The sequence below is a fragment of the Schistocerca cancellata genome, chromosome 1 (genome assembly GCF_023864275.1).
Source record: "Schistocerca cancellata isolate TAMUIC-IGC-003103 chromosome 1, iqSchCanc2.1, whole genome shotgun sequence".
Taxonomy (NCBI): domain Eukaryota; kingdom Metazoa; phylum Arthropoda; class Insecta; order Orthoptera; family Acrididae; genus Schistocerca; species Schistocerca cancellata.
In genome coordinates, this window is record NC_064626.1 from 1,241,294,801 (window position 1) to 1,242,448,233 (window position 1,153,433).

Here is a 1,153,433-nt window from a genome sequence, read left to right on the forward strand (position 1 = left end):
GAACCACTCAACATTCAAGAGGGAAATCAAGACTTACATATTAGGGACGGTATAGCCACCATTGTTGTGCCCCTCTCATCTTTTTCTTTCTCCTCTCCATCATAGCTTCGAATTTTACCATTCTATTTCTCTTCCTCTAACCTACCTACCTCTTCTATATCTCTTTCACCCCATTCTATCGTCTTATGTCTCTGCTCGATGAGAATAACTCACAAGCTGCAAGAATATAACGAGAAAATTCCCAACTAGCAATAGGACTGACAATCATAAAAGAAAAGTATGTTTACTTTCATATACATAGTCATTATTATTATTATTATTATTATTCTTGATTGTTATAATTATTTTTTGATTGTTATAATTATCATTGTACTACTTTTATAATCTCTACTTTTTTCTTTAACATTAATACTGTATAACATGTTATATGTCCTTAATGTTCTGTAGAAACTGAAATTTGTTGAATCTGAGTATGCCAGGTAAAAAATAAATGCATAAATAAAATAAATGCATAAATAAATAAATAAAAGAGCACGGTGAAGGTGGGCCGAGGGAAGCGCATTTTTTGTGCAGAACCCGGGTGGAAACATTTCCGGACGGCCGAATTCCACGGTCTCATTGTGGACACACACTGGTTGGCGCCGGTCGGTAGGCAGCCACGTGCAGGTAGATTGACTAGCGCCGAGAAGTTGCCATTGCAATGGCCAGCGCATTGTAGACCGGCAATAAAGCAGAGGATGGGCCCTTGTTAGGCAGGAAGCCGACAAGACAACTGTGAGCGTTCTGCTTATTTGCGTGGGACAGGTCACTGGCGCCCACGAGTCCAGACTCTGTTACAAAACATGTTTGTGAAAGCATGAGGCTCTCAGCGAGTCTATGGCCGTTCTTAGGAAACTTCGAAATGGAGGCAACAGGGGAGGTAACAAGCTTTTTATCGAGGGCTGTGGTTCCATCCTGGTCATGTTGTTAACAAAAGACACAGCATAAATGCGAGAAAGATGCCGCAAAGCTGAACCTTTTTTTTCTTTTTCCCATTTAACTTTCAAGTCTCTGATTGGTCAAATCAGTATATGCAGTGCAAGGGGTGCTCTCTGAGTTCCGAATGCTGCGCTCCAGCTCATTATTGGCTTGTGCTAAAGTGGGGGAAGTCTAAGATGTAAATGTACTTTGTTACCGAGCTGACAAGAAAGCGGACAGAGAGAGAAGAGATCACCCTTGTACTGGCACTTCACTGGTAAAGAACTTCAGGTCTCTACCTAAACAGTGAGACTTGTGTCCTTTGCTATTGTGCCACTTAGAGCTTGTGCCAGTCACCTTCTGAACCGTCAGAGGTACTGTAACTAACCGGTTACTACGGGTATTATTGGGAATGTAAATGCTTATTGCTTGTGAAGTTAACTTGAGAAGATTAGGGTCGCCACCGACTCTAACCATACAACTAATCGAAGGTTTGGTCGAGTCGGAAAATAAATTAATTTGATCACAGACCAAAAACTCACAAAAATGCACACGTGGTGAGGTCGCTCATAGCGGATACGATGTAATTAATAGTATTCCCCGTGCACTGTTCACGACAATCAAACATTTAAAATAAAATAGAAAATGCATGAACACTGCATAAGATCAGCTCCCAGCAACACGCCTGAAAATAAGGCTTAATCTAACGAATTTGTTATGAAATACAAGGGGAGACTAATCACTGGACCTGTGCATAAGGAAACGCATTGGATGTGCTAACGGGAAAGCTACGAGGTGAGTGGCTTAGGTGCAAAAACGTAATCTCGGAACACAAGCGAAAATTGTAGACAAAATCATTTATTCCTAAGATAAGGATGTGAGGCATGTACACGATTCCTGATAACACATGGTTTGTGCAGACACAATTTCTAGGTATAGTGCCAAATTCCAACAATATCACATCACACAATCATGTTAACATTATCTAAAACAAACATGCGATCGGACGGTTAGTGATGCCGGTAGCCCAACAACCATAATGTTCTACCACGTGGTTGGCTCCCCACGGACGAAAGACACATAAACCAAGGAAAATTTACGAGAAGGCAAAGCTCTAAATATTTAGAAAGGTGAAAGCTTATGCAGGCACAGCTGAAGGCAAACAGACATTCATACAGAAGCGAGTGCTCACTTCTTAATGACACCTTTGTGTGGCGTTCTTCCGGCGGATCCAAGTCTGCTACAGAAATTTGCTAAAGGAAAAATCTGCCAAAGTTTAGCATTCCTTCCTGCGACAAGGCAACGCAATCTTTCAGATTTGAAAAGCGAGACCAAAAGCTAACAGCTCTCCCCTCGCCAAGTAACAACGCGCCACGCGGTCAGTCTAACTCACCCTTTTTCGACTGGAGCACAGCTGTGGACGCTTCCCGTACCGGCGGCAGACTGCCCCCTTTTTCCTCTCCAGCCTCCTCCACGCTCCGCGTGGACCGGAAAGCCCAAAGATGCCATTTCCGCCACCAACCTAACGCAGGTGGATTTCTCACAAGTAGTGCAAACCTCTTTGCCTACTTGACCACTACGAGAGTTGACTGTTCTGTACCAGTGCTGCTGAATCTGTACGACTATCGCAGACTTTCTGCAGCAGACTACGCCACCGTCTAGCAACGTGACACACAACCACATTCATTCAATCACGCCACTATGAGAGTAAAGAGAAAAGAGAAACAAGGAAAAGAAAGAGAAATACTTGTGAAATTGGGCTACCGGACTAATGAAAGGTGGCTACAGGACCCTTTCAGTACTGATTCCAGATTCACGCATACAACGAGTGATGCGTGGGTGTACTTATTTATCTTGAGTCCTGCCGTCAAAAAATGTTCAAATGTGTGTGAAATCTTATGGGACTTAACTTCTAAGGTCATCAGTCCCTAAACTTACACACTACTTAACCTAAATTATCCCAAGGACAAACACACACACCCATGTCCGAAGGAGGACTCGAACCTCTGCCGAGACCAGCCGTACAGTCCATGACTGCAACGCCTGAGACCGCTCGGCTAATCCCGCGTCGGCCGTCAAAACATTTGACATATTCCACCACGCATAGTCGTGGCACGGAGTCAAATTGGTTTGGCAGACCAGCAAATGGGGCCACCTGCACACTGGAATCCACCGGGGTTTCAGCGGCTCATAGGAAAGTATCTGCATTCTGCATTAACCGAACGTGACACCGCGAACTTGCATTTTTCTGGCACGCGCCATTAATAACAGATTGTGGCCATCCATGACTTTAATCACCAAACGCATCGTGGTGTGCCGCCCTGACCAGCAGGAGGGTAAAGTATTCGCTGCTACGGCGTAGGGCTCCAATATTTTCCTGCACCCTGTTCTTTCGAACCATATTTTTCTTTTTAAAATGGTAGAGTATAGATGGTTGATTGTGCGGCAGTTGTTGTGCCATACACCGGATGCATGTGTATGAAGTCAGACAGAGCGATTAGTGTTCAGGTTAGACCAGAACCAGCATTTGAGGCTGACTGCAGTACAATTTTACTGCCGCCAACTTACATTTCGCGGAAAGACCACAAAGATAAGATAAGAGAGATTTGGGCTCGTACAGAGGCATATAGGCAGTCATTTTTCCCTCGTTCTGTTTGGGAGTGGAACAGGGAGAGAAGATGCTAGTTGTGGTACGAGGTACCCTCCGCCACGCACCGTATGGTGGATTGCGGAGTATGTATGTAGATGTAGATGTAGATGTGTGTAGATCCCGAGCTGATCACTTTGTCTACCATAGACTCCATGTTAGTGAAAGCGTTTGTCAAATAAAGATGTTTGTGTGAAGTTTCTTTACTCATTTTTTTTCTCTTGCTGTGTTAAGATTGAATAAATTTGTTGTCATTTAGATCACAACTTCTCCTGTGTTCTGAGTAACATTACTAGCCATTTTCATTAAAGTCCAGATTCTAAAGGAGAGTAGCAAGATTGGAATGTTTCCTCTAACCTGGAGTTAGTGGCTAAATCGTCTAATTTTTTATTAATTTTGTCAACATTAATCTAGTTGCTTCATTTTAGTAGACAACTAGGGTAGTTTATTTGCTTGTTCATCTATTTTTTCTAATATTTTAAGTTTACCTAGCATTTCCTCTCAGCCCATACTGTTCATACTTCTGGTCGTGATAGGCATGTAATCTAAATTACCATACAACTTGAACTATATCACACCAAAAACCTTCGTTGTTTGTCAACATAATTACACCATCTCCCACTGTTATTCGACGTCGTTTATAGACAGTTAGTTTAGATTAAATAACTACAAACAGTAGCGTAGCTATGTAGCGAAGAGTCCCAGGGCAAAAATGAAACTGGGGCCTTATTTAAACTAAGTTGAGTACTTTACAGATGCAAAACTACATCATCATCAGCTTCTTACCACCAACTGCATGGCATAATAAGGAAAACCTATTTACTACTAAGTAAATTATTATGTGTTACGCAGCAGATAATATTTAATCGTTCTTCCTAATAATATGATAAATATATATAGCCACAAAAACACGGCCCCTTGTCGCGAAGTACGCTGGGAACAGTGAGTCGGCGGTGGCACAGGTGTGTGCCAGCAACTCTCTCTCGCGAAACCAGAGCGCTTTGAGCTCAGTGCGTCTTGACGATCTGCCTGATTTCGTTTGGAGCTATGATTTCCTATCGGTACTTGTTGGTAAGCGTCAGAGGCAGCGGCCATGTTTTCGTGGCTGTAGTAGATTACAGTTAATACCATAGGTAGACAAAAAAAGAAGAAGACAAATTTATTTTAACAATTTATTTTACAATTTTTTTCTGTCTTCAGTTTTTGCAAAATCATCAATAAGTACGGTAAAATCTATAATTCAGGTGGCCTTGTTTTCGACTGCTAAATATCGGAGTCGAGCTTGACCCCCACTATTCCTTACATAAGTTCTGATAATTTTTAATTTGCTAAATAATCTTTTTGTTGTTGTAGAAGTGAGAGCTATTGTATAAAATAATGAAACTAACACCTCCGAAACGTCACATTCTAGCATTGCATATTTAGTTATAATTCCCTTACACCATAGGTGAACAGTCCATGCTGAAGTCAATTTAGGTAGGAGAAGGTGATAAGTGTTAATAAATTGAAGTGAAAAATTAGGTCCTTTTATATCAAAATATTTACTATGGAAGTGAACATATTTTCTGTTATAAAGTTGTTTTATCTACAGTGAACAAAAATTATGGTGTTAGGAAATTGAATATTTGATGGAATGCACTCACGTGTATTTAACTGAGCTGTTACTGTGTCCAGTATATTTTTGATAATAGTAACTTTTAATATTTATTCTCTGTTTAGTAATTGATGGTCAGAAGCTAGTTCATTAAAATCTTTTTTTACTTTATTTTGTCATTTTTCGTGAAAATTGGGATCTGTGTCATATCTTTTTGCAGTTTCATTGGCTTTGCACTTGAATAATTCAAAATCATTTCTATAAAATAGAAATTTTGTTTTAACAGCTGCTGAAGCTCTACTTGCCTTGTCCAAATCGATATGGCGTTTTTGTAAAATGTTGGATGCATAAATGATATCATTCAATATTTAGTGCACGAATCCACAAAGCAATTCGAACTCGAAATTTAGCAATTTTGTTTTAATATTTTCTCCTTCGCTACACTCATCTTTACTGGAACCCTTTAGTACTAATTCTGATAATGCACTGATTATATCTAAAAAAAAAAAATAAGTTTTACTGCAGGTAATGTTTTAACTCTATAATACCACCCAATCGGATTTAATTTTTTTTAGAGTGGTTTCTGATTCTCCAGTGAATTTCGACAGTAGATCCTAACGCTTAATTCTGTTCCGGAAAAAATTATATAAGTCTTTGCGAAGAAAGTCTGTACTTTCACACAACTGCTGACTGCCTCATTTATCACTAAATGCAAATTATGACTGGTGTAATGTACCCACTTCACGTTTGGCTGAATAGTCTTAATCTGTTTTTGCACACCTTTATAAACACCACATCATGACCTTGACCCAAACACTTTTTTAAATGAATATTTTTGTCAATAAAAAATAATTTAGTCACTGCTTGACGAAATCTGCTTACCATGTTTGATTACTGCATAAAAGCCTAGATATAGTTCTTTTACTTCTATATCGACTGGTTGTCCATTTTCTGATCTGGTTACTAATGCGTATGTCAGAACAATGATTAGCTGGTCTACTTTCGATATATTCTGTATGATCTCCATTATGATGACAAAAAACGGTGATGCTCTAATTTGCTCTAGCAGCTCCTTTCCAAGGTTTTTTCCCTAAACACTCAATCATTTCATTTTGAATTGTTGGTCTCAGATACCTAGTAGAACCTAAACAGAAAATGGCGTGATTTTAAAAATGTTGTCGAATGTCAGCAATTGAAAAAATAAACAATAACATAAAATTTCCCAGAAGTGAAAATGATTACCTTCGGGCATGTGTAAAACTTGCCGCAAAATGTGATCATACTGGGCGACAAGCTCTACAATGGACAGAAAATTGCCATGGTTTCCTTTTTCCTGGCTTAAGTTCTTTCGATGTCCTCTGAAAGGAACTTTTTGTTAGAGTAAGTATAAAATCGAATAACCCTGTAAGAACCATTTTGAAAAATGACGCTTCTTTACGTATTTCATTTTCAACTACCTTGTCAATAGTATCATTCTTTTTCCACGTTTGTACACAGCACATACATCCGTAAGGCCACTCCAGAAACTGTGTTCTTTAACTCTTTCTGATATGTGCTTCCAGTACCGATTACCCGTACACCACACATTATTCCTTTGCGAAGGAAACAACTAGCGAGGTTGACAATAGGCAACATCTAGAATTTTGGAATAACACAGTGAAAAACGATTAACTGGTCCATACTTAGAATCTGAAACATAGTACTATGTCGAAAAACGCGTGTTTTTCCTGTGGGGATCTTTAGGAAATGGCCCAGAAGCCTGTAACGGCCCCACATCAAGAATTAGACGTTTTTATCACTAAACGTGTTCGTGAAGTTTCTCATGTCACAGGTGTGAAGTTTCTCATGTCACAGGGAGTTCTGTTTACCTTTTCAAGTGTATAGGTCAACGGTTCTTTCCCCGTTTTGTATTCCATGCAGATGTCGTCGACATGATCGGATGGCGTCATCGTGTTCGGCGGCATTTTTAAACACAATTATTTGTCGGATCGTCTTCAGTAGGCTTCTCAACAGATACCACGTTATCTGAGTCACAATCAGTACAAGTATTTGGGCCGGAAGTACTTGTAGAAGGCTGAGTAAAGATTTGTCAGTTTTGGTCTATTTATAATAATAATAATCGATAATAATTAATTAAAAGGAAATCTACTACATGAAAAGTAAAATGAACCTAAATATTTCACACGCACACACACACACACACACACATACACACACACACCACCTTTTTCTTGTCTGAAAATCCGCACGATATTATCGACTACGTAAAAAAAATCACTTCAATCCTTAGCTAATTCTGCTCTTTTTTTGCCTGTTTATTGTTTGAAGTGAAGGTCGGTAGATTGTGGCTTGCTGAAAAACGTTTAATTTGGGTTTCTATAATCACAGGGAAATTAGTGTCTTCTCGTCTCGTGAGAAAATTCAGAATAGTTTAATTTAATTTCGTGGGTATCGCGTTGGAAACTTAAGAAAAAATTTAGTAAAGCAAAAACCTGGAACATTTATAAATCGGGGATTGATGATCATTACTATGAAATAAAAGCAGAAATGCCAAATGAAACAATTATTATTTAACGAAAGAAGCTTTTTATACAGACATCTGACATCTCGTGCATACCTCTCAAAGTTTTGGACATAACAGAGATCTTTTTCCGTATTCCGCCGAAAGACTTAAAAATTGCAATAATCTTATCCCGACTCTGAAGCGAAAGAAAAAACTATTCATAGTAAAGTCTTATGAGTAATCGCAATTAGCGATAATAATGGCACAATTAAACAAATTCCTAACAGGAATACAATTTCAGTTCATTTGAACAAAAAGGAAGAAAATAAGAGTCTGATAGCGTAAGATGCTGTCGGAAAGGCGAGGGACTAAAGAAGAGAAAGAAAAGACGACTGCGCATTCTTATATAGAACAAAATACAGATGATAATGCTACGCCGCTCTCATTATCCTAGGCGTTTATATTCTCTGACTTGCGGCGCGGTTCATTGACCCAGTGGTTAAATTTTATCTTTAACTCTTGATATTTCGATAGGAAAGGAAAATAGTATGTTATTACGTTGATGGATAGGGCACAATGTTACAAATTTTTGTTTTCTCTCTTCTTTTTTCTAACGTCGTTTTCGCTAAACGCGCTACTGGGTTTCTTTTTTTTTATCCATGCTTTTAGTTCATTTCAACAGAAATTTGCAAACCAAACAAACACTCCTAATGCTTGATTACCCGTATGTGTTCGAGTCAAATACTCATTGCGCTGCGCTGACTTTATACCTTGTTAAGAAAAGACCTCATGTAAACATTGCGCTATGTATGCTTCCGCGTTTACTGTTACCTTATTGGTCTGTTGTTTACATGGAGCTTAAAGCACTCTCTCGAGTGCACTCAAGTAACGTAACAATAAAACAAGTTGTGCTGTAATTTCGCCGATAAGACCGAAAACATGCAACAACCGCACAAAAGTTACCGGCACATTTGCGCTGACTGGCCAGCCGTGTCGGCTAACTCATTGTTTTGTGAACACCTGAAAATAATTTGTAGAAATGACTATCGACAGAGCAACGCAAATGCTAACTGATTTTAAAACAGTGAATTAAAATACGGTAAAACTTCCGAAATACGCATTTTAAGTCTGTTGGAAACCATGTGTCAATTCAGAAAAAGATCAGGTAAATAAAGTGAAGCCACTAGAGGCAGTATTTACCATCATTAACTCACCCGGTAATCTTTTAACTCCCTCAGTATCTGAATACAGCAGTACAGATCACCACTGGAGTTGTTATTTGCTACACAGATGACGAGCCGATCACTAACACAATCCACAAAACCTTCCAAGACCAAGGTCCACATTTTCTCTTCTTCTTACATGAAATTCGGAGTGCAATTGGTTATAACCCTTTATCGGGATCTATGATTAAGGATCATTCACTTAGGGGAATTCCTTACACAATGCTTAATGCCATATTATAGATTGACCGCTACGACGTGGCCCCTCGCTGCCGTGGAGAATTCTAGATCCGTGCAGAGTAGACTTGGCTACTGTTTCTATGTTTCGATACAGTGTATCGATACGTGGAACTGTATCAGTGTTTCGGAACAGCTACGGTTCACTGTTTCAAAACAGTGGTGTTTCATTCCACCCCTGTATCGGATAACTGGGCCAGATTCGGTCTCGAGCCAGACACAGAAACTGTATCATTGTTTCAAAATAAGGCTGTTTCAGTCCACCAGTGCTTGGAACGGACTAATTGTATCGAAACAGTGATGTTTCATTCCCCTCTGTGTCGGACGAGATTCGGGCTCGGCACAGGTACTGAAACACATTTAACATACCACTTCATGAAACACTTTCAAAAGTGTCGAAATCTTTTTGACAAGCAATAGCATGAAGCTTAAGATATCCGAAAATAAAGCTTCGTTTCTAGCTGACTGTCATATTCCGAAATGGCGTAACATCTGCTTTATAAACACTAACCAAGCAATAAAACAACGCATACTATTCACATTCAAAATAATAAATATGTGAAAATCATTCAGTTAAATTACACTTTTTGATAACATACGCTTCTCTGTTCATGTACAGTAATTATATTAAGAACCTTTAGTAAGCCTACAACATTTTGAATAAAAAAAAGGCGTAGAGTGACAGTTATTAGACATATACATAAATTTGATGTAGGTATAATTGCAAGCAATCTGTTTGACAAATCACTGATAGTGTAATGGTGTACGGGAAGGGCTGGGAAGCATGGTGAATTTATAGTAACGGTTCGAAACACCTTGAAAGACAAATTTTTTTCTGTTATATTTTGTTATTTATTCGAATTATTTGGCGTTATTTGTGAGTCTATAGTCACTGTGCCTATTATCCTCAATGATTCCCTTTGTGTGCATGGAAATTAGCAGGATGGGTATATTACCCATACTAACGGAATGTGGGAATTCCAGTAGCATATCCGTTGTTTCTGCAGTTTGCTCCCACCTCCAGTTCCGTTCGTGGTGGCCTTTCTGTCTTCAGCTATGGCTGTCCTCAGCCAATTGAAAAGTATGAAAGTCACACGACACGAAAGCAGCGCATTTGCTGCAGAAATACGAAACTGCCAAGACTCCTAAGTGATAATTTCATACTTTCTGCGATATGATTAGCGCTCTCGCAACTCATTTGTGTTTATGTGGACATACTTATACAGTAGACAGTCAAGATGATAAAATGTGTAGGTTTATTGGATTACAAAACACAAACTGTTTCACTGTTTCGAAACAACGTATCGAAACATTACATTGTACTGTTTCATTTGTTTCGAAACAGTTACGTGTTTCAGTTTGCCCATCTCTAGTGCAGAGCAAGGCCTTAGCAGGCGCGGCAAGAAATGGTAGGTGCTTTGCAGGGCCTGGAATTTCGTGCGATATACCTATCGTTTTCGACGTTAGAAATGATGCGCACCAGCAAAAATGTTTCGTAATAATACAGTGTAGAGGCTTCGTATTCAAATGTCGTCACACACTGTATTGTCAAACACACTGCTAGTAATTCAGCGCCACCCACTGTAAGTTCGCAAAGATTGGCAGCCATGGAAACTCCGACTTCAACCGACAACACCCGAGTGGCGGCAGAGTCAATGTTTAAGCGGACGACCAATACACCCTTTTATGTTTATATTCTGGTTGTGGGAGAAAGTTTTGTGATTTCAGTTCGTGCCGTTCGAGGTTTATTGATCAAGAGCCAAAAATTTAAAAGTCGAAAATTCTTGGTTCAGCTAAGATGTTATATAACGTTTTCGAATGTCGTTCAGGGAGGCCACAGTCGCTGTTAGCCGCTGCCGCATTCAGCTGCGCTACCAACAGCAAACCGATGCAGTGCTGTCGCCGAAAGCCGCCACCGCATTCGTCGTCGAAACCGTTCGCCGAAAATCCTTCTCTGTAATCGGCTTATCTTTTCGTGATTTACGTGCCGAGAGCATATTCCAACACTTGAACATTCGTTGTTGACCTGGTTTCTGTAGCCAACTGGTATCCATTCGTTAAAGACCGTGACAATCTAAATTGCTTTGGTTCAGTTACAAAAACAATCACTTTAGTTTGAATAATGCTGCTGTCGTTTGTCCGTTACAGCTTATATCCTTACGATACGGTTCTTGACGGTTTGTTTACTACTTCCGTCGCCCTAGGCAATGACGTACATCTTCCCCTTTTTCGTAATAGTTTAGTTTTAATTTCTTGTTATACCTCTCTTATTTTATTTCCTCTCGTCCGTAGGACGCCACACGAGGTGTGTTTCTTGTTGTAGACTTGTTTTAAGTGATCGATGTATTGCGAGATTTCAAGTCTTTACTCGTTCCCTATAATAACACGAACCTTATTTTCCGAATATCTCGGTCGCCGTCTTCTCTCAATGTTGTTGTTCTTGTACGTGGTGCCACGTATTTGACCGATGACCTCTTTTTCCGACTGCGAAGAGGCGAAGACTATAAGATAGTTTTTACATCTAAACAACTCATTACGAAATCACAAAACGCGGTTTCCGTAATTCTTCTGCATTCAGATAAGTTCTCAACTAATAACAAATGATAATTAACAAGCTTTTCAGACAATATGTTCATACACGATGCTTCAATGCTTGACGAAAACCATAAGTTCGTACTTAACTTGAGCTAGCATAGCATAGAATCTATCAGTATACAACAACATTATTTTTCTTCAGTGTTCGACCATTTGCGGTGACGCGTTGCATTGCAAAGTTCCACTCACCTGGTGGTGAATCTCTTATTACACGTACACCTCCTTCAAATTACTGACATGCAGTTCTCAGCCGAAAAATGCTATAGAAAAAGAAAAACAACTGTACACATCGTAATCACAAGTCGTACTAACATTGTTTTGGCAGTAGACGGAACAGTTAACTGAAAGAATTTATGTGCGTAAAATTTCACTCTATTACGGTAAGCTTGCATACACCAGTCACTACCAAGCCTCACTCTAAACTGTACAAAGTGTGAAAAGTCCACAGGCACATATAAACAATATTTCCCAAAAAAATTTACAAACGGATTGTTTCTTTTACAATAGCATTTATCAGTCTCACGTAAAAAAAAATGTTTGCGTTCGCCAGTAAGCAACAAATCACACGGAATTCAGTTATTTGAATGACACCAAATGTTCCGAATTTCACACTGTGCATTAAATCGAACTCTCTTCCACACTTTACGGCATTTCTCAAACATTTTAGTACCGAAATATCACAATATCAATAATTCTCAGCGGAGCACATATCAGTAGGTCTGATCCCTATGAGGTGCAAGCCCCGACTATACTCACCCCTTTACACAAAAGAAATTCCTAGTTCCCAAAACACGTGCGAAGTTTTTCTTGAAAATAAAGATATTGAGTAATTAAACTCCAACAACAGTCCAATTTCAAAACTAAAATATAGTAAATTACATTTCTCTTATTTCAGACTTGGTAGTTCTAAAACTAAAGTAGCCTATGATTTGATAAAATAATAATCCTTTTTCACTATGGACGGCGTCTCTTTAGCTTACATCAATTAAATTTTCTCCTGCCTTAATCTTGGCACTTCATTAGCGTCAAATTTTTTTACACTCGTTTCTCACATATGTAGGGCACCCACGTATGTTGTGTCCATAACATTTGATTTTCAACTATAGTCCAAGCTTCAGTTAGAAGTCCATAATAGTTCCTGAAAACATAGTTTCGTCTAAACCTACAAATAACATTTACTAATTCCTAAAATGAATATTTGGTACATATGTTTCATAAATTCCATTTGCCATTTAACTGAATTAATGAAAACTTTAAATAGTTCGTTAAAGTGGCACCCAATTAAATTTACTTGAGACCATGAGTAACTAAATCGAAATAATTTCAAAACTTCAGTCAACTGCTGTAGCTAATGTTTGTTTATTTACTTAGCTAAGTGCAATATTCACATTAAATAGATTCAAGTTCTTTCAAAATCGTCTTACATCTAGTACAAATCGTTTTTGGACAATATTTACAACATAACATAGTATAGTTACCATTGCTTACACCAATTCCTCTTCACAGTTTACATACAGTCACATGCATTCTAGGTAGCCCTGAATGCCCCTCCAAATCCTCAGAATAAAATTATTTGATCTAATACAGAAAGAAATTACATCGAAAATCAAGGAATTATTTACAAAATTTTCCATATCACTTTCTTTCAGTCTTTCTCTCTCACATTTGGTTTTAGTCATATTAGGACAACTGTTCAGTATTCCCAGTAAAACTCTACTTTATCATAATACTCCGTTTATCTCAATTAGTCTCATCTGGTAAGATTTTCGTGAATATTCCGAAACATATTAATCACTTTTCATCATAATAACACACTCTTCTACAATCAGTACTTTATTTCATAATTTGTTTGTTTACATACACTAGTTAGTTTCCTGATAAACCACATCAGGTATCATTTACTTTTATCAATCTTTACACTACTCATTCAATAACCATTGCCTACTGTCCAACACAACAACACATCCACTCTACATCAAGTTACCTTATTCTTTCATTAATTGCTTCCCTCATTAACTACTTCATTTAATCACTTCAAATTATATTAATTCTTCCATCCACAGTTAAAAATTTCTCTCTATTTATAGCCTTCGACTAGAAAAGACCCCCTCCTACTTTAAATTTACTACATAAGTGAAAAAAATTAAAGATATTAGACCAAACTTCAGAATGACAGAAGAGGAAGACTGGAAAAACGAAAAGAAATTGAAGAAATATTGTCAATAACACCAGTACCTAGTAATCGTCAATTACCTAGCATTGCAAAGAGTGCTGTGTCCTCTGAGGTATTTACCCTAATTTCTTTTATCTGCCTGGTACCTTCAGCATTACAAAACACACAACTTTCAATGGTCCATTTCTAAATCTAATTTTCCCTGCCTATTCAATTACTAGAATCCAATTCTCTCTCTATCTTACTTTCACATGGTTTAACAAAACAAATGAGCCTGCTCAACACTTAAATTCATACCACCACTTTGTGTGTGTGTGTGTTTGTTTGTGTGTGTGCGTGCGTGTGTGTGTGTGTGTGTGTGTGTGTGTGTGTGTGTGTGTGTTGGGGCTTATGGGCGCTCAACGTCGAGATCATCAGCGCCCTGAAACACACATTAAAAAGAAATGAATGTGGGTAGACTTACCAAAACCTAAGCAAACATGCAAAGAAAGCAGGAAAAGAAGAAAAATGCTCAAGATCATCAGCGGCCTGACACACATTAAAAGAAATGAATGTGGACAGACTTAGCAAAACCTAAGCTAACACGCAAAGAAAGCAGGAAAAGAAGGAAAATGCTGTACAAGAAAGTAAAATGTAAGGAAGACGAAAACGGAGCATCAAGCATGCCACAGGAAATTGTCATTGGCTGACACTTTCCCACCACTGAAACGTTCACTTTCTTTTAACAGCTCTGACTACTCTGTTGTGATAAGATACTCTTCCCTGTTGTAGTAAGCATACACATACCTGCGAACTACATGAGTGTGGAAGAAATCTAAGTCGGTCACAGGATGAGACTGCTTTTTCTTCTTTCCGAGAGTCACTAAAAATACATTCTCTGATCCAGAAGCCCCGAAATGATTACGGATCACGTCTTCATCTCCCAACTTTTGCAGTAACACTCCCTTACTTATTACTGTGAGAGATTGCAGGGCACTCTAACTTCTGATTCGGTGTTATGCCACTTTGTGTTCATAGGGAATACGATCTACTGCGATTTGACTTCACGCACTATGATGAAATGGTGGGCAGTAGTTTATGGTCTTGTTTGCATGCTCTAGGGAAGGAAATACGGTAAGCTTTACCTGCGTTCAAAGGAACAGGTTGCCGACTTCATGACTGCAGTAATAGCACAGCGTTGGTGGGCTGACAAAGCGTGTTTTTCTGGGGAAAGATGAGGAGACATTTCCAGATGGCCACGTGCCACAGTCGCATTGTGCCTAAACCACATAAGCTTGGCGCTGGACAGGAGGCAGACGTCCAGGTATATGGCATAGCGCCGAAAAGTCGCCGACAGCACATTGTAGGCCGGGAATAAAGCAGAGGATGGACCCTTGTTAGGGAGCAAGCTGCCAAAAGAAATGTAAACGTTCTGCAAATGCATGTGGGGCAAGGAAACTGGGTCCAGACATCCAGACTCTGTTTCAAAAGATGTTTGTGAGAGGAGGAAGCTTTTTACGAGTTTATGGCCATTCTTTGGAAACTTAGAAATGGACGTAACAGGGGAGATGAAAAGCTGTATATGAAGGGCTGTGCTTCCACCCCATATTGTGTTAGTAAAAGAACGGCTATTTTCCGTTTTCTGCCAATTAACTTTAAAGTCTCTGACTGGTCAAATCAGTTTGCAGTACAAAGACCATTCTCCATACTGGGCTCGAGCTCGTGATTGGCTTATGTGAAAGTGGGTGAAGTCAAAAAAGAGAAAAGTGCTTTTGGAACCGAAATGAGGAGGAAATGGGGAGAAACGAAGGAGGATCACTCTTGCACAAGTCTCTTGCACTGGCACTTCGCTAGTAAAGAACTGCAGGTCCCATGTTATTAATTAATTAATAATTTTGTTGTCCTGTCATGTTTAAGATCAATAAATTGATTGTCAATTAGACTACAACTTCTCCCTGAGTTCTAATTAACAGTTCCTTACCATTTTATTATGGCAGTCTACATATCAAACATAAGGAGTAGCTTTTCACTTGGTGTCCACTGCGTGGGTCCTTTACTTCATTAACAATAATCTTCCTTCAGCTGTTTTCACAGTAATTCAAAGAGTTTTTTGTGTGTGTCCCACAACTTTATCGGTAGGAACTGATGGCTGTCCATGAATACGTAAGTACTCTTTATACTACTCGTAAGACTCCTGAGTTCTCCATAGTAACTCCACTGCCTGGTTGTTTAGTGGGACACCTCAACACAAAGAGTTGTCAGTAGACGAACGATATCTCTTCTGTGACATTTTCCACGTAACAGAATTTTCTAAAGCATAGTACAACGCAAGCACACTGTAGAAGCCGGCCAGGGTGGCCGAGCGGTTCTAGGCGCTACAGTCTGGAACCGCGCGACCGCTACGGTCGCAGGTTCGAATCCTGCCTCGGGCATGGATGTGTGTGATGTCCTTAGGTTAGTTAGGTTTAAGTAGTTCTAAGTTCTAGGGGACTGATGACCACAGCAGTTAAGTCCCATAGTGCTCAGAGCCATTTGAACCATTTGAACCATTTGAACCATTTGAACACTGTAGAAACCAACCACAGTGCACGCTGTTCATATACACAAAACGAAGTCAGCAATATGGGAGCTTTGACGTCGCGACTGGAAGCAATTACTATTCTGGGATTGGTTTGCGCCCCACATCTAGCGCCTCACGCTTCTCGTTCTTCGCTTGTTAAATTGATATGCTGCCAACTTGAAACACATGCGTCAAGCGCAGAGTTTCATCGGAATGTGTGTAGGTTGGGCCGCTGTGGCTGTGTGGTGGGGGGGAGTGATTGGAGCGTCACCAATACCTGTCGTGGTGACGTAAGCGTTATCATTGTACATTAAAATAATTGAATGTGATTTTAAAAGAGATCGCTACATATTGCTCAAAATATTCTTCGTGTGCATTTAATATTCTTCGTGTGCTTTTAATATTCTTCGTGTGCATTTTTGTAAATAATTGGTTGTTTGCAATTCATTCGATACTTAATTTCATTCTTAGTGGTATTGAGGTAATTTGGACTACTAGTTTCCTATTTCAGCACAATTTTTAGTATCTCATTTTCATTTGTAGGTACGGATTTATCTGTTCCGATGAACCTGGATGATTTGAGAGAGGGTATAGGAGTAGACATGTTGGCGACGATTTGTTTTTTACGACTGTGTGGCCTCGTTGCCGAGTGTGTTTGATGTCGTGAGTGCGGCGAACACATGCGCCTCACAAGTGTATCTCGTCGCCGTGCTCTCGACTTATTCGTATGGCGCTGCAGCAAAGATCGGTTGTGGCGGTCCATTAGACGAGGGACGTGGTTATAAAAATCTAAGCTCGCCTTGAGAGACATTATGAAAATCACGTACTGTTGGTGTTTTGAGATATCCTTTGTGGTTGTGTGTCCACGAATGTTGTGTGAGTGAGTGTACAGTTGTGGATTGGTACTCGTTTTGTAGGGAATTTGTGAGGAATACATGAAATAATATAGGGGGCCGTTGGGGGGGCCGGGTGTTATGGTCGAAATTGACGAGTCACATTTTGGCAAAAGGAAGTACAACAGGGAGGAACCTCCTGTGGGATTATGGGTTTGGGGGGGCTGTAGTTTCAGGTGACGAAGGAAGGAAGTTTTGGTCAGCTTAATTGAAGATCACGTTGCAGAGGGTTCCATTGTAATTTCAAATGATTTTTCTTCATATAGGGATTTAGGAGAAAGGGGTTATCAGCACCTCCTAGTTAATCACAATATTGAGTTCAGATCATTATCTACAGGGGCTTGCACGGATAGCATAGAGGGTGATTGGTCAGCTGTGAAATCTCTTGTAGGAAAGGGGAAACGCCGGATTTCCACACTTAGACAAATATTTGTGGAGGCGTAGTATTCCCCAAACACATTGCTGTTTGAATGTTTTCTTAAACGTGTTGGGCAAATGTACTGTCCGAAATATGTTAACTAATTAGGATGGTGGGTGGAGGAGGGGATGGGGGGGGGGGTTAATCTGTGTGTCTGGGATTGTATGTGTGTCTGTGTGTGGGGGGGGGGGGGTATGTATGTGTGCGTGTTTTCGTAATGCTTTGTTTGTTGCGTATGTGGGTATGTGATTTTTGTTGATGTCTTTCTGGGCGAGCTTCGGTTCTTTTAAGAGGTTCCCGTGTGGTAAGTTCAGTTCTCCATTTTTTTCTTTTACTGCATTTGACTATTTTGACGTATTTCATTGTTGTATTTCACCATTACGTATGTTTTCCTGTACTCCAGTACGTAATAGAAATATCGCAGCTGTCGTTCTTTCGTTTTCCAGCACTAATATCAGTACGATTTTTTCGAATCTGTATTAGCAATATTAAAGGCGGAACGCTCGACACAACTAAAATTTGTACCCCGTCCTTCAGCTGACCTTTACACTGACACTATCTATTCGAAAAGAGCGACATACGTAACATTGATGAGATTTACCTATATGTGTCAACTGACAGCAGGATACAAATGTTGTGTATAACTATATAGCTCAACTAAAGAACGGGATACTATTGTCACTGCTGTGATCAAAACTATAACTTTCAGTCGATACTATTAGCATCGAAGGCGGAAAAAAAACTGTACCCCATAGAGAAGTACGGGACACAAATCGTATATGTGTCGTCATATTGCCTCTTCGCGTAGTTCAAATGAGGCACAGGTTGCAAATGTAACGTACGTCCATTTCCATGATTTTGTTAGCAGTGTACGTATATATGGGTCAACGAAATTATGGGATACAAATATTATGTACGTAGCTCCTTCTCTCATCACTAGTACTGCTATCTACGTAAGAACAGACTCCTACAGTGGTAGCGGAGGCGAAAGAAACAACACCTGTAAAATTTGTATCCTGTGCTTCAGTTGACCTATATAGCTCAACTGAACAACAGGATATTAATGCTAACGAAAACGAAGAAATCGACGTACGCTAAACTTGTATCCCGTACTGCAGTTAACCAATACAGATCGAATGAGGTTCGAGATACAACCCATATATGTGTGACGTGAAATATTCTATGCTACCAATATTTCCAACCATTTCTTCCCCTTCATTTTCCACAGAAATAATACGATACAAACACGCGATATCCTTAACGTGAAAACACTACCTGCCTTGATATATGTCAACTATATTTTTCGTCTCTCGTATTCCGATGTTTCTGAACAGTCTTGTCAGCTCTTTCATCTGTGTAATAAGTGCTCTCTGGCCAATGCTGACGTCATTGGTCAAAGCCGACGGGTTGTATCCCCTGCTTCACTAGACCCACGGTGTTTTACACACGGGAGTCCGATTCTTTACGGAATCGGGAGTTAACTGGCTAGTACCTAACAGAATACTTGAGCTTAACACCACTTACAGGGTGTTTAAAAAATGACCGGTATGTTTGAAACGGCAATAAAAACTAAACGAGCAGCGATAGAAATACACCGTTTGTTGCAATATGCTTGGGACAACAGTACATTTTCAGGCGGACAAACTTTCGAAATTACAATTTTCAACAACAGATGGCGCTGCAAGTGATGTGAAAGATATAGAAGACAACGCAGTCTGTGGGTGCGCCATTCTGTACGTCGTCTTTCTGCTGTAAGTGTGTGCTGTTCACAACGTGCAAGTGTGCTGTAGACAACATGGTTTATTCCTTAGAACAGAGGATTTTTCTGGTGTTGGAATTCCACCGCCTAGAACACAGTGTTGTTGCAACAAGACGAAGTTTTCAACGGAGGTTTAATGTAACCAAAGGACCGAAAAGCGATACAATAAAGGATCTGTTTGAAAAATTTCAACGGACTGGGAACGTGACGGATGAACGTGCTGGAAAGGTAGGGCGACTGCGTACGGAAACCACAGAGGGCAACGCGCAGCTAGTGCAGCAGGTGATCCAACAGCGGCCTCGGGTTTCCGTTCGCCGTGTTGCAGCTGCGGTCCAAATGACGCCAACGTCCACGTATCGTCTCATGCGCCAGAGTTTACACCTCTATCCATACAAAATTCAAACGCGGCAACCCCTCAGCGCCACTACCATTGCTGCACGAGAGACATTCGCTAACGATATAGTGCACAGGATTGATGACGGCGATACGCACGTGGGCAGCATTTGGTTTACTGACGAAGCTTATTTTTACCTGGACGGCTTCGTCAATAAACAGAACTGGCGCATATGGGGAACCGAAAAGCCCCATGTTGCAGTCCCATCGTCCCTGCATCCTCAAAAAGTACTGGTCTGGGCCGCCATTTCTTCCAAAGGAATCATTGGCCCATTTTTCAGATCCGAAACGATTACTGCATCACGCTATCTGGACATTCTTCGTGAATTTGTGGCGGTACAAACTGCCTTAGACGACACTGCGAACACCTTGTGGTTTATGCAAGATGGTGCCCAGCCACATCGCACGGCCGACGTCTTTAATTTCCTGAATGAATATTTCGATGATCGTGTGATTGCTTTGGGCTTTCCGAAACATACAGGAGGCGGCGTGGATTGGCCTCCCTATTCGCCAGACATGAACCCCTGTGACTTCTTTCTGTGGGGACACTTGAAAGACCAGGTGTACCGCCAGAATCCAGAAACAATTGAACAGCTGAAGCAGTACATCTCATCTGAATGTGAAGCCATTCCGCCAGACACGTTGTCAAAGGTTTCGGGTAATTTGATTCAGAGACTACGCCATATTATTGCTACGCATGGTGGATATGTGGAAAATATCGTACTATAGAGTTTCCCAGACCGCAGCGCCATCTGTTGTTGAAAATTGTAACTACTGTAATTTCGAAAGTTTGTCCGCCTGAAAATGTACTGTTGTACCAAGCATATTGCAACAAACGGTGTATTTCTATCGCTGCTCGTTTAGTTTTTATTGCCGTTTCAAATATACCGGTCATTTTTGAAACACCCTGTACCACGTACATATTAAAATCTTGCTCGTAAGAAACGCGCCATTTTTAAACTGATCAGATTTTAAAGTGGTTAATACTACATGTGTGTACTGGCCGAAGAATTCCATGGAAACGACAGACGTTCCCCGTCGCTACTCGTTTCCACGGTAACAGTGTCGGTGCAGCCCAGGCGCAGACAGTCTTCGCCGGTATCTCGGATCACAACTGAAGCTAAGCGGCAGGCATGCTTTTGAACGGCGAAGGTAACGACGCAGTGTCTACCAGCTGCGCAGACGATGACGTCATCTTCGTAGGCGGCTGGCGGGTGGACGTCAAGCCCGAGCTGGTGGAGGACGCGGTCGCTGAAGACCACGGGCTACCAGGTACAGTGACGTTAAGAACCTTACCACTAGCAGCAGTCTGCTACAGTTGAGTATTAGTCCAAACAGAATGGAGGTTGGGGTCTACGCATATTAGAGATACTAGCCGACTGCTTTGATCATTGTTGTAACGGTAATGGATGTCACATTTGGTGCGTATTTTGAATTTAATTCCCTTGGACAGTTATTGGCAATTTCCAAGAATGATTGCCTATCGAAGTTGGAGCGCTCCAAACGATAGATATCGAAGTTGCGATAGTAAATCGATTATGAGGGTCTCGTGGCGCGCGTTACGAGTATGTTTCAAGTTGTCACTAGAGAACGACAAAAGAAAAGCGCTAGAGAAGCACTGGTAAATTGAAAGGAGACGACTTACCTTAGTCGCCGTCGGTGTTATCATCTTGTGAGAGTCCGCTCGATGTATAAGCTGCAGGGGACAAGTCCTTTTGTAAGTAGGCTGTTTAGGTTCTTATATTGGTAACGCCGCCGCCAAGTAGCGCTCTGTATGAAAATCACTGGCTGTGCTGTGTGCAGTCTGTGGCTAGTTTGCATTGTTGTCTGCCATTGTAGTGTTGGGCAGCTGGACGTGAACAGTGCGTAGCGTTGCGCAGTTGGAGGTGACCCGCCAGCAGTGGTGGATGTGGGGAGAGAAATGGCGGAGATTTGAAATTTGTAAGACTGGATGGCATGAACTGCTATATATATTATGATTATTAAGGTAAATACATTGTTTGTTCTCTGTTAAAATCTTTCATTTGCTAACTATGCGTATCAGTAGTTAGTGCCTTCCGTAGTTTGAATCTTTTATTTAGCTGGCAGTAGTGGCGCTCGCTGTATTGCAGTAGTTCGAGTAACCAAGATTTTTGTGCGGTAAGTGATTTGTGAAACGTATAGGTTAATGTTAGTCAGGGCCATTCTTTTGTAGAGATTTTTGAAAGTCAGATTGCGTTGCGTTTAAAATATTGTGTGTCAGTTTAGGCATAGTCTTGTATAATTTTTCTAAGGGGACGTTTCACTTTTTTGCCACACCCGGGGTATACGCTCCAATATCGCGTAGGAATATCGGCAGAGTGTCGCGTGCATCGACTTTCCCCTGGAGACGCAAGTTGTGAAAGTATAGGTACTGGAATAAATAGAGTTAGTCCCTCTGTCCTGTCTTTTTATGGTTGACTTGACAGACTTCCACAGGCGTTCTATGTTCTGGGTATGGACACTGGCGTCATCTGAAGAGACAAACTCGACAGATTGGTTCACAAATTCGTGCTCGAACCCTTCAGCTTTGAGACTCTGGTATGACTGAAACCCGTCGATGATGACTTTAGTTCCTGGCAGTGTGAAATGCTTTATAAGACCCACTAGAGTCCCCTTGTCTCGCGACAATACCCTGACAACGAAACACTTGCGTGACTCCCTTTCTATGCCATCAAAAACCCAAATATGATCTACTTCAGTTTTAGTAGGCCGCCCTCTCTGATTCTTTCGCCTAGCAATGTGAGACTCGTCTACTTCCACTATTTTATGCGATCCACCAATCGGCACACTGTCCTTTGTCACTATGACGTAGCACACTTCTCGGCAAAATCCGAAGTAATCGCAGATGGTATTCGCCGATAGCCCAGTTTCTGATGCTGTTGCCTGCAGAGTGTACTCACGAGTCCAGCACGACACAAGAATTATGCTCGTCTCAATCGATAATTTAGAGGACTCGAACCACGTATTTTTCCTGATGCTGGTTCGCTTTCCACAAAGCCCGCAATGAAATTGCAATGGAATCTCTGTGTCCGCACTCCTCTTACGCAGTTTCACAGACTTGGCCGCACTATAGTCAATACAGTCTCTCGTGTCTTGGTCGGGCAGAAGTCCATATTTCCCGGGAAAAAGTGAAACATTTGTCTACACTAGCCCTGCGCCTGCTATAAGGACGTCTGAGTCACAGCTCTCGTACAAGATAAGTAATTTAAGTAGTAATAAACTCTTTTTAACACTTTAAACCGATTTATTACGTTAATTATAGTGCTCTTCAAGCCTACCATTACAGGTTTTTGTCTTACTCGCGTATTTTCACAGTAATCACGTAAAGTTCGTTTTGTTTACATATCGCGGCCAGGCCGAACTTTTGAGCTTCCAGATTAAACTTCATACCGCAATTTTAAGTGCATTTATTGATAGTGTAGTGTGCTAAATACGTTTGCTGCCCCTTTATATCTGTAGAGTATCGTCATCTCTTAAGTAATTTCCAGTAAAAAACTTCTGAACCACTTTTTACATAGTCGCGAGTAGGCCTAATTTTTCGTACACGTATTTTCATTGTTTTCCGGTAACTTAATTGTCTTTCTGTCACTAAAATCGATTTGTACCATGAGTATGAAGTGCCTGACGTGCCGTAGAATCGTTAGCTCCGGGGTCTGATGTGATGGATGTAGTAACTTTTTTCATTGGGGCGATTGTAGTGGCGTGGGAATTGGGAAAATGAGCGAGACTCATCAGTGGTTCTGTAGGCTATGCAGTAGAGATAGAAAGATTGTGGAACAGGAGGGGAAAATTGCTGCCCTTCAGGCTGTGTTAGATGAGGCTAGGCGAGAACTGGGCAGGTTAAGAGGGGAGAAGGGTAAACAGGGGTGGGAAGTTGCAACAGGCATAAGGAACAGGCCAAGAAATTCTTCTGACAGCTTTGTTATTAATGTACAAAATAGGTTTGACCTGTTGCCTGAGTCAGAAACTGACGAGCCTCTCACAGAAGTAGATGTAGACAGGGCTCAACAAGCTTTCAGCAACAAATTGAATAAGAATGTAGGGAAGTCTGCAAAGAGAAAGAAAGTCTTGTTGCTAGGTAGTTTGCATGCTAGGGGTGTGGGCCAACTTCTGTAGGATGAATTAGGGTCAGAATACCAGGTCACAAGTTTTTTCAAACCTAGTGCTGGACTGGGGCACCTTACAGAGGATTTAGGTTCACTATGTAGAGGCTTTACTAAGGAAGATACCGTGGTTATTGTGGGTGGGCCGGGCAATAGTATTGACAGACATCCGGGGTACAGCATAGAGTGTGATCTGGCAAAGGTTGCACCAACATCGAGTCATACCAGTGTTGGGTTTGTGTCGGTTCTTGAGCGCCACGACCGACCTCATTTGAGCTCTTCTGTCAGGAGAGTTAATTTGGAGTTGGAACGGCTACTTGGATCTGGTGCAGGGTCACAAATTGGTGTGGTTCCTGTTGATTCACTCTGTAGGTGGGACTATACTAGACATGGCCTACACCTCAACAAGAAAGGGAAGGGTAAACTGGCTGGGCTGATAACAGGAAATTTAAAGGGGGGAGGAACTACATCTCATGGTGGAAACTCTTTTTAGTGTAAGATCAGTGTCCAGTGGGAAACTCAGCTAGGCAAGTACTAAAGATGTTAAAAAAGTTCAAGATACTCACAAAAGTAAAGTGAAAAATAATGTTAGTATATTTCATCAAAATATTGGGGGATTGAAGAATAAAATTGATGAGCTTCTGCTTTGTTTAGAAGATATACAAACTGAGAATGTAATAGATGTACTATGCCTGTCTGAGCATCACATTGTCACTGATATGGAAAAGGTTAGCATCAATGGGTACAAATTAGCTGCACATGTAAGTAGAGATAATATGATGAGAGGAGGAGTTGCCATATATGTCAAAAGCTTCCACAATGTAAACAATTTAGAAACTAAAAAAATTTTTTGTAGAGCAACATATGGAAGCATGTGCCACTGAACTTAAACTAAATGATGGCACTTTCATAATTGTAACAGTGTATAGGTCCCCCTCAAGGAATTTACAGCTATTTCTAGAAAACTTGGATGCTTTGTTGCGCTATCTGTCAGACAGGGGGAAGCAAATTATGATTTATGGGAATTTCAATGTTGATTCCCTGAAAGAGTGTAATAGGAAGAATGACCTTGTAGTATTACTCAGTTGTTCTGGCGCTGCAGTCCGGAACCGCGGGACTGCTACGGTCGCAGGTTCGAATCCTGCCTCGGGCATGGGTGTGTGTGATGTCCTTAGGTTAGTTAGGTTTAAGTAGTTCTAAGTTCTAGGGGACTTATGACCTAAGATGTTGAGTCCCATAGTGCTCAGAGCCATTACTCAGTTCTTTCAATTTGAGCTCCGTCATTGATTTTCCTACTCGGATAACAAAGAACAGCAGTACATTGATAGATAACTTGTTTAAAGACCAAGATAAGTTTAAGAACATAAATGCTTATCCTGTTGAGAATGGTCTTTCAGATCATGGTGCACACCTAGTTACAGTATATGACATAGTTCCATGCAGTATATCAAATCAGACTTTCAAAGCAGTGCGTTCAATTAACAATATAAATATTGCAAACTTTAGGTAGAGCCTACAGCAGCTAGACTGAGATGAAGTGTATAAGGAACCCGATGCAAACTTGAAATATAACTTATTTCACGATACATTTTTAAGGATATTTGAAAATTGTTTCCCCAAGAAAATAGTTAAACATAATTCCAAGAAAACATATAAAAAACCATGGCTAACTAAAGGAATAAGAATATCTTGCAACCGTAAAAGAAAACTGTATCTAACAGTACTGACCCCGAAATTGTTCAATATTATAAAAACTATTGTGCAGTACTAAGAAAAGTTATTAAAAAGTCCAGAAGCATGTGTATCGTGTCTGAGATAAGTAACTCTGATAATAAAATTAAAGCAATTTGGAATATTATTGAAAGGGAAACAGGGCAACCAAGAGCACAGGAAGAATTTAGTGCCATAAAACTGAATGACAAGTGTACTAACAAACAGTCAGAATTGAAAATATTTTCAATAATCATTTTTTTAATGTTGTGGAGAAAATAGGATCTAGATGTTCACTAGAAGAGGCAAGGCTACTAATAGAAGAGGCCATACCTGTGCAGTTTGAAACAACTGTAATTCCACCAACCTCTCCCTCTGAAATCAGTAAAATAATAAACTCACTGAAAAGTAAAAGCTCTTACGGAATTGATGGCATTTCCAGCAAGGTACTTAAAGCTTGTTCCCCACAGATAAGTACGATTCTCAGCCACATATGTAATTGCTCTTTGGAGCTGGATGTTTTCCCCGATAGACTGAAATATGTTATTGTAAAACCATTGCATAAAAAGGGGGATACGTCGGATGTCAACAACTACCGCCCAATCTCTCTCCTGACAGCTCTATCAAAAGTTTTTGAGAAAGTAATGTATTGAAGAGTAGCCTCCCATACTTGTAAATATAAAGTACTAACAAAATGTCTGTTTGGTTTTCAGAAAGGATTTTCAACAGAAAATGCTATATACCCTTTCACTGATGAAATATTAAATGCTCTGAATAACCGGACATCACCCATTGGTATTTTTTGTGATCTCTCAAAGGCCTTTGATTGTGTAAATCATTGAATTCTTTTGGTTAAGCTGGATCATTATGGTTTCAGGGAGGCAGTGCACAAATGGTTTAATTCATACTTTACTGGAAGAAAGCAGAAAGTTGAAGTAAGTGGTTCATGTAATGTTAAAACAACAGCTGATTCCTCAAACTGGGGGGCTATCAAGTACGGGGTCCCACAGGGTTCGGTCTTAGATCCTTTACTGTTCTTGATATACATTAATGACTTACCATTCCACATTGATGAAGATGCAAAGTTAGTTCTTTTTGCTAATGATACAAGTATAATAATAACATCCAAAAACCAAGAACTAAATGATGTAATTGTAAATGATGTTTTTCACAAAATTATTAATTGGTTCTCAGCAAACGGACTCTCTTTAAATTTTGATAAGACACAGTAAATACAGTTCTGTACAGTAAATGGCACAACTCCAGTAATAAATATAGACTTTGAACAGAAGTCTGTAGCTAAGGTAAAATTTTCAAAATTTTTAGGTGTGTCCATTGATGAGAGGTTAAACTGGAAGCAACACATTGATGGTCTGCTGAAACGTCTGAGTTCAGCTATGTATGCTATTAGGGTTATTGCAAATTTTGGTGATAAGAATCTCAGTAAATTAGCTTACTATGCGTACTTTCATTCACTGCTTTCGTACGGCATCATATTCTGGGGTAATTCATCGTTGAGTAGAAAAGGATTCATTGCTCAAAAACGTGTAATCAGAATGATTGCTGGAGCCCACCCACGGTCATCCTGCAGACATCTATTTAAGGAGCTAGGAATCCTTACAGTAACCTCACAGTATATATATTCACTTATGAAATTTGTTGTTAATAATCCAACCCAGTTCAAAACTAATAGCAGTGTGCATAGCTATAACACCAGGAGAAAGGATGATCTTCACTATGCAGGGTTAAATCTGACTTTGGCACAGGAAGGGGTAAATTATGCTGACACAAAAGTATTTGGTCACCTACCAAACAGCATCAAAAGCCTGACAGATAGCCAACTAACATTTAAAAATAAATTAAAAGAATTTCTAGATGACAACTCCTTCTACTCATTGGCTGAATTTTTAGATGTAAATTAAGGGGGAAAAAATAAAATTAAAAAAAAAAACTTAAAGATTAGTGTCATGCAATATTTTGTGTAATGTAATATCTTGTACAGACATCTTTTATTAACCTGACACGCTCCACATCATTACGAAGTGTCGTATTCATGATCGATGGAACAAGTATTAATCTAATCTAATCTAATCTAATCTACTGCTTATGCATGGGCTGAGAGTTCTCCATGTGAGGCAATCCGGAGACAAAGCTTGAGAAGCACCACTCATTACACTCGCTACGAAAGGAAAATGTCACAAACATTTATGGCCGGAACGTAATTTACTGTAACTGAAGAAACAACGCAAGACTGATACAAATGACGATCACAAGTAATTTATCATAACGCGCGCCAGTAGACCTCCATAATCGATTTACTATCCCAACTTCGATATCTATCGTTTGGAGTGCTCCAACTTCGATAGGGAATCATTCTTGGAAATTACCCAGTTATTCGTAGGTTTCGAGGGAAACTATAATTTTTTAAAAAAATCTTTGTTTTGAATGAGAAAAAGGTAATTTGCAAGAATAATTGCCTATCGAAATCGCGCGGTCTAAACGATACATATCGAAAATGCGATCGTAAATCGATCATGCGACTCTGGTGGCGGGCGTTATGAGTATGTTTACGGTGGTCACTACAGCAACGACAAAATAAGAGCGTTACAAAAATACTTGTAATTAAAAAGGAGACGACCTACCATACTAGTCGTTGGTTTTGTCGTCATGTGAAAGGTCATTACGCTGGTCTGGATGGATAATTTGGAAGAGTCGAACCATGTATTCTTCTTTACACTCGTTCGTTTTCCGCACTGTCCGCAATGAAGTTGTAACGGTATTTCAGCATCAAAACTGTTCTTACGACGTTTTACACACCTCGCACCACCACAGTCTACACAGACAGTCTACACAGTCCCTCCTTTCGTCGTCCGGTAGTACTCCATATTTGCGACAAAAAGTCGAACAATTTTCTATGGGGGATAAGCATGGAATTAGATTTTTCCACGTGAGAGAATCCGCCGCAGAAACGTCAAGAACACCAGATATCCCACTCATTACCGATATAAATTATCTGGGTTTCACTAGCAACTCACAAATAATTCGCGGAGGTATGTAATTTAGAGCATCTAAGGGAGCGACGGAAAACAGATAAAAATGACGATCACAAATAATTGATCATAACGCCTGCCACTAGAGTCGTATGCTCGATTTACGATCGCATGTTCGATATGTATCATTTGTACACCGCGACTTCGATAGGCAAAAGGTACTGTCTCCCCTACCCCGACATTTTGGATAAATTCTAGCGTTCGATTCCACCCATTGGCTTTGACCAATGACGTCATACCTAAGACAAAGACGCGAGATACAGATGACATTTCAAAGCAACGAGGCTTATTCGTAAACAAATGAAAGTATCACAAAAAAAGATAATACATACCCATACGATCAATTACATCGACAGTTCACGCAATTAATTCCGTAGCCACGAAATATATCACATATAAATTGGAGAAACGAAAAAGAAAATAGTAACGGAAAAAAGGAAACAAACATGGGCCGGCCAGTGTGGCCGTGTGGTTCTAGGCGCTTCAGTCGGGAACCGCGTGACCGCTACGGTCGCAGGTTCGAATCTTGCCTCGGGCATGGATGTGTGTGATGTCCTTAGGTTAGATAGGTTTAAGTAGTTCCAAGTTCTCGGGGACTGATAACCTCAGATGTTAAGTCCCATGTTGCTCAGAGCCAAACATACATGCCTGAAATCAATAATTATCATGTTGCACGTGAGTAAATGAAAGAACCACATACTGCCTTTAATATCATTGCAAGGTGACACAGCGTATACTAGTAATGTTATAGAAAATACATTTTTTTGACAACGTATGATCTACTAGGCGAAAGTGAGGATATTACGCAGCGGGAAATTAAAATGTAACGCAAAAACCAGAAAATGAAGTAAACGGTAGTCTAATTTACAGGACACGTAAAAAGGACATTGACGGGAAATCAGGAGCAAGCAACACAAAAATCCTAAAAGTAAAGACACTACACAGGTAACGAAAATTCAGGAAAAAATCGGTTACTAGAACTGACCTATATCACTCATCAGTTCTAGATGTCGAATCCAAAGATTTATTAACCACATTTTTGCAATAGTACAGGAGAAATGTAGGATCACGCGAGACAACACTGATCAACAGTGGTAAATTGGTTCCCAGTCTTTTCGAGGCCATTATCCCCGAGTACAATCACAGAATGATTTATCTTGCACCGAGCGAGGTGGCGCAGTGGTTAGCACACTGGACTCGCATTCGGGAGGACGACGGTTCATTCCCGTGTCCGGCCATCCTGATTCAGGTTATCTACATCTACATACATTCTCCGCAATCCACCATACGGTGCGTGGCGGAGGGTACCTCGTACCACAACTAGCATCTTCTCTCCCTGTTCCACTCCCAAACAGAACGAGGGAAAAATGACTGCCTATATTCCTCTGTACGAGCCCTAATCTCCCTTATCTTATCTTTGTGGTCTTGCCGCGAAATGTAAGTTGGCGGCAGTAAAATTGTACTGCAATCAGCCTCAAATGTTGGTTCTATAAATTTTCTCAGTAGTGATTCACGAAAAGAACGCCCTCTTTCCTCTAGAGTTCCTGAAGCATTTCCGTAACACTCGTGTGATGATCAAACCTACCAGTAACAAATCTAGCAGCCCGCCTCTGAATTGCTTCTATGTCCTCTCTCAATCCGACCTGATAGGGATCCAAAACGCTCGAGCAGTACTCAAGAATAGGTCGTATTAGTGTTTTATAAGTGGTCTCCTTCACAGATGAACCACATTTTCCCAAAATTCTACCAACGAATCGAAGACGACTATCCGCCTTCCCCGCTACTGCTATTACATGCTTGTCCCACTTCATATCGCTCTGCAATGTTACGCCAAAATATTTAATCGACGTGACTGTGTCAAGCGCTACACTACTAATGGAGTATTCAAACGTTACAGGATTATTTTTCCTATTTATCTGCATAAATTTACATTTATCTATATTTAGAGTTAGCTGTTATTCTTTACACCAATCACAAATCTTGTCCAAGTCATTTTGTATCCTCCTACAGTCACTCAACGACGACACCTTCCCGTACACCACAGCATCATCAGCAAACAGCCGCACATTGCTATCCACCCTATCCAAAAGATCATTTATGTAGATAGAAAACAACAGCGGACCTACCACACTTCCCTGGGGCACTCCAGATGATACCCTCACATCCGATGAACAGTCACCATCGAACACAACGTGATTTGCCGGCCGAAGTGGCCGAGCGGTTCTAGGCGCTACAGTCTGGAACCGCGCGACCGCTGCGGTCGCAGATTCGAATCCTGCCTCGGCCATGGATGTGTATGATGTCCTTAGGTTAGTTAGGTTTAAGTAGTTCTAAGTTCTAGGGGACTGATGACTTCAGAAGTTAAGTCCCATGGTGCTCAGAGCCATTCTTGAACAACGTGATTTCCCTAAATCGCTCCAGGCAAATGCCGGGATAGTTCCTTTGAAAGGGCACGGCTGACTTCCTTCTCCGTCCTTCCCTAATTGGATGAGACCGATGACCTCGCTGTCTGGTCTCCTCCACCAAACAACCCGAACTTATCTTAGAAGATAGTTTAAAAAGACACACCTACGTTTATAGCATTTGTAGGCTTAGAGTAAGCGTTTGACAATGTTAACTGGAGTACACTCTTTGAAATTCTGAAGGAAGGGAGCGATATACTATTTAAAACTTGTACAGAAACCAGACGACATTTACAAGAGTCGAGGGGCGTGGAAGGGAAGCAGTGGTTGAGAAGGGAATGAGACAGGGTTGTAGTCTACCCCCCCCCCCCCCCCCACCAATGTTATTCAATCTATACGTGCGAGCAAGCAGTAAAGGAAACCATAGAAAAATAGTGTAGTCATACATTTTTCAGGGTAAAAAAATTAAAACTTTGAGGTTTGCTGATGACATGTCAGAAGTAGCAAAGGACTTGGAAGAGCAGTTGAACGGAATGGTCAGTGTCTTAAAAGGAGAATATAAGATGAACATTATATATATATATATATATATATATATATATATATATATATATATATATATATGCACTCCTGGAAATTGAAATAAGAACACCGTGAATTCATTGTCCCAGGAAGGGGAAACTTTATTGACACATTCCTGGGGTCAGATACATCACATGATCACACTGACAGAACCACAGGCACATAGACACAGGCAACAGAGCATGCACAATGTCGGCACTAGTACAGTGTATATCCACCTTTCGCAGCAATGCAGGCTGCTATTCTCCCATGGAGACGATCGTAGAGATGCTGGATGTAGTCCTGTGGAACGGCTTGCCATGCCATTTCCACCTGGCGCCTCAGTTGGACCAGCGTTCGTGCTGGACGTGCAGACCGCGTGAGACGACGCTTCATCCAGTCCCAAACATGCTCAATGGGGGACAGATCCGGAGATCTTGCTGGCCAGGGTAGTTGACTTACACCTTCTAGAGAACGTTGGGTGGCACGGGATACATGCGGACGTGCATTGTCCTGTTGGAACAGCAAGTTCCCTTGCCGGTCTAGGAATGGTAGAACGATGGGTTCGATGATGGTTTGGATGTACCGTGCACTATTCAGTGTCCCCTCGACGATCACCAGTGGTGTACGGCCAGTGTAGGAGATCGCTCCCCACACCATGATGCCGGGTGTTGGCCCTGTGTGCCTCGGCCGTATGCAGTCCTGATTGTGGCGCTCACCTGCACGGCGCCAAACACGCATACGACCATCACTGGCACCAAGGCTGAAGCGACTCTCATCGCTGAAGACAACACGTCTCCATTCGTCCCTCCATTCACGCCTGTCGCGACACCACTGGAGGCGGGCTGCACGATGTTGGGGCGTGAGCGGAAGACGGCCTAACGGTGTGCGGGACCGTAGCCCAGCTTCATGGAGACGGTTGCGAATGGTCCTCGCCGATACCCCAGGAGCAACAGTGTCCCTAATATATATAAGAGGATAGTGGACTGTAGTCAAATTAAATCAGGTGGTGCTGAGGGAATTAGATTAGGAAACGAGTCACTTAAAGTACGCTGGTGTCCAAAAGTAAAGCAACAAACCGATATTTTCCCGTCCAGTGTCTTTTTCACGAGATAATGATACCAACTGTCAACAGATATCGTTACGCTTGTGTTCTTCACGGAAGATGGCTTTCCGATCAATGAATAACCACGCCAGGAATGACGTCAGGGCACCTAACGAGCGGTGTAGTGTTTGCAGGGTAGTCCCACAGCCACAGTCTCTATGTCCACAGTCACAGACGGTGCAGTATGGCACAGAGAACACGCCTACAGACTCTCTGCTGTGGTGGGCCATAGGAAGAATGGAAGCAGAAGAGTCGCAAACTAATGTGGTCCGACGGCTTAATGTGGATAGTTCTGTTGTTTCTCGGTTGAGCGACGGTTTATAGAGACCGAAACTGTACCCCAGAGACCAGGATAGGGCCGACCATGTGTGAGATCGGAGAGAGTGGAGTGTTACTTGGCTGTAAGGGCACGACGGTAACGCCGTAGTACTGCACTGCAACTGGCATCTGACCTCGCAGCATCCCCTGTACGTGTAGTATCGAGGCAAACGGTGTCTATAAGGCTTCAGCAGAGTGACCTTTACGTCAGAGATCTGCCCTATGTTTACGTCTGATGCGTCTTCACACAAGGGAATGTCTAAAGTGGAGTCGTCAATATGCCACCTGGACGATCGAACAGTGGGGCAATGTTCTTTTCACAGTTGAGTCCCGATTAGGTCTGGAGCATGATTCACTATGGATTCTCATCAGGAGGGCGCGTGGAACACGATTTCGGAACCGAAGCATCACGGAAAGAGACTGATATCGAGGACGTGGGCAGGGATTATGCTGACCACTCTAACGCCTCACCATGAAATTGTAAGGGGGAATCAGCAAGATTTAACTGCTGCCAGGTACCGTGACGTGATCTTGAGACAACATACAGGGTGTTTGAAAAATGACCGGTATATTTGAAACGGCAATAAAAACTAAACGAGCAGCGGTAGAAATACACCGTTTGTTGCAATATGCTTGGGACAACAGTACATTTTCAGGCGGACAAACTTTCGAAATTACAGTAGTTACAATTTTCAACAACAGATGGCGCTGCAAGTGATGTGAAAGATATAGAAGACAACGCAGTCTGTGGGTGCGCCATTCTGTACGTCGTCTTTCTGCTGTAAGCGTGTGCTGCTCACAACGTGCAAGTGTGCTGTAGACAACATGGTTTATTCCTTAGAACAGAGGATTTTTCTGGTGTTGGAATTCCACCGCCTAGAACACAGTGTTGTTGCAAGAAGACGAAGTTTTCAACGGAGGTTTAATGTAACCAAAGGAGCGAAAAAGCGATACAATATAGGATCTGTTTGAAAAATTTCAACGGACTGGGGACGTGACGGATGAACGTGCTGGAAAGGTAGGGCGACCACGTACGGCAACCACAGAGGGCAACGCGCAGCTAGTGCAGCAGGTGATCCAACAGCGGCTTCGGGTTTCCGTTCGCCGTGTTGCAGCTGCGGTCCAAACGACGCCAACGTCCACGTATCGTCTCATGCACTAGAGTTTACACCTCTATCCGTACAAAATTCAAACGCGGCAACCCCTCAGCGCCGCTACCATTGTTGCACGAGAGACATTCGCTAACGATATAGTGCACAGGATTGATGACGGCGATATGCATGTGGGCAGCATTTGGTTTACTGACGAAGCTTATTTTTACCTGGACAGCTTCGTCAATAAACAGAAGTGGCGCATATGGGGAACCGAAAAGCCCCATGTTGCAGTCCCATCGTCCCTGCATCCTCAAAAAGTACTGGTCTGGGCCGCCATTTCTTCCAAAGGAATCATTGGCCCATTTTTCAGATACGAAACGATTACTGCATCACGCTATCTGGACATTCTTCGTGAATTTGTGGCGGTACAAACTGCCTTAGACGACACTGCGAACACCTCGTGGTTTATGCAAGATGGTGCCCGGCCACATCGCACGGCCGACGTCTTTAATTTCCTGAATGAATATTTCGATGATCGTGTGATTGCTTTGGGCTATCCGAAACATACAGGAGGCGGCGTGGATTGGCCTCCCTATTCGCCAGACATGAACCCCTGTGACTTCTCTCTGTGGGGACACTTGAAAGACCAGGTGTACCGCCAGAATCCAGAAACTATTGAACAGCTGAAGCAGTACATCTCATCTGCATGTGAAGCCATTCCGCCAGACACGTTGTCGAAGGTTTCGGGTAATTTCATTCAGAGACTACGCCATATTATTGCTACGCATGGTGGATATGTGGAAAATATCGTACTATAGAGTTTCCCAGACCGCAGCGCCATCTGTTGTTGACAATTGTAACTACTGTAATTTCGAAAGTTTGTCCGCCTGAAAATGTACTGTTGTCCCAAGCATATTGCAACAAACGGTGTATTTCTATCGCTGCTCGTTTAGTTTGTAATGCCGTTTCAAATATACCGGTCAGTTTTGAAACACCCTGTATGTGGTCTCTGCGAGCTGGTGTGGGCCCAGACTTCGTATTGACGGACGATAATGCTCGACCTCATAGATCATGGGTGGTTGATGTTTTTTTGGAAACAGAAGATACTGCACGCATGACGTGGCCTTCTCTCTCTCCCGATTTGAATTCCATAGAGCATGTCTGGGAGGCACTAGTGAGACGGGCTGCAGGGCGTCAGGATCCACCGACCCTTTCCCAAGACTCGTCAGCAGCTCTGCAGGAAGAACGGGCGTTATTGCCTCAGCAAGAGATCGACTACATCACTCACAGCATGTCCCGTCGTTGTCAGGCCTGCATTGCTGCCAGGGGTGATCACAGCCCACTACTGTGACATTAATCAGTCGTCAGAATGTGTATGTAATTTGTTGGAAAAACACGAAGAATTTTTTTATCTACCGTTAGGCATGTTGCTATTGATTACGTTCTGTATTCCATCTTTCTACTTTCCTGTCACCTATTTATACTGTTTTGTGGCAAAACAAACGCGTGTGTGAGTGTCTGTGTGGTTTGAGGTTTTCGGGCGCTAAACAGCGTGGTCATCAGCGCCCAAACGCATAGAAACAGGAACACATGCAGTGTAGGGACGAAGACGGACACCGAACAAGGAGAACGGCTAAAAGACACAGACCTGACGCAGTTCCAAATCCTCACATACAGAGGCAAAACAAGAGGAGAAGAGACGCACTAAAAGAGGAAAGGAAACACAAGGAAAAGAGAACAGAAATCGAAGTCAAACAAGTAGGTAATCGTGACTGGCGGACCTCTTACCTAAAGCCTGGGTGAGCCAGTCACCCAGCAGCACATTAAAATCCTCTCCCTAAAATCCGAGGCAACAAACTGGACAGGACACAAAACTCTAAGACCTTAACCACAGTCCTTGCGTCGTCTTGCAAAATAGAGGGCAAATCCGGTGGCAAGGAAACCACCGCCCTCTGGTCAGAGAATAAAGGACAGTCAAGTAAAATGTGGCGGACCGTAATCTGGACGCCACAAGCACTGCAGACTGGGGGGTCCTCCCGCCGGAGTAAAAAACCGTGCGTTAAGGGACTGTGCCCGATGCGGAGGCGAGTGAGGAGAACCTCATCCCGCCTGCATGACTGGTAGGACGTACGCCATGGCCGCGTGGTGGCCTTGACCATACGCAGCTTATTTTCACCGACTGCCAGCCACTCCTCTTCCCATTGACGCATAACACGAAAACGCAAAAGGGAGGTAACAGCATGGAGGGGGACGGCACATTCAACAACGTGAGGGAGGGAACATGCATCTTTGGCAGCCACATCTGCCAGTTCGTTTCCCCTAATACCCACGTGCCCCGGCACCCAGCAGAAAGAAACCTTGCAAAATTTCCGTTTGTTGCTTTAACTTTGCAGACCAGTGTAGTAGCCGGCCGGTGTGGCCGTGCGGTTCAAAGCGCGTCAGTTTGGAACCGCGTGACCGCTACGGTCGCAGGTTCGAATCCTGCCTCGGGCATAGATGTGTGTGATGTCCTTAGGTTAGTTAGGTTTAAGTAGTTCTAAATTCTAGGGGACTGATGACCTCAGATGTTAAGTCGCATAGTGCTCAGAACCATTTGAACCATTTTGAACCAGTGTAGTAGATGAGCTTTGCTATTTTGGCAGAAAAGTAACTGATAAGGGCTGAAGTAGAGAGGATATAAAATGTATAAAATGTAGACTAGCAATGGCAAGAAAAGCATTTCTGAGGAAGAGACATTTGTTAACATCCAATACAGATATAAGTTTTAGGAAGACTTTTCCGAAAGTATTTCTACGGAGTGTAATCATACATTGAATCGAAACATGAACGATCAATCATTTACACAAAAAGACAATAAAAGCTTTTGAAATGTGGTGCTACAGAAGCACTCTGAGGATTAAACAGGCAGATCAAATAACTAATGAGGAAGTACCGAATAGAGCAGGGACGAAAAGAAATTTGTGGCACAACCTGATTTGAAGAACGGATTGATTGATAGGACGCATTCTGGGACTTCACGAGATCACTGATTTAGTATTCGAGGGAAGTACGGGGAAGGGGGATAGAAACTGCAAACGGAGAGCAAGGATGAATATTTCAGTGAACTGAGAATTGTTTGTGATACCACATAGCATGCAGATAACCAACGAGATCGCCCCATAGTAGCAGCCAAAATCTAGTGAAATGAGACTTCTTTTCTGCTCTGGCATGAAATGATATGTAGATGACTAATGAGACTGCCCCACGTTGGGACCCAACAATTAAGTGACGTCAGTAACTAAATAAAATCAAACACAAAAATGTATGATATTAAAGGATTGATAAGCGAATGGAATAGACTGTTTAGATAAATAAAACATGAAATGACTGCATTTTATTGAATAATTTTTCATCTGGATCTACATCTGCATCGTACTCAGCAAGCCACCTAATGGAGTGTGGCGGAGGGTACTTTCGGTACCACTATCTGGTCCCTCCAACCTTGTTCCACATCCGGATAGTGCGTGGGGAGAATGATAGTCGATAAGCCTCTGTATTGGCTCTAATATCTCGAAACTTCTCCTCGTGGTCAATACGCGAGATGTATGTGGGGGGGAAGTAATAGGTTGTCTGACTCCTGCTGAAAAGCGCTGTCCCGACATTTCAATAGTAAATCTCTCTGTGACGCATGACGGCTCTCTTGCGACGTCTGACACTGGAGTTTGTTTAGCATCTCCGTAACGCTCTCTCCCCAGCTAAACGATCCCGTGACGAAAAACGCCACTCTTTGTCGGATCTTCTCTATCTCCTCTATCAGTCCTACCTGACAGAGATCCCAGATACATGAACAATAGTCAAGAATCGGGTCAACAAGCGCCGTATAAGCCACTCCCTTCGTGGATGAGTTACAGTTCCTTAAGATTCTTCTGGTGAATCTCAGTCTGGTATCTGCTTTTTCCACTATCTGTTTCATATGGTCATTCCACGTAAGGTCGCTCTGGACAGTTACGCACAGATATTTTAAGGCAGACGCTGTCTCCAGCTGTTTGCCATCAAAAATGTAGCTGTACAGTAGTGGATTTCTTTTCCCATGTATGCGCGACATGTTACATTTACTTACGTTCAGGGTCAACTGCCAGAGCCTGCAGTATTCATCAATTCTCTGCAGATCGCTCTGCAAATTCTTAGTATCTTCTGACGTTGCTACTTTGGTATAGACAACTGCTTCATCGGCGGATAGCCTTAAAGAGCATTCGACGCTTTCCACTAGAAACACTACTCACCAATAAAATTGCTACACCACGAAGATGACGTGCCACAGACGCGAAATTTAACCGACAGGAAGAAGATGCCGTGATATGTAAATGATTAGCTTTCCAGAGCATTCCACAAGGTTGGCGCCGCTGGCGACACCTACAACGTGCTGACATGAGGCAAGTTTCCAACCGATTTCTCATACACAAACAGCAGTTGACCGGCGTTGCCTGGTGAAACGTTGTTCTGATGCCTCGTGTAAGGAGAAGAAATGCGTACCATCACGTTTCCGACTTTGATGAAGGTCGGATTGTAGCCTATCGCGATTGCGGTTTATCTTATCACGACATTGCTGCTCGCATTGGTCGAGATCCAATGACTGTTAGCAGAATATGGAATCGGTGGGTTCAGGGGGGTAATACGGAACGCCGTGCTGGATCCCAACGACCTCGTATCACTAGCAGTCGAGATGACAGGCATCTTATTCGCATGGCTGTAACGGATGGTGCAGCCACGTCTCGATCCCTGAGTCAACAGATGGGGACGTTTGCAAGACAAGAATCATCTGCACGAACAGTTCTACGACGTTTGCAGCAGCATGGACTATCAGCTCGGAGACCATGGCTGCGGTTACCCTTGACGCTGCATCACAGACAGGCGCGCCTGCGATGGTGTACTCAACGACGAACCTGGGTTCACGAATGGCAAAACGTCATTTTTTCGGTTGAATCCGGGTTCTGTTTACAGCATCATGATGGTCGCATCCGTGTTTGGCGACATCGCGGTGAACGCACATCGGAAGCGTGTATTCGTCATCCTCATACTGGCGTATCACCCGGCGTGATGGTATGGGGTGCCATTAGTTACACGTCTCGGTCACCTCTTGTTCGCATTGAGGCACTTTAAACAGTGGACGTTACATTTCAGATGTGTTACGACCCGTGGCTCTACCCTTCATTCGATCCCTGCGAAACCCTACATATCAGCAGGATAATGCAAGATCACATGTTGCAGGTCCTGTACGGACCTTTCTGGATACAGAAAATGTTCGACTGCTGCCCTGGCCAGCACATTCTCCAGACCTCTCACTAACTGAAAACGCCTGGTCAATGGTGGCGGAGCAACTGGCTCGTCACAACACGCCAGTTACTACTCTTGATGAACTGTGGTATCGTGTTGAAGCTGCATGGGCAGCTGTACCTGTACACGCCATCCAAGCTCTGTTTGACTCAATGCCCAGGCGTATCAAGGCCGTTACTACGGCCAGAGGTGGTGGTTCTGGGTACTGATTTCTCAGGATCTATGCACCCAAATTGCGTGAAAATGTAATCACATGTCAGTTCTAGTATAATATATTCGTCCAATGAATACCCGTTCATCATCTGCATTTCTTTTTGGTGTAGCAATTTTGATGGCCAGTAGTGTAAAAGCGCTATACGTTTCGTATGGAAATCGATCAGTCCTTTTCCGCTCTTGTCTGGGGGAAGCGTAAACGTTTGCAGGGCGACTGAAGATTTCTCCTATCCAATACAATGCGTGACGTGTGGATAGCCCTTTCGAGTTCCTCAGGCACAGGCAAAACCTATACGAGTACTACGTCTATGCTAGAATTTCGGTATTGCCCACCGTTGCACTCTCTCTTAACGCCAAATTTCTTTTTGCATTAGCTTCAGTTAACTCGTCAATAGAATGTAGCAGAGTGCGGCAATTTCAGGTTGCAACAGTACAGATCAGCCGCAGTGGGACATCGATTGCGGTGGAACCCAATAGGACTATTGATCCAATTAACAGATTCCCACGCGGAAATGGATGACAGTGAGGGTCGGAGCTACATCATCTGGTGACAGCCGCTTCCGGCGCAGGGGAGGGTGTCCTTCATGTGTCTTGATTCAGCTAGCACACACAAGATGCAAAGAGGGTCTTTACTGAAACATCCAGTGTCGACGGAAAGCGCCGGTTTCTTTCCCGTTGCGAATATAGTGATTTTACAGCGGAATTTTACTTGGTCATTAGATAGAGCGTTTCCAAATTAGTCTAGTTTGATTTTCGTTTAATCAGTATGTATTAACTGGAATATTAGAAAACACGAAGGATAGCCACTTGCGAGGTGCTGGGGCTAGCAGTGTATTTAACACTCAATTCTTCTAGAATCTACATATGTAAATGATGCTCTAAGCCTCCCTATTCTAACTCCAACTTTTTCTGTTCCACAAGGATTAAAAAAAATACGCGAACTGACTCTAATCAACCCTGCCAGTGGAGTAGAAGAGAGTTTGGCACCTGCAATAATTTAATTTGATAAATAAGTAAAATAAACGAAGGTTTCATTAACATAGTGAGGAATGATAGGGTTGCTCTACGGATTAACAGAATGAATGTTCTGTCCAAAATAACAATATGATTTATTAAAACTAAACACAAAATAATAAACAAAAACACATGAAACATTTATAATACATCAAATTGGGTCAAACTGGATACTCAAACAAACGCTATGAAGGTGAAGTTGTCCCTAAACTAGATTGTGAGGTTTAAGACGAAGTGGTATGTGGAGCCAATTCCTTGCCACTCAAATCTTAAGAGAGACACACAGCTAACCCAACATTAATTGCTGCTACTGAAGACAGAACAAAGTTAGAAAAAGACGAACAGGCGCGCTCTGCTGAGCTCTGATTATCGCCTAGGAAAATCCCTACCTGCCGGTGCTGCGGACATACATTACCAAACTGTCTTCTTAACTGCCAGAACACGATCTGGCGTACCGGAGGCGATGGCTGGTTGCTTCGACGTCCTCGACCGAAAGGCGAGAGCCGACTACCTAGAGCGCCCGTACAGGCCGAACACACAACATTCCCGCCCCCACAACAGTGGCCGTGGTTAAACGTTCCAATCAGCAACTCGAAAACCGGCGGAAAATTCCACTCTATTGCCGGACCACTACCATTCCACCAATGGAGATTCTTGGCGCCAAGTTCTGCGCTGATTTTGCTACGTCACGGAGCTATGCCCTGAGAAAGCCAATCACAGTAACTATTTTGCAGAAAGCGCGGGAATTTTCCCGCCACAACTGCCTGGGTACACAAGTCATTCCCACGCCTCGCTGGTAGCCCGCCAGAAAGTGTTTTCGCTAAGTTTCTGCGAAGTAACGGAACCTCTAGCCCAGCCGCTACTTCAGACCCCTCCAGGCGTGTCTTTTGACAACGTTGGCGTCTGCAAAGTATTCACTTGACATCCTCACACCCGTCGGCTTAACGCTTTTCAGATCAGCAGAGCCCGCCTGTCACCGGACCACCCGGGTGACGAGAGACGCTGCATGGGAAGTCCGCATGTGAAGGAATAGCGACTTTTCACTGCATGCAATTAGAGAGGAAAATCGTAAGATAGAAATATGAGAGGGGGTTCATGCCACCTCTCACACTAACCCAGCATAGCAAAGTGCAACAAACCGCTAATCTATCCATGTCAACACCCCAGTTCGATCCTTCCTACACATCGCCCCCGCCCCCTTACAAATATTTCTTACTCATGACCTTCACATTTCTTAGTACAACGTCTCACCGTGCTCAGCGTTTTTTATCTTGTAGTTACTCAGATGCTACGGCTGTCCCCGCAAAATCCATAACATATTACAATTTTGTTGTATGATGACATGATGGAGACCGTGTTTGAAGACAAATGTTGATGGTGTTAGGACAGCAACCAGCCACAAATCGAATCGTTGTCATTCATCATCAGACGGTTTACACGCTTTCTTTATGACATTTGGTGTGTCTTTATAGATTAATTGTCGTGAAACGTCGGTTTCGAGTGTTTGTTTTCATAACATTCGTCCAACCGATGTAAATGCATTCCCACTGCATCCTCGTTGTTGCACACGTAATTAGTTCTCACTGTACACTTTAAATTTTTGGCTGGTTGCTGTCCTAACACCATCAACATAACATATTAGTCATCTGTACGAAGGTGTTTCAGTATTCCAGGCAGCTCTTCCTTTAGCACAGCCAACTTAAAATTCCACTTCTTATGGTATAGACAGGTGATTTTTATATTTCTTTGAAACTGTTTCAAGTGGTTTTTTTTCCAGTAGTCCTCTTGCTGTCACATTGCGATTCACTTGTGGGAGAAATGATAGCTTCGCCTGGACGCCCTGTTTATCTCTATCTCTAACATTACAGTTCGCCCATTTTCCGTTTGTCCTTACCGATGTCACAAAGTGGTTTTGTAACAGAATATCGAATCGAATATCCAGCGGTCACAGGACTTCCAGACAACGCGCCGCTTCCACAAACTGCCTCCATTCCTTTCTGTTTTGTGTTCGCTTCCTCCAGGTGTCTCCAGTCGCCAGGGCTTTCAAGTCCTTCGCCAGGTCATCCATCCAGCGATGCCTCGGTCGTCCTATTCTTTCTTCGTCTATCTTTCTTCTGGCAGACGGGCTACATGGCCTGCCCACTGGATTCTTTTCTCTACAGCCTCTGTAGCATTGCTGGATGTTGCATCATGAGATACATTTCCTCATTCCTCCACCTTCTCCATTCACCTTTATCTACGATCCGACCCCATATCTTCCTGATTACCTCTCTTTCAGATATTAATAGTTTCTCATTTTCGAGTTTAATCATGCTCCAGTTTTCAGAACCGTAAACGACTGCTGTGCATATCGCTGTGCTATAGATTCTCACCTTTTTATTCGCTGATATTGCTTTTGAGCTGAGCTTCTTCCTGAGGGAATATATGCTTTTCGTTCCCCCTGCTATCCTTTCCTTAATGTCAATTTATATGCTGTTGTTGCTGTTAAACAAAGAACCGAAGTATTTAAACGCGTGAACTCTCTTGAACCTCACGTAGTCTCCCTCAAGAATTCTTGCTGCTCTTGTCTGCTTCCGAATTGAATGAATACCAGTTTGTTTTGACTCATCTTTAGCCCAAACGTCTGTGCAGAGCTGTCCATTTACTGGTACATTTATTTCAATTCATGGTCATGGAGCAGTACTGTATCATCTACATATAAAAGACAACTGAAATTACTATCTGCCTATACTACAATGAAATGGTTTTGTAGTAGATGCAACCATATTTAAGTTGTTCTTACTATAGAACGCTTTTACCTAAATAACAGAATCCCTGTCTCTATGTCGCCACGCACGTACAATCCTCTTACTAAAATTTAGTTCAGTTTTCAAATAGGCCGGCTGCGGTGGTCTAGCGGTTCTGGCGCTGCAGTCCGGAACCGCGGGACTGCTACGGTCGCAGGTTCGAATCCTGCCTCGGGCATGGGTGTGTGTGATGTCCTTAGGTTAGTTAGGTTGAAGTAGTTCTAAGTTCTAGGGGACTTATGACCTAAGATGTTGAGTCCCATAGTGCTCAGAGCCATTTTTTTTTCAAATAAAATACACATGGGAGAATAGTTCTGTTAATAGGAAACGCTGATCAATAGAGTTACCCTTTTCATAGGATTTGACTGAGTGTTGTGTCTAATGGATAAGTAAATCAGACTATTCAATTCTTTTCCTAAGATATTGAAAGGTCTCTGTTGGATTCCTTTCATGTTAATTTCTTAAATCTGTTGTCATTTACGGCATAAATTCCTCATCCAAATTTACTGTGACGTTTCTGACTATCTGGGAGGAGACTGAGTAGTGGAATGTGTTACTTTTACACACAAACAAGAACGATCTGTCACGCTACTACACTTTAAAACACAGTTTATATGTAATTCATGTCACACAGTCTCATACGGAACCTACATCCGCTTTCTTTTATATACTGTATATGATAAGGTACTGTCATCCCCCTTCCCTTCTGTGTGAGAGGATGAATGAGCAAATGTATTTCTAGTTGCATGCTTGAGGGTAGCAGACAAGCCTGTCTGCTAGAGAACAGTAGGACCAACGTCGGAACAGGTAGCTACGCTTTCTAAAAGCAAAGAGGTTACTATCCTTAGTATGGTCCTGTCCGTCCCTTGTCATGTTGGTATAGGAAGCTGCCCCTCTGGCCACTTCCGTTTGTATTTGTGAGCCACCCTCAGGAAGGGACCATGGCAGTCCGTCCGCGGCGAGCATCTGAAGTGGTAAGATCTCCAGCTAAGCGCGTGTCTGCTAAGTCCGTAGGACAATGGATTTCTTAAGTTCAGCCTAACTGAAAATTTAATCACCTTTATTTCAGGTTTAGCTCTAAAATATCTAATGTTATCTTAAATTGCAGCGCAGTATAATTCGAGTGTGAAGTTCAGAATATATTCCGGTAGTTGCTTTGTCACTACTTTGTGAGTAAAGTGGAACCATGTGTTGATCAGTAACTCTAACTAAGTTCATCACTCTTAAATGCAAATGTGCGTGTGATTATAACGTCTCGTCTTGGCAATATTTTTCAATATAGCAACTTTTCTTTATGTTCAACCCACGTGGGGTGTACTTTGTGAGACCAGTACCACGTGGTTATACAATTGTTTGACCGATCAGGTTAATAGTAAGACGATAGTAACCAGTTCAAGGTTTTTCTTTTGTAAATTGCTTTTCGATCTAATTTATTTTAATTATCAAAATTATTGTGGAGTTACACTCTTTGTGTAAACCAAGTTGACCACGTGAAGCATGTGGTGTAATCATCAAAGTAGCCCTCAGCTATTCTTTTCGGGAAGATTTCACAGAAAGTTAGTATGAATTTAGTATACTAGTGTGTGGTAATTACATGATGGACAGGATTGCGCTACGAACGTAACTTCTTGGGGGGAAAATTGAATCGGTTGGTAGTGGTTAATTTCCTCTTGCATATGTTTCAACGTTCTTTGTGTGTTATTTTATGAATGCAGTGTTGTATGCAGTCTCCCAATCTTGGCTCCATATTTGATGTGTTCTGTAAGATTACAAACTCATATTTTCACAATTCTAAATAAGGCACCAGTTTAGTATGAATCAAGTTTAATATGCGGAAATTTCAATGATCAATGTTAAAATAAATTTCCAAATATAAACTGATTTATTTCTTTTTATTTAAATTGTCTTTATATATATATATATATATCTCACCGGTTATCGTAAGATGAGTACTAAAAGATTATAATTAATGTTAGTCTGGTTGGGAATTTGGTAAGCTAGACTGGATACCTGGTGAAACAGTTGTGCAGTAATGCAAGGTTAACTTCCCCAAACAGCACACAGGGTTTAACCCGCTTTTATTGTCTATCAGCACCGCTTTCATAGCAAATTAAAGCAACAACGTTACACATGGCGACCCTGTTCTGTGATTCCGCTAGACTCTGGAATCTCTGAAACGTTAGATTGCGAGCGTGTTATAATCTTAATTTTTTTTTCTCTGCAGCGCTCAAACAACTTCTGCGTTGTTTCTGAGCAGACTTTCAAATGATTCACGGCGTTGTGTTGTTTGTCTTGTTGTTTTGTTTTCTATATTTGTGTGTTTTATATGTGTGTGTGTTTTTTTTCTCGCTTGTAAATTGCACTGTTTCGATCAAAGATAAAAATTTGTTTTGCGCGTGAAAAAGTGCGTACTAGGTTGGGTACCTTTTGTGTGACTGTCGTTATTTTTGGGGGATACATTTCTTTTGATTAGTGTGTTGCGTACCGGGTATAAATTGAACTAATGCAGACACGTACCCAAGCTAAAAGTAAGCGGTCCAACAACAACAACATGGACCAAGGGAATAATTTGATTTCGAATATTAATGCGTCGGACGGTTCCGAAAATGCATTGGGGAATACTTCAGAGGAAATGCAAAACAGGACGAACGGCCTCACATCAGAGCCAGAAATTAGTTTCCCTCCAACTAACCAAATTTATTTGGCAGAACTCATGAAAGCCTTATTGCAACAAAATAAAGAAAACGCAGAGAAATCTGAAAAATCGATCCGAGAGGTAGGCGAACAATTGCCGCAGAAATCTGAAAAATCGATCCACGAGCTAGGTGAACAAATGACGCAGAAATCTGAAAAATCGATCCGCGAGCTAGGCGAACAAATGATGCAGAAATCTGAAAAATCGATCCGCAATCTAGGCGAACAAATAGACGAAAAATTAATCCAGCAGATAAATAAAGTCGACAAGTCGATGCAGAGTGTGTCCGATGATATCTCACAAAGAATAAACAATCTGGCAAGTGAAATAAAAAGCGATATTATGAAAGAATTAGGCCATACATTTGAACAAATCGATGATCGTCTGCAAGCCTTAGAACAGGGCAAGCGGAGTCGCGATGCGGAATCGAAAAAGAGCGAAGAACAGCTACTTAGGAATTTCCGAGCGCTGAGGGAAGAATGCCAAAGAGAACACGAGCAGGTACTTACCAGGGTCCAGGAGGCGGAAACGCATTGTCCCGCGTTCGTTAGCAATACAGTAGCCGACAATAGTCAAGCGATTCACGCACTCGAACAGCAAGTAGAACAATTGAAGTAGACTGGGGCGGAGGACAACAGACAAATACATGATAAGATTGCGGCATTAGCAGACATCGTAGGCACGATGAAGGTCACGGAAAGCGAGAACAATACTACACTGGTAGCGGTCGCAGAGACCGAAGAACTGCGTTGGCTTCTTAGATTTCAGAAGGGACAGTTCGAAGTGAACAGGCGGCACGAAGCTGTAACAGGCGAATTACAAGAACGCGTGGCGCATCTGGAAAACCGCATGGCGTGTGATTCCGAACTCGCCAATAGCACTAAAAATAGCCGTATGAACAGTGCAGAGAGGGACTCCGGCCACAAGGGAGATTTTGACGACAGGGAAGAATGTATTTTGAGGGGCAGACATGAGAAAAATAGAAACATTCAAGGGCCTCGCCGGGATGAAATGCGGGGATTTGATTTCAAACATTTCCTTATGGTGAGAAAGTTTGAGATATTTCGAAATTCGCAAAAAGGAATACATCCACGAGCATGGCTCGAGCAATTTGAGTTTTGTCTTCCCCCCGACTGGGCAGGTTCACATAAGATAGAATATATGTGTGGATATTTGTAAGGCGAACCAGCGATTAGCATGAGGTTGGCAGCGCGTCACTGCAACTCCACTAGGGAGTTTCGACAAGCCTTTCTGTCCGCCTATTGGTCGAAAGCGGCACAAGATAGGGTCAAGCATGGCATAATTATGCTGCCAAATTTGAACCAGTCTGGTTTCGGCAGCCCAGCACGCCTATACGACCACATGATGCAGGCAAATCAATTTTTATATGACCCATACGGGCCTGCGGAACTAATTAGGATATGCATCACCAAATTGCCGATGCACTTGCGCCACGTCATTCTTGCGGGACGATGCAAAGAGGACGTGGAAACGTTTAAGACACTACTCCAAGAGTTGGAATACAATACAGGAGAATGCCCGCCTAATCAGGCACAAAGTTATTACGGGACACAGCAGTGCGATCGCAGTCATGGCCTTAGTACTAATCAACACGCCGCGACACGTCGCGACGCGAACGGAACAATAATCGGGACTGGCCGTATAGAAACTGGGGTAACAGTAGCGAACACAGGTGGAACAACGGAAATGATCGAGGACGTGGACAAGATCGTGAACGCTACAGGTACGGCAACCAGAATCGATACTACGATGAATACGGTGGGAATAGGACCGTAGGCGGAGCACCTCATGATGTTGAAATTCGGCCGGCTAACCCTAGACATAATCCAGCAAATGGAAATGAACAAAACCGGCAATGACAAACGATATGCGCAGAAGGCGCTCAGTCGGAACAAATGAGCGACATGGCAAATGAGTAGAAAGGACAGTGAGAAGTGGAGAGGACGGTGAGGAGAAAGAATTGATTAGTTTAAATTTGTGACGTATGCATTTTGAATAATATATGTTGGTAAAAATAATGATAAAGATGTTTCTATGTGATTAATTGAAGTGATGTTTTTAAATTTTTTCTTTCCTTGTGCAATTAGGATTTAGGTTGGTTCAAAAGTGAAGATAAAAGGTTTCTTTGTGAACGAGTGAAATGCTGTTTATGGTTTTTTTGTGTAAATTGAAAAGAGTCTCTCCTGAGAGAAGCAAGATCTGTGTTGAATTAATGCAAAACTCAGGGGAATATCCGATCTGTGGGTATTATGGGACTGGCAAACACAGGTCCCCAGCTGTTAGTGTCCTTGTTTCCGATTTTCCGCTTTCAGTGCTACTATCTATCTATTACTATTCTATATCTGTCAGTATAAATGAGGATCTCTTACTATAGTATGTGTGCTGTATGAATATTTTAAGATAGGAGAACTCTGAGAAAGGAATGAGGAAGTTTACAATCTTGAAAACAGGATGTGATAATACGATTGTTTAACCATTGGCTTCCCAATATTCGATGATATGTTAATATTGATGATATATGTCTTTTTTGTTCTTTATAGCTGAGTACGTAAAGTGCTGTCTGTGGATTTCGTAAGTATATTGATTCCCTTCAAGGTGAAAGAAGAATTGTGGTTTGTGTAATTTACGTGGCCCTGAAATATTATTGTGGTAGTCAAATACGAGCAGTTTTTCAGCAAATGGAGAATGGAACAGAAATATGGATCCTTTCTGTAGTCTTGATTGATGTTGAACCAAAGCCTGAAAAATTATTCTGCGTTAATACTTGTCCTAGAAAAGTGACATTGATGTCTTTTGCTGATGCTGTGAGCATTACAGCTTACTGTTTTCGCTGGTGCGGGATGCACTGCAGCCTATATGATTTGTACTGAGGAAATTTCCCTCTTGAAGGTAGAGGAAGATTAAATAATTTTGATTATGGGACCGAAGGAAAGCTTGGTTTAAGGTAATAAGGATGAAGCAAAACATTTGTCATTTAAACTACAGGAGGATTCGGATCTTTTGTGCCTGTTGTAAGTTCAATATGTTAAGATGAAACTGTTTTAGAGAATAGAGGAGACCACAATTTTGCCATTCATGAGAAATGAATCCAGAATAACCACCACAGGCGAAATAACTGATTTGGAAGCGAAAGGTAACTTAAAGAAGGAACGAAATGGATAAGAAAATGTAGTATAACCTGTATAAGGAAAATATTTTTACCCTGCTCACAGTCATCTATATGATTAATTCTTGTGACAACGTAATTTTAGATGAAATTTTCTTACTGTTTTATGTGTGAATATGTGAGTATGATAAATGTATAATTGCGAGTCTCTTACAGGTGTGTCAACTGGTATAAATGTTTTGGCGTGTAAATAACCATTGTTCTTTTTACTGTGTATGTTTAAGGAAAGTTCTCCATATTTATCATGTGACAAGACATATGCGGCGAGCGTCAGGAAGAGGACGAATTAGAACAATGTTGTAGTGGTGTAAACGCTTTGTTGAAGTAGCATTGAAGTAGCTTTTTGGATTAACTGTTAGTGGATAGAAGTAGAATTTTGAGTAATACATGTTTATGGGTAGTTAGTTTGTAGTATAGACAACAGGTGTGCATGTATGTGTGTGTGTGTAAATAACATGTGAACCCTATGCTGCCTTGACCTATACTTGCACAAGGCATAATCCTATTCATTTTAGTGAATTAATAAGTAGCATTTGATTTATTAAAATGGAAGTGAACCTCATTAGTGATGTGGATTTAGATATTATTTTGTCAGTTCATTTAATTTTTATTTTTATACTGTCAAGTCATTTCACTTTAATTTTTTATATTGTCAAGTCATTTAACATTTATTTTTATATTGTCGATTCATCTAATTTTTTTAATAAAAAGAAATTAAGTCTCACTTTTGTTGTTAAAAATTGTGAAAGACAATACTAAGTGGTATTTGTATGACATTTTGTAATCACATAACTATGATGAACAATTTCTGTGAATGCAGTTGAGAACGTGAAAACGAAGTGGCTAAACTCTTACGAGGCAGCTCGAGCAGCGAGGAGGAGGACTAGCTGTAAACTGGCGGGTTTCCCAGCAGGACACACTGTCAACCGGGCCACTTCGGGAGCGCGGTCACAACAAAAGAAGGGTACGGGACAAACACTTTCCCTTGCGCCCGGAGCTATTGGGCAGCCACCCCAGTGCGACCCTTCGTGGAAGCGATGACCTGTGATGGGCGAGCGGTCCACCGCGCAGAAATCCATCTGCTGGCAGCGCACTACACGCATGCGACCGTGGCGAGACGGGTGCAGTGAACTGACAGAAGATGGGATAAAAGGGCATGGAGCCTTTTGACAGGTACTGTCCAGAGAAAATGGCAGACTTCAACGACGCCTATCAACATTTCCTGACGGATGCCTACTGTCAAGCGACAGTAAATCATGGCTCGATGTTCTCTGGTCGCTAAGGGTGGCACAAAGAAGAGCCATTAAGTGTCATCCTTGCCCAGGAATATCAAACCGGCGAGCCAATTGAGGATAACTCAAGAACGTAACAACACAAGGGGCGTGGAGCCTTTTGACACATACTGTCCAGAGAAACTGGCAGACTTAAACGACGCCTATCAACATTTCCTGGCGGATGCCCACTGTCAAGCGACAGTAAATCATAGTTCGATGTTCTCTGGTAGCTAAGGGTGGCACAAAGAAGAGCCATTAAATGTCATCCTTGCCCAGGAATATCAACCTGGCGTGTCAAACGAGGATACCGCACGAATTTGACAACACAAACATGGAACCAAATCGAGATGCACGTGACACGGGCCACCAAGAGAAACTTCATAAGAGGGCAGAGACGGCGGGATTGCACCCAACAGATGGACAAAAATCCCTACTGACAGCTGCGGCGACGAGCCCCCCCCCCCCTCCCCTTATATTGTGCCTCAGAACAGTGGAACTACAGAGTGTGTCAGTGAACAGTGATTATATGGTTCTTAGTTCAATGCATATGCGTGTGTTTCTGTCAGAGAAACTTTGACTCATGTGTTTTGCAGGGGTTCGATTTATTGGTGTTTATTAGACTGACTCTTGTATTTTGCAGGTGTGCTATTTATTGCTTTTTTTTAGACTTTGACTCTTGTATTTTGCAGGTGTTTTATTTATTATTTTTTTTTAGATGTTGACTATTGTACTTTCAGATCTGTTTTATTGATCAATGTTCTTGTGTGATGTATTAGATTTGTGATATTTTGTTTCGTAAATTCATTCAAGTGGCATAGCTTCGTTTATCAGTCAGATAGCTATTCATTCTCATTGGACTGTGATCGATTAGCCTTTGCATGGGACATATTTATTGTGAGGAACCCTTTAAGGGTAACAATCACATAATTAAATGTAGTTTCAGTATAATGACACAGTGGTCATTGTTTGCTAACTAACTGAAATATAGTATAGTGATTAAATTAGAGCCACAAAGTTATTTTAACTCTACAAATTATTAGTTTTATAAGATATAGAATTTTTTTGTGATAACCACATTGTAAAAAATGTTTTTTTTCTTCTATCACTTTGTTTTGCTTTTGCAGATTGTGCATTATAATGTTCTGCTTTATAATACTGATCTTGTTTTCATGTTCTTTCTTAATTGCTGTGCCACCTTTGCTATTTTCATAAATTTTACTTGTTAAAAAACAGTCATAAATTTTCCTGTGATCAGCTGCCTCTTGCAATGAGCAAATACTGGTGAACTCCATAAGGATAACAACCAGAAGTTGTTTTCATATTAATGACACAGGAACCATTGTTTTTACTTGCTGACTGAAATAGGTCTACACTATCTTTTAAATAGGTGTCACAGATTGTTTTTTTTTCTTTCTTTCTTTGAAATTGGTAGATTCTAAAGATGTGTTGAAATTATTGTGTTTTAGCAAGTAGCTGGTGACCTTTTGCCTTTTCTTTACATTTTTGGTTTAAGTTGGGTGTGAAAAGCCTGCTTGGGAATGTCCTAGCATGGCCAGTAAATTCCCTGCACATTCTTTTCCCTGAGCGTTGTGGTTATGAAAGATCTCTGTTGGATTCCTTTCATGTTAATTTCTTAAATCTGTTGTCATTTACGGCATAAATTCCTCTTCTAAATTTACTGTGGCGTTTCTGACTATCTGGGAGGAGACTGAGTAGTGGAACGTGTTACTTTTACACATAAACAAGAACGATCTGTCACGCTACTACACTTTAAAACACAGTTTATATGTAATTCATGTCACACAGTCTCATACGGAACCTACATCCGCTTTCTTTTATATACTGTATATGATAAGATACTGTCATCCCCCTTCCCTTCTGTGTGAGAGGATGAATGAGCAAATGTATTTCTAGTTGCATGCTTGAGGGTAGCAGACAAACCTGTCTGCTAGAGAACAGTAGGACCAACGTCGGAACAGGTAGCTATGCTTTCTAAAAGCAAAGAGGTTACTATCCTTAGTATGATCCTGTCCGTCCCTTGCCATGTTGGTATAGGAAGCTGACCCTCTGGCCACTTCCGTTTGTATTTGTGAGCCACCCTCAGGAAGGGACCACGGCAGTCCGTCCGCGGCGAGCGTCTGAAGTGGTAAGATCTCCAGCTAAGCACGTGTCTGCTATGTCTGTAGGACAATGGATTTCTTAAGTTCAGCCTAACTGAAAATTTAATCATCTTTATTTCAGGTTTAGCTCTAAAATATCTAATGTTATCTTAAATTGCAGCGCAGTATAATTCGAGTGTGAAGTTCAGAATATATTCCGGTAGTTGCTTTGTCACTACTTTGTGAGTAAAGTGGAACCACGTGTTGATCAGTAACTCTAACTAAGTTTATCACTCTTAAATGCGAATGTGCGTGTGATTATAACGTCTCGTCTTGACACTCTACTGTAGTATTTTAGGCTCTGTATCTCTAAGGCAATGTAAACTATGCAGAATATCTGAAATGTCTATTTATTTTCGATGTCTCCCATGTCCAAAGTATAATCTTGACTAGTCTGTATTGCTATACATCACTGTAGTACCGTATTTTACCATCAGAACACTTAGATGCTGCAGGAACTCTACGAAATCTGTTCGACACCTTAGTTATTTTCTTAAGGCCTGTGGAATAACAATGTTTGTAGGACCAACCCTAATCTGGTAATATCTCTACATTTGACGATAGAAAATGGTACGGGTGGAATCGATGTAGATGTAGCATTCTCAACAATGACGTTTTTGAGATTCCCAATTCTCGCGCAATTTGTCTGCTACTGATGTGCGGATTAGCCGCGACAAAGCAGCTAAATCACCTACTTGGGCATCATCATTTGTTGCAGGTCGTGGTTGACGTTTCACATGTGGCTCAACACTTCCTTTTCCTTAAATAACGTAACTATCCGGCGAACGGTCCGGACACTTGGATGATGTCGTCCAGGATAACGAGCAGCATACGTAGCACACGCCCGCTGGGCATTTTGATCACAATAGCCATACATCAACACGATATCGACTTTTTCCGCAATTGGTAAACGGTTCATTCTAACACGGGTAATGTATCACGAAGCAAATACCGTCCGCACTGATGCCACGAACTTAAACGTTTGTGACTATTACAGCGCCATCTATCACAAATCGAAAAAAGTGGTCCAACTAAAACATTCATATTTCTTTACGTACTACACGAATATGTAATAAAAATGGGGGTTCCTATTTAAAAAAAGAAAACGCAGTTTATATCCGTTTGACCTATGGCAGCGCCATCTAGCGGGCCAACCATAGCGCCATCTGGTTTCCTCCTTCAAGCTAGACAAGTTCAGTTCTTTGTAGTTTTTTCGTTTGACGCTTATTTCGTGTATATGAGGACTGCTGAGATTGTCTCCTAAATTATTGATGTCGATTAGAAGTTGGAGAGGGGTTGCGTACTGCCTTGGCGAATGCCACATATCACTTCTGCTTGACTCGTTGGCTTTCTGTCAATCACTACAAACTGTGACCTTTCTAAGATAACATCACTAATCCAGTCACACGGTTGGGACGATACTCTACACACAAGTAATTTGTTTGGAAGTCGCTTGTGAGGAGCAGCATCAAAAGCCCCTCGGATATCTATAAATTTGGACTCAATTTGAGATCCCCTTTCGAAAGCACTCATTATTTCGTGTGAATAAAGAGCTTGTTGTGTTTCACAAGAACAGTATTTTCTGAACCAGTGCTGACTAGGTGTGAACAGATTGTTTTCTTGGAGGTGATTCATGTTGTTGTTGTGGTTTTCAGTCTAGAGACTGGTTTCGTGCAGTCTATCCTGTGCAAGCTTCTTCATCTCCCAGTACCTACTGCAACATACATCTTTCTGAATCTGCTTAGTGTATTCATCTCTTGGTCTCCCTCTACGATTTTTATCCTCCACGCAGCCCTCCAATACTAAATTGGTGATCCCTTGATGCCTCAGAATGTTGTTGTTGTTGTTGTTATGGTCTTCAGTCCTGAAACTGGTTTGATGCAGTTCTCCATGCTACTCTATCCTGTGCAAGCTGCTTCATCTCCCAGTAGCTACTGCAGCCTACATCCTTCTGAACCTGCTTAGTGTATTCATCTCTTGGTCTCCCTCTACGATATTTACTCTCCACGCTCCCCTCCGATACTAAATTGGTGATCCCTTGATACCTCAGAATATGTTCTACCAACAAAAATGGTTCAAATGGCTCTGAGCACTATGGGACTCAACTGCTGTGGTCATAAGTCCCCTAGAACTTAGATCTACTTAAACCTAACTAACCTAAGGACATCACACACATCCATGCCCGCGGCAGGATTCGAACCTGCGACCGTAGCGGTCGTGCGGTTCCAGACTGTAGCGCCTTTAACCGCTCGGCCACTCCGGCCGGCGTTCTACCAACAGATCCCTTCTTCTAGTCAAGTTGTGCCAGAAACTCCTCTTCTCCCCAGTTGAATTCAGTACCTCCTCATTAGTTATGTGATCTACCCATCTAATCTTCAGCATTCTTCTGTAACACCACATTTCGAAAGCTTCTATTCTCTTCTTGTTCAAACTATTTATCGTCCATGTTTCACTTCCATACGTGGCTACACTCCATACAAATACTTTCAGAAACTACTTCCTGACTATTAAATCTATACTCGATGTTATCAAATATCTCTTGTCAGAAACGCTTTCCTTGGCATTGCCAGCATACATTTTATATCCTCTCTACTTCGACCATCATCAGTTATTTTGCTCCCCAAATAGCAAAACTCATTTACTACTTTAAGCGTCTCATTTCCTAATCTAATTCCCGCAGCATCGCCTGATTTAATAATTCATAGCGGTCGAATACTTGGAGACTTGCTGGTGTTGCAGTAGCTGACCAGTCCGTGGATGAGGCGCTGAGCGAGACGTTCCGCTACCGCTGCAGTCGCACCCGTAGCGAAGACAGCGCCCCTCGCGGCGGTGACGGGAACCAGCGCTTCAAGCGCAGTGTGCGACGTCTCCGCCGGCGCATCGACTACCTCCTCGGCGACATCCGCCGTCTCCGCCGGCGCCTCAGGAACATGCACCGCCTCTGCCACCGGCTTCAGATCATCCGCAGCGAACAACGCTACTGGCGCCAACACCACTGGCACCAGCGCCAGCGCTGGCGGGAGAATCAGATGCGAGGTTGGCGCTGGGAAGAGTAGTGACTGGTGCTTGAGTTGCAGGAGATGAGGGTATCTCACTTTAGGGTACCAATTTCATTATTTTTCATAAATATTATCTGTCTCATCTGTGCACAATATAAGAAATTCGAGTGCATACATATTCACTCCTTACTAACCAAATTATAGCAGAAGACTGTTTTGTATCTACATGTTCAATTAAAGTGACACACCGCAAAACAAGAATTGATGCATTTGAGATGTTCTGGTATGATTAAGGTGTTTTAGGCAGCCAACAGTAAGTGGGAGGACTGGTAAATCCTTTTAAAACGTCCCCTTTGAACAATTATACAAGACTGTGCTTAAACTGACACACAATATTTTTAGCGCAACGCAATCTGACTTTCAAAAAAATCCCTACGAAAGAATGGCCCTGACTAACATTAACCTGTACCTTTCACAAATCACTTACCTCACCAAAAATCTTCGTTACTCGAACTACTGCAATACAGCGAGCGCCACTACTGCCAGCTAAATAAAAGATTCAAACTACGGAGGGCACTAACTACTGATAGGCATAGTTAGCAAATGAAAGATTTTAATAGAGAACAAACAACGTATTTACCTTAATAGTCATAATATATATAGCAGTTCATGACAAATTACAAAACTCCGCCATCTCTCTCCCCACATCCACCACTGCTGGCGGTTCACCTCCAACTGCGCAACGCTACGCGCTGTTCACATCCAGCTACCGCTGCCCAACACTGCAATGGCAGACAACAATGCAAACTAGCCACAGACTGCACACAGCACAGCCAGTGATTTTCATACCGAGCGCTACGTAACGTTGCCGATAAGAAAACATAAACAGCCTACTTACATAGCCCCCATGCTCCCCACAAAAATTTTACAAATTGTTTTGGGCAGTGGCCAATAATGATTTGATAAAATTTTTCATAATTACAATAACAAAGAAATCAAATGCACACACTTATTGATACAATGTTGGTCAAAAGCTAAAATTTTCTCACAGTCCATAAAGACAGTCCTGATCATTCATCATAATAGTAATTACAGTTTTTTTCACAAAGTCTCATTAGTAAAAGAAATTGCACACAGAAGTAGTGGATTTCCATGCAGTCTTGAAGAAGTAGTGTTGTCCTTCCAACGGAAAGACAGTGCTGACTCTTGACATGCTGACAGGTAAGTGATTTTCATACCGAGCGCTACGTAACGTTGCCGATAAGAAAACATAAACAGCCTACTTACACTTTATACACTATCTGAACAAAAGTATCTCAACACCAATATGTAATGCAGAATCTACCCTACACATCAGGAGATGTGAACAGCGCGTAGCGTTGCGCAGTTGGAGGTGAACCGCCAGCAGTGGTGGATGTGGGGAGAGAGATGGCGGAGTTTTGTAATTTGTCATGAACTGCTATATATATTATGACTATTACAACGGCAAGTGCGCATCTCCTGATCATATCAGTCCTTCATACTCCCAGCTAGGTTGGATACGCCCACATAAGGCACGCGATCTCCACACGATGTGCTTACTTCAACGATTTCTTAGCCACTGGTGCCCCCAATACTTATCTTCTCACATTAAACACCTATCATCATTCCACAACCGCAATACCAGATCGGATACATCTAGCATCTTGGCTGTACCTTTACATAACACAAAATCTTTCTCTGTGTCATTCTCCATCTCAGCCATACGACTATGGAACGCGCTCCCCTGTGATCTGCGTCTTATCCAGAACCACTTAACATTCAAGAGGGAACTCAAGACTTACATATTAGGGACGGTATAGCCACCATTGTCGTGCCCCTCTCATCTTTTTCTTTCTCCTCTCCATCATAGCCTCGAATTTTACCATTCTATTTCTCCTCCTCTAACTTATCTACCTTTTCTATATCTCTTTCACCCCATTCTATCGTCTTATGTCTCTGCTTGATGAGAATAACTCACAAGCTGCAAGAATATAACGAGAAAATTCCCAACTAGCAATAGGACTGACATTCATAAAAGAAAAAATATGTTCACTTTCCTATACATAGTCATTACTATTATTATTATTCTTGATTATTATAATTACTTTTTGATTGTTATAATTATCATTGTAGTACTTTTATAATCTCTAATTTTTTCTGTAACATTAATACTGTATAACATGTTATATGTCCTTAATGTTCTGTAGAAACTGAAATTTGTTGAATCTGAGTATGCCTGGTTAGGTGTAAGAGAGGGCCTGAAGGCCCTAATCTTGCCAGGTAAAATAAATGCATAAATAAATAAATAAAAGGATGCAGGGAGGGAGTATTGTATTGGAAATACAAAAACATTGGCAGCAGAGTGGATCAATCTGGGGAGCTTAGAGGGTTTGTACATGGGCTGGTCATTGGACGAATAACAAATCCATCAGGGACATCTCAACCATTTTAAAGCCATGTGTGTCGAGCTGAGAATATAAATGTGAAGTGCATACACAGAGGAACAACCAAAACTAAACTAATACCAGGCAGGCAGGGACCACCGAGCATCGCAGAAGATGGTTGTAAAAGATCGCATGACGTCAGAGGATGAAATCACTTGACAGTTCCATAGAGTGCTGCAGCCGTTCAGGTAGCGCAATGACTGTATGTAGGGGGTTAAAAGAATTGTGTACAATGGTCGAATAGCACTTCATGAGTCATATACACTCCTGGAAATGGAAAAAAGAACACATTGACACCGGTGTATCAGACCCACCATACTTGCTCCGGACACTGCGAGAGGGCTGTACAAGCAATGATCACACGCACGGCACAGCGGACACACCAGGAACCGCGGTGTTGGCCGTCGAATGGCGCTAGCTGCGCAGCATTTGTGCACCGCCGCCGTCAGTGTCAGCCAGTTTGCCGTGGCATACGGAGCTCCATCGCAGTCTTTAACACTGGTAGCATGCCGCGACAGCGTGGACGTGAACCGTATGTGCAGTTGACGGACTTTGAGCGAGGGCGTATAGTGGGCATGCGGGAGGCCGGGTGGACGTACCGCCGAATTGCTCAACACGTGGGGCGTGAGGTCTCCACAGTATATCGATGTTGTCGCCAGTGGTCGGCGTATGGTGCACGTGCCCGTCGACCTGGGACCGGACCGCAGCGACGCACGGATGCACGCCAAGACCGTAGGATCCTACGCAGTGCCGTAGGGGACCGCACCGCCACTTCCCAGCAAATTAGGGACACTGTTGCTCCTGGGGTATCGGCGAGGACCATTCGCAACCGTCTCCATGAAGCTGGGCTACGGTCCCGCACACCGTTAGGCCGTCTTCCGCTCACGCCCCAACATCGTGCAGCCCGCCTCCAGTGGTGTCGCGACAGGCGTGAATGGAGGGACGAATGGAGACGTGTCGTCTTCAGCGATGAGAGTCGCTTCTGCCTTGGTGCCAATGATGGTCGTATGCGTGTTTGGCGCCGTGCAGGTGAGCGCCACAATCAGGACTGCATACGACCGAGGCACACAGGGCCAACACCCGGCATCATGGTGTGGGGAGCGATCTCTTACACTGGCCGTACACCACTGGTGATCGTCGAGGGGACACTGAATAGTGCACGGTACATCCAAACCGTCATCGAACCCATCGTTCTACCATTCCTAGACCGGCAAGGGAACTTGCTGTTCCACCAGGACAATGCACGTCCGCATGTATCCCGTGCCACCCAACGTGCTCTAGAAGGTGTAAGTCAACTACCCTGGCCAGCAAGATCTCCGGATCTGTCCCCCATTGAGCATGTTTGGGACTGGATGAAGCGTCGTCTCACGCGGTCAGCACGTCCAGCACGAACGCTGGTCCAACTGAGGCGCCAGGTGGAAATGGCATGGCAAGCCGTTCCAAGGACTACATCCAGCATCTCTACGATCGTCTCCATGGGAGAATAGCAGCCTGCATTGCTGCGAAAGGTGGATATACACTGTACTAGTGCCGACATTGTGCATGCTCTGTTGCCTGTGTCTATGTGCCTGTGGTTCTGTCAGTGTGATCATGTGATGTATCTGACCCCAGGAATGTGTCAATAAAGTTTCCCCTTCCTGGGACAATGAATTCACGGTGTTCTTATTTCAATTTCCAGGAGTGTATTTCTGTAGTAAATGCTAAATGATACTAGAGGTGGCGTAAAAAGCACCGCCACTGGACAGTGGATGACTGGAAATGTGTGAATTGAAGCCTTGTGAAAATCCAATGGAAGCATTTTCGACTTGACCAATGCACAGAGAATGTTACCTCCCATTGTATGTAGAATCAGTAGTGAAGTACGTTGGAACTGCCGGTATGGCAAGTTTCGTGGTTACGCAGTGGTGCCCTCATTTCGTTTGGGAGAATGTTTAAATGCAGAAGAATATGGACACATTTTACATCACTGCATTTGTATAGTAGAAAAACAGTACAGAAACGATAGTAGAGGGACTAGGAGTGCATCACCCCCTGACGTCATCCAAGATGGCTGCCGTGACATCAGCTGATGACGCGAATGTGCCGGCCGGTGTGGCCGAGCGGTTCTAGGCGCTTCAGTCTGGAACCGCGCGACCGCTACTGACGCAAGTTCGAATCCTGCGTCGGGTATGGATGTGTGTCATGTCCTTAGGTTAGTTAGGTCGAAGTAGTTCTAAGTTCTAGGGGACTGATGACCTCAGATGTTAAGTTCCCATAGTGCTCAGAGCCATTTGAACCATTTTTGATGACGCGATTGAAGTCATCCAAGATGGCTGCTGTGGCGTCAGCTGATGACGTGAGTACCGATATCCAAGATGGCAGGAAAGTGCCAAGCGCCCCCCCCCCCACCCCCTCCCCACCCCTATGCAGGAAGTTTGAATTTTGGTGGGAAACTGAATTTTGGAGGGAAGATAGGTCAATTGGATTACCTCTACTAACCTAAGAAAATGGCAGGAAAAAAAGGACAGTCGGGCTACCTCCACTAACCTAAGTCGCCCGACCGCTACCTCTTCCTAGGAACTGGGGGGAAAAAGGACTCGGCCTGTGCTGGACATAAGTCTTTATTTACAATCTTTATTTAAACAATTAGAGGCACTACCACCTTCAAGAGTGTTCGCCATAGGGTCCTGGCGTATCATCCTCTTGGAAAATAGGTGGGAATTTCGAAATTTGGAGGGTATTTTGCTCTAAAAGTTTACTCCTACATCTGACGGGAGTTAGTATGGTCTTGCTCCCACTACAGACTGCTCATGAAGCCATTGAGTTAGAATACAATTTGTTTAAATTTGTTTGCATTTGTATAAATTTGTTTAAATTTATTATCTACCTATAGCGGTAGTGGCTTAGTTTGGTGTTGCCACCACAAGAGGCTGGGATATAAGTGCTTGTTGAGCTGTTGGTGCCAGACGGGAGGAGCTTTAATAGCTGTATTCCATGCACTCAAACAGCCAAGGAGTGCATCCACAGCTCACCGCACGAGGAATGGAAGCGATCATTAAAGCTTGAACATATGAAGAGGAGGAATACAGTCCTGCAAACAAATGCTTTGCATTAAAGATGCATTACACAATGCATAGAAACATCTGTCTCAGCTCCCATCACGTAAGAGACAATGCCTCCGATCACCCAGACCAAAGAACTAACCTAGTTCTCGACTTCACCGCTAGAGGGCATCGTGATCGTGCAGTTCAGTCCATAGAAGCACAGGATCATGATGACGTCATGTGTTTTTTGTCAGCAGCACGTGTGCCCCAGCATCCTCATCCACCCCTCTCCACCCTAGTGGTCTGGAAAATGAAATTGGCGTAAAAAGGAATCAGCCTGTTCTGGACTGTTGGAGAGAGGGAGGAGTGTACTTTATTTATTTTCTGAACAATTTATTTAGGGACAGATTTCATGTAGTTTATCTATTACGCTGATACAAAACACTCACCCTGACTTGCTTGGGGATTTTCTCTGCCTCGTGATAACTGGGTGTTGTGTGATGTCCTTAGGTTGGTTAGGTTTAAGTAGTTCTAAGTTCTAGGGGACTGATGACCATAGCTGTTAAGTCCCATAGTGCTCAGAGCCATTTGAACCTTTTTTTTTTTTTTTACTTGCTTGGGATCATAATACACAGTTTACAGACCTGGAAACTACTCGCAAGCAATTCATTACACTGATGTGCAGAGACGCAAACAACTCGTAAATTTTGTGATCGGAAGCTTTCCCGGCGTATGTGTTGTTTCCAGGGCTCTCGGGTGTCCAGCCGGATGCGATCGTTGAAGTTCCACGATATTTCGGCGAATAACCTTTCCGCCATCGTCAGGTGGTTCTGATGGAATGGTCTGTCTGCTCGTTGTCAGTGTCATTTATGTCCGTGAGTCGGGCTTCGATTCCCTGCGTCGCGCCGGGTGGTGGGAGATGCAGAAACCCGTGGAGTGTCCTCTGCGGCCGTCGTAGAAGGGCCTTGTGTCCGCTTGTGGCGTGACTCCTTGACGGAGTTAAGCAATGGTTGCCATGCCTTGCTTAGTTGAAAACCTGTGTCTCAGTTTATGAGATTGTCCATTTCCCGAATTTCAATGGCCTCCTTGAAGATGCTGCCCCAGTAGAAACTGGTAGGGGCCAGAATCTTGGTCTCTTCGTATTTCGCGTTGTGTCCCAGTTTCCAAGCAGTGTTCTGCCAGTGCCGATTTGGTGGGCTGGCCTAGGCGCGTGTGGCGTTGGTGTTCTTTGCAGCGGTCTTCGACTGTTCGGATTGTTTGACCGATGTAGGATTTGCCGCAATCACATGGAATATTACACTCCTGGAAATTGAAATAAGAACACCGTGAATTCCTTGTCCCAGGAAGGGGAAACTTTATTGACACATTCCTGGGGTCAGATACATCACATGATCACACTGACAGAACCACAGGCACATAGACACAGGCAACAGAACATGCACAATGTCGGCACTAGTACAGTGTATATCCACCTTTCGCAGCAATGCAGGCTGCTATTCTCCCATGGAGACGATCGTAGAGATGCTGGATGTAGTCCTGTGGAACGGCTTGCCTTGCCATTTCCACCTGGCGCCTCAGTTGGACCAGCGTTCGTGCTGGACGTGCAGACCGCGTGAGACGACGCTTCATCCAGTCCCAAACATGCTCAATGGGGGACAGATCCGGAGATCTTGCTGGCCAGGGTAGTTGACTTACACCTTCTAGAGCACGTTGGGTGGCACGGGATACATGCGAACGTGCATTGTCCTGTTGGAACAGCAAGTTCCCTTGCCGGTCTAGGAATGGTAGAACGATGGATTCGATGACGGCTTGGATGTACCGTGCACTATTCAGTGTCCCCTCGACGATCACCAGTGGTGTACGGCCAGTGTAGGAGATCGCTCCCCACACCATGATGCCGGGTGTTGGCCCTGTGTGCCTCGGTCGTATGCAGTCCTGATTGTGGCGCTCACCTGCACGGCGCCAAACACGCATACGACCATCATTGGCACCAAGGCAGAAGCGACTCTCATCGCTGAAGACGACACGTCTCCATTCGTCCCTCCATTCACGCCTGTCGCGACACCACTGGAGGCGGGCTGCACGATGTTGGGGCGTGAGCGGAAGACGGCCTAACGGTGTGCGGGACCGTAGCCCAGCTTCATGGAGACGGTTGCGAATGGTCCTCGCCGATACCCCAGGAGCAACAGTGTCCCTAATTTGCTGGGAAGTGGCGGTGCGGTTCCCTACGGCACTGCGTAGGATCCTACGGTCTTGGCGTGCATCCGTGCGTCGCTGCGGTCCGGTCCCAGGTCGACGGGCACGTGCACCTTCCGCCGACCACTGGCGACAACATCGATGTACTGTGGAGACCTCACGCCCCACGTGTTGAGCAATTCGGCGGTACGTCCACCCGGCCTCCCGCATGCCCACTATACGCCCTCGCTCAAAGTCCGTCAACTGCACATACGGTTCACGTCCACGCTGTCGCGGCATGCTACCAGTGTTAAAGACTGCGATGGAGCTCCGTATGCCACGGCAAACTGGCTGACACTGACGGCGGCGGTGCACAAATGCTGCGCAGCTAGCGCCATTCGACGGCCAACACCGCGGTTCCTGGTGTGTCCGCTGTGCCGTGCGTGTAATCATTGCTTGTACAGCCCTCTCGCAGTGTCCGGAGCAAGTATGGTGGGTCTGACACACCGGTGTCAATGTGTTCTTTTTCCCATTTTGAGGAGTGTATATACGCCCGCTTTCTTGAGGCCAAATCCGTCTTTCACTGTCCCCAGTACGGCGCGTATCTCGGATAGTGGTCGGAAGACCGTGTCAATTTTGTGTTGTTTCACCAGGCTCCTAATTTTTGATGTCGAGTTGCCAGCGTACGGTAGAAAGGCAAGGCTTGTTTCCTCATCTTTAGGCTGTTCTTCATCTGGGTTTCAGCAGTGTTTCCGTCGTCTGAGGGCTGTCTGAAACTGTCGTTTGCTGTATCCGTTCTTGTGAAACACATTTTCTAGGTGTCTTGAGTTCTTTGTGCAGACTTTGTTCGTCCGATATCAAGTATGCCCTATGAACCAGTGTGTTGAGCATCCCGTTGAGTTGTGCAGGATAGTGGCAACTCGAGGCATGTAGATATAGGTCCGTCTGTGTAGGCTTGCGGTACACGCTATGATCCAGTGTGCCATTTGATATCCGCACTACGAGTACATCAAGAAAGGATAATTTTCCTTCCTTCTCGATCTCCATGGTGAACCGTATGTTGTCGTGGACTGAATTTAGATGTTCTAAAAACGTCTGTAGATGACCAGGTCATCATCAGGGTCAGATGACAAACGTGTCGTCCACGTATCGGCAAAAACACACGGGTTTCCGTTCGGGCGCTTGAAGTACCTCCTCTTCGAAACTCTCCATAAATAAGTTGGTTACCACTGGTGAGAGAGGGCTCCCCATAGCCACACCGTCGGTTTGCTCATAGTACTGGCCGTTGAAGACGAAGCAGGTGGATGTAAGTACGTGCCTGAACAGTTGTGTCAACTCGGGACCGAATTTCTCGCTGATAAGGTGAATCGAATCTTCTAGCGGGACCTTGTGTCGTGTCACTGTTCACGGGCCCTACTGGGGACATTGGAAGACGGATTTGGCCTCAAGAAAGCGGGCGTATATAATATTCCATGTGGTTGTGGCAAATTCTACATCGGTCAAACAATCCGAACAGTCGAAGACTGCTGCAAAGAACACCAACGTCACACCCGCCTAGGCCAGCCCACCAAATCGGCACTGGCAGAACACTGCTTGGAAACTGGACACAACGCGAAATACGAAGAGACCAAGATTCTAGCCCCTACCAGTTTCTACTGGGGCAGCATCTTCAAGGAGGCCATTGAAATTCGCGTAACGGACAATCTCATAAACCGAGACACAGGTTTTCAACTAAGCAAGACATGGCAACCATTGCTTAACTCCATCAAGGAGTCACGCCACAAGCGGACACCAGACCCTTCTACGACGGCCGCATCTTCCACCACCCGGCGCGACGCCGGGTTGGGTGCGAACCTGGGTCAGCGCCCGCAAATGGATTGTCGGCGGCCGCAATCGAAGCGTCGGCGCAGGGAATCGAAGCCCGACTCACGGACATAAATGACACTGACAACGAGCAGACAGACCATTCCATCAGAACCACCTGATGATGGCGGAAAGGTTATTCGCCGAAATATCGTGGGACTTCAGCTATCGCATCCGGCTGGACACCCGAGAGCCCTGGAAACAACTCGTAAATTACTGAAAATAATCCGGTACACAGCATACAGACATGCAAACTACCTGTAAATCACCGAAATAATGCTTGCAAACATGCTCACAACGCTTAAACACCCGAAAATACACTCCTGGAAATGGAAAAAAGAACACATTGACACCGGTGTGTCAGACCCACCATACTTGCTCCGGACACTGCGAGAGGGCTGTACAAGCAATGATCACACGCACGGCACAGCGGACACACCAGGAACCGCGGTGTTGGCCGTCGAATGGCGCTAGCTGCGCAGCATTTGTGCACCGCCGCCGTCAGTGTCAGCCAGTTTGCCGTGGCATACGGAGCTCCATCGCAGTCTTTAACACTGGTAGCATGCCGCGACAGCGTGGACGTGAACCGTATGTGCAGTTGACGGACTTTGAGCGAGGGCGTATAGTGGGCATGCGGGAGGCCGGGTGGACGTACCGCCGAATTGCTCAACACGTGGGGCGTGAGGTCTCCACAGTACATCGATGTTGTCGCCAGTGGTCGGCTGAAGGTGCACGTGCCCGTCGACCTGGGACCGGACCGCAGCGACGCACGGATGCACGCCAAGACCGTAGGATCCTACGCAGTGCCGTAGGGGACCGCACCGCCACTTCCCAGCAAATTAGGGACACTGTTGCTCCTGGGGTATCGGCGAGGACCATTCGCAACCGTCTCCATGAAGCTGGGCTACGGTCCCGCACACCGTTAGGCCGTCTTCCGCTCACGCCCCAACATCGTGCAGCCCGCCTCCAGTGGTGTCGCGACAGGCGTGAATGGAGGGACGAATGGAGACGTGCCGTCTTCAGCGATGAGAGTCGCTTCTGCCTTGGTGCCAATGATGGTCGTATGCGTGTTTGGCGCCGTGCAGGTGAGCGCCACAATCAGGACTGCATACGACCGAGGCACACAGGGCCAACACCCGGCATCATGGTGTGGGGAGCGATCTCCTACACTGGCCGTACACCACTGGTGATCGTCGAGGGGACACTGAATAGTGCACGGTACATCCAAACCGTCATCGAACCCATCGTTCTACCATTCCTAGACCGGCAAGGGAACTTGCTGTTCCAACAGGACAATGCACGTCCGCATGTATCCCGTGCCACCCAACGTGCTCTAGAAGGTGTAAGTCAACTACCCTGGCCAGCAACATCTCCGGATCTGTCCCCCATTGAGCATGTTTGGGACTGGATGAAGCGTCGTCTCACGCGGTCTGCACGTCCAGCACGAACGCTGGTCCAACTGAGGCGCCAGGTGGAAATGGCATGGCAAGCCGTTCCACAGGACTACATCCAGCATCTCTACGATCGTCTCCATGGGAGAATAGCAGCCTGCATTGCTGCGAAAGGTGGATATACACTGTACTAGTGCCGACATTGTGCATGCTCTGTTGCCTGTGTCTATGTGCCTGTGGTTCTGTCAGTGTGATCATGTGATGTATCTGACCCCAGGAATGTGTCAATAAAGTTTCCCCTTCCTGGGACAAGGAATTCACGGTGTTCTTATTTCAATTTCCAGGAGTGTAATTCAGTCCACAAGCACCCAGTGCGCTTAAAAAACGCAGCTTATCAGCGACTCGAACCCAGGTTCTACTGAATGGTAAGTCTAAGTGCACCCCCCTAACACATGGAAACTGTCCAAATGCGGGAGAGGAAGGTTAGGTTAGTGAACATTATTTATTTTGCTCGGGAAATTGACCCAAATATCTATCCTAATTACGTAATTAATTACAAATATCGGTCTTAATTACTCAACTATATGCATAACGTTGCACAAGAACGGCTTAAAATCTCAAAAATTAACGATACCGTACAGCTGATGTTATCCTGCTGGGAAAAAATTCTCGCAATACCACTCGAAACTTACCCAAATATCTATCCTAATTACATAATTAATCACAAATTTCTGTACTAATTACACAACTATATGTATAGAGCTACACAAGAATGGCAATACTTCGCAAAAACTGATGATACCATACAACTGGTGTTTTCCTGCTGGGAAGAAATTTCGCAATACTACTTGAATGCAGCGACAGAAACACTCAAATTCTACTCTACACCTACAACTATGGGGAAAAAAGGCTGGTGTGTAAGGTACAATCTTCACTCTTTTTGGTGGGAAACACATTCAACTGACTAGATACTGGTGTTGGACAGAGTGGTGTTTAAAAAAAAAAGTGTATTACCTGCAAGCATATAGCATCTATCACTGTTTGATGTTAGAGTTCATTACACAAGCCTACTAAAAATCACCCTACAGCCCAGCTAACCGAAGCCAAAACACACTATCACGCTTGATGGACAAAAATTCGTCACAGTTCTAATTACACCACGAAATTGTCATGAAAAGAAAAACCAGCACTTGTAACGAATAGGTCATAATGCAGCACATGTACTGGAGAAAATCGTCGTCCTAAAAGACTGCAGTTGAACTTTAGTTCTCCTCCATATACAATCACAAACTGCCGAAAATCCATCTCAGCAGCCTCGCGACACGTGCTGGCCACTGACTGCCTTGATACGATTGTGCTTTGCCAACAGAAAAGCAGGTTGGAGATAAAATATGGCATTCCCAAACGCATCTTGGTCGTCTAAACTATTGTGGTGCAGCCACCACTAGTGGCTAGGAGGCGCTGCTGTCACAGACTAGACAGGTCCACAACACCTCTCCTTCTTGTATGGAAAACACCTTTCTTTAACGATCCGGCCGGGGCAGCACTCTCGTAGGGAACTCGCCCACAGTTCTACGCTGAACATCAACTGAACTCCTACAGTAAAACAAGTATTAAACAACATTCCCAATGATGATAAATCTCCTCTTTCCATGAAAATAGACAAAGTCCATTTTTGTTTAGTTTTATGAGAACATTTGGTATAGTTGTTTTCGTTCTACTGCACTCGCATCTCATTATTTTATGACGTCCAGCGAACTGTACCGCCACCAATCACATATGTTCAGCAGAGAGAAACTCATCCCGTCTGCCAAGAGCTTTAGATGGAAACACGAAAAAAGAAAATAGAACAAACTGATATTTCCACTCACGAATACCAATGTCAGTGATATAACAGATTCCAAATCACCCCTATAATTTACAAAGTCAAACAAGGTGTTTCTCATGTCTAGAGATCCAGCAAACGTGTCTTCCACCTGCTAGATGCACACACCACAATCGATGTTCTCTCAACTAAATAAAGACAGGGAATGTGAAGAAGCAGTCGGCCAAACAATTTCCAAAGGAGGGAATAATGAACCAGTGCAAACACACGTCCATATTGAGTCTTCTCAAATTTCCACTTGATCACGAAATCTGTCCGACACATACTATGTATTAGTTCGCTATTCGGCCGTCTAGAGGACTACATGGTTAAGTCAACTACATTCCTGCATTGCAACAGACATCTCCACTCGGACAGCTCAGTATTCCACGTAAAATCCATACCTTCCATACGACTGGATATAGTCATTTCCTTTGCACATGTTCGAACACAAACACATACTTTATAAGCCTGATGCTCAAGGCGAACTTATCATACATCCCCTACTACTAAGTATAATACTTCGTCAGTAACTGATTGCAGGCAATGCGAAATAATACTGACCGAAAACCAACGGTGGGTGGACTTGTCTCAAATGTTTTCTTGCAAGTGGTAGCACTGTGTCCCAGAAAGAGAGGCGTAATCGTCTTACAAACAGCGAGATGTTAAAAAACACAACAGTATTACCATCACAAGCGGCCTTGGTTCTACTGGTGCATAAAAGTATCCACTTTATAAATGGAGGTATGGCATTACTCACTGAATGAAGTGGTTTATTCCAGGCAAATACCATGACCCTAAATATAAGCGTTGATCGCCAGAGTTTAAGAAGAGATGGGGCCCCTCCACGCCCGCACCAACGTGGTGACCAAACCAAAAGTTCTACTGTCATTTCCGTAAACATGTTAGTTATCTAGTAAGTGGACCACAGGAAGCTGGGCTGTGATGTTATCCGTGCGCCGGTCCATCAGGTGATAGATAGTGGACGAAACGCGAGTGAGGGTGTTGTGTCTAGACAAGACAGCCTAGACACAATGAGAGGAAGCCGAAAGGCACGCGCTTAAACTCACGCAGGCTGGCGTGAGGTCTGAAACAGGATACGTAATGAATGCTATGAAGAAAAGTGCGTAGCTTCTGGAATACTTAACTTTAATCCACATTTGTAGAACATCGCTCTTGATGATACATTAATAGAATCTCAATATCTATACTGGTAATGGCGCCTTGCTAGGTCGTAGCAAATGTAGCTGAAGGCTATGCTAACGTCTCGGCAAATGAGAGCGTAGTTGTCAGTGAACCATGACTAGCAACGTCGGCTGTACAACTGGGGCGAGTGCTAGTACGTCTCTCTAGACCTGCCGTGTGGTGGCGCTCGGTCTGCAATTACTGACAGTGGCGACACGCGGGTCCGTCGTATACTAGCGGACCGCGGCCGATTTAAAAGCTACCACCTAGCAAGTGTGGTGTCTGGCGGTGACACCACAGAGGGTAGCGATTTGAAGAGCAGAGGGAAAAAAGTGCCATGGCTCGTGCCGTGGGAAAAAAACCTCTGCGACAATGGGATGGGTAGTAAGAGCAGTAGTGTCTTACTAGCTGCGACAGTTCATGCAAGGTTGGATTTGTTAGTATGGGTATCATGCATCATTACCGTGGCAAGCGATGGCGACGTATCCCAGTTGCTGCAGCCGCTGCACTCCTGGAACAATCAAGATCGTTATACAGTAGTGGGAGATCGGCCATAGATCATCTCACTGCGTGGGGGATGTGTGGAGCTTGTCTGCATGCAGTGTACGGTACGGCTTCCCTGCGTGGTGCCAGTTATTCGGCAGTGTATTCCAGCTGGATATCCAGTAATGGCGTCTGATTAACAGGGGCTCGCCTGTACCGTTACGTTTGCGTATGCTTGGCCATAGATTTTAGGTCCTTACAAGTATGTCTTTTGGTCTTTTATGTTTCCATCTATGGTTGTGGTCGTAGTTCCCCAGATTCAGAATGAACGGGTTCTGCGAGTGTCTGGAGTTTCTGTATAGTCTTGTGGTGAGTTTGTAGATTACCTCCGTGAGAGTCTCAAGTCGGTATTCTCGGTTAAGGTCCGCGATGCGTGTGTATCGTGGAGCATTGCTTATGATTTTGAGTACTTTGTTTTGTATGAGCTGCAGACGGCGCAGGCGTGTAGGCGCAGCGTTTCCCCAGACACGAGCTGCGTACGTCATCAGGGGTCGGATAAGTGTCATGTACATGGACCTCGACACCCTTCTGTTCAGTGTGCTACGCCTGTTGAGCATAGGGTAGAGCTGTTTGCATTTGATGACTGGGTGTTGTGTGATGTCCTTAGGTTAGTTAGGTTTAAGTAGTTCTAAGTTCTAGGGGACTGATGACCATAGATGTTAAGTCCCATAGTGCTCAGAGCCAGAGCTGTTTGAGTCTCGCGCTAGCTCGGTTGGTCATGTGTTGTATGTGGTCCCCCCAGAGTAATTTCCGGTTCAGCCAAACACCGAGGTATTTGACTTTCTCGCGGAAACGTATTGGGCGTGCATGTAGAGTTATTGGTCTGCAGTATCGGTGTTTGCGCAGTTGCTTCGGTATTCTAGTGAACGGAACGGCTTCGCACTTGTCGACGTTTACTCTAACGCGCCATTTCTCCAACCAAGGCTCAGCCACTCTGAGTGCAGTCTGTAGGCGTGACGTAATGTTTGATGATTTCCAGTCTTGCGCGAGGATGGCTGTGTCATCCGCGTAGATTGCCATCGTTGTGTTGTGTGTGGTTGGGAGATCGTTTATGTAGAGGTTAAACAGTAGGGGCCCTAGGATGCTTCCCTGGGGTACTCCCGCGTGCATACCGTGTCGTGTTGATTGTTTTCCCTGCACGTCAGTGTTGAAACTCCTGTCTGTGAGGTATGAGTGTATGAGACGCACCAGCCCGTCGGGGAATCCCGCGTCGCTGAGTTTGCGAATGAGGCCGTTGTGCCATAGACGGTCGAAAGCCTTTCCGATGTCCAGGAACACCGCCCCTGTAGCTTTGTTTATGTTGAAGCCACATGTTATATGTTCCACGACCCGTAAGAGTTGTTGTGTTGTGGAGTGCTGATTCCTGAAGCCGAATTGCTCTGGTCTCAGGATGTCATTTGTTATGCAGTGCCTAGTGATGCGTTTGAGAATCACCTTCTCAACAATCTTACTGAGCGAGCTCAGAAGGCAAATGGGTCGGTAATTTTGTGGGAGGCTGTGGTCTTTCCCCGGCTTCCTGAACATCAGGACCTTGGCCGTCTTCCAAAAGGCGGGGAAGTGTTAGTGTTTTTGTATGGCATTCGTTATGTGTGTTAGGTACTCAGTTGCTTTATCCGTGAACTCCTGGAGGACACGGTTTTGAATGCCATCATGACCAGGGGCTTTCCTAGCAGCGGAATGCATTATAGCCCAGGAGACTTCGGCTGTGCTAGCATGTCGAATGTCGTCGCGCGTTGGTTGGGCTAGAATGCGTGTAACCTCTTGGTCAGTAGCAAGTGTGAACACTGGATCTGATGGTACCAGGTTCGGTGTGAATGACGCTGCGAGTGTGCGGGCCATTAGTTCTGCTTTCTCTTCCACTGAGTGTGCAGGTCCGTCAGGCCCTTGAAGCGTTGGGGTGTATATTTTCTCCTTGGTGAAGTGTCTGGCTAGTTGCCACACGCCAGGTCTTGCGGTGTCCAGCCCTTTGAGTTTTTGGTTCCACTGTTGTGTTCTATGTGTTTGTATTTTATCGTGTATGATGCCCTATAGCCTGTTAATGTGCCGTTTGAATTACTGACGCCTGGTGCGCTGCCATTGTCTCCTGAGGCGATTTCTCATTGAGATTAGGCCCACGATTTCCTGGAACAGGGCCTCACTGTGTTGTTGTGAGGTGCGATCAGGTATGGTGCCTGCCATTGCGTCCTGGACGGCGTTAGTGAGGGTTTCTACTGCCTCGTCAATTTCTGCTGTTTCATTAATTTCGTGTATGGGTGGGATGTGGTTGTCGAGCGTTTCCTTGAACAATGTCCAATTCGCACGCCCGTAGTCCAACATCTTGCGTTGTTCCGTGTGCTGCAGTGTTTCCTCAATGTATAGTATTACAGGTTGGTGATTTGAGGGCAGATCGTTTTCAACGGCGACGTTGAGTGTCGTTGTAATGCCCTTGACGAGGCCCATGTCTGTCACGTTTGGCCTGTGTCCCCTCTGATAGGGAATGTGCGTCTGTTCAGTCGGCGCTAGTAGTTTCTGCCTAGTGAGTGTTCGTACAGTTTTTTGCCGTTGACATTTCGTATGCGTGAATTCCTTTCTGGGTGTTTTGCGTTCAGATCTCCTGCGACTATTACTCGCGGGAAATGTTGAGTAGTGTGCTGATATCGCGTGTTGAAATGTCTACAGGGCTGTTGTATACAGATATCAGTGTGGTGTAGGCTCCGTTGAACTTGACTCTGACGGCCGTAGCCTCGATTTTTTCTAGTTCAGGGAGCTCTATGTTTGCGTGATCAATACCTTTGTGTATGACAATTGCAGTTCCACCTGCCACGGCGTCGCCCGGTCGGTCGGTAAGATAGACGCAGTAGCCAGGAAAGTTTAATTGTTTGTGCGGTTTAAGCTTAGTCTCGCTCAGTAGCGGGACAAGGATTCCCTTGCGCTCCATGAACTCGGCAAATTCTGCCCTTTTGTTGTGGATCGAGTCTGCGTTCCAGAACAGGATCTGTGATAGTGTGTGTGCGGGTTTGCGTTATGGGCCGGGTGTGGTATATTATTCATGTAAGAGTGTGAAAGAGTGTTGTGATGGCAGTGTGTATGACAGCCCAATATTGCCCGGGTTCGGCGCTCATGAGCTGGGTGATGAGTGTAGTGACGGCCGTCAGCACCTTGGTAAGGATTTGAACGGTCATGTGTCGAGGGAATAGTGTTTCCAGTATTCCCCCAGGTGGTGTGTGGTGTTGGGTGTGGCAGCCTGAGGTGCTGTTGTGGAGTTAGCGGCCGCTTGTGCGGGTATTGGTGTGTTGTTAGGAGTGACATTTGTGTTTATGTTTTGTGACAGAGGTTGTGGCGCCTGTGTTACTTTTGTGGTGAGGGGGATGGTAGTGTGAGTTACAGTCTCTGTGTCTTGTTGACTGTTTTCCTGTGTGTTGTTGATCTGTTGCTACTGGGTGGCCTGTTGTGGTGATTTCGTGTTCCCCAACCTGTGTTTACGTGTACGTCTATTCCTCCTCTGGGCTTGGGGTTCTGGGGGTTCTTGTGTGGATGTGTTTTCCTGTCGCTAGATATTTTTTCAGTATTTGTAACGCATTCTGTCTCGATGCCATGTCAGAGGTTTGGTGATGTATGGACTGGATTAAAGGTGATGGTTGATTGAGAAGGATAACAAACAGTTGTAGATGATGTGCTGACTGATGTCGTAAAAAATTTACACTAGCGTTTCAGATCTCTAGTGCTACACTTTCGGTAGAAATGCTGTCTGGGTTTTGGAATTAAGTCTTTCCATTCAAGCACATATCTGCATTGGATTCTATGCAGAAGTCCTTTAATGATTACAGCCACTAACGAATCATATTTCTGGCACTCTCATATTTCTAAATGAGGCCCGTTTCTCTAACCTATCTGCTACAGTAAAATTCCAACCTCATTTTAGGTAGTCCCTATGTATCCTGCAACTGCCCCCTCAGCCTCTGCGCTACCATCCCTGCAGCTTGGCGCATGTGATCGTTCCAATGTAAGTTGGAACTTAGTAGAAGTTGGAGAAAACTATATCTACCACCTCCTGCATCCCGTGTAGAAACAGGCAAAGCTGCGGTACTGCAACAGGACTGTGTTTTGACCATTCGATGGAAACAGGAACTGGGAGAAGGATGAGAATTTTTGCTACTGCACTGTGGTGCCTCCCCAAACTACATATAAGTACTACAGACCTGCATCCATCAGGGACCATTCACATCTATCATCCAGACATGCTATCTTCGTTATTCTGTACCATCCAACAGAGAAAAATTACAAACTATAAAAGCTCCACTAACATCATCAGATAGAGAACTCGATAATACACTCCTGGAAATGGAAAAAAGAACACATTGACACCGGTGTGTCAGACCCACCATACTTGCTCCGGACACTGCGAGAGGGCTGTACAAGCAATGATCACACGCACGGCACAGCGGACACACCAGGAACCGCGGTGTTGGCCGTCGAATGGCGCTAGCTGCGCAGCATTTGTGCACCGCCGCCGTCAGTGTCAGCCAGTTTGCCGTGGCATACGGAGCTCCATCGCAGTCTTTAACACTGGTAGCATGCCGCGACAGCGTGGACGTGAACCGTATGTGCAGTTGACGGACTTTGAGCGAGGGCGTATAGTGGGCATGCGGGAGGCCGGGTGGACGTACCGCCGAATTGCTCAACACGTGGGGCGTGAGGTCTCCACAGTACATCGATGTTGTCGCCAGTGGTCGGCGGAAGGTGCACGTGCCCGTCGACCTGGGACCGGACCGCAGCGACGCACGGATGCACGCCAAGACCGTAGGATCCTACGCAGTGCCGTAGGGGACCGCACCGCCACTTCCCAGCAAATTAGGGACACTGTTGCTCCTGGGGTATCGGCGAGGACCATTCGCAACCGTCTCCATGAAGCTGGGCTACGGTCCCGCACACCGTTAGGCCGTCTTCCGCTCACGCCCCAACATCGTGCAGCCCGCCTCCAGTGGTGTCGCGACAGGCGTGAATGGAGGGACGAATGGAGACGTGCCGTCTTCAGCGATGAGAGTCGCTTCTGCCTTGGTGCCAATGATGGTCGTATGCGTGTTTGGCGCCGTGCAGGTGAGCGCCACAATCAGGACTGCATACGACCGAGGCACACAGGGCCAACACCCGGCATCATGGTGTGGGGAGCGATCTCCTACACTGGCCGTACACCACTGGTGATCGTCGAGGGGACACTGAATAGTGCACGGGACATCCAAACCGTCATCGAACCCATCGTTCTACCATTCCTAGACCGGCAAGGGAACTTGCTGTTCCAACAGGACAATGCACGTCCGCATGTATCCCGTGCCACCCAACGTGCTCTAGAAGGTGTAAGTCAACTACCCTGGCCAGCAACATCTCCGGATCTGTCCCCCATTGAGCATGTTTGGGACTGGATGAAGCGTCGTCTCACGCGGTCTGCACGTCCAGCACGAACGCTGGTCCAACTGAGGCGCCAGGTGGAAATGGCATGGCACGCCGTTCCACAGGACTACATCCAGCATCTCTACGTTCGTCTCCATGGGAGAATAGCAGCCTGCATTGCTGCGAGAGGTGGATATACACTGTACTAGTGCCGACATTGTGCATGCTCTGTTGCCTGTGTCTATGTGCCTGTGGTTCTGTCAGTGTGATCATGTGATGTATCTGACCCCAGGAATGTGTCAATAAAGTTTCCCCTTCCTGGGGCAAGGAATTCACGGTGTTCTTATTTCAATTTCCAGGAGTGTATTTTTACCGCATCTCCCTCCTCCCATATATCGAAAACAAACATCACATGCGTGCCAGAATTGAGCAGATGTGACGATCCTATTAAATATGCAGGTATTGATCAAGTGCATAGACCAGTTTAAAGTTTCATCACCTGTATTGTTGGAGGATATCGTATTCTGCGGGCTATACTGTAAGTCACAAGAGACGCTCCCTCTGACCCTGTCTCATTGTTTGAAACATTGTTTGTTTCTGCTCTAACATGCTTTGTACACTGCCATACATTTGATATTTCTGCGATGACTTAGAGGTCTGTGTCAGATTCTAAACTGACATTAACACGTCAGAAAACTAGATGTTGCACGGTGTAAATCATGTTGTATTGCTGCTACCATAACACACCACACACACTGGATGATTTTAAATGGAAGTCAGTTACAACATAAGGAAACCTGAACAGATTTGCGCCGTCGTGGAGAGTTTCCAAACTACAGTCCAAAGGTGATTGACAACCTATACATTTAAACTCGTCTATCACAATGATGGAATAGCTGATGGCTCTGCGTTCCATTTCCACTGAGTCCTCATCTTGCAGTCATGTACGTGATTACTATTTCAGTGCTACGCACTCCTAGAAGGTATTGCCCCTCCACACAACTTTGTCAAACTCATACAAGCGTTGTCAGTCAATCATTATGTGGTAACCAATAGCGTGGCAGTGGATGGATGGGATGGAAAAGCCACCATCAGTGTACTGAAATAATAAGCATCGCAGTTGATAGTGCGAACAATTTTAGCAATTTTACAATAATTTCGACACCGACCAATGATGCAACAGCATGTTTCCCAATTTCAGTATCACAGCTAAACCACCCCTTTTCCACTTTGCGAGTGTCATAGCGAATGTAGATAGATGACTGTGCAGTACATCCATGCATTGTTAATCCTCGAACACATACATCATCAAAATATACCAGACAGCACTCTACAAATTTTCAACACCTCAAGCATACTGCATAATTTGTTATCTATCTCTATGCAGATGGGAGTCACAGACCATCCTCGCAGTCTTAGGATAATTATTAGAGACTGAAAGACCCCTCACACTATCATTGACCAACCTGCCCAACAGCACTGTTACCGATTTAACCTGCAACCGACCAGAAGTAGACTGCTACAGTCCGCGTCTTCTGAATGAATGGAACTTGCCGAGTGCTCGCCCATCCGAGTGCACAAGATTTCTCGAGATGTGCCCATGTCGAGGAGACTAGCACTCCTTATCGATGTATAGTAACAGATTTGAAAGTGTTGTGATGTAATAGTAGACGGTAAGAAGTACAAGAAAAGGGTGATTTTTATGCATGATGGAGCTCCAGACATCTACATCTACATCTACATCCATACTCCGCTAGCCACCTGACGGTGTGTGGCGGAGGGTACCTTGAGTACCTCTATCGGTTCTCCCTTCTATTCCAGTCTCGTATTGTTCGTGGAAAGAAGGATTGTCGGTATGCCTCTGTGTGGGCTCTAATCTCTCTGATTTTATCCTCATGGTCTCTTCGCGAGATATACGTAGGAGGCAGCAATATACTGCTTGACTCTTCGGTGAAGGTATGTTCTCGAAACTTTGACAAAATCCCGTACCGAGCTACTGAGCGTCTCTCCTGCAGAGTCTTTCACTGGAGTTTATCTATCATCTCCGTAACGCTTTCGCGATAACTAAATGATCCTGTAACGAAGCGCGCTGCTCTCCGTTGGATCTTCTCTATACCTTCTGTCAACCCTATCTGGTATGGATCCCACACTGCTGAGCAGTATTCAAGCAGTGGGCGAACAAGCGCACTGTAACCTACTTCCTTTGTTTTCGGATTGCATTTCCTTAGGATTCTTCCAATGAATCTCAGTCTGGCATCTGCTTTACCGATGATCAACATTATATGATCATTCCATTTTAAATCACTCTTAATGCGTACTCCCATATAATTTATGGTACTAACTGCTTGCAGTTGCTGACCTGCTATTTTGTAGCTAAATGATAAAGCATCTATCTTTCTGTGTATTCGCAGCACATTACACTTGTCTACATTGAGATTCAATTGCCATTCCCTGCACCATGCGCCAATTCGCTGCAGATCCTCCTGCATTTCAGTACAATTTTCCATTGTTATAACCTCTCGATACACCACAGCATCATCTGCAAAAAGCCTCAGTGAACTTCCAATGTCATCCAGATGGAGTTTGAAGAATATTTAAGTAAATCAAACACACCATTAATATTACAGTATTGTTCTAGAGTCTAGGATCAGTACCTGGAAAGTATTGGTAAGAGAGAACATAAACACACGCACTCCTAAGGCTACAACGTTCCGCACTTGGAAAACAGGCTATATTGTTAGTTCGCCTGCGTTTCCGACCTACCAGTCGTATGGAATGTAGCGTTGTTAATATTCCAATGTAAGAAATATATTTCAAACGCATGACATACTTCCTTCTTCCCGGTTTCTCTACGGTAAACTAGGGTATCGAAACGTAAAACAGAAAAACTACTTCCTTAAAACATTGGCTCTGTGTGATATGAGCACAATTTAGCTTTCCAGAGATGTATAGCATCCACTGTTCACATCCGATCACGGTTCAGAAATTATACTATGCCCGCATCAGTCCTATATAAAACAATCGTTAGTAATGGGGAATATCTCTTACAAGGAAACAGATAAACACATAGCAATAGTGTCTGACATGTGAAATAACAGGTCATTCCGCCACTAACTCTGTAAACAGCACATCTGTCAAGCTAATGTATACACGGGGATTGCAGTGCCTCACAAACACCTATCGCTCATTTAGAATCATCTTAGTTCTGTTGCTAAAGTCTCGATTTTACACCCAAGATGCGGCATTTGGATGGAGTACATGGCATAAATCATAGTTCGTTTAGACGAAAGTACCACGTTTCATCCCACATGAGATAGAAGTCCTCTGATGACCGACAGGTTTGCCGTTAGCGATCGCAAGAAGACAGAGCTCTAAACCACATACAGAACATGTTGTTGTATACGAGTCGAACGCAGGCTATGTCACGCGACTGATGCATCCAGACAGAACAGCGGAAAAACTGACCTGCAGTAACTTCTCTCTCTCTAGAATGTATCATCTGTCTACCATTAAATCGTACCTCCTTACAGCTCCATCTCAATCGATCATCCCGTCCACTCTACATCTACATCTACATCGACACTCCGCAAGCCACCTGACGGTGTGTGGCGGAGGGTACCTTGAGTACCTCTATCGTTTCTTCCTTCTATTCCAGTCTCGTATTGTTCGTGGAAAGAAAGATTGTCGTTATGCCTCTGTGTGGGCTCTAATCTCTCTGATTTTATCCTCATGGTCTCTTCGCGAGATATACGTAGGAGGAAGCAATATACTGCTTGACTCTTCGGTGAAGGTATGTTCTCGAAACTTTGACAAAAGCCCATACCGAGCTACTGAGCGTCTCTCCTGCAGAGTCTTCCACTGGAGTTTATCTATCATCTCCGTAACGCTTTCGCGATTACTAACTGATCCTGCAACGAAGCGCGCTGCTCTCTGTTGGATCTTCTCTATATCTTCTATCAACCCTATCTGGTACGGATCCCACACTGCTGAGCAGTATTCAAGCAGTGGGCGAACAAGCGTACTGTAACCTACTTCCTTTGTTTTCGGATTGCATTTCCTTAGGATTCTTGCAATGAATCTCAGTCTGGCAACTGCTTTACCGACGATTAATTTTAAATGTTCACTCCATTTCAAATCACTCCTAATGCCTCCTCCCAGATAATTTATGGAATTAACTGCTTCCAGTTGCTGACCTGCTATATTGTAGCTAAATGATTAAGGGTCTTTCTTTCTATGTATTCGTAGCTCATTACACTTGTCTACATTGCGATTCAATTGCCATTCCTTGCACCATGCATCAATTCGTTGCAGATCCTCCTGCAGTTCAGTACAATTTTCCATTGTTGCAACCTCTCGATGTATTACAGCATCATCCGCAATATACACTCCTGGAAATGGAAAAAAGAACACATTGACACCGGTGTGTCAGACCCACCATACTTGCTCCGGACACTGCGAGAGGGCTGTACAAGCAATGATCACACGCACGGCACAGCGGACACACCAGGAACCGCGGTGTTGGCCGTAGAATGGCGCTAGCTGCGCAGCATTTGTGCACCGCCGCCGTCAGTGTCAGCCAGTTTGCCGTGGCATACGGAGCTCCATCGCAGTCTTTAACACTGGTAGCATGCCGCGACAGCGTGGACGTGAACCGTATGTGCAGTTGACGGACTTTGAGCGAGGGCGTATAGTGGGCATGCGGGAGGCCGGGTGGACGTACCGCCGAATTGCTCAACACGTGGGGCGTGAGGTCTCCACAGTACATCGATGTTGTCGCCAGTGGTCGGCGGAAGGTGCACGTGCCCGTCGACCTGGGACCGGACCGCAGCGACGCACGGATGCACGCCAAGACCGTAGGATCCTACGCAGTGCCGTAGGGGACCGCACCGCCACTTCCCAGCAAATTAGGGACACTGTTGCTCCTGGGGTATCGGCGAGGACCATTCGCAACCGTCTCCATGAAGCTGGGCTACGGTCCCGCACACCGTTAGGCCGTCTTCCGCTCACGCCCCAACATCGTGCAGCCCGCCTCCAGTGGTGTCGCGACAGGCGTGAATGGAGGGACGAATGGAGACGTGTCTTCTTCAGCGATGAGAGTCGCTTCTGCCTTGGTGCCAATGATGGTCGTATGCGTGTTTGGCGCCGTGCAGGTGAGCGCCACAATCAGGACTGCATACGACCGAGGCACACAGGGCCAACACCCGGCATCATGGTGTGGGGAGCGATCTCCTACACTGGCCGTACACCACTGGTGATCGTCGAGAGGACACTGAATAGTGCACGGTACATCCAAACCGTCATCGAACCCATCGTTCTACCATTCCTAGACCGGCAAGGGAACTTGCTGTTCTAACAGGACAATGCACGTCCGCATGTATCCCGTGCCACCCAACGTGCTCTAGAGGGTGTAAGTCAACTACCCTGGCCAGCAAGATCTCCGGATCTGCCCCCCATTGAGCATGTTTGGGACTGGATGAAGCGTCGTCTCACGCGGTCTGGACGTCCAGCACGAACGCTGGTCCAACTGAGACGCCAGGTGGAAATGGCATGGCAAGCCGTTTCACAGGACTACATCCAGCACATCTACGATCGTCTCCATGGGAGAATAGCAGCCTGCATTGCTGCGAAAGGTGGATATACACTGTACTAGTGCCGACATTGTGCATGCTCTGTTGCCTGTGTCTATGTGCCTGTGGTTCTGTCAGTGTGATCATGTGATGTATCTGACCCCAGGAATGTGTCAATAAAGTTTCCCCTTCCTGGGACAATGAATTCACGGTGTTCTTATTTCAATTTCCAGGAGTGTATATATTGTGAATAGCAACGGTCCTAGACACCCCCCTGCGGCACACGTGAAATCACTCTTACTTCGGAAGGCTTCTGTCTATTGAGAATGACATGCTGCGTTCTGTCGTCTAGGAACTCTTCAATCCAATCACACAATTAGTCCCATAGTCCACATGCTCTTACTTTGTTCATTAAAGGACTGTGGGGAACTGTACTAAACGCCTCCGGAAGTCAAGAAACACGGCATCTACCTGGGAAGCCGTGTCTATGGCTCTCTGAGTCTCGTGGACGAATAGCGCCAGCTGGGTTTCACACGACCGTCTTTTTCGAAACCCATGCTGATTCCTACAGAGTAGATTTCTAGTATCCAGAAAAATCATTATACTCGAACATAATACGTGTTCCAAAATTCTACAAGTGCTCGACGTTAGAGATATAGGTATATAGTTTTCGGCACATCTGTTCGACGTCCCTTCTTGAAAACGGGGATCACCTGTGCCCTTTTCCAATCTTTTGGATCGCTACGCTCTTCTAGAGACCTACGGCACACCGCTGCAAAAAGGGGAGCAAGTTCCTTCGCGTACTCTGTGTAAAATCGAACTTGTATTCCATCAGGTCCAGCGGCCTTTCCTCTTTTGAGCGATTTTAATTGTTTTTCTATCCCTCTGTCATCTATTTCGATAGTTACCATTTTGTCATCTGTGCGACAATCTAGAGAAGGAACTTCAGTGTAGTCTTCCTCTGTGAAACAGCTTTGGAAAAAGACATTTAGTATTTCGGCCTTTAGTCTGTCATCCTGTGTTTCAGTACCATTTTGGTCACAGACTGACTGGACATTTTGTTTTGATCCACCTACCGCTTTGACATGAGACCAACATTTCTTACGATTTTCTGCCAAGTCAGTACATAGAACTTTACTTTCGAATTCGTTGAGCGCCTCTCGCGTAGCCCTCCTCACACTACATTTCGCTTCTTGTAATTTTTGTTTGTCTGCAAGGCTTTGGCTATGTTTATGTTTGCCGTGAAGTTCCCTTTGCTTCCGTAGCAGTTTTCTAACTCGGTTGTTGTACCACGGTGGCTCTTTTGCATCTCTGTTATCCTTTAATGCAGCTGCATATAAATTTAGAGGCGGATGGTTTTCTGTCTTCCTGAAAAGCGTCAAAAGCAGTAGTAAACTCGCGTGTAGCACTGTTACCTCAATAGACATATAGAATAATGCCACCTCGATGGAAAAATGTGACTGCTTCCCCGGTTCCCTTTGCTTCTATGTTGACGTTTTCTTGGATTCCTCTTGCTGTCGCATACTTGTTCCCTACAAATTTTTCTACGCCAAACAGAAGATACGCAAGTACTTCCTCAATTTCCCCAAATTTCGGTGTATATTCGATCAATTTATATATATTCTCCCATCATTTTTCGCAAGTCTTTAGATTTTATATCAGTTCCATCCAAGCGATCATGACATAACTCCTCGTTCTGTGTTCTAAAATTGCATGTAAATGTAGTACAGCTGCCAACACATAGCCCAAATGCACTCTTCGGGAGGAGTGGTATAGCACTGTATTCGGTTGTATCCAGTCGCCTCCACACCACCTAACACTGATGTCGGTGATGTAACAAATTCCAAATCATTCTTATAATTTTCAAAGTCAACTAAGGTGTTTCTCACGTCTAGAGAACCAGCAAACGTGTGTTCCACGCTTCTTTTACCTTCTAGATGTAGACATCACAGTCGATGCCGTCTCAACTAAATAAAGCCGCGGCATGTGTAGAAGGAGTCAACCGGACAATTTACATGGGAGGGAATAATGGTCCAGCGTAAACACACGTCCATATTGAATCTTCTCAAATTTTTACGTGATTATGAAAGCTATCCAACACATACTAAGCATTAATCCACTATTCGGCCGTCTAGAGGACGCCATGCTTAAGTCAGCTACGTTCCTGCATCCCAACAGGCCCCTCCATTCCGACACCTCCTACAGTTAACCGGAAACGTGAATCATTCCCGTCACAGGCTACCGGCGCAGACAGAATCATCCTAGGAAACCAGCCACATATACCGGGTGATCAAAAAGTCGGTATAAATTTGGAAACTTAATAAACCACGGAATAATGTAGATAGAGAGGTAAAAATTGATACACATGCTTGGAATGACATGGGGTTTTATTAGAACAAAAAAAGTTCACAAAATGTCCAACAGATGGCGCTGGACAGCAAAACGTCAGTGACTGCTACCGTGACGGGTGAGAGGTACGCCGATATGTTACAGAATCGCATCATCCCTAGCCTGGCTGGAACGTACGATGTTTATGCAGGATGGCGCTCCACCCCATAGTGCTAGACGTGTGAAAGATCTCTTGCGCGCGTCGTTTGGTGATGATCGTGTGCTCAGCCGTCACTTTCGTCATGCTTGGCCTCCCAGGTTACCTGAAGTCGCAAGTGTATCGTGATCGACCGACATCTCTAGGGATGCTGAAAGACAACATCCGACGCCAATGCCTCACCATAACTCCGCGACATGCTTTACAGTGCTGTTCACAACATTATTCCTCGACTACAGTTATTGTTGAGGAATGATGGTGGACATATTGAGCATTTCCGGTACAGAATATCATCTTTGCTTTGTCTTACTTTGTTATGCTAATTATTGCTATTCTGATCAGATGAAGCGCCATCTGTCGGACATTTTTTGAACTTTTGTATTTTTTTGGTTCTAATAAAACCCCATGTCATTCCAAGCATGTGTGTCAATTTATACCTCTCTATCTACATGATACCGTGATTTATTCGGTTTTCAAATTTATACTGACTTTTTGATCACCCGGTATATTTTATCGCTGTACTTACAATTAAATATTACGATCGCGGACTCAATTGGATGGCATTCGGCAATGAGCGAAGTATACTGGACGTAGTCAGTCCCTTTGCACATGTCCGAACACACACACACATACTTTATAAGCCCAATGCTCAAGGTGAACCTATCTAGCATCCCCTACTACTAAATGTAATACTCCCCCAATAACTGATTGCTGGTGATACGAAATATACTGACAGAGAATCAGCGATGGATAGACATGTCAAACAATACTGAGAGAAAATCAGAGATGGGTGAACATGTCTCATAATTATTTCCTGCGAATGCTACCACTGTGTCTTAGAAAGAAGGGGCCTAATCGTGTTACAAACAACTATATGTTAAAAAACACGATCGCAGTACCTGTAATACTGTCACAAACAGTCTTGGTTCTACAGGTGCAGACAAGTACCCATGTTAAAAGATATACTGGCATTATAAATGGAGGTATGGCATTACCTCCAAATAGTTTTTCCAGACAAATTCCACAATACTGAATATCGATGGTGATCGCCGGAATGGATATTATCAGACCAACAGTACGGTTCCACGTCACGGACGGTGCAACCTCGTAATAAAATTACCGAATTTAGAAAGTGATTCGGCTAAGGAGCGTGGTATGAAACCGGTATTTGCTACTTCCTCATGCCAACGCTAGATATTTCTCCACTATTTGTAACGCATTCTGTCTCAATGCCCTGTCAGAGGTTCTGTGATATATCCACAGGGTATAGGCGAAGATTGATTGAGAAGGATCACAGACAGTAGATGGTGTGCTGATTGATGTCGTATGAAATGTACACAGGCTTTTCAGATCGCTAGTGTTATGCTATCTGCTAGAAATGCTGTCTGGGATTTGGAATCAAGTCTCTTCATTTAACCACATACCTGCGTTGGACCCTATGGAGGAGTCCTTTAATGACAACAGCCACTAGTGAATCACATTTCTGGCACTCTCATATCTCGAAACGAGTCACCTTTATTGAACCTATCTGCTAATTCCAACGTGGTATTAGGTAGGCCCTGTGCATCTTGCAACTGCTCCTCAGACTCTGCGCTACCATCCCTGCATCTTTGCGCATGTGATCATTCCAATTTAAGACGGAACTGAGTAGTAGTCAGAGAAAGCTATATCTACCACCTTCTGCAATCCGTGTAGAAACAAGCTGAGCAGAGTTAGTGGGACAGTACTGTGTTTTGACCATTCGATGGAAACGGGAACATGATGTCGTAGCTCTGCCATCTGTGCACGATGTGTAAAGTCAGCACCAAATGAAACCCGCTCCGGCAACACGAGGTAGTATAAAAGGCAGTATGGGAACTGGGCGAAGGACAAGGATTTTGCTACTGCATTGTGATGCTTCTCCGAACTACACACAGATACTGCAGTCCGAACCAAACTCGCATCTCTCTGGGCCCATTCACCTCTATCACACCAACATGCTATCATCGTTATTCTGCACCACCCAACAGAGAAAAATTACGAACTATGGAAGCACCGCTAACTTCATCCGATAGAGAACACAATACGATTTTCACCACATCTCTCTCCTCCCATATACACTCCTGGAAATTGAAATAAGAACACCGTGAATTCATTGTCCCAGGAAGGGGAAACTTTATTGACACATTCCTGGGGTCAGATACATCACATGATCACACTGACAGAACCACAGGCACATAGACACAGGCAACACAGCATGCACAATGTCGGCACTAGTACAGTGTATATCCACCTTTCGCAGCAATGCAGGCTGCTATTCTCCCATGGAGACGATCGTAGAGATGCTGGATGTAGTCCTGTGGAACGGCTTGCCATGCCATTTCCACCTGGCGCCTCAGTTGGACCAGCGTTCGTGCTGGACGTGCAGACCGTGTGAGACGACGCTTCATCCAGTCCCAAACATGCTCAATGGGGGACAGATCCGGAGATCTTGCTGGCCAGGGTAGATGACTTACACCTTCTAGAGCACGTTGGGTGGCACGGGATACATGCGGACGTGCATTGTCCTGTTGGAACAGCAAGTTCCCTTGCCGGTCTAGGAATGTGTAGAACGATGGGTTCGATGACGGTTTGGATGTACCGTGCACTATTCAGTGTCCCCTCGACGATCACCAGTGGTGTACGGCCAGTGTAGGAGATCGCTCCCCACACCATGATGCCGGGTGTTGGCCCTGTGTGCCTCGGTCGTATGCAGTCCTGATTGTGGCGCTCACCTGCACGGCGCCAAACACGCATACGACCATCATTGGCACCAAGGCAGAAGCGACTCTCATCGCTGAAGACGACACGTCTCCATTCGTCCCTCCATTCACGCCTGTCGCGACACCACTGGAGGCGGGCTGCACGATGTTGGGGCGTGAGCGGAAGACGGCCTAACGGTGTGCGGGACCGTAGCCCAGCTTCATGGAGACGGTTGCGAATGGTCCTCGCCGATACCCCAGGAGCAACAGTGTCCCTAATTTGCTGGGAAGTGGCGGTGCGGTCCCCTACGGCACTGCGTAGGATCCTACGGTCTTGGCGTGCATCCGTGCGTCGCTGCGGTCCGGTCCCAGGTCGACGGGCACGTGCACCTTCCGCCGACCACTGGCGACAACATCGATGTACTGTGGAGACCTCACGCCCCACGTGTTGAGCAATTCGGCGGTACGTCCACCCGGCCACCCGCACGCCCACTGTACGCCCTCGCTCAAAGTCCGTCAACTGCACATACGGTTCACGTCCACGCTGTCGCGGCATGCTACCAGTGTTAAAGACTGCGATGGAGCTCCGTATGCCACGGCAAACTGGCTGACACTGACGGCGGCGGTGCACAAATGCAGCGCAGCTAGCGCCAATCGACGGCCAACACCGCGGTTCCTGGTGTGTCCGCTGTGCCGCGCGTGCGATCATTGCTTGTACAGCCCTCTCGCAGTGTCCGGAGCAAGTATGGTGGGTCTGACACACCGGTGTCAATGTGTTCTTTTTTCCATTTCCAGGAGTGTATTAAAAAAAAAATACCGCATGCGTCGTTGCACTGAACACATGTAACAATACTATTAAATATACAGGCATTGATCCACTGCACAGACCAGTTTAAAGTTTCATCACATGTACTGTAGGGGGATTACCATATCCCACAGACTATACTGTAACTCGCAAGAGATGCTCCCTGTGACCTGTCTCGTTGTTTGAAACATTGCTTTTTTTCCACTGTAACACGCTTTGTACACTGCCATACACTTCGGTTTTCCACTACGATTCTAAACTGACATTAACACGTTCTGATCCATTGCCTCTCAACGGAAAGTAGACGTAGCATGGTGTAAATCATTTTGTTACTGCTGCTACCATAACACACCACACACACTGGATGATTGTAAATAAAAGACAGCTACAACATGAGGAAATTGGAATAGTTTTGCGGCGTTGTGGAGCGTTTCCAAAGTGCTGTCCGAAGGTGATTGATGACCTCTACATTTAAACTCACCTGTCACAGTGATGGAATAGCTAATGGCTCTGTGTTCCATTTCGACTGATTCCTCACACTGCAATCATGTATGTGATCACTGTTTCGCTGCTAGCCATCCCCATAAGGTGCTGCCCCTCCACCAAAACATCCGCCCCGGTAGCTGAGTGGTCAACAACGAACCAAAACGGGTGTCTTACGACGTCCGCCCCGAGCAGATACAACGAACAAACGAGAACAAAATGAGATTAAAAAAAAAAAAAAGTGGTCAGCGTGACAGACTGTCAATCCTAAGGGCCCGAGTTCGATTCCCGGCTGGGTCGGAAATTTTCTCCGCTCAGGAACTGGGTGTTGTGTTGTCCTAATCATCATCATTTCATCCCCATCGACGCGCAGGTCGCCGAAGTGGCGTCAAATCGAAAGACCTGCACCAGGCGAACGGTCTACCCGACGGGAGGCCCTAGCCACACGACATTTCCATTTTTTCCACCAAAACTCTTTCTCCATCTCAAACAAACGGTGTCAGTCAAGAATTATGTGGTGACCAACAACATACCAGTGGACAGATGGGATGGGAAAGACACCATCGATGTACTGTAACAATAAGCATCACCGTTGATAGTGCTAACAATTTTATCAATTTTACAGTAATTTCAACACCGAGCAATGAAGCGACAGCAAGTTTCCCAATTTCAGTATCATCACTAAATTACCCATTCTCTACTTTGCAAATGCAGATAGATGACTGTGCAGTATGTCCATTCACTGTTAATTCTCAAACATATACATCATCAAAGTATACCAGACAGCGCTCTACATATTTCTAGCACCTCGATTACAGTGCATAATCTACGATCTATTTGTATGTGGATGGGTGTCACAGACCATTCTGGCAGTTTTAGGGTAAAATTAGAGACTGAACTCCCACCTCGCACTGTCTTCGACCTACCCACCCTGCAGCACCGTTACCAATTTAATTTGCAGCTGACCATAAGTAGACCGCTACATTCTACATATTGTGAATGAAAGGACATTGCTGAGTCCTCGCCCATCCAAGTGCACAAGATTTCTCCAAATGCGCCCATGTAGAGGAGGTTAGCACACCTTGTCGGTGTATAGTAACAGATTTGAACGTGTTGTAATAGCAGACGATTAAGAAGAACAAGAAACGGATGGTTTTTATGCATGATGGAGCTCCAGACGGATGGAGTTCGAAGCATTGAACGTAAATCAACTATGCTATCAATTTTAAAGTGCTGTTCTAGCGTCTGGGATCAGCACTTCTAGGGGTACACGGTTCTGCACTTAAAACGGGCTATAATGTTAGATCGCTTCAGTTTCTGACCTATCAGATGTGTGGAATGCAGCGATGTTAATATCCCACTGTAAGAATTAAATTTCCAGCGCATGACATGCATCCTTCTTGCAGGTTTCTCTACGATAAACTATGGTAACAAATTGTAAAATGAAAAATAGCGGCTTCATGTGATACATGCGCAATATAGCTTTCCAGAGATGTATAGCACCCACTGCTCACATCCAATCATGCTTCAGAAATTATACTATGCCCAAATCAGTCCTATACAAAATGATCGTTAGTAACGGAGAGTACCGCATACAAGGAAACAGATAAACACATAGCAGCAGCACCCGACATGTTAAATTACACGTCATGCCACCACTACCTCCATAAACAGCACATTTGTCAAGCAGATGTGTACACAGGGATTGTAGTGTCTCACAAACACGTATTGCTAGCTTAGAACCATCCTAGGTATTTGTCTAGATTTTATATCATAGATGTGACAGGGAAATGGCGTATGTTCCATAATTCTTCGTTCGTTTATTGGAATGTGTCGAAACAGGAGGGTCACGTTTCATCACACATGAGATGGAAGTCCTCTCTCTGATGATTGAGAGGTTTGCTGTGATCGATCGCAAGTAGGCAGTGCTCTAAGACACATACAGTACACTTGGTTGTATACAAGTCGAACGCAGGCTATGTCACGCGACCACTGCATCCTGACAGAGCATCGAAAAAAATGTCAAATGACCTGCATCGACATCTCCCTCTTTATATGCATCATCAGTGTGTCATTAAATGGTACCTCATTACAGTCCCATCTCAATCGATCACCCCGTCCACTCTCTGTTATCCTATAACACAGATGCATGTAAGTTCGAAGGCAGATGGTTCTCTGCTTTCCTGCAAAGCGTCCAACACAGTAGTCAACTCGCTTGTATCACTCTTACCTCAATAAACATACAATAGAAACCTGCCTCGATGGAAAAAAAGTGTTTCCCCTGGTTACCTTCGCTAGCATTCGACGTTTTCTCAGATGCCTCTTGCAGTCGCATGCTTGTCCCCATGTACAAGAATTATTCCGCGCCAACCAGAAGACACGCAAGTGCTTCCTCAATTTCCCCGCATCTCAATGTATTTTCCCTCAATTTATATATATTTTCCTTCATTTTTCGCAATTATATCGATTTTTTTATGTCACTTCTACCCATGTGATCATGACATAGCCTCTCGTTCCGTGTTATAAAATTACTTGTAAATGTAGTACAGCTGCCAACATCTAGCGCAAATGCACTATTTTTCTGGTCAGGATGCGTAGTATAACACTGTACTCGACTGCATCCAGTCGTCTCCACCGACATTTGCAATGCGTTTGCTCTGTTTTCTTTATGGCTTTGTATGTGCATGTGTCGATTGTGCTGTGTGCATCTAGCAGGTGAAAGATGAGTGGAAGACACATTTGCTGGTTCTCTAGACATGAGAAACACCTTAGTTGACTCTGTAAATTATAAGAATGATTTGGAATGTGTTATATCACCGACTTCGGTATTCGCGAGTGAAAATATCAGTTTCCTCCATTTTTTTTTTCGAGTTCTCATGTAAAGGTCTTCACTGACGAGATAAGTTTCTAGTGACTCAGTGGTTTACTGCTAAAGTTGTGGGTTTCTAGAGAAATAATTTCCAGTCTATATCTTCAGAATTATACTGTGCGAGTGATACTACTGCTATGCAAGTGATATTGCTGTGTGCTTGATGTTGAGACGTATCGCGTAAATGATATAATATTCTGGCAAACCCTGTGAAAATAGATGTATTCTTTTAATCCCAGAGTCTGGAAAGGGGTGTAGTGAGCAAGTAAGCAGGGCAGTTCCAGAAACAGTAACGCCTTTGTGCCGAGGGGAAACAAGCCCGACTTTGTACAGCAGTTCAGAGAGTGACTTCTGTCTGCTGAGGGTGCTCGGATCATACTTCAGGGTTGGATGACTTGTGACCATCGGCTGTGATGGATGACCGCCCGACCTTGCGGAAAATATCTAGTGCTGTGAGGAGTATACCTACAGTGCATGTGCTCATGCTGCCTGTCATTGCAGTATATGTACAAGTGTCTAGCCGTAGATAGCTATATGAATGATGCAAAAGGGGCGATTTTGTATGGTGAAAGACACGAATTGTATGTTTACTACATCGACATAGTACGTGGTGATATATTTCCGGGTTGGAGATCGGTTTCATGCTCCAATATTCAAGCTTCTGTCCTCAGTGGCAGAGCAGTGTAATTGAGTATGGGTCTTTCCGTATTTGACGATCTGTAGGTCACTGTCAGTGCAATATGGCGATCTGTACAAAATAGTTTTGCCAATGAAAATCTCGTCTCCAGAAGGAAAAAGGCGGTCAGTGCTTCCACAATGGCAGCATCAGTAATTTCGCAGGTAAATTCAGTAAGAGCCGATTATATTGCTCCATTCATTCACAAGACATCCTTTGAGCTGGGACATAGGAGCCTCTCCATAGCGCTGAGACCATTTGCGTTTCAGAGATGCATGTTGAAAGCAGGACTTAACAATTTTTCCAGGGAGGGTAACACATGATAGACAGGATGCCATGCTAGGACCATCAATGGAATGCATTCGGCGTTATTCTGGGCTATTTTCGTAAACAGGTTTTGTTAGGACAAGAATTTCCATGTGGACAAGCTGAGGCATCACAAAAGTTCCTACAAAAGCAACTATTCCCAGAGGTTCATTTTGTCACCTTTCTTGTGCATAGGGCATACGACACCTGACTTCCAATCTTCTGGGATCTCCTCCAAAATCCAGATCCCCTTGATTAATTGGTGAATTTTCTTGTGGAGTCCCTCCCCTCCAGCTCGAATGATTTCTGCCTGGATTCCATCTTTTCCTGGGCTTTTGTTCTTCTTCAGCATCATTATATGATTCTTTGTTTCCTCTGGTGTGGGAGGAGGATAGTCTAAATTTGCAATGTCAGGAAATTGAAATTCAAACAGGTCTTCAGGTTCATCACTATTGTGGAGTTCCCTGAAGTATTGTTTCCACCTTTCAGCAATTGTCTTTGATGAATTTTTGGCGGCTTTGATATCCCTTCTTGAAGAATTTTACTTTCTGGTGCATTTTTCGCGCCTCTTTCCCCAGGAAATCTTGTTGAACCTCATCTGTCAGTCCTTTAACGTACATTTTCTTTGCTCTTCTCAGATTTGCTTGAGTAGTTCTCCGAACATCTTCGAACTGTGCTTTGCCGTGTGCAAAATCAGCCCCTTGTAACCATCTCTCCTTGGTTTCTCTTCTCTTGGTTAATGCCTTAGTACATTCATCGCCAAACCAGTTCTTTTTGCCTCTGATCTGCTTCTTCATGACTACATTCGCCAACTCATTTACATCATTCTTAACTTCTTTCTACATTTCATCTGGATTCTCTTGTGACACCTCTTCCTGCAGATTTTCAAAGCGGTTGCTGAGCTGGAGCTTAAATTCTTCTTTGTTTGTTTTGCCTTTCAGCGCATCGATTTGGTAGTGGACAACTTTTGTAAGGTTGTTTCTAACTTTGGCTTTGGGATGTAATTTTAGCCAGCTGTTTACGAGGAAATGATCACTCCCACACTCTGCACCCGTTGCTGTCGTTACATCCCTCACCCAGTTCTTTGCTTTGATATTTATTGCAATGTGGTCTATCTGATCAACTGTTTTACCATCTGGCGTTACCCAAGTTCCTTTATGTATATCCTTCCACTGGAAATTTGTGCTGCTTCTCAATATCCCTTTGGATGTTGCAAAGTTTATGAATCTGATGCCACTGTTATTGCTGAGTTCATGAGGCCTGTGTCTTCCGGTTTTTGACTGGAATACGTTCTCTCTTCCAACTTTAGCATTCATGTCTCTCAGTAGGACTTTACAATTATTATTTGGGATGGTACCTATAAATACCTTCAGTTCTGCGTAGAATTCATCCTTCACTTGGGATGTACTTTCTTCTTTGGGTGCATGGCAATTCACAAACTTTTTTTTTTTTTTTTACATCTCTCTACGTCTGTTGTTATAACTCCTATTCTAGGACTCACAGCCTCAAACCCAGATACATTAGCAGCCATAGCCTTACTCACACAAAATGCCATACCCAGTTTGAGTCCTGTCTCACAGCCTCCATAAAAGATTGTGTATTTCTCGATATCTAGGGTACCAGTATCCTCCCAACGGACTTCCTGCAAAGCGACAAGATCCATCTTATATCTTTCGATCTCCTTGACTAGACTGATTGCGGCGTCTGTTTTGTATAAACTACGAATATTCCATGTTCCGAACCGTAAACCTTGTTGTCGCACTTTTCGTCTATTTTGTATTACCAAATTCTGAGGCTTCCTTGTAGTCTTTTACCATTAACAAATTTTCCGTGAGGGGTGGTAACCCATCGCCGACCCCCAACCTGGAGGATCAGGGTATCTGATTTTGGTGTATCCTTCTCCTAGATGAGTTGCTTTCTCTTCAGCTGTCGAGCCCCTTTACTTATAAATGTGAAAGGACGAAGGACAGGGAGTGGAAAGATAGGTCGTTGTGAGACACACTTCGTCTGGTTCATCGATTAAGACCTGTCCGGCTTGGGAGGCCCTGCCAGTGGCTACGCTACCGCCGGCATAGCTCGTAGGGTCATCTGAACACGCAAACCTCTCCGCCCACACGGACAGTGCTTCTTTAAGGCGGTGTCTCCTGCGAATTTTATTAATATCTTAAATACAGATAACTGTCAAACGTACACAGCCAACAATATTCTACAAGTAAAGATAAAATTAACAGCAAGGATCAAATCACTAATGCACAGAAACTCGTAGATTAATAAAGTAAACAAAACCATATGACTTTTCTCATGTTCTGTCGAGTACAGCTGCCAAAAGTACCAAAACTAGTGAACAGAACAAAAAGGCCATAGTCAACAAAAAACCTCGTCCACAACAACATTGATAATCGAGATATAACGGTATACATGCCGCAATCATGTAATTAGACGGTGTCAGCGCCAATCGATGTTTTATGGAAGTAAGTACTACTGAATAGTCACCAAATATTGCCAATAGCTACCTGTAAGAATAGAATCAACAGTTTACGAAATCAAGTGTTGTTATTCGTAGGCAGCTAGAAAATGGCACTGGATTCGAAATAAGCCTATAACAAGCCAATAAAGCACTAAACACTTTAAAGATGGGAGCGATTTGGATTTCTTTATTTATAATTGATTAAAAAGTTACACAAAAGATAAACATATAGAATGGAATATCTACTATGTAATAAAATACTCAATGACCTACTTCCATGTGGCCATAGTAATACAAATAATAAAGAGCAAAACAGTTGTGAGTAAGCAGAGTGCTGTAGCAGTTACATGAATAAGTTTACTTGCGTAAGCGTAAAATCAAATACAGCTAAATACTGTACACCTGTGTATATAGTATGAAAATGAACATTACAGAACTGATTTGCTATGGATATCACGAGGCACTGCACTGTTCATAAACTTTTCGCTGTGGATACAGCCAACCGATGTATTCTTCGCAAAGCCCACGTTCATTCTACAGTAGTCTTGAATGGTGGCAGAAGTCCGAACGACAGGGTATTGATGTATTAGGGCATGTGTTAAAACTTTGAAATACTGGTTAGTAATCTAATGTAAAAGCGACTTAGGTTATGCCAAGAGTTGTAATTTTTTATACTATCGCCTGACTATGTACTTCTTGCATTTTTAAGCGCCGATAATGGCTGGTTACTAGCGTAAATCTAGATTTGCTTTAATAAAGCCTGAAAGGAAAGGGCGACTGATTGATGTTCTCCATCGTTCTGAAAGTCATAAGACAGTTATTGAGTGCATTCCACATTCCTAATGCAAGGTAGTTTGATGAACTAAATTTCCGTCGTTTCCGCCAGCACCAGCTGCACTTGGTCCAGATAATGTTCCTCTAACGGCCCCCACAGGTGATGAGCCTGCTGTGACTCGAAAACTAGTGAATGGTACAGAAAATTAATCTTATCAAAAACTGAAAAAAGGAAGCGACTAGCTTTACTGTATATCTGTACCCAAATAAATCGCCAACAGTATAGACTTCTCATGATTTGTGATATGATACGATAACGTTTCAAATAATTCGTAATTCACTACTGACGACGAACGCAGTGTAGTATCAAAATGCAGGGACGGCCTGTGTTATACCTACTTTATCAGGTATGAGTGCGTAGTGAACTGTAACACGCAACGTGCTGACGCTGTATCGAGTTTCCTGTCAGGGTCAAGAGCCAAATTTTAGCACGAGTGAACTGGAAAATAATCTAAAAGTTTACATCTTAAATCAATTTTTATTGTCTACGGTCGCCCATAAGCATACATCTGCTGTTATGTCGCAACCGGCTCGTCTGCGGAGCCATGTTTTCTGGATCGTTTTTGCTTTTATTGACGTATACTTTCCCTTGTGTCCGCATTTGCTATGACTTACGCCCACTGTTTACATTTCTAGCAACAATAACCAGAAAAAAAAATCAAATGTGAGACCCATAAGCCGGCCGTTGTGGCAGAGCGGTTCTAGGCGCTTGAGTCCGGAACCGCGCTGCTGCTACGGTCATAGGTTCGAATCCTGCCTCAGGCATGGATGTATGGATGTGTGTGATGGCCGGCCGAAGTGGCCGTGCGGTTAAAGGCGCTGCAGTCTGGAACCGCAAGATCGCTACGGTCGCAGGTTCGAATCCTGCCTCGGGCATGGATGTTTGTGATGTCCTTAGGTTAGTTAGGTTTAACTAGTTCTAAGTTCTAGGGGACTAATGACCTCAGCAGTTGAGTCCCATAGTGTTCAGAGCCATTTGAACCATTTTTGTGTGTGATGTCCTTAGGTTAGTTAGGTTTTAGTAGTACTAAGTCTAGGGGACTGATGACCTCAGCTGTTAACTCCCATAATGCTTAGAGCCGTTTGAACCATTTGGGACCCATATTGCCAACAAAGAACTGCGCGTCGCCTCTGATTGAAAGTTTGAAAGAAAACGGTACGAGAATCACGCGTACCAACAGAGTTGCCACATTACAACATTCTGCAATGATTTGCATAAATTTTCCAGCTATGTCAATCCAGTCTCATTTATTCTGGATCGCGAAGCTGAAATAGAACGTTGTATTATCTTTGCGGCTGATAGGTAACGTGCATTTTAATGAACATGGATCTACGCTCGGCCGTGACGCATTGAGGAAGGCGTCTCTTAGTGCAAACAACACATCCGGGCGACAGACCATAGGTCGCGCTGGCCAAAGGACGAACAGTCTCCTCTGTGCTTACGAGAGCGATAGGACCGCGGCCCGCCTGTCATGGTTGAGGGAAAAATGAAGAACGCGACGCAGGGTATGTACCGCATTTACAGCGCAGCAATTCGTGATGCTCTTCATTAACAATGCACTGGTATCCAGTTTGTAAGATATCTTTTGTATTGGGAGGGTATGTACCCCATTTACCGCACAGCAATTCGTGATGCTCTTCATTAACAATGCATTGCTATCCAGTTTGTAAGATATCTTTTGTATTGGGAAACTTGCCTGTTGCTGTTGTTGGCCTGTTCACTCGCTGAACATTTAGTATCAGTGTTTGTTTTAGAGTAGCATTTATTTTAATTCTGCCGCGTATAATGCTTTCCGGTAAAACAACCATATCGTATTGTCTTAATTATGCATTACGAGACACTGTTCTTTTGTTGTAGTGACTCCATGTCATGTTGTACATCTTTTGCAGTTTGAATATTCTTATACAGGTTATGTCAGAAGTGACGGTCAATTTTCTGGGATTTGACAGTAATGATCATTTGAAACAAACAAGTCGAGTAAACATGGGCTCTGAATCGCATACCTCAAGAGCTATGAGCAGTTCTTCATCTCCGATACTGTGAAACAAACCTCTTGTATTACAAGCTCTTTGCTTTCCATATTTTCGGAAGTGGTAATATGGACCGAAACAAGAAATAAATCTACAGTAAACATGTGCTCTAAAATGCATACCTTAAAAGTTATGAGCACTTGTTTATTAGAAGATTTGTGTTTCAATGTAGCGAAGATGAACAAGTGCTCATACCATTTTAGAGAATGTATTTATTGGACGTTTTTGCTTGCTTTTGTCCATACCATAGCTCCCAAAATATGGGTAGCAAAGAGCTTGCAATAGAAAGAATTTGTTTCGCAATATCGAAAATGAAGAATTGCTCATAGCTCTTAAGATAAGCGGTTTAGAGCCCATGTTTACTTAACTTTTTTGTTTGGAATGATCATTCCTCTCATATCCTTGAATATCGACCATCACGTCTGAAACACCCTGTATACAGTTTCACATTCTGTTCCTCTTTTCTTTTCTTCCCAAAACTTTTTCGTTAATTCACTGTGTTTTTCCTTCCTCCCTTCCATATTTCCCCGTGTTGTTTCTTTTCCTGGGATTTTTTCAGTTTTCTTATTATCTGATCTTAGTTCTGATTTGTTTTCTGTCCTTAACTTCGTCTTGTGTGATTTCCCGTCGTTCCAGATTCTTTTGTTTGTTTCACTCAACTTTTCTTTGATTTACTTCCATTAATGATGTTAAACATTTTAGTTAGCGAGTCTGTTTTCATCCATCCTCCATGGGTGTCCGTAGAAGTGTAGCTGTTTTTCCTAATTTTTATCTGTGATACTGTCTGTGTTTTCGTTGAGTTCCTTTGTAGATCGTCTGACCCAAGTTCCGTCTCGGAGAATAGCGCTATGGATTTTTCTAAGAATTTTCCGTTCTTTTTCCTCGATGTCATGCTTTTTTGCCATTCCTCCAATTAGTGCGGTTTCTGTTGCGTATCACACCTCTGGTAAAACAACCGTGTTGTTGTGACGTAATTTTGCATTAAAACATATTGCTCTTTTGTTGTAGCGATTCCACGTCAAATTGTACACCTTTTGTAGTTCAAATATTCTTTCTGTGTTGGCGGTTGTATCCAGTCCTGTGGTTTGGATAGTTTCTCATATACTCTTGACGTGAGTGACCTGCGAGAGTTTCCCAGATTGTTTTTTCAGTGGGATTTTTCCTCTTGATTTGGTGTCGATATGTTGAGATTTTTCATACGAAATTTGGAGTCTAGTTTTGCAGATCTAATGCAGTTTGTGTAGTACTAGTTTGCCTTCATCTTTGTTGTTGGTTAATGTAGTCACGTCATCTGCAAAGGCCAAGCATTTCGCAGTCTCTCTTTTTCCTTTCTCCTTTCCATTTTGTACTTGTTCCCCACATTCTCTGGTTACTTGTTTCCAATAAGACGTTGAACAAGAATGGCCGATGAATCAACTCTTTGTTGGACTCCTGTGTGAATTTCGAATAAATCTGAGATTTTTTTCCCATGAATTTCACTTTTGAGGTGGTTCCTAACAATGTTTCCTGGATTATGGCCCTGGTCTTTCTATTAGTTCCTACTTGTTCTAGGCTATTAAACACGGTTTGTCTGTCAACAGAATTGTGAAATACACTAATGTGACTGTAGTGTTCGGGCATAATATGAATCCCGCCTGATTCTCGGTAATCTCTGGGTCCGCTTGCTGCAACGCTTTAGAGTTAATTTTATAATTTACTGGAAGGTGTGAGGTTTCCCTATAATTGTAAGGGTCTGCATTGTCTTATTTCTTATGAAATTGGTGTATCAATGTTCTTTTCCATTGTTTTGGGATTTTCTCTATTTTGAAGACATCTCATATTCTATGAATTTTTTATATGGTGTAAACAATAACTGTTCACAACGTACTGAAACAGTTTACAGGAAGTCGAAACCAACAATTTGATATAGGACACTTGTGGTCTGTCAAGTAGGGAACATAACCCAAATTGGCCTACAAAAGCCAACTATCCTACAGTGGATCCAGCCGACACACGAACCGCTCCCCCCTCCTGATTAGCATTTTTATTAACTTATTCACGACAGTACCCCCTACGACAGTACAAAAATTTGTGGATACGCGAATTATTTCCCACATTCGACCATTTTTGTCGTCATTGACTGAGCTATTATGCCACGGCTATTTCTTCAACGTTATTAATGTAAACTTTACCACGAGTAGGCAACGGCTATTTCTTTAACGTTAGTAATTTAAACTTTACCGTGAGTAATGAAAGAAAACAGACTTTTGTCAACGTTATGCAAAATCTGAATACGTTTACAATTCGACCCGAACTTAACACTTCCAAGCGCACTAATTTCGTAGAGAAAATGAAATGATTATTATTTTTTTTTCGCATGCCATTATTGGTTGAGAGACCCAGTCTTGGGTTGAACGAGCGCGTGGTGCAAGTCTTCTATTCGTATTAAGATGGATTCTGGGCCGGTCTGACTGCATTGCTTCAATTAAGCTGGAAAAAATATCTTTTGAAAATATTTAGTACTAGATTCCTCTTTTCGGTAACTTTCCATTGGCTAAAAAGTATCGCAGCTTCGCTCGTACGCACATGAATCCGTTTGGATTCTTACTACTGTGAAATTTTAGACTCTACACAATAGCGGCAAAATATTTTCTTGGAGTCACTGGTTGATCGTGTGTAGTGTTGTCCTCTCACGGCATACTGATATTCTTTTAGTTAATTTTATTGCCTTCAGAAGTTGTAAATTCGTTATTTAAATCTTCTGAGTCCCATATTTCCTATTAATGCTTAAGTTCAAGACAGCTCGCTTGTGAAGAATAGGAACCTGTCGTCTCTAAGATCGGTAATTTACAGATACCATTTGACTATTAGTCTCTTAATTTTTTCCGTAAAAATTATTTCTTGTAGATGTGATTTGATAAATCTATTATGATCACACTGTATAAAATAATTCCAATCACCCTTTATCATTTCTATTTTCCTAACCACCTTTAGAGACATTTACAACACTAAGTAAACTTTGAGACACGTTCCAGCTGTTCTTCACATTTCACGTAACTATTTTGACAATGACTTCTCCAAATCAAACAGCTTTATACTCGTCTCACGATTCAGACCAGCACGTTTTCTATGGTGACTGTCTTTTAAATAAACTGCTTGCAAGCCTGTCCACTTTAATAAAATTTACGTAAACTGAATAATGTTGTTGCTGTGGTCTTCAGTCCAGAGACTGGTTTGATGCACCTCTCCATGCTACTCTATCACGTGCAAGCTTCTTCATCTCCCACTACCTACTGCAACCTACATCCCTCTGAGTCTGCTTAGTGTATTCATCTCTTGGTCTCCCCCTACGATTTTTACCCTCCACGCTGGCCTCCAATACTAAATTGGTGATCCCCTGATGCCTCAGAACATGTCCTACCAACCGATCCCTTCTTCTAGTCAAGTTGTGCCACAAATTTCTCTTCTTTCCAATTCTGTTCAGTACCTCCTCATTAGTTATGTGATCTACCCATCTAATCTTCAGCATTCTTATGTAGCACCACATTGTGGAAGCTTCTATTCTTTTCTTGTCTAAACCATTTATCATCCACGTTTCACTTCCATACGTGGCTACGCTTCATACAAATACTTTCAGAAACTACTTCCCGACACTTAAATCTATACTCGATATTAACAAATTTTTCTTCTTCAGAAACGCTTTCCTTGCCATTGCCAGTCTACATTTTATATCATCTCTACTTCGACCATCATCAGTTATTTTGCTCCCCAAATAGCAAAACTCATTTACTACTTTTAGCGTCTCATTTCCTAATCTAATTTCCGCAGCATCACCCGATTTAATTCGACTACATCTCATTATCCTCGTTTTGCTTTTGTTGATGTTCATCTTATATCCTCCTTTCAAGACACTGTCCAGTCCGTTCAGCTGCTCTTCCAAGTCCTTTGCTGTCTCTGACAGAATTACAATTTCATCGGCGAACCTCGAAGTTTTTATTTCTTCTCCATGGATTATAATTCCAACTCCCAATTTTTCTTTTGTTTCCCTTACTGCTTGTCAATATACAGATTGAATAACATCGGGGAGAGGCTACAACCATGTCTCACTCCCTTCCCAACCACTGCTTCCCTTTCACGCCTCTCGATTCTTATAACTGCCATCTGGTTTATGCACAGATTGTAAATAGACTTTCGCTCCCTGTATTTTACCTCTGCCACATTCAGAATTTGACAGAGGGTATTCCAGCCAACATTGTCAAAAGCTTTCTCTAAGTCTACAAATGCTATTAACTGAGGTTTGCCTTTCCTTAATCTATGTTCCAAGATAAGTCGTAGGGTCAGTATTGCCTCACGTGTTCCAACATTTCTACGGAATCCAAACTGATCTTCCCCGAGGTCGGCTTCTACCAGTTTTTCCATTCGTCTGTAAAGAATTCGTGTTAGTATTTTGCAGCCGTGACTTATTAAACTGATAGTTCGGTAATTTTCACATCTGTCAACACCTGCTTTCTTTGGGATTGGAATTATTATATTCTTCTTGAAGTCTGAGGGTATTTCGCCTGTCTCGTACATCTTGCTCACTAGATGGTAGAGTTTTGTTAGGCCTGGCTCTCCCGAGGCAGTCAGTAGTAGTAATTCAATGTTGTCTACTCCCGGGGCCTTGTTTCGACTCTGGTCTTTCAGTGCTCTGTCAATCTCTTCACGCAGTATCATATCTCCTATTTCATCTTCATCTACATTCTCTTCCATTTCTATAATATTGTCCTCAAGAACATCGCCCTTGTATAGACCCTCTATATACTCTTTCCACCTTTCTGCTTTCCCTTCTTTGCTTAGAACTGGCTTTCCATCTGAGCTCTTGATATTCATGCAAGTGGTTCTCTTTTCTCCAAAGGTTTCTTTAATTTTCCTGTAGGCAGTATCTATCTTACCACTAGTGATATACGCCTCTACATACTTACTTTTGTGCTCTAGCCATCCCTGCTTAGCAATTTTGCACTTCCTGTCGATCTCATTCTTGAGACGTTTGTATTCCTTTTTGCCTGCTTCATTTACTGCATTTTTTAATATTTTCTTTAATAAAGAACTAAGTCGCTGTTCAAGAGACGTACCAACGCCAAAATACTGTCCTCCGTTTCATTGTGCTGATAGATGTTGCAGCTAATAAGACATCACAACAACTGATACAATGTTCTGTATTTTTTATTCAGGTTTTGTCAGCAACAAAATACGGAGCCTCTCTTGACAATGCAATCCAGAAACTCTTGCTGGCGGTGACGTCAGGCTTTACTCCTTCAGCGACCCGCACTGCTGCGCGTCGCGTTAGTTGGTCATGAACTTGCTCGTTCATCAAACAAAGAAAGGAAAAACAAAACATATTTCTGCATTTTTAATACAGTTATTCAGGACACGCCCTGCTATCTAACAGTTAATATCTCTTGCTTATATGACGTCGCTTAAGCGGGAAAATGAAACGGTGCTACGTATCACAATCTGAAGCACTACAGCTGACAAACAAAACGATTTAGCTGTTACTTTCATGCTGTTAAAATTCAACAAACTGTGAGGTGAAATTTACACAAACATCAGTAGCGTAAATAACCCAGTCAATGAAGCCAGCAAAGGGCTGAATGTGGTGTCACCGCCAGACACCACACTTGCTGGGTGGTAGCTTTTAGATCGGCCGCGGCCCGCTAGTATACGACGGACCCGCGTGTCGCCACTGTCAGTGATGGCAGACCGAGCGCCGCCACACGGCAGGTCTAGAGACAGATCCTAGCACTCGTCCCAGTTGTACAGCCGACTTTGCTAGAGAAGGTTCACTGACAACTACGCTCTCATTTGCCGAGACGATAGTTAGCATAGCCTTCAGCTACATTTGCTACGACCTAGCAAGGCGCCGTATTCAGTTGATATTGAGATTCTATTAATGTATCATCAAGAGCGATGTTCCACAAATGTGGATTAAAGTTAAGTATTCCAGAAGCTACGTACTTTTCTTTATAGCATTCATTACGTATCCTGTTTCAGACCTCACGCCAGCCTGCGTGAGTTTGAGCGCGTGCCTTTCGGCTTCCTCTCATTGTGTCTAGGCTGTCTTGTCTAGACACAACACTGAACATCATGTCAAATCATTCGTAAAGTCGCAAAGTTTTGTGCTGTAGTAGGAGGGAGTGTCGTAAACAACATTCTGAAAATCCTGACTGGTGGTGGAGGGGGGGGGGGGGGGTTGAGTGTCGGCGTAGGTGTGCATTTGAAGATTACTTTTCGACATTTTTCTTGAATAAATCGAAAGCCGCGCGCTCTAACGAAAACACATCCCGTTACAAGACTAAACTATATTAAATTTTCTATTAAAAACGTCCTATTCTTTTTTTTCCCTATGAATAATAGTTAGCGCGAAGAGAGCGAGAGAATATTGGAAACGCCGCTCGAATCACATGCTTTGTAGTTTGGTTGATTTTTTGTAGGCCAGTTTGGGGCAGTTTCCCGATTTGGTAGACCAAAATTGTCCTACATCAAATTATTCGTCTCCGCAATCTTTACACGACTGTGGTATGTTGTAAATACACTCCTGGAAATGGAAAAAAGAACACATTGACACCGGTGTGTCAGACCCACTATACTTGCTCCGGACACTGCGAGAGGGCTGTAGAAGCAATGATCACACGCACGGCACAGCGGACACACCAGGAACCGCGGTGTTGGCCGTCGAATGGCGCTAGCTGCGCAGCATTTGTGCACCGCCGCCGTCAGTGTCAGCCAGTTTGCCGTGGCATACGGAGCTCCATCGCAGTCTTTAACACTGGTAGCATGCCGCGACAGCGTGGACGTGAACCGTATCTGCAGTTGACGGACTTTGAGCGAGGGCGTATAGTGGGCATGCGGGAGGCTGGGTGGACATACCGCCGAATTGCTCAACACGTGGGGCGTGAGGTCTCCACAGTACATCGATGTTGTCGCCAGTGGTCGTCGGAAGGTGCACGTGCCCGTCGACCTGGGACCGGACCGCAGCGACGCACGGATGCACGCCAAGACCGTAGGGTCCTACGCAGTGCCGTAGGGGACCGCACCGCCACTTCCCAGCAAATTAGGGACACTGTTGCTCCTGGGGTATCGGCGAGGACCATTCGCAACCGTCTCCATGAAGCTGGGCTACGGTCCCGCACACCGTTAGGCCGTCTTCCGCTCACGCTCCAACATCGTGCAGCCCGCCTCCAGTGGTGTCGCGACAGGCGTGAATGGAGGGACGAATGGAGACGTGTCGTCTTCAGCGATGAGAGTCGCTTCTGCCTTGGTGCCAATGATGGTCGTATGCGTGTTTGGCGCCGTGCAGGTGAGCGCAACAATCAGGACTGCATACGACCGAGGCACACAGGGCCAACACCCGGCATCATGGTGTGGGGAGCGATCTCCTACACTGGCCGTACACCACTGGTGATCGTCGAGGGGACACTGAATAGTACACGGTACATCCAAACCGTCATCTAACCCATCGTTCTACCATTCCTAGACCGGCAAGGGAACTTGCTGTTCCAACAGGACAATGCACGTCCGCATGTATCCCGTGCCACCCAACGTGCTCTAGAAGGTGTAAGTCAACTACCCTGGCCAGCAAGATCTCCGATTCTGTCCCCCATTGAGCATGTTTGGGACTGGATGAAGCGTCGTCTCACGCGGTCTGCACGTCCAGCACGAACGCTGGTCCAACTGAGGCGCCAGGTGGAAATGGCATGGCAAGCCGTTCCACAGGACTACATCCAGCATCTCTACGATCGTCTCCATGGGAGAATAGCAGCCTGCATTGCTGCGAAAGGTGGATATACACTGTACTAGTGCCGACATTGTGCATGCTCTGTTGCCTGTGTCTATGTGCCTGTGGTTCTGTCAGTGTGATCATGTGATGTATCTGACCCCAGGAATGTGTCAATAAAGTTTCCCCTTCCTGGGACAATGAATTCACGGTGTTCTTATTTCAATTTCCAGGAGTGTAGTTATCGTTTGATCCTAAGGGTCGCAGGCGCGTTTTCTGTAGTGTTTCGGCAGATGTTTACAATTTCTTTTTTGGTACGTGTAGCCGGGGTTGCCAAAGGCCTTGCCGCAATGGTAACACCGGTTCCCGTCAGAACACCGAAGTTAAGCACTGTCGGGCTGGACTAGCACTTGGATGGGTGACCATCCGGTCTGCCGAGCGCTGTTGGCAAGCGGAGTGCCCTCAGGCCTTGTGGGGCAAACTGAGGAGCTACTCGGTCGAGAAGTAGCGGCTCCGGTCTCGTAAAACCGACGCACGGCCGGGAGAGCGGTGTGCTGACCACTTGACCCTCCAGATCCGCATCCAGTGATGCCCGTGGGCTGCGGATGACACGGCGGCCGGTCGGTATTGTTGGGCCTTTCAAGGCCAGCTCGGAGGAAGAGTAGCTGGAGTGAGCCCCGACAGATGGTGCTCATGCGACACCCAGTGTCAACGAAAAGGGCCGGTTTGTCTCCCGTTATCTGAAAAATATTCCCGTATCTATAAATTTTTGTAGTATAAGAAATTCTTCAACTTGACGTAGAATTTATGGGTCGAACAGAACAAGCAAATACAGGGTTATTACAAATGATTGAAGCGATTTCACAGTTCTACAATAACTTTATTATTTAAGATATTTTCACAATGCTTTGCACACACATACAAAAACTCCAAAAGTTTTTTTAGGTATTCACAAATGTTCGATATGTGCCCCTTTAGTGATTCAGCAGACATCAAGCCGATAATCAAGTTCCTCCCACACTTCGGCGCAGCATGTCCCCATCAATGAGTTCGAAAGCATCGTTGATGCGAGCTCGCAGTTCTGGCACGTTTCTTGGTAGATGAGGTTTAAACACTGAATTTTTCACATAACCCCACAGAAAGAAATCGCACGGGGTTAAGTCGGGAGAGCGTGCAGGCCATGACATGAATTGCTGATCATGATCTCCACCACGACCGATCCATCGGTTTTCCAACGTCCTGTTTAAGAAATGCCGAACATCATGATGGAAGTGCGGTGGAGCACCATCCTGTTGACCGTCGGCTGTGGTACGTTTAGCTCCCTGATTGCTTTATTCATCGCCTTCCGCAGGCTACGCGTGAAACTTGCCCGCACGCGTTCAACCGTTTCTTCGCTCCCTGCAGGCCGACCCGTTGATTTCCCCTTACAGAGGCATCCAGAAGCTTTAAACTGCGCCTACCATCGCCGAATGGAGTTAGCAGTTGGTGGATCTTTGTTGAACTTCGTCCTGAAGTGTCGTTGCACTGTTATGACTGACTGATGTGAGTGCATTTCAAGCACGACATACGCTTTCTCGGCTCCTGTCGCCATTTTGTCTCACTGCGCTCTCGAGCGCTCTGGCGGCAGAAACCTGAAGTGCGGCTTCAGCCGAGCAAAACTTTATGAGTTTTTCTACGTATCTGTAGTGTGTCGTGACCATATGTCAATGAATGGAGCTACAGTGAATTTATGAAATCGATTCAATCATTTGTAATAGCCTTGTATACATGATGCAGTCTATTCATGAGAAAGTGGACACAACGTTGAAAATGTTCGTCAATAGCGCTTGCTATATGACAGAGCGAAAAGTGTAATTGCAGGATCCTAGCTTAAGTGGCCTTTTCCGCAAGCTTTTTGGCTACTTTTACTGGTCATTAGCCTCTTTTGTCGAAGTGGTTGAAATTTTAAAGACGCCTTTGTTGATGAGGATTCGAATATCTGTAATAACAGAATGATGACAGCTATTTCTTCAGCTCAAGGTAAGTAAGACACACAGTTCAGATATTCAGATCTTATTCTGTAGATAAACCATCCTCCTCACCTCAACGATTCAAGTAATTTGTGAAAGTCTGACATGGAGAAACTCACGCACAGAGTCAGGTTAAAAAAATGGCTCTGAGCACTATGGGACTTAACTTCTGAGGTCATCAGTCCCCTAGAACTTAGAACTACTTAAACCTAACTAACCTAAGGACATCACACACAGCCACGCCCGAGGCAGGATTCGAACCTGCGACCGCAGCGGTCACGCGGTTCCAGACTGACGCGCCTAGAACCGCACGGTCACAACGGCCACAGAGCGAGGTCTGAGTGATATGGTCAAATTTTACGTACTGTCAACCATATTTTTACTGCCCCGTACAGTTGGCACAATGATAATTTCTTTCTCTTCTTGTGTGTTTATTTTACCTAGCTAGATTATGACTTTTCAGGCCCTCTCTCTTATTTCTTTTAAGAGTCTCATTATAATTAACATTTCAGTATGCATAATACCGGCTTTTCGTTATATGGTACTACCCTCCTTCCACTCCACCCATGGCCATAACCGGTTTAATAGTGAAGCTCCAAAGAACAGCAGTGCAACTGGTTACGGGTTCGTTTAAGAAGTCCGACATCGTCATGGAGTTTATCATCGACATGCACAGACATTACAAGAGAGATGTTTTCGCAGCAGAGTTATTTACTCGTAAAATTCCGAAAGCATATGTTCCAAGAAGTCAGACAACACCCTACTGCACAGCAGGAACGAATGGAAAAGGAAAGTGGGAAAGCATTCACACGACACACCGTAAAGTGAATTATCTTGTGTACAGACAGACGTGGCTGTACAGAGTTCTGGAAATTGCATTCATAATACCAGAATGCAGCCACATTGTTAAATGGCTCCTCTTTCATACGCACTACTCTCTACCCACACTCATACACCCCAACCCAACCCCAAACCTACCGCTCTCAGCGTCTGGTTATCGAAGCACAAGACGCTTCGCCTTATCCTCTTGGCAAACATGATTCATCTGTTAAGTGTGTACTGAGACGAGATAACAAGACATACGACGCTGCGACCGCTCTTCTTAAGCTCCAAGTAGGGAGACTGGAGCGTGGCTTAGCTCACTGTGAACGGAATGCAGCTCAATCCTCTGGACGTCTTAACTTCCGGAATGCTAGGTTTAGACACGCGATATCTGTATCACCAAATAATGGCCATTCAAATTCGGGAACAACAAGTTTGTTACTAGGCTGTTTAGGTTTTTATATTGGTATTTGTATTGGTATTTATATTTTTATATTGGTAACGCCACGTGGCGCTCTGTACGAAAATCACTGACTGTGCTGTGTGCAGTCTGTGGTTGGTTTGCATTGTTGGAATATTTACTATTGTATTGTTGGGCAGCTGGATGCGAACGGCGCGTAGCGTTGGGTAGTTGGAGGTGAGCCCCCAGCAGTGGTGGTTGTGGGAAGAGAGATGGCAGAATTTTAAGAGCGGAGGATCTGGACGTGTGTCCGCCAGAAAGAGTAAATTTGTAATACTGGATATCATGAACTGATATATATATATATATATATATATATATATATATATAATGACTTTTGAACACTATTAAGGTAAATACATTGTTTGTTCTCTATCAAAATCTTTCATTTGCTAACTATGCCTATCAGTAGTTAGTGCCTTCCGTAGTTAGAATCTTTTATTTAGCTGGCAGTAGTGGCGCTCGCTGTATTGCAGTAGTTCGAGTAACGAAGATTTTTGTGAGGTAAGTGATTCATGAAAGGTATAAGTTAATGTTAGTCAGGGCCATTCTTTTGTAGGGATTATTGAAAGTCAGATTACGTTGCGCTAAAAATATTGTGTGTCAGTTTAGTGTTGATCAGAATAAGTAAAGAGAGAAATGTCTGAGTACGTTCAGTTCTGCTCACCTTTTTGAAAATCAATAACGTAAGAGGTTTATCAGCACAGTAATTCACTAATTTTTCTAAGGGGACGTTTCAAGTTTAAATAAACTGATATACCAACATTCATAGGAGAGCTTCCGTTACTTGCCATACTGATTGACACAATACGTTCACAGTTCCGCATCTGCCTACAGGTCCCGACCTGTCTTTGGCCAATCCCACAAGGGAAACCCCATCGCAGCGCCCTCAGATTTAGTGGTAAGATGGCCCACTCGATAGCGCGTCAAAAACTGAACAGAGATGAAGCATGAAAACAGGAAGAAAGTGTACTGAACTGTGAAAAAAAATCAAAATAGAAACAATGATCGGTCCGTTGGACTGTAACATAAATGAGCAGTGTTTTTTTTTTTTTTTACACAACATTATGAACTGTCCGTCCCGTCATTGAAACGTTTGCTATCTTTCTGTAGTCTTGGCAGTTTGCATACTACGAGGGCAGTTCAATAAGTAATGCAACACATTTTTTTTCTGAAACAAGGGTTGTTTTATTCAGCATTGAAATACATCAGGTTATTCCCCAATCTTTTAGCTACACAAACTATTTTTCAACGTAATCTCCATTCAATGCTACGGCCTTACGCCACCTTGAAATGAGGGCGTGTATGCCTGCACGGTACCATTCCAGTGGTCGATGTCGGAGCCAACGTCGTACTGCATCAATAACTTCTTCATCATCCGCGTAGTGCCTCCCACGGATTGCGTCCTTCATTGGGCCAAACATATGGAAATCCGACGGTGCGAGATCGGGGCTGTAGGGTGCATGAGGAATAACAGTCCACTGAAGTTTTGTGAGCTCCTCTCGGGTGCGAAGACTTGTGTGAGGTCTTGCGTTGTCATGAAGAAGGAGAAGTTCGTTCAGATTTTTGTGCCTATGAACACGCTGAAGTCGTTTCTTCAATTTCGGAAGAGTAGCACAATACACTTCAGAGTTGATCGTTTGACCATGGGGAAGGACATCGAACAGAATAACCCCTTCAGCGTCCCAGAAGACTGTAACCGTGACTTTACCGGCTGAGGGTATGGCTTTAAACTTTTTCTTGGTAGGGGAGTGGGTGTGGCGCCACTCCATTGATTGCCGTTTTGTTTCAGGTTCGAAGTGATGAACCCATGTTTCGTCGCCTGTAACAATCTTTGACAAGAAATTGTCACCCTCAGCCACATGACGAGCAAGCAATTCCGCACAGATGGTTCTCCTTTGCTCTTTATGGTGTTCGGTTAGACAACGAGGGACCCAGCGGGAACAAACCTTTGAATATCCCAACTGGTGAACAATTGTGACAGCACTACCAACAGAGATGTCAAGTTGTGCACTGAGTTGTTTGATGGTGATCCGTCGATCATCTCGAACGAGTGTGTTCGCACGCTCCGCCATTGCAGGAGTCACAGCTGTGCACGGCCGGCCCGCACGCAGGAGATCAGACAGTCTTGCTTGACCTTGCGGCGATGATGACACACGCTTTGCCCAACGACTCACCGTGCTTTTGTCCACTGCCAGATCACCGTAGACATTCTGCAAGCGCGTATGAATATCTGAGATGCCCTGGTTTTCCGCCAAAAGAAACTCGATCACTGCCCGTTGTTTGCAACGCACATCCGTTACAGACGCCATTTTAACAGCTCCGTACAGCGCTGCCACCTGTCGGAAGTCAATGAAACTATACGAGACGAAGCGGGAATGTTTGAAAATATTCCACAAGAAAATTCTGTTTTTTTTCAACCAAAATTGGCCGAGAAAAAAAATGTGTTGCATTACTTATTGAACTGCCCTCGTATATATTGGTTGTAGATTGTGAGTCATGTGCCAAGAACACTTTGCCATCGCAAGTAAACGTGATGAATAGTGAGAGCAGTCGAGATACCACATAGACGTCTCACAGAAATGGAAACAACAAATAAACGGCTGTGAACTACGTTGCAACGAAGGAATTCAAGAATCAAAACTACCAAAACGCAACGCAACTTCAAAAACGTTGAAAATATACGTTTTGACAGAGTACAGAGAAACTGTGTGATTGTGAAACCGTTGGTTTCATTTGTTGCAGCTTATGAGGCAAACTATTATGTTTTCATCATTTCCTTGGGAGAGATCAAATTAACGCCCATACGAACGCCTACATCAGCCAAGGAGGCATAGCTCAGTCACTTACCAGGCGTACAAATTAGGTGCGACGGTAAGAGATTCCTGTCGTACGACACACGCGCTGCCACTAACGCCGTGTACGGCACACCAGGCGTGTTTTTCGGTGGAGGATTCGGTTAACTTGTCGCCTTGTCATCAAATCTTTGCGCTTTCCATTCGGAAGCCACTTCCTCTCGCCTGCTAACAGAGTAGCTGTGCAGAATAAACTGTATTTATAGGTCACTTCATTACACCTCGCCGTTGCATAAGGACGTTACCAAATTTGAATACAGCGAACAGCACAAAAAAAAAAAAAAAAAAAAAACACGGCTCACCAGCTTGGCAGTCCAGCCCTGACCATTGTACCACGACAACGTCATTGTTGCATGCTGTTATATATTGCACTTCCTTTCCTTTGACAGTTCATTGTTTCTATTTTTTCCGTAGTTCATTACACCTTCTTCCAATTTTCACGCTTGTTTGTGTTCAGTTTTTGAAGGGATGCCCACTGGGTCCTCTTAACTAAATGGGGTACAATGGAGAGTTCCTTTTATCAGAGGTAATGAAAAGAAGAGAAAACGCTTATTAAAGGAAATCTCCTCAGTTTACCAATACCAAACACATTAGAATTAGGTAAGCAATGTCACAAATAGCAGTGTTTCGAGCATCGTATAGTACTTTATACACATGAGATCCAAAGAGGCTGTAAATTTCTTGAGACAAGTCATCTTCCTGTGTAGGCTATTTTTATTTTGAAATGATCTTGTTACTTCATGATTTAGCTGTCAGCTAATTTCGCTCCATTGGGCATTTTCAAGCTATCTGGTACCGAAAACAGTATCTAAAGTTACAGTACCATCAAGAACAGACATAAAACAAAATGGAAAATACACTTATATGAAAATTTACACTCTTCTGTTACTTGTATCACAGTAAAAGGTTGTAATCATATAGAATCATACATTCCACGCTTCCGCATGGAAGTAGCAACATCCATTGGCGTGCTTAATAACAGTTTCTTATGACCACGATAGTTACGGGCAAAACATGTACATACCCGCTATTTAGCAGAATTCAAACCAAAAAAGTATTAAATATGGATTTAATACTATATTACCGTCAATCTACACTTCAACGTACTGTCTCAGATGTGAAGTCCGCATGTAAAAAGAGAAAATTGTGACCCTCACCTGCGTTTGTTCACGGTGCTGGTGTCGAACACTTCAATACTTCAAAATACGTTCGTGTAACAATTAAAATAAAACTGGACGTGGTGTGGTTAACGCCTTAGAATCAAATGGAGTACATGTCAATGAATTTAACAGCACGACTGTGTCGTCAAAGACAAAAAAAAGACCTTATACGAAAAGTACACACCTGGTCGATGATGTTACTACATATGCTTGATCTAAAACACTTACACAAAATATCGTAAGCGAAACATAAGCATATCGGAGTCATGTCTCTGCATGCCAACTCGCGCGCGACTTACTCCGAAGTCTCTCAAGTGCTGCCTTTTGTTTTATCAAGTCTTCTAGACAGCATTGTTGGCGTCAGCGATTATACTGCATTCATTACATGCAAGACTAATGCATCCAGACGAGGTCTGTGTGTTCCAAGTGTTCTGTTGGATCGACGAGCCACTGCGTGTAATACTCCTACGGCCAGTGAAACCATTTCATACAGACGCTGCACTTTTACCTTGAAAATTTCGATATCAAGAAACTTTAGTTGAATTAACAAGCTTAATATTGAAACAGAAAATACAGATATGAAAACACTATAAAGGAATTAAAATGGTCTCCATATATCTAAGAATTTATATTACAAAAATGTCCATTACAAAAGTAGAAAAGTCGATTTCCAGGACAACGAAAAAAAGCAGCATAAAATTACAAATGCTCCACTGTTGTTTAAAAGTTGCCTAAAAACCGTCTATTTTTTAACTCCATTCGTGCAAAATAATTTCTGGTTTTTTATTAAAATGGTGATAAATCTACATCGCTTCCAAAATATTGGTGAGACTCCTCTTAACCACTTTTTGTAAAATTTGTAGAGCCTCGCCAGTATCTTTAGCGCCTTGGATGTTAATATGCGTGTTACTATCGCTAGGAACATTGTGTTCTTTGAATCTCGTGTTAAATGATCACCGGGAGAGATGCCGCATGGGTTGCACACTGGACTCGCATTCGGGAGAACGGAGGTTCAACCCCGCGTCCGGCCATCCTGATTTAGCTTTTCCGTGGTTTCCCTAAATCGCTTCCGGCAAATACCGGGATCGTTCCTCCCCATCCTTCCATAATCCGAACTCGTGCTCCTTCTCTAATGACCTCGTAGTCGACGGGACGTTAAACACTAATCTCATCCTCTTCTTCGTGTGAAATAATCTACCCATCTGTCCGATGTATAGACTGTCATATGTACCACAATTGATTTTGTAAATCCTCGACTGCGTGAATGGTTACTTTTGTGAGTGTCGTCTCAGATTATCTTGCCTAAAAAGGTCTTGACGAAAACTATATGTGCGCTGCCATATTGCTAATCTATGAGCTATTCTATGAGATATTTTTCCATGGTATGTGAGTACAGCGTATCTTGGTTTTTCTTTGCTCTCTGATTTTCTTTCGGACCAACTGAACGATTACATAGCGCTCGTATCCTTTCACAACAGCTACGTCTTTCAGTGTCACCAACTCCTTATTACTCTCTTCTTGTCTTAAGTTGGCCAAATACGTAACTGCATGCTTGACAATCACTTACCTACAGTACAACCTTTGTTCATAATGTAATTGAACAGGACCAAGAAAAAATTAAATCAAGTCACAACCCGCCCTATTCTTGTTAGACTCACACTTGAGTGCTTGCTCAGGCAGGCATAATCAAAGTCCGATCAAGCATCAAGCTGTTTCCACAGTCGTGATGATTGTGCACATTGATCCTACACACGCTTGCAGATGCATGCTTACCAGTCATGCAGTTTCGTGTGAAGCCGCCGTTAACGTTATTTACAGCCCTAGCAATCATCGATTAAAAGTAAGCATTTTTCGGTGGTTGTGGGTAGCAGAAGAATTGTGGAGAATTTTGTAGGTTGTTAGGTTTCTATAAATGTCAAAGTAGTGGCTATCGTTAGCCAGGAAATTAATTCTGGACTGGCGGGATAATTCACGGGTAAATGTCGGTATCCAACGGGCACAATGTTTCGGCACCTGATCTTGGACTTGTTCTACTTCCACTGTGAATTTAATCCTGGGATGCAAACAACTCATCTTTTCTGTTGTGTATCGTATTTGTTAAAAAATTATTCGCAATGTGATTTACGATAATATTCCATAACGTGCGAGCGGTAAGGTTTCCCACGGCTATACCTTATATTTGGAAACACAACGTCATCGAATAAAAAGTAGTAAAATGGCACGATAAATTGTAGTAGTTCCACAGTTTGTCCACTTTTGCTATGCTAACCTTTCTGTATCAAAGTAGATTATCTTTTATAGTAGAGATTGTTTCTGTCAGTGGCGCCTTAGAATATAATTTGGAATATCAAATGAGAAGAATTTTGGCCCAACGGGGATACACTTTTTTTAATTTCGTTCATTGTGTCCACTCCATTTATGACTGAGTAATGTGTTTTAAAAGTACGAGTATATAGAGTTTTTAACATAGGGTTCGATATTTTGTTAGGTAGATGACGCGGCTGCTACGGTCGCAGGTTCGAATCCTGCCTCGGGCATGGATGTGCGTGATGTCCTTAGGTTAGATGGGTTTAAGTAGTTCTAAGTCTAGGCGACTGATAACCTCAGATGTTAAGTCCCATAGTGCTTAGAGCCATCTTGAGCTAGTGAGATACACTGATCAGCTAGAGCATTATGACATACGTAATAGTCGGTATGTCCACCTGTTGTTGTTGTTGTTGTGGTCTTCAGTCCTGAGACTGGTTTGAGGCAGCTCTCCATGCTACTCTATCCTGTGCAAGCTTCTTCATCTCCCAGTACCTACTGCAACCTACACCCTTCTGAATCTGCTTAGTGTATTCATCTCTTGGTCTCCCCCTACGATTTTTACCCTCCACGCTGCCCTCCAATACTAAATTGGTGATCCCTTGATGCCTCAGAATATGTCCTACCAACTGATCCCTTCTTCTGGTCAAGTTGTGCCACAAACTTCTCTTCTCCCCAATCCTATTCAATACTTCCTCATTAGTTATGTGATCTACCCATCTAATCTTCAGCATTCTTCTGTAGCACCACATTTCGAAAGCTTCTATTCTCTTCTTGTCCAAACTATTTACCGTCCATGTTTCACTTCCATACATGGCTACACTCCATACAAATACTTTCAGAAATGACTTGCTGACACTTAAATCTATACTCGATGTTAACAAATTTCTCTTCTTCAGAAATGCTTTCCTTGCCAGTGCCAGTCTACATTTTATATCCTCTCTACTTCGACCATCATCAGTTATTTTGCTCCCCAAATAGCAAAACTCCTTTACTACTTTAAGTGTCTCATTTCCTAATCTAATTCCCTCAGCATCACCCGACTTAATTCGACTACATTCCATTATCCTCGTTTTGCTTTTGTTGATGTTCATCTTATATCCTCCTTTCAAGACGCTATCCATTCCATTCAACTGCTCTTCCAAGTCCTTTGCTGTCTCTGACAGAATTACAATGTCATCGGCAAACCTCAAGGTTTTTATTTCTTCTCCATGGATTTTAATACCTACTCCGAATTTTTCTTTTGTTTCCTTTACTGCTTGCTCAATATACAGATTGAATAACATCCGGGATAGGCTACAACCCTGTCTTACTCCCTTCCCAACCACTGCTTCCCTCGACTCTTATAACTGCCATCTGGTTTCTGTACAAATTGTAAATAGCCTTTCGCTCCCTGTATTTTACCCCTGCCACCTTTAGAATTTGAAAGAGAGTATTCCAGTCAACATTGTCAAAAGCTTTCTCTAAGTCTACAAATGCTAGAAACGTAGGTTTGCCTTTCCTTAATCTTTCTTCTAAGATAAGTCGTAAGGTCAGTATTGCCTCACGTATTCCAGTATTTCTAGGGAATCCAAACTGATCTTCCCCGAGGTCGGCTTCTACTAGTTTTTCCATTCGTCTGTAAAGAATTCGTGTTAGTATTTTGCAGCTGTGGCTTATGTCCACCTATGGCATGGAATCTATGAGGCCTTGGTAGGTCGCTGGAGGGAGTTGGCACCAAATCTGCAACAGAAGTCACCTAATTCCCGAAAATTATGTGGAGGGGGGCGATGAATTCTGACATCACATTCAACCACATCTCATTTGCATTCTATCGGATTCAGATCTGGCGATTTGGGGGCCAGTGCATCAACTGGAAGTAGCCTCTGTGTTCCTCGATCAACTCCATCACACTCCTGACCTTGCGACATGGCGCATTATCTTGTTGAAAAATGGCACTGCCATCGAGAAACGTGTTCGTCATGGCGCTGTACGTTGTCTGCAACCAGTGTACGGTATTCCTTGGCCGTCATGGTGCCTTGCACGAGCTCCACTGAACTCATGGATACCCATGTGAATGTTCCCTAGAGCATATTGGAGCTTCTCTCCGTCCTGTTCATCCGGTAGACGACGGATTCGTGCCCTCCCATCGAAATGATACGTGTGCGTGCGTGCGTACGTCTGTGTGTGCGCGCGTGTGTGTGTGTGTGTTGTGTGCTTTGCAGCTTTAATTATTATAGATATATGGGCCCAATAGGACCACGCCAGGTACAGCTAATCAATGTCGCTTTTGATGGTTGACCTTCCTTTGTGTCCAAATTTGTTTCATCCTTTCAGAATCAAGTCTCTTTCTTTCATCAGACCACGGTGTTCCAGTCCGTTTTCTAGTTTCCCTTTGAACAACTTTCAGATCAAATATCTTTTGTCTGAATGTTTTTTATCTGTAACGTCTTCCTGAGTTATACCGGCTACTTTAAGATGCTTCTTAATCGCAGCGATCCATTTAACTGATTCAGTTTTGACCTTACTTCCGTTTTCGTAGAATCTACTACTTGTCTTGTTAACCTAGTGGGCGCCATTTCTTTTAATGCGCCCATAAAATTTAAGTCCTCGTTTCCTGCTGTCACCGTGTATACCTGCGTATTCTTCTGTTTCCTCATTCCTTCGCGACCTGTACGTTTTCCCCATCAGTAATTTTGGGGCATAATATATTCCTAATAATCCTTCTTTGTTTTGAATTTCTTCAGTATCCCTCTTTGTATTTAAAATTAAATTTTCTGCTCCATAAAAGTTTGGCTACAGTGCTCTGATGCATAATTTTATTGAATTTAGAGAATGATTTTTTATTTTAAATATTTTGTGTTCATCTGAGTGCAGCTGCCATTTTTTGACAGCGAACTTTGTTTGGAGCTTTTTCGTGACGGTTTTCTTACGTGATTTCCCCCAAGTATTTAAACTGAGAAATCCTTTTTATGTTTCCACATTTAGTGTTCAAAAACTTTGGTGCTTGTTTCTTGTATATCATTCATTCCGTTTTTTCGAATGATATTTGTTGTCCTACTTTTCCCGCAACTTCTTTAAGAATTTCAATTTGTCTCTGAGCTGTGGTACTATCCCTAGCTAAAATTGCCACATCATCTGCAAAGGCGAGGCAATCTGCTCTAATATTACTCCTACCTAACTTGATTGATTGATCTATATTTTAACTCGATTTTTGCTTTCGCCATTTTGTAATTACCTCTTCCTAAACACAGTTAAACAATAGTGTAGAGAGTCTATATACCTGTCTAACACTAGTCTTTATATCAAAAGGTTCAGAAATTTCTCCCATGAATTTAACTTTAGAGCCAGTGTCGGTTAACGTTTCCTTAATCAATGTTAGAGTTTTATTATCTAGACGTTGTTCCTTTAGAATTTGGAAAAGAGATTCACGATCAACTGAGTCGTAGACCTTTTTAAAAACAACAAATGAACATACTATGTTGTTACTAGAAATCCTTTGGTACCTAAGGATTAGTTTTAAATTAAGAATTTATTCCGGACAGGATGTGTTTGGTCTAAAGCCTGTTTGGTATTCACAAATTTTAGATTCTAAATGTTCTTGGGCTCGATCAAGTAAACATTGAGAGAAAATTTTGTATGTGACAGGGAGAAGAGAGATTCCTCTGTAATTATCAACATCGTTTCTGTCCCCTTTTTTATGCAGTGGATGAATTAGGACACTTTTCCAGTCTTCAGATATTTTCTCAGTTTGCTAGATATGTCCTATTAGTTGAGTGAGCTCTTTTGTAGTGTTAGACCAGTTGATTTTAGTAGTTCTGGAATTATAGTCTTCTCCGGATGCTTTATTGTTTTTGAGTCTCTTCATTTGTCTAGTTATTTCGATTTCGTCAGGTTCTTTAGAGTTAGGGTTGGTGTTATTAGTTTGCTGTGGCTGGAACTCATTCGCTGATTTAATAGTTTTTCAAAATAATTAGCAAGTACGTTACAGTTTTCCTGGTTGTTAAGAGCTTTGAGGTTGGTAACTGGTTATTTTTGTTTTGACTATTTTATAAAAGTTTCTTGCAGTGTTGTTTTGGAAGTCTTTTTCTATTTCTAAAATTTGGACATTTTCGTAGTTTCTTTTAGTCTGTCAGGTACATTTAGATGTTTCTTTCTTGCAGTTAGAAAGGTGTTAGTCATATTTTCAGTTCTGTTACTATTACAATTTTTCAGTGCCTCATGCCTAGCCTTAATTGCTGCTTCACAATCCGCATTCCACCAAGGCTGTTTTTGTTTCTTTCGAAGCGGAATTAAATTTTGTGCTCTTTTGATGAACTTTTCTTTTAGGCTGTGCCAACTGTTGGATTGTTTTTTCTCAAGTTCGCTTTTAATAGTTGGGGTTATTTCAACAAATTTTAGGATAACATATTTTTGTTTTGAGGAGCTTTTGAGGTTGAAGTTTTACTTTTATTCGTCTTAAATAACGGTCACAAACAATATTAGCCCCTTTACTAACTTGGACATTTAAAATTTATTTGTACTTATGGAACGACATTGCTACATGATCTATTTCAAGTTCCCCTATAAATGTATCTGTTTAGAAGGGTTCTTTCGAAAATGTGTTAACATGATTTTAAGGTTAAAATTTTTGCACGTTTCAACAAGTCTTTGGCGATTTCGATTCGTCTGTTTATGCTCAGGAAATCCACCCACCGTTTTCTTGCATTTTTTCTCTTTACCTAATTGAACGTTAAAATCACCCATTTAAATTTTAACATGGTTTCAAGGAATTTTCTAGATTATGTTTTCAAACTTTTCCCAAGCTTCATTAACTTCTTCAGGTTTTTTATTGTATTCCTCATTGAAATTGTATGCTTTATTTACGAATTTAAGAGAAATTATCATTAATCTATTTTTGATGGGTTTTGCTTCCGCCATTAAATTTAAAATATTTATGAAAACTGCAAAAGAATCTCCCAGATGTGGTGTATTATTAAGTATTCCGTTATCAGTTTTACTTTTAAGAAGACGATAATTGGCGAAATCGATGGTGTTATTGTCCGTCATTGTGTTTCTTGAAATTCCAAAATTTGAATCTTCCGTTCTTTTAGTGTGTCTCCCAGTTTATAAAGTTTACTTGGTTGCGAAAGTGTTTGTATTTGTTCTAGTTTTAAGTTGGCCAGAGGACTGCGACCTCCTCTGCTGAATCACACTGCATTTTAACCTGGCTGCCCCAGAATCCGGAAGACCAGTTGCTCCAATAATACTGGCGGTGGATTGACCACCTGGGGTAATGTTGTGATTATCAAAACGCTCCCTGATGATTGTACCTGGAATTAGGTGGGGTTGAGTAGACTCATTAAGTGACCTTACAATCTTAAGACTGGAAGGGTTAGTTCCAGGACATAAATTTCAGCCTTACCACTGGTGAACAGAAGCTGATCACTTTGCCGCTTGCTACAAGACTGCTGCAAAGTGGGTTTGGTTTTGTTTTGCCTTGTCTGGGGTTGCTTATTGTGTATTCGCAGCTGTCCACCATATCTGATGAAACTTTTACTATCCACCACCTGTCGCCAGTCACGTACCATAGGCAAGGTTGGCTTCTTAGACTTTTAGTTACAAATTGATGAAGAATGAAGAAAATTTAATAATTTAGGTTCCTGTTAAAAACAATAAACTTGCTGTTTCATTCGATATCAGTCACAGTCACAGTAAAGCCTAACATGAAATGTTCTCATTTAGAGTTATTATCAAATATTGAATCATATTTTGAATTTTTATTACTAGTCACATGAAAGCAAGAGTATTCACAATAAATTAAAATTTTGTACCAAAATGCGAAACATCAGATGGAAAATAAAATACTTCTTCATTATTACAGACTGATCAGTATTACTTCTATTTATTGTTTCCTTATATGTAGCAATAAAGCATTCCGCAACTTCATATCAAATTTTAATAAATTTAAAATACATCTTAATAAGTATAATAAATAGTAAAAAATGAATAAAAAACGTTATTTTGTTAAACAGATGCTATTCGATTTTTGTTAATTATCATCTTCATTTGCAAATAACTATGAAATTGTAAAAAGGGTATTCGGAATTCAAAGAAGCACGCAGTTAAAACACATGTTTTCTTCTGAAATAGTCATTCTACTGTGCTGCAGGAATGTTGGGAACTGAATATTATGAAAATGGCATGATGTTGACAGTGGCTCATCAGTGCCCTGAAGGAATATTTTCATCTTAACGACGCGGACTTTAGATAGGAAGTCCACTGTTTACTGCTGAGGCATTGACACACACACTGGATCGCCACTTACTCGCTGGATTGATTTAGGCAGCCAAAATATTCCGGAAACAACTAAGCCGCTACGGCAGTATCGAAAACGCTGGTATTCTCACAGCTCGAGGTCTAATAAGTGATTGGTATAGAGAGACATATATAGGGAGAACCAGATAATAAGTGCAGTCACAGGTTAGTACTGACAATCGATACCTCATGGTAATGTTACACCATTGTAAAGCAAAGGTCGTGGGTTCGAACCTGTTTGAAACATGAGTGACACTGAATGGGCCACTGCAGTTATAGACCCACTGCAGAACCAAATGCAACAAATCCGCGCCAATTTCTGTGGGATAAGAACAAGCGAAAGGAGAGTAATCCACTGTAGTAATAATCTAACGTCAATGTGGATAATTACCGAGTACAAATATAGCTGATATTGTAAACATTTACGTTGGGATGGCTGTAATGGAATGTATGTATACTACAGTGATCAGGTGCAATTGTATTGATTAAACTTTGTTTAATTCGCACTATAACTGATTTTTAGGGCCGGTTTTATAGCCCGTTCCTATTCGGTTCAAGTTTAATTGTGCTACAGACAAACAGTATGTAGTCAGCGGAAAAACTGTTAAGGAAACGTCCTAACAACACATATTACTTCTTTCTCTGTAATAGCTGTAATGACCCTTAAGGCAGTTTCGCAACAGTTAACTGTGGTGCTTTGTGAACCACAGGAAACGTAGCGAAAAATAAACCATAATACAAAACTGAAGTGATGCCTGTAGAGACTTTGTGTCACCACGTGTGCACTGTTTTCAAACCAACTGTTCCACTGGAAAAACCCGTCACTGTGTAGCCCACGCCGACGTTGATACTAAAGGGCATATTCCATTCTGGGGCTAACAGGGGGGGGGGGGGGGGCGAATGCACGTCTCTCCTGCCCCACATCCACGATATTTTACATCGATGACTGAAGCTTAAAATCGAGTCGATATGTAGATAAATAAAGAACACGGTATTATATCCACAGGATCGCAAGGTATTCATGGCTTATGTACTGTTACCCTTTCCTTTAAGACAGAATGACTATTTAGAAAACAAGACAACTCTTTGAATCAGGCTGTGGTTTCGCGGATCAATTTTAGTTTAAAATCAAATAAATTTGTGAGGACTAAAGGACAAATATTACAACTGCAAACAAAATAGAAGTCACTTTGAGAAACTGAAACCGTGTTACAGCTGTGTGGCATCGAAACCAGCATTTACTAACCCCATTCCCCCCACGAGCATGCCTCAAGTATCAAATTCCTGCTGTGTAATTCTTGTTGTTGTCCTCAGTCTCAACACTGGTTTGATGTAGCTCTCCATGCTACCCTATCCTCTGCAAGTCTCTTCATCTCACTGCAACCTACATCCTTCTGAATCTGCTTACTGTATTCACCTCTTAATGTTCCGCAACAATTTTTACCCATCCCCCCTTGACGTCTCAAAATGCGTCCTACCAACCGATCAACCGATCCCTTCCTCTAGTCAGGTTGCGCCACGAATTTCTTTTCTTCCCAGTTCAGTTCAACGGTTACTTATTAGTTACGTGATCTACCCATTCAATTTTCACCATTCTCCTGTAGCACCACATTTCAAAAGCTTCTATTCTCTTCTTGTCCAAACTGTTTAGTGTCCATGTTTCACTTCCACACATGGCTACACTCCAGACAAGCATCTTCGGAAAAGACTTCCTAACCCTTCAATCTATATCAGATGTTAACAAAATGTTCTTCTTCAGGAACACTTTTCTTGCATTATCAATCTACCTTTTTTATCCTTTCTACGTCGGCGATCATCTGTGATCTTGCTGCCCAAATAACAAAAGTCATTAACTATTTTAAGTGTCCCGTTTCCTAATCTAATTTCTTCAGCATCACTTGATTTAGGTTTACTCTTGCAAAGAAGATAACAGCAACCAGCTACTTTTTACAGTGCTATTTACTTATTTAAATAGCGCCGTTACCACTTTCGAAACAACAGATTCATCTTCAGATGGCTAGTTCACGTTAAGATATATTACACATTAGCTTTCAATTTTTGTTTTCCCAAATGATGAAATTTCCTTGGGTTGGTGGTGCTCTACAACTCTACAACAAAAACAAGATGTGAAACAATGTCTTTTTAACAGTAATTGTGCCTCACAATGATTTTAAATAAAAGATTTTAAATAAATACACTACTGGCCATTAAAATTGATACACCACCATGATGACGTGCTACAGACGCGAAATTTAACCAACAGGAAGATGCTGTAATATGCAGATGATTAGCTTATCAGAGCATTCACACAAGGCTGCCCCCGGTGGTGACACCTGCAACGTGCTGACATGAGGAAAGTTGCCAACCGATTTCTCATACACAAACAGCAGTTGACCGGCGTTGCCTGGTGAAACGTTGTTGTGATGAATCGTGTAAGGAGGAGAAATGCGTACCATCACGTTTCCGACTTTGATAAAGGTCGGATTGTAGCCAATCGCGATGCGATTTACCGTATCGTGACATTGCTGCTCACATTGGTCGAGATCCAATGACTGTGAGCAGAATATGAAATCGGTGGGCTCAGGTTGTTAGTACGGAACGCCGTGCTGGATCCCAACGGTCACGTATCACTAGCAGTCGAGATGACAGGCATCTTATCCGCATGGCTGTAACGGATCGTGCAGCCACGTCTCGATCCCTGAGTCAACAGATTGGGACGTTTGAAAGACAACAACCATCTGCACGAACAGTTCGACGACATTTGCAGCAGCATGGGGGTATCAGCTCGGAGACCATGGCTGCGGTTACCCTTGACGCTGCATCACAGACAGGAGCGCCTGCGGTGGTGTACTCAACGACGAACCTGGGTGAACGAATGGCAACACGTCATTTTTTCGGATGAATCCAGGTTCTGTTTACAGCATCATGATGGTCGCATCCGTGTTTGGCGACATCGTGGTGAACACACATTGGAAGCGTGTATTCGTCATCTCCGTACTGGCGAATCACCCGTCATGATGGTATGGGATGCCAATGGTTACACGTCTCGTCACCTCTTTCGCATTGACGGCACTTTGAACAGTGGATGTTACATTTCAGATGTGTTACAACCCGTGGCTCTACCCTTCATTCGATTCCTGCGAAACCCTACATTTCAGCAGGATAATGCACGACCGCATGTTGCAGGTCCTGTACGGGCCTTTCTGGATACAGAAAATGCTCGACTGCTGCCCTGGCCAGCATATTCTCCAGATCTTTCACCAATTGAAAACATCTGGTCAATGGTGGCCGAGCAATTGGCTCGTCACAATACGCCTGTCACTATCCTTGATGAACTGTGGTATCGTGTTGAAGTTGCATGGGCAGCTGTACCTGTACACGCCATCCAAGCTCTGTTTGACTCAATGCCCAGGCGAATCAAGGCCGTTATTACGGCCAGAGGTGATTGTTCTGGGTGCTGATTTCTCAGGATCTATGCACCCAAACTTCGTGAAAATGTAATCACTTGTCAGTTCTAGTATAATATATTTGTTCAATGAATACCCGTTTATGATCTGCATTTCTTCTTGGTATAGCAATTTTAATGGCCAGTAGTGTAAATAGCACTTGAAAAGTGGCTGGTTGCTGTTATTTTCTTTGTATGGGTCAATCTGTATTTCGTAAACAGAAACGGGCTCAGAATGCCAGTTTTCGACAAAATAGCATCACCTGACTTAATTCGACTAAATCCACTTATCCTTGCTTTGCTTTGTTGGTGTTCGTTTCATATCCTCCTTTCAAGACAATGTCCATCCCGTTCAATTGCTCTTCCAAGACCTTTGCTGTCTCTGACAGAATCATAACATCGGGGGTAGGCTGTCTCACTCCCTTCTCAACCACTGCTCCCTCTTCGCGCTCCTCGACTTTTACAGCTGTGATGTGGTTTCTGTACAAATTTTTCCTCTGCTACCTGCAAATTTCCAGTTCCAGTCAACATTGTCAAAAGCTTTCTCTAAGTCTACAAGTGCTATAAACATAGGGCGACTCCTTGACCTATCTTCTGAGATAAGTCGTAGGGCCAGTATTGCATCGCATGTTCCTACGTTTCTCCGGAATCCAAAGTGATCTTCTCTGAGGACACATTCTACTGGTTTTTCCATTCGTCTGTGAAGAATTCGTGTTAGTATTTTGCAAACATCACTTATTAAACAGCTCGCATCTCGTGGTCGTGCGGTAGCGTTCTCGCTTCCCACGCCCGGGTTCCCGGGTTCGATTCCCGGCAGGGTCAGGGATTTTCTCTGCCTCGTGATGGCTGGGTGTTGTGTGCTGTCCTTAGGTTAGTTAGGTTTAAGTAGTTCTACGTTCTAGGGGACTGATGACCATAGATGTTAAGTCCCATAATGCTCAGAGCCATTTGAACCATTTTGAACTTATTAAACTGTTAGATCGGTAATATTCACAGCTGTCAGCAGCTGCTTCCTTTGAAATTGGAATTATTATATTATTCTTAAAGTGTGAGGCTATTTCACCTATCTCATAGATCCTGCGCACCAGATGGAAGAGTTTTGTCTTGGCTGGCTCTCCCGAGGTTATCAACAGTTCTGACGGAATGTCTTCTATTCCAGGAGCCTTGTTTCGACATAAGTCTTACAGTGCTCTGTCAAATTCTTCACGCAGTATGATATCTCCCATCTCATTTTCATCTACGTCCTCTTCTATTTATTATAAAAATTTCCTTCAAGTTCACCTCCCTTTTGTAGACCTCCTATATACTACTTCCGCCTTTCAGCTTTCCCTTCTTTGCTTAGGACTGGTTTTCCATCTGAACTCTCCATTTTCTGGTACAGGTGTGATTCGACCTTGCCTTCGCAATCGCAGTGGTTTAGATCAGGCCCGAAAGCCAGATTAAGGACGGAAGGGGGTAGCACTATTCTACTTAGATAAGAGTCGGCTACAGACAACAAAGTATGTGTATTTTGATAGAGACCCACAAATAGAGGATGTATGATAATTACCTCCCCCCCATGAACCATGGACCTTGCCGTTGGTGGGGAGGCTTGCGTGCCTCAGCGATACAGATGGCCGTACCGTAGGTGCAACCACAACGGAGGGGTATCTGTTGAGAGGCCAGACAAACATGTGGTTCCTGAAGAGGGGCAGCAGCCTTTTCAGTAGTTGCAGGGGCAACAGTCTGGATGATTGACTGATCTGGCCTTGTAACATTAACCAAAACGGCCTTGCTGTGCTGGTACTGCGAACGGCTGAAAGCAAGGGGAAACTACAGCCGTAATTTTTCCCGAGGACATGCAGCTCTACTGTATGATTAAATGATGATGGCGTCCTCTTGGGTAAAATATTCCGGAGGTAAAATAGTCCCCCATTCGGATCTCCGGGCGGGGACTACTCAAGAGGACGTCGTTATCAGGAGAAAGAAAACTGGCGTTCTACGGATCGGAGCGTGGAATGTCAGATCACTTAATCGGGCAGGTAGGTTAGAAAATTTAAAAAGGGAGATGGATAGGTTAAAGTTAGATATAGTGGGAATTAGTGAAGTTCGGTGGCAGGAGGAACAAGACGTTTGGTCAGGTGATTACAGGGTTATAAATACAAAATCAAATAGGGGTAATGCAGGAGTAGGTTTAATAATGAATAAAAAAATAGGAGTGCGAGTTAGCTACTACAAACAGCATAGTGAACGCATTATTGTGGCCAAGATAGACACAAAGCCCATGCCTACTACAGTAGTACAAGTTTATATGCCAACTAGCTCTGCAGATGATGAAGAAATAGATGAAATGTATGACGAGATAAAAGAAATTATTCAGGTAGTGAAGGGAGACGAAAATTCAATAGTCATGGGTGACTGGAATTCGAGTGTAGGAAAAGGGAGAGAAGGAAACATAGTAGGTGAATATGGATTGGGGGGAAGGAATGAAAGAGGAAGCCGCCTTGTAGAATTTTGCACAGAGCATAACTTAATCATAGCTAACACTTGGTTCAAGAATCATGAAAGGAGGCTGTATACATGGAAGAAGCCTGGAGATACTGACAGGTTTCAGATAGATTATATAATGGTAAGACAGAGATTTAGGAACCAGGTTTTAAATTGTAAGACATTACCTGGGGCAGATGTAGATTCTGACCACAATCTATTGGTTATGAACTGCAGATTGAAACTGAAGAAACTGCAAAAAGGTGGGAATTTAAGGAGATGGGACCTGGATAAACTGAAAGAACCAGAGGTTGTAGAGAGTTTCAGGGAGAGCATTAGGGAACAATTGACAGGAATGGGGGAAAGACATACAGTAGAAGAAGAATGGGTAGCTCTGAGGGATGAAGTGGTGAAGGCAGCAGACGATCAAGTAGGTAAAAAGACGCGGGCTAATAGAAATCCTTGGGTAACAGAAGAAATATTGAATTTAACTGATGAAAGGAGAAAATATAAAAATGCAGTAAATGAAGCAGGAAAAAAGGAATACAAACGTCTCAAAAATGAAATCGACAGGAAGTGCAAAATGGCTAAGCAGGGATGGCTAGAGGACAAATGTAAGGATGTAGAGGCTTGTCTCACTAGGGGTAAGATAGATACTGCCTACAGGAAAATTAAAGAGACCTTTGGAGAGAAGAGAACCACTTGTATGAATATCAAGAGCTCAGATGGCAACCCAGTTCTAAGCAAAGAAGGGAAAGCAGAAAGGTGGAAGGAGTATATAGAGGGTTTATACAAGGGTGATGTACTTGAGGACAATATTATGGAAATGGAAGAGGATGTAGATGAAGATGAAATGGGAGATAAGATACTGCGTGAAGAGTTTGACAGAGCACTGAAAGACCTGAGTCAAAACAAGGCCCCGGGAGTAGACAACATTCCATTAGAACTACTGATGGCCTCGGGAGAGCCAGTCATGACAAAACTCTACCATCTGGTGAGCACGATGTATGAGACAGGCGAAATACCCTCAGACTTCAAGAAGAATATAATAATTCCAATCCCAAAGAAAGCAGTTGTTGACAGATGTGAGAGTTACCGAACTATCAGTTTAATAAGTCACAGCTGCAAAATACTAACGCGAATTCTTTACAGACGAATGGAAAAACTGGTAGAAGCCGACCTCGGGGAAGATCAGTTTGGATTCCGTAGAAATGTTGGAACACGTGAGGCAATACTGACCTTACGACTTATCTTGGAAGAAAGATTAAGAAAAGGCAAACCTACGTTTCTAGCATTTGTAGACTTAGAGAAAGCTTTTGACAATGTTCACTGGAATACTCTCTTTCAAATTCTGAAGGTGGCAGGGGTAAAATACAGGGAGCGAAAGGCTATTTACAATTTGTACAGAAACCAGACGGCAGTTATAAGAGTCGAGGGGCATGAAAGGGAAGCAGTCATTGGGAAAGGAGTGAGACAGGGTTGTAGCCTCTCCCCGATGTTATTCAATCTGTATATTGAGCAAGCAGTAAAGGAAACAAAAGAAAAATTCGGAGTAGGTATTAAATTCATGGAGAAGTAGTAAAAACTTTGAGGTTCGCCGATGACATTGTAATTCTGTCAGAGACAGCAAAGGACTTGGAAGAGCAGTTGAACGGAATGGACAGTGTCTTGAAAAGAGGATATAAGATGAACATCAACAAAAGCAAAACGAGGATAATGGAATGTAGTCAAATTAAGTCGGGTGATGCTGAGGGAATTAGATTAGGAAATGAGACACTTAAAGTAGTAAAGGAGTTTTGCTATTTAGGGAGTAAAATAACCGATGATGGTCGAAGTAGAGAGGATATAAAATGTAGACTGGCAATGGGAAGGAAAGCGTTTCTCAAGAAGAGAAATTTGTTAACATCGAATATAGATTTAGGTGTCAGGAAGTCGTTTCTGAAAGTATTTGTATGGAATGTAGCCATGTATGGAAGTGAGACATGGACGATAACTAGTTTGGACAAGAAGAGAATAGAAGCTTTTGAAATGTGGTGCTACAGAAGAATGTTGAAGATAAGGTGGGTAGATCACGTAACTAATGAGGAGGTATTGAATAGGACTGGGGAGAAGAGAAGTTTGTGGCACAACTTGACTAGAAGAAGAGATCGGTTGGTAGGACATGTTCTGAGGCATCGAGGGATCACAAATTTAGCATTGGAAGGCAGCGTGGAGGGTAAAAATCGTAGAGGGAGACCAAGAGATGAATACACTAAGCAGATTCAGAAGGATGTAGGTTGCAGTAGGTACTGGGAGATGAAGAAGCTTGCACAGGATAGAGTAGCATGGAGAGCTGCATCAAACCAGTCTCAGGACTGAAGACCACAACAACATGATAATTAATGCCATAAACGCATACACCTGAAAGTATATGATACTGGAAGCAGAAAAGTCAGCTGCTAGAAGCAAAAACGTCTCAGCAACCACAGGTCCGCGAACGAACCGTTTACGAGATAAATGCGACTTTGTGGTTACCAGCCACTATATCTACATCTACATACACTCCTGGAAATTGAAATAAGAACACCGTGAATTCATTGTCCCAGGAAGAGGAAATTTTATTGACACATTCCTGGGGTCAGATACATCACATGATCACACTGACAGAACCACAGGCACATAGACACAGGCAACAGAGCATGCACAATGTCGGCACTAGTACAGTGTATATCTACCTTTCGCAGCAATGCAGGCTGCTATTCTCCCATGGAGACGATCGTAGAGATGCTGGATGTAGTCCTGTGGAACGGCTTGCCATGCCATTTCCACCTGGCGCCTCAGTTGGACCAGCGTTCGTGCTGGACGTACAGACCGCGTGAGACGACGCTTCATCCAGTCCCAAACATGCTCAATGGGGGACAGATCCGGAGATCTTGCTGGCCAGGGTAGTTGACTTACACCTTCTAGAGCACGTTGGGTGGCACGGGATACATGCGGACGTGCATTGTCCTGTTGGAACAGCAAGTTCCCTTGCCGGTCTAGGAATGGTAGAACGATGGGTTCGATGACGGTTTGGATGTACCGTGCACTATTCAGAGTCCCCTCGACGATCACTAGTGGTGTACGGCCAGTGTAGGAGATCGCTCCCCACACCATGATGCCGGGTGTTGGCCCTGTGTGCCTCGGTAGTATGCAGTCCTGATTGTGGCGCTCACCTGCACGGCGCCAAACACGCATCCGACCATCATTGGCACCAAGGCAGAAGCGACTCTCATCGCTGAAGACGACACGTCTCCATTCGTCCCTCCATTTACGCCTGTCGCGACACCACTGGAGGCGGGCTGCTCGATGTTGGGGCGTGAGGGGAAGACGGTCTAACGGTGTGCTGGACCGTAACCCAGCTTCATGGAGACGGTTGCGAATGGTCCTCGCCGATACCCCAGGAGCAACAGTGTCCCTAATTTGCTGGGAAGTGGCGGTGCGGTCCCCTACGGCACTGCGTAGGATCCTACGTTCTTGGCGTGCATCCGTGCGTCGCTGCGGTCCGGTCCCAGGTCGACGGGCACGTGCACATTCCGCCGACCACTGGCGACAACATCGATGTACTGTGGAGACCTCACGCCCCACGTGTTGAGCAATTCGGCGGTACGTCCACCCGGCCTCCCGCATGCCCACTATACGCTCTCGCTCAAAGTCCGTCAACTGCACATACGGTTCACGTCCACACTGTCGCGGTATGCTACCAGTGTTAAAGACTGCGATGGAGCTCCGTATGCCACGGCAAACTGGCTGACACTGACGGCGGCGGTGCACAAATGCTGCGCAGCTAGCGCCATTCGACGGCCAACACCGCGGTTCCTGGTGTGTCCGCTGTGCCGTGCGTGTGATCATTGCTTGTACAGCCCTCTCGCAGTGTCCGGAGCAAGTATGGTGGGTCTGACACACCGGTGTCAATGTGTTCTTTTTTCCATTTCCAGGAGTGTATGTACTCTGCAAACCAACGTGAAGTACATGGCATAGGGTACGTTCCATTGTGTAAGTTATTAGGATTTCTTCCTGTTCCAGTCAAAGCGCGGGAAGAATGCTTGTTTGAATGTCTCTGTGCGTGTAGCAATTGTTCTAATTTTATTTTCGCAATCCCTGCGCGAGCGATCGGTAGAGGGTTGTTGTATATTCCTAGAGTAATTTACTAGTCACGTGATTCTGTGTAAACATCGTCTGACTGTGTTTGCATTTTCAAGACGTGGAGTTGTAAACAGAATGGGTACAACAGTACAGTACACAGTCAAAGTGTCGCTCATGTCTCTTGTTTGTGGAGTGTCAGATTTGACGTACGACCGTTGGTGGCAGCGTTGAACACTGCAGGGACGAAGAGCACTTCATGTGTGATAGGGCTAACGGCAATTCTCGGGAGGCTGCACACTACTACAAAGACGCATACCCTGCCCTAAGGCGTTCTGAGATACGAATGTTAATAAGAGTGCATCTGCGGCTTCTAGAAATTTGGAGCTTAGAATGCGCTGCGGGAGCGCGTACTCTTGCACGAATTACACCAGTGCTTGAAGATGTGATGCTGTAAATAGTCGAACTCTCTCCGCGAATCTTGACAAGGAGACTTGCCACACAAATTTCTGAAATGAGCCACTTAAGAGTTTGGAGAATAATGCAAAAAATGGTTCAAATGGCTCTGAGCACTATGGGACTTAACAGCTGAGGTCATCAGTCCCCTAGAACTTAGAACTACTTAAACCTAACTAACCTAACGACATCACACACATCCATGCCCAAGGCAGGATTCGAACCTGCGAACGTAGCTGTCGCGTGGTTCCAGACTGAAGCGCCTAGAACCGCTCGGCCACATCGGCCGGCTAGAATAATGCATCGGAAAGTTATGTATGGGTACCACTTCCATTGAGTTCAGTGTCTTAGTAAGGCGGACTTAGCTTCAGGACTAACTTTCTGTCAGTGGACGTAACATCTACACTCCTGCAAATGGAAAAAATAACACATTGACACCGGTGTGTCAGACCCACCATACTTGCTCCGGACACTGCGAGAGGGCTGTACAAGCAATGATCACACGCACGGCACAGCGGACACACCAGGAACCGCGGTGTTGGCCGTCGAATGGCGCTAGCTGCGCAGCATTTGTGCACCGCCGCCGTCAGTGTCAGCCAGTTTGCCGTGGCATACGGAGCTCCATCGCAGTCTTTAACACTGGTAGCATGCCGCGACAGCGTGGACGTGAACCGTATGTGCAGTTGACGGACTTTGAGCGAGGGCGTATAGTGGGCATGCGGGAGGCCGGGTGGACGTACCGCCGAATTGCTCAACACGTGGGGCGTGAGGTCTCCACAGTACATCGATGTTGTCGCCAGTGGTCGGCGGAAGGTGCACGTGCCCGTCGACCTGGGACCGGACCGCAGCGACGCACGGATGCACGCCAAGACCGTAGGATCCTACGCAGTGCCGTAGGGGACCGCACCGCCACTTTCCAGCAAATTAGGGACACTGTTGCTCCTGGGGTATCGGCGAGGACCATTCGCAACCGTCTCCATGAAGCTGGGCTACGGTCCCTCACACCGTTAGGCCGTCTTCCGCTCACGCCCCAACATCGTGCAGCCCGCCTCCAGTGGTGTCGCGACAGGCGTGAATGGAGGGACGAATGGAGACGTGTCGTCTTCAGCGATGGGAGTCGCTTCTGCCTTGGTGCCAATGATGGTCGTATGCGTGTTTGGCGCCGTGCAGGTGAGCGCCACAATCAGGACTGCATACGACCGAGGCACACAGGGCCAACACCCGGCATCATGGTGTGGGGAGCGATCTCCTACACTGGCCGTACACCACTGGTGATCGTCGAGGGGACTCTGAATAGTGCACGGTACATCCAAACCGTCATCGAACCCATCGTTCTACCATTCCTAGACCGGTTAGGGAACTTGCTGTTCCAACAGGACAATGCACGTCCGCATGTATCCCTTGCCACCCAACGTGCTCTAGAAGGTGTAAGTCAACTACCCTGGCCAGCAAGATCTCCGGATCTGTCCCCCATTGAGCATGTTTGGGACTGGATGAAGCGTCGTCTCACGCGGTCTGCACGTCCAGCACGAACGCTGGTCCAACTGAGGCGCCAGGTGGAAATGGCATGGCAAGCCGTTCCACAGGACTACATCCAGCATCTCTACGATCGTCTCCATGGGAGAATAGCAGCCTGCATTGCTGCGAAAGGTGGATATACACTGTACTAGTGCCGACATTGTGCATGCTCTGTTGCCTGTGTCTATGTGCCTGTGGTTCTGTCAGTGTGATCATGTGATGTATCTGACCCCAGGAATGTGTCAATAAAGTTTCCCCTTCCTGGGACAATGAATTCACGGTGTTCTTATTTCAATTTCCAGGAGTGTAGTTGTGGGCTCCCCTATGTTTGACAGTAACATTTTATTTACAGATGAAGTAGGTTCACTTCTGATGGGGTGATAATTGTCACAATATTTACGTTGGATCATCTAGACTCAAACCCACATGCTGTGCGTGAGTCTCCACATCACCGACATTTATCATTGAATATGTGGTTAGTGGTACTAATTGTCTTATTGAGCCGTCCATGTTACCAAACAAACTGAGGGGAGGGAATTACGTTCGGTTTTTGCAGCATCTTCTTGAAGGATTCCTTGAGGACGTTCCTTTAGAGCAACGCCAGATGATGTGGTACTGGGCTATTACAAATGATTGAAGCGATTTCATAAATTCACTGTAGCTCCATTCATTGACTTATGGTCACGACGCACTACAGATATGTAGAAAAACTCATAAAGTTTTATTCAGCTGAAGCCGCACTTCAGGTTTCTGCCGCCAGAGCGCTCGAGAGCGCAGTGAGACAAAATGGCGACAGGAGCCGAGAAAGCGTATGTCGTGCTCGAAATGCACTCACATCAGTCAGTCATAACAGTGCAACGACACTTCAGGACGAAGTTCAACAAAGATCCTCCAACTGCTAACTCCATTCGGCGATGGTATGCGCAGTTTAAAGCTTCTGGATGCCTCTGTAAGGGGAAATCAACGGGTCGGCCTGCAGTGAGCGAAGAAACGGTTGAACGCGTGCGGGCAAGTTTCACGCGTAGCCCGCGGAAGTCGACGAATAAAGCAAACAGGGAGCTAAACGTACCACAGCCGACGGTTTGGAAAATCTTACGGAAAAGGCTAAAGCAGAAGCCTTACCGTTTGCAATTGCTACAAGCCCTGACACTCGATGACGAAGTCAAACGCTTTGAATTTTCGGCGCGGTTGCAACAGCTCATGGAAGAGGATGCGTTCAGTGCGAAACTTGTTTTGAGTGATGAAGCAACATTTTTTCTTAATGGTGAAGTGAACAGACACAATGTGCGAATCTGGGCGGCAGAGAGTCCTCACGCATTCGTGCATCAAATTCACAATTCACCAAAAGTTAACGTGTTTTGTGCAATCTCACGGTTTAAAGTTTACGGCCCCTGTTTCTTCTGCGAAAAAAACGTTACAGGACACGTGTATCTGGACGTGATGGAAAATTGGCTCATGCCACAACTGGAGACCGACAGCGCCGACTTCATCTTTCAACAGGATGGTGCTCCACCGCACTTCCATCATGATGTTCGTCATTTCTTAAACAGGAGATTGGAAAACCGATGGATCGGTCGTGGTGGAGATCATGATCAGCAATTCATGTCATGGCCTGCACGCTCTCCCGACTTAACCCCATGCGATTTCTTTCTGTGGGGTTATGTGAAAGATTCAGTGTTCAAACCTCCTCTACCAAGAAGCGTGCCAGAACTGTGAGCTCGCATCAACGATGCTTTCGAACTCATTGATGGGGACATGCTGCGCCGAGTGTGTGTGAGGAACTTGATTATCGGCTTGATGTCTGCCGAATCACTAAAGGGGCACATATCGAATGGTGAGACGATATCTCAAAGATGGGGTCGGCTTAAACGTGTAGTGTACACTACTCCGGTGAACAAGGATGAAGAATTGCTGCGAAGTCTTGCCAGTGCTTGGCAAGAATTGCGAAATGATCTAGGCGGGTTTGAAATTTTCGGAACTCATTACGGCGACGGTAAAAGGCTGCATTTGGGCACAAGGACGACACTTTAAACACCTCCTTTAGTTACTAGTAGAGTCGTATAACTATCATCGTGTTCGCTCAGAACACCTGCAATTCTACCAGTGTGCTTCTAATAGCTTTTGTTAATGTTGTACAGTATTGTTATCCCTTCCTAACTGGGATGACGTTTACATAGAATAAAGTCAGTGATGGCTGGTAAACAGAAAGTCGTAATTAACTCCCAAACGAACAATTTATGGACCTTTGCTTAGTCATATTTTATCCTTCTGGTGTCGTGTACATCCAACCATATGCCAGCCGGTGGCCGAGCAGTTCTAGGCGCTTCAGTTCGGAAACGCGCTGCTGCTACGGTCGCAGGTTCGAGTCCTGCCTCGTGCATGGATGTCTGTGATGTCCTTAGGTTGGTTAGGTTTAAGTAGTGCTAAGTCTCGGGGACTGATGACCTCAAATGTTAAGTCCCATAGTGCTTAGAGCCATTTGAACCATATGCTTCTACGCCATGAAGGGTGTCTCATAAGTAGCTACACCCTTCATATAGTAAAAAACTACCCGAATGGGACAGAAATCGGCAGTGTGATCTACATGTATGTACAGACAAATGATTAGAATTTGAGAAAAATTAGATGGTTCATTCAAGAGAAACAACTTCAAAAATTGAGCAATAGAATAAATCTACGGTCCATCTCTGGTCCTTATGCAAGCAGTTATTCGACTTGGCAATGATTGATGGAGTTGTTGGAAATCGTCCTGCGGGATAGCTGACCATATTCTGTCCAACTGTCGTGTAAGATCATCAAAATATCGAGCTGGTTGTATGGTCCTGCCCATAATGCTCCCAACGTTCTCAACTGGGGAAGATCCGGCGACCGTAATGGCGAGGGTTTGGAAAGCTCGAAGGCAAGCAGTAGAAACTATCTCCACGTGCGGGCATTATGTTGCTGAAAGATAAGCCAAGGATGGCTTGCCGTGAAGGGTAACGAAACGGGCCACTGACTATCGTCGACGTACCGTCGTGCTGTAAGAGTGCAGCGAATGATATGCAAAGGGTACTGGGATGGAAAGAAATGGAGCCCGAGACCCTCACTCCTGGCTATCAGGTTGGTATCCCACCGGATGTCGTGGACGTCTTTGATGGTTATCGGGAGTCAGTTATAAGCGAGAATCATCAGTGAGAACAGTTCTACTCCAATGAGATTTCAGGCCCAAGACGAGCCTGGAGCTACCCCAGACTGCAGTGATACACAGGGCTATTACAAATGATTGAAGCGATTTCATAAATTCACTGTAGCTCCATTCATTGACATATGGTCACGACGCATTACAGATACGTAGGAAAACTCATAAAAATTTGTTCGGCTGAAGCCGCACTTCAGGTTTCTGCCGCCAGAGCGCTCGAGAGCGCAGTGAGACAAAATGGCGACAGGAGTCGAGAAAGCGTATATCGTGCTTGAAATGCACTCACATCAGTCAGTCATAACAGTGCAACGACACTTCAGGACCAAGTTCAACAAAGATCCACCAACTGCTAACTCCATTCGGCGATGGTATGCGCAGTTTAAAGCTTCTGGATGCCTCTGTAAGGGGAAATCAACGGGTCGGCCTGCAGTGAGCGAAGAAACGGTTGAACGCGTGCGGGCAAGTTTCACGCGTAGCCCGCGGAAGTCGACGAATAAAGCAAGCAGGGAGCGAAACGTACCACAGCCGACGGTTTGGAAAATCTTACGGAAAAGGCTAAAGCAGAAGCCTTACCGTTTACAATTGCTACAAGCCCTGACACTCGATGACGAAGTCAAACGCTTTGAATTTTCGGCGCGGTTGCAACAGCTCATGGAAGAGGATGCGTTCAGTGCGAAACTTGTTTTCAGTGATGAAGCAACATTTTTTTCTTAATGGTGAAGTGAACAGACACAATGTGCGAATCTGGGCGTTAGAGAGTCCTCACGCATTCGTGCAGCAAATTCGCAGTTCACCAAAAGTTAACGTGTTTTGTGCAATCTCACGGTTTAAAGTTTACGGCCCCTTTTTCTTCTGCGAAAAAAACGTTACAGGACACGTGTATCTGGACATGCTGGAAAATTGGCTCATGCCACAACTGGAGACCGACAGCGCTGACTTAATCTTTCAACAGGATGGTGCTCTACTGCACTTCCATCATGATGTTCGGAATTTCTTAAACAGGAGATTGGAAAACAGATGGATCGGTCGTGGTGGGCCGGCCGAAGTGGCCGTGCGGTTCTAGGCGCTACAGTCTGGAACCGCGAGATCGCTACTGTCGCAGGTTCGATGCCTGCCTCGGGCATGGATGTTTGTGATGTCCTTAGGTTATTTAGGTTTAAGTAGTTCTAAGTTCTAGGGGACTAATGACCTCAGCAGTTGAGTCCCATAGTGCTCAGAGCCATTTGAACCATTTTTTTCTTGTCAGTGCTTGGCAAGAATTGCGAAATGATCTAGGCGGGTTTGAAATTTTCGGAACTCATTACGGCGACGGTAAAAGCCTGCATTTGGGCACAAGGACGACACTTTAAACACCTCCTTTAGTTACTAGTAGAGTCGTATAACTATCATTGTGTTCGCTCAGAACACCTGCAATTCTACCGGTGTGCTTCTAATAGCTTTTCTTAATGTTGTACAGTATTGTTATCCTTTCCTAACTGGGATGACGTTTACACAGAATAAAGTCAGTGGTGGCTGGTAAACAGAAAGTCGTAATTAACTCCTAAACGAACAATTTATGGACCTTTGCTTAGTCATATTTTATCCTTCTGGTGTCGTGTACATCCAACCATATGCCAGCCGGTGGCCGAGCAGTTCTAGGCGCTTCAGTTCGGAACCGCGCTGCAGCTACGGTCGTAGGTTCAAGTCCTGCCTCGGGCATGGATATCTGTGATGTCCTTAGGTTGGTTAGGTTTAAGTAGTTCTAAGTCTCGGGGACTGATGACCTCAAATGTTAAATCCCATAGTGCTTAGAGCCATTTGAACCATTTTTTCTGAATCAATTGCAATTACAACCACAAAAAATTATGTACAATTCGTCAATTCCGAGACTTCATTACTGTCTGTTTCATATCTCGCGTTCGCTCTGGTAGCACAAATAAAGTCACGAAGCAGACTGAAGTAAAAATTTATGGAGGAATCCATTGCTTGCCTCAAACACTTCTTTATCTCTAATTTAACTAATTCTGATGTGACGACAGTAGTTTGCCATCGCTGAAGAATGTCGCGTCACATCTTGACATAATTTTATTTCACGTACAGGGCGTCTCTCTTAAGAGTCTTCAGACGCATTTCCTCTGGTGGTTTGGCAAACATTTGAAATTTGGTTTTTGCATGTGTAGCTGGAGTCAGCCCAAACAAATAGTGCTTATAACGTCTTTCATGCGACGCCTGGTGTCTGTGGTAAGCGTCCATTTGCTTCACGCTATAAACAAAATTATAATTATTTTTAAAGCGGAATTTTACGTGTGCACTCAACGGAGTGCTCCCAAATTAGTCTATCCGATAATCGTTTTATCGGTATGTGTTAACAGGGACAGTAAAACAAGAAGAATAAACAGCAACCAAGCGGCGACAACATCGCCTCGTCCCGCCCGCTGTTACCGCCAAACATCCAGCGCTAGGAGTCGCTGCCGAACTGCTGTTTATTCTTCGTGTTTTATATTCCCTGTTAACAAATACCGATGAAACGCTTATCGGACTAGACTAATTTGGATGCGCTCCGTAGAATGCACACGTAAAATTGCGCTTTAAAAATCGTTTTGTGTGTAGTGGTAAACAACGCGATGGTTTCTGTTGACACTGCGTGTGGCATGAGAGATGTGACGAGCAGTAAGTGTTTGGGTTGGTCCCAGATACTCAATGCAAAAACGATATTGGAAATATATACCGAAATGCCAGAGAAAATGAGCCTGAAGACTCTTAAGAGAGACACCCGATATACAGGGCTATTACAAATGATTGAAGCGATTTCATAAATTCACTGTAGCTCCATTCATTGACATATGGTCACGACACACTACAGATACGTAGAAAAACTCATGAAGTTTTGTTCGGCTGAAGCCGCACTTCAGGTTTCTGCGTCAGAGCGCTCGAGAGCGCAGTGAGACAAAATGGCGACAGGAGCCGAGAAAGCGTATGTCGTGCTTGAAATGCACTCACATCAGTCAGTCATAACAGTGCAACGACACTTCAGGACCAAGTTCAATAAAGATCCACCAACTGCTAACTCCATTCGGCGATGGTATGCGCAGTTTAAATCTTCTGGATGCCTCTGTAAGGGGAAATCAACGGGTCGGCCTGCAGTGAGCGAAGAAACGGTTGAACGCGTGCGGGCAAGTTTCACGCGTAGCCCACGGAAAATTGGCTCATGCCACAACTGGAGACCGACAGCGCCGACTTCATCTTTCAACAGGATGGTGCTCCACCGCACTTCCATCATTATGTTCGGCATTTCTTAAACAGGAGATTGGAAAACCGATGGATCGGTCGTGGTGGAGATCATGATCAGCAATTCATGTCATGGCCTCCACGCTCTCCCGACTTAACCCCATACGATTTCTTTCTGTGGGGTTATGTGAAAGATTCAGTGTTTAAACCTCCTCTACCAAGAAACGTGCCAGAAATGCGAGCTCGCATCAACGATGCTTTCGAACGCATTGATGGGGACATGCTGCGCCGAGTGTGGGAGGAACTTGATTATCGGCTTGATGTCTGCCGAATCACTAAAGGGGCACATATCGAACATTTGTGAATGCCTAAAAAAACTTTTTGAGTTTTTGTATGTGTGTGAAAAGCATTTTGAAAATATCTCAAATAATAAAGTTATTGTAGAGCTGTGAAATCACTTCAATCATTTGTAATAACCATGCACATGTCACTGTTAACACGCATCGTTCTAAGGACTTCCATTAAGGCAATGACACTGATTTAGAACAATCTTTTGTTTAAGGCACAATTACTCATCTCAAGTGCAAGATAAGTTGTGGTAATTATGCTATATTTGTATGAACCAAAGTCAGGAAACGCGCTGCTGCCACGGTCGCAGGTTCGAATCCTATCTCGGGCATGGATGTGTGTGATGTCCTTAGGTTAGTTAGGTTTAAGTAGTTTTAAGTCTAGGGACTGACGACCTCAGATGTTACTTCCCATAGTGCTTAGAGCCATTTGAAACATCTGTATGAACCAAGTATAAAATTAACAATCTAACCACTTCCACACTTAACATTGCAAATATATGTACGAGATGGGAACCACAGAGCTTCTCATGCCAAGAACAGCTTCCCATTAGACGCCCAGAAATATTGCACAATAAGTGGTTAGCACACTGGACTGGCATTCGAGAGGACGACGATTCAAACACGCTTCCGGCCATCCATATTTAAGTTTCCCGCGATTTCCCTAAAGCACTCCAGGCAAATGCTGCGATTGTTCCTTTGAAAGGGGCACGGCCGCTTTCCGTCCCCTTTCTTGAGACAATCCGAGCATGTGCTTCGTCGCTAATGACCTCGATGTCGAGGGGACATTAAACCCAATCTTCCTCCTTTGATATCGCACAATAATGCCGGGAGATATTATTGAAGTTCTTCCTAGACTGTTTAGTAGAACGTGCAATAATATGATGAAATATTTATTCTAGCTCAGAATGTTGTACAGTCAAATTGCTGCTGCTATGATAATTTTTCTACTTTGTGCTACTTGTAATTCTTTCGAGTGTATGAGAAATAGATATTGGAAACGTGTCACGTAGTAATACGTTCAGTAAACGATTATATTCGTCTAAGTAATGCATATGTTACAGTCAAAACCCGTTTTTAAAAAATGGTTCAAATGGCTCTGAGCACTATGGGACTCAACTGCTGTGGTCATCAGTCGCCTAGAACTTAGAACTACTTAAACCTAACTAACCTAAGGACATCACACACATCCATTCCCGAGGCAGGATTCGAACCTGCGACCGTAGCAGCAGCGCGGCTCCGGACTGGAGCGCCTAGAACCGCTCGGCCACCGCTGCCGGCTCAAACCCGTTTTTAGTTCTAACGCTTTCTTACTCGTTAAAACTACAGGGCTATTACAAATGATTGAAGCGATTTCATAAATTCACTGTAGCTCCATTCATTGACATATGGTCACGACACACTACAGATACGTAGAAAAACTCATAAAGTTTTGTTCGGCTGAAGCCGCACTTCAGGTTTCTGCCGCCAGAGCGCTCGAGAGCGCAGTGAGACAAAATGGCGACAGGAGCCGAGAAAGCGTATGTCGTGCTTGAAATGCACTCACATCAGTCAGTCATAACAGTGCAACGACACTTCAGGACCAAGTTCAACAAAGATCCACCAACTGCTAACTCCATTCGGCGATGGTATGCGCAGTTTAAAGCTTCTGGATGCCTCTGTAAGGGGAAATCAACGGGTCGGCCTGCAGTGAGCGAAGAAACGGTTGAACGCGTGCGGGCAAGTTTCACGCGTAGCCCGCGGAAGTCGACGAATAAAGCAAGCAGGGAGCTAAACGTACCACAGCCGATGGTTTGGAAAATCGTACGGAAAAGGCTAAAGCAGAAGCCTTACCGTTTACAATTGCTACAAGCCCTGACACCCGATGATGAAGTCAAACGCTTTGAATTTTCGGCGCGGTTGCAACAGCTCATGGAAGAGGATGCGTTCAGTGCGAAACTTGTTTTCAGTGATGAAGCAACATTTTTTCTTAATGGTGAAGTGAACAGACACAATGTGCGAATCTGGGTGGTAGAGAGTCCTCACGCATTCGTGCAGCAAATTCGCAGTTCACCAAAAGTTAACGTGTTTTGTGCAATCTCACGGTTTAAAGTTTACGGCCCCTTTTTCTTCTGCGAAAAAAACGTTACAGGACACGTGTATCTGGACATGCTGGAAAATTGGCTCATGCCACAACTGGAGACCGACAGCGCCGACTTCATCTTTCAACAGGATGGTGCTCCACCGCTTTTCCATCATGATGTTCGGCATTTCTTAAACAGGAGATTGGAAAACCGAAGGATCGGTCGTGGTGGAGATCATGATCAGCAATTCATGTCATGGCCTCCACGCTCTCCCGACTTAACCCCATGCGATTTCTTTCTGTAGGGTTATGAGAAAGATTCAGTGTTTAAACCTCCTCTACCAAGAAACGTGCCAGAACTGCGAGCTCGCATCAACGATGCTTTCGAACTCATTGATGGGGACTTGCTGCGCCGAGTGTCAGAGGAACTTGATTATCGACTTGATGTCTGCCGAATCACTAAAGGGGCACATATCGAACATTTGTGAATGCCTAAAAAAAACTTTTTGAGTTTTTGTATGTGTGTCAAAGCATTGTGAAAATATCTCAAATAATAAAGTTATTGTAGAGCTGTGAAATCGCTTCAATCATTTGTAATAACGCTGTAGTTTATACTGAGCCACTTCGTCAACATGCAATTTGCCCAGTTAAACCAATTTTAACTGACATTCGCTTTTGACCAGCAGTAAATTCTAGTTGTAACTAAGGCTGTCAGCTGTCAGTATCAACTAGTTTCAACTAGTAAGAACGCATTCTAACTAAACTAGACAGAACTAGTTTTCACTAAATTTATTTAGTGGGAAATATTAAAATTAAGAGCAACTACGTGTTGATTGAAATAAAAAAAACTGCATTTTTGTATTGTGCAATGCAATATTTATTGAGAATATTGATTGTACATCTAAGTCATTAATATCAACTACATCAATACAAAAAATAACCATACACTGAAGAAACATTTTTAGGAATATTGTAGAGCCATATTAATAGTATTAGTTACGAAAGTGGAAACAAAATAATCATACAAAAAAGTATATTAATTACTTATACATTTCACAAAAGTTGCTACAGTCTTAATAAAAGAGAAACGTGAAAAAATTTAACAATTGAATTTTCATTATTTGTTATTGCAAGGCAAACTGTCATGACATTTTGAGTTACAAAGGTTTCCTTTTCTCCTACAAAAGCACCTTCTTGAAATATTTGCCTTCTTACACACACAGCGAACAAATCATTGTCCTGATCCTCATGCTGCCATCTTCGCAGCAGTTCTTAATGATACCTTTGTCTCTGGCGCGTCTTCCAGCAGCAAGAATTTCTCTTTGGACACGTCGAACTGGGGTCTGGAGGATAACTTTTAATTAGCTTATTTGAAAGGCGGTTAGGTACTTAATACATATTGTAAAATATATTACAATGTAACTTTTAAAACTTAAAATATTAATTGATTACTTGAATAGTTAGCAACATTTTCAGGGCATTAAATCAATGAAGTAATAAATCTGTCTGAAATTTGTCCTTAATTATTGAAATCAATTCAGAAATATATACCTGCAATACAATTTGTCGAGTATCCCATATTTCGCTCCAGTCTTGTGCAATCCCTGTTCATCTTTCTGAAGAACAACTCCAATAATATTGGGGAGATCTGCTTTTGCTCTGTCGATAACAGGAATCGGTATAATTATATTGTCACTGATTTCTACAGTGGCGTGTATTGAATCTGAAGCCATCTTCATTCTTTTTCTAGTTGAAACTAGATGATACTGCCAGCCTTAGTTACATCTAGAATTTACTGCTGGTCAAATGCGAAAGTCAGTCAAAACTAGTTTTAACCAGGCAGAACGCGTTCTGATGAAGTGGCTCAGTAAAAACTAGTTTTAACTAGTAAGAGCGAGTTTCAACTAAAAACTGGTTTTGACTGTAACATACATATTACACAGAAATATGTGTACAAATTTTTGTTCACAACCTAGCTTTAATTATTATTATTATTGGTGGCAGATTTTCCCTAAAAGGAAATCGTTAAGCTTATGACTTTGAAGGCTTGTTCTTCTTGTCCTTCCAGTACTCCTTCATTCTCTTGGAGAGGGCCTCTTTTCTCTCCTCAGACCATTCTTGTTTGGTCCGCTGTTTTAGCGCTTCTGACTTTACTTCCCAATTGTCTATGTGTTTTCGGAAGGTGCTTCTGTCTGTGGTGTTTGTGGTGCCAATTGCTTGTAGGTCTTTTCGGACTCCTTCCATCCATGGTGTCGAGACTTTAAGTGTCTTGATGTGTTCTAGAATTTTCTTGGTGAGTCTTGTTTCAGGGAGTCTATCTAAATGTCCGTAGAATTTAAGGCGCCTTTTTCTCATATCGTTCTCGATGTTCGAATATGCTTCTACTGTTGAGTTCTTCTGTAGTCTGTAGCCATCTGGTGTGGGTCTTCCTCCTAAAATTTTCCTCATGATTTTGCGTTCTTCTTTTTTGATTTCTTCAATTTTGATTTTGCTGTTGAGTGCTAGTGTTTCGCTGGTATACAGTACGGCGGGTTTGATCACTGTGTTATAGTGTCTGATCTTGGTGTTTCTGGAAATGCATTGTTTGTTGTAGACGTTTCGTACCATGCCTAGTGATTTCCGTGTCTTCTGTTGTCTGTCTTCGTAAGCCAGTTTCTCTGTTCTGGTCAGTTCGATGATTTCGCCTAGGTATCTGAAGTGTGTGACCCCTTTAATTTTGCCGTACTTGGTTGTGATGTTGTCGCCTTCTCTTGTTAGGACTTGCGTTTTTTCAAAAGAGATTTGTAGGCCGACTTTCTCGGCGCATTCTTTCAGGATTTCGATCTGTGTTTTTGCTGATGTTGGGTCATAGGTCAGTATCGCTAGGTCGTCTGCGAATGCTAGGTAAGGGATTTCCATTCTTTTCCTTCCTAATGTGACTGGTCTCCAGGTGTTTTGTCTCCTGACTTCAGCTTCCCATTCGCTCATTACTTTGTCCAGGACGATGTTGAACAATAGCGGGGATAGTCCATCTCCTTGTCTTAGGCCAGTGTGGATTTCAAAGGGGTCCGAGATTTCGCCCATGAATTTGACTTTGGATTTTGTATTGGTTAGTGTCTGTTCGATTAGTCTTCGGGTCTTCTGGTCTAGGCCTTTTTCTCTGAGGATTTGGATGAGGGACTTTCTGTCGATCGAGTCGTAAGCCTTTTTGAAGTCGACGAAAGTGCAGATGATTTTTTTGGGGGCTTGTCATGTGGGATTTTATGATTGATTTCAGGTTGAAGATTTGTTCGGGGCAGGCTCTGTTGGCGCTTGGTATTCCGAGATGGCGGGTTCCAGTTGTCCTTGCGTTCTGGTGAGAAGGCAGGTTGATAGAATTTTGTAGATGACCGGTAGCAGGGAAATTCCTCTATAATTGTTTGTGTCTGTCCTGTCCTCTTTCTTGTGTAGCGGGTGAATGAGTGCGATCTTCCAGTCGTCAGGTATGATTTCGGTGGTCCAGGTGTTCTGTATGATTTGTGTGATTTCGTTTAGCGAGTTTGGTCCTAGGTTCTTCAGCAGTTCTGCCGTTATTCCGTCTTCACCGGCTGCCTTGTTGTCTTTCAGTTTATTTATGCAGTGGAGGATTTCTTCTTTTGTTGGTGATGGTGAGTCCTCCGGTGCGTTGGCCGGTTCTCGGGGTTCGAAGGTTGAGTTAGGTTCCGGGCAATTTAGTAATTTTGAAAAGTACTTCGCGAGCTCTTCACAGTTTTCTTTGTTGGTAAGTGCCAGTTTTCCGTCTTCTTTTCTGAAGCAGAGGTTCTGTGGTGAATATCCTTTGACTTGGTTGGCGAACGTCCTGTAGAAATCCCGTGTGTTGAAATTTCTGAAGTCTTCTTCGATGGAGTTTAGCTGATCGTTTATGTATTTGCGTTTCTCTTGTCTTATTGTTTTCGATGTTTGTCTTCGAATTTCATAGAAGTTGTCCTGTGTTTCTTGTGTTTTGTTGCTGTTGTAGTTTGTGAAAGCTGTTCTTCGATTTTGTAGGGCGATTTCGCAGGTAGTGTTCCACCAAGGGTGCCTGGGTTTTCTAGTCAGCGGGATCAGTTCTTTGCTGTGTTCACAATTTTTTGTTTAAAGCTGGTCCAATCTTTCGCCTCTTGTTTTTCCCAGTGTTCTGTGATGTTCGATTCTCTGATCTTTCTTGTATCAAATTTCGGTGGGTCGATTTCTTTTTGTGTTGTCTTCTTGGTGTGAGTTTGATTTTGGTTCTTGTTAGGTAGTGGTCCGAATCTATGTTGGCGCCTTTTCTCACTTGGACGTCGTGGATTTCTTTCTGGTATTCATAGGAGATTGCCACGTGATCTATCTGGAATCCGCCTAGTGAGTGGACTGGTGATCGCCACGTCTTTTGTTTCTTGGGCTTTTTCATCAGGGAGGTTGACATGATTTTGAGGTTGTTTTGCTGGCAGAGTTCGATCAGTCTGGTGCCGTTTTTGTTGGTGAATTTGTGTGCAGGGAAATTTCCTACTGTTTTTCTGTAGCGTTTTTCTCTGCCGATTTGTGCGTTGATATCGCCTAGTAGAATTTTCGCGTTGTCTTGGGGTATTTTTGCCAGGGTGGTTTCGAGTTTGTCCCAGAATTTGTCTGTTTCTTCTGGTTTGTCCTTGTTGTCTGCGTTCGTGGGGGCATGTCCGTTGATGAGGGTGTAGTTCTTGTTGGCGTGTTTGATTCGCATGGTCATGAGCCTGTTGTTGATCGCGTTGACTTCTTTTAACTCAGTAAAAGAAGTCAGCTAGGATGTTTTTGTTTACTGCGAAGGCCATGCCGAGGAGTGCTCCTCCTTTGCCGATTTTCCTGTTGGTTCCACTCTTGAAGAATCTGTAGTTTCCGTAGTCTATTGTGTCTGAATCCGTGTATCTTGTTTCTTGTAGCGCTAGGATCGAGATCTTTTGACTGGTGAGTTCCGTTGTTAGATTGTGTAATTTCCCCGTTTGTATTAGTGTCTGTATGTTGAAGGTGCCAAAGTATGTGTGTGTTTTCTTGGGTAGTTTGCCAGAGCGCTCCGACTCGCCCTTTAGTACATCTCCAGGTCCCCCAGAATCCGAGTGCCTGGTTGCCGTCTTGCGACGGGTGGATCGTCCACCTGGGGTAATGTTGTAATTCGTCTGGCTTGCGCCAGTTTGGTAGAACCAGGGATTTTCAGTTCCTGGAGCTCGTATCAGCCGCACCATTGGTGACAGACGCTGGCCAGAGTACCGGTGGTTACCACGCAGACGTGTCTGGGCTTTTGTGTTAGTTTTCTTCGTTTCGCCGGTTTTTACTCCGGGTACTTATCCTCGAGGATGTGATAGTTTTGGTCCGCCCCGAGTATTTGATTTCCTCGGTGCCACCCATATCTGGGAGGCTTTCCCCTATCCGCCACCTGGGGAGGCGCCCGATGGAGAATCTATCAACCTCACCCTTTAATTATTATTTTGCAAGCACGTTGATGGTTTACTTATTTAATGCATTGAAAGATTGGGTATTACTAACAACTGTCCCTATCTCGCCCCGTTCCCCAGCGCTATACTTCAGTGTTAATGCAGTTCTTACAGTTCTGTCTCGTGTGAACCGTTAGTCAAAAAGGGGCCTAACACAAAAGCCCTGATAATGCGCAACAGATAATTATTCACTGGTTCCTTGGGGCCCTAAATATGCATCTGGCTGCCTACAGACACGTGATTCCTATTATGGTAAAAGTTCCCCCGCTCGAGGTGGATATTAGTGTCAAAGAGCACTTTCAAGAAGTAATGCCTTTCTGGATAACATATTTGTGGTATGCATACTATAAGACCTTCGGTACACACACCATCAGATTATTTGATTTGTCGCTCTAACGAAGTAGGCGAGTGTCAGCAATATGTCTCGTGGTCTTATCGTGGCGTGTTTATCTTCTGCCGTTCGGTCAGACGATAGAAGTGCCACTTGCACGCTTAGAGTATCAGATTGATGGTGACCAACTTTAAACAGAACTTGAATAATTTTCACACACATTTATTAAAATAATAAAAATCATAGAGATTACGTAACTTGATTCTGGATGCTATTTACAATTGACACTCTGAAGTTCCTTTGGTCTTGGTACGTTAATCTTATTCTCACATATCTCTGATACTTGACAAAGTGTCTATTCATTTATCTTCATGGCTATGTACAGGAATATGATAATCTTATTAGGCGCAGACTGAAACTTGACTACAGACTGGTACAGACTAATGCAGGCTAATGCAGACTGGTACAGACTGGTGCAGAATAATGCAGACTGACTAATCGGAGGTCTGTACACTCGTTATAATACCTCGCGCGTTCAGGTATCACTGCGCGAGTGTGATCCACGAGGAGAAAAGGTTCTACGTAAGCAGCAATCTCAATGGCTGCGTTACATATTAATATGCGGATCGCCGGAAGCAGAATTTGGTTCGTCTCTAAGACAGCGCCATCTCGTAGTGCGGAGACGGACGAGCGCTGCGCCTGCGCTGTTGTGCTTAGCGGGGCGCGCTCTAGTGGGAAAGTTGTGTACGCGCTGACTACGCGGAACTCTGTACACAACAATGTTTTAACACAGTGCGGTAGCAGCGCACCAACCAGTCAGCAAGTTATACTGTTGAATTGTGCCTGATCTTGTGAAAGCGAATCTTAATTGTTTGTATTGGTCTTTAGGATGGTTTTTACAAACGGGAGCGTCTGTAGCGCAATAAATTGCAACAACAACAAGAACAAGACACCACATTTGCCTTTTTTTTAGGTTTCCTGAGTACTCTGAGACATACACAACATCATATTACTGCACTATATCGTCAGGCTGCGTTTCTTCTTTCGAGTAGAAAATGGCTAGTGAATAGCAGAAGAGAGGACCACATGAAGGAAGATTCCCTTTACCGGTATAATAACGTGCAGTTTTTTTCGCTGGACTTCGATGTAAACCAGTTCATGAATGCAGAAATTAAGAAACTCGTATGAAATGCAGTACTCACATTATCTGACATACCAAATAAGCCAACCCGACTCTCACAAGGGAACCTCCCCATCGCACCCCCCTCAGATTTAGTTATAAGTTGGCACAGTGGATAGGCCTTGAAAAACTGAACACAGATCAATCGAGAAAACAGGAAGAAGTTGTGTGGAACTATGAAAAGTAAGCAAAATATACAAACTGAGTAGTCCATGCGAAGATAAGCAACATAAAGGATGATCTGAAGTGAGGAGCGCCGTGGTCCCGTGGTCAGCGTGAGCAGCTGCGGAACAAGAGGTCCTTGGTTCAAGTCTCTCCTCAAGTGAAAATTTTTTCTTTATTCTCGCAAAGTTATGATCTGTTCATTCGTTCATTGACGTCTCTGTTAACTGTAGTAAGTTTAGTGACTGTGTTTTGCGACCGCACCGCAAAACCGTGCGATTAGTAGACGAAAGGACGTGCCTCTCCAATGGGAACCGAAAACATTTGATCGCAAGGTCATAGGTCAACCGATTCCTCCACAGGAAAACACGTCTGATATATTCTATACGACACTGGTGAGGGCATGTGCGTCACATGACAGGACTATGTTGTCGACCCACCTAACTTGTACACTTGGCGAATGGGTAAAAAGATTCTTCTACATTGCCCGATTTAGGTTTTCTTGTGGATGTGAGAATTACTCCCAAAAAAGTGATGAAAACATAAGAGTTTGTCACATAAACTGTAACAAATGAATCCAACAGTTTCACAGTCGCACACTTTTCCCTGTGCTCTGTCAAAACATATGTTTTTAACGTTTTCAAATTTTTCCGTGTGTAGACCGTCAAATTCTGCATATGTCCAAGCAAATCTGAACATGTCCTGGAATTTTGGAGAGCGAACTTGATTATATAAGAGTGCCTGAACTTTGATAATTGTCTGAAAATAAAAAATAAAATTTTACGCTCGAAGGAAGACTTGAACCAAGGACCTTCCGTTTCGCAGTTGCTCACTCTAACCACGGGACCACGGCGCTCCTGAGCTTCAATCATCCCTGATGTTGCCTATCTTCGCATGGACTACTCATTTTTGTATAGTTTGCTTATTTTTTCATAGTTCCACACAACTTCTTCCTGTTTTCTCGGTTGATCTGTGTTCAGTTTTTCAAGGCCTATCCACTGTGCCAACTTTTAACTAAATCTGAGGGGGGTGCGATGGAGATGTTCCCTTGTCAGTGAAGAGGTAGGCTGCAGTTTTATCTAACATCACACGTAATTCCTCACTAATACGTTGTTACTTGTCGCTGTATTCGTGTGTTCAGCGCTATTTCCACTTGTTTTATCAGCATCCATTTCTTCTGATACTACACAAACGCTTGGAGGCAAGGAAATGAAATAAATGTTTCGTAAATCACGTAGAAAATGGATGGAAGTCAAACATTATCCGTACAACGGATGTGACTGTCTGCTTTCATCTACATCTACATCTACATCTACATAGATACTTCACAAGCCACCATATGGTGCGTGGCGGAGGGTACGCGGTACCACCACTAGTCATTTTCTTTCCTATCTCACACTAATTTCTCGAGTCTTATCTTCGTGGTCCTCACGCGCAGTATAAATTGGCGGCAGTAGAATCATTCGGCACCCAGCTTCAAATGCCGGTTCTCTAAATTTTCTGAATTGTGTTTCTCGAAAAGAACGCCGCCTTCCTTCCAGGTTATTCCCATTTGAGTTCCCGATGCAGCTCCGTAACATTTATGTGTTATTCGAACCTACCGTTAACAAATATAGCAGCCTGCCTCTGAATTGCTTCGACTTGACACGGATCCCAAACACTCAAGCAATACCCAAGAATAGGTCGCGCTAGCGTCTTATATGCGGTCTCCTTTACAGGTGATCCACTCTTTCCTTCAATAAACTGAAGTCGTCCCTTCTCCTTCCCAATCCACAGTCCTCACATGCTCTTTCCATTTCGTATCACTTCGCAGCTTTACTCCGAAATTGTTTAAACGACTTCACTGTGTCAAACAGGACGCTAGTAATACTGGGTAACCGAACATTACAGGTTTGATCTTCCTACTCACCCGTATTAACTTACATTTTTCCACATTTAGAGCTAGCTGCCATTCACCACACCAACTAGAAATTTTGTCTAAATCGTCTTGTATCTTCCTACAGTCCCTTAACTTCGAGACCTTACCGTACAGCACAGCACCATCAGCAAACGGATTGCTGCCCAGCCTGTCCACCGAACCGTTTTATGCATGTAGAGAACACACAGTGGTTCTATCATACTTACCTGGGGAATTACTGATGAAACCATTGTCTCTGATGACCATTCGCCGTCGAGGATAACATACTGGGTTCTACTATCTAACAAGGGAACCTCCCCATCGCACCCCCCTCAGATTTAGTTATAAGTTGGCACAGTGGATAGGCCTTGAAAAACTGAACAGAGATCAATCGAGAAAACAGGAAGAAGTTGTGTGGAACTATGAAAAAATAAGCAAAATATGCAAACTGAGTAGTCCATGCGCAAGATAAGCAACATCGAGGGTACTCTGGGTACAGGAGCGCCGTGGTCCCGTGGTCCCGTGGTTAGCGTGAGCAGCTGCGGAGCTAGAGGTCCATGGTTCAAGTCTTCCTTCCGGTAAGAAATTTAAATTTTTATTTTCAGACAATTATCAGAGTTCAGGCACTCACACACAATCAATTTCGCTCTCCAAAATTCCAGGACATGTTCAGATTTGCTTGGACATATGCAGGATTTGACGGTCTACACACGGAAAAATTTGAAAACGTTAAAAAACATACGTTTTGACAGAGCACAGAGAAAACTGTGCGACTGTGAAACTGTTACATTCATTTGTTGCAGTTTATGTGACACATACTTATGTTTTCATCACTTTTTTGGGAGTGATTATCACATCCACAAGAAAACCGAAATCGGGCAAGGTAGAAGAATCTTTTTACCCATTCGCCAAGTGTGCAAGTTAGGTGGGTCGGCAACATATTCCTGTCATGTGACGCACATGCCGTCATCAGTGTCGTATAGAATATATCAGACGTGTTTTCCTGGATCAAATGTTTTCGGTTGCCATTGGAGAGGCACGTCCTTTCGTCTACTAATCGCACGGTTTTGCGATGCAGTCGCAAAACACAGAAAGAAACTTAACTTATTACAATGAACAGAGACGTCAATGAACGAACGAACAAATCATAACTTGCAGAAATAAAGTCAGTAAACTTGTCGCTTGAGGGTAGACTTGAACCAAGGACCTCTCGCTCCACAGCTGCTCACGCTAACCACGGGACCACGGCCCTCCTGTGCCCGCAGTATCCGTAATGTTGCCTATGTTGCTTATTTTTTTCATAGTTCCACACAACTTCTTCCTGTTTTCTCGATTGATCTGTGTTCAGTTTTTCAAGGCCTATCCACTGTGCCAAATTATAACTAAATCTGAGGGGGGTGCGATGGGGAGGTTCCCTTGTAAGAAGTCTTGGAGCCACTCACATATCTGTGAACTTATTCCACATGCTCGTATATTCGTTAACGGCCTGCAATGGGGCACCGTGACAAATGCTTTCCGGAAATCTAGAAACATGGAATATGGCTGTTGCCCTTCATCCGTAGTTTGCAGTATATCATTGAGAAAAGCGCAAGCTGACTTTTGCGCGAGCGGTGCTTTCTAAAACCGTGCTGATTCGTAGACATAAGCTTCTGAGCCTCAAGAAAGTTTATTATAAGTGAACTGACAGTATGCTGAAGGATTCTGCAGCAAAGCGAGGTTAGGGATATTGGTCTGCAGTTTTGCGGCTCCATTCTTTCCTCTTCTTGTATAGTGGAGTCACCTGCACTTTTTTCTAGTCGCTTGGGACTTAGTGCTGGCCGAGTGATTCACAATAAATGCAAGCTAGGTGTATGGAGCCAATGCTGTAGAGTAATCTTTGTAAAACAGAAATGTAGTTCCACCCTGACTTGGTGATTTATTTTCTTTCAAATCTTTCAGTTGTTTCCCTATGCCAGGGACGCTTATTACAATATCGTCCGTACGGGAGTCTGTCCATGGTCAAATGACGGTACATTGGTACGATTCTCCTGTGTGTACGATTTCTTGAACGTTAATAAAACTTCGGCGTTCATTTTTCTATCTTCAAGTGCCACGCCAGATAGGTAGAAAAGGGAATGAAAGAAAGCCTTAGACCCGCTTAGCGATTTTAGATCTGCTTTCTTACAACTTGGGACACTAATGTTATTCCAGCTGTCAAACGGCAACAAAATTCGTAGCAGGGACTGTGGACTGTGCTGTGACACTTTTCACACTCAGATGAAAATTAAAGTGGAATTTAATTAATAAATTCAAAATTAAATCACCATCCAGTCGCTCAGATACCCTAAACACGTAAAAGAAACCAATGAATTGGTGAACAAGTGCCGGTCGTTGTGGCCGAGCGGTTCTAACCGCTTCAGTCCTGAACCGCGCTGCTGCTACGGCCGCAGGTTCGAATCCTGCCTCGAGCATGGATGTGTGTGATGTCCTTACGTTAGTTAAGTTTAAGTAGTTCTAAGTCTAGCGGATTGATGACCTCAGATGTTTAGTCCCATAGTGCTCAGAGCCATTTGAACTACACTCCTGGAAATTGAAATAAGAACACCGTGAATTCATTGTCCCAGGAAGGGGAAACTTTATTCACACATTCCTGTGGTCAGATACATCACATGATCACACTGACAGAACCACAGGCACATAGACACAGGCAACAGAGCATGCACCATGTCGGCACTAGTACAGTGTATATCCACCTTTCGCAGCAATGCAGGCTGCTATTCTCCCATGGAGACGATCGTAGAGATGCTGGATGTAGTCCTGTGGAACGGCTTGCCATGCCATTTCCACCTGGCGCCTCAGTTGGACCAGCGTTCGTGCTGGACGTGCAGACCGCGTGAGACGACGCTTCATCCAGTCCCAAACATGCTCAATGGGGGACAGATCCGGAGATCTTGCTGGCCAGGGTAGTTGACTCACACCTTCTAGAGCACGTTGGGTGGCACGGGATACATGCGGACGTGCATTGTCCTGTTGGAACAGCAAGTTCCGTTGCCGGTCTAGGAATGGTAGAACGATGGGTTCGATGACGGTTTGGATGTACCGTGCACTATTCAGTGTCCCCTCGACGATCACCAGTGGTGTACGGCCAGTGTAGGAGATCGCTCCCCACACCATGATGCCGGGTGTTGGCCCTGTGTGCCTCGGTCGTATGCAGTCCTGATTGTGGCGCTCACCTGCACGGCGCCAAACACGCATACGACCATCATTGGCACCAAGGCAGAAGCGACTCTCATCGCTGAAGACGACACGTCTCCATTCGTCCCTCCATTCACGCCTGTCGCGACACCACTGGAGGCGGGCTGCACGATGTTGGGGCGTGAGCGGAAGACGGCCTAACGGTGTGCGGGACCGTAGCCCAGCTTCATGGAGACGGTTGCGAATGGTCCTCGCCGATACCCCAGGAGCAACAGTGTCCCTAATTTGCTGGGAAGTGGCGGTGCGGTCCCCTACGGCACTGCGTAGGATGCTACGGTCTTGGCGTGCATCCGTGCGTCGCTGCGGTCCGGTCCCAGGTCGACGGGCACGTGCACCTTCCGCCGACTACTGGCGACAACATCGATGTACTGTGGAGACCTCACGCCCCACGTGTTGAGCAATTCGGCGGTACGTCCACCCGGCCTCCCGCATGCCCACTATACGCCCTCGCTCAAAGTCCGTCAACTGCACATACGGTTCACGTCCACGCTGTCGCGGCATGCTACCAGTGTTACAGACTGCGATGGAGCTCCGTATGCCACGGCAAACTGGCTGACACTGACGGCGGCGGTGCACAAATGCTGCGCAGCTAGCGCCATTCGACGGCCAACACCGCGGTTCCTGGTGTGTCTGCTGTGCCATGCGTGTGATCATTGCTTGTACTGCCCTCTCGCAGTGTCCGGGGCAAGTATGGTGGGTCTGACACACCGGTGTCAATGTGTTCTTTTTTCCATTTCCAGGAGTGTATTTTGGTGGACAAGTAAGTCTTGATTATAGTCTGAAAAATACAATTACACTCAATGCGCCTTGTAAAGACTAATTAATTTTCGTGGGAATCAAACAGTATTAAGTTCCATACCCGAACTTTAGGTACGTGATCTACCCATCCAATATTCAGTACGCTTCTATAACACCACATTAGAAAGCCTCCATGCTCTTCTTGTCTAAACCGTTTATCGTCCGTGTTTTTCTTCCATATATGGCTACACTCCAGACAAGTCTCCAGAAAATGCTTCATCTCTGTTTCTGTGTATTACGACGTCGAAATGATCGCCTCTCGTCAAACATGTAGTGTCATCAGGTCACACATTCACTGCAGTAATTACAACTGTGCTCTGACTTCATTTTTTCGTAATGTCAAAGTATGGGGTGTTCATAAAGTCTCTCCGTAGTGCCGTATGATTTTTAACCGCGCGTCCCGTATGCCGCAGTGAATATACCGAAATAAAACTTAGTGAAATACAAGTTATTAACTTATTGAATATTCATTTTTACTTACATGTTTCCAATCACAAGCTGTAACATTGCTTCTCTAACGGAAGCAGTGAAAGTGAATATTGTAGTTTTCAATTCATCGATGGATTTCGGACGGTTTTTATACACAATTGCTTTCGCTGCACCCCAGGAGAAAAAGTCAGATGGTGTTAGGTCAGGCGATCGTGGAGGCCAAAGTCCCTGAGAAATCATGCGATCACGAAAAACATCAGCAAGCAGTCACTTTGAAACGCGATTTGTATGCGGGCTTGCACCATCTTGTTGAAAATAACCGTTCAGAATTTCACGTAACACAGGTTCTCCTATGAATGGGCACATAATGTCACTGCAGTATCCTTGTGCGTTTACTGTTTCGTTGAAATACATGGGATCCACAATCTGACGTCTAGAAATTGCGACCCAAACTCTTATTTTCACAGAATGAAGTGGTTCCTCATGAATACACAAAGGATTTGCAGTACTCCACATACGAGAATTTTGCGAGTTCATCATCATCATCATCATCATCATCATCATCATTTAAGACTGATTATGCCTTTCAGCGTTCAGTCTTGAGCATAGCCCCCCCCCTTACACAGTTCCTCCATGATCCCCTATTCAGTGCTAACATTGGTGCCTCTTCTGATGTTAAACCTATTACTTCAAAATCATTCTTAACCGAATCCAGGTACCTTCTCCTCGGTCTGCCCCGACTCCTCCTACCCTCTACTGCTGAATCCATGAGTCTCTTGGGTAACCTTGCTTCTACCATGCGTGTAACATGAGCCCACCATCTAAGCCTGTTCGCCCTGACTGCTACATCTATAGAGTTCATTCCCAGTTTTTCTTTGATTTCCTCATTGTGGACACCCTCCTGCCATTGTTCCCATCTACTAGTACCTGCAATCATCCTAGCTACTTTCATATCCGTAACCTCAACCTTGTTGATAAGGTAACCTGAATCCACCCAGCTTTCGCTCCCATACAACAAAGTTGGTCGAAAGATTGAACGGTGCACAGATAACTTAGTCTTGGTACTGACTTCCTTCTTGCAGAAGAGAGTAGATCGTAGCTGAGCGCTCACTGCATTAGCTTTGCTACACCTCGCTTCCAGTTCTTTCACTATGTTGCCATCCTGTGAGAATATGCATCCTAAGTACTTGAAACCGTCCACCTGTTCTAACTTTGTTCCTCCTATTTGGCACTCAATCCGTTTATATTTCTTTCCCACTGACATTACTTTCGTTTTGGAGATGCTAAGCTTCATACCATAGTCCTTACATTTCTGATCTAGCTCTGAAATATTACTTTTCAAACTTTCAATCGAATCTGCCATCACAACTAAGTCATCCGCATATGCGAGACTGCTTATTTTGTGTTCACATATCTTAATCTCACCCAGCCAGTCTATTGTTTTAAACATATGATCCATAAATAATATGAACAACAGTGGAGACAGGTTGCAGCCTTGTCTTACCCCTGAAACATGAAACCACACCATATCAGTGAAAAATGTTTCATTAAGAATATCCCTTCCATTTTGTTGAACGAAATTTTTGAACCATTGACAATAATGCAGTCTCTTGCCATGATCAGTATTTTTCAGTTCTTGCGCGACTTAGGAAGGGAAAAGTTCTAATTTTCTCCTTACAGCTGTGTGGGACGTTCCGACGCTAAAATCGATTTCCTGGGCGAGTTTTCTTACTGACTTGTTCGGGCTCGTGGACATTTTACCGGAAATATCGAGTAGTTTATCCTCAGACAAAACGCTAGGACGAGCACTTCTCGGTGCATCTGTCACTTAACCCGTACTTCGAAATCTGTTAATCAAATCTCGCACAGTATCGCGATGTGGGAGTGTTGTCTCCGGGAAAACTGAATTAAATGTTTGACGAACTGAAACTGTGTATTTACAGCCAGCACTGAACACTTAATCTACTGAAGACACACGTTCTTCAATAGTTAGCAATTTAACAGTGACGAAAACGAAACAAGCGAACAAAGGAACTAAACCATAGAGTAAATATCTCTGGAGTGAGAATTCACATGCGCAGAACAGATTTTGTGTTGTCAACATACATTGCCGGCCTGGTCACGTGTTCTCGGGGCGTCGTGTGTTTGTCCGTAAAGCGCCCTGTATATTTAGAATGTCACTACATCGCCGGTACAGACGGATTCTTTTCGTACGTGTCGTGGATTATTTATATATGTTGCGCAGACATTTTAACAGTATCCATTTGATACCGGGGATAAACAAGCTACGTAACTTTTAAGGGCAAGTGATATTACATCCTGCTTCTTTGCGATAGGTGTCACAGTTCAGATGCACTCGATTTTTGGTAGTTTTCGGTATGATGCGGCACTTGATAATATTACAGACCCTGACGTACATTTTTGCAGTGATAGTCTTGCAAAACGAATTGACAGTACGCTAGTACTTTTGCAAGTGTCCGAAAAACATCGAATTTGCCACACATTAGCGATTATATTCCTGCTAATTCGTCCTTTTTTTCTGCTACTTCTGCGCATTTATTTTCTCGTTTTTGCGACCTGAAGCACTATTTTTCTTACTGGTGACACTTTGAAGTATTTATTTAACGCATTTTACGTACTTGCTCCCAGTTTATTAAATAAATAGTAGAGTGAGTAATCTATATACATAATCGACAAGTCACTGATAAATGCATGGAGGATAGTATTTGCTGAAACAACTAACCATTCCCTTTCCTGTTCCACTAGCAAATTTACGAGAGGAATCGATTGTTTGTAAGCTTTTGAACGAGCCGTAATATCTATTACATAGTCATAAAATCGTAGAAAAATAGGTCTACAGTATCAAGCCATAATTATACAGGGTGTTACAAAAACGTACGGCCAAACTTTCAGGAAACATTCCTCACACACAAATAAAGAAAAGATGTTATGTGGACATGTGTCCGGAAACGCTTAATTTCCATGTTAGAGGACATTTTAGTTTCGTCAGTATGTACTGTACTTCCTCGATTCACCGCCATGATTTCATACGGGATACTCTACCTGTGCTGCTACAACATGTGCCTTTACAAGTACGACACAACATGTGGTTCATGCACGATGGAGCTCCTACACATTTCTGTCGAAGTGTTCGTACGCTTCTCAACAACAGATTCGGTGACCGATGGATTGGTAGAGGCGGACCAATTCCATGGCCTCCACGCTCTCCTGACCTCAACCCTCTTGACTTTCATTTATGGGGGCATTTGAAAGCTCTTGTCTACGCAACCCCGGCGCCAAATGTAGAGACTCTTCGTGCTCGTATTGTGGACAGCTGTGATACAATACGCCATTCTCCAGGGCTGCATCAGCGCATCAGGGATTCCATGCGACGGAGGGTGGATGCATGTATCCTCGCTAACGGAGGACATTTTGAACATTTCCTGTAACAAAGCGTTTGAAGTCACGCTGGTACGTTCTGTTGCTGTGTGTTTCCATTCCATGATTAATGAGATTTGAAGAGAAGTAATAAAATGAGCTCTAACATGGAAAGTAAGCGTTTCCGGACACATGTCCACATAACATATTTTCTTTCTTTGTGTGTGAGGAATGTGTCCTGAAAGTTTGGCCGTACGTTTTTGTAACACCCTGTAATGCGTCTCGAAATTTTTAAACATATACCGTGTCTCTTACTAATATGATAACTATAATTAGAGCTACATGGTATGTACCCATGAAAAGTTACTATCCCTCCTTTCACATATTTTTCTTTGCATCCGTAGAAACGACAGTAATTCACCATCGCTATAAGTCTATAACACTATCAACAAACAGCGAAACGCCACAAAAACTCTTGATATTATAAAGTTCAAACGCTGCAGAAAGCACACACGCACAGCGAAGTCCCGAAAACACGTGACAATCCTGGTTTAATATTGACAACATGCGCAGAACGCAATGCTCACTACATAGATGTTTACTCCGTGATCTAACTTAAAATTTCACGTCAACACGTAGCGACACACACCAACGATACTACTGACGCTGGCTGAGATAAACGAAACAGTGGAATGTTGGGAGAGTCCACTTGAAGGGAAGTAACCCAGGCAGGCGAATAATCATACGGCACATCGGAGAGACTTTTCGAACACCCCGTACCTTACTCTGCTATTCGCTACACAGAAGAGACCTCGAACGGCTGATAAATACTGCGGGTACTTTTGAGCACAATATTGCTTATGGAGATTACGCTAGTGAGTGACGTCCGATCTATTGGGACAACAATAACTTGTTACGACAAATACCAGAGTACTGAACAGTTATGGACGTTATGCTGATGTGTGTGCGACGCCTGCATTACACAGATGTGATGCATGTGTGACGTCGTCAGATCGTTCGAGTACTTATGGGCAATAATAAATTAATTAGCTGTTATAACAAATACACGAGCACTGAACATATTGCTCGAAAGCAGTTGGGAGCTTCGTAAGTAGCACACCATTGGTGATGGCGCGACGAGCGCTGGGGAGCAATGCGAGTTGCGCTGTAGAGATGGGTCGAACTCGTTCGTTCCCGTGAACTACTTCATTCATTTCACTATTTGCCGTGAAGCGTTCAAATGAAGTAGTTCATTCATGAAGTACGGAAGCCTGGCGAAGTTGCCCAGTTCGCCGCTCAGCCGCGGCTACGCTCGCTTCACCTCGCTCATACAATTAAGCTTCGTAATACTTCATAATTTTACCAACAGATGGCCGAACTATGCAGTAACGTGCACGCAACGTTTTACGCTCTTACAGCGTCTGAGTTAACTTAAATAGAGCATGGTCGAAGGGGACAAAGGAAAGATAAACAGAGAAGCCTGTCACATATAAAGAAGGTATTACATTTAATCTTGCTCGACATTTTCTCATGAAGCGCCCAAAATAGTTTTTATCTGCCAAATGAAACATTATTTGTTGTATTCATGGACTGAAAACTAGGGCTACCAACGAAATGCAGTCCAATTTTATGTTCCTTTTAAAATTTAATCCAAAATAGAAAGTATGTTTACCACTGTCACAAAGTCTGTATACCTAAGATAAGTAATTATTCAGAAGTTTTCCTGTGGATTTTATTTTTGCTGAGAATAATAATCCTCCAGATTCAAAACGAAAACTGTCACCTGTAGTCGTTGGTACGATTTCAGGTAAAATCCCTCTTTTAGTGTTATTAACAAACCTTTTATTTTCATATTGGCTGTGCATGCTCACACAGCCACCCTCTTCGTTTGTATCTTTAATATTCATTTGTCTGCAAGCGCAGCCAACTGTAGGCTACCCGTAGACGCGAAGTTTAATTGCACAAATAATCACGGGTAATGATGTCTGCTCTGCAGGAAGCAGCTGACGCTGCTTTCCCCTCGCCTCTCACCTCCCCAACCCCTCGTAAACCTATCGTTCCCCACAAACACCGCGCGATTCGTCGACAGGCAGTAGAGGGAGGACTTAAGGTTGACTGAAGTGAAGGGAGGGTGAGTGACGTAGAGCGGATGTAGTGGGGGGTGGGAGAGGGGAAGAGAGTGAGTGAACTAGAAGAAAGTGTGGAGTGTGCTATCTGTGAAGAGTTTGAAGTACCAGTTCATTGAAATTGAGTGGTTAGTTCACACTTCACTGGAGTGAAGCGTTCATTTGAACGACTCATTCACGAGCTCCCCATCACTACTGCGCTGGAACGGGCGAGCCCATGCATGATGCGACAGCGCGGGTGCCGGTGTCCGCGGAATACAACACGTGCACGCACTGTCTGTGTTCCCGGTATGACCTTGGAGACAGGAAAGCGTTGATACTGCTGTCAGCGAAATACAGCACCTGCGCAGTTTGGGAGCTTTAATGCTGGGCAGCACGTGACAGTGCACGTGCAAACTTAAAGAGTCACACGTCATTAGTAGAGGCGTGTGGAAAAGCAGGGGTGCACGTAGCCGGATGAGAAGTCATGATCCGTGGAATATTACGACTCACGTGTGAACGATAGTTGACTACGGGTAATTTTGAGCGCTATATTGCTTATGGAGATTACGCTGGTGAGTGACGTCCAATCTATTGGGACAACAATAACGAATACAGCAACTACGCTGGCTGTACGTCGGAGCCTGCGAGCTCGGGATGGCGGGTCCGTGGGAGAGGGGGGTGGGGAGGGGGGGGAGGGGAGGACTCCATGCGAAGTGGAGGAGTAGGGGGAGGAGAGAGGATTCCTCCACTCCTCTCCACTACTTGGCCTTGCCACGTGGTTCTCGGAATAATAAGTGTAAGACGTGTATATTTCTATTGTCTATTGTCAAACCCCTATTTATGAAAGATGTTTATATTTTATTAATAGGATTAAGTAGGAATAATTAATATTTGTCATGTTGGAAATAATTGTGGTAGCAGGGAATGTCTGCACCAAAGTATTGTTGGCAGGAAAGACCGCCCATTGATATAATTTTAAAAAGGGCGGGTGAGACCGCGTATGGATACATTTTAAGAAAAGAGCGGGAAAGACCGCGCATTATTGCATTTTGTAATGGTAGCAGGGATTGTCTGCACCAGAAAGCATTGTTGGCAGGAGAGACTGTCTAATGAATGCCCTTACTACTTAAATCGATTTTGCTGAAAGTCTTAAGTTACATGAAATCAGCCTATTAAAAGCTCTGGTGGAGCCCTTCTTCTTAATATTCAGCGGCTGGCTTGCTAGAAAAGATCTTCACATACGTTATTATTATTAAGCGCTGCATTCAGTTGGGAAAAAATCGATCGTTTTGAACACTTCGTTCAGTTTACGACAGATCTAAAATTTCAGATGTGGACGAAGCCTTTTTGGACGATTTCAATAAAACTCAGAGATTGCAGGCTCTCTTCGTCACAGCTGAAACTTCCCAATTAATTACAGGCCCCAGACAATCATCAACAATTCAGACAGAGAACGCATTCGTCATTCACTCTAAAATGAAATGGTCACAAACCTTATTTCTGAGGAAAATTGTATATTGAATCCATTTCCGTACATGTTCCGTTTCCGTGGATTTTTAGTCTCATGAAATTTACTTTTACAAGTCCTTTTTTCTCTTTGTCTACCCCGCTAGCGGCACAAACTTTCCTGCCTCGCTTTATCGCGAAGAAGAGTAAATAAATCTCCTTTTGCAATACGAAAATCTTCCAACCGATACTTTCCGAAACTGTTCCTTTCTCTCTCTTTCTAACTCTCTTTCTATAACTATAATGACCATGGAGCATACACCTGTGTACCTCTGTTGTTCCAAAGAATAAACGTACTCGAAAAATACCTTGGCGTCGACGAGCTGTCGGCGCATATATTACTAGAAAATCTGCTCAGATACTTTTCTTACGTAAATAAATGTGGATGATTTGATTGACCATTATTAATTATTGCGTGGTAGAGGGTAATTTTCCGTGGGGAGATTACAATGCCCCTCGCAGCGAGCGAAGTTTGTGAGGTCAATTTTTATTCACCGAACACACTTCGCGAGCTATCTATTAGCGTGGATAACCCGGAAGTGATGATTGTCAGTCCTCCGACTGAAAAAGAATATTGTGTTTGAACTAGACGAAGAAAAGAAATGTTGAAGACAGAAGAAATGAAGAGACCGGTACTGCGGCTGTATTACTTTTACGTGCATCTAGGTGTTATGTTTGCTGTGCACAACCAAGGAAGATGATCTTTCATGAACGTATGTCAGGGTCTACCCATTCGGGAACTTTCTTAAGCAGGGAAACCTTGGAAAACCTCTTAAGCTTAGACCCCCAGCCTACGGTACATAGAAGATAGGAAAGCCTATAGAAGAACAAAAATAATTTTGAAATTTATCTCTAAATGAAAGATAGGGCTTAATTTGTATCACGATTTGGAGAAGAGTAGTTTGTGCCTCTAGCAAAAAAAAAAACGTTTTACAATAAATAACGTGAATTTGCGTTTTACAATCTTGCTCCTAGGACAATATCTTGCGGTGCTAAACTCCCCCGGGTCTTGCATGTCCCCGACGTCCACATTTGTAGTCGGTCTTCTATGCGGCCCCCTCTGTCGTTGATCCTACGCGGCCCACAATGGGAAGAGTAGAAGGGACAGGGATACTCGAATTCACATGCAACATTCATTCCAAAAGAATTAGCAATGACCAAAAGGGAAACTCTTCCTGTAAGAGAACTGATTAGATTGCACTGTCCAAGATTCTCCTTTTTGAAAGCAAAATCCTTGTGGCTTCATGGATCCTTTTTGTTACGACGTACTTCAAGGAATTCAACTCTTAATTAATGATGTTGCCAAAAGCATCATCCGATTTACTCTCGTTTGAATACTCCTTTTGGCTTTGCCTCCCCACTTGTGCTTATAAGTCCAAAAGTTTTAATAGATTTTCTATGACTGATTTGTTCTTCGTAATTTAAAGGATTCATGTAACTGACTATAGATTTTGGATTCAAATTATCGAATAATGGAAAGTGTAGTTCATTTTATTTCAAGACATCATCCATATTTCTTTGATAAGTCATATAATTTAGCTATACTCAAAAAAAAAACTTTTTATTCTAAATACATATATTTCTACACTTGAGTGCTGAAATGTAGACGTTATTAGCATTGAAGAATGCGGATTCACTTCTTTCATTTACTCTCTGATTCATACGGCGTTCATCCATGCTCATATATGGAAATGGATTTTTCACACAAAATTCCCAAATGAACACGAACCATTAAATTACTAGTGAATCTATGAATACTACTTTCTTTAATCATTCAATAAAAAATTAAAACTCTTAGCTTCTAATTATACCACCTATTCCTTTTAAAGTTCAACATGAATCAATTTATCCTCGCGTTTGGTGCGAGTCTCTTACAAAGAATATCTGTATCGTCTATATCGATTTTAATTCTCGCGCCGACGTCAACTGTTTTGCGCGGGAAATAATCGTTGCGGCGTTAACCGTCACTCACGATTCACTACCACAATTCACATATTTACACATTTAAGCGTTCACATGAGATTATATACGAATCTTCACTCGAACCTCTTTAGATTATTCAGCGTCATTTGCAGGGAAACATTTTATTCTTCTTGAAGGTCAGTCAGATCTTTTATACATCTTGATAACATTAGCAATGCTGAAGTTCTATGTTCACCCAAACCACAGGTGAAGCCTATCTCCACTATCCTTTTTTACAACCCTCAATAGTACTAATTAGTCATTATTTCTATACTCTATGTCACTAACTAACTATTTCAATTTAAAGGCTTTTAACATTACACACACACAGTTTATTGTTATATTTTTTTACGAGCGTTCATCTCTGTCACTCGGAACACCATTCCTCCCTATCTTCTAATCTTCATTATATCTTTTTAAGTCGTTATGAGGAAATAACCCTTTTATTTTGTTCGATCCCGGGTATGCTAACAGATAAGCTCCAGGATTCGGAATTTGTAGGATAATGTATGGTCCAGTATATAGTAGCTCCCACTTCTTTATACTTTTCTTTATTACGGATGATCTGGTATGTCGTTTGACTAGTACCTTCTCGCCGACATGGTATGTCTGTACCCTCTTGATCAATTTGTCATATCGTTGTTTTCTTTGATCAGCCTTTTTCGTCATATTTATGATAGCTTGTCTTATTTTTTCTTCCCAAGGCATCTCGGTTTCCTGAGTTTTGGGGATATGGTGAGTCCAGAAGTTTTCCTCCTTCTCTTCGAACATCAATTCACGAGTTGTATATCCAGTTGAGGAGTGTGGCATGTTATTGTATATTTGCTCAAACTCTTCCACATAATTTGCCCACGCAGTTTGCTTATTATGGCAATATGTCCTCATAAATCGATTGAATTCTCTAAAAATCCTCTCCACCAAATTACCTTGTGGGTGGTAAAATGATGTTAGTACGTATTTCACACCTACTTGAGACAAAGTCTGCTTCCACCGGAGTCCCGTAAATATTTTAGCATTGTCAGTTATGATCGCCTTTGGTATACCCACATGTGGAAGATAATCTCTTATTAATCTTAATACAATTACTTTTGCTGTAGCCGTCTTTATCGGGTGTAGCTTTACGTATTTCGTGCACACATCCAGAAATGCTAACACATATTTAACACCACCTCTTGAAGTAGGTAACGGTCCACACAGATCGCACGAAATTAATCCTTTTGGTTCTTGTACTACTATAGAGCATAATGGGTGCTTAGTCCCTTTTGAATCCGGCTTTGTTTTTTGGCAGATTATGCACCTCTTTAAGACCTCGTGCACTCTGCGCTTTATGTTGGGGAAATAACAGTACCCACTTATCTTGTCTGCACATTTTGTCGCACCGAAATGTCCCCAGGTCAAATGAGTGAACCAGACAAGTTTCTCTATTTGTGCCTCAGGTATACAAACACACCAACGGACTTTGTTTGGCCTTCCACAGCGGAAAAATAATACGCCATTTACTAGCTTGTAATAATTTGCAATCTGATCCGAAGGTTGCTGTTGTAACCTTTGAATGACACTTCCCCATTGAGCATCCTTCTTCTGTAACTGGGCCATATGCACACACAAATTGATGTAGTACGTCTTATATGGATTTTCCTGCAGCAGCAATATCGGGAATTCTGAGGAATTATTTACTTCAATCTCTTTGGTTAAACCCTGCGGTGACCTTGATAGAGCGTCCGCAATAATGTTTTGCTGCCCTGAGACATGTACGATCTGAAACTGGTATTGTTGCAGAGCGAGAGTCCATCTAGCCAGTCTGGGGTGTAACAGTTTACACGTTTGTAAAAACGTTAATGATTGGTGATCGCAATATACGATAGTCTTCGACCCATATAAGTAATAGTGAAATTTTTTAAATCCCCAGACGACCGCAAGAGCCTCCAATTCTGTCGTCGTGTACGTTCGTTCACAGTTGGACAAAACACGACTAGCAAACGCAATCGGACAAAAGTTAAGCTGTCCATTTATCTTGCGTACTTGGAAAAGGCACGCTCCAAGACCCACATTTGACGAATCTGTTGACAAATAGAATTCCTCTTGCATGTCCGGATGGTACAAAAGCGGTGCATTTACTAATTGCTTCTTTATCTCTTCGAATGCTTCTTGACACTCTAATGTCCAGAGTCAGGGCACATCCTTCTTCAGCAAACTATTCAGTGCTGCTGCATTCATGGCCTGATTCGTGATAAATCTTCTAAAAAATGATGCAAGACCCAAAAACCCTTTTAATTGCCTCCTATTTCTTGGTGTTGGAAACTTACTAATCGCCATTAGCTTCTCCTTGGTCGGTAAAATTCCCTTTGCGTCAATTATATGCCCCAGGAACTTGATTCTATTTAGTGCAAAATGTGATTTCTGTAGGTTAGCAGTTATTCCCATGGTTTTGAAAACGTCCAACACCCGCCTCAGTAAAGTAATATGCTCTTCCCAGGTCTTCGATGCAATAAGCATATCATCAACAAATACTGTTATCCTGCTTCTTAGTTCTGGGCCTAATGCGTAATCTAGCGCTGCTATAAAAATTCCAGCACTAATGTTGAGTCCGAAAGGAACTACAGTAAATTGGTAACTTCTTCCTGCATAAATGAAAGCTGTATATTTCCTCGATACCTCATCCAGCTTGACTTGCCAATAAGAACTCCGCAAATCGATGCTCGTCAAATATTGGACATCCTGGAACCGTTGTATCAGTTCGTCTATGTTTTCCGGGTGTGTCCTCACTGGAATTATAATTTTATTTATTTCCCTGGCGTCGAGTACCAGTCTCACAGTTCCATTTGCTTTTGGCACAACCAACAATGGGGAGCAGTATGGGCTTGTAGAGGGTTCGATCAAACCCCATTTCAACATGTGATCTATTTCCTTTTGAACTTGAGCCTTTAACCTCCAGGGAACAGGATAGAAAGTTCTACAATACGTTTCGTGCGGCTTAACGTAGAGATGGCATATGTATCCTTTAATCACTCCTGGCCTTTCATCAAACACGTTTTCATACGCTGATAATAACCCTTTGAGCTGCTTCTTCTGATCTTCCGTGATGCAGTCGGATTCATTTAACTTCTCATCCACTAATTGACCGAAATCTCCTTTGACTTTGAACTCATTATTCACGTGCTGTTTAGAATTTCGTGCAGTCCTGATTACTTGCACACTGATCCCACTATTATATTTTCTGGTAAGGCTTTCTTTTTTCAACAAGTCCAATTCAATTTCTTGTTTATTTACATCTAACCAAATTTTTCCTGTTTTAAAATCTATTCTGCATCCGTACTGACGCAGGCTGTCGACTCCGATAATGCAGTCTACCACCAAATTTTTCACCACAAGGAATGTGCTTAATATTGCTACATTTCCTACTTCTACACTAAGTAGTGACTGCACTTTTACATTCGCCGATCGAGCCCCAACGGCGCCTATTATTTTGCAATTTTGAACTGGAAAAATTGGTACTCGTCTTATATTTCTGATCTTGTTGAATAGAGCCTCCGAAATGACATTTGAGGTTGCAGCTGTGTCTAAAACTGCCACTATAGGTACAGTTTCCAAAATGACTTGCACTTCGGCTACTGCCAGCTATTCCCTATTCTCACCTTGGGGTTCTAAGTCCTCGGTCAATTCATCTGCCAGTAATCGTCCATCATTATACGTTAGCATGGGTATACATATCCTGTTGCCCCTCAACCTATTGTTGACCGCTCCTCCGGGGCACGAGTGGGTCCTTACAAGTTTGTTGGATTTTGATTCACCTGTTGGTTGACCTCATCCGTCACTTCGGTAATTACCGGTTGATTCGCGGATGTCCGTCCCCACTGATGTTGGTTATTTGAGTTTGTTCCCCCCGGTTGGTTCCACTTTCTATTACTGTTATTGTTCCAAGCTTGTGGTCTGAAATTCCTTTCGTTCCCCCATACGGGATTATATCGTTTCCCATTCCTGTTGTTCCTTGGATAGCCCCTCGCAAGACTATTGCCGGTATTATTATTGAGATTTTGAGGGGTTTCTCCACTATTTATCGATCTCTGTGCGTTCCCTTGCCTACCATTTGGCGGAGGTTCTATCTCCCGATATTGGAATCTGTTGTTACGGGCTTTCTGGTTGTTCTCTTCTATAATATCTATATGATCTAACGTCGTGAGGAACGACTCCAGGTCTTTATCGTTGCCGTAAATTAATTGATTCCGGATGCTCGTTGGTAATCTTGCTTTAAGTATGTTTATTATGTCTGGCAAAGGCATAGGTCTGTCCCAATATCTAGTTTTATTTATATATTTTTCAAAATACTTCCTAAGGCTTCCTTTCGAAAAGGAGAAAGGCTCTGGGTAGAGCACCTCCTGCCTTAGGCGTTCCTGTACTCCTTCTGACCAGAACTTTGCTAAAAACGCTTTCTCAAAATCGTCGTAGGTTGAGCAAACAGAAGTCATATCCGAGGCCCATATCGCCCCCGAACCTTGTATATACCCAGTAACGAAACTGATCTTCTGCCACTCCGACCAATTTCTGGGTAGAACTCCTCTAAAACTTCGAATAAAAACAATCGGATGGACCCCCCTTTTGTCAGTATTAAAAATCTGAAATTGCCGATGCTTTATCATTTTTTATTCGGCATGGCAAAGGCTTTCGTAATCTCCGTCAGATAAAACTTCACGCGAACAACTAGCTCGTGGCAATTTAATATTTGAGTTACTCACACAAGTCGGTATTGTGTGCGAATGTGCAGTAACTGGCTCTATAGTCGCTGGCAACTTCTGCTGCTGGCCGGTATTCATTTGTTCTGAGCCTTGTTGTGAAACGCGTATCGACTCTGCTATCGTTTGTTTCCAATGCTCGAGATCAGCACCTAACTGCTGTCGCACTTCCTCTAGTCCTTTCGCAAACAAATTCTCTTCCTGTTTGCCGCACAGACTCTGGAATGCTTCTTTAACATTATGCTCAACGTTTTCACACATTAGCCTTTTGTTTTCTAATGTGATTTCGGATAATTTACCCGTTAATACATTAATCTGGTGGTCTATAACGTCTTGACGTTCTGTCAGATGTTCCACACTTTCCTTTATGTTCGTCTGCGTACGTGCCAATTCAGGAAGTTGCGGAATTGCACACGACATGGCATCTTGCTTTTGTACTAATTGCGGAACCATTTCCACCTGTTCGCGTACGGTATCTATCTTAATAGCCACGTACTCCTTCATTTCTACACGTACGCGGTGAGTAGATTCCTCACATTGAGCTTTAACCAATTCGATTTGTGCAGTTAATTTTCGTTCCGTCTCTTCGGCCTGATCTTTAAGTTCCTTTGTCTTCGCCTCTATCCGTTGTTCTAATTCGGAAAAACTGTCGTGTAATTGCTGCTTAATCTCAGCTTTCAGCTTTTCCTGCCCTTCCGTAACTGATGCTAACTTCGTATTCAAATCATTTTGCCCCTCAGTAACTGAGGCTAACTTCGCATTCAGATCATTTTGCCCTTCATTCACTGCGGCGAACTTCGCGTTAATGTCGGTTTTCAAATTTTCTTGCCCTTCAGTAACTGAGGCTAATTTTGTATTCAAATGGTTTTGCCCTTCAGTAACTGAGGCTAATTTCGCGTTAATGTCAGTTTTCATATTTTCCTGCCCTTCAGTAACTGAGGCTAATTTTGTATTCATATTATTCACGGTCTCCGTTAACATCTGGATCTGCCTCATGATAATGACCAATGGGTCTAATCCATGTTGCGTACTGGCTGATACATCTCCCGCCGTGTCTACCGGGCGTTCTATTGCGCTATCTGTAGCGATCGGTTCTACAACACTCCTTACTACATCATTATCATCAGTGCTCACAGCTGAAGGCTGTTGCGTATTGCTCTGCTCTGCTTGACTCATCTTAAACATTGCCCTCGTTAAAACCATATAAATGTTCTACCGTCAAGATATATATATATCTCCCTTCACACGAATACTTCTGTGGCCACTTTGTTATGGTACTTATACAGGTAAATGCAACTAGGGCAAATGAATCAAACTACTTCTGTTATGAACACAATTAGAAAATGTTCAAATCTACGACTACTTCCTCAATACTATCAAGTTTACAAAAAAATTATAGATCTGGCCTTCTTACTGCTTCGTCCAGCGTGCTGCTTTTATTTGTCCATGAAATAATGCGCCTGCGAGTATTTCTTCTCTTTTCCACGTTAAGTTGTCTCGTCGTAGTTCACATGAAACAAAGAACAAAATTATTTTAACAACGTCCAAAAACGTGTCCTGTCACGGATTGGCCATTCTAATGAATGCCCTTCTTCTTAATATTCAGCGGCTGGCTTGCTAGAAAAGATCTTCACATACGTTATTATTATTAAGCGCTGCATTCAGTTGGGAAAAAATCGATCGTTTTGAACACTTCGTTCAGTTTACGACAGATCTAAAATTTCAGATGTGGACGAAGCCTTTTTGGACGATTTCAATAAAACTCAGAGATTGCAGGCTCTCTTCGTCACAGCTGAAACTTCCCAATTAATTACAGGCCCCAGACAATCATCAACAATTCAGACAGAGAACGCATTCGTCATTCACTCTAAAATGAAATGGTCACAAACCTTATTTCTGAGGAAAATTGTATATTGAATCCATTTCCGTACATGTTCCGTTTCCGTGGATTTTTAGTCTCATGAAATTTACTTTTACAAGTCCTTTTTTCTCTTTGTCTACCCCGCTAGCGGCACAAACTTTCCTGCCTCGCTTTATCGCGAAGAAGAGTAAATAAATCTCCTTTTGCAATACGAAAATCTTCCAACCGATACTTTCCGAAACTGTTCCTTTCTCTCTCTTTCTAACTCTCTTTCTATAACTATAATGACCATGGAGCATACACCTGTGTACCTCTGTTGTTCCAAAGAATAAACGTACTCGAAAAATACCTTGGCGTCGACGAGCTGTCGGCGCATATATTACTAGAAAATCTGCTCAGATACTTTTCATACGTAAATAAATGTGGATGATTTGATTGACCATTATTAATTATTGCGTGGTAGAGGGTAATTTTCCGTGGGGAGATTACAACTGCACTTTAGCATTCGTAGGAAGTCAGTAGTAAGCGAGAAGTGAAGCAAGTTGGCAGCAGGTCTGAAGCGAGAGGTTGAGAGGAGCGGTGTGCCTGCCAGCCACCAGCTATGATTTACAAGAGATTATAAACGGATGTACAGAGACATCAGCTAACTATTATCATAAGAGGAACTAATATTATTGAATTATTTTTTTGAGAAACTCAAGACTACTGAAGGTATGTTTGGGCAATGCTAGTAGTAAGATTATTGTAAAAAGTAAGTCCCATTTGAGCGTTTGTAAAATCATTTCATTCAGAATATAATTAATTTTTGCCTGCAATATTGCATTACTGATTATAATCCATCTCAAAAACCATAAACGTAAAACTTCGCAAAATTTTATTGTTGTCAATAAAAAGTTTAACTATGAATTACGTAACTTCAGTCAAATTAATTAAAGAATAACGTCAGCTTTGCTATTAAAGAATAACGGCAGCTTTGGTAATAAATACAGCCACTTATTATGACAACCCACCAGCAGCTAATAGAGTATAGTAAAACAGAGTAAGTATATTCATGTCGCAGTTCGATGTAGCAGTCAGATGGCGACACAGCAACAGTAAAAAAAGGTAAGGAACAGTTCTGGGTTATTGCAGGTAACGACTGAGGGCCACGACGACGACACATTCTAGTTTCGTCGAAATAATCAGCAAATCACTTTTAATAAGCAGCATTTAAATTTGTATGCGAAGATTGAGAAAGAGAATTAATTTCGAAGGGAAGATTTCATTTGTTATTGTTAAGCAAGAGAGAGAAATCCTAAGGGAAGGTTTCATAGGTTATTGTAGAAAGGAACAAAAGAGATATAGAGGAGACGGGAAGGTTTCATAAGGAAGTGCCGATGCCTGCAGTCAGCAAAATACACTGCCGGGAAAAAAATAGTACACCCTTTTAAAGTTTCCAATTTAGTTAAGATTTATTGTTGCAACAGTGCATGTGGAGTACATGAAATGATTACATTCACTGATCAGCAGCACTAGCGGTTCTGAGGTACCCATGCTGAGTCACCCACATTAGTACGTGGTGTAGCCTCCACGGGTGGCAATGCAGGTAGTGACTTCGGCATCCAGACGATCATAAAGATGGGGAACACTGTCCTGGGATTCGCTATGCCACGTCTGCTCGACCTGTTCACGTAGTTCTGCAAGAGTTGTTGGTTGACGTGTGGCACAAATCAGATCTCGACCCATCATACACTGCTGGCCATTAAAATTGCTAAATCAAGAACAAATGCAGATGATAAACGGGTATTCATTGGACAAATATATTAAACTAGAACTGACATGTGATTACATTTTCACGCAGTTTGGGTGCATAGATCTTCAGAAATCAGTACCCAGAACAACCACCTCTGGCCGTAATAACGGCCTTGATACGCTTGGGCATTGAGTCAAACAGAGCTTGGATGGCGTGTACAGGTACAGCTGCCCATGCAGCTTCAACACGATACCACAGCTCAAGAGTTGTGACTGGCGTATTGTGACGAGCCAGTTGCTCGGCCACCATTGACCACACGTTTTCAGTTGGTGAGAGATCTGGAGAATGTGCTGGCCAGGGCAGCAGTCGAATATTTTCTGTATCCAGAAAGGCCCGTACAGGACCTGCAACATGCGGTCGTGCATTATCCTGCTGAAATGTAGGGTTTCGCAGGAATCGAATGAAGGGTAGAGCCACGGGTTGTAACACATCTGAAATGTAACGTCCGCTGTTCAAACTGCCGTCAATGCGAACAAGAGGTGACCGGGTGATACGCCAGTGTAGCGATGACGAATACACGCTTCCAATGTGCGTTCACCACGATGTCGCCAAACACGGATGCGACCATCATGATGCTGTAAACAGAACCTGGATTCATCCGAAAAAATGACGTTCTGCCATTTGTGCACCCAGGTTCGTCGTTGAGTACACCATCACAGGCGCTCCTGTCTGTGATGCAGCGTCAACGGTAACCGCAGCCATGGCCTCCGAGATGATAGTCCATGCTGCTGCAAACGTCATCGAACTGTTCGTGCAGATGGTTGTTGTCTTGCAAACGTCCCCATCAGGGATCGAGACGTGGCTGCACGATCCGTTACAGCCATGCAGATAAGATGCCAGTCATCTCGACTGCTAGTGGTACGAGGCCGTTGGGGTCCAGCACGGCATTTCGTATTACCCTCCTGAACCCACCGATTCCATATTCTGCTAACAGTCGGATCTCGACCAACGGGAGTAGCAATGTCGCGATACGATAAACCGCAATCGCGATAGGCTACAATCCGACCTTTATCAAAGTCGGAAACGTGATGGTACGCATTTCTCCTCCTTACACGAGGCATCACAACAACGTTTCTCCAGGCAACGCCGGTCAACTGCTGTTTGTGTATGAGAAATGGGTTGGAAACTTTCCTCATGCCAGCACGTTATAGGTGTCGCTACCGGTGCCAACATTGTGTGAATGCTCTGAAAAGCTAATCATTTGCATATCACAGCATCTTCTTCCTGTCGGTTAAATTTCGCGCCTGTAGCTCGTCATCTTCGTGGTGTGGCCATTTAAATGGCCAGTAGTGTATTCCACGCATCCTCAAATGGAGACAAGTCCGGTTATCTCGCTGGCCAGGGAAGTTGTTGTTCGTCTTGCAGAGTACAATAAGTTTCACGGGCAGAATGTGGGCGAGTATTATCCTGTTGGAACTACACATCACCTTCCAAAGGCGAGCAAGAGTTGTGGCTTATCGCACCTCCAGACCATAAGGGTTGGGATCGGGCCAATGTGTCCTAAGCGAAAGCATTTTATGAAATATATGATCAAATAAAAGAAATTATTGAGACAGTTAAGGGATACAAAAATTGAATTGTGATGGGGGCTGGAATCCGATAATGCGAAAAGGGAGAGAAGGAAAAATAGTAGGCGAATATGGACACGGGGAAAGGAATAAAAGAGGAAGCCGCCTGGTAGAATTTTTCACAGACCATAATTTAATCATCGCTAACAGTTGGTTTAAGAATCATAAAAGAAGGTTGTGTACGTGGAATAGATCTGGAGATACCGGAAGATTTCAGACTGATTACATAATGTTAAGACAGACATTTAGGAACCATCTTTCAAACTATAAAACATTTCCAGGGACAGATGTCGACTCTGACAACAATTTTTTGGCTATGAACTGTAGATTAAAACTGAACACATTGGAAAAAGGTAGGAAATTAAGGAGATGGGAAGAGCTGGAAGAACCAGATGTTACTGGGAGTCTCTGAGGGAGTTTTAAGCAACGGCTGACTAGAACTGGGGAAAGGAGTACAGTGAAAGATGAATGGGTAGTTTTAAGTGATGAAATACTGAAGGCGGCAGAGGATCAAATAGGTAAAAAGACAAGGGCTATTAGAAATCCTTGGTAACACAAGAACTATGAATTTAATTGATGAAAGGAGAGACTATAAAAATGCAGCAAATGAACAGGCGAAAAGGAATACAAACGTTTAAAAAGTCAGGGTGACAGTAAGTGCAAAATAGCTAAGCACGAATGGCTAGAGGACAAATGTAACGATTTAGAAGAATAATTCTCTAGGGGAAAGGTAGATACCACCTACAGAAAAGTTAAAGAGGCATATGGGAAAAGAGAAGCAGCTGTATGGATATGAAGAGCTCAGACGGAAAACCAGTCCTATGCAAAGAAGGGAGAGCTGAAAGGTGAAAGTAGTACTTGGTGGGTATATATGAGAGAGATGAACTTGAAGGAAATATTATAGAAACTGAAGGGGACGTAGAATTTGACAGAGCTTTGAAAGATCTAAGTCGAAACAACGCATTGTGGGTAGACAATATTTCGTCAGAACTAACGATAGCCTTGGGAAAGCCAGCCATGACAAAACTCTTTTATCTGGTGTACAAGATGTATGGGACAGGCGAAATACTCTGACTCCAGGAAGAATGTAATAATTCCGGGTTCAGAGAAAGCTGTTCCTGAAAGGTGTGAAAATTGCTGAACTATCAGTTTAACAAGTCATGGTTGCAAAATACTAACACAAATTCTTTACAAAGAATGGAAAAACTGGTAGAAGCCGACCTCAGGGAAGATCAGGTTGGATTCCAGAGAAATGTAGGACCACGCAAGGCAATACTGAACCTACGGCGTATCTTCGTAGATACGTTAAGGAAAGGCAACTTACAGAAAGCTTTTGACTAGAATACTCTTTTTGAAATTCTGAAGGTATCAAGAGCAAAATACAGGGAATGAAAGGCTATTTACAACCTGTACAGAAATCAGACGGCAGTTATAACTGTCGAGGGCAAGAAAGGGGAACAGTGGTTGAGAAGGTGTGAGACAGGGTTGTGGCCTGTTCCCAATGTTATTCAGTCTGTGCACTGAACAAGCAGGAAAGGAAAACAAAGGAAAAATGTCGAGTAGGAATTAAAACTCAGCGAGGAGAAATAAAAACTTTGAGACTTCCTGGCAGATTAAAACTGTGTGCCCGACCGAGACTCGAACTCGGGACCTTTGCCTTTCGCGCGCAAGTGCTCTACCATCTGAGCTACCGAAGCACGACTCACGCCCGGTACTCACAGCTTTACTTCTGTCAGTATCTCGTCTCCTACCTTCCAAACTTTGAGGTTTGCCGATAACATTGTAATTCTGTCAGAGACAGCAAAGGAGTTTGTAAGGTGCCTCTTACGTGAGGAGGACATTTTTACCAGTTTTAATAAATTATTGTCTCTTATTAATGTATTCACGATAGTTAGGAAGTGCTGTAGTCCGTAGCCGGCCATGAGTCGGAGAGCATTTCTCACGCTGGCTGGGTGGCTAGGTGACGAAGCGACCAAATGTAGCGTGTAGTGGGGTGGGGCTTGGCGCTGGACCGTTGCAACAAGTGTCAGCCTGGGAAATATACATGACGGGAAGTACCGCCATCTTGGCGCCAAAGTCACCGATTTTGTTTATTTATATTTAATAATTACAGTCAGTTATGACAACGTGAATACTAGGAGGAGCCTCTGGATGTTTAAAACTATTTATCATAATTTTGCCTCGTTAAAATTCACACCCGTTCATTAACAAATGCATATCTAGGTAAGTACGAACTTGATCGGAAATCCACGAACTGTGACGAAACTAGTAAGAGATACGGACTGCGCGCCAAAGTCGGCAGTCGGCGTTAAGAGCTCTTCCTGCCTTGTTCGGTGGTAGCCATGCTCTCGGTTACGAGCAGTTTGTGACATGAGTGTTTCATTATTGATCTAACAGGAATAAAAGAAGGGAAGGCAGAAAGGTGGAAGGAGTATATAGAGGGTCTATTCAAGGGCGATGTACTTGAGGACAATATTATGGAAATGGAAGAGGATGTAGATGAAGATGAAATGGGAGATACGATACTGCGTGAAGAGTTTGACAGAGCACTGAAAGACCTGAGTCGAAACAAGGCCCCCGGAGTAGACAACATTCCATTGGAACTATTGACGGCCTTGGGAGAGCCAGTCCTGACAAAACTCTACTAACTGGTGAGCAAGATGTATGAGACAGGCGAAATACCCTCAGACTTCAAGAAGAATATAATAATTCCAATCCCAAAGAAAGCAGGTGTTGACAGATGTGAAAATTACCGAACAACCAGTTTAATAAGCCACAGCTGCAAAATACTAACACGAATTCTTTACAGACGAATGGAAAAACTAGTAGAACCCGACCTCGGGGAAGATCAGTTTGGATTCCGAGAAATAATGGAACACGTGAGGCAATACTGACCTTACGACTTATCTTAGAAGAAAGATTAAGGAAAGGCAAACCTACGTTTCTAGCATTTGTAGACTTAGAGAAAGCTTTTGACAATGTTGACTGGAATACTCTCTTTCAAATTCTAAAGGTGGCAGGGGTAAAATACAGGGAGCGAAAGGCTATTTACAATTTCTACAGAAACCAGATGGCAGTTATAAGAGTCGAGGGACACGAAAGGGAAGCAGTGGTTGGGAAGGGAGTGAGACAGGGTTGTAACCTCTCCCCGATGTTATTCAATCTGTATATTGAGCAAGCAGTAAAGGAAACAAAAGAAAAATTTGGAGTAGGTATTTAAATCCAGGGAGAAGAAATAAAAACTTTGAGGTTCGCCGATGACATTGTAATTCTGTCAGAGACAGCAAAGGACTTGGAAGAGCAGTTGAACGGAATGGATGGTGTCTTGAAGGGAGGATATAAGATGAACATCAACAAAAGCAAAACGAGGATAATGGAATGTAGTCGAATTAAGTCGGGTGATATTGAGGGTATTAGATTAGGAAATGAGACACTTAAAGTAGTAAAGAAGTTTTGCTATTTGGGGAGCAAAATAACTGATGATGGTCGAAGTAGAGAGGATATAAAATGTAGACTGGCAATGGCAAGGAAAGCGTTTCTGAAGAAGAGAAATTGTTAACATCGAGTATAGATTTAAGCGTCAGGAAGTCATTTCTGAAAGTATTTGTATGGAGTGTAGCCATGTATGGAAGTGAAACATGGACGGAAAATAGTTTGGACAAGAAGAGAATAGAAGCTTTCGAAATGTGGTGCTGCAGAAGAATGCTGAAGATTAGATGGGTAGATCACATAACTAATGAGGAAGTATTGAATAGGATTGGGGAGAAGAGAAGTTTGTGGCACAACTTGACCAGAAGAAGGGATCGGTTGGTAGGACATGTTCTGAGGCATCAAGGGATCACCAATCTAGTATTGGAGGGCAGCGTGGAGGGTAAAAATCGTAGGGGGAGACCAAGAAATGAATACACTAAGCAGATTCAGAGGGTTGTAGGTTGCAGTAGGACTGGGAGATGAAGAAGCTAGCACAGGATAGAGTAGCATGGAGAGCTGCATCAAACCAGTCTCAGGACTGAAGACCACAACAACAACAGGAATAAAAGTGATATTAGGGCATTCTGAATGTTAATTTCGAGTAAATAAGTACCCCAAAGTTGATCGACAGCTATTTCAGATAATTAGCTTTCACCGACAGAGACATCCAATGCGCCAATGAAGAATCTGCACGGGACGAAATGTACGAGAGCTGCACCGCGCACAGTTAGGAGGAAATCCGACGATACGACCCACCAAGGCGGATCAAGGAAGGTCCGACGTACACTCGCAAATTCCGGGTGGAAATTCTGACCAGTTATACTGTACGTCACAATATTTCGTCGCAACTAACGATAGCGTTGGGAAAGCCAGCCATGACAAAACTCTTTCATCTGGTGTACAAGATGTATGGGACAGGCGAAATACTCTCAGACTCCAGGAAGAATGTAATAATTTCGGGTTCAGAGAAAGCTGTTCTTGAAAGGCTCTACGGACTCGCGGCTAAGCTGAGTAATAACAGTATCAGTTTAGAAGCGAGGGGATCTTGGAAGTTGGAGGAGCAGCTGAACGAAATGGACAGTATCTTGAAAGAAGGATGTAAAATGACCATCAACAAAAGCAAAACAAGGATAATGGAATGTAGTCGAAATAAATCAGATGATGTTAAGGGAATTAGATTAGGAGACGAGACACTTAAAGCAGTAGATAAGTTTTGTTAAACAAAATAACTGATGCTGGACGAAGTAGAGAGGATATAAAACGTAGACTTCAATAGCAAGAAAAGCGCTTCTGAAGAAGAGAAATTTGTTCACATCGAACAGAGATTTAAGTATTAGGAAGCCTTTTGTGGAGGTATTTGTTTGGATGCAGCCATGTACTGAAGTGAAACATGGACGATAAACAGTTTAGAGAAAACGAGGAAGAAGCTTTTGAGATATGGTGTCACACAACACTGTTGAGGATTAGACGGGTAAATCATTAAATAATGAGGAGGTAATGAACAGAACTGGGAAGACAAGAAATCTGAGGCACAATGTGACCGAAAGAAAGGGTCAGTTAGTAGGTCACATTCTGAGGCGCCACGGGATGAGCTATTTAGTAACGGAGGCGGGTGTGTGTGTGTGAGGGGAAGGGGGGTGGGAGGTAAACATAGTAGAGGGACACCAGAAGATGAATACTGTAAGCATATGTACAGTAGTTATTCGGGGGTGAAGGGGTTCGGACGGGATAGAGTAGCATGGAGAGCGGCATCAAACCAATCTTCGGATTGAAGACCAAAATAAGAACAAAATTTTTTACACACTATAGACAGGATTATACACCGTTTTCGCATACTGACAATCTGTCAGCAGTACAAACATGTTTTGAGCAGTTTTCACACAATATTTTGGGTTTCTTGTCTGCATTTCTTGCACACTTGTAGCGTCTTGTTTTCTACGTGGTTTCTGGCTTAGAAAATGTTGAGTCAAGAGGAGTACCACCAAATTTAATTACAACATCTCTCAGTTCACGAGAAAGCGGTTGGACCTCTCGACGTCGTATATGGGGTTCTGTTCAATCTACTCCGAGCCTCTGTAGCAGTTCTCTTCTTTTTAAATCATTAATTTGATCAGTTGTTTTGGAGCACTGGTGTAAAACAGCAGCGATGACTCCAACTGTGTTCAAAATTGCATATAATACAAATATTGGCCATCTGCGTGGTCACCGTGATACTGAATAGTTGGTGCACTGTTGGTCCAGACGCAGGGGTCTCCAAACTACGGCCCGCGTTAGATGGCCGGACATCCCCGGCATCCGGCCCGCCAAATATTGGAGGTGGTACCTATACTGCCAACAATTGAGTTTCGAGGCCTATCGCGGCCAATACACCGCGACATTGGCTCTGCAACTCGCTACAAGACTACGTAACTAAACTTATTGTTGCACCGCTTGAAATAACAATGCGTTGACATGACATACTCTACCTCTGTTACGTCTTGAAGTAATAGTGTTGCTAACAATGATTTTGAGATTTCGTTAACTTTGCAGGGCGTTTTCGTGAAGAATATGCAGTGACATACTTTTTTGTCGGTGAAATTCGCCAGAATAAAATACGCCAGAATTTCGGTCAGGTACGTCCACCAGTCAAAATTATGCAATTGAATAAAAATCGTAGTTCGTTTCAGTGCTAGCTATTTCCACAACCTTAGATTTTTGCGATTTCATCATTTCTTTAGCCTTACATTACGGTGATCATGGAGTGCTAAGGTGCTTCAATCCCACTAGGTAGAACTTGCACTTATGACTTCGTGGAAGAGTCAATGTGGCCCACGGACTAAAAAGTTTGGAGACCCCTAGTCCAGAGCAACCACTTCTACTTTTGTGACATTATAGCCAATGATCACTTCAGGTTTGTTCTTTGCAGTATTAAGTGTCTGGTCGTAGTGCACAGATAAAAGCAACAAAACAGCTTCACCTTTCCGAGAAACGTAAGAAAAAATTGTCTTTTCTTCGTTATGCCCAAGTATTGCAGATTCTACCGGGCGTTTTCTGTTTGGTTTCAATTCTTCTGAGGTCTGCTATTTAGCTTCAAGGTACATAAAGGAGTCAAGTTTTTGGCTTTCATTTGATCACAGAATACGAACCAATTTCCTACTGCCAAATTTATACAAATTCCAACACGTCCTGCAATGGAATTGATAATGTGCTTTCATTTGTCTCTTGGCCTGTTTAGACAAATACACTGCATAAACAGCATGTTTGCGCATCACAAACGCACATAATTTTGAGGTCGTATTTGGCTGTCACCATAGGCATATACATGGGAAATTTGCACATAGCACGAAAGTATAGTAGCATTTCATCAATAGTCAAGCTCGCTCCTGGAGTATAATACTTTAAACAATTGCGTGTAAGGAATTCCCGTGCATCTCTAATTGCTGAAAGTCTGGCATTAGCCGCACTAGCATCCCTTGAAGTAGTACAATCGAAATACAAACAATACGATATGAATAAAAATCTATGAGTGCAAACACTAAGACCAGACCCGTCATTAAGAAAAAGTCCAACAACATTTTTGTGATTAAAATTCCTTATTCCAGACAAAAAAAATTGCTGCTGGTTGAGGTGCTCCGTATTTACTTGACAAGTCACATATTGTGGTTAACTGAGAATTCTTCTCTGCTGTCGGCCATGAAATGACGAGCAGATGACTACTGGGGTTACCCCACGTTGTAATGAATTCGAGAAACTGTTAGCGATGCCACATAACATGAAAATTACCAATGAGATCGCCCCACACTGGGAGCTAACAAGTAATAGATATCAATCATTAAATGAAATCTAACACAAATGGCACGAAATTAACTGCTTGATGTACTGTATGAATGTAAAAGAGTGCTTAGATTATTGAATCATGAAAGAAAAGTATTTATTTCAGTGTCGTTTACGCAAACAAAAACTAAATTACAAATCTCAGAGCCGATTTGACTGGGCCTGGACACGACTCATTTATTGAAGGGAAGGGGGTGGGGGTGAATCGCCTCACCGTTATTTCATCTTCATTCGTCGTGTACTGCTGTCGGTTGCAGGCGCGCTGCGTCGGTGCGACCTCTGCGTTGACTGCCAGTTGTTGGTTGCGTGACAGGAGCTGTAATATCAGGGTGTCAGAAGTAATCGGATTTGGCGATGGACGGTGGGCCGTCACGTCCTCTCGCTCCCGGGCCGTCTCTCCGACACCTGCTCTTCACTTTCCATCCGTTTCCCAGCTCAACTCTTCCTCGAAATTTTCTCCTCTCACGGCGTTGTCATTGGCGAACTCAAAAAATGGCTCTGAGCACTATGGGACTCAACTGCTGAGGTCATTAGTCCCCTAGAACTTAGAACTAGTTAAACCTAACTAACCTAAGGACATCACAAACATCCATGCCCGAGGCAGGATTCGAACCTGCGACCGTAGCGGTCTTGCGGTTCCAGACTGCAGCGCCTTTAACCGCACGGCCACTTCGGCCGGCCTGGCGAACTCAGTTTACAATGCAACCCAATGGCAGATCGCCGTTTCACGACCACACCTCTCCGTGTAGGACGAAAATTTCCTTTCTGGCGTGAGCTGGTGTGTGCCTCGCGAATTGGTATCTTTCTCAAGATTTCACATTCTTATGGCGTTTTCCTGCATTCCAAAGCTGTTGTGAGAGCAGCTATACAACACTTATTTGTAGCTGCTATATCTGCATGCGGCCTTGACAGACTGATGTCTGGGTTTCATCTCAGAATCTACACTACTGGCCATTAAAATTGCTACACCAAGAACAAATGCAGATGGTAAACGGGTATTCATTAGACAAATATATTATGCTAGAACTGACATGTGATTACATTTTCACGCAATTTGGGAGCATAGATCCTGAGAAATCAGTACCCAGAACAACCACCTCTGGCCGTAATAACGGCCACGATACGCCTGGGTATTGGGTCAAACAGAGCTTTGATGGCGTGTACAGGTACAGCCGCCCATGCAATTCCAAAGGAAGCAGTTGCTGACAACTGTGAATATTAGCGATCTATCAGTTTAATAAGTGATGTTTGCAAAATACTAACACGAATTCTTCACAGACGAATGGAAAAACCAGTAGAATGTGACCTCAGACAAGATCACTTTGGATTCCGGAGAAACGTAGGAACATGCGATGCAATACAGGCCCTACGACTTACCCCAGAACATAGGTCAAGGAAAGTCGCCCTACGTTTATAGCACTTGTAGACTTAGAGAACGCTTTTGACAATGTTGACTGGAACTTGAAATTTGCAGGTAGCAGAGGAAAAACTTGTACAGAAACCACATCACAGCTGTAAAAGTCGAGGAGCATGAAGAGGGAGCAGTGGTTGAGAAGGGAGTGAGACAGTCTACCCCCGATGTTATGATTCTGTCAGAGACAGCAAAGGTCTTGGAAGAGCAATTGAACGGGATGGACATTGTCTTGAAAGGAGGATGTGAAACGAACACCAACAAAGCAAAGCATGGATAAGTGGATTTAGTCGAATTAAGTCAGGTGATGCTATTTTGTCGAAAACTGGCATTCTGAGCCCGTTTCTGTTTACGAAATACAGATTGACCCATACAAAGAAAATAACAGCAACCAGACACTTTTCAAGTGCTATTTACACTACTGGCCATTAAAATTGCTATACCAAGAAGAAATGCAGATCATAAACCGGTATTCATTGAATAAATATATTATACTAGAACTGACAAGTGATTACATTTTCACGCAGTTTGGGTACATAGATCCTGAGAAATCAGCACCCAGAACAATCACCTCTGGCAGTAATAACGGCCTTCTTACACCTGGGCATTGAGTCAAACAGAGCTTGGATGGCGTGTACAGGTACAGCTGCCCATGCAATTTCAACACGATACCACAGTTCATCAAGAGTAGTGACTGGCGTATTGTGAGGAGCCAGTTGCTCGGCCACCATTGACCACACGTTTTCAATTGGTGAGAGATCAGGAGAATGTTCTGGTAAGGGCAGCAGTCGAACATTTTCTGTATACAGAAAGGCCCGCACAGGACCTGCAACATGCCGTCGTGCATTATCCTGCTGAAATGTAGGGTTTCGCAGGGATCGAATGAAGGGTAGAGCCACGGTTCGTAACACATCTGAAATGTAACGTCCACTGTTCAAAGTGCCGTCAACACTAACAAGAGGTGACCGAGACGTGTAACCAATGGCACATACCATCACGACGGGTGATACGCCAGTATGGTGATGACGAATATACGCTTCCAATGTGCGTTCACCGCGATGTCACCAAACACGGATGCGACCATCATCGCATCTGGATTCCCCGCGCTTTGTGTTCGTATGTCGCCACCCGCCCTCCCCCCTTCAGCATGTGGGGTGCTGGAATTGGGGACACATTCCTGCTTTGTAAGGCAGGCAAAACGACTGCTGCCAGGCCAGGAGAACTCATATACTTTTGCGCACACATTCTTGACTTTCTGTCCTAATGGCTGACCGTCACCATCAGTTCTCGGCACTCTTCTTACTGTCATCCAGGACCCTCTCAGCGGCTCGCTTCTTGAGCGAGTCGAGGGCGTCCGACCGGCTTCCCACTGTATGCTTGCAGACTATCTGCAGTGTCATCTTCTCGGGCGCCATGAAAATTGCGCCCATTGAAATCTGCGCCCGATCAGAAACCTTTGAAATCTGCGCCCATTACCTGCTCCCTTTATATCATGGCTTACTTGCCCCGGACCGTCGTAATTAGTCTGAACTACACTACTGGCCATTAAAATTGCTACACCACGAAGATGACGTGCTTTTCATACCATTCAAACAAGGTTGGCGCCGGTGGCGACACCTACAACGTGCTGACATGAGGAAAGTTTCCAACCGATTTCTCATACACAGACAGCAGTTGACCGGCGTTGCCTGGTGAAACGTTGTTGTGATGCCTCGTGTAAGGAGGAGAAATGCGTACCATCACGTTTCCGACTTTGATAAAGATCGGATTGTAGCCTATCGCGATTGCGGTTTATCGTACCGCGACATTGCTGCTCGCTTTGGTCGAGATCCAATGACTGTTAGCAGAATATGGAATCGGTGGGTTGAGGAGGGTAATACGGAACGCCGTGCTGGATCCCAACGGCCTCGTATTACTAGCAGTCGAGATGACAGGCATCTTATCCGCATGGCTGTAACGGATCGTGCAGCCACGTCTCGGTCCCTGAGTCAACAGATGGGGACGTTTGCAAGACAACAACCATCTGCACGAACAGTTCGTTGGCGTTTGTAGCAGCATGGACTATCATTTCGGAGACCATGGCTGCGGTTACCCTTGACGCTGCATCACAGACAGGAGCGCCTGTGATGGTGTACTCAACGGCGAACCTGGGTGCACGAATGACAAAACGTCAATTTTTTCGTTCTGTTTACAGCATCATGATGGTCGCATGCGTATTTGGCGACATCGCGCTGAACGCGCATTGGAAGCGTGTATTCGTCATCGCCATACTGGCGTATCACCCGGCGTGATGGTATGAGGTGCCATTGGTTACACGTCTCGGTCACCTCTTTTTCGCATTGATGGCACTTTGAAGAGTGGACGTTACATTTCAGATGTGTTACGACCCGTGGCCCTACCCTTCATTCGATCCCTGCGAAACCCTACATTTCAGCAGGATAATGCACGACCGCATGTTGCAGTTCCCGTACGGGTTTTTCTGGATACAGAAAATGTTCGACTGCTGCCCTGTCCAGCACATTCTCCACATCTCTCACCAATTGAAAACGTGTGGTCATTGGTGGCCGAGCAACTGGCTCCTTACAATACGCCAGTCACTACTCTTGATGAACTGTGGTATCGTGTTGAAGTTGCGTGGGCAGCTGTACCTGTACACGTAATCCAAGCTCTGTTTGACTCAATGCCCAGGCGTAAGAAGGCCGTTATTACGGCCAGAGGTGGCTGTTCTGGGTACTGATTTCTCAGGATTTATTCTCCCAAATTGCGTGAAAATGTAATCACATGTCGGTTCTAGCATAATATATTTGTCTAATGAATACCCGTTAACCATCTGTATTTCTTCTTGGTGTAGCAATTTTAATGGCCAGCAGTGTACCTGCTCTCAAGGCGCTGTCGAACTACTCCCCGTAGACCTCCTCTACCACAACAGCCGACTGTCTGAACAAATAGTCTCAGTACTGCTCTCGCTGTCCTAGAGTTGACATCGTGGGATTTGTGTATTTCCATCACAAATGTTCCGATATGGAAGTTTCAACGACCTTTCACGCTGATAGTGTTTCCACTATGATGCTTATTCTCACATGGTGAAGAGAATGAAAGAAGATGGCACTGTGGCGTGGCGCTGTTAAAGACAGACAGCAAACCAAAGCTGAGGAATGCTTAAAACCAAATATTCGACGCTGCTTTTTTTTACTCGAGCGTCAGTGTAGAGCTTTGCATGACGCTCGGTTGGAAGTAGGAAAGGCTTTGAACAAGGCAAATAAAAGGGCGCGAGAGGAGGAGACTCCTATTTCCAAAATACACTCCTGGAAATGGAAAAAAGAACACATTGACACCGGTGTGTCAGACCCACCATACATGCTCCGGACACTGCGAGAGGGCTGTACAAGCAATGATCACACGCACGGCACAGCGGACACACCAGGAACCGCGGTGTCGGCCGTCGAATGGCGCTAGCTGCGCAGCATTTGTGCACCGCCGCCGTCAGTGTCAGCCAGTTTGCCGTGGCATACGGAGCTCCATCGCAGTCTTTAACACTGGTAGCATGCCGCGACAGCGTGGACGTGAACCGTATGTGCAGTTGACGGACTTTGAGCGAGGGCGTATAGTGGGCATGCGGGAGGCCGGGTGGTCGTACCGCCGAATTGCTCAACACGTGGGGCGTGAGGTCTCCACAGTACATCGATGTTGTCGCCAGTGGTCGGCGGAAGGTGCACGTGCCCGTCGACCTGGGACCGGACCGCAGAGACGCACGGATGCACGCCAAGACCGTAGGATCCTACGCAGTGCCGTAGGGGACCGCACCGCCACTTCCCAGCAAATTAGGGACACTGTTGCTCCTGGGGTATCGGCGAGGACCGTTCGCAACCGTCTCCATGAAGCTGGGCTACGGTCCCGCACACCGTTAGGCCGTCTGCCGCTCACGCCCCAACATCGTACAGCCCGCCTCCAGTGGTGTCGCGACAGGCGTGAATGGAGGGACGAATGGAGACGTGTCGTCTTCAGCGATGAGAGTCGCATCTGCCTTGGTACCAATGATGGTCGTATGCGTGTTTGGCGCCGTGCAGGTGAGCGCCACAATCAGGACTGCATACGATCGAGGCACACAGGGCCAACACCCGGCATCATGGTGTGGGGAGCGATCTCCTACACTGGCCGTACACCACTGGTGATCGTCGAGGGGACACTGAATAGTGCACAGTACATCCAAACCGTCATCGAACCCATCGTTCTACCATTCCTAGACCGGCAAGGGAACTTGCTGTTCCAACAGGACAATGCACGTCCGCATGTATCCCGTGCCACCCAACGTGCTCTAGAAGGTGTAAGTCAACTACCCTGGCCAGCAAGATCTCCGGATCTGTCCCCCATTAAGCATGTTTGGGACTGGATGAGGCGTCGTCTCACGCGGTCTGCACGTCCAGCACGAACGCTGGTCCAACTGAGGCGCCAGGTGGAAATGGCATGGCAAGCCGTTCCACAGGACTACATCCAGCATCTCTACGATCGTCTCCATGGGAGAATAGCAGCCTGCATTGCTGCGAAAGGTGGATATACACTGTACTAGTGCCGACATTGTGCATGCTCTGTTGCCTGTGTCTATGTGCCTGTGGTTCTGTCAGTGTGATCATGTGATGTATCTGACCCCAGGAATGTGTCAATAAAGTTTCCCCTTCCTGGGACAATGAATTCACGGTGTTCTTATTTCAATTTCCAGGAGTGTATATTCAGAGGAGCTGGGTTGTCTGCATAATCGGGGGTATGAGTTTGTTACTGTAATACCATAGCACCAAGCAACGTAGAGAACTCACAGGGAAATGAGAGAGATCCGTAGACAAGAGGAGAAATTGACCTTAAAGCAGATTTAATCCTTAATGATGGCAGCAGTTTACTGCTAAGCGATAAAAAATTACGAGAAAGGACAATAGTTTTTAACGGAAGAGTAGGGAGAGAGGTCTAGAAAGTAAACAAGACTTTTTGTGAATGGTACGTTTAAGTGCTGTAGGAAACGGTTTTCGCCCGCATCTCGTGGTCGTGCGGTAGCGTTCTCGCTTCCCACGCCCGGGTTCCCGGGTTCGATTCCCGGCGGGGTCAGGGATTTTCTCTGCCTCGTGATGGCTGGGTGTTGTGTGCTGTCCTTAGGTTAGTTAGGTTTAAGTAGTTCTAAGTTCTAGGGGACTTATGACCACAGCAGTTGAGTCTCATAGTGCTCAGAGCCATTTGAACCATTTTTTTGAAACGGTTTTCGCAAGTATACACCATTCACACTGACTTTGGGAGTACATGTAATGAGACAAACATCTGTACAGTTGCCTTTGCGCTGTTGTCAAACAAAAGAAAAATATAATGTAAACGTAGGCTTCCGCGACAGTTGTCACAGTCAATAAAATTCTTCTGGGTTTGAGGCCGCATTGTCATCTGTAAAACTCCGACGTTTCGACGACTGTTGCAAGGCGCCTTCCTCAGGGTGTACTTCTAACTGCTGAATGAGCACTAGTTTGAATACTTACATACTATGGAGGAGTGTTGTCATTGGATGTGAGGGTGAGGAGGAAGGGTATTAGGAGTTAGTTTTATAGGTCTTTGCATTGCGTGTTGTCATTGGCGGAAATGGGCGTATTCCATTGGAGTGTCCTTTAATGCTTGGCACAATGTTTCCAGACAGCGCAGCATATTTAAGAAGAATTTTGATGCGCTCAGTATTATTGCGCAACCTCTCAAGCTAACCATCACACGATCAATATTATTGCACAATCTGAAATTTTGCGCAACTCAATCTAACCACCACACGTTCAATATTACTGCACATTCGGAAATATTGCGCAATAATGTTGACTGTTACGGCCCGCTGAGCTCGTGATGCATGCCCCCACTCCAGCCGTCGACGCTGGGAGGGGAGAAAAGTGGCGCATGATCTTCACGCGCCATTACTTACACAGGGTGTCCCAGAAGGCATCATCAATATTCGGGGTTATGAAAGGAACGATCATTCGAAGCAAAACAGTCTAGTCAACATGAGCTCTAAAATGCTTACCCTGGTAGCTGTGAGCACTTCTTCATCTTCGATACTGTGAAAGAAATCTCATCTACTGCAAGCTCTTTGCTTTCCGTATTTTGGGAGGAGTTAGTGTGGACAAAAACACGCAGAATTTGTCAAGTAAACGTAAGCTCTGAAGGGCATACCCTAACAGCTAAGAGCACTTGTTCAGTAAAAGAGATGTGTTCCACAGTAGCGAAGATGAACAATTGCACACACCATGGCTCTTAAGAAATGCGTTTTAAACCCCATGTTCGTTGGACTTTTTTCATTTCTTGGTTTGATCCCTATGCTATCCCAAAGTTTGGGAAACAAAGAGCATAAAGTAGAAGAGGTGTATTTCATGGTATCAAAGACGAACAAATGCTCATAGCTCCTAACGTATGCAATTTAGAACCCTTTTTTATTAGGCATATTTTTCTTGTTTTAATATAAGGAACAAGAAAAAAATGTCTAGTTTACATGAGCCCTAAGACATACCTTAAGAGCTATGAGCCCTCGTTCAGTAGAAGAGACGTGTTTCACACTAGTGAAGATGAACAAGTGCTCACAACTCTAAAGGCACGCATTTTAGAACCCTTGTTTATTGGAAACTTTTTCTTGATTGGTCCATACTTCCTTCTCCCAAAATATGGAAAGCAAAGCCCTTGCAGTAGAAGAGATCCCTTTCACAGTATCGAAGATATACAAATGCTCATAGCTCTTAAGATGTGCATTTTAGATCTCATGTTTACTAGACATTTTTTTCTTGTTTTCGTGTAAGGAACCTGTCCCTAAAGCTTGTTGTTTTTTTTATCTTTTTTTTGTGACGCCCTATGCAGGGTGGTCCATTGATAGTGACCGGGCCAAATATCTCACGAAATAAGCGTCGAACGAAAAAACTACAAAGAACGAAACTCGTCTAGCTTGAAGGGAGAAACCAGATGGCGCTATGGTTGGCCCGCTAGATGGCGCTGCCATAGGTCAAACGGATATCAACTGCGTTTTTTAAAATAGGAACCCCTATTTTTATTACTTATTCGTGAAAAACGTAAAGAAATATGAATGTTTTAGTTGGACCACTTTTCTCGCTTTGTGATAGATGGCGCTGTAATGGTCACAAACGTATAAGTACGAGGTATCACGTAACATTCCGCCAGTGCGGATGGTATTTGCTTCGTGATACATTACCCATGTTAAAATGGACCGTTTACAAATTGCGGAAAAGGTCGATATCGTGTTGATGTATGGCTATTGTGATCAAAATGCCCAACGGGCGTGTGCTATGTATGCTGCTCGGTATCCTGGACGACATCATCTAAGTGTCCGGACCGTTCGTCGGATAGTTACGTTATTTAAGGAAACAGGAAGCCTTCAGCCACAAGTGAAACATCAGCCACGGCCTGCAACAAATGATGATGCCCAAGTAGGTGTTTTAACTGCTGTCGCAGCTAATCCGCACGTCAGTAGCAGAGAAATTGCCCGAGAATCGGGAATCTCAAAAACGTCGGTGTTGAGAATGCTACATTAACATGGATTGCACCCGAACCACAGTTCTATGCACCAGGAATTGCATGGTGACGACTTTGAACGTCGTGTACAGTTCTGCCACAGGGCACAAGAGAAATTACGGAAAGATGACAGATTTTTTGCACGCGTTCTGTTTAGCGACGAAGCGTCGTTCACCAGCAGCGGTAACGTAAACCGGCATAATATGCGCTATTGGGCATCGGAAAATCCACGATGGCTGCGACAAGTGGAACATCAGCACTTTGGCGGGTTAATGTATGGTGCGGCATTATGGGAGGAAGGATAATTGGCCCCCATTTTATCGATGGCAATCTAAATGGTGCAATGTATGCTGATTTCCTACGTAATGTGCTACCGATGCTACTACAAGATGTTTCACTGCATGACAGAATGGCGATGTACTTCCAACATGATGGATGTGCGTTACATAGCTCGCGTGCGGTTGAAGCGGTATTGAACAGCATATTTCATGACAGGTGGATTGGTCATCGAAGCACAATACCGTGGCCCGTACGTTCACAGGATCTGACGTCCCCGGATTTCTTTCTGTGGGGAAATTTGAAGGATATTTGCTATCGTGACCCACCGGCAACGCCTGACAACGTGCATCAGCGCATTGTCACTGCATGTGCGATCATTACGGAAGGTGAACTACTCGCTGTTGAGAGGAATGTCGTTACACGTACTGCCAAATGCATTGAGGCTAACGGTCATCATTTTGAGCATTTATTGCATTAATGTGGTATTTACAGGCAATCACGCTGTAACGGCATGCGTACTGAGAAATGATAACTTCACAAAGGTACATGTATCACATTGGAACAACCGAAATAAAAGGTTCAAACGTACCTACGTTCTGTATTTTAATTTAAAATCTTACCTGTTACCAACAGTTCGTCTAAAATTGTGAGCCATGTTGTAATGGTCGCCTAGTCGTAGATATAGCTAATTGCTATAATCGCACTATTTCACTCCCATTTACGGAGCTTGTTAGCACTTGATGTTAGGTTGGCGCCATTAAAATGCATCGTGTTGTGGTAATCGCTGCTACTTGCTGGATCGCTGCTGTGTCTCGATGCTGATGCTGGCTCTAAATCTGGTTGTCTAGGCTTAAAAACATGAGGTCCCGTGTTTTTTATGTGCTTTTGATGATAAAGAACGAGCGAAACCAACAAATATGTAAACTTCATTATTTATTACTCTGGTGGCCATCTTAATTCCACTGTCCACCAAAGACCATGACTCAACACAAAGTAGTACTTCCGTTACATGTTCTTTGCATTGTTTATCCACCTCAAACAATAACACACAAACACACTTTACCAAAGTGACATTCCGACTGCCTCCCGACCGTTCTTGCTGCTCGTATTTATAACATTGTCAAAGAACTACTAAAAAGAGATATAGTTTACAAGTCACATGTACATCTGTTATCGTAATTTGTGCAGAAAAGTTATTAATTTGCATCGAGTGACATAATTTAACAGGTTATTAAAATGACAGACAGATTTGTTGACTTGACAGAATAATTCTTTGTTACAAAAAGGCCGTTTTTTAGAAGTTTGTCAATTGACTTCTCTAATTTGCATAAATAAATAAATAACATGAATTATTAAGAATTACATTGGTTTTCGTCTAAAATAGGATTGCTTACGTGAATACTGAGTGAAAACGCTCATAGTGAACAAATAGGTTTCACTGGGTGATTTTTATTTAAGGAGATCCAAAATACCTAAGTTGGCCACTATTTTTCGTACTTCATATTAATTATTTAAGATGAACTTAGTGTTTTCACATGATGACATTTGCTGTATCAGTGATCAAGTGATATAAACTTTTGTGTGGGTCAGTTACTCAGTATAATTTAATGGTTTGACTGTTTATGCAGACATGTTATGCAATCATTGTTAACATACACAATAACTTTTCTATAAATACACCTTAAACTGGTTGAATTTGGAGGGTATCGCATACTTCGGTACAGTAAAGCCTTTAATATGTTCCGTTACAATGTGTTTGTGACTATTACAGCGCCATCTATCACAAAGCGAAAAAAGTGGTCCAACTAAAACATTCAAATTTCTTTACGTACTACACGAATACGTAATAAAAATGGGGGTTCCCATTTTAAAAAACGCAGTTGATATCCGTTTGATCTATGGCAGCAGCGCCAACTAGCGGACCAACCGTAGCGCCATCTGGTTTCCCCCTTCAAGCTAGAGAAGTTTCGTTCTTTGTAGTTTTTTCGTTTGAAGCTTATTTCGTGAGATATTTGGCCCGGTCACGATCAGTGAACCACCCTGTATGTGAATAATGACCCCGTACCGTCTATACAAATCTTCATCTACATCATACTCCACAAGGCACTTTATTGGTGTGTGGAGGAGGCTATTTGTGATACCACTTACTGCTCCCCCTACTCTCTTCCACTCGCGAATGGCGCGTGGGAGGAATGATTGTCGGTGAGCGTCTGTATTGGCTGTAATAAGGGCACGTCCGCCGGTTAGAGGCCGGACGCCCAGCAGACAGCACGCCTGTGACGTCAGCTGTTGACAACAGCGGTCGCAGCAGCTGCGCGCCAGCACAGAAGGCGGCAGAAGATTCCGCAGCCGCGCCGCTAGCGGGCCCCCTCCCACTAGGGACTATGGCAGGGGGCGGGGAGGGGCTGTTTGAGGCCACAACAGCTCCAGAGCGCCGAAGAGGGAGCACGTGGGGCCAGCACTGGAGCGCCCGCAGACAAGCCGGCAACAGCGGCGCGAAAGACGACGTGCTGGAAGAGGCCGAGACGAACTTCCGGATCGCACTCCACGCCTGCCATTCATTGCGGGAAACGCATCGGGGACAACAGATAGAGTCACACACTTTGCGCCCGTGAATGTGACGTTGGCTTCCTCCCTAACTGAGGGCAGTCCAAACACAGGTAATACAAATAACCCACGTGGATAAGCGCGAGAGGTGCTCGGAGCAGAATGGACCCTGATGAAATATTTTTTTAATCCGTGTAGGACTACAGCCTCTCGCATGAAACACGGACCTTCCAGAGGTGGGGTGGCTCGCCTGCCTCAACGACGCACCATACCATAGGTGCAACCACCCATCTAATATGGGTAGATCACATACCTAATGAGGAAGTATTGAATAGGATTGGGGAGAACAGAAGTTTGTGGCACAACTTGACTAGAAGAAGGGATCGGCTGGTTGGACATGTGTTGAGGCATCAAGGGATCACCAATTTAGTATTGGAGGGCAGCGTAGACGGTAAAAATCGTAGAGGGAGACCAAGAGATGAATACACAAAGCAGATTCAGAAGGATGTAGGTTGCGGTAGGTACTGGGACAGGAAGAAGCTTGCACAGGATAGAGTAGCATGGAGAGCTGCATCAAACCAGTCTCAGGACTGAAGACCACAACAACAACAACAACAGGTGCAACCACAATGAAGGGGCATCTCTGAAGCCAGACAAACATGTGGTTCCTGATTAAGGGCAGCAGCCTTGTCAATAGTTGCAGGGGCAACAGTCTGGATGATTGACTGATCAGGCCTTGTGACATCAACCAAAACGGCCTTGCTGTGATGGTACTGCAAGAGGCTGAGAGCAAGCGGAAACTACAGCCGTTACTTTTCCCAAGGGCATGCAGCTCCGCTGTATGGTTGAGTGATGGTGACCTATTAATGATGGCATCCTCTTCGGTAAAATATTCTGGAGGTGAAATAGTCCCTCATTCGGATCTCCAGACAGGGACTATTCAGCAGGTGTCGTGATCAGGAAAGACAAGACTGGAATTCTGCAGGTGGAATCGTGGAATGTTAGATCCGTTAATTGGGTAGCTAGGTTAGAGAATTTCTAAAGGGAAATAGATTGATGTTAGATTTAGTGGGAATTAGTGGAGTCCAGTTGCAAGATGAACAGGACTTCTGGTCAGGTGACTACAGGTTTATAAGTACGAAATCAGATAGGGGTACTGAAGGAGTAGGTCTAATAATGGATAAGAAAATAGGAATGTGAGTAAGTTATTGTGAAGTCCATATGAAGCCAACACCCATCACAGTAGTACAAATTTATATGCAGACTAGCTCCACAGATGATGAACAGATGGAAAACACGTATGATGAAATAAAAGAAATTATTCAGATAGTTTAAGAAGAAGAAAATGGAATAATGATGGGTAACTGGAATTCAGTGGTAGAAAAAGAAAGAGAAGGAAAAATAGTAGACGAATATGGACTGGGGGAAACTAATGAAAGAGGCAATCACATGATAGAGTTTTGCATAGAGCGTAATTCAATCACTGCTAACACTAGTGGAGGGAGAGCAAGAGGTGAATACAGTAAGCAGGTTCAAATGGAAGTAAGTTGTAGTAGTTCTTCGGAGACGATGAGGCTTGCACGGGAGGGAGTAGCGTGGAGAGATGCATCAGAGTAGTCTTCGTACTGAAGACCACGAAAACTGCAGACCATAAAAACATTTATAAATCTGGGTATTAATTTCAGTCGGTGACTGCCAGTTTCAGATCAGAGTAGACACAGCATAACTACTGATGGTTCAAATGGCTCTGAGCACTATGGGACTTAATTGCTAAGGTCATCAGTCCCCTAGAACTTAGAACTACTTAAACCTAACTAACCTAAGGACAGCACACACATCCATGCCCGAGGTAGGATTCGAACCTGCGACAGTAGCGGTCGCGCGGTTCCAGACTGAAGCGCCTAGAACCGCTCGGCCACTCCGGCCAGCAACTACTGATGCCTGGGCTGTTTTTGACTGACTGAATTTAACAACTTGATATATAAATATTTTTGTGGTCTGTAAAGGGATAAAAAATAAATAAATATCTTCCTGGATGACTGAAAACTTTCGCTGCAACTATGGCGCAACTATTGAAAGCTGACGGCCTTCAATGAGAGAACAAAATTGTTGGTGTGAACGTGCGAGAAGACAACGATACTAAGATGGTAACACCAGCAGTTCTCGCCAGGATTTTCGGGGGTTTTACCTGCCTATAGGGGGAATTTTGGAACTGTCCTCCACAATCCCCTCAAAATAGACTGCCAATGTGGACACATAAGTACCCCCCTGCACTTACCCAGTCGTCGACTGATGCAAATAATAAAGACCCATGGCTGGAAGCTGGAACGTCAGCCACGCACTGGAACAGCCCGCCTTTCTCCATAAGAGAAAGGAATGAAAAGAACAACAATAAATAAATCAATAAATAATTTCATCAAACTGGTAGTGACAGGGTATTCCTTTTTTCAACTCCATTCAGAACTTTTCATGTCATCACTCTGATATTTCTTATGATACCACATAATTATCGGTTACTTGGTTGGTATCAATACCGATAAGATAGGTATCGAATCAAAAGGATCGATACTTACACTATATGATTAAAAGTATCCAATACCTATTAATGGACATTAACACAGGGTGCATGTACCCTTCCCTTTATAATGGCTTACACTCTGCTGGAGACACTTTCAGTGAGTTGCCTGACTGTCTGTGGAGGAATGGCAGCCCGATCTTTCTCAAGAGATAGATGGAGGCTGGGGTCTGGAGAGAAGTAGCCATTCTAAGTCATCCCAAAGGTGTTCCATTGCGTTCAGGTCGGTACTCTGGGCAAACCAAAACATTTCAAGAATGTTGTTGGGTTAGATAGTTGGTTACATGTTTCACTGATCAACTGAACGATTCTTTTACCAAAATGACGTGGAACAACAGAGTTTACGGAATATGTACACATAATTAGTGTTAACATTAATGAAAAAAAATTCCGTCTTACTCATGCAACCACTATTTTTCCCTGGCTACCTGATTTTAAATAGAAATTCGTCAATGGAGTTGTTCAGGAGAAATGATTTTAAGTTAAATTTAGTTTAAAAGTTGCTTCATCAGGGAGTTGTTCAGGAGACAGGATTTTAAATTAAATTTAATATTTTCTTCTTTAAGGGAGGTAAGAAGGAAATGACAAGTATTTTGGACAGGTCAGGAAAACTGCTGGTGAATCCTGTGGATGCCTTGGGCAGATGGAGGGAGTATTTAGAAGAGTTGCTCAATGTAGGTGAAAATGCGATCAGTAATGTTTAAGATTTCGAGGTAGAATGGGATAGGAATGATGATGGAAATAGGATCACATTTGAGGAAGTGGAAAAAATGGTCAGTAGATTGCAGTGCAATAAAGCGGCTGGGGTGGATGAAATTAAGTCGGAACTCATCAAATACAGTGGAATGTCAGGTCTTAAATGGCTACACAGGATAATTGAAATGGCCTGGGAGTCGAGACAGGTTCCATCAGACTGGACAAAAGCAGTAATCACACCAATCTTTAAACATGGAAACAGAAAAGATTGTAACAACTACAGAGGTATCTCTTTAATCAGCGTTGTGGGTAAACTCTTCTCAGGTATTGTTGAAAGGAAAGTGCGAGTATTGGTTGAGGACCAACTGGATGAAAATCAGGGTGGGTTTAGGCCTCTTAGAGGTTGTCAGGACCAGATATTTAGCTTACGGCAAATAATGGAGAAGTGTTATGAGTGGAACAGGGAATTGTATCTATGCTTTATAGATCTAGAAAAGGCATATGACCGGGTTCCTAGGAGGAAGTTATTGTCTGTTCTACAAGATTATGGAATAGGAGGCAAACTTTTGCAAGCAATTAAAGGTCTCTACATGGATAGTCAGGCAGCAGTTAGAGTTGACGGTAAATTGAGTTCATGGTTCAGAGTAGTTTCAGGGGTAAGACAAGGCTGCAACCTGTCTCCACTGTTGTTCATATTATTTATGGATCATATGTTGAAAACAATAGACTGGCTGGGTGAGATTAAGATATGTGAACACAAAATAAGCAGTCTTGCATATGCGGATGACTTAGTTGTGATGGCAGATTCGATTGAAAGTTTGCAAAGTAATATATCAGAGCTAGATCAGAAATGTAAGGACTAAGGTATGAAGATTATCATCTCGAAAACGAAAGTAATGTCAGTGGGAAAGAAATATAAACGGATTGAGTGCCAAATAGGAGGAACAAAGTTAGAACAGGTGGACGGTTTCAAGTACTTAGGATGCATATTCTCACAGGATGGCAACATAGTGAAAGAACTGGAAGCGAGGTGTAGCAAAGCTAATGCAGTGAGCGCTCAGCTACGATCTACTCTCTTCTGCAAGAAGGAAGTTAGTACCAAGACTAAGTTATCTGTACACCGTTCAATCTTTCGACCAACTTTGTTGTATGGGAGCGAAAGCTGGGTGGATTCAGGTTACCTTATCAACAAGGTTGAGGTTACGGATATGAAAGTAGCTAGGATGATTGCAGGTACTAGTAGATGGGAACAATGGCAGGAGGGTGTCCACAATGAGGAAATCAAAGAATAACTGGGAATGAACTCTATAGATGTAGCAGTCAGGGCGAACAGGCTTAGATGGTGGGGTCATGTTACACGCATGGGAGAAGCAAGGTTACCCAAGAGACTCATGGATTCAGGAGTAGAGGGTAGGAGGAGTCGGGGCAGACCGAGGAGAAGGTACCTGGATTCGGTTAAGAATGATTTTGAAGTAATAGGTTTAACATCAGGAGAGGCACCAATGTCAGCACTGAATAGGGGATCATGGAGGAACTGTATAAGGGGGGCTATGCTCCAGACTGAACGCTGAAAGGCATAATCAGTCTTAAATGATGATGATGATGATGATGATGATTTTCTTCGCTAACTGTCAGACCTTTTATGTTACCAGGCAAATGATCAAACATTTTTGTTGTTCCGTATTGAACTCCTTCCTGAGCAACTGACAGCCTTAACAACGGGTAATAGAGGACATTTTTCCCTCTAGCCGGGAGGGGTAGCCGCGCAGTCTTGGGCGGCTTACCATGGTTCACGCGGCTCACCCCGTCTGAGGTTCGAGTCCTCCCTCGGGCATGGGTGCGTGTGTTGTATAGCGTGTTGCGTATAGCGTAAGTTAGTTTAAGTTAGATTAAGTAGTGAGTAAGCTTAGGGACCGATGAGCTCAGCAGTTTGGTCGCATAGGAACCTATCACAAATTTCCAAATTTTTTCCCTCTAGTGTTGTAGGTGTGGACATCACTGTTCTGATCATTTAGAATTTTCTTAAACGCAATAAGGGGACCACATCCCAACCGCGAAAAATAGCCCCAAATGATAACACTGCTTCTTCTGTACTTCGTTGGTGGCAGTACACATGATGGCAGGTAATGTTCTTCAGGCATTCGCCATTCGCAGATCCCTCCCTCGTACTGTCACAGCGCATAGCGCGAGATATCTCTCCAAATCACTCGTTTCCAGTCGTACACTTGAAACGTCCCCTTAGAACAATTATACAGGACTGAGCTTAAACTGACATACAATATTTTTAGCGCAACGCAATCTGACTTTCAAAAATCCCTACAAAAGAATGGCCCTGACTAACATTAACCTATACCTTTCACAAATCACTTACCTCACCAAAAATCTTCGTTACTCAAGCTACAGCAATACAGCGAGCGCCACTACTGCCAGCTAAATAACAGATTCAAACTACGGAAGGCACAAACTACTGATAGGCATAGTTAGCAAATGAAAGATTTTAATAGAGAACAAACAATGTATTTACCTTAATAATCATAATATATATAGCAGTTCATGACATCCAGTCTAACAAATTTCAAAACTCCGCCATTTCTCTCCCCACATCCACCACTGCTGGCGGGTCACCTCCAACTGCGCAACGCTACGCGCTGTTCACATCCAGCTGCCGCTGCCCAACACTACAATGGCAGACAACAATGCAAACTAGCCACAGACTGCACACAGCACAGCCAGTGATTTTCATACAGAGCGCTACTTAACGTTGCCAATAAGAAAACATAAACAGCCTACTTACATAGGAAGAAAACATAAACAGCCTACTTACACACTATGTGATCAAAAGTATCTGGACACCCCCAAAAACAAACGTTTTTCATATTACGTGCATCGTGTTGCCGCCTACTGCCAGGTACTCCATATCAGCGACGTCAGTAGTCATTAGACATCGTGAGAGAGCAGAATGGGGCGCTCCGGGGAACTCACGGACTTCGAACATGGTCAGGTGATTGGCTGTCACTTGTGTCATACGTCTGTACACGTGTTTCCCACACTCCTAAATATCCCTAGGTCCACTGTTTCCAATGTGATAGTCAAGTGGAATCATGAAGGGACACGTACAGCACAAAAGGGTACAAGCCGACCTTGTCTGTTGACTGACAGAAACCGCCGACAGTTGAAGAGGGTCGTAATGTGTAATGGACAGACATCTATCCAGACAATTACACACGAATTCCAAACTGCATCAGGATCCACTGCAAGTACTATAACAGTTAGAGTGGGAGGTGAGAAAACGGATTTCATGGTCGAGAAGCTGCTCATAAGCCACACATCACGCTGTTAAGTGCCATACGACGACTCGCTTGGTGAAAGGAGCGTAAGGACTGGATGACTGAACAGGAGGAAAACGTTGTGTGGAGTGAAGAATCACGGTACACAATGTGGCGATCCGACGGCAAGCTGTGGGTATGGCGAATGCCCAGTGAAATCACCTGCGAGCATGTATAGTGACAATAGTAGCCTAGCGAGCAACCAAGAGAGGCACGGCCACCAAACAAAAAGTGATTAGTGTTTTATACTGTTTTAAAAAAAAATCTCACGGGATAGATAAGGATGGTTCTCGGGTAGGACAACTTTATTGTCTGTAATATAACATACAGTCACCATTAATCTTTATTTTACAATTTCCATTACCAACTTTAGCCCATATAAACAGCTACTCATCAGCATTTAATTTCTTCTTCTTTGTGGTACTCAACACAAATGGCATACTGGGAATAAGTGTACCGTATGGAACTTTAGCTAAGAGTCCTGTTGTCTCAGCTATACTCCAAGTCTTCCAGGCCAAAATGTTAGCATCTGGAAATGCTTCAAGGCCACCATAATCACAATGATTACCCCACACTACAGCTATCGTCAACCATGTACCACCTCCAAACAGAGCTTGTACATCACATGTGAAGTTCAGGCGGAGTCCTCGAAATACATTTGGACCTCCAATCAGTTGTTGCTTATTAAACTGTCCAGCCAAATCAATACCAATAGCCTTCAACGCACGATACACAGGAACGCTGCGCCGCCAGCGACGACGCCACGTTAACACAACTATTAACGTACCACAGCAATGCCTCTGCGACGTGCATGGCGTCGTCGCTGGCGGCGCAGCGTTCCTGTGTATCGTGCTTTGAAGGCTATTGATATTGATTTGGCTGGACAGTTTATTAAGCAACAACTGATTGGAAGTCCAAATGTATTTCGAGGACTCCGCCTGGAAGTTGTCAATAGTAAAATTCGGAAGCGGCGGTGTTACGAAGTGGTCGTGCTTTTCACGGAGCGGGCTCGCACTCCTTGTTGTTTTGCGTGGCACTATCACAGTACAGGTCTACACTGAAGTTTTAAGGACCTTCTTGCTTCCCACTACTATTGAAGAGCAATTCGGGGATGGCGACTGCATCTTTCAACACGATCGAGCACCTGTTCATAATGCACGGACTGTGGTGGAAATGTTACACTACAATCACATCCCAGTAATGGACTAGTCTACACAGAGTTATGACCTGAATCCTATAGAACACCTTTCGGGTGTTTTGGAATGCCGACTTCGTGCCAGGCCTCACCGACCGACATCGATGCCTCTCCTCAGTGCAACACTCCGTGAAGAGTGGGCTGCCATTCCCCAAGAAACCTTCCAGTACCTGATAGAACATATGCTTGCGAGAGTGTAAGTTGTCATCAAGGCTAAGTGTGGGCCATTACCATACTGAATTCCAACATTACCGATGGAGGGCGCTATGAACTTGAAAGTCGTTTTCAGCCAGGTGTCCGGATACTTTTGATCACATAGTGTATGTTGCCCATCGGTGTCGCGTTTTAAAGCACCTCAAGCGTTGAGTAACGTTAATTACAGAAATGTGTAGCGTGTGAGGAGATGTTCCACCATTATACTCCATTTTTTTATCTCCCTACACACAGCCATTGCACTAGCTAGGATGCTGATAGCAGTTTGGAACTCACTCCTTCCTCTGATTTCACGCGATTTTTTTACAACCACCCTCCACAATGCAAAGCGGTCCCTGCGTTTCAGTACGCCAGTTCTTCTGATATTAATTTACACTACTCGCCAGCACGAAGATGACGTGCTACAGACGCGAAATTAGCTTTTCAGAGCATTCACACAAGGTTGGCGCCGGTGGCGACACCAACAACGTGCTGACATGAACAAAGTTTCCAACCGATTTCTCATCCACCAACAGCAGCTGATCGGCGTTGCCTGGAGAAACGTTGTTGTGATGCCTCATGTAAAGAGGAGAAATGCGTACCATCACGTTTCCGACTTTGATAAGGGTCATATTGTAGCCTATCGCGCTTGCGGTTTATCGTATCGCGACATTGCTGCTCGCGTTGCTCGAGATGGTTCACAAATGGTTCAAATGGCTCTGAGCACTATGCGACTTAGCTTCTGAGGTCATCAGTCGCCTAGAACTTAAAACTAATTAAACCTAATTAGCCTAAGGAGATCACACACATCTATGCCCGAGGCAGGATTCGAACCTGCGACCGTAGCGGGCGTTCGGTTCCAGACTGTAGCGCCCAGAACCGCACGGCCACTTCGGCCGGCATGGTCGAGATCCAATGACTGTTAGCAGAATATGTAATTGGTGGATTCAGGAGGGTAATACGGAACGCCGTGCTGGATCCCATCGGCCTCGTATCACTAGCAGTCGAGATGACAGGCATCTTATCCGCATGGCTGTAAAGGATCGTGCAGCCATGTATCGATCCCTGAGTCAACAGATGAGGACGTTTGCAAGACAACAACCATCTGCACGAACACTTCGACGACGTTTGCAGCAGCATGGACTATCAGCTCGGAGACCATGGCTGCGGTTACCCTTGACGCTGCATCACAGACAGGAGCACCTGTGATGGTGTACTCAACGGCGAACCTGGGTGCACGAATGGCAAACGTCATTTTTTCGGATGAATCTAGGTTCTGTTTACAGCATCATGATGGTCGCAACCCTGTTTGGCGACATCGCGGTGAACGTACATTGGAAGCGTGTATTCGTCATCGCCATACTGGCGTATCACCCGGCGTGATGGTATGGGGTGCCATTGGTTACACGTCTCGGTCACATCGAGTTCGCATTGACGGCACTTTGAACAGTGGTCGTTACATTTCAGGTGTGTTACGACCCGTGGCTCTACCCTTCATTCGATCCCTGCGAAACCCTACATTTCAGCAGGATAATGCACGACCGCATGTTGCAGGTCCTGTACGGGCCTTTCTGGATACAGAAAATGTTCGACTGTTCCCCTGGCCAGCATATTCTCCAGATCTCTCACCAACTGAAAACATCTGGTCAATGGTGGCCGAGCAACTTGTTCGTCACAATACGCCAGTCACTACTCTTGATGAACTGTGGTATCATGTTGAAGCTGCATGTGCTGCTGTATCTGTACACGCCATCCAAGCTCTGTTTGACTCAATGCCCAGGCGTATCAAGGCCGTTATTAGGGCCAGCGGTGGTTGTTCTGGGTACTGATTTCTCAGGATCTATGCACCCAAATTGCGTCAAAATGTAATCATATGTCAGTTCTAGTATAATGTATTTGTCCAATGAATACCCGTTTATGATCTTCATTTCTACTTGGTGTAGCAATTTTAATGGCCAGTAGTGTAGTCGTTGTTCCTTCATGTTTCCACTTCACAACCACGTCACAGACGGTCGACTTTGGCAGCTTTAGAGGGGATGAAATGATTATGATGCACAGTCCACGTTCGAAGTCACTGAGCTCTGTTGACTGCCCCATTCTGTTGGCACTGTTTATCTGCTGGCAACACAATAGTCCCTGCCTGTTTTCAAAGTGCCAGTTCCTCCTCTCGTGGTATCTAGTGGTTCAAAAAAAATGGTTCAAATGGCTCTGAACACTATGGGTCTTAACATGTGAGGTCATCAGTACCCTAGACATAGAACTACTTTAACCTAACTAACCTAAGGATATCACACACATCCATGCCCGAGGCAGGATTCGAACCTACGACTGTAGCGGTCGTGCGGTTCTAGACTGAAGCGCCTAGAACCGCTCGGCTACACCGGCCGGCCATCTAGTGGTAAATTCCTCATTACATAGGAGTATCGTGATACATTTGATTAGATAGTGTAGATCGCTAAGAATCGGTATGTCCGTATGCATATGCAGCAAGGTTTAAACGCGATAGTCCACGAGCAGCGACTATTGTGACTCGTGCATCTTCAGGATTGCCAAAACAGAACAGTACCTTGTGCCACAGACAAGATACCAGCACCCCACACTTCTTCTACGCGCAGCATGGCGTCGTTGCCGTGTCTCCGAAACAGAGTCGCCCCGGCTCTCAGAACACCCGACACACAGGCGCCTGCCGCATTAGCCGAACCCGCCTGAAAGCATCCAGACGCGATAGGCAGCGATACGTGTGGCGCCGTGGACAGGCCTTCCGTATCTCAGCCACGGTATCTGGATGCGCCGCCATGTTGCCCGGGTGCACCGCCCAGTGCGTCAGCCCAGTCGATTAGTTCCTCGCTCGAGGGCTGCTCTTGCCTCCAACGCCGTTCCTAAATCCGTCGGCACACGGACCGTGCATCCGAACGTTGAGCGTGGAGCGTGGCGAGTTTCTGACGTCGTAGCGTGGAATAGCGCCTTCGGGAGTCTTTCCGAACGTGCAGAGCAATATCTGGCATGTCAGATATTCTGAGCGTGCGTCTGAGTGTTGACCAATGAGATGGCACAACGCCACCTACGTCACACGCACGCTGTCTCCCTTGGAGGATGCTAAGTTCACCGGACTTGGATACGATGTGACGTCATTATGACGTATCACGCTACATCGAAAACGATAGAAACCGTATATCGACTATTCGACTTTTGTGAACTTTCGAGAGGTTGTGACAGGGTAGCGCTGTGCTCTGCGCCATTCGTTTAAATGTGTTTTGCGTTCCTTGCGTTTAAATCGTGTATTGTACTCTGCGTGTGTCCTGTGCGTTGTTTTTCGTTGCTCGTCTCTAATTATGTGTTCAGCATTCGAGAGACTAGTGAGAGAAAAGCTGAAAAGAGTTCAGCATCGATGACGACGGGCAATTGCGTGGTTATTGTGAATCTCAAGCAGAAATTGATGTACTTCTGACCCAGCTGAAGTGCGTCGGTTATTCGTACTCGGTGAGAAGAAGCACTCAGCAGCCAAAATCTTTAGATGCGTCAAGACACTAACCTTTCGTTAAGATTACATTGAGAAATCCACTTCCCCTCGTATTTTATCTCCGGTCGACGATTTTTCTTCAACAATGCCTCATATTTTTCTTTTTAAGTTCGAAATTCAATCATTCTACACACCAGTCATTACTGGACACTAAGGTACCTGTCTCTGTGGTCCGAGTGTAAAATTACTTGGAATTATGGTTGATAAAAGACTATCTTGGGATGGACATATAAATTACTTAACTAACAAACTTGCACGAGTTCTCTTTCAGCTATATAAATTAAGAAAAAAAGTCAGCAAGAGTATGCTGCTACAATCTAATATGTACTGACAGACCAATTCGATGAAACCATACTAAAATATTGATAATAAATAAATATTATTTTCGGCGTAAGCATTCAATACAACAATCACACAATCTAATCTGGTCTGGACATAAGAAGACTTCACCTTTTTACGAAACGTGTTGTCCGTGGTGTTTTCAAGGGCACGGTCAGGAATATTTCTATTAATTTCCAGCTCTTTTATTTTGGCGAAATACATATACGCTGCCACACTGAGCTGTTATCAGAATCGAACGTGTCAAAACAAACCACTAGCTGACGACAGTTTAGAATCTCGAACGTTCGTAAAAGTCGATAGGTGTGTTAATCGACCAAAGCGTATATACGTCATAATGACGTGACATCATATCCAGGTTGGGTGAACTTAGCATCCTCCGTCTCCCTTCAGTACAGAGTTGTGAGGCGCCATATTGGCGTTCATTTGAAGCCTGTATGTATATATGCCGTATTCTGAGCACCGGCAAATTGAGAATCACTGGAAAACCCGTTGTTAGTTGTGTGATTCGTTCCAATAAAATAATGAGAAACATGATATTCGTGGCAAGAGAATTATTGTAACTTGCGTATTATGAGAGTAGGCTATTTGAAGGCAGCGACACACTGAAGATTCACAAAAAACGCATTGTTCTTAGTACAATTTTTTATAATTAAATTTCAGTTAGTAACATAATTATTTACGATTAACGTTTTTAGCAAGGGGTAACACAATATGGTTAAGTACACGCAGGGAGTTGTTCGTTTAGCGTAATGAGGAGCGTCTCTGTCCGCAAATCACATTTTGTTGGGGCGCTGGTTAACGTCTTAACACTTTTAAATTCTTTTTTCCTAACATTCGCGTTTTTATTTGGTTCTGATACTTTATTATTAGTTTAATATAAGTATATGCTATAATATTTGAGGTTATGTAAATATAAGTTCACCTTTTTTTTGAGGGGTGACTTTGTTCGACTGGCTTAATCTACAGGACAGCTTGCGCTACTTTTGTAAAGATATTTTGCTCCTTCTTTTACGCTTCGTAATTCACATGTTGCAAAGATTCTGCTACTGGCTAGGAACAGTGATCAAGTAAGACTGACCTTGGGGTTTTACTAAAATATGAAATAATGTTTCACTTATGCAGAGAAGTATTCCAAATTTGTACCGCGCTGTTTGTAATGGAACTTTTATAAGCCTGTGTCCTTATTGATTGGACATGGTACTTTCCTTTTCGTGGACTATGGAGGAAATGTGCGTTTTAATAGAGCTAACGTGGGAATTTTATGCGCGCCCGTTGAGCAACATCCCTCAACTGCTGCTGGAGTGCGTTGCGATCGCGTAACCCCACGTTGGGGCCCACGTACCGTATGCACAAGTCGCATCGTTCCTGAGCGTTCAGCAGCACGTTGAACTCGGCACGCTCAACGTTAACGTTCGACAGCACGGTCCGTGTGCCGACGGCTTAAGCGTCGAACTGTCTGCACGTGACGCAACGCTTCGACATATCCTGCAATAGTTACGGTCGCGCTGCCACAGCCTGGCAGAAGTTCGATTGCAATGGACACTTAATTTGATAGTATATTTCGGAGAATTACAGCCGAGTTAACGATTCAATATTGAGTTCAGTTATTCGCCTAACGAGATAATCGACTTCTTCAGAGGCTCCTACGTACGGATTTATACAGACAGACTGAAGTCCTTAGGGTCAATAATATAAAACACTCGCTGTTAAAATTTCAAGATAAAAAAGGAATAGCGACAATGTAGGAAAAGACAGATTAGTACTTCCGTAAAGATTACACGTCAAGGCGTAATTAAAAGACACTCACATATGGTTTCGGCCACAGCCTTCGTCAGTAAAAGACAAACACACACACACACACACACACCATTCATAAACACTCAATCAATACCTCAAGCACGCAGGACAATCTGTCTTTTCCTACACTGCTGATATTCCTACCTGGAGTTTGTAATGGTCGCCTAGTCGCAGATATAGCTAATTGCTATAATCGCACTATTTCACTCCCATTTACGGAGCTTGTTAGCACTTGATGTTAGGTTGGCGCCATTAAAATGCATCGTGTTGTGGTAATCGCTGATACTTGCTGGATCGCTGCTGTGTCTCGATGCTGATGCTGGCTCTAAATCTGGTTGTCTAGGGTTAAAAACATGAGGTCCCGTGTTTTTTATGTGCTTTTGATGATAAAGAACGAGCGAAACCAACAAATATGTAAACTTCAAATATTTATTACTCTGGTGGCCATCTTAATTCCACTGTCCACCAAAGACCATGACACAACACAAAGTAGTACTTCCTTTACATGTTCTTTGCATTGTTTATCTACCTCAAACAATAACACACAAACACACTTTACCAAAGTGACATTCCGACTGCCTCCCGACCCTTCTTGCTGCTTGTATTTATAACATTGTCAAAGAACTACTAAAAAGAGATATAGTTTATAAGTCACATGTACATCTGTTATCATAATTTGTGCAGAAAAGTTATTAATTTGCATCGAGTGACATAATTTAACATGTTATTAAAATGACAGACAGATTTGTTGACTTGACAGAATAATTCTTTGTTACAAAAAGGCCTTTTTTTAGAAGTTTGTCAATTGACTTCTCTAATTTGCATAAATAAGTAAATAACATGAATTATTAAGAATTACATTGGTTTTCGTCTAAAATAGGATTGATTACGTGAATACTGAGTGAAAACGCTCCTATTGAACAAATAGGTTTCACTGGGTGATTTTTATTTAAGGAGATCCAAAATACCTAAGTTGGCCACTATTTTTCGTACTTCATATTAATTATTTAAGATGAACTTAGTGTTTTTACATGATGACATTTGCTGTATCAGTGATCAAGTGATATAAACTTTTGTGTGGGTCAGTTACTCAGTATAGGTTGACTGTTTATGCAGGCATGTTATGCAATCATTGTTAAGATACACAATAACTTTTCTATAATCATAAATACTCGTTAAACTGGTTGAATTTGGAGGGTATCGCATACTTCGATAAAGTAAAGCCTTTAATATGTTCCGTTACAAGATCCTATTGTTTGACCACAGTAAACAAGGATAACAAATACGGAAATTTTACTTATTGTGTGTATGAGATACAGCAGGACGAACACGTGGTTAAATTTTTAGGTGATTAGGGAGAGTACAGGATGCGTAGTTTAGTATACGGACCTGCTACCACTTGCAGCGCCGAACTAAACTGACAAAGTTGACAGGGCCATAGGGGTATAGGGTGACCAGCACACCCGTACTTCCCGGGATCTCCCGTATTATAGCAATTTCTTTAATTCTCCCGTCTTCCTTATCGACCACCTGATTCTCCCGTATATTTCGTCAGTGATCACTGTTATAAATGTTAAACCCGTGAAGTACTATCCCTAGCTCAAATTCCCTGAACGAACGATCGCGAAAAGTTTTTGTATAGTAATCGATATTATTGGCGACATATAATCTTTTATCTTCTCGTGCTTCTACGGAACGAATACGGCTTAGATCAAGGTAATGCGAGGAGCGGAGAAAGAATGACAGCGAAATCAAGGGTGGCTGACTCGTCTAGTAGCATGCTGCTTTCATGTTACGGTCCATGTCCACTAACTTTAGCATTCCGTTTTTGCCTATCTGGTAAGTCGTACTACGAAAATTATTTTTTAGTAGAGGTATGTGGATGGGACTCCTAGCCTTCAACCGTCCTTACTTGTCAGGAGATATTCATCCAGATATTGGCTCCAAACGTGACTATGGCGAATGTCTCATTCCCACCCTCTTAGCACACAGAGACGCAAACAACGTACAACACAAAGACTGGAATACCACAAGATGTGCACTGACGTCAGCACAGTCACGTGTTCACAAAACAGACTGCACATTGAACCATTCTTCCTGAAGATTTATTGTGCTAGAGAGATTTCGGTTGAGGACAGACAAGGATCCTCCCCAACGAGAAACAAAATACACACAAACAAGCTAGCTCTGGAAGCGGTGAATCACCGACTAGTAGTGCCATTCCAGAAGCACCAGTCAAAGTATTCCGTGAGAGAGTTCGACATTATAAATGGCACTCGTACTTCTTTTTATTAGATTTTCACATAAACTACTGGTATGTGATTTAAGCAACAGTCATCTTTTTGTTGTGCCTTAGTCCTGCATCTGCGCAGGGTCGGTATGGTTACTGACGGATCTGGCGTCGTTAGTTTCAACGGGTCACCGTATGTCCTACCTTTCGCCAACCCGTTAGCCCCAGGGATTGAATACGTGAACATCAACTGTCTGCGTGTAGTGTTATTCATGTGAAAGTGAGCGAAGGTTTCAAAATGTTTGCGAATCGTGCAACAGATGTAACATGCCCAGTATTTAACTTGTGGGATGTGGGAAACCGCCTAAAAACCAAATCCAGGCTGGCTGGCAGACCCTCCCTTGTCGTTAATGCGGGGGCCAGAGCATCTCCCCATCACGGAAGCAGCGCTTCAACACACTCGACACTCCAGTTGGGTCATTTGAACAGCTATACCTCCCTAAAAACGTAGCTCTATGTAAGTTTACTGCTGTAAATTTTAAGAAAAATGTTTTTTATCTTTTAGTAGCAAGGATGGGGGGGGTATCGTTTTCGAGACAGACAAAGGATTTTACCCTCCCCCACCCACTCAGCTACCTCCCAGTTAAGATTAATTGGTCCCTGTGGCTCCTCCATTTCTGAGGAACCGCTCTAATTGCCTCTCTCACCACTCCCTCACGCCCAGTTAAATTTAATAGTCCCCTTGGCCTGCTACACTCTCAATCCAACGTGTCTTCTCGGAGCACGCCTCGGATCACGTGGTCTGCCACGTGATTCATCTTGCTCCTGGTCGGTACCATTCTGTCTGATACATCCCCTTAGAAAAATTATACAAGACTACGCTTAAACTGACACACAATATTTTTTAGCGCAACGCAATCTGACTTTGAGAAATCCCTACAAAGGAATGGCCCTGACTAACATTAAACTATACCTTTCAGACACCACTTACCTCGCAAAAATCTTCGTTACTCGAACTACTGCAATACAGAGAGCGCCACTACTGCCAGTTAAATAAAAGATTCAAACTACGGAAGGCACTAACTACTGATAGGGATAGTTAGCAAATGAAAGATATTAATAGAGAACAAACAATGTATTTACCTTAATATCATCACAATTCATAATATATGTAATTTCAAAACTCCGCCATCTCTCTCCTCACATCCACCACTGCTGGCGGCTCACTTCCAACTGCACAACGCTACGCGCTGTTCACATCCAGCTGCCGCTGCCCGACACTACAATGGCAGACAACAATGCAAACTAGCCACAGACTGCACACAGCACACAGCACAGCCAGTGATTTTCATACGTTGCCAATAAGAAAACATAAACAGCCTACTTACATAGCCCCCATGCGCCCCACAAAAAATTTTACAAATTGTTTTGGACAGTGGCCAATAATGATTTGAAAAATTTTTTCCTAATTACAATAACGAAGATATCAAATGCACACACTTATTTATACAATGTTGGTCAAAAGCTAAAATTTTCTCACAGCCCATAAAGACAGTCCAGATTGTTTATCACAGTAAAATTTCAGTGGTTTTTTTTTCAAAGTCTGAGCAGTAAAAGACAATGCACACGGAAGTAGTGGATTTCCATGCAGTCTTGAAGAAGTAGTGTTGTCCTTCCAACTGAAAGACAGTGCTGACTCTTGACATGCTGACAGGTAATGGGCCACAACAGAGCAAGCCCACAGCAGAGTCATTCGACGTTTTGAAGAAGATTGGTAGGTAGGTCATCACAGAGCAGACTCAATGGAGTCCTGGTAGAGAGTATGGTATTGGTGGGCCACCAGAGGTGCAGACCCACTGTAGTCCTGGTAGAAATTGTGGACAGGCCCACTGTAGTCCTGGTAGAGATTGTGGTATTGGTGGGCCATCAGAGGTGCAGACCCACTGTAGTCCTTGTAGAAATGATGGTATTGGTGGGTCATCAGAGATGCAGACCCACTGTAGCCCTTGTAGAGATGGCCAGCAGCCATCTGCTGTGACTGTGCGGGTGCACAATCACCATTGAAGCCACAGACTGCACACAGCACAGAGCACGGCCAGTGATTTTCATACAGAGCGCTACGTAACGTTGCCAATAAGAAAACATAAACAGCCTACTTACATGTCAAGCACGGGTAGCTGCAGAATGGAAAACGCATTACTATTTCTGAGTGTTCCTGCTTTTGTCCTGGTACCCTCAATTTTACTCCCTATCTCCTAAATGAGTGTCTGGACACCAACTTTACTACCGCTATCAGTCTTGATATACGATCACAATTTCTTTGGATATTCTGAGAAATGTTCGGAATAATAAACACTGCGGTGACTAAACTGAAGGGATACCGTAATGCATATTCACAGATGGCAGTTGTATCGCGTACACAAGGTAAAAAAAGGGCAGTGCATAGACGAAGCTCTCATTTGTGCGCAGGTGTCTCATGTAAAGAGGTTTCCGTGTGATTTTGGCAGCGCGACGGGGATTAACAGAGTTTGAGCACGGTGCATGGGACATTCCATTTCGGAAATCGTTAGGGAATTCACTAGTCCGAGATCCACAGTGTCAAGGCTGTACCGAGAACACCACATTTTCAGGCATTACCTCTCACCACGGCAACGTAGTGGGACAGTGTGACGAAATTTGGATTTAATGGGCTATGGAAGCAGACGACCAACGCGAGTGGTTTCGCTGACAGCGTGACGTCACCGCCGGCCGTTGTGGCCAAGCGGTTCTAGGCGCTTCAGTCCGGAACCACGCTGCTGTTACGGTCGCAGATTCGAATCCCGCCTCGGACATGGATGTGTGTGATGTCCTTAGGTTAGTTAGGTTTAAGTAGTTCTAAATCTAGGGGACTTATGACCACAGCAGTTGAGTCCCATAGTGCTCAGAGCCATTTTTGACTGGGTCCTCTAGTCCAACTGAAGCGTTCATAGAATGAAATGGTTATGTTCGGCTACTTGGAGACCATTTGCAGCCAATCGTAAACTTCGTGTGGACAAACAACGATGGAATTTTTGTGGATGGCAATGCGTCATGTTATTTGGCCACAAATGTTCGCGATTGGTTTGAAGAACATTTTGGGTAGATCGACCCAATGATTTATCCACTGAGATCGCCCAACATGGGACATAATCGCGAGGTCAATTCGTGTACAAAATCCAGCACCGGCAACATTTCGAAACTGGGTGGTTATAGAGGCATCATGGGTCAATATTTCTGCAGCAGACTTTCTACGAGTTGACCGCGGGACTGCTACGGTCGCAGGTTCGACTCCTGCCTCGGGCATGGGTGTGTGTGATGTCCTTAGGTTAGTTAGGTTTAAGTAGTTCTAAGTTCTAGGGGACTTATGACCTAAGATGTTGAGTCCCATAGTGCTCAGAGCCATTTGAACCATCTACGAGTTGAGGAGTCTACCTCGCGCCGAGTTGCTGCATTACTCCGGGTGAAAGGTCCAAGATGCTACTTCAAGTGGTTGTAAAATGAATGTGCGTGACGGAAAACAATAAAGGCTAAAATGATGATTTGATCCTGTCCGACTAACCCCTGAAGCAGATCTTAGGATCTCTTAAGGGGCTCCGGAAAGGCTCAAAATCATGAAAAGTTCAATTTTTATTTCTTTGCGTTTTCTGAATCTGCAGACTATTACCTTTTAATAGATATATAATTTATTCAATTCCGAAGACTACAACTATTTTTAAATTTTTTTTGAAATGTGTTCTACATGGGCGTGACCCACTGTGGCGCTGTTAAACTGCTGTCAAATGTTGTTATTATTAACGTCCGTGTTCATCAGGTACATTTTAGTGATGTGAGATAAAGTATGTGTTGTGGCTAACCTATTTTCAGAGACTTAGCAGCACCTGAACTGTTGAAAAAGTGTATTCACGGAAAAACTCAAAACCCCAATGAAAGTGTAAATAGTGTTATATAGTCGAGAATCCCCAAGACTGTATTTGTTGGAATAGAAACACTTCACTTTGGTGTGTATGATGCCTTTCCGACTTTCAATGATGGCAACATTGTAAGGTGCGAGGTATTTAGAAATTTGGGAATGAAGATAGGTTCTAACATGGTACGAGCGATGCTTGCTTTAGACAAGGAACGCCTTCAGGCTTCAGACAGGGCTGTAAAGAGTCTAGAAATACAAGCAAGAGTAACAAGAGGAACAAGAGGAAGCTGGAGGAGGAGTTTGCAGAGGATGAAGATAATCCATCCTATGGACCTGGAATGCACTAAAAAGTTAATCCAATCTTTGTCGCTCGATTCCCAAAATTTTTATTTTCTCACACTAATTACATGTTTTCTAAGGATCTTCCAAACATATTTGTTTCAAACTTTCAGTAAATGTTACACGGTACCTCCTGCATAATTTAACACAGCCTTTTTCCAAAAAAACTGTATATTTTTGAATATATAAATAAAAAATTGCAAAAAAATGTTGTGAATTTTCATTACAATTGAAAAAAAATCATCTTTAATAACTGAACTAAAATTTTGTAAAATCCCTGTGTTAATTTGTAGCCCACATTCCAATATATAATCTGTAAAAAGTTCAACTTCCTACCTCAAATACTTTGTGAGGAAAGATGTAATTTATAAGCGTTATATTAACATTGCAAGTATAGGGCGTTCCGGAGCCCCTTAATGGAGTTTAACATATAAATTACAATCTAAACATAAATGAATGATGAAGGCAACTAATCCTACTAAATGATAAACGTTGTTCCTGCTTATATATTTACCGTAGAAAAAAACCTTTATATTAGAAAGTTTACAAAAAAAAAAAAATGGTTCAAGTGGCTCTGAGCACTATGGGACTTAACATCTATGGTCATCAGCCCCCTAGAACTTAGAACTACTTTAACCTAAATAACCTAAGGACATCGCACAACACCCAGTCATCACGAGGCAGAGAAAATCACTGACCCTGCCGGGAATCGAACCCGGGAACCCGAGCGCAGGAAGCGAGAACGCTACCGCACGACCACGAGCTGCGCACACAGAGTTTACATTTCCAAAGTAAAAGTACTGATCAATTGCCAAACTCTGCCCCAAATTAAGATTGTGCGGTCTAATATCAATAACGCGGAATGACTGACATCATCTACGTACCAAACACTAGAAGACACTACTTTCAAAGATGATCTACGGCGGTGTGGAATGTCAGTGGAAATAAACTAACGTAATCACAGCTGTTTGGCTTTTATACCTCTAATATGCCGAAGCAATTTACGATATCACTATATGTATTGCGTCCGGTGCGTCGAAGTGATGGTTCTCGTACTCGTCTGCGTTGATGGAAGAACTCCAGCCACAGATAAACTCTTGCAAACACGACAGAAGGCGGTCCGCTGACTGATATACTCTACTACTGTCTTCTCCTCTCTGTGTTCTACAGACGAGAAACGTGAACTCCCAACAACAAAGGACGGAGTTCAGATAACGTCTCAACGTAAGTATAGGCAGAGGAAGTGCTCTCAGTTACTGAACGCTGCGTATTCAACGACTTCCAAGCCGCAGGTGAAGTCCAGAATCGTATAGGTTCGCAACAGTACAGTTCCTAACTGTTCTAATTATAAACTCTCCTGAGAGCAAGGACAGCAAATCCGTCTGTACCAACAAAAGCTGATATCGAGCGACCGTCACGCACAATGGGCGCTCACAACGGAAGACCTCGTCTCTCCAGCGCCGGCTTCCCAGCAAGGCTCGGCTCCCCACCATCGTAATTCCGAAAACGAATCATATTCCCAAAACCACGGAATATTCTCCCTCTTTACAGATTCTTCCCAACGCCGACTAACCATATTTTAGTCTTTTGTCGTCCAGCGCGGAAAGTTTGTGAGGAAAAACCTATATTGGTACAATGATACGCTTCTGAGTAAAGTCCTTGGAAATAACCCAGTATGTGTGATTTCTGAGGTGCCACTTCTTCGTTCCTCTCACCTACGAGGTGCGGCTAGAAAAAAACCGGACTGATGCTGGAAAAAACATTTATTTACAATTATTTACAATTTCATGTTATCTCCTTCAATGTACTCTCCTCCTCGGTCTCTACACCGCTCCATACGAATTTTCCAGTGTTCATAGCAATGCTGCAGATCATTTTCGGTAAGTCCATACATTACTTCCGTCGCTTTTTCTTTTACTGCTTCAACAGTCTCAAATCTAGTTCCTTTCAAAGCTGACTTGACTTTAGGGAAAAGAAAAAAGTCACAGGGGGCCAAATCAGGTGAGTAGGGTGGATGATACAAGATGGGAATGTTGTGTTTTGCCAAAAACGTCTTCACTGACAACGCACTGTGAGCTGGGGAATTGTCTTGGTGAAGGATCCATGACTTTTTTCTCCACAAATCGTTCCGTTTTCTCCGTACTCGCTCACGTAGGGTAGCCAGGACGTTAATGTAGTAATGCTGATTCACTGTTTGTCCCTCTGGTACCGAATCAATGTGCACAATCCCTTTGATGTCAAAAAAACAATCATCATTGCCTTGAATTTCGATTTTGACATTCGTGCTTTTTTTTGTCGTGGAGAACCAGGAGTTTTCCAATGCATCGATTGGCGTTTAGTTTCGGGATCGTAAGTAAAAAACCACGATTCATTACAAACGTTTCACTTGCAGATTTTCCTAGTTTGAAACAAAATTTGATGTTAACACGCTGTTCTTTCTGTACACTCAACATTTTCCGACGCACAGACAAAGCGTCAACTACTTAAAACAGACGCCACGGGCAGACTGAGTGCAGGAGGCAGATGAAACTCGAGCAGTAGGCGGAGCGAGAGTCACGTGACAGGCCATGCGACTTTCAGCCTTATTGCATTCGTTTTATTGTTTCACCAGTACTAGTCCGGTTTTTTTCTAGCCACACCTCGTACGTCCAAGATTTTCAGCGTTTCCGAAGTATAATACTTCTGGTTCGGCTACAAGACTGGCCGGTCGCGACTCTATTGTGCTCCAGTGCTTAGGTGTTATACGACGTACATCTTGCTATTTCCTGTGTTTAACACCTGTGTGGGCTTTCCACCCAGGGCCTCAGTTCCGCCAGCCGTTTCATTTCCACCGGCGCTCCAACCGCTACCAGTATAGGCAATCATTCATTACGCCGTTTTTATAATAAGACACTCCGTCACATTTCACGCAATAAGCGTTAATAATTATTTACAAGACGTACGTGACAATGTCAGTCTCCTTTATCTATTAGTATATACGCTGTACAACCTATCACATGATACCTAATTGTGTTTGTAGATCACGGCACAGTATGTGGAAGAGTGCTTGTAAGGTGCGAAATTATAGCCACCTTACAAAGGACATCCGACTCGATGTTAGGGGGTATCCTATGACTTTTGTCGCCTCAGTGCACTGCTACAACAGTCATCGAGGGCCTCTATACAGCTAAACGTGTTTCATGCAGTATCTCTATATCTAAAAAATGGTTCACATGGCTCTGAGCACTATGGGACTTAACTGCTGTGGTTATCAGTCCCCTAGAACTTAGAACTACTTAAACCTAACTAACCTAAGGACATCACACACATCCATGCCCGAGGCAGGATTCGAATCTGCGACCGTAGCGGTCACGCGGCTCCAGACTGTAGCGCCGCGAAACGCACGGCCACTATCTCTATATCTACAGCCCTGTTTCCTTACAACTTTCTTCACAGTGTCTTTGTACCTTGGAGGGTTCCTTCCATCATGAACTGTTCTACTGGGTGCATATCTATCAAGTCCACAGTCAATTATTCTTTTAAATCTGAATCATACACTCCTGGAAATGGAAAAAAGAACACATTGACACCGGTGTGTCAGACCCACCATACTTGCTCCGGACACTGCGAGAGGGCTGTACAAGCAATGATCACACGCACGGCACAGCGGACACACCAGGAACCGCGGTGTTGGCCGTCGAATGGCGCTAGCTGCGCAGCATTTGTGCACCGCCGCCGTCAGTGTCAGCCAGTTTGCCGTGGCATACGGAGCTCCATCGCAGTCTTTAACACTGGTAGCATGCCGCGACAGCGTGGACGTGAACCGTATGTGCAGTTGACGGACTTTGAGCGAGGGCGTATAGTGGGCATGCGGGAGGCCGGGTGGACGTACCGCCGAATTGCTCAACACGTGGGGCGTGAGGTCTCCACAGTACATCGATGTTGTCGCCAGTGGTCGGCGGAAGGTGCACGTGCCCGTCGACCTTTGACCGGACCGCAGCGACGCACGGATGCACGCCAAGACCGTAGGATCCTACGCAGTGCCGTAGGGGACCGCACCGCCACTTCCCAGCAAATTAGGGACACTGTTGCTCCTGGGGTATCGGCGAGGACCATTCGCAACCGTCTCCATGAAGCTGGGCTACGGTCCCGCACACCGTTAGGCCGTCTTCCGCTCACGCCCCAACATCGTGCAGCCCGCCTCCAGTGGTGTCGCGACAGGCGTGAATGGAGGGACGAATGGAGACGTGTCGTCTTCAGCGATGAGAGTCGCTTCTGCCTTGGTGCCAATGATGGTCGTATGCGTGTTTGGCGCCGTGCAGGTGAGCGCCACAATCGGGACTGCATACGACCGAGGCACACAGGGCCAACACCCGGCATCATGGTGTGGGGAGCGATCTCCTACACTGGCCGTACACCACTGGTGATCGTCGAGGGGACACTGAATAGTGCACGGTACATCCAAACCGTCATCGAACCCATCGTTCTACCATTCCTAGACCGGCAAGGGAACTTGCTGTTCCAACAGGACAATGCACGTCCGCATGTATCCCGTGCCACCCAACGTGCTCTAGAAGGTGTAAGTCAACTACCCTGGCCAGCAAGATCTCCGGATCTGTCCCCCATTGAGCATGTTTGGGACTGGATGAAGCGTCGTCTCACGCGGTCTGCACGTCCAGCACGAACGCTGGTCCAACTGAGGCGCCAGGTGGAAATGGCATGGCAAGACGTTCCACAGGACTACATCCAGCATCTCTACGATCGTCTCCATGGGAGAATAGCAGCCTGCATTGCTGCGAAAGGTGGATATACACTGTACTAGTGCCGACATTGTGCATGCTCTGTTGCCTGTGTCTATGTGCCTGTGGTTCTGTCAGTGTGATCATGTGATGTATCTGACCCCAGGAATGTGTCAATAAAGTTTCCCCTTCCTGGGACAATGAATTCACGGTGTTGTTACTTCAATTTCCAGGAGTGTAGTTCTTCCACGTGCACCTCTTCAGAACTAAGTGTTTCGAGTTCGTTTTTCACACACGTCACTACTGCCGCATTATCTAATTTGCTGAAAGGGCAGAAGTTGAACAAAAACACGAAAACACAACGAGAAATCATGGTTGAACATAAATATAGATACCAGCCAGTGTCGCTGTCGTATTTCACCACGAGCGGCACCTGCCCAATGCCCTCAATGCGTTGCAAGGGTCAGACATCTTCAGAATAGTATTTTTGTGTAGTAGTGCATTATGTCGGAGTTAACTGAATTCGAACGTGGGCAAATTGTTGAAACTCTTGTGGTAAATGCTCTCATATCCAAGGCAGCCTAAGTGTTTGATGTTTAGACAGGCACTGCATCGAAGATTTATACATCTACATCCATACTTCGCAAGCCACCTGACAGTGTGTAGCGGAGGGTACCTTGAGTGCCTCTATCGGTTCTCTCTTCTATTCCAGTCTCGTATTGTTCGTGGAAAGAAAGATTGTCGGTATGGCTCTGTGTGGGCGCTAATCTCTCTGATTTTATCCTCATGGTCTCTTTGTGAGATATACGTACGAGGGAGCAATATACTGCTTGACTCTTCGGTGAAGGTATGTTCTCGAAACTTCAACCAAAGCCCGTACCGAGCTACTGAGGGTCTTTCTTGCAGAGTATTCCAACGGGGTTTATCTATCATCTCCGTAACGCTTTCACGATTACCAAATGATCGTGTAACGAAGCGCGCTGCTCTCCATTGGCTCTTCTCTATCTCTTCTAGCAACCCTGTCTGGTACGGATCGAACACACCGGTGAGCAGTATTCAAGCAGTGGGCGAACAAGCGTACTGTAACCTACTTCCTTTGTTTTCGGGCTGCATATCCGTAGGATTCTTCCAATGAATCTCAGTCTGGCATTTGCTTTATCGGCGATTAATTTTATATGGCCATTCCATTTTAAATCACTCCTAATGCCTACTCCCAGATAATTTATGGAATTAACTGCTTCCAGTTGCTGACCTGCTATATTGTAGCTAAATGATAAAGGATCTTTCTTTCTGTGTATTCGCAGCACATTACACTTGTCTTCATTGAGATTCAGTTGCCATTCCCTGCACCATGCGTCAATTCGTTGCAGATCTTCATACAGGGAAGCGATAAGTCATAACGTGGACGAACGTTTATGTTGAGTGATCGTGACAGATTGTCAGTGAAGAGAATTGTGAGGAATAATAAGAGGGCAACAGCTGCAAAAGTCAGAGCAATACTGAAAGTCACACTCGCGACGCTGACAGCACCGAAACAACGCCAAGGACGAGCTCTCCCTAAGCTGGGAGCTGCTGAACGAGCTCGAATTCCAACACGACACGTCATTGATGCAAACGATGTGAACAGGAAAACGTGACGCCGAAGCCATAAGACATGGACTTTGGAGGGATGAAGGAAGTCATTTGGTCGGACAAGTCTTGTTTCACACTGTTTACGGCCGGTCGGTGTGGCCGTGCGGTTCTAGGCGCTTCAGTCTGGAACCGCGTGACCGCTACGGTCGCAGGTTCGAATACTGCCTCGGGCATGGATGTGTGTGATGTCCTTAGGTTAGTTAGGTTAAAGTTGTTCTAAGTTCTAGGGAAATGATGACGTCAGATTTTGAGTCCCATAGTGCTCCGAACCATTTTTTAACACTGTTTCCAACCCCTGGCCGAGTTTACGCCTGGCGTGTGCTGTACCAAGCCTACGATGCAGACTGCCTCCTGCCAAGAATAAAATATGGAGGGGTTCGGTTATGATTTGGGCAGCCTGATCGTTGTGTTCCATGAGCCCCATCATTTCTGCGCAAGTTCGCATTGCTGACAAGGGTTATGTGACCACTTTCACTGTTCAGGCACAATATTTGTTCCCCAATGACGATTCTGCCTTTCAAGACGACATGTTTTGTGAGCTTGAAGATAAATTTTCCGGTCTCCCCTGGTCAGCGGATCTCAGTGTTATTCATCCTTTGTGTTCTGGTTTGGAGGGAAGGATTCATGCTCGCTATCCACATTGTTTTGCAAGAAAAATGGCACAAGATCATTAGAAAACCTTACAGGACATTTATTTCTCCAGTCTTATATGATTGGTGTCGGTGTTTCCATACTTTTCCTTCCCCTCGTAATTTGGTTGTAAATATTCAAGACCCTCCCCCCCCCCTCGCCCCGCCTCCCAAACCATGGACCTTGTCGTTGGTGGGGAGGCTGTATGGCTCGGTGATACAGACAGCCGTACCGTAGGTGCAACCACAACGGAGGGGTATCTGTTGAGAGGCCAGACAAACGTGTGGTTCCTGAAGAGGGGCAGCAGCCTTTTCAGTAGTTGATGGAGCAACAGTCTGGATGATTGACTGACCTGGCCTTGTAACACTAATCAAATCGGCCTTGCTGTGCTGGTACTGCGAACGGCTGAAAGCGAGGGGAAACTACAGCCGTAATTTTTCCCGAGGGCATGCAGCTTTACTGTATGGTTAAATGATGATGGCGTCGTCTTGGGTAAAATATTCCGGAGGTAAAATGGTCCCCCATTCGGATCTCCGGGCGGGGACTACTCAGGAGGACGTCGTTATCAGGAGAAAGAAACTAGCGTTCTACGGATCGAAGTGTTGAATGTCGGATCCCTTAATCTGGCAGGTAGGTTAAAAAATTTAAAAAGGGAAATTGATAGGTTAAAGTTAGTTAGGGAATTAGTGAAGTTCGGTAGCAGGAGGAACAAGACTTCTGATCAGATGAATAAAGGGTTATAAATACAAAATCAAATAGGGGTAATGCAGGAGTAGGTTTAATTATGAATAGAAAAATAGGAGTGCAAGTAAGCTACTACCAACAGTAATAGTGAACGCATTATTGTGGCCAAGATAGACACGATTCCCATGCCTACCACAGTAGTACAAGTTTGCCGGCCGAAGTGGCCGTGCAGTTAAAGGTGCTGCAGTCTGGAACCGCAAGACCGCTACGGTCGCAGGTTCGAATGCTGCCTCGGGCATAGATGTTTGTGATGTCCTTAGGTTAGTTAGGTTTAACTAGTTCTAAGTTCTAGGGGACTAATGACCTCAGAAGTTGAGTCCCATAGTGCTCAGAGCCATTTGAGCCATTTAGTACAAGTTTATATGCCAACTAGCTCCTCAGATGACGATGAAATTGATGAAATGTATGATGAGACGAAATAAATTATTCAGATAGTGAAGGGAGACGAAAAATTACTAGTCATGAGTGACTGGAATTTGATGGTGGGAAAAGGAAGCGAATGAAAAAGTAGTAGGTGAATATGGAATGGGGGTAAGAAATGAAAGAGGAAGCCGCCTGATAGAATTTTGCACAGAGCACAATTTAATCACAGCTAACACTTGGTTCAAGAATCATAAAAGAAGGTTGTATACATGGAAGAGGCCTGAAGATACTGGAAGGTTTCAGATAGATTATATAATGATAAGACAGAGATTTTGGAACCAGATTTTAAATTGTAAGACATTTCCAAGGGCAGATGTGGACTCTGACCATAATCTATTGGTTACGAACTGTAGATTAAAACTGGAGAAACTACAAAAAGGTGAGAATTTAAGGAGATGGGACCTGGTTAAACTGGCAGAACCAGAGGCTGTAGAGGGTTTCAGGGAGAGCATTGCGGAACGATTGACAAGAATTGGAGAAAGAAATATAGTAGAAGAAGAATGGGTCACTTTGAGGGATGAAATAGTGAAGGCAGCAGAGGATCAAGTAGGTAAAAAGACGAGGTCTAGTAGAAATGCTTGGATAACAGAAGATATATTGAATTTAATTGATGAAAGGAGAAAATATAAAAATGCTGTAAATGAAGCAGGCAAAAGGGAATACGAACGTCTCAACAGTTAGATCGACAGGAAGTGCAAAATGGCTAAACAGGGACGGCTAAAGGACAAATGTAAAGACGTAGAGGCATATATCACTAGGGGTAAGATAGATACTACCTACAGGAAAATTAAATACACCTTTCCCAGAAAAGAGAACCAGCTGTATGAATATCAAGAGCTCAGATGGAGAACTCGTCCCGAGAAAAGAAGGGAAAGCAGAAAGGTGGAAAGAATACATAGAGGGTCTATACAAGGGCGATGTACATGATGACAATATTATGGACAATGAAGAGGATGTAGATGAAGATGAAATGGCAGATACAATACCGCGTGAAGAGTTTGACAGAGCACTGACAGCTCTAAGTCGAAACAAGACCCCGGACGTAGACAACATTCCATGACAAAACTCTACCATCTGGTGAGCAAGATGTACGAGACAGGCGAAATACCCTCAGACTTCAAGAAGAAGATAATAATTCCAATCCCAAAGAAAGCAGGTGTTGACAGATTACCGAACTGTCAGTTTAATAAGTCACGGCTGCAAAATACTAACGCGAGCCGCGCGGGATTAGCCGAGCGGTCTGAGACGCTGCAGTCATGGACTGTGCGGCTGGTCCTGGCGGAGGTACGAGTCTTCCTTCGGGCATGGGTGTGTGCGTTTGTCCATTTTTTTATACTAACGCGAATTCTTTATAGACGAATGGAAAAACTTTTAGAAGCCGATCTTGGGGAAGATCAGTTTGGATTCCGTAGAAATGTTGGAACACGTGAGGCAATACTGACCTTACGACTTATCTCAGAAGGTAGGTTAAGGAAAGGCAAACCTACGTTTCTACCATTTGTAGTCTTAGCGAAAGCTTTTGATGATGTTGACTGGAATACTCTCTTTCAAATTCTGAAGGTGGCAGGGGTAAAATACAGGGAGCGAAAGGCTATTTACAATTTGTACAGAAACCAGGTGGCGGTTATAAGAGTCGAGGGACATGAAAGGGTAGCAGTGGTTGCGAAGGGAGAGAGACAGGGTTGTAGCCTCTCCTCGATGTTATTCAATCTGTATATCGAGCAAGCAGTAAAGGAAACAAAATAAAAATTCGGAGTAGGAATTAAAATCCATGGGGAAGAAATAAAAACTTTGAGGTTCGCCGATGACACTGTACTTCTATTAGAGACAGCAAAGGATCTGGAAGAGCAGCTGAACGGCATGGACAGTGTCTTGAAAGGATGATATAAGATGAACATCAACAAAAGCAAAACGAGTATACCGGAATGTGGTCGAATTAAATCGGATGATGCTAAGGGAATTAGATTAGGAAATGAGACACCTAAAGTGGTAAATGAGTTTTGCTATTTGGGGAGCAAAATAACTGATGATGGTCGAAGTCGAGAGGATATAAAAATGTAGACAGGGAATGGCAAGAAAAGCGTTTCTGAAGAAGAGAAATTTGTTAACTTCGAATGTACATTTAAGTGTCAGAAAGTCGTTTCTGAAAGTATTTTTACGGAATGTAGCCATGTATGGAAGTGAAACATGGACGATAAATAGTTTGGTCAAGAAGAGAATAGAAGCTTTCGAAATGTGGTGCTAGAGAAGAATGCTGAAGATTAGATGGGTAGATCACATAACTAATGAGGAGCTATTGAATAGAATTGGGAAGAAGAGAAATTTGTGGCACAACTTGACTAAAAGAAGGGATCGGTTGGTAGGACATGTTATGAGGCGTCGAGGGACCACCAATTTAGTATTGGAGGGCAACATGGATGTTAAAAATCGTAGAGGGAGACCAAGAGATGAATACACTAAGCACATTCAGAAGGATGTTGGTTGCAGTAGGTACTGGGAGATGAAGAAGCTTGCACAGGCTAGAGTAGCATGGGGAGCTGCATCAAACCAGTCTCGGGACTGAAGACCACAACAACAACAACATAGCAGAGCCTCACAATTATAGCAGAAGTGGAGAACGTCCAACGGGGTACAAAGGTGCAGTTCATTAAGATTGAGTGGGATCAACTCTACTGCAAGCTGAATTACAGCAAGGGTTTGATGTCTGCCGACTACAACCTATTCCTTCAAGTCAGCGATCTCTTCACCATCACGGTATCCATCGTTGATGCGTATGGGTATGCTTTGCTGAAGTTAACATCTCTAGACACTGCACAGAGCGTTTATGTTAAGTATCCGAGTGGTGTGAACATACGCTGTTTGTAGAATGCAACACGCATCGTGCGGTCAGCCTCATGGCATCTCTGTGTTCTCCACAGTGGTCACTATACATCTGGCGCAGTTTACGGCCCTGATATGCACTATGACGCCTGGTAACAACACTAAACATGAAGAAGACTAATGCACTCTCGTAGCCGCTCTACGTCTTACAGACAATTGCCACTCTCAATCATTAACAATTACGCTGATGGAATGTGAGTGTGTACGAAGTTACACTGACATGTGCCTTTGTCTTCTAGGTTCTTCACTTTCTTCGTCAGTCAACGAATGTTTTAAGGAAGGCGGAAAGGTAAAGTTAAACGTCCTGTCGACATCGAGGTCATTAGAGATGGAGCACAAACTCTGATTGTTTCAAGGTTGGGGAAGGAATCAGTGTATATTTTAAGAGTTGACGTAATCCTTGCATTTTATATGCGATCAGATTTAACACCACTCAGTTCGTATCCTGTTTCTTCGCATCCTATTTCCTGAAACAGGACTGTGAATGAATAACCTGTAAGATGTGATATTGCTGCAGTACTTCGATATTTTTTTCAGAAACTTTCCACCCAACGTTATGAAACTGTTACATGGAATTTTTAAAGCATTCCGGTGTTGAATAAGGATCCTAATGTCATCATTGTTATTGAACGTTGGTGAAGCAAAATTCTTGTGTGAGAAATATTCGTGACATCATATATGACCGGGGCACATGCATAGCGCGATGTGCCCGCGCAATTTCAAGCCTATTGATTTACGGAATTTATATTTCCCTCACTTTATCACAATGAGTTTCCGTTGTAGAGTGATACACTTAAGGCTGTAGGTATCGGTTTTTATATGTCCATCGTGTTTTAAATGTAAAACTCGGCTAGTTGTCCATCAATATTCAACTCGAGATGCGCTGGTGTTTGGCCCTTCACTGGAAGGTATATGGTATTGGAGGGTGACTCAGCCATTTTACATCCTCGATTAAATGTAGGATGAATCCATAGATTGTGTTAACCATTTTTTCATTGAGACAAGTGTTCATTGCAATATCGCATTTCATGAGAACTTTGTTAATAGACAGTATATCTACGGTTCAGCAGACAGATAAAAGTTACCAGAATCTGGATGAAAAGTATGAGTCCTTGAGCAACCAAACAGTGGTCCTATTGGACGTTTCTGTTGAAAGTCTGTTGGTTCTCTTTATGTCCTTATTTCAGGTTTCAGTGTACTGACCTTTGCATGTAACTCAAACATTTTTACAGACTATTTTACACATGCATCTAAAAGCTGCAATATTTTATGTGACACAGAGTATTTTAACAACTCTGTAACTTACTAGATACAGTTTACAGTTTTGTTTTGTGATGTTAGGAATGCTTATGCACTCTCCAAGCAGATCACTGCAGATTTCAACATCCTATGCTTAGATGAATTGGTTGAAAGTAGTTCTTGCTTAGAACTGACGAAACTCCTTTTAAAGTCAGGGTGTACGACATAACACATGAAGCTCCTACCATCATGAGGAACGTGAGGCATAAATGGTTGCACAAGTATATATTGACGTTTCGGCAGTGTTGTAATTGTAGAACACATGTATGTCGTTGGTAAAATAGGAATGAAACTCTTCAGGTGTGCATAAGTCTCAGAATGAATCAAAGCAGTACGTACTAAACTACTTTCTTTAGCGTATGCCATCCGGCGAGTTTCATGTCCTCCCACAACATTTGAATCTTTTATATACAAATAAAATTATCACTTTCTTATTAGAAGCGAGACAACATGCTCTGTCATTATAGTACAATAGTCTTCGAGACTATTGTAGGACCAGAGTGGCTCAGTGGCAAGAGGACAACCGTAAGGTTGTAAAAAGGATTCCGAAAGGATGTCCACAATACTGTATCTACTGACTCATCTTCTGGGATATCGTAACTGAATCGCTGCTGAATTTAATCGAGGGAGGTGAGCGATCGGACGGGATCGTTGCATGTGCCGACGACCTGTTATCAGCCAACACAAGACCAATGCTGGAAAACAAGACCAGTGGTATGCTACATACAATGCAACAATGGTGCAACCAAAACAAATTATCCATAGCACCACAAAAAACAGCGTACATAACGCTTGAAGGATCACTACAAAGACATCTGGCAATTACACTCCTGGAAATGGAAAAAAGAACACATTGACACCGGTGTGTCAGACCCACCATACTTGCTCCGGACACTGCGAGAGGGCTGTACAAGCAATGATCACACGCACGGCACAGCGGATACACCAGGAACCGCGGTGTTGGCCGTCGAATGGCGCTAGCTGCGCAGCATTTGTGCACCGCCGCCGTCAGTGTCAGCCAGTTTGCCGTGGCATACGGAGCTCCATCGCAGTCTTTAACACTGGTAGCATGCCGCGACAGCGTGGACGTGAACCGTATGTGCAGTTGACGGACTTTGAGCGAGGGCGTATAGTGGGCATGCGGGAGGCCGGGTGGACGTACCGCCGAATTGCTCAACACGTGGGGCGTGAGGTCTCCACAGTACATCGATGTTGTCGCCAGTGGTTGGCGGAAGGTGCACGTGCCCGTCGACCTGGGACCGGACCGCAGCGACGCACGGCTGCACGCCAAGACCGTAGGATCGTACGCAGTGCCGTAGGGGACCGCACCGCCACTTCCCAGCAAATTAGGGACACTGTTGCTCCTGGGGTATCGGCGAGGACCAACGGTCCCGCACACCGTTAGGCCGTCTTCCGCTCACGCCCCAACGTCGTGCAGCCCGCCTCCAGTGGTGTCGCGACAGGCGTGAATGGAGGGACGAATGGAGACGTGTCGTCTTCAGCGATGAGAGTCGCTTCTGCCTTGGTGCCAATGATGGTCGTATGCGTGTTTGGCGCCGTGCAGGTGAGCGCCACAATCAGGACTGCATACGACCGAGGCACACAGGGCCAACAGCCGGCATCATGGTGTGGGGAGCGATCTCCTACACTGGCCGTACACCACTGGTGATCGTCGAGGGGACACTGAATAGTGCACGGTACATCCAAACCATCATCGAACCCATCGTTCTACCATTCCTAGACCGGCAAGGGAACTTGCTGTTCCAACAGGACAATGCACGTCCGCATGTATCCCGTGCCACCCAACGTGCTCTAGAAGGTGTAAGTCAGCTACCCTGGCCAGCAAGATCTCCGGATCTGTCCCCCATTGAGCATGTTTGGGACTGGATGAAGCGTCGTCTCACGCGGTCTGCACGTCCAGCACGAACGCTGCTCCAACTGAGGCGCCAGGTGGAAATGGCATGGCAAGCCGTTCCACAGGACTACATCCAGCATCTCTACGATCGTCTCCATGGGAGAATAGCAGCCTGCATTGCTGCGAAAGGTGGATATACACTGTACTAGTGCCGACATTGTGCATGCTCTGTTGCCTGTGTCTATGTGCCTGTGGTTCTGTCAGTGTGATCATGTGATGTATCTGACCCCAGGAATGTGTCAATAAAGTTTCCCCTTCCTGGTACAATGAATTCACGGTGTTCTTATTTCAATTTCCAGGAGTGTAAAATAAACAACACCAACATAAAATGCGATGTAGTAACTGGATATCTTGGAGTACACATTGACGAACGGCATAGCTTCAACGAACACGTACGACTAACCACATTGGGGGGGGGGGGGGGGGCAGATGAGTGTACTGCTTAGACTACCTGGAGCGTTTGGCACCAAATCAGTCGATTCATTGCATGTGGTGCTTGGAATATACCTGATCGATATGACCATCAAATATAAGGCTGCAACATACTGGCTGAAGATGGGTAGACCTGAGTGTGAGTGTGATTGATCTCACTGGGCAGCACATAGAAGATAGGCGCCAACTGAACAATAGTCATGTGGACACTTGGCAAAAAGAGTGGGACAAGAGAGGTAAGGGCCGTCGAGTCTATTCATTTTTCCCCAATATCAGGGAGCTCCATCTCAACACCAGCGAGGCTTGGTTCATTTTGTGACCGGACATGGCCCTTATCCCACGCACTTGCAGTGCATTTCGCTTTCAGACAGCAACAGTTGTGCATGCTGGGATATTGGTTCCCCGGAGCACTTCCTTTTAAAATGCATTGGATATAGGCACTTACGTAATAACATAGAACACTTAACGGAAACAACGCTATACAATGCACTGAGGAACCCAGATACATGGACACAGTTGAACGCAATCGTCAACAACATCTCGAAATCAGACTCATCAATACAGAAGGCACAGAAGATGAAGACAGGCCAACGAAGACAGCTCGAGCAGCTGCATTACTGACGATGACACGAGTGACAGTAACAACGCCGACATTGCATTGTTACACATAATACACATAACATCAAACTCGTACCTGTAAAAAATCCACAACTACTCACTTGGACATTAATCTAAGACTGCAATTTATATCTTATTATGAATGAATCTAATTAAAAGTAGGAATAATCAGAATAGTCCGTGGATAGACACTGTTCTAGAATCCATGTTAAACCTGTACTCAACATTGTTGTTACATAAACGAATACATCATTGTAAATGTAATAATATGAATGTAATATAAATGTATATAACGTAAGCAAGCAAAATCAAACAGTGTAAATACACAACAGAAATAGATCATGCATATTACACAAGTATACAAAATTATGGTCCACTAACACAAAAAAAAAATTTAATTTACAAAAAATTTTTACAAGATTAATAATAGGTTAGTGGTGGTTTTTTATTTCTCCTGCAGCTACATAGGAACAATTTATAACTTAATTAACCTACATTGAGACAAGATATTGTTCCAAAGCCATGCTGCATTTGTTTACTAACTAACATAGTAGTAGTAGTAGTAGTAGTTATGTAACCTAACAAACATCAACTCACACAACGCTCTAACAAACGACCCCAACATAGATTAGATCTTCATGGACTGAATAAATCGAGTTTTCCCGTAGAGGGATGTTCATGCGGATAGTTAGGTACATCTGCATCTACGTGGTTACTCTGCAATTCACACTTAAGTGGGGTTCATCGATCCATTTTCATACTACTTCTCTACCATTCCACTGTTGAATGGCGCGTGGGAAAAAGGAACACCGACATCTTTCCGTTCGAGCTCTGATTGCTCTTATTTTATTATGATCATCATTTCTCTCTACGTAGGTGGGAGTCTACAGAATATTTTCGCATTCGGAAGAGAAAGTTGGCAGTTGAAATTTCGTAAATAGATCTCTCCGCAAAGAAAGCCGCCTTTGTTTCAGTGACTGCCACCCCAACCTGCGAATGATATCAGTGACACTCTCAACCCTATTGCGCGATAACACAAACGAGTTGCCCTGTTTTGCACTTTTTCAATTTCCTCCGTCAATCCTACCTGATAAGGATCACATACCGTGTAGCGATATTCCAGTGGAGGACGGACAAGTGTAATGTAGGCTGACTCTTTAGTGGCTTTGTCGCATCTTCTAAGTGTTCTGCCAACAAAGCGCAGTCTTTGTTTCGTCTTCCTCATAATATTATCTATGTGGTCTTTCCAATTTAAGTTGCTCGTAATTGTAATTCCTAAGTATCTAGTCGAATTGACAGCCCTTAGATTTGTGCGATTTATCGTATACCCAAATTTTATCGGATTTCTTTTAGTACGCATGTGGATGACCTCACACTTTTCTTTGTTTAGTGCCAATTGCCACTTTTCGCACCATACAGAAATTCTCACTGTATCATTTTGTAAATGGAATTGATCGTCTGATGATTTTACTAGACGGTAAATTACAGCATCATCTGCAAACAATCTAAGGGAACGTCTCAGATTATCACCTAGATCATTTACGTAAATCAGGAACAGAAGAGCGCCTGTGACACTACCTTGCGGAACGCCAGATATCACTTCTGTTCTACTCGATGATTTACCGTCTATCGCGACGAATTGTGACCTCTCTGAGAGGAAATCACGAATCCAGTCACACAACTGAGACGATATTCCATATGCACGCAATTTGATTAATAGTCGCTTGTGAGGAACGGTATCAAAAGCGTTCTGGAAATATAGGAATATGGAATAGATCTGAGATCCCTTGTCGACAGCACTCATTACTTCATGAGAATAAACAGCTAGCTGTGTTGCACAATCAATAAGTCATTTTCTTCAAGGTTATGTATCAATAAGTCATTTTCTTCAAGGTGATTCATAATGTTCGAGTACAGTATATGCTCCAAAATCCTACTGCAAATTGAGGTCAGTGATATGGGTCTGTAAGTCAATGAGTTGCTCCTATTTTCTTTCTTTAATACTGGTGTGACCTGTGCTACTTTCCAGTCTTCAGGAACAGACCTTTCGTCAAGTGAGCGGTTGTATATGATTGCTAAGAAATGCGCTATTGTGTCTGCATACTCTGAGAGGAACCTGGTTGTGGTCTAGCTGTTCTGGCGCTGCAGTCCGGAACCGCGTGACTGCTACGGTCGCAGGTTCGAATCCTGCCTCGGGCATGGGTGTGTGTGTTGTCCTTAGGTTAGTTAGGTTTAAGTAGTTCTAAGTTCTAGGGGACTTATGGCCTAAGATGTTGAGTCCCATAGTGCTCAGAGCCATTTGAACCATTTGAATCTGATTGGTATACCATCTGGACCGGAAGACTTGCCTTTCTTAAGTGATTTGAGTTGTTTCGCAACACCTAACATATCTACTTTTATGTCACTCATGCTAACAGCTGTTCCGGTTTCGAATTCTGGGATATTTACTTCGTCTTCTTTCGTGAAGGATTTACGGAAAACTGTATTTAGTAACTCCGCTTTAGTGACACCATCATCGGTAACATTTCCATCGTTATCGCGCAGTGACGGTATTGACTGTATTTTCGCCAACAAATCGAGGATAGATCGAAGTCTCCACCAATTATAACTGTATGACTGGGGTACTTATTTGTAATGAGATTCAAGTTTTCTTTGAAGCGTTCAGCTATTATATCATCTGAGACAGGGGGTCGGTAGAAGGAGCCAATTATTATTCTGGTACGGCTGTTGAGTATAAGCTCTACCCACAGTAATTCGCAGGAACTATCTATTTCAACTTCACTACAAGATAAACTACTACCAACAGACACAAACACACCACCACCTATTTTATTGAATCTATCCTCTCTGAACATGCTTTGCGCCTCTGTAAAAACTTCGGCACAATTTATCTCCGGCTTAGGTAACACCACACACGAACGCTGGACTTGAAGTTCAATGCGAAGTTCCCTTTCCCAGGTTCATTCTTTTCTTCAATTATATTATAAATTTATAATTTCCTACTTCCAAATTTCTGTATTTTTCTTTGAAAAATAAGTTTATTTGCTGTAAGTAAATGAAAGATAACGCCAAAGTGCAGACAAAAGAACTCCAACCAGCTCCACCTCCACGGGGTTCAAATGGCTCTGAGCACTATGGGACTCAACTGCTGTGGTCATAAGTCCCCTAGAACTTAGAACTACTTAAACCTAACTAACCTAAGGACAGCACACAACACCCAGCCATCACGAGGCAGAGAAAATCCCTGACCCCGCCGGGAATCGAACCCGGGAACCCGGGCGTGGGAAGCGAGAACGCTACCGCACGACCACGAGATGCGGGCCCCCTCCACGGGGTGCTGTATGGGCAGTAGTGTCCATTGCCTCTACTGCCTAGCGCAGTTTTGCTGCGCCGTGGTGGCCATGGGTACTGGCTAAGAGATCTGTGGGGAGCACTACGGCCTGCATTAAGTAATAAAATGGCAGGCCCTAGTAGTCATAATGCAGCTTGAAAAACAATGCAGCCATTATAGCTTAGTCAGTTGTAGCATACCACAACACAAAAACAGGCATTTGGAGTAATGCCTTCATTGAGGACCATGGACGACTGATGAATGGCATCAACTCGATGTTGTAATTATTAAAGAAACATCACATTCCCTCTAAATGTAGAGTAATGAAATTTTGGGAATACATTTGTCTAGGTAACATATTTTAAGTGACCAGCATTGCAAAATTACAGGTTAATGTAAGTCCAAGACAAGCCATTGCAAACGTGAAAAGCTGGTACATTAATAACCAGTTAAAATGCCAAAATGCTTTATGCGAGCATGCAAATGTGCATGTATTGTGTTGTACAGATGCCAGAATCACTTTGTGGAATGTAGTTCCGTGCCTGTTGCACTTTGTCGGTCAATGCAGGGACGGTTAATTCTGTTTGTGGGTGATGCTGGAATTTTCGTCTGATGACATGCCATTTGAGCTCCATTGGACACAGATCTGGTGGTCGAGCAGGCCAAGACACCATGTAGACCCTCTGTAGAGCATATTGGGTTACAACAGCGGTGTGTGGGCGAGCGTTATCTTGCTGGAATCTTCATGAATGGCAGCACAGTAAGTCAAATGAGTGGGATAACCACCAGAGTATTCCTGCTGTCATACAAAATCACACTCCAGACCATAACTCCACGTTGCAGGTCCAGTGTGTTCAGCATGCAGGCAGGTTAGTTGCTCTCAAATGGCCTCCTCCTAACCAACACATGCCCATCACTGTCACTAAGGCAGAACCAGCTTTCATCAGAAAAAAAACAACAGACATTCACCCTGACCTTCACCCTGAACTCTAATAAGCTCTGAGGCTTGACAACACTGAAGTACCGAATGGTCATGGTTTTGGCTGACACTCGGATTTTGTAAATACTCACAGTGGTCAGAGAAATTTGTTTTTGCAGCTGTCGTACATCACATCTATTGTTGCTGTGTACTTCATGATATTGAGGTATGGTGCAAATGGCCCATAATCTGTATCATTAGCTTCTTAGTAAAATCAGTTTGCTTGGAAGGTGCAACTACTCTACTTCCTTAGCATCACCTTTTTATTCTTCTAAACATTCTCCATTTCAACAACTGTTTCACGCTCCCTACACCCTTTCCCCTGCAAGAGTTGAAACTTCCCCTTAGAACGATTATATAAGACTGTGCTTAAACTGACACACAATATTTTTTTTAGCGCAACGCAATCTGACTTTCAGAAATCCCTACAAACGAATGCCCCTGACTAACATTAACCTGTACCTTTCACAAATCACTTACCTCACCAAAAATCTTCGTTACTCGAACTACTGCAATACAGCGAGCGCCACTACTGCCAGCTAAATAAAAGATTCAAACTACTGAAGGCACTAACTACTGATAGGCATAGTTAGCAAATGAAAGATTTTAATAGAGAACAAACAATGTATTTACCTTAATAATCATGATATATATGCCATCCAGTCTTACAAATTTCAAGTCTCCGCCATTTCTCTCCCCACATCCACCACTGCTGGCGGCTCACCTCCAACTCCGCAACGCTACGCGCTGTTAACATCCAGCTGCCCAACACTACAATGGCAGACAACAATGCAAACTAGCCACAGACTGCACACAGCACAGCCAGTGATTTTCATACAGAGAGCGCTACGTGGCGGCGGCGTTACCAATATAAGAACTTAACAGCCTACATGTAAGAACCTAAACAGCCTACTTACAGAGTTAGTTTGCATGTGCTAGGGACTTACAGAAAGGAGGCCATTCTGAAACGAAAGGACTACGTGGACCAACTGTTGAATCTTATATATAAAAGCGCAGTCTTCTGTCTGAGTTTCCTACTCCTGCTGTAAATAATAAAAAGGTACTGAGGCAATCAACCTGGATAGGACAGAGAGAAAGTTGGGTGCAGATGGATGAGGGATAGAATGAGCCCCAAGTATACACGTGTGCTTGAGAGAGTGGAACACCCAAGGGGGAGATTCGTTGTTTAGAGTGGTTCCTCAGACACGGGGCAGCTCCAGGGACGAATTAATTTCTAAGAGTAAGAAGTGAGCCCAGCTTCATGCTTATAGAATGGGCCGTGCAAAAAGGACTTGGAGTGAGCACTATGTGACGTACTATAGGCGGCGCAGAGCTTTTTATCACTGTGTTCCTACAGTACTCCCTCAAGGTAATGTATGGCAATATCAGTGATCACGCCTGATGTTAAACGTCTTTTCCCAGGCGGGAGAGAGAAAGAGGAGGAGAGGATCGCTCTTCTGGATGCAGAACCGGGACCCAGCTTCACATACGCACAAGGCCCCTCCAACGTTCCGGCGCTAGGCGAGAGCTCCAAAGCAGGTTACGGGACTATCGTGAGAGGTGAATCGGAAGAAGAGAAGAAGTCAGGTGCAAGCGCGTGAGTATCTTAACTAGTTGTTGTTGTTGCTGTTGTTGCGTTAGTGGTGGTGGTAAGTACCTATCGGACCAATCTGCTGAAGTCGTTAGTCCCTAGGCTTACACAATACTTAATCTAACTCAAACTAACTTACGCTAAGGACAACACACACACACCTGCCCGAGGGAGGACTCGCACCTCCGACAGGGGGCACCGCGCGAACCGTGGCAAGGCGCCCAAGACCGAACGGCTACCCCGCGCGCCCGTTGTTGCAGTGGTCTTAAGATTGTTTTAATACAGCTGTCCAGACTACTCTAGTCTGTTCTGTGCGTAACTGTACCTACTCCAGCCTACATCCATTTCAACTTGTTTGCTATATTTCAGCTTTGGTTCCTCTCTAGAAAACAAAAAAAAAAAAAGTTCAAATGTTTGTGAAATCTTATGGGACTTAACTCCTAAGGTCATCAGTCCCTAAGCTTACACACTACTTAACCAGCAGCGCCTCAAACCGCTCGGCTAATCCCGCGCGGCTAGAACTCTCACCCTCCACAATTCGCTCTATTAGTATCATACAAGTGTTTACTCTTCCTGTTACAAGAATTGCGGAATCAGAAAAGCGATTGCGCTGCTAATATTTCACGTAATCAAGTTAGTGCAGTGAGATTACAAAACACACATGAATCCCCTATATGACCTGGGGTCCGCAGCTCGTGGTCGTGTGGTAGCGTTCTCGCTTCCCGCGCCCGGGTTCCCGGGTTCGATTCCCGGCGGGGTCAGGGATTTTCTCAACCTCGTGATGACTGGGTGTTGTGTGATGTCCTTAGGTTAGTTAGGTTTAAGTAGTTCTAAGTTCTAGGGGACTGATGACCATAGCTGTTAAGTCCTATAGTGCTGAGAGCCATGACCTGGGAACATCTGATATCGCTCCACGTACAGCTAACCTCGAGTGGAATTTTTGTCAATATGCTAATGATACTGTCATACAATCTCACACACACACACACACACACACACACACACACACATATATATATATATATATATATATATATATATATATATATATAGACAGAAAGAAATTAATTTGTAATTTTTTAGTCATGTTGTTGTTGTGTTGTTGTGGTCTTCAGTCCTGAGACTGGTTTGATGCAGCTCTCCATGCTACTCTATCCTGTGCAAGCTTCTTCATCTCCCAGTACCTACTGCAACCTACATCCTTCTGAATCTGCTTAGCGTATTCATCTCTTGGTCTCCCTCTACGATTTTTACCCTCCACGCTGCCCTCCATTTGGTGATCCCTTAATGCCTCAGAATATGCCCCACAAACCGATCCCTTCTCCTAGTCAAGTTGTGCCACAAATTTCTCTTCTCTCCAATTCTTTTCAATACCGTCTCATTAGTTATGTAATGTACCCTTCTAAACTTCAGCATTCTTCTGTAGCACCATATTTCTAAAACTTCTATTTTCTTCTTGTCCAAACTATTTATCGTCCATGTTTCACTTCCATACATGGCTACACTCCATACAAATACTTTCAGAAATGTCTTCCTGACACTTAAATCTATACTCGATGTTAACAAATTTCTCTTCTTCAGAAACGCTTTCCTTGCCATTGCCAGTCTACATTTTTATTCCTCTCTACTTCGACCATTATCAGTTAATTTTCTCCCCAAATAGCAAAACTCCTTTACTACTTTAAATGTCTCATTTCCTAATCTAATTCCCTCAGCATCACCCGACTTAATTCGACTACATTCTATTATCCTCGTTTTGCTTTTGTTGATGTTCATCTTATATCCTCCTTTCAAGACACCATCCATTCCGTTCAACTGCTCTTCCAAGTCCTTTGCTGTCTCTGACAGAATTACAATGTCATCGGCGAACCTCAAAGTTTTTATTTCTTCTCCATGGATTTTAATACCTACTCCAAATTTTTCTTTTGTTTCCTTTACTGCTTGCTCAATATACAGATTGAATAACATTGGGGAGAGGTTGCAACCCTGTCTCACTCCCTTCCCAACCGCTGCTTCCCTCTCATGCCCCTCGACTCTTATAACTGCCATCTGGTTTCTGTACAAATTGTAAATAGCCTTTCGCTCCCTGTATTTTACCCCTGCCACCTTTAGAATTTGAAAGAGAGTATTCCAGTCAACATTGTCAAAAGCTTTCTCTAAGTCTACAAATGCTAGAAACGTAGGTTTGCCTTTCCTTAATCTTTCTTCTAAGATAAGTCGTAAGGTCAGTATTGCCTCACGTGTTCTAGTATTTCTACGGAATCCAAACTGATCATCCCCGAGGTCAGCTTCTACTAGTTTTTCCATTCGTCTCTCAAGAATTCGTGTTAGTATTTTGCAGCTGTGGCTTATTAAACTGATTGTTCGGTAATTTTCACATCTGTCAGCACCTGCTTTCTTTGGGATTGGAATTATTATATTCTTCTTGAAGTCTGAGGGTATTTCGCCTGTTTCATACATCTTGCTCACCAGATGTAGAGTTTTGACAGCACTGGCTCTCCCAAGGCGGTCAGTAGTTCCAATGGAATGTTGTCTACTCCGGGGGCTTTGTTCAGACTCAGGTCTTTCAGTGCTCTGTCAAACTCTTCACGCAGTATCATATCTCCCATTTCATCTTCATCTACATCCTCTCCCATTTCCATAATATTGTCCTCAAGTACATCGCCCTTGTATAGACCCTCTATATACTCCTTCCACCTTTCTGCTTTCCCTTCTTTGCTTAGAACTGGGTTTCCATCTGAGCTCTTGATGTTCATACAAGTGGTTCTCTTATCTCCAAAGGTCTCTTTAATTTTCCTGTAGGCAGTATCTATCTTACCCCTAGTGAGATATGCCTCTACATCCTTACATTTGCCCCCTAGCCATCCCTGCTTAGTCGTTTTGCACTTCCTGTCGATCTCATTTTTGAGACGTTTGTATTCCTTTTTGCCTGCTTCATTTAATGCATTTTTATATTTTCTCCTTTAATCAATTAAATTCAATATTTCTGCTGTTACCCAAGGATTTCTACTAGCCCTCGTCGTTTTACCTACTTGGTCTTTCTGCTGCCTTTACTACTTCATCCCTCAAAGTTACCCATTCTTCTTCTACTGTATTTCTTTCCCCCATTCCTGTCAATTGTTCCCTTATGCTCTCCCTGAAACTCTGTACAACCTCTGGTTCTTTCAGTTTATCCAGGTCCCATCTCCTTAAATTCCCACCTTTTTGCAGTTTCTTCAGTTTTAATCTACAGGTCATATCCAAAACATTGTGGTCACATCTGCCCCTGGAAATGTCTTACAATTTAAAACCTGGTTCCTAAATCTCTGTCTTACCATTGTATAATCTATCTGAAACCTTCTAGTATCTCCAGGGTTCTTCCATGTATACAACCTTCTTTCATGATTCTTAAACCAAGTGTTAGCTATGATTATGTTGTGCTCTGTGCAAAATTCTACCAGACGGCTTCCTCTTTCATTTCTTAGACCCAATCCATATTCACCTACTACGTTTCCTTCTCTCCTTTTTCCTACACTCGATTTCCAGTCACCCATGACTATTAAATTTTCGTCTCCCTTCACTATCTGAATAATTTCTTTTATTTCATCATACATTTCTTCAATTTCTTCGTCATCTGCAGAGCTAGTTGGCATATAAACTTGTACTACTGTAGTAGGTGTGGGCTTCATATCTATCTTGGCCACAACAATGCGTTCGCTGTGCTTTTTGTAGTAGCTTACCCGCACTCCTATTTTACTATGCATTATTAAACCTACTCCTGCATTACCCCTATTTGATTTTGTGTTTATAACCCTGTAGTCACCAGATCAGAAGTCTTGTTCCTCCTGCCACCGAACTTCACTAATTCCCACTATATCTAACTAACCTATCCCTTTCCCTTTTTAAATTTTCTAACCAACCTGCCTGATTAAGGGATCGGACATTCCACGCTCCGATCCGTAGAACGCTAGTTTTTTTTTCTCCTGATAACGACATCCTCTTGAGTAGTCCCCGCCCGGAGATCCGAATGGGGGACTATTTTACCTCCGGAATATTTTACCCAAGAGGACGCCATCATCATTTAATCATTCAGTAAAGCTGCATGGCCTCGGGATAAATTATGGCTGTAGTTTCCCCTTGCTTTCAGCCGTTCGCAGTACCAGCACAGCAAGGCCGTTTCGGATATTGTTACAAGGCCAGATCAGTCAATCATCCAGACTGTTGCCCCTGCAACTACTGAAAAGGCTGCTGCCCCTCTTCAGAAACCACACGTTTGTCTTGCCTCTCAACAGATACCCCTCAGTTGTGGTTGTACCTACGGTACGGCTATCTGTATCGCTGAGGCACGCAAGCCTCCCCACCAATGGCAAGGTCCATGGTTCATGGGGGGGGGGGGGTTAGTCATACAGTATTGATTAACCATCTTTTATAAAAGAGTGTTGATTAAGAATTTTTGTTTGCGGTGAAAGTGAAAACTGGATTTTTATATGCAATATATAATTAGAAATGAGAAGAAGCGCAGAATCAGTGAAAAAAGGAACATATAGAATGCACAGAAAAGGAATGGACAGGATGAGAGGACATGTTTAAGTCATCAGGGAACAGCCTCCATGGTACTAGAAGGAGCTGCAGAGGGTTAAAAACTATAGGGGAACACACAGATTGGAATGCATCCGACATATAACTGCAACTGCTACTTTGATAAATGGTTGAAATGGCTCTGAGCACTATGGGACTTAACATCTGAGGTCATGAGTCCTCTAGAACTTAGAACTACTTAAACCTAACTAACCTAAGGACAACACACACATCCATGCCCGAGGCAGGATTCGAGCCTGCGACCGTAGCAGTCGCGCGGTTCCAGACTGAAGCGCCTAGAACCCCTCGGCCACACTGGCCGGCTGCTACTCTGAGATGAAGCGGTTACCGCAGGAGAAAAATACATGCCGGGCCGTATCAGACAAGTCAGAAGACTGATGACTAAAAAAAAAAATCATTTTTTGTGAAGCAACTAATGGTCGGAAATATATATTTGTTATGTATTTATTTATTTGACATACTCAACTTGGGAGATCCGGGATACAACTACAAATGTTTTGGTTACCTCAGATACAGTAAGTAATCAAATTGACTTCTTATGGAACTGTTTAACATGAAACAAGAACGTAATCTTATGTCTTTCATGTTGTACCGCAATTTGGAAACTGCCCCTGTTTATCGTATAAAAGGTAAATTAAAACCATTTGAAACGTCCCCTTTGAACAATTGTACATGACTGTGCTTAAACTGACACACAATATTTTTAGCGCAACGCAATCTGACTTTCAATAATCCCTACAAAACAATGGCCCTGACTAACATTAACCTGTACCTTTCACAAATCACTTACCTCACAAAAATCTTCATTACTCGAACTACTGCAATACAGCGAGCGCCACTACTGCCAGCTAAATAAAAGGTTCAAACTACAGAAGGCACTAACTACTGATAGGCATAGTTAGCAAATGAAAGATTTTAACAGAGAACAATTTATTTACCTTAATAATCATAATATATATGCCATCCAGTCTTACAAATTTCAAATCTCCGCCATTTCTCTCCCCATATCCACCACTGCTGGCGGCTCACCTCCAACTGCGCAACGCTACGCGCTGTTAACATCCAGCTGCCCAACACTACAATGGCAGACAACAATGCAAACTAGCCACAGACTGCACACAGCACAGCCAGTGATTTTCATACACAGCGCTACGTAACGTTGCCAATAAGAAAACATAAAACCCCCATGCTCCCCACAAAAAATTTTACAAATTGTTTTGGGCACTGGCCAATACAGATTTGAAAAAATTTTTCATAATTACAGTAAGAAAAATATCAAATGCACACACTTATTAATACAATGTTGGGCAAAAGCTAAAATTTTCTCAGGGTCCATAAAGACAGCCCTGATCATTCATCATAATAGTTTTTTTTTTCACAAAGTCTCATTAGTAAAAGAAATTGCACACAGAAGTAGTGGATTTCCATGCAGTCTTGAAGAAGTAGCGTTGTCCTTCTAACGGAAAGACAGTGCTGACTCTTGACATGCAGACAGGTAATGGGCCACAACAGGGCAAGCCCACAGCAGAGTCAGTCGAAGTTTTGAAGTATATTGGTAGGTAGGTCATCACAGAGCAGACCACTGTAGTTCAAAATGGCTCTGAGCACTATGGGACTCAACTGCTGTGGTCATAAGTCCCCTAGAACTTAGAACTACTTAAACCTAACTAACCTAAGGACAGCACACAACACCCAGCCATCACGAGGCAGAGAAAATCCCTGACCCCGCCGGGAATCGAACCTGGGAACCCGGGCGTGGGAAGCGAGAACGCTAACGCACGACCACGAGATGCGGGCCAGACCACTGTAGTCCTGGTAGAGATTACGGTATTGGTGGGCCACCAGAGGCGCAGACCCACTGCAGTCCTTGTAGAAATAATGGTATTGGTGGGTCATCAAAGGTGCAGACCCACTGTAGTCCTTGTAGAGACAGCCAGCAGCCATCTGTTGCGACTGCGCAGGTGCACATTCACCATCGAATTCACCATCGAAGAGTCTTGTGGAGAATATAGCAAGTCCATAAACCACCACTTGTACACTCACAAAGTTTTTGGAATTGTCCTTAGAACCAGCAATGCTGTTATCCAGTCCCTTGCTGAATTATCAACACACGTGCAAACACTAACAGTCCCTACTTCTCACATATTGTCCATATACTATGACCAACAGAAACGTGTGCAGTGAAATGTAACTTACAAGTTACTAATATGATGAACCGGTGTCAATTACGATTTTATAACATGAGAATACAATTACAAAGGTACAAAATACATCATTAAAGAACATAGCAATACAGATAACATTCGTAGTACAAGCTTTACAAAAGAATCGAAATAACATATACATCGGTGTTACAGGAATTATGACATAAGTAAATACATAAAAGATCGGAATAACTTTTGAAACATCAACTTTACACATGAGCATTAAAACAAAACAGAATAAATAATGTCTAAGCATATTTACAAGGTAAATAACATATTACTAACGCCAATTATATTTGAGGATAACAGTATTCCTCATCATAGTGAATGTAGCTTAGTATTAGAAGAAGAAAAAATTCTATGAAACTACACAGAGACAGGAAGAAAACAAATACACAAGGATACACAAACACATAGTGGGATAACACAAAAGGAAAGGACAGGTTTTGTTTTATTGCAGTATTTTGCAAACAAAACTTTCTTTGCTTCTTGGAGATCTCCCTTCATTCATCATTATTCCCAAAAAGTCCTATCTGTACCTCCTTCCTGTATTCTATCACACATGCGCATTCTTTACCTATTCTCCATAGTCAGTTTCTTACATAGTCTACCCATCTTAAGCTAATGTAAATCTACTGAGCTCAGATGCTAAACTAAGGGATGAGGCAATGCAGCAGCACAAAACAATTAACGCAAACAGCAATGAAAAAAAACGCAGATTTGCGAAGCAAGCAGCGTTATAGAAATTAGCAAAGCAATTGCAATATTACAACTAATATAAGGCAATGTGCAACAAACAAGAAAAATAAATCAGTAGTAAACTGGCTTAGAAGAGTAACACAAAGTCAAATTCAGTAAGACTATGCCTGGCAAACAGCAGCATCAAATGAACTTATATCTAAACATGCCATAGCTCAAGCAAAAAAAAAAACATTACACTAAAGACAATAATGCAGACAAGGGAAATGTATATTCACATCTTAATGTCTATGTAATTAAAGTGGTGCACCACAAAAACTAATTCTACAAAAAATTACCAAGTACTTGAAAAGAAAATTCTGTATGCAATTCCTGTGAAATGTTTTTGTGCTCCTTCGTTTTTTTTAAGTACATCATACAGTTATTTTTTACTGGATCTGTAGGCATAAAATATTTATATTAGTACATCTATAAAATTCTATTTTAACCAATGCTGCAGTGCAGCTAGAAACTAGATATTTAAAAAAAATGAAACTATATACAAAGGAAGGCATGAAACATCATTCATTAGCCATATGGCATTTCATAAAGTAGTAAAAAATCTCTCAACTATAAAGACAGTAGTCATAATCAGGTATATGGACATAAAATATTTCTCGTCATTTCCTTAGGCATTTCAGTAAATCATAAATTAAGAGCTCCACAGTGTAATCATATGTTTTCAAGTTTGAGCGTGTCGTATTTGGGATGCTTTCTACAAAGGAATGTCAATAGCGAGGATAAGGGCCTCCCTTTTTTTTTCTACCTGTGCCTCTGAAAACGCACACACTAATGGCTTTTCCTCCAGGCGTCTGACGCAGCTGGGTGCCCACGATGCATTACGTGCAGGTGGTCCCTTAACTTTCTTATGGAAATATTTACGACAGCAGTTTCCGCTACAGTAACAGTCTCATATAAAAATATTTCACAGGTCAAGAATTTGCGTTGCAAATGTGTAGAAACAAAATCTTATGAATATAACAGTGTCCAAAAAATTTTCGCCAGCATTGTGATACATTCACGCATTTACACACATTTCATAACTCTTAAAGTACGATTCTTGGTTTTCAACATCCTTTTTCACAAGTCAGAGTCCCTAACCACTATTCATTACTCCTTACCTTATTACACATATATATATATTCGTCGACACATCAATCTTGCGACGACACTTCAATATTTCATCATAATAAATACATAGGATAATCAAATTCCTCATATAGCATCAGTTTATTGATCATAAACATACATCAACAGCATAATACACATCGTCGTCGTAAAAATAACGTCATAACACCCCAGTCAAACTCTCAAAGTCGTTGTAGCTTCCTCCAATAATTAAAAAAAATTCTCTGCTCATGTCAAGTGTCATTTGCCTCAAACGTACTTTAAAAATCGTGATCCCATACCAAATATATCATTCAAAGTTCTCATAATATCACAATGGGTCTGAAAAAATATGAACAGTTCACAAAGTACAGACAAAATACAATTTCGTAAGTGTGAAGTTATACAACGATGTAATTACGTAAACATCTGTCACTGATGTAGAAAAAAATGTTTGTCTCTCAGTTGAATGATCAGATAGCTGTGTAATTTATGTGTTAGAGAAATATGGTACCGATGTGTAAAGTTGTATAAGCAAATACCATATTAGCTAGGGCTCCTTGTGCTTGCCAAACACATGGTACACAAAGTAGGCGTGTACCCCCTGAGGATTACTGTAATTATACCCTCAGGTGTTACAGACTACATGAATGGAATGAAATGTATTACAGAAAACCTTTGTATCATTGTACTTCAAATATCTTTAAAAATAAATGATTTAAGTACAAAATTAATCGCTCAAATACGTGTCCTGTAGCGCTAAATGTGCGTCTTGTTGTAAGATAATCTCTGTGGAAGTGTCGTAGTTATCGTCCTCCGAAAGCTAAGTTCTGCAGAAGCCAATGTACTTACCTCATGATACACAAAAGTGAAATGCTTTGCGTATAGATATCTTAGTTATTACGCTTATTGCCGTGATGAGGAAAGTACTGTGCTGTAACATATTGTTGTGCTACGAAAGAGGCTGTCTCATTGTAGCTATACCACAAAAGTTACTACTAAAACATGTTTTACTTTACAGAAGAATTCAGAAAAACTGTGCAGATATAAAACAGAAACATCGCAAAAGCAACATTGTAAATTGTCACACATTAGTAGTGTCGTGATAAAATCGTGTAGTTGTCACATAAACTAACCACTGTGTCATCTGGTATCTCACAGAAAGTACTTTAAATCCAGAATGTATTTTCAAGTAAACCAAAATGTTGTATTAAAATCTCATTAGCAGTATATGTTCTAAGTATGTAAGCCATATATTCGTTACGTAATCGTGCAACTAACAAGGAAGAATGTATAAATAACAACACTGCGTCGTCCGTTCACTATAACAATGCATTCGTAATTTCTGTTTAAATAAGTTCTCTTGGTTCTTGACTGGATAGTTAGTTAGCTTTAAAACATAGTTGCATGTTAACAGTTTGTAAGTGTGACAAAGACTACTAGTAACGTGAAGTGAAAAATTTTATAGCAAAGACTAAATTATAAAACAGTTTATCTCTCAATAAACGGTTTTACATGTGAGATCTGGTGTAACCCTTTGCTCTTCTCAGTACGCAGAGTTTCAACTTGAATGCAATTATCATGTGGTATTCGTCCGTAAAGAATACTGGAATTTTGCTCAAGGTTAGCATCAATGTTATTTTTCCCTGAGCCAGTGGGCGCAAGTGGCTGCCTGCGGTGCGAGTCATTGTCTGTTTCTTTGTTGCCGCGTGTCGTTATTGGGATTAGGAGACCTAACTTCAACAAATTCGCCTTGCCGAGAGGGCCCAGCCCTATTTAAATCCCGCCAGTTCTGATGAAATTCACGTCTGTCGTTACGATCACATCGTCTGTCGTCATGTCGGTAGTTCCTGTAGTTTCGTTCTTGTTGGTTAAGTGGTGGAGAATTTCTCCCTGAGTTATCACTGCACAGTGGACCGTTGCTTCTGAAGTTATTCTGTCTCCCGTGATAATAATTGTTCTGGTTGCCAAATTGTCTGTTTCTATGAGTGTCTCTGTCATATTCATTACTACGGAAATGCGATCTCTCTCTGTAACTATTACTCTGCCAGTGGTTGTCATACGGGTGGTGTCCCTTTTGGTCACGATTTACGTTGTAAGAATAGAATTGTCGTGTCCAGTTATTGTTTCTGCCGTCACGGAATTGTGACGGATGTGACCTGTAGTGATTGTTTTCCTGTTTTCGCATCCCGCGACTGTCTGTGTCAATTTCTAATTCTTGTAAGAGTCACTGAAAAGCTTCAATGTCGTCTTTGCAACGTCCTGCCAAAATAATATGTCGTAAATGTTCAGGTAGTTTGATTAAGCAAATGCGGATGAGTTCTGAGGGGCTGTATGGGTTTGAAAGATACTGATTCTTATGCAACATGTCTTCAAAATATTTCATAAGACTGGAAAATTCAGATTGTTCGAAACGTTTCATCATTATGATGCTATGTTTTACTCGGTCTTGTGTAGCTTGCGACCAATACGCTGAGAGGAAGGCATGGTAAAATTCTCCTTCACTGTGACAATCCTGAATGACCGATCGCTTTCATACAGCTGGTTCATTCTCCAAGTAACCACACATAAATTCTAACCTGTGCTCCAATGACCAGTTGGGAGGAAAACAATGAGAAAATTGATGGAGCCACGCTTGTGGATGAATGTCGGTGGCAGAATTCTTAAACGTTTTGAATTTACGTGTAGTAATGAACAGCTTATAGTCAAAATCATCATGTCGGCGAGTCGCATGTCGGTCATTGTTACGTCGTTTCGGCGGTTCCATCTCAAAATTCGGTGTACCTTGCCAATTTCTTTCATAATTTCCGAAGTGCCCTGTGTTATTATTTTGTGACTGTTCCGTATTTCTATGTCCCTCTTCCCGTATTGGAGCGCGAGTGTCCTCTGAAATACGTAATTCTTGTATTACCTGTGTCAGCTGATCTTGTACTTCGCGGATTTCTCTTTGGTGTTGCGTATTAATTTGATTCAGATTTTGTTTCAGTTTCCTAATTTGTTCGCACTCTTCTGTGTCATTAAAGACTACTGTTTTTGTGTCATTCAGATTATCATCTACCTTCGTAGATAAATTATTTAGCTGATCCGAAAGTTCAACTACTTTCTCTGATAATGAACTAATTTCCTCCATGTGTCTTTCTACTGTGTCCTTTAAGTTTTCCTGAGTTTTTGCAAGTTGCGTAACCGAATCGGTAGATGCAACTGAGTCCATTTTAGCTTGCAAGGTCTCATGATTTTCATGAACAATAGTCTGCAGTTCTTTTATGGCTGCTTCTTGATTCTGTAATACATTTTCATGACGCGAAAAAATAGGTTGGAAATGCTTATAAATTTGTGTTTTTACGTCATTACAGACTTTTTGACATTTCGATTCGATGTTATGTAACTCAGTAGTTAAATCTTCACGTGTTTGTTCAAGCGTGGTGTCTAACTTTTGAAGATTTTGCTCCACTGTGTCTAACTTTTGAAGATTTTGTTCCATTGTGTCTAACTTTCGAAGCTTTTGCTGTGTTTGTCTCTGATTTTGTTCCATTTGTTGCATTAGCTGTAATAACAATGGATTAGTGTCTGGAATCTGTTCCTCCACGCTTTTCGGCAGTGCGGTTGCACCGGCAACATTCACATTTTGACAAGCAGAAAATGTGTCTTGACTTATTTGAGAAAACGGTGAGGACGCAAAACCTGAATCTACAGTATTTGCAATATTGTGTTCTGTCATTTCAGATTCCTGAGGCGAGCTGTTGCCGACCGATCGATCGATAATGCTTCCCTGTTCACTAATTGTTTCACTGCCTACGCCATTGTTTGCCGCCCGCTCCATTTCCCTATGCACAGTTACCAAATTACTATGTTGAACATTAGTTAATTCATTACATGGTGGCGCCAACACACTGCTTTCGTCTTCACTGTCATTTCTCAGTTTACTTTGGAGCCTAGTATTACGTTTTTCACACGCCATTATTGTCACAATATTTCACACGACAACACAGAAAAACACAATTTGAAGAGCAAAAATAGGGGAACACATTAACATAGCACTGAAAATAATATCTAGTTAATTGCAAGCGCAGCTGCGAAATACTTGGTGCAAATCTACAGGCATGACACAAGTGTTTTACTGTACAACAATGAAAAACTGCAACTACAAAGGAGATTCTCTCTACAATTACGCGCTAGCAATAAACAAAATCTACACTAATTACACAAACTACAAGAAAAAATCAAAAGATTCCAGTGAGGTATCCTCGGCTAAGGGTCGCCATATGAAACGTCCCCTTTGAACATTTATACATGACTGTGCTTAAACTGACACACAATATTTTTAGCGCAACGCAATCTGACTTTCAATAATCCCTACCAAACAATGGCCCTGACTAACATTAACCTGTACCTTTCACAAATCACTTACCTCACCAAAAATCTTCGTTACTCGAACTACTGCAATACAGCGAGCGCCACTACTGCCAGCTAAATAAAAGATTCAAACTACAGAAGGCACTAACTACTGATAGGCATAGGTAGCAAATGAAAGATTTTAACAGAGAACAAACAATGTATTTACCTTAATAATAATAATATATATGCCATCCAGTCTTACAAATTTCAAATCTCCGCCATTTCTCTCCCCACATCCACCACTGCTGGCGGCTCACCTCCAACTGCGCAACGCTACGCGCTGTTAACATCCAGCTGCCCAACACTACAATGGCAGACAACAATGCAAACTAGCCACAGACTGCACACAGCACAGCCAGTGATTTTCATACAGAGCGCTACGTAACGTTGCCAATAAGAAAACATAAACAGCCTACTTACACATTGTCCGTGAGAGTCACTATTTTTTTGCACGACGCGTTTTAGGGCCAAGTGTGTCAGTTGTTTACAATTACTGGGTTACATAAAACAAAAGAAATTGTGATGTTAATACACTGATTCACTTGAACATCAAAGTCTAAGCACTCGAAACTCTCGTCGTGGAAGTAAATATGGGAGACTGACACGGGTAATTGTTTTAATTTATTTTAACAGGAACTTGTGATGATTGTTTTGATACTCTTGAGAATAGGCACATAAACATTTATAAACTGCTCTTGGAATTCTCGTTAAAAGTTAGCATTAAAATATAACACAACAGTTTGGGTTTTTGTAAGTGCGTGTTTGTCCGTGAAGGAGGGGAGCAGGTGGCTGAGAGCATGTATGCATGCTTATTGTTATTATTTAGAATCTAGTTTCTTAAACTAAGAAGCTAGTCGATACGACGATTTTTCTTCTTGTTCTTGCTTGTTGCTGAGGTCTCTTGCTCGGTTGGGATATCGTGCATAAGGATTCCTGCTTTATCATATTCTACGTTGACCAGAGAGATGATGATACAGCGCATTTGCAACCGTGTGAAGATAGGGTAGGAATCAATCAGATTGAATTCCTCCTCCCTAGAAAGACCAGTCCGTCAGTTCTCTGGCCTACTCGTTTCATATGGCCTACCAGTACTGCGATTTATCGTTCCGTGATAATGCTGCTCGCACTGGTTGGTATCCGACATGTGTCATGCGAACATGGAATTTATGGGGTCAGGAGGACAATATTTAAAGCCATGCTGGATATCCGTGGCCCTGCGCGACTAGCTCTCGAGAGGACAGACACATTGCTTGCTCAGCCATGCACGATGGTACAGCCACCTGACGGGAATGCTCCCGTTTGCAGAAAAATAAGTATCCACACGGACAGTGTGACGACATCTGGAGGGCTGTTGTCAACACGGCGAACGTTGTTGGGGCTTTTACTGAAGTAGCGTCAGAGAGAGGCGCACTGACAGTGATGCACAAAACGAATTCACTGGACACAGGAACGGCGCCATGTCGTTTATCCAGCGCACAGCGTCACAGTGGACATATCCATGTATGAAAGACCCGGGGAGAATGAAGGCTGCTTAACTCCATTCGTCACCATCAAGGTGGCTCAGCATCTAGCATGATGACGTGACATGTCATTAGGTAAACAAAACGATCAGTTATGGTTGTCATAGCCGGTAATTTGGATAGCAACAAATACGTCTATGCCCTATCTTTGATTTCTCCATAGCGTTGCCTTTCAACAAGGTAACGCAAGACCACACGTTGCCTGTGCCAGCCTCGGTCCTTCGAGGGTGTTGAACTGAAATCCTGGCCAGCAGCCTTTCCGGGTTGCTGAAAACATTGGGTCATAGGTTGTTGAGAGACTGACACGCCACCATTGGCCAACTACTCTGGTACAGAGTTCAGAACAGCATCTGTTGTACAAGCTCAGTTCAACGATGTGCCCAGCCAGTTTCGATCCGTTGTTTCGTCTCAGGTGGCAGCTCCTTGTACTTAATATCGCACCCTATATAGTCCAAACTCAGCTACAAATTTTATCACGCGTTCTTCCAGCTATGCTTTGTCTGCATAAGAAGCAAGTTTCGTTATTTGTTGTCCTTTCTGGTGTTGCAACATTAATGGCCACCAGAGTGAAATGCCAGTGGTTGAGGTAGTGAGGGTTCCACCAAACATTTGCTTCTGGATCGGAGTTTCCCTCTGATACAGACCCAGCCTTAAGAAACATTACATTAATCTGTGCACAATGGATTACTTCAACGCTAATTAATTAAATTTTGGTCCAATTGTGGATCTTAAGTTGGCACTCCGACATAAATCAATGTATATCATGCGAAATATCCCACAAATGAAGTTAGAATAACAAAATTAAGTAACTAAAAGATTTGAAATGAGAGAAGTTTCACTGTATCAAATAGATTTATTTACATATTTTACGGACTAAAAGACGCACTTTTTTCTTCGGAAAATGGAGTCCAAAATTCAGGTGTGTCTTATACCCTCCGGCCGGTGTGGCCGAGCGATTCTAGGCGCTCCAGTCCGGAACCGCGTGACCGCTACGGTAGCAGGTTGGAATCCTGCCTCGGGCATGGATGTGTGTGATGTCATTAGGTTAGCTAGGTTTAAGTAGTTCTAGGTTCTAGGGGACTGGTGACCTCAGATGTTAAGTCCCATAGTGCTCAGAGCCATTTGAACCATTTTCTTATACCCAAAATTAATACAAAAATGCTCAGTATTTGATTTAAAATTCTCGCCAGTCTTAAAAATAGCCATACATTCGATACAGCGGAAAACTTATCTCTATCTGGCAACATTGGATTCACGTGGCAGCAACAGTGCACCGATGGGACGAACATGAGTTGCGGGGATTAACAAGCTGCGCCATCACAAACCCAGAACACTATCCAGCTTATGATGCGTCATTGGAGTCTACGGTGCCAATGAACTTGAACTGAAAGCTATTCGTGTTATCCGTAACAGCACAATATTTTTGTTAACAGCCACTTTCGTAATGTAAAAAATAAAAGGTATTCATATGACGGGGGCTATAAATCGAAAGTACAGTTAATATGGAAACAGAGTAGCTGAGCGGCGTTTCGGCCCTCCGCCGACAGAGAAAACCTTCCGATTTCCGGACTAGTAAAGAAGAACTGAAAAAAATGAGGAAGACTAAATGTACAAATAGAGGACTGAATGCAAAATTCCGCAAGCGTATGACGAGAAAATATTATCTTTCCATCGCTTTATTATTCAGCATCGAAAGAAAACCAGTGTGGAACTAAGCCAAATAGCGAATACGGACGAAACTCCTCTGACATTTGATGTGGCAACTAAATGAACAGATGACTTAGTTATGATGGTAGATTCGATTGAAAGTTTGCAAAGTAATATTTCAGAGCTAGATCAGAAATGTAACGACTGTGGTATGAAGATTAGCATCTCCAAAACGAAAGTAATGTCAGTGGGAAAGAAATATAAACGGACTGAGTACCAAATACGAGGAACAAAGTTAGAACAGGTGGACGGTTTCAAGTACTTAGGACGCATATTCTCGCAGGATGGCAACATAGTGAAAGAACTGGAAGCGAGGTGTAGCAAAGCTAATGCAGTGAGCGCTCAGCTACGATCTACTCTCTTCTGCAAGAAGGAAGTCAGTACCAAGACTAAGTTATCTGTGCACCGTTCAATCTTTCGACCAAATTTGTTGTATGGGAGCGAAAGCTGGGTGGATTCAGGTTACCTTATCAACAAGGTTGAGGTTACGGATATGAAAGTAGCTAGGATGATTGCAGGTACTAGTAGATGGGAACAATGGCAGGAGGGTGTCCACAATGAGGAAATCAAAGAAAAACTGGGAATGAACTCTATAGATGTAGCAGTCAGGGCGAACAGGCTTAGATGGTGGGGTCATGTTACACGCATGGGAGAAGCAAGGTTACCCAAGAAACTCATGGATTCAGCAGTAGAGAGTAGGAGGAGTCGGGGCAGACCGAGGAGAAGGTACCTGGATTCGGTTAAGAATGATTTTGAAGTAATAGGTTTAACATCAGAAGAGGCACCAATGTTAGCACTGAATAGGGGATCATGGAGGAACTGTATAAGGGGGGCTATGCTCCAGACTGAACGCTGAAAGGCATAATCAGTCTTAAATGATGATGATGATGATGACTAACAGAACTGTTGCCGTGAAAGGTGCTAAAACTGTTAACTATAGGAACAACTGGAGATGAAAAAATGCGCTACACTGTTGTCCTTTCACGTGGTGCTGACAATACTAAAGTTAATCCAGTTATCGTTTTCAAGCGCAAAACGATTCCAAAGTCTTCTGAAATACCTCTAGGTGCTGTTCACGCACACGACAAGCGTTGTAAGGACGAGGCTGGTATGAAAGTATGGATTAAAAGAGTGTGGGAGAGACGGAAAGGTGCTTTATTGAAGAAGAGATCTCTTCTTGGGCTAGATCAGTTTAGTAGTCATTTGAAAAAATTTGTTAAGGAGAAATTGAGACAGGAGAAAACAGAGTTTGCTGACTTTACGGGAGGACTTACATCACAATTGCAGCCGCTTGATGTCTTGATATATGAACCATTTACAGTGAATGTCAGAGAGGAATGGAGCAAATGGATCATGGATGAAACATAACATGAATTCACGCCGAAGGGAGCTTTAAAATGACCTACAATCAAACAAGTGTGACATTGGATAAAACAGTAGTGGTCTATAGTGAGAGAAGACATTATTGTTAAATCTTTCAAGGAACGTGACATAAGTAACGTCTCGTTGACTGTGAAGACCATCTTACATATGAAGAGGACATGACGACGACAAAGAGGAACACGAAGAAGAAGATGGAGGAGAAGAAGAAATTTCAGATGACGATTTTCAGGGATCTTAAAGGTCAGTTATGTTTTACAAACAAAGAATTTTTATTTAGTCTGGCTTTGCAATCTAATAATAAAAATGATAAAAATGTAATTTTTTAAAAAAATTGCTTAAAAATCAAGATGTGTCTTGTACTCACTATCGTTTTATAGTCCGTAAAACACGGGATCTAAAAACATGTGAGAAATGGTGTTTTGTCATAAGCAAAATAATAAAAATTAATTCAGATCAGTGAATCACATCAATGGGGAACGAAGTGTTTAGTTGACATTGTAGATATAAAAAGGGCTCCTGTTCGAATGCACTACACTATGCCACCTACTGTATTTTTTGGTAACACTATCTGATTTTCCTCTATGAAACAGTGATTGTGGACTGAAAAACTCATCGGCTGTAGTACATGTAAAAAAAAAAAAATGATCAGCTGCTACCGCTAAATCGGAAACACGCTACAGTAAGAGTAAACAGAAAAACCACTGAATTCCCTGAATTTACCACAGACCTTTGCCACTGTGTGGACTCGTTGCTGGGCGTTGTGACGAGCTGCGAATCTGTGACAATGTCCGCGTGCGCACGGTCACGAACCACGGACTCTGCCGTCGCCACCGGCTCTCCACCTCGTCTTACCGATACCGACACCGACTCTTCCCAAAAACTCCTTTCACTGCGCACCATGCACTCCAGAATTACTTCTCGTGGACACTGGAAAATGTATATCAACCAACAGTAGGCGGCAGTATATCTCCACGCCAGTCGCATGAATAAAATACCCCCGGTTCCTCTCCCTCCTGCAGACGGGCAGAAGTCGCTCTCTCAATAGAGTTACTTCTCGCCAAAAAGTTAGATCTGCCTCGTTACGGCTCTGAGCACTATGGGACTTAACATCTGAGGTCATCAGTCCCCTACAACTTAAGGCCACCACACACATCAATGCCCGAGGCAGGATTCCAACCTGCGACCGTAGCAGTCGCGCGGTTCCAGGCTGAAGCGCCTAGAACCGCTCGGCCACATCAGCCGGCTACGTCTTCAGGCGTCACCGTCTGATTTCCAACCAAAATGGTCGCTTGTTGCGTACGCGGGAAATCACTAAGCGTGAGAAGAAAACAGAAAACAGAAAAATTTGGTGTCTACGTGGGCGACACGATCTACATCTACAAGGATATCCTGCAAATCACATTTAAGTGCCTAACAGAGGGTTCATCGAACCACCTTCGCATATCTCTATTATTCCAATCTCGTATAGCGGTCGGAAAGAGTGAACACCTTTATCTTTCCGGACGAGCTGTGATTTCCCTTGTTCTATCAAGGTGATCGTTTCTCCCTATGTAGGTCGGTGTCAACAAAATATTTTCACATTCGGAGGAGAAAGTTGCTGACTCGAATTTCGTGAGAAGATTCCCCGCAACGAAAAAGCATTTGCGTTAATGATGTTCACCCCAAATCCTGTGTCATTTTTGTGACACTCTCTCCCCTATTTCGCGATAGTACAAAACGTGCTGCCCTTCTTTGAACTTTTTCGATATACTCCGTCAATCCTATCTGGTAAGGATCCCACGCCGCACAGCAGAATCCTAAAAGAGGACGGACAAGTGTCCTACCAATAAAACGCACAGTCTTTGGTTAGGCTTCCCACAACATTTTCTATGTGTTCCTTAAAATTTAAGATATTCGTAATTGTAATTCCTAGGTATTTCGTTGAATTTACGGCCTTTAGATTTGACTGATTTATCGTGTAACCGAAGTTTAACGGATTCCTTTTAGCACTCATGAGGATGACCTCACACTTTTCGTTACTTGAGGTGAATTGCCAGTTTTCGCGCCATACATAAATCATTTCTACTCGTTTTACCATTTTTTAATCTTCTGATGACTTTATTAGTGATAAACCACAGCGTCATCTACAAACAACGTAAGGGGGCTGCTCAGATAATCTCCCAAATCGTTTATATAGATGTTGTTGTTGTTGTGGTCTTCAGTCCTGAGACTGGTTTGATGCAGCTCTCCATGCTACCCTATCCTGTGAAAGCTTCTTCATCTCCCAGTACCTACTGCAACCTACATCCTTCTGAATCAGCTTAGTGTATTCATCTCTTGGTCTCCCTCCACGATGCCCTCCAGAAATAAATTGGTGATCCCTTGATGCCTCAGAACATGTCCTACCAACCGATACCTTCTTCTAATCAAGTTGTGCCACAAACTCCTCATCTCCCAAATTCTATTCAATACTTCCTCATTAGTTATGTGATCTACTCATCTAATCTTCAGCATTCTTCTGTAGCACCACGTTTCGAAAGCTTCTATTCTCCTCTTGTCCAAACTATTTATCGTCCATGTTTCACTTCCATACATGGCTACACTCCATACAAATACTTTCAGAAATGACTTCCTCATACTTAAATCTGTACTCGATATTAACAAATTTCTCTTCTTCAGAAACTCTTTCCTTGCCATGGCCAGTCTACATTTTATATCCTCTCTACTTCGATCATCATCAGTTATTTTGCTCCCCAAATAGCAAAACTCCTTTACTACTTTAAGTGTCTCATTTCCTAATCTAATTCCCTCAGCAACACCCGACTTAATTCGACTACATTCCATTATGCTCGTTTTGCTTTTGTTGATGTTCATCTTATACCCTCCTTTCGAGACACTGTCATTTCGTTCAACTGCTCTTCCAAGTCCTTTGCTGTCTCTGACAGAATTACAATGCCATCGGCGAACCTCAAATTTTTTATTTCTTCTCCATGGATTTTAATACCTACTCCGAACTTTTCTTTTGTTTCCTTTACTGCTTGCTCAATATACAGATTGAATAGCATCGGGGAGAGGTTACAACCCTGTCTTACTCCCTTCCCAACCACAGCTTCCCTTTCATGTCCCTCGACTCTTATAACTGCCATCTGGTTTCTGTACAAATTGTAAATAGCCTTTCGCTCCCTGTATTTTACACCTGCCACCTTCAGAATTTGAAAGAGAGTATTCCAGTCAACATTGTGAAAAGCTTTCTCTAAGTCTACAAATGCTAGAAACGTAGGTTTGGCTTTCCTTAATCTTTCCTCTAAGATAAGTCGTAGGGTCAGTATTGCCTCACGTGTTCCAACATTACTACGGAATCCCAACTGATCTTCCCCGAGGTCGGCCTCTACCAGTTTTTCCATTCGTCTGTAAAGAATTCGCGTTAGTATTTTGCAGCTGTGAGTCATTAAACTGATTTTTCGGTAATTCTCACATCTGTCAGCACCTGCTTTCTTTGGGATTGGAATTATTATATTCTTCATGAAGTCTGAGGGAATTTCGCCTGTCTCATACATCTTGCTCACCAGATGGTAGAGTTTTGTCAGGACTGGCTCTCACAAGGCTGTCTGTAGTTCTAATGGAATGTTGTCTACTCCCGGGGCCTCCGAATGGGGGACTATTTTACCTCCGGAATATTTTACCCAAGAGGACGCCATCATCATTTAATCATACAGTAAAGCTGCATGCCCTCGGGAAAAATTACGGCTGTAGTTTCCCCTTGCTTTCAGCCGTTCGCAGTACCACAACAGCAAGGCCGTTTTGGTCAGTGTTACAAGGGCAGATCAGTCAATCATCCAGACTGTTGCCCCTGCAACTACTGAAAAGGCTGCTGCCCCTCTTCAGGAACCAGACGTTTGTCTGGCCTCTCAACAGATACCCCTCCGTTGTGGTTGCACCTACGGTACGGCCATCTGTGTCGTTGAGGCACGCAAGCCTCCCCGGCAAGATCCATGGTTCATGGGGGGTTTATATAGATAAGGCTCTTTGCTGTTCCTTTTTATATAGATAAAGAACAGCAAAGGGCCTATAACACTACCTTGGGGAACGCCAGAAATCACTTCTGTTTTACTCGATGACTTTCTGTCAGTTACTACGAACTGTGACCTCTCTGGCAGGAAATCACATATCTGAGACGAAATTCCATAAGCACGCAATTTCACTACAAGTCGCTTGTGTGGTACAGTGTCAAAAGCCTTCCGGAAATCCAGAAATACGAAATCAATCTGAAATCCATTGCCAATAGCACTCAACACTTCATGCGAGTAAAGAGCTAGTTGTGTTTCACGAGAACGATTTTTTCTAAATCCATGTTGACTCTGCATCAACAGACCGTTTTCTTCGAGATAATTCATAATGTTCCAAAATCCTGCTGCATATCGACGTTAATGATACGATGTCAGCCAACTCGCTGTGCGCGACCAGCTTTTTCTTGGAAACTGAACTTCCACAATGGCTTTGTAAGGTAGCAGTATTTTGCACCTTACTGTAATATAATAACTGTTGCAAAGACGAGTTAGATATCGGTTATTATGTTATTTATCAGGCAATCAGTCTACTGAAATGAATATAGGGAGTATCAGACGGCATAAGACGCGTATTAACTTTAAGAAATTCGCATGTTGCATGAAGTCGGGGTTCAGGTGATATTTTCATGGAGTTTGGCTGGAGCGGACGAGCGGCACTGCCCAAAACAGGACGGAGGGGTGCGGAAGTTTACAACCGACCATTACGAGTCGGCATGCGAAAGCGTCCCCCTGGGGGAGACGCGCCGCCGGAGCAGGTAGGCACCCTTTGCGCAGACAACACAGGCAGGGCTTCGAGGGACGGCGCCTCGTTGGCGCTAGGCGTTAAGCCGACGCCACTGTGTCGAGATGAGCTGGCGCCTAAGGGAGCCTTCGCACGAGTCTTAACGTTTTCTGGGGATTTCTAAGAAACGCGGTTAAGCTAGTGCGATGACCTTTTCTCGCGCGAGGGCAAACAGAGAGACACGATTGGTGGGTTCAATTTTGAACGGAGTTTCAGTTTGTTCCAGATCATTCTAGGCGCATTAAGGCGCGGAATGTTTTGATTGGCTGGAAGAAGCCAGGAAATAACAGTGGGAGCGAACTATGCTGCTCTAGAGCCACGGGATTGGCCAGCTCGAAAAATAGCGAGGGGGTGCTGATTTTTGCAGAGGGAAGCTTTTGGAGCTGTTATCAAGGGGGGAAGCGTCTTAGCTTCTGTAGCGAGCGGACGTCGTGGTTTCGGCTCTGCTGTAGGAGAGCAAATTCTTTTCAGTGTGCTGTGCAGGACTTTGAATAAGTCTGCCAGCTGCAACTGAAACTAGGATTCAGTTAGGGGAATTGTCGTGTTTTACTGTTAGAGACAGGCTGATTCTGGTTGGGAATACTGTATCACAGGAAGCAGACGGAGCAGAGCAATTTCCTTGAGCCACACTTTATTAAAGACGTTACTGGGTTCCACCTTTGGGCTGGAGAGTCCCGTCTTAACGAGTGCGAGACGATTGAAAAGAAAGCAGAATTTGCTTTTGAATAGCAGTTTACGAACAGGAAGCCTGTTCGGGAAAATAAATTCATTTCTGTTACAATTGAGGCTCCTCGACGACGCAGATGGCATCGGAAGCTTGCTGACCTGTCCACGATGCTGCATTTGGTAACGTGATGCTGTGCTTCGGCATTTAATACGATATTACGCACGCCTGTGATTACCAGAGCTCAGTTTTCCAGCCACGCTCTTATTGAGAATTTGGTAATTGAAATAAGTTTGTCTGACGTATTTTATGCCGTCTGACAAGGGGAGAGAGTAGAAAATATCAAGTACAGATGCTTTATCCGACCTTAAGAGTTAGTTTTGGAATTTAAGGGCCATTGCCTTTACTAGCTTGATTTTATCACTTATAAATGTATGTCATTGTTCAGTTTCATGTTAGAAAGATTATTGTTCAATGTGTTCAATGCTATCCTTGTTTGTTTAGTAGTGATCAGTTCCCTAAACACTATTTAGTTATTAAATATTAATCAAAATTAGTAAAGGGGCAGTTTTAATTAACAGATTGGGTCTCATAACAGCCAGAGCCAACGACCCGATTCAGTAGGGAAAGTGAACAAGTAAAAGCACTTTTGTTAAAAACCCCCCGACGTTTGGCGGACCCGCCTAGGATCCCTCATCATCATTTATTGAAATAAACCCCTTCCAGCTTCAGATACTGATCGCTGAAGCTAGACGTTCGTCTATTCAGGCCGTAATTACCGAGAGAGTGAAAACAGACGTCTTCCGGAATAAAACGTTTTAGAAGGGACCTACCTGGCGTTGGTTGCGACCACTGTTGCTTCTAAGGACATTGGGCGGCTATCGAACAATGGAGCCACCGGCTTCTACAGCTGCCGCCAGTCCCGTTCGACCAGGCTATTGTCTCTCTGTCTCTCTCTCTCTCTCTCTCTCTCCCTTGCGTGAGGCTCGCTTTGTGTGAAAGTGCCGCACTACGCCCACCTACTGTACGGACTACCCGTCCTTATGGGAATACCTGCGTGGCCATTGCACACAGAGCACAAAAGCAAGTAGAGGTGCCTTTCCTGTGAAGAAGGAACCTCGCCACTTCGATACCTACCGCGTCTAGCTCAGCGTCAGTCGCGCTGCTGTTTTTCCTGCGTCTGCTTGTTTACTCAGTACCTCGTCTCGCTTTTCTATCGGATTTGCTTTAAATTTGTCTGTTTGACAGTTATCGCCGACAGCAGTATGCAGAACTATACTTTGTTTACGTTCAGACAGGACCGAAGATGTCCAGCAATACTCGACAGCACACAATTGACGCACATTCCTTGGCATTGTACAGTCACACTGTAGCCATAAGGCGTTACTACTGTGTATTCTTAGCGTCTGCTGAAATGATAGTCAACGCGCAAATATACATTAAAGTATGCTCATATGGAAAAGTGTTGGTAAGTAACGTATTTCAATTCTTTCCAGAAGAAACCCGGATAGGTTTCCATCATTTAAAAAAATGTAAAAATGTGACATCTCTCGTTGAGAGGGGGGACACTACAGCACTGCAGGCTGACTTTCTTAGAACAACGAGAGAAAACCAGTAAGATGCAAAGACTGTCACAGTATTGAACTGAACCCCCAACTGCCGGCCGCTGTGGCCGAGCGGTTCTAGGTGCTTTAGTCCGGAACCGCGCCGCTGCTACGGTCGCAGGTTCGAATCCTGCCTCGGGCGTGGATGTGTATGATGTCCTTAGGTTAGTTAGGCTTAAGTAGTTCTAAGTTTAGGGGACTGATGATCTCAGATGTTAAGTCCCATAGTGCTTGGAGCCAACTGAACCATTTTTTGAACCCCAACTCCAGTCGTTAGAGCGTAAAACAACAATTTCATCTTAATTTCGTACACCCCTCTCTAGAAGAACATATTGATATTATATTACTCATTGGCTTCACTTATTAAAAACTAAAACAAGTTTCATTTTATTTACTTTATTTCTTTTGCTATGCTTTCATCTGTAATACAGGGTGATTCAAAAAGAATACCACAACTTTAGGAATTTAAAACTCTGCAACGACAAAAGGCAGAGCTAAGCACTATCTGTCGGCGAATTAAGGGAACTATAAAGTTTCATTTAGTTGTACATTTGTTCGCTTGAGGCGCTGTTGACTAGGCGTCAGCGTCAGTTGATGCTAAGATGGCGACCGCTCAACAGAAAGCTTTTTGTGTTATTGAGTACGGCAGAAGTGAATCGACGACAGTTGTTCAGCGTGCATTTCGAACGAAGTATGGTGTTAAACCTCCTGATAGGTGGTGTATTAAACGTTGGTATAAACAGTTTACAGAGAATGGGTGTTTGTGAAAAGGGAAAAGTTCTGGACGGCCGAGAACGAGTGATGAAAATGTAGCACGCATCCAGCAAGCATTTGTTCGCAGCCAGGAAAATCGACTCGCAGAGCTAGCAGAGAGCTGCAAATTCCACAATCAACTGTATGGAGAGTCCTACGAAAAAGGTTAGTTATGAAACCTTATCGTCTGAAATTGGTTCAAGCACCTGAACGTCAACTACCCGAGGCGATGGATCGGCCGCCAGGCAGCCCATGACAGAGCACTTCATCACTGGCCTCCAAGAAGCCCTGATATTACCCCCTGCGATTTTTTCTTATGGGGGTATGTTAAGGATATGGTGTTTCGGCCACCTCTCCCAGCCACCATTGATGATTTGAAACGATAAATAACAGCAGCCACCCATACTGTTACGCCTGATATGCTACAGAGAGTGTGGAACGAGTTGGAGTATCGGGTTGATATTGCTCGAGTGTCTGGAGGGGGCCATATTGAACATCTCTGAACTTGTTTTTGAGTGAAAAAAAAACCTTTTTAAATACTCTTTGTAATGATGTATAACAGAAGGTTATATTATGTTTCTTTCATTAAATACACATTTTTAAAGTTGTGGTATTCTTTTTGAATCACCCTGTATATTAAAACTGAAAGCACTGTTATCTCCTACACTGTGTGAGCGTAAAACAAGTTTTATTTCCCCGCTGTTCATTTTAGTAGAATGTATGCTTGTTTTATTTTCTGGGCTTACACAAACTACAGTTTAGGAACCGTGTTAACATTTTGACGGAGCACAGCCACATTGCTCGTGCGTCTTTGCCGAGTGAGGTGGCGCAGTGGTTAGCACACTGGACTTGCATTACGGAGGGCGTCAGTTCAAACCCGCATCCGGCCATTCTGATTTAGGTTTTACGTGATTTCCCTAAATCACTTCAGGCAAATGCCGGGATAGTTCTGTAAAAGGGCACGACCGACTTCCTTCCTCATCCTTCCCTAATTCGCTGGGACTGATGACCTCGTTGTTTGGTCCCCTTCCACAAATCAATCAACCAACCAACCGTGCGTCATTCGAAACAGCCAGTAGCAGACCATGTCAAAAGTTTGCAATGCGTCCAGCTAAAACGGCAATTGTAAAGTGAACAGGTTATAATAAATGAGCGATAAATTCAGTAATATAGGTAACATTGCTTCCTGAAACCGGGCAGCATAAACTTTAAAAATGTACCGTCAGCGTCATGAGCTGGCGATTCCCGGTGCCTTTTCATATCATTGAAGTGTTTCTCTCACTTACAGCTCCGGTTTGTGTGAGCAGCATACGAAGAAGAGAAATATGAGGCAGCTTCAGATTCCACATAGCACGCCATTGCAGGTGGCAATAGCCGCACGCCGGCCGGAGTGGCCGAGCGGTTCTAGGCGCTACAGTCTGGAACCGTGCGAACGCTACGGTCGCAGGTTCGAATCCTGCCTGGGGCATGGATGTGTGTGATGTCCTTAGGTTAGTTATGTTTTAGTAGTTCTAAGTTCTAGATGACTGATGATCTTAGCAGTTAAGTCGCATAGTGCTCAGAGCCATTTGAACCATTTTGAATAGCCGCACATGTGATGCGTAGCTGCCAGCCTTCTCGCAGAAAACATCCGATATACCTCACGTATTTTCTAGAGTGTGGAAATAGACATGACCCTCCTTCCCCCGCTAGAAAAAAGTTGGATCTGTTAGCTACATTTCGTGCACAGCAACATATATCCTAAAACCCACCAAAAGTAAACTGGTCAGCGATTACATTTTTCACTGCAGAACTTTTCAAAATATGCGTGGTGTTGTACTTTACTTGGAAGTATCACAGTAACAATGGGCAATAACGAAACTAAATCCAGTTCATCAAGCTGCAACGTTTGACTACATGAGGCAGAAAAATAATATCTTTTTAGAGAATAGTTTCATCAAAATCCAAAGGGAAATAGTGCTTAGCAGAGAACACGCGTGAGTCGCAAAACAGTGGTTTTTATTTTTTTTACGCGAAAACTAAAAGTTTTACGGAGAAACTAACTACAGAAACGGACGTAGCTTTGCTTCATCTACGGAAAACAATTTTTTAAAGGCAAACCAGGTGACAAGAAATTTCACTCCCTGTGTAACGTGCGATATACGTTTCGCGTGGAGCGACCAGCATCTCAGCGCTTGTGGGTTCCCAGATGGAGGGGGAAGCTTAGCACACCTCGCGTGGCGAGGTTACACTCTTATTCGCTTGTAAGCTCTGTGCCGGCGCACTCCGAAAACACCTCATGGTAACACGCTTCCATCTGCATTGAGGGTGTGTCAGAAGTGATGGTCAATAATTCACATATGGAAAACACAGAACAAAAGTAGCTAAAAAGCTCCGATAAACATGGGTCTACGTCTACAAATCAACCATTGTCAAGATGCAACACATTTTCTGTTGCGGTTCATCAGTGTCTAGGAACGTATGGCATCCCTAAACGTTGAAGTAGGTGTTTAAAATGTTGTCCAGGCGTGTGCATGTGGGAGGTTCCAACGCCATTCTGTGGAATCTAGTAGTCAGGCCCACTAGTTGACTGGCCTGCCAAGCGAGTGCAATTATTATTCGTACATCAGAAATATTTTCATGATTTATCATACCCACTGCAACTATGCTTGAAATATGAGTCCTAGTGCCTATCAGTTGAGCTACAATTTATTCTCGTCCTTACTTCTTAATACAACGGAATGGATAACGCATCTGACTAACAGCTATTGCACATTTCTGATGGACTCACTCCACCCTGGCAAAGCCACATTTCCTTCCTGTGGTATATATTTTATCCAAAGCTTGAACATCCCAGCAAGACAATGGAGGTTATGATAAAATGCCTCAACAAAATGGCTACCCACAACTCAATAATCAAGACGACTATCTGTCTCATATATTTCCTTTTTTATTACAATAAATTCTTTCACGCTAATGTTGAAAAACTCCTTGCATTGTACTTAAACACAATAGTTAAACAAATGATTCTCCACCCAATGGGCATGACATAACATAAGCATTTTACTATTCTATGGTCTCGTAATGTTTCTGCCTATTGCTACTGTGCACTTTCTGGATTGGTAACGAATCTTTCGCTACTTCATTCTCTCCCACACTCTCTTAACCTCATTCATTAGCAGCATAACGAATTTACTGACTTTCGTGCAGTACTACGAAAAATCATGCTTGACCCTTTGAATTCGCTACTGTCTCATGCAAAACACACAGATTAAATACACATAATAAGTTACACTAACAGAAAAAACACATCTCAAAAAACAACCTGTTTGGTTTTCTACTCGTTCTGCTTTCCCACATCAAACAATAGTCATCCCAGATTCACACGTCATTGACCCACGTAATAATTTTCCTACCACAAACTCTGGAGGATTTATGCACATCTCCCTGTGCAATGCAGCCCACATGGTGTTGCCGGGTAAATGGCTGACTCACCTTAGTTGACTCTCAGAGTATCTGAATATCAAGCTGGCATCACACGAATGTGTCTCACAATGCAAGTTTTGGTATCTCATTTATCTCACACATGGATCCCCAACCGAATGCTAGGACAAGCACTTCTAATTCTTTTTCTTGTCTCATAGTCAGGTTAAGACTCACACTGTACTCACCACGTGGTAGTGCGTGTCTCTAATTCTAGTTCTGCACACGGAAATCTTAATTATTTTCATCTTAGATTTACACACGCAAGTATTTCATCTTAATTCTACCACACGCTAGTATTTCGTCTTATAATTACAACATGTGATTTCTTTGTCACTTCCGAAGAATCCTATGTTCCCCATGAATTTTTACCTCCCTACCTTTTTCCTAAAAATTTACATAAGCCTCCCACCAAAAGTTTCTGAAAAGAGAAATTATTAGTACATCTACTCTTAAATATTCCACACGCATACCATTTTCATTTAAATTTGTTTTTCTGGAGCACACATAGAGCACGTCTTCACACCTCAGGAACCAGCGACAGAGTGCTGAAACATGGCCGTTCATCAGGTCATCCCGCGTTTCTGAGGAAGTGGGGGAGGACCATGCCACCGTATTGGTCAGTCACATTCCAGGCTCTCTAGTGCTCTGGTATACTTCCTCTCTTTCGTTTGGCCAAAGGCGACCAGAGAACCGTCTCAAAGATGATTATAGAATCTACCTTCACTATCTGTGGACGACCAGCCATTCATTCAATTCACAAACTTTACCGAACTGGATTCAGGGATCTACAGTCCTGGAAATGGAAAAAAGAACACATTGACACCGGTGTGTCAGACCCACCATACTTGCTCCGGACACTGCGAGAGGGCTGTACAAGCAATGACCACACGCACGGCACAGCGGACACACCAGGAACCGCGGTGTTGGCCGTCGAATGGCGCTAGCTGCGCAGCATTTGTGTACCGCCGCCGTCAGTGTCAGCCAGTTTGCCGTGGCATACGGAGCTCCATCGCAGTCTTTAACACTGGTAGCATGCCGCGACAGCGTGGACGTGAACCGTATGTGCAGTTGACGGACTTTGGGCGAGGGCGTATAGTGGGCATGCGGGAGGCCGGGTGGACGTACCGCCGAATTGCTCAACACGTGGGGCGTGAGGTCTCCACAGTACATCGATGTTGTCGCCAGTGGTCGGCGGAAGGTGCACGTGCCCGTCGACCTGGGTCCGGACCGCAGCGACGCACGGGTGCACGCCAAGACCGTAGGATCCTACGCAGTGCCGTAGGGGACCGCACCGCCACTTCCCAGCAAATTAGGGACACTGTTGCTCCTGGGGTATCGGCGAGGACCATTCGCAACCTACTCCATGAAGCTGGGCTACGGTCCCGCACACCGTTAGGCCGTCTTCCGCTCACGCCCCAACATCGTGCAGCCCGCCTCCAGTGGTGTCGCGACAGGCGTGAATGGAGGGACGAATGGAGACGTGTCGTCTTCAGCGATGAGAGTCGCTTCTGCCTTGGTGCCAATGATGGTCGTATGCGTGTTTGGCGCCGTGCAGGTGAGCGCCACAATCAGGACTGCATACGACCGAGGCACACAGGGCCAACACCCGGCATCATGGTGTGGGGAGCGATCTCCTACACTGGCCGTACACCACTGGTGATCGTCGAGGGGACACTGAATAGTGCACGGTACATCCAAACCGTCATCGAACCCATCATTCTACCATTCCTAGACCGGCAAGGGAACTTGCTGTTCCAACAGGACAATGCACGTCCGCATGTATCCCGTGCCACCCAACGTGCTCTAGAAGGTGTAAGTCAACTACCCTGGCCAGCAAGATCTCCGGATCTGTCCCCCATTGAGCATGTTTGGGACTGGATGAAGCGTCGTCTCACGCGGTCTGCACGTCCAGCACGAACGCTGGTCCAACTGAGGCGCCAGGTGGAAATGGCATGGCAAGCCGTTCCACAGGACTACATCCAGCATCTCAACGATCGTCTCCATGGGAGAATAGCAGCCTGCGTTGCTGCGAAAGGTGGATATACACTGTACTAGTGCCGACATTGTGCATGCTCTGTTGCCTGTGTCTATGTGCCTGTGGTTCTGTCAGTGTGATCATGTGATGTATCTGACCCCAGGAATGTGTCAATAAAGTTTCCCCTTCCTGGGACAATGAATTCACGGAGTTCTTATTTCAATTTCCAGGAGTGTATATCATCTCCAGCGAGTGCAAGCCCTCCACAATGCAGACTTCCCTCCTAGAGAGGAATTCTACAAATGGATAGAACAAGAGTGTACCCTGAATCCTCTGTTCGTAAGTAGTATTCTGTTCACGGATGAGGCTGGATTAACCCGTGACGGCATTTTTGACTATCATACTATCACATTTGGGGCGATGTCACTCCTAATGCAACACACGCGTGATGACATCAGCAGCGTTATTCGTTGAACGTCCTGCTACATAGACCAATTGTACAGCAGTACATGAAGTTTCTGCGGACTGTACTTCCGGATGCACATGATAATATCCCACGGAACCAACGCCTGAACATGTGATTCAACCATGATGGTACTCCAACACATTTTCATTTACGAGGGCGCCAGCTTCTTACGCGGACGTATGGTCAACGCTGGATAGGTAGGGGAGGGCTTGTGACATGGCCTCCAAGGTCTCCACATTTAAATCCCATGAATTTCTGCATGTGGGGTCAAGTCAAAAGCTTGGTCCACGCTACCGAGGTCAACTCTGTTGAGGAATTACGCCTGCGGATTCAAGTAGCCTTCCAGCATTTACGGTATTTCCCAGGGCTGCCTGAGAGGATTCGCAACTCATTTCAGAGACGAGTTCAATGTTACATTTGAAAGGGTATAGTACTGCCCAACATAGAAAAGATGTAAAACAACATACTTTGTTGTTCTTGTCAGAACAGCGTTTTTTTTTTTGTAGAATAATACCATTTTATTTAATACTCCGAAGCCGGATACCAATGTAGGAAAGAAGGGCAATTTGTATGTTTATTTATTCAGATGTGCACTTCCTTAAAATAGATCCCTGAACCCTGTTCGGTAAAGTTTGTGAACTGAATGAATGGCTGGTCGTCTGCTGACCACAGATAGTGAAGGTAGATTTCTTTGAGACGGTTCTCTGGTCGCCTTTGGCCAAACGAAAGAGAGGAAGTATACCAGAGCACTAGAGGGCCTGGAATGTGGCTGACCAATACGGTGGCATGGTCCTCCCCCACTTCCTCAGAAACGCGGGATGACCTGATGAACGGCCATGTTTTAGCACTCTGTCGCTGGTTCCTGAGGTGTGAAGACGTGCTCTATGTGTGCTCCAGAAAAACAAATTTAAATGAAAATGGTATGCGTGTGGAATATTTAAGAGTAGATGAACTAATAATTTCTCTTTTCACAAACTTTTGGTGGGAGGCTTATGTAAATTTTTAGGAAAAAGGTAGGCAGGTAAAAATTCATGGGGAACATAGGATTCTTCGGAAGTGACAAAGAAATCACATGTTGTAATTATAAGACGAAATACTAGCGTGTGGTAGAATTAAGATGAAATACTTGAGTGTGTAAATCTAAGATGAAAATAATTAAGATTGCCGTGAGCAGAACTTGAATTAGAGACACGCACTACCACGTGGTGAGTACAGTGTGAGTCTTAACCTGATTATGAGACAAGAAAAAGAATTAGAAGTGCTTGTCCTAGCATTCGGTTGGGGATCCGTGTGTGAGATAAATGAGATACCAAAACTTGCATTGTGAGACACATTCGTGTGATGCCAGCTTCATATTCAGATACTCTGAGAGTCAACTAAGGTGAGTCAGCCATTTACCCGGCAACACCATGTGGGCTGCATTGCACAGGGAGATGTGCATAAATCCTCCAGAGTTTGTGGTAGGAAAATTATTACTTGGGTCAATGACGTGTGAATCTGGGATGACTATTGTTTGATGTGGGAAAGCAGAACGAGTAGAAAACCAAACAGGTTGTTTTTTGAGATGTGTTTTTTCTGTTAGTGTAACTTATTATGTGTATTTAATCGAGTGTGTTTTGCATGAGACAGTAGCGAATTTAAAGGGTCAAGCATGATTTTTCGTAGTACTGCATGAAAGTCAGTAAATTCGTTATGCTGCTAATGAATGAGGTTAAGAGAGTGTGGGAGAGAATGAAGTAGCGAAAGATTCCTTACCAATCCAGAAAGTGCACAGTAGCAATAGACAGAAACATTACGAGACCATAGAATAGTAAAATGCTTATGTTATGTCATGCCCATTGGATGGAGAATTATTTGTGTAACTATTGTGTTTAAGTACAATGCAAGGAGTTTTTCAACATTAGCGTGAAAGAATTTATTGTAATAAAAGAGGAAATACACTCCTGGAAATTGAAATAAGAACACCGTGAATTCATTGTCCCAGGAAGGGGAAACTTTATTGACACATTCCTGGGGTCAGATACATCACATGATCACACTGACAGAACCACAGGCACATAGACACAGGCAACAGAGCATGCACAATGTCGGCACTAGTACAGTGTATATCCACCTTTCGCAGCAATGCAGGCTGCTATTCTCCCATGGAGACGATCGTAGAGATGCTGGATGTAGTCCTGTGGAACGGCTTGCCATGCCATTTCCACCTGGCGCCTCAGTTGGACCAGCGTTCGTGCTGGACGTGCAGACCGCGTGAGACGACGCTTCATCCAGTCCCAAACATGCTCAATGGGGGACAGATCCGGAGATCTTGCTGGCCAGGGTAGTTGACTTACACCTTCTAGAGCACGTTGGGTGGCACGGGATACATGCGGACGTGCATTGTCCTGTTGGAACAGCAAGTTCCCTTGCCGGTCTAGGAATGGTAGAACGATGGGTTCGATGACGGTTTGGATGTACCGTGCACTATTCAGTGTCCCCTCGACGATCACCAGTGGTGTACGGCCAGTGTAGGAGATCGCTCCCCACACCATGATGCCGGGTGTTGGCCCTGTGTGCCTCGGTCGTATGCAGTCCTGATTGTGGCGCTCACCTGCACGGCGCCAAACACGCATACGACCATCATTGGCACCAAGGCAGAAGCGACTCTCATCGCTGAAGACGACACGTCTCCATTCGTCCCTCCATTCACGCCTGTCGCGACACCACTGGAGGCGGGCTGCACGATGTTGGGGCGTGAGCGGAAGACGGCCTAACGGTGTGCGGGACCGTAGCCCAGCTTCATGGAGACGGTTGCGAATGGTCCTCGCCGATACCCCAGGAGCAACAGTGTCCCTAATTTGCTGGGAAGTGGCGATGCGGTCCCCTACGGCACTGCGTAGGATCCTACGGTCTTGGCGTGCATCCGTGCGTCGCTGCGGTCCGGTCCCAGGTCGACGGGCACGTGCACCTTCCGCCGACCACTGGCGACAACATCGATGTACTGTGGGACCACTGGCGACAACATCGATGTACTGTGGAGACCTCACGCCCCACGTGTTGAGCAATTCGGCGGTACGTCCACCCGGCCTCCCGCATGCCCACTATACGCCCTCGCTCAAAGTCCGTCAACTGCACATGCGGTTCACGTCCACGCTGTCGCGGCATGCTACCAGTGTTAAAGACTGCGATGGAGCTCCGTATGCCACGGCAAACTGGCTGACACTGACGGCGGCGGTGCACAAATGCTGCGCAGCTAGCGCCATTCGACGGCCAACACTGCGGTTCCTGGTGTGTCCGCTGTGCCGTGCGTGTGATCATTGCTTGTACAGCCCTCTCGCAGTGTCCGGAGCAAGTATGGTGGGTCTGACACACCGGTGTCATTGTGTTCTTTTTTCCATTTCCAGGAGTGTAGATAGAGTAAAATCCGCCACACACTACGCGACTCAGGACACACTCCTTGCTGAAGTACCGGACGTTCGTGTACAATGCGTAACACCCTTACCTCAACATCCGGTGTTACGGATCTGGGTCGACCTTCTCATACATGTTGTGCGAAACTTCCGGTTTCTCTAAGACACTGATGTAACAGACTAAATGTACGTCTGTCGGGCTGCCTACGGAGAGGAAAAGCTTCTTCACATAGCCGTGCAGCCTCAAAGGCAATGTGATTCGCTTTGCCGTACACGAAGTGTCTGTCAGCGTACTCTTCATTGCTCTAACCTCTGTCCACGGTGCCTTCACGATCGTAACTGATCTTGAGGCCAGTAGGGCAGAGCGCAGAGAGGTGAAAGAAAGTAGCAGCGCCTGCGTAAACAAGACAGACAGTCGATCCCAAACTTTGAGATCCCAACGTGAATACCGCGGTATCCAGGGGCTTTATAGTTTGTTCCCAATTCGATTTAATATGCGCAACGGTTGATTCGCGGACACATGTTTATTGGAGCTTTTCAGCTACTTTTGGCCTGTACTTACCACGTGTGAATTACTGACCATCGATTCTGAAACACGGCAGCGGAACAGACCAAGGAAATAACAGTCAAATGACTGAAGTATCAGTAACCCCTGATTTACCAGAGCAACTACAGGGTGTTTCAAAAATGACCGGTATATTTGAAACGGCAATAAAAACTAAACGAGCAGCGATAGAAATACACCGTTTTTTGCAATATGCTACTTTCTAAATTACAGTAGTTACAATTTTCAACAACAGATGGCGCTGCAAGTGATGTGAAAGATATAGAAGACAACGCAGTCTGTGGGTGCGCCATTCTGTACGTCGTCTTTCTGCTGTAAGCGTGTGCTGTTCACAACGTGCAAGTGTGCTGTAGACAACATGGTTTATTCCTTAGAACAGAGGATTTTTCTGGTGTTGGAATTCCACCGCCTAGAACACAGAGTTGTTGCAACAAGACGAAGTTTTCAACGGAGGTTTAATGTAACCAAAGGACCGAAAAGCGATACAATAAAGGATCTGTTTGAAAAATTTCAACGAACTGGGAACGTGACGGATGAACATGCTGGAAAGGTAGGGCGACCGCGTACGGCAACCACAGAGGGCAACGTGCAGCTAGTGCAGCAGGTGACCCGACAGCGGCCTCGGGTTTCCGTTCGCCGTGTTGGAGCTGCGGTCCAAATGACGCCAACGTCCACGTATCGTCTCATGCGCCAGAGTTTACACCTCTATCCATACAAAATTCAAACGCGGCGACCCCTCAGCGCCGCTACCATTGCTGCACGAGAGACATTCGCTAACGATATAGTGCACAGGATTGATGACGGCGATATGCATGTGGGCAGCATTTGGTTTACTGACGAAGCTTATTTTTACCTGGAAAGCCCCATGTTGCAGTCCCATCGTCCCTGCATCCTCAAAAAGTACTGGTCTGGGCCGCTATTTCTTCCAAAGGAATCATTGGCCTATTTTTCAGATCCGAAACGATTACTGCATCACGCTATCTGGACATTCTTCGTGAATTTGTGGCGGTACAAACTGCCTTAGACGACACTGCGAACACCTCGTGGTTTATGCGAGATGGTGCCCGGCCACATCGCACGGCCGACGTCTTTAATTTCCTGAATGAATATTTCGATGATCGTGTGATTGCTTTGGACTATCCGAAACATACAGGAGGCGGCGTGGATTGGCCTCCCTATTCGCCAGACATGAACCCCTGTGACTTCTTTCTGTGGGGACACTTGAAAGACCAGGTGTACCACCAGAATCCAGAAACAATTGAACAGCTGAAGCAGTACATCTCATCTGCATGTGAAGCCATTCCGCCAGACACGTTGTCAAAGGTTTCGGGTAATTTCATTCAGAGACTTGGCCATATTATTGCTACGCATGGTGGATATGTGGAAAATATCGTACTATAGAGTTTCCCAGACCGCAACGCCATCTGTTGTTGAAAATTGTAACTACTGTAATTTCGAAAGTTTGTCTGCCTGAAAATGTACTGTTGTCCCAAGCATATTGCAACAAATGGTGTATTTCTATCGCTGCTCGTTTAGTTTTTATTGCCGTTTCAAATATACCGGTCATTTTTGAAACACCCTGTAAGTGCTGACCCTCTAAGTGCGCAGTCACTGTCAGATCAAACATACCTTGTCACTATATTGAGAAGCAAACCCCGTAATGATCGTAGTTATGAAAGGGCGGCAGTCCAAATGAACCTGCCGCCTGTCAAGTCGTCGTGTGACTTTCCCACTGCACATGTTGTCCTTCAGAGAAGACGGCGGCGGCTGGGACCCGGAGATGAAGAAGGTGCTGCTGGTGGCTGCGCTGGCGCTGGCCCTCTTCCCGCTGGTGATGGGCCTGGCCTGGCTGCTGCCCTACGCGCTCGACGTGCACTTCCGGCACGCCGCCGTCGTCGCCGACGCTCCGGGCTGCGCCCACGCTGGCAGGTAAGAGCGCAGCACCGGCGCTCCGCCGCTGCCGTCCGCTGCCGCCTATGCGGTGACGCACCAGACGCTGGCTGGGAGCGAGGCGTCGCGCCAATGCTTAAGCCCTTTCCACACAGGCCCCCACAACCGCGCGAGTGGTCGACTGTGAAGAGCGGACAAACTGAATAGCTGGGCGGCGGCCATTACAGTGGTAAACTGACGCGCGGATTTCGAATGTTTATACATCGCTTTTGGTTGTAAAATGCCTTCCCTAGAGTAGGTCACAAACATAATGCCTCATTTAAATACGTTACTACAATATAGTTTTTAATTTATGAACAAACAGCAACTAGTCACTGTTTATGAATTTATGTTACGTAGTACATGGAATCTGCCGTAGCTAAAAGTTATGCACTGGACCCCTAGCATTTTTCGTAGTTCATTTACGATAGATGTACGCAAAATGCATCAAAATACTCGAAGATTTGCTCACTATGTTAATAGATATTTTCTGACTCTACCTTGCTTTAGATTTTATGATGAAAAGTGCGTTATATATGGCGTAGTGCTTTGGCAACTCACGACCAAATTATAAGTTTCAACCTAACCTAGACCATCAAAACACTACCGATCAGCCAGCTACAACAAACAAGACTTCAGGCAGGCAACCAGTATCGCATTAGTCACAATATTTACTTTCGTAGATGTACACTTCAGTTTATATGTATGGTTTTTTCATATAATAAATAAAACTCAACAACTGTTCCATCGAGAGAAGTTGTGAAATCAGATTACAATTACACACATTCAGTTGCATTTTATAACGATAAAAAGCCTGCTAACTCAAATTTCGTGTTGCTTGCAACTCAACTTTTATAGTTAAAATAAAATGTGGTTCACAAAGAAAAATTTATCTTCTGCTGTATATGGTCTGGAAAACGAAAGATGGATGGAACAGCAACATCTTTCAGCTTTCTGCGATTTACGTAATTTTCAAAGAAACAACTTTCTTCAAAATTATCGGAACATATAAAATGGTTTCTGTCGGTCGGAAATCTTGCCTCCTGACAGCGTGTAACCATTTTTGTAAGACAGCTGTGGTTTTGAGAAAGGAAACCTGCAAATATATGCACAGACATTATGCTAATACCGTGTTACAAAAACATTTACTAAGCAAGTGCACTGACATACAAAACAACTTAAATCGCTGCACAACTCATCACCATTGTACTTCTTTTGATTGGAACGTACAGACAGTAGAATTACGAGTAACAAATACTGTATGTACGCCCCAACAAATATACAACGTTGAATCAGGGTCTTCATAAACAACAGTACTACACAACACATCAGACTACCACCACTATAATGGCGTCCAGCCGAAGGTTCAAATTATCCCGCGACTGCAGCGCCATCAGTGAGTCTAGTTATTTTTTACAAGGTCTTTGTTTCCCACACGACACACGTTCTTGTCCCAGCTAACTACTCGAGGCAAGTAAATCTACTGCAGCGCCCCTGGCGTTTTCTTCCTGTGCTCAGTCTCGTCTGTTTCGAGTGGTCATTTTCGGTTTACACGTCAGCGTCAAAACTGTGTGTGTCGTGAGAGCTGCCTGCTGTGCGGTTTGACACCTTCATGGGGTAGGACGTCAGAGGGGCCGACTCGGAGCAGGAGAGGCACCACAGGACATTTCAATTTCCACTGTCTATACTTTTACAAATAAATTCGTAAAACTTGTTCAGCAACATGAGAAAGGATTCAGGAGTCACATTCATTGCAGAGGAAGTTCGGAAACATAACAAAATAAATTTATTTTACGTGTGAAAATTCATCATTTTTTTCACTTACTAATAGCTGCTATTTGGGGAGCAAAATAACTGATGATGGTCGAAGTAGAGAGGATATAAAATGTAGACTGGCAATGGCAAGGAAAGCGTTTCTGAAGAAGAGAAATTTGTTAACATCGAGTATAGATTTAAGTGTCAGGAAGTCATTTCTGAAAGTATTTTTATGGAGTGTAGCCATGTATGGAAGTGAAACATGGACGGTAAATAGTTTGGACAGGAAGAGAATAGAAGCTTTTGAAATGTGGTGCTACAGAAGAATGCTGAAGATTAGATGGGTAGATCACATAACTAATGAGGAAGTATTGAATAGGATTGGGGAGAAGAGAAGTTTGTGGCATAACTTGACCAGAAGAAGGGATCGGTTGGTAGGACATGTCCTGAGGCATCAAGGGATCACCAATTTAGTATTGGAGGGCAGCGTGGAGGGTAAAAATCATAGGGGGAGACCAAGAGATGAATACACTAAGCAGATTCAGAAGGATGTAGGTTGCAGTAGGTACTGGGAGATGAAGAAGCTTGCACAGGATAGAGTAGCATGGAGAGCTGCATCAAACCAGTCTCAGGACTGAAGACCACAACAACAACAACAATAGCTGCATTTGTTGCTATAGGTACACTTTTCTTCAAAAGTTAGAGAGATTCTTCGATGAATTTTGCACAGCATACATACCATACTTACAGGTGTATGAAACTCTAGAATTTATTTAATTTATGAAAAAACGAATGAACTGTTACATTTTAAGCTTCATGTTTAGAAAAAACACAAATTTAATAGTTAATTACCTCAATTTTTACCACAGTTTGTAATAGATGTGGAAAATTCTAGAGTTTCATACACCTGTAAGTATGGTTTGTATGCTTTGCAAAATACATCGAAGAATCTCTCTTACTTATGAAGAAAAGTGTACCTATAGCAACAAATGCTGACATTAGTAAGTGAAAGAAAATTATTTCGTTATGTTTTCGAACTTCTATTGCACTGCTATGAGTGTAAATTCTGAATCCTTCCTGGCCATGCTGACAAAGTTTTATGAATTTATTAGTAAAAGTATAGACAGTGGAAATTAAAATGTCCTGTGGTGCCTCTCCTGCTCCAAGTCGGCCCGTCTGACGTCCTACCCCCCTATACGGTTATTTTATTTAACTCGCTTGGCTTACATGCTCATTGTACAGTGTTATTCAAAAACTTCATATAGGTTAAATAGGAGGTAGTAGCTCCCCCCCCCCCCCCAAAAAAAAAAAGAACCTGAATAACACTCCTGTGGGTGGAGCTTGTGTAGTAAGCATTTCTGCCACTAGGTGTCTATAGCGCAACTCATTGCTAGTTCAGTGCCGCCTAGTGATGGGCTAAACTGCGATTTTCCGATATCAGTGATTTCTGTGAATGCTACTTTTCAGTATCTGTTATTCTTAACTGTGATTTGTCGCAGTTAAGAGTCGCAGTTAAGGAACCAAGTCGCGTATCCCTCCGCCACTGCTATTTCTGCGATTTCTGCTACTTCCGCGATTTCTGCGACTTCTGCTACTTCTGTGACTTCTGCGATTTCTGTGACTTCTGCTACTTCTGCGATTTCTGTGACTTCTGCTACTTCTGCGATTTCTGTGACTCCTGCGATTTCTGCGACTTACCACCGCATGAAAAAGCTACATCTGTCCACACAGAAAATTGCATCTCAACAAACCTGTCATTGGTAAGTATGTTTTACGTTTGTTCTTCCGTTGGCTTTAATCTTGTATTAAAGAAACAACTGTGAAAATATTAATAGTGTAATTAATATGTAAGTAGCCATACAGTACTGTAATAGTTCGTGTTTAGAAAATAAATTCTAACGTATTGTTATGTTCTCAGGTACCCGAACTACATTTCAGTTACTCAGTAAAGTGATAACTCAAAATATCATTGTCACCAGATCTGGAGAAATTGCCACTGCGTCTTTAGACCGTTTTCGTCAGATGAGAGGTTAGTTTCTAAGTGTTTCGATGGACTTAATTACTTAAGTGAGATCGTTCTTGCAAATGTGAAGTATACCCCATTGAGTGGCTTTCATTACAGCAAATATTAGCAATCTACTCTGCCAATTATATTGCTTGTAATTAGTGACAGCAAAAATTGTTTAATAATCCTTGTGATTTTGTAGACACAGTTCTGGTTGCTGTACGTATCTATCCACATCAAGGCTGTAGGGAGAGACTCGTGAAGATTCAAGAGAGCTCTTAGAGGATTTGCAGTTTAAAAGTGACATTATTGCGAAATAAGTGTGCAGATGAGTGATTAAACTGTGTTTTATTGAAGTTGTTGTGCGATTTTAAAGGAATAATAAATGTTAAATACAGTGAACGAATAATGAAAATCTCATTTTCCACATGTTAAGCCGTCCTATACCCGTAATTTTCCGCCACATATTTATTGGTAAACACTTGTTGGAGAGTGAAATGCCGCCCCCCCCCCCCCTCTTTCTCCACAATCTTGTTGTGACACTGACCTGTAACATATCCCGAAGTCTACAATATGCATTTTGAGGCTGTTGATACGAAAGTGGGAAGTACAGATCTTACAGTTAAATCAGGAATAGCTTAAGTGAATTCCTTGAAAGTAACACAGGAAAAGTTTACTTATGTAGGTGGTAGTAGTGTCGGCAAAAAGTTCTTGTGTGTGAAGTTGCCATGTAGAACACCAGGTGTAAAACTTTTCTCCCGAGTCTTGAACTGTGTAGGAACAAAAGTGAGGCATTCATATGACTGTTTTCATTTCTCTACACTTATACAGATGTCTGAGTTCTGCTGTGTTAACATTGCAAAGTCCTGTAGGCATGTGGAGTATTAACCAAAACTGTCATATTGGAAGCAGAATCAAACACATTTGTTACGTTACTTGATATTTTCAGGAGAAAAATTGCTTCTTATTAATATAATACATTCAGAGTCACAGCAGTATTTGACCAACCATAACTGATGCTGAATGTGCATGTCGTCATATAATATGAAGGGCTTATTTCAATAGTGGTACAAGTCCATTACCTCCACTTTTCTGTCTATAATGCTTCCGAAATTAGTGATCCAAACAAACATAAATAAAGCTTCATCTCTAGCAAGAAGCCATATGCTTGAATATTTCTGGTATCTCAAATGCAGATTTGTCAGCGCTCATTTAACTTTACGACTCTGTATCTCAAAATGAACAAAAATGGACTTGTACCACTATTGAAATAAGCCCTTCATATGCACACACAGCACATCGTTCTCGTGAGGCACAAGGCTCTCATAACGAAGTACGTACGTCGGTCAACAGATGACACTAGGAAAAGTATGTTAACTGCGCTTTTTAGTTGCTACTTGCGACTCTTAGTTGCGATTTGTCACGGAAATCGCAGTTAGGACTCAATAGTGTATCGCAGAGATGGGCGTAGTACGAACTTTGACCCACAGATGGCACTGTTAACCGCGCTTTCTAGTTGCTACTTGTGACTCTTAGTTGCGACTTGTCACGGAAATCGCAGTTAGACTCGATACCGTATCACAGAGATGGACGTAGTACGAACTTTGGCCAACAGATGGCACTGTTAACCGCGCTTTCTAGTTGCTACTTGCGACTCTTAGTTGCGACTTGTCACGGAAATCGCAGTTTGACTCCATTGCGTACCGCAGAGATGGACGTAGTACGAACTTTGGCCAACAGATGCCACTGTTAACCGCGCTTTTTAGTTGCTACTTGCGACTCTTAGTTGCGACTTGTCACTGAAATCGCAGAAAGCAGTGCTAAATTCGACCAATAGATGGCTCACGTCTTTGAATATGAAATACTACTTGCGACTGCTAACTGTGACTGAAATCGCAGTTAGATTCTGTAAAGTTGCTACTGTGATATCTGTGACTTCTCAGTCACTGTGATTTCTAACAGATACGCGATTTCCTGCCCACCACTAGTGCCGCCTGTGTTGTAGACCTGGCTTGTTCTGTTCGTCTGCAGCAGGCACGGCTCGTGGTTTCTATGCTGGGGAAGGCTGCGGCATTTATCGATCGGAGCCAACATAGACCTCAGGTTATGTTACAGATTAGTCTGATATAAACAACTAAGAATTCAGGTGGACGGGGTGGGCAGATCACTCTCTACCCATAATTTTACGTACTGTATCTTCTATAATCAGGTATTAAATATCATTAGAAGCAAACTTCGAGTTAAAATCTTTGGTAAGTGTTTTTATACGTCATCATTACATTTTCTGACACTTCGCAGCAGCAAATCATATGGAAAGACGCGTTTCGGAGAGATCTTTAATGCGGGTCAGGATGCACAAAGTTCTTTCACTTTCATTCTATGTCCGTGTTCCAAGTTTTTACCTATTAAATTGCACACTGAATTCATATTGTGCTTGTTTCACACTCGCGGTATGTCACAGATATTCACCAGCAAGTAAAACTCACTAAAATCTTGCAAAATATACTCCGAAAAAGAAACATGCTAATATTACACGGTATCAACAAAAGCAGTCAGCATCAGCAAGCAAGGAAAGTAAAGTAACGGGACAAATTTCGCGCGCTTTGTCCTCTAACCACTTAGGAAACTCTCGCTAGATGGTAGTACTGGTATGTTACTGTAGTGTAGTGCACTCTGGCGGGATATTTGCAAACTTATTCTAAATGTGGATAAAATAGCCAATGGCTGAAACGAAACAACTATGTAAAACATTATCAAAACAATAATATTAAACGTCGATTAATGACGCATCGAAGCGTAGTAGAGATGTGCAGAGATAGAGATTGGATAGCGAAGTTTCGGCCACTCTACATTCCTTTATTACATAGATAGTGGAACCTGAAAAACCTGTGGTGGCTGGTATGACACCCTTAGGCTGCAAGCTCTGAGCCTTCGGGTCGCCCATAAAGAGCAGTACTATGTAGAAGCCACGCCCCCAAACCGCTACTACATGCAGCTTACGGACGTTCCAAGGCGCAGCCTAAACACTACTAACCGTTCGGAAAACATCTATCGATACAAACAGTTCCAAAAACGTTGACCGCCGTTATTTTAATCGGAATGGGAAATACGCGAAATTCGTCCTGATAATTTAAATTATGTAATACGTTCTTGCGAAATTTACTTTAACACATATTTTGGGGCGGCTCCGCCTCAGAGCCTTTAATTACGAGCCGCGCCTGGTCTGCAGTGATTGTTTTTGCTAGCGCTGTTTTGTTCTTATTTCGTTTTTTACCATGACAGATTTAAGCGAACAATTTGCAGCTGTAAAATTTTGTTTTCTACTCCGTAAAAATGCCGCTGAAACTGTTTTAACGGCGAAAGCAGCTCACCAAGATGACGCTATAGGAAAAAATTCAATGTACGAGTGGTTTGCTCGATTTAGAAATGCCGATATGTCGATTGATGAACTGCCCGAATCGAAGAAAATATTGAAAAATTCGAGAGCTTGTGCTCACACATGGTCAACAGATAATTGATCAACTGTCAGTGATTAGTAGGTTATCCTAGAGTCAGGTTCAGCGAATTTTAACGCAATATTTGGGGATGAGAAGGGTTGCTGCGAAGTTTGTTGCTCGGGTTCTGAGTGACAACCAAAAGGAACGTCGAATTGAAATATGTCACGCTTTGAAACATCAGCTTACAAAGTGATCCAGATTTTCTGTCAAAGGTCATTACTGGTGATGACTCATGGCGCTATGGTTACGACCCAGACACGAAGCTACAGTTAAGCCAGTGGAATATGCCATCGTCACCAGGTCAAAAAAAAAAAAAAAAAAAAAAAAAAAGTCGGCAAGTCATATCAAACATTAAAACAATACTCGTTTGCTTTCTGTATTCCAAGGGCGTAGTTGATTGAGAGTTTGTTCCCCGAGGTCAAACCGCCAGTCATACCTTTTATTTGTAAGTTTTAAGAAGATTGTGTAACAGTGTTCGTTAAAAAAGACCCGATTTGTGGCGGACAGCAGACTGGTTCTCCCACCATGATAAGGCACCAGTACACACAGCAATCTGTGTTAGGCAGTTTTTGGCTAAAGGTGCCATGGTTCGGCTGCCCCAAGCACATTACTCACCTGACCTGGCTCCGTGCGAGTTTTTTTTATCTCCATGTATGAAAAGGGGCATGAAAGGACACCGATTTGACAACACTGAAGCAGTCAAGAAAAAAAAAAGAGGGAGGAGCTGCCAGCCATTTCTAAAGAAGACAACAAAAAATGTTTCGAACAATGGTATCACCGATGGGACAAATGTATTAGTTGTGATGGAAAGTATTTTTAAGGGGATAAGGTTGTTTTGTAGACAATTTGAAAATACATAGCATTTAAATATAATTCCGATTTTTTGGGGTACCTCCCCGTATACACAAAAATGTACTTCATATAAACAAGCAAACAAATAATCCAGAGAAAATATTATAATTGAATATCTATGTCTATTAACCACTCTAGAGCTCTTTGTGTCAGCAAATGCAGTTCGCTGAGTCCAACAGGAAATTTTCGTAGTACACACTCTTCAGTCAGTTGCTGTATAGTTTGCGCAGGATCATCACAGTCACAGGCATCTTTGAACCCCCATTCATAAAAACAGGCACCATATCTCCCATGTCCGGAACGGAATCGATTCGGGAACGTCCATAGTTTGCTGGGAAGACCAAAGCCATTCACACGTTTGTTAGGTCAGTTAGTCGGAGGAAATTTGTGCCAAATCTCTCTTCATTCTTGACAAACATCATATACAAAACACGCATCTTGGGTTGGCCACGGTGATTTTCTAGATATGGGTTTGCTGCCAGGTATATTTTGTACTTGATTATACAGGGTTATTACAAATGATTGAAGCGATTTCACAGCTCTACAATAACTTTATTATTTGACATATTTTCACAATGCTTTGCACACACATACAAAAACTCAAAAAGTTTTTTTAGACATTCACAAATGCTCGATATGTGCCCCTTTAGTGATTCGGCAGACATCAAGCCGATAATCAAGTTCCTCCCACACTCGGCGCAGCATGTCCCCATCATGAGTTCGAAAGCATCATTGATGCAAGCTCGCAGTTCTGGCACGTTTCTTGGTAGAGGAGGTTTAAACACTGAATCTTTCACATAACCCCACAGAAAGAAATCGCATGGGGTTAAGTCGGGAGAGCGTGGAGGCCATGACACGAATTGCTGATCATGATCTCCACCACGACTGATACATCGGTTTTCCAATCTTCTGTTTAAGAACTGCGGAACATCATGATGGAATTGCGGTGGAGCACCATCCTGTTGAAAGATGAAGTCGGTGCTGTCGGTCTCCAGTTGTGGCATGAGCCAATTTTCCAGCATGTCCAGATACACGTGTTCAACCGTTTCTTCGCTCACTGCAGGCCGACCCGTTGATTTCCCCTTACAGAGGCATCCAGAAGCTTTAAACTGCGCATACAATCGCCGAATGGAGTTAGCTGTTGGTGGATCTTTGTTGAACTTCGTCCTGAAGTGTCGTTGCACTGTTATGACTGACTGATGTGAGTGCATTTCAAGCACAACACACGCTTTCTCGGCTCCTGTCGCCATTTTGTCTCACTGCGCTCTCGAGGGCTCTGGCGGCAGAAACCTGAAGTGTGGCTTCAGCCGAACAAAACTTTATGAGTTTTTCTACGTATCTGTAGTGTGTCGTGACCATATGTCAATGAATGGAGCTACAGTGAATTTATGAAATAGCTTCAATCATTTGTAATAGCCCTGTATAGACTTCTGGTGAGTGAAACACATTTGGAACACTCTTATTGCTGCTGCTTCTCGTTTTATCAATGGAGATGCAATATAACATAATACAGGCAGCCACGGATGTGTTGCAGATTGCCTGATGCAATTTGACATCAAGTATGTGTACACGAGGCAATGGCCTTGCCGCAGTGGATACACAGGTTCCTGTGAGTTCACCGAAGTTAAGCACTGTCGGGCGTGGCCGGCCCTTGGATGGGGCCGCCATGCGCTGTTGCCATTTTTCGGGGTGCACTCGGCCTCGTGATGCCAATTCAGAAACAACTCGACCGCATAGTAGCGGCTCCTTTCAAAGGAAGCCATCATAACGACTGGGAGAGCGGTGTGCTGACCACATGCCCCTCCTATCCTCATCCTCAACTGAGGATGACACGGCGGTCGGATGGTCCCGATGGGCCACTTGTGGCCTGAAGACAGAGTGCTTCTGTGTACATGGGCACCGATACTGCAACACAGCAAACATAGTCACTATAATATTAACTTCAAGTTGTCTTCCTCAAGACCCAAAAATTGTAACAATGAGTACCACCTTTCAGATCTCTGACCTCAATATCGAAGGAATCTTAATGGTGAAACTTAGGTTATGAAAGACTTTACTTTTTTACGAAAAAAATAGAAATATAGTACCAAAATATTGGAACAAGAAATGATAACAGAGTTTATCAATGGTTCAAAATGGTTCAAATGGCTCTGAGCATTTTGCGACTTAACTTCTGAGGTCATCAGTCGCCTAGAACTTAGAACTAATTAAACCTAACTAACCTAAGGACATGACACACATCCATGCCCGAGGCAGGATTCGAACCTGCGACCGTAGCGGTCACGCGGTTCCAGACTGAAGCGCCTTTAACCGCACGGCCACACCGGCCGGCTGAGTTTATCAATGTCCACAGCAGAAATTAATAATAGTCGCTCTTGTCAGAGGTCGTGTGGTACATTCTTTACACTACTGAGAATTGAAAGAATGGGAAAAGTGTCGTCCAGACATTTCACAACTTATCGGTATAAATTTATTTGCTGGAGAAAATATAAGTTGCAAAGTGCAAACATATCAAATAATACCAGAATGCAGTAATTTCTTTTTGATTTATCCTTTATATTTTGTTTTCTTGCTAAGTGCCAAATAACATCAAAATTAATTTTTCTTGTGAAATAAATCAGACCTTTCCGCAACTGAAATAATTTTCATTAAAACACTTATCTAATTACGTTTTATTTCTGCATAATGTAAGCCGGCCGGTGTGGCCGAGCGGCTCTAGGCGCTTCAGTCGGGAACCGCGCTGCTGCTACGGTCGCAGGTTCGAATCCTGCCTCGGGCATGGATGTGTGTGACGTCCTTAGGTTAGTTACATTTAAGTAGTTCTATGTCTAGGGGACTGATAACCTCAGATGTTAAGTCCCATAGTACTTAGAGCCATTTGAACCATTTTTTGCATAACGTAATACGTAAATACCTTTTTGTTTTCAGAAATTTCGTCTATTTTGTAAGAGAACACTAGTAGGAAAAAATATCAGGATATTGTGTACCTTTTCAGTGTGTGAAGAGAATAAAGCAGACAATACAATAAAGATTGAGGAGACACATTTCCATAATAAGAGTGAGCTAGCCCAGAATAGTCAACGACTAGTCTTGTTCTATAATTCTCCGTGTCTATTATATTTGCAAATCTGAAATCCAGGTACATTAACAACGGGTGTAACCGCCAGAATGTTCAACGCAAGCATGCAGAAGTGCCTGAATTGTGTTGCACAGGTGCCGGAGTCAGTGTGTGGAATGGAATTCCATGCCTGTTGCACTTGGCCAGTCAATACGGGGACTGTTAATGCTGTTTGCGGATGACGCTGGAGTTGCCCCATAATGTCCCATACGTACGCGACTGGAGCATGATCTAGTGATCGAGCAGGCCGAGGCAACATGTCGACACTCCGTAGAGTGTATTTAAAGCAAACCTGATTTGCATCCTCATAGTGGCGCTACTAGTGCCTTTAGTGCGAAATTGGGACAGACATCATCTTTCAGATGTAGAAACACGTCTCGCAACTTTCTCTTATGTCGCACAACTCCTTCTTGGTGTTTGATATGCTTTCAGAACGAAATTATATTACAGAACTTTTCATCCCCTATTTCACTCCCTTAGAGGGTTGAATTTCCAAAAAACAATATATATTTTTTATTTCTAGCGGAGAAGTGAAATACCAGTTTACATAGATGTGTCTTTAAAGACGCTTTAGTATTTGGTTAATAATGATTTATTTCCAAAAAACTTGCATCCACTATTTCACCCCCTTTATGGCAGAATTTCCAAAAATGCTGAAGCACGCATTTTTTATTTCTGACCAATATGAAATACCTGTTTTCATAGCTTCAAAGTTGCCTTAATAGCGACATTTTTTCTAAGAACCTTTCATCCCCTAATTTCACCCCCTTTGGAGTGGAATTTCGAACAATCCTATTTTGAAACTTCCTGGCAAATTAAAGCTGTGTGCCGAACCGAGACTCGAATTCGGGACCTTTGCCTTTCGCGGGCAAGTGCTCTATCATCTGAACTACCCAAGCGAAAGGCAAAGGTCCCGAGTTCTAATCTCCGTTTTAATCTGTTAGGAAGTTTCATATCAGCACACACTGTGCTGCAGAGCGAAAATATCATTCTGGAAACATCCCCCAGGTTGTGGCTAAGCTATGTATCCGCAATATCCTTTCTTTCAGGAGTGCTAGTTCTGCAAGGTGCGCAGGAGAGCTTCTGTAAAGTTTGGAAGGTAGGAGACGAGGTACTGGCAGAAGTAAAGCTCTGAGGAGGAAGCGTGAGTCCTGCTTGGGTAGCTCCGATGGCTAGTTCGGGGCGAGCGGCCGTGCGAAGCGGAGGTCCGCTACTTCCGCCTGTGCGGCGTGTGCGAGTGTTTGTTTACTTGTGGACTTAGTCTGCGCGCGGGCTAGTAACAACGATCATGGCGAACAAGTACAGGAAAACTACATTACGATTCACTTTCTGCAAAGACTACGAACGACCAAAGGCTTTAGCAGTGGAACGATTCATTCGAGAGGACGTCAAGATACCGCCAAACGATATTGTCGGAATTCATCTGTCCATCGTTAGTCCCACGGTGTATGTTAAGATGGTAAATGACGCGGCGTGTGAGAGAATTCTACAGGCGACAGAAGCAGGTCTCCGATTTTGCCATAGTGACGGTAATGTCGGCACGGTAACTGTAGAACATGCTGGTCTGGGTGTACGGACAATACGTGTTTTTGAGCTGCCTTTTGAGCTCCCGGCTGACGAAGTTATCGAGGCTTTTAAGCCATACGGCACGGTACATGGTCACACAGCAGAACGCTGGACACAATTCGCCACGTACCCAGTTCTTAACGGAGTGCGACAGATCACTATTGATCTTCAGAAGCATGTACCGTCCTATCTGACAATTGGTGGTTGTCGGGCGGTGGTGATTTACGATGGTCAACCACTTACATGTTCTGGCTGTGGCCAGGAGGGACACCTCAGGTCGAACTGTATGCAACGGCGGATTACGCAACTGCCTTCAGATGTGCGGGAGCCGTCGCCGGCGATGACAGTACTTCCGATCACCTATTCCAAAGCCCTCACTGCGTCCGCTGATGACCGAAAAGACACAGCCCTGGTGGAAGATGGCACTCTCCGAAACCTTGTAGCAGACGTCGTGATGACAGAGGTTGCTGCTCCATCGAGCATACAATCTACGGCGACAACATCCGATGAGACCGAACTCCCACCAAGCACACCGATAGTACATGAAGCAGTTCCAGCCACTACGGATGCTGTACCGTCTGGAACGCACTCTGTGACGACAACATCAGTTTCGACCGAACTCCCGCCAAGTACAACGATGGGACTCGAAACACTTCCTGTTCCTACGGATGCTTTTCTGTCGGGCAGCCGTGATTCCCTACAATCTGAGGACACGGAAGGAAGATCACGCAAACAACGTTCCCCGAAAAGGAGGAAACGGCGTCGTCGCACGACATCTCCTAGGGATGACTCCCCTTGCCCCGACGACGATGTGCCTGTGGACCAAGACGACACAACAGCCTCTACGAAACAGGATGAGGCAATGGAAACTGTTCGATCAGACCCGCAGCGGTCTGTCACATTGACGGTACCGGGACGTGGTGATGCTGAAGAGGAATCACAACCAATTGGCTCTCCCGAAGCAGAAAAAATGGTTCAAATGGCTCTGAGCACTATGGGACTCAACATCTTAGGTCATAAGTCCCCTAGAACTTAGAACTACTTAAACCTAACTAACCTAAGGACATCACACACACCCATGCCCGAGGCAGGATTCGAACCTGCGACCGTAGCAGTCCCGCGGTTCCTGACTGCAGCGCCAGAACCGCTAGACCACCGCGGCCGGCTCTCCCGAAGCAGATGCTGTGGCAATGGACACGAATATATTACCGCCTGCAAAGATGTGGTATGACGATATTGAGGAGGCGCCGGACGTCATACAGAGGCAGCCGGCACTCACGAAGACGGCCTAATAATTGCTGAAGGTGAAGGGAGAGGGGCGAGAGAACGTCTTATATCTCAGTCCCCAGTGCCGATGCAGGGAGATGGTGTTGCGCATCGACAGAGTGGGATTCAACGCCATGCGAACCGTATTGCGACATTAAATATCAATGACGTGCGTTCACCGGCCAAAATATACATACTGAAGGAAACGATTTGGGCATCTGATGTCGATATTGCTTTGCTGCAGGAAGTCCACACAGCTGCACTCCCATACATCGCAGGCTACCAATCCTATTCGTCACATGGAGATCACAATGGGAGTGGGGTGGCAGTTTACGTGCGAGATGGCTTCTCAGTGGAAAGCGTGTGTTACCTTCCCTCGGCTAGGGGAATGGCTTTCACGACGTTTGGGACACGCATCATCAATCTTTATGCACCGTCGGGAAACAATCGGCGGCGGGAAAGGGCGCGATTTTATGCAGAAGACATTGCCCCACTTTTCCATGGACGTTATAAATGTGTAATAATTGGTGGAGATTTCAACTGTGTTCTCAGCCCGAAAGACCAATGGCCGCAAGCAAACATCAGCCAAGAGTTGCGAATCGTTGTCAACGACCTTGTACTTAGTGACACGTGGGAATTACGACATGGAGATGCACCGGGATACACCTATGTGACAAGTCATTCGGCGAGCAGGTTAGATCGCATTTATATCTCACGCGCTCATGCAAATGATGTCCAGGACGCGGAACGCTGGCCATTGGCATTTTCCGATCACAGCGCTTACATCTGTACGGTGCTTCTTCCCCGTAGAGAGGTGTGGAACAGTAAGGCCCCGTGGAAATTAAACATTCAACATCTACATGATCCTGAATGCCGTCACCGGATCCTTGAGACATGGACGATGTGCGAGCGAAGGGTTGGAAGGTATGCGACGAAGCTTGATTGGTGGCTGACTTGTGCTAAACCGGCGCTTCGCCGTACGTTCATCTCATATAGCAGGGAGATGGCGGAATGGCGCCGCCGTACGACCGACTTTTATTTTGCAGCGCTGCGCGACCTGGACGATGGTCCGCCGGGACAGGACGTCTGGATCGAACGCAAAAGGATAAAAGCCAAACTAGTGGCTTTAGCTCGGAAACATCTTCAGGGAACAGTGGTGCGCGCCAGATGTCACGATACGATAATGCACGAGATTCCTTCCATGCACCACGTCGTGAATGAACGAAAGCACCGACGACGCGTTTTGGTACGGGAATTAATTACCCGCGAAGACCGGAGAGTGACGCGTCAAGCGGACATTGTCTCTGCATTCGTCGACCATTACCAACACATCTATCGGGAAGAAGCAGCCCCTGTCGATGACCTCGAACGTATAGCCACGTACGTCTCCCGTACACTGACGGTGGAAGCCGCGGGAACCTTACTGGAAGCCATTAGCTGTGAGGAAGTACGTGATGCGATCGCAAAGGCTGCGTTGAACCGGTCCCCAGGCATTGATGGACTTCCTGCTGAATTTTATCGAGAGTTTCACAACGAAATGGCACCGCGATGGACGGAAATGTACAACGATATGTTAAATTCCGATGCGCCTATTCCACCGGCTTTTATGGAAGGCCTCTTGGTGCCAGTACATAAACCGAAGCCAGGAATTACGGTCACACATTATCGCCCCATCACCCTGCTTAATGCCGACTATAAGATCTTTGCACGGTTGCTAGCGTCCCGATGTCGTATGTTAATTCGTAGCGTTCTCTCTCCAGAACAGACGACACCGGGTGGATCGGTGAATGTGCAAACAGCTACTGGCGAATGCCGTGATGTGATAGCGCTGGCGGAGGAGTGCCGACTTAAAGCGGCGATGGTGGCGGTTGATTTTGACAGTGCTTTTGATAAGGTGCGCCACAACTATCTGTACGCTGTACTGGAACAAATGGGATTTCCAGACCGTTTTACTAGTCTCATTAGAAAGATTTATGGGGGCGCACAATCCTTGGTACAGGTTAATGGGCGTATAGCAGGGCCCATTCAAATTCGACGATCCATTCGCCAGGGCTGCCCTCTTTCGATGCTGCTGTTCGCGATAGCGTTGGAACCATTAATTGGGAGGCTAACAAATTCTCTTTCTGGGATGGAACTGCGGGGCTACACCTTCAAATGTCGTGCCTATGCGGACGACCTCCTGCTGCTCGTTCGTTCTGAAGAAGAGGTGAAGTCGGTCCTTGAACTGTTGTTGGACCACAGTGTGACGGCGGGTAGTGCAGAACATGAACAAATCGGCAGCAATGCCGGTTGGAAGGGGCCTTACGCCAGAAGAAATCAGTCCGTTTCCTTGTGTGCAACGATTCCGCTATCTCGGCATAGACTTTACCTCATCTGTAAAACATACTGCGGCAGTTAACTACCGACGTATTTTACAGACAACACGTACCATGGTCCGACAACATCTCCTACGGCGCCTCGATTCTTTGCAGCGAGTCGAATATCTGAACACTTATGTGGTTTCTCGAATGGTGCATATTTCGCAGATCCTGCCCCTACCACTCACGCTCGGACGTCGACTTCAATCAGCACTAGGCTATTTTGTGATGATTGGATCGCCCCTCAAGGTGCGATACACAACGCTCACGCTCCCTACGGACAAGGGGGGACTCGGACTTACGAATGTTCACTGCCGAGCGACAGCGCTCCTTCTAGCCACGATGTACAAGCAATGGCGTAGCGGGCGTGATTCCCTTACATCCCGCCTCCTGGATCTCCTAGTTCCAGCGTCCCTCACACCTCCGGTAGCGGTGGGCAACATTACGCCACATTTTGCGCATGTATCAACATTTATCGTGGAACTTAGTTATGTCAGAGACGAGCTTCCGCGCACGAGACCACCATGCGCGAAGGATTTTTATGTTTGGCTGCAACGACGGATAAGTCGTAATGTCATTGAACTCAAACACCCCAAGTTGCATTGGCCGGAGATTTGGAGACAAGTGCACCAAAAATTCCTTCCTACCTTCGTTCGGGCACTGTGGTTCTCTGTCACCTGTGGCAAGTTCAACACCAACGAACGACTCTATGCAATTGGACTAGTGGACACTCCACTATGCCCGAAATGTCGCCAAGTGGATGGCGACCATCACCGCTTAACTTGTATCGCGGTGGAGGACGTATGGCTCCTAGGAAGACAGATGGTGGCTTGCTACCTCCGTGTGACCCCGCAACATATTACACCTGCTTCCTTCTTATATCCGGAGAGTGACTACTTTCCGGCGACTAAATCACACTCGATCATCTGGGTCAAAGGTTGGACGATCGCGTACCTCTATGGGGATGCTGGCAAGTCGCGGCTAGACTTTTGGTATTTCTTGCAGCAAGCCCACAATGAGGTTCATAGATGGTCACACTATGGGAAAACCTTTGCCAGCTATCTTCACGCAGTCTTCCTCGACCCCCCACGCAGTTGGGATGTGCCGGGTGCAGTCGGTGTGCACATTTGACGCTTCTCTCACCGCTCCATCTGTAATGCACATACTATACCATGAAATGATCTATATGTTCCTTTTAACAGAGTGATCTTTATGGAAAATAAATAAATAAATAAAAAAAAGGATGGTAGAGCACTTACTCGCGAAAGGCAAAGGTCCCGAGTTCGAGTCTCGGTCCGGCACATTTTAATCTGCCAGGAAGTTTCATATCAGCGCACTCCGCTGCAGAGTGAAAATCTCATCTGGAATCCTATCTTAATCGATGCCTACAGTATAAGGCCCACACCATCTGAAAATTTCAATTTTGTATCCTTAGCGATTTAGGCTGGGCCATGACGAGCCAGTGAATCCGTGTGGTACTGTTTAACTCCCTTTAGGTGTTAGATTTCCCAAAACAGTGAAATATGTATTTTTTCATTTCTAACCAAGATGCTACGTACCAGTTTCCATAGATTTAACTTTAAAAATGCTTTCACGATGAAATATTTTCATGAAACATTTCATCCCCTGTTCCACCCCCCCCCCCCCTTCGGAGAGTGCCTTTCCAAAAACAGTGAAACGCATATTTTCTTTTTTATTTCTAACAGAAAACCAAGCACAAGTTTTCATAGATTTAGCTTCAAAATGCATGCATAATTAAGTATTCGCATAAAAACTTTCATCCATTATTTCACGCTCATAGTGGTTGAATTTCCAAGAACAGTGGAACATATTTTTATTTCCAAATGAGAAGCCAAATTCAAATTTCCAGAGATTTAGCTTTAAAAATGCTTTCATAATGAAATATTTCAGAAAAACTTCCCCTATTTGACCCCTTAGTGACTGAATTTCCAGAAACCTTTTTATATTTCTGACCGAAAAGCCAACTACTAATTTTCGTAGTTCTAGCTTCAAAAAAACTTTAATGCCAACATATTTTCAAAAAACATGTCATCCACTATTTCACCCCTTAGGTGTTGAATTTCCGAACATTGCCGAAATACGTATTTTTCTTATTTCTGACTAAGAAATCAAACCTCAATTTTCGTGGTTCTGGCTTTAAAGTTACCTTAATAGCAACATATTATCGCAAAGCGTTTTCTCTCCTGTTTCACCCTCTTAGAGAGCAAATATCGAAAAAACCCTTCTGAAACGACGACTGCAGTACAAAATCAATACCTTCTGCAAATTTCAAGTTTCTGCACTTAGTGGTTTGGGCTCGGCGATGATAACTCAGTGAGTGAGGGAGTCAGTAGGAACATTGCCTTTTATACACAGTGATAATTATTGAACTATATGAAAAAAAGCATATTAGTTACAAACTACTGCGTGCAGACACTTGATTCAGCATGTAAACGTCACTACAGGTATTCGGATTTAGGTTACGACATGTTCGACATGCCTGCCATCATTGGCGATGATGTGGCGCAGACGAATAGCGAAATTCTGCATGACCCTCTTACAGGGTGTTTCAAAAATGACCGGTATATTTGAAACGGTAATAAAAACTAAACGAGCAGCGATAGAAATACATCGTTTGTTGCAATATGCTTGGGACAACAGTACATTTTCAGGCAGACAAACTTTCGAAATTACAGTAGTTACAATTGTCAACAACAGATGGCGCTGCGGTCTGGGAAGCTCTATAGTAGGATATTTTCCACATATCCACCATGCGTAGCAATAATATGGCGTAGTCTCTGAATGACATTACCCGAAACCTTTGACAACGTGTCTGGCGGAATGGCTTCACATGCAGATGAGATGTACTGCTTCAGCTGTTCAATTGTTTCTGGATTCTGGCGGTACACCTGGTCTTTCAAGTGTCCCCACAGAAAGAAGTCACAGGGGTTCATGTCTGGCGAATAGGGAGGCCAATCCACGCCGCCTCCTGTATGTTTCGGATAGCCCAAAGCAATCACACGATCATCGAAATATTCATTCAGGAAATTAAAGACGTCGGCCGTGCGATGTGGCCGGGCACCATCTTGCATAAACCACGAGGTGTTCGCAGTGTCGTCTAAGGCAGTTTGTACAGCCACAAATTCACGAAGAATGTCCAGATAGCGTGATGCAGTAATCGTTTCGGATCTGAAAAATGGGCCAATGATTTCTTTGGAAGAAATGGCGGCCCAGACCAGTACTTTTTGAGGATGCAGGGACGATGGGACTGCAACATGGGGATTTTCGGTTCCCCATATGCGCCAGTTCTGTTTATTGACGAAGCCGTCCAGGTAAAAATAAGCTTCGTCAGTAAACAAAATGCTGCCCACATGCATATCGCCGTCATCAATCCTGTGCACTATATCGTTAGCGAATGTCTCTCGTGCAGCAATGGTAGCGGCGCTGAGGGGTTGCCGCGTTTGAATTTTGTATGGATAGAGGTGTAAACTCTGGCGCATGAGACGATACGTGGACGTTGGCGTCATTTGGACCGCAGCTGCAACACGGCGAACGGAAACCCGAGGCCGCTGTCGGATCATCTGCTGCACTAGCTGCGCGTTGCCCTCTGCGGTTGCCGTACGCGGTCGCCCTACCTTTCCAGCACGTTCATCCGTCACGTTCCCAGTCCGTTGAAATTTTTCAAACAGATCCTTTATTGTATCGCTTTTCGGTCCTTTGGTTACATTAAACCTCCGTTGAAAACTTCGTCTTGTTGCAACAACATTGTGTTGTAGGCGGTGGAATTCCAACACCAGAAAAATCCTCTGTTCTAAGGAATAAACCATGTTGTCCACAGCACACTTGCACGTTGTGAACAGCACACGCTTACAGCAGAAAGACGACGTACAGAATGGCGCACTCACAGACTGCGTTGTCTTCTATATCTTTCACATCACTTGCAGCGCCATCTGTTGTTGAAAATTGTAACTACAGTAATTTCGAAAGTTTGTCCGCGTGAAAATGTACTGTTGTCCCAAGCATATTGCAACAAACGGTGTATTTCTATCGCTGCTCGTTTAGTTTTTATTGCCGTTTCAAATATACCGGTCTTTTTGAAACACCCTGTAAGTGTCGGAACATCGAAGCTGTCGATGATCTCCTGAATGGCTATTTTCACCTTAGCACTGGCTTTGGCGTTATTGCTGTACACGTTATCTTTAATGTAGCCCCACAAAAACGAGTCGCATGTGTTCAGATCCAGAGAATGTGGCAGCTAATCGAGGCCCCTGCCAGTAGCCTCTGGGTACCCCAGAGCCAGAAAGCGATCCCCGGAATGCTCCTCAAGGACATCCAGCGCTCTCCCGCTTCGATGGGTTCGAGCTCCGTTTGCATGAACTGCGTCTTGTCGAAATCAGAGTCACTTTGGATCCATGAGGAAACGTGGAACTCACAAACAATGTGCAAATGTTTTAACAAGCACGCCTATGAAAGACAGTTTAGAGCAGAAAGAAGCACAGAAGATGGAAGAAGAACTTCTACAGGAACATAGACGACAGGCTCGTGATACAAGAAATAGAAGTTTTACTAAGAATCTAGCGTTTTCCTCTTCTGATGTAAATAAAAAACCCAGAACTTCGGTAAAATCAACCAATGCTCCCCAAGAAAGTTTAGTTCAGTGTCCTGGATGTGATGAGATATATGCAGACCCTCCATCAGAACACTGGATACAGTGCTATGAGTGCTGTAGATGGTGGCACGAAGACTGCTCAAATTGTGAAGAAGGGAAATTTTTATGGGACTTTTGTTAATGTATGTACAACAATGTATTAATATTTATAACAATAAAAATGTATTGCAGTTTTATGAAGTGGTATCTTGCCCCGTGGTCAAAGTCATCTTGCCCAGTTCTGGGGCAACATGACAGTTTTGCATTACTTTCTAAAATTAACAAAAAAATTCGGATAACATTAGAATAAAATGATATATAATTACGAACATTGCAATAAAAACCAGTCTAATGATATTCGCAATGAAAAAATATTTTCTTCAAAAAAATGAATTTATTAAAAATGTTTAATCGTTAACATCGCCAACTTGCCCCAGTCTTCCCTACATACGAGGGACGGCACATCCACCGATATGTAAAGCATTCCGATTCTTACATCATCAGTTTTTCTTCAAAAGGCGACAAAGTGTTGCTTTGGGGGGGGGGGGGGGTGTATCGTATTTGCTACACCGGAGCAACTCATTATTCCCTCTTTTACTTGTAATAAAGCAGACATGTATTTTTATCCCACTACACTCTAATGCATTGTTTTTTTATAATTTTTCGCAATATCTGATGGGTCATGAGCCAGAAATTAATGACACAGTGTAAAGGCAGAGTTGCAATATTTTCTGTTGGTCTACACACCTTACAAAACGTTACGGAACATTTGTGGATCATTTTGCTGAGAAAACGCTTCGAAAAATATGAAATATGAATCATCTTCCAAAACCTTCACGTACCGTTCGGTAGTCACCGTGCCAACAAGGAATATGGCTCCGATTATTCCGTGACTGGACGCTGCACACCACGCAGTCACCCGTTGACGGTGAAGAGGCATCTCGATCACGAAATGCGGATTCTCAGTCCCCCAAATGCGACAATTTTGCTTATTGACGAACCCATCCAAATGACAATGGCCAACAACGAGGGGCTTGCGCATGAGCACACTAATTCCCATGGTGCCCCGCGGCCAACCGTGCAGTTTGAACGTCCTGGTGCAAACCGTTCAGAAGTTATGACAATTTTATTTGACATAGTCTGTAAGGTGGCAACGGTTTTGCACCTTACATGAGTCCATTTAACGAATGACAGCGGCGCTATCACTTTGTAGATAAATACACTCCTGGAAATTGAAATAAGAACACCGTGAATTCATTGTCCCAGGAAGGAGCAACTTTATTGACACATTCCTGGGGTCAGATACATCACATGATCACACTGACAGAACCACAGGCACATAGACACAGGCAACAGAGCATGCACAATGTCGGCACTAGTACAGTGTATATCCACCTTTCGCAGCAATGCAGGCTTCTATTCTCCCATGGAGACGATCGTAGAGATGCTGGATGTAGTCCTGTGGAACGGCTTGCCATGCCATTTCCACCTGGCGCCTCAGTTGGACCAGCGTTCGTGCTGGACGTGCAGACCGCGTGAGACGACGCTTCATCCAGTCCCAAACATGCTCAATGGGGGACAGATCCGGAGATCTTGCTGGCCAGGGTAGTTGACTTACACCTTCTAGAGCACGTTGGGTGGCACGGGATACATGCGGACGTGCATTGTCCTGTTGGAACAGCAAGTTCCCTTGCCGGTCTAGGAATGGTAGAACGATGGGTTCGATGACGATTTGGATGTACCGTGCACTATTCAGTGTCCCCTCGACGATCACCAGTGGTGTACGGCCAGTGTAGGAGATCGCTCCCCACACCATGTTGCCGGGTGTTGGCCCTGTGTGCCTCGGTCGTATGCAGTCCTGATTGTGGCGCTCACCTGCACGGCGCCAAACACGCATACGACCATCATTCGCACCAAGGCAGAAGCGACTCTCATCGCTGAAGACGACACGTCTCCATTCGTCCCTCCATTCACGCCTGTCGCGACACCACTGGAGGCGGGCTGCACGATGTTGGGGCGTGAGCGGAAGACGGCCTAACGGTGTGCGGGACCGTAGCCCAGCTTCATGGAGACGGTTGCGAATGGTCCTCGCCGATACCCCAGGAGCAACAGTGTCCCTAATTTGCTGGGAAGTGGCGGTGCGGTCCCCTACGGCACTGCGTAGGATCCTACGGTCTTGGTGTGCATCCGTGCGTCGCTGCGGTCCGGTCCCAGGTCGACGGGCACGTGCACCTTCCGCCGACCACTGGCGACAACATCGATGTACTGTGGAGACCTCACGCCCCACGTGTTGAGCAATTCGGCGGTACGTCCACCCGGCCTCCCGCATGCCCACTATACGCCCTCGCTCAAAGTCCGTCAACTGCACATACGGTTCACGTCCACGCTGTCGCGGCATGCTACCAGTGTTAAAGACTGCGATGGAGCTCCGTATGCCACGGCAAACTGGCTGACACTGACGGCGGCGGTGCACAAATGCTGCGCAGCTAGCGCCATTCGACGGCCAACACCGCGGTTCCTGGTGTGTCCGCTGTGCCATGCGTGTGATCATTGCTTGTACAGCCCTCTCGCCGTGTCCGGGGCAAGTATGGTGGGTCTGACACACCGGTGTCAATGTGTTCTTTTTTCCATTTCCAGGAGTGTAGTTGTTGCTTGTTGGAATAATACTCTAAATTACGGTGTAGGAAATCTATGAGGAAACGCAGCGAGAATTCAGCGATTTTGTAATTATAAGATTTTGCGGCAGTACGCGAGACAGAGCTCGGCTACGTCCCCGCTTAGCCGCCGAAGTCCACATCAGACGGCATGAATGGTGAACTGAGGAAGTTCTGTAATCCGTTTAGAGAGGAGGATGCTGAGTTCACCCAACCCGGAAATGATGTGACGTCATTATGACGTATATACGCTTTAGTCGATTAACACACCTATCGACTTTTACGAACGTTCGAGATTCTAAACTGTCGTCAGCTAGTGGTTTGTTTTGACACGTTCGATTCTGATAACAGCTCAGTGTGGCAGAGTATATGTATTTCGCCAAAATAAAAGAGCTGGATATTAATAGAAATATTCCTGACCGTGGCCTTGAAAACACCACGGACAACGCGTTTCGTAAAAAAGTGAAGTCTTCTTATGTCCCGACCAGATTAGATTGTGTGATTGTTGTATTGAATGCTTACGCCGAAAATAATATTTATTTATTATCAATATTTTAGTATGGTTTCATCGAATTGGTCTTGTCAGTACATATTAGATTGTAGCAGCATACTCTTGCTGACTTTTTTTTTCTTAATTTATATAGCTGAAAGAGAACTCGTGCAAGTTTGTTAGTTAAGTAATTTATATGTCCATCCCAAGATAGTCTTTTATCAACCATAATTCCAAGTAAGTTTACACTCGGACCGCAGAGACAGGTACCTTAGTGTCCAGTAATGACTGGTGTGTAGAATGATTGAATTTCGAACTTAAAAAGAAAAATATGAGGCATTGTTGAAGAAAAATCGTCGACCGGAGATGAAATACGAGGGGAAGTGGATTTCTCAATGTAATCTTAACGAAAGGTTAGTGTCTTGACGCATCTAAGGATTTTGGCTGCTGAGTGCTTCTTCTCACCGAGTACGAATAACCGACGCACTTCAGCTGGGTCAGAAGTACATCAATTTCTGCCTGAGATTCACAATAACCACGCAATTGCCCGTCGTCATCGATGCTGAACTCTTTTCAGCTTTTCTCTCATTAGTCTCTCGAATGCTGAACACATAATTAGAGACGAGCAACGAAAAACAACGCACGGGACACACACACAGTACAATACACGATTTAAACGCAAGGAACGCAAAACACATTTAAACGAATGGCGCAGAGCACAGCGCTACCCTGTTCTCAACCTCTCGAAAGTTCACAAAAGTCGAATAGTCGATATACGGCTTCTATCGTTTTCCATGTAGCGTGTATACGTCATAATGACGTCACATCGTATCCAAGTCCGGTGAACTTAGCATCCTCCGTTTAGAGAGGCCACAGCGGCCGCCAGCCTCTGAGGGACGCGCGGCTGCAGGTGTTCCAAGTGTTTACCAAAACAGAGCAGTGGATAGCTGGACGGGCTTTCCTGTGCGTGGTCTCGCCTATGTCCCACTAATTTTACGCCTTCGAGTAACTCAAGTGGGGCAGGCCAGGAGTTCCGAATAACAAAACTTTCAATGCAGGAGTCTGTGTTCGCTACGACGGGGAATCTTACTGGGAAAATCTCGAGTCGTCTCTTGGGAGAAAACTTCCAGTAAACGTGTTATTGCCCACAGCAGTGGTTCTTCCCAGCTGGCGTGGGCGAAGTTTACTTGTGAAAGTTTGTATAGAGGGAAGCAATGTGGGAAAGAGTTCTATTCCCAGGGCGTACATTGGTCAGCACTGGCAAATTGGGTATTTCGAGAGCTTCTAGTGATTTTATTCGCTCAGTAAAAGTTGAGGTGAAGAGCGATCTTGCTCGACCCTCTGTAGGGGCCTTCCGTTCTGGGCTCTCGTACTGAGACGACGTTAGCCAAGTCGTCTGCCCTCTTGGTCTTTCGTTCTGAGAGGACGTTAGCCGTGCCAGCTCATTGCTCACGGAAACATTGTCGCAATTAGAGAAGTTTACGGACGGCAGTCTGTTCTCCGAATACTGTAGGAGTGTACTTTCCGAGGAATATTACGGAGAGATCGCTCCCGCTTCGGTCTGTGTTACGAGTAAATAGTTGGATCACGTGCAATTTCTGTTTCCACAGAGGGTTCACGATACTTTGGGGCGTAGTGGTTCTTCGTATTTTACGTTTGTGTCGATGTCAGTTGGCCAACCAATTTATAAGAGATCGCGTCTTGTACCCATTTTGTCACAGTTCACTGCCAATGGCAGTTATGAGGGTAATTTGTAAATTGTTCATGGTGTTTTATTCACCATTGATCTGAAGGTTATAATAAAATTATTGTGATTCAGTAGTCCTTTTACTTTCAGTAGTTGATCCTGAATTTACCCTTATGCTTATTTTTTATATTTGTGTATGTGTTCGATGTCATTGAACACCCTAAGTGTTCGTGATCGTTCATGTTTGGGAGGAAAAATAGGTGTGATTTATCGTCAACACTACCACCGCAGATTAATTAGGGGTGACAGGGCCACATTTAAATCTAGCGTTATCCATTTTTGCGTACAGTTCCACTCCCAACTTCTCTGTAAGTTGTTTGTCACGCAAAGTGGACAAGCAACGGGTGGGGTGTTACAAGTTCAATAATTGTTAACCTTTATATAGAGATCACGACCGTATGAAAAAAGAAGGTGCTCGTAAAGTATGAGCAATAAACACCTAGAGAGCGTCATGCTATATTACGACACTAACAAAAAGAAACGAAAGGGAACTTCAGTTTATATTTGTAGAAAGAGAAGAGAGGAGATTTAATAAGGCATTTTTATTTTCTTACTAAAACATTACTACGACTTACATTTTATGATGGCATGCAGTATTCATATGGCAAAATATTTTTTTTTACGTGATATAATTACCATATAACAAGTTTCAGACTTTTTGCTTCACTTATACAGTGAAACTTTGCTTCTTACCGAATTTCATGATAATAGGTCAACCGGAAGTACTTATAGGTTTTGACGAGTGAGTTTTGGAGTATCAAAATATGTGGCATAAATGGCCATATGTGTTGATTGAAGCGACTTGGAAGATTAAAATTTTTACACCTGCAATTACATAATTTTGAACTTGATACGCCTGCCGGTTACAGAGAAGACTGACGAACAACAAAGCGATCGTATAAGGATTCCGAAACTTCCTGGCAGATTAAAACTGTGTGCCTGACCGAGACTCGAACTCGGGACCTTTGCCTTTCGCGGGCAAGTGCTCTACCAACTGATCTACCCAAGCACGACTCACGCCTGATACTCACAGCTTCACTTCTGCCAGTTCCTCGTCTCCTACCTTCCAAACTTTACAGAAGCTCTCCTGCGAACCTTGCAGAACTAGCACTCCTGAAAGAAAGGATATTGCGGAGACATGGCTTAACCACAGCCTGGGGGATGTTTCCAGAATGAGATTTTCACTCTGTAGCGTAGTGTGCTCTGATATGAAACTTCCTGGCAGATTAAAACTGTGTGCCCGACCGAGACTCGAACTCGGGACCTTTGCCTTTCGCGGGCAAGTGCTCTACCAACTGAGCTACCGAAGCACGACTCAGGCCCAGTACTCACAGCTTCACTTCTGCCAGTTCCTCGTCTCCTGCCTTCCAAACTTTACAGAAGCTCTCCTGCGAACCTTGCAGAACTAGCACTCCTGAAAGAAAGGATATTGCGGGGACATGGCTTAGCCACAGCCCGGGGGATGTTTCCAGAATGAGATTTTCACTCTGCAGGAGTGCTAGTTCTGCAAGGTTCGCAGGAGAGCTTCTGTAAAGTTTGGAAGGTAGGAGACGAGGAACTGGCAGAAGTGAAGCTGTGAGTACCGATCGTGAGTCGTGCTTCGGTAGCTCAGTTGGTAGAGCACTTGCCCGCGAAAGGCAAAGGTCCCGATTTCGGGTCTCGGTCGGGCACACAGTTTTAATCTGCCAGGAAGTTTCATATCAGCGCACACTCCGCTGCAGAGTGAAAATCTCATTCTGTATAAGGATTCCGTTGAACAGAAGGGGCGCGGAAATATACACACATCAAAAAAAGTTTTGCATCAGCCTGGTTCCCAGAACTCCTGGAGATAGACGATGGCTATAGATATTGTATCACAGACACAGTCCCTTTGGCTGTTTGGAGATGTCGCTAAGCCCGCCCAAAGATGTAAACATTGTAAACAACCATGTACGAGCAGCGCCTATTAGACGGAGGGAGTCCGACAGCCGATCAATTCCAGTCATTCCACCAGGAAGGAGGTACACGGATTCGTGTTGTCTGTAGTTCAACCATGCCTAGACGGTCAATACCGCGATTCGATCGCGTCCGCATTGTCACTTTGTGCCAGGAAGGGCTCTCAACAAAAGAAGTGTCTAGACGTCTCGGAGTGAACCAAAGCGATGTTGTTCGGACATGGGGGAGATACAGAGAGACAGGAACTGTCGATGACATGCCTCGCTCAGGCCGCCCAAGTGCTACTACTGCAGTGGATGACCGATACCTACGTATTTAGGCTCGGAGGAACTCTTGACAGCAACGCCACCCTGTTCAATAATGCTTTTCGTGCAGTCACAGGACGTCGTTTTACGACTGTACACAACTATGCGCAGTAGGCTGCATGATGCGCAACTTCACTCTCGACGTCTATCTTTGAAACCACTACACCATGCTGCGCGGTACAGATGGGCCCAACAGCATCCCGAATGGAGACCTCAGGACTGGCATAACGTTCTCTTCACCGATGAGTGTCGCATATACCTTCAGCCAGACAATCGTCGACGTGTTTGGAGGCAACCCGGTCAGGCTGAACGCCTTAGACACACTGTCCAGCGAGTGCAGTAAGGTGGAAATTCCCTGCTGTTTTGGGGTGGCATTATGTGGGGCCGACGTACGCCGCTGGTGGTCATGGAGAGCGCCGTAACGGCTGTACGATACGTGAATGCCATCCTCCGAGCGATAGTGCAACCATATCAGCTGCATATTGGCGAGGCATTCGTCTTCATCGACGACAATTCGCTACCCGATCGTGCACATCTTGTGAATGACGTCCTTCAGGATAACGACATGCCTCGACTAGAGTGGCCAGCATGTCCTCCAGACATGAACCGTATCGAACATGCCTGGGATAGATTGAAAAGGGCTGTTTATGGACGACGTGACCCACCAACCACTCTGAGGGACCTACGCCGAATCGCCGTTGAGGAGTGGGACAATCTGGACTAACAGTGCCTTGGTGTACTTGTGGACGGTATGCCACAACGAATACAGGAATGCATCAATGCAAGAGGACGTGCTACTGGGTATTAGAGGTACCGGTGTGTACAGAAATCTGGACCACCGCCTCTGAAGGTCTCTCTGTATGGTGGTACAACGTGAAATGTGTGGTTCAAAATGGTTCAAATGGCTCTGAGCACTATGGGACTTAACATCTGAGGTCATCAGTCCCCTAGAACTTAGAACTACTTAAACTTAAGTAACCTAAGGACATCAGGTTCCAGACTGTAGCGCCTAGAACCGCTCGGCCACTCCGACCGGCTGAAATGTGTGGTTTTCATGAGCAATAAAAAGAGTGGAAATTATGTTTACGTTGGTCTCTGTTCCAATTTTCTGTACATGTTCCGGAACTCTCGGAACCGAGATGATGCAAAACTTGTTTTGATGTGTGTAAATAAAATATAAATAAAAAATAAACCCGATGGTGCAAGAAAATTACGAAATTTGACGCACCGTAATCAGTTACCACCCTGACGTTACGAAAAAACAATGGATGATCGAGAATAGGGAATAATAAACTACTAGCGACCGTCACGTTTTATTACCGCACTGATTTTACGAATGTGAACTTCACACTCGAAGAACGATACCGAAAAAAAATTGAAATCCTCCTGACAGAGCTTTTACTCAAAACGACACGAGAATAGTTGAACACATGCGTAGTGCCTACCACAGAACGCAAAACGGTGCCAGGAGTTGCAAGGAAGGAAGAAGCGTTTATTGTAAGCAATGACTTGCGCCGCCGATCAAAGCGCACCGATAACGACGTATGCCAACCCTCTCCAACCGGCCGCTCGCAGCCGAATGACACTGAGAGACAGTAAGCGGCTAACCGAAGCATAGCCTCGCTGCGCAAGCGCACAGGTCCTACCCTCCCCCCCCCCCCCCTTCCCACCCAAGCTACCACAGCGCCATCCTGCCACCTACTCGCCACGTTGCAGCCAAGCCTCGCGCGCCATCTGCCGGCCGCTCCTCGCACTATTTCCCCGACGGCCGACAGACGTGTGGAGCAAACATCGTTAGGGATTCTCAACGAGCAAACCGATAGCTGCTATGATTGTTTGCGAGGCCAGGATGTCCGTTTACTCGCTCTCAGACTTCCGTGATCTTCCGTATTGACAGTAGTAGTTACATACAGCGAAGATGTTTATTATTCCACATCACAAACCTTACAGATAGTTGCTTAATTTCTGAAATTGTAGTTGATGGAAACGTACTTGCGGTCTACAATGTGTCAAACAAGACTAACCAGTTTGGTCTCACTGTCCATTGAAATTGAAGTTGCAGAAAACCTGGACTTTGCTAATCTGATCAGAGACTTTGCCGACAGAAAAGCGAGAAAAGTAAAATTTTAGTCGTTTATAATTGTTTTTCATTAGGCGTAATATGTTTTGTGTTCAGATGACTGACAGAAAATATGGGTTTATGGCTTACAGTTATATTAAATTCAATAAAAATATGGTACCCAATTCAAAATTAGTGTTTTTTCGTTATACATATTACCTCCTATATATAAAAATCAATTGTTGTGTGTTAGTCTCACCAAAACAAAGAAATGGCTTGACCAATTTGAATAATTTTTGTTTTGTTTTGTTCGCTTTAGTATAGGGGTGCTTCAGGAAAGAAAAGAAATATTTGGGATATACGAGCCTGTTTCAACCACATTTTACGCATCTTTTCTTTGTTTGGAACACGCAAAAACAATTTTCTGGAGTTGTTGTAGATGTACAGTGCAGTAATACGCAATATTTTTAGACAATTTCCCAAAACGTGAATGCCCAAACAATATATCACTGCTATACTGACTGTTACGGTAGCGACAGCAGCATGCTGGACTGACGTCACAGGCTACACAAGACTCACATGGAGCGTCTTAGCGGGCTTTCAGATTATTTGGATTTCATTTCCATTTAAAAAAATAAAATACTCAAATTTACGATGGAAAAAACCATGTTATGATCATAAGATGACGCCATTAACCACTTAAGACGATTTCTAGAAAACAGTCAAATACCGTGTTGCAAAGCACTGCCAGGTTCGCTATTTATACAATAAAGGGCGCCAACTGGACGACTCGCCCGGGGCGCCTGGATGGCTAAGGCCGGCCCTGAATTTCTCAATAATAATCCAACCACGAATGAACTTACACAGCTTTATTTTTAAGCTTATTGATTATAACATCCTCATCACACTGTTGAATTTTCATCTTAAATACTAACTCTGATATAATTAAGCTGTTGTGTGTGGAATACGCGCACAAATAGAATACAGACATTAGTTTTGAGTCAATTCAATTTTTGGTGATGGGTTTAGCAGATGGATTTGTAGAATAGCCCAGAAGGTTAGGCTAAAAGGCGGCAGTTTGATGTTACGTTCGTGAAATCAACGAGTGTGTTTTATGAGAATAGCTGCAATTGTTGTTATGGCTACACATATTTATGTCCGCCATTTTTATGATGGTGGCATCGAATGCTTCAGTTAATCTCGCGAAACAATGAGCATTTAATCTGTGAAAATCGCAGTGACGTAACTATTCTAGCTGCACGTGTAAGGCATCAGCAAAGAATCGAAACAAAATTTTCCAGGAGGAAGAACATTCAACAGTGCGGTATGCTGCCACCAGTACCTACGATTTTAAATGAAGCGTAGGCGCAAGAAATGTAATAGAGACGATTGGACTAGAAATGAATATGAATAACTTTACAAATCCTACTCAGAAGTCTCGAAACTAATGAAAACCATCTTCTCAAAACATGTCCCTCATAACAAATTGCAAAATACATGAATATTTCCGTATACATTACGTTTTTGCCGTTTTACATTTCCTTTTACAACAAAAGCCACGTTGCAGACCCCCAGCCCCTTGCATTTTTAATACTTCATGTATTATGCATCAAAATACTCACCTGAAACACGTCCATGATCTAGTGAAGGATCTGAATTTACCTTACAATTTTAGTTTTTATGAGGGAAGGTTCGTCAAATACGGCAAATATTAAAAAACACACCTTACCCACAGGTCCAGCTCCCCTCCCCCTCTACAAACTAGCGTATGGGCGTCATTCTAGACCTGTGACAAATACTACGATTTTCATGAATTAGCACTCACCAATCACTTACTGAACTAATGAAAAATAACCATTTTAATTGTTATTGTGTTATTATTTATTTTAATTATTATTTGTATTTTCAGTAGTTCTACCAGGTTTTGCGGAATATACAAAACGAGAATTAATAATTTTCTGTTCTACCTCCTGTAGTGTTAAGGCTACTGATAAGTATATTAAATAGTATATTAAATAAAAACTGAAATTTTGGCATCAAAATTCTGAATATTTGTACCAAATAGGAAAATTACAACAACAGAACTCGTTCTTCTTACTTTTTCATAATTTTATTCAATGCTAAATTATAATATAAAAACCACAACATAAATTAATTTTCTACCTCCTAAAATATCTATAGTTGTCACAATAAACATCACAATGTATGTGTCTCATAGAAAGGAGGTAATCAATGTTGTGATTTACAAAGCAGAATTTGATCTGTTTTTCTCGGTGCGTGTTTGTCATCCTTTAAAAAAGCTGTGCACATTGGGCACAAATATAGCTGGGACACACAATGTTTTAAGCGCCAACTGATGATGCGTAGGGTATAGCAGTTATCTGGATTCCCACAAGTTTAAGGGATCACACCTGTAGGGAAATATGTCTCAGGTAAATATTTCTCTAGTTCGACTATCATAGCAGATCTCGGCTTCCTTGGAGCTGACTGATGCTGTCGTCGAATTCCTGCCACATTGAAGAATCGCCACATATTGCGGTAGTAACTGGTTTTTTTTTATTATTTTTTTCTTGTATATCAGCATGTTTGCTTAATGAAAACCGACTTTTTTTTTTTGAAAAATGTAACTATTCTTCTGATGCCATCGACAGTTCCCTGTATTGACTTTTGTATTGTGTGTTGCACAAGCAGAAGAAAAGAAATCGCTTAACACGGTTTATATGGAAAAATCAATTACATACCAGCTGATTTCATGTCTCAAGCGTAGTTTGCTATCATAGCAGTGATTTTGAACGTGATAACAGCCTTCGCCTTATTTCAAATACTGTCTGTGTTGTGCCTTTCTTCAGATTGTAGGCACTCAGGAAGGTACGACTTTAATTCTTCTCGTCTATAAAATGTAACATAAGCGCATAGAAACTAAGGTTATTTAGAGTTGCCTGTCTATCATCGCCTTTCCAGTGGTGTAATCATTTTTAATTTCACCAAATCATGGACATCAGATTGTTTGGTTACATTTTCCGAATTTGTAAATTATAATTTGAGCAAAGCACATTTCCATTTTTTAATGTTGTGTATCTAATATCATAACATTAATGTTGTGCCTCTGGGTGTTCTGCTGAGCTGTTGCGTCTATTTTATGCATAATGTTTCGGTGACAAATCAAGACATCTTATCCAGGTCCCGCGACTTGAGAAGAAAATTAAAATTCCACAACAGAAATTAGGTAGAACACCTGAGAACATCCTATTAGGACTTAACAATAAAAACAAACACGAATAAACGAAATAACAGGCTGCAAACTGAAAAACGCTTACGCCCTATAAAGCTAAGAAGCTTCCAATTCTTGGAGAAGACACCTTTTCCACCCTAAAATTTCTCTCCTCTACCATAAGAAATAGGGTCGTGTGTTTGGACTTAAGCACTTGAGCCAATAGATTAAGTACATACGGCTGTGTTCTTCTGAGTCTACTTCAAGAGTTGTGCTATGTAACTCTGAAAGTACAATTTACAGACCATCATCGGCCTTCTCGGATTCCATACTTAGGCAATGGGAGGGAGCGTTGTTGAGGAACTTGGCAATGGATGACAGTCATGTATACTGCTTCTGTGCTTGTGTTGTACTGGAATCTGCGCTTCACAGTATTGTTTTGACCCCTTTCTGCAACTCAAAATGACTGTATGAGGAAAAGATAGAGAAAAGATCGATAACACCATTCCAGCACCTTCTGTAAAGGTTTCCATCCATTTTCACTGCAGTATAGCACCGAAATTGCCACTGCATCAAGAAATAAACATAATGTATCATGAATGGTGTGAAAACGAAAACAATTCTGGGACAGGTAGTTATTACTAAGGTGGAGTATTTTCCATCATGCTAAGCAGTGTTATATCAATAGTTTAGTACAGTTGCAGCCAGTTATTGCTAGAATTTCTTGAGAATTCTGTAGTGAATAAAAAGCCCATACCCAAGATTCCAGGAGTGGGCAAGTGCCTCATCTGCTCTGCCCCACCCCCTGTTGCAGACACCTATAGATATTTTTGCATCAGAGAGTCACTAGACAAAGTTGTGTAATTTCATATTCTGTATATGTTGTAAATAAAAGTGGTTGTTTAACCAATTACTAATTGTTTGGAGTGTCTGTACTTAGCTAAGGCATCTCATATCAACTACAGGTGCAATGTTCATGGCAAACCAAATTGCAACTGAGAACGCTGTATTAGGAAGAAATCAGGTCGCACTGTGAGTGAACAGGTCAAGAGTGCTGCGAACTGAAACAGTGACAGAGCCAAGAGCACAAAGAGTAGAGAGACTCCTGCGACTCCCTGTGAACCGTTCTGTGCTGAGTCAGGAGCAGCGGGAGAGCTGTAAGCAGAGAACAAGCTCACCACCTCCGGCGAGTCAGTTCCTTGCAGCTCGCTCGCTCCCATGTGAGATGCGAAGAGCTCCTTTCAAGTTGTCTTTTCAAATCGAGGTCAGAAATAAAAGGCAAAAAAGTGTTTCCCGCATTAATGCAGCCTTATGAAGAGCTGACCTTTCCATGGCAGACAGAGCTCCTCACAGCAGCAAAGTACATGGGGGAGTTGGATAATAAGTTTCCCCTGTCGACTGTGGTCAGAGTTGTGAGTGAAAGGAAAAAAGAAAAGAGAATGAGACATTAAAGATAAGACATATATTTATTTTTCTACATAATTTCCAAGTACATTGAGACATTTGTCATACCGCTTTATGTTGTTGATGCAGCTCTCCATGCTACTCTATCCTGTGCAAGATTCTTCATCTCCCAGTACCTACTGCAACCTACATCCTTCTGAATCTCCTTAGTGTATTCATCTCTTGGTCTCCCCCTACGATTTTTACCCTCCACGCTGCCCTCCAATATTAAATTGGTGATCCCTTGATGCCTCAGAACATGTCCTACCAACCGATCCCTTCTTCTGGTCAAGTTGTGCCACAAACTTCTCTTCTCCCCAATCCTATTCAATACTTCCTCATTAGTTGTGTGATCTACCCATCTAATCTTCAGCATTCTTCTGTAGCACCACATTTCGAAAGCTTCTATTCTCTTCTTGTCCAAACTATTTACCGTCCATGTTTCACTTCCATACATGGCTACACTCCATACAAATACTTTCAGAAATGACTTCCTGACACTTAAATCTATACTCGATGTTAACAAATTTCTCTTCTTCAGAAACGCTTTCCTTGCCATTGCCAGTCTACATTTTATATCCTCTCTACTTCGACCATCATCAGTTATTTTGCTCCCCAAATAGCAAAACTCCTTTACTACTTTAAGTGTCTCATTTCCTAATCTAATTCCCTCAGCATCACCTGACTTAATTCGACTACATTCCATTATCCTCGTTTTGCTTTTGTTGATGTTCATCTTATATCCTCCTTTCAAGACACTGTCCATTACATTCAACTGCTCTTCCAGGTCCTTTGCTGTCTCTGACAGAATTACAATGTCATCGGCAAACCTCAAGGTTTTTATTTCTTCTCCATGGATTTTAATACCTACTCCGAATTTTTCTTTCGTTTCCTTTACTGCTTGCTCAATATACAGATTGAATAACATCGGGGAGAGGCTACAACCCTGTCTCACTCCCTTCCCAACCACTGCTTCCCTTTCATGTCCCTCGACTCTTATAACTGCCATCTGGTTTCTGTACAAATTGTAAATAGCCTTTCGCTCCCTGTATTTTACCCCTGCCACCTTTAGAATTTGAAAGAGAGTATTCCAGTCAACATTGTCAAAAGCTTTCTCTAAGTCTACAAATGCTAGAAACGTAGGTTTGCCTTTCCTTAATCTTTCTTCTAAGATAAGTCGTAAGGTCAGTATTGCCTCACGTGTTCCAGTATTTCTACGGAATCCAAATTGATCTTCCCCAAGGTCGGCTTCTACTAGTTTTTCCATTCGTCTGTAAAGAATTCGTGTTAGTATTTTGCAGCTGTGGCTTATTAAACTGATTGTTCGGTAATTTTCACATCTGTCAACACGTGCTTTCTTTGGGATTGGAATTATTATATTCTTCTTGAAGTCTGAGGGTATTTCGCCTGTTTCATACATCTTGCTCACCAGATGGTAGAGTTTTGTCAGGACTGGCTCTCCCAAAGCCGTCAGTAGTTCCAATGGAATGTTGTCTACTCCGGGGGCCTTGTTTCGACTCAGGTCTTTCAGTGCTCTGTCAAACTCTTCACGCAGTATCGTATCTCCCATTTCATCTTCATCTACATCCTCTTCCATTTCCATAATATTGTCCTCAAGTACATCGCCCTTTATAAGCTGCAAAAGGCTTCTAGGAAAAACTCAGGGCGTTGCATGACGTCAGCATTGCTGTCAAAGCGCCTTCCGCCGAGAGTCTTCTTCAAAGCAGGAAACAGATGGAAGTCACTTGTTGCGAGATCCGGACTGTAAGGCGGATGGTGCAGGTGCTCCCAACCACTGCAACATGGTTTTGCGTTTCCATCGCCGTGTGTGGTCTTGCATTATCATCCAGCAGTAGAATGCCAGATCCGAGAAGGCCAGGCCGCTTTTTCCGAATCACCTCTTTCAACTTCGACAGAGTGGCACAGCACCGCGCAGCATTGATGGTTGCATCCTCCAGAAAGTCCAGCAGCAAAACTCCTTTGGCGTCCCAGAAAACGGTGAGTAGCACTTTACCTGCAGACGGAGTGCTTTTGAACTTCTTTCGGACAGGTGATGACGGATGTTTCCACTCCATGGATGCGGCCTTCGATACGGGTGTGTAATTGTGGACCCACGTTTCATCCCCCGTCGCAATCCGAAACAGAAGGTCATTGCCAGATTCATGGTAACGTACGAGCTGTTTCAGGCTGAACGCCATGCGTTGTTCCGTGTGTGTCGGGGTCAGTTGGCGGGGCACCCATCGTGCTGACACCTTCCTGTATTGAAGAATGCCGTGGATGATCTTGTGAGCTCGGTCATGTCCGATTCCAAGATCTGCCGTTACTCCATCGGTGGTGATACGCCGGTGCTCTTTAATCATGTCATCCACCTTCCTGACATTTGCATCTGTAGTGGCCGTTGAAATATGTTTTCCCGGCTACAGTCCACAGTTGAAATATTGTTTCCCAGCTACGACACAAGTTGAAAATATGCTCACTATTTTTTATTTACTTAAATTTGCCATATTTCGTGACAGTACCTTTTCCGTTAGACATTTATAAGGCGATATTAGTCTTGGCTTCAGTTGTCTAAGTATGATTCCACAATGCATCTTTGTCGGTTGCAGAATTGACGTGGCTCAACGTGTTTCCCTCATTTTGGTGTTTCAAATACCAATTCTTCAAATGTAGTTTCTTCTTATAGATAATACAAAAAAAAAACAGTAACATAATTCAAAATTATTTATGACGGCGACCTTCACATTGTTCTACCGTCAACACACACCAAGAGTTAACTGCCGACTGACTATAGTCAAACACGACTCCAGTGTCAAAGATGTTTTACACAACACACAAGCTTCCACTTGTAATCAGTCTCTTTGCTATTCTTCGATATATTTACTAATAGTAATCAGTATGCTTTCACTCTCAAAAATATAAGTAAATTAACATATAATAAGACAATTTATAATAAAAATATTCTGACAAAAAATATAAGAAAACATTTACAATTCGGTATCGGCAAATACAGTAAAAAAAATAACATATCTCCCAGATCCATTACACCGTGCGCGGCCGTCCAAGTCTCGGTATGTCCTGCACTTGCTGACGTCCATCACTGAATTGCTGGCACCATCTCCGCACCATTTTCCTCGACATCACACCTGACCCATACACCTCATCAATGTGGTTATGAATTTCTGTGCCTCATACTCCACATGCCCATTCATAATGGATAACAGCTCTCACTTCCGCCTTTGACCACGACTCCAAACAGCACCTTCTCTCCATAGCTCCGGGAAAAGACCGAGTGGGTGCAATTCATTTGTATAGCCACTGTAAGAGAAAGGAACATCTGTCTCTTTCTAAACAGCTCGTGTCGCTACGGAGAGAGGATCTTTTTATAGGCACAGAGGGAGCAGTAATAATACGAATAATGCAGAGGGTAACGATTTTCCGTCAGATACTACTAGCGATGTGAGTGGATGTTATCAATTATCATCTACTTCTACATCGACATACGTACTTCACAAGCCAACATACTGCAATGCAGTCAGGAAGCTAAAAGGAGAGGCTGTCGTCGATAGATCATCCATCGTACTGTCACTATTTTTGTCACATTATGACTGTTAACACGTTGCTAGAGTCTTCTGTCACTTGTATTATGAAACGTCCCCTTTGAACAGTTTATATACGACTGTGCTTAAACTGACACACAATATTTTTTTAGCGCAACGCAATCTGACTTTCAGAAATCCCTACAAAGGAATGGCCCTGACTAACATTAATCTATACGTTTCACAAATCACCTACATCACAAAAATCTTGGTTACTCGAACTACTGCAATACAGCGAGCGCCACTACTGCCAGCTAAATAAAAGATTCAAACTACGGAAGGCACTAACTACTGATAGGCATAATTAGCAAATGAAAGATTTTGATAGAGAACAAACAATGTATTTACCTTAATAGTGTTGAAAAATCATAATATACATAGCAGTTCATAATATCCAGTATTACAAATTTCAAAACTCCGCCATCTCTCTCCCCACATCCACCACTGCTGGCGGCTCACCTCCAACTGCGCAGCGCTACGTGCTGTTCACATCCAGCTGCCGCTGCCCAACACTACAATGGCAGACAACAATGCACACTAACCACAGACTGCACACAGCACAGCCAGTGATTTTCATACAGAGCGCTACGTGGCGTTACCAATAAGAAAACCTAAACAGCCTACTTACAGTATGTTGTTAATAACAAAATATTTAACAATGAAAACAAAAAGTGTTAATAAGTTATAATATTACCAGAATACTTGGTAATTATGTAGAGAAATCGTAACAAACAACTTTAATATATTTTAGCATAATTAGATACAGAATATTTTGATGCAGTTTTTCAAGTTTATGTGTCGGAACTAGCCACTATGAATAATTTTACGTGTCATGTCCATTATAATTATCCAGGCTGTTATGCCGTGGTCGGTTGACGAATTCTGTGTCAATTCTCAACGTTTCGTCCCCGTCTGCGGAGGACGTCTTCAAGGGGGTCTGTAGCTCGATGGAAGGTCCAACATACCCACTGGCTCGCTACGACTGCCGCTGAATTCCGTGTGCGAGCGCTCCCGCGCTGAGGCGTGACGTCACGTGTTTTGAAAACGTCCGTGCAATTGGTCGTTGTCCGCTGCCGTCGATCGTCCCAGTAGTGGACGGGTGGTACACATCTTCTTCAACACCGGCATCCATATACCGTTTACTTCCACGCCCTCCTCCTTTCGATTGAAATTATTAGGGTGTTTGACGATTTCGATTGCCTCCCTGTAGAGCCTTTCGTAATATCCGCTTGTGGCCGCTAGTACTTGCGTCTCCTCGAAACGAATATGGTGGTTACCTGGCTGGAAAGCATGCTCCGCAACAGCTGATCGTTCCGTTTCTCCTCTTCTACAATTGCCCTTGTGCTCTTCCAAACGATTTGCAACAGTTCTTTTAGTGGTACCCACATAAACATCTCCACAGCTGCATGGGATCCTGTACACTCCAGCTTTTTCCAATGGTTTGCGAGCGTCCTTGGCAGGCTTAAGGTATTCCTGTATCTTCCTGGTGGGCTTGTAAATTACGGGAATGTTCCGCTTCGTCAAGATCCTCTCTATTCTTTCCGTTACATTTTTAACGTTGGGAATTGACACAGAATTCATCAACCGTCCACGGGATAACAGCACGGATAATTGTAATGGACATGACACTTCCGGCCGTGGAAGTCAACGTTTAAATTTTACGTATACAGTGACAACCCGCATATTGTCACGTATTTTGTTTTTACCACCAGAGGACGTGAGGCGTGGCGACTGTGGAGCCAGACTTTACGTTCGGCAACGTTGCAGCTGGGCGCATTAACTGTCAGGACCAACCATCTGTTTCACGTAATACAGAGGCGAGACTAGATGCCGGCCTCCCACTATGTATGAGGGGGGTGTGTGAGTGTGAATGGATATGGTAGGTGGTGGGGGGAAGGGGCTACCCGGGAGAGGCAAGGAGACTAGGGCGGGGGGGGGGGGGGGTATGTATTTTCGTTGCATCGCAGCTGCGCGCTGGCTGCCAGGCGAGCAGCAGCAAACATACACTACTGGCCATTAAAACTGCTACACCAAGAAGAAATGCAGATGATAAACGGGTATTAATCGGATGAATATAATATACTAGAACTGACATGTGATTACATTTTCACGCAATTTGGGAGCATAGAGCTGAGAAATCAGTACCCAGAAAAACCACCTCTGGCCCTAATAACGGCCTTGGTACGCCTGGGCATTGAGTCAAACAGAGCTTGGATGGTGTGTGCAGGTACATCTGCCCATGCAGCTTCAACACGATACCACAGCTCATCAAGAGTAGTGACTGGCGTATTGTGACGAGCCAGTTGCTCGGCCATCATTGACCGGACGTTTTCAATTGGTGAGAGATCTGGAGAATGTGCTGGCCAGGGCAACAGTCGAACATTTTCTGTATCCAGAAAGGCCTGTACAGGACCTCCAACATGCGGTCGTGCATTATCCTGCTGAAATGTAGGGTTTCGCAGGGGTCGAATGAAGGTTAGAGCCACGGGTCGTAATACATCTGAAATGTAACGTCCACTGTTCAAAGTGCTGTCAATGCGAAAAAGAGGTGACCGAGACGTGTAACCATACCATAACCCCGGGTGATACGCCAGTATGGCGATGACGAATACACGCTTCCAATGTGCTTTCACCGCGATTTCACCAAACACGGATGCGACCATCATGATGCTGTCATCCGAAAAATGTCGTTTTGCCATTCGTTTACCAAGGTTCGTCGTTGACTACACCATCGCAGGCGCTCCTGTCTGTGATGCAGCGTCAAGAGTAACCGCAGCCGTGGTCTCCGAGCTGATAGTCCATACTGCGGCAAACGTTGTCGAACTGTTCGTGCAGATGTTTGTTGTCTTGGAAACGTCCCCATCAGTTGACTCAGGGATCGAGTCGTGGCTGCACGATCTGTTACAGCCATTCGGATAAGATGCCTGTCATCTCGACTGCTAGTGATACGAAGCCGTTGGGATCCAGTACAGCGTTCCGTTTTACCCTCTTGAAGCCACCTATTCCATATTCTGCTAACAGTCATTGGATCTCGACCAACGCGAGCAGCAATGTCGCGATACGATAAACCGCAATCGCGATAGGCTACAATCCGACCTTTATCAAAGTCGGAAACTTGATGGTACGCATTTCTCGCCCTTACACGAGGCATCACAATAACGTTTCACTAATCAACGCCGGTCACCTTCTGTTTGTGTATGAGAAATCGGTTGGAAACTTTCCTCATGTCAGCACGTTGTAGGTGTCGCCACCGGCGCCAACCTTGTGTGAATGCTCTGAAAAGCTAATCATTTGCATATCACAGCATCTTCTTCCTGTCGGTAAAATTTAGCGTCTGTAGCACGTCATCTTCGTGGTGTAGCAATTTTAATGCCCAGTGGTGTAGCTGGGCGACCCGGCCAGCGCGAACGTGAATGGTCTCCAGATTCTCGCGCAAATATTTATCAACTAGTCTCGCGTATGACTTCATTGGGCAGCATAGGAAGTAGCAGTTAGGTCTGTTTTACACGAGCGACTTCATGGTCAAAAGCGACGACTCGTGGGTGCGCCATGTAAAGGACACGCATACCGCGCCGCTAGTGTGTCAACGATCAGTTGATTGTGGCCATCGAGAAATACAAGCGTGAGCGAACGTGTGTGTGACGTCAGCAACGAATTGTTCGAGGCCAACGACAAATACTTTTCCAAAGCCGTTTGGTCAAAACTTCGACAGTGTTGTAGGGTAGCTTTGGCGAAGATCTCTCATAAAAGTTAGAGCCAGGACCATTGTTTACATGTAAATTTGCTTGCTTTATTGCATGGAAACTATATAGAAACGGAGTATGTTTGCCGCGTGCCTACCAATACAGTGATCATTGCAAAGTTTGAACAATACGAAAATCTTCAGAACACAAACCATGCTGACGACAAAGACCGTAATTAGCGGTTGGTATCTTACAAATAAATAACTGCAGCCGTCAGGTGCATTCGAAATTGCTGTACTGTGGATGTTAAGGTAACATATACACAGAAGAGCCAAAGAAACTGGTTCCCTGCCTAATATCGTGTAGGAGCCGGCCGCGGTAGCCGTGCGGTTCTAGGCGCTCCAGTCCGGAGCCGCGCTGCTGCTACGGTCGCAGGTTCGAATCCTGTCTCGGGCATGGATGTGTGTGATGTCCTTAGGTTAGTTAGGTTTAAGTAGTTCTAAGTTCTAGGGGACTGATGACCACAGCAGTTGAGTCCCATACTGCTCAGAGCCATTTAATATCGTGTAGGGCCCCAGATAGCACGCAGAAGTGCCGCAAAATGGCGTGGAATGGACTCGACTAATGTCTGAAGAAGCGCTGGAGGGAATTGTCTGAAGTAGTGCTGGAGGGAGTTGACACCACGAATGCTGCTGGACTGCCCATAAAGCCGTAAGAGTACGAGGGGGTGGATATTTCCTCTGAACGTCACGTTGCATCACAGATATGCTCATTAGTGTTCATGTATGAAGAATATGGTGGCCAGCGGAAGTGTTTAAATTCAGAAGAGTGTTCCTGGAGTCACTCTGTAGCAATTCTGGACGTGTGGGTTGTCGCATTGTACTGCTGCAATTGTCCAAGTCCGTCGAGATGCACAATGGACATGAATGGATGCAGATGTCCAGATAGGCTGTTTATGAACGTGTCACCTGTCAGAGTCGCATATAGACGTGTCAGGAGACCCATATCACTCCAATTGCACACGCCTCACACTACAGGGTGATTCAAAAAGAATACCACAACTTTAAAAATGTGTATTTAATGAAAGAAACATAATATAACCTTCTGTTATACATCATTACAAAGAGTATTTAAAAAGGTTTTTTTTCACTCAACAACAAGTTCAGAGATGTTCAATATGGCCCCCTCCAGACACTCGAGCAATATCAACCCGATACTCCAACTCGTTCCACACTCTCTGTAGCATATCAGGCGTAACAGTTTGGATAGCTGCTGTTATTTCTCGTTTCAAATCATCAATGGTGGCTGGGAGAGGTGGCCGAAACACCATATCCTTAACATACCCCCATAAGAAAAATCGCAGGGGGTAAGATCAGGGCTTCTTGGAGGCCAGTGATGAAGTGCTCTGTCACGGGCTGCCTGGCGGCCGATCCATCGCCTCGGGTAGTTGACGTTCAGGTAGTTACGGACAGATAAGTGCCAATGTGGTGGCGCTCCATCCTGCTGAAATATTCGAAGTGTACATAAATGAAATAAATGTATTTATTTGTACTCTTAATAACCTAACCTTCATAAATTCCTCATTATGTGATTTATGTAGTGGTTCACGTATTTCTGGAATAATACGTAAAATGGTACACTGTGAGATTCGGTACTATATTGCAAACTGGAATAGCTTTCGCCTGTTGTTAAAAATCTTAATGTAGCCACAAGACCAATTTAGAAGAAACATCTTTCATGTTTTAAACGATAGAACATTGCTCCAGTTACGTATTTTTCACGATTTTCACGACATTTTGCGAGAAATTACTCTCACGATCAAGTAGAGATATTTACAGAGATATTTAATGTGATGTTTCAGGAAATCGGAGAAAATAAATCCGTCCAATTGCAGGAAAAAAACACAACTGCAGAGCAAGAAGGGCAGAAATAAAATACCGATGTGAATATTCCCGAAAAGCATCACATTAAGCATGAAAATATACGTAACGGGTGCAGAGTTTCATTATTTAAATCATGAATGGCACAATTGCAAGTTTTCGGAAAACATTGGTTATGATGAATGAAATAAAGAAATTGCATTTATTAAATGAGCATTCTGTCTGCAAGTATGAGGGACCACTTTCGTGAGGCCAAACTAAAAAGTAAGTTCGCCCATTCTCAAATACACTCCTGGAAATGGAAAAAAGAACACATTGACACCGGTGTGTCAGACCCACCATACTTGCTCCGGACACTGCGAGAGGGCTGTACAAGCAATGATCACACGCACGGCACAGCGGACACACCAGGAACCGCGCTGTTGGCCGTCGAATGGCGCTAGCTGCGCAGCATTTGTGCACCGCCGCCGTCAGTGTCAGCCAGTTTGCCGTGGCATACGGAGCTCCATCGCAGTCTTTAACACTGGTAGCATGCCGCGACAGCGTGGACGTGAACCGTATGTGCAGTTGACGGACTTTGAGCGAGGGCGTATAGTGGGCATGCGGGAGGCCGGGTGGACGTACCGCCGAATTGCTCAACACGTGGGGCGTGAGGTCTCCACAGTACATCGATGTTGTCGCCAGTGGTCGGCGGAAGGTGCACGTGCCCGTCGACCTGGGACCGGACCGCAGCGACGCACGGATGCACGCCAAGACCGTAGGATCCTACGCAGTGCCGTAGGGGATCGCACCGCCACTTCCCAGCAATTTAGGGACACTGTTGCTCCTGGGGTATCGGCGAGGACCATTCGCAACCGTCTCCATGAAGCTGGGCTACGGTCCCGCACACCGTTAGGCCGTCTTCCGCTCACGCCCCAACATCGTGCAGCCCGTCTCCAGTGGTGTCGCGACAGGCGTGAATGGAGGGACGAATGGAGACGTGTCGTCTTCAGCGATGAGAGTCGCTTCTGCCTTGGTGCCAATGATGGTCGTATGCGTGTTTGGCGCCGTGCAGGTGAGCGTCACAATCAGGACTGCATACGACCGAGGCACACAGGGCCAACACCCGGCATCATGGTGTGGGGAGCGATCTCCTACACTGGCCGTACACCACTGGTGATCGTCGAGGGGACACTGAATAGTGCACGGTACATCCAAACCGTCATCGAACCCATCGTTCTACCATTCCTAGACCGGCAAGGGAACTTGCTGTTCCAACAGGACAATGCACGTCCGCATGTATCCCGTGCCACCCAACGTGCTCTAGAAGGTGTAAGTCAACTACCCTGGCCAGCAAGATCTCCGGATCTGTCCCCCATTGAGCATGTTTGGGACTGGATGAAGCGTCGTCTCACGCGGTCTGCACGTCCAGCACGAACGCTGGTCCAACTGAGGCGCCAGGTGGAAATGGCATGGCAAGCCGTTCCACAGGACTACATCCAGCATCTCTACGATCGTCTCCATGGGAGAATAGCAGCCTGCATTGCTGCGAAAGGTGGATATACACTGTACTACTGCCGACATTGTGCATGCTCTGTTGCCTGTGTCTATGTGCCTGTGGTTCTGTTAGTGTGATCATGTGATGTATCTGACCCCAGGAATGTGTCAATAAAGTTTCCCCTTCCTGGGACAATGAATTCACGGTGTTCTTATTTCAATTTCCAGGAGTGTAATTTCCGTTGTTCTTTATGTCTATTCACTGTAGCCCACTGGTGACGGGAGCACAAAATATACTTTGTCTTTTTATAGTTTACATGTACTTGAGCAAGCGAAGCGGCATGTAAACAATGACCCTCGCTCTAACTGTAATCAAAGATCTTCGATAAATGCTTCCCTATTACGCTGTCGCAGGTGTGACCAAACGGCTTTGATAAGTATTTATCGTTGGCCACCGAACACTGCATTGCTGACGTCACAAAGATGTGTGCTAAGGGCCGTATTTATCAATGGCCACTGCAGTTGATCGTACAGAGTGCAGAGTTCAAAAATCCTGAATATCTTGAAGCCTACGCATGCACAGAAACTGTAGATTACTGATGTTGAGGGAGGAGGGCGACGGTGGCGGTAGGATAGCAAATTCCCGTCGTACTCGCTCAAGTTGTAGGAACGGATTTCTTTATTTAGCGTCTTCTTTAATCTTTATTTTATTGTTTGCTCCATTTTCGTGACACATTTCGAGTGCTGCATGAGGATTTGATATTTTCCATACGAGTGTTGTTCCACGAAAGGGACCAATTATTAGATATGTCGGTTTTACAGTGGCTGGATAAGGACACAAGAGTCGTCGCTTTGCCTGCGGTAGGGTTGCCAGGTGCAAAAATAGAAAAGATCGTCTCGGCGTCGTATTTAGCCGGATATTTTTCTCTAAAAGATGTACTATTTTAAACAGAAATAGTCTCAGTTGGGTATTTTCAGTCGTTTAGTAATAATTAATTGCAGTGCCTTTTTTCCAGATCAATGTTAAACGTGCTTATACTAAGAAAAATTGCGAAGGAGCTTATACTAAAAAACTATCACTAAAAAGCGTTATATTTTGGCAGTTATGATAGCAAATAAGTGTTCAGTCTACATAATTGTTCAGGCTTCTTCCCAAGATAATCTTAGGTCAAAATAAACTAGAAGTTCTCCAATAAACCAAATAAACGATTATTTATACTTCTGGGATGGAAAAGAAAAGGTATTCAACAACTCTGGTAAATTGAATTATACTTATAAAGAAATTATAGTAATATCTAATTTGATCGAGAACGCAACTTTTGTTGAAAATCAGTTCGTGGAACTTTTGACAAAGTAATTTTAAACTAGACGATAGCAACATCTTTGTGATTATGTCGGTTTGCAATTTATTGTGTTCCTTTGTCCATTGGGCGTTTATTTCAGAAAACACGCTTTCGACGTTGGCCCTGTTGCCTGCAATTGTTAAGTAATAGCTGACAACTTCAACACTTCGTATATCTATACATCCTTAACGTGTATATCCTTATTCGTCCTTATACTTACTCCTCGCAATTTCATCTTTAGTTTAAAATGAGTGTTGGTTATGCGTTTTTCGTTCGTCGCTAAATAGCGTAATGAAAGTCGGACAGGCCGAACTTATATTTCTCCGAAAAAAATCGGTCACCTGGCAACCCTACAAGTACGTACACTGCAGCTGTCGTCCGCTCCCGTTAGCTGAGTAGTCAGTTTTCCCACAGTCCATATTCCAGCACCACACAATGCTGTGCTCCAAACGAACATTTTCAGAAATTTCTCCCTCAAATTAAGGCCTATGCTTGATACTAGTAGACTTCTCTTGACCAGGAACGCCCTTTATTCCATTGCTAGTCTACTTTCGATTTCCTCCTTGCTCCGTCCGTCTTGCATTGTTTTGCTGCCTAGATAGAGAATTCCTTAACTTCATCTACTTCGTGACCATCAATCTTGATGTTAAGTTTCTCGCTGTTCTCATTTCTACTACTTTTTCGGCTTTCTTCGATTTACTCTCAATCCATATTCTGTACTCATTAGACTCTTCATTCCATTTAGCAAATCACGTAATTCTTCTTCACTTTCACACAGGGTAGCAATGTCATCAGCGAATTGTGTCATTGATATTCTTTCACTTTGAATTTTAATTCCACTCTTGAATCTTTCTTTTATATCCATCATTGCTTCTTCAATGTACAGAATGAACAGTAGGGAGCGAGAGACTACATCCCTGCCTTACATACTTTTTAATCCGAGCGCTTGTTCTTGGTCGTCCACTCTTATTATTTCCTCTTGGCTCTTGTACATATTGTATATTACGCGTCTCTCCTTTGTCATAGTCCGTGCGGCTGCCCCGCCGGAGGTCCTAGTCCTCCCTCGGGCATGGGTGTGTTTGGTGTCCATAGCTTAACCCTTTGTTTCCTGACATAAGAAAAAATGTACTTTTTAACATTTTCTTTGCAGAATTTATGCTATTGTGGCCTCAAATGACGGTAGGATTTTTTGTAAAATTTTATTTTATTTTTCACAACTTTTTTCTCTCCTGGTACTCACAAGTACCGTCAGACTCCATGGACAGAATCACAACATGCGCAGAAAAATGCTCCAATTTTTATAAGTTGTACTTTATTCCACATAAATATTAAATATTTTAACATTAGAAAATTAATTAACAGAAATATGATATTTCTGAATTTTTTTTAAATTTCATATAGATTTAATCTAGAGCAACTTCACAATACATAGTAACTTAGCTATACATTTTTGACAGTATCACATATTTAGTGATACCTCATGAAATTGTAGGAAACAGTTCTTTTTCTCATTGCAGCACAAATACACTTTACATGTACCACATTGTGAATGTGCTCTCGACTGAATTTTATTTTTCGCACAAATTTCGCATCGTCCTCTTTTACAACTGAACACTACAAAATGGTTTCCTCTGTTGCCAAGACGTACATCCTTCGGAACAGAAAAGTTATCCTTCCTTCTCTTTGGGAGAGTTATTTTATCTTTAACAGAGTTTCTCTTTTTGAGATATGGCACTTGCTGTTCATTCATTAGCCCTAGTGCCACAGCACGCCTGAATTCCAGCTGTGGCAGTGCCCCATGTAGATCACTGAAAATGACGTAAGCATTGACAAAAGCAATTTCTATTGCTCCCCAGAAGAGACGGTGCCACCATTTCTTTGATCGCTTGTCAAGACCATAAGTTGAACGTAATCTGTCTGCATGATCCACACCACCCATGTTTTTATTGTAATCACATACAATAACTGGACATGGTATAGTCATACTAGTTCCATCTTTCTGTTTTCTTGTCACTACGCTCTGTTCAGTGCCATGGAAGTTTGACGCAAAATACACTACTTTATTTTCCTTCCACTGAAATACTGTTAGGTCTAAAGATGACTCTCTGTGATTTGATTTAGACATTTTTCTTTAGGTAAATTGCCTGGCAAACCTTTCCTGTTTGTTCTAATTGCTCCACAGGCAAATGTATTTACCGATTTCTATGTGAGAAAAAGTGGACAGAACAACTAGTGAGAGGTAACGCATTGTTGCTACAATAAAGTGTTCACACAACCTGACGGTACTAATGAGTCCGCCTTATATGTTTCACTTTATCTCATTCACATGTAACGTAATGCTTCAAACTATTATAAAAAAACAAAGAAGATAAGTACGTGCAATGGAAAACTCAACGGAAGTTTCAATAAATTGCGCACAAATTCAGGCAACACCATGGAAACAAGCACATACAATCTTCTGTTTTCACAGCAGCGCGCGAAAAACAATTTCAAGCTCTGACCGCCAGAGAGGTCTATGTATTGCACAATAACATCTATGAAACAGTAAAGCAGAGTTACTGTTACGTACCGACAGGCTCTCAGATCACAAAACTGCACCACGAGAAAATAATGAGAGTCAAAACTTACTGGTACTTTTAAGTACCGTCAGGCAACAAAGGGTTAAGTCAGTTTAAGTTAGATTAAGTAGTGTGTAGACATAGCGACCGTTGACCTCAGCAGTTTGGTCCCATAAGACCTTATTACAAATTCACCCCCCGTCTCTCCCTAAAGCTTACCCCTATTTTTCACAGAATTTCGAACATCTTCCACCATTTTACATTGTCGAATGCTTTTTCTAGGTCGACAAATCGTGTGAATGTGTCTTCATTTTTCTTTAAACTTGCTTCCATTATCAATCACAACGTCATAAATGCCTCTTTGTGTCTTTACCCTTCCTAAAGCCAAACTGATCATCGTCTGTTACATCCTCAGTTTTCTTTCCCACTCTTCTGTAGATTATTCGTGTAAGCAACTTGGATACATGAGCTGTTAAGCTGATTCTGCAACAATTCTCGCACTTGCCAGCTCTCGTAGTCTTCGGAATTGTGTGGATGATTTGTTGTTGTTGTTGTGGTCGTCAGTCCTGAGACTGGTTTGATGCAGCTCTCTGTAAAGCTGCATGCCCTCGGGAAAAATTACGGCCGTAGTTTCCCCTTGCTTTCAGCCTTTCGCAGTGCCAGCACAGCAAGGCCTTTTGGTTATTGTTACAAGGCCAGATCAGTCAATCATACAGACTGTTGCCCTTGCAACAACTGAAAAGGCTGCTGCCCCTCTTCAGGAACCACACGTTTGTCTGGCCTCTCAACATATACCCCTCCGTTGTGGTTGTACCTACGGTACGGCTATCTGTATCGCTGAGGCACGCAAGCCTCCCCACCAACGGCAAGGTCCATGGTTCATGGGGGAAGTGTGTGTATGATATTTTTCCGAAAGTCAGAGTGTGTGTAGACACATACATTCTACACACCAACTTGAATAGTAACTTTTTACCTCTTCTATCAATGATTCTAGAAATTCTGACGGAATGTTATTTTTCTCCCTTATTTGATTTCAGGTTCTACAAAGCTCTCTTAAATTCTAATACTGTATCCCATATCACTTCTATAAAAATCGACTCCTGTTTCTTCTTCTATCGCGTCAGACAAATCTTCCCCCTCATAAAGGCCTCCAATGTACTCTTTCTACCTATCCTCTCTCTCCTCTGCATTTAATAGTGGAATTCCTGTTGCACTCTTACTGTTACCACCCTTGCTTTTAATTTCACCGAAGGCTGTTTTGACTTTCCTCTACGCTGAGTCAGTCCTTCGGACAATCGCTTCTTTTTTTATTTCTTCACGTTTTTCACGCAGCCATTTCGTCTTAGCATCCCTGAACTTCCTATTTATTTCATTCTTCAGCGATTTGTATTTCTGTATTCCCGAATTCCTGAATTTCCCTGAACATTTTTGTACTTTCTTCTTTCATCGCTCAACCGAGGTATTTCTTCTGCTACCCATGGCTTCTCCGCGGTTAGCTTCTTTGTACCTATGTTTTTGTTTCCAACTTCTGTGATTGGCCTTTTTAGATATGTCTATTCCTGAAGATTAGATGGGGAGACCACGTAACTAATGAGTAGGTATTGAATAGAATAGGGGAGAAGAGGAGTTTGTGACACAACTTGACTAGAAGTAGGGCATGTTCTGAGGCATCAAGGGATCATAAATTTAGCATTGGAGGGCAACGTGGAGGGTAAAAATCGTAGAGGGAGACCAAGAGATGAATACGCTAAGCAGATTCAGAAGGATGTAGGATGCAGTAGGTACTGGGAGATGAAGAAGCTTGCACAGGATAGAGTAGCATGGAGAGCTGCATCAAACCAGTCTCAGGACTGAAGACCACAACAACAACAACATTCCTCTTCAACTGTACTGCCTACTGAGCTATTCTCTATTGCTGTATCTACAGCCTTAGAGAACTTCAAGCGTATCTCGTCATTCCTTAGTACATCTGTATCCAATTTCTTTGCGTATTGATTCTTCCTGACTAATCTCTTAAACTTCAGTCTACCCTTCATCACTAATACATTATGATGTGAGTCTGTAAGTTATCTGCTCCTGGGTGCGCCTTACAATCCAGTATCTGATTTCGCAATCTCTGTCTGACCTTGATGTAATCTGTCTGAAATCTTCCCGTATCACCTGGCCCTTTCCAAGTATACCTTCCCCTCTTGTGATTCTTGAAAGAGTATTTGCTATTACTAGCTGAAACTTGTTACAGAACTCAATTAGTCTTTCTCCTTTCTCATTCCTTGTCCCAAGCCGACGTTCTCCTAAAACATTTTCTTCTACTCCTTCCATTACAACTGCATTAGTCCCCCATGATTTTCATCGCCCTTTACATACCGTATTACCCTTTCAGTATCCTCATATACTTTATCTCTTCATCTTCAGCTTTCGACGTCGGCGTGTATACCTGATCTATCGTTGTCGGTGTTGGTTTGCTGTCGAGTCTGATAAGAACAACCCTATCACTGATTTGTTCACAGTAACACACTTCCTGCCAACCATTCCTATTCATAACGAATCCAACTCCCGTTATACTACTTTCTGTTGCTGTTGATATTGCCCTATACTCATCTGACCAAAATTCTTAGTCTTCTTTCCATTTCACTTCACTGACCCCTACTACATCTAGATTGAGCTTTTGCACTTCCCTTTTCAGATTTTCTAGGTTCCCTACCACGTTTAAGCTTCTGACATTCCACGCTCCGTCTCTTAGAATGTTATCCTTTCGTTGATTATTCAATATTTTTCTCATGGTCACCTCGTCCTTGCAGTCCCCTCCCGGAGATCCGAATGGGGGACCATTCCAGAATCTTTTGCCAATGGAGAGATCATCATGACATTTTTTCAGTTATAGCCCGCATATCATGGAGATACATGTTGTGTGTCTTTAATGCAGTGGTTTCCATTGCCTTCTGCATCCTCATGTCGTTAATCATTGCTGATTCTTCCGCCTTTAGGGGCAGTTTCCCATCCCAAGGGCAAGACTCGTGCCATGAACCTCTGTCCGCTCCTTCGCCTTCTTTGACAAGGCCGTTGGCGGAGTTAGACTGACTTCTTACGCCGGACGTCTTCGGCTACCAGTCCTGATTGCTGATTAAAGCTTAGGCGGTGGCCGGTTTCGAACCTGAGACAGAGGAAGTTTTGATTGCTAATTAAAGACCCTATTCCGAGACCACGAGTCGCAAGATATACCTGGATAAAGGAGGAAATGAAGAAATGGTGTCGTGTCCGTGACAACGTGTGTACTCATCCTGAAGTGGTACTTATGACTATGACATCGAAGTTACACCAATCTGAGTTTGAAGTTTCTGATCGTGAAGTCCGTCAGAGCGTGAGAGCACTCGTTCATGATGCATTTTTGCGATGTTGTGGTCTTCAGTCCTGAGACTGGTTTGATGCAGCTCTCCATGCTACTCTATCCTGTGCAAGCTTCTTCATCTCCCAGTACCTACTGCAAGCTACATCCTTCTGAATCTGCTTAGTGTATTCATCTCTTGGTCTCCCCCTACGATTTTTACCCTCCACGCTGCCCTCCAATACTAAATTGGTGATCCCTTGATGCCTCGATGTCCTACCAACCGATCCCTTCTTCGGGTCAAGTTGTGCCACAAACTTCTCTTCTCCCCAATCCTATTCAATACTTCCTCATTAGTTATGTGGTCTACCCATCTAATCTTCAGCATTCTTCTGTAGCACCACATTTCGAAAGCTTCTATTCTCTTCTTGTCCAAACTATTTACCGTCCATGTTTCACTTCCATACATGGCTACACTCCATACAAATACTTTCAGAAACAACTTCCTGACACTTAAATCTATACTCGATGTTAACAAATTTCTCTTCTTCAGAAACGCTTTCCTTGCCATTGCCAGTCTACATTTTATATCCTCTCTACTTCGACCATCATCAGTTATTTTGCTCCCCAAATAGCAAAACTCCTTTACTACTTTAAGTGTCTCATTTCCTAATCTAATTCCCTCAGCATCACCCGACTTAATTCGACTACATTCCATTATCCTCGTCTTGCTTTTGTTGATGTCCATCTTATATCCTCCCTTCAAGACACCATCCATTCCGTTCAACTTCTCTTTCAAGTCTTTTGCTGCCTCTGACAGAATTACAATGTCATCGGCGAACCTCAAAGTTTTTATTTCTTCTCCATGGATATATTTTTGCGATGGAACAAGAAATTATCTATGATTAGTAACGTGAGTTTACCTTGAATTGCAAACGAAAGTTTTCTTAACATGTAATTAACTTATCGAACTTTGTTCTGTCGCCAAATGAGCAAAAAGTGCTTATAAAGGTTTTTAATATACTCCTTACCATCCTCCATCACAAAAACAACTGGATGTAACATCCAGATATCATTGCCACAAAATCTGATAAAGGCAACTGTATCGTACTTTAGAACAAACGTGATTGTGTGGATAAAGTTAATGCTTTCCCGAGTACCATGTGCTTCCAAGTCCTTCCTAATGACCCTACTAAATTATTCAAAAAGCATGTTAAATGTGCAATCAATTCATGCAACAGTACATTCTCTGATTTTGAAGCAAAACTGTTAACTAATATGAGCGCAGTGCATCATAGAATATATGAGCTACCTAAACTACATAAACAAGCTGTTCCTATTCGTCTAGCTGTATCATTATTAACTGCTCCATCTTAAAAAGTATCTAGCAAACCCGACACCTTAATTAAGAGCAAGACTTAATTCAAACCAAAGCATGGTATTTCAAACTCCTTGGATCTTGTAAATAAGACAAAAGATATATCTGTCTCAGACGGTGATAAATTAGTATCCTTTTGATGTTTGCAATTTGTTTTCCAAGATACCAGTGGTGGAATGCATTGAAATTCTGACAGAATTGGTGTACATGTCTAATGTCAATCTTGTGGAATTGAATGACTTGAGACTAGCCACTCAGACATGCTTAGCACAAAACAAGGCAGCTCAATACATTTTTGCAAAACCAAAACAGTCAACGTAAAAATATTCAGCTCACAATGGAGATTGGCAACAAATACACAAACTGTTTACATCTCACCACTGACAGCAGTACACAGACACATTGTTTCAAAATTAATAGAAAAACTACAACTACAGACATGGTAATACCTTCTTTCTCACAAACCTTCTTAGCTCACATCATGCAGCTTTCCACTCATTGGTCCACGGTCTCATTTCTGACTCCAAGCCCCAAAAAGCGGATAAAGTGTCACTAGAAGTCTTCCTAAGAGATAATCTCCATTCCTTCCGAACTGACTATGCAAATGTAGACGAGATGTGGCTCAAATTCAAAGATATAGTAGCAACAGCAATTGAGAGATTCATACCTCATAAATTGGTAAGAGATGGAACTGATCCCCCATGGTACACAAAACAGGTCCGAACGCTGTTGCAGAGGCAACGGAAAAAGCATGCGAAGTTCAGAAGAACGCGAAATCCCGAAGATTGGCTGAAATTTACAGACGCGCGAAATTTGGCACGGACTTCAATGCGAGATGCCTTTAATAGGTTCCACAACGAAACATTGTCTCGAAATTTGGTAGAAAATCCGAAGAAATTCTGGTCGTATGTAAAGTACACAAGCGGCAAGACGCAGTCAATACCTTCGCTGCGCAGTGCCGATGGTACTGTTACCGACGATTGTGCCGCTAAAGCGGAGTTATTGAACGCAGTTTTCCGAAATTCCTTCACCAGGGAAGACGAATGGAATATTCCAGAATTTTAAACACGAACAGCTGCTAGCATGAGTTTCTTAGAAGTAGATACCTTAGGGGTTGCGAAGCAACTCAAATCGCTTGATACGGGCAAGTCTTCAGGTTCAGATTGTATACCGATTAGGTTCCTTTCAAATTACGCTGATACAATAGCTCCCTACTAAGCAATCATATACAATCGCTCGCTCACCGATAGATCTGTACCTACAGATTGGAAAATTGCGCAGGTCGCACCAGTGTTTAAGAAGGGCAGTAGGAGTAATCCATCGAACTACAGACCTATATCATTGACGTCGGTTTGCAGTAGGGTTTTGGAGCATATACTGTATTCAAACATTATGAATCACCTCGAAGGGAACGATCTATGGATACGTAATCAGCATGGTTTCAGAAAACATCGTTCTTGTGCAACGCAGCTAGCTCTTTATTCGCACGAAGTAATGGCCGCTATCGACAGGGGATCTGAAGTTGATTCCGTATTTCTACATTTCCGGAAAGCTTTTGACACCGTTCCTCACAAGCGACTTCTAATCAAGCTGCGGGCCTATGGGGTGTCTTCTCAGTTGTGCGACTGGATTCGTGATTTCCTGTCAGTAAGGTCGCAGTTCGTAGTAATAGACGGCAAATCATCGAGTAAAACTGAAGTGATATCAGGTGTTCCCCAGGGAAGCGTCCTGGGACCTCTGCTGTTCCTGATCTATATAAATGACCTGGGTGGCAATCTGAGCAGTTCTCTTAGGTTGTTCGCAGATGATGCTGTAATTTACCGTCTAGTAAGGTCATCCGAAGACCAGTATCAGTTGTAAAGCGATTTAGAAAAGATTGATGTATGGTGTGGCAGGTGGCAGTTGACGCTAAATAACGAAAAGTGTGAGGGGATCCACATGAGTTCCTAAAGAAATCCGTTGAAATTCGTTTACTTGATAAATAGTACAATTCTCAAGGCTGTCAATTCAACTAAGTACCTGGGTGTTAAAATTACGAACAACTTCAGTTGGAAAGACCACATAGATAATATTGTGGGGAAGGCGAGCCAAAGGTTGCGTTTCATTGGCAGGACACTTAGAAGATGCAACAAGTCCACTAAAGAGACAGCTTACATTACACTCGTTCGTCCTCTGTTAGAATATTGCTGCGCGGTGTGGGATCCTTACCAGGTGGAATTGACGGAGGACGTCGAAAGGGTGCAAAAAAGGGCAGCTCGTTTTTTATTATCACGTAATAGGGGAGAGAGTGTGGCAGATATGATACGCGAGTTGGGATGGAAGTCATTAAAGCAAAGACGTTTTTCGTCGCGGCGAGATCTATTTACGAAATTTCAGTCACCAACTTCTCTTCCGAATGCGAAAATATTTTGTTGAGTCCAACCTACATAGGTAGGAATGATCATCAAAGTAAAATAAGAGAAATCAGAGCTCGAACAGAAACGTGTAGGTGTTCGTTTTTCCCGCGCGCTGTTTGGGAGTGGAATTGTAGAGAGATAGCATGATTGTGGTTCGATGAACCCTCTGCCAGGCACTTAAATGTGAATTGCAGAGTAATCATGTCGATGTAGATGTAGATGATTTTAAAGCAGAGGTAGATACAATAAAATTTATTGCCACAACCAATAGCTACAATCCTGTCCTGATTGACCACATCTTACATAGAAAACAAAAACTGAAAATCATATCCCTCCTCTATGCCCCATCTGCTGTCTGCTCCACTGTCTGCAATAAATGGTGTACATTACCACATCTAGGAGAGGTATTACAGACTGTAGCAAAAACTCTGAAATCCTGCATGCATAGGCTTTCCTCTTATGTCAAGAACAATACAGTCCAGTATATTTTCAATAGCAATCTTAAGATCCAGTTGTTAGCCAACAGTGTGGTGTACAATATTACCTGTTGTGATTGGGACAAGTTTTACACTGGTCAGTCAGGCAGAGGCGTAGCAACTAGGGTGGCTGAATATGAACACAGCTGAAGGCTGCAGAATTCTGACTCCACATTTGCTGAGCATGTACCGAGTGGGGTTCTTATCAAACAGCCAGAGTCCCATGTCCTTCATTTAGCAAACGAAGGCCAAAACTCACCCTGCTGGAAGCCCTGGAAAAAAACATCTAGCTCTCAGTCCAGATCTAATCTTAAATGATCAGACACACCTTAACACTTCCCGTCTCCTTAACTTAACATAATCCTCTCAGTTTTTCGTTACTTCCCACGCTGTCTGTTCTTACATATTCCCCCCATTTTCCTGTGTTCATTGGGTAATTTTATTTTATTGAACTTGTCTATGTAATCCATACAGATTTGAGTTACAATTATTAAGTCTTTCTTTTAACTGGTATTTGCCTTACTTTCCATGTTTTTTACCTCTTGTAGTAGTCTCATCAAGTACTGTGTTTATTTTACTTGGTTCATTTAGTTAATGCAAACTGTTACATAGGCGCAGTCTTGAGTATAGTGTTAATGTTTCTCCTGTTTGCTTCTTTTACATTTGTATATTCTTCAACTTTTTACTTTTTGAAATGCAGTACCACCATACTCTCAAATAGGTTATTTAATGTATGCTGCCTCACACTCCTCCATTTTCCTGCATTTATTCATTTCTGTTTATCTTACTGATATTGCTTCCGTTTCTCATCATATATGCTGTAGTTACACTGATAATTCTTTCTTCTTTCAATTTGTTTGTGTATCACTCTCCATGTTTTATACCTCAGGAAGTAGCGTTGTCGGGTACTAATTTTATTTTACTTTATTGCTTTTGTTTATTAATATAAAGTATTATGTAGGCTTGCTATTCCAGTTTTTTGTTGAAGTTTTCCCTGTGTACTCTGATTACATTTATTTATTTTTCAGTTTTTAACTTTTTACATTGCATTACTACCACACTATCAAAGATGTTATTGACTGTACATTTCTGCTTCAGTTTAGGTGTGTAACTTCTTTTCCAATGTCGTTTACAAATATGGAAACTTCTTTGGCGACAACAGTCAGTAAATGTCTGTAGATGCCCTTGTAAGTCGAAAACCAGTTAACATAATAAAAGTAATACCGTAGAACAAAAGCAAACTAGCGCTTTCCATTTATTATCATAATATTCATTTTTAACGGCACCCGAAAGCGCTTTATAAGACGAGTACAATGATATAACGCTTGTTAATCTTGAGGTATAAACTCTTCACAAAATAATCCAAGAAATATGCTGCAACTGAAACGTGAGCAGGCCGTAATCGTCTATTCCGTTGTAAATACGCCGAAGCCAGGCTACGTCGTCATATCAGATCTTTCGACCGTTTACTTGCCTGCACTACAGAACTAGCGGGAACTGCGTCGTCTATTGTTGGATCACTTCCGCTTCAACATTCCTTGCATGTAGACATGTACACCATTAACGATAAGTTAGACATGCTACTTCTATACAGCCAATGTTAATGAAATGCTGTCGGAAAGATACGGCGGTATAGGGGTTGTCTACCCTGATGGTCGCTGTCCATCGCGCCAGGCACTTGCATCAGTAGGTCATTAATGCACACAGGCAGCTTCGACGTCAAAAAGAGGACGAGGACCAGCACGGTAAATGACGGAGAACGTAAAGAAGCTGTTCTGGCTACAACGCTTAATCAATCTGCACCGTGGCACGAGACATGTTGCCAAGAGATGTGGAATCAGCCCGACGAGTGCCGTTCACGTCTTGCAGCGACATAAATTCCACATTTATCATCTGCCGCTACATCAGGCAATCGGAAGACATTATTTCGAATGAGGTACAGAAATCTGTCGGTTTATTCTGCAGCGCCTCAGAGACGACACTACGTTTTTCCAACGAGTGGTCATTATCGACGAAGCTACGTTTACGAACCACGTTAATATAAATTTACATAACATACTCTACTGGGCATCGGGAAATCCACGCTGGCTTCTCCAGATATAGCACCAACAGCAGTGGAACATAAATGTTTGCTGGGGCACCATTGAAAATTCTGCTGTGGCACTTTATTTCATACCAGGGGTGTTAAATAGAAGTAGGTGCACACTTTTTGAAAAACGCTCTACCTGTTCTTCTAAACGAAGTGCCGCTGGATAAGCTACTGTCTAAGTGTTTCCAACATGGTGGCTGTTCAGCTTACTCTTTTCGTATTACAACGCAAATACTGAACGAAAAGCTTTCTAGCCCTTGGATAGGACGGAATGCTACAACACAATGACAGGCCAGGTTTCCTCCTTGATTTATTGTGGAGCACTGAAAGATACAGTTTATCATGAAACCCCAACTAGGCCAGATGAAAATACGCCGTCGGATCGCGAAAGCATAAAACGGCATGTCACTGAAAGCATTTTGATCTATTCATCTACACTCATGCTCACAAAGTAAGGGTAGTGCTGATACATGGTGAAACAACGCTCTGGTGGGCGGTTTGCGGGTTTAAATCACCTCGGGGTATGACCATGCGGTGCATTTGACCTGCGGTCGTCGCACGGTGGCGCTGGCAGCAGTCCACACACGCAGAAATGTGTGCTTGTGCATGTCTGAGTACGGTGCAGCGAGTAAGTGTACAGACGTTTTCAGATGTGCTAATGGTGACTGTGTGTTGAAAATGGCTCAGAGAACACATATTGATGGCGTTATGAGGGGTAGAATACTAGGGCGACTGGAGACCGGTCAAACACAGCAGGTCGTAGCACGGGCCCTCCATGTGCCACAAAGTGTGATCTCGAGATTATGGCAGCGATCCCAGCACACAGGAAACATGTTCAGTCGCTACAGTACCGGACGTCCACAATGTACAACACCACAAGAAGACCGATATCTCACCATCAGTACCCGCAGACGGCCACGGAGTACTGCAGGTAGCCTTGCTCGGGACCTTACCGCAGCCACTGGAACAGTTGTCTCCAGACACACAGTCTACAGACGACTGAACAGACACGGTTTATTCGCCCGGAAACCTGAAAGATGCATTCCACTGACACCTGGTCACAGGAGAGCCCGTAAAGCCTGGTGTCAAGAACACAGTACATGGTCACTGGAACGGTGGTCCCAGGCTATGTTCACGGACGAGTCCAGGTATAGTCTGAACAGCGATTCTCGCCGTGTTTTCATCTGGCGTGAACCAGGAACCAGATACCAGCCCCTTAATGTCCTTGAAAGGGACCTGTATGTAGGACTTGGTTTGATGGTGTGGGGTGGGACTATGATTGGTGCAGTACACCCCTGCATGTATTTGACAGGGGAACTGTAACAGGTCAGGTGTATTGGGACGTCATTTTGCACCAGTATGTCCGCCTTTTCAGGGGTGCAGTGGGTCTCGCCTTCCTCCTGATGGATGATAACGCACGGCCCCACCGAGCTGCCATCGTGGAGGAGTACCCTGAAACAGAAGATATCAGGCGAATGGAGTGGCCTAACTGTTCTCCAGACCTAAACCCCATCAAGAACGTCTGGGATGCTATCGGTCGACGTATCGCTGCACTTCTTCAAACACCTACGACACTTCAGGAGCTCCGGCAGGCACTGGTGCAAAAATGGGAGTCTATACCCCAGAAGATGCTCGACCACCTGATCCAGAGTATGCCAACTCGTTGTGCGGCCTGTGTACGTGTGCATGGTTATCGTATCCCATACTGATGTCGGGGTACATGAGCAGGAAACAGTGGCATTTTGTAGCACATGTGTTTCGGAACGGTTTTCTCAACTTATCACCAATACCGTGGACTTACAGATCTGTGTCGTGTGTGCTTCCGATGTGCCTATGCTATTAGCGCCAGTTTTGTGTAGTGACACGTTATGTGGCAACACATTCTGCAATTATCCTTCATTTACGAGCATGAGTGTATCTCTCGAAAGGCAATTTTAAGTGCGCTTTACACTAGATGGTAAACAATTTGACTACATGCTGAAGTAAGGTATAATACTACTTTTCGTTAGAAAATTATTTATGTTGTGGGTTACATGTCGGCAGTCATTCTGAATAAAATGTTCAGTTTATTTAAAGTGTATTCCGTCTAATTAAAATTTCGAGTAGTCTCTATAAACACATTTGTCCGACAGCAGATGTTTTAGCTATAAGGAGCATTCAAGCGTCTCCATGCAGAGGGAAGCTACTTTTTATTTGATTTTTTTTGCCAATAAAATTATGTTAATACAGTAGATTCTTTTTTGTGATAGAGCTCTTTTCATTATGAGATATGAACGACCGACGTTTCTGTTTCGGCTATGACAAGTACGTAGGAACGGGGAGAGTTTGAACGGAAAACTGCCTAATGAAACTGTAGTTGTTTCCACAAAAGTCTGGAAACCTACACACACTTTAAATAGTTTCCCTAAGACCACAGCTGATGCGATAGAAGCTATCATACGGTGTAGATCTACATACAAAAATTATAGGTGGCCCTGTATCTGTGTCTTATAACAAATCATGTTTTCTCGAAGCAGCGTACGCCTGTCTTGCTGCATGCAGGATACCTCCTAATATCGTGTTGGACCTCCGTTTGCCTCTTCTAGTGCAGCAGTTCGCCGTGGCATAGACTCAATAAGTCGCTGGAAGTCTCTCGTAGAAATACTGAGCCATGCTGCCTATATAGCTGTTCATGATTGCGGAAATGTTGCCGGCGCAGAATTTTGCGCATGAATGGACCTCTCGATGACGTCCCATAAATGTTCGATGGCGCAAATGGCTCTGAGCACTTTGGGACTCAACTTCTGAGGTCATTAGTCCCCGAGAACTTAGAACTAGTTAAACCTAACTAACCTAAGGACATCACACACACCCATGCCCGAGGCAGGAATCGAACCTGCGACCGTAGCGGTCTCGCGGTTCCAGACTGCAGCGCCTAGAACCGCACGGCCACTTCGGCCGGCAATGTTCGATGGGATTCATGTCCGGCGGTCTGGGTGGCCATAGCATTCCCCTGAACTGTCCAGAATGTTCTTCAAACCAATCGCGAATAATTGTGGCCCTGTGACATGGTGCATTGTCATCCATAAAAATTTTCTCGTTGTTTGGGAACACGAAATCCGCGAACGGCTGCAAATGGTTAATGTTGGTTCAGCTAAAAGGGAGCCTAATCCATTTAATGTAAACACAGCCCACACCATTATGGGGCCACCACAAGTTTACATACTGCCTTGTTGCGAACTTGGGTCAACGGATTTGTGCGGTCTGTGCCACATTCGAATCCCACAATCAGCTCTTACCAACTGAAATCGGGACTCATCTGACTAGGCCGTAGTTTTTCAGTCGTCTAGAGGGGGGGGGGGGGGGGGGTTGGGTTGTTTGAGGAAGGAGACCAGACAGCGAGGTCATCGGTCTCAGGGGGTTAGGGATAGACGGGGAAGGAAGTCGGCCGTGCGCTTTCAAAGGAGCCATACCGTGTAACCTCCCCACAAAATTTTGAAAAAACAATAATTATATATAAATGGAACCAAGTTTAACCTCCCAGCAATTCTTACAAGACAATACAAATGTTAATGCGAATAGAGCGAAGTGTGATTTCCCAGCAAAAAATGAAAAGAAAAGCCTATGATAATGAAAACGTGCCAAAAGTTATTTCCCCACAAGATTACTGAATAATAATGACCCAAATGTTCTTGAGCTCCCACAATACATCGTTAAATTGAAATAAAAGCGACTGTACCTTCGCTACAAAAATATTGAAAAATAATGGGCCAATGTAAACTCGACGCAAAAAATTGAGAAATGATCATTCAATTGTAATGATTCTTTTCTTTGTAATAACGATTGTTTTAAAAACAGAATTATTATTGGGGCATTTCTTGAACAAATTAATTACAATTGCAATACATTATTAGCTGAGCGCAATGCTGCTTCATTACCTTATCTAACAATATACCTCGTCCTGAATCGTGACCAGAGACCCATGTCGACCGTCGCCGACTCCTCACACACTACTGTTCCTGTCGGCTCGCTACACGCAACTGAACTACATGCTCTCGCTACTCGCTACGTACCACAACTGCGTCCAACTGAACTGCACACTCGCGCGGTTAAGCGCAGACTAGCAACGATAAATAACTCTCTGGTCAGAGATTCTGTCATGCCTCGCCATCGCTGTCAATGAATACACTGAATACACACGCGTTTCAACCGGCATTTGCCTGGAACGACTTAGGGAAATCACGGAAAACCAGTCGTCTAGGGTACGACAAGCCCAGGAGGCGCTGTAGGCGATGACGTGCTGTTAGCAAAGACTCTCGCGTCGTTCGTCTGCCGCCGTCATGGAGGTAAGAATAAGGGGAGATGGCGCTACGTATCCCAGCCGTACTACGTTTTGAAGCCATGGGGGCGTGGCTCGCTGCCATGACACTCTGACCAAAACATTGCCTGTGTGCTATAGCGCTGTGTGTATTACAGTCGCTAATTGCACCATATACGCATGTAACGTCATCAGATTGGTTGGTTCAAAGTTTTTGTTTAAAATAAAATCTCGTAAATGCGAAATTCCGCGTTTCTTCTGATTAAAAATAGTTTTTAATGTAATATTACGAATAGCTAGCCTTCAATGTAAACGATACAATTTTGTTAATTCAGTAATAAACGTGTATCACAAACTAAATAATAGAAACTGAAAGCTAAGTTAGCTATACCCTCCCTCCAAAGCCCCATAAATACATCTTGTTTGTAATACGTACTGGGACATTTCAGTTACGTTACACTACTGGGAAACACTGTTCATTACCACCAATATTTACTGAAATACGGTACATCAAATAGCAAATCTACACAGTGTCCTGTTTAGGCCTATACTTTACGCCAGTTAATGTAGTGTTAGCTTCTAATTTGGTACATGATGGAGACAAAGTGAGTTACTCAACACTTCGATTATCGACGATACGTACGTATTATACTGAAACGTGAACCTGAAAACTAAGAATTTAATTCTTTGAATTAACATATCTTTTGCAGATGTTTTGGGTGTGTAGGGAAAACTGATGGTACAGCATTTTCTCGGAGCCTTACTGTTGAAAGGGAAGTTCGGTCTATGTCCACTTCTCGGAAATGCTGAGAACATGTAGTGCTCCATTTAGACGCACGCCAATTCTTCCTCCTCACGGCATTCTCCCACAGAGCTTTCCGACTTTCATTTTTAGGAAATCTGAAGTCATACAGGAGAAAAACACGCTATAGTACAAGTACCGGTGTAGCACACGTTCATTCACAATGAAGTTGTAAAGTCGCACTTAACGAGACAACTTACACATGAAATGTTATTCCCTTCGATTTCGCATCACAATCAGAACGATTCGTACATCCAAACACCACACGAGTCACCATAATAGCGCAAAATCCTTCCAAAAGCGAGCGACAAGCCTATGCACACAAGCTTACAGCAGCAATGTTTTGGTCGGATTGAGATGGCTACCCTCGGCTTCACATAGCTTCACAGCTGTGACGTCACGGCGTCTCCCTCTATTCTTACCTCCATGGCCGCCGTAGCCGATTAACGCCAAATTTCGCCGCACTGCCCTTACGGATACGTCCGTCGCGTAATTTTGCGATAGTTTAGATTAGTGTAACTGGACAACTGGATACAGTTAACTGGATAATCATCAATACAATAACGCACCGCTCATTATTTTTTTCATATTATCCTTTCTGAATCTCCACTGTGGTGAACAGAGCGCAAGTGATGCTGGGAGACTGGTCCAGACGGAAAAAGTGGATGGTGAGGAGGTGGTAGGAGGGAATGACTAAGACCTTGATCTTGGAGAGGGGGAGGGGGGGGGGACTTGAAAATGACAGCTCTTTTGCATAAATATTCCATTAATTAAAGTTTCTCACGAATGATACAGCGCTACTAGTAATGGAAATCCCCTCTCATTCTTCGCAAATGGTTCGCATATAGTGCAAGAAAAGAGCTCTTAAATCCGTGATGATTTGTGGACAGTAGCATTTCTCTCTCAAGGAAATTTATCGTGTTTGATTTAGGATATACAGGGTGAGTTACTAATTATTGCCACCAAGAATAACTCAGAAAGTATGATAGGAGCTGAAAAATTTGTGGAACAAAAGTTGCATGGGACAACAGGGGCCATAATATAACGTTGGTTTTTTGTTGCTAGGTGGGGTCGCTTCAGAGATATGAAGGTCAACTTTTTTGTTTTGTTTTAAATCGGATGCTATAGTTTGGTACTTATTTTCTGATAGCGGCTATCAAGTCGAATCTAATGATGTGTAACAGTAAGGTCCTTGAAGGTCAACGAAGGTCAGAAAGGTGGCATGAACGTCCATTTACAGAAGGTGTTCGAAGTGATGACCATTGGTATTAATGCAGTGCTGCAATCTTCTTGGATTGAGTGGTATTCCTCATCACATTGGCACTTATCAAAGCATACGCTCCGACAATTCTCTCTCGCTTATCTTCAGATGTAGTTGGAACGTCTTTACAAACAATGTCTTTTAAGAAATCCCCACAAAAAAAAAAAAAAAAAAAAAAAAAAAAAAAAAAAAAAAAAACGAGCCGGCCACGACACATCTCCTCCGCGTCCAATCCAACGATTTGGAATTGTCTCTGCAACTCATTTCTAGCAATTAGCGAAAAATGTGCTGGACACCCATTGTGGTGATACCAAATTTTGTTTCTTGTTCCTAAAGGTATTTCTTCCAATAACAGATCTAATGTTTCTTGCAGGAATGTGGTGTACTTCCTACCATTAAGATTTCCTCCCGTGAAATAGGGGACTATAATTGTGTCCTCTAGAATCCCACACCGTACATTTCCCGACCACGGTTTTTGGTGTGCAACTTGCCGCAGCCAACATGGACTTTCAGTTGCCCGATAAAGCATTTTAAGCAAATTAACATTTCCATGGGTCGTGAATGTAGCCTCGTCAGTAAATAAAATAAAATTAATAAATGTGTCATCCCTCTGAATCTTAATTCTTGGTGGAGACTGATATGGTAAGGATGATATTTATGGCGATCCAGAACACGAACAACACTACTCTGTCTCATGCCAGATTCCCTTGCGATTTGACGCGAACTGACACAAGGGTCTCGAACGACAATGGCAAGAGTACCAATTTCCGTTTCCTCGTTAGTAACTTTCCGTTGCCGGATATGTTTCCGATGCGTAAAGATCCAGTTGTTCTCAATTTATCATACACATAATTAAATGTACGACATGTAGGGTGAGTACGTTGAGGATATCTTTCAACGTATAAGTCTCTAGCTCTCACTGGATTTCGTTGGCATTCTCTGCAAATGAGAAGCATATCGACTTGCTCTTCGAAGGAATACACCATTCACATTCGCTTGATTCGACGATACTAGTCTTACCGTTCCTATTAGTGCTGCACTGCGAAACAGTCGAATGATGTTTACATGTCAATGGCACGTCAGACGGGTACGCCGTATTCGGCGAATATTTACTGTTTGCACGATACACGAGAGGGAAATGTCAGAGCATTTCCTTCGATAAGTGCCGAAGTGACAAGGAACACCACTCAATCCATGATAAGAAGATTGCAGCACTGCATTGGTACCGGTAGTCATCACTTCGAACACATTCTCTAAATGGAGGTTCATGCCACCTTTCTGACCTTCGTTGACCTCCAAAGACGTTGCTGTTACACATCATTGGATTCAGCTATCGGATAGCAGCTATCGGACAATAAGTACCAAACTAGAGCAGCCCATTAAAAAAAAAAAACAAAGTTGGCCATATCTCTGATGCGACCCCACGTAGCAACAAAAAACCAACGTCATATTATGGCCCCCGTTGTCCCACGCAACATTTGTCCCACAACCTTTTCAGCCACTATCATACTTTCGCAGTTATTATAGGTGGCAACAGTTAGTGACTCACTCTGTAGTATGCAGCAAACCAAGTTTAAGGGGCTCCGGAAAGGCTCAAAATCATGAAAAGTTCAATTTTTACTTTTTTGCGTTTTCTGAATCTGCAGACTATTACCTTTTAATAGATATATAATTTATTCAATTCCGAAGACTACAACTATTTTTAAATTTTTTTTTGAAATGTGTTCTACATGGGCGTGACCCACTGTGGCGCTGTTGAACTGCTGTCAAATGGTGTTATTATTAACGTCCGTGTTCATCAGGTACATTTTAGTGATGTGAGATAAAATATGTGTTGTGGCTAACCTGTGATGATGTTGTAGTGCAGAAATTTGAGTGTATTGGACACGTACAGAAGCGAATGGGAACAAGACTTCGGCGACTGAAAGCTTCGTACAAAAAACAAAAACTCAGTGATGGTAAAGGGTTGGATGGGAAGGGAAGGTTAACTGACAGTGTAATTGACAAAATACAGAACTATTATGGAATGGCTATTAGGCAAAATACACAAAGTGTCGACGAAATGAAGAAGGCTGTTTGGGCTCTCTTTTTTTCATACTTCTTCAACCGATGAAAATCCCCAACATAGCTTGTGTCCAAAAGAAGAAGACAGTTGGTGTAAATATAACAAAGGATTGCTAACTGGCGAAGTGTACACTCATAAGCATAGTCTGCCGTATGCAATAATGGAGGTGATAAAATCTATTTTCAGAGACTTAGCAGCACCTGAACTGTTGAAAAAGTGTATTCACGGAAAAACTCAAAACCCCAATAAAAGTGTAAATAGTGTTATATGGTCGAGAATCCCCAAGACTGCATTTGTTGGAATAGAAACACTTCACTTTGGTGTGTATGATGCTGTTGCGACTTTCAATTATGGCAACATTGTAAGACGCAAGGTATTTAGAAATATGGGAATGAAGATAGGTTCTAACATGGTACGAGCGATGCTTGCTTTAGACAAGGAACGCCTTCGGGCTGCAGACAGGGCTGTAAAGAGTCTAGAAATACAAGCAAGAGTAAACAGGAGGAGGAACAAGAGGAAGCTGGAGGAGGAGTTTGCGGAGGATGAAGATAATCCATCCTATGGACCTTGAATGCACTAAAAAGTTAATCCAATCTTTGTCGCTCGATTCCCAAAACTTTTATTTTCTCATACTAATTACATGTTTTCTAAGGATCTTTCAAACATATTTGTTTCAAACTTTCAGTAAATGTTACACACTAACTTCTGCATAATTTAACACAGCCTTTTTCCAAAAAACTGTATATTTTTTAATATATAAATAAAAAATTGCAAAAAATGTTGTGAATTTTCATTACAATTGAAAAAAAATCATCTTTGATAACTGAACTAAAATTTTGTAAAATCCCTGTGTTAATTTGTAGCCCATATTCCAATAAATAATCTGTAAAAAGTTCAACTTCCTACCTCAAATACTTTGTGAGGAAAGATGTAATTTATAAGCGTTATTTTAACATTGCAATTATAGGGCGTTCCGGAGCCCCTTAAGGATATTGGTCTGTAATTCTGAAGAGCGGTCTTTTACCTCCCTTACGTACTGGAGTCTCCAGGAGACTCTGTGCTGGGCTGTCTCGCGATAAAGGCAGACTAAGTAAGACGGCAGTGCCAAAGAGGAGTCTCTACAAAACTGGGCTGGGATTTTATCCTCTACGGATGCTTGTTTCTATTTCCTGCACATGGGAGTTTGTGTGATCCTCCTGCGTAGGTGATTCCTTAAACATGAATTTATATTATTTGGCATAATTCAGCTGGCATGTGACGACAGTTATAAAAAATTTAACGCATGTATAAGAACTGAAAACAGATGGAGGTGGACATTCCACCAGTCAAGATAATTGGAGAAGCGGGTCGCATTCGACATATATCAGGTAAGGGATCAGTCGTGGCAGTGTAGAAGCACTCAGCCGACAGAGATTCAGAGAAGCCGATGGAAAGTTAACACCGGAAATATGAAAATAATAGACTATCTTGTCTCACAAATTGTTCTTCTTTCTAAAAAGAAAACTATTTTGGATCTGTTTACTTACAATTCCGTTTTATGTGTGCTACAGGTTAATACTCTCTAAAGGCGGTTCGGCGGTGGACTCTGCCGTGACCACCATGTTGTGCCAGGCTGTGATCCACCCACACATTACCGGCCTGGGCGGTGGCTTCGTAATGCTCATATACACCGCAAAAACCAAAACGGTCGAGACTCTCAACGCACTGCCAGCTGTTCCAAGTGGATTTTATAACTCCAGTTTACAACTTGGCAGACGCAGTAAAAGAGGTGAGCTCATTTATTTTTTACGAACTTCAGAGTAGTCTAAGTTCTAACAATTAATACACATTTAAGAGCTCTAGAGGACTGCCAAAACATTGACATAACACCAATCATTTGCAAAATAGCCTTCTTTCTTCATAGTCATGTGCCATTTGATATTTATTTAGAAAAATAGTCTCTATAAAACTGGAATGAGATTTCATCCTCCACGGATGCTTATTTCTATTTCCTCCACAAGGGAGTTCGTGTGATCCTCCAAACATAACCAGAGAGAAATCATGAATCTACGGGTCAGAAGAGAAATAGGCTTAGATTTGACCACTTTTTAAGAGAAATCATAGCAAATTTCAACATAAAAAACCAAACCCAAAAAAATTCCATTGAATGGACACAAAATTCCTGTCAGACAAAGGGAACGAATACGTTAAAAAGCATCACTCAAAGAAGATGAGAAATCGGAATGGAATCAGAGAAGCAATTATAGAAACGGTGAAAGAACTAGAAGAACCTCGAAGAAGAAGGAAACGTGGGTATTGGAGTAAGATAGGTGGCGAAGCGATAGAGTATAAACTAACTGCTGGGAGAAAATGGAACTGTTGCAAAAATGAAAGACACTGGAACACATTCACTGAGATCGGAAAACAGACATGAGAAATTATTCGAACGGAGAAACGGTAATATTACAAAAAATTATTTGAGGAAATAGATACAAATTTCAGACAGAACAACACTACGCACTTCTACTAAGTTTTCAAAGGAGAAATAGGAGGTTACAAGCGAATGAGCCTACACTTCAAAGATTCAACAGGCAAACTGGTTACCAACAATGCAGGTAATTGTGAGTTACTAGCAAAATACTTCAAACATCTTCTAAACTGCGAGGAACCAACATAACGACTAATTTTCAGACAACATCAAAAGGAAAACATACCTTCAGAATCACTGTCGTGGCATCAAATTGAACAACAAACTGGCCACTGAAAAGCAACAGAACGCAAGGGGAAGACGGGACATTAGCTGAGATGTAGAAACTGGGAGGGAAGCGGTTAGCTGAAATCATTGATGAGGTTATTAAAGATTGCCGGGAGAAAAAAAAAAAAAAACCGGACGTCTGGAAACACGCAATAATCGATGCGCTAGATAAGAAAGGTGACAGGACAGACACCAGCAATTACCGAGCCATATATCCAAAACTCTACTGAATGAGGAGGTCAAACAGAACACACAACTGGCGAGTACGAAGTGAGGCTTAGAAATATCGTGCCCAAAGAAAGTTTTAACTTGAAAACTATCCTCAGGATCAGAACAGTGCGGAACCTCTACACAGTCGTTACATTCATTGACTTAAAAAAAGCCTACGATTCTGTAGATAGACAGACAGTATTCCTAACACTGGAGGAAGAAGCTGCCGATAAAACCACAAGGCAATTAGTTGAACGGCCACTCAAAGACACAACTTGAAAAGTTAAATTCCTACGAGAAGTTTCTGAAACCTTCGGAATTAACATATGTGTTTAGCAGGGCGATATGCTGTCACTGATTCTCTTCAATCTGCTCTTAGATAAAGTCATGAGAGACTGGGATAAAGAGCTACGGAGAAAAACAGCGAAGGAATCCATCTAGGACAAGGAAGAGGAAGATATGAGGTGAAATGACTCGCTTTTGCTGGCTATATTGCAGCAATTTCTAAGGACAAAACTTATGCTAAGATAACAATAGAAACACTTCACGAAATGGCGGCTAAAACCGGATTACTAATATCGTATAAGACAACAGAATACACTGAACACAACCACAACAGAGAAACACAAATACAAACACAAAGCGGAAACATCAAAAGAGTTGATAAATTCAAATATTTTGGACAATGGGTACAATCAAATGGATTGGAAAACACCGCAAGTAAGTAACGATCGAAGAAAATGGAATTAGCATACAAATCACCCAAAACCAATATAATAAAAGATCAGTATCATTCCAGGCAATAATTAAACACTACGCAATAGAAATTAAACTCGAAGCACTTTTCGGATCTGAATTCCTCACCGTGAATAAAAGAGGTGAACAAGAAGAAAAGACGAGAAAAGAAAAGAAAAGAAAAAAGAAAAGAAAAGAAAAGACAAAGGAAAGAAAAAACAGAAGGGAAGGAAAAAATTCAGAAAAAATTTATGACCACGAAAGAACAAATCTAATAACTGTACGAAGAGGAAAAATAAAAATCTACACAGAAACATAGAAACGATGAGAGATGCAATTAGAAAGAGGAGATTAAAGCTCTACGGTCATATTTACAGAATGAATGAAAATACTGTATGAGAATGAAAGGCCTACAGCTGTCCTTATGACCTTAATTATTGTGTTGCTACCAGTTACGACGCTTCAATGCGCGATCTTCAGGCCTTAGTTGATGCCGAAGGGATTATCCCGTTACATATATACACTACTGGCCATTAAAATTGCTACACCAAGAAGAAATGCAGATGATAAACGGGTATTCATTGGACAAATATATTATACTAGAACTGACGTGTGATTACATTTTCACGCAATTTGGGTGCATAGATCCTGAGAAATCAGTACCTAGAACAACCACGTCTGCCCGTAATAACGGCCTTGATACGCCTGAGCATTGAGTCAAACAGAGTTTGGATGGCGTGTAAAGGTACAGCTGCCCATGCAGCTTCAACACGATACCACAGTTCATCAAGAATAGTGACTGGCGTATTGTGACGCGCCAGTTGCTCGGCCACCATTGAACAAACGTTTTCAATTGGTGAGAGATCTGGAATGTGTTGGCCAGGGCAGCAGTCGAACATTTTCTGTATCCAGAAAGGCCCGTACAGGACCTCCAACATGCGGTCGTGCATTATCCTGCTGAAATGTAGGGTTTCGCAGGGATCGAATGAAGGGTAGAGCCACGGATCGTAACATATCTGAAATGTAACGTCCACTGTTCAAAGTGCCGTCAATGAGAACAAGAGGTGACCGAGACGTGCAACCAATGGCACCCCATACTATCACGCCGGGTGATACGCCAGTATGGCGATGACGAATACACGCTTCCAATGTGCGTTCACCGCGATGTCGCCAAACGCGGATGCGACCATCATGATGCTGTAAACAGAACCTGGATTCATCCGAAAAAGTGACGTTTTGCCATTCGTGCACCCAAGTTCGTCGTTGAGTACACCATTGCAGACGCTCCAGTCTGTGATGCAGCGTCAAGGGTAACCGCAGCCATGGTCTCCGAGCTGATAGTCCATGCTGCTGCAAACGTCGTGGAACTTTTCGTGCATATGGTTGTTGTCTTGCAAACGTCCCCATCTGTTGACTCAGGGATCGAGATGTGGCTGCACGATCCGTTACAGCCATGCGGATAAGATGCCTGTCATCCCGACTGCTAGTGATACGAGGCCGCTGGGATCCAGCACGGTGTCCCGTATTACCCTCCTGAACCCACCAATTCCATATTCTGCTAACAGTCATTGGATCTCGACCAACGCGAGCAGCAATGTCGCGATACGATAAATCGCAATCGCGATAGGCTATAATCCGACCTTTATCAAAGACGGAAACGTGATGGTACGCATTTCTCCTCCTTACACGAGGCATCACAACAACGTTTCACCAGGCAACGCCGGTCAACTGCTGTTTGTCTATGAGAAATCGGTTGGAAACTTTCCTCATGTCAGCACGTTGTAGGTGTCTCCACCGCTGCCAACCTTGTATGAATGCTCTGAAAAGCTAATCATTTGCATATCACAACATCTTCTTCCTGTCGGTTAAATTTCTTGTCTTTAGCACGTCATCTTCGTGGTGCAGCAATTTTAATGGCCAGTAGTGTATCTCTTTGAATGTGATGGCCGCATTTTGGTTTGCTGCAGACAGAGGGAGTGGCACCACAGTGACAGCATTCGCACAAGGCATACAGCGCTAAGCCTTTCGGGATGTGAGGTCGTGCTCCAAGAAACTCTTCTGTTCCTGACGTTTAGACCAGGACTGCTCTGGGCAGCATCAGAGGCGCTCCTCCGCTGAGTCTTGCCGACTGACCGGGCGGACGTCCGAGAGCGACATAAATACTGTAGGAAAGGAGGCGTGATGAGCAGAGATAATCCTTGTCAAAGATAAAACTTAACTATCGATTGTCGTCTTGTCGAAGATAAAACTGTCTAGCGATTCTGCAGAGGTACTGTCCACATGTCGCTAAGTTTCATTGTCTCCTGTTTCCTATTAAAATGATCCAGATGCTTATAAATTACAGTGGCTTCTCTGCATAGTCGTGGATAATAATTTGACGTTGTAGATAAAATTTCAATTTCAGAAAACTTCGCTTCGTGGTTTCCTGACTGAAGAGCATGCTCTTCTACAGCTGTATTCCCTATTTTTCTTAGTTGGCAAGGACTTTTGTGATCTTTTAGCCGCCTATTTACACTCCTCTTGGTAGTTCCAATATAAACTGCACCACACACTCACGGAATTTTGTATACACCACATGTCGACAGAGGAGGGCTTTTATCCTTCACAGATCGGAGTACTTGACTTATTTTCTTTGTTAGGCTAAAGACCGGTCTGATATCATGTTTCTGTAAAATACTTTCTTTTAATAAAAAGGAGAGAAACTGTATTTTATTTTTCCCTGAGTAGCCATTTTTCTCGAAGGCCTGCTTCAGTTGTTTTATTTTAGCGTCCAGGTGTTCCAATATCCGTTTAATGACACCTCTCTTTTGTTGCGGATGGTGATTGGAATTTTTATGCAAATATCTGTCCGTATGTGCTACCTTCGGAAAAACTTTATATTCCAAACTTCCAACGGACTTATCATAGACCGCTACGGTCGCAGGTTCGAATCCTGCCTCGGGAATGGGTGTGTGTGATGTCCTTAGGTTAGTTAGGTTTAAGTAGTTCTAAGTTCTAGGGGACTAATGACTTCAGAAGTTAAGTCCCATAGTGCTCACAGCCATTTGATCCATTTTTTTTGTTGACATTATCATAACTGAAACATCCAAGAAAGACACTGTGTTAATATTTTCCATTTCCATTGTGAACTAGATGATTTTTGGATTAATTTTATTTAGATGATCAAAGAATTCGTCCAAAGCCTTTCTATCATGGGACCAAACCACAAATGTGTCATCTACAAACCTGTACTATCGAGATGGTTTCTTATTTGCTTTGTCCAGAGCCGATTGTTCGAATTTGTCCACGTAGAAATTAGCGACCAATTACTTTGACCACGCCCCCTTTCCTACAGTATTTATGTCGCTGTCGGACGTCCGACCGGTCAGTCGGTAAGACTCAGCGGAGGGCGCCTCTGAGGATGTCCAGAGCAGTCCTGGCCGAAACGTCAGTAACAGAAGAGTTTCTTGGACCACGACCTCACATCGCGAAAGGTTTACCAGTAGCTAAGTCATCCGGTCCCGAAAACCTTCATTCTATGATACAGCGCTAACTCGAGGGTATATGGTGTGGAGCCACAAATCATGGTTAGTGCGTGTCCAAGACACTGTGACCAGTATGACCTACGACACCCCAGGCGCAATTTTTCAGTAAGACAATGCACGGCCATACGTTGCTCCACGAACACCTGCCTTCTTTGTGTCACAGGATGTCAGCTTTTTGCCCTGGCACGTCAGATCACCAGACTTGTCGGCAATCGAAAACGTGTGGGATTTGGCGAAACGATGGTTGCAGCGCTGTGACCAAATGCCGACCACAACAGAATAACTTTGGAACCAGGCGAATGCAGCATGGATGGTTACGCCATACACGCGTCGATGCCATCACGCATAGAACAAGTCTCTACCAGACAACAGGACACATGCTGAACCAAGGTGCTCGAAATGCTAGTCATTTCTGCAGAACATACTAATGTACATGTCTTGTGAATATGAACAACGTATCTCTAGTCGTTCATGGTGTCCAGTCTTTTTAACGTGAGAGTATAATGATTTACGTAATCAATAATGTTATCACTAATGTTACTTATTTGCTGAGAGATCTTTCTATGGGTACGTAGGCAGTGTATTTCCTTGTTTTTGTGTAGCAATTGCCTTTGCATTGCGAGCTATTTTTTTTAACTTCTTCGTAAGGCTGTCTAGTTCAGCAGCATGTATAGGGGCTACAGCTATTTGTTTTATTGTAATGAGTTCCTTGTGATTGATATTTATGTTAAGCAGGGTTTCATTAACTCTGCAGATTAGTATGCAATATGTAGCTTGTTTGTGTTCTGTTCTGCTCGAAGCGAAAAGTAACTTGTAACGCCGGAAATGCATATCCTCCTATTTCCATCTATTGCACTGCAAATATTTTCCTCATTTTGTTACCTGAAGATATAACATTTCTGTGTCTTTGTATATTGTAATTGTTTTACTATTTGTATATATATGCATTTATGTCGATGTATAATTGGTTTGTTTTGTGAATATTATTTGTATTTATACGCTGGGTCTGGCCTAGGGAAAACTATGCTATCGAACGAATACATCGATAGGTCGTGTGGAGAACCAGAGTGTTTAGGATCTTTGGTAGTGTTAACTCTGCCGCGTGGAGCGCGGGCTGGGCAGAGAGTCTGGCTGGAGTAGTGCAGGGGAGCATGTGTGTTGTGTGAAGCTCCCGCGAGTTGCCGCGCTTTCGGGGTTTGGCAGCATGTAATTGCGCTCGACTTGCGATGATAGTTTCTGACATGATGTCGCGGACGGGAAGCATTAGCTGGCGCACATCAAGAGCCCGTTTCGTCTGGTGACCGTGTCGAGAAGAATGCGCGCCAACATCCAGCTTCTGCAACAGCGACGGCCGACAATGAGTGACTGTCGCCACTTCCTCGATCGACGGCTTCAAACCTTCAATCAACCAACAAGGAAGACTGGAAGCACGTAAAGTTTTAGAACTATATGGCAGACCTCAGGTTTTCAAACTGTTCAAATCACAAAATTACAGCAACGTAGCATGAAACTTTGTTGCTCATTGTCCCAATTGCATTACCAAGCAGGGTCCCTTCCTTTTCCGAAATGAACCCGAGTGTCGTTGAAATCATTCGATTTCACTGCTTTAATTTCAAAGTTCAGTTAAGGTATTCATAGCTGGCTACAATATTTAGATTACAGAAGCACAAATTAAGAGTGCGAGTTTTGTTACCGTATTTTAGCTTACCTGTGACTGCAGCTCAGCTTGGTACGTACTAAATTTTACTATTGTTAATTGTTCAGAATCATTTAATTCAAGTTCAAAGTTAAATCTCTTATTTCTAAATTGCGTAGATTCAAGTAGCTTTTGAAATGATTGTTGAGGTAGTCCAAGACTAACCGTATTTTACTGAATTTCGATGTGCTTCAGAAAGAAAGCTCACTATTAACTTCAGTCACTAAATTAACTTTCGATTTTCCGGTTTTATTAATTCTTTTGCTAAATTAAGTCAGAGTGTAGCGAAATTTATTACTTCTGACAAACTTTCAGTTTTCACACTGCACGTGTCAACCTTCAGTTGCCACGCTCCTAGTGCTAATTATATGTGTAATAACCTTTCTTTTCAGTTACTATAGTAATTGTCCTTAGGACTGGCGACCGTGATTTCCCCCAAATCTCAAATATCTAATTACCGCTAGTTAATTGCTAACGTAACGGCCGCACATTTACTTTCTTTATTAACTTTACCCCTTTTCAAAATTAATTTCCACCAGTTTCATTTGCACTTTTCCTTTCATTTAGATGTAACCCTTTCCTCCCTCTTTACCGACAAATTAACTTTGGTGACGATTGCTTTTCCCAAATTTCCATTAGGTACACGCGGTTTAATTTTTCACTGTCACTAATGTCGATAAGTGGGAGGAAGGTTACAAACTTTGTAAATTGTCGTGCCTGTTACTGTTTCTTTGCTGATGGCATTAAAGGTACATTCGTTTTCTTTGCTAATGTGTACTTCGTTTTATGGAAGGAAATAATATTCGGCACTTGGTACACAGTCAGTGTTACCTCGTAATTTATGTTGAGCGACATGATGTTAACACTGTTCCCATATTCAACCAACAGGTGCAGAATCTATCGCAGTTCCTGGCACGTTACCAGGCCTGTGGGAAGTTCATCAAAAGTATGGTAAATTACCCTGGAATATGTTGTTCGATGCAGCAATTGAGCTGTCTGTGAATGGATTCAAAGTTAGTCCAGATCTTGCTAAAAACTTAGCAAAGCACTCAGGAATGATATTAGCAGACCCAAATTTGAGGTAATAGCTCTTTTCTCTCTGTCTCTCTTTGTATGTTTGTATGTTTTCTTTAGTGTTGTTAATATGCTGCCAAACGCGAGAATTCAGCGTGAGGATCCATGGGGATTGACACAAATGACACAAATGGAAAAAAGTACCTTGTATTTGAAAGATGACTGATGCCTGAAACAAAACCCTGCAAAGTCTGAAAGCAAATGTCCCATTGTTCGCTAACGGTAAGCTATACAAAATACTTTCTATGTTCTAAACACGTCAGTTGTGTGTTAAAAACCAGTGTTTCAACGCCAGTTGTACCGTATTCATCAGTAGTGAAACTGACTACTGCACCTGCTCTGTACGGTCCTTTTATCCTTACTCTACGGCTGAGATATTTTCGAAGACTCGTACCAAAATGCATGTTCTCGGAAAACACATGCGATGCATAGTAACCATCTTACGGCGTATTCCGTCGAAGTATGTTCACTACGTATTTCTGTGAAACATTCGATGCTGACGAGGCAGAAAAACTCGTAGTGTTTCTGTGAATCTTCTGTATTTATTCTGTTAATCTAACTAAGTTTCTGGATCACCAAACAATATTAATAAATTGGTGGAACGAGTGTTTTGTGTTTGACCTTCTTCGCTGGTGAATTGTGCTCCCTTGGAATTCTACAGATAAATATCAGTCTTGGCCAGGTCTAAATCACTCTGTAGCCTCTGACTGACTCCAGTGATTGATCATTGATCGAGTAGTCAAAGAGTACCAGACTAGTCGGCTATTTACATGCAATAGCTCTTTTGCATCCTGCCTGCAAGTTATGCTCGGAAACAGTCGTTAGGTATATCTCTTATTCCTCGTAGCGAGCTAAATTGCGAGTCGGACCTTCATAGAACCTACAGTCCCACGTTAGGATATCCTCAGAAAATGGTGACGAAACGCTGGATATCTCCAAGAAATTAATCTGACCACTGTACAATAGAAAAAGGTTCGAATGTGTGTGAAATCTTATGGGACTGCTAAGGTCATCAGCCCCTAAGCTTACACACTACCTAACCTATATTATCCTATGGACAAACACACACACACACCCATGCCCGAGGGAGGACTCTAACCTCCGCCGGAAACAGCCGCACAGTCCATGACTTCAGCGCCTTAAACCGCTCGGCTAATCCCGCGCGGCACTGTACAGTAGACCGAATTATTTTAATCAGTATATATTTGGTTATGTCAAGCAGGACTTTCTCAGTACAACTGAATAAATGTTCCGATTCCGATATGCCATAGATATGTAACTTGCGAAAACCACACGCACGCACATACACATACACACACAAACACACACACACACACACACACACACACACACACACATCCTGGACTTCACTATGTGCAATCTTCATATTGTCAAGGAAAAAAGCATGCTGAGCAATTATTGTGAAATAATAGTGTCCAATGTTGTGTTTCAGTGACATTTACAAAAATCAGTCGACAGGAAAGGTAGCAAAGGAAGGTGATATGATACGGAACGTGTATCTCGCAAGGACTCTAAAATTAGCTTCTCAGTTAGGTCCCCAGGCGCTCTCATCAGATGTGCTGGGTGACCACCTTTCAAAGGACGTAGAAGCTGCTGGTGGCCACCTCAGCATCGGAGATCTCCAGAGTTACAGGTAAGAGTCGTGTCAGTGTTCATTTCTGTATTAAAGTTATACTTTCAGATTTGCGTAAGCATGGCTTATCATACAATGTTTCAACTACGTACCTTCAGAAAATAATACACAATTTAAAATTAAAACAGAAATAGCGAAATGCTTTCACTCCTGCGTGGATCGTTATCACGGTCAACCACTTGATATTCGTTTCCGAAAGAAGTCGATTCATACGAACGGAATCGGACAAAACGGAACCAAAAGTATTTAAAACTGTCCATCGTCGAAGGAACCACGGGAATCGATAGCAAGAAAAAATTTACCTCAAATTGCGATTAAACCTTCTTCGGTTGCTTTCTAAATATTATTTTGTGCTTTTTTCATCCACATAATTTCTCTGGCAAATAAGTGTCTACATTTTGATATGTTTAGACGACACTTTTCCTGTTGCTTCACTTCTCATCAGCTCGTCAAGAACATCCGTTCTGAATGCAACTTTGGCCAGTATTAAACTTAATCGTCACAGTTCCTTAACTCTGGTGTAGCATCTCTATCTGTGCAGTCTGTTACACACCACTGTGCAGTGAACATCGCAACACTTTGCAAGTTTGTGACATAGTAACAAAAGATTTCTCGAAAACAGGTTTACTGAGGTGAGTTTGTCTACATCTATATCTATATTCTGCGAACGACTGTGAAGCTCTCGGCAGAGGGTTCGTCCCACTCTACTGGTTGTTAGGCCTTATTCCACAACCATTCACGTATGCGGCGCGGGAAATATGATTGTTCAGACGCTTTGTAAGTGCTGTACTTAATCTAATCTTATCCTCACGACCTCTAAGAGAACAATACGTAGCGGTTTGTAGCATACTCTTGGAGTCATCATTTAAAGCTGATTCTTGAAACTTTGTTAATGGAATGTCTCGGGATAGTTTCCATCTTTCTTCAAGTGCGCCAGTTCAGTTCATTCAACTTCTCAGTTACACTCTCCAGCCTGTCAAACAGGTCTGTGACCGTTCGTTTTGCCTTTCTCTGTATACGTTCAGTATACCATGCCAGTCCTATTTTGTATGGGTTCCTTACACACACTTGAGTATTACTGTTGAATGGGCTGTACGAGTGATTTTTAATCTCCTTTCTAGACTGACTGAATTCCGCTGGTATTCTACGAATAACCTGTTTTATCCAGGACTGAGCTTATGTGATCGTTCCACTTCATGTTCCTACTAAGAGTTACATCCAACTACACACATCAAAAAAAAGTTTGCATCATCTCGGTTCCAAGAGTTCCGGAATCTGTACAGAAAATGGGAATAGAGATCAACATAAACATCATTTCCGCCCTTTTTATTGCTAATAAAACCACACATTTCATGTTCTACCATCATACAGCGAAACCTTCAGAGATGGTGGTCTAGATTGCTGTACACACCGGTACCTCTAATAGCCAGTAGCAACGTCCTCTTGTATTGATGCATGCCTGTATTCGTCGTGGCATGCTATCCACAATTTCATCAAGGCACTGTTGGTCCAGGTTGTCCTATTTCTCAAAGGCGATTCAGCGTAGAAACCTCAGAGTGGTTGGTGGGCCACGTCGCCCACAAACAGCCCTATGCAATCTATCCCAGGCATGTTCTACAGGGTTCATGTCTGGAGAACATGCTGGCCACTCTAGTCGAGTGATGTCGTTATACTGAAGGAAGTCGTTCACAGATGTGCACGATGGGGGCGCGAGTTGCCGTCCATGAAGACGAATGCCTCGCCAATATGCTGCCGATAAGGTTGCACTATCGGTCGGAGGGTGGTATTCACGTATCGTACAGCCGTTACGGCGGCTTGCATGACCCCCAGCGGCGTACGTGGGCCGCACATAATGCCACCCCAAAACAGCAGAGAACCTCCACCTCGCTGCACTCGATGGACAGTGTGTCTAAGGCGTTCAGGCTGACCGGGTTGCCTCCAAACACGTCTCTGGCGATTGTCTGATTGAAGGCATGTGCGACACTCATCGGTGAAGAGAACGTGATGCCAGTCCTGAGCGGTCCATTCGGCATGCTATTGGGCCCATCTGTACCGCGCTGCATGGTGTCGTGGTTGCAAAGATGGACCTCGCCATGGACGTCGGCACTGAAGTTGAGCATCATGCTGCCTATTGCGCACAGTTCGGGTCCTACCACAACGTCCTGGAGCTACACGAGAAGCATTATTCAACATGGTGTCATTGCTGTCAGGGTTCCTGCGACCGATAATCCGTAGGTAGCGGTAATCCACTGCAGTAGTAGCCCTTGGGCGCCCTGAGCGAGGCATGCCTTCGACTAATCGACAGTTCCTGTCTCTCTGTATCTCCTGCATGTCCGAACAGCATCGCTTCGGTTCACTCCTTGACGCCTGGACACTTCCCCTGTTTTGAGAGCCCTTCCTGGCACGAAATAGCAATGCTGACGCGGTCGAACCGCGGTATTGGCCGTCTAAGCATGGTTGAACTACAGACAACACGACCTGTGTACCTCCTTCCTGCTGGAGTGACTGGAACTGATCGGCTGTCGGACCCCCTCCGTCTAATAAGCGCTGCTCATGCATGGTTGTTTACTTCTTTGGGCGGGTTTAGCGATATCTCTCAACAGTCAAAGGGACTGTGTCTGTGGTACAATATCTACAGTTAACGTCTATCTTCAGGTGTTCTGGGAACCAGGGTGATGCTAAACTGTTTTGATGTGTGTATATGTATGAGTTTGCAGATTCCACCTGTGAGTCACGAACATTATATTCATATGATTTTTTTATGAAGTGCGCAATTTTATATATTTGTACATTTATAGCAAGCTGCCAGTCATCGCGCCACTATGAAATCTTATCATGGAATGACTCAGTATTTGTACAGCTTCGTTAAGACTGTATTTCGTTGTAGATAACTGTATCACCTGCAAAACGTCTGAGGTTACTATTAACAATGTCCGCAAGATCGTTGGACGATTAGTGTGAAGGACGTGGGGACACTGTGCACTGATGTGGGGCAACGTTATCAGCACCTGACAGAGCTATTAAGAGCCCCACTGTGGCTATGCATTTGGCCTTCTGGTCGAATCGTGCAATATCCAGATTTGTGGGCCATTCGTTCTTAATATATATTAATGACTTGCCATTCTATATTCATGAAGAGGCAAAGTTAGTTCTCTTTGCTGATGATACAAGTATAGTAATCACACCTGACAAACAAGAATTAACTGATGAAATTGTCAATACTGTCTTTCAGAAAATTACTAAGTGGTTCCTTGTAAACGGACTCTCACTGAATTTTGATAAGACACAGTACATACAGTTCCGTACAGTGAATGGTATGACGCCATTAATAAATATAGACCTTAATCAGAAGCATATAGCTAAGGTAGAATATTCAAAATTTTTAGGTGTGTCCACTGATGAGAGATTAAACTGGAAGAAACACATTGATGATCTGCTGAAACGTTTGAGTTCAGCTACTTATGCAATAAGGGTCATTGCAAATTTTGGTGATAAACATCTTAGTAAATTAGCTTACTACGCCTATTTTCACTCGTTGCTTTCATATGGCATCATATTTTGGGGTAATTCATCACTGAGGAATAAAGTATTTATTGCACAAAAGCGTGTAATCAGAATAATAGCTGGAGTCCACCCAAGATCATCCTGCAGACATTTATTTAAGGATCTAGGGATATTCACAGTAGCTTCTCAGTATATATACTCTCTTATGAAATTTGTTATTAACAACCAAACCCAATTCAAAAGTAATAGCAGTGTGCATAACTACAATACCAGGAGAAAGGATGATCTTCACTATTCAAGATTAAATCTAACTTTGGCACAGAAAGGGGTGAATTATACTGGCACTAAAGTCTTTGGTCACTTACCAAATAGTATCGAAAGTCTGACAGATAACCAACAAGTATTTAAGAAGAAATTAAAAGAATTTCTGAATGACAACTCCTTCTACTCCATAGAGAACTTTTTAGATATAAATTTAAAAAAAAAATATTAAAAAAAAATAAAAATAAAAAACACAAAAAAATGAAAAAGTTGTTATATTAACTTAAGTATGTTGTTAAATTAACTTAATTATGTCATGTATTGGAAAATTTTACTCGTTCCACATCATTACGAAATATCGTATTCATGATCCATGGAACTAGTATTAATCTAATCTAATCTATTTCGAAAGTGACAGAGGCCCAATATTGGACTGCGTGGCAACGTGAGAGTGGACATACTCGTTGTCAAGGTTCCAGCCGACCAGTGAGAATCGCCATATTGTGCACCAATCACATCGTAACTCCTTCATTTCTGTGCCTGCCATCCGAGAACAAGTAACAGACTACCTGCACCATTCTGTATCTTTCCACACTATTCATCGGAGTGTAGCTGCAGCCGCACTTGGGATTGTAGGGGACGAGGGGTTATTTTTAGGAAATATGGTGCGAAATTGTGATTTAGTGTGTGTCAGTGCACGATGCGCCAACCTCACGGCAGATGGTGGACGAAGGCTGGCCGGCGCGTTTTACAGATGACACAGTTTTGCAACGTGTGTACGTGCGCGGCAGCCATCAACAGCCAGAACGCGGCATTAGCAGAATTACGCAGTCGCAGGCCGCGTGTGGCGCGGTTGCGTTAGCTAACTCGTCGAGAACATTCTAGTAAACACAGCGCCACGTAACCGGCGGATTCAGCAGCGGTCTGCACTATTTAAGGGCATCAGAGGTGGGCGTTGGCATCGGTTCGACCGATTGGGCGTTCGGTCGCTATTACGTCGTCGTCATCATCGGTGACGCTGTCCCCATGGACCGGCCGGCGGAGGGCGTTGCCCGCTGCTGCACCGGCGACTCCCGGCGTCGTCACGAGCCACAGCGTCTCCTCCGCCTGCGCAGCCGCTGACCGAGCTTGGCGTCGCGTTCCCCAGGCTGCGCGCATCAGCACGTCTCCACCACGACACGACCAATGGGGCTGAGATACTGGAAAATGTATAGGAAGAACCAACAATAAAGAGGAAGATTGCCAAAAACAGCCACCTTCTTCTACCCAGCCACGCCCTACAACCCGCTCCAGGCATCCTATTACAAGTGTGTCAGAAGGATTACAGGATTTACAGTCACGTGCGTACGCTGACATAGACAGCACAGCACAAAGGCTACGTCTGCACTGGTGCCGTGATCGGTAAGCATGACGTGCTGACGAATGGCATCGACTGGTGCTCAACAGTGAATTACGGTTGAAACGTCTCTGCAGAGTCGTTCCATAAGTTGCTTGTCTCACTGGATTCCGTGAATTGTATTCTGTCTACCCCGTGATTGTGGTTTAATTTATTAACTCTCCCAGAAACACTGAGCAATCAAACTAAAGCTTATTAAATGATACTATGTTTGATTTTTTTTATGTTCCATAGGAAATCATGACCTGTATTCATTATGTTTTCTCTTCACCCCACAGCATGTGTGCGTGAATGTTACTGAATGAGTGTTTTTACATGTTGTTTCAGGTTTCTTTTGTGAGGGACGCTGAGATGGTTGTCTGCTAAGGTGGAGCAGGTGATGTTTGCTTCTCGTTTGGAGGGTAGCGCAGGATGACTGACTTAGGATCCTAGTACCTGGACAGAGAGGTTTACCCCTTTTAGTTTGAGGTTGGTTTGTCTGTCAGGTTGGTGGCGGAAGCCCACCTCTCTGGTAGCTTCCGTTGCATCGGTAGTTAGGCGAAGCCCGGTGGAGAAAGGACACTCTGCAGTTAGTGGGTACAGTTCGTAGTTCCTAGAGAAGGTTTCTGCTGATAGGAAGTAGGCCGAATTAGAACTTCCCTATGTTAAACTCATGGAATATTTAAGTATTTCAGCTTAACTGAAGCCTGTGTAGTTTTCTATTTTCGGGAAGGGTCGTAATTATTTTGTAAAAAAAAAAAAAAATCTGCAAAGATGTGGTTGAAATTAAAAGTGCGAAAGTTGCTTTGTTCCTTTCGGACATCATGGTGTGGAATTTCTAGCAGTGAATATGTTTAGGAATAGCTAGTCAGTATAACTTTGGGCAACTTGAGAATAATAGAGTTTTCGAGCAAGTGTGATTTTTATTGTTCTTATTTTCTATGTTTTCTTGGAAGATGTTATTGTCTCTTTCTGTTCGTCTCATACCTCGTGTTTGGTAACCGATGCTCCTTCTCGTCTATTACCGTACTGCAATAGGTTTTCATATTACCAGTTTAATTGCTTCGTGTGTTACAATTTCAGTAAAATATCAGTTTTTCGTGCGCATACAGGAAATGTTTGTAACGGTTTGTTTCTGAAGGGACTACGTGTAAGTTGAAACGGTTGGGAGGGGGGGGGGGCTCTGCCTTGCCGAATTAATTTTATTTCTTGGTGGCAAAATCATTCTGGTATTGCACTATTAAAATTTCTTACATTTGTCCTTGGTTTAATGTCAATTTCTGAACAGCTAACTCGTAATCAAGTTTATCTCGTGCAGAAGTTTGGCCGTTCGTAAGCGGCATGGACGGTTTCTACGTCGTATATCTACTCTACAAAATCTTGCGAATCTGATAAACCTCTCCCAAGCTAGTGCATGAGCATAATGTTGATAGGTATCTTTCTGAACTATTTCTGTCGTGACTATGTAGATGGAATGATTGAATTATTGTGTTCCACTTCCTCTAGTGTGATTTTCCTTTTTCATTGCGCTATCCTATCATATTCGCGAATTATTTAGTTAATTTTTTTATTCAGGCACCAGTCATGGGTATTCATAGGATGTGCATCAAATTCAGTCATGAAATAAATGTGCTACGTAAGAGATAAATTCAGCGTCCTTTATCTTTCTCATTGATGCCTCTTTTCAGATTAATATTCTATTCCCTGATTTTTTTCAAAAGTTAATCTGCTAGCTTGTGATGAACAAAAATGGGAGGAAAAATCAAAGTGAACTGTCCACTGCCTCAAGATTAAGGAATTCACATGAAATTAAACAAGCTCATTGATGTACGACATACAATGCTGTTCATCTTGTTAGTTTCGTTGAAAAATTGCATTCTTATAATTAAATTGTTAATTTAATTAAACTGATAATTTTCAGTTCGGTCTTTTCTTAATTTTAGGCAGAGCTTGGGCTGGTGGTGACCATGTTATTTTTAACTTTACAATTTTCCTTGTGAGGTGGCTTAACCAGAAATTGCGCACAAGGGTTACATCTCCATTATTCATGGTACGTAACGTATGTCGAGCCTTGGCTAGGATCCGTTTACAGTTCTACATACATACTTTACACGGTTCTGCAGCACCATGGGTGAGTATAGACAGCGAGTGTAGTGGCGACCTGAGGAGAGGTTCCATTCTCCCAAATATTTTGAAGAGGTGCAGCGGTGTGACTCCTGGTCATGTGGAGAGCGATCGGATATCACTTCAGATCATAGCTCGTAATTTTTGTGAGAACTCCGATGGAACAATGAAAAATAAGAGTTTTCTCTCATGCAGTGGTATCGTCATGTCGTTTTTCAACAGGACAGTACTTGTCCTTGGAAGGCACATATCTCTATTAACTGTCTGCTTGATGTTGAGGTAATCCCTTTGGTAGCATGATCAGCACGTATTTCCCCGACAGAACGTCTGGAACCAGCTTGGACGTCAACATCGTCCCAATGGCAGTAGCTGGGCTATCAAGGACCAGCACTTGTCGGCCAGCTTCCCTGAGGAGAGGACGCGATGGCTTTATGGCACCCTTCCCAACCGAATTAGCGTATGCATTTGGCCCAGAGGGAGTACAAGTGATAAGTGGTCTCATATTCCAAAGTTCTCTTAAATTTGACTCGACTTTATAATCAGTGAAAAAACATTACATAACGTCTCAAGTTTCGTTTCGTTTCCTCTTCCCGTTCTCTGCGCTGTTTTTTTTTTTCCCCGTGGTATCTCAAACTCACTTTGATTGTTCGGTAGTGATCTACAAGAACTGACGTGTTGACGTTCTGCCTAGTGCAAACAGAGGACCTTTTAACGCTGATGTGAAGTTGCTTTACGTTCTGTTCCCTTGACGTACAGCATGGACGGCCTAAAGCACCTCTTCCAGTCCTTTCCATGCAACAGTCTTCAGCTATAGGCATTACGTTGCTCCTGCATGTTATCTAATGTAATCTCCTCACCATCCATTAGGTCGTTGGCTTGTTATTTTTCTCTCTTCCAATCCATCAAAGCAATTTTGTATCAACTACCGTCCACTCACCTGGGTATATGTCCTGCCATCTTCCATTACATTATTACTGCTGTCATAATCGCTCCTTCGATGCAAGTTTGTTTCATAAGGCATTGGTAGTTATCTCATCTTTCTTGGTACTGTAAATTACTAGAGCTTGTTGAAAAGTAGAGCGTGTTGAGGCCTTTTAAATAGAATAAACGTTATTAAGATTCTATATCTTTATGCTTCTTGTCTACAAATTTGAAACCCTTTACCGCTAGAGGGCTCCGAGTTGTAGCGTTTAACACGGCGGTGTCTCACGTAACTATGTCGGTACGAGAGAAGAAGTAAGCTGAAATCGAGTTTCGAATTCGAAGATTTCGTTCTCACATGGAACATCCTCTCCTTCACCATGACTATGTCCGATCACACTCGAGTGTTGCGACATCTGCAACAATCCGACAACTTGGGTTCACCGCCATCGATCTCTGTCCATACAGTCCCAACTTGGTCCCATCCGATTGTGATCGGTTTCCCGAACTTAGAGAACATCTTCAAGGACAAGCAGAGATGAGGTTGTGGCTCTGTCAACAAAGTCAAATCTGAGATTTTTTTGTGGCTGGGGCTAAAAATATGTTACATGAAATGCTCGCAGGCACCAAAACAGTGGCCTCTAGAGATATCAAATTGGACTTGATGGAAGTGCTCCGCCACGAGACTGATTCTGCTCTAAGAGCCTTTCTATGAAATTTTCTTTCATCAGTCTGGAGAAAATGAAAGTTGGAATTTTTGTTCATTCTCAAATTCACAAAACTACTAAGGATAACGAATCTGATAATGCAATGATGGGTAGAGTAAAAGATGCTTGCACTACCTTCAGTCTGTTACTGGAAAATTTGTAGAGAATAAAAAACACCCAAGGATAAAGGCGTTGCTGCAGTGGTAACAACGGTTACGGTCAGATCACCAAAGATAAGTGTTGCCAGGCTTGGCTAGCACTTACAGGGTGTTTCAAAAATGACCGGTATATTTGAAACGGCAATAAAAACTAAACGAGCAGCGATAGAAATACACCGTTTGTTGCAATATGCTTGGGACAACAGTACATTTTCAGGCAGACAAACTTTCGAAATTACAGTAGTTACAATTTTCAACAACAGATGGCGCTGCGGTCTGGGAAACTCTATAGTACGATATTTTCCACATATACACCATGCGTAGCAATAATATGGCGTAGTCTCTGAATGAAATTACCCGAAACCTTTGACAACGTGTCTGGCGGAATGGCTTCACATGCAGATGAGATGTACTGCTTCAGCTGTTCAATTGTTTCTGGATTCTGGCGGTACACCTGGTCTTTCAAGTGTCCCCACAGAAAGAAGTCACAGGGGTTCATGACTGGCGAATAGGGAGGCCAATCCACGCCGCCTCCTGTATGTTTCGGATAGCCCAAAGCAATCACACGATCATCGAAATATTCATTCAGGAAATTAAAGACGTCGGCCGTGCGATGTGGCCGGGCACCATCTTGCATAAACCACGAGGTGTTCGCAGTGTCGTCTAAGGCAGTTTGTACCGCCACAAATTCACGAAGAATGTCCAGATAGCGTGATGCAGTAATCGTTCCGGATCTGAAAAATGGGCCAATGATTCCTTTGGAAGAAATGGCGGCCCAGACCAGTACTTTTTGAGGATGCAGGGACGATGGGACTGCAACATGGGGCTTTTCGGTTCCCCATATGCGCCAGTTCTGTTTATTGACGAAGCCGTCCAGGTAAAAATAAGCTTCGTCAGTAAACCAAATGCTGCCCACATGCACATCGCCGTCATCAATCGTGTGCACTATATCGTTAGCGAATGTCTCTCGTGCAGCAATGGTAGCGGCGCTGAGGGGTTGCCGCGTTTGAATTTTGTACGGATAGAGGTGTAAACTCTGGCGCAGGAGACGATACGTGGACGTTGGCGTCATTTGGACCGCAGCTGCAACACGGCGAACGGAAACCCGAGGCCGCTGTGGGATCACCTGCTGCACTAGCTGCGCGTTGCCCTCTGTGGTTGCCGTACGCGGTCGCCCTACCTATCCAGCACGTTCATCCGTCATTTCCCAGTCCGTTGAAATTTTTCAAACAGATCCTTTATTGTATCGCTTTTCGGTCCTTTGGTTACATTAAACCTCTGTTGAAAACTTCGTCTTGTTGCAACAACACTGTGTTCTAGGCGGTGGAATTCCAACACCAGAAAAATCCTCTGTTCTAAGGAATAAACCATGTTGTCTACAGCACACTTGCACGTTGTGAACAGCACACGCTTACAGCAGAAAGACGACGTACAGAATGGTGCACCCACAGACTGCGTTGTCTTCTATCTCTTTCACATCACTTGCAGCGCCATCTGTTGTTGAAAGTTGTAACTATTGTAATTTCGAAAGTTTGTCCGCCTGAAAATGTACTGTTGTCCCAAGCATATTGCAACAAACGGTGTATTTCTATCGCTGCTCGTTTAGTTTTTATTGCCGTTTCAAATATACCGGTCATTTTTGAAACACCCTGTAGATGCGTCAGTGACAGGATCTGTCGAGTATTGTTGGCAAGTGGGTGTGCACTCAGCCTTTGTGACACCAACTGAGGAACTACTTGCTTGAGAAGCAGCGACACCGGTTATGAAAACTGACAACAGCCTGCAACGCGGTGTGTTGACGGCATGCCCCTCCGTATCTGAATCTGATGACACCAACGGGCTAAAAATGGTTCAAATGACTCCAAGCACTATGGGACTTAACATATGAGGTCATCAGTCCCCTAGACTTAGAACTACACTACTGGTCATTAAAATTCCTACACCACGAAGATGACGTGTTACAGACGCGATTTAACCGACAGGAAGAAGATGCTGTGATATGCAAATGATTAGCTTTTCAGAGCATTCACACAATGCTAGCGCCGGTGGCGACATCTACAATGTGCAGACATGAAGAAAGTTTCCAACCGATTTCTCATACACAAACAGCAGTTGACCGGCGTTGCCTGGTGAAACGTTGTTGTGATGCCTCGTGTAAGGAGGAGAAATGCGTGCCATCAAGTTTTCGACTTTCATAAAGGTCGGATTGTAGCCTTTCGCGATTGCGGTTTATCGTATCGCAACATTGCTGCTCGCGTTGGTCGAGATCCAATGACTGTTAGCAGAATATGGAATCGGTGGGTTCAGGAGGGTAATACGGAACGCCGTGCTGGATCCCAACGGCCTCGTATCATGAGCAGTCGAGATGACAGGCATCTTTTCCGCATGGCTGTAACGGATCGTGCAGCCACATCTCGATCCCTGAGTCAACAGATGGATACGTTTACAAGACAACAACCATCTGCACGAACAGTTCGACGACGTTTGCAGCAGCATGGACTATCAACTCGGAGACCATGACCCTGCATCACAGACAGAAGCGCCTGCAGTGGTGTACTCAACGACGAACCTGGGTGCACGAATGGCAAAACGTCACTTTTTCAGATGAATCCAGGTTCTGTTTACAGCAATATGATGGTCGCAACCGTGTTTCGCGACATCGTGGTGAACGCACATTGGAAGCGTGTATTCGTCATCGCCATACTGGCGTATCACCCGGCGTGATGGTACGGGGTGCCATTGGTTACACGTCTCGGTCACCTCTTTTTCGCATTGACGTCACTTTGAACAGAGGACGTTACATTTCAGATGTGTTACGACCCGTGCCTCTACCCTTCATTCGATTCCTGCGAAACCCTACATTTCAGTAGGATAATGCACGACCGCATGTTGCGGGTTCTGTACGGGCCTTTCTGGATGCAGAAAATGTTCGACTGCTGCCCTGGCCAGCACATTCTCCAGATCTCTCACCAATTGAAAACGTCTGTTCAATGGTGGCCGAACAACTGTCTCGTCACAATACGCCAGTCACTACTCTTGATGAACTGTGGTATCGTGTGGAAGGTGCATGGGCAGCTGTACCTGTACACGCCATCCAAGCTCTGTTTGACTCAATGTCCAGCTGTATCAAGGCCGTTATTAAGGCCAGAGGTGGTTGTTCTGGGTACTGATTTCTCAGGATCTATGCACCCAAAATGCGTGAAATTTAATCACATATCAGTTCTAGTATAATATATTTGTCCAATGAATACCCGTTTATCATCTGCATTTCTTCTTGGTGTAGCAATTTTAATGGCCAGTAGTGTACTTAAACCTAACTAACCTAAGGACATCACACACATCCATGCCCGAGGATTCGAACCTGCGACCGTAGCAGCAGCGCGGTTCCGGACTGAAGCGCTTAGAACCGCTCGGCCACAGCGGCCGGCAACAGGCTAAAGAAGAAACGGCGGCCGATAAGTAGCGTTGGACCTTCAAGGCCTTTTGCGACGGCGACTTTTTTTTTTCTTTTTTTTAACACCCACGTTTCAAGAATACTGTCGAAACAGCGATGCAAAATATCAGCAAGTTGGGTTGTAAAATGAGTGTAAAAGTCAGCTTCCTGCAATCATATATTGGCTTCGTCACTGAAAATGGAGATGGAAAAGAGGACCGGGAAAGATGAAAGTATTATAGTCAACTGCTGGTTGTTGAAGAAGGGCCAGTAAAGACGAAGAAACTCTGAGAAAATCTAAAAAAGGAAAAGTATGGAAATTCAATGTAAAAGAGTACTCTGTGTTGCTGAGAGAACTGTTTTTGATACATTACCCGACAAAAAAATTGAAGCACCCAGCAGGAAGGAGGAAACATAGTGAAACTTCACGGGTTGAGCCCATAAGTGATTTTACTCGTATTTCAGTGACTATAATTTCGATTCAAATTTACAAAGAACTAAGTGGTACGACGTTGGAACCTCGCTGGCCTGGATACACGCACTGATTACGTTGAAAGAGTGTCATAAAGCCGTTGTATCTTCTCCAGAGGCAATATGGCGGCCAAATATTTTAACTGGCGTTTTGCAAAAGACGTCAGGCGCCGACGCCGCACTGCAACACTGTGCCGTCGGGTTGGTTGACAGCTCAGCCCCTGTGACTACGCGCCACTTGCAGTGCGACCTGCAGAGCGTGTTCGCATACGTCGGAACGAAGCACAGAGGGCGCATACAGAGGCGGACAAAAATATTCAGACACTGGGAGTAATCAGAGAAGTAAACCTTAAATGTGTTTTTAACTCAAGATGTATATTTTATTCTTTACAAATATGTAATACATATGTCAGTCTGAATATATGCGGCGCAACAAATAACAAAACACGCCTTATGTAAAAAATCGAAATATACATTGGGCAAAAGAATGCAGACACTCAGCACTCAGTATTTGGTAATGCGTCCCTTTCTCTGGATTACAGCCCGCCGGCCGCTGTGGCCGAGCGGTTCTAGGCGCTTCAGTCCAGAACCGCGCTACTGCTACGGTCGCAGGTTCGACTACTGCCTCGGACATAGATGTGTTGCAAGTAGGCTGTCGCAATTATCATGTGGTATCCGTCGGTAAAGAATACTGGAATTTTGCTCAAGGTTAGCGTCTATGTTATTTTTCTCTGAGCCAGCCGGCGCACGCGGCAGCCTGCGGTGCGAGTCATTGTCTGTTCCTTTGTTGGCGCGCGTCGTTATTGGGATTAGGAGACCTAACTTCTACAAATTCACGTTGTCGAGAGGGCCCAGCTCTGTTAGAAACCCGCCGTTCTGATGAAATTCACGTCTGTCGTTTTGTCGGTAGTTTACATAGTTTCTTGTTTGTCGGTCATGTGGTGGAGAATTTCTCCCTTTATTACCACTGCACGGTGGACCGTTGCGTCTAAAGTTATTCTGTCTCCCTTGATAATAATTATTTTGGTTCCCATATTGTCTGTTTCTCTGATTGTCTCTGTGATAGTCATTACCGCGGAGAGGTGATCTTTCCCTGTAATTATTACTACTCTGCCAACGGTTGTCATACGGATGGTGTCTGTTTTGGTCACGATTTACAAGGACTGCAGTCGGTCTGCACCTCTGGTGGCCCACCAATACCGTAATCTCTACCAGGACTACAGTGGGTCTGCTCTGTGATGACCTAGTTACCAATATTCTTCAAAACGTCGAATGACTCTGCTCTGGGTTTGCTCTGTTGTAGCCCATTACCTGTTAGCATGTCAAGAGTCAGCATTGTCTTTCTGTTGGAAGGACAACACTACTTCTTCAAGACTGCATGGAAATCCACTACTTCCGTGTGCATTTTCTTTTACTGCTCAGACTTTGGGAAAAACACTGCAATCTTACTGTGATGGCCAATCTGGACTGTCTTTATGGACTGTGAGAAAATTTTAGCTTTTGACCAACATTTTATCAATAAAGTGTGTGCATTGGATATCTTTGTTATTGTAATTATGAAAACTTTTATCAAATCATTATTGGCCACTGCCCAAAACAATTTGTAAAATTTTTTGTGGGGAGCATGGGGGCTATGTAAGTAGGCTATGTAAGTAGGCTGTTTATGTTTTCTTATTGGCAACGTTACGTAGCGCTCTGTATGAAAATCACTGCCTGTGCTGTGTGCAGTCAGTGGCTAGTCTGCATTGTTGTCTGCCATTGTAGTGTTGGGCAGCGGCAGCTGGATGTGAACAGCGCGTAGCGTTGAGCAGTTGGAGGTGAGCCGCCAGCAGTGGTGGATGTGGGGAGAGAAATGGCGTAGTTTTGAAATTTGTAAAAATGGATGTCATGAACTGCTGTATATATTATGACTTTTGATGACTATTAAGGTAAATACATTTTTTGTTCTCTATTAAAATCTTTCATTTGCTAACTATGCCTACTAGTAGTTAGTGCCTTCCGTAGTTTGAATCTGTTATTTAGCTGGCAGTAGTGGCGCTCGCTGTTGCTGTAGCTTGAGTAACGAAGATATTTGTGAGGTAAGTGATTTGTGAAAGGTATAGGTTAATGTTAGTCAGGGCCATTCTTGTGTAGGGATTTTTGAAAGTCAGATTGCGTTGCGCTAAAAATATTGTGTGTCAGTTTAAGCACAGTCATGTATAAATTTTTCTAAGGGGACGTTTCATATGGTTTAAGCATAGTCTTGTATAAATTTTTCCAAGGGGACGTTTCAGTGTGTGATGTCCTTAGGTTAGTCAGGTTTAAGTAGATCTAAGTCTAGGGGCCTGATGACCTCAGATGTTAAGTCCCATAGTGCTTAGAGCCATTTGAACCATTTTGATTACAGCCCTCAGTCTTTGTGGCATGAGATAAACAACCGTTTTCGTTGTATCCGAACCGACATTCACCCATTCTTCTCCTCTCTTTTGTGTTATCAGAAGAACCAACACCGTGTTACGAGTGGAGGCCGAAATGCACGCGTTTTAGTTCACGCAGGCTGGTGTGAGGAGGGAAGAACTATACTGACGTGAGGTCTAGAACATGACAAGGAATGAGAATTCAGAAAGCGGACGTAATTAGTTTGATACTTAACTTTAATCCATTAATGATGAACGTCGCTCTTGACGGTACATGATTCACAATATTATCTGTTCAGAATACATTCTTAAAGATACTAATTATAGTAACTGAATATGGCGCCTTGCTAGGTCGTAGCAAATGACGTAGCTGAAGGCTATGCTAAACTGTCTCTGCAAATGAGAGCGTATGTAGACAGTGAAGTCTAAAAAGTCGGCTGTACAACTGGGACGAGTGCTAGGGGGTCTCTCTAGACTAGACCTGCCGTGTGGCGGCGCTCGGTCTGCAATCACTGATGGTGGTGACACGCGGGTCCGACCTATACTTACGGACCGCGGCCGATGTAAAGGCTACCACCTAGCAAGTGTGGTGTCTGGCGGTGACACCACACTGTCAATGCACGCAGTTGTGTCAAACTGCTCACATGTCTTTTTTTGTGGTCTCGTTTTCAGTTCATTCCAGACGTTTTGGCGATGGATTGAGGTCTGGAGACTGCGGTGGGTAATGAGGCGATGAGGCGTGTTGCTTAGGATCCACAGTTTGACAATTTCCCCTGTATGCTTAGGACGATTGTCTTGTTCGAAATAAGTCACCTCCCAGATCCAACATCGCAGTACCTTTTGTCAGATTTTGTTTGAACACATCGAGACAGAGAAATTTGTTCACGGTGCCTTCAATGAAGGCAAGCTGGCCAACACCTCTGGAAGACATGCATCCCCACACCACCGCACTGCCGCGTCCATGTTGGATGGTTGCTTGCATGTTTTTGGACTTTCGCTCTGTGTTTGGTCGACGCCACACTAAACTGCGGCCATCCACGTGGCTCGAAAAAAAATTTGCATTCGTCACTCCACAGAATCTTGTCCCAAAAGGTCACATCCTTGCCGACAAATTCTTCTGCTAAAACCAACCGCCTCTTTGCGTTACACTTACTGACAAACGGTTTGCTCTTTGCCACTCTGGCATTGTGTGCAGCGTTGTTCAGGCACCTGCGCACTGTTCAAACACTAACTTCGGTACGAACGCCTTCTGCCAGTTCTGTCGCTGTAGCAGCGGCCGTTGTCCGCGGGTCGTTTTCCACTATTCGCACTATCTTCCTCTTGTCTCAGCTCGTGAGTTTCTGAGGACGCCCCTGTCGTGGACGATTCACGGGAGTTTCTTCTTCTTTCCATTTCCGGACGATACTAAATACAGTTTTTCGGCTTCGGTTGACGACCTTGCATATTGCGAAATGTAGTGTGAGGAGGGCTATGCGAGAGGCGTTCAATGAATTCGAAAGTAAAGTTCTATGTACTGACTTGGCAGAAAATCCTAAGAAATTTTGGTCTTATGTCAAAGCGGTAGGTGGTTCAAAACAAAATGTCCAGACACTCTGTGACCAAAATGGTACTGAAACAGAGGATGACAGACTAAAGGCCGAAATACTAAATGTCTTTTTCCAAAGTTGTTTCACAGAGGAAGACTGCACTGTAGTTCCTTCTCTAGATTGTCGCACAGCTGACAAAATGGTAGATATCGAAATAGACGACAGAGGGATAGAGAAACAATTAAAATCGCTCAAAAGAGGAAAGGCCTCTGGATCTGATGGGATACCAGTTCAATTTTACACAGAGTACGCGAAGGAACTTGCCCCCCTTGTTGCAGCGGTGTACCGTAGGTCTCTAGAAGAGCATAGCGTTCCAAAGGATTGGAAAAGGGCACAGGTCATCCCCGTTTTCAAGAAGGGACGTCGAACAGATGTGCAGAACTATAGACCTATATCTCTAACGTCGATTAGTTGTAGAATTTTGGAACACGTATTGTGTTCGAGTATAATGACTTTTCTGGAGAGTAGAAATCTACTCTGTAGGAATCAGCATGGGTTTCGAAAAAGACGGTCATGTGAAACCCAGCTCGCGCTATTCGTCTACGAGACTCAGAGGGCCATAGACACGGGTTCCCAGGTAGATGCCGTGTTTCTTGACTTCCGCAAGGCGTTCGATACAGTTCCCCACAGTCGTTTAATGAACAAAGTGAGAGCATATGGACTATCAGACCAATTGTGTGATTGGATTGAGGAGTTCCTAGATAACAGGACGCAGCATGCCATTCTCAATGGAGAGAAGTCTTCCGAAGTAAGAGTGATTTCAGGTGTGCCGCAGGGGAGTGTCATAGGACCGTTGCTATTCACAATATACATAAATGACCTGGTGGACGACATCGGAAGTTCACTGAGGCTTTTTGCAGATGATGCTGTGGTGTATCGAGAGCTTGTAACAATCGAAAATTGTACTGAAATGCAGGAGGATCTGCAGCGAATTGACGCATGGTGCAGGGAATGGCAATTGAATCTCAATGTAGACAAGTGTAATGTGCTGCGAATACACAGAAAGATAGATCTTTTATCATTTAGCTACAAAATAGCAGGTCAGCAACTGGAAGCAGTTAATACCATAAATTATCTGGGAGTACGCATTAGGAGTGATTTAAAATGGAATGATCATATAATGTTGATCGTCGGTAAAGCAGATGCCAGACTGAGATTCATTGGAAGAATCCTAAGGAAATGCAATCCGAAAACAAAGGAAGTAGGTTACAGTAGGCTTGTTCGCCCACTGCTTGAATACTGCTCAGCAGTGTGGGATCCGTACCAGATAGGGTTGATAGAAGATATAGAGAAGATCCAACGGAGAGCAGCGCGCTTCGTTACAGGATCATTTAGTAATCGCGAAAGCGTTACGGAGATGATAGATAAACTCCAGTGGAAGATTCTGCAGGAGAGACGCTCAGTAGCTCGGTACGAGCTTTTATTGAAGTTTCGAGAACATACCTCCACCGAGGAGTCAAGCAGTATATTTCTCCCTGTTATGTATATCTCGCGAAGAGACCACGAGGAAAAATCAGAGAGATTAGAGCTCACACAGAGGCATACCGACAATCTTTGTTTCCACGAGCAATAAGAGACTGGAATAGAAGGGAGAACCGATAGAAGTACTCAAGGTACTCTCCACCACACACCGTCAGGTGGCTTGCGGAGTATGGATGTAGATGTAGATGTAGATATTTCGGCATGTGATTTTCCCTCAGCACGCAGCCGCACAATAAGACTTCGTTCTCCCACTGTCGTTCCCCTACCTTTACGGGGCATGGTGCTACGTTGGTCTTTTTTGACAAGATCTGTGCTTTCCTGTAGTACGAGACAGCTACACTGCTTACTGCCACCGAGTTTTGCCTTCAGACTGCGGTCACCTTGTCGAGCGGGATGGTGTCTGAATACTTTTGTCCCGCCTGAAACACGCGCCCGTTATGGTAACACGGAACTAGTCGTTCCAGGTACGGTGACATTCGCATAGTCGACGTCTTTCGAAACATTCTCTGCATTATGGCACATACGCAGTTATGCATTCCGTGTATGCATCAGTCACAATTGACCGTGAGATACGCATGTGACCTGTGTCTGAATACTTTCGTTCGCCTCTGTAAGTCAGCAAGAGAGGTCACTCCTGCCACGAACCTTCTGCTGCATCCGCCAATGTCACATGCAGCCAATCGGGATGAAGTATATCTACGCCGTCCTGGTATTTAGGATTGCGGCCGCATCTATTACGGCAGCTACGACGCGGCCAGCCAAGAGAAGAAGTCTGCTCTGGATCCAGCGTCGAATAGGCGCACGCCACCTCGGCAACGTGCTCGCGGGCCTGTTGTTATTCTGCCACACTCATTTGGCAACACTGTAGAAACTGTGAACTCGTACAGATCGTAGGTTAACGTTTTAGTCTGTACCACTGTACTCCGCTCAAGGAGAGCGAGGACATGAAGATCTGAAGCCAAACCAGTGGAGAACGTACTCTGTAGAAGCTTTGAAGCTTGGTGTTGTATCCACAACCAAGACTTTGTTCCAACTTCTCTAGTTTAGATGTGAAGTTATTTGCCTGTTATGAAGTGGTCCTAAAGTTTGTTACTTGTCTGAGACGATCAACGAAGACCATTTTTGTTGAATTCATAGAGAATGAACTAAGTGCTCGGGTGTTTTTTGTGGAAGTGTTCCAAGTCCTGGACACTTCATTAACTGGTCCTTGACATCCTAGAAACTGGCACAGGAACTGAATTGACATCCGAGTTGGTCCAATACATGTTGTGTCGGGTACCGATCTGGGGGATCTGGCTGGCCACTGGAGAATAGTGGGGCTGGACGGGTATCACGACAAACACTGCAGTGTTCTCCTTATGTAAACAAAGTAGCCAGTTGCGCTATCGTTCTTGTGTAACAAACCGCTCACTTGGCTCTTATTTCGTTTACTTAGGATGTACACTACTGGCCATTAAAATTGCTATGCTAAGAAGAAATGCAGATGATAAACGGGTACTCATTGGACAAATATATTATACTAGAAGTGACATGTGATTACATTTTCACGCATTATGGGTGCTTAGATCCTGAGAAATCAGTACCAAAACAACCACTTCTGGCCGTAATAACAGCCTTGATACCTCTGGGCATTGAGTCAAACAGAGGTTGGATGGCGTGTACAGGTACAGCTGCTCATGCAGCTTCAACACGATACCACAGTTCATCAAGAGTAGTGACTGGCGTATTGTGACGAGCCAGCTGCTCGGCCACCATTGACCAGACGTTTTCAGTTGGTGAGAGATCTGGCTACTTTGTTTACATAAGGAGATCGATGGAGTATTTGTCGTGACACCCGCCCAGCTCCACTATACTCCAGTGGCCAGCCAGATCCCCCAGATCGGTACCCGATAGAACATGTATGGGCTGGCCAGGGCAGCAGTCGAACATTTTCTGTATCCAGAAAGGCACGTACAGGACCTGCAACATGCGGTCGTGCATTATCCTGCTGAAATGCAGGGATAGAATGGAGGGTAGAGCCAGCCGGCAGGGGTGGACGAGCGGTTCTAGGTGCTACAGTCTGGAACCGCGGTACCGCTACGGTCGCAGGTTCGAATCCTGCCTCGGGCATGGATGTGTGTGATGTCCTGAGGCTAGTTAGGTTTAAGTAGTTCTAAGTTCTGGGGGACTGATTACCTTAGAAGTTAAGTCCCATAGTGCTCAGAGCCATATGAACCATTTTTGAAGGGTAGAGCCACGGGTCGTAACACATCTGAAATGTAACTTCCACTGTTTAAAGTGCCGTCAATGCGAACAAGAGGTGACCGAGACGTGTAACCAATGGCACCCCATATTATCACGCCGGGTGATACGCGCTTCCAATGTGTGTTCACCGCGTTGTCGCCAAACACGAGTGCGACCATCATGATGCTGTAAATAGAACCTGGATTCGTCCGTAAAAATTACGTTCTGCCATTTGTGCACCCAGGTTCGTCGTTGAGTACACCATCGCAGGCTCTCTTGTCTGTAATGCAGCGTCAAGGATAATCGCAGCCATGGTCTCCGAGTTGATAGTCCATGCTGCTGCAAACGCCGTCGAACTGTTCGTGCAGATGGTTGTTGTCTTGCAAACGTCCCCATCTGTTGACTCGGGATCGAGACGTGCCTGCACGATCCGTTACAGCCATTCGGATAAGTTGCCTGTCATCTCGAGTGCTAGTGATACGAGGCCGTTGGGATCCAGCACGGCGTTCCGTATTACCCTCCTGAACCCAGCGATTGCATATTCTGCTAACAGTCATTGGATCTCGACCAATGCGTGCAGCAGTGTCGCGATACGATAAACCGCAATCGCGATAGGCTGCAATCCGACCTTTATCAAAGTCGGAAACATGATGGTACGCATTTCTCCTCCTTACACGAGGCATCACAACAACGTTTCACCAGGCAACACCGGTCAATTGCTGTTTGTGTATGAGAAATCGGTTGCAAACTTCCCTCATATCAGCACGTTGTAGGTGTCGCCACCGGCGCCAACCTTGTGTGAATGCTCTGAAAGGCTAATCATTTGCACATCACAGCATCTTCTTCCCGTCGGTTAAATTTCGCATCTGTAGCACGTCATGTTCGTGGTGTAGCAATTTTATTGGCCAGTAGTGTAGTTAATGGACTATAACTATCAGAATTACAATATTGTAGTCCGCAACAGCGCTGATGGCCTCTGGGCCAGGGATGTGCTGTAGACAGGTGCACAGTTAGCCAGTCAGCGCTCGCTCAGTTTTCGCGCTCCTTACTGTGCGAACCTCCGTCATTTTTGGTCGTTCGATTGCGTTTTACATCTGCGAATGTACGATTGACGGATTACTGAGGTGTTCTGTGAGGTCTGTGAGTTTTGTCACAATGGCTGAAACACCTAGATGGCGCTAGGTGTTTCACAAACAGGCAAGGGACATTACTATCGTTCTTCAAAGGCGAGGCAGATTCAGGCGAGCTCTTGTGCAAGGCTGCCAAAATGGAGGAACGCACTGTAGCTTTCTGAGAAGGCAATTGTCCAGCATGCCAAGCTTGAGCCTTGCACGGCTCGTGTTCATGTCATTTATTGTTTGTCATCTTCTATTACGCTACTGTCCGCCCCAGTAGCTGAGTGGTCAGCGTGACGGATTGCCGTCCTCCGGGCCCGGGTTCGATTCCCGGCTGGGCCGGAGATTTTCTCCGCTCAGGGACTGGGTGTTGTGTTGTGTTCATCATCATTTCATCCCCATCCGGCGTGCAGGTCGCCCAATGTGGCGCCGACTGTAATAAGACCTGCGCCAAGGCGGCCGGACCTGCCCCGCGAGGGGCCTCCCGGCCAATGACGCCAAACGCTCATTTCCATTACGCTACTGCCGCCTCGTTTTCTTATTCCATTTACTGGCGTCACTAACTTCCTGCCTTACTTGCCTGTAAGCGGCAGTAGCAGCGCGTATCGATAAGTGCACCGGCGTACCATCTGTGGAGCGACCGATAGTACAGGGTTATTACAAATGATTGAAGCGATTTCACAGCTCTACAATAACTCTATTATTTGAGATATTTTCACAATGCTTTGCACACACATACAAAAACTCAAAAAGTTTTTTTAGGCATTCACAAATGTTCGATATGTGCCCCTTTAGTGATTCGGCAAACATCAAGCCGATAATCGAGTTCCTCCCACACTCGGCGCAGCATGTCCCCGTCAATGAGTTCGAAAGCATCGTTGATGCGAGCTCGCAGTTCTGGCACGTTTCATGGTAGAGGACGTTTAAACAGTGAATCTTTCACATAACCCCACAGAAAGAAATCGCATGGGGTTAAGTCGGGAGAGCGTGGAGGCCATGACATGAATTGCTGATCATGATCTCCACCACGACCGATCCATCGGTTTTCCAATCTCCTGTTTAAGAAATGCCGAACATCATGATGGAAGTGCGGTGAAGCACCATCCTGTTGAAAGATGAAGTCGGCGCTGTCGGTCTCCAGTTGTGGCATGAGCCAATTTTCCAGCATGTCCAGATACACGTGTCCTGTAACGTTTTTTTCGCGGAAGAAAAAGGGGCTGTAAACTTTAAACCGTGAGATTGCACAAAACACGTTAACTTTCGGTGAATTGCGAATTTGCTGCACGAATGCGTGAGGATTCTCTACCACCCAGATTCGGACATTGTGTCTGTTCACTTCACCATTAAGAAAAAATGTTGCTTCATCACTGAAAACAAGTTTCGCACGGAACGCATCCTCTTCCATGAGCTGTTGCAACCGCGCCGAAAATTCAAAGCGTTTGACTTTGTCATCGGGTGTCAGGGCTTGTAGCAATTGTAAACGGTAAGGCTTCTGCTTTAGCCTTTACCGTAAGATTTTCCAAACCGTCGGCTGTGGTACGTTTAGCTCCCTGCTTGCTTTATTCGTCGACTTCCGCGGGCTACGCGTGAAACTTGCCCGCACGCGTTCAACCGTTTCTTCGCTCACTGCAGGCCGACCCGTTGATTTCCCCTTACAGAGGCATCCAGAAGCTTTAAACTGCGCATGCCATCGCCGAATGGAGTTAGCAGTTGGTGGATCTTTGTTGAACTTGGTCCTGAAGTGTCGTTGCGCTGTTATGACTGACTGATGTGAGAGCATTTCAAGCACGACATACGCTTTCTCGGCTCCTGTCGCCATTTTGTCTCACTGCGCTCTCGAGCGTTCTGGCGGCAGAAACCTGAAGTGCGGCTTCAACCGAACAAAACTTTATGAGTTTTCCTACGTATCCGTAGTGTGTCGTGACCATATGTCAATGAATGGAGCTACAGTGAATTTATGAAATCGCTTCAATCATTTGTAATAGCCCTGTATTTCCGGGTCGCTGTGTGGCTGGCAGTCAGTTCGAGACGGATCTGCAGTGAGGTCGGCACAGCCAGTACCAGTGGGGACGACCGTTGGTTGGTCGTTCGGTCGGTCGTCTCATCGACGACTTGTATTTGGGTCGGTTCCTTCCTGTGCAGAGATGTCGGTTGTGTTCCCTCTGCATGGTTGGGTCCGAGCCAGTGTCTCTGGGACCTCCTCTGTCCGAAGGAATTCAGTTAGTGGGAGACGCACCAGCAGTGCAGTCGCGACGGAGCAGCAGTCGCGGACGGACCAGCAGACCAGTCGGTGGGTTGGCTTGGAGCAGGAAGCATCCCCCGTCGCTCGGAGTCGGGCTGGAGCCGCTGGCGGCGTGCACGCGCGGTTGGTGTGTGGGGTGCTGTTTGCGAGTGCCACGAAGTTCGTCGCTCACCGATCTTGGACATGAAGGTTGAGTCTTCACTTAAGTCAGGGGCGGGCAAACGTTGCACGCGGCTCATGTGCACACAGCGCTGCACGTGTGCTGCTCGCGTGCAATCGTCGAATGGGACTGTGGTGACAGCTGGCAGGGTGCTGCAGTGTAGTACCACTCTAATCTGTGGACTTTGAAGCGAAGCGACCACTACGTAGTGAACGTTGTATTTCAAGAACCGGAAAATGCAGAGTGAATCAAGGAAACGGAGAAGTGGAGATTTGCTATCTTTTAAAAAGGAATTGCTATCTTTTAAAAAGGAATGGGAGAATCATTTTTTCTTTGTGCAAAAACGTGAAAATTCGAAATGACAGTATTCTCGCTGATCAGCGGAAGTTTAATATTGAACGCCTTTATAATAAATTTCAATATGTTCCCGTACTTAGTGCAATAAAAGAGGAAATTCTCAAGCGATTTGGGGATATATCATACTTATCCCAAGGTTTAGAATAGTTCTCGAGACAGTTTGCTGTTTCTGTAGATGATATTCATCCCAGTTTGCAAATGGAATTAACAGATCTACACTGTAGATTCTACAGCGTAATTTTCGTATGAGAGACAAGTTCCTTTTGGCAAGACGTGTAATAGATTTTTATCACAACTTTCCACAGCAAGAGTTTCCTCGTCTCCATCGTGAAGCCGCGAAGATAATATGTTTGGCTCGACATACGTTTGCGAGAGATTTTTTTCTGTTATGAAAATTAATAAGTCTCGGTTAAGAGTAAACATCAGTAATGAAAATGTCGGTAACTGTTTGCGTTTGTCTGTATGTAGAAATTTTGTTCCAGACATTAAACGTATTATAAACCCCACCTGTGATAATTAAATACAACGTATTGTAGGTAATAGGTACTCTTTCAAACCATGATTTCTTTCAAGCACTCGTACTAACCTTATTCCTTCATTCAATAAAGCAGGCCAGGAAACAAAACGCATTACAGAGGAAGAAGCGGAGAGACGGTATGGTGGGGAAGGGAGAGAAGCGGGTGGCCAGCTTGCCCCTGTGTGCACGCAGAACACCTGTTAACTGCACGCGTGCAAGTGCACCGCACACGTGCAGGATTCCTGCCCGCCCCTGACTTAAGTTACTATCAAGCCTCACTTCTTTACATTTGTTTCTTTGAGCCAGGTTGTCGCTTTTGGGACATTCCGGCGAGCAACAACGTGCGTGAATTTAGGTCGGCTAAGATTCCAGCTGTCTTCCTGTGGAATTTAACTTAACTTACTTTATTCCCTGTTATTGAAGTTCTAACAACCCTACCACAACAAAGGCAAAAAATTAATTATGATTGTAGTGTTGTTCACGCTGCTAAATATTGCATTTTCGGGCAACAACAAAATTATATTATGTGGCAGGTGTCATAAGAGCACAGTTAATAAAGTCATTTCTTGAAATAATGGATAAACTAGGCACTCATCTTTTCGTGTTTCCCACGCTGGTCTCGTTGTGAACTCATGGCTCAATCGTCGAAAATCTAGGTGGTGATGATTCCAACCTCGGATGCAAAGAGGCCCAGGTGTTATTCTGCAATATTCAAACGTTTTATAGATGCGCTTCACAAACCATTCTTCAAGATTAAACCTTTGCAAGTTAGGACAATGGTGATGTAAAATAGTAATCAGCACTCCGAACTTAAGTTACACTTCATTTTTATTACTTTTGTTGCAATATCACGCAACTCTTTCCAAAACATCACTTCACAATACAAAACATACCTGAAAACATCTTCCTCACTGTTAAAGATCACATTTCATAAACAAACTACAATTTGCGTCTTTTTAACATGACGACCAAAGCTTGATTCTCTAATAACCGCTTACGCGCCCAAAAATCAGAGTTACAAGTACGTCTTTGATCCAAGTGACAAAAGAAAGAATACACATAAGAATAATATCATTGCAATATATACATATCGATGTATCGAAGTACCTCTACATTAATGCAATCAAATCTGAATGTTGTCACAGAAATATGTTAACTATTTTACAGAAACACAGTAGAATATTGCTGGTATCGAGAGGTTGAGGTGAGGTGCCGTAATGGTTACGTAATTCAAGTACCATTACAAAGTTCACCACTGGTACCTTCTACCTTGTGGCCTTTGATGTTCTGGTTACCGGCCCTGGTCGTTGACGTAATTTTAGGCAATGTATTTTCCTCGTCGCGTTGATGCTGTCCAGAGCGGAGTGTAGTTCGACAGCTGAGATGTTGTTAGTCGTTGTGGGCGCCAATATTCTGTGTGTCGTTGTATTGAAATCTTGTGGTCGTTTTGCTAGTTGCGTCGAGCGGAACTCATTTGGTTGATTGGTCGGTCGGCTGTCTTTCGGCTGGGTTGCCTTCCGATTAAGAGATTGTTGGTCAGGCTGCCTGTCTCGCCTAACGGGTGACCCTTGGAACTTCTGAGCACCGTTCCGTGACTGTTACAAAGTAACTCCCTTGTTTGAGTTTTAATTATTGGTTGATGTGTGGCCTTCAGCTGAGTTTTATATATCCTGAATTGATGTTTTTGCCTTGCCCTTAAGGCATGAGATTGTTGTTCTTATAGGGGACTTCAGCCGAATTTTACATCAAATCTTTTAAGGCCTCATGCCGTTAAATTATTGTGTTGATGTGTGCCCTTCAGCCGAATTTTAATATCTCTTAAATTAATGTTCTCGTCTTGCCCTTAAGGCATGCAGTTGTTAATGTTCTTGTCTTGCCCTTAAGGCATACAGTTGTGATGTTTTTGTATGGGGTCTTCAGCCGAATTTGCTTCAATTGTTTTAAGATTAGGCCTTCTCAAAAATGTTCAAATGTGTGTGAAATCTTATGGGACTTAACTGCTAAGATCATCAGTCCCTAAGCTTACACACTACTTAACTTAAATTATCCTAAGGACAAACACACTAGAGATGGGCAAAACTGTTCTTTTCAGAGATCGGATCAGAACTGTTCACTCCCTGAAATGAATTAGCTCTTTTTCATGACTCACCACTCATTTACAATAGAAAATAAATGGAAGGCACATTGCCCTTTAAACTTGGTTTATTCCAGTACTATACCTGTATTTTGATCTTATTTGATCCTATTTTGAAGTAACACAGATAATGAGTAAGAATTTTGTATTGTTTATTGAAATTTCCACGATATGACAGAGTTTTTGATTATTGATTTATTTTGCACTATCGTGGTTTTTTGGGTGATCGGAAAATGTTGTAACTTGAGATTTACATTAACAATATATTTGGCTATAATGTATTAAAATTTCATTAACCTCATACAAATACATCGCAAGCCATATATTTTTAAAGTGAACGTTTCCTTCCGAAGACGCCTAAAATAGCAAAATCCGTACCAGAATAAGAAAAAAAATATAAATTTGACTGTAAAACGAAAGTGCTGCATATAGCCTTACGCAGAATAAAACAAGGAAAATATTGGTGTATCACATTTTGCGATACGTTTATCGGTTCGCTCGTAATTAAAGCGTAAATTCGAGTGTCCATAATAAAAATCCTATAGTAAGAAGAGTCGTCAGGAACCTAATCTGATCAGTTTAAACAAATAAAAATAAAATAAAAACAAATGATGTATACATAACATAATAATGTAATGTACATAGCGGTATTACTACGAAGAACAATATCCAGTAGAGACGAACTCCGATGCAGAAGCACTGAGTCGAGCAGGTCGAGCCACGAGCTGTACTACTGCGTGAGCTAAGACTGCAGAGACCAGAGTGACACCTGAGTTGCTTTGCTCAACGCTCTGGCTAGAGTCGAGAACGGTGGGGTGAGTGTTGAACGGGCGAGTTCCGAGGGTGGGGGGAGTGGTGAACGGCCACCAGTCACCCGCTCCGAGACAAATCGTCCGTTCTCTTGCGAGCAGGTTGTCGCAAGTAGTTCCTATGTTATCCGCTAGGTGGCTCTCTGTCCTGTTGCTCGCATCAACTGCCCAGAGGGCAGGATGTGCGACTGAAACGATCGCCGACAGAGTGCGATGCGAAGTTAAGCTGTGGCAGACGACGCACAGAGACAGCACGGCATATATGAAACACAAAATCCAATGGGGCATTGCACAATGCAGGCAGCCAAGGTAGAAGCAGGGCAGAGGCCAGCGCTGGCTGTGTTGTGTGGCGTGCACTGTGCTGTGACCAGCAGAGGCACTGCTGATATGCTCCATCTCTCTCTCTCTCTCTCTCTCTCTCTCTCTCTCTGCCATGGGAAACGTTTGGAGCTACCGTTCTTTTTTTCTGAATCACTGATTGTTCACTCCTTTGAAAGATTCAACTCTATGAATCAGTTCAGGAGCGGATCCCCCATCTCTAAAACACACACACCCATGTCTGAGGGAGGACTCTAACCTCCGCCGGGACCAGCCGCACAGTCCATGACTGCAGCGCCTTAGACTGCTCGGCTAATCCCGCGCGATCAGGCCTTCTGTCGTTGGATTGAAACACTTCTTATTGCTTGATATGCAGCCTCCAGCCCAGTTCCATTAAAATTAAAGTGCTAAGGCCTTCAGCCTGTTTAGATTGAAGATTTAGAAAATATTTTTGGGTGACAACTCCAGAAGAACCTTCTATGTCAATTTCTTACTTAGGCCTTACGTCTTGGATTTTGAGTGTAGCCTTCAGCCGATCTAAAGTTAATCAAAGCAGATCCATTACAGCCGGCCGGAGTGGCCGTGCGGTTCTAGGCGCTACAGTCTGGAGCCGAGCGACCGCTACAGTCGCAGGTTCGAATCCTGCCTTGGGCATGGATGTGTGTGATGTCCTTAGGTTATTTAGGTTTAATTAGTTCTACGTTCTAGGCGACTGATGACCTCAGAAATGAAGTCGCATAGTGCTCAGAGCCATTTGAACCATTTTTAGATCCATTACAACTTTGAGTGTTTTGCATTCTTGTGTAATACTGTGTGTGGACAAATAAAGTTTGTATGTTGAGTGCAACTGCCAGCAACCTCATTTTGGCCCCTATCCACAACCTAACGCGCTCTGGCCTGATAGCCCAGGCGTTTCAAAGCTGTCTCAGCAGGCAGCTTGAAATATGGAGTTTCGGTCTCCAGAGAAGAAACACAGCGTGCCAAAGCGGGTAACAGCAATCAACGACATCGAGCAAGATGTTTTATTTCGAAAGGTTTTAGAATTTTTTGGTAGAGCCGAGTTCCCCTCAGCAGTGACGTTGCTCAGTGTTATGCGTGAAAGTACAGGGTTCAAAGTAAGTGCAAGATCAATGCAAAGAATACTGAAGAACGTCGAATTTAAATATATAAAATCCAGTGATGGCCGGAATGTTTTAATGGAGTGTAGTGATAGTGCTGTTGCTAGGCTGACATTCCTAAGAACGATGCATTAAGTTAGATCAAAAGGGACGTCAGCTGTGTATTACCTGGATGTGGCTTGGGTAAATCAGAACCACACTGGCAATTTTATTTGGCAAACAACAGAGGGACAAAACAATTTGACAGTTCTAGTGGCAAAAAGGACGACCTCTTGCGTCACGCTAGTTCCGCTGTTACTGGATTTGTGCCGGGAAGTAAACTTGTATTCCAAGAAAAATCGAAAAGCCTTTCTGACTACCATGCCGAAATCAACGGAAGAACATTTCGCGAATGGTTTCAGAATCATCTGTTGCCTTGTTTGCATCCAGGTTCTGTCATTGTTATGGACTATGCGAGCTACCAATTATTGTCTGTCTTAGAAGATAGTTTAAGGAAAAGCAAACCTACGTTTCTAGCATTTGTAGACTTAGAGAAAGCTTTTGACAATATTGACTGGAATACTCTCTTTCAAATTTTGAACGTGACAGGGGTAAAATACAGGGAGCGTAAGGCTATTTACAATTTGTACAGAAAGCAGATGGCAGTTATAAGAGTCGAGGGGCATGAAAGGGAAGCAGTGGTTGGGAAGGGAGTGAGACAGCGTTGTCGACTTATCCCCGATGTTATTCAATCTGTATATTGAGCAAGCAGTAAAGGAAACAAAAGAAAAGTTCGGAGTAGGTATTAAAATCCATGGAGAAGAAATTAAAACTTTGCAGTTCGCCGATGGCATTGCAATTCTGTCAGAGACAGAGCAGCTGAACGGAATGGACAGTGTATTGAAAGGAGGATATAAGATGAACATCAACAAAAGCAAAACGAGGATAATGGAATGTCGTCGAATTAAAGCGGGTGATGCTGAGGGAATTAGATTAGGAAATGAGACACTTAAAGTAGCAAATGAGTTTTGCTATTTGGGGAGCAAAATAACTGATGATGGTATGGTCGAAGTAGAGAGGATATAAAATGTAGACTGGCAATGGCAAGAAAAGCTTTTCTGAAGAAGAGAAATCTGTTAACATCGAGTATAGATTTAAGTGTCAGGAAGTCTTTTCTGAAAGTATTTGTATGGAGTGTAGAATTGTGTGGAAGTGAAACATGGACGATAAATATTTTAGACATGAAGAGAATGGAAGCTTTCGTAATGAGGTGCTACAGAAGAATGCTGAAGATTAGATGGGTAGATCACGTAACTAATGAGGAGGTACTGAATGGAATTGGAGAGAACAGAAATTTGTGGCACAACATGACTAGAAGAAAGGATCGGTTGGAAGGACATGTTCTGAGGAATCAAAGGATCACCAATTTAGCTTTGGAGGGGAGCGTGGAGGGTATAAATCGTAGAGGGAGACCAAGAGATGAACACACTAAGCAGATTCAGAAGGACGTAGGTTGCAGTAGGTACTGGGAGATGAAGAAGCTTTCACAGAATAGAGTAGCATGGACAGCTGCATCAAACCAGTCTCTGGACTGAAGACCATAAAAATAACAGGCTTCCCGCTACAAACACAAGAAAAGGTGAAGTAATATCATAGCAGCCGACACTGAAAGTCTGATCCATGAAGCAGCAGATAAAAGTCACCGTTGCTGACTGGGAAACTTGCGTACGTCACACTAACTGCCAGAGGAAGATCGTAGCATAGAAGTTGTTATAGACGAAGTAATGGATTCGTTAATCGTCAGCCATCCAGCTACTCCAGACATCCGACTAGAAAGCTGTGTGAATGCAATGTAAATTTCTTTTGTAATTTACACGGAACATTTACTTTCTTGTCAAGCTGTCGGTACGGCAGAGTGTAGTTCAGAGCACAATCTGTTCTGTAATGGGAATCTTATTTTACATTATCTTGCTGTTCTGTCCACAGTATTATGTAGTTTAAAATGATGTTCTTCTTCTTGCTGTGCGTATTGTATATCTGATTCTTTCGTCATTTTTTCAATAAAGTAAGAGGCAATGGAAGGGGTTTACCTTGGTGTAATCCTTTCTATAAGGTGCAATTTATTATAGAACCCATTTCGCAGTGCGAGAATCTATATCATTGGTTTTTCTTCACGTTATTAAGCCTGGGAAAAATTGAGTACATATTCAATTTGGTAATGTATATATCATAGTTATTAGTTACACTTAAAAAATTCATCACAAAACTGTTTGTAGCGCACCTCGAATATGGCCGTAGCGAAACAGTTTAAGCTTCGGCTTCTGCAGCCGTTCCTAGTGTAGCTACTGTCTTTATATTTTCAACCGAGTTGGCAACACAGCATCCCTTGGTGCTGTGGGGTGAGGGTTCATCAACGGTCTTCCTCACTATAATGGTCTATAACTGTCATTATAATTACGGTACCACAATTTACAGCCAAGACGGCGGCAGAGTAGTGCGGTTGCACTCATGTTTACCCAGGTGTTAAGTTAATGGTCAAATGCTTTTAGCCTAAATTGATTAATGTGTTCATAAAGATGCTAATTTATTACCCTGCCTCCCCCACTGGTGCAGTGTTCTCCTATTGATCCAACCCCACCAACGCCTCCCTAAGCAACCTGGGATTTTGTATTCGTAGTCTGTGCCTCTCTCGAGAAACAGCAGCAGCAAATTCAGATGATGTCCACAAATTTCCAGCAGAGTATTGTATTCAATGGTACTGGATTGGTTTTCGCAAATTTCTGGCTATTTTCTGCAACATTATCATCATCATTGCCTGTTTAAGTTTAGGGAAGAACACAACTGATGTTTCCATCTCTTCTTAGGACACCCAGCATTTCTTTTCCGTGAGGTATGTATTTGTATATTAATGTTGTTATTCTTTTATCTGACTTCCTTTGAGTATGTTCATGCCGTTTCTTTCTGTACTATATATTCTGAAACATGTTTTTGATGCCCAGTTCGTTTCTGAATTCACTATTCTTTGTCCAGTTTATGAGTTTGTAACCAACTAGACGTTTTAGGGCTCTCGTGTCTTCTACTTCAATCCTCCTCCTTTTACTGGTCGTTGGAGTCCAAGTCTCTGACCAATACATTAGAAATGGTATTGCCATCACGTTAAAAAATTTTGGTACTCCCTTCTTCCTGACTTTTTTTTAGGAGAGTGCAACTTATAGTACCTACCAACTGCCGCAATTTTTGCAGTTTGTATTCTTGATCATTGGATACAATATACGGAATCTCACATCCCAGGTATTTAAAAGTATTTATTTGTTCTAGCGGTTTATCATCAATTATTATTCTTGCTCTTAAATGGTACTTACCATGGAATGTCATTATCTTAGTTTTATCTTTAGATATTGTCAAATCATAATCATTTGCTGTTTTATGCAAGGCCCAAAGAATTGCTCTCTGTGATTTATCTTCTGACTCTACTATGGTTATTTGATCATTCGCAAACAGGAGTGGAGGTATCGAATCAGCGGCACAGTGTAGCTCTGATAGTAAAAGAGGTACATTTGTTAGTAAAACTGTGCAAAATGAGCTGACTGAATGCTGTGACGACGAAATTATTTCGAAAATATTACAAAGAATCCGAGAAAAGAGATTCTACAGTACTAGATTTGATAAGACCACTGATATTAGTCACAAATGTCAGATGACAATTTTTCTAATATATATTTGCAAAGCAAAAGTAATGATCAGAAAATATTTCAAACATTTTATCAATCTGCGGAAATCAATAAATCTATGGAAACAAATTCTGAAAGTTCACCACAGATATAAAGTAAACGAAGATTCCTCTTAAACATCTGAAAGATACAGCCATCAGCGGGATTCTTTCGAAGATGACAAAGTTGTCAATATTTGCTACAAGGACAGAGCAGAAAAAGAGAATAAAGATCGCCAAATGATTGGAGTAAAATTAGATGAAGCTGTGTTAAACAGCATGAGAAGTCTTGATCTCGATCTCTGTAACTGCGTTAGTACTACAACAAAAGGATGCTTTGTCATGAGTTCTGAGGTTGTAGGAGAAGTCACTACAATAAAGAAAGAATTTAATATTGCTGAACGAGCACTTTATTTTAGTAATTCTTTAAATTTGTCTGTTTCTAAGTGCTCTGACGTGCAACTGCTCCGAAACTCAATTGGGGATCGTTAAAGAGGTTGTCTCGTTTTCTTACAGCTTTGCCTTACGGAAATGCTGTTCTCATAAGGCATGGAAGAAACGAGATAGTCTCCATGTATGCAACAAGTAGGGTAGAAAGACGTCTGTCTCTAGCTTCATTCCTAAAAAAATATCTTGAAAACTCGTGTCATACATACCTTGAGGAAATACGCAATGGTCACATTTTTCAAGTGATGTATCTGGCGTAACAACTGGGACCCTTTTATATGTAATCATTATTAAAGAATACATCGTAACTCTTGTGTTCTTTGTTGATGCGCTCAGCCAGACATCACTTCTCAGTAGGTTCTTCCAAAAAGAGACTGCTGATGATACCAAAAAAACTGAGATTTTGAGCAATATTTTATGATTTTTGCAGGATTCAAGCAGCTGTACAGTCAAGTCAAAAAAACTGGCAGATATTATTGGACGCATCATCTAAACACCTATGATCATATTTCAGGGGTGCCAAAACTCTCACTGCAATGTACCACAAAGTATTTAGGGGAGGATGAAAGTGATTGCATTTATAACCTGAAGGCGGATATCAAGCTGTGAATGGCAAAATGGTAAAGGAAGATGTAAACAGAACACTTCTGGCAGGCAGTACAGTTCAGTGTTTGCAGTTTTGCACTCCACAAATTTTCCCTTCAATTAGACATTTGATGTCGATCCTTTCTTTTCTTCCTGTGTTAACTGAAACAGCAGAAAGATCGTTCTTGAAAATGGAACTCCTTAAGTGTTGGTTGAGAATCCATTGTGGGCAAAACCGCTTAACAGTTCTTGAATTGTGGTGTGTCCATAGAGGCACCGTTATTAACAAAGAAAACATTAAGATAGGTGTATTGAGAAGGACGGAAAGAACAAAAAAGATAAGTTTTTTTAAGTACAGGTAGTAATGTACAATACCTGTTCTTCTGTGATGTAAAAAGAAAGAGTAACTGGAATACACACACACACACGCACACACACACACACACACACACACACACTATTTTTTACACTTTTATGTAAGAACTGAGGAAAAATCGAATCAGATGCCAATATGTTTGAAGCACACCAAATATATACTGCATGACTACAGAATTAAAATAAAAACATAAAAATGATAATTTTTGTAAAACGATCTTCTATGCCACATTTTAACCAATAAGACCATTAATAATACAACATTTCATTAAAAACTACGGTTTTCTGCAGTTTCAGGTAAGATTTGAGTTACTGTAACGGTGTAATATCATTCTCACTGTTTACATTGCACTCCTTTGGAGGTATTAGTTTCAAATGCATTGTTTTACTAATATAATTAGTATGGATATTGTGTTTTTATTCCTGCTACATTTATTTCAACATGAGCGTTATTGAAAGTGTGTTGAAAATAAAAATATTTGAATATCTATTCAAGACTTCACAAATATTATTTTATAGACATGAGTATAAATATTTATGAACTAACTGACAAAAATGTAGCTGTCAAAACATTAAAAACTACAATTTCAAAATTATTTTAGTTTAATTTCAATTTATTTGTTTTTAATTTGCTTGACAGCTCTGTGTTGGCGAAAGGTTTATAGGGCTTGTGATTGTGTGCTAACAATTATATAAAAAAAGACTGTGAAGCTCTACATTTCAAGAAACGTATAATTTTTTTGTCTAAATTAAAGTACGTTTTTGTACTTCTTTGATATTTTTATTTATCAAGACAGCTTAAAATAGTAATTTTTGAGGTTGTTTTCCTTAACTTTCAACACAGACTAAGGAGGAGTTGGACAGAAACTGAGGCAGAGATGGACACAGATAGAGGGTAGGAGACGTAAAGAGGGAAGATGAAGGAGGAAACGGACTGAGAGATTGGTGTAGGAGGAGATGGATGGGGAGAGAAGGATGTGGATAGAAAGAGCGGAAGAAGTAGATAGGCGCAGAGAGTGGTCTAATACAAGACTGGTGTAAATAAATACCCAGGCAACACCAATTACTCAGGTAGCAAACATACAGTGTCTGCTATCGTTAAGATCAGGGCTTACGTGCGACTGAACACATAACTTGTGTTTGATCACGTTTGTTGTGGTTGACCAGTTGGTTCACAGTTATAAACATCTGAGTCTTATAGCATGGCACTATTTCAAAATCAAAAGATGAGGGAAGTGCAGAAGCAAGAGGAGCCAATAGCAGACAAACTGCAGAGTGTGATGGGGAATACGGAAGATTTAGCTGGAAATTGATGTTGAAGCAGAGAGGGGATTTCTGTCGGGGGGTTCGAGAGAGTCCAGACGTAATTGTTTTAGGAGTTGTGGCTCCAAAATTAGTGGACTCCTGTTGGCGATTCGAAAGCGCGAAGACGTTTCGGTTCTAGTAGGAATATTTGGGGACTTGGGTCGTGATGTATCCCGAAATGTATAAATTTCCGAATTTTTCTTTTTCTCAAGAGTAAACCGCCATTTAGAAGATATTCGTGTGGTTGAATTGTAAGAGCTTTGAGCATTCAGCGGGTTTATTTCAGCTTTGAATACTTACACCAATGGCGTTGTATCCGAGCAGTAAAATTGTGTTGGTAAGTGTGGTCAGACACTTAGAAGCCTTTTCGCAAATTGTGAGCGAGACCCTAAGTTTGTCTTGTAAATTAACTGCTGCTGACGTGCCTGAGATAATTAGTGGAACTGATAAACTGTTGCTTTTAAATAAACAAGAGCAATTTAAACAAATTAGTTGTGTCGCCTACTTTCATTTATAAACTCTAGCTTCAGCTACATAAATTTAACTGCAACACAGCTAGCAGGTCTGCTAGGACATATAAACCTGAGATCATCATAAAGGCCCGTTTTTGCTGGTCCTATACAAAATGTGACGAGGCAAAATTCAGATAAGATCCAATTGCGTTTACGTTCCTCTCCCTAGGTGGAACTGTAATTCAACAGCAGGGATTGCACTGTACTCTAGTAGACCGTACTCAATCAGTGTATCATATCATCATTTAATGTCATCGTTGCGTGTTCCGAGACTCTGTGTTTCAAAATTGCCCTTCAATATTTTTCCTTTGTTTTTTGTGGTTGTAGAAGCTTCGGTCCGTGATAAACCAGAAGACGTGAACAACAAGGTTAAGGCAGTAACACTAGAAAATAGATTTGCAGCCTGAAACTTTGGTCCTGTCAAATATAATTTGTCCGCATCTCGTGGTCGTGCGGTAGCGTTTTCGCTTCCCACGCCCGGGTTCCCGGGTTCGATTCTCGGCGGGATCAGGGATTTTCTCTGCCTCGTGATGACTGGGTGTTGTGTGCTGTCCTTAGGTTAGTTAGGTTTAAGTAGTTCTAAGTTCTAGGGGACTGATGACCATAGATGTCAAGTCCCATAGTGCTCAGAGCCATTTTCAAATATAATTTTGTGACGTGTAGGTGGAAAGTGTCTTCTCGTATACTTAATTTAATTACATGCCATCAGTCGCTCGTCATTGACTTGTTGCATCTGTCGCTGGATTTTCAATTTCAATAAATAATTTTAATGACGACCATAATTTCCATAATCCTAGTTCATAAATAAGATAATTCAAAGTATAATCGTCATTGCTGCTAAGCATTTACACAGATTTTTTTTTCAGCAGCCACGTTGCACAATCTGCGGCTGGCTCGAGAACATTTTTTTTTAGAAATATTAATTTATAATAGAATTCTTATAAATACATGTTTTAATTGCAAGTATCATACAAGTACCTTGACACTAAGGTGAAAATCATGTACTGACCGTTGTTGAAGTAGTGGGAACGTCATGAATTCATGATCAGCATTGCTGGGATATAGTCTTGTGAAATACCTAAATGAATTATAATTATTTAATAATGAATAATTTAATCTATTCGACAGGCCTCAATGGCAGAAACCTCTGTCGATCGATGTGAAGGTGCCAGACAAGAGGACAGTCTGCCTTCATACAACACCTTTGCCTACAGATGGCTTCAAAGTTGCGCTCATGATGCGACTTTGTGAGGGCCACTACGATAAAAGCAGGGCCAGCAAGCAACAGATGCTTTCAGCTTTCAAGACGACTTACGCTGTGTCCCATCTTGTTAACAATGGCAACATGGATCAGGTAAGCTATGAAAATTCCATAATGACTTGTCACAGTAATCTGTGCTGTCAAGTCCCATAGACTGCTCTGCCAATAGGGGCAGCAAATACTTTCCTGCAGTCCTGTGGAGTTACTTCGAGCAGTATTATGTACAGTTTTAAAGAAATTGTCAGGCCGTACTTTTCCTCACCTTACATTGCGCGTTCTACAAACAGTATCACAGAACTAACATTTACTTTATAGAGATTTATTAAAACGTCGTCGTCAAGGTTTAGTAAACTGTACGGGACGCCAAACAGGAAACACCTCTTCGATTATTACTATAATTATTATCAATAAAGTTATAAATTAATTTCAAGGTGCGTGAGTTCTTTGCTACTGACGTAGCGGTATTTTGTCAAACTTGTATATTTTTACAATGGTTTCTACGACTTCGCAACTGCGAAAAGTTTAGAAATCTTCCCATAAAGTAGAAATCTAATTCTAACTTATGCTGACGCCCTTATTTCAGATTCTGAAATTCTACCGCATCTCTTTATATAACCAATCCACTTACACCTTTTATCAATTATTTTTTCCTTTAAAGTCAGGATCTTTAAATACGTCCTATAGTTCTAAACATTTTTTTATTCAACGTTCTCCACTGACACAGTCTATCATTGCACCAAAAGTTTTGTGTAATTTTTCTTCTCAGGTAAGCTAAGAACTTCTTTTCATTGTTTTGTCAACGCACAGGTTTCACATTTACAAATTCTCTGAGTGGCTTACAGATGCATATATTATTTTACTGAATATTTTTCATCTCTTCAAGATATTTAGCTAGGCATAACGCGTATTTTGAGATCTAGTACTAATTTATCTTTTACAATATTTTGCTGTATTGGATAAGGGTCCCAGATATTATAATTCGTTTGCTCAATACTCAATGCTCAAATGCTTCAGTCCGAATTTGAAGTTAGCGTTGTACTTGAGAGCATAGGTTATATGAAAATATTTTCTTTTGTTTTACTGACATTTACAGATGACGAAATACCATAGTTGTTGAAATTTGATGAAAATGAAAATATACTTTTTTGACACTACTCATACTACTTGTGAAACGCAGTTAATTTAATAGTAAATATCTTTTTATTTACGTTACGTAGACCACTAACTTTCAATAAAAAAAAAACTCGACCAAAAGAAACATTTAGCTACCTGTAAAACACATATTACTGGCCAACAGATCAAAGCTCTTTGAGCCTGCTTACTGAATGCCTTTCCGAACAACCGACCACTCAGTAACAAAAATCTTTTTTTCTTCTTCTAGTATTGTTCCTGTGGACATCAATGTTCTCCTCACTCCAAAATCTCTCTAGACTGAATTAATATAAAAAAAAGAGAAAAATTATGATGGTGGTTTTAATGCTTCAAGTGTTCCACATAGTCTCTCACCACAGCAGTAGAAGGCACAGAAAGTTCACACAACAATGTAAAACTGTCATAAATGTCAGTTTTTGGAATGTTGTTCAATTCGCGTGTCGTATTGGCTTGAACGTCGGTTATGTGGTAAAAGTGTTGACTTTTCGTGTGACTCTCTGCACTTTATCGTTTTGCAGTAGGTTCGTATTGATAAGACCAAGTCTTGTCACCCACGATGATTTGGAAAAGAGTTGCCCGCATGTTGCGTATCTATCAATTCGTGGATGGTGTCCAAGCGTCTTGTTTTTGTTCTGAAGTCAAGTTGTGCGGGACAAACTTTGTATACAAGTTTTCTTCTTCAAAACATTCTAGAGAATGTCTTGAACACATAAGTCAGTTAATTAGTTAGTTACATGTTCCATCGATCATTTGAACGATACTGTTATCGAACTTAAGTGGAACAAGTCAGTTTACAGGTTATGTATACATGATTAGTGGCACCATTAATGGGCACATTCGTTTTTAGTCCTACTCGTGCAACTGAAATGAAATACAGTGGCCGTCACGAAACTAGTTAACTCAAGGTCAAACCTGCACCCTGCTGTCAGCCAGCGTAAACCGCAATGATTTTGTACCTCGAATCCACGATATAGCAGTGTGTCCGATGACTTGAAAAATACAGATTGATTGCTATGAAAAAATTAATTTTTCTGGCTCAGAGATGTCCGTTCTTTGTCTTCATCGCTCTTTCTATTTTTAATTCACAACTTCTAATGATGGGCAATAAATTTTAAAGAAACGCAGACACACTGCAGCAGCGAGAACGAAGTTTCGTGTAGAATGCACCACTGCGTGCTGAGGACAGTAGACTTGGGTTTCACAAAACCACAAGCAAACATATATTTTGTTCAACTCCAACGGATATGTTGGCATGAAAGAACCTACTGGGACTTCAGTATAGCGTATATTAGCGATTTCCCCTCCCTCATGAACCACGGACCTTGCCGTTGGTCGGGAGGCTTGCATGCCACAGCGATGCAGATAGTCGTATCGTTGATGCGATCACAACGGAGGGGTATCTGTTGAGAGGCTAGACAAACGAGTGGTTCCTTAAGAAGGCAGCAGCCTTTTCAGTAGTTGCAGGAGCAACAGTCTGGATGATTGACTGATCTGGCCTTGTAACATTAATCCAAACGGCCTTGCTGTGCTGGTACTGCGAACGGCTTAAAGCAAGGGGAAAGTACAGCCGTAATTTTTTTCCGAGGCATACAGCTTTACTGTATGGTTAAATGATGATGAAGTCATCTTGGGTAAAATATTCCGGAGGTAAAATAGTCCCCCATTCGGATCTCCGGGCGAGGAGTACTCAGGAGGGCGTCGTTATCAGGAGAAAGAAAACTGACGTTCTACGTATCGGAGCATGGACTGTCAGATCCCTTTATCAGGCAGGTAGGTTAGAAAATTTAAAAAGAGAAATGGCTAGGTTAAAGTTAGATATAGTGGGAATTAGTGAAGTTCAGTGGCAGGAAGAACAAGACTTTTGGTCAGGTGAATACAGGGTTATAAATACAAAATCAAATAGGGGTAATGCAGGAGTAGGTTTAATAATGAATAAAGAAATACGAGTGCGGGTAAGCTGCTGCGAAGAGCATAGTGAACGCATTATTGTAGCCAAGATAGACAAAAAGCCCACGCGTACCACAGTGGTACAAGTTTATATGCCAACTAGCTCTGCAGATGACGAAGAAATTTAAGAAATGTATGATGAAATAAAAGAAATTATTCAGATAGTGAAGAGAGACGAAAATGTCATACTCATGGGTGACTGGAATTCATAGTAATAAAAGGAAGAGAAGAAAAAGTAGTAGGTGAATATGGGTTGGGGGTAAGGAATCAAAGAGGAAGCCGCCTGGTAGAATTTTGCATAGAGCATAACATAATCATAGCTAACACTCGGTTCAAGAATCATGAAACAAATTTGTATACATGGAAGTGGCCTGGGGATACTAGAAGGTTTCAGATAGGTTATATAATGGTAAGACAGAGATTTAGGAACCAGGTTTTAAATTGTAAGACATTTTCAGGGGCAGATGTGGACTCTGACCACAATCTACTGGTTATGAACTGTAGATTAAAACTGAATAAATTGCAAAAAGGTGGGAATTTAAGGAGATGGGACCTGGATAAACTAAAAGAACCAGAGGTTGTACAGAGTTTCAGGGAGAGCATAAGGGAACAATTGACAAGAATGGAGGAAAGAAATACAGTAGAAACTGAATGGGTAGCTTTGTGAGATGAAATAGTGAAGACAACAGAGAATCGAGTAGGTAAAAAGACGAGGGCTAGTAGAAATCCTTGAGTAACAGAAGAAATATTGAATTTAATTGATGATAGGAGAAAATATAAAAATTCAGTAAATGATGAAGGCAAAAAGCGATACAAACGCATGAAAATGAGATCGACAGGATGTGCAGAATGGTTACACAGGGATGGCTAGAGGACAAGCGTAAGGATGTAGAGGCATATGTCGCTAGGGGTAAGATAGATTTTGTCTACAGAAAAATTAAAGAGACCTTTGGAGAAAAGAGAACCAATTGTATGAATATCAAGAGCTCAGATGGAAACCCAGTTCTAAGCAAAGAAGAGAAAGCAGAAAGGTGGAAGGAGTATATAGAGGGTCTCTATACAAGGGCGATGTACTTGAGGACAATATAATGGAAATGGAAGAGGACGAATGGGAGATACGATACTGTGTGAAGAGTTTGACAGAGCACTGAAAGACCTAAGTCGAAACAAGGCCCTGGGAATAGACAACATTCCATTAGAACTACTGATAGCCTTGGGAGAGCCAGCCCTGACAAAACTCCACCATCTAGTGAGCAAGATGTTTGAGACAGGCGAAATACCCTCAGACTCCAAGAAGAATATAATAATTCCAATTCCAAAGAAAGCAGGTGTTGACAGATGTGAAAATTACCGAGCTATCGGTTTAATAAGTCATGGCTTCAAAATATTAACACGGATTCTTTGCAGACGAATGGAAAAACTGGTAGAAGCCGACCTCGGGGAAGATCAATTTGGATTCCGTAGAAATGTTGGAACACGTGAGACAATACTGACCCTACGACTTATCTTAGAAAATAGATAAAGGCAAACCTACGTTTCTATCATTTGTAGACTTAGAGAAAGCTTTTGACAATATTGACTGGAATACTCTTTCAAATTCTAAAGATGGCAGGGATCAAATACAGGGAGGGAAAGACTATTTACAATTTGTACAGAAACCAGATGGCAGTTGTAAGAGTCGTGGGGCATGAAAGGGAAGCAGTGGTTGGGAAGGGAGTGAGACAGGGTTGTAGCCTCTCCTCGATGTTATTCAATCTGTATATTGAGGAAGCAGTAGAGGAAACAAAAGAAAAATTTGGAGTAGGAAATAAAATCCATGGAGAAGAAATAAAAACTTTGAGGTTTGCCAATGACATTTTAATTACGGAATGGACAGTGTCTTGAAAGGAGAATATAAGATGAACACCAACAAAAGCAAAATGAGGATAATGGACTGTAGCAGAATTAAACCGGGTGATGCTGAGGGAATTAGGTTAGGGAATGAGACACTTAAAGTAGTAAAGGAGTTTTGCTATTTGGGGAGCAAAATAACTGATAATGGTCGAAGTAGAGAGGATATAAAATGTAGACTGGCAATGGCAAGGAAAGCGTTTCTGAAGAAGAGAAATTTGTTAACATCGAGTATAGATTTAAGTGTCAGGAAGTCGTTTCTGAAAGTATTTGTATGGAGTGTAGCCTAGTATGGGAGTGAAACATGGACGATAAATAGTTTGGACAAGAAGAGAGTAGAAGCTTTCGAAATGTGGTGCTACAGTAGAATTCTGAAGATTAGATGGGTAGATCCCATAACTAATGAGGAGGTACTGAATATAATTGGGGAGAAGAGAAATTTGTGACACAACTTGATTAGAAGAAGGGATCGGTTGGTAGGACGTGTTCTGAGGCATCAAGGGATCACCAATTCAGTATTGAAGGGCTCTCGGTCCTGTTAAGGTGAGCCTTCGCAACTAAAATCCTGGCGAAGACCTACAAGCACTAGCGTACTGACGCGCACGGTGTCTCTCGTAAATAAATTTGCGTGCATAGGTGTCACGATGATGTCTCAGATGTCATCAAAATTAATTTCGTAGTTCTCTTAACAATCTCTTTTTCTTTATACCGGAAGAACAGTTTCACATCTCTTACGGTATTTTTTTTGTCGGATTACTTTTAAGTTTTATCGGTAAAATACGTACCACGTGGCTCTGTAAATTTAGAGATCCTTCATACGTTACTTTCACTCCAAATCTGTCAGTGGTTCTAATTTTTTTCCACAGATTGAATTAAAAAAATATTTTTCTTCGAAATTTCTTGTAACGTTGGCTTTTTACCGTAGCAGCTAGCAAGAACTTTCTTTTGAAAAGTACTTGATACTTTGGAATAAGGCTGGGCATCTCGGACATATTCTGAGTCGTGGTCACCTTTGTGCTCATACGGCAAAGACTACCAAATCCACCGGTTAGTCCCTCAGCCGTTAGGTGTAAAACACAATGGGACTCGGGGCAAGCAAGGCTAGCAACCTGCTTCCCTGGTACTTTAAATATGATGCTGGCAACAATCAGAGCAAAATGCCTCGGACCTTTGGAGGTGACGGAGTCCCACCTCTAACTGACAAACCAGGGACTCCTAAGATACGACTTGGCAAACAAATGGTAATGAGATGGGGAGCTATTAATATCAATGGGGCTACTCTGGGAAGAAGGTAGAGCTGGCAGAGGCTGCAAGTATGATGGGGCTGGACGTTTTAGCTGTTAGTGACATTCGGGTAAGGGGTGAGAAAGAAGAGGAAGTGGGAGAATACAAGGTCTACCTGTCAGGAGTCAAAGCAGGAATAGCACAATGGGGTGTAGGGCTTTACATCAGGAAAGAAATGGAACCCAGCGTAGTTTCAATAAGGTATGTAAACGAACGACTGATGTGGATAGATTTGACAGTGTCTAACAAGAAAATTAGGATTGTGTCAGTATATTCGCATTGTGGAGGGACAGATCAAGATAAGATGGATAGTTTTTATGAGGCACTAAGTGATGTAGTTGTTAGAGTAAAGGACAAGGACAGTGTTCTGCTCATGGGTGATTTTAACGCCAGGATTGGAAATCGAACAGAAGGGTATGAAAAGGTTATGGGTAAATTTGGAGAGGATATGGAGGCCAACAGGAATGGGAAACAACTCTTGGATTTCTGTGCCAGTATGGGCTTAGTAATCACAAACTCCTTTTTTAAACATAAGAACATTCACCAGTATACTTGGGAAGGTAGGGGAACCAGATCTGTCATTGAATATGTAGTAACAGATCAGGAATTCAGGAAGACTGTGAGGGACACACGTGTATTCAGGGGATTCTTTGATGACACTGATCATTATTTAATCTGCAGTGAAATTGGGATTGTGAGGCCGAAAGTGCAGGAGGTCAGGTCCATATGTAGGAGGATAAGAGTGGAGAAACTTCAGGATAAGGAAATCTGGCACAAGTACATAACAGCGATCTCAGAAAGGTACCAGTTAGTTGAATGTAGTCAATTACAGTCATTGGAAAAGGAATGGACAAGGTACAGGGACACAGTACTAGAAGTGGCTAAAGAATGTCTTGGAACAGTCGTGTGTAAAAGTAGGACGAAGCAAACAGCTTGGTGGAATGATACAGTCAAGGCAGCCTGCAAAAGGAAAAAGAAGGCGTATCAAAAATGGCTACATACCAGAACCCAGGTAGACAGAGAAAGTTATGTTGAAGAAAGAAACAAAGCCAAACAGATAATTGCAGCATCCAAGAAGAAATCGTGGGAAGACTTTGGAAACAGGTTGGAGACTATGGGTCAAGCTGCTGGAAAACCATTCTGGAGTGTAATTAGCAGTCTTCGAAAGGGAGGTAAGAAGGAAATGACAAGTATTTTGGACAGGTCAGGAAAACTGCTGGTGAATCCTGTGGATGCCTTGGGCAGATGGAGGGAATATTTTGAAGAGTTGCTTAATGTAGGTGAAAATGCGATCAGTAATGTTTCAGATTTCGAGGCAGAATGGGATAGGAATGATGATGGAAATAGGATCACATTTGAGGAAGTGGAAAAAATGGTCAATAGATTGCAGTGCAATAAAGCCGCTGGGGTGGATGAAATTAAGTCGGAACTCATCAAATACAGTGGAATGTCAGGTCTTAAATGGCTACACAGGATAATTGAAATGGCCTGGGAGTCGGGACAGGTTCCATCAGACTGGACAAAAGCAGTAATCACACCAATCTTTAAACATGGAAACAGAAAAGATTGTAACAACTACAGAGGTATCTCTTTAATCAGCGTTGTGGGTAAAATCTTCTCAGGTATTGTTGAAAGGAAAGTGCGAGTATTAGTCGAGGACCAATTGGATGAAAATCAGTGTGGGTTTAGGCCTCTTAGAGGTTGTCAGGACCAGATCTTTAGCTTACGGCAAATAATGGAGAAGTGTTATGAGTGGAACAGGGAATTGTATCTATGCTTTATAGATCTAGAAAAGGCATATGACCGGGTTCCTAGGAGGAAGTTATTGTCTGTTCTACAAGATTATGGAATAGGAGGCAAACTTTTGCAAGCAATTAAAGGTCTTTACATGGATAGTCAGGCAGCAGTTAGAGTTGACGGTAAATTGAGTTCATGGTTCAGAGTAGTTTCAGGGGTAAGACAAGGCTGCAACCTGTCTCCACTGTTGTTCGTATTATTTATGGATCATATGTTGAAAACTGGGTGAGATTAAGATATGTGAACACAAAATAAGCAGTCTTGCATATGCGGATTACTTAGTTCCGATGGCACATTCGATTGAAAGTTTGCAAAGTAATATTTCAGAGCTAGATCAGAAATGTAAGGACTATGGTATGAAGATTAGCATCTCCAAAACGAAAGTAATGGCAGTGGGAAAGAAATATAAACGGATTGAGGGCCAAATAGGAGGAACAAAGTTAGAACAGGTGGACGGTTTCAAATACAGGATGCATATTCTCACAGGATGGCAACATAGTGAAAGAACTGGAAGCGAGGTGTAGCAAAGCTAATGTAGTGAGCGCTTAACTACGATCTAATCTCTTCTGCAAGAAGGAAGTCAGTACCAAGACTAAGTTATCTGTGCATCGTTCAATCTTTCGACCAACTTTGTTGTATGGGAGCGAAAGCTGGGTGGACTCAGGTTACCTTATCAACAAGGTTGAGGTTACGGATATGAAAGTAGCTAGGATGATTGCAGGTACTAGTAGATGGGAACAATGGCAGGAGGGTGTCCACAATGACGAAATCAAAGAAAAAGTGGGAATGAACTCTATAGATGTAGCCGTCAGGGCGAACAGGCTTAGATGGTGGGGTCATGTTACACGCATGGGAGAAGCAAGGTTACCCAAGAGACTCATGGATTCAGCAGTAGAGGGTAGGAGGAGTCGGGGCAGACCGAGGAGAAGGTACCTGGATTCGGTTAAGAATGATTTTGAAGTAATAGGTTTAACATCAGAAGAGGCACCAATGTTAGCACTGAATAGGGGATCATGGAGGAACTGTATAAGGGGGGCTATGCTCCAACTGAACGCTGAAAGGCATAATCAGTCTTAAATGATGATGATTATGATGATGTTTGGAGATGGACCTGAGTGCGATTTGTAACACAACAACGTTGTCACTCTGCAGCCACACGCCTACAACTCACCACTGCCAGCACACAAATGACAGGTTGAATGCGCAGCTGTTGTTTAGAGCTGCTAGTTCAAGCACCCACCGTAATTACTGCACTGATGTCCCTTGTACACCACCAATAAAATCCGTCTCGGAATGTTTTGGACGGACGGTGTATATTGCGAATATGCAGATGAACTCTACATACTGCTCGCTTTTATACAATCCATTCTTGTCGGCCGAAGTGGCCGTGCGGTTAAAGGCGCTGCAGTCTGGAACCGCAAGGTCGCTACGGTCGCAGGTTCGAATCCTGCCTCCGGCGTGGATGTTTGTGATGTCCTTAGGTTAGTTAGGTATAACTAGTTCTAAGTTCTAGGGGACTAATGACCTCAGCAGTTGAGTCCCATAGTGCTCAGAGCCATTTGAACCATTTGGACAATCCATTCTTTCTTTCAAATAGGGGGGTTAGGACAGAAAAGTACGCTTTGAGAGCAGAAATATGGGAAATACGTTAAGACGTAGTTCTTTTTGTATTCGAAACTAACAATTACGTGGACGGTATGTTACTGAAAAGAGCTGCTAGAGCTCAATAGAATTTGGGAACATTCTACCTTTGTCACTCACTCTCAGTTCATGTACTATATGGACTGTTTTTGTTACTTTGTTATACAGAAATGAATCTAAGTTGATATTTCCGAATTATGGGATGGTTCTCAATTTAAATTTAACTTAAATGTATCCATGTTTTATAGAATTGGTTGAGGTCAGCGTCAGTATTGCAAACTTATGAAATAATTTTTACTGCTTGTCACTTTTTACTAATGTTAACACTTCTTAATCCTCTAAATTTTTTAACTTTTTAACCCTGTTTAATATGATTAAAGACAACGTGTGTGCCAATGGCACAGTGCCATGTGAAAAGTGCCAACTGCACTTGAAGTTTGTGTAACCAGTGGGAGGTCGTTTTCACTAGATAAAGAATAGCTGCTCTCTTCGACTGTACAGGCGTTAGAAGGGTAAACCGTGCCAACCGACCGCCGTATTATACTCAGTCGATAGGTGTCATTCGATAGGTGTCATTCGATACGGATATGGAGGAGCATTTGGTCAGCACACCGCTCTTCTGGTCGTTGTCAGCTTTCGTGATTGGAGCCGCTTTATCTCAGCAACTACACTACTGGCCATTAAAATTGCTACACCAAGAAGAAATACAGATGATAAACGGGTATTCATTGGACAAATATATTATACTAGAACTGACTTGTGATTACATTTCCACGCAATCTGGGTGCATAGATCCTGAGAAATCAGTATCCAGAACAACCACCTCTAGCCGTAATAACGGCGTTGATACGCCTGGGCATTGACTCAAACAGAGCTTGGATGACGTGCACAGGTACAGCTGTCCATGCAGCTTCAACACGATACCACAGTTCATGAAGAGTAGTGGCTGGCGTATTGTGACGAGCCAGACGTTTTCAATTGGTGAGAGATCTGGAGAATGTGCTGGCCAGGGCAGCAGTCGAACATTTTTTGTATCCAGAAAGGCCCGTACAGAACCTGCAACATGCGGTCGTGCATGATCTGCTGAAATGTAGCGTCCATTGTTCAAAGTGCAGTCCATACGAACTAGATGTGACCGATACGTGTAACCAGTGGCTCCCCATACCATCACGCCGGGTGATATGCCGTATAGCGATGATGAATACACGCTTCCAATGTGGGTTCACCGCGATGTCGCCAAACACGGATGCGACCATCATGATGCTGTAAACAGAACCTGGATTCATCCGAAAAAATGAAGTTTTGCCATTCGTGCACCCAGGTTCGCCGTTGAGTACACCATCGCAGGCGCTCCTGTCTGTGGTGCAGCGTCAAGAGTAACCGCAGCCATGGTCTCCGAGCTGATAGTCCACGCTGCTGCAAACGTCGTCGAACTGTTCGTGCAGATGCTTGCTGTCTTGCAAACGTCCCCATCTGTTGACTCAGGGATCGACACGTGGCTGTACGATCCGTTACAGCCATGCGGATAAGTTGCCTGTCATCTCGACTGCTAGTGATACGAGGCCGTTGGGATCCAGCACGGCGTTCCGCATTACCCTCCTAAACCCACCGATTCCATATTCTGCTAACAGTCGTTGGATCTCGACCAACGCGAGCAGCAATGTCGCGATACGATAAACCGCAATCGCGATAGGCTACAATCCGACCTTTATCAAAGTCGGAAACGTGATGGTACGCATTTCTCCTCCTTATACGAGGCATCACAACGATGTTTCACCAGACAACGACGGTCAACTGCTGTTTGTGTATGAGAAATCGGTTGTAAACTTTCCTCATGTCAGCACGTTGTAGGTATCACCACCGGCGCCAACCTTGTATAAATGCTCTGGAAAGCTAATCATTTGCATATCACAGCATCTCCTTCCTGTCGGTTAAATTTCGTGTCTGTAGCACGCCACCTTCGTGGTGTAGCAATTTTAATGGCCAGTAGTGTAGCTTCTCAATTGGTCTCAAAATGGCTGAGTGCACCTCGCTTGCCAACACCTGGCAGACTCGGACGGTGTGCTATCCATGTGCTAGCTAGCGCATGACTCCGGTGATCTGGTAGGAACCGCTGCTAGCACTGTTGCAGGGCCGTTGGCGCATAGAGAATGGTAGTAGATCCAAAACTGAAACAGCTGTAACCCCACTAATGGTTTCTCCCCAGTCCCCAAAATTTTCTCTCCTTCCGTCATGGTCTGATTTATTCAGCTCTAGATTTTTTAAATTCTCACTGTTCGGAGTGGTTCAAACCATTAATATTTTCTGGAAGAGAATGGTGAGACGTATCCGATCGTGACAGTATTTGCAATGCTCTTAAATACTGTTCTAATGGCAAACCTGGGTAGATAATCAGTAAAAACATAATTTTCTTAGGCGGCATCGATGTGGTACTGCTTTACAAGCTCTTCGAAATTGCAGAATCACCAAATCAACAAGTTTCCTGTATCCACGAGACCGAGATTATCAGCTGTACAACTGAGTGAAGTAACACGAGTGAGGAGTTGCAGCATAAAATAGGTTTCCCGAGCGCGAGTCCCACCAAATATACACGGATGCGCCCAAACATTACGACCACTGCCCACCGCAAGTTGAATCTTGGCGTTTCGGGCACGTGACGTAATGGACGCATCAGAGACGAATGAGTGGTCATTCTAGCGATGATACTGGTTGCAAACAGGGAAATCCACTGACATAAGCGATTATGAGAAGGGGCAGATGGTTGCGGCCCAGTGCCTGGAAACGAGCATCTCGGAAACTGCAAAGCTGATCGGCTGTTCCCCTGCTACGCTCGTGAGCATCTACAGTAAGTGCTAGAAGGATACTGAAACCACATATATGTGACATTATGTTGGACGTTAACATCTCATCACAGAACGTGGTGTTTGGAGGCTTGCTTGCTCTGTATACCGGGCAGGTGGACATATACAGGTTTATTACAACTGATTGAAGGGATTTCACAGCTCTACAATAACTTTATTATTTGAGATATTTTCACAATGCTTTGCACACACATACAAAAACTCAAAAAGTTTTTTTAGGCATTCACAAATGTTCGATATGTGCCCCTTTAGTGATTCGGCAGACATCAAGCCGACAATCAAGTTCCTCCCACACCCGGCGCAGCATGTCCCCATCAATGAGTTCGAAAGCATCGTTGATGCGAGCTCGCAGTTCTGGCACGTTTCTTGGTAGAGGAGGTTTAACACTCAATCTTTCACATAACCCCACAGAAAGAAATCGCATGGGGTTAAGTCGGGAGAGCGTGGAGGCCATGACATGAATTGCTGAAACCGATCCATCGGTTTTCCAATCTCCTGTTTAAGAAATGCCGAACATCATGATGGAAGTGCGGTGGGGCACCATCCTGTCGAAAGATGAAGTCGGCGCTGTCGGTCTCCAGTTGTGGCATGAGCCATTTTTCCGCGGGCTACGCGTGAATCTTGCCCGCACGCGTTCAACCGTTTCTTCGCTCACTGCAGGCCGACCCGTTGATTTCCCCTTACAGAGGCATCCAGAAGCTTTAAACTGCGCATACCATCGCCGAATGGAGTTAGCAGTTGGTGGATCTTTGTTGAACTTCGTCCTGAAGTGTCGCTGCACTGTTATGACTGACCGCTGTGAGTGCATTTCAAGCACGACATACGCTTTCTCGGCTCCTGTCGCCATTTTGTCTCACTGCGCTCTCGAGCGCTCTGGCGGCAGAAACCTGAAGTGCGGCTTCAGCCGAACAAAACTTTATGAGTTTTTCTACGTATCTGTAGTGCGTCGTGACCATATGTCAATGAATGGAGCTACAGTGAATTTATGAAATCGCTTCAATCATTTGTAATAGCCCTGTATAGCAGATCTGAAGACAGAGTGCAGTGCCGCTGCAGGCACCACTGTTTCAGAGGACACTGTTCAGCATACCGCTGAACACAGTGCTTCGCAGTTGACTGCACATCTTCCCATGCGGACCCGATTACGTCACCAATTACAACTGCAATGGACGCAGAACCATTGAGATTGGACCTTGGCTCGATATAAGAGCGTCGTCTGCTCAGATGGATCAAGTTTTCTCTTACACCAGGTTGATGGTCGTGTACAGATAAGCCATCAGCGAGACAAATGTCTTCTCAAAACACTCACTGCACCACCTACGCAGACCGACGTGGGGCAATGTTATTCTATGGGGAAGATTTACCTGCGCTTCTACGGGTGACTGTCGTAGCAACGGAATACACCATGACAGCAGTACAGGGTGCTACAAAAAGGTACGGCCAAACTTTCAGGAAACATTCCCCACACACAAATAAAGAAAAGATGTTACGTGGACATGTGTCCGGAAACGCTTAATTTCCATGCTAGAGCTCATTTTAGTTTCGTCAGTATGTACTGTACTTCCTCGATACACCGCCAGTTGGCCCAATTGAAGGAAGGTGATGTTGACTTCGGTGCTTGTGTTGACATGCGACTCATTGCTCTACGTTTGGGCAGGCATTGTTGGTGATGTCTTGATTGGGCCCCATGTTCTTCCACCTACGCTCAATGGAGCACGTTATCATGATTTCATACGGGATACTCTACCTGTGCTGCTAGAACATGTGCCTTTACAAGTACGACACAACATGTGATTCATGCACCGTGGAGCTCCTGCACATTTCAGTCGAAGTGTTCGTACGCTTGTCAACAACAGATTCGGTGACCGATGGATTGGTAGAGGCGGACCAATTCCATGGCCTCCACGCTCTCCTGACCTCAACCCTCTTGAATTTCGTTTATGGGGGCATTTGAAAGCTCTTGTCTACGCAACCCCGGTACCAAATGTAGAGACTCTTCGTGCTCGTATTGTGGACGGCTGTGATACAATACGCCATTCTCCAGGGCTGCATCAGCGCATCAGGGATTCCATGCGATGGAGGGTGGATGCATGTATCCTCAGTAACGGGGGACATTTTGAACATTTGCTGTAACAAAGTGTTTGAAATCACGCTGGTACGTTCTGTTGCTGTGTGTTTCCATTCCATGATTAATGTGATTTGAAGAGAAGTAATAAAATGAGCTCTAACATGGAAAGTAAGAGTTTCCGGACACATGTCCACATAACATATTTTCTTTCTTTGTGTGTGAGGAATGTTTCCTGAAAGTTTGGCCGTATCTTATTGTAACACTCTGTATAAACGGTGTTTCACTAAATGTCTTTGCCTCTGTAAGTTATGAAGTAATAGGCGACGGAAATATTTATTGCGGTAGGTCACCATAAGAAACGTTACACTGTCTGCGGAGCTATGAACATAGTTTATTATGTTAGTATCGAAAGAGTTACAGCAAAAAGAGACAATTTTTTAAACGGAACAATAGTTGTTTCTATCGTGCACTGGAATCAGTAACACCAGTTGTGTATACATCAATTTAAATTACATTTCTGACACTTTTAGTTTGGGAGCTACAACCGTTCAAAGTTTCGGGGGCAGATACCACACACTGTACATAATACATGGCTGTGTGGTGGGTGATGGATGTTCTGGCGGTGGGAAGTTGATTTAAATGAGATGTTCAAATATGTGTCCATGTTCCTGAATGCACAATGCAATGCACCTTCTAAAGGATCTGCGGACGAGATGTAACATCGCCGGTGTCAAGGAACAACATGCTTCCTCGATGCGCCGTTTTAGATCATCTGGGGATGTGGGCTCGGTGACAAACACGATCCTTTAGATATCCGCACAAAAAGAAATCTTATGGTGTTATAACGGACGACCGTGCGGGCCATGACTGAGGACCATGCGCCACAACCACCTTCCTGCAAACCTGTTGTTTAGTTCTTCCACAATAGTACGCGCAGAATGGGCTGGGTGCCTTCGTGCTGCATCCACATATGGACTCTCATGTGTAGACACACATGTTCAAGGAGACCACTCAAACTGTCGACTATAAACGCGCGATATAACTCACCTGTCAGTGTACCTGGGAAGTAGTGTGGATCGATGATTTCAAAATGGTTCAAATGGCTCTGAGCACTATGAGACTTAACATCTGAGGTCATCAGTCCCCTAGAACTTAGAACTACTTAAGGGGCTCCGGAAAGGCTCAAAATCATGAAAAGTTCAGTTTTTACTTTTTTGCGTTTTCTGAATCTGCAGACTATTACCTTTTAATAGATATATAATTTATTCAATTCCGAAGACTACAACTATTTTTAAATTTTTTTTGAAATGTGTTCTACATGGGCGTGACCCACTGTGGCGCTGTCAAACTGCTGTCAAATGGTGTTATTATTAACGATTGCTAACTGGTGAAGTGTACACTCATAAGCATAGTCTGCCTCATGCAATAATGGAGGTGATAAAACCTATTTTCAGAGACTTAGCAGCACCTGAACTGTTGAAAAAGCGTATTCACGGAAAAACTCAAAACCCCAATGAAAGTGTAAATAGTGTTATATGGTCGAGAATCCCCAAGACTGTATTTGTTGGAATAGAAACATTTCACTTTGGTGTGTATGATGCTGTTGCGACTTTCAATGATGGCAACATTGTAAGGTGCAAGGTATTTAGAAATATGGGAATGAAGATAGGTTCTAACATGGTACGAGCGATGCTTGCTTTAGACAAGGAACGCCTTCGGGCTGCAGACAGGGCTGTAAAGAGTCTAGAAATACAAGCAAGAGTAAACAGGAGGAGGAACAAGAGGAAGCTGGAGGAGGAGTCTGCAGAGGATGAAGATAATCCATCCTATGGACCTGAAATGCACTAAAAAGTTAATCCAATCTTTGTCGCTCGATTCCCAAAACTTTTATTTTCTCATACTAATTACATGTTTTCTAAGGATCTTCCAAACATATTTGTTTCAAACTTTCAGTAAATGTTACGCAGTACCTTCTGCATAATTTAACACAGCCTTTTTCCAAAAAACTGTATATTTTTGAATATATAAATAAAAAATTGCAAAAAAATGTTGTGAATTTTCATTACAATTGAAAAAAAATCATCTTTAATAACTGAACTAAAATTTTGTAAAATCCCTGTGTTAAGTTGTAGCCCATATTCCAATAAATAATCTGTAAAAAGTTCAACTTCCTACCTCAAATACTTTGTGAGGAAAGATGTAATTTATAAGCGTTATTTTAACATTGCAAGTATAGGGCGTTCCGGAGCCCCTTAAACCTAACTAACCTAAGGAGATCACAAACATCCATGCCCGAGGTAGGATTCGAACCTGCGACCGTAGCGGTCGCGCGGTTCCAGACTGAAGCGCCTAGAACTGCTCGGCCATACCGGCCGGCGATGATTTCATCCCCAAGGATTCCACACCATACATTAATAGACCACCTACGTTGGCGGTCGACAGGTCGTACCCACCGAGGATTGTCTGCGGCCCAGTAGTGCAAGTTATGGCGATTCGCTGCACCATAATTTGTGAACGTGGACTCATCAGAGAATACAGCACCTTGTAAGGACTCCAGCGTAAAATTACGCATGGCCCATTCACAGAATGTAACCCTCGAGCGGAAATCGTTCCCATGCAGCTCCTGGGTCAGTGACAGGCGGTACGACTGAAACCTGTGGCCGTGTGCTATACGCCACCCAGATGTGAGACTGACACCAGCGACTGCAGTAACGGCTCGTAAGCTGTGAAACGTCCCCTTAGAACATTTTATACAAGACTGTGCTTAAACTGACACACAATAATTTTAGCGCAACGCAATCTGACTTTCAGAAATCCCTACAAAAGAATGGCCCTGACTAACATTAACCTATACCTTTCACAAATCACTTACCTCACAAAAATCTTCGTTACTCGAACTACTGCAATACAGCGAGCGCCACTACTGCCAGCTAAATAAAAGATTCAAACTACGGAAGTCACTAACTACTGATAGGGATAGTTAGCAAATGAAAGATTTTAATAGACAACAAACAATGTATTTACCTTAATAGTCATAATATATATAGCATTTCATAATATCCAGCATAACAAATTTCAAAACTCCGCCATCTCTCTCCCCACATCCACCACTGCTGGCGGCTCACCTCCAACTGCGCAACGCTACGCGCTGTTAACATCCAGCTGCCCAACACTACAATGGCAGACAACAATGCAAACTAGCCACAGACTGCACACAGCACAGCCAGTGATTTTCATATAGAGCGCTACGTAACGTTGCCAATAAGAAAACATAAACAGCCTACTTACATAAAGAAAACATAAACAGCCTACTTACATAGCCCCCATGCTCCCCACAAAAAATTGTACAAATTGTTTTGGGCAGTGGCCAATAATAATTTGATAAAATTTTTCATAATTACAATAACAAAGAAATCAAATGCACAGAATTATTGATGCAATGTTGGTCAAAAGCTAAAATTTTCTCACAGCCCATAAAGATAGTCCTGATCATTCATCATAATAGGAATTACAGTTTTTTTTTCACAAAGTCTCATTAGTAAAAGAAATTGCACACAGAAGTAGTGGATTTCCATGCAGTCTTGAAGAAGTAGTGTTGTCCTTCCAACGGAAAGACAGTGCTGACTCTTGACATGCTGACAGGTAATGGGCCACAACAGAGCAAACCCACCGCAGAGTCATTCGACGTTTTGAAGAATATTGGTAGGTAGGTCATCACAGAGCAGACCCACTGTAGTCCTGGTAGAGAGTATGGTATTGGTGGGTCATCAAAGGTGCAGACCCACTGTAGTCCTGGTATAGATTGTGGTATTGGTAGGTCATCAAAGGTGTGGACCCACTGTAGTCCTTGTAGAGATGGCCAGCAGCCATCTGTTGTGACTGTGTAGGTGCACATTCACCATCGAAGAGTCTTGCAGAGAAGATAGCAAGTCCATAATCACCACTTGTGCACTCACAATGTTTTTGGAATTGTCCTTAGAAGTCTTACATAAACAGCCTACTTACATAAAGAAAACATAAACAGCCGACTTACAGCTGACATGAGGATCGTGGTGTACTGCAGCTAAAACAAACACCTCCGTCTCCTCACATTGCAGTTCTTCGTCTGTTACTGCGGCGCATTACTAAGCTGCCTCTTTCCCGAAGTCGTTGTTCGGCACGTAAGAACGTAATGGCTGCCGGAGCTCTACGCCTAGGATATCTCACGGCGTACGCCATGGCTACTTCAGTGGCATCGTGTCGGCACTCGCCGAACATCAGAAACATGTCAACGTGCTCTTTGTTCGTGTATTTCATCTTCATCCGATGTCAGTAACTGTGGTACATTGAGCCCCGTTTGTTTGTATGGCTCGAACTGTCAGGTATACGGCCGTGTGCGCCGACAGTCGGCATTCTAACAGCGCATCGAGGAAGCTTCTCGCTCCGTGCCACCGGCAACGTTACAACTCGGCCGCACCACGTTTAGAAAAAAAAATGGCTCTGAGCACTATGGGACTTAACATCTATGGTCATCAGTCCCCTAGAACTTAGAACTACTTAAACCTAACTAACCTAAGGACAGCACACAACACCCAGCCATCACGAGGCAGAAAAAATCCCTGACCCCGCCGGGAATCGAACCCATGTTTAGAAGTCGCATTGAGTTATGCGCAGCGTATATGGTATCTGCCCCTGAAACTTTAAAGGGTTGTCGCTCCCAAACTAAAAATGATAGAAATGTAATTTAAATTGATGTATACACAGCTGGTGTTACTGATTACAGTGCACGATAGAAACAACTATTGTTCCATTTAAAAAACTGTATCTTTTTGATGTAACTCTTTCGATAATAGCCGCGCGGGATTAGCCGCACGGTCTCAGGCGCTGCAGTCATGGACTGTGCAGCTGGTCCCGGCGGAGGTTCGAGTCCTCCCTCGGGCATCGGTGTGTGTGTGTGTCCTTAGGATAGTTTAGGTTAAGTAGTGTGTCAACTTAGGGACTGATGACCTTAGCAGTTAAGTCCCATAAGATTTCACATACATTTGAACATGCGGGATTAGCCGCACGGTCTAAGGCGCTGCAGTCATGAACTGTGCAGCTGGTCCCGGCGGAGGTTCGAGTCCTCCCTCGGGCATCGGTGTGTGTGTGTGTGTCCTTAGGATAGTTTAGGTTAAGTAGTGTGTCAACTTAGGGACTGATGACCTTAGCAGTTAAGTCCCATAAGATTTCACACACATTTGAACATTTTTTTTCGATAATAACACAATAAACTATGTTCATAGCTCCACAGATAGCGTAACATTTCTTATGGTGACCTACCGCAATAAATATTTCCGTCGCCTGTTACTTCGTAACTTTCAGAGGCAAACACATTTAGTGAAACACCCTGTATGTAATATGAATATTATTACGTACCATCTGTATTCCTTCATGTTTGGTGTCCTTGCCGACAGCAAAAGCATTTTTTTGCAGGATAACTGTCTGTGTCACGAGGCTAGATTCGTGATACAGTCACTTGAGGATCATGATAGTGTACTAACGTTGATGTCTTAGCCGCCAGGCTCACCTGATCTGAAACCGATGGAACACATCTCGGATGTTATTAGAGATCAACTCTGCTCTCACAAACCACGGGCCCTGTAATTTGCGGGAATAGCGTGACCTGTGCGTAAATATTTGATTCATTAAACTCTCGGAAACCTACCAAGGAATTCGCGTTCCAAAGGTGGACCAACACAGGGTACATACCATGTAAATGACTAGTGCATGACCAAAGCACGTCGGATGGAGTCAGCTGTCAGGGCAGGAACTGTTCTCCGACGATGTATCATCTGGAGAGGAACTGTTGCTGTGAGAAGATGAACTTCAAGGACACTACAGATGTGGATGAAAGGTGCACCATACGACTCAAGAATGTTTGAACATTCTAGACTAAAATTACAAAAATGGAAACTTTTTTTTGTTAGGTTTTACCTTGATGGTCATAGATACCGAATGAAACAAACAATTTTACCGTCACCATTTCCTTTTTATTTAAACAACACGTTTTAAAGGTTTAAACGTCCATTATCAAGTGGATTCTATGGATTCTTGTGTTATGATTCTGGAGTAATCTCGGGCAATGTCCGGTAGAGACTTTTATATTTTCGTTCATACTTTCAATCAAATACACCTAAAACCTGTGAGCCATCTACTGAACTAGTGCTTTGTTTTTCTCTACCAGGCAGTGCCACAGGTTACTCCAAACGCGTAACACAACATACACATGCTAATTACTCCATTTAAATGCACCTAATGATGGAGATTTATGCCTCTGAAACGTGTAACGTTTCATTCGATACAAACGTGGGTTCAAAACTTTTAATTCCTGCTTTACAATAGGAACAGCATACAGTGGATTCTTCATGTCATCACAGGTGTTGTTGTTGTTGTGGTATTCAGTCCTGAGACTGGTTTGATGCAGCTCTCCATGCTACTCTATCCTGCGCAAGCTTCTTCATCTCCCAGTATCTACTGCAACCTACATCCTTCTGAATCTGCTTAGTGTATTCATCTCTTGGTCTCCCTCTACGATTTTTACCCTCCACACTGCCCTCCAATGCTAAATTTGTGATCCCTTGATGCCTCAAAACATGTCCTACCAACCGATCCCTTCTTCTAGTTAAGTTGTGCCACAAACTTCTCTTCTCCCCAATCCTATTCAATACCTCCTCATTAGTTACGTGATCTACCCACCTAATCTTCAGCATTCTTCTGTAGCACCACATTTCGAAAGCTTCTATTCTCTTCTTGTCCAAACTAGTTATCGTCCATGTTTCACTTCCATACATGGCTACACTCCATACAAATACTTTCAGAAACGACTTCCTGACACTTAAATCTATACTCGATGTTAACAAATTCCTCTTCTTGAGAAACGCTTTCCTTGCCATTGCCAGTCTACATTTTATATCCTCTCTACTTCGACCATCATCGGTTATTTTACTCCCTAAATAGCAAAACTCCTTTACTACTTTAAGTGTCTCATTTCCTAATCTAATTCCCTCAGCATCACCCGACTTAATTTGACTACATTCCATTATCCTCGTTTTGCTTTTGTTGATGTTCATCTTATATCCTCCTTTCAAGACACTGTCCATTCCGTTCAACTGCTCTTCCAAGTCCTTTGCTGTCTCTGACAGAATTACAATGTCATCGGCGAACCTCAAAGTTTTTACTTCTTCTCCATGAATTTCAATACCTACTCCGAATTTTTCTTTTGTTTCCTTTACTGCTTGCTCAATATACAGATTGAAAAACATCGGGGAGAGGCTACAATCCTGTCTTACTCCTTTCCCAACCACTGCTTCCCTTTCATGCCCCTCGACTCTTATAACTGCCATCTGGTTTCTGTACAAACTGTAAATAGCCTTTCGCCCCCTGTATTTTACCCCTGCCACCTTCAGAATTTGAAAGAGAATATTCCAGTTAACATTGTCAAAAGCTTTCTCTAAGTCTACAAATGCTAGAAACGTAGGTTTGCCTTTTCTTAATCTTTCTTCTAAGATAAGTCGTAAGGTCAGTATTGCCTCACGTGTTCCAACATTTCTACGGAATACAAACTGATCTCCCCCGAGGTCGGCTTCTACCAGTTTTTCCATTCGTCTGTAAAGAATTCGCGTTAGTATTTTGCAGCTGTGACTTATTAAACTGATAGTTCGGTAATTTTCACATCTATCAACACCTGCTTTCTTTGGGATTGGAATTATTATATTCTTCTTGAAGTCTGAGGGTATTTCGCCTGTCTCATACATAGTGCTCACCAGATGGTAGAGTTTTGTCATGACTGGCTCTCCCGAGGCCATCAGTAGTTCAAATGGAATGTTGTCTACTCCCGGGGCCTTGTTTCGACTCAGGTCTTTCAGTGCTCTGTCAAACTCTTCACGCAGTATCGTATCTCCCATTTCGTCATCTACATCCTCTTCCATTTCCATAATATTGTCCTCAAGTACATCGCCCTTGTATAAACCCTCTATATACTCCTTCCACCTTCCTGCCTTCCCTTCTTTGCTTAGAACTGGGTTGCCATCTGAGCTCTTGATATTCATACAAGTGGTTCTCTTCTCTCCAAAGGTCTCTTTAATTTTCCTGTAGGCAGTATCTATCTTACCCCTAGTGAGACAAGCCTCTACATCCTTACATTTGTCCTCTAGCCATCCCTGCTTAGCCATTTTGCACTTCCTGTCGATATCATTTTTGAGACGTTTGTATTCCTTTTTGCCTGCTTCATTTACTGCATTTTTATATTTTCTCCTTTCATCAATTAAATTCAATATTTCTTCTGTTACCCAAGGATTTCTATTAGCCCTCGTCTTTTTACCTACTTGATCCTCTGCTGCCTTCACCACTTCATCCCTCAGAGCTACCCATTCTTCTTCTACTGTATTTCTTTCCCCCATTCCTGTCAATTGTTCCCTTATGCTCTCCCCGAAACTCTCTACAACCTCTGGTTCTTTCAGTTTATCCAGGTCCCATGTCCTTAAATTCCCACCTTTTTGCAGTTTCTTTAGTTTCAATCTGCAGTTCATAACCAATAGATTGTGGTCAGAATCCACATCTGCCTCAGGAAATGTCTTACAATTTAAAACCTGGTTCCTAAATCTCTGTCTTACCATTATATAATCTATCTGATACCTTTTAGTATCTCCAGGATTCTTCCAGGTATACAACCTTCTTTTATGATTCTTGAACCAAGTGTTGGCTATGATTAAGTTATGCTCTGTGCAAAATTCTACAAGGCGGCTTCCTCTTTCATTCCTTCCCCCCAATCCATATTCACCTACTTTGTTTCCTTCTCTCCCTTTTCCTACTGACGAATTCCAGTCACCCATGACTATTAAATTTTCGTCTCCCTTCACTACCTGAATAATTTCTTTTATCTCGTCATACATTTCATCTATTTCTTCGTCATCTGCAGAGGTAGTTGGCATATAAACTTGTACTACTGTAGTAGGCATGGGCTTTGTGTCTATCTTGGCCACAATAATGCGTTCACTATGCTGTTTGTAGTAGCTAACCCGCACTCCTATTTTTTTATTCATTATTAAACCTACTCCTGCATTACCCCTATTTGATTTTGTATTTATAACCCTGTAATCACCTGACCAAAGGTCTTGTTCCTACTGCCACCGAACTTCTCTAATTCCCACTATCACAGGTAAGACCAAAGATTTTTACATCTGCCGTTTCACTTATGTACAGTGATACTTCTTTTCATGAAGAATGCAATACTTATCCACGTCCTTGAAATACTATATTATGTGCTTTGATATTCTTTCAGAATCTTTGTTCTGTGTTGCAATATGGATTTTCTGCTTCAGGTGAACAAGACTCTACAACAGTTGCTTTCCAGTGACCGCCTTGTGGGAATTATGAAAATCTTATCTGACCGCATATATACAGAGGATATTCTCTACAGTGCCGACAACATGGACTCAGATCTCGATTCTGACGCCAGTGGATTTTGTATAAGGGCATCGAATGGAGATGCAGTCGCTGTTGCCAGCACTCTCAACTCTGTGTCAGTATAAATACAGTCCCAAGCTAAGTATGAATCAGCTGTTAGCTACCTGCATCAAGAAACATCCATTCTTTGAATGGGAGGATATGTGAACAAAAGTTGTAGTGAATTGTAGTAGTTGTGTGTGCTATATCAGACTCCTGCACTGTGTTATAACAAATATCTCTGACTATCAAATTCTCAGAATTCAGTCCACCAATGCTGCTGCACAGCAAACATAAAAAAAATATGTCTTTGAAATTTCCTGGTTTACTAACACTGTGTGCCAGTCTGCGACACGAACCCATGATTTCGCCTCTTCTGGGCTATGTTCGTACCCAGCCTCCCAGCATTACTTCTGCCTGTATCCGGATATGTATGCACCAAATATCCATTTCATGCCATTCCAGTACAACCGAGAGGTTCCATCCTTAGCTCCGCTGTTCTGACCACAGACATGACAATCGGGTCCAACCCATCTGGGGACGGTGCCCTTGTGGTCAGCATACTGTCCTTCCAGCCATTGCAGGGTTGGCAGACCCAGACACACCACCACTACTTGGTCAAGTATCTACTCAATTGGCATCATGAAACTGAGTGGATCCTGTTTCAGTTCTGCCACCAAGGAAAACTCCTTGCCAGTATCAGGAATCGAACCTGGGTTCTCTGAATGTTAGCCATCTACACTGACTGATCAGCTATGATGATAGATAAAGTTCGTCTTACCTCTTAAAATATAATTTATGACACAGTCCTCCATAGAAATTTATCCAAGAGGGGACCAGATTGTAAAACTGACTTTTTGATATAACTGATTCGGCGGGTTTGAGAATGTGTCATACCCCTATAACTAAATTTGATAGGCAGTACACTAAACGTTTTGTATGTCAGCAGATTGATCGTTACAATGCAATACTTTTTGAAAGTAAATCATAAAATTCTAGAATTTTAAATATGGCAGCACTTCAGCAGTGGTGCACATACGAACTCGATAGGACTGGAAGTAACAGCCAACTATTTATAAAATTAAAGGTTACCATACTTTCGACAAAATTAATTTGTCTTCTTAATAATAAAAATGGCTTCAGCATCCATTTATGTGAATATGTGATTTTCGAGTTCGTTTTCCTTATGAAGAAGACAAATTCATATTTATCGAAATCATGGTAAAGGGTTAAAAACTTTTAATCCTGCCTACTGGTTGGTTGTTATTTCCAATCCTATCAAGTTCGAAAGCAGATTACTTTGTAACCCAAAAGGTAAGCATACTTCTTTATTATGTGCAAAGTACATCTTTTTATACTATCATTATGAGTATAAAGTCGCCCTTTTCAATTTAACAATGTAAAATTACATTCCCCATGTGGTTAAATCCAGCACCACCAACGAGTTACAAAATACAGTTAGAAATATTCACAAAAGATACTTTTTTCATATAACAATAATGTTAATTTCACACAGAAAATTAAAAATCTGAAGAAGGAAACAATTATAAAAACTGGAGATAAGCTTGTTGGTCAACAAAACCAACTTCAGAAATGTCACTGATTAATACTTTTCGAAATGGAGAAACAGGATATAAACTTTAAAAACGGTTATTCAGCTTTGACCCCATCTACAACACTTCCTTTGCTTACAGAATTTCACATCGCGATAACGGATTTATTAAGCTATTTGCTTGCTTTATGTTTTTCAGATTTGTCTGGTGTAATAAAATTCAAATAAAATCTGCTTTGAAAACTAAATTTTTTGGTTGTTTGGATGAAACGTAACTCCGGCCAGACAAACGTGGGAAGCCTTCTGAAACAACCTCAAACTGGCCGTTATAACCGACTCATAACAGTATAGGACTTACTCAGTATGGTCCTCGTCTTCCCAGTTTAGAACGTTTTTGTGCAGACATGAAAAACTAGAGTGTTGAATTCGTAATTCTATTGCTGCGTCTCGAGCTGTATTGCACTCCGTGGAGTTTGAGAAAGTCACCATTGCTGGAGTAGAGAACTTTTGACCTTGAAATTTCTTATTATTTTCTGTCTTGTAGCGCAGAAAATGATATTTTCTCTCTTCAGTCAATACTTTTGATTCCATACACGAATTACAGATAAAGACACTCACTTCATTGTAAAATCATACTTTTGAGAATCTGCTACAACCTCTCGATGGCTGTAGAACGGAATGTGATATGGGCAAGCCGTGACGGATCTTCTTTGACCACAGACAAATGTTGTGCAGCAGAGGGATGGGTCTTTGTGAAAATTGTAGACAAGCCTAACAACCGAACAGACCAACACTACATACACGTTACTAGAGCCGCAATGTTTTCCGTCACGCTACGCAATCTGCGGTGTAGTACAATCGCAGATAATTATATCTAGAAATATGTCAGAATTCTGTGATAAGTAAAACTTCTCTGCTTCAAGTTCCATGAGGGGTAAACCGTCCCCTACTCCACTTACGGACCCTTCTGCTCCTCGGTAATGGATTTACAGTGACCTGAATCAATTGTTCCACAAGGATAACATTTTGTTCACGTATTATACAGCTTGTAGAGTGAACAGGTTCTTAATCACAGAGTTACAGGCTGCTTACGACATTTTGCACAGGTGAGTAGAAGTGTCTTAAGTCGCTGTTTTTCGTTCAGAAAAAATACTCGTCGGGCTAAAATCATCATTATCATCGTAGCCATCATCAGCACTAGTCATCTGACATCCACTGCTGGAGAAAAGGTTCCTCGGAATTCATCCCTGCATTAAAATCCTCATCTACACACACCCAAGTAACTCCTGCGTGTTTTCTAATGTCACCTACCCATCTTCCATTAGGCCATCGTCTTAGCGAAGGATCTCTTTGGGCCAGTTGCCACTCGTCCTGCAGCCTACACGTCCCACCTGCCTCCATTTTCAAGGGTGTCCCATAAAGAATGTAACTTCTGAGTGCATAATAACATACAAATTTAATAATAAATGAAAAGAACCAGTTTGCTTTTGTTCTACAATATTCAATGATAAAATGTGCCACAACAACATATAAATTTATTGATAAAATTAAGTAATTGTGCATATTATTGCTGTATATGCCACCTGTAGTCATGTATTAAATATTACTGGTTTCTCCACACTTACTCGAGTATTTTCTGTACCCGAAATCGTGCAATTTTGCTTGTTCACGAAGCCGTTCAACAGAAAGGGCACCTCATCAGTGAACATTATTTTGTTGATGAAATTACAGGGTTATTACAAATGATTGAAGCGATTTCACAGCTCTACAATAACTTTATTATTTGAGATATTTTCACAATGCTTTGCACACAAATATAAAAACTCAAAAAGTTTTTTTAGGCATTCACAAATGTTCGATATGTGCCCCTTTAGTGATTCGGCAGACATCAAGCTGATAATCAAGTTCCTCCCACACTCGGCGCAGCATGTCCCCATCAATGAGTTCGAAAGCATCGTTGATGCGAGCTCGCGGTTCTGGCACGTTTCTTGGTAGAGGAGGTTTAAACACTGAATCTTTCACATAACCCCACAGAAAGAAATCGCATGGGGTTAAGTCGGGAGAGCGTGGAGACCATGACATGAATTGCTGATCATGATCTCCACCACGACCGATCCATCGGTTTTCCAATCTCCTGTTTAAGAAATGCCGAACATCATGATGGAAGTGCGGTGGAGCACCATCCTGTTGAAAGATGAAGTCGGCGCTGTCGGTCTCCAGTTCTGGCACGAGCCAATTTTCCGCGGGCCACGCGTGAAACTTGCCCGCACGCGTTCAACCGTTTCTTCGCTCACTGCAGGCCGACCCGTTGATTTCCCCTTACAGAGGCATCCAGAAGCTTTAAACTGCGCATACCATCGCCGAATGGAGTTAGCAGTTGGTGGATCTTTGTTGAACTTCGTCCTGAAGTGTCGTTGCACTGTTATGACTGACTGATGTGAGTGCATTTCAAGCACGACCTACGCTTTCTCGGCTCCTGCCGCCATTTTATCTCACTGCGCTCTCGAGCGCTCTGACAGCAGAAACCTGAAGTGCGGCTTCAGCCGAACAAAACTTTATGAGTTCTTCTACGTATCTGTAGTGTGTCGTGACCATATGTCAATGAATGGAGCTACAGTGAATTTATGAAATCGCTTTAATCATTTGTAATAGCCCTGTATTGTTTACTCTTTGTTTCGTAAGCACCCATTGTACAAATGTTTCACTCTTTCCACGTTCGTTTGGCTTCAGTTCTTGTATCAGTTGGATTTTCTGGCCAAAGGTGTATATCTTTCTTGAAAACTCTGTGCATGCTAGTTGCCGCGCGGGATTAGCCGAGCAGTCTATGGGGGCTGCAGTCATGGACTGTGCGGCTAGTCCCGGCCGAGGTTCGAGTCCTCCCTCGGGCATGGGTGTGTGTGTTTGTACTTAGGATAATTTAGGTTAAGTAATGTGTAAGCTTAGGGACTGATGACCTTAGCAGTTAAATGCCATAAGATTTCACACACATTTTTTGCATGCTAGTTCTGGCAATATCCAACTGCTGTGAACGTCGGCGAATAGGTTTCACCAAACTTACAGCAACATAATCACTCTATATGCCCACGTTTTCCGCAGAACGGCTAACACAACGTCGCCCCGGGGATTTAATGTCCACAACCGAACCAGTTTACCCAAATTTAGTGATCAGTCTCGCATAGTCGTCTTATTCGATGTATTACATAGACCAAACATTCCATTGAGTTTGCGAACAGCTTTTGCACCGACATTCATCACATCTGTAACACGTTTTCGCTATGACAATACGCTGTTCCGTTGTAAAGCGCTTCGTTACTAACCACAAAGGAAACGGATGAAAATCGTGCCACTTTCAGTACTGCCAACTCACTAGAACAGTAATTGAGGGCACTTCGAAAGCTGCTATCTCTATGGGACACCCTTCATATTCATTGAAGCCATAATTATATCGTTCGCTCATCCTTCTCCCTGATCCGTCCCTGGTTCCTATTTATGCTACCAACTGCCAATACGCATCTCTCCATTTCTCGCTGAACACTGCATTCTTTGACAGTTTTGACATGTAACTCAATGTCTCAAGTCTGAACTGATAACATAAGCTCAATGTAAACTTGTCTTTTCAGAAACAGTAGAAGGTTAGTTTGAAAAACCTTAGTATTTCTAAAAACACTCCACACAATTTTTGCTTTTCCATTTGTGTCTCTTTCTGTCCAACCAGACATTGTCTTCAAGTTAACCACATACAAAAACTCATCAACTGGTTCTTCTTCTTCTTCATTCATTCATTTCAGCCGACATTGGAATACTTTAGATCCAACACTTTTTAATGTTCTCTGTCTTTCTGTTACCCTAGTAATGTTTCATTCTTTCTAATTTACTTTCCTTTCTTCTTCAGAGATTTGGATCGTTCATTTCATTTTGATTTTGACTTGGAACCTATCTTTCTTGCCTTGGGTCACTTTTTTGTAGTTTTATTTATGAGCATATTTTGTGCGATTTGTAGTTCTTTTAAGTCTTCTGTTTCTTTGTTACAGAAGTAGTCAATTTTTTTTTTTTTCATTTAGACTATTTGTGTTCATTCTCAGGACATGACCATAAAAATCAATTTTTCTTTTCTTCTTTCAGTCTGAGAGTTTTTCGATCTTTTAATGGATTAGTTTGTTCCTATGTAATTTGGGGCCTAGGATTTTTCTTAATATCTTCCTTTTTTTTATTCTCAGCCTTTCAAATGGGCCATGGTTGCTGATGGACAGTGTTCCGGCAGCGTATAGCGCTTCTGGTTTGATTACCGTGCTGTATTGCCTAATTTTTGCACTGCGTGAGAGATATTTTTTGTTATACGCGTCTTTGTTGCGTTGGAAGGCCAGTACAACTCTATTTATTCTACATTCCATAGTTTTTGTCGATGACATTGCAGCTGATCCATTCTCCAAGATATCTGAATTCTCCAACGATTTCTATTTTTTGTCCTCCCATTTTAAGACGCTTCGGTGGTATTTTTATGTTTGTCATTATAGTTGGTCGTTTCGAAGGAGATTTTGAGACCAATTTTTTCTGCTTATTTGTATAGTCCGAGTTTGGTTTCTTCTCAGGTTTCAGCTAGGCTAGCAGGGCCATATCTCTGCAAAGGCTAGGCAACTGACTTTGGCACTGTTTTTTATTCCTAGTCAGATTCCGCTACGGGTCATCGCAGTGTTTAATTTCTAAAATTTTAGGTTCCTCAACGCATCTCCAACCATACAACCGCCCCCCTCCCCCCACCCCTCCCTCAACCATACCCATAAAAATTACCAGTTTCGAAAACTTACAGTGAGAAATCATTTTTTTTACAAAATATTATTCTGAAATTCAAGTTTTTAAAACATAATTTCCTATAATCAAAACAATAAAACGACGAGATTCAATATAAACAACAGTTGCTTCCATCTGTCCCCGTAGCAGTGTCATTTTGCTCCCCAGGCCTGCTCGATACTGATCGCCACAAGACGATAATCTTCGTGACTATGGCGTCACGTTTTCAGCTGCTACCACACACACACACACACACACACAGTACCTCGCCCCACGGCCCTGCTCATTGCATAACATTACGTTGCTCATTGCATAACATCACGTTGGTCACACACTGTCATTTCACTGGTGCTGGCGCAGCGGCAAATTATAGTTACATCGCGATTTAATACAAGCACTATTTTAAATCTCTGCTGACGGCTTGTCCCAGTGAGTTAAGGCAAAAATTCCCTCGGATGTGCCGGAAAGCCGTTCCGACCGAAATTCTTTGTGTTCCACTCTCTGACCACTTTTTTTCTAGAGCACAGTTAAACAGCAATGAGGAGAGTCCATCCCCTTGCCGTACACCAGTTTTTAACTCAAAAGGATCCGTGGGTTCTGCCATGAATTCAATTCTGGAGTGTGTGTCTGGAAGGGTTTCTCTGATCAGGTTTGTGGTTTTTTGCTGTCCACGTTTAGTTCTTTTAGAGTAGAGGTGACGGATTGCCAATCTATTGAGTCGTATGCTACAAATTGTAATGTCTCTTGCAGCGGTCTCTCCGTGATATTTCAGAAATTTTATAAATTATATAACTCAGTACATATCTCGAAATATCTCTTCTTATCTTACCGATTATCAATGCAAAGTAGTTTCAAGTCCAATTATTCCTTGTAGCGTCCATTTACTCCATGGAATAGCTTCTCTGCTATCTATGTTTTCTCTTATGAAAAGAGGGAGAACTTCTTGCCGATTAGTCGTGAAAGGAGGATGCATATGTATGTATTGTTGGGCTAGTCGCCATCTTGATGAGATTGTGTATGAGAAGGAATTTAATACATGAACTAAACTAAAAAAAAAAAAATCGGGATCAGTGGGGAACGTCTGATTTACACTGGACGAACCTGCCGTTTTGTATGCTCAAGATATCCAGTTACTTCAAATAAATAGGCTAACACGGTCTTACCAGCAGATCTCCGGTCTTCCCCATGTGATTACCGAAAGTTAATAATTATTACAAATGTTTCCAGGAGATCGACTGACAATTTTCGTCGCACCGAGACTTCGAAATTGCTTCACTGCCTTATGGAAATTAAGTTAAGCTCAATTTAATCAGGATAGAACAGTATTGAACTGTGTGAATGTGATAAGCCTGCTTTGTCAATGAAAATTCCCTTAATATACGCATGTTTTTACTATCCTGATCAGTGAAGCTAAATCAGGCCGGTGTGAGAGAGGTTTTTAAATTTTAGATCCCACACAAAAGATATTAAAAAATGATTTTGCTCTATTATTTCATTGTTGATTAGTACTATTTTCTTTTAGATACGTTGGTTAAACATTACTATATTCTTACTATGATTGATCTGAAGCCATCTTTCAAAGCTACTCTTTTAACTTCTTCCATTCATTGTCATAGTGTTTGCACACTAGAGACGAGCCGAGTATTTTCACCAACAAAACGTTGTCCCACAAACAAATCATTGGAATGTAATCTATCGTTTATTTTTTTTATTTTTTTACAATTTAAGCGCCCGCATCTCGTGGTCGTGCGGCAGCGTTCCCGCTTCCCACGCCCGGGTTCCCGGGTTCGATTCCCGGCGGGGTCAGGGATTTTCTCTGCCTCGTGATGGCTGGGTGTTGTGTGCTGTCCTTAGGTTAGTTAGGTTTAAGTAGTTCTAAGTTCTAGGGGACTGATGACCATAGATGTTAAGTCCCATAGTGCTCAGAGCCATTTGAACCATTTTTGAACAATTTAAGCATTTGACAACGTCATAATGTTTAATTAGCATCGCGTAGAAATCAAGATGCGTCTGTGAAAAATAGCAATGGTGTTTACTGCTGTTTACTATCTACCCTTCAATACGACACATTTTTCACAATGATGGGTAACCTGGCGGAGGCCTTATTTGCACAAGACTGCGTTTTGGATTTTGAGGAAATGTTCCACCTCGATAATCATCTCTCGTCATTCTGGAAATTCCTGCCACGGAATGTTTCCTTTATACGAGGAAAAACTGAGAAGTCACTGGGTGCCATTTCAGGAGAATGCTTTGTGTGAAGCAAAATTTGATAGCCCAAAGAAGCAGCATGCAGGACAGTCTCCTGTGCAGAACGAGTTGCATTGTTGACAGGGAGCGAAAGCACCTCGTTGGGCAGGTTCCTCCAACGATGCGTCTTGACAGTCTCCCTTATCTCGTCAAGAAATTTGGCTAGTGTACTTCTCTGACCGTTAGCATAGTCTGGTAGCAACACACCAGGGCAACTCACAAAAGACACACAGCATCACCTTGCTGGTTGGGTCTTCACCTGCTTCAGCAGCGCCGAATGCACTCGTTTTAATTGCTTGCTTCGATCGTTTGTCTTGGGATGATAGGGAGATACCCACAAGTTGCACATAGTGATTAGGTGCCTAGAAAGGCCGTATGGTGAGGCCTGGCATGGCTGCAATAGCCGGCCGCTGTGGCCGAGCTGTTCTAGGTGCTTCAGTCCGGAACCGCGCTGCTGCTGTGGTTGCAGGTTCGAATCCTGCCTCGGGCATGGATGTGTGTGATGTCCTTAAGTTTGTTAGATTTAAGTAGTTCTAAGTCTAGGGGACTGATTACCTCAGATGTTAAGTCCCGTAGTGCTTAGAGCCATTTGAACCATTTGGCTGCAACATTTTCGCTGCTGTATCTATTCGGCAGGCTGTTTTAATTTGTGTAACCAGTCGCAAAATCCAGCGGGCGGTGACCTTTCTCATGTTCAAGATGTTGTGCAAGATATTGAAAGCTGATCCTGACTGATTTTTTGCTTTTTAGCTTTTCGTGCCTCAATCTGTAAAAAAGAACCCTTCCAGGATTTCTTTGTTGTCCATCTGTCTGTCTGTCTGTCCGACTGTTAAGCATCTTTTTTCTCACAAGGGAACCTCCCCATCGCACCCCCCTCAGATTTAGTTATAAGTTGGCACAGTGGATAGGCCTTGAAAAACTGAACACAGATCAATCGAGAAAACAGGAAGAAGTTGTGTGGAACTATGAAAAAAATAAGCAAAATATACAAACTGAGTTGTCCATGTGCAAGATAGGCAACATTAAGGACAACCTGAATTCAGGAGCACCGTGGTCTCCTGGTTAGCGTGAGCAGCTGCAGAACGAAAGGTCTTTGGTTCAAATCTTCCCTCGGGTGAAAATTTTAATTTTTTTATGTTCAGACAATTGTGTGACGCACATGCCGTCACCAGTGTCGTATAGAATATATCAGACGTGTTTTCCTGTGGAGGAATCGGTTGACTTATGACCTTGCTATCAAATGTTATCGGTTCCCATTGGAGAGGCACGTTCTTTCGTCTACTAATCGCACGGTTTTGCGGTGTGGTCGCAAAACACAGACACCAAACTTACTACAGTGAACAGAGACGTCAATGAACGGACAGATCATAACTTTGCGAAAAAGAAGAAGTGAATTTTTCACTCGAGGGAAGACTTGAACCTAGGACCTCTCGTTCCGCAGGTGCTCACACTAACCACGGGACCACAGCGCTCCTGAGTCTCTGCTCTCCATGAAGTTGCTTATCATGCACATGGACTACTCAGTTTGTATATTTTGCTTATTTTTTTCATAGTTCCACACAACTTCATCCTGTTTTCTCGATTGATCTGTGTTCAGTTTTTCAAGGCCTATCCACTGTGCTAACTTATAACTAAATATGAGGGGGGTGCGATGGGGAGGTTCCCTTGTCAGGAATCGGTAGAACTATCAAGTTAAGTTTTGTCGCATACTAACGTCTGTGGTCCCCTGGCAGCGTTAAAATTTTAAACTTGTAAGTCAATTAAGTAAAAAAAAAAAAAAAAAAAAGAGCCCACCCGGCTAGCCGCGCCATCTAACGCGCTGCTTCCCGAGCGGTAAGGCGTGCCGGTCCTCGGCACTAATCGCCCCGGCGGATTAGCGTCGAGATCCGGTGTGCCGGCGATCCTGTGGATGGTTTTTAAAACAGTTTTCCATTTGCCTCGGCCAATGCCGGCTGGTTCCCCTTATTCCGCCTCAGTTACACTACGTCGGCGATTCGTGCGAAAACTCTATCTCCACGTACGTGCACACCATAATTACTCTCCACCACGCAAACATTTGGAGTTACACTCATCTGGTGTGAGAGGTTCCTGGGGGGGGGGGGGGGAGGTGTCCACTGGGGGAGGATGCTAAGTTCACCCAACCTGGATGTGATGTGACGTCATTATGACGTAACACGCTTTAGTCGATTAACACACCTATCGACTTTTACGAACGTTCGAGATTCTAAACTGTCGTCAGCTAGTGGTTTGTTTTGACACGCGCTATTCTGATAACAGCTCAGTGTGGCAGCGTATATGTATTTCGCCAAAATAAAAGTAAAAGAGCTGGATATTAATAGAAATATTCCTGACCGTGGCCTTGAAAACACCACGGACAACACGTTCGTAAAAAAGTGAAGTCTTCTTATGTCCTGACCAGATTAGATTGTTGTATTGAACGCTTACGCCGAAAATAATATTTATTTATTATCAATATTTTAGTATGGTTTCATACAATTGGTCTTGTCAGTACATATTAGATTGTAGCAGCATACTCTTGCTGACTTTTTTTTCTTAATTCATATAGCTGAAAGAGAACTCGTGCAAGTTTGTTAGCTAAGTAATTTATATGTCCATCCCAAGATAGTCTTTTATCAACCATAATTCCAAGTAATTTTACACTCGGACCACAGAGACAGGTACCTTAGTGTCCAGTAATGACTGATGTGTAGAATGATTGAATTTCGAACTTAAAAAGAAAAATATGAGGCATTGTTGAAGAAAAATCGTCGACCGGAGATGAAATACGAGGGGAAGTGGATTTCTCAATGTAATCTTAATGAAAGGTTAGTGTCTTGACGCATCTAAAGATTTTGGCTGCTGAGTGCTTCTTCTCACCGAGTACGAATAACCGACGCACTTCAGCTGGGTCAGAAGTACATCAATTTCTGCTTCAGATTCACAATAACCACGCAATTGCCCGTCGTCATCGATGCTGAACTCTTTCAGATTTTCTCTCATTAGTCTCTCGAATGCTGAACACATAATTAGAGACGAGCAAACGAAAAACAACGCACAGGACACAAACACAATACAATACACGATTTAAACGCAAGGAACGCAAAACACATTTCAACGAATGGTGCAGAGCACAGCGCTACCCCGCCACAACCTCTCGAAAGTTCACAGAAGTCGAATAGTCGATATACGGTTTCTATCGTTTCCGATGTAGCGTGTATACGTCATAATGACGTCACATCGTATCCAAGTCCGGTGAACTTAGCATCCTCCTCCACTGGGGGCCAAACCGCACAGTAACCATGGGTTGGGTGTGGGGCGACGGTGGGGTGGGTGGTCTGTTGTGGGGTTGTGAACCACTGCTGGCTACGGTGGGACCAACCCTCTCTGTCGTTTCTAAGTCCGCAGTTTAATACACAACACACAAGTAAAAAAATACGACCATCTATGTCGCATGTTTAGATACTCGAAAACTCAATCTTCAAAAGCGACCTAGAATCATGAAATTTGCAGAGACGCACAGTCTCAGATTACAAGTAAAGGAAAAAAATCGGAAAATTGTTAATTTGTAATTATATCATACGTAAAGAATGTTTTTTTGATCATTTTGTATCCATCCCTCTGTCCGTCCTCCTATTAAGGCCCCTTTTTTTTGGAACAGGTTGCCATATCAGGTTCAAATTTTTGTCACACACTAAAGTTTATGATTGCTTGGCGGTGTAAAACATTTACGGTTATAAGTTAATTCCAGCAAAGGATTCGGCCATTTATGTCAAATATTTAGAAACTTGCAAACTCAGTCATCAAGAATCACGAAATTTGATGAGAAGCAAGATTTTACAGAACAAGCAAAGTAAGAAATTCTGAAAAATGTTGAACTGTGGTTATATCACATAAAAATATCTTTTTGCCATTAGAACATGCATTTCACGCATCATCCATTTGCTAACCAGTCTTTTTCACTATCGCTTCGAATGCACTTCGCCGTAAAATATCTAGGAGTAACTATGCAGAGCGACCTTAAATGAAATGACCACATAAAACAAATAGTGGGAAAAGCAGATGCCAGACTCAGATTCATGGAAGAACCTTAAGGAAATGTAACTCACCTACAAAGGAAGAGGCTTATAAAGCGCTTGTTTGGACGATTCTAGAGTATTGTTCATGTATCTGGGATCCCTACCAGATAGGACGGATAGAAGATATAGAGAAGATGCCATAAAGAGCGGCATGTTTAGTCGCTACGAGAGCGTTACAGAAATGTGCAACAAACTCCATTGGCAGACGTTACAAGACATGCGTTGTGCACCACTGAGAAATTTACTATTGAAATTTCGAGAGAGCACTCTCCGGGAAGAGTAGGACAACATACACTATTGGCCATTAAAATTGCTACACCAAGAAGAAATGCAGATGATAAACGGGTATTCATTGGACAAATATATTATACTAGAACTGACATGTGATTACATTTTCACACAATTTGGGTGCATAGATTCTGAGAAATCAGTACGCAGAACAACCACCTCTGGCAGTAATAACGGCCTTGATACGCCTGGTTTCTCTGCCTCGTGATGACTGGGTGTTGTGTGATGTCCTTAGGTTAGTTAGGTTTAAGAAGTTCTAAGTTCTAGGGGAGTGATGACCATAGATGTTAAGTCCCATAGTGCTCAGAGCCGATACGCCTGGACATTGAGTCAAACAGAGCTTGGATGGCGTGTACAGGTACAGCTGCCCATGCAGCTTCAACACGATACCCCAGTTCATCAAGAGTAGTGACTGGCGTATTGAGACGAGCCAGTTGCTCGGCCACCATTGACCAGACGTTTTCAGTTGGTGAGAGATCTGGAGAATGTGCTGGCCAGGACAGCAGTCGAACATTTTCTGTATCCAGAAAGGCCCGTACAGGACCTGCAACATGCGATCGTGCATTATCCTGCTGAAATGTAGGGTTTCGCAGGGATCGAATGAAGGGTAGAGCCACGGTTCGTAACACATCTGAAATGTAACGTCCACTGTTCAAAGTGCCGTCAAAGCGAACACGAGGTGACCGAAACGTGTAACCAAGGGCACCCCATATCATCACGCCGAGTGATACGTCAGTATGGCGATGACGAATACACGCTTCCAATGTGCGTTTACCGCGATGTCGCCAAACACGGATGTGACCATCATGATACTGTAAACGGAACCTGGATTCATCCGAAAAATACGTTTTGCCATTCGTGGACCCAGGTTCGTCGTTGAGTACACCATCGCAGGCGCTCCTGTCTGTGATGCAGGGTCAATGGTAACCGCAGCCATGGTCTCCGAGCTGATAGTCCATGCTGCTGCAAAACGTCGTCGAACTGTTCGTGCAGATGGTTGTTGTCTTGCAAACGTCCTCATCTGTTAACTCAGGGATCGAGACGTGGCTGCACGATCCGTTACAGCCATGCGAATAAGATGCCTGCCATCTCGACTGCTAGTGATATGAGGCCGTTGGGATCCAGCACGGCGTCCCGTATTACCCTCCTGAACCCACTGATTCCATATTCTGCTAACAGTCACTGGATTTCGACCAACGCGAGCAGCAATGTCGCGATACGATACACCGTAATCGCGATAGGCTACAATCCGACCTTTATCAAAGTCGGAAACATGATGGTACGCGTTTCTCCTCCTTAAACGAGGCATCACAACAACGTTTCACCAGGCAACGCCGGTCAACTGTTGTTTGTGTAGGAGAAATCGGTTGGAAACTTTCCTCATGTCAGCTCGTTGTAGGTGTCGCCACCGGCGCCAACCTTGTATAAATGCTCTGAAAAGCTAATCGTTTGCATATCACAGCATCTTCTTCCCGTCGGTTAAATTTCGCGTCTGTAGCATTTCATCTTCGTGATGTAGCAATTTTATTGGCCAGTAGTGTAGTACTCCCTCCCCCCTCCCTCCCCCACATACGTCTCGCATAATGACCACAAGGAGAAAATTCGAGAAATTGGAGCTAATACAGACGCTTACCGATAATCATTCTTCCTACGGGTTATTCAAGAGTGGAAAAGGGCTGGAGGGCTCAGTCAGTGGTACAAAAGTACCCTCCGCTATACATCATTAGATGGCTTGCGGAATACGATGTAGATGTAGACTGTGATACGCCGGTCCTAGAGCGCCAGGGTCTCCACTTCTGTTGCGATTCTCGGTTCTTCAGAGAGCGAGATGGTCTACAACTTCGTTGGTCGTCATTCACACGTGTTTGACTACGCTGGAATGGTCATGCATGACGGTGCATTGCTGCCGTACGTGCCCACCGACTCGGAATGGTCTTTTGCAGCGTCGTTCCCCTTCAAATGCACAAAATGATCATTGCAGGCAGTAAATCAATATTTGATTTCAAAGTGAGAAGGTTCTCCTTGACAACACCTTTTATTCTGTAGAAGAATTTGTATTATTGTAATGTGTAAAAGGTGATGGGTAGTAATTATTAAGTTACATCTGCGTATCATTTTTTTTTTCCTTTCTTTCTTTTTTTTGTGAAAGAAAGAGAAAGAAATATTCAGAATGTAACGGTATGTACAAATTAATCTACGATGAGAATGTATAATGAATCGTTCCACATCATTACGATTTATTCTGCAAAATGATCCATGGAACATGTTACCAACTAATTACGTTACTAAATAACCGCGCAGTACTCCTCTTTATCGTCCGCCTCCGTAGCTGCCTTGGGCAATGGTGGTCGATAGCCACAAGACTTTAGGGGTCGTAGCACCACCACCTAAAGAGAAGGCCGCGGCGCGCTCTTGTGACGTCACGCAAAGCGGGCCAGGGTTGGATTGGCGCTGCGCTTAAAGAATCGAGACGCACGGCCTGCAAATCTTTGTCAAACAGTTTTACAGAACCTATTCCGTAAAAAATAATTAATTTCTGAAATACTTTTAGCTTTATATGGCAGCTTCATGATGAAGTGCCAATCATTTCGATAATGGTCATAACTATTGTGGTATTTCACAGATGAGTATCAAATTTGAGAACGTTGCCATCAAAAATAGAGGTCGCTATGAATTTGTGTTTGATGCATATTACACATTCTATTGCTGAGTATGAACGAAACGAGATCTTGGCAAATGATACCACGCAAAGAGGAGAGTACTTTGCCGAATGGTTCAAATAAGTAACTTTATCAATCGCGATATAGCAGAAACTATAGTTTTTAATTCTTTTTTACCGGTAATGTAATTGCATAAGACTTATCAATAGCCAGTGAAAACGTACGAGTGCGGGATGTAAATAATATTGCGACATACATGATAAAACAAGGTACATTTGTGAAAAATGCACTGTGATAAAGTACATTCTTTCTGGACGAGACAACTATCCCAGCTAGCACTCAAGCTTATTTCAAGGTGGATATTGAGTTTACGTTCAGTTGAAAATTCAAGATTGAAAAATCAACCTGTTACACAGCTTGTTTCAAGGTTGGTATTGAGTTTAGGTTCAGTTGAAAATTCAAGATTGAAAAATCAACCTGTTACACAGTTTACATCAAGCTGTAAAAATTTAGCTTGAATTAAAATAATTTTCCCAAGCTTGAAAAAAACTGTAATTTCCCTGGAAGGCTGTACAGCAGATGCGCGCGCAGCATAGCTTCCATAGACGTCCACGGGAAGCGCCACAAGCGTTTATAAGCCGTGACGTAAGGGTGTTGTGTGTGACGTCATGACGGCGCGGAGTTTGGTTTGAGTGTCTGTCTCCAGTTCTGTTTTATCTTATTTTATTTACTTTTCTGAGCCTTGCTATGTTTACGGCCATTTTACCTTTGTGACGCGCGTTAATGGTTGTGGTTTGTTGACAAGTTTGTTTTATACTAGAAAACAGTTCGGTACGTTAATGTTACAAATGTTAAATATTACGTAACGTAAAGTTACGTTTACGGTCATTTTACCTTTGTGACGCGCGTTAATGGTTGTGGTTCGTTGACAAGTTTGTTTTATACTAGAAAACAGTTCGGTACATTAATGTTACAAATGTTAAATATTACGTAACGTAGTTAATTAGGTTCAATAAATTCAGATTAATACTTATATAGCTTAAAACAAGCTGTAAATACCAGGCTGTATTCCACGTGTGTAGATACAGCTGGAGCCAAGCTTGACTTATCAAGCTTGAAATATAGCTTGAACTCTGCCAACTTTGATGTTTATTTCAAGCTAGAATCCAGCTAACAGGCTTGAATATTCCAGCTTTGATCAAGCTTATATACTTGAACTTTACAGCTGGAAACAAGTTTGAAACCGGCTTACTGTGCTATCTGGGATTATTTACACTCACTTGAAAAATTCTGCACTAATACAGTGTATAATATTAAATTCCTCTGCCTTCAGTATCCTAAATAAATATTGTGTAGCTGTTTATAGAGCTCCCTCAGGAAAGCTGAGTACATTCCCCAAGCAAACAATCACTTTTAACTCACCTCACAAAAACAATTATGCGTTGTTATTGTAATGTAAATTTTCTTTCCTGTAAAAATATGACAGATTTTGAGCATAAATCAACAGTGAAAATCTACAAACCTTCAGCAGATATTTGCAGCAGTTGGAATGAGACAATGTGTCAAGCTAAAAACGTCAATAATAAATTTAACCTATTTCTAGATTAATTTGTTCCATTGTTTCACACATCGAAAAATAACACAGATATGCTTCATACAGAGAGATCGCTTTTTAAACATGAAAACAGCTGTTTCAACATTCGTTAGCACTCATGCTAACTAATGCGAGAGTGAAAAACAACACCCACTCACAAATAGAGAATAAAACGTATCGGTAATGCATAACAAAATACGAACTGCAGAGAAATTTAAACACGAATAAAAAGTAACACAAGCCACAAATTTATATTTCGTTTTCAAAATCAAAATAAAGCCACTTGATAACGAATACTAGGCCTACTTACTGCGAACTTTTGCTCACAATTTTAGTCAAATGTATCCAAAATGCAAGATATTCCACCAGAAAAAATAACAATTGTACTAGGTATATAGTTTTTACATACCTTCGTGTGCTCAGTGGGTTGAAAATTGTCCCGATGAATCGCCGAAAGACATTTCCAACGCAGATTCGCATCTTTCGGAAAGGAAAACAACATTACTTTCGGTCGAGTTCCGTAATTCACACGACACCTTGGCACACAGCGCTTGTAAACCATGTTCACAGTTGCTTCACTACAGGCAAACACTGTAATCGCTAGTTTTAAGCACGAAAATAGCACTCGATCCAACAAAGATGTAGATAAACAAACGCTTCGAAACACAACATGGTGGCCCGCTTGGAGTGACGTCACGACCTGCTATGAATTTCGCGCCGCGGCCTTGTCTCTAGGTGGCGGTGGTCGTAGTCGATCGCAACCCGACAAAAATGGCGGCACTTAACTGGCGAACGGTTGCGATTCGTGTTCAGGGAGCAATCCTTGAATACAAGCACCGTTTCTTTAGCCTCCTTAGACACCTATATTTTCAGTGAAGTGTATTACATTGCACAGATTGGCCCACCTGCCGCGATGATGGCCTGCAGACTCAATCAAGTATCCGGTCGATTCTTGTGGCGACGACACATCTTTCCCGTTCAGTACGAGTTGGTGACCAGGCCCCGCAAGCTCGGAGGTCTTCCCGGTATTAAGGTGGAGGTGTCCATCTTGTTTGTACGACACAATGTCTTTAACATGCGCGCAGGTGGCGTATTCTGTCACATCTCGTTTATATTCCTATCTCCAGTCGGTCGGTCTGACTCTTCACGTTGATGTTGGACGCTTTAACCCTAGCTCGCGACATATCCACGAGTATTTTGTAACTGTCTGTTTCTTAGGTGCTGATGTCCTTTCAAAGACGCACCTCACTACTGGAGAGTTATTATCGCGTTGGGATCAACCATCTTGTCTCTCCTCTTTTGAAATAGCATCCCTGTCCGCATCCTGGAAAACTGGCTGGTCTCATCCTAGTCTTCCTATATTACAGATGGAAAATGCTTCGTCGTGGTAGAGGGTCATTCACCGTTTGATATCGACTGGCGACCGCCTTTTTCGCATAGGCCTCCGCTCGACTGACCACTGTGATGATTGTCATCATGCTGATATCTTACTCCACAGGCTGGTCTCTCGTGGTCGGATTCATTGGCTCTAGATTGGTCGACAATTGTCTGTTCTTTCCCGAGGGCCTGGATCCGCTTTCTCGGATGGTTCAAATGGCTCTGAGCACTATGGGACTTAAGATCTGAGGTCATCAGTCCCCTAGAACTTAGAACTACTTAAGCCTAACTAACCTAAGGACATCACACACATCCATGCCCGAGGCAGGATTCGAACCTGCAACCGTAGCAGCAGCGCGGTTTCAGACTGAAGCGCCTAGAACCGCTCGGCCACACCGGCCGGCTTTCTCGAATGAATTTCGTATCGTCCGGACGTATCGTTTTTTCGTCAGACGAAAACAAATACCATCATCTGGCTCCTGGATCACTTCGTTGCTGAAGGGGTGGGGGGAGGGGGGGAGGACGCTGATCCTCGTGTCTTTCACCAGTATCTGGAGACCGTGCACTGAAAGAGTCTAAAGTTCCCACTTTACTGAGTACTTTTTGCAAAATATGCTTTCTCTTGTTTGTAATCGACATGGTGTTGTATAAGTTCCCGTGTGATCTTTGATGCCTCCCTCTTACTGATGCCCATACACATGAAGACCTGTTTTGTTCAGTCAACCCATTTATTTAAAAAACGAGGTGGTCTGCGAGGCTGACCAGCATGCAAAGGACCCATGTTCGATTCCCGGTAGTGTCAGGCACTTTTCCTTGGTGTGAAGACTGGAACGAGGTATCTGGGTTCGTGAGGCAAATTGAGGAGCTACTTGACAGAGAGATAGCGGTTCCAAGGTCAAGAAGCCCAACATTGACCGGGAGAGAGATGTACTGAACGCATGCCCCACTGTACCGAATTCGATGACGCCATTAGCAGAAAACGACACAGTGGTCGGTCGGGCCAGAACACAGAACTTTATCTTACCTTTAATTTAGCCTATCAATTTGCCGCGCCATTTTGTTTTAGTTTCTGCAGCTCCGTTTTACGGTATTGTCACGCAGTGATTTCACTGTGTGCCGGGGACTGCAGCCATGTACCCGGAAACAAACAAAAAAGTAATTATGCAACTAAAACTTTTGCTTCCCGTGCCAGAATGACACTGGTTGCTGGCCTTGGATTCGAACCCAGAACCTTGTCTTTCACCGGCCATGCTTCTCCCATCTGAACTACTCACGCGTGACTTACGATTCACTATCGCATCTTCGATTCCGCCACTATGCGTTTCCTACTTGCATAACTTCACATAATCTTTCGTATACATTGTTGAATTAGCACTCTTGGAAAGAAGTACGTCACAGCAAGGGCGCCCATGCCCGAGGGAAAGGGGGTGCCGCCTCCCACCTCTAGCCCTCAGGAAAAGGAAAAAAAGAAAATAGTGTACTCAGGTGAGTTCTTTTTAGAAAATGATTTAAAGGTCGGTATTATCCAGGGTCGGAACTGGAACTTTTTATGGCTGCTTAAAAGTCGTCACATTTGTCTCCCAAAATATTAAAAATACTCAGTACTTCCAGGTATAGCCCCCCCCCCCCCTTAAATTACAAACTATCGTATTGGTGCCCCTGCCTGATGGAGAAGTGACTTGTTCACCGTCAGTATTTTGGCACACAGTCTGAACACACTAGGAAGTTTTAAAACAGCATCCACTCCGCTGCAGAGTGAAACATTCATCCTGATACTTTTATTCATTTATTTATTTTTCCCTTGGAGTTTTCCAGTAATAAATTTTTCGACTAACTTTAAGTCCTTTACCACTTTGTATCATATTTTGTAGCAAATAAATGACATTTCCTCTTACGAAATGTTCTTCCAATGAACATTTATTCTCGTGTTATAATTGGAATTGTCATTTATCGTTTCGTTTACCTTTCAGGTTTGGATCAGGCGTTATGTCTCGATATACTGGTATACTATTAAATAATCAGATGGATAAATTTGTTCTGGCTGACAATGTGACGCGTGAGAACGGCAGCAACACCATCAAGCTGAAGCAAGAGGTGGTTTCCGTTGCGCCAACGATTATCCTGTCTTCACAGGGTGATCTTGAACTGGTGCTGTCAGGGGGTGGTGGCAGATATACCAGCGCAGACACAGCTTATGTAAGCTCTGTTTTTAATATCTACTTATTATAACCAGTGTCATTTCGGATACTACACCTACAAAACAAGGATACTGTTGCGTAATAGAAGTAAGTCAAGTGATGCTGCGGGAATAGGATTAGCAAAAGAGAATCTGAAAGTAGTAGATGTGTTCTGTTATATGGACAGCAAAATAACTGGCAACGTGAGAAGTAAAGATTTAATATTACCCATTTTAAGTGTGTGAGGTAACTGTTGCTATGTTTTAACAGTAGTAATTAGTAGCATTCAACCGTATTTTTGTCCTATATACAGTTCAACAATGCTTTCTGAGAGACAATGCTCTGTTGCATCTTTATGCTCCTTGTATCTGATTAAAATCGTTCTTCCTTCCTGTTCAACATAATTTGCATCACAGAATATGCATTGAATTCTATAAACTACCGATCGTTCGAACTTATCTTTTTACCGACATCATATTTCACGTTATGCCTCACCAGATTACTTGCCTGGAACGCTTTTTTTGGCACTGTGGGTTGCATTCACGTTAAATTACTATGGCAAATCAGTCGCTGCGAACCTAGCATACTAAACAGGCCATCCTATTAACAATCTAGAGGAGAATTTAGAAATCTTGCACATAGAAAAGAAAGGGTGAAAACTCAACTTGATCGAAGAACTGGAGATCGTCTTTCATGGAAAGAAACATGGCAATCGTCTCAACACTCAGGTGAAAGACAACTGAATGTGATTTCTTAACGACCTTTTAGAATTATTTTAAACAGATACATAAGTTAATTATAAACTTGTAATAAATCTTTGACGAAATAGCTAGACGCTGACTATCGTAGATTTTGGAAATGAGGAAAACTTGGTGACCAGTAGAACGGCTTTATTTGAGCCATTAACTACGCTTACACAAAAACATAACTGTTACACAACTGCCAGACCTCTGCAGATGCGTCGACGTGACACTGGACATAGTGTGCGATGTGAGCAAAGACCTTGTAAAAAATAACTAGACTCACTGATGGCGCTGCAGTCGCGGGATAATTTGAACCTTCGGCTGGACGCCATTATAGTGGTTGTAGTCTGATGTGTTGTGTAGTATTGTTGTTTATGAAGACCCTGATTCAAAGTTGTATATTTGTTGGGGCGTACATACAGTATTCATTACTCGTAATTCTACGGTCTGTACGTTCCAGTCAAAAGAAGTACAATGGTGAAGAGTTGTGCAGCAATTAATTGTACAAATAAATTCGAGAAAGGAACGAATATTACATTTCACAGGTATGTGAATATTTTAAGTTGTTTTGTATGTCAGTGCACTTGCTTAATAAATGTTTTTGTAACACGGTATTAGCATAATGTCTGTGCATCTATTTGCAGGTTTCCTTTCTCAAAACCACAGCTGTTACAAAAATGGTTACACGCTGTCAGGAGGCAAGATTTGCGACCGACAGAATACCATTTTATATGTTCTGATCATTTTGAAGAAAGTTGGCTGATCGGTAGTGTTTTCGTGGTCTATATTAGGTTGAAACTTGATAATTTGGTCTTGAGTTGCCAAAGCACTATGCCATATATAACGCACTTCTCGTCATAAAATCTAAAGCAAGGTAGAGTCAGAAAATATCTATAATATAGTGGGTAAATCTTCGAGTATTTTGATGCATTTTGCGTACATCTATCGTAAATGAACTATGAAAAATGCTAGGGGTCCAGTACATAACTTTTAGCTACGGCAGATTCCATGTAGTACGCAAGATAAATTCATAAACAGTGACTAGTTGCTGTTTGTTCATAAATTAAAAAGTATATTGTAGTAACGTATTTAAATGAGGCATTATGTTTGCGACCTAACTCAAGGGGAGGCATTTTATAACCGAAAGCGATGTATAAACATTCGAACTCCGCGCGTCAGTTTACCACTCTAACGGCCGCCGGCCAGCTATTCAATTTGTCCGCTCTTCACAGTCGACCACTCGTACGTTTGTGGGGGCCTGGATGTGAGACGGGGTGCCGATCAACGATGTAAGTGCAAGACGAGAACCCACAGTACGATCTGTTTATTGCGTTTCATTTTTTGAACGCAGCAGTTATGTCGGTAGATTTTTAAAGTTGCAACCCCATGAGGAAACTCAACCTGTTGATGAGAGAATTGTCTCTCGAAATGCGTTGTTGAGCTGTGTGTAGGACAGAGATATGGTTGAATGCTACCAAATTAGAAGTTAAGAAGTCTGGCAATAGAATGGAAAACTTTTACAAAAAAAGAAATACGTCAACTTCGAATATAGGAAAACTTTTCTCGAAGTATTTCCTTGGAGAGTGGCGTTATGTCGTTATGTGGAAGTGACACGTGGAAGACAAACATTACAGACAGGAAGAAAACAGTGTTGCAGAGAATGCTGAAGCTTCGATGAGTGGACAAAACAACTAACCAAGAGATATAAAATCACACCGAGAAGAAAAAAAAGCTGTATTGTAACAATTCGGCCAAAATAAGGAGTGCGTTGATAAGACACATTCTCAAACATCAAGAAATAGTTAATGTGATAAAGGAGGGAAGTGTAAGGAGTGAAAACTTCAAACTGAGGAGGGGCAAGGTTTGAATACGGTAAGCAGGCTGTAATGGGTGTATACGTATTAGCTGATTTATGCATGACAGATAAGTGTGAAGAGCTGCAACAAAGCAATCTTTGGTCTCAACACCACAACGTAGCATCTTAGCAGATCGTAACTACAAGTAGAAGTCAAACTGTTAATCAAATCGGAGTGATATAAGAGTACAGCGTGGCAAACAGTATTTGAGTAGCTGCTGTCTTGAAGACATATGTGAAAGAATCAGTTTTTTCCCTCTCAGAGTTTCGTCTCTTTATAAGAACACTCCATTGTTTCGTAATAGTTGAGAAATCAAATAAACGAAATGCTATAATATCACTCCATTGTCTCGTAATAATTGAGAAATCAAATAAACGAAATGCGTTCCAGCAGCTGTTGCTAAAAATAACTTGTTTCATCCAATGATCTGCAAACCACTGATAAATTTCGTTTGATTCGTTACAGGTTGCAATTAACAGACTGATTTTAAGACGGCATCTGCGGTCATCTATCGCGCAAACACGTCACCATGTTCTTCCTTTTACTGATATTGTTGCACATGAGAGAAGATCCCTTAAGGTAAGTAACCCATATGTAATTTTATTGCCGGCCGTTGTGGCCGAGCGGTTCTAGGCGCTTCAGTCCGGAACCGCGCGACTGCTACGGTCGCAGGTTCGAATCCTGCCTCGGGCATGGATGTGTGTGATGTCCTTAGGTTAGTTAGGTTTAAGTAGTTCTAAGTTCTAGGGGACTGATGACCTCAGAAGTTAAGGCCCATAGTGCTCAGAGCCATTTGAACCATTTTGTAATTTTATTTTGTTTGTATTACTTAAAAACACAAACTAAATATCATTTTACTTTTGACAACGAGAAAAACGAATCCCACTGGATCTGTGCTAACGGTAATCAAAATCAGTTGCAACGAGGAATGGAGATACGAATGAAAAAGTGTCACTACGTCTTTTAGGGTGTCTGGTGACTTAATTTTAGGCAATAGTAAGGAAAATACAGGGAGCGAAAGGCTATTTACAATTTGTACAGAAACCAGATGGCAGTTATAAGAGTCGAGGGGCATGAGAGGGAAGCAGCGGTTGGGAAGGGAGTGAGACAGGGTTGCAACCTCTCCCAATGTTATTCAATCTTTATATTGAGCAAGCAGTAAAGGAAACAAAAGAAAAATTTGGAGTAGGTATTAAAATCCATGGAGAAGAAATAAAAACTTTGAGGTTCGCCGATGACATTGTAATTCTGTCAGAGACAGCAAAGGACTTGGAAGAGCAGTTGAACGGAATGGATGGTGTCTTGAAGGGAGGATATAAGATGAGCATCAACAAAAGCAAAACGAGGATAATGGAATGTAGTCGAATTAAGTCGGGTGATGCTGAGGGTATTAGATTAGGAAATGAGACACTCAGAGTAGTAAAGGAGTTTTGCTATTTGGGGAGCAAAATAACTGACGATGGTCAAAGTAGAGAGGATATAAAATGTAGACTGGCAATGGCAAGGAAAGCGTTTCTGAAGAAGAGAAATTTGTTAACATCGAGTATAGATTTAAGTGTCAGGAAGTCATTTCTGAAAGTATTTGTATGGAGTGTAGCCATGTATGGAAGTGAAACATGGACGGTAAATAGTTTGGACAAGAAGAGAATAGAAGCTTTCGAAATGTGGTGCTACAGAAGAATGCTGAAGATTAGATGGGTAGATCACATAACTAATGAGGAAGTATTGAATAGGATTGGGGAGAAGAGAAGTTTGTGGCACAACTTGACCAGAAGAAGGGATCGGTTGGTAGGACATGTTCTGAGGCATCAAGGGATCACCAATTTAGTATTGGAAGGCAGTGTGGAGGGTAAAAATCGTAGGGGGAGACCAAGAGATGAATACACTAAGCAGATTCAGAAGGATGTAGGTTGCAGTAGGTACTGGGAGATGAAGAGGCTTGCACAGGATAGAGTAGCATGGATAGCTGCATCAAACCAGTCTCAGGACTGAAGACAACAACAACAACAGTAAGGAAACGGACGACTGACTGATTCTTTGACCATTCTGCAAAAAAAACACGTGTTTCTTTCTGTATTATCGAATAATTTTGTAGAAACATCTCGAGATAGTAAAGGAACGTTGTGCGAGCTTGTCTGTCAAGCGCATCGATGTATCATCTGAGTAGGACTGCCGGCTGACTGACAGCGGCGTTTAACAGGGAAATTTCCTCACTACATTACAGGGTTATTACAAATGATTAAAGCGATTTCACAGCTCTACAATAACTTTATTATTTGAGATATTTTCACAATGCTTTGCACACACATACAAAAACTCAAAAAGTTTTTTTAGGCATTCACAAATGTTCGATATGTGCCCCTTTAGTAATTCGGCAGACATCAAGCTGATAATCAAGTTCCTCCCACACTCGGCGCAGCATGTCCCCATCAATGAGTTCGAAAGCATCGTTGATGCGAGCTCACAGTTCTGGCACGTTTCTTGGTAGAGGAGGTTTAAACACTGAATCTTTCACATAACCCCACAGAAAGAAATCGCATGGGGTTAAGTCGGGAGAGCGTGGAGGCCATGACATGAATTGCTGATCATGATCTCCACCACGACCGATCCATCGGTTTTCCAATCTCCTGTTTAAGAAATTCCGAACATCATGATGGAAGTGCAGTGGAGCACCATCCTGTTGAAAGATTAAGTCGGCGCTGTCGGTCTCCAGTTGTGGCATGAGCCAATTTTCCAGCATGTCCAGATACACGTGCCCTGTAACGTTTTTTTCGCAGAAGAAAAATGGGCCGTAAACTTTAAACCGTGAGACTGCACAAAACACGTTAACTTTTGGTGAATTGCGAATTTTCTGCACGAATGCGTGAGGATTCTCTACCGCTCAGATTCGCACATTGTGTCTGTTCACTTCACCATTAAGAAAAAATGTTGCTTCATCACTGAAAACAAGTTTCGCACTGAACGCATCCTCTTCCATGAGCTGTTGCAACCGCGCCGAAAATTCAAAGCGTTTGACTTTGTCATCGGGTGTCAGGGCTTGTAGCAATTGTAAACGGTAAGGCTTCTGCTTTAGCCTTTTCCGTAAGATTTTCCAAACCGTCGGCTGTGGTACGTTTAGCTCCCTGCTTGCTTTATTCGTCGACTTCCGCGGGCTACGCGTGAAACTTGCCTGCACGCGTTCAACCGTTTCTTCGCTCACTGCAGGCCGACCCGTTGATTTCCCCTTACAGAGGCATCCAGAAGCTTTAAACTGCGCATACCGTCGCCGAGTGGAGTTAGCAGTTGGTGGATCTTTGTTGAACTTCGTCCTGAAGTGTCGTTGCACTGTTATGAATGACTGATGTGAGTGCATTTCAAGCACGACATACGCTTTCTCGGCTCCTGTTGCCATTTTGTCTCACTGCGCTCTCGAGCGCTCTGGCGGCAGAAACCTGTAGTGCGGCTTCAGCCGAACAAAACTTTATGAGTTTTTCTACATATCTGTAGTGTGTCGTGACCATATGTCAATGAATGGAGCTACAGTGAATTTATGAAATCGCTTAAATCATTTGTAGTAGCCCTGTACATTCTGTTTCTCGACATTGTCTCGATGTAACTCTGTGAACCTGGGACAATGATTTTCTCAACACTTTTAGGCCTTTCAAAAACACTGAAAAACTGGGCCGTGTTTCAGCCATGATTATTCACTAGACGTAAATAACTTTTATCGAACTATTTCTTCAGTTCTACCTAGAGGAATTCATCAGAAGCGGACAAAAATAGATACTAAAGGAAGTGCGAAAGCGTATTGTTCCACCCGATTATTTTGACCTTGACACGCGTGAGCAGCCCATTATCTGGTAAAAATTAACCTTTCATTGCGACCTGTTAGTTGCTTTATCAACTGTTTCTCCCAAAATTTATTCGGATGAGAATTAAAAAGAAAAAAGAAAAAAGAACCTAACATTTTCGAGCTCTTGTAAAGGTTTTCGCCTTCCTTGAAGTAGAGCAGAAAGTAATGAAACTACAGTTCATTAACTGTGACATAGTGCCACAAATTTCAACTGGAACATGTCCAAACATAGCTAGGCATCGTGTGGTTTCGCTTTTTAAAGGCGTGTGTCCATTAGCGGGCAGACTTCTGCTAGTCGCTTGCAAAGACTACTTCTGCAAGTTTTGACTTGGAGCACCCCCACCAAGTCAAATTTCGCAAGTTGCGTCAACTTCCAGAAGCAGCTACTGCATGTTATTGGAAAGTCTCGTACATCTTGCTACCCGAACTTGTAGAAATTACCAGCTGCTGGAGGTTTTTCTCAAACTTTCAGCAGTTTTCTGTGTTAAATATCGGTACGAAAATTTTAGTGTCGAAAAGTAGAGTGGTCCAAAGACATATCGGCTGAAACAAATGTGCTGCAGCCGGCCCCGAAGGTGATTAGGTTGGTATTGTGCAGGACGGCTGGTGACATAGGATTGAGGCCGGGTAGCAAGAAGCAGTAGGCCCAGAGAGACTCAACTATGAGAATAAATACTTTATTTCAATTAAGCATTTGCCCCATGCCGGAACAGAGCAGTGAGCACGTCCCCCACAGTGCGTGGTGAGAACCATATGGCCTGCGAGTTGATAGCCAGTGTTGAGCCACCTGGCTGCAACCTGTACACCTAGGACTGCTGATGAGAGAGCTCAGTATGCGGCACACGACCTAGTTACGTGAGTCATGCTACAAGCACCCTGATTCAGGGGCACTCAGAGACGGTCAGGATTTTTGCACCGGTGGGCAGCTCGGCGGCATATGACTGCACCCTGGCTGCCCGTGGTGTGAGATGCAGCGGCACCCACACCGCAGCAGTGGGAGGTGGCTGCCTTGCCTGGGACACAAACCAGTGTCACCTCGGGCAGGAGTCCAGTTTTCTGCTGGACTGCAGCTGGGATGACCCAGCCACGCCATGGTATTAATTCTAGGAGGTGCACTTAGTGCAGGAGGCTGGTACCGCAATGGATACCCGAACTCGTGACTTCTGCTGATGGCTCCATGATGTTCCCTTGGCTGGCATAGCCCCTATGTGCTGGTAGAACTTTGGGGGCAGCCAGTTCATCTATCACCAAAATAACACACCTGTAATACCAATGCATTACTTGGCAACATTGCTGAAACCCATCAGTGGACAAACCCCTGGCCTTTACTGCAAAAACTGTGCCTTACTGCTGTGCTGGCAGGCTTCACAGAGCAGAGCCTGACCCCTCTCCCAATAAATCAACACCTCTGTTACTGTAAATGGAATGCCAACATCTGCACTCGCCTGCTACCAGAACCTGCTGCAATGCTTTATGTGAAATACTAGTAGCACTTCACTACTTTCAGTAATCTGTCAAATTCTTCTCATAGTATCGTACCTCTCATCTCATCTTCATCTACTTCCTCTTCCCTTTCTATAATGTGGCCCTCAAAAGTTAATTTCCATTGTACAGTCCCTCCATATATTTCTTCCACCTTTCAGCTTTCCCTTCTTTGCTTAGTACTGGTTTCACATCTAAACTCTCGATATTCATATGGCCAATTCTCTTTTCTCCAAAGGCCTTTTAATTTTTCTGTAGGAGATTTCTATCTTGCCATTATGTATACAAGCTTTTATCTATAGACTTGAATTTGTTTCCTAACCATTCCTGCTTAGCCATTTTGTACTTTCTGCCAGTCTCATTTTGTAGGCATCAGTACTTCCTTTCACCTGCTCCACTTGCTGCATTTTTACATTTTCTCATTTCATCATTTAAATTCAATATCTCCTATAACATCCAAGGATTTCTGCTAGGCCTTGTATTTTTACCTACTTGATCCTTCGCTGGCTTCATTATTTTGTCTCTAAAAACTACTAATTAGTCTTTTACTGTGTTTCTCTCTCCTGTTTCTGTCAATTGTTACCTAATGCTCCCTTTGAAACTCTCAGCAACCTCAGGTTCTTTCAACTTATCCAGGTTCCATATCCTTTATTTCCTACCTGTTTGCAGTTTTAACCTACAGTTCATAATCACTGAATTGTGGCCAAAGTCCACATCAGCCCCTGGAACTGTCATACAGTTTAAAATCTGGTTCCAAAATATGTATTACCATTATATAATCATATGAAACCTTTCAGAGTCTCCATGTCTCTTCTACATATACAATTGTCTTTCATGATCTTGAACGAAGTGTTAGTGATGATAAAATTATGCTCTGTGGAAAATTTTACCAGGTGATATCCTCTTTCATTCCTTTCCCCCAGTCCATTTCTCCTACCATCTTTCCTCTCTTCCTCTTCCTACTACTGAATTCTTGTCACCCATCAGCATTAAATCTTCTTCTCTATTAACTGAAGGATAATGTCATTTATCTCACATCTCTTCATCTGTAGACTTAGTTGGCATATAAACCTGTACTACTGTAGTACTGTAGTACTACTACTGTGTAGTGGAAGTGTACCACTTCATGTTTATCTCAGCTATGATAATGGTGTTCACTATTTTCTTATTCATTATTTGATGTACTACTGACCCATCTGAGTAGTCATATGCATTAACCAGATGATTTAGCATTCAATGAGGCATGCCGGCCCCGGATTGAATCTGTCTGATGGATTAATATGAGGGCAGTTTGTAGTCTATTTACACACCTGACTAGGTGTATAGTGGGCTTGCACCCACATCCCACCTCAGTTACACGATTTGCAGACATTTTGAAACCCTAATCCCACTTTCACCCAGCATAACAGCATAGTGAACACATTATTGTGGCCAAGACAGACACGAAGCCCACGCCTACTACAGTAGTACAAGTTTATATGCCAACTAGCTCTGCAGATGACAAAGAAATTGAAGAAATGTATGATCAGATAAAAGAAATTATTCAGGTAGTGAAGGGAGACGAAAACTTAATAGTCACGGGTGACTGGAATTCGAGTGTAGGAAAAGGGAGAGAAGGAAACATAGTAGGTGAATATGGATTGGGGGTAAAAAATGAAAGAGGAAGCCATCTGGTAGAATTTTGCACAGAGCATAACTTAATCATAGCTAACACTTGGTTCAAGAATCATAAAAGAAGGTTGTATACATGGAAGAACCCTGAAGATACTAAAAGGCATCAGATAGATTATATAATGGTAAGACAGAGATTTAGGAACCAGGTTTTAAATTGTAAGCTATTTCCAGGGGCAGATGTGGACTCTGATCACAATCTATTCATCGTGAACTGTAGATTAAAACTGAAGAAATTGCAAAAAGGTGGGAATTTAAGGAGATGGGACCTGGATAAACTGACAGAACCAGAGGTTGTACAGAGTTTCAGGGAGAGCATAAGGGAACAATTGACAGGAATGGGGGAAAGAAATACAGTAGAAGAAGAATGGGTAGCTTTGAGGAATGAAATAGTGAAGGCAGCAGAGGATCAAGTAGGTAAAAAGACAAGGGCTAGTAGAAATCCTTGGGTAACAGAAGAAATATTGAATTTAATTGATGAAAGGAGGAAGTATAAAATTGCAGTAAATGAAGCAGGCAAAAAGGAATACAAACGCCTCAAAAATGAGATCAACAGGAAGTGCAAAATGGCTAAGCAGGCATGGCTAGAGGACAAATGTAAGGATGTAGAGGCTTATGTCACCAGGGGTAAGATAGATACTGCCTACAGGAAAATTAAAGAGACCTTTGGAGAAAAGAGAACCACTTGTATGAATATCAAAAGCTCAGATGGAAACCCAGTTCTAAGCAAAGAAGGGTAAGCAGAAAGGTGGAAGGAGTATATAGAGGGTCTATACAAGGGCGATGTACTTGAGGGCAACATTATGGAAATGGAAGAAGATGTAGATGAAGATGAAATGGGAGATATGATACTGCATGAAGAGTTTGACAGAGCACTGAAAGACCTAAGTCGAAACAAAGCCCCGGGCATAGACAACATTCCATTAGAACTACTGACAGGCTTGGGAGAGCCAGTACTGACAAAACTCTACCATCTGGTGAGCAAAATGTATGGGACAGGCGAAATACCCTCAGACTTCAAGAAGAATATAATAATTCCAATCCCAAAGAAAGCAGATGTTGACAGATGTGAAAATTACCGAACTATAAGTTTAATAAGTCACGGCTGCAAAATACTAACGCGAATTCCTTACAGACGAATGGAAAAACTGGTAGAAGCCGACCTCAGGGAATATCAGTTTGGATTCCGTGGAAATATTGGGACACGTAAGGCAATACTGACTGTACGACTTATCTTAGAAGCTAGATTAAGAAAAGGCAAACTTACGTATCTAGCATTTGTAGACTTAGAGAAAGCTTTTGACAATGTTGACTGGAATACTCTCTTTCAAACTCTGAAGGTGGCAGGGGTAAAATACAAGGAGCGAAAGGTTATTTACAATTTGTACAGAAAGCAGATGGCAGTTATAAGAGTCGAGGGACACGACAGGGAAGCAGTGGTTGGGAAGGGAGTGAGACAGCGTTGTCGACTCTCCCCGATGCTATTCAATCTGTATATTGAGCAAGAAAGTTCGGAGTAGGTATTAAAATCCATGGAGAAGAAATAAAAATTTTGAGTTTCGCCGATGACATTGTAATTCTGTCAGTCTGCAAAGGACTTGGAAGAGCAGTTGAACGGAATGGACAGTGTCTTGAAAGGAGGGTATAAGATGAACATCAACAAAAGCAAAATGAGGATAATGGAATGTAGTCGAGTTAAGTCGGGTGATGCTGTGGGAATTAGATTAGGAAATGAGACACTTAAAGTAGTAAAGGAGTTTTGCTATTTGGGGAGCAAAATAACTGATGATGGTCGAAGTAGAGAGGACATAAAATGTAGACTGACAATGGCAAGGAAAGCGTTTCTGAAGAAGAGAAATTTGTTAACATTGAGTATAGATTTAAGTGTCAGGAAGTCGTTTCTGAAAGTATTTGTATGGAGTGTAGCCATGTATGGAAGTGAAACATGGACGTTAAATAGTTTAGACGAGAAGAGAAGAGAAGCTTTCGAAATGTGGTGCTACAGAAGAATGCTGAAGACTAGATGGGTAGATCACATAACTAATGAGGAGGTATTGAATAGAATTGGGGAGAAGAGGAGTTTGTGACACAACTTGACTAGAAGAAGGGATCGGTTGGTAGGACATTTTCTGAGGCATCAAGGGATCACCAATTTAGTACTGGAGGGCAGCGTGGAGGTAAAAATCATAGAGGGAGACCAAGAGATGAATACACTAAGCAGATTCAGAAGGATGTAGGCTGCAGTAGGTACTGGGAGATGAAGAGGCTTGCACAGTAGAGTAGCATGGAGAGCTGCATCAAACCAGTCTCAGGACTGAAGACCACAACAACAACAACACTAGACACAGACAGATGGGGTACACAAATCTGATCCCAGGGGGTACAGACATTGACAGGAACGGCATCCGGCCACCCTCTACCAATAATAATGCCAAATACAGAATAAAATGCCAATGCTTTGAAGGCATGAGATAAGGGCACAAAGAGGAAGAAAAAGATTATTAGAGCCACTCCAACCTGCATTACCCCTAATTGATTTTGAATTTGTAACCCTGTACTCACCTAACGAGAAGTCCTCTTCATTCTGCCACCAAACTTCACTAATTCTCAGTGTATCTAAATTCCACCTATCCATTTCCATTTTTGAAATTTCTTGCCTACCTACCACAGTGAAGGGAGCTAACATTATGTGCTCTGACCACTGAATGCCAGTTTTTTCATGATGTCAGCATTCCTCCTGAGTAGTCCCCATCCGGAGATCCGAATGGGGTACCATATTACCTATAAAACATGTTACCCAAGATGACACTATCATCATTTAACCACACTATAGAGTTACATCCCCTCAGAAAAAGTAACAGCTGTAGTTTCCCCTTTTGTTCAGCAATACCAGTACAGCATTACCATGTTGGCTCATGGTACAAGAACAGATCAGTCAGTCATCCAGGCTGCCCATAGAGCCACTGAAAAGGCTGCTAACCATCTTCAGGAAACACATGTTTGTCTGGAATCTTCAGAGATACCCATCCCTTTGCGGTTGCTCATATGGTACCACTAACTGTTCCACTCAGGCACACAATCCTCCTCACCACCTCAAGGAGAATGGTTCATGGGGGGAGGTGGGGTGGGAATTATTAGTATATTGGAATCAAAGTACCTTTACAGTATTGACATTTCTGCAGTGATGAGAGCCTCTACAAATTTATAATCTGTTACAATATCTTTGGACTACTACGTGATGCCGTGTTACTTTTGTACAAATAAGTGATTATAATGACCTGCTGAAGGCTAGAATAAGATTCCTATCACGAAGTTTAAGAATATTTTGCCACATTACAAGGTATTAGTTACTTAGTTGAAGATGAACCAGATCATTTTGCCAATACACTAACTATTCATGGATTCAAACAAATGACTGAAGAAGTATACAGTGGAATGAATGAAAGCAGAGTGAAAGCAGATCCATCTAGTGGACATTCATTAGATGTTGGAGGGGAAAGGTGTACGATACCAGTAAGTTAAACAGCTTTTAACCTAATTTCCGACTTTCAGGCCAAGTGGCTTGACAGTGAGCCATTATGGTGTTTTCACAGGCCAATTGACTGGCTGGTACGGTGGTGGGGAGATGCACTTGCAGGTGTTTGTAGCCTGTGGAAACAGGGCTTAAGCTGTTCAGTATTTACTGAATAATAATTTTATGGTCAGTGTAGTTAGTGAAGCTGTCCTCAATCAGAAGATTGGTCAGTGTAGTTAGTGAAGTGGTCCTCAACCAGAAGGTTGTTTTGGATGCTGCAGTCTCATTGCCTCTTTCTGACTCTGAAGTGACTTACCCACCAGATACAGGGGGCCTACAGTTTTACCAGAGACTGAACCATGGCGCTAGTTTAAATTTTTCCCATTAAACTGTTGCCAGAGGCGAATGAAGAAACAATGAACAGAAAAAAATATCCTAGGACAAACTGTGGTTTGAGCCCCGGACCTTTGGATTTATAATCAACATCTACAGGACAGCAAATCACATATGACCATTGTAGTAACTATGAAATGCAAATCTCAATCTTTGCAGTCATCAAATTCACATGTGCATATTTATTAAATTGTAGTAAGCCTACATTATGGGTATTTGACAGCCTATGTACACTCCTGGAAATTGAAATAAGAACACCGTGAATTCATTGTCCCAGGAAGGGGAAACTTTATTGACACATTCCTGGGGTCAGATACATCACATGATTACACTGACAGAACCACAGGCACATAGACACAGGCAACAGAGCATGCACAATGTCGGCACTAGTACAGTGTATATCCACCTTTCGCAGCAATGCAGGCTGCTATTCTCCCATGGAGACGATCGTAGAGATGCTGGATGCAGTCCTGTGGAATGGCTTGCCATGCCATTTCCACCTGGCGCCTCAGTTGGACCAGCGTTCGTGCTGGACGTGCAGACCGCGTGAGACGACGCTTCATCCAGTCCCAAACATGCTCAATGGGGGACAGGTCCGGAGATCTTGCTGGCCAGGGTAGTTGACTTACACCTTCTAGAGCACGTTGGGTGGCACGGGATACATGCGGACGGGCATTGTCCTGTTGGAACAGCAAGTTCCCTTGCCGGTCTAGGAATGGTAGAACGATGGGTTCGATGACGGTTTGGATGTACCGTGCACTATTCAGTGTCCCCTCGACGATCACCAGTGGTGTACGGCCAGTGTAGGAGATCGCTCCCCACACCATGATGCCGGGTGTTGGCCCTGTGTGCCTCGGTCGTATGCAGTCCTGATTGTGGCGCTCACCTGCACGGCGCCAAACACGCATACGACCATCATTGGCACCAAGGCAGAAGCGACTCTCATCGCTGAAGATGACACGTCTCCATTCGTCCCTCCATTCACGCCTGTCGCGACACCACTGGAGGTGGGCTGCATGATGTTGGGACGTGAGCGGAAGACGGCCTAACGGTGTGCGGGACCGTAGCCCAGCTTCATGGAGACGGTTGCGAATGGTCCTCGCCGATACCCCAGGAGCAACAGTGTCCCTAATTTGCTGGGAAGTGGCGGTGCGGTCCCCTACAGCACTGCGTAGGATCCTACAGTCTTGGCGTGCATCCGTGCGTCGCTGCGGTCCGGTCCCAGGTCGACGGGCACGTGCACCTTCCGCTGACCACTGGCGACAACATCGATGTACTGTGGAGACCTCACGCCCCACGTGTTGAGCAATTCGGCGGTACGTCCACCCGGCCTCCCGCATGCCCACTATACGCCCTCGCTCAAAGTCCGTCAACTGCACATACGGTTCACGTCCACGCTGTCGCGGCATGCTACCAGTGTTAAAGACTGCGATGGAGCTCCGTATGCCACGGCAAACTGGCTGACACTGACGGCGGCGGTGCACAAATGCTGCGCAGCTAGCGCCATTCGACGGCCAACACCGCGGTTCCTGGTGTGTCCGCTGTGCCGTGCGTGTGATCATTGCTTGTACAGCCCTCTCGCAGTGTCCGGAGCAAGTATGGTGGGTCTGACACACCGGTGTAAATGTGTTCTTTTTTCCATTTCCAGGAGTGTAGCACATCAATTTCTCCTGTACCTCATAACTTTTCTTCTGTTTTAGGATGAAACTGGAGCACTTAAGAAGCATGATGCAAATGTTTCTGAAGCATATTCCTTTAGAACGGGTGTTATTGGGGTAGCAAATACCACTTCCAATCAATATGTTGTCAGCCTTGATCGTCGAAGAAGCACAGAGTTTGATGTTATATAATTACTTATGATAATAATTTTTAGACAATGTTTACAAATTAATAAACTCTTATTATTTCTGTTACTGTCACAATACCTATTTACAATAATTGCAGAATTGTTTTTCAAACTCAGATGACACTTTTTCATAGGCTGAAAGATAATGCACTGTTTAATTTTTCCTCAATTTCACTACTTCTACATATAGTGTGAGAATGTCAGAAATCTGAAAATTCATGAACTTTTTTTTTTTCCTTTTCTTTTTTTTTTTTCCTCCACATAATTTAACTTGGCAGAGTGCACTAAGAATTATAACTTACTGCAACCATTAAAAACAGGTATAATAATTGAATCCTAACATTTACTATATGGACACCTACATTCCTTTGAGGGTCCTGTTTTGTGTTGAAGTCCACCCTCCCCTTTCTGTTCGTACAGAAACAGACTTTGCCACTTAAAACTTGGCTTCTTAGGCCACTGTCAGATAACTTAATGTTGAACAGAGAGTTCACACAACTTCAGCAAGCATTCATAGCTATACAAAGAATGCTACACAAAGATATGTGACATTTTATGACTATATTGATGCAAAACACACTCATTTTGTAATGCATAAAGAGACACTGAACAAATAAATCTTTCCAGAATGAGATTTTCACTCTGTTACAGAGTGTCCATTTTTTCCTTTCACAGGCAAGTGCTCTACCATCTGAGCTACCCAAGCACGACTCACGCCCCCTCCTCACAGCTTTACTTCTGCCAGTATCTTCTCTCCTACCTTCCAAACTTCAAAGAAGCTCTTCTGTGAAGATTGGAACAAAGAAGCACTTCCGTGAAGTTTGGAAGGTAGGAGACAAGATACTGGCAGAAGTAAAGCTGTGACGAGGAGGCGTGAGTCGTGCTTTGGTAGCTCAGATGGTACAGCACTTGCCCGTGAAAGGCAAAGGTCCCAAGTTCGAGTCTTGGTCCAGCACACAGTTTTAATCTGCTAGGTAGTTTCACATAAATCTTTCATTACAGTATATTCACATATTAAAATTATGTGAGTGTATAAAGCAGAAATGTTCTACAAGTGAGTAACGGCACAGGCTACTATGTCATATGGACAAACTGGTGAATATGATGAACACACCGAATAAAGGGAGGGGAAGAAAGACATCTATGGAACAGGGTGTCGAACAGTTATAAAAGGCTTTTTAGCTAATGGTGAGAGGAATAATAACTGGCTGCTACTTTAATAAAGGCAAAGAGTGGAACTGCGTTTAGTCATTGAAGACCAGGTCAGGATTCTTTGACTGGTGTTTATTAATGGCCAGAACTTCAAGTAATGTTAGTTTTCTCCTTTTACTAGCTTTATGGAGGGCATCACATTTTACATCATATGAAAGACATTCATTCAGAGCATGTTCAGAAAATGTGGAATCTTTCTTTCACAGTCTCCAGTTCCTTTCATACTTGGTCAGTATCTGAGATGGCCTAAGAAGCTGAAACCTGGTTCACAATGAACTAATAAATATTACTGTGGAACATTAATAAGTTGTATTGAAGTTATTAATATGTCTATGTTCCTCCAAAAACTGTCAGAATATTCCACAAATAGAATATTTATACATAATATGAACAATACATGCTCCAGACCTGGACCTTGCAACATCAAACACTTCACAATAACTTAAATGGAACTTAAATGCTGTGCATGTTCACCTAGATCAGAGCTTTCCACACTTGGTGTCCTGACAGACTAGTGACTTCACAAAGTGAAACAAATGAATAAAAATGTCAGAAGAAAACACTTTTCCTTCAGGCTGTATCTTTATTTCGTCCATGACATGCCTTAACTAAAACATAAAAGTAACTAAATAAGTAAATTCAAGAGAAGGCAAGCAGAATGATGTGTAAAGTGAACAGTGAGAAAGTTGTGTTCATCTTGCAGAAGTATTTTTAAGCATCTTGGAAATCGGACACTCACTTACCAATACATTGATCCTTAATGGTTTTTGTTGCTAGTACTAAGAGAATGGTTCAACTGAATTGTGATTTATACACTCACGACACAAGGCAAAAAAATAATTTTCTATGGTTCAGAATGAGGTTATGTGTTACAATGGGAAGATGTTAAATAGGCTTCCATGCAACATGAAGCAAGACATCTGGAATCCCTACCAATTAAAAAGAAAATTAGAAATATACCTTATTTGTCACTCTTTCTACAATTTATCTGGGTATCTAGATTCAGGGATTGAAAAGTTCTGTTAACTACAGCTGTGTTCATTGTTAAATTGCATGACAAATACTATAGCACTTGGTATGTACATATGTGGTAATCCACACTCAAGCTCATATTGGTGAATTACGAGTGTGGCAAGAGACCTTGTTACTTTGTCACTGTGTGATGCATTTTGCAGTGTCCCGATAGGGGGAACACGGAGAGGAAACTAAGAAAATTTAGTGCCAGAGGCCCCTGTCTGAGCTTTGTCTTGTTTGGTACACTGTCTGGTGCTGATGGTATTAGAGTGCTGAAGTGGTATGCTGTGTATCAGATGGATTGTACCATGGATTGTACCTCAAAATGAGGTATGGTGTGCCATGAGGATGTGTGGTATTTAGCAGTTATCGTCCATGTGTGTGGTGTGTCACAATGGATGGAATCCTCCTTTTGGGAAGGCCTTAAACTGTTGGCATATTTCACTGATCATTTACTACAGGTTAATCTAAGTAAATGTACTATGTTGAATCTAGTGAGCCTCAATTTGTTAAATCTGAACTAATGATTTTGATTCATTGGAGACCCATTTTATTGTAAAGTTCCTGCTGCATTTTGGTGTGTTAAATGTGTTTTTAAGGAGATTTTTATGTGGTGAGGTCAACTTGTATTTAATGACCTCTTTCAAAACCCATCAGTTTTAATAGTATTCATTAAGTCTCATCTGTGGTGTTACATGAACTTCTCTTGTGTACAAGAATTGGTAATACGAGTGTTGTATACTAGGATTTTCATGGCCAGAGGGGTGATGAGTATTGCTTAACCTGTAATCATTTTTTGGTATGAATTTCATGTTGCATGGCCCACTGATTGGATTTATTCCTTTTTATGGAATTACATAGTTGGCATGTGTACAACTCTGCTCTCTTTATGTTGTAGTAAACTGGAAGATTAGCTTGAATTTCTTTCATAATCTCAAACAATGGAAAATCCAGGATGGAATGTTCCTCCAGAACCTCAACAACTTCTACCCCATTTGCTTCACCTGATCTTACTCAACCCAACAAGACACCTTCCTAGATGTTGACCTCCACCTCAAAGATGGCTGGATCAGTACCTCCATCCATATCAAACCTGCTAACCATCAGCAATACCTCCATTTCAACAGCTGCCACCCTTTCCATACCAAGAAGTCCCTTCCATACAGCCTAGCCACCCTTGGTAGTCGCATCTTCAGTGACGAGCAATCCCTCTCGAAATATACCGACTGTCTCACTGAAGTCTTCACAGACTGTAATTATCCTCCCAATCTATTATGAAAAGAAATCTCCCGTGCCTTATTTCCAGTCCCCACCACCTCCCAAAGTCCCACTGTCTGGCCACAGAGGAGCATTCCCCCCATAACTCAGTGCCACCAAGGGGCGGAGCAACTGAATTACATTCTCCGCCAGAATTTCAACTACCTCTCATCGTGCCCTGAAATGAGAAATGTCCTGCTCACTATCTTTCCCACCCCTCCCACAGTGGTATTCCACCGTCCACCAAACCTACACAATATACCCACCCATCCCTAAACAACCCCTGCTCCCAACCCCTTACCTCACGGCACATACCCATGTAATAGACCTAGATGCAAAACCTGTCCCATACATCCTCCCACCACCAACTACTCCAGTCCAGTCACAAACATCACCTGTCCCATCAAAGGCAGGGCTACCTGTGACACCAGTCATGTGATCTACAAGCTAAGCTGCAATCACTGCGCTGCAGTCTATGTGAGCATGACAACCAACAAACTGTCTGTCTGCATGAATGGCCACTGACAAACTATGGCCAAGAAACAAGTGGACCACCCTGTTGCTGAGCGTGCTGCCAAACATGACATCCTTGATTTCAATGACTGCTTCACAGCATATGCCATATGGATCCTTCCCACCAACATCAGCTTTTCTGAATTGTGCAAGTGGGAACTCTCCCTGCAATAGATCTTATGTTTCTGTAACCCTTCTGGCCTCTACCTTCGTTAGTCATTGTCCTCACCCATCCAGCCCCTTCCCTGTTTCCATTCCAGCACTACACAGCCCTCATTCCACCATCACACTCAGTCTTTTTACATGTCACTTTTCCACTACCCCCCCCCCTCCCCCTCTCCCCACATCTCACCTGCCCTCCGTCTAACCTGCAGCACTTCACTGTCTGTGAACCCTATGTTACTATCCCTCCCCCTCCCCGTCCCCTCCCCAGCCTCTTCCTTATCCCCACCCAGTTGCCACTCCCACAGTGCACTGGTGCTGCTGCTCACACTGTGGAGTCAGATGCCTGAGACTACAGTCATTGTGTGTGAGTCGTACTCACGCGCGCGTGTTGTGACAGTCTTATTGTCGTGCCTATCTGCAGCTCAGCATCTCCGCTATGTGGTGAGGGCATGTTTCATAATCTCAGCTGCATTTTGTGCCACAGAGAGGTCTACTTTGCTCTTGGCCACAGTTTTGCAGTGGCAATTCATCCTGGTAGACCGCTTCTTGGTACTCATACCAATATAAAAAGTTGTGCAGTGATTCACAGCAGAGGTGGTATATGAGATGGCTGCTTTCACAGGTGGCGCAGCTTCTGATAGGGCAGGATAAGCCTGTGACAGGACTGGAGTAGGAAGTGCTGGGCAGGTGGATTGGACAGGTCTTGCACCTTGGCCTTAGACAGGGATATGATTCCTGTGACAAGGGCTTGGGATTGGGAGTGGTATAGAGATGGACTGAGATGTTGAATAGGATGTCCCTCATTTCAGGGCGCAGGATGATAGTAATCAAAGCCCTGGTGAAGACTGTGGTTTCCAAGGTATAATATACAGATTAAACTGCTATGATTTCTTGTCTTTTGTTGATTTACGTCTTTGACTTGTTTCATATTCCTGAAGGTTCTCCTCCTTTAGCCAATCTAAAGAACATGAGGAATGAGTGAATAAGTATCTAAAAACAAGTGAAGTATGCCTGCAAGTAAGTGATCAGCCAGAATATTAGCAATATCCATATGATCAGAGACATCCGTACATGATATTCTTACAGTACGGCAACAATATTTTATCTTACAGTTTCATTTCACTCTAATTTTTTTTTTCCAGATGTGTGCATCATCTCATTCTCTGTGTAAAATCCTAAAACCAACAACAGAAAGAATAAAACGATGATGAAAACCACTTCAATAATCAGTTGTTGCAGTGTTTCTCTTCACACTTGGAAACTTTTAAGTGGCTGAAAATAAATCTTGTTTTCTTTCCCTTTTACTGTTCATTGATTTAACAAAACTAGTTCATAATTGTCAACCATGTATTTCCATTGCATGGATATCAAAACATGATTTAACAAAATAATCACATTTTCAATAAATAATCAATAATAAAATTCACAACTGCACATTATGTACAAGAGAACATTGGCAAGTAATAAAATAAATATTATACATAAAAAAGGAAGCAGTAATACTGAATTTTAAATCACTAGATGTTAAACATTTCTTAGCTCTTTGAAGCTTAGGACTATGACTTGTTCATAAAACACTGCTCCTAGTTCACCACTGCATTACTCACATACCTATCCATTCATTTAGCTTTACATATTTACACACACACACACACACACACACACACACACACACACACACACACAGAGTAGATTTAAACCAACATAGACATAAAGAGAGAGAAGGAGTGATGGGAGGGGAGATGCTTGGAGGGAGAGTAGGGTAGACAAAGCAAAGTATCACAAGTTGCACCATAATCTCTTTGTCTTGCTGCACAACACTTTTTAACATTCTGAAAATTCCACAGCTTAGGATCACGATCTTAAAAACCAGCAACCACTCCATTGCGCCTGAAGTCTGAATTTGCATAAATTTTCCCACCAGACACAGCAATCCCAGTTGCTGTTGATCCACCGACAGCAAATTCTTGTACATCATGGCCAATTGCAGTGAGGCCTTTGATGACATTCTGCAAATTAATTAAATAATTCAGCAAATAAATGTCAGAGCCCAAAATAATATTAACATTCTAAGTGTAGATGTAAAATTCATAATCAGTCATAACAGACAAAGTAAAGAGTGTGTGTGGCTACTTCTTTACCTACAAATAGTGTGAGGTGACTTTTGTACTGTTAGTTACATCACAGTAGTACAAATAATTACTTTTGTTTCTTGAGAATTCGCTACTTGTATAAAAACATATGCTGCCTGACAAAAAAAGTGAAGCACCCAGAAGACATGGTCAGATTCAAATGTAACTCTGTACAGGTACGCACCATTGGTGGATATGTATGTTGGAATTTGCTGTGACTGCTATAATGGCCACCACAGTGTATCAGTTTTGTTACCAGGCCTGGTAGGGTACACAAGGACTGTGAGCAGTGTCAGATGTTGAGTGACCACTATGAAGTACACAGAGATGAAGCATACTTGTGTCACACAGCATGGTTTTCCATTTGGTCAGCTGGTTGAATACTGCATTATCCAGATCTGTGGCACATTAAGATGTGACAGTGGCCCGATGTTGGACTGCAGGGCAATGTGAGGGAAGGCATACTCATTGTCAAGCTTCCGGTCAACCACATCTGACCACGACCATGACAAGGAGGATCACCAAATTCTGCACCAGGCACACTGCAATCCCTTCATGTCAGTGCCTGCCATCTAAGAACAAGTAACGGACTCCCTGTGACATTTTGTGTCATCCCACAACATTGGTTGGAGACTAACAGCACCCGGGCTTGGGAATTACTGTTCCATGCAAAGGCTGCTGCTGTTAACAACATAACACAAATGGCAGTGTTTGGAGGGTTGCCAAAGAATGGTGTCATATTGTGTTCAGTCAATGATTCATGGTTCTGCACTAGCCCAGATGACCACTGTCAGAGTGTATGACGATGACCTATGCAGAGGTCCCATTCTTCCAATGTTTTGGAGATGCACAGTGCTATTTCTTCTGGTGTCATGATGTGAGGAGCCATTGGGTAAGACTTCGGGCTGAGGCTGGTAGTGACTATGGGAACTCTGATGGCACAATGGTACTCAGCAGACAACCGGCATCTTCATGTGTTACCTCTCATACGACAGCATTGCGGTGCCATTTTTCAACAGGACAATGCTCATCCACATATGGCACATGATTCTATGAACTGTCTGCATCATGTTAAGGTAATTCCAAGGCTGGCAAAATCCGCAACTCTGTCCCCTAGAGAGTGACAGAATGTGTGTGGGTCCAGCTTGGATGTCAACATTGTCCCAGTGCCAGAATCCAGGATATCAAGGATGGCACAATGTGATATTGATAAGTGTGCTTACTCTGCCAAGTTCTTTGTAAATTGGAATCAGTTTTGTAATCACTGAAATAATATCACATACTGTCTCAACACTCGAAGTTTCAATTAATTTCCTCCTACGCCTATAGATGCTACACTTTTTATGTCAGAGAGTGTAGTTGTAAAATTTGAGACAGAATTACTGGCCACTGCAGTTGTACTGCCAACAGACACACATAAAAATACATGGCAGTATCCGAGCTCTCCAAAAGCTAGAATGCCACATGCTTTTACACGAATCTATTGGGGGCACTAAAAATTTCACCTCACTGGCCAAGGCAGTGTTTGGCAAGCACTATGACAGGCAGCAGAAGGTCTTGCCATGCGCTGGTGGGTGTTATCTTTCTGAAATGTATGCCCAGGATGGCTGCCATGAAGGCCAACACAACAGGGCATAGAATATTGTCGATGTACCACTGCACTGTAAGAGTGCTAAGGATGGCAACTAAACTGGTCCTGCTATGAAAAGAGATGGCTCCCCAGGCCATCATTCCTGGCACCGGGCCGTATCACAGGCAACAGTCATGTTGGTATCCCACTACTGTCCAGGGCATCTCAAAACACGTTTCAATGGGAATCACATTGATGTGAGTAGAATTGTCTTCTGTGATGAGTCCCACTTTGAGATGAGCCCCAATGACCAACAAAGACATGTCTGGAGGCCCCTCAGACAGTGGTGGTATATCAACCTGACTGCCACACACCATATGGCCTGATAATCAGGAGTAACGGTGAGGAGTGCCATAAATTTTCATAGCAGCACCACTTTGGTTGTCATCCATGGCACCCTAACAGGACAGCAGTGCATCAATGATATTCTCCTCCTTGTGCTGTTGCCCCTCATGGCAAGCCATCCTGGGCTTACATTTCAGAAGGATAATGCCCACCCATACACGGTGATAGTTTCTACCGCTTGGATGTCTTGTTTTCTTTGTAGAAATCATCTTTCTAAATGAGGAATCTGTTATGTGACTTGAATGCTTGCAGTTTTTAAGTTTTGTATCTTACAAAGCAAAAAATATTAAAATTTGTAGATTATCATTTAATTTATACTCACCTCCTCAAACCCTTCTTCATATTGAAGTGCCATGGGAAATAATTGATGATGAATTCGCCTGTGGTCAATAGCTTCCTTTATATTTTTATTGAACCATAAGCTATACATAGAGACCTGTAAATACATTCTACTGTAGTAGCATAATGATTTGTAATTATTGGTATATGTCTGCATGTTCTTTACAGCAAGAAATTAATTAAATGTGGAAATACCAGTGCTGTCCCTGATGTAATTTTAGTCCCACCAGCTGCCCCAGTAACAAGTTGTACATCTCCACTGCCATTGACAAAAATTGCGGGTGTCATGGATGAAAGTGGTCTTTTCCCTGGCTGAATAAAATTGGCTGGTGATGGAGGAATTCCAAACGCATTGGTAATGTTTGGTGCAGAGAAATCATCCATCTCATCATTAAGGATGATACCTGTAGAGTTTGATACAACCTTTGCACCAAATCTGTGAAAAATATGAGAATTTTATCAGTTTACAAAGAGTAACCACAAAAAATAAATAAATGCACATTAATTCTTTCAGCACACTCCATTGATCACTTCAAGGAGACTCTTCACCGCATTTGAATAAATTAAGTGCTACAGAAACTAATCCTGCATGTTATATTAATAATCCACTATCATAAATTGCAATATTCTGTTTGCACTTATGCAGGTTATAAATTAATATGTTTTCATGTGGTCCAGATGCAAAGTTCAGGAAAATGCAGAATTGAGGAAAATATTAAAATCCTCAAGACAGGAGCAAAAACATATGTAGTTGGCATATATTATTGAAAATCGTTATTCTCACCAATACATTGTATAAAATATGTGTAAGTGAAGGAAATTTAATATACAATTCAATGTTTACACAATAAATTGTGGTAATGAATTTCATCAGTGCTTAAAAAATCACAGATGTGTAACAGCAACTAAAAATTTGTCAAAAAATTGAAATTGCTATCAGGAGACAAGGTAATTAAGCTATTTTCTGAGGTAATTAAGCTATTTTCTGACTTGCTACAACCACAAATTGTGCATCAAAACACACATTTTTGAGAGATCTTTCCTTTGTGCCCACCCCGAAAAAAGGAGAAGTTGATTAACTTCACAGTTTTCAGTTTACTCCACCATGTAAGCTATAATTTTTTTCTGTTTTCAAGGTGAACATAAAATGAAAGACCCCTGAGAACTGGGTGTTTTAAGGTATAATTTGTGGCAGTAGTGTGTTGGGAAATGGCTCATTTACTTCATACATCATTAGCAAAAGTGATTGTCTTTTCAATTATATACTCTACAGTACTACTAGTGGCAAGATCCGCTTTTTTTCTAATACGACTATCACAAGATGTAAAATTTTGAATTTCTTTCTTGTTTGTTTATGGACTTGCAATTTGGTTATGTCAGTTGATGTTATGAGTGTTTGTGTTGGTAAAATTGCTACTTAGGAGGAGAAGAATGAAATTCTCGCACCAACTTTGATTTATAGATCCTACGCCTGTTTATATTTTATAATCCAGTACTTTAGGAATTTTGAATGTTTCATAGGCTAAGGTCTGTAAACTTATTAAGTGTGTTAGTGTGCTGTGGTGACTGTGCTGACTATTGAGTGACATAACAAGTACAAGAGCTCACTAGCAGGAAATGGCAGTTTCCTTGATTCTGACTGAGCATGTCCTTCGAAACTCGGTGCTTGAATTTGAAAGTTTGAGCATTGATCTTATTGCTGAATTCAGCACATCAGAAATACATGCAGAAAGATAAGACTGCGTTATAAGTGGCATAAAGAAAGGTGGTGGCTGGACGCCTTTGTGACTTATTGGTTTGGTGTTGAACACTTTGTGTCGACAGTCTTGTTATTCCATTGATGCTGAAGCCTAGCAATAGTCGTATCATAATTGCGTGGTGAAGCTAAACATTGCAAGATGTGTTGGCTACTGTGATCGTGGAATATGTCACCATTTCCTCTCTCATGTCCACCCCCTCCCCCCCTTTTCTTGCAATGGCCTAAAATATTCCCTTAGCTCTGCCACCAAACTGTGGCACAATTCATCTGCCTTTTTTGCCACTTATAACTCGTTCAGTCCCATCAAATGTCAATGGGAAGAAAACAAATGAAGTCAAGTGAGATACTGAATGAGAGTGTACAATTGAGTAAACCTTATTAGGAAGAAACATAAAATCAGGGAATTTTTAGCATTGATCTTATGGGTTTTTCGCAGGAGCTACGAATTTATGGCATAGAATTGTGAAAAATGTAAAATCGGAGACTGTAAAATCAAAGTTCCACTGTATGACATATATGCAGAATTTTGCACCCTAGGACGACTGCACACAAAGTATCCGCTACCCTTCATCACTACAAATATTTAATAAGTCACCAACATCACCTGTTTCAAGCATCAGGCCCTTGGACACTAGATCTGTGTTTGTATAACATTACATTCAGATTTAGCTCAACTATGATTAGTGCAAATGTCCTCAAATGAAATAATGAGAAGAGGGCAACACGTGGAAAAAGAAAGTATTTTTGCTGAGGTTTCTGACTACTGTTTTTCACATAAATCTATTTTTCTACTCATGAGTGAACATGTTAATTCATTCATTTTATTTCAAACAGCCTGTCTAGGAGGAAAACCTTCATTGATGTGGAATGAGTCAAAGTATACATTAACAATAGAGAAACAACTCTTAGAAACCCAACCTGTTCACTGTATTAACAATGAACTGCCACTCTCCACTTAATACTGGGTGTTTTTAAAATGAATATCAGAGTTTAAGACTGTGTAACATTTATTATATTCAACATACAATTATAAATAATACATCAAATGAAAGATCAACTCAAACATTTTTTTTTTTACAAGTGCTCAATGTGAGCATAATCTGTATACAGCACACGTCAAGTCGACAGGTGAGTTCTTCCGAAATTTGATTAGTTTACATGGAATAATTGTTGCAACAACTACTTCAGTCCTGTTTCTTAAGTCTGGTAGACCAGCTGGTAGCAGAGGTACATATCCATGATCCTTTATGAAACCGCAAGATAAAAGTTGCATGGCATCAGATTGAATGTGTGTGGAGGCCATGCGAAACTATCTCTGTCATGCAGCCCCTTGTGGTCAGCTCAGTGGTCAGGTATGGTGTTGTTTAACCAATCAAATACTGAGTTGTGCCAGTGAGGCAGTGCACCATCTTGCTGCCAAATAAAATCCTGTGGTTCAACTTCTTACAATTCAGGAAATAGCCATAGTTCTAGCTCATCAAGATAAGAAACACCAGTTACAGTTGTTTCAATAAAAAGAAAGACCCATAAACTTTCTGTCAAAATGTGGCAAAATAAATAAATAAATAAATAAAAAATCGACATTCATTTTAGGGGAGTCTTGTTGGAACTGTACCATTCTGTGGGAATTTGCTGACCCCCAGATGCCCACATTATGTGTGCTCACACTTCCATTTAGGTGAAATGTTGACTCATCACAAAGTGACACGATCCAGAGAATCATCACCACATAACAACATTTTGTTTGAAAAGTTGGCATCTAAACTGTAGTCTGTAGGCTTTAGAGGTTGTAAAGCCTTAAGACCCAACATTGACTTTAAAACACCCACTTCTATTTAGGTTTCCCCCAGAAAGTTATAATGAAATATGCTACCATAGAAAAAGCTGCTAAGCCCCAGTTATATCAAATAGCCTCTACTGGTAGATGAATATTTATTTGAATACATTGAAAGCTTATGTACTATATGTATAAAGATTAAATTTGATTTAATTTTTTTAAGTGATCCCAGAAATCATGTTCTGTGTTGTCACATATTCACATATGGATATGGAACAAGTCACAAATTAAAATTTGGATAAATATTATAATTAACTCTTAATAAGAAAAGTAAGTTACATTTATAGAATGAAGTGAATTAGCTATGAACTTAAGAAAATATTTCAACTTTGTTGTATCAGACTACCATTCATAAATTATTTTGCCGTATAGAAACAGTCTTTTGAAGGAATGTTTTTACATTTCCTCTGAATCCCTACCTATTAGACTTGAAGCTTGTTGTACAGAAGAACTCCTATGTAAGTACATTGCTGTGTCCTTTATGTAGCCATTAATAGCTATAGATATGTCATTAGAATCATGGATCTGATGACATGGATTATTTTATCGTTTGCAAAAATATGTAAATTTTCCTGAATAAAACACACTGTTGGGTGAATATAAATAAAAGACACTGGCAGGATATTGAGCATCAGAAATATATATTTAGTGGTGAATGAGAGAGACATGTGTCTCATTATCTTGGCTATTCTCGTTTGCATAACAAATACCTCTTTCTAAGACACTCCAAAGTGGAATGTGATATGGAGTACTAGTGCAAATTATGAACATTTTAGTGTTTTGATGTTACAGACATTACTCAGGACATTAAATGCATAGACAAAACTGCTCAGTCTATTTACTAACATTCTATTTACTAACAGTCTATTTACTGTCATCAGTCCACACTCTATGAAGTGTAGTGATTACCTCTTGGTTTTTAAGCACATTTTCAAACTTGACTTTCTCTCTCTGAAATAAAACTGTATGTGATGGGCTAAAATTTGTATACTCAGTTTTGTCATTATTCGGTAACAGTCTGTTCGTGTTTAACCAACTTGTAGATTCTATCATAAACCATTTATGGAACTCATTAACACAGTGTATCACAGTGATTTGAGTACAGGTTATTGGTATCATCAGCAAGCATAACTGGTAGGTCTTTCTGAATGCTTTGGAGCAGAAAATTGATAAACCTGTCAGGCGTTAGGTCTAGCAGTACAGTGCATGCCTGGAAACTGAAAGGTTGTCACAATGTTATGTAATCCAAACTAAATTGTATTTAATAATTAATGTTAAAAATGTAAGTTATCTTGACGTTGTCTTTTGCTCTATGAGCTGAATGACAATAAAATTTGATTGATTGATTGATTAACATTGATTTTTTCGGTCTGTCTTTAAGCTAGCCATCACCTGCTTATGATGTGAAGATTCATCTAAAAATGACACATGGTTCTGATTCCACATTACACTGTAGGTCCCTTTCCAATCACTGGATAACTGTGGTAGGTTAGGGACCCACAATTTGCCAGTGACATCCAGTTGAAAGACTTATACCAGACCATTAAGCCACATGAGGTTATTAATTGTTATTATTGATAAATATAATAAACAGAAGTGGTCCAAGTGTGGAATCTTAAGGAATGCCTTGTCTTATAGCTTGCTTCTGTGACTGCCTGTCTACTTCCAACTCCTACTCTAAAGTCTCTATGCTGTCAAATGAAAACTGATACCCACCACAATGGTACCATGGAATTTAGTTCCATTCAAAAGCAGTCACCACATGCCTTAAGACGGTTATCCCACTGGGTGTTTCCTGTTTTGTAGAACATGGTCAGCCAGTGATGGATCCACAACAGCAAACACCCTTGCACTTCCTTGTTCAACGGAAACTGATGTCCATACATATCTTTCTTCAGGTTGCCAAAGATGTGAAAATCACATGGGGAAAGGTCCAGGCTGTGTGGAGGATGTTGCAGTGTTACCCAAACAAATTGCTGAAGTGTAGCCTTTGTCCATGGCAATGTGAGGGGTGGGCATTATTGTGCAACAGGATGGATTTGTCTGACAGCATTCCAAAGGCTCGGTGGCAAATTGAAAAGCCAACAATGGAAATATCCCACTTTTTCACCACCAAAGAAATCCAAAGCTGTTCACACAAGTTTCAGTAAGGTTGGTATACACTACAACATCCCCTCACAGCCTGGATCTTTCACAGTAGGATTTTCACACCTCTGGGGACTTGAAGACTGACCTGCATGAATGTCAGTTTCAGTTGGATGAGGAAGTGCAAGAGTGGATGGAGTTGTGGATCCATCAGCAGCTGACTGCATTCTATGTGACAAGAATGAAAAAGAAAGTTTGTTACAAATGTTTCTAAAGTGTTCCAACATTAGCACTAGTTGTAATGCAATATCGAGATTTGAAGGAAAGGAACACACCAATAGATGAGGTTTTGGTAGAAGTTATTAAAACTGGTGGGTACTTGTAGAATTATTAAGAGAATGTCTATGAAAGGAGACAACTCCACAGAATTGGAAAAAATTGTAAAAACATGCGATATGCTGTAATTAGACCTCTCCATAAAATTGGAGGTGCTATATGCACCTTAACTATTCTCCCCCTCATGCCATTAACAATATTTGTTTTTGAAAAAGACTGTATAACATGGTACTGGAAATCCATAGACACCTGGTCAGGATGCAGGAGCCTAGAGACTTGTTGCAATTTCCTTTAAGTTGCAAAGAAATGTATTTAACACCAGTGAGGTGTTAATCCTGTATTTGTCAGAGCATTTCTGTGCCAACTTCCTGTGACACTTGTAGACAATTTGATTATTTGGCACAAGATTATTTTGAGTCTTGTTGGGCCATGATTCAGCACAAAAACTAATTTAGTTCATTTTATGTGTATACTGTAAGTGCAATTTTTCCCGTTTTTCTGTTACTGTAACAACAGTTGTAGAAAATACAAAATGCCAGACACATGTGCAGCCACTACAGTTGAGACTGTTGCTGCTTTATTGGAATAAGTAACTAAGTCACTGCCAGTTAATGCTGACCAGAAAGAATGCAGTGAGGAATTACATAGGCAAGTAGAAGTATTGCAGGGCATTCAACAGAAAGTAAAATAGGTGTTGAAAAGAATGTAGGATGTTACTATGTTTATTAATGATTTTATAGCTATCACAAAATTGAATAATTGGTCAGAAAAGAACAATTGGGAGTGGGGCTAAAACATATGGGATATAGCATGAAATACTTGGTAAGACAGAAACTTTCCAGTAGTTTGCTAATGACCTGTGTCAGTGCTACCAGAAACAGAATGTCACATGATTCCTCAGGGAATAATTTAATAGTTTGGCACAGAAGCACAGTAAATTGTTGGGATTCTTCTTGGATAGAGCCCAGGAGATAAATGCAGAAACATAACAGTAACGTGAAGTGCATCTGCTGATGGAGTCATCCTGTATAAAGCAGAGGACAGGGCTCTCAGTCCCTTTTTATGGGTTATCCGCATTGTCATGTCATGCAGAGTCAGGATGGAGAATCCATCTGAGAATGTCTGGACGTAAGGGCCATCTTCAGAATCAGTGTCTTGAATCAGAGTGCTAAAAATGTGGACAAGTCAGACATAAATCACAGGACTGTAAAAATAAGAAACAGGAAATGCAAATGGAATCCATTGAATGATGGAAAGCATTCCCAGCAGGACATAATACTGCACAGACATATGCAGGGATGGAATGCTGCTTGTTAGGCTTAGTATAGGGCAAGGAACATAAGATTGTAGTAGACTCAGGTGTGTGCACATGCAGTCATTAGTCTGGGTCCCTTAGGCAGGAAGACACTTAGCTCTCCACGTAACATATTATATGAGGTAGGTGACAATGATGTGAAGTCATTAGTGACAACAGTGCTTGACTTTAGCATTGGAGGCTAGAGTTTTTGTGGACACAGGGAAGTGTTGTCACATTTTGGTGAAGGGTATTCTGCAATTCTTGAACTAGACGTCCTTGGTAAATGTCATGCTAAAATTATGTTTTAGGGAGAAATTTTGTTTCCACTGGGAACAATAACACCAAGTAAGGCAATGACACAAGATAAACTTATGCAGGTGCTGCCAACTGAACTGCGAACACATATTCTAAGGATTGGTTCTCATGTTAATATACCATCAGGCACAAGAAGTTAGTTTGGATTCCTGTAGGTACCTATTTACCACAAGAAGTATTGTGTGAGGTAGAACTACTACAGAGTATTGAAGAATTGCATAAAATGCATTGGCTTGTTTCCAGAAGTGTACTGCATATTAGTAATATAAATGGTGAGTTTATAGTTCCTGTTAGCCTACATAATTTTGGCGTGGTTGGTATTAGTCTGCCAAAGAGCTTAAAAAGGCTTTTGATGAAGAATATATTGACCCATGTGATGACCAAAGCCACAAACAAACTTCTAAAAAAGTGAATCACTTACAAGGGAGTGCCTGATAAGCATTGGAAGCTTTACTACTAAAATTCATGGATTTGCTGAATACAGATGGCACAATAGTAGTGTCACCTGTCATACAGCACTGGATACCCTCATGCAACAATATTTTGGTCTACAGGCCACCATACCATGTCCTAAAGCATCTGCGGCTGTTCTACATCTACATCTACATCCATACTACGCAAGCCACCTGACGATGTGTGGCAGTGGGTACCTTGAGTTCCTACATCAGTTCTCGCTTCTGTTCCAGTCTCATATTGTTTGTGGAAAGAAAGATTGTCGGTATGCCTCTGTGTGGGCTCTAATCACTCTGATTTTATCCTCATGGTCTCTTCACGAGATATACATAAGAGGGAGCAATATACTGCTTGACTCCTCGGTGAAGGTATGTTCTTGAAACTTCAACAAAAGCCCGTACTGAGCTACTGTGCACCTCTCTTGCAGAGTCTTCCACTGGAGTTTATCTATCATCTAAGTAATGCTTTCGAGATTAGTATATGCTTACTAAATGATCCTGTAACAAAGCGCACTGCTCTCCATTGGATCTTCTCTATCTCTTCTATCAACCCTGTCTGGTATGGATCCCACACTGGTGAGCAATATTCAAGTAGTGGGCAAACAAGTGTACTGTAACCAACTTCCTTTGTTTTCGGACTGCACTTCCTTATGATTCTTCCAATGAATCTCAGTCTGGCATCTGCTTTACCGACGATTAATTTTATATGGTCATTCCATTTTAAATCACTCCTAACGCCTACTCCCAGATAATTTATGGAATTAACTTCTTCCAGTTGCTGGCCTGTTATATTGTAGCTAAATGATAAAGGATCTTTCTTTCTATGTATTCACAGCACATTACACTTGTCTACATTGAGATTCAATTGCCATTCCCTGCACCATGCGTCAATTCATTGCAGAGCCTCCTGCATTTCAGTATAATTTACCATTGTTACAACCTCTCGATATACTACAGCATCACCCGCAAAAAGCCTCAGTGAACTTTCGATGTTATCCACAAGGTCACTTATATATATTGTGAATAGCAATGGTCCTACAATACTCCCCTGTGGCACACCTGAAATCACTCTTACTTCGCAAGACTACCCTCCATTGAGAATGACATGCTGCGTTCTGTTATCTAGGAATTCTTCAATCCAATCATACAATTGGTCTGATATTCCGTATGCTCTTACTTTGTTCATTAAACGACTGTGGGGAACTGTATCAAATGCCTTGTGGAAGTCAAGAAACACAGTATTTACCTGGGAACCTGTGTCTATGGCCTCTGAGTCTCGTGGATGAATAGCGCAAGCTAGATTTCCCATGATCGTCTTTGTCAAAACCCATGCTGATTCCTACAGAGTAGATTTCTAGTCTCCAGAAAAGTCATTATACTTGAACATAATATGTGTTCCAAAATTCTAGAACTGATCAACAATAAAGATATAGGTCTATAGTTCTGCACATCTGTTCGATGTCCCTTCTTGAAAACGGGGATGACCTGTGCCCTTTTCCAATCTTTTGGAATGCTATGCTCTTCTAGAGACATACGGTACACTGCTGCAAGCAAGGGGGGCAAGTTCCTTCACGTACTCTGTGTAAAATTGAACTGGTATCCCACCAGGTCCAGCGGCCTTTCCTCTTTTGAGTGATTTTAATTGTTTTTCTATCCCTCTGTCATCTATTTCGATATCTACCATTTTGTCACCTGTGCGATAATCTAGAGAAGGAACTACAGTGCAGTCTTTCTCTGTGAAACAGCTTTAGAAAAAGACAGTTACTATTTCGGCCTTTAGTCTGTCATCCTCTGTTTCAGTACAATTTTGGTCACAGAGTGTCTGGACATTTTGTTTTGATCCACCTACCGCTTTGACCAAAATTTCTTAGGATTTTCTGCCAAGTCAGTACATAAACCTTTACTTTCGAATTCACTGAAGGCCTCTTGCATAGCCCTCCCCACACGACATTTTGCTTCATATAAATTTTGTTTGTCTGCAAGGCTTTGGCTATGTTTATGTTTGCTGTGAAGTTCCCTTTGTTTCCGTAGCAGTTTTCTAGCTTGGTTGTTGTACCACAGTGGCTCTTTTCCATCTCTTACGATCTTGCTTGGCACATACTCATCTAATGCATATTGTATGATGGTTTTGAATTTTGTCCACTGATCCTAAACACTATCTGTACTTGAGATAAAACTTTTGTGTTGAGCTGTCAAGTACTGTTAAATCTGTATTTTGTCACTTTTTCTAAACAGAAAAATCTTCCTACATTTTTAATATTTCTATTTACGGCTGAAATCACTGATGCTGTAACCACTTTATGATTGCTAATTCCCTGTTCTGTGTTAACTGTTTCAAATAGTTTGGGTCTGTTTGTCACCAGAAGGTCTAATATGTTATTGCCATGAGTTGGTTCTCTGTTTAAATGCTCAAGGTAGTATTCAGATAATGCACTTTAAAAAATTTCACTGGATTCTTTGTCCCTGCCACCTGTTATGAACGTTTGAGTCTCCCATTCTATATCTGGTAAATTAAAATCTTCAGCAAAAACATTAACATGGTCGGGAAATCTACTTGAAATATTTTCCAAATTTTCCTTCATATGTTCTGCCAGAACAGCCGCTGAGCCAGGGGGCCTATAGAGACATCCAATTTCCATGTTTGAGCCTGCTTTAACCATGACCTTCAGAATTCATTGATCAGCAAGCAGCAAGAGGAATAATAGAACATAATGATAGCCCATGGGGTGCAAATGCCATCATTGTTCCAAAAAATTACTGTATAGTACTACGAAAAACAGATTCTATTGCAATTCCCATTACTTGAACACGAAAACTGCCACTGATGTGTATTACATCCACAATATTACAGATACATTGGACAACTTATGCCAAGGCAGGTGTTCTTCAGTGACGGACTATGAACAGCATATATGTCACTCAGCATGGGTAAATGCCTTTTTGTGCAGATGGAATTTAACTACCTCATGCATGTAATTATTGGGTGACTTCTTGACACCATAAACAACAATTCAGTTACAGTAGAGCCTCATTAATCCAACCTCAGATGGTCCCTGCTTGGTCCAACTGTCCCTGTTTGTTTGCATGACTCATCATCTGCGAGATGGATCACTAGGCCATTGATTGTTGATAGGTGTAGTAGTTCGATGAGTTTTAGTATGAAATAACTTCTTTATAACTCAGTCAATAAATGTTATTGGGTATGTATTTGTTTTATAAATTAATGACAGTGTTCCTTTTTCACATTAATGTGGGTGAAACTACAGCGTGGCATCAAATGAACATGAACACATGACGCTGTCTTTGGCTGAGAAATTTAAATTGCTTGAAAGATTAGATAAGCCTAGTCTCTTTAAAACACTGCAAGTGAGGTGGGCATCGGTGTAAGAACTGTTAAATACTGGAGAAAAAAATAGGAAAACCCTTGAAAGCCATAAAAACCAAGATTGATGATGAGAAGGGACTGAAAATACCCAAGACTTTGCAGAAGCCTAAAAGTGAAATTCTAGCTAATGCTTTGAGGGTCCAGTTCAGCAGAAGAGAAAGCACTGATATTGCATGAAAAATTAATGGAAGAAATGAAAATGAAAGGTTTACCATCAATGAAGGCTGGTTACATTAGCGGAAAAAAAGACATGGCAATCAAAATGTAATTATTTCCAGGGAGATGCTGTCTGCTGATGAAACAGCTGTCAATTAATTTGTTCTGAAAACTGAAAACTTAATTAAAGAGCTTAATCTGACCAAGTGCATAACTTTGCCATGTCTGGCTTAAACTATAAAATATTTGCTACAAAAACTTTGTTGCAAAAAATGATTCTGTAACAGTTACAAAACTAGCTTAAGATAGAATAACTATTGCTCTCTATAGTGATGCTAATGGCAATCACAAGATACTGTGTCATTATGTTGCAGATCAATAAAAGCATTCCTCTGATAAGCTGACCCTTTTCATGTTCCAGCCATGCTCCCAGCCCCATGGGGGACAGATTATTGAGGTTCTACTGTGCAATCACTCATAGTCCTACATAATTATTATCAAAATTTCATCAGGAATTCTGCTGAAATTGCGAAAAATTAAATCATTTATTAAGGCAAGGTATAAAATTTGGGTGGGCGACAGAGTGCTGTAATGGGACACCCTCCTCTAACATTACCTCTCTTTAACAGAAGTAACTGATACCAAAAATATTTTTGAATCTTGTATAGGTGAACATTATCCCAGATATTTAACTAAATGAATTTCATAAGATTTTGTATATGATGTATTATATTTCAGGCTAAAATCTATAAAAAGAAATTACTTTATTACAATAGATATGTATTAACTCTGTAAGTACAGTTAAAATCACTCTTCTTTTAGAAACATTTGAACTTATGAAATATGTGGCATACTTAAAATTCCTATTATTAATTGCATAATCTGGCAATATTTATTAAATTTATTTCTGGACTCATTTATAAAATAATGATATATCTTGGTGAGGATTGTTCTTTTCTAAAAAAAAGTTTGTAAACTCTTTTTGTTTTGTAAACTCTTTGGAATATAGTCAGTACCACAGAATGAGTGAGTAGTGGGCAAGCCTCTGATGAAATCTGATGTGTTTTTAGGTTTAGCAACAACAATGTAAATTTCTGTATTAAAGTGGAGATTGTAAAGACAGTGTGACATAGAAAAATGGGATAAAATAAAAAAAGTCATAGAAACAGAAATTATGCAGAAGGCTTACTTCATCAGTTATCATGTCATCTGGAACCCACAAATTCAAAAATTACAGCCTCAAGAATCTACCCCAAGACATGACGAACTACAGTCAACAATGAGAAAATAAAGATAAGTTAAAAAGTTTATTTGTAAATCTTACTCCACAAAGCGTATTAAAAGAAGTTAATTATTGTGAAGAAACTGAAACTCTACTGGTGATGTGTGGGAGGGTAAGATTACAGTGTCAAACAGCATTTGAAACATCGAAACAAGTATTGATATCAGATCCAGTACTGATATTTCCTTATTTTCATGTGATCCCAGCAGCAGTGCAGTTGGTTGAATTTTGAGTTAAAAGGCAGATGATAAAGAACACCTAGTAGCTTATGCATCCAGACAACTGAACAGGGTGAAAGAGAACTACTCCATTACAGAAAAGGAGATGTTAGCAGTTATTTACAGAATCAACTATTTTCGCTGCCATTTGTATGATCAACTAATTTGATTGTTGGGATTAAAATATCCTTCTAGAAGACTGATGAGATGGACACTTAAACTGAATGAATTCGACTATGAAGTCTGCAGATCAATGAACAGACCACACATGATAGTTCTGGCGCATTCAGGGATGAGATTTTTAAAAAGTGCATGACCACATTTTAACAAGTTATGGCAGTCACAGAACAATGGAGAAATTCTGATAAAGACTAGGAGACTTGATGTGGAATAATATGTGAAAGACTGCACACCATGTGTGCAGGGGGCTAACCTTAGTCATCATAAAATTATGTTACAAAGGTTACCGGATGCATTGAAACCTTTTGAAATGATTGGACTACATATTTTAGGCCCATTTAACATGACACCAGGAGTGAATAAGTATACATTAACAACAATAGATGATTTATCATGGTATATAGCAGTGATAGCAATTCCAGACCAATAAATTAAACTAGTAGCACAAGCAAAGGTAAATAGTTGGATCCTTCATTTGGTGTACTGGATACCATAAATACTTAAAAGTGTACAAATTTTGTGTCCAATTTAATGAAACAGCTGTGTCATTTTCTTCACATGTGAAAACTCTGAACCAGTCCTTTTCATTCACAAGCAAGTGGACAAACAGGAAGGGTGCATAAAACCCATTTCTAAAATGTTAAGCCACTACAAAGATTGGGATACATACCTTGAGTTCAGGAGCTTTGCTATTTGGGGAGCAAAATAACGGATGATGGTTGAAGTAGAGAGGATATAAAAAGCAGACTGGCAATGGCAAGGAAAGCGTTTCTGAAGAAGAGAAATTTGTTAACATCGAGTATAGATTTAAGTGTCAGGAAGTCGTTTCTAAAAGTATTTGTATGGAGTGTAGCCATGTATGGAAGTGAAACATGGATGATAAATAGTTTAGAAAAGAAGAGAATAGAAGCTTTTGAAATGTGGTGCTACAGAAGAATGCTGAAGATAGATGGGTAGATCACATAACTAATGAGGAGGAATTGAATAGAATTGGGGAGAAGATGAGTTTGTGGCACAACTTGACCAGAAGAAGGGATCGGTTGGTAGGACATGTTCTGAGGCATCAAGGGATCACCAATTTAGAACTGGAGGGCAGTGTCAAGGGTAAAAATCATAGAGGGAGACCAAGAGATGAATACACTAAGCAGATTCAGAAGGATGTAGGCTGCAGTAGGTACTGGGAGATGAAGAAGCTTGCACAGTATAGAGTAGCATGGAGAGCTGCATCAAACCAGTCTCAGGACTGAAGACCACAACAACAACAACACCTTGAGTTCATAGTCTCGAAATAAAACTCAAAGTCCATACAAGTACCACTCTCTTGCCATATCAAGTGGTTTTTGGCAGAAAGGTCTCACCACCCTTCAACATGATAAAACCCAAACTTGGAGCTAACAGTGAGTCAGTAAAGGAATTTACAAAATGATTACATAAAGTCTGGCAAAGACAGAAGCAAGCCAGCACAAAATCCTTAGAACATCAGAAACAGATGGAAAAACATATAGGGAAACTGCTGCAGTATAGAATTGCTCAGTAGATACTGATAACAAACCCGTATACCCTTAAGGGTAAAACTAAGAATATTTAAACCAAGTACCATGAACCACACCAAATCAATGGAGTGACTTCATCTGCAAATGTGATGTTACAATTGCCAACAATTTATGTGAGTAGAGTCAAGCCATTCACATGAGTCATGGGTGCATTGCTACAAGTCACATCAGCTGTCCCAGTAACAAAGGAAGCATTTAATAAATTTAGGAACCAGTTACCAAATGACAGTCAGATTGCACACAGTGTACCTTATACATGAGATTAGGAGATACATAGTCTCTGATGGTTTTTTTATGTTGTTTGTAGAGTTATTATGTACATTCATTGCCTTTATTCATGGCTTGACTTTTTTTGAGTTCATAAACATTTTATTTTCATCTCTTATTACTTTTATGTTGTAATTTCATGTACTGATACATTCCATGACCTTGGAGGTTTGCTACTCAATTTGGTCCTAGTGGACTTGACATGTAAACAAATAAATACAAAATGGCAAGAGTTGTTTTTCATGCAGTTTTGGAAAGGCTGTCATTACACCCAGCTGGCACTGAGCCAAGCCAGGCTTGATCACAGTGTCACAACCAGAATGCTAGATGGGTAGGAGAGCCGATACTGCAAATATCATGGCACACAACTAAGATCAATGCCAAACATCACTTGAGTGATATGTCTGAACTGCCAATTCAGCCATATGACCTCACTTTGAAGGGAACATAATGCCATTCTGACCACACTGGAAGGTACTGTAACAACACACAAATCTTAAATAAGAATTTTTGTAGCCCACTGACATTGTAGAAAGTGCTAAGCAGAAGAGCTGAAAGCCCCATCTGAGACCTCGAAGTGAAGTGCTGAAAGCTGATGAGTCATAAAACCAGGCCACATTCAGTCATACTCTTCAAGGGATGGTGTCATTGCCATCAAAAAACTGCTACAGATACAAATACTCAAGGTCCTGAGCCCTTTCCCTTTCCTGTTGCAGTGAGCCAACTTCAGGGTGGGACCTGTGTTGTGCTGACTACTGCAATAGGGATAGCTGAAATTTAACAATGACTAAACAAATATTGTGGGGGGAAAATAATTCTGGTGACTGCTGAAAATTTGTAGTATATTATAATTATGCTGATTATGAATCAGAATGTTAGTACAATACGCAGTCTGCATCTACAAACACAGATAAAACCTCATTCAAACAAGATTATACTTAATGGTGATAATTTAACATTTTCCCCTAAAATTTGATTCTTCTGCATTCTTTTTAGTTTTGATAATGGAAATGCAACAATTTAAAATGATTTTCCAAATAATGGAAGTCCAGGATGTAATGATGACAGTATTATGAACAGGATAAATTGCTACTCACCATATACTGAAAATGTAATAAAACTGAATGCCTACAGCCATTCTTATGATGTCTTATTATATGGCTACCAGTTTTGGTGCTTCAGTGCACCATCTTTAAGCCTTAGCTGATGCTCACAGGGTTAACACCATCTGTATACACAATGCATCAGTGGCCAAAACCTATAACTGGTTTTCACCGACTACCTGTAACAGTGTGCTGTCTCTCCAATCAACAACTAGTTTATGGCTGAAGAGATAGCTTCAATATTAGAGGCAGTCTGCGAAAACCATGTGGGGGTCCCACCTGCTTTTATTTATTTGTCGACTGATGTTTGTTGATTGTCCTCAGTGTCTTCATACTGCATTGCTACACTGGCTGAAAAATGAGTTGTGGATTCCGACACTGACTACTTTAAATGATGCAGCCGATAGATGCACAGTTACGTTTTACAGTACTTTAATTTTCACTTTACACAACCTCCTAATAATACACAGTTATATGTGTATGGCCAATGCACTATTGGTTAAATTTTCCATAAGCTTTAATAATAGTTTGCAGGCAAAACTCCTCATACTGCTACAACAGTTTCTTGTTGAACATCTACGGGCAGTAAAACCTAACCACAAAGTTCACAGTTCTTGAAGAATAATCAGGTACATATGCAGCAGACATTGTCACTGTTTCTACACCCGGCCTAATTGTTTAACACTTATTCCACAGTTAATTTGAAGCATTGTTGTTGTTCTAACCAGCACAGGTTACTCGTCTGAAACTTGGCCTTGAACTGATTGTCTCGTGACCAAAAATTGGGCCCTTATATATCATCACAATAATTGGTACTGGAACTACACATTGTTCAAAGTTAAATTTAACTCATTAAATTAACCGAATGCATAGAAAAATTGTGCCTCTTTAACAGTTTCTTCTACTACAAAAGTTAGGTCAAGTTATTTGTTTAAATCATGAAATTAACAACTATAATTATATAAACAACACTTTTGACAAAATGGTTAATTACTTTGAAATAAATGAAGAACTGGCTTTTGTAACATGTTTCTGACTAGAGCAAAATAGGTACTTTGAGATTACTAGCATTTTATCTTCCAAATGTTTACAGTTATTACAGAATTTATATTTGTTTATATGTAAACAATAGAATTTAAGTTATGAAACAATTACTGATTTCGCCCCATAATGAAAAATACTAACTAGGCATAGTCAAAATAAATTAGAAAATCAATTACATATATAAAACTAAGCACAAAATTAGATCTGGTGTTATATTCTTTGAAACTGAGGGCCAACCTTTTTCTTTTATGAAAATACAGATTATATTCGCATATGTTAATGTTAAATAGTTAAAAGTAACAAAACAAATTTAAGGAGGCAGACGCGAAAACAAGAGGGGAATTAAAATTATTCCCAGCTTGCTTTGTCACAACCAGTTATAGATGTTGGCCACTGATACATTGTGTATACAAATGGTGTTAACCCACTCTGTGTCAGCTAAGGCCTGAAAATGGTGCACTGAAGCACTGAAACTGGTACACATATAATGGCATCATAAGGATGGCTGTAGGTGTTCCATTTTATTACACAACTGAACGGCCAAAATCCCTCAGGCCTCCAATCACAAGGATGGACATACAAAAAAATATAGTGGAATGATGAGTCGCAGACAGGCACAACAAAAAGACTGCCAAAGAAGTGAGCTTTTGGTTAAAATGCCTTCTTCTTCCTTAGAAAAAATGCATCCACCCACCTATCCACTCACACTTACTCACACACACACACACACACACATTTACACAAATGCAACTCTCACACTTTACCACTGTCTGCCTGCCACTGCCAAATTCAAGTCTGGCCAAAAGCTTCCTTGTTTAGCAGTCTTTCTGTTGTGCCTGTCTGTGACACAGCATTTCCACCTTATGGTGAGTAGCTATCTATCCTTTTCATAATATTGTCATTAAATTAATTTTTCACATTTTAAGGAACTTGAACTTTTCAAAAACCTTATTACATACGTTAAATTGATGGTACTTGTGACAGAGACAGCATCTCCATTAGGTGCAATGACTGAAATATGTGCTGTCCCATGATCATCAGGTTGACTCAACACAGCTCCATAGTGTTCCGGGTCACTGTATGTTTCAGTGTCACTTATTTGTGCACGTATACTTTCTGCATAACTTCTTGATGTTAAGTTTTTAACAATCTGTGAATAAAGAAAAAAGAGATTGCAATGAAAATGTTATCAGAGTTGCCACAATGTAATAGCAAACTTTTAGTCAAGCACCAACCTCTAAAACACTCTCATTAAAATAGGGATCACCTAATTCTGTCCTTCTGCCATACCCATATTTAAAAGCTTCTGTGATACGCTGATATGTTGTGATCTCATCGGAGGTAGGTATATAACCATCCAAGATATTCAGCATAAATACAAGCAAAGGTCCTGATCCAGGTAGGGGAGATGTATATAGTGTAATGTTACCATCCATTTTAGCAGAAACTGGGGGCTCCCAAACAACCCTAAGAACAAGGGAAGAAATTATTAGTAAAATAATTGAAATAGACCTTTTAAATCACTTATCTTGCTGTGATTGGTTAAAAATTAACAAAAATAAATTATGCTAGTAACAATTTATTTGGGTTTCATACGAAAACCATAAACTTCCTATTCTGAATATGAAAGACCAAAATTAAAACTATAAAAGAAGTGAAGATCAATAAACAAAAAGTGGGAGGAGTGATAAAGAAATCTGATAGCCAAGAAAATGAAGAAGTAAAGATGCAGGATAGGCCACAAAAATACTTTGGTTAACTCCAGCCTTCCAAACAGATTCACTCATTGGGTCATCTCACACTGGTGGATTCCGAGCTCTTGAACTGATACACAGAGGTTTACTGTTCTGATATCCAAGTATGTTTATGAAAGAATAGAACAGACTTGATATCTGTTAGCAATTAGCCACTCCTCCCCTCCCTTTCCATTCTCTTATTTTATTTTATTATTTATTTACTTATTTATTTTTTTAGAAATGAGTATTTTTTCTGCCTCGGCTGTTATTAGATGTTTTTATTCAAGTTGCAATTTCAGCCTATCATCCAATATCAAATGTTAGCTCATTATGACGTGTCTCATTGCATAATTGTTCCTTATAAGAGGATACTGTCCTTCTGTCAAGCATATTTACACATTTCGTGCATAATAAGACAGGAATGTTTGTCATTTATATAAAAGGATGTAGCACTTCATGTTATACTTCTTACTGAATTCAGTCATCTGCATTATCGATTCTCACAGTGCATCCACTAGGAGTGACATTTGGCAGCAAAGAGTCTGTCTATCGTTTGTGCCGTATTCCCGCAGTTACGCAGGGTCGGCATGGTTAATTGGATTTGGCAAGGTTAGTTTAAGGGGTGGCTGGATGCTCTTCCTGCCGCCACCCCATATCCCCCAGGACGGAATTAGTGTACCCCAACTGTCTGCGATAATCCATGGAAAAGTGCGAATGTGTTCAGATGTCCGTAAGCTGTGTAACTGAGGCAGGACATGGGGACCAGCTTGGTATTCACCTAGTAGGATGTGGAAAACCACCTAAAAACTACAACCAAGCTGGTTGTTAATCCACTGGGCGGATTCGATTCGGGGACGGTGCGCATGCCCGAGCCCAGGAAGCATTGCATTCAGTGCTCTCACCTAACTTGGCAGGTTGGAAGCAAAGAAAGCACATGACATAAATCAATAAGAATTATTATGTGAACTCATCATCATCAGTTTTCTGCTATATTAGCAGAGGCTTTGCCTCTCCATTTTCTGTGATCCATTGCTTCCTTCTTAAGGCTGCTGCATGTCCATCACATCATCCAGTATCTGAAAGCTTTTCTTTCCTTGCTTCCTTTTCCCTTCTACATACCCTTCTAAAACTGTTTTTAACAGTCCACCATTCTTTCTTAATATATGCCCAATCCAATTTCTTTTTCTTCTTTTTATTACATCTAGTAACTGTCTTTTCCCTCCTACTCTTCTCAGTACCTCTTCAGTTTTTACTATGTCCTTCCAACTTATTCTTTCCATCCTCTGCCATGTCCACATCTCAAAAGCATCCAGATTTTCTCTGTCTTTCTTCCTCAAAGTCCATGTTTCAGCACCATACATAAGAACACTCCACACAAAACATTTTATGAGTCTTTTCCTCAGTTCCCTGTCCAGACTGCTGCAGAAATTCTCCTTTTCTTATAAAATGCCTCTTTTGCCATTGCTATCCTTGTTTTAATTTCTGTGGTGCACTTCCAGTTGGTGTCTATCCTGCTTCCAAGATACTTAAAATGTAGCACCTGTTCTAATATTTCTCCATTCAGCATAATTTTTATTTCTTTATTTCCTCCTAATGCCAATACTTTTGTTTTCCTTTTGTTAGTTTTCATTCCATAATTTTTTCATTAGCTTCAATGGTGTCCACTAAATCCTGTAATTCTTTTTCCCCTGTGGCTAGAAGGACCATGTCATCAGCAAACCTCAAACACCCTACTCTTCTTCCTTCAATTTCTACTCCTTTGTCATCTAATGAGCACTGGTCAAACATATTTTCCAAGTAGAGGTTGGAAATGGTAGGTTATGGACAGCATCCTTGTCCTGCTCCTTTTCCTTGTCCGATCCAGGTTTTACTTACTCCTCTTACTTTAACTGAGGCTTTTTGATTAAGATATAATGAGTTTACAAGTCTTCATGTGACCTACTACATCCTTTTATATAAAAGACAAAGATTTCTGTTTTGTTATGCTTGCTGATTATGTAAACATGGATGATTTGACAACAGCGTCCCCTTAAAAGGAATGATTAAGCATACGTACACTTCACACAAAATTCCTAGGTATATGGGTGGATGAGCCCTTGAGAGGGGAAAAGCATATAGAGGTTTTGAGTAAATAACTAAGTAAATACTGTTATGTGCTAAGAATGCTTCAGGAATGTTGCAACACTGAATCACTGCTGTGTGCCTATTATGCTTGTATGAACAGTTTGCTTAGATATGGCGTGATCTGGGGAAATACAGGTATGCCAAAACAAGCTTTCAAACTTCAAAAAAGGGCCATTAGAATAATGAAAGGGGTTCCCAGTAGAGTGTCATGCAGGAAAATATTTAACAAATTTAAAAAATGTCTCTTCCTAGCTTATACATCTAAGAATGTGTTTGCTTTCTGAAAACTCACCAGGAATTTTCAACATTAAATAATCAGTTTCATAACCATGAAACAAGGAACAGAGATTATTTTCACAGAGACATCCACAAAGGAGCGCTCTACCAAAAAAGGGTAAACTACCAGCCCAAAATACTTTTTACTGAATTGCCTGCTACAATAAACAAAATTAAAGAACTTCATAAATTTAAGGTAGACCTTAAACAATTTTTACTAGCACATAGTTTTTATAACGTTGAAGAATATCTGAATATGGAAAAGTAATATTATTTATATATACTGATATAAAATATTTGTATTTATTATCAAAGTTTTTGAAACAAATTAAATATAAGAAATTATATTGTAATTGACTACATCCATACAATGTATATTGTTAACAGATGAAAACAGAGATTGATTGATTGATTGATCGATTGAAAAGAAAATCTCAAATGGAAATAGGTAACTGTTAATGAAATGGCAAGAGTTTCAAGTAAAAGAGAAGAAAAGAAAGACAAAGTATACTAAACTAAAGCAAACAATTGAGAAAAACCTTCCAGAGGCTTTATGAAGGTACAATGCAAATCTGATACGAGAAACAATTGAGAAAAGAGTATGTTGGTAGCCATTACATTTCAGCAGTGGGAGACTAACAGTACAGAGAATCAAGAGATGAATTAGAATCACAGAAAATTCATAGTGGAAGTAACAACTAGTGAAACACAAAATCCATTCAAGGCACAAAGAAATAAAAACTATTCAAGGTACAAAGAGAAAGAAAAGGGACCTGGAGATGGTGTTTCTCAATAGAAATCATTAAAGGTGGCAAAAATTAATAATAAATGAACCTGCAAAATTATATACAGAAATCCTGCAGAGGAAGACATTCCCTAAGAATGGGAATTATACTGTAATTTTCAAACAAAATGAAACAGAGGATGCATAAAAGCTACAGACATATCATCCCTCTTCCATAACGCACAATGTACTTTCTAAAATCATCATCAACCACATGGAAAAGACAGTGCATTTAAACCAATCCCAGGAACAAGCTGTCTTTAGAAGGGGATATTTTGGACTGTTCCAGTCTCTTATTTTTTATGGACTGCTGGAATGGGAACACACTTCACATACGAGGGTTGGAACTTAAATAGTGGCAACTATTTATAACGTACAAAATAGATACAGGTTTCAAAGTTTTACTGACCTTGAAAGTAGTCAGCAGCATTTTGTATAACCCACTGCCAGTGATGTGAAAGTCATAGGATACTCTTAGCAGTACCAGTTGTGTTGACAGTTCAAGTGGCATGGTCTATTGCCTGACAAATTTGTAGCAGTTCTGAAGCAAATACCGTGATGTGTTTCCTTCAGTTTATAAATCGAGTTGAACTTACAAGTGTTTAAGTCAGGGGCATGCAGTAGGTGGTATAGCACTTAGCAGCCCCAGCAGTCAAACAAATCAGAGGCAGCTTGCACTGTACATGCTTGAGCATTGTCCTGCAAAACAATGGTGCAGTCCTGCAGAAAACGTCATCACTTCTGTCATGGTCATATGTTCTGTTCCAAAAATGAACAGCATAGAGACAGAAGTGATGACACTTTCTGCAGGTCCGACCATCATTTTGCAGGACAATGCTCAAGAACATATAGTGCAAGCTGTTACTGATATGAAACTTCCTGGCAGATTAAAACTGTGTGCCCGACCGATACTCGAACTCGGGACCTTTGCCTTTCGCGGGCAAGTGCTCTACCATCTGAGCTACCGAAGCACGACTCACGCTCGGTACTCACAGCTTTACTTCTGCCAGTATCTCGTCTCCTACCGGGCGTGAGTCGTGCTTCGGTAGCTCAGATGGTAGAGCACTTGCCCGCGAAAGGCAAAGGTCCCGAGTTCGAGTCTCAGTCAGGCACACAGTTTTAATCTGCCAGGAAGTTTCATATCAGCGCACACTCCGCTGCAGAGTGAAAATCTCATTCTGTTACTGATATGTTTGACTGCTGGGGCTGCTAAGTGCTATACGACCTACTGCACTCCCCTGACTTAAGCCCTCATGAGTTCAACTTGATTTATAAACTGAAGGAAACACTTCATGGCATTTGCTTCAGAACTGCTACAAATTTGTTGGGCAATAGAACGCACTGCTCGAACTGTCAACACAACTGGCATTGCCAAGAGCATTCTGCGACTTCCACATCACTGACAACAGGTTATACACAATGCTGCTGACTACTTTGAAGGTCAGAAAATCTTTGAAACATGTGTATATTTTGTACGAGCTGTAAATAATAAATAGTTGCCACTATTAAAGTTCCAACCCTTGTATAAGCAACATATAGAAAATTTAATATATATATATATATATCATAAAGGAAACATGTAGGGCTGGCTAAAGAGATCAGTGTCAACCTCTGTTTGGAAAACTTAAGGTTTTTGTTGTTATCTGACACTGTCAAATAGAGAGACAAGTGATCTGTTAAGTTGAAATGTGTGGATAAAATATCCTAAGCCAAGATCACAAAAATATCTTTGTTGGTAACTAGTTCCAGCTCATTGGTGAGACATCTTTGGATAAAAAATACAGAAAACTGCATATAAGAGCTAAACAACAAGATACAGTTAATAATTTAATATCCATTATATGATACATGCCAATATAAAATTATTGTTTTGTTCAGTGTGTACCAGCCTCCAGGCTTTACACATCATCATAACCTGTTGAGCTGAATTGTTCTTATTAAATTAAAGGATCATGAAGTGTTCAGTGCATACCAACATCCAGGCCTTACACATTGCCATAACCTGTTGAGCAGAACTGCTCTTAAATTAAAGTATCTTGAAGGCATGTACAAAATGGAAAATATAATATATTGTGACAAAAAATAAACATGCACAAAAGTATATTTGGTAAGTGGTATAAAAATGAATATCTTACATAAAGTAGAATGTTGTCATTGGTTAAAACAATTTCTAATATTGGCCATTTATCATTTATAGATCCTCATTGAGGTACCTTCCTTTAGGAATGTGGATGCACTCAACGATATGTCTCAACTGTGATATGACTTTCAAAATGATGGAGCACAGCAATCAGTTGTCCTTTTCTTTCAGGTTTTATTAAAGCAAATATAGATTTTGGCTAGTGCCTAGCCATTACCAGTGCACTATTTCATAGTTTCAGTACATGTCCTCATATGTCAGTCCCCTTTGGTTTGGGCTTCTGTCACAGTTCATTCAAGAATATGGTGAAAAGAAAAGTTGCTACTCACCATACAGCAGAGATGCTGAGTCGCAGATAGGTGCAACAAAAAGATTGTCACAAATAATAGCTTTTGACGAGTAAGGCCTGTGTCAGAATTAGATGACAATACACACATACACACTCACACAAACACAACTCACACACATGACTGCAAACTGAGGCAACTGAGGCCACACTCAGTGACTTGTGACAATCTTTTTGTTGTGCCTATCTGCGACTGAAAATCTCCATTATATGGTGAATAGCAACTTTCCTTTTCACAATATTGTTACATTCCATCCTGGATTTTCCACATTGTTTGAGTTCATTCAAGAACTGTAACAAAAGTCCAAACAACAGGGGATTGAAATATGAGCTCATGTATTGAAACAATGAAATAGAACATGAATAATGGCTAGGCACTACCTGAAATCTAGATTTGCTTTAATAAAACCTGAAAGAAAATGATGACTGATTGCTGTGCTCCATCATTTTGAAATTTATAGATCCAGTGTACTTATTTCCACACTTGTATGTTAATACAAGTGATTGACAGGGGTGACAGTTACATAGTCCATTAAGTGGCTGTAAACAAGACATCTTGGAAGTACTAGGGTTGTCAGAGAGATGCTTTATATGTAGCATCATGGTTACATAAAAAAATCATGACAACTGAAATTCGGAACATAATTGTGCTAAACTTATGTAAAGTTCTTTATTATTCATTAAAGTTTTAGCACCCAGATATTAAACCAAATACCAGGTCTGTTCAGAAATTTCGGAGCATTTGTAATCTTGTGCCAATGGTGTGTTGGAGCAAAATGTTGTTGGCATCCCTGCACACACCTGTGTTTAATATGCAACTGCTGGAAGTTTCATTGTTGTATGTCTGTTAGTTATTGTTGAGTATGCATTGAGTAGAACGCTGTGTCACACAGTTTGCAATTTTGAGATGACAAAGTTAGTGGTGCAACACGTCTGCATAACATTTCATAAGACACTCAAGGAAACCTTTACAGAGACACATCAAATGATGCAGGATGCCTACAGTGACAAATGCTTAGGCTGTACCCAGTGTTATAAATGGTTCACATGGTTTAAAAATGGCTGAATGGAATGCAGAGATCACCCTCGCTCAGGACGCCCTTCGGCATCTACCGACAATGCTCATTTCAGGAACGTCAACAAAATTGTGTATGCCAACTAAAAACTGACTGTCCAAGAGATTACAGAAGAATATAACATTTCAGTTGGATCATGTCGTGAAATCCTGACACAGAATCTTGTAATGCATTGTATTGCCATGAAGTTCATCCCATGGCTCATGATCAGAAAGACCTTTGCCTTGCAATCTGTGAAGAGCTTTTGGATAGCACAAATGAAAATGAGGAGTTCCTTAAGAGAATCCATAACTGGTGGCGAGGCATGGGTCTATGGTTATGATGTTGAGACCGAGGTTCAGTCAACACAATGGGCTGGGAATGGTTCTCCAAGACCCCTGCTGTCAATTGTTCATATAAACACACAGGTATGGCAGTATGAACACGGGATCTAAAAATGATAAAGGGGCAACATCAGAAATTTTTGTAACCAATGACAACCTTTTACTTTAGGTAACATAATAGTTTTATACCACTTACCAAATATACTTTTTGTACAGCTCTATTTTTGTCATGATCTTACATATTTTCCAGTATATACAAGCCCACAAGATCTTTCAGTATAATAAGATAAATCCAGCTCAACAAGTTATGACAATGTACAAAGCTTGGTGGGTGATATACACTGAACAAAATAATAATTTTATATTTATAGGAATCATACAGGGTGAGTCACTAACTATTGCCAACTAGAATAACTCTGAAAGTATGATAGTAGCTGAAAAGTTTGTGGGACGAATGTTGCATGGGACAATGGGGGCCATAATATGACATTGGTTTTTTGTTGCTAGGTGGGGTTGCTTCAGAGATATGAAGGTCAACTTTTTTTTTTTTAATGAGATGCTATAGTTTGGTACTTATTTTCTGATAATGGGCATCGAGATGAATCCAATGATGTGTAACAGTAAGGTCTTTGAAGGTGAATGAAGGTCACAAAGGTGGCTGAGCATCCTTTTATAGAAGGTGTTCAAAATGATGACCATTGGTATCAATGCAGTGCTGCAATCTTCTTATCTTGGACTGACTGGTATTCCTAATCAGTTTGGCACTTATCAAAGCACATGCTCTGACAGTTCTCTGTCGTGTATCATGCAAATACTAAATATTCGCCAAATACAGCGTATCCATCTAATGTGCCATTGACATGTAAACACCATTTGATGGTTTTGCAGTGCAACACTAACAGGAATGGTAAGACTAATATCGTTGAATCAACTGAATGTGAATGATGTATTCCTTCAAAGAACAAGTCGATATGCATCTCTTTTATGGAGAAAGCCAATGAAATTCAGTGACAGCTAGAGAATTATATGCTGAAAGATATCTTAAATGTACTCACGCTACACATCATACATTTAAATATGTGTATGATGAATTGAGAACAATTGTATCTTTAATGGATTGGAAACATATCCGGCAAAGGAAAGTTACTAATGAGGAAACAGAAATTGGTACTCTTGCCACTGTGGTTCGAGATCCTTATGTTAGTTCACGTCAAATCCCAAGGGAATCGAGCACGAGCCAGAGTAGTGTTGTTCATGTTCTGCATCACCGTAAATATCATCCTTACCCTATCAGTCTCCACCAAGAATTAACTGGTACAGATTGTATGCATTGCACTGAATTCTGCCGATGGGCTGAACTTCAGATTCAGAGGGACAACACATTTATTAATTTCATTTTATTTACTTATGAGGCTACATTCACAAAGCATAGAAATGTTAATTTGCATAACATGCATTATTGGACAACTGAAAATCCATGTTGGCTGCAGCAAGCTGCATGCCAAAAACCATGGTCGGTTAATGTATGGTGTGCGATTCTGGAGGACAGAATTATAGGCAACTATTTCATCGAAGGAATTTTAATGGTAGGAAGTACAGCATATTCCTGCAAGAAATATTAGGTCTGTTATTGGAAGAAATACCTTTAGGAACAAGGAACAGAATGCGGTATCAACACGATGGGTGTCTGGCACATTTTTCGCTGACGGTTAGAAATGAGTTGCAGAGACAATTCCCAGATCTTTGGATTGGATGCGGAGGAGATGTGTCGTGGGCAGCTCATTCACCACACTTGAGATGCCTTTGGATTTTTTGTTGGGGGGGATTCGTAAAAGACATTGTTTATAAAGACATTCCAACTATACCTAAAGATATGCGTGAGAGAATTGTCAGAGCATGTGCTTCGATAAGTGTCAATGTGATAAGGAATGCCACTCAATACATAAGAAGAAGATTGCAGCACTGCATTGATACCAATGGTCATCAGTTCGAACACCTTCTGTAAATGGATGTTCATGTCACCTTTGTACCTTTGTTGACTTTCAAAGACCTTACTTTTACACATCATTGGATTCATCTTGATGGCCGCTGTCAGAAAATAAGTATCAAACTATAGCATCCCATCTTCTTAAAAAAAAAAGGTGATCCCACCTAGTAACAAGAAACCAATGTCATATTATGGCCCCCATTGTCCCAAGCAACTTTTTTCCCACAAACTTTTCAGCTCCTATCACACTTTCAGAGTTATTATAGATGGCAATAGTTAGTGACTCACACTGTATAATGGAACTTCAATTATTAAATATATTTTGTTATTGTTCACATCTTTTATACATTTTCTGTATTTTAGGTCTGAAGATGGCCCATCAGATCTGAAACTAGCTATGAATAAAGATATTCTTGGTGATTTTGACCTAGGATTTTAACTCATACAAGAAAACTTAAGATACTCACAGTTGTACTTCCGTACATATATCTCTCATTCCTTCCTTCCTTTCTTTTGCCGTTTATCCAACCAACACTGGGTTAGGATTTGTACGGTATATTCCGGTTTCTTAGAAAACAAACCATACCTTTATATACGCTATTATTACGTGGGGTCACCATCACTCCCAAAGGCATTTTAAAGCTACCGCCAGCCCCTTGGGTAGGAATCCATTTCCTTCTCCTTTCTGCATCTAGTATAATCAGACAGTCAAATGTCACATCATTTTACAAACTTTTTGCACATCTTGTATCTGAGTTGGGATGTGGAAAACTGCCTAATATCTACATCCAGGCTGTCTGGCACGCTGTCCTCCCATCATCAACCTGCACGATGGACTCGAACTAGGGCCAGAAGTACCTCCTTGGGCCCTGGAGCAGGCACTTTAAAACACTCAGCTATCAAATGGATTTACAAATATGTCTCATTATTATACTTAAACTAAATGTAGAAGAACTGCACATAAGAAGACACATCCATCAGCACAGCCCTAGATGCCAAATGAAAACTGGTGTTCCAAGACCCAGGCTGGTGAAAGCAGTCCACCTACCAGAGTTAGCTCTCTAAAATCTGTAATAAATTACTATCCTCTGATTGGTCCATGACTGGAAATTATTTCAAAGAAAACTGTATAGCTACAAACTCATATTACAATGTTACCTAATTTTTTTATGTACAGTGTGTGAACTTGTGAAGTTAAAATTCAAATTCCGTGACTAAATTTCAGTAATTATGTATGCCTGTAATTAAGAATAACTACATATGTCTGTAATTATGTACAAGAGATGAAGCTTATTCTGTTTCAGATATGGTGAATGGTGAATAAAAATTGACAGACTGGTATAGCACAATGGGCCATCTGTAAGTTGCACATGAAATTACAGAATGTAAGAATGAGGACAAATTACTGCTCCTGCAGAGGTCTGTAAGTTATGAGAAAGCATATGACTCAGTTTAAACCAAATATTTGCTGCCAATCGATAATAAAAGAGGATTTTAGTGTAAGACTCTACTTGCTTTTTTGTTTCACCTTGCAAGCTAATGAAAGATGAAATCCATAACAAACTGCAGTATGATCATGGATTGACTTTGATGAGATCAACCACAATGAGTAGGCAGCCTTATTGTCTAAGTGTGAATAAATGTTATCCAGCGTTAATGATGCAGATATTTATGAGGAATTTACCTATCATACCCAACTTTTCCTTAATACCCTGAGCACAACTGCATTCCACTAACCTATATCAAAAGGGCTCTCCAAGAAACAATGATAACTAAGACACAAAGGAATGACAGGCATTGGCTGTGAGTGGGCATTGATTGAAATCAATGGGGAAAATTGAGAATTTGCACTGGACCAGGATTTGAACCTGGGTCTCCTGCTTATTAGGCAGATGTTCTGACCACTAAGCCACCTGGACTCAGGGGTCATTGCAATTGCATGGACTACCCTAGCATGCCTCCCGTCAGATCAGAATTCTCTGCTTATTCACACACTACTACTGTAGCGCCCCTTGCCCTTGATCCTCATTACTCATGGCATTTCATCAATTCCTGTAAGAGTTCAAGCCTGGTGTGCATCTGCACTGAGGAGATTATTGGCTACCTTGCCTTAATTATATATATCCAAAAGATCAGGTACCATACACATACATAAGGTGCGACAGCCAGTGACCCCTTCAGTGCAATGCACACCAGGCTCGAACCCTTATGGGAATTGGCAAAATGGCATGAGTAATGAGGATATTGGCCAAGGGGCACTACAATAGTAGTGTGCGAACTAGTTGAGAATTTGAGTCTCATGGGTGACATGTTGGGGTAGTCCACGCAGTTGCAATGACCACTGTGACTGGATGGCCTAGTGGTCAGAGCACCTGCCTAGAACGCAGGAGACACTGGTCCAGTATAAATTTTCTACACACACACACACACACACACACACACACACAACACACACACAACACACGCGCACACACAATGATAACTGCATTAACAGGTCATTATAAATACAAAATGCATTTTTAAAGTGTATTTGTGTCATGTCAAACGTAAAGCAAGACATGAGAAAAAGCTGTAAAATGAGAAGAACAGTTACATTACCAGTGTCCTTAATACAATTATTTTTATGGTTACATGATTGCCAGAGCTAATAAACAACACTTATGTTTAAGAAGATTGAAGGAAACCTCCACTTATGACAGAAGGGTAATATTATTTCTCTAACTTAAATTGAATTGCATACATGAACATACTCATAATCCCTTAGGTCTTCCATTGTCATGACTCCTCCAAGATCTTTGACATCCTGAATAAAGTTCTCACCAAGCGAGCCATTATAGAAAATATCTATACCATATTCAGCAATTTTTATTAATGTTTCACCTAAAGTAGGTCGTTTCAGAATGTCACCCAGCTGCCACACATTTCCAGTTTCAGGATTGATCAAAAGTTCACTGCAAAATAATTTTCATTGTCTCATTATACAAGAATATATTATGTCCATTTTCTGTTTATTCCTCATTCAAAGCACCAGGTACAACGCCTCCATTTATAAGAATATTAATTCATTATAGCAATATGCCAAACTAAGGGTAATACACCAGACTAAGGAAATGTAATTTTAATTGAAAATAAGTGCATGACTATATACAAGGTAAACATTAATAAAACCAACAAACTGCAGGACAGATTCCTGACAATAAATGGAGGAAAAAAGGTCGTATGAATATGTGTCTGAAATGCATTGTTGCCATGGTGGATGGCGCTGATGAAAGACAGTTTCTCTGACCATGTGCCATGTATTCCTAGTGTGTTGCAAGCTGTGTGATTGACATAGCATTCTGTAAGCAGCAGAATGGTGCAGTATTCACATCAGGAACAAGCTGAGATGGTGTCTGTGTATGGCTAAGCAGATGGAAAGTGTCGAGAGGCAGCATGCCTATAACAAAACAAGTACCCTCTCAGACACCTACCACATCACACAACATTTCAAGCCCTTTTTGGGCATTTATGTGATCATGGATCCTTTCAGACACATGTATGTGCATGGAAATGCATGGAGGTGATGGACTGTGTGTGCACCAGATTTGAAGGTCTGGGTTCTACAGGATATTGAGATGAACCCTAGTACAAGCAGGAAAGTGGCCTGCCAACATGGTGTAAGGCGAAGTACAGTCTGTGTATCCTGCATAACAACTGCTACCATGGAGGCCAGTTTGAACATCTGTTGTGACATGGATTCGATGCAATTTTGTACTGTGTTCTGGGACAGTTTGCTGTTGTTCCATGAACACCGTCAATTTCTGGACACATGTTCATAGGACCTTTTTACCTCCCTTTCCAGTCTGGAATCCACCCCTGCAGTTTGTTGGTTTTATTTATGTTCACTCAGTTTAAAGGTTAATTATTTTTTGGATTATAAAAAAAAATGGAAGTTTTTAAAAAGACAGTAAGTAACAAATACAGCAATATTTTCCCTGCTGTTAGAGCAAGTCATCAAATAGACAAATTTTCATACACTGTATTTTTGTAGTATATATTACTACACTAAAAATTTATACGAAATAAATTGTCCCATTTCATGTTTGGTCATCAACCTTAATGGTACAAAACAACAGACAGTTAACAGCATCACAGGAAACACTGCAAGAGAAATATAACATTAAAAATAACACAAATTAACAATATTTTTCTCCATTTCAATGTAAGAGTTTTGGTCCGTGGTGACTAATTCTTCCTCAGCTACTGGGCTATTGATGAGGAATTAGTTCACACTCAACACAGGTTACATCAATAAACTATATAAACTGAATACCAAACACATGCTAACATCATTTAATTTTCACACTAAGCTTTTCTGTGTCTCAGTGAAAGATATGTTTGCCCTTCATAGTTACAAAAACATCATATCAAACACAGAAAACAATGGCTACTGTAATAGAAAATCATGAGTGGAAAACAATAGGAGAGGACAGAAGTACTAGCAGGTGAATAGTTGACTAGCTCAGATTTTAGTCTTGCAAAGGAAGATTAGAGTTTAACACCCTGCTGACAATGAGGTCATTAGAGATGGAGCACAAGCTCATGTGAGAGAAAGATGGGAAGGAAATTAGCCATAACCTTATCAAAGGAACAATCCCAGTATTTGCCTTAAGTGATTTAGGGAAATTGTGGAAAACATAAATCTGGGTGGCCTAACAGGGATTTGAACTGTCATCCTCCCAAATGTGAGTCCAGTGAAGATCTTTTAGCTCGTCATTTAGTCATTGGTTATGATCTCATTATGAAGGATACCTTAAGGGATATTGAACGAACCAAGTTATACATTAACAAAGGGAAAAGCATCTGTCACAAACTGCATTTATAATTACGCATTATTAACCCACTAGAAACTGTTTTTTGTGCACTGAGGCTGCATTTAAAGTAATAAAATCAGCATGAAAGCTACTAATTCAAAAAATGCTGACACCTCTTCAGCTATACCAACTATCTGTAGTTTATTTCTTACTTATAACTTAATAGTTACATGACTACATTGGTATTTGTGAAAGAGGAACAGTTATTTTATAACATAAGAAGAGAACCCTGCTTACAATAAACACTGCTGTGGACATGCCGGTAAAAGGAATCTACAATCCTCAAATTGAGGCAGTCAGATAAAATGGAAGAGAACCAGTAGAATTTTTTTTATAATTCATATGTATTCCCAATTTTCTAATTTATGCTTATGGTGTCTTGTTAAAGGCCTTTCCATAAGGCTACAGACCCCACTCTGGACCGCAAACAAAAAAGTAAAATGTAAACAAAAATTATTTTTATGCCAGAATGAAATTTTCATTCTGCAGCAAAGTGTGCAGAATGAAATTTTCATTCTGCAGCAAAGTGTGCACTGATATGAATCCTCCTGGCCAATTAAACCTGTGTACTGGGCTGAGACTCGAACTTGGAACCTATGCCTTTCACAGGCAAGTGCTCTACTGACTGAGCTACTCAAGCATGACTCATGACCCGTCCTCACAGCTTTACTTCTGCAGTACCTCATCACCTACCTTCAAGACTTCACAGGAGCCCTCCTGCAAACCTTGCAGAACTAGCACTGCTGAAAGAAAGGGTACTGCATACACATGACTTAGACACAGCCTGGGGGATGTTTCCAGAATGAAATGTTTACTCTGCAGTGGAGTGTGCCCTGGCATGAAACTTCCTGGCAGATTAAAAGTGTGGGCCGGACCGAGTCTTGAACTTGGGACCTTTGCCTTTTGCGAGCAAGTGCTCTACCAACTGAGCTAGCCAAGCATAACTCATGACCCATCCTCACAGCTTTACTACTACCAGTACCTTGTCGCCCACCTTCCAAACTTCACAGGAGCTCTCCTGCAAAAGGCAAAGTTCCCAAGTTGGATTCTTGGTCTGACACACAGTTTTAATCTGCCAGGATGTTTCATTATTTTCATGTTTTCTATTGTGTTTGTGTAAATTACATTTCATATGGAACTTAATTTTACTATTTGCAACATAATACATTAAGAAGCAAATGTACTGGAACAAAAGTGAAAATATTCTGAGATTGTTGAAGAGGCTTCTACACAATTTGCTGAAAAGTGTACAAAATAAGCTATCATGAATCAGAGTGAGGTCAGGTAGTAATAATGGTATTAGTATTAGTAGTAGTAGCATTCTTCTGTGGATCACTTTTAGGCTGTGGTTATAGTGGAGTGACACTAAACTATCGGAGCACCTCAGTGGTCAGAGTAGAGTAGAGCAGAGCAGGATTGTGAAACCAACCAGTGCTGCTTAATGCATGTGAATCAGAGTGGAACTGAGGAGAGCAGTGCAAAGCAGTGCTCAAGGAATCAAACATGTTTGTCTCTCAGAATGGCATCCAGAGCATTTAAGTAACTCCAGCTCCATTTGGGTATCACTGACAGTGTCTGGCTGTTGCTGCACACACCAGCATCAGCTGTTCCCAGTACTATTGTTGGCACTTTTGTTTTTCTTGTTGTACTGTTTAGGAAAGGGCATCAGTGGACATCTTTGATAGCAACTGTTTTTACTCAGTGGCCTTCATGAGGCCAGTGAGACAACATTCATCATAACAGATTCATTTTATACATGTTACGGGATGAGCTAGCAGCAGAATTACAGATTACAAGTAAGTTCATAATATCTTCCCTTAACATGTTATTCCTTTTATTGTCTTAAAATGAGAAGTGATATTAAATTTGAAAGTAGCATAGCTGACAAAACATGAAACTTGTGTTTTATTATGTGAGATAATGTTTAAAAAAAGTGTCTCGTAATATGACAGCCTCATTTGAAGCAACTTGCCTAGAATGCTCAATTTCTACAGTACTTTCCTCATCAACATTTAGGGATTCTTCTGGGTCAGTGGTAGTATTGTGTAGAATATAAACACATTGCACAATATCATCAGCAAATTGTGGTGAATTTTCTGTTGGCTTTCAAGGTATTCTCTACCTATTATTCCAAACACACATTCATCATGTTATGGGAAGGCTTTTACTGAAATATCTTTCCTCTGTATCTAAAACCCATCAATTGTAAGGCTCAATAAAATGTCTCAACAATGGTATCCACTGTATCATATCCAATGAATACATATGGAAGTTGACCCATGATTCCCCATCCAGAGTAAACCACATTTCACTCACAGAGTTCAAGGGTGTGTAAGGAACTACTTGTCAGGTGTTGAGAGCACTGGATCAGTGAGATTGCTGTCATGCAGTAGTGGTGTCATCATTGTGATGGTGTAGAGGGAGGTTATGAGTCAAAAGTACTATCAGCTGAATGCTGTGGCAGCCAGTTATCATGTGCTAATGTGCTGCAGCACACTTTTAGATATCACACACAAATTATGCCAGTTTTCTTTGTGAGCGATGTAGAACAACTACCACCAGCATACCTTAGTAAAAGATCTTGCCGAAACTCAAGAAAATTCTGGTCCTATGTAAAACAAGGAAATGGGTCAAAGGCTTCTGTCCAGTCACATGTTGACCAGTCTGATGTGGCAATAAAAGATAGAAAACAGAAAGCAAAGTTTTAACTTTTGCATTTAAGAAATCATTCACACAGGAGAATCATACAAACAGACTATCGTTTGACCATTGCACAGACTCTCATATAGAGGACATAGTAATACGTATCTCAGGCATAGACAGACAACTAAAAGAGTCAAAAAAGGCAATAAGTCCCTAGGTCTGGATGAAATCCTAGTTCATTTTTACAAAGAGTATTCTGTGGCATTGGCCCCTTACTTAGCTTGCATCAATTGTGTGTCTCTCACGCACTGCAAAGAGTGGCTGGAAAAAGTGCTGATGACTCTTGCACACAAGAAGGGTAAAAGAACAGACCCCTGAAATTACAGACCAATATCTTTATCACTAGTTTTCTGCAGAATTCATGAATGTATTCTCAGTTTGAATATAATAAATTTCCTTGAGACAGAAAAATTCAATCTGCAAATGATCACAGTTTTAGAAAGCACTGCTCATGTGAAACTCTGCATGCCTTTTTCTCATATGTCATCCTGTGAACTATGGATGAAGGGCAACAGGCAGATTCCATATGCCTGGATTTTTGAAAGGCATTTGACACAGTACCTCAATGCACTTTGTTAACAAAGGCATGGGCGTATGGAATAGGTTCCCAGATATGTAAGTGGCTCAAAGACTTTTTTAATGACTAGACTCCAGATGGTGAGTGTTCATTGGAGACAAGGGTATCATCAAAAGTGCCCCATGGAAGTATGAATGGACCACTATTATTCTCTACATACATAAATGATCTGACAGATAGGATGAGCAGTAACCTGCAGGCATTTGCTGATGATGCTGTGGTGTACTGCGAGGGTTTGGCCTCGAGTGAGTGTAGGAGGATACAAGATGATTTAGATAAAATTTCTAGTTGGTATGATTAATGGCAGCTAGCTCTAAATGCAGAAAAATGTAAGTTAATGCAGATGAGTAGGAAAAAACAATCCTGTAATGTTCACTGTAGCATTAATATTGTGCTGCTTGACACAGTCACATTGATCAAATACGTAGGCATACGTTGAAAGCAACATGAAATGGACCGAGCACATAAATACTGTAGTAGGGAAGGTAAATGGTTGACTTCAGTTTCTTGGAAAAATTTTAGGGAAGCATGCTTCATCTGTACAGGAGACTATTTATGGGACACGAGTGTGACCCATTCTTCAGTACTGCTCTAGTGTTTGGGATCCCCACCACCGCTGGATTGAAGGGAGACACTGAAGCAAATCAAAGGCGATCTGGTAGATTTGTTACTGGTAGGTATGAAGAACATGCAAGTATTATGGAAATGCTTTGGGAACTCAAATGGGAATCTCTGGAGGGGCAACATTCTTTTCGAGGAACCGGCATTCGAAGCTGACTGCAGAATGATTCCACTGCCACGTACACACATTTTGCATAAGGACCATGAAGATAAGTGAAATTACGACTCATGTGGAGGCATGCAGACAGTCATTTTTCCCTCAGTCTATTTTCGAATAGAAAAGGAAGGGAAATGACTACTAGTGGTACAAGGTACCCTTCTCCATGAACCATACAGTAGCTTCAACTGTATGTATGTATGTAGATGTAGGTGTAGAAGTAGACTCTCAAGTAGTTCCTTAATCACACTATCCCAAGAGCTGGAAGTGCACACTAGAATCTGTGTTGATATACTCGATAGAATGACAGTGCCAAGGCATTGTGCTGCAATAGCATTTTAGCTCATCTATCATAAGCATGTGTGACACTTATGCTCAATACTCTGGTCCTCAGCAGACCTGATGATCTGGCCGATGTATAACATGCCCCAAGGAACTGAAATCATCCTTTACAGATCCTAAAAGGGCCCTGATCTTAGTTGGTGGTTGAAAAACACACTTCATACCATGAAACTTCCTCGCAGATTAAAACTGTGTGCCAGACCGAGACTCGAACTCGGGACCTTGCCTTTCGCAGGCAAGTGCTCTACCACTGAGCTACCCAAGTATGACTCACGCCCTGTCCTCACATATTTACTTCTGCCAGAACCTCGTCTCGTACCTTCCAAACTTTACAGAAGCTCTCCTGCTTGGTAGAGCACTTGCCCGCGAAAGCCAAAGGTCCCGAGTTCGAGTCTCGGTCCGGCACACAGTTTTAATCTGCCAGGAAGTTTCATATCAGCGCACATTCTGCTGTAGAGTGAATATCTCATTCTGGACACTTCATACCATGTTCCTGATGAATACAACCAATCCTGTTGGAAATTCTAACAGTGTAACACTAAGAGGCTGTTGACTTCGGTGCTATCCTATTATTTCCATGACTCACCTGATTCATGGTTGGTTGATAATGCAACATGAATCTCATCTGTCTTTCAATATAACCATTGTGGCGGAAAGTGGAATCTAGGTGGGCTAAATCAACTAACTAACTTTCAAAGTCTGAGAAGACATAGGCCTTATAAAACAAGATATGAAGTATCCCTTCATGCTGAGCTGATTGGTTTCTACTACCAGCCTAAGGCTACAAATGACTGTGAACTGAACTCCTGTAAAAGGACTGTCCAATGTACAATCAACCTTCCTGCTCTCTCCTTGGCCAAACAAAAGAGAGACAGAGCCAGTGCTATATAAGTTCACCTCTTGGTAATTAATATTCCCCATCAGTAACTAGCAGTGCTATTTGTTTAAGGTGTGTGTGTGTGTGTTATCTTTCTGCATGTAACCCATATACCAAGATTTAAAATTTCTGTTCACAGTGCTGTATCATTGCATCTGTGCCTTCAAAATGAAGGGGTGTGCACCTGTGGGAGTATTAGACATTGTCGAAGACATTGCCTGACTGCATCCTCATTTTATATGCCAGGGGAAACCCAGCTTTCACAACAATACTGTATAAAGTAGGGGAAATTTTGTTTTTGAGAACTGTCTTCAAAGATCTTGGAATTCTTACACTCACTTCCATATAGATTTAAAGATATGCTAGCATTTTGTCCACCTCCTCCTTTCTCTGTCTGTCCATCTCATCCTCCCTCCTCTATCTGTCTATCTCCTACTCCCCATTCTCTCTGTCTCTCCATCTCTCCATCTTCTCCTCTCCCTCTTTTTGTCCATTTCCTCCATCCATTCTTTCTGACCATATCTCCCTCCTCCCAGCCTCTGACTATACCCACCACCCCTCTCTCTTTCCATCTTTGCCTGTCCACCTCCCCTCTACATCTTCCATCTGAGGCATGCATCTCCCCCTCCTCCCCTCTTTCTAAACATTTCCTCCTCCCCCTCAATCTGTCCACTCCCTCCTGTATCCATCCCAACCTGTCACCAATCAAGCTGATCAGCCTGTGTAGCACCTGCTATATAGTTCAGTAAAGCAGACCGATACTACTCCAACAACATGCTTGTCATACACAGCAGTCTACACATCAGGGGCTCAAAAATCATTTATTTCCCTCTCACACAAAGCAGGTCAATACAGCAGGCTTATACTACACCAACACAGCACACTGTCATGAAGGGCAAGCTACATGTCAGGGAATTGGAAAACCATTTCTTGCCCCTGACCTGTAGGCTATCCTTCACAAGATTTGGCTGGCCCATAATGTTCCCACACAACATGTCTGTTGTGCAGGGTAACCTGCACATCAGGGGCTGGACAAACACGTTTTTGCTCGTATCTCTGCCCCTACAGGAGTTAGGTGGTTATAAACCTCACAGTACTGATACGTGTGAAGCCTGATGTTTCCATGCCAAATTTGGTTGCTTTATCCACTGAAGCATCAAAGAAACTGGTATAGGCATGCATATTCAAATACAGAGATATGTGAAGAGGCAGAATATGACGCTGCGTTTGGCAATGCCTATATAAGACAACAAGTTTCTGGTACGGTTGTCAGATTGTTGACTGCTGCTACAATGGCAAGTAATCAACATTTAAGTGAGTTTGAAAGTGGTGTTATGATTGGCACATGAGCAATGGGACCCATCATCTCTGTGGTAGCAATGAAGAAAGGATTTTCCCAAATGACCATTTCACGAGTGCACTGTGAATATCAATAATCTGGTAAAATTTCAACTCTATGACATCACTGCAGTCAGAAAAAGAACCTGCAAGAAAGTGACCAATGACAACTGAAGAGAACTGTTCAATGAGATGGAAGTGCAACCCTACCATAAATCGCTGCAGATTTCAATGCTGGGCCATCAACAAGTGTCAGCATGTGAACCATTCAAGAAAACATCATTGATATGGGCTTTCGGAGCTGAAGGCCTATTCATGTACCCTTGATGACTGCACAATATAAAGCTTTATGCCTTGCCTGGGCCCATCAACACTAACATTGGACTGTTGACAACTGGAAACATATTGCCTGGTCGGACGAGTCTCATTTCAAACTGCATCGTGTGTATGGACATGTACGGGTATGGAGACAACCTCATGAATCCATGGACGCTGCGTGTTCATGCTGATGGAGGCTCTGTAATGGTGTGGGGAATGTGCAGTTGGAAGGATATGGAGCCCTGATGCATCTAGATATGACTCTGACAGGTGACACATATGTAAGCATCCTGTCTGATACCCTGCTTGTCCAGTGTGCATTCCAACAGACTTGGGCAATTCCATTAGGACAATGCGACATCCCACACATCCCTAATTTCTGCAGAGTGTCTCCAGGAACTCTCTCTTGAGTTCAAACACTTCCGCTGCCCACCAAACTCCCTAGACATTATCATTATTGAGCATATCTGGGATGCTGTGCAATGTGCCATTCTGAAGAGATCTCCACTCCCTCATACTCTCACGGATTTTTGGATAGCCCTGCAGGATTCATGGCATCAGTTCCCCTCAGCACTGCTTCAGACATCAGTTGCGGCACTTCTGCATGCTCTTGGGTACCCTACGTGATATTACGCAGGTATACCAGTTTCTTTGCCCCTTCAGTGTATGTATAACAGAAAACACTGATAATGTTAAAAATCAGCCAGTTGAGCTGCAATCTACAGAACCAAAATGCAAAACAGAAAAATAATCTCCAAGTAGGCTGTCACTTGATTACTGTTTAGAATGGGCTTCTGCATTCTGGCGGAAAGCCTTTAACAAGCTTTCAACATACATAATGAGGAAACAGAGAGAAAGTCTACAAATCATTAAAAAATTTGAAATAGTCATTATTATGAACTACTTCTTCAAGTTATCTCCTTATGTAGATACAAAGATTCAAAATTAGTGTTGGAGATATTACAAGTAGCGAGCCAGCGGTTGTGTTGGACCTTCCATCGAGCTACACACCCCCTTGAAGATGTCTCCCGCAAACGAGGACAAAACGTTGGGAATTGAGACAAAATTCATCAACCAACCACGGCATAACAGTCCGGATATTCATAATGGACGGTAGCAAAGCACGTTGTAAACAGGCATCTATTTTTACAGTGCACAGATTACTATTGTTCTACAATACTATAAATATTGATATCACCTTATAATAAAAGATGAATAGCAGCTGTTTAAAATAACTGGCGAAGCAGCAGCTTTTTTCAAAGTATTTCTGTTAATTTTACTACATTATATTTAACTTCAGTAAGCAGAAATAGTTATTTCAGTTTAACAATAGTTAATTATCAATGCAATTATGTGCAGTGTCGCTACCTTATTCAAATGAGCCTTGACTTAATTCTTCATGATGGTTTCTATAGAGCATGATGAATCAATATGACCATTATAATGAATTCTGATTATTATTGGTACTTTGTAGTCTCAGTCTCTGTCGGTAAATCTACATTTTTATTATACAAGTCACCTAATTGGAAGTGATTAAGGATATTTTATACACCACTGTCATTTTCCTTTTTAATGTTCTATTTGTGAATAATGCATAGAAAATATGACTGGAGTTCAGTGAGCATCATCATGAAACTCTTGCATTTACTAAATGAATGTATGATGATGTCCACTCTTTCTTGGGTCTTTTCTATTTCTTCTATTAATTTTGTATGGTAAGGATTCCAGACTGAAGAGTAACGCTCAACAATTGGATAAGTGGGGGTTCTATAAGCTATCTCCTGTATATGTGCTTTATGTTTGCATAATATTCTACCAGTAAATCTCAGTTTGGTATTTGCTACAACTAATTTTATGTGATTGTTCCATTTTAAACTGCTCCAAATTGTAACACTGCAGAGTGGTATAACAGTTGCTGATGTGACCGATTCCACATCAGTTTGAATACCTGATACCACAGCAAAATATTCTACTCACACACTATGGGTTCCATTTAAATTATGAATTCATATGTTTACCAGAATGATTCATTCACTCTGCAGTGGAATATGCACTGATATGAAACTTCCTGTAGATTACAGCAGTCTGCCAGACCGGGAATTGAACCCAGACCTTCTGGTTTTGTGGGCAACATCCAGGCAGATTAAAACTGCGTGCTGGATCAGGACTCGAATCCAAGACCTTTACCTTTACCTGCAAAAATCAAAGTTTGTGAGTTCCAGTCCCAGTCCAGTACACAGTTTTAATCTGCTAGGAAGTTTTGTATGTTTACCATTGTGTGAACTTTATTTCAGTTTACATTTGATAAACACCCTGAGAAAAAAAAGGACAGTGAGAGAGAGCAAAAGAGAGAGAGACTCCAAGAAGGAATTATCTAAATGGTATGGAAATCGGTGGTAGGCATGATGTACATGTACAGACAAACAAATGATTACAATTTCCAAAAATTGGATGGTTTATCCACAAAAAAGAACTTCACAAATCAAGTAAGTCAATAACACGATGGTCCACCTCTGTCCCTCACTCAAGCAGTTATTCAGCTTGGCATTTTTACTGATAGAGTTATTGGATGTCAACCTGAAGAATATTGCTCCAAATGCTGTCCAATTGGCACATTAGATCATCAAAATCCCAAGCAGTTTGGAGGGTCCTGCTGACAATGCTTCAAATATTCGCAATTGGAGAGAGATCCATTGATCTTGCTGGCTAAAACAGGGTTTGGAAAGCATGAATACAAGCAATAGAAATTCTTACTGTGTGCGGGCAGGCATTATATTACTGAAATGTAAGCCCAAAATGGCTTGGAATGAAGGGCCATAAAACGAGGATTGAATATTGTCAATATACCATTGTGCTGTAAGGGAGCTGTAAATGACAACCAATGTGGTTCTGCTGTGAAATGAAATGACAGCCCATACCATCACTTCTGGTTGTTGGACCATATGGTGGGTGAAAGTCAGGTTGGTATCCCATTGTTGTCTGGGCCATCTTCACATATGTCTTCAGCAGTCACCACGGTTCATTCTGAACTGGAGCTCACCACTGAAGACAGTTAAGACAATTCTACTCCAATCAATTAGACACCAGGTCAAGTGTACCCAACACCACTGCAAATAGGTTTGGGTGTACAGATGCCAATGGTAGTTGGTGCAAGAGGCCCTGAAAGCTCAGCCCCCTTTGGTGAGATGCCTATTAAATGTCTTTGTGGTCGCTGAAGAACCAGCTTGGAATAATTTGTAAATAAGTAAAAAATACTGTTCTGAAGAGTGATATAGTATATTTTCTTGCAAAGCTCATAAAATACCCAGAAATATTATTAAAGCAATAGATGATGTCTAACACACTGCAATTTATCAATACCAGAGAAGGAAAGTTGCTACTCACCATATAGCGGAGATGCTGAATCGCGACAGGCACAACAAAAAGATTCACACAATTATAGCTTTCGGCCATTAAGGCCTTTGTCAGCAGCAGACACACACACACACACACACACACACACACACACACACACACACACACACACACACACACACACACACACACACAAAAAAAAGCAACTTGCACACACGTCTGCAGTCTCAGAGAGCTGCGAACAAGCTATAATTGTGTGAATCTTTTTGTTGTGCCCATCGCGACTCAGCATCTCCGCTATATGGCGAGTAGCAACTTTCCTTCTCTGGTATTGTTGCATTCCATCCTGGATTTTCCATTGCTTGACACTGCAATATGTTATGTGTGACTTTTGTAAATCTCCAAATTTTAATTACAATATTGGTAAAACTATTTTTCCAATAATGTAAGACTGTTTCTTAATTGTTATAACATTATTTAAGATTACATGGCAGATATCATGTGTGTCAGTTTCATATCAGTCTTTGTGGAATGTAGTCTGTACCACTCAGCATAATGCTCATAAGTTCATGGTAAATTCTTCAGTTTTGTGAATAGATAGAAAAGTTAAAGCCAAATATGTGTCACCTTCATTAATTGGTAATTAGAGTACTACAAACTTATTTCAGCAAGCAGATAAGAGTCAGGCTACAAACATTTTATTTCAGCAAAGGTGACTTTTCAATAGCTGGCAAGAGATTAAAATTTTAGTTTAGTCATCTAATTACAGGCTAGTTATAAGATACACACTTTCAAATATTTAACAGTTGCAGTTGTTTCCAGTTCTTAGTCCCCAATTCTCTAATCTGACAATAATTGCTATTCCACATATTTGTGGGCAGTATATCATATTTATTCATGTTGAAGATCAGTGGGTAGTCCTTGTACCAAAAGCTGAACCTTTGAAGGGCTTCCTGAATTTTGCTAAAGTTTCTGGGTTTTGTGACTCCTCTTTTTACAACAGTATCATCTGTGATCAGCCTCAGAGAGTTTCTGATATTATTCTCCAGGTAATTTGTGTGTATCTTGAACAATAAAGAAACACAACCACCCACCTGTAGATGACTGATGTGGTGTATAGGAATAGGAGCAGGTGAGTGGTTGCTTTCCTTAATTTTTGTTTATTGTTTCCATCCTGCAATATCTGTTACTGTAATATATCATGAATAGTAAAAGTTCCATGGAACTTCTTCTTCTTTTCAGTGATCACAGGCCCTATAGACCATACGCTGCATCCACAATATGCTTCCATCTTCATCTATCTCTCATTGTCTCGCTCCACCCTCCAGGGATTCCTAATTCTGCAACGTCCTTCTTTATGTCACCTTTCCACCATTGCAAGGTTGACCCAATGGTTTTGTTGCTTGGAAAATGCTGTCAAATGCCTTCTTAGGAATTCTGTTTGTTTCCATTCTAGCCACATGCCCAGCCCATTGCAGTCTCCTACTTTTTAATTTCTAGATGACTGTGGGCTGCTTCATTAACTGATAAATTTCAGTGTTCTTTTGACCTCTCCATATTCCTTTCACCAACACAGATCTCCACATTTTTCTCATCAATTTTCTTTTGAAAACATTCAGTTTTTTCTTTCTTTCTTGCTAAGCATCCAGCTTTCTGAACCATACAGTATCACAGTGCAGATAATGGTGTTACATATCTTCATCTTAGTAGTGAGCGACAAAGCTTTACTTTTGAGTGGGCTGTCTAGAGTGTACAGACATCTTGATCATTGAGGCCATTTTGTTGTTTATTTCCAGAGTTATGATATTTTTACTGGAACTACCTTGGAATATGCACGAGCCTTGTGTCGCATCTGTTGATTTCTCCTTATTAAAACTAATGCACTCAGAGTAACTCATACCACAGTCTTAGCAAAATGTAGGAATCCAGTATGAATGCCACTTTGGCATACAATATTTACTTTCAATCATTTTATGTTCTGCTAAAAAGTAGAAACATTTCATCTCATTCACTTCCTTGTCCTAATTTATGCTCCTCCTCATTCTGCAACAACTGTTTCAGTTCAGTATGACTCATTTCTACATTTTTAGTTGTTTAGTAGCCAATTTTCTCTGTTTCTTAATTGCAACGATTTTTATTACAATTAAATGTCTTCCTGCAGACATGAGCCTCAAGTACATGAAAGTATAATGTTGGTTAGGAGATCTTATTTACAGGAAATGTGATCATTGTTTATACTATAGAATAACTTCAAGTACTGGTTATTGAACTTGCATCAGTCTGCCCTGAGGGTGGCCTAAAAATGAACTATGATAAAACCAAACAATGGAAACTCCAGGTAGGAATATCAACAATATAGGAAGATATAGATTGCTACTTACCATAAAGAAGACACATCAAGTTGCATCTACATCTACATGAACACTGCAAATCACATTTAGGTGCTTGGCAGAGGGTTCATCAAACCATCTTCACAATTCTCTATTATTACAATCTCGTACAGTGTGCGGAAAGAACGAACACCTTTATCTTTCTGTAAGAGCTCTGATTTCCTTTATTTTATGATGGTGATCATTTCTCCCTATGTAGGTTGGTGTCAACAAAGTATTTTTGCATTCAGAGGAGAAAGTTGGTGATTGGAATTTAGTGAGAAGATACTGTTGCATCGAAAAATGCCTTTCTTTTGATGTACAGCCCAAACCCTGTATCATTTCAGTAACACTCTCTCCCATATTTCATGATAATACAAAACATGCTGCCCTTCTTTAACTTTTTCGATGTACTCTGTCAGTCCTATCTGGTAAGGATCCCACAAAATGCAGCAGTATTCTAAAAGAGGACAGACAAGCATAGTGTAGGCGTTTTCTAAATGTCCTGCCAATAAAATGCAGTCTTTGGTTAGCCTTCCTCACAACATTTTCTATGTGTTCCTTCCAATTTAAGTTGTTCATAATTGTAATTCCTAGGTATTTAGTTGAATTTATGCCTTTAGATTTGACTGAGTTACCATGTAACCAAAGTTTAATGGATTCCTTTTAGCAATTATGTGGATGACCTCAAACTTTTCATTATTTAGGGTTGACTGCCAATTTTTGCACCATTCAGATATCTTTTCTAAATCATTTTGCAGTTTGTTTCAATCTTCTGATGACTTTATTACTCAATAAATGGCAGCGTCATCTGCAAACATTCTAAGATGGCTGCTCAGACTGACTCCCAAATTGTTTATACAGATAAGGAACATCAAAGGGCATACAATACTACCTTGGGGAATGCCAGAAATCACTTCAGTTTTAATCAATGACTTTCTGTCAGTTACTATGAACTGTGACCTCTCTGACAGTAAATCATAAATCCTGTCACATAACTGAGATGAAATTCCATAAGCACGCCATTTCTCTACAAGCCTTTTGTGTGGTACAGTGTCAAAAGCCTTCCAGAAACCCAGAAATAAGGAATCAGTCTGAAATCCCTTGTCAATATCACTCAACACTTCACGTGAATAAAGAGCTAATTGTGTTTCACAAGAACGATGTTTTCTAAATCCATGTTGACTGTGTGTCAATAGGCCATTTTCTTCGAGGTATTTCATAATGTTCGAACACAATATATGTTTCAAAACCCTGCTGCTTATCAACATTAATGATATGGGCCTGTAATTTAGTGGATTAATCCTACTACCTTTCCTGAATATTGGTGTGATCTGTGCAACTTTCCAGTCTTTGGGTACGGATCTTTCATAGAGTGAACAGTTGTATAACGATTGTTAAGTATGAAGCTAATGCATCAGCATACTCAGAAAAGAACCTAATTGGTATTCAGTCTGGACCAGAAGACTTGCTTTTATTAAGTGATTTAAGTTGATTCACAAGTCTGAGGATATTTACTTCTTTGTTACTCATGATGGCAGCTGTTCTTGGTTTGAATGCTGGAATATTTACTTTGTCATCTTTTGTGAAGGCATTTTGGAAGGCTGTGTTTAGTAACTCTTTATCGATGAAGGCTGTGGCTGAAAGCTATATGTGAATGTCTTCTAATTGTACCTATCTGCAACTTGATGTGTCTTCTTTACGGTAAGTAGCAATATATATTTCCAATATGGAAAAGAAAACCTTATGATTGAATTGGCAACAGGAAGCTCAAGATTGGCAGAAATCACACAAACTCAAAGAGGCCACATCATCAAGTGATCAAATTTGTTGCTGCTGCTGATGATGATGATGAAGATTTATACTGTAAACTTAAAGATATACTCTAATGACATGCAGGTCACAAGAAATATCATTGTCTTCATAATGTGATGGCAGTTTCAATAAAATGACAATTATATTAAAACATGTTATAACAATTAAATGATTTAATTATAATTAAAATTATTCAATAGTTCAGTGTTGAATGACAAAGAAAATCTCAAACTAAGGGAAGACATCAAAATTTACCATGAATACTATTTAGATTTATTAAGACTGACTGGGAGCATTTATGTTGCAAACAAGCTTCAGGCTTAACACAATATTGCTGCTGGTGTCTGGGCCATGATGAACAGTTTTGAACATGCAGAGACAAGTACTGCTGGGAGTTCATTATTAACCACAATGGAATGTTCATAAAAGGTCAACTTGAAATTGCAAACGTATTCAATGGATACTTTTCTTCAGTAGGAGGGCCTATACCTAGATCCCAGAAATTGCAAAGAAATAATGAACATCATTAGCTCTTTAAAACCCTCCATTTCTGCTGGGAACAACAGCATCAAAATTACAGCATTAAAAGTGTGCACACAAAATGTCTCTGTATCTCCGTCTTTAGCAGCAAATAACATAATAGAACCTAGCACCTTCCCACAGACTAAAAATAGTCCAGGTAAAACTGATCTCTAAAAAAGTTGACAAGTACAAAACTGAAAATTATAGGCTTATCTTGACAGTTTTCATCACTTCCAAAATAGCTGAATAAGTCATATACAAGGTGGTCCACTGATCATGACTGGACCAAATACCTCATGAAATAAGCATCAAACAAAAAAACTACAAAGAACAAAACTTGTGTAGCTTAAAGGGGGAAACCAGATGGCACTATGGTTGGCCCTCTAGATGGTGCTGCCATAGGTCAAACAGATATAAATTGCGTTTTTTTTTTTTTTTAATAGGAACCCACATTTTTATTACATATTCATGTAGTACATAAAGAAATATGAATGTTTTAGTTGGACCACTTTTTTTGCTTTGTGACAGATGGCACTGTAATAGTCACAAATGTGTAAGTACATGGTATCACGTAACATTCTGCCAGTGCAGATGGTATTTGCTTCGTGACACATTTCCCATGTTAAAATGAACCATGAAAAGGTCGGTATCATGTTGATGTATGGCTATTGTGATCAAAATGCCCAACGGGCATGTGCTATGTATGCTGCTCGGTATCTTGGATGACATCATCCAAGTGTCCGGACCGTTCGACTGATAGTTATGTTATTTAAGGAAACAGGAAGTCGCCGGCCGGAGTGGCCGAGCGGTTAAAGGCGCTACAGTCTGGAACCGCACGACCGCGACAGTCGCAGGTTCGAATCCTGCCTCGGGCGTGGATGTGTGTGATGTCCTTAGGTTAGTTAGGTTCAAGTAGTTCTAAGTTCTAGGGGACTTATGACCACAGCAGTTGAGTCCCATAGTGCTCAGAGCCATTTGATTTTTGAAACAGGAAGTCTTCAGCCACATGTGAAACATCAACCACGGCCTGCAACAAATGATGATGCCCAAGTAGGTGTTTTAGCTGCTGTCGCAGCTAATCCAAACATCAGTAGCAGACAAATTGCGTGAGAATCAGGAATCTCAAAAACGTCAGTGTTGAGAATGCTACATCAACATCGATTGCACCTGTGCCATACCTCTACGCACCAGGAACTGCATGGCGACAACTTTGATCATCATGTACACTTCTGCCACTGGGCGCAAGAAAAATTATGGGATGATGACGGATTTTTTGCATGCGTTCTATTTAGCGACAAAGCATTATTCACCAATAGTGGTAACGTAGACTGGCATAATATGCACTATTGGGCAATGGAAAATCCACGATGGCTGTGACAAGTGGAACATCAGCGACCTTGGCGGGTTAATGTATGGTGCGGCATTATGGGAGGAAGGATAATTGGCCCCTATTTCATGGCTGGCAATCTAAATGGTGCAACGTATGCTGATTTCCTACATAATGTTCTACCGATGTTACTACAAGATGTTGCACTGCATGACAGAACGGCGATGTACTTCCAACATGATGGATGTCCAGCACATAGCTCGCATGCGCTTGAAGTGATATTGAATAGCATATTTCATGACAGGTGGATTGGTCATCGGTGCACCATACCATGGCCCGCACGTTCACCGGATCTGATGTCCCCGGATTTCTTTCTGTGGATATTTGCTATCGTGATCCACTTACAATGCCTGACAACATGCGTCAGCACATTGTCAATGCATGTGCGAAAATTATGGAAGGCAAACTACTCACTGTTGAGAGGAATGTCATTACACATATTGCCAAATGCATTGAGATTGACGGACATCATTTTGAGCATTTACTGCATTAATGTGGTATTTACAGGTAATCACGCTGTAACAGCATGCATTCTCAGAAATGATAAGTTCACAAAGGTACATGTATCACATTGGAACAACTGAAATAAAATGTTCAAACATTCCTATTTAAAAAACCTACCTGTTACCAACTGCTCACCTAAAATTGTGAGCCATATGTTTGTGACTATTACAGCGCCATCTGTCACAAAGCAAAAAAAGTGGTCCAACTAAAACCTTCATATTTCTTTATGTACTACATGAGTATGTAATAAAAAATGGGGGTTCCTATTTAAAAAAAAACAGTTGACATCCGTTTGACCTATGGCAGCGCCATCTAGCAGGCCAACCATAGCGCCATCTGGTTTCCCCCTTCTTTCTTTGTAGTTTTTTTGTTTGATGCTTATTTTGTGAGATATTTGGCCCGGTCATTATCAATGGACCACCCTGTATAATTGAATTATAAATTTTCTCAACAACCACAATATAGTGTTTGAAAATCAAAATGGATTCCTAAAATGTAAATCAACTAGCAGTGGCTTAGCTAATTGAAGAGATTTCAAGCACCATCGAGAACAAAGAATGTGTTGCAGGTATACACCTAGACCATGAGAAAGTTTTGACTCTGTAAAAGTTACTCTCCTATTAGATAAGCTATCAAACATTGGCATAAGAGGCCCTGCTTATGACCTAACAGATTCCTACATGAATAACTGAAAACAGTTTGTGCTACGTAAAACTGAAACTGCGGTTCACAAATCTAAAATAACTAATACCAAATATGGAAAGTCCTGGATGAAATAACAACAATATGGAAAGGATAGATTGCTACTCACTACCTAGAGGAGACACTGAGCTGTATACAGGCACAGTGGAGAAAGACTGCTAAAAATTAAGCTTTCAGACAAAGTCTTTCTTCTGAATTAGAAAACACACACATATTTTTATATTTTCAATACCAGAGAAGGAAAGTTGTTACTCACCATATAGCGGAGATGCTGAGTCACAATAGGCACAATAAAAAGATTCACACAATTAAAGCTTTCGGCCATTAAGACCTTTGTCAGCAGTAGACACACTTACGCACATGCACACACACATACACACACACACACACACACACACACACACACTCACACAATTGCAACTTGCACACACATCTGCAGTCTCAGAGAGGTGAAACTACACTGCGAGTGGCAGCACCAGTGCATGATGGGAGTGGTGGCTGGGTGGGGGTATGGAGGAGGCTGGGGCGGGAAGGGGGAGGGGGAGGGATAGTAGGGTGGGAGTGGCAGACAGTCAAGTGTTGCAGTTAAGATGGAGGGCAGGAGAGAATGTGTGGAGGGGGGAGGGGGTAAGTAGCGGAAAGGAGAGAAAATAAAAGACTACGTGTGGCGGTAAAATGACGGCTGTGTAGTGCTGGAATGGGAACAGGGAGGGGGCTGGGTGGGTGAGGACAGTGACTAACGAAGGTTGAGGCCAGGAGGTTACAGGAATGTTCGGAAAAGCTGGTGTTGGTGGGAAGCCTGTGCCATATGGATCCTTCCCACCAACACCAGCTTTTCTGAATTGTGCAGCACCATCACACCCAGTCTTTTATTTTCTCTCCTTTCCACTACTTACCCCCTCCCCCTCCGCACCTTCTATTCTGCCCTCTGTCTAAACTGCAACACTTGACTGTCTGCCACTCTTACCATACTATCCCTCCCCCTCCCCGTCCCAGCCTCCTCCTTACCCCCACCCAGTCGCCACTCCCATCATGCACTGGTGCTGCTGTTCGCAGTGTGGTCTCAGCTCTCTGAGACTGCAGACGCGTGTGCAAGTTGCGTTTATATGTGTGTGTGTGTGTGTGTGTGTGTGTGTGTGTGTGTGTGTGTGTGTGTGTGTGTGTGTTTATGTGTGTCTACTGCTGACAAAGGCCTTAATGGCCAAAAGCTTTAATTGTGTGTATCTTTTTATTGTCCCTATCACAACTCAGCATCTCCACTATATGGCGAGTAGCAACTTTCCAACTTTCCTTCTCTGGTACTGTTACATTCCATCCTGGATTTTCCATTGTTCGATTTTTACGTTTTCACATTCACACAAGCACAACTCTCACACACATGGTCACTGTCTCTGGACACTGGAGCAGAACTATAACTGCATGAAGTGGGGAGGGGAAGGGACAGTAGAGTAGGGGTGGGGAAAGATGCTGTGCTGCTTGTGGGAGCATGCAGCGACATGTACAAGCAGGACAGGGCTGCTAGATGTAATGTCAGAAAGCTATGCTGGAGGGTGTGGGATGAGGGATGGGAGGGAAGCAGAGAAGGGAAAAGACTAAGCTCTGATGGGATAGGAGGCATTTGTAGTGCTGCATAGGAAGCATGGAAGGGAATATGTAGGTGGAGAACAAGGATTAGCAAAGATTGTGGGTGGGGATGACGGAGGGTTTCAGCAGTGAAGGATATGTTGTAGGGAGAGTTCCCAGCTGCATAATTCAATAAAGTAAGTGTTGGTAGGAAAAATCCAGATGGAACAGGCTGTGGGCAGTGTGTTCAGCAACTGGCTGCTCCAGCTGTTTCTTAGCCACAGTTCAGCAGTGACCATGCTTGGACAGACAGCTTGTTAGTAGTCATGCCTATGTGGAAAGTGGCACAGTTGTTGTAACTTAGTTTGCAGATCACATGGCTGCTTCCACAGGTTGACCTGCCTCTTATGGGGTAAGAGGACTGGAATAGATAGTAGTGGGGGGGGGGGGGGGGGCTGTATGGACAGGTTTTGCATTTAATTCTATTGCAGGGATTTGAGCAATGAGGCAAGGGATTGGGAGCAGGGGTGGAGTAGGGTTGGACAAGGATATTGCATGGGCTTGGTGGCTTCTCTGTCTGATTGAATGGTCATGGCCCAATTGTGGCCAAGAAAGAGCTGAACATGTTGCCAAACGTGATGCATTTAACTTTAATGAATGCTTCACAACCTGTGCCCTCCAGATTCTTCCTACCAACACCAGCTTTTCTGAATTGTGTAGGAGGGAACTACACTATAACATATACTTTGTTCCTATAATCCCCTTGGCCTCAACCTCAGTTACTCTCTGTCTTCCACTACTATCCCCTTCCCTGCTCCCACCGTAGCACTATGCATGCCTTCTATCCCACCAATGCACCTCGAAGTCTTTCCCCAACTTGTACCCTGCTATGCCTTCCCTTTACCACTTCGTGCCCCCTCCTTACCCACACCACCCACCCCACCACCCCAGAAAATTATTGCTCATGTCAGATGCTCCAGTACTCTGGGACAGTGGCCATGTGTGTGTGAGCTGTGCTTGTGTGAAGGTGAAAATGTAAAATTTTGTGTGTGTTTTCTATTTTGGAAGAAGCTTTATATTTTAGTAGAGTTTTTCATTGTGCCTGTCTGCATCTCAATGCATCCTCTATATAATGAACAGCAATCTATCCTTTCCATATTGTTAATATAAAATATGGAGTACCAAAGGGCTCAGTACAAGGCCCTCTTCTGGTTTTAATGCATGTAAATGACCTTAATTATTTCTATCTATATTCAAAAGTAGTTCTGTACACAGTTGACACATCCATTGTGTGTAAAAAGGATCATTTAATGACTAGAGACCCACTGTAATAATGAAATTATTCAATTGCCTGAGAAGGGGGATGGGGTGGGAAAGGACACTTTAAGGATTAACCAGCAGAGATACATGAATTCTGCCTCATGCATTCCTACATTCTGCATTTCCCTCAGCCTCAGACTTGCACAATATTGTGACACTGTCATTTCATACAAGTGGCACCATACCAAAATGACTACTACTGAACGAACATCACATGCTTTGTGTGTCAACAGTGTGCTTGGTTCATACAGCTATTGCCCTACAGAGGTACATCATTTTCAGCATAGGGTTTTTGCTGCTACTTCACTACAATTTTGTAGGATCTCATAGATTGGCAAGCGGGGCTGAAGCAAATATGCTATTTGACTGAAGGCTGCCAATTTCTGCAAACTGAGGACTGGAGTGAAACTGTTTAAGTGAGAGTGTTTCAAAACATTTGATAGAATAATAATACACTAAGAAACATCTCACTTTAATTCCTTGTTAGGAACGCCTTAAATGAAAGTTCTGTATCTTATTTTGAAAAATATGCAGCAGATTTTGGAGCCAAATATAAAATAATATTATAGATACAGATGAGGAAGTTAAGGAAACGGTGGCTTTAAAAAGAGGGAGCTGATGAAAAGCACTCACACAGATTTGCATCAGGATACTTTGGCCTGGATATTATTTCATGAAAAATGTGAGAGTTTAGAATGCTAATGGCGAAAGATGAGTCATCAGAGCCTTTAACAAGAGGCAGTGGTTCCCCAAACAAGGATTTCACTTAACAACATTCTGATAGGAGGATATCCCTTCAGTTCTTAATTAGTAAATAATTTCCTGTTTGATAGAGCACCTGCATGTCATTTATGGTAATGGTAAATCTAAATTCATCTATAAAATGATGGATTGTTTCTCTTTCATCATCACAAATAAATCACATTACAACTGGCTATGCAGCCACATTATTATATGTTGCTGCTGCTTTTTGAAGTCAGACTTTTAAGACTGAAGTGAATGTCACTTACCTAAGTGTCTCACTCTCCTTAATGCTGTCCTCATTTGATTTAAGAACTTTTGCTAAGTAGGGACTAACCTCAAAGCCTTCCTGGCAGATTTTAACTGATGGGTATACAAGATCACTCCATGTTACATTCCCACTTTTATAGGCACTAAATGCTTCCCAGTAACCTTTCAGTTCACCGGGCACAGCAGCAGCCATTCCACCTAGAATTGCACATTGAACACATGATTTTAGTTAAATATTTTGTGTAGATAACAGATGTAGATGTACAATAAACATAGAAATGGATCATTTTCATTGAATAGCTGAACTGTACTCCATTAAAAATTATTAAAAAAATATGTGTGTAATTTTTAAAAATGTATTGTTTGAAAACAAAAATTATTTTATAGACACTTGAGACAGACAGCTGTTGGCTAAAGGAGGTTGGACTAGAATTATTTAAATAGTCATATTATACAGAAGGAATCATCTGTCAAAGGCTACAGGTTATTTCACAGAGGTGCACAAGATTTTCACTTTTGTTTGTGTTTGATGTGGAATGGGTGGCAGCTGTCATAATGGAGGTACTGTTGCTTGTTGGTGGGTTTGATGTGGACGGACGTGTGAAGCTGGCCATTGGACAGGTGGAGGTCAACGTCAAGGAAAGTGGCATGGGATTTAGAGTAGGACCAGGTGAATCCGATGGAACCAAAGGTCCTACTCTAAATCCCATGCCACTTTCCTTGACGTTGACCTCCACCTGTCCAATGGCCAGCTTCACACGTCCGTCCACATCAAACCCACCAACAAGCAACAGTACCTCCATTATGACAGCTGCCACCCATTCCACATCAAACGGTCCCTTCCCTACAGCCTAGGTCTTCGTGGCAAACGAATCTGCTCCAGTCCGGAATCCTTGAACCATTACACCAACAACCTGAAAACAGCTTTTGCATCCCGTAACTACCCTCCCGACCTGGTACAGAAGCAAATAACCAGAGCCACTTCCTCATCTCCTCAAACCCGGAACCCTCCACAGAAGAACCCCAAAAGTGCCCCACTTGTGACAGGATACTTTCCGGGACTGGATCAGATTCTGAATGTGGCTCTCCAGCAGGGATACGACTTCCTCAAATCCTGCCCTGAAATGAGATCCATCCTTCATGAAATCCTCCCCACTCCACCAAGAGTGTCTTTCCGCCGTCCACCCAACCTTCGTAACCTCTTAGTTCATCCCTATGAAATCCCCAAACCACCTTCCCTACCCTCTGGCTCCTACCCCTGTAACCGTCCCCGGTGTAAAACCTGTCCCATGCACCCTCCCACCACCACCTATTCCAGTCCTGTAACCCGGAAGGTGTACACGATCAAAGGCAGAGCCACGTGTGAAAGCACCCACGTGATTTACCAACTGACCTGCCTACACTGTGAAGCGTTCTATGTGGGAATGACCAGCAACAAACTGTCCATTCGCATGAATGGACACAGGCAGACAGTGTTTGTTGGTAATGAGGATCACCCTGTGGCTAAACATGCCTTGGTGCACGGCCAGCACATCTTGGCACAGTGTTACACCGTCCGGGTTATCTGGATACTTCCCACTAACACCAACCTGTCAGAACTCCGGAGATGGGAACTTGCCCTTCAGCATATCCTCTCTTCTCGCTATCCGCCAGGCCTCAATCTCCGCTAATTCCTAATTTCAATCTGCCGCCGCTCATACCTCACCTGTCTTTCAACATCATCTTTGCCTCTGTACTTCCGTCCCGACTGACATCTCTGCTCAAACTCTTTGCCTTTACAAATGTCTGCTTGTGTCTTGTATGTGTGGATGGATATGTGTGTGTGTGTGCGCGAGTGTATACCTGTCCTTTTTTCCCCCTAAGGTAAGTCTTTCCGCTCCCGGGATTGGAATGACTCCTTACCCTCTCCCTTAAAACCCATATCCTTTTGTCTTTCCTTCTCCTTCCCTCTTTCCTGACGAGGCAACCGTTGGTTGCGAAAGCTAGATTTTGTGTGTATGTTTGTGTTTGTTTGTGTGTCTATCGACCTGCCAGCGCTTTTGTTTGGTAAGTCTCATCATCTTTCTTTTTATATATATATATAATAGAGGGAAACATTCCACGTGGGAAAATATATTTAAAAAGAAAGATGATGAGACTTACCCAACAAAAGCGCTGGCAGGTCGATAGACACACAAATAAACACAAACATACACACAAAACTCTAGCTTTCGCAACCAATGGTTGCCTCGTCAGGAAAGAGGGAAGGAGAAGGAAAGACAAAAGGATTGGGTTTTAAGGGAGAGGGTAAGGAGTCATTCCAATCCCGGGAGCGGAAAGACTTACCTTAGGGGGAAAAAAGGACAGGTTTACACTCGCACACACACACATATCCATCCACATATACACAGACACAAGCAGACATTTGTAAAGGCCAATGTCTGCTTGTGTCTGTGTATGTGTGGATGGATATGTGTGTGTGTGCGAGTGTAAACCTGTCCTTTTTTCCCCCTAAGGTAAGTCTTTCCGCTCCCGGGATTGGAATGACTCCTTACCCTCTCCCTTAAAACCCAATCCTTTTGTCTTTCCTTCTCCTTCCCTCTTTCCTGACGAGGCAACCATTGGTTGCGAAAGCTAGAGTTTTGTGTGTATGTTTGTGTTTATTTGTGTGTCTATCAACCTGCCAGCGCTTTTGTTGGGTAAGTCTCATCATCTTTCTTTTTAAATATATATATATATATATATATATATATATATATATATATATATATATATATATATATATATATATATATATATATATATATATATATATATATGAATATAATAGAGGGAAACATTCCACGTGGGAAAAATATATCTAAAAAGAAAGATGATGAGACTTACCAAACAAAAGCGCTGGCAGGTCGATAGACACACAAACAAACACAAACATACACACAATATTCTAGCTTTCGCAACCAACGGTTGCCTCATCAGGAAAGAAGGAAGGAGAGGGAAAGACAAAAGGATTTGGGTTGTAAGGGAGAGGGTAAGGAGTCATTCCAATCCCGGGAGTGGAAAGACTTACCTTAGGGGGAAAAAAGGACAGGTATACACTCGCACACACACACGTATCCATCCGCAAAATGTCTGCTTGTGTCTGTGTATATGCGGATGGATACGTGTGTGTGTGCGAGTGTATACCTGTCCTTTTTTCCCCCTTTCCACTCCCGAGATTGGAATGACTCCTTACCCTCTCCCTTAAAACCCAAATCCTTTTGTCTTTCCCTCTCCTTCCTTCTTTCCTGACGAGGCAACCGTTGGTTGCGAAAGCTAGAATATTGTGTGTATGTTTGTGTTTGTTTGTGTGTCTATCGACCTGCCAGCGCTTTTGTTTGGTAAGTCTCATCATCTTTCTTTTTATATATATATATATATATATATATATATATATATATATATATATATATATATATAAACAAAGATGATGTGACTTACCAAATGAAAGTGCTGGCAGGTCGACAGACACACAAACGAACACAAACATACACACAAAATTCAAGCTTTCGCAACAAACTGTTGCCTCATCAGGAAAGAGGGAAGGAGAGGGAAAGACGAAAGGATGTGGGTTTTAAGGGAGAGGGTAAGGAGTCATTCCAGTCCCGGGAGCGGAAAGACTTACCTTAGGGGGAAAAAGGGACGGGTATACACTCGCACACACACACATATCCATCCACACATATACAGACACAAGCAGACATATACAGAGGCAAAGAGTTCCTTGCCTCTGTATATGTCTGCTTGTGTCTGTATATGTGTGGATGGATGTGTGTGTGTGCGAGTGTATACCCGTTCCTTGACAACAGGAAACATGTTGCCTGGTCAGACAAATCTCATTTCAAATTGTATCAAGTGGATGGATGAGTACGGGTATGGAGACAACCTCATCAATCCATGGACCCTGCACATCAGCAGGGTACTATTTAAGCTAGTGGAGGCCTGGTAATGGTGTGGGGCATGTGAAGCTGGAGTGATGTGGGACGTCTAGATACAACTCTGACAGGTGACACATATGTAAACATCATGTCTGACCACCTGCATTTCCTTTCTTCATTCCAGCAGACACAGGCAATTCCAGCAGGACAATGTGACACCCCACACATCCAGAATTGCTACAGAGTGTCTCCAGGAACACTCTTCTGAGTTTAAACACTTCCTCTGGCCATCAAACCTCCCAGACATGAACATTGGTGAGCATATCTGGGATGCCTTGCAACGTGCTGTTCAGAAGAGATCTCCACTCCCTTGTACTCTTATGGATTTACAGACAGCCCTGCAGGATTCATGGTGTCAGTTCCCTCCAGAAATATTTCAGACATTAGTTGAGCCCACACAATGTCATGTTGCAGCACTCCTGTATGCTCACAGGAGACCCACACTATATTAGGCTGGTGTACCAGTTTCTTTGCCTCTTCAATGTATTTACGAAGAAAAACAAATATGCTAATATACTTTCCAAAGATCCCAAGTGAAATTATCCTTATGGATGTGGAACACGTCAAAAAATCTTAAACATATTTTCATTAAAACGGTAATAAATATCTAAAATTGTCTCTCTTCTCTGTTTCTTTTTTTCTGTCAGTTTTTGCACACTCTCTGTGGCTGTGCCTTCGGTGGTGGTGTCTCAGCAACCATTCCGTACAGACTCTATTACAACTGAACTGGAGGAAAAGTTAGCAGACTCTCCTCATGCCTATTCATATTGGCTTCCACAGCAGTAGCCACCACATCTCCCTCAAGAGGCTACAAAGTCATCCTCAGGAGGCAGAGTGGACCACATTGCACTACTAACACCTAGGTAAAGCTCAAGTCCTCTAAGTTGCAGTGAGGCTTGCTGAACACACAACTACAGAGAAAGATTCTTGTTGTAGTTATGTAGTTTCTCACTATACAATAAAATTTCAGGATCTGCACTTTTAAACAAACAATAAAAATTGTCATTTTATCACATGTATAAACATTAATGCTGCAACTGCTTTTGTTATAATATACCTTTACACTTATTGTAATTCTCACATATTCTTGCTACAGTTACAGCCTGCTATTTTAGGCTGTTAATTAAGTGTCCATCTGTTATATGACCTGGTACTTGCACATGCACCACTATAGTTCATAAAAACTGCTTTTAAGTGTGTGATATTTAAGTTTCTTATCTAGCATTATATCAAATGCCATATATTGTGACAATCTGCTATTATCTTATACTATTTTCTTTAATTTATGGTTCACACTGCATATTTATATGATAAGAGCGTTAGTGAAATACTATTTCTGCATTTATTCAAGAAATATAAACCAAAAGATACAACTCAGACAGGGAAGTACTTCGGTATATTAGCTACGACAGTAACAGCACACAGAACAGTATTTGAGAAGAGTTATGTAGTAGTAGTAGTAGTAGTAGTAGTAGTAGTAGTAGTAGTTTATTCATCCAGAGACAATTTACATTGCATGGATTTCATCAAAAAAATACATAGTATATATATACGCACATATAGGGTGAACAATACTATACAAAATACAGACGTGCATAGTAGACTACGTAACATCAGACCACATTGAAATAGCATGTACAACTTTGATTATTTACATTGATGTATGAGAAAGACTTTTTACATGGAATACACAGTTGATATTTAGATATAACACATACAATTCTAGCACTTTTGTACATATTATTTATTTAGAACATAGCAACAGTCAGATAAAAATTACTATTGGCACAGAGTACATAAATATGATTGTTTAGTATGGAGCTATTCCAGGTATTCTTTTACACTATAATAGCAGTTGGTCATTAAAAATTTGAATACTGCTTCTTTAAATGAAGACAATTTTTTTATTTCTTTTATCTTTACCGGTAGTTTGTTATACAATCTACTTCCTTGTATGTTTGTTTGTTTCTGCGCCAAAGCCTTGTTAACTCTTTTTATATGAATGTCATTGCACTTTCTTGTGTTGTAAGTATGTAGATCCGAGTTGGATTGGAAATTGTTAATATTTTGTTTTATATTAATTACGCTTTTCTGTATATAGAGGCACGGTAGGGGTAGAATATTCAGCTGTTTAAATAATTGCTTTGAAGGAGTTAGCCTTGAACTGTTGGTAATTATTCTAACAGCTCGTTTTTGTAGAGTGAAGATGGTTGTGAGATTTTTCTTACTATGACCCCAGAAGATGAGGCCATAGGTAATAGCAGAATGTATATAAGCAAAGTAAACAGCTTTGCTACATTCCCTACTACATACAAAGCTAATAACGCGTAAAGCAAAGCAAGCAGAACTTAACTTATGTGAGAGATACAGGATATGGGATTTCCAGTCTAAATTTTCATCTATAATTACACCTAAGAATTTTGTGGTAGCAACTCTCACAATTTCTTTATTTTGTATTCTGAGATCTAGATCAGAGTGTGACTTTGCTTTCCTGTAATGGATATAATTAGTTTTAGATATATTTATGGTTAATTTGTTCACTTCAAACCAATTTTGCAAATATTATATAACTCTGGTTGCAGATGTTGGCAATACCCGCTTTATGTCAGTTACTACAATGTTTGTGTCATCCACAAACAGGGTTATATGAGTACCATTTACTGGAATCTTGATATCATTTATGTAAAGAAGAAATAGGAGAGGTCCTAGAACACTCCCCTGCGGTACCCCTATTGGCACAGTCTGAATATCCGATCTGTAAACAATACTTTGGTTTTTACTGTTTGTTGTTGCAATTTCTACTACCTGTTTCCTATTATGGAGATATGACTGAAACCACTTTTTAGCTACTCCTCGTATACCGACATATTCTAATTTGTCTAGCAGGATATCATGTTGGACAGTATCGAATGCCTTTGAGAGGTCCAAATTTATTCCTATTGTACTGTTGTTCTTATCTAGCCCCGTTACAATATTTTCAATGAATTGGGTGATGGCTGACTCTGTACTCATTCCTTTGCGGAAGCCGTGTTGGTTTACAGACAATAGATTGAATTTCTTGAGGTAATTTGTAATTCTGTTTTTCATGACTGTCTCTATTACTTTTGAAAATACCGATAATAAAGCTATAGTTTCCCACTTCATGTATATTGCCCTTTTTATACAATGGTTTTACTTTTGCAATTTTTAATCGTTGTGGAAAGACGCCTTCCGAAAATGATATGTTTATGATGTGTGAGAGTGGGTCTGATATGACACTAGCACATCTCATCATGACTGAGCAAAGTATCTCGTCAATCCCTGAGGACATTTTATTCTTCATTGTTTTTATTATTTGATTAACTTCCAATTTGTTTGTGGGAGGTAGCAATAATGAATTCACACTTTATTCTTCTGGGATCGATGTTCTACTAATCTTAGGACAATTTTTATGCAGATTGATTGGACTATTTATGAAATAGTCATTAACGTAATTTGCTAAAGTACGATTTCTGACTAGCACACCTTGATCATCTTTTAAAACAAAGTCATCTGGATTTCTAACATTTTTGCTTGGGCCTATTTCTTTTTTTACTACATTCCATATAGCTTTTGATTTGTTTGCTGACCCAGCAATTACACTGTCATTGTGCATTGTCTTGGCTTTTTTGATCACCTTCCTGTAAATTTTCTTGTATGTCTTAACATAATCTGTGAAGTGTTCATCTTTGTTATCTTTTTTGAGTTGACTGATATGTTTTAGTGTTTGACTAGATACTCTAATAGCGGGTGTTATCCACTGGCTTGTGTTCCTAGGCATGACATTGATCTTTGTGAGTTTTTTTGGGAAACACATCTCAAATAGGGACATGAATGTACTAGAAAAAGCATTGAAAGATTCCTCGGTTGTAATTTGTGCAAAGACATCTTCCCAGGTTTCATTAGCTAACAACTGGATGAAAGTATTTACTTTTTCTGTATAGAAGTGCCTTTTGTATCCCCACTTATATTTTACTGCCTTGGGGATAGAGTAATTTATGTATGTTAATAGTGTATTGTGATCCGAAAGACCTAAGTTTACGTTTAGTGGCTCAGTGATACCATTCTCCATATTTGAGAAAATATTGTCTAAAAGAGAAGATGACAGTTCTGTTATTCTGGTGGCATCTGTAAAGAGTGGTTTCATGTGGAAGCTGCTGAGTATACTCAAAAGCTGTCTTTTTTCATCACTTTCAATTAACAGGTTAATATTAAAATCTCCACATAAAAATAATTTCACATCATTACTATAAAAAGTGTTTAATGCTGCTTCTATTTTTTTGAAGAACATGTTTTTGTCACCCAGTCGAGATCTACACTCCTGGAAATTGAAATAAGAACACCGTGAATTCATTGTCCCAGAAAGGGGAAACTTTATTGACACATTCCTGGGGTCAGATACATCACATCATCACACTGACAGAACCACAGGCACATAGATACTGGCAACAGAGCATGCACAATGTCGGCACTAGTACAGTGTATATCCACCTTTTGCAGCAATGCAGGCTGCTATTCTCCCATGGAGACGATCGTAGAGATGCTGGATGTAGTCCTGTGGAACGGCTTGCCATGCCATTTCCACCTGGCGCCTCAGTTGGACCAGCGTTCGTGCTGGACATGCAGACCGCGTAAGACGATGCTTCATCCAGTCCCAAACATGCTCAATGGGGGACAGATCCGGAGATCTTGCTGGCCAGGGTAGTTGACTTACACCTTCTAGAGCACATTGGGTGGCACGGGATACATGCGGACGTGCATTGTCCTGTTGGAACAGCAAGTTCCCTTGCCGGTCTACGAATGGTAGAACGATGGATTCGATGACGGTTTGGATGTACCGTGCACTATTCAGTGTCCCCTCGACGATCACCAGTGGTGTACGGCCAGTGTAGGAGATCGCTACCCACACCATGATGCCGGGTGTTGGCCCTGTGTGCCTCGGTCGTATGCAGTCCTGATTGTGGCGCTCACCTGCACGGCGCCAAACACGCATACGACCATCTTTGGCACCAAGGCAGAAGCGACTCTCATCGCTGAAGACGACACGTCTCCATTCGTCCCTCCATTCACGCCTGTCGCGACACCACTGGAGGCGGGCTGCACGATGTTGGGGCGTGAGCGGAAGACGGCCTAACGGTGTGCGGGACTGTAGCCCAGCTTCATGGAGATGGTTGTGAATGGTCCTCGCCGATACCCCAGGAGCAACAGTGTCCCTAATTTGCTGGGAAGTGGCGGTGCGGTCCCCTACGGCACTGCGTAGGATCCTACGGTCTTGGCGTGCATCCGTGCGTCGCTGCGGTCCGGTCCCAGGTCGACGGGCACGTGCACCTTCCGCTGACCACTGGCGACAACATCGATGTACTGTGGAGACCTCATGCCCCACGTGTTGAGCAATTCGGCGGTACGTCCACCCGGTCTCCTGCATGCCCACTATACGCCCTCGCTCAAAGTCCGTCAACTGCACATACGTTTCACGTCCAAGCTGTCGTGGCATGCTACCAGTGTTAAAGACTGCGATGGAGCTCCGTATGCCACGGCAAACTGGCTGACACTGACGGCGGCGGTGCACAAATGCTGCGCAGCTAGCGCCATTCGACGGCCAACACCGCGGTTCCTGGTGTGTCCGCTGTGCCGTGCGTGTGATCATTGCTTGTACAGCAAGTCCGGAGCAAGTATGGTGGGTCTGACACACCGGTGTCAATGTGTTCTTTTTTCCATTTCCAGGAGTGTATATACTGTAATGACAACTAGTTTTTCACTCTTCTCCTCAGTTTTTAACTCTATGGCACATGATTCAAAATGTTTTTCTATATTTAGATGGTCCAATTCTGTTTTCACTTTGAACTGCAGTCCTACTCTAGAGTAAATGCATACCCCACCATTTTTGAAAACACTTCGGCAATAATGTGTTGCTAAATTAAATTTGTTTATATTTATGAGACTTAATTCACTAGCCTTGCACCAGTGTTCAGATAAACAGATACAAGAGACATCAGCAAGATTATTTAAAGCTACTTCTAGATCTAGTACTTTGTTTCTGAGGCACTGAATATTTTGACACATTATCCTGACTGTTTTACAAGTATTTTTTCTTTTGTCATTACCTGGTAATGTGCTGCTTTCTCCATAGTAGTTGTGACTTATCTGCAAATTTTCTTGCTGATTTGTCACAATCTTTTCCATTTCTTTGTCTGAAGCCATAAAAAATCCTTATTTAATGATGTAGATGTACCTTGTCTTTGACTCCTCCTTAGGCAGTGTTGTGTTGCTGCAACTGTTGTTGATGGTTTTGTTGCTGCTGCTACTGTTCTTGTTGGTTCAGTTGCTGCTGCTGTTGTTGTTGCTGGTGCTTCTGTGGCCGGAGGTGGTGGTGGTGGTGGTAATGGTAGTGGATGTGGTGGTGGTGCTGACAGGATTCTTCGTGCTGTTGGTTCAGTAGTAGGTTCCTCTATTGCTATTGTTTTTTGGATGGTCCATTTGCGTGCTGCTCCTGTTTTTGCTGGTGTTTCTGCTATTGGAGATTTATACCATCCCAGTTCAGTGGCTGTCACTTTGTAATTGCATTTAATTGCTTCCCTTATTAAGTTTCCTAACCTGGCCTTACCATTTCCGTTAAGGTGAAGCCCATGTTTCGTAAAACATTCTCTGTCAAGTGTGCTTGAGTCAATTAATTTCACATTGCTGAATAGCCTACAACTACTTTTAAGTTTCGCATTAATTCTGTGAATTTCCTTATTCACACATGACCATTCAGGTAAATCACGCCTGTGGGTAAAGTTCACCAGTAAAATGTTTGTATTTGACAGTACTAGCAAAAGACTCAAGAGCTGTTTATACATTTTCATAGCATTGTTTTCGTAAATGTCTTTAGCTCCAGCGCAGATTACAACACTGTCCTGCTTGTCATAGTTATATTTTATGATGTTTTCCGTCACTTCTTTGAAACCAGCACCTGGTTTAACCATGCCTGTGACTGTCGTTGATTTACTATTTTCTTGCAGTTCTTGAGAAATTCCTTTGGCGTGACTGTCTCCAAAGACGTCGACTTTTGATTCTTTCTTCTTTGTCACACACGTCGGTTTTTGTTTATTTGTATTTTCACTTTGTTGCAAAACGTCGTATTTGTTTTTATTGCAAAATGTGACAGATTTTACAGAGTTTGTTTTTCTTTTAGTGGACAAAGGATTACCTTTTAGCGACACTTTTATCCACTCGGACGTTGTTTCACTGTCTTGCATCACTTCACTAGCGTTTTGCATATCCTTATTGCAGGCATCACTACTATTCGACAGAACACTGTACCTGTTTTTATCTGTAATTATAATTTCATTTGCTGCCTTTGATGCCCTATCGCTTCCTTTCCGCTTCTCATAACTCACCAGGTTCCCGTTTTGTGGCTTTTTTATCATTTAGAATATGGCGCAACTTCTTCAGCTCACAGTTTTCATTAGTTATATACGAAATCTCACATCTTAAAACATCTACAACTTTTTGTAAACTTGAAATGCGTTCGTTTAGTTTTTCGAATTCACTTTTACAGTTTACACAGGATTCATTTTTTACGACAGAACAGTAACTTTTATTCACTCGTTCACTATGCATCACTACACTCGTCGCCATCTTGCTCAGATCATCTTTTGTTGTGATGGTAAAAATTTTGGAGAAATTCTTTCTGAAACCTCTTTGTAATTATTTTACACATTTGTGTGTGTGTGTGTGTGTGTGTGTGTGTGTGTGTGTGTGTGAGAGAGAGAGAGAGAGAGAGAGAGAGAGAGAGAGAATAATATACATAAAAGAACATTTACAGAATTAATATTCATTAATAAACTCAGATAATTCAGCACTGAGATTAACATCAAAGATAACTGTCATATCACAACACACTCTACAGTCAGTTTTTGGTTTAATTACCTTCTCATAGTTCATAGCCCCCACACCCAGCCACCAATCACCTCTGTCTTGTGCATACAGCTAGCCACAGTGTCAATGCAGCTGCTGGACATGGTGAAAATGTTTCTGCATCAGTGTCTCCAGGTGTGATGAAACTTGTAACGTCTGCATGGTGTATTGCAGAGGTGAAGGTAGGACTACACTAGCTTGATCCAGTCAATAGACACCTGTGTGGTTTTGCCATTTTGCAAGGTCTTGACGGTGTTGACTCCTCATCACAACACCAGGAAGGGACCACTGTACATTGTTTGGAGTGGCAATTTGTTTGATTTGTGATTTGTCTTGCCTAATTTACATCATGGTCATCACTTGCATAGGCACATGGTTTGTCAATTTCAATTTTTATCGGCAACATGCCTGTCATACCCAAAAACGTTAATAAAGCTGTTTCTAGCTCACCAATAATCTTGGTGGGCAGCATTACAGTGTGCCAGAAACATAGCTCTCCTAGGTCCTCCTGGCTGCAGGTGGGGTTACATCTGTCTGGCCAGCATCACATAAACTGCATAGCTCTTCAGAATTTCTCAGGGGAGTCATTCGGAGTGTGAAGCAACCACACTATAGCACTTTCTCTTCGGATGAGTTTGGCATCCACCAGATGGAGTTGGATGGCACATCATCTGCTGATGACATTATGGCAGCTGGTGATCCAGTGTTGCATATATGCTGTTGGCAACTTTTAGCAATTAGTCCACTGGTTGGTCATCGTGCACTGCCAGTGCTAATTGCACATGTGAAAGTACTGCTATTACCAAGTATGTAACAATAAACCTTCTGAGACACTAAATGCAATGAATTTAATGAGAATAGGTGAAACAAAAAGATACTAACTGATGGGTGCAAGAAAAAATTCTTACTGTATGCAGACAGTCATGGGAAAAGCTTTTCAACTTCCCTTCATGATGGTCTACATAGAGAGTATTATGCTTTCACAAAATTTAAACCTGGAGCAATATTAAGTGCTGTAGTCGAAAACCTAATAATAGAAACAAACAATCTGAAAAAAAGACAATCACTTTTAATTATAGGCAGGGCCAATGACGTCCACAAAAATGAGAGCAAGACATCACTTGGAACTTACGGGAAGTTACTGCCTAAACTGTACAACACAAATGTCACCTTAATAAATGTACCAGTGTGGCATGATCTTCCTTAGTGGTCATGTGTGAACAGAGAAATTGAACACTACAACATCGAACTACAGAAGTTGTGTAAAAAATTTAATCATGTGCACCTAACAGATATTAGCAAAATGAAGCACGAAGAACATACCAGACATGGACTCCACTTAAACAGAAATGGAAGGCACAAGTTGATGAACCAGGTAGTTGAACTTTGTAGCAAACTGCATAAAACCAGGGATCCTACCATCCTAGACTACAATCAACAGGATTTTTTATGCACAAGAAGCTACACGAAAGTATGGAATTAAACAACATAGCCAGTCAAAAGCAGTAACCAACTCATCACCAGCAAACTGTCCAATACCATCACTTACAAAAAGTGACAGGGGTGGAAGAACTGATATTCACAGTCACATTTTTCATGGGATCAGTGCAACAAGAATCAAGGCAAGACTCTGGTCAATTTGTAAGTAATATGTGCACAAACATAGCCTATAAGAGGAAGCCTGTCAGTAAATCAAGTACCAGTCCTTATTAATTGAGAGACATTAATTCAACCTCCAAATGTTACAACTTAAAATCTGTTATGAATGATAAATTATGTCTATTCCACCAAAATATCAGGAGCCTTAGAAATAAAGTGGAGCTTTTGGCTCACACCATAAATGTAAATTACTCCCTAGCAAAAGCCCATTTATTGTGTTTCGCAGAGCACAATATAAATAAAGTCTGCCATGCTGATGCCTCACTTGGAGGGTTATGTCCTAGCTGATAGTTACTGTAGAGCAAATAGAGAGAAATGTGGTACTGTAGTATACATCAAAGTGGGTATAGCTCATAAATCATTCATTGTGAAGATTTTCATTTTGAAGCATGTTATCTGAAATTTTTGCTGATAATAGGTTGGTTATAGTGGTGACAATATTTAGGGCTTCTGCAGGGAAAATTTGTGTTTTTTTTAAACAGCTTGAACCAGTTTTGTTAAAAATATATTCAAAGGTCAAGTATTTAGTCATTTTGCGTGACTTCAATGTAAACTTCCTTACAGACAACACCAATAGAAGAGAACCAGAACATTTGTTACAAAACTTTAATCTAACTCCAGTAGTTGAATTTCCTACCCAAGCGACAAAGACCAGTGTAAGCCTCACTGACAACATCTTTATCAATAAGTTTAATAGTAGTCACAGTACTGTAATTCAAAATGTCAATGGTCTGACTGACCATGATGGAAAGTTGCTTACTCTTAATAACATATGTCTGGAGCCCAATGTATTAAGAAAGAAATGTTAATATTAAATTCAACCTATTCACAGATGAATTCATGTCCATTTTTGAAGCAGTATTCAAAAAAAAAAAAGTATCCTGTGAAATTACTGAATCCACAGGCTTTTAAAATGAAACCCTGGATTACAAAAGGGATAAAAATTTCATGTAAGACAAAAAGAGAGTTATATATATCACAAAGTTGTTCTGATGAGCCAGCTGTAAAAGAACATTATAGATCATATTGTAAAATACTGAAAAGAGTTATAAGGGGCTCTAAAACATTACATATTAAATCCGAAATAGACAACTCAAGCAATAATATAAAAACCATCTGGAGTGCTATCAAAAGGGAGCTGGGGAAAAAAGATGATAGTGTTTCTAAGGTAGAAATAAGACATTGTGGTAGTTTGATTAGAGATACTAGTGCAGTTGCAAGTGTCCTTAATGAGCATTTTCTAACAGCTTCTGAAAAAACCAGTTGTAAGGGCTTGGTCAATGAGGCTATGGACCTCCTCAAAGAGATTGGACAGAATAAGTCAAATGCATATAGCCCCAGTTACTGTCAGTGAGGTGAAAATGATCATCACTAAAATGCAAACAAAAAATTCGTCTTTGATAATATTTCCTCTAAGGTACTTAAAAATTGTCATAAATTATATTTAACGAATCCCTTCAACAAGATATCGTCCCAGACAGAATAAAGTATGCAGATGTGAAACCGCTATTCTATTCAAGAAAGAGGATAAAACTAATGCACATCTACTGCTCGATTTCCCTTTTAGCAAGTTTCTCCAAAGTTCTTGAGAAAATTATACATAAGAGAATTGTAGAGCATCTGAACATCCACAAGGCTCTTAGCCATTGTCAATTCAGATTCCAAGCACGGCTGTCAACTGACGATGTTATATTCACATTTAACAATAATGTTTTGGAAGCTCTGAACAATTGATTAACTTCAGTTGGTATATTTTGGGATTTAACCAAGGGCTTTGACTGTGTGAACCATGAAATCCTCCTTTCAAAAGCTGTCTATTATGGTTTAAGAGGCACAATGGGAAAGTGGCTTCAATCATTCCCAACTGATTGAAAGCAGAGGGTATCACCCTCCATATCAACACTAAATTTAATAAATTAAATTGGTTGTGCCGTATTCTGGAGTTGAGAAAAATACTTAGTACAGCAACTTATGCTCTGTGTATTGTAGCAGCGACTGCAAATACTGAAGCTGTCAAGGCTGTTCATTTTGACTATTTTCATTCATTGTTGTCATGTGGCACAATGTTTTGGGAAAATCAACCAATGAGAAATAAAGTATTCGTCACTCAGAAAACAGCAATCTGAATTCTAAGCAGAGTGTGTAGAAATCATTCATGCAGAAACTTTTTTAAAAGACACAAAATATTAACATTGACCTCACAATGTATCCTGTCCCTTATGTCCTTTTTAGTTAAGAACCTGCCCTTACACAAAACCAATAGTGACTACCATGACAATGACACAAGGTCAAAACACGTGTTGCATGTGAATGGAAAAAAACTTGGGCCTAGAACAAAAAGAGGTACACCTCAAGCAAAAAGATGTTTAATGCTCTTCATATGGGCATAAAAAATCTTACTATTGTAATACCATAATTTAAAAATAAATTAAAAGAATATCTTCTGGATCACTCTTTTTACTCTCTTGATGAGTTCTTCGACATATAAACTTCAATATTTAAGTCAGATATGGCACATTGACTTGTAATATTTGCTGTTACCACTTAGTAACTGAACATGATGACCTATGTCAGAATAACAATGTACTTGACTTCTAGAAAAGTTTTATCTTATTATGGAATAATTGTAATTTATTATTGTATTGTTTTATACCTCTGTTTTACTTTAAGAAATGCCTATGCTTGTAAATGTTAACATTGTATCTATTAGTATCTATAAGTAGGCTACTGTTCTCATGTATAATTATGACTCATACCACATCCATACAATTCTCTAGTATATGGGATTTATGGAACACAAATAAATAAATAAAGACATAAAATTGTGTCTGTCGTATATCATGTGTGCTGTCAGAGCTCTGAAAGGGTTTTGTTAATCTTTTTTTCTTGATAAAGTACTTGTCTAAGCCTTTGGTCTGTTGATTCTTTGCTGTGAACAATTAATACAGCTTTCCAAACAAGGTAAACTTGATGGCAAGGGAGTTACACACTAATGTCCAACACTAATGCTGTCACCCAATGGTCTAAATTACTGATCACTAGTGTAAATTGTTCTCAGTCAGCAGTAACTTGTTGGTGCCCGATAATATTTTCTATAACTGTGAATCAAATAGTGGGGCCAATAACTGCCAATGCAGAGTGGAAGAACTGCTTGAGCCAATGGAGAGGCAGTTCTAGCTTCTGAGGGCAATTGCAAGGCAAAAGAAATCAGTGGACAGTCAACAGTTTCAAATCTCACTTACAATCACTTCCGTGGGGTAGATCAAATTCGTAGTGGTGTGTAGTTAGCACAGTTGTCTGCATTTTTTGAACTGAAGCAGGATTATTTACAGCTTTAGCATTCAGTCCTTTGCACTACACTGTGTCCACTTTTTGTATTGCAAGAAGGGAGAGATCCAAAACCTGAATTTCATTGCAGATTTGTTCAATCTCATTGCTAATGGCTTGTGTGTTTTCTATCCTCATGATGCCCTATTTAACTGTAAAAAAAGGGCTGTCCAAAATTATATGTGTTTCCTCATTGGCAGGATCACAAAATATATGGGTATGTGGGTAAGGCTTACACACAACTTGAAATAATGTACACAGAAATAAAGCTCACAGCATTACTTTATGCTTCTAGCAACACAAGTATACATTCATAAATGAAGACATAACTTGACACTGAGACTACCTTCAAAGATAACCCTTGTACCAGCTGTATCACACTATACATTCAGTTTGTAATGGGACACCCTCCTCTAACACTACCTTTTTTTCTGTATAGAAATAACTGATACCAAAAACATTCTCTGCTGTTTACCTAAAAGAATTTCATATGATTTTGTATATGGTGTATTATATTTCAAACTAAAATGTATAAAAAGAACTTAATTTATTTACACTCTGTACATACAGTAAAAATTCTTCTTCTTTTAGAAATATTTGAAATTATGAAATATCTGGCATACTTAAGAATCATATTATTAATTGCACAACCTCATACAAATTATTAAATTTATTTCTGGACTCATTTATAAAACAATGATATAAGTTGAAGATTCTTCTTTTGTCAATAAAGTTTGTAAACTCTTTGGAAATTGTAAGTACCGTACGGGGGGGGGGGGGGGGAGGGGGGGGGGGCAAATGGACTGCGCAGATCGGCGAATATTTCGTCATTTTGCGCATGACGTCAGCATAGGAGCACGTTGTGTTGAGGCACCAAAAGAGCTGTTTTACCGGTGTTGTTGTTTTGCTTTAGTTTGTGGTGCTTTGTAAAAGTGCTGAGTTAACATGCCTGGGTGTGCTGTAACAGGGTGTCTGTCGTACAGCTGAAAGACAAAAGGCACGGATATAATTTATCATTCGTTCCCAAAAGACGTTAAAGTGCAGAAGGCCGGGATTATGAAGTGCCACCGAAAAGATCGCTTCAGTGTTGCTACGTCAACTGTTTGTTCGTTGCATTTCACATCCGATGATTATCTACGTGACTTGTGAGCAGAACTTCTCAATCTACCGCCGAAGAAAACACTTAAACCAGGCGCAGTGCCGAGTGTGAATATACCAGGAAGTGTTCCCAGTGGAAATTCAGGCCCTGATGACACAGTTTCTCCGAATAGGGCAGACAGGTTGCAGGCAAGAAAGACAAAGAAAAATGCAATTGAGCACCTGGTTAGTGTGTCTCCGAAAAAAAGAAAAATAGACCAGTCAACAGCGACAGATAACTGTGACACGGATAGTAAACAGATCAGCGAACTCTGTAAACGTATAGAAGAATTAGAATACAGGAACTGCAGACTGACAGCGATGTGTGCAAATCTCAGGTGCAGTGAGAAGCGTTTGAAACTCAAAGTGAAAGCTTGTGGTGAGAAAATTAAATATCAACAAACATGTCGAAAGAAGCAAGTGCAGGAGAAAGTGACTCAAATATTAGGCAAATTGTTTTCAAAAACACAGATAAACTGTTTGTTGAGTGGAAAGAAACGAGCAAAATGGCAAAGGGAAGATATTTGTAAAGCGGTTACACTTCGTGCTGTGTCTAGGAAGTGTTATTTGTTTTTAAGAAATCAGGTCGGTTTCCCACTTCCAGGACTGTCAACACTTAAGAGATGGACGTCACGCTCTTTCAGATGCTTTCCTGGTGTGCTGACAGACGTTTTGCAACTAATGAAAGCACACTCATCTGTATTGACAAAAACTGAACGTGTATGTGTGCTACCATTCGACGAAATGAATGTAGACAGCAATATGATTTATGATCCTGTTGAAGATCATGTTGTAGGGCCACACAGTAACGTGCTATTTGTTACAGTACGTGGTTTGTTTTCTGGATGGAAGCAACCCATTTACTATGATTTTGACACACAAATAACAGCTGATCGGTTAAACAGTATTATCTGCTCTGTACAAGATGTTGGTTACGATGTTGTTGTGGTAGTGTGCGACCTTGGAACAAAAGATCGATGTGTGTGGAAATATTTTAATGTGACAGAAACAAATTCCTGCTTTTCCAATCCACAGTATGAAAATAAACGAATCTGGGTGTTTTCAGATGTTCCACATTTGTTTAAATTAATGAGGAACCACTTTCTGGATGACGGACTAAAGCTTCCAAGTGGGAAAATTGTTAATAAATCTATTGTAGAAAGACTGCTCACATTAGATAGGAGTGAAATGAAGTTGTGTCCTAAACTGTCACAGCTTCATCTCAGTGTCAAGGGGAGAGAGCGTCAAAGGGTTTATTTGGCAATGCAACTTTTTTCGAGTACCACAGCTAAAGCCATAAAGTACCTAATGCCTGAAGAGGAGGAAGCAGCAAATTTTTTTCAGTTAGCAAACGACGCATTTGACATTCTGAATGCTCAGAGGTACAATAAGAATGTGTTATCATGTGGTTATGGGATACATAAGGATGTTCAAGAAAGAATATTGAGAAAACTGTATACGTGTGCAGAAAAAATGCGCGTAGGCAATGCAAATCGCTTGCTCCCATTCCAGAAAGGCATTATGACAACTTTTTGGTCAGTATTTGGACTGTTTTCAGATCTTCAGCCACTACAAATAACATATATTTTAACAGCAAGATTGAACCAGGATGCACTGGAAAATTTTTTCTCGCAGATCAGAGGAATTGGTCATTTCCATTTGAACCCTTCTCCAACAGAAGTAAAATATCGATTACGGCTGTTACTGCTGGGACACAATGCTCATGACATTCCTCTGTCAAGTGACACATCAGTAGAGGCAGATGAGTGTGACGGATTTTTGACATCGCATCTGTTCACAGGAATTTTGCCTGACATAAGCGAAGCACTGCAGATGATAGATGGTGAAAAAGAGCTACGAGATATTAACTTTCCTGTTCAATCTGCACCAGAAGAATCTGCTGTCAAAGAGGGATGTGACTGCTCTGCAGAAGGATTCCGTTACCTGGCTGGCTACATTGCATATCGTGCAAAGAACTGTGACAAGACACTGGGAACGCCGTCTGCTGATATTTTAAGTCCTCCAACAAATGAAAATTATGATTGGATTGAATTTCTATCTCGCGGTGGGCTTACAGTTCCAAGAGATGAGTGGCTACATAAGGTGTCTCAGTTTGAACTAATTTTTAATGAATTTAATGGATTGTATAGTATTTCCAAGGAAAGAATGTAGTGAAAACAATATGCACTGCTGTCCAAACTAAATATCCGGAATTTTCGTCACACATTATAAAACTGTATGTCAGAATACAACTTTTCATTCGTATGCGATTCCTCAATACGAAGCATAAAATGCAGAAAGCAGCAGCAGCACAGAAGCGGAAATCAAGACAGTGGCACTCTTCTTCTACTGCAAACATCTAAACAGGTAAATCAACTACTTTAAATAATTTCCTGATGACTTATTGGTGTTATAAGTAGTTACTTGTCCTTAGTAAGAGCCGCTGCCTCGCTTTGCTCCTACAGTGACGTCACTGCGCCACCCAATCACAGCCGATTTAGCTTCGGGCCCAACCTCCCTTTTAAATAACCTTGGTACCGTAGAATGTTAGTAGCAGTGGGCATGCCTCTAATGGAAATGCTCGTGTTTTTTTAATTTTAGCTACAACAATGTAACTGATGGTTTTATGAAAAAGGAGATTGTGAAGTCGGTGTGATATTGAAAAATGTGACAAAGAATAAAATAATAGTTGATGGTGACTTTAATTTACCCTCGATATGTTGGCGAAAATACATGTTTAATTCCGAAGGTACGCATAAAATATCATCTGAAATTGTGCTTAACGCATTCTCTGAAAATTATTTTGAGCAGTTAGTTCATGAGCACACGCGAATAGTAAACAGTTGTGAAAACACACTGGACTTCTTAGCAACAAATAATCCTGACTTAACAACCAGCATCATAGCCGTTATAGGGATTAGTGAACACAGGGTTGTCGTAGCGAGATTGAATATTGTAATCCCCAAATCCTCGAAAAATAAGCGAAAAATATACCTATTCCAAAAAGCAGATAAAAACTCATTTGATGCCTTCCTGAGAGACAATCTCCACTCATCCCAAATTAATGATATAACTGTAGACCAGATGTGGCTTACATTCAAAGAAATAGTAACGGCAGCAATTGAGAGGTTTATACCAAATAAACAAACAAACGACAGAGCTGATCCTCCTTGGTACACAAAACGGGTTAGAACACTGTTGCAGAAACAACTAAACAAACATGCCAAATTTCAACAGACGCAAAATCCCCAAGATTGGCGATCCTTTACAGAAGCTCGAAACTTAGTGCGGAGTTCGATGCGAGACGCCTATAACAGTTTCCACAACGAAACTTTGTCTCGAAACCTGGCAGAAAATCTAAAGATATTCTGGCCGTATGTGAAGAAGCGACAAGAAACAATCAGTGCCTTCTCTGTGTGATAACAATGGAGATTCTAACAAAGACAGTGCTGCCAAAGCAGATTTACTAAACATAGCCTTCGGAAATGCCTTCACAAAAGAAGACGAAATAAATACTCCAGAATTCGAATCAAGAACAGCTGCCAACATGAGTAACATACAAGTAAACATCCTCAGAGTTGTGAATCAACTTAAATCACTTAATAAAAGCAAATCTTCTGGTCCAGACTGTAAACCAAGTAGGTTCCTTTCGGTGTATGCTGACGCATTAGCTCCATACTTAACAATCATATACATCCGTTCACTCGACGAAAGATCTGTACCCAAAGACTGGAAAGTTGCACAGGTCACACCAATATTCAAGAATGGTAGTAGGAGTAATGCACTACATTACAGGCCCATATTGTTAACATCGATATGCAGCAGGATTTTGGAACATATATTGTGTTCGAAAATTAAGTATTACCTCGAAGGAAACGGTCTATTGACACACAGTCAACATGGGTTTAGAAAACATCGTTCTTGTGAAACACAACTAGCTCTTTATTCACGTGAAGTGGTGAGCGCTATTGACAAGGGATTTCGGATCGATTCCATATTCCTGGATTTCCGGAACGCTTTTGACACTGTACCACACAAGTGGCTCGTAGTAAAATTGCGTGCTTATGGAATATCGTCTCAGTTATGTAACTGGATTTGCGATTTCCTGTCAGACAGGTCACAGTTCATAGTAATTGACAGAAAGTCATTGGGTAAAACTGAAGTGATTTCAGGCATTCCCCAGGGTAGTGTTATAGGCCCTTTTCTGTTCCTTATCTATATACAGGGTTATTACAAATGATTGAAGCGATTTCACAGCTCTACAATAACTTTATTATTTGAGATATTTTCACAATGCTTTGCACACACATACAAAAACTCAAAAAGTTTTATTAGGCATTCACAAATGTTCGATATGTACCCCTTTAGTGATTCGGCAGACATCAAGCCGATAATCAAGTTCCTCCCACACTCAGCGCAGCATGTCCCCATCAATGAGTTCGAAAGCATCGTTGATGCGAGCTCGCAGTTCTGGCATGTTTCTTGCTAGAGGAGGTTTAAACACTGAATCTTTGACATAACCCCACAGAAAGAAATCGCATGGGGTTAAGTCGGGAGAGCGTGGAGGCCATGACATGAATTGCTGATCATGATCTCCACCATGACCGTTCCATCGGTTTTCCAATTTCCTGTTTAAGAAATGCGGAACATCATGATGGAAGTGCGGTGGAGCACCATCCTGTTGAAAGATGAAGTTGTCACTGTCGGTCTCCAGTTGTGGCATGAGCCAATTTTCCAGCATGTCCAGATACACGTGTTCAACCGTTTCTTCGCACACTGCAGGCCGACCCGTTGATTTCCCCTTACAGAGGCATCCAGAAGCTTTAAACTGCGCATACCATCGCCGAATGGAGTTAGCTGTTGGTGGATCTTTGTTGAACTTCGTCCTGAAGTGTTGTTGCACTGTTATGACTGACTGATGTGAGTGCATTTCAAGCACGACATACGCTTTCTCTGCTCCTGTCGCCATTTGTCTCACTGCGCTCTAGAGCGCTCTGGTGGCAGAAACCTGAAGTGCGGCTTCAGCCGAACAAAACTTTATGAGTTTTTCTACGTATCTGTAGTGTGTCGTGACCATATATCAATGAATGGAGCTACAGTGAATTTATGAAATCGCTTCAATCATTTGTAATAGCCCTGTAAACGATTTGGGAGACAATCTGAGCAGCCGTCTTAGGTTATTTGATGCTGTCATTTATCAACTAATAAAGTCATCAGAAGATCAAAACAAATTGCAAAACGATTTAGAAAAAATATCTGAATGGTGCAAAATGTGGTAGTTGACCCTAAATAATGAAAAGTGTGAGATAATCCACACGAGTACTAAAAGGAACTCGTTAAACTTTGGTTATACAATAAATCAGTCTAATCTAAAAGCCATAAATTCAACTAAATACCTAGGTATTACAACTACGAACAACTTAAATTGGAAAGAACACACAGAAAATGTTGTGGTGAAGGATAACCAAAGGCTGCGTTTTATTGGCAGGACACTTAGAAAATGTAACATACCTACTAAGGAGACTGCCTACACTACACTTGTCCATCCTCTTTTAGAATGCTGCTGCACGGTCTACCATTCTTCCTAGGTAGGACTGACGGAGTACATCGAAAAAGTTCAAAGAAAGGCAGCACGTTTTGTATTATCGCGAAATATGGGAGAGAGTGTCACAGAAATGATATAGGATTTGGGCTGCAAATCATTAAAAGAAAGGTGATTTGCGTTGTGACAGAACCTTCTCCCGATATTCCAATCACCAACTTTCTCCTCCGAATGTGAAAATACACTCCTGGAAATTGAAATAAGAACACCGTGAATTCATTGTCCCAGGAAGGGGAAACTTTATTGACACATTCCTGGGGTCAGATACATCACATGATCACACTGACAGAACCGCAGGCACATAGACACAGGCAACAGAGCATGCACAATGTCGGCACTAGTACAGTGTATATCCACCTTTCGCAGCAATGCAGGCTGCTATTCTCCCATGGAGACGATCGTGGAGATGCTGGATGTAGTCCTGTGGAACGGCTTGCCATGCCATTTCCACCTGGCGCCTCGGTTGGGCCAGCGTTCGTGCTGGACGTGCAGACGTGCTGGACATGAGACGACGCTTCATCCAGTCCCAAACATGCTCAATGGGGGACAGATCTGGAGATCTTGCTGGCCAGGGTAGTTGACTTACAGCCTTCTAGAGCGCGTTGGGTGGCACGGGATACATGCGGACGTGAATTGTCCTGTTGAAACAGCAAGTTCCCTTGCCGGTCTAGGAACGGTAGAACGATGGGTTCGATGACAGTTTGGATGTACCGTGCACTATTCAGTGTCCCCTTGACGATCACCAGTGGTGTACGGCCAGTGTAGGAGATCGCTCCCCACACCATGATGCCGGGTGTTGGCCCTGTGTGCCTCGGTCGTATGCAGTCCTGATTGTGGTGTTCACCTGCACAGTGCCAAACACGCATACAACCATCATTGGCACCAAGGCAGAAGCGACTCTCATCGCTGAAGATGACACGTCTCCATTCGTCCCTCCATTCACGCCTGTCGCGACACCACTGGAGGCGGGCTGCACGATGTTGGGGCGTGAGCGGAAACGGCCTAACAGTGTGCGGGACCGTAGCCCAGCTTCATGGAGACGGTTGCGAATGGTCCTCGCTGATACCCCAGGAGCAACAGTGTCCCTAATTTGCTGGGAAGTGGCGGTGCGGTCCCCTACGGCACTGCGTAGGATCCTACGGTCTTGGCGTGCATCTGTGCGTCGCTGCGGTCCGGTCCCAGGTCGACGGGCACGTGCACCTTCCGCCGACCACTGGCGACAACATCGATGTACTGTGGAGACCTCACGCCCCACGTGTTGAGCAATTCGGCGGTACGTCCACCCGGCCTCCCGCATGCCCACTATACGCCCTCGCTCAAAGTCCGTCAACTGCACATACGGTTCACGTCCACGCTGTCGCGGCATGCTACCAGTGTTAAAGACTGCGATGGAGCTCCGTATGCCATGGCAAACTGGCCGACACTGACGGCGGCGATGCAATGCTGCGCAGCTAGCGCCATTCGACGGCCAACACCGCGGTTCCTGGTGTGTCCGCTGTGCCGTGCGTGTGATCATTGCTTGTACAGCCCTCTCGCAGTGTCCGGAGCAAGTATGGTGGGTCTGACACACCGATGTCAATGTGTTCTTTTTTCCATTTCCAGGAGTGTATTTTGTTGACACCGACCTACATAGGGCGGAACGATCACCACGATAAAATAAGCGAAAAAATCAGAGCTCGTATGGAAAGATATAGGTGTTCATTCTTTCAACACACTATACGAGATTGGAATAATAGAGAATTGTGAAGGTGGTTCAATGAAACCTCTGCCAGGCAATTAAATGTGATTTACAGAGTATCCATGTAGATGTAGATGTAGATGTAGAAAATTTAAGAAATAAACAGGCAAATCTTCATCGGTTATTTAGTCATCAGGGACCCCACAACATTATAAATGAAAATTTCAGCCACAAGGATGTACCTGCAGACGCAAGAACTGGAGCCAACAACAAGAAGAGAAAATGAAGATAAGTAAAAAGTTTTTCTTTTGTATGTCTTACGGCTCTCGAAGCTTTTGAAACTAATGAAGACACTAAGAAAAATTTAATAGTGATGTGTGGGAGGGTAAGACTACAGTGTGGGCATGAGCCATGATCTGCTTACTGATAATAAAGTTTTGTCTGTTGCAGAAGAAGAATGGATTTTGGATTTGCGTCACTTACAGTTTTTATATAAATGTAATTACAATGACTTGAAAACAGAAGACTCGAGAGTTGCCCAACAAATTTGTATGAATGAATTGAAAGAGGACTTTATAAATACGACAAAGACATCAGAAAAGATAAGTAGAAACTATTTGTGAGTTTTTTTTTTTTTTTTTTTTTTGACCTCTGCGATTACTCGGAAAATGAATAGAGACGAGAGTAGTGATGTAGATGTGAAAGCTGTAGCATCCAGCTTAGAAATCTTTGAACTAAGTGAAAGAGTAGTCAGCAAAGAAACAGTGAAAACTGATATTATGCAGTTGATTTTGGTAAAACTGAGGGCAGTTAATGATCAATTAACAGAAATAAAAACAGACAACATAGCAAATTTCATGCACTTAATGAGCAGTTAACTGAAAAATTTACTTCACTATGACAATTAAATGACCTGAAAACTGAAAACAATGATAAAATGGACAGGGTACAACACCAAATAGACCATTCAGGAACATTGTATTCACAAAAATCTTTATTCAAACAATGGTATTGCATGGTCCTCCATTCCAGTCAAGACATAATTTACATCCAATGGATTTTCTGCACCACTGTAGAGATAGTTTTGTATCAGGCATGAGTGAAAACTAAAAGATTAATTATGTTAAAAGAGGTCTTGAAGGGGAAGTTCTGTCTTGGGTGTATCTAAATTTAAGTCAGTGGGAGACATACTGAAGTTCCGAAAAAGGTTTTTAAATAAATTTTGATTGGAAGCTGAACAGCGGGGAATTAAAAGAGAATTTCTGAATGGTCCAAATTATAGGAATAGGGAGGGTACAATGAAAGAGTTCTGTAAGAATCAGCTTAAGAAATTAGCACACCTTGAGAGGCCGTTTCATGAAATGATATTGACTGATGCACTAAAAAGGAGATTACCAGAGAGGTTGCAGTGAGATTTAGTACATGGACCTAATGATTGCCTTTAACAATTTTTATGATATGTTGACAGGCTGGATAGGGCAGTAGAAAGATGCATGTACCATAATAATCGAAATGATAAAGATCACAATAACTACAGAAACAGAGATAATGGTAATTTCTATCAGGGTCAGTTTGATAATAGAGAAAGAAAGTTTTAACATCAGCAGAATAGGAACAATGGGGATAACTATGGGCAATTTAATAGGAAAAACAATCAGCAGTCCGCCTCAATGAAGGTCCACAGTTTTGGGCTGAGGAACACAAGTACCGGACCCCCAATTTACACTTGCAATAAGATAATAATAGCAGTGTTAATAATGTGGCACAAGTATCTGAAGTTGAACAGAAGGAATATTAGATTTCTCATTTATGTTTTGATCAAAAGTTTTGGAATACTATGTTTAATTATAGTGATGTAGCTACTAATCACCAACCAGAATGTGAGAGTAATGAGAATTTTGATGTAGTATGTACTAATGATTTCTTCTCCTGGTCAGAAAACAGTATTATCGATGTATGTAAAACAGGTGATGACTGTATTGATCTGAATTAGGTGGTATTTTTTATGTAGATGTAAATAAGAGCTGTGAAATGACAGAGGCTGGTAAGTCTGAGACTGGTAGCTTATTGCAAATGAATGTAGAAGAAGTGTGTGACTTTGATGGTAATGAGACTTGCGTTGTTAATGATGTTGTTGATGAAGGAATTTTGGAAGAATATGATGATGATGATGATGATAAGTATCAGGTATTTGTAGAGTTTAAGAATAAAGAAATTTCAGAGTTGTTTGTGAATACAGATAAGGTAAGTGATGTTTGTGATTATGTATGTGAGAGCCATAGGTTACCAGTCCAGTCAAAGCAGTTTTTCATTAATATCATGCAGTATAATGATCCAAACAGTAAAGGTGAATTATCTGTAAGCCTAAACAATAAAGGTGAAAAATTTTTGAAATTTGTTTGGGACCAGATCGATGATAACATAGACAAATATGCATCCTGGAATAAGCTAGCCATGGTTAGTCAAAATTTGTATCCAAATTGGTGGAATGAAGTGAAAGAAGATCTAAGTACGAAATGTAATTTTAACAGAAAAATATTTTTTGTTCCTTTTGTAATAAGTGATGTTAGTTGTGCTGTGGAATTTATTCAGTATGTTCTATCTTTACTTGACAATACATTAATAAAACCCTGCAAAAACAGTATGGATTTAGCATTGAAAGTGAGCTCTTACATGAAGTGTCTAATAGCAGATATGATGATTCATATTTTGTATGTCCTTACATTATGATTAAGACTGATCAGTGGGAAGGGAAATGCTTGAGTGATACAGGTAGTCTGATTTGTGGTATATCTGAACAATTTAGAGACAAGATTATGTTTAGTGAAATTCGTGGAAATGTCCATTGCACATGTAAAGATAAGAGGACTTACTGGTAAAGAAAGCAAGTATGTAAATGTCAAGTACAGGTAACATGTAGGACAAGACATATGAACATGGATGCATACTGATACCTAGTCTAGAAAAAATATTCACTATATTTGTACATTTATAAGACTATATAATTGTGTATTGTTTGCCATGAATATAGTATGTAAGGTCATGCAGTTTCTAAAGTTATGTGCTATCCACTGACTGAGGTCAAATCTATTTGTAGATTTATAAGACTAGATAACTGTGTTTTGTTTGACTGGAATTTAGTATGTAAGATGATGTGAATTATTTAAAGTTCTGTCTTATCTATTGACTGAATTAAAATCTATGATACATTATATAGTTGTGTTCTGTAATAGATTTGTGCTGTAGAATTAGATACATATATGACATGAGACTAAAGGAGTAGATCTTTTTACAGTTTTGAAATGGAATAATGTTCAAAATTTGTACTGCAAAGATTAGTAATAGTATCGTTTACCATTTATTTACTACCATTTATTACCAGGTCTTCATAATTCACCAGCCATGGCTGGACAGACTGCATCAAAGTTACAATCAAATTATTTGCAATATAATGAATTACAGAATATCATCTAACCTTTATACAGGTAACGTATACAGACTATGTCATGTTCACTGTGTCCATTCGCTTTCTTCACAGTCAAAGAATTCTTGGACCGAGTATAATGGGTATTGTTTTAGGCCTTCAGCAATTTCTTTCTTGAAGTTTTCCAGTGGCAGGGTCTGCAATTCAACAGGCAGTTTGTTGAAATTCCTCACAGCGATCATTGGAGAACGTCTCTTGTTTTGGACAGTCGGCAGGTTGGTAGATTTATGCCTTCTTTGCTGCGGGTATTACGTTTATGGATGTTATGCCTCCTACTGTAGGTATCTAGTTTTTCCCTTATGTGGATAAATGTGGCTATGGAACAAAGCGTAGCAGACAGTCATCAGAAACTGGTCTGTAATCATTTTTTTTAAATCTTCATAGGAGGTATATTACAGGAGAGAGTTTCTTGCATACATGCACAGTGTGTCCATTCCATGAGAGTTTGTGTTCTATGGTGAAGCCTAACAGTTTCACAGATTCTGTATGATCAGTGTATCTGTTTTTTCTGAGACTGCGTAACATACGCTGGGTTTTTTCTTTGTTTACTTTCATCTTTTTAGTGATGAACCATTTAGTAGCATTTTCAAACTGTACAACAGACTTCATGACTGCTTTGGCAGAATTTTCCCCTTTGGCAATAAGAGTGGTGTCGTCTGCAAATTGTAGTGTCTCACCAATTTCACTTAGATCATTTACAAAAATGAGGAAGAGGAGTGGGGCCATGACTGAACCTTGTGGCACACCGTGTTCTACCTTCTGTTCCTGGGATATTGCTCCTTGGATTGGAACAATTTGCCTTCTGTTTTCCAAGTAAGACTGAAGTGTAGCTATGGCTGTTCCTCCAACATCATAGCATTTTAGTTTTTTGAGCAAGATCTCGTAGGGGATGCAGTCGAAAGCTTTGCTTAGATCGTACAGTGTGAGTGCCACAAACTCTCTCTCCTTAAATGCCTGCATTTCTTTTCTTAATAAGTCTAATGCTGCAGTGGTACAGGACTTTTCCTTCTGGAAACCATGTTGTGCATCATTGAAGAGATTGTTTTCTTCAAAATAAGTTAGGATCTGATCTTTCCTGATGGATTCAATCAATTTTGCCAGTATAGGAATGATTGATATTGGCCTACAACTTGACACATTATCTGGGTTTGCTTTTTTGTAAACTGGTACTGTCCTTCAAATTTCAAGAAATCTGGGAAAACTCCTGCAGATAGGCAGCTGTTTATAGCTGTTGCTAATGGCTGTGCTATTTTTCCAATAATTTTCTTTAGGACAGTACAGGACATCCCAAAGATATCTTGACTCTCCGAAGTTTTGTAAGATTTTACTATTTTCACTACGTCATTTGCGTGTACTTTTTTCCATGTTTCAAATTAACTGTGAGTTTTATTTGGTATGTAAACAGCAGGATCTATAACCGATTTCAGCAACAGTGTTTGCTATAACTTTAATAAAGTAGTCATTGAAGTCATCAGGACTGCAGGTATAAGAAGAGGAAGTAGGCTTCTTCCTATGTTCATTTACTAGAGTCCAGGGTGCTTTGCACAGATTCTAAGCTTCTCTTATGAATCTATCATTCCCCCTCCTTTTAACTTCTTCTACTTTTTTTCTCTAAAATCTCTTGGCCTCTAAGTAATTGCTGCCTAACAATCGTTTACTATTTGGATCTGTGGCTGCTTTGGCACAGTCATTCCACATTAGAACAATGATTTTTAGATTGGCTAGCTCAGGTGTGTATAATGTTTTTGCATTTACTATGTTCTGTTTTCTTTGTGCTTTACCTGTGTGGCTTTTCTTTGGTATCAGTGGGAACATCTCATCGAATTTGGTTTTTAGTGTCTGGAAAAGAACATTTAAGGCATTATTCGGTTTTGCTTCTGTAATTAATTGCTGCCAGCTTATACTGGACAGTGAGGCATTGAAAGTGTCTAGTTTTTCTTTTGGCACTATTCTTCTGTGAAATACATAATTCGATTGCCATGTATTTGTCTGTTGGTTACCCAGACAGTAGTCTCATGACTAATGCACTGTGGTCTGCTGTCATCGTATCAACTACATTTATTTTGTAATTCCAGGTATTTATATTCGTAATAATTTGTGTGTATTACCTTATTAGTCCATTCCTTCTCATTACATTTAACACTGAATATTAATGTTTCATATGTGAACACTTTTTATTCGCACCTGACATAAATCCCATATAACTGACTTTGAAAAGTTACTAAGGACAACATATCTCATGTGATGTGAAGAAGGTATTGAACAGCATATTTAGAACACAAAACACCTGTGTTGTGACTTATATTTGTGAATTGTTATCCAAGACTGCTAAAGACAGTGTTATTCAGCAAAAATGCATTTTTTTTTTCAAATAGGGGGATTGACTTTCCAATACATTATGTAAATTTAAATCATTATGTATTTTTATTTATCATTTGTAAATGAATCTTCTGGGTCTTTGTGTACTTAGGTTAGTTTGTATGGACAATTAGCAAATAGTGTGGAAGACATTTACCAGTATGGCCAATATAAGAAGATATATAAATGCCTGCTTTCATACACTGATTTTGATTCTCAAGCTACCAGATTGTGTCATCCTCCAAAGATAAGTATGACTCTGTTTACCTGTATTTATCTTGAGTATTGCAATATTGCATCTGATTGGAACTTGAGTTGTGGACAGATTAATACTTAATTCTGTTTTGGGTAACTGTGGTCATCACGACTATGTTTCTGTGTGCTCAAGGAGAACGTCCAACCATTGATTGCAGCTAGATGCTTCTTACAATTACTCTTTGCATATAATTGAACTTATTGATGTGATTATGAACTTTATTCATTTTGTTGGGTCATAACATTTTCTACTGGTTTGTACCCAGTGTGTTTGGATTCATGGGTCGATCCCCACATCATAAACTTAGGCCTTAATATTTATCCATTCTTTTGTTCTTTCATGAGTCAACATATCCTCAAATACTATTGTTTATGTCTCTGACTGATTTTGTACTATATTCCTACTCATGATTGAATATATTCTTCTGGTCTGTACCTATCGTTCTGAGTTTTTCAAGTCAGTTCATTTGTCACACCCATAGGCTCTGAAATTTTTCTCTTCTCTTTTGATTTGAATGTTTTATTGTATGGATGTTAAATTACAATTTATAATTCTAGTAATTTACATTGTCTCTGTATTTATTTCTATAGTTTAGTTGTGAAATGTTGTAGTTTTGAACTTATATTATTTGTCTTGTGACAGTATGTTCTACAGACCTGAAAATCTGGATACCATATCCTGATATATGTATAGATTATGATGTGTATAGTAGATATTTCTCATTTGTTTTCGGTAATATGTTATGTATTAGATACTTCTATGCATCTGTCTGCTATCCTCGGCATAATTTTGTACACTGTTTGGCAAACCTTGTAGTCTGTCACAGAATATTGTAAAACCCTGTATCCAAATTTTGTGATGGGGACATTGTAATGGGACACCCTCCTCTAGCACTACCTTTTTTATAGAAATAACTGATACCATGTATACTATCAATTCTTACATGGGTAAACATTTGCGGCTGTTTAACTAAAAGAATTTCATATGATTTTGTATACGATGTATTATATTTCAAAACTAAAAAAGTATAAAAAGAACTTAATTTGTCACCCTCTGTATGTACAGTTAAAATTCTTCTTCTCTTAGAAATATTTGAAATTACGAAATTTCTAGCATACTTAAAAATAATTATTAATTGCATAATCTAATGCAAATTAGTAAATTAATTTCTGGACTCATTTATAAAATAATTATGTAACTTTAAGATTCTTCTTCTGTCAAGAAAATTTGTAAACTCTTTGGAGTATTGTGAGTACTGCAGAATGTTAGTAGTAGTAGGCATGTCTCTGATGGAAACACATGGTTTTTTTAAAATTTTGTCTGCAACAATGTAATTGATGGTTTTATGAAAAATGAGATTGTGAAGTCAGTGTGATATTGAAAAATGTGACAAAGAGTAAAATTCAAGAAATAAACAGGCAAATCTTCATCAGTTATTTAGTCATCAAGAACCCACGATGTTATAGATCAAACTTTCAGCCGCAAGAATGTACCCCTAGATGCAAGAACTGGAGCCAACAACAAGAAGAGAAAATTAAGATAAGTAAAATGTTTTTCCTTTGTGTATTTCAAGCCTCTCGAACCTTTTGAAATTAATGAAGCCACTAATAAAAATTTGATAGTGATGAGTGGGAGAGTAAGATTACAAGTTGCTGGGCTGATTATTTACATACACACACACACACACACACACACACACACACACACACACACACACACACCAACTGGTAAATTACAAACAGTGATTAGTCCATATCAGTTGCATGGACCTTTAGGCTGCAATGTAGTTACACTCTTATTCAATTTAGTGACAGATTTAAACTGTACACCTGATGAAGACTCAATCCTGTAAGCTTACCTTTTGCAACCATTGCTCATACTGTCTTACCTATTGATTCACAAGTTCTGTACCAGCAAAGGCTGTCAGCTGTATAACTAAATCATTTAGAGCATTGCTCAGGAAATATAAGGACCCTCGTCTAGGTACTGGTGTGGCACCCAGTTTTAATGTCAGGAAGTGATATGCTTTTCTTTCAGAACTTGAAATTGATGCCAGACATGTGGAATGAGATCCTATAGAAGTACACATCACCACAGCAGTATTCTAAATTTTCCGTTAGTTTATCCATGAACAGTTTCAGAACGTTATGGGCAGGAATTCAAATACCTACATATTAAAAACAATGCATAAAATGACCAAGACCTAGGGTTCTGCGTTCCATGTGACTGATCCTATGCCCAAAACCTTCCCCTTTCATTGCTCATTATTAAATTTATTGTTATTGCAGTTGATACAGATGATTATGTTTTACTGCTTCATGACCCATTACTATTCTGACATCTCTGTTTTATAAAAGTATCAATATCTTATAAAATACTGTATGCCACAGACCCACAAGCATTAAAACAAAATAAATTCATTAAATTATCTAAAAATAACTGATCAATAACGTCAGAGTAGGCCTAAATGCTGAAACGGCAGCTATGGACAATTTTTAAATCCTTGGAAGACACTTACCACGTTGAGAAAGTGTAGAATTTCCATGGTACATGTCTGCAGAGGAATTTGCAGGCGCAGTTTCACGTGCATTCAGTGTTACTGCAGTCTGATTTTCTCGAGAGTAAATTGTCATTAGGAAGCCACCCCCTAATCCCATGCTCTGCAGACAGATCACTCCCTCACAGAAGAGAGCAGCTATTGCAGCCTCAACAGCATTACCTCCCATCTCCAATATATCTCTGAAAAGACCGTAAGTGTAGAATTTTAAAAAAGTATATTGTTCAAATAAAGACATAGTTTAAATCAGGATTGTCATGGATCAAAAGCAAAATCTTATTGTTATATTGTGTTCAGTACTTTAAAAAGTGAAATTATCATAAAGAAGTCATGAAAACTGCAAAGCCGCAGGCCTAAAAAGATCAGATGATAATACACTTCTGATCAAAACTGTCTGATCACCTATTAGTGAACATTAAAAAAGGAATTGTGCACACATTGCTTTATTAATTTTTTGTTTCATAATGTGGGGCCACAGTCATAATATATTTCTTTACAGTCAATACCGCCATTAGACTGTTTTTTATTTGTAGTGTTACATTTACACGATCATGTTTTCGGCTTCAAAGTGGCATTATCAAGTGTTTTAAGTGTTATACACTGCCTAAGTTGGCATACTGTCATATTTAAAATACACTATTAGACACATTGACTAAGGGTTGATATTTCTGGTAAAGCCTACTGCTTTGTTTTATCACTGAGTATACCATCTTGTAGACGCTTTAAAAAAACATTGTTTTATGAAGGTTTGAATTCTGCTGTGCACACATTCAATGAATGTATGAATGTCTGTGGAAAAACAGCAGCCCTCTCTTCTTCAAAAGCTGAAACCAGAGAAGGTAATGAATGACGTTTGTTACTGGGGTCTGGAACGAAGTCAACAATGTTATGAGGGTAACCCCAAAAGTAAGGTCTCCTACTTTTTTCTAAGTACATAGACCTGTTTCTTTCTACAATAGTTTACATCGGTTTACAGCTTGAACATTTAGCTATTTTTCGACATAATCACCATTTCTGTCGAAGCATTTTTGTAGACGCTGTAGCAGTTTCAGTATGCCCATGTCATACCAACTCGCCGCCATGCTGTTCAGAAAGTTATGAACCTCTTCTTTCACCTCGTCGTCTGAGCTGAATCGCTTTCCGGCCAAATGTTCTTTTAACCTAGGGAACAGGTGATAGTCACTAGGCGCCGAGTCAGGACCATAGGGTGGGAGGGTGATTGATTATGTTCCACTGAAACTGTTGCAGGAGAGCAACGGTTTGCCGAGCGATGTGCAGGCGAGCGTTATCTTCGAGAATGTGTACGCCCTTGCTCAACATTCCTGTTCTCCGGTTCTGGATTGCCCGTTTGAGTTTTTTCAGAGTCTCACAGTACATGTCAGCGTTAATTGTGGTCCCAGTGGTCATAAAGTCGACCAACAATACCCCTTTCCGATCCCAAAGACGGTTGTCATGACTTTACCGGCAGACTGTGTTTGTTTGAATTTCCGCAGCTTTGGCGAAGAAGGATGCCGCCACTGGCTTGATTGTTGCTTGGCCTCAGGTGTAAAGTGGCATGCCCAAGTTTCATCACCCGTGACAATTCAGTCCAGAAAGTTGCCCTGTTCGGCTGCAAGGCGGTGAAGAAATGCGAGGAAAGCATCAACTTGTTGCCGCATGTAGTCCTCAGTCAGTATGCATGGCACCCATCTTGCGCACACCTTCCGGTAGTTCAAAGTCTCCATTAAAATTCTGTGAGCGGTGCTTCGGGAAATCTCAGGAACCAACGCACAGAGATCATCCAGGGTGATATGCCATTCTTCACGCATGCTTTGCTCAACCTTCAACACTGTCTCCTCAGAAATAGACGGTCTCTCGCTCCTTTGTTCGTCGTGAATTTTGGTCCGACCAGCTGCAAACTCTCCACATAACTTACGAACATTTTTGACATCCATGCACGACTCACCATACACTTCCGTCAATTGGCGATGGATTTCAATCGGCGCAGTGACCTTTGCGTTCAAAAACCGAATAACTGCGCGCAATTCGCAGTTGGCGGCGACATCCAACGGGAGCTCCATTCTCAACGGATGCCAAGCCAAGACTGAGCGCCTCAGCGCGGCGTGCGCATGTTTACACACAGTGCGTGAAGCACTCTTCATAACAGTGTGACCAACTGCCACACAGAGTTCTGTACTAATAAAAAAAATAAGAGACCTTACTTTTGGGATTACCCTCGTATTTAACGTAAAGGTGTTCCATGCGGTTAAGGTCTGGGTTCTTGGCAGGCCAGTACATTTCAGGTATGTTACTGTCTACATCCACATCTACATCTACATGGGGATACTCCGCAAATCACATTTAAGTGCCTGGCAGAGGGTTAATCGAACCACCTTCACAGTTCTCTATTATTCCCATCTCGTATAGCGCGCGGAAAGAATGAACACCTGTATCTTTCCGTACGAGCTCTGATTTCCCTTTTTTTTTTTTTATTTTGCTGGTCGTTCCTCCCTATGTACGTTGGTGTCAACAAATTATTTTCGCATTCGGAGGAGAAAGTTGGTGATTGGAATTTCGTGAGAAGATTCCGTCGCAACGAAAAGTGCCTTTCTTTAATGATGTCCAGCCCAAACCCTGTATCATTTCTGTGACACTCTCTTCCATATTTCGCGATAATAGAAAACGTGCTGCCTTTCTTTGAACTTTTTCGATGTACTCCGTCAGTCCTGTCTGGTAAGGATCCCACACTGTGCAGCAGTATTCTAAAAGAGGACGGACAAGCGTAGTGTAGGCAGTCTCCTTAGTAGGTCTGTTACATTTTGTAAGTGTCCTGCCAATGAAACTCAAGTCTTTGGTTAGCCTTCCCCACAACATTTTCTTTGTGTTCCTCCCATTTTTAGTTGTTTGTTATTGTAATACCTAGGTATTTAGTTGAATTTACGGCTTTTAGATTAGACTGATTTATCATGTAACCGAAGTTTAACGAGTTCCATTTAGCACTCATGTGGATGACCTCACACTTTTCACCATTTATGGTCAACTGCCATTTTTCGCACCATTCAGATATCTTTTCTAAATCGTTTTGCAATTTGTTTTGGTCTTCTGATAACTTTATTAGTCGATAAACGACAGCGTCATCTGAAAACAACCAAAGACGGCTGCTCAAATTGTCTCCTAAATCATTTATATAGGTAAGGAACAGCAAAGGGCCTATTACACTACCTTGGGGAACGCCAGAAATCACTTCTGTTTTACTCGATGACTTTCCGTCAATTACTACGAACTGTGACCTCTCTGACAGGAAATCAGAAATCCAGTCACATAACTAAGACGATATTCCATAAGCATGCAATTTCACTACGAGCCGCTTGAGTGGTAAAGTTTTAAAAGCCTTCCGAAAATCCAGAAATACGGAATCGATCTGAAATCCCTTGTCAATAGCACTCAACACTTCATGTGAATAAAGAGCTAGTTGTGTTTCACAGAAACGATGTTTTCTAAACCCATGTTGACTGTGTGTCAATAGACCGTTTTCTTCGAGGTAATTCATAATGTTCGAACACAATATATGTTCTAAAATGCTGCAACATATCGACGTTAACGATATGGGCCTGTAATTTAGTGGATTACTTCTACTACGTTTCTTGAATTTTGGTGTGACCTGTGCAACTCTCCAGTCTTTGGGTACAGATCTTTTGTAGGGCGAACGGTTGTATATGATTGTTAAGTATGGTGCTAATGCATCAGCATACTCCGAAAGGAGCCTAATTGGTGTACAGTCTGGACCGGAAGACTTGTTTTTATTAAGTGATTTAAGGGGCTCCGGAAAGGCTCAAAATCATGAAAAGTTCAATTTTTACTTTTTTGCGTTTTCTGAATCTGCAGACTATTACCTTTTAATAGATATATAATTTATTCAATTCCGAAGACTACAACTATTTTTAAATTTTTTTGAAATGTGTTCTACATGGGCGTGACCCACTGTGGCGCTGTTAAACTGCTGTCAAATGTTGTTATTATTAACGTCCGTGTTCATCAGGTACATTTTAGTGATGTGAGATAAAGTATGTGTTGTGGCTAACCTGTGATGGTTCAATATATATCGCTGGTGTGATTATCGATTGTTTCATGTTTATTTACTCTGTCGTTATCTCGAAAATATTCGTAATTAGTTATGTTTCTTGAGTCTCTGTTTTGTTGAAGTATAATAATGAGTAAAAGTAAAGTTGCTGTTGCGACTTTCAATGATGGCAACATTGTAAGGTGCAAGGTATTTAGAAATATGGGAATGAAGATAGGTTCTAACATGGTACGAGCGATGCTTGCTTTAGACAAGGAACGCCTTCGGGCTGCAGACAGGGCTGCAAAGAGTCTAGAAATACAAGCAAGAGTAAACAGGAGGAGGAACAAGAGGAAGCTGGAGGAGGAGTTTGCAGAGGATGAAGATAATCCATCCTATGGACCTGGAATGCACTAAAAAGTTAATCCAATCTTTGTCGCTCGATTCCCAAAACTTTTATTTTCTCATACTAATTACATGTTTTCTAAGGATCTTCCAAACATATTTGTTTCAAACTTTCAGTAAATGTTACACAGTACCTTCTGCATAATTTAACACAGCCTTTTTCCAAAAAACTGTATATTTTTGAATATATAAATAACAAATTGCAAAAAAATGTTGTGAATTTTCGTTAGAATTGAAAAAAAATCATCTTTAATAACTGAACTAAAATTTTAAAATCCCTGTGTTAAGTTGTAGCCCATATTCCAATAAATAATCTGTAAAAATCTGGCAGAAGTAAAGCTGTGAGTACCGGGCGTGAGTCGTGCTTCGGTAGCTCAGTTGGTAGAGCACTTGCCCGCGAAAGGCAAAGGTCCCGAGTTCGAGTCTCGGTCGGGCACACAGTTTTAATCTGCCAGGAAGTTTCATATCAGCGCACACTCCGCTGCAGAGTGAAAATCTCATTCTGGAATCTGTAAAAAGTTCAACTTCCTACCTCAAATACTTTGTGACGAAAGATGTAATTTATAAGCGTTATTTTAACATTGCAAGTATAGGGCGTTCCGGAGCCACTTAAGTTGCTTCACTTCTCCGAGGATATTTACTTCTATTTTACTCATGTTGTCAGCTGGTCTCGATTCTAATTCTGGAATATTTATTTCGTCTTCTTTTGTGAAGGCATTTCGGAAGGCTATGTTTAGTAACTCTGCTTTCGGAGCACTGTCTTCGATAGTATCTCCATTTCTATCGTGCTGAGAAGGCATTGATTGTTTCTTGCCGCTAACATACTTCATATACGCGCAGAATCTCTTTGGATTTTCTGCCTGGTTTCGAGACAAAATTTCGTTGTGGAAACTGTTATAAGCATCTCGCATTGAAGTCCGCGCTAAATTTCGAGCTTCTGTAAGAGATCGCCAGAATTGGGAATTTTGCGTCTGTTAACTATGGCATGTTTGTTTCATTGTTTCTGCAACAGTGTGGTGACCCGTTTTGTGTACCAAGGAGGATCAGCTCCGTCGTTTGTTAATTTATTTGGTTCCAATCTCTCAATTGCTGCTGATACTATTTCTTTGGATTTATGCCACGTTTGGTCTACACTTATATTATTAATTTGGAATGAGTTGAGATTGTCTCTCAAGGGGCGTCATCTGAATTTTTATCTGCTTTTTTGAATAGGTATATTTTTCGCTTATTTTTTGAGGATTTGGGGATTACAGTAGTCAATCTCGCTACGACAACCCTGTGTTCATTAATCCCTGAATCGGTTTTGATACCCGTTATTAACTCAGGACTATTTGTTGCTAAGAGGTCAAGTGTGTTTACACAACCGTTTACTATTCGCGTGGGCTCATGAACTAACTGCTCGAAATAATTTTCAGAGAATACGTTTAGCACAATTTCGGATGATATTTTATGCGTACCTCCGTAATTAAACATGTATTTTAGCCAACATATCGAGGGTAAATTAAAGTCACCACCACCTATTATCGTATGAGTCGGGTATGTGTTTGAAATCAGACTCAAATTTTCTTTGAACCTTTCAGCACTGTATCGTCTGAATTGGGAGGTCGGTAAGGATCCAATTATTATTTTATTCCGGTTGCCGACAATGACCTCTGCCCCCACTGTCCACAAACATTGCCACACAGAAGCTGTTTTATGATAGATCACATTGTCATGCTGATACAAACTATCATTGCCTCTGAGCTGTTCCTCTACTACAGCGTTTCTCCACCTTTCAATATTCATGACCCAATTTTCAATCGTAATTTCCATCATCCCCCTCCCAACCCCTTCCTCATTATATATAGCAATAAATTTACTTATTCTTGGTGATTTGCAGTGTTTGTAACTTAGCAGTTTTAGTGTCAAAGTACATTATATATATATATATATATATATATATATATATATATATATATATATATATATATATAATGTATTTCCAGTGCGTTGACACTACAGTTACAAAGTTACAAACACTACAAATTACCAAGAATAATTAAATTGATTGCTGTTTCGCTGTTGCTCTTGTTACAGCTATGCATGTGAATAGTTGATGGATTACCTCAGGTGAGTGTGGGGTGCAAAGGAGAAATAGTATGGCTGCTGGGTCTAAGAGTGTCAGAGGGGAAATGTGTTCTTGTTTGTCTTCTGATGCTGGAAATTCATAAGTGTTCACAGCTCTTACGGATCACCAGCAATTAGAGGCAACTGCTGTGTAAGAGCACGTGAACTCCCTAACTTCCATCACCTTGTGGATTTAATAGTTATTTTTCTTTGAGTGCTGTTAAATGTTTCCAACATAGACACTGCAATTTGAAAGCTACAGCACTAAAACCTACTGCACTACTGCTCTTCTGGACTTCATGAAACCTGGCATCAGGGTTGCGAGCACACCTTCAATACGATTTAAGGGGCTTTTGTGCATGCACAGCTGGGGTGATGTAATTGCCTTTCGAGTCAAATAAATAAGGATTTGATAAACAACATGCACGGTTCATGACGTGCACAACTAGCTCTTACCACTCAACTGCAAGTTTACGTCAGTTCCATCAGCGGTAGCACACTGTGGCAGACTTTTATCCCCATTCACTCGGTATAAATCACTCTTCACTCATCAGATAGGCCAAGTCACTCACTATATAGCAAAACTAGATCGGAAGTCAGTATATGTTAGGCTATACTGATAGAAAATCTATTTTGTGAGTTTCCGAATGAGTTATAGTATATTAAGTTTTGAATTTTATCATACAGTAATCCATTTGGAACGCTGGGAGTCATAAGGGCCTAAAGCACATCACCATTGATTGTGAGATTGTAGCATTTATTCATGCGTCTGCAATCTGTTGATCTTATAGTGGGTCAGATTTATCTGTGCTGCAGGCCCACATTGTAAATACAGGGTGTTTCAAAAATGACCGGTATATTTGAAACGGCAATAAAAACTAAACGAGCAGCGATAGAAATACACCGTTTGTTGCAATATGCTTGGGACAACAGTACATTTTCAGGCAGACAAACTTTCGAAGTTACAGTAGTTACAATTTTCAACAACAGATGGCGCTGCGGTCTGGGAAACTCCATAGTACGATATTTTCCACATATCCATCATGCGTAGCAATAATATGGCGTAGTCTCTGAATGAAATTACCCGAAACCTTTGACAACGTGTCTGGCGGAATGGCTTCACATGCAGATGAGATGTACTGCTTCAGCTGTTCAATTGTTTCTGGATTCTGGCGGTACACCTGGTCTTTCAAGTGTCCCCACAGAAAGAAGTCACAGGGGTTCATGTCTGGCGAATAGGGAGGCCTATCCACGCCGCCTCCTGTATGTTTCGGATAGCCCAAAGCAATCACACGATCATCGAAATATTCATTCAGGAAATTAAAGACGTCAGCCGTGCGATGTGGCCGGGCACCATCTTGCATAAACCACGAGGTGTTCGCAGTGTCGTCTAAGGCAGTTTGTACCGCCACAAATTCACGAAGAATGTCCAGATAGCGTGATGCAGTAATCGTTTCGGATCTGAAAAATGGGCCAATGATTCCTTTGGAAGAAATGGCGGCCCAGACCAGTACTTTTTGAGGATGCAGGGACGATGGGACTGCAACATGGGGCTTTTCGGTTCCCCAAATGCGCCAGTTCTGTTTACTGACGAAGCCATCCAGGTAAAAATAAGCTTCGTCAGTAAACCAAATGCTGCCCACATGCATATCGCCGTCATCAATCCTGTGCACTATATCGTTAGCGAATGTCTCTCGTGCAGCAATGGTAGCGGCGCTGAGGGGTTGCCGCGTTTGAATTTTGTACGGATAGAGGTGTAAACTCTGGCGCACGAGACGATACGTGGACGTTGGCGTCATTTGGACCGCAGCTGCAACACAGCGAACGGAAACCCGAGGCCGCTGTCGGATCACCTGCTGCACTAGCTGCGCGTTGCCCTCTGTGGTTGCCGTACGCGGTCGCCCTACCTTTCCAACACGTTCATCCGTCGCGTTCCCAGTCCGTTGAAATTTTTCAAACAGATCCTTTATTGTATCGCTTTTCGGTCCTTTGGTTACATTAAACCTCCGTTGAAAACTTCGTCTTGTTGCAACAACACTGTGTTCTAGGCGGTGGAATTCCAACACCAGAAAAATCCTCTGTTCTAAGGAATAAACCATGTTGTCTACAGCACACTTGCACGTTGTGGACAGCACACGCTTACAGCAGAAAGACGACGTACAGAATGGCGCACCCACAGACTGCGTTGTCTTCTATATCTTTCACATCACTTGCAGCGCCATCTGTTGTTGAAAATTGTAACTACTGTAATTTCGAAAGTCTGTCCGCCTGAAAATGTACTGTTGTCCCAAGCATATTGCAACAAACGGTGTATTTCTATCGCTGCTCGTTTAGCTTTTATTGCCGTTTCAAATATACCGGTCATTTTTGAAACACCCTGTATGAACATTCGTGATAAGCTGTCTCACTGGTTCCTCCAATATTCACTTAAATGTGGGATCGACAGTGGTGTGCTTTAGGCCGTTATGGATCTCAGGGCCTCATTTGTATTTGTCAGGTGACCATGTTGCTAGACGTTACTACTTGAATTAATCCTTTCTACAAACAGCAGTTCGTGTATGAAGTCGGTTGTTTACTGGGCAGGGATCGGCTTTCCTGTCCAGTATAAACATGAACTATGTTCAATCTACTTTAAATGCTAACAGAAAAGTAAAACTGTGAGGACAGGTTGTGACTCTTGCTTGGGTACCTCAGTCGATAGAGCACTTGCCCATGAAAGGCAAAGGTCCCACGTTCGAGTCTCGGTCCGGCATACAGTTTTAATCTGCGAGGAAGTTTCATATCAGTGCACACTCCGCTGCAGTGTGAAAATCTCATTCTGGGAACAGAAAAATAAATTATGGCCTCCCAGACCACGTCCGTTGATTGTAAGAGTGACGGAATCAAATAAGCATGACTGCAGACGAACATTCAACAAGGAAGTTTGCGATTAGCATAAGTTGTTGTGTGGATGGCACATAAGAATATCTGATTTTCATCTACATCTACATCTACATCCATACTCCGCAAGCCACCTGACGGTGTGTGGCGGAGGGTACCTTGAGTACCTCTATCGGTTCTCCCTTCTATTCCAGTCTCGTATTGTTCGTGGAAAGAAGGATTGTCGGTATGCCTCTGTGTGGGCTCTAATCTCTCTGATTTTATCCTCATGGTCTTCTTCGCGAGATATACGTAGGAGGGAGCAATATACTGCTTGGTTCTTCGGTGAAGGTATGTTCTCGAAACTTTGACAAAAGCCCGTACCGAGCTACTGAGCGTCTCTCCTGCAGAGTCTTCCACTGGAGTTTATCTATCATCTCCTTAACGCTTTCGCGATTACTAAATGATCCTGTAACGAAGTGCGCTGCTCTCCATTGGATCTTCTATATCTTCTATCAACCCTATCTGGTACGGATCCCACACTGCTGAGCAGTATTCAAGCAGTGGGCGAACAAGCGTACTGTACCCTACTTCCTTTGTTTTCGGATTGCGTTTCCTTAGGATTCTTCCAATGAATCTCAGTCTGGCATCTGCTTTACCGACGATCAACATTATATGATCATTCCATTTTAAATCACTCCTAATGCGTACCCCCAGATAATTTATGGTATTAACTGCTTCCAGTTGCTGACCTGCTATTTTGTTGCTAAATGATAAAGGATCTATCTTTCTGTGTATTCGCAGCACATTACACTTGTCTACATTGAGATTCAATTGCCATTCCCTGCACCATGCGTCAATTCGCTGCAGATCCTCCTGCATTTCAGTACAATTTTCCATTGTTACAACCTCTCGATACACCACAGCATCATCTGCAAAAAGCCTCAGTGAACTTCCGATGCCATCCACCAGGTCATTTATGTATATTGTGAATAGCAACGGTCCTATGACACACCCCTGCGGCACACCTGAAATCACTCTTACTTCGGAAGACTTCTCTCCATTGAGAATGACATGCTGCGTCCTGTTATCTAGGAACTCCTCAATCCAATCACACAATTGGTCTGATAGTCCATATGCTCTTACTTTGTTCATTAAACGACTGTGGGGAACTGTATCGAACGCCTTGCGGAAGTCAAGAAACACGGCATCTACCTGTGAACCCGTGTCTATGGCCCTCTGAGTCTCGTGGACGAATAGCGCGAGCTGGGTTTCACATGACCGTCTTTTTCGAAACCCATGCTGATTCCTACAGAGTAGATTTCTAGTCTCCAGAAAAGTCATTATACTCGAACACAATACGTGTTCCAAAATTCTACAACTGATCGACGTTAGAGATATAGGTCTATAGTTCTGCACATCTGTTCGACGTCCCTTCTTGAAAACGGGGATGACCTGTGCCCTTTTCCAATCCTTTGGAACGCTACGCTCTTCTAGAGACCTACGGTACACCGCTGCAAGAAGGGGGGCAGCCCGGTAGGTAAATTTGTGGACTAATACATCTGTTAGGGATCTTGTACATCTGTCCGGAAAATGGAAAAGCATGAAAACTCTCACTTACACAAAAATGCGAAATGCAGAGTTGCGAAGGCTTACAAATTATTTCGATCTTACCTTAAATTGTAAATAATTATGTACAAAACAAGTCCCACAAAAAAATCTTCCTTTTGTCTGATAAGTTACGCATATTATTAATATTATTATATTATTATTGCTACTGATATCGTTACTGTTGGTAGTGTCTGTAGTTGTATAAACATGTTGATAAGCATAACTGTTATAAAGCAGATGCTATTGATTTCACACTCTCAAAGTTATCTGAATTTGTGAACATTCAGAATGCACACTCACGAGCCGCCACTTGATGCAACGGCAGAAATTAAACACGTAAGTAACATGTGTTCGTTAATACACGTCACAAAGAAAATCATCTTCAAATGTGGCCTTACTTATAGCTGCTTATACAACCTAATTAGTACACACAGTGTGCATGTGACACAAAACTAATGCCCCTGCGTCACTTCCGGTTTTACAACACATCTCGCTTGCCTGTGCTGTGTACTATAGCAGTTTGCTCCCTCGAGACCGCAGAAATTCCCGCGAAACTGATTATGACAAAGAAAACTATTCCATAACCTGTCAAGTGTCAAGAAATTTGTATTTGTATAGGGGCTGGGAATTATCACAAAAAAACTTGTATTTAGATGCCGTCTGCTTTCAAAGTATTGCAAGGCACATTCACAAGTACTAATTCGAACGAAATGTGAGTGTTTCAATGAAACCAAGTCAAAAGTAACCTCCTCCACCCAGACGTTGACAGTGACTATAGTACCACATCAGTTACTTCGCTGACGTTGGCAGCAATGAGACAATGAGCGCATTTGACACGAAGTGTTCCGAATGGTGCCGACTTAACAGCTACGAGTACTGGAGGGCCGTAAGCTAATGTGTCGCGCGCTACTGCACTTCAACAGTCATTGCCGCCTAAAGGAAAAAAAAAAAAAAAAAAGGCTACCAAATCGGACACCGTCGCGGCTTCGAGAGAAACTGCTCATGTTGGTGGGAGCGATCTGATATTTGGTAAATGAGAATATTTGGCAGCCAAGATCGAGTGTGCAGTGTTTTTATTTTCATTTTGTTTCCTCAGTGGTCGGTTTCGACAGGGTGTAGGTGTCATCTTTTGATCTTCTGGAAATGATGTTCCTGGAAATAATGTTTCTGTGCGTGAATCGCACGAACATAACGGGCAAACATAACGAGAGCATATTCCACTTATAAAACAAAGGTGCCAGTTTGGCTTGTCAAATACTCACATTGCTTGATATGCCGTAGCAACAACTGCTCCATTGAGTAACTCACCTCCTCAGGGGCACACTGATGGCGCTGTGAACTTTTTATTCACTCTGTTTCATACATTCGACAAGCCAATGTGGCGCCTTTGTTTTATAAGTGCAATATGCTCTCATTATGTTTGAGCGATTCACGCACTGTAATGTTATTTCCAGAAGATTCGAAAATGACAGCTAATTTCCTGCGAAACTGGTCATCGAGGAAATAAAATCTTGACTGCCAAATATTATTGTTTAAAATCCAATTAGGCTAGAACGTTTTGGAATGTCTGCACGACCGCGACGTAAACGTGTGTAAATGCTGCTCCTCGTTCAAATCCAGCCTGTCTCAGTCCATTCGACCTTCGTATCGCTTATCGAATCTACAGGGAATGGTTGGTTGGTTGGTTTTGGGGAAAGAGACCAAACAGCGAGGTCATCGGTCTCATCGGATTAGGGAAGGAAGTCGGCCGTGCCCTTCAGAGGAACCATCCCGGCATTTGCCTGGAACGATTTAGGGAAATCACGGAAAACCTAAATCAGGATGGCCGGACGCGGGATTGAACCGTCGTCCTCCCGAATGCGAGTCCAGTGTGCTAACCACTGCGCCACCTCGCTCGGTACAGGGAATGTCTATATTGTAAATTGCGTGTTAAAGTGCTGTTCACGCTACAAAATCTTCACAGCAGAAGGTTTATAAAGAACCATAAGCAAGTTTTTGAGTGAACTTACGCGAGCATTAGGCAGTAGTGAAGTATCAAAAAGTCCACACAGGAACATGGTTACGAAAGTGAAATCAAAAAATATTCTGAAGCATGCTGAAATTCTGCACGAAACCTAATAAGCTTAAACGACATTGGAAAACGCTTCGAAGTATATTTTTAAAAAACCTGAGATTTCTTCGAATTAAAATTAAAGTCATTTCAAAACCAAAAATAAGTTTCATATAAAATAGCCAGATGTAAAAAAAGTCCCATACCATTGGCGAAGAGCTTGCTTTTTTAAACTTTAGTTGAAACTATGTTGCTGTATCAAATGAAACTATTTTCCCGTAGAACTGGTGATATAGCTGAAGATGTACAGCTTCAGCTTTTCAGGAAGTTATATGACAAACTGTTTTCAATTCAGCTTAATGAAACAATAGATAGTAATAAAGATACTCATTTGATTGGCTTCGGTCAAATTTGTGGTGCTATGTCAGCAGCAGAAAACAACTTTTCTGCAAACCAATAGAATTTAAAGCAACAGCACTCGCATTATTTACTATCTTAAATGATTTTGTATACAAGCGAACGTAGAAGGAAAAACTGAGTTCGATTGTGCATCGAAGGCGCTCGTTCAGTCCTGAAGATTCCATAGTATACGATAGTTTTGGAAGGGGACAGGGGAGACCTTGGGGAATGTAATATTTTTAATATTTTGGAAGACGAATGGCGACTTCTGAATACCTATAGAAAAGTTGAACTTCCAACCCTGACAGAACCTGCGTAATACCGACTTTTAAATCATTTTCTTGAAAGAAAAGCACACAAAAGAACACAATATTTTTCCTTTCCGTAAGAGATGGTGGGGCAGGAGGGGAGGAGGCTTGCCCCCGTGTATGAGCGTCCTTGGTAGTTTTGCACGTGTGAGAGAGAATTCCTCACACTATGTCTAGACACATAATATGGTACACAGAGAAGCTCTGGCTTCCAAAGAAATAAGTCCTAGTCTGGATATCGTGCTAACGACTATTATAACAGTTGTAAATTATATAAAACTGAGACTCTAAAATCAAGAATTCTTTCTGGACTTTGTAAAAACATGGGTGCAGCACAATCAGCGTTACTATTTCATTGTTAGGCAAAATGGTTATCGCGTGGGAAATTGTTGCAACCTGTTTATAAATTAAGAAATGAAATCGACATTTTTCTATAAGAAGAAAAAGCTAGTAAGTTTCGAGATATTTTATTTGTGATGGACCAATGAAGCTGGGCTACTTGGTCGACGTATTCGAGAACTTTAAATACCTTGAATTTTCAACTCGAAGGAGCAAGTATACATATTTTGGAAACGACTGGTGAAGTTAATGCCTTCTGTAGAAAACTGGAACTGTGATGGAGAAATTTGAAGCAAAAAAAAAAAAAAGTGTTCGCAAGTAGAGGTGGATGTATTAAAACTTACAAGGCTGAAGAAACACATGTGACAACTGTTTCTGCAACCATTAGAATCATTTAAACACGCTGGAAAATAATTTTAAAAAATATTTCCTTGCTGACGGAAACTCGGTAGTACGTTACGAATGGGTTAGGTATCCATTGCTAAATATTCCCGAAGGTCTCTTCAACTGCCGAAGAAGACATCTCCGTAGTCTTCACGACAACTTTCGAAATCAACAGATAATTCAGCAATAAATCGCCCTTGGAATTTTGACAGCCGCGCGGGATTAGCCGAGCGGTCTCAGGCGCTGCAGTCATGGACTGTGCGGCTGGTCCCGGCGGAGGTTCGAGTCCTCCCTCGGGCCTTGGTGTGTGTGTTTGTCCTTTGGATAATTTAGGTTAAGTAGTGTGTAAGCTTAGGGACTGGTGACCTTAGCAGTTAAGTCTCATAAGATTTCACACACATTTGAACATTTTTGGAATGCTGAGCACAGGTGAATGATGAGTTTTCCGCACTGAAAATCAGTTTTCTGCACTGAAAAGAAGAACATTCCCATTCTGTCGCCATTTACAACATTCTACTTTTACGACGCAGGATTTTTTGCGTTGGCTGCTTTGAAGACAAAATATAAACTTCAGCTAAACGTGGGAAATATTAAATTCTCTATGGAAAACTTTGCTGCGCAGGCCAGGCTCAAGGGAGTCATTAATAATTACTAGACCAGTTTTTAATTTAATATTGAAAAGTTGATTATTAAATACATCGCGCAACATTAATACAGACCAATTTGTAAGCGCATGATGTTAGTGCAAATGCGATTTTTTTACTTTTTATTATATTAATATTACTTGTTGTTGTTCTGGTCATCAGTGCCAAGACTGGTTTGATGCAGCCCTCGTAAAGCTGAATGCCCTCGGCAAAAATTACGGCTGTAGTTTCCCCTTGCTTTCAGCCGTTCGCAGTACCAGCACAGCAAGGCCGTTTTGGTTAGTGTTACAAGGCTAGATCAGTCAATCATCCAGACGGTTGCCCCTGCAACTACTGAAAAGGCTGCTGCCCCTCTTCAGGAACCACATGTTTGTCTGGCCTCTCAACAGATAACCCTCCGTTGTGGTTGCACCTACGGTACGGCCATCTGTATCGCTGAGGCACGCAAGCCTCCCCACCAACGGCAACGTCCATGGTTCATGGGCGGAGGTAATATTACTACAGAATGTATTTCGCTTTGCTCAACTTTCGGTAAATTAAGCAGTTTTTGAATTCATACTTTTTTTTTCTTTTTCAGTAAGTTCGCGCCCTCCATTTAGCGTTATCACGCCCCCCAAGAGGGGGAGGGGAGGGGGACCGGCCCCAACAGGTTGGGGGTCGCTGCGGTACTGCAAGTAGTGCAAAACACTGTATAGTATGTTCATATCCTTCCGCGTTTAGCATTTTATTAAGCGGAATAAGTGGACCACCACATCCTAACCAATAAAAACATTCTCATGCCATAACATCATCTCTTCATTATTGGTTTCACACATGATGGCTGGTAATGCTCTCCAGTCATTTTCCAAGCCCAAACCCTTGCATTGGATTACCACAGGGCTTCATCACCCCAAATCATTCGTTTCCAGTCACTCATTGCCCGGTGGCGTCCCTCGTTATACCACCTCAAGAACCGCGCAGTGTTGACTCCAGAAATGAGTGACTTATGAGGAGCTGTTCAACCATAGTACCCAATTCTTTCCAACGCCCTACGCACAGTCAATGGGCCAGCTGGACTGCCGGTAGCATTTTGAATCTCACAGGCCATTCCTTCCGCAGATTTCATGCGATTTTTTTTTCACACCTATCTTCCGCAATCTTCGACGGCCCTTTCCCGTTCCCACTTCGCAATCACATCACCGACAGTCGGCCTGGTCAGCTTTAGGAGGGCTGAAATGTCGCAGATGGGTCTGTTAGTCAGGTATCACCCAACGACTAGTCCAAGTTCGAAGTCACTGACTCTCCAGATCGAACGTCTCTGCTATTACTGCTTCTCTACTGACAAAGCAATCCTCCCTGCTCCTTTTACATTGGCGGGTCCGACTTTTGTGACATCTAAAGTGCGCGTCATTTATGACGGCAGCCGAGTTTAGGTTCTTTCTGCGCATCTGACGTCACAAAACACAGTCAGCCAATGAACAGAGAACGACGTTGCCAGAGCTCGACTGCAGTACAGAGCACGGATGAGTGTCTTCAGTTTTAGAAACGTTCAGTCATAAATAAAGTAACTGTACGAAAGCAATGTCTTGATAGCAGAATTTCTTTTATAGAATGTTTGGAAAAAGCATTCTTTATATCAATTGCTTCATATTCTATTAATTAATTACACCAAACAAGCAATAAGCCTCCTAATTGAAGCGATAGCAAGGGAAGGTGTTTGTATCATTCTCACTAACCGCTTTTTCGCAATAAAGAACAGTGGTAATCGTTTATTTCCTATTGTACTTCGACGAAACGTGAGTAATTCATAGTCATACCAGCAGTGTTTGTAGGTATTTTGCGCCGTAGTTTAAAGGCCTCCAGAAAATATGTTGATTGACGAGCCGCGTTAGCGTAATCGATAGTGTTTTGCTTCTAAGTGAAAGGTTCCGAGTTCAAACCTTGTTCGGAGCTTAATAATTTATTTATTTAAAAACAATATCGAAGTGTCTTACTTCATGAATTTTATTCGTTTGAATATAATTTTTTGAATTTTCTAGTGGCAACTGAAATGAACCATACGAAAAGTATACGCTATGGACTTTTACCTGTGCAAACTCCTCAAAATTTCGTGTAGTGGTTTACTACATTCAATGCTGCACAATAACTGCGTTGAACATCGAAACAAAATAAAGTCATTTATGGGAGGAAGGTATCCGTCAAGAAGATGTGTGAAAATCAAATTTTTGGGCCAAATAGTTTTTGTGAAATCGAATGATAAGTGTGTCAAAGCAGTCGGAACACCATGTGTCTGCACAGGCGAGCAGTGCAGTGATGAAAAATCGCGCACAGCGCGGAATGCGGGGAGCACGTCTCTGTAGCAGCGAAAGGGTTAATGCGGCCGTGGTGGCTTTACTTCATAAACTGCGCGCTCCCCCCTAAACGTAAGTTTGCTTGGCGCGTGCAACTGGCAACGCAGCAATCTCCCGCGTCTGGGCGGGCATGCGCGAACCGCCAAGATAAAAGAATTGAACTATAGTGGTAAATTTCGCATAGATGTCCGGATAGTTTTGATCGGTTAGTGCAGATGTTGTGAAAAGAGCCAGTTGTTTTTGCTGGTACCATGTTGCAGTCTAAATTTGATCACGATATCGTATTAACTTGGTCTTGAGGACGTTAAGAGACATAATTTAGAGCTGGATCTGTTAGCCATAGACTCACCTTCCAATACCCGCGCACAGATACCCATTGGTAGCGACTGCAGCATGAGTGTATACGCCCATGATGGAGTCGGAGGGCGGCAGTGGTTTCGGGCCATCGTCGGGTTGAGGTCGCAAGGCGAAGACTAGACCGACAGCCAAACCCACCAGAACAACAGCCACCGCTAGGGCCATGAACGCCCTCTTCATGTGCGATCTAGGAATAAATTCGAACAGGAATTTCTCTCAGTAAAGACAATAACATTTACATTGACCAAGCACTTGAAACAAGAAGTACATCAAATTCTGCATCTGCCACAGAGTCTTTTATCAACAGTGCTACCACCTGCGTAGCATTGATCCTCATTCTTCTGGCACTTTAAAATTTTATTTATTTATTTATTTAGCTTATGGCATGTAACACATCATATAAAAAAAAGACATAAAAATCATAAGGCACAGAAATAAAGAGTAGTCACAGTGTATAACATATAGTTGTAGATATAAAAGTATTTAAAAGAGTGTATATAACAAACAAAAGTTCACAAACAAACATCCAGATTTGTGACATAGTCTATTGCACTTTCAGTCGCGGTCAGAAACTCATTGGGGTCTCCTGCAAAACGTCTCAGAGGGCAATCTTCCACGATGTGACGAATCGTCTGCCGGTCCGCACCGCAGTCACATCTCGGGGAGGTGATTTTACCCCACCTGTGGAGGCTGTCGGCACATCTGCCGTTATTTGTCCGAATTCGATTCAAGGTCGTCCAAGTTTTCCTTGGCAAATTGAATCCTGGTGGTTGGACATTGATACATGGCATATTCTGCAGGTTTTGGGGCACAGATTCTCTCCACCGCGTTTTCCAGAGGTTGCCATAATCCGGGTTGAGAGGATGGATATTTTTTGCCTTTTTTAAAGAGGGGTGTCTGGAGCGCAATCTGTTCATCTCCAGGGCAGGAACATCCTTATGGATTGGCAGTTTCTCGTTGTTCAGCACTTTTCCATACTCGCGTAAGAGAGCGTTCTCTCTGCGCAGGTCCGGTGGGGGAATGTTGCTCCGTATAGGTAGCCAGTGTAAAGGCGTTGGCTTTATTGTTCCTGATATCATCCTCATTGTGTAGTTTAGTTGAGCATCGATCAAGCCTGTGTGTTTACTGTTTAGCCATACCGGTGCAGCATATTCTGCTGTTGTGTAGACAAGTCCCAGAGCCGAAGATCTCAGTACAGCCGCGGAAGAGCCCCACGTAGTCCCACATAGCTTCTGTATGATATTATTTCGAGTTTTAAGTTTTGCGGCTGTATTACGTAGGTGTTCCTTGAATGTTAGGGTTCTATCAAAGGTGACGCCTAGATATCTGGGGTAATTATTATGGCTTAGCAGCCTGTTTTCGAAATGAACGTTGAGCTTTCTTTTTGCTTGGGCATTGTCGAGGTGAAAGCATATCACCTCCGTTTTTGTCGCGTTTGACCGTAATCTCCACCTTCGGAAGTAATCTCCCAGCTTTGTTAGATCCGCAGTTAATGTGTTTTCCGTTGCCTCCATTGATCTGCCTCTTGCAGCTCTTTAACATACATGGTTAGCTCTTGATGCTAGGTGCCTGGTACACGCCCAAGTAACATTGGAAACTGGTAGGGTACCTTTTACCATGTGGTCCACAATAAACTGTCTGAAGCTGGAGGATTAACCCCTCGAAACTGCTAGTATTGTTAATAAAGGACACTGTAGCAAAGGTGGACTTTTATTAACTGGACTTAATAACTGCTATGGACACGTCACAATTTGGATAAGCGCTTGAAAAATATCCAGCGGTAAACGATTCAGGTAGTTCCAGAATGAGAGTTTCACTCTGCAGCGGAGTGTGCGCTGATATGAAACTTCCTGGCAGATTAAAACTGTGTGCCAGACCGAGACTCGAACTCGGGACCTTTGCCTTTCGCGGACAAGTGTTCCACCAGCTGTGCTACCCAAGCACGACTCACGATACGTCCTCACAGCTTTACTTCTGCCAGTACCTCGCCTCCTACGTTCCAACCTTTATAGAAGCTCGCAGCTCGCAGGAGAGCTTGTGTGAAGTTTGGAAGGTAGGAGACGAGGTACTGGCAGAAGTAAAGCTGTGAGGAAGGGGCGTGAGTCGTGCTCGGGTAGCTCAGTTGGTAGCCGGCACGGTAGCTCAGCATGTTCGGTCAGAGGGCTGAGTGCTCTCTGTAACAAAAAAAAAACTGAGTCAAAGAATCAACGATCAACTTGAACGGATATCTTGTGACGTCTGCCCAGACCAAACGCAACGAACTATATCGAACAAAATGGAAGAGGGGAGAAAGAAAAAAAAGTTGGTAGATCACTTGCCCGCGAAAGGCAAAGGTCCCGAGTTCGAGTCTGGGTCCGGCACACAGTTTTAATCTGCCAGGAAGTTTCGATTCAGGTAGATGTCTGATTTTTATACTGTAACGTTCTGCCATTAGATAATCAGCTCAGATGTAATGAGGAGTGTTTTAGAATGTTGTTTAAGAGTGGCAACTGACAAAGTTGACTTAATTCCTTTGGCCCCTATGGGGGCATAGGGCATCCAGGAGAACTCGCCATCCGTCTCTGTCTTTGGCCATTTGCCTCAATTCTGCCCAGGTCTTGCCAATTCTTTTTGCTTCCCCTTCCACTGTTCTCTTCCATGTGCCCCTTGGTCTTCCTCTCTTCCTTGTTCCCTGGGGATTCCATTCCAACTGACAAAGGCAAGCATAAAATTATTTTCATGGCTCATTTTATAACCATTCTCCTGATATCCTGCCTACATCTACATAATCATTGTGCAATTGCGGCAAGAGATGTAAACATGCTTAGAGATGTGGACGAGGTAAAAGCAAAAAAGGTACAAATATTGGACGTACCGTAAACGAAAACACAGAATACATGTTAATATCCAATTATAAGGCTAGAAGAGCTTCACCTGACGAGCAGACCACTAACAAATGTTTTAAAGCTGTCTGCTGCTTCCTTTACCAAGGTGTCCTTTTGACCAGCGCCGGCCGAGGTGACCGAGCGGTTCTAGGCGCTTCAGTCCGGAACCGCACGGCTGATACGGTCACAGGTTCGAATTCTGCCTCGGGCATGTATGTGTGTGATGTCCTAAGGTTAGTTACGTTTAAGTAGTTCTAAGTTCTAAGGGACTGATGACCTTAGATGTTAAGTCCCATAGTGTGCTGTGTGCAGTCTGTGGCTGGTTTGCATTGTTGTTTGCTATTGTAGTGTTGGGCAGCTGGATGTGAACAGCGCATAGCGTTGCGCAGTTGGAGGTGAGCCGCCAGCAGTGGTGGATGTGGGAAGAGAGATGGCAGAGTTTTGAGAGCGGACGATCTGGACGTGTGTCCGTCAGAAAAACGAAATTTGTAAGACTGGCTGTCATGAACTGATATATAAATATATATTGTTTGTTCTCTATCAAAATCTTTCATTTGCTAACTATGCCTGTCAGTAGTTAGTGCCTTCAATAGTTAGAATCTTTTATTTAGCTGGCAGTATTGGCGCTCGCTGTATTGTAGTATTTCGAGTAACAAAGATTTTTGTGAGGTAAGTGATTCATGAAAGGTATAGGTTATTGTTAGTCACGGCTATTCTTTGGTAGGGATTATTGAAAGTCAGATTGCGTTGCGCTAAAAATATTGTGTGTCAGTTTAGTGATGATCAGAATAAGTAAAGAGAGAATTGTCTGAGTACGTTCAGTTTTGCTCAGCTGTTTGAAAATCAAATAACGTAAGAGATTTACCATCACAGTAATTCATAAATTTTTCGAAGGGGATGTTTCATTTGAATCCCATAGCCCGCGTCTGGGATCCACTAGGACTAGGGAGATGGGCTGCATCGCACCAGCAACCACCAACCACCCTCCAAGACTTGTCAGCAGCTCTGCAGAAAGAATGGGCGTTACGAGTATTTCCTCGACTTAAGGTTGATGACATCATCCACAGCATGCTCCGTCGTTGTCAGGCCTGTATTGCTGCAAGAGATGGTCACACTTCATACTGAACACATTAAACAGTTGTCGGAATCTGTGTGCAGGTCCGTTAAGCTGAGAAAAACGAAGAAAATTTTTGTCTGCCGTTATGCATGTTGTAGTTGTTTATGTTCTTTAGTCTTTACAGGGTTCCTGCTTTATTGACACCTGTTTATAATGGTTTGTGGGAAAATAAACGCATCCTTGGAAAATTACCGTTTGTCGCTTCAATTTTGGACACCAGTGTGTTAGACAAATGATACAAGCAGGAAACAGAGCCTAATACGACAACTTAGACGTATTTCAGAATTCTTTAACCAATCGAATAGTATACACTGAGGTGACAAAAGTCATGGGGTAGAGACATGTAGAATTTACGCCCCAAGAGTGAAACATGATGGGGGTTCTGTGATGGTTTGGGTAGTCGTGTCATGATATTGCTTGGGCCCCATTGTTAATCTGAAAGGTCGCGTTACTGCCAACGAATATGTACCATTCTGACTGATCATGTCCTTTACATGGTACAATATTTGTTCCTCAATGGTGATCCAGTGTTCCAAGACGACAAGGCCCCTGTTTACACAGCTCCCTTGGTCCAGCACTGGTTTTGTGAGCAGATCAGGTCCTTCACATGTACAATATTTGTTCCTCAATGGTGATCTTGTGTTCCAACACGGCAATGCCCTTGTTTACACAGCTCACTTGGTCTAGCACCTTCTTGGTCTAGCAGCTTCTGTAAGATTCGAATCATCTTAGAATGATACTCATGAAAGGAGTTATCATATCATAGAATGAATATTTATGAGCGGTTGGATAGTAATTATTGATCAATGGATTAATTCATTACTGAAACTATAACTATTGTCTTATAATTGTTCGTGGCAAATGTCGTATTTTCTCTGCTATCTAAATCGTTCATTTGAATTTTTTGAAAGAGCATTTTTGATTTCGTCAATAAAAATAAATTATGCTCAAATTCCCATTAAAAATTAAAGATGTATAATTCACCAAAACCGTGTTTTTAATTCGAAATAATTAAAGAAAAAGAAGGCTAGAAATTTTACACAAAAGCTTATAGTGTGGCTGTCATTTCTATGGAATAATAAAAGAGAAAGGAAGTCATGGTAACGGCAATAAATCAAAAACTTAACTTTGTAGTAAGAACAGAAATTAGCTGATCTGCTACCTGTGTCTACGTAATATGCTTTTCTTCGCCTGTAGCCCTTTGGGATGGACAGCTTAACACGAAAAACAGAGTCCTACAACCCGTTTTCGTTCTCTAGCGCGGACTATTCGTGATATCCAAATTTTGGTATGATCCTCCATTACGATACGATTTTTTATCAAGGATTTAAAAAATTAGAATCAGTAGGAGAATACTGGTGTATTTAATGACAGAACGGTAGGACATCTGTTAAGACATCAGGGAATAACTCCCATGGTACTCGAGGGAGCTGTAGAGGGTAAAAACTGTAGAGGAAGACAGAGATTGGAATATATCCAGCAAATAATTGAGGACGTAGGTTACAAGTGCCACTCTAAGATGAAGCGGTTGGCGCAGGAAAGAAATACGTGGCGGGCTGCATCAAACCAGTCAGAAGACTGATAATTCAAAAAAGTGGACTCGCCATGAGACGTCCCATACGACGCTAGCTATCGACGACACAAACATCGTGTTGACTTCCATTCAGGATCAGGAACAAGCGACACAAGCGGATGTTTGAGGCACCAAATTGAGAGGGGCGTCAGAGTAGGGATGGCGGTTATCGCAACCACAACCGGTTTACGGTTGTACCATTTCTTCTTTTCGTCCCCAGTTTGAACTAGCTATTAACACCACTCAAAATAACCGATATTCGGATTTTTATTGCTGTGTTTCCAGAAATAAATGTGGAATATCGAACAAAGACTGGGACGGTACATTAAATTTACCATTATTCCTCCACTGATTTTAATTTTTTTAAATCTCTGCTTAAAATTCAGGGTGTAATCGAGAATCATACCACAAATTGGAATCAGTGCTAAAGAGTGACAACGGGTAACACGACTTTATTTTTCGTATTGAGTTGTCCATTTCCAACGGCTACACGCGAATAAAGGCATTTTACGTAGACACAGGCAGCAGAGCAACTAATGTTTTTTATTACAAAGTTGAGTTTTTAATTTATTACAGCTGCCATGACTTCCTTTCTCTTCCATTATTTCATAGAAATGACGGACAAATCATAAGCTTTTGTGTGAAATTTTTAGCATTCTGTTTTCATTAATTATTTCGAAATAAAAATACGTAAAATACGTTTTTAATGAAATATATCTCTACTTTGTAATGGAATTTGAACCTAGTTTATTTTTTTGACACAATCAAAAATACTCTTTCAAAAAATTCAAATGAACAGTTTAGATACTAGACAAAGTACAGCATTTGCTACGAACAATTACATGACAGTAGTTACAGATTCAATAACCAGTTTCATTGACCAATATTTGCTATCCAGTATGTCCACGAATAACCGTTGTATCATGTGCTGATCCGTAGGTTGACTTCTTATCAGTATCGTTCAAAGACGATACAAATCTCAAAGAAGCCACAGAACTTCCTACCAAACTCGTTTACAAAAAACTTTTGATTTAAAAAGCAAAAGTTTTAGCACAACTGCTTTGGAAAACTGATATATCGGTTTTATACCCGTTATCGGCAAAAAATAAAAGTATCTGTTATAGCAGAGACCAAACCAATATCGAAAAATATCGGATATTCAGAATTAAAATACCGGGATCGGTTTTAACAGGTCGGTTTTTCCCATTCTTGTGTCAGAGGCGCCCAAGTGCTAAATTTGTGTGCTGTACACAGTACACCTAAAGTGTCATTATCTGATAAAATAACGTTCATTACTCTGTTATCAACACGTATTGAAGAGGACATTTTAAATGAACTTAAAAGGCAGCGTATCACTCAGTTATTTTAGTCTGTACTGCTGACATGAGTGGCGCAGAAGAAATGTAGGTTGTCCGTTTAGTACAGACAGAAGATTGTGAAAAAATAACTATCTAAGAACATTTCCTCGGCTTTATTTCATTACAGGCACTATTGGTGGATGTCTAACCGATGTTTTCTAAAGCGATGATTCCTTTGAAATATGCAAGGCCAAGAGAATGATAACGACTCATCTACATCTACATCGACATACATACTCCGCAATACACCATACGGTGCGTGGCGGAGGGTACCTCGTACCACAACTAGCATTTTCTCTCCCTGTTCCACTCCCAAACAGAGCGAGGAAAAATGACTGCCTATATGCCTCTGTGCGAGCCCTAATCTCTCTTATCTTATCTTTGTGGCCTTTCCGCGAAATGTAAGTTGTCTAAATTTCCTCAGTAGCGATTCACGAAAAGAACGCCTCCTTTCCTCTAGAGACTCCCACCCGAGTTCCTGAAGCATTTCCGTAACACTCGCGTGATGATCAAACCTACCAGTAACAAATCTAGCAGCCCGCCTCTAAATTGCTTCTATGTCCTCCCTCAATCCGACCTGATAGGGATCCGAAACGCTCGAGCAGTACTCAAGAATAGGTCGTATTAGTGTTTTATAAGCGGTCTCCTTTACCGAAGACGACTATACGCCTTCCCCACAACTGCCAGTACATGCTTGTCCTACTTCATATCGCTCTGCAATGTTACGCCCAAATATTTAATCGACGTGACTGTGTCAAGTGCTACACTACTAATTGAGTATTCAAACATTACAGGATTCTTTTTCCTATTCATCTGCATTAATTTACATTTATCTATATTTAGAGTCAGCTGCCATTCTTTACACCAATCACAAATCATGTCCAAATCATCTTGTATCCTCCTACAGTCACTCAACGACAGATATGAAGAGGGAAAATATAAGAGTTCGATAAGAACTAAAGGCCTTAACCTCGGAAATTCTGTTTCCGTTTGGGCCTCATTTGTTAAATCTCGTCGTGAACGATCCAGCACAATCATGTCCTCTTGCTGTCGCCTTTTTCAGTACATTTCTAGAGATTTTCAATTTCTTTTCTGTATCTACCTATCGATGGAATAATTTCAATGATCATTTACCTCATGTGATTCTAAAATCTCTCTGCAGTAACTGTCGGGAAAGTCGAATAGATGAGTTGGAGCCTCTTAAGGTACTACATTGAACAAGCGTGTAACGCTGTTTGTGAAGAAGCTAGAGAGGGTTCTAAAGTAGATGGTTTTGGGAGAAACAGTTCCACTGATATTCCAGGAAAACTACAAGAATTTGGATTCTTTGTTGCACAGTGGTTTGGTATGAAATTATATTTAGGATCAACCAGGTCAGCAAAGCTCTCCAAAGAGCTGCTGTACAGTGTAAACGTACAGAATGCTGTGGATCTACACTCATGCTCATAAATTAAGGATAATTGCAAAATGGTTGAAATGGCTCTGAGCACTATGGGACTTAACTTCTGAGGTCAACAGTCCCCTAGAACTTAGAACTACTTAAACCTAACGAACCTAAGGACATCACACACATCCATGCCCGAGGCAGGATTCGAACCTGCGACCGTAGCGATCGCGCGGTTCCAGACTGCAGTGCCTAGAACCGCTTGGCCACACCGGCCGGCGGATAATTGCAGAATGTGGTTCCATACAACGTGGCACTACACAAAACTGGCGCTAATAGCATAGGCACATCTGAAGCACACACGACACAGATCTGTAAGTCCACGGTATTGGTGATAAGTTGAGAAAACCGTCCCGAAACACATGAGCTACAAAACGCCACTGTTTCCTGCGCAGGTAAACCGATATCAATATGGGATATGATCACCATGCACACGTACACAGGCCGCACAACGGGTTGGCATACTCTGGATCAGGTGCTAGAGCAGCTGCTGGTGTATAGCCTCCCATTCTTGCACCAGTGCCTGTCGGAGCTCCTGAAGTGTCCCAGTAGTTTGAAGACGTGCAGCGATACGTCGACCGAGAGCAGAAGTGCTCGATGGGGTTTAGGTCTGGAGAACAGGCAGGCCACTCCATTGGCCTGATATCTTCTGTTTCAAGGTACTCCTCCACGATGGCAGCTCGGTGGGGCCATGCGTTACCATCCATCAGGAGGAAGGTGGGACCCACTGCACCCCCGAAAAGGCGGACATATTGGTGCAAAATGATGTCCCGATACACCTGACCTGTTACAGTTCCTCTATCAAAGACATGCAGGGGTGTACGTGCACCAATCATAATCCCACCCCACACCATCAAACCACGACCTCCATACAGGTCCCTTTGAAGGACATTAAGGGGTTGGTATCACGTCAAATGAAAACCCGGCGAGAATCACTGTTCAGACTATATCTGGACTCGTCCGTGAGCATAATCTGGGACCACTGTTCCAATGACCATGTACTGTATTCTTGACACCGGGCTCTACGGGCTCTCCTGTGACCAGGAGTCAGTGGAATGCACCTTGCAGGTCTCCGGACGAAAAGGAACAATGTCTCTTCAGTCGTCTGTAGACTGTGCGTCTGGAGACAACTGTTCCAGTGGCTGCGGTAAGGTCCCGAGCAAGGCTACCTGCATTATTCCGTGGCCGTCTGCGGGCACTGATGCTGAGATATCGGTCTTCTTGTGGTGTTGTACACTGTGGACGTCCAGTACTGTAGCGCCTGGACACGTTTCCTGCCTGCTGGTATCTTCGCCATAATCTTGAGATCACACTTTGTGGCACACGGAGAGTCCATGCTACGTCTTGCTGTTGTTGACCAGCCTCCAGTCGACCTAGTATTCTACCCCTCATAACGTCGTCAATATGTGTTCTTTGAGCCATTTTCAACACACTGTCACCATTAGCACGTCTGAAAAAGTCTGCACACTTACTCGGTGCACCCTACTCTGACATGCACCAACACACCTCTGCGCATGTAGACTGCTGCCAGCGCCACCGTGAGACGACCGCAGGTCAAATGCACCGCCTGGTCATACCACGAGGTGATTTAAACCCGCAAACCAGACAGTTGTTCCACCATGTATTAGCATTATCCTTAATTTATGGGCTTGAGCGTAGTTGGAAGTATTGGTAGATTTTGAAGAAGATGTGATCTCAAGATGGCTTTAATAGATTGACAATTGATGCTTACCTGCTTGCTCGCGAACTTTAATCTCATTCAGACATTGAAAAAGAAAAGAAATTTCTTCCCAGCTGAGAGAAGAAGCAATTAATCTGCGAATCTACCGAAGAACTTACGGAAGGTGAAGAAGAACGCTCCTCTAAGATAATTTTTTCCTATTTTATTGTCGATGCAGATATCTGCTCACCAAAAGAGAGATTCGATCTGATGGACAGTCGTATTAAGAGCTTCAAGCTTTCTAAGTAATATTCATGATCTTCAGAAGTAGGATGGCGGAAAACCAAAAGCTTGATGGGTGGCACTTGAGGCTGATGTAATTGTGATGGATCTGACATCAATGGGCAGGAATGAAACGGTGGAGATTTGATCTTAGAGCCCATTCTTCCTGCTGGAAGATCTCCACAAAGCTCTTTGCGTTATACTGCAAAGGGTCAACTCTCCGACTGTGTGGATTTTCAGTTTTATCCTTCGAAAGCGATTCATTGAAATCAACAGATTCAGGTTCTAATTAAAACCTAGAAAAACTTAAATATATGGTTCTTATCTCAGGGGAAAATCGTCAATACAGATACTTTAGAACTGTAGGTATTACACATGATTTTGTTAACAGAATATTTCTGTTTCGTATCACACACCAATTTGTGATTTCTTTCAATTGCGTACTTAAACATGTTGACCATTTTCATCAGTTTTCAACTACTGTACTCTAACTACTTACTGGCGACATTTCTTCACATACCACATAGAGCTTATGCAGCTAAAGAGTACCTTACATTTAACACCTCAATATGAAATTAGATGATATTTTTGCGATGAAAAGTGAAATAATTTGTAAATTACAGAGTTGAAAAGTTCCAACATTAAACTAAAATAAAAGGAATTTAAAATTTCTATTCTTTCCACTCTGTTTAGTAGGCAGCACATTTGTTTTTTAGTTGAAGCTAGAACACTAGGTTTAGTTCTTTCCGCTTTATTACAGGCTTTTAAAGATCTCAGGATTTACTTTGAATCGAAATGTATTGTTTCTTCTTCTAATATTTAGTATTGGTATAAGATTGAGGAATTAACGCCTGTTACTCAGGGGTGTCTATGTTTACGGGGCAGGTAAACGAAAACTAGACGGGTGCAGAAAAAGTTAGTAAATCGTTTATTATTTCAAAACTAATCGTCATAGCTGTTAATACATTTATCCCACTGCGAGACAAAACGGTTAGTCTCTTCGAGGAAAAATGTTTACTGTTTCCTACGGAACCAGCCGTATACCTCGTCCTCCGATGCAAATCAACAGCCAAAAATATGGAAATCGCATGGGGACGAATCGGCGCGTTATGTAGTATACGCGAGGCAGCAAAACGTCTGCAGCGTAGTCGAAACAGCCTTGGAGAATGCGTGCGAGCTTTATCTTACACAGAAATGATGCCGTCCGTGAACATTCCTGGGCGTTTGTCCACGTACCACTGTGCGCTAATTGCGGCACGGTGTTCCATAAAGTCAATGAGCAGCGGGTTGACAGATAGCATCTTTGGCCTGTCCACATGTTGCCAAGGTTGCTTCGACAACGCTGCAGATGTTTTGCTGGGAAACCATTACGAATCCTCCATACAATCCCGATCTCTCCCCATAGGATTACTATCTTTTAAGATCCCTGGAGAAAACATTCGTGGCCGTCAGATTTGCTTCGGAGGAAAAGGTGCTCACCTTTGTACAATCATAGGACCGGTATTTTTTTTAAGTCATCAATCCCCTGACTGGTTTGAAGCGGCCCACCACGAATTCCTTCCTTGTGCAAGCCTCTTCATTTCAGAGTAGCACTTGCAGCCTGCGTCCTCAATTATTTGCTGGATGTATTCCAATCTCTATCTTCCTCTACAGTTTTTGCCCTCTGCAGTTCCTTTTAGTACCATGGAAGTCATCCCCTGAGGTCTTAAAAGATGTCCCTTCTCCTTGCTAATGTTTACCACATATTCCTTTCCTCTCCGATTCTGCGCAGAACCTCCTCATTTCTTTACTTTATCATTCCACATAATTTTCACCTTTCGTCGGTAGCAACACATCTCAAAAGGTTCGACTGTCTTCTGTTCTTGTTTTCCCACAGTTCATGTTTCACTACCATACAATGCTGTGCTTCAAACGTACATTCTCATAAATTTCTTCCTCAAATTGAGGCCTATGTTTGATGCTAGTATATTTCTCTTGGCGAGGAATGCCCTTTTTTCCAGTACTAGTCTGCTTTTGATGTCCTCCTTGCTCCGTCCGTCACTAGTTATATTGCTGCCGAGGTAACAGAATTCCTTAACTTCATCTACTTCGTGACCATCAACCCTGATGTTAAGTTCCTTGCTGTTCTCATTTCTGCTACTTCTCATTACTGTCGACTTTCTTTAATTTACTCTCAATCAATGTTGTGTACTCACTGGACGGTTCATCTCATTCAGCAGAGTCTGTAATTCTTCTTCACTTACACTGAGGATAGCAATGTCATCAGCGAATCGTATCATTGATATCCTTTCACCTTGAATTTTAATTCCAATCCTGAACCTTTGTTTTATTTCCATCATTGCTTCATCGACGTACAGATTGAACAGTAGGCGCGAAAGACTACATCCCTGGCTTACACTTCGTTCTTGGTCGTCCACTCTTCCTCTCTTGGGTCTTGTACATTTTTTATATTACTCGTCTCTCCCTATAGTTTACCCCTGTTTTTCTCAGAATTTCGAACATCTTGCACCACTTTATATTGTCGAACGCTTTTTCCAGGTCGAAAAATCCTATGAACGTGTCTTGGTTCAAATGGTTCAAATGGCTCTGAGCACTATGGGACTTAACTCCTGAGGTCATCAGTCCCCTAGAACTTAGAACTACTTAAACCTAGCTAAGGACATCACACACATCCATGCCCGAGGCAGGATTCGAACCTGCGACCGTAGCAGTCGCGCGGCTCCAGACTGTAGCGCCTAGAACCGCTCGGCCACCCCGGCCGGCGAACGTGTCTTGATTTTTCTTTAGTCTTGCTTCCATTATCAACCGCAACGTCAGAATTGCGGCCTGGTGCCTTTACCTTACCTAAAGACAAACTAATCGTCATTTTTCTTTTCATCGTTAATTTTCTTTTTCATTACTCTGTATATTATTTTTGTGATTAACTTGGATGCGGGAGCTGTTAAGCTGATGGTGTGATAATCCTCGCACTTGTCGGCTCTTGCAGTCTTCGGAACTGTGTGGATGATATTTTTCCGAAAGTCAGATGGTATGTCGCCAGACTTATACATTCCACACGCCAACGTGAACAGTCGTTTTGTAGCCACTTCCTCCGATGATTTTAGAAATTCTTCCTTATCCGATCTTAAGTCCTCCAAAACTTTATTAAATTCTGATTCTAATTCTGGATCCCCCATCTCCTCTAAAGCGTCTCCTGTTTCTTCATCTATCACATCGGACAAGTCTTGCCCCTCATAGAGGCCTTCAGTGTACGCTTTCCACCTATCCGCTAATTTCACCGAAGGTTTTTTTGACTTTCCTGTATGCTGAGTCAGTCCTTCTGACAATAATTTCTTTTTCGATTCCGTCACATTTTTCATGCAGCCATTTCGTCTTAGCTTCTCTGCACTTCCTGTTTATTTCATTCCTCAGAGACTTGTATTTCTGAATTACCCTAAACATTTTTGTACTACCTTCTTTCATCGATCAACTGAAGTATTTCTTTCGCTACCCATGGTTTCTTCACAGTTACCTTCTTTGTATCTATGTTTTTCTTTCTAATTTCTGTGATTGCCCTTTTTGAGACGTCCGTTCCTCTTCAATTGTACTGCCTACTGAGCTATTCCTTATTGCCGTATCTATAGCCATAAAGAACTTCAAGCTTATCTCGTCATTCCTTAGTGCTTTCGTATCCCACTTCTTTGAGCTGTGATTCTTTCTGACTAATGTCTTAATCTTCACCCTGCTCTTCAAGGCTCCTAAATTGTGATCTGAGTCTATATTTGCTCCTGGGTACGCCTTACAGTCCAATATCTGATATAGGAATCTCTGTCTGACCGTGATGTAATCTAACTGAAGTTTCTCCGTATCACGCCATCAGTTTCCAAATATACCTCCTTCTCTTGTGATTCTTGAACAGGGTATTCGCAGTTACTAGCTGAAATTTATTACAGGACTCACTTAGTCTTTCTACTGTGTCATATCTTGTTGTAAACCCATATTCTCGCGTAACCTTTTCTTCTACTCCTTCCCCGACAACTGCATTCCAGTTCCTCATGATTATTAGATTATTATCTCCTTTAACTGCTGAATTTCTCTTTCAATATCCTCATATACAGAAACCAGATGGCAGTTATAAGGGTCGAGTGGCATCAAAGGGAAGCAAGCAGTAAAGGAAACAAAAGAAAAATTCGGAGTAGGTATTAAAGTCCATGGAGAAGAAATAAAGACGTTGATGTTCGCCGATGACATTGTAATTCTGTCGGAGACAGCAAAGGACTTGGAAGAGCAGTTGAACGGAATGGACAGTGTCTTGAAAGGAGGATATAAGATGAACATCAACAAAAGCAAAACGAGGATAATTGAATGTAGTCGAATTAAGTCGGGTGATGCTGAGGGAAGTAGGTTAGGAAATGAGACACTTAAAGTAGTGAAGGAGTTTTGCTATTTGGGGAGCAAAATAACTGATGACGGTCGAAGTAGAGAGGATATAAAATGTAGACTGGCAATGGCCAGGGAAGCGTTTCTGAAGAAGAGAAATTTGCTATCATCGAGTATAGATTTAAGTGTCAGGAAGTCGTTTCTGAAAGTATTTGTATGGAGTGTAGCCATGTATGGAAGTGAAACATGGACGATAAATAGTTTGGACAAGAACAGAATAGAAGCCTTCGAAATATGGTGCTACAGAAGAATGCTGAAGATTAGATGGGTAGATCACATAACTAATGAGGAGGTATTGAATAGAATTGGGGAGAAGAAGAGTTTGTGGCACAACTTGACAAAAAGAAGGGACCGGTTGGTAGGACATGTTCTGAGGCATCAAGAGATCACAAATTTAGCATTGGAGGGCAGCGTGGAGGGTAAAAATCGTAGAGGGAGACTAAGAGATGAATACACTAAGCAGATTCAGAAGGATGTAGGTTGCAGTAAGTACTGGGAGATGAAAAAGCTTGCACAGGATGGCGTAGCATGGAGAGCTGCATCAAACCAGTCTCAGGACTGAAGACAACAACAACAACAACAACAAACATATACTTTCTCTGTCTCTCCACCTTCAAATTGTGACGTCGGCATGTATACCTGAAATATCGTTGTCGGAGTTGGTTTGCTGTCGATTCATAAGAACAACCCTTCACTGAATTTGTAACACCGAAAATGCAGATAAAATATCTTCTGCACCATTCAAAATGTTCGCCGTTTAATATCCGTTGATAACTTGCACTGTACTTTCGATAATGAAGCTGTAAGCTGTATTACATAAGCTACATTTAGTACGTAATCGATGTACTAGTGTATTTATTTTTGACTGTACATAATTGATTGTAATTATAATGAAAATATTGTAAATTGCTGGGTAATAGCCAAGGGAACTTTACTGAAATGTGTCGATAGCAACGACAAAATGGTAGTAGCTGTGCCGTTGTTTATCTTTGCGTATGGAGAGTCTCTGTCGCGTTGCGAGCGGAGAGGAGACAGAGCAGCTCGAGTCATGAAAGAGTGCGGAGGTGTTTGTTGGGCGCTCCCGCCGCCGCGGTGTGCGGCTGTACTCGCGCCAGTCTAGACGCGACTGACTTGATAACTCGCTAGTATTGAGAGCGTGGTAGAAGTGCACAGGCGGAGGAAGCTGCAGTTCCATCTATTGCCTGTTGATAGTTATCCATGGCTCTGAGACGGCTTGGGATTCTCATCGAACAACAGTAGCAGTAGCAACAGCGGCAGCTCAGCATTGTCGTCGGCTACATTCTTCATCGTCCACACAGCTACAACATCGTAAGACTGTTAAACGACATATATAGAAATGTAGGGGCTTTATCCAGTTGATTTTCTTTCATGAAGTACGAATAACTTAAATAATAACTTGCAATAGTTAAAACTTGCAAGGCACCAGTGTTGTCATTGACCTCAGAAAGTATCACCTTTTCCTTTCCATGCAATCAAAAATTGTTCAAATGGCTCTGAGCACTATGGGACTTAACTGCTAAGGTCATCAGTCCCCTATAACTTAGAACTACTTAAACCTAACTAACCTAAGGACATCACACACATCCATGCCCGAAGCAGGATTCGAACCTGCGACCGTAGCGGTCGCGCGGTTCCAGACTGCAGCGCCTAGAACCGCTCGGCCACACCGGCCGGCTTTCCATGCAATCACCGAGTGTCGTAAGAATATGAAAACTGATTAAATATTTACTGCCAGTTTTGTGTGTTTGCTAATGACCAGTTCCAGTCTAAATTTTCTGTCTCAGTAACTGTTCATTCTTGTACGAGGGGGGACCCAAAACAAACCGGACCCTGAGGACACTGCCACTCGTAGACGTAGTGCACGGTTCACACGCTAGATGGTGTTAGTAAAGACCTTCATGAAACAGCTGTGCAGACGGCTTCAGTGTAGAGCTGAACGTGCAAGTGTGGTATTGTGTTTCTCTGACTGTTGGCGGGTTACCTCTGCGAAGTAGTTAACGCAGCTTTAAAAGAACAAAGACTGTGTGTGAAATTTTGTTTCCTGCTTAAATAAAAAAAACTGTAACGGAGACACACCAAATGCTTCAGGAAGCTTTCCGCCGGCCGCGGTGGCCGTGTGGTTCTGGCGCTGCAGTCCGGAACCGCGGGACTGCTACGGTCGCAGGTTCGAATCCTGCCTCGGGCATGGGTGTGTGTGATGTCCTTAGGTTAGTTAGGTTTAAGTAGTTCTAAGTTCTAGGGGACTTATGACCTAAGATGTTGAGTCCCATAGTGCTCAGAGCCATTTGAACCAACCAGGAAGCTTTCCAGGAGGACGCTGTGAGCCGCACACAGGTTTTCGAGTGGTTTGGGCGCTTTAAACGTGGTGAGATGTGTGTTGAAAACCAAGCTCGTTCTGGACGCCCTCCAACATGAGGAGAACATTGAAAAGGTCCGCCAAAAGATCAACGAGGATCGTCGCTAAACGATCGACCAAATTTCACCAGAGACAGGAATCAGTTGGAGCTCGTGCCAGCGGATTTTGAGTGAGGATTTGCACATGAGACGTGTTGCTGCTAAATTTGTTCCGCGCCTTCTCACACAGGAGCAAAAAACCATCCGCATGAATGTGTGTCAGGACTTGAAACAGAGATTGCATGTGATCCAAACTTCTTGAACGAAGTCTTTACAGGGGATGAAAGTTGATGTTACGGGTATGACACAGAAACCAAGCAAGCGTCAAGCCAGTGGAGGACTCCCAACTCTCCCAGACCAAAAAAAGCAAGGCAAGTGAGGTCAAATGTGAAGACGATGATTATTGTCTTTGTTGATGTTCGTGGAATTGCGCATCGGGAATTCGTACCCCCTGGCCAGACTGTTAACCAGCACTTTTACTTGGATGTTCTAAGGCGTCTGCGAGAGGATGTGAGGAGGAAACGCCCGGAACTTTGGCGATCAGGTGACTGGTTTCTGCATCATGACAACGCTCCAGCACACACGGCCTTACGAGTGGCCCACTATTTGGCATCTTAGAGGTGGTCTGTCGTTCCCCGCGCTCCGTATTCGCCGGACCTAGCCCCGTGCGATTTTTTCCTATTTCAGCGAATGAAAAAAACGCTAAAAGAGGAGCGTTATGACGATGTGGAGGCGGTGAAAACAGCTTCGCAAAGGGCACTGGACAATATCAAACTTGAAGAGTTACAACCATGCTTCCAACAGTGGGGAAAGAGACTTGACAAGTGCATCACATGTAATGGAGAGTATTTTGAAGGTGACTGAAGTAATTTCGTAAAAAGGTTCATCAATAATTTTTTTATGACAACAATCCGGTTTGTTTGGGGTCCCCCCTCGTATTGCATGACAGAGGCTACTTAAAGCAAAGTAAAATTTCACTGGTAAAATTAATAACGAAAGATACAGCACAAATTAAGATTGCACAATTTCCTTTATTCTGTATTTAGCTTAGCGAGTGACTTCGCTGGCTTGGTATGTTATGTTATTGTTATTGTTATTGTTATGTTGTTGTTATATTAAAAGTAAAATTAATTACTCATTTGCTTAAAGTAAATTTGGTTCAGTCTTTCAATAATCAAAAGTAAATTGCGTGCCTTTTTCTAAATTTTACATTACGTTACACTGAGATACTGAGGTTACTGAAAGTAATTATTTTTACATAACAAAGTTTAAGTTAAGCCTGTCATTCATTTAACCAGTAGCTCCATTTAATTTTACTTTCAAAATTTAGTATTTCAGAATAAGTAACTGCAAACTGAGTGCTTTCTGATTCATTTATTTTCTCGTGGACTGTTGTGCTGTGGAAAAGCGTGACTACCTTCTGTTTAGACGCCAGTGATTATTTGCTTAAAATTCTTTGCCATTGCCTTTCTCAAGATTCTAGAGTTTCATTGCTCTAGCGGGCTGGCGACCGTTTAATTATCCCTTCTTTTCAGCTAATCAGTGTTTTCTTTGTGTTATCAGTGATTTTAGTAGTAAATATTACCCGTGGTACCCTTCCCCCTCCCTCCCTCCCCCCCCACTCGCAGTGCGGTTCGAGAGCGACTGCACTATATTCCACCCATTTCTAAATTATCATCAGTATTTAGCAGATATTTAAAATAGCTTCTCCCTTCAGAAGAGCCTGTTGTTCACTTTCCCCCAACCAACCGGCGTTATTTTCCATCGGTAATGATAGCTTTACTTACTGTAAAATTTCATAAGGCATATGCGATCATGTTTAGTTATGGTGCAACAGTAGGCTAGTGTACACATTTTCACATGAAGGCATTGACCGACTTGTCTCACAATGGGATAAATGTATTAACAGCTCTGACGATTACTTTTGAAATAATAAACACTCTACCTACTTGTTTGCATACGTCTTTTTCATTTGACTGCCCCTCGTAGTAGCTATTTTAAAAGAAAGGATAACCCATTTCCACATTCACTAGATTTCGTTTATTTTTTAGTGCCTTATTAGGATCCCAAGGAAAGGCAACTAAAGGCTAAGGGGGTGGGGTTGAATGCCAAATGTGATGTACTCTGGTAGTCCCGACAATACATACGATGTGTGAACTTGCTGCCTCGCAAGCAGCAGTTTATAGTGTGTGGCTGGGGTAATGAAGGATACCGAGCGATTTGGAAAAGGTACGATTATTGTTGCATTCAAGTAGGGTCGTATGAAAGATGCACATAACTATGGACCTATATCTCTGACGTTACTATGTAGTAGGAACATGGAACATGCTTTAAGCTTGCATATTATGGATCTTTTGAAGAAAGAAAAATCTTCTCCTTAAAAAACAAGGTGGTTTCCCCAAAAAGTGACCTTGAACGCTCGGTTTGCTGAATTCGCTCATGAGATCTAGGAAGGCAGAAGACAGCACTAAGGAAGTTGCTGTTTGACTTTCGGAAAGCGTTTGATATCGCTCTGCATTGACGCCAAGCGAGCAAAACACTAACTTTCGGTCCTTCCTTAGTAGGAATGTAATCATTACAGTTTCAAAGGCAGCAGGTGTTGACAGGTGCTAATATTACCGAACTATCACTTTAATAAGTGTGTGTGTGTGTGTGTGTGTGTGAAATCTTATGGGACTTAACTGCTAAGGTCATCAGTCCCTAAGCTTACACACTACTTAAAGTAAACTATCCCAAGGACTAACACACATACCCATACCCGAGGGAGGATTCGAACCTCCGCCGGGACCAGCCGCACAGCCCATGACTGCAGCGCCTAAGACCGCTCGGATAATCCCGCGCGGCTCACTTTAATAATATATACAGAAGAACAGAAAGACTGGTAGAATGCAGGCTAGAGGAAAATCAGATTGTGTTCTGGAGAGATGTAGGAAAGCGCGACGCGGTACTAACTCTTCAACGTATCACAGGCTGTGATCAGCAAAAATAACAGCCTGTCTTCAGCATGCGCTTCTGTACTAGCCCATGCACTGTCTGTTAGGTCATAGTGCCTTATATACATATATAATGCGTCTTATAACCAGAAGATAAGTTAGTAATTTCATTACAGAATATATTACAGTACTCATACCATTTTAGTTACACTCCTGGAAATTGAAATAAGAACACTGTGAATTCATTGTCCCAGGAAGGGGAAACTTTATTGACACATTCCTGGGGTCAGATACATGACATGATCACACTGACAGAACCACAGGCACATAGACACAGGCAAAAGAGCATGCACAATGTCGGCACTAGTACAGTGTATATCCACCTTTCGCAGCAATGCAGGCTGCTATTCTCCCATGGAGACGATCGTAGAGATGCTGGATGTAGTCCTGTGGAACGGCTTGCCATGCCATTTCCACCTGGCGCCTCAGTTGGACCAGCGTTCGTGCTGGACGTGCAGACCGCGTGAGACGACGCTTCATCCAGTCCCAAACATGCTCAATGGGGGGACAGATCCGGAGATCTTGCTGGCCAGGGTAGTTGACTTACACCTTCTAGAGCACGTTGGGTGGCACGGGATACATGCGGACGTGCATTGTCCTGTTGGAACAGCAAGTTCCCTTGCCGGTCAAGGAATGGTAGAACGATGGGTTCGATGACGGTTTGGATGTACCGTGCACTATTCAGTGTCCCCTCGACGATCACCAATGGTGTACGGCCAGTGTAGGAGATCGCTCCCCACACCATGATGCCGGGTGTTGGCCCTATGTGCCTCGGTCGTATGCAGTCCTGATTGTGGCGCTCACCTGCACGGCGCCAAACACGCATACGACCATCATTGGCACCAAGGCAGAAGCGACTCTCATCGCTGAAGACGACACGTCTCCATTCGTCCCTCCATTCACGCCTGTCGCGACACCACTGGAGGCGGGCTGCACGATGTTGGGGCGTGAGCGGAAGACGGCCTAACGGTGTGCGGGACCGTAGCCCAGCTTCATGGAGACGGTTGCGAATGGTCCTCGCCGATACCCCAGGAGCAACAGTGTCCCTAATTTGCTGGGAAGTGGCGGTGCGGTCCCCTACGGCACTGCGTAGGATCCTACGGTCTTGGCGTGCATCAGTGTGTCGCTGCGGTCCGGTCCCAGGTCGACGGGCACGTGCACCTTCCGCCGACCACTGGCGACAACATTGATGTACTGTGGAGACCTCACGCCCCACGTGTTGAGCAATTCGGCGGTACGTCCACCCGGCCTCCCGCATGCCCACTATACGCCCTCGCTCAAAGTCCGTCAACTGCACATACGGTTCACGTCCACGCTGTCGCGGCATGCTACCAGTGTTAAAGACTGCGATGGAGCTCCGTATGCCACGGCAAACTGGCTGACACTGACGGCGGCGGTGCACAAATGCTGCGCAGCTAGCGCCATTCGACGGCCAACACCGCGGTTCCTGGTGTGTCCGCTGTGCCGTGCGTGTGATCATTGCTTGTACAGCCCTCTCGCAGTGTCCGGAGCAAGTATGGTGGGTCTGACACACCGGTGTCAATGTGTTCTTTTTTCCATTTCCAGGAGTGTATTATGATGTGTTAGTATGATCCGTTAACACCTACTACATGCTACAAAGTTCTTACAATTATATTTAGTTACCTGAAGTACGACCTATGTAATAAAGTGCTGACTGATGTGGTGGATACACCAAATGTCAACAAATAAAAAATATGATTAAATAAAAGAAGGTACAGGACAAGCACAAGGAGACGACCTCACATCTATTCTGAGCAATTGTATCCTGGAGGAATTAATCCAAAAATGACAGAAAGATATGAGCCGTCACAATTTCACTTGCGGAAATAATTCAGGCTATCTAAGGACTAGGCTTAAATTAGGATACCTCACTTTTGAAAATGATCAAGTATTTATCGCACTGCAAACAAGCAAAGAAGTTTCATATCAGCGCACACTCCGCTGCAGAGTGAAAATCTCATTCTGGAAGCAAAGAAAAGTCGTGCGGAAGGCAATGGATAGTGACATCAAAAGAATACAGAAGTTCATATACCTAAGTGACACTGTAAATCCTAACATGAATGTGAAGGCAACAGTTAGAGGAAGAGCTAGAAAGAAGGTAGCATCCAGACCACGACAAAACATTTAAAAAAAATACCAATCCCTATTTTAACGCGACTAAGTCAGACATCACAGTACCACAGTTAAAGCTTAATGATTATACTCCACAAAGAATAATTGCCGGAAAGGGGCTTTCAGAAATAAAGAAATTACAAAGGAAATTTCTGAGAAAACTTCTGACAATGGAAAAGGTAACAGCAGATGAGTTTAGCTTTCACTTGGGATCAAACAAGGAATTATGTGGAAAGTTTGAAAAGAAATCAGCCACAATGAAAAAAGAATGCCGGATCTCTATGAACACATCAAAAGAATGAAACCAGATAGGACTGACAAATAAGGTACTGAATTACAAGGAAAACCGAAAACACAAATCCCTCTTCTGGCGAAATATAACATGATAAAGAGAAGTGAGGGATCAGTAAAGAAACAGACAGGGAACAGAGAGGGGTTGAGAGCAGTTAAAGGAAGAGTTAGAAAGGAGACAGTATTGAGACAACGGCAGAAATATAACTTGATGAGAAGTGTGGGATCAGTAAAGAAACATATAGGAAACAGAGAGTGCAAGGAGAGCGAGAATGAAGGAATACTGGCGCAGTTAGGGGGGAGGAAGATTAGGATGTAATGTCCTCTAGACGTCGAGTTCATTAGAGGCGATTACAAGCACCGATCGCGTAAAGGTAGAGAAGGAAGTTTCAAAGAAACCATCCCGGCATTTGTCGTTTCTAGTTTAGGAAAATCACAGAAAACTTAAATTTGTGTGGCCGGGCAGGGAGTTGAACTGATGTTCTCCCGAAAACGAGACCAGTGCCCTATCAGTGCCACTTTTCTCGGTCTGGAGAAAGAGGAAATGACTTAAGAAGTGAAAGAAATTGTACAATCATGGTCCAGAGGCGGTTAAAACGATCATATACATAAAGGAAAAACAAATCATAGCTTTATAGTTAAAGGTTACTGGCTCTGAGGAGATGTCGAAAGTTGCTGCGCACCATTTAGGCATAAGAGCTTAACACATCGTTTTCGGTTTTTAAACAAAAGAAAAAAGAAATGTGTATTCGACAGCAAGTGGCTGATTACTTACCTGCCAAGAAACATGTTGACTAGAGCGGCAGAACGTAGTCAAAACAACGATATTCCGCGTTCCTGCGGTACACCTGCAAAGAAAAAAAAAAGAACATCTTAATATTCCATACATTTATTTACTTATATTTTATTAGTCAGCAAAATCTTTACATCATTGTTTGGCATCCGGTGATTCACCACCATAATCAAGACCAATAATGTTACGTCCACTCCTAGATAAAGGCTCCACTAGGCTTATGCTTACACTGCGGCCATCACAAATATCCTTCTATCCTGAGATTACAATTTACATTTTCACCCACCAGATTTTACAAGCATAAATGATAAAATAGCACCGGTTCTTCTACACGAATTGAAGTTTTATGGGAGTGATAGTATAGCATAACAATGGATAATGTCATATCCGACCAAAGGAATGGAGAAAGTTGTACTTACTAATTCAACTAATGTAGTGCGGGGACGTAAATCTGACTGAGGAGCGATCACCTATGGGGTTCCCCAAGGCTTAGTCTTAGGTCCACTATTGTTTCTCATAAATGTAAACGATCTTCAGTCCAATACACAACACGCAGAATTAGTCCTTTTTAAAGATAATACTAGTATTGAATGAAAGCAAGCATTGATACAGAAGCAGAGGAAATAGTAAACGACGTTCTTAAAGCATCATTGACTGGTCTTCTGCGAGTGGTCTCGCCCTTAATTTTAAAAATACGTAACTTATTCAGTTCTGTACTTTCACGGGTACTAAAGCAGTGATAAGAACAACATATGGCAAGGAAATAATAAATAGAATAGAAACTTCAAAATTCTTATGCGTCCATATTGATGAGAATTGAAACTGGAAAAAGCACATTTTGGAACTCCTAAAACAACTTAGTTCAGCCACATTTACGCTTAGAATAATTGGAGAGATACAAATCAGTAACCTTTCGTATTTTGCTTATTTTCATTCAATAATGTCAAGTGGAATAGTGTTCAGGGGCAACTCATCTTTGAGAAACGAAGGCTTCGTTCCTCAAAAACGTGTTGTGAGAATAATATGTGGTGCCCACCCACGATCATCTGTTTAAGGACTAGGGTATTCTGACTACTGCTTCACTGTATATTTATTTCCTCATGAAGCATGTCGCAAACAGTCCATTACAGCTCAAAAAGAACGATTATATACATAATTACGATACCAGAAGGAAAAATGACATTCATTAATCCATATAAAGGTTGTCATTAACACAAAAAGGGGTGCACAATGCTGCAAGAAAAATTTTTGATGACTTATCCAGTGATATAAAATGTCTGACAGACAGAAAGTAAAATCTGAAAACAAACTGAGAAAGGTTCTCCTTGACAACACCATCTGTTCCGTAGAAGAATTTCTATTATTGTCACGTGTAGAAGGTGGTCGGTAGCAATTAATAACTCACATCTGTACATCTTTTTTCTTAAAAAAATTAGAAATGTTGAAAATGTAACCATGTGTACAAATTAATTTGCGATGTGCAAATAAAATGACTCGTTCCACATCATTGCGATTTACCATGCAAAATGATCCATGAAACATGAAATTAACTAATTAACTCCATTCCGTTCGTTTTACAATTTCAGGCCACTTCCTTCCATAGCAGTGTATTTTTGGTTTTTCCTTATCTAGGAAAGAACTGATTTGGTTTATTTAGCAGTCTTAGTAACTTCTAACAAGCATCTCTTCACGCTCAATGAGTAACTCTCAGTTTGCATCTACATCCATAATCTGAAAATAAATACGAAGTCCGTGGTTGAGAGTTTTTGCTACTATACTGCATACCAGGATTTTCTACTTACCCATCCGCGTGAGGAAAGCGCCAAGAATGACTCTTTAAATTCCTCTGTGCGCGCTGTAATTAATATTGTCTTCGCGGGAATATTTTATCCCCGAGTAATGACTCCATTTAATATCATTGTATTTACACTAAAGTGGCAAAAGTCATGGGACACCCACTAATATCGTATCGGGCTTACTTTTGCCAGGCACAGTGCAGCAACTCAACGTGAAATGTACTCCACAAGTCATTGGAAGTCACCTGCAGGAATATTGAGCCAGCTGGCCGCTGTGGCCGAGCGGTTCAAGGCGCTTCAGTCCGGAACCACGCGGTTGCTACGGTCGCAAGTTCGAATCCTGCCTCGGGCATGGATGTGTGTGATGTCCTTAGGTTAGTTAGGTTTAAGTAGTTCTAAGTCTAGGGGACTGATGACCTCAGATGTTAAGTCCAATAGTTCTTAGAGCCATTTGAACCATTTTGAAATATCGAGCCATGCTTACCTCTGTAGCCGTCCATAATTGCGGAAGCGTTGTCGGTGCAGTATGTTGTGCATGAACTGACCTCTGGATTACGTCCCATAAATGTTCGATGGAACTCCTGTCCGGCGATCTGGGTGGCCAAATTGATAGCTCGAAATGTCCGTAATGTTCTTAAAACAAGTTGCGAATAATTGTGGCCTGGTGACATGGCACTGCTGTTTGGGAACATGGAGTCCACGAATGGCTGCAAATGATTTCTAAGTAGGCAAACATACCATTTCCAGTCAATGATCGGTTCAAATGGACCAGAGGACCCAGTCCATTCCATGCCCACATCATTATGGAGCATTATCAAATGGCTCTGAGCACCATGGGACTTAACATCTATGCTCATCAGTCCCCTAGAACTTAGAACTACTTAAACCTAACTAACCTAAGGACAGCACACAACACCCAGTCATCACGAGGCAGAGAAAATCCCTGACCCTGCTGGGAATCGAACCCGGGAACCCGGGCGTGGGAAGCGAGAACGCTACCGCACGACCACGAGCTGCGGACTGGAGCATTATCGACAACTTGGATCCGTAGCTTTGTGGTGTCTGCGCCACACTCGAACCCTACCATCAGCATTTACCAGTCAAGACCCGTCTGACCAGGTCACTGTTTTCCAGTCGTCTAGGGTCCAACCGATATGGTCACGATCCCAGGAAAGGTGCGGTAGGAGATGTCGTGCTGCTAGCTAGGCACTCTTGACTGTCGTCAGCTTCCATAGCCCATCAACGCCAAATTTCGCTGCATTGTCCTAATGGATTCGGTCGCGCGTATGTCTCACATTGATTTCTGCGGTTATTTCACTAAGTGTTGCTTATCTACAGGGCTATTACAAATGATTGAAGCGATTTCATAAATTCACTGTAGCTCCATTCATTGACATGGTCACGACACACTACAGATACGTAGAAAAACTCATAAAGTTTTGTTCGGCTGAAGCCGCACTTCAGGTTTCTACCGCCAGAGCGCTCGAGAGCGCAGTGAGACAAAATGGCGACGGGAGCCGAGAAAGCGTATGTCGTGCTTGAAATGCACTCACATCAGTCAGTAATAACAGTGCAACGACACTTCAGGACGAAGTTCAACAAAGATCCACCAACTGCTGACTCCATTCGGCGATGGTATGCGCAGTTTAAAGCTTCTGGATGCCTCTGTAAGGGGAAATCAACGGGTCGGCCTGCAGTGAGCGAAGAAACGGTTGAACGCGTGCGGGCAAGTTTCACGCGTAGCCCGCGGAAAATTGGCTCATGCCACAACTGGAGACCGACAGCGCCTACTTCATCTTTCAACAGTATGGTGCTCCACCGCACTTCCATCACGATGTTCGGCATTTCTTAAACAGGAGATTGAAAAACCGATGGATCGGTCGTGCTGGAGACCATGATCAGCAATTCATGTCATGGCCTCCACGCTCTCCCGACTTAACCCCATGCGATTTCTTTCTGTGGGTTTATGTGAAAGATTCAGTGTTTAAACCTCCTCTACCAAGAAACGTGCCAGAACTGTGAGCTCGCATCAACCATGCTTTCGAACTCATTGATGGGGACGTGCTGCGCCGAGTGTGGGAGGAACTTGATTATCGGCTTCATGTCTGCCGAATTACTAAAGGAGCACATATCGAACATTTGTGAATGCCTAAAAAAACTTTTTGAGTTTTTGTATGTGTGTTCAAAGCATTGTGAAAATATCTCAAATAATAAAGTTATTGTAGAGCTGAGAAATCGCTTCAATCATTTGTAATAACCCTGTATTAGCACTGGCAACTCTACTCAAACGCCGCTGCTCTCGGACGTTAATTGCAGGCCGTCGGCCATTGTGCGTTTTCCGTGGTTAGAGGTGAATACCTGAAATGTGATATTCTCAGAACACTCCTGACGCTTTGGAGCCCGGGATACTTAATTCCCTAACGATTTCAGAATTGGAATGCCCCATGTGTCTAGCTCCATCCCGCGTTCAAAGTTTGTTAATTCCTGTCGTGCGTCCATAATCACGTCGGAAACCTTTCCACATGACTCACCTGAGTGCAAACGACAGCTCCACTAACGCACTGCCCTTTTATACCGTGTGTACGGATCCTACCGCCATCTGTATGTGTGCATATCGCTAGCCCATGACTTTTATCACCTCAGCGGTAATAGGCAGGTACAGGGTGTTTCAAAAATGACCGGTATATTTGAAACGGCAATACAAACTAAACGAGCAGCGATAGAAATACACCGTTTGTTGCAATATGCTTGGGACAACAGTACATTTTCAGGCGGACAAACTTTCGAAATTACAGTAGTTACAATTGTCAACAACAGATGGCGCTGCGGTCTGGGAAACTCTATAGTACGATATTTTCCACATATCCACCATGCGTAGCAATAATATGGCGTAGTCTCTGAATGGAATTACCCGAAACCTTTGACAACGTGTATGGTGGAATGGCTTCCCATGCAGATGAGATGTACTGGATTCGGGCGGTACACCTGGTCTTTCACGTGTCCCCACAGAAAGAAGTCACAGGGGTTCATGTCTGGCGAATAGGGAGGCCAATCCACGCCGCCTCTTGTATGTTTCGGATAGCCCAAAGCAATCACACGATCATCGAAATATTCATTCAGGAAATTAAAGACGTCGGCCGTGCGATGTGGCCGGGCACTATCTTGCATAAACCATGAGGTGTTCACAGTGTCGCCTAAGGCAGTTTGTACCGCCACAAATTCACGAAGAATGTCCAGATAGCGTGATGCACTAATCGTTTTGGATCTGAAAAATGGGCCAATGATTCCTTTGGAAGAAATGGCGGCCCATACCAGTACTTTTTGAGGATGCAGGGACGATGGGACTGCAACATGGGGCTCTTCGGTTCCCCATATGCGCCAGTTCTGTTTATTGACGAAGCCGTCCAGGTAAAAATAAGCTTCGTCAGTAAACCAAATGCTGCCCACATGCATATCGCCGTCATCAATCCTGTGCACTATATCGTTAACGAATGTCTCTCGTGCAGCAATGGTAGCGGCGCTGAGGGGTTGCCGCGTTTGAATTTTGTACGGATAGAGGTGTAAACTCTGGCGCATGAGACGATACGTGGACGTTGGCGTCATTTCGACCGCAGCTGCAACACGGCGAACGGAAACCCGAGGCCGCTGTCGGATCACCTGCTGCACTAGCTGCGCGTTGCCCTCTGTGGTTGCCGTACGCGGTCGCCCTACCTTTCCAGCAAGTTCATCCGTCACGTTCCCAGTCCGTTGAAATTTTTCAAACAGATCCTTTATTGTATTGCTTTTCGGTCCTTTGGTTACATTAAACCTCCGTTGAAAACTTCGTCTTGTTGCAACAACACTGTGTTCTAGGCGGTGGAATTCCAACACCAGAAAAATCCTCTGTTCTAAGGAATAAACCATGTTGTCTACAGCACACTTGCACGTTGTGAACAGCACACGCTTACAGCAGAAAGACGACGTACAGCATGGCGCACCCACAGACTGCGTTGTCTTCTATATCTTTCACATCACTTGCAGCGCCATCTGTTGTTGAAAATTGTAACTACTGTAATTTCGAAAGTTTGTCCGCCTGAAAATGTACTGTTGTCCCAAGCATATTGCAACAAACTGTGTATTTCTATCGCTGCTCGTTTAGTTTTTATTGCCGTTTCAAATATACCGGTCATTTTTGAAACACCCTGTACATAGCACCTCGCAAAGGCCCTGCACCTGAAACTGACGTGCGACTTCCATCACACTTTGATAATGGAACACAATCTAAACCGACCAGTTCTTCTTCACCACAAGAAAGACCTGCACAAATGCCTTATCTCTCTCCAGAGGATATATGGGGTATTCCAAAGCATAAACAAATAAAATCCACTCATCGACGACCTAAAGAAAGAAAATACTTGGAATAGATAGGCCAGAAAGGTACCGTACGAAATACAAATGAAACGAAATCCACTAGGCATTAAGAGACCTAAACAAAAACGAGAATTATTCCTAGGCGGTGGCAGTGATTCTGACGAAAGTGAATTAATTATGCAAAATTCTTCAGATGCTGCGAACTATGATTTGTCACAGCTGTTTGCAGACTCAGAACTGCTTACCTTCGAACACAGCGCTCACCCAAATCGTGTGATTTTGATTTGGAAGAATTTGAGACAATATACACTGTCTTCCATAAGTTTGGAAACACCACGCTGCGTATTACAACGGAGCAAGATGGAAGTGATATATGTGCGTTATCGGTTAAAGTATGGAATAGCAAGCTCAAATAAGGGTTAATAAGGACACGTACAGTATTGTACACTTAATCATTTTTACATGCACGTACATATTGGAACATACTAGTATTGTTCCGTCTTATTGAAACCGACGTTACCTGTCCAAGCAGTTCTACTAGACACCCCAGGTGGCGCGAATAGACGGCATGGCTATGTAGAGTTACGATGTTTACATTTCTGTTCACTTGTAGTTCGTTTTCATAAAGGTATAACACGCCGTGAAAGTAATTGAAAATGCCCCCAAAGTGCCAGATTCCTTATGAATCACGGGTAATGATAATCACTTTGCACCAAGAAGGCAACAGTGTCCGACAAATAGCAAAGAAACTGATGATTTCCATCAGCGGAGTTGTCAAAACTATACACCGGCATCGACAAACAGGTTCCTATGGAGATCGTCCTCTTTCAGGAGCACCCAGGAAAATATCAGAACGCCCGGAAAAGTATTTCGTAGTGACCAGTATACGTAACAGATTAAAAAATGTCCGTGAATTGACTGCTGAACTAAACGCAACGAGGGATACACCGGTGAGTGTGTCAACAGTGAGACGACGCCTGGCAGACAACAACCTCTGAGGTTATGTAGCAACAAAGGAAACCACTGTTGCGCCCTGTTAACAAGAAGAAAAGGCTTCAGGGACTAAGACACACCAACAATGGACAGCGGGGGATTGGAAAAGAGTCTTATTCACTGATGAATCCAAGTTCGAAATATTTGGAAGTAAACGTCGTCAATTTGTACGCCGTATACCCCATGAAAGCTTGAGTCCTCAGTGCGTAATTCCAACTGTAAGGCATGGAGGGGGTTCTTGGATGGTATGGGGATCCTTTGGAAGGAATAAAGTCGGAGATTTGGTGAAAATGGATGGAAAACTGAACCAAAAGGATTATCACGCCATTCTCCAGCGATATACTAAGACATCTGGTTTGCGTCTGATTGGGAAAGGGTTTGTCTTGCAGCAAGGCGACGACCCGAAACATACGTCCCGCTTGTGTCAGAACTACACTCCTGGAAATGGAAAAAAGAACACATTGACACCGGTGTGTCAGACCCACCATACTTGCTCCGGACACTGCGAGAGGGCTGTACAAGCAATGATCACACGCACGGCACAGCGGACACACCAGGAACCGCGGTGTTGGCCGTCGAATGGCGCTAGCTGCGCAGCATTTGTACACCGCCGCCGTCAGTGTCAGCCAGTTTGCCGTGGCATACGGAGCTCCATCGCAGTCTTTAACACTGGTAGCATGCCGCGACAGCGTGGACGTGAACCGTATGTGCAGTTGACGGACTTTGAGCGAGGGCGTATAGTGGGCATGCGGGAGGCCGGGTGGACGTACCGCCGAATTGCTCAACACGTGGGGCGTGAGGTCTCCACAGTACATCGATGTTGTCGCCAGTGGTCGGCGGAAGGTGCACGTGCCCGTCGACCTGGGACCGGACCGCAGCGACGCACGGATGCACGCCGAGACCGTAGGATCCTACGCAGTGCCGTAGGGGACCGCACCGCCACTTCCCAGCGAATTAGGGACATTGTTGCTCCTGGGGTATCGGCGAGGACCATTGGCAACCGTCTCCATGAAGCTGGGCTACGGTCCCGCACACCGTTAGGCCGTCTTCCGCTCACGCCCATCGTTCTACCATTCCTAGACCGGCAAGGGAACTTGCTGTTCCAACAGGACAATGCACGTCCGCATGTATCCCGTGCCACCCAACGTGCTCTAGAAGGTGTAAGTCAACTACCCTGGCCAGCAAGATCTCCGGATCTGTCCCCCATTGAGCATGTTTGGGACTGGATGAAGCGTCGTCTCACGCGGTCTGCACGTCCAGCACGAACGCTGGTCCAACTGAGGCGCCAGGTGGAAATGGCATGGCAAGCCGTTCCACAGGACTACATCCAGCATCTCTACGATCGTCTCCATGGGAGAATAGCAGCCTGCATTGCTGCGAAAGGTGGATATACACTGTACTAGTGCCGACATTGTGCATGCTCTGTTGCCTGTGTCTATGTGCCTGTGGTTCTGTCAGTGTGATCATGTGATGTATCTGACCCCAGGAATGTGTCAATAAAGTTTCCCCTTCCTGGGACAATGAATTCACGGTGTTCTTATTTCAATTTCCAGGAGTGTATGTGAAGCCACTAGAGGTTCGTAAAATATTGAAAAACATGGAATGGCCGCCCCAGTCCCCTGATTGTATCCCAATCGAGGCGCTATGGGATGAATTGGACAGGAGGATCCGAAAACGGGAAATCGTAAATGGGTCACAATTGTGGGAGGTCCTCCAGCAAGAATGCAGATTAATTCCAACTGAAACCTTGGCAAAACTGACGCAGCGCATGCCGAGGGTGTGCAAGGCAGTGATGAAAGCAAAGTGTGGCTATTTTGAGGAATCGAAAATTTAATTCTTGCATCTTCCTGTGTATTATTTGAGCTTAATAAACATCTGGAAAACAACAAAATGCATATTTATACTGAATTTCGTTTCCATTGTCTATAATTACAAGGTGTTCCCAAACTTATGGAGGGTAGTGTATATATAAAAAATCCTTAAAATTATAGAAGAGTCATTCCAGCGGGAAGTGACATTTCCCAGGAAAACTTTGAAACTAGACCATAAATTTTTGGTACCTCTAGTTCGTGATATCTCTTACAAAAAATATATAAAACCATTATTACCCCACCATAGCACAACACATTACAAGACAAAATGACAAAAATCTGTTACTTCAATTAAGAAAATTTTTTATTCTTATGATGTTCGCTAGGATTTGAGACACTATCTCACTGCTGAAAATTCATGGGTGCAATGGGACACTTTTTTTTTAGTCCTTTCTTAAATAAGAGAAGATGCTGTTAAATATAATTGTACGACTTTACAAGTAAGCCCATCATATATTGTTACTAAGGGATATTATGGTAACAAACCTTGTTGGAAAGCGTAATCTGATTCTCAATTTTTTCTTCCGGCTGTTCCCATTCGTCCCCTATAGTTGGAGCCACGAAGCAAATCTTTGATATTCAGCGGCGATTGTTTTGTCTAGAAGGGACACTGTGTTTGAGGAAGTAAAATGTGTATAGGGAGAGGAGAATTTAGGTTTCCGACTTTGTACGTAAGCGTGAAATTCTGGAGGATGTGCATTTATCACTCAATTGCAGCTCATCTTACCTTAACATTATGCACAAAATTTTGCGCATAACCAGTATGGCGTTTCTCGCTAGCTTCTCATTACAATTAAGAAGGAAATTTAGAAGGAGAATACTAACTGCCGACAGCCAACGTAACCTAAAGAAAGGTTAGTTTTTACTATCTGATTATTTGCAACTGGAGACATTGGATACCACACTTGTTAGAGGTTGCAGTTATCGACCGCGGTCCGTATCAGTATCGATAGATTCGCGAGTCGCGACCAGCGCCGCTCCGCGGCTTGTGTCAAGTTTCTAGCGAGCTGTAGTCCACTCTTGCTCGGGACGTCAAGTAGTGAAGCAGTACAGCCTTCAGATGATAGGAAGCAACCTCTAACAAGGCGCTTAGTAGTGTATGGCCTAAGTGAGGCCTCAATAGCTATCTGTTTATAATTATATCTGTGCAGCCAAGAAGAATCCTGTACAACCACATTGGCCACCAATCAACATTGGCGACCACTCGTTCGTCGTCATCATAACAGAGACATTCATATTGGTGACCGTTTCACATTTCAGTAGCTGCTACATCGCAGTTTCTGATGTCTGCAGTGACATTTACGAACCACTTCAGAGATTTTATTGAAGTGCATATAAGGAAAATGCACTCCGTCTTAAGGCCACAAGTGGTCCATGGGGACCATCCTGTCGCCATGTCATCCTCAGCTGAGGATGCGGACAGGAGGGGCGTGTGGTCAGCACACCGCTCTCCCGGTCGTTATGATGGTTTTCTTTGACCGGAGTAACTCCTCAATTGGCATCACGAGGCTGAGTGCACCCTGCAAAATGGCAACAGTGGCGGCCCGGACGGTCACCCATCCAAGTGCCGGGCACACCCGACAGCGCTTAACTTTGGTGATCTGACGGGAACCGGTGATTCCATTGCGGCAAGGCCGTTGGCCAAAAGGAAAATAACGGCCATAAAATACGCTGTAAAAGAAAAAAAAAAGACGCACCACGAAGGAATTGTTCGAATGGGACAGAAATCGGTAGATGTGATCTAAATGTACAGACAAACAAAGGATTACAATTTCAGAAAAACTGGATGATTTAATTATTCGAGAGAAAGAACTTCATAAATTGAGCAGGTCAATAACGCGTTGGCGCACCTCTGCCCCTATGCAGGCGATTATTCGGCTGGGCGTTGATTGACAGAGATGCTGGATGTACTGAGGGATATCGTGTCAAATCCTGTCCAACTGACACTTTAAATCGTCAAAATCCCGAGCTGGTTGGAGGACCCTGCTCATAATGCTCTAAAAGTTCTCAACTGGGGAGATGTCCAGCGACCTTGCTGGCCGGGACAAACACAAAGACAAGCAGTAAAAACTCTCACCACCTGCGGGCGGGCATTGTCTTGCTGAGATATAAGCCCAAGGCGGCTGGCCACGAAGGGCAACAAAACGGGCGGTAGAATATTGTCCACGTCCTGCTGTGCAGTAAGGGTGCCCCCGACGACAGCCAAAGGGGTCCTGCTGTGGCAGAAATGGCACTCCAGACCAGCACTCCTGGCTCTCGTGCACTATGGCGGGCGACAGCTACAATGGTATCCAATGGCTGTCTGGGGCATCCCCAGGCAGCTTTGCTGGTCATCGAGGCTCAGTTCGAAGCGTGACTCATCACTGAAGACAATTCTACTGCAGTCAATGAGATGTCAGGCAACGCTAACAGGCTTGTTGGTGTACAGAGGTCAGCCGGCGCAAGGGACTCCGTCAGCTCCTCTCCCGTTTCTGCGAGCCCCTTATTGATGGTCCTTGTGGTCACTAAATCCACCAGTTGCCCGTCGGATCGGTAATAAAGATGAATCTGGGGCTGAGAGTGCCTCTCTGACGATTGCTCGATCCTCGCGTTCTGTCGTCTCTCTAGCTAGACCGCTTTCTTCTTGACGCTGTCTTCGGCCATTGTTCAGTCATTCCTGCCAATATCGTCGTTGCGTGGCAGCACACCTGTTCAAATATCGAGCGATTAGCAGATTACTCCAACCGCCTTCTTTGAGCCCAACTACACATCCTTTATGCGTGTATTGTTTAGGCACTTGTCTGCGAGGCGTAGTTATTGTCCAACTGAGAACAGAATGAAACACGTAAATACTTTAGGCCCTGGTATCGACATCTCCCCAGTTTACTATCCTTGTTAGCTGCATGATGAAACTCCACTGCAACGTCACAAATTCATCCACTTGTGGTTAGCACACTGGACTCGCATTCGGGAGGACGACGGTTCAATCCCGCGTCCGGCCATCCTGATCTAGGTTTTCCGTGATTTCCCTAAATCGCTATACGCAAATGCCGGGATGGTTCCTTTGAAAGGGCACGGCCGATTTCCTTCCGCGTCCTTCCCTAATCCGATGAGACCGATGACCTCACTGTTTGGTCTCTTCCCCCAAACAATCCAATCCAATCATCCACTTGAAACACCCCCGTTATAATCCTTTATTGGGTTTTGTGTGATTTATCGAAGCCGCCAAACAGTTAATTATTATGAATATATGACCGTGTGCTTAATAGATGAAAGACCATCGGTTTCGGGGGTATTTCAACAGAGTGCGGCTGTTCTGAGACGGAATAGTTGATGACTGAAAGTGTTTTTCGTATTGAAGACCACAAAGGTTGCGATATACAAACTGGTATATATTTTCTATTAACACACAAATTCTGGCGCAGTTGCTACCTTCGCCTTACACGTTCAATTACGGTTATATCTTTTAATGGTTGCTGATTTGAAGTACTTCGTCACACGCAATGATGATGGTTAACATTCACAACAGTCCTCGCTGTAATCCATGGTTGGTGCTGGCCGACGTGCTTGACGTGAAACACGTAATTCAGCACTTGTCACTTTTGGTTTCATATCACTCGCGAATCGGTATCGATGAGGGCCAACCCCACGACGATAAGGGGACGCACTCGTTCATCACACTCCGGTGAATTTACAATTTACTCCTTACTCGGCACATCCGCCATCGACACCGTACTCAGCTCGACCGCCATTCTTGCCCATCTTGCCAGTTCAAATGGTTAAAATGGCTCTGAGCACTATGCGACTCAACTGCTGAGGTCATCAGTCGCCTAGAACTTAGAACTAATTAAACCTAACTAACCTAAGGACAGCACACAACACCCAGCCATCACGAGGCAGAGAAAATCCCTGACCCCGCCGGGAATCGAACCCGGGAACCCGGGCGTGGGAAGCGAGAACGCTACCGCACGACCACGAGATGCGGGCCATCTTGCCAGTACTGCGTCCACTCGACACTAATAGCATTGCCTCCTGCAGCGCTCGACAATCGACTCCTGTCTGCTATCGACCTGAGCGTCGGATAGCAATAAATATGTTCGTGGGATCACGGATCCCTTACACACTGGCCACCGAAGTTTACCATTTTGCATTTTCCGTCGATAACTGCATGAACATCAGTCGGTCACCAATTTACATAGCTCCTTCGTGGTGCGTCGATTTTCTTCCCCTTAAGTGTCCAATTAATGATATGAATATGTACACAAGATCTGCCGCGCGGGGTAACCGCGAGGTCAGAGGCGCCTTGTCACGGCTCACGCGGCTCCCCCCCCCCCCCCCCCCCCCCCACGGAGGTTCGAGTCATCCCTCGGGCATAAGTGTGTGTGCTGTCCTTAGCGTAAGCTAGTTTAAGTTAGATTAAGTAGTGTGTAAGCCTAGGGACCGATGACCTCAGCAGTTTGGTCGCATAGGAACTTACCACCACCATACGGTCTGTCACATATGCTAATTGGTGACATCTGCTACGTAGTGTAAGAGATCCATGACTAAGGAATTTCTTGCTAGCGCACTCGAGAAGATGTAACTTCGATGGATTGCTCAAGCGCTGCCAGCGATATTTAAGCTACAATAGAATCGCAGACCAGAGAGCAGCGTCGGCAGCAGCAGTAGTAATAGTAGTAGATCGCAGTCGGACGGTTGGGTCATGTCGCTCGCAGATAGCAGTTGCCGAGTTCGGTCAATGCAGTCCAGTAGTGGTGTTTTGTAGCTCAAGACGAGCAGTAGAATTATGGAATTACCAAGGCCGATCGTGGAGAACGATGGCGGTGCCTGAGCGATGTAGTATAAGGTAAAAGCAAAATATTATTGTTCGTTATTGCCGCGCGCGTATCTTAATTGCTACAACTGATTTTTGTGCTATTGTTATATCAAAGTCCAATGTAAATGTTTTCAAAAATCCTTTTGACAGTCATTCATCTCAATTTAAAGTTTTTACTAATTTCTCCTATCCATAGTCATGCAGATTATCGTAAAGAAAATCAGTTGTTTTTCATACATAACAGAATCTAGTGGCCAGCATTGCACTGGGCTGTGCCAGAAAAATTTCCTATAGGAGCAGATATATACGCGTTATCCGGCGACATCATTGAGGTAAGAATTTTCAGTTTATTGAGATTGATTTTTCAGGTCCATGACGCAGCACTGCTGATATTTACCAGTTTAGATACACAGTCAGTTAATTATTGAAAGGTTACATTACGAGATTTCTTTTGAAAGGTTATATACATTTTTATTGGGAAGTTACGGAATTTATTTGTTGGGAGGTTACATTAGTTTGTTATACACTCCTGGAAATTGAAATAAGAACACCGTGAATTCATTGTCCCAGGAACTTTATTGACACATTCCTGGGGTCAGATACATCACATGATCACACTGACAGAACCACAGGCACATAGACACAGGCAACAGAGCATGCACAATGTCGGCACTAGTACAGTGTATAGCCACCTTTCGCAGCAATGCAGGCTGCTATTCTCCCATGGAGACGATCGTAGAGATGCTGGATGTAGTCCTGTGGAACGGCTTGCCATGCCATTTCCACCTGGCGCCTCAGTTGGACCAGCGTTCGTGCTGGACGTGCAGACCGCGTGAGACGACGCTTCATCCAGTCCCAAACATGCTCAATGGGGGACAGATCCGGAGATCTTGCTGGCCAGGGTAGTTGACTTACACCTTCTAGAGCACGTTGGGTGGCACGGGATACATGCGGACGTGCATTGTCCTGTTGGAACAGCAAGTTCCCTTGCCGGTCTAGGAATAGTAGAACGATGGGTTCGATGACGGTTTGGATGTACCGTGCACTATTCAGTGTCCCCTCGACGATCACCAGTGGTGTACGGCCAGTGTAGGAGATCGCTCCCCACACCATGATGCCGGGTGTTGGCCCTGTGTGCCTTGGTCGTATGCAGTCCTGATTGTGGCGCTCACCTGCACGGCGCCAAACACGCATACGACCAACATTGGCACCAAGGCAGAAGCGACTCTCATCGCTGAAGACGACACGTCTCCATTCGTCCCTCCATTCACGCCTGTCGCGACACCACTGGAGGCGGGCTGCACGACGTTGGGGCGTGAGCGGAAGACGGCCTAACGGTGTGCGGGACCGTAGCCCAGCTTCATGGAGACGGTTGCGAATGGTCCTCGCCGATACCCCAGGAGCAACAGTGTCCCTAATTTGCTGGGAAGTGGCGGTGCGGTCCCCTACGGCACTGTGTAGGATCCTACGGTCTTGGCGTGCATCCGTGCGTTGCTGCGGTCCGGTCCCAGGTCGACGGGCACGTGCACCTTCCGCCGACCACTGGCGACAACATCGATGTACTGTGGAGACCTCACGCCCCACGTGTTGAGCAATTCGGCGGTACGTCCACCCGGCCTCCCGCATGCCCACTATACGCCCTCGCTCAAAGTCCGTCAACTGCACATACGGTTCACGTCCACGCTGTCGCGGCATGCTATCAGTGTTAAAGACTGCGATGGAGCTCCGTATGCCACGGCAAACTGGCTGACACTGACGGCGGTGGTGCACAAATGCTGCGCAGCTAGCGCCATTCGACGGCCAACACCGCGGTTCCTGGTGTGTCCGCTGTGCCGTGCATGTGATCATTGCTTGTACAGTCCTCTCGCAGTGTCCGGAGCAAGTATGGTGGGTCTGACACACCGGTGTCAATGTGTTCTTTTTTCCATTTCCAGGAGTGTAGAATAGAAAGAAAGCCTGATGTCCAGAAACCATTTTTATTTATTATAAACAATCTCTAATATAACCGTGATACGTCACCCATGTAATTAGGCTACTATGAATGTAAGCTATGAGAATGATACCAGGTCTCTCGTATATTTTCAATTGTAGTCAGTATAATAGTTACTACTGTACTTGTTTACTTTCAAGCAAATTTATTGTGTTTTTCCATTGTAATAGAAAGAAACGCGAAGCTTAAGTTTATTAACTCCGTTCCCGCCTGATGCAAGCATCTAACGAATTTATAGTCTTTCTCATGTGGTTCGGCAGATGTGCTATGGATCTCTTTAGTTCCAGAAGCATCTATAGATATTGGTACAAAGGTAGAGAAGAAAGCAGGCGCAAAAAGTTTCTGTACTGCTAGCGCCGAAGCGCAGAGAACGTGAACTTTCTTTGTCGGTTCGCTAAAAGACCGACAACCAATGGTACACCAGCGAACATTAGCCAATGCAAACCAAACACGACCGAATGCAGTTCGATCGCGTTCGCTCACCGTTTACACCACAGAGAATTCTTTGTTTGCTGCTGTGTAAACCAGTCTTTGCTTGTGCATGTCCCTATTACCAATCAGATATAAAGTACATAACTTTAGGTACGCAGATGTTACCCGATTAATCTTACGAGAGTGAAAAAGCGTACCGCAACGTGTTTCCTGTTGTAAATGGCATTAGAGAGGCGCGCAGAACGAGATGGGAGCTCAGATAACTCGCGGAGGAAGTTCGCACCACGTCGCTTGACAACACAAAGGAAGCTTTGTCCTCCGCCGGAGTCACGATCTGTGAAAATACGGAGAATCTCAGTGGGGGCTCTCGCTGGCTTACTCCCTGCTACAGAAGGTGAGTATTCTAGCCTGGAACCAGCCGAGTGATCTAGATTCTAGATTATGCGGTGTCTCTTTTTGTCGCACTGAAATCTCACCAGATTAGTTATTTAAGGAACGGTGTTATCTCTGTTAAAATTCTCATGCTTTGTGCCAGGTACACTAGAAAATTGACAAAAACCGGTCTCAGCATTCTGATATTACGTTAAGCAGGTGTACGTGATATCACTTAAGACATTGTCTCATTTATAAACCAATCTTGTGAAGCTTAAACTCAATATATCGAAGAGCTCATGCTAGTAGATACACTGATCGTCAGTTATTGAGGCACCAGCAATGTATTATCTTACACTTTTGCAGAAGTTTGTGTCAAAATGAAGAGAACAAATTCGTCATACGTTCTTCGTACGGGTTCTACGTTATTTAGTTAACTATGAAAGATTACCTTATTTTGCTTGAGAAGTGAGGTAAAGATTGTGGTACAAGATGAACCCTCCCTCACAATCCGTAAGCTAATGTAATGTGATGCTAGCGTTCTCGCTTCTCGCGCCCGGGTTCCCGGTTTCGATTCCCGGCGGGTTCAGGGATTTTCTCTGTCTCGTGATGACTGGGTGTTGTGTGATGTCCTTAGGTTAGTTAGGTTTAAGTAGCTCTAAGTTCTAGGGGACTGATGACCATAGATGTTAAGTCCCATAGTGTTCAGCGCCATTTTGTAATGTGATGCAGATGTGTCAGTATTGCTTCACGTGTTCCCACATTTCTTCGAAACTCACACTGATCTTCCACTAGATCGGCTTCAACAAGTCGTTCCATTCTTTTGTATATAATGCATGTTATTGTTTTGGAACCATGAATTGCCAGTGGAAAATGCTGCTATATGAACAGAAAAAAAGGCGAATATGCACCTGTTTATTAAAAGTCTCTGGCTGAAAAGTGGGGTACTAGCCGCCTCATTCTACCTCCCCCACCACCTTCGGAAATTTTCCCAAAAATTTGGCAGGCGAAAATATTGCTGCTCTTTTTGACTTCCAGTTCATCTCTCACACCCACCAGTGCATCGCTATAAGTCGCTCATACCGCTCCACTCCCAATTACCAGTTCTCTCTCACTCATTCAGCCCAACTCATTGTCAAATCTCTATGTGTCTCTCTGTCACTGTCTCCTGTGTCACGGTCTCCTTCGTTCTGTCCTACTAATACAGTTTCCTCTTGCTCTCCCATACTGCTGCTATCTCATCCATTCCTTCCCACTGCTCCTGTCTCTTCTCTCTGTCACTATCTCTCTCTTTCTCGATGTCGTTGTCATAGACAGTCTCTCATATTCGCTGGCTCTCGCTCGCTGCACTCTCTCCTTCAACTTTATTCCAATCCGACTGGCGCTGTCTCCTTCACTCTTTTCCTACCGCTGTTCTGCAACTTTTAACGACACTATGTGATCAAAAGTAACGGGACACCTGCCTGAAAATGACTTACGAGTTCGTGGCGCCCTCCATCGGTAATGCTGGAATTAAGTATGGTGTTGGCCCACACTTAGCCTTGATGACAGCTTCCATTCTCGGAGGCATACGTTCAATAAGTTGTTGGATGGTTTCTTGGGGAATGGCAGCGCATTCTTCAGGGAGTGCTGCACTGAGGAGAGGTATCGATGTCGGTCGGTGAGGCCTGGTACGATGTCGGCATTCCAAAACATCCCAAAGGTGTTCTGCAGGATTCAGGTCGGAACTCTGTGCAGGCCAGTCCACACAGGGATGTTATTGTTGTGTAACCATTCCGCCAAAGGCCGTGCATTACGAAAAAGTTGCTCGATCGTGTTGAAAGATGCAATCGCCATCCCCAAATTGCTCTTCAGCAGTGGGAAGCAAGAAGGTGCTTAAAACATCAATGTAGGCCTGTGCTGTGATAGTGCCACGCAAAACAAACGACCACACCACAACACCACCGCCTACGAATTTTACTGTTGGCAGTACACACGCTGTCAGATGACGTTCGCCGGGCATTCGCCATATCCACACCCTGCCATCGGATCGCCACATTATCGTCATTTGTCACTCCACACAACGTTTTTCCACTGTTCAGTCGTCCAATGTTTACGCTCCTTACACCAAGCGAGGCATCGTTTGGCACTCATTGCATGATGTGTGGCTTATGAGCAGCCGCTCGACCATGAAATCCAAGTTTTCTCACCTCCTACCTAACTGTCATAGTACTAGTACTTGCAGTGTATATCACAATCACTGTCTACAGTCTTCCAGCGCTTTTTATTTTCCGTCTCTTTCCACTGCCGTTGTCTCATTCACTCTCCGCATAAAAAAGCGCGAATATGTTCGCATGCTAAAATTTGTGGGAAAATCTTTGGAGGTGCTGAGGAAGGCAGAAGGAGACAGCTGTTACCCAACTTTTCAGTCAGACTTTTAATAAACATAAGCGTATTGGCCTTTTTTATGCTAAGATAGGAGCATTTTTCCGCTGTTTCCCTCCTCTTTCCTGCTACTACAGGGTATGTCACTCATAAGAGAACAACTTTATAGGTCAGTAAAATTTTAATAGTATAATTATGTGAATCTGAAATAACGCAAAAGTCATTTTACCTCAGACTGAATTTTACGTGCACAAATATTTCGCATGTGCTTCAGTACTACAACATGGGTTCCCACAACCCTTCCGATGACAACGGGGACACTTTTGCAGCACATTTCTGCGTGCTACGTCACTTTATAAACTCCATTTCGCCTCACATAGGATTTTACGTGCGTGTTTTACGTGTAGAAGTAGAGTAATTTGAACCCCTGTATCTCGGAAACGGATAAAGGTGTTAAGAAAATTTTCAAGGTTGTTTGAGATCTGGACCTTAATAATACATTCTAAAAATTACAAAAATTTGCTGCGTATAGCCGTCTGACTCTGAAGCGCCAAAGAAACTGGTGTATGCATGCGTATTCTATTTTTCCAGCATCTTCAAGTTCTTGAAAGTTGTCTTACAACAGCGCATAACGAGAGGAGTTTGGAGACAGCGAAGCAGAGACACACAAAAAAGGTCGTTTTGCCTGAAGAGTATTACTTGCCAGCACCGTGAGAGAAGTTTTCACATTTATTTACAAAATAGAAATTCTGAATATATTCACACTCCTTTACTCTGATCTTGTACCCTTATTTTTTGTGCACTATAAGGAAATACGGTATACTGTCTTTACAGCCACCTCGAAGTAACGCGATCCAGGTGCCGTCAGTGGAATCAAGAAACTGTTCTTTCTCGGTGCTATTACTGTGACCCATTATGGGCTACAATGATACAATCGATTCCAATAATAATTTCAAGGTTTTTCTATTACCGTGGCGACACTAGAATAAATAAGCAAAGTCCCATTAAGGGTCTATAGAAATCGTGGCCGTATATTTCCAAACTGTCCAAACAGCACTGAAGAATAAGTAAATTAACAGTTACTCAAAAAGGAAAGAAAAAATACTGTTCGAATGTCCTTTACGCTTCTATTTACAAGGATCTTGACCTGAAACGTGCTAAGCTTCAAAATAACAATGTCACAAAATTCAACTGTCTGGTTAGAAACTGTCGCCAGGGTAGCCTCTAGCGTTCCGATAAAAGTTTATGGCCTGTCACATTCACATTTCATGTTATCTTTTTCGAGACGATATATTGCCACTAAGCTCAGATATTATCACCATTCTGACTTAGATGCGATTGATGATTCAGTAAGACGGATTTCATAGCATATTTGTTTCAATTTATACACTGAAGCGCCAAAGATACTAGTACAAGCACTCGTATTCAAATACAGAGATATGTTAACTGGCAGAATAAGGCACATCGGTCGGCAACGCCTATATAAGACATGTGTCTGGCGCAGTTGTTAGATCGGTTACTGCTACTACAATGGCAGATTATCAAGATTTAAGTGAGTTTGAACGTGGTGTTACATGATGATGATCATCATGTCTTGTTACAATCGGCGCACGAGCGATGGGACACAGCATCTCCGAGGTAGCGATGAAGTGGGGATTTTCCCGTACAACCATTTCACGAGTGTACCGAGAATATCAGGAATCCGGTAAATCATCAAACCTCCGACATCTCTGCGGCCGGTCCTGCAAGAATCATTCAACTTCACAGAAGCGCAACCCTTCTACAAATTGCTGCAGATATAAGAGCTGGGCAATCAACAATTGTCAGTGTGTGAAGCATTCAACGAAACATCATCGATACGGGCTTTCAGAGCAGAAGCCCCATTTGTGTACCCTTGATGACTGCGCGACACAATGCTTTACGCCTTTCCTGGGCCCGTCAACACCAACATTCGACTGTTGATGACTGGAAACATGTTGTCTGGTCGGACGAGTCTCGTTTCAAATTATATCGAGTGGATGGACGTGTACGGTTATGGAGAAAAAAAAAATGGCTCTGAGCACTATGGGACTTAACATCTATGGTCATCAGTCCCCTAGAACTTAGAACTACTTAAACCTAACTAACCTAAGGACAGCACACAACACCCAGCCATCACGAGGCAGAGAAAATCCCTGACCCCGCCGGGAATCGAACCCGGGAACCCGGGCGTGGGAAGCGAGAACGCTACCGCACGACCACGAGATGCGGGCTGGTTATGGAGACAACGTCGTGAATCCATGGACCCTGCAAGTAAGCAGGGGACTGTTCAAGCTGGTGGTGGCTCTGTAATGGTGTGCAGCATTGCAGTTGGAGTGGTATGGGATCCCTCATACGTCTAGATACGACTGTGACAAATGACACGTACGTAAGCACGCTGTCTTGATCACCTGCATCCATTCATGTTAATTGTGCATTCCGACGGACTTGGGCAAATCCAGCAGGACAATGCGCGACATCCGACGCGTCCAGAATTGCTAGAGTGGCTCCAGGAACACTCTTCCGAAGGTAAACACTCCCGCTGGCCACCAAACCCCCCCCCCCCCCCCAGATATGAACTTGGACATTATTGCAACGTGCTGTTCAGTAGAGATTTCCACCCCTCGTACTCTTACGGATTTATGGACAGCCCTGCAGGAGTCATGGTGTCAGTTCCTTCCAGCACTACTTCAGACATTAGTCGAGTCCACGCCACGTCGTGTTGTTGCACTCAGCGTGCTCGCGAGGACAGTGCACGACATTAGGCAGGTGTGCAAGTTTCTTTGGTTTTAGAGTAGACTCTGCTGCCCGGTTTTGGTACCCAAAAAACCATGATTTTCGGGTTTTTTCAGGAACCGCCGGTGAACTAAATGATGCCTCCAAAGATTCCATAAGGTGCGCCATACATCACATCTAACGCAAAAAGAACCAACCGATTTGCTCCATTTGCTTACGCTAGAGAAAGTGTGTAATATTCAAACTTTAATACTTAACTGTCGGATGGTTATAGTAAGACTATCCTTCGTTTTCGTATACAAACGGTAAGCAGCCTAAGGGCTGTTCAAGCAAACAACCCTACCTTTCCATCACCAATAGAAACTGAAATATAAGTCCCTGAAGAATCTCGTTTTTATACACGGCGTTTTGGAACATATTAGGTAGCTGCAAGGCTCGTAGTAATTCTCAGGGAGTGTTTTGTATTCGAGATATCTTGTTTCAACTTATATCATTAAGTGGGTTGTCTAATTCCTCACGTCATGTCACGTCCTTCATCTGATTTTCATCCACTTCATACTCTCTTTCCATAATATTGTGTTCAAGTTTCTGTGGTATATACAGGGCTATTACAAATGATTGAAGCGATTTCATAAATTCACTGTAGCTCCATTCATTGACATATGGTCACGACACACTACAGATACGTACAAAAACTCAAAGTTTTGTTCGGCTGAAGCCGCACTTCAGGTTTCTGTCGTCAGAGCGCTCGAGAGCGCAGTGAGACAAAATGGCGACAGGAGCCGAGAAAGCGTATGTCGTGCTTGAAATGCACTCACATCAGTCAGTCATAACAGTGCAACGACACTTCAGGACGAAGTTCAACAAAGATCCACCAACTGCTAACTCCATTCGGCTATGGTATGCGCAGTTTAAAGCTTCTGGATGCGTCTGTAAGGGGAAATCAACGGGTCGGCCTGCAGTGAGCGAAGAAACGGTTGAACGCGTGCGGGCAAGTTTCACGCGTAGCCCGCGGAAAATTGGCTCATGCCAGAACTGGAGACCCACAGCGCCGAGTTCATCTTTCAACAGGATGGTGCTCCACCGCACTTCCATCATGATGTTCGGCATTTCTTAAACAGGAGATTGGAAAACCGATGGATCGGTCGTGGTGGAGATCATGATCAGCAATTCACGTCATGGTCTCCACGCTCTCCCGACTTAACCCCATGCGATTTCTTTCCGTGGGGTTATGTGAAAGATTCAGTGTTTAAACCTCCTCTACCAAGAAACGTGCCAGAACTGCGAGCTCGCATCAACCATGCTTTCGAACTCATTGATGGGGACATGCTGCGCCGAGTGTGGGAGGAACTTGATTATCGGCTTGATGTCTGCCGAATCACTAAAAGGGCACATATCGAACATTTGTGAATGCCTAAAAAAACTTTTTGAGTTTTTGTATGTGTGTGCAAAGCATTGTGAAAATATCTCAAATAATAAAGTTATTGTAGAGCTGTGAAATCGCTTCAATCATTTGTAATAACCCTGTACATTGATCAGCCAGAATATTATGACCACCGGCCTACGGTCGGTATAAACCCGTCCAGGCGATAACAGCGTCACCTGGTGGGGGAATGACTGGCGGTCAAACAAACATCAGTGAGCGTGCTGTCCGTATGTAGAATATGGAAGGCGCGCGATCTATCTGAGTTTAACATGGGGGCAGACTGCAATGGCCTGGAGAGTCGGCATGAGCATTTCGGAAACTGCACGACTTGTCGGGCGTCTGAGGAGTGCTCTGGTGTGTGTCTTCAACACTTGGCGAAGCGAAGGTGAAGCCACATCCAAAGGTTGTTGGGTTGGGCGGCCACCCCTCGTTACAGATGGTGGGCGTCGTAGGGTGGGCAGACTGGTAAAACGGGACAGGCAGCGAAATGTGGCGGAATTAACAGCAGACTTCAGTGCTGGAAAGAGTACAAGTGTGTCTGAACACAGAGTGCACCGAACACTCCTAACGATGGATCTTCCCAGCCGACGATCCTTGCATGTACTAAAATTAACACCACGACATCGGCAACTACGACTGAAATGGGCAAGTGACCATTGGCACTGGACGTTGGCGCTTGGGCAGAGTGTGGCATGGTCTGATGACTCCCGACACCCCTATCACGCGGATGGAAGGGCGTGAATCCGTCGTCTTCCAGTGTAACAACTCCTTGATACGGAGACATGCTGGCGGCTCCATTGTACCCTGGGGAAAATTCACATGGACACCCATGGATCGTGTGGACCTCGTACCAGGCACAGTGACGGCAAATAATGAGGACGTAGCTTGCAAGTGGTACTTGAAGACGAAGAGGCTGCCACAGGAGGTAAATCCGTGACGGGCTGCGTCAAACCAGTGAGAAGACTGATGACTCAATAATATTCCCTGCTACTCCTATTCGGTTTTGGTCCCACGAACTGAAGCTATACTATTAGGTAGGATGCAAAAACATTGATAGGCTATAAGGTTTTCCACGATACTTGAGTATCTTTTTTCGGACAATACTTTATTATAGAGAGCTGCACGAACTGCGGTAAGTCCAAGGCTACTATTAATATTGTCTGAAGGGTATTGTACAATGTTACAGTAAAGACCCCAACACACTTCGTTGGGGCGCATCTAAAGTTACATCTACTTCCACCGACGAATCTGCATCCTTTATTACATGCTGCGTCCTCGCTAAAAAGGAAATTCTCAGTCGTGTCACAAATACGAGTACTAAGTGAAACCCAAAATATTTCGAATAAACTGCTGTATCCGAGATGTGATAAGGAAAACAATAGGTATATTTTGGAAATACAAAGTACTGTGTTCCGTTAATGTTTTTTGCTATATTGTCCTCCCATTCTCTCTATTCTCACTGCTGTGGATGGGATGATTGCGGTAGAACATGCTATTCCGCAGACACAGGAGGCAGAAGGATACTATCGGGCACGTGCACATCCAACGTGGTAAGGCCGTTGTCTTAAAACCAAAATGACAAGCCTGATCTGAACAATGTCACATAAAACAGTTGAATATGTGAGGACTGTTCTTCGGCTGTATTGTATTTTTTTAAATTTTTTTTTCTCGTTGGAACTTTTGCAAGAGGCTTTTGTTTTCTGTTTCCGGTTTTGTTCCACTATCTCTCAGGTTAAGACTTGAATTGTTGAAATCTCAAGACTCATCTAGAATAACTATTTTAGTACATTAATAAAATTCGGTTAGTATCAACGCAACAGTTGCTCTATCAAGATCAAATTTTTGCTGCAGAGAAACGTACTGGACCTGGTCACTGATCATTGTTGAGTTTGGCGATGTTGGGTCACAAATGTCACGATATACAGGACGTCCCATTCATATTGACGGCCCCAAATAATTTTTTATCCAGAAGCAAATAAATAAATAAATTGTAAACCAAATGGTGTTTAGCTACCAAGGGGACATTAACCATGGCTGTCTTTCTTGTTTCTTTGTTCGTTACGAATATATAAATAGCATCGCCTTCACTTTAAGGTTTGTGTTAATGCAATGTACATCAAAGAAGAGAAGGAGGAAATGCTACTTACATCGTTTGAAAGTACCAGGTGATTATAATTAAAGTGTAGCTGCTCGGAGAGGTCCAGTGGGGGCTTTTATTATCGTGTGGCAGCGAAGCTTGTTGGATATTCTAATGCGTTAATATGGAACGGATTTACGATGGAAAAAAATTAGTGCCGATTTTGGCCACTAGGTGCAAATCTGGCGCTGTGAATGCAAGAAAGACGTATAGAAATATTTCTGTATGTATTGGATTAGGAACGGGACGTGAGCAGCAAAAGTCAAGCAAGTGATAAATCCATAATGTCGACTTTATTACTAGCCGCCGATTACAGAATTTGTTCAATATGGGCACCGGACACATCAACGAGACGATGTACAGCGCCAGATTAGCACCTGGTGTTCAAAATTTGAATCAGTTTTATGGCAGCGTAAATCGTTTCCGCATTAACTCGTTAGCAAATGAACCAAATGACTTTCCTGAGTAGCTGCAGTTTAATTATGGCCATCCGCCACTATAGAATTGTACTATATGTAGCCGTATTGGGAAAAGGAAAGCACTGTTGCAATTACTGCTCTTGTAACTTATATTCTCCATAGACGAGTAGCATTTTTAACTTCTCTCGTTGCTGGCAGAAACCTTCACCTTCACCTTACGGGCGACCGTGAAGAGCTGCTGTGCTGTTATAAACAGAAAACCGCTGAGTGAAGAAGTGATGCTGTGAACAAATGGCCATGTGGAGATACGTGTGATGCAACCTGCGGTAGCTAAAGATCCCGTATCTTTGCATTAGAGCTATTTCGAGGATTTAAATTTCCTGGAAACAGTATATGTCTGTAGTTGTCCTTCAGCGTGCTAAAAAGTGCTTGTAATGTCGTCGGTCCAAGTATAGCTATCTGACTGTGACAGCGGCTGAGACTGTCTTCACACGTAAAGTTAGCAAACGTGTTTCGCAATTGTGTGCTAAACAATGGCGGAAGTTCAGCGCTCGCTCGCCATGCTTGTGTACAGCAGCGAACCGTGCGGCAACAGTGTGTAAGAAGACATTCCTGTTACAGTTCCGTCGATTGTTCGCTTTTTAAATATTTTTTTTTTGAATGGGTACTTTTTACAAGCAGTTACGGCTCTCTACGTTAAACAATAGAGCGATTTATATCTATCTTTTTTTCAGTTTATAAATCACTTTCTTTATAGAGCTCGTATTCGAGAACAGTGAAGTCCTCGTCACCATTGGGTATAGGCGCCTTGTAACCTTTGTTTGCAGTTCATAATGAGAAGCATCGGAGACTCTGAGAACTTTTTTTCAGACCATAGCCAATGGGCACTAGCATGTACCCGTTAAAATTGCGATACTGGTCCTCGTACTACTAATATAACACACACACACACACACACACACACACACACACACACACATGCATAAATATCACTATGCTGCATTTTAAACCTTTAGAAATGGTATCCTATAACTGTAAGGTGATATTTAAAGTATTTTTCATTCTGATTTCAAATCTGATTTTGGTTTTTAGGGCTCCGTATCGCAATTGGTAAAAACAGGACTTTTACAGGATCACTTTGCTGTCCCTATATATCTATCCGTTTGATCAAAACAACAGTCGAGATCGCAATAACATTTGTTTATGACCGGTTTCGGCTTATGTTGAAGCCATCCTCAGGTTTTTTTCGGCCTCTTGTGGCTGGTACTGGCGACATCTCGGTTTTTCACGTGATACCACGATCGTACATTCTGTAAGTCTGAAGATGACTTCAACATAATAAACAAATGTTATTGCGATCTCCACTGTTGTTTTACTCAAAGTATAGCACCAGACCGCTGCGTTCCAGGGACAATGTTGTCTAAATTTATGTCCATCCTTTTACTAGAGAACGGGTAGACGTATCAAGTTGAAATTTGTGTCATATACTACACTACTAGCCATTAAAATTGCTATACCACGAAGATGACGTGCTACAAACTCGAAATTTAACCGACAGGAAGATGATGCTGCGATATGCAAATGATTAGCTTTTCAGAGCATTCACACAAGATTGGCGCCGGTGGCGACACCTACAACGTGCTGACATGAGGAAAGTTTCCAACCGATTTCTCATACACAAACAGCAGTTGACTGGCGATGCGTGGTGAAACGTTGTTGTGATGCCTCGTGTAAGGAGGAGAAATGCGTACCATCACGTTTCTCACTTTGATAAAGGTCGGATTGTAGCCTATCGCGATTGTGGTTTATCGTATCCCGACATTGCTGCTCGCGTTGGTCGAGATCCAATGTCTGTTAGCAGAATATGGAATCTGTGGGTTCAGGAGGGTAATACGGAACGCCGTGCTGGATCCCAACGGCCTCGTATCACTAGCAGACGAGATGACAGGCATCTTATCCGCATGGCTGTAACGGATCGTGCAGCCACGTCTCGATCCCTGAGTCAACAGATGGGTACGTTTGCAAAACAACAACCATGTGCACGAACAGTTCGACGAAGTTTGCAGCAGCGTGGACTATCAGCTCGGAGACCATGGCTGCAGTTACCCTTGACGCTGCATCACAGACAGGACGCCTGCGATGGTGTACTGCACGACGAACCTGGGTGCACGAATGGCAAAACGTCATTTTTTCGGATGAATCGAGGTTCTGTTTACAGCATCGTGATGGTCGCATCCGTGTTTGGCGACATCGCGGTGAACGCACATTGGAAGCGTGTAATCGTCATCGCCATACTGGCGTATCACCTGGTGTGACGGTATGGGATGCCATTGGTTACACGCCTCGGTCACCTCTTGTTCGGATTGACGGCACTTTGAACAGAGGACGTTACATTTCAGATGCGTTACGACCCGTGGCTCTACCCTTCATTCGATCCCTGTGAAACCCTACATTTCAGCAGGATAATGCACGATCGCATGTTGCAGGTCCTGTACGGGCCTTTCTGGAGACAGAAAATGTTCGACTGCTGCCCTGGCCAGCACATTCTCCAGATCTCTCATCAACTGAAAACGTCTCGTCAATGGTGACCAAGCAACTGGCTCGTCACAATACGCCAGTGACTACTCTTGATGCAGTGTGGTATCGTGTTGAAGCTGCATGGGCAGCTGTACCTGTACACGCCAACCAAGCTCTGTTTGACTCAATGCCCACGCGTATAAAGGCCGTTATTCCGGCCCGAGGTGGTTGTTCTGGGTACTGATTTCTCAGGATCTATGCAACGAAATTGCGTGAAAATGTAATCACATGTCAGTTCTAGTATAATATATTTGTCCAATGAATACCTGTTTATCATCTGCATATCTTCTTGGTGTAGCTATTTTAATGGCCAGTAGCGTAGTTCAGTGACATAGCGCCACCCAGCTCAGACTGGTGCTAAATTGTGCTACTGCTAAAGACTCATTTTTTGAATGCTGAAATTTATGACTGCAATTATCTCTCACCTTATTTATGTCATTTCACTGTAGCCATTTTTGTTACTGTTTTTGGTGAAAAAAAAAAGACGTGTCGAAATGACTGTCTGTCACACCGACGGCTAGGAATCTGTGAATGGCTGTCTCTGTTCAGGGGCGTTTTTAAAGTTCCCGGCAAAGCTGAGCAGGTGGCACCGATGCTGTTGCCAAACTCGGAGATCTTAGAGGGCTCCTTTCCCGTTTCATTTACGCATTTGCATCCCTCCCTGTGACCACACGAGGGCTGAAAAAGCATAAACACCCTTTGCTGCTTCAGATCACGTTCAAATGTCGTTCAATAATTTTGAACAGTCCCTAGTGTTTCCAACCTGTACAGCAGAGCAAAAGCCGTGGTTGCGCTGCATTCTGAAGGGGCGCGATCATACTCAGTGGGGACGTAGACCACAGGTGTCCTTAGAGAAGGACTGAAACGTTCAGAGGTATCAGCAGTGTCAAAGATTCTGAAGAACATCTTCCTGTTGCTGATCGCACTGCGAACTGTCGTTTTCGATCGCCACGCGTGTGTGAATCAACACCATAAGGCAAGTGGTGGTTTCATCGACGCTCTTCATGCCACCTCGTGAGGCCTTTTCGTGTCGATTCTCAGGGACAATGTGTCTGAAATGTTTTCCTCGGCCACCCATAAGAAAACTGTATGGTTTCAACGCGGGGCGTCACGATTTCGACCTCCGTCGCAGAGACTCAAAAGAAAGGATGAATTGCGAGTAAGAGAGGGTGTAACGCTCTTCCCAACCTGTGACACGGCCATAGAGGCGTTGGGCAGAATTCTGATGAAGTTTGGTGCCAATACGACATCATTAACTCACCTTGCACCTCACATGAGCCTCTGAGACCAGGTGTTTTTTTTTTTTTTGATTTGTGAACACCTTGCTGTTTGAAGCGTATTGAGCCCGAGGGTTACGTCACAGAGCGCCACACTTTTCCATCGTTACCATAGATACTAGTAGACTGGCCTTGCTGTGCAGAAGCTATACGGCTGGTGTGGCTCCAACATAAACCACGTGACTGTTGGCAAAACGTGGCGGGATTTCAAATCAGCGGTCTGCCATCCTATGTTTGTATCGGATTTTCCCCACATTTCTCAACTGACTGCCAAACGCTTCCAACAAAAACTACTTTGTTATTTGTGAAAAATTATGCCAGAACTACATTTGACCTGGATTTGTTCAAAGTACCATTTATAAAATCTAACAAATACATCGAACGCCACTCTGGTGGGCAGTGGGACGAAATTACTATAAACTATCAATTATACTAAAATGTCGTTAAAATTCTTTTAAACAGTAAGAGTGGGCTCGTGTCAAAACTTTAAACATTGTATTCGCCACGTGTCGAGCTTTAGTCACTTATAAAAGAAAATGGGCTATGGGAATTATGTCAATTATAGATGTCAAAATTGTTTACTTTAGGAGCAGGTCCATTTTAGAGTATCAATTTTAGGTGCACTTCAAAGGTTCAGTTCCCACTATTTTTACAAAAGTTTAAACTATTAGTTTTAAAAAAATGATATTTTAGATGAAAGGTGAGACTTTGCAGTTTCAGAAATTAATTTTGGAGCCTAGGTTTAAAAATGACAGACACTGTAAATACAAATTATAGATATACATTGTAAATAATAACTAACCTATCAAAACACTTCTCCTCGAAGTGCTTGGAGCAAAGGCGCGTATGTGCAAACGGCTTAAAATTTTTCCGTTTCAAGGCCTGTATCCAAAGCTGCCTTCGGTTTTCATCCTTATAGAACCTATGAGTAGGAACGAGAAATAGTTATACTTACTTTTGTAACCGAATCATCACAGATACTTTCCAAAATGTAATATGAGTCTGAGTTTACAGGCATCACTTTCAACACTTTAATTTACGTGATACTCTATTTCAAGTGTAAAAAACATATAAAAGTCACTTCAGCAGATTTCAATAAACGCATCTGCACTATCTTAGACACACTTACACGTGAAATGTAATGCCATTTCCCCGACAAAACGCTGAGTACAGCCATAAGCGCAACACGAAACAACCATGTTTTGCCAATATTCACGTGACTTCAGCCCAGAGATGTTGGAGCCACGAAAATGACGTCAGGGCCAGTCTATTATATTTATGGTCGAAGATCGTTACAGACAAACGTTCTAAGTGAAAGGTCTCTGTTGGATTCCTTTCATGTTTAATTTCTTAAATCTGTTGCCATTTATGGAATAAATTCCTCTTCTAAATGTACTGTGGCGTTTCTGACTATCTGGGAGGAGACTGAGCAGTGGAACGTGTTACTTTTACACATAAACAAGAACGATCTGTCACACTACTACACTTTAAAGCACAGTTTATATGTGATTCTTATATGTAATTCATGTCACACAGTCTCATACGGAACCTACATCCGCTTTCTTTTATATACTGTATATGATAAGATACTGTCATCCCCCTTCCCTTTTGTGTGAGAGGATGAATGAGCATATGCATTTCTAGTTGCATGCTTGAGGGTAGCAGACAAGGCTGTCTGCTAGAGAACAGTAGGACCAACGTCGGAACAGGTAGCTACGCTTCCTAAAAGCAAAGAGGTTTCTATCCTTAGTATGGTCCTGTCCGTCCGTTGTCATGTTGGTATAGGAAGCTGCCCCTCTGGCCACTTCCGTTGGTCTTTGTGAGCCACCCCTCAGGAAGCACGCTCGGAAGTAGGGCAGTTGCAGGGTGGCCGTGGCGAGCGTCTGAAGTGGTAAGATCTCCGGCTAAGCGCGTGTCTGTTAAGTCCGTAGGACAATGGATTTCTTAAGTTCGGCCTAACTGAAAATTTAATCACTTTTATTTCGGGTTTAGGTCTAAAATATCCGATGTTATCTTAAATTGCAGCGCAGTGTAATTATCGTGTGAAGTTCAGATTATTTTTCGGTAGTTGCTTTGTTACTACTTTGTGAGTAAAGTGGAACCACGTGTTGATCAGTAACTCTAACTAAGTTCATCAATCTTAAATCCGAATGTGCGTGAGATTATAACGTCTCGTCTTGAGAATATTTTTTTAATATAGCAACTTTTCTTTATGCTTTTCTTTATGTTCAGCCCACGTGGGGTGTACTTTGCGAGACCAGTACCACGTGCTTATATAACTGTTTGACCCATCAGGTTAATAGTAAGACGTTAGTAACCAGTTCAAGGTTTTTCTTTTGTCAATTGCTTTTCGATCTAATGTATTTTAATTATCAAAATTATTGTGGAGTTGTACGCTTTGTGTAAACCAAGTTGACCACGTGGAGCATGTGGTGTAATCATCAAAGTAGCCCTCAGCTATTCTTTTTGCGAAGACTTCACAAAGAGTTAATATGAATTTAGTATACCAGTGTGTGGTAATTACATGACGGACAGGATTGTGGTATGAACGTAATTTCTTTGGGTAAAAACTGAATCTGTTGGTTGTGGTTAATTTCTTCTTGCTTATGTTTCAATGTTCTTCGTGTGTTATTTTATGAATGGAGTGTTGTATGCAGTTTCCCAAATCTTGGCTCCATATTTTATGTGTTCCGTAAGATTACAATCTCACATTCTTTTCAATCGTAAATAAGGCACCAGCTCAGTTATAACTCACGTATAATATGCTGAAATTTCAATGAACAATCTTAAAATAAATTTCCAAGTATAAACTGATTTCTTTCTTTTTATTTAAATTCTCCTTTTTATATATATATTTTACCGGTTTTGTATGACTATTAAAAGATTATCATTAGTGTTAGTCTGCTAAATATCTGATGAAACAGTTGCCCAGTAATCCACGGTTAATGTCCCCAGACAGATCACGGCTTTTAACCCACTTTCATTGTCAATTAGCACCGATTTCAGCATACCAAAATTAAAGTAACAATATTACACCTCAGCATACCAAATTAAGAGTAACAATCTTACATAAGCATCTTTGAGTCAAAGTTCAAACTTCTGTGTCGCAATGGAGGACAATTATGGTGTTTCAGAAAGTGATCCTTGAATTGTGTTGTGCAGTTTATATGACGCCCTCAGTGTTCAGTGACCAGGCACGAGCATCGAAGTTCGAAGTTGCGGTACTAACAAAACGTACCTAAGAATAAAGAATTATATAATACCGGTTTCTCGACAGTGAACAGACAACTATCTGAAAACCGTCTAATTTCTCGCCAACCGAGACGCGTTAATGAATAGAGCAGGTTACAAACACGTACATTGGAACCCGGTTAATCAGTTTTGTTTTATCGTGATGGTATGTCGGAAATTCTGAAGTGCAGTTTCAATGACTGCGATAACATCTATTTTAACATGATCAGCCTACAGGTGGCGATTAATACGAATATTAGATGCTTATCTCCCAGGTGAGACGGACTCCCCGAGCCAAAATCAAAACGGTCACAATGAGCACTTTTCCGCCAAGTAAGGCGTGCCCTTATTGACGTATCGTTTGAAGCTATGCAGCTTTGTAACAGACACGGTGTAAGCCATTTTTTTTAGATACTTTGTCACAACACTATCAATCTGATTTTGTACCTGTTAACAAAGTTGAATCTAATTGCCTTTACATTTTCCTTGTACTTTTGCCTGTTTACACATGAACGGCATCTACAGACGGAAGTACAAAAATGGTTCAAATGGCTCTGAGCACTATGGGACTCAACTGCTGTGGTCATAAGTCCCCTAGAACTTAGAACTACTTAAACCTAACTAACCTAAGGACATCACACACATCCATGCCCGAGGCAGGATTCGAACCTGCGACCGTAGCGGTCGTGCGGTTCCAGACTGTAGCGCCTTTAACCGCTCGGCCACTCTGGCCGGCTAGACGGAAGTACATGCAGAGAGTAAGAGCTCCGCATTCCTGGCCTAAACGGTGTCTTAAAACACACAATCGTAACACTAACAATCGATTCCAGGCGACAAACTTACTCCCATCCGCTGCGCTGGAAATAGCGAGTGGTTACGCAAATATGCAGCTACACAGAGGGTTCCAGTGTGGGCTGTAATGATCGTGTTGCAGTGAAGTTTGGTAGATATTCTAGTGCCTTAATGCGGAACCGATTTACGCTGGAAAAAATTACTTCCAATTGTGGCCACCAGGTGTAAATCTGGCGCTATGAATGCATGAAAGACGTATAGAAATGTTTCCATATACGTACATCAAAAAAGTTTTCCATGACTACGGTTACGAGAGTTCCGGAACCTGTACAGAAAATTGGAATAGATTTCAACATAAACATCATTTCCGCCCTTTTTATTGCTCATGAAAATCACACATTGCATGTTGTACCACCATGCCTGTATTCGTCGTGGCACAATATCTACAAGTTCATCAAGGCACTGTTGGTCCAGATTGTCCCACTCCTCAATGGCGATTCGGCGTAGATCCCTCAGAGTGGGTGGTGGGTCACGCCGTCCATAAACAGCCCTTTTCAGTCTATCGCAGGCATGTTCGATAGGGTTCATGCCTGGAGGATATGCTGGCCACTGTAGTCGAGCGATATCGTTATCCTGAAGCAAGTTCAAATGGTTCAAATGGCTCTGAGCACTATGGGACTTAACTTCTATAGTCTGTCTGTAAACTCAAGAGCGAGCAGCGCTTTTGGTGGGGGAAGTGGTCTTTCCCGGAAGAACCCTGCCACTGGCCTACAGGGCAGCCCAAAATCAGTTACCTATCTAGCGGTGTACTTCGGCGTGCAGTGATATCCGTCGTTTCTGTTCGTGGGATCTTAGTTGCCAATCTCAGTCAGTTGACTCTGTGTACTCACTGAAATACTTCAGTATCCGGAAGTGATGAATAATCGCCCTGCATTGCAAGAAAATGTGCGGAATACGAAGGAGATATTTGCGTAGAACGAGAGTTCGATCGTCTGTAACGTTATTACAGCTTGAGTTAAGGAGGCTGCACAAAAAGAACTGTTGGCTAATATTACCAGTCCCAATCAAAGGGGTGCAGTTTATGCAAACGTCAGCCTCGCCACAATAGGACGCATAAGGAAGGAACGCGAAAATAAGCCTCATGGTTTACTGGAATCGTGGCAAAGGAAAACTAATAATTTAGGGAGGAAACCCACCGTTATAGACAATTTAACAAAATCGGTCATTCGACGAACGACGAGGACTTTTACATAAACCAAAAAATAATGCCCACATTACGGAAATTACTCAATGGCGTGAGACAAAAAATACATTTTCGTTGCAGAAAGATGTTTTACACAAGACACTGCGTGAAATGGGATTTACCTGGAAATACTTTTCAGACATGTTTACGAAGACAATGACAAAAAAGAACAGTGCGAATCGAACTAATACAACACACGTAATTATAAATTTCTGGTTACTTTTTAAACATTCTTCGTGTTGCAAGAATTGTTAAGTTTTAATGCTGCCCTTCAAAGAAAACTTCTACCTTTTAGTAGAAACAAAAAGTAAGAACAAGCCTTAAATTCTACAGACTGATTGCACTATATCTGGTTCGTCTTACGTATAGAGGAACATAGATTCATATGAATAGGCATTCGGTTCTATGTTTGTAGTAGAATCCTGACTTCCGTTCTTATGGAAATATTATTTACTCTATAATGTTTTGTTTCGAAGAAGCTATCGTTTTTTGTATTCCTTATGCTCATAATGCATTTGTCTAAAAATAAACGCAGACGGGACGCATCTGTATACGGCGTCGTCACAGATTTAAAGCGCGCGCCGCGGCTGGGACTGTACTACGTTGTGGAACAGCCTGTAGAAGCGCCCTGTGACGTAGCTGGGCTGGCAGAGTGGGGACTCGCGCTCTCGCTCTTCAGTTTACCGACAGACTATAAGATCATAAGTCGCCTAGAACTTAGAACTACTTAAACCTAACTAACCTAAGTGCATCACAAACATCAATGCCCGAGGCAGGATTCGAACCTGCGAGCGTAGCGGTCGCGCGGTTCCAGACTGTAGCGCCTAGAACCACTCGGCCACCCCGGCCAGCCTGAAGCAAGTCATTCACAAGATGTGCACGACGGGGGCGAGAATTATCGTCCATGAAGACGAATGCCTCGCCAATACGCTGCCTATATAGTTGCACTATCGGCCGGAGGACTGAATTCACGTATCGTACAGCAGTTACGGCACCTCCCGTGAGCACCAGCGGCGTACGTCGGCCCCACGTAATGCCACCCCAAAATAGCAGGGAACCTCCACCTTGCTGCACTCGCTAGACAGCGTGTCTATGGCGTTCAGCCTGTCCGGGTTGCCTCCAAACACGTCTCCGACGATTGTCTGGTTGAAAGCATATACGACACTCATCGGCGAAGAGAACGTGATGCCAATCCTGAGCGGTCCGTTCGGCATTTTGTCGTATCCATCTGTGCCTCACTGCATGGTGCAAAGATGGAACTCGCCATGGACGTCTGGAATGAAGCTGCGCATCATGCATCCTAATGCGCACAGTTCGAGTCATAACATGACGTCCTGTGGCTGCGCGAAAAGCATTATTCAATATCGTGGCGTTTCTGTCAGGGCTCCTCCGAGCCATAATCCGTAGGTAGCGGTCATCCAATGCAGTAGTAGCCCTTGGGCGGCCTGAGCGAGGCATGTCATCTGTATCTCCTCCATGTCCGAACAACATCTCTTTGGTTCACTCATAGACGCTTGAACACTTCCCTTGTTGAGAGCCCTTCCTGGCACAAAGTAACAATGCGGACGCGATCGAACCGCAGTATTGGCCGTCTAGGCCAGGTTTAACTACAGACAGCATGAGCTGTGTTCCACCTTCCTGGTGGAATGACGGGCTGTCGGACCCCCTCCGTCTAATAGGCGCTGCTCATGCATGGCTGCTTACATCTTTGGGCGGGTGTAGTTCAAATGTTCAAATACACTCCTGGAAATTGAAATAAGAACACCGTGAATTAATTGTCCCAGGAAGGGGAAACTTTATTGACACATTCCTGGGGTCAGATACATTACATGATCACACTGGCAGAACCACAGGCACATAGACACAGGCAACAGAGCATGCACAATGTCGGCACTAGTACAGTGTATATCCACCTTTCGCAGCAATGCAGGCTGCTATTCTCCCATGGAGACGATCGTAGAGATGCTGGATGTAGTCCTGTGGAACGGCTTGCCATGCCATTTCCACCTGGCGCCTCAGTTGGACCAGCGTTCGTGCTGGACGTGCAGACCGCGTGAGACGACGCTTCATCCAGTCCCAAACATGCTCAATGGGGGACAGATCCGGAGATCTTGCTGGCCATGGTAGTTGACTTACACCTTCTAGAGCACGTTGGGTGGCACGGGATACATGCGGACGTGCATTGTCCTGTTGGAACAGCAAGTTCCCTTGCCGGTCTAGGAATGGTAGAACGATGGGTTCGATGACGGTTTGGATGTACCGTGCACTATTCAGTGTCCCCTCGACGATCACCAGTGGTGTACGGCCAGTGTAGGAGATCGCTCCCCACACCATGATGCCGGGTGTTGGCCCTGTGTGCCTCGGTCGTATGCAGTCCTGATTGTGGCGCTCACCTGCACGGCGCCAAACACGCATACGACCATCATTGGCACCAAGGCAGAAGCGACTCTCATCGCTGAAGACGACACGTCTCCATTCGTCCCTCCATTCACGCCTGTCGCGACACTACTGGCGGCGGACTGCACGATGTTGGGGCGTGAGGGGAAGACGGCCTAACGGTGTGCGGGACCGTAGCCCAGCTTCATGGAGACGGTTGCGAATGGTCCTCGCCGATACCCCAGGAGCAACAGTGTCCCTAATTTGCTGGGAAGTGGCGGTGCGGTCCCCTACGGCACTGCGTAGGATCCTACGGTCTTGGCGTGCATCCGTGCGTCGCTGCGGTCCGGTCCCAGGTCGACGAGCACGTGCACCTTCCGCCGACCACTGGCGACAACATCGATGTACTGTGGAGACCTCACGCCCCACGTGTTGAGCAATTCGGCGGTACGTCCACCCGGCCTCCCGCATGCCCACTATACGCCCTCGCTCAAAGTCCGTCAACTGCACATACGGTTCACGTCCACGCTGTCGCGGCATGCTACCAGTGTTAAAGACTTCGATGGAGCTCCGTATGCCACGACAAACTGGCTGACACTGACGGCGGCGGTGCACAAATGCTGCGCAGCTAGCGCCATTCGACGGCCAACACCGCGGTTCCTGGTGTGTCCGCTGTGCCGTGCGTGTGATCATTGCTTGTACAGGCCTCTCGCAGTGTCCGGAGCAAGTATGGTGGGTCTGACACACCGGTGTCAATGTGTTCTTTTTTCCATTTCCAGGAGTGTATGTGTGAAATCTTATGGGACTTAACTGCTAAGGTCATCAGTCCCTAAGCTTACACACTACTTAACCTAAATTATCCTATGGACAAACACACATACCCAAGCCCGAGGGAAGACTCGAACCTCCGCCAGGACCAGCCGCACAGTCCATGACTGCAGCGCCGTAGACCGCTCGGCTAAACCCGCGCGGCGGCGGGTTTAGTGACATCTCTGAACAGTCAAAGGGACTGAGTCCGTGATACAACATCCACAGCCAACGTCTATTTTCAGGACTTCTGGGAACCAGGGTGATGCAAAACTTTTTTTGATGTGTGTATGATATATTAGGAACAGTACTTGAAGAGAAAAGGTCAGACAAGTGAGAGAGGCACAATGTTAATTTTATTATTAATTGCACTTTACACAATTTGTTCAATATGAGCATCGGAGACGTCGACGAGATGCTGTAGAGCGCCAGATTTCCACCTGGTGTCGAAAATTAGAACTCTTTTTTTTTCAGTGTAATTTGGTTCTGCATTAACACTTTAGCGTATCTGTCAAGTTTCGCTGCCACACGATAATTACAGCCCAAACTGGACCTCCGTAAGTAGCTGCACTTTAATTATAACCACCCGTATCTGGAAAGCTTGTGACGTTCTCTTCAGAAGCGTCACTTTGATTACGTGCTACTGTGTTTATTTTGCTTTAGATTACGTCGCCTTGTATAAATTTGTTGACAATCGAAGCGGGACTTATACTTCCTGCTCTGAGAAACGCTGTAAGTGGCATTAACATGACCGATGACCATTTTGTCCATGAATGAATGTGATGTTCTTGACACGTATTACGACAAATATCTAATTTCAAAGGGACAAACTTGGTACAAGTGAAGATGACGCCATTTCGTCGACTTACGTATCCCTAACCTTCTTCATTTATCCAACAAGGTAAAGAAAGCCTGCAGATTGACGTGGGATCCGAACCACGAGTTCTTCTGGCGACGCCGACCGCTATGGCCGAGCGGTTCTAGGCGCTTCAGTCCGGAACCGCTCTGCTGCTACGGTCTCAGGTTCGAATCCTGCCTCGGGCATGGTTGTGTGTGATGCCCTTAGGTTAGTTAGGTTTACGTAGTTCTAAGTCTAGGGGACTGATGACCTCAGGTGTTAAGTCCCATAGTGCTCAGAGCCATTTGAACCATCTTCTGGCGACTCCTCATGTCTTTGACAGGTGAAGTCTCTCTTGAAGATTGAAAAATCCGTGGTCCGATCGACATTCAATTCCGCGACTTCTGAGTTTCCAGACACGTGCTTTATCGCTGTTCGTTTTCCCCCCAATATTTAATTTTTTTTTCGGTCTGTTTCTTCTTCATTTTCCATTAGAGATTCTGTGCGGATGTCCCATGACTTCCTTCGAAGTACTTCGATGATAACTTCACTTACTTTTTTTCATGACAGAGGGTAACCAGGCTACTGACCGAACGCGCTCAGCTATGGTGTCGGGGCTGCTAAACAAGCAGGACCGACATGCATACAGGTATATCACCTATAGGCTTCTTTGACGCCTGAGCTTGAGAGCATTGAAATGCATGACACATATGGCTGTATGTTACATTGACTTAGAGGCTAAAATTATTCACGCCGCCAAGACACTTTAGTATTTAAAACAAATTTCAACTTTATACCTCTGCCTGCTCCTGAGGTAAATGGATTTTATAAGTCAACGGGAAGCAGCCTCGGGTTTTCAAGAGTGGGTTTTGCTAATACCAAAATACGTGGCGTAAATGGCAGTATCTTTTGACTGCATTGATTTAAAAGCTTAATTTTTTTACACCGCCAGGGGACTGTAGACCTCAATAACGGATACAGATTTTAATCTGATACCTCTACCCGTTACTGAGAAAAGGGTGTCTTAACAGTCGGATCAACTGACAGACAACGAAGTGATCCTACGAGAGCTCTATTTTTGCCGACTGAGGGACGGAACCCTAAGAACATCAGGGGATAACTTTCATGCTAATTTCCGTCGAGGGCAAGCAATATGGCGGAAGAGAGAGATAGAGATGTACAGGGTGGTTCATTGATCGTGACCGGGCCAAATATCTCACGAAATAAGCGAAAAACGAAAAAACTACAAAGAACGAAACTTGTCTAGCTTGAAGTGGGAGTCCAGATGGCGCCATGGTTGGCCCGCTAGATGGCGCTGCCATAGGTCAAACGGATATCAACTGCGTTTTTTAAATAGGAACTCCCATTTTTTATTACATATTCGTTTAGTACGTAAAGAAATATGAATGTTTTAGTTGGATCACTTTTTCGTTTTGTGATAGATGCCGCTGTAATAGTCACAAACATATGGCCCACAATTTTAGACGAACAGTTGGTAACAGGTAGGTTTTTTAAATTTAAATACAGAACGTAGGTACGTTTGAACATTTTATTTCGGTTCTTCCAATGTGTTACATGTACCTTTGTGAACTTCTCATTTCTGAGAACGCAGGCTGTTACAGCGTGATTATCTGTAAATACCACATTAATGCAATACATACTCGAAATGATGTCCGTCAACCTCAATGCATTTGGCAATACGTGTAACGACATTCCTCTCAAAAGCGAGTATTTCGCCTTCCGTAATGTTCGCACATGCATTGACAATGCGCTGACGCATGTTGGCAGCCGTTGTCGGTGGATCACGATACCAAATATCCTTCAAATTTCCGCACAGAAAAAAATCCGGGGGCGTCAGATCCGGTGAACGTGCGGGCCATGGTATGGTGCTTCAACGACCAATCCACCTGTTATAAAATATGCTATTCAATACCGCTTCAATCGAAATGTCACCAAGACGTACTGCCGTTGTAATGGACGTCAGGCCACCAGGCGAATATTGCCACACAGTGTCTGAGAGAGGTAAGCAGCAGTGGAAACGCTGTAGTGCTACATAACTGGGTAGTGTGAAGTAACACTCTGTAATTTCAACGTAGGAGAGCCACTGCAGTAGCCAAACATTGCAGGAAGGATCGAGCTCTGCAGCGCAGGGTACTCACTGAATTACGACAGCGAGGCAAGGCGTACTGAGGAGACCCAAAGTCAATGGTGCAGACTTGGCTCTCCAAATGACGGGGTTTTTGGGGCTCAAAAATACACCCAGTTGCGCTGCCATTCTGTCTGTGTCACCAGAACCAGAGAGAATAATGGTCTATTGAATTCAGTGAAACGACGACTACCTGATTGTTGATAGACTGACTAGTTAAGTTAGTTTGTTAGTTACGTGTTCCACTGATCAATAGCACGGTAAACCTTTATCACGTGGAACGTGTCAAATGCACAAGAAATGCGCACAGGAAACAAGTTTGTTTCTTTTTTCTTTCTTTTTTTGTTTACATTATAGTGTTTTATCTAAATATTTCTATTATCTATCCCATTCCCTTAAATGGCGCAAAATGCATATAATATATCTCCAGATTTATTTACTCATATTCAAGAATTCATCTGTGGTATAGAAGGAGTTGTCAAGGAGGTATGATTTCAATTTGTTTTTGAAACTATTACTGCTGTCTGTCAGACATTTTATTTCCTCTGGTAATTTATCAAAAAGTATTATAGCAGCATATTTTACCCCTTTCTGTTCCAAAGATAGGTTAAGTAAAGGATAATGTAGGTCTTTTTTTTCTGGTACTGTAATCATGAATGTCGCTGTTGATTTTAAACTGGTCCATGTTGTTGAGAAATTTTTTTTATTACTGAGTAAATGTACTGTGAAGCGGTTGTAAGAATTCCTAAGCTTTTAAACATATGCCTACAAGATGTGCGACTATGAACCCCACACATTATTCTAACTATTTTCATTTGAGCAGTGAATACCTTTTGCCTAAGTGTTGAGTTGCCCCAGAATATTATTCCGTATGACATCAGAGAGTGGACGTATGCACAGTATATTAGCTTACTAATTTCTACATCCTCAAAATTGGCAATTATTCTGATTGCAAAAGTTACTGAACCTAGTTCCTTTAGGAGATCCAAAATATGAAATTTCCAATTAAGATTCTCATCTATATGTACACCCTAAAACTTAGTATGCTCTACCCTGGCTATTGACTTCTTCTGATGTGTTATGTTTATTGAAGGAATTATACTTTTTACAGCAGAAAATTGGATGTACTGTGTTTTTTCAAAGTTCAGGGCAAGCCCATTCGCAGAAAACCAATTAATAACTTTTCCAAAGACCTTACTTGTATCATTTTCTATCGGATTTTCTTTTACTGGATTAATAGTTATGCTTGTATCATCAGCAAACAGTGTCAGTTCAGCATCTTGTTTCACATAAGAAGGGAGGTCATTCACATACATCAAGAACAGGAGGGGACCCACGATCGAACCGTGTGGAACTCCTAATGTAATTTCACACCAGTTACATGAAGTGGCGAACTCCTTTGAATCACTTGATGCATAAAAGAGACTTTTTGCTTCCTGTTCTGTAGATATGACTTAAACCACTCATATGCTGTTCCATTTATACCATAGAAATGTAATTTCTCTAACATAATGCCATGGTTCACACAATCAATTGCTTTGGATAAGTCACAGATTATTCCCACTGGTGACATTTTACTATTATGTGGGCAGCGAAATTGTATATTTCTATCTCAGTGGAACAGCATTTCTGAAATCAGAACTGTGATTTACTAAGTAACCCATTACTGTTGAGATGGCTAACCACTCTTGAGTACATTACTTTCTCAAAGATTTTTGAAAATACTGTAAGCAAGGATACTGGCCGGTAATTAGACTAATACCTGCTTGCTGACTTCGACACTGAGACACAGCCAATCTAATTCAAACCACAGCCATGGTCTGCTGGTACTGCCCACTGCGGCATTGTGGATGAGAAGAAGACTGGTGTGTGGCCAGCCCTCCCCCCCCCCCCCCCCCCCCGCGCGGAGGGTCAACTGCAGATGACAATGTCTAGGCGTAGTGCGTTTGCACAGCCCCTAGCTGACTCGTTCGTATCTACAGCAGTCTTGGTCGATCCGCGATGGATGACAAGGTCATGATCTTCATGGCAACCGACATCCTGGACTACACATTCCCCCGGCTGAGCGTCCAAAGGGCAGCCTACGAGAGTGCTGAGTTGTGAACCGCGCTGTAACGTAAAACGCTTGGGCGGGTGCTGCCTTCAAATGCCCACGCGTCCACCAGCACAGCATACGGCCGTGGTTCACTTACTTGCCGCTGCGATGTCACGACTTACTGACGAGGTACCAGCACTTCTTCGTAGCACGGGCTTACGCCACTTGGCCATGAGGTACTTCATACACTACTGGCCATTAAAATTGCTACACCACGAAGATGACGTGCTACAGACGCGAAATTTAACCGACAGGAAGAAGATGCTGTCAACTGCAAATGATTAGCTTTTCAGATCATTCACACAAGGTTGGCGCCGGTGGCGACACCTAAAACGTGCTGACATGAGGAAAGTTTCCAACCGATTTCTCAGACACAAACAGCAGTTGACTGGCGTTGTCTGGTGAAACGTTGTTGAGATGCCTCGTGTAAGGAGGAGAAATATGTACCATCACGTTTCCGACTTTGATAAAGGTCGGATTGTAGCCTATCGCGATTGCGGTTTATCGTATGGCGACAATGCTGCTCGCGTTGGTTGAAATCCAATGACTGTTGGCACAATATGGCATCGGTGGGTTCAGGAGGGTAATATGGAACGCCGTGCTGGATTCCAACTGCCTCGTGTCACCAGAAGCCGAGATGACAGGCATCTTATTCACATGTCTGTAAAGGATCGTGCAGCCACGTCTCGATCCTGAGCCAACAGATGGGGACGTTTGCCAGACAACAACCATCTGCACGAACAGTTCTACGACTTCTGCAGCAGCATGGACTATCAGCTCGGAACCCATGGCTGCGATTACGCTTGACGCTGCATCACAGATAGGAGCGCCTACGATGGTGTACTCAACGACGAACCTGGGTGCACGATGGCAAAACGACATTTTTTTGGATGAATCCAGGTTCTGTTTACAGCATCATGATGGTCGCATTCTTGTTTGGCGACATCGCGTTGAACGCACATTGGAAGCGTGTATTTGTCATCGGCATACTGGCGTATCACCCGGCGTGATGGTATGGGGTGCCATTGATTACACGTTTCGGTCACCTCTTGTTCGCACTGACGGAACTTTGAACAGTGGACGTTACATTTCAGATGTGTTACGAGCCGTGACTCTACCCTCCATTCGATCCCTGCGAAACCCTACATTTCAGCAGGATAATGCACGACCGCATGTTGCAGGTCCTGTACGGGCCTTTCTCGATACAGAAAATGTTCGACTACTGCCATGGCCAGCACATTCTCCAGATCTCTCACCAATTGCAAACGTCTGGTCAATGGTGGCCGAGCAACTGGCTCGTCACAATACGCCAGTCACTACTCTTGATGAAGTGTGGTATCGTGTTGAAGCTGCATGGGCAGCTGTACCTGTGCACGCCATCCAAGCTCTGTTTGACTCAATGCCCAGGCGTATCAAGGCCGTTATTACAGCCGGAGATGGTTGTTCTGGGTACTGATTTCTCAGTATCTATGCGCCCAAATTGCATAAAAATGTAATCACATGTCAGTTGCAGTATAATATATTTTTCCAGTGAATACCCGTTCATCATCTGCATTTCTTCTTGGTGTAGCAATTTTAATGGCCAGTAGTGTAATTGTGTAAACTGATCCTGGAAAATAAAAGTTACTGCAGTTACTGCTGCGTCACTGGTGGCTCCGGGCATAAACTAGACCTTCCTGCCACACTGCGTGCCCGTCCCCCTGCATTCAACGCGACCCCAACTCCGTAGGTAGCAACAGTCCATTGCATGAGTTCCATGAAGTTCTCTTCGAAATTTTCACTCGGGAGGACCTGGATTCACCGACAGCGACATTTCCTGTCGCGTTTGAGACCGATTGTGACTTACAAGGCGTAACACTCGTCTCTGGTCCATGTCGAACAGAAACTACATCTACAATACATCTACATGGTCACTACGCAAATCACACTTAAATGCCTGGCAGAGGGTTAATCGAACCACGTTTACAATAATTCTCTCTTATTCCACTCTCGAGCAGTGCGCGGAAAAGACGAACACCTATATCTTGCCGTGCGAGCTCTGTTTTCCCTTATTTCATTATGATGATCGTTTCTCGCTATGTACGTCGGAGTCAACAAAAATATTTTCAGGTTTTTAACATGGCTGTCAATCAGCGACTGTTGTATAATACAAAATTTTGAAAAACACAGCCCTCAGTCGCGAACACAATTAATTTGTGACCTAGGTTTCAGTGTCACAAGGGACACCTTCTTCGGACAAATTTTGTCTGAAGAAGGTGTCCCTTGTGACACCGAAACCTAGGTCACAAATTAATTGTGGTCGCGACTGAGGGCTGTGTTTTTCAAAATTTTGAAAAATATGTTCGTATTCGGAGGGAAAAATGGAAATGAGCATTTGGCGTCATTGTCCGGGAGGCCCCTTGCGGTGCAGGTCCGGCCACCTTGGTGCAGCTCTTATTACATTCGATGCCACACTGGGCGACCTGCGCGCCGGATGGGGATGAAATGATGGTGAAGACAGCACAACACCCAGTCCCTGAGCGGAGAAAATCCCCGACCCAGCCGGGGCAATCCGTCACGCTGACCACTTTTTTTTTTTAATCTCATATTTTTCGTTATAGTTCGTTGCATTTGTTCGTGGCGGACGTCCCCTGACGCCCGTTGAAGTTTATTATTGATCCATTAACTCAGTTTTTTTTTTATTACTGCGGGCAGCTATCTTTCTGACCACCGCTTAGCTATCGGGGCGGACGTATTCGGAGGAGAAAGCTGGTGACTGAAATTTCGTGAGAAGATCCCGCCGCAATGAAAAACGCCTGTGTTATAATGACGTCCACCCCAAATCCTGATTCGTATCCGTGACGCTCTCTCCCCTACTTCTCGATAGTAAAACACGTGCTGCTCTTCTTCGAACTTTCTCGATGTACTCCGTCAATCCTATCTGGTAAAGATCCCACATGGCGCAGCAGTACTCGAAACGAGGACAGACAGGCGTAGTGAAGGCAATCTATTTAGTTGAGCTGCTGCATCTACCAATAAATTGCAGTCTTTGGTTGGCCTTTCCCACAGCACTTTCTGTGTGTTCTTTAAAATTTAAGATATTAGTAACTGTAAATCCTAGGTATTTAGTAAAATTTACGGCCTTTACATTTGATTAATTTATCGTGTAACCGAAGTTTAACGGATTCCTTTTAGCACTCATGTGGATCACCTCACACTTTTCATTATTTAGGGTCAATTCCCAATTTTCGAACCATATAGATATCTTATCTAAAGCGTTTTTCAATTTGTTTGGGTCTCGACAGCTTTACTAGACGATAAACGACAGCATCATCTGCAAACGACCTAAGACGGCGGCTCAGATTCTCCCCTAATCGTTTATGTAGATAAGAACAACAAAGGGCCTGTAACACTATCTTGGGGAACTCCAGAAATCACTTCTATTTTACTCGATGACCTTCCGTCGGTTACGAAGAAATGTGACACCTCTGACAGGAAATCACGAGTCCAATCGCATTACTGAGACAATATTGCATAAGCACACAATTTGATTACAAGCCACTTGTGAGGTACAGTGTCAAAAGCCTCCTGAGAATCTAGAAATGTGGAACCTTTCAACGATCAGTTAAATGGCTGAGAATATTACACCATTCCTTGTAGCCTCGTTGGAAAATTGGCGTCGTCACAGCACGAAATGGAGCAGCTTCATGTACGGTGTGGTCACTGGCTCGTGCAAACACAATAGCTCCTTCCTGTCATTCTGTCACTACTCAATGTCTTCTCACCTTACTGTATTGATTCCAAACAACTGACTGGCTCATACACACATACTGTACTTGACGGCCAAGACTTAAGTCAGCGATGAAGGATCACGTTGGCCACGAGGTGCCACACACTATTTACAGCACTCTGAGGCGACCAGTGAACTCTGTTAAGGGACTGTCCGGTGAGCTTGCTACAGTGTATCCGTCAAATCGCCATTACAACCGAGCAAGTGGAAGTGAACAAAAGCGAAGGAGACACCAGTGTGCAGTTTGTCATTGTTCACTGTGATTCGCTTGTGTGAAAACTGAGTTATTGTTTCTTGAGGCTAATAAGAGGCTCACAGGATACGACGCAAAACCTCGGTGTTCAGAGAGGATTACTTTGTATGGTGAGCGCACTGTTTCTGACGAAGTAAGCGTAATGAAGAATTTAGGTGTATCAGTTTCGGGCGTAAACGTGAAATACGCGGAGGGAGTGATCGTAACACTGAAGAAGGCTAGAATTTAAACACTGGTTACTAGCAACTGGAGACATTTACGTCAGTACTATCTAATTTCAATAGCTGCTATGTATCAGATAGTTTCTGATGTCTGCGAAGTACTTTAAGGGTTTTGTTGTAGTACGTGTAAGGAAGATGGTGTCAACAAAACATGAGTATTGAAATGTGAAATATGCATGCAGTCTGTCACATAGGTTAGTTCATAAAATGAGCTATATAATTTGTTAAGTGGAAGATAGCATGATCCCGGTTAAACCACTTTTATTCATCATGAGAAATGTGTAACTTAAGAGTGCTAGATCAGCCTCGTACTTACAGCTACCATGAACGTAAGCAACGGTAATGATCACGTCTTTCGTATACATCGGACAGTACAGTTAAACGATCTCGTTTTTGGAAATCCCGTAATTGTCTTGCAGTGCTACGCAGAAGCTTGAAATTTCGCTCAGAGGTGCCTGCAACCTTCCTCTGTACTGATGCAAAACAGTGGTACCCTGCGAAGTCACCCTTAGGCTCGGCGGCGCTTCTAACAGAAAGGTGTCGACGTAAATGAAAGGCAAGAGCTCAGAAATTCATGTGAGCTGTGAGGTAGATTAATGATGTCACATTTGCACCAAATTTCACCTCAATCTTCTACCCAACGCCACCGCGGACGTGTCACACGTTTGCAAGGTTGTCATACCTCTTCTTACCCCTCCGTTTGACGGTACTGCGATGGCAATCAGAATCACGAAGCCCAACACTAAAATCATTCGTGTTTCCATGGTTGTTCGAGGAAAACATTTCATATACATCGCTGCTCGGAAACGACACGAAAAGGCCGCAGGAGGTGGCCTTTACTGCGTCAGCGAAACTCTTCCCTAAGGGCTTTTATTTTCACACATTTCGTGCTAGGAAACGAAGTTTCCATTACGATGTACAAAAGGACGACGTTCTCGACAAATCTGCCACAGATGATACCCCGCCGGCTGCTGTAGCCGAGCGGTTCAAGGCGCTTCAGTCCGGAACCGCACTGTTGCTGTGGTCGCAGGTTCGAATCCTGCCTCGGGCATGGATGTGTGTGGTGTCCTTAGGTTAGTTAGGTTTAAGTAGTGCTAAGACTAGGGGACTGATGACCTCAGATGTTAAGTCCCATAGTGCTTAGAGCCATTTTTTGATGACACCCCCAGACGATTTTTCCATTTTCTACGGACACCACAGTGATCCAACCTAACTGAACGTCACCTCACCCCGCAGGTTTTACTTTAGTATACAGGTTGGTACTACTAGCGACCGTTCAAAACCATTCGGTGAAAGCTGAACGTGATCCGAAGTAGAAAAGTGTCTTTATGCTTTTTCGTCGCTACTTTCTCGCCCTCCTGAGGCGTGTGCACGGGGAGGGGTATGCTATATTGAGCAGCATGTGAGTAAAACGGCGAAAGTAGCGTCCCCGAGCGCAAGGCTGAAGTCGCAAGACGCCATACTTTTGCACCATTACCGAAGAATAGTTAACAAAGAAATTCGCCAAACATCCGTGCAGATTGAGTTCTTTTATTTTATTTTCGCTACAAGTTTCGTCAACTCTTTATGCCATCTTCAGGCCCCATAAAAAATAGTCGACATTGCACTATTGGGCCATATGTTTCTCGATACCGGAATTCTCAGGTGCTTCCTTCGAAGACTTGACTGCAAATCCCTAGTAGGCCATTGTTGATTATTTTTAGAGCTGCATAGGGGGCCTGAAGATAGTATAATGAATTGCCGAAATTAGTGGTGAAAATAAAATACAACTTTTAAATTTGCACGGCTGTTTGGTGAATTTCTTTGTTAAATATTTGACCAGCCGCTGTCCCATTTCAGCAATAGATCAACAGTGACTACCAAAGAAGGTTGTAGGCACCTTTGAGCCAAATTTCAAACTTCTGATTCGCAATAAGGGGCTTCAGAAAAGTGATCCGTTGGTCGAGATCCAATGACTGTTTGCAGAATATGGAATCGGTGGGTTCAGGAGGGTAATACGGAACGCCGTGCTGGATCTCAACGGCCTCGTATCACTAGCAGTCGAGATGACAAGTCATCTTATCCGCATGGCTGTAACGGAGCGTGCAGCCACGTCTCGATCCCTGAATCAAGAGATGGGGACGTTTCCAAGACAACAACCATCAACACGAACAGTTCGACGACATTTGCAGCAGCACGGACTATCAGTTCGGAGACCACGGCTGCTGTTATCCTTGACGCTGCATCACAGACAGGAGCGACTGTGATGGTGTACTCAACGAACCAGAGTGCACGAATGGCAAAACGTCATTTTTTCGGATGAATCCAGGTTCTGTTTACAGCATCATGATGGTCGCATCCGTGTTTGGCGACATCGCAGCGAACGCACATTGGAAGCGTGTATTTGTCATCGCCATAATGGCGTATCACCCGGCGTGATGGTATGGGGTGCCATTGGCTACACGCCTCGGTTGGCATTGACGGCACTTTGAACAGTGGACGCTACATTTCAGAAGTGTTAAGACCCGTGGACCTACCCTTCATTCTATCCCTGCGAAACCCTACATTTCAGCAGGATAATGCACGACCGCATGTTGCAGGCCCTGTACGGGCCTTTCTGGATACAGAAAATGTTCGACTGCCGCCCTGGCCAGCACATTCTCCATATCTCTCACCAATTGAAAACGTCTGGTCAATGGTGGCCGAGCGACTGGCTCGTCACAATACGCCAGTCACTACTCTTGATGAAGTGTGGTATCGTGTTGAAGCTGCATGGGCAGCTGTACCTGTACACGCCATCCAAGCTCTGTTTGACTCAATGCCCAGGCGTATCAAGGCCGTTATTCAGGCCAGAAGTGGTTGTTCTGGGTACTGATTTCTCAGGATCAATGCACCCAAATTGCGTGAAAATGTAATCACATGTCAGTTCTAGTATAACATATTTGTGCAGCGAATACCCGTTTATCATCTGCATTTCTTCTTGGTGTAGCAATTTTAATGGCTAGTAGTGTATATGTCCATTCTTGTAGCAGCAGCATTACATTCTCTTCAGAGAAGTCCATCGCTCGTGGAACTCAACTGAGAACTACAGTGGACAAGACAGCAAACGTAAGCTTGCCTTACTGCTAGCGCCGAAGTGGAGATGATGCGAACTTCCTTTGATGATTCGCTAAAACAACGACAGCCAGTGGAAGACAATTGAACACCGAATGTCGTTCGCTCACGCGCGCCTTGCGTTTACACCAGAGAAAATTCTCGTCCGCTGTTGCGCGTTCGCTTGTCTAGGCTACGGTGGACAGGCGGCGCCAGGCGTCGAGGCGCTGCATAGCAGCAAGCGTTGCGTACCGCAGGTGGCTCTGCGAGCTGGCACGCTATTGGCGGGCGGCAGTAGGTCAGCGGGCCGCGCAGCGCACACGTGGTCGCGGACCCATCTGCCGAGTCCTTGGCGCCTGCCCACACTCCAACTCCGCGTCGCGTTCCGTGCCGATACCGCCGCTTCTTCTGTCTACGCGACTGGCCATAATTACGCGGACGACTGCCGGGGAGTTACACCCCTCTTCCTGTTTGTAGTGCGTACTTGAGTGCTTAGCCTAGTTACTCACGCCTCTAAAATAGTAACCTCAATTATCCTAAAACGCATAGAACAAAAAGGCGAAGCTACACGCTCCGAAGCCCAGTTTGGATTCCGGAAACCAGAGAAGCAATATTTGCTCTAAAACTAATAATAAAGAAACGACGAGATAAGACCCTGACAACATACGTAGCTTTCGTAGATGTAGAGAAAGCCATTGACAATCTTAAATGCGATAAGATCTTTGAGGTACTCAAAAATGTAGGAATAGATGTAAGGTGTCAGGCAAATCCAACACCTTCCATGAAAACCCTGGCATGATAGCAAATCTGTGACATGATAGCAAAGCCGGCAGTATGTCACATAGCTCCGAATAAATCCTGACATTAAATTAACCAAAGTAATACGATCAACGAGTGAGCAAATGGAATACCACAGAGTAACACAAGAATGCCTAAATGCATGTCATACCTTCCCACCGTGAAACAGACGCAGTCCCGAGGGGATAAACGAGAACAGAAGCCGAGAGCAAAGTCGTGTAAGTTAGGAGGCCCTACGATAAGGGACGGACACCCATAGATTAAAACTGAAGAAACTGCAAAAATGTGGGAATTTAAGGAGATGGGACCTGGATAAACTGAAAGAACCAGAAGTTGTACAGAGTTTCAGGGAGAGAATAAGGGAACAATTGACAGGAATGGGGTAAAGAAATACAGTAGAAGAAGAATGGGTAGCTTTGAGGGATGAAGTAGTGAAGGCAGCAGAGGATCAAGCAGGTAAAAAGACGAGGGCTAGTAGAAATCCTTGGGTAACAGAAGAAATATTGAATTTAATTGATGAAAGGAGAAAATATAAAAATGCAGTAAATGAAGCAGGCAAAAAGGAATACAAACGTTTCAAAAATGAGATCGACAGGAAGTGCAAAATGGCTAAGCAGGTATGGCTAGAGGACAAATGTAAGGATGTAGAGGCTTATCTCACTAGGGGTAAGATAGATACTGCCTACAGGAAAATTAAAGAGACCTTTCGAGGTAAGAGAACCACTTGTATGAACATCAAGAGCTAAGATGGAAAACCAGTTCTAAGCAAAGAAGGGAAAGCAGAAAGGTGGAAGGAGTATATAGAGGGTCTATACGAGGGCGATGTACTTGAGCACAATATTATGGAAATGGAAGAGGATGTAGATGAAGATAAAATGGGAGATACGATACTGCGTGAAGAGTTTGACAGAGCACTGAAAGACCTGAGCCGAAACAAGGCCCCCGGAGTAGACAACATTCCATTGGAACTACTGACGGCCTTGGGAGAGCCAGTCCTGACAAAACTCTGCCATCTGGTGAGCAAAATGTATGAAACAGGCGAAATACCCTCAGACTTCAAGAAGAATATAATAATTCCAATCCCAAAGAAAGCAGGTGTTGACAGATGTGAAAATTACCGAACAATCAGTTTAATAAGCCACAGCTGCAAAATACTAACACTTATTCTTTACAGACGAATGGAAAAACTAGTAGAAGCCGACCTCGGGGAAGATCAGTTTGGATTCCGTAGAAATGTTGGAACACGTGAGGCAATACTGACCCTACGACGTATCTTAGAAGCTAGATTAACGAAAGGCAAACCTACGTTTCTAGCATTTGTAGACTTAGAGAAAGCTTTTGACAATGTTGACTGGAATACTCTCTTTCAAATTCTAAAGGTGGCAGGTGTAAAATACAGGGAGCGAAAGGCTATTTACAATTTGTACAGAAACCAGATGGCAGTTATAAGAGTCGAGGGACATGAAAGGGAAGCAGTGGTTGGGAAGGGAGTAAGACAGGGTTGTAGCCTCTCCCCGATGTTATTCAATCTGTATATTGAGCAAGCAGTAAAGGAAACAAAAGAAAAATCGGAGTAGGTATTAAAATCCATGGAGAAGAAATAAAAACTTTGAGGTTCGCCGATGACATTTTAATTCTGTCAGAGACAGCAAAGGACCTGGAAGAGCAGTTGAACGGAATGGATGGTGTCTTGAAGGGAGGATATAAGATGAACATCAACAAAAGCAAAACGAGGATAATGGAATGTAGTCGAATTAAGTCTGGTGATGTTGAGGGTATTAGATTAGGAAATGAGACACTTAAAGTAGTAAAGGAGTTTTGCTATTTGGGGAGCAAAATAACTGATGATGGTCGAAGTAGAGAGGATATAAAATGCAGACTGGCAATGGCAACGAAAGCGTTTCTGAAGAAGAGAAATTTGTTAACATCGAGTATAGATTTAAGTGTCAGGAAGTCATTTCTGAAAGTATTTGTATGGAGTGTAGCCATGTATGGAAGTGAAACATGGACGGTAAATAGTTTGGACAAGAAGAGAATAGAAGCTTTCGAAATGTGGTGCTACAGAAGAATGCTGAAGATTAGATGGGTAGATCACATAACTAATGAGGAAGTATTGAATAGGATTGGGGAGAAGAGAAGTTTGTGGCACAACTTGACCAGAAGAAGGTATCGGCTGGTAGGACATGTTCTGAGGCATCAAGGGATCACCAATTTAGTATTGGAGGGCAGCGTGGAGGGTAAAAATCGTAGGTGGAGACCAAGAGATGAATACACTAAGCAGATTCAGAAGGATGTAGGTTGCAGTAGGTACTGGGAGATGAAGAAGCTTGCATAGGATAGAGTAGCATGGAGAGCTGCATCAAACCAGTCTCAGGACTGAAGACCACAACAACAACAACAACAACAACAACAACCCACGTCGCCAGCCGACCGCCAAGACCACCCCCCAGCCCATGTTAAAAGATAGAGCCCTCCAGAAGAGCACTATAGATCTTACGATAACACTAAAAGGGCCACACCAGCTGAAAGTTCTGGCGTTAGACTATACGCGTCTCTGTTACGTAGCAAACATTAAAAACATTGCCCCACCACGAAAAGTATAACGTTTCTCATTGGATAGACAGAATTTTTGCAGGCGGAGCTTAAGATTAACATTGAGACCCTGATTGGTCAGTTGAAAACACAGCCAGATAGCTTTTCTTAAACCAACTTCGGTAAAATGTAGTAAGGAGAAGTTAGAGTTGCGTTGCTTCCGAGACGGCGAGGTGTGTGGAGCTGCGCTGCCCGCCGCCCCCCAACGACAAGGTAATGAACGCACGCGATGCCTGCACATAAGGCTTCATTCAGAACTGCAGAAGTCTCATCTGTTACATCCCCTTTTTACGTAATACTAATGTCGATCGTCAATTAAACTTCGTGGTATTCACATTTGCTATTAGAAGTTGAAGATCTGAAACACGATGATTTTTCTGTTATATAATTACTGAGAAGCCACATCAGCCACTGTAATTTACGACAAGTTAAATAAGTAATTAAATATAATTGAGGGTCACTGTAGACCATTTTTGATAGTTTTCTCTTTCATGAAACTTAATTTAAACCTAGATTATAGATGTGATATGGCATAGGTCATCCTTCGATCCATTAGAGAACTTGGAAACCCATTCAGGGAATATTCGTTCAAATTTTTGTTGAACACAGTTGGTTTTTATCATCCTGTATTAAAATATTTCCTTTTATCAATAGTGCAATTTATAAACAATGTTTTGTGAGTAGAATAAAATTTCCAATGGTAAACTTAACTGCTTTTTCGACGTTATTTTACCAGCTAACTAAAAATAGGAAAGCCTTGAACCCCTTCTACTACATTTAGTTAGTAATAAGATTCTTTTACAGGGAGTGCAGTGGAGCTGACGTTGAAATCATTAGGTGTTTGATTATATCATCGCTAGTCTCACTGAACTCTTCTGAACTCTCCATGTCATGTGTGGTCTGGCGTCTCCTTACCAGTAACAGGTCCCAGGTTCAAACTAGTAAATTCCCTAAAAAACACGCTCAGAGTGTCGTTGCGCGAAAGTGGTAGGGAGACATGACTTAGAACAAACAGACACCACGCAGAATGTTAGATAGACTATAAAGATAGAAAAATGATATGGAACCTGTACAAAAACGAGACAGCAGTTATCCGTGGACGGACAAAACAAGAAGAGGTGCAGATATTGAAAGGTGTGGCTGGCTCTGAGCACTATGGGACTTAACATCTGAGGTCATCAGTCCCCTAGTACTTAGAACTACTTAAACCTAACTAACCTAAGGACATCACACACATCCATGCCCGAGACAGGATTCGAACCTGCGACCGTAGCGGTCGCGCGGTTCCAGACTGACGGAAAGGTGTCCGACAAGGTTGCGCACTATCCCCTGTTATCTTTAACCTATACATTGAAGAGGCGCTGAAAAAATTAAGGGAAAATTCACAGACAGGTGTAGTAATTCATGGCCAACGAATAGATATGATAAGATATGCCGATGATATAGCTGTCCTAGCTGAAAGTTAAGAAGATCTTGCAGTCCTACTGAATAGAATGGATAAAGTTATGGGGGAAGAATATAATATGAGAATTAATAAAGCAAAAACAAAAGTAATAGCATGCGACAAAAAAAGATCAAGCGAAAGTCCACGTTCATGTAGGCAATGAACTGCTTGAACAAGTTTATAAATTTACTTATCTGAGCAGTAATATTACCAGGGATGGAAGGAGCAAGGCATAGGTGAGGAGTAGAATTGCTCAAGAAAAGGCTGCTTTTAACAAGAAGAAAAACATCTTAACATCTAAGAGCATCAGCCTTGAAATCCGGAAAAGATTTTTGAAATCACATGTGTGGAGTGTGGCATGCTATGGGTGTGAAACATGGACTCTCGGGACAGAGGAAGACCAGAAGCTAAATTCTTTTGAAATGTAGTGCTATAGACGCATGCTCAAAATAAAATGTATCGACAGGGTCACAAACCAAGTGGTTCTGGAAAGAGCAGGTGAGAAGAGAAGCTTTTGGAGTTTCATTGTTAAAATAAGAGTGCAATTTACAGGCCATATATTAAGACATAAAGACTCCTGAACACAATCATAGAGGGATATGTCGAGGGAAAAAGACCAAGAGTAGGACCACGGCTGAGGTACATGGATCAAATCGTGAAAGATGTGGGATGTAACACCTATAAAGAAATGAAGAGAAAAGCTGAAAGACGCACAGAATGGAGACAAGCGGCCATTGTGTCTGTTGCAAACCAATCCTTGGATTCACCACTACAGAAGAAGAAGAGTTGAGTGCACCTGGGGACCTCACTAGACACCGATGTAAATCACAAGCTGCAACATTGTCGCGAACAAAACAGTGATACAGAAAGTGCAGAATAAGTTTCTTTGTTTCTGTCTGTCATCGTAAACTTGTTAAGCCCTCAAACTACTGCTTTCGGTCAGCAGCGACATTAAGACATGATTTTAAAACATACGTTTTGTAAAACAGATCTGAAGACGGTCATTGCTGGCCGAAATCGGTGGTCTGAGGACATAACAAGTTTGTCATCATAGACGAAAATACATTAAATTATTCTACATCTACATTTATACTCCGCAAGCCACCCAACAGGGTGTGGCGGAGGGCACTTTACGTGCCACTGTCATTACCTCCCTTTCCTATTCCAGTCGCGTATGGTTCGCGGGAAGAACGACTGCCGGAAAGCCTCCGTGCGCGCTCGAATCTCTCTAATTTTACATTCGTGATCTCCTCGGGAGGTATAAGTAGGGGGAAGCAATATATTCGATACCTCTAATCCAGAAACACACCCTCTCGAATCCTGGACAGCAAAAAATGTTCAAATGTGTGTGAAATCTTATGGGACTTAACTGCTAAGGTCATCAGTCCCTAAGCTTACACACTACTTAACCTAAATTATCCTAAGGACAAACACACACACCCATGCCCGAGGGAGGACTCGAACCTCCGCCGGTATCAGCCGCACAGTCGATGACTGCAGCGCCCCAGACCGCTCTGCTAATCCCGCGCGGCCCTGGACAGCAAGCTACACCGCGATGCAGAGCGCCTCTCTTGCAGAGTCTGCCACTTGAGTTTGCTAAACATCTCCGTAACGCTATCACGCTTACCAAATAATCCTGTGACGAAACGCGCCGCTCTTCTTTGGATCTTCTCTATCTCCTCCGTCAACCCGACCCGGTACGGATCCCACACTGATGAGCGATACTCAAGTATAGGTCGAACGAGTGTTTTGTAAGCCACCTCCTTTGTTGATGGACTACATTTTCTAAGGGCTCTCCCAATGAATCTCATCCTGGCACCCGCCTTACATACAATTAATTTTATATAATCATTCCACTTCAAATTGTTCCGTACGCATACTCCCAGATATTTTTCAGAAGTAACTGCTACCAGTGTTTGTTCCGCTATCATATAATCATACAATAAAGGATCATTTTTTCTAGATATTCGCAATATATTACATTTGTCTATGTTAAGGGTCAGTTGCCACTCCCTGCACCAAGTGCCTATCCGCTGCAGATCTTCCTGCATTTCGCTGCTATTTTCTAATGCTGCAACTTCTCTGAATACTACAGCATCATCGGCGAAAAGCCGCATGGAACTACCGACCTAAATGCTGGTATTATAATCATACAGACTGGACGACTGTTAACCACCGCTAATCAAAATACGGCATTAGTGAAGATTTAGTTATCTTGATCAGCACCTGCAGCGTAACTCGATCGCCACCTATTAGTTACATGGAAATCGTCAAGATAATGGAGCTAGCGTCTGCAAGAATGGGAAGAGAGAATGTTACAGCACTGAATCTAAAATACATCTGCTCCGTTTGTAGTCACGTAAATTACACTGTCGGAAAAAAATTAGTACTCCCTTTTAGAGAAGTCCAGTTCACTCAAGATTTATTATTGCAACAGTGCATGTGGAGTAAATGATACGATTGCATCCACAGGTCAATCGCACAAGCGATCTAAGCTATCTGGTGTCGACCCACGCTGAAACAGCCTTAGCAGTACATGGTGTAACCTTCACGGGTTGCAAGGCAGCAGCTCACTCTGGCGTCCAGTCGATCGTTCAGATGGCACGGATTTCGAAAAAGACGATGGTGTGAAACCCAGTTCGCGCTATTCGTCCACGATACTCAGAGGGCCATAGACACGGGTTCCCATGTAGATTCCGTGTTTCTTGACTACCGCAAGGCTTTTGATACAGTTCCCCACAGTCGTTTCATGAACAAAGTAAGAGCATATGGACTATCAGACCAATTGTGTGATTGGATTGAATAGTTGCTAGATAACAGAACGCAGCATGTCATTCTCAATGGAGAGAAGTTTTCCGAAGTAACAGTGATTTCAGGAGTGCCGCAGGGGAGTGTCATATATATGAACTTGTGGATAACATTGGAACAACCCTGAGGCTTTTAGCGGATGATGCTGTAGTACATCGGAAGGTTGTAACAATGGTAAACTGTGAAATGCAGGAGGATCTGCAACGAATTGACGCATGGTGCTGGGAATGGCAATTGAATCTCAGTGTTGACAAGTGTAACGTGCTGCGAATACACTGAAAGAAAGGTCCTCTATCATTTAGCTGCAATATAGCAGGTCAGCAACTGGAAGCAGTTAATTCCATAAAGTATCTGGGAGTAGGCATTAGCAGTGATTTGAAATGGAGTGACCACATAAAATTAATCGTCGGTAAAGCAGATGCCAGACTGAGATTCATTGGAAGAATCCTAAGGAAACGTAGTCCGAAAACAAAGGAAGTAGGTTACAGTACACTTGCTCGTCCACTGCTTGAATACTGCTCAGCAATGTGGGTTCCGTACCAGATAGGGTTGACAGAAGAGATAGAGAAGATCCAACGGAGAGCAGCGCGCTTCGTTACAGGATCATTTAGTAATCGCGAAAGCGTTACAGAGATGACAGATAAACTCCAGTGGAAGACTCTGCAAGAGAAACGCTCAGTAGCTCGGTACCGGCTTTTGTTGAAGTTTCGAGAACATACCTTCACCGAGGAATCAAGCAGTATATTGCTCGCTCCTACGTATATCTTGCGAAGAGACCATGAGGATAAAATCGGAGAGATTAGAGCCCACACAGAGGCATACCGACAATCTTCCTTTCCACGAACAATACGAGACTGTAATAGAAGGGAGAACTGATAGAGGTACTCAAGGTACCCTCCGCCACACACCGTCAGGTGGCTTGCGGAGTATGGATGTAGATGTAGATGTAGAACACCGTACTGGAATACGTTATGCCACGACCTGATCACTTGGTTCGGTAAGAGTTGTCAGTTGATGAGTCGCTTGACTCACTTCTTGTCCCATTATATCCCAGACATGCTTGATTTGGGGCCAAGTTGAAATGGGAATTGCTGCACGTCTTGCAGAGCACGATGATTTTCGCGAGCAGTATTGGAGCGAGCATTATCCTTTTGGAAGAACACATCATTTCCTGCTGCAAGAAGGGCAAAAGGATGCGTCTAACAAGATTCTGCAAGTACCGAGCGTTAATAAGTGCCCTTCTGGAAACACCAAAGATGAACGAGAATTGTAGCTTATCGCACCGCAGATGATAAGGCCTGGGTGTGGCCAATGTGTCTTGGACAAATGCACTCTACGAGACAGCGCTCTCACCACGTCTTCGACCTACGCACAAACGACCGTCACTTGGGTGCAGGAGGAAGCTGCTTGCATTGCTGAAGGCCACGGCGCCAGTCCATCTTCCAAGCGATCCTCCTACGGCACCAGACGAGCAATGCACGTCGATTCTGTGGCGTGAGTGGAAGACTGGCTATAGGCGTGCGCGCCCGCAGTCCCACTGCTGCTGATAGCCAGTTTGCAACAGTTCGTGTTGAGTCGTTTGGACTCACAGGCCCTCTTATCTATTCTGTGGTAGCTGCACGATCTGCCACAGCTGCCCTCACAATACGACGACCCTGGCGGGAGTCTGTGTTGCGTGGACTTTGTAACGGAACATATTAAAGGCTTTACTGTACCGAAGTATGCGATACCCTCCAAATTCAACCAGTTTAATGAGTATTTATGATTATAGCAAAGGTATTGTGTATGTTAACAATGATTGCATAACATGTCTGCATAAACAGTCAACCCATTAAACTATACTGAGTAACTGACCCACACAAAAGTTAATATCACTTGATCACTGATACAGCAAATGTCATCATGTAAAAACACTAAGTTCATCTTAAATAATTAATATGAAGTACGAAAAATAGTGGCCAACTTAGGTATTTTGGATCTCCTTAAATACAAATCACCCAGTGAAACCTATTTGTTCACTAGGAGCGTTTTCACTCAGTATTCACGAAATCAATCCTATTTTAGACGAAAACCAATGTAATTCTTAATAATTCATGTTATTTACTTATTTATGCAAATTAGAGAAGTCAATTGACAAACTTCTAAAAAACGGCCTTTTTGTAACAAAGAATTATTCTGTCAAGTCAACAAATCTGTCTGTCATTTTAATAACATGTTGAATTATGTCACTCGATGCAAATTAATAACTTTTCTGCACAAATTATGATAACAGATGTACATGTGACTTGTAAACTATATCTCTTTTTAGTAGTTCTTTGACAATGTTATAAATACAAGCAGCAAGAACGGTCGGGGGCAGTCGGAATGTCACTTTGGTAAAGTGTGTTTGTGTGTTATTGTCTGAGGTGGATAAACAATGCAAAGAACATGTAACGGAAGTTCGACTTTGTGTTGAGTCATGGTCTTTGGTGGACAGTGGAATTAAGATGGCCACCAGAGTAATAAATATCTGAAGTTTACATATTTGTTGGTTTCGCTCGTTCTTTATCATCAAAAGCACATAAAAAACACGGGACCTCATGTTTTTAACCCTAGACAACCAGATGTAGAGCCAGCATCAGCATCGAGAGACAGCAGCGATCCAGCAAGTAGCAGCGATTACTACAACACAATGCATTTTAATGGCGCCAATCTAACATCAAGTGCTAACAAGCTCCGTAAATGGGAGTGAAATAGTGCGATTATAGCAATTAGCAATATCTACGACCAGGCGACCATTACAACGTCCAGAACCTCATCCAAGGCTGGGAGAATGTTCCCATGACCGTTGATACCAGCATCGTTGACAAGTGGCGCATCACGCCCAACTTGTGTGGCAGTTCACCGAAAGGACCATCCTTCCACTGGGAAGGCCACAATTTGACCCGTTTCAGACTCGCACAGTTGGCTTAAGAAGCAAGAGTGCCTCTGGCATGGTTGCCCGCTTGCACCACACTGAGCCTTCTCCTGAGAGTATTCCCTGTTAAAGGGTAGACGCAGATGGTACTCTGGTAGTTAAACGCCACTGCGCTATCTGTTGGCGGAAGACGCTGAAACCATTATCAGTACACCTACTACCCTCCAAGTGGTGAATGCCGTCATCGATCAGAACTGACGTCGTCTTTCCAGGTGCACAAATTTTTCTTTTCCTGCTGTGTACTTTCAATCCATAATATTCAGCTGGTTAGATGAATGTGAAACAGTGGGAAACATTAACATGGTGATGATGGTGGTGTTTTTTTTTTTTGCCAATTAGGCAGGTTCATCACAGCAAGTTGACATCCTTCACTCCTTCCGGTTTTCCGTCATTCTTTTTGTAGCAGCATCTGATGCATTTATCCAGACGTCATCAGTTAACTGGTATCTCCTTCTCCTTCTGGTGCCTTTTCCCGTCTCCATGCCTTTCAATACATCCTTTATATTACGCAGGCTCTTCTCATCTATGTTCTAGTCCTGTCTTTTTCCTGGTCTTAATTCTTTCCAGTACGTTGCTTTACGCTTTCACCCTTTGTGAACCAACCCCATTCCTTATTTTACCTGTCCATTTCACACATTACATATTTCTCCAGATCCACATCTCAAAAGCCTCTAACATTTCTCATCTTTCCCCTAACGTGCCCATGTTTCGGCTCTGTACCCATCAACAGTCCAAGTAAAATACTTCACTACGCTTTTCCTCAACTGTTCTAATGAATAAAAGAAATACTCATTCATCTGTAGAACGTTTCTTTTTCAGCAGCTATCCTTGTTTTTATTTCCTGATTACATGTCATATTACCGATAATTTTGTATGTTAGGTAGCTGAGGAGTTCCATTGTCTAACTCATTACTAATTTTCACTTTAATCTTTCTAGATTGCCCTGTAAAAAAAGTGATAAACAGCAATGAACAGTGCGCCACAGCGCTGCGTCAAGAGGTTTAAATTCTGACAGTGGCTCACGTGAAGTGGTTGTAGTGTTCTCACCCGAAATATCGGCAAATGCACATACGAAAGGTGATGGGATATTCTGTACGCCGGGAAAACTTCAACAAGTATACTGTAATATTGTTTGTTATTCCGAGAGAACATGCCATCCTGAGACTTTAGACGTTATATTTACTTAGCTACTAATTGAACAAATGATTAGCACTCTTGCAAGGTTGCAAGTTAACACAAAAGTTTTAGTTCCCGGCATAAGGCGTTGATTTCACTGTATATTTCATGAATTTTATAAAATTCGTGACTTATCACTATCGGTTTCGATAAATAACTTTCATCACATAAAGAAAATGTAGACAGCTGGTTTTCATCAAATACTTATAGACGTTGAAAATCGCCTTAAAATGTTTACTTTTCATTATTAAATTAATATTTTGGTCAACATTTGTAAAACTCTAATTCCTCTCTTTCAAACCTCACCCTATGGGAAGAGAGGGAGAATTTTAGTTTTAGCGAATCAAAATTTACGAAGTAAAAAAGTATTTTTTATTTATCCGTAACTATTTTCCACGCAAAAATGAGAACATGGATTTTCTTGAATTACAGCGCCAACTACCAAGAATCAAAACAAATGTTTAATACACAATGTACGTAGTTTTTTATGTAAACTCTGATTCTGCAATAAAAAATGGGGGTTCCCATTTGAAATTTTAAAGTTGCCTTCCGCCCCATTCCCTGGGGGTGGGGTGGCGGGCTAATTTTAGCACCAGCAGATGTCCCCCTCCAAAATAATCATTTACATATTTTTTCGTGTGAAGCTTATTTTTGGAGTTATTCTGGTTTGTCAACTTAAAATTTACACCCTGTATATGTCGATTCGTTTAATTATGGAGTGAACTCGTCCTAGGTGTTGTCTTTGTCACGCACAATCTGTGACTGGAGAAGAAAGAATGTCCAATACTGTTGGCGCTACGCACTGTAATGTCTGCCTTGTTATACGAGGCCTGCTGTTAACGATGCAGCCATAAAACCTTACCGTCAATATGTCAACAAGGCAGCCATAAATGCGCCAATTGTGGTGCAGCCCATTCGGCCAACTACAGTAGGTGCATTGCATACAAGGAGACTCCGAGGCGCAAAAATAGCTAAACACGTAAAAACTGTCGCCATCACAGCTCCGAAACCGCTCCCGCGCCCAATAGGGAGTGGAGTATTCTTTACTGGTGTGGTAGCTGGCACCCCCAGCAGCGCAGGGTGGTCAGAGGAACCTCAAAGTTACGCACCCACACAACAAACACCCCCAGCAGTAGACATGCAGCCTTGGTCAGCCGCTGTGGCCGAGCGGTTCTAGGCGCTTCAGTCTGGAACCGCGCTGCTGCTATTGTCGCAGGTTCGAATCCTGCCTCGGGCTTGGATGTGTGTGATGTCCTTAGGTTAATTAGGTTTAAGTAGTTCTAATTCTGGGGAACTGATGCCCTCAACTGTTAAGATCCATTGTGCTTAGAGCCATTTGAACCATTTGAACATGCAGCCAAAACCTACTGTGGTGTCACCACCAGACACCACACTTGCTAGGTGGTAGCCTTTAAATCGGCCGCGGTCCATTAGTACATGTCGGACCCGCGTGTCGCCACTGTTAGTAATTGCAGACCGAGCGCCACCACGCGGAAGGTCTAGAGAGACGTACTAGGACTCGTCCCCAGTTGTACGACGACTTTGCTAGCGACTACACTGACGAAGTCTTTCTCTCATTTGCCGAGAGACAGTTAGAATAGCCTTCAGCTAAGTCCGTGGCTACGACCTAGCAAGGCGCCATTAACCATTTCTGGAGAGAGTCTCACTTGTATCATCAAGAATGCTGCACACAAATGATGGATTAAAGTTAAGTATTCATGGAGCTACGTACTTTTCTTTATAGCATTCATAACGTATCCTGTTTCAGACCTCACGCCAGCCGGCGTGTGTAACGCGTGCATTTCGGCTACTTCCGAGTGGCGTGGCTGTCTTGCTACGCCACAACACATACAACACCCAATACCACACTCGCATCGGCTACAGCACAAAACACAAATAACAACACCACCCTAGTGCCTGAGACCACGGACTGCAACCCACCACTAACCATAGAAGACGTACCTACACGGGGGCAGCTATAACACCAGAGAAGGAGGAAAAGAAACAACCAGAACAGGGGGAACACAACCACACCACAACAAGTTCACAGACAACGAGACACCAATACGCACATACGCAATTCGGACGCCAACACAACGACCCACACAGCACGCTCCCTCAGCACAGAGACCACACAGGCGCCCACAACCACGCCACAAACAGCTGATTCACAAGCCAGTCCACGCCAAACGCCAACACAAGTACCAGCGGCCGCCAACACAACCAATAACCCACAGGGCCGACACTCCCATCATTAACTCAACACTCCGAAGAATAATGGAGACTTTATTCCCCGGACTCACAACCAACGAAGTACACTACTGGCCATTAAAATAGTTACACCAAGAAGATGACGTGCTACAGACGCGAAATTTAACCGACAGGAAGAAGATGCTGTGATATGCAAATGATTAGCTTTTCAGAGCATTCATTCACACAAGGTTGGCGCCGGTGGCGACACCTACAACGTGTTGTCATGAGGAAAGTTTCCAACCGATTTCTCATACACAAACAGCAGTTGACTGGCGATGCGTGGTGAAACGTTGTTGTGATGCCTCGTGTAAGGAGGAGAAATGCGTACCATCACGTTTCAGACTTTGATAAAGGTCGGATTGTAGCCTATCGCGATTGCGGTTTATCGTATCGCGACATTGCTACTCGCGTTGGTCGAGATCCAATGACTGTTAGCAGAATGTGGAATCGGTGGGTTCAGGAGGGTAATACGGAACGCCGTGCTGGATCCCAACGGCATCGTATCACTAGCAGTCGAGATGACAGGCATCTTATCCGCATAGCTGTAACGGATCGTGCAGCCACGTTTCGATCCCTGAGTCAACAGATAGGGACATTTGCAAGACAACAATCATCTGCACGAACAGTTCGACGACGTTTTCAGCAGCATGGACTATCAGCTTGGAGACCATTGCTGCGGTTACCCTTGACGCTGCATCACAGACAGGAGCGCCTGCGATGGTGTATTCAACGACGAACCTGGGTGCACGAATGGCAAAACGTCATTTTTTCGGATGAATCCAGGTTCTGTTTACAGCATCATGATGGTCGCATCCGTGTTTGGCGACATCGCGGTGAACGCACATTGGAAGCGTGTATTCGTCATCGCCATACTGGCGTATCACTCGGCGTGATGGAATGGGGTGCCATTGGTTACACGTCTCGGTCACCTCTTGCTCTCATTGACGGCACTTTGAACAGTGGACGCTACATTTTAGATGTGTTACGACTCGTGACTCTGCGCTTCATTCGATCCCTGCGAAACCCTACCTTTCAGCAGGATAATGCACGACTGCATGTTGCATGTCCTGTACGGGCCTTTCTCGATACAGAAAATGTTCGACTACTGCCATGGCCAGCACATTCTCCAGATCTCTCACCAATTGAAAACGTCTGGTCAATGGTGGCCGAGCGACTTGCTCGTCACAATACGCCAGTCACTACTCTTGATGAAGTGTGGTATCGTGTTGAAGCTGCATGGGCAGCTGTACCTGTACATGCCATCCAAGCTCAGTTTGATCAATGCCCAGGCGTATCAAGGCTGTTATTACGGCCAGAGGTGGTTGTTCTGGATACTGATTTCTCAGGATCTATGCACCCAAATTGCTTGAAAATGTAATTAAATGTCAGTTGTAGTATAATATATTTGTCTAATGAACACCCGTTTATCATCTGCATTTCTTCCTGGTGTAGCAGTTTTAATGGCCAGTAGTATAGTCATGAATATTACGGGGTGTGTCTCACAACTCTTTACACAGTTCATGTCGGGCTCACTCAATTGGACTGGCATACAAACTATTATCACACCACTGTTTACATGGATAATGCGGCACAACAGCCTCGAAACGCAAACGCCAACACAAACTTACAGATTCTGTTTTGGAATGCCAACGGGATCGTAAAAAAAAAAAAAAACGGAAATGGTTGCGTTCATGGAGCGAAAGGGTATTTGAACGTCCTTGTGAACGAAGCACTGCTTACGCCTCACAAACAGCTAAACATCCTAGGTTATTGCGTCACGAGCATGTGTTTCTTTATACGAGTGTTCGACTTAGATGAACATATCTGTCTACAGTTACAACAACTCCAGAAATGGTATTAATCAGACGCCGAAGATTTATTCTTCAATTCTTTCTTATTTGCACAACAAATGGTAACAACCGTAACTTGGTAGCAACAAACATAGTGGCTGGAAGGTCAAATGAACTACGTGGACATGAAAGGGAAGCAGTGAATGAGAAGGGAGTGAGACAGGGTTGTAGCCTATCCCCCATGTTATTCAATCTGCACGTTGAAAAAGCAGTAAAGGAAACCAAAGAAAAAATGGAGTAGGAACTAAAGAGAGCTAAGGAGAAGAAAAAAAAGCTTTAAGGTTTGCCGATGCCGTTATAATTCTGTCAGAGACAGCAAAGGTCTTCGACGAAAAGTTGAACGGAGTGGACAGTGTCTTGAAAGGAGGACTGAACATGAACATCAACAAAAACAAGGCAAAGATAATGTAATGTAGTCGAATTAAATCAGGTGATGCTAAGGGAATTAGATTTCGAAATGTGACACTTAACGTAGTAAATTAGTTTTGTTATATGAGCAGCAAAACGTATGATGATGGCCAAATTAGAGTGGATGTAAAATGTAGACTTGCAATAGCAAGAAAAGCATTTGTGAAGAAGAGACCTGTGTTAACACTGAATTTTCTGAAGGTATTTGTCTGGACTGTAGGCATTTATGGAAGTGAAATATGGACGATAAACAGTTTAGACAAAAATAGAATGGAAGTTTCTGAAATGTAGTACCACAGAAGTTGAATATTAGGTGGGTCGATCATGTAACTAATGAAGAAGCTGTATGTAAGTGAGGAGACAAGAAAATTTATGGCATAGCCTGACTACAGCAAGGGATCGGTTGATAGGACAGATTCTGAGAAATCAATGGATCACCAATTTAGTATTGGAGGGAAGTGTGGGGCGTAAAAGGAGTGGAGGGAGACTACGAGATGAATACAGTAAGCAGATTCAGAAGGATGTATATTACAGTGGTTATTCGGCGATACTCGCTTGGAGAGCTGCAGCATCACGACTCGGTAAAATCCTCCCTCGGTAAAAATCGGATGCCACTGATCAGGAAGGATATTCGTTTCAGAACATGGTCGTCTATGAGATACTACAACACCGAAGCGAAGTAGCAGCAAGAACTCCATTGTTGTACATGATCGAGCAGTGCAGGCGGCAGCCGGCAGCCATGTGAACCAACGGCACTGTTGCCACATAAACCAAGTTAGCAGTAGAAATCTCTTCACAGTAATCGTGCGTTTATAATGCTGTGTAAACGAAGTGAGTCTGTAGAAATGACAGTGTGACAACGGCGTGCGTTTACAGTCGCGGACTGACGGAAAGGCTTCTTCTTGCATTTTGTAAATTGAAGGTGGAGGGGGAGGAAGGAAAGGAACTATTGATGTCAGCTGCATCTGGTCTTTATGGGGAATGAGCGGCGACAAGTGAAAATGCGTGCTGCACCAGGATTTTGACCTGGGACCTCCTACTTACTAGGCAATGGCATTAACCACTGCACCACCCGGACACAGCGTTTATCGCAGCTGGGAGGACTATCTCTGCATGCCTCCCTGCTGACCCTAGTGCCACCTATCTGCAGCCGCCGTCCATGTCCTCCGTGCTCGCTGCTTTGTGATTCCCACAGGAGGTCGAACGTATATGCGTCCGCACTGAAGGAGGTGGATTCATTGCCCATCGAGGAAATTATATGGATGCATAGAGGCTGTTCTTTCAGACGTGCCCGACCTCCTCTGGGAATCTTAAAGTAGCGAGCACGGAGCACATGGATGGGGACTGTGGACAAGAGGCACTAGGTGAGATTGTGGGCCAGCCGGGAGACGTACCATGATATTCTACGCAAGGGTGACACACACTGTGCCTGGGTACAGCAGTGGTTAACGCAACTACCTAAAGTGCGCGTCATTTATGTTGGCGGCCGAGTTTAGGTTCGTTCTGCGCATCTGACGTCACAAAACACAGTCAGCCAATGAACAGAGAACGACGTTGCCAAATCTCGATTGCAGTGCAGAGCACGGACGAGTGTCTCCAGTTTTAGAAACGTTCAGTCATAAATAAAGTAATAGAACAAAAGCAATGTCTTGATAGCAGACTTTCTTTTATAGAAAGTTTGTAAAAACCATTCTTTATACCAACTGCCTCATATTCTATTAATTAATTAAACCAAACAAGCAATAAGACTCCCAATTCAGGCGATAGCAAGGAAAGGTGTTTGTATCAATCTCACGAACCGCTTTTTCGCAATAAAGAACAGCAGTAATTGTTTATTTCCTGTTGTACTTCGACGAAGCATGAGTAATTCATAGTCGTACTAATAGTGTTTGTCAGTATTTTGCGTGACATGTTAGAGTCCTCATAGAGTTATATTACCAGAAGAGCTGCAATGGCGCAATGGTTAAGGTGTTCGATTACCAGGGAAAAGGTTATGAGTTCAATCCTTTATTTAAAAACAATATCGAAGTGCCTTACTTCACGAATTTTATTCGTTTGAATGCAGTTTTGTGAAATTTCTAGTGCTTTGTCTCTTCGTTAATCCTATCGCTGCTGCAGACACGTGCTCCCCGCATTCCGCTCTGTGCGCGATTTTGTCATCACTGCACTGCTCGCCTGTGCAGACACATCGTGTTCCCACTGCTTTGACACACTTATCATACGATTTCACAAAAACTATTTGGCCCAAAAATTTGATTTTTACACATCTTCTTGACTGATACCCTGCCCCCATAAATGACTAAATTTTGTTTCGATGTTCAACGCAGTTATTGTGCAGTATTAAATGTAGTAAACCATTGCACGAAATTTTGAAGAGTTTGCAGAGGTAAAAGTCCATAGCGTATACTTTCTGTATGGTCGATTTTAGTTGGCACAATGTTGAGAATGAAATGTGGACAAGATACCTAAATTTCACGAGCCCAGTGTAAATAAAACTTTTGTTACAGTCGTGACAGATGGAATATTTCTCAATATTTCATACGACACCTATGTGGTACTTAAATTAAATGAGATATTGTTATACAGTAAATTTTATATGAAATTTAGGTATTTTGTCCACATTTCATTCTCAACATTGTTGCAACTAAAATCGACCATACGGAAAGTATACTCTATGGACTTTTACCTCTGCAAACTCTTCAGAATTTCGTGCAATGGTTTACTATAGTTAATGCTGCATAATAACTGCGTTGAACATCGAAACAAAATTAAGTCATTTACGGGGGGAAGTTATCAGTCAAGAAGATGTGTAAAAATCAAATTTTTGGGCCAAATAGGTTTTGTGGAATCGAATGATAAGAGTGTCAAAGCAGTCGGAACACCATGTGTCTGCACAGGCGAGCAGTGCAGTGACAAAATCGCGCACAGTGCGGAATGCAGGGAGCACGTCTCTGTAGCAGCGAAAGGGTTAATGCGGCCGTGATGGCTTTACTTCATGAACTGCGCGCTCCCCCCTAAACGTAAGCTTGCGAACTATGCTATACTATGGCGCTGCTTCTCTTGACGCGTGCGTCGTGTGCAACTGGCAACGCAGCAATCTCCCGCGTCTGGGCGGGCATGCGCGAGCCGCCAAGATAAAAGAATTCAACTATAGTAAGCAGGAGATCCCATGTTCAAATCCTGGCCCGGCATACATTTTCACTCATGACCGCTGGTTCCACACAAAGTCCCAATGCGACTGAATCAATAGTTCCTTCCCTTTCCTTTCCTTTCTCCAACACTTCAGCTTCAGTTTATGTGATAACGTATCACAGCTGCAGGTTTTGCATGATGTCTGTCCTTTCAGACATGTCCGAAAGAACAGACACCATATATTATTCCCATATGTCAGTGGTTCCCAACCTTTCTGAGGCCATTACCCTCCCTCTCAAATGCAATTAGATATTAGCTATTATCCCCCCCCCTCCCCCCAGCCTGCCCGGCAAGCCGTGCAGTCTAACGCGCCGTTTCCCGAGCGGAAAGGTGTGCCGGTCCCTGGCACAAATCCGCCCGGCGGATTAGTGTCGAGGTCCAGTGTGCCGGACAGCCTTTGGTTGGTTTTTAAGGCGGTTTTCCATCTGCCTCGGTGAATGCAGGCTGGTTTCCCTTATTCTGCCTCAGTTACACTATGTCAGTGATTGCTGCACAAACACTTTCTCTACGTATCCATACACAATAATTACTCTACCACGCAAACATTTGGGGCTACACTCGTCTGGTATGAGACGTTCCTGGGGAGGGGTGGGGGGGGGGGGGTGTCCACTGGGGGCCGAACCGCAAAATAACCCTGGGTTCAGTGTGGGGCGGGTGGGTGGGCTGCTGTGACCTGTTGTGGGGTTTTGAGCCACTGAGGGCTACAGTAGGACAAAGCCTCTCCATCAGGTCTGTTACAAAATATGTTTCTTCTCTTCTTAGCAACGCTTGCTCCAAGCACACCCTGCACCCCTATTTAAAATCTGTCAAGTTAATGTGTGTGCAATATGCACAGTTTGCACATCAATTTTATTCTTACACCTCTTACTTCTGAACAGGCAGAAATTGGAAGACTTCATGCTCCCAGTGATTGCGGATGACCACCACCACCAATTATAATAATAATAATAATAGAATAATATACTGTAGAATGATGAATACAAGTTATACTGGAACAGAACCATTATAACAGATAAAACAACACCACATAACAAACCTCACATCATACTCACCAATAAAAAGAAGAAATTAACCCAACTAATCGAAATATCCATACCCAATACAACAAATATACAGAAGAAAACAGGATAAAAAATTGAAAAATACATCCAACTGGATGAGGAAGTCAAGGACATGTGGCATCAGGATAAAGTTGACATTATACCAATTATACTATAAACTACAGGAGTCATACCACACAATATCCACCAGTACTTCAACGCAATACAGCTACACCCAAACGTATATACACTCCTGGAAATTGAAATAAGAACACCGTGAATTCATTGTCCCAGGAAGGGGAAACTTTATTGACACATTCCTGGGGTCAGATACATCACATGATCACACTGACAGAACCACAGGCACATAGACACAGGCAACAGAGCATGCACAATGTCGGCACTAGTACAGTGTATATCCACCTTTCGCAGCAATGCAGGCTGCTATTCTCCCATGGAGACGATCGTAGAGATGCTGGATGTAGTCCTGTGGAACGGCTTGCCATGCCATTTCCACCTGGCGCCTCAGTTGGACCAGCGTTCGTGCTGGACGTGCAGACCGCGTGAGACGACGCTTCATCCAGTCCCAAACATGCTCAATGGGGGACAGATCCGGAGATCTTGCTGGCCAGGGTAGTTGACTTACACCTTCTAGAGCACGTTGGGTGGCACGGGATACATGCGGACGTGCATTGTCCTGTTGGAACAGCAAGTTCCCTTGCCGGTCTAGGAATGGTAGAACGATGGGTTCGATGACGGTTTGTATGTACCGTGCACTATTCAGTGTCCCCTCGACGCCCACCAGTGGTGTACGGCCAGTGTAGGAGATCGCTCCCCACACCATGATGCCGGGTGTTGGCCGTGTGTGCCTCGGTCGTATGCAGTCCTGATTGTGGCGCTCAACTGCACGGCGCCAAACACGCATACGACCATCATTGGCACCAAGGCAGAAGCGACTCTCATCGCTGAAGACGACACGTCTCCATTCGTCCCTCCATTCACGCCTGTCGCGACACCACTGGAGGCGGGCTGCACGATGTTGGGGCGTGAGCGGAAGACATCTACATCTACATCTACATCCATACTCCACAAGCCACCTGACGGTGTGTGGCGGAGGGTACCTTCAGTACCTCTATCGGTTCTCCCTTCTATTCCAGTCTCGTATTGTTCGTGGAAAGAAGGATTGTCGGTATGCCTCTGTGTGGGCTCTAATCTCTCTGATTTTATACTCATGGTCTCTTCGCGAGATATACGTAGGAGGGAGCAATATACTGCTTGACTCTTCGGTGAAGGTATGTTCTCGAAACTTTGACAAAAGCCCGTACCGAGCTACTGAGCGTCTCTCCTGCAGAGTCTTCCACTGGAGTTTATCTATCATCTCCGTAACGCTTTCGCTATTACTAAATGATCCTGTAACGAAGCGCGCTGCTCTCCGTTGGATCTTCTCTATGTCTTTTATCAACCCTATCTGGTACGGATCCCACACTGCTGAGCAGTATTCAAGCAGTGGGCGAACAGGCGTACTGTAACCTACTTCCTTTGTTTTCGGATTGCATTTTCTTAGGACTCTTCCAATGAATCTCAGTCTGGCATCTGCTTTACCGACGATCAACATTATATGATCATTCCAATTTAAATCACTCCTAATGCGTACTCCCAGATAATTTATGGTATTAACTGCTTCCAGTTGCTGACCTGCTATTTTGTAGCTAAATGATAAAGGATCTATCTTTCTGTGTATTCGCAGCACATTACACTTGTCTACATTGAGATTCAATTGCCATTCCCTGCACCATGCGTCAATTCGCTGCAGATCCTCCTGCATTTCAGTACAATTTTCCATTGTTACAACCTCTCGATACACCACAGCATCATCTGCAAAAAGCCTCAGTGAACTTCCGATGTCATCCACCAGGTCATTTATGTATATTGTGAATAGCAACGGTCCTATGACACTCCCCTGCGGCACACCTGAAATCACTCTTGCTTCGGAAGACTTCTCTCCATTGAGAATAACATGCTGCGTCCTGTTATCTAGGAACTCTTCAATCCAATCACACAATTGGTCTGATAGTCCATGTGCTCTTACTTTGTTCATTAAACGACTGTGGGGAACTGTATCGAACGCCTTGCGGAAGTCAAGAAACACGGCATCTACCTGTGAACCCGTGTCTATGGCCCTGTGAGTCTCGTGGACGAATAGCGCGAGCTGGGTTTCACATGACCGTCTTTTTCGAAACCCATGCTGATTCCTACAGAGTAGATTTCTCGTCTCCAGAAAAGTCATTATACTCGAACACAATACGTGTTCCAAAATTCTACAACTGATCGACGTTGGAGATATACGTCTATAGTTCTGCATATCTGTTCGACGTCCCTTCTTGAAAACGGGGATGACCTGTGCCCTTTTCCAATCCTTTGGAACGCTACGCTCTTCTAGAGACCTACGGTACACCGCTGCAAGAAGGGGGGCAAGTTCCTTCGCGTACTCTGTGTAAAATTGAACTGGTATCCCATCAGGTCCAGAGGCCTTTCCTCTTTTGAGCGATTTTAATTGTTTCTCTATCCCTCTGTCGTCTATTTCGATATCTACCATTTTGTCATTTGTGCGACAAACTAGAGAAGGAACTACAGTGCAATCTTCCTCTGTGAAACAACTTTGGAAAAAGACATTTAGTATTTCGGCCTTTAGTCTGTCATCCTCTATTTCAGTACCATTTTGGTCACAGAGTGTCTGAACATTTTGTTTTGCTCCACCTACCGCTTTGACGTAAGACCAAAATTTCTTAGGATTTTCTACCAAGTCAGTACATAGAACTTTACTTTCGAATTCATTGAACGCCTCTCGCATAGCCCTCCTCACACTACATTTCGCTTCGCGTAACTTTTGTTTGTCTGCAAGGCTTTGGCTATGTTTATGTTTGCTGTGAAGTTCCCTTTGCTTCCGCAGCAGTTTTCTAACTCGGTTGTTGTACCACGGTGGCTCTTTTCCATCTCTTACGATCTTGCTTGGCACATACTCCTTTAACGCATAATGTACGACGGTTTTGAACTTTGTCCACTGATCCTCAACACTATCTGTACTTGAGACAAAACTTTTGTGTTGAGCCAACAGGTACTCTGAAATCTGCTTTTTGTCACTTTTTCTAAACAGAAAAATCTTCCTACCCTTTTTAATATTCCTATTTACGGCTGAAATCATCGATGCCGTAACCGCTTTATGATCGCTGATTCCCTGTTCTGCGTTCACTTTTTCAAATAGACGGCCTAACGGTGTGCGGGACCGTAGCCCAGCTTCATGGAGACGGTTGCGAATGGTCCTCGCCGATACCCCAGGAGCAACAGTGTCCCTAATTTGCTGGGAAGTGGCGGTGCGGTCCCCTACGGCACTGCGTAGGATCCTACGGTCTTGGCGTGCATCCGTGCGTCGCTGCGGTCCGGTCCCAGGTCGACGGGCACGTGCACCTTCCGCCGACCACTGGCGACAACATCGATGTACTGTGGAGACCTCACGCCCCACGTGTTGAGCAATTCGGCGGTACGTCCATCCGGCTTCCCGCATGCCCACTATACGCCCTCGCTCAAAGTCCGTCAACTGCACATACGGTTCACGTCCACGCTGTCGCGGCATGCTACCAGTGTTAAAGACTGCGATGGAGCTCCGTATGCCACGGCAAACTGGCTGACACTGACAGCGGCGGTGCACAAATGCTGCGCAGCTAGCGCCATTCGACGGCCAACACCGCGGTTCCTGGTGTGTCCGCTGTGCCGTGCGTGTGATCATTGCTTGTACAGCCCTCTCGCAGTGTCCGGAGCAAGTATGGTGGGTCTGACACACCGGTGTCAATGTGTTCTTTTTTCCATTTCCAGGAGTGTATACAACTACAGAAATCTCTAATTATTGATACATGTTCAATTTCCCGAAAGTTCCTAAATGCAATGTAACATATACCATACAGTTAAAAGGAAGTTACGCTTGATCAAGGTTCGCGTCACTTTCCATTTTTAATCAGACATAACGTCTGAGAAAGGAAAGATAATAATAATGAGTTCTGTAGTCATTAGATAGTTCTCTTGTGTTGTGCTGTCAAATAGTTGGTTTATCTATTGTGAAGTGAATAATGAAGCAATTTCTGCCCCACTGCAAAAAATATCTACAACTCCCAGAACGAACTTTCATGAGATATTTAAGCATATGTGACGTATGTGTCTCAATTTTACTGTCACAGATAGGTGGTAGAAAGTTGTAAGATGTATACATTGCCAGCGATGGGCGAGGCACGACAGAATCTCTGACCAGAGAGTAGTTTATCGTTAGCTGTTGCTAGTCTGCGCTTGACCGCGCGAGTCGTCAGTTACGAGTGAGTAGTAGTTGTCAGTCGGTAGTAGTCGGGGAGTCGGCATGCGTCGGCTGTGTGCTCTGCTCGCGACTCTGGTCAGGACTCTGGAGGATGAGTATTGTTGTAGAAGGTAAAGAAGCAGCCTTGCGCATATTTAATAATGTATGTTAATTGTAATTTAATATGTTCAAAGAAATGTCCCAATAATAATTTTTTATAATATAAAGCAACTCTTTTAAAGAAAAGCATACATTTCAATTTAAAGAGTTTCTAATGCATTACCATTGCATCCAAAAATCAAAAAATATATGCCAGCATTGCACGAAGCTGTGTCGAAAAATGAGTGATTAAGAGCGGATATAATTGCAGTTTTATTGAGGTAAGAATTTTTTTGCTTTTTTATTCAGAATACAGGGCCGAAGGTCAGCGCTGCTGTCCTTATAAAATTTATCAGCTTACAGAATTTTTTTTATTATTTTTGGTGTTTAAGAATTTTTCTATTTCGAACTTGACATTAAATGAAAAAAGAATTTTGTGGGAATATTAAGTGTGAATACATTCTTTGCATAGAGACTATAAGTCGGAGCCAATTTTGTTCAGAGGTTACATTTAATTCATTTAAATAATATTTTTTGTGGCGAGGTTACGCTTGGCTCCATTTCCATTTCCATTTAACGATATTTTGTGGGGAGTTTACATTTGGCTCGCATTTTCATTTTTATTAATAATCTTTGCGGGGAGGTTACAAAGTATGCATGTAATCGTGGACTAGTTAGGAAGAAGTTGTAGACACATTTTCTTTTCACCATACTGTGTCACACGTTGGGCCTAGCGCAGTGGTTAGACACTGGACTCGCATTCGGGAGGACGACGGTTCAATCCCGCGTCCCGCCATCCTGATTTAGGTTTTCCGTGATTTCCCTAAATCACTCCAGGCAAATGCCGGGATGGTTCCTCTGAAAGGGCACGGCCGACTTCCTTCCCAATCCTTCCCTAATCCGATGAGACCGATGACCACGCTGTCTGGTCTCCTTCCCCAAACCAACCAACCAACCAACGTTGGGCCTAAAGCTATTGTTTAAAAAATGTAATTATTGGTAACCTTTGTAATCAGTATTACAGTCTTACAAAGTAGTGATAATAACAATGATACTTTAAAAATAATATAGTTTCGTTTTCGAAACACACTGGGACCCTTTTGTTCATTGTACGCCGGAAGGGGTATGGTTCAAATGGCTCTGAGCACTATGGGACTTAACATCTACGGTCATCAGTCCCCTAGAACTTAGAACTACTTAAACCTAACTAACCTAAGGACATCACACAACACCCAGCCATCACGAGGCAGAGAAAATCCCTGACCCCGCCGGGAATCGAACCCGGGAACCCGGGCGTGGGAAGCGAGAACGCTACCGCACGACCACGAGATGCGGGCCCGGAAGGGGTAGTTACCTGCAGGTTGGGAATCTGTGTCATAAGTAGAAGTTAGGAAAGAGAGGGCCAGGAGAACTCGCATACTTCTCGCAGTTAATTCTTAAACAGTATTTATTTCTTGTCTCTTTCCGGTCACTTCCAGCACCAACTCTGTACCTGCGTCCTTGGCGAGAATGTATCACACCTTGCCTTTGGAACAGCCCTGGACCAGTGAAAAACATCTCACACATTGATCATCCTAATATAACTACTTTCAGTGTCAGCAGATATCAGAAAACCTGCCGTACACAAGACAGTCATAAACCATTCATCAGAAACGTTCCTTCCCCGAAACCTCACAATCCCCACTACTTTCTGGAATCCAAGAGAGTCTTCTCCATTTATTATCGTTTTAGGACTGCATTTAGTGTGAATGGGTATGAAAACTTCATGCAGTGACGTGGAATTAATCATCACCCTGCCTGTAAACCATGTTTCCTATTATCAAAATGTGTGGAAACCCATGGAAGCTACCTAGGATGATTATACAGAGTGTGGGCAAATTAAAATTGGTCCAGGAAATATTCCATGCTGATAGACATCCCAACTTACTTCATCTGCACTCTCGGGTTTACATTGTGTTGGGTTGCCTATCTCATGGTGCATGAAATATTTTCTGGGCCAATTTTATTTTGCCTACTGTGTAGTTTTTTTTTTTATGCTTCTAATGAAGTGTCGGGGCAGAGGAGAATCGCCGATAACTTGCGACGAAGTGGGACGTTTGGAACAGCAGTAATAGCTGCTGCTTCTGATAAATATTACTTCTGATCAATGGCACAAAACTTAAGAAAATCGCTGTCCCAGGAAGTACAGGACGGGGAATGCCGAACAATTGAAAAGGGACAGCATTGGCGAGAAGTTGTCTGAAAAAGATGACCTATCTGATGTTACCCGTCACTGATCTCCGCAGTTGTCTGTGGTGCCTGCATTCACCGTAGTCGTCTAACGGTCCTCGACAGCCTTTGGAGACTCAGCCCCTAATATGATTAAGGACCCGACCAGTCGGACAGTGCGGTCTGCCGCACGCTTCAGCCTGCCCTACCGTCTCCGATAAGGTTCAAGTGTGATGAGGACTCTGTGCACTTCAGTATGGATGTAGGCTGGTTTTACACTTTTTTCTTTTTTGGTGGGGAGGTGGGGATGGGGAGGAGAGGGGAGAGTCATCAGCCTTCTGAGTAGTTCGATGAGCATGTCACAATTTCTTTTCCTGTGCCAACCTCTTCATCTCAGCCACCCAACAGGAACAATTATATATTACAATCTCTGTCTCTCCCTACAATTTTTACCCTCTAAAGCACCCTCCAGTACCATGGAAGTTATTCCCTGATGTCTTAACACTTGTCATCCTGTATTTTCCTCTTGTCAGCGTCTTCCGCATGTTTCTGCACTCGCCTGTTCTTTGGAGAACCTTGTCATTCCTCACCAGGAATCCTTCTGCAGCACCACCTGAGAGAACAGAGGGATGGAAGTGCTCGAATTAAAAAAGGTGTAAGACAGGGATATAGTCTTTCACCGCTGTTAAATTTGTATATCGAAGAAGCAATGAGGGAAATAAAAGGAAGTTCAACGGCGGGATCAAAATCAGGGTGAAAGGATACCAATGATAAGAGTCTCCAGTGACATCGCTATCGTCAATAGAAGTTAAAAAGAATTACAGCAACTGTCACCTATAATGAACAGCCTAATTATTACTGGACATGGATTCAGAGTAAACCGAAGAAAGTCGCAGGTAGTGAGGATTCGCAGAAATGGAATTAGCGCTAAACTGAACATCAACGTTGGTGACTTCCAAGTACATGAAGTTCATCTACATCTACATCTACATTTATACTCCGCAAGCCACCCAACGGTGTGTGGCGGAGGGCACTTTACGTCCCACTGTCATTACCTCCCTTTCCTGTTCCAGTCGCGTATGGTTCGCGGGAAGAACGACTGTCTGAAAGCCTCCGTGCGCGCTCTAATCTCTCTAATTTTACATTCGTGATCTCCTCGGGAGGTATAAGTAGGGGGAAGCAATATATTCGATACCTCATCCAGAAACGCACCCTCTCGAAACCTGGCGAGCAAGCTACACCGCGATGCAGAGCGCCTCTCTTGCAGAGTCTGCCACTTGAGTTTGTTAAACATCTCCGTAACGCTATCACGGCTATCAAATAACCCTGTGACGAAACGCGCCGCTCTTCTTTGGATCTTCTCTATCTCTTCCGTCAACCCGATCTGGTACGGATCCCACACTGATGCGCAATACTCAAGTATAGGTCGAACGAGTGTTTTGTAAGCCACCTTCTTTGTTGATGGACTACATTTTCTAAGGACTCTCCCAATGAATTTCAATCTGGTACCCGCCTTACCAACAATTAATTTTATATGATCATTCCACTTCAAATCGTTCCGCACGCATACTCCCAGATATTTTACAGAAGTAACTGCTACCAGTGTTTGTTCTGCTATCATATAATCATACAATAAAGGATCCTTCTTTCTATGTATTCGCAATACATTACATTTGTCTATGTTAAGGGTCAGTTGCCACTCCCTGAACCAAGTGCCTATCCGCTGCAGATCTTCCTGTATTTCGCTACAATTTTCTAATGCTGCAACTTCTCTGTATATTACAGCATAATCCGCGAAAAGCCGCATGGAACTTCCGACACTATCTACTAGGTCATTTATATATATTGTGAAAAGCAATGGTCCCATAACACTCGCCTGTGGCACGCCAGAGGTTACTTTAGCGTCTGTAGACGTCTCTCCATTGATAACAACATGCTGTGTTCTGTTTGCTAAAAACTCTTCAATACAGCCACACAGCTGGTCTGATATTCCGTAGGCTCTTACTTTGTTTATCAGGCGACAGTGCGGAACTGTATCGAACGCCTTCCGGAAGTCAAGGAAAATAGCACTACCTGGGACCCTGTATCTAATATTTTCTGGGTCTCATGAACAAATAAAGCGAGTTGGGTCTCACACGATCGCTGTTTCCGGAATCCATGTTGATTCCTACATAGTAGATTCTGGGTTTCCAAAAACGACATGATACTCGAGCAAAAAACATGTTCTAAAATTCTACAACAGATCGACGTCAGAGATATAGGTCTATAGTTTTGCGCATCTGCTCGACGACCCTTCTTGAAGACTGGGACTACCTGTGCTCTTTTCCAATCATTTGGAACCTTCCGTTCCTCTAGAGACTTGAGGTACACGGCTGTTAGGAGGGGGGCAAGTTCTTTCGCGTACTCTGTGTAGAATCGAATTGGTATCCCGTCAGGTCCAGTGGACTTTCCTCTGTTGAGTGATTCCAGTTGCTTTTCTATTCCTTGGACACTTAAGTTTAGGAATTCTACCTTGGAACTGAAATAACACATGATGGACGAAGCCAAGAAGATATAAAAAGCAGACTATCACAGACAAAGAGGGAATTTCTGACCAAAAGTAGTCTGCCAGTTAACAAACACAGGCCTTACTATAAGGAAGACATTTCTGATAATGTATGTTTGGGGCAAAGCATTGTAGGGTAGTGAATCATGAACTGTGCGAATAGCGAAAAGAGGAGAATCGAAACGTGTGAGATGGGATGCTACAGAAGGATGCGTAACATCAGGTGGGCTGATATGAAATGAGGAGGTTCTCCACAGAATCGGTGAAGAAAGGAACATATATTTTATTCAGGGAATAACGTCTATGATATTAAAAATGTAGTGTATTGTGTATGCTGTATTGGAAGACAAATCAGAAGACTGGTGACTCAAAAAACTTCCATACTACGCTGTGCTCCAGGCGTAGATTTTTAGAGCATTCTTCCTCAAAGTAAAACCGCTAGCACTCGACTTCTTTTGACCTTTGATGCCCTCTCTGCCTGCGCTAGTTTGCTTTTTATGTCCTCCCTTGCTTCGCCCGTCACGTATTATCTTGCTACCAAAGTAGCTGAGTACCTTCACTTCGTCTGTTCCGTGAGTACCAGTTTGGATACAAAGTTTATTGCCAATCTCAATGCTGCAATTCGTCGTTACTTTCGTCTTTCCTCGATTTACTCTCAACCCATAGTGTGTGCGCGTCGGACCAGTCAGTTCAACATGGCTCTAATTTTACCTCACTTTCGCTGAATATGGCATTGTAGTCAGCGAATCTTATCACTGATATACGTTCATACTGAATTTTATCAGACTCCGGAACCCTTCTTTTATTTCTGTCATTGCTTCATAGACGTAATGATGGAACAGCAGAGGTGGAAGCTGCATCTATGCCTTACATTGTAATTCGAGCACTTGCTTCTTGGTTTTTCAGTATTATTGTTCCGTCTTGGACAATGCCTCCCCTTATCAATGAATCGTAGTGCAAGAACACAACCGTATTAGGTTGAGGGTGTAGTGCTGTTGTGTCGATGGAATTTGATTAAATTTTTCACGACGTATAGACCCAAGCATTTGTCACGCACTTTTACGCCACAACAAATAGTTCCTACGAACGTGAGACGTCTCTTTTTTCTTGCGCCACCTCTTGGTATGTCCTTCCAGAGGACTGGAGCGACGAACGAGGTGACCACGCCCTTGAGAAATCCTCCGGTCGTAGTAAACACTATTCAAGTGTCGTTGCGCATTATGGAGAAATAGGAGAGGTGCCCCACCATGCGTGAATCGATCTATACTCCGTGCTTGCAGATAAGCATCTCTCTTGTCGGTGGCAGCAATTAGTCTGTCTAGCATACACGTAATTACCGTTTCTAGCTTGGTTTTGTGATATTTACGACAGACTTAGCAGCAGCTTCAGGTGTGTTGGGACACTTGCTGTTCATGTTGTAAGTTAATGGCTTCAAATGGCTCTGGGCACTATGCGACTTAACTTCTGAGGTCATCAGTCGCCTAGAACTTAGAACTAATTAAACCTAACTAACCTAAGGACATCACACACATCCATGCCCAAGGCACGATTCGAACCTGCGACCGTAGCGGTCGCTCGGTTCCAGACTGCAGCGCCTCGAACCGCACGGCCATGTAAGTTAATGACTTACAGGCAATATTAATAGTAATCTCAGTCCTCTTGCAGATGATACAGTCATTGATAATGAAGCTGTAGAAAGAAATGTACGTATATTCGGTGTCAACTTGATAAGATTTCATTTACATGTTGAGAAACGTAAATGGCTCTGAGCACTATGGGACTTCACATCCGACGTCATCAGTCTCCTAGAACTTAGAACTACTTAAAACTAACCAACCTAACGACATCACACACATCCAAGCCCGAGGCAGGATTCGAACCTGCGACCGTAGCAGCAGCGCGGTTCCGTACTGAACGGCGTAGAACCGCATGGCCACCGCGGCCGGCTGAGAAACGTAAATCATGTGCATATCACAAAATGCAAAAACATACTATTGCATGACCACAATATGAATGAGACAACTGAAATCAGTCGTCCTATCCGCATGTAACAATTAGTGGGGATATTAATAGGTAGGTCACACAGGTTCAGTCACAGATAAAGAAGGTGGTTGGGTCCATTGATAGGATAATGGGAAAATGCAGCCAGTCTACAAAGATGTCGTGTGAGCCATACTACACACATCAAAAAAGTTTTGCATCGCCTCGGTTCCGAGAGTTCCGGAACCTCAACAGAAAATTGGAATAGAGATCAACATAAACATTATTTCCACCCTTTTTATTGCTCATGAAAACCACAAACTGCTTGTTGTACCACCATACAGCGAGACCTTCAGAGGTGGTGGTCCAGATTGCTGTACACACCGGTACCTCTAATACGCATTAGCACGTCCTCTTGCATTGATGCATGCCTTTATTCGTCGTAGCATACTATCCAAAAGTTCATCAAGGCACTATTGATCCAGACTGTCCCACCCCTCAACGTCGATTCCGAGTAGATCCCTGAGAGTGGTTGAAGGATCACGTTGACCATAAACAGCCCTTTTCAATCCATCCCAAGAATGTCCGATAGGGTTCATGTCTGGAGGACATGCTGACCATTCTAGTCGAGCGATGTCGTTATCCTGAAGGAAGTCATCCACGCTGGGGACGCGAATTGTCGTTCATGAACACGAATGCCTCGCCAATATGCTGCCGATGTGGTTGTACTATCGGTCGGAGGGTGGCATTCATGTACCGTACAGCCATTACGGCACCTTCCATGACCACCAGCGGCGTACGTCGGCCTCATATAATTCCACGCCAAAACAGCAGGGAACCTCCACCTTGCTGCACTCGCTGGACAGTGTGTCTATGGCGTTCAGCCTGACCGGGTTGCCTCCAAACACGTCTCCGACGATTGTCAGGTTGAAGGCACATGCGACACTCATCGGTGAAGGGAACGCGATGCCAATCCTGAGCAGTCCATTGGGCATGTTGTTGGGCCCATCTGTACCGCGCTGCATGGTGTCGTGGTTGCAAAGGTGGACTTCGCCATGGACGCCGGGAGTGAAGTTGCGCAGCATGCAGCCTATTGCGCACAGTTTGAGTCGTAACACGACGTCCTGTGGCTGCATGAAAAACATTATTCAACATGGTGGCGTTGCTGTAAGGTTTCCTCAGAGCCATAATCTGTAGGTAGCGGCCATCCACTGCAATAGTAGCCCTTGGGCGGCCTGAGCGAGGCATGTTGTCGACAGTTCCTGACTCTCTGTATCTCCTCCATGTCCGAACAACATCGCTTTGGTTCACTCCGAGACTCCTAGACTCTTTCCCTGTTGAGAGCCCTTCCTGGTACAAAGTAACAATGCGCACGCGTCTGAGCCGCGGTATTGACCGTCTAGACATGGTTGAGCTACAGACAACACGAGCCGTGTGCCTCCTTCCTGATGGAATGACTGTAACTGATCGACTGTGGGATCCCCCCCCCCCTTCTAATAGGCGCTGCTCATGCACGGTTGTTTATATCTTTGGGTGGGTTTAGTGACATATCTGAACAGTCAAAGGGATTTTGTCTGTGATACAATATCCACAGTCAACGTCTATCTTCAGGAGTTCTTGGAACCGGGGTGATGCAAAACTTTTTTGAGGTGTGTAGACTGTTGCTAAAGTTGTGGGGCCGTGTAGGACTAACAGGGAAAACTGAACGTAAGCGAAGAGGATCACCAAGAATGAAAACATGCTTCCTGACACAGTCATGTCGATTAAATACCTAGGCGTAACGCTGCAAAACGAAACGGGCCCTCAAGGTCTACAATAGGGAAGGCCAGTGGTCGTCTTCAGTTTATTGGGAGAATTCTAGGAAAGAGTGGCTCAAGTAGGGTGCGTACTGAGCACCAGTGCGACCCATTCTCGCGCTCTGCTCGAGTGTTTTCGACCCCCGTCAGGTCAGATTAAAGGAAGACAACGAAGCAGTTCAGAGGCGGGCTGCTGTATTTGTTACCGGTAGATTGGCTTACAGTCTTTGGACTGAAGACCACAACAACAACAACAACAACAATAACAGGTTGGATCAACACGCGAGTATTACGGGAATGCTCCGTGAACCCAAGTGGGAATCCCTGGAGGGGTTTTGGGTTGTTTTGGGGAAGGAGACCAGACAGCAAGGTCATCGGTCTCATCGGATTAGGGAAGGACGGGGAAGGAAGTCGGCCGTGCCCTTTGAAAGGAACCATCCCGGCATTTGCCTGGAGCGATTTAGGGAAATCACGGAAAACCTAAATCAGGACGGCCGGACGCGGGATTGAACCGTCGTCCTCCCGAATGCGAGTCCAGTGTTTAAAATCCCTGGAGGGAAGACGACGGTCTTTCCGCGACACACTTCTGAGAAACGTTAATATGAGAGTTTTCTGGCGTAGTACCATATCAGTAGACCCGGAAAAAGGCCGCTGTAACGGTCGAAACGTTGGTCTCATCAGTCATAGTTTTTTTTTTACAATATGACGCGCTACCGTACCCAGAAAGCTGTGTAGTTAACTGGACTCGGGAAGCGGAAGCGTTCGCAATTATACCGCTGAGAAAATTTAGGAAACCGGCATTTGCGGCTGACCGCAGAACGATACCACCATCGCCAACGCACACTTCGCATAAAGACCGCGAAGAAAATGTAAGAAAAATTAAGGCTCGTACAGAGACAGATAGGCAGTCGTTCCACTTGCGAGTGGGACGAGAAAAGGAATGGCTGGTAGTGGTACAACGTATCATCTACCATGCAGCGTATGATGGTATGCGGAATATGTACTGTATGTAGATGTAGATGCAATGATATCAGATTTATTTGACGCACAAGTCTCAACTGGTAGAAGCTTGGAAGCAGATGCGAACTTGCTCGCTCCCCAAGATTGGCAAAGTTTTACACAAGTTTGAAATATGGCGTGTACTTCAATGCGAGATGCTTTTAATAATTTCCACAGCAAAACTCTGTCTCGAAATCTGACAGAAAACCCAAAGAGATTCCGGTCATACATAAAGTACACCAAGTGGCAAGACGCAATCGATACATTCACTGCGCGATAACAACGGTGAAGTCACTGATGACAGTGTCACTAAAGCAGAGTTATTAAACACGGTTTTCCGAAACTCCTTCACCAAAGAAGAAGAAGTAAATATTCCTGAATTCCAATCAAGAACAACTGCCAAGATGAGAAACATAGTAGATATCCTAGGAGTAACGAAGAAGCTTAAATCACTTAATAAAGGCAAGGCCTCCGGTCCAGATTGTATACCATTCAGGTTCCTCTCAGAGTATGCTGATAAAATAGCTCCATATTTAGCAATTATATACAGCCACTCCCTCACAGAAATATGAGTACCTAAAGATTGGAAAATTGCTCAAGTCACACCAATACCCAAAAAGGGAAGTAGGAGTAATCCACGGAATTACAGGTCTATATCACTAACGTCGATTTCCAGTAGGGTTTTGGAACATATACTGTATTTGAACATTATGAAATACCTCGAAGAAAACGATTTATTGACACATAGTCAGCACGGTTTCAGAAAATATCGTTCTTGTGAAACACAACTAGCTCTTTATACTCATGAAGTAATAAGTGATATCGACAGGGGATGTCAAATTGATTCCATATTTTTAGTTTTCCAGAAGGCTTTCGACACCGTTTCTCACAAGCGTCTTCTAATCAAACTGCGTGCCTACGGAGTATCGCCTCAGTTGTGCGACTGGATACATGATTTGCTGTCAGATAGGTCACAGTTCGTAGTAATAGACGGAAAGTCATCGAGTAAAACAGACGTAATATACGGCGTTTCCCAAGGAAGTGTTATAGGCCCTCTATTGTTCCTGATCTATATTAACGACATAGGAGACAATCTGAGTAGCCGCCTTAGATTGTTTGCAGATGATGCTGTCATTTACCGTCTTGTAAAGTCATCAGATGATCAAAACGCATTGCAAAATGATTTAGATAAGATACTTGTATGGTGCGAAAAGTGGCAATTGACCCTGAATAAGAAAAGTGTGAAGTTATTCACATGAGTACTGACAGAAATCAGCTAAATTTCGATTACGCGATAAGTCACAAATCTGAAGGCTGTAAATTCAACTAAATACTTAGGGATTACAATTACAAATAACCGAAACTGGAACGATCACATAGATCGTGGGTAGAGCAAACCAAAGACTGCGATTCATTAGCAGAACACTTAGAAAGTGCAACAGGTCTACTAAACAGACTGCTTACACAATGCTTGTCCCCCCTATTCTGGAGTATTGCTGTGCGGTGTGGGATCCGCATCAGGTGGAACTGACAAATGACATCGAAAAAGTACAAGGAAGGGCAGCTAGTTTTGTATTATCGGGAAATAGGGGAGATAGTGTCACAAACATGATACGTGAATTGGAGAGGCAATCATTAAAACAAAGGTGTTTTTCGTTGCGACGGTATCTTCTCATGAAATTTCAATCACCAGTTTTCTCCTCCGATTGCAAAAACATTCTGTTGGCACCCTCCTACATAGGGAGAAATGATCATCACGATAAAATAAGAGAAATCAGGGCTCGCACAGGTAAATCTAAGTGCTCGTTTTTCCCGCGTGCCGGTCGAGACTGGAACGGTAGAGAGACTGCTTGAAGGTGGTTCATTGAACCCTCTGCCATGCACCATATTGTGAATAGCAGAGTAATCTCGTACAGGTAGATGTAGATGAAAGCTTGCGTACGAACTTTCAAGAATCATTGACAAGAGGGTAGTCTCCCTTGAAAATCTCTCTGGTGGTACTACAGAAGGTTTCCTGGTAAGGAAGGAGAAGGTTCTTCACAGAATAGGCAGGAGCAGAAACATGTGGAAAACGCTGGCTTAAACTGTTCTCTGGGATGTCTAGTTTATTGTACTGTACTCCCCAAGTTCGCCAGAAACTCTCTTCTTGAGCTCCGAGGCGATGTGTGGAAAAGTGTATCCGAAAACCATTCACAGCGGGGAAAGCAAATAGTCGACATCGCGGCCTATGTGGCAGGATGTAATTTCAACGACAGCCTAACAGGCATTATTTAAATTATGAAAATGTTCGAACTTGAGATCGGACCAGCCTGTTACAACTTCTGCACAAAAGCTAACGAAAAGCCTTTCGATCGAGCAGAGCAGCGGGTGACAGCAGCTGCCAAAGAGGCCCGCAGGACCACCACGGACAAGATGGAGTAGGACCACATAATGGTTCTGGGAGGACTGCTATATGGTCTAGGGGTCGATGACTAGAGGCATGTTCAACTTAATTAATAAAAAAAAGTAGCCCAAAAGTTTAAATGCGTTTTTCTCGAAACCGTGCTTTTCAGAGTGGCGGGAAACATAAGCTGAGGATGGTGCATACCATTTTCATCGGAATTTGATGCCATTATTCTAAAATGAATTCTCTGTTAGCGTACGAAGCTGTTTTGCGATATCTTCAAAAGTCCGTATTCAGCGCACCCTTTTGTCTCGATTTTTTGATTGAAGGAAATGACATTTGTTTCAACATTTCACCCTTATGCTAGAACTCACTATTTTTCAATTTTACTATGTATGCTGACAGAAAAATATTGAAAATGACATACAAAATTATTTTGTTACAGGTCCAATAGGAGGAATTACCGCCAATGACCAATATTTCGGCTGCAAGGGGTTCTTCCACCTGGTGCAGCGGTTACAGTGAGCGTCCGATGTGGACAGAAAAATAATTTCTTAAAGATAAAAATGTAAAGAATAAAGTTAAATCATAATATTTAGCATTTACTTTAAAAAATCCAAAAAATCACCCATTTTTCATGTGTTCAAAGATGGCTACCGCCTTAACGTAGGATGTGATACGGTTTTATATTGGCTATTTCATATATGGCGTTGTTTGGCGCACGTGTGCTAGATCATGTAGCTTTTTATAAGGTTATTCTTTGGTATTGAATAATATTCTTGGCAGGCCTCTGTGGCCGAGCGGTTCTAGGCGCTTCAGTCCGGAACCGCGCTGCTGCTGCGGTCGCTGGTTCGAATCCATCCTCTGGCATGGATGTGTGTGATGTCCTTAGGTTTGTTAGGTTTAAGCAGTTCTAAGTCTAGGGGACTGATGACCTCGTTAAGTCCCATTGTGCTTAGAGCCATTTAAACCATTTTTAATCTTCTTGTTTTGTTTTCACAGCTGTCAAGGCCTATCCAGCAGTCATACACTATGTGATCAAAAGTATCCGGATACACCCAAAAACATACGTTTTTTATATTTGGTGCACTCTGCTCTCACCTACTGGCCAGATACTCCGTATCACTTCTCAGTAGTCAGTAGATATCGTGAGAGAGCAGAATGGGGCGCTCTGCAGAACTCACGGACTTCAAAACTGGTCAGGTGATTGGGTGTCACTTGTGTCATACGTCTGTATGCGAGATTTCCACACTACTAAACATCCCTAGGTCCACTGTTTCCGATGTGATAGTGAAGTGGAAAAGTGAATGGACACGTACAACACAAAAGCGTACAGGCCGACCTCGTCTGTTGACAGAGAGACTGCCGACAGTTGAAGAGGATCATAATGTGTAATAGGCAGACATCTATCCAGACCATGACACGGGAATTCCAAACTCCATCAGGATCCACTGCAAGTACTATGACAGTTAGGCAGGACGTGAGAAAACTTGGATCTCATGGTCTAGCGGCTGCTCATAAGCCACACATCACACCGGTAAATGCCAAACGACGCCTCGCTTGGTGTAAGGAGCGTAAACGTTGGACGATTGAACAGTGGAAAAGCTTTGTGTGGACTGACGAATCACGGTACACAATGTAGCGATCCGATGGCAGGGTGTGGGTACGGCAAATGCCCAATGAACGTCATCTGCCAGCGTGTGTAGTGCCAACAATAAAATTCGGAGGCGATGGTATGGTAGTGTGGTCGTGTTTTTCATGCAGGGGGCTTGCACCCCTTGTTGTTTTGCGTGGCACTGTCACAGCACAGGCCTGCATTGATGTTTTAAGCACCTTCTGGCTTCCCACTGTTGAAGAGCAATTCGGGGATGTCAGTTGCATCTTTCAACACGATCGAGCACCTGTTCGTAATGCACAGCCTGTGGCGGAGTGGTTGCACGACAATATCATCCCTTTAATGGACTGCCCTCACAGTCCTGACCTGAATCGTACAGAACACGTTTGGGATATTTTGGAACGCCGACATCGTGCCATGCCTCACCGACCGACATCCATACCTCTCCTCAGTGCAGCACTCCGTGAAGAATGGGCTGCCATTCGGCAAGAAACCTTCCAGAACCTGACCGAACGTATGCCTGCGGGACTGGAAGCTATCATCAAGGCTAAGTGTGTGCCAACACCATATTAAATTCCTGAATTACAAATGGAGTGCGCCACGAACTTGTAAATCATTTTCAGCCAGGTGTCCGGATACTTTTGATCACATAGTGTACGATTATTACTTCATAGTGCTGTTGCTCATGCCCTACATGTCCGGCTAAATATGTTTACTTTAAAAAAAGGAGAAGTTTAATTATTGGATGATCCTCGTATACAAACCAGTTGTACAATTATATACACTCCTGGAAATTGAAATAAGAACACCGTGAATTCATTGTCCCAGGAAGGGGAAACTTTATTGACACATTCCTGGGGTCAGATACATCACATGATCACACTGACAGAACCACAGGCACATAGACACAGGCAACCGGGCATGCACAATGTCGGCACTAGTACAGTGTATATCCACCTTTCGCAGCAATGCAGGCTGCTATTCTCCCATGGAGACGATCGTAGAGATGCTGGATGTAGTCCTGTGGAACGGCTTGCCATGCCATTTCCACCTGGCGCCTCAGTTGGACCAGCGTTCGTGCTGGACGTGCAGACCGCGTGAGACGACGCTTCATCCAGTCCCAAACATGCTCAATGGGGGACAGATCCGGAGATCTTGCTGGCCAGGGTAGTTGACTTACACCTTCTAGAGCACGTTGGGTGGCACGGGATACATGCGGACGTGCATTGTCCTGTTGGAACAGCAAGTTCCCTTGCCGGTCTAGGAATGGTAGAACGATGGGTTCGATGACGGTTTGGATGTACCGTGCACTATTCAGTGTCCCCTCGACGATCACCAGTGGTGTACGGCCAGTGTAGGAGATCGCTCCCCACACCATGATGCCGGGTGTTGGCCCTGTGTGCCTCGGTCGTATGCAGTCCTGATTGTGGCGCTCACTTGCACGGCGCCAAACACGCATACGACCATCATTGGCACCAAGGCAGAAGCGACTCTCATCGCTGAAGACGACACGTCTCCATTAGTCCCTCCATTCACGCCTGTCGCGACACCACTGGAGGCGGGCTGCACGATGTTGGGGCGTGAGCGGAAGACGGCCTAACGGTGTGCGGGACCGTAGCCCAGCTTCATGGAGACGGTTGCGAATGGTCCTCGCCGATACCCCAGGAGCAACAGTGTCCCTAATTTGCTGGGAAGTGGCGGTGCGGTCCCCTACGGCACTGCGTAGGATCCTACGGTCTTGGCGTGCATCCGTGCGTCGCTGCGGTCCGGTCGCAGGTCGACGGGCACGTGCACCTTCCGCCGACCACTGGCGACAACATCGATGTACTGTGGAGACCTCACGCCCCACGTGTTGAGCAATTCGGCGGTACGTCCACCCGGCCTCCCGCATGCCCACTATACGCCCTCGCTCAAAGTCCGTCAACTGCACATACGGTTCACGTCCACGCTGTCGCGGCATGCTACCAGTGTTAAAGACTGCGATGGAGCTCCGTATGCCACGGCAAACTGGCTGACACTGACGGCGGCGGTGCACAAATGCTGCGCAGCTAGCGCCATTCGACGGCCAACACCGCGGTTCCTTGTGTGTCCGCTGTGCCGTGCGTGTGATCATTGCTTGTACAGCCCTCTCGCAGTGTCCGGAGCAAGTATGGTGGGTCTGACACACCGGTGTCAATGTGTTCTTTTTTCCATTTCCAGGAGTGTATGTATTGATGATGTATTACACATCAGAGTTGTTTATGGAGGAATAAATCTATTTAAATTTGAAATGCTAAGAAGTGCTCCCAGAGTTGTTTGGACACTTACCAGTGATGGTGACAGCAATGAATAAGATGCAGATCCAGTTACGACCTTGTCGTTCCTTTGTTTATCTCTTATCACTCCGCCCTTGACGTGAGCCCGCGGTGTAGCGTGGCTTATCGCTGCTTAACAGTGAGCTTGCAGATTGTCTGTAGAATAGAGTCGCATTATCACTCATTTGCACGGTATCAGCTGCTTCAAAACCACTCTCTTTATTTAGCACTAGCAGGTACTAAATCATGTTACTTTACTTAAGTGCTTCTTATCACTTTCAAAGTTGCGATCTCCCGCGAAACCATAAAGCGGAGACAGCTATGCAGTGTCAGACGCAAGGAAACAACATAAAATTAGCAGTATGTGACAAGCTGGCGTTTTTCCTGTACGTCAGGGTAAGGTAAAGCTGTATTTAACAAAGAGCTGGTACAGCTTAACGTGCAAAAGACTGACTTACGAACCAGGGAGGTAACATGTACCAAGAGAGAAACAGTACGGTGTGTTATGGCAGTTGGCCTGATATATCGACCAGCCTGCTGGTATTTAGAGTTTTCCTCGTTCGTATAGGGTAAAACTGGACTGGTTTCAAATCCCTACTTCGTAAAATAAGATACACGAACAGTTAACATATGATGACTAATAGAACCTGGTGCACGCTGAAGCGTATCAGGGAGATGGGGAGGGGGGGGGGGGTGAGGGAGGATGGTATATTCACATTATTACGGTAGTCGATATCACTACCTATGTAACCTCTCGATACTAACTCATTTCTGACCTATGCGATACATGTGATCACATATAAGTAATTATTATCTTTGCCATGTGTTGGAACTAATAAAAGGAAGCTTTTCCTTCGATCTATAGTACAAGACGTATATTTAACGTTAGTAATAGAGAGTTATCCTCACGTGTATTTTGAAATAAAGGGAGTAATTAAAGAGGAGCACTATCTGTTAAATACGTTCTGTACAGTTAATATCGTCCAGAAATTGTCGAAATTTTATTAAAGAAATTTCCCATTAAACTTCATTAATCAGTACTTAGTTATGAGTTTTCTTATTGTAAAAGTTTAATTAGTTTTTAAAACGTTTTATTTAAAGAAATACTATGAAATTTGATACTTACAAAGTATGTACTGCCTAAAATTTCTACACAGGCGAACGTTGTTTGGATTAGCCTTGCCATACCTCAGTAGAAACCTCCTTTTCTTCATCTTTGAAAAAAAAGTTTCCATTTCCAAAAATAAGTTTCTTACTGTTAATAAAAGCCTTCGCATTATAGAACGTTCTTTTATAAAAGTGAATAAGATTTGAATAACTAATAGTATATTCTTGCAACTATAATTCTCAAGTTTCTAAAAATGTATACCTCTGTAAAAATTAATGTACTCAATATAGAGTTATTGTAATTAAAATATTTCCTGTTTGGTGAAAATTCTTTCTGGAAATGCGAGCTAATAAATGTTCTGCGTGTTTAGCTTTTGACCTGTAAAGATACTATTCCAGTCAGTCTACTACAAAGATACTGTGCCATTCGTCTGGAGACTACGGTAGACTATGACAAGTGAGCATGGACTACGCTAGTTTTCCTAGTAGCTTCAGTCAGTTAACCGCGTTACATGTATGTTGTGTGTGTTTCATACTTATCGGGCGTCCGCCTCCGGTAGCTGAGTTATGCCGGCACGTTAGCTCAGCGTGTTCGGTCAGAGGGCTGTGTGCTCTCTATAATAAAAAAAACTGAGTCAAGGAATGCACGATCAACTTGAATGGATGTCTTGTGACTTCCGCCCAGAACAAACGCAACGAACAATACCGAAAAAAGAAAAAAAAAAGAAAAAAGTGGTCAGCACGAAAGACTGTCAATCCTAAGGGCCCGGGTTCGATTCCTGGCTGGGTCGGAGATTTTCTCCGCTCAGGGACTGGGTGTTGTGTTGTCTTAATCGTCATCATTTCATCCCCATCGACGTGTAAGTCGCCGAAGTGGCGTCAAATCGAAAGACTTGCGCCCGGCGAACGGTCTACCCGACGGGAGACCCTAGTCACACGACATTATTATTACTTATCGGGCGATTCCTCATTTCAATCTCTTTGTTTGCATATGATATCTGTGTCCTATTAGATTCCCCTAGAAAGTGAAAGCGGCGAACAGTCCACAACAGTAGGGACGTGTAAAGGGTCGCGTAATCAAAAGAACATTTCTGTTCTCCACAGTTGTAAAACTGAAACTGACAATGTTTTAATTCAGGTTTTATTCGAAAATTCTTGATTTGTAGCGTCAAACAGATTGATGTAGTAAAAATGAAAATAGTACACATTTATACCATAACGCTAAAAAAAAGCAGTTTTCTAAAAGAAATATAAAACTAAAAAAGGATGCAAAACAAACACATGTCAGGCATCGCTTAAACACTTTATCGAACGTAAACAAAAACGTGTTTCTGTTATTCATAAACAACTTTCGCACTTGTCAGTAACAATAGGAAACTCTTGTATTTGGTCGTAATGAAGAACGTTCTATTGAGTTCAAGAAACAACAGCAATAATACACATAACATAAAGTTTGTGCATGTACACTGTACTTGCATCAGTACCCGCCAGGGTAGCCGAGAGCAATAACGCGCTGCTTCCTGGACTCGGGTAGGCCCGCCAGCGGATTAACGACGAGGGCTGGTGTGCCGGCCAGCCTGGATGTGGTTTTTCGGCGGTTTTCCATATCCCACTAGGTGAATACCGGGATGGTTCCCACGTCCCGCCTCAGTTATATGACTTGCAGACATTTGCACATATTCGCAATACGAGGTGTGGCTAGAAAAAACCGGACTAGTACTGGTGAAAGAATAAAACGAATGCAATAAGGCTGAAAGTCGCGTGGCCTGTCACGTGACTCTCGCCCCGCCTACTGCTCGAGTTTCATCTGCCTCCTGCACTCAATCTGCCCTTGGCGTCTGTTTTAAGTAGTTGACGTTTTGTCTGTGCATCGGAAAATGTTGAGTGTACAGAAAGAACAGCGTGTTAACATCAAATTTTGTTTCAAACTAGGAAAATCTGCAAGTGAAACGTTTGTAATGTTACAACAAGTGTACGGCGATGATTGTTTATCGCGAACACAAGTGTTTGAGTGGTTTAAACGATTTAAAGATGGCCGCGAAGACACCAGCGATGACACTCGCACTGGCAGACCATTGTCAGCAAAAACTGATGCAAACATTGAAAAAATCGGTAAACTTGTTCGACAAGATCGCCGTTTAACAATCAGAGCAGTGTCTGAGTTAACAGGAGTTGACAAGGAAAGTGTTAGGCAGATTCTTCATGAAAGTTTCAACATGAACAAAGTGTGTTCAAAAATGGTTCCAAAGTGTCTCACAATTGAACAGAAGGAACGCCGAAGAATGATTTGTTCTGACATCCTGGAAAACATTGAAAGTGATCCCACCTTCTTACAAAATGTTATTACTTGCGATGAATCGTGGTTTTTTACTTACGATCCCGAAACTAAACGCCAATCGATGCATTGGAAAACTCCTGGTTCTCCACGACAAAAAAAGCACGAATGTCAAAATCGAAATTCAAGGCAATGATGATTGTTTTTTTTGACATCAAAGGGATTGTGTACATTGATTGGGTATCAGAGGGACAAACAGTGAATCAGCATTACTACATTAGCGTCCTGGCTACCCTACGTGAGCGAGTACGGAGAAAACGGAACGATTTGTGGAGAAAAAAGTCATGGATCCTTCACCAAGACAATGCCCCAGCTCACAGTGCGTTGTCAGTGAAGACGTTTTTGGCAAAACACAACATTCCCATCTTAGATCATCCACCCTATTCACCTGATTTGGCCCCCTGTGACTTTTTTCTTTTCCCTAAAGTCAAGTCAGCTTTGAAAGGAACTAGATTTGAGACTGTTGAAGCAGTAAAAGAAAAAGCGACGGAAGTAATGTATGGACTTACCGAAAATGATCTGCAGCATTGCTATGAACACTGGAAAATTCGTATGGAGCGGTGTAGAGACCGAGGAGGAGAGTACATTGAAGGAGATAACATGAAATTGTAAATAATTGTAAATAAATGTTTTTTCCAGCATCAGTCCGGTTTTTTTCTAGCCGCACCTCGTATTTCATGATTTGCACTAGACGCAGACGGCTGGGGTGCACTAATTCCATCCCAGGGGGTATGGGGTGGCGGCAGGAAGGGTATCCGGCCACCCCTTAAAATAAACCATGCAAAATACGTACTTGATCCTGCGCACGGTGCAGGACAAAGGCAGTAGCAAAAGCAAAAGCAAACTGTACTTGCATCAAAAGAAATTTTTATTACTTATAAAATACGATTTATATTTTTTAGAGATATAGAATACATAATGGACTAACACTGAACGATTTGAGGTTTTAAATATTAGCAAAAAAGAAGGATAGGAGGAGAGAGAGAGAGAGAGAGAGAGAGAGAGAGAGAGAGAGAGAGAGAGAGAGAGAGAGAGAGATGTCGTCGGCCCCCAGTTTCTCTCACACACATTTGTTTAATTTCTTGCCCTACCAATCTTACCAATGCTACCGGGACCGAGCGAGGTGGCGTAGTGGTTAGCACACTGGACTCGCATTTGGGAGGACGGTGGTTCAAACCTAGGTCCGGCCATTCCGATTTAGGTTTTGCGTGATTTCCCTAAATCGCCAAATCGCTTCGAATGCTGGGATGGTTCCTTTCAAAGGGCACGGCCGACCTCCTTCCCCATCCTTCCCTAATCCGATGGGGTCGATGACTTCCGTGTTTGGTCCCCTTCCCCAAATCAAACAAACAAACAATACTACCAGTAATCCTACCATTTACTGCGTCATTTATGTATTGTATTATGTATGACATGAAAGGGAAGCAGTGGTTGGGAAGGGAGTAAGACACGGTTGTAGCCTCTCCCCGATGTTATTCAATCTCTATATTGAGCAAGCAGTAAAGGAAACAAAAGAAAAATTTGGAGTAGGTATTAAAATCCATGGAGAAGAAATAAAAACTTTGAGGTTCGCCGATGACATTGTAATTCTGTCAGAGACAGCAAAGGACTTGGAAGAGCAGTTGAACGGAATGGATGGTGTCTTGAAGGGAGGATATAAGATGAACATCAACCGAAAGCAAAACGCGGATAATGGAATGTAGTCGAATTAAGTCGGGTGATGCTGAGGGTATTAGATTAGGAAATGAGACACTTAAAGTAGTAAAGGAGTTTTGCTATTTGGGGAGCAAAATAACTGATGATGGTCGAAGTAGAGAGGATATAAAATGTAGACTGGCAATGGCAAGGAAAGCGTTAATGAAGAAGAGAAATTTGTTAACATCGAGTATAGATTTAAGTGTCAGGAACTCATTTCTGAAAGTATTTGTATGGAGTGTAGCCATGTATGGAAGTGAAACATGGACGGTAAATAGTCTGGACAAGAAGAGAATAGAAGCTTTCGAAATGTGGTGCTACAGAAGAATGCTGAAGATTAGATGGGTAGATCACATAACTAATGAGGAAGTATTGAATAGGATTGGGGAGAAGAGAAGTTTGTGGTACAACTTGACCAGAAGAAGGGATCAGTTGGTAGGACATGTTCTGAGGCATCAAGGGATCACCAATTTAGTATTGGAGGGCAGCGTGGAGGGTCAAAATCGTAGGGGGAGACCAAGAGATGAATACACTAAGCAGATTCAGAAGGATGTAGGTTGCATTAGGTACTGGGAGATGAAGAAGCTTGCACAGGATAGAGTAGCATGGAGAGCTGCATCAAACCAGTCTCAGGACTGAAGACCACAACAACAACAACATTATGTATTGTACCAAAACGACCGAACCGTAGTTTTGGTAGAGCGAAACTCTGCACACACAACTTCCGACCCTTAGGTTAACTGTGACGACAGAAAGTGCCTTCAGCCAAAAAGTTAGAAAAAAATACACATTTGCTTCAAACGAATGTTGATGTGGACACCACCAGGCTCGGACGGATTGGATGTGATATGCCTTCACAATCCTCGGAACTTGGACATGACGTACTCAGCAACTTATAGAGGCTATGACAGTTTAACATGGATCCTGTACCACGGAGCAGCTCAGGATTTTTCAAGTTGTAACTACATTTATGACAATTTCTCCGTTTAAATTTACTTTTATCTCCACCATATATGAAATTCTATCGCTTTGACAACGCACTGGAGATGTTTCAAGGGAGTCCTGAAGAATGAAATAAGACTATTTTACTTATCTTGGTGCACTTCTAATTCAGGAAATGCGCGAATATCAAATTTCACGTTCGTGGAAGGTTTGTCGGCTTCTGACTGGACTTTTGGGCCATCGAAGGCGACTATGACAATTTAATTTACCCTACTTTTAATTTTAAAACTGTTATTCCCTTGTTTGTGCTTCCGATCAAAGACGACAGAAGAGAGAGAAATATTCCTTCGGAACTCCTGAAATCATTGAGGGAAGTGACAAGTAAACGATTATAGTTAACGTCTAAAGTATCCGAGAGCTGAGCATCACTTGGGTTTTTCTACTGGATATAGTTCATACAACGAACAGTATTCAATAATCGCTGTTCTAAGAGTTTTGTAAGTCTCTTCTTTCCTGGATGACTCAATTTTGCTCAACGTTTTTACAACACGTCTCAGCCTGACATTCATTTCTGCTGCAGTTAGTTTCTTGTGGTCATTTCACTTCAGGTCATTCCGGGCGATTGCTCTGAGTCTGTTACTGTTTCCAGTGATTTATCGCCATGAGCGTAATCTAACAATAACTAGTACCTCGGCCAAATTTGAAGCATTGTACCCCAGACTATGTTTTTAACGAGATTTTATTACTGTCTACAAGGATGGTTCTAAGCAGGGAGATTTTTTCGGTTGTTCTGTCGTGTTCCCCGACACTGTCTTCAGGATAAGGCTTCCAGAGCAGTTTTCAGTTTATTGCTCGGAACTGTTTGCTTTCCTGAGAGCAATGGAGCAGAGGAGACGGCGTCGTGACAAAAAATTTATCATCCGCTCTGATTCTCAAAGTGCCCTTCTCGCTGTTGGACAGATGTACCCAGCAGATCGGATGGTGTGCAACAGGTACAGGACGCTCTACTTCTCTTGCAAAGGTAAAACAAGGAAGTCATTTTTTGCTGGGTTCCAGGGCACGTAGGCATCCAGGGAAACGAACTCGTTGATGCTGCTGCCAATGAGCCCTGCTCCCTTCCTCCTCCTGCTCGCTGTTTAGTTCCAATGAGAGCTGTCACTTCATTTGTGACCAGGAAGGCCATAAGTTGGTGGGAGTCTCAGTGGCTGGCAGTGAGGAAAAATAAACTGCATTCCATTAAGACTTCAGTGCAACCATGGATTACCTCCTTCCGTTCGCGACGGTGTGGAAAAGTAGCCCTTACTCTGCGTAGAGTGGGACATTGTCCGTTGACACATCTACATCTACATCTACATCTACATCTATACTCCGCGAGCCACCTTACGGTGTGTGGCGGAGGGTACTTATTGTACCACTATCTGATCCCCCCTTCCCTGTTCCATTCACGAATTGTGCGTGGGAAGAACGACTGCTTGTAAGTCTCCGTATTTGCTCTAATTTCTCGGATCTTTTCGTTGTGATCATTACGCGAGATATATGTGGGCGGTAGTAATATGTTGCCCATCTCTTCCCGGAATGTGCTCTCTCGTAATTTCGATAATAAACCTCTCCGTATTGCGTAACGCCTTTCTTGAAGTGTCCGCCACTGGAGCTTGTTCAGCATCTCCGTAACGCTCTCGCGCTGACTAAATGTCCCCATGACGAATCGCGCTGCTTTTCGCTGGATCATGTCTATCTCTTCTATTAATCCAACCTGGTAAGGGTCGCATACTGACGAGCAATACTCAAGAATCGGACGAACAAGCGTTTTGTAAGCTACTTCTTTCGTCGATGAGTCACATTTTCTTAGAATTCTTCCTATGAATCTCAACCTGGCGCCTGCTTTTCCCACTATTTGTTTTATGTGATCATTCCACTTCAGATCGCTCCGGATAGTAACTCCTAAGTATTTTACGGTCGTTACCGCTTCCAATGATTTACCACCTATGGCATAATCGTACTGGAATGGATTTCTGCCCCTATGTATGCGCATTATATTACATTTATCTACGTTTAGGGAAAGCTGCCAGCTGTCGCACCATGCATTAATCCTCTGCAGGTCTTCCTGGAGTACGTACGAGTCTTCTGATGTTGCTACTTTCTTGTAGACAACCGTGTCATCTGCAAATAGCCTCACGGAGCTACCGATGTTGTCAACTAAGTCATTTATGTATATTGTAAACAATAAAGGTCCTATCACGCTTCCTTGCGGTACTCCCGAAATTACCTCTACATCTGCAGATTTTGAACCGTTAAGAATGACATGTTGTGTTCTTTCTTCTAGGAAATCCTGAATCCAATCACAAACCTGGTCCGATATTCCGTAAGCTCGTATTTTTTTCACTAAACGTAAGTGCGGAACCGTATCAAATGCCTTCCTGAAGTCCAGGAATACGGCATCAATCTGCTCGCCAGTGTCTACGGCACTGTGAATTTCTTGGGCAAATAGGGCGAGCTGAGTTTCACATGATCTCTGTTTGCGGAATCCATGTTGGTTATGATGAAGGAGATTTGTATTATCTAAGAACGTCATAATACGAGAACACAAAACATGTTCCATTATTCTACAACAGATTGACGTAAGCGAAATAGGCCTATAATTATTCGCATCTGATTTATGACCCTTCTTGAAAATGGGAACGACCTGCGCTTTCTTCCAGTCGCTAGGTACTTTACGTTCTTCCAGCGATCTACGATAAATTGCTGATAGAAAGGGGGCAAGTTCTTTAGCATAATCACTGTAGAATCTTAAGGGTATCTCGTCTGGTCCGGATGCTTTTCCGCTACTAAGTGATAGCAGTTGTTTTTCAATTCCGATATCGTTTATTTCAATATTTTCCATTTTGGCGTCCGTGCGACGGCTGAAGTCAGGGACCGTGTTACGATTTTCCGCAGTGAAACAGTTTCGGAACACTGAATTCAGTATTTCTGCCTTTCTTCGGTCGTCCTCTGTTTCGGTGCCATCGTGGTCAACGAGTGACTGAATAGGGGATTTAGATCCGCTTACCGATTTTACATATGACCAAAACTTTTTAGGGTTCTTGTTTAGATTGTTTGCCAATGTTTTATGTTCGAATTCGTTGAATGCTTCTCTCATTGCTCTCTTTACGCTCTTTTTCGCTTCGTTCAGCTTTTCCTTATCAGCTATGATTCGACTACTCTTAAACCTATGATGAAGCTTTCTTTGTTTCCGTAGTACCTTTCGTACATGATTGTTATACCACGGTGGATCTTTCCCCTCGCTTTGGACCTTAGTCGGTACGAACTTATCTAAGGCGTACTGGACGATGTTTCTGAATTTTTTCCATTTTTGTTCCACATCCTCTTCCTCAGAAATGAACGTTTGATGGTGGTCACTCAGATATTCTGCGATTTGTGCCCTATCACTCTTGTTAAGCAAATATATTTTCCTTCCTTTCTTGGCATTTCTTATTACACTTGTAGTCATTGATGCAACCACTGACTTATGATCACTGATACCCTCTTCTACATTCACGGAGTCGAAAAGTTCCGGTCTATTTGTTGCTATGAGGTCTAAAACGTTAGCTTCACGAGTTGGTTCTCTAACTATCTGCTCGAAGTAATTCTCGGACAAGGCAGTCAGGATAATGTCACAAGAGTCTCTGTCCCTGGCTCCAGTTCTGATTGTGTGACTATCCCATTCTATACCTGGTAGATTGAAGTCTCCCCCTATTACAATAGTATGATCACGAAACTTCTTCACGACGTTCTGCAGGTTCTCTCTGAGGCGCTCAACTACTACGGTTGCTGATGCAGGTGGTCTATAGAAGCATCCGACTATCATATCTGACCCACCTTTGATACTTAGCTTAACCCAGATTATTTCACATTCGCATTCGCTAATAACTTCACTGGATATTATTGAATTCTTTACTGCTATAAATACTCCTCCACCATTGGCGTTTATCCTATCCTTGCGGTATATATTCAATTCTGTGTCTAGGATTTCGTTACTGTTCACTTCCGGTTTTAACCAACTTTCCGTTCCTAATACTATATGCGCACTATTTCCTTCAATAAGAGATACTAATTCAGGAACCTTGCCCTGGATACTCCTGCAGTTTACCAATATTACGTTAACTTATCCTGTTTTTGGTCTCTGAGGACGGACGTTCTTTATCAACGATGATAATGTCCTCTCTGGTAAGCCGTCAGGTATTTTATCGTTTCGCCCAAGGGGGGGTCCCTCTAACCTAAAAAACCCCCGTGTGCACGCCACACGTACTCTGCTACCCTAGTAGCTGCTTCCGGTGTGTAGTGCTCCGTCTTACGTTGGGAGGAGCCCAGAGACGCCGTACACAGCTGACAGTACGACGTACAGGGTTATTACAAATGATTGAAGCGATTTCACAGCTCTACAATAACTTTATTATTTGAGATATTTTCATAATGCTTTGCACACACATACAAAAGCTCAAAAAGTTTTTTTAGGCATTCACAAATGTTCGATATGTGCCCCTTTAGTGATTCGGTAGACATCAAGCCGATAATCAAGTTCCTCCCACACTCGGCGCAGCATGTCCCCATCAATGAGTTCGAAACCATCGTTGATGCGAGCTCGCAGTTCTGGCACGTTTCTTGGTAGAGGAGGTTTAAACACTGAATCTTTCACATAACCCCACAGAAAGAAATCGCATGGGGTTAAGCCGGGTGAGCGTGGAGGCCATGACATGAATTGCTGATCATGATCTCCACCACGACCGATCCATCGGTTTTCCAATCTCCTGTTTAAGAAATGCCGAACACCATGATGGAAGTGCGGTGGAGCACCATCCTGTTGAGAGATGAAGTCGGCGCTGTCGGTCTCCAGTTGTGGCATGAGCCAATTTTCCGCGGGCTAAGCGTGAAACTTGCCCGCACGCGTTCGACCGTTTCTTCGCTCACTGCAGGCTGACCCGTTGATTTCCCCTTACAGAGACATCCAGAAGCTTTAAACTGCGCATACCATCGCCGAATGGAGTTAGCAGTTGGTGGATCTTTGTTGAACTTGGTCCTGAAGTGTCGTTGCACTGTTATGACTGACTGATGTGAGTGCATTTCAAGCACGACATACGCTTCCTCGGCTCCTGTCGCCATTTTGTCTCACTGCGCTCTCGAGCGCTCTGACGGCAGAAACCTGAAGTGCGGCTTCAGCCGAACAAAACTTTATGAGTTTTTCTACGTATCTGTAGTGTGTCGTGACCACATGTCAATGAATGGAGCTACAGTGAATTTATGAAATCGCTTCAATCATTTGTAATAGCCCTGTATTTTAACTGAGTGCGTTTTATACGACGACCTGAGGGTTGAACTGGGTCTCCCACAAGATCTTCCTGCTATTTTAACTGATACCGAGGCGAATGTTCTTCGTGTCTTAAGATTTTGTGCGATGTCCTGAATTCTTCCCAAAATATTGTGTGTGAGATCTTAATGTGTCACATTGTGGGTGGGTCACGATTATTTCTAAGCCGTCATACAGCCGCGGTTATCTGTCCGTTTTTTAACAGCATCTTTAAAGGTATTTTATACATAATTTTATTTAGTTATCTCGCTGTCTCTCGCTGGGATTTTATTACTGGCTTTTCTGAAGCTCACCTTTTTGGTGTTTCTTTACGTTTCCTGTGGTGGGATCAAACGTAGTTTTCCAGTTTATTGGTTTTCTTTAGTATATCATTAATGCAAGGGGGCTGATGACCTTGCTGTTTAGCGCCCTCCACCGTAAATCATCGTCATCATCACTGGCCTATTTGTGCGCAATATAGTACATTTATTTACGTTCAAGTTCAACCGTCGTTCCCCATAACGACTGCCGACCCTCCGAAGGTTTAATCAAATGAAAACTATTTGGTTCCAGAGACCTTTTCAAATCTCAAACGTCTGCGATGTTCACAGGATGAATCACCTAAAACTTGCACCGAAAATATTGCGGAAATGGAAAGTGCTACTGGTGTGTAGTTTTCACAGAATGGACTGGTAGTCAGTTGTAACTCTGCCTACGTGTATCACTCAGTAAGCACATGCATTGTGATTTCAATCGCACTTGCTGGAAAAAAAAAAACAAAAAAATTAAGAAGCAGTGATGGGTGAAAATGTGGCCGGGTAGGCGTTCGATACCTTGCCATACTAAAATGCTCAGAGAATTAGCAGCGGTGCCAGATGACCACAGCCACTTTTTAAGGATTGGTAAACTTCATTGGACCTTACGTGCACAGAACAGATATACCTCGAATGCCTGTCGTATTTCACTTTCCACAATGCTGGAAGCGATCTACAAAACTGAAGATAGTAAGACACACTATTCTATAAGATCGGCATGCAGTGTCGTTACCTGTTTCTTCCGCAAATAATTCAAGCTTCTGAAATGAACGAACAAGCAGTTTCAGTATTATTTCCTTAGCTTAAAAACTTTTGTCGAATGTTTCTACAGCTAAGTGCTGAATAAGTGTGAAATACGTAACCTAACTACTCTCCTGAACTCACTTCAACAGATGATTCATCTACATCTACATGATTACTCTGTAATTCACAATTAATTGCCTTGCAGAGGGTTCAGCGAATCTTCTTTAAGCTGCTTCTCTACCGTTCCACTCTCGAACAGCGCGTGGGAAAACAAACACTTGGAAATTGCCCCGCGAGCTCTGACTTCTCTTATTTCTTTACGATGATTAGTTCTCCCTATGTAGGTAGGCGCCAACAAAATATTTTCAAATTCTGAGGAGAAAGTTGGTGACTGAAATTTCAGAGGATGTCCTGCTTTTGTTTTCACGACTAACGTCGCAATTCGTGTATCTTCTCCGTGGCACTCACTCCCCTATTTCGCGGTAATACAAAACGACGTACCCTTCTTTGAACGTTTTCGATGTCCTCCGTCAACCCCATCCGATGCGAATCCTGCACCGCACAGTAATACTCCAGAAGAGGACAGACAAGCGTAGTGTAAGCGGTCTCTTTAGTAGAAGAATTTTATAAGAGTTCTTCCAATGAATCGCAGTCTTTACATTGCTCCCCCATAACATTATCTATGTGATCATTTCAATATAAGTTATTTGTAGTTGTAATACCTAAGTATATAATTGAACTTATAGCCTTTAGATTTGGTTGATTTATCGTGTAACCGAAATTTAGCGGACTCCTCTTAGTACTCACTTGGATGACTTCAAACAATCCATTATTTAGAGTCACTTGCCACTTTTTTTACCATACAGTTATCTTCTCTATATCATCATGCAAACGGCTTGGATCATCTGATGTCTTTGCAAGAAGTTAAGTGACAGAATCCTCTGTAATCAATCTAAGAGAGCTGCCCCGATTGTCTACTAAATCGTTTATGCAGACAGGGAACAGCAGAGAGCCTGTTACACTTTGTAACGGAACTGAAATGATGGTGGGCTGACAGTAATTTGGAGCCCGCGCGTCGGAAACGGGCGCGCTTGTGTGAGACTGCCAGGGAGTGCACCCTGATGCCATCTATTGGCGAAACTGGGAATTAGCGCTGCCTGTCAGACAATGCACTAAGCTCTCGGAGTCAAATGTATTCTTTTTCTTGGTAATTATAAGTTATAACTGTATAATTTAATGTTGTAAAGCGCTAGTAGTAAATTATTATGACTGGTATGAACTCCAGGGTAATAAATATAAATATTCTTAAATACTAAATGATTTCGGTAAAAAGGTGGTAGGGGAACGCCCCCACTCTTGGTGATACGAGTGTAGCTAGGGGTAGCTGGAGACACAGGGACTGAACAATGGAATGGCCTGGGGAGTGTTGACGTGATCGGACGTGCGTAACTGTGCTCACGCAAAAGTGATTGTGCAACAGCGAAGAGGCGAATATCGTCGCCGTTTTTGGAGTAAAACGCGACGAATGGTTGTTGAAGCCGCCTCTATGCCACTGGGGCTGATTGTAAGAGTTCCTGTGCCCAGATTTTATGGCGGACGTGCAGTAGCTTATACGAGTGCTACAGCTCATAGTTCCAGCCGCCATTAAGGGCATGAGGCGTGAAGAGCTGTGTTAGCCACATGCATCTCACCACCAGCACCGACACGTCTACCCAAGGCAAGACTGCTTGCAATTGTTAAGTCGAACTTTGTATACATGCAAAAGGAGAATACCAGTTTTCTTTTATGCAAGTGCAGAGGACAGAATATAGTAATGAGTAAAATTATGACGCATGTTGTTCACTGTAAAGTGTAGTAACCTCAAACATAGTATAGTGAAATCAGACTGAGGCCACCATCACCTCTTTCATTTACAATTCTTTTGGTTGTAGAATACTTTAGCGTATAAGAATGTTGAAAAGAGCAATGGTCACACCAGAATGAGTCGCCTATTTATAGTTACTTAAATTTTTCTGAGCAACCTTTCAAGTAAAGTCACTTAACTAATTCTGTATCAATGGTCCAAAGAGTAATATCCAAAATCATTAAATAAGTTGAAGGATAGAATTTTGTTAACTCAAGTTGCATAAACTGTCTTGGTAGTAATTACCAAGCCAACTCACAGAAATTGAGAGAGTATTTGCTTTGTAGAATCATCTAGAATGATCAGAAATAGTAATATTCAGAATTAAGTTTAAATTCAACTCAAGCCATTTCACTTTGAAACGAGCCAAAAATTGATTTATTCTTTTGCTCCTTCAGAGCTGGCGACCGTAGTTATAAGTATTTTCAGGAGGATTCGACGGTAAGTCTGCTGCTCTCGTCGTGCTGATAGGATTATCCACTGCTGCTAGCAGTGGTGATTGGATACATAAGCTCACTACCAAGTTAAGTGGGTCAGGTAGGCAGTGTTGCCGTGTGAACTGTAGGGCACTGTAGGCCGTGGATCGAACCCGTTCACTCATCACAGCTCTTAGGAAAATAGTCCGGTTAGGAGTGTACTAATCATTAGGTAAATACTGGCGAGTAACGGTCAAAAATGTACACGCAAGTGAATTTAGCAAGGTCCACGTAGCACCTAGTTAATGTGGTGCAATGGAGAGGGTAGGAGTGGAGTAAAAGTGAGCTGAGCTTGTGGCAGCTGTGCTGGATTCAAATATTAACTACGTGAATTCACTACTGCCTCTTACCATTGGGACTGAGCTATTTACAGTTAAAATACGTAGCAGTAAGCGCAAAGGCGTGACAGCTACAAGTCCGTATTGGTTTTATACATACGGAATTGGGAAGTGGGTCATTCCGTCAGTGGAGGGGGTTAAAACAACCGAGTCAGTGGAGAACATACCCCATTTACTGATGGAAAGATTCAGCGGTTCGGTCGCAACTTCCTTGGAGAATCCAAGGTATTACTTCTGTTTTACGAGTTGACTTTCCGTCAGTTATTACGAATTCCTTTCATCTCTCTTTCCTGATGTATTGCGCTGCTGTACAGTTATTTGCACGTCCAACAATCACGAAGTCTGGGAAGGATCTGCTGTGTATTGCACGAGATCACCCTTACGCCGTACAGTATATTGCTTAATATACAGGGTGAGTCACTACTATTGCCACCTATAATAACTCTGAAGTATGATAGGAGCTGAAAAGTTTGTGGGACAAAAGTTGCATGGGTCAACGGGGGCCATAATATGACATTGGTTTTTTGATGCTAGGTGGGGTTGCTTCAGAGATATGAAGGTCAAGTTTTTTTTTTTTTTTTAATGGGATGCTATAGCTCAGTGCTTATTTTCTGATAAGGGCTATCGAGACGAAGGTCACAAAGGTGCCATGAACGTCCATTTACAGAAGTTGTTCGAAGTGATGACCATTGGCATCAATGCAGTGCTGCAATCTTCTTATCATGGATTGATTGGTGATTCTTATCACATCGGCATTTATCGAAGCACATGCTCTGCCAATTCTCTCTCGCATATCTGCAGGTATAGTGCGAACGTTTTTACAAACGATGTCTTTTGCGAATCCCCACAAGAAAAAAATCCAGAGGCGTCAAGTGTGGCGAACGAGCCGGCCACGCCACATCTCCTCCGCGTCCAATCCAACGATTTGGGAATTTTCTCTGCAACTCATTTCTAGCCATCAGCAAAAAATGTGCCGGACACTATCATGTTTGATATGTTGGCAGAAGAGCCAACACCGTGTTGCTAGAGGAGGCCGAAATGCACGCTATAAGCTCACGCAGACTGGCATGAGGTCTGGAACAGTTTTGGGAATTGAGTCTAATAAATAAAGTACGAAGCTCTTGAAATACTTAACTTTAATCCATAATTGGAGAACATCGGACTGACGGTACAGGATTTATAATCTCAATATAAACTGGCAATGGCGTCTTGCTAGATCGTAGCAATTGACGTAGCTGAAGGCTATGCTAACTATCGTCTCGGCAAATGAGAGCGTATTTATCAGTGTAGTATCGCTAGCAAAGTCGGCTGTACAACTGGGGCGAGTGCTAGTACGTCTCACTAGACCTGCCGTGTGGCGGCGCTCGGTCTGCAATTACTGACAGTGGCGACACGCGGCTCCGACGTATACTAGCGGACCGCGGCCGATTTAAAGGCTACCACCTAGCAAGTGTGGTGTCTGGCGGTGACACCACAATGTTGATGCCACATTCTGTTCCTTGTTCCTAAAGGTATTTCTTCCAGTAACAGACCTAATCTTTCATGAAGGAACGTGGTGTACTTCCTACCACTAAGATTTCCTTCGATGAAATAGGAGCCTGTAATTCTGTCCTCCAGAGTCCCACACCATAAATTCACCGACCACGGTTTTTGATGTGCAACTTGCCGCAGCCAACATGGATTTTCAGTTGCCCAGAAATGCATGTCATGCAAATTAACATTTCCATGGTTCGCCAATGTAGCCTCGTCAGTAAAGAAAATCAAATTAATAAATGTGTCCTCCCTCCGAGTCTGAAGTTGAGTCCATCGGCAGAATTCAATGCGACGCCGGCCGTTGTGGCCGAGCGGTTCTAGGCGCTTCAGTCCGGAACCGCGCTGCTGCTGCGGTCGCAGGTTCGTATCCTGCCTCGGGCATGGATGTATGTGATGTCCTTAGGTTAGTTAGGTTTAAGTAATTCTAAGTCTAGGGGATTGATGACCTCAGAAGTTAGGTCCCATAGTGCTTAGAGCCATTTGAACCATTTCAATGCGACGCATACAATCCGTACCAGTTAATTATTGCTGGAGACTGATACGGTAAGGATGATATTTATTGCAATGCAGAAAACGAACAACAGTACTCTGGCTCATGCCAGATTCCCATGCGATCTGACGCGAACCAACAAGAGGATCACGAACCACAGTGGCAAGAGTACCAATTTCCGTTCCCTCGTTAGCAAGTTTCCTTCGGCGGATATGTTTCCGATGCGTTAAATATCCAGTTGTTCTCAATTTATCATACACATATTTAAATGTACGACGTGTTGGAGGAGTACGTTGAGGATATCTTTCAGCGTATAAGTCTCTACCTCTAATTGAATTTCCTTGACCTTCTCCGTAAATGAGAAGCATATCGATTTGCTCTTCATTTAGTAATCGCGAAAGCGTTACAGAGATGATAGATAAACTCCAGTGGAAGACTCGGCAAGACAGACGGTCAGTAACTCGGTACGGGCTTTTGTTGAAGTTTCAAGAACATACCTTCACCGAGGAGTCAAGCAGTATATTGCTCCCTCCTACGTATATCTCGCGAAGAGACCATGAGGATAAAATCAGAGAGATTAGAACCCACACAGAGGCATACCGACAGTCTTTATTTCCACGAACAATAGGAGACTGGAATAGAAGGGAGAACCGATAGAGGTACTCAAGGTACCCTCCGCCACACACCGTCAGGTGGCTTGCGGAGTATTGATGTAGATGTAGATGTAGATTCATATTTCCTTGAGTCGACGATACTAGTCTAACCGTTCCTATTAGTGTTGTACTGCGGAACCGTCGAATGGTGTTTACATGTCAATTGCACATTAGATGGATACCCCGTATTCGGCGAATATTTACTATTTGCATGATATACGAGTGAGAACTGCCAGAGCATGTGCTTCGATAAGTGCTGTAGTGATACGGAATACCACTCAATCTATCATAAGAAGATTGCAACACTGCACTGACAGCAATGGTCATCACTTCGAACACCTTCTGTAAATAGACGTTCATCATTGGATTTGTCTCGATAGCCGCTATCAGAAAATAAGTACCAAATATAGCATCCCATTTAAAAAGCAAAGTTGGCCTTCATATCTCTGAAGCGACCGCACCTAATATCAAAAAAACCAATGTCATATTATGGCCCCAGCTGTCCCATGCAACATTTGTCCAGCACCTTTTCGGCTACTATCATAATTTCGAAGTTATTCTAGGTGGCAACAGTTAGCGACTCACCCTGTATTGAGCGGGCGTCAATGTTTTGAAAGCTCTGCCGTATCCTTCAAAACACTGCGCAAGTCGTCGCTACCGCTCTCAGACGGACATTATTATTGGATAATAGCCAGTAATTATTCTCAGTAATAATAATATGGAACAGGATGTAGTTGAAATGGGAGATATGATACTGCTCGAAGAGTTTGACTGAGCACTGAAAGACCTCAGTCGAAACAAGGACCCAGGAATAGACAATATTCCATTAGAACTACTGACGGCCTTGGGAGAGCCAGTCCTGACAAAACTCTACCATCTGGTGAGCAAGATGTATGACTCAGGCGAAATATCCTCAGACTTCAAGAAGAATATAACAGTTCCAATCCCAAAGAAAGAAGGTGTTGACAGATGTGGAAATTACCGAACTATCAGTTTAATAAGTCACGGCTGCAAAATACTAACGCGAATTCTTTACAGACGAATGGAAAAACTGGTAGAAGCTGACCTCGGGGAAGATCAGTTTGGATTCCGTAGAAATGTCGGAACACGTGAGGCAATACTGATCTTACGACTTATCTTAGAAGCTAGATTAACGAAAGACAAACCTACGTTTCTAGCATTTGTAAACTTAGAGAAAGCTTTTGACAATGTTGACTGGAACACTCTCTTTCAAATTCTAAAGGTGGCAGGGGTAAAATACAGGGAGCGAAAGGCTATTTACAATTTGTACAGAAAACAGATGGCAGTTATAAGTGTCGAGGGACATGAAAGGGAAGCAGTGGTTAAGAAGGGAGTGAGACAGGTTGTAGCCTCTCCCCAATGTTATTCAATCTGTATATTGAGCAAAGCAGTAAAGGAAACGAAAGAAAAGTTCGGAGTAGGTATTAAAATCCATGGAGAAGAAATAAAAACTTTGAGGTTCGCCGATGACATTGTAATTCTGTCAGAGACAGCAAAGGACTTGGAAGAGCAGTTGAACGGAGTGGACAATGTCTTGAAAGGAGGGTATAAGATGAACATCAACAAAAGCAAAACGACTATAATGGAGTGTAGTCGAATTAAGTCGGGTGATGCTGAGGGAATTAGATTAGGTTCAAATGGTTCAAATGGCTCTGAGCACGATGGGACTTAAGATCTATGGTCATCAGTCCCCTAGAACATAGAACTACTTAAAACTAACTAACCTAAAGACATCACACAACACCCAGTCATCACGAGGCAGAGAAAATACCTGACCCCGCCGGGAATCGAACCCGGGAACCCGGGCGTGGGAAGCTAGAACGCTACCGCACGACCACGAGCTGCGGAGAATTAGATTAGGAAATGAGACACTTAAAATAGTAAAGGAGTTTTGCTATTTGGGGAGCAAAATAACTGATGATGGTCGAAGTAGAGAGGATATAAAATGTAGACTGACAATGGCAAGGAAAGCGTTTCTGAAGAAGAAAAATTTGTTAACATCGAGTATAGATTTAAGTGTCAGGAAGTCGTTTCTGAAAGTATTTGTATGGAGTGTAGCTTAGTATGGGAGTGAAACATGGACGATAAATAGTTTAGACAAGAAGAGAATAGAAGCTTTCGAAATGTGGTTCTTCAGAAGAATGCTGAAGAATAGATGGGTAGACCACATAACTAATGAGGAGGTGTTGAATAGAATTGGGGAGAAGAGGAGTTTGTGGCACAACTTGACTAGAAGAAGGGGTCGGTTGGTAGGACATGTTCTGAGGCATCAAGGGATCACCAATTTAGTATTGGAGGGCAGCGTGGAAGGTAAAAAATCGTAGAGGGAGACCAGGAGATGAATACACTAAGCAGATTCAGAAGGATGTAGGTTGCAGTAAATACTGGGAGATGAAGAAGCTTGCACAGGATAGAGTAGCATGGAGAGCTGCAGCAAACCAGTCTCAGGACTGAAGACCACAACAACAACAACAACAACAACAACAACTCAGTATTGCTCAATAAAATTGAGAGTGTGAGGATTCCTTAATAGTCCCTCGGGGTGCTCCCGAAATAGCCTTTAAACCTGTCGGAGCTATGCACACTGCATTACATTTATTTACGTTCAGGGCCGACTGCCATTCGGTGGATCAATTGTGGGCCCTTCGCAGGTCTTCCTGAGCCTGGCACAGGAGAAGAAATCGCGGGGTATCGCATCAAACTAGGGAAGTGTGAAACAAAACACAGCTTTTGCGGCACACCGGTACACTCACCGAAAACAACGGAAGATGGTGACGACAGAGCGCCTGCACTGATGGTGACGCGCGACACGAAGCGGCGACGGCGCCGAACTGCACGCCGTCCGTGGCAGACGACCGCTAACTGGCGAATCGCCGGCAGCCTTTAAGTGCCCCGAGCATGCACCGCCTGTTTAGCGATAAGCCGCTAGCAGGCCTGCGGCGATACGTCCGCCTGGCACCGTGCGACGACACATCGAAGTGCTGACAGAGCGGAGGGAGTCGCGTCCTTCGCCAGCACTTTTCTGTGTGAGGCGTTCTGCCGAAAGGCAAGTCCTGCGGCACTCAGGTCAGCACACATTCCACGCTGCCCCCTCTCTAGCGCCGTCTACATTAGTAAACGGCCGATGTAGCCAGAGACGAGTTGAAGGTTGCGTATCCGATAGCGTCAAGGGGCAACAAAAATTTCATATTCACTACCTCATATAATTATGGGCCGCATTTAAAAATTTAAAGGACTATTGTAATGTACTGGTTAAAAGGTGTACATCTACATCTACATGGATACTCTGCAAATCACATTTAAGTGCCTAGCAGAGGGTTCATCGAACCACTTTCACAGTTTTCTACTATTCTAATCTCGTTTTGCGCGCGGAAAGAACGAACACCTATATAATTCCGTACGAGCTCTGATTGCCCTTATTTTATCGTGATGATCGTTTCTCCCTATGTACGTCGTTGTCAACAAAATATTTTCGCATTCGAAGGTGAAAGTTTGTGATTGGAATTTCGTGAGAAGATTCCGTCGCAACGAAGAACGCCTTTCTGTTAATGATGTCCAGCCCAAATACTGTATCATTTCTGTGACACTCTCTCTCGTAAGTCGCGATAATACATAACTTGCTGCCTTTCTTTGAACTTTCTCGATGTAATCCGTCAGTCCTATCTGGTAAGGATCCCACACCGTGCAGCTGCATTCTAAAAGAGGACGGACTGGCGTAGTGTAGGCAGTCTCCGTAGTAGGTCTGTTACATTTTATAAGTGTCCTGCCAATAAAACGCAGTCTTTGGTTAGCTTTCCCCACAACATTTTGTATGTGTTCCTTCCAATTTAAGTTGTTCGTAACTGTAATACCTACGTATTTAGTTGAATTTACGGCATTTAGATTAGACTGATTTATCGTGTAACCGATGTTTAACGCGTCCCTTATAGCACTCAAGGCCCCCGAAATAGACAACATTCCATTGGAACTACTGACGGCCTTGGCAGAGCCAGTCCTAACAAAACTTTACCATCTGGTGAGCAAGATGTATGAGGCAGGTGAAATACCGTCAGACTTCAAGAAGAATATAATAATTCCAGTCCCAAACAAAGCAGGTGCTGACAGATGTGAAAATTACCGAACTATCAGTTTAATAAGTCACGGATGCAAAATACTAACGCGAATTCTTTACAGAGGAATGAAAAAACTGGTAGAAGCCGACCTCGGGGAAGATCAGTTTGGATTCCGTAGAAATGTTGGAACACGTGAGGCAATACTGACCATACGACGTATCTTAGAAGCTAGATTAACGAAAGGCAAACCTACATTTCTAGCATTTGTAGACTTAGAGAAAGCTTTTGACAATGTTGACTGGAATACTTTCTTTCAAATTCTGAAGGTGGCAGGGGTAAAATACAGGGAGCGAAAGACTATTTACAATTTGTACAGAAACCAGATGGCACTTATAAGAGTCGAGGGGTATGAAAGGGAAGCAGTGGTTGGGAATAGAGTGAGACAGGGTTGTAGCCTCTCCCCGGTGTTATTCAATCTGTATAGTGAGCAAGCAGTAAAAGAAACAAAAGAAAAATTCGGAGTAGGTATTAAAATCCGTGGAGAACAAATAAAAACTATGAGGTTCGCCGATGACATTGTAATTCTGTCAGAGACAGCAAAGGACTTGGAAGAGCAGTTGAACGGAATGTACAGTGTCTTGAATGGAGGGTATAAGATGAACATCAATAAAAGCAAAACGAGGATAATGGAATGTAGTCGAATTAAGTAGGTTGATGCTGAGGGAATTAGATTAGGAATTGAGGCACTTAAAGTAGTAAAGGAGTTTTGCTATTTGGGGAGCAAAATAACTGATGATGGTCGAAGTAGAGAAGATATAAAATGTAGACTGGCAATGGCAAGGAAAGCGTTTCTGAAGAAGAGAAATTTGTTAACATTGAGTATAGATTTAAGTGTCAGGAAGTCGTTTCTGAAAGTATTTGTATGGAGTGTAGCCATGTATGGAAGTGAAACATGGACGATAACTAGTTTGGACAAGAAGCGGATAGAAGCTTTCGAAATTTGGTGCTACAGAAGAATGCTGAAGATTAGATGGGTAGATCATATAACTAATGAGGAGGTATTGAATAGGATTGGGAAGAAGAGAAGTTTGTGGCACAATTTGACTAGAAGGAGGGATCGGTTGGTAGGACATGTTCTGAGGCATCAAGGGATCACCAATTTAGTATTGGAGGGCAGCGTGAAGGGTAAAAATCGTATAGGGAGACCAAGAGATGAATACACTAAGCAGATTCAGAAGGATGTAGGTTGCAGTAGGTACTGGGAGATGAAGAAGCTTGCACAGGATAGAGTAGCATGGAGAGCTGCATCAAACCAGTCTCAGGACTGAAGACCACCCCAACAACTACATATAGCACTCAAGTGGATGACCTCACACCTTTCGTTATTTAGGGTCAACTGCTACTTTTCACACCATTCAGATATCTTTTCTAAATAGATTTGCAGTTTGTTTTGATCTTCTGATGACTTTATTAGTCGATAAACGACAGCGTCATCTGCAAACAACCGAAGACGGCTGCTCAGATTGTGTCCCAATCGTTTATATAGATGAGGAATGGTAATCTTCCATTAAAGTGTTAATGTTACTGTAAAAGTAAGATGATTGGTAAATCCTAGAATTAACTGGTGAAACCCAAGTCTTACCATCACGGCGTGGTAAGAGTCCGAAATTTCTTATTATATGCATAGATTTCGAACTTTTGCCAAGAGACGTTGGTAAATCTGAGGATGTACCCATACCAACTGGTAAAACAGTATTCATTAAAAAAATCAGCTTAGAAATTTATTGAAATAGTTTGTATTCGTTGTAAATTTACGTATTTTAAACATTCTTGCGGCGTCCAGGTCACTGTGCGCCACGTTTTATTGGATTGCGTTTTATTTTCTGACCAGCGGGTCGCGGCTGACTTGCCAGCGGACCTGCCATCTCTTTTAGGCAACACTCGGACGGATGTGGATAAAGTTTTAAAGTTCTGTGCCCTGTCAAATGTTTTTACAAAGATTTTAGGGGGAGGATTTTAATTTGCTCACTGTGTGACAAGCTCGCCCATATTTTATGTAAGTGGCTAGCCAATAACAATTTCCTGTGACATTCTTGTTGATATGTTTCCCCTTTCCTTAGGTTTTACTTTCTTATGTAGCATTTTCCTTCTTTTCCTGCTTTCTTTGAGTGTGTGCTTTTGTTTTCTTAGGTCTGTCCACATTCGTTCCCTTTAATGTGTGTCAGGGCGGTGTTGACCTCGATGTTGAGCGCCCATAAGCCCCAACACACCACCACCACCACCATCTTGCATTCCAATGTGATTATAATGAGCAATATTCCATGTTAGTGAAAACTGTTGTAAAAAACGTTACATTATGAACGTTAATTTTTGTTACAACAAGGCTGACTATTGTGGTAGTGAAAACTGTTGTAAAAAACGTTACATTATGAACGTTAATTTTTGTTACAACAAGGCTGACTATTGTGGTATTTATTAATATGGAAGACCATTTACACAAACATTTTTTAGTTGAACACTTTTTAAGCAATTGCACTTTTTGAACCCTTTTCCTCCAACAAAAGACTAGTTGGCAATCACTTCCCATAGATTAACATCTTCTCTTGCTACTTCTTCGACGTTGATAAAATTATCCTTGCACAATGTAAATTGGTTCCTAGTGTACAATGACTTGAGTTTACCAGCTTTGGTACCAAGCTGATAAAATTCGTCATCCTGAATATTTATCGCTATTGCTATTAGAAATTTCGCATCAATTTGTGCCCCGTCTACATCCGGTACTTTAATTCTCACATCCCGTCCGACTGAAGGTTTTGGAATTTTGTTACACGAGGCTGCTTTCATTTTCTTCGCCTGCAATTGAAGACCTTCTTTGGCAGCTTCTCTGATCCGTTTCACTTCATTAACACTGTTGGAAGTTGTCAGCGTCTCGTCATAACCATCAGCTGGTTCCGGTGCCTCGTTGTTAACTGTTGTCAAATCCTGCATCTCTGGTGCTTTTTCACCTGCTGCAAGCGCACTTTCTACCTCCGCTCCTTCTGTTCCTGTAATTGATTCAGTGTCATCAATTCCTTGGCCGTCATTTTGAGTTTCCTATGAGTCAGTGGAAGTGGTGTATAACATTGCTTCCAAGTCTTCTTCAGTGTTTATATTTTTTATTAAATCATGTGGAACAACTGAGGTCGCAATGCCCATTTTCATTGGAACCCCAGACATGTCTTCATATGGTGAACATCTGATCGCTTCATGATAAGCCCTATTTTTCATTGCTTGCACAAACCTCAGCCCTTCAGACCATTTTGAAGTTTCATTTGGTTCCTTCCAAGTTGGTAACATATTTTCGAAATCTTGATTTCCTGTATCGTCTGATCCCTGAGACTGACTGTGCCTCGGCTTCTCGTGGACTGTCTTTATACCACTCCACAACCCACATAAACTTTGAACGGCTTGGTTACAGAACTCTCCATCATTATCAGAATGAAGGATACTTGGGGCACCAAAGATGATGAAAATGTCTAAAAGATTATATGCTACTTCATCAGCTCTTTTAGAAGTTATTGCGTGGAGGATAACAAATTTTGTCAAATGATCAAGATATACAAGTATGAACTTCGACGTATTATCTGGGTTTGTCTGCATGTCGATAAAGTCAGTTTGGGATCGTGAATTCATTTCACTGTCTCTTGATAGGTTTCACTACAACACACCTTTTCAGTGTTTTTTGCTTTTTCTGACATGGTTCACATAATTTCAAACAAGTAACGATTGATTCAACACTCACATTCTTGTACTTACGATTCAGTTCCATAGTAATCCGTGTTCGGCCGCCATGCCCTATAGCAATGTGGGTGTGTTGCAGTACGTTAAACAGTTCATCAAAACGAACGTACTACCGAGCGAGGTGGCGCAGTGGTTAGCACACTGGACTCGCATTCGGGAGGACGACGGTTCAATCCCGTCTCCAGCCATCCTGATTTAGGTTTTCCGTGATTTCCCTAAATCGTTTCAGGCAAATGCCGGGATGGTTCCTTTCCAAGGGCACGGCCGATTTCCTTCCCCATCCTTCCCTAACACGAGCTAGCGCTCCGTCTCTAATGACCTCGTTGTCGACGGGACGTTAAACAACACTAACCTCACGAACGTACTAACGAATTTCTTCTTTTCCAGTACACGCTGGCGCTATGAGTTTCTCCTCCGATTTTGAAAACATCACATATCTTCAAACGTCTGTAGTGAACAGATTTTTTATTGGAAACGATTTTTGAATTTTTCACTTCACCTAACAGAATATTATAATGCTCAGCATCTGCATAAAAATTATTGTCCTCCTTCTTATTCACTTAAAGCCTTCTTCTTATTCACTTAAAAGTTCGTAAAATCTGTTACGCATAACATCACTAATTCTGATGCAAAGTTGCAGAAGAAACACCCCTAAAACGAGTCGGAAAGATGACTGTACGCAAAATGCTGGACACTAAGTGAAACTACGCAGCGAGTAGCGGAATGAGAATTCATAATTGGCAACAAAGAAACTTATCTGAACACAAAATTAAAGCAGTAGACAGTGTCAAAGTTTTAGGACTACAAATTCACCACAACCTAAACTGAAAACTCGCAGTCTAGACTCAATGAAACGCCTTAGTTCAGCTACATTTGCACTACACATGATAGTAGAAGCCGGCCGGAGTGGCCGAGCGGTTCTAGGCGCTACAGTCTGGAGCCGCGCCACTGCTACGGTAGCAGGTTCGAATCCTGCCTCGGGCATGGATGTGTGTGATGTCCTTAGGTTAGTTGGGTTCACGTAGTTCTAAGTTCTAGGGGACTGGTGACCTCAGAAGTTAAGTCCCATAGTGCTCAGAGACATTTGAACCATTTCATAGCAGAAATAGGTGATTTAAAAATGAAGGAGTTCGTTTATTCGGCCTACTTCCATTCACTAATGAACTATGGAATCATCTTTTGGGGAAACTCCTCTTACAAAGAGAACATTTTAAAAAATTCAGAATCGAGTCATTAGTATTATATCTGGTGTCAGTCCTAGATCATCATGCAGAGACCTCTTTCAGAAACTTGTTATTCTTACTACTACTTCTCAGTACTTATACTGATTGATGTCCTTTGTCATTTCCAACGTGTCTCTTTTTACACAAAACAGTGCATCGTGAATAGTTTGACAGAGTATTGAAAGACCTAAGTCGAACCAAAGCCCCGGGAGTAGACAACATTCCATTAGAACTACTGACAGCCTTGGGAGAGCCAGTCCTGACAAAACTCTACCATCTGGTGAGCAAAATGTATGAGACAGACCAAATACCCTCAGACTTCAAGAAGAATATAATAATTCCAATCCCAAAGAAAGCAGGTGTTGACAGATGTGAAAATTTCCGAACTCTCAGTTTAATAAGTCACGGCTGCAAAATACTAACCCGAATTCTTTACAGAAGAATGGAAAAATGGTAGAAGCCGACCTCGGGGAAGATCAGTTTGGATTCCGTAGAAATGTTGGAACACGTGAGGCAATACTGACCCTACAGCTTATCTTAGATCTAGATTAAGAAAAGGCAAACCAACGTTTCTAGCATTTGTAGACTTAGAGAAAGCTTTTGACAATTTTGTCTGGAATACTCTCTTTCAAATTCTAAAGGTGGCAGGGGTAAAATACAGGGAGCGAAAGGCTATTTACAATTTGTACAGAAACCAGATGGCAGTTATAAGAGTCGAGGGGTATGAAAGGGAAGCAGTGGTTGGGAAGGGAGTGAGACAGGGTTGTAGCCTCTCCCCGATGTTATTCAATCTGTATATAGAGCAAGCAGTAAAGGAAACAAAAGAGAAATTCGGAGTAGGTATTAAAGTCCATGGAGAAGAAATAAAAACGTTGATGTTCGCCAATGACATTGTAATTCTGTCGGAGACAGCAAAGAACTTGGAAGAGAAGTTGAACGTAGTGGACAGTGTCTTGAAAGGAGGATATAAGATGAACATCATCAAAAGCAAAACTAGAATAATGGAATGTAGTCAAATTAAGTAGGGTGATGCTAAGGGAATTAGATTAGGAAATGAGACACTTCAAGTAGTAAATGAGTTTTGCTATTTGCGGAGAAAAATAACTAATGATGGTCGAAGTAGAGAGGATATAAAATGTAGACTGGCAATGGCCAGGAAAAGGTTCCTGAAGAAGAGAAATTTGTTAGCATCGAGTATATATTTAGGTGTCAGGAAGTCGTTTCCGAAAGTATTTGTGTGGAGTGTAGCCATGTTCAAATGGCTCTGAGCACTATGGGACTAAACATCTGAGGTCATCAGTCCCCTAAAACTTAGAACTACTTAAACCTAACTAACCTAAGGATATCACACACATCCATGCCCAAGGCAGGATTCGAACCTGCAACCGTAGCGGTCGCGTGGTTCCAGACGGAAGCGCCTAGAACCGCTCGGCCACACAGGCCGGCGGAGTGTAGCCATGTATGGAAGTGAAACATGGACGATAAATAGTTTGGACAAGGAGAGAATAGAAGCTTTCGAAATGTGGTGCTACAGAAAAATGCTGAAGATTAGATGGCTAGATGACATAACTAATGGGGAAGTATTGATAAAATTGCGGAGAAGAGTTTGTGGCACAACTTGACTAGAAGAAGGGGTCGGTTGGTAGGACATGTTCTGAGGCATCAAGGAATCACCAATTTAGTAGTGGAGGGCAGCGTGGAGGGTAAAAATCGTAGAGGGAGACCAGGAGATGAATACACTAAGCAGATTCAGAAGGATGTAGGCTGCAGTACGTGCTGGGAGATGAAGCAGCTTGCACAGTATAGAGTAGCATGGAGAGCTGCATCAAACCAATCTCAGGACTGAAGACCACAACAACAACAACAACAACAGTGCAAAACACGATTATAATACCAGAACCAAAAATAATCTGTACAAGGACTATAAAAGTTTAACATTAGTGCAAAAAGGAGTCAAATACATGGGTACTCATATATTCAGTAACTTACCAGAGCATATCAGAGGTCTTGTAAGTTATAAGGATCGGTTTCAGGGTGAATTCAAGCACTTCCTGTTGGCCAACTCCTTCTAATCCATCGATGAATATCTTCACAAGTATTATAGCTCAAAACTCTGTCTGCATTGGAATTATACAATATCCATGTATATGAGTTAAAAAAAAGAAAAAAAACTTTGCCTCTTTCCACATTCCAGAGACTCCTTTCCAAGGGATCCATGGTAAACGATAAATGTAATGTAATGTAAAAAGAAACTATGAATTGACTAATCACATGTACGAAGTTATATTGATATCCGATCATGTCTTTTGGGTACTTCAGTGTTTCTTTTCTTTTTTTTTTCAAGCACTGTATCATTTATTTTCATGTCTTGTTGTACAAATGCTTCTGAGACAAAAAAGAAATCCAGTTATTGTAACTGACTGTATCGGCGGTGGGAAAAGCATCTGCTCGTGTAATTAAAATAACACAATTACCAAAGCGTGTAGTGTACCGCTACTGAACGAACGAAGTCGATCGATAAATTTATGATGATGTGGTATCTGTTTTAATTTGCATATTCTTCAGTTCTCTGAATTTCGTCAGCTTTCCTCCTGTGTTATCTGTGGAGATGCATGAACTTCCCCGCCTCGCTGGACAGGGAATTACCCGTCTCTGTTTATCTCTGTGCGCAAACTTGTAGCCTTGAGTAGACCGCGAACTGTGATACTATACTTCGTCACGAAACTAGTGCCAACCAGCCGGTATAGTCTTGAATATCATTGTGGAGAGAATATTCAAAATGTAAAAGTCGTGTGAATAGGGCCTCCCGTCGGGTAGACCGTTCGGCGGGTACAAGTCTTTCTATCTGACGCCACTTCGGCTATTTGCTCGTCGATGGGAAAGCAATGGTGATGATTAGGACAACACAACACCCAGTCCCTGAGCGGAGAAATTCTCCGACCCAGCCAGGAAACGAACCCGGGCCCTTACGATTGAGATTCTGTCGCGCTGACCACTCAGCTACAGGAGTCGGACATTCATAATGTATTCTGCAAGGAAGAAAATGGAAAGATGAGTTCCATTTGGTCCCTGTCCGCAGCGGCGATGAGTTTTTTAAATGATTGAAAGCCGCTTGCAACTGTCATCTGTTATTTAGTCGTTGTACGACTGAACAATTTCGGACTTAAACCAGATTCAAGTACCCTATAAAACTGAAGTGTATTATCAATCAGAAAAAGTTAAACACAATAACAAGTCACATCTTAAGCTGTGCTAGGGTTAATGCAACTTACTACCCAAAGCATTCCTCAGTAATACATTACGCCATACAAGACTCTGCACCAGTGTAGGCCTATATTTAAATAGCAACCATCGGCATTGTGGGGATGCCGTGCCTCGCTACTGTCATTAAATAATAGAATGATTATCTGGTTTAAGATGGTTTGGTTGCTTGAAAGTTTACTAATGCAGGCTGTAAGTCAGTAGTATTTACTTGTGTGTGTTATCGTAAATGCAGATCTGGGGACGTCAGTTGACAACCTAAATGTGGTACTGAGCTCAAAGCCACATCACTTACATGAAATTGAAGAGAATTCCCCGTCTGTGGAAACCGATTTCATTCATACGCAAATAAATAAGCAAACTAAGCATTTCACGCTCTGTAGACTTGATTAGTGCGAATTGTTTGAAAAAAAATGTGACTGTATTTTTTTTTTAAAAAAGAACCTCTAATGTCGACTTGTATAAGAATGTAACCTCAAACATACGAAAATTTTTGCACTGACGTAAGGCCCTGGCAAAATAAAGAAATTGACAGAACCTAAATTGTGCAATGGAAATTACACTTTACAGTCAACGAAAAAATTCGCCTCCTGCACACCGCAGTATTCACTGGCTTTTAAAGATTCTATGACACCACAGTTCTGCCATCGCAGCATACTTTTCCTAACTGTTTTTCTGACTCCGTTCTTCAAATATGTCTTTTTCCTTTACAAACGTTGTTGTTGTTGTGTTCTTCAGCCCAGAGACTGGTTTGATGCAGCTCTAGATGCTACTCTATCCTGTGCAAGCTTCTTCTTCTCCGAGAAACTACTGCAGCCTACATCCTTCTGAATCTGCTTAGGATATCCATCGCTTCGTCGTCCTCTACAATTTTTACCCTCCATGCTTCCCTCCATCACTAAATTGGTGATCCCTTGATGTCTTACTAACCGATCTCTTCTTCTAGTCAAGTTGTGTCACAAATTCGTCTCCTCCCCGATTCTCTTCAGTACCTCCTCATTAGTTACGTGATCTACCCATCCTATCTTCAGCATTCTTCTGTAGCCACCACATTTCGAAAGCTACTATTATCTTCTTGTCCAAACTATTTATCGTCCATGTTTCACATCCATACGTGGCTACACTCCATACAAATACTTTTAGAAAAGACTTCCTGATACTTGAATCTATACTCGATGTTAAAAAATTTCTCTTCTTCAGAAACGCCCTTCTTGCCATCGCTAACCTACGTTTTATTTCCTCTCTACTTAGACCACCATCAGTTGTTTTGCTTGCACAAATAGCAAAACTCATCTACTACTCTAAGTGTCTTATTTCCTAATCTTTCATCTTATATCTGCCTTTCAAGACCATGTCCATTCCGTTCAGCTGCTCTTCCAGGTCCTTTGCTGCCTCTGACAGAATTACAATGTCATCGGCAAACCTCAAAGTTTTTATTTTTTCTCCATGGATTTTAATTCCTACTCCAAATTTTCTTTTGTTTCCTTTACTGCTTGCTTGTATACAGATTGACTAACATCGGGGATAGGCTACATTAGCACATCAAATAACATCATCAAAAAACAGCCGTCTTACAAAGACGTTATGTGGAGTAATTTAGTAATTGTAGTTATTGTCAATACGGCTCCTTTACTGTTGTTGGGTACGAAAGACATAGTTTCACTAGCTGCATAAAAATAATTTGTTTGGACACACTGTGCATGCCTTATAAGAGACTATAGGCAAACATCTGATACAATATTTTTGGTAGCGTTCATTGTTTCTATAAAGAAATATTTTATTACAACATGTGAGATGATGATAGCATGTGAGCAGTGTAACGACTGCCTCTTAATGTATATCAAAGTGCAGACCACTGGTCAGCTATCTTGTTAGTGTACGTATTAAATATGTTGTTGGTTGGACATTTATTAACGTCAGTGGCTAACTAACTGGATAGTAAATATGAGAAATTTACTTTTTTTGAATATTAATGGGTTTCAAAAGTTTTAATATTATACGAAGTGAGCTGAATACAACACACGATATAGTTTAAAGGTTTTCATATTTACGATGTGAGCCTGGCTACAGCTGGTAAGCTATGGAGCGATAATATGGCTTATAATATAGATAGGATTTAGGCTGCTAAATTATATAGCGCGCAGGAAATCGTGTCACAGGCAAGGTTAGTTGAAAGTCTGCTAAGGCAGGCTTACCGAAATGTTGAATGGAACAATATGTAACTGTTATTGTCACCAAGGCAACTGTATTGTGATTGGATATGTAAGGCAATGTTTTAGTAGCTGTATAAAAATAATCAGCATGTGCATGATATGTACACCAGATGAGAGATGTGCAGGCAGACATGATAACCAGTGGTGATAGCGTTCATGTATTATTTATGAAGTGGGTTGATGATAATATACGATCACTATAACACTTTTAACTTAATGTGTAGCAAGGTATAGACAACGTGTCATTTATCTGGTCACCGCACATATGAAATGTGCTGAAGGCAGGACATTTCTGAGTGTCAGTATTTCACTAACAGTAAAGTAAATATGAGGAATTTGCCTATTCCAGTGAATATGTTTTAAAAGATGTAATGTTTTACGACGTCACCTGAATATATCACACAAAAGAATTTGAATGTTTGAAGATTTTAAAATTTGCAATGTGAGCTACTCATAGCACATGATGTGGTTCAAGGAAGAAAAATTGGGGTAAGAGAATGTAAAAAATGATATAAAATAGATAAATAAGATGAAAATAAATACAGTTATTGCACTTGGTTATGTGAGTCGAGACTGACAGACATTGGTTTTGGGCACGCGGCATAGTGGCGCTGCTTTGGTTTTATTATAATGCATCTTGTATCATGATTACGAGTATCTATGTAAAAAAAAAAAAACATGTAAATGATTGAAAGTGCAAGTAACGTCTCGGTTACGTCCAAGGCTGTCACATACCACTGCTAGCGACCAGGGTAACGCAGTGCTTCAGTTTTGTGCCGTGCGATGTGAAGAAAATCGCAATGTATACTCATATAAAGTTTAAAGTTTTCTATTCATGTAATGAACATTTGGTCACTCACATGTACGTTGATGGACTGAATGATTAGATTTACGGCAGAAGCATTAAAAATATGTTTTGCACGGATGGAAAAATTTTGTAATGCTTCATGTAACGCTCAACTTATATATACAATTGTGTAAGTATATTGTAATTTTCACCTTTGCCAATACTAACAAATCTTTTGTTGACTTTGTTGTAGTCTTCAGTCCAAAGACTGGTTGGATGCAGTTTTCCATGCTACTCTATTCTGTGCAAGCCTCTTCAGCTCCGATTACCTACAGCAACCTACATCCTTCTGAATCTGCATAGTACATTCATCTCTTGGTCTCCCATTGCTATTTTACTCCCCTCTCCCATCCCCACCCACAATTCCCTCTAATACTAAATTATTGATCCCTTGGTGTCCTAGAATGTGTCCTATCAACTGATCCCTTCTTTTGGTCAAGTTGTGCTACAAATTTCTTGTCTTCCCAATTCCATTCAGTACTTCTTCATTAGTTACGCGATCTACCCATCTAATCTTCAGCGTTCTTCAGTAGCACCACATTTCAAAAGCTTCTACTCTCTTCTTGCTGAACTGTTTATTGTCCATGTTTCACTTCCATAAATGGCTACGCTCCATACAAATACTATTAGAAAAGACTTTCTAACTCTTAAATCTATACTCAATGTTAACAAATTTCTCTTCTTCAGAAGCGTTTTTCCTGCCAGTGCAAGTCTACACTTCATATCCTCTATACTTCGGCCATTAACAGTTATTTTGCAGCTCAAACAGCAAAACTCATCTACTGTTTCAGTGTCTCATTTGCTAGTCTAACTGCCTGAGCATCACCTGATTTAATTCGACTACATTCCATTATCCTCGTCTTGGTTTTGCTGACATTCACCTAATACCCTCCTGTCAAGATACTGGCCATTCCTTTCAGCTGCCCTTCCAAGTCCTTTGTTGTCTGTAACAGAATTACAATGTCATCGGCAAACCTCGAAGTCTGTATTTCTTTTCCCTGGACTTTAATTCCCACTCCAAATTTTTCTTTGTTTTCCTTTACAGCTTGTTGAATGTAGAGATTGAATAACATCAGGGTTAGGCTATAATCCTGTCTCACTCCCTCGGTTAGAAAACGGACGTGATGGTCCTTAACTAGTCAGCGCAAAAAAATGACTTTCATCGCAACTGTGACGGACATTGGAAAAAAATAAAAATATCTCTTACTTTCCACAAGCAAAATCTTACAATCGCGTACCACGGCTCGAAGACATTTGCGAATAAAAAGTATTTTCCAAAGTCGATCGCGTGCTCCAGTTCGACAATGTCAATTTTCATTGTAAAGATACAGTGTTATTCCTAAGACCTCTTTCTGTCGCTCACCTCTGTTGCGCCACTTTTCACCGTAGTTCGGCGTCCACTCCTTCCCTCTCACACCTTCCCCCCCCCCCCCCCCCACGCACCCAGCTGCCCCCCCCCCCTCCCGCCCGCCATCACTATAGCTGTGTGGATAAGTTAGTTCTAATGTCGGCGGAAGCCAGAGAAATTCGACCTCCCATAGGATGATGTTCTTGAAGCACTGCATTGTTCAGAAGCGTAAAACTATCGGTCCTTTAGTTTCTTGCGAAAGCATTCCTAGGAACACACACATAATCTGTACTTTGATGTTCTAGCTGGTATCCTGCGGCACCTTAACAGCCCCCGAGGTCAGAAGCAGTACCAGGTAGCCTGGATAATACGCCATCGGCAGCTGGTAAATTTTCTAACCACTGCGAAAAACCCACTGTCAAGAGTTAAATAAAGGGATTACCATGGGACTTAACATATGAGGTCATCAGTCCCCTAGAACTTAGAACTACTTAAACCTAACTAACCTAAGGACATCACACGCAGCCATGCCCGAGGCAGGACTCGAACCTACGACCGTAGCAGTCGCGCGGTTCCGGACTGAAGCGCCTAGAACCGCTCGGCCACACCGGCCGGCCCAGGGCGCAGTCTTGCTGTCTTTACAGATCTGCAAATACCTTGATGTTGGTCATTAAAAACATTGACGTTGGGAACAAGGTGTCGCTCTGCAGAGGACTGTGTACCGTTCTATAGCTCCCAGACAGGTTAAAAGTATTTGCCGGACCGGTACTCGAACCCAAAACCTTCCCCCTCGCAGGCACCCAGTTATCCCGGCAGTAGCTCCCTCCTTCTTACCAAACTTCGTAGTTCTCCTTCATACTATGCTGGAATCTCAGTCACGGCTGAAAGCACATGGTGGAGGACTGGTTCAATCACAGCGCAGGCTGTGACAGCCGATGATGAATGGCGGTACAGGTTTGGTACACGCCTGTGGCAGACAACGAGTACGCTGAAAACAACACGAGTCATCGCGCTTGCCAACTAGGAACTCTGCAGGCAGGTTCCATCGGTAGGTAGTCTGTTTTACGGACGGTTTACACATGAGGGGCAGTCAAATGAAAACGGAACAGACGGGGAAAAATATGAAACTGTTTATTATTTCAAATGTAATCCATTCCGAGCGGAATGAAAATTTAATCATTTAGCTGATGAATATTTGCATTACGTTCGATAAACAGCGCATTGTCACGGTTCGCGCAGCTCCTCCAGTCGGAAGTTCGAGTCCTCCCTGTTTCGTGTCCTTTGCGCAATGTAGGTTCTGTCAGTTCTGTATTTTACCAGGGCCTTATGTCAGTGCATTAGTTTTCGTGTGTTTCAGGTTACATTCTTATACAGGTCGACATTAGAGGTTCTTTTTTTCTTAAAAAAAATACAGTCACTTTTTTTGGTTGAAACAATTCGCACTGGCCGCGCGGGATTAGCCGAGCGGTCTTAGGCGCTGCAGTCATGGACTGTGCGGCTGGTCCCGGCGGAGGTTCGAGTCCTCCCTCGGGCATGGGTGTGTGTGTTTGTCCTTAGGATAATTTAGGTTAAGTAGTGTGTAAGCTTAGGGACTGATGACATTAGCAGTTAAGTCCCATAAGATTAAAAAAAAAATTAGCACTTACCAAGTCTTCCGAGCGTGAAATGGTTGGTTTGCTTATTTATTTGCGTATGATTGAAATTGGTTTCCGCAGACGAGAGATTCTTTTCAGTTTCATGTAAGTGATGTGGCTTTGAGATCAGTAGCACATTTAGGCTGTCAATTCACATCCCCAGAGTTCCATTTACCATAACACATACAAGTAAACACTACCCACTTATAGCCTGCATTAGTAAACTTTCAAGCAACCAAACCGTCTTAAACCAAATTATCATTCTATTATTTAATGGCAGCAGCGAGGTAATGGTATCAAATATTTAAACTTTCAAAATATATCACTTACTCTAATTATCTCACAGCGTAAAAGATTAAAACTTTTCAGCTCATTCATCTCCAAAACAGGTAAATTCCTCACGTTTACCGTATGGATAGAAAGACCATAGAAGTTACTGAATAATCTGCCTGCAACACGCATAATACGTGCACTGACCAGATAAATGACAGGTAGTCCACACCTTCTTATACATTAAGGTGCAGTAATTACAGTGGTAATTTGCCAGCGTCATCTCACATTATAGAACAAAACTTTCCTCATAAAATAATGAATCTTAATACCAACCATTATCAGACATTTACCTATACGTCTCATCTGGGATGCATATTACATACTTAAACAACCGGACAACCCAGAAAACATACGTTTTTCATATTAGGTGCATTGTGCTGCCACATACTGCCAGGTACTCCATATCAGCGATCTTAGTTGTCTTTAGACATCGTGAGAGAGCAGATTGGGGGCCTCCGCGGAACTCCCCGGCTTCTAACGTGGTCAGGTGATTGGGTGTCACTTGTGTCATACGTCAGTATGCGAGATTTCTACACTCCTAGACATCCCTAGGGCCACTGTTTCCGGTGTGATAGTGAAGTGGAAACGTGGAGGGACACGTAACAGAACAAAAGCACACAGGCCGACCTTGTCTGTTGACCTACAGAGACCGCCGACAGTTGAAGAGGGTCGTAATGTGTAACAGGAAGGCATCTGTACAGACCCTCACATGCATCAGGATCCATTGCATGTTCTACGACAGTTAAGCGGGAAGTGAGAAAACTTGGTTTTCATGGTAGAGCGGCTGCTCATAAACCACACATCACGCCGGTAAATGCCAAACGACGCCTCGTTTGGTGTAAACATTGGACGACTGAACAGTGGAAAAACATTGTGTGGAGTGAAGAATCACGGCACACAATCTGGCGATCAGATGGCAGGGTGTGGGTATGGCGAAAGCCCGGTGAACGACATTTTCCAGGATGTGTAGTGCCAACAGAAAAATTCAGTGGCGGTATTGTTATGGTGTGGTCGTATTTTTCGTGGAGGGCATGCACCCCTTATTATTTGCGTTGCACTATCACAGCACAGGCCTACATTGATGTTTTAAGCACCTTATTGCTTCCCACTGTTGAAGAGCAATTCGGGGATGGCGATTGCATCCTTCAACACGATCAAGATCCTGTTGATAATGCACGACCTGTGGCGGAGTGGTCACACGACAATAACATCACTGTAGTAGACTGGCCTGCACAGAGTCCTGAACTGAATCCTGTAGAACACCTTTGGGATGTTTTGGAACTCCGACTTCGTTCCATGCCTCATCGACCGACATCGATACCTGTCCTCAGTACGGAACTCCGTGAAGAATGGGCTGCCGATCCGCAAGAAACCTGCCAACACCTGACTGAACGTATGCTTGCGAGAGCAGAAGCTGTCATCAAGGCTAAGGGTGGGCCAACACCATATTGACCGTTTTCAGCCAGGTGTCCGGATACGTTTGATCACATGGTGTATAGCCAGCTGGATTCCGTATATTTCTAAAAACTCCTCGGTCGACGTGAACCCGTCACAATTCTAACGAGTTGTTGTGGATCATTCACACCTCTAACGAGAACTCTTAGATTCTTCAAGAAAATAAAAATATTTAATACCCAGGTTGCTGGGCCTATCCTCCATCAGTATGTTGGAACTTCACATTTGGTCTCGATCGATACGTGGATCTTCTGTGGTTGTCACCAGGGGGCAGACGGAAGATGGGGAATACAGAGGCGCGCATGCGCAGTTAGTGCGCTCTGGCGACAGTGCTCTTAGGGCGGTAACAAGTAGCGGTGTTTTGACCTGCAAGGATCGTAACCGCGGTGTTTTCGGAAAGAACGCTCAGCTGTGTTTCTGGATTTGCCTCATTCCAGGAGAGGCCTAGTGCAGCGTGGAGTGCAATTGGCAGCGAGCAGGAGTCATTCACCCGTTAAGAGTTTTACCTCCATCTTAGAAAGGCGTAACAAACTCAACGCAGCGTACCATCTGTCCCACAATCTGTACAACGAGAAGTGCTTTTCAAAGAACGCTAAGGGCTGTCATTACAGAACTGCTGTCAGACCACAGTTTCTGTACGCCGCAGACGCCCTCTTGATGAACAGAAAAGGCACGATGGATGACCTGGAGAAAGCCGAAAGACGTATTCTCAGAAAAATTCATGGCCCGAGATTGCTCCCAGATGGAACCTACCTATTGAAGTCTAGTTCTGAACTGCATCAACAGTTAGACTCAGCCAACACCAGTATGCGACGTAGGGGGCTCATGTTCCATGGGCACCTACAACGATTGAACAACAATAGACTCAATAAGAAGATCTTCTCATTGGTTAAAAGCTACAAGACTAGAAGCATGTGGCTTAATGAAGTACTAAACGACTTGGATTCGGCTGGGATCTCTGATCTCTGATCTTGAGGTAGAAGATCGTTCCAAATTTTATGCTATGGTCTTGGATCCCCACCACGTAGAGTCCCTAAACGTCGGAAGCTCCTTTCACAGGAGAAGAACGGGAAATAATCAGCACCACTCAAGAGATATTGGGAACGGAAGAGAGCATCAAAGAAGAACTAGTCATAAGGGCTCCAAACTGGGCTTAAATCAATAATAATAATAATAATAACAAATTCTAGAGTTTCATGGTTTGTATGGTGTGCAAAATTCGTCGAGGAATCTCTCTTACTTATGAAGAAAAGTGTACTTATAGTGTAACTAGGATGTTTAGGTTTTTATGTTGGTAACGCCACGTAGTGCTGTGTATGAAAATCGCTGACTGCGCTGTGTGCACTCTGTGACTGATTGGACTCATTGTTGGATTATTCGCTTGTGTAGTGTATGGTTGTAGCACGTGAACAGCGCGTAGCGCTGGGCAGTTGGAGGTGAGCCGCCAGCAGTGGTGGATGAGGAGAGAGAGATGCCAGAGTTTTGAGAGGTCACTATGAGAGGACGATCTGGACGTGTGTCCGCCAGAAAAAGGAAATTTGTTTAATTTTATATATATATATATATATATATATATATATATATATATATATATATATATGTCTGATTGTGTCTGTATGTCTGTATATGTGTGGATGGATATGTGTGTGTGTGCGCGCGAGTGTATACCCGTCCTTTTTTCCCCATAAGGTAAGTCTTTCCGCTCCCGGGACTGGAATGACTCCTTACCCTCTCCCTTAAAACCCATATCCTTTCGTCTTTCCCTCTCCTTCCCTCTTTCCTGATGAGGCAACAGTTTGTTGCGAAAGCTTGAATTTTGTGTGTATGTTTGTGTTCGTTTGTGTGTCTGTCGACCTGCCAGCACTTTCATTTGGTAAGTCACATCATCTTTGTTTTTAGGTATATATATATATATATATATATATATATATATATATATATATATATAACATTATTGAGGTATATACATTGTTTGTTCCCTATCAAAATCTTTCATTTGTTAACTGTGCCTATCAGTAGTTAGTGCCTTCAGTAGTTTGAATCTTTTATTTAGCTGCCAGTATTGGCGCTCGTTATAATGCAGTAGTTCGAGTCACGAAGATTTTTGTGAGGTAAGTGATTCATGAAAGGTATAAGTTATTGTTAGTCAGGGCCATTCTTTTATAGGGATTATTGAAACACGGATTGCGTTGCACTAAAATATTGTGTGTGAGTTTAGTGATGATCAGAATAAGTAAAGAGAAAATTCAGTACGTTGAGTTTTGCTCAGCTGTTTGAAAATAAAATAATGTAAGAGTTTTTTCAGCACGGTCATTCTTTACATCCAAAGGGGAAGTTACATAATAGCAACAAACGCAGCCAATAGTGAGTGAAAAAATGATGATATTTCAGACGTAAAAACACTTATTTTCTTATGTTTTTGAACTTACACTACTATGAGGGTAAATCCGGAATCCTTCCTGGCCTTGCTGACAACGTTTTATGAATTTATTTGTAAAAGTATAGACAGTGGTAATGAAAATGTCCTGTGGTGCCTCTCCTGCTCCAAGTCGGCCTGTTTGACGTCCTCCCCCCTTAAGGCAATACCAGTAAACTGTTGTAAGTCTATTCAACACGATCGAGATACACTACTGGCCATTAATATTGCTGCACCAAGAAGAAAAGCAGATGATAAACGGGTACTCATTGGAAAAATATATTAAACTAGAACTGACATGTGATTACAGTTTCACGCAATTTGGGTGCATAGATCCTGAGAAATCAGTACCCACAACAACCACCTCTGGCCGTAATAACGGCCTTGATACGCCTGGATATTGAGTTCAACAGATCTTGGATGGCGTGTATAGGAACAGCTGCCCATGCAGCTTTAACACGATACCACAGTTCATCAAGAATAGTAACTGGCGTGTTGTGACGAGCCAGTTGCTCGGCCACCATTGACCAGACGTTTTCAATTGGTGAGAGATCTGGAGAATGTGCTGGCCAGGGCATCAGTCGAACATTTTCTGTATCCAGAAAGGCCCTGCAACATGCAGTCGTGCATTATCCTGCTGAAATGTATGGTTTCGCAGCGATTGAATGAAGGGTAGAGCCACGGGTCGTAACATATCTGAAATGTAACATCCACTGTTCAAAGTGCCGTCAATTCGAACAAGAGGTAACCGAGACGTGTAACCAATGGCATCCCATACCATCATGCCGGCTGATACGCCAGTATGGCGATAACGGATACACTCTTCCAATGTGCGTCCACCGCGATGTCGCCAAACACGGATGCGACCATCATGATGCTGTAAACAGAACCTGGATTCATCCGACAAAATGACGTTTCGCCATTCGTGCACCCAGGTTCGTCGTTGAGTGCACTATCGCAGGCGCTCCTGTCTGTGATGCAGCGTCAAGGGTAACCGCAGCCATGGTCTCCGAGCTGATAGTCCGTGCAGCTGCAAACGTCGTCGAAGCGTTCGTGCAGACGGTTGTTGTAAACGTCCCCATCTGTTGACTGAGGGATCGAGATGTGGCTCCACGATCCGTTACAGCCATGCCTGTCATCTTGACTGCTAGTGATGCGAGGCCGTTGGAATCCAGCACGGCGTTCCGTATTACCCTCCTGAACCCATCGATTCCATATTCTGCTAACAGTCATTGGATCTCGACCAACACGAGCAGCAATGTCGCGATACGATGAACCGCAATCGGCTACAATCCGACCTTTATCAAAGTCGGAAACGTGATGGTACGCATTTCTCCTCGTTACACGAGGCATCACAACAACGTTTCACCAGGCAACGCCGGTCAACTGCTGTTTGTGTATGAGAAATCGGTTGGAAACTTTTACTCGTGTCAGCACGTTGTAGGTGTCGCCACCGGCGCCAACCTTGTGTGAATGCTCTGAAAAGCTAATCATTTGCATATGACAGCATCTACTTCCTGTCGGTTAAATTTCGCGTCTGTAGCATATCATCTTCGCGGTGTAGCAATTTTAATGGCCAGTAGTGTATTTGTGAACATACCTTTTGCATTTATAATCTGACACTTATCCAACGGGCTACCTAGCAACCGGTTCTTCTTCTTAAGTTGCCAATCCTAAGATTGATTTGCAGCAGCTCTCCATTCAGTGCGATTGTCGGCCAGCCTCTTCAATTCCGTGAAACTTCAGCATCCTAGGTCCTGCATTATCTGGCTTATGTACTTTCTTCTAGGTCTGCATCTTGCCCTTTTGCCCTCCACAAGGCCTTCCGTTATAGTGTGGAGAAGACTTTCATGTCTCAGAATGTGTCCCATCCATATATCTCTCCTCTTCTTGACCGTCTTCCAAAGAACTGGAACTTCCTCCGCTCTCTGCAGGACTTCTTCATTTGTCATCCTGGCCGTCCATGGAATTTTTAACATCCTTCGCAGACACCACATTTCGAATCCTTCAATCCTTCTTCTTTCGTCCTCTCCAAGTGTCCAGGTTTCGCTGCCGTAGAGAAGCACACTCCCAACAAAGGTCTTTATTAACCGCTTCCTTAACGACAGACTTATCATATTTGATGTGAGGAGTCCTTTCCTTTTATAGAATGCAATCTTTGCCTGATTTATTCTACTTATTACATCTTTGCTACTACGACCATCTGATGTTATTCTGCTTCCCAAGTAGACAAAGTCTTGTATTTCTTTCAGCTTCTCTCCATTCAGCCTTATATTCGTAATTGCTTGATTATTTTGTTTGCTTGCAACTAAGATTTTTGTTTTTGACTTATTAATTTTCATGTTGTACCGTGTAGCAAGAGTGTTTTCCATTTCCTCCAACACTACTTGTAATTCTTCCTCATTTTCCGCTAGGACAGCAATGTCATCCGCAAAACGCAGCATATCAACTATTTTTCCCTGGATCCTGATTCCATTAGCTTGTCCTAACTTTTCTCTGACCTCGTCCATTGCTTTCTGTATGTACATATTAAAGAGGCCAGGGGAGAGTGCACATCCCTGTCTCACACCCTGTTTAATTTTTGCTTGTTGTTGATGTTCCCCACATCTCACTATTGCCACCTCTTCTTTGTATATGTTCCATATCGTTCTCCTGTCCTTATACTTAGCTCCAATTTCCCTCAATATCTGGAATAGCTTTGTCCATTCAACCTTATAGGCAATGAATACACACAAGAGTTGTGTGGTAAATCGCTGCCGGTCACTTTTATCTGGGTTGTGGTCCACCAGCGCGGTCCCAGAGGAGGTGCGTGGAGCTGTCAGCGGCCGGCAGGGTGTGAAAGAACAAACAGCAGCCGGCGTGGCGTGGCCGGCGGCAGCGCGGGCGGATGGCTGCGAGCCAGCAGAGATTGGCTAAGTGTGGGCAGGTAATGGGCGCAAGAAGGTCACGGCTGCCCGCAAGTGGCGCGTCCCAGCGGCTGGACCCGCGGCCACCGCAGAAACTACAACGGGACCTCCGCCGCAGCCGCGAGTGCGCCGAACAGTAGCCGCTTTCCCATTTTGATTACGGACTGAAACAGGAACTGAAATCCCTGGGCTAGCAGGACAAAGCGGATGAGGTTATATTTCTGGAAAGGGGCCAAAATAAATTACTGTCAGTTGCACTCAACATTAAACTTTATTTGTTAAAACACACAACCATACAATCACAAACTCTCAAGGTTTTAACGAAAGACATTCTTTGATTTCGAAAAAAGTAATTGAGGTACAGGAGTTTTTCTGGAGGTGTCACTCACTTAGCAAATCATCATCATTTAAGACTGATTATGCCTTTCAGCGTTCAGTCTGGAGCATAGTCCCCCTTATAAAATTTCTCCATGATCCCCTACGCAGTGCTAACACTGGTGCCTCTTCTCATGTTAAGCCTATTACTTCAAAATCATTCTTAACCTTCTCCTTGGTCTGCCCCGACTCCTCCTACCCTCTACTGCTGAACCCATGAGTCTCTTGGATAACCTTGCTTCTCCCATGCGTGTAACATGACCCCACCATCTAAGCCTGTTCGCCCTGACTGCTACATCTATAGAGTTCATTCCCAGTTTTTCTTTGATTTCCTCATTGTGCACACCCTTCTGCCATTGTTGCCATCTACTAATACCTGCAATCATCCTAGCTACTTTCATATCCGTAACCTCAACCTTGTTGATAAGGTAACCTGAATCCACCCAGCTTTCGCTCCCATACAACAAAGTTGGTTGAAAGATTGAACGGTGCACAGATAACTTAGTCTTGGTACTGACTTCCTTCTTGCAGAAGAGAGTAGATCGTAGCTGAGCGCTCACTGCATTAGCTTTGCTACACCTCGCTTCCAGTTCTTTCACTATGTTGCCATCCTGGGAGAATATGCATCCTAAGTATCTGAAACCGCCCACCTGTTCTAACTTTGTTCCTCCTATTTGGCACTAAATCCGTTTATATCTCTTTCCCACTGACATTACTTTTGTTTTGGAGATGCTAATCTTCATACCATAGTCCTTACATTTCTGATCTAGCTCTGAAATATTACTTTGCAAACTTTCAATAGAATCTGCCATCACAACTAAGTCATCCGCATATGCGAGACTGCTTACTTTGTGTTCACCTATCTTAATCTCACCCAGCCAGTCTATTGTTTTCAACATATGATCCATAAATAATATGAACAACAGTGGAGACAGGTTGCAGCCTTGTCTTACCCCTGAAACTACTCTGAACCATGGACTCAATTTACCGTCAACTCTAACTGCTGCCTGACTATCCATGTAAAGACCTTTAATTGCTTGCATAAGTTTGCCTCCTATTCCATAATCTTGTAGAACAGACAATAACTTGCTCCTAGGAACCCGGTCATATGCCTTTTCTAGATCTATAAAACGTAGATACAATTCCCTGTTCCACTCGTAACACTTCTCCATTATTTGCCGTAAGCTAAAGATCTGGCCCTGACAACCTCTAAGAGGCCTAAACCCACACTGATTTTCATCAAATTTGTCCTCAACTAATACTCGCACTTTCCTTTCGACAATACCTGAGAAGATTTTACCCACAACGCTGATCAAAGAGATACCTCTGTAGTTGTTACAATCTTTTCTGTTTCGATGTTTAAAGATTGGTGTGATTACTGCTTTCGTCCAGTCTGATGGAACCTGTCCCGACTCCCACGCCATTTCAATTATCCTGTGTAGCCATTTAAGACCTGACATTCCACTGTATTTGATGAGTTCCGACTTAATTTCATCCACCCCAGCCGCTTTATTGCACTGCAATCTATTGACCATTTTTTCCACTTCCTCAAATGTGATCCTATTTCCATCATCATTCCTGTCCCATTGTACATCGAAATCTGAAACATTACTGATCGTATTTTCACCTACATTGAGCAACTCTTCGAAATATTCCCTCCATCTGCCCAAGGCATCCACAGGATTCACCAGCAGTTTTCCTGACCTGTCCAAAATACTTGTCATTTCCTTCTTACCTCCCTTTAGAAGACTGCTAATTACACTACAGAATGGTTTTCCAGCAGCTTGACCTGAGGTCTCGAACCTGTTTCCAAAGTCTTCCCAAGATTTCTTCTTGGATGCTGTAATTATCTGTTTGGCTTTGTTTCCTTCTTCAACATAACTTTCTCTGTCTACCTGAGTTCTAGCATGTAGCAATTTTTGGTATGCCTTCTTTTTCCCTTTACAGGCTGCCTTGACTGTGTCATTCCACCAAGCTGTTTGCTTCATCCTACCTTTACACACTACTGTTCCAAGACATTCTTTGGCCACTTCTAGTACTGTGTCCCTGTACCTTGTCCATTCCTTTTCCAGTGACTGAAATTGACTACATTCAACTAACTGGTACCTTTCTGAGATTACTGTTATGTACTTGTGTCTGATTTCCTTATCCTGAAGTTTCTCCACTCTTATCCTCCTACACATGGACCTGACATCCTGCACTTTCGGCCTCAAAATACCAATTTCACTGCAGATTAAATAGTGATCAGTGTCATCAAAGAATCCCCTGAATACCCGTGTGTCCCTCACAGCCTTCCTGAATTCCTGATCTGTTATTATATAATCAATGACAGATCCGGTTCCCCTGCTTTCCCAAGTATACCGGTGAATGTTCTTATGTTTAAAAAAGGAGTTTGTGATTACTGAGCCCATACTGGCACAGAAATCCAAGAGTTGTTTCCCGTTCCTGTTGGCCTCCATATCCTCTCCAAATTTACCCATAACCTTGTCATAACCTTCTGTTCGATTTCCAATCCTGGCATTAAAATAACCCATGAGCAGAACACTGTCCTTGTCCTTTACTCTAACAACTACATCACTGAGTGCGTCATAAAAACTATCCATCTTATCTTGATATGTCCCTTCACAATGCGAATATACTGACACAATCCTAATTTTCTTGCTAGACACTGTCAAATCTATCCGCATCAGTCGTTCGTTTACATACCTTATTGCAACTACGCTGGGTTCCATTTCTTTCCTGATGTAAAGCCCTACACCCCATTGTGCTATTCCTGCTTTGACTCCTGACAGGTAGACCTTGTATTCTCCCACTTCCTTTTCTTTCTCACCCCTTACCCGAATGTCACTAACAGCTAAAACGTCCAACCCCATCATACTTGCAGCCCCTGCCAGTTCTACCTTCTTCCCAGAGTAGCCCCATTGATATTAATAGCTCCCCATCTCGTTACCATTCTTTTGCCGAGTCGTATCTTAGGAGTCCCTGGTCTGTCAATTAGAGGTGGGACTCCGTCACCTCCAAAGGTCCGAGGCATTTTGCTCTGATTGTTGCCAGCATCATATTTATAGTACCAGGGAAGCAGGTTGCTAGCCTTACTTGCCCCAGGTCCTATTGAGTTTTACCCCTAATGGTTGAGGGACTAACCTGTGGATTTGGTAGTCTTTGCCGTCTGAGCACAAAGGTGGCCACGACTCGGAATATGTCCGAGATGCCCATCCTGATTCCAAAGTAACTGGTATCCCGACTGTCAGGACCACTTACTTGGCCACTCATACGTTGCCCGTTCATGGTGTGGGTTCCTGGTATCATGTCCTAGCTCATGAACCACGGGCAACGTATGAGTGGCCAAGTAAGTGGTCCTTTAGCAAAAAAAAAAAAAAATTATCTTCAATATAAATAGGATGAAAGCCTTAGTTTAAATTTTTCCCATAGTACTCGGCTGAAGGCCACACATTAATCAAGAACGGGCTTAAGGCTGAGATAAAGATTTCCAATGATTAATCCAAATAGGCTGAAAAATCAACAAAACAATTTAACGGCTTAAGGCTTAGTAAGAAGAGCTTTAAATTTGAAAATGCTGAAGGCTTTATTTTAAAATATTTCGTGTAAAACTCGGCTGAAGGCCTCATACTAAAGAATAACAATCTTATGACTTAAGGGCAAGACAAGGATTTTAAATTTTTAATTTAAGAGAGATTAAAATTCGGCTGAAGGCCACACACCACGCAGGAAACAATTTTACAGGTCAAGGCCTAGAAGAAAGAGCATCTAAATTGCAACTAAAATAGGCTGAAGGCTTTATCCTAAAATGCTTCACATAAAACTCGGATGAAGGCCATATGGGAAACCCAAACAATTTCACGGCTTAAAGCCCAGACAAAGAAATTTCCAATTTTTAATTTAAGCTGGAAAACTCGGCTGAAGGCCACATACAAACTAGAAAATATTTCCTTCGGCTTAAGGATTAGACAAAATTTTTCAACTTTTGATTTGAAGAGGCTGAACACTCGGGTGAAGAGCACATACCAAATTTATGGCTTAAGGCCTAGGCACAAGGAATTATCAGTTTTAATTTTGAAGGGCTGAAACTCGGCTGAAGACCAAACAGATTACTTAAGGGGCTCCGGAACGCCCTATACTTGCAATGTTAAAATAACGCTTATAAATTACATCTTTCCTCACAAAGTATTTGAGGTAGGAAGTTGAACTTTTTACAGATTATTTATTGGAATATGGGCTACAACTTAACACAGGGATTTTACAAAATTTTAGTTCAGTTATTAAAGATGATTTTTTTTCAATTGTAATGAAAATTCACAAAATTTTTTTGCAATTTTTTATTTATATATTCAAAAGTATACAGTTTTTTGGAAAAAGGCTGTGTTAAATTATGCAGAAGGTACTGTGTAACATTTACTGAAAGTTTGAAACAAATATGTTTGGAAGACCCTTAGAAAACATGTAATTAGTATGAGAAAATAAAAGTTTTGGGAATCGAGCGACAAACATTGGATTAACTTTTTAGTGCATTCCAGGTCCATAGGATGGATTATCTTCATCCTCTGCAAACTCCTCCTCCAGCTTCCTCTTGTTCCTCCTCCTGTTTCCTCTTGTTTGTATTTCTGGACTCTTTACAGCCCTGTCTGCAGCCCGAAGGCGTTCCTTGCTTAAGCAAGCATCGCTCGTACCATGTTAGAACCTATCTTCATTCCCATATTTCTAAATACCTTGCACCTTACAATGTTGCTATCATTGAAAGTCGCAACAGCATCATACACACCAAAGTGAAGTGTTTCTATTCCAACAAATACAGTCTTGGGGATTCTCGACCATATAACACTATTTACACTCTCATTGGGGTTTTGAGTTTTTCCGTGAATACACTTTTTCAACAGTTCAGGTGCTGCTAAGTCTCTGAAAATAGGTTTTATCACATCCATTATTGCATGAGGCAGACTATACTTATGAGTGTACACTTCACCAGTTAGCAATCCTTTGTTATATTTACACCAACTGTCTTCTTCTTTGGGACACAAGCTATGTTGGGGATTTTCATCGGTTGAAGAAGTATGAAAAAAAAAGAGCCCAAACAGCCTTCTTCATTTCGTCGACACTTTGTGTATTTTGCCTAATAGCCATTCCATAATAGTTCTGTATTTTGTCAAGAAACAGAATTAATTACGAATATTTTCGAGATAACGACAGAGTAAATAAACATGAAACAATCACACCAGCGATATATATTGAACCATCACAGGTTAGCCACAACACATACTTTGTCTCACATCACTAAAATGTACCTGATGAACACGGACGTTAATAATAACACCATTTGACAGCAGTTTAACAGCGCCACAGTGGGTCACGCCCAGGTAGAACACATTTCAAAAAAAATTTAAAAATAGTTGTAGTGCTCGGAATTGAATAAATTATATATCTATTAAAAGGTAATAGTCTGCAGATTCAGAAAACGCAAAAAAGTAAAAATTGAACTTTTCATGATTTTGAGCCTTTCCGGAGCCCCTTAAGACTAACAATGAAATCATTATGTAAAACACAAGGAGCGGCGCTCAGAAGGTTCCAAGGGTCGGGTCTGGAAGGTAACACTAACGCACGTTTAGGTGCGACAGTTAGCCACACCGACAACCTCTTAATCGGAAGGCAACCCAAATGAAAGCCAGCCGACGAACCAACCCACAAGATCAGTTCTGGTCCACCCGACCAACAAAACGACAACAAGATGCCAATAGCACCACGTTCTGGATAGTGGTGCCCAATCCAGCCTAGCCAGAATAAACGTCCAAAACTACCAGCAACACCTCAGCTGTCGAACTACACGCCGTGCTGGACACCATCAACACGACGAGGAAAATGCACTGCCGAAAACTACGTCGACGACCAGGCCAGGTAACCGGAACGTCAACGGCCACAAGGCAGAAGACACCGCTGGTACACTTCATTAATGTAAGAATGAATAAAATTAAGTTAAACAGTACACAGGATTGTTCTGATTGTTGCCAGCATCATATTTAAAGTACCAGGGAAGCAGGTTGCTAGCCTTACTTGCCCCGAGTCCCATTGGGTTTTACCCCTAACGGCTGAGGGACTAACCGGTGGATTTGGTAGTCTTTGCCGTATGAGCACAAAGGTGACCACGACTCAGAATATGTCCGAGATGCCCAGCCTTATTCCAAAGTAACTGGTATCCCGACTGTCGGGACCACTTACTTGGCCACTCATACGTTGCCCGTGGTTCATGAACTAGGACATGACTACAGGAACCCACACCATGAACCCACCATGTGGGTTTAGGCCTCTTAGAGGTTGTCAGGACCAGATCTTTAGCTTACGGCAAATAATGGAGAAGTGTTATGAGTGGAACAGGGAATTGTATCTATGCTTTATAGATCTAGAAAAGGCATATGACCGGTTTCCTAGGAGGAAGTTATTGTCTGTTCTACAAGATTATGGAATAGGAGGCAAACTTTTGCAAGCAATTAAAGGTCTTTACATGGATAGTCAGGGAGCAGTTAGAGTTGACGGTAAATTGAGTTCATGGTTCAGAGTAGTTTCAGGGGTAAGACAAGGCTGCAACCTGTCTCCACTGTTGTTCATATTATTTATGGATCATATGTTGAAAACAATAGACTGGCTGGGTGAGATTAAGAAAGGTGAACACAAAATAAGCAGTCTCGCATATGCGGATGACTTAGTTGTGATGGCAGATTCGATTGAAAGTTTGCAAAGTAATATTTCAGAGCTAGATCAGAAATGTAAGGACTATGGTATGAAGATTAGCATCTCCAAAACGAAAGTAATGTCAGTGGGAAAGAAATATAAACGGATTGAGTGCCAAATAGGAGGAACAAAGTTAGAACAGGTGGACGGTTTCATGTACTCAGGATGCATATTCTCACAGGATGGCAACATAGTGAAAGAACTGGAAGCGAGGTGTAGCAAAGATAATGCAGTGAGCGCTCAGCTACGATCTACTCTCTTCTGCAAGAAGGAAGTCAGTACCAAGACTAAGTTATCTGTGCACCGTTCAATCTTTCTACCAACTTTGTTGTATGGGAGCGAAAGCTGGGTGGATTCAGGTTACCTTATCAACAAGGTTGAGGTTACGGATATGAAAGTAGCTAGGATGATTGCAGGTGCTAGTAGATGGGAACAATGGCAGGAGGGTGTGCACAATGAGGAAATCAAAGAAAAACTGGGAATGAACTCTATAGATGTAGCAGTCAGGGCGAAGACGCTTAGATGGTGGGGTCATGTTACACGCATGGGAGAAGCAAGGTTACCCAAGAGACCCATGGATTCAGCAGTAGAGGGTAGGAGGAGTCGGGGCAGACCGAGAAGAAGGTACCTGGATTCGGTTAAGAATGATTTTGAAGTAATAGGTTTAACATCAGAAGAGGCACCAATGTTAGCGCTGAAGAGGGGATCATGGAGGAACTGTATAAGGGGGGCTATGCTCCAGACTGAACGCTGAAAGGCATAATCAGTCTTAAATGATGATGATGTTGATGATGAGTAGACAGGAAGTGACTTCCAGACACACGATGACCCGGAAATACTATCGGTCGCTCCAGAGATGGTACGACAGTGCACTTATCGATAAGCGCTGCTGCTGCCACTCACGGGCAAGTAAGGCAGAAGGTAGTGACGCCAGTAAATAGAATACGAAAACGAGGCGGCAGTACCGTAAAAGAAAATGACAAACAATAAATGGGATGAACACGAGCCGCGCACGAGTCAGGAGCTACGAGAGGTGGCGGCGGGAGCTGGCCGTAATCTGCCCTTTGACCTCCTTGATGTGTGTGGCAGAGAGTACTTGTGGCACTAACAACATCTTCAACATCATGTACCCCCCTCCTCTGTTCCACTTGCGCAAGAAGAACGGTTATCGTTAAACTTCCGTATGAGTTCCGATTTCTCTGACTTTTTTTTTCGTAGTCATTTCGCAACACATGTTTGAGAGGAAATAATTCCCTAATTCTTCTTCGGGCGTAAGCTACCGTCATTAATCTGAGCGCATATCGTCTCAGGCAACAACCGATCCAGAGAAGACAGAATTCATAGCACACTAAAAATTTGTTTAAATGTCTTTTCAATTATTTAACACTCATACTCTGTCACTGTGCTTTATAAATATTACGAAGCGTGAGGGAATGTAATGAGCACGCAGTACTCGAATATAACTTTCTACACAAGTCTGATTTATTATTTTAAACTTACACGTGTCGTTTTTCATCAATGACAACAGAAACGAAATAGGAATTTAAAATGGCCGTAATTACTTTTATAAATTAATGTAGGTTAATTCTTACAAAGAAGAAAATAGCAACCAGCCACTATTAATACTGCTATTTATTTAGGTAAATAGCGCCGTTACCGGTTTCGAACTAGGCAAGTTCATCATCAGACGGCACATGATTTTCAAGATACACTTTAAACTTTACAGGTTGTGTTTGTAAATCTACAATCTTTGTGATAACTTCACATGTGGCAAATTCTTTTTGGCGTGTGTGTGTGGCGCTTTGCACAATATGGCGATGTACAAATTACATGAGTGCTGGATATATTTACGAATATTCGAAAAATACAATGCTGCAACTTCGCAACAAAATCGCGTGGAATTTTCGACGGTAACAACACATCAAAAATACTTCGCCACAGTGGAATAATAAAAATCGAAAACGGGCGATAATGTAAAATGTATCTTCAAAATCATGTGAACAGCCGTCTGATGATGAACTTCCCAGTTCGAAACCGGTAACGGCGCTATTTACCTAAATAAATAGTAGTATTAATAGTGGCTGGTTGCTGTTTTCTTCTTTGTAAGAATTAACCTACATTAATTGCACACAGCCACGGTCTCAGCATGTCAGCTTTAGACTTTTATAAAAAATTTTCTATGGTCAGCGAGTCTTGTCCGAATGCAACAAAGATTCATAATTTGTGCCTTAAACTCCTATGCGCGGTCCTACATCTCCATCTACATGGATACTCTGTAAATCACATTTAAGTGCCTGGCAGAGGGTCCATCGAACCACCTTCACAATTCTCTGTTATTCCAATCTCGTATAGCGCGCGGAAATAACGAACACCTATATAATTCCGTACGAGCTTTGATTTCCCTTATTTTATTGTGGCGATCGTTTCTCCCTATGTAAGTCGATGTCAACAAAATATTTTCGCATTCGGAGGAGAAAGTTGGTGACGGGAATTTCGTGAGAAGATTCCGTCGAAACGAAAAACACCTTTCTTTTAATGATGTCCAGCCCAAATCCTGTATCATTTCAGTAACTCGCTTTTCCATACTTCGCGATAATACAAAACCTGCTGCCTTTCTTTGAACTTTTTTGATATACTCCGTCAATCCTATTGCTAAGGATTCCACACCGTGCGAAAAATGGCTCTGAGCACTATCGGACTCAACTGTTGAGGTCATCAGTCCCCTAGAATTTAGAACTACTTAAACCTAACTAACCTAAGGACATCACACACATCGATTCCCGAGGCGGGATTCGAACCTGCGACCGTGGCGGTCGCGCGGTTCCAGACTGAAGCGCCTAGAACCTCTCGACTACTCTGCCGGCCCACACCGTGCAGCAGTATTCTAAAAGAGAACGGACAAGCTTAGTGTAGGCAGTGTGCTTAGCAGATCTGTTACTTTTCTAAGTGTCCTGCCAATAAAACGCAGTCTTTCGTTAGCCTTCCCCACAACATTTTCAATGTGTTCCTTCCAATTTAATTTGCTCGTAATTGTAACTCCTAGGTATTCGGCTGAATTTATGGCCTTTATACACTCCTGGAAATGGAAAAAAGAACACATTGACACCGGTGTGTCAGACCCACCATACTTGCTCCGGACACTGCGAGAGGGCTGTACAAGCAATGATCACACGCACGGCACAACGGACACACCAGGAACCGCGGTGTTGGCTGTCGAATGGCGCTAGCTGCGCAGCATTTGTGCACCGCCGCCGTCAGTGTCAGCCAGTTTGCCGTGGCATACGGAGCTCCATCGCAGTCTTCAACACTGGTAGCATGCCGCGACAGCGTGGACGTGAACCGTATGTGCAGTTGACGGACTTTGAGCGAGGGCGTATAGTGGGCATGCGGGAGCCCGGGTGGACGTACCGCCGAATTGCTCAACACGTGGGGCGTGAGGTCTCCACAGTACATCGATGTTGTCGCCAGTGGTCGGCGGAAGGTGCACGTGCCCGTCGACCTGGGACCGGACCGCAGCGACGCACGGATGCACGCCAAGACCGTAGGATCCTACGCAGTGCCGTAGGGGACCGCACCGCCACTTCCCAGCAAATTAGGGACACTGTTGCTCCTGGGGTATCGGCGAGGACCATTCGCAACCGTCTCCATGAAGCTGGGCTACGGTCCCGCACACCGTTAGGCCGTCTTCCGCTCACGCCCCAACATCGTGCAGCCCGCCTCCAGTGGTGTCGCGACAGGCGTGAATGGAGGGACGAATGGAGACGTGTCGTCTTCAGCGATGAGAGTCGCTTCTGCCTTGGTGCCAATGATGGTCGTATGCGTGTTTGGCGCCGTGCAGGTGAGCGCCACAATCAGGACTGCATACGACCGAGGCACACAGGGCCAACACCCGGCATCATGGTGTGGGGAGCGATCTCCTACACTGGCCGTACACCACTGGTGATCGTCGAGGGGACACTGAATAGTGCACGGTACATCAAAACCGTCATCGAACCCATCGTTCTACCATTCCTAGACCGGCAAGGGAACTTGCTGTTCCAACAGGACAATGCACGTCCGCATGTATCCCGTGCCACCCAACGTGCTCTAGAAGGTGTAAGTCAACTACCCTGGCCAGCAAGATCTCCGGATCTGTCCCCCATTGAGCATGTTTGGGACTGGATGAAGCGTCGTCTCACGCGGTCTGCACGTCCAGCACGAACGCTGGTCCAACTGAGGCGCCAGGTGGAAATGGCATGGCAAGCCGTTCCACAGGACTACATCCAGCATCTCTACGATCGTCTCCATGAGAGAATAGCAGCCTGCATTGCTGCGAAAGGTGGATATACACTGTACTAGTGCCGACATTGTGCATGCTCTGTTGCCTGTGTCTATGTGCCTGTGGTTCTGTCAGTGTGATCATGTGATGTATCTGACCCCAGGAATGTGTCAATAAAGTTTCCCCTTCCTGGGACAATGAATTCACGGTGTTCTTATTTCAATTTCCAGGAGTATATTTGACTGATTTATCGCGTAACCGAAGTTCAACGGATTCCTTTTATCACTCATGTGGATGACCTCACACTTTTCGTTATTTAGAGTCAACTGCCAATTTTGGCACCATTCATATATCTTCTCTAAACCGTTTTGCACTTTGTTTTGATCTTCTGATGACTGTATAGCAGATAAACGACAGCGTCATCTGCAAACAACCTAAGACGACGCTCAGATTGTCTCCTAATTCGTTTATATAGATAAGGAACAGCAAAGGGCCTATAACACTACGTCGGGGAACGCCAGAAAACACTACTGTTTCACTCGATGACTTTCCGTCAATTACTACGAACTGTGACCTCTCTTACAGGAAGTCACAAATCCAGTCACATAACTGAGACGATATTCCATGAGCAAGGATTTCTGTATAAGCCGCTTGTGTGGTATAGTGTCGAAAGCCTTCTGGAAATACAGAAATACGGAATGGATCTGAAATCCCTTGTCAATAGCACTCAGCACTTCATGTGAATAGAGAGCTAGTTGTGTTTCACAAGAACGATGTTTTCTAAACCCATGTTGGCTGTGTGGTCAATAGATCGTTTCCTTCGAGGTAACTCATAATGTTCGAACACAATATATGTACCAGAATCGTGCTGCATATCGACGTTAATGATGTTGTTGTTGTGGTCTTCAGTCCTGAGACTGGTTTGATGCAGCTCTCCATGCTACTCTATCCTGTGCAAGCTTCTTCATCTCCCAGTACCTATTGCAACCTACATTTTTCTGAATCTGCTTAGTGTATTCATCTCTCGGAGTCCCTCCACGATTTTTACCCTCCACGCTGCCCTCTAATACTAAATTGGTGATCCCTTGATGCCTAAGAACATGTCCTAACAACCGATTCCTTCTTCTGGTCAAGTTGTGCCACTAACCTCTCTCCTCCCCAATTCTATTCAATACCTCCTCATTAGTTATGTGATCTACCCATCTAATCTTCAGCATTCTTCTGTAGCACCAAATTTCGAAAGCTTCTATTCTCTTTTTGTCTAAACTATTTATCGTCCACGTTTCACTTCCATACATGGCTACACTCCATACAAATACTTTTAGAAAAGACTTCCTGACACTTAAATCTATACTCGATGTTAACAAATTTCTCTTCTTCAGAAACGCTTTCCTTGCCATTGCCAGTCTACATTTTATATCCTCTCTACTTCGACCATCATCAGTTATTTTGTTCCCCAAATAGCAAAACTCGTTTACTATTTTAAGTGTCTCATTTCCTAATCTAATTCCCTCAGCATCACCCGAATTAATTCGACTACATTCCATTATCCTAGTTTTGCTTTTGTTGATGTTCATCTTATATCCTCCCTTCAAGACACTGTCCATTCCCAGTGGTTAGCACACTGGACTCGCATTCGGGAGGACGACGGTTCAATCCCGCGTCCGGCCATCCTGATTTAGGTTTTCCGCGATTTCCCTAAATCACTCCAGGCAAATGCCGGGATGGTTCCTCTGAAAGGGCACGGCCGACTTCCTTCCCCATCCTTCCCTACTTCGATGAGACCGATGATCACGCTGTCTGGTCTCCTTCCCCAAACAACCAACCAACCATCCATTCCGTTCAACTGCTCTTCCAAGTCTTTTGCTGTCTCTGACAGAACTACAATGTCATCGGCGAACCTCAAAATTTTTATTTCTTCTCCATGGATTTTAATACCTATTCCGAATTTTTCCTTCGTTTCCTTTACTGCTTGCTCAATATACAGATTGAATAACATCGGGGATAGGCTACAACCTTGTCTCACTCCCTTCCCTACCACTGCTTCCCTTTCATGTCCCTCGACTCTTATAACTGCCATCTGGTTTCTGTACAAATTGTAAATAGCCTTTCGCTCCCTGTACTTTACCCCTGCCACGTCAATTATATGGGCCTGTAATTACGTGAATAACTCCTACTACCTTTCTTGAATATTGGTGTGACCTGTGCAACTTTCCAGCCTTTGGGTACAGATCTGTCGTGGAGCTAATGCATCAGCATACTCTGGAAGGAACGTAATTGGTGTACAGTCTGGACCAGAAGACTTGTTTTCATTAAGTGATTAAAGTGATTCAAGTGATTCAAGTTACTTCTACGTTACCTATGGTGGTAGCTGTTCTTGATTCGAATTCTGGAATATTTACTTCGTCTTCTTTTGTGAAGGCATTTTGGAAGGCTGCGTTTTGTAACTCTGCTTTGGCAGCACTGTCTTCGATAGTATCTTCATTGCTATCGCGCAGAGAAGGCACTGATTGTTTCTTGCCACTAACATACTTCACATACGGCCAGAATCTCTTTGGATTTTCCCTCAGGTTTTGAGACAAAGTTTCGTTGTGGAAACTGTTATAAGCGCCTCGCATTGACGTCCGCACTAAATTTTTAGCTTCTGTAAAAGATAGTCAATCTTTGGGATTTTGCGTCTGTTTAAATTTCGGATGTTTTTTTCGTTGTTTCTGCAACAGTGTTCTGACCCGTTTTGTGTACCAAGGAGGATCAGCTCCGTCGTTTCTTAATTTATTCGTATAAATCTCTGACTAAAACCAGACACAACTGCAATTTTTAACATTTCGTAATACGTATACTGAAGGACAAAAAATCGCAACACCAAGAAGGATTTGTACGACATAAACGAAAGTTGGTAAGCGGGTTCTACATGTGAAAAATGTTGTCTTTTAAAATTTCACGCCTGTCGCATAAAGAGTGGGGTTAGTAGCGCCACTATGAGGATCCAAATCAGGTTTGCTTTAAATACACGCTGTAATGTTAGAGAGTGTTAGTTTCCATGGATATTTGCACGTGATGAGTTGATGTTAGTTAAGGATACCTTTAAGGTGACAAGGACGCCATTTCATTATCTCATTGAGTTTGAACAAGGTCGTGTAATAGGGCTACGGGAAGCTGAAGATCCCCTCTGCGATATTGCAGAAGGACAAGGCAGGAATATACAGGGTTATTACAAATGATTGAAGCGATTTCACAGCTCTACAATAACTTTATTATTTGAGATATTTTCACAATGCTTTGCACACACATACAAAAACTCAAAAAGTTTTTTTAGGCATTCACAAATGTTCGATATGTGCCCCTTTAGTGATTCGGCAGACATCAAGCCGATAATCAAGTTCCTCCCACACTCGGCGCAGCATGTCCCCATCAATGAGTTCGAAAGCATCGTCGATGCGAGCTCGCAGTTCTGGCACGTTTCTTGGTAGAGGAGGTTTAAACACTGAATCTTTCACACAACCCCACAGAAAGAAATCGCATGGGGTTAAGTCGGGAGAGCGTGGAGGCCATGACATGAATTGCTGATCATGATCTCCACCACGACCGATCCATCGGTTTTCCAATCTCCTGTTTAAGAAATGCCGAACATCATGACGGAAGTGCGGTGGAGCACCATCCTGTTGAAAGATGAAGTCGGCGCTGTCGGTCTGCAGTTGTGGCACGAGCCAATTTTCCGCGGGCTACGCGTGAAACTTGCCCGCACGCGTTCAACCGTTTCTTCGCTCACTGCAGGCCGACCCGTTGATTTCCCCTTACAGAGGCATCCAGAAGCTTTAAACTGCGCATGCCATTGCCGAATGGAGTTAGCAGTTGGTGGATCTTTGTTGAACTTCGTCCTGAAGTGTCGTTGAACTGTTATGACTGACTGATGTGAGTGCATTTCAAGTACGACATACGCTTTCTCGGCTACTGTCACCATTTTGTCTCACTGCGCTCTCGAGCGCTCTGACGGCAGAAACCTGAAGTGCGGCTTCAGCCGAACAAAACTTTATGAGTTTTTCTACGTATCTGTAGTGTGTCGTGACCATATGTCAATGAACGGAGCTACAGTGAATTTATGAAATCGCTTCAATCATTTGTAATAGCCCTGTAGCTACTGTGTATGATTGTTGGCAGCGGCTGTCACCAGAGTGCATGGTCACAAGAAGACTGGGCTCCGGACGGCCACGTGGCACTTCCGAGAGGGAAGACCGTCGTGTTCGGGGTATGGCTCTGGCGCCTCGTACTGCTTCTGCAACACCAGTTTGAGCAGCAGTTGCCACTACTGTGACACAACGAACTGTTACAGATCGGTTATTCCAAGGACAGCTCCGAGCCGGACTTCCCCGCAGCGTGCATTCCACTGACACCAAACCACCGCCATTTGCGACTTCAGTTGTGTCGAGCGAGAGCTCATTTGGGGGCAAGTTTAGTTTTTTTTGACGAAAGCTGGTTCTGCTTCGGTGCCAGTGACGGTTAAGAAAAGGCCAGTTGAGGACTTACAACCACCCTCCCTGCATGCTCGACACATTGGACTTACACCTGGAGTTATGGTCTTAAGCCCGGTCCACACGCAACGATCTGTCTGCGCAGACATCGGCGCAGATGTCTGTACATACAAAAGATCGCTGCAAATGTGGTGTGTTCACACGACACAAACCCCAATCTACTACTCGCCCGCCATCTGTCGGTGTAGAAAAGAAATATCAGTGGCAAACGACTACGCTCCCCGTAAACGTCAAAAATTTAATTCAGTTATTTTGAAATATAGAAATGTAGGAAGTTCTATTGTGGTCTGTGTTCGCAGCTTGTGTTGCAAAAAACATTCAGACCAACCGCAGGAAACAGAGAAAGTGGTCAAAATGGTGTAGACAGTGGCTGCTAAAGCGAAAGCAGTTTTCTCACGTACATTTAGTGCGAGAGTTGCAGGGCGAACCTGTTTAGTTTTACATTACTTCGTGTTCCATTTCCTGGCACATTGACACTCCAATTTCATCTTCAATTGTACTCCTGCTTGGTCTTGGCGTTTCTTGATCACTAAGAAAGCCAAGCAGATCAAAATACCATAACATTGGCTGGTATACTTGATCTACTCTTACACCAGATCTTCTAGATTTCTGAACTCTGGATAACTCTTTTCCGTAAACAGTTCGCTGACAGACTTAATTCACTTGACTTGCCTTCATGGATCATCCTTCAGGAGAGCGTAAATAGCTTCAAATGTGTTGCGTATTATTTTACTCAACGCTTGTTTCGATATTGCAGTTGAAAATTCCAAATCCTCGTAGCTCCTTTCTGTTGCTAGGAATCTTAATGTTACCGCCAGCCGTTCATGAGGAGAAATTGCCCTTCTCATATAAGTATTTTTTCTCATAATATGAGGGGTTACAAGCTTTAAGAGATAATTATAAGTTTCGACATCCATCCGCAAATAATTTCGCCAGTTCGCAACGAATTTTTTTTATTACCGTTTCTCTGTTTACCGAGGCGTCAACTGCCCGCAATTTTTCAATTAGAGCATTGTATGGTGCTGTCTTTTTGTCTCGGTCACAATATTCTTCACTTTTAATCTTCCACAAACGTGGGTGGTTTCTATATATTTCAATGAATTCACTTACAAACTCTCGAGAACACTGACGAGTATCAGCCATTGTAATGCCCTGTGTGCACAAATACAAACACTAGACTGAGCAAACAGCTGTTTCGCGCCAGATTTGCGGCGATCTCCTGTACACACGCTCCAACTTGTCTGTGCAGATGTGGTTTGAACCCACAGATTTGAGAGGTTTCGCTCAAACCTCCAACTCCAACTTCCAGGTTTGCACACACCTCAGGTTGGTGCAAATCTTCTGTCCACACGCAACGATCTGTCTGCGCAGATGTGATGTGCGCAGACATTTGCGCAGACAGATCGTTGCGTGTGGACGGGCCTTAAGATGCGATTTCATACGGCAGCAGGATCACTCTCGTGGTTATCCCACGCACCCTGACTGCAGAATTGAAAGTCAGTTTGGTGATTTGGCGTATTGTTCTGCCAACCAGAAGCAGCATTCCAGTGGCTGTTCTCCAAGAGGATAACGCTGTTGTAAAGTATCATTCTGTACAGAATGTCCACATATTGCCTAGGTCTGCTCGATCACCAGCTCTGACCCCAGTCGAGCACATATTGGGCATCATCGGACTACAACTCCAGCGCCATCCAATGCATGTATGTTCGAGTGCATGCTTTCAACATTCTGGCGGTTACATCGGTTATTAATGTACCAGCATATCACATTTTCATTGGCTTATCTCGTGCTTACATTAACCTGTGATCTTGCAATGTTAATCATTTACATATGTTACCTAGACGAATGTAGTTCCGAAATTTTATTACTCAACATTAATTATTTTTTGGTGTTGTGATTTTTTCCGTCAGTGTATGGAATTCGAAATTTGTGGTAAGGACTATGGGACCAAACTGCTGCTTACGCACTACTTAACCTAACTTAAACTAACTTACGCTAAGGACAATACACACACACCCACGGCTGCCCCGCGCGGCCCTGTCAGTGTATTTTACATCGTTTACATACCGGTACGTAGAAGTTAACAGAGGTTAAAGTAGGTATTCAGTCTACATATCAAACTTGTAACTAAGGTAAATAACGAAGTTACAATAAACTGAATGGAGTATGAACTGCAACCCACGAGACGCTACGCTGTTGAACACAATATTTCACTAAAAAGTCTCATTATTCATTATAACACTTCACAAGTCACTTTGTTACATCCAAATGACTCACAATTATCCTGTGTCGTTAGAGCGGCAGTGAAATGTATGCACTACTTAGCATTTCTAATGTATTCTGTCTTGAATATTAATGCTGTTAAGCAGATGCCTGCAGTATATCAGTCCCACGTGGGTCGATAACGTCTACTGACAAATCATAGGCTATAAATACTAATGGAATCGGTCACATTCTAAAAACAAATCTTCTCGTCATTCAATTAATTAGCCTGTACAACGCTAACATAATGCCATCAGTACATACGAATTTTCTAACGTAAGACAAACTGTTTAGCTGTTCACGGCCGTCTAGTTAACTGTCATACGTAGATAGTACTTCAAGTTTTAAATTCTTAGAAATTAGAAAAATTGTCTAAAGGATGGAAAGGGCCCCTATTTTTTCATTCATTTTGCCTAATTTTCAGCAGGAATGTAATTCATCCTCCGCGTTTATTATCGAAGGCATTTCCGAAACCAAGTTAATATAGTGATGCATTACACGTTTTCGCAATTAAGAGCGCATTTATTCTTAACCTATATTATGGGCTAAGTGTTTTCTTCTCCCCCCCTCCCCTCCCCCTCCTCTCTAACTCTCTCTCTCTCTCTCTCTCTCTCTCTCTCTCTCTCTCTCTTTAATTTCTGTTTTAGTGTTTCTGAAATCGTTCTTCGAAGTCCAACTATAACGTCAACGGGGTCTTAGAATTATAGCACTCTTATTTGTGCCACTTGCACATATTTCCTGTGCAATTTGAACTCATTTTTGTTTTGTTTTTCAATTCCTTCTTTCTTTGTCGAGTAGAGTACATGACAAATTGCAACTCCATTTCCAACTATTCTAACCATCTTATGTCCTGACTTTTCTGCGCCCATAGGGACGAGAGGGATATTCTAACGATTAATCAAGTTACTGCATAGAATTTATGATACTAGAGATATCTCATAGAATTTTCGGAAGATAGTGGAGTGTGGTAGGTTGTTAGGATACGGATAGGACTTCTTCTCGGCTGAATGCAATGAAATAAGTATTTTAATGTACGTGGGCGGTTCAGAAAGTAACCTCCGATCGGTCACAGTGCGGGTTGTGGGGGGAGTAGCGACGCCATCTGTGCGTTCACGCACTCAACAGGTCAGTCTGCATCAAGCCGTGGTCGAGTGAACGTCGTACCTGCGCTAGTTTAGTTTTTGTGGCAGTTTGAAATGTGTGCTGCAATAGAAAACCCCGCCAAATGTGAAGTGCGTGCTGCCATAAGGTTTTTTACAGCCAAAGGATATTCTGCAGCAGCTATTCATCGTGAGCTTTGTGCCATGTACGGACCAAGACTTATGAGTGAAGGAGTTGTCCGTGAATGGGTACGTTTATTTAAAAGTGGACGAGAAAACGTTCATGATGAAGAGAGGAGTGGTAGACCATCATTGGTGACTGACGAACTCGTTCAGACAGTTGATGCAAAAGTTCGTGAAAATCGACGTTTCTCAATGTCGGAGTTGTCTACTGGTTTTCCACAGATTTCTAAGACTCTCTTGTACGAGATAGTGACAGCAAGATTGGGTTACCGTAAGTTCTGTGCACGATGAGTGCCCAAAATTCTTACCGACCACCACAAAACTCAAAGAATGGCCTCTGCATTAGACTTTCTGTCACGTTATGAGGACGAAGGAGAACCATTGTTAAACAGAATCGTGACCGGTGACGAAACCTGGATTAAGTACGTGAACCCTGAGACAAAAGAACAATGAAAGATGTGGGCACATTCAAATTCGCCTACCAAACCAAGAAAAGCCTCGCAAGATTTTTCTGCCAGAAAACTGATGGCAACGGTGTTTTGGGATGCCAAAGGGGTGTTGTTGGTTGAATTCATGGAACGTGGTACGACCATTAATCAAGACGTGTACTGTGAAACAATAAAAAAGTTACGACGGGCTATACAGAACAAACGCCGTGGTATGCTGACTTCCGGTATCGTTTTTTTGCACGATAACGCCCGTCCTCACTCTGCTCGCAGAACGACGGCCCTTCTTGAGTCCTTCAAGTGGGACGTTATCAACCATCCACCTTACAGCCCAGACGTGGCGCCAAGTGATTATCACCTCTTCATGCATTTGAAGAAATGGCTCGGGTCACAGCGGTTTGATGACGACGAAGAGCTCAAAGATGCGGTCACAGGCTGGCTCCAGGCACAAGCGGGTGATTTTTATGCAGAAGGAATTTCAAAGCTTGTGAAGAGATACGATAAGTGCCTCAATCGCTATGGAGACTATGTAGAAAAATAGTGCAAAGATGTAGTTGTAAGATGTATATATTAAAATATTTTTATTTAACTTGGTGTATTTTTTTAAATCAACCGGAGGTTACTTTCTGAACGGCCCTCGTATTTGCTATATGTCACTGCTGATTAAAGTTCATAAGATCGATCTGTTTTTCGTTCTGCACGCCCAGGAGTAGAGACAGCTGTCTGACGTCCGGCATATTGTAGACCTTCGGTTCCTTTTAAATACTAGGTGAGCTGGTCGTGGGGCAGAAAACGATCCCGAGCTGCGATTAAATAGGGTGAGTTCACCAATACCGACATTTGCCTTCCAATAAAGCGAAATCACCCGAAAACTTTTGTTAGAGCCTGGGACAAACGTACTTAGAGAAACATAAGTTTCATGGAATTGATTACCTTTGATACAAGTGGTTTGCATCATATTTAACAAATAGAAAGCAGAAAGTTGTGCTGACTAATTCTAACAATGTTGAAAGGAGAGATAATTTTAGTGACGGGGGAGAAATCACGAACAGCGTGCCACAACGCTCAACTTTGGGTCCTCTCCTATTCCTTACACATGTGACTGACCTTCCATCTAACTTTCATAAATCGTAAGTAGTACTTTCTGCAGATGTACTTGTATTATAATTAATCCCATTAGAGAGACAGCAAAAGAAGAGATTGTTAATGATGTTTTTCAAAGTATTATTAAGTGGTTCTCCCTTAACTTTGAGAAAACTCTCTGTTATCAGTTATGTACAACAAACAGAGACGTACCAACGATTTATGTAGCACATGAATAGGTGTTAGTAAACAAGTCAGAATGCTCCAAATTTTTGGGTGTACATATTGATGTAATCCTGAACAGGAAGAAATATGTACTGAGATTCTCAAATAATTAAGTTTAGCTACTTATGCTCTTCGTGTAATTGCTAGGCTTGGAAAAAAACGAATCAGCCTCCTAACGTATTTGGCATATTTACACTCAGTAATGCTTTATGGAATGATTTTCTGGGGTAACTCAGCTCTTGGGAAAAAAGTACTGATTGCACAAAAGCGAAAAATACGAATAATATGTGTTGTTCACCCGTCACGTAGAAACCTCTTCAAGTAGCTAGACATTTTAACTGCACCATCACAACACATATATTCCCTATGGAAATTCAACATAAATAATCCATCCCAATTTGAGAAGAATAGCAATGTCTATACTTACAACACGAGAGAAAAAAATTACCTTTTTACCCATTATTAAATCTGTCAGTGGCTTAGGAAGGAGTTAAATATGCAGCTAAAAGAAATTTCGATTATTTGCCCTATAACGTAAAATATCAGACTAGTAGCAAATCGAGATTTAAATCTAACCTAAAATCATTAGACAATGCGAATAATTACGGGATGCATTCGTTGTTGGAACAGCCTATAGCTTTCGCTACTTAGCATTATCCCACCTCTAGCTCTAAGAAAATCACAAGTTTTCCTGAAAGTCTGGAACACCATTCAGAAGAATCCTCAGCCAACAATTCATCGATATATTGCACAAGCAGAATACCAAAGCTCGGAATCAAGAAAACCGCCACGCAGCACAGGAAACAACTTCGTTGGACCCTCTATCGTTCATGGAAAACCCAGTGGGAGTGGTCATCAGTAGTCAACAAACATCTCGTTGAGAACCCTTCCATGCGAATACAAGGGTTCGATCTTCCCATACGTTAACAGATGATCATAAACCGGATTCGAACGGGAAAAAGCGGATTTATTAACCTAACGCACAACCCGTGATAGGCTAATCCTGCAAATTGTGACTAAAGTACCTCCTTGCTTTTAATCCACCATACCGCTACTGACTGTCCTCTTCAAAAGTACAAAGGATATACCGGGTGATCAAAAAGTCAGTATAAATTTAAAAACTGAATAAATCACGAAATAATGCAGATAGAGGGGTACAAATTGATACACATGCTTGGAATGACATGGGGTTTTATTAGAACCGAAAAAAAAGTTCAAAAAATGTCCGACAGATGGCGCTTCATCTGATCAGAATAGCAGTAATTAGCATAACAAAGTAAGACAAAGCAAAGATGATGTTCTTTACAGGAAGTGCTCAATATGTCCAGCATCATTCCTCAACAGTAGCTTTAGTCGAGGAATAATGTTGTGAACAGCACTGTAAAGCATGTCCGGAGTTATGGTGAGGCATTGACGTCGGATGTTGTCTTTCAGCATCTCTAGAGATGTCGGTCGATCACGATACACTTGCGACTTTATGTAACCCCAAAGCCAATAATCACACGGACTGAGGTCTGGGGACTTGGGAGGCCAAGCATGACGAAATTGGCGGCTGAGCACACGATCATCACCAAACAACGCGCACAAGAGGTCTTTCACCCATCTAGCAATATGGGGTGGAGAGCCATCCTGCATAAACATCGTACGTTCCAGCAGGTGTTTATCAGCCAGGCTGGGGATGATGCGATTCTGTAATATATCGACGTACCTCTCACCCGTCACGGTAGCGGTTACAAAACCAGAATCACGCATTTCCTCGAAGAAAAAAGGCCCGATAACGGTAGATGTGGTAAATCCAACCCATACCGTGACTTTCTCGTCGTGCAATGGAGTTTCCCCGACAGTTGTAGGATTTTCGGTAGCCCAAATTCTGCAGTTGTGGGCGTTGACAGTCCCTCGGAGCGTGAAATGAGCTTCGTCGGTTCACAACACGTTACTCAACCACTCGTCAACTTCCGCCATCTTTTGAAACGCCCTCCGCTTCACTAAATCGCCAGGTAACAGATCATGATGCCGATGGATTTTGTACGGGTAGCATCGGAGGGTACGCCTAAGTGCCAACCAAACAGTAGTGTATGGAATGCCGGTGCGACGTGCGACTGCACAAGCGCTGACTTCCCAGTGCATAGACGAACCCGCTACAGTCTCCATTTCTTCCTGAACTGTCTCAGCAGCATTACGCCATTTGCCACTACGGTGTCTATCGTCTAAACAACCCGTGGCTTCGAACTTCGAAATTATTCTCGCCACAGCTGCATTTGTCAACGGACCTTTACGCGATCGAATTCCCTTCATATGGCGATAGGATCGTAACGCTGAACTAGCACATTGCCCATTCTGATAATACAGCTTCACTCAAAGCGCCTTTTCAGGCAACGTCAACAAGCTGCGACTGCTGGCGCATTTGATTCTCTCTCTCATTACAGCTCCTTTTATACACGATTGTCAAGCGCAGTCACTGACGTTTTGCTGTCCAGCGCCATCTGTCGGACATTTTGCGAACTTCGTTTTTTTTTTTTGTTCTAATAAAACCCCATGTCATTCCAAGCATGTGTGTCAATTTTTACATCTCTATCTGCATTATTCCGTGGTTTATTAAGTTTTCAAATTTATACTGACGTTTTGATCACCCATAATATACACTCCTGGAAATTGAAATAAGAACACCGTGAATCCATTGTCCCAGGAAGGGGAAACTTTATTGACACATTCCTGGGGTCAGATACATCACATGATCACACTGACAGAACCACAGGCACATAGACACAGGCAACAGAGCATGCACAATGTCGGCACTAGTACAGTGTATATCCACCTTTCGCAGCAATGCAGGCTGCTATTCTCCCATGGAGACGATCGTAGAGATGCTGGATGTAGTCCTGTGGAACGGCTTGCCATGCCATTTCCACCTGGCGCCTCAGTTGGACCAGCGTTCGTGTTGGACGTGCAGACCGCGTGAGACGACGCTTCATCCAGTCCCAAACATGCTCAATGGGGGACAGATCCGGAGATCTTGCTGGCCAGGGTAGTTGACTTACACCTTCTAGAGCACGTTGGGTGGCACGGGATACATGCGGACGTGCATTGTCCTGTTGGAACAGCAAGTTCCCTTGCCGGTCTAGGAATGGTAGAACGATGGGTTCGATGACGGTTTGGATGTGCCGTGCACTATTCAGTGTCCCCTCGACGATCACCAGTGGTGTACGGCCAGTGTAGGAGATCGCTCCCCACACCATGATGCCGGGTGTTGGCCCTGTGTGCCTCGGTCGTATGCAGTCCTGATTGTGGCGCTCACCTGCACGGCGCCAAACACGCATACGACCATCATTGGCACCAAGGCAGAAGCGACTCTCATCGCTGAAGACGACACGTCTCCATTCGTCCCTCCATTCACGCCTGTCGCGACACCACTGGAGGCGGGCTGCACGATGTTGGGGCGTGAGCGGAAGACGGCCTAACGGTGTGCGGGACCGTAGCCCAGCTTCATGGAGACGGTTGCGAATGGTCCTCGCCGATACCCCAGGAGCAACAGTGTCCCTAATTTGCTGGGAAGTGGCGGTGCGGTCCCCTACGGCACTGCGTAGGATCCTACGGTCTTGGCGTGCATCCGTGCGTCGCTGCGGTCCGGTCCCAGGTCGACGGGCACGTGCACCTTCCGCCGACCACTGGCGACAACATCGATGTACTGTGGAGACCTCACGCCCCACGTGTTGAGCAATTCGGCGGTACGTCCACCCGGCCTCCCGCATGCCCACTATACGCCCTCGCTCAAAGTCCGTCAACTGCACGTACGGTTCACGTCCACGCTGTCGCGGCATGCTACCAGTGTTAAAGACTGCGATGGAGCTCCGTATGCCACGGCAAACTGGCTGACACTGACGGCGGCGGTGCACAAATGCTGCGCAGCTAGCGCCATTCGACGGCCAACACCGCGGTTGCTGGTGTGTCCGCTGTGCCGTGCGTGTGATCATTGCTTGTACAGCCCTCTCGCAGTGTCCGGAGCAAGTATGATGGGTCTGACACACCGGTGTCAATGTGTTCTTTTTTCCATTTCCAGGAGTGTATATGTGACGGTGGTCATGTGTGTGATAGTTGCGTCTGTTTGTGTGTGTGTGTGTGTGTGTGTGTGTGTGTATGTGACGGTGGTCATGTGTGTGATAGTTGCGTCTGTGTGTGTGTGTGTGTGTGTGTGTGTGTGTGTGTGTGTGTGTGTGTGTGTGTGTGTGTTGTCTGTTTTCGACAAAGGCCTTGTTGGCTGAAAGCTCATTTTCCAACAGTCTTTTTGTTGTGTCTATCTGCGACATCTCCACTATATGGTGATTAACAACTGCCCTTTTCATATAAGAAATTTCTCCTGGACAACTTCTACTATTTCGTGGGCAATTTTTTTATTATTATTTGAAAACTGGTAGCCTGTAACGAAATACTAGTTTTTAAGTGTAACTGCATGTTTAGAACCAAAAACTTGGACATTCAGTAATGTTAACACTATTTATGTTTTCACACCCTTAACGTACACGTATGTCGTAAGCTGAGAGGGTCCACATTATTTCGATAGAAGGATCGTTCAAACGCCCTACGGATCACGCAATCAACCAGCTCACTCACTCGCCATGCAACGAGGCATGGTGAGAGGCAAAATCATGGAGACCTTTAAAATATTAACTCACCCCAGTAATATGAGCAGAGGAGACGGCTATAGGCTAGCACCATCATGGCTGCCTAGCACGCAGCACAAACAACACGGGATGCGAGTGCCGGCCAGTAGCTGCCTCTGCGTTATCACTGTCCCCCACGAGAAAAACAGCAACCCACACCCCGCACATCAACGACTATCAATCATTACACTGCACTGAATGAGGCAATAGATAACAACAGATTTACATGCTTCCCATAGCAGGAAGACAGTTTAATAGCATTTCCCATTCATTCCACCACAGAACAAAACCCATTCCTATCAACACTTTTTAAAATTTTGACGCAATATCTTGACAAAATGTAAGTGTGTCCTCCACAACATGGCGCACCAGTAGCCCAGCGGAAGACCATTGCAATAGTGGCCGAGGCTGCAGCTTTTCTAGGAAAACTCGACTCAGATGTGGACGTCTGGAAAAAGTGCTGTGAATTAAGACACCACAAGCCCTTCTACGGTTGGGACAGGGGGGCAGAAAAGAGGTAGCGTGTTAAAATGTTCGGAAACTACTGTTATTAATATGCTATTGTGTTATTCTGATGAGCCGTGCGGTTAAAGGCGCTTCAGTCTGGAACCGCGTGACCGCTACGGTCGCAGGTTCGAATCCTGCCTCGGGCATGGATGTGTGTGATGTCCTTAGGTTAGTTAGGTTTAAGTAGTTCTAAGTTCTAGGGGACTAATGAAAACAGATGTTAAGTCCCATAGTGCTCAGAGCCATTTTTTTGTTATTCTGATGACACTGCACTGCGGAGACCACAGCCGTTACGATACACATCAGATGAATTCGCAGTTGCATGCGACTTTCAAGTACAATGTCTGGTGAGTAAGGCAATACACATAATGGATGAGCGAGTATAGATCGTAGACGTATCGTTGACGTCATATGGAAGTTTTGGCGCGGCCGTGAGTCGTGCACGGATAGCCAAATAGTGCCGGCATGATAGCTCACCATGTTCGGTCAGAGGGTTAGCTGCCCCCTCTGTAATAATAAAAAAAAAAAAAATGAGTGCATGGATCAACGATGAATTTAAACGGGTGTCTTGGGACATCCATCCCGAACAACCAGAACGAACAATACCGAACAAAATGAGATCAACCAAAAAACAAAAAAAAAGACAGAAATGGTAAGGCGAACGCTTGTGATAAGCGGGAATCCGCGTTCGATTCCCGGCCCGCCACAAATTTTCATTGTCGTCATTCCATTCTACAGCTGATGGTAGTCATTATTCGCAATTGCGAAATCATCTGATGTGTACTGCTATTAACGTCGAACCCACATTGTTTTGAGTCACAACGTTTAATGGCTACTTTCCATGTGACCCACGTAGCTCGAAGCATGATAAAAGAAAAGCTTGATATGAAAGAAATAAGATACTCCACAATGGGAGAGCTGCAGGGTCTATCTTATTATGTATATGAGTTGTCAAACCCTTATATTTTGACCAACTAGAATCGTATGACAACTTCCTCTTTTTCTTTCCTGTTTCTTATCTTTTCACTACTACTTTTTATTCTGCCCAGGTTGTCTTTTCCTTTCTTCTGTCCACGTTGTTCCCGATTTCTTATTTCTTGTGCAACGAAAGCCATCTAAATTTAGTATTTTACTCTTAGAAAACGGTTTCCTTTTGGTAATTTCCGAATCTTTGATGTCGTTTCTTTCTAGTTCTTTCCTTATTTCTGTAAGCCATGTTATTGCCGATTTTTTTCTGCCAGAAATACAGGAACACTTGTTTCGTTAGCCTGTTCTCATTTATTTGGTCGAGATGTCCAAAAAAGACTAATCCTTGCTTAGGCATTACTTCTGATATGTTCTGTGGATTTTTATTTATTTCCTCATTACCTCTCATTTTGCAACCATCTGCAGTTTCTATTTCCTCCATTATTTTTCTAATACTCTTCCTTTCAAGTACCTCTATTCTGTCCAGATACTAGTTCGTTGTGAGGTACGCACATCCATATAAACTCTCTGGTCGTACCACTGTCCTATAGTGTTTTCGTTTCGTTTTTATAGATACGCATTCTTGTTGAAAATATTCTTTGCCAAAACATATGCTCTTCCCATTTTCTAACTCTTACACCTATTGTAAATTTTTCTAGTCTATTGCCTTGTAAAGTTTCTCCAAAACATTTGAATTTATTTATTCGCTCTATTTTACCTATTTCTGTTTCTACGAATTTTGGTGCATTTTTATATTTGTTACGAATTCTGTTGTTTCAGCTGAAATTCTGAGACCAGCTCTATTTTTTTCCGGAAGAATGATCTGAAAAACTGGTACTGTCATATTTTCTGAAAGTATTGCAAAATCTTCTGGAAAAGCCTCGCAGTTTGTCTTATTTTCATTTGCTTCCCTTCCCACAAATATTAGTTCCATTTCGTGATCTTTTAGTTCCAAATTCCACATTCTTACAATTTTTTGCAGAACGCAGTTAAAAAGTTACTTGTCTAGCAGCAGATTTTATTTCAAATGGCTAAGAGACTTCTCCCGTAAATTTAACTTTATATATTGTGTTTGTTTGACTTTCACAAATTATGTTTGCTAATTTTTGTCTTAACATCAAATTCGCTAGTGATTTTATCTATTATTTCTCTGCTTATCTATTATTTCTCTGCTTACTGAATCAACTGCTTTCTTGAAACCAATAAATGCTTCTGTTATAGGTTTTCTAGTTAATATTTTGTGGCTAATTAATAACATTAAATTTAAAATATATCCCATGCAGTACCCTCCCTTTGGAAAACCACCCCAATATTCTTATAGCTGTTTGTCTTTAATGTAATTCCGTAAGTATTTGGGGCAGAAGGTAATCCATTTTGAATTTCTCATCTGTAAAACACGATACACGAAGTGGCCAGATAAAAGATGTATTCAGTACCAAAAAATTACTTGATTAATTACTTATTTCCTTCTCTCTCCCCCACCCCCCTCCCCACTTCCTCATCGCCCAGTCCCTCCAACATTTATAAATGCCAGTTATTGTATGTGTGCTATGCGCATCTCTCAGACTGCAAGAACCTCCAAACATGCATCTGGTCTTTCGATTCCAAACTACTTATTTCTTGTAGTTTAATGCATTACGGAGTTTCTACCAGGTTCCAGAGTTGAGAGTCCAAAGAGATGCCGTGAACTGGAAAATGGCTTGATAATATCCTAGAGCTAATATTTGAAAGGAATCCGCCACTTATTTGGGCAATTGATGGTAATATTACATATTCGCCCGTGCATGCAAGATGTGCTGGCGTAGTGGGAAGTTGGTTGCACAAATACGTTTTCTCTTTGACCTACAGCGTTGGTGATCTCATGAGATGCAAGGCTGCTGCAGTAATAACGAGGTAGCAGGAGTGTTTTGCGGTCGTGTATTCGCTACGCTCCACTTCGGTGCCTGCAGCCTTAATTTGGAAAGAGAAGCTGTAGTGCCGCTCTATAATCATACTCTGGTTTCGTATTTGATTCGACGTTTTATAGTTTACTTCGCTACCGTCAGCATTTCTAGTCAACAAATTTAAAACAGAAACAAAATATTAAGGACGGTATGAAGCGATATACGTCAGGAGAATGTTTCGTAAATGGACTATTTTCTCGCCAGTACGAAACACCTGTTTAGACATTGATTCCGCTGAGAATGCATGTGAGAAACATGTACTTACACTAATTATGAAAGCAAAAACATGGTGCAAATGGCTCTGAGCACTATGGGACTTAACATCTGAGGTCATCAGTCCCCTAGAACTTAGAACTACTTAAACCTAACTAACCTAAGGACATCACACACATCCATGCCCGAGGCAGGATTCGAACCTGCGACCGTAGCAGTCGCGCGGTTCCGGACTGCGCGCCTAGAACCGCTAGACCACCGCGGCCGGCGCAAAAACATGAGCCGGCCAGAGTGGCCGAGTGGTTCTGGAACCGCGCGACAGCTACAGTCGCAGGTTCGAATCCTGCCTTGGGCATGGATGTGTGTGATATCCTTAGGTTAGTTAGGTTTAAGTAGTTCTAAGTTCTAGGGGACTGATGACCTCAGACGTTAAGTCCCATAGTCCTCAGAGCCATTTGAACCAAAAACATGAATTTAAAACAAAGATAGGGAAAGAGGAGGAAGGAATTGATAATAACGAAAAGGAAAGTGAAGGAAAAGATCTGATAGACAAGAAATGAAAGGAAAGAAACTGATAGAAAAGGAATGGAAAGGAGTGCAAAGGATAGGATGTGAAAGAATAGGAATGAAATGGAAAGGAGAGGAAAAATAAAAAGAAAGAAAATGCAGGAAAGAAAATGATAGAAAAGGAAGGATAGGAAAACAAAGAAAAGAAAAGGAAGGGAAAGAGTAGAAAGAGTAAAGGAAAGAAACGGACAGAAAAAGTAAATGATAAGATACAATGGAAAAGGCTGGAGAAGAAATGGAAAAGAAAGGAACTGATAGAAAAGAAATGGAAAGGAGTGTCAAGAAAAGTATAAGAAAAGAAAGGAAAGGATAGGAATGGAAGGGAAAGGAAAGGAAAAATGAAAAGGATAGAAAAGAAGAAAAGGAAAGTTCAGAAAAAGAAGGATAGGAAAACAAGGGATAGATAAGGAAAGGATGGAAAAAAGGAACAGAAATTATACAAATGGATATAAAACAACGGAAAAGAAGGTTGGAAAAGAAATGGAAAGGAATTGATAGAAAATAAATAGAAAAGAGTGTAAAAGACAGGACAGAAAGGAAAACCAAAGCAAAACATAGGAATGGAAGGGAAAGGAAAGGAAAATATAAAGAAAGGATAGAGAAGGAAAAGACAGAAAATGATAGAAATGAAAAGGATACAAAGATAGGAAAGATGGATAAAGGAAAATAATGGATACAGACGAGTAGAAAACAATGGAAAAGAAGTCTGGGAAAGAAACGAAAAGGAAAGGATAGAAAACAATGCAAAGTAAAAATTGGAAAAGGAATGGGTAGAAACGAATAGAAAGTAACGGAAAGAAATATTTAAAAAAGGTATTGTTAGAAAACTAATGGACAAAAGCAATGGAAAGGAATGGACAGGAAAGTAATAGATAGGGATGCATAGACAACAATGTAAGAAAAGGACAGGAACGGAATGGACAAAAATGGATAGAAAAGAAAAAGGAATAACGCTCTAAAAGATCTTACATAACCAGAAAAACCCTATCAGAGGATATGGATGCTCTTAATGCGACATTCTCTTGTCACCAACACTGCGCTCTCTCTGTGGTGCTTTTATGAGCTCTTACTGGTAGCATATAACATTCTTGACAATTATCTGTTCGAAGACCTGGAAGTGTTTTCGGTGCTGGCTGGCATGCTGCAGTTCCTGTCCGCATTATACATCATACCCCCTGCATAGGAATTCACTAGCCAGTCTATTGCGCTGATAACTTTGATTTGTTAAGTACATCGACCAGAGCACCACGGCTGCGCATTGTCGTCTATTAGTAGACAATCTGTACCATCTACGTAAGGGGAGGAGGAGGCGCACGATTTATTTGGCCTTACGAGGCGTATTGTAGCGAAAGGGTGCTCGGTGGCTATTGATCTAATTGTGTTTTTATTTCACCTACTGTGCTAAAATTACATATTCATGTTATAAAAATTACAGTGACTAATGTAAAGAGTATTGTTTTATATACGAGGGCGTACTGAACATTAAGGGGCTCCGGAAAGGCTCAAAATCATGAAAAGTTCAATTTTTACTTTTTTGCGTTTTCTGAATCTGCAGACTATTACCTTTTAATAGATATATAATTTATTCAATTCCGAAGACTACAACTATTTTTAAATTTTTTTTGAAATGTGTTCTACATGGGCGTAACCCACTGTGGCGCTGTTAAACTGCTGTCAAATGGTGTTATTATTAACGTCCGTGTTCATCAGGTACATTTTAGTGATGTGAGATAAAGTATGTGTTGTGGCTAACCTGTGATGGTTCAATATATATCGCTGGTGTGATTGTCGATTGTTTCATGTTTATTTACTCTGTCGTTATCTCGAAAATATTCGTAATTAATTCTGTTTCTTGAGTCTCTGTTTTGTTGAAGTATAATAATGAGTAAAAGTAAAGTTATTAGAAATCCTCTGATGGCTTTTAAGAAAAGAAGAAATGTTGGAAAGCCAAAGGTATGTGTTATTACTGTAAATAATAACATTCTAACATGGTACGAGCGATGCTTGCTTTAGACAAGGAACGCCTTCGGGCTGCAGACAGGGCTGTAAAGAGTCTAGAAATACAAGCAAGAGTAAACAGGAGGAGGAACAAGAGGAAGCTGGAGGAGGAGTTTGCAGAGGATGAAGATAATTCATCCTATGGACCTGGAATGCACTAAAAAGTTAATCCAATCTTTGTCGCTCGATTCCCAAAACTTTTATTTTCTCATATTAATTACATGTTTTCTAAGGATCCTCCAAACATATTTGTTTCAAACTTTCAGTAAATGTTACACAGTACCTTCTGCATAATTTAACACAGCCTTTTTCCAAAAAACTGTATATTTTTGAATATATAAATAAAAAATTGCAAAAAATTGTTGTGAATTTTCATTACAATTGAAAAAAAAATCATCTTTAATAACTGAACTAAAATTTTGTAAAATTCCTGTGTTAAGTTCTAGCACATATTCCAATAAATAATCTGTAAGAAGTTCAACATCCTACCTCAAATACTTTGTGAGGAAAGATGTAATTTATAAGCGTTATTTTAACATTGCAAGTATAGGGCGTTCCGGAGCCCCTTAATGCCTCCAAATTTTGTATGTGAAAACTATTAAAACTTTTTAAATAAAACAAACGTTATTAACATTTTACATGTTTATTCTTCATATCTGCATATTTGTTTCTGTACGTAGTCACCCTGGCGACGAACACATTTCTCCCAACGAGAGATCAGTTTACTGGCACTGACAATGTAGAATGTCTGACTTTCTTGACGGAGCCCCATCACCTCTGCCTGCACCGATCCATCACTGTCAAAGCGAAGCTCGAAGGTGTTCTTAAAGTTTGGGAAACAGATGAAAATGGATGGGGCGAAGTCGGGACTGTATGGAGGATTATCAATAAGAGGACGATCGATGACAGCGAACTCCAGGCGTCGAATTTTTGCAGTTGTCGCAGCGCTCGTCTGTGGTCTGGCATTGTCATGGTGAAGGAGAAGGTGCGCCAAGTGTGGACGAACTTTTCGAATTCAAAACTCGATTACTGTACGCTGTTTCTCACACATCGGCATAGTTTCGTTACACACAGTCCTGTTACTTGCTACAATTGGGAGCTCTCAAGCGGCAGAGTGCTTCAAATGTTTTCGTTACGAAGGTTTGCGAGTTTCCACATAAAAAAAATCGGAGGCAATGCTTTCCAGCATGCCTTCGTACTACGGAGGAACTACCTAATGTTTAGCAGAAATACTAAAGCTGCCTTAGGAAGGACAAACGAAATTACCTAAATTTGTACAATGTATTTATGAAGGGCTTATTTCAATAGTGGTACAAGTACACTTTTATTCATTATGAGATACAGAGTCCTAAAGTTAAATGAGCGCTGAAAAATCTGCGTTTGAGATACCAGAAATATTCAAGCATATGGCTTCTTGCTAGAGATGAACCTTTCTTTTTGTTTGTTTGGATAATTAATTTCAGAAGGATTATAGGCAGAAAAGTGGAGGTAATGGATTTTTTATTTATTTATTTATTTATTTGTTGTTCCGTGGGACCACATTAAGGAGAAGTCTCCATGGTCATGGAACGAGTCAATACATGAAATTATAACACGATTTTAGGAACAGATAAAATGAAATATAAGAAACATATTCAGTTGTAGATTGTAGAAACAGATAAAATGAAATATAAGAAACATATTCAGGCGACAAGTCGAAAGTTTAAATAAAGAAAATCAAGAATGTAACACTGGAATTTGCTTAATTTTTTAGCTCTTCCAGGAGCTCCTCGACAGAATAGAAGGAGTGAGCCATGAGGAAGCTCTTCAGTTTAGACTTAAAAGTGTTTGGGCTACTGCTAAGATTTTTGAGTTCTTGTGGTAGCTTATTGAAAATGGATGCAGCAGAATAGTGCACTCCTTTCTGCACAAGAGTCAAGGAACTGCATTCCACATGCAGATTTGATTTCTGCCTAGTATTAACTGAGTGAAAGCTGCTAACTCTTGGGGATAAGCTAATATTGCTAACAACAAACGACATTAAAGAAAATATATACTGTGAGGGCAATGTCAAAATTCCCAGACTATTGAATACGAGTCGACAAGAGGTTTTCGAACTTACACCACACATAGCTCGAACAGCCCGTTTTTGAGCCAAAAATACCCTTTCTGAATCAGAAGAATTACCCCAAAAAATAATACCATATGACATAAGCGTATGAAAATATGCGAAGTAGACTACTTTTTGTGTTAAAATGTCACTTATTTCAGATACTGTTCTAATGGTAAATAAAGCGGCATTTAGTTTCTGAACAAGATCCTGAACATGGGCTTTCCACAACAGCTTACTATCAATCCGAACGCCTAGGAACTTGGACTGTTCCGTCTCGCTTATAATATGCCCATTCTGTCTGATTAAAATATCAGTTCTTGTTGAATTGTGAGTTAGAAACTGTAAAAACTGAGTCTTACTGTGACTTAGCATCAAATTATTTTCCACAAGCCACGAACTTATTTCATGAACTACATTATTTGATAATGTTTCAATATTACACACAAGATCCTTCACTATCAAGCTGGTGTCATCAGCAAACAGAAATATTTTTGAATCACCTGTAATACTAGAAGGCATATCATTTATATAAATAAGAAACAGCAGTGGCCCCAGCACCGACCCTTGGGGAACGCCCCACTTAACAGTTCCCCATTGGGGCTGAACATCACTGCCACTCTCAATATTGCGGAGAATTACCCTCTGCTTTCTGTTCTTAAAGTAAGAGGCGAACAGAATTGTAAGCTACTCCCCTTACTCTATAATGGTCCAACTTCTGCAGTAATATTTTGTGGTCAACACAGTCAAAAGCCTTCGTTAAATCAAAGAAAACACCTAACGTTCGCAACCTCTTATATAATCTGTCCAAAACCTCACAGAGAAAAGAGAATATAGCATTTTCAGTTTTTAAGCCATTGCTAAAACTAAACTGTACATTTGACAGCAAATTATGTGAATTTCAATGCTCCAGTAACCTTGTATACAGGGCGTTACAAAAAAGTACGGCCAAACTTTCAGGACACATTTCTCACACACAAATAAATATAAGATGTTATGTGGGCATGTGTCCGGAAACGCTTAATTTCCATGTTAGAGCTCATTTTAGATTCGTCCACCTACGTTGAATGGAGCACCTTATCATGATTTAATATGGGATAATCTACCTGTGCTGTTAGAACATGTGCTTTTACAAGTACGAAACAACATGTGGTTCATGCACGATGCAGCTCCTGCACATTTCAGTCGAAGTGTTCGTACGCTTCTCAACAATAGAGTCGGTGACCGATGGATTGGTAGAGGCGGACCAATTCCATGGCCTCCACGCTCTCCTGACCTCAACCCTCTTGACTTTCATTTATGGGGGCATCTGAAAGCTCTTTTCTACGCAACCCCGGTACCAAATGTAGAGACTCTTCGTGCTCGTATTGTGGACGGCTGTGATACAATACGCCATTCTCCAGGGCTGCATCAGCGCATCAGGGATTCCATGCGACGAAGGGTGGATGCATGTATCCTCGCTATCGGAGGACATTTTGAACATTTCCTGTAACAAAGTGTTTGAAGTCACGCTGGTACGTTCTGTTGCTGCGTGTTTCCATTCCATGATTAATGTGACTTGAAGAGAAGTAATAAAATGAGCTCTAACATGGAAAGTAAGCGTTTCCGGACACATGTCCACATAACATATTTTCTTTCTTTGTGTATGAGGAATGTTTCCTGAAAGTTTGGCCGTACCTTTTTGTAACACCCTGTATACAACCCTCTCGATAACTTTAGCAAACACCGATGGCATAGAAATAGGTCTATAATTGTCAACATTATCCCTGTCACCCTTTTTATAAAGTGGCTTCACTACCGAGTACTTTAATCGGTCAGGAAACCGACCACTCCTAAAGGAAAAGTTACATATATGGCTAAGTACTGGGCTAACATACATGGAACAATACTTCAGTATTCTGCTAGATACCCCGTCATACCCATGAGAGTTCTTGGTCTTTAGTGATTTAATTATTAACTCAATCTCCCTCTTGTCAGTATCATGGAGGAGCATTTCAGGTAACAGTCTCGGAACACTTTTTTCTACGAGCGTTATGTGATTCCCTGTTGGGACTAGGTTTCTATTTAGTTCACCTACTATATGCAGAAAGTGATTATTAAATACTGTAAATATGTGCGACTTATCAGTAACACGGACATTTCCACTACGCACTGATTCTATATCTTCGACCTGTCTCTGCAGACCAGCCACTTCCTTTACGACTGACCATATGGTTTTAATTTTATCCTGAGACTTAGCTATTTTATCTGCATACCACATACTTTTTGCCTTCCTAATAACTTTTTAAGCACCTTACTATAATGTTTGTAATGGGCTGCTGCATTTAGATTGTAACTGTTTCTAACGTTTTGATATAATTGCCACTTTGTTCTACAAGATATTCTTATCCCTTTAGTCAGCCACCTAGGCTGGCTGTTTGTGCTAGTACCCTGTTTTGAACGTTCTAACGGAAAACAACTTTCAAATAGCACGAGAAAAGTCTTGAGGAAAGCATTATATTTATCGTCTACTGTATCAGCACTATAAACATCTTGCCACTCTTGTTCCTTGATAAGGTTTACCAAAGTCTCTACAGCAACTGGATCAGCTTTCCTAAAAAGTTGGTAACTATATTTAACATGTGTTGGAGCACAAAAATCTTTCAGACTTAAAATCTGTGCATCATGATCTGAAAGGCCATTCACCTTTTTGCTTACAGAATGAGGAATGAACAAAAATATTGTCTATGGTTGTTCTACTGTTCCCTTGCACTCTCGTTGGAAAGAATACGGTTTGCATAAGATTATATGAATTAAATAGGTCTACCAGCATCCTTTTCCTTGCACAATCACATATACAATTAATATTGAAGTCACCAGATATAACTAACTTTTTGTATTTCCTATAAAATGAACCTAGAACCTCCTCTAGCTTTGGCAAAAATGTTGTGAAATCGGAGTCTGGGGATCTATAAATAACAACAGTAAGAAGTTTAGCTCCACTAAATGTAACCACACCTGCACAACATTCAAACATCTTTTCAGTGCAGTACTTTGAAACATCAATTGACTCAAATGGGATACCGTTTTTCACATACATGGCTACTTCCCCACACCGCAAAGAGCTCTTAGAAAAGCTGCCAACTTTTACCACTATTGAAATAAGCCCTTCATATATGACTATTGCTAAATAAAAATATGTATCCTTGTAAAAAAAAAGAGGATAAGTATATATATTAGTGATGACTTCCGAAAGCCTGGGGTTCACTCCACAAAAGGTCGTGGCATTAATTTTTTCCGTCACTCATCGGGTATTTGGCATCTTATTAATACAGAACTTCTTGGAATGAGTCTGAGATCATTATGAATCTTTTCTAATTACACCATCAAAAACGTTTAATTATTTTATTTATTGCATTATTTCAAGACATTTTCGAGACTGATCCAACCATCAACATCAGTATGCATTGGAATCGATACTGAACTGGTGCATCAGTAATCGATAAAAATCGTTCTTCGACCTAGCTAGCATGTTTTATAAAACTTTTTCACCTTCGACAGTGATTCACTCCAGGTTGCAGCGTGGTCAAAAACTGCTTTTAACTCCAGGCTTTTTATAAGTGGTTGGTTAACTCAGTTTAAAGATATGAGGAAGGAAAGCACGGAGACAAGCAGCAGAAACTGTTGCCATGTGCGGGCGGGCATCATCTTGCTGAAATGTAAGCCCAGGACGGCTTGCGGTGAAGGGCAACAAAACGGAACGTAGAATATCGTCGAGGTATCGCTTTTGTTGACTGGAATACTCTCTTTCAAATTCTAAAGATGGCAGGGGTAAAATACAGGGAGCGAAAGGCTATTTACAGTTTGTACAGAAACCAGATGGCAGTTATAAGAGTCGAGGGACATGAAAGGGAAGCAGAGGTTAGGAAGGGAGTGAGACAGGGTTGCAGCCTCTCCCCGATGTTATTCAATCTGTATATTGAGCAAGCAGTAAAGGAAACAAAAGAAAAATTCTGGGTAGGTATTAAAATCCATGGAGAAGAAATAAAAACTTTGAGGTTCGCCGATGACATTGTAATTCTTTCAGAGACAGCAAAGGACTTGGAAGAGCAGTTGAACGGAATGGATGGTGTCATGAAGGGAGGATATAAGATGAACATCAACAAAAACAAAACGAGAATAATGGAATGTAGTCGAATTAAGTCGGGTGATGTTGAGGGTATTAGATTAGGAAATGAGACACTTAAAGTAGTAAAGGAGTTTTGCTATTTGGGGAGCAAAATAACTGATGATGGTCGAAGTAGAGAGGATATAAAATGTAGACTGGCAATGGCAAGGAAAGCGTTTCTGAAGAAGAGAAATTTGTTAACATCGAGTATAGATTTAAGTGTCAGGAAGTCATTTCTGAAAGTATTTGTATGGAGTGTAGCCATGTATGGAAGTGAAACATGGACGGTAAATAGTTTGGACAAGAAGAGAATAGAAGCTTTCGAAATGTGGTGCTACAGAAGAATGCTGAAGATTAGATGGGTAGATCACATAACTAATGAGGAAGTATTGAATAGGATTGGGGAGAAGAGAAGTTTGTGGCACAACTTGACCAGAAGAAGGGATCGGTTGGTAGGACATGTTCTGAGGCATCAAGGGATCACCAATTTAGTATTGGAGGGCAGCGTGTAGGGTAAAAATCATAGGGGGAGACCAAGAGATGAATACACTAAGCAGATTCAGAAGGATGTAGGTTGCAGTAGGTACTGGGAGATGAAGAAGCTTGCACAGGATAGAGTAGCATGGAGAGCTGCCTCAAACCAGTCTCAGGACTGAAGACCACAACAACAACAACATCGCTTTTGTGTAAAGGTACCGGGGATGACAACCAAAGCGGCCCTGCTATGAAATGAAATGGCGCCACAGCCCATCAGTCCTGGTTGGAAAGGAAGGGAAAGGAAAAATGAAAAGGATAGAAAAGAAGAAAAGGAAAGTTTAGAGAAAGAAGTATAGGAAAACAAGGGATAGAGAAGGAAAGGATGGAAAAAATAGGAAAAGGCAAGGATGTTAAAAGGGACAGAAAGGATACAAATGGATAGCAAACAATGGAAAAGAAGGTTGGAAAAGAAATGGAAAGGAAAGGAACTAATAGAAAAGATATAGAAAAGAGTGTAAAGGACAGGACAGAAAAGAAAGGTTGTCAGGCCCTGTGGTGGTAGACAGTCAGGCTGTTATCCTAACGATGTCCAGGGCGTCTCCAGACACATCTTCGGTGGTCACCGGGGCTCAGTCCGAACCGGGCCTCATCACTGAAGACAATTATTCCCCAGTCAATGAGGAGCACATTGGATCGATGATGATGATGAATCCTAGACCTCTCCGACGATTGCTCGGTCTTTACGTTCTGTCGTCTCTTGAAGTCGGCTGCCTCCCTCTTGACGCTGTGTTCGGCCATGCTTCGCTCATTCCTGCCAGCATTGTAGAATAGAGGTATCACTGCTATTTAGATGTCGAGCGATTCGCCGATTACTCCAAATTGCCTCTTTGCGCCCAAGTACCGGACCTCTCTCAGATGCTGAAATTCCTGACAGCTGCGTATATTGTACACGCGACTGCCGAAGAGGCATAGTTACCACCCAGCTGAGTATACGGAATGAAATCTGAAAAGACTTCATGCCCTGGTATCGACATGTCCCCCGTTTACTGTCACTGTCAACAGCGCAGTGAAATTGCGTTAGAGTGTAAAGCCTAGTTTACACGACGACACTAGGTTGCAGGCAACAGCACTACCGGCCACTGCGCAGGCGCGTCTCGCGTTTGCGCAACGCTTTCGGAGTGTTCCAACTTTGGCGACACTAGTTGCATGAGTTTTGAGGTTATGTGTGTTCGTAGAGTGTAGACAAACTGAAATATGTGTGGTGTCACCGCCAGACACCACACTTGCTAGGTGGTAGCCTTTAAATCGGCCGCGGTCCGGTAGTATACGTCGGACCCGCGTGTCGCCACTGTCAGTGATTGCAGACCGAGCGCCGCCACACCGCAGGTCTAGAGAGACGTACTAGCACTCGCCCCAGTTGTACAGACGACTTTGCTAGCGATGCTACACTGACAACTACGCTCTCATTTGCCGAGACGATAGTTAGCATAGCCTTCAGCTACGTCATTTGCTACGACCTAGCAAGGCGCCATTTATCCTTTGCTATGTATATTGTAATGCCTGTACCATCAGACCGATGTACACCAATTATGGATTAAAGTTAAGTATTCCAGCAGCCACGTACATTATTGGCTATATTAATTACATTGTCATTTTCCAGACCTCACGCCATCCTGCGTAAGCTTAAAGGCGTGCATTTCGGCCTCCTCTAGCAACACGGTGTTGGCTCTTCTGCCAACACAATAATATGAAGTAGGGAACGGAGAATAATGTTCGATTTTTGGTTCAAATGACTCTGAGCACTATGGGACTTCACGTCTGAGGTCGTCAAAAAATGGTTCAAATGGTTCTGAGCACTATGGAACTTAACTTCTGAGGTCATCAGTCCCCTAGAACTTAGAACTACTTAACCCTAACAAAGAACTCCCCAGACGTGTGTGATGTCATTAGGTTAGTTAGGGATAAGTAGTTCTAAGTTCTAGGGGACTGATGACCTCTGAAGTTAAGTTCCATAGTGCTTAGAACCATCTGAACCATTTTTTGACGACCTCAGACGTGAAGTCCCATAGTGCTCAGAGTCATTTGAACCAAAAATCGAACATTATTCTTCGTTCCCTACTTCATATTTCAGTTTGTCTACACTCTACGAACCCACATAACCACGGCCGGCTTCGATTTTTGGATGTCTATGCTTTGCATAGGTGTTTGTGGGACTTCAGTGATGCTGATTACAAAAATAAGCAACATATTGCTGCCGCTGAAACCAGCATGTGCAATCATAGCATAGATCATTTAGCAGTATCTGAACTGCAGGGCAAAATTTATTGAGTTTGGAGCACCTATACAACTGGATTAAGAAAGACACAAGCAAGCGTAATTCTAGCTGTGGCAATGCTCTCGTCTACAAGACTAAAATCCCATCGTTCGAGTTGGCCAACTCTTTGTTAAGGAATATTGGTGACAGCAGGGACGGCTATACAAATTCAAAGGGCGGCAATCTTTATTCAGTATTCATCTATTTAAAACGTCGCTGCAGTGTTCCCCATTCACATATGTTGGAATTTTGAAATGTTGCCACTGTACAGATCTATCTTCAAGACAGTAGTTTGCAAACCATTCTCTTCTTAAAAGCGGCCTGCTTCGAATAATTATTGTTGCTAATGTTAATAACGATTACTGTTGATGTTAATAATTATTGGTGTTAATGAAAAAGCGTCATCACCAACTAAAATCGAATCTTATAGCATGCCAAGTGTTCTTTATTGTAAGGCACGCGATCTGATATGTAACTTCAGCTCTGATGACAGTGCTTCATGCATCACAGTACCTTTATTCCTTATCGCATAATTAACTCTGTTTAGAAGAAACGTGAACAGTCCTGGTGACATTCGAAGATAATTAAAAGAACATCTTGGATCTTCCGTTATAAATTATTTTTTTAAGGCGTTCAGTCCGGAACCGCGCGACTGCTACGGTCGCAGGTTCGAATCCTGCCTCGGGCATGGATGTGTGTGATGTCCTTAGGTTAGTTAGGTTTAAGTAGTTCTAAGTTCTAGGGGACTGATGACCACAGATGTTAAGTCCCATAGTGCTCAGAGCCATTTGAGCCATTTATAAATTATTTCAGCAAGGATGCTGAGCAACCGAGCTGACGTCTTTTCTTCATCCAGTCACGAATCGAAACACGTTTCTTTTTTTTTTTTTTCTTATGCAGCGATTCCACGTAACAAGCTTTAACACCATCACAACTCGTGTGACGTGCAGCTGCCAAAACTTTCATTGCAGACACGACTCAGGGACCTACAAAACGACGAAACTGAAGTGTATACAGGTGTCGCCGTGTCTACAGTCATATATGAAACCACTTGCGTGCAACTCATTCTACGGAACGAGTGGCGCAACCCAATGTCGTGGTGTAAACTACACTTAGTACATTCATCGACCGCCAAAGTTTACAATTTTTCATTTTCTGTCTCTTGATACGAATAGCAATTTTTGATCAATTTGCGTAGCTCCTTCGTGATGCGCTTTTTTTATCCTAGATTATAATTTTATGGTTATATAATTTTTTTTTGTTTTAGAGTGTAATTTTGTGGCATTATCAAAATCAGCAGAGTGTCTTTTCTCTGCCTGTGCCTTCTCAAATTTTTCTTTGTCAGGGCGAAAGTGACGCTGGAAATCGAAACTCAGTGTGTTGTATCATCTTTTTAATTGCATCTGATATTTAGCACACCTTGTACCCGTAACCCCCTGTCCTAAATGTTGATGGCCGGTGGAGTGAGTTTTATTTTATTTAGCTTATGGCATGTAACACATCATATAACAAAAAAAGACATAAAAAATCATAAGACACAGAAATAAAGAGTAGTCACAGTGTATAACATGTAGTTGTAGATATAAAAGTGTTTAACATAGTGTATATAACAAACAAAAGTTCACAAACAAACATCCAGATTTGTGACATAGTCTATTGCACTTTCAGTCGCGGTCAGAAACTCATTGGGGTCTCCTGCAAAACGTCTCAGAGGGCAATCTTCCACGATGTGACGAATCGTCTGCCGGTCCGCACCGCAGTCACATCTCGGGGTGGTGATTTTACCCCACCTGTGGAGACTGTCTGCACATCTGCCGTTATTTGTCCGAATTCGATTCAAGGTCGTCCAAGTTTTCCTTGGCAAATTGAATCCTGGTGGTTGGACATTGATACATGGCATATTCTGCAGGTTTTGGGGCACAGATTCTCTCCACCGCGTTTTCCAGAGGTTGCCATAATCCGGGTTGAGAGGATGCGTATTTTTTGCCTTTTTTAAGGAGGGGCGTCTGGAGCGCAATCTGTTCATCTCCAGGGCAGGAACATCCTTATGGATTGGCAGTTTCTCGTTGTTCAGCACTTTTCCATACTCGCGTAAGAGAGCGTTCTCTCTGCGCAGGTCCGGTGGGAGAATGTTGCTCAGTATAGGTAGCCAGTGTAAAGGCGTTGGCTTTATTGTTCCTGATATCATCCTCATTGTGTAGTTTAGTTGAGCATCGATCAAGCCTGTGTGTTTACTGTTTAGCCATACCGGTGCGGCATATTCTACTGTTGTGTAGACAAGTCCCAGAGCCGAAGATCTCAGTACAGCCGCGGAAGAGACCCACGTATTTCGAGTTTTAAGTTTTGCGACTGTATTACGTAGGTGTTCCTTGAATGTTAGGGTTCTATCAAAGGTGACGCCTAAATATCTGGGGTAATTATTATGGTTTAGCAGCCTGTTTTCGAAATGAACGTTGAGCTTTCTTTTTGCTTGGGCATTGTCGAGGTGAATGCATGTCACCTCCGTTTTTGTCGCGTTTGGCCGTAATCTCCACCTTCGGAAGTAATCTCCCAGCTTTGTTAGATCCGCAGTTAATGTGTTTTCCGTTGCCTCCATTGATCTGCCTCTTGCAGCTATTGCCCAGTCGTCGGCATATCCGAATTTTTGAGAAGTGGTTTCAGGTAAGTCAGATATGTACAGGTTAAACATCAATGGCGCCAGAACGGAGCCTTGTGGTAAACCATTGTTGAGCTTCATTTGGTCACTTTTTAAGTCGCCCATTATGACTCTGAAACTTCTATCTGTGAGCATGTTATCAATGAGGTTGGCCAGCTTGTTACATGGTATGACTCGCAGCAACTTAAATATCAGGCCTTGTCGCCAAACGGTATCATAAGAGGCTGATAGGTCAATAAAGGCTACTGATGTTTTGAGTTTTTTCTGAAAGCTCGCCTCTATGTGAGTTGCTAGGGAGAGGATCTGGTCGGTGCAACTGCGGTTGGGTCGAAAACCTGCCTGTTCAATCGGTACCACTTCAAGAATTTTTCCGCTTATTCTGTTGTAGGTGATACGTTCCAGCAGCTTATAGACACAGTTCAGCAGAGCGATAGGGCGGTAGTTTTGGGGTATGTCATTAGGTTTGCCTGGCTTTAGTATCGCTATAATCTTTGCTCGTTTAAGCTGGCGTGGGATATTACCCGATTCTAAAATATCTGTTAAGAAGTTTGCGAGCCATGTTCTAGTATATTTTCCACAGTGAAGTAGGAATTGCGGGTGGATGCCATCGAAGCCGGGAGCCTTGCCACTTTTGGTTTTTGACAAGGCTGCTGCAACCTCTTCCGCTGTGATAGGCTGGGAAAATTCGGAGGTAGGCGATGCTCTTCGTTTTAAGGATCTTAATTCACGTTTGACGGTCGTGGTGTGTGTTCTGTCCCTTGGTGCTCTTGGGTTCTAACTATGTGTGCGGCCACATTGTTAGGGGTTATCGGGTGGGTGTCTTTTATTTTACGTTTACTGCCTCCCAGGTTACGAAGTAGGGTCCATGCTTGCCTACTGGATTTAGTGAAATCTAGATTCTCCACGGTGTCCTCCACTGAGTGAATGGGGGTGTAATATGCAAACACATGCATCTCGAGGAATTCAAGTAGACTGTCTTGCTTCAGTTTGAGTTTAACTTCAAAGGTGACTGGAGGCGTCAGTCAAGTGAAAAAAAATGGCTCTGAGCACTATGGGACTCAACTGCTGTGGTCATAAGTCCCCTAGAACTTAGAACTACTTAAACCTAACTAACCTAAGGACATCACACACATCCGTGCCCGAGGCAGGATTCGAACCTGCGACCGCAGCGGTCATGCGACTCCAGACTGTAGCGCCTTTAACCGCTCGGCCACTCCGGACGGCTCAGTCAAGTGAAGCCTCGGAGCGTTACCTGCCTGGGTTTCTTAACGGGCGCCAGCACGATTGGCTCTTTTGGACTCTTACTCGAGAGGCGCGTTCGATCAGATTTTAGACGTGGAAATGGTGGAAAATTTTGAGGACGAGTGGACAGGCGTAGTCACACTGGACGAGACCGCTGGCAACATCGACAAATTTGTCCTACTGACTGGTCAGTTCGCTCGGGTCAAGTTTTTTTCGGTCTATGGGCACGAAGACGAGGCAGGTTGGATCTTGTACCAGGTCAGTCAGTGTATATTTAAGTATTGATTTATTATTAAAAACTCTGTACATCAACAAGCTAGCAGCCCTCTGTAGTGGACTGACAAGACAGCCAGTCCACAGTGACGGGTAACCGAAAGGCACGCGTTTAATTCACGCAGGCTTGCTTAAGTCTGAAACAGGGTACGTAATGAATGCTATAAAGAAAAGTACGTAGCTGCTGGAATACTTAACTTTAATCCATCATTTGTATACAGCATTCTTGATGATACAAGTGAGTCTCTCTCTAGAAATGGTTAATGGCGCCTTGCTAGGTCGTAGCCATGGACTTAGCTGAAGGCTGTTCTAACTTTCTCTCGACAAATGAGAGAAAGGCTTCGTCAGTGTAGTCGCTAGCAAAGTCGTCGTACAACTGAGCCGAGTCCTAGTACGTCTCTCTAGACCTGCCGTGTGGTGGCGCTCGGTCTGCAATTACTGACAGTGGCGACACGCGGGTCCGACATGTACTAATGGACCGCGGCCGATTTAAAGCTACCACCTAGCAAGTGTGGTGTCTGGCTGTGACACCACACCCTTAGAGCAAGAATCGAAAGGAAAACGATGCACGATCACGCTTCGCGATAACCACTTTGCTAACAATGGTAACTGCATGTAAGTGGCGCAATAGAAGGTGCCCGATGGGTCCGTCGTTCAGTTTCGTCACATATCGGATTTGTCCGGAACGCTTCATGTCGACTCCCCCCCCCCCTTTTTTTTTTCATTTTTGCCAACGCCAGCGACCTTGCAGTTATAGTGTCAAAATTTCGTGGTGAAGCTAAACATTGCAGCTTCTGTTGTTACCACCGAGCGCCGATTACGTCATTTCCCCTCACAGGTCTCCGCCCACCGCAGAGACCAATCTTGTCATTTAGAGTTTTGCTCATCGTTTTCAGCAATTGTTTTTGAAGAGTGCCGAAAAAATCTTGCTATTCCATTCCCCCGCCCCAGCGCAATCGGACTTCCTCTTTCATGCCACTTGTACTTACTTCACACCGGCAAAGAGAAAGATTGGATGTGATGAAAGCTTCAATCATCATCATCATCATCATCATTTAAGACTGATTATGCCTTTCAGCGTTCAGTCTGGAGCATAGCCCCCCTTATACAGTTCCTCCATGATCCCCTATTCAGTGCTAACATTGGTGCCTCTTCTGATGTTAAACCTATTACTTCAAAATCATTCTTAACCGAATCCAGGTACCTTCTCCTCGGTCTGCCCCGACTCCTCCTACCCTCTACTGCTGAATCCATGAGTCTCTTGGGTAACCTTGCTTCTCCCATACGTGTAACATGACCCCACCATCTAAGCCTGTTCGCCCTGACTACTACATCTATAAAGTTCATTCCCAGTTTTTCTTTGATTTCCTCATTGTGGACACCCTCCTGCCATTGTTCCCGTCTACTAGTACCTGCAATCATCCTAGCTACTTTCATATCCGTAACCTCAACCTTGTTGATAAGGTAACCTGAATCCACCCAGCTTTCGCTCCCATACAACAAAGTTGGTCGAAAGATTGAACTTAGTCTTGGTACTGACTTCAAAAGTAAGTAAATTATATTCAAATACAATTTCAAAAGAAGGCCTTCAAACTTTTACCGACAACTGTGAAAAAATATAATTTGAAATAAAAATATCGGCACTCGATATTGACACTTTGATATCGATATCTCGACACGTGGAGAGAAGTATCTGCTGTGTACACCGATATTTTTGTGATAAAATATCGATATATTTTATCGAAAGCCCTAGTCAGAAGCGTTATGGGGCTTCTGCGAGTGACAATTTTGACCTCATTTAACTAAATTCATATATGGAAATACTTGCTCTTTACTTGGCCACGATTCACTTCATATATCATGTTTCCGATTGAGTTTCGTATCTCTTTTCGCTGCGAGGCACAAGACACTTTCGTCGATCCAACTTAAGCTAAAGTGTGGCAACCTTTATCTTCGGTTGTTCTGTGACTGTCTGAGTCTTTGCGTGTGAGCTTTAGTGCGTCCATGATGCGTCCCTGACCCAACTTAATCGCCGCTGAGTAAAGATGATTAAAGCTGTTTACGGGCCTGCAACCACTGTGTTAGGATTTTGTACATGTCCCGTACTTAATGAAGTTCCGGAATAGGCTCCACTTTCTGAAAAAAAATTACCTCTAATGTCCTGTATCAATTTAGTTCGTTATACTTTCCCCTTTGTGCTATCAGTACTCCTTATCTCTTCCCGTAACCATCAACCTCATACACCATGTAAGAGGAAGTTATTAGGAAGCGTTTAGCAAAGTTCAATCCCTGATCAGTCGATCTGGAGTTAGACTGCCGTTGCGCATTTTCTTTGTAACAGAGCCCGGGGATAAAATCCAATAAATATTTCTGGGACTTCAGATGATCTGGAACTCAGGGAAGGTGAAGGGTGTTAACCACTGTATGCATGCAATAGGAAGTCCGCAGCTACAAAAAGCCCCTGTTACAGAGAAAAAGACCCATCCCCTCCTCCCCCATCCTCCCACAATACAATTGCTACCGATATTTATACGTTTTGAATACTCAATAAACAATGGGCGTCTTTCAACGTCATTATCTACGAGACTTGTAAGGCATTCTGCATTTTCCTCAAGTCATCAGTCTTCTGACTGGTTTGATGCACCTACTACAAAAATGGTTCTGAGTACTATGGGACTCAACATCTGTGGTCATCAGTCCCCTAGAACTTAGAACTACTTAAACCTAACTAACCTAAGGACATCACACACATCCATGCCCCAGGCAGGATTCGAACCTGCGACCGCAGCGGTCACGCGGTTTCAGACTGACGCGCCTAGAACCGCACGGCTACACAGGCCGGCCGCACCTACTACAAATTCCTTTATTTTACCAACCTCTTCATCTCAGAGTAGCACTTGCACATTGGTTATTTGTTAGATATATTCCTATTTCTATCTTTCTCCTCTGTTTATACACTCTTTAAGTTCCCTTAGTGCCATGGAAGTTATTCCCTGACTTCTTAACACATATCCTATCATCATATCCCTTCGTGTTTTCCATACGTTCCTTTATTCGTCGATTCTATGGAGAACCATGTTATATCTTGTCTTGGCAGACCACCTAATTCTGCCGCGCGGGATAGCTGCGCGGTCTAGGGGCACCTTGCCTCGGTTCACAAGGTTGCCCCCGTCGGAAGTTCAAGTCCTTCCCCAGGCATGGGTATGTGTGTCGTCTCTACATCTACATCTACATCCATACTCCGCAAGCCACCTGACGGTGTGTGGCGGAGGGTACCTTCAGTACCTCTATCGCTTCTCCCTTCTATTCCAGTCTCGTATTGTTCGTGGAAACAAGGATTGTCGGTATGCCTCTGTGTGGCCTCTAATCTCTCTGATTTTATCCTCATGGTCTCTTCGCGAGATATTCGTAGGAGGGAGCAATATACTGCTTGACTCTTCGGTGAAGGTATGTTCTCGAAACTTTGACAAAAGCCCGTACCGAGCTACTGAGCGTCTCTCCTGCAGAGTCTTCCACTGGAGTTTATCTATCATCTCCGTAACGCTTTCGCGATTACTAAATGATCCTGTAACGAAGCGCGCTGCTCTCCGTTGGATCTTCTCTATATCTTCTATCAAACCTATCTGGTACGGATTCCACACCGCTGAGCAGTATTCAAGCAGTGGGCGAACAAGCGTACTGTAACCTACTTCCTTTGTTTTCGGATTGCATTTCCTTAGGATTCTTCCAATGAATCTCAGTCTGGCATCTGCTTTACCGACGATCAACATTATATGATCATTCCATTTTAAATCACTCCTAATGCGTACTCCCAGATAATTTATGGTATTAACTGCTTCCAGTTGCTGACCTGCTATTTTGAAGCTAAATGATAAAGGATCTATCGTTCTGTGTATTCGCAGCACATTACACTTGTCTACATTGAGATTCAATTGCCATTCCCTGCACCATGCGTCAATTCGCTGCAGATCCTCCTGCATTTCAGTACAATTTTCCATTGTTACGACCTCTCGATACACCACAGCATCATCTGCAAAAAGCCTCAGTGAACTTCCGATGTCATCCACCAGGTCATTTATGTATATTGTGAATAGCAACGGCACACCTGAAATCACTCTTACTTCGGAAGACTTCTCTCCATTGAGAATAACATGCTGCGTCCTGTTATCTAGGAACTCCTCAATGCAATCACACAATTGGTCTGATAGTCCATATGCTCTTATTTTGTTCATTAAACGACTGTGAGGAACTGTATCGAGCGCCTTGCGGAAGTCAAGAAACACGGCATCTAGCTGTGAACCCGTGTCTATGGCCCTCTGAGTCTCGTGGACGAATAGCGCGAGCTGGGTTTCACATGACCGTCTTTTTCGAAACCCATGCTGATTCCTACAGAGTAGATTTCTAGTCTCCAGAAAAGTCATTATACTCGAACACAATACGTGTTCCAAAATTCTACAACTGATCGACGTTAGAGATATAGGTCTATAGTTCTGCACATCTGTTCGACGTCCCTTCTTGAAAACGGGGATGACCTGTGCCCTTTTCCAATCCTTTGGAACGCTACGCACTTCTAGAGACCTACGGTACACCGCTACAAGAAGGGGGGCAAGTTCCTTCGCGTACTCTGTGTAAAATTGAACTGGTATCCCATCAGGTCTCTAGCGTACGTTAGTTTAAGTTAGATTAAGTAGTGTGTAATCCTAGGAAGCGGTGACCTCAGCAGTTTGGTCCCATAGGAGCTTACCACAAAAAAAAAATCACCTAATTCTAATCAGCCTTCTGCAGCACCACATCTCAGATGATTAAATTCTCTTCTTTTCCTGTTTTATCACCGAGTCGTGGCGGCTTACTCGCAAGGTATCGGTATCACCATTCATATAGTCCGCCCCGGTAGCTGAGTGGTCAGCGTGACAGACTGTCGATCCTAAGGGCCCGGGTTCGATTCCCGGCTGGGTCGGAGATTTTCTCCGCTCAGGGACTCGGTGTTGTGTTATCCTAATCATCATCATTTCATCCCCATCGACGCGCAGGTCGCCGAAGTGGCGTCAAATCGAAAGACCTGCACCAGGCGAATGGTCTACCCGACGGGAGGCCCTAGCCACACGACATTTCCATTTCCATACCATTCATATGATCTTTGACCAACATGTTGCCGCTGGAGTGCAGCGCCCTCTGCCTCTGGTGTGGCGGCCACGGACGTGTGGCCGGTTTGGTGGGCAGTACGAGCTGAGGAACGAAGCTGCAACGAGCTTTCCGTGGGGGCCTCTTTGCCGTGGTTTTAGCTGTTAGCGGGCGACCAATATCGGGGTCAAGTTACCTTGTGGAAGTTATCTAGCACCGACGTGGCTTGTGCTGTAAGTTATCAGAAGGGCGTCGAGCTGTCAGTTGCACTGTTCACTGTCATTTTGGTCTATCTTCCTTCTGCTTGTTAGGTATGGACGCTCATTTCTCCATAGTATTGGAAGGGCAGTGTGATTGCAAGATCTGGTAGACATTTTCAACTAATTAATTGGCTGATATCGCATTATAAAGTGGTTTATGTGTTAACGTTATGTATGCGTGGTGCTTGTGAACCTTTAGTCAGTGTAAAGCGCCGTGTTCCAGAAAAAAGCTTATTTTGAATGATGGCGGTGTGCATTAGCAGATGCGTTACCTGTTCTTCTCGGCTTCCCCTTAAATCTTCTGATTTTTAAAGTAAATGATTAGTCATGTAATACTCAATGGGAGACGCAGTGAAATGTTTAGTATTTCCAGTTACCACGGATGATTAATTGTTCGTGTCAGAATGTGCGTCTGTTTTGCTGTTTTATTGGCCTGTTTATAATTTGCTTTTGTTGTTCTGGTTTCTTTGATGCTAATGCTGATGGTCTATGCTGTCTAAGAAGTTATATAGTGTTACTGTCCTATTTAAGTGCCTTAAATAAATTTAAGTCTGTTCCCGGACTATTTGTTTTCTCCGTATCAGAATGGACTAATTTGTGTACTGATGAGCTCTGAATATCGTGCGAGTCTCCTTGCGCCCGATTTAATGGTTTGCTAGAAAGGAAAATGTTTCTGATGTTACTGTCTTATAGCTGGATTTTTAAAATATTTTTAGCTAGTTTCTTAAATCTTTTGGTTAACTTGTTGAAAGGCGGTTAAGTTTTCACGGTTTTGGGTAAGAGCTCGGATTAGTTAATTCTACCCTAAGAGTTGCCTATTTGTTAGCCGGCCGCTGTGGCCGAGCGGTTCTAGGCGCTTCAGTCCGGAACCGCGCTGCTGCTACGGTCGCAGGTTCAAATCCTGCCTCGGGCATGGATGTGTGTGATGTCCTTAGGTTATGCGCATGTCAGGATGTGACTGAGATGGAAGTGGGGTCTAAAAAAGAACAAGTGTTAATTTTTCAGCTCCGGTCGGCAAACTGCCTCCCGTTTATTGAGAAAACGTTTACTGATTGGCCTAGCCGGGGTACGTTATGTGAGTTTAGCGGCCCTAAGGCGCGAACAGATTGAGCCGGGGCTCGAAAAGTGCCCGGAGGCAACAGGCCAATGCGTCTCGTTTCGTCGGGGGCCTGTCAGTAAAAGAGGGCGATCCACACGCCTCGTTCGCGCAGCTCGGCGCGGTGGGCGCTCACACGTGATCTCCTGGACCTTTCTGATTGGCTGCTGTAGGAGCTCTGCCTAGGCAAGCGACGCTTCCCTAAGCGTCACCCCGTCAGCAGAAAGGTTGTCTGTTCGTCGAGCGCGTGAACAAGCCGTGGGATAGCGGCACATACTGGAAAAATCTGATGAGTCGCCAACCCAGGGCCCGCGCATGGCTTTGTGAAGATCCGTTGCCATCCATAGCTCACGCATTTAAAAAAAATTCCCCTTTCTTTTACTGAAAATAAAGGACTCCCGTACTCAATCTGTCAGCACCTGTACAGTTAGTTAGGTTTACGTAGTTATAAGTCTAGGGGACTGATGACCTCAGAAGTTAAGTCCCATAGTGTTTAGAGCCGTTTTGAACCTATCTGATGCACGGCTGTGTGTTGCAACTCTGTCTAAGTAAAATTATTTGTGCTGCAGGAAACAGTCGTTATTGATCTCTTGTGCTCCATTGCTGGTACGTGTTACCTGGGATCGGGTCCCACTTACTCGCGCTTCGTGCGCTTGCTTAGCCGACTGTTTACGTCATTTCGAGTGCATACACTGTGCAGCTGTCACCACCGTCTGTGTTTCGCGGTGTTTCCTCCAACCGCGGCCGCACTGCTTAATGTTCCTGTTCAAGTTAAGTTTATACTTGGAATAATTCTGAATTTGTATCCGTTTGCTTCTTGCCATCACCTTAAGCAAATTTTGACGTGTGATGGGAGCCCAACATATACCGTAATCTGCTGTAACTCAATTATTCTTGTGTTATTGGAAAATTTGTTAATTTGTCCATTGATTTGTTTCTCTGGGTTTAAAATTATCTTGCCTGGATACTGGTGTTAACTTTTCTGCATTGTTGTAAATATAGGTTTTTAAACCAGTCAAGTTTAAATCGTGTTTTATTCTCACCATTTTATAATTAAGGCCATTTGGGTCTGTTCTGGTACTGTTGTTTGGATTTACATCTTCCTTTATTACGCCTTTACTTTTATTACATTATGTACCTTAGATACGTCGTGTCTTGCCTCGACGAATATTAAGTCATCTTGGGTTAAAGTTAACTTTAAATTTTCTGTAAATTATTTGAATTGGCGTTCAATTTTAAATGTATTTCTCATTGCTTGGCCTTTTCATTAATTTAAAAATTTAATAAAACTTAATAACTGCTTTGTGCTTGAAACTGTGTAAAATAAAATTGTTTTCTACCAGTGAATGAAGTGTGTAAAATCCCCATTGGTCCAGCCCTTCCTGGTTTCCCTTCCTGGCTGAATTAAGAGGCTGTACTTATCAACATTTCAACCACAGTCCAAGCGTCACTGTCACATAGTGCTGTGGTCCAAATGTTGAGTCTCAGAAATTCCTTCCTCAAATTAAGGCCCATGTTTCATGGTGGTAGACTGCTCATGGCCCAGAATGCACTTTTTGCCTGCACTAGTCTTCTTTTTGTACCCTCCTTTCTTCATCCGACATTCATTATTTTTGCTCTCAAGATCGCAGAATTCCTTCAATTCGTGAGCATCAACCGTGATGCTGAATTCACCGCTCTACTTTGTTTTCTTTATTGTGATTTCATTCCCCTGCCCCATATGGGAGGGGAGGCTGTCAGTGGCACAATCCGCCGCTCTTCAGCCGAGTGACATGACAACTAATACAAGAATAAAATGTTACATACAAGGCGATAGAAAAGGAGGACACAAAACAGAGTAAGGGGTGATAATGGAGGTAAAGAGACACTGACATGGAGACTTTCATAGGAGAAAAATTAAAAAAGTCGACATTAAGTTAAAAAAAAACACATTTGGCGAGTTGTAGAACACAAAAGACACTGAAGTCACACGCACAGGTTAAAAGTTGGCCACAGTAAAAAACATTCCAGAACAACACACTTAAACCCACTGGGAGCACACACGATGAAGAATAAAACTGCCAGGTGTGACCTGCCGAGGGAGAGGCCGGAGAGGATGGAAAAGGAGGGGAGAGCAAGGTGCAGCAGGGGAGGGGGTGGGATGAAAAGAGTAGGGGGCGTCAGTGGGTTCACCAAGAGGCAGGAGACAGGCAGGGCAGGAGATGAAGAGGGAAGACAAGGCAGGAGGGAGTGCAGAGACACTGAAGGGGAGCACAAGAGAGGGAGGGGTAGTAGGAGGGGAAAGCCGCTCAGGAGAGGGGAGGGGGAGGAGAGAGAGCCATGAGGAGGAGACAGGAGGAAGATGGGGTTAGAGTTGGTAGGAAGGGTAGATGTCAGGGCGAAGCTCATCATCTGGGAGGGGTAGATGGTGGAAGTTGCGTTGGAAAAGGAGGTGGAGGGTGTGGAGACTACCGTTCTCATTTCTACTACGCCTAAATACTTTAGTTTTTCTTCGATTTATTCCGTACATGTACTCACTAGACCATTTATTTGCAAACTCTGGGGCGCACCCCCCCCCCCCCACCCATGCCAACTGCCAGTGGGTTACGTGGGGACGTATAAAAGGGGGTGCAGTGGGGCGAGCGGGAACAATGCATTACGTTATGAAGAAATGACTGACCGTAGCTAATCCGACAGCTGGAATTCGTAGCGTACGAGTACAGCACCAGGTGTAGAAGTATGAAAGCGGAATTTCCCTATAGATGGTGCTGGCCCACAGTGCAGGGCTTGGGAGACTGCATCTGCAGCGCCATCTGTTTCCTGTAACGGCTGACGACAAATGTCAACACACAGTAATCCAAATTCCATACATCTGTATGTGTTTCAAACCCGTACACTTGTCAAGTTTTGTGCCAACGAACTACAATTTGTGGACAGCATTGGTTTTCTGTTATCATTTGAAGGGAACTGCTAAAGAACTGCATCTACTGCTTTCGGCGAACATGCTCTTGGGAAAACACGCAGTTTTGAGTGGTTCAAAAAATTCAAAAGTGGTGATTTTCACGTGAAAAATGACAAGCTCGGGAAACGACCGATAAAGTTCAAAGACAACGAATCGCGCGGCCCCTCCCGCCGGAGGTTTGAGTTCTCCCTCGGGCATGGGTGTGTTTGTGTTGTCCTTACCGTAAGTTAGTTTAAGTAGTGTATAAGTCTAGGGACCGATGACCTCAGCTGTTTGGTCCCTTAGGAATTCATACACATTTGAACATTTGAACAATGGCTTGACGGCACGACTGAGGTTCTAAAAATTCAAAAATTAACATGTGCTATTGATCAGAAAACGTGTAAGTGAGAAATTCAATGTGAATTTTCTACATTGCCTAGACGTAATTTTTAACTACGTATAACGTCCCTTAAATCACAGTGGGATAGCTCAAGCAATGCATGCATGTTAAGAAACAACTTGGATAAAGTGACCGTACGTCTGAATTAACAGAACGATCTAGCTGCAGTTTCCAGGAAAGGTGTTGGAAGACAGGGGTCTATGTTCTATATTGACCTGTCAGTTGGACAAAAGGGTGTTGTGCAAATATACTTGCAGCTCCGTCACGGTATTCAATATGTAGGCTTTCCTGCTGCTCTCACCGCGGGAGGTTCTCAACAGTCGTAAACACGTGTACCAGAGAACAACGAGCGAACTGCTGGGTGAAATATAAACGGCAGAGCTCAAGGAGAACAGCGTAAAGCACTCCTTGTTCACGCCCACAAGACATATATAGGGTCTTACGACAGACCTACGTCAGACTGGAGTCGCGGACCACAAGACGTATAGCTACAGCTTTACACTTCACCTGAGACGCTTAATTGAAACTTTCGGGTAACTAGAGATCTGCTGTCTCGAAAAGCTTTACTGTCGGACTGTCAGACAGGGCTGCATAGAGCTGCACCCTCATATCAGTGAGACAGCAGAGCGGCGCTTGTCTTCCAGTCTACATCTACATACTGTATACACACATGCACCGCAACCACAGTACGGTGTGTGACGAAGGGTACCCTGTACCACTCTACTAGCCATTATTTCCTCTCGTATTTCACTTGGGAAAACCTACCGGTTAAAACCGGTGCTAGTATTTCAGTTCTGAATAACCGGTGTTTTTCAGTATTATTTTGGTTTGTTAGAACAGGTGATTTTTATTTTTTACTAATAATGGGGTAAAAAATCTAAATATCAATTGGCAATAGCAGAAGTGCTAAAAAAATTTTTAATAAATATTTTTTAAAAAACGAGTAACTTTTATTCGTAAAATTTGCGAAGATATGATATATTGTTATTATAAAAAATGGGAAAAACGATCAGTCCTGTGATTACGTAGGCTTTCCCGGCGTAATAAGTCTTGAAAGTCTCTTCGGGTTTGCTGCCGGATCCTAAAATCAACTTGACTCGATATTTCGGCGATCCAACTGGTCGCCATCTTCAGGAAAATGCTGCTTCTGCTGATGAGTCAGTTCTCAGCGGGACTCATCAGCAGAAGCAGCATTTTCCTGAAGATGGCGACCAGTTGGATCGCCGAAATATCGAGTCAAGTTGATTTTAGGATCCGGCAGCAAACCCAAAGAGACTTTCACGATCAGTGCTATTTTAATAACAATGTCGACAAAACGGTGCAACAAACACGTAGCACAAGAATTGGTACAGCACTGCTGAGACAATGATGCAAATGTTACCATGTGGCATGGCCTCTTACATCGTACACGTGAACATGAAGTGTGTAACACTTGCCCCTCCAGTACGCATGGTAATTTTTCACTGTTTGTAACAACAACAACGCTCTACTATTGTACATATAATATATTTTTCTTCTGATTTTCGATAAACTAGTGTAATCGATGTTCTGATTTCATTTCTTTTTTGTTTCATGTCGTTGTGTTAAGAAAACTGTAAACAAATTTCGATGTGAATATTAAAGTTTATGTCAAATGTCAAACAATATTGTAACAGAAATGAAGTGTAAGAAACTTTGGAACTATTGTAAGATGTTTAAAATTGTAATTGTACGTCTGGTCCATACGTAGGCAATGTATTAGGATATGTAGAATGCAAAACCTCGGGTGAATACCCGGTCTGTAAGGGAACGGTAAAAGGAGGATGGCTGGCGAGCGCGGGAAAATGCACACGGGCGCTGCACGGCATAACGGGCTTAGCAGTAGTAGTCGGAGTTGGGCATTGGTCTGAGCAACACGTTCTGGAGCGAGGAGGCTCTCCTAGAAGACGTAGTTTCATTTAGCCTCGGATATGCCGTTCCAACGCCCATACAGCATGGCAAAATCCCATAGGCACTAAATGGAAAAGTATTGCGACGCTAAGAAGAAGTAAAGTGCCGATACATCAAGAGCCATTGCTGTGGTTGTATGTGTGCTCTGTGCCTCGCCATCTCGCCGCCCGCCAACCGCCGCATCGATACGAACAGGTTGAAACTTTCAGTACTGTATTCGTGTGGACCAGTGTTACTTTTGTTCCATACTGTTCAATAACAACTAAAATTTTACCAGAACTGTCCTATCATTTAATTATCCTCACAACTAACCTAGACAGGGTACTTTCCAAATGTTGTGCAATCCGAGTGTCCCGAAATGAAACATTAAAGTTTGTGTTAATAATAATTACCTGCAGACCTAGCTATGTTAGAATGATGTTTAAAGAACTGTTTTGTTAATGAACTTATAGATGAATAAAGAAGGTCTGACAAAGTTGGAAGATAATTTTGATATTGATTGAGTAATGAAGTTTAATTATTTCGAGACAGATATAATGGTATTTAAATGAGTAGCAAAATAGACAAAAAGAGTAGTAACTCATATACTGGAAATCTTGAGCACATAATGATTTCAGTAACCAAATTTTTTAATACAGTGATCATAACAGTTTCAGCCCCCTCCCCCTTTTTTTATTCGTTTGAATTCTGAAGTGTTCTAAACTGATTTGACCAGAAAAGTTAAAGTCAATATAAAAAACCAAAATTTATCAGTGTTTTATCTTTATCAAAATTGATAGTGTGTGTGTGATTCGAAAGTGCTATTTCTAGGGTAACCTATGCCCGATTTTAATCAGATCTATATACAGTACGAAGTTTTGTAGTAAACATTATAGTGTAGTGTTATGTATTTATGGTTTATACATATCAGTACAGAAAGTAAAATTATCAGTTCAGTAGAATTTCTGGTTCTAAAATTTACCATATTATGCAGTGTTATTACGTGTTGCTTTCCACGAATATCTGCCAACTTGTACAGGGAAGAAAATCAGTTAATGCCTAATTAGGCTGGCGACCGTATTATTAACAAATTGGTAGCATCTTCTGTGTTGTTTCTTGTCCGTCCTGACGTGTAGTTGCATTTCGGACTTGCTTGACGTATCATTGTTATTACAGGGTGGGTGTAAGTCTGATTTGCCTCCATTCAAGTACACGCGGTCAATATCTATACCAAAATCCTTTCTCATAATGTGAAACCCGTCAACTTACCATAGTACAGGCTTTAAAGAGTATCGTGTGCCAATGCGCGCGCACGTTACATGTTGTCGTCGTATATAAGTTGTATTATATAATGGTAACATCGCTAGTCAGGAAATATTTTACAAAGTACGGTGTCAATGAAGTACAATGCTCCAATTGCTTTAAAAGATTAAAATTGTGAGGAGCCGCAACAAACTTGCGACGTCACATCAGGAGAAAATCAAAAACAATTTTTTCATAGTTTATAGTAAATGTAGGAAGTAGCTGATCTACTGCCTGTGTCTACATTGTATCTGCCCGTAGCTCTTGAAAACGGAAAAATCAGCACGAAAAACATTCATCAACTTCAGGTATCATCCTTTGGCAGTGGCTACTTGCCGGCCGGTGAGGCCGAGCGGTTCTAGGCGCTTCATCTGGAACCGTGCGACCGCTACGGTCGCAGGTTCGAATCCTGCCTCGGGCATGGATGTGTGTGATGTCCTTCGTTTAGTTAGGTTTAAGTAGTTCTAAGTTCTAGGGGACTGATGACCTCAGATGTTAAGTCCCATAGTGCTCAGAGCCATTGTCTAAGTGAGACGCTAACAACTGCTTATCTCACCTTCCTAGCAGAAACACTCTCCTACCCAGTATTGTGCTGATTTCATTGAACACACTCGGATGGCTATAATATTACCCCTGCGCTCGTCGGGCGAGACATAAGTTGGAAGAATTAGTACGGTTTATGACTCGCGTCAGTATTCGAGCCCTCTAAATTTGTGATTTTTCTGTCCGCGGTGGACAGCGAAACTATACGGGGATCTTTCACTGTAATTCGTCTAGCATTTATGTGGCACTGCTCTGATTAAATACGCCTTTAACTGTGGCACCGAGCGAGGTGGCGCAGTGAGTGGTTAACATGGTGGCTGAAAATGGCTTACAAGTTCGTGGCGCCCTCCACCAGTAATGCTGGAATCCAGTATCGTGTTGGTGCGCCCTTAGCCTTGTGTGTAGTTGACAGACATCTATCCAGACCACCACGCAGGTATTCCACACTGCATCAGGATCCACTGCAAGTACAATGACAGTTAGGCGGGAGGTTAGAAAACTTGGATTTCATTGCTCATCACGCCTGTAAATGCCAAACGATTCCTCGCTTGGTGTAAGGAGCGCAAAAATTGGACGATTGAACAGAAGTTATATGAAATTGGAGGTATGCATATACCTACAGGGTTATTACAAATGATTGAAGCGATTTCACAGCTCTACAATAACTTTATTATTTGAGATATTTTCAAAATGCTTAGCACACACATACAAAAACTCAAAAACTTTATTTAGGCATTCACAAATGTTCGATATGAGCCCTTTTAGTGATTCGGCAGACATCAAGCCGATAATCAAGTTCCCCCCACACTCGGCGCAGCATGTCCCCATCAACGAGTTCGAAAGCATCGTTGATGCGAGCTCGCAGTTCTGGCACGTTTCTTGGTAGAGGAGATTTAAACACTGAATCTTTCACATAACCCCACAGAAAGAAATCGCATGGGGTTAAGTCAGGAGAGCGTGGAGGCCATGACATGAATTGCTGATCATGATCTCCACCACGACCGATCCATCGGTTTTCCAATCTCCTGTTTAAGAAATTCCGAACATCATGATGGAAGTGCGGTGGAGCACCATCCTGTTGAAAGATGAAAGCGGCGCTGTCGGTCTCCAGTTGTGGCATGAGCCAATTTTCCGAGGGCTACGCGTGAAACTTGCCCGCACGCGTTCAACCGTTTCTTCGCTCACTGCAGGTCGACCCGTTGATTTCCCCTTACAGAGGCATCCAGAAGCTTTAAACTGCGCATACCATCGCCGAATGGAGTTAGCAGTTGGTGGATCTTTGTTGAACTTCGTCCTGAAGTGTCGTTGCACTGTTATGACTGACTGATGTGAGTGCATTTCAAGTACGACATACGCTTTCTCGGCTCCTGTCGCCATTTTGTCCCACTGCTCTCTCGAGCGCTTTGACGGCAGAAACCTGAAGTGCGGCTTCAGCCGAACAAAACTTTATGAATTTTTCTACGTATCTGTAGTGTGTCGTGACCATATGTCAATGAATGGAGCTACAGTGAATTTATGAAATCGCTTCAATCATTTGTAATAGCCCTGTAATGTTGTCATCTGCATTTTAATCATAACCCTACGCACTGACCTGTGAACGAAGCAACCCTTCTGCTCCCTCACGACGTCTAATGACTACTGAGCTCGCTGATATGGAGTACCTGGAAGTAGGTGGCAGCACAATGCGCCTAATATGCAAAACGTATGTTTTTGGGAATGTCCGGATACTTTTGATAAAATAGTGTACGAACTGTCGATACTGCGTGCAGTAGAAAACAAAAACTGTTCAACCTATTAATTTCAGCCTTTGACCCCCGAAAACTAAACACTTCTTTGGAGCTTATACCCGTAATGTATGAAATTTGTTGGTATTTACTATTTTGTGTAAAGTCATAAAGAGTGAACAAAACTCCGAAAATCGAACTCAAAGTTCGAGTTAGCAACATATCGTCAAATTTAAGCCTATTTCATTGTGGTTAGGTATACGCTCTCATCAATTTAATGTAGTATCGACTGATGTTATCCATATTTCGTTTCAGATAAATCATGACGGTCTACACTACACGCAGTCTGCGAACTTCAAACTTGCAGGCCCTTAATCAAGCCATAATTATGGGCGTCATTTTTTTCTATTGAAAATCCAAAATAAAGTCAAAGTGTGATCAATCATAATCCCGAAACGGATCCTTTGTATGTCTTTTCACTGTCTCAAAAAATTTCATAGCTTTACCTATTTGTTGGTCATTTGAATGAATATTCGGCCTTGAGGCTACGAAGGGAAATGCAGGAAAAGGTCACGCAGAAAATATACCTCGCGCCGTACTGGCGCTGGATTCAGGCAGTGGCAATTGGCCTGTAGACTATGCCGTAGCTGCCGCCGAACTCCACTGCAGTCGGTCGGACTGTGATCTACTGGCATTATAGCCGGGCAGCCAGTAACTTACCTGGAATGCGCTGCTTAAATCGTTTAAGCTACATGAAATTGGATATACACATTTACCTAATATTGTCCTCTGCGTTTTATCATAACTGTACGCAGTGAGTTGTGAACAAAATAACCCCTACACCAGCCAATTCTTCGAGTCGTAGATATTTAGCGCTACCCGTGCAAAACCGGGACAGATCGCTGGCGATAAATAAAGAAATAACTAAGAGTCGATATAGCTCGGATTACCAGCTGTCTACTTTTTAACCAACTGGACTTGGACAAGTCAGTTCACATTCCAAGTTAAGGAGATCCTAAATTATTAAGGTCCGAAAAAAATGTTATGTAGTAGTTAATCGTGTACTTACGCACAGTGGTTGCTTTGCACCTTCACCTTCGAATGTATCGCACCCGACGGCGTATCAGCCTCTGTGCGGTAGGTTCGTATCTGAAAATAATGAACACTCAGTGAGAAACGGAAGTGGATACTGCCACAGCACACTGTATTTAGTCTACATTTACACTCGGCAAACTACTGCAACATGTTTAGCAGAGGGTACTTTTTAACGGTCATATATTAAAGCCAAGGGAAGTGTAATGGTATCAAGTAGAAGTAGAATGTTCGTTTGGAGCGCAACATTGTATGGTAGTGACTCATGGACGGTGAAACATGAACTGTGGTATAACCGGAACAGAAGTGAATCGAAGCATTTGAGATGTGATGCTACAGAAGAATGTTGAAAATTAGGTGGACTGATAAGGTAAGGAATGTGAAGGTTCTACGCAGAAACGGCGAGGGAAGGCTTATGTGAAAGACATTGACAAGGAGGAGGAACAGGATGGTAGGGCATCTGCTCAGACGCCGGGGAATAACTCCCATCGTACTAGAGGGAGCTGTAGACGGTAAAATCTGTAAGGGAAAACAGAGATTGTAGTACAGGGTGTTTCAAAAATGACCGGTATATTTGAAACGGCAATAAAAACTAAACGAGCAGCGATAGAAATACACCGTTTGTTGCAATATGCTTGGGACAACAGTACATTTTCAGGCGGACAAACTTTCGAAATTACAGTAGTTACAATTTTCAACAACAGATGGCGCTGCAAGTGATGTCAAAGATATAGAAGACAACGCAGTCTGTGGGTGCGCCATTCTGTACGTCGTCTTTCTGCTGTAAGCGTGTGCTGTTCACAACGTGCAAGTGTGCTGTGGGCAACATGGTTTATTCCTTAGAACAGAGGATTTTTCTGGTGTTGGAATTCCACCGCCTAGAACACAGTGTTGTTGCAACAAGACGAAGTTTTCAACGGAGGTTTAATGTAACCAAAGGACCGAAAAGCGATACAATAAAGGATCTGTTTGAAAAATTTCAACGGACTGGGAACGTGACGGATCAACGTGCTGGAAAGGTAGGGCGACCGCGTACGGCAACCACAGAGGGCAACGCGCAGCTAGTGCAGCAGGTGATCCGACAGCGGCCTCGGGTTTCCGTTCGCCGTGTTGCAGCTGCGGTCCAAATGACGCCAACGTCCACATATCGTCTCATGCGCCAGAGTTTACACCTCTATCCATACAAAATTCAAACGCGGCAACCCCTCAGCGCCGCTACCATTGCTGCACGAGAGACATTCGCTAACGATATAGTGCATAGGATTGATGACGGCGATATGCATGTGGGCAGCATTTGGTTTACTGACGAAGCTTATTTTTACCTGGACGGCTTCGTCAATAAACAGAACTGGCGCATATGGGGAACCGAAAAGCCCCATGTTGCAGTCCCATCGTCCCTGCATCCTCAAAAAGTACTGGTCTGGGCCCCCATTTCTTCCAAAGGAATCATTGGCCCATTTTTCAGATCCGAAACGATTACTGCATCACGCTATCTGGACATTCTTCGTGAATTTGTGGCGGTACAAACTGCCTTAGACGACACTGCGAACACCTCGTGGTTTATGCAAGATGGTGCCCGGCCACTTCGCACGGCCGACATCTTTAATTTTCTGAATGAATATTTCGATGATCGTGTGATTGCTTTGGGCTATCCGAAACATACACGAGGCGGCGTGGATTGGCCTCCCTATTCGCCAGACATGAACCCCTGTGACTTCTTTCTGTGGGGACACGTGAAAGACCAGGTGTACCGCCAGAATCCAGAAACAATTGCACAGCTGAAGCAGTACATCTCATCTGCATGTGAAGCCATTCCGCCAGACACGTTGTCAAAGGTTTCGGGTAATTTCATTCAGAGACTACGCCATATTATTGCTACGCATGGTGGATATGTGGAAAATATCGTACTATAGAGTTTCCCAGACCGCAGCGCCATCTGTTGTTGACAATTGTAACTACTGTAATTTCGAAAGTTTGTCTGCCTGAAAATGTACTGTTGTCCCAAGAATATTGCAACAAACGGTGTATTTCTATCGCTGCTCGTTTAGTTTGTATTGCCGTTTCAAATATACCGGTCATTTTTGAAACACCCTGTACATGCAGCAAATATTTGACGGCGTAGAATGCAAGTGCTACTCTGAGGGAGAGAGGTTGGTACAGGAGGGGAGTTCGTTTCGGGCAGCATCAATAATGCCCGTTCTTGCTGGAGAGCTGCACGCAAGTCTCGGAGAGTGGTTGGTGGTTGCTGATGCGACGCAGCCTCTCTCCCTGGTGCATCCCAGACATGCTCTGTGGGATTCAGATCGGGAGGGCGAGCTGGCCTCGCCATGCGTGAAATATTTACCGTTTCCAAGAGAACATCGCCACCTGCTCTCTATGCGGTCGAGCATTATCGTCCAGTAGTATGAAGTATGGATCCACATCACTTCGTAACACCGGCGTATGCGATCCCAAGTTGTCGTCACGATACCTGACAGCAGTTAAACCTTGATGATTCACCCACACAATCTCATGAAGAGGTGCACATAATCCCTGTCAACACCATTAGCGATGCTCCTCGATATCGGTCTGTTTCCACAATGCTTGGTTCCTGAAATCGTGTTTCACGTTCCTTGCAGATGCGAATGTTTGGGAAATCTCTGTCCTGACCAAATCGGAACGTCATCTGTGAAAGGAACATTGGCCCACTCTTCGATGTCCAGGAGGTGTGTTGGCGATTCCACTCTATACGTTCCCTTCTGTGAAGACCCTTCAGAGGTACACGTACAAAGGGTTTCCGACAGCATAGGCCACTCTGCCGAAGGCTTCTGTAACCGTGTGCCTCGATACAACACGTGGATGCTGCCAGGTCAAATGCCAGTTGCCGTGCGGTACTAAGGCGATACCGCCGTGCTACTGCAGCCAGATATAATGGTCCTCTCTCTCTCTGATGTTACACATGGTCGACCCTGCCCTGGTCTTCCGCATACAGTTTCGGCCTCTATACACTGCAGCCACATCCGAGAAACAACAGAACGATTCCCATTAAGGGGCTCTGCAACACCCTATACTAGCAATGTTAAAATACCGCTTATAAATTACAACTTTCTTCACAAAGTATTTGAGGTAGGAAGTTGAACTTTTTACAGATTATTTATTGGAATATGGGCTACAACTTAACACAGGGAATTTACAAAATTTTAGTTCAGTTATTAAAGATGATTTTTTTCAATTGTAATGAAAATTCACAACATTTTTTTGCAATTTTTTATTTATATATTCAAAAATATACAGTTTTTTGGAAAAAGGCTGTGTTAAATTATGCAGAAGGTACTGTGTAACATTTACTAAAAGTTTGAAACAAATATGTTTGGAAGATCCTTAGAAAACATGTAACTAGTATGAGAAAATAAAATTTTTGGGAATCGAGCGACAAAGATTGGATTAACTCTTTAGTGCATTCCAGGTCCATAGGATGGATTATCTTCATTCTCTGCAAACTCCTCCTCCAGCTTCCTCTTGTTCCTCCTCCTGTTTACTCTTGCTTGTATTTCTAGACTCTTTACAGCCCTGTCTGCAGCCCGAAGGCGTTCCTTGTCTAAAGCAAGCATCGCTCGTACCATGTTAGAACCTATCTTCATTCCCATATTTCTAAATACCTTGCACCTTACAATGTTGCCATCATTGAAAGTCGCAACAGCAACTTTACTTTTACTCATTATTATACTTCAACAAAACAGACACTCAAGAAACAAAATTAATTACGGATATTTTCGAGATAACGACAGAGTAAATAAACATGAAACAATCGACAATCACACCAGCGATATATATTGAACCATCACAGGTTAGCAACAACACATACTTTATCTCACATCACTAAAATATACCTGATGAACACGGTCGTTAATAATAACACCATTTGACAGCAGTTTAACAGCGCCACAGTGGGTCACGCCCATGTAGAACACATTTCAAAAAAAATTTAAAAATAGTTGTAGTCTTCGGAATTGAATAAATTATATATCTATTAAAAGGTAATAGTCTGCAGATTCAGAAAACGCAAAAAAGTAAAAATTGAACTTTTCATGATTTTGAGCCTTTCCGGAGCGCCTTAAGCCATCGGGTCACATCAGTTTGTGACTGTCCTGCTTCCATTCTTCGTATGGCTATCTACATCTACATCTACACTCCTGGAAATTGAAATAAGAACACCGTGAATTCATTGTCCCAGGAAGGGGAAACTTTATTGACACATTCCTGGGGTCAGATACATCACATGATCACACTGACAGAACCACAGGCACATAGACACAGGCAAAAGAGCATGCACAATGTCGGCACTAGTACAGTGTATATCCACCTTTCGCAGCAATGCAGGCTGCTATTCTCCCATGGAGACGATCGTAGAGATGCTGGATGTAGTCCTGTGGAACGGCTTGCCATGCCATTTCCACCTGGCGCCTCAGTTGGACCAGCGTTCGTGCTGGACGTGCAGACCGCGTGAGACGACGCTTCATCCAGTCCCAAACATGCTCAATGGGGGACAGATCCGGAGATCTTGCTGACCAGGGTAGTTGACTTACACCTTCTAGAGCACGTTGGGTGGCACGGGATACATGCGGACGTGCATTGTCCTGTTGGAATAGCAAGTTCCCTTGCCGATCTAGGAATGGTAGAACGATGGGTTCGATGACGGTTTGGATGTACCGTGCACTATTCAGTGTCCCCTCGACGATCACCAGTGGTGTATGGCCAGTGTAGTAGATCGCTCCCCACACCATGATGCCGGGTGTTGGCCCTGTGTGCCTCGGTCGTATGCAGTCCTGATTGTGGCGCTCACCTGCACGGCGCCAAACACGCATACGAGCACCATTGGCACCAAGGCAGAAGCGACTCTCATCGCTGAAGACGACACGTCTCCATTCGTCCCTCCATTCACGCCTGTCGCGACACCACTGGAGGCGGGCTGTACGATGTTGGGGCGTGAGCGGAAGACGGCCTAACGGTGTGCGGGACCGTAGCCCAGCTTCATGGAGACGGTTGCGAATGGTCCTCGCCGATACCCCAGGAGCAACAGTGTCCCTAATTTGCTGGGAAGTGGTGGTGCGGTCCCCTACGGCACTGCGTAGGATCCTACGGTCTTGGCGTGCATCCGTGCGTCGCTGCGGTCCGGTCCCAGGTCGACGGGCACGTGCACCTTCCGCCGACCACTGGCGACAACATCGATGTACTGTGGAGACCTCACGCCTCACGTGTTGAGCAATTCGGCGGTACGTCCACCCGGCCTCCCGCATGCCCACTATACGCCCTCGCTCAAAGTCCGTCAACTGCACATACGGTTCACGTCCACGCTGTCGCGGCATGCTACCAGTGTTAAAGACTGCGATGGAGCTCCGTATGCCACGGCAAACTGGCTGACACTGACGGCGGCGGTGCACAAATGCTGCGCAGCTAGCGCCATTCGACGGCCAACACCGCGGTTCCTGGTGTGTCCGCTGTGCCGTGCGTGTGATCATTGCTTGTACAGCCCTCTCGCAGTGTCCGGAGCAAGTATGGTGGGTCTGACACACCGGTGTCAATGTGTTCTTTTTTCCATTTCCAGGAGTGTACATTAATACTCCGCAAGCCACCCAACGGTGTGTGGCGGAGGGCACTTTACGTGCCACTGTCATTACCTCCCTTTCCTGTTCCAGTCGCGTGTGGTTCGCGAGAAGAACGACTGTCTGAAAGCCTCCGTGCGCGCTCGAATCCCTCTAATTTTACATTCGTGATCTCCTCGGGAGGTATAAGTAGGGGGAAGCAATATATTCGATACCTCATCCAGAAACGCGCCCTCTCGAAACCTGGCGAGCAAGCTACACCGCGATGCAGAGCGCCTCTCTTGCAGAGTCTGCCACTTGAATTTGCTAAACATCTCCGTAACGCTATCACGGTTACCAAATAACCCTGTGACGAAACGCGCCGCTCTTCTTTGGATCTTCTCTATCTCCTTCGTCAACCCGATCTGGTACGGATCCCACACTGATGAGCAATACTCAAGTATAGATCGAACGAGTGTTTTGTAAGCCACCTCCTTTGTTGATGGACTACATTTTCTAAGGACTCTCCCAATGAGTCTCAACCTGGTACCCGCCTTACCAACAATTAATTTTATATGATCATTCCACTTCCGTACGCATACTCCCAGATATTTTACAGAAGTAACTGCTACCAGTGTTTGTTCCGCTATCATATAATCATACAATAAATGATCCTTCTTTCTACGTATTCGCAATATATTACATTTGTCTATGTTAAGGGTCAGTTGCCACTCCCTGCACCAAGTGCCTATCCGCTGCAGATCTTTCTGCATTTCGCTACGATTTTCTCATGCTGCAACTTCTCTGTATACTACAGCATCATCCGTCAAAAGCCGCATGGAACTTCCGACACTATCTACTAGGTCATTTATATATATTGTAAAAAGCAATGGTCCCACTACACTCCCCTGTGGCACGCCAGAGGTTACTTTAGCGTCTGTAGACGTCTCTCCATTGATAACAACATGCTGTGTTCTGTTTGCTAAAAACTCTTCAATCCAGCCACACAGCTGGTCTGATATTCCGTAGGCTCTTACTTTGTTTATCAGGCGACAGTGCGGAACTGTATCGAACGCCTTCCGGAAGTCAAGAAAAATAGCATCTACCTGGGAGCCTGTATCTAATAGTTTCTGGGTCTCATGAACAAATAAAGCGAGTTGGATCTCACAGGATCGCTGTTTCCGGAATCCATGTTGATTCCTACAGAGTAGATTCTGGGTTTCCAAAAACGACATGATACTCGAACAAAAAACATGTTCTAAAATTCTACAACAGATCGACGTCAGAGATATAGGTCTATAGTTTTGCGCATCTGCTCCTTGACACTTCTTGAAGACTGTGACTACCTGTGCTCTTTTCCAATCATTTGGAACCTTCCGTTCCTCTAGAGACTTGCGGTACACGGCTGTTAGAAGGGGCGCAAGTTCTTTTGCGTACTCTGTGTAGAATCGAATTGGTATCCCGTCAGGTCCAGTGGACTTTCCTCTGTTGAGTGATTCCAGTTGCTTTTCTATTCCTTGGACACTTATTTCGATGTCAGCCATTTTTTCGTTTGTGCGAGGATCGCAAAGTGTCTGGTAGGCGTCTTCTTTGTGCCATACCGCCCCGCCTGTGATTGTATCCACAGACATTGTGGCTGTGGGACTACCCGACACGCACTAGCCTGTTTGATAGGTGTCCTGACTAGAGATGGGGGATGCGCTCTTGAACTAATTCACAGAGTTGAATCTTTCAAAGGAGTGAACAATCAGTGATTCAGAAAAAAAGAACGGTAGCTCCAAACGTTTCCCATGGCAGAGAGAGAGAGATGTAGATGTAGATGTAGAGAGAGAGAGAGAGAGAGAGAGAGAGAGAGAGAGAGAGACGGAGCATATCAGCAGCGCCTCTGCTGGTCACAGCACAGTGCACACGCCACACAACACAGCCAGCGCCGGCCTCTGCCCTGCTTCTACCTTGGCTGCCTGCATTGTGCAGTGCCCCATTGGATTTTGTGTTTTACATATGCCGTGCCGTCTCTGTGCGTCGTCTGCCGCGTGCAGTGTCTGGCGCAGCTTAACTTCACATCGCACTCTGTCGGCGATCTTTTCAGTCGCACGTCCTGTCCTCTGGGCAGTTGATGCGAGCAACAGGACAGAGAGCCACCTAGCGGATAACATAGGAACTACTTGCAACAACCTGCTCGCAAGGGAACGGACGATTTGTCTCGGAGCGTTTGAGTTCACCGCTCCCCCCACCCTCGGAACTCGCCCGCTCAACGCTCACCCCACCGTCTCGACTCTAGCCAGAGCGTTGAGCAAAGCGACTGAGGTGTCACTCTGGTCTCTACTGTCTCAGCTCACGCAGTAATACAGCTCGCGGCTCGACCTGCTCGACTCAGCGCCTCTGCATCGGAGTTCGTCCCTACTGGATATTGTTCTTCGTAGTAATACCACTATGTATATTACATTATTATGTTATGGATACATCATTTGTTTTTATTTTATTTTTATTTGTTTAAACTGATCAGATTAGGTTCCTGACGACTCCTCTTACTATAGGATTTTTATTGTGGACACTCGAATTTATGCTTTAATTACGAGCGAACCGATAAACGTATTGTAAAATGTGATACACCAAGATTTTCCTTGTTTTATTCTGCGTAAGGCTATATGCAGCACTTTTGTTTTACAGTCAAATTTATATTTTTTTTCTTATTCTGGTACGGATTTTGCGATTTTAGGCGTCTTCAGAAGGAAACGTTCACTTTAAAAATATATGGCTTGCGATGTATTTGTACGAGGTTAATGAAATTTTAATACATTATAGCCAAATATATTGTTAATGCAAATCTCAAGTTACAACATTTTCCGATCACCCAAAAAACCACGATAGTGCAAAATAAATCAATAATCAAAAACTTTGTCATATCGTGGAAATTTCAATAAACAATACAAAATTCTTACTCATTATCTGTGTTACTTCAAAATAGGATCAAATAAGATCAAAATACAGGTATAGTACTGGAATAAACCAAGTTTAAAGGGCAATGTGCCTTCCATTTATTTTCTATTGTAAATGAGTGGTGAGTCATGAAAAAGAGCTAATTCATTTCAGGGAGTGAACAGTTCTGATCCGATCTCTGAAAAGAACAGTTTTGCCCATCTCTAGTCCTGCCGTCATCGTAGTTGTGGTTGTCCGTCGACCGGACTGCCACCTTCCGTGCAGAACATAATTGTACGGACATCTGTTGACAGTTTGTGCGATTATACCGTGAATTAGACACAATACAGGGAAACAGAGGTTTGTTGCTTTAATTTTGGACACTAGTGTAGATGTAGATGTAGACGTAGATGTAAATGTTGGTTGAACGGGATATGAAATGAAGGACAACCCAGGACATGTTGGAGACAACTGTGAAGCCGCAACGTGAAGTAATACCTAGACCATGAAGTGCAGAAGAAGAAGTAGAAACAGAACAACAACAAATCACGCTGTACCTCATGGAAATCTGAGGGAAGGGTTCGGGTGTGGTGAATGCCTGCAGAACGTTACCTGCTGTCATGTGTAATGCCAAAAAGAACCCACTGGGCGCATTAACGCCCCCCTTTCCCCACTCGGGGAGGCGAACCAGTCCCGGATCGAATTCGTCTCGGGGATTAGCTATGAGGGCTGGTGATGTGTTGCAGCTTGGGTCTACATCTACATCTACGTACTTACTCTGCTATTCACAATAAAGTGCCTGGCAGAGGGTTCAATGAACCATCTTCAAGCTGTCTCTCTACCGTTCCACTCTCGAACGGCGCGCGGGAAGGACGAGCACTTACATTATTCTGTGCGAGCCCTGACTTCTCTTACTTTATCGTGATGATCATTTCTCCCTATGTAGGTGCGTGCCAACAGACTGTTTTCGCAATCGGAGGAGAAAACTTATGACTGAAATTTCATAAGATTCCGTCGCAACGGCCTTTGTTTTAATGATTGCCACTCCAATTCACACATCATGTCTGTGGTACTGTCTCCCCTATTTCACGATAATACAAAACGAGCTGTCCTTCTTTGTAGTTTCTCGATGTCATCCGCCAGTCCCACCTGATGCGGATCCCACACCGTACAGCAATACTCCAAAATAGGGCGGACAAGAGTGATGTAGGCAGCTTCTTTAGTTGGCCTGTTCCACCTTATAAGTGGTCTGCCAATGAATCGCAGACTTTGGTTTCCTCTACCCACAACGTTATCTATGCGATCTTTCCAATTTCGGTTATTTGTAATTGCAATCCCTAAGTACTCGTATTTAGTTGAACTTACAGCCTTCAGATTTGTGTGACTTATCGTGTAATCGACATTTAGCTGAGTTCTTTTAGTACTCATGTGAATAGCTTCACACTTTTCTTTATTCAGTGTCAATTGCCACTTTTCGCACCCTAAAGATATCTTATCTAAATCGTTTTGCAAGTCGTTTTGATCATGTGATGACTTTACAAGACGGTAAGTGACAGCGTCATCTGCAAACAATCTAAGACGGCTACTCAGATTGTCTCCTATGTCGCTAATATAGATCAGGAACAATAGAGGGCCTATAACACTTCCTTGGGGAACGCCGGACATTACTTCTGTTTTACCCGATGACTTTCCGTCCGGAAATCTAAAAATGTCGAATCAGTTTGACATCCCCGGTCGATAGCACTCATTACTTCATGCGTATAAAGAGCTAGTTGTGTTTCACAAGAACGATATTTTCTGAATCCGAGCTATGTATCAATAACTCGTTTTCTTCGAGGTACTTCATACTGTTCGAAACCAGTGTATGTTCCAAAAGCCTATTGCAAATCGACATTATTGATATGGGCCTGTATTTCAGCGGGTTACTCCTATTTTCCTTTTTGGGTATTGGTGTGACTTGAGCAATTTTCCAGTCTTTAAGTACGGATCTTTCTGCGAGCGAGTGGTTGTATACAATTGCTAAATATGGAGCTATTGTATCAACCTCATCTGGACCGGAGGCCTTCCCTTATTTAGTGATTTAAGCAGCTTTGCTTCACCGAGGATGTCTATTTCTATGTTTCTTATCTTGGCAGTTGTTCTTGACTGGAATTCTGGAATATTTACTTCGTTTTCTTTGGTGAAGGAGTTTCTGAAAACCGTGTTTAAGGGGACCTGGATGTGAAAATGACCGAAAAATAGAAAAAAATTGTCTCCATCAGAAAGACAAATTTTTCCCATTTCCAGAAATGTGTGCATTATGAACTTTGTAATTGTTTATTTGTTCTTAAACGCTCTTTGAACAAAAGTCTGTACACCAGCCACGTTTCCTTTCAGTTCACTGTCGCAGTGCCACTGTCATGCAAACAATAAAGTCAATGTACAGGGACTTTGCGGATACAAAATTATTTAGCAGATGTTAACATGGCCACGCGCAGATCCACAATAAGAATTTCAACAGTTGTGTGTTGCAACAAGTACCAAAACAGTGTTTGTTGGAAGGACGGCACTCACAATAGGTGTGATGGATGCTGTCATCTGTTTCAATGATGGTGCAATTAGCAGGACAAAAATAACGAACAAATTGGTCATCTAACCAGGAAATAATATGATAGTTACTCCGACTGCCATAGATCGTCAGCGAGTAGTTGAAGCTGAAAGGCTGCGGAGACCACCACTGAAGAGATCAGAGTAAGGAAACGACTCCTGAAAAAGTGTACAGGATAAAAAAAACAGCTGGCCAGTAAGAATATGCTGCTGGAATGTTCTGAAAGAGGCATACGGCGAGTCAAAAGCACTGTGAACAGCCTTTCTTCATTTTCTCGAAACTACATTTCCCGAACTTTAGGTACATATATCTTCACTATGGTTTGAGCTATGTTCACCAAATTTCTCCCAAGTGAATAATGGTATAGTCTCATTGTATTATGCCTAATACATTGCAGAAAACCGAGCGAGGTGGCGCAGTGGTCAGACACTGGACTCGCATTCGGGAGGACGACGGTTCAATCCTGCGTCCGACCGTCCTGATTTAGGTTTTCCGTGATTTCCCTACATCGCTCCAGGCAAATGCCGGGATGGTTCCTTTGTAAGTGCGCGGCCGACTTCCTTCCCTAATCCGATGAGACCGATGACCTCGCTGACTGGTCTCCTTCCCCAAACAACCCAACCAACCCATTGCAGAAAATTTCTATGTTTGTCATTCTGGATATACTTTTAGCGGTAATTTCAGAACAAAGTAATTATGTGGTATAATAAAGATTTTTCTGTTTCCTCAGGTGCACTACAAACTACAAAACGAGAGGCATAATGTGTTCCTATGAATGTTGACAGCAGCCTGCCACAGTATGAATGCTGTCAGACTGATGATGCACCAGAAAATAGTACTAGAAATGAAACGAGTGCTATAAAACCATCTATTAGACAAAATGTTGTAATTCTTAAACTATAACTGACAGTTTAATAAATTTCCTTGTACAGCTTCAGTTAACGTCATTCAGTGTTGATACAAAACCGCAACTTCCTCCGCATTGCAGGTCACGGATAACGCGCACCGAAAACGAAGCATAAAAACACAGGCCGTTCACGTCCATGTCCCCTTAATAATTCTGCTTTAATGGCACTGACGTCAGTGACTGCGCCGTTGTTATCGCGCAGTGAAGGTATTGGCTGTTGATATACTTTCCGGGATGTGAGGTCGTGGTCCAAGAACTTTTCTGCTCCTTACGTTTCGTCCAGGACTGCGCTGGACTTCCTCAGAGGCGCTGCTCCGCTGAGTCTTGCCGACTGACTGGTCGGGTGTCTGAGAGCGACTTATACATTGCGAGAAAGGGGGGCGTGGATCAAGTGACACGTGATGAGCAGTGGTAATCCATAGCAAAGATAAGGTTGACTATCGATTACCACCTTGTCAAAGATAAAAATTGTTAGAAATTTTGTAGAGCCACTGTCCATATATCGCTAACTTTCATAGCCTCCTCTTTCCTACTAAAATTATCGTGATGTTTATAAATTTCGATAGCTTCTGTATAAAGCCGTGGATACTAATTTAACGTTGTAGATAAAACTTCGGTATCCGAAAACTTCACTTGGTGGTTGCCTGGTTGAAGAGCGTGTTCCGGTACAGCTGACTTTTCTATTTTTCCAAGTCGACAAAGACTTTTATGCTCTTTCAGTCGCGTGTTTACGCTTCTTTTGGTGGTACCAATGTAAACTTTACCACAGGTACATGGAATTTTATACACACCACATGTCGACAGGGGAGGGCGTTTATCCTTCACAGATCGTAGTACTTGACTTATTTTCTTTGATGGTTTAAAGATCGGTTTTATGTCATGTTTTCGTAAAATCTTACCGATCCGATCTGTTACTTTTTTAATAAAAGGGAGAACTACTGTATTTTTCTGTCACCCGGTCGTGAAAGCCTTCATTCTACAAGTGAAGGTATTGTTTGCGTCTTGCCACTTGTGTGCTTTGTGTGTGACCAGAATCTCTTTGGGTATTCTGCCAGATTCCGAGTCAGGGTTTCGTTGTGGAAATGATTGAAAGCATCTCGCATTGAAGTCGCGCTATATTTCGAACTTCTGGTTTCCCACAGGTAAGTACCTGGCAGATAACGAAGTCTCGTCTCAGATGCAAACTATGCAAACATTTAGAAAAACATTGTCTAACTTGAACATTAGATTTAGTCTACAGGTAGAGATACAGGGTGGACTGGAGGCCTCAAGAAGGGATTTGACACGCGGCTAACATTGCCAACACCCGTGTAAACAGTTCTAATGCCATTGACAAACGGGAAAAGGCAGAGAACAAGGTGCGTAGGGCAAACAATGAAGTGCGGAGGACGTGGTGTTACGGTATGGGAGTATTATTCGTGGTTTGATTGGCTGGTTGATGTGGCGGAGGGGACCAAACAGCGAGGTCATCGCTCCCATCGGATTAGGGAGGGATGGGGAAGGAAGTCGACGACCGTGCCCAACGGCCCAACGATGCCGGCATTTGCCTGAAGCGATTTAGGGGAATCACAGAAAACGTAAATTAGGATGGCTGGACGCGGGTTTGAACCGTCGTCCTCCCGAATAAGAGTCCAGTGTGCTAACTACTGCGCCACCTCGCTCGATCTCGTTGTTGGGACGTGGTCCCCTATAGTGCTTAAGAAAATACTAAATGCGGAAGGATATGAATACATTTTACCATATTCTGTACTGCGTGCAATACACTCCTGGAAATGGAAAAAAGGACACATTGACACCGGTGTGTCAGACCCACCATACTTGCTCCGGACACTGCGAGAGGGTTGTACAAGCAATGATCACACGCACGGCACAGCGGACACACCAGGAACCGCGGTGTTGGCCGTCGAATGGCGCTAGCTGCGCAGCATTTGTGCACCGCCGCCGTCAGTGTCAGCCAGTTTTCCGTGGCATACGGAGCTCCATCGCAGTCTTTAACACTGGTAGCATGCCGCGACAGCGTGGACGTGAACCGTATGTGCAGTTGACGGACTTTGAGCGAGGGCGTATAGTGGGCATGCGGGAGGCCGGGTGGACGTACCGCCGAATTGCTCAACACGTGGGGCGTGAGGTCTCCACAGTACATCGATGTTGTCGCCAGTGGTCGGCGGAAGGTCCACGTGCCCGTCGACCTGGGACCGGACCGCAGTGACGCACGGATGCACGCCAAGACCGTAGGATCCTACGCAGTGGCGTAGGGGACCGCACCGCCACTTCCCAGCAAATTAGGGACACTGTTGCTCCTGGGGTATCGGCGAGGACCATTCGCAACCGTCTCCATGAAGCTGGGCTACGGTCCCGCACACCGTTAGGCCGTCTTCCGCTCACGCCCCAACATCGTGCAGCCCGGCTCCAGTGGTGTCGCGACAGGCGTGAATGGAGGGACGAATGGAGACGTGTCGTCTTCAGCGATGAGAGTCGCTTCTGCCTTGGTGCCAATGATGGTCGTATGTGTGTTTGGCGCCGTGTAGGTGAGCGCCACAATCAGGACTGCATACGACCGAGGCACACAGGGCCAACACCCGGCATCATGGTGTGGGGAGCGATGTCCTACACTGGCCGTACACCACTGGTGATCGTCGAGGGGACACTGAATAGTGCACGGTACATCCAAACCGTCATCGAACTCATCGTTCTATCATTCCTAGACCGGCAAGGGAAATTGCTGTTCCAACAGGACAATGCACGTCCGCATGTATCCCGTGCCACCCAACGTGCTCTAGAAGGTGTAAGTTAACTACCCTGGCCAGCAAGATCTCCGGGTCTGTCCCCCATTGAGCATGTTTGGGACTGGATGAAGCGTCGTCTCACGCGGTCTGCACGTCCAGCACGAACGCTGGTCCAACTGAGGCGCCAGGTGGAAATGGCATGGCAAGCCGTTCCACAGGACTACATCCAGCATCTCTACGATCGTCTCCATGGGAGAATAGCAGCCTGCATTGCTGCGAAAGGTGGATATACACTGTACTAGTGCTGACATTGTGCATGCTCTGTTGCCTGTGTCTATGTGCCTGTGGTTCTGTCAGTGTGATCATGTGATGTATCTGACCCCAGGAATGTGTCAATAAAGTTTCCCCTTCCTGGGACAATGAATTCACGGTGTTCTTATTTCAATTTCCAGGAGTGTATATACAAATACAGAAGATTTATAAATCTGTCAGTCTTCAATACAATGTCTAGTCAAAAGATGTCGAGCCCTGGCTACTATGGAAGTCTCTGAATGTTATTCAAATGCCAAATACATAAAGAGGGGTCAATGTCAGAATGTTCGAACTGAAGTACATCCGTCGCTGGAGCTCCTGAGAGGGGATGTTTGCACTCATTGGCAGCGGCATAATCGTTCGTGGTAGCCCCCTCGTGCCGCCGTTGCGGCTGTAGGCAACGCTGCGTCGTAATTGGCCGCGCGCGTATCTGAAAGTGCGGCAGATACCGCAACTTCCTATGAGGAAAACGAATAAATACACTTTTACATAAGAATGTGTTCAGGTGTATCATATCTCTCAGGCTGCTTAACTGAGTGGTAACGTGCTTTCTTACCATACAGCGGGCCCAGGTTCGATTCCGGGCCGGGTTGTAGACTTTCTTCGCTCGAGGACTAGATGTTGTGTTGTCCTCATCATCCTGTCCGCAGTCAGGGTCTCCCGGCCATCAATGCAACACGATCACATTTCATTTTTTGTAGTATACCTTCCCTTGGAAATGTTGCATGATGGCTGGTTGTCAATTGAGGAGAGCACATCTGCAAACCGAAAGCTTCAGAACTTTACGACTATTTCTGGACGAGTGGCTCGAAGCGGAACTGCAGTGGAAGACGCCGTTGCTTTGCATCATTTTATTTCGAGCCATTTTAAAAGTTTCCACACCTTTGACTCTTAGTCGAGTTACATTCCAGAGACGTTTCTGGGCGCAATCCAAACTTCTCTGTAGTCATTTTCGTTCTTCACGGTAACTATCAGAAAACACAAAAGATGAGGTCACTATTTTATGAGGCCCTACTTCTGCGACAGATTTTACCTAGACCGTACGTGAATATCAGATCTTATTGAATTGATTAGATAATGCGTATCTTGAGAATTAATTCAAGACCAATGCTTTATTTATCTTTGCGATGTAGCACTGCGGAACGCATTGGCTGATGCAAGTTTTATTGTCAATAAAAGCATATGTAATTGTTATTGAATATTCGTGTGAATTATTTACTTGTCCTCATCACTGAAATATTTAAAACAGGAAATAGATTATCTAGAAAAAGTTGAATAAACGTAAATTTCATATACAGTTTCGTCATCTTATTTGGAAGGCAGAATTTCATAGTCAGTGCTCCAACAAAATTTTATTTTGATGATATAGGGACCTGCTACAAGTGTCGAATATTAAGGCCTACAATAATTAGTCTTTTCCAATGCCATTTACCGCCAGACAAGACGAATGTTATTCGCGTACTGAATACTAAGAACCGCAAGTAAAGCACTTGTGGAAACAAGTTACATCCTTGTTCTTTCCTACAAGGAAAACGCGTAAATATACGGTTACATAGAAAACATTATAATAGTACCTGGCAAGCGCTGTTATACGAGGGCTATTCGGAAAGTAAGAACGATAGGTCGCGAAATGGAAACCACACTGAAAATCAAAACTGTTTTATTCGCAACAGTTAGCTACAACTTCCAGCTACATAGTCGCCGATCCGACTTAGATGTTTGTCGTAGCGTTGTACCAACTTTACAATACCATCATTATAGAAGGCAGACGCCAGTGCTTTCCACCAATTCTCTACGCTGACCTACAGCTCGTTGTCTGTGCCAAAATGCTGTTTTCGTAGCCAGCGGTTCGTGTGAGCAGAGATGAAACTCAGAGGGAGACAATTACGGGCTGTATTGTGGGTAATCAAACATTTCCAACTGAAAAGGATGCAGGAGCATCTTCATTGCCCCTTCAGAATGCGACTGAGAATTGTCTTGAAGAAGAAAACGCACGACAGTTATGTAATGTTGGTTGCATAGCTTCAGGCGAAATTTCTCTCCAGGCCCTCGTACTTGGCGCGAGACACGATTGTTGTAGGTATCTTTATGTGCGCCCTGTGTGCTCAGAACTACAAAGAACCACGCAACGCGATCGACCGGCATACTAGAGATACTGCCCAACCCACCTGCGCAACACTCAGTCGGATTTTCACTGTGGCTTCTATTTCGCGACAGATCGTTCCTTACTTTACGAATAACCCTAGTCATATCTGAAAATCTAAATTTTCTGGATTTATACGAATATTTCCGAAACAGTGGCTCGATAATGAGTACATGCCAAAAGACATTTTACAGTGGAAGGCGACATTGCTCTGACAACGTTTCCGAAGGATGGAATGGAAGGATAAATACCTTAGTATCAAGAGTTCACCCGAACGTTTACTCATTAGTAAAAAACTTCACCCTTTTTAACGATTAATTTTAAATTTCGATGGGAAAAGAAGAAAGAAATCAGCAATGAAGACTGAAGAAACTTCTGCAAAGGTTTTAAAAAGTCTCCAAGTGGACGCCAACATAAAATCAGTTATGACTTGCGTAACCCAGCGCGTAGTGAAGAGAACGTCACAACCACTGTAGATGACGTAAATACAGAAAAGTAATTTACGCCATACTTATTGGCAATTTTGAAAATGTGTTTAATGGAGGACAAAATAGGACTGCCCTCTCGTGGTTTTCCTAGGAATGTCTCTTGCAATTTGAAAAATATCCGCTAATGAAGACCAACAAGACTACCTCAAAGGCCATTCTTCTCCTAGGGAGTCATCGTAGCATTCCCCATGAGAGACTCTATGAATATAAATCTGTATGGTTGGACACCGAGCACTAAATCGCTGCCATGATAGTGCAGGCATATGTAATGCAAACTTAGGTTGGCGCCTAAGTTCATAGCGTTTTTCCAAAAGTTTAATAAACACAATAATACACAACATGGAGTTTAGTCACCAGTATTATATCCTCCTTCAATATCTACAACAGTCCGCCAACGGTGGGGTAACTTCCAGATTTCGCCACTGCAGAAATCATGTGATTTTGAGGCGAAGAACTCTTTGAACCATGTTCGGAGCGAATTTTCATTCGGAAAGGAAGTCAATTGAAGGTTGTTCGATAAAAAGGTGAAAATCTGACGGCGCCAAATAAGGTGAATAGGATATGAGGAATGCTTTTCAATCCAGCTCCTGTATAGTGCTATGCGTCAATCTAGCAGAACGCAAGCGGGCGTTATCGTGGAGCAGCGTCACTTCACGCAGTCTTCCTGGTCGTTGCTCTTGAACTGCGTCTGCGAGACGTCTCAGTTGTCGATAATAAGTGTCAGCAACGATGGTTATTCCTCGGGAAAGGAATGAGTACATCACACCGTCACTGTTCCACCAGAGTCATGACATCAACTTTTGTGGATGCTCGTAGATATGCGAACGGGGAGTGGCTGCTTTGTTTGGGCTCAACCATTCCCTTATTTTAGCATGTAGACACCATTTCTCGTCACCACTAACGATGCACGATAGGAATGGTCGGTGTTGTTCACGGGCCAGTTGACGTGACCAAGCAGAGATGCAAGTGTTTCTGTGATTTTGGCTTAGAGCATACGGTACCCACACACCCGATTTTTGAACCTTCCCCAATGGATGCAAATATGCCACGTTGGTGGAATGATCACATTTCGACACATTTTACAGTTTCGAGTACAGTGACAGATCATTGTACAGTAATGCGTTTAAACGATCTCCATCACACCCCGAAGGTCTTCTGAACATGGAAGGCCACTAATGTCAAAACAATCCTTCTTAAAATGACAATACCTTTTTTCACCCGTGCTCTGTGCAACGGCATGATCTCCATAAACGGCGCAAATGTTGCTGGCTGCTTCCGCTGCTATCATCCTTCTATCGAACTCACTCAGAAGAATATGTCGGAAATGATACGATTTCTCCACTTGGCTCTTCATTTTCTAGGCAACACAGCTCCACCCAATATCTCCAGGTGATAAAAATGCCAATATGTAGGCTCAAATACCAACAGTGAAGCACAAATAAGATATCCTTAAATAAACCCACCCCCCATGAACCATGGACCTTGCCGTTGGTGGGGAGGCTTGCGTGCCTCAACGATACAGATAGCTGTACCGTAGGTGCAACCACAACGGAGGGGTATCTGTTGAGAGGCCAGACAAACGTATGGTTCCTGAACAGGGGCAGCAGCCTTTTCAGTAGTTGCAGGGCCAACAGTCTGGATGATTGACTGATCTGGCCTTGTAACACTAACCAAAACGGCCTTGCTGTGCTGGTACTGCGAATGGCTGAAAGCAAGGGGAAACTGTAAGGTGTCAGGCAAATCCAACACCTTCCATGAAAACCCTGACATGATAAGCAAATCCAGTAGTATGTCACATAGCTCCGAATAAATCGTGACATTAAATTAACCAAAGTAATACGAGTAACGAGTGAGCAAATGGAATACCACAGACTAACACAAGAATGCCTAAATGCATGTCATACCTTCCCACCGTGAGACAGACGCAGTTCCGAGGGGAGAAACGAGACCAGAAGCCGGGAGCAGAACCGTGTTAAGCGAGAAGGCCCTATGATAAGGGACGGACACCCACGTTGCCAGCTAACCGCTAGGACCACCCCCCAGCCCATTTTAAAAGCTAGAGCCCTCCAGAAGAACAGTATAGATCTTACGATAACACAAAAAGGACTACCCCAGCCGCAAGTGTTAGCGTGAGACATTTTCGCGTCTCTGTTACGTCAGGACCACCCCCCCAGCCCATGTTAAAAGATAGAGCCCTCTAGAAGAACAGTACAGATCTTACGATAACACTAAAAGGACCACACCAGCTGCAAGTTTTAGCGTGAGACTTTTTCGCGTCTCTGTTACGTTGCAAACTTTAAAAACATTGCCCCACCACGAAAAGTATAACGTTTCTCATTGGATAGACAGAATTTTTGTAGGCGAAGCTTAAGGTTAACATTGAGACCCTGATTGTTCAGATGAAAACACAGCCAGATAGTTTTTTTTAAACCAACTTCGGTAAATTGTAGTAAGGAGAAGTTAGGAAAGAGTTGCTTCCGAGACGGCGTGGTGAGCGGAGCTGTGCTGTCCGCCGCCCCCTGAAGAACACCGACAAGGTAATGAACGCACGCGATGCCGCATAACAGCGCATAAAATTTCACTCAGAACTGCAGAAGTCTCATCTGTTACACCCCTTTTTGCGTAATACTAATACAATTAAAGCTCATGGTGTTCACATTTGCTACTTGAAGTAAAAATCTGAAACGCGATGATTTTTCTGTTATATAGTTATTGAGAAGCCACATCAGCCACTGTAATTTACGACAAGTTAGATAAGTAATTAAAGATAATTGAGGGTCACTGTAGACCATTTTGATAGCTTTCTCTCTTGAGAAACTTAATTTAAAATCTAAATTACAGATGTGATATGGCATAGGTCATCCTTTGATCCATTGCAGAACTTGGAAACCCACTCAGGGAATATTCGTTCACATTTTTGTTGAACGCAGTTGGTTTTTATCATCCTGTATTAAAACATTTCCTTTTATCAATAGTGCAATTTATAAACAATGTTTTGTGAGTAGAATAAAATTTCCAATGGTGAACTTAACTGCTTTTTCGACGTTATTTTACCAGCTAACTAAAAATAGGAAAGCCTTGAACCCCTTCCACTAAATTTAGATAGTATTAAGATTCTTTTACAGGGAGTGCAGTGGAGCTGACGCCGAAATCATTAAGTATTTGGTTATATCATCGCTAGTCTCACGGAACTCTTCTGAACTCTACATGTCATGTGTGGTCTGGCGTCTCCTTACCAGCAACAGGTCCAAGGTTCAAACAAGTCAATTCCCTAAAAAACACGCTCAGAGCGTCGTTGCGCGAAAGTGGTAGGGAGACACGATATAGAACAACAGACACCACGCAGAATGTTAGAAAACTACAGCCGTAATTTTTCCCGAGGGCATGCAGCTTTACTGTGTGGTTAAATGATGATGGCGTCCTCTTGTGTAAAATATTCCGGAGGTAAAATAGTCCGCCATTCGGATCTCCGGGCGGGGACTACTCAAGAGGACGTCGTCATCAGGAGAAAGAAAACTGGCGTTCTACGGATCGGAGAGTGGAATGTCAGATCCCTTAATCGGGCAAGTAGGTTAGAAAATTTAAAAAGGGAAATGGATAGGTTAAAGTTAGATATAGTGGGAATTAGTGAAGTTCGGTGGCAGGAGGAACAAGACTTCTGGTCAGGTGAATACAGGGTTATAAATACAAAATCAAATAGGGGTAATGCAGGAGTAGGTTTAACAATGAATAAAAAAATAGGAGTGCGGGTAAGCTACTACAAACAGCATAGTGAACGTATTATTGTGGCCAAGATAAACACGAAGCCCATGTGTACTACAGTAGTACAAGTTTATATGCCAACTAGCTCTGCAGATGACGAAGATATTGAAGAAATGTATGATGAGATAAAAGAAATTATTCAGGTAGCAATGGGAGACGAAAATTTAATAGTCATGGGTGACTGGAATTCGAGCGTAGGAAAAGGGAGAGAAGGAAACATAGTAGGTGAATATGGATTGGGGTAAGAAATGAAAGAGGAAGCCGCCTGGTAGAATTTTGCACAGAACATAACTTAATCACAGCTAACACTTGGTTCAAGAATCATAAAAGAAGATTGTATACATGGAAGAACCCTGGAGATACTAAAAGGTATCAGATAGATTATATAATGGTAAGACAGAGATTTAGGAACCAGGTTTTAAATTGTAAGACATTTCCAGGGGCAGATGTGGACTCTGATCACAATCTATTGGTCATGAACTGTAGATTAAAACTGAAGAAATTTCAAAAAGGTGGGAATTTAAGGAGATGGGACCTGGATAAACTGAAAGAACCAGAGGTTGTAGAGAGTTTCAGGGAGAGCATAAGGGAAAAATTGACGGGAATGGGGCAAAGAAATATAGTAGAAGAACAATGGGTAGCTCTGAGGGATGAAGTAGTGAAGGCAGCAGAGGATCAAGTAGGTAAAAAGACGAGGGCTAGTAGAAATCCTTGGGTAACAGAAGAAATATTGAATTTAATTGATGAAAGGAGAAAATATAAAAATGCAGTAAATGAAGCAGGCAAAAAGGAATACAAACGTCTCAAAAATCAGATCGACAGGAAGTGCAAAATGGCTAAGCAGGGATGGCTAGAGGACAAATGTAAGGATGTAGAGGCGTATCTCACTAGGGGTAAGATAGATACTGCCTACAGGAAAATTAAAGAGACTTTTGGAGATAAGAGAACCACTTCTATGAACATCAAGAGCTCAGATGGAAACCCAGTTCTAAGCAAAGAAGGGAGAGCAGAAAGGTGGAAGGAGTATATAGAGGGTCTATACAAGGGCGATGCACTTGAGGACAATATCATGGAAATGGAAGAGGATGTAGATGAAGATGAAATGGGAGATACGATACTGCGTGAAGAGTTTGTCAGAGCACTGAAAGACCTGAGTCGAAACAAGGCCCCCGGAGTAGACAACATTCCACTGGAACTACTGACGGCCTTGGGAGAGCCAGTCCTGACAAAACTCTACCATCTGGTGAGCAAGATGTATGAGACAGCCAAAATACCCTCAGACTTCCAATCCCAAAGAAAGCAGGTGTTGACAGATGTGACAATTACCGAACTATCAGTTTAATAAGTCAGCACTGCAAAATACTAACGCGAATTATTTACAGACGAATGGAAAAACTTGAAGCCGACCTCGGGGAAGATCAGTTTGGATTCCGTAGAAATGTTGGAACACGTGAGGCAATACTGACCCTACGACTTATCTTAGAAAATGGATTAAGGAAAGACAAACCCACGTTTCTAGCATTTGTAGACTTAGAGAATGCTTTTGACAATGTTGACTGGAATACTCTCTTTCAAATTCTAAAGGTGGCAGGGGTAAAATACAGGGAGCGAAAGGCTATTTACAATTTGTACAGAAACCAGCTGGCAGTTATAAGAGTCGAGGGGCATGAAAGGGAAGCAGTGGTTGGGAAGGGAGTGAGACAGGGTTGTAGCCTCTCCCTGATGTTATTCAATCTGTATATTAAGCAAGCAGTAAAGGACACAAAAGAAAAATTTGGAGTAGGAATTAAAATCCAGGGAGAAGAAATAAAAACTTTGAGGTTCGCCGATGACATTGTAATTCTGTCAGAGACAGCAAAGGACTTGCAGTGCAGTTGAACGGAATGGACAGTGTCTCGAAAGGAGGGTATAAGATGAACAACAACAAAAGCAAAACGAGGATAATGGAATGTAGTCGAATTAAGTCGGGTAATGCTGAGGGAGTTAGATTAGGAAATGAGACACTTAAAGTAGTAAACGAGTTTTGCAATTTGGGGAGCAAAATAACTGATGATGGTCGAAGTAGAGAGGATATAAAATGTAGACTGGCAATGGCAAGGAAAGCGTTTCTGAAGAAGAGAAATTTGTTAACATCGAATATAGATTTAAGCGTCAGGAAGTCGTTTCTGAAAGTATTTGTATGTAGTGTAGCCATGTATGGAAGTGAAACATGGACGATAACTAGTTTGGACAAGAAGAGAATAGAAGCTTTCGAAATGTGGTGCTACAGAAGAATGCTGAAGATTAGATGGGTAGATCACGTAACTAATGAGGAGGTATTGAATAGGATTGGGGAGACGTTTGTGGCACAACTTGACTAGAAGAAGGGATCGGTCGGTAGGACATGTTCTGAGGCATCAAGGAATCACAAATTTAGCATTGGAGGGCAGCGTGGAGGGTAAAAATAGTAGAGGGAGACCAAGAGATGAATACACTAAGCAGATTCAGAAGGATGTAGGCTGCAGTAGGTACTGGGAGATGAAGAAGCTTGCACAGGATAGATTAGCATAGAGAGCTGTATCAAACCAGTCTCAGGACTGAAGACCACAACAACAACAACAAATAAACCCACAACAACTGGATTACCAACACTCAAAACTAGAAATAAGCAATAAGCTACATAATCATGAACTTATCTAACACCATTTAGCCTTTCACTGTCCGTCCGTCTTTTTTTTTTTTTTTTTTTTTTTTTTTTTTTTTGTATGTTACAATACGGCATCACCGGTCAATTGCGGTCTGACTGTGTTGGTGAGGCAGTAAATTTATCCACAGGGCAGTGACTGCGTCACTGCAATTCACTTTGGAGGTGTGGCGGTGGGACTTATAGTCCCGTACCACCCTCTGACGGTGACAGTACTACATGTGTCAGGCAGAAAAATGTAGCCTAACGTGGGCAGGTATGGTTGGAAAGTATTGGACGTAGTATGGGGGCTAGTCCCGCCAAAGGATGCGTCCGTGGTGGGCGTGCCAGGCCTATCGTTAGCCATGGTCGGAATCCGATTCCTCTAGGATGGTTGGGGGAACCGGATGTCGATGCCAGCGGCGTGGAAGTGTGGTCCCAACGTGGCGTAACCCATGGACAGTGTCCCGCAAGGCATCCACTTTCTCATAGAGCCGCGGCGCGTTGTTGCGTATGGTCGTCTTTAGGGGGACGATATCCGCTTCCTCGTAAGTGGCGGGGCGTGCAGGCTCCACCTGAACACCTTGTTCTGCAGACGCTGCAACGTCCGCATCCTGGTGACATAAATCGTGGCACATGCAGCAGATACATACGTGAGGGCAGGCAGGATAACTGTTTTGTAAATACGGAGCTTGGTATGCAGGTTAAATACCATTTGTTTGAAGACGTGTCGTATTAATCAACCACAATGTATACTGGACCTGCGAGTGAGGGCGTTTCGGTTAGTTTGTGTCGCGATATATTTCTCGAGGACATGCAGAAACATTTTATAGTATATGCACAGCTGTCTTGAAAGATTTCACAGTGTGATGCATTTTCCTTTGTCACCACTGTACTTTTTTATTGTAACATCACCATGTGTTACCGAAAAAATCCACCCGAGGCCAGGTGCAATAACATCGGTAGTAGAGTACAGAACGCTTCGCTACACTGTTATACTTTTTAGGGTGCCTGTACCTGTGAAAAGCAGTTCACACTGACAACAACCCCAGGCTCTGTAGAAGTGTCACCCCGCGCAAGTGTCACTCCGTAGAAGTGTTCCAACCCCGTCCTGTTCAGAGTCCCGATATTTGAGTATATCCAGAATTGGGGGCAGGTGCTACTATTAAATGAAGAGCCTGACACAGAAGAGGAAGTTTGGCGGGCGGCATCCAACCTGTCAGAACGTACGCCCTCGAAGTTTTACCAGCAACGCCTTTCGTAATGTACAATTGCCACTGAGTTTATCTTCGAAACGTTCTCGTTTGTGCCAAACGAAGTTGCGGAAATCACACCGACCTTTTTGGATGTTACATCCTTTATGTGCCGTGCCTGGTAAGCGTCATTTGCTTGAGATTCTTCCACTGAACTTCGCCTGGTATATACTTCTCCAGCAGTTTCAACATCTTCAATTTTGAAACTTCCTGGCAGATTAAAACTGTGTGCCCGACCGAGACTCGAACTCGGGACCTTTGCCTTTCGCAAAGCAGTGAGCACCGGGCGTGAGTCGTGCTTCGGTAGCTCAGATGGTAGAGCACTTGCCCGCGAAAGGCAAAGGTCCCGAGTTCGAGTCTCGGTCGGGCACACAGTTTTAATCTGCCAGGAAGTTTCATATCAGCGCAAACTCCGCTGCAGAGTGAAAATCTCATTCTGGAAACATCCCCCAGGCTGTGGCTAAGCCATGTCTCCGCAATATCCTTTCTTTCAGGAGTGCTAGTTCTGCAAGTTTCGCAGGAGAGCTTCTGTAAAGTTTGGAAGGTAGGAGACGAGGTACTGGTAGAAGTAAAGCTGTGAGCACCGGGCGTGAGTCGTGCTTCGGTAGCTCAGATGGTAGAGCACTTGCCCGCGAAAGGCAAAGGTCCCGAGTTCGAGTCTCGGTCGGGCACACAGTTTTAATCAGCCAGGAAGTTTCATATCAGCGCACACTCCGCTGCAGAGTGAAAATCTCATTCTGGAAATCTTCAATTTTGTCTTCCAATAGCGGGAAACGCAAGGACCTTGAGACAGCAAAGAGGAGATAGGCACAAAAAGAGAGATTTGCCTAAAGAGTATCACTTACCACCACCGTGCTAGAAATTTTCACTTTTACTTTCGCAACGTTAAAACTTCTTTACTTTGATCCTGCACCCTTCTTTGCTGTGCACTACAAGGAAATACGGTACGCTGTCTTTATACCCAGCTCGAAGTAACGCAACCAAAATATCGTTAGTGAAATGAAGAAACAGTTCTTTCTCGGTGCTATCAATGTGACCCATTATGGGCTACAATGACACAATCGATTTCAACAATAATTTCAAGGTCTCTTCCGTCATTCTGGCGACACCAAAATAAATAAGTAAACAAAGGTGCATTAAGGATCTATAGAAATCGTGGCGGTATGTTTTCAAACTGTCCAAACAGGACGGAAGAATAAGCAAATTTACAATTACTTGAAAGGAAAGAAAAAAAAATACTGTTCCAATGTCCTTTACACTTCTGTTTACAAAGCTCTTGACCCGAAACCTGCTCAGCTACAAAATAACAATCAGTCACAAAGTTCAGTTATCTGCTCAGAAATTGTCACCAGGATAGTCTCAAGTGCTCTGATAAAGTTTATGGCCTGTCGTATTCACATTTAATCTGATCTTTATCGAGACGATATATTGCCACGAAGCACAGATATTATCACCATTCTGTCTTAGATGCGATAGCTGATTCAGTAAGACGGCTTTTGAAGCAGATTTGTTTTAAGATATAATTTGCTCACTGAACGACCTGAGAAAAGATTAATTAATTTCATTCGGTAGAGCCGAGGGAGACGGCATATGGACTTCTGTCGATCTGAATCGTATCTACATCTATACTCCGCAAGCCACTTAAGGTGTGCCGCGGAGGGTATTTTTGATACCACTACCTGACCCTGCGTTCCCTGTTCCATTCCCGAATAGGACATCGCAAGATCGGTTGTCGGTGAAACTCCACTTCAGCTCCAGTCCAATTTCTTGGACTTTCTCGTTGTGGTCATTTCGTGAGACGTATGCAGGACGCGTGTCGCGTCGTCAGAGCCCCTGTAAGTTTTGCAATGTAACCAAGTAATTTTTTTCTGAAATCTACGAGGTGTGGCTAGAAAAAAACCTGACTAGTACTGGTGAAACAATAAAACGAATGCAATAAGGCTGAAAGTCGCGTGGCCTGTCACGTGACTCTCGCTCCGCCTACTGCTCGAGTTTCATCTGCCTCCTGCACTCAGTCTGCCCGTGGCGTCTGTTTTAAGTAGTTGACGTTTTGTCTGTGCGTCGGAAAATGTTGAGTGTACAGAAAGAACAGCGTGTTAACATCAAATTTTGTTTCAAACTAGGAAAATCTGCAAGTGAAACGTTTGTAATGTTACAACAAGTGTACGGCGATGATTGATTATCACGAACACAAGTGTTTGAGTGGTTTAAACGATTTAAAGATGGCCGCGAAGACACCGGTGATGACACTCGCACTGGCAGACCATTGTCAGCAAAAACTGATGCAAACATTGAAAAAATCGGTAACTTGTTCGACAAGATCGCCTTTTGTTCGACAAGATCGCCGTTTAACAATCAGAGCAGTGTCTGAGTTAACAGGAGTTGACAAGGATCTTGTCGAACAAGTTTACCGATTTTTTCAATGTTTGCATCAGTTTTTGCTGACAATGGTCTGCCAGTGCGAGTGTCATCACTGGTGTCTTCGCGGCCATCTTTAAATCGTTTAAACCACTCAAACACTTGTGTTCGCGATAATCAATCATCGCCGTACACTTGTTGTAACATTACAAACGTTTCACTTGCAGATTTTCCTAGTTTGAAACAAAATTTGATGTTAACACGCTGTTCTTTCTGTACACTCAACATTTTCCGACGCACAGACAAAACGTCAACTACTTAAAACAGACGCCACGGGCAGACTGAGTGCAGGAGGCAGATGAAACTCTAGCAGTAGGCGGAGCGAGAGTCACGTGACAGGCCACGCGACTTTCAGCCTTATTGCATTCGTTTTATTGTTTCACCAGTACTAGTCCGGTTTTTTTCTAGCCACACCTCGTATGTTTATTTTCATCATTTAATGGTTTCCTGATTTAATCAGTAATTCAATTCTTTTAGTTTCTGACTCGAAAGCTACAGCATTTGAAAGAGAAAGTGTCTAAATTCCCTCCTGTAGAAGTTTCATCTACATCTGCTTGGATACTCTGCAAATCACGCTTAAGTGGCCGGCAGAGGGGTCATCGAACCACCTTCACAGTGATTCTCTATCATTCCAATCTCGAACAGCGCTCGGGAAAAAAAAGAACACCTATATCTTCCAGTGTGAGCTCTGATTTCCCTTATTTTATTATGATGGTCGTTTCTCCCTATGTAGGTCGGCGTCAACAGACTGTTTTCGCATGCGGAGGATAAAGTTGATGATTGAAATTTCGTGAGAAGATTCTGCCATAATGAAAGACGCCTTTGTTTTAACGATGTCCACCCCAAATCTTGTATCGTGTCAGTGACATTCTCTCGCCCCTATTTTCAACAATATACCCAAACGTGCTGCTCTTCTTTGAACTTTCTAGATGTACTTCGATAATCCTATCCAGTGAGGATCCCACACCGCACAGCAGTGCTCCAAAAGAGGACGGGAAACATAGTGTAGGCAGTCTCTTTGGCAGATATGTTACACATGCTAAGTGTCCTGCCAATAAACCGCAGTCTTTGGTTTGCTTTCCCCACAACATTCTCTATGGTTTTCTTCCAATTTAAGTTGATCATAATAACAATTCATAGGTATTTAGTTGAATTCCAATCTCGAACAGCGCTCGGAAAAAAACACCTATATCTTCCAGTGTGAGCTCTGATTTCCCTTATTTTATTATGATGGTCGTTTCTCCCTATGTAGGTCGGCGTCAACAGACTGTTTTCGCATGCAGAGGATAAAGTTGATGATTGAAATTTCGTGAGAAGATTCTGCCATACTGAAAGACGCCTTTGTTTTAACGATGTCCACCCCAAATCTTGTATCGTGTCAGTGACATTCTCTCGCCCCTATTTTCAACAATATACCCAAACGTGCTGCTCTTCTTTGAACTTTCTAGATGTACTTCGATAATCCTATCCAGTGAGGATCCCACACCGCGCAGCAGTGCTCCAAAAGAGGACGGGAAACATAGTGTAGGCAGTCTCTTTGGCAGATATGTTACACATGCTAAGTGTCCTGCCAATAAACCGCAGTCTTTGGTTTGCTTTCCCCACAACATTGTCTATGGTTTTCTTCCAATTTAAGTTGATCATAATAACAATTCATAGGTATTTAGTTGAATTTATGGCCTTTAGATGTGACCGATTTATCGCTTAACCAAGGTCTAGGAGATTCCTTTTAGAACACATGTGGATGGCCTCACACTTTTCATTATTTAGGGTCAATTGCCAATTTTTGCACCGTACAGATATATAGTTTTGCAATTTGTTAACACCTTCTGGTGAATTTACTAGACGATAAACGACAGCATCATCTGAAAACCATCTACGACGCCGCTCGAATTGTCTCCTAAATCGTTTATATAGATAAGGAACACCAGAGGGGTTATAACACTACCTTGGGAATGGCAGTAATCACTTCTGTATTGCTCGCTGACTTTCCGTCAATTACTACGAATTGTGACTTCTCTGACAGGAAATCACAAATCCAGTCACATAACTGAGACGATATTCCGTAAGCATGCCGTTTCAGCACAAGCCGCTTATGTGGTCCTCACATTAAGAGTGGCTTTTATACCCCACATTTAAAATACGAGAGCTGTTTGGAAAGTAACGTCCGATCAGTCGCGAAATGGAAATCACTGTCAAAGTCAGAAGCATTTTATTTCTAAAGTTAGGTACAGTTTCCAGCTATTTCTCTATATAGTCACATTTCCGACTCACGTACTTGTAGCGTTGTAACTAACTTTGCAATAGTCTCGCCATTGGAGGCGTCCGCCTGTGCTTTTCCTCCAGTTCTCTTCGCCGGCCTACAGCTCGCTGTCTGTGTCAAAATGTTGTCTTCATAGCCAGTGGTTCACTTGAGCAGACATGAAACTCAGATGGAGCCAACTACGGACTGTATTGTGGGTAATCAAACATTTACCATCAAAAACGCTGCACGAATATCTCAGAATGCGGACGAGAATTGTCATGAAAAAAAGAAACGCATGACGGTCACGTTATGTGGGCTGTATGAAATAGGGGAAATCTCTCAACAGGACCTCATACACTACTGGCCATTAAAATTTGCTACACCACGAAGATGACGTGTTATAGACGCGAAATTTGACCGACAGGAAGAAGATGCTGTGATATGCAAATGATTGGCTTTTCAGAGCATTCAGGTTGGCGCCGGTGGCGACACCTACAACGTGCTGACATGAGGAAAGTTTCCAACCGATTTCTCATACACAAACAGCAGTTGACTGGCGGTGCTTGGTGAAACGTTGTGATGCCTCGTGTAAGGAGGAGAAATGCGTACCATCACGTTTCCGACTTTGATAAAGGTCGGATTGAGGCCCATCGCGATTGCGGTTTATCGTATCGCGACATTGCTGCTCGCGTTGGTCGAGATCCAATGACTGTTAGCAGAATATGGAATCGATGGGTTCAGGAGGGTAATACGGAACGCCGTGCTGGATCCCAACGGCCTCGTATCACTAGCAGTCGAGGTGACAGGCATCTTATCCTCATGGCTGTAACGGATCGTGAAGACACGTCTCGATCCCTGAGTCAACAGATGGGGACGTGTGCAAGACAACAACCATCTGCACTAACAGTTCGACGACGTTTGCAGCAGCACGGACTATCAACTCGGAGACCATGGCTGCGGTTACCTTTGGCGCTGCATCACAAACAGGAGTGCCTACGATGGTGTACTCAACGACGAACCTGGGTGCACGAATGGCAAAACGTCATTTTTTCGGATGAATCCAGGTTCTGTTTACAGCATCATGATGGTCGCATCCGTGATTGGCGACATCGCGGTGAACGCACATTGCAAGCGTGTATTCGTCATCGCCATACTGGTCTATCACCTGGTGTGATGGAATGGGGTGCCATCGGTTACACGTCTCGGTCACCTCTTGTTCACATTGACGGCACTTTGAACAGTGGACGTTACACTTCAGATGTGTTACGACCCGTGGCTCTGCCCTTCATTCGATCCCTGCGAAACTCTACATTTCAGCAGGATAATGCACGACGGCATGTTGCATGTCCTGTACGGGCCTTTCTGGATACAGAAAATGTTCGACTGCCGCCCTGGCCAGCACATTCTCCAGATCTCTGACCAACTGAAAACGACTGGTCAATGGTGGCCGAGCAACTGGTTCTTCACAATATGCCAGTCACTACTCTTGATGAACTGAGGCATAGTGTTGAAGCTGCATGGGCAGCTGTACCTGTACACGCCATCCAAGCTCTGTTTGGCTCAATTCCCAGGCGTATCAAGGCCGTTATTATGGCCAGAGGTGGTTGTTCTTGTTACTGATTTCTCAGGATCTGTGCACCCAAATTGCGTGAAAATGTAATCACATGTCAGTTCTAGTATAATATATTTGTCCAATGAATACACGTTTATCATCTGCATTTCTTCTTGGTGTAGCAATTTTAATGGCCAGAAGTGTAAATAACGAGTTGCTGAATACAATAGTGGGAAAAAGAAATTTATGGCAGAACTTGACTAACAGAACAGATCGGTTGATGGCACATATCATAGGGCATCACGAAATTGTCAGTTTGGTAACAGGGGGGAGTGCATGGGGTAAAAACCTTAGAGTAGAGTATGACCAAGGCTTGAATACAGTAAGCAGACTCGGATGGGTATGGGTTGCAGAGATGCTTGCACAGAACAGACCAGCACAGAGAGCTGCTGCCACCGGTTTCGGACTAAGGACCACAAAGACAACAACAAAATCAGAGAAAAGCTATAGTAAAAACTTAAATAGATAGTACTGATAGTTACACACTAATACACTATTGACAAGTCTGAAATTAGTACACCCGGAAAGTCAACGTCGATTTTGATGCGATGATGGCATATCCCATCTGGGGGATTGTAGATGCACTCGTAATGGTTTCACCGTCGTCCGCCAACAGATAGCATAGTGGTATAGTTAGCTGAGCGCCATCTGTGTTCAGTGTGGTGCAAACGTGTGGAGGAAGCAGACAACCATGCCACAGAGGTGCACTCGTGCTTCCTTACAGCCAACTGAGCAAGTCTGAAAGGTGTCTAATTGTCGCCTTTCGGAAAACTGCCACACAAACTGGACGTACTGCGTCAGTTGAGCAATGATGCTAGTGTCAGCGCTCACGTGAACATTCACACACACACACACACACACACACACACACACACACACACACACACAGAGTCGAGGTTCTGGGTGTCCACATAGCACAGATGCTAGCCAGAATCGTCGTATTGTAAGGGTAGCAGTGGCAAGTCACACAGAAAAGAGAGCATGTGAGCCCAGGTGTATCAAACCAAACATCTGCGAACTGGTCATTAGCAGTGGGACTACGGGCAAACGCGCCTTCAGTCCGTCTTTGACTCACGCCACAGCATCGACGTCCACAGGTCCACTGGTGCCGTCAGAGGATGGCTTGGAAGGTAGAATAGCGCGCCGTGGTATTTACTGATGAAAGTAGATTCTAGCAGGCAAGTGATGGTCGTTTTCACGTGGTGAACACTGACTCGAAGACTGGATTCGTCCGAGACGCACTGGACTCACACCAGGCTTTATGTTCTGGGCTGCGAATTTGCAAGTACTCTCGTTAACCTTTGGAGCTTCTGGAGAGGACGCTAACAAGCGCTCGATACGAGCCGAATGTTATCAGACCCGTTCTTTATGACTGGTTAATCAACTAGTCTTACAGAACAACGTGGAAAAAATAGTGCAAATGGCTCTCAGCACTATGGGACTTAACTTCTGAGGTCATCAGTCCCCTAGAACTTATAACTACTTAAACCTAACTGACCTAAGGACATCACGCACATCCATGCCCGAGGCAGGATTCGAACCTGCGACCGTAGTGGTCGCGCGGTTCCGGACTGTAGCGCCTAGAACCGCTCGGCCACTCCGGCCAGCCAACGTGAAAAGGTCGAGCAGGTGTGGAATAATGTATCCCGGGACAGTATTCCTCATCAGTATAATCGATTGGGTCAGCGCAGGCATTGCACTGCTGTCTGTGGATCCTAAATCACTCACTAACATGGCTGTTACAGCATGGGTCGTACATGGTACCTCAGAACTGCTTGTGCTATCGGTCTGTGAATGTAATCATTTCATGCACTCCACACGCACTGTTGCAACGATAAATCTTGACTGAATTAGATGCTTTTAAAAGGGTGTACTAATTTTTTTCCGGCAGTACATTTATTTTATAGTTGGTTATGAACGGCTTTCCGCCCATCTATATCTACATCTACATTTATACTCCGCAAGCCACCCAATCGTGTGTGGCGGAGGGCACTTTACGTGCCACTGTCATTACCTCCCTTTCCTGTTCCAGTCGCGTATGGTTCGCGGGAACAACGACTGCCGGAAAGCCTCCGTGCGCGCTCGAATCTCTCTAATTTTACATTCGTGATCTCCTCGGGAGGTATAAGTAGGGGGAAGCAATATATTCGATACCTCATCCAGAAAAGCACTCTCTCGAAACCTGGCCAGCAAGCTACACCGCGATGCAGAGCGCCTCTCTTGCAGAGTCTGCCACTTGAATTTGCTAAACATCTCCGTAACGCTATCACGGTTACCAAATAACCCTGTGACGAAACGCGCCGCTCTTCTCTGGATCTTCTCTATCTCCTCCGTCATCCCGACCTGGTACGGATCCCACACTGATGAGCAATACTCAAGTATAGGTCGAACGAGTGTTTTGTAAGCCACCTCCTTTGTTGATGGACTACATTTTCTAAGGACTCTCCCAATGAATCTCAACCTGGCACCCACCTTACCAACAATTAATTTTATATGATCATTCCACTTCAAATCGTTCCGTACGCATACTCCCAGATATTTTACAGAAGTAACCGCTACCAGTGTTTGCTCCGCTATCATATATTCATACAATAAAGGATCCTTCTTTCTATGTATTCGCAATACATTACATTTGCCTATGTTAAGGGTCAGTTGCCACTCCCTGCACCAAGTGCCTCTCCGCTGCAGATCTTCCTGCATTTCGCTGCAATTTTCTAATACTGCAACTTCTCTGTATACTACAGCATCATCCGCGAAAAGCCGCATGGAACTTCCGACACTATCTACTAGATCATTTATATATATATTGTGAAATGCAATGGTCCCATAACACTTCCCTGTGGCACGCCAGAGGTTACTTTAACGTCTGTAGACGTCTCTCCATTGATAACAACATGTTGTGTTCTGTTTGCTAAAAACTCTTCAATCCAGCCACACAGCTGGTTCAAATGGTTCAAATGGCTCTGAGCACTATGGGACTCAACATCTTAGGTCATAAGTCCCCTAGAACTTAGAACTACTTAAACCTAACTAACCTAAGGACACCACACACACCCATGCCTGAGGCAGGATTCGAACCTGCGACCGCAGCCCACACAGCTAGTCTGATATTCCGTAGGCTCATACTTTGTTTATCAGGCGACAGTGCGGAACTGTATCCAACGCCTTCCGGAAGTCAAGGAAAATGGCATCTACCTGGGAGCCTGTATCTAATATTTTCTGGCTCTCATGAACAAATAAAGCGAGTTGGATCTCACACTATCGCTGTTACCGGAATCCATGTTGATTCCTACAGAGTAGATTCTGGGTTTCTAGAAATGACATGATACACGAGGAAAAAACATGTTCTAAAGTTCTACAACAGATCGATGTCAGAGATATCTGCCCATAGTTTTGCGCATCTGCTCGACGACCCTTCTTGAAAACTGTGACTACCTGTGCTCTTTTTCAATCATTTGGAACCTTCCGTTCCTCTAGAGACTTGCGGTACACGGCTGTTAGAAAGGGGGCAAGTTCTTTCGCGTACTCTGTGTAGAGTCGAACTGGTATCCCGTCAGGTCCAGTGGACTTTCCTCTGTTGAGTGATTTCATTTGCTTTTCTATTCCTTTGACACTTATTTCGATGTCAGCCATTATTTCGTTCGTGCGGTGATTTAGAGAAGGAACTGCAGTACGGTCTTCCTCTACAGTCCCTCCTCGGACAACTTAAGACTTAACAGGTAGTCCACACAACATCAGTGAGAGTTTATAGCTGTAAAAAAATTGTTTCTCGATAGATGTGCGACCTGTTGTACAGGCATTATTAAATTCACACAGAAACTATGGACATATCAATCCCATATTACTTTTATAATGAGATTAAGAATATAAGACTTAACAGGGCCAAAAATGGACAAGGGTGAGTACTTGCACAGACTACTATGTTAAGTGGACAAAATAACTGGAGAACGTGAAGACCAGACGAACAAAGCGGTGCACGGAAGGGAACGGAGCAGAGTAGGATCGAGTCACTGGAATGTGGATGGGGGAACAATTATACTATTTAGAAGCATATTATGGCGAGAAAAATATTAATTGGTAGCTGCTTCTTTAGTAAGGGTTTCCTGATTATGGTCTAGGAAAGCGAAGGCCGGTTCATAAAGAATGTTATGAAGTTTTCAACATGGCTTTGTTCCTCCAAGTTCCGACGGAATACTCGTATTCCTTAAATACTATCGAAAGCTACAATCATCAAAGATCTTTGATAGCAGGTGAACAACTAAGGTAAAGATTTTTCTATGAAATGGATCTTCTCCTTGGAAAACGCCTTGCATTGTTTTATTTTTGGTGTGTCGAGTATTCAGTATTTTAATTTTATTTTTATTGATTTTCAAGCAGACACTGAAATTTGTTCTATTTAGTTAATTATTACCGATGATAATATTCTTTCATTTTTAGCGTACGATACCCTCTCAAACGCCGTAGTCGCACATTATCATGCTCTACCGATCTCAATTCCAGGTATCAGAATTAAAATAATAAATAGGAAGATGGGAGATGTAATTCGATTCGAATTCCCATCTCTGCATTTAAAACACGAACATAATTCCTGGCTTTGTAGATGCGTTTATCTGAAGAATAACTTTGAAACGGAACCCTCTGAAGTACCTAGCACCGTGTAGAACAACCAATTCTTTCATCTCGAAAATTTTCATACCAGTGCCCCTGTTTCTCCATAGATAGTGAGGTCAAGGTGAAAACACACGTCACTGTTAAGCTCTACGAGGAGCCGAACGGTAGACAGAAAAAAAGGATCAACTGATATTGCGCAATCGTCTGAAATGGCGTAGGGCCAAAGATGGCACCAAGGACAGCTCACATGTTGGCTCGGCATTTCCCAGACAACAGACAACCGTTACCCAGGCTGCATATGGACTGTGCACAGATGCACTGTGAATTATGACTAGTGTAGTTCTTTCAATGTTAACTCGGTAACTCAGATTATCAGCGACTTGTTAGACATGGCCGGCACGTAGAAGATATCATTTGTGGCCTTGTGACGAACGGAAGTACGAATTTGCCACCACGTACATAGGTGTGAGGCATCGTGTAATGTGCTACGCGAGACACTACAGCTAAAAACGCTACCTTACCTAAAGATGTCTAAAATGTGATATAGAGGGAGTCCAGAATGGCAAAACAAGAATGGCTAGGCAGCTGTAAAACTGTAGAAGAACGCAAGACAGAAAGACAGATGCCTTGCATAGGAAAGTAAAAAAAAAGACGCTTGGGAAAATAGAAGCAGTTGCATAGATATCAAGCCCTCAGATGGTAGGTCAATAGTAACTAAATAAGGGAAGCCTGAAAGATGGAAGTAATATAAATAAAGGCTAAATGAAGGAAAGAAAATTGAACGTTGTATTAGTCATAGGGAAGAAGACCATAATGAGCGGAAAAATATTATGTTACTTAAAATCCGTCTTGATTGCAATTTTTTTTATTATTATTCATATGACCGGTTTCGGTTCATTCAGAACCATCTTCAGATCTGTAAAAATAATTATACTAATTTACTATTTCACGGAAGCAAATCTTTTTCATCCTATCTAATCAACATCAAATGTACCAGGACGTACCTGATATTTTAGTTACAGGAGTAACCCGTCCAAATCCAGCAACTTTCACATGCTACGTCACATAAAATTGGTTGGCAGAGTGCACGTCATTTATATTAATTATAACACTATTACCGACAGGTGGCGTCTGGTACATTTGTTACATTCCATTTGCACATACTGTATTCAGTAGATCTTTTTTATATTAAAAATATTTGATTAAAATATGTAGATGTCAAAGTTAAAATCTGTACTTGTCAGGATTAAAAAACAGTAAAATTATCATTTTTATACGATCTAAAAAGCATAGGGCGATTTATATATCTATGGTGCTGGTGTGAACTTGTTTTCCTCTACGGTCTGCTTCTGTGGTTCCCGCCATTTTGGTGTTGTGCCGCTTGTTTTAAAATACTTAACTCCTTCTCTACTTCGTGTTGGCTTAGTGGCAATCTTAGTAGCCTGTATACCATCGAAGTAAAATATGCCCATTTGTACCGCGGTGGGTGACAAGAGCGCTCATTGATAACTAGATCTGTATACGTAGGTTTTCTGAATATGCTAAATTCATGCTTCCCATCTTTCTTTATTAGTGTTAAATCTAAGTAATCTATACGGTTGTTTTCTTCAAATTCCATGGTGAATCTAATTTTCGGGTGTTGAGAGCTCATTTTTTGTGCTAAGTTTTCGATATCATTTTTATCTCCTTTGTATAATAAAATGGAGTCGTCAACATATCTCCTGTAATATACAATTTTCTCAGCGATATTAGTATTTTAAAACAAGTGGCCGTAGCGAACGGATATACGTGTAAGCAGGTGATGAATATTTATAGGCAGATAAAGAAGAGGCAAATGGAACAAACAGAAGGAAGTCAAGTAGCAGTTAAGAGGAACAACAAGAAAAAATATGTAGCTCTCACTTACAATGGAAGAATTGCAGACAAAATTGAAAGATGCTTTCGTAAATCCGACGTTAAAATAGGGTTCCGAACAAATAACACGTTAAAATTGAAGCTCCGGCATAGAATATGTAATAGTAGGAACAAATTTCAGGATTCAGGTGTATATAAGATCTAATGTAATGACTGCTGTAAACAATATATAGGGCAAACTGGTAGGAACTTTGAAACCAGATTCAGGGAGCACACCTACTCTCAAAACAAAACAGCTTTTGGGGCGCATATGGCTGCGACAAAGCACTCAGTCACGAATATTGAAAACAATTTAGAAATCCTGCATAGAGCTCATAAGGGACGGTTTCTTAACATTTTGGAAGAGATCGAAATATACACCCACAAAAATAAAGATCCGGATTTAATCCTAAACGAACAAAGCGAATTCAATCATAAGGCCTATTTTAGCATTTATGACGACCTACTAAGATGACAACTGTTGCGTGTGGAGATCCAGGCCGAGGGATGAGAGATCGTGCGCGGTGGAGAAGCCGGAAGACGCGTGCAGCGCCTGGCGTCGTTGACGGGGCCCTCCTGTGCGGCCCTCTTGCCCGCGGCGATGGACATCAGACGACTGAGCGGACCGCGGCACAACACCAAAATGGCGGGAACCACGGAAGCAGACCGTAGAGGAAAACAAGTTCACACCAGCACCATAGATATATAAATCGCCCTATGCTTTTTAGATCGTATAAAAATGATAATTTTACTGTTTTTTAAACCTGACAAGTACAGATTTTAACTTTGACATCTACATATTTTAATCAAATATTTTTAATATAAAAAAGATCTACTGAATACAGTATGTGCAAATGGAATGTAACAAATGTACCAGACGCCACCTGTCGGTAATAGTGTTATAATTAATATAAATGACGTGCACTCTGCCAACCAATTTTATGTGACGTAGCATGTGAAAGTTGCTGGATTTGGACGGGTTACTCCTGTAACTAAAATATCAGGTACGTCCTGGTACATTTGATGTTGATTAGATAGGATGAAAAAGATTTGCTTCCGTGAAATAGTAAATTAGTATAATTATTTTTACAGATCTGAAGATGGTTCTGAATGAACCGAAACTGGTCATATGAATAATAATAAAAAAATTGCAATCAAGACGGATTTTAAGTAACATAAAATCACTGATTGCTGTTATCCCATAAGACATTATGTCTGTTTTTGCGAAAAATATTATGCTGCGAGAAGAATTTGACAGAGCACTGAAGGACCTAAGTCGAAACAAAGCACCTAAAGTAGAGGGCATTCCCTCTGAATTATCGAGAACTTAGGGAGAGCCACCCACGACAAAACTATACCAATTGGTAGGCAAGATATCAAAAGGAGCCCAGCACTGGCAAAAGGGGCATTCCTGGTGAAGACATGTCTACTAGTATCAAACATAGGCCTCAATTTGAGGAAGAAATTTCTGAGAATGTACGTCCGGAGCACAGCATCGTATGGCAGTGAAACATGAACTGTGGTATAACCGGAACGGAAGAGAGTCGAAGAGTTTGAGATGTGGTGTTATAGACTGATGTTGAAAATTAGGTGAACTGGTAAGGCGAGTACGACCTGATGTTTTCTGCATTTTCATAACTGCACCACTAATTGGACTGTTCAAATTTGTGTGATTTCCTAAGGGACCAAAATGTTGGGGTCATCGATGCCTAGACTCAAACACTACTTAAACTAACTTATGCTAAAGACAACACACTCACCCATGCCCGAGGGTGGACTCGAACTTCCGGTGGGAGGGGCCGCGCAATCCGTGACATGGCAGCATAAACCGCGCGTCCAATCCGCGCGGCACTAACTGGACTACCCCTGTCTGTAGAGACATGTCCGCAATTCAACTCGAGACCTGCTACCCAGTTGAAATGAGTGTTGCTGGGTTTCTCTCGCCACATGTACTTGGAGGTACTAATCAACCTAGAAACATACTACTCGTAGTTATTTCTGTGCAACTTAGGCAAATACTACTGCAATGTTGTTCAATACATTGTCCTCAGTCACCAATAGAAATATCTGCACTCATACCCCGTATATAACGCAATCATTCATAGATCGCTTTAGTCGTCTGGAGTTTTCGCCGTGTGTACAGTGCTGAACTATCTCGCAATATGTGCAACAGTTGCGAAAAAGAGAACAAAAAGAAACTTTTGAGACGCAGATTTGTAGAACAGTGGAAGGTGGGATATACGTGGGGGGGGGGGGGGGGGGGGATGGAATCAGGTTACGTTGTACAGCGTGAATGAGGAACAACAAATACAGGAAACAATTAAGAGGAGGAAAGTTGACTAGTACGCTGAATGAGAAGAGAATAAATAACGAAGGATGAACACATCAATGCAAAGTGTGCGGAAAGAATGTCGGACAATTTTGGGGACCAGAGAGTGCTCAACTTTAACGTATGTTGTTGTAGTTGTGGTCTTCAGTCCTGAGACTGGTTTGATGCAGCTCTCCATGCTACTCTATCCTGTGCAAGCTTCTTCATCTCCCAGTACCTACTGCAACCTACATCCTTCTGAATCTGCTTAGTGTATTCATCTCTTGGTCTCCCTCTACGATTTTTACCCTCCACGCTGCCCTCCAATGCTAAATTTGTGATCCCGTGATGCCTCAGAACATGTCCTACCAACCGATCCCTTCTTCTAGTCAAGTTGTGCCACAAACTTCTCTTCTCCCCAATCCTATTCAATACCTCCTCATTAGTTACGTGCTCTACCCACCTTATCTTCAGCATTCTTCTGTAGCCCCACATTTCGAAAGCTTCTATTCTCTTCTTGTCCATACTAGTTATCGTCCATGTTTCACTTCCATACATGGCTACACTCTATACAAATACTTTCAGAAACGACTTCCTGACACTTAAATCTATACTCGATGTTAACAAATTTCTCTTCTTCAGAAACGATTTCCTTGCCATTGCCAGTCTACATTTTATATCCTCTCTACTTCGACCATCATCAGTTATTTTATTCCCTAAATAGCGAAACTCCTTTACTACTGTAAGTGTCTCATTTCCTAATCTAATTCCCTCAGCATCACCCGACTTAATTCGACTACATTCCATTACCCTTGTTTTACTTTTGTTGATGTCCATCTTATATCCTCCTTTCAAGACACTGTCCATTCCATTCAACTGTTCTTCCAAGTCCTTTGCTGTCTCTGACAGAATTACAATGTCATCGGCGAACCTCAAAGTTTTTACTTCTTCTCCATGAATTTTAATACCTACTCCGAATTTTTCTTTTGTTTCCTTTACTGCTTGCTCAATATACAGATTGAATAACATCGGGGATAGGCTACAACCCTGTCTCACTCCTTTCCCAACCACTGCTTCCCTTTGATGCCCCTCGACTCTTATAACTGCCATCTGGTTTCTGTACAAATTGTAAATAGCCTTTCGCTCCCTGTATTTTACCCTTGCCACCCTTAGAATGTGGAAGAGAGTATTCCAGTCAACATTGTCAAAAGCTTTCTCTAAGTCTACAAATGCTAGAAACGTAGGTTTGCCTTTTCTTAATCTTTCTTCTAAGATAAGTCGTAAGGTTAGTATTGCCTCACGTGTTCCAACATTTCTACGGAATCCAAACTGATCTTCCCCGAGGTCCGCTTCTACCAGTTTTTCCATTCGTCTGTAAAACATTCGTGTTAGTATTTTGCAGCTGTGACTTATTAAACTGATAGTTCGGTAATTTTCACATCTGTCAACACCTGCTTTCTTTGGGATTGGAATTATTATATTCTTCTTGAAGTCTGAGGGTATTTCACCTGTCTCATACATCTTGCTCACCAGATGGTAGAGTTTTGTCAGGACTGGCTCTCCCAAGGTCGTCAGTAGTTCTAATGGAATGTTGTCTACTCCCGGGGCCTTGTTTCGACTCAGGTCTTTCAGTGCTCTGTCAAACTCTTCACGCAGTATCGTATCTCCCATTTCATCTTCATCTACATCCTCTTCCATTTCCATAATATTGTCCTCAAGTACATCGCCCTTGTATAAACCCTGTATATACTCCTTCCACCTTTCTGCCTTCCCTTCTTTGCTTAGAACTGGGTTGCCATCTGAGCTCTTGATATTCATACAAGTGGTTCTCTTCTCTCCAAAGGTCTCTTTAATTTTCCTGTAGGCAGTATCTATCTTACCCCTAGTGAGACAAGCCTCTACATCCTTACATTTGTCCTCTAGCCATCCCTGCTTAGCGACTTTGCACTTCCTGTCGATCTCATTTTTGAGACGTTTGTATTCCTTTTAGCCTGCTTCATTTACTGCGTTTTTGTATTTTCTCCTTTCATCAATTAAATTCAATATTTCGTCTGTTACCCAAGGATTTCTATTAGCCCTCGTCTTTTTACCTACTTGATCGTCTGCTGCTTTCACTACTTCATCCCTCACAGCTACCCATTCTTCTTTTACTGTATTTCTTTCCCCCATTCCTGTCAATTGTTCCCTTATGCTCTCCCTGAAACTCTGTACAACCTCTGGTTCTTTCAGTTTATCCAGGTCCCATCTCCTTAAATTCCCACCTTTTTGCAGTTTCTTCAGTTTCAATCTGCAGTTCATAACCAAAAGATTGTGGTCAGAGTCCACATCTGCCCCTGGAAATGTCTTACAATTTAAAACCTGGTTCCTAAATCTCTGTCTTACCATTATATAATCTATCTGATACCTTTTAGTATCTCTAGGATTCTTCCAGGTAAATAACCTTCTTTTATGATTCTTGAACCAAGTGTTAGCTATGATTAAGTTATGCTCTGTGCAAAATTCTACAAGGCGGCTTCCTCTTTCATTTCTTCCCCCAAATCCATATTCACCCACTATGTTTTCTTCTCTCCCTTTTCCTACTGACGAATTCCAGTCACCCATGACTATTAAATTTTCATCTCCCTTCACTACCTGAATAATTTCTTTTATCTCGTCATACATTTCATCAATTTCTTCATCATCTGCAGAGCTAGTTGGCATATAAACTTGTACTACTGTAGTAGGCATGGGCTTTGTGTCTATCTTGGCCACAATAATGCGTTCACTATGATGTTTGTAGTAGCTAACCCGCACTCCTATTTTTTTATTCATTATTAAACCTACTCCTGCATTACCTCTATTTGATTTTGTATTCATAACCCTGTAATCACCTGACCAAAAGTCTTGTTCCTCCTGCCACCGAACTTCACTAATTCCCACTATATCTAACTTTAACCTATCCATTTCCCTTTTTAAATTTTCTAACCTACCTGCCCGATTAAGGGATCTGACATTCCACGCTCCGATCCGTAGAACGCCAGTTTTCTTTCTCCTGATAACGACGTCCTCTTGAGTAGTCCCCCCCGGAGATCCGAATGGGGGACTATTTTACCTCCGGAATATTTTACCCAAGAGGACGCCATCATCATTTAATCATACAGTAAAGCTGCATGTCCTCGGGAAAAATTACGGCTGTAGTTTCCCCTTGCTTTCAGCCGTTCGCAGTACCAGCACAGCAAGGCCGTTTTGGTTAATGTTACAAGGCCAGATCAGTCAATCATGCAGACTGTTGCCCCTGCAATTACTGAAAAGGCTGCTGCCCCTCTTCAGGAACCACATGTTTGTCTGGCCTCTCAACAGATACCCCTCCGTTGTGGTTGCACCTATGGTACGGCCATCTGTATCGCTGAGGCACGCAAGCCTCCCCACCAACGGCAAGGTCCATGGTTCATGGGGGGACTTTAACGTAGGAGAATAGGAATGAGTAGCTGTTCATTTGATCAGATACAATACTGAAAGACGTTTTTGATATTTTCATGCTCAAAAGTGTCCGAACGACCTGAACTACGTTCCACCTGATTTGCAAGCAGTCCCCATAAAATGACTTACTTGCAGGTCCTCTAATCTCTGTTCGATACAATCGTATGAATATACAAAATAGTTACCACAAGCGATCACTAGAGACTACCACACTCTGTGTCACTCAATCCAAATGTAAATTAATACCTCAATATTACAAACATTAGGAAACAAGTTGTTAGAGATGAGGCTGTCCGTAGTGCATGTAAACTCAATAAAATTACATTATGTGATATTTCAAAATATTACCACTTATCAGTATCTGAGACAACTAATAACCCTAACTGTATCTCGTCAATCATTCAGTAATCCTTCGTCAAAAACAGATTTTTTATGAATATGTGATTTCGCAAGAGTGTCTATGCTCCCAAAGTTCAATGATAATTCGAAGTATTCCTGCTCTCTAAAAGGCTTTCCAACACGTCGTTCGCTTGGCGCGTGGTTTTGCATAAACTCGTTAATGAATAACCAGTCAGATAAACGCTGTTACCTGTGTCAAGCACTCAACGGAAATCTCTACATCGACAGTGGTGTACTACCTAGGTGCTCATGATGAAACGTGAATCTACGTGCAGTTCAAAAGTCACCTATCGTCAGTGTTATCTAACATAAAGTGATATTAAATATCTAAGGTATTTTAAGAAGCTAGTTGTGCATAAAAAACGGTTCAAATGGTTCTGAGCACTATGCGACTTAACTTCTGAGGTCATCAGTCGCCTAGAACTTGGAACTAATTAAAGCTAACTAACCTAAGGACGTCAAACACATCCATGCCCAAGGCAGGATTCGAACCTGCGACCGTAGCGGTCGCTCGTCTCCAGACTGTAGTGCCTAGAACCGCACGGCCACTCCGGCTGGCAGTTGTGCATATGTTGAACTTTAAATGACTTGCCTATCTGTGTAGTTCTGGATATGAATTTAGTCCCACTATCTATAGCAGCCACTAAGCGTGGTTGTTATGCCTGATCGAGGCATAAAGAGATGTGAAATACCTAATTTTTTTATCAGTAACAGTTTGTAAATATCAACTTGAAACCAAATGACAAAAATTTTCATACTGTAGTGGGACTCCCGTTCAGCATCTAATATCCCTATTAACCCGAAAGATGTTAAATTTGGTTCCACACACAAGTAGCAAAGTGTGCGCATGTTTATATTTGAATCGACGTGACGTCAAGTTTTGCGTTGGACGGGGATTTGAACCCAGCACTTACTCGGATTGTTAACTAAGTGCAGTCAAATGTTAGACATAGAATTTTTTCACAAGTACGAGATGTCAAAAACTGAAATGATGTGACGAAAAAGTTTTGCCTTACCACGATTCGAACCCGGCGCTTATCGCCTTTGTTTTATAGCCACGAATAGTCGTCAAAAATCTATTTCCCTCGCCGGTACCGAGACGTGCACATGTTCTAACTAGAAATAACGTGATGTAAAGTTCTGTGTCTCACTGGGAGTCGAAACCGGCATCTATAGCTGTTTTTATAATCAAGAAGTGGTATTAAAAATCAAAATTATTTTACACCAATAGTTAGGTGTGCGCATGCTTGAGTTTGAAATTAGATGACGAAAATTTGTGTCTGGAATAGGAATCAAACCCCGTCCAGCGCCTTTTGGGAGACCTTGAGGAAGCTGGACTCTTGGTAAAACAACGACATGACGGAAATTTGCTGTCTCGAAGGGGTAAAATCCCGTTAAGGGGGATGATCTGAGTTCGAATAATACTCCAGCGCCTATACTTTCAACATCCCAAGTCGAAATACGATAGGAAATAGGGCCGTGTGACCTTATGTGACGATTAAATAAAATTTCTGGAGTAAGAAAGCTTATTGGTGGCGAAGTTTGTACTTGTCGCGTCTTCCACCTTTGTCATGGCTTAGCCCAAACCGACTCTCCTACCGTTGGTACCGAAAGGACATCACGTTTAGCGTGTATCTGAAACCACGAGACAGCAAAAAAAATGGTTCAAATGGCTCTGAGCACTATGGGACTGACCGAGCGAGGTGGCGCAGTCGTTAGACACTGGACTCGCATTCGGAAGGACGACGGTTCAATCCCGCGTCCGGCCATCCTGATTTAGGTTTTCCGTGATTTCCCTAAATCACTCCAGGCAAATGCCGGGATGGTTCCTCTGAAAGGGCACGGCCGACTTCCTTCCCCATCCTTCCCTAATCCGATGAGACCGATGACCACGCTGTCTGGTCTCCTTCCCCAAACCAACCAACCAACCAACTATGGGACTCAACTGCTGAGGTCATTGGTCCCCTAGAACTTAGAACTAGTTAAACCTAACTAACCTAAGGACATCACAAACATCCATGCCCGAGGCAGGATTCGAACCTGCGACCGTAGCGGTCTTGCGGTTCCAAACTGCAGCGCCTTTAACCGCACGGCCACTTCGGCCGGCCACACGAGACAGCACCTGCGTTATTCAATTGTCATTACTAAGGTGAAGAGTTTCTTCTAGTGCCTGTTAAAGTTGCCTATCGAACCGACGCCATACTAAGATAACCTCAAACCAACAGACTTCCAAATCAATCATTTTGTTAGAATGGAGGATGTGTTACACTGGATGAGCATCTGGCTCCCTGAAGGCGTTCAGTTCATTCATTTCCTTATTTGACCGTATCACCAGTCACCAGCTGATACGGCTACCCAATGCGTACTTTCGACTTGATTTCGTAATCACTGAAATGAACTCACGTAACGGTCCATCTGCATGAACTGGCAACACTGTAGATTTCTACAGCAAGTGTTGCTTTCGTATTTAAATGTTCTAGTGAGTCCGCCACTCGTGGTCTCGCGGTAGCGTTCTCGCTTCCCGAGCACGGGGTCCCGGGTTCGATTCCCGGCGGGATCAGGGATTTTCACCTGCCTCGAGATGACTGGGTGTTTGTGTTGTCCTCATCATTTCATCATCATCCAGGAAAGTGGCGAAATTGGACTGAGCAAAGGTTGGGAAATTGTACGGGCGCTGATAACCACGCAGTTGAGCGCCCCACAAACTAAACATCATCATCATGTTCTAGTGGTGTATGTGTTCGTGGTCCATCGGTAAACGTCGCACAGCGTAAAAGCAAAGTCGAGATATTGAGTGCAATACTCTGTTTATTTTTCAAAAACAGCATTTCGTCTCATGTAATTGCGTAGGCCGATACTGGGACGTCCTTGTATTGAAACTTAACCTGACTTCCCGACACATATAGCGTAAATGTGAACTCCACCTTAATATTGTCGGACGTTGCGATATAGTCTGGGTATTTTGGAATAAGGGACTCATGGGTTCCGGTGGTTCGTTACAGAGTAATTGCAGTTCGTTTATCTTTGCATCTGTGTTGCATTCAGAACATCTCTACAATAGCGCAAGTGTCGAAGGGATACGCTGCCTTGTGTGGGAATAAACTTGTTTCATTCATTCACGGTACGTGTTGTCAACAACACTAATGCCTACTTTCCCCTTCGCCCACAAGCTTGCATTCAGTAGTTTCCAGTTCTGCCCCGCGTTTGTTATTCGGGCTGCGTTACTTGTACGTTAACAGCGATACAAAGCAGTATGAATTGGTCAGTATTCAGCTTGTGTATAGGATCTCTGAACACAATAGAACACCGCCACACGGACTCTACGCTGAGCTATCCTCGCATCGACGGCGGGTACGTCACAGTACTTTGAAGCTTTACATGGACAGACGCAGGCAATTTTATGTAAATATAACGTCGCAAAAACTACGGAAAGCCAAAAATATGCTCTTATCTATTTATTTACTGTAAATAACTTCAAGTCCAAATAACTTACATCAATTAATTTTGTGAAACGTTATTCTTATTTCATAAACAATATTTCAAAGATATAGTGGCAGTCAGCCAGTGACTGATTGCAATCGATTGGAATACTTTTGTTTTGTTTTGGAGAGTAAGTGAAGAGCGTTCGTGCTAGGATCTCTCTCTGTCTCTTATCTGTTAGCCTTCGTACTGATAGGACGCGCTATATCTGCGTTCCATACGTATCACCAATTAATCTTTCTTTTGTGTAGACATGTATTACCTTTAGAACCATTTGCAATTAAATTAATGTACATTAGTTAAATCTCATGAGTTCTCGTTTTAGAAGTTCTTTGAATATACATCTACATCTACATCTACATTTATACTCCGCAAGCCACCCAACGGTGTGTGGCGGAGGGCACTTTACGTGCCACTGTCATTATCTCCCTTTCCTGTTCCAGTCGCGTATGGTTCGCGGGATCAACGACTGTCTGAAAGCCTCTGTGCGCGCTCTAATCTCTCTAATTTTACATTCGTGATCTCCTCGGGAGGTATAAGTAGGGGGAAGCAATATATTCGATACCTCATCCAGAAACGCACCCTCTCGAAACCTGGCGAGCAAGCTACACCGCGATGCAGAGCGCCTCTCTTGCAGAGTCTGCCACTTGAGTTTGTTAAACATCTCCGTAACGCTATCACGGTTACCAAATAACCCTGTGACGAAACGCGCCGCTCTTCTTTGGATCTTCTCTATCTCCTCCGTCAACCCGATCTGGTACGGATCCCACACTGATGAGCAATACTCAAGTATAGGTCGAACGAGTGTTTTGTAAGCCACCTCCTTTGTTGATGGACTACATTTTCTAAGGACTCTCCCAATGAATCTCAACCTGGTACCCGCCTTACCAACAATTAATTTTATATGATCATTCCACTTCAAATCGTTCCGCACGCATACTCCCAGATATTTTACAGAAGTAACTGCTACCAGTGTTTGTTCCGCTATCATATAATCATACAATATCCTACGATACATGAAATGTTCTAGTGTTTTATTGTTACAGCCAACGACTGATACGAGCTTAACGGATCGTGGCTTGGAGAGGTAATGGTCGAATACAATTAATACTTTGCCATTTATTTATTTGCGACTTACCACAGCGTCCCTGAGATTAACTGCTGATCATCACGAAGCGTTTTGCAAACTTGAATGCAAGCGCGGAACCTTGAATGATCTGGCAACATTCTCCAAGCTATGATTCCATTTCGCCCGTAAATAACAGATGCCGGCCTCACAAAATTTATGGTGCTATCAAAAGATGTGATCTTCTATAAATTTGCCGGCCGCTGTGACCGAGCGGTTCTAGGCACTTCAGTCTGGAACCGCGAGACCGCTACGGTCGCAGGTTCAAATCCTGCCTAGGGCATAGATGTGTGTGATGTCCTTAGGTTAGTTAGGTTTAAGTAGTTCTACGTTCTAGGGGACTGATGACCTCAGATGTTAAGTCCCATAGTGCTCAGAGCCATTTGAATCTTCTATAAATTTAACAGCATTTTTCTAGAAGTCACTTTGGTCACTAACAAAAATGCATCCACCATCAACAATGGCCGTCTGCTCCAGATAATTTTAACGCTTGTCTTTCCAGTGATTAATTTCAATTTCTACTTAAACGCACTGAAAGACCTAAGTCGAAAAAAGGCCCCCGGAGTAGACAACATTCCGTTAGAACTACTGACAGTCTTGGGAGAGCCAGTCCTGACAAAACTCTACCATCTGGTGAGCAAGAAGTATGAGATAGGCGAAATACCCTCAGACTTCAAGAAGAATATAATAATTCCAATCCCAAAGAAAGCAGGTGTTTACAGATGTGAAAATTACCGTTTAAATTACAGTTTAATAAGTCACTGTTGCAAAATACTAACGCGAATTCTTTACAGACGAACGGAAAAACTGGTAGAAGCCGACCTCGGGGAAGATCAGTTTGGATTCCGTAGAAATGTTGGAACACGTGAGGCAATACTGGCCCTACGACTTATTTAGAAAATAGATTAAGGAAAGGCAAAATTACGTTTCTAGCATTTGTAGACTTAGAGAAAGCTTTCGACAATGTTGACTGGAATACTCCCTTTCAAATTCTGAAGGTGGCAGGGGTAAAATACAGGGAGCGAAAGGCTATTTACAATTTGTACAGAAACCAGAAGGCAGTTATAAGAGTCGAGGGACATGAAAGAGAAACAGTGGTTGGGAAGGGAGTGAGACAGGGTTGTAGCATCTCCCCGATGTCATTCAATCTGTATATTAAGCAAGCAGTAAAGGAAACAAAAGGAAAATTTGGAGTAGGAATTAAAATCCATGAAGAAGAAATAAAAACTTTGAGGTTCGCCGATGACATTGTAATTCTGTCAGAGACAGCAAAGAACCTGGAAGAGCAGCTGAGCGGAATGGACATGGTCTTGAAAGGAGGATATAAGCTGAACATCAAGAAAAGGAAAAGGAGGATAATGGAATGTAGTCGAATTAAATCGCGTGATGCTGCGGTAATTAGGTTAGGAAATGAGACGCTTAAAGTAGTAAATGAGTATTGCTGCTTGGGGAGCAAAATAACTGACGACTGTCGAAGTAGAGAGGATATAAAATGTAGACTGGCAATGGGAAGGAAAGCATTTCTGAAGAAGAGAAATTTGTTAACATCGAGTCTCCGGAAGTCGTTGCTGAAAGTATTTGTATGGAGTGAACCGATGAATGGAAGTGAAACATGGACGATAAATCGTTTGGACAAGAAGGAAATAGAAGCTTTCGAAATGTGGTGCTACAGAAGAATGCTGAAGATTAGATGGGTAGATCACATAACTAATGAGGAGGTGTTGAATAGAATTGGGAGGAGTTTGTGGCACAACTTCACTAGGAAAAGGGATCGGTTGGTAGGGCATATTCTGAGGCAGCAAGGGATCACCAATTTAGTATTGGAGGGCAGCGAGTAGAATAAAAATCGCAGAGGGAGACCAAGACATGAATACACTAAACAGATTCAGAAGAATGTAGGTTGCAGTAGGTACTGGGAGGTGAAGAACCTTGCACAGGATGGAGTAGCATGGAGAGCTGCATCAAACCAGTCTCTGGACTGATGACCATAACAACAACTTAAAACCAAATTTTAGTACTCTTACGTGAGCAGACGCGTCAACTTGAACGTGTAAGGCAGTCGATAGTGCGTCGCTGAGCACTTTGCTGTGGTTATGGCGGTCGACTTTTTGAACAGTATCTGTAAGGGAACAGTTCTGCATTTGTTAAGTACTGTACTGTTCACTGACAGGACTGAACACGGTGTGGTAAAAGTATGTGTGTTTTTTGTTATATGTTTTGACGACTGCCTATTGCAAGGTTTTTACTGTGTGAAGATATTTCTTAAAAAAAGAGAGGTAACTGAGGTAACAAACTGAAATCATAATTACGTTATTTTGGATACCACAGATCCCTTCTACGAAGGTTCGTTAACTTGTGGGAGGTGACCAAACCGCCAGGTCATCGGTCCCATCGGATTAGGGAAGGAAGTCGGCCTTGCCATTTCAAAGGAACCATCCCAACATTGGCCTGAAGCGGTTTTTCGGAAATCACGGATAACCTTAATCAGGATGAACGGACCGTCCCCCTCCCGAGTCCAGTGTGCTAACCACTGCACCATCTCACTCGGTCCTTCTACGAAAATACTCAGAAAATATACCTGAACAAACTCCGAAATTTTGACGGTGTAGTTCGACTTCATTCTTTACACCTCACAAAACGTCCAAATTCGAACGGTGGTTCACATTGCACTTCACACTGCAGACAGGCGAGAGAATGCCACCTGCACTAATATACGATACTGTCACATTAATGTATCCAGCGCCTATGTTCGACGTCAATGTGGAATAACCACTTACAGACAGCAGGTGGCAGCACTAGCAGTGGAGGGTATAAAACCGAGTCGGAGAGGACTTGGAGAAATTGTGCAGTAGTTGTTGTTAGATTAGATTAGGTTGGATTAATATTTGTTGCACAGATCATGAATACGATAGTTCGTAATGATGTGGAACGTTCCAGGTTAATAAAAGGTGTCTATACAAGATATTACATTAGACAAAATAGTACATGACACTCAATATGTTTAATTTTTTTTGGTGGGGGTTGGGAAATTACCCACTTATTATATCCAAAAATTCATCTAATGAGTAGAAGGAGTTGCCATTAAGAAATTCTTCTAATTTCCTTTGAAATGCTATATGGCTATCTGCCAGACTTTTGATGCTATTAGGTAAGTGACCAAAGGCTTTTGTGGCAGCATAATTTACCCCCTTCTGAGCCAAAGTTAGATTTAACCTTGAGTAGTGAAGATCATTCTTTCTCCTAGTGTTGCAGCCATGTACACTGCTATTACTTTTGAATTCGTTCGGATTGTTAATAACATATTTCATAAGTGAATATATGTATTTTGAGGCTACAGTGAAGATTTCTAACTCTTTAAATAAGTGTCTGCAGGATGATCTTGGATGAGCTCCAGCAATTATTCTGATTACACGATTTTGTGCAATGGACACTCTTTTACTCAATGATGAGTTACCCCAGAATATGATGCCATACGAAAGCAGAGAATGAAAATAGGCGTGGTAAGCTAATTTACTCAGATGTATATCGCCAAAATTTGCAATGACCCTAATACCATACGTAGCTGAACTCAAACGTTTCAGCAGATCCTCAGCGTGCTTTTTCCAGTTCAACCCCTCATCAATGCATACACCTAGAAATTTTGAATATTCTACCTTAGCTACCGATTTCTGATCGAAGTGTATATTTATTAATGGGGTCATTCCATTTACTGTGTGGAATTGTATATACTGTGTTTTGTCAAAGTTTAATGAGAGTGGTAGTGAAACATGGACTGTGGGAAAACCGGAACAGAAGAGAATCGAAGCATTTGAGATGTGGTGCTATAGACGAATGTTGAAAATTAGGTGGACTGATAAGGTAAGGAATGAGGAGGTTCTACGCAGAATCGGAGAGGAAAGGAATATGTGGAAAACACTGATAAGGAGAAGGGGCAGGATGATAGGACATCTGCTAAGACATGAGGGAATGACGTCCATGGTACTAGAGGGAGCTGTAGGGGGCAAAAACTGTAGAGGAAGACAGAGATTGGAATACGTCAAGCAAATAATTGAGGACGTAAGTTGCAAGTGCTACTCTGAGATGAAGAGGTTAGCACAGGAAAGGAATTTGTGGCGGGCCGCATGAAACCAGTCAGTAGACTGATGACAAAAAAAAAAAATGAGAGCCCATTTGCAGAGAACCACTTAATGATTTTCTAAAAAACATCGTTTACAATTTCACCAGTTAATTCTCGTCTGTCGGGTGTGATAGCTATACTTGTATCATCGGCAAAAAGTACCAGCTTTACATCTTCGTAAATATAGAATGGCAAGTCATTATATTATATATATATATATATATATATATAATATATATTAAGAATAGCAGAGGACCCAAGACCGAACCTTGCGGCACCCCATTCTTGATTGTTTTCCAGTTTGAGAAATCACCAGTTTTTTGCATATTATGTGAACTGTTTATTTCAATTTTCTGCACTCTTACAGTTAGGTATGATTTAAACCGTTTGAGCACTGTCCCATTCATGCCACAGTACTTGAGCTTATCTAGAAGTATTCCACGATTTACACAATCAAAAGCCTTTGATAGATCACAAAAAATCCCAACGGATGACTTCCGGTTACTCAGAGCATTTCATATTTCATTAGTGAAAGTATATACAGCATTTTCCGTTGAAAAACCCTTCTGGAAACCAAACTGACATTTTGTTAAAACTATTTTTACAAAGGTGTGAAGCTACTGTACAATACATTGCTTTTTCAAGAATTTTGGATAAGGCAGTCAGAAGAGAGACTGGGTGGTAGTTGTTGACATCAGACGTATCCCCCTTTTTTATGCAGTGGTTTAACAATGGAATACTTCAGTCTATCTGGGAAAATATCCTGCTTCAGAGAGCTATTACATACGTGGCTAAGAATCCCACTTATTTCTTGGGAACAAGCTTTTATTATCCTGCTGGAAATGCCGTCAATTCCATGTGAGCTTTTATTCTTGAGAGAGTTTATTATCTTCCTAATTTCAGAAGGAAAGGTGGGCGGAATTTCAATTGTATCAAATGGTGTGGGTAAGGCATCTTCCATTAACCGCCTTGCTTCTTCTAATGAACATTTAGATCCTATTTTCTCTACAACAATTAAAAACAGATTATTCAAAATGTTTTCGACTTCCGGCTTGTTGTTTATCAAGTTTCCATTCGCTTTGATGGTGATGCCGTCATCCTGTACTCTTGCTTGTCCTGTCTCCCTTGTAATAATATTCCAAATTGTTTAGATTTTGTTATCAGAGGTAATGAGGAAACGCAGTGATTTATGTGATCCCCAAAAGAGCATGGTCACTGGCTTCGAGGCCATGGATGGAAGTACACTCCTGGAAATTGAAATAAGAACACCGTTAATTCATTGTCCCAGGAAGGGGAAACTTTATTGACACATTCCTGGGGTCAGATACATCACATGATCACACTGACAGAACCACAGGCACATAGACACAGGCAACAGAGCATGCACAATGTCGGCACTAGTACAGTGTATATCCACCTTTCGCAGCAATGCAGGCTGCTATTCTCCCATGGAGACAATCGTAGAGATGCTGGATGTAGTCCTGTGGAACGGCTTGCCATGCCATTTCCACCTGGCGCCTCAGTTGGACCAGCGTTCGTGCTGGACGTGCAGACCGCGTGAGACGACGCTTCATCCAGTCCCAAACATGCTCAATGGGGGACAGATTCGGAGATCTTGCTGGCCAGGGTAGTTGACTTACACCTTCTAGAGCACGTTGGGTGGCACGGGATACATGCGGACGTGCATTGTCCTGTTGGAACAGCAAGTTCCCTTGCCGGTCTAGGAATGGTAGAACGATGGGTTCGATGACGGTTTGGATGTACCGTGCACTATTCAGTGTCCCCTCGACGATCACCAGTGGTGTACGGCCAGTGTAGGAGATCGCTCCCCACACCATGATGCCGGGTGTTGGCCCTGTATGCCTCGGTCGTATGCAGTCCTGATTGTGGCGCTCACCTGCACGGCGCCAAACACGCATACGACCATCATTGGCACCAAGGCAGAAGCGACTCTCATCGCTGAAGACGACACGTCTCCATTCGTCCCTCCATTCACACCTGTCGCGACACCACTGCAGGCGGGCTGCACGATGTTGGGGCGTGAGCGGAAGACGGCCTAACGGTGTGCGGGACCGTAGCCCAGCTTCATGGAGACGGTTGCGAATGGTCCTCGCCGATACCCCAGGAGCAACAGTGTCCCTAATTTGCTGGGAAGTGGCGGTGCGGTCCCCTACGGCACTGCGTAGGATCCTACGGTCTTGGCGTACATCCGTGCGTCGCTGCGGCCCGGTCCCAGGTCGACGGGCACGTGCACCTTCCGCCGACCACTGGCGACAACATCGATGTACTGTGGAGACCTCACGCCCCACGTGTTGAGCAATTCGGCGGTACGTCCACCCGGCCTCCCGCATGCCCACTATACGCCCTCGCTCAAAGTCCGTCAACTGCACATACGGTTCACGTCCACGCTGTCGCGGCATGCTACCAGTGTTAAAGACTGCGATGGAGCTCCGTATGCCACGGCAAACTGGCTGACACTGACGGCGGCGGTGCACAAATGCTGCGCAGCTAGCGCCATTCGACGGCCAACACCGCGGTTCCTGGTGTGTCCGCTGTGCCGTGCGTGTGATCATTGCTTGCACAGCCCTCTCGCAGTGTCCGGAGCAAGTATGGTGGGTCTGACACACCGGTGTCAATGTGTTCTTTTTTCCATTTCCAGGAGTGTATTTTCGAAACGGCTAAGTTTCCGAACAGTTCGCGTGCCGCCGTGGGTATAGTGCGCGTGGCAAAATGGGCCTATCCAAAACCGGCGCAGGGACAACTCTGGTGCACTGCGGGCCATGGATGACACGGGTGAACATCAGCTGCGGAGACGTGTGCAGACAAATAGACGTGCAACAGTTGGGTAGGCGAACCAAGGGGCTTTAAGCGTCTTTTCAACGACCATCCAGTTGGCCTTTTCCATGCACCCATGTTGACTGGCGTTCATCGGCGACGACAGCTGGATTTTGCTCGCTAATACCGCAACTGGACGTGCCCTTTTCAGATGAATCTCGTTTTATGCCCCATGGGTCAGATGGACGTTGGCATGTACTGCCTAACACCTCTGAAAGCAAACATCTTGCCACAATTAAGGTCTGGGGAATGTTTTCGTGGCTATCCCTGGGTAATCGCCTCATTCTTGAAGGCACAATGGATGAACACAAGTATGCATCTGTCATTGGGGACCATGTTCACCCTTACATGCCGTTCGCTTTTCCTCAGCACAATGGCATCTACCAGCAGGACAATGCAGTGTCTCACAAAGCTTTGCCGTACACCCTGGCCACCATACTCCCTGGATATAAAGTTAACCGAGAATCTGCGGCCCCACGTCGATCGGGCTTGTAGCGGCATGGATCTTCAACCTCTACACCTAGCGCAGTCGCCCACGGCAGTGTAGTCGTCATGGCTCCACATCCCTGTTGGTACCTTCCAGAACGTCTCCGACTTTCTCCTGCGAGTCTCGCAGTGGTCTGTGCTGCAAAAGTTGGTTATTCAGTTTACTGACAGGCGGTCACATTAACGTCTCTGGACAGTGTACTATGGCCATTAAAGTCATCCTCGTTCTCAAATTAATCTTCCGTTTGATGACTGCTTTATTTTAGTGTTAGTTAACAACAGTAACACATAGAAACAAAATAAAATTATTAGAATCTAAAGCGTAATTTATCCACAAGTTTATTCGCGGCAAAACAGAAACTGCCGAGAATTCTTCCGGGTTGTAGGGCCGTGGTCCATGGAACTCTTGTATCCCTGACGTTTCGTCCAAAGCTACATTGGACATCTTCGGAGGTGCTCCTGGTTGTGGTGAGTCTTGCCGACTGACGAGTCGGACGTCGAAGAACGGCCTAAATGCCGTGGAAAGTGGGCGTGGTCTGCATTTCACGTGATAGCAGAAATGAACCTTGTCAACGATAAAATATAACTATCGATCATAGTACGTAAAAGATAAAAACTTCTTATCTATTGTGTAGCGCCACTGTCCATATATCGCTGAGTGTCATAGCTTCTTCTTTTCTGTTAAAATTATCACCATATTTATATAGAAATATATAAACATATAGAAAACATATTGAAATATGTAAACATGGTGATAATTCTAACAGAAAAGAAGAAGCTATGAAACTCAGCGATGTATGGACGGTGGCGCTTCAGAATCGATGAGAAGTTTTTATCTTTGACATACTATGATCGATAGTTATATTTTATCCTTGACAAGGTTCATCTCTTCTATCACGTGAAATCCAGACCACGCCCACTTTCCACGGTATTTAGGCCGTTCTTCGACGTCCGACTCGCTGTTCACGTGTGGCGTCGCCGTTCTCCGTGTTTTGTGCGCCGTGTTTCCCAGTGTTAGTGTTTTTTCGTCCAACGTGAACGGCTTCTTGTCTCTTGTTTTTTTGTATCTCCATGTTTTTGCCCGCCGTCTTTTTTGTATATCACATCTCTATCATGTTTATTGTTCAACTAAAGGCTGAAGAGCAGCGAACTATGCTGCTGCCAGCCCACCTGTATAGGTGTTTAAATTACAATAAAGGAAAAAAAAAAAAAAAAAAAAAAAAAAAAAAGTCCGACTCGTCAGTCGGCAAGACTCAGCACAACCAGGAGCACCTCCGAAGATGTCCAACGTAGCTTTGGACGAAACGTCAGGGACAGAAGAGTTCCATGGACCACGGCCATACAACCCGGAAGAATTCTCAGCAGCTGAAACATCCGGTCGTGAAAGTCTTCATTGTATGAAAAATAGAAACTGTTGAGTGCATAGCAGATGGCTAAGTTCCGGAGGAGTGGAAAGTAAAAGCGAATCGAGCTCGCAGTGAACCAAGGTAGGCAACGCGGGTGAAAACAGAAGCAATTACTCTCTGCTGATATGCACGAACTCCGAGAAAACTCTCTTAATAAGATGTTTCACTTGTTGAACTCTTCCCAAATGAGAGTGCAACAGCGGGGTAAGGAACGGAAATCGTATTCGTGAGGTGACCATTTAGGTCCCTTTAGGTTTTTGCGCGATTTTTCTACATAGATGAACTGAATGACAGTTTCATGTTTCAAAAAGTTCGTGGTGGATTTCTTCGATAATTCTATTCCGACTAGGTTAAATTATAAGTCTTATTTCTTCTCAATTCATTTATTACAATGGTTTCCTCAGTGAAGAGTTGTGTATCGCTTACGTCTACAGGAACTGCGTGAGTGGAAGAGGTGTTACATAATTATCCTCTACTTGGAATGCTTCTTCTTTTAATATGATAATATTGCAGACCTGTCCATCATCTTCATACGAATGCTTCGTGTCACTTTCAGCGACTGTGGTTGCTATCTGTTTAATAGCATCAATTTACTGAGTCACCTTGGTGAAGGCTGCGTGCAGTAGTTGGCGGCAACATTGGTAGTTTTGTGAATACGAATTTTATTGAAACGTGGGGGTTTCTTTTGCTTTTTAGACATGGTCTCAATTTTTTTCATTCCTTAGAAACTCTTTGTTTTCTTCTTGTCCACTTCTTCCATCTAGCAGTAGATCTTCTGGCCCGTTGCTACTTCAAGTCTGTAGTGTTGGCTGCACCTTCTATTTGTTCCACGTACACTAGAGGGCGCATCGAAAAGAATCATCCATTTTTTAAAAAATCATAACTATTACTTTATTCGAGATATATACGTGAATATTGTACTGCTGGGAAGAGCAAACTCGCGAATTTTACTTGGTTCCCGATAGGTAGCAGCAGTGTGCGCCCACGTCAGTTCTAGCAAAAATGGTGGCGGGACAACAGAAAGCGTTTTGAGTTCTACGCTTTGCGCAGTGCGTGTCAGTAACAACTGCTCAGCGTGCCTTTCGTACTAGGTATGGTGTCGATCCTCCAGCAGCACAGACCATTAGATGACGGCAAGAACAATTCCGAGAAACACGTTGTTTGTGTAAAGGCAAATCGCCAGGCCTTCTCCGACTGTCTGACACAAAGGTCGAACGCATCCGCCTTAGTTTCACAAGCAGTCCGCAGAAATCGCTCCGCCGTGCAGCTCGGCAGCTAAACATGCCCCTTACGACCGTCTAGCTTGTGTTCAACGAATAAACTGAGACATAGTATAAAAGCAGCTGTGGAAGCAGTAACTGAAGACATGCTCGCTGCAGTTTGGGAACAATTTGAACACCGCATTGACATATGTCGTGCATCTCAAGGGGGGCATATTGAAATCCTTTGAAAAGGCATGAAAAAATGTTTTAGTTTTTCGTTCATCAAAAAACAAAATTCTTTCTATATGCTTAAGTTTCAAAAATTTAGACGTACCAAATCGGATGGTGTTTTTTGATACACCCCGTATTTTCTTCTCCCCCCCAGATGGTAAGGTATTATCGTTGAAGGTATTTTTTCACTAAGCATAATCTGTAAATAGTTTCATTTTTCATTTCTATAATACTCTCTTCTTAGCTCTAAATATTTAGCTCTCGGCATACGAAGAGTCGAAATGTCAAACATTCTAACTGCCGTATCTCACATTTGTCGGGAGAGTCAAAAGATAATGTAACTCATTTTCTACGTAACTTATTTGTATTCAGAAAGCTGACTAGGTGTTCTGCTATTCACCTCACCGCTGCAAAAAAATGAGACAAATGAGAAAATAAATTATGTATCAATAACGTTCTAAGTGCCATACTGGGGAAGTGACTGGTTCTAAGAGCCAATAACAAAATTTCTAATCAAATGAAACTATAGGGCTCCAGAGACCTTTTCGTGCCTCAGATATCCTTAATGTATACAGGGTGGTCCACTGATAATGACCGGGCCAAATATCTAACGAAATAAACATCAAACGAAAAAACTACAACGAACGAAACTTGTCTAGCTAGAGGGGGGAAACCACAAGGCGCTATGGTTGGCCCGCTAGATGGCGGTGCCATAGGTCAAACGGATATCAACTCCGTTTTTTAAATAGGAATCCCATTTTTATTACATGTTCGTGTAGTACGTAAAAAAATGTAAATGTTTTAGTTGGACTACTTTTTTCGCTTTGTGATAGATGGCGCTGTATAACGTATAAGTACGTGGTATCACGTAACATTCCGCCAGTGCGGATGGTATTTGCTTCGTGATACATTACCCGTGTTAAAATGGACCGTTTACCAATTGCGGAAAAAGTCGATATCGTGTTGATGTATGGCAATTGTGATAAAAATGCCCAACGCGCGGGTGCTATGTATGCTGCTCGGTATCCTGGACGACATCATCAAAGTGTCCGGACAGTTCGCCGGATAGTTACGTTATTTAAGCAAACAGGAAGTGTTCAGCCACATGTGAAACTTCAACCACGACCTGCAACAAATAATGATGCATAAGTAGGTGTTTTAGCTGCTGTCGCGGCTAATCCGCACATCAGTAGCAGACAAACTGCGCGAGAATCGGGAATCTCAAAAACGTCGTGTTGAGAATGCTACATCAACATCGATTGCACCCGTACCATATTTCTATGCACCAGGAATTGCATGGCGACGACTTTGAACGATGTGTACAGTTCTGCCACTGGGCACAAGAGAAATTACGGGACGTTGACAGATTTTTTGCACGCGTTCTATTCGCCAACAGCGGTAACGTAAACCGGCATGATATGCACTATTGGGCAAAGGAAAAATCCACGATGGCTGCGACAAGTGGAACATCAGCGACCTTGGCGGGTTAATGTATGGTGCTGCATTATGGGAGGAAGGATAATTGGCCCCCATTTTATCGACGGCAATCTAAATGGTGCAATGTATGCTGATTTCCTACGTAATGTTCTACCGATGTTACTAGTGCATGACAGAATGGCGTTGTTCTTCCAACATGATGGAGTCCGGCACATAGCTCGCGTGCGGTCGAAGCGGTATTGAATAGCATATTTCATGACAGGTGGATTGGTCGTCGAAGCACCATACCATAGCCCTCACGTTCACCGGATCTGACGTCCCCGGATTTCTTTCTGTGGGGATAGTTGAAGGATATTTGCTATCGTGACCCACCGACAACGCCTGACAACTTGCCTCAGCGCATTGTCAGTGCATGTGCGAACATTACGGAAGGCGAACTACTCGCTGTTGAGAGGAATGTCGTTACACGTATTGCCAAATGCATTGAGGTTCACGGACGTCATTTTGAGCATTTATTGCACTAATGCGGTATTTACAGGTAATCACGCTGTAATAGCATGCGTTCTCAGAAATGATAAGTTCACAAAGGTACTTGTATCACATTGCAACAACCGAAATAAAATGTTCAAACGTACCTACGTTCTGTATTTTAATTTAAGAAACCTACTTGTTACCAACTGTTGGTCTAAAATTGTGAGCCGTATGTTTGTGACTATTACAGCGCCATCTATCACAAAGCGAAAAAAGTAGTCCAACTAAAACATTCATATTTCTGTACGTACTACAGGAATATGTAATAAAGAATGGTGGTTCATTTAAAAAAACGCAGTTGATATCCGTTTGACCTATGGCAGCGCCATCCAGCGGGCCAACCATAGCGCCTTGTGGTTTCCCCCTTCTAGCTAGACAAGGTTCGTTCTTTGTAGTTTTTTCGTTTGACGCTTGTTTTGTAAGATATTTGGCCCGGTCACGATCAATGGACCACTCTGCATAAGCAGACTGAAGTGACGAATGAAAATTTGTACCCAGGCCAGGATTCAACTCGGGTCTCCTGTTCAGTAGGCAGATGCGCTAAACACTACACCACCTTGGCAAATGAGAGCTGTTTGAGACTTGGAAAGCTCTTTGGAGCCATATATTTTCGTTAGATTAAGCATCTATGCCTGGGCTTCAGCCAGGATTCTCGGTTTCTTTGGATGCTGAATTAGTATTGCAGTACAGTTGCAGAGCCTCTGCAATGCTGTTCGTGTTTAGGGGAATACCGAATGGATTGTGGCGTTAATAGGAATTTAGGTTCAGGAGGGAGGCGTGCTAGGGTAGTCCGTGCAGTTGTGCAAATCTACAGTGCAAATCTACAGTGCAGGGTGGTGTAGTGGTTAGTGTCTCTGTGGTTAGTGTATCTGCCCAGTGAGCAGGAGACCCGGGTTCGAATCCCGGTCCTGATAGAAATTTTCATTCGTCGCTCCCGTCTGCATCTTTAAAAACAGTTTTTGTTTCAAGTGCCATTAACAGTGAGGCATTATAATGTATTGGAGATAATACAAGAACAGAAACATAGGAGTAGTGTTTTAACTAGTAGAACCGTAGCCTGAAAAAATCGCTTCTCAACTAAGTAAATTCGAGGAAAAAATTTCTCCGTATTGACGTCTATTTCTTACACAACGCCGTTCTTGTGATCAGATGCTGCAAGGTTTACTGTAAAGCTCTGCTGTTGAGCAAGAAACGGCAACATCGTGAACAGATATTTCTGTTTTTCAACTGAGAAACATGGCCGGTCTTTCAGATGAAGAATCGTACAGCATGCATCAGACACGATCTTTTTTTTTTTTTTTTCATTTTAATACACCGACTTTTTTTCCATTCTTCTGTTTCAGAATAAGAATTTTTAATAGCTTTGTAAGGTGCATGAGTATGAGACATTTTGATTACACTGCATTTGGAAATCGTACACGTCTGCATTGACGCCGATGTTTCAACAGCATATTTAAAAACGAAGAAGTCAGTTATGCATTGGAACTACATGAAATAGGTCCATAGATTTAGCTGACTCAGCAATCTTGTGTAAATGTTGGGGAACAAAGGTCCTTCTTCGTTTCGCTATAAATGCAAACTCCTCCTTCCATTACAAAGATGTTTTATTGATACAAACTAAAGCTTACGTGCACTATAGTTACCAAACAAACCGTGCATCATCCACGAAGCATGGCACTTGGGACTAAGAGGGAAGCTCTTCTTTGCACAGAGACCAGTGGTGAACATTTGGAACATTTTCTCCGTGAACTGGTATTGAAACACGTCTGTGGGCATGCAACATGGAACCGAGAACACAACAGCACCAAAAAGGCGTTTTGCGCAGAAATGGCACTTACAAGAGGATCGCCCATACTCATCAGCGACGTAGTCCATACTTATGGTTTATTCAAGACCTGGCAGGAAACGAAAGTGACAACAGTGTTTTAAAAGAAATAGCATTTTTTGCGAGGTTAGGGAGAGGCATGAAGCATTTACACTGTCCAGTCAACTGTCAAAAAGCCAGCGCGGACCGCTTCTAGACGGGCAGGAGTCAGTGAGGTTCTGGAATGTATGAAAGAATATGCGAAGGCATAACGATTCCAGTACCGTGACAAATGTTGGAGAGAAACAAATCAGGAACATTTTTGGAAGATGACTATTAACAGACGTCAAGTAACGCATAAAATGCATATTTCACCATCAGCTTTTTTTTTGTTGTTTTTCATTTAAATCAAAAAACATCGACCGGTTTCAGTCACAGACCATCTTCATGGATTAGGGTTAAAACAGTTTAATCCAGGAAATCTCATCAGTCATTACTTGAATAATGGCCACGTCTCGTATGTAGACGTGCAATTCAATATTTATACATCTGAACTTCTCTTCAGTACTGCTCTGTTTACACATGTTATTAGTGTGTTTGCCTTTAAAAGTCCTTTGAGGTATACTGAAATTCATGACACGCTCTACATATGAGACGTGGCCATTATTTATGTAATGACAGATGTGATGTTCTGGTTTAAACTTTTTTAACCCTAATCCGTGAAGATGGTCTATGGCTGAAACCGCTCGATACTCGGGTTTGAAATAAAGAAGCACCTGATGGTCACACATGCGTTTTATACAAATCAGTAAGTTGATATAATGTGGATATTTTCATTCAGTAATGTCATATGGAATAATGTTCTGGGGTAACTAAAATTCAAGAAAGAAAGACTTCGTTGCGCAAAAACGTGTCTTACGAATAATATGTGATGCTCATCCACGATCATCTTGTAGATATTTGTTTGAGTTGGACATTCTGGTAACTGCTTCACAGTGTATTAATTCCTTCACGAAGTTTGTTGTAAACACTCCACTACAGTTGAAAAGGAACAATGATGTCCATAATTACAATACCAGAGGGAAAAATTACATTCATTACTACACCTGAAGGTTGTCCTCAGCGCAAAAGAAATGCACAATGCTGCAATAAAAACTTTTGATCACTTTCCCAGCGATATAAAATGTCTGACAGACAGCAAAGTAAAATTGGAAAACGGACTGGAAAGTTTTTCCTTGACAACTACTTTTATTCCGTGTAAGAATTTCTATTGCTGTAGTGTGTAAAACGTGGTGGGTAGGAATTACTGACTTGCGTCTGTATACCTTTTTTTCTTTTTGTAATAAAAAAATAAAAAAGGAAAAACTTACAAATGTTCAGAATTTAACAGTATGTACGAAGTAATTTCGATGTGAATGTAAAACTGACTGGTTCCACATCATTACGATCTAACGTGCAAAATGATCCCTGGAAAATGCAACAATAACTAACGAACTACGTTAACTTACCGAATTCTATAAACACAAAGTTGGCAGTTATTCTTATAGCAAAAGTAGCCGAACCTAAGCGTTTTAGCAGGTCTACTATGCGATTTTTCCAGTACAGTTTTCATCAGTATGTACACTCAAGAACTAAGAACTTACTACCCTCTTTATTATTTCTTGTTGGACGAGTTACCAGGAACTGAGATATTTTTGATAATACAAAAGTGGATGAGCTGCTTTTTTTTTTACTTTAAAGCTAGGTCATTTGTGCAGAACAATCAGTAACCTTAAAAAAAACATCTTAGGACGTAGGTTGTCATGGACCGTGACTCTCAACGGGTCTTGAACCCCCGTCTATTGCTCGAGCAGTTGGGGATTGTACAACCTGAGATGGCTCCGTACTTCCGCGATGACATTTATTCGCATGTGTGTGCGTATTGAACCGGGGACCTAAAAAAGACGGAGAGGCTTCGTCCCGCCGTAGCCCTCAGTGGTTCAGAACCCCACAACATCCCACAGAGGTTCACCCACCGCACTGTCGCCCCACACTGTGAAACGTCCCCTTTCAACATTTATACATGACTGTGCTTGAACTGACGCACAATATTTTTAGCGCAACGCAATCTGACTTTCAATAATCCCTACAAAACCTATACGTTTCACAAATCACTTACCTCACAAAAATCTTGGTTACTCGAACTACTGCAATACAGCGAGCGCCACTACTGCCAGCTAAATAAAAGATTCAAACTACAGAAGGCACTAACTACTGATAGGCATAGTTAGCAAATGAAAGATTTTAATAGAGAACAAACAATGTATTTACCTTAATAATCAGAATATATATACCATCCAGTCTTACAAATTTCAAATCTCCGCCATTTCTCTCCCCACATCCACCACTGCTGGCGGCTCACCTCCAACTGCGCAACGCTACGCGCTGTTCACATCCAGCTGCCCAACACTACAATGGCTGACAACAATGCAAACTGGCCACAGACTGCACACAGCACACAGCACAGCCAGTGATTTTCATACAGAGCGCTACGTAACGTTGCCAATAAGAAAACATAAACAGCCTACATACATAGCCTACTTACAACTGAACCCAGGGTTATTATGCGATTTGACAACCAGTGAACCCCCCAGCACCCTTCCCCCCGGGAACATCTCATACCAGACGAGTGTAACCCCAAATGTTTGCGTGGTAGAGTAATTACAGTGAACGTACACGTGGAGACAGTGTAATCGCCGACATTGTGTAACTGAGGCGGAATAAGGGGAACCAGCCCGCATTCGCCGAGGCAGATGGAAAACCGCCTTAAAAACCATCCACAGGCTGCCCGGCCCACCGGACGTCGATACAAATCCGCCGGGCGGATACGTGCCGGGGGACCGGCACTCCTTCCAGCTGGGGAATTAATTCGCGTACTTAAAACAGCTTCGTGAGTCCTCAACAGGTCGCCACCGCAGTGAGCCGCGCGTATTTTCTGGTCGATACGCAGCAGTGCTGGAAATAACTGTTCATGACTGCCTTGCGTGCATTAGACTACGACCGTACGAGAATATCCCTGTGCATGCGACGTTGTTTTCTCCACTGGTAATTGGGTAGGCTACGTAAGGGTTGGTACACCCACTGCCAGGGCCCTTGCGCATTCTGGTATGATGTCATCTTGCCTAGGCTCAGCAGTCTGAAACCTAGCTACTCTTCTTCACTATGCAGTGAGCTCTCGCAACTCGTTCATCTGATGTCAACAAACGGGACTGTATGACATCTGCTACAGTGAACTCTTGTGTTCTGTCTATTTCTGTGACTTCAACGAACCGTCCTCCCATGTCATATTGGTAATATTTGACGATCTGACGATGATTTGAGATCTCAGCTAGTGAAGAATAAATTTTGATGATATAACAGCAAGGTATATACACTCCTGGAAATGGAAAAAAGAACACATTGACACCGGTGTGTCAGACCCACCATACTTGCTCCGGACACTGCGAGAGGGCTGTACAAGCAATGATCACACCCACGGCACAGCGGACACACCAGGAACCGCGGTGTTGGCCGTCGAATGGCGCTAGCTGCGCAGCATTTGTGCACCGCCGCCGTCAGTGTCAGCCAGTTTGCCGTGGCATACGGAGCTCCATCGCAGTCTTTAACACTGGTAGCATGCCGCGACAGCGTGGACGTGAACCGTATGTGCAGTTGACGGACTTTGAGCGAGGGCGTATAGTGGGCATGCGGGAGGCCGGGTGGACGTACCGCCGAATTGCTCAACACGTGGGGCGTGAGGTCTCCACAGTACATCGATGTTGTCGCCAGTGGTCGGCGGAAGGTGCACATGCCCGTCGACCTGGGACCGGACCGCAGCGACGCACGGATGCCCGCCAAGACCGTAGGATCCTACGCAGTGCCGTAGGGGACCGCACCGCCACTTCCCAGCAAATTAGGGACACTGTTGCTCCTGGGGTATCGGCGAGGACCATTCGCAACCGTCTCCATGAACCTGGGCTACGGTCCCGCACACCGTTAGGCCGTCTTCCGCTCACGCCCCAACATCGTGCAGCCCGCCTCCAGTGGTGTCGCGACAGGCGTGAATGGAGGGACGAATGGAGACGTGTCGTCTTCAGCGATGAGAGTCGCGTATTTGGCGCCGTGCAGTTGAGCGCCACAATCAGGACTGCATACGACCGAGGCACACAGGGCCAACACCCGGCATCATGGTGTGGGGAGCGATCTCCTACACTGGCCGTACACCACTGGTGATCGTCGAGGGGACACTGAATAGTGCACGGTACATCCAAACCGTCATCGAACCCATCGTTCTACCTTTCCTAGACCGGCAAGGGAACTTGCTGTTCCAACAGGACAATGCACGTCCGCATGTATCCCGTGCCACCCAACGTGCTCTAGAAGGTGTAAGTCAACTACCCTGGCCAGCAAGATCTCCGGATCTGTCCCCCATTGAGCATATTTGGGACTGGATGAAGCGTCGTCTCACGCGGTCTGCACGTCCAGCACGAACGCTCGTCCAACTGAGGCGCCAGGTGGAAATGGCATGGCAAGCCGTTCCACAGGACTACATCCAGCATCTCTACGATCGTCTCCATGGGAGAATAGCAGCCTGCATTGCTGCGAAAGGTGGATGTACACTGTACTAGTGCCGACATTGTGCATGCTCTGTTGCCTGTGTCTATGTGCCTGTGGTTCTGTCAGTGTGATCATGTGATGTATCTGACCCCAGGAATGTGTCAATAAAGTTTCCCCTTCCTGGGACAATGAATTCACGGTGTTCTTATTTCAATTTCCAGGAGTGTAGCATCTTTTTGCTAATGTCTTTACAACGCTTCAGAGAATAAAAAATTTAACTTACTGTTTGCACCACGTAAACATATTTCCACTGTCTACACAATGCGACGCATGAAAGATGTGGTGAGCAGTATTTCTTCGGGATGACTGCAGCTACACACCGCAAAAACGAAGTTGAAAATATCTACTGAAACACCAGAGAAAAATGCTCCTGACGACTCATGAGAATAAAGGGAGATTCGACTGCCCCTATCCAAGGATATTATGCGTCCCGCAACGCCTTCAAATGCCACACACACGTTTTTCATATTCTCTCGCTCGCAAAGTATAAACTGTTAGTTCTTTTTGTAGGAAACTTAATGTGGTTAAATTTTACACTGCGATCCGTTTTCGCTAGAGGCTGCAGTTTTAGAATTATCCAAGAAATGTGTACAAAAGTGACATACATCTGCGTTTTTCTTGAATAACTCGAAAACAGTGGTCTCCAGCGAAAACGTATATCAGTAAGAAATTTAACTACACTAAATTTCCTTCAAAAAGGACCTTTTCCTTTTTTTCTATAAGACCAGTAGCTTGCGCATAGCGAGCGAGAGAATATGAAAATTTTGCGTGTTTTTTTTGAACGCGATTTAGGCCATATAAAACCCATAGGTATGGGCAGCTTAATCACTCTCTGTGTGTGTTATTTGTTTTGTGTGTGTGTGTGTGTGTGTGTGTGTGTGTGTGTGTGTGTGCGTTCTGTCAACTCACTCCAGATCGTAGGGTTTATCGTGAATATAATACACCGAACAAGTAACTGCCTAAGTAGCTATTCCTTGTGTTTGATATGTGTCGCTGTGTAATGATGATTACTTTACTGTGTCATCTTACTGTGAGTTTAGGGATTAAATAATTAGATACTGAATAGGCGAATCAGAATGAATCATGGAAATTTGTGTCTATGGTTGGGTGGGATGATGGAAGAGAGAGTGGGGACTTCAGTCTTGTACGGATTTAGCGTTTTGTGCAATCCTGTTCACCAATTAATCTCTTATCGCACCCATATAACGACACAGATTTCGCCATCGAGTCAAAGAGGTTGCGGGGAGCGTCAACTTGGTATTGGCAGTACTCCCTGCGACTCACCTGGTTCCGCCACTGGAAGGCCAGAATGCCTTTATAAGCAACCGCCGGATACTTAATTGACGTACGCAGAACTGTCTGCGGAACCACCACAAATCCTTCTGTTTTATATGGTTAGGAAGTCTGAACAATGACAGCTGACGGACGCCTAAGACATTTTCAGGTATTACGGAATAATGATTTTCATGATGATAACAATAATGATGACGATGATTATTATTTGTTTGTGGGGCCCTCAGCTGCGTGGTTATCAGCGCCCGTACCAATTCCCAATCTTTTCACTGTCCACTATTGCCATATTCCCGAATGATGAAATAGTGAGGAAGACACAAACTCCCAGTCCTTGGGCGGAGAAAATCCCCGACCCGGTCGGGAATTGAACACAGGACCCCGTGATTACAGAGGCAGCAACACTAACCTCTAGACCAGGAACTACGGACTATTATTACGGAATAAGTTTTTCAGAGTTTTTATGAACGCTTCTCGGTACTCCTTTAACACTGTCATTAGGCGACATTAAAATCATTCATCCACCACTCATATCATTCAACAGAAATCCATCATACGTTAATGGAATACTAATGTTCCTGAAACGTCCTGGCAGAGTAAAACTGTGTGCTACACCGGTACTCGAGCCGGGGACCAGTGCGTTTCGCGGGCAAGTGCTCTGCCGACTGAGCTACGAAAGCACGACTCACAAGACACCCTCACCGCTTTACTTGCAAATCTGAAAAAAAAGCATGATGAATAAAGTGCTCTCTTGTAAATTATTTAATCACAACCGGTTTCGGTGATAGAGCATCTTCACACACATATGAATGAAACAAAACGAAAGCCATAAACATAGAAACAAAAACAATTTCCAAAGGAAAAACCAGACGAAAACTTAACACACTTACAATTTTCTTCTCTTTAGTGTGGCAACATCACATGACATTCATGCCTTTAAATACGAATGAACAACACTGTCGAATCAAAAAATGGGTATTCAATACTATAGCAATGGCTCAATAAATAAGAAGTGAATTTTTGGCAATCCAGCGTAGAAATGTGATCCAAGAGGTCACAATGGTAAGCCAAACACCATGGAACCAAAGACAATAGAGGTATAAAGTAAGCTACAATATAATGTCGTAACGTAAGACGTATAAAAAGTTTAAAAAAATTTTAATTCAAATATAACTTATAATGAACCCAAGGATTTTATACACATAAATTTTCTGTGCACATGTACAACGACCGATATTGAAGACCCAAATGCAGCCAAGTAACATAAACACGTCATCTACACTCATGTTCATAAATTAAAGATAATTTTGATACATGGTGAAACAACGCTCTGGTGGGCGGTTTGCAGGTTTAAATCACCTCAGGGTATGACCATGCGTTGCATTTGACCTGCGGTTGTCGCACGGTGGCGCTGGCAGCAGTCCACATACGCAGAGGTGTGTTGGTGCATGTCAGAGTACGGTGCAGCAAGTAAGTGTGCAGACGTTTTCAGACGTGCTAATGGTGACTGTGTGTTGAAAATGGATCAAAGAACACACACTGATGGCGTTATAAGAGGGGTAGAATACTAGGGCGACTGGAGGCTGGTCAAACACAGCAGGTCGTAGCACGGGCCCTCCGTGTGCCACAAAGAATGGTCTCAAGATTATGGTAACGATTACAGCAGACAGGAAGCGTGTCCAGGCGCTACAGTACGGGACGTCCACAGTGTACAACACCACAAGAAGACCGATATGTCACCATCAGTGCCCGCAGACGGCCACGGAGTAATGCAGGTAGCATTCCTCGGGACCTTGCTGCAGCCATTGGAACAGTTGTCTCCAGACACACAGTCTACAGATGACTGAACAGACATGGTTTATTCGCCCGGAGACCTGCAATGTGCATTCCACTGACCCGTGATCACAGGAGAGCCCGTAAAGCCTGGTGTCAAGAACACAGTACATGGTCATTGGAACATTGGCCCCAGGTTATGTTCACGGACGGGTCCAGGTATAGTCTGAACAGTGGTTCTCGCCGGGTTTCCATCTGGCGTGAACCAGGAACCAGATACCAACCCCTTAATGTCCTTGAAAGGGACCTGTATGGAGGTCGTGGTTTGATGGTGTGGGGTGGGATTATGATTGGTGCACGTACACCCCTGCATGTCTTTGACAGAGGAACTGTAACAGGTCAGGTGAATCGGAATGTCATATCGCACCAGTATGTCCGCCTTTTCAGGGGTGCAGTGAGTCCCACCTTCGTCCTGATGGATGATAACGCACGGCCCCACCGAGCTGCCATCGTGGGGGAGTACCTTGAAACAGAAGATCCAAGGCAAATGGAGTGCCCTGCCTATTCTCCAGACCTAAACCCCTTCGAGCACGTCTGGGATGCTCTCGGTCGACGTATCGCTGCACGTCTTCCAACTCCTTGGACACTTCAGGGTCTCCGACAGGCACTGGTGCAAGAATGGGAGGCTATACCCCAGCAGCTACTCGACCAGAGTATGCCAACCCGTTGTGCGGCCTGTATATGTGTGCATGGTGATCATGTCCCACATTAATGTTGGGATACATGCGCAAGAAACAGTGGCGCTTTGTAGCTCATGTGTTTCGGGACGGTTTTCTCAACTTATAACCAATACTGTAGACTTACAGATCTGTGTCGGGTGTGTTCCCTATGTGCTTATGCTATTAGCGCCAGTTTTGTCTACTGCCACGTTGTGTGGCACCACATTCTGCAATTATCCTTAATTTATGTGCATTGTTGTTGTTGTTGTGGTCTTCAGTCCTGAGACTGGTTTGATGCAGCTCTCCATCCTACTCTATCCTGTGCAAGCTTCTTCATCTCCCAGTACCTACTGCAACCTACATCCTTCTGAATCTGCTTAGTGTATTCATCTCTTGGTCTCCCTCTACGATTTTTACCCTCCACGCTGCCCTCTGATGCTAAATTTGAGATCCCTTGATGCCTCAAAACATGTACTACCAACCGATCCCTTCTTCTAGCCAAGTTGTGCCACAAACTTCTCTTCTCCCCAATCCTATTCAATACGTCCTCATTAGTTACGTGATCTACCCACCTTATCTTCAGCATTCTTCTGTAGCACCACATTTCGAAAGCTTCTATTCTCTTCTTGTCCATACTAGTTGTCGTCCATGTTTCACTTCCATACATGGCTACACTCCATACAAATACTTTCAGAAACGACTTCCTGACACTTAAATCTATACTCGATGTTAACAAATTTCTCTTCTTCAGAAACGATTTCCTTGTCATTGCCAGTCTACATTTTATATCCTCTCTACGTCGACCATCATCAGTTATTTTACTCCCTAAATAGCAAAACTCCTTTACTACTTTAAGTGTCTCATTTCCTAATCTAATTCCCTCAGCATCACCCGACTTAATGCGACTACATTCCATTATCCTTGTTTTAATTTTGTTGATGTTCATCTTATATCCTCCTTTCAAGACACTGTCCATTCCATTCAACTGTTCTTCCAAGTCCTTTGCTGTCTCTGACAGAATTACAATGTGATCGGCGAACCTCAAAGTTTTTACTTCTTCTCCATGAATTTTAATACCTACTCCGAATTTTTCTTTTGTTTCCTTTATTGCTTGCTCAATATAGAGATTGAATAACATCGGGGATAGGCTACAACCCTGTCTCACTCCCTTCCCAACCACTGCTTCCCTTTCATGTCCCTCGACTCTTGTAACTGCCATCTGGTTTCTGTACAAATTGTAAATAGCCTTTCGCTCCCTGTATTTTACCCCTGCCGCCTTTAGAATTTGAAAGAGAGTATTCCAGTCAACATTGTCAAAAGCTTTCTCTAAGTCTACAAATGCTAGAAACGTAGGTTTGCCTTTTCTTAATCTTTCTGGTGAGATAAGTCGTAAGTTTAGTATTGCCTCACGTGTTCCAACATTTCTACGGAATCCAAACTGATTTTCCCCGAGGTCCGCTTCTACCAGTTTTTCCATTCGTCTGTATGTGCATGAGTGTATTTAACCCTAAGTTACATTCCAGGTGAACAGAAACCAAACTTTAATATCAAGTCACAAAATAATTACATGCAGACACCTGCATTAAAATATGCATAAGTTCTTTCTATATTCAGAATAACGATGTACACGTCAAACTCAGTTAAAAATATGATTTAAGTCTGGATATCAGGCCTCATTTGTGCCTACACTGATCGGCCACAACATTATGACGTCCTGCCTAATAGTCGGTATGGCCACATTTGGCGCGGATACCAATGGCAACGGGTCGTGACATGGAAGCAGTGAGGCCTTTGTGGGTCGGTGGAGGGAGTTGGCATCACCTCCGCCCACACAAGTCACAAATTCCCGTAAATTCCGGGGAGGAGGGCGATGCGCTGTGACGCCACGTTCAATCACATCCCACATCGATCACGTTCGGCTCTGGTGAGATGGGTGCCAGGACATCAACAGGAACTCGCCGCTGTGTCCCTCGAATCACTCCATCACACTCCTGGCCTTATCGAGTGGCAGGCACACTGTCTTGCAGAAAAACGCCACTGCCTTCTGGAAATATGATCTAGAGATTGGTCGAACTCGTTCATTCCAGTGAACTACTTCATTCATTTCACTCTTTGCCGTGAAGCGTTCAAATGAACTAGTTCATTCGTGAAGTACGGAAGCCTGTCGAAGTTGCCCAGTTCGCCGCTCAGCCGCGGCTACGCCCGCTTCGCCTCGCTCGTACAATGAAGCTTCGTAATACTTCATAATTTTACCAACAGATGGCCGAACTATGCAGTAACGTGCACGCAACGTTTTACGCTCTTACAGCGTCTGAGTTAACTTAAATAGAGTATGGTCGAAGGGGACAAACGAAAGATAAACAGAGAAGCCTGTCACATATAAAGAAGGTATTACATTTAATCTTGCTCGAAATTTTCTCATGAAGCGTCCAAAAAAGTCTTTATCTGCCAAGTGAAATATTATTTGTTGTATTCATGAACTGAAAAATAGGGCTACCAACGAAATGCAGTCCAATTTTATGTTCCTTGTAAAATTTAATCCAAAATAGAATGAGTATGTTTACCACTGTCACAGTCTATATACCTACGTTAAGTAATTATTCAGAAGTTTTCCTGCAGATTTTATTTTTGTTGAGAATAATAACCCTCCAGATTCAAAACGTAAACTGTCACCTGTAGTCATTGGTACGATTTCAGGTAAAATCCCTCTTTCAGTGTTATTAACAAACCTTTTATTTTCATGTTGGCTGTGCGTGCTCACACAGCCAGCCCCTTCGTTTATATCTTTAATATTCATTTGTCTGCAAGCGCTGCCAACGGTAGGCTAACCGTAGACGCGAAGTATAACTGCACAAATAGTCACGAGTAATGTCAGCACTGCACGTAGCAGCTGACGCTGCCTTCCCCTCGCCCCTCGCCCCTCACCGCCCCAACCCCTAATAAACCTATCGTTCCCCACAAACACCACGCGATTCGTCGACAGGCAGCAGAGGGAGGACTGAAGTAAAGGGAGGATGAGTGACGTAGCGCCGATGTAGTGGGAGAGGGAGAGGGGAAGAGAGTGAGTGGACTAGAAAAAAGTGTGGAGTGTGCTATCTGTGAAGAGTTTGAAGTACCAGTTCATTGAAATTGAGTGGTTAGTTCACACTTCACTGAAGTGAAGCGTTCATTTGAACGACTCATTCACGAGCTCCCCATCACTAATATGATCGTCTTGAAGGGGTGTAAGTGGACCTCAACCAGTGTACGATTCTCCCTGGCCGTCATGGTGCCTTGCATGAGCTTCACTGGACCAATAGATGCCCACTCAAATGTTCCCCAGAGCACAATGCAGCCGCCGCCAGCTCGTCTCCATACCGCAGTACAGACGTCAAGGAGCTGTTCTCCTGGAAGAAAAGCAACTGGAATCACTCAACAGAGGAAAGTCCACTGGACCTGACGGGATACCAATTCGACTCTACACAGAGTACGCGAAAGAACTTGCCCCCCTTCTAACAGCCGTGTACCGCAAGTCTCTAGAGGAACGGAAGGTTCCAAATGATTGGAAAAGAGCGCAGGTAGTCTCAGTCTTCAAGAAGTGTCGAGGAGCAGATGCGCAAAACTATAGACCTATATCTCTGATGTCGATCTGTTGTAGAATTTTAGAACATGTTTTTTGTTCGAGTATCATGTCGTTTTTGGAAACTCAGAATCTACTATGTAGGAATCAACATGGATTCCGGAAACAGCGATCGTGTGAGACCCAACTCGCTTTATTTGTTCATGAGACCCAGAAAATATTAGATACAGGCTCCCAGGTAGATGCTATTTTTCTTGACTTCCGGAAGGCGTTCCATACAGTTCCGCACCGTCGCCTGATAAACAAAGTAAGAGCCTACGGAATATCAGACCAGCTGTGTGGCTGGATTGAAGAGTTTTTAGCAAACAGAACACAGCATGTTGTTATCAACGGAGAGACGTCTACAGACATTAAAGTAACCTCTGGCGTGCCACAGGGGAGTGTTATGGGACGATTGCTTTTCACAATATATAAATGACCTAGTAGATAGTGTCGGAAGTTCCATGCGGCTTTTCGCGGATGATGCTGTAGTATACAGAGAAGTTGCAGCATTAGAAAATTGTAGCGAAATGCAGGAAGATCTGCAGCGGAGAGGCACTTGGTGCAGGGAGTGGCAACTGACCCTTAACATAGACAAATATAATGTATTGCGAATACATAGAAAGAAGGATCCTTTATTGTATGATTATATGATAGCGGAACAAACACTGGTAGCAGTTACTTCTGTAAAATATCTGGGAGTATGCGTGCGGAACGATTTGAAGTGGAATGATCATATAAAATTAATTGTTGGTAAGGCGGGTACCAGGTTGAGATTCATTGGGAGAGTCCTTAGAAAATGTAGTCCATCAACAAAGGAGGTGGCTTACAAAACACTCGTTCGATCTATACTTGAGTATTGCTCATCAGTGTGGGATCCGTACCAGATCGGGTTGACGGAGGAGATAGAGAAGATCCAAAGAAGAGCGGCGCGTTTCGTCACAGGGTTATTTGGTAACCGTGATAGCGTTACGGAGATGTTTAACAAACTCAAGTGGCAGACTCTGCAAGAGAGGCGCTCTGCATCGCGGTGTAGCTTGCTCGCCAGGTTTCGAGAGGGTGCGTTTCTGGATGAGGTATCGAATATATTGCTTCCCCCTACTTATACCTCCCGAGGAGATCACGAATGTAAAATTAGACAGATTAGAGCGCGCACAGAGGCTTTCAGACAGTCGTTCTTCCCGCGAACCATACGCGACTGGAACAGGAAAGGGAGGTAATGACAGTGGCACGTAAAGTGCCCTCCGCCACACACCGTTGGGTGGCTTGCGGAGTATAAATGTAGATGTAGAAGACGACGGATTCGCGCCCTCCCATCGGCATGGTGGTGAAGGTAAGGGGATTCATCAGACCGTGCAATGCTTAGTCACTGCGCCAGCGTCCAGTGCTGAAGGTCGCACGCCCATTTCAATCGTAGTTGCTGATGTCGTGGAGTTAACATTGGCCGTGCATCAGTAGTCGGCTGTGGAGGCCCATTGTTAGGAGTGCTCGCAGCACTGTGTGTTCGTACACACTTGGACTCTGCCCAGTATTAAAAGTCTGGTGTTACTTCCGCCACCAATTGCCGCCTGTCCTGTTTTACCAGTCTGCCCAGGCTACGACGTCCGACATCTGTCATGATGAGGGGCCACCCAACCCCACGTCTGGACGTGGTTCCACCTTGGTTTCGCCACGTGTTGAAAGACACTCACCACTGCACTCCTTTAACACCCGAAGAGTTGTACAGTTTCCGAAATGCTCGTGCCGAGCATCCGGCCCATCGTCATCTGCCTTCGATCAAACTCAGGTAGATCGCGCGCAGTCCCCCTTCTGCGCACGGACAGCTCGCCCATTGATACTGCATGCACTGTGCGTGTGTCTGACTAGCAGACATTGCTCACCAGATGATGTTACCATCTTCTGGACGGGTCAATATCGATAGTAGATCCATGGTCTTAATGTTCCGGACGATCAATGTACACTATGCACTATATGTCTTAGTCAATTATAACATCCAAAAATATAATTAAGATATAAACGATTACCAGATAACAGGACCCAATTTTTGGCTTGATATGGAAGTTTCGTTCAGTGTCTCATACATCTGACGCATTCGGAATGTAATTTAGTTTCATATAGTTGACGTTTTCATGTTACTTGACTGCGGTTGGACCTCTAAGATCGATTGTTTTATGTATCAACAATATACAGGGCTATTACAAATGATTGAAGCGATTTCATAAATTCACTGTAGCTCCATTCATTGACATATGGTCACGACACACTACAGATACGTAGAAAAACTCATAAAGTTTTGTTCGGCTGAAGCCGCACTTCAGGTTTCTGCCGTCAGAGCGCTCGAGAGCGCAGTGAGACAAAATGGCGACAGGAGCCGAGAAAGCGTATGTCGTGCTTGAAATGCACTCACATCAGTCAGTCATAACAGTGCAACGACACTTCAGGACGAAGTTCAACAAAGATCCACCAACTGCTAACTCCATTCGGTGATGGTATGCGCAGTTTAAAGCTTCTGGATGCCTCTGTAAGGGGAAATCAACGGGTCGGCCTGCAGTGAGCGAAGAAACGGTTGAACGCGTGCGGGCAAGTTTCACGCGTGCCCGCGGAAAATTGGCTCATGCCACAACTGGAGACCGACAGCGCCGACTTGATCTTTCAACAGGATGGTGCTCCACCGCACTTCCATCATGATGTTCGGCATTTCTTAAACAGGAGATTGGAAAACCGATGGATCGGTCGTGGTGGATATCATGATCAGCAATTCATGTCATGGCCTCCACGCTCTCCCGACTTAACCCCATGCGATTTCTTTCTGTGGGGTTATGTGAAAGATTCAGTGTTTAAACCTCCTCTACCAAGAAACGTGCCAGAACTGCGATCTCGCATCAACGATGCTTTCGAACTCATTGATGGGGACATGCTGCGCCGAGTGTGGGAGGAACTTGATTATCGGCTTGATGTCTGCCGAATCACTAAAGGGGCACATATCGAACATTTGTGAATGCCTAAAAAAACTTTTTGAGTTTTTGTATGTGTGTGCAATGCATTTTGAAAATATCTCAAATAATAAAGTTATTGTAGAGCTGTGAAATTGCTTCAATCATTTGTAATAACCCTGTATATATATATATATATATATATATATGTTGTTACAAAAAGGTACGGCCAAACTTTCAGGAAACATATATATATACACATATATATATATATATATATATATATATATATCCTTCGGTTCATCATAGCCTTGACGTAGCTTTGTGACCTCTTGAATCCCAATTGTAAGCTGGATTGACGGTATTTCACTTCTTGTTGACTGAGCCATTACCATACCACTGAATACCCAAGTTAAATATTTCTGACGTCTTAGACTCGACAATCTCGTTCATTCATGTCTAAAGGCATGAATACCATGTGATGTTGCCACTGTAAAAACAAAGCAAACATTCGTAACTATGTGAAGTTTTCGGTTGAGTTGTCCTTTGGGAATTGTATTTTGTTTCGATGTTCATTTCTTGCTTTTTCTTTCGTTAGTATGTACAGCACTGTGAAGACGACCTGTGACCGAAACCAGTTGCGAATAAATAATTTACGAGACAGCACTGTGTTCATCGTGCATTTTCCCAAGTACATATATGTTGTTAATAGTTGCCTGAAAAAGAAAGTTCGTTTTAGCTTTACTTCCGCCAGTATATCATCTCTTACTGCCCAAACATCAGAGAAGTTTCATTCTGGAAACTAATCTATCCGTAATTACCTAATTCAATCACTTGGCCAAGAATTCTACAAAATTCATTCCATAAAAAGGAAGAAAACATATTTAGAGACACACGCAGTAACACAGTAAATGACTGAAGATGGCCTTGTAAGCCGAAACCCGTTAACACAATAAAAGTAATACTGTAGAACAAAAGCAAACAAGTGCTTTTCATTTATTAATAACCCTATAGTCATACTCCTTCGCTTTTCTATTCATCGCTAGCATATCAGACGGTCGCAACACTCTGTAGCACTTCTACTTTTATTATGATCAAAAGGGGCCAATATCATATCGTTCGCCGAGTGAAGACTGTTGATATCATCCTCGAAACGCGCTGCTGGAACCTGGCTGATTTCACTACATTTGGCTTCGGATTTTTGTAAGAACTGTTAATAGCTGTGCTGTTAACGACCTTGCGCAACACTTACGGTCTTTTTGGTATTATACTTTCTTCATCAAGATTGTACGCACATGCCGACCCAGCTCATTGAGAGTTTGTGAATTAATAAAAGCTGTTCACGTTAATACACAAGAACCAAACAAGCTTGTAGAAACAAGGGGGTTGTGATGGGTCCTTCCGACTCTTCTTGGTACAACAATTTCATACTTACACACACATCAAAAAAACTTTTGCATCACCTCAGTTCCGAGAGTTCCTGAACCTGTACAGAAAATTGGAATAGAGATCAACATAAACATCATTTCCGCCCTTTTTGTTGCTCATGCAAACCACACATTGCATGTTGCACCACCGTACAGCGAGACCTTCAGAGGTGGTGGTCCCGATTGCTGTACACACCGGAACCTCTAATTCCCAGTAGCACGTCCTCTTGCATTGATGCAGTCCTGTATTCGTCGTGGCATACTATCAACAAGTTCATCAAGGCACTGTTGATCTAGATTGTCCCACTCGTCAATGGCGATTCGGCGTAGATACCTCAGAGCGGTTGGTGGGTAAAGTCGTCCGTAAACAGGCCTTTTCAATCGATCCCAGGCATGTTGGATAGGGTTCATGTCTGGAGAACAAGCTGGACACTCTAGTCGAGCGATGTAGTTATCCTGAAGGAAGTCATTCACAAGATGTGCACTATGAGAGCGCGAATTGTCGTCCATGAAGACGGATGCCTCGCCCATATGCTACCGGTATGGTTGCACTATCGGTCGGAGGATGGCATTCACGTATTGTATAGCCATAACGGCTCCTTCCGTGACCACCAACGGCTTACGTCGGCTGACATAATGCCACCCCAAAGCATCAGGGAACCTCCACCTTGCTGCACTCACTGGACAGTGTATCTAAGGCATTCAGCCTGACCAGGGTGGCTCTAAACACGTCTCCAACTATTGTCTGGTTGAAGGCATATGCGACACTCATCTGTGAAGAGAACTTGATGCCAATCTTGAGCGGCCCATTCGGCATGTTGTTGGGCCCATCTGTACCGCACTGCATGGTGTCGTGGTTGTAAAGACTGACCTCATCACAGACGTCGGGAGTGAAGTTGCGCTTCATGCAGCCTACTGCGCACAGTTTGAGTCGTAACACGACGTCCTGTGGCTGCAAGAAAAGCATTATTCAACATGGTGGCGTTGATCTCAGGGTTCCTCCGAGCCATAATCCGCAGGAAGCTGTCATCCACTGCAGTAGTAGCCCTTGGGTGGCCTGAGCGATGCATGTCATCCGCAGTTCCTGTCTCTCTGTATCTCCTCCATGGCCGAACGACGTCGCTTTGGTTCACTACGAGACGCCTAGACACTTCCCTTGCTGAGAGCCCATCCTGGCACAAAGTAACAATGCAGTCGCGACCGAACCGCAGTATTGACCATCTAGGCATGGTTGAACTACCAACAACACGAGTCGTGTACCTCCTTCCTGGTGGGATGACTGGAACTGATCGCCTGTCGGACCCCCTGCGTGTAATAGGCGCTGCTCATGCATGATTGTTTACATCTTTGGGCGGGTTTAGTGACGTCCCTGAACAGTGAAAGGGACTGGACTGTGTCTATGATACAATATCGCCAGTCAACGTCTATCTGCAGGAGTTCGGGGAACTTTTTTGACGTGTGTAATTGAAAAACAAACGAACTACATTTTTCCACTAATATTTGTTTATTACGGTCGTAGAATTGTCAGACTATCATCGGATGACATCGAAGTCAGTGGCCTTAAAACGATTTAATCAAACAATGGAAAGGCTAATTTTGGATGGTTGCAACGGGGATATGGACTCTTTTTCTTCCGAATGCAAGTCCTGCCGACCACTGCGCCATCTTACTGAATATTCAGAGCCTAACAGAATAGTATTGTTCATTGAGCCAGTCAGTGGTGCGAGGATGTTTTTATAGCTACGAGTGAGTGGGATTAAGATGACATTGCTATCCTCGGTGAAAGCGATGGATAATTGCAGAATCTGTTAAACAGAATGATCGAACAAGTACACAATTGGTCTCTATATCTTAGATGCAGGGATGCCATGCTCTTGCGTAGCTTGCAAAACTGTTTCGATAAGTAAGCTACGGTCGCAGGTTCGAATCCTGCCTCGGGCATGGATGTGTGTAATGTCCTTAGGTTGGTTAAGTTTAAGTAGTTCTAAATTCTAGGGGCTGATGGCCTTAGCAGTTAAGTCCCATAGTGCTCAGAGCCATTTGAACCATTTTTTATCAGTTTAAACTTAAACACATTTACAGTCGGTCTTTCTGATGTTATCACGTAGTGTACGAATTGACCCAATAGCCAGATTACCATATTGTTTTTCTGGTCGGGTTATCGCTGTTGGGCTGGTGCCGCTTTCGTTTCTTGACATATTGCAGTACCGTCCTCAGTAGTGATGCATGTTTTTCTTGAGTCCATTCCCAGATTTCGCGCTTTGGGACGTATAAACCATTGTATGAGTGTATTCTGTCCCTTACACTTTTTACAATTCGTTGAATGCTCAAGATGGCTAGAATATAGCTTTGTGCCCGCTGGAATCGTTTCATTGACTACCTTGCATCATTATGTCCTAACATCTCACTAAGTTGTTTGTCGTGAATGTTCTTGCACATAACAGGCCAACTGCAATGAGGGTATTTAGTTTCAATTGTGTTAGGAACTGATTGTGCCTTAACGTAATGGTATCATTTCTTTGCATTCCACATTTTGTCTTCCTGGGCTACGTAGCGGTTCTCCACTACGGAGGATCTGAGAAAGCTGAGCTCTGAATGCAATTTGCCGTCACTGACGGTTCCTACTTGGCTTTCTGGCTGAACTGCTTTCAGAAGTATACTTGTCAGGTTGGCAGGGCTGAATTTTGATCTTTTAAGGAAGTTGCGTACTAGTAATGCTTTTCATTTTGCGTCAGTATCTATTAATCCCATCCCGCCTTTTTCAAACGGTAATGTTAGTATGCTATATTTTATCCTGAAAATATTTCCGCGATACACGAAGCAACCAATTGCTGGTAGTATACCTTTGGTTATTGGCGCTGGTACTGGCAAAATGGGCGTCATGTAATACACTTTCGATAACGTCATCTCGTTCGTAAGTTTTACTTTCTGGATGATATCGAGATTTTGCCTGGGATGTACCTGCATGCTCTTGTTCAACGTATTATGATTCTCGTCGTCAGTTGTTATGATGACAGGTGGCCAATGCTAAATAGAAACGTATACTGCAGGTTTGGCAGTGAAGTCGGTAAGGAGCTGGCTGCGTAGTATATATCTGCAACGACTGAAATAATTAGTAGTCGTTGGTAAAAAATAATATGTATTGTACTTACCGTATTAACGTATGAGTGGCCAAGTAAGTGGTCCCGACAGTCGGGATACCAATTACTTTGGAAGGGCGACGGTTCAATCCCGCGTCCGGCCATCCTGATTTAGGTTTTCCGTGATTTCCCAAATCACTCCAGGCAAATGCCGGGATGGTTCCTCTGAAAGGGCACGGCCGACTTCCTTCCCCATCCTTCCCTAATCCGATGAGACCGATGACCACGCTGTCTGGTCTCGTTCCCCAAACCAACCAACCAACCAATTACTTTGGAATAAGGCTGGGCATCTCGGACATATTCTGAGTCGTGGTCACCTTTGTGCTCATACGGCAAAGACTACCAAATCCACCGGTTAGTCCCTCAGCCGTTAGGGGTAAAACCCAATGGGACTCGGGGCAAGTAAGGCTAGCAACCTGCTTCCCTGGTACTTTAAATATGATGCTGGCAACAATCAGAGCTATTAATATCAATGGGGGCTATGTTGAAAACAATAGACTGGCTGGGTGAGATTAAGATATGTGAACACAAAATAAGCAGTCTTGCATATGCGGATGACTTAGTTGTGATGTCAGATGCGATTGAAAGTTTGCAAAGTAATATTTCAGAGCTAGATCAGAAATGTAAGGACTATGGTATGAAGATTAGCATCTCCAAAACGAAAGTAATGTCAGTGGGAAAGAAATATAAATGGATTGAGTGCCAAATAGGAGGAACAAAGTTAGAACAGGTGGACGGTTTCAAGTACTTAGGATGCATATTCTCACAGGATGGCAACATAGTGAAAGAACTGGAAGCGAGGTGTAGCAAAGCTAATGTAGTGAGCGCTCAGCTACGATCTACTCTCTTCTGCAAGAAGGAAGTCAGTACCAAGACTGTTATCTGTGCACCGTTCAATCTTTCGACCAACTTTGTTGTATGGGAGCGAAAGCTGGGAGGATTCAGGTTACCTTATCAACAAGGTTGAGGTTACAGATTTGAAAGTAGCTAGGATGATTGCAGGTACTAGCAGATGGGAACAATGGCAGGAGGGTGTCCACAATGAGGAAATCAAAGAAAAACTGGGAATGAACTCTATAGATGTAGCAGTCAGGGCGAACAGGCTTAGATGGTGGGGTCATGTTACACGCATGGGAGAAGCAAGGTTACCCAAGAGACTCATGGATTCAGCAGTAGAGGGTAGGAGGAGTCGGGGCAGACCGAGGAGAAGGTACCTGGATTCGGTTAAGAATGATTTTGAAGTAATAGGTTTAACATCAGAAGAGGCATCAATGTTAGCACTGAATAGGGGATCATGGAGGAACTGTATAAGGGGGGGCTATGCTCCAGACTGAACGCTGAAAGGCATAATCAGTCTTAAATGATGATGATGATGATGATGATGATTGTACTTATCTTGTGGTATAGGCTTCTTCATATGGTTCATACATATTATTACAAACAGCTATCTAGAGAGGCACTACTTATGCCATACTTGACTAAGCACCATGTTAGAGGTTTCTTGCTATCAGCTGAAGGCTATGCTACATTCCTAGTTGACGTCCCGAACAAGAGTGGACGAGAGCTCGCTAGATACTCGTCACAAGCCGCGGCGCGGCGCTAGTCGTGACCTAGTGGGTCCAGCGATATCTGCAACCCCTAACAAGTGTGGTGTCCGACGTTGGTACCACACAACATCGATTGCCAGTTGAAATTCTGCATCTTTGTACGTCTGACACCAGATCTAGCCATAGACCTCGTATCTTCGTTGCTGTGGGTAACTATTGTTGTTCCTTCCCTTAGTTCATTATCATGGAATTGTTTCAGTTGATTTTGCGTGCAGTATCTGGTCTTGCGCTGACACAAATATGCTCAGATAATTTCCAAATGCTCGGCGTCGTACGATTTTCGTTCCTAGTAATACCAAGCCTGGGAGCGATCTGTTAAGTTTCCTACGGAGTGGTTGGTTCGACCGCAATTGCATGTGGGGTCATTGACAGGGGAGCAACCCTGACAGACTGACCGCTTTATACCGAATTGGACTGAGCTCCTTGCAAGATGACTCTGACAAGGTAGGAGAATTCGTTGGACTGCTTTTAGTAGAAAACTGTGAGAGATCCGGTCTAAAGCTTTCGATAAATCAATAGATATTACAGGACCGCTTGTTTTACAGATCTCCGTGATGGCTATTATGTCACTCAGGGTGTCGGTTATACTGCGTCCAGGGACTGCGCACATTTGGTAATCTCACATCACGTTTTTTCATTACGCCCCATAATTTTGCGTTTACTGCTCGAGATAGCGATTTGTAGTCGGCGTTGATCAAGGGATTTGATGTTTGTTGGCAGGTATTTCTTGGGTACCAATACGGTGAGCTCCTCATAGACGCCTCTAGGGAGCTGTTGGACAATCCATGCATCGCTGAAAACGTTAATTAGCTCATTTCCGTATCCCGCAATAAATGAGCTAAAATTCTGTTGGTATTCCATACATTCCTGGTGACTTTCCTTTCGGGCTCCTTCGGGCTCCTCAATAGCGCTTCATAAATTTCCTTCTCTTCTACGTCTATTACAGCATAAAAAAACTCATGAAAATGTTGCGGCACTCCGCTTTTGACATTTTTTTTTTTTTTTTTTTTTTTTTTTTTTTTTTTTTTTTTTTTTTTTTTTGGACGCTCAGATCAGGTGGTAAAGTGACGCATTCTCCTCTTGGGTAATATTGCCAGCGCTGGGCCTCATTTCCAGACCCTCCAGATTTCGTCTCTGCATTGACATTACCTGTGCATTAATCTGCTTTATCTGTGAACTGTTAGTGGTTACGTCTCTTATATTTTGATACACTTCTCGGAGACATATTAAATAAAATTCCTCTGTACTTTTCTCCCCCTCATTTTGGTTGTAACCATAACGTCTAAGCAATCTCTGTAGCTTGAGTTTCTCACGATCCACCCACTAATTTAATCTGCTGGGGTACTTTCTTATGTCAGTGACGCAGGCCTCCCATGTTTACAGTACTAAAATTCTAAATTCCTAATCTTTAAGTAAGGTAGCATTTAAATTCCAGAATTCTTTTCCGCGGAAAGTCGTTTGCTTCTGTAAACTGCTTTTGGTAATACATGCACAATGGTCGTAAAACTTTACAATCCAGATTTCTGACGTAGAAGTGTTACTTACTAAGTTTTGTGAGATGTAAACCGGGTCTACCTGCTCGCTTAATGACTAGTGACGTAGGTTACGTTAATAAGTCTGTGCTTGTTGCCTCTCACGTGTTAAGCACATTTAAGTTTTTAACCATGTATTCGAGTTACACGCTTCTGTTGAAATTTGGCTTTTAGTCTTTTTTGGTAGTAACAGAGCTGAAATCACCAACAATTACGACTCTGACCCATGTCGTCGGTAAAACATACATGATTTCCTGTTTGAAAAACTCGGCTTTCGCCTCTCTACTACTGCTTCCAGATGGGGCATATGCATTTACAAAGATTGTATCTTCTATATGTGCTGATATTTCCTAACGAATAGCCCACTTGAATGTTGTCTTTTGTTAATTTCGCCTGACCCGCACTCTCATATCTGTTGAGACTTACGTAGTGTCTTGCAGTTTCATGTAGATTGCTAGTTTGGACTTCTTGCACTAATGCTATATCTACACTATTGCGCCAAAGAAATTAGTACAGGCATGCATATTCAAATACGGAGATATATAAGCAAGCAGAAAACGGCGCTGCGGTCGGCAACGCCTATATAAGACAACAAGCGTCTGGCGCAGTTGTCAGATCGGTTACTGCTGCTACAGTGGCAGGTTATCAAGATTTAAGTGAGTTTGAACGTGGTGTTACAGTCGGCGCACGAGCGATGGGACACAGCATCTCCGAGGAAGCGATGAACTGGGGATTTTGCCGTACACCATTTCACTAGTGTACCGTGAATATCAGGAATCAAATCTCCGACATCGCTGCGGCTGGAAAAAGATTGTGCAAGAACGGGATCAACGGCGACTGAAGAAAATCATTCAACGTGACAGAAGTGCAGCCGTTCCGCAAATTGCTGCAGATTTAAATGCTGGGCCATCAACAAGAGTCAGCGTGCGAACCATTCAACGAAATATTATCGATATGGGCTTTCGGAACCGAAGGTCCACTCTTGTATCCTTGATATTTGCACGACACACGGCTTTACTCCTCGCCTGGGCCGTGCGGGTTGGCGGCGCCATTTCAAAACTCCGCCATTTCTCTCCCCACATCCACCACTGCTGGCGGCTCACGTCCAACTGCGCAACGCTACGCGCTGTTCACATCCAGCTGCCCAACACTACAATGGCAGACAACAATGCAAACTAGCCACAGACTGCACACAGCACAGCCAGTCATTTTCGTACCGAGAGCGCTACGTGGCGGCGGCGTTACCAATAAGAAAACCAAAACAGACTCACCAGTACCATTATTTCTACAAGGACTGCAGTGGGTCTGCACCTCTGGTGGCCCACCAATACCACAATCTCTACCAGGACTACAGTGGGTCTGCCCCTCTGGCGGCCCACCAATACCGTAATCTCTACCAGGAGTGAGAAAAACACTGCAATTTTACTATGATGAATGATCAGGACTGTCTTTATGGACTGTGAGAAAATTTTAGCTTTTGACCAACATTGTATCAATAAGTGTGTGCATTTGATATCTTTGTTATTATAATTATGAAAAATTTTATCAAATCATTATTGGCCACTGCCCAAAACAATTCGTAAAATTTTTTGTGGGGAGCATGGGGGCTATGTAAGTAGGCTGTTTAGGTTTTCTTATTGGTAACGCCACGTAGCGCTCTGTATGAAAAATCACGGGCTGTGCTGTGTCCAGTCTGTGGCCAGTTTGCATTGTTGTCAGCCATTGTAGTGTTGGGCAGCTGGCTGTGAACAGCGCGTAGCGTTGCGCAGTTGGACGTGAGCCGCCAGCAGTGGTGGATGTGGGGAGAGAAATGGCGGAGTTTTGAAATTTGTAACACTGGATGTCATGAACTGCTATGTATATTATGATTTTTCAGCACTATTAAGGTAAATACATTGTTTGTTCTCTATCAAAATATTTCATTTGCTAACTATGCCTATCAGTAGTTAGTGCCTTCCGTAGTTTGATTCTTTTATTTAGCTGGCAGTAGTGGCGCTCGCTGTATTGCAGTAGTTCAAGTAACGAAGATTTTTGTGAGGTAAGTGATTTGTGAAAGGTATAGGTTAATGTTAGTCAGGGCCATTCTTTTGTAGGGATTTTTGGAAGTCAGATTGCGTTGCGCTAAAAATATTGTGTGTCAGTTTAAATACAGTCGTGTACAGTTGTCCTAAGGGGACGTTTCACTATCATCAGGAAACACAACAGATCTTCATCATGCACTTCCTTGTGCTCTAGCTTGATACCAATGAAGTGGCAAATGGAGGTAGTTTGGGGTCAGTGGGATGCACGCTACAGGATGGCTGGTTCAAAGTTGTTCTTGAAATGATCGATTTGTAAAATTTAGTTGTCACTGTGGTGCCAACTGCCCCTCAGGTTCCTGCTACAGATGCGGTAAAGCGCGCCAGGTCCCTGCGCCGAACACGATGGTCATTTCTCTCGATGATGCCACGTGGCCGTCCGGAGCGCGGTCTGCTTGCGACCGTACGCTCCCGTGCCTAACTTTGCCAGCAATCATGTACGGAGGCGACATCCCTGCCGAGTCTCTCTGCAGTAGGCCTACCGCAGAAGGAACATCCAGCTTCTCGTAGCCGTATTACATGACCTCGTTCAAACTCAGTGACGTGTTGATAATGGCATCTCGACAAACATCAACTCACCACGTCCAATTTCAACGGTAACTGAAGCTCACGACCGATACAGCGTGTATTAAAAAAACTAAAAACCCGCCTAGATTGCGAAAAAAGCACCTAGTGTTAAATGTTAACCCAGGTTTCGGCGTATATAACTACACCTTCTTCAGAACAAGAATAAAACCCACAAGCGCCTAAGAAGACCTTTGTCAATGATTAAAAGAACACCATTTATAAACGAAAAAGAAAATGAAAACACAAACAGTACATATGTACAAAGTCAAAACCACTACTTAACTTAATGGTGTACGCTCCACCTCACACCGGCCTATGTTCGATGGGCCATGACCCCCCAGAATCATTCACAAAGGTCTTCTTAGGCACTTGTGGGTTTTATTGTTGTTCTGAAGAAGGTGTAGTTATCTACGCCGAAACCTGGGTTAACACTTAACACTAGGTGCTTTTTTCGCAATCTAGGCGGGTTTTTAGTCTTTTAATATATTAACCAACGATTGCTGACGCGCTGCGATATTCAAGTTTCTTAGATACAGCGTGTATTTAAAACAAACCCGATTTGCATTCTCGTAGTGGCGCTAATAGCACCACTCTTATGGACTGGTGCGAAATTTGATTAGACATCATCTTTCAAATGTAGAAACACTCCTACTCACTTTCGTTTGTCGCGGAACTTCATCATGGTGTGGCAATTTTTCCCCGTTAGTGTATATGCAGTATATGGACGTATCTTTTGATTGCATTGACTTACAAGCTTAATTGTTTTTCACCGCCAAGGGACTGTAAACCTTAATATCTGACACAAATTTCAACGTTACACAGCAACCCGTTCCTGAGTAAAAGGGATCGTAACATTCGGACAGACATACAGACAGACGGACAACAAGGTCAATCTATAAGAGCTACGCTCTTACCGACCGACGTGTGGAAACCTAAAACTGTGGAGATTCTCCGCAGAATCGGCAAGTAGAGGAACATATAGGCAATACTGAAAAGAAGAAGGGACAGGATGATAGGACATGTACTAAGAAACAGGAGACTAACTTCCTTGGTACTAGAGGGACCTGTACAGGGAAGGCAAAGATTTGAAATTATACTCCAAATACACTACTGTCCATTAAAATTGCTACACCAAGAAGAAATGCAGATGATAAACAGGTATTCATTGGACAAATATATTATACTAGAACTGACATGTGATTACATTTTCACGCAATTTGGTTGCATAGATCCTGAGAAATCAGTACCCAGAACAACCACCTCTGGCCGTAATAACGGCCTTGATACACCTGGGCATTGAGTCAAACAGAGCGTGGATGGCGTGTATAGGTAGAGCTGCCCATGCAGCTTCAACACGATACCACAGTTCATCAACAGTAGTGACTGGCGCATTGTGACGAGCGAGTTACTCGGCCACCATTGATCAGACGTTTTCAATTGGTGAGAGATCTGGAGAATGTGCTGGCCATGGCAGCAGTCGAACATTTTCTGTATCCATACAGGACCTGCAACATGCGGTCGTGCATTATCCTGCTGAAATGTAGGGTTTCGCAGGGATCGAATGAAGGGTAGAGCCACGGGTCGTAACACATCTGAAATGTATCGTCCACTGTTCAAAGTGCTGTCAATGCGAACAAGAGGTGACCGAAACGTGTAACCAATGGCACCCCATACCATCACGCCGGGTGATACGCAACTATGGCGATGACGAATACACGCTTCCAATGTGAGTTCACAGCGATGTCGCCAAACACGAATGCGACCATCATGATGCTGTAAACAGAACCTGGATTCATCCGAAAAAATTACATCTTGCTATTCGTGCACCTAGGTTCGTCGTTGAGTACACCATCGCAGGCGCTCCTGTCTGTGCTGCAGCGTCAAGGGTAACCGCAGCCATGGTCTCCGAGCTGATAGTCCATACTGCTGCAAACGTCGTCGAACTGTTCGTGCAGATGGTTGTTGTCTTGGAAACAGCACCATCTGTTGACTCAGTGATCGAGACGGGGCTGCACGATCCGTTACAGCCATGAGGATAAGATGCCTGTCATCTCGACTGCTAGTGATACGAGGCCGTTGGGATCCAGCACGGCGTTCCGTATTACCCTCCTGAACCCACCGATTCCATATTCTGCTAACAGTCATAGGATCTCGACCAACGCGAGCAGCAATGTCGCCATACCATAAACCGCAATCGCGATAGGCTACAATCCGACCTTTATCAAAGTCGGAAACGTGATGGTACGCATTTCTCTTCCTTACACGTGGCATCACAACGTTTCACCAAGCACCGCCAGTCAACTGCTGTTTGTGTATGAGAAATCGGTTGGAAACTTTCCTCATGTCAGCACGTTGTAGGTGTCGCCACCGGCGCCAACCTTGTGTGAATGGTCTGAAAAGCTAATCATTTGCATATCACACATCTTCCTGTCGGTTAAATTTCGCGTCTGTAGCACGTCATCTTCGTGGTGTAGCAATTTTAATGGCCAGTAGTGTAATTGAGGAACTGCTACTCTGAGATGAGGCTGGCAGAGGGGACGGAGTCATGGCTGGACGCATCCAAGCAGTCAGATGACTGGAAAAAAAAGAGAGAGATAGTGACAGAGACAGAGAGAGCTGGAGACAGGTATATGAAAGACATTTTTAAGTACTTACTGTCTTTAGGAAAGCTAAAAGCGTAGAATCCTTGTAGTTGGCAGCTAAGTACAGCCATCTACCGCGAAAATAATGCCGACAATGCTATTGTAAAGACCTTGACGTGTGTCGGCATCTTCCGCCATAGAGAGCCATGAAGTCTCGCAAATTGCGCGCACTCATTAAACACGACAGCGCAGGATGTTTTAAGTGTAGGTCTGAGAATACCGCATTAAAGTGCCTGACCTTAAACATCAGCGAAACAAGTCTGACAAAAGAGTTCTGACATATGTATGGTGGACACATACTGAATAAAAGCTTTGTGATAGGTGGTGGTCATATTCTGCAGTTAAATTAAAACTTCTGTCTTAAGTACAATTCTGTGCCACTTTTCATTGACCCTTAGCGTCTCAGCATGAAGCCATTTCCAAAGGATCTGAATGAAATAGATGTAGCATACAATGAGAAACAAAAGCACTGGATAAAATATGAAAAAGTATACATCGAGAAACATGTGAGCAACACCAATGGAGCACAACTTGCAACTACCCACATCGTATTGATATAAAGTAACGTGCCGACGTATTCATGAAGAATAGGTGCAAAGTAGCTTAAGTGTGGCCAAGAAATTATCAGGTTGGTATAGAAGTTCGTAGCGTTTTTGTTTTGCATGTTGGTATTGTGGTTCCTTTTGGTTTATTTATCATTTATAATTTTTCATTTGTAGTTCACTGTTGCTACTTGAGGTTACGCATTGTCATTTTTGTCATTTGGAGTTAGTGAGTGGTAATGTGAACGCTAGAAAATGGAGTGTCAAGTGGCGAAATCGGTACATTTCCGACATATTCCCCTTTTCGAGTTCAGTACAGGGATGACAGTAGCGGAGGCAGCCACAAACATTCGTGCCGTGTATGGATTAACGTCGTTGGGCAGAGCACGGCTAGAAAATGGTTTTCTCGCTTTGAGGAGGATCGTTTTGACATTAGTGATTCTCCACGTTCAGCAAGACCGTCGGGGTTTGATGAAAATCGTTTAAACACACTAATCCACAATAATCGTCGTCAGTGTGCTCGAGAACTGGGAAATGTGATGAACCACGATTATTCCACCATCGTGCGAAAGGGGCAGGTTCAAAAATCGGGTGTACGGGTACCGCATGCTCTAAGCCAAAATCATTCGGGAGGACGACGGTTCAATCCCGCGTCCGGCCATCCTGATTTAGGTTTTCCGTGATTTCCCTAAATCACTCCAGGCAAATGCCGGGATGGTTCCTCTGAAAGTGCACGGCCGCCTTCCTTCCCCATCCGTCCCTAATCCGATGAGACCGATGACCACGCTGTCTGGTCTCCTTCCCCAAAAAACAACCAACAATCTAAGCCAAAATCACAAAAATTAGCGGGTAGCCGCATATGTTATCCCTTCGTTCATCATCATTTAGCTCGTGAACTCCACTGACTACCGTTTCTGGGGACGATAAATTCTGTCTGTACGTTAACATAAGGAAAGGAAAGGGACAGTTGAGCCCAAGCAAAGCAGCAGCTCCTCGTACAAAGACCTCCGCGCAGCCACAAAAGACAATGTTATGCATGGTAGTGATGTCCAGTCCCAATGGGGCACTGTTAAGTGGGGCGTTCCCCAAGGGTCGGTGCTGGGGCCACTGCTGTTTCTTATTTATATAAATGATATGCCTTCTAGTATTACAGGTGATTCAAAAGCCGGCCGCGGTGGTCTAGCGGTTCTGGCGCTGCAGTCCGGAACCGCGGGACTGCTACGGTCGCAGGTTCGAATCCTGCCTCGGGCATGGGTGTGTGTGATGTCCTTAGGTTAGTTAAGTTTAAGTAGTTCTAAGTTCTAGGGGACTTATGACCTAAGATGTTGAGTCCCATAGTGCTCAGAGCCATTTGAACCATTTTTTTTTTTTTGTGATTCAAAAATATTTCTGTTTGCTGATGACACCAGCTTGATAGTGAAGGATCTTGTGTGTAATGTTGAAACAGTAACAAATAATGTAGTTCATGAAATAAGTTCGTGGCTTGTGGAAAATAATTTGATGCTAAATCACAGTAAGACTCAGTTTTTACAGTTTCTAACTCACAATTCAACAAGAACCGATATTTTGATCAGACAGAGGAGGCATATTATAAGCGAGACGGAACAGTTCAAATTCCTAGGCGTTCGGATAGATAGTAAGCTGTTGTAGAAAGCCCATGTCCAGGATCTTATTCAGAAGCTAAATGCTGCTTTATTTACCATTAGAACAGTATCTGAAATAAGTGACACTTCAACACGAAAAGTAGTCTACTTCGCATATTTTCATACGCTTATGTCGTATGGTATTATTTTTTGGGGTAATTCTTCTGATTCAAAAAGGGTATTTTTGGCTCAAAAACGGGCTGTTCGAGCTATATGTGGTGTAAGTTCGAGAACCTCTTGTCGACCCCTATTCAATAGTCTGGGAATTCTGACATTGCCCTCACGGTATATATTTTAATGTCGTTTGTTGTTAGCAATATTAGCCTATTCCCAAGAGTTAGCAGCTTTCACTCAGTTAATACTAGGCAGAAATCAAATCTGCATGTAGAATGCACTTCCATGACTCTTGTGCAGAAAGGAGTGCAGTATTCTGCTGCATCCATTTTCAATAAGCTACCGCAAGAACTCAAAAATCTTAGCAGTAGCCCAAACTCTTTTAAGTCTAAACTGAAGAGTTTCCTCATGGTTCACTCCTTCTATTCTGTCGAGGAGCTCCTGGAAGAGCTAAAAAATTAAGCAAATTCCAGTGTTACATTGTTGATTTTTTTCATTTAAACTTACGACTTATCACCTGAATATGACTTTTTTTTTTAAACAAAAGAAAAATTTGGAGTAGGTATTAAAATCCATGGAGAAGAAATAAAAACTTTAAGGTTCGCCGATGACATTGTAATTCTGTCAGAGACAGCAAAGGACTTGGAAGAGCAGTTGAATGGAATGGATGGTGTCTTGAAGGGAGGATATAAGATGAACATCAACAAAAGTAAAACGAGGATAATGGAATGTAGTCGAATTAAGTCGGGTGATGCTGAGGGAATTAGATTAGAAAATGAGACACTTAAAGTAGTAAAGGAGTTTTGCTATTTGGGGAGCAAAATAACTGATGATGGTCGAAGTAGAGAGGATATTAAATGTAGACTGGCAATGGCAAGGAAAGCGTTTCTGAAGAAGAGAAATTTGTTAACATCGAGTATAGATTTAAGTGTCAGGAAGTCATTTCTGAAAGTATTTGTATGGAGTGTAGCCATGTAAGGAAGTGAAACATGGACGGTAAATAGTTTGGACAAGAAGAGAATAGAAGCTTTCGAAATGTGGTGCTACAGAAGAATGCTGAAGATAAGGTGGGTAGATCATGTAACTAATGAGGAGGTATTGAATAGGATTGGGGTAAGAGAAGTTTGTGGCACAACTTGACCAGAAGAAGGGATCGGTTGGTAGGACATGTTCTGAGGCATCAAAGGATGACCAATTTAGTATTGGAGGGCAGCGTGGAGGGTAAAAATCGTAGGGGGAGACCAAGAGATGAATACACTAAGCAGATTCAGAAGGATGTAGGTTGCAGTAGGTACTGGGAGATGAAGAAGCTTGCACAGGATAGAGTAGCATGGAGAGCTGCATCAAACCAGTCTCAGGACTGAAGACCACAACAACAACAACATGATTTTTTTATATTTCATTTTATCTGTTTCTAATATCGTGTTATAATTTCATGTATTGACTCGTTCCATGGTCATGGAGACTTCTCCTTAATTTGGTCCCACGGAACAGTAAATAAATAAATAAATAAAAATAAATCTTGTGGAAAAGCGACGGTGTGGTGTACTACGAACTGCTTCCCTGAGGTGCAACCATCACTGCTGACATTCACTGTCAACAACAGAGACGTCTTGCACACGCAGTCGAAGAACAACGACCAGGAAGACTGCGTGAAGTGATGCCTCTCCGCGATAAAGCCCGCGCGCATTCTGCTACACTGACAAAAAACACCATAGGGGTTGAGAAGTCATTCCGTGCCCACCTTATCCACCTGTTCTTGAGCCATCACATTTTCAGCATTTCCGCTCTCTATAGAACAGCCTTCAAGGAACTTACTTTCCGAATGAAAATGCGATCCGAATACTGCTCGACGAGTTCCTTCACCTCAAAACCACGTGATCTGCTTTTTTTTTGTTTTGTTTTTTTCACGTCAAGTTCCGTTGGATCAAAGTGAGGAGCAAGGTCATGGTACGTGTCAGTACATGAAATCTTAACATAAAAGTAATAACAGATAAAAATAAAATGTTTATGAACCCAAAAAAAAGCCAAGCCTAAAGTTTAAATAAACGCTAGCAACAATATAGCATAAGAATCAGCTTACGTTTTCAAGGAACTCCTCAACAGAATAGAAGGGGTGACCCATGAGGAAACTCAGCAGTATACGGCACACCTTTCTGCACAGGGGTTAAGGAAGTCCGATCCAAATCCAGATTGGATTCCTGCCGAGTATTAACTGAGTGAAAGCTGCTTATTCCTCGGAATAATTTGATATTGTTAACAAGAAATGACAATAACGAATAATGTATTGACAGGCCAATGTCAAAATACCCAAACTCGTGAACAGGAGTCGACAAGCGGTTCGTGAAGTCACACCACTTATTGCCCGAACCGCCCGTTTCTGAGCCAAAAATATCCTTTTAAAATGGGAAGAGTCACCCCAAAATATAATACCACACGACATAAGCGAGCCGGCCGGAGAGGCCGAGCGGTTCTAGGCGCTGCAGTCTGGAACCGCGCGACCGCTACGGTCGCAGGTTCGAATCCTCCCTCGAGCATGGATGTGTGTGATATCCTTAGGTTAGTCAGGTTTAACTAGTTCTAAGTTCTAGGGGACTGATGACCTCAGAAGTTAAGTCCCATAGTGCTCAGAGCCATTTGAACCATTTTTGACATAAGCGAACGAAAATAAGCAAAGCAGACTAATTTTCGTGTCGAAGGATCACGTACTTCAGATACCGTTCGAATAGTAAAAATAGCACCATTATTAAGTCTCTGAACAAGATCCTGAACATGGGTTTTCCGCGACAGTTTACTATCTATCTGAACACCTAGAACTTTGAAGAGTTCAATTTCATTAATCCCATGCCCATTCTGTGAAATTAAAACATCGGGTTTTGTTGAATTGTGTGTTAGAAACTGTAAAAACTGAGTCTTAGTGTGATTTAGCGTTAGTTTATTTTCTACAAGCCATGAACTTAGGTCATGAACTGCACTATTTGAAACTGGGCCAATGTTGCACGCAACATCCTTTACTACAAAGCTAGTGTCATCAGCAAACAGAAATATTTTAGATTTAATACTAGAGGGCATATCATTTATATAAACTCACCCCCCCCCCCCCCCATTTGACCGTACAGAGCTAACATGTGCAGCATAGTACTTTAGTATTCTGCTAGGCACTCCATCATAACCATGAGCGTCCTTAGTCTTCAGTGATTTAATTATTGACTCGATCTCCCTCTTGTCTGTATCACAGAGAAGTATTTCACACATCAATCTCGGAAAAGCACTTTCCAAGAGAGTTATGATTCCCTGTAGAAACTAAATTTTTATTTAATTCACCAGCAATGCTCAGAAAATGATTGTTAAATACTGTACATATATCTGATTTATCGGTAACAGAAATATTTTTACTACGAACTGACTTTATATTATCGACCTTGTGCTGCTGAGCAGACACTTCCTTCACAACTGACCATATGCTTTTAATTTTATGCCGTGAATTAGCTACTCTATTTGCGCACCACATACTCTTTGTCTTCCTAATAACATTGTTAAGTACCTTACAATACTGTTTGTAATGGGATACTGTAGTTTGATTGTGACTACGTCTAACATTTTGATATACTTCCCTCTTTGTTTTACATGATATCCTTATCCCGCTAGTCAGTCACTCAGGTTGCCTTTTACTGCTAGTACCACGTTTAGAACGTTCTAATGGAAAACATGAGAAATGTCTTAAGGAAAGCATTATATCTGTCATTTATGTTATCGGCATTATGAACATCCTGCCACTCTTGTTCCTTGACGAGGTTTGAAAAACTCTCTACTACCATTGGGTTGACTTTACTACATAGTTTATAATTATATGTGACATTTCTTTGAGTACAAAAACCTTTTAGTGTTAAAATTAGTGCTTCATGGTCCGAAACGCCATTCACCCTTTAACTAACAGAGTGCCCATCCAGTAATGAAGGAGGAATAAAAATTTTGTCTATGGCTGTCCTACTATTCTCCTGCACCCTATTTGGAAAAAACACAATCTGCATCAGATCATATGGATTTAGAAGATATACCAACATTATTTTTCTTGCGCCATCATATACAAAATTAATACTCAAGTCACCACATATAACTAATTTCTGGTACTTCCTATGAAGTGTATCAAGAACCCTCCCTAGCTTGAGCCGAGGTGCTCTGAAGTCAGAGTCGCAGAATCGAAAAGTTACTCCAGCGTTGACAGACTGTTGTAAATAATGAAGGTGTATGTAGTACTGATGACTAAAGTCTGTTATGTGTATCTGTTGTGTTTATTCAACTTATAAGAAAATGCTACCAACTTATGTACCAAGCTAACCTAAGGAAAGCAGCCCCACAAGATGGCGCCAATGTACAAAGATGACATAGTTACGCAACGTATTATTTTTGCGTTTACAAAAATAATTTGACATTTTGCAACACTCTAACATATAACGTAAATTTAATCTCTTATTTATATTTTTATTATAAGTACAGAAGACAATACCTGAAGCTAACAGTTTGTTATACGACTGTTTAACGTGCAAATTAGATAGATGACATTTACGTACAATTATGGCCTTTTGTTGCAACAAATATATATTAGTTTTGCAAATCCAAAAGTATTAAGTGTACATTTTACAGTTATATGAACACTAGCATCTATCGTTTAGTAAGCACTTAACGTCTTATTTATATTTTTATTGAAAGAGAAAAGATAAAACACCCCAAGTTGCCGCGAGGTTTGAGTCGCCATGTCACGGATTGCGCCGCCCCTCCCGCCGGAGGTTAGAGTCATCCCTCGGCATGAGTGTGTGTGTGTTGTTTTTAGTCTAAGTTAGAATAAGTTAGTTTAAGTAGTTTGTAAGTCTAGTGACAGATGACTTCAGCAGTTTGGTCCCTTAGAAATTCACACACATTTGAAAATTTGATAAAAGACTTTATTATGCAAATGTTTTGTGTGGTTTCCGCTGTGTACTCGCAATCTGGGTCAACTACACTCCTGGAAATGGAAAAAAGAACACATTGACACCGGTGTGTCAGACCCACCATACTTGCTCCGGACACTGCGAGAGGGCTGTACAAGCAATGATCACACGCACGGCACAGCGGACACACCAGGAACCGCGGTGTCGGCCGTCGAATGGCGCTAGCTGCGCAGCATTTGTGCACCGCCGCCGTCAGTGTCAGCCAGTTTGCCATGGCATACGGAGCTCCATCGCAGTCTTTAACACTGGTAGCATGCCGCGACAGCGTGGACGTGAACCGTATGTGCAGTTGACGGACTTTGAGCGAGGGCGTATAGTGGGCATGCGGGAGGCCGGGTGGACGTACCGCCGAATTGCTCAACACGTGGGGCGTGAGGTCTCCACAGTACATCGATGTTGTCGCCAGTGGTCGGCGGAAGGTGCACGTGCCCGTCGACCTGGGACCGGACCGCAGCGATGCACGGATGCACGCCAAGACCGTAAGATCCTACGCAGTGCCGTAGGGGACCGCACCGCCACTTCCCAGCAAATTAGGGACACTGTTGCTCCTGGGGTACCATTCGCAACCGTCTCCATGAAGCTGGGCTACGGTCCCGCACACCGTTAGGCCGTCTTCCGCTCACGCCCCAACAACGTGCAGCCCGCCTCCAGTGGTGTCGCGACAGGCGTGAATGGAGGGACGAATGGAGACGTGTCGTCTTCAGCGATGAGAGTCGCTTCTGCCTTGGTGCCAATGATGGTCGTATGCGTGTTTGGCGCCGTGCAGGTGAGCGCCACAATCAGGACTGCATAAGACCGAGGCACACAGGGCCAACACCCGGCATCATGGTGTGGGGAGCGATCTCCTACACTGGCCGTACACCACTGGTGATCGTCGAGGGGACACTGAATAGTGCACGGTACATCCAAACCGTCATCGAACCCATCGTTCTACCATTCCTAGACCGGCAAGGGAACTTGCTGTTCCAACAGGACAATGCACGTCCGCATGTATCCCGTGCCACCCAACGTGCTCTAGAAGGTGTAAGTCAACTACCCTGGCCAGCAAGATCTCCGGATCTGTCCCCCATTGAGCATGCTTGGGACTGGATGAAGCGTCGTCTCACGCGGTCTGCACGTCCAGCACGAACGCTGGTCCAACTGAGGCGCCAGGTGGAAATGGCATGGCAAGCCGTTCCACAGGACTACATCCAGCATCTCTACGATCGTCTCCATGGGAGAATAGCAGCCTGCATTGCTGCGAAAGGTGGATATACACTGTACTAGTGCCGACATTGTGCATGCTCTGTTGCCTGTGTCTATGTGCCTGTGGTTCTGTCAGTGTGATCATGTGATGTATCTGACCCCATGAATGTGTCAATAAAGTTTCCCCTTCCTGGGACAATGAATTCACGGTGTTCTTATTTCGATTTCCAGGAGTGTAGTTTTTAATTTATTCATTTCGTCGAGTAAATACTGACTCAGTAAAAGGTTAATACGCAAAACACGTCTCTGTTTTTTGAGTTAGTAAAATGTTTCATTTTTTTGTGCTCTTCCGGAATGAAATTGCGTCAGTCGGTGAGACAGCGAATTCCTATTCGGGAGGTGACCAATTACATAACCTTGGTTGGAGGTTCCCGTAATATTTCTGAGTGCAGTTGAAATGCAAGTTGACCTTTGCTCTTTCTTGTCCGATTAACCTCAGGGCGCCATCCCATGATTGTATATCCACGAGGTGTTAATTAATCTTCTACTACTATAATTTTTTCCGAATTTATTGTTCTCACAGACAATTCTGATTCTTTTCCTCAGAAATAATGCATCGTTGTAAGTACGTCACCTTTGAAAAATTGTACAGGACTGTGCTTGAACTGACACACAATATTTTTTTAGCGGAACGCAATCTGACTGTCAAAAATCCCTACAAAAGAATGGCCCTGACTAACATTAACCTATACGTTTCACATATCACTTACCTCACCAAAAATCTTCGTTACCCGAACTACTGCAATACAGCGAGCGCCACTACTGCCAGCCAAATAAAAGATTCAAACTACGGAAGGCACTAACTACTGATAGGCATAGTTAGCAAATGAAAGATTTTAATAGAGAACAAACAATGTATTTACCTCAATAGTGTTCAAAAGTAATAATGTATATAGCAGTTCATGATATCCAGTATTGCAAATTTCAAAACTTCGCCATCTCTCTCCTCACATCCACCACTGCTGGCGGCTCACCTCCAACTGCGCAACGCTACGCGCTGTTAACATCCAGCTGCCCAACGCTACAATGGCGAGTATTACAACAATGCCAACCAGCCACAGACTGCACACAGCACAGCCAGTGATTTTCATACAGAGCGCTAAGAAAACCTAAACAGCCTACTATACATTTACGTGAATACAGTTGGAGGAGGAAGCATTATTGATTTATCCTCTAAATGGAACTCTTTTTGCTGTTGGATGATATTGTTAACCCATTAATCGTCTTCAGAAAATTGTTCACCGCCAGGAGAAAGTATATTATATGGCCAACAGCACTACAAGTGCCTAGAATAGAAGCTGCGAACAGTGGTGTATTTGATTTGAGCACAGCTTTATTCCTTTCTTGATGTTTCTCCTTACAGGCCACGTGAAAGTTATCACAAACCGACCGGACTGAGATCGTCCTGAGATCGTGAGAGATGAGTACTCGTATTATCGCAGAGGATTTCAACCAACGCCACCGAGACGGACCATCCATTACCCACAGTGCAGCGGTGAGATTTGGCGTAATATCGTCAAACTGGATCTGTCGTAGACAAAACCGAAAGTTGGACGACTGAGAACAGCTACGGATGAAGTAACATCAACAGATGATCTGTCATATCTGGCATCCTTCAGTAAGCACCCGGATCGCAGTACACGCGGAATTTGGCATGAAACTAGGGTCAGCTTTACACCAATAATGATAATATGGTGATGTGGTAATGTACAGAGGTCGCTTAGCCATATCAAAGCTGGCAACGTGAATCGATACGACAGACATTAGGGAGGGCACGCTGCAATCCGCAACGACTTATACAGGGTGTTTAAAAAAAGACCGGTATATTTGAAACGGCAATACAAACTAAACGAGCAGCGATAGAAATACACCGTTTGTTGCAATATGCTTGGGACAACAGTACATTTTCAGGCGGACAAACTTTCGAAATTACAGTAGTTACAATTTTCAACAACAGATGGCGCTGCGGTCTGGGAAACTCTATAGTACGATATTTTCCACATATCCACCATGCGTAGCAATAATATGGCGTAGTCTCTGAATGAAATTACCCGAAACCTTTGACAACGTGTCTGGCGGAATGGCTTCACATGCAGATGAGATGTACTGCTTCAGCTGTTCAATTGTTTCTGGATTCTGGCGGTACACCTGGTCTTTCAAGTGTCCCCACAGAAAGAAGTCACAGGGGTTCATGTCTGGCTAATAGGGAGGCCAATCCACGCCGCCTCCTGTATGTTTCGGATAGCCCAAAGCAATCACACGATCATCGAAATATTCATTCAGGAAATTAAAGACGTCGGCCGTGCGATGTGGCCGGGCACCATCTTGCATAAACCACGAGGTGTTCGCAGTGTCGTCTAAGGCAGTTTGTACCGCCACAAATTCACGAAGGAAGTCCAGATAGCGTGATGCAGTAATCGTTTCGGATCTGAAAAATGGGCCAATGATTCCTTTGGAAGAAATGGCGGCCCAGACCAGTACTTTTTGAGGATGCAGGGACGATGGGACTGCAACATGGGGCTTTTCGGTTCCCCATATGCGCCAGTTCTGTTTATTGACGAAGCCGTCCAGGTAAAAATAAGCTTCGTCAGTAAACCAAATGCTGCCCACATGCATATCGCCGTCATCAATCCTGTGCACTATATCGTTAACGAATGTCTCTCGTGCAGCAATGGTAGCGGCGCTGAGGGGTTGCCGCGTTTGAATTTTGTATGGATAGAGGTGTAAACTCTGGCGCATGAGACGATACGTGGACGTTGGCGTCATTTGGACCGCAGTTGCAACACGGCGAACGGAAACCCGAGGCCGCTGTTGGATCACCTGCTGCACTAGCTGCGCATTGCCCTCTGTGGTTGCCGTACGCGGTCGCCCTACCTTTCCAGCACGTTCATCCGTCACGTTCCCAGTCCGTTGAAATTTTTCAAACAGATCCTTTATTGTATCGCTTTTCGGTCCTTTGGTTACATTAAACCTCCGTTGAAAACTTCGTCTTGTTGCAACAACACTGTGTTCTAGGCGGTGGAATTCCAACACCAGAAAAATCCTCTGTTCTACGGAATAAACCATGTTGTCCACAGCACACTTGCACGTTGTGAACAGCACACGCTTACAGCAGAAAGACGACGTACCGAATGGCGCACCCACAGACTGCGTTGTCTCCTGCATCTTTCACATCACTTGCAGCGCCATCTGTTGTTGAAAATTGTAACTACTGTAATTTCGAAAGTTTGTCCGCCTGAAAATGTACTGTTGTCCCAAGCATATTGCAACAAACGGTGTATTTCTATCACTGCTCGTTTAGTTTTTATTGCCGTTTCAAATATACCGGTCATTTTTGAAACACCCTGTAGGAAGCGCTCCTGAGGGGCCCGCCTCCCCTCTAAGCAGCGCCCTGACAGTGAGGTCAATTCAGTTTTGAGCTAGCAATAGTTCTGCTCCAGTTCGACACCTCAGCTACAACACTCAGGATAGTCCTCTAGGTCCGCAGCTCGTGGTCTTGCGGTAGCGTTCTCGCTTCCCGAGCACGGGGGTCCAGGGTTCGATTCCCGGCGGGGTCAGGGATTTTCACCTGCCTCGAGGTGACTGGGTGCTGTTGTGTCGTCTTCATTAAATCGCAGCGTAATGCAGGAAGATCTGCAGTGAATAGGCACTTGGTGCAGGGAGTGGCAACTGAGGCTTAACAAAGACAAATGTAATGTATTGCGAATACATAGAAAGAAGGATCCTTTATTGTATGATTATATGATAGCGGAACAAACACTGGTAGCAGTTACTTCTGTAAAATATCTGGGAGTATGCGTGTGGAGCGATTTGAAGTGGAATGATCATATAAAATAAATTGTTGGTAAGGCGGGTGCCAGGTTGAGATTCATTGGGAGAGTCCTTGAAAAATGTAATCCGTCAGCAAAGGAGGTGGCTTACAAAACACTCGTTCGACCTATACTTGAGTATTGCTCATCAGTGTGGCGTCCGTATCAGGTCGGGTTGACGGAGGACATAGAGAAGATCCAAAGAAGAGCGGCGCGTTTCGTCACAGGGTTATTTGGCAAGCGTGATAGCGTTACGGAGATGTTTAGCAAAATCAAGTGGCAGCTTTGCAAAGAGAGGCGCTCTGCATCGCGGTATAGCTTGCTGTCCAAGCTTCGAGTGGGTGCGTTTCTGGATGAAGTTCAAACGGCTCTGAGCACTATGGGACTTAACATCTGACGTCATCAGTCCCCTAGAACTTAGAACTACTTAAACCTAACTAACCAAAGGACATCACACATACCCTTGCCCGAGGCAGGATTCGAACCTGTGACCGTAGCACTCGCGCGGTACCGGACTGAAGTGCCTAGAACCGCTCGGCACCGTCGCCGGCTCTGGATGAGGCATCGAATACATTGCTTCCCCCTACTTATACCTCCCGTGGAGATCACGAATGTAAAATTAGAGAGATTAGAGCGCGCACGGAGGCTTTCAGACAGTCGTTCTTCCCGCGAACCACACGCGACTGGAACAGGAAAGGGAGGTAATGACAGTGGCACGTAAAGTGCCCTCCGCCACACACAGTTGGGGGGCTTGCGGAGTATAAATGTACATGTAGATGTAGATCATCATTCATCCCCATTACCGTCGCAGGAAGGCAATAGTAAACCGCCTCCACTAGCACCTTGCCCAGTACAGCGGTGCGGGTCTCCCGCATCGTCCCCTATGCTCTGTTACAGAGTATGGGACTTCATTATCATCATCATCATGGTCCTCTAGGCCCAACTAGTAGTCAAAGTTTCAGATGGATATATACTTTTGGTCGATATCGAACATTGTACCTCAAGAGAACAGTTGTTCACTACTGCATCAAGTGATGCTTTGCTAGTCCTTGACAGTTGTAAATTTCCGGTACTCCCAAGTGTGTGAAAGTTGAGTAAATGTGTAATTCATTTATGTAATAAAGTGAACTAATATTTCACCTGCCGCAGTTAAAAATGAATCACCTCTCGGAGCACTCAAAGAACTCACAGTTGTGGCTGAACGAAAGTAGCTTCGCCTGATGACAACAGGCGATCCATAAATGGCACTCTTACAGAATGGAAATGTTACAACATCTCAGTGCGCACAATTCTGATCTTTCCACAATGGTGACACACAATCTGAACGAAAATCGTAGTTTTCCCTTCGTCGCATTGTCTACAGATGAAGTTAATTTCTATGCTAACGGAGACAAGTACACATACTTTTACTGGATGGACTCATCGAAGGTAACTCAAGCATTGAAAGTGATGGTCTGGTGAGCAATGTAGAGATTGTCATCTTCTTGGGCACCTCTTCACTGTTGGAATAATAACGACAGCATATTATCTGCAGTTATACACAGACGTGCTGCCGTCGCTGCTGTCTGAAAGACCGGACATTTGCAACTTTCTATCAGTGCGATGGTGCCCCACATAGTTACAGGGTAGCTGTCCAGCATACCTCGGCACCCAGTCTTCATAAACAAGAGGTTCTAGAGGTGCGGTGGAGTAGCCAACACTTTACCCGGATATTACATATTTCTATCTGCGGGTACATGGGACGGTTCAAATGTGTGTGAAATCTTATGGGACTTAACTGCTAAGGTCATCAGTCCCTAAGCTTACACACTACTTAACCTAAATTATCCTAAGGACAAACACACACACCCATGCCCGAGGGAGGACTCGAAACCCCGCCGGGACCAGCCGCACAGTCCATGACTGCAGCGCCCACAGACCGCTCGGCTAATCCCACGTGGCTTACATGGGAAGGTAGCTGCGTCTGCGGTGAAGATAAGAAGCCTTACACATCTCGAATGACGAATTTTGATGCTTTTGCTCGCTTCCGATACATGTGTTGATTAAAGTACATGAGTCCATGGTTGAAGTGGATAAACGACCACCTTGGAACGTGCCGTGTTAGACAACACGTCGAACACACCATAAAGCCTCCACGCGTTATGACCAGCACAAAATGCCACATTACTTGAGTTACTTATGTTAAGAGAAAGAGAGACGGGAAACACTCTTATTGGCACTTAATACTAGTCAGTTCCCTGGTAAGGCAACCAGAGCGTTCTTAAAACATTATTTATTTCCTAATTTGTCTCATTATTTTCCGTAGTGATGAAGTGAACAGCATAATTCTGTTGTATGGGAACACCTTCTCAATTTTTCCGGATACAATGACAAGTTCTGTACAAAAAAGATAGATTGTTTGAGTATCCTGGTAAATTTGGGATTTGGCACTTAGAATTTTGATATAACAACCCTTCACTTGATTTGGGAATTCTGAAAATCCTCATCAGCTACACCATTAGTTGACAGACAATAACTTCTGATAAGCTTGTTAACAATGTACCGAAACCTATTTCAGAGACCTAACAACCGTGAAGACACGTACTATATTTCATGCGGAATAATGCAAGACCACGTGTATGTGTGTGAGAGTATTTCAACGACGGTTCATACCATCGAAAGCACCGTGCAACGATTGATTACTTCGCACTTTTTCCAGGGCTCCCCTAGTTCGACTGTCAGACAAGTGAAACTATATCTCGCCCGTGAACCATTTAATGCCTGATTTACCGTATTTAGCGGCCGCGAACTGAGAGAAACAATTTGCCACTCTTTTTCACTTCGCTTGGCTGCTCGGCCGTTCTAGATCACCACGCTACGTGGTGGCAAACAAGCGCGGTCCACTTTACAAACATACCTCGAACTTGTTTTAGTTACAATGGAGTCCACAGCCATGATAAATTTCTTGAGTTGCACCAGCACGCCGCACTGGCTGTTATCGTTGGGATTAAAACGATCCTCTTCTTTTATATTGCTTAATACTACGTAGTTGTTCATGAGGATACTCAAATGATTTCTATGAAAGCTGCTATATATATTCTGAGCTTCTCAAAAATGTTCGTAACTTTTCTTTTATTACTCTTATAAAGGATCTGTACTCTGTTTCTATATTCGATGCCTCATGCCTTTCTAACGTAACGTGTCTGCCAAAAGGCGAATTACTACTGTCGCTTGTAGATGTAGTTCCCTAAACATTTCATCAAAAGTTCTGTTCTCGGACATACATAGAACTTTTCTCATGTTCCACACTAGATTTTGTAAATACCCGAATGCGATAAGACGGATATTTGATGAGTATCGTGACGTAGTTTCCTACTCAAAGGGTTCTCTGTACGGAAACTAGTTTTTACTGTAGCTACCTTATTTGAAATGTTACCAAGACGGGGTAAGACGCTCCATTTAGAATTTCCTTTCTCTGATTCCTTTAAGATTGTTATACTATCAACAACTTTTCCGTTATTCCCAATGCGATTATTATTACAGAACATTTACGCTACGCCTATTACGTATCTTGTAAGTAACTACACTGTGTAAATATTGTTTTTGTTACACCTGGTCTCATGGCTATAACTTAAAACGTGGTAATGTAGTCAAATATATTATTGTATCATACCCTCCCTTCCCGTAGAGTTACCATTTTTCAATTTACTTACTTTATGTTTAGTTTGTTGTACGTCACGTAAAATATGCTAAACTTCTACAATTGGGTGACGTAGATAAATACGCTGATTGCTTAGAAATAATGGAAATTAGTAAACATATGTCCATTTGCCCAAGCTTAGTACTGCTTGGTTAGGCACATTTCCCTTACTCACCACTTGTAATTGCAGATACCTCTAAAAATCTAATCCAGGCCACTTCGTACCTTACCCCTCCTACTTACACGCCTCATTTTTCCTTTATTTCAGTTACTATTGTTTCACTTGCACCGTTAAAAACTTTATGTAATTACAGTTGTTTCACTTATGTGTTTAGTCTGATTTGTATTACCTCGCCCGTTCGTATTACTGCCCTTTCTAAGGACAAGATGAGGCCTATTTTGTTCAGTCAGAACCTTGGAACAGGCCATCAAAGTTTACTACATATTGTTATTATTTTTCTTCTCACAACTGTTGCTGAAATTCGTCGCGTAGTTCCTCTTTTAACGCGTCACATATTTTACCTAAACTTTATAGTTTTAAATCGCGTTTTTATTGAAATAATACCTTCCATTTTAGTCCTAATTCAAACATTAACAATTTTCGTGTTTGGAAATCAAAACTGATAATATCGAAAAGAAGCACTAGTCTAAAACATTTGATCCCTCAAAATTTTCATAGCAGCACATTTTTATCTTTGTACCTGACGATGGCGTAACACCCGAAACTGGTTTGTAAAATAGTAAGGATAGCGGAGTATGACAGCAGTATCGTGTGATCTTCGATTCATTTCCTATAAAGGGACAGTTTGATTTTGTTAATAATAATAAATGAAGTGCTCAAAGTATGAATAGTATGAATAAACCCACTAGTTTTGTTGAAGAAATTAACGAATACATTATTCCCATCTTTTCTGAAACGATTCTTGAATAAGCAGGTGATAACAAGACTGAATTTTGCGTAATGCATTTCAGCTCAAAGAGTGTTGCCATGTGTTACCGCAATGAGAGGACCCCGGTATTCTAGAAGTAGATTTCCTCATTACATACTTGAATAGATATCGTAAGATAGACTCTTTCAAAGTCAGACAATTGACTTTGCAAACGTTATTGTAAGGGAGAGGTTCGCTAGTCAGTTAATACCTCAGTGGACAGAGCTATAGAGAAACTGTTGTTAGTGAATGATTTTGCGAATGTGCGAATTTTCCCTCACATGAAGTAAATGCTGGAAGGTCCAATTTTATCTAAGGATCCTCTGAAATTTACAATTACTAGCAATTATTTCAAAATTATATGTTCCATTTGGAATAGTGACCGTATTTCTTACCTGGTTACGAACAGGGTAAGGTAGGGTAAATCCAACCTAGTAATCTCTTGTGGCTATAAAACGTTTATCCGGCGTCGGATCTTTAACGTTATATGTGTTAAATTATAGGTTATGTAAAGGAGCATCTCTTTGCAAAATATTTTTGTTATACCATCAATAGTTTTTGAGATATCCGTATTTTAAATAACGTCCATTTTTGCCATTTGCAAAAATGGAGGGGTAAATCCGACCCCCTATTTGTTTGGCTGATTTTGCATAGAAATAGTTCTAAATGAATGTTTTTTTGGGAATTATAAGCAATTATGTTTTTTTACATAAATGAACAAAATGTATTCAAAAATAACAATGTGTAGAGTACTAAATGTACTGAAAGTTAAATGAATGTAAATTTTAATTGAAAAAGGATGATTTCATTGCACGGCGGTGCAACAGCAATGTCGATCGCTGAATGTTAAAATCACGAGTGACAGCTCGTAAAGACATTCCTATTTGCATTGCAGCAACTGCTCGGCGAATATCGTTTTGACTGCGTTTTGTCGATTTTCGTTTGTAATTTCGTACCATTTTCCTAAAAATAAACAAAAATTCACTTTGTGTCCATAAATAAATAATTCTATACGCATAAACGATAAAAAATATGCGGTCGGATTTACCTCACCATTTAGCTGTCGGATTTACCCCACATGCCATTTTTCATTTAACACACATGGAAACAATTTACACGAAATTTCCAACAAAAGCGATACATACACTGAATAGGCCACTAAATGCACAACAAAATCACTTACCGTTTATTTTGCGATCGTTTTATTTAATAAGGTAAACCTAGTGATACAATCTGCTCAGAAATTACATTTAAACAATCGAAAACACACTTGTTGTCTTTTGAGTGTCTATGTGTCAAATGCGGCAAAGCTGTCAAAGTGACATTTTCGTTTTTTCGAATGCTCTATACGGAAACACTAATGCGAAATCGCTCCGCTTTGCCTTTTGTCACAAGTAGAGCGCGGTCGGGTTTACCCACCTGGTCGAACTTACCCCACCTTAGCCTAATTACAATTGCTAAACGAATTCGTGTTCATATACTGCTTTCTTCATCAGTATTCTCCAGTACAAAAGAATGATGATTTTTCAAAACGAAACTAGTGCAGTTGCTTAAAATACGTTAGTTATAATACCGCACTATTATACTGAGGTGACAAAAGTCAGGGAATATCGATATGTACATATTGTAAGTAGGCTATGTAAGTAGACTGTTTAGGTTTTCTTAGCGCTCTGTATGAAAATCACTGGCTGTGCTGTGTGCAGTCTGTGGCTGGTTGGCATTGTTGTAATACTCGCCATTGTAGCGTTGGGCAGCTGGATGTTTACAGCGCGTAGCGTTGCGCAGTTGGAGGTGAGCCGCCAGCAGTGGTGGATGTGGGTAGAGAGATGGCGGAGTTTTGAAATTTGTAACACTGAATATTAGGAACTGCTATGTATATTATGACTATCAAGGTAAATACATTGTTTGTTCTCTATTAAAATCTTTGATTTGGTAACCATCCCTATCAGTAGTTATTGCCTTCCGTAGTTTGAATCTTTTATTTAGCTGGCAGTAGTGGCGCTCGCTGTATTGCAGTAGTTCGAGTAATGAAGATTTTTGTGAGGTAAGTGATTTGTAAGAGGTATAGGTTAATGTTAGTAAGGGCCATTCTTTTGTAGGGATTTTAGAAAGTCAGATTGCGTTGCGCTAAAAAAATATTGTGTGTCAGTTCAAGCACAGTCATGTATAATTGTTCAAAGGGGACGTTTCAATATGCAGATGGCAGTAGTACTGCGTACGCAAGGTATAAAACAACAATCCACTGCAGAACTGTCATTTGCACTCGGGTGATTATTGCAAAACGGTTTCCGGTGTGATTATGGCCGCACAACGGGAATTAACAGACTTTGAAAGTGGAATTGCAGTTGGAGCTAGACGAAAAGGACTTTCCATTTCGGAAACCATTAGGGATTTCAACATTTTGAGATCCACAGTGTCAAGAGTGTGTCGAAAATGCCAAATTTCAGGCAATACCCATCACCACGGAGAAGGCAGTGACCGGCGGTCTTCACTTAATGGCCGAGAACAGCGGCGTTTGTGTAAAGTTGTCATTGCTAACAACAAGCAACGTGTCGTGAAATAACCGCAGAGATCAATCTGGAACGTACGACGAATATACACTACTGGGCATTAAAATTGCTACACCACGAAGATGACGTGCTACAGACGCGAAATTTAGCCGACAGGAAGCAGCTGCTGTGATGTGCAAACGATTAGCTTTTCAGAGCATTCACACAAGGTTGACGCCAATGGCGACACCTACAACGTGCTGACATGAGCAAAGTTACCAACCGATTTCTCACACACAAACAGCAGTTGACCGGCGTTGCCTGGTGAAACGTTGTTGTGATGCCTCGTGTAAGGAGTAAAAACGTGAACCATCACGTTTCCGACTTAGATAAAGGTCGGATTGTAGCCTCTCGCGATTGCGGTTTATCGCATCGCGACATTGCTCCTCGCGTTGGTCGAGATCCAATGACTGGTAGCAGAATATGGAATCGGTGGGTTCAGGAGGATAATACGGAACGCCGTGCTGGATCCCAACGGCCTCCTCGTATCCCTAGCTGTCGAGATGACAGGCATCTTATCCGCATGGCTGTAACGGATCGTGCAACCACGTCTCGATTCCTGAGTCAACAGAAACAGCGTTTGGAAGACAACAACCATCTGCACGAACAGTTCGACGACGTTAGCAACAGCATGAACTATCAGCTCGGAGACCATGGCTGCGGGTACCCTTGACGCTGACGCTGCATCATAGACAGGAGCGCCTGCGATGGTGTACTCAACGACGAACCTGGGTGCACGAATGGCAAGATGTAATTTTTTCGGATGACTCCAGGTTCTGTTTACACATCACGATGGTCGCATTCGTGTTTGGCGACATCGCGGAGAACACACATTGGAAGCGTGTATTCGTCATCCCTATAGTGGCGTGTCACCCGGCGTGATGGTATGGGGTGCCATTGGTTACACGTCTCGGTCACCTCTGTTCGCACAGACGGCACTTTGAACAGTGGACGCTACATTTCAGATGTGTTGCGACCCGCGGCTCTATCCTTCCTTCGATCCCTGCGAAACCCTACATTTCACTAGGATAATGCACGACCACATGTTGCAGGTCCTCTATGGGCCTTTCTGTATACAGAAAATGTTCGACTGCTGCCCTGGCCAATGGTAGCTGGAGGACTGTGAGGAAACACCATAATGCCCTGCCGTTCGGTGGAAGAAACCCCTGGGACCAGTGAGCGCCAATGCAACGACTGTGCTAATATCCGCAACGGAGTGCATTCAAGTTCTAAGGCCTCCGATTTTTTTTTCTCCGGACTGGAAAGAGATAGAAACAGGCGCACTGTTTTAAAATGAGGCCGCGTTCATGGTCAATACGTCCCAGAGATAGCAGCCCGGTACAGCAGATGGAATTTTACCGCCAGCGGCGAGAATGAGAACTGTTTTAAATACTTAAAATGGCGACGTTTTCCTTACTTGAACAGCGTGCAATCATTGGTTTTCTGAATTTGAGTGATGTGAAACCAATTGAGGTATCGTGGAGGTACTTCATGAGCAACAGCTATACCCAAATCATCTTCAGCGCGTTCAGGCCCTAATCCCACATCATGGCAAACGGCGATTCTATCAATGGCTGCTGCAGATGTGTGCTGCAGATCCACTGTAGACATCCAAGATTTCATTTACCGACGAGACTGGGTTCACAAGAGATGTTGTTGCGAATTTCCGTAAGCAGCATGTATGGGCAGATTAAATCCCCAAGCAGTTCAGGAAAGACGACATCAACACCGATTCTTTACAAGGGAACCTCCCCATCGCACCCCCCTCAGATTTAGTTATACACTCCTGGAAATTGAAATAAGAACACCGTGAATTCATTGTCCCAGGAAGGGGAAACTTTATTGACACATTCCTGGGGTCAGATACATCACATGACCACACTGACAGAACCACAGGCACATAGACACAGGCAACAGAGCATGCACAATGTCGGCACTAGTACAGTGTATATCCACCTTTCGCAGCAATGCAGGCTGCTATTCTCCCATGGAGACGATCGTAGAGATGCTGGATGTAGTCCTGTGGAACGGCTTGCCATGCCATTTCCACCTGGCGCCTCAGTTGGACCAGCGTTCGTGCTGGACGTGCAGACCGCGTGAGACGACGCTTCATCCAGTCCCAAACTTGCTCAATGGGGGACAGATCCGGAGATCTTGCTGGCCAGGGTAGTTGACTTACACCTTCTAGAGCACGTTGGGTGGCACGGGATACACGCGGACGTGCATTGTCCTGTTGGAACAGCAAGTTCCCTTGCCGGTCTAGGAATGGTAGAACGATGGGTTCGATGACGGTTTGGATGTACCGTGCACTATTCAGTGTCCCCTCGACGATCACCAGTGGTGTACGGCCAGTGTAGGAGATCGCTCCCCACACCATGATGCCGGGTGTTGGCCCTGTGTGCCTCGGTCGTATGCAGTCCTGATTGTGGCGCTCACATGCACGGCGCCAAACACGCATACGACCATCATTAGCACCAAGGCAGAAGCGACTCTCATCGCTGAAGACGACACGTCTCCATTCGTCCCTCCATTCACGCCTGTCGCGACACCACTGGAGGCGGGCTGCACGATGTTGGGGCGTGAGCGGAAGACGGCCTAACGGTGTGCGGGACCGTAGCCCAGCTTCATGGAGACGGTTGCGAATGGTCCTCGCCGATACCCCAGGAGCAACAGTGTCCCTAATTTGCTGGGAAGTGGCGGTGCGGTCCCCTACGGCACTGCGTAGGATCCTACGGTCTTGGCGTGCATCGGTGCGTCGCTGCGGTCCGGTCCCAGGTCGACGGGCACGTGCACCTTCCGCCGACCACTGGCGACAACATCGATGTACTGTGGAGACCTCACGCCCCACGTGTTGAGCAATTCGGCGGTACGTCCACCCGGCCTCCCGCATGCCCACTATACGCCCTCGCTCAAAGTCCGTCAACTGCACATACGGTTCACGTCCACGCTGTCGCGGCATGCTAACAGTGTTAAAGACTGCGATGGAGCTCCGTATGCCACGGCAAACTGGCTGACACTGACGGCGGCGGTGCACAAATGCTGCGCAGCTAGCGCCATTCGACGGCCAACACCGCGGTTCCTGGTGTGTCCGCTGTGCCGTGCGTGTGATCATTGCTTGTACAGCCCTCTCGCAGTGTCCGGAGCAAGTATGGTGGGTCTGACACACCGGTGTCAATGTGTTCTTTTTTCCATTTCCAGGAGTGTACGTTGGCACAGTGGATAGGCCTTGAAAAACTGAACACAGATCAATCGAGAAAACAGGAAGAAGTTGTGTGGAACTATGAAAAAAATAAGCAAAATATACAAACTGAGTAGTCCATGTGCAAGATAGGCAACATCAAGGATGGCTTGAGCTCAGAAGTGCCGTGGTCTCGTGGATAGTGTGAGCAGCTGTGGAACGAGAAGTCCTTGGTTCAAGTCTTTCCTCGAGTGAAAAGTTTACTTTCTTTATTTTGGCATAGTTATGGTTTGTCCGTTCGTTCATTGACGTCTGTGTTCACTGTAATAAGTTTAGTGTCTGTGTTTTGCGACCGCACCGCAAAACCTTGCGATTAGTAGACGAAAGGACGTGCCTCTCCAATGGGAACCGAAAACATTTGATCGCAAGGTCTTAGGTCAACCGATTCCTTAACAGGAAAGCACGTCTGGTATAATCTATACGACTCTGGTGACGGCATGTGCGTCACATGACAGGAATATGTTGTCGACCCACCTAACTTGTACATTGGCAAATGGGTAAAAAGATTCTTCTACCTTGCCCGATTTAGGTTTTCTTGTGGATGTGATAATCATTCCCAAAAAAGTAATGAAAACATAGGCGTGTACATAAACTGCAACAAATGAATGCAACAGTTCCACAGTCGCACAGTTTTCCCTGTGCTCTGTCAAAACATATGTTTTTAACGTTTTCAAATTTTTCCTTGTGTAGACTGTCAAATCCTGCATATGTCCAAGCAAATTTGAACATGTCCTGGAATTTTGGAGAGCAAAGTTGATTATGTGTGAGTGCCTGAACTTCGATAATTGTCTGAAAATAAAAATTAAAATTTTCACTCGAGGGAAGACTTGAACCAAAGACGTCTGGTTCCACAGCTGCTGACGCTAACCACGGGACCACGGCGCTCTTGTGCTGACACAACGCTTGGTGGTGCCTATGTTGCGCATGGACTACTCAGTTTGTATATTTTGCTTATTTTTTCGTAGTTCCATACAACTTCTTCCTGTTTTCTCAATTGATCTGTGTTCAGTTTTTCAAGGCCTATCCACTGTGCCAACTTATAACTAAATCTGAGGGGGGTGCGATGGGGAGGTTCCCTTGTCAGTCAACGCATGGGCAGGCGTACTTGGCGACAGATTAATAGGGCCATATGTGCTATCACAAATTTTAACTGGAACTCATTATCTGGACTTTCTCTTTAATGTATTTTCTAACTTGCTGGAGGCTGTGCAGTTGCCATAAAGAATGTTGTTCACGCAATGTGGCGCATCAGCACACTTTCGTCACAAAGTGCGCAAATATCTGACGCATACATTTCAGAACCGCTGGATTGGTCGGAGGGTGGGTGGGGGGGGGGGGGGGTGAGGCCACATCTTGACCTGCCCGTTCCCCAGACCTCAATCCCCTAGACTTCTGGTTATGGCGACACCTGAAGGAACCGATCTACGCCACGCCAATCAACGACGTGCGGACAATACAGTGTCGCGTCTTCAATGCCTTCCAGCAGGTACAACAACAACCGGATGTACTTCAAAGAGTGCGTCATTCCTCAATACCTTACGCCGAAGGGTAGAGGAGTGCCTTGTCATGAATATACGCCACGTTGAACACCGCCTGTAAACACGCGTTTATCGCAGAAAGTATGCATTTCCCGACCCCAGTTTATTGGAATAATTTTCCTTGTTTCGATGAGTACTTCCACCTCACAAACTATTCGACATTTTTGAACACCCTTCATATATACACTCCTGGAAATGGAAAAAAGAACACATTGACACCGGTGTGTCAGACCCACCATACTTGCTCCGGACACTGCGAGAGGGCTGTACAAGCAATGATCACACGCACGGCACAGCGGACACACCAGGAACCGCGGTGTTGGCCGTCGAATGGCGCTAGCTGCGCAGCATTTGTGCACCGCCGCCGTCAGTGTCAGCCAGTTTGCCGTGGCATACGGAGCTCCAGCGCAGTCTTATAACACTGGTAGCATGCCGCGACAGCGTGGACGTGAACCGTATGTGCAGTTGACGGACTTTGAGCGAGGGCGTATAGTGGGCATGCGGGAGGCCGGGTGGACGTACCGCCGAATTGCTCAACACGTGGGGCGTGAGGTCTCCACAGTACATCGATGTTGTCGCCAGTGGTCGGCGGAAGGTGCACGTGCCCGTCGACCTGGGACCGGACCGCAGCGACGCACCGATGCACGCCAAGACCGTAGGATCCTACGCAGTGCCGTAGGGGACCGCACCGCCACTTCCCAGCAAATTAGGGACACTGTTGCTCCTGGGGTATCGGCGAGGACCATTCGCAACCGTCTCCATGAAGCTGGGCTACGGTCCCGCACACCGTTAGGCCGTCTTCCGCTCACGCCCCAACATCGTGCCACCCGCCTCCAGTGGTGTCGCGACAGGCGTGAATGGAGGGACGAATGGAAACGTGTCGTCTTCAGCGATGAGAGTCGCTTCTGCCTTGGTGCCAATGATGGTCGTATGCGTGTTTGGCGCCGTGCAGGTGCGCGCCACAATCAGGACTGCATACGACCGAGGCACACAGGGCCAACACCCGGCATCATGGTGTGGGGAGCGATCTCCTACACTGGCCGTACACCACTGGTGATCGTCGAGGGGACACTGAATAGTGCACGGTACATCCAAACCGTCATCGAACCCATCGTTCTACCATTCCTAGACCGGCAAGGGAACTTGCTGTTCCAACAGGACAATGCACGTCCGCATGTATCCCGTGCCACCCAACGTGCTCTAGAAGGTGTAAGTCAACTACCCTGGCCAGCAAGATCTCCGGATCTGTCTCCCATTGAGCATGTTTGGGTCTGGATGAAGCGTCGTCTCACGCGGTCTGCACGTCCAGCACGAACGCTGGTCCAGCTGAGGCGCCAGGTGGAAATGGCATGGCAAGCCGTTCCACAGGACTACATCCAGCATCTCTACGATCGTCTCCATGGGAGAATAGCAGCCTGCATTGCTGCGAAAGGTGGATATACACTGTACTAGTGCCGACATTGTGCATGCTCTGTTGCCTGTGTCTATGTGCCTGTGGTTCTGTCAGTGTGATCATGTGATGTATCTGACCCCAGGAATGTGTCAATAAAGTTTCCCCTTCCTGGGACAATGAATTCACGGTGTTCTTATTTCAATTTCCAGGAGTGTAGTAAGTAACAGCCGACAACATCGACTAACGTCAAGAGATGCTCAGTAACAAACAAAAACACTTACGGGGAAGTAACATTTTAAGAGTTTAGAAGATGTGAGAGGGGGGGGGGGCAGGCTTTTATTGTTTGTCTTCCAGTGCTGACAACTAATGGGCGCCTGGGCCGTGTACCGATCAGCTGCTATTCAAATGGAACTAACATGGATTTTGTGTGTATTGTGTATTGTACTGAACCACCGCAGTAGCCCTCAGTGGTTCACAACCCCACAACAGGCCACAGCGGTCAACCCCCTCCCCCCCCCCCCCTCACCGGGAACGTCGCATACCAGATGAGTGTAACTCCAAATGTTTGCATGGTTGCATGGTAGAGTAATTATGGTCTAGGCGTACGTGGAGACAGTGTAACTGCGGCGGAATAGGGGGACACAGCCCGCATTCGCCGAGGCAGATGGAAAACCGCCTTAAAAACCATCCACAGGCTGGCCGGCACATCTGACATCGACATTAATCCGTCGGGCACCGGCACGCTTCCCGCTCGGGAAGCAGCGCGTTAGTTCGCGCGGCTAGCCGGGCTGTCAAGATGGATTACTCGATACGCATTATAAGAGACCGTCATCTCTAAAGGTGGTAGCGTAGGCGGGGGTAAACTATCGCAATTTGCAGTTTTTCTAAGACTATCAATGAACGGTAGAGTTTCACGTGACTCCCAATTCTTTTTCTTCCGTGTCCGGATGCACCAATTATATCTTCCCTTCCCAGTAATTAGCAACGTAGATTGCTTTGTCATCGACTTTCAAAATATCATCTTTAGTGCATGTTATAGACATATCTGGGCAGATCAGTAGGTGGTCCAAGTCCTGTATTGCTCCGCATTCACACCTGTCGCCATCACTGTAACCCCATTTAAATAGGTTTGATTTGCACCCAGTTACTCCAGTGCGCAGCCGGTTTAATGACCTCCAAGTTGTAAAAGGTAGTTGAAATCCTGCAGATCCCTCCTCAAGTAGTTCCATTGTGGAGTGTGGCACCATTTCTTCCCAAAGAGATAGCCGCCTTGCGGCGGGCTTGGTGGCGAGCTCTTCAGTAGTTTCAATGAAACTCCTGCGGGATTTCAGCCGGACACGTCGTTTTCGGTGCATATGCATCGGGTGTCTAGGATCATTCTTTTGTTTTGATCTTTCGATCTCGGCGGCTACTTGTCTGCGGATAGTGGGTGGTGCTATGCCTATGATGGGGTAAATGATGTCTGTGGGAGTTGATTTGAGGCATCCTGTGGCAATACGTACAGTTTCGTTTACGGCGACGTCAACTTGCTTAGTGCGAGCAGAGTTCCTCCAAACTGGCGCCGCATATTCCGCTGCTGAGATACTCGTCGCCAGACCCGTGGTGCGCAAAACGTGTGGTTGAGCTCCCCACGATGAACCTGTTAGCTTCCGCAGTATGTTGTTCCTGGCACAGACCTTTTTTTTAGTGTTGTGTCAGTGCTGCTTAAAAGTAAGTGCTCTGTCCAATGTTACTCCCAGGTATTTTGGGCTGTTTGTATGTCTCAGCTCTTCCCCTTGCCACATGACTCGGAGTTTCCGTTTAGCTTCTTTGTTCCTAAGATGGAAGGCGGATACTTGAGATTTACTAGGGTTTGGTTTGAGATTATTGCCGTCGTAATAGGTAGCAAGTTCTGTTAAGGCTCCTGTGAGATTCTCCTCCACTTGTTCAAAGGTTTTATCCTGTGTGGCCACTGCTGCATCATCAGCATATATGAACATTCGTGTCTGGCGGCTGATGGGAAGATCATTGGTATAGATGTTAAATAATATTGGAGCCAAGACACTACCCTGTGCAAGTCCATTTTTCTGTGTCCTCCATCGGCTGTTTTTAGATTGTAAGGTTACATAGTAGCGTCTGTTTTGTAGCAGACATTGCACGAACATAGAAAGGGTGTAGTCCTTCCGAATTGAAGTCATAGACTGTGTAGTTACCTGTACTACTTCAAAATTCCAGCTCCGTCTGATCATTAATTACAGAGAAATTCACAAGTCAGGAAATAAAAGAATGCAGGGTTTTACTCCACAAAATGTCAAAATGCCTCGCAGTGTGGATCTTTCCCCTTTGAGATAAATACGGATAGAAAAAGATGACACCAGAAGAAAAACAGTTGAAATAACGCTGTGTAACATTGTCGTAGAAAAGTCAACTTACTAGATACGATATTGAACATTAATATCTCATAAAATTGAACATCGTGCTTAAAAATACTTGTAAAGAAATAATAATTTCTTTTCCACGAAAGGAGAATTAATACGGTAATCTGAAACACTTCAGTGACTGAGGCCACTATGTAAATAGTGTACTTTGTTAGGTCCTCTGAAAAATCATAATGCATGTCGATCGGTGGCGTTTTATTGTCTTGGAGAATGCACAGGTCGGGGCATTAGTCGAACACCCTATACACGCACGTCAAAAAAATCTTTTGCGTCACCTCGATTCCGAGAGTTCCGGAATCTGAACAGAAAATTGGAATCGAGATCAATGGAGGATGGCCATCACGTGTAGTACAGCCGTTACGACGCCTACCATGACCACCACAGGCGTACGTCGGCCGCACATAATGCCACCCCAAAATATCAGGGAATCTCTACCTTGCTGCACTCGCTGGACAATGTGTCTAAGGTGTTCTCCGACGATTGTCTGGTTGAAGGCATATGCGACACTCATCGGTGAAGAGAACGTGATGCTAACCCAGAGCCGTCTGTTCGGCATGTTGTTGGGCCCGTGTGTCCCGCGCTGCATGGATGTCGGGTGTGAAGTTGCGCATCATGCAGCCTATTGACCACAGTTTGAGTATTAACACGATGTTCTGTGGCTAAATGAAAGGCGTTATTCAACATGGCGGCGTTGCTGTCAGGGTTTCTCTGAGCCACAATCCGTAGGTAGCGGTCATCCACTGCAGTAGTAGCCGTTGCGCGGCCTGAGCGACGCATGTCATCGGCAGTTCCTGTCTGTCTGTAACTCCTCCACGTCCGTAACAACGTCGCTATGGTTCACTCCGAGACGCCTAGACACTCCCCTTGTTGAGAGCCCTTCCTGGCACAAAGTAACGATGCGGACGCGATCTTACCGCGGTATTGACCGTCTAGACGTGGTTGAACTACAGACAACACGAGCCGTGTACCTCCTTCCTGGTATAACGACTGGAACTGATCGGCTGTCGGACCCCTCCGTCTCATAGGCGCTGCTCATGTATGATTGTTTACATCTTTAGTGACATCTCGAAGAGTCAAAGGGACTGTATCTGTGATACAACATCCACAGTCAACGTCTGTCTTCAGTAGTTCTGGGAACCGGGGTGTTGAAATTTTTTTTTTATTTGTATGTGTATCTAGGTAGGTCATGGCAGAACGCGAAACGATCGTTTCCCCAAGGCACTGGCATTTTTTCAGCAAGATAATGCGTCATGTAACGAGGCCAGGCGTGTGATGGAGTGGTTGGAGGAACAAAGTGCTGGCCCCCCAACTCGCCAGATTTGAACCCGTTCGACCATATCTGCGATGCGATTGAACATGGCATCAGAGCTGATCGACCCCATCCCCAGAATTTACGGGAATTAGGTGACGTGCGTGTGCATATGTGCTGCCAACTCCCTCTAGCGTCTTAGCAAAGCTCATTGCTTTCATTCCACGACGCGTTGCCGCTGTTATCCGAACCAGAGGTGGACACACTGGCTATTAGGTTCAAAAATGGTTCAAATGGCTCTGAGCACTATGGGACTTAACGTCTGAGGTCATCAGTCCCCTAGAACTTAGAACTACTTAAACCTAACTAACCTAAGGACATCACACACACCCATGCCCGAGGCAGGATTCGAACCTGCGACCGTAGCGGTCGCGCGGGTCCAGACTGTAGCGCCTAGAACCGCTCGACCACCCCGGCCGGCTGGCTATTAGGTATGTGGTCATAATGTTCTCGCTGATAGGTTTAATTTCATGTACTCACTAGTTCCATGACACGGAGACCTGCTCCTCAATGTGCTCGAAAGAAACATCACATGTAAAACAAAAATTTTAAAAAACGTTGTCTGGTTTCGGCTCGTGAGGAAGAGTGGACTGTCATTCGTCCAACAGACATTCAGACTCTCATTGAAAGTGTTCCCAGCAGAGCTCAAGCCAACATAAAGGCGAAGAGTTGCGCACTGCATATTGAAATCCACCACTAGGTATAATGTATAGTTACTGCTATACCATAAACACACAATAAGTACAGGGTGTTTATAAACGAATATTAGGTTTTAACGCTTTATAATATTTATTATATTAAACTTACAGTTATAAATTATATGTCAAATGAAAGAGCAACCCAAACAGTTGTGTTTGGCATCAGTGAGCGTGCATAGCGCCCAATGTTTCCGCCGCAATCCGCTAGACAGCGGTAGTAGCTAAGATGGCGACTAGTGAACATAAATATTCATTTATAAACACCCTGTACAATTTACTTTACTTTAAGTCTATGGTCACAAATATTTGTCATCAGACTGCCGGTTTTGGTCTATAATGACCATCTTCAGGTCTGATTTATAAAAACATGTTCTAACATACTAGAGCCATAGCGGCATCGTCAAATGTTAAACACAAAATCAGCACCAGCATCGTCAAATATATGTAAATAATAGCATATGCAAGAGTCATTTTGTCAGCAGCACTACTGTTCAAAACAAACTCAGCAGCAACGTTTACAAAGAGGTGTCAATGTTGACAGACAAGCAGTGAAATAACAGCAGACTGTTTTGAACAGTAGTACTGCTGACAAGATGATTCTTGCATACACTGTTATTTACAAATATTTGCCGATGGTGGCGCTCATTTTGTGTTTAACATTTGATGATCCCACTATGGCTCCAGTATATTAGAACATGTTTTTCATAAAACAGATATCAAGATTTTCATTATACATCGAAACCGGTAGTCTGATTACAAAAAATTTGTGACCACACACGTGAAATAAAGGAAATTTATTGTATTTTCGGAATACTGTTTTATTTGCGACTATGTCACGGCATGTGAAAGTACACTACTGGTCATTAAAATTGCTACACCAAGAAGAAATGCAGATGATACACGGGTATTCATTGGACTAATATATTATACTAGAACTGACATGTGATTACGTTTTCACGCAATTTGGGTGCATAGATCCTGAGAAATCAGTACACAGAACAACCAACTCTGGCCGTAATAACGGCCTTGATAAGGCTGGGCATTGAGTCAAACAGAGCTTGGATGGCGTGTACAGGTACAGCTGCCCATGCAGCTTCTGCACGATACCACAGTTCATCAAGAGTAGTGATTGGCGTATTGTGACGAGCCAGTTGCTCGGCCACCATTGACCAGACGTTTTCAATTGGTGAGAGATCTGGAGAATGTACTGGCCAGGGCAGCAGTCGAACATTTTCTGTATCCAGAAAGGCCCGTACAGGACCTGCAACATGCGGTCGTGCATTATCCTGCTGAAATGTAGGGTTTCGCAGGGATCGAATGAAGGGTAGAGCCACGGGTCGTAACACATCTGAAATGTAACGCCCATGCCGTCAATGCGAACAAGAGGTGACCCAGACGTGTAACCAATGGCACCCCATACCATCACGAAGGGGTAATACGCCAGTATGGCGATGACGAATACACGCTTCCAATGTGCGTTCACCACGATGTCGCCAAACACGGATGCGACCATCATGATGCCTGTAAACAGAACCTGAATTCATCCGAAAAAATGACGTTTTGCCATCCGTGCACCCAGGTTCGTCTTTGAGTACACCATCGCAGGCGCTCCTGTCTGTGATTCAGCGTCAAGGGTAACCGCAGCCACGGTCTCCGAGCTGATTGTTCATGCTGCTTCAAACGTCGTCGAACTCTTCGTGCAGATGGTTGTCGTCTTGCGAACGTCCCCATCTGTTGACTCAGGGATCGAGACGTGGATGAACGATCCGTTAGACCCATGCGGATAAGAGGGCTGTCATCTCGACTGCTAGTGATACGAGGCCGTTGGGATCCAGCACGGCGTTCCGTATTACCCTCCTGAACCTACAGATTCCATATCCTGCTAACAGTCATTGGATCTCGACCAAAACGAGCAGCAATGTCGCGATACGATAAACCGCAGTCGCGATAGGCTACAATCCGACCTTTATCGAAATCGGATACGTGATGGTACGCATTTGTCCTCCTTACACGAGGCATCACAACAACGTTTCACCAGGCAACGCCGGTCATCTGCTGTTTGTGTATGAGAAATCGGATGGAAACTTTCGCGTTGTCAGTAAAGTGTCGCCACCGGCGCCAACCTTGTGCGAATGCTCTGAAAAGCTAATCATTTGCATAACACAGCATCTTCTTTCCTGTCGGTTAAATTTCGCGTCTGTAGCACGTCATCTTCGTGGTGTAGCAATTTTAGTGGCCAGTAGTGTATACTTTCGTTACTTACTGCTCTTCCTGGTATTGCCAGGCTACCAAAAATTTCGTGCTGATGACATAGGAACCTGCGTGTGTGAACGGTGAATTGCGTGCGCTTGATGAGAATTACTGTTACTGGGGAGACGAGGCTAGTGTAAACCGCAGAGGGACTCACCGCACGGCTGCGCTGCGCCTGCGCCGGCGGAGCTGGAGTGCGAGCACAGTGGTGGCTGCCTGTCGACTGCCGGCCTTCCCGGGTCACGGCTTTCGCTTTGAGCGCAGGTAGTGGGGCGCCGCTGCGGACACTCCCAGGCAGAGCAGAACGACGCGCCGGGCCCGCCACTGTCGCCGCCGTGTTTACTGTCCGCTCAGCGTTCCGTGCACGTAGCCGAGCACTGGCCGCAAAGGTGCACTACTGTGCCGTGCTGGCCAGTGGCCGAGATCGGCCGTGCAGTGTTCGCCAGACAAACTCCTGCACTGTCTGCATCTGCACACCTACTCCGCAGGTGTCAAGCGATATGGGCCAGCAGGTTTTAATCTCACAGAACGGCCATATGATTAGTGAAACAGAACAGTTCAAATTTCTAGGTGTTCAGATACAGGGTGTTTCAAAAATGACCGGTATATTTGAAACGGCAATAAAAACTAAACGAGCAGCGATAGAAATACACCGTTTGTTGCAATACGCTTGGGACAACAGTACATTTTCAGGCAGACAAACTTTCGAAATTACAATAGTTACAATTTTCAACAACAGATGGCGCTGCGGTCTGGGAAACTCTATAGTACGATATTTTCCACATATCCACCACGCGTAGCAATAATATGGCGTAGTCTCTGAATGAAATTACCCGAAACCTTTGACAACGTGTCTGGCGGAACGGCTTCACATGCAGATGAGATGTACTGCTTCATCTGTTCAATTGTTTCTGGATTCTGGCGGTACACCTGGTCTTTCAAGTGTCCCCACAGAAAGAAGTCACAGGGGTTCATGTCTGGCGAATAGGGAGGCCAATCCACGCCGCCTCCTGTATGTTTCGGATAGCCCAAAGCAATCACACGATCATCGAAATATTCATTCAGGAAATTAAAGACGTCGGCCGTGCGATGTGGCCGGGCACCATCTTGCATAAACCACGAGGTGTTCGCAGTGTCGTCTAAGGCAGTTTGTACCGCCTCAAATTCACGAAGAATGTCCAGATAGCGTGAAGCGGTAATCGTTTCGGATCTGAAAAATGGGCCAATGATTCCTTTGGAAGAAATGGCGGCCCAGACCAGTACTTTTTGAGGATGCAGGGACGGTGGGACTGCAACATAAGGCTTTTCGGTTCCCCATATGCGCCAGTTCTGTTTATTGACGAAGCCGTCCAGGTAAAAATAAGCTTCGTCAGTAAACCAAATGCTGCCCACATGCATATCGCCGTCATCAATCGTGTGCACTATATCGTTAGCGAATGTCTCTCGTGCAGCAATGCTAGCGGCGCTGAGCGGTTGCCGCGTTTGAATTTTGTATGGATAGAGGTGTAAACTCTGGCGCATGAGACGATACGTGGACGTTGGCGTCATTTGGACCGCAGCTGCAACACGGCGAACGGAAACCCGAGGCCGCTGTTGGATCACCTGCTGCACTAGCTGCGCGTTGCCCTCTCTGGTTGCCGTACGCGGTCGCCCTACCTTTCCAGCACGTTCATCCGTCACGTTCCCAGTCCGTTGAAATTTTTCAAAAAAATGGTTCAAATGGCTCTGAGCACTATGGGACTCAACATCTTAGGTCATAAGTCCCCTAGAACTTAGAACTACTTAAACCTAACTAACCTAAGGACATCACACACAGCCACGCCCGAGGCAGGATTCGAACCTGCGACCGTAGCAGTCCCGCGGTTCCGGACTGCAGCGCCAGAACCGCTAGACCACCGCGGCCGGCGAAATTTTTCAAGCAGATCCTTTATTGTATCGCTTTTCGGTCCTTTGGTTACATTAAACCTCCGTTGAAAACTTCGTCTTGTTGCAACAACACTGTGTTCTAGGCGGTGGAATTCCAACACCAGAAAAATCCTCTGTTCTAAGGAATAAACCATGTTGTCTACAGCACACTTGCACGTTGTGAACAGCACACGCTTGCAGCAGAAAGACGACGTACAGAATGGCGCACCCACAGACTGCGTTGTCTTCTATATCGTTCACATCACTTGCAGCGCCATCTGTTGTTGAAAATTGTAACTACTGTAATTTCGAAAGTTTGTCTGCCTGAAAATATACTGTTGTCCCAAGCATATTGCAACAAACGGTGTATTTCTATGGCTGCTCGTTTAGTTTTTATTGCCGTTTCAAATATACCGGTCATTTTTGAAACACCCTGTAGATAGTAAGCTGTCGTGAAAAGCCTTCGTTCAGGATCTTGTTCAAAGACTTAATACTGCCATTTTCACTATTCGAACCGTATCAAAAGTGAGTGATACTTCGACACGTAAATTAGTCTACTGTGCTTATTTTCATTCACTTATGTCATATGGTATTATGTTTTGGTGTAACTCTTCCCATTCTAGAAGGATATTTTTGGCTCAGAAACGGGCGCTTCGGGCAATAAGTGGTGTGAGTTCACGAACCTCTTGTCGACCTCTGTTCACGAGTTTAGGTATTTTGACATTGGCTGCTCAATATGTATATTCCTTATTGTCGTTCCTTGTTACCAATATTAGTTTATTTCCAAGAATAAGCAGCTTTCACTCGATTAATACTCGGCAGAAATCAAACCTCCATTTGGATCGGACTTCCTTAACTCTTGTGCAAAAAGGTGTGCAGTATACTGCTGCAGTCATTTTCAATAAGCTGCCACTCGAATTCAAAAATCTTAGCACTAATTTACGCGCTTTCAAATCGAAACTAAAGAGTTTTCTCATGGGTCACTCCTTCTATTCTGTCGAGGAGTTTCTTGAAGAATGGTTCAAATGGCTCTGAGCACTATGGGACTTAACATCTGTGGTCATCAGTCCCCTAGAACGTAGAACTACTTAAACCTAACTAACCTAAGGACATCACACACATCCATGCCCGAGGCAGGATTCGAATCTGCGACCGTAGCAGTCGCGCGGTTCCGGACTGAGCGCCTAGAACCGTTAGACCAACGCGGCCGGCGGTTCCTTGAAAAATTAAGCTGATTCTTATTGTACTGCTGATAGCGTTTACTTAAACTTATGGACTGACTTTCTTCAGCTTCATGAACATTTATTTTTATCTGTTATTACTTTTATGTTGTAATTTCATGTACTGACACGTTCCATGACCTTGGAGATTTGCTCCTCAATTTGGTCCTACGGAACTTGACGTGTAAATAAATAAATAAAAAAAAAGTACAAAAGAAGAGCAACAGCAGAATGCATCGGTAAGAATCAATTCAGTGACAATAGACATGAGATAGCGATATTCACACACATATCCACATCTACATCTATACTCCGCAAGCGGAGGGTACCTTGAGTACCTCTATCGGTTCTCCTTTCTATTCCAGTCTCGTATTGTTCGTGGAAAGAAAGATTGTCGGTATGCCTCTGTGTGGGCTCTAATCTCTCTGATTTTAGGCCAGCCGCTATGGCCGAGCGTTTCTAGGCGCTTCAGCCAGCAACCGCGCTGCTGCTACGGTCGCAATTTCGAATCCTGCCTCGGGCATGGATGTGTGTGATGTCCTTAGGTTAGGTAGGTTTAAGTAGTTCTAAGTTATAGGTGACTGACGACCTCAGATGTCAAGTCCCATAGTGCTCAGAGCCATTTGAACTATTTTTCTCTGATTTTATCCTCGTGGTCTCTTCGCGAGATATACGTAGGAGGGAGCAATATGCTGCTTGACTCCTCGGTGAAGGTATGCTCTCGAAACTTCAACAAAAGCCCGCACCGAGCTACTGAGCGTCTCTCTTGCAGAGTCCTCCACTGAAGTCTATGTATCATCTCCGTAACGCTTTCGCGATTACTAAATGATCCTGTAACGAAGCGCACTGCTCTCCGTTGGATCTTCTCTATCTCTTCTATCAACCCTATCTGGTACGGATCCCACACCGGTGAGCAGTATTCAAACTCAACCGATGATTGGATGAACAAGTGTACTGTAACCTACTTCCTTTGTTTTCGGACTGCATTTCCTTAGGATTCTTCCAGTGAATCTGTCTGGCATCTGCTTTACCGACGATTAATTTTATAAGGTCGCTTCATTTTAAATCACTCCTAATGCCTACTCCCAGATAATTTTCTAGAATTAACTGCTTCCACCGGCCGGAGTGGCCGTGCGGTTCTAGGCGCTTCAGTCTGGAACCGCGCGATCGCTACGGTCGCAGGTTCGAATCCTGCCTCGGGCATGGATGTGTGTGATATCCTTAGGTTAGTTAGGTTTAAGCGACTGATGACCTCACAAGTTAAGTCGCATTGTGCTCAGAGCCATTTGAACCATTTTTGTACTGGGTCCTGTAATCAAACTCAACCGATGATTGGCTGGTAACTGTTTTGCTCGGCTACTTGGAGACCATTCACAAACATTCACGAACTTCGTTTTCCCAAACAATGTCATGCCACCGGTCCACAATTGTTCGAGATTGGTTTGAAGAAGTTTTTGGACAACTCGAGCGACTGAGTTAGCCACCAAGGTCGCCCGACATGAATCTCATTTACGGGACATACTCGATACGACAGTTGGTGCACAGAATGCTGCCCCGGCAACACTTTCACAGTTACGGATGGCTGTACATGGCTAGCCGGCCGCTGTGGCCGAGCGGTTCTGGACCCTTCAGTCCGGAACCGCGCTGCTGCTACGGTCGCAGGTTGGAATTCTGACTCGGGCATGGATGTGTGGGATGTCCTTAGGTTAGTTAGGTTTAAGTAGTTGTAAATCTAGGGGACCGATGACCTCAGATGTTAAGCCCCATAGTGCTTAGGGCCATTTGTACATGGCTCAGTATTTCTGCATGGGACTTCCAACGATTGGTTGAGAACATGCCACGTCTAGTTGCTGCACTACGCAGAGAAAAACGAGTGCGGCACGATATTACGAGGTATCCCATGACTTCTGTCATGTAGAGAAATGAGTAACAAATCTACACTCCTGGAAATGGAAAAAAGAACACATTGACACCGGTGTGTCAGTCCCACCATACTTGCTCCGGACACTGCGAGAGGGCTGTACAAGCAATGATCACACGCCCGGCACAGCGGCCACACCAGGAACCGCGGTGTTGGCCGTCGAATGGCGCTAGCTGCGCAGCATTTGTGCACCGCCGCCGTCAGTGTCAGCCAGTTTGCCGTGGCATACGGAGCTCCATCGCAGTCTTTAACACTGGTAGCATGCCGCGACAGCGTGGACGTGAACCGTATGTGCAGTTGACGGACTTTGAGCGAGGGCGTATAGTGGGCATGCGGGAGGCCGGGTGGACGTACCGCCGAATTGCCTAACACGTGGGGCGTGAGGTCTCCACAGTACAGTACATCGATGTTGTCGCCAGTGGTCGGCGGAAGGTGCACGTGCCCGTCGACCTGGGACCGGACCGCAGCGACGCACGGATGCACGCCAAGACCGTAGGATCCTACGCAGTGCCGTAGGGGACCGCACCGCCACTTCCCAGCAAATTAGGGACACTGTTGCTCCTGGGGTATCGGCGAGGACCATTCGCAACCGTCTCCATGAAGCTGGGCTACGGTCCCGCACACCGTTAGGCCGTCTTCCGCTCACGCCCCAACATCGTGCAGCCCGTCTCCAGTGGTGTCGCGACAGGCGTGAATGGAGGGACGAATGGAGACGTGTCGTCTTCAGCGATGAGAGTCGCTTCTGCCTTGGTGCCAATGATGGTCGTATGCGTGTTTGGCGCCGTGCGGGTGAGCGCCACAATCAGGACTGCATACGACCGAGGCACACAGGGCCAACACCCGGCATCATGGTGTGGGGAGCGATCTCCTACACTGGCCGTACACCACTGGTGATCGTCGAGGGGACACTGAATAGTGCACGGTACATCCAAACCGTCATCGAACCCATCGTTCTACCATTCCTAGACCGGCAAGGGAACTTGCTGTTCCAACAGGACAATGCACGTCCGCATGTATCCCGTGCCACCCAACGTGCTCTAGAAGGTGTAAGTCAACTACCCTGGCCAGCAAGATCTCCGGATCTGTCCCCCATTGAGCATGTTTGGGACTGGATGAAGCGTCGTCTCACGCGGTCTGCACGTCCAGCACGAACGCTGGTCCAACTGAGGCGCCAGGTGGAAATGGCATGGCAAGCCGTTCCACAGGACTACATCCAGCATCTCTACGATCGTCTCCATGGGAGAATAGCAGCCTGCATTGCTGCGAAAGGTGGATATACACTGTACTAGTGCCGACATTGTGCATGCTCTGTTGCCTGTGTCTATGTGCCTGTGGTTCTGTCAGTGTGATCATGTGATGTATCTGACCCCAGGAATGTGTCAATAAAGTTTCCCCTTCCTGGGACAATGAATTCACGGTGTTCTTATTTCAATTTCCAGGAGTGTATTAATGACATTATTTAAAGCCATCTAAAGCTGGCCAAATCGACTGTTGGTGACATGATTGTAGAGTGGAAACGCGAAGGAACAATGAGCTAAACCGAGACTTGATTGACGTCAAGTAATGATGGACAGGGGATTATAGAGGGTGCTTGTAACAAATGGCTTGAAATCTGAGGAAGGAATCAATCGTTAGTTCCAAAGTGCTGCAAGCAGTACAGCTACGACGGTGAAGGTACACAGGGAGTTAAAAAGCCACAGTGTACAGTGGTCGAGGTGCTCCTCATCTAAACGACACATTTTAATAGTCAGTGCTAAGCGACGTTTCAGGTGGTGCGAAGAGCTACAAACTGGTTCAAACGGCTCTGAGCACTATGCGAGGCCTACGAGAAAGACAGGCCGCGGCGCGTACGTCGCGAAGGTAGTCCGGCGCTAGCTCACTCGCTCAAATCAGCAGACAAACTACGTTTCTACACCTGTTAAGTCGTAACTAGGCATGTGCGAACAAACTAAAACTGAGTCTTACTGTTATTAGTGCTATAATGATGGGAAGTCCATGGGCCTACTTGTAATTTGTTACGGCTGTACTGGCGTACAATAAAATAAAACCAGGCTAAAAAGATTATCAGTTGCATAAGGCACCACTTCCAGCATGTAATGAGTACTGTTAAGCAGAAGAGACTAAATGCTATAAACACGCCGTTACACCATTTAAATCGAGTATTCATATGAAATTAAATTTTGCTGCCGTACTGCTAATCAGTAAGACTTCATAATAGCAGATTCCAGTGGAAGATGCAATTCTCTTTAGTACTTACATGCCCAGCTGCTAGTTAACAGGTTTAGAAACGCATTTTGTCTGCTGAGCTGAGCGAGCGAGCGAGTTCAGGACTACTTTCGTGACGTACGCGCCGCGGCCTGTCTTTCTCGTGGGCCTCGGCACTATGGGACTGACGTCATCAGTCCCCTAGAACTTAGGACTACTTAAACCTAACTAACCTAAGGACAACACACACATCCATGCCCGAGGCAGGATTCGAACCTGCGACCGTAGCGGTCGCGCGGTTCCAGACTGAAGCGCCTAGAACCGCTCGGCCACCACGGCCGGCCGAAGAGCTACGCCACAGGACAGTGGATAATTGAAAACGCGTGATTTGATGTGATGAATCACTTTATAACCCGTGACAATCCGATAGTAGGGCTTGGGTTTGGCGTATGCACGGAGAACGTCGCCTGCCATCATGTGTACAGCCAAGAGTGAAGTGCAGAGTAGGTGGTGCTCCAGTATGGGTGTGTCTTCGTGGTTGTCGTGTGGTCCCTAGCATTGAGTACTGCGTACAGAGGAACACTTCAGGGATGATAACTGTTTATTTCAGCATCAGAATATACCCTGTCATCAAGCAGCACCCGTAAAGCAATGGTTTGTAGACAACAACATTCCTGAAATGGACTAGCCTGCCGAACCTGTACCCAGTGGAACACTACTTCTGGGATGAGTTAGGTATTCGACTTCTGTCCAGAACTCAGCATCCAGCACCACTAACATTTCCGGTTTCACATACGAATTTCCATACAACTGCGTGTTGCATTAGTAAGAGTGTCGCACATGATACACGCGCTGCCGGCCGGTGTGGCCAAGCGGTTCTAGGCGCGTCAGTTTGGAACCGCGAGACCGCTACGGTCGCAGGTTCGAATCCTGCCTCGGGCATGAATGTGTGTGATACCCTTAGGTTAGTTAGGTTTAAGTAGTTCTAAGTTCTAGGGGACTGATGACCTCACATGTTAAGTGCTCAGAGCCATTTGAACCATTTGATACACGCGCACCCCTATCACCGCTGACGTTGTAAGGTGGCTACAATTTCGCACCTTACAAGCACTCATCTGCATACTTTGTCGTAATCTACAGACACAATTAGGTATGATGTGATAGCTTGTACATCGTATATACGAATATATAAATGAGACCGACGTTATCACGTACGCCTTGTAAATAATTGTTAACGCTTACTGCATGAGAGATGACGGAGTGTCTTTAGTATCAGAATGGCGTAATGACTGATTGCCTATTCTACACTACTGGCCATTAAAATTGCTACACCACGAAGATGGAGTGCTACAGACGCGAAATTTAACCGACAGGAAGAAGATGCTGTGATATGCAAATCATTAGCTTTTCAGAACATTCACACAAGGTTGGCGCCGGTGGCGACACCTACAACGTGCTGACATGAGGAAAGTTTCCAACCGATCTCTCATACACAAACAGCAGTTGACCAGCGTAGCCTGGTGAAACGTTGTTGTGATGCCTCGTGTAAGGAGGAGAAATGCGTACCATCACGCTTCCGACTTTGATAAAGGTCAGACAGTAACCCATCGCGATTGTGGTTTATCGTATCGCGACATTACTGTTCGCGTTGGTCGAGATCCAATGACTGTTACCAGAATATGGAATCGGTGGGTTCAGGAGGGTAATACGGAACGCCGTTCTGGATCCCAACGGCCTCGTATCACTAGCAGTCGAGATGACAGGCATCTTATCCGCATGGCTGTAACGGATCGTGCAGCCACGTCTCGATCACTGAGTCAACAGATGGGGACTTTTGCAAGACAACAAGCATCTGCACGAACAGTTCGACGACGTTTGCAGCAGCATAGACTATCAGCTCGGAGACCATGGCTGCGGTTACCCTTGACGCTGCATCATAGCCAGGAGCGCCTGCGATGGTGTACTCAACGAACATGGGTGCACGAATGGCAAAACGTCATTTTCTCGGATGAATCCAGGTTCTGTTTACAGCATCATGATGGTCGCATCCGTCTTTGGCGACATCGCGGTGAACGCACATTGGAAGTGTGTATTCGTCATCGCCATACTGGTGTATCAGCTGGCGTGATGGTATGTAGTGCCATTGGTTACACGTCTCGGTCACCTCTTGTTCGCATTGGCTGTACTTTGAACAGTGGACAATACATTTCAGATGTGTTACGACCCGTGGCTCTACCCTTCATTCGATCCCTGCGAGACCCTACTTTTCAGCAGGATAATGCACGACCGCATGTTGCAGGTCCTGTACGCGCCTTTCTGGATACAGAAAACGTTCGAATGCTGCCCTGGCCAGCACATTCTCCAGATCTCTCACCAATTGAAAACGTCTGGTCAATGATGGCTGAGCAACTGGCTCGTCACAATACGCCAGTCACTGCTCTTGATGAACTGTGGTATCGTGTTGAAGCTGCATGGGCAGCTGTACCTGTACTCGCCATCCAAGCTCTGTTTGACTCAATGCCCAGGCGTATCAAGGCCGTTATTACGGCCAGAGGTGGTTGTTCTGGGTACTGATTTCTCAGGATCTATGCACCCAAACTGCGTGAAAATGTAATCACATGTCATTTCTAGTATAATATAGTTGTCCAATGAATATCCGTTTATCATCTGCATTTCTTCTTGGTGCAGCAATTTTAATGGCCAGTAGTGTAGTAGAGGTTGGAACGACATTGGAAATGAAACAGCAGTCGGAACTCCAGCCCTGGGTGGAACGTCTGCACAGGTGTGTTAGTCCTGCTTAAACACAGGAAGTAGCAAGACGGACGTTGGGGCACCTGAGCGCTGGAGCACGATTGAGTCGCGATTGAGTAGCAGGACGGAAAGAATTATACTTCGGAAACCACGAAAATCTTGGAAACGGCTGATAGGAACAAGGAAGAGTGAAGAGTCACCTTGGAAATCACGCAGGCTTGGTTATTTCCGTGGATTTTTACTCAGAAGCGTACCATTGTAGGAGTATAGGTTTTTCCCTTGCAAACTTTCCGCGCTGGACGACAAAAGACTAAAATATAGGTGGTCGGCGTTCGGAAGAATCTATAGAGAGGGAGAATATTTCGTGGTTTCGGGAATATGATTCGTTTTCGGAATTACGAGGGTGGGGAGCCGAGCCTTGCTGGAAAGCCAGCGGTGGAGATACGATGTCTTCCTTTGTGAGCGCCAGTGTGTGACAGTCACTCATCAGTTTTGTTGGTACAGACGGACTTGCTGTTTTTGCTCTCACAAGAGTTTATAGTTAGAACAGTTAGGCACGGTACTGTTGCAAACCTATACGATTCTGGACTTCGCATCCGGGTTGGAAGTCGTCGTCGAGTACGCAGCGTTCAGTAATTGAGAGCACTTCTGACTATACAGGGCTATTAAAAATGATTGAAGCGATTTCATAAATTCACTGTAGCTCCATTCATTGACATATGGTCACGACACGCTACAGATACGTATAAAAACTCATGAAGTTTTGTTCGGCTGAAGCCGCACTTCAGGTTTCTGCCGCCAGAGAGCTCGAGAGCGCAGTGAGACAAAATGGCGACAGGAGCCGAGAAAGCGTATGTCGTGCTTGAAATGCACTCACATCAGTCAGTCATAACAGTGCAACGACACTTCAGGACGAAGTTCAACAAAGATCCACCAACTGCTAACTCCATTCGGCGATTGTATGCGCAGTTTAAAGCTTCTGGATGCATCTGTAAGGGGAAATCAACGGGTCGGCCTGCAGTGAGCGAACAAACGGTTGAACACGTGTATCTGGACATGCTGGAAAATTGGCTCATGCCACAACTGGAGACCGACAGCGCCGACTTCATCTTTCAACAGGATGGTGCTCCACCGCACTTCCATCATGATGTTCCGCATTTCTTAAACAGGAGATTGGAAAACCGATGGATCGGTCGTGGTGGAGATCATGATCAGCAATTCATGTCATGGTCTCCACGCTCTCCCGACTTAACCCCATGCGATTTCTTTCTGTGGGGTTATGTGAAAGATTCAGTGTTTAAACCTCCTCTACCAAGAAACGTGCCAGAACTGCGAGCTCGCATCAACGATGCTTTCGAACTCATTGATGGGGACATGCTGCGCCGAGGAACTTGATTATCGGCTTGATGTCTGCCGAATCACTAAAGGGGCACATATCGAACATTTGTGAATGCCTAAAAAATCTTTTTGAGCTATTGTATGTGTGTGCAAAGCATTGTGAAAATATCTCAAATAATAAAGTTATTGTAGAGCTGTGAAATCGCTTCAATCATTAGTAATAACCCTGTACATACGTTGAGACGTTACCTGACCGCGAACTCCCTCCGTGTGGCTGGGAGTTCGCGTTTCTCGTCTGTAGAACACGGAGAGGAGAAGACAGTATTAGACTATAGCAGTCAGAGGACCGCCTTCTGCCGTCCTTGTGTTTGAAAGAGTTTTATTTTGTGGCTGGACTTCCTTCCATCGACGCAGACGTGTACGAGAATCTGCACGCCGTCGCACCATACGCAGTACATACGGTGATATCGCAAACTGCTTCGGCTTATTAGGGCTATAAAAGCTAAACAGCTGTGATCACGTAAGTTTATTTCCACTGAGGTTCCACACCACTGTAGGTCATCTTTGAAAGTAGTGTCTTCTAGTGTTTGGTACGTAGATAATGTCAGTCATTTCGCGTTATTTGTTAGATCGATTGGCCATAAAAAGGTGGCAGAGTTGGGCAATTGATTAATAATAATTTTACTTGCGAAAGATAGACATTTGTTATAAAGGGTGTTTTTTAAACTGCAATAAACAAATAATAAGAAACAACGTTTATCATTTAGTAGTATTAGTTGCCTTCTTCATTCATTTATGTTTAGATTGTAATTTACGGAATTAAGAGGTCCTAAGATCTGCTTCAGGAGGTACTCAGAGAGGGCCAAATCATCATTTTAGCGTTTATTATTTTCTGTTGCGCACATTCATTTTACACCCGCCTGGAGTACCATCTTGGAACGTATGAAAACTATTGAGGAAGCAGATAATAACAACAGACAGAAATTTTGTGAAAAAGGCATTCCTAGTGAAACGGTTTCCATAGATTCTCTCTAATGTTGAATAAAAAATTAACCGCGACGGTGTGAATAGCAGATGCTTCTCTCAGCAATAGGCTCTTCAAAAGTCTAGACAGCAATACTCAACTTAGTTTCTCATTGATAACATATTCATTCATTCAGACAGTATTGACAAGCTTCTTAGTGCCACACACTACTTGCAGTTCCTTCAAGATGGTTCGAATGGCTCTAAGCACAATAGGACTTAACATATTAGGTGATCAGTCCTGTAGACTTAGAACTACTTAAACCTAACTAACCTAAGAACATCACACACATCCATGTACGAAGCAGGATTCGAACCTGCGACTGTAGCAGCAGCGTGGTTCCGGACTGAAGCGCCTAGAACCGCTCGGCCACAGCGGCCGGCGCAATTCCTTCAGAGTATATTGCCGAAGTACCTACAGAGAGTACTTTACTGCATTGGCTCCTTACTTAGCTTGCATATATCGCGAATCTCTTGCCCAACGTAAAGTCCCGAGCGACTGGAAAAAATCGCAGGTGACGCCTGTATATAAGAAGGGTAGAAGGACGGATCCTCAAAATTACAGACCAATATCCTTAACATCGATTTGTTGCAGGATTCTCGAACATATTCTCAGTTCGAATATAATGAATTTCCTTGAGACAGAGAAGTTGCTGTCCATGCATCAGCATGGCTTTAGAGAGCATCGCTCCTGCGAAACGCAACTCGCCCTTTTTTCACATATCTTTCGAACCATGGAGAAGGGTATCAGACGGATGCCATATTCCTTGACTTCCGGAAAGCGTTTGACTCGGTGCCCCACTGCAGACTCCTAACTAAGGTACGAGCATATGGGATTGGTTCCCAAATATGTCAGTGGCTCGAAGACTTCTTAAGTAATAAAACCCAGTACGTTGTCCTCGATGGTGAGTGTTCATCGGAGGTGAGGGTATCATCTGGAATGCCCCAGGGAAGTGTGGTAGGTCCGTTGTTGTTTTCTATCTACATAAATGATCTTTTGGATAGGGTGGATAGCAATGTGCGGCTATTTGCTGATGATGCTGTGGTGTACGGGAAGGTGTCGTCGTTGAGTGACTGTAGGAGGCTACAAGATGACTTGGACAGGATTTGTGATTGGTGTAAAGAATGGCAGCTAACTCTAAATATAGATAAATGTAAATTAATGCAGATGAATAGGAAAAAGAACCCTCTAGTGTTTGAATACTCCATTAGTAGTGTAGCGCTTGACACAGTCACGTCGATTAAATATTTGGGCGTAACATTGCAGAGCGATATGAAGTGGGACAAGCATTTAATGGCAGTTGTGGGGAAGGCGGATAGTCGTCTTCAGTTCATTGGCAGAATTTTGGGAAGATGTGGTTCATCTGTAAAGGAGACCGCTTATAAAACACTAATACGACCTATTCTTGAGTAGTGCTCGAGCGTTTGGGATCCCTAACAGGTCGGATTGAGGGAGGACATAGAAGCAATTCAGAGGCGGGCTGCTAGATTTGTTACTGGTAGGTTTAATCGTTACGCGAGTGTTACGGAAATGCTTCAGGAACTCGGGTGGGAGTCTCTGGAGGAAAGGTGGCGTTCTTTCCGTGAATCGCTACTGAGGAAATTTAGAGAACCAGCATTTGAGGCTGACTGCAGTACAATTTCGCGAAAAGACCACAAAGATAAGGGAGATTAGGGCTCGTAGAGAGGCATATAGGCAGTCATTTTCCCCTCGTTCTGTTTGGGAGTGGAACAGGGAGAGAAGATGCTAGCTGTGGTACTGTGGTGTCACCGCCAGACACCACACTTGCTAGGTGGTAGCTTTAAATCGGCCGCGGTCCATTAGTACATGTCGGACCCGCGTGTCGCCACTGTCAGTAATCGCAGACCGAGCGCCACCACACGGCAGGTCTAGAGAGACGTACTAGCACTCGGCCCCAGTTGTATGACGACTTTGCTAGCGACTACACTGACGACGCCTTTCTCTCACTAGCCGAGAGATAGTTAGAATAGCCTTCAGCTAAGTCCATGGCTACGACCTAGCAAGGCGCCATTAACCATTTCTAGAGAGAGTCTCACTTGTATTACCAATAATGATGTATACAAATGATGGATTAAAGTTAAGTATTCCAGCAGCTACGTACTTTTCTTTATGGCATTCATTACGTATCCTGTTTCAGACCTAACGCCAGCCGGCGTGTGTAAACGCGTGCCTTTCGGTTACCCGTCACTGTGGACTGGCTGTCTTGTCAGTCCACAACAGGTACGAGGTACCCTCCGCCACGCACCGTATGGTGGATTGCGGAGTATGTATGTAGGTGTAGATGTAGAAAGAGTATCGGTGCCTACAGTAACTGTAATATAGACTCAATAGTGCGTAGCTCCTATGTTAGGGAATATCGCCAGAGAGTCGTTGCTGCACGTCACACGGCTGTCACGTTGTCAGACCTTTAAACTGACCTGGCCCCCAGAGTGGCATGCGAGCGCGGAATGCGTAAGGACGCGGTATCAGGCGTCAGATAGCGACCAGATAGTGTGCGTACGCCGACGCGAGGGGCTTTCCAACGCCAAGGTCGTGCAGGCACTGAGCTTTCCTCAAGTCACCGTGTCAAGGTTCTTCAGTCTCTCAGACAGACCAAAACACTGTGCATAGCGACTACACGCGAGAGCACAGTACAGCTGCAACCGAGTCCGGATATCTGACTGTCACAGAAGAATGTGCGAATGACTGGGTCGCTCTTGAGTTAACCTTAACATTCCAAAACCCAAACACGCAATCAGGGCCGTTATCGCCAGGGGCGACGCGAACCTGTGAAAATCAGTCCTCTGACTGGTTTGATGCGGTCCACAACGACTACCTCTCTTGTCCCGACATCTCACATTACCATTTATACTCAACGTGCTCAATATTTTGTTGGATGTGTTCCAATCTCTTTCCCCCACAATTTTCGTTCTCTAAAGATCCCTCAGCCAGCAATTATTTTCTGACATCTCCTATTATACTGTCCCTTCTTCTTGTCACTGTTTTCTACATTTTACGTCTGTTTTGTAGAGAACCTTCTCATTTCCAGGATTTTATTCTGGAAACATCCCCCAGACTGTGGCAATATCCTTTCTTCCACGAGTGCTAGTTCTGCAATGTTCGCAGGAGAGCTTCTGTGAAATTTGGAGGGTAAGAGACGAGGTACTGGTGGAATTAAAGCTGTGAGGGCGGGTCGTGAGTCGTGCTTGGTAGTGCACTTGTCCGCGAAAGGCAAAGGTCCTGAGTTCGAGTCTCGATCCGGCACACAGTTTTAATCTGCTGGGATGTTTCAACCTTCTCGTTTCTTGTTTTAGCAGCCCACATGCTTTTTAACGTCCTCTTATAGCACTAAATCTACAACTCTACAACGTATTACCCATTTGTGATGTTTGCCAGCAGTTTCAAACCGCTTTAGCTTCTATTAAGCTTCGTGAATGGCAGAGATCTGATCGGTCCGCCATGTTGCCTGGATATTTAACTACACTGCCTCCACCCAGTACATGCATTTGTGGGCGGATTCGATACACGTACGTATCTATGCCCGTTGCAGAGGCTGCATCGATATAATTGTCATGGTCTAAAACAGAGGAGAATATCTGTCGGCTCCTTTTTAGAGATGAGCTGCGCCCCGATTGTGTTTGACAGGGACGATTCCTGATCTCTTCTTGGTATTGGGGAACGATGCATATGCTCTTCATGGAGGTAAGTGATACCCCGCAACCCATAAGCGATATGTGCCAGACTATAATTTGCATCTTGTTGTCCAAGCAAAATTCGCCGATGCTCTTGTCAGTTTCTAGAATGCCTACCATTAGTCTGTATGTGGCTACCATGTACATAATGGTCAGGTTTTTGCGCGTTCTGATATACACTCGAAAGAACAATATTGTATCGTACGTACTTTACATTTCCTAAGACCCAATGGAATTTCGCTAAGATTTGTTCCATCACTTGTCGAAGTAAAAAAGGGATAATACATTTTGGAATCAAGTTTTGAGAGTAATGCGGAATGTTGTAAATTGCAGTTTAGTTCTAGAATAATGTTCTAAAAAGTTGTTTAATTTCTGTGGCACCGCCTCGTCTCTGTCTCTCTCTCTCTCTCTCTCTGGAGGAAAAGCGAGACCCATGTCATCATTCTGCCAAGCAGCGTGGAAGTGCGGCAGGATTGCTAAGGTAATCTTCGGCATAATGGGGACTGTAGCAAAGCTTAACAGTTGTCGCCGACTGGGCCATCTGAGCAGGTCATCAAAAATCTACAAGTACCTGGAATTCTTCAAGTCACACTGGAGGCTGAGTATTTTATCTGGCTCTGTCAGGTGATGTCCACATTGCTTGTGCTCTTCCAGCATATTCAGCAAACGTTCCTTAGGAGCCGACTGTAAAATTTCAAGATGTGTCTCTACTGGTGCTCGCTAGTATTTAGTTTCAGGTAGATGACATCCAAATGCTGTTTTATTATTTCGTATTGAACTGCGTTCCTTAAATCGGATCTCAAAAGTTCTATCAGTTTGATCTTTGTACTGTTTATGAAATTCGTTGCATTTAATTTTATACACACCTGATACACTAAATTTACTTGAATTATTTGTATCATCTTTAGTTTAAAACGAAAAATTTCACTTTTTATGAAGTGTATCATTGGTTACCAAATGTGACTAATTGCAACTCATTGTATGTTGCCATAAACATTTCCTAAAAAATTATACAGTTGTGGCATCTCTCTTGAGAATATACCATCCATTATTCCAAATTTACATTGTTCTGATATTAAGGTAATTTTATAAGAACTACGAGGGCGTGCTGGAAAGTAATGCTTCCGAAATTTTTATTGTGCTTTCAATAACTGTTGAGGTACCACAATCGGGTTTTAAATCGCAGAGAATGTGCCTCCAATACATGTTTTGAGCATGTGGTTGATGGGTTCCTTAACAAAATTGTGACAAGTGATGAAAACTGAGTTCACCGTTTTGACTCCGAAAACGAAAGAGCATCAATGGAGTTCCGCTACAAACCACCACCGACGCCAGGAACGTTCAAGACCATGCCACGAGCAGGTGAAGTCATTCTCACAGGGTTCTAGAATATTCAAGGCGTGGAGAGTTTGGAATTCATGCCTAAAACTATGACCATAAAGTTTGCAAGGTACTGCGAGACACTGAGAAAGCTGAGAGCACGAATTCGAGGACTTTGTCCACACATGGCTCACACTCTCCTTCAGTATGACAATGCGAGACCACAAAGGAGCGCTGCGACATCTGCAACAATCCGACGCCTTGGGTTCACAGTCATTGATCTTCCTCCATACAGTCCCGACTTGCCCGTATACAATTTTCATCTGTTTCCAAAACTTAATGAATGCCTTCAAGAACTTCATTGTGATAGTGATGAAACGGAGCAAGTGGAAATTTGTTTGTGTCTCTGTCAACAAAAATGAAACAGTCTACAGTGACGGTATCAACAGATTTGTCTCTCTTTCGGAGAAATGTGTTCAACGTCAGGATGACTCTATTGAGAAATAAATATGTAGACAAGATGAATAAAGATGTAGAATGTTAATAAAGTTTGTTTTATTTAAAAAGCTTTAAGAGTTTTCACTTAAAAAGTTGGATGCATTATATTACGCGGTCGCCAAGGTAGCCCCTGCGGGCCAGCAACACGTCAAACAACAAACAAGACTGAGATTGTCTATGCCCAAGGCGTAAGCAATGGTAAACATCGGCTGTTTTGGAAACAGACGTTCCGCGTACTACTTCCTGCAGAGGGAGTTCGAGATGGCCTTCAGGAAGTATTACTACACCAACATCTGATTGGCTGGTCAATACTATTTAAAGGCTATAACCAGCACCGGACGTTCACCCCCGCCCGCTGCCGCGCCTGTATTCCCATGTCCCACCCGGTCTCCATCTCTCCACCCTCCTTACCCTCTCCCAAGGTGGCTTCCGCCAGCTCCCTCTGCCTGATGATGACCTCCTCCCCTGCATCTACCCCTCCTATCAACTTTGATCCTCCCCCCCCCCACCTCCTGTGTCCTTTCCTTTAGGCACCCTCCCTCCCCCCTTTCCCTTCCCTTCTCTTTCCTTTCCCCCCTCCCTCCTACCCTCTCCCCCGGGCTTCCCCTCCCCCTTCCTCCCTCCCCCTCTCTCCTTTGCCCATGGCATCTCTGCTCTCCCCTCTCCCATTTCCCCTTCCTCCCCCTCCACCACCTCTCTTGGCAGGTCCCCGGACTCGTACACGCTCGGTGAACATTCGCGCGCCGGAGATCATCGCCATCAGTGTTTAGTGTGTGTGCATCGTTTTGTGTTTCGTGCAGTTCCAACTCAACTGTTCACATGTGCTGTCGCCGTTCTCCGTGTTTTGTACGCCGTGTCTCCAAGTGTTAGTGTTTTTTATCGTCCAACGTGAACGGCTTCTTGTTTCTTGTTTTTTTTTGTATCTCCATTTTTTGCCCGCCGTTTTTTGTATTGTATATATCACCTCTCTGTCATGTTTATTGTTCCACTTAAGGCTGAAGAGCAGCGTACTATACTGCTGCCAGCCCGCCTGTATAGATGTTTAAAATTACAATAAAGGAAAAAAAAAACACCGGACGTCAGTTCACACCGATTTCCGACCTCAAGGGCGTCTCCACGGAAGTCTACGTCTTTGCCATCGGAATAGGACTTTCAGTTAAGTGTATGTGTATTACCTCGGGCTCTTGCAGTAAACTTAGTTATCTTTTGTTGATACTAGGAGGACATTCTTACTGACTTTGTGATTGTGACTTTTCGTTGTTATTCAGTGATTTTCATGTAGACTCACGTGAATAAAAGTTGTGCTGTAAAACCTTTCCGATTGTCAGTTACAACACATTACTTTTCAGTACACCGTAGTAAGAGACTTTTCTTTAATTTTATTACTTCACTTTGATAATGATGGTGAGATGGAAGCAGAGGTGAAGTTGTGGTCTGTCCAGAGTCGGACAATCAACAGTGACGGTATCAACAAACTGGTCTCCCTTTGGGAGAAATTTATTTGTCGCCAGAATGACTACATTGAGAAATAATTACATAGACATGAAGGTGAGAGGTGTGCTGACCACATGCCCCTCCATATCCGCATCCAGTGACGCCTATGGGCTGAGGATAACACGGCGGCCGGTCGTTGCCCGTTGGACTCTCATGTCCTGTTCGGGAGGAGAGAGAGAGACATGAAGATGTAGATTGTTAATAAAGTTTGTTTTGCTTAAAACTCTTAGAGTTTTCAGATAACAAATTGGGAAACGTTACTTTCCAGCACACATTCGTGTATTACACAATAACGTGACGTGGGACTACTTGGCGAACCACGTGCGAATGTGCTGCAGTGGCGAAACAACCACTGTCACTAAGGCCGGTATTACACTATCAAATTTCGTTGTCAAAGATGCGATCAAATATTCGTCAAATACACTCCTGGAAATTGAAATAAGAACACCGTGAATTCATTGTCCCAGGAAGGGGAAACTTTATTGACACATTCCTGGGGTCAGATACATCACATGATCACACTGACAGAACCACAGGCACATAGACACAGGCAACAGAGCATGCACAATGTCGGCACTAGTACAGTGTATATCCACCTTTCGCAGCAATGCAGGCTGCTATTCTCCCATGGAGACGATCGTAGAGATGCTGGATGTAGTCCTGTGGAACGGCTTGCCATGCCATTTCCACCTGGCGCCTCAGTTGGACCAGCGTTCGTGCTGGACGTGCAGACCGCGTGAGACGACGCTTCATCCAGTCCCAAACATGCTCAATGGGGGACAGATCCGGAGATCTTGCTGGCCAGGGTAGTTGACTTACACCTTCTAGAGCACGTTGGGTGGCACGGGATACATGCGGACGTGCATTGTCCTGTTGGAACAGCAAGTTCCCTTGCCGGTCTAGGAATGGTAGAACGATGGGTTCGATGACGGTTTGGATGTACCGTGCACTATTCAGTGTCCCCTCGACGATCACCAGTGGTGTACGGCCAGTATAGGAGATCGCTCCCCACACCATGATGCCGGGTGTTGGCCCTGTGTGCCTCGGTCGTATGCAGTCCTGATTGTGGCGCTCACCTGCACGGCGCCAAACACGCATACGACCATCATTGGCACCAAGGCAGAAGCGACTCTCTTCTCTGAAGACGACACTTCTCCATTCGTCCCTCCATTCACGCCTGTCGCGACACCACTGGAGGCGGGCTGCACGATGTTGGGGCGTGAGCGGAAGACGGCCTAACGGTGTGCGGGACCGTAGCCCAGCTTCATGGAGACGGTTGCGAATGGTCCTCACCGATACCCCAGGAGCAACAGTGTCCCTAATTTGCCGGGAAGTGGCGGTGCGGTCCCCTACGGCACTGCGTAGGATCCTACGGTCTTGGTGTGCATCCGTGCGTCGCTGCGGTCCGGTCCCAGGTCGACGGGCACGTGCACCTTCCGCCGACCACTGGCGACAACATCGATGTACTGTCGAGACCTCACGCCCCACGTGTTGAGCAATTCGGCGGTACGTCCACCCGGCCTCCCGCATGCCCACTATACGCCCTCGCTCAAAGTCCGTCAACTGCACATACGGTTCACGTCCACGCTGTCGCGGCATGCTACCAGTGTTAAAGACTGCGATGGAGCTCCGTATGCCACGGCAAACTGGCTGACACTGACGGCGGCGGTGCACAAATGCTGCGCAGCTAGCGCCATTCGACGGCCAACACCGCGGTTCCTGGTGTGTCCGCTGTGCCGTGCGTGTGATCATTGCTTGTACAGCCCTCTCGCAGTGTCCGGAGCAAGTATGGTGGGTCTGACACACCGGTGTCAATGTGTTCTTTTTTCCATTTCCAGGAGTGTATTTGACAATGATCTTTGACGTGGCACTAAAAAGGGGTATTACACTGTCATCACATTTTTCGTCAAAGTTCAAGATGGCTGACAACAACAACTTGTTATTAACCACAGCAGTTGCATGTACCACAATTGCATTGTGTGCACATGAGGAAGAGAAGCAGGGAAAAAAAAGGAAACGTACATGGGTGATGCCGTGGGTTTTACGAAGACACGATAAAATCATCCAACAAAACTTGTTACGTGAGCTTATAGTGGAGTAAGTCAAGTCGTGCATCAATTACTTAAGAATGGATGAGCATACATTTCTGTACGTGCTCAGTGAAGTGTAACCTCATATCACAAAGCACAATGCTCACTGAAGAACTGCTGTATCCGCAGAAGACAGGCTCACTGTAACACTCCAATTCCTTGCTACAGAAGACAGTTAGGTTAGGTTAGGTCTCCAATCATCCTAATCTATTTTTGTATTCAGGGTGCCTCACGTTTTAAAGCGCCTCATCAGCTTCATACATCTCTATTAATTTTGTAGTTGTCGGTACAAACCAATTGTATTTAGCGGCAATGTTTATAAAAACACTACATATGACAGAACGCTGCAGCGATGCTAGCGCTCCATGTGGTAACATGTCACATTGCAGTGAACAGAAGACAAGCGACTTCTTTGATCAAATCTACAGCACAGTCTAAAATAACAGTCGCGACACTCACTGCTGTAAAAGTTGTTACCGTTTGACAGATGGAGCGACACTGGCGCTCCAAGCGGCGAGTAAGGTGTACATCAGGCGCATCGTAAGCATAATGTTTGTTTTCCATCCATTTCCTACGTAATTTACGAAATATTTGAGTTATTTTCTTGTTTCCAAGGGTTTGTGAGGTATCAGAAGGCATATATGTTTCTAAAAATGATTCTAAAATAAGCGCAAGTATAGACGAGAACCATGAATCGAGTGGCAAGCTACAACACGTTCGTGAAGTAACACTTGTGACGTTGGATATAATTGCATCTTACCTCGTTGATATCAAAAGAATATAAACACACAGATTCACACGTAAGAAGCACAGACATGTACCTCTACATATAAAAGCGGTCGACAGCTCATTTATCTTTCTGTAGGCCTACTGTGTTTGTCATTGTCGCCTGTAGCCACAAGTATGACCTTCACCTTTATATTATTCTACGTGGGACAAGCAACTGCCAAATAGTGGGTGAAATATGTTGAAAACATTATAATGAGCTGATTACATTACATTTCCCGCAAAACCAAATATCTGAATTATTTTCAAACAATCTGTCAGTGAACAAGGTGCTAACAAAATAATGTCATCACACGAAGGAAGCAAGGAAAATTATGTGACTAACAACAAAAGTCTTCACAGAGGAAGACTGCACCGTAGTTCCTTCTCTAGATTGTCGCACAGATGACAAAATGGTAGATATTGAAATACATACCTAACATTACGATTTTGTAAGACACGAATAACTGCACTTAATCTAAGCACTTAATCGTCAAAGCAGGTCTGTGTTGACGATTCACACGAATCTGGCACTGATACGTGGAGAGCTGAACTGGCTGCTTCTGTCTCATAGGACTGTTTTACAGCTTTAGATGGATGGTCGAATCTTTGTGGCAGTTTCCTCTTCATCGTCAGTTGAGGTGGCTTATTTGGGATGTCAAACAGTGTGGGTACTGCATTCCACACGAGTTTATTATTGTCTGCGTTGATGAATTGGTTTTGTTCGAAATGTAGCGAACAAAACCTGATATTATTATACAGGTAAACTGGGTCTTTTTTCATAAGGTCTTTTCGTCTGCTATTAATCAACCATTTTCTGCTCCTAAAATGAAACATCAATCATTAATGCACATGTATTTTGTAAGTGAATCCTGACGATACAATTTAGTAACATGATGGTATATACCTCTCAGGATCTTTAGGAAACCTAAACCAAGACAGCTGTGGTGTCTTCTTTCTGTTGTTACAGCAATTTACTGCGCTACAAACGCTCCCGCTTGTAAAAACTATTGCAGAAATCAAAATAAACAACCACTATTCGCTTTCACAATCGCTCCGAACTCACAGTTTAAGTTACTGGCCGCTTGGGGCACTACTGGCGCCGTAGGCAACAAAATCGAGGCCAAAATGGTACTGAAACAGAGGATGACAGACTAAAGGCCGAAATACTAAATGTCTTTTTCCAAAGTTGTTTCACGGAGGAAGACTGCACTGTAGTTCCTTCTCTAGATTGTCGCACAGATGACAAAATGGTAGATATCGAAATAGACGACAGAGGGATAGAGAAACAATTAAAATCGCTCAAAAGAGGAAAAGCCTCTGGACCTGATGGGATACCAGTTCGATTTTACACAGAGTACGCGAAGGAACTTGCCCCCCTTCTTGCAGCGGTGTACCGTAGGTCTCCAGAAGAGCGTAGCGTTCCAAAGGATTGGAGAAGGGCACAGGTCATCCCCGTTTACAAGAAGGGACGTCGAACATATGTGCAGAACTATAGACCTATATCTCTAACGTCGATCACTTGTAGAATTTTGGAACACGTATTATGTTCGAGTATAATGACTTTTCTGGAGACTAGAAATCTACTCTGTAGGAATCGGCATGGGTTTCGAAAAAGACGATCGTGTGAAACCCAGCTCGCGCTATTCGTCCATGAGACTCAGAGGGCCATAGACACGGGTCCCAGGTAGATGCCGTGTTTCTTGACTTCCGCAAGGCGTTCGATACAGTTCCCCACAGTCATTTAATGAACAAAGTAAGAGCATATGGACTATCAGACCAATTGTGTGATTGGATTGAAGAGTTCCTAGATAACAGAACGCAGCATGTCATTCTCAATGGACAGAAGTCTTCCGAAGTAAGAGTGATTTCAGGTGTGCCGCAGGGGGGTGTCGTAGGACCGTTGCTATTCACAATATACATAAATGACCTTGTGGATGACATCGGAAGTTCACTGAGGCTTTTTGCGGATGATGCGGTGGTATATCGAGAGGTTGTAACAATGAAAAATTGTACTGAAATGCAGGAGGATCTGCAGCGAACTGACGCATGGTGCAGGGAATGGCAATTGAATCTCAACGTAGACAAGTGTAATGTGCTGCGAATACACAGAAAGAAAGATGCCTTATCATTTAGCTACAATAAAACAGGTCTGTAACTGGAAGCAATTAATTCCATAAATTATCTGGGAGTACGCATTAGAAGTGATTTAAAATGGAATCCTCATATAAAGTTGATCGTCGGTAAAGCAGATGCCAGACTGAGATTCATTGGAAGAATCCTAAGTATACAGTACCCTTGTTCGCCCACTGCTTGAATATTGCTCAACACTGTGGGATCCGTACCAGATAGGGTTGATAGAAGAGATAGAGAAGATCCAACGGAGAGCAGCGCGCTTCGTTACAGGATCATTTAGTCATCGCGAAAGCGCTACGGAGATGATAGATAAACTCCAGTGGAAGACTCTGCAGGAGAGACGCTCAGTAGCTCGGTACGGGCTTTTGTTGAAGTTTCGAGAACATACCTTCACCGAGGAGTCAAGCAGTATATTGCTCCCTCCTACGTATATCTCGCGAAGAGACCGTGAGGATAAAATCAGGGAGATCAAAGCCCACACAGAGGCATACCGACAATCCTTGTTTCCACGAACAATACGAGACTGGAATAGAAGGGAGAACCGATAGAGGTACTCAAGGTTCCCCTCCGCCACATACCGTCAGGTGGCTTGCGGAGTATGGAGGTAGATGTAGTTGTAGAAGTGTCGCGATTGATATGTTAGACTGTCTACAGCGAGGCCCTAGGGTTGATCAAATATTTGACGACATTTGACAAAGTTCCCTATTACACCATCAAAATTTCTTTGACAAAGATATTTGACAAAGATATTGGACAAGGAAATTTGATAGTGTAATACCGACCTGAGTCGAAACAAGGTCTCGGGAGTAGACAACATTCCATTGGAACTACTGTCGGCCTTGCGAAAACAAGTCCTGACAAAACTCTACCATCTGGTAAGCAAGATGTACGAGACAGGCGAAATACCCTCAGACTTCAAGAAGAATATAATAATTCCAATCCCAAAGAAAGCAGGTGTTGACAGATGTGAAAATTACGAACAATCAGTTTAATAAGCCACAGATGCAAAATACTAACACGAATTCTTTACAGACGAATGGAAAAACTAGTAGAAGCTGACCTCGGGGAAGATCAGTTTGGATTCCGTAGAAATGGTGGAACACGTGAGGCAATACTGACCTTACGACTTATCTTAGAAGAAAGATTAAGGAAAGGCAAACCTACATTTCTAGCATTTGTAGACTTAGAGAAAGCTTTTGACAATGTTGACTGGAATGCACTCTTTCAAATTCTAAAGGTGGCAGAGGTAAAACACAGGGAGCGAAAGGCTATTTACAATTTGTACAGAAACCAGATGGCAGTGAAACGTCCCCTTAGAACAATTATACAAGACTATGCTTAAACTGACACACAATATTTTTAGCGCAACGTAATCTGACTATCAAAGATCCCTGCAAAAGAATGGCCCTGAGTAACCTTAAACTATACCTTTCACAAATAACTTACCTCACAAAAATCTTCATTACTCGAACTACTGCAATACAGCGAGCGCCACTACTGCCAGCTAAATAAAAGATTCAAACTACGGAAGGCACTAACTACTGATAGGGATAGTTAGCAAATGAAAGATATTAATAGAGAACAAACAATGTATTTACCTTAATAGTCATAATATATATATCAGTTCATGACAAATTACAAAACTCCGCCATCTCTCTCCCCACATCCACCACTGCTGGCGGCAAACCTCCAACTGTGCAACGCTACGCGCTGTTTACATCCAGCTGCCGCTGCCTAACACTACAATGGCAGACAACAATGCAAACTAGCCACAGGCTGCACACAGCACAGCCAGTGATTTTCATATAGAGCGCTACGTAACGTTGCCAATAAGAAAATATAAACAGCCTACTTACAGCAGTTATAAGAGTCGAGGGGCATGAAAGGGAAGCAGTGGTTGGGAAGGGAGTGAGACAGAGTTGTAGCCTGTCCCCGATGTTATTCAATCTGTATATTGAGCAAGCAGTAAAGGAAACAAAAGAAAAATTAGGAGTAGGTATTAAAGTCCATGGAGAAGAAATAAAAACTTTGAGGTTCGCCGATGTCATTGTAGTTCTGTCAGAGACAGCAAAGGACTTGGAAGAGCAGTTGAACGGAATGGACAGTGTCTTGAAAGGAGGATATAAGATGAACATCAACAAAAGCAAAACGGGATAATGGAATGTAATCGAATTAAGTCGGGTGATGCTGAGGGAATTAGATTAGGAAATGAGACACTTACAGTAGTAAAGGTGTTTTGCTATTTGGGGAGCAAAATAACTGATCATGGTCGAAGTAGAGAGGATATAAAATGTACACTGGCAATGGCAAGGAAAGCGTTTCTGAAGAAGAGAAATTTGTTAACATCGAGTATAGATTTAAGTGTCAGGAAGTCGTTTCTGAAAGTATTTGTATGGAGTGTAGCCATGTATGGAAGTGAAACATGGACGATAAATAGTTTGGACAAGAAGAGAATAGAAGCTTTCGAAATGTGGTGCTACAGAAGAATGTGTGAAGATTAGATGGGTAGATCACATAACTAATGAGGAGGTATTGAATAGAATTGGGGAGAAGAGGAGTTTGTGGCACAACCTGAGTAGAAGAAGGGACCGGTTGGTAGGACATGTTCTGAGGCATCAAGGGATCACAAATTTAGCGTTGGAGGGCAGCGTGGAGGGTAAAATTCGTAGAGGGAGACCAAGAGACTAATACACTAAGCAGATTCAGAAGGATGTAGGTTGCAGTAAGTACTGGGAGATGAAGCAGCTTGCACAGGATAGAGTAGCATGGAGAGCTGCATCAAACCAGTCTTAGGACTGAAGACAACAACAACAACACAACAATACCAGCCTGACTCAAGTAACGCAGCCACGCGTTTGGTTCTGCTGATGTGGTACGGAGCGCCTCAGGACAGTGGCGGGCTGCTTGCCTAGTTTCCCCCGCCTCCCCCCCCCCCCCCCCCCCGCAGCTGCCTTTTCCCTCGGACGGCCACAGCACGGCAGTTATTCACCGGGCGCCGGGTCAGGAGTGGCCGCCGGCCCCTTTCGCTCGCCCGCCAGGTCACGCCGTTCGATACGAGTAGCGCCGTGCCGTGCCTCGCCGCACAGTCGCGGCCAGTCGGTGGTGCGTGACGGCAACGCTTCCGCTCGACTGTGTCTGGCCGCGGTGCGCACAGGCGCAACAGCCCACAGTGGCGGGCGGGCGGGAAAGAAGGTACGGACCACACTGAGCAGTCCCACCACGTACCAGTGTCACTCAGCACTGCGCACGTGCCTCAGTACATCATCGTTACACAAATAACACTGCATGACAAGAAAGTAGAGGGGAGAACCCACGCCCGGGTTCCCGGGTTCGATTCCCGGCGGGGTTAGGGATTCTCTCTGCCTCGTGATGACTGGGTGTTGTGTGCTGTCCTTAGGTTAGTTAGGTTTAAGGGGCTCCGGAACGCCCTATACTTGCAATGTTAAAATAACGCTTATAAATTACATCTTTCCTCACAAAGTATTTGAGGTACGAAGTTGAACTTTTTACAGATTATTTATTGGAATATGGGCTACAACTTAACACAGCGATTTTACAAAATTTTAGTTCAGTTATTAAAGATGTTTTTTTTTCAATTGTAATGAAAATTCACAACATTTTTTTGCATTTTTTTATTTATATAATCAAAAATATACAGTTTTTTGGAAAAAGGCTGTGTTAAATGATGCAGAAGGTACTGTGTAACATTTACTGAAAGTTTGAAATAAATATGTTTGGAAGATCCTTAGAAAACATGTAATTAGTATGAGAAAATAAAACTTTTGGGAATCGAGCGACAAAGATTGGATTAACTTTTTAGTGCACTCCAGGTCCATAGGATGGATTATCTTCATCCTCTGCAAACTCCTCCTCCAGCTTCCTCTTGTTCCTCCTCCTGTTTACTCTTGCTTGTATTTCTAGACTCTTTACAGCCCTGTCTGCAGCCCGAAGGCGTTCCTTGTCTAAAGCAAGCATCGCTCGTACCATGTTAGAACCTATCTTCATTCGCATATTTCTAAATACCTTGCACCTTACAATGTTGCCATCATTGAAAGCCGCAACAGCATCATACACACCAAAGTGAAGTGTTTCTATTCCAACAAATACAGTCTTGGGGATTCTCGACCATATAACACTATTTACACTTTCATTGGGGTTTTGAGTTTTTCCGTGAATACACTTTTTCAACAGTTCAGGTGCTGCTAAGTCTCTGAAAATAGGTTTTATTACCTCCATTATTGCATGAGGCTGACTATGCTTATGAGTGTACACTTCACCAGTTAGCAATCCTTTGTTATATTTACACCAACTGTCTTCTTCTTTGGGACACAAGCTATGTTGGGGATTTTCATCGGTTGAAGAAGTATAAAAAAAAGAGCCCAAACAGCCTTCTTCATTTCATCGACACTTTGTGTATTTTGCCTAATAGCCATTCCATAATAGTTCTGTATTTTGTCAATTACACTGTCAGTTAACCTTCCCTTCCCATCCAACCCTTTACCATCACTGAGTTTTTGTTTTTTGTACGAAGCTTTCAGTCGCCGAAGTCTTGTTCCCATTCGCTTCTGTACGTGTCCAATACACTCAAATTTCTGCACTACAACATCATCACCATAGGGCTTCAGTCCTTGAACATGTTGAAACTTTTAGAATCACCGTCACCAAGGTAATTAACATATCGCACAGCGCCACAGTGGGTCACGCCCATGTAGAACACATTTCAAAAAAAATTTAAAAATAGTTGTAGTCTTCGGAAATGAATAAATTATATATCTATTAAAAGGTAATAATCTGCAGATTCAGAAAACGCAAAAAAGTAAAAATTGAACTTTTCATGATTTTGAGCCTTTCCGGAGCCCCTTAAGTAGTTCTAAGTTCTAGGGGACTGATGACCATAGATGTTAAGTCCCATAGTGTTCAGAGCAATTTGAACCATTTTAAAGGGGAGAAGGAAACCAAGTGATACTCCACAGGTTGAGACGGTATTATAACAAACCAGGTATTACGGTAACGTGAGGCGTAGCGCCGTATACCGATCCTGCCTTGGAGGCGGTTAAGTGGAAGATGTGGCTCACAAGGGAACCTCCCCATCGCACCCCCCCCCCCCCCCTCAGATTTAGTTATAAGTTGGCACAGTGGATAGGCCTTGAAAAACTGAACACAGATCAATCGAGAAAACAGGAAGAAGTTGTGTGGAACTATGAAAAAAATACGCAAAATTACAAACTGAGTAGTCCATGCGCAAGATAGGAAACATCAAGGATAATGTGAGCTCAGGAGCGCCGTGGTCCCGTGGTTAATGTGAGCAGCTGCGGAACGAGAGGTCCTTCTTTCAAGTCTTCCCTCGAGTGAAAAGTTTACTTTCTTTATTTTCGCAAAGTTATGATCTGTCCCTTCGTTCATTGACGTCTCTGTTCACTGTAATAAGTTTAGTGTCTGTGTTTTGCGACCGCACCGCAGAACCTTGCGATTAGTAGACGAAAGGACGTGCCTCTCCAATGAGAACCGAAAACATTTGATCGCAAGGTCATAGATCAACCGATTCCTCCACAGGAAAACACGTCTGATATATTCTATACGATACTGGTGACGGCATGTGCGTCACATGACAGGAATAAGTTTTCGACCCACCTAACTTGTACATTTGGCGAATGGGTAAAAAGATTCTTCTACCTTGCCCGATTTAGGTTTTCTTGTGGATGTGATAATCACTCCCAAAAAAGTAATGAAAACATAGGCGTGTACATAAACTGCAACAAATGAATGCAACAGTTTCACAGTCGCACAGTTTTCCCTGTGCTCTGTCAAAACATATGTTTTTAATGTTTTCAAATTTTTCCTTGTGTTGACCGTCTAATCCTGCATATGTCCAAGCAAATCTGAACATGTCCTGGAATTTTGGAGAGCGAAGTTGATTATATGTGAGTGCTTGAACTTTGATAATTGTCTGAAAATAAAAAATTAAAGTTTTCACCCGAGGGAAGATTTGAACCAAGGACCTCTGTTTTCTCGATTGATCTGTGTTCAGTTTTTCAAGGCCTATCCACTGTGCCAACTTATAATTAAATCTGAGGGGGGTGCGATGGGGAGGTTCCCTTGTGAGCAGTTCCACCACTTACCAGCGTCATTCAGCACAGCACAGCTACCTCAATACACAATCGTTACAAAAATAACACCGCAGGATAAGAAAGTGAAGGGGAGGAGGAAATGAAGTGATACTTCACAGGTTGAGACAGTATTACAGCAAACCAAGTATTACGGGAATTTCTTGAGATTATTGGAATTTGCGATACTACTTAATTTTCAGTAATGTTTATGCCAATTTTCGGATCGAAAGTATGAGAATTAAAGTTTTTCCATAATTACTCAAGGTGGTTGTACACTGCTGAAGTTCTCTATCTCTCAGTTTGCCTATTACTTAATAATCATCTTACATGTTTCCGTGTTATAATACTGTGTAATGAAAATGGTGTGGGTTCCTGTAGTCATGTACTAGTTCATGAACCACGGGCAACGTATGAGTGGCCAAGTAAGCGGTCCTGACAGTCGGGATACCAGTTACTTTGGAATAAGGCTGGGCATGTCGGACATATTCTGAGTCGTGGTCACTTTTGTGCTCATACGGCAAAGACTACCAAATCCACCGGTTAGTCCCTCAGCCGTTAGGGGTGAAACCCAGTGGGACTCGGGGCAAGTAAGGCTAGCAACCTGCTTCCCTGGTACTTTAAATATGATGCTGGCAACAATCAGAGCAAAATGCCTCGGACCTTTGGAGGTGACGGAGTCTCACCTCTAACTGACAAACCAGGGACTCTTAAATGGTTCAAATGGCTCTGAGCACTATGGGACTTAACATCTATGGTCATCAGTCCCCTAGAACTTAGAACTACTTAAACCTAACTAACCTAAGGACAGCACACAACACCCAGCCATCACGAGGCAGAGAAAATCCCTGACCCCGCCGGGAATCGAACCCGGGAACCCGGGCGTGGGAAGCGAGAACGCTACCGCACGACCACGAGATGCGGGCCAGGGACTCCTAAGATACGACTTGGCAAACAAATGGTAATGAGATGGGGAGCTATTAATATCAATGGGGGCTACTCTGGGAAGAAGGTAGAGCTGGCAGAGGCTGCAAGAAAGATGGGGCTGGACGTTTTAGCTGTTAGTGACATTCGGGTAAGGGGTGAGAAAGAAGAGGAAGTGGGAGAATACAAGGTCTACCTGTCAGGAGTCAAAGCAGGAATAGCACAATGGGGTGTAGGGCTTTACATCAGGAAAGAAATGGAACCCAGCGTAGTTGCAATAAGGTATGTAAACGAACGACTGATGTGGATAGATTTGACAGTGTCTAGCAAGAAAATTAGGATTGTGTCAGTATATTCGCATTGTGAAGGGACAGATCAAGATAAGATGGATAGTTTTTATGAGGCACTCAGTGATGTAATTGTTAGAGTAAAGGACAAGGACAGTGTTCTGCTCATGGGTGATTTTAACGCCAGGATTGGAAATCGAACAGAAGGGTACGAAAAGGTTATGGGTAAATTTGGAGAGGATATGGAGGCCAACAGGAACGGGAAACAACTCTTGGATTTCTGTGCCAGTATGAGCTTAGTAATCACAAACTCCTTCTTTAAACATAAGAATATTCACCGGTATACTTGGGAAGGCAGGGGAACCAGATCTGTCATTGACTATATAATAACAGATCAGGAATTCAGGAAGGCTGTGAGGGACACACGTGTATTTAGGGGTTTCTTTGATGACACTGATCATTATTTAATCTGCAGTGAAATTGGGATTGTGAGGCCGAAAGTGCAGGAGGTCAGATCCATATGTAGGAGGATAAGAGTGGAGAAACTTCAGGATAAGGAAATCAGGCACAAGTACATAACAGCGATCTCAGAAAGGTACCAATTAGTTGAATGTAGTCAATTACAGTCATTGGAAAAGGAATGGACAAGGTACAGGGACACAGTACTAGAAGTGGCTAAAGAATGTCTTGGAACAGTAGTGTGTAAAAGTAGGATGAAGCAAACAGCTTAGTGGAATGATACAGTCAAGGCAGCCTGTAAAAGCAAAAACAAGGCGTATCAAAAATGGCTACATACTAGAACCCTGGTAGACAGAGAAAGTTATGTTGAAGAAAGAAACAAAGCCAAACAGATAATTGCAGCATCCAAGAAGAAATCTTGGGAAGACTTTGGAAACAGGTTGGAGACATTGGGTCAAGCTGCTGGAAAACCATTCTGAAGTGTAATTAGCAGTCTTCGAAAGGGAGGTAAGAAGGAAATGACAAGTATTTTGGACAGGTCAGGAAAACTGCTTGTGAATCCTGTGGATGCCTTGGACAGATGGAGGGAATATTTTGAAGAGTTGCTCAATGTAGATGAAAATGCGATCAGTAATGTTTCAGATTTCGAGGTAGAATGGGATAGGAATGATGGTGGAAATAGGATCACATTTGAGGAAGTGGAGAAAATGGTCAATAGATTGCAGTGCAATAAAGCGGCTGGGGTGGATGAAATTAAGTCGGAACTCATCAAATACAGTGGAATGTCAGGTCTTAAATGGCTACACTGGATAATTGAAATGGCCTGGGAGTCGGGACAGGTTCCATCAGACTGGACAAAAGCAGTAATCACACCAATCTTTAAACATGGAAACAGAAAAGATTGTAACAACTACAGAGGTATCTCTTTAATCAGCGTTGTGGGTAAAATCTTCTCAGGTATTGTTGAAAGGAAAGTGCGAGTATTAGTTGAGGACCAATTGGATGAAAATCAGTGTGGGTTTAGGCCTCTTAGAGGTTGTCAGGACCAGATCTTTAGCTTACGGCAAATAATGGAGAAGTGTTATGAGTGGAACAGGGAATTGTATCTATGCTTTATAGATCTAGAAAAGGCATATGACCGGGTTCCTAGGAGGAAGTTATTGTCTGTTCTACAAGATTATGGAATAGGAGGCAAACTTTTGCAAGCAATTAAAGGTCTTTACATGGATAGTCAGGCAGCAGTTAGAGTTGACGGTAAATGGAGTTCATGGTTCAGAGTAGTTTCAGGGGTAAGACAAGGCTGCAACCTGTCTCCACTGTTGTTCATATTATTTATGGATCATATGTTGAAAACAATAGACTAGCTGGGTGAGATTAAGATATGTGAACACAAAATAAGCAGTCTTGCATATGCGGATGACTTAGTTGTGATGGCAGATTCGATTGAAAGTTTGCAAAGTAATATTTCAGAGCTACATCAGAAATGTAAGGACTATGGTAGGAAGATTAGCATCTCCAAAACAAAAGTAATGTCAGTGGGAAAGGGATATAAACGGATTGAGTGCCAAATAGGAGGAACAAAGTTAGAACAGGTGGACGGTTTCAAGTACTTAGGATGCATATTCTCACAGGATGGCAACATAGTGAAAGAACTGGAAGCGAGGTGTAGCAAAGCTAATGCAGTGAGCGCTCAGCTACGATCTACTCTCTTCTGCAAGAAGGAAGTCAGTACCAAGACTAAGTTATCTGTGCACCGTTCAATCTTTCGACCAACTTTGTTGTATGGGAGCGAAAGCTGGGTGGATTCAGGTTACCTTATCAACAAGGTTGAGTTTACGGATATGAAAGTAGCTAGGATGATTGCAGGTACTAGTAGATGGGAACAATGGCAGGAGGGTGTCCACAATGAGGAAATCAAAGAAAAATTGGAATGAACTCTATAGATGTAGCAGTCAGGGCAAACAGGCTTAGATGGTGGGGTCATGTTACACGCATGGGAGAAGTAAGGTTACCTAAGAGACTCATGATTCAGCAGTAGAGGGTAGGAGGAGTCGGGGCAGACCGAGGAGAAGGTACCTGGATTCGGTTAAGAATGATTTTGAAGTAATAGGTTTAACATCAGAAGAGGCACCAAAGGTAGCACTGAATAGGGGATCATGGAGGAACTGTATAAGGGGGGCTATGCTCCAGACTGAACGCTGAAAGGCATAATCAGTCTTAAATGATGATGATTATGATGATGATGATGATGAAAATTAATTATCCTACCAAATTTCAAAGAACTATTAATATTTGAAAGAAGAGTAATGAGGAAGATATGGGGACCAGTTTTAGTTAGTGGAGAATGGAGGAGGAGGAAAAACGAGGAAATTCACCTTCTGATGCGACAAGCAACTATCCTATAGAAGATAAAGAGCAAAAGAATACAATGGGTGGGCCATGTAGCCCGTACGCCAGATGGAAGACAGGCGAAGATGGCACTAGTGGGGACACCAAGAACCAAACGCCCCACTAGACGACCAAAGCAGCGCTGGATGGACGACCTGGAAAATGACGTAGCAGTCCTGGGAATCGAAGACACCTGGAGGAACCGGTCACAAAACAGGAAGGAGTGGAGGCAGTCTGTGGAAGCAGTGCGTGGTCTGCAGGGCCTCTCATCGCTGAATATCTGTCTACCCAAATTTCATTAGAAAAGTTGTGTTTCAAAGTAGAGATGATGCACAAGTACTCACAGCTCTAAAGGTATGCATTTTACAGCACATTTTTGCTGGACATCTTTTTCTTCTTTTGGCCCATAGTGTCTCCTCCCAAAATATGGAAAGCAAGGAGCTTGCAGTAGAAGAGATTTGTTTCATGGTATCGAAGATCAAGAATTGCCCCTACCTCTTAAGGTATACATTTTAGAGCATATGTTTACTTAACTTAAAGTTTCGAATAATCACTCCTGTCACACCTGAATAGTGATCATCACTTCTGAAACAACCTATAAAATCAGTTTACAAACTTACTTCATGTGAAGCTTTTAGCGTGTCATATTTTGAAAATTATTTAGTTTATTTTCATAACTACATAAATATCTTTCGCTTATATTATATTTCTAAGAGTTTTTGATCCACAAAAAGATAATTACATTTAAATCTGACTCTTTCATTACGAATGAAAATCATACCATTTGTTAATTGGACTATTAGACCCTTGTAGATGTTTTTGGAAGAAATACTGTTTTATATATAACATGAAATTCGCACCACTTCAGTTCAGTCACTTCAGTTCAGTCACTTCAGTTCAATCACTTCACGTAAGCTCTTAGACCGCAGAGATACTGCCCTTTTTGCCTTTGCTCGAACATCATCAAAATGCATATGAAACTGTTTCTGACTTCTGTTAAAATGAAATATACAGTATGAAGTTCGTCATGAGTGATCATAAAAATAAAGTTTTAGTACACTAATACACCGAAAATAAATCGAAATAATGTTCAATATATTACAGGTATTAATGTTTTCATAAAAAGTATGAAAATAAAAGGCAAAGGAAAATTTGGAATTGAAAATATATTTCCAATAACGGATTTTAAGGTGTACGTGACAACTTCGTATATAAAACTGGGTACTTTCATTATTTTACAGCTGATGATTTACACGTTCTGGGGTGATATTCTTCGCGAAAAAAGAGAAGCAGTAATTTTCTCGCCGCCTGTCACGCATTATAAACGCCTCATTTTTACAGCTGCATGTTTGTTTTAAGTTTTAAATAGGAAAACAAACTTGGTTCACATACGTAAGAGGTTCTCTCCCATTGCACGGTTTGGCAAAGAAAAAAAATCATGTGTAAAGCAGCATTTCGACAAATATCGGCGAATCTATAGATGATATTGTGCGGTAGAATATATTTTCATGCAGTCTACTCAGGATGTGATTTCTTTTGCTCTCTCGATGAGATGAGAGCAGTTTCGAAGCTGTATTATCAAATTCTTCACCTCACGATAAAAATAGACATTGCAGGGTTGCACTAGCGGACTGCATTTGTGGGGAATCATCCTACTACTGCACGATTTCGATCATTCATCCTGAAAAATCTCGTAGTATAGTTGTCGAATTGCTTGCCCCCCCCCCCCCCCCCCCCCCCCGACGAGTGAATTAAAAGAATAAATTTGTTCTCCTGTACGCAGGGTATTACATTTGTCAAAACATTCATTTTCACGCAGTGTATGAAAACATTAAGAAATGCAGTATATTGAGACTTATTTCGGTCTATGTCAGCGTAAGTAACGTAAAAATTGAAAATATAAAAAATTTAAAAACTACGTGTTTCCTCATAGGGACTCGACCCGACGACCCTCGGATTACCGTTCTGTGCTGTTATCGCTGCGCCAAGGGTTGCCTCGCAACCAGGACGACATAAATAGCTCATGCCTCTCTCTGCGCGTGCCATATACGTTATTTTTTGTAAATACTTGGCCATCTGGAGCTCTTATATCTGTCACTTTGATTTCGGTGCAAGCCCTGCCTATTCCACAAATTTGGACGAAACTGGTGATCACCAGGGCGCGGTCCACTTGTAAGTCAGTTCACACCCTAGAGCTGCGGTGAGGGCCTCCTGATATTATAATGTAAGTGACCAGACAACTTATGTAGAATAATAGTAAGACGAATATATAGCCTGCACAAAAACGAGTACTTGAAAACTATGTACTTTCTAACAGAACTGCAAACGAAGTCCAAATTGAAACTTCCTGGCAGATTAAAACTGTGTGCCTGACCGAGACTCGAACTCGGGACCTTTGCATTTCGCGGGCAAGTGCTCTCGGTCCGGCAAACAGTTTTAATCTGGCAGGAAGTTTCGTATCATCGCACACTCCGCTGCAGAGTGAAAAACCTCATTCTGGAAGTCCAAATTGTAGTACACTAAGAATCACGCCTAAATCTGACGAGGAGTGCGGCTGGTTACCAAGTAAAGTAAAGTAGACAATATGTAGAGCATTCTATGTCTATTCTTGGGCTGACACTGACAAGCTAATCGGGAGGAGTAGTTGCATATTCCTTCAGCTCTCATTCATCTTATTGCCACTCCCACTCGATACCAATAATCACCACCATTCCCTGCTCTAACGGCACGCGCAGAAGACGCGTAGCGTCCAGCTATCACCAGACTTGGAGCTTACGTCCAACATCTGCGCTACGCTTCCATGACTCAAGACACAGTACCACAAGATTTCGGGCGAACTACCCAATGTCGGTTACTTCCTGCCACATTATTTAGGGGCAGATTCTTCTCGAAAGTTGCAGATGCTTACGGCGACAAACCACCAAGTTCCCTACCGAAGACCCTGTTGGTGCAAGCGTGGTGTAGCCAGCTATCACTGCCCAAGCGTTACTTGAGCGCATGCGCGTCTGCTCTCAGCTTGTGCGTTGCTCCGAGCGCCCTGCATGACGGAAACTCCTCTGACTGATATCACGTCGATCGTCTTCACACGGAAAAGTTGCAGATCGGCGCCGACTACGACAAGCACGATGTTTTGCAGTGACAGGACACGATTCAATATCCAATTAAAAACCACTGTCGCCATTTACAAGACCCTCAGACATCCGTATTTCCAATGATTTTTTTGTGATAGAGTTTCAAAAGCTTAAGGGGCTCCGGAAAGGCTCAAAATCATGAAAAGTTCAATTTTTACTTTTTTGCATTTTCTGAATCTGCAGACTATTGCCTTTTAATACATATATAATTTATTCAATTCCGAAGACTACAACTATTTTTAAATTTTTTTTGAAATGTGTTCTACATGGGCGTGACCCACTGTGGCGCTGTTAAACTGCTGTCAAATGGTGTTATTATTAACGTCCGTGTTCATCAGGTACATTTTAGTGATGTGAGATAAAGTATGTGTTGTGGCTAACCTGTGATGGTTCAATATATATCGCTGGTGTGATTGTCGATTGTTTCATGTTTATTTACTCTGTCATTATCTCGGAAATATTCGTAATTAATTCTGTTTCTTGAGTCTCTGTTTTGTTGAAGTATAACAATGAGTAAAAGTAAAGTTGCTGTTGCGACTTTCAATGATGGCAACATTGTAAGGTGCAAGGTATTTAGAAATATGGGAATGAAGATAGGTTCTAACATGGTACGAGCGATGCTTGCTTTAGACAAGGAACGCCTTCGGGCTGCAGACAGGGCTGTAAAGAGTCTAGAAATACAAGCAAGAGTAAACAGGAGGAGGAACAAGAGGAAGCTGGAGGAGGAGTTTGCAGAGGATGAAGATAATCCATCCTATGGACCTGGAATGCACTAAAAAGTTAATCCAATCTTTGTCGCTCGATTCCCAAAACTTTTATTTTCTCATACTAATTACATGTTTTCTAAGGATCTTCCAAACATATTTGTTTCAAACTTTCAGTAAATGTTACACAGTACCTTCTGCATAATTTAACACAGCCTTTTTCCAAAAAACTGTATATTTTTGAATATATAAATAAAAAATTGCAAAAAAAATGTTGTGAATTTTCATTACAATTGAAAAAAATCATCTTTAATAACTGAACTAAAATTTTGTAAAATCCCAGTGTTAAGTTGTAGCCCATATTCCAATAAATAATCTGTAAAAAGTTCAACTTCCTACCTCAAATACTTTGTGAGGAAAGATGTAATTTATAAGCGTTATTTTAACATTGCAAGTATAGGGCGTTCCGGAGCCCCTTAAACCGAGCGCCACAATTGTTATTTCATTCTGTATCATCGAATGGCCAGCAGAAACAGTGCGCGCAATAGCGGATTCGTTGGCTTCGAAGAGGCAAGTGGGCCTCTGGTGTTCCATGACTCGCTCCTGAACGCAGCGCATTGTTTGCCTTGCACTGTATCTGGTTTGCCGCGCTCACACAGGATCTCACAAACTCCTGCCCTGCACACCTGTGAGTAATCTTCCACCTAGATTTTTGCTGGAAGACGAAAGATAGGTCTTACGTATTCTTAGTTTCTCAGAAACATCCCCATATATTAAACAAATGTAAATACCTACATAGGCTGTGTTCAATATCTTCTCCTGGAGCATCGAAGTGAATTCAACCAAACTTGGTACAAGTATCACTTAATGTCTGGAAAGAATCGCTGTGGTGGTAAGAAACATCTAAATGTGAAATGGATGGGAACTAGGGTGAAAAAGAAGTGTAGCCGGTAGCGAAGGAATACCCAGACTTTATTCATCCAGTATATGAGAGTGAGGATACTTCGTAACTGCAACAAACTATGCGCATAATTTCAAGCCTTTATGAAACTTTTTCTTGCTGACAACGTCCAAGAAAAAGTTTCACTTATTACGTTTTCATACTGTAAAACTGCCGTATCAGGTGTGCGTTTTACTTTATTACTTGTTTACTACTGACTGTGTTCGTCATACATGTAGCAGACAGTGTTAACATATACCACTGAATGTGCCCCCAAAATTGTGACATTAAGGAGATATGACATCATAAACATAGATACGTGAGAAACTGCCGCATCTTAAATGAAGTTTAAATCAAATGAAACTATATGGTTCCATAGAACTTTTCAACTTGGTTCAAATGGTTCAAATGGCTCTGAGCACTATGGGACTTAACATCTGTGGTCATCAGTCCCCTAGAACTTAGAACTACTTAAACCTAACTAACCTAAGGACATCACACACATGCACGAGGCAGGATTCGAACATGCGACCGTAGCAGTCGCGCGGTTCCGGACTGAGCGCCTGAACCGCTAGACCACCGCGGCCGGCGAACTTTTCAAGTATCAAACATCTGATATATATATACACACACACACACACACACATCAAAGAAAGTTTTGCATCACCTCGGTCCCTAGAGTGCCGGAACCCGTACAGAAAATTGAAAATTGTAAGAGTTCAACTTAAACATCGTTTCCGCCCTTTTTATCGCTCATGAAAAACAGAAACACACTTTGCATGTTGTACCACCATACAGCGAGACCTTCAGATGTGATGGCTCAGATTGTTATACAAACCGGTACCTCTAATACCCAGTAGCACGTCCTCTTGCATTGATGCATACCTGTATTCGTCGTGGCATACTATCCTCAAGTTCATCACGGCACTGTTGGTCCAGATTGTACCACTCCTCAACGGCGATTTGTCGTAGATCCCACAGAGTGGTTGGTGCATCACGTCGTCCATACAAAGCCCTTTTCGAACTATCCCAGGCAGGTTCGATAGCGTTCATGTCTGCAGAATATGCTGGCCACTCTAGTCGAGCGGTGTCACTATCCTCGAGGAAGTCATTCACAATATGCGTACAATTGGGGTGTGAATTGTCGTCCATGAAGACGAACGCCTCGCCAATATCCTGCCGATATGCTTGCACTATCGGTCGGAGGATGGCATTCGTGTATCGTACAGCCATTACCGAGTCTTCCATGACCACCAGCAGCGTACGTCGGCCCCACATAATGCCACCCCAAAGCAGCATTGAACCTCCACCTAGCTGCACTCGCTGGAGAGTGTGTGTAAGGCGTTCAGCCTGTTGCCTCCAAACACGTCTCCGACAATTGCGTGGTTGATGGCATATGTAACACTCATCAGTGAAGAGAACGTGAAGCCAATCCTGAACGGTTCGTTCGACATGTTGTTGGGCCCATCTGTACTGCGCTGCATGATGTCGTGGTTGCAAAGATGGACATCGCCATGGACGTCAGAAGTGAAGTTGCGCATAATGCAGCCTATTGCGCACAGTCTGAGTCGTAACACGACGTCCTGTGTCTGCACGAACAGCATTATTCAAGCCGGCCGTGGTGGCCAAGCGGTTAAAGGCGCTACAGTCTGGAACCGCGCGACCGCTACGGTCGCAGGTTCGAATCCTGCCTCGGGCATGGATGTGTGTGATGTCCTTAGGTTAGTTAGGTTTAAGTAGTTCTAAGTTCTAGGGGACTGATGACCTTAGAAGTTAAGTCCCATAGTGCTCAGAGCCATTTGAACCAACCAGCATTATTCAACATGGTGGCGTTGCTGTCAGGGTTCCCCCGAGCCATAATCCTTAGGTAGCGGTCATCCACTGCAGTAGTTGGTGGGGGCCTGAGCGAGGCATGTCATCGACAGTTCCTGTCTCTCTTCATCTCCTCCATGTCCTAACAACATCGCTGTGGTTCACTAAGAGACGCCTGGACATTTCCCTTGTTGAGAACACTTCCTGGCACAATGTGACAATGCGGACGCGATCGAACTGCGCTATTGACCGTCCAGGCACAGTTGAACTACAGACTACACGAGCCGTGTACCTCCTTCCCGGTGGAATGACTGGAACTGATCGGCTGTCGGACCCCCTCCGTCTAATAGGCGCTGCTCATGCATGGTTGTTTACATCTTTGGACGGATTTAGTGACATCCCTGAACAGTCAAAGGGATTTTATCTGTGATACAATATCTGCGCTCAACGTCTATCTTTAGGAGTACTGGGAATCGGGGTGACGCAAAACTTTTGTTGATGTGGGTATATACAGGGTTATTACAAATGATTGAAGCGATTTCACAGCTCTACAATAACTTTATTATTTGGGATATTTTCACAATGCTTTGCACACACATACAAAAACTCAAAAAGTTTTTTTAGGCATTCACAAATGTTCGATATGTGCCCCTTTAGTGATTCGGCAGACATCAAGCCGATAATCAAGTTCCTCCCACACTCGGCGCAGCATGTCCCCATCAATGAGTTCGAATGCATCGTTGATGGAAGCTTGCAGTTCTGGCACGTTTCTTGGTAGAGGAGGTTTAAACACTCAATATTTCACATAACCCCACAGAAAAAAATCGCATGGGGTTAAGTCGGGAGGTCGTGGAGGCCATGACATGAATTGCTGATCATGATCTCCACCACGACCGATCCATCGGTTTTCCAATCTCCTGTTTAAGAAATGCCGAACATCATGATGGAAGTGCGGTGGAGCACCATCCTGTTGAAAGATGAAATCGGCGCTGTCGGTCTCCAGTTGCGGCATGAGCCAATTTTCCAGCATGTCCAGATACACGTGTCCTTTAACGTTTTTTTCGCAGAAGAAAAAAGGGCTGTAAACTTTAAACCGTGAGATTGCACAAAACACGTTAACTTTTGGTGAATTGCGAATTTGCTGCACGAATGCGTGAGGATTCTCTACCGCCCAGATTCGCACATTGTGTCTGTTCACTTCACCATTAAGAAAAAATGTTGCTTCATCACTGAAAACAAGTTTCGCACTGAACGCATCCTCTTCCATGAGCTGTTGCAACCGCGCCGAAAATTCAAAGCGTTTGACTTTGTCATCGGGTGTCAGGGCTTGTAGCAATTGTAAACGGTAAGGCTTCTGCTTTAGCCTTTTCCGTAAGATTTTCCAAACCGTCGGCTGTGGAACGTTTAGCTCCCTGCTTGCTTTATTCGTCGACTTCCGCGGGCTACGCGTCAAACTTGCCCGCACGCGTTCAACCGTTTCTTCGCTCACTGCAGGCCGACCCGTTGATTTCCCCTTACAGAGGCGTCCAGAAGCTTAAAACTACGCATACCATCGCCGAATGGAGTTATCAGTTGGTGGATCTTTGTTGAACTTCGTCCTGAAGTGTCGTTGCACTGTTATGACTGACTGATGTGAGTGCATTTCAAGCACGACATACGCTTTCTCGGCTCCTGTCGCCATTTTGTCTCACTGCGCTCTCGAGCGCTCTGGCGGCAGAAACCTGAAGTGCGGCTTCAGCTGAACATAATTTTATGAGTTTTTCTACGTATCTGTAGTGTGTCGTGACCATATGTCAATGAATGGAGCTACAGTGAATTTATGAAATCGCTTCAATCATTTGTAATAGCCCTGTATATAGCACCTATGCCTGGGTTTCAGGCAGGATTGCCCATTTAGTTCGATGCTGAGATGCTATTCCAATACAACTGGAGAGTTTCTGTAATGCTGCCCGAGTTTAGGGGGAATAGTAAATGGGCTGAGGTGTGAACAGAAATTTGGACTGAGGAAGGAGGCGTGCCAGGGTGGTCCGTGCAGCTGCACAATCCACTGTGTCTGGATGACGTGTAGCACGTCTGCCCCCTACCGAGCAGGAGACCTGGGTTTGGCACAAATTCTTATTCGTGGCTTCACTCTTCATATATACATGACGTTTAAGTTTATTATTTCTTTGTTACTAACTCTACTCACAACACATTTCTTCGACAGTATCCACATATGCCGCTGAATGTACCTACAACCTTAGATTATTGTATGACACGTAGCTCGGGAGATACAACGTCATAAACATTGAGCTGCATTAAAAACGAAACTGCAGTGTGGAATTCGCTAGAGATACAGATGATGTATATGTACAAATATGTGTGAAACATATTAAATTAATATGTGGCCAAAGCCGCTGGTAAAAAGCTTCTAAACCCCTGGATCTATTTGAGCCAAACTTGGTACACACATTACTTACAATCTGGAAAGCAATACTGTGGGATTAAGAACCAGCAACCTCCTATTGAGATGATGGTGATAACATGAAGAGAGAATGGGGGAGGAAGAGATGAACAGCCTGATAGTGGGATAAAGTTCACGGACTCGGATACTTGTGAAGAGGAGGTGGACAGAGAGGAGAGGGGAAAATGGATAGAGAAGGGAAGAGCAGGGAGCGGACAGAGAGAGAGAGATGGCAAGAGGAGATGGACTCAGAGGAGAAGTTGCAGATAGCGTGGAGGAGCAGATGGACAGGGGGAGGGGGGGAACAGCACATGTCAGAGGTGGACAGAGAGGAGAGGGAAGAAGATGAACAGAGAGTAGGGCGGAGGAGGTTGGGAAGGAGAGGATGGACTAAGGGAATTGGAATTGATACGTGCATGGGCAATGCCAGGTACCGGCTATATGGCCTTCCGGACAAGAGTCAAAATTTAAAAAATTAAATACAAAGAAAACAAAAACTACAGGTACTCAGCTAGTTTCCAGTTTATGGCAAGTAATGTCTCCGACTCATTGTCTTGACAATGTCCATTATCTGTGACGGATGATGGCAGCCTATAAACACAAGTCTGTGCGAGTAAATATATTTTTTTAAAATTTATCTTCATCACAATGTTTTTTGAACATAATTGTCGGTTTCGGCTACAAAATAGCCCTGCTCAGAATCTACAATAAACTTTAAAGAAAATACATTAGGAACAGCTGCTTTAATATATTAAAAATAAATGGCAGAAATTATAATATAAGCACGATATACCTATCATTCTGCTGCACTGCAAGTCATAACCATGTAAAAGTAACACGAGTCAAAATTGTTATGCATGCTTCAAACTATTATATACAGGATGCAAAGCTACCATAGGGGTCGTTGATACATGCGTAGCGTAGAGACGATTACGCAAAGCATTTGAAACGAGGTTCTAATTGGCACTCTCCTTACTACAACACTGCACATTCGACAAGTGTAAATATTTTAACATTCAGTGGCACCATAAAACAAGAAAGTGTCCATGAATTGCAATGATTTAACCATCAACAAAAGGTTTCATTAGCTGAAAGAAAAACATTTCCTGAAACTCCAAAACGACTGCCTTGGATCACGTAATTCACATCTGTGATTGACGGCGTCGTTAAAGCCGCGATAATGAATCTGTAATGTCTCAAAATTTGGCGGTCGGCGCGCACCGACACTCACACAAAAACAACCAACACAAGGCAGCACAAACGGCAATCAGCACAAGTAACTACTGGTCAAAACCGTCAACAAGGACGTTGGTTAGGTCATATTCAATGACTCTACCTTGTCTCTAATCGTTCAAGTTACCGGTAACATAACCCTATAACCTAAACCATTGGCTGCGCTATGACACGAATAGCGCGTGCTCTATAGTGCGCGTTAGATGACTCTTACAAGGGAACCTCCCCATCGCATCCCCCTCAGATTTAGTTATAAGTTGGCACAGTGGATAAGTCTTGAAAAACTGAACACAGATCAATCGAGAAAACAGGAAGAAGTTGTGTGGAACTATGAAAAAAATAAGCAAAATATACAAATTGAGTAGTCCATGCGGAAGATAGCCAACATCAAGGATAATGTGAACTTAGGAGCGCTGTGGTCCCGTGGTTAGCGTGAACAGTTGCGAACCGAGAGTTCCTTGGTTCAAATCTTCCCTGGAGTGAAAATTTTAATTTTTTATTTTCAGACAACTATCAAAGTTCAGGCACTCTCACATAATCAGCTTCGCTCTCCAAAATTCCAGGACATGTTCAGATTTGCTTGGACATATACAGGATTTCACGGTCTACACACGGAAAAATTTGAAAACGTTAAAAACATATGGAAAAATTTGAAAACGTTAAAAACATATGTTTTGACAGAGCACAGGGAAAACTGCGCGACTGTGAAACTGTTGCATTCATTTGTTGCAGTTTATGTGACAAACTCTTATGTTTTGATCACTTTTTTGCGAGTGATTATCACACCCACAAGAAAACCTAAATCGGGCAAGGTAGAAGAATCTTTTTACCCATTCGCCAAGTGTACAAGTTAGGTGGGTCGACAACATATTCCTGTCATGTGACGCACATGCCATCACCAGTGTCGTGTAGAATATATCAGACGTGTTTTCCTGTGGAGTAATCGGCTGACCTATGACACTGCGATCAAATGTTTTCGGTTCTCATTGGAGAGGCACGTCCTTTCGTCTACAAATTGCACGGTTTTGCGGTGCGGTCGCAAAACATAGACACTAAATAGAGACTAAACGTCAATGAACGAACAGACAGATCATAACTTTGCGAAAATAAAGAAAATAAACTTTTCACTCGAGGGAAGACTTGAACCAAGGACCTCTCATTCCGCAGCTCCTCACGCTAACCACGGGACCACGGCACTCATGAGATCACATTATCCTTGATGTTGCCTATGTTGCACATGGACTACTCAGTTTGTATATTTTGCTTATTTTTTTCATAGTTCCACACAACCTCTTCCTGTTTTCTCGATTGATCTGTGTTCAGTTTCTCAAGGCCTATCCACTGTGCCAACTTATAACTAAATCTGAGGGGGGTGCGATGGGGAGGTTCCCTTGTTAGTACTAATTGTCGTTAAGTAGACGACAATTGCTCTTAATACTGAGTTTTACTCAAGCTTACCCGTTTATTCTCAGACGCACTACACGCGATACTAAATATACCTTAGTTAACTGAGGGGAGTACCCCCTCTATTCCCACACACAGGTATTAACGTTAGTCAATTAATTCTTAAGGCAGATTCTTAATTTAGAACTTCCCACACACAGGTATTAGTGTTAGTCAATTAGTTCTTAAGGTAGACCCTTAATTTAGAACTAGACAGTGTTCAGAATTCTAACGCAATTTGCCACTGGCAAACAGTATGCTCTACGGTTCGTATTCCTTAAGACGCAATTACATCTAAAGTTGGCGAATATACCGTTCTCCGTGATGTATACCGTGCGTAATAACCAACCCTCGCCAGTTCACAAATCTCCTAATAAAGAAATAACTGCAGCAGACCAAACAGCCACAGACAGACAAACGACAAGAACAGGTTATCCACCCACTTAAGAATTCGCACCACACTCAAAATTAGATAAGACAAAGTCCAGTCGAAAAACTAACATACATAAAACAGAATTTAAGCAATTTCACGTACTTCGGACGTAGCTTTCACAGTGAGCCTCGCACGGCCAAGAGACGAAGGCACACTTGACCGAACAATAGTTTAGCCAACGATGGTGTGACTACACTCACTACGTTGCTAGTTTTTCAAATAATAAACATCCGACGCATTTACGAAGTTTCCCTGTATGAAGTGCAGAATACCTCCACATCCACCCACAGCCTGCACAGAGCTCACAGCCACCGTAATAGAGGACCGCTACCTAGCTATGTGTAACGCCAATGCCCATAGTTCAACGGCATCAATCAACAGCACAAGTGCACGATAACGGACAAGATGGGTCGTCGAGCAGATGCGCAAAACTATAGGCCTATATCTCTGACGTCGATCTGTTGTAGAATTTTAGAACATGTTTTTTACTCGAGTATCATGTCGTTTTTGGAAACCCAGAATCTACTATGTAGGAATCAACATGGATTCCGGAAACAGCGATCCTGTGAGACTCAACTGGCTTTATTTGTTCATGAGACCCAGAAAATATTAGATACAGGCTCCCAGGTAGATGCTACACTCCTGGAAATGGAAAAAAGAACACATTGACACCGGTGTGTCAGACCCACCATACTTGCTCCGGACACTGCGAGAGGGCTGTACAAGCAATGATCACACGCACGGCACAGCGGACACACCAGGAACCGCGGTGTTGGCCGTCGAATGGCGCTAGCTGCGCAGCATTTGTGCACCGCCGCCGTCAGTGTCAGCCAGTTTGCCGTGGCATACGGAGCTCCATCGCAGTTTTTAACACTGGTAGCATGCCGCGACAGCGTGGACGTGAACCGTATGTGCAGTTGACGGACTTTGAGCGAGGGCGTATAGTGGGCATGCGGGAGGCCGGTTGGACGTACCGCCGAATTGCTCAACACGTGGGGCGTGAGGTCTCCACAGTACATCGATGTTGTCGCCAGTGGTCGGCGGAAGGTGCACGTGCCCGTCGACCTGGGACCGGACCGCAGTGACGCACGGATGCACGCCAAGACCGTAGGATCCTACGCAGTGCCGTAGGGGACCGCACCGCCACTTCCCAGCAAATTAGGGACACTGTTGCTCCTGGGGTATCGGCGAGGACCATTCGCAACCGTCTCCATGAAGCTGGGCTACGGTCCCGCACACCGTTAGGCCGTCTTCCGCTCACGCCCCAACATCGTGCAGCCCGCCTCCAGTGGTGTCGCGACAGGCATGAATGGAGGGACGAATGGAGACGTGTCGTCTTCAGCGATGAGAGTCGCTTCTGCCTTGGTGCCAATGATGGTTGTATGCGTGTTTGGCACGTGCAGGTGAGCGCCACAATGAGGACTGCATACGACCGAGGCACACAGGGCCAACACCCGGCATCATGGTGTGGGGAGCGATCTCCTACACTGGCCGTACACCACTGGTGATCGTCGAGGGGACACTGAATAGTGCACGGTACATCCAAACCGTCATCGAACCCATCGTTCTACCATTCCTAGACCGGCAAGGGAACTTGCTGTTCCAACAGGACAATGCACGTCCGCATGTATCCCGTGCCACCCAACGTGCTCTAGGAGGTGTAAGTCAACTATCCTGGCCCGCAAGATCTCCGGATCTGTCCCCCATTGAGCATGTTTGGGACTGGATGAAGCGTCGTCTCACGCGGTCTGCACATCCAGCATGAACGCTGGTCCAACTGAGGCGCCAGGTGGAAATGGCATGGCAAGCCGTTCCACAGGACTACATCCAGCATCTCTACGATCGTCTCCATGGGAGAATAGCAGCCTGCATTGCTGCGAAAGGTGGATATACACTGTACTAGTGCCGACATTGTGCATGCTCTGTTGCCTGTGTCTATGTGCCTGTGGTTCTGTCAGTGTGATCATGTGATGTATCTGAACCCAGGAATGTGTCAATAAAGTTTCCCCTTCCTGGGACAATGAATTCACGGTGTTCTTATTTCAATTTCCAGGAGTGTATTTTCCTTGACTTCCGGAAGGCGTTCGATACAGTTCCGCACTGTCGCCTGCTAAACAAAGTAAGAGCCTACGGAATATCAGACCAGCTGTGTGGCTGGATTGAAGAGTTTTTAGCAAACAGAACACAGCATGTTGTTATCAATGGAGAGACGTCTACAGACGCTAGAGTAACCTCTGGCGTGCCACAGGGGAGTGTTATGGGACCATTGCTTTTCACAATATATATAAATGACCTAGTAGATAGTGTCGGAAGTTCCATGCGGCTTTTCGCGGATGATGCTGTAATATACAGAGAAGTTGCAGCATTAGAAAATTGTAGCGAAATGCAGGAAGATCTGCAGCGGATAGGCACTTGGTGCAGGGAGTGGCAACTGACCCTTAACATAGACAAATGTAATGTATTGCGAATACATAGAAAGAAGGATCCTATATTGTATGATTATATGATAGCGGAACAAACACTGGTAGCAGTTACTTCTGTAAAATATCTGGGAGTATGCGTGCGGAACGATTTGAAGTTGAATGATCATATAAAATTAATTGTTGGTAAGGCGGGTACCAGGTTGAGATTCATTGGGAGAGTCCTTAGAAAATGTAGTCCATCAACAAAAGAGGTGGCTTACAAAACACTCGTTCGACCTATACTAGAGTATTGCGCATCAGTGTGGGATCCGTACCAGATCGGGTTGACGGAGGAGATAGAGAAGATCCAAAGAAGAGCGGCGCGTTTCGTCACAGGGTTATTTGGTAACCGTGATAGCGTTACGGAGATGTTTAACAAACTCAAGTGGCAGACTCTGCAAGAGAGGCGCTCTGCATCGCGGTGTAGCTTGCTCGCCAGGTTTCGAGAGGGTGCGTTTCTGGATGAGGTATCGAATATATTGCTTCCCCCTACTTATACCTCCCGAGGAGATCACGAATGTAAAATTAGAGAGATTAGAGCGCGCGCGGAGGCTTTCAGACAGTCGTTCTTCCCGCGAACCATACGCGACTGGAACAGGAAAGGGAGGTAATGACAATGACACGTAAAGTGCCCTCCGCCACACACCGTTGGGTGGCTTGCGGAGTATAAATGTAGATGTAGATGTAATTATCGACTGAACTTACAGGTGGTTTGCGCTAGACGATACAAGTACATGTCCGAAACATCAGCGACAGTTAACTGTGAAAATAACACTTCCAAGCAATACTCGATTTCCCAAGACGTGATGTCACCGTGCTCCGGAAAACACATTCACGCACACATCGACCGCCTTCGCATGGAGGTCAGGTAGTCAGTTCCTGGCGTGGAGGCAAGATCTAAAAAAAAAACAAAATGGCCAACTTTGCCTAATGAATACGACTTGTGGCGCTCCAGATTTTAGTGAGCATTAGCTTCGACTTGAGCGACATCAGATAGGTCAAAATAGTGTGCAATTTAATTACATATCTTTTGCATATGATGTGTGTACTAAAATGCTGTTTTCTTCTCTTTGTCTCGTGTCGCACGGAGGAGATCCTAGCAGGTGATTCAACGGTGTTCCACTGACGCAGCAATCGGCAGTGCGCATCGCTAACCACAAGAATGGCGACGGTCCGACGGCGAGAACGTCGATTCATCATTGTCATCGTCTTCTCTGCGCATTTTTATAAAATTTATGTCTGAAATGCATTTATGTAAATGTGTCAGTTCAAAGTAAGTCACGAACTTGTAATGACCATTGTATGTTATTTCAACGTCTTGTAAATAAAATGATTGTTTTTTTAAACGCATGGTAACTACGTTTATCGAGTAGCGTAGTGTTTGTACCAACGAGGAAGACAGATGTTATTCCAATTTTACTTTCGTCGGAATAACATTGGAAAGTTTATGGTAAATAACTGAACAAAGGAACTTTTATTTGAAACACTAATGCGAAAGCTATTAGTGATAAAGTTATTTTGTAAAGAAACTTTGTGAGGAAACTTCTGAATCAGAATTTTGGAAAATTAGGAAAGGAAAAAAGTTTTCTTTTAGGTGACTAACACTACAACAAAATAATTTGCTTCATTTGCGTGATTGTAAATATGATTTTCGTGGTAACTCAAGAGCTAATCCAAGAACAACACGGTTATGTGAACTACACTTCGAGTAATAGAATCTGTGATGCTAACCTATTAACAGTTTCATATTACACTCACACTCATAAATTAAGCATAATGGTGATAAATGGTGGAACAACGCTCTGGGTGGCGGTTTGCGGGTTTAAATCACCTCGGGGTATGACCATGCGGTGCATTTGACTAGCGGTCGTCGCACGGTGGCGCTGGCAGCAGTCCACATATGCAGAGGTGTGTTGGTGCATGTCAGAGTACGGCGCAGCGAGTAAGTGTGCAGACGTTTTTAGACGTGCTAATGGTGACTGTGTGTTGAAAATGGCTCAAAGAACACATATTGATGACGTTATGAGGGGTAGAATACTAGGGCGATTACAGGCTGGGCAAACACAGCAGGTCGTAGCACGGGCCCTCCGTGTGCCACAAAGAATGATCTCAAGATTATGGTAACGATTACAGCAGACAGGAAACGTGTCCAGGCGCTACTGTACGGGACGTCCACAGTGTACAACACCACAAGAAGACTGATATCTCACCATCAGTGCATGTAGAAGACCACGGAGCACTGCAGGTACCCTTGCTCGGGACCTTACCGCAGCCACTGGTACAGTTGTCTCCAGACACACAGTCTACAGACGACTGAACAGGCGTGGTTTATTCGCTCAGAGACCTACAAGGCGCATCCCACTGACCCCTGGTCACAGGAGAGCTCGTAAAGCCTGGTGTCAAGAACACAGTACATGGTCATTGGAACATTGGCCCCAGGTTATGTTCACGGACGGGTCCAGGTATAGTCTGAACAGTGATTCTCGCCGGGTTTCCATCTGGCGTGAACCAGGAACCAGATACCAACCCATTAATGTCCTTGAAAGGGACCTCTATGGAGGTCGTGGTTTGATGGTGGGGTAGGATTATCATTGGTGCACGTACACCCCTGCATGTCTTTGACAGAGTGTAACGCCGGAAATACATATCCTCCTATTTCCATCTATTGTTCTATTATTTTTTTCCTTGTTTTGTTACCTCAAGATATGACATTTCTGTCTCTTTACATATTGTAATTGTTTTACTATTTGTATATATATATTTATGCATTTATGTCGATGTATAATTGGTTTCTTTCGTAAATATTATTTGTATTTTTACGCTGGGTCTTGCCTAGGGAAAACTGCTATCGAACGATTACATCGATAGGTCGTGTGAAGAATCAAAGTGTTTAGGATCTTTGGTAGTATTAACTCTGCCCCGTGGAGCGCGGGCAGAGCAGAGGGAGTCTGGCTGGGGTGGTGCAGTGGAGCAGGTGTGTTGTGTGAAGCTCCTGCGAGTTGCCGCGCTTTCGGGGTTTGGCAGCATGTAATTGCGCTCGACTTGCGATGATAGTTTCTGACATGGTGTCGCGGACGGGAAGCATTAGCTGGCGCACATCAAGAGCCCGTTTCGCCTGGTGACCGTGTCGAGAAGAAGGCGCGCCAACATCCAGCTTCTGCAACAGCGACGGCCGACAATGAGTGACTGTCGCCACCTCCTCGATCGACGGCTTCAAACCTTCAATCAACCAATAAGGAAGACTGGAAGCACGTAAAGTTTTAGAACTGTATGGCAGACCTCAGCTTTTCAAACTGTTCAAATCACAAAATTACAGCAACGTAGCATGAGCCTTTGTTGCTCATTGTCCCAATTGCATTACCAAGCAGGGTCCCTTCCTTTTCCGGAATGAACCCGAGTGTCGTTGAAATTCAAAAATCATTCGATTTCACTGCTTTAATTTCAAAGATCAGTTGAAGTATTCATAGCTGGCTACAATATTCAGATTACACAAGCACAAATTAAGAGTGTGAGTTTTGTTACCGTATTTTAGCTTACCTGTAACTGCAGCTCAGCTTGGTAAGTACTAAATTTTACTATTGTTCAGAATCATTTAATTCAAGTCCAAAGTTAAATCTCTTATTTCTAAATTGTGTAGATTCAAGTAGCTTTTGAAATGATTGTTGAGGTAGTCAAAGACTAACCGTGTTTTACTGAATTTCGATGTGCTTCAGAAAGAAAGCTCACTATTAACTTCAGTCACTAAATTAACTTTCGATTTTCCTGTTTTATTAATTCTTTTGCTAAATTAAGTCAGAGCGTAGCGAAATTTAGTACTTCTGACAAACTCTCAGTTTTCACACTGCACGTGTCAACCTTCAGTTGCCACGCTTCTAGTGCTAATTATATGTGTAATAACCTTTCTTTTTCAGTTACTATAGTAATTGTCCTTAGGACTGGCGACCATAATTTCCCCCAAATCTCAAATATCTAATTACCGCTAGTTAATTGTTAACGTAACGGCCGCACATTTACTTTCTTTATTAACTTTACCCTTTTTCAAAATTAATTTCCACCAGTTGCGTTAGCACTTTTCCTTTCATTTAGATGTAACCCTTTCCTCCCTCTTTACCGACAGATTAACTTCGGTGACGATTGCTTTTCCCAAATTTCCATTAGGTACACGTGGTTTAATTTTTCACTGTCATTAAGGTCGATAAGTGAGGGGGAGGTTACAAGAGGAACTGTAACAGGTCAGATGTATCGGGACGTCATTTTGCACCAGTATGTCCGCCTTTTCAGGGGTGCAGTGGGTCCCACCTTCCTCCTTATGGATGATAACGCACGGCCCCACTGGGCTGCCATCGCGGAGGAGTATCTTGAAACAGAAGATATCAGGCGAATGGAGTGGCTTGCCTGTTCTCCAGACCTGAACCCCATCGAGCACGTCTGGGATGCTCTCGGTCCTGATCCAGAGTACGCCAATCCGTTGTGCGGCCTGTGTACGTGTGCATGGTGATCATTTCCCACATTGATGTCGGTGTACATGCGCAGGAAACAGTGGCGTTTTGTAGCACATGTGTTTCGTGACGGTTTTCTCAACTCATCACCAATACCGTGGACTTAACAGATCTGTGCCGTGTGTGTTCTCTACGCGCCTGTGCTATTAGCGGCAGTTTTGTGTAGCGCCACGTTGTGTGGCACCACATTCGGCAATTATCCTTAATTTATGAGCATGAGTGTAGATGTGTGTTCGACATTCAAGTGGACATACACTGGTGTGACAGAAGTCGTCAATCCCGCGTCCGGCCATCCTGATTTAGGTTTTCCGTGATTTCCCTAAATCACTCCAGGCAAATGCGGAGATGGTTCCTTTGAAAGGGCATGGCTGACTTCCTTCCCCGTCCTTCCCTAACCCGATGAGGCCGATGACCTCGCTGTTTGGTCTCTTCCCCCAAACCAACCAACCAACCAACAGAACTCGCGGGATGCCTCCTTTTGCCCGGTCTAGTGAAGCAACTCAACGCGGCATGGACTCGTGGCGGTGCAGAATTTTGTACATGAACTGACCTCTCGCATTATGCCCCATAAGTGTTCGGTGGAATTCATGACGGACGATCTGGGTGACCCCACCATTAACTCCATTTCTCCAGGATGTTTTTCAAACCAGTCGCAATCAGTTGTGGCCCGGTGACATGGCGCATTGTGATCACAAAAATTCCATCGTTGTTTGGGAACATGAAGTCCACGAATGGCTGCGAATAGTCTCCAAGTAGCCGAACATACAGGGTGTTTCAAAAATGACCGGTATATTTGAAACGGCAATAAAAACTAAACGAGCAGCGATAGAAATACACCGTTTGTTGCAATATGCTTGGGACAACAGTACATTTTCAGGCAGACAAACTTTCGAAATTACAGTAGTTACAATTTTCAACAACAGATGGCGCTGCAAGTGATGTGAAAGATATAGAAGACAACACAGTCTGTGGGTGCGCCATTCTGTACGTCGTCTTTCTGCTGTAAGCGTGTGCTGTTCACAACGTGCAAGTGTGCTGTAGACAACATGGTTTATTCCTTAGAACAGAGGATTTTTCTGGTGTTGGAATTCCACCCCCTAGAACACAGTGTTGTTGCAACAAGACGAAGTTTTCAACGGAGGTTTAATGTAACCAAAGGACCGAAAAGCGATACAATAAAGGATCTGTTTGAAAAATTTCAACGGACTGGGAACGTGACGGACGAACGTGCTGGAAAGGTATGGCGACCGCGTACGGCAACCACAGAGGGCAACGCGCAGCTAGTGCAGCAGGTGATCCGACAGCGGCCTCGGGTTTCCGTTCGCCGTGTTGCAGCTGCGGTCCAAATGACGCCAACGTCCACGTATCGTCTCATGCGCCAGAGTTTACACCTCTATCCATACAAAATACAAACGCGGCAACCCCTCAGCGCCGCTACCGTTGCTGCACGAGAGACATTCGCTAACGATATAGTGCACAGGATTGATGACGGCGATATGCATGTGGGCAGCATTTGGTTTACTGACGAAGCTTATTTTTACCTGGACGGCTTCGTCAATAAACAGAACTGGCGCATATGGGGAACCGAAAAGCCCCATGTTGCAGTCCCATCGTCCCTGCATCCTCAAAAAGTACTGGTCTGGGCCGCCATTTCTTCCAAAGGAATCATTGGCCCATTTTTCAGATCCGAAACGATTACTGCATCACGCTATCTGGACATTCTTCGTGAATTTGTGGCGGTACAAACTGCCTTAGACGACACTGCGAACACCTCGTGGTTTATGCAAGATGGTGCCCGACCACATCGCACGGCCGACGTCTTTAATTTCCTGAATGAATATTTCGATGATCGTGTGATTGCTTTGGGCTATCCGAAACATACAGGAGGCGGCGTGGATTGGCCTCCCTATTCGCCAGACATGAACCCCTGTGACTTCTTTCTGTGGGGACACTTGAAAGACCAGGTGTACCGCCAGAATCCAGATACAATTGAACAGCTGAAGCAGTACATCTCATCTGCATGTGAAGCCATTCCGCCAGACACGTTGTCAAAGGTTTCGGGTAATTTCATTCAGAGACTACGCCATATTATTGCTACGCATGGTGGATATGTGGAAAATATCGTACTATAGAGTTTCCCAGACCGCAGCGCCATCTGTTGTTGAAAATTGTAACTACTGTAATTTCGAAAGTTTGTCTGCCTGAAAATGTACTGTTGTCCCAAGCATATTGCAACAAACGGTGTATTTCTATCGCTGCTCGTTTAGTTTTTATTGCCGTTTCAAATATACCGGTCATTTTTGAAACACCCTGTATCCATCTTCTGATCGGTGCAGTTGCACCAGAGGAGACAGTCCATACCACGTAAACACAGCCCACACCACTATAGGGCCAGCACCAGCCTGCACAGAGCCTTGTTGACAACTCCTTGTGGCGCCTGCGCCACACTTAGACCCTACCACCAGCGCTTACCAAGTGAAACCGGGACTCGTCTGACCAGGGCGAGGTTTTCCATTCGTCTAGGGTGCAGCCGGTACGGTCACACGCACAGGGGAGGCGCTGCAGGCCATGCCGTGCTGTTACCAACGCCGCTCGTGTCGGTTCTCTGCTGGTTCAAATGGTTCAAATGGCTCTGAGTACTATGGGACTTAACACCTATGGTCATCAGTCCCCTAAAACCTAGAACTACTTAAACCTAACTAACCTAAGGACACCACGCAACGCCCAGTCATCACGAGGCAGAGAAAATCCCTGACCCCGCCGGGAATCGAACCCGGGAACCCGGGCGTGGGAAGCGAGAACGCTACCGCACGACCACGAGCTGCGGACGGTTCTCTGCTACCACAGCCCATTAACGCCAAATTTCTCCGCACTGTCGTAACGGATACGTTCGTCGTACGTCCCACATTGACCTCTGCGGTTATTTCGCGCAGTGTTGCTTGTCTATTATCACTGACAGCTCTAGCAAAGACCGTTTCTCTCGGTCGTTAAGTCAAGGCCATCGACCACTGCGTTGTCTTGATGATAAGAGGTATTGCCCGTGTGGTGTCACCGCCAGACACCACACTTGCTAGGTAGTAGCTTTTAAATCGGCCGCGGTCCGCTAGTATACGACGGACCCGCGTGTCGCCACTGTCGGTAATTGCAGACCGAGCGCCACCACAAGGCAGGTCTAAAGAGACGTACTAGCACTCGCCCCAGTTGTACAGCCGACGTTGCTAGCCATGGTTCACTGAGAATTACGCTCTCATTTGCCGAGACGATAGTTAGCATAGCCTTCCGCTACAATTGCTACGACCTAGCAAGGCGCCGTATTCCATTTATATTGCGAGTCTATTATTGTATCATCAAGAGAGATGTTCTACAAATGTGGATTAAAGTTAAGTATTCCAGAAGCTACGTACTTTTCTTTATAGCATTCGTTACGTATCCTGTTTCAGACCTCACGCCAGACCGCTTGAGTTTAACGCGTGCATTTCGGCCTTCTCTAGCTATACAATAGCCTGAAATTTGGTGTTCTCGGCACACTCTTCTACTGAATTCCCTAACAATTTCGGAAATGGGATGTCCTATGCGTCTACCTCCAACTACCATTCCGCGTTCAAGGTCTGTTAATTCGCGTCGTGCAGCCATATCACGTCGGAATCCTTTTCACATGAATCAGCTGAGTACAAATGACAGCTATATAACGTCGGAAACATTTCCACAACTAACAGCTTCGGCAACGCATTACCTTTTTATATCCGAGCGGGGTGGCGCAGTGGTTAGACACTGGACTCGCATTCGGGAGGACAATGGTTCAATCCCGCGTCCGGCCATCCTGATTTAGGTTTTCCGTGATTTCCCTAAATCACTTCAGGCAAATGCCGGGATGGTTCCTCTGAATTGGCACGGCCGACTTCCTTCCCAATCCTTCCCTAATCCGATGAGACCGATGACTACGCTGTCTGGTCTCCTTCCCCAAAACCAACCAACCAACTACCTTTTTATACCTTGTGCACGCGATACTACCGCCATCTGTATATGTGCAAATTGCTACCCCATGACGTTCGTCCCCTCAGTGTGGTATTTAAAGAATAATAAATCTTGCATTGTCACCGAAAATATTAACAGGAATTTTCATGGAAAAACAGTTCAGTGTGACGTATCTCGAAGCTACAAAAAAAGCTTTTAAATAGTGTCAGTGGCTGGTCGAAGTTCATGATACGATGTGACATTTGTTTGATGAACCGCAAATAGCAGTTCTTCGCGACAGTGACGAAGTCACTTATATCAACGACAGAAGCCATTTGAAGAATATTAGTTAACTTATAACACATGTGAAGTAAGAATACCACGTCATACTACATCTAGGATACATCAGCCTGGCTCTGCGGGTTGTTGAAGACAGAAAGGCATGCAATTTTTATGGTGCTTCGTCAACGAGAGAGTAGGCATTCGGTGGGGCACGCCATCGCGGCTAACACCGGAAGGGGCACTTTAAATTCACGACAGTCCGCAACCACCAAATTACCTCAAAGCACACAAGCACTTTTGGCCTTGACTCACCGTCGTACCAAGTCTGCCAGTACAGTATTCTACTTACAGCGAGTCCAGGAAACCAGCCATTTCGACATACATATATGCCACGCCTCACACCAGTAATTAAACGCGAAAGTACACTTGTCCCCAAACGTGGCAGTTGGTGGTGGTGGTGGTGGTGTGTTGGGGCTTACGGGCGCTCAACATCGAGGTCATCAGCGCCCTGACACACATTAAAAGGAACGAATGTGGACAGACCTAAGAAAACTAAAGCACACACTCAAAGAAAGCAGGAAAAGAAGGAAAATGCTACATAAAAAAGTAAAACCTAAGGAAAGGGCAAACATAGCAGTTGTCACCGGCTGATGGACTCTTCCACTCGGTTCAGCGGCACTCAAGAAACACCTGTCCTCAGCAGAGTGTGCGTCCACGGATCCAGGGGAACGACTGCAAGGATGGGGCACAACGATCAGCACGCGATTAGCACCGGTAATTCAAATACCTGCGGACGCTGAGCACTTGGCTCAGAACAAAGTGTAACGAAAATTAAAATGGAAAGGAAACGGACGTGAAGAAAAAAAAAAAATCCACCGTCTTCTTTCCATCCCCATGTCCCAAGAAGACTTTGACCAACAACTTAATACAGGGTGTTTCAAAAATGACCGGTATATTTGAAACGGCAATAAAAACTAAACGAGCAGCGATAGAAATACACCGTTTGTTGCAATATGCTTGGGACAACAGTACATTTTCAGGCGGACAAACTTTCGAAATTACAGTAGTTACAATTTTCAACAACAGATGGCGCTGCGGTCTGGGAAACTCTATAGTGCGATATTTTCCACATATCCACCATGCGTAGCAATAATATGGCGTAGTCTCTGAATGAAATTACCCGAAACCTTTGACGACGTGTCTGGCGGAATGGCTTCACATGCAGATGAGATGTACTGCTTCAGCTGTTCAACTGTTTCTGGATTCTGGCGGTACACCTGGTCTTTCAAGTGTCCCCACAGAAAGAAGTCACAGGGGTTCATGTCTGGCGATTAGGGAGCCCAATCCACGCCGCCTCCTGTATGTTTCGGATAGCCCAAAGCAATCACACGATCATCGAAATATTCATTCAGGAAATTAAAGACGTCGGCCGTGCGATGTGGCCGGGCACCATCTTGCATAAACCACGAGGTGTTCGCAGTGTCGTCTAAGGCAGTTTGTACCGCCACAAATTCACGAAGAATGTCCAGATAGCGTGATGCAGTAATCGTTTCGGATCTGAAAAATGGGCCAATGATTCCTTTGGAAGAAATGGCGGCCCAGACCAGTACTTTTTGAGGATGCAGGGACGATGGGACTGCAACATGGGGCTTTTCGGTTCCCCATATGCGCCAGTTCTGTTTACTGACGAAGCCGTCCAGGTAAAAATAAGCTTCGTCAGTAAACCAAATGCTGCCCACATGCATATCGCCGTCATCAATCCTGTGCACCATATCGTTAGCGAATGTCTCTCGTGCAGCAATGGTAGCGGCGCTGAGGGGTTGCCGCGTTTGAATTTTGTATGGATAGAGGTGTAAACTCTGGCGCATGAGACGATACGTGGACGTTGGCGTCATTTGGACCGCAGCTGCAACACGGCGAACGGAAACCCGAGGCCGCTGTCGGATCACCTGCTGCACTAATTGCGCGTTGCCCTCTGTGGTTGCCGTACGCGGTCGCCCTACCTTTCCAGCACGTTCATCCGTCACGTTCGCAGTCCGTTGAAATTTTTCAAACAGATCCTTTATTGTATCGCTTTTCGGTCCTTTGGTTACATTAAACCTCCGTTGAAAACTTCGTCTTGTTGCAACAACACTGTGTTCTAGGCGGTGGAATTCCAACACCAGAAAAATCCTCTGTTCTAAGGAATAAACCATGTTGTCTACAGCACACTTGCACGTTGTGAACAGCACACGCTTACAGCAGAAAGACGACGTACAGAATGGCGCACCCACAGACTGCGTTGTCTTCTATATCTTTCACATCACTTGCAGCGCCATCTGTTGTTGAAAATTGTAACTACTGTAATTTCGAAAGTTTGTCCGCCTGAAAATGTACTGTTGTCCCAAGCATATTGCAACAAACGGTGTATTTCTATCGCTGCTCGTTTAGTTTTTATTGCCGTTTCAAATATACCGGTCATTTTTGAAACACCCTGTACAATAAAAACCATAGCCACAAATAATGATTTGACCCCAACATTATTGACAAAACTAAGTAAAAAGACGAAAAGGCAACTCAGGTCCCTACCGTCCCCAATGAACAGGAAAATTGGAAAAGGAATGGTGCAGAATACCTTTTATAGGGAAAACGTCAAACAGTACAAGTACCTCTTTCTGAGTGCAAGTAACAGTTTGAAGGCAAAGGGTTTCTCTGTGCTTTTCTATGTCCCCGAGACAACAGGTAGTTACCTGTTCAGTGCAAAAGACAAACAACCAGCCATCACAAAAAGTGGGATTTATAATCTCACATGCCTGGAGTGTCAACCTTGCTACATTGGACAGACGGAGAGATCGATCTACAGTAGGCTTAAAGAACGCCACAGAAGCTGGAGATTGAAGAAGCCTGATTCAGCCTTTGTGGAACATTACCTTAACAAAAATCACAAAGACACAATAGATGAAGACGTGTGAAGCACAGAGGAGAAGGGGGCAAAACTCAGCCAGTTAGAAATTCTAGAAATTATAAAAACAGAGTTTATTTCTCCGTACCTGTTATTAAATGAGCAAACCCAATTCAATTTTTCACCTCTTTTAGATGACATCGCAACTCCTAAATAGAAGTATAACTTTCGGCTTCAGTCCATGAGTAGATAAACAGTTCTATGCCGATGCATAACTTTATTCCTAGGTATGTTTAGTCCTGTTAGTGTAACTGCTGAATAGTTTAATTACGTATGTAATTTGTGAAAAAGAAAACGGGCATTAAAGTAATTTTACCTTAAGCCAAGGACCGATACATTAGGAAGTTGAGATGTTTATCTTTGCCGTATCGTCATATTTATCTTTGGTTTGTCATCTCGGGAAACAGTAATGTATTTGAAAAAGGGCTTACAATCCGATACCTAGTCTGAGCAATAATCGTTCTAAAATTAGTGAAACAAGGGGAAAAACAATGTTCGTTTAATTTACAATGTTTCACCAAGAACCCACAGTTGATTCAGTTAAAATAAAATATATAAATAAGTTATAGGAGCATTTCAATAAAATAATGTTGGTTCCTCTCGGCTCCACATGTTGTGCTAGCGAACGTTTCTGCTAGGAACTGCCTCGAGCGCCACACGTCCACAAAGATATGCACTGTAGGTGACAGCGGCATTATTCACCTCTGAAAGCCTTCGACAGCGCACGATAACACTTCACACTAGCGACTCAAATGCCAAGAAGTAACTTCTTCAAAGGTTTCTAATTAAAATTTTTGGTTGAAATTACTTTGCTCGTTAAGAACGCTATCAAGATGCTGCCTATTACTGCCGAACTTAAAAATTCCACAAAATTGGTGAGGTATCTACACTCTAAGACAAAAAAGAAGACGTATGACGAAGGAATTATTCGAATTGGACGGAAATTGGTAGAACTGATGCGAATTTATAGGCAAACAAATAATTACAATTTCAGAATAATTGGATGATTTGTTCAAGAGAAAGAGCTTCACAAATTGTCTAAGTCAAAAACGTGTTGGACCACCTCTGGCCCCTTTGCAAGCACTTATTCGGCCTGACATTGATTGACAGAGTTGTGGATGTCCTCCTATGGGATGTCGTACCAAATTCTGCCCATTTGGAGCCTTAGATAGTTAACATTCCGACCTGATTAGGCACAATGTTCCAAACGTTCTCAACTGGGAAGAAATGAGGCGACATCGCTGGCCAAAGTAGGGTTTGGTAAGCACAAACACAAGCAACACAGACTGCCGCATTATCTTGCAAAAATGTAATCCCTGTACGGCTTGCCATGAAGGGCAACAAAACGGAACCTGTATCTCTAACGTCGTTCAGTTGTAGAATTTTGGAACACGTATTGTGTTCGAGTATAATGACTTTTCTGGAGACTAGAAATCTACTCCGTAGGAATCAGCACGGGTTTCGAAAAAGACTAACGTGTGAAACCCAGCTCGCGCTATTCGTCCTCGAGACTCAGAGGGCCATAGACACTGGTTCCCAGGTAAATGCCGTGTTTCTTGACTTCTGCAAGGCGTTTGATACAGTTCCCCACAGTCGTTTAATGAACAAAGTAAGAGCATATGGACTATCAGACCAATTGTGTGATCGGATTGAAGAGTTCCTAGATAACAGGACGCAGCATGTCATTCTCAATGGAGAGAAGTCTTCCGAAGTAAGAGTGATTTCAGGTGTGCCGCAGGGGTTTGTCGTACGACCGTTGCTATTCACAATATACATAAATGACCTTGTGGATGACATCGGAAGTTCACTGAGGCTTTTTGCGGATGATGATGTGGTATTCGAGAGGTTGTAACAATGGAAAATTGTACTGAAATGCAGGAGGATCTGCAGCGAATTGACGCATGGTGCAGGGAATGGCAACTGAATCTAAATGTGGACAAGTGTAATGTGCTGCGATTACATAAAAAGAAAGAGCCTTTATCATTTAGCTACAATATAGCAGGTCAGAAACTGGAAGCAGTCAATTCCATAAATTATATGGGAGTAGGCATTAGGAGGGATTTAAAATGGAATGACGGTATAAAATTAATCGTCGGTAAAGCAGATGCCAGACTGAGATTCATTGGAAGAATCCTAAGGAAATGCCGTCCGAAAACAAAAGAAGTAGGTTACAGTACGCTTGTTTGCCCACTGCTTGAATACTGCTCAGCAGTGTGGGATCCGTACCAGATAGGGTTGACAGAAGAGATAGAGAGGATCCAACGGAGAGCAGCGCGCTTCGTTACAGGATCATTTAGTAATCACGAAAGCGTTACGGAGATGATAGACAAACTCCAGTGGAAGACTCTGCAAGAGAGACGCTCAGTAGCTCGGGACGGGCTTTTGTTGAAGTTTCGAGAACATGCCTTCACCGAGGAGCCAAGCAGTATATTGCTCGCTCCTACGTGTATCTCGCGAAGAGACCATGAGGATAAAATCAGAGAGATTAGAGCCCACACAGAGGAATACCGACAATCCTTCTATCCACGAACAATACAAGACTGGAAAAGAAAGGAGAAACGATAGAGGTACTCAAGGTACCCTCCGCCACACATCGTCAGGTGTTTTGCGGACTATGGATGTAGATGTAGATATCGTCGACTTACCGCTGTGCTATGAGGCTGCCGTGGATGACAACCAGAGGATTTCTAACGATGCTGTCGGTGTTCCTCTAGACCATCTACTCGTATATTAGGCCGCAGCTTCTGCCAGCCGAAGTGGCCGTGCGGTTAAAGGCGCTGCAATCTGGAACCGCAAGGCCGCTACGGTCGCAGGTTCGAATCCTGCCTCGGGCATGGATGTTTGTGATGTCCTTAGGTTAGTTAGGTTTAACTAGTTCTTAGTTCTAGGGGACTAATGACCTCAGCAGTTGAGTCCCATAGTGCTCAGAGCCATTTGAACCATTTGAACCGCAGCTTCTCCTTACATTTCCAGCCGACTTTCCGTACGATTAATCTCATTAAATAATTCCTCTATGGATACTACGATGACTGTTAACGGGTCACGAATTATAATTTATTCAAAAACTCAGTACAAATTAACACTTTTGATAACATTCATCATTTCAATCTACATGGCACGGTTCACCACCGATCCCTTCCACACTGAAATTTAAGCAACGGCCGATCGCGGCATGGACATTCTTTAAAAGCAATAAGACGGCTGCCGAGCAGTACCGACCGATGCACTATCCAGGCTCGCCTCATTACGTCCTGGCCGAGAGATCAACTGCAACTAGCTCACACCACAAAAAGCTGTTCTCCAGCTTATTGTCAACAAGCCAAGACTGACTTATACTGGTAGACACGGCTACAGCATGCTCAATCGAGAACTTCATCGTAAGCTATTCAGGGTGGTCCATTGAAAGTGACCGGGCCAAATATCTCACGAAATAAGCATCAAACGAAAAAACTACAAAGAACGAAACTCGTCTAGCTTGAAGGGGGAAACCAGATGGCGCTATGGTTGGCCCGCTAGATGGCGCTGCCATATGTCAAACGGATATCAACTGCGTTTTTTTAAATAGGAACCCCCATTTTTATTACATATTCGTGTAGTACGTAAAGAAATATGAATGTTTTTGTTGGACCACTTTTTTCGCTTTGTGATAGATGGCGCTGTAAAAGTCACAAACGTATAAGTACGTGTTATCACGTAACATTCCGCCAGTGCGGACGGTATTTGCTTCGTGATACATTACCCGTGGTAAAATGGACCGTTTACCAATTGCGGAAAAGGTCGATATCGTGTTGATGTACGGCTATTGTGATCAAAATGCCCAATCAAAATGCCCAACGGGCGTGTGCTATGTATGCTGCTCGGTATACTGGACGACATCATCCAAGTCTCCGAACCGTTCGCCGGATAGTTACGTTATTTAAGCAAACAGGAAGTGTTCAGCCACATGTGAAACGTCAACCACGACCTGCAACAAATCATGATGCCCAAGTAGGTGTTTTAGCTGCTGTCGCGGCTAATCCGCACATCAGTAGCAGAAAAACTGCGCGAGAATCGGGAATCTCAAAAACGTCGGTGTTGAGAATGCTACATCAACATCGATTGCACCCGTACCATATTTCTATGCACCAAGAATTGTATGGCGACGACTTTGAACGTCGTGTACAGTTCTGTCACTGTGCACAAGAGAAATTACGGAACGGTGACAGATTTTTTGCACGCGTTCCATTTAGCGACGAAGCGTCATTCACCAACAGCGGTAACCTAAACGGGCATAATATGCACTATAGGACAGCGGAAAATCCACGATGGCTGCGACAAGTGGAACATCAGCGACCTTGGCGGGTTAATGTATGGTGCGGCATTATGGGAGGAAGGATAATTGGCCCCCATTTTATCGATGGCAGTCTAAATGGTGCAATGTATGCTGATTTCCTCCGTAATGTTATACCGATGTTACTACAAGATGTTTCACTGCATGACAGAATGGCGATGTACTTCCAACATGATGGATGTCCGGCACATAGCTCGCGTGCGGTTGAAGCGGTATTGAATAGCATCCTTCATGAAAGATGGATTGGTCGTCGAAGCACGTTCACCGGATCTGACGTCCCCGGATTTCTTTCTGTGGGGAAAGTTGAAGGATATTTGCCATCGCGATTCACCGACAACGCCTGACAACATGCGTCAGCGCATTGTCAATGCCTGTGTGAACATTACGGAGGGCGATCTACTCGCTGTTGAGACGAATGTTGTTACACGTATTGCCAAATTAATTGAGGTCGACGAACATAATTTTGAACATTTATTGCATTAATGTGATATTTACAGGTAATCACGCAGTAACAGCATGCGTTCTCAGTATTGATAAGTTCACAAAGGTACATGTATCGCATTGGAACAACCGAAATAAAATGTTCAAACGTACCTACGTTCTGTATTTTAATTTAAAAAACCTACCTGTTACCAACATCTGGTTTCTCCCTTCAAGCTAGACAAGTTTCGTTCTTTGTAGTTTTTTCGTTCGACGCTTATTTCGTGAGATATTTGGCCCGTTCACGATCAATGGACCTCCCTGTATACACTGAAACGCTAAAGAAACTGGTACAGGCATGAGTATTCAAATACAGAGATATGTAAACGGGCAGAATACAGGCGTTGCGGTCGGCAACACCTTTATAAGACAACAAGTGTCTGGCGCAGTCGTTAGATCTGTTACTGCTGCTATAATGGCAGGTTATCAAGATTTAAGTGAGTTTAAACGTGGTGTTATAGTCCGCGCACTAGAGATGGGACACAGCATATCCGAGGTCGCAAAGAAGTGGAGATTTTCCCGCACGACCATTTCGCGAGTGTACAGTGAATATCAGGACTCCGGTAAAACATCAAATCTCCGACATCGCAACGGCCTGAAAAAGATCCTGCAAGACCGGAACCAACCAGTGAGACACAAGTTCAACCCTTCCGCATATTCCTGCAGATGTCAATACTCGGCCATCAACAAGTGTCAGCTTGCGAACCATTCAACGAAACATAATCGATACGGGTCTTCGGAGCCGAAGGCCCACTCATGTACCCTTGATGACTGCACGACGCCTGTACCCACCAACACCGACATTGGACTGTTGATGACTGGAAACATGTTGTGTAGTCGGATGAGTCGCGTTTCAAATTGTATCGAGCGGATGGGTGTGTACGGATGTGGCGACAACCTCATGAACCCTTGGACCCTTCATTATATATATATATATATATATATATATATATATATATATATATATATATATATATATATATATATTAAATGCCTGGCTTTTGCAGACGATTTGGCGATTGTCACGAAAGGTATAAAGATAAACGAAACAAAAGACGCTATTGAAAAACTGCACGAAATCGCTTCCAAAACTGGACTACAGATCTCTTACGAAAAGACACAGTTTATGAGCACAAAGAAACTCTCATCTCTGAACACAAAGTATGGCACGATTTACAAAACGGCAAACTTCAAATACCTCGGTGAAACACTACAAATGAGTGGACATAGCAGAGACTCAAACGAAGAAAGAAAGACTAAACTGGACAAGGCATACAAAGTAGTGTGGAATCATTACAACAAGAAGTCTACCTCACAAAAAGCCAAATTACGCCATTACGACACGGTGGTGCTCCCCGAGGCACTATATGCAACAGAGACCACACTAATCCTAGGGCATACACGTACCAGACAATTAGAAATAGTAGAACGGAAAATACTTAGGAAAATATTTGGCGCAACTAACAACAATGGAATACGCATCAAGAAACCTACAGAGGAACTGTACAAACACACGGAGACAATCACAGAAAAGATTAGAAAACGCAGACTACAATTCTATGGACACCTATACAGAATGCCGTCACACAGGCTGACCAAACAGATCTTTGACTGGGTAACCACTAGAAACAACAAATGGGTGGTAGAGGTAGGAAACGACCTGAACCAACTCAACATAACAGCAGACACAATAAACGACAGAATAAAATTCAGAAACATTATTAAGGAAAGTAAACTACATGAGATACAATGTGACAAACGAACAGGCATAAAATGGACCGAAGAACGCAAGCAAGATCACAGCCAGAAGATGAAAGAAATATGGGCAGCCAAAAAGGCAATCAAGATGAAGCCGAAGACACAAAGCCGACAAGAAGCATGGACAGAGGATCGGAAACAGAAACACAGCGAGCGAATGAGGGAAGTTTGGGCAGCAAGGAAGGCAGCAAAAGGAACTGGCCATGTAGTTTAGTCCAAATGCGCTCTTTAAGGGCAAAACACCAATAATATATATACAGGGTGTTACAAAAAGGTACGGCCAAACTTTCAAGGAACATTCCTCACACACAAATAAAGAAAAGATGTTATGTGGACATGTGTCCGGAAACGCTTAATTTCCATGTTAGAGCTCATTTTAGTTTCGTTCTTCCACCTACGCTCAATGGAGCACGTTATCATGATTTCATACGGGATACTCTACCTGTGCTGCTAGAACATGTACCTTTACAAGCACGACACAACATGTGGTTCATACACGATGGAGCTCCTGCACATTTCAGTCGAAGTGTTCGTACGCTTCTCAACAACAGATTCGGTGACCGATGGATTGGTAGAGTTGGATCATTCCATGGCCTCCACGCTCTCCTGACCTCAACCCTCTTGACTTTCATTTATGGGGGCATTTGAAAGCTCTTGTCTACGCAACCCCGGTACCAAATGTAGAGACTCTTCGTGCTCGTATTGTGGACGGCTGTGATACAATACGCCATTCTCCAGGGCTGCATCAGCGCATCAGGGATTCCATGCGACGGAGGGTGGATGCATGTATCCTCGCTAACGGAGGACATTTTGAACATTTCCTGTAACAAAGTGTTTGAAGTCACGCTGGTGCGTTCTGTTGCTGTGTGTTTCCATTCCATGATTAATGTGATTTGAAAAGAAGTAATAAAATGAGCTCTAACATGGAAAGTAAGCGTTTCCGGACACATGTCCACATAACATATTTTCTTTCTTTGTGTGTGAGGAATGTTTCCTGAAAGTTTGGCCGTACCTTTTCGTAACACCCTTGAGTCACCTAACGTTACCGCTGGATGTATTTCGTAAACCACATCAAATACTGACGAACCTATTCCACAGACCGAACATAACATTGGACACATAACATAATTAACAGAAGCGATTTTATAACCTGTTTAAGCATGTAAGGCAATTTTGATTCATGTTATTCCTACATAGTTACGAACTGTTGCAGTGCAGCAGTATGAGAGGTATATCGCGTTCATATTATAATTTCCGCCCATTATTTTTACTCTACGTTTGTAGTAGTTAGTAATGTATTTTCTTTCACTTCTAAGATTCTGGAGATATTTGTTGCATAGCCGAAGCATGTACTTCTATACAAGAAACTTTGCGATCAAGACAAATAAAAAAATTATGTAAATCACATAATCGTTCTCCAAAACCGAGCGAGGTGGCGCAGTGGTTCACTGGACTCGCATTCGGAAGGACGACGGTTCAATCCCGCGACCAGCCATCCTGATTTAGGTTTTCCGTGATTTCCCTAAATCTCCTCAGGCAAATGCCGGAATGGTTCCTTTGAAAAGGGCACGGCCGACTTCCTTCCCTAATCCGATGAGACCGATGACCTCGCAGTTTGGTCTCCTCCCCCAACACTACACACGTTCTCCACATGGTTCAAATGGCTCTAAGTACTATGGGACTTAACACCGGAGGTCATGAGTCCCCTAAACTTAGAACTACTTAAATCGAACTAACTTAAGGACATCACACACATCCATGCCCGAGGCAGGATTCGAACCTGCGGCCGTAGCAGCACCGTGGCTCCGGACACAAGCGCCTAGAACCGCTCGGCCAACGCGGCCGGCGATCGCTCTCCAAATTGCCATTTTATGACAGATTTTACTCAGTACGAGTGAGCTATTGATAGATCGAGTGCCACGTCTTACGCCGCTTTAAGATGTCTAAAAGAGGCAAACCACTTTTTTCCTCCACTTTAATAATGGTTTTCGTGTTTTTATACAGGGTGTTTCAAAAATGACCGGTATATTTGAAACGGCAATAAAAACTAAACGAGCAGCGATAGAAATACACCGTTTGTTGCAATATGCTTGGGACAACAGTACATTTTCAGGCGGACAAACTTTCGAAATTACAGTAGTTACAATTTTCAACAACAGATGGCGCTGCAAGTGATGTGAAAGATATAGAAGACAACGCAGTCTGTGGGTGCGCCATTCTGTACGTCGTCTTTCTGCTGTAAGCGTGTGCTGTTCACAACGTGCAAGTGTGCTGTGGACAACATGGTTTATTCCTTAGAACAGAGGATTTTTCTGGTGTTGGAATTCCACCGCCTAGAACACAGTGTTGTTGCAACAAGACGAAGTTTTCAACGGAGGTTTAATGTAACCAAAGGACCGAAAAGCGGTACAATAAAGGATCTGTTTGAAAAATTTCAACGGACTGCGAACGTGACGATGAACGTGCTGGAAAGGTAGGGCGACCGCGTACGGCAACCACAGAGGGCAACGCGCAGCTAGTGCAGCAGGTGATCCGACAGCGGCCTCGGGTTTCCGTTCGCCGTGTTGCAGCTGCGGTCCAAATGACGCCAACGTCCACGTATCATCTCATGCGCCAGAGTTTACACCTCTATCCGTACAAAATTCAAACGCGGCAACCCCTCAGCGCCGCTACCATTGCTGCACGAGAGACATTCGCTAACGATATAGTGCACAGGATTGATGACGGCGATATGCATGTGGGCAGCATTTGGTTTACTGGCGAAGCTTATTTTTACCTGGACGGCTTCGTCAATAAACAGAACTGGCGCATATGGGGAACCGAAAAGCCCCATGTTGCAGTCCCATCGTCCCTGCATCCTCAAAAAGTACTGGTCTGGGCCGCCATTTCTTCCAAAGGAATCATTGGCCCATTTTTCAGATCCGAAACGATTACTGCATCACGCTATCTGGACATTCTTCGTGAATTTGTGGCGGTACAAACTGCCTTAGACGACACTGCGAACACCTCGTGGTTTATGCAAGATGGTGCCCGGCCACATCGCACGGCCGACGTCTTTAATTTCCTGAATGAATATTTCGATGAACGTGTGATTGCTTTGGGCTATCCGAAACATACAGGAGGCGGCGTGGATTGGCCTCCCTATTCGCCAGACATGAACCCCTGTGACTTCTTTCTGTGGGGACACGTGAAAGACCAGGTGTAGCGCCAGAATCCAGAAACAATTGAACAGCTGAAGCAGTACATCTCATCTGCATGTGAAGCCATTCCGCCAGACACGTTGTCAAAGGTTTCGGGTAATTTCATTCAGAGACTACGCCATATTATTGCTACGCATGGTGGATATGTGGAAAATATCGTACTATAGAGTTTCCCAGACTGCAGTGCCATCTGTTGTTGACAATTGTAACTACTGTAATTTCGAAAGTTTGTCTGCCTGAAAATGTACTGTTGTCCCAAGAATATTGCAACAAACGGTGTATTTCTATCGCTGCTCGTTTAGTTTGTATGGTTCAAATGGTTCAAATGGTTCTGAGCACTATGGGACTCAACTTCTGAGGTCATTAGTCCCCTAGAACTTAGAACTAGTTAAACCTAACTAACCTAAGTACATCACAAACATCCATGCCCGAGGCAGGATTCGAACCTGCGACCGTAGCGGTCTCGCGGTTCCAGACTGCAGCGCCTTTAACCGCACGGCCACTTCGGCCGGCGTTTAGTTTGTATTGCCGTTTCAAATATACCGGTCATTTTTGAAACACCCTGTATATGGTATTACGATGTCGAAGGGCATTTAGGAGGCTTTCTAAATCATAAGACCAAAATTTCAGGGTGCCCATGGGGCTAATGGAATAAAAAGTACGTCGAGGAAAGTATGTACACACACCGTACAGCAAAAGCACAGTTCGTAGACGATAATTTTATCAACGTGGCCTATCATAAAGCAGTATTTGTGGGGCAGCGTTGGGTAATAACATTCTTGAAATGGACTTGCCTGCCTAGAATCCCGTCCTGAATCCAGTGGAACGCCTTTGGGATAAGCTAGAATGTCTACTTCATTCGACATCCAAGAGGCAACATCACTACTCTCCCTGGTTTCGCCTCTTGAGAAAGAGTGGGCTGCCATTCCTCCACAGAGGCACAGACACCCCAGCACCTCACTGGAAGTGTCTCCATGAGGGTTTTAACCGTCATAAAGGCGAAGGGTGAATACACCTCATTTTTCCAGAATGAAATTTTCACTCTGCAGCGGAGTGTGCGTTGATGTGAAACTTCCTGGCAGATTAAAACTGTGTGCCGGACCGAGACTGGAACTGGGGACCTTTGTCTTTGACTGGCAGAAGTCAAACTGTGAGGACGGGGCTCGAGTCGTACTTGAGTAACTCAGATGGTAGAGCACTTGCCCGCGAAAGGCAAAGGCCCCGAGTTCGAGTCTCGGTCTGGCACACAGTTTTAATCTGCCAGGAAGTTCCACACCTCATTTTGATGTCAAGTAATAGGTGACTGGATACTTTTAGTGAGCTATTGTACTTAAAGAATGGCTCTTGAATCGATTTAGCGGTTGACGTCCAGCCTGAACATAGGCTTTATTGCGGCTAACACCGAACTTTATTTTACGAATTCCTAGCTTTTCTGGGTGAATTACTTACTTTTTACTAATATCGGCTAGTAAACTTTACGTTGCAAATCTCGCTCCTATACTACTTCCATTTTAATCGGGGATCTGATGATAGTAGTAGCCCAAACGTCATAATAAATTAAAATATATTAAGCGATTCAGGCAAATTTATTCGCAGAATATCAAACAGATGTCAAACGAGCGTGCTGCAGGTACAGGAGATGGACATAACTGATGAGTGATTTTGTAATTCCAACTATCCCCGCAATTCCTCGCTTATGGGACTCCGTTCATGTCATTTTGATGCTGACAGGGTTCACGAGTTTGGCATCCAGCTCTGCAGTATTTTTTTGCAGTTGTCATCTGATTATTTTTAACACATTGTAAGTAGGCTGTTTATGTTTTCGTATTGGCAACGTTACATAGCGCTCTGTATGAAAATCACTGGCTGTGCTGTGTGCAGTCTGTGGCTAGTTTGCATTGTTGTCTGCCATTGTAGTGTTGGGCAGCGGCAGCTGGATGTGAACAGCGCGTAGCGTTGAGCAGTTGGAGGTGAGCCGCCAGCAGTGGTGGATGTGAGGAGAGAGATGGCGGAGTTTTGAAATTACATATATTATGACTTGTGATGATATTAAGGTAAATACATTGTTTGTTCTCTATTAATATGTTTCATTTGCTAACTATCCCTATCAGTAGTTAGTGCCTTCCGTAGTTTGAATCTTTTATTTAGCTGGCAGTAGTGGCGCTCGCTGTATTGCAGTAGTCCGAGTACTGAAGATTTTTGTGAGGTAAGTGATTTCTGAAAGATATAGTTTAATGTTACTCAGGGCCATTCTTTTGCAGGGATCTTTGATAGTCAGATTGCGTTGCGCTAAAAATATTGTGTGTCAGTTTAAGCACAGTCTTGTATAAATTGTTCTAAGGGGACGTTTCATATTTGTTATCGTAATTATGAAAAATTTTTTCAAATCATTATTGGCCACTGCCCAAAACAATTTGTAAAATTTTTTGTGGGGAGCATGGGGGCTATGTAAGTAGGCTGTTTATGTTTTCGTATTGGCAACGTTACATAGCGCTCTGTATGAAAATCACTGGCCGTGCTGTGTGCAGTCTGTGGCTAGTTTGCATTGTTGTCTGCCATTGTAGTGTTGGGCAGCGGCAGCTGGATGTGAACAGCGCGTAGCGTTACGCAGTTGGAGGTGAGCCGCCAGCTGTGGTGGATGTGAGGAGAGAGATGGCGGAGTTTTGAAATTACATATATTATGACTTGTGATGATATTAAGGTAAATACATTGTTTGTTCTCTATTAATATCTTTCATTTGCTAACTATCCCTATCAGTAGTTAGTGCCTTTCGTAGTTTGAATCTTTTATTTAGCTGGCAGTAGTGGCGCTCGCTGTATTGCAGTAGTTCGAGTAATGAAGATTTTTGTGAGGTAAGTGATTTCTGAAAGGTATAGTTTAATGTTACTCAGGGCCATTCTTTTGCAGGGATCTTTGATAGTCAGATTGCGTTGCGCTAAAAATATTGTGTGTCAGTTTAAGCACAGTCTTGTATAAATTGTTCTAAGGGGACGTTTCAACATTACCAAGCTTAATACGTTGTAGGAAAGACGTTGGCATTCAGAGCAGCTTCCAGTCGTCTCGGAAGGATAAATGCAGCTACTGAGTGCTTTTTAAGGAAATCTCATACTATTCTTCACGCGAAATAGTGGCAAGTTCACGTAACGATGTTGGAGGTGGGTACGGATCAAGCACCCATCTCTCCAAAGCAGATTACATAAGCTCAAAAATATTATTTTCTGGTGACTGTAGTGGTCAAGGGAGACGCGACAATTCATCCTCGTGCTCACGAAACCAGTGCTGCACGATGCGAGCTGTGTGAACTCGGCCTTGTCGTCTTGGAAAACAGCATCATCACTGGGGAACAAACATTGTACCATGGGACTGACCTGATCAGCCGAAATGGTCACATAATCCCTGGCAGTGATGCGAAGTAGCAGTAACCAATGAGTTAATGGAATACTGAAATATGTTTGCCCAAATCGTCACCGAACCACAGACATGCTTCACTCTTGGGACATACGTTCGACCAGAAGTTGGAAACAGTGTGGAACAGGACTCATAAACCAAATGTCTTCCTTCCGTTACTCCATAGTCCAGATTTTATGCCGTCGGCACCACGCTTCCCTGTTATGGGCATTTGCATCCCTGATGAGTGATTCCGGATTTCCTATTCACCCTGCAATTCCTCGTTTATGGAGCTCTCTTCATGTCGCTTTGGTGCTGACTGGTTTCGCCAGTGCGACATCCAGTTCTGCAGCGGCTTTGGCAACTGTCTTCTGCTTATTTTTCCTCACAATCCTCTTCAATGGCCTCTGTCACGATCACTCAAGACACACACTTTGATCTGCGTTTTGACTTAGCGGATGATGTTTCTCCGCTTTCCCTGTACGAAGCATAAACTCTTCGATATGGTGCCTCTTGAAACACTAGACAGTTCCGCTACCATGGTTACGGAAACACCCATCATTCGAGGACCAACTATTTGCCCACCGTGGAATGCACGTTGCTCCGACAAAATGCTCTCACAACTTCTCTAAACACTGTTCTGACCACGACATTTGCAACTTAAGGAGGGCATTGCACAGGTGTCGTTTGTGTTCAGATACAACGTCTACAGACGTTAAAGTAACCTCTGGCGCGCCACAGGGGAGTGTTGTGGGACCATTTCAAATACATCTGCATTTTGTACTTGGATTTTGTACTTTGCCATAACTGTCATAAAGGAGTGTGACTGAATGAAATTTAAAATGTTTATTTGACGCCACAAACGGCCGTCAAAACACAATCACTAAAACAATAAAAATTTTAAAAAAGTTGCATCATTAGTTTCCACGACTCAGCAGTCATTTTCAGATGTAATCACAAGCCTGGAAAACTGCAATTATTAATGCAGTTTTCGCGGTTTGTGATTACATTTGAAAATAACTACTCAGTGCGTCGAAACTAATGATGCAACTTTTTTCAAAATTTTATTGTTTTAGTAGCTGTGACATCACGTTTTTGGTATCAAACAAACTCTTTAAAAAGCGTGAATTTCTCGCGCTGTTTCCATATTTTTGTACACTCTCTGTACATTCCACGACATAAATTTAACGAAATACACCTGTTGATCGTCGTCATGAAAAACGATCGTGGTAATGGATAAAAGTTGCTTGTCCACCTAAAATATCTCTGGAACAATAACAGCTATTGGAAAACACTTTCACCGGTATCAATATAGGGCTGGGGCCCATGAATGTACATATTTGGAAACATTCTAAAACGAAAGCATATGTGTTTTTAACACAAACTTATGTTTTTTAAATGGACCTCCTATATTTTTAATTCAGCAATCCATAGCATGACAAAGCACATACACAATGGCGTTGATTGCATCGCAATATTCCCATTACATCCCGAGATATTGAGACGCGACGTTGACGCTTGAAACACCCGACATGCGCTGCTAGCGCACGTCCTGAGGCTCAGGCGTGAACCCCATGCTGCCCGTAATCGCGATGTGATTGACATGCGTAATCACACTTCCATACTTATCAAGAGGTCCGAAACGAATAATAGGGTCTGCTGCCATCAACTCTCGTAAGCACATAATGGTTTCCCTCTTGCACGTTTTACGTACCTACGTACACAATATGAACCAGTACCGATCGGTGTACACCCGTCAGGTTGTCTTATTTATCCTGCACACCCAAAATAAGGTTTATCTAATGCGTTATATGACCCATTGTGCCTGTCGCGCAGGGCCTGGCTCTACCTAGTCAAGTGTCCAACGTAGTTCCCACTACTGCCACAGTTACCACTTCGCCTTGTTTATGATTTGCGACCCATGCAAACTCCTGTATTCCACCACCCTCCGAGCATCCCATTTGTTGTTGCTTTGGCGTGCAGTACACCGCTTGCCAGTGTAGTCGTGCATCAGAGTAATCTAGTGACGGCACGGAGGTAGTACACATTGTGAATAAACGTTGTGTTGTGGAAATTATACTGTACAGTATAATATACACACATGAAGATATGGTAGAAATGCTGCTGATCTATGGAGAATGTACGTTTACGGGAAATACGTTATGAGATTGCTTATTTGTTGATAGTACTGTTAGCTAACATTATGATTATTAAGTTAATATGTCTGTTTTCTACCCTACTCTACATACCTGTACTGTACCCCGTTGTAGGTGGACGAAATGCTGTTCAGGCAGAACGACTATACAGAAGACGATTCCCTGACAAGCCATCGCCTTAGCGACGGATGTTTGGTAGTCTCACATCTCGTCTACGTGAAACGGGAAGCTTAAATCCAAGACCTCGACATCGTCCTAGAACACGCACAGATGAACGTGCTGAAGTTACTGTGCTCGCTACCATAGCTGTGAATCCTCAAATCATCACACGTCAAATTGAACGTGAAGTTGGTGTGTCGAAATCAAGTGCACAGCGTATTCTTAAACGTCATAAATTTCATCCTTACCATGTTCATTTACACCAGGATCTTCATGGAAATGACTTCCGCAATAGGGTAACGTTTTGTCGGTGGGCTCAGCAAAAACTTCTGACTAATCCAAATTTTTTTGCAGATGTTCTCTTTACCGACGAAGCATCATTCTCCAACAAAGGACTTGTCTTTATGAGGAATATGCATTATTGGTCCGCAGACAATCCAAAATGGCTCCGTCAGGTAGAGCATCAACGTCTGTGGAAAGTTAATGTTTGGTGTGGGATTGTTGGAGATACCATTGTCGGACCTTTCTTTATAAATGGCATCCAAAATGGCAGACAATACTCCAGATTTATACGACACAATCTTCCTGTTCTCTTGGACACCGTACCTCTGAACCGGAGAATGGTCATGTGGTATCAGCATGATGGGTGCCCTGCAGATAACGCCTTACGAGCACGACGGCTTCTGAACCGTAAGTTCCCTGGTAGGTGGATTGGACGAGGTGGCCCAGTTAGGTGGCCTGCCCGATCTCCGGACCTTACACCGCCGGATTATTTTCTTTGGGGAGCAGTGAAGGATGCTGTTTACCAACATGAACCAACAACACCACAGGAGAGGGAGCAACGCATTATTGATGCTTGTACAGCCATCAAAGAGGAAACAGTAGCACGAAGTAGGGCATCCTTCATCCGCAGAGTGACGCTATGTATGCAAGCCAATGGGCATTACTTTGAACATGAAATGTGAACGCTATGTTTAGTATGTAGTGCTGGTATCACAGTGGAAGTTTCTACAAAGGGCCATTTTACCCAGTGATGTTAAGAAACATTTGTTTGCAACAATTTGTCATTTAACGCATTAGATAAAAATAACATTGATAATTATGTGATAATAATACTAATCGGTTAAAGATGTTTACATTAATCTTCTATGTCCTACCTGAACTTCCCAAATCAAAACATTTTTATCTAAACAACGGTAAAACTTTTAGTCCACTTGCTCGTTTCACTAAAACCATCAACATGAATTTTACTATTACGAGTGAATGATTAACTGTCACTTGCGCTAGATCTACAGTAAAGTAAAGTTTTAACGTTGAACGGCATTACCTTTTTAGTATCGGATTAGCGATAAGCGAAGTTAACTTTGTGACTAACGTTGCGGTACACAGATATGTTACAGAACCGCATCACCCCTAGCCTATGGGATAAATACCTGCTGGAATGTACGACGTTAATGCAGGATGGCAGCAGACCGTATTATCCGTTTCGGACCTCTTGATAAGTATGGAAGTGTGATTACGCATGTCAATCACATCGCGATTACGGGCAGCATGGGGTTCACGCCAGAGTCTCAGGACGTGCGCTAGCAGCGCATGGCGGGTGTTTGAAGCGTCAACGTCGCCTCTCAATATCTGGGGATGTACTGGGAATATTGCGATGCAATCAACGCCATTGTGTATGTGCTTTGTCATGCTATGGATTGCTGAAGAAAAAGTATAGGAGGTCCATTTAAAAAAAAAATCATAAGTTTGTGTTACAAAACACATATGCTTTCGTTTTAGAATGTTTCCAAATATGTACATTCATGGGCCCCAGCCCTTCATTGATACCGGTGAAAGTCGTTTTCCAATAGCTGTTATTGTTCCGGAGATATTTTGGGTGGACAAGATAACTGGGATACCCAAGTTTACAAGGGGGAATCAAAAGACGACGTCAACAAGTTGGGTGTCGATGAAAAATACATGCTGCTCGTATTATGTGTTCGTACAACGCTATTTATAGTACTTTCTTTTCCGCATCAGTTACATTTTAATGACCACTTCGCGTGCCGACGGTTATAATTACGTGCATTTCGTTCCGTTTACGTGATGGAACGTACTTATAGCATGCACATGTGTCCTCTATTTGGTAAGCAGCCTAGGTGTCACATCGCTGTTTCTCGAACAGACGACACATGTGCATGAACAAGTACTGTCCTTTATGTAAACAGAACGATATCTACCTGACGATTACGGCAGGACGATCGAAACGCCTTATGGATGAAAACTGATTGCAGCAGATAATCGATATTTTTGTTACTTCACAAACATAAAACGGGAAATCAAAAGAGAATGCCAGTGAGTTGTAAGTCGACAGTGGGGCCAGCTGAAGCTTCTATTTCGTCTGTACCAAGACCACTCAGGTTTCTCCATAATACAGCTGGTCTATTTCTCTTGTCGATTAATGTGTGGGCGCGCCTGAATTTTGCATTCCCTCCAGCTTGACTTATTCTGTTCCACTTCTGTTTGTAAGCAATATGATTTTCAGACGTACGGCGCAGTTTGTATGCCTGATGTACATCGTGTCTGATATTCATGAGCTATATCAGTTCTTCAGCTAGTCAGGGCGCAAGTTTCCTTCTTACATTTCAGTTAGTGGAGCATATTTTTTCATACAGGTGAGTAACGTTGATAGTAAATTCGTGAAGTTCTTCGTTCATGTCCGACAAAGATTGAAGTTGTATAGCAATACTTATAATTGCCCCCGACTTCACGATTTGTGAACCAAAACATTTGTCACAAAATATAAGAAAAAACTGAGACGACCACCTAAAGGTAGGATGACAGTAAACATACAGGAGCAACGTGGATATGAACAGCTCAGCAGCAAGTCTAGAGAAGACATTCCTCTAGCAGTCGATTACAAATAGCTGATGGTGCTAATCGTAAAAAGAGTTTCATCGTCCGTGATGTCATAACTACAGCCAGAGAATTTCAGCCCATATCAAATGCAGAAACTGCAAACAAGAATGACAAATGTATGTATGTTGCTTGATCGTGCTAATCATTATGAATTCAGAGAACGAGCCGCTTGTACGACGCTGCCTGCACACAGCACGTCGTCCAGTGCCTGTACGCGTGGGAACAGCGATACTCACCGGAAGCGCAGTGCTCACGCCGCGACGCAGTGCTCGGACCGCCGGCTGCGGCCTGACTGGCTGACTGACTGACGCGGCGTGTCTGGAGGGACGGTTCGCCGTCAAATGGCCGCGGAGAGGGGGAGGGGGTGCGCCTCTGCCACCTCACGCCGCGCGATTCGCACGCACAACTCGCCGCCGTCGCGCGTCGCTCGCTAACACGGCGCGAGGTCACGACAATGGTCACTCGCGCTCTGCACGGTGTTCCGCAACGTCAAAAAAACGGCGAGTCAAATCATAAATTGGAATAGAGATATCAGACTTCCAGACGAGTCGCATTGTTCAGAAAAAAATGGCTGACATCGAACTAAGTGTCCGAGGAATAGAAAAGCAACTGAAATCACTCGACAGAGGAAATTCCACTGGACCTGACGGGGATTTTGCAAAAACAGACATAATGTCTTATGGGATAACAGCAATCAGTGATTTTATAATGTTGCTTAAAATCGGTCTTGATTGCAAAATTTTTTTTATTATTCATATGACCGGTTTCGGTTCATTCAGAACCATCTTCAGATCTGATATTTCAGTTACAGGAGTAACCCGTCCAAATCCAGCAACTTTCACATGCTAGCATGCTAGCATCTGAAGATGGTTCTGAATGAACCGAAACCGGTCATATGAATAATAAAAAAAATTTTGCAACCTGATGGGGATACCAATTCGATTCTACACAGAGTACGCGAAAGAACTTGCCCCCTTTCTAACAGCCGTGTACCGCAAGTCTCTAGAGCAACGGAAGGTTCCAAATGATTGGAAAAGAGCGCAGGTAGTTCTAGTTTTCAAGAAAGGTCGTCGAGCAGATGCGCAAAACTATAGGCCTATTTACAATTTGTACAGAAAGAGTCGAGGGGCATGAAAGGGAAGCAGCGGCTGGGAAGGGAGTGAGACAGGGTTGTAGCCTCTCCCAGATGTTATTCAATCTGTATATTGAGCAAGCAGTAAAGGAAACGAAAGAAAAATTCGGAGTTGGAATTAAAATCCATGGAGAAGAAATAAAAACTTTGAGGTTCGCCGATGACATTGTAATTCTGTCAGAGACAGCAAAGGACCTGGAAGAGCAACTGAACGGAATGGATAGTGTCTTGAAAGGAGGATATGAGATGAACATCAACAAAAGCAAAACTAGGATAATGGAATGTAGTCGAATTAAATCGGGTGATGCTGCGGGAATTAGGTTAGGAAATGAGACGCTTAAAGTAGTAAATGAGTTTTGCTCTTTGGGGAGCAAAATAACTGATGATGGTCGAAGTAGAGAGGATATAAAATGTAGACCGGCAATGGAAAGGAAAGCGTTTCTGAAGAAGAGAAATTTGTTAACATCGAGTATAGATTTAAATGTCGGGAAGTCGATTCTGAAAGTATTTGTATGGAGTGTAGCCATGTATGGAAGTGAAACATGGACGATAAATAGTTTGGACAAGAAGAGAATAGAAGCTTTCGAAATGTGGTACTACAGAAGAATGCTGAAGATTAGATGGGTAGATCACGTAACTAATGAGGAGGTAGTGAATAGAATTAGGGAGAAGACGAGTTTGTGGCACAACTTGACAAGAAGAAGTGACCGGTTGGTAGGACATGTTCTGAGGCATCAAGGGATCACAAATTTAGCATTGGAGGGCAGCGTGGAGGGTAAAAATCGTAGAGAGAGACCAAGAGATGAATACTCTAAGCAGATTCAGAAGGATGTAGGTTGCAGTAAGTACTGGGATATGAAGAAGCTTGTACAGGATAGAGTAGCATGGAGAGCTGCATCAAACCAGTCTCAGGACTGAAGACCACAACAACAGACGAGTCGCATTGTTCAGAAAAAATGGCTGACATCGAAATAAGTGTCCAAGGAATAGAAAAGCAACTGAAATCACTCGACAGAGGAACGTCCACTGGACCTGACGGGATACCAATTCGATTCTACACAGAGAACCCTTCTAACAGCCGTGTACAGCAAGTCTCTAGAGGAACGGAAGGTTCCATATGATTGGAAAAGAGCACAGGTAGTCCCAGTGTTCAAGAAGGGTCGTCGAGCAGATGCGCAAAACAATAGGCCTATATCTCTGACATCGATCTGTTGTAGAATTTTAGAACATGTTTTTTGCTCGCGTATCATGTCATTTCTGGAATCCCAGAATCTACTCTGTAGGAATCAACATGGTATCCGGAAACAGCGATCGTGTGAGACCGAACTCGCTATATTTGTTCATGAGACCCAGAAAATATTAGATACAGGCTCCCAGGTAGATGCCATTTTCCTTGACTTCCGGAAGGCGTTCGATACAGTTCCGCACTGTCGCCTAATAAACAAAATAAGAGCCGACGGAATATCAGACCAGCTGTGTGGCTGGATTGAAGAGTTTTTAGCAAACAGAACACAGCATGTTGTTCTCAATGGAGAGACGTCTACAGACGTTAAAGGAACCTCTGGCGTGCCACAGGGGAGTGTTATGGGACCATTGCTTTTCACAATATATACAAATGACCTAGTAGATAGTGTCGGAAGTTCCATGCGGCTTTTCGCGGATGATGCTGTAGTATACAGAGAAGTTGCAGTATTAGAAAATTGCAGCGAAATGCAGGAAGATATGCAGCGGATAGTCACTTGGTGCAGGGAGTCGCAACTGCCCCTTAACATAGACAAATGTAATGTGTTGCGAATACAGAAAGAAGGATCCTTTATTGTATGATTACATGATAGCGGAACAAACACTGGTACCAGTTACTTCTGTAAAAGCCGGCCGGAGTGGCCGTGCGGTTCTAGGCGCTACTGTCTAGAGCCGAGCGACCGCTACGGTCGCAGTTTCGAATCCTGCCTCGGGCATGGATGTGTGTGATGTCCTTAGGTTGTTGTTGTTGTTGAGGTCTTCAGTCCTGAGACTGGTTTGATGCAGCTCTCCATGCTAATCTATCCTGTGCAAGCTCCTTCATCTCCCAGTACCTACTGCAACCTACATCCCTCTGAATCTGCTTAGTGTATTCATCTCTTGGTCTCCCTCTACGATTTTTACCCTCCACGCTGCCCTCCAATGCTAAATTTGTGATCCCTTGATGCCTCAGGACATGTCCTACCAGCCGATCCAGTCCTTAGGTTAGTTAGGTTTAATTAGTTCTAAGTTCTAGGCGACTAATGACCTCAGAAGTTAAGTCGCATAGTGCTCAGAGCCATTAGAACCATTTGAACTTCTGTAAAATATATGGGAGTATGCGTACGGAACGATTTGAAGTGCAATGATCATATAAAATTAATTTTTGGTAAGGCGGATGCCAGGTTGAGATTCATTGGAAGATTCCTTAGAAAATGTAGTCCATCAACAAAGGAGGTGGCTTACAAAACACTCGTTCGACCTATACCTGAGTATTGCTCATCAGTGTGGGATCCATACCAGGTCGGGTTGACAGAGGAGATAGAGAAGATCCAAAGAAGAGCGGCGCGTTTCGTCACAGGGTTATTTGGTAAGCGTGATAGCGTTACGGAGACGTTTAGCAAACCCAAGCGGCAGACTCTGCAAGAGAGGCGCTCTGCATCGCGGTGTACCTCACTGTCCAGGTTTCGAGAGGGTGCGTTTCTGGATGAGGTATCGAACATATTGCTTCCCCCTGCTTATACCTCCCGAGGAGGTCACGAACGTAAAATTAGAGAGATTCGAGCGCGCACGGAGGCTTTCCGGCAGTCGTCCTTCCCGCGAACCTTACGCGACTGGAACAGGAAAGGGAGGTAATGACAGTGACACGTAAATTTCCCTCCGCCAGACACCGTTGGGTGGCTTGTGGAGTATAAATGTAGATGTAGATGTAGATATTTCGATATTTCGGCGGTTGTCACATCCACCACCCTCTGTTTTTACGGTTCCATACCACAGTCGGTAAAACCGGAAATTCTTCTTTGAGGCATCAGTCTTCTGACTGGTGTGATGCCGCCCGCCACAAATTCCTCTCCTGTACCAACCTCTTCATCTCACAGTCGCACTAACAACCTACGCTCACAATTATTTGCTGGATTTACTCCAATCCCTGTCTTCCTCTACAATTTTTACGCTCTACAGCGCCCTCCAGTAACATGGATGTTATGCTCTGATGTTTCAACACAAGTCCTACAGGGTGACAATTACTGAAAAAACGTAAATTACTTACAAACTATGGCGTGCACACACTTTTTTCAACATGTAAACGTCACTACAGATATTCGGATTTAGGTTACGGCATGTTCGATATGCCTGCCGTCGTTGGAGATGATGTGGGGCAGACGAATAGCGAAGTTCTGCATGACCCGATGAAGTGCCAGAACGTCGATGCTGTCTGAACTCCTGAACGGCTGTTTTCAGCTCAACAATGGTTTTGGGGTTATTGCTGTACACCTTCTCTTTTATACAGGGTGTTACAAAAAGGTACGGCCAAACCTTCAGGGAACATTCCTCACACACAAAGAAAGAAAATATGTTATGTGGACATGTGTCCAAAAACGCTTGCTTTCCAAGTTAGCGCTCATTTTATTACTTCTCTTCAAATCACATTAATCATGGAATGGAAACACACAGCAACAGAACGTACCAGCGTGACTCCAAACACTTTGTTACAGGAAATGTTCAAAATGTCCTCCGTTAGCGAGGATACATGCATCCACCCTCCGTCGCATGGAATCCCTGATGCGCTGATGCAGCCCTGGAGAATGGCGTATTGTATCACAGCCGTCCACAATACGAGCACGAAGAGTCTCTACATTTGGTACCGGAGTTGTGTAGACAAGAGCTTTCAAATGCCCCCATAAATGAAAGTCAAGAGGGTTGACGTCAGGAGAGCGTGGAGGCCATGGAATTGGTCCTCCTCTGCCAATCCATCGGTCACCGAATCTGTTGTTGAGAAGCGTACGAACACTTCGACTGAAATGTGCAGGAGCTCCATCGTGCATGAACCACATGTTGTGTTGTACTTGTAAAGGCACATGTTCTAGCAGCACAGGTAGAGTATCCCCTATGAAATCATGATAACGTGCTCCATTGAGCGTAGGTGGAAGAACACACTGACGAAACTAAAATGAGCTCTAACTTGGAAATTAAGCGTTTCCGGACACATGTCCACGTAACATCTTTTCTTTATTTGTGTGTGAGGAACGTTTCCTGGAAGTTTGGCCGTACCTTTTTGTAACACCCTGTATAGCCCCACGAAACGGAGTCGCATGTGTTCAGATCCGGAGAATATGGTGACCAATCGAGGCCCATGTCAGTGGCCTGTGGGTACCCAGAGCCAGAATGCGGTCCCCAGAGTGCTCCTCCAAGACATCGAACAGTCTCCTGCTTCGATGGGGTCAAGCTCCGTCTTCCATGTGCCACTTCTTGTCGACCATCATGATGATGTTTGGTTTGTGGGGCGATCAAGCGCGCGGTTTTCAGCGCCCGCACTTCTTGTCCAAATCAGCGTCACTTTGGATAATGGAGATGAAATCGTTTTCCAAAACCTTCACGTACCGATCGGTAGTGAAACATTCCCGTCTCCTCCATATCTCTTTTGTTACGCAACCTTCCCTTCTACAATAACCAATGAAACCTTCCCTTAGGATTTCTATCTCTTGCTTAATAATAACAAATGAAATCTTCCCTTTGAAATTAATTCTTTTTCTCAATAATAATAAGTGCAATCTTCACATGCATATTTAAATGCTGCTTATTAAAAGTGATTTGCTGATTATTTCGACGAAACACAGAATGTGTCGTCGTCGTGGCCCTCAGTCGTCACTTGCAATAACCCAAAACTGTCCCTTACCTTTTTTACTGCTACTGGATTGCCATCTGACTGCTATATCGAACTGCGACATAAATACACTTACTCTGTTTTACTATACTGTATCAGCTGCTACTGGGCTGCCGTAATAAGTGGCTGTATTTATTACCAAAGCTGACGTTATTCTTTAATACCAAAGCTGACGTTATTCTTTAATTAATTTGACTGAAGTTACGTAATTCATAGTTAAACTTTTTCTTGACAACAATAAAATTTTGCAATGTTTTACGTTGATGGTTTTTGGGATGGATTATAATCAGTAACGCAATATTTCTGGCAAAAATTAATTATATTCTGAAAACGATTCTTCGAATATTTACTGTTGGTAATGAAATGATTTTACAAACGTTCAAATGGGACTTACCTTTTACACTAATTTTACAACTAGCATTGAGCAAATATACCTTCACTAGTCCTGAGTTTCTCAAAAAAAAAAATAATAATAATTCAATAATATTAGTTCCTCTTATGATAATAGTTAGCTGATGTCTCTGTACATCCGTTTACAATCTCTTGTAAATCATAGCTGGTGGCTGGCAGGCACACCGCTCCTCTCAACCTCCAGTTTCAGACCTGCTACCGACTCGCTTCACATCTCGCTTGCTGCTGACTTCCTACGAACGCTAAAGTGCGATCTCTCCCGCCAACAATGTTTTCTGGTGCAGACAATCCCTGCTACCATTACAAAACGTATCAATGCGCGGTCTTTCCCGCTCTTTTCTTAAAATGTATCCATACGCGGTCTCTCCCGCCCTTTTTAAAATTATATCAATGGGCGTTCTCTCCCGCTAACAATACTTTGGTGCAGACACTCCTTGCTACTACAATTATTTCCAAAATGACAAATATTAATTATTCCTACTTAATCCTATTAATAAAGTATAAACATCTTTCATAAATTGTGGTTTGACAATAGGCAATAGAAATATACGCGTCTTACAGTAGTTACTATGCTATCAAGGAATATCGACCAGATTATTGCGTGACTGGACATTGTCCATCATACAGTCGCCCATTGAGGGTGAAGAGACTTCTCGATCGCGAAATGTGGGTTCTCAGTCCCCAAATGCGCTAATTTTGCTTACTGACGAACCCATTGAAATGAAAGTGGGCTTCGTCGCTAAGCCATACCATATTCACGTCACAGTCCTGTTCTCAATTCTGTGGACAACAGTTTTGGTGAAACACAACCGCTGTTCCATTGCCCTGCGGCTTAAGGGGCTCCGGAACGCCCTATACTTGCAATGTTAAAATAACGCTTATAAATTACATCTTTCCTCACGAAGTATTTGAGGTAGGAAGTTGAACTTTTTACAGATTATTTATTGGAATATGGGCTACAACTTAACACAGGGATTTTACAAAATTTTAGTTCAGTTATTAAAGATGATTTTTTTTTCAATTGTAATGAAAATTCACAACATTTTTTTGCAATTTTTTATTTATATATTCAAAAATATACAGTTTTTTGGAAAAAGGCTGTGTTAAATTATGCAGAAGGTACTGTGTAACATTTACTGAAAGTTTGAAACAAATATGTTTGGAAGATCCTTAGAAAACATGTAATTAGTATGAGAAAATAAAAGTTTTGGGAATCGAGCGACAAAGATTGGATTAACTTTTTGTGCATTCCAGATCCATAGGATGGATTATCTTCATCCTCTGCAAACTCCTCCTCCAGCTTCCTCTTGTTCCTCCTCCTGTTTACTCCTGCTTGTATTTCTAGACTCTTTACAGCCCTGTCTGCAGCCCGAAGGCGTTCCTTGTCTAAAGCAAGCATCGCTCGTACCATGTTAGAACCTATCCTCATTCCCATATTTCTAAATACCTTGCACCTTACAATGTTGCCATCATTGAAAGTCGCAACAGCATCGTACACACCAAAGTGAAGTGTTTCTATTCTAACAAATACAGTCTTGGGGATTCTCGACCATATAACACTACTTACACTTTCATTGGGGTATTGAGTTTTTCCGTGAATACGCTTTTTCAACAGCGATATATATTGAACCATCACAGGTTAGCCACAACACATACTTTATCTCACATCACTAAAATGTACCTGATGAACACGGACGTTAATAATAACACCATTTGACAGCAGTTTAACAGCGCCACAGTGGGTCACGCCCATGTAGAACACATTTCAAAAAAAATTTAAAAATAGTTGTAGTCTTCGGAATTGAATAAATTATATATCTATTAAAAGGTATTAGTCTGCAGATTCAGAAAACGCAAAAAAGTAAAAATTGAACTATTCATGATTTTGAGCCTTTCCGGAGCCCCTTAATGGCTGATGGGTTTAATTTTTGTATGGGAAGAGATGCGGGTCTTCAACAACACTCTGTCTCAGCATCTGATTCCCACCTGTTGTGCAGCTCGTCTGATGGGTTTCCTGGGGCTGGTGTGAAGCACAGCGCGTATCTTCTCGATATTTTGAGGTGTTTACACCTTTTAGGACGACCGATATTGCCAACACTGTCGTCACGAACACTACCCGTTCTCTCAAAATTACGAATCAAATTCTTGATTATTAGCACACTTGGACCGGTTGTCTTCGGCTAGAACTCGTTCGCAAACTCCCTTTGAGCTGCAGTTTGGCTGTTATTGCTCGCATAGTAGGATTTCGCAAGCCGCTATACGCTCAGACATGCATGCTGTACCGTGGCATTTTGACCAGCAAGTGACCGACAACAAGGCGCGTGCACATGCGCATACTAATTCCCATCATGCCCCGCGGCCTATCGTACAGTTTGAACGTCCTAAAGCAAACCGTTCAGAAGCTACAGGGTGTTTCAAAAATGACCGGTATATATGAAACGGCAGTAAAACCTAAACGAGCAGCGATAGAAATACACCGTTTGTTGCAATATGCTGGGACAACAGTACATTTTCAGGCAGACAAACTTTCGAAATTACAGTAGTTACAATTGTCAACAACAGATGGCGCTGCGGTCTGGGAAACTCTATAGTACGATATTTTCCACATATCCACCATGCGTAGCAATAATATGGCGTAGTCTCTGAATGAAATTACCCGAAACCGTTGACAACGTGTCTGGCGGAATGGCTTCACATGCAGATGAGATGTACTGCTTCAGCTGTTCAATTGTTTCTGGATTCTGGCGGTACACCTGGTCTTTCAAGTGTCCCCACAGAAAGAAGTCACAGGGGTTCATGTCTGGCGAATAGGGAGGCCAATCCACGCCGCCTCCTGTATGTTTCGGATAGCCCAAAGCAATCACACGATCATCGAAATATTCATTCAGGAAATTAAAGACGTCGGCCGTGCGATGTGGCCGGGCACCATCTTGCATAAACCACGAGGTGTTCGCAGTGTCGTCTAAGGCAGTTTGTACCGCCACAAATTCACGAAGAATGTCCAGATAGCGTGATGCAGTAACCGTTTCGGATCTGAAAAATGGGCCAATGATTCCTTTGGAAGAAATGGCGGGCCAGACCAGTACTTTTTGAGGATGCAGGGACGATGGGACTGCAACATGGGGCTTTTCGGTTCCCCATATGCGCCAGTTCTGTTTATTGACGAAGCCATCCAGGTAAAAATAAGCTTCGTCAGTAAACCAAATGCTGCCCACATGCATATCGCCGTCATCAATCCTGTGCACTATATCGTTAGCGAATGTCTCTCGTGCAGCAATGGTAGCGGCGCTGAGGGGTTGCCGCATTTGAATTTTGTATGGATAGAGGTGTAAACTCTGGCACACGAGACGATACGTGGACGTTGGCGTCATTTGGACCGCAGCTGCAACACGGCGAACGGAAACCCGAGGCCACTGTCGGATCACCTGCTGCACTAGCTGTGCGTTGCCCTCTGTGGTTGCCGTACACGGTCGCCCTACCTTTCCGGCACGTTCATCCGTCACGTTCCCAGTCCGTTGAAATTTTTCAAACAGATCCTTTATTGTATCGCTTTTCGGTCCTTTGGTTACATTAAACCTCCGTTGAAAACTTCGTCTTGTTGCAGCAACACTGTGTTCTAGGCGGTGGAATTCCAACACCAGAAAAATCCTCTGTTCTAAGGAATAAACCATGTTGTCTACAGCACACTTGCACGTTGTGAACAGCACACGCTTACAGCAGAAAGACGACGTACAGAATGGCGCACCCACAGACTACGTTGTCTTCTATATCTTTCACATCACTTGCTGCGCCATCTGTTGTTGAAAATTGTAACTACTGTCATTTCGAAAGATTGTCCGCCTGAAAATGTACTGTTGTCCCAAGCATATTGCAACAAACGGTGTATTTCTATCGCTGCTCGTTTAGTTTTTATTGACGTTTCAAATATACCGGACATTTTTGAAACACCCTGTATGAATATTTTATTTCATATAGCTCAGTAATTGTCGCCATATACCATCCTGTCCATTCTTCTTGCCAGTGTTTTCCATATATTCCTCTCCTCTCCGAGTCTGCGCAGAACCTCTTCGTTCCTTACCTTATCAGTCAACCTAACTTTCAACATTCTTCTGTAGCACCATATCTCAAATGCGATTATCTTCTGTTCCAATTCTCCCACAGTCCATCTTTCACTACCATGCAATACTGTGCTCCAAACGTACATTGCCAGAAATTTCTTCCTCAAATTAAGGCGTATGTTTGATACTGGTAGACTTCTCTCGGTCAGGAATGCCTTTTCTGCCAGTGGAAGCCTGCTTTTGATGTCCTTTCTTCCTTCCTCACGGGTTATTTTGCTGGATAGATAGGAGAATTCATTAACTTTGTCTACTTCGTGACTATCAATCCTGATTTCAAGTTTCTCGCTGTTATCATCTCTACTATTTCTCGTAATTTTTGTCTTTTCTCGATTTACTCTCTGTCCATATTCTGCACCTGTTGGACTGCATTAGTCTCTGGCAGGCTGCTTGGACATGCGCGAGTGACCTTCTTGTGGTGGTTTTTGTGTAACTGGAAATTCTGACTTGTTAGATATGTCCTTTCTACATCTTGTAGTTCAACTGTTTGTCCCACATCACTAACAGTGTCCCACTTCGATAAAGTTCTTGGGACAAGTGCGAAGTTCAGTCCTTTTGAGAGGGCCGAAGTTCGAATCCACTTCTTTCTTTATTAAATTTTGTGTTGCTCTGGTATTATTTGTCTCATTGTCCATTGTCTGAGCAGCCGCCTCCTGGTCAGAAGGTGATGGGTTTGACCGTCGTCGAAACTTCGTGGTATTTCAACACCATGTGGGGTCACCACTGCTGCATTTCGAAGGACAGAAAAACAAATGCATCTGTGAGGCGCAACAATGCGAGGTTAAGCAACTTTGGTCTCAACAATGAGTTTTACCATTGCCTGCCACTGAGCGAACACCAGCAAAACAGTAGTTCATGTGGAGCTTTTAGATGTGGTCTATCGCGAACACACGGGCTAAGGAAGTATTCCAAAGAAAGTCAAACAGTAGACTCAGTTTTACGGTCGCGTGTTGGAAAAATGTCGAATAGTAACTCACAATTACAGAATGTTGTCCGAAAGGGTGTCTCGAAAAGGACTTTACAGTTTTGAAAATTCATATAAATTAATTCATAGTACCTACAGAGGTGATTGTAGTGTCAATTTGTAGGGAAATACAAGTCTTGTTCGCTAGTGCCGAATCGCACCGTAAGGAGCGCTAGTGGCAGTTGCGTTGAAGATGATTGTCTTCACTGGACCCAAGCGTGCTAGAAGCGAGTGTTAGTAGTAGTAGTAGTAGTAGTAGTAGCAGCTTTACTCATCCGTATATCTCTTTTTACAAGGGTATAGTACATATCAAAGTATTTACAAATTTAGATCAATTTAAAATAAGCTAATTCGTATATACACATATTTACAGACTTCTAGTTAGAGACAATCATTAGATTTACTCTTTGTATACAATAATTTTTACGAGTAACTTATTAAATAATGTAATGCCACACTGTTCACTCATATCTCACTATCAGTCACTGCACACACTATACACACATTGTTTCATAACACTTCACTCACTAGACACACACACACACACACACACACACACACACACACACACACACACACACACTGGTGATCTCTCAGCCATTTTCTGTACTGCAACTTCCTATTTGCAATCCTGAAAAACTGAGTCAGCATCCCTCCATAATGAATGAGATGGTGAGTTCAGAAAGAGGAAGAGATGTTAGTATTGTGCTATGGATAGCTTGGGAGTAAGTATTTCTAGAAAGGAAAAAAGAAGGAATAACATAAAGTGAAGGTGTTATGTGGAATGTTGGATTTTTATGACCATTATTATTATTTATTAGTATAACATTTTTTTATCAAACCCCTATGCGGCGTTAGCTAAGTAATCCTTCAATATATAAAATGTATTTCATAGCAGCTATTTTTAGCTGCCTTTTTAAAGAAGTGTATTTTTACAATTTCTTTAATCTCTTTTGGTAATTTATTGTACAGTTTTATTCCTTGGTAGAAAATGCTATTTTGAGTTTTATGTTTATTTTTTCTTGGTAAATGTAAGTTGAGTCTATCTCTTGTTGCATGATCATCGACAGAGCTGATTGTGCAGTAATTACCAATGTAATTTTTATGTGTACAACCGAATGGTAAATGTATTCACTTGGAGCAGTTAAAATCCCCAGTGTTTTGAACAGATCTTTACAATGAGCTCGACTAGTGTTTTTCGTTATTGTTCTTATGGATCTTTTCTGGAATTTGAAAATTGTGTTCATATTTTGTGCATTTGTTCCCCAAAAAAGAATGTCACAGCTAAGCATATAGTGTACATATCAATAATATGTAACTAAAAGATACTGCATGTTACACATTGATGATAAGATTCTAAGGGCATAACTTGCTGATGGCATTCTGTTTGCAAGTATCTTTGTGTGTTCACAACAGTTCAGCTGAGAATCAATATTCATTCCTAGAAATTTTGCATTTTCTACACAGTCTATAGAGGTGCCATCTGCAGTTAATTTAACATCGTCATTTTTCCTCTTCAAACTGAAATTCGTTGCATAAACTTCCTTGAGAGTTTCATTTGCTTTCTCGGCAAGGAGTGCTCTTGTTTTCTCAGTGACTAAAATTTTGCTGTCATCAGCGAAGAGAATTTTTTCACAATGAGTAACACTACTGGGAAATTCATTGATGTATATCAGGAACAGTATTGGTCCTCCTATGCTACTTTGCGGAACTTCTAAATTAATATATTTTGGTTCGGATAAGTGTTTTACTAAATGTTTAGATCTATTTGAATTATCTCTACTCTTTGTACCCTATTGTTTAGGTATGATCGAAACCATTTATTAGTTACCACTCTTATTCCTAATGCTTCTAATTTATGTAATAGAATCTTGTGGTCGACTGTATCAAAGGCCTTAGAAAAATCCAAAAATATGCCTGTGACACACTCATCTTTTTGAAGAGCATCAAGTACAACTTTTGTGAATTCTACTCTTGCTGACTCCATATTTTTGCCACTTCAGAAACCAAACTGTGATTCGCTTAAAAGATTGTATTTATCAGTTATATATATATATATATATATATATATATATATATATATATATATAGGGTGTTCCAGCTATCTTGTCCACCCAAAATATCTGTGGAACAATAACAGCTATTGGAAAACAACTTTCACCGGTATCAATGTAGGGCTGGGGCCCATGAATGTACATATTTGGAAGCATTCTAAAACGAAAGCATATGTGTTTTTAACACAAACTTATGTTTTTTTAAATGGACCTCCTATATTTTTTTCTTCAGCAATCCATAGCATGACAAAGCACATAAACAATGGCGTTGATTGCATCGCAATATTCCCAGTACATCCCCAGATATTGAGACGCGACGTTGACACTTGAAACACCCGACATGCGCTGCTAGCGCACGTCCTGAGGCTCAGGCGTGAACCCCATGCTGCCCGTAATCGCGATGTGATTGACATGTGTAATCACACCTCCATACTTATCAAGAGGTCCGAAACGAATAATACGGTCTGCTGCCATCAACTCTCATAAGCACATAATGATTTCCCTCTTGCACGTTTTACGTACCTACGTACACAATATGAACCAGTACCGATCGGTGTACACCCGTCAGGTTGTCTTATTTATCCTGTGCACCCAAAATAAGGTTTATCTAATGCGTTATATGACCCATTGTGCCTGTCGCGAAGGGCCTGGCTCTACCTACTCAAGTGTCCAACGTAGTTCCCACTACTGCCACAGTTACCACTTCGCCCTGTTTATGATTTGCGACCCATGCAAACTCCTGTACTCCACCACCCTCCGAGCGTTCCATTTGTTGTTGCTTTGGCGTGCAGTACACTGCTTGCCAGTGTAGTCGTGCATCAGAGTAATCTAGTGACGGCACGGAGGTAGTACACATTGTGAATAAACGTTGTGTTGTGGAAATTATACTGTACAGTATAATGTACACACATGAAGATATGGTAGAAATGCTGCTGATCTATGGAGAATGTACGTTGACGGGAAATACGTTATGAGATTGCTTGTTTGTTGATTGTACTGTTAGCGAACATTATGATTATTAAGTTAATATGTCTGTTTTCTACCCTACTCTACATACCTGTACTGTACCCCGCTGTAGGTGGACGAAATGCTGTTCAGGCAGAACGACTATACAGAAGACGATTCCCTGACAAGCCATCGCCTTCGCGCCGGATGTTTGGTAGTCTCACATCTCGGCTACGTGAAACGGGAAGCTTAAATCCAAGACCTCGACATCGTCCTAGAACACGCACAGATGAACGTGCTGAAGTTGCTGTGCTCGCTACCATAGCTGTGAATCCTCAAATCAGCACACGTCAAATTGAACGTGAAGTTGGTGTGTCGAAATCAAGTGCACAGCGTATTCTTAAACGTCATAAATTTCATCCTTACCATGTTCATTTACACCAGGATCTTCATGGAAATGACTTACGCAATAGGGTAACGTTTTGTCGGTGGGCTCAGCAAAAACTTCTGAGTAATCCAAATTTTTTTGCAGATGTTCTCTTTACCGACGAGGCATTATTCTCCAACAAAGGAATTGTCGATATGAGGAATATGCATTATTGGTCCGCAGACAATCCAAAATGGCTCCGTCAGGTAGAGCATCAACGTCCGTGGAAAGTTAATGTTTGGTGTGGGATTGTTGGAGATACCATTATCGGACCTTTCTTTATAAATGGCATCCAAAATGGCAGACAATACTCCAGATTTATACGACACAATCTTCCTGTTCTCTTGGACACCGTACCTCTGAACCGGAGAATGGTCATGTGGTATCAGCATGATGGATGCCCTGCACATAACGCCTTACGAGCACGACAGCTTCTGAACCGTAAGTTCCCTGGTAGGTGGATTGGACGAGGTGGCCCAGTTAGGTGGCCTGCCCGATCTCCGGACCTTACACCGCCGGATTATTTTCTTTGGGGAGCAGTGAAGGATGCTGTTTACCAACATGAACCAACAACACCAGAGGACAGGGAGCAACGCATTATTGATGCTTGTACAGCCATCAAAGAGGAAACAGTAGCACGAAGTAGGGCATCCTTCATCCGCAGAGTGATGCTATGTATGCAAGCCAATGGGCATTACTTCGAACATGAAATGTGAACGCTATGTTTAGTATGTAGTGCTGGTATCACAGTGGAAGTTTCTACAAAGGGCCATTTTACCCAGTGATGTTAAGAAACATTTGTTTGCAACAATTTGTCATTTACCGCATTAGATAAAAATAACATTGATAATTATGTGATAATAATAGTAATTGGTTAAACATGTTTACATTAATCTTCTATGTCCTACCTGAACTTCCCAAATCAAAACATTTTTACCTGAACAACGGTAAAACTTTTAGTCCACTTGCTCGTTTCACTAAAACCATCAACATGAATTTTACTATTACGAGTGAATGATTAACTGTCACTTGCGCTAGATCTACAGTAAAGTAAAGTTTTAACGTTGAACGGCATTACCTTTTTAGTATCGGATTAGCGATAAGCGAAGTTAACTTTGTGACTAACGTTGCGGTACACAGATATGTTACAGAACCGCATCACCCCTAGCCTATGGGATAAATACCTGCTGGAATGTACGACGTTAATGCAGGATGGCAGCAGACCGTATTATCCGTTTCGGACCTCTTGATAAGTATGGAAGTGTGATTACGCATGTCAATCACATCGCGATTACGGGCAGCATGGGGTTCACGCCAGAGTCTCAGGACGTGCGCTAGCAGCGCATGGCGGGTGTTTGAAGCGTCAACGTCGCCTCTCAATATCTGGGGATGTACTGGGAATATTGCGATGCAATCAACGCCATTGTGTATGTGCTTTGTCATGCTATGGATTGCTGAAGAAAAAGTATAGGAGGTCCATTTAAAAAAAAACATAAGTTTGTGTTACAAAACACATATGTTTTCGTTTTAGAATGTTTCCAAATATGTACATTTATGGGCCCCAGCCCTACATTGATACCGGTGAAAGTCGTTTTCCAATACCTGTTATTGTTCCAGAGATATTTTGGGTGGACAAGATAGCTGGAACACCCTATATATATATATATATATATATATATATATATATATATATATATATATATATATATATATAACTTCACAAATTTACAAGGGGCAATCAAAAGACGACGTCAACAAGTTGGGTGTCGATAAAAAATACATGCTGCTCGTATTATGTGTTCGTACACCGCTATTTATAGTACTTTTCTTTTCCGCATCAGTTACATATTAATGACCACTTCGCGTGCCGACGGTTATCATTAGGTGCATTTCGTTCCGTTTACGTGATGGAACGTACTTATAGCATGCACATGTGTCCTCTATTTGGTAAGCAGCCTAGGTGTCACATCGCTGTTTCTTGAACAGACGACACATGTGCATGAACAAGTACTGTTCTTTGTGTAAACAGAACGATATCTACCTGACGATTACGGCAGGACGATCGAAACGCCTTATGGACAAAAACTGATTGCAGCAGATAATCGATATTTTTGTTACTTCACGAACATAAAAGGGGAAATCAAAAGAGAATGCCAGTGAGTTGTAAGTCGACAGTGGGGCCAGCTGAAGCTTCTATTTCGTCTGTACCAAGACCACTCAGGTTTCTCCATAATACAGCTGGTCTATTTCTCTTGTCGATTAATGTGTGGGCGCGCCTGAATTTTGCATTCCCTCCAGCTTGACTTATTCTGTTCCACTTCTGTTTGTAAGCAATATGATTTTCAGACGTACGGCGCAGTTTGTATGCCTGATGTACATCGTGTCTGATATTCATGAGCTATATCAGTTCTTCAGCTAGTCAGGGCGCAAGTTTCCTTCTTACATTTCAGTTAGTGGAGCATATTTTCCATACAGGTGAGTAACGTTGATAGTAAATTCGTGAAGTTCTTCGTTCATGTCCGACAAAGATTGAAGTTGTATAGCAATTCTTATAATTGCCCCCGACTTCACGATTTGTGAACCAAAACATTTGTCACAAAATATAAGAAAAAACTGAGACGACCACCTAAAGGTAGGATGACAGTAAACATACAGGAGCAATGTGGATATGAACAGCTCAGCAGCAAGTCTAGAGGAGACATTCCTCTAGCAGTCGATTACAAATAGCTGATGGTGCTAATCGTAAAAAGAGTTTCATCGTCCGTGATGTCATAACTACAGCCAGAGAATTTCAGCCTATATCAAATGCAGAAACTGCAAACAAGAATGACAAATGTATGTATGTTGCTTGATCGTGCTAATCATTATGATTTCAGAGAACGAGCCGCTTGTACGACGCTGCCTGCATACAGCACGTTGTCCAGTGCCTGTACGCGTGGGAACAGCGATACTCACCGGAAGCGCAGTGCTCACGCCGCGACGCAGTGCTCGGACCGCCGGCTGCGGCCTGACTGGCTGACTGACTGACGCGGCGTGTCTGGAGGGACGGTTCGCCGTCAAATGGCCGCGGAGAGGGGGAGGGGGTGCGCCTCTGCCACCTCACGGCTCGCGATTCGCACGCACAACTCGCCGCCGTCGCGCGTCGCTCGCTAAAACACGGCGCGAGGTCACGACAATGGTCACTCGCGCTCTGCACGGTGTTCAGCAACGTCAACAAACGGCGAGTCAAATCAGAAACTGGAACAGAGATATCAGACTTCCAGACGAGTCGCATTGTTCAGAAAAAAATGGCTGACATCGAAAGAAGTGTCCGAGGAATAGAAAAGCAACTGAAATCACTCGACAGAGGAAATTCCACTGGACCTGACGGGGGATAGCAATTCGATTCTACACAGAGTACGCGAAAGAACTTGCCCCCTTTCTAACAGACGTGTACCGCAAGTCTCTAGAGGAACGGAAGGTTCCAAATGATTGGAAAAGAGCGCAGGTAGTTCCAGTTTTCAAGAAAGGTCGTCGAGCAGATGCGCAAAACTATAGGCCTATTTACAATTTGTACAGAAACCAGATGGCAGTTATAAGAGTCGAGGGGCATGAAAGGGAAGCAGCGGCTGGGAAGGGAGTGAGACAGGGTTGTAGCCTCTCCCCGATTTTATTCAATCTGTATATTGAGCAAGCAGTAAAGGAAAAGAAAGAAAAATTCGGAGTTGGAATTAAAATCCATGGAGAAGAAATAAAAACTTTGAGGTTCGCCGATGACATTGTAATTCTGTCAGAGACAGCGAAGGACCTGGAAGAGCAGCTGAACGGAATGGACAGTGTCTTGAAAGGAGGATTAAGATGAACATCAACAAAATCAAAACTAGGATACTGGAATGTAGTCGAATTAAATCGGGTGATGCTGCGGGAATTAGGTTAGGAAATGAGACGCTTAAAGTAGTAAAGGAGTTTTGCTATTTGGGGAGCAAAATAACTTATGATGGTCGAAGTAGAGAGGATATAAACTGTAGACTGGCAATGGCAAGGAAAGCGTTTCTGAAGAACAGAAATTTGTTAACATCGAGTATAGATTTAAGTGTCAGGAAGTCGTTTCTGAAAGTATTTGTATGGATTGTAGCCATGTATGGAAGTGAAACATGGACGATAAATAGTTTGGACAAGAAGAGAATAGATGCTTTCGAAATGTGGTATTACAGAAGAATGCTGAAGATTAGATGGGTAGATCACGTAACTAATGAGGAGGTTTCGAATAGAATTGGGGAGAAGAGGAGTTTGTGGCACAACTTGACAAGAAGAAGTGACCGGTTGGTAGGACATGTTCTGAGGCATCAAGGGATCACAAATTTAGCATTGGAGGGCAGCGTGGAGGGTAAAAATCGTAGAGGGAGACCAAGAGATGAATACTCTAAGCAGATTCAGAAGGATGTAGGTTGCAGTAAGTACTGGGATATGAAGAAGCTTGTACAGGATAGAGTAGCATGGAGAGCTGCATCAAACCTCCCTCAGGACTGAAGACCACAACAACAGACGAGTCGCATTGTTCAGAAAAAATGGCTGACATCGAAATAAGTGTCCAAGGAATAGAAAAGCAACTGAAATCACTCGACAGAGGAAAGTCCACTGGACCTGACGGGATACCAATTCGATTCTACACAGAGAACGGGAAAGAACATGCCCCCCTTCTAACAGCCGTGTACAGCAAGTCTCTAGAGGAACGGAAGGTTCCATATGATTGGAAAAGAGCACAGGTAGTCCCAGTGTTCAAGAAGGGTCGTCGAGCAGATGCGCAAAACAATAGGCCTATATCTCTGACATCGATCTGTTGTAGAATTTTAGAACATGTTTTTTGCTCGCGTATCATGTCATTTCTGGAATCCCAGAATCTACTCTGTAGGAATCAACATGGTATCCGGAAACAGCGATCGTGTGAGACCCAACTCGCTTTATTTGTTCATGAGACCAGAAAATATTAGATACAGGCTCCCAGGTAGATGCCATTTTCCTTGACTTCCGGAAGGCGTTCGATACAGTTCCGCACTGTCGCCTAATAAACAAAGTAAGAGCCGACGGAATATCAGACCAGCTGTGTGGCTGGATTGAAGAGTTTTTAGCAAACAGAACACAGCATGTTGTTCTCAATGGAGAGACGTCTACAGACGTTAAAGTAACCTCTGGCGTGCCACAGGGGAGTGTTATGGGACCATTGCTTTTTACAATATAAAAAAATGACCTAGTAGATTGTGTCGGAAGTTCCATGCGGCTTTTCGCGGATGATGCTGTAGTATACAGAGAAGTTGCAGCATTAGAAAATTGCAGCGAAATGCAGGAAGATATGCAGCGGATAGGCACTTGGTGCAGGGAGTCGCAACTGCCCCTTAACATAGACAAATGTAATGTGTTGCGAATACAGAAAGAAGGATCCTTTATTGTATGATTACATGATAACGGAACAACCACTGGTACCAGTTACTTCTGTAAAAGCCTGCCGGAGTGACCGTGCGGTTCTAGGCGCTACTGTCTAGAGCCGAGCGACCGCTACGGTCGCAGTTTCGAATCCTGCCTCGGGCATGGATGTGTGTGATGTCCTTAGGTTGTTCAGTCCTGAGACTGGTTTGATGCAGCTCTCCATGCTAATCTATCCTGTGCAAGCTCCTTCATCTCCCAGTACCTACTGCAACCTACATCCCTCTGAATCTGCTTAGTGTATTCAACTCTTGGTCTCCCTCTACGATTTTTACCCTCCACGCTGCCCTCCAATGCTAAATTTGTGATCCCTTGATGCCTCAGGACATGTCCTACCAGCCGATCCAGTCCTTAGGTTAGTTAGGTTTAATTAGTTCTAAGTTCTAGGCGACTGATGACCTCAGAAGTTAAGTCGCATAGTGCTCAGAGCCATTAGAACCATTTGAACTTCTGTAAAATATATGGGAGTATGCGTACGGAACGATTTGAAGTGGAATGATCATATAAAATTAATTTTTGGTAAGGCGGGTGCCAGGTTGAGATTCATTGGAAGATTCCTTAGAAAATGTAGTCCATCAACAAAGGAGGTGGCTTACAAAACACTCGTTCGACCTATACTTGAGTATTGCTCATCAGTGTGGGATCCATACCAGGTCGGGTTGACGGAGGAGATAGAGAAGATCCAAAGAAGAGTGGCGCGTTTCGTCACAGGGTTATTTGGTAAGCGTGATAGCGTTACGGAGACGTTTAGCAAACCCAAGCGGCAGACTCTGCAAGATAGGAGCTCTGCATCGCGGTGTACCTCGCTGTCCAGGTTTCGAGAGGGTGCGTTTCTGGATGAGGTATCGAATATATTGCTTCCCCCTACTTATACCTCCCGAGGAGATCACGAACGTAAAATTAGAGAGATTCGAGCGCGCACGGAGGCTTTCCGGCAGTCGTCCTTCCCGCGAACCTTACGCGACTGGAACAGGAAAGGGAGGTAATGACAGTGACACGTAAAGTGCCCTCCGTCACACACCGTTGGGTGGCTTGTGGAGTATAAATGTAGATGTAGATGTAGATATTTCGATATTTCGGCGGTTGTCACATCCACCACCCTCTGTTTTTACGGTTCCATACCACAGTCGGTAAAACCGGAAATTCTTCTTTGAGGCATCAGTCTTCTGACTGGTGTGATGCCGCCCGCCACAAATTCCTCTCCTGTACCAACCTCTTCATCTCACAGTCGCACTAACAACCTACGCTCACAATTATTTGCTGGATGTACTCCAATCCCTGTCTTCCTCTACAATTTTTACGCTCTACCGCGCACTCCAGTAACTTGGATGTTATGCTCTGATGTTTCAACACAAGTCCTACTAGGTGACAATTACTGTAAAAACGTAAATTACTTAAAAACTATGGCGTGCACACACTTTTTTCAACATGTAAACGTCACTACAGATATTTGGATTTAGGTTACGGCATGTTCGATATGCCTGCCGTCGTTGGCGATGATGTGGCGCGGACGAATAGCGAAGTTCTGCATGACCCGATGAAGTGCCAGAACGTCGATGCTGTCTGAACTCCTGAACGGCTGTTTTCAGCTCAACAATGGTTTTGGGGTTATTGCTGTACACCTTCTCTTTTATGTAGCCCCACAAAACGGAGTCTCATGTGTTCAGATCCGGAGAATATGGTGACCAATCGAGGCCCATGTCAGTGAACTCTGGCTACCCCAGAGCCAGAATGCAGTCCCCAGAGTGCTCCTCCAAGACATCAAACAGTCTCCTGCTTCGATGGGGTCAAGCTCCGTCTTCCATGTGCCACTTCTTGTCGATCATCATCTACATGTACATCTACATCCATACTCCGCAAGCCACCTGACGGTGTGTGGCGGAGGGTACCTTGAGTACCTCTATCGGTTCTCTCTTCTATTCCAGTCTCGTATTGCTCGTGGAAAGAAGGATTGTCGGTATGTCTCTCTGATTTTATCCTCATGGTCTCTTCGCGAGATATACGTAGGAGGGAGCAATATACTGCTTGACTCTTCGGTGAAGGTATGTTCTCGAAACTTTGACAAAAGCCCGTACCGAGCCACTGAGCGTCTCTCCTGCAGAGTCTTCCACTGGAGTTTATCTATCATCTCCGTAACGCTTTCGCGATTACTAAATGATCCTGTAACGAAGCGCGCTGCTCTCCGTTGGATCCTCTCTATATCTTCTATCAACCCTATCTGGTACGGATCCCACACTGCTGAGAAGTATTCAAGCAGTGGGCGAACAAGCGTACTGTAACCTACTTCCTTTGTTTTCGGATTGCATTTCTTTAGGATTCTTCCAATGAATCTCAGTCTGGCATCTGCTTTACCGACGATCAACATTATATGATCATTCCATTTTAAATCACTCCTAATGCGTACTCCCAGATAATTTATGGTATTAACTGCTTCCAGTTGCTGACCTGCTATTTTGTAGCTAAATGATAAAGGATCTATCTTTCTGTGTATTCGCAGCACATTACACTTGTCTACATTGAGATTCAATTGCCATTCCCTGCACCATGCGTCAATTCGCTGCAGATCCTCCTGCATTTCAGTACAATTTTCCATTGTTACAACCTCTCGATACACCACACCATCATCTGCAAAAAGCCTCAGTGAACTTCCGATGTCATCCACCAGGTCATTTATGTATATTGTGAACAGCAACGGTCCTATGGCACTCCCCTGCGGCACACCTGAAATCACTCTTACTTCGGAAGACTTCTCTCCATTGAGAATGACATGCTGCGTCCTGTTATCTAGGAACTCCTCAATCCAATCACACAATTGGTCTGATAGTCCATATGCTCTTACTTTGTTCATTAAACGACTGTGGGGAACTGTATCGAACGCCTTGCGGAAGTCAAGAAACACGGCATCTACCTGTGAACCCGTGTCTACGGCCCTCTGAGTCTCGTGGACGAATAGCGCGAGCTGGGTTTCACATGACCGTCTTTTTCGAAACCCATGCTGATTCCTACAGAGTAGATTTCTAGTCTCCAGAAAAGTCATTATACTCGAACACAATACGTGTTCAAAAATTCTACAACTGATCGACGTTAGAGATATAGGTCTATAGTTCTGCACATCTGTTCGACGTCCCTTCTTGAAAACGGGGATGACCTGTGCCCTTTTCCAATCCTTTGGAACGCTACGCTCTTCTAGAGACCTACGGTACACCACTGCAAGAAGGGGGGCAAGTTCCTTCGCGTACTCTGTGTAAAATCGAACTGGTATCCCATCAGGTCCAGAGGCCTTTCCTCTTTTGAGCGATTCTAATTGTTTCTCTATCCCTCTGTCGTCTATTTCGATATCTACCATTTTGTCATCTGTGCGACAATCTAGAGAAGGAACTACAGGGCAATCTTCCTCTGTGAAACAACTTTGGAAAAAGAAATTTAGTATTTCGGCCTTTAGTCTGTCATCCTCTGTTTCAGTACCATTTTGGTGACAGAGTGTCTGGACATTTTGTTTTGATCCACCTACCGCTTTGACATAAGACCAAAATTTCTTAGGATTTTCTGCCAAGTCAGTACATAGAACTTTACTTTCGAATTCATTGAACGCCTCTCGCATAGCCCTCCTCACACTACATTTCGCTTCGCGTAATTTTTGTTTGTCTGCAAGGCTTTGGCTATGTTTATGTTTCCTGTGAAGTTCCCTTTGCTTCCGCAACAGTTTTCTAACTCGGTTGTTGTACCACGGTGGCTCTTATCATCTCTTACGATCTTGCTTGGCACATACTCATCTAACGCATTATGTACGACGGTTTTGAACTTTGTCCACTGATCCTCAACACTAACTGTACATGATGATGTTTGGTTTGTGGCGCGATCAACCGCGCGGTTTTCAGCGCCCGCACTTCTTGTCGAAATCAGCGTCACTTTGGATAATGGAGATGAAATCGTTTTCCAAAACCTTCACGTACCTTTCGGTAGTGAAACCTTCCCGTCTCCTCTATATCTCTTTTGTTACGCAACCTTCCCTTCTACAATAACCAATGAAACCTTCCCTTAGGATTTCTATCTCTTGCTTAATAATAACAAATGAAATCTTCCCTTTGAAATTAATTCTCTTTCTCAATAATAATAAGTGCAATCTTCGCATACAAATTTAAATGCTGCTTATTAAAAGTGATTTGCTGATTATTTCGACGAGACATACAATGTGTCGTCGTCGTGGCCCTCAGTCGTTACCTGCAATAACCCAAAACTGTTCCTTAGCTTTTTTACTGCTACTGGGTTGCCATCTGACTGCTACATCGAACTGCTACATGAATATACTTACTCTGTTTTACTGTACTCTATTAGCTGCTGGTGGGCTGTCGTAATAAGTGGCTGTATTTATTGCCAAAGTTGACGTTATTCTTTAATACCAAAGCTGACGTTATTCTTTAATTAATTTGACTGAAGTTACGTAGTTCAGAGTTAAACTTTTTCTTGACAACAATAAAAATTTGCAAAGTTTTACGTTGATGGTTTTTGGGATGGATTATAATCAGTAACGCAATATTGCTGGCAAAAATTAGTTATATTCTGAAAACGATTCTTCGAATATTTACTATTGGTAATGAAATGATTTTACAAACGTTCAAATGGGACTTATCTTTTACACTAATTTTACAACTAGCATTGAGCAAATATACCATCTGTAGTCCTGAGTTCCCAAAAAAAAAAAAAATTCAATAATATTAGTTCCTCTTACGATAATAGTTAGCTGTTGTCTCTGTACATCCGTTTATAATCTCTTGTAAATCATAGCTGATGGCTGGCAGGCACACCGCTCCTCTCAACCTCTAGTTTCAGACCTGCTACCGACTCGCTTCACATCTCGCTTATTACTGACTTCCTACGAACGCTAAAGTGCGATCTCTCCCGCCAACAATGCTTTCTGGTGCAGACAATCCCTGCTACCATTACAAAATGTATCAATGCGCGCTCTTTCCCGCTCTTTTCTTAAAATGTATCCATACGCGGTCTCTCCCGCCCTTTTTAAAATTATATCAATGGGCGGTCTCTCCCGCTAACAATACTTTGGTGCAGACATTCCTTGCTACCACAATTATTTCCAAAATGACAAATATTAATTATTCCTACTTAATCCTATTAATAAAATATAAACATCTTTCATAAATTGTGGTTTGACAATAGGCAATAGAAATATACACGTCTTACGGTAGTTACTATGCTATCAAGGAATATCGAGCAGATTATTGCGTGACTGGACATTGTCCATCATACAGTCGCCCATTGAGGGTGAAGAGACTTCTCGATCGCGAAATGCGGGTTCTCAGTCCCCAAATGCGCTAATTTTGCTTACTGACGAACCCATTGAAATGAAAGTGGGCTTCGTCGCTAAGCCAAACCATATTCACGTCACAGTCCTGTTCATCAATTCTGTGGACAACAGTTTTGGTGAAACACAACCGCTGTTCCATTGCCCTGCGGCTTAAGGGGCTCCGGAACGCCCTATACTTGCAATGTTAAAATAACGCTTATAAATTACATCTTTCCTCACAAAGTATTTGAGGTAGGAAGTTGAACTTTTTTACAGATTATTTATTGGAATATGGGCTACAACTTAACACAGGGATTTTGCAAAATTTTAGTTCAGTTATTAAAGATGATTTTTTTTCAATTGTAATGAAAATTCACAACATTTTTTTGCAATTTTTTATTTATATATTCAAAAATATACAGTTTTTTGGAAAAAGGCTGCGTTAAATTATGCAGAAGGTACTGTGTAACATTTACTGAAAGTTTGAAACAAATATGTTCGGAAGATCCTTAGAAAACATGTAATTAGTATGAGCAAATAAAAGTTTTGGGAATCGAGCGACAAAGATTGGATTAACTTTTTGTGCATTCCAGGTCCATAGGATGGATTATCTTCATCCTCTGCAAACTCCTCCTCCAGCTCCCTCTTGTTCCTCCTCCTGTTTACTCTTGCTTGTATTTCTAGACTCTTTACAGCCCTGTCTGCAGCCCGAAGGCGTTCCTTGTCTAAAGCAAGCATCGCTCGTACCATGTTAGAACCTATCTTCATTCCCATATTTCTAAATACCTTGCACCTTACAATGTTGCCATCATTGAAAGTCGCAACAGCATCATACACCCCAAAGTGAAGTGTTTCTATTCCAACAAATACAGTCTTGTGGATTCTCGACCATATAACACTACTTACACTTTCATTGGGGTTTTGAGTTTTTCCGTGAATACACTTTTTCAACAGCGATATATATTGAACCATCACAGGTTAGCCACAACACATACTTTATCTCACATCACTAAAATGTACCTGATGAACACGGACGTTAATAATAACACCATTTGACAGCAGTTTAACAGCGCCACAGTGGGTCACGCCCATGTAGAACACATTTCAAAAAAAAATTTAAAATAGTTGTAGTCTTCGGAATTGAATAAATTATATATCTATTAAAAGGTAATAGTCTGCAGATTCATAAAACGCAAAAAAGTAAAAATTGAACTTTTCATGATTTTAAGCCTTTCCGGAGCCCCTTAATGGCTGATGGGTTTAATTTTTGTATGGGAAGAGATGCAGGTCTTCAACAACACTGTCTCAGCATCTGATTCCCACCTGTTGTGCAGCTCGTCTGATGGGTTTCCTGGGGCTGGTGTGAAGCACAGCGCGTATCTTCTCGACATTTTGAGATGTTTACACCTTTTTGGACGACCGACATTGCCAACAGTCGTCACGAACACTACCCGTTCTCTCAAAATTACGAATCAAATTCTTGATTATTAGCACACGTGGACCGGTTGTCTTCGGCTTGAACTCATTCGCAAACTCCCTTTGAGCTGCAGTTTGGCTGTTATTCCTCGCATAGTAGGATTTCGCAAGCGCTATACGCTCAGACATGCATGCTGTACCGTGGCATTTTGACCAGCAAGTGACCGACAACAAGGCGCGTGCACATGCGCGTACTAATTCCCATCATGCTCCGCGGCCTATCGTACAGTTTGAACGTCCTAAAGCAAACCGTTCAGAAGCTATGAATATTTTATTTCATATAGCTCAGTAATTGTCGCCATATACCATCTGAAACGTCCCCTTAGAACAATTTATACACGACTGTGCTTAACCTGACACACAATATTATTTAGCGCAACGCAATCTGACTTTCAAAAATCCCTACAAAAGAATGGCCCTGACTAACATTAAACTATACCTTTCACAAATAACTTACCTCACAAAAACCTTCATTACTCGAACTACTGCAATACAGCGAGCGCCACTATTGCCAGCTAAATAAAAGATTCAAACTACTGAAGGCACTAACTACTGATAGGGATAGTTAGCAAATGACAGATATTAATAGAGAACAAACAATGTATTTACCTTAATAGTCATAATATATATAGCAGTTCATGATAAATTACAAAACTCCGCCATCTCTCTCCCCACATCCACCACTGCTGGCGGCTCACCTCCAACTGCGCAACGCTACGCGCTGTTCACGTCTAGCTGCCCAGCACTACAATGGCAGACAACAATGCAAACAAGCCACAGACTGCACACAGCACAGCCAGTGATTTTCATACAGAGCGCTACGTAACGTTGCCAATAAGAAAATATAAACAGCCTACTTACACATCCTGTCTATTCTTCTTGCCAATGTTTTCCACATATTCCTTTCCTCTCCGAGTCTGCGCAGAACCTGCTCGTTCCTTACCTTATCAGTCAACCTAACTTTCAACATTCTTCTGTAGCACCATATCTCAAATGCGATTATCTTCTGTTCCAATTCTCCCACAGTCCGTCTTTCACTACCATGCAATACTGTGCTGCAAACGTACATTCCCAGAAATTTCTTCCTCAAATTAAGGCCTATGTTTGATACTGGTAGACTTCTCTCGGTTAGGAATGCCTTTTCTGCCAGTGGAAGCCTGCTTTTGATGTCCCTTCTTCGTTCCTCACGGGTTATTTTGCTGGATAGATAGGAGAATTCATTAACTTTCTCTACTTCGTGACTATCAATCCTGATTTCAAGTTTCTCGCTGTTATCATCTCTACTATTTCTCATTATTTTTGTCTTTTCTCGATTTACTCTCTGCACCTGTTGGACTGCATTAGTCTCTGGCAGGCTGCTTGGACATGTGCGCGTGACCTTCTTGTGGTGGTTTTTGTGTAACTGGAAATTCTGACTTTTGTTAGATATGTCCTTTCTGCATCTTGTAGTTCAACTGTTTGTTCCACATCACTAACAGTGTCCCACTTCGATAAAGTTCTTGGGACAAGTGCGAAGTTCAGTCCTTTTGAGAGGGCCGAAGTTCGAATCCACTTCTTTCTTTATTAAATTTTGTGTTGCTCTAGTATTATTTGTCTCATTGTCCATTGTCTGAGCAGCCGCCTGTTGGTCAGAAGGTGATGGGTTTGACCGTCGTCGAAACTTCGTGGTATTTCAACACCATGTGGGGTCACCACTGCTGCATTTCGAAGGACAGAAAAACAAATACATCTGTGAGGCGCAACAACGCGAGGTTAAGCAACTTTGGTCTCAACAATGAGTTTTACCATTGCCTGCCACTGAGCGAACACCAGCAAAACAGTAGTTCATGTGGAGCTTTTAGATGTGGTCTATCGCGAACACACGGGCTAAGGAAGTATTCCAAAGAAAGTCAAACAGTAGACTCAGTTTTACGGTCGCGTGTTGGAAGAATGTCGAATAGTAACTCACAATTACAGAATGTTGTCCGAAAGGGTGTCTCGAAAAGGACTTTACAGCTTTGAAAATTCATATAAATTAATTCATAGTACCTACAGAGGTGATTGTAGTGTCAATTTGTAGGGAAATACAAGTCTTGTTCGCTAGTGCCGAATCGCACCGTAAGGAGCGATAGTGGCAGTTGCGTTAAAGATGATTGTCTTCACTGGACCCAAGCGTGCTAGATGCGACTGTTAGTAGTAGTAGCAGTAGTAGCTTTACTCATCCGTATATCTCTTTTTACAAGGGTATAGTACATATCAAAGTATTTACAAATTTAGATCAATTTAAAATAAGCTAATTCGTATATACACATATTTACAGACTTCTAGTTAGAGACAATCATTAGATTTACTCTTTGTATACAATAATTTTTACGAGTAACTTATTAAATAATGTAATGCCACACTGTTCACTCATATCTCACTATCAGTCACTGCACACACTATACACACATTGTTTCATAACACTTCACTCACTACACACACACACACACACACACACACACACACACACACACACACTGGTGATCTCTCAGCCATTTTCTGTACTGCAACTTCCTATCTGCAATCCTGAAAAACTGAGTCAGCATCCCTCCATAATGAATGAGATGGTGAGTTCAGAAAGAGAAAGAGATGTTAGTATTGTGCTATGGATAGCTTGGGAGTAAGTATTTCTAGAAAGGAAAAAAGAAGGAATAACATAAAGCGAAGGTGTTATGTGGAATGTTGGATTTTTATGACCATTATTATTATTTATTAGTATAACATTTTTTATCAAACCCCTACGTGGCGTTAGCTAAGTAATCCTTCAACATATAAAATGTATTGCATAGCAGCTATTTTTAGCTGCCTTTTTAAATAAGTGTATTTTTGCAATTTCTTTAATCTCTTTTGGTAATTTATTGTACAGTTTTATTCCTTGGTAGAAAATGCTGTTTTGAGTTTTATGTTTATTTTTTCTTGGTAAATGTAAGTTGAGTCTATCTCTTGTTGCATGATCATCGACAGAGCTGATTGTGCAGTAATTACCAATGTAATTTTTGTGTGTACAACCGAATGGTAAATGTATTCACTTGGAGCAGTTAAAATCCCCAGTGTTTTGAACAGATCTGTACAATGAGCTCGACTAGTGTTTTTCGTTATTGTTCTTATGGATCTTTTCTGGAATTTGAAAATTGTTTTCATATTTTGTGCATTTGTTCCCCAAAAAAGAATGTCACAGCTAAGCATTGAGTGTACATATGAATAATATGTAACTAAAAGATACTACAAGTTACACATTGATGATAAGATTCTAAGGGCATAACATGCTGATGGCATTCTGTTTGCAAGTATCTTTGTGCGTTCACACCAGTTCAGCTGAGAATCAATATTCATTCCTAGAAATTTTGCATTTGCTACACAGTCTATAGAGGTGCCATCTGCAGTTAATTTAACATTGTCATTTTTCCTCTTCAAACTGAAATTCATGGCATAAACTTCCTTGACAGTTTCATTTGCTTTCTCGGCAAGGAGTGCTCTTGTTTTCTCAGTGACTAAAATATTGCTGTCATCAGCGAAGAGAATTTTTTCACAATGAGTAACACTACTGGGAAATTCATTGATGTATATCAGGAACAGTATTGGTCCTCCTATGCTACCTTGCGGAACATCTAAATTAATATATTTTGGTTCTGGTAAGTGTTTTACTAAATGTTTAGATCTATTTGAATTATCTCTACTCTTTGTACCCTATTTTTTAGGTATGATCGAAACCATTTATTAGTTATCCCTCTTATTCCTAATGCTTCTAATTTATGTAATAGAATCTTGTGGTCGACTGTATCAAAGGCCTTAGAAAGATCCAAAAATATGCCTGTGACACACTCATCTTTATGAAGAGCATCAAGTACAACTTTTGTGAATTCTACTATTGCTGACTCCATATTTTTGCCACTTCAGAAACCAAACTGTGATTCGCTTAAAAGATTATATTTATCAGGTAATTCATTAATCTGTCTTTGATAATCGCTTCTATTATTTTTGAGAATGGTGACAGCAGGGAAATGGGTCAGTAATTTTCTACGTCTTCTGCATTATCTTTCTTAAGCAAAGGTACAACACTGCTCTGGAAATGTCTCTGATGTGAAGGATTCATTTATTATATTTGTTAAGGGGCCTTGTATAATCCCTATGCATTGTATCAGTACACACATTGGTACTTCATCTGAGCCTAATGACTTTTTATTTTTTAGTTTTTGAACAGTTTTATTGACTTCATTCTCTGTGGTTGGAAGTAACATCATTGTATTTAGTGCAACATTATTTACAGCTGTTATACTTGTTTGGGGGAATTATTGCTGTAACTTCTCTGCAGTACTTGAAAAATGCTCGTTTACATAGTTTGCTAAGTGTTGTGGATGATTTATTACCTTATGCCCCTCGCTTAGCAGTATGTTATTCTACGATTGGTTCAAAATGGCTCTGAGCACTATGCGACTTAACTTCTGAGGCCATCAGTCGCCTAGAACTTAGAACTAATTAAACCTAACTAACCTAAGGACATCACACACATCCACGCCCGAGGCAGGATTCGAACCTGCGACCGTAGCGGTCGCTCGGCTACAGACTGTAGCGCCTAGAACCGCACGGCCACTCCGGCCGGCTACTACGTTTGGTTGCCTCTCCCCGTTTCCTTTTTATAACACCCCAAATTGCTTTGCTTTTATTCTCTGCATTATATATTATTTTGTCATAAAATGACTTTTTTGCAGCAATCAGCACCTTCCTATAGACATTTTTGTATCTATGATAGAAATTTAAGAATTCTGGTCATTCGGAATATTTTTCATGGAACTGAGGTGTTTAAGTGTTTGGGAGGACTTCTTAATACCTGCTGTTATCCATCTGTTTTTTTGAGATGTTGATACAGACATGGCCGGCTGGAGTGCCGAGCGGTTTTAGGCGCTACAGTCTGAAACCGCGCGACCGCTACGGTCGCAGATTCGAATCTTACCTCGGGCATGGATGTGTGTGATGTCCTTAGGTTAGTTAGGTTTAAGTAGTGCTAAGTTCTAGGGGACTGATGATCTCAGAAGTTAAGTCCCATAGTGCTTAGAGCCATTTTTTGATACAGACATGCATACTTTTGGAAATGCCTTTTCAAAGTTCAATATAAACAATGTGGAGAATTTCATATTCACATTGGTTTCCTTATACACGTCATCCCAGCTTTGTTTTTCTAGTTCTTTTGAATTTTTTTTTTATCTTGATTTCTAATGGATGGCGTTTGTAGGCTTGTAGTTTAGGGAATGATTCGATGACTGATTTTACTGTTGTTATTTGACAGAGATGGTCTCATAGTCCGAGATCTTTTACAGCTACATCACTACTTTCCCTGTCCACATTTGTGGCCACATGGTCAATTACTGACGCAGTCATTCTAATACCCCTTGTTGCACTATTGATCAATAGGGACATCCCAAAACTTTGAAGGATGTTTGTGAAGGTGCTGGTGGATTCATTTATGATATTAGTGTTGATGTTAATGTCTCCACACATGTTGACCTTTGTACTTGAGACTTTATCTAGACCTTCTGTTACTTTATTGAAAAAAATGTCCACACTACCACTGGGAGACCTACACACACACAAAATGATTAATTTCTTGGTGATATCAAACCCTGTTAATTCAATAACTGATATTTCAAAGTGTTTGTCTTCACTTACTGTACTGAGGTCCTGTCTTGATTTGAACTGTGTTCCTTTTCTGATATAAATGCATGACCGTCCACCCCTTGAAGTAGTTCTGCAGTAAGAGTTTGCCCTTTCTTATAACGATAGTACTACATGTTGGATTTCTGTGTCTCTACACCAGTACTCAGTAACAGAAATTACTGTGCAGTTCAGAGATTGGAGCTCAACTTCTAATAGTTGTATTTTATTATTTATTGATTGCATGTTTTGATGGTGGATTTTTAAGTCTGTGAAATGCCCCATGTTACTCTTTCCAATGGTTTGTTTTCTTTTGTGACATCTGGTATATGTGGCATTTGAGGTGTTAAAATCTGTCTTGTGAGTGACTGTCTCAGTATTTTTTTAAAATTGCTGGAGATACTGTTTACGCAGGGGAACCTGTTGTCTAGAGTTATCCTAAAAAAGGCCTACTTTTCTTACCTATGACAACAGGTATTTGACCATGTGTGGCCCCACATCCACCCCCTATACTTTCATGAATTAACTGTACCAATCTTCCCTTCCCAGTCCTGTTTAGGTGTAGGCCAGGCCTAATGAAACGCCATCTTTTGATAGTCCCGACAGGCACCAGAGAAACATGAGCAAAGTTGACTGTCTTCAGAGCCATCCCTAATCCCACATTGATTCGCCTCACAGCTCCATCAAGGTGTGGCCGATCAAGACGCTGGAACAGCTCAAAAAATTGTACGTTGGTGCAATGAGTCAGAGAAGCAATCTTGTCCAGGTCACCACCTATGTCATATGCCCCATCCCTGTCCAAACTGTTTCCCGCCCCATCCACTATCACTACATGGTCCTCTTTAGTAAAGCCCTTACATAAAGACCTTAGGTGCTCGATCACATGACAGCCCTGCATTTGGCTTGAAGATACTGGTGGCCTGGTATGCTGCCCCTAAACTTTCCTGTAACTGAGGGTCTACACCTCGTCCATGGCTCCTAACTAGCAGCAGCACTTTCTTCTTCCTAACACTTTGTACAGTCCTAGGCTTCTTGGCCTCGGTTGAAGTGTGCTGCACATTTCCTGCTCCTCGTTCTACCTGAAGCTCTTCTCCACTTAACTCTGGCAGTGGTAGATACCTGTTTTTGGTGTTGATGATAAAACTGTCACATGGCGGTCTCGTTCTTCCTATCCTCCTACCAGCTGTCAGTTCCCAACCACCCTCCTCCCCTCTATCTCCTTCCTTTCCTGTTCCCCAATCAACATGTTCCTACTGCATACCCCGCAGTTCCAGGAGAGAGCCTCTTCTGTTCTCCCAACGTTCTCCCCACTGCACCCCCCCCCCCCCCAGTGAAAATATTTCCTACAAGATTGGCAACAAAGCCCTCTGCTCACTACCCTATAACAGCTCCCACATTTCGTAAGAATAATTAAGTTTCAAGAATGTTTTAAATTTGTCAAGGACGGGAGATTAGCTGTGTGTAAACAAAAAACGACACAAAGGTCTTATGTGCGGTGGTTGTTGTTTTCGTACTGATTTAGGGATACAATGACAGAAGAATCAATTTGTAATTAATTTGCTTTTAGAGAATTCGCGATATCAGGCGTGTTTGGTCAGGTTTTTAAACGTTTATAGCTCGGAAAACTTAGGCCTAGATCGCGACTATCTAACTAGTAAAATACGAATTGTGTTAGTTAAATACGATTTAGAAACGTTTAATTACACTTTTATTGCGACAATAGACACTGATTAAACTAGTATCTGATTTTTTAAACGAATATTGCACTATCAAGAAAACTTGAATAGAGTTTATTGTGTTTATGTCACGGAAAATTTCGGGTGGAGTGTTCGTCGCTGTTAGTAGTAGTTTATCCTGTAGTGAAGTAGAAGTGGATAGTTCCTGTGAATTATTATGGGTGGAGGTTACACTCAACAACCGAGCTAGGTTAATAATTGGCTCCTTTTACCGACCTCCCGACTCAGCAGCATTAGTGGCAGAACAACTGAGAGAAAATTTGGAATACATTTCACATAAATTTTCTCAGCATGTTATAGTCTTAGGTGGAGATTTCAATTTACCAGATATAGACTGGGACACTCAAATGTTTAGGACGGGTGGTAGGGACAGAGCATCGAGTGACATTATACTAAGTGCACTATCCGAAAATTACCTCGAGCAATTAAACAGAGAACCGACTCGTGGAGATAACATCTTGGACCTACTGATAACAAACAGTTGGACCTACGGATAACAAACAGACCCGAACTTTTCGACTCTGTAAGCGCAGAATAGGGAATCAGTGATCATAAGGCCGTTGCAGCATCCCTGAATATGGAAGTTAATAGGAATATAAAAAAAGGGAGGAAGGTTTATCTGTTTAGCAGATCAAAGCGAAAATTTCTGTTCCGACACTGACAATGTTGAATGTTTATGGAAAAAGTTCAAGGCAATCGTAAAATGCGTTTTAGACAGGTACGTGCCGAGTAAAACTCTGAGGGACGGGAAAAACCCACCGTGGTACAACAACAAAGTTAGGAGACTACTGCGAAAGCAAAGAGAGCTTCACTCCAAGTTTAAACGCAGCCAAAACCTCTCAGACAAACAAAAGCTAAACGATGTCAAAGTTAGCGTAAGGAGGGCTATGCGTGAAGCGTTCAGTGAATTCAAAAGTAAAATTCTATGTACCGACTTTACAGAAAATCCTAGGAAGTTCTGGTCTTACGTTAAATCAGTAAGTGGCTCGAAACAGCATATCCAGACACTCCGGGATGATGAAGGCATTGAAACAGAGGATGACAAGCGTAAAGCTGAAATACTAAACACCTTTTTCCAAAGCTGTTTCACAGAGGAAGACTGCACTGCAGTTCCTTCTCTAAATCCTCGCACAAACGAAAAAATGGCTGACATCGAAATAAGTGTCCAAGGAATAGAAAAGCAACTGGAATCACTCAACAGAGGAAAGTCCAGTGGACCTGACGGGATACCAATTAGATTCTACACAGAGTACGCGAAAGAACTTGCCCCACTTCTAACAGCCGTGTACCGCAAGTCTCTAGAGGAACGGAAGGTTCCAAATGATTGGAAAAGAGCACAGGTAGTCCCAGTCTTCAAGAAGGGCCGTCGAGCAGATGCGCAAAACTATAGACCTATATCTCTGACGTCGATCTGTTGTAGAATTTTAGAACATGTTTTTTGCTCGAGTATCATGTCGTTTTTGGAAACCCAGAATCTACTATGTAGGAATCAACATGTATTCCGGAAACAGCGATCGTGTGTGACCCAACTCGCTTTATTTGTTCATGAGACCCAGAAAATATTAGATACAGGCTCCCAGGTAGATGCTATTTTTCTTGACTTCCGGAAGGCGTTCGATACAGTTCCGCACTGTCGCCTGATAAACAAAATAAGAGCCTACGGAATATCAGACCAGCTGTGTGGCTGGATTGAAGAGATTTAGCAAACAGAACACAGCATGTTGTTACCAATGGAGAGACGTCTACAGACGTTAAAGTAACCTCTGGCGTGCCACAGGGGAGTGTTATGGGTCCATTGCTTTTCACAATATATATAAATGACCTAGTAGATAGTGTCGGAAGTTCCATGCGGCTTTTCGCGGATGATGCTGTAGTATACAGAGAAGTTGCAGCATTAGAAAATTGTAGCGAAATGCAGGAAGATCTGCAGCGGATAGGCACTTGGTGCAGGGAGTGGCAACTGCCCCTTAACATAGACAAATGTAATGTATTGCGAATACATAGAAAGAAGGATCCTTTATTGTATGATTATATGATAGCGGAACAAACACTGGTAGCAGTTACTTCTGTAACATATCTGGGAGTATGCGTGAGGAACGATTTGAAGTGGAATGATCATATAAAATTAATTGTTGGTAAGGCGGGTATCAGGTTGAGATTCATTGGGAGAGTCCTTAGAAAATGTAGTCCATCAACAAAGGAGGTGGCTTACAAAACACTCGTTCGACCTATACTTGAGTATTGCTCATCAGTGTGGAATCCGTACCAGGTCGGGTTGACGGAGGAGATAGAGAAGATCCAAAGAAGAGCGGCGCGTTTCGTCACAGGGTTACTTGGTAACCGTGATAGCGTTACGGAGATGTTTAACAAACTCAAGTGGCAGACTCTGCAAGAGAGGCGTTCTGCATCGCGGTGTAGCTTGCTCGTCAGGTTTCGAGAGGGTGCATTTCTGGATGAGGTATCGAATATATTGCTTCCCCCTACTTATAGCTCCCGAGGAGATCACGAAAGTAAAATTAGAGAGATTATAGCGCGCACGGAGGCTTTCAGACAGTCGTTCTACCCGCGAACCATACGCGACTGGAACAGGAAAGGGAGGTAATGACAGTGGCACGTAAAGTGCCCTCCGCCACACCCCGTTGGGTGGCTTGCGGAGTGTAAATGTAGATGTAGATGTAGATGTCGCGATTATCGGGACTTCAGCTAAAGAACAAGTTTTTTCAGGAATAAGCGCTGCTGGGACGCTAATATTCAGTTGTGTGAGAAGAACGGACACTACAGCCAGTTTACAAAACAAAGAAAATTTAAATTTGACACTATTTCCTCTTAAATAAGTTCTTTTAGCAGACGCAGAAAATACCTGTGATCTCACTCGGCGAAGTCGTTGCTCGGTAAAACAGGAGAAATCATCAGGTCGTCCAAGCACACGTGACAAAATCGCTGAGCGAGTGAGACAACGTTTCGTCAACTGCCCTATGAAATCGACCGGGCATGCACCTCGCAAACTGCAAATCCCACATACGACCGTTTGGCGTGTGTTGAGAAACCGTTTGCATTTGAATCCGCACAGATTGACGATCGTACACGCTATAAAAGACACTGATAAAATTGGTCGCAAGAACTTCTGTGTAGATATGTTAAACTGATTACATAAGGATGAGCATTTCTCGGACAAAATCATCTTTTCTGACGAGTCGACGTTTCACTTAAGTGGCAAGGTTAACACACATAACTGTAGGATTTGGGGCAGTGAAAATGCACATCAAACAATGTAACGTGTTCGTGATAGCCCTGAACTGAACGCTTTTTCTTCACTGAGCAAGAACAAAGTGTAAGGCCCCTTTCTTTCCCGTGAGAGAACAATCAACGGGATAGTGTACCTGGGTATGTTACAATAATTTTTGATACCACAGGTCGATGAGGATGACCAAGAACGAAATCTTTATTACATGCAGGGTGGTGCACCACTCCACTACCTGACTGACATCCGGGGTTTTCTCAGAGACCGCTTTCCAGGTCAATGGATTGGCTGTGATGCGCCAATTGCATGGCCCTCTCGTTCCCCAGATCTGACACAAGTCGATTTTTTTATGGGGATTCATCAAGGATATTGTGTTTGTACCTCCTGTGCCAGCTTCTCTACCCGAACTTAGAGCAAGAATTTACGCCGTCACTGAGCAAGTTACACCTGCAGCGCTACAACGAGTTTGGGAAGAAATTGGATTCTGATGATGTGTGTGCAGGTTAACCAGCGGAAGCCACATACAGTATCTTTAGTTTAAGATAAAAACTTGATGTGTTTCCCTACAAAATAACATTAAACCCGGCTCTATATTTTCTTTCAATAAATTTACAGGAATTTTAAAGTTTTGATGTCATTTTTAAACACCCTGTATTGAAGCACTAATGAAAATTGAATTCTTACCAAATCCTGTGGCATAGTTTCGTTACTATAGTCCGATCCACGAATGATGGAGGTTCGCGCAGCTCGAGACACGGGCGGGGATTGGTTTGCCGCCAGTTGCAAGCGACGGTTGCGGCAGGCGTATCCATGTGTTGTGTGCTTGAAGAAATCGTGTATACTGTGAAACGTCCCCTTTCAACAATTGTACAGGTCTGTGCTTAAACTGACACACAATATTTTTTTAGCGCAACGCAATCTGACTTTCAGAAATCCCTACAAAAGAATGGCCCTGACTAACATTAACCTATGCGTTTCACAAATCGCTTACCTCACAAAAATCTTGGTTACTCGAACTACTGCAATACAGCGAGCGCCACTACTGCCAGCTAAATAAAAGATTCAAACTATGGAAGGCACTAACTACTGATAGGCATAGTTAGAAAATGAAAGATTTTGATAGAGAACAAACAATGTATTTACCTTAATAGTTAATCATAATATACATAGCAGTTCATAATATCCAGTATTACAAATTTCAAAACTCCGCCATTTCTCTCCCCACATCCACCACTGCTGGCGGCTCACCTTCAACTGCCGCTGCCCAACACTACAATGGCAGACAACAATGCAAACTAGCCACAGACTGCACACAGCACAGCCAGTGATTTTCATACAGAGCGCTACGTAACGTTGCCAATAAGAAAACATAATCAGCCTACTTACATAGCCCCCATGCTCCCCACAAAAAATTTTACAAATTGTTTTGGGCAGTGGCCAATAATGATTTGATAAAATTTTTCATAATTACAATAACAAAGAAATCAAATGCACACACTTATTGATACAATGTTGGTCAAAAGCTAAAATTTTCTCACAGTCCATAAAGATAGTCCTGATCATTCATCATAATAGTAATTACAGTTTTTTTTACAAACTCTCATTAGTAAAAGAAATTGCACACAGAAGTAGTGGATTTCCATGCAGTCTTGAAGAAATAGTGTTGTCCTTCCAACGGAAAGTCAGTGCTGACTCTTGACTTGCTGACAGGTAATGGGCCACAACAGAGCAATATTGGTAGGTAGGTAGGTCATCACAGAGCAGACCCCCTGTAGTCCTGGTAGACAGTATGGTATTGGTGGGCCATCAGAGATGCAGACCCACTGTAGTCCTTGTAGAGATTACGGTACTGGTGAGGCAGCAAAGGTGTAGACCCACTGTAGTCCTTGTAGAAATAACGATATTGGTGGGCCATCAGAGATGCAGACCCACTGTAATCCTGGCAGGGTCGCCATATGAAACGTCCCCTTTCAACAATTGTACAGGACTGTGCTTAAACTGACACACAATATTTTTTTAGCGCAACGCAATCTGACTTTCAGAAATCCCTACAAAAGAATGGCCCTGACTAACATTAACCTATGCGTTTCACAAATCGCTTACCTCACAAAAATCTTGGTTACTCGAACTACTGCAATACAGCGAGCGCCACTACTGCCAGCTAAATAAAAGATTCAAACTATGGAAGGCACTAACTACTGATAGGCATAGTTAGAAAATGAAAGATTTTGATAGAGAACAAACAATGTATTTACCTTAATAGTTAATCATAATATACATAGCAGTTCATAATATCCAGTATTACAAATTTCAAAACTCCGCCATTTCTCTCCCCACATCCACCACTGCTGGCGGCTCACCTCCAACTGCCGCTGCCCAACACTACAATGGCAGACAACAATGCAAACTAGCCACAGACTGCACACAGCACAGCCAGTGATTTTCATACAGAGCGCTACGTAACGTTGCCAATAAGAAAACATAAACAGCCTACTTACAACTGCAATTAGGTCTCTCGCTTGCCTGTGCAGAATTTGTCGCTCACCACCATCATCAGCTGTGACAATTCGTAACAAATGCAATACAAATTCATAAAATGAGTCGCTACGATCACGTTTAATGCTCGCATTGGCTACCACATTCACAACAGAGCGGTGAGAACACTCCTGGGCCCTCACTGGTTATCAGAGGATACCAGACGTAGATGCGCAGAACAAGTGTAAACTCGACTGCCATCATCCGTGAACTCCCACTACATGATTCAATAATACCTTTCGGCAAAGCAATAAGGAACTATAACTGTCAGCTCCATCCATTGTGCTTAAGGCCCGAAAGAAGCATGTTCTATGAGAATTTTTTCCTCGCGATGTGTTATAGATGTCAATGTCAAATTTGGTAAAAATGCTTTTTGATATTTCCTCTACAGGCTGGATTTTTTTTTCGACCGGAAATGTCGAAGAACAAAGGCGGAAGTACCGTCGGAACGAAACAAAATTTCGATGTAGACCTCCACGAGCTCTATGTAACAGGTCAGCCGGCTATTCTGAAATCAAAATTTAGTTGACGTTAGCGAATTATATAAGATTCTTTGTGAGTTGTACCTCGCTTAAGTTATTTGGACCATAGGAAACAAAATGGCGGCCTTTTGAAAAAATAGGGTTTTTTTTCATCGATTTTTCGACTTCGTCGGCCAAGTAAAAATATTTATAGTTGATGGATCGGAATAAAAGTGGTCCAACTCCTAGACAATTTAGTTAGCTTAGTGGGAAACAAAGAATCAGGCCAATCGGTTCAGTAGATACGAAGTTATCATACCGCGCGATAAAAAAAAGTCATTTCGAGAAAAACGCGTTTGAAGTTTTGACTACATATAAATGCAATATTATGTAAAGTACATTCAATCTGCTGTTTCGGGTCCATAAAATAGTCCCTCCTCTTCCTCACAGAGGGCGTTCCACTCGATCTGGGCCATCCTGCGCTGCTCCAGAGCCGCTCGTACGGCCGGCGACAAGCGGTTTTCGGCCGCTTGAATCCGTTGGTCGTCTGAATGGTTGGCGAACTGCGTCGAATATAGTCCCAGGGTGGCGTCCATCGTTGTCATAGTCTTCAGAACTGCTGAATACCCTTCGTTGAAGCTGCTACCTGCCAGGAAAGTCGCAATCTCCACAGTCTTCGCACCAGAATGCAAATGCCTGCGGGCTGACTTCCAAACACACGCGTTAAAACTTTCATTTGAATTTAGTGTGTTTACTCTCAAACACCGGTACAATAACTCGTCCTCCGAACGAAAAAAAAAACTGGTGCCTGAAAAAGGCCGATTTCACTCAGGTACATTTTACTGTTCGACCGCGAATAACAAAAATTTCCGTTCCGTATTCGGAAAAACGGTTTCAGGTGTGGATTCTAAACACTGTTATGGATCCAAAAATGCAATTTAAAAAAATAGATTTTTTTTTAACCAAAAGATAGAAAACCTACCCTTAATGATCTTCGCCCTACCGTTCGTCAAACAGTACTGATGATGAAACAACCCATCGCCGATAGGGAGAAGCGTAAATGTCAGTGTAGTCAGCAACTAGAAAGAAACTCATAACTTCCACTCATCTGGAAAACCAGCAACTTTCCATCAGCAGTAGACACCAGAAAAGCGCACCGCTTTTCGTACCTACATTCACACTACCCATTCTACTTCACTGGTACTGTAGAAAGTTAAGTTCCATATGTGTCACTCTGAGACCATTGTGCAGCAAGTGCGGCGCATTGTCAGTACAGAGTTCATCTTCGGAGTTGCTCCAGACACAGTTCTGCTGCGGTGTGGATAACAGGTGGGTCACGGTGTGCCTGTGAAATGGAGCGGCAACTGGAAACTTACTCCAGAGTTTAAGTACGCGGAACAGTACGAGGACGAGACCACTGTTTAACATCCCGTCGATAACGAGTCATTAGAGACGGAGCTCAAGCTCGGAATAAGGAAGGATGGAGACGAAAAGCGGCCGTGCCCTTTCGGAGAAACCTTCCCGGTATTTGCCGTAAGCGATTTAGGGAAATCAAGGGAAACCTAAATCAGGATGATCGGAAGCGGGGTTTGAGCCGTCGGCCTCCCGAATGCGAGTCCGGTATGCCAACCACTGCGCTACCCCGAAACAGACACTTTTGGGGAAAACATCTGAATTGCGCACAGATTCACCGTCGAACTATTCCGGTATTTGGACCAAATGCACTATCGCTTCCAACCCTAGTGAAACGGTGCCAACAAGTTGCCGAAAGCCATATAGACGTGGGTGCTCGTGATGTCTAGATCTTCCACCATGAGGTTTCCGTCTTTTCGCCAGACTTAAAGAGTATCTGGCGGGAAAGGTGTTTCCCAGCATGAGTACGTTCACAGAGCGATTCTCCATTGGTTCCATGACCAAAAAGGAGATTTTTATCGTCGGGCAACTGAACAACTGGTAGACCTGATACTTATGGAGAACAGTGGTATCACGTACCTGCATCACTTTGAGGGTGCACCATTCAATAAAACTTAGCTGGTCTGCTATAATGGCGTATAACTTACATTTTGAAGTCCTTCAGGTAATTACCACTGTATCATACTTTTAAGTATTGTTCTAGTCCGATCCCATACACATATGTAGAATGGGAAGTGTGATTCACACTTATTGAAATATACCGGGATATTGTGCCCTCGTCGAATGAATTTCTTAGTGAAAAACAAAGATTCGTCCCCCTCTCTACGGAGGACATCTCGACGAGATGCTAGTCGTCTGTCTTCGGCTGTGTGCCACTTTATGCTACGCAGTATTTCAACGACACACTCCGATGAGACTAATAAAACTCTGACGATTCATTCTGTCCTTATTCCAATACGCACCATCTTCCACTTGCCACACATTCGGCCAGTATTCCAGTATAGTCCTTGAGCGGAGTATTAGTGAAGTACGGGCAGTGTGTGTGTTCTGGGAATGTTTGAGTAATTTGTTTAATTCATGCGTATCAGGGGCAGAAGAAGTGCCCACAGCATGGAATTTCGTATACCAAAGTTCATTTTATAAGAAAGGAGTAGAAAGATGTGTGGCAATTAAGTGAAATCAGTCCTACAAACTTTATTGTTAGGTTGTATGGTCGAGTTTTAAAAAACAGGATAGAGGGGATATGGACGATAGCAGAGTGGATTCCGGAAGGAACAACATACACTATAGTGATCAAAAGTATCCGACACTTGGCTGAAAATGACTTACAAGTTCGTGGCGCCCTCCATCGGTAATGCTGGAATTCAGTTTGGTGTTGGCCCACCCTTAGCCTTGATGACAGCTTCCACTCTTGTAGGCATACGTGGAGTCAGGTGCTGGAAGGTTTCCTGGCGAATACCAGCCCATTCTTCACGGAGTGATACACTGAGGAGGGGTATCGATGTCCGTCGGTGAGGCCTGGCGCGAATTCGACGTTCCAAAGCATCCCAAAGGTGTTCTATATGATTCGGGCCAGGACCCTGTGCAGGCCAGTCCATCACAGACATGTTACTGACGCGTAACCACTCCGCCACAGGTCGTGAATTATGAACAGATGCTCGATCGTGTTGAAAGATGCAATCGCCATCCCCGAATTGCTCTTCAACAGTTGGAAGCAAGAAGGTGCTTAAAACGTCAATGTAGGCCTGTGCTGTGATAGTGCAACGCAAATAACAGGGGGTGCATGCCCCTTCTACGAAAACCACGACCACATCATAACACCACCGGCTCCGAATTTGACTGTTGGCACTACATGCGCTGTCAGATGACGTTCGCCAGGCATTCACCATACCCACGCCCTGCCATCGGGTCTCCGCGTTGTGTACCGTGATTCGTCACTCCACACAACGTTTTCCACTGTTCAGTCGTGTAGTGTTTACGCTCCTTACACCAAGCAAGGCGCCGTTAGGCATTTACCAGCGTGATGTCTGGCTTATGAGCAGCCGCTCAGCCATGAAATCCAAGTTTTCTCACCTCCCGCCTAACGGTCATAATACTTGCAGTGGATCCTGATGCTGTTTGATATTCCTGTGTGATGGTCTGGATAGATGTCTGCCTATTACACATTACGACCCTCTTCAACAGTCGGCAGTCTCAGTCAGTCAACAGACGAGGTCGGCCTGTGCGCTTTTGTGCTGTACGTGTCCCTTCACGTTTCCACTTCACTATCACATCGGAAACAGTAGACCTAGTGAGGTTTATGAGTGTGGAAATCTCGTGTACAGACGTATGACACAAGTGACATCCAATCACTTGACTTCGTTCGAAGTCCGTGAGTTCCGAGGAGCGCCCCATTCTGCTCTCTCACGGTGCCCAATGACTACTGAGGTCTCTGACGTGGAGTACCTGGCAGTAGGTGGCAGCACAATGCACCTAATATGAAAAACGTATGTTTTTGGGGGTGTCCGGATACTTTTGATCACTTACTGTATTTACTTTACTAATGAGTAAGAGACTGGAAAGCAATGTGAGTAGGCATTTAGTGTTCGTAGATCTCAAGAATACGTATGACACAGCGCCCCTGAAGAAAGTGGAGTCCTAATGGGTAGTCGGCTTGAAAAGACATGTGTTAGACGTTTATTTCTTCACCAAAGAAGGCGAAGTAAATATTCCAAAATTCGATTCAAGAACAGCTGCCAAATCAGTAACTCAGAAGTAGATATCATCGAAGTTGTGAAGCAAATTAAATCATTTAATAAAAGAAAGTCTACCGGTCCAGATTGTATACCAATTACGTTCCTTTCAGAGTATGCTGATGCAGTAGCTCCCTGAGGAAATTCACTCCTGGAAATGGAAAAAAGAACACATTGACACCGGTGTGTCAGACCCACCATACTTGCTCCGGACACTGCGAGAGGGCTGTACAAGCAATGATCACACGCACGGCACAGCGGACACACCAGGAACCGCGGTGTTGGCCGTCGAATGGCGCTAGCTGCGCAGCATTTGTGCACCGCCGCCGTCAGTGTCAGCCAGTTTGCCCCCGCATACGGAGCTCCATCGCAGTCTTTAACACTGGTAGCATGCCGCGACAGCGTGGACGTGAACCGTATGTGCAGTTGACGGACTTTGAGCGAGGGCGTATAGTGGGCATGCGGGAGGCCGGGTGGACGTACCGCCGAATTGCTCAACACGTGGGGCGTGAGGTCTCCACAGTACATCGATGTTGTCGCCAGTGGTCGGCGGAAGGTGCACGTGCCCGTCGACCTGGGACCGGACCGCAGCGACGCACGGATGCACGCCAAGACCGTAGGATCCTACGCAGTGCCGTAGGGGACCGCACCGCCACTTCCCAACAAATTAGGGACACTGTTGCTCCTGGGGTATCGGCGAGGACCATTCGCAACCGTCTCCATGAAGCTGGGCTACGGTCCCGCACACCGTTAGGCCGTCTTCCGCTCACGCCCCAACATCGTGCAGCCCGCCTCCAGTGGTGTCGCGACAGGCGTGAATGGAGGGACGAATGGAGATGTGTCGTCTTCAGCGATGAGAGTCGCTTCTGCCTTGGTGCCAATGATGGTCGTATGCGTGTTTGGCGCCGTGCAGGTGAGCGCCACAATCAGGACTGCATACGACCGAGGCACACAGGGCCAACACCCGGCATCATGGTGTGGGGAGCGATCTCCTACTCTGGCCGTACACCACTGGTGATCGTCGATGGGACACTGAATAGTGCACGGTACATTCAAACCGTCATCGAACCCATCGTTCTACCATTCCTAGACCGGCAAGGGAACTTGCTGTTCCAACAGGACAATGCACGTCCGCATGTATCCTGTGCCACCCAACGTGCTCTAGAATGTGTAAGTCAACTACCCTGGCCAGCAAGATCTCCGGATCTGTCCCCCATTGAGCATGTTTGGGACTGGATGAAGCGTCGTCTCACGCGGTCTGCACGTCCAGCACGAACGCTGGTCCAACTGAGGCGCCAGGTGGAAATGGCATGGCAAGCCGTTCCACAGGACTACATCCAGCATCTCTACGATCGTCTCCATGGGAGAATAGCAGCCTGCATTTCTGCGAAAGGTGGGTATCACTGTACTAGTGCCGACATTGTGCATGCTCTGTTGCCTGTGTCTATGTGCCTGTGGTTCTGTCAGTGTGATCATGTGATGTATCTGACCCCAGGAATGTGTCAATAAAGTTTCCCCTTCCTGGGACAATGAATTCACGGTGTTCTTATTTCAATTTCCAGGAGTGTAGAAGTAATCCACTAAATTAAAAGCCCATATAATTAACGTCGATATGCAGCAGGATTTTGGAACCTACTCTGTGTTCGAACATTATGAATTTCCTCGAAAAGAACGACCTATTGACACACAGTTAACAACGGATTTAGAAAACGTCGTTCTTCTGAAGTACAATCAGCTCTTTGTTCACACAAAGTGTTGAGTGCTATCGACAAGGGATTCCGCATTTCTAGATTTCCACAAGGCTTTTGACACTGCACCTCACAAGTGGCTCGTAACCACATTACGTACTTACAGAATGTCGTCTCAGTTATGCGATTGGATTCGTCAATTCCTGCCAGAGAGGTCACAATTCGTAGTAATTGAAGGAAAGTCATCGAATAAAACGGAAGTGATTTTTGGCGCCCCCAAGATAGTGTTATAGGCCCTCTGCTGTTCCTTAGCTATATAAACGATTTAGGAGACAATCTGGGCAGCCACGTTAGGTTTTTTTCAGATGATGCCATCGTTTATCGTATAGTAAAGTCATCAAAATATGAAAACCAATTGCAAAACGATTTAGAAGAGATATCTGTATCGTGCTAAAGTTGGCAATTTACCATAAATAATAAAAAGAGTGAGATCATCTACATGAGTGCTAAAACGAATCCGCTAAGCTTCGGTTACACGATAAGTCAATTAAATCTGAAGCCCACAAATTCAACTAAATATCTAGGAATTACAATTACGAACTATTTAAATTGGAAAGAACACAGTGAAAATGTTGTCAGGAAGGCGAACCAAAAGACTGTGTTTTATTGGCAGAACACTTAGAGGATGCAATAGAGCTATTAAAGAGACTGCCTGCACTACGCTTGTCCATCCTCTTTTGGAATACTGGTGCGCGGTCCGGGTTCCTTGCCAGACGGGATTAACGGACTACATCGAGAAAGTTCAAAGAAGGGCAGCACGTTCTGTATTATCGAGAAATGGGGGAGAGGCTGTAACGGACGTGATACAGCGTTTGGGATGGACATCATTAAAACAGAGGCGCTTCTCGTTGCGGTGGGATCTTCTCACGAAATTTCACTCACCAACATTCTCCTGCGAATGCGAAAATACTTTGTTGACGCCGACCTACATAGGGAGAAACGATCACCACGATAAAAGAAATGAAATCAGAGCTCGAGCGGAAAGATGTAAGTGTTCCTTTTTTTCTGTGCGCTGTTCGAGAGTGGAATAATAGAGAATTATTGTGGAGGTGGTTCGATGAATCCTCTGCCAGGTACTTAAGTGTGATTTGCAGAGTAGCCATGTGGATGTAGATATACAGGGTGTTTCAAAAATGACCGGTATATTTGAAACGGCAATAAAAACTAAACGAGCAGCGATAGAAATACACCGTTTGTTGCAATATGCTTGGGACAACAGTACATTTTCAGGCGGACAAACTTTCGAAATTACAGTAGTTACAATTTTCAACAACAGATGACGCTGCAAGTGATGTGAAAGATATAGAAGACAACGCAATCTGTGGGTGCGCCATTCTGTACGTCGTCTTTCTGCTGTGAGCGTGTGCTGTTCACAACGTGCAAGTGTGCTGTAGACAACATGGTTTATTCCTTAGAACAGAGGATTTTTCTGGTGTTGTAATTCCACCACCTAGAACACAGTGTTGTTGCAACAAGACGAAGTTTTCAGCGGAGGTTTAATGTAACCAAAGGACCGAAAAGCGATACAATAAAGGATCTGTGTGAAAAATTTCAACGGACTTGGAACGTGACGAATGAACGTGCTGGAAAGGTAGGGCGACCGCGTACGGCAACCACAGAGGGCAACGCGCAGCTAGTGCAGCAGGTGATCCTACAGAGGCCTCGGGTTTCCGTTCGCCGTGTTGCAGCTGCGGTCCAAATGACGCCAACGTCCACGTATCGTCTCATGCGCCAGAGTTTACACCTCTATCCATACAAAATTCAAACGCGGCAACCCCTCAGCGCCGCTACCATTGCTGCACGAGAGACATTCGCTAACGATATAGTGCACAGGATTCATGACGGCGATATGCATGTGGGCAGCATTTGGTTTACTGACGAAGCTTATTTTTACCTGGACGGCTTCGTCAATAAACAGAACTGGCGCATATGGGGAACCGAAAAGCCCCATGTTGCAGTCCCATCGTCCCTGCATCCTCAAAAAGTACTGGTCTGGGCCGCCATTTCTTCCAAAGGAATCATTGGCCCATTTTTCAGATCCGAAACGATTACTGCATCACGCTATCTGGACATTCTTCGTGAATTTGTGGCGGTACAAACTGCCTTAGACGACACTGCGAACACCTCGTGGTTTATGGAAGATGGTGCCCGGCCACATCGCACGGCCGACGTATTTAATTTCCTGAATGAATATTTCGATGATCGTGTGATTGCTTTGGGCTATCCGAAACATACAGGAGGCGGCGTGGATTGGCCTCCCTATTCGCCAGACATGAACCCCTGTGACTTCTTTCTGTGGGGACACTTGAAAGACCAGGTGTACCGCCAGAATCCAGAAACAATTGCACAGCTGAAGCAGTACATCTCATCTGCATGTGAAGCCATTCCGCCAGACACGTTGTCAAAGGTTTCGGGTAATTTCATTCAGAGACTACGCCATATTATTGCTACGCATGGTGGATATGTGGAAAATATCGTACTATAGAGTTTCCCAGACCGCAGCGCCATCTGTTGTTGAAAATTGTAACTACTGTAATTTCGAAAGTTCGTCTGCCTGAAAATGTACTGTTGTCCCAAGCATATTGCAACAAACGGTGTATTTCTATCGCTGCTCGTTTAGTTTTTATTGCCGTTTCAAATATCCCGGTCATTTTTGAAACATCCTGTAGATGTAGATGTATATGCAATCTACACTAATTTTACGAGTGTTTGGTCAAAGTGGGGAATATAGTTTCGTCACATCCTTTCAAAATTACAAAAGGACTGAAGCAGAGGCGCTGCTTGTCTCCTACCTTGTTTAAAATATACATCTAGAAGGCCTTAGACTTGTGAAGTAGTAAATGTGCAGGAATGTGTATTCAGATAACAAAGTCTCAACGTGTGTTCACTTTGTTCTTCGCGGATGATCAGTAATGGTGGCCAGGCCAGAAGGAGATATCTGGTTCGTGTTAAGAAAATCGTTAGAATCTGATAAATACTGACCGAAAGTAAATTTTCGTAAGATTTAATGCCTATTCAGTGCAGAAAATGTAGGAAGCATAATAGTAGATGATGTGTCCAAATTGATTGTATTTGACCATGATCGGTTGTTTTTCTTTAGCGTTACTGGAACTATTTATCAATGATCAGAAGTTTTAATAAATGCCAGTATATAAATGTCACACTGCTGTTTACGTGTTTTCTAACCTAAGGACATCACACACACCCATGCTCGAGGCAGAATTCGAACCTGCGAAAAAATTCTGGGTCAACGGCTTGAATTTATGGCAGTAATTTCAAAAAAATCCGGTTCTTTAAGGTTTTGTAAAACATATAGAATATAGAAACACGAGCTAAATGGTTCAAATGGCTCTGAGCACTATGGGACTTAACTTCTGAGGTCAACAGTCTCCTAGAACTTAGAACTACTTAAACCTAACTAACCTAAGGACACCACACACATCCACGCCTGAGGCAGGATTCGAACCTGCGACCGTAGCGGTCGCGCGGTCCCAGACTGTAGCGCCTAGAACCGCTCGGCCACTCCGGCCAGCCGCAGTAATTTCATATTACTGACAAAGGTCCCAAGAAAGTTATGCAATGTTAAGATGTCCTAAATGGTTTGGTGTACAAGCAATTAAATGAAACTGAAATTTTTATTAAGAAAAGGTACCCATCGGCTAATAGGTTTATTTGATTATTTTATTGCGTTTCACATTATTGTTAATATTACTGTGATTTGGTCCATTGTTTCCTTTGAATAAATGTTTTTATTGAGCTGAAGTTAAACTGATGTGTATCTTAAGTACCAAGGAATGAAAGTTTATTGTAATGAAGTGTGTGTTAATATATCTAACATCTCGAGAGAAGGTTCAGCAGCATTTACTAAAGGGAACCTGTTTCCTGACCAACTTGCCCAAGTGGCCTAAAGGTTTTCACGAAATTCCCATTTCAATAGATGGCCACCACATCGATGCATGTAAAATATTTAAATATTTGGGCTGCATCCTATCGGAAGACGGACCAAGTAAATAGCAATGAAAAGCCCACGGGAAAACAGCAATCCAGAGGCTAAACTCTGTTGTGGTCTTGTAACGCTGCAGTGGACGACGAATAAATGTTTCGTAAAAGTTGCCAAAATTAGAGTTAGTCACTTCAGCTTTCCTCTATAAATCAAATGTTGGCCCCCGCGCGCTAACGTGTGAAAATATCAGCCACACACAACCCAGCACAGTACAGTTCAATGAGCCTCCGTAGGATGTTGTTGGACTTAATAACACAGGGTGTTACAAAAAGGTACGACCAAACATTCAGGAAACATTCCTCACACACAAAGAAAGAAAATATGTTTTGTGGACATGTGTCCGGAAACGCATACTCTCCATGTTAGAGCTCATTTTATTACTTCTCTTCAAATCACATTAATCGTGGAATGGAAACACACAGCAACAGAACGTACCAGCGTGACTTCAAACACTTTGTTACAGGAAATGTTCAAAATGTCCTCCGTTAGCGAGGATACATGCATCCACCCTCCGTCGCATGGAATCCCTGATGCGCTGACGCAGCCCTGGAGAATGGCGTATTGTATCACAGCCGTCCACAATACGAGCACTTTTTGTGCGGTCTTTTTTTTTTAATAGAGAAAGATTAAAGGATAGTGAGAGGAACAGTCAGAGAATGGAAAAGGAACGGCCTAAGTGGCTGGCCGGCATTTTCTACAATGGGTTCCGCTTCTCCGCATAATCATCCCTCATAGTTTAGCTACTGCTGCTGCTGCTGCTGTAGTATGGCCTTTTGCTCGGCGACGAATCTTTCAACTTCAAGGTCCTCGGGAGTTTTCTTGATACTACCGGCACGGGACTCTGCCTTGAACCATTGTTCCGAGACATCGAACAAGATATCCCAGTCTCGTGGCGTGAAAATCGGGTAGGAGTCGATGAGGGCCAACTCTTTCCTGGTGAGCACGCAATGGAAGATGCACCGCTAATGACCGAAGCGGTGCGGGCGGTGCGGGAGGGAAGGCTTAGGTATGTCGGGCGGAGTGAAAGGGTATGGATAGTCGAAGTAGGGGTATGACCCGTCTTTCAGTGACATCACAATCTTCTTAAGGGGCTCCGGAAAGGATCAAAATCATAAAAAGTTCAATTTTTAATTTTTTGCGTTTTCTGAATCTGCAGACTATTACCTTTTAATAGATATATAATTTATTCAATTCCGTAGACTACAACTATTTTTAAATTTTTTTTTTTGAAATGTGTTCTACATGGGCGTGACCCACTGTGGCGCTGTGCGATATGTTAATTACCTTGGTGACGGTGATTCTAAAAGTTTCAAACATGTTCAAGGACTGAAGCCCTATGGTGATGATGTTGTAGTGCAAAAATTTGAGTGTATTGGACACGTACAGAAGCGAATGGGAACAAGACTTCGGCGACTGAAAGCTTCGTACAAAAAACAAAAACTCAGTGATGGTAAAGGGTTGGATGGGAAGGGAAGGTTAACTGACAGTGTAATTGACAAAATACAGAACTATTATGGAATGGCTATTAGGCAAAATACACAAAGTGTCGACTAAATGAAGAAGGCTGTTTGGGCTCTTTTTTTTCATACTTCTTCAACCGATGAAAATCCCCAACATAGCTTGTGTCCCAAAGAAGAAGACAGTTGGTGTAAATATAAAAAAGGATTGCTAACTGGTGAAGTGTACACTCATAAGCATAGTCTGCCTCATGCAATAATGGAGGTGATAAAACCTATTTTCAGAGACTTAGCAGCACCTGAACTGTTGAAAAAGTGTATTCACGGAAAAACTCAAAACCCCAATGAAAGTGTAAATAGTGTTATATGGTCGAGAATCCCCAAGACAGTATTTGTTGGAATAGAAACACTTCACTTTGGTGTGTATGACGGTGTTGCGACTTTCAATGATGGCAACATTGTAAGGTGCAAGGTATTTAGAAATATGGGAATGAAGATAGGTTCTAACATGGTACGAGCGATGCTTGCTTTAGACAAGGAACGCCTTCGGGCTGCAGACAGGGGTGTAAAGAGTCTAGAAATACAAGCAAGAGTAAACAGGAGGAGGAACAAGAGGAAGCTGGAGGAGGAGTTTGCAGAGGATGAAGATAATCCATCCTACGGACCTGGAATGCACTAAAAAGTTTGAAAGGTGGCTACACTGAGCCACAGCGCCAAAAATCGCGTCAGAGAGTATTGTTCCGCCGCCTCCACTGGCAGTGATTATTGAGACGTAGCGGCAAGCAGTTCTTGCCGAGAAGTTGTGGTGGACACTGTTTGTCGTGAACTCAGAGTGAGATGTGGTAGTGGAGAGTGTTGTTCCATGTTTTATGCAGTGGTTTGATGGGAGAGATAGCAGATGTTGTTCCAATGGAGATATTGTAATGATCTGAGTGCTTTTCGTCAATATAAATTAAGGTAACTACCTACTGTTCTTTATTTTCTTATTATTTGTGAATCCTGAATAATGCTTCATTACAGGTTCAGTCAACAAAGCATCTGGCGTGTGTTCTTGCATTAGAGTGTAATTCTGGGTTTCTTGCACAATTATAGTATTTCTAATTTTCTTTTATCACGTCAGTGTAAATGGTATTTAAAATTTCTTGTCTTGTTGAAGAAGAACCGTGCCAGATGTGCGTTGAGTCACACTACCACACACAGAACAGCTACACTTGTGCTTTGTTGGCTTCGTAGGTTTTATAGTTGCTGGGGACTTAATTAATTAACTGTGTTAACGAAAATTTTCTTACATTCTTTGTTGTCATTCTAAGCAGTCAGATTGCGTAATAATACTAGTCAGGGCCAGCCGTTTACGAGACTTGCGTAATCGGACATACAGCGACAGAAAATTAAAAAGTATTTGCATTGCATTCATATATCTTTATTATAAATAAGCCCCCATGCACGTGGCGACCGCTGCTTCGGATCGTCCCTTGGAATTCTTCTGATTGTAAAAATAGTAGACAGTAGTATTGCTGTAGTAATTTGTAGTTTAGTAATTGTAGTCTACACTCCTGGAAATTGAAATAAGAACACCGTGAATTCATTGTCCCAGGAAGGGGAAACTTTATTGACACATTCCTGGGGTCAGATACATCACATGATCACACTGACAGAACCACAGGCACATAGACACAGGCAACAGAGCATGCACAATGTCGGCACTAGTACAGTGTATATCCACCTTTCGCAGCAATGCAGGCTGCTATTCTCCCATGGAGACGATCGTAGAGATGCTGGATGTAGTCCTGTGGAACGGCTTGCCATGCCATTTCCACCTGGCGCCTCAGTTGGACCAGCGTTCGTGCTGGACGTGCAGACCGCGTGAGACGACGCTTCATCCAGTCCCAAACATGCTCAATGGGGGACAGAACCGGAGATCTTGCTGGGCAGGGTAGTTGACTTACACCTTCTAGAGCACGTAGGGTGGCACGGGATACATGCGGACGTGCATTGTCCTGTTGGAACAGCAAGTTCCCTTGCCGGTCTAGGAATGATAGAACGATGGGTTCGATGACGGTTTGGATTTACCGTGCACTATTCAGTGTCACCTCGACGATCACCAGTGGTGTACGGCCAGTGTAGGAGATCGCTCCCCACACCATGATGCCGGGTGTTGGCCCCGTGTGCCTCGGTCGTATGCAGTCCTGATTGTGGCGCTCACCTGCACGGCGCCAAACACGCATACGACCATCATTGGCACCAAGGCAGAAGCGACTCTCATCGCTGAAGACGACACATCTCCATTCGTCCCTCCATTCACGCCTGTCGCGACACCACTGGAGGCGGGCTGCACGATGTTGGGGCGTGAGCGGAAGACGGCCTAACGGTGTGCGGGACCGTAGCCCAGCTTCATGGAGACGGTTGCGAATGGTCCTCGCCGATACCCCAGGAGCAACAGTGTCCCTAATTTGCTGGGAAGTGGCGGTGCGGTCCCCTACGGCACTGCGTAGGATCCTACGGTCTTGGCGTGCATCCGTGCGTCGCTGCGGTCCGGTCCCAGGTCGACGGGCACGTGCACCTTCCGCCGACCACTGGCGACAACATCGATGTACTGTGGAGACCTCCTCCCGCATGCCCACTATACGCCCTCGCTCAAAGTCCGTCAACTGCACATACGGTTCACGTCCACGCTGTCGCGGCATGCTACCAGTGTTAAAGACTGCGATGGAGCTCCGTATGCCACGGCAAACTGGCTGACACTGACGGCGGCGGTGTACAAATGCTGCGCAGCTAGCGCCATTTGACGGCCAACACCGCGGTTCCTGGTGTGTCCGCTGTGCCGTGCGTGTGATCATTGCTTGTACAGCCCTCTCGCAGTGTCCGGAGCAAGTATGGTTGGTCTGACACACCGGTGTCAATGTGTTCTTTTTTCCATTTCCAGGAGTGTATTTTGCATGTGTAGATTTGGTAATTGGCATTCTTCTAATGGTATTTTTCAAAATTTAATTTTTATTGCCTTGTATACGCGTTTGACGATTTGGTGCAATTATTTCAATTGTTCGATTAATCGTGTTTGAGGGAAATATTTCGTGTGAATGGTATTGTTGAAGATAAAGAGTCATTGTGTGTAATTTTCATATAGTGACGAGTTTTGTATGTTTTGTAAATGATTACGCGATCGATGAAAAAGGCAAAAATGATGAATAGTGAGAATGACGAAATTGTTAACATGGCGAACTCGCCAACAAAGGAAAACAGTATGATGGATAATGAAGTGGAAAATAATGTAATAAGTCGGTAAAATAGTCCGGAACCATTTCAAAATTTTTCTCAATCAGAAAATTCACAGAATCCGAGATTAACGACAGAAGATTCTGGAATAGTATCGAACTCAGATAGCTTTACTGCTATGACGAAGGAAGTTAGTTTTACGGGAAATGTTAGGGGCGAAAAGAATTTCGAACAAGTTAATCTGGAGCAGTTGATGAGTGCAATATTAAATTTACGATCTGAATTAAAAACAGATAGGGGAACAATGGAAAAACGGTTAGACTCACTGGGATCACAAATGGGAACAATGGAAACACGGTTTGGATCTGAATTAAAAACAGAGATTGGAACAATTAAAACAGAGATGGGAACTTTGGAAACACGGTTAGATTCACGAATAGGGACATGTTTCAAAAATATGAAAGATGAATTAAAGAAAGAAATCAGAGAAGAAGTACAACCGATTTTGAATGCTCACAATTATAGATTAGTTGCAGTAGAGATTAGACAAAGGGAACAGGATAGAGAACAGGAAGAAAGAGATCGCGTGATAGTACAGAAATTTTCAGAGTTAAATTTACAACGTGCAAAAGATAAGGAAAAAATATTTGAGAGAATCGGGGAATCCGTACCAAATGACAGATTAAATAACCTAATACAACAGTATGAACAGTTAACTACTAAATGTGGTAATACCGAAACCCGAGTCGCGACACTTACGGAAGACGTAAATAAACAGAAAGAACAAATAGGTGATTTAACGGAAAGAGTTGAGGAGATTTCAGATAAACTGACAAGTCTTAGTTTAAGTGGGGACAGAGATTCAGATGATACAGCATCACTGCCATTTGCAGAAACCGAAGAGTACCAGAACATAAATAAGCATGTTGAAAATCAGGAAAAATTTAATGAACGCGTTAAAAGGAAAGTTGAGGCATTAAAGAAGCAAGTCAAACAAATTGAAGGCGAAATCGTGGGAAAAGATAGCAGAAGAAATTTAGAATCACAGATAGCAGAAGGGTTTGAAGAAAGTAATTTATTTCATTTACGGGATGCAACAAGAGAGCGCCAGGCGCGCGAACTTGACAATAATCGACATTGGGACAGGGACAGACGCGGTAGGTCTTTGTCGTCACGAGGCGAAAACTTTGACTATAAACATTTTTTGATTGTTCGGAAATTTAAGATCTTCCGCAATTCTAAGAATGACATACATCCATGTGCATGGTTAGATCAATTTACGTACGCACTTCTGCTAAAATTGCCACTAAGTCACAAACTGAAAATTATGTGCAGCTATTAAAGTCCTCAGGGGATTCACTACTCTAAGTGAATATGTGCCGTAGCGAGCATAGGGCCCCGAGCTGTAGTGGTGCTATTTCCCTTTTAGTTTTCTGCGCTGCTGCCTACTCTTTTACTATTCTTTGCATCTATCGAAACAACTCTTCAACTATCAATCTATCTAGAGAGCGTGTAAAAAAATAACCGGATATGACTATTTTACCCAAAAGTGACTTCAGAAATTACCGTTTGGACTTACTGTATCTTCAGCAGCATTCATTCGTAGCCTAAACGAAATTTTATCTGTTTATCTTCGTGACAATATTACTTCATATGTTGACGACATTCTTATTGCTAAAAATTCTTGGAGTGAGCATAACAAAATTTTGGATTTATTATTACGTATCTTTGCAAGAGTTGGCATTACAGTGAACTTAGAAAAATCTAAATCTGTTCGTTCTCAGGTGAAATTTCTCGGTCACATTATTTCTACTGAAGGTATTCTTCCTGATCCAGAAAAATTAGACGCTATTCGTAATTATGCTGTTCCTACCACAAAACGTGATGTTCGTAGTTTCCTTGGTGTCTGTAATTTTCTTAGACGCTTTGTTAGATTGGACAATTTGGCCACACCTCGTTCGATCTATCTGGAAAGTTCTTTTTAAACGAAAATCGGTCGACAACTCTGTTTGGTTAGTTTGTATTCCTGATGAGTGGGTTAATAAGCTGATTTGGTATACGCATTTCAGTTATGCACACTTTGGTCCCAGAAAATGCTTTCATAAATTACGAGAAAATTGCTACTTCAATAATATGGAAAAACGTATTCGATTTGTTCTTGCCAAATGCAAATTATGTCAAAAGGCTAAGCCGCCGACAATTTCTCATAGAGCACCGTTGTTTCCTATCATTCCAGCAAAATTAAAGGACATGGCTGCAGTTGATTTGTTCGGTCCAGTGGTTCGTTCTACTAATGGTTTTGCGTACATTTTCGTAGCAGTGGAGTTGACATCAAAATATGTGTGTTTTACACCGTTACGCAAAGCAACAGCTCGTTCAGTATCTAATGCTTTCATCAAACATTTTCTTAAAGAAGTGGGTCATGTTGATAAGGTTATATCAGATAATGGATCACAGTTTCGTTCTAAAATTTGGCTTCGTACTCTACGGCGTCGTAAAATTAAACCAATTTTCATTTCACTTTTTCACCCTCAATCTAACGCTTCAGAGAGATGAATGAAGGATATCAATAAATTGTGTCGTCTTTATTGTCATCAGAATCACAGAACGTGGGATCAGTATCTTCATATTTTTCAAAACATTCTGAATGAACTTCCTAATGACTCAACTTCTTTACCGCCTATACTGATATTAAAAAACAAAGCACCGACTAATCGCATTTCTGAAATCGTTCCTTTTCCGCCTTCACGGAAACTGCGGCATTCTGAAGTTGTCAACCTGGCTCTACAAAATATTGCATCTGCGGCTGCTAGAAGAGAGAAATCAGCTAAGCGTCTTGGTCGTTTAAAAATCTTGTCAGTTGGTCAGAAGGTGTTAATTAAGGCTCATCGTTTGTCTCACAAAGGAAAAGGCTTGTGTCGGAAATTTTTTCTGCTTTATAACGGTCCATATAGAATTCGCAAAATTATTCATGATAACACTGTCGAAGTAGAAACTCTTAAATCACGACGCTCTAATGGAATACATCATATATCTAACGTTAAAATTTTTGTGGAATGATATACTTTTGAAAAATTTTTGTAGAATGACATACTTTTGAGAAACTAACAGTTGTATGTAAACACACGGAGAGTACAAGGATACCGCGCTGTGTTTTGGCGGCGGCATATACTCAAAGCAACAGTCAAGTCTGCGCGCCGCACAAGGCAGTCGTTGACCGCAAACAATCACTTCCTACGTCACGCGCCTACAGCTGATCGAGCGCTCAGTGCGAATGCACTGACAGCCGTAAATAAATACACAGTCTAATTTCTCCGACTAAATTCAGTATAAAGCTATAGTGACTTGATGAATTCTGTTATTAGCATTCAGTATTTTTCAGGATACGGTTCTATAAAATATTTAAGAACTTCAGGTAAATTCTGTGCGTGTCCGACGTTAAGACGACTTGCTATCGAGAAAATTTCAGGAAAAATGTCATTTCGAAGAAGAAAGTAATAAACTAAAAAGGTAATTATTAATTGAGTTTATTTTTCAGGTAACATATTTCCACTTAGGTACGTACTTTAGACGTAATTTGCTGCTCGCGATTACGTGATTCATACTTGGTGCTAATTACATGTTCAATGAAATTACTTGTGAAGCGACGTGCTTGCGTACGTCAACTGATTTTGACAATGATTATTAATGAACTGGATTGTTACTTGTGTATATTATGCATCGCTTGGCTGCACTGCTTTTTCACTGATGTCATATTTTTTTAATTATGTGCCTGCTGTGCCTATTTATTTAAATTATAATTGTCACCTGATTAATTGTGCTGATGTGGTTAGGTATGTAAGTTATACTTTGTGATTTATCTGCTTGCGCCTTCATGTTTACTTATTAAGATACGATGCTAATGACCTGTTTAGTACGTAAGATATATGTTTACTGCTATGCGTATTGATTGCACATTTACACATTTCTGCTTGTTGTCATAACTATACTTTAATTTGGTATATAGCAATGCTGATGTACAGTGTACAAACATAGAGTTTAGGTTACACTATGGTACTAGTTACAGATTGTTCGCTTGGCAGAGCCTCGTTGTAAGAATTGTGCTGCATCCACTTGTTGACATTCTGTTCACTACTGGTATATTTACTCGCTATTGCTTGCCTTGCTTACGCTCAGTGCCTTATATTTTTAAGATAAGAAAATGAACTGCTATAATTCGACGAACGACATTAGTACAAGAAACTTCATAGAAGTCACATGAGCTGGAGGTTTTATGAAAGCTGTATAAATGTATGCCAATAGGAAGGAAGCTAACGACATGACATACCAACACAGTTATTACACTGCATTTTTCGTGAGCAATTGAAATAGGAAGTGACACTTGACACAAGAAATACTCCACATGTTTGCTTCTGTTTGCCATAATTCTTGAAGTGGTGTACACACTGTGAAATATTAGGATCATTCACACTCCGTAATCGTACTTAATTACTGAGAGTTATTCGAACTAAGTCTGTTAAAGGTCATGTATGCATTCTTTGTTTATAATTCATAATGAGTAGAAGATTTTGGTCAGATGGATTACACAGAGGTTGTGTGTTGACAGTGTGTCTTCGGATTGTATGGGATGAGGAGGTTTGCATTAGGATTTTATCTGTACTTATTCGAGGAGACTGACTAGAGGAAAGAGTTGTTATGGAAGTGAATTGATACTGGCAATAAGGTTTATATGTATCGACGTATTGAAGAGGTATTATGGAGGTATTGAGATTATATGAAGTTGATTGGAGTTATGGTGTATAAGAGGTAAAATAAGTGAGGTGCATATTTTTTTTTTTTTTGTTGGTCTATATGGAACAAGGAGGATGAAGATAGCAGACTAGAACACTAAAATGGAAGGAAGATTGTCTACACACACTTTGTTAAATCACTAAGCAGTATGTACTTTTTTTTTGGAGAGAGGAAGTTGCATATCTTGGCACACTGACAGTTGTTCAGCAACCGTACATTTTGATCTGGCTTGGCAAACATTGGTCTTGACATGATGACTATGACGTTGACTTAACTATTATTGACTGTTATACATTGCTGTCACTACTACTTGATACACATGATGAACATGAAATTTTGACAGAAGTGGATTCACACAGTTAACACAATTCAATTACACAGTAGTACTTAATGTGGATGAAAGATGAGTGAGTGTGTTTTGTGTGTTTTCCTTTCCTAATCCTACCCACCTATCTCCTAAATATTATTTTATTTGTTTGTAGTGGCTTGCACTGACACCCATAAATATTATAGGTTTACTGATGTTTGTGTATTTGTAATAGTAATATGACAATTATCTGATAGCATTTGTGTGTTTGTTATGATTTGTATGTTTAGTGTAAGAGCATTGTAAAAGCATTTGTATGTGCATTCAAACTATTGTTCATGCTTGAACTGTCTGATCAGTGATAGTAAATATTATGGACTGTTACTTGTACTTTTTCTACATGATTGGTGCCACTAGGACATGTTTAATTTCTGCTGAGGAACAGTGTGATCAGTGATAGTTGTTTAATGTCATTTGTCGGTGTCTGCACCTACTCAACAATGCTGGGTGCCACTGATGAACTGCTTCTACTGAGAAATGTGACTTGTTGCTGTGTGTACCTCTTCAACATTGCTGGGTACCACAGATGGAACTGCTTCTACTGAAATGATGTTACTTCTTGCTGTCTGCACCTACTCAACATTGCTGGGTGCCACTGATGGACTGATTCTACTGAGATGATGTCACCTGTTGCTGTTTGCACCTACTCAACATTGCTGGGTGCCATTGATGAACTGCTTCTACTGAGAAATGTGACTTGTTGCTGTGTGTACCTCTTCAACATTGCTGGGTACCACAGATGGAACTGCTTCTACTGAAATGATGTTACTTCTTGCTGTCTGCACCTACTCAACATTGCTGGGTGCCACTGATGGACTGATTCTACTGAGATGATGTCACCTGTTGCTGTTTGCACCTACTCGACATTGCTGGGTGCCATTGATGAACTGCTTCTACTGAGAAATGTGACTTGTTGCTGTGTGTACCTCTTCAACATTGCTGGGTACCAGAAATGGAACTGCTTCTACTGAAATGATGTTACTTCTTGCTGTCTGTACCTCTTCAACATTGCTGGGTACCACAGATGGAACTGCTTCTACAGAAATGATGTCACCTGTTGGAGTCTGCATCTACTCCACAATGCTGGGTGCCACAGATGGAGCTACTTCTATGGAAATGATGTCATTTGTCGGTGTCTGCACCTACTCATCAATGCTGGGTGCCATTGATGAACTGCTTCTACTGAGAAATGTGACTTGTTGCTGTGTGTACCTCTTCAACATTGCTGGGTACCACAAATGGAACTGCTTCTACTGAAATGATGTTACTTCTTGCTGTCTGTACCTCTTCAACATTGCTGGGTGCCACTGATGGACTGCTTCTACTGAAATGATGTCACCTGTTGGAGTCTGCACCTGTTCCACAATGCTGGGTGCCACTGATGGACTGCTTCTACTGAAATGATGTCACCTGTTGGAGTCTGCACCTGTTCCACAATGCTGGGTGCCACTGATGGACTGCTTCTACTGAAATGATGTCACCTGATGGTGTCTGCACCTACTCAACATTGCTGGGTGCTACTGCTGGAACTGTCAACCACTTGTTATGAAAACATTTTATGTGAATATTTGTATAAACTGATTTTTTGTGTATTACTGTTTGTGAAAAGTTATGAGACTCTTACCTGTACATATTCGTCATTGCTGACGCTATTGATTGAACTGTTTAACCACATAATACTTGTGTAAACTATTATGTAAAGTCACATGTATGAAAGAATTTGTATTGCTTAGTGTATTTTGTATATTAGGCTATTGAAAGGTCAGTGCAAAGCCAAAATTTTATCTAGTTATATGATATTTACGTATTAATATTATCTTTTATTTTTGTCTGTATTTTTTTGACGAATTTGGTGGTATTTTCACCATCAATGCTGGCAAAAATGCCATCAAATTCTAGCCCGTGGAGGAAGGGCATATGAAAGGTGGCAAACACTGAGCCACAGCGCCAAAAATCGCGCCAGAGAGTATTGTTCCGCCGCCTCCACTGGCAGTGATTATTGAGACGTAGCGGCAAGCAGTTCTTGCCGAGAAGTTGTGGTGGACACTGTTTGTCGTGAACTCAAGAGTGAGATGTGGTAGTGGGGAGTGTTGTTCCATGTTTTATGCAGTGGTTTGATGGGAGAGATAGCAGATGTTGTTCTAATGGAGATATTGTAATGGTCAGAGTGCATTTCGTCAATATATATGGAGGTATTTTCTTTTATTCTTTTATTCTTTCAGTGACCTGAATAATGTGTCATTACAGGATCAGTCAACAAAGCATCTGGCGTGTGTTCTTGTATTAGAGTGTAATTCTGGGTTTCTTGCACAATTATAGTATTTCTAATTTTCTTTTATCACGTCAGTATAAATGGTATTTAAAATTTCTTGTCTTGTTGAAGAAGAACCGTGCCAGATGTGCGTTGAGTCACACTACCACACACAGAACAGCTACACTTGTGCTTTGTTGGCTTCGTAGGTTTTATAGTTGCTGGGGACTTAATTAATTAACTGTGCTAACGAAAATTTTCTTACATTCCTTGTTGTCATTACAAGCAGTCAGATTGCGTACAAAAACTAGTCAGGGCCAGCCGTTTACGAGACTTGCGTAATCGGACTTACAGCTACTAAAAAAAGTATCTGCAGTATTATTATAATTAAGCCCCCATGCAAGTTAATCCAATCTTTGTCGCTCGATTCCCAAAACTTTTATTTTCTCATACTAATTACATGTTTTCTAAGGATCTTCCAAACATATTTGTTTCAAACTTTCAGTAAATGTTACACAGTACCTTCTGCATAATTTAACACAGCCTTTTTTCCAAAAAACTGTATATTTTTGAATATATAAATAAAAAATTGCAAAAAAATGTTGTGAATTTTCAATACAATTGGAAAAAAATCATCTTTAATAACTGAACTAAAATTTCGTAAAATCCCTGTGTTAAGTTGTAGCCCATATTCCAATAAATAATCTGTAAAAAGTTCAACTTCCTACCTCAAATACTTTGTGAGGAAAGATGTAATTTATAAGCGTTATTTTAACATTGCAAGTATAGGGCGTTCCGGAGCCCCTTGAGGAAGGTCTGCTCGCTACGCACTCCTGGGAGTGATAGGCACAGTCCCTCCTTTACTGTTGACTCATTGTCGTGGGAGGAGTCGGTCGGCGCCCCGGCACCGTTACTTGCGGCTGCCACCACGGAGGGGGGCGACCCTGGTGTCACATCGTCGGTTTCCGTAGGCGCCACCTCCTGCATTGCTGCAGCTGCTGGAGCTGGCGATGCACAGATGCGAGCTCCTCCTTTCGGTCGCAAGGGCGGCTTGGAAGCCGGCCATAGCATGGTCGGTGGCGGCTTCGAGGCGGCGCGGCTCGCACCCCTCGCCGGAGCGGGGGGGGGGGGGGGGGGGAGGGCCGCCGTCGTGGCGCTTGAGCCGCCGCAGGGCGTGGTGCGGCGGGCAGACGGCGTGACTCCCTGAGGTAGCCGCAGCTGGACGATGCTAAGTTCACCCAACCTGGATATGATGTGACGTCATTATGACGTATATACGCTTTAGTCGATTAACACACCTATCGACTTTTACGAACGTTCAAGATTCTAAACTGTCGTCAGCTAGTGGTTTGTTTTGACACGTGCGATTCTGATAACAGCTCAGTGTGGCAGCGTATATGTATTTCGCAAAGTAAAAGAGCTGGATATTAATAGAAATATTCCTGACCGTGGCCTTGAAAACACCACGGACAACACGTTTCGTAAGAAAGTGAAGTCTTCTTATGTCCCGACCAGATTAGATTGTGTGATTGTTGTATTGAATGCTTACGCCGAAAATAATATTTATTTATTATCAATATTTTAGTATGGTTTCACACAATTGGTCTTGTCAGTACACATTAGATAGTAGCAGCATACTCTTGCTGACTTTTTTTTCTTAATTTATATAGCTGAAAGAGAACTCGTGCAAGTTTGTTAGCTAAGTAATTTATATGTCCATCCCAAGATAGTCTTTTATCAACCATAATTCCAAGTAATTTTACACTCGGACCGCAGAGACAGGTACCTTAGTGTCCAGTAATGACTGGTGTGTAGAATGATTGAATTTCGAACTTAAAAAGAAAAATATGAGGCATTGTTGAAGAAAAATCGTCGACCGGAGATGAAATACGAGGGGAAGTGGATTTCTCAATGTAATCTTAACCAAAGGTTAGTGTCTTGACGCATCTAAAGATTTTGGTTGCTGAGTGCTTGTTCTCACCGAGTACGAATAACCGACGCACTTCAGCTGGGTCAGAAGTACATCAATTTCTGCTTGAGATTCACAATAACCACGCAATTGCCCGTCGTCATCGATGCTGAACTCTTTCAGATTTTCTCTCATTAGTCTCTCGAATGCTGAACACATAATTAGAGACGAGCAAACGAAAAACAACGCACAGGACACACACACAGTACAATACACGATTTAAACGCAAGGAACGCAAAACACATTTCAACGAATGGTGCAGAGCACAGCGCTACCCTGTCACAACCTCTCGAAAGTTCACAAAAGTCGAATAGTCGATATACGGTTTCTATCGTTTTCGATGTAGCGTGTAGCGTGTATACGTCATAATGACGTCACATCGTATCCAGGTCCGGTGAACTTAGCATCCTCCAGCCGCAGCTACGCGAGTTGGCGGCGTGTGGACCGCCGCAGTTCGCGCAGCTGGTGGCCACCACAAGAGGCTTCGTGCAGCTGCGGGTGTCGTGAGCCGCCGCGCACTTCAAGCACGCGACGGCGCTCTTGCACTCGCTTGCAGTATGCCCCAGCTGCTGGCAATTGTAGCACTGCGCAGGCTCTCGCTGTTCTGCTGCGTGCGCTTGCGCTTTGGCTGCCGTTGGCGGCCGCCGTTGAACCCCATCGCACGGACGAGAGCTTCCAGTGCGGCGGCAATCTGCTTCCCTTTTCGTACAGCCGTGGCGTTGCGTGCGCGGTGACGGTGACGAAGTGAGTCGCAGCGAGTCGAGCAGCGGAATCAGTCTATGCTAGACTTGGCCACTGTTTCTATGTTTCGATACAGTGTATCGATACGTGGAACTGTTTCAGTGTTTCGGAACGGTTGTGGTTCACTGTTTCGAAACAATGGTGTTTCATTCTGCCCCCTGTCTCGGACCAGATTCGATCTCGAGCCAGACACAGAAACTGTATCGTTGTTTCAAAATAAGGCTGTTTCAGTCCACCTGTGCCTGGAACGGACTAATTGTATCGAAACAGTGATGTTTCATTCCGCTCTATGTCGGACGAGATTCGGGCTCGGCACAGGTATTGAAACACAACATACTACTTCATGAAACTCTTTCAAGAGTGTCGAAATCTTTTTGACAAGCAATAGCATGAAGCTTAAGATATCCGAAAATAAAGCTTGTTTCTAGCTGACTGTCCTATTCCGAAATGGCGTGACATCTGCTTTATAAACACTAACCAAACAATAAAACAACGCGTACTATTCACATTCAAAATAATAAATATGTGAAAATCATTCAGTTAAATTACACTTTTTTTATAACATACGCTTCTCTGTTCATGTACAGTAATCATATTAAGAAACGCAAGTAAGCCTACAACATTTTGAATAAAAAAGGCGTAGAGTGACAGTTATTAGACATATACATAAATTTGATGTAGGTATAATTGCAAGCAATCAGTTTGACAAATCACTGATAGTGTAATGGTGTACGGGAAGGGCTGGGAAGCATGGTGAATTTATAGTAACGGTTCGAAACCCCTTGAAAAAGAAAAAAAATTCTGTTATATTTTGTTATTTATTCGAATTATTTGGCGTTATTTGTGAGTCTATAGTCACTGTGCCTATTATCCACAATGATTCCATTTGTGTAGATGGAAATTACCAGGATGGGTATATTACCCATACTAACGGAATGTGTGTTTCTGCAGTTTGCTCCCACCTCCAGTTCCGTTCGTGGTGGTTCTTCTGTCTTCAGCTATGGCTGTCCTCAGCCAATTGAAAAGTATGAAAGTCACGCGACACGAAAGCAGCGCATTTGCTGCAGGAAATACGAAACTGCCAAGACGCCTAAGTGATAGTTTCATACTTTCTGCGGCATGATTAGCGCTCTCGCACCTCATTTGTGTTTATATGGACATACTTATACAGTAGACATTCAAGATGATAAAATGTGTAGGTTTATTAGAATACAAAACACAAACTATTTCACTGTTTCGAAACAACGTATCGGAACATTACATTGTAGTGTTTCATTTGTTTCGAAACAATTACGTGTTTCAGTTTGCCCATCTCTAGTCTATGCAATGTACTGCGTGGCTTCTTCGCGAAGATTCTTCGCTCTTCGACTAATGCGGAGTTCACAACATATACATGTTTTGCCTCCTATTTAATTCTGGCGGTGTGACTTCTAGAGTTGATTGGCTTCTTGTTTATTCCACTCTTTTTTCTTCTTCAGTGACAGCCTATGCTGTAAGGAGCTGGGGCCAGCGTGTGTTGGCATTGCGCTGGATCTTCTGCCCCAGTGAGCGTACGTACCGGTTCTCGGACTGCCGCGCCATTTCGTAGAAGCGGCGGGCAACCGTACGGAAGTGGTCCTTGACTCTGCGGACCTCAGCGAGGTCGTGCAGTGGTCCAGATGGGAAGTCCCTCTGCAGGTGCAGCGCGAGGCGCAGAGCCCTGTTCTGCAGAGATTGTAGTTTCTTCAGGTGTTCGTCTGCCGCATTCCCCCAGACGACAGCCGCGTAATCGAAGACAGGGCGGATTAGCGCCCTGTATAACGTGACGCCCAGTCGCGGTGGGAGAGTCGACGTCGGGTTGAGCAGGGGGTAGAGCTTGAGAAGTCGACCCCTTGCTTTGTTTACGACGCTCTTCACGTGTGGGCCCCAGGTGAGGCGGCGATCTATGGTGACCCCAAGATACTGCGCTGTCGGTCGCCAGTTGACAGGACTGCCTCCAACGACGAATGGCGGCAGAGCGGCTGGGATGACACGACGGGTTGCGATGGAAAATTGCGTCTTGGCTCCGTTGAACTGCAGTTTCCACTTGATGGCCCAATCGGCGAGGGTGTCGACGGCGTGCTGCAACCTCTGGCGAAGTGTGTCCGCGCTCATACTTCGTGAGTAGAGCGCAGTGTCGTCGGTGTAAAGTGCAAGGTGCACACGAGGGACCGTTGGCGTATCAGCCGTGTAGAGCGTGTACAGGATCGGCCCCAAAACCGACCCTTGTGGCACGCGTGCTCTGATGGGACGGACTGTTGACAAGCCAGTTTCTGCACGGACGTGAAAAGTCCGTCCATCGAGGTAGGACTTTAGCAGACGGATGTGAGATCCAGGGACCCCCATTTCCAGAAGTTTGAAGAGCAGCCCATCGTGCCAGACGCTATCAAAAGCGCGCGAGACATCAAGGAAAACTACGCCGAAGTATTCGCGCCTCTCCAGGGAATCAAAGGCTTCTTCCAAGAGTCGGAGAAGTTGGTGCTCCGTTGAGTGGTCCTTACGGAAGCCGAACTGGACATCTGGGAGTAGAGCTTCGGCGGTGACGTGTTGCTGTAGCCTCTTCAGGTAGACGCGCTCGAAAACTTTCGAGATGGCAGGCAGCAGACTAATTGGGCGGCCCGCATCTCGTGGTCGTGCGGTAGCGTTCTCGCTTCCCACGCCCGGGTTCCCGGGTTCGATTCCCGGCGGGGTCAGGGATTTTCTCTGCCTCGTGATGGCTGGGTGTTGTGTGCTGTCCTTAGGTTAGTTAGGTTTCAGTAGTTCTAAGTTCTAGGGGACTTATGACCACAGCAGTTGAGTCCCATAGTGCTCAGAGCCATTTGAGCCAACTAATTGGGCGATAGCTCTTCGGCTGCCGGAGATCTTTTCCCATCTTAGGAATAGCCACAATCTCAGTGTGCTTCCACTGCTTCTGTACAATGTAGATTTTTTTTTAAAAAAAATGGACTTGTAGTCCGAGGTGATAGGTTACAATACAGCATCACCGGTCTGTTGCGGTCTAACTGTGTTGGTGGGCCAGTAAATTTCCACTGTGCAGTGACTTTGTCACTGCAATTCACTTTGGAGGTGTGGCGGTGGGACTTGTAGTCCCGTACCACCCTCTTACGGTGATAGTAGAGCACAAGTTACTTTACCCTACAGAAACACCAGAAGTGACTGCGAGTTGTTAGTGATGACCCCCACCCCCACCATGAAGTTAGAGGTGCGATTACGTCTCGTGTGGAGGCATTGAAGCGATACGAGTTGTAGCTTCGCCACGAATTTGCTGTTGAAATGTATCGGACGAAAACAGAACTATCTAGGAAATATTTTTTTTCTCTGAAGAAGCAATCTTCCACACCTGTGGTAAGGTTAATCGTGCGCAACACTCGGATCTGAGGTTCGGAAAACCCCCACAGTTTCGGCAACATATCAGAGACAGCGAATGTGCACCGATCGCTGATGAGACAGCATAGTCAATCATTCTTCCTCGTCAAGTAAACAGTAGTGGGAATTGTTTATCCGGACGCGTGAGCAATTTGCTGTCTGTCAGCTTCTTCCCCTCCAGTGGAATGTAATCGTCCAGCAACATGATGCACCACCACACTGGTGTCTACAAGCGTTGTGTATGCCTTGCCTGTGCCTGACACTGGCGATCTAGGAAGCAGATTTGCGCCTACAATGACCTCCATTACTTGAGGCACGCTTGCTGGGGCACGGCTTCACATACGGTATCACGTAGATATTTTACGGGTTACGAAAGGAGAGTATGTAGAAGCGTATTAACTTTTCGTATTAAATTTTTTTGAGCTCCATTATATTATGTCGTAAATGGCAACTATTTATGTCTCATATTGTTTGTATTTGGAAATCAGGGAAATTTCATATGGACACCCTAATAACTAGACCACGGATTTTTAGGTCGTAGAATGTGTGTTTTAGGCGCCTAAAATAGACTCCTTCAGTAGTTCATTTAGGCTATATAAAACCTAAAATAGGCTCTAATAAAAATGATGCAGGGAAAATAAAAATAAATTAAAATACACACTGTTGACATATGAACATCTTATTAGTCATTAAAACAAGGAGAATGAATACACTCCTGGAAATTGAAATAAGAACACCGTGAATTCATTGTCCCAGGAAGGGGAAACTTTATTGACACATTCCTGGGGTCAGATACATCACATGATCACACTGACAGAACCACAGGCACATAGACACAGGCAACAGAGCATGCACAATGTCGGCACTAGTACAGTGTATATCCACCTTTCGCAGCAATGCAGGCTGCTATTCTCCCATGGAGACGATCGTAGAGATGCTGGATGTAGTCCTGTGGAACGGCTTGCCATGCCATTTCCACCTGGCGCCTCAGTTGGACCAGCGTTCGTGCTGGACGTGCAGACTGCGTGAGACGACGCTTCATCCAGTCCCAAACATGCTCAATGGGGGACAGATCCGGAGATCTTGCTGGCCAGGGTAGTTGACTTACACCTTCTAGAGCACGTTGGGTGGCACGGGATACATGTGGACGTGCATTGTCCTGTTGGAACAGCAAGTTCCATTGCCAGTCTAGGAATGGTAGAACGATGGGTTCGATGACGGTTTGGATGTACCGTGCACTATTCAGTGTCCCCTCGACGATCACCAGTGGGTACGGCCAGTGTAGGAGATCGCTCCAGACACCATGATGCCGGGTGTTGGCCCTGTGTGCCTCGGTCGTATGCAGTCCTGATTGTGGCGCTCACCTGCACGTCGCCAAACACGCATACGACCATCATTGGCACCAAGGCAGAAGCGACTCTCATCGCTGAAGACTACACGTCTCCATTCGCCCCTCCATTCATGCCTGTCGCGACACCACTGGAGGCGGGCTGCACGATGTTGGGGCGTGAGCGGAAGATGGCCTAACGGTGTGCGGGACCGTAGCCCAGCTTCATGGAGATGGTTGCGAATGGTCCTCGCCGATACCCCAGGAGCAAGAGTGTCCCTAATTTGCTGGGAAGTGGCGGTGCGGTCCCCTACGGCACTGCGTAGGATCCTACGCTCTTGGCGTGCATCCGTGCGTTGCTGCGGTCTGGTCCCAGGTCGACGGGCACGTGCACCTTCCGCCGACCACTGGCGACAACATCGATGTACTGTGGAGACCTCACGCCCCACGTGTTGAGCAATTCGGCGGTACGTCCACCCGGCTTCCCACATGCCCACTATACACCCTCGCTCAAAGTCCGTCAACTGCACATACGGTTCACGTCCACGCTGTCGCGGCATGCTACCAGTGTTAAAGACTGCGATGGAGCTCCGTATGCCACGGCAAACTGGCTGACACCGACGGCGGTGGTGCACAAATGCTGCGCAGCTAGCGCCATTCGACGGCCAACACCGCGGTTCCTGGTGTGTCCGCTGTGCCGTGCGTGTGATCATTGCTTGTACAGCCCTCTCGCAGTGTCCGGAGCAAGTATGGTGGGTCTGACACACCGGTGTCAATGTGTTCTTTTTTCCATTTCCAGGAGTGTATTTACACAGTTACAGAGCACAGCAACCTACAACATTAATGTTGAACATAACTCCAAATATTTTTGAGTTCCTGCAAGATAAAGATCTCCCTAAAAATGATGTGGCCATGGATTAATTAATACATTCGTAGTTTCACATATTCTGACCATAGTTGGCTTCACAATAAATAACCAAAAACTTTCTAGGTTCTCTAGTGAAAAAAGGTGGCGCTTGTCAGTCAGAATCAATTTATACGCTGAAAGAAAAGTTCTACATCAACAGATGTGATAGGGGCGTACTTCATTTTCGGCACATGTTGGACAGGAATGCTGCAGTTAGGAGTGCTGGATTTTCCACTAAGTATGTCGGCAGCTACACACAACTCCTTCAGGCCAGTGTTCTTCTGCAAAACCGTTTGCATTTTTGCCCGTACTTTTTCCCCTACTTCACCTGGCGCTTCATTATTTTTCATTTTGACTTCTTCAAGCAAAGAAATATTGTCGTAGATAGGTCTCCCTGAGCCTTCTAATTGTGAAATTATTGTTGCCATAAATGCGTAGTGGGCCCTAATGTAATATAAGTCCCGTTTTAAATAAGAATCTTTCAGTAACTCCATTGCTGCAGTTAAGGATGCAGCATCCTCCGGTATATTTCAACCACCTTCTGGACAGCAGAGAGATGCGTACTGTAGTATTCTGCTGCTATCAGCCACGTGCCCCAGCGGGTGACAACAGGCTCAGGCGGCAATGGGACATCTGGAAGCTGTTCTTTGAATGCCTGTTGAAACGTCCCCTTAGAACAATTATACATGACTGTGCTTAAACTGACACACAATATTTTTAGCGCAACGCAATCTGACTTTCAGAAATCCCTACAAAAGAATGGCCCTGACTAACATTAACCTATACCTTTCACAAATCACTTACCTCACCAAAAATCTTCGTTGCTCGAACTACTGCAATACAGCGAGCGCCACTACTGCCAGCTAAATAAAAGATTCAAACTACTGAAGGCACTAACTACTGATAGGCATAGATAGCAAATGAAAGATTTTAATAGAGAACAAACAATGTATTTACCTTAATAATCATAATATATATAGCAGTTCATGACATCCATTTTTACAAATTTCAAAACTCCGCCATTTCTCTCCCCACATCCACCACTGCTGGCGGCTCACCTCCAACTGCGCAACGCTACGCGCTGTTCACGTCCAGCTGCCCAACACTACAATGGCAGACAACAATGCAAACTAGCCACAGACTGTACACAGCACAGCCAGTGATTTTCATACAGATAGCTACGTAACGTTGCCAATAAGAAAACATAAACAGCCTACTTACACTGTATTCCTGATGGTCCCTTAACAAAAATTTTCTACACCATAGATATTACTTTATTTACTCTAGGAAATTGTAGCCTTACTTGCTCTGCTATGCGGTTGATCCCATGCGCTACACAAGTTACGTGCAGCATCAATGGTTAGAATACTTTTAATAGTTGAAACGCTGCTATCATATATGCAGCAGCATCAGTGACGGCCAGAAGCACCTTATTCTCATCCACTCCGTTTGGGTATAGCACCTTAAGCCCATTGTTCACAAACTGTGCTATTGTTTGTTGGTTAGTTTTTGCAAGCTGTTTTGAGTAAATCAAATGAGCCCTGGATGGAGCATCTGGATCTAGCTTGCCAATAATCAGGTTTGCAATGTAACGGCCAAGACTGTCAGTAGTTTCATCCACAGAAATCCATATACAAGATTCTCCAACATCTTCTCGGATTCTGTGCAATGCAGCATTGTAAGCTGACTCCACATAATTCTTACGTAAAGTTGACTCTGCAGGAATAGACTGATGGCAGTACTTCTCAAGATAACCTCTGAAAATAGGGTTTTCTAGTTTCCGAAAGGGGATGTTTGCTGCCACAAGTGCATTGCACAAATCACTGCAGAACTAGTTTTTTCGGAGGATTCACCACATTTATTGGTTAAAAGAGTTTGCTTCAATTTTGACTTTCGTTCAACATTAGCTGTATGTGCAATTCCATCGGCATGCTGAGTTAAGTGAGATTTCTTAACACTCTAAACCTAATACGAGAGAAAATCGAAATTCAGTTTCGAATCGCATATACACTCCTGGAAATTGAAATAAGAACACCGTGAATTCATTGTCCCAGGAAGGGGAAACTTTATTGACACATTCCTGGGGTCAGATACATCACATGATCACACTGACAGAACCACAGGCACATAGACACAGGCAACAGAGCATGCACAATGTCGGCATTAGTACAGTGTATATCCACCTTTCGCAGCAATGCAGGCTGCTATTCTCCCATGGAGACGATCGTAGAGATGCTGGATGTAGTCCTGTGGAACGGCTTGCCATGCCATTTCCACCTGGCGCCTCAGTTGGACCAGCGTTCGTGCTGGACGTGCAGACCGCGTGAGACGACGCTTCATCCAGTCCCAAACATGCTCAATGGGGGACAGATCCGGAGATCTTGCTGGGCAGGGTAGTTGACTTACACCTTCTAGAGCACGTAGGGTGGCACGGGATACATGCGGACGTGCATTGTCCTGTTGCAACAGCAAGTTCCCTTGCCGGTCTAGGAATGGTAGAACGATGGGTTCGATGACGGTTTGGATGTACCGTGCACTATTCAGTGTCCCCTCGACGATCACCAGTGGTGTACGGCCAGTGTAGGAGATCGCTCCCCACACCATGATGCCGGGTGTTGGCCCTGTGTGCCTCGGTCGTATGCAGTCCTGATTGTGGCGCTCACCTGCACCGCGCCAAACACGCATACGACCATCATTGGCACCAAGGCAGAAGCGACTCTCATCGCTGAAGACGACACGTCTCCATTCGTCCCTCCATTCACGCCTGTCGCGACACCACTGGAGGCGGGCTGCACGATGTTGGGGCGTGAGCGGAAGACAGCCTAACGGTGTGCGGGACCGTAGCCCAGCTTCATGGAGACGGTTGCGAATGGTCCTCGCCGATACCCCAGGAGCAACAGTGTCCCTAATTTGCTGGGAAGTGGCGGTGCGGTCACCTACGGCACTGCGTAGGATCCTACGGTCTTGGCGTGCATCCGTGCGTCGCTGCGGTCCGGTCCCAGGTCGACGGGCACGTGCACCTTCCGCCGACCACTGGCGACAACATCGATGTACTGTGGAGACCTCACGCCCCACGTGTTGAGCAATTCGGCGGTACGTCCACCCGGCCTCCCGCATGCCCACTATACGCCCTCGCTCAAAGTCCGTCAACTGCACATACGGTTCACGTCCACGCTGTCGCGGCATGCTACCAGTGTTAAAGACTGCGATGGAGCTCCGTATGCCACGGCAAACTGGCTGACACTGACGGCGGCGGTGCACAAATGCTGCGCAGCTAGCGCCATTCGACGGCCAACACCGCGGTTCCTGGTGTGTCCGCTGTGCCGTGCATGTGATCATTGCTTGTACAGCCCTCTCGCAGTGTCCGGAGCAAGTATGGTGGGTCTGACACACCGGTGTCAATGTGTTCTTTTTTCAATTTCCATGAGTGTATGAGTATTTCGTATTACTAAAGGATACCGTGTAACCTCCCCAGAAAAATTTCGTAAGACAATTATTTAATAGAAGTGGAGCCAAGTAAAACTTTCCCACAAAATGTTGAAAGACTATAATTTGAATGTTAACAAGAATACAACCTAACGTAATCTCCCAGCAAATAAATTTACTGACAATGACAATTAGACAAAAATTAGCAATCTGACTCACAAATAAAAAATGAAAAACAATTCAGTGGTAATGAAAATCAGTGGCAGTGAAAATTCAATTAAACCGAAATATCGGTCTTTGGCCCTGTGCATAAATCAGAATTAAACTCTTACCTCATTGTAACTGCTAGTCACATTTCTGCTCTTATTGTTCCGCACTGCTTGGAGGAACTGCATTGCAAATAATAATATTCCTTTTTTTTTGTAATTTAACTGAAATTTGTCTTTAAGGGAAGTGGAATGAATTTTTTTTGTAAAATGCTTTGAAATCAAAATTATTATTGGGGCACTTGTTGGAAATTAATTACAATAAATGAACTTTAAATTATCTGATGATTACCTTAATTAACAATATACCTTATTCAGCATCTTGACCAGTGTTGCCGACAGACTACATCACACAACCGCACTGGGCTCCTACTACTGACCGACTGCTCTGCATGACGGCTACTACAGAACTGCTCTCAACGACAACTAACTGAGTACTGCCCTCAACTAGACAGAGCTACAGACTCGCAACGACTGACTGACTGACTGAGAAGCGCTCGCAACACTCGCGCGGTCAAGCGCATACTCTCTGGTCACAGATGCTACAATGCCTCGCCATTGCTGCTATGTTACATACGTGTTTCATAACCCTCCACTGGGGGGGCAAAAATTTGGCAGCGATGGTGAGTCATTTGGACTTGCCAAGCGTGGCAAAATTTTTCTTTAATTAACAAACTTCTATAACTTACAGAATATTTAGATGTGGTACATGAATTAAATGTTGTGCACACGCACTAAGTACAAAATATATCAGACAAAGACAAAATGTGAGTACAAAACATAGTAGCAATCAGAAAAATGTATATACAAATTATTTGACAGATAACAAAGTGCACAGGCACTAAAAAAATTCTTTAGCATATTCAGAACAAATAAACAGACTGGCAAAAAATATTATGTTGACAAGTGGCATGAGTGCAGATGCACTGCAGTTGAGAACATATCAATAACAAATGACATAAGTGCATACGCACTGAAGTATTGAATATACAGAATGAGTACAAATCATATTGAAAAATGGGGAAAGTGCACAGGCACTGAAGTTCAGTAGAAAACATATTAACACACAACATAAGTGCACATGCACTGTAATTCAGAACATATTATTAAAATAAAATACTAAAAAATGTATGTACAATATAAAAGACAAGAGTGCACATACTGTACTTGAGAACAAATCGAAAAAATGTCTTAGGTATTTTTGCAATAAATAAACATAATGGCAAAAATCATATCGACAAGTGACATAACTGTACTCGCACTGGAGTTCAGCGAATCAAAAATATGTATAGTCATGAACATAAATAATGTTAGCAAAAAATTATTTTCACTATGTGACAAGAATTAGGATAGGAAAGGGAAGGATTGCATCATGGTTGTAGCACTTTAGATTGCACACAGCTGTTCTGAAAGTCCATATCTTTCCACAGAAGTACAACACCAAGTGACACAATTTGCAGTACTTTTCCCATCAGAATTCATCAGTGTAGCCAAGACACTGAACTCTTGTAGTAATATTTCATGTCCTCATTTTGGCAGTACATTAGGTACACCAAACAGTGGGACCATAATAACGTCTTCATCGCTCATGGTGGTGGACAGCATGTCGTGTCAACACCACGCTTTTACAAGGCACACCAACGTAGAAGTAGTGCAAACCCAAAGGTAGTGCTCCATGATCACTAGGATAGACAGGACAAATGGACATTGCAGTAATTCAGGGTAGTTAGCTCATGAGGTGAAGGACATTAAGTCACATAATATTGACAATTACAGTTTGCATTTGGGGCATTCATGGCCCCGTGTTGAACATTTCTGTACCATGAATGTAGTATTACAGAAACTGTTCACAAAATTAAATTATTGGCATCATGGGTAATCGTATTACAATATTTAGTATGACAGAATTGAATATTACAGAACATTACACTCATTCTTGGCACTCAGTGGCCAGCAAGTACTGAATAGTACACAACATTACACTTATTATTGGCACTCGGCATAATACATTGAGTTATACAAATTATTGGCACTCATTGGCCAGTGACCAAAACATGAAAAGTCATAATTGAAAACAGAAGCTAATTAATGGCATAATTAATAACCTAATTCATTGATTGACATAAATTATTGGCACTCAGTGGCCATCAAGTATCGAATAGTATAAAACATTGTTAATCATTCAGTATTATTCAGATCATTAAGAAGTAATAACAATTCATTGAGTGACATTCAGATCATTACAAAGTCATTATTAAAAATCAGCTAATTATAGTCATAGCATTAATAACCATGGGCATTATAAGTAGTCTCATTACAATAAACAGTGGCAGTTATTAGCCAGTTACAAGGCATTATTTTATACATATATTTTTTTGTATCATTACGAAGTCATTACTGAAGTGACATACTATTCAGAGTTGATCAGTATTATTCAGAACTTTCTCAAACTGGTATCACTATTTGGGACTGGTAATACATTTTTTTTGTTAGCAATGCATTGCGTTTGGTAATTATAAGAGAAAGCAAGAAGAGAAAAAGAGAGAAAAAAAAATAATTGGTAGTGGGTTGTTCCTGTAAATGAAAAATGTGTAACGTCATTCGTCATGAGTCAGCTGTAGCAAGATTGTGAAACAAGGCAGTAATGTGATCACATGTATAAATGATAGACACAAATGGGTAAAAAAAAAATAAATGCAAGTACTAGAACAGGTATAATAAGTAATAGGTTTAGTATGTATCATGAAAAACTTCTCCTGAAAAAAATACAAAATGGATTATTCACCTGAAAGAAGAAACGCACACTATGCTGAAAAGTAGTGAACTTCGAATTAACAAGTAGTGAAATGTGTATAAAATGTGTTCCATAGCTGTCCTTTCCAAAACTTTCCGTCATCCTACTATGCAATATAACACCTGCTGTCAGAACAAACTGCAACAAATACTTAAACAACTACGTAGTATAAATACATAACTTCAACATTATCCTCATCTGCAAAGAAAAAACTTCATTATCAATCACTTCATTATCCATATTATCATAATTTCATTATTATCATCACCTGTAAAGAAAAACTTCATTATCCATAGTAGCATATTCTTCATCATTATTCATCAGTATTCATTATCATCTGCAAAAATATCACTTCATTACTCATTATACAACTATTCCTTATCTCTAACATATTTCATCACTAAAACTAAGATGTGTAGTTCTGTCTGACAGCCTGCATCAATCACCTTGTATTCTGAAAAAAAAATTAGTTAAGACTGCTATTCTGCGATGTGTATTGTATATTCTTGTTAATGCTTGTTAATTCTGATCCATTTACTCTTCTTCATAAGGTTTTTGTATCCTCTTTCGTCTATTCCGTAGTTGAAATTCCAATTTCCGTTTAATTTATTTCATTTACGTATCATTTCTTTCTGAAATTGATGAACAGAGATTAACGTCTTGCATTTAAATCATATACCCACTAAATAATTACTGATTAACGGTAACAGAATCAAGCATACAGCATAACATAACAGAAAACGTAATATGTCAAAAGCATAGACAGTGTTCAAAGACAAAATGTACACGGAATATCACAATGCAGCAGCAAAAAAAAAGAAAAAGAAAAACGTAAAATAGTCACGATGTTGAGACATCATAGGGCAAAAATGTCAAAGTCAACTGGTGTTTGCTATATCTTAACTAATTCACAGTGCATACAAACAAAACAGGAAAACAATCATACACACAAAAAATGGAAAATGTGCACGGTCTGACGTGTAACGACAAGAAAAGCGACCTGCTAACCTTACGTTGCCGGGCACTTGCCAAGAAAAAATACGACACTCATCAGTAGGTAATCATATAATTGCATAAGTGGTTATAAAATGTGTAAGTTCGTCTGGAAAAAATATGCACGGTCTGATGTGTAACGACAAGAAAAGCGACCTGCTAACCTTACCTTGCCGGGCACTTGCCAAGAAAAAATACGACACTCATCAGTAGGTAATCATATAATTGCATAAGTGAATGGCATCATAGCATGTTACATCATAAAGTGATTTCATTCAATGAACGGTTTAATGTTTGAGATATGGTGATTGCCTTTCGATTTTCTGGTTCTCAAAGTTTCGACGTGTACAACATTGGGGTGAGGAATGCTGCGAATCCGATATGGACCTGCGTATAGAAGTTCAAATTTACTGCACTTACCTTTTAATTTACTGGATAAGTAGTGTGTACGTACTAATATTTTCTGTCCAACGTGAAAGTCGCGGCGTGTACAAACCTGTTTTTGCTGTCTTCTCCGGCGCTCTGCGGCACGTTTGATGTTGTTCAGTGCAATGTCGATTATTTCGTGGTGTCGTAAGCGACGAGATGTAGGAAAATTTACAAATTCCTTAATTTTGTTTGGTGGTTCAACGTTTTTCAGTATAACAGACGGAGATAGCATAGTGGATTCATTTGGAATTGAATTAATTACATCTTGGAATGAGAGTATGTGTGTGTCCCAATCAATATGTCTTTTGTGGCAGTATATTCTACACAGTTTACCAATTTCTTTCATTAATCGTTCACAAGGGTTCGAAGAAGCATGATATTTGGATATATAGATCGGAGAAATGTTTCTGGCTCGTAACATGCGTGTCCATACGCTACTACGAAATTGAGATCCATTGTCAGAAATTACTCTCATCACATGCCCTACATGAAATAGAAAATGTTTTACAAATGCTTTCGAAACAGTTTTAGCAGTAGCTTTGCGTAGCGGAGTGAAAGTAACAAATTTTGAAGTTAGTTCAACAGCGACAAAAATGTAGCAAAAACCTCTGTTAGTTCTCGGAATCGGACCAAAAATATCTACTGCGGCCATGTGTCTTAATTTAACAGGTACAATGGGATATAAAGGAGGAATATGTGAAGTGGTGTCTGATTTAGCTTTCTGGCAAATTTTACAAGACGCTAAAACTCGTCGTATACGTTTCTCCATGTTGTTAAAATAACAGTTCTGTCTCAATATAAGAAAACATTTTCGTGCTCCATAATGTGCGTAACTTAAATGAGTGTACCAAATTAATTTGTTAACCAGTTCGTCAGGGATGCATAATAACCAATTGTTGCTGTCAGGGTGAGAGCGGCGAAACAAAATGTCATTGCGTACAGTGTAATGGTTTCTAATCGTAACATTATTCTTATCTTGCCAAAGCCGTTTAATTTCTTTCCACACATTGTCTTTATTCTGCTCATTTGCTATGTCCTGTAATGAAGACGAAATAAAATTTTCAAATGCAACTTGCTGGATGTACATGACGCTGAAATTTGCTTTGCAGAAGTTGGTTGCTACGTCTTGCTGATTGTTGCTGAGAGAACGCGATAGTGCGTCTGCTACAACATTTTGTGTGCCGGGAATATGAACAATTGTAAAATTAAATTCCTGTAAATAAAGCTTCCATCTGCTTAACCTGTCGTGAGTGAATTTAGCTGAAAGTAAAAATTGTATCGCTCTGTGGTCTGTGTAAACTGTAGTGTGTCTTCCATAAAGAAAATGTCTAAATCTCGTAAAAGCCCAAACAACACATAATGTTTCCAATTCTGTAACGGAGTAATTTCGTTCAGCAGGTGACAAAATGCGGCTTGCAAATGCGATGTTTTTAATTACTATTGAACCATCTTCTTCAATTTCCTGGAAAATGTGTACGCCTAAAGCTGTGTTGGAACTGTCGGTGGCAATGGAAAAATTTCTGGTAAGATCTGGGTGCGATAAAAGTGGAGCATTCAACAAAGCATGTTTCAGGTTCACAAATTCAGAATGTGCTTGCTTATCCCAAGACCAAATACTGTTTTTACCTGTCAGTTGACATAATCTAGGTGTGTCTAAAGCAGAGTGATGAATAAATTTTCGAAAAAAGTTAATTAAACCCAAAAAGCTGCGTAATTGTTTCTTCGTCGTAGGAACAGTAATGTCACGTAGAGCTTGAAGTTTTTCCGGATCAGGTGCAATGCCTTCCGCTGAAATTACGTGTCCAAGAAATTTTATAGAAGTTTTGCCAAAGTGCGATTTACTAAGATTAACCGTGAGTCCTTGTGCATGGAAAGTTTGTAACAGTTGTTCAAGAATCAGATTGTGTTCCGACCAGTTAGCTTCTGCGATAAGAATGTCGTCTACATATGTCGTAATTCTGTCCTTAAGTTCTGTCGGAAGTATTGTGTTCAAACCGCGAATAAAAGCTGCAGAAGAAATAGTTAAGCCGAATGGTAATTTACAAAATTGATAACAGTCGCCAAAACAAAGAAAAGCTGTATACTTTCTGCAATTCGGATGAAGTTGAATTTGCCAAAATCCCGATTTCAGATCTAATGTAGAATAAATTGCAGTACCGTGAAATTTCTGTAGTAGTTCCTCTAGTGTCTGTGGTCGATCTGTTTCATTAATAATAATGTCATTAATGTGACGTGAATCAAGTACAAGGCGAAGCGAGCCATCTTTTTTCTTAACAATATGTAGCGGGTTTATGTACGGACTAACTGCTGGTTCTATAATTCCTTGATCAAGCATATCCTGCAATTCTTTTTTAACCTGTTCTCTGTGAATATATGGAATGGGATAATGCTTTGCTTTAAATGTGTCGTGCTGTTTCACTTGAAATTCGTACATAAAACCGGACATAGTGCCAGGAATGTTGTCAAAAACTGGAGCTTGCTGAAAAAGAATTTTGTGTAGTTGCATTCGTTCGTCGTCTGTAGTTGCACTGCTTTGTCTAACTTTATCGGAAATCATTTGCATTACGTCGTAGTCATCTTCGTCTGGAGTATTGTAGTTGTGTACGTACGTATCCGTGAACAATGTGGGATTACAGTCTATGTTACGTGTTGCGGAAATGACCTCTGTGCGGTTAATTGTTTGTTCTTCCGCAGATAATGAGTGCTGAAATTCTAAAGCAAGTTGTACGTTTTCATCCTTTAGCATTAAATAAGAATTCTGAAAATCAATAACTGCATCGTGTTGTACCAGAAAATTCGTACCTAAAATTACGTCTGTTGTCAATAAAGGAACAATCCAAAAATTAGAGTGGAACGTATGACCTCCAATACAGAATGACAAATGTGTCTGCAATTTAACGTCTACTCCTTTACTCGATACTGCTCCTTTCACTTTTGTTTTGCCTAAAGGTAATGTCGGATAAGTATTCTCTTTGTTGCACACGTTAAAAGTCTCCTCATTTATTACTGATATAGGTGATCCGGAGTCTATTACTGCTGAGAATTTTGATGAACCAATTTTAATTTCGATAACAGGATGTGAAATAGTTTTCTGAACAAATGGTCTTTCCTGCAAGAGAGTGTCTCTGATGTCGTCAAAAGTAATTACATTTTCGTGAACAACTTTTTGCGTGTCTGAAGTAGTGCTTGTATTATTGGAAGATGCGATCTGTACAGTATCTAGTCAGATTCCATCTGACGTGTTATTATTACTGGGAGGATTCTGTGGCATTTCTACTATTTGAACCGTTCTATTACTTCTTCCAGACGTGTTACGCTCTGGATGGTATCTACTGTCGGGTTCATTCATGAGAATATGTTCTTGCTGATTATTTTGTTGCTGGTAAGACCGACTGTTATTATATGTACGCTGATAATTGTGCTCATCGTTTTTACGTCTGTCGTGATAGTCATTCCTATACGGTGCATTGCGATAGGAATTGAAATATTGTCTTCTTTGTACGTAGTTGTTTCCAAGCTGTCGTGCGTTACTATTTGTTGTATCAGGGACTATACGTGCTCGCGGCGGAACATTAAAGCCTGGTTGACCTTGTGCATTCCATTGTTGGTTAGGTGTGCTAACCGGCTGGTTTTGATGTTGTTGTTGTGAAATACCTCTATTGTTACTAAAGTGTGGTTCCTGTTGCTGAAAATTTTGACGATATTGATAATTAAAATTTTGTCTCTGATTTAAGTTCTGGTAGTTGTCGTTCCTAAAGCGTCTGTTATCTTTCCTATTGAAATTACGTGTCTGATCATAATTGCTGTACTTTTGTTGACCTTGGTTATTATATGAAAAGTTTTTGTTTACAAAAGAATAATCGGATTGTTGTACTTCTAAAAGCTGCAAAAGATCCCTGAATGCTGAAATGTTTTCTTTTTGCTGGCCCGTTAAAAGTGACACTCGTAATGACCGTGGTAATTTGGAAATGCATAATTGTATAAGTGCGGATTCACTGTACGGTTCACTCAGGTATTGGTTTTGTTGTACCATGTGTTCAAAAAATTGCGTTACACTGGGAAAATTTGAGTTTTCATAGTTTGGCAAACTAATTAGTTGGTCTTTAATTCCGCGCTGTGTCGTCTTCGACCAGTACGCTGATAGAAAGGCATTCTGAAATTCCTCTACTGAATAACATTGTCTCGCGATCGGTCTCATACGAGTTGCCGGTTCGCCTTCCAGAAAACTGCAAATAAATTCAAGTTTATGCGTAACAGGCCAAGTCGGTGGAAGAGCAAAGCTAAATTGTTGAATCCAGTCCAGTGGGTGAATCTGCGTTCTATCGTTTTTAAAAACTTTAAACTTTCTCACTGACAGAAAATGTTTGTAATCTAAATTATCGTCTCTGTGTGATGCAACAGGTTCAGGATCGTAAGAGTATCTATTGAACTGTGGTTGTACGGAATCTAAGTCCCGTACTCTCTGTAGATTACCCAAATTAAACGCATTGCACGAGTCTGACAGATGTTCGCAAAGTGGCGTCTGCTGTGATGTGTTATTAACTGAAACACTTTTCATTTCTGTTACTTCTTGTTGTAAACTCGACAATTTTCTACGCAACGTGTTGTTAGACGAGTCGATCTCATTAATTGTCTGCTGTAAATTTTGAAATTCAGGTGTTTGGTTAAATGAAACCGGCGCAGTATCGTCTGATTTATTCTCATTAGCACTTTCGATAGCATCAATACGACTGGCCAATTCATCATATTTTTCAGTCAGTATTTTTGCCTGATCATCGGTTTTAGAATCGGACGCATTAATCTGTTTTTGCAACTTACGCGTAGTTTCGCTCAGTTTTTTAACATCAGCTTTGATAACATCGCAATCCTGCGTTAGTTCTAATTGTTCGAATCTGTCTGTCACTGTTTGAATATCTACTGTGTGTGTATCTGTTTTTGATTTAAGATTGGAAATTTCGTCTCGTAATTCCGCGTTCAACTGTTCTATGGTATTAATTTTGTCGGACACTGTAGTAATATTATTGTCTACATACGTCTTCGCTTTCGCGAACATTTTACGTTTGTCTTCTTGTCTTTGTGCAGTGATTGTTTCCATGACCTGACGTTTGACTTTATTTTGATCCTGAATAAATTTGCGGAAACGCGTATTACTGTTTTCTATGTGCTGATTAAAGCGCTCGTTAATCTGAGTGTTCTGCTGTTCGAATTTCGCGTCTATCTTTTCATCCATTGTGCGCGAAAGTTCTGCTGTCATTGCTTTAAACTCGTCGCGTAATTGTGTAGCCTTATCAGAGCATTGTTTAGCGACTCCGCTAATTTCGTCTCTGAGTGTTTCTGTTGCGGCAGTTTGCATTTCCCTTAATTCCTGCGCAACAGACTTAATTTCTTCGCTATTTTTACGTGAACAAGCTTCAATTTCCACGCGCAACTGTTCCTTAGTGTCATGACACTGCGCGGCAACAGCTCTAATTTGTTCACTAAGCTGTCTGGAATTGTCGTCTAATTTTTCATTTAACCTGTCTTGTTTTTCGTTCTGTTGTTTGACCTGTTCACTAAGTTCTTTGTGATTTTTGTCTTGTCTTTCGTTCTGTTTTTCATTCTGCTGTTTAAATTCTTCCCTAAATTGTCTGAAATCTTCACTCTGTTGTTTACTCATTTGTATCAACAATGCCATAATTGGATTCGACTCAAAGTCAGCATTTCTATTCTCTTTGCTGTTTAATGGTGGATCTGGAATTGTTTCGCTTTCTGTAACCATTTGGTTATTGTGAGATTCACAAAAAGATTTGTCAGTCGGACGTACACTGTCAGTCACTATTTCGGAATTAAATAAATTCGTCCTACTTTCAGTACACTGTTCATTTTCATTCGAAACATTTGTCTGTACGTTACTTGAGTTTTCTAAATCGGGTGTGTTAAGCTGGGCAGCGCTCATTACAATAGTGCGCCCCGCGTCATCAATTGTCGTCAAGTTAACAGACGAGACAATTGAGTTCGTTTGTTCATCATTAAGATAAAAGTCATCATTAGTGGTTGGAATGCACTGATTGTTATTGAACGCAGGATTGTCATCATTACACTGCGTGTCACAATTACTATCGGTAAAGTCGTTTGTGCCGGTAATTTCGTTCATAATACCTCGCGATACACTATTCACAGTCTTTCGCGGCATTTTTACAATATTCACAAATATTCACAAAACAATAAGCACAAATGCAAAAGCAACACACAACTACAATAGAGCAACGAATTGCCGTTGACCTGTAGAAAGAAAGTCACAATATTAGTACAAGCGTTGCGCCAAATTCTAATTATACTTAAGCAAATAAGAGCAGATATCTGACTGTTTTTCAAAAGACTCTCAACGAAATACGATCCTGGACTGGGTGTCGCCAAGTGTAACCTCCCCAGAAAAATTTCGTAAGACAATTATTTAATAGAAGTGGAGCCAAGTAAAACTTTCCCACAAAATGTTGAAAGACTATAATTTGAATGTTAACAAGAATACAACCTAACGTAATCTCCCAGCAAATAAATTTACTGACAATGACAATTAGACAAAAATTAGCAATCTGACTCACAAATAAAAAATGAAAAACAATTCAGTGGTAATGAAAATCAGTGGCAGTGAAAATTCAATTAAACCGAAATATCGGTCTTTGGCCCTGTGCATAAATCAGAATTAAACTCTTACCTCATTGTAACTGCTAGTCACATTTCTGCTCTTATTGTTCCGCACTGCTTGGAGGAACTGCATTGCAAATAATAATATTCCTTTTTTTTTTGTAATTTAACTGAAATTTGTCTTTAAGGGAAGTGGAATGAATTTTTTTTGTAAAATGCTTTGAAATCAAAATTATTATTGGGGCACTTGTTGGAAATTAATTACAATAAATGAACTTTAAATTATCTGATGATTACCTTAATTAACAATATACCTTATTCAGCATCTTGACCAGTGTTGCCGACAGACTACATCACACAACCGCACTGGGCTCCTACTACTGACCGACTGCTCTGCATGACGGCTACTACAGAACTGCTCTCAACGACAACTAACTGAGTACTGCCCTCAACTAGACAGAGCTACAGACTCGCAACGACTGACTGACTGACTGAGAAGCGCTCGCAACACTCGCGCGGTCAAGCGCATACTCTCTGGTCACAGATGCTACAATGCCTCGCCATTGCTGCTATGTTACATACGTGTTTCAACCGTTAAAAAAGAATCCTAAGTGACAGGAAAATAAGAAGTCTAAGAAAAACATCAACTAACCTCCTTGTTGCATGCTTGACAGAAAATGATTTTCCCATCTGTTGTATAATGCGGAAAATCTTGCAGCCACTGCCTTATGTGAGTAGACTTTGAACTAGCTGTTTTCGGTATGGCGTAGTATTGTCACACATAAAGTAGAATTTATTTTGCACTTAGAACGTCAGTAACACTTAAAATGTCGGTCGCTACACAATGTACTGATTTGTTTTCGCTGGGAAAAGTGAACGATGACCTGTTCTTTTTTTTTTCCTTTTACTGCGGTGCGTGGGAGCGGTAGGGGAAGTACCGTACACGTTGCTGGACATATGGCACCTGACAGATGGCCGCCCCTTCTGAACAAGCGAATGGAATCTGCCGGTGCTTCAGATGCAAACATCTCACTACTGGCAAATTATTTTTCGAAGCGGAAAATTCACGTATAATACCTTTCACGAAACAGAGTAGTTTGATAGGACTGCCTGTAGACAGCAGCGAGAAAATGCGCGAAGGGCAGTAATTTAGCTATAGAGGGCGTCTACGATTAACATTGTGATTTTTTAATCGGTGCTCAGCTGAAGGCCTATGAAACCGTTTCTTTGCGAAAATACACAGCTGACCAGAATCCTTCGAACGAAATATTTTCATATATATCATTTAGTACTTCCACGTTCGATTCTAATGTGTAACTCAAATCTTTGAACGGATCCCATTCGCTCACCGAAGTTAAGCACTGTCGCGCTCGGTGCGTACTTGTATGGATGACCATTCAACCGTGCCTAGTGCTGTTGGTAGTAAGGCAAGCAAAGGAATTGTAAACAGTCTCTAACGACCTTCGCCTTCGACGAGACGTAAAACCCTAAGTTTACTTCCTTTTTCTAATCTTTGAAAACACAAGAACTCTATGTCAGATTAACGAAATAGGTACTTTTTAGGATTTTGATGGCGAAATAGGCCAAATTAGGCGTCAACGTCGAAATTCGCAATTTTAGGTCCTATAGAACTAACGGTATTCAGTTTAGTTAGTCATGAAACGCATAAGTACCAGCTTATATGCAAATTGGAGCTTAGGAAAAAAAAATAGGTTTTAACCTAAAGATCCGTGATATATTTTTTACATATGAATAATAAAACACCTATAAGGAGTATTTGGTATTAACAGGGATAGCGATATAAAAAAATAAAAAAAGACCGAAATGTTAGGCAAATACGAAGCATGAGCGCACATCAACTAGCCACCTTGCTGCACGCTGGGCAGAACATATTTTTTCTCCATTTGTCGTATAGTGTGGAAAAACTTGGAGCCACTGTCTTATATGGAGAAATAGGCACTTTTTAGGATATTAAAGCCGAAATAGGCAAAAATAGGCACTAACGTCGAAATAGGATTTTTTAGGTCCTATAGAATTAACGCTATTAAATGTAAATAGTCATGAAACGCGTAACTACAAATTTTTATGCAAATAGGAACTCAGGAACAAAATAGGTTTTTACCTAAAATCCGCGGTCTACTAATAACTGAAGTTCGTTGTATCGAAGGTCAAACTACTTACGGCTGGTAAACATTTCGGGATATAAGTTCGTAGTCCTCGAAACTCTTCTGTGCCTAACGTTTCGTCCAGAACAGTGCTGGACATCTACTGAGGCTTTGCTCCTCCACTAAGCCTTGCTGGCTGACGGGTCGGACGGCCGAGAGTGACATATACAAAGTGTAAATTTTAAATTGACAAACCAGAATAAATCGAAAAATAAGCTTCACACGAAAAAACGTGTAGAATCCAAAGTTGATTATTTTCGAGGGGACATCTGCTGGTGCTGAAATTAGCCCGCCACCCCAGCCCCCTGAGGGTGGGCCGGGAGGCAACTTTAAAATTTCAAATGGGAACCCACATTTTGTATTGCAGAATCAGATTCTACACAAAAAACTACGTACATTTTGTCTTAAACATTTGTTTTGATTCTTGGTAGTTGGCGCTGTAATTCAAGAAAATCCATGTTCTCATTTTTGCGTGGAAAATGGTTACGGATAAATAAAAAACACTTATTTACTTCGTAAATTTTGATTCGCTAAAACTAAAACTCTCCCTCTCTCCCCATAGGGTGGGGTTTGAGAGAGAGGAATTAGAGTTTTACAAATGTTTACCCAAATATTAATTTTTTCCGCAGATTCGGATAAGTTTTGTTTGTTTCGTGGTCAACATTCGTAAAACTCTAATTCCTCTGACTCAAACCCCACCCTATGGGGAGAGAGGGAGAGTTTTAGTTTTAGCGAATCAAAATTTATGAAGTAAATAAGTATTTTTTATTTATCCGTAACCGTATTCCACGCAAAAATGAGAACATGGATTTTCTTGAATTAAAGCGCCAACTACCAAGAATCAAAACAAATGTTTAAAACAAAATGTACGTAGTTTTTGGTGTAGAATCTGATTCTGCAATAAAAAATGGGGGTTCCCATTTCAAATTTTAATTTTGCCTCCCGTCCCAACCCCAGGGGGCTGGGGTGGCGGGCTAATTTTAGCACCAGTAGATGTCCCCCTCGAAAATAATCAACTTTGGATTCTACACATTTTTTCGTGTGAAGCTTATTTTTCGAGTTATTCTGGTTTGTCAACTTAAAATTTACACCCTGTATACTGTAGAAAAATGGGTGTGGCCAGAGTTACATGTGATAAGCAGAGATAACCCTTGTCAAAGATAAAACTTACCTACCGATTGTCTTCTTGTCAAAGATAAAAAAAAACTGCATTTCCGGCTAAGCCTGCAACTCGAAAACAAAACCTAAGAAGTTGCTGGTGTTACGGCGTAAAGTCAAGCGCCGGCATTCCAGTTGGGAACGAGAGAGCAGAGAGGGCTGTGAAGAAGACGTCAGCCAATTGCACGCTGACCGACTCCTCTCCAGGATGACAACGCGGTGACAGTGGCCTCTATGCGAAGAGAACAACAGCGCCGCGCCCGACTAGCGCGGCCCAGTTCTACAGAAGCTTCAAGGCAAGCGACCTGGACAGAAGAGTCAAAGCTCATTACTTTGCTCGTACATTCTACTTAGCTCAGACTTGGAATTGTTATACTGAAGAGATTTTTTTATTTCGTCTGTCGCCCTTTGCTTGCGACACATCTGTTTAACCCAAAGTCAAGTATTGTCTTATTTTTGGGAATAAAACTCATTAATATGATTTTCTTGAACTGTTGTCTAGCGATCCGAGAAAGCAGATTTCCTATACACCCCACAATTGACGACTAATGCAGAATTCAAGAATGGTCACCACAACAAAATACACTCCTGGAAATGGAAAAAAGAACACATTGATACCGGTGTGTCAGACCCACCATACTTGCTCCGGACACTGCGAGAGGGCTGTACAAGCAATGATCACACGCACGGCACAGCGGACACACCAGGAACCGCGGTGTTGGCCGTCAAATGGCGCTAGCTGCGCAGCATTTGTACACCGCCGCCGTCAGTGTCAGCCAGTTTGCCGTGGCATACGGAGCTCCATCGCAGTCTTTAACACTGGTAGCATGCCGCGACAGCGTGGACGTGAACCGTATGTGCAGTTGACGGACTTTGAGCGAGGGCGTATAGTGGGCATGCGGGAGGCCGGGTGGACGTACCGCCGAATTGCTCAACACGTGGGGCGTGAGGTCTCCACAGTACATCGATGTTGTCGCCAGTGGTCGGCGGAAGGTGCACGTGCCCGTCGACCTGGGACCGGACCGCAGCGACGCACGGATGCACGCCAAGACCGTAGGATCCTACGCAGTGCCGTAGGGGACCGCACCGCCACTTCCCAGCAAATTAGGGACACTGTTGCTCCTGGGGTATCGGCGAGGACCATTCGCAACCGTCTCCATGAAGCTGAGCTACGGTCCCGCACACCGTTAGGCCGTCTTCCGCTCACGCCCCAACATCGTGCAGCCCGCCTCCAGTGGTGTCGCGACAGGCGTGAATGGAGGGACGAATGGAGACGTGTCGTCTTCAGCGATGAGAGCCGCTTCTGCCTTGGTGCCAATGATGGTCGTATGCGTGTTTGGCGCCGTGCAGGTGAGAGCCACAATCAAGACTACATACGACCTAGGCACACAGGGCCAACACCCGGCATCATGGTGTGGGGAGCGATCTCCTACACTGGCCGTACACCACTGGTGATCGTCGAGGGGACACTGAATAGTGCACGGTACATCCAAACCGTCATCGAACCCATCGTTCTACCATTCCTAGACCGGCAAGGGAACTTGCTGTTCCAACAGGACAATGCACGTCCGCATGTATCCCGTGCCACCCAACGTGCTCTAGAAGGTGTAAGTCAACTACCCTGCCCAGCAAGATCTCCGGATCTGTCCCCCATTGAGCATGTTTGGGAATGGATGAAGCGTCGTCTCACGCGGTCTGCACGTCCAGCACGAACGCTGGTCCAACTGAGGCGCCAGGTGGAAATGGCATGGCAAGCCGTTCCACAGGACTACATCCAGCATCTCTACGATCGTCTCCATGGGAGAATAGCAGCCTGCATTGCTGCGAAAGGTGGATATACACTGTACTAGTACCGACATTGTGCATGCTCTGTTGCCTGTGTCTATGTGCCTGTGGTTCTGTCAGTGTGATCATGTGATGTATCTGACCCCAGGAATGTGTCAATAAAGTTTCCCCTTCCTGGGACAATGAATTCACGGTGTTCTTATTTCAATTTCCAGGAGTGTATCTCGTTTAATACCTCAATCTTTAATAGTTAAAATCATTATCTTCTATATGTCACAGTGTTTAAAATGATAGCTACATTGAGTTTCAAATTTTAAACTACCCAAGATGCTGCTGAGACCCCTCGTGCAAGGAAATATAGGGACGTATTAATTATTCAAAAAAAAAAAAAAAGAATTTTCAATGTGTGTGAATTCCTAAGGGACCAAACTGCTGAGATCCTCGGTCTCTAGACTTGTACACTAGTTAAACTAACTTATGCTAAGAACAACACACACACCCATGCCCGAGGGAGGGCTCTAATGGTTCAAATGGCTCTGAGCACTATGAGACTCAACTGCTGTGGTCATAAGTCCCCTAGAACTTAGAACTACTTAAACCTAACTAACCTAAGGACAGCACACAACACCCAGCCATCATGAGGCAGAGAAAATCCCTGACCCCGCCGGGAATCGAACCCGGGAACCCGGGCGTGGGAAGCGAGAACGCTACCGCACGACCACGAGATGCGGGCGGGGAGGGCTCGAACCTTCGGCGGGAGGGGCCGCGCAGTCAGTGACATGGCGCCACAAACAGCGCAGCCACTCCGCGCGGCTTGCCAGTCTAATGTAAAGGTACGTTTACACTGGGATACATGTATCGCGACATGTATGAGCGACATGTCAATTTGACATGTCGCGATACATCACCTCATACAAAAATTCACGGAACTTGTATGCGGACCCTCGAGCTCATACATGTCGCGTATACATTTTGTATATCGCTTTTTGGCCATATACGCGACATGTATGACCGACATTTGAACTCGCGCATGCGCAGTACTATCATTTCCTGTCGTCTTGTCGCCTGCCGCTTATTTTGACGATTAGCGCATGCTGTTTGAGTTTTGGAGGTGCCGACTATCGTTTCGACGTTAATGTATCTGCATAGAACACAAAAAAATGCCATATGCAACATTATTCTTCGTGTTTGCGAGGCCATTGTGCAAGTTTTATTCCAAGAAGTGAAGGTAAAAGTTTTATATATATCAGAGTATGTAATACATTCTATAATTTTTTCATGCATCTGGCACGTATATCAATTTTTTGCTATTATTCCGGCGGCCTCGCGTGATAATGTTGACAACGGATGCCGACAATCGTGTGTGAGACGTTGGCATTAGCAATCGCGCGACAATGCAAATGTTTTGCAATGGAATCTTAGTTTCAAGAGCAATCCCCAGTGGCCAAAAAACGGAGTGTTACTGCCAACTGATCCTCTGGTGGAATCGCTTCCCGAAAGTTTGTGTTGGTTTTGGACACAAGAGGAGCCACAAGTGATAACAAACCGCGGAAATCCTCCATACTCATCCTAACATAATTTCTAAAATATGCGCCATCCTTTAGCGTTAATTCGCGAGAAACTCTCTCTGCCACCATCTACGCTTCCTCCGCCTTTTCTTCCTATCATCTTCCAAAAGAGCAAGTGTACCAGCACATAAAAATGTGAAATCTTCCAAATCGTCGTCGAAAGCTATCGCACAGTGATACATATCAACCAGTGTAAACGCACGCTCATATATGTATGAGGTTGATACTTGTCAACTCATACAAGTCGCGATACATGTCGCAAAGTCGCATATACATGTATCGCCGATACAAATAGCAGTGTAAACGCACCTTAACAGTGTAGCTGAAGTCCAGAAGGTCGTTGAGAGGCTTAGAAGTTGAGAACAGTGATAAGAGGTTTCGCCACAGTTGCGCAACTAGCAAGGTGATAGAGCACTACGTAAATCCTTCGTCATCGTCTTTGCGCTTAAGGCTTCTGCGACGCTGAATGTCCACGTGACGCCATTGTGTCCTCGGGTAGCGTTATCAGTGCTGGTAATGACTCTGTGAAAACAAATATATATAAAGTGGGTGTCGCAGAAGTCTTACAGCCAGCCCCCTCCACCCCCCCCCCCCCTCTCTCTTCCACGTGACACAGGGAGAAATTAGGCTCAGGCGTTTCTGAGTGCAGTGCGTTGCGATCTTTGTTGTTCACGTTGTATATTAACTTCGTGGTAGACAATATCAACAGTAGCTTCAGGCTCTTTGCAGATAGTGCACTCAACTGTTATGAAGTAAAACATGAAAAAAGCTGCACAAATTTTCAATAAAATTCCCAAGTGGTGTAACGATGTGCAACATCCGTGAAATGTTCAGAAATATAAAACTGAACACTTCACATTTGAAAAAAAAATACACAGTGATTACATTACCATATACTACTGACACTGGCAGAGTGGGGACGAACTCAAAAGAAAAACGTCAAAAGCCATGATCGTTAGTAAAGCATTAATTTCGGATCAGAAGATGGTAACTTAGTCGTACCGAAACGGGTTATCAAAATAAATGCTTTACTAGCGATCTGGGCTGTTTGAAGGTTTTCTTCAATATCAGCATCACATCGAGCTAGTTAACTCACAGAAATGGAACTTCTCCCCCGGTGTTATACCCAAGAATAAAATCTAAGTGAATTATAAGTTACCCTATTCATAACACGAAAGATAGACAACAAAGATTAGAAATCTGGCTTAAAGTCTACCTTCACACAAGCCCCTTGAGTATCAAGAACCCCACACGTAAAGTGGTTAAGCCCAAAATAAATCAATGTTACTGTTTTCTGACCCATCCAAAGACAAAATGAAGGATGCATCTGATGTCTTTTTATCCTGGGAGGACGAAAGAACCCATCTAGTATACCATCATGAAATAAGTCGCAGAGTCCCACAAACGCTATGAAGCTTTCCGTAAAAGATCGCATCAAGGACACAGAAACTGACTATTCAAGCGATTTCCGTGCCTATTTTAAACTGCTCTAGCTACTCGACTTACAATACATGTAACCATGGCAACTACAGCACTCGTTCCAGCGACCGCCAGCCGGAAAAAGGAGTAGTCGCGTGCATGTGTGTTCCTACTAACAAGTGAACCTCCCCATCGCACCCCCCTCAGATTTAGTTATAAATTGACACAGTGGATAGGCCTTGAAAAACTGAATACAGATCAATCGAGAAAACAGGAAGAAGTTGTGTGGAACTATGAAAAAAAAAAAAATAAGCAAAATATACAAACTGTGCCGGCCGAAGTGGCCGTGCGGTTAAAGGCGCTGCAGTCTGGAACCGCAAGAAGTTGCGATCTGTCCGTTCATTCATTGACGTCTCTGTCCACTGTTATAAGTTTAGTGTCTGTGTTTTGCGACCGCACCCCAAAACTGTGCGATTAGTAGACGAAAGGACGTGCCTCTCCAATAGGAACCGAAAGCATTTGATCGCAAGGTCATAGGTCAACCGATTCCTCCACAGGAAAACACGTCTGATATATTCTATACGACACTGGTGACGGCATGTGCGTCACATGACAGGAATATGTTGTCGACCCACCTAACTTGCACACTTGGCGAATGGGTGAAACGATTCTTCTACCTTGCCCGATTTAGGTTTTCTTGTGGATGTGATAATCACTCCCAAAAAAGTGATGAAAACATAAGAGTTGTCACACAAACTGCAACAAATGAATGCAACAGTTTCACAGTCGCGCAGTTTTCCCTGTGCTCTGTCAAAACATATGTTTTTTACGTTTTCAGATGTTTCCGTGTGTAGACCGTCAAATCCTGCATATGTCCAAGCAAATCTGAACACGTCCTGGAATTTTGGAGAGCGAAGTTGATTATGTGTGAGTGCCTGAACTTTGATAATTGTCTGAAAATAAAAAATTAAACTTTTCACTCGAGAGAAGACTTGAACCACGGACCTTTCGTTCCGCAGCTGCTCACGCTGACCACGGGACCACGGCGCTCGGATGGTCACACGTTCCTTGATGTTGCATACGTTGCGCATGGACTACTCAGTTTGTATATTTTGGTTATTTTTTTCATAGTTGCACACAACTTCTTCCTGTTTTCTTGATTGATCTGTCTTCAGTTTTTCAAGGCCTATCCCTGTGCCAACTTATAACTAAATCTGAGGGGGGTGCGATGGGGAGGTTCCCTTGTAAGGCATTCAATGAACACTTCAACTTGAAAATTGGTTGTCACAATGAAAACTTTCAAATTTATACATTCTTCCTTGTATTCTGGATCGCAGCCATACTGCGAAGACGATCATGTGGTCGATTACTGAAGGTATCACATTCCTTGACTAGATGGGGAGGGATGTCTGAAGGGAGATACTTTATCGAGGTGAAGCGGTAGCCAATGTTAAGCCCAGGTTTTCCCACAATCTCGGTATTTGTGCTCGTTTGAACCACACAAAGCATTTTAGTCGTTTCCTATCGGCGTTTGTCGGTGGTTGTTTGCTGCAAACGGTCTTGGCTGTTGGTTCCAAGTTTCTGTTGTGGACGAGACATGAAGTCGCCTGCTTTGAATTTGCTTTTTGCCGGTCATTCTCATGCAACAAGCTACAGAGAGTATGGTCAATTGCTGCTAGAACCATGCAGCCTGGTGTAATATTGCTTGCAGCATCTTCAGATCTTTAACGTACTTCTGACTATGGTCAGACTTAACGTTCGTTATTTAGATAGGTAGTTAGCTTCGAGTGCACGTGGTACAGAATCGATTTTCATTAATCTATCCGAATAGTATGCTTGTTGAATACATTACATCGTCGTTTATAAACGCTCCCAATATTTTCCAGTACATCTAGAACTTTTTGTGGTTCGATGCTTCCTTATTGGTGATTCGGTAGGCCATATGTGTCATGTTCAGACAGTTTATGAAACGTCCACTTAGAACTATTTATACAAGACTGTGCTTAAACTGACACAATATTTTTAACGCAACGCAATCTGACTTTCAAAAATCCCTACAAAAGAATGGCCCTGACTAACATTAACCTATACGTTTCACAAATCACTTACCTCACAAAAATCTCCGTTACTCGAACTACTGCAATACGGCGAGCGCCACTACTGCCAGCTAAATAAAAGATTCAAACTACTGAAGGCACTAACTACTGATAGGGATAGTTAGCAAATGAAAGATTTTAATAGAGAACAAACAGTGTATTTACCTTAATAGTCACAATATATATAGCAGTTCATAATATCCAGTATAACAAATTGCAAAACTCCGCCATCTCTCTCCCCATATCCACCACTGCTGGCGGCTCACCTCCAACTGCGCAACGCTACGCGCTGTTAACATCCAGCTGCTGCTGCCCAACACTACAATGGCAGACAACAATGCTAACTAGCCACAGACTGCACACAGCACAGCCAGTGATTTTCATACAAAGCACTACGTAACGTTGCCAATAAGAAAACCTAAACATCCTACTTACAAGTTGTATTCTTTCTTGTATCAATGACTACGTTTTTAGATGAAATAATCACCAATTGATCTTAAAACTGAATTCATGTTTAAAGATTTGGTTCCTTACTCGGTATTTGTGCATTTTGTATCCTGAATTTCACTTAAAGCATAAATACTCACACATCTTCTGTCTTCAGCAGGAATGCTAGTGAAAGTGAGGCATAATCACAAGCAGCATAAGCTTTTCTAAGATCTGCAATTAGCAGGATGTGCTTTGTCTTCTCCCCATGCTTTTCAGGTTAGCAGGTAAGGGACGACGTAAACATTCCGTGACAGCTGACTGTACATCATTTCATCCAACTTTGTTTCAGGTTTTTAGGTAGAAAAGCGTTATTATACTGATCGACGTTCGCTCGGTGTTAATAACTGGCCTATAAGGTGTATTTGTTATGTGTGCATCAGTTTATGAACATGCTAGAATCCACTTAAATATTCATTTACGCCTTAGATTTTTTCTGATGCGGAAAGTAAGCATTACCCATCCCTCAATACACTGGCAGACAAAAACAATGAAACATCTAGAAGACATTGTCAATCTCAATGTAACTTCGTAAAATGGTGATAATTACCGCCTCTTAATTCAGCCAGGAAGGAAAATCGGGAAGGGTTGGACCAGTGGGGATTTTACACACTTCATACACTGGCAGAACACAAATTTATTTTACACAGTTTCAATCACATAGCAACCAATTAAGCTTTTTTTAAATCAATTAAAAGGCCAAGTAATGAGAAACTCATTTAAAATTCAGTGTTAATTTAAATAATTTACAGAAAAATTTAAAGTTCATTTTAAACCAAAAAAACTTAATTTCTTTAAGGCAAAGATAAGCCCTATATAAGGCACAGGATGTAGTAGGCTAAAGCTGTAATAAAGACAGAGGTATATCTAAACAACAGTACCTGAACAGACCAGAACGGCCTTAATTATAAAATGGTGAGAATAAAACATGATTTAAACTTGACATTAAAAAAAATCTAAAACCATCCTCAAAAACGACGAAATTAACACCAATAAATAGGCAAGATAAATTTATAACACATCAATTGCACATTTAACATATGTTTTTCAATAACACAAGGATAAGTAAGTTACAACAGATTAAGGTATATATTGGGATCACGACGCACATCAAAATTTGCTTAAGGTGAAGGCCAAAAGCTAACGGATTCAAATCCAGAATTATTCCAAGTGTGAACTTGAACAGGAACACCAAGTGTTGCGGCTGCGGTTGGAGGAAACAGCCGACTAAGCAAGCCGACGGTGTGTGAGTGACTGGGACTTGATCTTGGCCAACACGTATCAGTAGTGGAGTACAAAAGTTTATTAATAACCGTTTCCTGCAGCACAAATAATTTTAATTAGACAGAATTCCAACACACAGTTATGCATCAAATAAATACTCTTAGTGCAACTTTGTCGTATGATGACATGGTTGGAGACCGTGGCTGTTATTTGAAGACAAGTGTTGATGGTGTTGGGACAGCAACCAGCCACAAATTTACTTTCAGTTCTTTTATTCAAAGGGTACCGTTACCGGTTTTGAATCGTTGTGATTCATATTCAGACGGTTACACGCTTTCCTTGTGACATGTGTTGTGTTTTTTACAGATTAATTGTCCTAAAATATAAATAATACATAATTATAAGCACGCCACACACAGATGGTTGGGTTACAGATTTTAGTTGCATGTGCCTTACGTGGAATGTCGGTTTGGAGTGTTTGTTTTCATAACATTCGTCAAACAAATGTGAATACATTCCCACTGCATTCTTATGGTTGCACACGTAAATTTTGCTCACTGAACACTTTAGATTTAGACCCTTAGGACAGAATTAATTAATCTGAGCTCTTATCAAAACCATGACAACTTAACTGTCTTTCAACAAGTTAACCAAAGGATTTAAGAAACCAGTTACAACCATTAAAAAAAAATAATTTCAGCAATAAGATAATCACATCAGAAAAATTTTCCTTCCTACCAGATCATTAAAGAGCGGAAAGTGCACTTGCATGATATTCAAAACTCATCAGTACACACGTTAGTCTATAACAGTTCGGAGAAAAGAAATCCGTCCGGGAACAGACGAAAATTTATCTGAGCCACTTAAATAGTACAAACGTACTATGTAATTTCTTAGACAACATAGGCCTTAGCATTAGCTTCAAAGAAACCAGAACACAAAAGCAAATTATAAACAGAGCAATGAAACAGCAGAACGGACACATATTCTGACACGAACAATTAATCATCCGTGGTAACTGGTAATAATAAATATTTCACTGGGCCGCCAATTGAAAATTACGTGACCAACCATTTACTTCAAAAATCATAAGAATGAAGGTCAGGCGGACAAGAACAGGTAACGCAACTACTAAAGCACATCCTCAACATTCAAAATAAGCTTTCTTCTGAAACACGGTGCTTAACATGGGCTCAAGGTTTACAAGCACCACGCAAGCATCATACAAGGGCAGTTCAGTAAGTAATGCAACACTTTTTTTTCTGAAACAGGGGTTGTTTTATTCAGCATTGAAATACACCAGGTTATTCCCCAATCTTTTAGCTACACAACACTATTTTTCAACGTAATCTCCATTCAATGCTACGGCCTTACGCCACCTTGAAATGAGGGCCTGTATGCCTGCACGGTACCATTCCACTGGTCGATGTCGGAGCCAACGTCGTACTGCATCAATAACTTCTTCATCATCCGCGTAGTGCCTCCCACGGATTGCGTCCTTCATTGGGCCAAACATATGGAAATCCGACGGTGCGAGATCGGGGCTGTAGGGTGCATGAGGAAGAACAGTCCACTGAAGTTTTGTGAGCTCCTCTCGGGTGCGTAGACTTGTGTGAGGTCTTGCGTTTGTCATGAAGAAGGAGAAGTTTGGGAACAAACCTTTGAATATCCCAACTGGCGAACAATTGTGACAGCACTACCAACAGAGATGTCAAGTTGAGCACTGAGTTGTTTGATGGTGATCCGTCGATCATCTCGAACGAGTGTGTTCGCACGCTCCGCCATTGCCGGAGTCACAGCTGTGCACGGCCGGCCCGCACGCGGGAGATCAGACAGTCTTGCTTGACCTTGCGGCGATGATGACACACGCTTTGCCCAACGACTCACCGTGCTTTTGTCCACTGCCAGATCACCGTAGACATTCTGCAAGCGCCTATGAATATCTGAGATGCCCTGGTTTTCCGCCAAAAGAAACTCGATCACTGCCCGTTGTTTGCAACGCACATCCGTTACAGACGCCATTTTAACAGCTCCGTACAGCGCTGCCACCTGTCGGAAGTCAATGAAACTATACGAGACGAAGCGGGAATGTTTGAAAATATTCCACAAGAAATTTCCGGTTTTTTCAACCAAAATTGGCCGAGAAAAAAAATGTGTTGCATTACTTATTGAACTGCCCTCGTACATTGAACGAATTCACAACTGCTTATAACGACAACCATCAGCTGTAGAATGGGATGACGACAATGAAAATTTGTGCCGGACCGGGACTCGAACCCAGATTTTCCTCTTATTGTGAGCGATCGCTTTATCATTTGGCTATCCGTATACGACTCACGACCAGATACAAACTTCCATATGCCATATGCGAGCTGTATTCGTACGTCCATTACGTTTATTCCCATTATACGTCAGACGTTGTATTTGAAAGTCGCTTGCTCGGTAGCAGCAGGTAAATACGATATTGCAGTGCCCGTGTTATTCTGATTACGACGCAAAGTTCCTTTGGACGTGCTTAGTGCATGCGTGTCCAAAGAAATTTTGCATCGTAATCAGAATAACACAGGCACTGCAATATCGTACGGATGCATAAAGTTAACACACAAAACAGCCAATGAATCGGTTTAAAATGTCTACCAGACCTTGCAAACACATTGTCCTGCGAATACCGTGTATACACGGGCATCTATACCCAACAAACAGAAGAAAGACAGACGAAAACGTCAGCAAACACTGCCCTGGCAGCTCGGCGCCCTTTCGATAAATCACGGGGCAAGCCACGTCGGTACTCGACAACTGACACGGGGTAACATCATCCCAATATTTGTCGTCCGCCAACAGCTAACACTACGGCGAAGGGGCCTCTCGGAAAGACACCTTCGTTCTTCGGTTCATACCGCCCACCAAGCCGGCCACCACGCCTGGAGCCACTGCACCAGAGAGCGCTGCGGTCCAACGGCAACGTGTTAGTCAAAGATCATATGAATAGTGGGATCGATACATTGCGAGAAAGCCGCCATGGCTCACTTTGTACCTTCGACCATAGATACTAGTAGACTGGCCTTGCTGTGCAGAAGCTATAGGGTTGGTGTGGCTCCAACATAAACCACGTGACTGTTGGCAAAACGTGGCGGGATTTCAAATCAGCGGTCTGCCATCCTACGTTTGTATCGTATTTTACCCACATTTCTCAACTGACTGTCAAACGCTTCTTTTTTTATTTGCGAAAAATTATGGCAGAACTACATTTGACCTGGATTTGCCCACAGTATCATTTATAAAATCTAACAAATACATCGAACGCCCCTCTGGTGGGCAGCGGGACGAAATTACTATAAACTATCAATTAAAGTAAAATGTCGTAATAATTCTTTTAAACACTAAGAGTGGGCTCGTGTCAAAACTTTAAATATTGGATTCGCCGCGTTTTGAGCTCTAGTCACTTTCTAAAAGAAAATGGGATATGGGAATTATGTCAGCTATAGGTGCCAAAATTGTCGACTTTAGGAGCAGGTCCATTCTAGAGTATCAATTTTAGGTGCACTTCAAAGGGTCAGTTCCTACTATTTTTACGAAAGTTTAAACTATCAGTTTAAAAAAAATGATATTTTAGATGAAAGGTGAGACTTTGAAGTTTCAGAAAATAATTTTGGAGCTTACATTTATTTAATAGTATTAGAAGGTAGAAAAAAATTCTCTTCAAGTGTCGACTATAGGTGCTCTTACCTTATTATAATCTCACTTGTATATACAAACAGGTGCGTATGTGCCGATGGCTTTAAGTTTTTCCGTTTCAGGGCCTGTATCCAAAGCTGCCTTCGGTTTTTATCCTTAGGGACCCCATGAGTAGGAACGAGAAACAGTTATATTTACTTCTGTAACCGAATTATCACAGATACTTTCCAAAATGTACTATGAGTCTGACTTTACAGGCATCACTTTCAACACTTTAATTTGCGTCATACTCTATTTCAAGTGTAAAAAACATATAAAACTCACTTTAGCAGATTTCAATAAACGCATCTGCACTACCATAGAAACACTTACACGTGAAATGTAATGCCATTTTCCCCGACAAAACGCTGAGTACAGCCATAAGCGCAACACGAAACAACCATGTTTTGCCAACATTCACGTGACTTTAGCCCAGAGATGTTGGAGCCGCGAAAATGAAGTCAGGGCCAGTCTATTATATTTATGGCCGAAGCTTTGTACACTTACACACCATCTGTGGGTGTGTATATGATCAGAGCTACAGTTCTCTGTGCCAGGCAGGAACATCCACCACTAGTGTTGTTATTGAGCCTGGCAGGTTACATAAGGGCGTGAACCGCGCCAGATGTTGACTGATACGGCTTTATCAGTACCTGACAGTGTTCGAAATGGGCCTCATTGTGGGACAGCATTTGGGCGGCTTGTCGAATCGCTCAATATCCAGATTTATGGGGGCTTTCGGATGTGACAGTAGTCCAGTGTTGGACTCTATGGGAACTTGAGGGCGGGCATGCTTATGGCGGAGGTTCCAATGCCTATATGACCTCCACAAGGGAAGATCACCACACTGTGCACCAAAAACATCCTAAGGCCTTCACATCCGCGTCTGCCGATTAGTGATGGGATACGTGCAACATTATGCGTCATCCCACACCACTGGTCAGAGACTAACAGCAACTGGACTAGGGGATCACTGCTCAGGTCGCAGTTAGCATCACAGCACAAAGGCCACACTGGGAGTGTTACCATGACGGTGAAGTATGTATGAAGTGCTGATGAACGGCGTTGCATTGTGTCCAGCGACGAACAGCAGCACCAGCCCCCCCCCCCCCCCCTTGAGGCCTCGCATTGCGACCTGCGACGCCCCGGCCAGTCAGCCCACACGCTATTCATTCGTTTCTTTCGTCAGTTTGTAACACCGAAAATGCAGGATGCATGGCACCTGCTATCGATATATAATTTTTTTTTGCTGAATTGCTTTCTTTTAATAAGTAAGGACATTGCTTGACTGCATGTGTAAATTTAGGTAGAAGTCTGTTGACATTTCATTGTATTTATCTATGTCTTACTGTGAAACTTATAAGCTCTGTTATTAAGAATTGTTAATTGCAACGACTAGCAACCATAATAGCAGTGCTTGTGGGTTGTAAAATCTTTGGGTAGGGAGTTGAGCGGAGCGCGCGGCGCGCCGACCAGATGTCTGGTAGCAGGAGTAAGGACAGTGGACGGGTGGAAGACGCTGTATTAATTACGACTGCCAGTTCCTGTAATAGCCGTGCTCAACAAGATACTGTTGTTGTTGTTGTCTTCAGTCCTGAGACTGGTTTGATGCAGCTCTCCATGCTATTCTATCCTGTGCAAGCTGCTTCATCTGCCAGTACTTACTGCAACCTACATCCTTCTGAATCTGCTTAGTGTATTCATCTCTTGGTCTCCCTCTACGATTTTTACCCTCCACGCCGCCCTCCAACGCTAAATTCGTGATCCCTTGATGCCTCAGAACATGTCCTACCAACCGGTCCCTTCTTCTTGTCAAGTTGTGCCACAAACTCCTCTTCTCCCCTATTGTATTCAGTACCTCCTCATTAGTTATGTGATCTACCCATCTAATCTTCAGCATTCTTCTGTAGCACCACATTTCGAAAGGTTCTATTCTCTTCTTGTCCAAACTATTTATCGTCCGTGTTTCACTTCCATACATGGCTACACTCCATACAAATACTTTCAGAAACGACTTCCTGACACTTAAATCTAAACTCGATGTTAACAAATTTCTCTTCTTCAGAAGCGCTTTTCTTGCCATTGCCAGTCTACATTTTATATCCTCTCTACTTCGACCATCATCAGTTATTTTGCTCCCCAAATAGCAACACTCGTTTACTACTTTAAGTGTCTCATTTCCTAATCTAATTCCCTCAGCATCACCCGACATAATTCGACTACATTCCATTAACCTCGTTTTGCTTTTGTTGATGTTCATCTTATACCCTCCTTTCAAGACATTGTCCATTCCGCCGGCCGGGGTGGCCGAGTGGTTCTAGGCGCTTCAGTCCGGAACCGCGTGACCGCTACGGTTGCAGGTTCGAATCCCGCCTCGGGCATGGTTGTGTGTGATGTCCTTAGGTTAGTTAGGTTTAAGTAGTTCTAATTTCTAGGGGACTGATGACCTCAGATGTTAAGTCCCATAGTGCTCAGAGCCATTTGAACCATTGTCCATTCCGTTCAACTACTCTTCCAAGTCCTTTGCTGTCTCTGACAGAATTACAATGTCATCGGCGAACCTCAACGTCTTTATTTCTTCTCCATGGACTTTAATACCTACTCCGAATTTTTCTTTCGTTTCCTTTACTGCTTGCTCAATATGCAGATTGAATAACATCGGGGAGAGGCTACAACCCTGTCGCACTCCCTTCCCAACCGCTGCTTCCCTTTCATGCCCGTCGACTCTTATAACTGCCATCTGGTTTATGTACAAATTGTAAATAGCCTTTCTCCTCCCTGTATTTTACCCCTGCCACCTTTAGACTTTGTAAAGAGAATATTCCAGTCAACATTGTCAAAAGCTTTCTCTAAGTCTACAAACGCTTGAAATTTAGGTTTGCCTTTCGTTAATCTATTTTCTAAGAAAATGCTACCATCTTCAAAAATCAGCAGCAGTCCCAGCAACACAGATTCGTTGTCGGCTCCGAGTTTCGTCGTATGCACAGCACTGAAGTAAGATTGTTCATTGGTAGAAAATATTAACAGCTAACCCAGCAGCACAACTGGACGTGATTTCATTAATAAAATTTTTTTAAATAATAATCAGTTACACTCAGGGCGATTTGTCCTCATTGTCCTCAGACATTGTTACCAAGGAGGGTCCTTGTTTCTCTTTTTTGCTTATACAGCCAGTTTATTAATGAATAATTTCTCTTTTAAGAATTTTAGCCTTTGTCTACTTTCAGTTAACTGTTGTACAACAGAGGCTTCAGTGTATGAGTAAAGTAAAGCAATTTCTTTTTTCAAGTTTGAGAATCAGTCACTGGAAAAAATGCAAATCTAAAGAAATACACAAATAAGAGTGCGGAAGTTTTATTATTTTACATATAGCTTGGCGCACATGGCTTGGTACGTATTCTATTATTTATTTCTGTTCAAGTCAGTAAAAAACGCTCAGTCATTCAGGCAATAACTTGAAATCCAATTTGCAAAATAAGTAACAGCAAAGTAAAGCTTCCTTCTTTTCAATTTCTTTGATGAAGTTACGTTGAGGTCACTGAAAGTCATTTTGCATGTAACGAAGGTCAGTACTAACATACAGTTTAATTGCATATTTTCAAATCATCACTCGATTGGTTTTTTTTTTTCAAAATTTAATAATAAACATAACGTAAGAGTGACTTCTCAGTTTTCTTTGTCATTACATACTCACTTAAAATTAGTATAAAAAAACGTGACAACCCTCAGTTGCCACGTCAGTGTTTAATAATACATTTTTTTCTCTCCCATCATCTTGTACAGGATTTTGGATGTAAATTACCCTAGTGGGCTGGCAACCGCTAATTATTTCCTTTTCGTCCATTAGTGTAACTTTTGGATTTATGATCAGTGGTACCCCTTTTCTGTCCAGTGTTGTTCGTGAGTGAATTCGCAATTTTCCAAATTATAAACCTGTTCGGTTTAATTACTTTTAATTTTGGTAGACTTTTCCATCAGAAGGGTCTGTTGTACACTTTCCACCTACTTATCGGTATTATTTCTTCGGGAAAAATAGCCTTATCCAATTAGTCCACGGTCATATTTTATATCGCAAGCAGGCTAGGCCGATTAGTAAGGGGGAGGTTACAAGTCAACTCGACTGAATCGAGTTATCGAGTAGTTGTACTTTCCTATCTAGCACGCGCGTCCGTGTCCTATTTTAAACGTTTCTGTCTGGCACATAGCTAGCCAACACATATTGTAACCTCCCCACGGAAATATTAATTAAATGAATTTTAAATATTGTAACCTCGGAACAAAATTGACTCCCATTTATAATCTCTGTGCAGAAACGCATTCACATTTAATGTTCCCACAAAATTCTTTTCTCATTTAATGTTAAGTACGAAACAGAAAAATTCCTAAACCCAAAAATGATAAAAAAGGAAAATTCAGTAACCTGGTAAATTTTATGACGACAGCAGCGCTGCGCCACGGCCCTGTATTCTGAATAAAAACCAAAAATTGTTACCTCAATAAAAACTGAGAATATATCTACTCTTACCTAAAAAATTTTCGGCACAGCTCCGTGCAATGCTGGCCTATGCTTTGTGTCTCGTGAAAGGAATTAATTATTCATTGGATAAAATCTTTAAATTGAAATGAATGCTTTTTAAAAATAAATTACTGTATATTATAAAAATTATCATTTGGGCATTTTTTGAAAGAAATTGGATGACAGTTAACATACATTACTAGATATGCGCAAGGTGTTTCTTTACCTTCTACAATAATACCCATCCTCAAGAGTCCCGACCAGAGCAGACTGCCGACGCGCCCAGACACACGCCGACTACTGCCGACTCACGCAGACTAGTGTCGACTACTGCCAACTCACGCAGACTACTGTCGACTAATGCCGACTAGCAACAACTAACTACATACTGCTCTCTGGTCAGAGACTCTCCTAAGTCTTGCCTGTTGCAGGCAGCACATACATCGCATACCTCTTACATAACCCTCCACTGGGGGGGCAAAAATTTGGCAGCGATGGTGAGTCAATTGGACTTGCCATGAGCAACAAATTTTTCTTAATTAACTAAGTTTACAATCACAGAATATCTACATATATATAAGTGCAGAACATGAAATAAAATATAGTGCACATGCACTGAGTACAGAACATATCAAGCAATGACAAAATGTATATACAATGAGTGCAAAACATACTAACAAATGGCAAAAGTGCACACGCACTGTAGTACAGAACATATCAGGAAATCACAAAATGTATAGGCAATGAGTACAAATCATATTAACAAATAACATAAAGTGCACACGCACTGTAGTTCAGAATATATCAGCAAATCACAAAATGTATACGCAATGAATACAAATCATATTAAAAAATGACATAAGTGCACACGCACTGTATTGCAGAATATCAGGAAATCACAAAAAGTATACGCAATGAGTACAAATCATATTAACAAATGACAAAGTGCACATGCAGTGAAGTTTTTTTATTTTTTATTTTTTTACTATTTAACAAGAACTAGGATAGGAAAGGGAAGGATTGCATCATGGTTGTAGCACATTATCCATATCTTTCTACAGAAGCACAACACCAAGTGAGACAATCTGAAGTTCTTTTCCCTGAAGTATTAATCAGTGTAGCCAAGACACTGAAATGTCGTAGTAATATTGGTAGTACATTAGGTACACCAAAAAGTGGGACCATAATAACATCTCCATCGCTCAAGGTGGTGGACAGCATGTCGTGTCAACACCACGTTCTTGTAAGGTACCCCAACGTAGAATTAGTGCAAAAACCAAATATAGTGATCCATGAGCATGAGGATAGACAGGACAAACGGATATTACAGTAATTTCTGGTAATTAGATCAGAAGGTAAAGGACATTAAGTCTTATGCCAGTCATCATTGATAATTACTAGTCTATCAACTGATTTCATTAATTGGAGGCACTCATCGCCCAGTGACTGAACATTTCTGTACCATGTATGAAGTATTACAGAATAATGTTCATAAGTTATCTATTTACAGAGAACATTGGCACTCATTGACCAGTTACAAACCATCAGAAGTCATCATTCAAAACAGGAGCTAATGAGTGTAGCATCAAGCTACTAGTATTCATATATATAGCATAAAAGTGACGTAATACAAATTTAAAATATTCGTTGGCCAGCAAGTATTGAGTATTACAAAACGTTTTTCCTCATTCAAGTGACATATGACATATTTAAAAATAATTATTGGCACTCAGTGGCCAGTTACAAACCATCAGAAGTCATCATTCAAAACAGGAGTCAAAGAGTGTAGCATCAAGCTACTGGTATTCATATATATAGCATGTAAGTGACATAATATAAATTTAAAATATAAAAAACTGTGGCATTCATTGGCCAGCAAGTATTGAGTATTACAAAACATTTTCCATCATTCAAGTGACATATGACATATTTAAAAATGTAACACTCTGTAACTATTACTCACAGTCTGTGATTAGAAAACATCATTCAGTATTACTCATAACTCTCTTAAACTAGTAGCAATATTTGGGACTGGCAATACATTTTTTTGTGCTAGCAATGCATTGCGTTGGGATCGATAATTAATTGTTGGGGCATAACAATATTTGCATTTGACTTATTGCTGCAAATGAAGATGGGTAACGTCATTCGTCATGAGTCAGCTGTAGCAAGGTTATGAAACAAGTAGAGTATATGTGATCACATTCATGAATGACACACACAAATGGGTAAAAAAATGGAAGTTTAATGACCAACTGCTTATAGCACATTAATTTCACGAATAATTTCTCCTGCAAAAAATAGAAAATGGATTATTAAGCTGAAAGAAGAAATGCATATTATGCTGAAAAGTAGTAAACTTCGAATTAACAGGTAGTGAAATGTGTATTAAATATATATGTTCTCTAGCTGTCCTTTCCAAAACCTTCAGTCATCATACTGTCAAAACGAACTGCAACAAATACCTAAATAACTACATAGAATTTCTTAACTAACAGTAAATATATAAACTTCATCATTATTTTCATCTGCAAAGAAAAACTTCATTATCCATATCATCATAACTCCATTATTATCATCACCTGTAAAGAAAAACTTAATTATCCATATTAGAATATTCTGCATCACTATTCATCTGCAAAAAAAGTCACTTCCTTATACAGCTATTCATAGTATAGAGTTCCTTATTTCTAGCATATTTCATCACTAAAACTAAGTTGTGTAGTTCTGTCTGAGAGTCTGCATCAATCGCCTCGTATTCTGAAAGAAAAAATTAGTTAAGACTGCTATTACACGATGTGTATAGTATATTCTTGTTTTGCTTGTTAATTCTGATCCATTTACTCTTCGTGACGAGGTATTGTATCTTCTTTCGTTCATTCCGAAGGTGAAATTCCCATAATTTATTTCTTTTACACGTTATTTCTTTCTGAAAATGATGAACAATGATTAATGTCTTGCATTTAAATCATATACCCATTAAATAAAAGCTGGTTTCTAGTGATATAATTGAGCATACAGCATAGCATGACACAAAACGTAATGTCAAAAAAAACATAGTGTTCAGGTGCAAGAATGTACACAGAGTATCACAATGTAGCAGCAAAAAAATATAAAATAGTCACGATGTTGAGATATCATAAGGCAAAATGTCAAAGTCAATTGGTGTTTGTTATATCTTAAATATTTCATAGTGCATACAAACAAAACAGTAAAACAATCATACATACATGAAAAATGGAAAATGTGCACGGTCTGATGTGTAACGACAAGAAAAGCGACCTGCTAACCTTACCTTGCCGGGCACTTGCCAAGAAAAAGTATGATAATCATCAGTAAGTAGTCACATAAATTATAATTGCATAAGTGGTCATAAAAAGTGTAAGTTCATCTGGAAAAATGTGCACGGTCTGATGTGTAACGACAAGAAAAGTGACCTGCTAACCTTACCTTGCCAGGCACTTGCCAAGAAAAAATACGATAATCATAAGTAAGTGTTCATGTGAATATAATTGCATAAGTGGTCATAAAAAGAAAAATCAGGAAATGGCATTACAGTGTGATAAATCATAAAGTATGTTCATTCAATAAAGGGTTTGATGTTGGAGATATGGTGATGCCCTTTGGTTTTTCTGTTTCTCACAGTTTCGACGTGTACTACATTGGGGTGAGGAATGCTGCGAATTCGATATGGACCTGCATATAGAAGCTCAAATTTCCTACATCTACTTCTTCCTCTATTAGATAAATAATGTGAAAGTCACGGCGTGTACAGACCTGTTTTTGCTGTCTTCTCCGGCACTCTGCGGCACGTTTGATGTTGTTCAGCGCAATGTCAATTATTTCATTGTGTCGTAGTCGACGAGATGTAGGAAAGGTTACTAATTCTTTAATTTTGTTAGGTGGTTCAACATTTTTCAGTATAACAGTCGGAGATAGCATAGTAGATTCATTTGGTATGGAATTAAAAATGGTTCAAATGGCTCTGAGCACTATAGGACTCAACTGCTGAGGTCATTAGTCCCCTAGAACTTAGAACTACTTAAACCTAACTAACCTAAGAACATCACAAACATCCATGCCCGAGGCAGGATTCGAACCTGCGACTGTAGCGGTCTTGCGGTTCCAGACTGCAGCGCCTTTAACCGCACGGCCACTTCGGCCGGCGATATGGAATTAATTATATCCTGGAATGAGAGTATGTGTGTGTCCCAATCAATATGTTTTTTATGGCAGTATATTCTACACAGTTTACCAATTTCTTTCATTAATCGTTCACAAGGGTTCGAAGAAGCATGGTACCTGGATATATAGATCGGGGAAATGTTTCTAGCTCATAACATACGTGTCCATATAGCAGATCGAAACTGTGATCCATTGTCGGAAATTACTTTCAATACATACCCTACATGAAATAGAAAATGTTTTACAAATGCTTTCGAATCAGTTTTAGCAGTAGCTTTGCGTAACGGAGTGAAGGTAACAAATTTTGAAGTGAGTTCAACAGCGACAAAGATGTAGCAAAAATCTCTATTAGTTCTGGGAATCGGACCAAAAAGTCTACAGCGGCCATGTGTCTCAATTTAACCCTTTCCAGCCCAGTGATGCCATATGGCATCATCATATTTAACTTTTTCCCAGGGCTAAACTATTTGTCCAAAGATTATAAACAAGTGTGCAGGGCTTTCTAAAGTTCATTGTTCTTAGGTTGGCTACTGTGAATTCGCTAAAGCAGAGAGCACCAGGCTACAATGCCTTGACAAAAGTATTGTTCCATGGTGTCTACGGTACAATGCACCCAGCTGGACTTTCAAAATATTATCTCAAGGTAAAGGAAGCAAACTAATATCAAAGTTGCACTAATAAATTACTGTTGAAAGTGTAAATTAACTAGTAAACACTTTGAAAATAATGCTAGTTACGGCAATTTTCTGCTTGGAAGTCACAAACATGTGTGATTCCATTTGGCATCATTGGGCATTTGTTATGTTACCAAATGTAGTACATGCAATAACTTCGACTAAAGTTTACCATAATGTGTAACTCTTAATATTTTCAAGTTTCTTTTGAAGCTTTATTATACTAACTAATATTAATATGTTAAAATTTTAATTGATATAATTTACCAGTTTTTTTGCTGCTTTAGTAAAAAATTCCTGGTTTCTTTACCATATGATTCCCAATCATAAATCATTATCAGAAGAAGAAATATTGCTGCTTCTCGAAGGTGATTTATCTGATTTGGACCTTGATATGTCTGATGTGGAGGAAGAGATTGAAAATGCTCGGCAGCAGGACCCTACTACACTGGAGATACAATTTATTTAAGGAATGGACCTTGATATGGTTGAAATTCTGGACCCTCAAGCCAATGATGAAGATGATGTTCCCTTAGCTTCAAGATTACTTGCTGAGCCAAACCTTGCACCAAGTCATTCAGCTCAGAAAATTCAGTGTGAGAACGAAGGACAGTGAAGAAGTGGACATATCATGTAATGCAGTTTTTTCTGACCCTCCAGGAGATGAACTGACACCTTTTCAGTATTTCAGAACAATGTGTGGTGATGACATTATCCAGAACCTAGTCGAGCAATCTAATCTATACTGCACACAGAAAACAGGTGCTTCTTTAGATACAAATGTTCGTGAAATAAAAAAGTATATAGGCATAAACATCATAGCAGGTGTTGTGAAAATACCTAGTTACAGAATGTACTGGGCAGAGGCTACAAGATTTTCTCCAATAGCTGACTCAATGCCTAGAAATAGGTTTGATAAGCCAAGAAATTATTTACATGTGAATGACAACACTAAAATGAAACAAAGAGAGGACCCTCATTATGACAAGCTGTTCAAGGTGAGACCATTTGTTGACAAAATCAAACAAGGTTTTTCAATTATTGAACCTGAGGAATATCATTCAGTGGATGAAGTAATCATTCCATTCAACAGTCATTCATCCCTGAAACAGTATGTAAAAAGCAAACCACACAAGTGGGGTATAAATGTTTTTCCCTGTGCTGGTTCTAGTGGAATTGTGTACAATTTTGAAGTATACCGAGGGAAAGGAACTGTACATAATGATACTGGTCTTGGTATAAGTGGTGATATTGTGATAAGGCTTGTGGAAGGACTGCCAAAATATAAAAATTTTAAAGTATTTACAGACAATTGGTTCACCTCTTACAATCTTATTTCTGCCCTGAAAAACTATGGCATTTTGGCTGTTGGAACTGTTAGACCCACAAGACTTCAAGGCTGCAATCTAAAAGGAGACAGTGAGCTGAAAAAGCAGGGATGAGCGTCATACGATTATCGAAATGAAACAGAAAGGAACATCATAGCGCTGAAGTGGTATGATAACAAGTCTGTCGTTCTTGCATCATCATACAAAGGAGTAAGTCCAGTAGAATCCGTGAAACGTTGTTCAGTGTGAGAACGAAAATATATTGACGTTCCAGGCCCAGACATTATTAGAGAATATAACCGTTCGATGGGAGGAGTTGATCTGCATGACATGCTGGTTGCTTTGTATAGGAGTAATATTTGTGTGAAAAGATTTTATCTATTCCACCTCCTTGACATGTGTTGTGAATGCGTGGCTCCTATACTGCTAACATTGCAGACAAAGAGGAATTACAAAACACTTGTCTCTGTTGATTTTCCGGTCTGATGTAGCTCATGGACTACTAAAAGCAGGAGACATTTTGGTAAGAAGATGAGGACGCCCATCAGATGACAGTCCACCGCCTACAGTTGTGAAGAAACGAGCCCCATTGGTTCCCAGACCAGTTGATGATGTAAGGTATGACAACATTGGACACTGGCCACAGCACGTAGAAAACAACAGCACATTCTCGAACGAAATACATCAAATGTAATAAACCTCTTTGCTTTACCAAAGAAAGGAACTGTTTTAAATTTTCATGTAAAGTAACAATCATGCTGTAAAAAAACATAAAATTGTCCTGAAATGCAAGTTGCATTATTGTATGTACTAATTTTTCTTTTGAAAACTGCATCAAATTGTGAAATTAAAATATTCATTCAAGTTCCATTACCAAACACTGTGACATCCCAACCACCTGACTGAAGGAAACAAATCCTGCCCAATGATGCCATATGGAGTCATCCCAAATTTCCCTCCAAAAACAAAAAATAACAAAATTTCTTATAAATATATATTACTCCAATCATTATGTAGGGAAATACGCGAAAACATATTTTTTCCCACAAGTAAATAAAATTTGGGCTAGAAAGGGTTAAGAGGTACAATGGGATGTAATGGAGGAATATGTGAAGTCGTATCTGACTTAGCTTTCTGGCAGATTTTACATGACGCTAAAACTCGTCGAATACGTTTCTCCATGTTGGTAAAATAACAGTTCTGTCTCAGTATAAGAAAACATTTTCTGGCTCCGTAATGTGCGTAACTTAAATGAGTATACCAAATTAATTTGTTAACAAGCTCGTCAGGAATACATAATAACCAATTGTTGCTGTCAGGGTGAGAGCGACGAAACAGAATATCATTGCGTACAGTGTAATGTTTTCTAATGGTAACATTATTCCTATCTTGCCAAAGGTGTTTAATTTCTTTCCATACGTTGTCTTTACTCTGCTCTTGTGCTACGTCTTGTAATGACGACGAAATGAAATTTTCAAATGCAACTTGTTGAATGTACATGACGCTGAAATTTGCTTTGCAGAAGTTGGCTGCGATGTCTTGCTGATTGTTGCTAAGAGAACGGGATAGTGCGTCTGCTACAATATTTTGTGTACCGGGAATGTGAACAATTGTAAAATTAAATTCTTGTAAATAAAGTTTCCATCTACTTAATCTGTCGTGTGTAAATTTAGCGGAAAGTAAAAACTGTATCGCTCTATGGTCTGTATAAACGGTCGTATGTCTTCCATAAAGAAAATGCCGAAATCTCATAAATGCCTATACAACACATAATGTTTCAAGTTCTGTAACAGAATAATTGCGTTCAGCAGGTGACAGAATGCGACTCGCAAACGCGATGTTTTTAATTACTGTACAACCCATCTTCTTCAATTTCCTGAAAAATGTGTACGCCTAAAGCGGTGTTAGAACTGTCGGTGGCAATGGAAAAATTTCTAGTAAGATCTGGACGTGATAAATGTGGTGCATTCAACAAAGCTTCTTTTAGATTGGCTAATTCAGACTATTGGTTTTTCATGTAAAAGTATGTCTCAGATGTCGTCAAAAGTAATAACATTTTCGTGAACAAGTTTCTGCGTGTCAAAAGTATTGTTTGCGTTACTGTAAGATGCAACCTGTACTGTATCTAGTCAAATTCTATCTGACGTGCTATTATTTTCGGGACGATGCTGTGGCATTTCCACTATTTGAACTGTTCTGTTATTTCTTCCTGACGTATTACGTTCGGGATGATATCTACTGTCTGGTTCATTCATGATAATCTGTTGTTGCGGATGATTTTGTTGCTGGTAAGACCGACTGTTATTAAACGTACGCTGAAAATTGTGTTCATTACTTTTACGTCTGTCATGATAGTCATTTCTATATGGTGCATTGCGATAGTAATTGAAATGGTGTGTTTTCTGTACGTACTGGTTTCCTTGTTGCTGTGCGTTAATATTTGTTGGGGCCGACGCTATACGCGTACGCGGCGAAACATTAAAGCTTGGTTGACCTTGTTCATTACATTGTTGGTTAGGTATGCTAACGGGCTGGCTTTGATGCTGTTGTGGGGAAAAACGTCTATTGTTACCAAAATGTGGTTGCTGATAATTTTGACGATTGCTGAAAATGTTGTACATACTGATGATTACAATTTTATCTGTTATTAAAATTACGGCGGTAGTTGTCATTTCGGGAGTGTCTAAAGAGAACTGTCACTTCCGGTAAAATTTGTCATATCAGGTGTTCTTTACTCATTTCTAATCCTAGAGATCGATAGTTGAAGAGCTGTTTTGACAGATATAAAGGATAGTAGAAGAGAAGGCAGCAGTGCAGAAAACTAAACATGAAACAGCACTACTACGGCTCGGGGCCCTGTGCACGCTACGGCACATATTCATTAAAGTGTAATGAATCCCCTGAGGTCAATTATGCGCTGCAAATAAATTTTAGCTACTATTAAAATAGAAAAGCAAATTGTCGTATCCAGTCCAAAGCGTGTACCTGTGCTCTGTCATTTTTAAATACCTTGAATTTTCTCACAGATAGAAAATGCTTGTAATCAAAATTATCGTCTCTGTATGTCTGAACAGATTCAGGATTTATGAGAATCTGTTTCACTGTGACTGTTCGGAATCTAACTCACGTACTCTCTGTAAATTACCTAAATTATACTGGCTTTGTGAGTCTGACAAATGTTCACAAAGTGGCGTATGCTGTGATGTGTTAAAGGCTGAAACATTTTTCATCTCTGTCACTTCTTGCTGTAAAGATGACAATTTTCTATGTAATGTATTATTGGACGAACCTATCTCACTGATCGTCTGCTGTAAATTTTGAAATTCGGTTGTTTGATTAAGCGAAATCGGTGAAGTATCGTCTGATTTGCTGTCATTATTACTTTCAATAACGTCAATACAACTGGCCAATTCATCATATTTTTCAGTCAGTATTTTTACCTGATCATCGTTTATAGTGTCACAAGCATTAATTTGTTTTTGTATTTTACGTGTTGTTTCGTTCAATTTTTTAATGTCTGCTTTGATGACATCGGAATCCTGTATTAATTCTAATTGTTCAAGTCTGTCGCTCACTGTCTGAAAGTCTACTGTATGTGTATCTGTTTTTGATTTAAGATCGGAAATTTCATCACGCAATTCGGTATTCAACTGTTTGATGGTATTAATTTCGTCCGATACTGTAGCAATTTTGTTGTCTACGTATGTTTTTGCTTTCGTAAACAATTTACGCTTATCTTCCTGTCTCTGTGCAGTAATTGTTTCCATGACTTGTCGCTTTACTTTATTCTGTTCCTGTATAAATATACGGTAACGCGTTTCACTGTTTTGTAGGTGGTGATTAAAACGTTCGTCAATTTGGCTATTCTGTTGGTCAAATTTTGCGTCTACTTTCGTATCCAGTGTACGTGAAAGTTCTGATGACATTGATTTAAACTTGTCGCGTAACTGTGTTGCGTTTTCAGAGCATTGTTTAGCGACTGCACCAATTTCGTCTCTAAGTAATTCTGTTGTAACTGCTTGCGTATTCCTTAATTCTTGAGCAACAGATCTAATTTCTTCACTACTTTTCCTAGCACAAGCCTTAATTTCCTCACGTAATTGTTCCTTAGTACCATGACATTGCGCGGCAATGGTTGTAATCTGTTCACTAAGCTGTCTGGAATTGTTGTCTAATTTTTCATTAAGGTTGTCATGTTTTTCATTAAGTTGTTTGTTCTGTTCATTAAGTTGTTTGAAATTTTCATTGAGCTTGTCTTGTTTTTCATTAATTTCATCAATTTGTTGTTTAAGACTTTAACTAAGTTGTTTGTGATTGTTGTCATGTTCTTTCTTAAACTGTAGCAATACTGCCATAATTTGATCCAAGCCAAAATTAGCGACTCTATTTTCTATGCTGTGTGTTGGTGTATCTGTATTTGTCACGTTTTCTGTAACCATTTGGTCATTCTGTAATTCTTGAAAAGGTTTCCCAATCGGATGTGCACTGTTAGTCACTACCTCGGAATCAAATAAACCTGTCGTATTTTGAGTACACTGTTCATTTTCGTTAGAAAAATTCATCTGTTCACAATTCAAATTTTGTAAATCGGGCGTGTCGAACTGGGCAGCGTTCATTGTAACAGAACGTCCCGTGTCATCAATTGTCGTTAAATTAACAGAGGACACAACTGAATTTGTTTGCTCATCATTAGCATTAAAATCATTACTAGTGATCAGTACGCACTGATTGTCTGTAAATAGAGAACTATCATTAAGACACTGAGTGTCGCAAGTATTATTGGTCAAATTATTAGAGTCGGCTATTTCACTCATTACACATTGCGATGTACTGTTAACAGTTTTTCGCGGCATTTTCACTAATCAAAATTAAGCACAATTGAAACAAGGACAATGCAAAATGCAACAAACACAATTACAACAAAGAGCAACAAATTGCTGATGATCTGTGAAAGAAAGAGTGACAAATTAGTAAATGCGTTACGCCAGATGCAAACTACGTTTAAGTAAATAAGAGCAGATATATGACTACTTCTCAGAAGATTCACAAAGAAATACGATCCTGGCAGGGTCGCCTAGTGTAGCCTCCCCACGGAAATATTAATTAAATGAATTTTATATATTGTAACCTCGGAAAAAAATTGGCTCCCATTTATAATTTCTGTGCAGAAACGCATTCACATTTAATGTTCCCACAAAATTCTTTTCTCATTTAATGTTAAGTACGAAACAGAAAAATTCCTAAACCCAAAAATGATAAAAAAGGAAAATTCAGTAACCTGGTAAATTTTATGACGACAGCAGCGCTGCGCCACGGCCCTGTATTCTGAATAAAAAAGCAAAAATTGTTACCTCAATAAAAACTGCGAATATATCTGCTCTTACCTAAAAAATTTTCGGCACAGCTCCGTGCAATGTTGGCCTATGCTTTGTGACTCGTGAAAGGAATTAATTATTCATTGGACAAAATCTTTAAATTGAAATGAATGCTTTTTTTTTAAAAAAAATTACTTTATATTATAAGAATTATTATTGGGGCATTTTTTGAAAGAAATTGGATGACAGTTAACATACATTACTAGATATGCGCAAGGCTGCTTCTTTACCTTCTACAATAATACCCATCGTCCAGAGTCCCGACCAGAGCAGACTGCCGACACGCGCCGACTACTGCCGACTACTGCCGACTACTGCCGACTCACGCAGACTAGTGTCGACTACTGCCAACTCACGCAGACTACTGTCGACTAATGCCGACTAGCAACAACTAACTACATATTGCTCTCTGATCAGAGACTCTCCTAAGTCTTGCCTGTTGCAGGCAGCGCCTACATCGCATACCTCTTACAATATCTACGAGAAAAGTCGCATCCATTCTAGTGATCTCGATACGTTATTCTTTGTGGCAGTTGTTCGAGAAAACTCGCGAATATTCTGTTTCCTTGTACAGAGAACATTCGATACTTAGCGTTGTAAATACGGACTATTCGCCGAATAGGAAGCTACTTTACATTCAGAAGCTGAAATATTAAGACCGAAGAATGAATAAGTACAAAGTCCTAGTTGTAGCAACTACAAGTGTGAAGATTAGTCAAGAATGAAAGTGATCAGTTGATTGTGAAGTATTAATAATAGTAATTCATAGTAATTTCTCAGTAAAAATATTGTTATGAGATTTTGTATGTGACTTGATTATTATTTATTACGGTAAAAGTAAAGGTAACGCCCCCTCCTTGAGGTTTTTCTGCATCCGCTACTGTCACGGACATCCTCCGTCCTCGTGTATTAACTCAGATGCAAGGTTATCGTGACGCTATTTTTTAATACTCCTCGAACATGTCACGTGTCTCTATGAACTGACTGCATGATGTTCAGTACTCACGTAGCCAGCAAGATCCCTAGATTTGCCCCCATCAGAACATGCGTGGGACAATCTCAAACGTCAACTCTGTCCCACTGCCAGATTCCTGTACATCAAGGACCAGTTACAACAACTGCGTGCCAACTTCCCTCAGGAGGGGATACAGAGATTTTATTACACGCTTCCCAACCGAATCTGTGTATACATCGAGGTCAAAGGGGTACAATCTCATATTGATAAACGTATTCACACTCCAAAGTTTTTAGTAAATTTGATTCAACTTTGTTGCCGAGCAGTCTAAGGCGCTGCAGTCACGGACTGTGCGGCTGGTCCCGACGGAGGTTCGAGTCCTCCCTCGGGCATGGGTGTGTGTGTTTGTCCTCAGCATAATTTAGGTTAAGTAGTGTGTAAGCTTAGGGACTGATGACCTTAGCAGTTAAGTCCCATAAGATTTCACACACATTTGAACATTTTTTCAACTTTGTTGTCATTCAAGCAACAACACGTACCCTTTTAACCCGAGAAGATTCATTTCATTTTCTCCTTCCAACGGGGGTTCTTCTCGTAGAAGGTCTTATATTAGATCGTACATATATCAAGATATGGGAGATGGATTTGGTTAAGTGTGACTTACGCCAAAACATTACATTTATTTCCTTATAAACTGGAAATCTACATTTGTTTCCACAGAAACTGGAAATGAGGAGTTATTGCGTGATTTTTGCTCTACTTACTTGAAACTGTTATCCTGCTTTGTCTTTGCTGACATTATCGGTGGATACTAAAAGAAAATAGCCGGAAGCGAAATATTGCGTATTAGAGGTCTACGTCTTCCAGTCCACTGTCGTATCGCGGACTTTTCAAAGTGAAGTTATTTAGCTCTTTCTTTTCCCATCAGTCCTATGAATGATTTCATGGTGCCCGCCTCGATTTCCGCTCCCGTAGTAACCTCTTCATCTCATAGTAGCACTTACAACCACCGTCCTCAATTATTTGTTGATTATGCTCCAGTCGCTCTCTTGCTTTACACTTGCTGCCTCTACAGTTTCCTCTAGTACCATAAGTGATACCCTGACGTCGGAACAAGAATCCTATTATCCTGCCCTTCTTCTTATCAGTGTTTTCCATATATTCTTTCTGTCGCCAATTCCGCGTAGAACTTCCCCATTCCTTATCAGTCGACCTAATTGGAACATCCTTCGGCAGCACGACTTTTCAAATTCTTCGATTCTCTTCTTTCCTGATTTCTCCCATTGTCCATGAGTCACTGACATACCCTGCTGTGCATCAAACGTACGTTCTCAGAAAACTTTTTCCTCAAATTAAGACCCTTCTTGATACTAGTAGACTTCATTTGGCCAGCAATGCTGTCGTTGGCTGTACTAAACATCCAGTTATGTCCTCTTTGCTTCGACTGTAATGTTTTATTTTGGTTCCAAGGTGGAAAAAAATCGCTAATCTCAGTTCTGCTACTCTCCATTACTTTGGTCTTTCTTCGGTTTACTCTCTATCCATATTCTACACAGTTGGCGGTAATATCGGTCCACAAGGTATAAAGCAGCAGTATATTACCGGAACTGTCATTTGTACTCAAATTAATCACTTGGAAAGGTCTTCATGATTATGGTGGTACTACAGGAATTAACAGACTTTCAAAGCAGAATGGTGGTTGGAGCTAGATGCATAGGATATTCCATTTTCGAAATGGTTAGGCAGATCAATATTCCGAATCCACAGTGTCAAGAGTGTGCCGATAATACCAAACTTCAGCCATTTGCTCTCACCATGGACAACGTGGCATTTAAGTACCGAGAGCAGTGGCGTTTGCATAGCGTTGTCAGTGCTAACAGACAAGCAACACTGCGTGAAGTAACCGCAGAAATCAATGTGGGACGTACGACTAACGAATCCGTTAGTATGATGCGGCGAAGTTTGGCTTAATGGGACGACCGACGCCTGCAGTGCCTCTGCTGGGCTCGTGACCGTATCAGTTGACCCCACGCGACTGGAAAACTGTGCCTTGGTCAGGTGAGTGGAGACTTCAGTTGGTAGGAGTTGATGCTAGTGTTCAAGTGTGCCCCAAACCCCACGAAGCCATGGACCCAAGTTCTCAACAAGGCAGTGAGCAAGCTGGTGGTGGCTCCATAATGGTGCGGGCTGTGTTTACATGGAATGGACTGGGTCCCCTGGTCCAACGGAACCAATCATTAAGGGGCTCCGGAACGCCCTATACTTGCAATGTTAAAATAGCGCTTATAAATTACATCTTTCCTCACAAAGTATTTGAAGTAGGAAGTTGATCTTTTTACAGATTATTTATTGGAATATGGGCTACAACTTAACACAGGGATTTTACAAAATTTTAGTTCAGTTATTATAGATGATTTTCTTTCAATTGTAATGAAAATTCACAACTTTTTTTGCAATTTTTTATTTATATATTCAAAAATATACAGTTTTTTGGAAAAAGGCTGTGTTAAATTATGCAGAGGGTACTGTGTAACATTTACTGAAAGTTTGAAACAAATATGTTTGGAAGATCCTTAGAAAACATGTAATTAGTATGAGAAAATAAAAGTTTTGGGAATCGAGCGACAAAGATTGGATTAACTTTTTAGTGCATTCCAGGTCCATAGGATGGATTATCTTCATCCTCTGCAAACTCCTCCTCCAGCTTCCTCTTCTTCCTCCTCCTGTTTACTCTTGCTTGTATTTCTAGACTCTTTACAGCCCTGTCTGCAGCCCGAAGGCGTTCCTTGTCTAAAGCAAGCATCGCTCGTACCATGTTAGAACGTATTATTTACAGTAATAACACATACCTTTGGCTTTCCAACATTTCTCCTTTTCTTAAAAGCCTTCAGAGGATTTCTAATAACTTTACTTTTACTCATTATTATACTTCAACAAAACAGAGACTCAAGAAACAGAATTAATTACGAATATTTTCGAGATAACGACAGAGTAAATAAACATGAAACAATCGACAATCACACCAGCGATATATATTGAACCATCACAGGTTAGCCACAACACATACTTTATCTCACTTCACTAAAATGTACCTGATGAACACGGACGTTAATAATACCACCATTTGACAGCAGTTTAACAGCGCCACAGTGGGTCACGCCCATGTAGAACACATTTCAAAAAAAATTTAAAAATAGTTGTAGTCTTCGGAATTGAATAAATTATATATCTATTAAAAGGTAATAGTCTGCAGATTCAGAAAACGCAAAAAAGTAAAAATTGAACTTTTCATGATTTTGAGCCTTTCCGGAGCCCCTTAACTGGAAATGATTATGTTCGGAGACTGTAGCCGTTCATGGACGTGATGCTTCCAATTAACGATGGAATTTTTATGAATGGCAATGCGCCATGTCACCAGTTCACAACTATTTGCAACTGATTCGAATAACATTCTGGATAATTCGAGCGAATGATGCCACCCAGATCACCCAACACGAATCCCATCGAACCTTAATGGGACATAAGCCAGAAGTCCGTTCGTGTACAAAACATTGCACCTCCAACACTTTTGCAATTATGGGCAGCTACGTATGCTGCATGACTCGGTATTTCTGCAGAGGACTTCCATCGACTTGTGAAATCCATGCCACAGAAGTTGCTACACTACTCTAGGCGAAGGGAGGTCCGACACGATACTAAGAGGCATCCTATGACTTATGTCGCCTCAGTGTATTACCCATGGTTACCTTCTGCTAATGCCTGCTGTTCTGTGTATTTGAAACATCTTGTGCCTTATTACGTTAAATGATTTTTCCAGGTCAAGAAATCATGTGAAGGCGTCTTTATTTGTATTGACTTGCTCCACTGCCAAGCGCAATGTCAAAAATACCTCTCTGGTGCCTTAACCTTTCATAAAGTCAAACTGTTATTTATCCGGTCCTCAATTTTCTGTCCCATTCTTCTGTAGACGTATAGTTACAGGGCATTAATCTACATCGATATACACTACTGGCCATTAAAATCGCCACACCACGAAGATGACGTGCTACAGACGCGAAACTTAACCGACAGGAAGAAGATGCTGTGATATGCAAATGATTAGCTTTTCAGAGCATTCACACAAGGTTGGCGCCGGGGCGACACCTACAACGTGCTGACATTAGGAAATTTTCCAACCGATTTCTCATACACAAAGAGCAGTTGACCGCCGTTGCCTAGTGAGATGTTGTTCTGATGCCTCGTGTAAGGAGGAGAAATGCGTACCATCACGTTTCCAACTTTGTTAAAGGCCGCATTGTAGCCTATTGCGATTGCGGTTTATCGTATCGCGACATTGTTGCTCGCGTTGGCCGAGATCCAATGACTGTTAGCAGAATATGGACTCGGTGGGTTCAGGACGGCAATGCGGAACGCTGTACTGGATCCTAACAGCCTCGTATCACTAGCAGTCGAGATGACAGGCATCTTATCCGCATGGCTATAACGGATCGTGCAGCCACGTCTCGTTCCCTGAGTCAACAGATGGGGACGTTTGCAAGACAACAACCATCTGCACGAACAGTTCGACGACGTTTGCAGCAGCGTGGACTATCAGCTCGGAGACCATGGCTGCGGTTACCCTTGACGCTGCATCACAGACAGGAGCGCCTGCGATGGTGTACTCAACGACGAACCTGGGTGTACGATTGGCAAAACGTCATTTTTTCGGAAGAATCCAGGTTCTGTTTACGGCATCACGATGGCCGCATCCGTGTTTGGCGACATCGCGGTGAACGCACATTGGAAGCGTGTATTCGTCATCGCCATACTGGTGTATAACCCAGCATGATTGTATACGGTGCTATAAGTTACACGTCTCCGTCACCTCTTGTTCGCATTGACGGCACTTTGAAGAGTGGACGTTACATTTCAGATGTGTTACGACCCGTGGGTCTACCCTTCATTCGATCCCTTCGAAACCCTACATTTCAGCAGGATAATGCATGACCATATATTGCAGGTACTGTACGAGCCTTTCTGGATACTGAAAATGTTCGACTACTGCCTTGGCCAGCTCATTCTCCAGATCTCTCACCAATTGAAAACGCCTGGTCAATGGTGGCCGAGCAACTGACTCGTCACAATACGCCAGTCACTACTCTTGATGAACTATGGTATCGTGTTGAAGCTGCATGGGCAGCTCTACCTGTATACGCCATCCAAGCTCTGTTTGACTCAATGCCCGGGCATATGAAGGCCGTTATTACGTCCAGAGTTGGTTGTTCTGGTTACTGATTTCTCAGGATCTACGCACCCAAATTGCGTGAAAATCTAATCACATGTCAGTTCTAGTATAATATATTTGTCCAATAAATACCCGTTTATCATCTGCATTTCTTCTTGGTGTAGCAATTTTAATGGCCAGTAGTGTACATCGACTTACACACGGGGAACATATACACGCCGCAGACCACTATATGGTGCATGATCGAGGGTACCTCGCACCGCTCCTAGTCATCCATTTTCCTGTTCCACTCGGAAATGGAGTGAAGGAAGAGCAACTGTCTATATCCTACCTAATGTCTTGTATTCAGCCTGCGTCGTTCTTACTCGAAATGTAACCTCGTGGCAGTAGAATCATTCTGCAGTTTGTTGCAAATCCCGGTTCTCTAAGTTGTCTCAATCTCGTTTCGTGAAAAGAACGTCTGCTAGACTCCAAAGATTCCCATTTTGAGTTCACAGAGCATTTCCATAATACTCGCGTGTTGATCGTACTTACCGGTAACAAAACTAGCTGCTACAGCCGCTGGTTCGAATCCTGCCTTGGGCATGGATGTGTGTGATGTCCTTAGGTTAGTTATGTTTCAGTAGTTCTAAGTCTAGGGGACTGATGACCTCAGATGTTAAGTCCCATATGCTTAGAGCCATTTTGAACCATGTTGGGCTGTCAGGGTGGACAAACCATTCGTCAGATTCGTCCAGAATGTTCTTCAAACAAATCTCGAACAATTGTGGCCCGGTGACATGGTGCATTCTCATCCATAAGATTCCATCGTTGTTGAGGAACATGACGTTCATGAATGGGTGCAGAAGGTGTCCAACCAGTCGAACATCAAGCGCACCCAGTCCATTCTATGCAAACACAGCCCATACTACTATGAAGCTTCAACCACCTTCCACAGTGCCTTGTTGACAATTTGGGTCCATGGCTTCGTGGGGTCTGGGCTATGCTCGAACCCTACCATCAGCTCTTACCAACTGAAATCGTGACTCATCTGATCAAGCTACGGCTGTCCAGTTGTGTAGGGTCCAATCGATATAGTCATGAGTCAAGGAGGGGCGCTGCAGGCGATTTCGCGCTAATAGCAGGCACTCATGTCGGTCGTCTGCTGCTACAGTCTATTAATGCCAAATTTCACCACACTGTCCTAACTGATGGGTTCATTGTATGTCTCACACTGTTTTCTGCGGTTATTTCACGCAGTGTTGCCTGTCTGTTAGCGCTGTCGACTGTACACAAACGCTCTCCGTAGTTAGGTGAAGACCGTCGACCACTGCTTTGTCAGTGATGAGAGGTATTGCCTGAAATTCGGTATTCTCAGCACACTCTTGACATTATGGCTCTCGGAATATTGAATTCCCTAACAATTTCCGAAACCGAATGCCCCATGCGTCTAATTCCAACTACCATTCTGTGTTCAAATGGTTCAAATGGCTCTGAGCACTATGGGACTCAACATCTTAGGTCATAAGTCCCCTAGAACTTAGAACTACTTAAACCTAACTAACCTAAGGACATCACACACACCCATGCCCGAGGCAGAATTCGAACCTGCGACCGTAGCAGTCCCGCGGTGACACAACCGCCATGTGGATATATGCATCGCTGTACCATGGATTTTGTCACCTCAGTATATAATGCTTAAGGGGCTCCGGAAAGGCTCAAAATCATGAAAAGTTCAATTTTTACTTTTTTTGCGTTTTCTGAATCTGCAGACTATTACCTTTTAATAGATATATAATTTATTCAATTCCGAAGACTACAACTATTTTTAAATTTTTTTTGAAATGTGTTCTACATGGTGTTATTATTAACGTCCGTGTTCATCAGGTACATTTTAGTGTTGTGAGATAAAGTATGTGTTGTGGCTAACCTGTGATGGTTCAATATATATCGCTGGTGTGATTGTCGATTGTTTCATGTTTATTTACTCTGTCGTTATCTCGAAAATATTCGTAATTAATTCTGTTTCTTGAGTCTCTGTTTTGTTGAAGTATAATAATGAGTAAAAGTAAAGTTATTAGAAATCCTCTGAAGGCTTTTAAGAAAAGGAGAAATGTTGGAAAGCCAAAGTTATGTGTTATTACTGTAAATAATAACATTCTAACATGGTACGAGCGATGCTTGCTTTAGACAAGGAACGCCTTCGGGCTGCAAAACAGGAGGAGGAAGAAGAGGAAGCTGGAGGAGGAGTTTGCAGAGGATGAAGATAATCCATCCTATGGACCTGGAATGCACTAAAAAGTTAATCCAATCTTTGTCGCTCGATTCCCAAAACTTTTATTTTCTCATACTAATTACATGTTTTCTAAGGATCTTCCAAACATATTTGTTTAAAACTTTCAGTAAATGTTACACAGTACCTTCTGCATAATTTAACACAGCCTTTTTCCAAAAAAACTGTATATTTTTGAATATATAAATAAAAAATTGCAAAAAAATGTTGTGAATTTTCATTACAATTGAAAAAAATCATCTTTAATAACTGAACTAAAATTTTGTAAAATCCCTGTGTTAAGTTTTAGTCCATATTCCAATAAATAATCTGTAAAAAGTTCAACTTCCTACCTCAAATACTTTGTGAGGAAAGATGTAATTTATAAGCGTTATTTTAACATTGCAAGTATAGGGCGTTCCGGAGCCCCTTAACTCATGTGACTGTGACAAGCAGCACACCACTAATACAGTTTACGAACATTACAGGTTTGTCTTTCCGACTCATCTGCAATGACTTCCAAGATGCCATTGATCACATCAACTATAAATTCTGCCTGAGTCGTTCTGTATTCGCCTACAGACACTCAACGACGACAGTTTCAAGTATACTGCTGCATCATCAGGAGATTGCTGTGCACCCTATCCATCAGATCATTAGCGGCACATAAAGTCTGGGAACACTTTTAATTATTTATTGCACAAGAACTAAACTTTGTACAGATGTCATGCATATTGCATTTTGAAGAGAAACTCGGAAAGTGTTTTTTACAAACATTCGATATGCGAACCATGAGTGACCCGGCAGACGTCAATACGTAAATCGAATTCTTGCCATACCCGTCCCAGCATGGTATCGTCGACTGTGGCAGTCGCTTCCCGTATTCTCTCCCAGAGCTCTGTAACATCAGGTGGTAGAAGCGGTACATACACCAGATCGTTAATGTGTCCTTGTTGGTGGCTTCTTACCGTAGTTGGTTCTAAACACCCGTTGAACAGCTGTAGCACACTTGTTTTTGTCGAACTCCAACACACAGAAAGCTCGCTCCGCACCTGAACTCGCCATGTTTGCGACTAGCGCCGACTATCGGCAAGAACATATTGACATATACAAAGAACATATTGACGCTCTAAGACTTGGTAACTTAAACAAATCAGCATTTGCAGCCCATATTGCTGAAGAAAACCATTCAGTGGGAAATATTGAGGACAACTTAAAGATTTTGCATCTAACAGAAAAAGGAGCCACTATGAATATATTAGAAGAATTAGAAATACACACACACAAAAACAGCACCCCAGACTATATCCTTAACGAACAAACAGAGTTGGCTAACACCCCTTTCCTGAAAAATTTCCAAAAATTACTTTCCAGCCTCCAAAGCAAATAATATTAATACACCTATCTGCAGATCAAGTAGAAAATTTATATGTTACTATAATTCTCATGCTGCCAAATGTAATAAAATAATATACTATTTTACCCATACAGTTCTAAATATATATAAAAAACTTTATAATTAAATTAGCAATAACAGATATTTAAAAAAAATCAATCTCTCTGTACTAATGTAAAAGACATTACAGTTTTGTAAAAGAATATATGATCCTTTCCAAACATAGGACATCATTGTCAAATGGTCAAATGTTACGATATATCATAGCATCTGTGACACCCATATGTTTCTAAACTCTTTGTATGTACCAAAACATGTGGTGCGTGGTTGGAATGATCTCAGCGACAAATCTAAAGTGTACAGTGAAAACTATTACGTGTGCAACAACGAGGATGCAGTGGAAATGCATTTACATCGATTGGATGAACGTTATGGAAACAATCACTCGAAACCGACGTTTCACGTAAGTCACATGCAACGAAAATCTGCAACGCAACCATCCGTGTGTGGCGTGTTTGTAATTATGTTTTATTTATATTTTAGGACAATTGATCTATAAAAAACACACCAAATGTCAGAAAGAAAGCATGTAAACCGTCTGATGATGAATCGCAACGATTCGAAACCGGTAACGGTTTCCTTTGTATAAAGGAACTCAAACTAAATTTGTGGCTGGTTTCTGTCCTAACACCATCAACATTTGTCTTCAAAAACAGCCACGGTCTCCAACATGTCATCATATGACAAAATTGCATAATTGAAAGTATTCCCGGACTTTATATACACGATATAAAGAACGGGAGCAGTTCTATCACACCTCCCTGGGGCGCTCCTGGCGATATTACTGTCGCTCATGAATACTTGCCATCCAATACAACGTACTGGGTTCAGTTCCATAAGAAGTATTAGAGCTACTCACATCTATGAGAATTTATTCCGTTCGGACTTACGTTAACAGTATGCAGTGGGGTGTAGTTTCAAACGGTTCCCGGTAGTCTGGGAATATCATTGAGTAGGGGGCACCGACAAGTTTATTCCTGTCTCGTGGATCAAAGTGAAGCTAGCAATCGTTATCGACACTATTTTGTAAGTGAAGCAGTGAAGAAAACTGATACGGGTCCACTAATGAATGAAGATGAATATCAACAAAAGCAAAACGAGGATAATGGAATGTAGTCGAATTAAGTCGGGTGATGCTGAGGGTATTAGATTAGGAAATGAGACACTTAAAGTAGTAAAGGAGTTTTGCTATTTGGGGAGCAAAATAACTGATGATGGTCGAAGTAGAGAGGATATAAAATGTAGACTGGCAATGGCAAGGAAAGCGTTTCTAAAGAAGAGAAATTTGTGAACATCGAGTATAGATTTAAGTGTCAGGAAGTCATTTCTGAAAGTATTTGTATGGAGTGTAGCCATGTATGGAAGTGAAACATGGACGGTAAATAGTTTGGACAAGAAGAGAATAGAAGCTTTTGAAATGTGGTGCTACAGAAGAATGCTGAAGATTAGATAGATAGATCACATAACTAATGAGGAAGTATTCAATAGGATTGGGGAGAAGAGAAGTTTGTGGCACAACTTGACCAGAAGAAGAGATCGGTTGGTAGGACATGTTATGAGGCATCAAGGGATCACCAATTTAGTATTGGAAGGCAGCGTGGAGGGTAAAAATCGTAGGGGGAGACCAAGAGATGAATACACTAAGCAGATTCAGAAGGATGTAGGTTGCAGTAGGTACTGGGAGATGAAGAAGCTTGCACAGGATAGAGTAGCATGGAGAGCTGCATCAAACCAGTCTCAGGACTGAAGACAACAACAACAACAACAACAACAATGAACGCTTCCTAGTTAAGTTTTGGAGCACACGTCACGTAATTTGTCCCGTGCGCTCTTTGAGACCCCGAGTAAGACTTCGTGTGACGCCTAGACTTCTTCGATGACGAGACAAAGGAACGTTTCAGTTGGAGCTCTGAGTTTTAAATTCATTCCTTACATGTCTAGAAAATTCAGTCTTTTACACAAGAAAAAGTATTTTTCACTGCAGTATCCATGTACGATTCTCTGGTGACTTTTCTTTCAAAGAAGAATGTGTTCTTACGTCTAGCAGTATACCATGACACTTTTTTAAAGTTAATATTCTTTTATGGGACATAGAATTTTGTTTCAAGGTAGGGCAGCATTAGCAAGACGTCAGACAGAGTACTGCCTTCTGAGGCATTATAGACTTGCGGCGTAGAACACTTCCTCATATTCATGCTATCTTTATGGTCTTCTTAAACCCCAATAACACAATCTCTTAATTGTTTTGTTGTGTCTCTGTGGAGGTACTCACGTGATTATGGAGCATTAACGTCGTCGACAGAGACGACTTCATAACACCACTATCGCTGAAAATACACGGAGGCAAAGAGAACAGCTAAACCGATAAAACGTACAACCTGTGCAAATGAGGACCATTTAAAAAAATGTATAATCCACTGAGTTTTGTATGGCCTTTGTTATTCACACTGTTCAAATACCGAAATAATACAAAATGCCTTCCACAGATTTCGACGTGCCTGGAGCAAAAGTGAAAACGAAATGAGAAATCGAAGAATAATTGTAGCATATAAGGAAACGGCTGGAAGGAACATATTGTTATAGTGAAGGGTCTGGTCTGCTTGGATTAGTGAGGTTGAGATGGTTTTGCGTTCACTGCTAGCGCCTTGGGAATATCAGGATTCATTCTTCTGAAGGTGGAGTCGCCGTTGAAAACATACATCAGCAGTACGGCATACCGGTATATCGTGACATAGTGATTCTTCCTTTCATTGTGTACCGACATGCTGTTCTGAACATTTTTTACATGACGTGGTTCACATCTACCAGATGATAATGTGGATTATGAAGGTGGCAGTTCAACAAGTATGACATCTTAAATAAAATAAAACTAGAAAGATTATGTCTTGAAATAAAGCTACACAAGATTACCTCCATTAGCTGTCAAAAATTTACGGAAGAAAGGAAAACTTCTGGAGATAGAAGTACTGACCCGAAAAGAATGAGAACAGCTAATTTCAAGAGAAAGTAACGAGAACTGAAATTGCTTCTGAAGGTGAGATAAGGCTTTCAGCTGCGTTACTACATAGTACGTAAGCTTAATATCCAACACTGATGTTAAGAGTGGACAGGGTGATTTTCTTCCACCGTGTAAACACTCTAGGGACTGATCGATGAGAGTATACGGAACAAAAAGTGTCTAATGAACTTATGTCCGGAAATGCCTGGTTTCCATGCCAGAGATCATTTATTCAATCCTACTTTGTACCATGCAGCTACAGATAATAGTATGTAAGGTTTCCTTCTATCTAGAGTATGGTACTGCCGCGCGGGATTAGCCGAGCGGTCTCAGGCGCTGCAGTCGTGGACTGTGCGGCTGGTCCCAGCGGAAGTTCGAGTCCTCCCTCGGGCATGGGTGTGTGTGTTTGTCGTTAGGATAATTTAGGTTAAGTAGTGTGTAACCTTAGGGACTGATGACCTTAGCAATTAAGTCCCATAAGATTTAACACACATTTGAACATTTGATGTATGGTACTGTTCTCCGCCCGGCGGATTTGTGTCGAGGTCCAGTGAACCGCCCAGTCTGTGGATGGGTTTTACGCGGTTTTCCATCCATATCAGAGAATACGGGCTGGATCCCCTTATTCGACTTCAGTTACACTATGTCGGCGATTGCTGCGCAAACTAGTTCTCCACGTACGTGTACACCACCATTACTCTACCACGCAAACATAGGGGTTACACTCGTCTGGTGTGAGACGTTCCCTGGGGGGGGGGGGGGGGTCCACCGGGGGACAAACCGCACAATAACCCTGGGTTCGGTGTGGGGTGGCGGAGGGGTGAAGTGGACTGCGGTGGTCGTCGTGGGGTTGTGGACCACTGCGGCTGCGGCGGGGACGGAGCCTCTCCGTCGTTTCTAGGGCCCCGGTTAACATACGAGGGCAGGTCAATAAGTAAAGCAACACATTTTTTTCTCGGCCAATTTTGGTTGAAAAAACCTGAAATTTCTTGTGGAATATTTTCAAACATTCCCGCTTCGTCTCGTATAGTTTCATTGACTTCCGACAAGTGGCAGCGCTGTACGGAGCTGTTAAAATGGCGTCTGTAACGGATGTGCGTTGCAAACAAAGGGCAGTGATCGAGTTTCTTTTGGCGGAAAACCAGGGCATCTCAGATATTCATAGGCGCTTGCAGAATGTCTACGGTGATCTGGCAGTGGACAAAAGCACGGGGAGTCGTTGGGCAAAGCGTGTGTCATCATCGCCGCAAGGTCAAGCAAGACTGTCTGATCTCCCGCGTGCGGGCCGGCCGTGCACAGCTGTGACTCCTGCAATGGCGGAGCGTGCGAACACACTCGTTCGAGATGATCGACGGATCACCATCAAACAACTCAGTGCTCAACTTGACATCTCTGTTGGTAGTGCTGTCACAATTGTTCACCAGTTGGGATATTCAAAGGTTTGTTCCCGCTGGGTCCCTCGTTGTCTAACCGAACACCATAAAGAGCACAGGAGAACCATCTGTGCGGAATTGCTTGCTCGTCATGTGGCTGAGGGTGACAATTTCTTGTCAAAGATTGTTACAGGCGATGAAACATGGGTTCATCACTTCGAACCTGAAACAAAATGGCAATCAATGGAGTGGCGCCACACCCACTCCCCTACCAAGAAAAAGTTTAAAGCCATACCCTCAGCCGGTAAAGTCATGGTTACAGTCTTCTGGGACGCTGAAGGGGTTATTCTGTTCGATGTCCTTCCCCATGGTCAAACGATCAACTCTGAAGTGTATTGTGCTACTCTTCAGAAATTGAAGAAACGACTTCAGCGTGTTCGTAGGCACAAAAATCTGAACGAACTTCTCCTTCTTCATGACAACGCAAGACCTCACACAAGTCTTCGCACCCGAGAGGAGCTCACAAAACTTCAGTGGACTGTTCTTCCTCATGCACCCTACAGCCCCGATCTCGCACCGTCGGATTTCCATATGTTTGGCCCAATGAAGGACGCAATCCGTGGAAGAAGTTATTGATGCAGTACGACGTTGGCTCCGACATCGACCAGTGGAATGGTACTGTGCAGGCATACAGGCCCTCATTTCAAGGTGGCGTAAGGCCGTAGCATTGAATGGAGATTACGTTGCAAAATAGTGTTGTGTAGCTAAAAGATTGGGGAATAACCTGGTGTATTTCAATGCTGAATAAAACAACCCCTGTTTCAGAAAAAAAAAAATGTGTTGCATTACTTATTGAACTGCCCTCGTACAACACAATACAATACAATGGTACTGTTCCTCAAACGTCATGTCTTTGACCCTTCTCCTTGTATAGTAATCGGTAACGTCGTGCCTGATTCACTTCTCTTGCTGACTCACCTTTTAGTGGATGTGATGCAGCGTTGTACACAACGGGTCCGTATTCGAATCGAAAGTTTGCGACATGGTGTCTACTTACGGAAAGGCAAATGGCAACGGGCGGAGGGCAGCAAGGTTGTATCAGGAGACCTGTCCTCACCAACAACAACCACAGCATTCAATGTTTCGCCGTTTGTCTGAGACACGGTCGTTCCAAAAAGCAGGAAATCATGAAGGACGTACCCGAAATTTTCGGACACCAGACTTGGAGGAAAATACACTACTGGTCATTAAAATTGCTACATCACGAAGATGACGTTCTACAGACGCGAAATTTAACCGACAGGAAGAAGATGCTGTGTTATGCAAATGATTAGCTTTTCAGAGCATTCAAACAAGGTTGGCACCTACAACGTGCTGACATGAGGAAAAAAATGTTCAAATGTGTGTGAAATCTTATGGGACTTAACTGCTAAGGTCATCAGTCCCTAAGCTTACACTCTACTTAACCTAAACTATCCTAAGGACAAACACACACACCCATGCCCGAGGGACGACTCGAACCTCCGCCGGGACCAGCTGCACAGTCCATGACTGCAACGCCTAAGACCGCTCGGATAATCCCGCGCGGCTACCTGAGGAAAGTTTCCAACCGATTTCTCCTACATAAACAGCAGTTGACCGGCGTTGCCTGGTGAAACGTTGTTGTGATGGCTCCTGTAAGGAGGAGAAATGCGTACCATCACGTTTCCGACTTTCATAAAGGTCGGATTGTAGCCTATCGCGATTGCGGTTTATCGTATCGCAACATTGCTGCTCCCCTTGGTCGTGATCCAATGACTGTTAGCAGAAATGGAATAGGTGGATTCAGGAGGGCAATACGGAACGCCGTGCTAGATCCCAACGGCCTCGTTTCACTAGCAGTCGAGATGACAGGCATCTTATCCGCATGGCTGTAACGGATCGTGTAGCCACGTCTCGATCCCTGAGTCAACAGATGGGGACGTTTGCAAGACAACAACCATCTGCACGAACAGTTCGACGACGTTTGCAGCAGCGTGGACTATCAGCTCGGAGACCATGGCTGCGGTTACCCTTGACGCTGCATCACAGACAGGAGCGCCTGCGATGGTGTACTCAACGACGAACCTGGGTGCACGAATGGCAAAACGTCATTTTTACGGATGAATCCAGGTTCTGTTTACAACATCATGATGGTCGCATCCGTGTTTGGCGACATCGCGGTGAACGCACATTCAGTAAATATTCGACTGCTGCCCTGGCCAGCTCATTCTCCAGATCTCTCACCAATTAAAAACGTCTGGTCAATGGTGGCCGAGCAACTGGCTCGTCACAATACGCCAGTCACTACTCTTGATGAGCTGTGGTATCGTGTTGAAGCTGCATGGGCAGCTGTACCTGTACACGCCATCCAATCTCTGTTTGACTCAATTCCCAGGCGTATCAAGGCCGTCGTTACAGCCAGAGGTGGTTGTTCTGGGTACTGATTTCTCAGGATCAATGCATCCAAATTGCGTGAAAATGTAATCACATATCAGTTCTAGTATATGTTTGTCCAATGAATACCCGTTTATCATCTGCATTTCTTCTTGGTGTAGCAATTTTAATGGCTAGTAGTGTATGATTAACACTGTGGAAGGCGATCGCCGCGTCTGTATCGAGTAATTGGCCCGCCAGTACAGCTTAAGCCACACGATCGTATGGAATATTCTCCATGACAATTGTTGCTGCCCTTACCACATACACCGTGTGCAGGACTTACTAGCGACAGACTTTACACATAGGGAGCACTTTCGTCACTGGTTTCTTCACCAGACAACCACGATTCCGGGATTTGTGCCATCCATCCTTTCCACAGATGAGGCCACCTTTACGCGGAGTGCTTTCTTCAACATTCATAACAGTGATCTGTGGGATAGTATGCAGAACACCGCTGGTATGGTGACAACGGATCGTCAGCATCGGTGCAGCCGGAATGTGTGGACCGGGATAATTGGTGACCATATTTTGGGAGCGGTCTTCCTTCCACGTCGTCTAAGGGGCCAGAACTATCAGCGTTTCTTGTGGGTGACTGTGCCCCCCAGCTTGAAGAAGTGCCACTGGTAATTCGAAGGGCATGTGACTGCTACATGATGGTGCTCCAGCCCACTCCTGCGTTAGCGCCCCCGGGGGGGTCCAGCTGCATGGCCAGCTCGTTCATTGGATCTCAACCCGTGCGGTTTCTGGTTATGGGGCAATCTCAATAGTATCGTGTATGCAGAGCCGCATATTGAGACAATGGAGCAGCATATTCGTGCTGCCCTTTGTAGGGAAGCAGCCTACTCACGCTGTAGTAAATTCACATCAGTTTCTATTGTGTGCTAGCCAGTCTGCTGTAACTAGCTCTGACGTCATAAATGTTGCGCAATACCTTAAAAATCAAGCAAATGACCTAAAACTTTTCTAGCATGTCAGGAATAATACTAAATTAATGTGTGTTAAATATCAGTTCGATAACTTCAGCCATTTTCGAAATTTGGACGTTTTTCTGAAAAAATCATTGGCACAACAGAAAAGAGCTAGAGACTTCAAAATTTATATTTAGATTCATCTTTCATAATGATTTAATAAAAACAGTACTTTGGATTTCACAAATTAAGATTTTAGTGGAAATTCATGATTTTCTGGTTTTTGTCTCAAAACTGAAGGAAGCAAGATAGATTAAGTAGGCTAATAAATAAGGCTAGGATGTTTAAAAAGGTTGGAGGTCCGCTATGACTGTGAAGATGTGAAAAGTTTCTTTTGAATACCTATAAAATTATAGCGATAGCGGATCTCAAAAGGGCCAGTTCAGGGCTCATCTACTGCGTGCAGTGTAATTTAATTAATTCTCTCGCCCAAAATATTTAACTTAGCCACGTCCAAATTTTTTTATCAATACTTACCTGCGTGCTGAATGCACGTTTAAATTAAGAGCTTCATCGGCCATCAGAAAAAGAAGCTATAAATTATTATGTAACTTGAAGTGGTGCGTTACTAGCCCAGCGGCTAGTCGGGAGAGCCGATTTGATCAGGCGTTCCCTTAGCCGTCCGCACCGCGGCTATATATATAAGAGCGCTGCGCGAGGAAGGAAGGCCCCAGTTCTCTCCAGACGCTAAATAGCACGCCATCTGTCGGGAGTCGCGTCGCCACGGTATCACAGCTACAAACAGCCTCGGGTGCCGTATTAAGTTACTAGAGATACGCGGAACCGTGAAAGCATTTCAAGTGAAGGGTTAATTCTGGAATGATTTTCATTATCTAGCGTATTGTCGTATTTTCACGTGCCGTCGCGGGACAGACATTCTACCAATTATTTAGCGTGGCGTTTGATGACATATTCTCATCAAATTTTGGCGAGCATTCTTTTTAACATTTAATTCGGACATTTATAGTTGCATCAGCGCATTAGACTCTGAACTGCTCTGTTAGTTAGGTTGTAGGGATACTTGTGTTTGTTATCAGTGAATTTCAGAATATACTCAACTATTTTGAAAAATCGTTTTTGATTAGAAATCCCGGACAATCTCCTAAGTCCTCAGAGCTATAAGCTGCAGCTATAATGGTATTCTCAGATGAAGTGGGCACTAGGAACTCTAATTACAGGCTCCACGTTTTGTTAAATCACTTTCTGGGTGCTAAAAAGTAAATAGAGAGCCAGTGTTGAGAACGACGAAAGACAGCATTAACAACATTCTAAAAGCCTGAAATTGATTCAGCATGCAAGCATTTATACAGCATTATTTTAATTGTCACAAGTTAACCGCCGCCCCACACCTTGACTGTTCGGATGCAGCGTGACGGATGTTAAGGGTGAGACAGAACATGCTACGACGCGTACACGCTTGCGTTGAGGCACATGGAAACCACGTTCAGTACATATTATGACAGTGGCGATCTCTTACAGAAACTCGAAATTTATCGCGGACTTCAATGGGAGATGCCTATAACAGTTTTCACAACGAAACTTTGTCCCAAACCTGGTAGAAAATCCAAAGAGGTTCTGGTCGTACGTGAAGTATGTTAGCGGCAAGAAACAATCAATGCCTTCTCTGCACCATAGCAATTGAGATACTATCGAAGACAGTGCTGCCAAAGCACAGTCACTAAACATAGCCTTCCGAAATGCCTTCACAAAAGAAGACGAAGTAAATATTCCAGAATTCGAATCAAAAACAGCTGCCAACATGAGTAACGTAGAAGTAAATATCCTCGGAGTAGTGAAGCAATTAAAATCACTTAATAAAAGCAAGTCTTCTTGTCCAGACTGTATACCAATTAGGTTCAAAATGGCTCTGAGCACTATGGGACTTAACATCTGTGGTCATCAGTCCCCTAGAACTTAGAACTACTTAAACCTAACTAACCTAAGGACGTCACACACATCCATGCCCGAGGCAGGATTCGAACCTGCGACCGTAGCAGCCGCGCGGTTCCGGACTGAGCGCCTGAACCGCTAGACCACCGCGACCGGCATACCAATTAGGTTCCTTTCGGAGTATGCTGATGCATTAGCTCCATACTTAACAATCATATACAACCGTTCGCTCGACAAAAGTTTGTACCCAAAGACTGGAAAGTTGCACAGGTCACACCAATATTAAAGAAAGGTAGTAGGAGTAATCCACCAAGTCCGCAGCTCGTGGTCGTGCGGTAGCGTTCTCGATTCCCGCGACCGGGTTCCCGGGTTCGATTCCCGGCGGGGTCAGGGATTTTCTCTGCCTCGTGATGACTCGGTGTTGTGTGATGTCCTTAGGTTAGTTAGGTTTAAGCAGTTCTAAGTTCTAGGGGACTGATGACCATAGATGTTAAGTCCCATAGTGCTCAGAGCCATTTGAACCAAGTAATCCACTAAATTACAGGCCCATATCGTTAACGTTGATACGCAGCAGGAGTTTAGAACATATATTGTGTTTTCTAAACATGAGTTTAGAAAACATCGTTCCTGTGAAACACAACCGTCTCTTTATTCACCTGAAGTGTTGAGTGCTATTGACAAGGGATTTCATATCTATTCCGTATTTCTGGATTTCTGGAAGGCTTTCGACACTGTACCACACAAGCGGCTCGTAGTGAAATTGAGTGTTTATGGAATATCTTCTCAGCTATGTGACTGGATTTGTGATTTCCTGTCAGAGAGGTCACAGTTCGTAGTAACTGACGCAAAGTCATCGAGTAAACCAGAAGCGATTTCTGGCGTTCCCCAAGGTAGTGTTATAGGCCCTTTGCTGTTCCTTGTCTAGATAAACGATTTGGGAGACAACCTGAGCAGCCATCTTAGGTTGCTTGCAGATGACGCTGTCGCTTATCGACTAATAAAGTCATCAGAAGATCAAAACAAACTGCAAAACGATTTAGAAAAGATATCTGAATGGTGCGAAAAGTGGAAGTTGACTCTAAATAAAGAAAAGTGTGAGGTCATCCACATGAGTGGTAAAAGTAACTCGTTAAACTTCGGTTACACGATAAATCAGTCTAATCTAAAAGCCGTAAATTCAACTAAATACCTAGGTATTACAATCACGAACAACTTAAATTGGAAGGAACACATAGAAAATGTTGTAGGGAAGGCTAACCAAAGACTGCGTTTTGTTGGCAGGACACTTAGAAAACGTAACAGATCAAGGAGACCGCCTACACTACGCTTGTCCGTCCTCTTTTAGAATACTGCTCGCGGTGTGGGATCCTTACCAGATAGGACTGACGGAGTACATCGAAAAAGTTCAAAGAAGGGCAGCACGTTTTCTATTATCGCGAAATACGGAAGAGAGTGTCACAGAAATGATACAGGATTTGGTCTGGACATAATTAAAAGAAAGGCGTTTTTCGTTGCGACGGAATCTTTTCACGAAATTCCAATCACCAACTTTCTCCTCCGAATGCGAAAATATTTTGTTGACACCGACCTACATAGGGAGGAACGATCACCAAGATAAAATAAGGGTAATCAGAGCTCGTACGGAAAGATATAGCGCTATACGAGATTGGAATAATAGAGAATTGTGAAGGTGGTTCGATGAACCTCTGCCACGCACTTAAATGTGGCAGAGTACCCATGTAGATGTAGGTGTAGATGTAGATGTAGATGTAGTGGCTGCACGGTACAGCGCGTATTAGACCGCCGTCTGTGTAAAGGTACGTTTACACTGGGATACATGTATCGCGACATGTATGAGCGACAATGTGTGATTGAATAAATGGTCTCTAGCATGGAAACCATGCATTTCCAGACATAAGTTCATTAGCCCTTTCATCGATCAATCCCAAGAGTTTGTACATGATGAAAAAAATCATCCCGTAGAAGTAAGTAGTAAAGCAGTTAATGCACGGAAATGTAGCGGTAAAATAATGGAACCCCTTACCTTTCCTTCTTTTTATTCATACTTTCGCACAACCAAGACAGAAAGAAAACTAAGAGGTGCCTTAAGAAATTTGGTGAAGCTGAAGCCACAAAACTGAGATACGCAGCTGTCGAGGACTTGAAAAATATCCGCAAAATTTGCTGTAACTAAGATAAAGTTCATGCAGAGAGAACAACTATGCCAGCATTTTGATCATCTGCCTTAAAAACGACTCACTGCATGCAATTGGAATAATCGTTTGAAGTTCGTTATATATTTGGTTCAAATGGCTCTGAGCAATATGGGACTTAGCATCTATGGTCATCAGTCCCCTAGAACTTAGAACTACTTAAACCTAACTAACCTAAGGACAGCACACAACACCCAGCCATCACGAGGCAGAGAAAATCCCTGACCCCGCCGGGAATCGAACCCGGGAACCCGGGCGTGGGAAGCGAGAACGCTACCGCACGACCACGAGATGCGGGCGTTATATATTTCCAGACTGAGCTTTAAACTCAATTAAGCATGATTTGGATCTGTGTTCGTGGGAAATATTCCGTTGTCTACTGAAGCGGAAGAAATCTGGGCAATATTTGAAAAATTTAGTATGATACCATGTATCGGATTTGTAAGACACATGAAAACAAGTACACTCCTGGAAATGGAAAAAAGAACACATTGACACCGGTGTGTCAGACCCACCATACTTGCTCCGGACACTGCGAGAGGGCTGTACAAGCAATGATCACACGCACGGCACAGCGGACACACCAGGAACCGCGGTGTTGGCCGTCGAATGGCGCTAGCTGCGCAGCATTTGTGCACCGCCGCCGTCAGTGTCAGCCAGTTTGCCGTGGCATACGGAGCTCCATCGCAGTCTTTAACACTGGTAGCATGCCGCGACAGCGTGGACGTGAACCGTATGTGCAGTTGACGGACTTTGAGCGACGGCGTATAGTGGGCATGCGGGAGGCCGGGTGGACGTACCGCCGAATTGCTCAACACGTGGGGCGTGAGGTCTCCACAGTACATCGATGTTGTCGCCAGTGGTCGGCGGAAGGTGTACGTGCCCGTCGACCTGGGACCGGACCGCAGTGACGCACGGATGCACGCCAAGACCGTAGGATCCTACGCAGTGCCGTAGGGGACCGCACCGCCACTTCCCAGCAAATTAGGGACACTGTTGCTCCTGGGGTATCGGTGAGGACCATTCGCAACCGTCTCCATGAAGCTGGGCTACGGTCCCGCACACCGTTAGGCCGTCTTCCGCTCACGCCCCAACATCGTGCAGCCCGCCTCCAGTGGTGTCGCGACAGGCGTGAATGGAGGGACGAATGGAGACGTGTCGTCTTCAGCGATGAGAGTCGCTTCTGCCTTGGTGCCAATGATGGTCGTATGCGTGTTTGGCGCCGTGCAGGTGAGCGCCACAATCAGGACTGCATACGACCGAGGCACACAGGGCCAACACCCGGCATCATGGTGTGGGGAGCGATCTCCTACACTGGCCGTACACCACTGGTGATCGTCGAGGGGACACTGAATAGTGCATGGTACATCCAAACCGTCATCGAACCCATCGTTCTACCATTCCTAGACCGGCAAGGGAACTTGCTGTTCCAACAGGACAATGCACGTCCGCATGTATCCCGTGCCACCCAACTACCCTGGCCAGCAAGATCTCCGGATCTGTCCCCCATTGAGCATGTTTGGGACTGGATGAAGCGTCGTCTCACGCGGTCTGCACGTCCAGCACGAACGCTGGTCCAACTGAGGCGCCAGGTGGAAATGGCATGGCAAGCCGTTCCACAGGACTACATCCAGCATCTCTACGATCGTCTCCGTGGGAGAATAGCAGCCTGCATTGCTGCGAAAGGTGGATATACACTGTACTAGTGCCGACATTGTGCATGCTCTGTTGCCTGTGTCTATGTGCCTGTGGTTCTGTCAGTGTGATCATGTGATGTATCTGACCCCAGGAATGTTTCAATAAAGTTTCCCCTTCCTGGGACAATGAATTCACGGTGTTCTTATTTCAATTTCCAGGAGTGTATTAGGAAAGGACTTGTTTATGTGACGTATGAGAGTGCATATCCAGTGGAATCTGCAGTGTATCGTTATGAAACTTCACCAAAAGTACATACTGCTGCGTGTATCCCGAGTTGTTCGAAAGAAGAAATTTGTTCTTAACTATCCCACTAATAAAATGAAATGGCACGTTTTCAGAGAATCTTAACTTGTTTTCGATAATGTCTAAATGAAAGCTACGAAGGGTCGGTACCGTAGTCCCATGCAAAACCGTTTTTCAACAAGAATAGCCCATTGCCAGGGGAGGAACATGCTGCTGTAGTGCAGCGTCTGGTCTGCTTGAATTAATTGGGTTGTATAGTTTCACGTTCACTGCTACCGCCTTGTTGGGAATTTCAGCATTCATTTTTCTGAACGCGGGGTCGCAATTGAAAAAATATGGCAGCAGTGCGACATGTATCGTGATACACTGGTCCTTTGCTGGATTGTGAAATGACTTGCTGTTTTGAATATGTTGGAATCGGCCAACTCATTCAAATACCTCGGTGTAACTCTTGTAGGGATGTGAAATGGAATGATTACATAGGTTCAGCCTTGGGTAAAGCAGGCGGTAGACTTCGGTTTATTACTAGGGTACTGGGGAAATGCAATTAGTCTACAAAAGAGATTTCTTGCAAATCATTTGTGTGACCGGATCTAGAATATTGCTCAAGTGCGTGGGACCCGTACCAGACAGGACTAACAGAGGATATTGAACGTATACAAAGAAGGGCAGCACAAATGGTCACAGGTTTGTATAATCCTTGGGAGAATGTCATACAGACACTGAAGGAACTGAACTGGCAAACTCGTGAAGACGATACTGAGAAAGTCTGTTAACAAAGTTTCAAGAACCGGCTTTAAATGCTTTCTCTAGGGACGTTCTGCAACCCCCTACGTATCTCTCACATAGGGATTGTGAGGATAAGATTGGAATAATAACTGCAGCACGGATGCATTCAGACAATCATTATTCCCGTGCTCCATACGTGAATGGTACAGCAAGAAACTCTAGTAATTGGTATAATGGGACGTACCCTCTATCATGCACGTAATGGTGGTTTGTAGAGGATAGATGTAGATGTAGAGTACTTGCTCTGGTTTTCCTGCAGACACAGGTATGCTGCAGACTCAGCTCTGTCCTCTGGAACAGCAATATAACGAAGAGGATGAAGAAAATCATATACAAATCCTTTGTTGAAAGCCTTGCTGCGTAGAAAGAGATACGTAACTTGAAAAGACGGGGAAGTTAGTGTTTTTGGAAACGACTTTTGGAAAAGAACTTGTGGAATTTCGAGGTTGGACCATGTGAAGAATGAGAGAGATTATGGGAGGTAGCAAGTCGAAAATCGATTCAACGAAACAAAACTGATAGTGTGGTTCGGCCATTTAGGAAGGATGGATGGCAACAGGCGGTCAAAACGAATTTTGAAATGGACTCCAAAAGGGAAAAGAAAAAGAGGACGCTCACCAAGAACAACGAAGGAAGGTGAAGGTGTCTGTAAGGCAATGACACCGACAGGCCTCCAGGAAGGAGACTGGCTGAATGGGAAGAGGTGAAAAATAGAAAGCGAGAAGCGGTTGCAATCGTAAACTACACTCGGTATACAAGGATGATGTCTTTACCAACGACAGTCAGTAATTGTACAGTGATGTCATTGCAAGCCGAAATCCAGTTCATAGAGTGAACAAATATCGTAGTACATCAAAAGTTTGCATTGTCATTTTTAATCACGAGATTGTTCAACCAGGCAGAGGTGCAAGAAACCATTAACCTTACCTTCTCGTATTAAAAGCATAAAAGTGGATACATTTTTTCTGTTTGTTGTCTTTTGTTGAACGTAAAAGAGTGGCAAGAAAATTAGTTCGAGTCGCAGAGCGTTACCCCATACTAATCTCTCTGGAAAGTACACAACAGCTCACACTATTACTGAGTGAATGGTTCGTTCTCGTAATGATATAGCCATTTTACATAAAGATACGGTTAAGTTGAGAGGTGGCATGAGCCCCCTCTCATATTTCTATCTTACGATTCTCCTCTCTAATTGCATGCGGTGGAAAGTTGCTATTCCTTCACACGCGGACTTGCCACGCAGCGTCTCTCGTCACCCGGGTGGTCCGGTGACAGGCGGGCTCTGCTGACTTTGAAAAGGTAAGCCGACGGGTATGAGGAAGTCGAGTGAATGCTTTCCAGACGCTGACATTGTCAAGAGGCACGCCCGCAGGGGCCTGAAGTAGCGGCTGGGCTAGAGGTTCCGTTACTTCGCAGAAACTTAGCGAAAACACTTTCTGGCGGGCTACCAGCGAGGCGTGGGAATAACTTGTGTACCCAGGCAGTTGTGGTGGGCAAATTCCCGCGCTTTCTGCAAAATCGTAACTGTGATTGGCTTACTCAGGGCATAGCTCCGTGACGTAGCAAAATCGGCGCAGAAATTGGCGCCAAGAATCTCCATTGGTGGAATGGTAGCGTTCCGGCAATGGAGTGGAATTTTCCGCCAGTTTTCGAGTTGCTGATTGGAACGGTTAACCACGGCCACTGTCGTGGGGGTGGGAATGTTCTGTGTTCGGTTTTGTACGGGTGCTCTTGTGGGTAGTCGGCTCTCGCTTTTCGGTCGAGGACGTCGAAGCAACCAGCCATCGCCTCCGGTATGCCAGATCGTGTTCTGGCAGTTAAGAAGACAGTTTGGTAAGGTATGTCCGCAGCACCAGCAGATAGGGATTTTCCTAGGTGATAATCAGAGCTCAGCAGAGCGTGCCTGTTCGTCTTTTTCTAACTTTGTTCTGTCTTAGGTAGCAGCAATTAATGTTGGGTTGGCTATGTGTTTTCTCTAAGATTTGAGTTGCAAGGAATTGGCTGCACATACCACTTCGTCATAATCCTCACAATCTAGTTTAGGGACAACTTCACATTCACAGCATTTGTTTGAGTATCCAATTTGAGCCAATTTGATGTATTGTAAATGTTTCATGTGTTGTTGTTTATTATTTTGTGTTTAGTCTTAATAAATCATATTGTTATTTTGGACAGAACTTTCATTCTGTTAATCGGTAGAGCAACCCTATCATTCCTCACTATGTTAATGAAACCTTCGTTTATTTAACTTATTTATCAAATTAAATTATTGCAGGTGCCAAACTCTCTTCTACTCCACTGGCAGGGTTGATTAGAGTCAGTTTGCGTATTTTTTTTAATCCTTGTGCAACAGCAAAAGTCGGAGTTAGAATAGGGGGCTTAGAGCATCATTTACATATGTAGATTCTAGAAGAATTTAGTGTTAAATACACTGCTTGCCCCGGCACCTTGCAAAGTAACAACCCTCAGTCACTGTTTGTTGAAACCTTACTTAAGTTTTATTTACTCGACACCATGAGGCAATCTCGAGAATACAATAATAGTTTCGCATAAGTGTAGAGCGTTTATTTTTTAGTAGATGTTGTTATGAATATGTTGAAAAACGCTTGCAAAGACGTGGCACGCCGTTAGTGAAATGTACGAGATCCCAGGTAGTGATCACAGAAAAATTGCCTACTGCAATGGCAGAAGAAGGACAGTACCGCTCTAGGAAATATCCCAGACTAATTAAAGCAGTGGTGACGTCATAAGAAACTACATTATACGAAAGACCAATAAAAGAAGTACCATCCTCTCAAAGACGTACTGCGCTTCGTTAATTTCACAGACATCCCTCAGCACAAGACGCGGCAGTACTATTAAAAACACTAACACGCGTCTGTCCTAAACGACTTATGTGCATTTGCGATAGCCTCTTGATGATGCTTATGACTCGAAACATGTCGTGTAATGTAAGCAAGTCTTGGATGAGGAGTTCCGCCTTATGCAAGACATCTTTCGAGTTTTCTTTTATCCAACATGTTCCAGCACTTTTTTTTTTTTTTTTTTTGCTGTCTTCAGGGTGTTACTTTATTTCCTTTCCGTAAAATTGTTATTAAATATTAACGTTTAGAGAAAACATTTGGTACAAAATATTTACCTTTGTGAATGAAGTGACTGTTGTCAAATATTATACATGGTTTGTTTACAGTTCACAGTTGAGATATCTATTACTGAGCTGATGCACTGTATGTTGTTTTTTACAATATGTCTAAAGTTCTGATTTTATAGCTTATTTGGAAAAAAGGGTGGATGTATGCATTAGTTTACATACTTTACATGAAATTATTGAATATTTATGTTGGTAGCTGTAAGTCTGCTACACAATTTACAACTTGTCATCTGCAAACCGCGAAACGTAATTTTTTGTTTCTGTTTATTATGCATTTCCGAACGAAAATGGGTATCTATCGCGTTATTTTGCGTGTTATTAACTGTTTTGGCGTTGTGGCGTTTGTCTCCTTTGTTTGCGGTGTGGTAACAAAGGAGACAAACACCACAACATCGAAGCCGTAAGTAACATGCAAAATAACGCAATACATAGTCATTTTCGCTCGGAAATGTATAATAAACAGAAATAAAAAATTACGTTTCGCTCTTTGCATTTGACAAGTTGTAGATTGTGTAGTAGACTTGCAGTACCAACATAAATGTTCAATAATTTCCTGTAAGGTATGTAAAATAATGCATACAGCCACCCTTTTCCCAAATAAGCTATAGAACCAGAACTTTAGACATACTGTACTAAACGGCATACAACGCATCACAGCAGTAACACATATCTCAACTGTGAACTACACACAAACCATGTGTAATAGTTGACAACAGACACCTGATTCAGAAATGTAAGTCTTGTGTACCACATGTTTTCTCCAAAAGTAAATACGTAATAGCAATTTTACAGGAAGGAAATGAAGTAATCCACTGAAGATAGCACAAAAAGTGCTGAAACATGTTTAGGTAAAACAAAACTCCAAAGGTGTATGTCATAAGGCGAAATTCCTTATCTAATTTTCTTAGCAAGCACGGAAACAATGAAGAACTGCAAGAACACAAGATGTTTCAAATAACTTCCGGGAATTCAGCCAGGTAACACTTTCAGCGACCGCCGATATTTCGGCAGGAGAACACCCCGCCATTTTCAATGCAAACTGGATCCGAGGTTTTAAATTTGCATGTACGCCGCCTGTCCGTTGCAGTTTGCCTTGAAAATGGCGGGGTGTTCTCGGCGGTCGCTGAAAGTGTTACCTGGCTGAATTCCCGGAAGTTATTTGAAAGTTGTATTCGCCAGGAGAAACTCAGGTCCAACACAAGATAATTAAGCAAGTCTTCATTAAATTGTGATTGGTAGCAATCACTGAGAACAAAAAATACATTTACTTAGCATCTTCTTGCATCTCATCATTGTAAAAATGGTATAGAATTTGTCATACATTACCTTACATAGAAAATAGGACATGAAAAGATATTTGTCCATAAATAAAATATTATTACATATAATATGAAACCATATGCATAACAACATTCATAATATGTTAAATTAAAATAATATAGTATGAATACAATTTAGTTTTCAATGAGAATTTTGGGTCATTGTGGTGAAGGAAATAAGGTACTGCATATTGAATGCTGGTGATTTAAGTATTCCTTGACACTATAAAAACTCTTGCTAATTAACATTTTTAAGTTCTTTTTTGAATATGATTTTGATTAAGTTCCCTTTAATTTACGTCTATGGTCACAATCTTTTCTATTTAACAGATTACCGGTTTTGGTCTTTAATGACCATCATCAGATCTGTTACATAAAAACAAAGTCCTAATGTACTGCAGCCATAGTGGCACCGTCAAATGTTAAATGCGGAATCAGCACCAGCATCTTCAAATACATATAAATCACATCACATCACATATGTATTTGACGATGCTGGTGCTGATTCCGCATTTAACATTTGACGATGCCACTATGGCTGCAGTACATTAGGACTTCGTTTTTATGAAACAGATCTGATGATGGTCATTAAAGACCGAAACCGGTAATCTGTTAAAGAGAAAAGATTATGACCATAGACGTAAATTAAAGGAAACTTATTACATATACGGGTCACTGTGTTTTTTTCGCGACGATGTCGCAGCTTGTGAAATGATTTTGACTATCGATCGTTTCATACCATTTCAGGTTGGCGCATAATTGCCATCGAAAGGACAGAGTGGTCTGGGGAACTTTCCTTCGGCTGTCACGGAACGCATTAGACGTAGAGGCTTTGCCTTCCGGGGTGCGTGCCCGCTGCTTCGGCAGATGCAAGCGCTGCGCCTGGAAGTGACGTCAGCTGCCTGCACTCACTTTCTTCTCTTCAGCAGCAGCAGCAGCAGCAGTAGCGTCCGCCTGTGCTTTCACTGTGCCGCTCATCCCGTCGCCTTGTGCCTTGGTATCGCACAACGAAGCCAGTGTCTGAAAACGTGCCCAGAATATGAGAGCATGGTGTGTTTTACAAAAAGGTGGCTACAGAGGGATTTTTGAGGTCCCTTGTTATGAATCTGCTGTTTATTTAAAATGAGTTCCTCAATATAGCAAACAAAAAGATCCCGTGTCACAAACAAAAAGTATAATAGCGTAAAAGTTCGTAGGTAAGGGATTTTGTGTATCCTAATTAAGAATCTCAAACTACACTCCTGGAAATTGAAATAAGAACACCGTGAATTCATTGTCCCGGGAAGGGGAAACTTTATTGACACATTCCTGGGGTCAGATACATCACATGATCACACTGACAGAACCACAGGCACATAGACACAGGCAACAGAGCATGCACAATGTCGGCACTAGTACAGTGTATATCCACCTTTCGCAGCAATGCAGGCTGCTATTCTCCCATGGAGACGATCGTAGAGATGCTGGATGTAGTCCTGTGGAACGGCTTGCCATGCCATTTCCACCTGGCGCCTCAGTTGGACCAGCGTTCGTGCTGGACGTGCAGACCGCGTGAGACGACGCTTCATGCAGTCCCAAACATGCTCAATGGGGGACAGATCCGGAGATCTTGCTGGCCAGGGTAGTTGACTTACACCTTCTAGAGCACGTTGGGTGGCACGGGATACATGCGGACGTGCATTGTCCTGTTGAAACAGCAAGTTCCCTTGCCGGTCTAGGAATGGTAGAACGATGGGTTCGATGACGGTTTGGATGTACCGTGCACTATTCAGTGTCCCCTCGACGATCACCAGTGGTGTACGGCCAGTGTAGGAGATCGCTCCCCACACCATGATGCCGGGTGTTGGCCCTGTGTGCCTCGGTCGTATGCAGTCCTGATTGTGGCGCTCACCTGCACGGCGCCAAACACGCATACGACCATCATTGGCACCAAGGCAGAAGCGACTCTCATCGCTGAAGACGACACGTCTCCATTCGTCCCTCCATTCACGCCTGTCGCGACACCACTGGAGGCGGGCTGCACGATGTTGGGGCGTGAGCGGAAGACGGCCTAACGGTGTGCGGGACCGTAGCCCAGCTTCATGGAGACGGTTGCGAATGGTCCTCGCCGATACCCCAGGAGCAACAGTGTCCCTAATTTGCTGGGAAGTGGCGGTGCGGTCCCCTACGGCACTGTGTAGGATCCTACGGTCTTGGCGTGCATCCGTGCGTCGCTGCGGTCCGGTCCCAGGTCGACGGGCACGTGCACCTTCCGCCGACCACTGGCGACAACATCGATGTACTGTGGAGACCTCACGCCCCACGTGTTGAGCAATTCGGCGGTACGTCCACCCGGCCTCCCGCATGCCCACTATACGCCTTCGCTCAAAGTCCGTCAACTGCACATACGGTTCACGTCCACGCTGTCGCGGCATGCTACCAGTGTTAAAGACTGCGATGGAGCTCCGTATGCCACGGCAAACTGGCTGACACTGACGGCGACGGTGCACAAATGCTGCGCAGCTAGCGCCATTCGACGGCCAACACCGCGGTTCCTGGTGTGTCCGCTGTGCCGTGCGTGTGATCATTGCTTGTACAGCCCTCTCGCAGTGTCCGGAGCAAGTATGGTGGGTCTGACACACGGGTGTCAATGTGTTCTTTTTTCCATTTCCAGGAGTGTACAAATGTGTCAGCATACGCTACACTAGTACTACTGAACACATCATTGTATTTTTTACTCAGTGAGTTTTGTACTCTCCAGATGTATGTCTCACGATGTGGCATATGCCTTAAAACAAATTGCATCAGATATCCAGCGCATAACTTTATCCCAGAGATGGGATCCATGGGTAATAAATGCTTAGCATCAGTGGGTAACCGTATCAATCACAAGGGCTGGACATATGTGAAAACAACGCAAGACATGCATACTTGAAGATAAATGCGGATACAATTAAGCCACATTGAGCATGAAGAGCACCTGTGCAGTACCCTCAATACGTTGCAAATGCCAATCGTGGTCAGAAAAATGCTCTATGTAGTCGTGAGTGCATTATGTAGGAGCCAAGTGACTTAGAACGTGGGAAAATTGTTCTGCACTTATGTTGGGTGCTTCCGTACCCAACGCAGCCGAAATGATTGGTGTTTCAAGAGGCAGCACATCGAGGATTTACACTACTGGCCATTAAAATTGCTACTCCACGAAGATGACGTGCTACAGACGCGAAATTTATCCGACAGGAAGAAGATGCCGTGATATGCAAATGATTAGCTTTTCAGAGCATTCACACAAGGTCGGCGCCGGTGGGGACACCTACAACGGGCTGACATGAGGAAAGATTCCAACCGATTTCTCATACACAAACAGCAGTTGACCGGCGTTGCCTGATGAAACGTTGTTGTGATGCCTCGTGTAAGGAGGAGAAATGCGTACCGTCACGTTTCCGACTTTGATAAAGGTCGGATTGTAGCCTATCGCGATTGCGGTTTATGGTATCGCGACATTGCTGCTCGTGTTGGTCGAGATCCAATGACTGTTAGCAGAATATGGAATCGGTGGGTTCAGGAAGGTAATACGGAACGCCGTGCTGGATGCCAACGGTCTCGTATCCCTAGCAGTCGAGATGACAGGCAACTTATCCGCATGGCTGTAACGGATCGTGCAGCCACGTCTCGATCCCTGAGTCAACAGATGGGGACGTTTGCAAGACAAAAACCATCTGCACTAACAGTTCGACCACGTTTGCAGCAGCATGGACTATCAGCTCGGAGACCACGGCTGCGATGGTGTATTCAACAACGAACCTGGGTGCACGAATGGCAAAACGTCATTTTTTCGGATGAACCCAGGTTCCGTTTACAGCATCATGATGGTCGCATCCGTGTTTGGTGACATCGCAGTGAACGAACATTGCAAGCGTGTATTCGTCATCGCGTATCACCCGGCGTGACGGTATGGGGTGTCATTGATTACACGTCTCTGTCACCTCTTGTTCGCATTGACGGCACTTTGAACAGTGGACGTTACATTTCAGATGTGTTACGTCCCGTGGCTCTACCCTTCATTCGATTCCTGCGAAACCCTACATTTCAGCAGGATAATGCACGACCGCATGCTGCAGGTCCTGTACGGGCCTCTCTGGATACAGAAAATGTTCGGCTGCTGCCCTGGCCAGCACATTCTCCAGATCTCTCACCAACTGGGAACGTCTGGTCAGTGGTGGCCCAGCAATTGGCTCGTCACAATACGCCAGTCACTACTCTTGATGAGCTGTGGTATCGTGTTGAAGCTGCATGGGCAGCTCCACCTGTACACGCCATCCAATCTCTGTTTGGCTCAATGCCCGGGCGTATCGAGGCCGTTATTACGGCCAGAGGTTGTTGTTCTGGGTACTGATTTATCAGGATCTATGCACCCAAATTGCGTGAAAATGTAATCACATGTCAGTTCTAGTATAATATATTTGTCCAATGTATACCCGTTTATCATCTACATTTCTTCTTGGTTTTGCAATTTTAATGGCCAGTAGTGTATATCGAATACAGGAAAAGAGGAAACGTCCGCTAAGTCACGATACGGAGGAAAGTGTGTGTTGAGTAGTCGTGACGGACGGTCATTGAAGACGATTGTGGCGAAAAATAAGAGGACGACAGCTGAGAAACTCACTGCGGAACTAAGTGCCGCTCTCACGAACTCTGTCAGCATCAAAACAACAGTAAGGAAGCTCCAAAAACAAGGTATTCCAGAGCGAGCTGGAATTCCCAAACCACTCATCTACGATGCAATTGCAGGAAAACGTGGAGCCGAAACCATAAATCCTGGAGTTTGGGGCAATGGAAGAATGTCGTTTGATCAGACAAGTCTTGTTTCACACTGTTTTCAGCTTCTGGCCGATTTTACGTCACGAGAGTGGAATAGGGTGGATATTCGGTTACGATAAGCACAGACATATCGTAGTATTCCACGAGCGCCCTGGTTACTCTGCAAGGTCAAAGTATTGTCAAGCATAATGTCACCATTTTGGCTGATCGAGTCCATCTCACGGTACAATATTTGTTCCCCCACAGTGACGCTGTGTTCAAAGACGATAGGGCCCCTATGCACACAGCTCGCAATCTCCAGGACTGGTTTTGTGAGCACGAGAATGATTTGTCTCATCTCTCCTGCCTGCCATAGTCAGTAGATCTCAGATTTATTGAGCCTTTGTGGTCTGCTTTGGAGAAAAGGGTTCGTGATCGCTGTCCACTTTCGTCACCGGAACGTACCGCCATTTTGTACGAAAAATGGTTTAAGATTCCCTTAAAAACCATACAGGATCTATATTTATCCAATCCGAGACGATTGAAAGCTGTTCCGAATGTCAACTGTTTTCCTACACCGTATTAGGTGTGGTAATGTGTTGTTTTTTGGTGTTTCCATATTTTTGCCCAACTCACTCATTTTGTACGACAAATGGTTTAATATTCCCTTAAAAACCATACAGGATCTATATTTATCCAATCCGAGACGATTGAAAGCTTTTCCGAATGTCAATTGTTTTCCTACACCGTATTAGCTGTGGTAATGTGTTGTTTTTTGGTGTTTCCATATTTTTGCCCAACTCACTCATTTTGTACGAAAAATGGTTTAAGATTCCCTTAAAACCATACAGGATCTATATTTATCCAATCCGAGACGATTGAAAGCTTTTCCGAATGTCAACTGTTTTCCTACACCGTATTAGCTGTGGTAATGTGTTGTTTTTTGGTGTTTCCATATTTTTGCCCAACTGACGTCAGTGTTTGGTTGTGCAAGAGATGTTACATTAATTTTTAATTGTGTTCTTCGTAACTTTTCAACTTTTCGAATTACATGTGTCGGTGACTGCTGTATGCCGAATGTGATAAACCTTTTTCTTGTTCTGCAGACCTCTAGACATCCTATTCAAAAAATAAGCTTTCATTTCTTGATTACACTAGTCAACAGTGGTTTCAGTACAGAAAAAGTACATATAAAACGTAATTCTGTATTGTAATGTGACATAAAATGTGAAATCAGAAATCAGAGGTCCATCACATCAGGACTAAAAGGTATGACCTGCAAGTTATATAACATAGTTGAATTTACTGTATAATTTTTAAGTGTTTTGTGTTTAAAAGGATTGTGATAAAAGTTATTGCAGTGACATTTTTTGTTCTTAACTTTAATGCGAACTACTTTTTAAATGTAATATCTTACATTAGTGTATTTTACATTGTGTATTTAAACCCTCCAGTCACATACATTTCCTTACTCTTCCTTCTATATTATCTCAAGTCTTTAATTTTTGCTTTTCTTTTTCAGGAATTGACCTGGCTAAGTTCATTCGATAGAAAAGCATTGAAAATGCAACATGAAACAATCAAAAAGTGGATGTACAAACCATTCAGATTCATTTTGTTATACATGTAGCGAATTCACACTGTAATGGTCGCCTAGTCGTAGATATAGCTAATTGCTATAATCGCACTATTTCACTCCCATTTACGGAGCTTGTTAGCACTTGATGTTAGGTTGGCGCCATTATAATGCATTGTGTTGTGGTAATCGCTGCTACTTGCTGGATCGCTGCTGTGTCTCGATGCTGATGCTGGCTCTAAATCTGGTTGTCTAGGGTTAAAAACATGACATCCCGTGTTTTTTATGTGCTTTTGATGATAAAGAACGAGCGAAACCAACAAATATGTAAACTTCGAATATTTATTACTCTGGTGGCCATCTTAATTCCACTGTCCACCAAAGACCATGACTCAACACAAAGTAGTACTTCCGTTACATGTTCTGTGCATTGTTTATCCACCTCAAACAATAACACACAAACACACTTTACCAAAGTGACATTCCGACTGCCTCTCGACCCTTCTTGCTGCTCGTATTTATAACATTGTCAAAGAACTACTAAAAAGAGATATAGTTTATAAGTCACATGTACATCTGTTATCATAATTTGTGCAGAAAAGTTATTAATTTGCATCGAGTGACATAATTTAACATGTTATTAAAATGACAGACAGATTTGTTGACTTGACAGAATAATTCTTTGTTACAAAAAGGCCGTTTTTTAGAAGTTTGTCAATTGACTTCTCTAATTTGCATAATAAGTAAATAACATGAATTATTAAGAATTACATTGGTTTTCGTCTAAAATAGGATTGATTTCGTGAATACTGAGTGAAAACGCTCCTAGTGAACAAATAGGTTTCACTGGGTGATTTTTATTTAAGGAGATCCAAAATACCTAAGTTGTCCACTATTTTTCGTACTTCATATTAATTATTTAAGATGAACTCAGTATTTTTACATGATGACATTTGCTGTATCAGTGATCAAGTTATATTAACTTTTGTGTGGGTCAGTTATTCAGTATAATTTAATGGGTTGACTGTTTATGGAGACATGTTATGCAATCATTGTTAACATACACAATAACTTTTCTATAATCATAAATACTCGTTAAACTGGTTGAATTTGGAGGGTATCGCATACTTCGGTACAGTAAAGCCTTTAATATGTTCCGTTATAATAGCCCCCTTGGGTAATATCATTTACAGAACGTTAATGATATTAGCCGATTAGGACAAATGTGTCAAATGGTTAAAATTTGGGAAAGTACTACTTTAATAATTTTTTTGTTTTACTATGCATCATGTGTATGTATACAATGACCGTTACACCGTTTCAAAATGACTTTTTCCTCCAAATATTTTAGTTGTGTTGTTCAAATGCACTTTGTGTTATGGCTCTCAGTATGACAGCATAATAAAAATATTTAGTAATATATGAAAGTAAAAAAAAATGTTAATCTTTGCTCCCAGTGAGCCACATGGAAAATGATCAAAAACAGACACAAATATATCACATGCGATTTTAAGAGATATAAAAAATATATGTAAATTATTTCAAAGTCAGTTCTCATTGAGTCACAGATTAATCAAGATAATAGAAGGAACATAAATATATTCCATAGATGGACAGGTCATACGTCTATGGATATAGTGTTGTAGGGTTGCCGAATCCAATGATGCACGCTACACCATGTGTAATAAACACTATTTTTATTTCTCGTAAGCACACATATACAGTTGTTTACATTCTGAATTCTCGGTACACGTCCGTACACTTTCACACATGACCACAGACTGGGACCAAGAGCTTGCCAAAAACAAAGATATTACCTGCGACTTGGTCGATAGTCGCCACATTAGTCCCCCCCCCCCCCCCCCTAGAGTGTGGAGCACAAACATAAATATTGGGGCATACATGTAAAGGGAACACCCAGGGGGGAGGGAGAGGGTGTTTAATCAGAAACCATACCTTACATTACATTACATTAGTAATTGAAGTCTTCGAGCCAGCGAGGGGGGCGGATGGTCCTGCCTGACTGGGTGAATCCTCGTACAGCAGTTGAGGGATCTGGGGAGGGGATGATGGGTTGTGAGGGGCCAGGATAGCGGATCTGAATGCCTGTGGCGGTACGTAGGACTTTGACCGTTGATGGGTCAGTACCAACAGGCAAGGGGACAGACTGGAGGAGATGAATGTGAGTTAAGTTGTCACTGGGGAAGCTGGCTTGTTCGTAGAAGATGTACACATTACCCGGCTGCATAACAAAAAACACATTAGAACTGCAAATAAGATCTGTGTTGACATTCACTACCACTTCCTTATACGGGTTGACAGAATCTCCACACGAATCGTCATCGGTGACATCACACGCTCTGAGGCTGGTCCCTGATACATCACTGAATCCTAACAGGGGAGAGGCGAGGGGCTGCCTGTAGGAGGGTAAGTCATCACACGCATCACTCTGCATAGGAATGTCACACGCACCTGTAGCACTGTCACACGACTGGGAGTGGGGAACGTCACACGTGTGGGAATGGGCGTCGCTCATCCATGGACTGTCGGTAGATGCCTCATGCAAGGTGGGTGCAGCAGGGGATGGGGTCTGACTGGGTGGGGTATCGGGCAGTTCTCCCAGAGTCCATGCAGGTTTGAGGCGGCAGACGGATACCGTTTGAGGCGTGCTGTTAATGAGCACTTCGAACGTGTTGGTACGCCGTGATATGACTCTGTGCGGGCCCGTATATGGAGGTCTGAGTGCCGGTCGGATGGTGTCATCACGCACCATGACATGAGTGCACGACGCCAAGTCCTTATGCAGAAATACAGGAGGGGGGGTGTGTGGTCGAGGAGGCGGCACGCGGATGTTAGCAATTAGCTCCTTGACCTGCCCGACGAATGTCGAGTCGCAGATTTGATCTGGAGGAAGTGAAGGCTCGACTAACTCTGCTGGGAGTGTGAGGGGTTCTCCATACAGTACCTCTGCCAGGGATGCGCCAAGGTCCTCTTTGTACGCGGCCCGAAAGCCTAACATTACCCATGGTAAGGCATCGGCCCACTCACCTCCGTGGCACATCAGGGAAGCTTTAAGCGTTCGGTGCCAGCGTTCCACAAGCCCATTGCTCTGGGGGTGGTATGCTGTAGTCCTAAATCGTTTCACCCCACACAGTTCACATAGCTGTCGGAAGAGGGCAGACTCGAACTGGCGGCCCTGGTCGGTGGTGACAGAGACTGGGCAGCCGAAGCGCGAGATCCACATTAACAGCAGGGCTTGGACCACTGCATCGGCTGTGATAGTAGTGAGAGGAATTACCTCTACCCAGCGGGTAAACCTGTCAATTGCGGACAGTATGTAACGGAAGGGGCCTGAGGGGGGTAAGGGCCCGACGATATCGATGTGTATGTGCTGGAATCTTCTTTTTGCCACATCGAACGTACCCATGGGGGGCTGTGCATGACGTCCTACTTTTGCGCGCTGACAAGCCACACATGCTCGTGCCCAACTGCGACACTGTTTTATCACCCCGGGCCAAACAAAACGTTCAGATACCAGACGTGCGGAGGCGCGAATGCCAGGGTGTGCCAAGTCGTGGATACTATTAAATATGTCCCGGCGGAGAGGTGCAGGGATCACCGGGCGTATGCGTCCTGTTGAAATGTCGCACCAGATGGGTGATGAAAACCCAGGAAGTGTCCGTAACTCTAGTTTGAGTCCTGTTTTGATATCGGAACGCAATGCTGCGAGTTCAGTATCCTCTGTCTGCAATTTAGGGAGCTCACTGAGGTCCAGTTGTGAAGATAAAACCGACACCCAAGACAGAAAATCAGCGACGACATTGTCTGCGCCTCTGACGTAACGTATGTCATTCATAAACTGACATATAAGGTCCATATGCCTAAAACGTCTCGGGGATGAGTCCTTACCTGGGTTACGGAAAGCGTAAACCAATGGCTCGTGGTCGGTAAATACCACGAGATGGCGACCTTCAATATCGTCTTGGAAATATTTGATAGCAGCGTAAATAGCAAACAGTTCCCGGTCGAAGGTCGACCATTTACGTTGGGAAGCGGTCAGTTTGTGGGAGAAAAATCTGAGCGGCTGTACAACAGAACCCACGGATTGCTGAAGTACTGCCCCCACTGCTGTATCACTTGCGTCTGTAGTAAGCGAGATGGGAGCATCAGGAATGGGGTGAGCAAGCGTAACAGCTGTCTGTAAGGCTGACTTTAGATTATCAAATGCGCGACGCATATCTGGAGTCCACGTGACCGCCCGAGACCCTGATGTGTTTTTTCCTGCGAGGGCATCCGTCAGTGGGGCTTGTATGTCGGCGGCGCGGGGAATATGTTTACAGTAGTAATTTACCGTTCCAAGGAAGTGGCGGAGGCCCTGAAAATCTTTGGGCAAAGGCACCGTACTAATGGCCTCCACCCGTTCAGTTAGGGGGCGGATGCCGTCGCCAGAAACTGTGTGGCACAGAAAAGTGACACTGGTGCGGCGGAGTTGTGACTTAGTATTGTTCACTGCGATACCGTTTGCTTTTAATAGTTGGAACACTGTATTTACATGTTGTTCATGTTCCTCGAGGGAGGAAGAAAAAATTAACAAGTCGTCCAGGTACGCATATGCAAAGTCCAGTTTTCCAACCAGCGAGTCGATGAACCGTTGCCACGTCTGTGCAGCATTTTTAAGGCCGAATGGCATAAACAAATACTCGAACAACCCGAACGGGGTGATGATAACGGTCTTTTCAACGTCCTCAGGTGCCATTGGCAGTTGGTGGTACGCCTTATGACAATTGACTACACTGAAAATTTGTGCCCCATGCAGCTGGGAAGCAAAGTCTTGAATATTTGGGATGGGATAATTATCTAAAATTGTTCTGGCGTTAAGCGCCCGATAGTCACCGCAGAGGCGGAAAGTGTCATCTTTCTTGGGCACCAAATGAATGGGTGACGACCAACAACTAGAAGAAGGGCGGATAGTCTTATTATCTAAAAGTTCCTGAACAATAGCTTTAGCGTGTTTAAGTTTTTCCGGATTTAAACGCCTAGCCTTTGCACGTACCGGTGGGCCTTCTGTGGTATTTATTCTGTGGACAGTACCGTTATTGATCGTGAACACCGATGGGGATGCTGGACCAGCACCCGTTGCACTGTGACTAACCTGTAATGCACACGTGTGTGTGTCCAAGGCCGGCAGTTCAGCAGCAGTGGCGGTGATCCACTGGTAGTCCTTGTCGAAGAGCTCGGTGGGGTACCTGGTAGCGTCGCGGGTACTGCTTCCGTCCGGCAGTAGAAATGTCACGCGGCGTCGGCTGCAGGTGCGAGGAAGTGGTGCGGGGGTTGGGGGCGTGGCCGTGTGCGACAGCTGGGTGGTCTGCTTACGCGCGTCCGTGAGCTTGGCTTGCACGGCGGCGATGCGTAAGCGGAGGGCCCCATTGCTGTCCCGAAGTTCGGCGTTGTGTGATCTAAGAGAAAGCACTGCAACAGCAGTTTCCGCTAGCTCACACAGCAGAATGGCGCTTTCGGATGAGAGGGGTAAGATATCTGAACCGGTGGTACGGTCTCCCGAGTTAAAGGTTAGTGTACCTCGTTGTAGGTTGGGTGACAGTGCGTGGGCTAAGAGAAAATCTACCCCAAGCACGGGTTCATCCACATCCGCGATAACGAAAGTCCACTGTAAGGGCGTATTAATGTCCTGCAGTTTAAGGCTTAAATTCGTTATTCCATGAGAGCGGATCAGGGAATTATTGGCGGCTCGAAGCGGGGGGCAAGGCTGAAGCTCGAATTTAATACCTGCGGACAAAGGTATCACACTAATCTCGGCCCCCGTGTCGACAAGAAATGAAAGGCAAGACACTGCATCTTTCACGTACAAGCGTCCTGGCGCATGAGGAGAAGAAGTATTTAGTGATAGGCGTCTGTGCGGTGCAACGCGGCCCGTAGCGCCTGAATTGGGTCGCGTTATTAGTTTGGGAACGCGCATGGAGAACGACATTTCTTAGCCGCGTCGCCAAAGCGGGAGTGGAAATAACACCAAGCGGGGCGGCGCGTGGCATCGCCCGTCGCGCTGGTTGAGGTCGAAGCGGCAGTGGAGGGGGACTTGTTTGTGGTTCCCTCCGATGGTGACGCTGCAGTAGTGCTGGTAGGAGAGGAGTTACTGCGGCGGTTGCCAGGCGGCGTTGGCTCCGCGCGCATGCGTGGAGCGAGTCGTGCGCACTCTGTACTGCAGGATGGGAACTGCCGCGCAGGTGTGCCAACCCCTGAGGCCTGAGGGCACCCTGGGGGGGTATGCGGGGGGGGGGGGCAGAATGTTGTAAACCTGGTCTGCGATCTTCAGTTTGGCATCTAGTTGGGCCGAAGTTACATGTAGAAGGTGAAGTTGAACTTGCGGGGGAAGTTTCAGCAACCAGATGGTCCAAAGTGTAATGTCCGGCATGTGATGCATGTCAATCATAGCGCGGAGATGACGCCAGAGTTGCGATGGGGACCTGGATCCCAGCGATTCCTGACTGATGAGGCGGATAGCTTCCTCTGTCGATGTGGATAGTCGCTCGAGGATGGTGCGTCGGGCGAACGCATATTTGTCCGTAGCGGGGGGCGAAGCCACAATGTCGCAGATCAGATCCAGTTCGTCATGGAGGTGACACAGTAAGCATAGGAACTTCGAATTGTCATCGGCGACGCCGTGTAGCTGCAGGACGTGGTCAACCAAGGCAAACCATGTGCGTGGGTGATCCTTGCGAAGGGGTGGTAGCTTCGGCCAACGGGTGGGAAAGTCTTGACATAAATTTTTATCAGAAACTGTCTCTCCCTGTCCATAGTTCTGCAACGTAATTGTCTCGGGTGCAGTAGCGGTGCACCAGCTTCCGCCACTGTCAGTGGCACGCGGCACGGTAGGCGCGGCTGGCTCGACCTTGGTCGAGAAATCAACGAATCGAGCGGTCGACGGAGTAACGCCGACGGGCGTAGAATGGACCGGCGCGGTAGAATCGACCGTAGTCGACCGATGTGCGGCGAACGACGGAATACAGTTTCCGGGCCCCTCCCCTACAGGTGCATTAAAATAGTTAAAATCACCTAATGTTTGTGGAACACACGCGGCAGGAACAGCGTGTGCCGTCGGAAACACTCGTAAAGCGGACGCTGGTGGTGTAGGGGGGGTTGGTGCAAAATCCGGAGTTCCGGCAGAAATATGAACTCTCCTGTCTTGAGTGTCCGGCTCGATTTGTACAGTCACTGATTCGGGTGGAAAATTCACACTTGCACTTGGGAAACCTGTAAACATAGTCACTGGGGTTTGAGCACATTGTGTCGGCTGTTGAGCACTCAGAACACATGGCTGTGGAATTGTATAAACACTGTCCTGTTGAGTACAGCTAGTCGATGTGTTCGGAAACTGCGTAGAACTATTGCGGACGCCCGGTGGATAATTGTAAAACCATGCCGAAGCGTCCGTTGGAACACTTAGTTGGCACGTGTTCGGTGTAGCAGGCGGCAAGCGATCCATTGTGTACTGCTCGACGGTATAAGATTTCGTTGTAGCACTCGCGAACAAAATTCGGGGTCACCAGTATGGATATAGCGTTGTAGGGTTGCCGAATCCAATGATGCACGCTACACCATGTGTAATAAACACTATTTTTATTTCTCGTAAGCACACATATACAGTTGTTTACATTCTGAATTCTCGGTACACGTCCGTACACTTTCACGCGCGACCACAGACTGGGACCAAGAGCTTGCCAAAAACAAAGATATTACCCGCGACTTGGTCGATAGTCGCCACACGTCCATAGGAAAATATTGCAACTGTCTGCTCTTTTTGAGCCACATAAAAGAAATGAAAACAAAGAACATAATTATAAGTATGAACATGATATATAAACACAAACACTAGAGAAGTCACATGTATGAATATAATATGCATTTGAAAAAAAAGGAAATATTTAAAAAACTTATCTCCCATTGAGACACATAGTCAAGACAGTACAAGAACATATTAATACTAAAATTGGACACTTAAATTGGTCACAACATAACACAAACATCAAACTTGGTGAACATCTGATTAGCTGTAGAAAATTGTACACAAATCTTATGCCTAAGAACACAATAGTAACAAAATGATGGGTCTTGCACAACAATTTTTTCATTATCTTTTATTTGGTGCAAGTATGTCCCATATTCAACAATACAAAAGGAAAGTAATAAATGTTTGTCACCTTCTTGCCCGTTGCAAGTAAAGAAGATGTCTCAAAATTTAATATTCAATAGTGACAATAAAAATATAAAAACATTCTCTCAGAGATCTGGAACTTCTCCAGGGTCTGTAGGATGAGTGGTAGTTGCTATTTGACACACCAAGTAAAAACTTTGCTGATAACATGATTTATGGAAAATGGGTAAGTAACTGTATTCAAACAGGGAAATGTGTTTAATCATGTTTATATGGTTTCAATTCAGTGATGTTTCTTAATCCAAATAACCTTCTTGATCTGGGAAAGATAAGTCTATATGCATTAGGATGTGGGCTTTCTTTTATTTCAAATGGACCAATGTAAATATCAAAAAACTTTTTAAGTTCAGCTGACAATAATTTTGATTTCTCTTGTGTCTTGACGAGTACAAGGTCCCCTGGTTTGAACTGTGTAGCTTTTCCCTTGGCTGCATGTCGCCTTTTTCTCAATTCCCCTTGTTTTTTCATGGTTTCCCGTACACAGTCTTCTCTTTCTTGGGGTGACATAATTTTGCAAGGTGGATACTCTATGTTTTCAGTGAAGAAACTAGCGGGGTATTGGTTGTACATTATTTCGTGTGGGGAAAATCCAGTGGAAGAGTGCTGTAAGCTGTTCATTATTTCTTCAAAACTATTTATGTACTCTAACCAATTAGTGTGGTTCTGGTTACAGTAGGTTCTGCACAGTCTTCCAATCTCTCTCATGTATCTCTCAGCCGGGTTGCTTGATGGGTGGTAAGCAGATATTAAAATGTGTTTAATTCCCGTGTCTTCAATAAAAGTTTTCCAGTATTTAGAGGTGAACTGAGACCCATTGTCTGAAAGTATTGCCTTAGGTTTTCCCACAGTGTTGAAATAATTACTTGTAATTTTTGAAACTATCTGTTTGCTGGTAGCTTTCCTTAAGGGATAAAGCTTTATAAATTTGGAGAAGATGTCTACCATGACATAAATATAACTGTAACCCCCCCTTGTCTTGGGTAATGGTCCATAGATGTCAGTTGCAACGAGATCGAGTTTATTTGTGGGTAATATGTTCTGCATTATTCCCCTGGTGGTTTGGTTAGTCACTTTTACCCTCTGACATCTGTCACATGTTGATAACTTTTTCTTTACTCTTCTGCTAATGTTGTAAAAATAAATGTTCTCCTGTATTTTCTGAATACACTTAGTGGTGCCACAGTGGCCAAAGCTTTCATGTACATAAGTAATGAGCGTATCTATTTGTTGCTCAGGCCAACACAGTTTCCAATAGTCTAAATCTGGTTCCTCTTTAATGCCCTTTAGATACATAATTTTGAAAATTCTCTCATCCTCCCCACTACTTCCCTCCAAATCACTTCCCAAAGGTAGTCTTGATAAAGCGTCTGCTACCACATTTTGTTTTCCCTGAATGTACCTCACTTCGTAATCAAACTGCTGGAGAAACATGGCCCATCTGGTGAGTCTGTTATGGTATAACCTGCACTCTTGGAGATAGCTTAATGCTTTGTGGTCTGTCTGTACTATTACTTTATGTCCCAAGAGGTAATTTCTAAATTTTGTAAAACCCCAATGTATAGCTAGTAATTCCTTTTCTGTCACTGTGTAGTGTTTTTCATGTTTTTGAAGAATCCCACACTACATTTTTCTTAAGTAAGTTGTACAAACAAACTGCATTTAATGCTTGATTACTGATGAATTTTCTGTAAAATCCTGTGAAGCCGAAAAATGATTTGAGTTGTTTCTTGTTTCTAGGTGTTGGAAAATTTTCTATGGCTTTTATTTTGTCTTTGTCTGGCAAAATCCCTTGTTCTGTAATGATGTGTCCCAAAAATTTTAACTCCTCTAGCCCAAATTTACATTTTTCAAATTTTAATGTCATTCCTCCCTTTCTGAGTTTCATAAATACCTCCCTTAATAGTTCAAGGTGTTCTTCCCAAGTTTTCCCAGAGATTAAAATGTCATCTACATAAATGGTTAATTTTGAACTAGTTTCATGACCAAGTACCAAATCTAATGCTCTGATGAATTCCGCAACTGATACATTTAGACCAAATGGTACGACTGTATACTGACAACATTTACCATTATATAAAAAGGCTGTATATTTTCTCGATTCAGGACTAAGTTCAACTTGATGAAAACCAGCGGTGAGATCTAGGCTTGTCATATGTTTGACACACTCAAATTTACCTAACAGCTCATGTATACTTTCTGGGTGGTCATTTTCTCTGATGAGATACTTGTTCAGATGTCTGGAGTCTAATACAATCCTAATGCTATTGTCTCCTTTTTTTACAATGACCAACGGATTGTTGTAGGCACTGCAACTTCTTTCTATAACTTCCCAATTTTCCATTTTTTGTATTTCTTTTTCCACAGCGTCTCTTTTTGCAAATGGTATTCCATATGGTTTTATAAAGAAAGGCTCATGAGGTTTTAACTGTAATTTACATTGATAATATTTCACTCTACCAGGTCTATCATCAAACACATCCTGGAATTCCCATAATAACTCTTTTAATTTTTCCTTCTGTGTACTATTTAGGCTTTCAGCTTCCCCCAGTTTTTTCTCTACTAACTTCTCAAACTATTGACCCTCTGCATCTTCCTCTAAGTTCTCATCCAGGTAATAAACATCCTCATTTTCATGTTACACTGATTGAATGTGGTTACAGCTGTCACCACAGTTTAAAATTAACAAATTCACTACACAGCTTTGTTGCGTAACAGGTTCTATAATACACATTTGTTTTGCTGTAAAATTAAACCCAGCATTCACTTTTAATATCCAATCCATACCTAAAATGAAATTTTCATTCAGGTCATCTATTACTAAGCATTGATGTTCAAAATTTAGGTTATCAATTTTAAAAGTAAGTAACACTTGTTTCTTAACTACCTTGCTGGCTCTGCCTGTAGCTCCTTTCACTTTTAATCCAACAACTGGCATCTCAGGAAAATGTTGAGAATTTCTGAGCTTATCTCTAAGTCTAGAAGTGATGGCAGAAACAGGACTTCCTGTGTCTAACACTCTTCCTTCCCACTTGTCAATGTTTACTTTAACATATGGACAACCTAGCTCAACATCTTAGTCTATTTCTGTATTTTCAAACAATAGATCATTTTCAATTTCTTTAGTTCCTAAGTCTAATGTCTCTTTCCTACACTTAGACACATCCCTCTCTGTTTGCAAAGCATTGACAATTAAACATAAACCTTTGTTTTCATCTGTTCCTTTTAACACTGTGTTGTCACTTAACAACCTACTGTTTTCACCCCATTTTTTATGAAGTCCATTACGGATTCTTGTCCACCATGTAGGATACAAGGTTGCACTTTGCTAATTCTTTCCAAAAGGCATCTTTGTTTATACAGTTTCCATAGTTGTTCCACAAAACTTCTAAAAACTTTTCCCCTTTTTCTTGAAAACACATATTTACATTCCATCCCTTTATATTTTCTTTAATATTATTATTATTACCATTCTCATAGATTAGTGTTTCATAGTTCCCAATAGGCAATAGCTTGTCCTCAGATACACATTCCCTAATCTGCATTTCACTTAAATTAACCTCACTATTACCCATGTTTGTCACATCACTTACCTTTACCACATAATCACTTTTCAATTCTACAAATACTTTTATTTCTTCCTCCACACTCTCATCAATAACATCACTTGATTTAGGATCATTATGTAAATGTCCCTCTATTACTTCTTCCTCCTCCTCCACAACAACCCCATCTTCAGTTTCCCCCCTATGTATCTGAATCTCAGCAATTGAGCCTTTGGCTCCATTAAACACTTCGTCATCCCCCTTCTTATCAAATAAACCCCCCAAATTTATATTTTCTTTAATATTATTATTATTACCATTCTCATAGATTAGTGTTTCATAGTTCCCAATAGGCAATAGCTTGTCCTCAGATACACATTCCCTAGTCTGCATTTCACTTAAATTAACCTCACTATTACCCATGTTTGTCACATCACTTACCTTTACCACATAATCACTTTTCAATTCTACAAATACTTTTATTTCTTCCTCCACACTCTCATCAATAACATCACTTGATTTAGGATCATTATGTAAATGTCCCTCTATTACTTCTTCCTCCTCCTCCACAACAACCCCATCTTCAGTTTCCCCCCTATGTATCTGAATCTCAGCAATTGAGCCTTTGGCTCCATTAAACACTTCGTCATCCCCCTTCTTATCAAATAAACCCCCCAAAATAGATTCTATTTGTGGTGTGTCTGACTTGTTATTAACACCAGTATCTTTTTCAGCCCAACTATGGAACTCTGCAATACCTTCAACTTCTACACTTTCACTAACTACCTGTGCTTGAACACTATTTTTATTAACTGTATCACTTTTACTCATAGTATCCCAAAACCTTTTATTAAATTCTAATTTATTCATTCTAACAACATCAGTATTTTCATGGTACTTACTCTTTACATTGTATCTTCTCCTTCTCCAGTTTCGGTTATGTGTTGTCCTGTCATAATATTGTCTAGCCCCAAAACTACGGACATCTAGTGGGACTGTCCACCGTTTCCCGGCTGGTTCCCTCGGTCTGTCCGTTTGTAATTGTCGTTTTGTTCACTAGTTTCAACAAACCCCCTTCTATCTTGTTCTCTTCCCCAATACCTATTTCTATCATTCCTGTTATCTCTCCTCCATCCTCCCTCCTGTGTATTGTTTCTGAAACCATTTTCATATCTCCTATCTCCCCTATTTGGAGCATTATTTCCAGAATTTTCAAAGTCTCTCCCCCCATAATAATCTCTATTTACATTCCTGTTCCACCCCCCATACTGGTTGTTGCCAGAGCCAAAACTTTGGTTATTTTCTCTTTCCAAGGCCCTCTCTGGTAACCTTCTTTTTAAAACATCAATTTGTGTCATAATATCAAAAGAGTTATTCAAGTGAGCAAGTTTTTTCAATTGATCTCTGCAAAATTTTTGCATTCCCCCTACTTTCCCTCTATACACTGGTCCATTTAGAAATTCTGATTTTAATCTGGCTTGTATGGATTGTGACCAAAATTTGCAAATAAACTTAGCTTCAAACTCTTCAAAAGTATTCCAAGAATCATTATTCTCATTTGCCCAGGATAGGGCCTCCCCTTCTAGAAACCGTTTTACTAACTTAATTTTTATGTCATCTGACATTCCTACAACAAACATATCCTTACATTGGTGAATAAAGTCAATAGGGTGCAGATTTTCACCAGGAAAGCATTTCACTTGGATGTGCCCATACATTGTATTTTGATTGTAAATCGTTTGTTTGGACATCAATGCGTCCTCCAATTGTGTATATTTAGTGTGTATATTTTCTACTTTTGTATCTACATTAGTGGTATACAGGTTGTATTCTTGTTTAAGGTTTTCTGATGTTTTGTCTATTCTCTGATCTAATCTTTTAGCTTCAGTATCTACTCTATAGAGACATGTTAACTATTAATTATTTTAAATAATAACAACAAAATACCTTGCTTTATGGAGCTATGCTATGATGCCGTGATCGGTGTTCTTGTTGGCTTTCTTCACTTATATTCGGTTTTATCGTAGCTGAAGTCTTGATTGATGAATTCCATTTACATAATCCAGACGTTAATCTTCCGAGCGGTATGATGATAGTTTTTCGTAGTCGCACAAACACACTTTATTTATTTATTTATTTTTGACATATTTTCACTGTTGCCACACTGCACAAATAAACTTTTTTGGAGTGCTAAGCACATACGAAATTTATCGCTGCACTATTATCATCGATGCACTTAAAGATCCCGGACAAGCCCCCACTTTTGTAATGGTCGCCTAGTCGTAGATATAGCTAATTGCTATAATCGCACTATTTCACTCCCATTTACGGAGCTTGTTAGCACTTGATGTTAGGTTGGCGCCATTAAAATGCACTGTGTTGTGGTAATCGCTGCTACTTGCTGGATCGCTGCTGTGTCTCGATGCTGATGCTGGCTCTAAATCTGGTTGTCTAGGGTTAAAAACATGAGGTCCCGTGTTTTTTATGTGCTTTTGATGATAAAGAACGAGCGAAACCAACAAATATGTAAACTTCAAATATTTATTACTCTGGTGGCCATCTTAATTCCACTGTCCACCAAAGACCATGACTCAACACAAAGTAGTACTTCCGTTACATGTTCTGTGCATTGTTTATCCACCTCAAACAATAACACACAAACACACTTTACCAAAGTGACATTCCGACTGCCTCTCGACCCTTCTTGCTGCTCGTATTTATAACATTGTCAAAGAACTACTAAAAAGAGATATAGTTTATAAGTCACATGTACATCTGTTATCATAATTTGTGCAGAAAAGTTATTAATTTGCATCGAGTGACATAATTTAACATGTTATTAAAATGACAGACAGATTTGTTGACTTGACAGAATAATTCTTTGTTACAAAAAGGCTGTTTTTTAGAAGTTTGTCAGTTGACTTCTCTAATTTGCATAAATAAGTAAATAACATGAATTATTAAGAATTACATTGGTTTTCGTCTAAAATAGGATTGATTTCGTGAATACTGAGTGAAAACGCTCCTAGTGAACAAATAGGTTTCACTGGGTGATTTTTATTTAAGGAGATCCAAAATACCTAAGTTGTCCACTATTTTTCGTACTTCATATTAATTATTTAAGATGAACTCAGTATTTTTACATGATGACATTTGCTGTATCAGTGATCAAGTTATATTAACTTTTGTGTGGGTCAGTTATTCAGTATAATTTAATGGGTTGACTGTTTATGGAGACATGTTATGCAATCATTGTTAACATACACAATAACTTTTCTATAATCATAAATACTCATTAAACTGGTTGAATTTGGAGGGTATTGCATACTTCGGTACAGTAAAGCCTTTAATATGTTCCGTTACAACACTAAGGAAACAAAGACGACAAATTACTAACTTACTGAAGATGTCGTATCATTTATACTTCAAATGCCAACTGGGAGATTGGGCACCTCACATAACTTGCACTAGGTGCGTTCTAAACTAACACCATGGCTGAAAAGAAAAAAAAAGATCACTTACCATTTGGCATACCAATGATCTGGCGAGTGCCTCAAAATCATGTTGATGATTGCTACTTCTGTTTGACTAATGTACTGTAAATGGCTTTTCATCAAAGAATAAGAAGAATATTAGGCGCTCTAACCTGCCCTCAGCAGTTAGACCTGTTCTCAACGGTGAAGACCTGCCAGTTCCAACTCCTCCACTAGTGTGGGAAGAAGTTCCGGTCATGAATCTAAAGGCCTTTACAAATGTCTGCTTGTGTCTGTGTATGTGCAGATGGATATGTGTGTGTGTGCGCGAGTGTATACCTGTCCTTTTTTCCCCCTAAGGTAAGTCTTTCCGCTCTCGGGATTGGAATGACTCCTTACCCTCTCCCTTAAAACCCACATCCTTTCGTCT

The 1,153,433-nt window shown here is 43.0% G+C and overlaps 3 protein-coding genes and 1 pseudogene across 4 annotated transcripts; 3 read left to right on the forward strand and 1 right to left on the reverse strand.

Moving 5' to 3' along the window:
- Window positions 1-105,178: 105,178 nt before the first annotated feature.
- Window positions 105,179-105,296, forward strand: LOC126105109 (5S ribosomal RNA; annotated as a pseudogene).
- Window positions 105,297-340,640: 235,344 nt separating this feature from the next.
- Window positions 340,641-448,481, forward strand: LOC126143297 (glutathione hydrolase 1 proenzyme-like). The gene is made up of 7 exons (XM_049915366.1): window positions 340,641-340,836; window positions 348,856-349,048; window positions 350,495-350,695; window positions 388,147-388,372; window positions 412,258-412,457; window positions 432,934-433,159; window positions 448,332-448,481. Exons 1-7 carry the CDS (start codon window positions 340,668-340,670, stop codon window positions 448,479-448,481), a joined length of 1,365 nt encoding a protein of 454 aa, XP_049771323.1. The 5' UTR covers window positions 340,641-340,667.
- A 5,531-nt stretch (window positions 448,482-454,012) lies between these two features.
- Window positions 454,013-906,131, reverse strand: LOC126094765 (scoloptoxin SSD14-like). Of its 2 annotated transcripts, XM_049909319.1 has the most exons (12): window positions 906,070-906,131; window positions 782,688-782,767; window positions 586,565-586,637; window positions 563,233-563,427; window positions 545,371-545,591; window positions 511,478-511,676; window positions 487,896-488,096; window positions 475,589-475,820; window positions 475,313-475,503; window positions 457,280-457,520; window positions 457,068-457,181; window positions 454,013-454,647 (listed from the first exon to the last, which is right to left on the reverse strand). In XM_049909319.1, exons 3-12 carry the CDS (start codon window positions 586,576-586,578, stop codon window positions 454,501-454,503), a joined length of 1,755 nt encoding a protein of 584 aa, XP_049765276.1. In that variant the 5' UTR covers window positions 586,579-586,637; window positions 782,688-782,767; window positions 906,070-906,131; the 3' UTR covers window positions 454,013-454,500. The 2 variants fall into 2 exon arrangements, with proteins under 2 accessions (XP_049765276.1, XP_049765285.1); XM_049909328.1 differs by lacking the exons at window positions 782,688-782,767; window positions 906,070-906,131 and adding an exon at window positions 698,378-698,482.
- A 190,282-nt stretch (window positions 906,132-1,096,413) lies between these two features.
- On the forward strand, window positions 1,096,414-1,097,160 carry LOC126143454 (piggyBac transposable element-derived protein 3-like). Its single transcript, XM_049915411.1, has one exon. It carries the CDS (start codon window positions 1,096,414-1,096,416, stop codon window positions 1,097,158-1,097,160), a length of 747 nt encoding a protein of 248 aa, XP_049771368.1.
- Window positions 1,097,161-1,153,433: the final 56,273 nt, after the last annotated feature.

Excerpts from the sequence above, each read along its gene's own strand:
- LOC126143297 (XM_049915366.1), top strand. The coding sequence starts at position 340,668 with ATGTTGTGCCAGGCTGTGATCCACCCACACATTACCGGCCTGGGCGGT. Across the intron at positions 350,696-388,146 it reads GGAGATCTCCAGAGTTACAG|GCCTCAATGGCAGAAACCTC; the intron begins GTAAGAGTCGTG and ends TCTATTCGACAG. Across the intron at positions 412,458-432,933 it reads GCCAGCACTCTCAACTCTGT|GTTTGGATCAGGCGTTATGT; the intron begins GTCAGTATAAAT and ends TTTACCTTTCAG.
- LOC126143454 (XM_049915411.1), top strand. The coding sequence starts at position 1,096,414 with ATGTGTGGTGATGACATTATCCAGAACCTAGTCGAGCAATCTAATCTA.
- LOC126094765 (XM_049909319.1), bottom strand. Across the intron at positions 488,097-511,477 it reads AAGGAGAGTGAGACACTTAG|TGAACTTTTGATCAATCCTG; the intron begins GTAAGTGACATT and ends ATTATTTTGCAG. Across the intron at positions 457,521-475,312 it reads ACAAGTACCATCAATTTAAC|ATTTGGTGCAAAGGTTGTAT; the intron begins GTATGTAATAAG and ends TATTTTTCACAG.